General features: G+C 43.3%; 2 protein-coding genes and 1 long non-coding RNA gene across 10 annotated transcripts; 2 read left to right on the forward strand and 1 right to left on the reverse strand.

Moving 5' to 3' along the window:
• Positions 1 to 287629: 287629 nt before the first annotated feature.
• Positions 287630 to 575291, reverse strand: gpatch2 (G patch domain containing 2). Of its 8 annotated transcripts, XM_078557079.1 has the most exons (9): positions 575058 to 575291; positions 556914 to 557618; positions 549400 to 549461; positions 548585 to 548659; positions 536693 to 536875; positions 534204 to 534283; positions 373454 to 373521; positions 317873 to 317961; positions 287630 to 290839 (listed from the first exon to the last, which is right to left on the reverse strand). In XM_078557079.1, exons 1-9 carry the CDS (start codon positions 575105 to 575107, stop codon positions 290670 to 290672), a joined length of 1482 nt encoding a protein of 493 aa, XP_078413205.1. In that variant the 5' UTR covers positions 575108 to 575291; the 3' UTR covers positions 287630 to 290669. The 8 variants fall into 8 exon arrangements, with proteins under 8 accessions (XP_078413205.1, XP_078413206.1, XP_078413212.1 ...); XM_078557080.1 differs by lacking the exon at positions 548585 to 548659; XM_078557083.1 differs by lacking the exon at positions 373454 to 373521 and having other exon boundaries at positions 290702 to 290839.
• Positions 393104 to 498039, forward strand: LOC144689731 (uncharacterized). The gene is made up of 2 exons (XR_013578691.1): positions 393104 to 393419; positions 497678 to 498039. It is a non-coding gene; the product is annotated as an uncharacterized LOC144689731 (long non-coding RNA).
• Positions 575254 to 950914, forward strand: spata17 (spermatogenesis associated 17). The gene is made up of 10 exons (XM_078557087.1): positions 575254 to 575550; positions 582856 to 582945; positions 588664 to 588745; positions 596614 to 596664; positions 611596 to 611699; positions 615885 to 616008; positions 628189 to 628389; positions 655126 to 655274; positions 755965 to 756097; positions 949335 to 950914. The coding sequence occupies exons 1-10, from the start codon at positions 575483 to 575485 to the stop codon at positions 949413 to 949415; spliced, it is 1083 nt and encodes a 360-aa protein (XP_078413213.1). The 5' UTR covers positions 575254 to 575482; the 3' UTR covers positions 949416 to 950914.
• The last annotated feature ends 202519 nt before the right edge of the window (positions 950915 to 1153433 follow it).

Genomic DNA, 1153433 nt, shown 5'->3' on the forward strand with positions numbered 1-1153433 from the left:
GAAGCCTCAGGAATCAGTGTCCAGTTCAGCCATTATCACCCTGCCAGGACCCCTTTAACTAGAAATCCTTCCCTTGATAAATGTGGTGCGTTAGCACGCCCGCACCCCCACCCTGTCATTGGTTAGGAAACCGGAAGTGAGATGCAGTCAGTTTACATTTAAGTGAGTTAAACAACCACAGCAAAAGCCACTTCATTTACAAACAGGTTCCTAATCTGCTGCCACACCCCCATCCCCTCGATGCAGCATGCGGGTTTGTTATGTTATGTTTTCACCTCGTATTTCACACGACAGTTCTAGGTTTTATTTTGTCATCTAGTTGGAGACATTTATTTACATTCTTCTAATGATGATTTACTAGACCATAATTTCTCATGTAAAAAAAGTACCGAGAACTTCAGAATGCTGATTCTGCAGCACTAGCTAATATTCCAATTCGCTTTTCAAAATAAATCTTTAATGGAAACAATTATAAATTTGATCAATTATCAAATTTCATTTTCCCACTTACTTCTTTTCACTGATTTAATACTTTAGTAAATTGTGACCATCCTCATATAATGACATTTATTGTAATGAGTTATATCAGGCATGAATTAAAATGCTGTAAATGTACTGGCAACAGCAATGAGTGGCACTAGGATATATAATTAACAACACATGGTTATACGTGGTGAAGGAAAGCTGGCCAACTTTATGAGTACAGTTATCTGTAGACTCATTCTAGATGTATTGTATGCTTAAAACCCTGATTGTGTAAGAGTATCTAAAATGATGCCAGACATTTTGCATGAGACTGTCTTTAGAAGCCATAATTTGTTTCAGACAGGCCATTTTGTGGATTTCCATTAGACAGGACCTGTCTATAAACAGTGTTTATGTTAAATCAGAAGTTGTGGTACATCAGTGTACTCCATACGGAAGTAGTCTGTGCATTTGAAACAATGGTTACACCATGTTTTCCACTATTGTTTAATGGTGACAATTGTATGGCAAAAAAAGCTGGAGAGAACTTTGAAGTAGTCAGGGATTGCCAGTTTTTTTTCGTGTACTATTTACTGTTTTTCACCAAAACAGTGTGTGTGAATTTGGTAATGACTTAAAAAAAAACTATTGCTAGCTAAAGCTTGTTAGGGCCTTGTTAAAAAGTTTTCAAAGGAAGTTTACCTCTGGGGAAAATTTAAATGACTGGGTAGCTCACTGAGTTGGAGTTAATTCAACCATGAGCAAGCAAAACCCTTTGGAAGAGCCTATTCAATATGAACCTTACTGCCATTGTTATTTTATCTGGGTTAATGTGAACATTCATGGGAGATTCTATCTATAGAGTGCGGGGTGCATGGGGTGCAATAAAAATGGCAGATTACTGATCGAGGCACCAGAAAGTGGTGCAGAAACTGTAGCAGCCCATCTATACTGAAAGCCCCACAAAATTCTGGTGTGGGGAAGGTAGCAAGACACCTACCTGCCCTCCTAGATCAAGAGGGAATTCTCCCAGGAATTCCATCCTGTACACCCTCAGTAGGCCTCAGGAGAATTTGTGGTAGCTCAGATCTTCCACAAATCCCACCAAAGACACCAAGAAAGGTCCCAAACTCTCAACTGCTGAAGGTAATTGATCTCAGAGGCAGTTGATTACCTTAAACACAATCCCAAATAGTTTCATTTGCCGGGCCCTTTCTGTCCTTGGAGCCTCTGTCAGGGTGACGGCTATTGATGTGTCCTTAAAGACATGGATTGTCCACTCTGAGTATGCAAATCATCCTTCACCAGGATTTTATTTCATTCTCCGGATGTGGGTCTCACTGGCAAGGCCAGCATTTGTTGTCCATCCAAGTTGCCCATGAGAAGGTGATGGTGCACCTCCTTCATGAAACGTTGCAGCCCGCCCGCATAATGAAGATACTCCCACAGTGCTGTTAGGTAAGGAGTTCCAGGATTGTGACCCAGTGTCCGTGAAGAAATGGTGATATGTCCAAGTCAGGTTGTTGTGTGAATTGAAGGGGAGCTTGGAAGTGGGTGATATTCACATGTGCCTGCTTCACTTATTGTCCTAGTTTGGGAGGTATTGCCAGAGCAGCCTTGGTGAATTGCTACTAACCTGTAGATAGTATACATTGCAGTCACTGGTGGTGAAGGGCATGAATGTTTAAGGTAGTGGAAGGGATGCTGATTAAGTGGACTACTTTGCCCTGGATGGTATCAAATTTTTTGAGTGTTGTTGGTGCAGCAGCCATTCAGGCAAGTGGAGACTATTCTGTCACACTCCTGACTTGTATTTTGTAGCTGGTAGAAAAGCTTTGGAAAATCAGAAGGTGAGTCACTTGCTACAGATACTTATATTCTGGCCTGCTCTTGTAGCCACAGCATTTTTGTAGCTGGTCCAGTTAAGTTTCCAGTCAGTGGTGACCCCAGGATCCTGATGATGGGGGACTTGACAATGGTAATTCCATTGTATGTCAAGAGAAACTAGTTAGGCTCACTCTTGCATCTGATGATCATTGTTTGATGTATACAGGGCATGAAAGTTACTTGGAGCAAATCAGTTCAAGCCTAGATGTTGTTGCTTCACGCAGACATACACTGCCTCATTATTTGAGGAATTTCAAATGGAGCTGAACACTGTGCAATCATCACCAAATTGTCCCATTTCTGGCCTAATGATGGTCGAAGGTCACTGATGAAGCAGATGGAAGTACTGAAATCAAGAACATTGTCCTGAGGAAGTTCTGAAGCAATATTTTGGGGCTGAATTGATTGGTCTCCAAAAATACAACCATTTTCATGAGCCACTGGAGAAATTCCATCTGATGCCAACTGATTTCAGTTTTAGTAGGGCTCCCTAGTGTGACACTTAGTCAAATGCTTTCCTGATGCCAAGGGCAGTCAGTCTCACGGCATCTCATTTCTGGAATTCAGCTCATGTCCATGTTTGGACCAAGGCTGTAATGAAATCTGGAACCGAGTGGTCCTAGAGGAACCCAAACTGAGCATAGTATGTAGGTTATTGGTGTTGTTTGATAGCACTGTTGATGATTCCTTCCATCACTTTGTTGATAATTGGGAGTAAGCTGATAGGGGTAATTGGCCAGTTGGATTTATTTTGATTTTTTGGACAGGATGTACCTGGTAATTTTGCACATTGCACAGTAAATGTCAGTTTTAAAATTACTTGAACAGCTTGATTAGGGGATGTGGTTAATTCTGGAGCATAGGTCATCTACTACAGGTGGGATGTCGTTGGAGCATGTTGCCTTATCTGTGTCCAGTACACTTAGCTATTTCTTGATGTCATGTGAAATGATTAGAATTGCCTAGAGAATGTCATTTGTGATTATGGGGCCTCAGGAGAATGGCAAAAAGATCATCCATTTGGTACTTCTGGCTGAAGTGGTTGCAAATACTTCAGCATTGTCTTTTGCAAGATGCACGTTATAATAAATGTCTCACAACTTAACAAAAATGTACAGTTGAATCCAATGCATAGACTTATCTTTATGCACGGTTTTAATGTCCCTTAAGAACAGGAATAAAACTCACGTGCTGATGATTTAAAAAGATTTTACTGAAATTGCATCCAGTAACCAGGGTCCAGGGTCACTGTTTAAAAATAAGAGATCACTCATTTAAGACAGAGATGAGGAGAAATTTTTTCTCTGAGGGTTGTGAGTCTTTGGAACTCTCTTCCTCAAAAGGCGGTGGAAGCAGAGTGTTTGAATATTTTTAAGGCAGAGCTAGGTAGATTCATGATTACCAAGCAGATGAAAGGTTATCAGGGGTACGCAGGAATGTGGGGTTGAGGTTACATTCAGATCAGCCATGATCTTATTGAATGGCAGAACAGGCTTGAGGGGCCGAGTGGCCTACTCCTGCTCCAAGTTCGTATGTTCGTGACATAAGGCATAATATATAAACTGTGTGATATGTGTATGTAGTAAAATAGAAATATCCTAAGTTAAATCTAAAACAGCTATATAACAAATATAATTTCATAAACATATAAAAAGGATATATATTTCACAATGCCTTGACATTAAACAATGACACAGCAATTATATTGCTATACACTCTGATATATGTTTCCTGGAATTCAAAGTTATAAAGATAATTTTTTTAATGAAAACATTGGAATTCAGTTGAAGAAAATCCATTGAACCCAAAGATAGGCTTTCAATTCTATGGGCTGGATTTTTATCCCTGAGGCGGGTTGCAGCAAAATGTATTAATGGAGATCACACACTAGGGGCAGAATTTTGCCCATGGTGGGGGAGCTCAGCGGGAGTGGTCAGGAAGCCGACCACCGCCCGCAATCGGCACCGCACCGGGATTTTACGATTGGCCCGCCCAGCATGGGACACAAACGGTAGCGCTCAGCACTGCCTGTGCGGGCGAGGGCACAGAGCTGCCTCAGGGAGATGAAGCACTGTTTAAAAAAACTAACGAAGAAAATAACAATGTCATATGACGTCACATGATGGAGTCACATGAGAGGACATGTTTTTAATTCAAGTGTAAAATTTTTATTTTTATTTTTGTTTGCTTTCGGAAACCTCATCCCATCCGTGGATGAGGTTTCCTAAAAAGTGCAAAGGTCGTTTGGCGTTTTCGCCTGCCCGCCAACCATAAGGTTGGACGGGCAACGTAAATTTGAAATTGATTGCCTTTTTAACAGCCTTTATAGGCCTTTCAATTGCCAGTGGGCGTACTGCCAAATCCGGCATGCGCCCGCCAAACAAAATATCGCGGGACTATGCGATGACATCAGGATGCTCACCCGACGTCATCGCGCATCATTTTATGCTCAGCCAGATCGGGCCCATGCCATATTCTGCCCTGGGAGTTCCCTCTTGAAGGGGAACGTTAAAACTGAATATTATGATCATTTTTACTTTGATGGATGAGGTCAATTTTATACCAATTTATGATTAAGCTAAAGCACAACATGTTATGTAGCACATATTTTAATATTTTAAAATGAGAACCAATGGCACTTTACACTTGAGGGTTTTGCAGAGGGGGAACCCCTAAATTATCACAAACATTGCTGAAGGAAGCACATCTGTAACTAATTTTTGTAAAAATAAAAATTAATGTTTACATAGCTATTGCAAGGGCTTTGTAAAATCATGTTGCATTCAATAATAAAGTAACAGAAAAGAACACTTAAATGTCCTTATCAATGAAGACAATTAAAAACAGACAAATGTTACTTAAGATTTTAGGGGCTGAATTTTACGGCCCTCCACTGGACATGTTTTTGGTGAGGGGTGGGCACTTAAAATATGACAAGTGGCTAGCCCAGCGTCTTCCTGCCCACAAGTTTCCCAGAAGATGGTAGGTGGGTAAGGCTCGCACTAGTATGTCCACCCTTAGGCCTATTGAGGCCCTTAACTACTCAATTAAGGGCCTAATTCTGCCTCAGCTACCATAATACCTTTGGCAGTGGAAGGCAGGTGAGAGTTGGCAGGCTATTATTGCACCAACTCTAGTGAAAAAGTGGGATGGAAAGGTGGTACCTCCTTTGGAAGGTACCTTGTGCACATCAAGAGCAACCCCCCCCCCAAGGTTCTATCCCTCCTTTGTGCTCCCCTGGCCTCCAAAACCTGACTCCTAAGCCCCTCCCACCCCTCTCTAGGGTGCACAATCTCTCTCTGTCCAAACATTGTGCACTTACCCAAGTCTGATTTCCATGCTGTCTTCTTCATGCGACCTCTTGCATTCTCAGCAGTGCCCAATTCTGAGCTCTGGGGCTGCTGGGACTGCAAGAGCTGCCAACCAACCTGATTGGCTGGCAGTTCCTGAGGCCAAGGCTGCCTTCCACTGAGGGGGCAGAAGCCCCAGGCTGAGCTTGTTAAGGCTGCCTGCAGCATATTATCAATGCGGGGCAGCCTTTTTTAAAGTCAGTCAGCTTACAACTGATTCTTCTAATGGCGGAGGTGGGGCTGTTGGCGAGCACTGTATCCCTGTAAAATTCAAAATTCACCCCACTAAGTATTGGGAATGGAAGAGGGTGGCCTAAAGCCTTATACATTCTGTTGGTAGCAATTGCTTAGGTCCAGTGAGCAAGAAAATGGCAAATACAATATGATATGGTATTTGAAATAAAGTACTAATGCCATTAAAATATTTATATTTACCTGACCAGCAACTGACACAAAGTAATACAAAATACTAAATTGCTGACACATGCTTTAATTGCTACCAGCAAAAATAGAGTTAGATAGTTTTATTTGTGTTATCTATTTTGATATTCTCTAATAATAGTCCAATGAGTTATACACAGGCACTGAGTAATATCTGTGTGACTTATCTGCTATGCATAAGATTATGTGACGTACACTCTGCTATCATTTGTACACCACGTTTTAGGCAGCACTGTGTTGTCCTCCAAATTTTAAATTGAATTCTGTTTGATACACTTTGTTCCCTAGAGGAAAGGAGAGTTAATAATTTTCAAGTGCAGTAATTAAGTAATAATGGACAAGCATGAGTGTAATAGGTTATAAGTGAGAATAGCTAGCTTGATTGACTCAAGCTGCTGATTCTCAATTACAACTGTTGCATTCTCTGACTACATGTCCATCATTACTGTGTAATACACATTTATAAAGCTAAGCTAAAATATGGTACAGCAGAATACATTTTGTTTGGTTGAGGCTGACATTTTGGCATAAGACCGTAATGCAAAGGTTAGACCTAATTTAATAATGGCAATAGGATTGTTATTTTCCCCTAAATGGTTGCTTGTATCAAAAATATTTGCTTTTCCTAGCACTCAATACCACTGCAATTATCTTAAGCCGAGGAACTCACAATGAGCAAATTGAGAGCTTTACATTCAAAGCAAGACGCATAGTATATAAATAACAGAGGCTTTGTGAGTTCCCAGTCTGTAATGTAACCTTACAAACTGGTCAAACTACCCTGTGGTTTATGATGTTACTTGAATGTGTCAATTTGTTTAATCCTTTTAACATTGGGAGAGTTCATTTTTTTATATTCAGTCATATCTTTTTGCCACCTTTTATCTATTTTCACCATGAATACACTGTTAGTCTAGACTTAGCCCTCTCATTAATGTAAAACACTCCCTATTGTTAGATCTAATGCAGAATCACTGTAGAATCATCAGGTAACCTCAGCCACATTGTGTACCCTTCAATCAAAAATTGGAGGATAGAAATCAGGTCAAAATTTAAATGAAGTGTGATTAAATTAATCAACAGCGGATATCTGGCATTAGAGTAGCATAGTACTGATGATAGGTGACTAAAATACAAGAAGCTGAGTTTTTCAGTCCATCATGCTGTCCGTAAATCCATGCTATTGTATTTTAGGTGTATTCCCAAGTATCCATTATTGCCATCTGATTACACCTTTTTCTGCTTGAGTTGCACACAGGGGTTCTTTGATTGAAATAAACAGTCATTTCTTCCCTTTGTTGCCTGCAGTTGTCAAATTCTTTAGTGTTGACTTTGTGAAGCAAGGTAGTGAAAAATAGTTCTGAAAGTTATTTGTACAAAAGGATTCAGAGGCAACATTTTAGGTGTGTATATAAAGCTCTTGTTAGCTAATGTTGTCCCATGACTATGTCCCTAAATTTTAACAGTAACAGAATCTGAAAGTAAGCGGAAGAAAGGTTAATTTTTGCATTGGCACTGTTTAAATTGTGGAGATAATAAAATTTATGGCCTTCTGTGCAAACAGCAGGGTTGAAAACTGAAGGCCATTAAAGTCAGCCTTTTATGTTTTTATTTAAGTTGGTGGAGTGAGTCACCGGTAGCTTAAATAAAAATACAAAGGACTATTAGTGCTGTTGCTGTGCATTGGGGAGGGGGATGGAATGGAGAGAGGGATTAAAGGAAGAGGGATAATATCATGTCATCATGTTAGCCATGGCTCAGAGGGAGCACTGCCACCCCTGAAACAGAAGGTTATGGGTTTAAGTACTATTCCACAGACTTGAACACACCCCCCAGGCTGACACTCTAGTGCAATGCTGAGAGAGTGCTGCCCTGCTGGAGTGCTGTCTTTCATTAAACCACCTGTACTCATGGGTAGGTGTAAAAGATCCCATGGTACTATTTTGAGGAAGAGTAGGGGAGATCCCCTGGCTATCATGTCCAATATTTATTACTCAATCAAGACCACTGAAGCAAATAACCTGATCATTATCTCATTGCTATTTGTGGGATCTTGCTCTGTAGAAACTGCCTGCCACGTTTTCTACATTACAACAGTGACTATACTTCCTAGCACTTATTTGACCATAATTTGGGATATCCTGAGGTCATGAAAGGTGCTATATAAATGCAAGTCTTTCTTCATTGATGATTGAGGAATAATTGTGCTCTTCACTAATCAATTAATTCTAATTCAGAAAAGTTCATGAACTATTATTGAACTAAATGTGTTACAGTTACTAGTTTTCCATTACTACCACACAGACACTCAAATTGAGTTTTATTAATTGTGATGCCATTAGGTACATAGGAATAGAAGAAGGCCATTCTGCCCCTTAATTCTGTTAATTGAGTGATGGTTGTTCTGCATTTTAGCTCTATCCACCTTGGCTTTGGAATCTCTAATATCTTGGCCTAACAAAATCTATCAATTCAATTTTGAAATTTTCAATTAGCCAAGGCAAGGATTTTCCATCCCTTCTGTGGCAGGTTTCCCTGCGATGGATGCAGCGAGCCATTCAAATCTCCTTTGACTTTAGTGGGACCAGAAGGTCCTGCCTGCAGGAGGGGCTGGAAAATCCCGCTCAAAGTTTGAACAGCTTTTTGGTTGAGAGAGTTCCAGATTTCCAGTACCCTAAACAAAAAGACTTGAACCTCAACAGTATTTTTACTTGGATGGAGAAGAAATGACATTTTTTTCCCACTGAAACCAAAGACCAAGAAAGATTTTTGTCCGTAAATTCTGCTAATTATTGCCCAGGCAGAACACTGAGAGGAAATTCAGACAGGGAGGATCACAACCCCATAACTTTCCAATTTGGAAGGGCAGTCGTGAGTGTTCCGTCATAGGTGTGCAATTCTCCTCATCTGATTTTCCTCTCCGGACTTTTCCCATGCATCACATTAAACCTAGATGGTATTGGCAAAAATCTATCTCCAGGGATTTTCAATGAGGAGTTAGGAACTTGTCTTGAAAGAAAATTCCATGTCACCTACTTTCATTTTTGCAAATGATATTCAAATGTTTATCTTTTTAGCACAGAGATTTGTGGAATGTTAAGTAGTGCCTGTGGAATAGTCCAGCTTGGGCTTCAAAAGGTGAGCAACCTGAACAAATGCCAGGAATTGATTTTAACCTAGCCATCCATTGCTGCAAAAAGTAGAGTTCTCCCCACAGTGAATATTTGTTCTGTCATTTGGGGAGAAAATTCTTTTAAAATCAGCCCCTCCTTAGCATGTCTCATTATTTTTTTGCTAAAATTAGCTTCAAAATTAGCCAAAAATCAGGAAAGCAGATAGTTTCACTATCCTGCTTCTAATCAAGTTATCAATGTGGGTGGCTAGTGGAAAATAGGCTTACATGTTAGCAGGCAGGTAAACATGTTGCAAAATAGAGCAGTCACCTCCTGACCCATCAGACATACACACATGATTTAAATGGAATATCTGTCCATTTATGCGACATACATTAAAAAAAGTTAGTCCACAAGTATCTCAAAAATTTGGCTTTCCATCTATGAACCTTCCTTGGGATCCTGGCTAGATTCCCACTAGACCTCTATTTCTCAGGGCCTCCAGTCACTCTTGTAAGGAACAGAATTTCCGCTTTGCCCCTTCCAAGGCTGAAGATTATAGGGGCTGGTGCCAGCACCTGGACCTTCCTATGTCAGCTCAACTAGGACCCAGTACCAACTGGAAACCAGTTCACTGAGAAAAGAGGTGTAGCTACTTCAAAATGGGTGCAAGTGGGTCCCAGCAGCAGGACCTGGGCCAGAGAAATAGCCTGTGCCCCTGAAGTCTTGGGACGCATTTGTAAATCAGCTTCCCTGCAGAGGAGGCCACGAAAATGTTCAGTCAAGTCTGGGGAAGCCTAGGCAACCTCTCCTGTTGCCTAGGGGAGGTAGGCACCAGATTTTTCAAATGCACAGAACAGGCAAACCCCAGATATGTGCCCTTACAAAGATGTCATTCTGTTGATCCTGTTAATTCTGGTGCGGTCAGCATGGAAGGGGACTGGCAAGCATGATCCCATGATTGCAGCCCACTGACTTCCTGGGCCCTTAACACCACAATAAAAAGCAGTACATACTAAATAATTGGCATTTTATTATTCTCTTTCTGTCACTGCAATAGATCAGGGGAATAATTATGTAAAATAAAGTGCAAAGTATTTTACTTCTTAAGTTATAGATTCTGGAATTATTGAAGCATTTTATTTAAATAGCAGTGCAAAATTGGTTTGAGATAATAAAAAACTATGAAGGCCTCAGGCAACATTCCTCTTACACAAAAGCACATGACCAGACATAGCTGGTGTAATATTAACAAGAACAGTGAATTCAAGAAAGCACATGTCCCAATCATGAATATTCATACCACCCTCTAGCTTTAATGACATATAAAGAATAGTCATGATGCTAAAGCTGCAATATATTACATTTACAGTTTCTAATGATCTACAATTTACATATATCAGTATAATAAATTTACAGGAGCTTTCTCGTGAGCTGAAGTTATAGTAAGATGCTGGATGAAGAGAGAAATTTTTTCAAAAGCTTAATAATTCCATCTACCTTTAGCTGTTTCTTGCTGCACTAGATGTTTTAATTGATAGTAATCAGTAGGGATTACTGTGGACTTGAGCTAGAAATCAGAACTGGCTTAAACAGGATCAGTTTGGACTAACCATGCTAAAACCAAACTTTTGATTTAAAATCAGATTCATTAGCAGAGAATTATGTGAGACACCATTATTTTTGTTTAGCTTCCTCTCACAGTATATCACTGCTGCCATTGAATTGTGTGGAGCAAACGTCACTGTCCACATTGAAGGTTGGGAATTTGAAAATTGTGCAAATGCACTAATGGATAGAAAATAGTACAGTTCGGTTAGATAGGACAGTGTAATATGTTCAGGGAGCAAAGTTCAGATTGTGTACATAAAACATAATATAAGAATATCCTCTTTCTTCTTCTTAGGCAGTCTCTCAGGATTGAGAATGACTTGCTTCCATTTTGATGGGTTCTGATATGGCTGATAAGTCCAATGCACACTCTGTAGACTCTGCCACATGTGGGACAGGTGGTGCTTGAAGGGTTGGGTGTATCAGTTGTTTGGAGGTTCGTGCGCTCTCTCCAATGCTTCCATTTCGCCTCCGCATGTTCCCAACAAAGTCTCTCAATGTGTCTGGTGCCTTCCTGAATAAACCTTCTCCATTTTGGTTGGTCACAAGCCAGGACTTGGTGGGGATGTTTGACCTCTTTAAGGATGCTTTGAGGACATCCCGAAAGCATTTCCGTTGTCCCCTTGGGTGCCTCCCGCCCCAACTGAGTTCCGAGTAGAACGGTTGCTTCAGGATTCTGGTGTCAGGACAACACGTCCCTAACCACAAGGACATGTCACTGGTCACTCAAACTCAGCTCTTCTGGACAGGACGTGTCATATAGGGCAGAATTTTCCCGTTGGCGTGCAGGGGCGGGACCCCGACGTGTAAAATGACACATGGTGACGTTCGCCAAACGTCCCAATGTCACCGTGCACCATCGCAATATTTCGGTGGGCGGGTGCGCGATGATCTCCGATGCGGACCCGCCATTAATTAACGGGCTGCTCAAGGCCCTTGAGGCACCAATTGATGGCGATTTTTCGGGGCCCGTGAGATCTTCAGGTCATCGCACGGGTGCAACAGGCAGGCGGGTAGGAGACATTTGTATAAACCTCACCCACGGGCGGGATAAGAGGGCTCAGTGGGGTTGCGAGTGTGCACTGTCAAATATTTAATTTGGAAAGTAACTGATACTTGCCTGTGTGAGCTGAAATACTTCAAAACGCACATCAATTGCTTTGTCTGGATTCAACCTTCAGGTCAGCACTCTGCAGTGAAGAATCATTTTAGGGCCTGCAGATTTCAGGAAGCCTTCCCTTAGCCTGAGAATGGGAGTTAAACTCTCCACTGGAGGCACCTCCTCTGAGGAGGAAGGGAGGGCTAGAAGGGGGAGGAGGCCAGGAGTGCACATTCAGCCTCCAGGAGAGCCACCTTTGGGAGGAGAGGCGCAGAAAAAAGGGGCACAGGGCCAAGAGGCAGTCCAAGGCGGAAGGGGCCGCAGAAGATGCCACTATCCTGCTGCCAGGGTATACAGGCGGCAAAGCAGCTACCTCAATATGCCTGAGGTGCAGTACCAAAGGAAGGTCTGTCTCTCAAGGGAGACAGTCAACTATATCTGTCAGATGATTGGGCCTGAGATCTCCGCTAACCGTTGGGTGGACAGCCTATGCCAGTGGCTCTGAAGGTCACAGCTGCCCTCAACTTATATGCCTCTGGTTCCTTCCAGGGCTCGGTGGGTGATCTTTGCGGTGTCTCCCAATCGGCTGTCCACACTTGTGTCAAGCAGGTTACAGACACACTGTTCAGGTGTGCATTGACCTTCATCCACTACTTTTGGGACCAGGCAAGCCAGACACAGCGAGCCAGAGGCTTCATGGCCATTGCTGGCTTCCCCCGCGTCCAGCGTGCAATAGACTGTACACATGTGGCCTTCAAGGCGCTAGCAGGTGAGCCCGGTGCCTTCATCAACAGGAAGGGAATCTGCTCCCTGAACGTGCAGATAGTGTGTGATCACAGGATGCTGATTCTACAAATCTGTGCAAGGTACCCAGGCAGCTCTCACGACGCCTACATCCTCAGACACTCCCAGGTGCCGGGGCTCTTCAGTGCTCCAGCCCGGCAGGATGGATGAGTGCTGGGTGACAAGGGCTATCCCCTCAGAAGGTGGCTCATGACACCTCTCCGCCATCCAAGAACAGAAGCTGAGCAGCGGCACAATAGGAGCCATGTCTTCGCGAGGGCTGTGGCGGAGAGAACCATTGGTCTTCTCAAAATGCGCTCCCCATGCCTGGACCGCTCCAGTACCCGCCAGATCGTGTGTTGCTGATAGTGGTTGCATGTTGCGCTCTACACAATCTTGTGCTGGAAAGGAGGGACGCTGTGGACGATAAAGACATCGACGCAGTGGCTGCGGCTGCACACGATGAATCCAGCAGTGAGTCTGAGGATGAGCACGCACAGGGAAATGCTGAGGGGGTAGACACTGACTCAGGCATATTGCAGGGAGGCAGGGACACCCGTGAGGCTTTAATCCAAAGAACCTTCAGTTAGGCCACCAAAGATAGACTTCAACACAAGCCTGGGCTGCAGGCTCCATACTTGATTCCCCTGAGTGCTAAATCTGCCTGGATAGGAACATTAACTAAGGGCCTTGTCAATAAAGCTGAATGTCACACAAATCACTCATAACATTATTGGTAACCATCCAGCTGCAGAAGAAAAGAGGAACCCTCAGCCATGGTGACATGTCTGAATTTAATATTACAAAGAAAGAAACAATGAAACAAAATGACAAAGGTATTAAAAATCACAACCACTCATAAAGACCTCATCGCGGGCCAACACAAAAGCACCAGTGATAAACCCGTGATGTGCCTAAAGTGCCTTATGTTTACTCTTTCGGGTGCTATGTCTTGATGCTGCCCCCTTGCTGGGACTGGCATCTGAGATAGCCTGCTCACTCTGCTGCCCTTTTGGCCTCGATGACCTTGGCAGCTGTCCTCTGGCCCATGGAGCCTGTGCTGGCCCCGCCTGGGAGGGAGTGGCCAGTTCCACAGCTGGCATCTCCCTCGTTGTCATAGCCACAGGATGCAACGGTCACTGGCAGAGGGGTGGAGGAGCTGCCGCCCTCATCCGGAGCGCCCTGAGAGGAGACGGCATAGGTAGCTGCTGCGCCTTGCTCACGGTGGAAGGATGGACATCAAGCTGGGAAACTTGGTGCCCAGACCATCTCCCACACTGGCACTGACCAGCTGAGGTCAATGCCGATGTGAGGGCTTTCTAGTCTGAGCGCATCCCCAGGAAGCCCTGATTGGTCTCCTGGAGGAGCCTCTTCACGAGAGTCGCCACTCTCTCCATGGAGGACGCAAGGTGCTCGGCCATGAGGCTCATTGCTTCGGCGATAGTCCGCGTAGACTCCTCCACCATGGACACCAAGCCAAGCATAGCCTCATGTATCTCCCCCAGATGCTCCCGCACACCCGGCCACATTTCCTGCCCCTGCTGCGTTGTGGATGACTCCAGAGGCACATCATCAGCCACCGACTGAGCATGTGCCTGGTCCCCTGCAGTCCTCCAACAGCTGGCACCATGGGCACTCTCTGTCTCTGCCAGCTCATTCAGCGACTGTGAAGTGCCCTCATTGCTGTGCCCCAGAACACTAGCCGATGATCTAATTCCCACTGAGGTGCTAGTATCTGCGCTGGTGCCTGATGTGATGGGGTGATGCTGGTGAGTCCGAGACTTCAGGACCCTCAGGTGTGAGAGGGGGCCCCTGCTGCTTCTCCTCCTGGCCCTGCTCCGCTGAAAAGAAGAACAAGGAAATTTGATCAGTTAACGTGGAGCCAATGTCAATGTGTATCCCTGTCCCCTGGATCATTATGTGTTCATCCTTCCTTAAGCAATGGTCAAGCCATGTTTCAAACTTCAATCACTGAACATTCAGCACTGCCATGGCTGCTGGGAGAACAATGGTGACCTCACTGCTGGGTTAACATACCTGCCCGTGGCATCCCAGCCTCACCGACACTGGTGGACCCGGGCGCATGGTGCCTCTCCAAATCTAGGGCCTTCTGCTCGAACCGAGTAGTATCGCCACCTGGGCCGGCCCTCTGCCAGTCCTCACCCGTTCAGTGGCATTATGTGCATTCTTCTCCTGAAAAGGAGACAAGAGCATTGATTAGTGCTATTTGTACCTGGACTCTCTTCGCGGACGGCCCACCCCAACTAGAGTGGGATATTGCAGGGCTCCAGTGTCTCCTCACCCCGCTGCTGCCGAACATTCACACAAAGATGCCAGGCCTCTCCTCCCAACCCTCCGACCCCCTTGGCCAAATGCTGCCTACATCACATCAGGCACCACACGGTCTAACCTTCCAAAGCAAGGAGGTGCGAGCATGTGGAGCACAGAGGGCAGCAGATCAATTGGGGTGGGTGATGTTGGGGGGGGTGCCAGGGGTTGCTGGGGTGGGTGGGTGGGGTGGCGCCAGGGTGGGTGGGAGAGGGGGTCGCCGGGGTAAAGCCTACCTGCTGGGTTAAATGACCAATGCCAACATGATATTCACCCGTCCCGAGCACAAGGGGTCGTTGAAGCACTGGCGGCACTGTATCCACGTGCGTCGCACCACATCTTGGGAACTCACGACCTTCGCAACCTCCTCCCAGGCACGTTTGGTCGTGTCAGGGTCCTCCTCTTCCTGTCCCTGGGGTACAAGGACCTCCCACTGTGCTGCCACCTCCTTGAGGAGGGCAGCAAGGCAATCATCTGCAAAACGAGGGGCACAGTGCCCCCCTGCCCTACCCCCTTGCCTGGCCTGCTCACCAGCAGCGCTCTGGGAAGCCCTTCCACTGGCCGTGATTCGCAGCCTTTGAAAGGCTGCAGCAACTTTTTTAAACAGGCCGCTGGGTCGCCATTGGACCTGGCAGTCATTGCAGTCCGGCCATCGCCTGCCCACTCCCGCTGTCCTCGGGAGTCGCGATTCACGCTGGGTGGGCCTTAGTTGGCCCGCCCACGTAAAATGGCGGCGTGGACCCGATTGGGGGTGGCGATCGGGTGCTCACCCGCCTGCTCGTGCTCCGCCCACCCGACAGAAAATTCTGCCCATAAGGATTCACCTGTGCTGAGAGTAGCAGAGTCGGTGGTTACAGTGCTGTCAAAACTCAGAGTGGACTATGGCAAGTCAGGTTGTCAGCTGTGGCATAATCTGAGAGCAACAGTGAATTATGTGGACAAGTAGTAGACCCTGATTTGAAAATGTGTCATCATCCACTTTGAACCTAACTAGATCGATCAGAGTATTGTCTAAATGGTGAGACGTTAACTATGTAGGACCAGAGAGCTTTAGCGGTCTGAGTACAGAACGCACTAAAAACTAGTGGACAAGTACAAAAAATAATTTAAAAAATCAAAGCAATAATTGGCCTTTGTTTCAAGAGAGCTGGAACACAAAGGCGTGAAAGTTATGTTGCAGTGTACAGAACGCTGGTTAGACCCCATCTGGAGTGCTGTATTCAGTTCTGGAGAGCAGAACTTAGGAAGGGTATATTGGCCTTGGAGGGGATGCAGCACAGATTCACCAGAATGATACGGAGGCAAAAGGGTTACATTATGAGAGCAGGTTGCAAAGACTAAGCTTGTATTCTCTTGAGCACAGGGAATTTACAGGCATCTAATTGAGGTGTTAAGATGATTAATGTTTTGATTGAGTAGATAGAAATAGGAGAGTCCAGAAGAAATGGGAACAACATTAAAGTTACAGCTAGGCCATTCAGGGGTGATGTCAGAGGGCAGTTCTTCACACAAATGGAAGTGAATAACTGGAATTCTCTCCGCCAATTGAAAATTTTGAAATGAAGATTGATGGACTTTTGTCAGCAAGGGTAAAACGGTTACAGAGCCAAGGTGGGTCGGCAATGTTAAGGTATAGATCAGCCATGATCTAATTGAATAGTGGAACAGGCTTGAGGGGCAGAATGCCTGAGAAGAATAGAAAGCATATTCAGGGTGGGTGGATGTTAATCGTAAGATAATGTTAAGGGGGCTAGTCAAAGTCGCAAAGTAAATAACTATGAGAAAGGCCATTTTGCCTATGTTAGTTTATACATCCATAGAGGGTGAAATCTTGTGGAGGCAACGGGGGTCTCAGCCACCAGCAGCTCTGTGTCACCTCTTTTTCAGGCAGGCCTTTAAAGGTGTACCTAACATTCCCATCTAAAACAGGTGAGAGATGTTTAAATTTGCATAATAAACTCCTACGTTAATTTTAAAATATTAAGATATAAGTGGATGGAGCATCCATCTTGAATATTAGTCCTAGCTGCACAGGCCACCAGCAGTCCTAAAAGGATTACTACTCAGGGCAGAAGTTTTTGGGTTTTGTTTAAGGTTGTGTTGGTCTATTTGTGCTGCCTGAGATCTATTTCCCCACTATAATTGGCCCTACTATGCAGACTTAGGCTAAATTCCCACCATCCAAAGCCAGTGAGCAGCAGCAGAGCTCCTGTTTCGTGTGTTAAGTTCACCAGCAACGCTTTTGAATTGACATTTTGAGCCTGTATGACCCTTCTTCAGAGCTAGAAATGCCATACCTAGATCTTAGCTCTGAAGAAGGGTCATACGGACGCAAAAACGTCAACTCTTTTTCTCACTCCACAGATGCTGTCAGACCTGCTGAGTTTTTCCAGCATTTTCTGTGTTTGTTTCAGATTTCCAGCATCCGCTGTATTTTAACACTTGTGAAGTCCAAACATGGAAATGATTCGGCCCTTCTAGCTGTGGCCTGGGGTGGAGCCAACAGGTGCTGATTTTGCACCTGTCTTGGACCAAAATTAGGCATTCCTCCCAAGTATCTTGCATGCATAAAAGACAAAGATGGCCTATATAGTAAAGAAAAATGCTGAAAATTCACAATGTAAGCATCTGAAAGGAGAAAATAAGGATTAACATTTTGGCCACAGATCCTTCATACTGCAAAATATATAAGAAATTTATACACTGGTGTGCCTTACATACTAAGATAAGCATGATTTAATTCATGCAGAGGCCAGTTCACTCTGAACAGTAATCCTTTGTCTTTTCAAATGTTGCTGCATATTTCCAGAATTTTTTTGTTTACATTCCAAATTTCCAACAATTCCAGGGGAAAAATTTCCCCCCTTTGGGGGGGGGAAGTGCAGGAATAGGCGTGGGCAGGTGCTTCTCCGATTGGCACCCCCGATTGGGGACGCGCCGCCATTTTACATGGGTGGGCTAATTCAGGCCCGCTCAGCTTGACGTCCATCAGGAAGCACTATGCACTCCCTGTGCGGGTGGGGTGGATTCCCTCAGCCGGGAGTGCGCTCTTTCACGCAAAAGAGCGTACTGATCTCCCTGAGGCTAAGTGCTGCCTCAGGGATATCGGCTCCGAATCAAAATTTGCAATAAAAATGATAGAAAAATTTCCCTGCCATGTCCCCTCATGTGACACTGTCACATGAGTTGGGACATGTCCATAACCTTTATTAAAAATTTAAAAACCCTCATGAAACCTCATCCCACCCGTGGATGAGGTTTCATGTTTTTTCAGAAGCCTGCCAGGGCTCCTAGCCTGCCCGCCAACCTTAAGGTTGGACGGGCAGGTCCATTAATGATTTTAATTAGTTTCTCAATGGCCTCAATAGGCCGTTGACAGGCCGGAGGACGCACAGCTGACTTGGCTGCGCCCCCGCTGACCTGGAAATGGAAATGATGCGCGGTGACGTCGGGAGTTCCACTTGACGCCATCCCGTGTCATTTCACGTGTCAGAGAGCGGACCTGGCCCCCCCGCTCGCCGACCGGAAGATCCTGCCCCAGCTGTTTTTGTCCTTTGGTTGAAGAAATGCCATACCTAGATTTTTACAGGCTATACATTTATCTAAAATATTTATACTAAAATAATTGAAATAATTATATTAACTTTTTAAAAATGATCTTTGATAGGAATGAAAAACACCAATTTTAATTTGGAGGATGTATTTGCTAAACTTTACTATACAAAGGGTCGAAATTTCTGACCTTTTTCATCACTTTCTAAAACAATTTCTTTGGTTTTTTTCCCCCCTGAATTTAGCACCTCTGTCTACCACATCTAACAAATCTATTTATCTAGGTCTCTGTGGGACACGTTTGGCTAATTCACCAAGTTTGGAATGTGCAATTGTTTGTGCCTCAGTGAGTACAGCGGGTGAAACACTGCATTATTTAGGAACTGTTTTACTTTCTCATCACATAGTTTTTCTTCTGCGTGTGTGACACTATTGAACATTCTGCTGAAAACAAACATTGTTAAGTGGAAAGAAGACCAGGGCTAGTCTAATTCCCCATTGCAACATTTTCAAATGACGAACGCTTGGTAAATGGATTTAGCTTTGAAAGAAAGTCACACAGAAATTTGATGTGGCCCTGTGACCCTGGGTAAGCACATGTATCTTCAGCTGTCACATAACACACTACCGCTTGCTTACTTTTTCAGCAAAGACTATTGATTTTGCTCATTGGCTGCAGGCTAGTCCATAAAGAACAAATTACGAAGTCAGAGGTCTATTGCTACTGATAGCTTGCATGATAACAGGGGACCCATTTCCCCATTCCTTCTTACAGTACTTCAACTCATTTATACTCATGGCACAGGGAAAAATAACATTAACAGTAAAGCCAATGGAACTAAGTTTAACACATAAGTAAAAAGAAGCATTTTACAGCGGGGAGTCAGAAACATTTAATTAATGATTGTTTCAGTAATGTAGAATCCTCGAGTAATGCATCTTGTTGGCTACAACACCAAAAGCTCTGAATCCCTGGGTTAGATCCCAATCTTAACTGACATTTCCACTCAGGATTGCCCCAGAAGGTGTGTTTGTTAATCTTAAACTAGGTTGCCTTGGAAAAAGAAAGAACTGTCTGAGAGCTGTTCAAGCGTCCCTCTTGGCAGAATATAGATGTTTATCTTCTGTTACCCCACTCATAATTTAATAGTAACCACTACAGTATTCCTGGAAGAATGGAGCATAAACTTCTCTCTGACTACTGTAAGAGCCAGTTTATGATCAGCCCACAGGAGATGCACTTTCTGCAAAAGCTGTCAGTTTTTCATACTCACCGCATGATGCTCCACCTAGTGCCCTGGCTGAGAACAAGACAATGCTTTCCAACAGTAGCAGGTGAGCTTGATTGACAAGAATCCCTGTATCTCAAACCCAGGATGATTTGCATAGGAGCAGAGGCTCAGTTCTCTGTACAGCTAGGCTTTCCAAATAATGTTTGAATATACTAATCCACTTGCCTTACCTATGAAAGCACATTAATTTAAATGCCTCCAATATCGAGATACTGTAGGACTACAAAGAAGAATGGTTGTGTTTTGGTGTGCTGAATCCACAACGATTGCAAATTAGAAATGCTATTTATAAGCATGCAGATCTCATAGTGATGCTCTACCATTACATACCTCGACTAGGCTGATGGAACACTATACATTTCAGTAGAAAACTGGGAGAGTCTGAATATTTATAACAAGAATTTCTGACTTTTAACCTAAGAGTGCAGCAATACAGTTCCGATTCTCTAAATGTCTAGTTGGCAGTTTAACTATCCCATCTGATATCTAGTGTGAAGCATTATGGTTGTGATTGGATATTTAAAAGTTTAGGTTGATTTAAATGATGCCAGGTTAATAAATTGCAGCATATAGGTTTGAGAGCTGTTGAGCAGCTGTTCTCCAGCAGCTTGTGTTTCAGAAATGAAATCTTTGGACATTCGGAGATCTGGGATCCTAGAAGGATTCTTGAAATCATTTTTTTTTGTTTATTTTACTAGATTTTTGATTTTGTTTTCCTTTGTCGGTTTTACATGTGTGGTATTTCTGTTTTGGTATCTTAACAAACTACTTTCTGCAATGCTCATAGCATTTTCTTCTGGATGACATGGCTGACACTGCCCTTTGAAAGTTAAGATAGGGGGAGGGAGGATGTCCCTGTTGGAAAGTTTGAAAACAATGTTCTTCAGTAAAATATTGCTAAAAGATTCGAAGCTGGTTTCCTCCCACCCTTGAAAATAATTATATGCAAGTTCATGAATTCAAGTACCTTTGTGCAGAAGCAGTCAGGCTTGGTATGTAGATGAGACTAAAATGGCACACTTAGCACAATTAAAGGCTGTTGAATCATTTGGATCGTTCACAAAAGGAAAAAAGTATACATTAGAACTGACGGCAACAAAACAGTCACCTGAGTTCTGGGAAAAAATGCATTGCTTGTAATAAAATTTTAAATAAAATGAAAATATACTTTGTAGTATTACATTTATTTTCTTCTACAGGTTCTCTGACACTTCAATCACCCTAATGTTTTGTGCAGATTTTGTTTTAATCCTTTTTAAACTGCTGAAAATAACACTTTGGAAGGTTTTTGCTTTTCTTCTGCTTGTTTATATGACTGAAAACTCAGGCAAATACATCAGGCAGGGCTTTACGTCTTGCGGGCGGCAGCGTGCCTGACCCAATTGGGCGTAAAATCACACGCGATCTTTTGGTCGGTGGGCATGCGTGAGAGTCAGCAGCGCGCCTGATGATATTAAGAAGCCTATGAAGGCTCTTAATAATTAATTTGTATTTTTCCCTGCCCATCCAACCATATATCATAATAATTGCATAAAAATTGAATATGTGCCAAAAAGCTATGTTACAAAATTGTTAATTAATATTTACTGCTGTTTTATTAAAATATTAGTCCTGTTGTAAAACACTATGAAGAATGGTTGTATTTTTGCCCAATAACAAGGTATGAACCCATTGTAGTGCCAAATTCAAGTAATGAAATGACCATTAACTCACACAATACAATTGGTACTCAGTGTGTTCTCACTCTGAACACTGCACTGATACAATCTTCCTCTACACTTCATTGAAGGCTGTGCATAATATAACTGTGCAGAAATGATGGCGAGTCAAGATTAGGAACTTATGTTATGTTGCATGTGTTGGCTATGACGCAAAACAGGTTGGTAGATTGCCACTTGTTTATGTTGAAATACCTTTGTGTATTTGCCATGTTTTTAAAAGTGTCTGACAGAAGTTGATGCTCCAGTGCACACAACCAAGGACTGGTAGGACACGGTTTGGTGCATGAAATTTCACACATGTCAAGTTGCAGATTCCAGTCACACCACCCAATAAGATGTAGAGTGGAGATTAAGAGCTTTCCCCAACAAAAAGGGTGATCCACTCTTGACTTTTCTCAAGCATCTTATAGTACATGCTAGATAAGCGGGGGAAGACAGATAAGTGCATGAGGGAGAAATGAATAGAAGATTATGCTGATAGGATTAGATGAAAAAGCTAGGAGGAGGCTCATGTGGAGCCTAAACACCAGAATAGACCAGTTGGCCCGATTGGCCTAATTCTCTGCTGTAAATTTTAAGTAATACACAAGAACAATGGGTGCAGGAATGGTAAATTTGAGGTCATCCAAAACTCTGCCATTTGTATCTTTAATCGCACCAACTCCCACTTACCTATCGTCCTTGTGTTCACTGACCTATCCTGGCCCCTGGTGAAAAGGCACCTCAATTTTAAAATTCTGATCCATGTTTGTAAGTCCCTCTGTGGCCTAAACTCTCCCCATTTCTGTAATATCCTCCACCCCAATAACCGGTTGAGATATTTAAATTTGACCTCTTGCGCACCCCTGGTTTCAATTACGGCACCATTGGTGGCCATGCTGTCGGCTTTGAATTCCTTCCCAAATTTCTCCACCTCTCTACTTCTCTTTCCTTTTTTAAAACAAGCCTTAAAACCTCCCGGTATTTTGCTGACCAAGCTTTTGCCACCTGCCCTAATATGACTCAGTGTCAAATTTTGCTTTATAATGTTCTAATGAAGCATCTGTCATGTTGTTAGGCACCAATCACTCATAAGGGATTGTGTAAACACATTGTGGGTTCATTCATTGAGACTATGCATATGAGAACATTTATACATGGATAGAAAGCTTAAAGACATCAGCGGCAGAGTTTTTTGTGTGTGCTCTGCTCAAAAGCAAAAGTGAGGCTAAGACTGGATCGCATATTACAGTTCCCTTCTAGTGATCATGCTGCTATCCTTTAAAGGTATATTACAACAGCATCTTGGTATGTTTCATTACATGAAAGGTGCTATATAAATACAAATTGTTGCTATCTGTGATGAAGTAGGTCAGAAGGTAAGTGCAGTAAAAAGAACAAATTGAAAGAATGGAGCAATTTAGAACATTTTTAAAAACATTCACCGAAGTGAAATGTATTGGCTTCAATTTTGAGCAACATAAATGAGTGCAAAAATAAGGAGGTATTCAGCACCAAAGTTACCCTATTGGTTGCTTTGAAAAGAGAAACCAGAACTCTCATTGTACCGAAGCACCTAAAAATTTGACAAAAATGAGGTTTAACCCATACCAAAATAAAGTCAACTTACCTTCTTCACCTGAAAAGTACAGTATGAAGCCCATGAGGTACATTTCTATAGCAACTGAAGTCTTCAGAATTTACATGACTAATTTTACACAGTAGAGGAATCTATAATGTGTTCACATTGGTACTAAAATAGTCATGAAACTGGGTCTGTACAATTGAAGATACTTAGATAGATAAATAAAATGTCTCGATTATAGAAAAGGGATGGTGTCTGGCCTGCTGTCTTTAAATAATACTGTTTCCATGTTTGCAAAATGAGCAAACTCTCAGCTGCGTGGGGGATGCCATATCAATGAAACTTTAATGGCCACAGGATCACACGAACCACTCCACTCCAGAAACTGTTGGGCGTGAAATGGCTGGAAAAAATTGGTCAGCCCGCAGAGCTGGTGCAGCCGAGTCCAAGATTTTTTTACACGGATCATGAGTTAAGAGATCCACTGTAAGAATGTTATGCAGCAGCTGTGGAGGGAATATAATCAAATATGGCCCGAAGAGCGCGCACACTGTGGCTCAGCTTGTGATGTCAAAGCATTTTCCAGCTACAGGCTAGTTGTGGGTACAGATCATATGACCAAAGACACTGCCAGACCTCATCACTTTTCACAGGGGAAAAAAGCTGGTGATGGTAATGCGATTTATGTTGATGACACATTGATAAGGAAGATAAATACATGTATAGGCGAGCTATCCATCTGAGGAATGCATAAGAGCAAAATGACACAGTCAAAGCTGACACGAGTTTTTCATATTTTCTCAGGAAATGTCCGAGCGTTTGGGATCACAGGCAGCGCTTTGTGGCAGATATAACAGCATACAATAAAATTTTTGTTTGGATGTTATGCTCTATTGCAATGCTGGTTCGTTGAGAATCAGTGAAAGCACCCAAACAAAAGGAAATTCAAAGCAGGGACATGTGACAGGTGAGGCACGCCAGTATCCCCTCCCATATAAACAAAGATGATTATCTTCTGAGCATTTGAGTGATCAATTTTACGTCAGAGTGAGCAATTGAAATTTTGACCAGTCGGCAGTGATTTGTTATCAAGTCTGCAAATAAATAGTTATTAACTGATAGAGAGCAGTGATAATAGAAGGGATTTATGCAGGTTATGATGTACCTTTTAATAACAACAGAAAATGCTTCAAATGCACAGCAGGTTGGTAAGCATCAGAAATAAAAATAAATAACACATTTCAATTGTAATCCATGAATCAGTAGCCTATTTTTCTCTTTCTGATGCTGATTGACCTTTTTTGCATTTCTTGAATTTTCTGATTTTACTTCTGAGGGTGAATTCTACGGCCCCCACCAGCACATTTGAACATGAGGGAGCATGTAAAATAAAGCAGGTTGCCAGCCCACTCCCACCCACCCCCAACCTGTCCCCCATATTATGGCGGAGGGGGTGCTTGGTAAGGCATCAGACAGCCCTATTGAGGCACTTAGACGGACAATTAAATGCCACCTCTTCCGCCATTTTTTGGTCTGCTGGGGAAGGCAGGACATAGCGAACAGCCCGGCAACTTTCACTGCACAGGCTGCTGGTGGGTAGGAAGGGGGATACCTCCTTTGGGGAAGAGCCCCTTTGGCCATCCGTGGCACCTTCCAAAGATGTTACCTCTCTTTGACCCAAGCCCCTGGCCTCTCTCATCCGATCCCCTCATCCCTCGCACCCCCCCTCCCTCCCTCCCTCCCTTCGCTGGAGTCTCCCAGTCATGCCTGCCCAAAATCCCAGGTCTTCCCCAAGTCCAGTAACAATCTTCACTTCTTTCTCAGGATGGATTGTAATCCCAGCAGTGGCCATTACTCTCTTCTGGAGCTGTTGGGACTACAGAGGTGCCCGCCAATCAGATTGTCCGGCAACTTTCTAGGGCAGGACTTCCTGTCCCTGAGGGGCAGGACCCTACTAAGGCCACCCCCAGTATATAATCTGGGGCAGCTGGATTTCTGGGCGGCGCAGTGCCAATGGACTTTTGGTCAGGGCAGGCAATCCATCCTCGTGTATAATCAACCCCCTTATTTTCAGTAATTGCAGTCTTTCTTTTGATATATGCCGATTATTCTCTACATTTAGCAAACTCAAAAAACAATAAACCAGCTTCATGAAATGTATTTAATGAGCACAGGATTTAATGTACTTCTGCAGTCAACACATGGGTACAATGAGTAAGTTAAACGTTGGTTTCAGCAAGAGTTTGTATTTAAGATTGTTTTCTGTGTTTTTATGTGAACACTGATTAAGTTCAACATATTTCTGCTTATTTTAATGTTATTATCTGTGCGCCTTCAGATTTCTAATCTTTCATACATTTCAGGCATGCAAAAGGGGGAGGGCAAATCATGTTTTATTCTCTGTATTTTGACTACTGAAACGTTCGTTATTTTGCACTTTTGCAGTCCTTGATTATAACAATGCTGTTAAATTCAAAAGGCTAAATAAAATGAAGCTATTGGTTTGGTATTGGTCAGTTTGTTCTTTGTTTTTCCTGCTCCTTCTCTAATTTCTTTCCATCTCTAATATGTTTTCTTGTCTGTTCTGAGTTAGTTTTTCTATTTTGTTCAGGCACTTGGTGCAAACCTTACATTGTTTATCTCTGAATCTCCACTTGGATTCAATTTTTCAGCTCTGCCATTTCCTTCTCTCACTCTGTGGCGCAGTTATATTACCTAGTTGCACTTTCAATATTTTGTCGCAATTGCACCTATATCTTCATATTGAGACCCTGCTTTCAGCAGCAGTCTTTCATGCTGTCTCTCTGTGTGTGGTACCAAAGATGAAAATGAGAAGTAAGTGGCTGTGTAAATGCCTTTCTTCATGGCCTGTACCACATAGCAGGAAAATAATCCCTTCCTGAAAATCATGCAGCTAAAATGTACATTTTGTATAGACACAGAAACCGATTGTCCATCTCTCTGGAATATTCAACAGTAACAGTAACTGTATTTTCTGACTCTGAACATCACATGTACGTAGGGGCTATTTTCTTTTTAATAATCAGTTGGTCCTTTAAGATGATCGGAGATCAAGGAATTAGAAAATTCTTTGCTCTTGCAAAGGAGAATATGGCCAGGAATTCCACTATATATCCAATTTTTGAAGGCATACTACATTAACTGTAAACAAGAATTATTACAGTCTATAAAGCTAGCCAGAGCAACCATTTTGCATATTTGATTAATGGAGACAAAAGGGGACATTTTGAGAGGCATTTTATTTTGTTTTCAGTACTATACAAAGTTCCCTCTGAAGAGTTTGCAAAACAATCGTATAGTAACAACAATGACAGAGTTGATTTGTGACTGAATCTACTTTCATCTATCTGGCTGGTTGGGCGGAATTTTCCCATTCCGTTAGTAGTGGGTTTCATGGCAGGTGGGACAGGAGAACCCAGCGGAAGGCAAAAAGTCGGAAACTGTAAAAACAGTTTGCAATTCTCACGATGGTGGGTTAATGGCGGGTCAGTTATTCTGCATGAACACCATTTGAATTCATTAACATCTCACGAATACTCATTAAAACAGCTGCTCCCCGGAATCTTGTCACGTCTTCCAACCTTGTGTCACGCCAGCGGGAAATTACGTCGGCCTCAAACCTGTTTGAAAAGGGGTGGCGTGCACAAGTCAGTCCTCGGTTTGTTTGTAACTTTGAGGTGAGAGAAAAATACATAGCCTACCTGCCATCGCACTGCGCTGGTCTTGTTGCGATGAACACCTCACTGCTGGGGCTGTAGGGTTGGTCTGCTCCTGCTCTTTGCCTACATTGTCCCGAAGAACATCAATGTTCTGTGGCACTTATCCAGGCCTCCAATTTCAGACGGTGACCAACACTGCAGCTGGGGTTGGGGAATGTAGGGGTCTTTTTGCTCCCAGTGGCTGAGGCCGTTGTCCACAAGGCCACCACTGTGCACTGGTAGATAGGCAAAATTCCACTTTCAGAAACTAGCACTTTAACTGGAGGTGGGCTGTGAGGTGAGGTTGGCGATGATGAACACAAAGTGGGCAACAGAGAAGGAAGGCTGTGGAATGGCAGTGAGGGGGAAAGGTGAACATGAGGGGGTCCTTCCTGGGCTTACCCTCTAGCTTGTTGTTGCTGCAAGAGTGAACAAGAGTCTGCTTAGAGAGAAAGGAGGAAGACCTCCTTGCGATGAAAGCCACTGAAAACCAGTGGCTTCATTCGCAACAAAAACAAAAAATGCCGGAAAAACTCAGCAGGTCTGACAGCATCTGTGGAGAGAAAGACAGAGTTCCCACCATCCCACCACTAGGACCATCTGTCACGTTCCAGAGTACTTACCCTGGCCCTGCTATTATCACACTCTGCTTTCCACGCTTAATGTTACCATTAGCACTTAATTTAGCCAGTACCACCACTATTAACAACCCTTTGACCTTTTGTTTATGACATCTTTCGCAATCTCCCCTTTGCCTCCACCTACTGCTGGCCTTCTATCCAGCTTCACTTGTTCCACCCCCCATTAAACAGTATATATTTCACCACATTTCTACTTCCCTTTAGCTCTGAAGAAGAGTCACATGGACTCAAAACATTAACTCTATCTTTCTCTCCACAGATGCTGTCAGACCTGCTGAGTTTTTCCAGCATTTTTTGTTTTTGTTTCTGATTTCCAGCATCCACCATGTTTTGCCTTTATTTTAATGGCTTCATTAACACTGTTAAAGAGCTGCTCAGAACTCAGTAGCTTCATATCAGTCACTGCTTCTCAAGAGTAACACATAGGAATTGAAAATTTGGGAATGCAAGCAATAGTGAAGGGGGCACAGCTGCATCATATACGGCACTCCATCGATGAAGGCCTGTCACATGTTCGCCAGAATTGACACTCCCAATGGGCCAGAGGACATCCACTCATTGACCATGAGCAACTGATTGGTCATTAATTTGCCACATCAGAGATTGGAGCACAGAGCTAGATTGAGTCACTCATTTCAATTAAATCTTAGCATCCCATGCAGGGCTCCAGATGTTACATATCAGCGATGCCATCTTGGTCACGTTGATGAGTGTACTAGTGTCTCAGAGACAAGATGGCATCAGCCACCATGCAAGTAGGGCAGGAAAAACTATGGGCCTTACAGTCTTCAAACGTGTCATCCTCCGAGCTTTGCTTTCTTGTCCCTTGAATCATTAATGTCTTCAATGTTTCTTTTCAGAGATATGGCAAAAGCACATATGGATCCAGGGCTCAATGTTGCCATTGTCGGGGTCTTAATGCAATGGAGGAGGCGAACGAGGGAGAGGTGAAGCCGTTCACAGCTCCAGCAGGAGGCCATGCCTGAAGGGCATGGTCAAGGGGAGCCAGAGCATGAACAGGAGCATCAGGAGGAGACACCCAGACAACAGGGGCAAATCACCAGACCTAAGGTCTATCATAGAAGAGTCTCCTATTTACAAATGAAAGAGAGGCAATGCCGTGCACGTCTGTGCTTGTCCTGAGTTCTGGTACATCACATATGCCCCATTCTTTGTGAAGACCTGATGCCACGTAGAGTTGGGGGGTATCCCCTGCCAGTGACTTCGAAGGTGACCACTGCACTCAATTTCTTTGCCTCTGGTTCTTTCCAGAGATAAACAGGGGACCTGTGCAGCATCTCTCAGTCCGCAATGCATCGATGCATAAAGGAGATGACAGATGACCTTTACAGGATGTGCATCATTATGTCAGGTTTACTCTGGATGAAGATAGCCAGTCTGCAAGATTCACCGGCTTTGCCGCCATCTCAGGCTTCCCAAGAGTGCAGGGTGTAATAGACTGCACCCATGTGGCTATATGGGCTCCATGGCTGCAGCCCCTAATCTTTTTAAACTGCAAGGGATATCATTCCATTAATGTACAACTGGTGTGTTATCACCTGAAGCACACACTGCACATTTGTGCAGGGTACCCTGGGAGTTGCCATGACTCCTACATCCTGAGTCACTCCAAGGTGCCTGAAATTTTCAAGGGGCCATCACATCTGCAGAGAGGACTACTTGGAATAAGGGGCATCCTTTGAAATGCTGGCTGATGGCACCAGTGTGTTGCCCTCAGAGTTGTCCCGAGGAGAGGTACAGCACTGCTCACAGCTCCACACCCTCCCTTATAGAGCAGACCATAGGGCTTCTGAAGATGTGCTTCAGATGCTTGGACCGCTCAGGTGGCTACAATCACTCCCGACAGGGTTTCCCACATCATCACAGTGTGCTGCACCCTTCACAATCTGGCAATGCAAAGAGGTGAACCCCTTTCCAAAGGGTGACCTGCAGGAGGAGGAGAGCTCTTTGGAGGTTTAAGATCTGGAGGCCCAGGAACCTCAGGAGGCTGCTGAGGGTCAGTGTGAGCGCGATCACGCCATGGAGGAAGGAAGACGTGGGAGGTGTACCCATGATACGTTAATAGGCTAACAGGTTGCAGGAAGAGTAAAGTTAAGTGAGGACATATGACCATATATCTCCTAGCCTTCAATGCCATTCCCTTTCATCCCAGGGGTTGTCCAACCATTTGCAGTGAGAACGAATCCTGCATTCAAACTTCCACATTCTGGCTTCATGAGTCACCAGGCCATGATTTCTGCTTTGGTCTGTGGTCCCCTGTGAGTGAGATCATTCTTGGGCCAGGATTTTCCAGCCTCGCCGAAGTGGGACCAACCATGGGAGATGCCAAACGTTCATTGACTTTCAGCGGGACCAGACGGTCCTGGCAGCAGGCGGGGCTAGAAAATCCCGGCCTGGGAACTGAGAGCCCGCAGCAAGAACCATCGCCACCATCTAATGATGCAAATACTGCTGCGACTGAGGTGTGGACATGCCTAGGGATCGCCACCTCCCGTCCATGTCTTTTTTTCTGCCACTACCACTGAGGAGACACAAATGCGGCTAGAATATCAATGCTGATGAGCTGCCCTTGCTCAATGGTGTTCCTTGAGGAAGAAAGGTTAGAAACGCTTACATCGCATACCAAATAAAGATTCAAACACATCTCCCTAACATCAGACAAGGGTGCGGAGACTAGTTCAACTGGGGTTGACATCACAGGAATGTTAATTTCACACTGAGTGGGAGGATGGTTAAACCTTGACATAAGAGAGTTCCAATGTACAAATTTGCAAAGCCCTAAGTTCACCAAAACATTCACATAATCATCAAATGTATTTACAAAAGTGCAATTTCTTTACATGATAGCACACCCAAAAGTGACATTAATTTTTCTTACCTTTCCTAACTCTACTCCTGGGAACTGCCCCGGCATCCACAGCCTGCTGAATGCTGCGCACTGATGTCTGTGATGACCTTGGTGGACGTCCTCTGGTGAACTGAGGCATGTAGGGCCCCTGCCTGATAAGGGTCTCTTGCTCAGGGGCAGAAGCGCCCTCAACAGCCTGGGCAACTGGAGTGGATGCAGTCACAGACAGAGGGGACTGTGAGAGGCTGCACACCCTTGAAGTGTCCTGAGAGGAGGCCCACCTATCCTCTCTGTGGTGCCCGAGGGCCCCACCCCGACTCCTGCAGAAGATGGTGCACCGGGAGGGAGGTCAAGGTGCCTCGTCCCCATGTCATCTACATCTCAATGGTGCCCACCAGGGTGTGTGACCATGGAGTGTAGGGCCTAGTGCAAATCCAGCAACACCTGCTGGACCAAAGTCTCCATGGTGGTTGTTAGCCTTCCCATGGCGACCTCGAGGCACTCGCATTTCAGAGCCACGACATCAGACAGAACATGGACGGACTCTTCCATTGTTCACTCTAGTCTGCTGAGTGATTATCGAATCTCTGCCTGATGTCCTGCTGCCTGTTGTTGCATCTCCAGCGTTGAGTTGGCCGCTGCTTCCAGAGGCTCATCATCTGACTCGGACTGAGCAGGTGGCTGGTCTCCGGCAGCCCTCCGAAAGTGAGCCTGAGCCAAATCTATAGCTGTGCCCCACCGACGTGTGTGTCTCTGAGCTGGTGGAGGGTGCATGTGAGCGCTGTGACGGTTCTTCCGGAGCTTTCTCTTCAGACATGGTCTGGGGGCTCAGACTGGTGCTCAGCTGCCTTGTGGGCCTCGATCTGCTGGTGCCTAAAAATAGAAAATAGAGTTTCAGTTGATGAACATGAGCTGCATGAGACTCGCTGGGAATGTCAGGATTTGATGAAGTGATGGAGTTGTGATCCATACGAGGTTGCTGGGGGAGACCGAGGCGATCCCTGTCCCCAGCCAGCTCGGCTGCAGCCTCTTCGAATTCAGTGAGGGAAAAGATGTTGGCTGTACCTACCACGGTCTACGTTCTTTTGCACCTGTTGTGTGCCAGCTTGGCCTGTATGAAGAGGAAAGAAAGGCATGTGATGAGAAGGGATGGAGCAGAGGTTGGGTGAGATGCATGTCCCCTGTGTGTGGTGAGCTCTCCCCAGAAGGGCCAGAGGATGGAGTGTGAGCAACATGATAGATGGGATGGTGGTGATGTGAATGTCTCCATGAAAGAATGAGTGTTAATCTGTGTGCCCCACTAATGGTTGTGTGAGAACCCTGTCAAGAGTAACTGTTTAAGTGCGTGATGCCATGATGAGAGTTTGATATTGGAGGGAGATGAAGGATGACTTACCCTGGCAGAGCGGATGAGATCATTCATCCTCTTCCTGCACTGGATGGCGTTTCGGGCATGGTTGCCAGCCGCGCTGACCTGCTCTGCGATGGCCTCCCACGCTGGAACGGTGAGGCTGCTGCATTTCCTGCTGCCATCCCTGGAATTGCCTCTGACCAAGATCTGGAGGGGCTGGTGGGTAAAGCGGGGTGCTGCCTTCTTATTGCAGCTTTCGGCCTTCTTCTTGTGAATGGAATACATCTCTGCACGCGTCCTGAAGACAGGTGGGCTGGAGAGAGTGAGATATATATGTTGGACTGGCGTTTAAATGTGGTGTCTAGACCTTCAACCCCATCAGCTGACGGTGGGTGGATGAATCAGCTCCTGATCCGCCAGGTGATTTGGCCTGATACCCGCCTGTGTATAATTAATAAACTTCCAAGCGCAGAATCGGGCGGGAATTCCCACCATTCCGGCCAGCAGGGTGAGCGCCCCTGAAAACTGCCTGTCACCATACTTAGTCTCATAAATGGAAAACGGATTTTTCAAACGATCCAGAAACAATGGAAAATGCAAAGTTCAATTTAGGTTCTCTAGCATGTAAGATATTTTCATATTTAGTGATTCACAAAATGAATCCAGCTCCCTGCCAATGCCTGTAATTTTAAAGGAGATTGATTATCTTCTTCCTATTTTTTAAGGGTAGACCAGTAGCTAAAGTGGTGTCAAGGGCTTGACTTCAAGCAAGGTGGTGGTGAAATTTACTCTGACTCCTGCTCGCCTCAGCTAGATGAGCTTTGTCCGGCCTCAGTTAGAGAGAGCCTGACATGATGTTTCAGCTCAGTTTGGGGTTGGAAGAAGGTGTGTGACAAGTCGCGACTGTAGGAAAAAATGGGTCGGAAGATGTTCTGCTTGCTCTCCCAAATTTTTCCTCATAATGTTTTCTTGATTCTATAAAGCTTGCTAGCTTCCTTACATCTGTTATCAATTGCTTTCTGTGATGAATTGACATGAGGGATACTTATGTGGTGGGGTAAGGAATCAGTGCAGCTGTTCTTCCTTCCTTCTGATGTGGAGCACAGTCTGCTGTCACAAAGCTCTCCACCTGACAGTCTGAACAAGAACAGACTACTTTTGACAACTGGTAATTGCAAATTTGAATGTTATGATAGTTGTGGGGCTATACATTGCGACCAATACATCACCAGTCAATCTTGCATTTGTTTCCAGTGAAGTTGTGTTCAACAAGATGAGAGGTATTGGTTCTTTTCTTGCCCCCCCATTTCAGGCACTCAATAGCAGCATTAAGTTCTCCCAGGCTACAGAATGATTAGAGCAGCGGTTTCCAAACTGCTTTCCAATATGACCCCATTTTTAACACTTGAAAATAAATGCAAGCCCAGGCACCAACAAAACAGCAACAAAGAGGCATAGTAATGTGCAGTAAATAATTTTTAAAGTTCTCATATTATAGATCAACATATAATACATAATATAAATATGAAAATCTGTGTTTTAAAGTATTTTGTAAAAATGTTACAATTTTGCTTACTCACCAGTCCAGTACTTCATCTGAGCTGTTCCAGCTCATGGGCCTTGGCCAGGAGGCAGCAGAAGCTAGGTTGAGGGTCTTGAGGAGGTTGATGTTGGAACCCAGGTCATTCCACAGCACCAGGATGATGGGTTGGTCTCAGACAGGCCGCAACACAGCAGCGGGCGATCACCACCATATTCATTGGGCCAGGGCTTCAAGACTCAGTGAAATGGTCACGGGCAGGAGTCCATAGTCCAGAAAGAGAAGCAAAGAGATGATCAGGGCCGATGCAGGGCGCAGTCTCAGAGGGGGAGGAGCCCATGACCCCATTCGCTGTTCTGCGATCCCAATTAGATTGCAACCCACACAGCGTTGGATTAGAGCAAGGGTAAAGCTCTGTTTGCACCACACTAGCATCAATATGACATTTTCCAAAGCCTCCACCAGCCACTTGTGGCATTTCTCTGGGTGAAATTGTAAATGTAATGCTAATTACATCTGTGTTGATTTAAGAGCAGTTTTTTTGCTGAGGGTTTGGGGGTTCTGACCAAGTGCAGGCAGGCTTAAGGCCACTTGCTGGCTTTTAGATCATTTACAATGGAAGTGTGGGTTTGAAAGGGTTCAGCAGGTACAGGGAGCTGTGTATGAAAGAATGTGGAGGGGGTAAGTCAAATACTGTAGGGGGGAAGTTTAACAAATATTGGAATCAGCATAAAACCAGCCTTGAGGCAGGTTTGATTTATATTAGTGCTGCTTTGGAATGTAAATTAATAGCAGCAAAGAGAGCTCAAATTTTGTCCAGCTTTGGAGAGATGGTGCCAGTGAAAATGAAACTTTAGAAACTCTTTCTCACAATGATATTTAAAGATCAACAAAGACTATTGACGTCAGACAATGTGACGCATTAATGCTTGTGTGTTCTGTAAACTAATGTAGCATTGTTCAAACTCATCTTGTAAAAAAAACAAAACAGTGGAGAATCAATGTAGCGTGGAATGCTTGAATAGGGGTTTGCACTTATGATTCCCCACATGATAAGTTTCCTGAAGCCAGTTGGCTCATTATGGGAAGCTTTTATAGAATGCTGACACAATTTTACATGGGGTAAGGAGGGGAAAGGGAACAAAAATAAGGAAAGATATTTCGGGCCCAACTCATTGGCTCAAATCTTTCAGCCCTGTTGGCATCAGGAGTCATGGTGGGCGGTCAGGGACAATCTGGTGAGAATGCCAAAAATCAGTTTCACCCCAGTGTGAAAGCACAGCGGGATCATCGGACGATGTCCAGACATGGTGGAAGGCCAATCCCACTGGAGGCTGGAGTGAACCTGATTTGGATCCCGCTAATGATGCAAAGTAAGGCCTGACTGGAATCATACCCCCATGCCAGGTTTTGCGATACGCCGGTGGGAAAACATGCCGGCCCAAAACACGTCTGGACAAGTGTGGCGTGCAGAAATCGGGACTTACCATTAGGGCCTTGCTCAGATTGTGGACATCCGAGAAGTAGAAGCTGCTGGAGCCCCAAAGCTACCGGACCCTGGAGGAACACATGCATTGCATGCTGGGTGGATCTCATGGATATAACTCTGCCCTGAACCAGCTCACAGAAGGTGCGAGTTCTTAGTTGATGTCTCGGGTCTGCTTCGGAACATCACAGACTTGGCCATGGGCTGCTACTGATGTTTGGCATGGTGGGGAAGAGGAAAGTCCAGCTGTGAGCGGGAGAGGAAGGTGTACCGGGGGCGGGGAGGGGAGGTGAAGTTGGGAGGCTGGGGGGGGACCAAGGTGTCAGGTGAGAGAGAGGTTGGGAGGTGGGAGGAGAAAGAATGGGGGAGGAGTGTGTAATGGGGAGAATGCGGCAAGTGGGGAGGTAGGTATAAGCGGGGAGGAAGGTGTAAGGGAAGGAGTCCAGAGGGGAGGAAGGAGTCCAGGGTGAGGAAGGAGTTTTGAGGGGGAAAGGAGTCTGGGTGGGGGGAGGAAGGATTAAGGGTGGAGGAAGCAGTAAGGGTGGAGGAGGGAGTAAGAGGGAGGGATGTCCAGGTGAATGTGCAAGGGAGGGGTCTGTGGAGTCAATGATTGCCTCCTGGGGAGCGAACTGAGGGTGGGTATGGTAGAAGGGAACGGTGAGTATGAGAGGGGGCACAGTGAGCTGGAAGTGGGAGGATGAGCGTGCGGCGGTAGCCGTAGAAGGGACAGCGAGGGTGTGTGGTGGGGATTTGGAGGCAGACACTGACCCTGGGGGTGAAACGAGAAGGTCAGGGAAGTCAATGTGGATAGGGGTGGGATTCTCAGGAAGGTAGGAAACATACTCGTTCACCTAGACTTCGTGGAAAGAAAAGGGTTCAGGTTGGCAGGTGACAGTGGGGAGGTAGAAGGTGAAGCCAGAGGGGTCAACAGTGATGGGGAAAAGAACGTGAGTGACTTGGGGAGGTGAAAGGGCGGGAGAGCTTACGAGAAATTTGACTATGACCATGTTTTTCAAACCAAAAGTGAGTGGAACCTCATGTTGGACGGACACAGGTGCTGCATGGGAGTGTGATCTGTGGGTGGGCGGAGATGCAGGTCGGCTCAGATGGACAACTGAAAGCGAATCCCAGCCGGCAGCACTGAAAATGCTTGGGATGTTGAAATGAGTGTAATGGAGGAAGGCTCTGCGTGTGTGGGAGAGGCTCCAAAAGGCCCTGCCACACACAGGCTTCTCCCTCCAGAATCACTCATGGTCCAGCTGCAAGCAGCTGAACTGCTATGTGCAGGGGTTGTGGGGGGGGGGGGGGGGGGGGGGGAGAGTGGGGGTGGGGTGGGGGGGATACAGCGGGAGGACTCATGAAGCCTGTAAATGAAGCTGAAAGACAGCATTATTCAGCGAAAGTGAATCTATTTTCAGATTACAAAGTGACAAAATGTGTTCACCCGTGCAACCACTTGTGATCAGAATTTCTTAACTTTTCTAGGTCTACCACTTCTTCTAGGGGCTGCCCTGGCAAACGCAGCAGGGGTGGAGACAGCCTGTGCAATGGTTGGCCCTGTTGCCGCTGCTGACTTCACTGTGCGTCCTCTGGAAAGAAGAGGCCTTGGGGGCCCCACCTTGCTTTGGCAGTCCACCAGTGGGCCGGCTGCTCCCTCTGTGGTGACGGAGGATGAGGTTGAGGGGCTCACAGGCAAAGGGGACTCAGAGGGAGAGGACAGCCTCTGAGATTCCTGAGTGGACGACCCAGGATGTCCAGCTGCCATTTCTCCCCCCCTTAGGGTGCCTGAGGGCCCCAGCCTGACTCCTTGAGGGGAAGAAGCAGCTTGGGGGACGTCGGGGTGCCCCAATTCCCTCTCGTGTTGCCACTGTAGGAACTTACCAATGGCTACTGTGATGGAGTGCAGGCCTGTGCACATATCCGCATTCTGTTGGACCAGGGTCTCCATGGTGTCCGCCATCCTTCCCATGGAGACCTCCATACATGCACATCTGGAGGTCAGGCAGAAGCATTCGTCCAACTTGCGTGCCTCTCTGTAGAGGGCTTCTAACAGCTGTGTGTGATGTTCCCCTGCCTTTTGCTGACCCTCCACGATAAGTTGGAAGGCTGAATCCACAGGCTCATCAGCTGACTCGGACCTCACAGATGCCTCTTTCTTAGCAGTCCTCTGAGTGCCAGGGAGTTCAGCTGAACCTGCCTCCGCCTGCTGTAGACACATGTCCATGCGGTGCCCACCAGATTGTGAACCTGAGCCTGCTCTAGGTCTAGGTTCCACAGAGATATGTGTCTCTGCGCCTGTGGAGGGTGTGAGTAAGCGCTGTGACAGGTCTTCCAGGCTGCTTATTTCCAGCTCTTCAATGGAGGAGGTGTCTTCTTGGCTGGAAGTGAGGACTTGGATGGAGCTGAGGGACTGGCTGGCTGAGGGTGTCGGTCACTTGGCGCAGCTCCCTGTGAACCCAAGTAGAGATAATTAGTGCATAGCAGCAGAGTCAAAAGCAGGAGAAAGAGCACTCACAGTTGCGTTGAGAGAGGGATGATGGGGCGCAGGACCCTCATGTGTGTGTTTGCTGCTGACCTCACTGTTGCCACAGGCACAGCCCATGTCCTCACCAGTCAGCACGATGGCATGCTCCTCAAAGTGAGTGAGGGGCCTAATGTGGGCCACCCCCCACCTCCTGGTCTGGGACCTCTCCCTCCAGTTGTGAGCCAGCTTCTCCTGCATGAAAACAGATGGAGAGAATGTGAGCAGGAGGCATGGCACTGCGTGGAGTGTTTGTGGTGAGCAGAGACATGGACGGGATGAGGAAACAAGTACCAGAGAAATGAACCTGATAGAAATGTGAGGGGGTGTGTTTGAGAGTTAGTTGTGTTGCCCCTTGAGGTGAGAGATCCCTGTGGATGTGCGATGGGTTTGTGAGTGTGTGAGTTGAGAGCGATGAGGTGGTTGACTTACCCTGGGGAATGGATGAGAGCATTCATCCTCTTCCTGCACTGGATGGCTGACCTCCTTTGTAATTTGGTGGCGCTGATCACTGCTGCCCCTGCCTCCCAGGTTGGATTGGTGATGCTGGTAGACCTCCTGCGGACCAAGTATGGGCAGAGGACATCACAGTGGCCTTCTACTGTGTCCAGCAGGTGCCCCAGAGAGGCGTCACTAAATTTGGGGGCTGCCGCCTTCTTTGCTTTCAGGGCCATCTGTCCCCTGGAGCAGTCCTGGCCTGAAGACATGAAGTAGGCATGCGCTCTGGTGCACTTTAAATATGGCGCCCAAAGCAAGGAAGCACTGAGGTCATGGTGTGGCGGGCAACTCCAAGCCTGCTCACCAGCGATCCAGTGTGTTTCCCATGAATGCATTATTAATGAGGCGGGAGGCACTGGGAATGGGATGATACAGTGCAAAAACCCGCCATTGCAGCCGACAGGAAATATGTCCTTTCCCCGCGCGCGCTACCGCACTTTGTGCAAATCTGGCATGATTGATTCTGGTGAGCCTGATGTCAAAGAGTATAGTGTGTCAGTTGTCTCAGCCCAAGATTCTATTTGCTGAAGGTAAAGGGAGAAAAGTAAGTCTGTGGGGTGCATTGAGACCAGTTCTGCGCCAAAAGACACCTATTCAAAAGGGGTGGTTTGTACATCAACAGGACAGGGACCAGTGCCCTCACAGGGAGGTTCACTAGTGTGGTTGGGGAGGGTTTAAACTAAATTAACAGGGGGATAGGCACCAGCATATAGAAGTAGAAAAGAGGAATAAGGTGCATAAAGTTGGAATACTAAGCAATGCTCAAGATGGGAGTATTTCCATATTAGATAGGAGCAGACTGAGTGGAAATATATTTATTAGGTGGGCTCAAAGTACAGGAGAAAGTAGTAAAGTCTAAGTTAGGGTTACTGTGTCTATATGTGAATTCACGGAGTGTGGTATATAAGATTGGTGAGTTACAGGCACAGATTGCCATGTGGAAGTATGATATTGTATCTATAACAGAGACCTAGCTCAAAGAAGGGCAGGCATAGGTACTAAATATTCCTGGATACAAGGTGTTCAGGAAAGATAGGAATAGAAGGAAAGGGAGAGAGGTGGCAATATTGATTAAGGAGAAAATTGCAATGCTGGAGAGAGAGGATGTCCCAGAGAGGTCAAGGACAGAATCTCTTTGCCTAGAGCTAAGGAACAAAAAAAGTGCAATTATATTATTGCCTGGTATAGCCTATAGGCCACCAACCAGTGGGAAAGATGTAGAGGAACAAATTTGCAAGGAAATTATAGAGAGGTGCAAAATTATAGAATAGATATAATGGGAGACTTTAATTATTCACATATAGACTGGAATAGTTGCAGTGTAAAGGGCAGAAAGGGGCAGGAGTTTGTAGAGTGTGTTAGGAGAATTTTCTACAGCAGTATGTTTCCAGTCCAATGCGAAAGGAGGCACTGTTGGACCTGGTTCTTGGAAATTTGGTGAGCCAGGTGGATAAAGTATTAATAAGAATACATTTAGGGGACAGTGATCATTGTATCATAAGGTTATGGAAAAGGACAAGGAACAATCCAGAGTAAGAATAATTAACTGGGGGAAAGCCAACTTGAATGGGATGAGAATGGGTCTGGCCCAGATCAACTGGAATCAAAGGTTGGCAGGAAAAACTGTAATAATGGGCTGTCTTTAGAGAAGAGATAATTCAGGCACAGGCAAGGTGTATTCGCACAAACTGGAAAGACATTGCAAACAAATCCAGATCTCCCTGGGTGACAAAAGGGATGGAGATTAGGACGAAGAAGAAAAAGATTACTTAGAACAGATGTCAGGCGGACAATACAAATGAGAACCAGGCTGAATATCGAAGTGAATGAGAAGATGGGAAGTGAAAAAGCATATAGGAGAAGCAAAGAAAGAGTATAAAAGGGGACTATAGCTGCTAATATAAAAGGGAATCCCAAAGTCTTTGAAAGGCATATAAATAGTAAAACGGTGGTTAAAGGAGGAATAGGGTAGATTAGTGACATGGTTGTGTTTTTATCTGAATAATGTGCATCTGTCTTTACCAAGGAACAAGATGCTGAACAGCTCAGGATGAAACAGAACATAATTTTCAGATGCTAATAAGGTTTAAAATTGATAAGGAGGAGGTATTGGGTAGGCCGCCTGTACTTAGAGTTGATAAGGCACCAGAACTGGATGGGAACATCCAAGTATACTGAGGGAAGTGAGATGAGAAATTGTGGAGGCACTGCCCATAATTTTTCAGTTTTCCTTAGACTCAGGTAGTGCCAAAGGACTGGAGAATTGCAAAGGTTCCACCCTTGTTCAAAAAAGGGTGTGAAGATAAGCCCAGCAACTTGAGACCAGTCAGTTTAACTTCGACGGTGGGGAAGCTTCTAGGAATGATAATTCGGGACAAAATTAATAGTCACCTGGGCAAATGCAGGTTAACTAAAGAAAACCAGCGGAGATTTGTTAAGGGAAAATCGTGTTCAACTAACTTGCTGGAGTTTTTTGATGAGGTGACGGAGAGGGTTGGTGAGCTAATGCCGTTGATGTGGTATGCATGGATTTCCAGAAAGCATTTTATAAAGTGCTACAGAACAGACTTGTGGGCAAAGTTGTAACTCATGGAATAAGGGGGACAGTAGCAACACTGATTCAAAATTAGCTGAATGACAGGAAACAGAGTACAGTGGTTAATGGGTGTTTTTCAGACTGGAGGAAGGTTTGTAGTGGAGTTCCCCAGGAGTTGATGTTTTGCTCTTCCTGATATATATTAATGACCTAGGCCTTGGTACACAGGGCACGATTTCAAACTTGCAGATGATATGAAACTTGGAAGCATTGGGAACAGTGAGGAGGATGGTGCAGAACTTCAAAAGGACATAGACAGGTTGGCAGAATAGGCAGACAAGTGGCAGATAAAATTCAATGCAGGGAAGTGTGTGATGATTCACTTTGGTAGTAAGAACACAGAAAAACAATATAAAATAAAGGGTACAATTCTAAAGGGGGTGCAGGAGCAGAGAGGCTTGGGTGGACATGTGCATAAATCATAGAAGGTGGCAGGACAGGTAGAGAGTGATTAACAAAGCATACAATATACCACACTTTATTGATAGAGGCATAGAGTATAGCACTATAGAACACTGGTTTGGCCTCAACTGGAGTATTGTATCCAGTTCTGAGTGCTGCACTTTAGAACAGATGTGAAGGCATTAGAGAGATTGCAGAAAAGATTCATGAGAATAGTTCCAGGGATGAGGAACTTCAGTTAAATAGGGATGAATGTGTGCTCCGGTGGCATGGGCGGGGCCTGCACTCGGAAGTGGGCGGCCTTCCGACTCCCGTCCCTGTTGTCTAAGTATGCTGTATATGACAGCAATTAGGCAAATTGGGACTGGAGGGCGGGTTTCCCGCCCCAGAGGCCCAAAGGCAGTGAGGATTCTGCCCAGTCAGTGCTGGAAGGCAGGATGCCCAGCGCCTGAGATCATTGGCTGTGACCGCCTTCTCGGTCACAGCCAGCCATTTAAAGGGCCACCTGGCACAGGGCAGTGCCAGGCGACCCAGCAAGTGCATTCATTCAACACAGATCTGCAGTATTTTTCAACTGAAAATACTTCAGACTTTTCAGGTAATTGTGAATCTGTTTAATCTTTCTCTGAAATGCCCATAGTGTAAGCTTTTTTTTGACACTGATCAGAAGTGGCATTCAATTTGAACATAAACATGTTTTCCAGATCTTAACATAGAGGAGTTGTCTAATTATAGCGTGTTTCCCTCCATAGATGGCTGAGGCAAGTGAGCAGGGGAGAGGCAGGGGAGAAGGGCCAAAACAGCCCCAAGATTTGATGACGAACCTCTGCATGCCTTCCTATGGACTGTGTCCACCAGACAGGAGCATCTAATGCCAGCCGACAGGAAGAGGAAAGCGCCCTTGGTGAGGCATGCAGCCCTGAGAGGAAGTTACAGTGGAGGTCAGCAGCATTGGGCTGGTGCGTCACACTTGGACACGATGCCAGAAGAGGCTCAATGACCTCCAGAGGTCGGACATGGTAAGTCCTCAGCATGTGTATTCTTGTGCCAGGAAGCTACAGGTTAGAATCGCAAATGCTGGAGGCTTCTGATGCTGTTTGGAGGTCCAAGGCAGCATGATACAACAAAGGCATTGGTCTTAGTGCTGATGCCTGTGTGCACTTTCCATTTTATGGTGGGTGGGAGGGGAGACAGAGGCAGTGGACGCCTGTGCAGATGAGGAAGATGGGCAGCATCTTGGCGGCCATGCATTTTGCTGATTATGCACAGGTGTGATGACATCAATTAACCTAACGATGTTAGTCGTTGCAATGTTACATCTATTTCCAGGAGCAGCATGCCCACAATACCCAAGAGAGAGGACCCTAGTATTGCTGCAAACCCCCTAGCTCTTTCGAGTTGACTCTGGCCATCCAAATTGAAAGAGATGTAATTTCCTGCCCTTCTGAACATAGCATCAGTGAAGACCCTGACGCAGTGGTGTGCAGCTATATAATGCTGAGGTCTCCACAAGCTGCCTGAAAGGACCCTGCTGCAAAGAAGTTGAGTGCAACAATGACCTTGACAGCTACAGGCATTGGGTGACCCCCAATGTAGTTGAACAAGATCTCCCCTGCCAGCTTGTCATAAAGAGATGTGACTGTAACTCTTGAGAGCCTGAGCCTCCTCTGGCATTGTGCCTCAGGCATCTAAAGAAAGCTCAGCCTTTGCTTATATACTCGAGGGGCTGCATAAGTCCTTCTGTGCCTCTGTTGGGGATTCATGATGGCTTCATCGCCCTCTGGGTCTGGCGCCATTCTGCCACCCTCATGCACCACCAGTGCACCCTGGACCCCTCGATGTGCCCTTCTTCCTCTCACTCTCCTCCTCATCCTCCTCACTGGAGGATGTATCTCCCACAGAGGCAACTATCCCCATGTTTGGCCTAGCTAGAAGGCTGAGGTGATGGTCAGTGTCTAAATGGACCTCACTGCAGGAGGAATAAAGTTTCTCAATAAGAGAAATTTGAAATTCAAACTCTGCTTCTTGTATGAAGCACTTCCAGCAGTCACAGAACCCTGACCTGCTAAGTTGAAACTCAGGGCTCAGGTGGAGACTTTGAACCCGTCCTATCAAGCTGCCTGATATAAAAAAACGAGAAACCTACCTGACGTGAAACACACTCTGCAAGTGTTTTATTGTTCACACTATGTATTATTTCTGTCAATTAGGAGAATAATGAGCTTAACTATATCATTTAATGAAATTTTAATAACACAGTCGGGATCCTGATTTTTTAGCCCCGCCCACCTGCTGTGTTATCCGGATCAAGCGTGATGCTGTCGGGAACACGATCTGATGTCATCACGCCTGATAATACATGGACGCAGGCACGTAACGCTTCTGTTTTGACAATGCATTATTCAGCCCATAGATAGATTGGAGAAGATGGGACTGTTTTCCTTGGAAAAGAGGTCAAGAGGAGATTTGATAGAGGTACCCAAAATCATGAGGGGTCTGGACAGAGTAGTTAGGGAAAAATGCTTCCATTAGCAGAAGGATCAAGGACAAAAGGGCACAGTTTAAAAAAAAACAATGGCAGCATGAGGGATAACTTTTTTCCACAGCGAGTGGTTAGGATCTGGAGTGTACTGCCTGAGAGTGTGGTGGAGGCAGGTTCAATTGAGGCATTCAAGAGGGAATTGGAATGTTATCTGGAAAGGAAAAGTGCGCAGGGCTATGGGGAGAAGATGGGGAAATGGCTCTAGGTGAATTGCTTCCAAGGAGAGCCAGTGCAGACACAATGGGCCAAATGCCTCCTTCTGTGCTTTAAGAATTCTATGTTTTTGTGATTTTTATAAAAATTCATTTACGAGATGTGGGCATCGCTGGCTGGGCCAGCATTAATTTCCCATCTCTAATTGCCCTTGAGAAGGTGGTGGTGCGCTGCCTTCTTGAACCATTGCAGTCCATGTGGTGTAGATACACCCACAGTGCTGTTAGGGAGGGAAGTTCCAGGATTTTGACCCAACGATAGTGATGGAACGGTGATGGATTTCCATGTCAGGTGGTGAGTGGCTTGGAGGGGAACATATAGGTGGTGTACCCATGTGTCTGCAGCCCTTATCCTTCTAGATGGTAGTGGCCGTGGGTTTGGAAGGTGCTGCCGAAGGAGCCTTGGTGAGTTCCTGCAGTGTGTCTTGTAAATGGGACACACTGCTGCCACTGTGCCTCAGTGGTGGAGGGAGTGAATGTTTGTTGATGGGGTGTCAATCAAGCGGGCTGCTTTGTCCTTGATGGTGGCAAGCTTCTTGAGTGTTGTGGGAGCTGCACTCATTCGGGCAAGTGGAGAGTATTCCATCACACTCCTGACTTGTGCCTTGTAGATGGTGGACAGGCTTTGGGGAGTCAGGAGGTGAGTTACTCGCTGTGGGATTCCTAGCCTCTGACCAGCTCTGGTAGGCACAGTATTTTTATGGCTAGTCCAGTTCAGTTTCTGGTCAATGGTTATTTTATGTTAATAAATAAATTTTGCTTTGATGAAATTTTTGGAATTCTTCAGATAATTGTATAGACAATTGGTAGTTGAAGTAAATGTATGAAGTTTGCCATCTTCTATTAAAATTATGAAATCATTTCTTCTTCCAATAACTTTGAAACACAGGCCTGAATTTTACCTTTGGTGGGTGTGCTCGATCGTCAGGTCCGGGAGCAGTTGGGAAACGGACCGCTGACTGCGAGCGGCCCCCAACCACGATTTCAATCTGGCTGGCCAATTAACGGCCAGGCAGTGTGAAACACACATTGAAATGCTCAGCGCTGGCGGGGTGGGGGCAGGAAGAGGGCAGGCGATGATGTCACTGCGGGCGTGGGTGAGCTCTGCAAGAAAGCTCCCTGAAGGCAAACAGCTGCCTCAGGGAGCTGCAGGCCTGAAAATCATCAAATAAAAGTTTTAAAAGCTGAAAAAAAATGCCCATGCACCATAATCAATCACCTGGAAATATAGCTGATAAAAATGCTGCCCACAGATGTTTATTTTTATTTTATTTCATGACAGAAATTTCATCCCGCCCTTGGATGAGGTTTGATGAAAAACGCAAAGTCCGCTTGGCCAATTCACCCGTCCACCAACCGTAAAGTTGGACAGGCCACGAATAATTGGAGACAATTGCGCCGTTAATGGGTTTAATTGCCCTCTCAATTGTTGGAGGGCGCATTTCTGACTTTTGCTTGAGCTCGCCGAGCAAAATATCGCACGAGTGCACGATGACGTCAGGACGCTCGCCTAACGTCTTCTCGCGCGATTTTACACCCAATCGGGTCAGGTACGCGCCCACCCATGGGACATAAAATTCAGCCCACAGTTTACGATTTTCTGTTATTTTGGGTTTGTCTCGGCATTCATTAGCTTCCTATTCTAGAATGGATTTCGCTTGAAGCAACAGTTTTTGTTCAAAAAAACATTTAATTACATGCTATTTACAAAGGCTAAATAAGACTAACATATAGCTAATGCTGCCCTCTGAGGCACCACTCAGACATCCTCTCTCAATGAGTGACATCACTGTGACATAGGTTCCTTTGCACGTGCTCAGTATGCTCTTATTAGAGTTAATCCTTTACTCTACATCTCCCCCCAAGTTCACGCTTTCCACAAACCGTTAACCTCATGTACTATTTACAGTTTCCATCCAACTCCTACTCCTCCACCATCCCCACCCAAGTCACTCTCGCCAAATGTGTCAATCCCCAACAGGGTTCTCAGCTCTGTTGGAGGATGTGTAGGATGTTTGTGTTCCCTTACTTCTCCTTGGAGGCCAAACACATTGGAGGAGTGGAATAGCAGCTTTTCACGACAGCAGCCTCCTGGGCTGTGACTCTTACAATGATCTGAATGTAAAGGCAGTGCATCAAGGAAAAATTGATTGAAGAAAGAGCCCTCCAGGACTCAGATGATCACAACCTCTTGAAAAGGAAGACAACAAAAATAAATTCTCCCTCCCATCTGCTTCTGTGTTGCATATTGGAGAATGGTGAAAGTATTGGCTTGACAAAATGAAGCCCTTTCAGCTCTTATGAAGAACTTTGCAGGCGAATCATTCACCGATGTTGTGTCGACAAGAGAAGCATTAAATACCTGAGCGAGAATGAATCTGGTAAATGAAAAGAAGAACAAAGAACTTCCTGAAGACACTGCTGGAGACAAGGAAAGGAGGACTTCCTTACTACTCTTAAGGTTGGAATTTCTCCTCCAATAGGCAGTGATACCATTTCCACACTAGCTTCAGCGTGAGGCTGTTCCATATGAGATCTCAGGGTCAACTGCAGAAAGTAGGATTGCACCATCATCAGCAATGGAATAAAGTTTTGGACTGGGACCTATAGGAAGTTGCTGCATAGCACTTTGGTCTGCAGACTTGCTTGAAACTTCAACATCAGCGCTGGGCATTGTTACTACAAGAGTCTCAGTAGTAATAGGAAAGTCAGCTAGCATCAGTACTTCTTCAGATGGTTGCTCTGAAGCCAACTTTTTTGTCTGATGCTGTGGTAATTTTCATAAATGTGGTACAGCATTTACACACTCCCGTACTGCAATATGTTCACTTTCTTTTGCTGCACCATTTCTAACGTGTAAATCCCTCTCTGTGGCTTGATAGTGCTCTATGACTGCTAATAGCTGGGTTTTGTTCTCTTTTAGGTAGCTAGACTTCTCCAACTCTTGCTAAATTTTAATATTTTCAAGCTCCATTTGATGCTTGTCTTTCTACTTCAGCTGTAGAAGTTCTGTAGTTTGGGCCTCTGTTTATTTATTGAAAGAAAGCTTGCGTGTTTCCATGGCTTGCTGATGAGTTCCGAGTGTGGGCTCCAACTTACACATGCACAGATTAATAACCTCTGAACTTTCACTATTGGTTTTATCCAATTTGGGGTTAAACATCTCATTCTCCCCAAGCAGCTTTTTGCTGGCTGTTTGCAATTGTTGATGCATGTCATCAGTGGGCTAGGTGGAATAAGCAGACAAATTCACCTCTTTATTACGTTCTTCAACAAAAGGATGATTCTCCTCAAAAGAGACAACAAAGACTTCACGATCATTGGTAGTGGAGTCAAAGAGGGCAGTAAGGTCCATGACCTCTTCTTCCAACACATCACCTCTGCAGCAGCTTCATTCTCTTTCACTCTTCCCTGAAAGAGCAAATTAAGGTCTAGTCTCATCTAGCAGGTGGTCACCGTTATTGTTGGTGCATCTTGTTTCTGCCTCTTCTAGCCTGTATCCAAAGAGAAGTGAAAGATCTGCAATATCCTCCTGTGGTCGTAAGGGTGGTATTTCTTCAATAATGACTGTGTATGGTTGTTATGTGTCAACTCCCATTTCTGCTGCAGCGGGGGAGTAGAGAAGATTCAAAGTTACACAAGCCTGTCTGTTTAATAAAGAACACTGCTGATTTGGAAAGACAAACAGTGTATCAATGACCTCTCTCCCATTATAGTAAAGGATAGCCTGCATCGGCCCTCACACTCTTATTGTGATATCTCCCCCACCTTGAAGTTGCTTAGAGGAAGGTTGCAGAGTTATGTTATTCAGCCATGAAACTTTGTAAAATAGAACTGAGACACCTACTCCTGTATCTAGTTTGAATTCAGTCTGATGTCCATTTACCTCAATGCCAGCACTCCAAAACTGGTTTTCATTATCTGTGATTTCTGTTATTTCTCTTAGGAAAGTGTTTTCCAGGTCGTCAAGTCTTGGATTTCTTCCTGAGATTGTAAGGAGTCAGAGAGATTCTCATCTAAAATGCCAACAATTATTCGATCTCTGATCAGGTTGACTTTTAGTGTTCCACACACACAATTTTCAGCTAAGTGGTACAATTTATTGATGAATGGGTCAAACTCTTCACCCTGTTTTTAACTGCGCTGGCTAAACTTTGCCCTCTCAATAACAATATTTTTATGAAGACTGAAGTATGAGTCAAAGGCTTCAATGACATCCGTATAGGAGGCTGTCTCTTTGTTCACCCCCTGTCTGGCAAGCATGTCATCTGTTATGCTCCCAACAGTGTACAACAAAGTGCTAACTTGATCTTTGTTCTCTTTAGTTGTGAGGCCTGAGGTGCTACGGTAGTGGGTGAAACTTTTCACCAATGTTGTCATTGCTCAGCCTGTCTGGGGCCCTCAATATTTTGAAAAGATTCTGGTAGCGGCAAAGTAGTAGCCATTGCTCACCTGGATCTGAGGTTGTTTTTTCCCATGCTGCTTGTCCTACTGGCCGCTGGGCTGTCATCATGAGTCAGTGGTCTCTGGTGTTGCTGCTGGGTTGCCCTGGAAGTCCTTCCCCTGCTGAAGTGCACTGTTGCTGGGCTTCACTTGAGGATTTTCCCACCATTTTCTACTGTTCTGCTGTGGGTATAGTCGCCACTGCCACCATCTGTTATCGTGGATTTGTCTTGGGATTCGTTAGCTTCTTATTCCAAAAGGGATCTCGCTGAAGGCAGTGGTCTTTGTTCAAAAAATATTTTGTTACATGCTAAATATTTACAATAGTTAAATGGGACTAATATATAGCTAGATCTACCCTCTGAGATGCTATTCAGACATCCCCTCTCAGTGAGTGACATCACTGTGACATAGCTTCCTTTGCACATGCTCAGTATGCTCTTATTGGAGTTAACCCTTTACTCTACAATAACATGTTAAGTTTACAAAATAAGGAGAAAATTAGAAGCAATTACAACAGTTGTTTTTCAGAAGTACATAACAAATAGGAGCAATAATGGACTATATGGCCTCTCGAGCCTGCTCTGTTATTCAGCACGATCATGACTGTTCTTCTGTTTCCTCTCCACTTTCCCTCACACATCCCTTGATTCCCTGAGAGACCAACAAATCTGCCTATCTCAGCCTTTATTATATTCAATGATGGAGCATTCACAACCCTCTGGGGTAGATAATTCCAAACATTCACAATCCTCTTAATGAAGAAATCTCTCCTCATCTCAGTTCTACATGATCAATCCCTTATCCTAACACTAATTCCCCAATCAGAGGAAACAATGTCTCAGGGTCTACGCTGTTAAGTCACTTCAGGATGTTGTACGTTTCAATGAGAACACCTCTCATTCTTCTAAACTCTGAATAGCATAGCCCCAAATTACTCAGCCTCTCGTGATAGGACAATCGCTTCATTCCAGGAATCAATCTAGTGAACCTTCATTGTACCACCTCCAAGGAAGTATATCCTTCCTTCAATATGGAGGTCTAAACTGCACACAGTACTCCAGGTGTGGTCTCGCCAAAGCCCTATGCAATTGTAGCAAGACTTCCTTATTCTTGTACAACAACCCCCTTGCAATAAAGACCAAAATGCCATGTGCTTCCCTAATTGTTTGTTGTACCTGCATGCTAATTTTCTGTGTTCTTTGTATGAAACCCAAGAAGTTTCATGCCTTTTAAAACATATTTTGCTTTTCTACGCTTACTACCAAAGTGAATAAACATCACACTTCTTCACATTATACTCCATCTGCCCACTCACTTAACCTGTCTATATCTCTTTGCAGCCATTTGTGTCCTCCTCACAGCTTACATTTCTACCTAGCTCAATCCATACTGAGCTATTTCAAGTTTGTCTGAATTTTCTGATTTGTCTAGTTTGCTTTAAGCTTGACTGTGGGCAGGATTTTCCACTTGGTGTGTGGGTATGCGCCCGACACGCCTGAGCGTGAAATAGCGCGCAATGATGTCTGGCGAACGTCCCAACGTCATTGCGGACTCGCGCGACATTTCGGTTGGCGGACGCTCGCGAGAGTCGGCAGCGCGCTGGCGACAATTAAGATTCCTATCAAGTCCATTCGTCAATTAATTAACCTGTATTTTTCGCTTCCCATTCAACATTACAGGTGGCGGGTGGGCGAATTGGCTAGGCAGCCTTTGGATTTTTGAGGAAACCTCATCCATGGGCGGGATGAGGTTTCTGTAATTAAATTTTTAAAAAATGTTTGGGCAGAACTTTTCAAATCTACATTTTAATGTGAGTGAGTCTGCTGTGTGGACATTATTTCCAGGATTTTAAAGAATGTATTCATTGTTTTAAAATACTTCAGCTCGCTGAGGCAGCTCTCTGCCTTCAGGGAGCTTTTATTGCGCGCTCCCCTGCGCCTGCACTGACTTCAGCGCTTGCCCTCCTCCCACCCCCGCCCCGGCATCGCTGAGCTTCTCAGCACGCCTTTCATGCTGTCTGGCTGTTAATTGGCCAGCCAGCGTGAAATCATGGTCGGGAGCCCTGTATGTTATCTGTAATGTTCAGATTATTGCAGGTTCATGTTTCGGCGCCTCAGCACTGCAGCAAACCGTGTAGGTGTTCAGAGAACAAGCGCAGCATGAAGGAATCTGAATTTGAAAGTATAGGCCTGATTTTAAACCCCCACGCCTGATAAGACTGAAGAATGTAAGGTGGGTTAATATATCGATGCTGTGGCACTCGCAGAAACCATTCTGCGCACAAGGTTTATGCCATTTGAACAGGCATGTTTACAGGAAGCTCCAGGCTCCAGTCCCATCAGCATTCAAAAATTGGTATCTGATGATGTCAATAAAACCCCATTACTGTTTTAACCAGCAGCAGCAAGATTGGCACTGCTACCGGTCTCAACAGACGTGGAGGATCAGCAGGCCAAGAAGAGGGTTAAAAAAGTGAAATATTCATTTTTAAAAGTTTTCTTGGAGGGTCAGGAGGAGCAGGAGTGCTCCACCAGACCCGCAGGAATCTTTGAGCCCCATTTGGCCTGGTCTTCCCTCAGTTCTCTGGCCATCATGCTCACCTGATTTCTGACCACCAGCCTGTTAGACCCAGTGCCCTTGGTTTGTTGGGGCTAAAAGATCCAGGTTGCACGCTTTATTTGGGGTGACCGAGTCGACTGTGTGGCTTTGCATTTGCAATTTGACTTCTGGGTCTATGAATAAAAGTATGCTCATACGCTGCCAAGATCAACGCCCATCTTTGTAATCTTGCCAAGGCTATAGGGAGTATAGCCTTATCTTCACCGAATAGTCCTAATAATGGCTTGTGGCCCATTATGATAGTAAAGCCATGACCTTGCACATATTGATGAAACTTTTAACACCGAAAATGATGGCCAGGCCTTCTTTTTCAATTTGTGAATACTTTTTCTCTGCAATACTATGTGGTTCTCCACACCTAACCTATAGATCATTCTAATCCATCATGCATTCAATGAGAAAGCACCGCTCCAACTCCATAAGCTAATGCATCACATGTTAATATCAACTCTTTCTTTGGGTCAAAACATACTAGGAGTGTAGATGACTGTTACCACTTTTTCACTTTTGTGAAAACTTCTTGCAGTGTTTGCCATGACCATCTCTGATTTTTCTTGAGCAAACAATATAATGGTGCCAGTTCTGTCGATAAATTAGGCAAGAAGCGTCCATAATATTTAATCATCCCCAAGAATGATTTCAATTCGGATGTATTTTTTGGTTCTGGGGCTTCTTTAGTTGCCTTCACTTTTTCTTCAATTGGATGTAGGTCTTGTGAATCAACTTTGTGACTTAGACAGGTTATCTCTTTTGCCTGGAATGTGCACTTTTCCTTTCTCAATCTCACTCCAACTTATGAAAAACGTTTCAGAACTTCCTCCAGGTTCATCAAGTGTTCTTTTTCTGTGAGTCCAGTCATGAGAAGGTCATCCAAATAAACTACATCATGAGGCAATCCCTATAACAAACTTTCCAATGTTCTTTGGAATATGGCGCAAGCAGAAGATACACCCCGTATTGATACAGTCCGTTATGTGTATTTATGGTGACATTCTTTTGGGACGCCTGCTCTAGTTCCAATTGCTGGTAGGCATGACTCAAATCTAACTTTGTGTAAGCCTTTCGACCTGCCAGTTTAGTGCATAAATCTTCAATTTTAGGTATGGGTGTCTATCCAATTTTGCAATCTGATTGACTGTTAATTTATAGTCCCCACATATTCTAATGCTTCGATCAGATTTGAGAACAGGTACAATTGGAGCTGCCCACTCTGAAAATTGTACTGGTTGTATCACTCCCAATTTTTCTAATCTGTCCAATTCTGCTTCTACCTTATCCCGCATTGCATAAGGTACTGGTCTTGCCTTCGCGAATCTTGGTGTTGCCTCAGGATCTACATGAATTTTTGCTTGTAGCCCTTCAATTTTTCTAAATTCCTCCTTGAAACTGAGGTATATTTTTGTAGTAGCTGTGAAAGTCCATTAGCTCTTAGTTCGAAGTTTTCCGTCCAATCCAATTTAATTTATTTCAGCCAGTTTCGTCCAAGGAGACTAGGTCCCTCACCTGCCACTACCATCAAGGGCAATCTCACTGTTTGAGCTCCGTAGTGTACTGTGACTTTACATACGCCCTTGACTCATATGTTTTCTCCCATATATGTTCTTAATTTGTCATCAGTTTCTTCTAAAATCAGCTTACGTTCTCCATGATTCAAGTATTGAAAAGTATGCTCTCCGATCACCATAGTTGCTGCACCAGTATCCTTCTCCAGTCTGATAGACTTCTCATTCACTCTCATGGTTACATTGATAGGCTCCGTTCTTCCTACCTTTAAGTTAAATATCAGAATAAACATTAGAATCCATTACTTTAGGCTTTTCAATGCTGTTTATCTCATTGGGTTTTTTGCCTTTGTCTGACTGATTCTAACTTTACAGTTTCTCATGAGGTGTCCATATCGATGGGAGACGAAAATTCAATCTTTTTAAATTGTGTTTCCATACAGGGCTGTCTAGTTCCATCTCTGTTACTATGATCCCATGCTTTTGCTGCTGAGTTTTCCTTTTTAATGCGTCTGGTTGCGGTGGCTACTTCCCGCTTCGGAACAAAGCTCTGCATTTTCGCTCTCTTTTTGGTTGAAGCTCCCCAACCAACATGGATGACAGCGCCAAATGGCTTCTGAGTCTCACACTGCACCTTCCATTGCAAGAGCAATTTCCAATGCCTTTGGAAAGTCTAGATTTGTTTCAGCCAGCAGCCTCCTCTGAATCGCATTTTCGTTTATACCGTACACCAACCGATCTCTGAGCATATCGGTGATAGAAGTACCGAACTCGCAATATTCAGTTAATTGCTTCAAACTCTCCACATAAGAAGCAACTGCCTCCCCTGCAGCTCTAATTCTTGAGTTGAATTTAAACCTTTGTACGGTCACTGACAGCTTGGGCTGGTAATGATTCCTTACAAGGTTCATGAAATCATCAAAACCTTTGGAGTCCGGGGCACTAGGTGCCAACAGGTTTTGAATTAATCCGTATGCCTTACTCCCACAGGTGGACAGGAGGATTACGTGCCTCTTCTCCTCCCCCACAATGCCGTTCACTTGGAAGAAGAATGTAAAGCATTCAGCATAGTGAGACCGGTTGCCCGAGCTTGGATCGAATAGCTCTGCTCTTCCAAATTGCAGCATCTCTTAGGGAATTAATTCGACGCTGAGAAGGAAATTTTCTTTAACTTACAACTGCTGTGTGAGGTATAGCCTGATTTCGGTTTTTCTGGTTTACTTCGTTTTTCTTGCTTTTTACCTCGTTTTTTTCCGTGATATGTTGTGCTTTTACCCTCGTCGCCAGTTTGTTGGATCAGGTGCCCTTGGTTTGTTGAGGTTAAATGATCCGGGTTGCACATTTTGTTTGAGGTGACCAAGTCAGTGCAGAGGCAGAGAACATCCAGAGATCATTGTTAGAATAAACACATGCTGTTTGTTTACAAACTAAGCTCTACAACTATACTTGTGTGCTGTCTTCACTCATCAGTAACTAACTCAAGATTCTCCTACATAGAGGTAGCCTGCGCTACTCTGCTATTGGACAATAAAATCAAGTGACCTATACTTGTCTTAAAGGTATATTACATCTTAGATTACTGCATAGCCTGACTTCATTGATGATTATTTGGTCAGGAGTTGAGCTGTGTCTATTTACACAAGGTACAAGATTTAGTTTGGGGTGAGCCTCATATTGTCAAGCTGGGTTGAGCTTAATGCTTGTCTCACCATCACCACAATCCCCACTCATCCAGTCAGTCTGAGATCCATTTGGAAAATCAGATATTACACCTGACGTTACTCATCTAGTGAAATACAATACTGTTCAAGTCTAGTGGAGTTGAAAGGCAACTATCCAGAAGTATATTTGAACAACAACAGCAACAAATTGCATTTATATAGTTCCTTTAACATACTCAACACATCTTAAGATGCTTCACAGCCACATTATCAGACAAAACTTGACGTAGACCATATAAAGCAATACTAGCACAAATGATTAAATGCACGATCAAAAAGGTGGCTTTTAGGGAGCAACTTAAAAGAAGTAAAGGTAGAGAATTAATATCCTTATTTTATAGAAATCCAAGTGGTAAAGTGGTCAAGTACTTTGAAAATACAAATCACAAAATTAAACTCTTTAGTTTTTATTTCAGTGGCAAACATTAGAAAACCTTATAAACATGGCTAAAATAAATAATATGCAAAGTTGTGTAAAGCCCATTGACTTTTTATGACGTCTGAGTGTCAGGTGACTGTCAGCTGGCTTTTACATAATGTTCTTGACTTCAGGTTCAGCTATAAAATTGATGTAATAAACTCAGTGACATTACAGAAATTTTCCTTTCTCTGCAACTGTTTGTGGGTTAAGATGCATTTAATATATCGTCAATGGGTTAGATTAATGCTGTGCATCAGTTGTAACCCATCCCATTCAATGTTATCAATGCCAGTTATTACATCAATTAGGGTCTGTTGCTGTCAGTCGTGCTGGACAAAGTATTTTAGTCTCAACCATCCAGTGCTAATCCCTGGATGCAGCTGGTCTCAATAATGCCAGAGTCATATAAAAGAACATAAGGAACTTCAACAAGTACATATATCATTGCAATAGGAGAATATAATTTGATTCATATGGCAGATGTTGGCAGTGACAAAAGACAAAACAGTTTTAACATGCAGATATTTTCTGGTATGCCCTCACTTAAATCCAGGATTTACCTTTCCAGTGGGACACAAGGTAGGGATGTAGGCTATGTATAGCCTACAGTAGTTAACATAAAATACATTTTTGTGGTAAGTACTCTGGCAACCTTCACCATGGGGGAGAAAAAACACTTTAGAATATCAACTGGCTTCATCACTACTCTCTCCATATATTTCCCATTAGTTTTGAGAATAGCAGCCAAGTAAAATATTTTCTTCTGAAGATGAGTGTTGACATAGAAATTATACTTGGATTTTCAAGGGCAATTAGACAACTGACCAACGACTGCTGATTGGAAGGTTGCAGTGGCAGAATTTTTTTATAATGCCTTTAAGAGATACTTGACAAACTCCAACAGCAGAATTGTCAGTTCTACTATGGTACTACCCAAGTCAAGAAATGAAACAAGCTTGTGACAGGCTCACTTAAACATAACTGCTCAGTCCAGTGCCTCTGTTAAGTTTTGAAAGTGTCGCCTTTCAAATTAGCTTAGCCAGAGCCCCACAGATGCTCAAGGATTCAGAACACAGGAATTGCTAGATGGAAAAAGGCCAAGGTCTACCCAATTCACCTTCTACCTTCCTGATAATCACATGATACAATGATAATGGAGCTGTTGGTGAATCATAGCAATTAATTTTGATCAATTAGTCAACAACAGACCCAGAAATAACACAAGAAAACTTTCAGTAGCGCAGACCTTTCGGATTTATAGATATAAAGTCATTTTTTTTTCCCCCAAGTACTTACTGTGGCAGATTTGTGGCTTTCTGTCAAAGGCAGGAAGGCTCTGAAGAGTGGCATGCTGGGATACCTGCATGTTACCATTTCCGGGTCACTTTTATTCTGGGGCAGGGGGGAGACCTTGTGGTGGGGGTGTGGCAAAGCGAAAGCTACAAGCCTCCAAGCAGCAGGTATTCTATTAAGCCACTTAACCGGCCTACAAGACTGCTCAGCAGCGCCTAGAATTTTCCAATTGGCTTGTGGGCCCCCAAACTGAGGTTGAAACATGGCTAGGGCATGGAGACCGCCTTCCAGTTGCAGTGTGGGGAGGGCCAGAGCTCCATAATGCAAGAGATATCCCCATACTGCACTCACTGTAGCCATTGCGCTGTAGCTGTGGCAGCTGGCCATCCAATGGAGGGGTTCCACCTCCACGATGTTGCCCTGGAAGCTGTGGCCTTTTTAAATTTATAATTATTTATAATTTATTATAATAAATTCAGAGGGCATCTTTCTCTCTCAGTCTTACATGCATTGCTAGCTTCCACCTTGAATGTGTCCTTGTAGAGCCTCCTATTGGCCCTACATCCTCTGGACCCCCCCTGCCATCCGAAATTGGACAGCAAATATGCTTCCTGGCCACTAAATGACCATCCCTACAAAAATCGCATTCGGATCTGACACTGACACGGTGTGGGGTCAGGGCTGGAATTTCATCCATCATCGGGATCCTGACCCCAGAACAAAAATCCAGTCCTATGTGTCATAATGAAATAGGAGGTAACTGAGCCACTGGATGAGCTAATATTTGACAGAGTGAGTGTATTAGAAAAGATAGCTCTACTTAAAGTTGATAAGTCACTTGGAACAAGTGGGATGCATCCAAGGATAGTGTGGGAAGCAAGGGTGGAAACTGCAAAGGGCCAATCGTCATTAGATACAGGGCAGGCACCAGAAGGCTGGAGAATTGCAAATGTTACACCCTGGTTCAAAAAAGGTAGAAGGATAAACCCAACAACTACAGCCCATTCTTTTTGACTTCAGTGATGGGAAAGCTTTTAAAATGATAAGTTGGAACAAAATTAGGCACTTGGACTTGTGGATTAATTAAGAAAAGTCAGCATGGATTTATTAAAGGCAAGTTGTGTTTAACTAACTCAGTTGAGTTTTTTGATGAGGTTGATGAGGTAATGTGGCTGATACGGTGTACATAGATTGGAGTCGGTATTGTTCTTGATATATATTAATGACCTAGACTTGGGTGTGCAGGGAACAATTTCAAAACTTACAGAGAACACAAAACTTGGAAGTATTATGAACTATAAGAAGGATAGTGATAGACTTCAAGTGTACATGGACAGGCTGGTGGAATGGGTGGACGTGTGGCAGATGAAATTTAATACAGAGAAATGTGAGGTGATGAATTTTGGTAGGAAGAATGAGGAGAGGTAATATAAAATAAAGGCTACAAATCTAAATGGGATCTAGAAACAGATTCACCTGGGGGTATATGTATACAATTCATTGAAGGTGGCATGGCAGATTGAGAAAGTGGTTAAAAAGGCATATGGGATCCTATGAAATGTGCAATTGTCCATTTTGGCAGGAAGAATAAAAGAGAAGCATATTATCTAAATAGTGAGAGATTGCAGAGCTCTGAGGTGCAGAGGGGTCAGGGTGTCCTAGTGCATGAATCACAAAAAGCTAGTGTGCAGATACAGCAAATAATTAGAATAGCTAATAGAATGTTATCATTTATTGCAAGAGGGATTGAATACAATATTAGGGAGGTTATGCTTCAGTTGTACAGGGCACTAGTACTGAGTACAGTATTGGTCACCTTACTAAGGAGGGATGTAAATGTGTTGGAAGTAGTTCAGAGAAGGTTTAGCAGGCTAATACCTGGAATGGGTGGGTTGTCAACTGAGAAAAGGTTGGACAGACTAGGCTTGTATCCACTGGAGTTTAGAAGAGTAAGAAGTGACTTGATTGAAATATTTAAGATCCTGCGGGGTCTTGACAGGGTGGATGTGGAGAGGATGTTTCCTTTTGTGGGAGAATCTAGAACTAGGGGTCACTGTTTAAAAAATAAAGGATCGCCCATTTAAGTCAGAGATGAGGTAACATTTTTTCACTCAGAGGGTCATGAGTCTTTGGAACTCTCTTCCTGAAAAAGTGGTGGAAGCAGAGTCTTTGAATATTTTTAAGGCAGAGGTGAATAGATTCTTGCTAAGCAAGGGGATGGTAGGTTATCACTGGTAGGTGGGATGCAGATTTGAGGTTACTGTCAGATCAGCCATGATATTATGAAATGGCAAAGCAGGCTTGAGGGGCTGAATGACCTACTCCTGCTCCTTGTTTGTATGTTCATATGTTCGTTTGGCTTTATAAATATAGGAATACATTGAAAAACCAGGAAATCATGAAGAGCCTTTATAAAACTCTGGTTCGGCTTTAACTGGGGTATTGTGTTCAATCCTGGGCACCACACTTCAGGAAGGATGTGACGGCTTTGGAGAGGCTGCAGAAAAGGTTCACAAGAATGGTTTTGGGGATAAAGGACTTCAGTTACTTACACTGATTAGAGAAGCTGGGGTTGTTCTCCTCAGATAAGAGAATGTTGAAAGGAGATTTGATAGAGGTATTTGTAGTATTAGGGTGTTCAGAGCTGAAAGGGTTAATGTGTGGGACTGGAGAAACAGTGCTGCCCACATGATGATGTAAGAGAGAGTCACATGACTAGGCACCTAGAGGAGAAAGCTCATTTCTTAAACTGAGTAACACCTGCAATCTTGTATATCTGTAAATAGTTATGTTCACACAATAAACTTGTTATTGTTCAGACATATCTATGTCTTTGCAACTGTTTCTTAGCCAGTCACAACCAACATACAACATGGTGGCAGCATTGAAGGACCCCAAAATCTCTGAAAAATTTTGCAAGTGTGACCTGAAAAAAGGTGCCAAAATTGAAGCCTTTGGTAAGATAGTTGAAAATCTCCAAAAGAACACCGTGGAAGATATGGTGGCTAAGAGGCAGAGAAAAAAATCAACTGTTAGGTTACTAAGGCCTCCAACATAGCAGGTTGTGGTCCATGAAAAATCCTGATCCAGCAGCAGAGTCAAAGGACATAATGACCATCGAGGAAGAGTGAGCAAACCTTGAAAAGGGCTCAAAATCTTCAGATTAATGACACAGTAAGCAGGCAGCACTTGTCACTTCCATTTTTAGTGAGCATGGGTTTCGATACACTCCTCTGCCTGGGTCCAAGGTTGACATCATTACATGTGGTGACCACCTGTCAGCATTCAAAATTAAAAACGGTTGCTCAAAATCCAGGCAGATCTCCTTAGATCTTAAAACAGCTATAGATTCCAAATTTATCTTGCCGAATGATTCAGGCACATGGAAGGGCTAGAACAAACACAGAACTGGGCACTGTAGAGGAAGAGATTTTTTAAGATCCAGCATTGAATCTAGATTGAACAATAAGTCAGAGGCAGAGCAAGTCAATACATTGTTGTACTCTATTGGAGCAAGTGCTGATGATGTGATAACAAGACAAGGCATTAATGAAACATCAGAAACATTCAAAGAGACCTTAAAAGTCTTTGATAATTACCTTAATTTATGGAATAACAAGATATTAGAAAGAGAGAAGTTTAACAAATGGGTCCAGAAACCTGGTGAACCAGTAGATATCTTTATCAATGATCTGTATTGACCGGCTAAAGGCTGTGAATATGGTGATCTCAAATCTGAGTTGATACAAGACCTCATCATAGTTGGGGTAAACAATGACACCTTATCTGATCTACTGCAATCAAAAGAAGACTTAACTTTGGAGAAGGCGATAAATTTGGTCAGACAATCAGAGCTCCATCAGTAAAAGAAGGGAAGACAAGCCATGGTTCCAAAAGCCCCCTCAATGCCAGTACAGCTTATTAAACAAAAAATGTCATAGACACTCTGTGGAAAAAGACACCCCATGGAACAAAAACTCAAGAAGCCATTAAACCATGCCAGTGCTATGGTGCCAAAAAGCCCCACAGGCATGAACAATGTCCTGTAAGCACTGCAGAACACTTTCATTGTAAAAGAATTGGGCACTTCAGAAAGTTATGCAGAGCCAAAACCTCGAGATACACAGAGGATCACAAGGGAATCTTTGTATACAAGGCCATTAATGAAATAGAGAGGTCCCAGCAAGAAGAAGAACAATAGTGTTTCCTAGGCAAAATCAAAGACCCAAGATACACTTTCTGGAATGCAGACATTTGTGTCAATGGACACATCACTAATTTCAAATTGGACACAGGGGCAAGTGCAATAACCTTGTTTGATAAAGAACCGTGGCGAGTAAAACAATGGCTGAAGCCACCTCTAGTCCAGATACATGGCCCAGGAGAAATCAAGCTGCAGGTCAATGGTATGTTGCAAGCAACGCTCCAACATACAAACAGATACGGGAAACATTGTGGCTCATAACTTCCAATCTCCAGGGTGTCGTACACGTAAGTGTACCCTAAAGAGGTGCTGGGGCAACCCTCCTCACCTTAGAAGTTTCCACACAAGGATTGCATGGTAATTGCCTGGAACCATCCGACATACCAATTTAAATCACAGTCTTTGGATGGTTTTGACTGTCTTACAGGAATAGTTACCCAGGAAAAGCTAGAAAAATTATAACCACTTCTAACTCCTGGGTAACTTTAGCATTGATTGCCACCCCCCACCCGACACTCCATAGGGCCACCCCGCCCTGACTACCCCACCCACTCCCCCATGACGACCCTCCCGACTACCCACCTCACCCCTGACACCCTTCAGCCCCCCCAACTACCCTCCTGAACTCCCAACTACCCCCTAACTCCCAGACTACCTATCCATCATCCCGACTACCCCCCTTACCCCGACTGCCTTCCTGATCTCTGGACTACTCTCCCACCCACCGCTACTATCCCTCATCCACCCCCATTACCCCATACCCTCACAACTACCTCCCACTCCCCCAACTACCCTCACTGATCACTCCCCCTTACAACCCAACCCCCCCGACCACTCACCCCCACCTGAACACCAGTTCTCTCCACTGACCACTCAACCCACCCCCCCACTGACCGCTCAACCTATCCCCATTGACTAGCCAACATCCCCCCACCATCCGACCCCCCCGACATGACCACCTGATCCCACCCCATGACCACTCAACCCACACCCCCAACCACCTGATGCCACTCGCACCCTGGCACCCCCCACCCTCGCCCCCCCACTACCCATCCTACCCACCTACATACTTACCTTCTCCCCGGCTACTCAAAGTAGATAGATCTTTAAACTTACCTGCTTTATGGCAACTAGTGCTGTAGAAAGGGGGCATGTTTTCCTTTCATCTGACTCTCCTGCACTCAACGGAGAGAATTCCTGGACAGCTGCACCGCACTTTTCTTACCCGGCCAAAGTCGGAAGGTCCTGAGAGAAAGGTGTGACTGCATTTTAGCGTAAGTGAATAGGAGCGGCGTGGCAATCCAACTGTGATTGTCACTCCACGGGGATTATGGCCCACGTGTGCTTCAGAACCAGGAGTCCTCTCTCCTGCATCGAAAAGCCTGTGTCAACCTCAACCTCATCCAAAAGGTTGGGGAAATAGACCAGTAGGGATTTGGGTATGACGTCAAAAAGAATTTTCCAAAATTATTCATTGGGCTGGTGCAACTGAAGACTGAACACAGCATAATGCTGAGAAAATCTGTTAAACCTGTGTGTCATTTCACACCAAGGAAGATACCGCATCCACTTGTGAAACAGGTCCAACTGCACCTTGATGAGATGACCAAGAAGATAGGAGTCATCACCCCCCATCACTCAGCTCACAGAATGATGATCTGGGATGGTTCCGGTTCCTAAATCAAATCGGTCCCTTTGCATCTGTGTTGACCTGGCTCATCTCAATAAGGCTGTGGTGAGGGAAATCCACCCAATGTCCTTGGTGGACGACAGCTTGACTAAGCTCTCCAAGAGTACAAAGTTCTTGAAACTCGATGCTAACAGTGGCTCTTGGCAGGTACTGTTAGATGAAAAATCTAAATCGTTGACAACATTTATTACCCTATTTGGCAGATTTTGCTTTAATCGGTTGCCATTTGGCATAACCTCAGCACCCAAAATCTTTCAGGGAACAATGTCCTCCATCTTGCAAGGCCTTAAAGGTATAATATGCCACATGGATAACATCTTTGTCCACAGAGCAACTATCGAAGAACATGACCTGAGATTTGAAGCTGTCTTGAGCCGCTTGCAGGAAGAAGGACTGACACAATGATAAATGCAAATTCTCTAAAATGTCTATTTGATTTTTGGACCACATTGTGAGCAGCAAAGGCATAATGGCAGAGCCACAAAAAAACAAGGGACATCAGTGTATTTCCGACCCCATTATCCACTCCAGATCTTTAACGATTCCTGAAAATGTTAAATCAGCTGGCAAAATTCCTGCTGAACCTGAAGAAAATTATGGAGCCCTTGAGATATCTATTGAAGGAGGCCCAAGCATGTTGTCGGGATGCACACCAGGAGCGAGCATTTTAACAGATTATAAACATGCTGCTCTCACCAGATATCCTGGTTCATTACAAACCATTCCTACCAATCACGATTGCGGCTGATGTCTCATCTACAGGACTAGGGGCAGTGCTGTTTCAAGAGCAACTGAATGGGTGCCATTGATTAGTCTATTATGCGTCTCGGGCGCTATCTGACACAGAAATGAGGTATGCAGTTATGTGGGTTTGTGAGAAATTCTCCAACTACATCATTGGGCTAAAAGTGAGAAGGGCCACAAACCATTAGTCTCATTACTGGAGAAAATGGAACTCACGAGAATGCCCCAATAATCCAGAGATTCTGCTTTCGACTAATGCGCTTCACTTATGAGACCGTATGCCTAGGGAAAGCTACAAACGACTGTGAACACATTGTCCAGGGCCACAGTCAACCATCTGGCAATGCAGTATATTAATCTGGCCAACAACGTCGAGTCCTATTCCCAGTTTGAGGCAATAAAATAGCTAACGAGTTCCAAAAAGCTACAGCAAATACACCAAGAGCAGATGCAGGATAAGGACTGTATTCGCGTTCGTCAATACTGTACGCAATGTTGGCCACAGCAGAGTCCCGGTGGAATGGTCATGACAAATATACTCCGAACAACAAAAGTTCACTATAATTGATGATCTGCTGGTGTATGATGAGCAGTTGATAATTCCCGTCTCACTCTGACCAGAGATTCTACAAAAAATCCACCAAGGCCACATGGGCATCACAAAATGCAGAGCACGAGCTCAACCTGTGGTGTGGTGGCCAGGAATATCAAGATCCATAGGAAAGATTATTTCACAGTGCCAGGTGTGCACGGTGCACAAACCAGACCAAAGGGAGCCCCTTATCCCACCCTGTTCTCTACCAGGTTTTGGGAACGCCTGGGAATAGATCTATTTATGTACAATGGGAAATCCTGCCTTAACATTGTTGACTGCTTCTCCAGGTAGTTTGAGGTGAAGCGTTTACGCCCTATGACCACAGAGTTGGTCATTAGATCATTGTAAGAAGTCTTTGCAACGCATGGGGCTGAATCATCCCAGATTTGCATGAAGTGCGGTAGCAGGTGGGTAAAACAACGTTTTCCCCGCTGGCCGTGATGGTGGGTTTTCAAGCTGTATCGTCCCAAACCTGCCTCATTATTTATGCACTCCCGGGAAACACGCTGTGTCCATGTCAGGCGGGCTGTCATTCGCCACCGGCCATCGCCCCGCTGCCGCATCTCGCAGGGAGCCATGTTCAAAGTCCAGCCGCAAGCACAGCGCTCATTGCTTCCAGCTCATCACTGCTGCACAGAAGACATGGCCAGTAAAGGAAAAAAGACCACAGCTCCCCACTTCAATGACGGTTTCCTTGAGCGACTGCTGGATGCTGTGGAGGCCCGTTGGGATGTCCTGTACCCCAGCTCTGGCTGCAGGATGGGCAGCAACGTGACAAATCCAGCTTAGGAGATGGTGGCAGCGGTGGTCAGCGCCAATGCCCTCCAGAAAAGGACAGCCGCCCAGTGCCGCAAGAGATGAATGATCTCCTCCTTTCTGTCAGGGTAAGTAACTCTGCTCATCACTCTTAACTCACACACTCACAATCCAGCACACATCCACAGGGCCCTCAGGACCCACACAGGCCAGGCATACTTTTTAACTGGCCTGGCAGGCGTCCTGCTTACACTTTCTCCATACCTATCCGTGTAGGACAAGCTGGCACACAAGAGACACAGGACCAGTCCTGTGCTGACGGTGAGGTCAGCGCTGCTCTACCAAGTGAGGATCCAACAGTGCAACATCCATCAGACAACTATGCTGTGATGATGTGTCGTCTTTCACAGGTCACTGCCATGAGCTAATGATCTCTCCTTGCTTTCACAGGCACATCTGCCAAACAGCCGACAGAGTCCATGACCCAGGGCCTCCGATCAAGCTCTGAAGAAACTTCTGGAGAGGAATCTGGAGGCACCCTCCCTGAAGTCCTGTCATAGTGCTCACCCACACCCTCCACCAGCGCAGAGACACACAACTCGCTAGGATCTAGCTTTAGAGTAGCCTCGCGATCACAATCTGGTGAGCACATTGCGCTGTCTGATCCACAGCAGGCAGAGGCAGGGACTTCCCAGGTGTCCGGCAGTCGGAGGACTGCAGGAGGCCAGAAATTTACTGAGTCTGGCTCAGATGATGAGCCTCTGGACTTGGTCATGTCACAGTTGCTGGAGCTGCAAAGGCAAGCTCGGGAACATCAGGACGGGATGTCCACTGCACTCCTCAGATTGCAAGGCACGATGGAGGAGTCCGTCTGCCTTCAGGCTGAGGTGATAGCACCGGCATGCCAATGGAGGTCAACACTGGTAGGATGGCTGCCACCATGGAGACCTTGGTCCAGGACTTTGCTCCTGCACTGCTGCCCGGGCTCAACTCCATCGCTGATGCCATAGTTGGCCTCCAACAGTGTGTACACGAGAGGGGCGCTGAGCAGCTTGATCTCACCCCAGCTACCCCTGCTCCTCACTGAGTCAGCCTGGACCCACGGGCACCCATAGGGATGAGGATCAGCAGGTGTACACTCCGGGCCCATCCATCCAGGTGAATCCAAGAGTGTCTGACCAATCTGACTCCCCTCTTCCTGTGACCTCAGCAGCTCCAGCTCCACAGGCCGAGGAGGGTGCCACTGCCACATAGCATGACCCCGAAAACAGATCGGGGCCCTCCAAGTCTCAGCCCTCCAGGGGACACCTGCCAAAATCATCACAGACAGGGCGATGCAGTCAGCAGGCTGCCCCCACCTCAGCTGTAGATGTCCAGGAAGCAACAAGACGTAGTGGCTGGGTTAGGAAAGTTAAGATGATGTAGTTGCACAGCCTGGGCACGGGTGTTAAATCACTTGTACATACTGTTCACTATTGTCAATAAACACCCAAGAATGTCTCCTTGCCTATGACTCCTTGTTCTGATGAGCAGTGTTCATGTCACTCAGATGTGAAACCTTCCTGCACAAGATAAAGGCAGGTGTCTCAGTCCAGGGCCTCCTCCCTTTGCTTTGTACAGCCTTCAGACCAAAGTGATAGTCCGGTCTCACACTCCCTGAAAACATTACTGGTACCTGCACCTCATCGGTGCTTGTCATTGCTGCCAGAATGTAGTGGGCAGGTGCCACAGAGTTCCATCATTCTCTCGATGTGTTAGCAGCACCATTAAGGAGGGACTGGTCCCCATCTCTTCAGCATCTGTGACCACTGATGCTGTGCCCCAGCTCCTGAAGCATCAGATGCTTCCAAAGTTTCATGGCTGTGTCTCTATGATATGACTCTGATCATGGAATGCAAGTGAGCTGCCCTCGGCCAGACAGGACTCCGACGTTCTCAGAAGCTATGTGAAGATTTATGGAGTATTCTCACTGCATGTCGTCATCATCCTCCTGCAATCGAGCGACTATTAGGGCCTCCACTGTGTCTCCATTACAGGAGCATTTTCACAGAGGGAATTTGCGCTGCCATAAACCAGACTGGAGTCAAACATTCACAAATGCAATGTGAGGATCTATGGGGTCATCTCACTGCATGTCATCATCATCCTCCACAAATATAGCAGCTATGAGGGCCTCCCGAGTGTACCTGCCTTGCCTAGCCAGTGTGAGGGCCTCATCCCCATCAGCATCCTTCTCATCGGAGGAGACGTGCAGCTCCTCCATCTCCTCCACTGCCAGCTCATCTCCCCATTGCAGCGCCAGGTTGTAAAGGGTGCAGTAGATGACGACGATGCGTGACACCCTCTGCAGACAGCATTGCTCCACCAGACAAGCCCAGGCACCAGAACCACATCTTCAGCATCTCGATGGTCTGTGGTTTGCAGCATGAGCCTCAATACACCGTCACTCTGCTGCAGCCTGAGGCCGCCGCACGGGTGTCATCAGCCACGGTCTCTGTGGGTAGCCCTTGCCCCCAAGGAGCCATCCCTGCAGCTTCTATGGACCCTGGAAGACTCCAGGGGTGTGTGACCAACTGAGGAGGTAGGCGTTGTGCACATTCCCTGGAAACTGTGCACACACCTGCAGGATGCGTTTCTGATGGTCGCACACCAGCTGCACATTCAGTGAATGATATCCCTTGTGGTTGATGTAGTCCACCGTGTGTAGCGATGGAGACCTGAGCGCCACATGGGTACAGTAAATCGCACCCTGCACCTGTGGGAATCCTGAGATCCAGGAGAATCCAATGGCTCTTGCGGTCCTGGGTAAAATGCACAATGTTGTGTGCCCTTGAGAAGATGGCATCCGTGACCTCATGGATGCATTTATGAGTAGCGGCTTGTGAAATCCCACAGAGGTCACCTTTGGACCCCTGAAAGGAGCCACTGGCATAAAAATTCAGCGCCACTGTCACTTTCACAGCCACTGGCAGTGGATGCCCTCCATATCCCCTTGGTGGCAAGTCCTGCAGTAAGTGGCAGATGTGAGCAACCAGGTCCCTAGACATGCACAGTCATTGGCGACAATGTTTCTCAGTCATCTGGAGGAATGACGGGCGGTGTCTATAGACCCTGGGGTGTCGCTAGGTCCCAACCAGCCACGGCTCGCTGTCGCTCCTGGGCAGCGTGTACAGGAGCCACCACCTCCAAGGCTGGGCAGCAGTTGCCCACGGACACCCCCCCATCAACAGCCCCCTCCAAGGCTGGGCAGCAGTTGCCACTGGACACCATCGGTGGGCTGAGCAGATGATCGCAACCTGCTTTCCCGCCATCGTGAAACCGATCGTGCCATATTGTCCACGAACGCCACCTATCGCACCCACTGCCAGCTGGAATGGAAAATTCTGCCCATGGCATTCCAGATCAGGTAGTGTCTGACAGTGGCCTGCAATTCACTGATGACTATTTCACACATTTCACTGAGAAATACAGATTCCTGCACCTCACCAGTTCCCCGAGGTATCCCCAATCCAACAACGAAGCACAAAGTGGCATCCACACTATTAAAACCTTCTTGAAGAAGACCAAGGGCTTTCCAGTGGCACTTGTAACATACTGGTCCACTCCACTGCAATGTGGATTGGCACTGTCTGAACTGCTGATGGGCAGGAAGCTTTGGGATTGAGAACAGGCCTACAGAAAACAACAAGCTTCCATTTGCAATAGGAGGTACTGTACCAGAAACCTGGCCAGGGTGAACAAATGAGACAAAGTCTGGATAAGAGATCTCGGTAGAGAAGCCGTCATCGTCCAAAGGAATGATGATCAACAACGATCCAGAAGGCACAATAAGAAGGAACAGGAGAAATCTTATTCTCATTCCTCAAGGCGAACTTTCCATTATACATTTGGGAGAACCAGATGTTAAGAGTCGAACTGCCAATGCACCAGATATTGCAATTCTTACCAAAGAGCAACCAAGTTAAACCAAAGAAGTCCAAAGGGAGTCTACCAATCCTCCAAGTCTCACAAAGACATGATCGGGGAGAGCCGTGAAATCTCCAGACCGATTAAACCTATGAAGTCAGAGACTTGAGGGGAGCAGGGGTAGTATGTAAATATAAATGGAAAATATATTTGGACAAAGACTTGGGAGGAGGTGTAGTACTGGGGTGTTCACCGCTGAAAGAGTTAATGTGTGGGGCTAGAGAAACAGTACCACCCACATAATGATGTAAGAGAAAGTCACATGACTAGGAGCCCAGAAGAAAAAGCTTATGGCTTAGACTGAGTAACACCTGAAGTCTTGTATATTTGTAAATAGTTACGTTCATACTATAAACCAGTTATTGTTCAGACATATCTATGTCTCTGCAACTGTTTCTTAACCAGTCACAACCAACATACAACAGTATTCAAAATCATGAGGGCCTAGACAGAGCAGATAGGGAAACATTGCTCCCATTGGTGGAAGTATCGAGAACCAGAGGCCACGAACATACAGTGAATGACAAAAGAACCAACAGCAACATGAGGAAAATCTTTTTTACACGTCAAGTGGTTAGGATCTGGAATGCATTGCCTGAGAGGGTGGTGGAAGCAAATTTAATCGTGGCTTTCAAAAAGGGATTGGCTGAGCACCTGAAGAGAAAACATTTGCAGGGTGACAGGGAAAGGGCAGAGGAGTGGGGCTAGCTGAGTTACTCTTTCAGAGAATCAGCATGGACACAAAGGGCCAAATAATCTCTTTTTGTGCTGTAAAACATTCTATGATTTCATGTCTCCTTAATATAAAATATTTTCTTCAGATCGATAGTAAGAGCCAACATTTGAATAGTGGTATTAATTATTTTTCATCATTTTCATTTTATCTTTAATTTGTTCTGAAATGTTTTCCTTCATTTATGGTTGCTTTTTTAATTCTGCTTTTTGTTTTAATCTCTACTTTATTTAATCCTTTCACAATTGATTGTCTTTTCCTCTCTGGTTTGTTGCACTCAAAAAATTGAGCTGCCTGTAACAAAAATAAATATGGTATTTTTGACAATGGTTTTATTGTAATAAAATAAGTGTTATTTGCTCTCTTAGGGAATTGTATCATACAGGAATTATGGTCAACCTGGTCTTTCATAGTAGCTTCCTATTTTTGTCTATTTTTGGATAACATGTTGCTTGTGGCAAATAATAAGGCTCTATTGTATCATTAAATCTACCACACAACATCCAGAACCTTCTTAATAGACAGAAAAAAAACTCAACTCAGCCAGCAAAGGAAATCTCAGTACATGACTCACCACCTGACTTGGAAACATATCGCCATTCCTTCACTGTTGCTGGGTCAAAATCCTGGAACTTCCTTCCTAACAGCACTGTGGGTGTACCTGCACCACATGGACTGCAGCAGTTCAAGACAGCTCACCACCACCTTCTCAGGCAGCTCAGCACCACCTTCTCAAGGTCAATTAGGGATGGGCAATAAATGCTGGCCTAGACAGCAAAGCCCACATCCCTTGAATGAATAAAAATAAAATGAATTTTAAAAAATGACCAATCTCTGATGCATAAACTTTAACCTATATTATATATTAGTGCGATGGTAAAAGAAAGTGGATATGATGTAATTTTGAACATCAGTATCAAAGGTATATATTTAGACCTTAGTATTTGTAAATGCATTTTCATTGAAAATGAAATTCAGCATGATAGATGAAAATACAATTCTGTAAAAGCCTAATCCATTACAGAGAACTCTCACACAAATGCACTACGCACACATGTACAGCAGTTGTTTCTGTGAGGAGTAGTGAGTGAGGAGGCTCTGGTTTACTAGGGAGGCTGACAGGATTCAGTCACCTGTTGCAACACCAACTGCAGTTCATGTTTGTCCTCACCTGTGCTCTGAATGTAACTATGGCCTTGAATTTTTATGCCTCAGGATCATTCCAGGTGACAACTGCAACATCCACCATTCAACTCTGCATGCCTGCGTCAGGCAGGATGCACTCTTGGCCAAAGCCAATCACTTTGTCTGCTTCCCCATAGAGGTTATGAAGCAAGAAGACAGGGTTCTGAACTGAACAAAAATTTCAGATTTCCCCCAGTTGAAGGGCACCATTAAGTGCATTAACATAATCCTGCAGGCTCCAGCAGTAAAGTCTGGCATGAGCATGAGTGCGAAGGTATTCCACTCTAAATATCCAGGTGATGTGTGATGATATAGAGTACACAGCACACCAGAGTTCTTGTTAGCTGTCATGATACAATCATATTGTGCCAGTCCTCAATTCTCCTTCCCTTTCACCCAGATCGTTGGAGCAGAGTTGGCACAAAGGCTAAGTGTTCATGAAACCCACCAGGAACTCGAGCATGGGTGCAGAAATGAATGATAATCAGAGCCATGTCTCCACCAGCAACCTGAAAAAATAAATCAAACACCTCCTGAAGATCTGGAGACAGCTTCTTTTGGAGACTGCCTGCAGTATATCCTCCAGAGATTATCATTGTCTGCTGCATGCTCCACAACTTTGCCAAGTAGAAGAGCCAACCTGCAGAGGAAGAAGTGGATGTAGAGCCACATGAACATACAAAGGATGATGAAGAACAGCGACTCTTTTTATTCTTCCAGCTGCAAAAGTTCTTCAACAACAGCTCATTGAGGACTCCCTATTCCCCTCCAACAGTTCTTGCCTAACAAATTCCAGTCCTATCACCATGTTTAAGACTATAACCCAGGCACCAGCATGGACATTACAGTAAAATCAGTAAAATGCCATTGTCTAGTCAACAAATACTCACCAAACAAACTCAATACGTCAAGAATTCCTCAAAAGACCATAGTTTATAATAAGCTTTGAAGGTTTCATTAATTGCTGATCAACCTGTGTAAGCCTCTAGTGTTTATCTTAAGTGCTCTTCTACTTTCAGGGTCCAAAAATGTGTTTCCCAGTCACTTCAGCTTGGAAGTCAGAAGGTTGCTGTGTCTCCGATCTGGACATTGGGGATGGCCAGTCCCAACTGTGGAGTAAAGGGTTAACTCTAATAATAGCTACAGAGCATGTGTGTAAGGAGCTATGTATTAGTGATGTCATTCACTGAGAGAAGATGAGTGAGAAGCACCTTAGAGAGGAGCTGTAGCTATCTCCTGATAGACAAACCCACAATAACAGATGGTGGCAGCACTGACTACATCCACACGGAAGAGGAGAAAATGGAGGGAGAACCCTGATGTGAAACCCAGCAGTACACAGCAGTGGGTGAAGGATTCGAGGCCAAACCAGCAACCACAATGAAGAGGAAATACACTAAGACAGCCCTGTGATTAGCAAGACAAGCAGCATGGAAAAGGAATACCTTAACCCAGGGTAAGAAATGGCCAATACATTACCTCTCCCAAAATCATTTCAAAACATAGAGGGCCACAGATAAACTGAACAATGGCAAACTTTGCAAAGACATTTCATCTGGTACTGCAATGCTTCAGGTCTTGCAAGTAAAAATAACAAAGACTAAGTTAGCACTTTATTATACACTGTCGGGAGCATCGTGGACGACATGTTAACCAGACAGTAGGTGAACGAAGAGACAGCCTCCTATGAGGATATCATTGGAGCTTTTTACTCAACCTTCAGTCTCTGTAAAAATATTGTGGTAGAGAGGGCAAAAGTTAATCGATGCAGTCAAAAGCAGGGTGAAAGGATTGACGCATTCATCAATGAATTGTACTGTATAGCTGACAATTGTGAGTATGCAACATTAAAAGATGACCTGATCAAGGTAAAATAGTCATAGGTCTTTTAGCTGAAAACCTCTCTGAATTATTACAATCTCCAGAAGATCTAACTTTAAGTAAAGCTGTACAACAGCCAGACCGAAGAACGGAGGTAGAATAGTGTCTTTGTATGGGGTACGAGGAACAGCTCCATAAAGTCATTCAATTTGTGGTTTGTAAAACCGAAGGTATAGCTAGTCAGCAACCAGGGAAGCACCCTGAAAAGGCGCCAAATGTGCTTTTCCAATGCCCACTGTGGCGGGAAGAAGGTCCACAGGCCCAAATTGCACAGTGCCATGGATGTGGCAAAATAGGCTATTTTAAAGTGGTTTTGCCATTCCAGGAAATCTGTGTTTACAAGACAGAAGGAGAAATCTATTAAAGAAACCCCCATTCAAGAAATTCAAGAGCCTGACAATCAGGAAGTGATGGGACAAGAAGACTTATCTGCTAAGCATCCAGGTCCTTAACCAAGACTGAACAGTGCTATGCTGTCATAGAAAAAGAAGCTCTTGCAGCAACTTGGTTTTGTGAGAAATCCTCTGATTACATCCTGGACCTGTAGTTTAACATTGAAGCTAACCATAAGCCGTTAGTAATCTTGTTGAACACAAAAGAAATCACAAAGATTCCATCCAGGACACAGCCTTACCTATTCAATATTTGCCAGCAACAAAGCAGAAGTTGCAAGAATTTCATGAGGCTCGAAAGCAAGACGAAAAGTGCTTCCAGATCTGCATATACTGCCTGGATGGATGGCCACAGTACATTCCGAGCAACCCTGTCCTGAGGCAATACTTTAAACAATGTCACCACATTAGTGTCATAGATGACTTCTCGGTATATGATGAACAATTGGTGGTACCATAAGCTCTTTGCCTGGAAGTCCTCCAGAAGATTCACCAAGGTCATCTTGGTATTACCAAGTGTCGAGCCAGGGCATAGCATTCTGTATGGTGACCAGGTATCTTATGCTCTACTGAAGAGATGGTCTCCAACTACGTTGTTTGTGCCATTCACAGACAGGGGTAGAAAGAGACACTTCTGCTCTCCTTCCCATCCTGGCATAGGGAATGCCTTAGCATGGATTTGTCTGAATTCAAAGGAAAAGCATTTCTTATAGTAGTAGAATATTATTCCTGCTGGATAGAGGTGCAAAAGCTACATAGACTCACCTCTGAAAACATTATTACCTCCTTGAAGAGGATCTACTCCATGCATGGCATTCCGGATGCTGTCATCTCTGACAACGGGCCATAGTTCGCCAAAGAGTGTTTCCAATCCTTTGTGGAATCATATGGAATGGTCCATACTTTTTAGATTACAAAAGTAGAGAGGTCATGTTGGAGATGTATGGAACCTTGGTGAGGCCACAGCTGGAGTACTGTGTGCAGTTCTGGTCGCCACATTATAGGAAGTATGTGATTGCACTGGAGGGGTTGCAGAGGAGATTCATCTGGATGTTGCCTGGGATGAAACATTTAAGCTATGAAGAGAGGTTGGATAGACTTGGGCTGTTTTCTTTGGAGCAGAGAAGACTAAGAGACGACCTGATCGAGCTGTACAAGATTATGAGGAGCATGGACAGGGTGGATAGGGAGCAGTTGTTCCCCTTAGTTGAAGGGTCAAAGTCACGAGGGGATACAAGTTCAAGTTGAGGGGCAGGAGGTTTAAGGGGGATGTGAGGAAAAACTTTTTAACCCAGAGGGTGGTGACGGTCTGGAGTGCGCTGCCTGGGAGGGTGGTGGAGGCGGGTTGCCTCACATCCTTTAAAAAGTACCTGGATGAACACTTGGCACATCATAACATTCAAGGCTATAAGCCAAGTGCTGGTAAATGGGATTAGGTAGGTAGGTCAGGTGTTTCTCACGTGTCGGTGCATACTCGATGAGCTGAAGGGCCTCTTCTGCACTGTGTGATTCTGTGATTCTGTGATGTCACAAGCTCGCCGAAGTACCCTCAGTCCCACAGAGAAGCTGAGAGAGGAGTATGTCCTCTTAAAGACCTACTAAGGAAGAATGATGGCTTTGAGCTCACTCTGCTCAGTTATAGCTCTACACCATTGCAGTATTGTTTTGCCCCATGCAAGCTTCTGATGGGCTGCAGGCTAAGAACCCAACTTCCTTTATGTTCTCACATGTTGCTACCAAATGTCATGGCAAAGGACCATTGTCAGGCTAGAAAAAGGGAAGAAACTTACAGAGCAAATCAAGCCCATACTTTTAACCAAAGACACAGAGATCACGACCTTCCCACTCTTGAAAGGGTAGGGATGGTATGGATTAGAGAAGGTACTGCAATAGGGAAGCTACAGTAACTGAGGTTGTATCTGGTCCAGACATGGTCAGGCATAATTTGAAGGAACAGAACTGACCTAATTTCAATTGACAGAAAACCATTGGCAGGATGGATTGCCTACCCTGATCATCAGGAGAACGTCACAACTATAGAACCACAAATGAGCAAAAATCAGGTCTGACAACCCACAGAAACTGACTTTGGAACGAACGGATTCCTAACTAGCTTAGAAGGAGTTCTGCACTCATTCAGGAAGACTGGTGAAACCACCAAGCAGACTATCCCTTTAAAAGCAGAGACTTTGGGGGACGATTAGGAGGATGTGTACAGAATAATATGGGGATAAAGACTTCAGTGGGGAGATGTAGAGTGAAGAGTTAACTCTAATAATAGCTACTGAGCATGTGCAAAATGAACTATGTCATAGCGATGTCACTCACTGAGAGAAGATGAGTGAAAAGCACCTCAGAGAGTAGCTTTAACTTTGTCCTGAAATTCTATAACTTTGTAAATAGTTAGTAATGTAAATAAAGGTATTTTGAATGAAAGACCATTGCCTCTAGCAAGGTCTCTTCTAGTAATCGTAAGACAAACTCACACTAATAGGCCAACGACAATAAGGACCTTGATTCTGAGAAGGCCCAGCTGCAGGTTGTGCCACCTCTGTTGTTGCCAGGGCAAACTGGTCTAACTGACCTTTTAGCATCATGAGAGGACGGGACAGTGTGGGAGTAGGCGTGCAGTCATCAAAGAGGACAGCTGTGCCTCTCCCATGGCACATTTCTCCCAGGTTACTGTTTGAACGAAAACACGGAGAGGCTTCCAAGATGCCAAAGCATTCCTACTGCTCTGAAGGCGAGTAAGCTATGGGAGTGCTTTGGTTTCTTGGAAGCCCCTATCCGTGTTTTCCTTCAAACAGTAACCTGGGAGAAATAGTGGAGTTCATGGTTTCTAAAGCCTCGGAAGGTGCATCCCAGAGATATGCTACCGCTGGTGTCTGGGAATCCTGGGTAGACATTCCCTGATCTGAAAAATTACTCAAAGCCCTTCTACTTTCACAACTCATGTTACATTCTTTACCACCCTCTTTATCCAGCCAGCTTCTATATTAATGATGCTGCAGACTCAAGTGCCAAGTGAAAAATGATGTATTTAATTACCAACAACTAATTGCCTCCCATTCATTTCTCACCCAAATATTGGCTAATTGTGCCAATTTTATAAGGAAGTTTCCTAACTCTACTATTCCTAGGGTGTCTATCAACAAAGCCGGTGGAAGGTAGCTGTTTCTCATGTGGATATGCTTGAGCTGCTCTTGGCTGGCGATTTCTTGGTTCTTGAATCTGTGAGGACACAGCTGCAGACTGCAAAGCTTGCTTGTGGCCTCAGCAGTCAGCCCACTTGCTAGCACCATGGCAGATATTGATGGTGGTGGTATATACACAGATGTGCTGACCTCCTGAGAGGATAACATGCTGCTTTCATTACACCACTGCCATGGGGTTTAAGCTGATTTATTCCACTGATCTGCAAGTGATGAGAGGCTCCTGAAAGCCCCTAACCATTGTGGACATTTGGTCCTCAATCTCTCCAAGTTGAACACCTGCCACTACAATGTGGGTGTCCAGCCCAAGGAAGAGCACAAGTTTAAACCCAGATTCTTGACAGCAACTGTCTGAGCTTTCAGCAAAGCTGGTGGCACTGATACCTTCTATAAGACCCTGGCTACAGCATCTCTGGAAATGACCACACTCTCCAGGTAGACTGCAAATTGTTGATGCTATACAAAATGACAGCACACAAGCTGGAAGCAGTCTCCTTAATACTTTCGGCCATGATGCTGAAACTCTTTGGCAAGCCTTCCAATACTTGAAACAACTACTTGTGCAAGCCCAGCAGGTTTCTTTTTACGTCTGGGCTCCTGAAGTCCTCATCTCTAACCTAATCAGCAGGACTGGGACAGTGCCTTGCTTTCTAGTGAGCTCTCTCCTGGACAGCCCTTTCCACCAGTTCATTTGAGCTGGGTGTTTCACCATGTAGGTAGCCCTCTGGCCCACCATCTAACACAGGCAGAGTGCCTCCTCAGTAGGATTGTTCTCTTCAAGAAGCTCACTGCTGAAGAGGAACTAGAGGTAAGAGAAAATAAACAAGAGTTAGGATAGCACTGAGAGACTGGGTATCAGCAGATGAAAAACTGGAAAGTGCAGCTTGATGTTGTGAAGCTTGTTGAATATTTGCTGGGGTAAATGAAGGGCTAATAGAAATGGATAGATAATCTACTCAGATAAACTGATAATCTTGTCTTCCTCAATGCCCATGTTTTTGCCCAGGCCATTAATCTCCAGAGTTTGCAACTCCATTTGGGTAAAGGCTATTTTGTCAGATGCTCCTTCCCCTGGGACTTGCTGTTTCCCCTTTCATTATGTGCTGGGGGAGGAGTTAATGGTTGCTCCAATGAGAAGAGAGTGATGTTGAGTCTGTAGTGTGGAAGAGGTGTTTTTGCTTGGAATGCTATGTGCCCTTGTGATTGCATGCTGAGAGATATAATGGAGGAGGGAATGTTGAAAGTGGTGGGGCTGGGGATGAATGGAACACTGATAGGGTCTGCTCAGAGTGATGGACAAATGTACTCACTGCTCTTGTGAGGTAACGAAATCTCTTCCTACATTGAAGCCAGCTCTTGAAGTTGATGCATATACTGACCCAAACAGCCACCACTAATGGGACTGCTGACTCTGGGGATGCTCCTGTAAATGGTGGGAGACAGTACCTCCCTCCTTGCTCTTACCTTTTCCACAAGGACCTTCAGAGAGGTATCACAAATCCTGGTGGGATAGACGAGGAATAGCCCTTAGACTCTATATATATAACAATGATGGGCCTAAGATCTGATCAAGGATCCCTTCCAGAAATTAGACAGAGCTTTGCTGCTCAGGTGTTGGACCTGCTTTGATCAGGTTTTCCAACAGTTGCTGCAGCCTAACTAATGGCTGACAACAAACGGATAAGATTTTATGAATTCCATGCCCCCCCAGCTCCAAAGAATTACTGGGAGGTGCTTGAAATTCAGAAAAATTCAAGCAGGTCTAAGACTGAATGCAAAAGCAAGCTTTAAGATTTCTTGGTTGCTATGGCTCCCTGAAGCTGATTTCAGAACCATTGGAAACCTAAAAAAAAAAAATCCTCAACTATCTAACTAGAATTGAAGTTCAAATATCATCCTTCTATCTGGGTCCCTTTAGAGAAAATTCTCTATTTTACCTATTATGCACTTGTGAGAAAACTTAACAATTCTGTGCATTTATGGTTATGCACAAGCAGCTAATGTGCCAAATTGGCAATCATGCCATCATGTCTTTTTCTGATTGAGACTGCTGGAAAAAGCCGAAAAGTCAAGTGCTTTCTTAATTCTATCTTAATCCCCTGTGCTGGAAAAAATATATACAGTTTTTTCATTATGTACCAGTAATTCAGAATTGGCTGATCCAAACTTCGACCATTTGAATTGTTACTAAAATGCAAACCCCACACCACTTATTATGATTTGTAGTTAGATACTGTGTTATTCACTATCTTATGCATATTATGATGGAATATAACAATTGGAGATGTACCAAACACATTATTATTCTTAATAAAATTTGATACTGACCTCTTGAAGCTGTTCGGCTGTAGACAGATTTAAAAAAAATCCATATTGACCTCATCTCCATCCAGTTTATATCGGCAGTTGTCACTCAAGCTGTGATATCACGTTAACATTTCTGATTCCTATCATAGGTTTCCATAGCACAGCAAAATCCTGTTAACTCCTGACATTGTCACCTCTATAGCACCCTTCCTCCAGCTTATAAACATTCGCTGAACTCTCCACCAGAGTGACTTGAAATGTTGTAATAAAATGACGGTGTTAAATTTACTTTATATTAAAACATGTCTGAGAAAAACTGACAATTTAAAAATTGTAGTGTCTGTTAATGTTAAAAGTGCCTTAAATGTTTCGTTTTCAGAGGTGAGGATTGAAGGTATCTGATTTTCCCTCTATGTTTACAAACCTATCTTAATTTTTTAAAATCAGAATTTGTTGCAATATTTTTCTAGATTCAGTAGATTTAAAATAAAACAAAGTAATTGTATATATTAGTTTGCTTCGAGATGCATTAATGAAACAGAACTTTATAACAACCAAAGCTCTCACTGCCATAAAAACTACATTAGTGTAATCACAAGAGAATGATGAAAGGGCTGAGCTCCCTGTGTGTTTTAGTGGAATACTTAACCTTTAAATCTCTAGTGAGATGCAATAGAAAGTTTGGGATCTAACAATAGTTTGAGGAAAAGAAATACAGAGACATCTTGAAATCTGTGGGTTCTATCTGGGGTCACTTGGTTAATACTACCATGATGAAAAATAGGGTAGCAATTGCTATGTGATTTAAGAAAAAACTGGTGCAACTTCTGCCAAATTTCTTTATGTGAGGTCCTGCAACCAATCTGCACCCATGGCACAGCTGCCACCCATTTGGTCCATGTTGTTTTTGGTGTCCCTGGCAGTTACCTGAATTCAGTCTTGAATCAATTTGAATATTCCAAAAAGTGCCCTCCACCTATTGCAGGAACCTTCTACAAACCTTTGGAAAACTATGCAGAACATGCACCAGGCATTCATCACCTAGTTTTTCTAATTCTGCAGTCTAGTGGTCCATAAAGAGATTGCTGGAAGGAGCTGAGGAAATGGTAGGGAAAGAAAGAATACTACTTTTCATAGCCACCGGATGTCTCAAAGTGCTTTACAGCCAAGGAAGTATTATTTAAAGTGTGGTCACTTTTAAAAGTGTAGTCCATTGAAACGCAAACAGGCATTTACCTGATTCTGTTTAAAAGAATCGACTCGTGATGTAGCATCCTGAAGAACTCGCTTAAAGCAGGAATCCACACAGAGAGCAACAACAAGAATGATAAAAACAAAAAGCTAAACGCTACTGCGGATGCTGGAAATCCAAAACAAAAACAGAATTACCTGGAAAAACTCAGCAGGTCTGGCAGCATCAGTGGAGAAGAAATCAGTCAATGTTTCGAGTCTTCATGACCCTTCGGCAGAACTGAGTATAGTTAGGAGAAAGGTGAAATATAAGCTGGTCTAAGGTGGGGGGGCGGGGGGAGAGAGAAGTTGAGGGTGTGGTGATTGTGGAGATAAGCAAGCAGTGATAGGAGCAGATAATCAAAAGATGTCACAGACAAAAGGATCAAAGAGGTGTTGAAGGTGGTGATATTGTCTAAGAAAAGTGCTAATTAAAAATGGAAGACAGGATACTCAAGGTACAGCTCTAGTGGGGGTGGGGTGGAAAGACTAACAAAGTTTTAGTTTTAGATTTAAAAATAATGGAAATAGGTGGGAAAAGAAGAATCTATATAAATTATTGAAAAAAAAAGGGAGGGGGGAGAAACGGGGTGGGGCTGAGTTCAGCAGACACGCCCCTTTTTTACAGCACCAGCTGCTGTAAGGTAAGTTTAAATATCCAGAGTGAATGTTACTGAATGGGTGAGTGGATGAATTAGTGAATGGGGAGTCTGGTAGGGTGGGTAGGTGGGTGAGGTAAGTAGATAGGGTGTGTGACGTTAGTGGGTAAGTGGGTAGGGTGGCAGGTGGGTAAGGTTGTATGTGGGCAGAGTGGCTGGTGTGCGAGGTGATATATGGGTAGGGTGGCAGGTGGGTGAGATGGTAGGTGGGTAAGGTGGGTTGGTGGGTCGGTTTGAGGGGATAGTCGGTTGGTGGGGCGTAGTCAGGCCTGGCCGGGAGACAGTGGTTGGGTGGTTCGGGGTTAGTGCAGTGGGGAGGGATAGTCAGATCGGGTCAGGTCTTGGGAGAAGTCCAGTGATGGGGCTAGTCAGACCTGGTCGGGAGATTGTCAGGGTCATAAGGTGGGTAGTCGGGGGGGGGATGAGGGGGAATCAGTGTGAGTGACTGCAGGGTCAGTTCTATAGTTACCCAGGAGTTAGACTAGGATTTTTCTGTCTAACACTTTCTGGGTAACTATTCAGGTAAGTAAAGCAGAACTGTCCAAAGTCTCCAACTCTCACTCAGAGTTTGTGATATTCGCCAAGGGGCCTGGGGAGCAGGGGAATTGAAATTCCCACAGAATCAGCACATCGGAGCCGGTGAATAGGCTGCCATATCAAGTAGGCTGCTTTGTCCTGTATGGTGTCGAGCTTCTTGAGTGTTGTTGGAGCTGCACCCATCCAGGCAAGGGAGACTATACCATCACTTTTTTGCCTCATACCTTATAGATGGTAGACAGGCTTTAGAAAGTCAGGAGGTGAGTTACTCATTGCAGAATACCTGAATCTCTGACCTACTCATGTAGCCTCAATATTTATGTGGCTCGTCCAGTCATATTTCTGGTCATTGGTAAGCTCCCTGGATATTGACTGTGATGGATTTGATCATGTCAATGCCATTGAATGTTAAAGGGAGGTTAGATTCTCTTTTGTTGGAAATGGTCATTGTCTGACATTTGTATGGTAAGAAAGTTACTTGCCATTTATCAGACCAAACCTGAATGTTATCCAAGTCTTGCTGCATTCGGGCATAGACTGGTTTATTTTCTGAGGAATTGTGAATGGGACTGAACATTGCAATCATCAGGAAACAATCCCAGTTCTTATCTTATAGTGGAGGGAAGGTCATTGATGAAGCAGCTGAAGATAGTTTGGTCTAGAACATTGACCTGAGGAAATCCTGCAATGGTATCCCAGGGCTGAGGTGATTGATATCCAGTAACCACAACCATCCTGCTTTATGCTAGGTAGGATTCCAGCAAATGGAGAGCTTTCCCCAGACTCTGACTGACTGGAATTTTACTGGTGTTCCTTAGTCAACTTGGTCAAATACTGTATTGATGTCAAGGGCAGTCATTCTCATCTCTGGAATGCAACTCTTTTGCCCTTGATAGCACTGTCACTTGATAAGAATGTTGATGAATCCTTCCCACACTTTGCTTATGATTGAGAGTAGAATGATGGGCTAGGAGTTGGCCAGATTGGAATTTTGTGGGCAGACCATACCTGGATAACCTTCTACTTTGTTGGGTAGATGCCAGCATTGTAGCTGCACTAGAACAACTTAACTAGAGGCATGGCTTGGTCTGGAGCATGAATCTTCAGCACTACAGCCAGATGTTGTAAGGGTCCATGGCCTTTGCTATGTCCAGTGCACTGAGCTATTCCTTGATATGATGTGGAGCGAATCAAATTGATTGAAGACTGACATCTGTGATGGACAAGGCTGAGATGGATCATCCACTCAGAACTTCTGACTGAATAATGTTGTGTGCACTCAGCCTTGCCTTTTGCCCTGACACACTGAACTTCTACCTCATTGTGAATGGGTATGTTCATGGAGTCACATCTCCTTTTAGTTGTATAATTGTCCAATGTCATTCATGATAGGGTGTGGCATGACTGCAGGGCTTTGACCTAATTTGTTTGCTGTGGGATTGCTTAGGTCTACCTATAGAATGTTGTTCTGCTGTTTAACATGTACATAGATCTATGCCTTAGCTCCAACAGGTTGGCACCTCATTTTTAGGTATGGCTTGTGCTGCTCCTGGCAAGTTCTTCTACACCCCTCATTGAATCCATGTTGATCGTTTGGCTTGATGGTAATAATACTGAGAGGTATACTAGATCATGAGGTTACAGATGGTAATAGAATAAAATTCTGCTGCTGCTAATGGCCTACAGCTGTTCATGATGTCCAGTTTTGAGCTTCTAGATCTGTTCAGAGTCTATCCCAGTCTGAAGAGTGAATACAAAGCGTGCATCATGCTCCCTGTGAATACAAAGGATTTCTTGGCACTTTATGTGCAAATGCATGGCTATCCTTGTTGCTAGCTTATCTCATTTTAAAGTCATCTCATTGCTCCAAAAATTCAACAATGGGAACTGTGAAACCAAGATGCACAATAATAAAAATCCAGATAAAAATATTCCCTTTCCTGCCTGCTGCTTTAAAGATCTGTGACAAGCAAAAAAAAAACCCAATTTGATACTTTAAAATTTGTTTTATTTTAGTGAATCTTCAAGTCATTAAGTCCCATCTCTTTTTCTCTTACCCTTTATGATCAAAGGGCATCTGAGGTCAGACTTAGTGACAACGATTATGAACCAAACACGTCTGACATATAACCTATCATATTACAGGCATGGGATTTTCTACACGTTTGTGTCACAGCAAGTTCTGTTTAGTTTTTATAAAAATAACAGAAGAGAATTCTTTAATAGAAAACCAAAAATAAGTTATAATCATTATTTAAACATTATTTAATCAAACACACTACGTCGCACAATGCATTACTTACCAGTCTGAGAAGTGAATACAAAACATTCCTTAGTATTTGATGCCAGTGTGTCTGCATGGGCATCTTTGCTGCTAGTTTACCTCATTTTAAAGTCACCTAATTGCTCCCAAAATTCAATTAAATTAATTAATAATGTAGAAACAAACCTTTGGCATGACACTGTTTTTGTTCTCCAGGATACAGTATTGTCTCTGGATCAGCTTGTTAAATTTATCCTAATGACTGAGGATTCGTGAGATGAATTTTCACAAGAACTCTGAGGGAAAAGGGAATTTTCAGACTTCTGGGCATAAAAATACTTCAAACGTTTTTGTATTGTTAATTCTATTCAGTTTGCACAGAAGTAGTGCAGTCTATGTATTAAGCTCCCCTGAATTCCATTGTGTGCCCATCCAATTTTGAACCATCTGGCTTTATAGAAATTTAATGGGCTAAAAGCTGTGTGTCACAGCCAGAGACCTATACTGTGCATGGGATAGAGCCAATGAGAAGTGTGCCTCCATTCCTCAAGCTCTGAACGATAATGACAGTGAGATCCCCCAGAATGTCAAACAGTTCAATATCTCCATTTGTGATGGTGCATCAGATGTTGGATGCAACCACGGGGATCGCGATGCACAATTACCTTGCACCCGTTCGAGGTGATGCAGGTAACACATGAGCTTCATGCTGCCTGTTTGTCTCAATGACTGCAGCAAGCAGTGCAGTGCTAAAGATGCTGCTGAGTGCCTTCATGTTCAGCAGGGGCCCCTGGTACATGTGAGGCTAGCACAAGTTAAAACTACCCCACACTTCTTATAGGGAAGATGCATTGCGGCAGCAGCAAGTGTTGAAATTGTTTCTGAAGGTGTATCTCAAAGAGTGCCACTAGAGCAACAGGCCAGAGAGAGGGCCCCCAGGTTCTCTGAAACAGTACTGGAAGCCTTATTCCGGAGGTGGAAAAGAGGAGAGATGTAATGTTTCTGCAGGAGATCAGGAGGCCTTCCAGGCACACACTGCAAAGGGAATGGAAGCAGATATCAGAGAAGTACCTGGCTGCAATGGCACAAAATGTTCAATGACCTTACACAAATAATCAAGGTCAGCGAATGCATCTTCAAATGCCATTTTCTACCCAACACACCACACCTCACACATTACTCAATGCACTACACCTCCATTATTCACCTACCAGCAATGTCTACCAATTAGGCCTCATGCCTAATGTTCATATGCTCCACCTCATTCTTATATACTTAACATTGCTGCAAACCTCACATCCACATCTCACAGCTTCCACATACTTCCAGCTGTTCAGCCATGACAGGCATATCACCCAAACAATTACAACACACTAATTGACACTCTGTCCTGTTTCTTTCAGGACAAGATTGTGCATGTTAGGAGGAAGCATTAGAGAATCAGCAAGGGACAGGCTTGGCTGCATCTCATGGGCCCTTTGGAGACAATAGTGCTCCAAATAATTGCATAGTAGTGACTGAGGCTGTTGCAACCGATGTTACTGCCACCATCTAGAAAGATGATATGTTCATGCCTTATGCACCATTCTCAGATCCCAATTCAACCTCATCCTGCAACCTGATATGAAGTACAAGCTACATAGGATATGACAACACACCTCTTGCTTTCTACACATTCCACCCTTCCTGACCCCTATCCTCACCTTCTGCACTTATGCATTTATGCATTCAGGTACCAAGAACTGTTACCTGACCAGCCAGTACAGCCTGACATTGAAAGGCAAGAAGAGCAGACAACTGATGAGAAGCACTGCCAGTTGATCTGACCCTCACAGCCACCAGCACAGCCATTGACATTGCATGTATTTTTGGGGTTGTATTGAGGTGGACTCTGCACCTGGGCATGAATAGGCTGGTGTAAAGATGGGCAAAGAATAGTGCACGTGCCAGCTTATTGAAGGGTGATGTCGCAGATGAGTTCTGCTGCAGAGATCCCAGGTGAGAACTTTGATGGGGCGGTGTACAGAAAAAGGCTTTTTTTAAAACATTTTATTCTTTCATGGAATGTGGGAGTCACTGGCTAGGCCAGCATTTGTTGCCCACCCCTAATTTGCCCTTGAACTGAGTGGCTTGCAAGGCCATTTTAGAGGGCAGTTAAGAGTCAACCACATTGCTGTGCTTATGGAATCACATGTAGGCCAGACCAGGTAAGGATGACAGATTTCCTTTCCTAAAGGGCATTAGTGAACCAGATAGATTTTTATGACAATCAATGTCACCATTACTGAGACTAGCTTTCAATTCCTGATTTAGTAATTGAATCTAAATTCCACCAGCTGCCATCTTCTTGAACCGCTGCAGCCCATGTGGTGTAGGAACACCCACAGTGCTGTTAGGAAGGGAGTTCCAAAATTCTGACCCAGCACCAGTTCCAAGTCAGGACTTGGGGGGAGCTTGCAGATGGTGGTGTTCCCATGCATCTGTTATCCTTGTCCTCCTAGGTGGTGTAGGTCATGTGTTTGGAAGGTGCTGCCAAAGGATCCTTGGTGAGTTGCTGCTGTGCATATTGTAGATGGTACACATTGCTGCCACTGTGCATTGATAATGGATCAGGGAGTGAATGTTTAAGGCAGTGGAGGGGTGCCAATCAAGTCAGCTGCTTTGTCCTGGATACTGTTGAGCTTCCTGATTGTTGTTGGAGCTACACTCATCCAGGCAAGTCGATAGTATTCCATCACACTCCTGACTTGTAGATGGTAGACAGGCTTTGAGAGTCAGAAGGTGAGCTACTCGCTACAGAATTCCCAGCCTCTGACCTGTGCTTATAGTCACATTATTTATATGGCTGGTCCAGTTCAGTTTCTGGTCAGTGGTAACACCCAGAATGTTGATATTGGGAGATTCAGCAATGTTAATGCCACTGAATGTCAAAGGGTTATGGTTAGATTCTGTCTTGTTGGAGAGGGTCATTGTCTGGCACTTGTGCGGCGTGAATGTTACTTGTCATTTATCAGTCCAAACCTCAATGTTGTCCACATATTGCCTCATATGGACATGGACTGTTTCAGTATCTGAGGAGTCACAAATGGTGCTGAACATTGTGTAATCATTGATGAACATCCCCACCTCTGACCTTATGATGGAGGGACGGTCATTGATGAAGCAGCTGAAGATGGTTGGGCCTAGGACACTACCCTGAGGAACTCCTGCAGTGATGTCCTGGGACTGAGATGATTGACCTCCAACACCAACAATCATTTTCCTTTGTGCTAAGTATGACTTCAACCAATGGAGAGTTTTCTCCCTGATTCCTATTGACTTCAGTTTTGCTAGGGCTCCTTGATGCCACACTCGGTCAAATGCTGCCTTGATATCAAAGGCTCTCACCTCACCGCTTGAGTTCAGATCCTTTGTCCATGTTTGGATCAAGACTGTAATAAGGTCAGGAGCGGAAAAGACCTGGCAAAATCCAAACTGAGCATCAGTGAGCAGGTTAATGCTGCATAAGTGTCGTTTGATAGCACTATTGATGACCCCTTCCATAACTTTGCTGATGATCAAGAGTAGACTGATGAGGTAGTAATTGGCTGGGATAGATTTTTCCTTTTTTGGACAGGGCATACCTGGGCAATTTTCCACATTGCCAGGTGGATGCCAATGTTGTAGCTGTACTGGAATAGCATGGCTAGGTTCGCGGCAAGTTCTGGGGCACAAGTCTTCAGTACTCTTGCTAGAATGTTGTCAGGGCCCATAGCCTTTGCAGTAACCAGTGCCTTCAGCCATTTCTTGATATCATATGGAGTGAATTGCATTGGCTGAAGACTGACATCTGTGATACTGGGGACCTCAGGAGGAGGCCGAGATGTATCATCCACTTGGCACTTCTGGCTGAAGGTGGTAGCAAATGCTTCAGCCTTATCTTTTGCACTGATGTGCTGGGGTCCCCCATCATTGAGAATGGGGATATTTGTGGAGTATTCTCCTGTTAGTCGTTGAATTGTTCGCCACCATTCACGACTGGATGTGGCAGGACTGCAGAGCTTGGATCGACCTGTTGGTTGTGGGATCACTTAGCTCCATCTATCTCATGCTGCTTACACTATTTGGTATGCAAGTATCCCTGTGTTGTAGCTTCCCTAGGTTGACACCTCATTTTTAGGTATGTCTGGTGCTGCTTCTGCCATCCTCTCCTGTACTCTTCATTGAACTCCGGTTGATCATCCTACTTGATGATAATGGTAGATTGGGAGGTATGCCGGGCCATGAGGTTACAGGTTGTGGTTAAATATGATTATGGTGCTGCTGATGACCCACGTCACCACATGGATCCCCTGTTTTGAGTTGCTAGATCTATTCGAAATCTATCCCATTTAGCACAGTCGCAGTGCCACACAACACAATGGAGGGTATCCTCAACGTGAAGATAGGACTTCATCTCCACAAGGACTCTGCGGTGGTCATTCTTACCGATCTACTCTTGGTGATGGACATTGATGGCCCCACCCAGAGTACATTCTATGCCCTTGCCACTCTCAGTGCTTCTTTCAAGTAGTGATCAACATGGAGGAGTACTGATTCATCAGCATAGGGCAGGGGTCAATAGGTGGTAATCAGCAGGAGGTTTCATGTTTGACCTGATGCCATGAGATTTCATGGGGTCCTGAGTCGATGTTGGGGACTCCCAGGGCAACTCCCTCTCAACTGTAAACCACTCTGCCAGCATTTCTACTGGGTGTGTCCTGCTGTGGGATAGGATGTGCACAGGGTGATGGTGCTCTCTGGGATGTTGTCTGTAAGGTGTGATTTGGTGAGGATGTTTATGTCAGGCTATTGCTTGACTAGTCCATGGAACAGCTCTCCCAATTTTGGCACAAGCCCCCAGATGTTTGTAACCAGGACTTTACAGTGTCAACTGAGCTGGTTGTGCCATTGTCATTTCCGGTGTCTACATCAATGTCGGGTGATCCGTCAGGTTTAATTTCTTTTTGACTTTGCAGTGGTTTGATGCAACTGAGTGGCTTGCTAGTCCATTTCAGCTGCATTACTGTGGGTCTGGAGTCACCTTTAGGCCAGACCAAGTAAGGATGATAGATTTCCTTCCCTGAAGAACGTATGTGAACTAGATGGGTTTTCATGACAATCGACAATGGTTTCATGGTCATCAGTACTGATGAGATTTAGTTACAGGTTTCTATTAATTGAATTTAAATTCCACCAAGGGGATTTGAACCTATGGCCCCAGAGTATCCATCTGGGCCTCTGGATCACTAATCCAGTGACACTATCACTGTGCGACTGCCTTCCCATAATTGAATAGTTGAGCATTGTTTGTATGATTTGAAGTGCTGTTGGATAAGACTTCAGGAAATTGGCCAAGTGGGTGTCGTGAAGGTGCTTAATAAAAGGATGGAAAGGTGGGGAAAGGGTGACGTGGGAATGTTTTCAGGTGAAGTGGTGTCTGATGAAGCACTCCCAGACAGCCTGTCCAGAGCAAAACGTCTCAAATATCTCATTGCTTCCTCTTCCACCTTCTCCTCCTCTCCTTCCTGCTCCTTTTACTCTCCTGAGTTGCTTTCTGAAGGCCTGGCGTCAAGAACTGCACCCTCATGAGGGCCAGGTTGTGTAGAACACCATAGTCCACCAAGAATTTGGAGACACACTCTGGCAAGCATTGGAGGGCTCACCTTGAGTGGTCCAGGCAGTGGAATCATTTGGGAATGTTGATGATTTGCTCCACCACCTTCCTGGTCGCAGCACCGGTCTTATTGTACAAGCACAATCCACATGTGGTTGGGTGGCGGAGAGGAGTCTTCAGACACACTAGCACATTGTAACCAAAAAACCATTGTTATGGTTGCTCAAAAATGGCAGGAACGCTGACTGGTGTAGAATAAAAATGTAGGAATATTCACCAACATGATGCCCTGTGCCTGGTCACTCACCAACTTCACGTTAAGGGAGTGGAACCCTTTTGCAGTTCCAGTACATCTCCCTGTTGGTGCCCACTGAGCCATGTTTATGCAGCCAGTAGCTCACTGAACCATGGGGAATTCCACTATCCTAGCAAAGCCATGTGCCCACTCCTTCTGTTTCTCTCTGCTTAGTGATAAAACTATGAAGTGCCCTCTCCTTGTGTACAGGGCTTTAATGATCACCCTGATGTAGTGATGCATAACAAAATGGGAGATGTTAGTGATGTTGCCAGCTTCAGCCTGGAAAGATTTGCTGTCATAGAAACTGAGAACCACGGTGACCTTCATGGCCACTGGCAGCACCATCCTTACCCTGCTCTGTCACTGCAGGTCCGATTGGAGGAGGTGGCACAGTTCAGTGACCACATCCTTGAGGCATCACAGCTGCAGCAAACACTGCTCTTGATTGAGGTAGAAGTGGGAGAAATGCTTTCTGAATACCCTAGATTGATATGGCCTTCTGTACAGAGCCCTCCTCTTCCTCACTTTGTGCATAGTTTCCCCTCTCTGCTGCCTTTGTTCCATTTCCCTGTTGTGCTGCAATCCAGAGAAGAACTACAACTATAGTCTCGATGAGAGTGAGCAAGATTTCTGTTCAGAGGCTTTCAAACCCATTCAACTCCCTGCAAAGGTCCAGCATTATTCCTTTCTGATGCCCAGTAACTTCTGTGAGCTCCTCCAATAACACAGTACATACTCCTTTCATTAACTCTGCAGCAGCAAAAGGAAGCCAAATCACCTCATTTGAAGTCCCAAGTTAATAACTTAACAGAGCACTCATCGGGGTTCCCTTGTGCTGCTGAGTGTATGGTGAGTTGATCATGTTTAAGAGAGGACAGCAACAGGCATCACCAGTTCCAAAATTGATGGTCGGGTGCAGCATTTGACATTGACTGACGTGATGACCTGCCTTCTCTGCATGCCCATGCCTGGCACACCTGAGCCTTCGCCTTTCCAAAGAACGTGATCAGAGCAGGTTGCACCGGGAGTGGTTCCATTGTCATTTTTTTGCCCCTTGGGGCTCCTATAACTCTGAAACCATCTACACTAAGGAGCCCAATTTTGTGGCCAATGGATTTGCTTCTACAAATGAGCCACTTGACCTATTTATGCAAATGATATGATTTATTAGGTGACAGCAAATGAACAAACTTAAGGGTGCACTGCTAATGTTTCCCAAGGCACAATGAGGAATGTCATTGCTTCAAATCCATCTGATAGATGAGTCTGCCTTTTGCTCACTGGATGTGTTCTGGGATACTTGACCTGTCCTTAGGGGCTTTTTGTAATCCCGTCCTTCAGGATGATTTCCTCAAAGACCATCCTCAGAAATGGATTTCTGATCAAGCTGGACTTAAGCAGTTTCTTCAGAATTTAATTAAACATGTGCTAGCATGCAGCTGCTCTGGATATAGCACCTTACAGAGTACCTCCTCACTATAACAGTGCATGGTATGAAAACAGTTTCTATATTAATGTCTTACTGACAACAGAGCCTAGATATCATTATTATATTAATATCTGAATGCTTAACACACTTGTATGGGATTCATATGTTGATTTGCAAAGCATGCGGGTGTTTGTCAAGATGAATAGCATCTTAGATTTTGGGATTCACGGAACACTCCATTTTGGCAATAGTGGGTTAATGTCAAGGGGATTATAAGCAATAGGGAAAGAGACTGCCACCTCTGGCATCATTATTCAATGAAAAGTATTTGGAATCTGGAAGAGTAAAGATCACCTGAATACAAACCAAGGTTACCTTCATTTTTACAAATGGTATGTCTGGAGAATATAGGGCCAAATCTTCCAATCTCCGGGTTGTCAGAGACTGGACATATGACTGAAGATGTGTGTCGGGACCCTGCGAAAGTTCTGATATGGGGACCTATATCTGAATTGCCCAGGAAGTTTGAATTTCCGAAGGTCAATTCTCCTGCTCCCCCGGATCCACCGTGAATGTCTCTGACTCTGAGCTAGAGTCAGAGACTTGGGACAATTCCGATGTAGTTACCTGAATAGTCAACCAAGAACTATTAGGCAGAGTAAAACTTAGTATAACACCTGGGTAATTCCAGAACTGCACTCCCGCCAAACACTCACACTGTCCCCCCCAACATCTCCTCCCAACCATGCTACCCCTTGACAGGACCCAACTACCCCCCTACCAACCCAACTCCCCCAACGCCCACCTACCCACTCACCCAACTACTGCCTCAACTCACTTACCTCCCAGCCCTTTACTCCATCTACCCACTTACCCCATCTACCCATGTACCCCCTACCCACCTGCCTGCTACCAACTTCAACCACCTACTCCTTACATACCTACCCATTCACACATCAACCCAATTACCCACTTACCCACATACCCCCTAACCATCTAGCCCTATGCCCATCCCACCTGCCTAGCTGCCTCCTAACCCCCTACCCACCTACCCCCCGGCCTTCTACTCCCACCCCCACCCCTACCCACTTACCTACCTATCCAGTTACCCACATAAACCCTACCCATCTAATCACTTATCCACTTACCCACCTACCCATTCAATCATTCATCCACTCACCCATTCACTCATCCATTCACTAACATTCAAAGACTGGGCATTTAAACTTACCCATGGCAGCTAATGACATAAAAAGGGAACATGTCCTCTCTTCTCCCGACTCTAATCTTCTTCGACAGAGTTCCCCAAATGACGCCGCATTCCGCGCTTCCGGAAAAGCTGGGCTCGGAAGGTACTGGAAGAAATGTGGACCAGCATCGAGTGGGGGGAAATTTTCAGCAGAGCAGCAATCTGATGATGATTGATGTTCTTCAGAAGATCGGGCCACAGAGTTTCATGTTTAAGATGGAATAATGTTCTAAAACTCATAGATCCCAGTACAGAAGCTGATAAAATTATAATCCCAGTGGAGAGAATATTGGTACTCATTAAGCCATTGTAAAATGTTAAATATTAATGATGACCCTTCTAAATAAATATATAGAACATAGGCTGCTTAAAAAATGAAGTGTATTAAAAATCGACCTTAGCAGACAAGAAATGAATTAATGAATGTGTGAGTCAAATAGCATGGGACAAAGGAATGTGTAATATAGTGGGGCATTGTAACATACGGTATGGACTGTCAGCACGGGACCTAACTTACTCATATAAAACTAAATATGCAATGTATGAATGGAAATAACAGAAAAAGATCTGAACTTAAATATAATAAATTTTATTTTAATATTTGTCATGTCCTTCATGCTGGGTCAATATTTAATGCTTATACTGGTGTTTCCATTATTTCTCATCTTGGTCCATTGCAGTTGCTTTCTCTAGTGACCACTTAAGTTGTGCTATCTCCCAATTGCTGTGTCTGGACATTTTCTTCTCTGTTGTCCCAGTTGTCTCCTTCCTTCTGTTTGCAATGCTGGATCTTTCAGAAGAGACATCTGTCTGACATTATGAGTGCACATCCCAACCTGCTGCATCTTGAACAAAGATTACCAGTTCCATACCTTGTAACCTTTTAAAATTGATTTTTAAGATCATGATTCTCATTCACAGATAGGTTCTACAGTTTTTTTCTCATTTAATAAAAAATATATTTTACTTCCTGATCTGATTTCAATCTTTATCTGCTGCATTCAAATTCAATATGAACTGAGGGAGATGAATAGCATAGTTGGATAAAGCTGCACTTTGCTTGTGGAGTCTAGGTCTGAACATAGCACACACTGAAGGAATAAAATTCTCTTTGCTCTTTCTGAAAAATAACTTCAGCCAGTCTCAAACCACAATACGGATCACAGCACAAAAATCTCCATAATGCTACACAAATTGACACTAAACTGCCAGCCTACCTCAAGCAGATCATAAGGGCAGTTGATGTAAGAAATAGAAGAACTCATGATGGTAGCTAGGTCTGCCCATCTGATAGTTTTTAAGTTGAATTTATATATATATATATATATATGTGTGTGTGTATTTTTGTGTTAAGGAAGGTAGAGTCATTTCAGTTTCCTGTAGGTTTGGATTATGACCCTTGGTGCCTAAAGTCAGGATGGACCTTTGGCTGAAAGGCAAGTCTTTTGGGGTTGTTTGTGAATATATATATATATATATATATATATATATATTCTTTTAATGAGGTTTTACAACCCCTGAGATTCAAGAGATGGGTTGAAGGGTTGAGAGTTCAGGGATTCAAAAGCAAACTAGAAAAGCCTTACTGTTGCCTAACGACAGTGGTTAAGTGACACAGAGACAAAGAAAGACAGGAGCTGAGAGGCAGTTCAGTCAGTGTGTGTCAAAGAGGGAAGACAGGGTTTCTCAGTGCTCTGAGAAGAAAAAATACAAAGCTAGTGGGACAGTAGCTAACTGAATAGTCAGTCATAGGACTCAGTAATGTGATCAGTTTAGCAGGGTTGCTACTGAAACAGTGAGATTAAAGTGCATTATTCTTGGGTGTCAAAGAGAGATACAAGTTGGGTGAAAAGCATCAAGTGCTCAAGAATTCACAGGAAGAAAACTCTATGTGTGCCAGTCCCAAGCCTTTGTGTCAAGCTAGTGGTAATTCTTCACTGGTTTGTATGTCTGCAAAGATATTGCTGGGTAAAAGAATGTTGGGAAATTGAATCATCTTCTTGTATTTGTATTGGAAACTTTCCAAACTTTTTGCCTGGTGTAATATGGTTCATTTTTTTTTTGCTTTAATAAATATTTTATTTGTTGTTTTAAAAGTTCATCAGCAGACTCCTGTGAATTTGCTCAGTAACTTTCCTCCATAGTTTCTAAAAGAAAAAGTTATGGATCTATCAAGCTAAGTTTCACTCTGAGATCTGACTTGTCCAGTATTAACATCAGCTGGAATCATTACAGGTTTTAGGAACAATTTAGGGATGGTGTACCTTGGCTTCAGATGCATGCCAATTTCGCCTTGAGTTGGTTGATGCAGATACTAAAAACAAATTCACCATCGCCAATATTCACATTCTTCATTTTAAAAAGTACAAAACGTCACCAAAAGATATAAAGTCACTCTCATAGACATTATGCTTAACACTGATCACACATCAGAAGACAGCACTCTCAGTGGAGGGGTGAAAATGCTTGGTGTTAGTATTTTCAATATTCCCTCCTACACCGTTGCCTTATCAACTCTGGCACAAGTAGCAAAAGATAATAATAAATAGCATAAATTCAAAAAATATAAGAAAATAGTTTATTGAACAACTAACACACTGAACTACTGGTCTTTCTACAAAAGGTGATCATTAGCATGTCACTATGCATTTTACATTAAAAAACAAGTTAGTTAGGGAAATGAAAATAGCCTGACATCTGAAAACCCCCAATTAGTTACATCCTGCAGTAATACTGTTTGTGGAAAGAATACTGTTTCTTTTTACAGTCAAGTAAGGGGAAGCAGCTGTTGTTTTTTGAAGGCCTTCTTGTTTGTAGTGTATTTGTATTGATTGTCATATCTTTTCCTTGGGTATTTATTTCCTCTTCAGTTATCAAAGGGTTAAAAATATATGCAAGTATAGCAAGAATAGGATTCATAAAAAGTAGCATAAGCTATTCAGCTTCTTTCAATATTCAGCTGGAATCTTAATTTTTAATACCCAGTCTTAATGCCAAACATTTTATGGAGCAATAAAAATGACTGTGGCTGATATTTGCAGTATGCCCCATATTTTAATATGCCCTATTGCAGTAATGGACCTATATTCTACCATATTCCAGAGTACACTAATGATTGCTGTATTTTGCAGCTACAGGAGATGTAAAGGAGCTTAATTTGTTGCTATTAATGATCAAATTGCTGATTCTCAAGATTTTAGTATCAATCCGAAAATAAATAACTAAAAACAACATTTTTAAGTTAATTACTAGTAGACTCACATTCCTAATACCTAATCAAACCATTGTTTTGGATACTGATAGGCTAGATTATAGCTGCATGTTCCATTTCATTTGCAGCCTGACCCAAAGACAGAACACATGAAGATGCGAGTAGGTGAATTGGTGAAATGAAACCTTCATTATTTAAGGATGAAACCAATTTTTAAGATTGTGAAAAAAACAGCATTTTCATTCAATCACTAGAATGTATGATTACTCCCTGCAACAGTCATGGCACAATCCTTAGCCCAAACTATTTGTTTTTCCATCTTGTGGAAGATATGCGTTGACTACCAGATCCTTTGGGGAATAATAAGGAAAATGGAGGAAGACTATTCTGTTCAGGGGGCAATTCATTAATTTCTGGACTGAGAGTAACTGAGCGACAAAGTCACCCAGTTTCAAATTCCCCTCCACCTGCTTCTCTGTGGCTTGACCAATCCATACATGGTAGTAATAGCTTTCTGAATGTATTCACATGTGTGTTGCCACCTAGGGCCTTATAATGTGATAATATGTGATATTGCTTCCATAAGTGGCAGGATTGTTAAAATAATGACAGGAGACAATACAATATAAAGGAGGAAAAAAACGGCTGAGACTAATTTTAACCTTCTGGTGGCGAAAGACTTGATTCAACAAATTGGTGTGGATTAGTGTAAGTTAGTAAAATTTTGGAGGAGAAACCAGGAAGGTTATAAATTCAATGGAAAAATGCTGAAGGGTCTGGTTGAATAGAAATTTAGGAGTTCAAATACACAATTCCTTTAAAATGCAAGTGTATTCGATGAAGTAAAAGAGAAGGTGAATGGAATTTTGTGTTTTATAAATAACAGCATGTCACTGAAAAGTAATAATAAATATGTATAACATTTTGTTTAGAGTATTTTTTGCTTTTTTGGGAACCAATTTTAGAAAGGCTTTTTAAAATTCTTTTACAGGGTGTGGGTACCACTGGCTGGGCCAGCATTTATTGCCCATCCCCTATTGCACTTGAGAAGGTGCTGGTGAACTGCCTGCTCGAACCACTGAAATCCATGTGGTGCAGATATACCCACAGTGTTCTTTGGGAGGGAGTTCAGGATTTTGACCCAGTGACAGCGCAGGAACGGTGATATAGTTCCAAGTCAGGATGGTTTGTGGCTTGGATGGGAACTTGCAGGTGATGGTGTTTCCATGCATCTGCTGCCCTTGGCAGAGGTCGGGGGTTTGGAAGGTGCTGCCAAAGGATCCTTGGTAAGTTGCTACAGTGCATCTTCTAGATGGTACACACTGCTGCCACTGTGCATTAGTGGTGAAGGGAATGAATGTTTCAGATGGTGGATGGGGTGCAAATCAAGGGGGCTGTTTTGTCCGAGATGATGACCAGCATCTTGAGTGTTGTTGGGGCTGCACTCAGCCAAGCAAGTGGAGAGCATTCCATCACACTCCTGATGTAGATGGTAGACAGGCTTTGGGGAGTCAGGAGGTTTGTTACTTGCTGCAGGATTCCCAGCCTCTGACCTTTTCTTGTAGCCACAATATTTATATGGCTGGTCCAGTTCAGTTTCTGGTCAATGCTAACCCCCTGGATGTTGATGTGGGGGATTCAGCGATGGGAATGCCATTGAATGTTTCATGGGGAGGTGGTTAGATTCTCCCTAGTTGGAAATGGTCCTTGCCAAATGTTACTCGCCACTTATAAGCCCAAGCCTGAATGTTGTCCAGGTCTTGCTGCATATGGACACGGACTGCTTCAGTATTTGAGGAGTCTCAAATGGTGCTGAACATTGTGCAATCATCAGTGAACATCCCCACTTGATGAAGCAGCTGAAGATAGTTGGATTTGGGGCATACCCTGAGGATGTCAAAACCGTAGCAAGCATAAAGCATAAATTCAACAGGATGATGATAGAATGGGAAACCGGTAATAAGAAGAGATACTGGAGTCAGCAACATAGTATCATCAATTTAAATATATCAATAAAGCCCCAATTTTAACAAAGCCTATCCAGCGGAAATGCGGCAGGTTCAGATCGGATGCTTGCTTTACACCCCATTTGATTTTATGCTCCATTGACTTGCTTTAATTTCTTTGCATCCAGCGGTTGTGCACTGAAGAGAAACAGATTTAGTTCCGTTCTGATGAAAGGTCACAGACCTAAAATGTTATGTTTCCATCTTTACAGATGCTGCCAGACTTATTGGGTGTTTCCAGCATTTTCAGTTTTAGTGTCAATTTATATAATGTGCTCAAGCCTCTGAGTTGAGCATGAATCTTCTGGCTCAGAAGTGAGAGAACCAGAGCTTAGGCTGACAGCAGGGGTATGACAGCTGATAAGTCAGCAGAGAGCTATGAAAGTCCTTGACGTGTACAATAAAATAAATGCCCCAATGTTTCACATTTGGAATTTCTCAAACCTCAAAAAAGACTTCTCGAGTTCATTTTCATGATGACTTGCAGAGAAGAGCTCGGTTGTTTTTTGTGAAAAAAAATCAGTCACCCACCCTATTGGGCCCTTGTCCTCCTGATTCACAGCTGAAAGGCAAGCGCAGTCAAATTGCATTGTCCTATTGGGAAGCCAGGATCAGAGGGAACACAAGTCAGAGATTGTGCTACAACATTGGCATTAAGTTTTTAGCTTAGACCCCATTTGACTGCAATGCCTTATAGCAATATATGTTATCCCTGAGCTTCGCTTACCATGTACTGTTGTGTAGACTGATGCTAGACTGCCTTAGTCTCCACATGAAACAAGTTTATTGCAGTTATGGATAGTCTGGTAAGTCTGCCCTTTAAAGCTAGATGAAGAATGGAAGGAGTGAAGATGACAGGAGCAGCTACTAGAACAGGGAGGAGGAGGGCACGAAGCAGGGGAGCATAATCACAGGAAGTATTCAGGAAGCACTTCTCATACCTCAACTTCATCAAAGAGCAACGTGTGAGGTGCCTGCACTTCACCAAGGAAACTGTCAGCAAACTATATTCCCTACTACAGCCACAACTTGAGCTCCAAATCATGGGGATGGAGAGGGGGGATGGTGGGGACTCCTTGAATGTACAGCTTGCTGTGACCACAGACAGGTCTGCTCCGTTTTCTGGCAGCAGTTATGATTCAAGCATTATGTGCCAGTCCTCTATGCTGATTTTATTACAACCGGGACAACAGGTCAATTTCAGGCTGGCTACTTAGTGACGAAGGATATCCCCTCCAAGCAGAACTTCTGTCGGGAAGTGAAGTGTAGTGCAGTGATTGTAGGAGAATGAATGGAAGCAGGGTAGGGAACTGTTGTGAGTAGTGGGGCTGCAGGTGGAGCTGGTGTGAGGGGAGAGTAAGTTAAGGGATGAGGTAGGATTCTTAGCCTGACAACTTTGCTGGGGTCATTGTATAGTTTCTAAATTGAAGCCCTATCCTTGGAGTTAAGGTTTTTGCACTGACTTCCTCAATCACCCCTTCCCATTGACACCAGGGTAGTGTCTCCTGCTGTCTATCATCTGGTATTGCAGAAAGTTAGGGACCAATTTGCAACTCTTGAAGATGTTTTTATGATCAAAGACATTCCCGCCTGCCTGTAGTTAATGCTCCCTCCCTGTAGAAGGAGTTAAGCTGCCTTTATGTGGCATCAAAGGCGCCAGATTTCTTGCCAACCCAAACAAACAGTAGCCAATAAGCAGTGTGGACAGTGCAGGCTACACAGCTAACCCATGACATTGAACCCCAGCAACAATTTCACATGGCCTTGGGTCGACATGAACAGACTAATGCAACAGGCGCCTATTCCCAGAATGTACAATTTCTAGTGTGATTGTATTTCAATGTCAGTCAATTTACCCTGTTGCCTATTCCATGCCCTGTGTCATACTGTCAGCTAGTCCAACAAACAGATAGCACATCTATTATGACTAGTTGAGAACTTCATTTTTTGACAGCTGGCAGAGTCAGAGATATTTTTTTCAAAGACTCAGTGTTTTCAGGAAAAGGTGTTTCCAAAGGTGTTTTTTGAGGAGGAAGAGGAACTGGAGGAAGCATGCATCATATTCGTCATTGTGGCATCACATCCGAGTGATACACATGACCAGAGGCTGCCGGCCACGCTACAGAGAGAGGAGTGCAGCACGAGATCGGGCCAAGACCACAAGACCACACTACAATCAGAAATGAGCTTGGTGCACCAATTTTATGTGCTGTCCACCTCATTTTGGAAAAGGCATGGCAAGTCTTAAATTGTGACCCCTGCACCCAAATAACGGGTCTCTCCAATTGCAAATCCAGGGTTTCTTAATATAATTTCTCCAATTTTCATCCAGAGGGCCTTTCACACTTTACGGAGAGAATTGTTGGAATTGCAAGTGAGACCCATAAAAGAGGTATCTCTAAACTTTGCTTGTTGTTATTTAGCTTAACAGCGGCATGTCTTCTTAAGGCTTAGTGTTATACAAAATGAAACTAATTCTGACTGATTTTTTCCAAGTTTACCCTTTTGTTCCAGCTCTAATTTTGCCCCTGATTTTCTCCTGGTTTTTAAAGTTAAAAGTAAAAGCTAAAAAACTGCGCCCAATTCACACTAAATGAGAGTGTTTGTCCTTTCCATCAAGGCAGCATTTGAGCGAGTGTGGCAGCAAGGAGCCCTAGTAAAACTGAAGCCAATGGGAATCGGGAGAAAAATTCTCCACTGTTGGAGTCACACCTAGCACAAAGGAAATTGGGGACTAATCACCTCAACCTCGGGACATCACTGCAGGATTTCCTCAGGGTAGTGTCCTAGGCCCAACCATCTTCAGCTGCTTCATCAATGACCTTCCCTCCATCAAGTCAGAGTTGGGGATGTCTGCTGATTGCAGTTTTCAGTTCCATTTGCAAATCCTCAGAATCTGACCAGGATTTTACAGTGCAGGAACACACAATGATAGAGCTGGTGATGGGGGCTGCAGGGGGTGGGGCGGGGGGAGGGAGCGGGTGGTGTGGAGGTTGGGGGGTGGTCATTGGGGAGGTGGTCCGTAAAATTGCGTGGGGTGCATTGGTCTGATGTCGTCCCTCCGGAATGCAATTTTTCATACAGTGTATGGCAAACTACAGGGGCTTGCTGCTTGCTATTTTGAAATGAGCAACTAAGAGGTGATTGAGATGGTTAAGAAGCCAATGGAAGCCAATTTTTTTGGCCCCTCCAATTTTTTCAAAAAACACATGGGGACCACAGGAGCTGGAGCATCAGCAGCTTTTGAAGGCTGGCAGCTGTTGGAATTGCTACACTTTGCAGCAGTGCAGTGAGGCTTTTTACTTTCATTCTCAAAAAGGAGCTAGGCAGCCATTAATTTGGGATCGAGCCTGCCTTGAGGAGATGGTGTCCTTGGCAGGGGGCTCACTGGAGATGGACCTGAGTGGGGGATGGACTGGGCAGCGCTGCAGGAGGAAGGGTTCCTCAGTCAGACCGGCACTGCCCAAATGCCATGGGCATTGTGCATTCCGACATGGAGGAGAACCTGAGGGGGTGAGGGATGGGTACACAGATCAGGAGAGCAGCAGCCTCCTAACCACATGCAGGGGCAGCCATGTGATAGGGAATGACAGAGGGTGGAAAGTGGACTTTGAGCAGGCATCAGCAGAGAGACAAAGGTACCCTGTGGGCAGGGTCTAGAGGCAACAGCAGAGAGACAAAGGTACCTGTGGACAGGGTCTACAGGCAACGGATGAGTTACCTGAAGATGTAAAAGTGGCAGTGCCATGGAAGACTGTGTCTGAGCCAAGAGGGTGTGACCAATCTATGCGTCAAGATGACGAAGGAGGTGAGCTCCGACTGCATTGGTGGGCATCAGATGCCAGTGGCTGTCAAGGCCACTGTGGGCCTGAATTTCTATGTCTCAACTTAATTCCAGGGGCCCACTGGAGACATGTGTGGCATCTCCCAATCAACCGCACATTACTGCATCAAGGTAGTGACAGATGCCCTCTTCAGGAGGGCCAATTAGTACATTCAGAACCAATATGGAAGTTTCTGAGAGAACCAGAAACTTCAGCATCACCACTGGACTACCCCAGCTACAAGGTCTCACAGTCAACATGCATGTGGTCATCAAGGCTCTCAAAAGCCAGTGAACGGTCTTCATTAAATGGAAGGGATTTAATTCCCTCAACTTCTCATCTGTGAGCATTGCCAGCTTTTGTGCTTGATACCTCAGGAACAGCCATGATGCTTACATTCTCCGGCACTCCCAGGTGCCACTTCATGCCCCCTGCATGCCTTCAAGGGAGTGTGACAAGGGACATCCACTGAAAAGATGGCTGCTGACACCAGTGAGGAACTCTAGGATGGAGGGTTGGCAAACTGTAACTAGTGGAGTGCCACAAAGATCAATGCTAGTCCTCAACTATTTACAATCACATTAATGACTTGGATGAAGGGACAAAATGTATTGTAGCCAAATTTTCTGATGATACAAAGATAGGTAAGAAAGCAAGTTGTGAGGAGGATTCAAAGAGTCTGTAAAGGGGTCTAGATAGGTTAAGTGAGTGTTATGATATGATGTACATGTGCCATTAATGGAGTCTTGCTTAAACTGTTGTCAATCACTACCATTGAGACAGAATGCAACATAATAGTCCCATGGCTCTGTACTCAGGATACAGCAGCAAATGAAGAAGCCAGACATGTATACATAGCCTCCGAGTTAACACTGTCTGTATATAGTCTCATTTTCTAATAAAGAACCCACATTATTGTTTTACCAATCTTTGTTGTATGGTTGGTTCCTTTACTTTGAATAGAAGAATGCAACAAGGTGGCAGTGTGGTTTTTGAAAATTTGACTGAGAGGTATACAAGCCTCAACCCTTTCACATGCACAGAAGAACTGATGTGGAAGTGAAACAACCATCAAGTATGGGCTCATCTTGTGTAAGTGATTCTGCAGCACTGTAGAGATCCTGACGATGTACCTTCATTCTGGGACATCATACTGTTCCCCAGCCAGCAGGCACTGGGTCCCAGTAATATTACTCAAATTTGGAAGAGCTTAATTAGTATAAGTCTATCGGCTATGAATTTTGTGCAGGGGCAGAGATTAAATAGCCAACTCTGGAGGGTCTAGCTTAAAACAAAACTCTAAAGAGAGGAGAATTCAATACTGCTGCTTACTATCCCTTTGAAAGGTCAGGGGTGCGGTGGGGGTCAATTGGACACTGGACTTTGGGCCAGGAAGGAAGAGTCCATCCAGTAATAGCTCCAAATAGTTCCTAACAGCTAGAAGAAGGCTGAAAAAAGGTAATTTTTCTCTGTTAAATTTTCCCCTTGAAATGTGCAGTCCATTATCACACCAAAAATCACAGTTTTCCTCACTAAGCTCAGCAAAGCAGAAAGAGCTCAACAGCGCCACCATTGCCATCAAGCAACAACCTATGACCAGGTAAGGCTGTGGCCACTTATGATACTGCAACTCAAAGAGCCAAATTACGCTCTGAAGGGAACTTCAAAACCTTGAAAAACCTTAATAATTGTTCTATCCCAGACATTCCTAATAATCCTGCAAAAAGCCACAGGATGACCACAACATTACTGACACTCAATTGGAAGGCAACAAATCTCTTGCCTGGGTTTACTTTGTTCCAACAGTGCATAGAGCTCTGTTTTTTGGACCTCAATATCCCCCAAACTGGACAAACAAACCATAAAAATTAAAATTGCTATATTCAGTGAAGGCCTCCACACACTGAACACGTCAGGTCTGTCGGATGATGACTTTGAAAATCCAGATAAAATATGGTCAACGCTCGAAGATCAATTATGAGTGAAGTTCAACTTCCAAACACATTGTCTGGAATTCTTGTCTTTCAGGTAACAACCGACAGAGACCATTGACCAATTCATAAGTAGATGCAGTGACATGGGGTGTGATTGTGACTTTACAACATCAGAGCTAGCCAACAGAATAATCAAGCTCGTGAAAGCATCTACCCCAACGGAGGCATTTCAAAAAAATATCTTGGACCAACCAAAGGTTACAGCATGGAAACACGACTGCAAAACGGATGCAAGTATGAAGCCATACTACTGGGAATGTAGGATCTACAGGCTATGCATTATCCACCACTGGCATAATAGCCAATACAGGCAAGCTTAGCAAGCAATGTGGGTGGTGTGGCCTCATACATGCATCCAGAAAATGTACAGCTTTTAATGCTGTATGCAAGGTATGTGGCACCAGAGGGCACTGGAAACGCCAGTGCAGAAAGCAAAGGCTGGAAAAGTGGTTCAACATCATGAGAAACCACAACTAGAGGCCAGAGAGGCACAGCATTCCAAACAACCAAGAGCACATAACAGACATCTTCCAAATAAGGTCCATAAAATGTCCAGCCAAGCTATATGGTCAGATGATGAGGATAACCAGGCCATCGATACACAAAGTGAGCAGACATTCCACAAGGTGAACATCAAAGAATGTATTGGCACAGTGGTACCAACAGAAGAACCATCCAGGTTATTTTCCCACAGATGCAGGGTCAGCACAAATTGTATACAAAACTGGATACTGATGCAGGTGCAAACATCCTTCCACTTTGCACTCTAAAATGGATGTACTCACAGAAGTGGTAAGTGATGGTTCAACTAAGCACTGCCAAACTCACCATGTACAACTTGGAGATTCCATCCCTGGGACTCATTACACCCAAGTGTTGCTAAAACAACTCATCCTGGTCACCCAAGATATTTCATGTTATGGATAACACAGGTCCAGTAATCACAAGCCTACTGGTGTGCAAGGACCACAATCACTGATGGCATTGTCAAGACAATGACAAGGCCCACTGACCACAAAGAGCAGATCAGCCAACAGGCTACACGACACTGTTTGAACTGAATACACATACCCAATCCAAACCTGCAAACTTCATTGAACTGCAGAATCAATGCGGAATTGCTATTTGGCAGACAAGTGTAGACAAACCTCCTCCAGTCACCACTCATTGATATTCCCAGAAGTAGGAGATGCATTATTTAAAAAACAAGGGAAGGTGGAAGATGCCTATGACTGGCACACAGGTAACAAATTACCCAACCTGAGTGTCAGACAAAAAGTTTGAGTACCATGCCCAATTGATGGCACATGGAATCCAGCAGAAATCATCAGCACATGCTCAGAACCAAGATTGTATCAAGTACAAATATAAAATGGCATGACAGTGCGAAGAAACAGGTGCCAAATCAGAACGATACCTCAACCGGAAACATTGAGTTATCCTATTGCGAAAAGATCACAACACAAACCCAACACAAACATTGCACCCTTAACCAGCATTCTGAGACTGTACAGCAGCCTCCAGCAAAGATCATCATAATTAATTCTGGTCGGAAAAGCAAACCACCGATACATTTCAGGAACTTGTAAACCTATTGTTTTGCATAAGGATATATTCAGGCACAATGTTATTTTCTTTTGCTGTCATGTAAATAATTTGATCCTCTAAGGGCAAACCTCTATTTTAGAAAAAAGGGGGATGTTGTAATATCCTGTACATGTACCTTTATCTATCTTAACTGCTGTCAATCACAACTAATGAGACACATTGTGATGTAGTAGCCCCACAATTCTGTACTCAGAACACAGCAGCAGATATAGAAGTGAGACGTGTATACATAGCCTCTTAGTTAACACTGTATGTATATAGCCTTATCTCCTAATAAAGGACCCACATTCTTTTTTTTTACTAATCCCATGATTCATGTGTTTACATTGCATAGAAGGATGTAACAGTGAGTGAGCAAAAATTTGACAGATGGAGCATAATGTGGAAAAATGAGAGGTTGTCCACTTTGGCAGGAAGAATAGAAAAGCTGAATATTTTTTAAATAGAGAAAGTCTGCAGAATGCTGCAGTACAGAGGGAGCTGGGCATCCTTGTACATGAATCCCAAAAAGTTAGCCTGCAAGCAAAGCAAGAAATTAGGAAGGTAAATGGAATATGGGCCTTTATTGCAAGAAGGATGGAGTATAAAAATAAGAAAGTCTTGTTAGAGCTGTACAGGACATTGGTGAGACAGCATCTGGGGCACTGTGTACAGTTTTGGCCTCCTTACTTAAGGAAGGACATATTTGCATTGGACGCAGTTCAGAGAAGGTTCACTAGGCTGATTCCTGGGATGAAGGGGTTGTCTTTTGAGGAAAGGTTGAGCAGGTTGGGCCTATACTCATTGGAGTTTAGAAGAATGAGAGGTAAGCTTATTGAAACACAAAAGATTTTGAGGATGCTTGACAGGGTAGATGCAGGGAGCAAGTTTCCTTCTGTGTGGGAATTTCAAACTGGGGAACAGTTTAAAAATAAAGGGGTCTCCCATTTAAGATGAGATGAGGAGGAATTTCTTTTCTCAGAGGATCATTAGCCTTTCGAATTCTCTTTCACAGAGAGCGTTGGAGGCTGGGTGAGTTAGGCAGAGTTTTGATCAACAAGGGAGTTAAGAGTTAAGGGTTGCAGGGAACAAGTAGGAAAGTGGAGTTAAGGCCACAGTCTCAGCCATGATCTTATTGAACGGTGGAGCAAGCTTGATGAGCCAAATGGCCTACTTCTCCTCATATATCTTGTAATCTTGTGACCTTATGGTTGCCTTGCCTTCAAGGACTAAGCTCTAGAATTCCCTCCCTAAACCATTCCACCTATCTTCCTCTCTCTTCTCCTTCAAGAAGCTTCTTAAAACTATTTTGTTGACCAAGTTTTTGGTCACCTATTCCAATGTCTCCTTATGTGGCTGAGTGTCAAATATTGTTTGATAATGCTCCATTAATGATTTAATATGTTAGTTAAAGGTGTTTTTTAGTTATTGTTGCAGTATATTTGTAGTAGTGTTTCATATTTCTATCATTTAAGGTTTTCTGCTTATCTCTGAGGCCTATATGGTCCCAGCATATTTTCTCCATCTTTGCAAAACCAGTGTTTAAATTCTCATTTATTTTTCTTGCATTCCCTTCTCACATCACATCTCTGAGCGGATGGAAAGGAGACTAATTCCAAGATTCCAGCAATGTGTTGCTCTATAACTGACTGCTAGAAGGCATGTGAAAGCTGTCCAGGTTGGCTAACCCTGCAACTTACTCTTCCATCTTCTTTAAAAGTGTCTGGCAGTGAACAGTGTCTCCTGCTAATGATGCAGCTCAGATAGAGAACTCACAGTGTGGTGAGATATATGGCCAAAACCATGTCCTCCCACCCTGGGCCAACACAAATCATCTCAACACACCACCAAAAACCAGCTAGCTTATAAAATGGATAGATACACTGCCAGATATAGTACTGATGGAAGTTGCAAAATGTCAGTTTAATCCCCATTCATATGACATTAAGGTGGGCATGAGTTAGGATGCTACATTTAACTTCCATGCCCCAAGGTAGGTAAGAATAGATTAGTCAGAGTTTCCGCTTATAATTTTTCTAATGGTTTATGCTGGAACGTGTGTGACCATTGAGTAAGGGCAGGGTTGGATTCTGCCATGATGCTCTCCATAGTTGATCAGCCTGCCTCCATTCTAGGTTCGCACATGAAGAGATCATTTCGGCAAATTATTGAAGGACTACTGATCCCTACAGAACTGTACCTCAAAAGGAATGAATGAGTTCAGAGAGAAGGAGACTAAAATGGTTAACTACTTTTAAGCCCCATGTTTATTTTTTGTTAAATTTTAAAAGAAGAGCACAAATGATCAGGCACACATTTCCATTTCCAAATTTGACAGTGTCTTGCAAAATATTTTAGTTGGTGATATTCCTGTGAATATACAGGATAAAATTATAATTTTTATTACATAAGATTCTGACAATTTATCTCTAAGAATATATGTTCTTCAGTTTGGCTCTTTTTTATTTGCTTTATAAAGAAATTATTATTTAATATTTACAAAAAATTTAGTCTTCAAAGAGGGAAAATAAAAACAATGTATTTATCTTGACAGATGAAAAGGTAACTTGGTTCTCAAATTGATTAATTCGGAAGTGAAAGCTGCAACATACTTCTTCAAAATGTACATCTGGTTCATTCATTTTTGAACATGCGGCCAAACTCGCTGTAGCATTAAACAAAATACTGCAAATGGCTGCACGTTTTGCTTCAGTTGGGCTCTACGACAGCATTGTCACACAACCAAATTTGGTGAAAGGTACAAAACGGGGTTTTTAGTAAGCAATCCCCCTTAATCCAATTCTGGCATGCTGCAAGGGATTCTGAGATTTGAGAATAGTGACATTTGAAAAGAACAATCCTGATGAGACAGCTAAGATGCTTCTGTCCCTGCCAAGGCTTGTGGAACCCTATTTTCCATTACCTTGTCAGAACTCATCTCCTGCTGTCACGATGAAGAGATAAGTGTGAAGTGATGGAAAGTGTTGATCAGCTGGTCAGAGAAAGAAGACAGCGGTAAATGGATCAAGGCCTTTTCAAGAAGGATACAGTTGTTCTCAAGCTCTTAATCCCGACTAGCAGGCTTTGGCAGCACGAAGGTTTTACTGGAGCACTGAGAATACTACAATGGTTTTGTTGGAATTTTAAAAAGCGCTGTTGTTACGGTATGAGATTGTAACTCTATGAAATGCAATTCCTTCTAGATTGTCTTTAATTGGCTATGAGAATTGTTACACAAGTTCAAGAAATTAGAAGAAATAATCTGGTTAGTACGTATTGACTCAGCATGGTTGCACAAAATGTGTGCAGGGTAGATTCAGTGAATTTTGTTTACATCAGCACCAATTCAGTATTCTTTATTTGGGTGCAATATAATACATTGCACAGATCTTGATTTTGGGGCAGTTCCGACCTTCACAACATTATGCCAACATAGGCACAGTAGTTTCAACCTGAGTTAACAATGAAAGCACAATTGATAGCAATATCTCTAGTGCTTTTTGACCTGCCCCTTAAGTTTGGTATTCTTTTCTCTTCTAATACTGTACATTCTATGCATTCCGGAAAGGGAAATTCTTGCTTAATAGTTTCCTACAATACAAAAGTGATTAAACTTCCAAAGTTCTTATTCAGCTGTAAAGTGCTTTGAGACATCCCAAAGGTGTGAAGAGCACTATAGAAATGCAAGCTTTTTGCCATTTGTTTTACTTGCACAGATACTGAAGAGCTCAGTTTTGTGATTCAGCACACAATTAATTCCAAATCTCATTCTTATAGTTTTAGGGAGGTAATAAGCAGAGATCAGACATTTGACAGGGGGGGTGGGGGGGGGGGAGTTCCACAAGCATTTTCCTCCAAATTATTCAAGTGATATTTTTCTCCAAATTATTGAAACTAAATTAATAATACATGAAACATGATTAGTGATTTCTCCCCCTCTGTCTATAGACATGGCAAAACTTACCCTTTCCTTAGAGGCAGGTGTTTCTTTCAAATTATGAAGAAGTTATTTGGTGAGCTAAATCCAAGAATAAGTAAATAATTAGGACCAAAAAAGAAACATAGTACCATTAAGTTGTCAGACATGCCATTAACATGTAGGCTGTCATGCGTGGCATTTCAAAATACTTGCTTGTCCCACAATACGTCACAGTAGAGATGGTGTCTTTATGCTCTGTCACATGCATGTTTAGCATAATTAATTATTCTTTCCATCCTTTTTTACCTAAAAAGGAAAGAAACAATTCAGTGATTTAGGCAAAAATTTCCCCTCCCTTCCTGTGGAAGAATTCCAGCTTCTACTGAATGCCACTCCCCAGCTACAAGGGTGTGATTGGAGATTCAACATCTGGTGAATCACAAGCATGAGCTGTATGGGAGATTCCTTTGTATCTGTGCAGATGTTCTCATCTGAGATGAATGACCATGAAGAACAACACAATTCTTTCCCTTGCTATGCTGCCTATGACAGTACCACATTGCTATGCTGCTCTTTAAAGGGTTGCATTCCTTTGATTTTCTTTCCCACAGTGTTGTGTTTTTGAGCTGTGTTTCAGTGTACTGTCTGCAGCATTATGTCACTATGTGCTGCTTTTCAAGGCATTGCTTTGGTTTTTTTTGTTCTTCATGGTTTTGAATTATATACTTTTCTTCACACTACTGTGCATCTACACGGAATTACAGAACAGAAACAGGCCATTCAGCCCAATCAGATTATGCTCCACCCAAGGCTGCTTTCATCCTATCTCATCTAACTGGATCAGCTTAACCTTCTATTCCGCTGTCCCTTATATGCTTATCAAGCCCCACCAACCCTGCAGCCCCCCGACCCCCACACCACTAAAATGCATCTATACTATTCGCCTGTGATTTCTTTTTAGAAAACTTTTCATCTTCTGCTCTTTACATTATTATTTTGCTGTTAAATATGTTTAACAATGGAGCTGTATGAGTGTGCATAAAGATCAGGAGCTCAATAAAAATTTAAAACAATTGGATTGTTACACCTCTGCTAATACCTCCACTGTCAACCTGACATTTGAATATTACACTCAGTTATAGGGCTGAATATTGTATCATTACCAATATTATTACCATTTTCCTTGAAAGCAATCACAAGTGAGATTTGGCCTGAACTCAAATCTCCATTTGCCACTAAGATTAAAATCAACACTGGCATAACTACAACTCAAGTTTAGGTCTTATGGCAGAGTCAGTTTGGGCAGATGCAGATGCATTGGTGGTGTAAAGTTCCGGTGAATTCATGACCTGAATTTCCACACAGCTTAATACATTCTTCCTTTTCCACTTTGGCAAGATCACTCACTACTTCATCCCACCATGACCACCCACCAGCAGTTTAGCTCCATTGAATTTATTTATTAAAAATTATGCTGTATATCCACATGCTGAATAACATGGTGACAGTGTTAAAATGTAGGCAATTTTTTTTAAAGAGGCTTATTATAAGCATGTAGTGGAGTTGGACAACAGTACAAACAGATCCACTAATCTGCCCATAGATTACAAGACTAGGTCTCAGCATAAATGAGGTATTATGGATCAGTACCAAATCAGATTTATAACCAGCACTGACCCAATTGGATAATTTCTGCATTTGTTTCCATTTTGGATCACTTAGGATTCTGTGTGGCCTGTCTGTTTGAACAACTGAAAGTGGAAGCCTAAGCTGGGAAGTTGAAATAGAATTTGTTCCAGTGATACTCAGACTCTCTCCCTCATCTCTTTTTCCAGTATATTGATGACTGTATCGATGCAGTTTCATGCTCTCACCCTGAACTGGAAGATTTCATCAACTTTGTTTACAATTTTCACCCTTCTCTTCCCTTCAGATGGCCCACCTCCAACTCTTCCCTTTCCTTCCTTGATTTCGCTGTCTCCATTTCTGAGGATAGACTTTCAATGAATATTCATTATAAGCCTACTGTCTCCCACAGCTAACTTAACTAGGCTTCCTCACGCCCTGCTTCCTGTAGGGACTCCATTCCATTCTCCAGTTTCTCTGTCTCTATCAGTATTTCTGATATGTCTCTCTTTTTCTTCACCCAAAGGATTACCCCCAAACCATGGTTGACAGGGCTCTTGACTGTGTTAGTCCCATTTCACATATTTCTGTTCTCACCCTTCCCCTCTCTCCCAGAACCATAGTATGGTTCCCTTTGTTCTCACCTGCAACCCCACCAGCCTCTGTATTCAGCAGATCATCCTCTGCTATTGCTGTCACCTCCAGCGTGATGCCACCAGAAAACACACCTTTGCCTCCCTTCCCCTTTCAGCATTCTGAAGGGATCATTCCCTCCATGACATCCTGGTCCATTCTTCAATCACCCCCAATAACCCCTTCCCTTCCCATGGTACCTTTCCATTCAAGCGCAGGAGATGCAACACCAGCCTTATCACCTCCTTGTTACTCGCTGTCCAAGGCCCCAAACACTCCTTCCAGGTGAAACAGTGATATATGTATACTTCTTTTAAATTTAGCAGCTGTTCATCATCCTGCCATTCACACCTCCTCTAGACATGTTTTATTTCTTTACTTGGCCCATTACCACTCATTTTGGCCTTGCACCACCAACTCTCTTGTCATTTAATCACTCCTGTCTTCCACACTATCCCTTTTGTTCTTTGTCCACCATGCCCCCTTTCACTTACTTAAAACCTATTACATTTCTAACTTTCCCAGTTCTGATGAACGGTCATCAGCCTGAACCATTGGGTGGAATCTTGTTGAGGCATCGGAGATCTTGCTTACTGCCTGGAGAGCCGATAAGAAAACCACGCTGCCTCTTTTGAGAAAGGCCCACTGAACCACAAGCCAATCGGGCAATGGTGAGGCCAGCGACAGGCCTTTCCCTGGAATCAAGACTGCAGGGGCAAAAGTCTCACCTACTGAGGGCTGCTAGCTAATCAAAGGTTAATCAGCACCATCAAGTCTACCAGAGTCCCAGGGCCGTGGAATCACCCAGGGGCACAGATAAGTAATGTGGAGGGGTAGGGTTCGTGGAGTTGGGGTGGTTGAGAGAGGGGTGTAGGGGGGTCGGCAGCAAGAGCAAGGGGGTGGCACTCAGTGGGCTTCCCCCACTTCCTGATGTCAAGTCCCTCGATAAGGCACTGAGTGGCCGCACGGTTTTACTTGTTGTGCATGCCGCATGTTGAAAGGCCCGCCTGCCACTTGGGTTAACACCAGCGGCAGTGGGATAAGGCCTTTAAGTGGTCATTAATTAGCCACTTGAGGGCCTCAATAGGTGGTGGGGCAGGAAGGTCAACCATGGGTCTTCCCACCCAGAACTTAATTTTGGCAGAGGCCGGGCTCCAGTATGCCACCAACTCACCTAATTACATCTCCTTTCCGCCTCTAAGCTTTCCACCAGTGACAGTACAAGGTTTCACCCATTAACTCTGCTTCTCTCTACACAGATGCTGCCTGACCTGCTGAGTAGCTCTAGTATTTTCTGTTTATATTATGGTTAAAAGGGAATAATGCTTGCCCCAAAACTCCATAATGAGCAGTCAGACAGCCAAGGGTGTCTACCTGCCTCTTAGCTTCACCCAACAGTGGCACAACCAACAATCTGTTCCAATCTCCCCATGTGGTGTCAACAAAACATTGCCACCTTACCAGTCTCTTCACACAAAGGAACGCATTAATGTACAAGTGCCATGTGCAGGCAATGTACTGATTGAATTGAACCTGATGCTATTTTCTTGCATCTTTGCTTCTGGGGAAGAAAATTGTTACTTTAAATACAAAAAGATCTTTGGGAATAAAAATGGGCTATTGGACTACTGTTCCTTGTGGGCTCTATTTCGCTGTAGTGTGGAGAGCATCCTTACAATATATCACTAGTCAGTTCATTGCCATATTATCCTGGCAGAACACTTGGGGCATGAGCACCAAGAACATTTGGCTTTTATGGCAAAGGGGATGGAGTATAAAAGTGGGGAAGTCTTGTCACAACTGTACAGGGCATTAGTGAGAACACACCTGGAGTACAGCTTTGGTCTCCAAAAGAGTGATATATTTGCACTGGGGACATTTCAAAGAAGGTCATCTAGGATGATTCCTGGAATGGAGGAGTTGTCTTATGAGAAAAGGTTGAGCAGGTTACGAACATACGGACAAGGATCAGGTGTAGGCCATTCAGCCCCTCGAGCCTGCTCCACCATTTAATAAGATCATGGCTGATCTGATTGTGGCCTTAACTCCACTTGCCTGCCCATCCCCTAATAACCCTTGACTCCCTTGTAGATCAAGAATCTGTCTAACTCAGCCTTGAATATACTCAATGACTCAGCCTTCACTGCTCTCTGAGGCAGAGAATTCCAAAGACAATGACCCTCTGAGAGAAGAAATTCCTTCTCATCTCCATTTTTTAATGGGAGATCACTTAATTTTTAAACTATTCCCCCTAGATCTAGATTTCCCCACGAGGGGGAAATCCTCTCACCTTCTATCCTGACAAGCCCCCTCAGAATCTTATGTTTCAATAAGATCACCTCTCATCCTTCTCAACTCCAATGAGAATAGGCCAGTAGGTGGGATGCGGATTTCAGAGAGCAGTGAAGGCTGAGTCATTGAATATATTCAAGGCTGAGTTAGACAGATTCTTGATCTACAAGGGAGTCAAGGGCTATGGGGAGCAGGCAGGAAAGTGGAGTTAAGGCCACAATCAGATCACCCATGATCTCATTGAATGGTGGAGCAGGCTCGAGGGGCAAAATGGCTTAATCCTGCTCCTTATTCTTATGTTCTTATGAGGCACCTCCACAACCCCCGTTCATCAACACCTCCCCCCACCACTGCAGCCTGCCCATGCCCCTGCAATCTATCAATAAATAACCACACAGTAAAATGCCAGAAGAAATAAGCTATTACAATGTTTACACATTACATTAATAATAAAGCACATCATATAATAATATATTATGCTTAAATAAAATAGCTTATTTGCACAGGGTTCTAGACTCAGCATCAATTCCAAATGCCATGCATTAATCCACTTTGATTCCTACTGCGCACTACATGACACAATAGGAGCACACTAGAGTTGGGTACTATTTCTCTGGCATCAGTGTGAGACCCCCAAGAAATCACCTCTCATTTTGTTTTTCTTTTTCTTTATTAATCACTTTGTTTATTCAACATTCTGTGCTTAATATGTAATTAGTTGCAAATACATCTTCTGTTAGCTTTTTCTCTTAAAAGGCAAATCACAACCAAACATCCCCAGAGGGACAATGGACCAGTCTGCTCAAGAGCAGGAGATACTGCGCTCTGAAGTAGCCATCTTGCCACTCCCTTGTGCTACTTCAACCGATACATACACATCTCCTGTTCTTCCTTTTGTTTTAGGTAAGATGATATGTTTCCACTTACAAATTGTTGTATAGTATAACCAAGCAATAAAAAATGCTTACTTATGTTTGACTATGTTTAAGATGTTCTGTACAGTTGTTCATTTATGATTTACATTGAATTTACTTAGAAAAGCTTCAAATGCATTGAACCAAGTTACCATTTTACTATTTCCAACAACTAGAATAGTCATAACACATGTACTAAAGGTAGAGTTCAATACTGGAATACTTGTGTAGTGCTTTGTTCATTATAGTTTAATCCTCATGATCCATCCTAACGTTTGTTATGGACTGGAGGGAGAATAATTTAAACAGCCCTGACTTTTCCTCTCACTATCCATCCGTAAACAGATAGGTGCTTTTGATTTTGGATTTCCCTCTTTATAAGTGGTGGCATATTTTCCTCAACCCTTCAGCTTTGGAGTTGTCCAATCCTCAATTAATAACCCCACAGCAAACTCGAGATAAGGTAAAATAAGAGGGCTTGTTTATTTTGTACACACACAAAATGCGCGAAAAGAGTTTTGCAATGTCCGTCCCTTTTTTCACTCATACAATAAAAGAGGAATAAGGAATGGAAAGGGGTACAGGGCAGGACCACAATAAAAGTAAAACTTATGGTTCCACGTGAGTCCAGAGTTCAGAATCAAAAAGGTCCAGTGATATACTCCTTCAGAGGTTAACAGGCTGAAATTGTTGCAAGGTGATCTGGCTTTCCAGAAGCAAGGGCTTTCACAATGGGAGAAGGCACATAGAGATGAATTAGTCTTGAAGGCACGGATACAGAAGTTCCAATGTTCCAGTAGCTCACTGTGTAGATGAGGGCCAGGCACTTCACCTGGACAGAGCTCTTTCTGCTGCTACATGTTAGGTGATAAAATGTTAGACTGCCTGGGTTCAGTTCCACACAGCAATATTACAGGTTCTAGCAGTTTGGGGGAGGTCATGTGAAATACCTCCCACTTCTTCTCCTGTATCTTGGTCAAAGTATACAATTTTCCAGGTCTGGGATCTTCAGGTGTTTAATAAAGGAGTCAGGATCCCTTTTGTCCTTTGCAGATATACTGTCTCCGTTGGCCGGAGCTCTGCCTTAGAAATGTAAAAGGGGGTTGGTGCATTTCTTCGGAAGTTGATTATCAACAGTCACAGAGGGCATTAGCTCTCCTTTAAAGGTAATGAGGTCCCTGTTGGCTTCTGAAGGCTAGAAATTCCTCTGGTATGAATCATGGCTAGTCAGGGTAAAGCCTTGTCCATGTTTAAAATAAAAATAATAATTTTATAAAGTAGCCAGGTTGATGTAGATATATATATAGTTTTTTTTTCCTTCCTGTCTTCTGACCAGGATATGTTGAATAAACAATGAATATAATTATTTTGATATCAACTGAAGTTTGTAATCATTAGATTATGTGAAGCTAGGTTTACCATTGGAGTTTGGATTATTTGACTCGTTGGAGAGATGTGTAAAATCAACATCACAATGAGTTTGTACCATTGTATCTAATTAGTTGTTTGATGTCCTTGTACGAACATAAATGATTGTACTATTGTGTATTAAATCAAAGGCTTATGCTACTTCAACCTATACACATGTGTTGCCTGTTCTGTCTTTTGTTTTAGGCAAATACAATATATCATCAGCTCCCCCTACCCCCACCCCCGAGGCGGGTGCGACATCAACAACTGTTAAAAGGCTGCTTGTCATCCTTAAAGCTTTCTTGCGACTGAGAATGGGGACAATGGCTGGAGCAATGGTTCCTGTGAGAACTGCTTCATTCAATGAAGCAGCTTCGGAGATCCTTTATGACATTATGGACTACCATCAAATTAAAGGTCAGTGTCAGTGCAGCCTGAATGAAGCTGGTAGAAAGAGTTAATGTATCTTAATGTGATCTCACCTGTACATTGAAATTGAGAGCAGAGGAAGGAGCAATGTTCTGGTCTCAGGAAGTTGCCAAGGTAAATGTCCTTGTACTTTGTGCATTTTATGATGTTACCTTATAATTCATCTTAACTTCAATGCAATATTGTGGTGCATTGCACACGGAGACTAATAAAACTCTGGTAGCTGTGTATGCGTTTTCTAAATGCACAGCCATGCCCACATTTACTGGGGCATTTTACATTGTTAGTCAGAAGTATGTTTGCTCTTTGTGCCGTTTAATGTGGCGGACAAAGGGAGCCAAAATTTTGCCGACTCCAGGTACCTGTATGCTACAGGATCACAGACTCACATTGCTGTGACACAGACCTTTTTTCTTCATTATTCCTTATTTTAATAAATGCACATTCTCTATAACAACTTCCATTCATATCAAACTCTTCACATAAAAAGTATCTCAAGGGTGTGGGCTGGATGAAGTTATGGAGGTAGGGTGGGTGAGGCATTGAGGTATATAAAGGCAACAATAAGAAGGCATTGAGGCAATGGATACTGATGTAATCAGTAAGGACAGGGCATATGAGTAAGCAAAATTTTGCGCAGGACAGAATCTATGGAGCAGATTTTTGTACAGGTTGGACTTTATGAAGAGTGGAAGATGATAGGAAAATAGTGAAATGATCAAGCCTGGAGGTGATGAAGGCAAGTGTAAGGCTTTCATTGGAAAAAGGGCCGAGATGGAGGTGAAGCTTGGCAATATTACAGAGATGGAAGTAGTGATGGAGAGGATTAGAGTCTAAAGCTTAGCGCAGGGTAAAACAGGATGCTGAGGTTGTGAGCCAAGTGGCTCAGATAGTGGTCACATAATGGAACCATGTAGCTAGGAGGCATAATATCTGCAGATGGAAGATACAGCAAAGAAATAAGAACAAGGATAGCAATGGGAAAGGCGATTTTTTTTGTTAGAAGAGATGCTTGGTAACTGGAAAGCTGAATAAACTCAAGAAGCAACTTGTAAAGAGTTTGGTGTGTTGTTTTGTATGGATGTAAGGCTCGGACCTTACAGAAGGAGGACCAACTTGCTAAATAGCTTTCAAATGTGATACTCTAATGGACATCTGGGCTCTCAGCCAAGAATACATAATGAGGCTTGGCTGATAGCCCAAAAATCTAACAGCCTGTTGAAGCACCTGAGTCCCAGGAAAAACATTGCTTGATTGACAGCTCTGGGTCTCTGAGCTATGCTGTCAATTTCACAATGCTTATTTATACAAGATAAAAAGGTTTCAATTGCTTGCAGTTTCAGCTATGAAACTCTAAAGGGTCTGGATGATTGACACTTTTATTAGGCAAGAGTAGAAAAGAGTTTTACTTAAACAAATTGGAAAGTTATCAATGAATGACAGATTTTTAAAGGTTTTACATATCCTACTGTCACTATACTGTGTATAGTAGGCGAATGCATAAAGAAGTGCCATAGCTTGGCATGGGGGGACGGGGGGGATAACAGGATGGGCTATAGGGGCTGTTTGGAGGCCCATCTTGGCATGTGGGCATGAGGGGTCAAAGGGCATTTTTGGGGAGCATACCTTGCCATGCGGACATGAGGGGGGCCAAAGGGGTTGTTTGTGGCGGGGGGGGGGGGGGGGGGGGGTCATAGCTTGACATGGAGGCATGAGGGGCCATATGGGTTGTTTGTAGAGGGGTATAACTTAACATTAGCATAGGGGGCATGAGGGGCTCTAGGGTGTGGGTGGGGGGCATGAGGTAACATGGAAGGGACATGTAAAGTGTGTGGGAAGTGAGGGGATGTGAGTGTTGAGAGCTGGAGGGCCTTTATGTTCATATTTTAACTGGGACAAAGTCTCACAGCACTGAGGTGGGCCTTTTCAGCAACCTGCCTTGGCATCCGGCAGCTCCTTTGGCTGCTTCTGAACTTTTTCCAGGGCAGCCGACCTGACTCTAGCCTACGCAGATTCTTCACAGGTGCCTCCTGTGTTCTGCCCATGCTTCAGTTCAAACTGACTATAGCTCACTCATCCTTTGATCTGACCACTCAGGTATGGGTGAGTATTCAGGATCAGGAGCTATAATAAGGCCTGGCCACATGACTGTCACCCTCAATTCCTCACACCCTATTTCCCCTTCAGCAAAATATTTGGAAATTAAACACAGAGTGTGACAGGAAGGAAAAGAGTATACAAACATAAAAAAAGCAGCAAATAGGGTCAAAGGGAGAAAAAGTGGTAAAAAGGCAAAATTAATGGCTCTTTACTTAAATGCACATAGCATTCAGAACAAAATAAATGAATTAATGGTACAAATAGAGGTCATGGGTATGATATTATAGCCATTATGGAGACATGGTTGCAAGGAGATCAAAACTGGAAACTAAATATTCTGGGGAATGTGACTTTTCGAAGGGACAGGCAGGAAGGGAAGGGTGATGGACTAGCTTTGTTAGCATGAGATGGAATACATATGATAGCAAGAAATGACCTTGGATCGGAAGATGTAGAATCCATATGCATGGAGGTAAGAAATAACAAGGGGAAGTAGACAGAGTGGGAGTAGTCTATATGCTCCCTAACAATAGCTATATTGTAGGACAGTGGATAAATCAGGAGATAATGAGGGCAGTTTTAGGGAAACTAATGGGGCTAAAGGCCAATAAGTCCCCTAGACCTGATGGATTGCATCCTATGATATTAAAGGAAGTAACTACAGAGATGGTGGATGCACTGGTAGCAATCTTCCAAGAATCCTTAGATTCTGGAAAAGTTCCAGAGGATTGGGAAACTGCCAATGAAACACCCCTATTCAAAAAGGGAGGGATGCAAAAAACAAGTAACTATAGGTCAGTTAGCTTAACATTCATTATTGAGAAAATGTTAGAGTCTATTATAAAGGACGTAACAGCGAAGCATTTAGAAATACATAATCTAATCAAGCAGAGTCAGCATGGCTTCATGAAGGGGAAATCATACCTGACAAATTTATTAGAATTGTTTGAGGAGATAACAAGCAGGATAGATAAAGGGGAACCAGTAGACGTAATATATTTGGATTTCCAAAAGGCGTTTGATAAGGTACTGCACATAAGGCTACTTAAGATAAGAGCCCATGATGTTGGGGGTTGTATATTAGCATGGATAGAGGATTGGCAAATAAAAAAAGACAGAGGGTTTGGGTGAGGGGGGCAGTTTCAGGATGGCAACCTGTAACTATTGGAGTACCACAGGGATCAGTGCTGGGCCCACAATTATTTACACTATATATTAATGACTTGGTTGAAAGAAGTGAATGTACTATTGCCAAGTTTGCGCTTGACACAAAAATAGGTGGGAAGGCAAGTCGTGAGGATGATCTTTAAGAGTCTACAGAGGCACATAGACAAGTTAAGTGGGTGGGCAAAAACTTGGTAGATGGAATGTAATGTGGAAAATGTGAGGTTATGCACTTTGGCAGGAAAAATAGAAGAGCTGAATATTATTTAAATGGAGAAAGACTGCAGAAAGCTGCAGCACAGGGGGATTTGGGGGTCCTCGTGCATGAATCCCAAGAAGCTAGCATACAAGTTCAGCAGGTAATAGGGAAGGCAAATGGAATGTTGGCCTTTATTTCCAAGAGAATGGAGTATAAAAATAGGGAAGTCTTGCTAAAACTATACAAGGCACTAGTTAGACCACACCTAGAATACTGTGAACAGTTTTGGTACCCTTATCTAAGGAAAGATATAATGGCATTGGAGGCAGTCCAGAGAAGGTTCACTAGATTGATCCTGGGTATGGAGGGATCTTCTTATGAGGGGAGGTTGAGTAGGTTGGGCCTGTACTCATTGGAGTTTAGGAGAGTGAGAGGCATGCGTCCCGATGTCACCGCGCGTCATTTAGATCCTCAGTTCGGCGGTCATGCACCGGAGTCAGCTGCACGCCCACCGAACTGTCAAAGGCCTTTTAAGACCATTTAAATACCAATTAAAATAATTAACAGGGCTGCCCGTCCAACCTTAAGGTTGGAAGGCTGGTGAAGAGCCCAGGCGGCCTTCGCACTTATCATGAAACCTCATCCACGGGTGTGATGAGGTTTCATGAAGGTTTTTAAAGTTTAATAAAATTCATTGACATGTCCCAGGTCATGTGACACTGTCACATGAGGGGACATGTCTTAAAAAATTTTTTTTTCTTTATTAAAATTTTAAAAAATCAAACTAATCTCCCTGAGGCAGCTCTGTGCTTCAGGGATATTTCTGCACTTTTTCGCGCGCATATGACTCTCCCTCCTCCCCCCGCCCGCACAGGGAGTGCTTAGCGCTTCTGGGTGCGCGTCACACTGGGCAGGCCTTAATTGGCCCGCCCACATAAAATGGCGCCGCGCAGCCGATCGCAGGCCCGCCCAACCTGCCCGACGGGGAGAAAATTCTCCCCTATGTGTATTGTAGCTTCAACAGCTGTGAGTGGTTCCACCATCCTATCTTTCTATCCACATGTCAGTGAAAGAAATTTTAATAAGTTTGTATGCATTTCAAAAGTGTGCCTTTTAGCATTAAAGTTTCATAACTCAAGATTCTGCTTGTTGATAGCAGTCAGATGCATTATTACTTGAGACCAATTAAACTGGAAGAGCTTGATCGTAACAAAAAGTTCTGCAGGGATTCATGGTCCTGAAGTTAAACCGCATTTGCTGAAAAATTTATTTCAATGAGATGATGGGGCAGCTTATGTCAAAAGTTCCCTCATCCCCACCTCAACTGAAACATTCAGATATCAAATCCGACAAGCATTATTTTTGTGGTTTACTAAGGGGGCAATATCACACTGATTTTATTTTCCAATAATAATACATTAATTGTGTCATGCATATACGCAGAAACATTAGGTGACTATTTTGCTGTTTATATTTGGAGTTAGCTGAAGCAGATTTTCGTCTTCAACATCTGAGCAATAATCATGTAATGTCACTGGACTAGTAATCCAGAGGCCCAGGCTAATGCTCTGGGGATACGGGTTCACATCCCACCATGGCAGCTGGTGGGATTTAAATTCAGTTAATAAATCTGGGATTGAAAAGCTAGTGTCAGTAGTAGTGGTCATTGTCAATTGTCCTAAAAACCCAGCTGGTTTACTAATGTCCTTTACGGAAGAAAATCTGCCGTCCTCACCTGGCCTGGCCTACATGTGACTCTAGATCCATAGCAATGCGGTTGACTCAGGTAAAACATGGCCAAGAGAACCTCCTGCTGATTACCACCTACCGCTCGCCATCAGCTGATGAATACATGTTGAACACGACCTGGAGGAAGCATTGAGGATGGCTGGTGCACAGGACGTACTCTGGGTGGGGAACTTCAATGCCTATCATCAGCAGTGGCTCGGTAGCACCATTACTGCCCGAGCTGGCCAAGCCCTAAGGGTCATAGATGCTAGACTTGGTCTGTGGCGGATGGTGAGGGAACCAACAAGAGAGAAAAACCTATTTGGCCTCACCAATCTACCTGTCGCAGATGTATCTGTCCATGACAGTATTGGAACGAGTGGTCACCACAAAGTCCTTGTGGAGATGAAGTCCCACCTTCACATTGGGGATACTATCCACCGTGTTGTGTGGGACTACCATCGTGCTAAATGGGACAAATTTCAAACAGATCTAGCAACTCAAAATTGGGCATCCATGAGGCACTGTGGGCCATCAGCAGCAGCAGAATTGTACACAACCACAATCTGTAACCTCTAGGTCCGGCATATCCCCCGCTCTGCAATTACGATTAAACCAGGGCATCAACCCTGGTTCAATGAAGAGTGCAGGAGGGGATGGCAGAAGCAGCACCAGACATATGTAAAAATGAGGAGTAAACCTGGTGAAGCTATAACACAGGACTACTTGCATGCCAAACAGTATAGGAAGCAAGTGATAGACAGAGCTAAGCGATCCCACAACCAACGGATCAGATCTCAGCTCTGCAGTCCTGCCACAACCAGTTGTGAATGGTGGTGGGCAATTCAATTACTAACAGGAGGAGAATGCTCCACAAATATCTCCATCCTCAATGATGGGGGTGCCCAGCGCATTAGTGAAAATAACAAGCTGAAGCATTTGTAACAATCCTCAGCCAGAAGTGTCGAGTGGATGATCCATCTTGGCCACCTCCTGAGATCTCCAGCATTACAGATGCCAGTCTCCAGCCAATTCGATTCACTCCCCATGATATCAAGAAACGGCTAAAGGCACTGGATTCCAGCACTAGTACTGAAGATTTGTGCTCCAGAACTAGCAGCGCTCTTTGCCAAGTTGTTACAGTACAGCTACAACACTGGTATCTACCCAGCAATGTGGAAAATTGTCCAGGTATCCCACCCGACCAGCTACAGACCCATCAGTCTACTCTCGATCATCAAACTGATGGAAGTAGTCGTCGACAGTGCTATCGAACAACACCTACTCAGGAACAATTTGCTCACTGACACTCAGTTTGGGTTCTGCCAGGGCCACTCAGTTCCTGACCTCATTACAGCCTAAGTTCAAACATGGACTAAAGAGCTGAACTCCAGATGGAGCTGAACTCCGGACGGGCAAATCGGCCAGGCGGCCTTTGCATTTATCTTCAAACCTCATCCACAGTGGGGGATGTTTCTGTGATGAAATAAAATGTAAGTCAAGTTCTGTGCATAGCATTTTCAGTAGTTAAATTTTTCAGGTGATTTATAATGATGCATGGATACTTGCAGCTTCTGAAACCTTTACTTTTGATTTTTCAGGTCTGCAGCTCCCTGAGGGCAGCTCTCTGCCTTCAGGGAGCTTTCATTCAGCGCTCGCCCGTGCCCGCGCTGACGTCAGCACCCGCCCTCCTCCCGCCCCCCCACCCCCCTCCCCACCTTGCCAGCACTGAACATTTCAGCGCAAATTTCATGCTGGCTGGCTGCTAATTGGCCAGCTAGCGTGGAATCGCGGTCGGGGGCCAATCGCAGTTGGCGGTCCGTTCCCTGGTCGATCTCAGACCTGCCATTGACGCCCGCCCGGCGACCTAAACATTCTGCCCATAGACTCTAAATGGCAAGTGATTCACTTCACCAGATTAGTGCCCAGGTGGCGGAATCAGAAATCTACCCTTGATATCACTAATCTGGACACAAACATTGCAGAGAGGTCAGTCTGGTCATAACTTACACGGATTCCTTCTATCATGATTATAATCCAATTTTGCATTTAATGAAGCCTCACCATGCTCAGGAAAGCGATTTAAAAAGCTGTCACATAATCTGGATTTCTGATGACTTGCTTTGCTTTTGTAGCGTGGAAAGGGAAAGTCTTAAACTTAAGCTAAAACAGAAAATTTTAAAGAGCAATTTCAATAATTGCTAACATTAGGTGTTTTGGTTCGTATTCCATTTCTACAATGATAATGAAAGCAAAATGCTGTGGATGCTAGTAATCTGAAATAAAAACAGGCAATGCTGGAAAAACTCTGAAGAGTTATGCGGGCTCAAAACATTAACGCTGGCTGGGATTTTCTGGCCCTGCCATGGCGGGACCCACCCGCGGGCAATGTGCTGGCCCAGCCAAAAGTGCATTGACTTTCGGTGGGACCAGACCATCCCGGCGGTGGGCAGGGCAGGAAAATCCCACCAGCTGTTTCTTTCCCCACAGCTGCTGCCAGACCTGCTGAGTTTTTCCAGCATTTTCTGTTCTTACCTCAACTACCATGGCTTTGGTGGTGGGGTTTGATGCCCCAAGAAATCACTTCCCACATAGTTTAAGATAATGGGCTGAAGTTTGCCATATAGGCTTTGCGACCCCATCATTGGACCAAGTGGGGGTCCTGGTACTTCTGGCAGTGAGGCTGGCAGAGCAATCTTTTGGGAGGTGACATCCTAATTGGCTGCCTCCAAGGTTTCCCCCCTATTATGGATGGTAGGCGTGTGCTCAATGGTGCCAGCCCAATCAGAGGACCTGTAATTCTGGAGCCTCAGCAGTCCCACCGATAGAGGTGTGTGCTGTTGATGCAGGTCAGGGCCTATGAGGTAAGTAGGGGCCTGTGAAGGTACCTCAACATGGAGGCACCCTTGCTGGCCTGCAGATCAGTCATTAGATAAGCAGTATCTAGTCCAGTTAGTCAATCAAAATGGAAGGGAAACCCCTTCTACTGGATCACAACTGTAGCCTTTCATGAATGCACCCCCTCTTTGCAGCCTGGAGTCCCTGGCCTGCCACAGGAGACTACCTCCAAGGAGATGGCAGCCCCTACATCTGGCAGGGGGCCACTCTGCTAGCGGCAAAATGCTGGTGGCAAAATGCCGGCAATGCCACAAAATTGCTCCTAATTGAGACCTTAATTACCATAATTGGCTGGCTGGCTCAGTGGAGTGGGCAGGCAATCCTCTCCCCAGCATACACCTTGGAAAGTTCCCTGGGAGCATGACTGCATTGGGGAGCCACTTTGAAGTGGCTGCCCCTGTATTTTCCTGGTCCCCCCATCTCCAAGCCCACCACCATGGGGCCATCAGAATCTAGCCCAAATTCTCTGAGTTAGGTTGCCTTCCTGTTAGGATTAAAGAAAATGTGGAAGCGGAAAGGGACAAGAAAGATGGTGGAAAATGTTATAAGGTCAGTAAAAGAAAATTATTCCCATAGAAATTTGGTCTTACTCAATGATTTATTTAAAATTGATAATTCTAAGGCCAGGATCTTTTGATGGCAACAGCAGCAAATATGGTGGGTGTCATGGCGGGCGGGAGTGAAAAACATCGTGAGTTCGGAAAAATCATTTTACAGCGTAGTAAAGGCAATCCAGGCTCATTGGATTTATTGCTGCCGCATAATCGTATACAGGCAGGAGGAAGGAGAGGATTGCAATGGAAAGGCCTGGCTCACCAAAGGGAGGAGCTAAGCCCTCAAAACCAAGGGGCAGCAGGACCTGCTTCAGACAGAGTGGATGAGGCTCACAGAGATGTTGTGCGTAGGTGTCTCATAAGACCAAGCGTCTGCAGAAATCACGTGTCTTATCTGCAGATGAGTGAGAGACGGTGTCGCCAACGTCTTTGCATGTCCAGGGGTCCGGTGACTCATATTTACCACATTCTCTAGGAATTTGCTCCACAGTGACTGGGAGGGCATCCATTGTCACTGGCTGTGAAAGTAACCGCCGCACTGAACTACGCAAGTGACTCCTTCCAGGGCTCCACTGGGTACCTCTAAGAGACCTCTCAAGAGTCCACTCACAAATGCATTCTCAAGGAGACAGACACCCTTTTATGTCTCGAATCTATGAGGTCACTAATGAAATAAACTCGAATTGCACACTTTCATATACACTTGTTAGTTGATGCTCGCTATCAATAACAGAGAAAGACTGACATAAGAACAAACTGTGATTGTTTATTGCAACAGAGGGCAGAGCATTAAATCTTTACGTGCTCCCACAACCACCTCCAGCTCTGGACTCACAGTTAACCAGAAGCCCGAGCTGTACAGTGATTGGTCAGTGCTGTCACATGGTTAGTCCACTTGCATAAAGATACACGGTACTCCACTTTACCACATGCCCATTCTGCCAAGGCCCACAATTATGTCAATTTCAACAGGGAACAAGCAAGCCAGGATGTCAAAGCACTGGACCTTGCAGCGATTTCTGGATTCCCACAGGTGCAACGTGCCATCGATTACACTCATGTGGCTATAAAATCTCCCTGGCAACAGGCACTCCAATACATAAACAGGAAAGGCTATTGCTCAGTCAATGTTCAGCTGGTCTGCAACCATAAGAAACATCATGCAGGAAGCATCCATGACTCATACAACTTGAGTAGATCTCAGATCCCAGACATCTTTGAAGGACCACACAGGATCCAGGATTGGCTCCTTGGTGTCAAGGGGTACCCGCAAAGGATGTGGCTGATGATGCCCGTGTGGCAGCCTCAGACTCCTGCAGGGAGAAGGTACAATGATGCTCCAGCTGCGACCCAAGCATTCATAGGCATCTTAAAGGTGCAATTCTGATGCCTGGACAGGTCTGGCGGAGCACGCCAGTACACTCCCCAGAAGATCTCATGGCTCATCGTGGCTTCCTGAGCATGCATAACCTGGCGCTGCAAAGGGGAGAGTGCTTGCCAGGTGCCGACATGGAGGAGCTGCATGTCTCTTCCGATGAGGAGGACGTTGAAGGGGATTAGGGCTTTGAATTCGAGGAAGTTGAGGCTGCAGGGGAAGAGGCCTTAGCATGGACCAGATGAGGCAGGTGTGCACATGAGGTCCTCATTGCCACCAGATTCCACGAGAAGGATGATGAGTTGCTGTGAGTACCCTCTTGGACAAGTGCCCACCATCATGGGCCAACATTAACACCAGCGTTGCTATTCCTCTCATTTCAACCATGCACTTCAACATGAGAGTGAATAGTTACACATCAGGTTCACATTGTCCTGATCCTTTGAAGAATGATGAAGCCGCAGGAGCATGTGTCTGTGCTGAGATGAGGTGCTAGCTGGAGGAGGGAGTCCCGCCATCAGACGTCAGAAGGTGCTGCCTCTTCAAGCATCTCCCCAGCATCCCAGTCACAGCGGCAGCCTACAAGAGCCAGGAGCTGTTCCACTATCATCAGTGCGCTTGTAGCTGTATGCCTTAAATCTGACAAAGCTCCTCAAGGAGATCCATCTCCAGCAATGGGACAACACATTCTGTGTAACATCGATGGAGAAACTGATAGGTGACACTTGGGCCAAGGCAGCCAAGAACATTCCACAGGTGTGCATTTATTCTGGGATGATTCAATTCTCTGTGCCACCTTCTTCTCTATCACATTAACATCTGGCACTCTCAGTTATGGATGCTGGCCTGCTTTTATCCTCACCTTACTATGCATGTGGACCACCTGAGGATGATGATGTTCAACCATTTACATGCCAGATATTAAAACGTCTCCTCTTTAATACACACATTGTGCCCTCATGGCCAGTCCTGGCCCTTGCAAACTCCAAAATGCTCAGACACTGTGAGGCCCTCAAGGTGACGAGTTGTTGCTAATATAGAGCAGATTTCAGCTTCAGTACATCCTCACTCCTATCCTATTGCTCCCCTCAACATTGCCTAAAGCTACAACGTTCACTTCCAGAGGATGTTCAAAGGCTCTGTTGACCACCAAACATCACCATTTGCAATTAGCGTCACTCGTCTCGGTGAGTGTTTAGGTGATGGGATGCACAGCGCTGCATCCCAACATTGTGACGAGAGCTTTGTGGCTGCAATCCAGGCAATTACAGGTTGAGAAACGCTCAAGGCTTTAAGTTCGAGCGCCAGGGCAATAATGTGACTGAGAGGGGCAGAGCTTCAGCACCTTGAGGTGGAAAGGTGCTCCCACTTATTGGTGATGTACACTCGGAAAGTTGGAAACACGGTTGACAGACAGGAGCACACATGAGCTCTGAGTATGGGCTCATAACGTTAAAACCCTGCCAGAAGACAGAGAGCACATGGAGCTGCATGATATATGACCCTTAACCATGCATAAACACATCTTTCCTTGTACAATACACTTTCGCCTTTCGAGAATGCAGACAAAATAGGAGAATAAACATGAGATGACCCTGAAAATCATGTGAACAAGATTTGTTCCACAATTACACTTAACATTAGGTCAAGGCAACACTGATGTTGAGAATGATCTGAAAAAGGGGCACACACCATGGTGATATGGAAGCACACTACATAGAGTCTGGGAAGAGTATCCCGCAGTCAGCATTGCGGTGAAGCAGTGTGGGAAGAGTGTCTTGCAGTCAGCATCACAGCGAAGCAGTCTGGGAAGAGTGTCCTGCAGTCAGTTCTTGTTGAAAATAACAAGAGTGACATCACAAGACAATGTGAGAGAGCGGCGGAGAGATCAGAACCAGCACGAGTACAGGGAAGCTTCAAAAAGTGACATCAGCACAAAGGTGAGAGCTGATTGGTGAGTGGTGAGTAAATGTTTTTCTCCAGTTTTTTTCTAGTTTAAAACTGATTAAGCTAAGGAAAGGTAAGAGTTCTAGTTTTTATTTAAGTTACATAAATAAGTTAACATTTTTTTACGGTACTTAAAGTAAGGGGTTTTTTTCAACTAGAGGCATGGCAGGGCAGCTCAGTCCCGTGTTATGTACTGCCTGCAACATGTGAGAAGTCCTAGATGCTCCTTGCGCCCTGACTGACCACGTGTGCAGGAAGTGCAACCAGCTGCATCTACTTGAACTCCGAGTTTTGGAGCTTGAGTGGCAGCTGGAGGCACTGAGGTGCATCCGTGAGGCTGAGAGTTTCATGGATAGCACATTTTTAGATGTGGTCACTCCACAGCTTACTGAAGTGCAGGTAGAGAGAGAATGGGTGACCATCAGTCAGAAGAAAGGTGTCAGGCAGGTAATCAGGAAATCTCCAGGGTGCATCTCGCTCAAGAACCGTTTGACTGTGTTGGAAGACAGTGTGAGTGACGGTTCCTCTGGGGAATGCAGCCGCGCTCATGGCACTGTGAGTGGCTCAGCTGCACAGGAAGGGAGGAAAAAGAGGAAAAGAGCAATAGTGGTAGGAGACTCTATAGTAAGGGGAACAGACAGGCGTTTCTGCGGCCGTAGACGTGACTCCAGGATGGTACATTGCCTCCCTGGTGGCAGGGTCAAGGATGTCACTGAACGGCTGCAGGGCATTCTAAAGGGGGAGGGCAAACAGACAGAGATTGTGGTACATATTGGTACCAACGACATAAGTAGAAAGAGGGATGAGGTCCTGCAAGCAGAATCTAGGGAGCTAGGAAGCAGATTAACAAACAGGACCTCAAAGGTAGTAATCTCTGGATTTCTTCTGGTGCCACGCACTAGTGAGTATAGAAATAGGAGGTTAGCCTAGATGAATGCGTGGCTGGAGAGATGGTGCAGGAGGGAGGGCTTTAGATTTCTAGGACATTGGGAGCGGTAGAACCTGTACAAGGCTGACGGGTTGCACGTGAACCGGAATGGGACCAAAATCCTTGAGGGGAGGTTTGCTGGTGCTGTTGGGGAGGGTTTAAACTAACTTGGCGGGGGGATGGGATCCTGAGAGGAGGTTCAGCAGGGGGAGATGCACAGCCAAAATTAGAAGAAAGAGCAAGTGAGTCTGGAAGGCATAGAAATTAAAGGCCAGTTAAGGCACAAAGGAATTTGGCAAGGTTGGATGGTATTTATTTTAATGCAAGGAGTCTGACGAATAAGGCAGAAGAGTTGAGGGCACATATTAACACATGGAAGTATGATGTCATTGCTGTCACAGAGACATGGCTGAGAGAGGGGCAGGATTGGCAGCTCAATATTCCAGGATGTAGGGTCTTCAGGCGAGACAGGAAAGAAGGTAAAAGAGGAGGGGGTATCGCAATATTGATCAAGGAATCAATTACAGCAGTAAGGAGGGGTGACATCTTAGAAGGCTACTCAAATGAAGCCATATGGGTAGAACTTAAAAACAAAAAAGGAGCATTGCTGGGAGTGTACTATAGGCCCCCAAACAGTCAGAGAGAAGTAGAAGAGCAGATATGTAGGCAAATTTCAGAGAAGTGTAAAAATAATAGGGTAGTAATAGCGGGGGATTTCAACTTCCCGAACATTAACTGGGTTAGTCATAGTGTAAAAACAAAAAACTGCGGATGCTGAAAATCCAAAACAAAAAAGACCCTGAAGGGTCATGAGGACTCGAAACGTCAACTTTGTTCTTCTCTGCCGATGCTGCCAGACCTGCTGAGTTTTTCCAGGTAATTCTGTTTTTGTTTTAGTCATAGTGTAATATGTTTAGAGGGAACGGAATTCTTAAAATGCATCCAGGAGAGCTTTTTAAGCCAGTACATAGAAAGTCCTATACGAGAGGGGGCGATCCTGGACTTAATTTTAGGAAATGAAGCTGGGAAAATGGTAGAGGTATCAGTGGGAGAGCATTTTACAGATAGTGATCATAGCTCCATTAGATTCAAGGATGTTATGGAAAAGGATAAGGATGGGCCAGAAATCAGAGTTCTAAATTGGGGGAAGGCTGATTTTAATAAGATCAGATAATATCTGGCCAGAGTGGACTGGGAGCAGCTACTTTTAGGTAAATCTGCGTCAGAGCAGTGGGACTCATTCAAGAAGGAAATAGGGAGAGTACAGGGCCCACATATTCCAGTAAAGACAAAGGGTGGGACCAACAAATCCAGGGGACCCTGGATGTCGAGGGATATACAGCAGAAGCCGTGGAGGAGCATAGAATGTGTAGGGGGTAACTTAAAAAGGAAATTAGGAGAGCAAAAAGGAGGCATGAAAAAACATTGGCAGGTAAAACAAAGGAAAATCCAAAGTTATTTTACAAGTACATTAAGAGTAAGAGGATAACTAGGGAAAGAGTTGGGCCCATTAAGGACCATAGTGGTAATTTGTGTGTGGAGCCGGAAGACGTAGTAGGGTTCTAAATGAATACTTTGTGCCAGTGTTCACAAGTGAGAGGGATGACGTGGGTATGGAAATCAGGCAGAAGGACTGTGATATAATTAAAGAAATTAGCATAGAAAGGGAGGAGGTTCTAAGTGGTCTGGCAGGCTTAAAAGTAGATAAATCTCCAGGCCTGGATGAAATGTATCCCAGGCTGTTGAGTGAAGCAAGGGAGGAGATAGCAGGGGCACTGGTAATAATTTTCAATACCTCTCTGGCCACAAGGAGAGGTGCCAGAGGACTGGAGGACAGCCAATGTGGTACCGTTATTCAAGAAGAGACGAAGGGATAAGCCAGGGAACTACAGGCCAGTCAGCCTAACCTCAGTGGTGGGGAAATTATTGGAAGTAATTCTGAAGGACAGAATTAATCTACACTTGGAGAGGGGATTAATCAAGGACAGTCAGCATGGATTTGTTAAAAGGAGGTCATGTCTGACCAATTTGATTGAATTTTTGAAGAGGTAACCAGATGTGTAGATGAGGGCAATGCATTTGATGTGGTCTACTTGGACTTCAGCAAGGCTTTTGATAAGATCCCGCATGGGAGACTGATAACGAAGGTAAGAGCCCATGGGATCCAAGGCAATTTGGCAAATTGGATGCAGAATTGGCTGAGTGACAGGAAGCAGAGGGCAATGGTCGGGGGGTGTTTTTGTGACTAGATGCCTGTGTCCAGTGGGGTTCCACAGGGATCGGTGTTGGGTCTTTTGCTGTTGTGGTATATATAAACAATTTAGACTTGAATGTAGGAGGGTTGATCAGTAAGTTTGCGGATGACACAAAAATTGGTGGGGTGGTAAATAGTGAGGAGAATAGCCTTAGATTACAGGAGGATAAAGATGGGCTGTTCAGTTGGGCTGATCAGTGGCAAATGGAAATTATTCCAGATAAATATGAGGTGATGCATTTGGGCAGGACAAACAAGGCACGGGAATACACAAATAATGGTGGGGCCCTGGGAAGTACCGAGGATCAGAGGGACCTTGGTGTGCATGTCCATTGGCCCCTTTTGGGATACTTGCCTTTATTAGGCGAGGCATAGAATATAAGAGCAGGGAGGTTATGCTGGAACTGTATAAAATGCTGGTTAGGCCACAGCTAGAATACTGCGTGCAGTTCTGGAATCCACATTATAGGAAAGATGTGATTGCACTAGAGAGAGTGCAGAGGAGATTTACCAGGATGTTGCCTGAGCTGGAGAATTTTAGTTATGAGGAGAGATTGGATAGACTGGGCTTATTTTCCTTGGAGCAGAGGAGATTGAGGGGGGACATGATTGAGGTGTATAAAATTATGAGGGGCATAGATAGGGTAGACAGGAAGTAACTTTTCCCCTTGATGGAGTGATCAATAACCAGGGGGCATAGATTTAAGCTAAGGGGCAGGAGGTTTAGAAGGGATGTGAGGAAGAATTTTTTCACCCAGAGGATGGTGGAAATCTGGAATTCACTACCTGAAAGGGTGGTCAAGGCAGAAACCCTCATAACATTTAAGAATTATTTGGATGTGCACTTGCGATGTCATGGCATACAAGGCTATGGGCCTGGTGCTGGAAAATGGGATTAGAATAGTTAGGCTTGTTTGACTGGTGCAGACTCGATGGGCCAAGGGGCCTTTTTCTGCGCTGTAGACCTCTATGACTCTATGAGAGACCCATAGGCCCATGATAGTCACATCTGTGCTAAGTGGGGGGGGGGAGGCACCATGGTCTCACACCTGATTGACAGCAACACAGCTCATCATAAATAGGAGGCATACACAAGAGGAGGAGTGAAATAGTTGTGATTCTATTTACATTTGTGAACTTTATACACATGTTGTGAACACCCATGCCACCCTTGTGCTCCTAAATTTTCTTGATCTTCCTAACCCTGCCGCTACATCATGATGCTTCCCCAACATCCACAGTGGAGGTGGAGGCAGCCTGCCGACTGCTACGCCTTGTTATCTGTGTTGACTGTGGTGGGCATCCTCTGGAGCACTGAGACCTGGAGGGTGTGCTGCAGGTGCATCACCTCGGCCTGTGGAGCTGGAGGTGATGGGGACACAGGAATATGGGATAAGGATTGACCAGGCAGTCCCGGCGCCACCTAGATGGATGACCCTGGGGTATCCAGCTGCTGGTCCTCATTCCTATGGGTGCCTGAGGGCCGCTGGCTAACTGCTTGAGGAGAAGGGGCAGATGGAGTGAGATCTAGGTGCCCTGCCCCCTCTTGTGTAGCCATTGATGTATGCCACCAATGCAGGACTAACGTCCTGCACCAAGGTCTCCATGGCGGCCACCATCCTACCAGTGTTGACCTTGGTGCATTGGCATACCGGCACTATCACCTCAGAGTGAACGCGGACAGACTACTCCATTGTCTGTTGCAATCTGGGGACATCCCTTACTGATGTTCCCAGCTCCACCAAATCATTTAGGACCCAGTCCAGGAGCTCATCATCTGACTCGGACTCAGCAGGATCTTGGCTGCTAGTAGTCCTTCGAGTGCTGGCAACCTTGGATGTCCCTGCCTCCACCTGCTGTGGACCAGATTGTGTGCTGTGCTCACCAGACTGTTACCCCGAGGCTGCTTTAGAATTAGGTCCCACCGAGGTGTGTGTCTCTGTGCTGCTGGATGGTGTGGGAAAGTGCTATGACTGTGTTCAACGATGCTGTCCTTAGGTTCCTCATCTAAGGTGTCATCGGGGCTTGAGCTAAGGGTCTGGCTGGTTGAGGGCTTCGGGCACTTCGTGGAGGTACCTATGAAAGAAAGTAGAGATAATTAGTGCATGACTGACAGCTGTAAAACAGGACAACACACTCACATAAGAACATAAGAACATAAGAAATAGGAGCAGGAGTAGGCCATTTGGCCCCTCAAGCCTGCCCTGCCATTCAATAAGATCATGGCTGATCTGCCCCAGGCCTCAACTCCTCTTTCGTGTCAGCTCCTCTTTGCCCTCAACTCCCTGATATTTCAAAAATCTATCTACCTCCTCATTAAATACTTTCAGTGATCTAGCCTCCACTACTCTCTAAGGTAGAGGATTCCAGACATTCACTACCCTCTGAGAGAAGAAATTCCTTAGCATCTCAGTTTTAAATGAGTGTCCCCTTATTCTGTAATTATGTCCCCTAGTTTGGGGTTCCCCCACCAGTGGAAACATCTTCTCAACATCTACCCTGTCAATCCCCCTCAGAATGGTTTTCTGAGTGATGAGCTGGTGCAAGAACCTCACGTGGGTGTTTACCACCGATCTCACTGGCACCATAGGCACGGTCCACATCCTTTCCGGCCAGCTTGATGGCTCTGTTCTCAAAGGCAGTGAGGACCTTGAGTTCTAGCATTCTAACCCCTCTCTGAGACCTCTCCCTGCAATTACTTGCGAGCTGGTCCTGCATAAAAACAGATGAAGTGTGTGCAGGACGCGTGCCAGGCAAGATGAAAAGGATGCCTGGCCTACATGGGTGGTGAGTGGAGCCATGGACAGAATGAGGGCGTAAACCCCAGAGGAGATGAGTCCAGATGGAGATGTGAAGGTGCATGTGAGAGTGAGTGGTGATGTCCCATGAGCTGGCAGTGTGTGATATCGCTGTGAATGTGTGATGAGCTTGTGAGTGTGTGAGTTGAGAGTGGTGAGATGGTTGACTTACCCTGACAGGAACGGATGAGATCTTTCATTCTCTTTCTTCACTGGTGACCTCCTCTGTGCAGCATTAGCACTGACCACTACTGCCACTGCCTCCCAAGCCGGAGTGGTGAGGTTGGTGGACCTCATCCAGCCATCACGGGGGTAAAGGACATTGCAGCGGGCCTCCACAGCATCCAGGAGGCGTTCCAGTGAGGCGTTAATGTAGTTTGGGGCTGCCATCTTCTGGGCTTTCGGGGCCATGTCTTCAGTGGAGTAGTCCTGGGCTGCATGCATTGAGAACACTGAGTGCGGCCATTATTTAAATATGGCACCCGGAGTGAGGAAGTAGTGAGCCCACGGTGGGGCGGGTGAATCAGAGGCCACCTTCCTGTTATCTGGCGCGTTTCCTGTGTGTGCATAATTAATGTGGCGGGAAGCAGATGACACAGTGCGGAAACCCACCATTGCGGCTGGTGGGTGAAACATCGTTTTTCATGCCCACCTCTGCACTTAGTGCACTGAGGGGAAAATCCCACCCTTGGGTGTGGTGTTCTGTACTTACACAGAAACTCCCCCCTGTATACTCTCACTGTTAATCACAGGCATAGGACCTGGGTTGACAGTGATTAAGAGTGGGACGTATATCGGGAAGGCCTAAAAATTTATTTAGAAGTAAACCTTAACAATTACCAACTGCCCATGCCGTTGTTTTGCCACTGACTTGAAGATCTGGGCCTATATCTTTAGTTATACTGTACTGTTCCCTGTTTAAAAACATTAATATTCATTATTACAATGCAATTATCATTAGTATACTCATCTGACATGCTGATTGTTAATGCCTCCTACTGGTGAATACAGAATACACTCTACTGTGATTTAAGTGCTTTGGCCCACAAACTCCTGCTTTGGAGCCTTGATTTCAATGCTTGGTTCCATGAAATTACCCTATAATCCATGGGAGAATACCACACACAGTATAAAAGCAAAGAGCACTCACATTATAAAGCAGCCTTTAAGTCGGCTGTTGGTTACAGAACCTTTTGTGTGCATTCTACTGACTATCGACCAGTTGTTGTTAACCTCAGTGACTATACTTTGAAACACTTCAAAGACTTTACGGGGAAAAAAAAGCGAATGAATAAAAAGAAGCTGTTATTGACCACAGGGAAGCAATGCAAAATCTAATCACAGCAGTGCCAGGAAACCTGAACCTGTCTAAAGATATCTGTAGCTCTCAATGTTTAATTGCTGATGATGGCTGCAGGTCAGTCATGCATGACAATGTGAGTGTCGCACTGCTTTCTGCCCCTTCTTCTTCCTGTCAGCTTTCACTCCAGGTGATAGTACTAGAGTCTCAGTTCTCTTTGAATATATGTCCTATTGAAAGCAGAAAATCCACATGCTAGGAAATCAGTTGAACTCAGGAAAAATTGATGCCATTTAGTTCTTCTATCAATAAACATTGGAAGCAAAAGGGAGTAAGAAAAATCTCTGCTTATAAGTCAAACATTATGCATATATACACAGCAATTATAAGTGGTAATATATGTTTTTGTCAGCATTATGTCAGTCAAAGTATAAACATGCTTAACTTATCAATCTGTTATGTTCCTTCTATCGAGTCACTTTGCTCAGCGAACACAGTTGCACGCCTATCTACTGGTGGGTGAGTTGGTAAACAATATACTGCAGACGCAGAGACTAATATAAGATGAAGCACATGCTGTTTATTTACAGAAGTAACAGAGCACGAACACAATGTGTGCTTCTCCAACCAGACCCTATTCTAAACTACTGATTAACATTGTAGCCCGCGCTACACAGCAATTGGCTAATACAGTCACGTGGTCAATCTGCTCACATTCTCTTAAAGGTGTGTTGCACCTCAGATTATCACACGATCCATCACATTTTTTCCTATTTTCCAAATACCTTCTCAATCATTACCCCAACTGTGATCTCATAGCAGTTTCTGAGCACTGCACTCAGAAACTGATAGCAATAAGGAAAGCAACTTGAAGCAAAACAAAAACAACTCAACAATGGTAGAGAGGAAGGATTTTCTTCTCTAGCCTAATTTACAAATGCTTAATTAACATTGCTTGGGCCCATCCAATGTTGCATCATTTTTTTTGGCTAAGACTCTCGATCCAATAAAAAAAGTCACTCTTTCTTAGATGCCTGTCACCTCTGAGAAGCTTATTGAATCTGCCGAAAGTCTGAATGTCAGGTTGTGTGATTCAGAATGCAACCAAAGTTATTACAGAATTCAAAGATCTGAAAGATGAAATTCACATTTTAGAATTCTCTGTAGGGAGGGGATGATTATTACACAGAAGAGGATCAGCAGAAGTCATATATCCTGGCGCTAAATATATGTCTCATTATCCATGGCTGCCTTCTTCAGGTTTAGGGTTTAATAAGGTTGTATACCAAACACCCTCGGCCAGCCTGACACCTAAACAGCTTATTGTGATTTAATGCCACTAACTTTATCTGAAAAATACAGGTCTTTGTCAATATTTAATTTTCTCTGCAAACCCTGTGGATTACTTTGATTTTGGATGAATTTGCACTAAAAATGGCTTCAAAGACGATGAGAGAATCACAGGACTATTTGAATAAACACATTTTCCCCATACCTGTATTTATTTTCCCTTTGTCAAATGAATCACATTTTAGAATCACATTCAACATTGTTGAATTGTTGTCAATAATAACATCACAAAAACATAAAGACTCAATGGAGACAAAGTAACATACACATCTAAATTGCTTATATAAGTACAAATCATCTGAAGCATTCTGAATAATTTAAAGTGGATTATAACTATGTTCCACAAAAAATACAGATGTTCCTTCACCAGCTGGAAAGACTTTTAGATCCTATTTGTGCATTGAGGCACTTTCACATTTGTAAGAGCAAGGGTAACACTCTGTCACTTGTGCAATATTTTGCATGCCTTTCAATGCAGATTCATACAGTTGATCTTTTCAATTTCCGATGGTCAGAGGCTTAGGTCCCTTAAGCTACCAAATGGAAGACACATCCTCTCCATATGTTCAATCCACACCAGCAGATGCTGAACCTAGAGGCCAAGGAAACCCCTCAAAGGGAACCACTGCAGCAGACAAGTCCAAAGGGTTTGGCACAGCAACCTGTTCACTGTAGGTCAATAGCTTTGTGCAAGGCTGTAATTCATTCAATGTTGACGCAGTTAAAAAAAAATGTTATGACAAAGTCTTAAGTACGTCAAAGTATCAGTGGGCTCAGAATTTTTAAAAAATATATGTATTTTTTAAAAAGTTAGATGTGGAGGATTTTATTTCGAATGCATCATCATTCATGCTACATGAGGTATTTTTGTTTTTCCTGCATTCGCCTCAGCTGTTCACAGTTAGCTTTGATAGTCCAGAATTTTATTAATTCCTTAGGGGTGATTTTAACTTGAATCATTGAGAGGGAAACCCATTGGGTCAGGTGGAACACTGATTTTACATCCCATTCGATGGGGAAAGTTTTAACCCAGGCTTATCCATCGTACAGCCCACAGGTCGCATCTGGCCGCGAAGCCCCTCTATGCAGCCCCCAGAGCCAGTTTTCAAAATGCCAGTCAAACAGGTAAGTTCGAATGGAAGATTCTGCATGGAACTGCCCCCCCCACCTCCCCCACCACAATCACAGGCTGTTTCTCTCCCATGTTTGCTGCTGATAAGCTGAATAGTGAATCTATCAGCAGCAAATGTGGGAGAGAAACAATTTGTGATGGGAGGAGCAGCAAACACCAGTGGCAGTGAGTTTGGGACTGAGGAGAGTGGCCCAGGGAGAGGAGGTGCCGAGGACTGCAACCCAGGGAGTAGAGGTGCCGGAGATCGGGGCACAGGGAGCAGAGGTGCCGGGGAGCAGGGCCAACAGAGTGGAGGTGCCGTGGAACGGGGCCCAGGCAGGCCGGAGTGGGGCCCAGGCAGGCCAGAGTGGGGCCAGGTGGTCCAGAGTGGAGCACAAGGCAGCAGGAAGGGGGCCCACCAGCATCTGATTAAGAGAGTGACTGGAGACTGTTTGAGAGAGAGTGTGAGGAATTTAAAGAGTGAAGGGGAGGGTAGACAGTGTGAGGGAGATGTGAGAGAGTGTGGTGGGGGAAACAGTGTTGGGGGTGAAAGAGTTTGAGGGGGTTTGAGAGAGCATAAGCTAGGGTGGAGGGGTGGTTGGTGTGAGAGAGTGTGTGCCGGGGCAGAGTGTGTCCATAAGTCTGGCTCACTCCCAGTCTCAGGGTTCTCATTCACCCTCACCTACACACACCAACATGCAGTCTCACCCACTCTCACAGTGGGTGAGGGTGAGTGGGTGAGCACGCTGAGACTGGGAATGATCTGGACACACACTCTCACCCTATTACACTTAAATACTCATCTTTATTTATTACCCTTTGTCTTCTTTTCCTCAGCAACTTGTTTCTATTAAGTTTCTTTGTTGAAATTCATGTTTAATGTTGCGCCAAACTTTATTGTTCTGAAATTTGCTCATCAGCCCCTTGAGTGAGAAAAGTTTTGAAATGTGGCTCCCCACGCGAAAAGATCAGACAAGCCTGTTTTAACCTGTTCTGCCAGTTGGCAAATTGATGGGATTGGGTGCAATTTGGGTTTTACACCCTACCCAATTTTACTCTCCATTGAAGTCAATGAATAATATTGGGCAGGGTATAAAATCAGTCTTCCACCTGATCCCTGTGGGTGTCCCACCCGGAGGGTTAGTTTACAAATGTGTCTCCTCATGTATCTCAATGTAAAATTAGTGACAGCATCACAGATAACAGATACCATCTTTTAGGCCTGCAGTTAGCCCCAAGAAATTATTAGTATACTCAGAAGCAGTTTACATAACCACTACTTAACTAAAAAAGTCTAGAATGTTTAATTTCAGTTCCTTGATTGTTTTTCTTTCCATGACCCATCAGTGATTCAATCATTAATGTCTGGAGTGGGGCTGTTTGCTGATAATTGCAGTGTTCAATGTCATCCCTCAGATAATGAAGCAGTCTGTGCCCACATGCCACAAGACTTCGGCGACCAACATCTGCACCATGCCGGCACCAGGAAATGATCATCTGCAAAAAGAGAGAGTCTAAGCAACTTCCATGACATTCAGTAATATTACCATAACTGAATCCCCATCATTAACATCTATGTGGGTGCGTGACTGTTGAGCAGAAATTCAACTGATCAAGCCACATAATTGCGTCAGTTGCTAGGGCAGGTCAGAGGGTGGGTATTCTGTGCTGAGTGGCTCACATCCTGACTCCACAATGTTTCTCCATCATTTACAAGCCACAAGCCAGATGGATGCAGCTGCAACAGCCCTCAAGTAGTTCAACACCATCCAGGGTAAAACCACTAGCTTAATTGGCAGTCCATTCACCACCTTAATCATTCATGCCCTCCACCATGGTTGCAGTGTGTAATATCTACAGCATGCGCTGCAGCATCTCTCAAGCCCATAACCTCCACAAGCTGAAAGGACAAGATGTGTGAAAATGCCATCACCTCAAACTTCCACACACCATTCTGACGTTGAAATATTTTGGGCGGAATTTTCCGCGCCCACTGGCACCAGGCGTCAGGGTGGGCGTGTGTGGACAATATGGTGGGAAGGCTAAAAATCAGTTTTGCAACCTCGTGAAACCAGTTTGAGATCGTCCACCCCGCCCGTCAATGGCAGGCTGCCTTTCCCGCTGGCGGACATTGGGAATTTCATGTTTATATATATCATTATAAGCCCTGCTCACCAGAATCATCACCCCACATCAAATTTACTGCCCACGTCGGCAGGAAAACACACTGGTGCAGAAAACATCTTGACACGCATGATGTGCAGAAGCCGGGACTTACGTTCAGGGCCTTGCTCACATTCGCGGACATCCAAGGAGCAGAAGATGTTGGAGTCCAATAGCAACGGGACCCTAGAGGAATGTCCATCACATGCTGGGTGGATTCTCATAGACATGGATCTGCTGCGAAGCAGCACACGGAAGGTGGAAGGTCACTGTTGAGGGTCTGCTTCGGGACATCAGTGTCCTGGCCCTGGGCTGTTGCAGATGATCATCGAGAGGGTGGAGAGAAAGGAGTAGGTTTGACTGGGAGAGGAAGGTGTACCAGGGGTGGGGGAATGAGGTTGGGAGATGGGGTACGAGGTTGGGAGTGTGGGTATGATGGTGTCGGTGGGGGTAAGGATTGGGCGGAGGGAGTAAGAGGGAGTAAGAAGTAATGGGGGAGAATGTGGCAACTGGGGAGATAGGTGTAAGGGGGGGAGGAAGGTGTAAGGGAAGGGGGGCAGGAGTTCAGAGGCAGAAAGACTTTGGGTGGAGGAAGGAGTTCAGAGGGGGTCTGGAGTCCAGGGGGAATGGATTCCAGGGGGAAGGAGTCCAGAGGAGGAAGGGGTTCGCAAGGGGAAGGAGTCCAGGGGGAAAAAGGAGTCCAGGGGAAGGAAGGAGTAAGGGTGGAGGAAGAAGTCAGGGTGGAGGAAGGAATACATGGGGGGGGATGTCCAGGTGAACATGCAAGGCAGGGTCAGTGGAGTCGATAACTGCCTCCTGGGGAGCGAACTGAGGGAGGGCGTGTTTATTTTTATTCATTCATGGGATGTGGATGTCACTGGCTAGGCCAGCATTTATTTCCCATCCCTAATTGCCCTTGTTCAGAGGGCAATTAAGAGTCAACCACACTGCTGTTGGTTTGGAGTCTAGGTAAGGACAGCAGATTTCCTTCCCTAAAGGACATTAATGAACCAGATGGATTTTTACAACAATCGACAATGGTCGTCATTAAACTTTTAAGTCTAGATTTTTATTGAATTCAAATTCCACCATCTGCCATGATGGGATTCAAACCCAGACCCCCAGAGGATTACCCTGGGTCTCTGGATTACTAGTCCAGCAACAGTACCACTACGCAATCACCTCCCCTTGGCAGGAGGGAATGGTGAGAATGAGAGAGGGTGGAGTGAGCCAGTAGGGTGGGAGGGTGAGGGTGCGACGGTAGTGGTAGAATGGATGGTGAGGGTGGTTGGTGGAGACTCAGAGGCAGACACGGACCATGGGGGTGGGAAAGAGGAAGCCGGGGAGGTCAATGTGGATGGGGGTGCGATTCTCAGGAAGGTAGGGAACATGTATGTTCACCTGGATACCCTGAAAAGAAAAGGGTTCTGGCTGGTAGGTGATGGTGGGGAGGTGGAAGGTGATGTTGGGGGGGGGTCAACAGTGATGGGGCAAAGGACATGGGTGACTGGGGGAGAAGAAAGGACCAGGGAGCTAAAGACATACTTCACAGTACCGTCTTGCAAAATCGAAACTGAGCAGAGCCTCATGTTGGACGGGCACAGGTGCTACACGGGAGTGTGGTCAGTGGGTGGGCGGAGATGCACGTCGGCTCAGATGGACAACTGAAAGCAAACTGCAGCAGGCAGCATTGAAAATACTCAAGACATTGAGATGAGTGTGATGGAGGAAGGTTCTGTGTGCATGGGAGAGTGCTTCATGAGGCTCCGAAAGGTCCCGCCACACACAAACTTCTCCCTCCAGAATCATCCATGGGCTGGCTGCATGCAGCTGAATTGCTAATGGGAGGGGAGGTTGATGCAGGGGGAGGACTCGTGAAGCCAGTGAATGAAGGTGAAAGACACCATTACAGATTATTCAGTGAAAGCGAATATATTTTCAGATTGTAAGGTGACAAAATGTGTTCACATGTGCAACCATTTGTCATTAAAAATTCTTGTGATTAAAAATTTTCCTAGGCCTACCACTTCTTCTAGATGCTGCTCTGACATCTGCAGCCTGTGCAATGGTAAGACCCTTTGCCTTTGCTGACTTTGGCATTCTGGAGAGCCGAGGCCTTGGGAGTCCCAGCATGCTTTGGCTGTCCTCCTGTGAGCCGGCTGCTCCCCCTGCGGTGACAGAGGACGAGGTTGAGGGGGTCACAGACAAAGGCGACTCGGAGGGAGAAGACAGCTTCTGAGATTCCTGAGTGGATGACTCAGGGGTGCTCAGCTGCCTCCTCCCTTTGGGTGCCCGAGTGCCCTGGCCTGACTCCTTGAAGGGAAGGAACACCTGGAGAGATGTCGATTCCCTCTCATGTTGCCACTGTAGGAACTCGCTCATGGCTACTGAGATGGAGTGCAGGTCTGCATGTGTCTCCACAGTGTGCTGGATCAGGGTCTCCATGGCATCCGCCATCCTTCCCTTGGAGACCTCCATGTGCACACATGTGGGCACCGCTTCATCAGAGGGCAGGCAGACACACTCCTCTGACTCACGTGCCACTCTGTTAATGGCTTCCAACAGCTCTGCATGATGTTCCCCCACCTTCTGCCGACTCTCCACGATGAGGTGGAAGGCAAAATCCAGAGACTTTGACTTTGACCTCACAGATGCACCCTCTCACCCAGCAGTCCTTTGAGTGCCGGGAGCTCAGCTGAACCTGCCTCCTCCTGGTGCGGACACCTGTCCGTGCAGTGACCATCGCATTGTGAACCCGAGCCTGCTCTAGATCTAAGTCCCATCAAGGTTTGTGTTTCTGCGTTAGTGCAGAGTGTGGGTAAGCACTGTGACATGTCTTCCAGGCTGCCTATTTCCAGCTCTTCAATGGAGCAGGAGTCCTCTTGGCTGGAGGTGAGGACCTGGATGGAGCTGAAGGACTAGCTGGTTGAGGGTGTCGGTCACTTAGGAGGGCTCCTTGTGAGCCAAAGTAGAGATAATAATGTAAGGCAACAGAGCCAAAAGCAGGAGAGGGAGAACTCACAATTGCATTGAGAGAGGGATGATGAGATGCTGGATCCTCACGTGGGTGTTCAGCGCTGACCTCACCGTCACCTCAGGCATGGTCCATGTTGTCACCAGTCAGCGCGATAGCATGCTCCTCAAAATGTGCCCTAATTTGGGCCACTCCACCCTTGGTCTGGGACCTTTCCCTGTTGTTGTGAGCCAGGTTCTCCAGCATGAAAACAGATGGAGAGAGTGTGAGCAGGACACATGGCACTGCGTGGAATGTTTGTGTGGTGAGCAGAGCCGTGGACGGGATGAGGATGTGAGCTCGAGAAGATATGAGCCTGATGGAGATGTGAGGGTGTGTGTGACAGTTAGTGTGTTGTCCCTTGATGTGTGAGATCCCTGTGGATGTGTGATGGGTTTGTGAGTGCGTGAGTTGAGAATGATAAGAAGAGTGACTTACCCTGGCAGAACGGATGAGACCATTCTTCTTCTTCCTGCACAGGATGGCTGTCCTCTTTCACAGGCCATGGGCACTGACCACCGCTGCCACTGCCTCCCAAGCAGCATTGGTGACCTTGTTTTCTGGCCTTCACACTGAGTGGGGATAGAGGACTTCATGGTGGGCCCTCACTACGTCTAGTAAGCTCTCAAGGGAGGTGCCGCTAAATCCTGGGGCAGCTTGTTTCCTCCCTTTGGCAGCCATCAGTTCGCAGCAGCTTCCAATTCCTTGAAAAGTGCCAGCTCTTTGCAGATTGGCCTTTAAATATGGCACTCCATTTACTGAAGGCCTGATGTGAAGGCAGGGTGGGCAAATGAGAGGATGACCTGCCTGCAACCGGTGTGTTTCCCATGAATGCATGATTAATGAGACAGAATTGGGATGATACAGTGTGATAAGCCACCATTGCGGCCAGCGGGTAAAACATCCTTTTTCCTGCACACTACCGCACTTAGTGCAAATCTGCAATGATTCCGCCCTGTCTTTCTTTCATTGTTGCTGGATCAAAATCCTGGAACTCCCTACCATACAGTACCATGGAAGTATCTCCACCACTTGAACTGCAGTGGTTCAGGAAGACACTCATTCCCGCCCTTCTTAAGGCCAACTAAGGATGGGCAATAAATGGTGGTTTGACCAGCATCACCAGTATCTCAAGAATGAATTAACCTCTTTCCATTCCAACACAACACCTTTAAAAGTGTCCAGTATATTCAATATATCTTACAATTAGACAGGGAACAAGTGACAGACACATGTATTGATTGATTTCATACTTGGGAGTTCAATCTAACTCCCAAAAATGGGCATGAGGATTGTAGTATGTGATTAACCTGAACTTTTTCATTGTAATATAGGCAGCAGGTTAAATGATTGTTGCTTCAGCTACCCACAATGTTCATTGGCTGCGTGCATAACCAGCAGCATGATATTGGTGGCCATTGGTGGCTGCGCCTTCAACTGCCTTGGACCAAGCTCTTGAATCCCCTTCCTACGCCTTGCCACCTCTCTACCTCACTTTCCTTCTTTAAGACACTCCTTAAAACCTACCCCTTTGACCAAACTTTTCATCATCTGACCTAATAGCTCCTTATGTGGCATGGTGACATACTTTGTTTCATAACACTCCTCTGAAGTGCTTTGGGACATTTTATTTTGTAAAAGGTACTATATTAAAATAAATTGTTATTGCTGGTCTCGCAAGTGGCCAGCACTACTTAAAGGCCGGCAACACCTCTTAACAGAGAGGTGCACTGTGGCTTCGAGAAATGCTGGGAATTTTTCAAACATGAATTTGGGCTGCCAAACTTTGAGGAATAGCAGAATATGCAAGAAAGTGAGCGTCGAGGCTTTCTTACAATGCACTGGAGGTCTTAATGCAGCAGGTAGTGTTACAAGGATGTGCTTTTTTTAAAGATACAATTTCTAATTTTTCTTTTTCTGGCTGGATTTATTTTAAAAAACTGAAATTCTCTAAAGACAATGGAGAGTGCCCAGATGGCTACAAAATACAGCTTGCATTCCAACAAGTGGAATGTGAAAAAAAGACATTTGACCAGCTGGAGAGTGCGAAAGACCCCATCTCCTCTGGACTTTACACCATCCTGAAACTTTGCAAATGTTTCTGAGATGAGACATCAAAATGTTCTGAAACAATGGCTGCAGCAGAGATGGACTCATTGAATTTCTCTGGAATATACAGCCAGCAAGGTACTTTCAGGGGCTGTTTAAATGCTGCTGAAACAGGTAGCTGAAGCTATGTGTCTCTCTGTCTCTCTCTCTCTCTCAGAAGTATTGTGCCTAGATTTGCAAAGTAGTCATCCTGAGAAGAGAAATCTACTGCAAACCGAGATCTTTTGGGAATAAAATGTGGAAATCTGCTCCATACAACTTATACCCAGGAAGACGACTGAACAGAACAGCCGCAATGTATAATCACTGCATTGAGACCAGCCAAAGAACAGCTAACTGTGTACTTTGTTTTATCTTCTGCACGAGCTGTAGAAAATCCTTAAGCCTATCCTTTCATTCTGCCATCTGTACTGGTGTATGTGTGTGGACCCAGGTCAGTGTGCGTGACATATGAATGGTGGTTGCAATTTACCTTGGCCAAGGTTTTCCAGTTGTCGAACGGGCTCAGCAGGCAGGCCCGGGAGCGGTCGGGAAGCTGACCACTGCCCATGATCAGGCCTCGACTGTGATTTCACACTAGCTGGCCAATTAATGGCCAATTAATAGCCAGCCAGCGTGAATCGCACGCTGCAGCGCTCAGCACTGCCAGGCTTGTGGGGGGGGGAGGAGGGCAAGTGTGGAAGTTCACGCAGTAAAAGCTCTCTGAAGCACAGAGCTGCCTCAGGGAGCTGAAGATTTTTAAAAACAAAATAAGGATATTAGAAATAATGAAAACATGCCCCCTCATGTGACTCTGTCATATGGGCAGGGACATGTTAAATATGAATGTTAAAAGTCTTTATTTATTTCTTAATCACTGGTCGAAACCTCACCACGCCCATGGGCGAGGTTTTGCCAAAAATGCAAAGGCCGCTTGGCCTTTTTGCCCACCTGCCAACTGAACGGTTGGACAGGCAGCGAAAAGTTCTAGCCAATTAATTGATTAAGGGCCTTAATAGGCTGCTTAATTGCTGGCAGGCGTGCTGCTGACTCCTGCATGCACCCGCCGAACGAAATATCGCCCAACACCATCACATGTCATTTTATGCTCGTTCGGGTCAGTCGCTCACCCGCCCAACGAGAGAAAAATTCTGCCCCAATCTTTTTTACCATTCAGGAAATAATTTCAATAAGCTTTTCTTGTTCTTTGTTTAACCTAAGAAAACCTGTCTGAGTAATTCTTCACACTCAGAAAGGGTAAACAATGGGACTCCTGCAGCATTGGCCAAGCACATTCTCTCTAAATCCACAAAAAAACCTTCTTGTGGTCAGATCTGGAAAGGGAAACTAAGGGAGTCATTTCACCTCTCCTCATGTGGCTGCAACAGTAGAAAGAAGGAGAGGCATCTTGTATTTGTAGAGGCAGAGAAGGCCCTCCAGGCATTTGTCCAGGTAGTAACAAGTAATGGTGAAGATCAGTGCTCCAAGAACATGGGTGCAATGCTGGAAGATATTTAACAATCTGGCACAAGTTGTCAAGCTGAGTGAGTTCATCTTCAATTGGCATATCCTACCAACCGCATAGCCTTACACACAGCTCAATTCACGGCATACCCAGCACCCATCTCTATCAACCAGGACTCAATGCTAACATTTATGTGCTTCACCTTATCCTCATTCATTGTTACCACTATTGCAAGCCTCACACCCACACTGATTCACATCATGGTCTGCCTTCTCTGCATGTTACTGGTGGTCTTTATGTGTGTGTGTAAATCCCTTTGCCAAGATGCACACTTGTCATCAGAACTGTGTGCATACATCTGGACCCCTTTTTTGAGCATTAGGTGGCCACACAAAATGGATGCTACACTGCCCAATTTGACCCCAATCATATCTTATATATGCAAATGGAAGCTCATGACTCATTTATTTTAACTTTATTTTATTCTTTTATTGATCTGATCATTTTTATCCTTTTTCCCCAAAATCACCCCCCTGCCCCACAGGGCCATCTGTCACTTGTTTTTATGCTTTGCTTTCACAGAGTGCTGACCCTTGTTCTGCTATTAACATCTTCTGCTATCTTACCTTTATGTCACTATCAGCACCTTCTTTACCTCTACCATTAACACTCCATTTGGCTTGTGTCCATGACATCTTTGTCAACCTCTCCTTAGCTGTCACCTATCCCTGACCTTCTATCTTGCTCCGCCTGCTCCACCCCTTCTTAAACAGTATAAAATCCATCACATTTCTACTTCTCTTTAGTTCTGAAGAAGAGTCATACAAACTCGAAATATTAAATCTGTTTCTCTCTCCACAGATGCTGCCAGACCTACTGAGTTTTTCCAGCATTTTCTGTTTTTATTTGCAACTCTTGGCTGGTTCAGAGCATAAATCTCTGAGCCTTAAAGCTATTAATTTACCACATCTTTTCTCCTATTCTTTTCAACTTTGTTGATATCCTACACTATGGACCCTGGTTCTTCACCTTGATTTCTCTGTAAGAAATAGTTGACCCTGCAGTTTGTTTTTAAACTGTTTAATTTAAGACAGTGGGAATCCCATGTTTGCAAGCCATTTGGTGGTTTCAATAGAGAAAAAGATTTTTCGCACAACACTGAAACAAAATGCAAACAATACCAAACCAAAAGCCTAAAGCATACAGCTTTGAGATTTTGTTTTATGGAGATAACACAAATATCTGCTGATATCCATAGCACTCTAATTCCTCTAATTTACATTAAAATTCCTTTCAGGCATGTTATAACTTTAAGTTAAATACTTTTATATCCTCAGTCTTTCTAAAGGAAGCATCAAGGAATCAATTCTTGCTAAGCAGAATAAGAAGCTTTCAAATACAGACATTCTCCTATCCTTCCTGTCATGAATCAACAATATTTCATGAACCAGCCTCTTTGCTAGTAGTCACTATGGCATCCAGGATCTCTGAACTCACTACAGTTATATTAAATGTTGGCTGTAAAAATCCATAGTCACTACCAGAAAGTGATCAAACCATGCTGACTTGAAGATCTGCATATCTTAACTTGAGGGTTATTATTTAATTCACATCTATATGAAAAATTACATTTATTAAAACACTCTCTCTGTGGAAACATATGCTACACAGGTATAATTTATTGGTTATGTGGTTTTATAATGTGCAGTAGATTCACTGGTTCCTCCTGATAGTATCAAGGTGATGTCTTCTATTAAAGTAGCTCATTTCATAGTAAACATGAGATTCCCAAAACTCCAACTTCTGTTCTTTAGGTGATAAAGTGGTTAAGATAGCTTCTATTTCATGCACCAATGCTTTGCGATTTCTCATATGAATTACACCACACACTTTACTAAAGTTCAGGCCCCTCTTGCTAAAACAACACAAAAAGCTATGATTTGTGTGTTGGGGGCCACAGTGAATGACAATGAATAAAAAGCAGTTACTGGTAATTAAGTAGAGTCAGTGGTCAAGGAGGGAATTCAGCACAAACTAAACTCAAGCAAAGAATATACTGCTGCAGCTCTCTGTGCTGTGAACAGCTTATAAATATTAATTTAAAGACTACGAACAAGGACAGTAAACGGATTTGGGCATAAAACTTCTAACCAAGAGTGATTTACGTCCAATAAAAGTGATAGCAGGATGGAGATACTTTCGACTGCCAAGTTTATGACAGCCATTGAAGCATTGCTATCAAATAGATTGGCTAGAAAAAGAAAAATAAAGATTTTCTTACACCCTGTCTGCTTGTTGCTGTATGAGTTGATTTTTCAGTCTTTCGCATAATTTCTTATTAACTTGAAACTATTTTATTTTGTAAATTGCGGTATACATAAATAAAATTCTATACCTGCGTTATCTAATTTCTAATAAAACTCTATTTGAATGGATACCTATAGTCTAGTGACCACACCTGTAATATTTAACAATTTTTTTGGGCTAAAAGCTACAGCCATAAGAATACCGTCTAATGAGAAACAACAGCAGATTTTTAAAAAACTAAATACGTTTATATGAGATATGTAGGGCAAGCGGAAGATATTTCTTTCTGTAGCACTGTCAATCCTCTCTGAATTATCTGTTCTGACAAAAGGAATACAAATTATTTTCATCTTTGCTAGTTCCCCGGTGAAACTCATCCACAGAATGTAACTGAGTTTGAAGGAAAATCAAAGCTGAGCTCTCAAACCTGAGTTCTCTGGAAGGTTTTCAAAACAAATTTATGTTTTACTTCTCCCAGGTTTACCCCTTATTTCCTTGAACTGCTGACTCATGCTGTGGTATAATTCCATAATCTCAGGTGAAATCAGTTAATTAGCACAACTAGGGATGAAACCCAACCACTTCCTGGCACCTCACCCAAGTGACTATTCTTCATGTATTCGCGCAGACAATGAATATTAATATATTAGCATGGAAGCAACACAGCTGAATCCAGTCCCAATCTCACCTGATATCCATATACTTACAATTTTCAGCGGACATCACTTGGTAGTAATTAAGAATGAGAACCCCAGCTACATTGAGGTGAACCGTAGCACTTTTGAAGGGTATTGCAGCACCACAACAAAACTGAATGGCCTTCTTACTGTTCTACTTACCGTGAAATATACCAATATATAAAATATATTTTCCTTCACAAAAAGACAAGAATAGTACCAGATAGTAATCATAATCATACACTAATGACACAAGTGCATGATTGTGAATACCTAAACTGCTTACCCAATTTATCAGCCTAGGCTGTAGGACTTATTTGAGGGTTGTACATGGCAATGCACTTCTGAGGGACTTGGCAGCATTCTAAAGCATGGATGCACCATCTCCTACCCATTGCACCACCAAACTCAAACACTGGCTCAATGCATCACACTTCTGTTGCTCATCCATCAGCAATCTTGAACAAACAGGGCTCATGCCTAACATTCAGATGGTCCACCTCACCCTCACACACTTAACAAGGCTGCAAGCCACACATACATATCTTGCAGCTGCCAGCTATTCAGCTATGACAAGCTATCACCCAAATATGTTGTAACACAAAGACAAACAAAAAATTGCTGGAAAAACTCAGCAGGTCTGACAGCATCTGTGGAGAGAAAGAGTTAACGTTTCGAGTCCAGATGACTCTTCTTCAGACTGAACTTGAAATGTTAACTTTCTCTCCACAGATGCTGTCAGACCTGCTGAGTTTTTCCAGCAATTTTTTGTTTTTGTTTCAGATTTCCAGCATCCGCAGTATTTTGCTTTTCTCTTACGTTGTAACACACCCACTGACAGTCTCCCTTCTCTCTCTTGCAGGGCAGGGTCACACATAACAGGAGTCAGCAGCAGAGAACAGGTGGGGCCAGGTTCACCTGCATACCCTCAACCCCCTGGAGAAAAGAATTATTGAGCCAGAAGAGACTGAGGTAGTTGCAACCAGCGTCACCAAGAACATTAATGGCAGCATGTTCCTGCCTTATGTATCATTTCAAATCCCACTTCGCCCTCACCCCACAATCTAGCTTGAAATGTAAGCTGCACTATTGATGTCTTTCTTTCCACCCAAGCCCTCATCCCTCACCCCAACTCTTCTCTTCTGTATTTCTGTTTTCAGATAACTAAGAACTGTCAGCTGATCAGCCAGTGCAGCCTCACAATAGAGGACAAGAAGAACAGCACATATTTGTGGAAGAAGCACCATCACTTGCTCTGATACCCATAAGCCCCCGGCTCAGATGTGGGCACTGCACGTATTTTAGAAGATAGTGTAGAGGCAGGATCTGCATGTGGTGAGTCACCAGGCATGAGTGAGCTGAAACCAGGCCCCCAGAGGGAAAGGTTGCAAACAAGTTCAGCTGCAGATACTTCAGACGAGGACTCTGATGGGGCAGCCTGTAGAAGAAGTCTGATGGATGTGCACGCAGTGATGCTTGGTGCATTGGCAGGCCTGCGAAGGAAGCTATTGCCATTGTCGAGGAACATGGAGGAGTCTAGATCCAAAATGACACAAAGTTCTGCACAGAGCTTGGAGCCCATCCTTACCGGTGTGGAACAAAAACAGAAAATGCTGGAAAAACTCAGCAGATCGATCAGCGAAGAAGGGTCATGTGGACTCGAAATGTTAACTCTGTTTCTCTCTCCACAGATGCTGCTAGACCTGCTGAGTTTTTCCAGCATTTTCCGTTTTTGTTTCAGATTTCCAACATCAGCAGTATTTTGCTTTTATCTTACCGGTGTGGAAGTGGTGGCCAACTCCATGGCAGAATGTGCAGACCCAGCTCTGATGGACAATGTCTCAGCTTCCATTGCAGTTTAAGCAAATGCTAGCCTACATCTGAGTGTTTTTGTTGAAGTTCAGGCAGAAGTCATGAAATCCATGCTTCTTGCCATGCAAGCACAGTTTGGTGCCATGCAGACTCAGACTGCTGCCATCATGGCTGTGGGCACCAGTGCTTTAAGGGGCACGCAGGCTCTCAAGCAGTCCAGGCACCTGTGCTCCAGCAAAATAGTAGGATTGCTGACACATTGCTCAGGGAAGTGACAGTGGCTCCATGGAGCACAAACCTGCTCTCCTCTCTCAGGATGACGGCACTGGTACTGTAACCACTGCACTCCACCAGTGTCCTTGCTGTTTTCTGCCAGCCAGTCGACACAGAGACTGCTGCCTCTCCTGACGTGGTGCTGCCCAAAGTGCTATCAAGATTCAGAGATGCTGAGCGGTGTCATGCAAAACTGTGATGGGTGCTGTGATGGTCTGTAGCATAGGGATGGCTGATGGGGAATGATTTTAGCAGAACCGTACTCTGATTAACTGCTCATGAATTGCTTGTCTGATGATGGTGCAATGATGTTCCAGATGCTTCCTCCCTTCCTCCCCCTCCTCTTCGTCCTCCCAAGGTCCTTGCCAAAGGCCTGGTGGCAAGGGCTGCGCCATCAGGACAGTCAGGATGTGTAGCATACAGCAAATCATCACAAACTTGGAGACACAATCTGAGAGTATTGGAGAGCTCTCCCCCTCCACGTCTCCCGCACCCAGCCAAGTGATCCAGGCAGTGGAACCATTGTTCTAGAATACCAATGGTTTGCTTCACAATGTTCCTGGTGCAGCATTGTTCTTGTTGTATATGCGTCATATACATGACTAGGGGTGTTGGAGGGGAGTCATTAGGTAAGCACAGACTAAGTAGCCCTTTAAGGCAGTGGTAACCCTTGAGGTTCCATTACATTTCCCCATTGGTATGTGGCACCCGCAGAGCCACATGCATGCAGACAATAGCTGTCTGCACCTTTGGGAATCCCATGATACTGGCAAACCCACATGCCCATTCCTCTTGCTTCTTTCTGGTCAGAGGGAAGACTATGAAGCTCTTTCTTCTTGCATGCAGGGCCTCTGTTATCTAACAGATGAAGCAATGCACAGTGAACTGTGAGATGTTTGCAATGTAGTTAGTTCCATCAAGCCTGGAAGGATCCAGTCGTCATAAAAAATAAACTCTAAAAATGTCAAAAACAGAAGTGAACATAAGAAAACAGAAGTACGAGAGACTCAAAAATTCACTTAGATGAAAGTCATCGGGTTCCATTCATACTTCAGGACCTTCACCACCAGGAATAAGCATCGTTATGTTGTTTCCATTCAATAAGTTTTGGTCCAGTTTTGTGATTCTTCTGCCTTCTGGTGTGATCTCAAGTTCTGTAACATCTTCAAGCACCATGTTGACAAAATCATCAATTTCTTGTACTTCTCCATAAGTAACCTAAATCTTATGATACATTGATCACTGTCCCCTACATATTCCCCTGTTGACATTTGATTCATTTCACCCATCTCATCCCCAGATCCAGAAATGCCTCCTTCCTGTTGGGCCAGAAACATATTGATTGAAGAAATTCTTGTCCATCTCTGCTCTTTATACTATTATTTCCAGTTTATACTATTATTTCCAGTGAAATGCTTTTGACATTCTTTGACCAATCTACCTCTTTGACCAAGCGTTTGGTTATTTGATCTATTATCCCCTTATGTGGTCCTGTGTCATACTTTATTTTAAAAGCACCTTGGGACATTTCATTGCATTCAAAGCACCAAATAAATATATGTTGTTGTTGTTGTTTTCCTGTTGCAGAGTTACTGGAAGTATTGCGTACTATGGTGTTGGGAGAGTTCTGATAAGTTGTTGGAGTCAGAAAGGAGCAGTATTGGACTTTTCCAAGGAGTTCTGTAGGGCTTCAAAACCTATCAGCAGAAAACTTGCTTCCAGTCATTGGTGCTATAACTGCAATCCTTCTTGGGTTCAGCATGACAGGGAAATGGAGCACAGGCAGCAGAGAGGACAAGGTGTGTGCAAAGGAAGGAGAAGGAGGCCTCTCAACAGAAGGTTATGGTCACCTAGGGTTTTCCAAGAGCACTTTGCCTACCTTCACCTTAGCCAGCAGCAGTGTCTGAGGTGGTTATGATTTACCAAGGAGGTGACCATCTCCTGTAACTGGATCTGCTGCTGCAGGGCAAGGATAGAGCTGCCAGTGGTCATGAATTCATTGTTCCCTCAATTTCTATGCCAACAAGAAACTCTGTTATCATCATTGTGGGTTGAAGATGAGGTTTTCCTTGGTTAGGATTGATGGAGACTGTTGGAGGCAAGGCTGTTGGTAAACTATACCTTTTATTGAACATTCTACTAACTATGTATAGTACAAGGCTAAGCACAAGGCTTCACATAGAACTACCTCTCAGCATACTCTGTTGTCATTTGATCTTACATCACTGATGATGTAGACTGTCTATTTACATATTTAACATTAACGCTTTACACTACATCTCCCCCAAGTCTCCAACCCTATTAAATACATTACTTGCATCATCCTACATCTGCCCCCAGAAGTCTCTGCTTTCAGAGATAGGTGTTGTGCTGGTTTCACCAATCTCCCTGACTTTGCTCTCAGCTCTCGGTGGTTGCATTGGATTCAAGTTCTCCATGTTTTTTCTGGAACTTGGTAGAGTAGTATGTCAATCATCCGGGACTACTGGCTCTCTGTGCAGGTTGCCTTATTGACCATCTGGGTAGTTGGTCCATTCCATTGATGATCGTCTTCTTGTAGAAATGAGTGTACTTTTGTTTGTTCTCATGATTCCATCTTCAGTCTCTACAGGATAAGATCACGGAAGTAGTGCTTTTCCAAAACATGGCCTTCATGATTCTGGTCACGAATCCAGACTGATTCAACTGGCTGGAGTTCTGGTAAATCCTGCACTCTATGCCGTTTGATTGTAGTTTCTGGTTTGATTTGCATGACACTCATCCTCCTTCTCCCTTACTTTCTCTTTATCTGCTACTTTGAGACATGGCATAAGCGTGTGTAGAAGAACAGGAAGTTGAGTCTGTAGTCGTCTTCCTATTAGAAGTTCAGAAGTTCAAGCATTCTGGAGTGGTGTGGAACGGTAGCTCAACAGTACCAAGAGGATATTGTCATTTTTCTTCAGCAAAACTTTTACTGTCCTTACTCCTCTTTCTGCTTCTCCATTAGCCTGTGGGTATCAGGATGAATTAGCCATCTGGACAAATCCATAGGCTTCTATGAACTGCTTAAAACCTTCATTTGCAAACTGTGGGCCATGATATGACTATATCTAGAATGCCATGTGTGGCAAAAATTTCTTTCAGTAAATGGTTGCTTCTGAGGTCATACCAAGAAGATGTTTAACCTCAATCCATCTGGAGTAATAGTAAACAACTATGAGGAATGTTTTCCTCTTGAGCTAGAAAAGATCCATTCCGAGACGTTCCCAATGTTTTGGACAGAAATGAGGATACCATCAGCAGTTCCTTTTGCTCCTGGTGATGCATTGCACAGGCGATGCAGCTCAAAATCATTTCCTCTAATGATTTTGAGATCGCTGGCAACCAAACAGAACTTCACGCTCTAGCACAACACTTGGTAATACCAAGGTGTCCCTGGTGTATCCTCAGAAGGATCTCCACTCTGGGGGCTTCTGGTGCGACCAATCTCTCATGATAAATCAGCAAGTCATCCACAACATTGAGATGTCCTCATTGCTTGAAGCATTGCTTCAGCGTGAGATTGTTTGGAATATATTCTGGCTATCCATTTATACAGTACTTCTGAATTTTAGCACATACTTCATCTGCTTTTGTGCCTTTCACTTTTCATTTAGCCTCTGTGTTGTTGCTGGTAGACATTTTGTGGAAATGGGGTATAGGACTCCATATCATCAACAAAATTTATGTCTTCTTGATCAGGCTTTTCTACAGGAATGCATGACAATGCATCTGCTGTTGTTTGTTGTTTTCTTTGCTCAAGTTTGTCCATCATTTCTTGCTTGATGCAAGTTGCCCTTTCTGGCAATGAACTTGTGGTTCCTTCACCTGCAGTTCATGGGAAACCTTCTGTCTGGTTTTCCTGAGGTTTTACATGATTCTATTAGGCTCTGGTGCTCCCACTTCAGATCACTTGCTTCCGTCTTCCCAAGATCTCTAAATAAGCTTGAGAATTCTGTCTTGAATTCTTCCAGTTTGCCTTGGCTTCCCCGTTCATCTACTTTAGAGATGAGTTGCAGGCCTGTGCAAGCTTTTTGACTTAACTGTGAACACTCTTGATTTTGGATCACATACACACTTTCTGTGATTTCTCTTCCTTTCTAGAGAAGTTTAGCAGTCAACTGCCCCTTGACCTTGATTTGAATGCCTCCTGGACCGTGGAGTTTTATGGTCAATGGCTGGAGGAAATCTTGCTTTAGCCACTGTTCTGTGTCTGAAAGAACTAAAACTCCTGTTCCAGTGTCTTTGAAGTTTGTTTTATGTCCATTGACCATAATGTCTGCACTCCAGTAGTTCCCATTAAATCCTGTAATTTCTCCCAAGAATGGGACTTCATTGTCTTTCTCATCTTCAATTTCTTGAATGTTACTTGTTATGTTTTTTCTAAATTTCTGTGTTAGGAGCTTTTTGCTGTAGCATACAGTTTCAAAACATCCTCTCCTCTTATAGGAATGGCATTCTTTGCACCATTGCAGCCTTTTCCCACCATAGCAGAAAGATTGAGTAATGGTGGCTACCACGCCTTCTTCACTCTTTCCCTGTTTTTGAGTAGGTGTGCTGCTGCTTCTGTGTCCAGCAAACTGCACTGTGTCAGTCATTTTTCTCCACGAGATCTCTTTGTCACCTCAAATAAATACCCACTTTTGCTTTCTTTCTTCTGCCGCCTTGTTAACTGCAGAGTCTTTGATAGTGTTAATCTTCCCTCAACTGCAGAAAATCTGATAAAGTCTCCTCTCCTACAACAGCGCAATCCTGAATTAATTCGTCTTTCGAGGCTCCATGTTTGCAATTCTCAGCCAGTTGATGTAAATCGTCAATGAAGGAATCTATGCTCTCTTCCGCACCTTGGTTATGTCTATTGACCCTTTCTATGATTTTGTTCCTTCTAAGGCTGGACTCTGTGTCAAAGGCTTTTATAATCTCTTTGTATATTGCTGTCTCTTCATTTTTGCCCTGCCTGACCATTATGCGTATACACTACTGCCTATGGCATAGAGAAGGGTACTGACTTGTTCCTTTCTAGACTTCTCTGCTAGTCCTGAAGCAGTTCTGTGCCTGGTTAAGCTATCACACCAGTTCTGCCACTTCTTGATTTGATCCAGGACTTCCATGTGGTCTGGTAAGGGTAAGATTTTCTCCATGTCTTTTCTTCACCCTAGCCTTTCTTCAAGTTCCTTGGTGGTTTTCCAGCACTGTACTTTTCCCGCAGTCATTTCTCTTGCTGCTTTTTTCCAGTCACTGGGCCCTTTACTTGGTACTTCATCATTGTGGGTCTAAGATGAGGTTCTCCATGGTCAGGATTGACAGGGATTGATGAGAGCAAGGCTGTTGGTAAATGTAACCTTTTACTGAACATTCTACTAACTATGTATAGCACAAGGCTTAGCACGAGTCTTGCCACAGAACTATCTCTCAGCATACTCTGTTGTCTTGTGATCTTATACCATTGATGATGTGGACAGCCTTTTACATATTTAACATTAACCCTTTATACTACAAGAACAATTCCTAGTAAAAATAATTATTTGGTGGAAGGGGGAGGGCAACCAATTTCAATGGGATGAGAACAGATGTGGCCTAGGTAAACTGAAATCAGAGATTGGCAGGCAAAACTGTAACACAACAAGAGATAGTCTGGGTATAGTCGAGACACAATCCACCAAAGGGGAAAGGTAGGAAAAACAAATCCCTGGAGATAAGATGAAGCAGAGAAAGGATGCTATGACAGATGTCAGGTTGATAGTACAAGTGACAACAAGTCTGAATATAGATGGTTCAGAAGGGAAGTGCAAAAAGAAATAAGAGAAGCAAAGAGAGTATGAGAAGAGAGTGGAAGCAAATAGAAAAGAGAATCCAAAAGTCTTCTGCAGGCATTTAAATGGTAAAAATTTAGTGTGAAAGGAAAGATGGGGGCTTATTAGGGTCTAGAAATAGGATTTACACATGGAGGCAGAGGGCTTGACTGAACAACTAAATAAGTGCTTTGCACCTGTCTTTACCAAGGAATAATGCTGTCAAAGTCATAGTGAAATCCGAGGTCGTTGAGACACTGAATGGACTGCAAATTGATAATGAGGAGGCGTTGGAAAGGCTGTCATTTAAATTGATAAGTCACCAGGGCCAGATCAGATGCATCCAAGGATACTGAAGGAAATAAGTGGAAATTGCAGAGTCACCAGCCATAATCTTCCAATCTATCATAGATACAAGGATGGCGCCAGAGGATTGGAGAGCTGCAATTGTTACACCTTTGTTTAAAAAAGGGTGTAAGGATAAGCCCAGCAATTACAGGTCAGTCAGTTTGACCTCAGAGGTGGGAAGCCTTTAGAAACGATAACCTAGGACAAAATTAACAGTCACATATGTGACAGTTACAAATGTGGATTAATCAAGGAAAGCCAGCACAGATTTGTTGAGGCCAAATTGTGTTTAATTAACTTGCTTGAATTTCTGATGAAGTAACAGAGAGGCTTGTTAAGAGTAATGCAGTTGATGCGGTGTTACATGGAATTCCAAAAGACGTTTGATGAAGTGCCATATAACAGGCCTGTCAGCAAAGTTAAAGCTCATAGAATAAAAGGGACAGTAGCAGCATAGATATGAAATTGGCTGAGTGACAGGAAAAAGAGAGTAATGGTGAACAGCTGTTTTTTGAACCGGAGGAAGTAAACAGCGGAGTTCCCTAGGGGTTGGTATTAGGACCACTGTTTTTCTTGATTTATATTAATGACCTGTACTTGGGTGTACAGGACACAATTTCAAAATTTGCAGATGACACAAAACTTATTGTGAAATATGAGGTGGATAGTGAGAGACTTCAAGAGCACATAGACAGACCAATGGAATGAGCGGACACATGGCAGATGAAATTTAAATGTAGAGAAGTGTGAAGTGGTATATTTTGTTGGTAAAGATGAGGAAAGGCAATATAAAATAAAGGATACAATTCTAAAAGGGGTGCATGAGCAGAGAGACCTAAGGCTATATATGCACAAATCGTTGAAGGTGGCAGGGCATGTTGAAACAGTAGTTAATAAGGCATACAGAATCACAGGCTTTATAAATGGAGGCATTGGGTATAAAAGCAAGGAAGTTATGTGAACCTTTATAAAACTCTGGTTCGGCGTCAACTGGAATATTGTGTCCAATTCTGGGCACCACATTTAGGAAGGATGTGAATTGGTGAAGGTGCAGAAAAGATTGACGAGAATGATTCCTGGGTGAGGGTCTTCAGTTACGTGGATAGATTGGAGAAACTGGGGCTGTTCTCCTTAGAGAACAAAAGGTTGAGAGGAGATTTGCTGGTGGTGTTCAAAATCCTAATGAGTCTTGGCAAGGTAGATATGGAGAACTGTTCTGATTGACAAAAGGATCAAGAACCAGAGGATACCAATTTAAGGTGAATCGCTAAAGAGCTAAAGGCAACATGAGGAAAAATCGTTTTATGTAGTGAGTTATTAGTATCATGAAAGGACATGACAGGCTGAATGGCCTCCTTCTGTTCTATGGTTCTATAATTATATGGAAGTCCCATGTTGATGCCTTTAAATAGAACTACTGAAGGTTGAATGTATGTTCAGCTGAGAGCGTTTAAAGGAGGGCATTAGCCTGACCTGTGAGGTCCAAAATGGCAGGTCCAGTGTGAAATGGTGTAACATTCTGCCCATTCTGCATGTTTCCAGCACATGCACAGCACACCTACCCTATCACCCTTCAAGCATGTTGGGCCATGCCAGAAGTCACCAGCTGCAGATTGGTTGTCATTTTTGGGACTCCAGGCTCCTGTAATATTGACACCAGCGGTGCTAAAGAGCTTAATTTTGCAGCCAGTGATTTTATGAAGAATATGGAGGACTCCTACATATTGTTTAAATTAGAGAGAAAACTTTGATGAGAAAAATTTGAGGTCAAACTGAATTAAATAGCATTATTCAGATAATCAAAATATTTTCACTTTCCATATCAGTAATTACAGATTCTGAATGCAAGGTTTGGCTTATCTCATATTATTTAAAGTAAGAAGCTTAAAAAATTCTAAAGATTTAAGTAATAATCCGTGTTATGCCTTTTATGTGAGCGTTACAGTCCCTGGTATTGATACTAAGTATTGTTATTCATGTTCCACATCTACAGAATGCTCAGTACACAGGGATCTGGGTGTCCTCGTACATGAAACACAAAACGTTAGCTTCCAGGTCCAGCAAGTAATTAGGAAAGTAAATGGAATGTTGGCCTTTATTGCAAGAGGGATGGAATATAAAAGTAAGGAAATCTTGCTACAGCTGCACAGAAAGTCTTGCTACAACTGCACAACGCATTGGTGAGACCACACCTTAGAGCATCGTGTACAGCTTTTGTTTCCTTATTTAAAGAGGGATATACTTGCATTGGAGGCAGTTCTGAGAAGGTTCACTAGGTTGATTTCTGGGATGAAGGGGTTGTCTTATGCGGAAAGGTTGAGCAAGTTGGGTTTTTACTCATTGTAGTTTAGAAGAGTGAGAGCTAATCTTTTTGTAACATAAAAGATTTTGAGGGGGCTTGACAGGGTAGATACTCAGAGGATGTTTCCCCTCGAATCTAGAAGTAGGAGACATAGTTACAGAGTAAGGGGTCACCATTTAAGGTGACACTGAGAAGAATCCCTTTCTCAGTGGCTCCTGTATCTTTGGAATACTCTGTCTCAGAGAGCTGTGAAGGTTGAGTTATTGAATACATTCAAGGCTGAGATAGATTTTTGAACTAAAAGTGAGTCAATGGTCATGGGGAACAGGTGGGAAATTGGAGTTGAGGCTGAGATCAGATCAGCCATGTTCTTATTGAATGGCAGGGCAAGATTGAGGGACTATATGGCTATTCATGCTCCCATCTTTTATGTTCTAAAGCTCTGAAGTTACTTTCTTTTGAATTGTTTATGTTAAACATCCAGTTTTATTTTAGTCAGAACTATAACTCTTACTAATCACTAATTTCATATCTTAAATGCTAAATTTCAACGATTATAATTTTATTATGTTACTACAATGTGCAGAGTCTTTATCAATGGGTTAATTTTCAGTTATCTAGCGCTGTATTTTCCAGCATGAATAAGTTGGTAGCACCCAACCTTTTACACAAGTAAACTTACCAGGGATGTTGCACTTAAAATGAATGGGCCTGAGCTGACTGAACTGTCCACGAGAACTGCCCTGGACTACACAAGTTATAGCCTGGTGGCTTATTAAATACAGCCCCACCAATGTCCTGGATCATGGTTGCCTGCTGCACTCTGCACAATACTATTCTGCAGCACATGAAGCCACCAATGGGTGAAAGCCTAAATTTAGTCAACTGCTACCAAAGACACAATGATGGTGAGGGTGATGCAGAAGTGAGAGGCAACCAACACCAGTCTGCAGCCAGAGTTCTTGAAAGCAGTTAATTGGCTCAGCCTTCAACTTAACCTTTATCCCACAAACCCCACCACCTGTTCTGGCATTAACAGTCCCAGACAACATCTCTCCCACTCCTTCTGTTCTCCAATAAGAAAATTCTAACCAAAGACTAACATTGATATGGATAACATTTGGCATTGCAGAATCAGCAGATACTACAGAAATCATTTTTAGACAGAATGGCAGAATACAATTTCAATGGTTCACACAAATGAGACAAAATTATTTTGGGTGTAGGTTCTTCATCAGATGTGGAAACTTGGAAGTAAATGATAGTTTATGGGACTAAACAACATAAAATGGGAGGAAGAACAATAGGTAAGAGCCAAGAGCCGAGATTGTTGATTCCCAACAGAGTCTTGGGTTTAATGGCCCGTGAACAAGATTTTTAAAGAAGTAAAAAGAGTTTAAAGTTCTGCATAATTTACGAAGATTATCTCAGCAAGGCAATGTAAAGGCATAAACAAACAAAAGGGATGTAAAAATATCTAAGTAATGCGGTAACAAAGCATGGAGAAGATGCATTATAAAAAAAACCTTCCAAAACGGAGGGAGTGAAGTGAATTAGCTATAGTCTGAAGTTCCTCAAGGCACCATTCAATCCAGAGGCTGTAGTATACCCAAGAGAATTTCATAATTTTTCTTTGAAATTGGTTTTAACAGCACACAAGACCAAAAACAGAAAGACCAGGATGGAAATGAGGAGGGCAGGGGCATTGGAGGTGAGGGGGGGAGCGGGGGGTTGTGGTGGGTGCGGGTGGTGGAAGGAGGTATGGGTTGAAGTTGTCCACCACAGGGAGGTGAGGCGAGGGCAACATTTGTGGATAACCCAGAATTATTTGTATCATAGTTTTTAATTAGTTTCCCCAATGTGGAATTTACTGGACTGTAAGATGAGAATACAATTGTTTGCTGGTGAGATCATGTTAAAGTTGGTAGAAATGGCAGATGATCTGGCAAATCTGAAAGCTGGGGGTATGGAAGTTGAAAACAAGGGGATCTATGAATGGAGGGTGAGAAGATGAAAGCAGATGTAGGAATGGGACCTTTATATGCTCATGGGCCTTGGTTAATTAGAGTCAGAGAAATATCTAAGCTGAAGAAAAAGTCGGATTTCCAGAAGCTGTGATGGACAATGTGTTCATCCAGGCAAGAGATGGAAAAAATGGGTGCGCTGCATTGAATTTTTGCAGAAGGTTGAATGGGAAGAAGCATAATCCATGTATTTATGGAGCCTGTAGTCTTGTAATATACGTATAGGGAAATGCCATTGCCAGAGTTGGACAAAAACAGAGATTTAGGAAGGGAGGAGAAGAGTCAGAGGTGACCCTCAAAGGTGAGGGATGGTGGAAATTGAGCTACAAACAATAAAATTCTCCAAGTTGGAGAGAAAATGGGAAGTGGCACCAACAAAGCCACCAAAAAATATAGAGGAAGAGGACAGGCAGGAATAAAGAGTATTCCATATGTTTTTTATTCAGTTATGGGATGTGGGCATCACTGGCTAGACCAGCATTTATTGTCCATCCCTAATTGCCCTTGAGAAGGTGGTGGTGAGCTTCCCTCTTGAACTGCTGCAGTTCTTATGCTGTAGGTACGCCCACAGAGCTGTTAGGGAGGGAGTTCCAGGATTTTGATCCAGCGACAGTGAAGGAATGGCGATTTATTGCCAAGTCAGGATGGTGAGTGGCTTGGAGGGGAACTTCCAGGTGGTGGTGTTACCATATATCTGCTGCCCTTGTCCTTCTGGATGGTAGCAATCGTGGGTTTGGAAGGTGCTGCATAAGGAGTCTTGGTGAGTTTCTACAGTGCATCTTGTAGATGGTACACACTGCTGCCACTGTGCGTTGGTGGTGGAGGAATAGCTGGGACTGATGTTGGTTCTTTTAACAACTACTTAATTTGAAGAAGTAGGTAGATGAAAAAGTAAGTTGTTCAAAGCAAGCACAATTCAGCCAAAGTGAGGAGGTAGTAACAGCTAAGGTCTGTTGGGCTGTTCTTTAAGGCAGAAGCACAGGATGGAGGACCATCCTATTGAGGTTTTAAAAAACTGCACATCCCTCGTGCAAAGATGATAATTATAATGAGAAAAACTGTAATTGTTAAAGTGTCAGGCAGCACCTAAACAATTGGAGATGAAGGTGAATACTAATTTGATAAGAAGGTAATCAAGACAATAAAAGGTAACCAAGACAATAAAAGAGTAGTTTGGTGAGAATGAAGTAAGATAGAGATTTGCTATTTGTGGATATTGGGATAGGAGGTAGAACTGGGCTGTGTGATGTTGCGGAAGGATCCAAACAGAGGCAATGGTGGGATAGATCACCAGAAGATGTGAAATCAGTGAGATTCTGGGAAATTATTGGTATTTTGTAGTGGGATCATGTTTCAGAGTGACTGTGACAACATTGATGTATTTTCATGTACAATTTTGTTTGGTGGCTGCTCCTTTTAAATCCAGGAGCATGCATGAGAAACAGTCAGCTAAGCTAGATCTTGTACCAAGATGATCCTGGTGCAGTTTTACCAGTTATAGGCTCTTGAGCAGAATAATTCAAACATAAATAATGCTATGTGACTGATTCAGTTTATAATTACAGTGAACTAACTTAGTCCTTCGAGTTGGAATCTGTTTATTATTTTGTCTATTCGACAAGAGGAGATCACACAAAGAGCAGTGAACATAATATATTGAATTGGAAGACATACACATAAATTGTTGCCTCACACGGGGTTTTATGACTGAAAAAACATCAGGCAATAAAGCACCTGTCACAACCTCAGGACGTGACAAAGCACATTGTAGCCAATTAAATACTTTTGAAGTGTAGTCACTGTTGTAATGTAGGAAAGGCATATGTGTGTGTCTTGGCTCACTGGTGGCACAACTTGTTCCTGAGTTCAGAGTCAGAAGATCATAGGCAAAAGCCCCGCTCCAGAGACTCAACATAATCTAGTACTGAGAGAATATTGCACTGACAACAGTTTCATCTTTCAGACGAGTTGTTGAACCAAAGCTTTGTGTGCTTTCTCAGGTTCACATAAAAGATCCCATGGCACTATTCAAAGAAGAACAGGGGACTTTGACAGTGTCCTGGTCCAACATTTATCCTCAACCAATATCACAAAAATAGATGAATTTGTTAGTCACCTCATTGCTGTTAGTGGAATCTTGCTGTGTGAAAATCGGCTGCTTTGTTTCTCTATATTACAATAGGAACTAATATTTTCAAAGAATTTAATTGGGTGCCAAGCACTTTGGGACATTCTGAGGTAGTGGAAGGAACTATATAAATACTTTGAATATCAACTTAAATCTTGGTTAGCTCCATTCACCTTGTCACTTTATTTTCCTTAAATTTGGTGGTTATTTTTCAGTGTATACCAAAACCATGCTTATCAATTTTCATGTTTCTTTTGTTTCTGTGGGAAAATATTGTGGTGTAACGCTCTTCAGCCCCCACTCGAAATATACTCCCAGCCTACATCTTTCTTTCTATAAGTGGACGGTGAATATTACACACAGAACATATAACATTTTGTAATATGTTTTCCTCAACAGGAGAAATTGAAAGTAATGGGGGTGGAATGCTGCTGGTATTAACTTGGTTCAGGGAATGATCCCTGTAGCAGAACAGGTAGGTCTGAGGCCCACTTCACATTGGGCCTCGGTGCTCATTTAAATTAGACCAGTGAGCTGCGGATGCCAGCTGTGCATTCCCAGACAGCAGATGGTTGGTGAAGCAGATTTAAATTTAGAGCCACTGCATCACAGAAGACCTCAGATAGGTCTTTGAAAGCAATCGAGAGAGCAGCAGTGATCAGGCAAGGTGTGGACTTGATCAAGGGTGGAGTGGCAATTGGGAGAGGAGACAATTGGAGCATGGGTGGAGGCCTTGAAAGGGTGGAGTCAATCAGGAGCATGGTACAGGCAATTGGCCCCATCAAGGGGCAAAGCCAGGACTGGTGATAATCTTCAGGACTATTGTTGAAGCTGCAAATAGCTCTTCAGTTAAACCTGGCTCCACATTAAGGTAAAAAAAAAATTATTAAAGTTTTTTTCTTTCTGGTGGCAGTCTAAGGGAACCTGAAACGGGCATTAAAGCTCTTAGCACAATGGGCCTCATCCCCACAGCAGTTACTGATACCCTATCAACCATCTAATCTACACTACTTTGTTGATCTTCATTGGCATTGTTTAAAACCAGTAGATATGCGTCAGTAACACTACAATGGTCCAGTTTGTGAAAAAGCAATGTAGCACTCAATCCAAAGCTCTCTGTAAAAATGGCCTACAAAAAATTCATTGCTATTGCAACACCGTAGTCCCACATTTTATGTAATAGCTCATACAAGTCAACAACACAACTAGCAACCGTTTGGCTCCAGTACAACTACACAGGTAGGCTTTGTACGGAGAGGTACAGGATTATTTTATGTGATTATAAGGCAAACATAGACTTAACTGCTGCTAGATGGCACTCAGAGAAAGCTACACATTTATTTTGAGTACCTAATTTTCCCAGAATTTTAAAAATGTTAAGCAAAAATGTTTCATTCTTCAGTTATACTTTAATCAGAAGTGCTGTACAATTGAAGAGAATGGGTAATAATTTGGTGTGTTACAATTCCATGCCTGGATTAGAAATATGTTTGGTCAGGTGTGCATTTATTTGGAGTTGACTGTATTTACAGGATATATAAAAATACATTAGACCTTTTGTGTGTCATAAAAGGCACTGTGTGACATACTGCTCCTATCATTAAAAGTCACGGAATTACCTTTTATTGAAGAATAGTTCCACTGAAAGAGCTTGGACTCATTTAATAAGTGAAGAGCTAATATTACTGAAGTGTACTTTCTTATTAAACTGTACAGTGCTCATTTGCAAAGCACATAATAAAAAATTGTACTTCATGGAGGAAAAGTATAAAGCTTTCATTCCCAAGATCCCCAGTATCACTCATATAGAGTGTGTCAGTCAGTGGAGTGCAGTCAGAACATTAATGCAACAGCAATATTTCTGTTCCCAGTGCAGCTTTACTGCACTTATGAGATTCAATGTTCTTTAAACCTTCCTCATGCTGCTGTCTGTTGAAACTTTATTGTTCCCACTGTGATAAAGACTGAGATCCAGGAGATGAGACAGTGATTAAGAAATTACATTAACCTCCTGGGGCATGTTAACAATAGTAACAGTAAGATGATATCTCAAAAGAAAGAAAAACTTTTACAAAGTACAAAAGGGATTATTTTGACAAACCTCTGTGAATTGTAATACTTTTTATTTCAAATGTTGAAAGATATTTGGTTTGTACCTAGCTTTAAGCTGCACTGGTATTCTTCAGTGTCATTTTTTTGCATCATTTGGCTATTGCAGCAAAGTTATAGTTCAAATATATAAACATTTTAATTGTTGCTGTGTCATGCACATGTTTATGCTGTGGCTCTGTTCAGTGGCGTGATGGTACAACACAAACTGGGTAACATCTCAGTGTTTCTTAAGGGCCAGTGTGAGTTACCTTATTAATTCATGATACCATCAGTTACATTGCTCTTCAAACCACAGCCTTCAAGTCTGACATATTTCATACCATCTCTGTCACTCCATCTCCTGTGTGGCCCAGTTCCCTCATAATTACAGACACCCTTTAACTCCTCACAATGGTCCAGATCTTATGAAAAACCAACATCCCTCCAATTCTTTTGATTTGCGACCATCAGAAAAGTGACTTGCTTCAAACTGCTTTTATAATTTTTGTCTGATAACGCAATAACTTTAAGTCCCCCACCAATCCCTTAATACAGTTCTCCCGCCATTGTGACTTTCAACAAACACACACATCAATTTATGTCACTTACAGTGTGAATCTCCCACTTCATTCCATGATTTAGGTTTTTTGCAGTGACAGATTCTTTCAATGTGTAACTCTCCTGCAGGAGACAACTACATTTTTTTCACAGAATTATGTAGAAATTACAACATTTTTGAGACAAGAAGTCCATGTTGATGATTATTTTTCATGACCACTATTCCTAATCCTGTGTGTACATCCTGCTCTCATATCTCTTTACTCCCTTTTCCTTCAACCACCTATGTAACCTATTCCTATATGTTGATATGTTCCACTTGATCATAAACCTCAGGAGAATTGAGGCCACCTGCTACTGGAAAGTAGCGGGGGGGGCATTAATATTGAAATTAATATCGCTATTGAAAGGTTGGGGGCCAGAAACGTAATTCAGATCACAGCAACTATGTCCCGTCCAAAGCTGCCTGGGAAAGCAAGGGGCAGACAGGATCCAGGGCAGACAAGGCAGAGGGAGATATTTAAATTTGTTTTAAAGATTTCCTTGTGAGCCAGGAGAAGCAAGAATATTCTTCCGAGATCCCGGATTCCCTTGCCACAAGCTTCCCTTCCCTTTCTTGAGCCCATGATCATTCCAGGTGCCTCCTTAATTTGCTGTATCCTTGGGGTTCCAGCAGTGGCCTGCAGCTACAAAGTTTCCCCCTCCCACCCACCAGATTATTCCCACGGAGTCTGATGTTAGAAGTAGTGAAATCCTCCCTTTAATTTTTCCTCCACAATGTGACACGACCTTCAATATACAAAAGTGATTTGATGATTATTCCCACACAGCCACATTAATAGAAGCTAGAAGATATTTCTGTATGGTTAAACTTTGCATAGGATATACGGCACAGAAACAGGTCATTTGGCTCAACTAGTCCATGCCAGTAATAAACTAAATAGTTCTAAAAGATTTCTAACACTTACGAACCCCCAAAAATGCTTTGAAACCTTTTTAGTTTTAAATATGAGGGTTTCATTTTCCCAATTGAGAGGATAATAGTCCCAAGATCTCATTGTGCGCCTGTACTGTGCACTGAAAGATGGGGTCAGATTAAGTGCAGAGAGCTTTTCTTTTATTTCATTCCTGGGATATGGGCATTGCTGACAAGGCCAACATATATTTTCCATCTGTAATTGTCCTTGAGATGATGGTGGTGAACTCCCTTCTTGTACCACTGCAGTCCATGTGGTGCATGTACACCCACAGTGCCGTTAGGTATAGAGTCCCAGGATTTTGACCCAGTGACAAAGCAGGAACAGCAATATATTTCCAGGTCATAATGCTGTATGACCTGGAGGGAAGCTTGTAGGTGGTGGTGTTCCCATGTGCCTTCTGCCTCATCTAGGCAATCAAAGTTGTGGGTTTTGAAGGTGCTGTCAAAGAAACCTTGGAGACTTGCTGCAGTGCATATTGTAGATGGTACACACCGCAGTCATGGTGGGCAGTGGTAGAGTGAGTGAATGCTTAGGAAATGGAGTATCAATCAAGTGGGCTGTTTTGTCCTGGATGATGTCACTCCTGACTTGTACGTTGTACATGGTGGAAGAGCTTAAGGGAGTCAGGAGGTGAGCAACTTGCCACAGAATTCCCAACCTCTGACCTGCTCTTCCAGCCACAGTGAAAAGTAGCAAATGGAGGTGAAAGCAGATGTGAAAGGACTGAACTTGGGCAAGAAATACATCTCCTGGAGGATTCATAGAGTCATATCTTATGGGACTGTATACAGAGCTGAGCTTATTAATCAGCAGAAGAACTTCATGGTCCTAAGAGAAACTTGCAAAGAATGGTGGAGAATATACAACAGAGCAACTTTGACATATGTGCAGATGTGCACAAAGGTTTAGGAGCCTGTATCCACTGTGGAATGAATACCAACTCCAGAGTGATCTACAGTGGAGCCCTGAGAATAGAGGATGGAGGGGCAGGTGCAGGTTTGTCAGCCAGCATTGTGTCTGCTACTATTCAGATTTAGACTCCAATTACAGAAGAGACAGTGTCAGCCTCGAGAGGCTAAAGGATTGGCTTGAGAGGGCGATGATGGGAGACAGTGACCCATAACTTCTGTTGGAATGCCACTCCGCTCATAGTTCCTTTTCTGGAAATTCAGCCGCTCCTACCTCTGTATCACAGTCGGTTCCCATGGGCTTCTGTCCAGGGCTGCAGCATCAGAGGTAAGGAGGGCATACAAACATACGAATTAGGCCACTGACCCCACGAGCCTGTTCCACTGCCATTCAATAATATCATGGCTGATCTAATTTTAACCTCAACTTCACACTCCTGCCTACCCCCAAAAAGCTTTCACCCTCTTGATATCGAGAGTCTAAATACTTCTGCCTTACAGATATTCAAAGACTCTGCCTCAAGGAAGAGGCAGAGGAAGAGAATTCCAAAGCCTCACAACCCTCAGAGAAAAAAAAAAATCCTCATCTGTGTTAAATGGGCAACCCCTTATTTTTAAACCCGTAGTTCTAGATTCTCCCACAAGAGAAAACATCCTTTCCACATCCGCCCTGTGAAGTCTCCTCAGGAGCCTGTAAATTTCAATCAAGTCGCCTCTTACTCTTCTAAACTCCAGGGGATACAAGCCTAGCCTGTCCAGCCTTTCCCAATTAGACGACCTGCCCATTCCAGCTATTAGTCTAGTAAACCTTCCCTGAACTGCCTCCAATCCATTTACATCTTTCCTTAAATAAGGAGACCAATACTGAACACAGTACCACAGATGTAGTCTCACCAATGCCTTGTATAATTGAAGCATAACCTCTCTACCCTTGTATTCAATTCCCCGAGCAATAAACAATAACATTCTATTAAGTCCAACATCACCCCCTTTTTTTATGGCACTAGCTGCCGTAAAGCAGTTAAGTTTAAAGGACCAGCCACTTTTAGCAGCCAAGGAGAGGGTAAGTTTATAAAATAAATGGGGAGGATTGTGGGGTGGGGAGTGCTGCGATTGGGTGGCCAGTGGGGGGACTGCGGTGGTCACTGGGGCAGTGGACAGTGGGGGAGTGGGGAATGAGGGGCGGTCAGCGGGGGGAGTGGTCAATGGGTGGGTAGGGTGCCAGTGGGGAGGGGTTTGGGGTATGGAGAGGACAGTCAGGGGGTGGCAGTGTAGTTGAGAGGTGGGGAGGGCAGTTGGGAGTATGGGGGGGTGTAATCAAGGGCTGGGGAAGGCAGTTTGGGGCACAGTCAGGTTGTGGGGAAGGCAGTCAGGGGGCGGGGTGCAGTCAGGATGTGGGGGCGCAGTCTAGGGGGTTGGGATATATTTGGGTGGTGGAGACAACAGTCGGAGGATTGGGAGTGTACTCGGGGGGCCCTGTGGAGGGTCAGGGGGTCCCATAGGTGTTCGGGGTGTGGGGCTGTACTCGGGATGGGTAGCTGGGGGTCAGGGGGTTACTCTGGGGAGGTTAGGGTGTCAGCGGTGGGATGGGGGTAATGCGGGGAGTCCTATGGCCCATGGGGATCGGAGGAGTGGAGGAGTCCCATGGAGGGGGTCGGGTGGGTCAGTGCTATAGTTACCGAGAAACTAGAAATGGTTTTAATCCATTCTGCTAACCCGTTGGACTGAGGGGAGTGCAGGGAAGTTGTGATGTGACTCACACCCCATTGTGTGTACGTATCCTGGAAGGATTGTCCTGTGTATTGAGGACTGTTGTCTGAAACGATGGTTTCAGACACACCCAGCACGCTGAAAAACACCTGAGTGTGTCATCAACCCTAAAGCTGGTCATGTCCTTGACCTGGTGAACAAAAGGGAATTTTGGAAAATAGTCTGTTCCCAAGATGTAACCTTCTCCGTCTAGATGGAATATATCAGTGGCTATATTCGACCACGGGACAGGGGTGATTTAATGTGGTAACAATGGTTCTCTGCCCTGCTATGGTTGGTGCATCTGGCAGGTATGGCATGTCTGTGTCAATCTGTCAATGTCCTTGTTAATACCTGGCCAATATACTGATTCTCTGGCGAGGAGTTTTGTTCATTCTGCACCCATGTGTCCGGCGTGTAGGTGGCTTAATATGATTTGACATATTGCCTGAGGTATGAGGATTTGCTTGCCTTTGAATATGATGCTTTTGGAGATGCCCAGTGTAGTGCCAAAATGATCGGATACTCTCGTGAACATCCTTGATGTGATTGGACCAACCTGCTATAATAACTGGCTTCAGCTGTTGAAGCTGTGGTTCTTTTTGAGTGACTTGTTGTATCCTTTTGTCTTGACCTTGTCTGAAATGGACCAAGTCAACGTATTCCACCTCGTATTCAATTTTGTCCACATGGAGATTTAGAGGCACATCTTTATTGTTGGCTGTGCTGGGTAACTGATTCAGGGTGTCAGAGGTCAGAGGTCACCTATGTGTCTCTTATGGAGCCAATGCCTCCTTCGGTGCTTCCCTGTGCGGTGGTAGTGGCTTCTGCCGCATTGTGGATAGTAACCATGTGCATGTCACTGCACGCTGGCAGACCAATGATTGCTGGGCGACTGGTTTCTACAGCAGAAAAAATCTCCAATGTCCACCTTGATTTTCCATATTGGCATTGTATTGTGATGGTGCCAATGTATGGGATGTCAGACCCGTTGTAGGCGGTAAGCCTGTCAGATGTTGATTGGACTACACCATGCCATTGTCCTGTGTATGTGGTGATGAGAACGTGCAATGGTAAGATGTTGGCACTTGCACTGGTATCGATTTTCATACATATGGTATATACCCCATAGTATTGTGGGTATTTAACATTTACAGTGGCCTGACTCTGTGCACATGACAAGTGAAGTTGACAATATGTACAGTTTGGCTTGGATCTCCACACTGTGGTGTATTGGGGGTGTCCTTCACTTCATTAACATGCTTACATTTTGCTGGACAAGCCTTGGAACTGTCACTGGTGTTGGATTCCTGTGGAGTCCTTCTTTGTTGTGAGTTTTGTACTTAGGGCGAGTCTGCATTGTTGCATTTACAACACATTTTTGCCCAATGCCCTCTTGTGAAGCATATTTCACACATGTCTAAAAATGCTGGACATTGCCAGGTTAAGTGTGTGAGACCACACCACATGCAGGTTTTAGGTGTCTTTGATGTTTTGGTTACCGCAGTAATGGTAGATTTCTGATCAAGGGCTTGAAGATGCTGTTCACCAGCCACCAATGCCTCAAATTGTTGGAAAACAGATGCTGCAACAATGTATCACTGTGGGCTTATAACAGTGTGGTGCTAAGGGAAAAAGTTTGCTTCCCCTGTTGCTTGGCTTCTTCTAGTCTGGCTTGAAATAAGGAGAAAGAATTTTAAATTGTAGATCTTTAGATTGCAGAGATTTTGCATGCTTGTTGTGTCTGTTGCAGCATTGAAACTGTGCCATTTTATTCTGCTGGGTTGCTCCCATGCCTTGATTGCCGGGGTGGGAAACCTGGTTTTGGTGCCAAAACTGAAAAAACAAAATGGAGGAACCAACTGACAGTCATGCTGAGCTCTGCCGAGAGCTGTTGGAACTTGCCTCTCCCAGCCCTCTTAGCCTGGGGTGCATTTGTTTTTGTTTCGAACAAACTTGACGCTCTAGCCTTCACTGTTAGGATGAGTGGCTTACAAACAGCTGATCATGATGTTCAGATAAAATGAGGCCTGCTGCCCAGATCACTGAGCTTGGAGTGAGGTCTTCACTCACTTCTGAACTTGGATGTTTGCTGGAACTAGTCTCTGTGCCTAATGTCAGATGCTAAGTTCTTGTGATTGAAGAACTGGACCGTTTTTGTTTTTAAACCAAAGCACCTGGACTGAGGTTCCCTGTGAGTGACTTCCCTTAAAGTGCTGTACTTACAGACTGTCCTTCCCTCGAGGAGTCTGGAATGGAGCTGGGTAAGTTGGATCACCACCGTTGGTGTTGCTGCTTAAGTAGTCTTCTGCGTGGTGTTCTTGTATTTTCAGAAATTATCTTCACTGCTACGAGATCTTTAGAAGTGCCTACTACTGACAGCAATGCTGTGGTCTCTTAACAGTCTGCTGCCACTATATATGTTGAGGGTTTCGATGTAGACCTCAAGGGATCTGTCTCTATGCTGTCTATGCTAAGCAAGGTATTGAGGCTGACGAGGGTTCTGGTCAAACACAATTACATGAAGCTTATTACTAGCAACAACTGTATACAACTCTGCACAGACCTTGATCTAGCCTGGATCCTAACAATTACGTAGGCTGATTACTTGAGTGTATGCCTGACTCATGTGATACACATAAAGTCTTACTGATACAGAGTCACAGACAGTAGTGAACATCTGCAGTAGAGATCACAGGCAATAGTGAACTTCTAACATGGAGGCTGTACCTTTCATCCTCCAGCCTTACACATGGTGATGGCATAGTAATGTCATGATGCAGCTTCTTAAAGGTATGTGTCATTGTCTGCATTGGCATGCATATGACATCACAACAGGAACCATCTGAAGTTTGCGATTTAAGTCGCGTTATCAGATGGTTCCCAATGCAGCGAAAAATCCTTACTTGGCAACTTCCCAGGGTGAAAGGGGGGGGGTTCCCCGGTGTATCTTTGGGGTACCACCGCCCCCCCCCCCCCCCCCCCCCCCCCCCCCGAGATATACTGCCTCGGAGCTCAGAAGTTACAGGCCTTTGTGTTCCATCGGGCCAAGGCTCTTTCCCACATCATCTATGATCATCCACACTGTGTACAAAACAGCTGGTCATAATAGGCTCATATGAGGCACTTACCTTGTTGGGTGATGGCCTGTTCACTCAGCCAAGCTATGCCCCTTTAGAGAAGTACTGAAGAGGCAGGTACCTGATAGGTGCAACTAGCTAGCCTGAGGCTGAAATGTTAGCTGGCCACCTCGTAATCTGGAAGAATTAAATTATCACAGCCAAATCATGAGGACCTCATTCAAGGGCAGCAGCCTGCCACCACCCACTCTCCCCCCTGAGGTGTTATAAGGAATACAAGACTAGGGAGTCAACAATGCAAACCTCACCATCTCACTGAAGCAAAATACTGAAGAACAAAATGTAGTAATTATAGTGTGTAATGTACCTTTAAGAATAATACTTGTTAAGGAAGATCACTTGATCTGTAGTAACCAATAGGAGAATAGCATTGGCTACCTCTGCAGTCAGTGTGGAGATAGAGTTGGAGTTGAAAGCACACGTATAGTTGCTGCTGAGTATGTTGTAAATAAACTTAATGTTTCCACCCAAGAAGTGTCTGCAGATCAACGCTATCAACAATATTAGCAACTCAGCCACCCTTACAACAAACTGGCGATGAGGATAAAACAGGATTGAACAGAAGAAATCAAGTTGGAAAGAAATCGGCACTATACCTCGCCCAGTGATTGTAAGTAGCAAGCTCCATTAGAATTGAAGAAGTAATCCCCTCTCAAAATGCCACAATTTTGGAGAATTGATCCTTTTGAACCAGTCACAGATGATTGGCCTCATTATGTAGAATGCCTCACGTTCTTTTCTCAAGTGAACGTGATTATGGCAGAAGAGAAGAGGCGAGCAATCCTCTTGTGTACTTGTGGGAGCAAAACCTATAGTTTGATTTGAAGTTTGATGGCACCCAGTGCCCCAGATTCGAACAATTTTGATGAATTGGTGGACCTTGTGAAGGGTCATTCTCAAACAAAGTCCTCAGTCACGATGCAGAGGTTCAGGTTTAATTCACAAAATAAAGCCCCGGGTGAGACAATTGCGTGCTACGTGACAGATGTGAAGCAGCTAATGAAACATTGTGAGTTCAGTACAACTCTAAACAATATGCTCAGAAATCGTTTGGTGTGTGGTGTAAAAGAGGACACTATTCAGAAAAGATTATTGCCCAAAGTGAATCTGGATTTCAAGAAGGCACTAGAGATAGCACTGGCCATGGAAGGAACAGTAAGAGATTCAAAAGCAATACCAGGTGCACAAAATGGCGCCATCCTCCACATCGGGCGGGAAACCCCAGCCAAAAAGGGCACGAAAATGCAAGACCCTGCTGAAAAGTGGGAAACAGCCCCTGCTAGCTGAAGAATAAAGAAAAATAACTTAGCAGCGAAATCAAAGAATCATTTTAATTGAGGTGGAAACTGCAATTGGCAGTTTAAAAAAATCGAATGCCACTATTGTCACAGAAATGGACATATAATGAGGCAGTGCAGGGAAAGATTCAAGCAGGCTTGTAAACAAAAGAAGAAGCCCAATGAAATCTACAATGTAGAAGAGCCTGAGACAACAAATTCAGATATTTACTCGCTGTTTAATCTGAAAGTTGGAAAGACAGAACCAATATTTATCACAGTGAAAGTAAATGACAAACTGTTAGAATGGAAGTGGACACAGGAGCTTCCACTACAGTAATTGGGGAACATACCTTCAGATATCTGAATAATGGTGAACAATAATGGTGAAGTTTAGAAGAAACAGCTGCCAAAGTCAAAACAGATACAGGTAAAGCATTCAAGTAAAAGGCATAAGGAGAGTAACTGTCCATTATGGAAGCCAATTGGCAAAGCTACCAGTGTTGTTGTTGAGAGGCAGAGGACTAAGCCTTCTAGGGAGAAAATGGCTAAGGGAAATCAACCTTGATTGGCCAGTGGGATTCCAAAAGGAAGCTGGAAATGTTCCTGTTTTGAAAAAGGCGTGTGACAGGACTCAACAACCTGAAGAAATGCAGGCTGTGTTAAGCCAAAACCTGGAAGAACAGTAGAAGAAACTGCTTGATGAGAGTTCGAGATGAGGCGAGCAACCTTTGCAGGGAAAAAGAAAACCTGTTAAAAGACCTTCACACACGACAAGATTCCCTCAGGTCAAAGTTTGTATCTCTGGAAAAATATGAAGAGAAACAAAAAGAATTCAGCACTTCTCTGAACAAACTGAAGAATGAGTTGGCAGAGAAGCCACAACAAAGTTTAATTTTCCGGGAGGCAGCAAACAAATACCAAAGAGAGACGGAAGAGCTGGAGAATCAGCTAAATGAAGCCAAAGAGGCTTGGGAAGCAAAAGTCTAAGGCTTGAATCTTCTGGTTGGCGTGCGGGGGCAGGCCCCGCACACTGACACATAAAATGACGCGCAGTGACGTCGGGCATGTGCCCCGACGTCACTGCGCGTCATTCAGATCTTCAGTTCGGTGGGAGTGCACTGGAGTCGGCTGCGCGCTAGCCAAACCGTCAAAGGCCTATTAAGACCATTAACCAACTAATTGAGGCACTTGTAAGGACTGCCCATCCAATCTTAAGGTTGGCGGGCAGGCGAAGAGCCCAGGCGGCCTTTGCATTTTTCATGGAACCTCATCCACGGGCGGGATGAGGTTTCATGAAGGCTTTATAACTTTATTAAAAAATTTTCATAAAATTCATAGATATGTCCCAGCTAATGTGACATGGTCACATGAGGGGACATGTCTGAATAATTTTTAAAATTCTTTAGTTCAAGTTTACACAATTAGATTAATCTCCCTGAGGCAGCTTCGTGCCTCAGGGAGATTTCTGCGCACGCGAAAGAGTGCAGGTCCCGACTCTCCCTCCTCCCCCCGCCCACACAGGGAGCGCTGAGCGCTTCTGGGTGTGCATCACGCTGGACGGGTCTTAATTGGCTTGCCCACGTAAAATGGCATCACACAGCTGATCGCAGGCAGTGATCGGCTGTACGCCCGCCTGTGCCCACTCCCACCCAGCCCACAAGATGGGGAGAAAATTCTCCCCTAAGAATTTTCCACGAAGCAGACAGATAATGAAATTTTGGGAGACTCAGCCACTGAGCTCAGACAAGTTGAGCTGGCATCTGAGAGAAGTCTGGCCAATAGTGAAGTCAAAAAGAAAGCTGAGGTTGAAGTCTGTGCTAGAAAGAAGAAGACACGTAGAAAGAGGATACATTAATACTAATAGGGTTTTAATTCTGGCAGCATATAAATACACTTTCGTACATAGGCCTGGCAATCAAATTGCAAACACCAGTGCCCTTAGTCATTTGCCTTTATAAGAAAACAATGAGCATGTCCCAGTTCCACAGGAACTTGTTGTTAAATTTCTTAGATTCCTCGCCGGTATGTGCTAGACAGATCAGAGACTGGACAAGTCGGACCCAGTCCTATCTCAAGTACAAGAACAAGTGCTGCATGGTTGGTCACAGGAGCCCGTATCTGATGAAATGAAACCGTACTTCAACGGAAGACATGAAATAACCAGCCAGGATGGCATCTTATTGTGGGGAGCACAAGTGATGGTTCCTCCAAAGGGAAGGGAGCCACTTTTAATAGAACTACACCGTGCCCATCCAGGAATTTTCCAAATGAAGATCATAGCATGCTGCTATCTATGGTGGCCTGGGATGGATGGCAAAATAAAGAGTTTAGTAAAGCGCTGTGTGCAATGCCAGCAACTGCAAACGTTGCCAGTGACAGCTCTGTTACACCCATGGGCGTGGCCAGGTAGACCCTGAATGTGGTTAGACGTTGACTACGTTGGACCTTTACTGGGAACAATCTTTCTGCTCATTGTCACTGCCCATTCGAGATGGTTGGACATATATGTGGTGAAGTCACCAATGTCAGCTGCTACAATTGAGAAACTACGCCAGAGTTTTGCCATTTACGGACTACCAAAAGTGGTCTATTCCGATAACTTCACAGCATTTACAGTTTCAATGGATTATCAGCCTCAACTGTATCACTCATGTAAAAACTGCACCTTACCACCCTTCCTCAAATGGACTGGCTGAAAGCGCAGTTAAAGTGTTCAAGGCAGGCATGAGAAAGCTAACTGGTGATTCCTTGGCAACCAAGCTAGTACGTTTCTTTTTCAATACAGGACTACCCCTCACACAACAACAGGTGTCACATCTGCGGAGTTTTTGTTGAAACGCCATCTCAGGATATGAGATTGAGCTTAATAATACCAAATTCAGAGGGAAAGGTGGAAAGGAGTCATGGAAGCTAGAAAACTAGACATGACTGGCATAGTCGTGAGAGGAAGTTTACCATGGGAGAGCACCGGGTGCAGAACTTCAAAGAAGGACCAAAGTGGTTACCGGGTGAAATAAGTGCAGTGACTGGAACTCTATCTTACCACATGGAGGTGGAATGGTCCATAAGCATGTGGACCATTTAAGGAAGAGAGAGACAAATCACTAAGATTTGGTTCCACCCGTGACCATGACCGGTTCTGCATTTCCTGTTGAGGATACTCAGCCCAGGACTGACATGTCTGATGTTCCTGTAAGAGTTGAGGATACAGAACTGCAAGTGCTCACCGAAGCACCTGATGTTCAGGCAACTCCAGAAAAGGAGGTTCCTGACAAAGGATCAGAAGTTGTGGAGTTGCAACATTCCACACGTAGCAGGAAGCCACTTGAAAGACTGAACTTGTAAATTCCTTACCCAGTGTAGGGGGAGGAATGTGGTAATTATGGTTTTATTTAGTGTGTAATGTACCTTTAAGAATAATACTTGTTTGGGAGATCACATGACCTGTAGTAACCAATAGGAAAGTAGCGCGGGCTACCTCAGCAGTCAGTGTAGAGATAGAGTTGAAGTTGAAAGCACATGTGTAGATGCTGCTGAGTATGTTGTAAATAAACTTAATGTTTCCACCCACTCTATCAACAGTAGTAGCAACTCGGCCACCCTTACAATATAATCATTAAAGAAGAGGCACAGAACTTGAATGAGGAAATAAATGTAATATACATTCTTTGGTTTGTACTGTGCAGATTTATTGTCAGAATGGTTGTATGAAAGTTAAAGCAGGTAGCTGTAAAGGCAGCTACAATTGTACAGGGTATATTCGTTAATGGGAACCATATATTAGAAAGGCATTACAGAACTGTTCATGGTGGCTATGTATGCAGCTTTTAAGCAAAGGCGCTGTCATTCAGTCATTGCCACATAGTCTTCCAGTTTGTTTACAGTTCAGGTTACAGTGGACCACTCTGTCACAAACTCTTTTATGAAGCCGGTATGATGGCTTGGAGATTCCGCTGCGGTTAGGAGTTAGACCTCAAATTGCAACAAAAGTTGGATCTATTTTGCCAATGTCAAGCTATGCCAAAGCATCCTCGCAGCCTAAATTGCAGATTCCCAAAGTTAAAAATAGATGTTTTCCACATAATTGTCCATCAGGGTTTGAATGTAATTGGAACAGAGCCAATAGGATCTCAAGGTGCTATGGCAGAGGAATATAAAAGACAAAAAAAAACTGTTTTCCTTCAGAGTGAGGCTGGGGAATGCAAGGTAAGCAGCAGCTCTCTGTCCTGTACATCTTTAAATTAATTCACTGAAATTGCTCTCTTGAGAGTCTAAACTGCCTCAAACTTCTCCCTTCTCACAGATGACTGATTCACAAGAGAAGGTCAGGAAGAGAGCATTTAACTTTGCCGATGAGAACCTGCAGGCCCTATTGGATAAGATAGAGGAAGGTATGACCAGCGCATCCTTTTCTTCACTATCTCAGCTTTCATGTCAGCATAGAAGGTGGTTATGGACAGATGCGGCAGAGACACCGAGTAATATAGCAACAGTTCCCAGGATGATGGAGAAGTGTCACAAAAAATTTCCAGCCCTTATTAAAGCAGGGAAAGTAAGAAACTAACAATGTCATTGCTTCTTCTCTTGCCCACTTTGAGCACGGCACTTAGGCAGAAGAAGCTGATTGGTGACCAGCTGGCCAAAGCACCCAAAAAATTGCAGACCTGTAGCTCCACATGCTTAGAGGGCTGCGAGCTGAATCTTTTCAATTTTTGCTTTTATCTTTATAGGACAAGACAGCACACAACATCCATTGTCTGAGTCTTCAGGCTGCAACCTCTTTGGGGGTTGCTTTTTGTCTGAAAGCCTTCATAACAGGCCGCACAATGCCAGACCTACCCTCTGGAACAGATGTTTCCTGCGGACACGCACAATGTGCCTTGCTCAGGCATCCACACCACAGGATCTTCTGCCGGTATTGACTCCTCTCCTTGGTATGTCAATTTTGGAATTGACAAGGTTGTGCAGGGTGCAGCATGCAATGACAGTTCTGCCATTCTTCCTGGGGAGCATTGAAGTGCACACACTGACCTGTCCCAGCACCTAAAGGGGCTCTTCAGCAACTCCAATGGTTCCCTCGATGACCTGCCTGATGCATGCATACTTCTCTACTCTGCTTGAGTCTGCGGGATGTGACAGGGCGTCATTGGCCATGGCAGCAGATGGTAAGCTTTGTCACTGATTATCTGTCCTTTCACTAGGTGCCCATCCTGAGCATTCATGCTATAATTGAACTGTACACACAATAAAAGCATCATGACATGCTGTATGTAACATAGAGTTAATAAAGAGAAGGTATTTCTAATGGCTGAAGGGTAGGTAACAAGAAGGTACAAATTTAATTTAATTGGCAAAAAAATGAGAGGTGACATGAGGAAAAACTATAATATGCAACAAGTGGTTAGGATTTGGAATGCACTACCTGATAGGATGGATGCTGATTCAATACTAGCCTTCAAAGCAGAACTGAATAAATACTGAAGGAGAGAAAAGTTGCAGGGATATGGAGAAAGAATGGGAGGGTGGGACTAACTGCATTGCTTTCAAAAGAGCCAGTGCAAAGTCAATGTGCTGAATGGTCTCCTGCTGTACTATTCTATGATTCTATGTACATGCAGGATGTGTAGCCTTACATTGTGGACTATTTGCACATTGTTCATTCAGCTTTGCAGGCTCTGAAGGGAAACGTTCAGTGTCATGTGCATTTGTCGATTGCTCATAGCATACTCAGAAAACTAACAATTCTGCATAAGCTCAAAGCCCTCTTCCTTTGCTCCACTGCAGGTATTCCATTAAATCCCAGCCCTATAGAACAGGGTCTCAGTCACAAATGTCGAATGCTGTTCTTCATTTTCCTCTATTGATCAGACATTAGTACCCTGTAGATGCCTGGAAGGATTCAGGCAAAGTAAAGGTTACTTCCACTGTTATGGCTCAGCAGCATATGGACCGAGGTTTCAAGTGATGACAGAGCAAATTGTATAGTTGGATGATGGCATACTTTGTGAAGCATAAAGAGTGCAAAGTCAGTTCTTTAGACTTCTCCTGGAATACTTCACCAGGCCTGTCTAATCTCTGGGGCAAGCACCTGCAAATGGGGTACAGTTTCCTCCTCTGGTGCTTCATTCTTTGGGCTTTCTATCTCTGGTTCTCCCTCTTCTTCCTCCTCCATTGTAACATAAAGTAGGAATAAAGTCGTGAAAAAATCCATCTTTCTATTTTATTTCCACAATCAGCTGTAAAATAGCTTTCTGCAGCAGCAAGAGGTGTTGGAGGCAGCAATCCTCTCCTGGTCAGCTGACCATGAGCAGCTGTGTGCCTGAAATTCTGGCCGCAATGCTAAGTGATCCTGTGAACAAGTGGAATTGGAGGATACTTGCATTAGACAATTGCAGCATGGCAGGTTTATGGGTGGAGGTTCACTTGGGCGGGGTGTTTGATGGGCTAACATAAAAGATTGAGGAGGCTTGAGCATATGTAGTTAGGTGTGTAATGCAGTTACGGCCAAATTTCCACTATCTTTTAAGGCACATAAATAGTATACATCCAGGTTATGCATTTCTCTAGGCGCACACGCAAAGGAAAGCCTAGCCCAGTATAAACAGGTCTCCACAGACATGACAGAGTAGATTTTCTGGGTCTGAAAATGTGATTCTTGGGCCAATGCTGAGTGAATGCCAGATGCCTGGAGAACAACCGCAGTTGCATCTCTTCCATCTGCCTGAATTGTTCCTCCCCAAACCATAACAGTAATTGGGATGCCCAATCAAACACTCAAGCTGAGCAATCTGGTTAGAACTGTGGTTGGCAGCTGGTGAAAACAACGATGCTGTAGCTAGACATCTGTGCAAAATAAATCCTGTATTGTAAAAATTCATCAGAAAGCAGCTTAGAAAAGAAAATGCAAAAGGTTTAATTCCTGTATGTCTGCAGGTTACAATGCCGGTGATTACACTGGGATTGCACCATTCGGCAGTCTCCAGCGGTCACAGCTGGACTTTGTGAATTAGGAGAATGCATCAAATTTCTATAGGTGATGCCAGCACCACTACAAGTGCATTTCTGGTAGATGCCTCCCACATGCAACCAGCAAAGCAGGTGTCCAACTGACTTTGAGAATGGGCCTCAGTCCCCAGTTCCCAGTTAGCAACTCCTTGCCTGCATACTCATGGGTGTACTTCCCCAACCCTTACCTGGAGGCTCATGCACTTCATCTCAGCCCCCAGTTCTACACTAGGTCCCAAATGAGCTGGGGAAAACAGGATCTCCTGGGGTAGGGAGACCCTGCCTTTGAGGGTCAACCTTTGATATCATTGGCATTGTAAGAGGTGAATAAAGACTCTGCTCTTTATAGGCTGGCCAAAAAATCCAGTTAACAGGGGGAACCTGACACAACTGGGTCCTCTCATTTTCCAGTGGATTCCACAAAACACTTTCAGGAGATATAGAGCCAAAATGTAGAAACACCTGTATTAAATACAAGGCAGCAAATTTCAAGTTACCATTAAAAAGTCAGTCCCAGGTTTAAGAATAGAAGTTTGGTAACTTAGATGCCAAGAAGCAGATAGACTCACAGTGCATAGAGGAGCCAAAAGAAAACACAAGATTTAATGGTGGCACCAATTAAACTTAATTTGAAGGAAATGTTGGGTGTAATAAAACCAAGGTATCCTCTCAGTGTTGCTCTTAAAAATCTTTAAAGATTATGGAAGCAATCTGGTGCTCAGGACTATTTACCAGATTCCGTGACATGTGTACATGCCTCATACTTGACTAAGCTCTGTGAGGTCAGAAATTAGCTGTGAAGCATAAACCCACACCGTATCACGTCAGTGCATCATCTTGGAGCATTACAGTACTAGATTTCTGTGGTCTTGGTTCAGCGTAGACTCTGGATTTGGTTGCTCGATAGAGTCAGCCTAAAGTGAAAAGAGAGTAACGGATGCTAGCAATGATTACAAGGCATAAGGGGTTTTGATGATGTCATAAACTATGATAATAGTAATTGGATTTGAGCTAGCCCATTAATCAGATGACAGCCTCCAAATCACTCCTGCAATGTTGTGCATGTGTATGTTTATATTTAATGTATGTTGCTTGATTCTACATTTTGTCCTCCTCTTCTAAAAGCATTTAGCTATGCTGGGCTATATTTCTGTAAACACCAAATGTTCTCCAGTGCCTTGTTTAATGGGGTATTTTTCATGTGTGTACCTCGACAGTGAGGCATTGACAGGTTGCTAGATTCTGGAGGTCATTAGCTAAGCTTGATCCTGTCCTGAACTGATGTTCATACACACATACTTTCCAGCAATAGTTACTGGATTACAATCCGGAATGGGAACCCGGGCTGATTTTTCCCCTCCCTAGCCAAGGCATACAGTGACCAATTTCCCCCTCCCTCTTGCCACCCTTAATAAGAACAGTTAAGTTGGCACAGAGAAACTTGAGTCCTTCCTCTCTCTGTGTCTCACTTCTTCTCTGGCCAGTGCATTTACTAAGTCTTTGGGGGAGCCCCTTGCTTGGATCTTTATTAATCACTCGGTTGGAAGAAATTATTTCATAGAGCAGCAGGCATCTCAACAGTTCAAAGGCAATTGCTGAGACAACTCTGAAAAGCTGGTGCCAAACATTGATTCAACCCTGAATGCCAAAATGTGCTCACTATTACCAAGAATTTGGAAACTCCAAAAGCAGGACTTGGCCAAAAATCAGGGTAATGGAGCAGATGTTTCAGCTGCAGGACTGATATGTGCAATCCAGAACACATCATAGTGCCTCCAGGTTACAGAATAGATATAATGAAACCAGAACATTCCCATATAGCAGCCATTTGAATGTCTGGCACACATACAATGCTGTAATCACAGGATGAAATCATGTGAGGAAGCTAAATAAATAGTTATTTATTTAGTCAAAATCGGCTCTGCTTTCTCAGGCCACAGGCTTATTATTGATCCAGAAAATGTGGCCCTCGGCCTCACTAGTTTGGCATCATGTGAAGACACAGTGATAAGTTTGTGGATGATGGCAGCAACAGCTGCGGTATTCCTACCCCACGTCTGGGGTGAGCCTATCAGCGCAGCATGCCACTCTCATCTGCCGAGCAGCTTGCATCTCCCAGCATTGTGAAGCTATGATATGATTAATGAAGAGATGTCAGAAAGATAATTCTTTGTATCACGCAATGGTGGACAGAATTGTTTCCGAGGGTGAAAAAAGTCTGTCTTCCTAGAGCTGCACTGGTGGAGTAATCAGCTGTCTTCAGTCTTATAAATAGCAGCACAGATGTTGACAGAGAAATGCTCCCTTAATTATCATACAAACTGCTTTACTTGAGTGAACAGTTTAAACCGGCCTCCAAAGGAAATTCACTCAAGCAATTCCACAGATTACAGCTAATGAACAATATTTCTTTGTGCCTATTTAGTGCTCATTAAAATGTAAAAGCCTTTCATTTCAACAGGCATGTAATAAATATTCCTTTCCGCTATGCGAGTTGTATGAAGTGGGGCAAATAAGTGGTTGAAGCAGCATCAGCCAATTCATTATCACTGCCTGTTGGGCAAATGGAGACCATTTGTATTCGGGCTGGTGGATGTGTGCTGCGTCTGACTGCTAGAAAGTAAAGCAAAGTGTATCTTCAACCTCTGAACTCTTACCTCCTCCAAGATAGCAAATCATAGGTTTAACAGTTGGCTGGGGACACAGTAATATTTAATTTAAAGGCACAGGGTCATGTAAATTCAAAGCAAAATTCCAAATACATAATTGAAAACTATTCAAAAGGAGAAATAAGTGTTTATTAAAACAAATTATAATGAGATAACAAAGTGCCTCAGCTGGCAAAAAATGGTTGTTACTAATATTATTTTGTAAAGATTCAAATGATGTCCTTGTGCCTGTTATATTTATGTTAATCCAACATTGTGTAAAGGTAAACATAACGCACATTGTAAACAGACTTGGTATTATACGACTAGGCGGTTTGAAAGTCTAAATCTTTTATAAATTGAATCTGAAATTTTAAAAGTTGCGTTCACACAACATATTTTCCATCCTCCCACATCTCACCCCAGGATAAAAGCATTTTAATGAATTTGTCAAACTTATGTTTATGAGATTCTAAAATAATCGGAACTCACTGTGCTGGTCATCCTTCTGTTGCAAAAATTACACTCAGATTCAATGAAAGAAACAATGAATATGTAACGTCTGATGTATCTTCAAAATAAAATGATTAAAAGTCAACTGTTATTGTTGGTGAAGCTTCAATCTAAATATCAAAATTGATAAATACCTACCCATACCTAAATATGGGGTCCCTGTGGATTGTTGTTGTCCAATACTGCACATATGTTAATCAAAAGTACTTGTTGGTAGTGTGACCTACTAGTTGAAATGGGTCAATGCTTGATTCTGAAACAGAAGGTTGTGAGTTTAAGCCTCAGGACTATATGGTATTTGAACTCACTTGCCCTAAGTAGGTGACTTTTTTATTTCTTGGCCCAGACACTGGATAGAGTACCATATGGAGGCAAAGTGTCCATCCCACTCATTTAAACGCTGCTTTGTTACACTGCTAGCAATCAGACAAAAGTCTATGACACATACTGTCTTGCTTCGCTTCCAGCTGGAACGGGATGCAAAGTGATAAATGCAAGAGGGAATGGAGGAAGGAGAATGAATACATGCTTAATTTTATACTTCATTCCCACTTTATTCACATTCATGTTTTACGATTAACAGAACAATTTTGTAACCTATTTACAGACTAATAAACATAACATTGCACGTATCCGACATGATGTTATCATCATGTTATTTGGTTATGTGTTTAACATTTGTCATAAATATCAAGGCTATGTCAAAGCTTGATTTCTGACACTTTCAAAACACAGTCTTTGTTTATAACACTGATTCTTTAATAGCAGACTGGCCTCAGTCTCTTCTAGTCACTTCAGCACCAGCAGTGACTGACATTTCCAACTCAATATCTCCATCATTGATAAGTGACCCTCTTGAGATGTAGGTTGCCTTGTCCTTTTTTTTTCTCTGATGCTCTCAATGGAAGAGAAGATGAGAGGAGTATTGCTGAGTGCTGGAGAGCTTGCTTACGTTTGCGTGCCTGCAGTGGTTGGATGCCAATGATGGCAGTCTATCAGTGCACCCTGCCTGCATATGAACAACAGATTTGTCAGCCTGTGACAGGCTGACAGCCCAGCTCCCAGCCGCTTGTCCACTGTTATTAATTCAGTACCTCTTCGGAGCATGCAGGCAAGAGGCAATCTGGTTCCTCCATTTGCGGAGGCAGGTTGCCAGTCAAAACCAGATCAATGTCTTGAGGCTGCAGCCCCAATATTCCAATATAAAGCCGATAACACTCACGATTTGCTTTATACTTTAGGGTACATATTTAAATATTGGATCATAAGTTTTAACTGGTTTACAGAAGAATATTTCAGTTGCAGAAGAATGTATTTTAAGTAATACTTTTTCTTGAATGAGAATTCTAAGGCAAAAAAATGTTGCATTAATAAATCATGGCAAATATATACTTTGGAGACTGGCAACTGTACACAACATCTCAAATACACTGCCTAGTTTGTAGCAGTTATTAAAAGCTGATTCTAGTCTAAGGCAGGTTAACTAGTGTTTCTCCACCCAAAAAAGGGTTCAGTGATGTACTAGAGATATATATAATTTTTACTCATGATTTACAAACTAAGGGTAATTCCATTCACAACTGCTCATGTAATACAGCTTGAAATGCCTGCACAAACATGAAGAAAAATTTTGGGGAATAACCAACTGCTGTATGGAATTCTATTATCTATGTACAAAAATTATAACTAGCTTGTCCTATTCCTAAAAAGTATAGTACCCATTTAAGAGATAAGGCATTATCTCCAAATCTGTATAAAGGCAACTGTACAGTAACTTAACATCACAATGGAGTTATGGCATCAGTTGCTAGGGCAAATAACTTCCATTAGTGGGGTTTGTTGAAGGGAGAACTGTTTACTGGGTGCAGCCACACATCTGTTAAGTAAAAAAGGACTATTGCCCCTTAATAATAACTCTGCCAGACTCTTTGCTGTAAAATATAATGGAAATCCTATAAGATTCACTGTTGTCCTATCCATTTCCTCAGATTAAATTAATTCACATGAAATTAATATCTTAAGACTTATGAGAACGGGCCAATTGTAATATACTTCTTTGAGCTGGTTGGCGGTCTCAGCGGGAGAGTGAGAAGTAACTGGATGGTTTTGACATTTAACAGAAATACCAGCACCACTGCTGAACTTATTTCATAAGTTCCAATATTCTAGTTACCTTTCTAACCTAAACAGCAGACACCCAAAGGTTACTCGTAAATGTTTAAAGGTTCAAATTCTGGCAACTACCGTTCCCTTTTGGAAGGATTGACCAGTATCCTCAAATTACCTAGTTACCACAGCAACGTGATATTTTTGCAGCATAATACAAACTCCTATAATGATCAATCAGTGGCGGAAGTCCAACCCAAATTATTGAGTGAGGGCATCATAAAATTCCTTTATTTGAACTACATAGGTTTCATTTAAAAAAGATATTTTAAAAAATCCCAGTCAAATTAATATCTGGTGGGGGATTTTACCATTGATGGTAACTGAAGGCAGTGTTACCATAGCAGTTATCTAATTACCTGCCTGCCGGTAGCAGTAAAACATTCTGCAGTCAGCAGGATGGTCTTCTCCCTCTTTGCTGTGGCAGTTATCATCATCAGAAATGAAGGAAGTTTGGGCTAATGCACAAGAGAACAGAAAAATGATCATATTGACCCCACATTCAATTTTCCTCCTAGTGTGCTTGTATAACTGATGGCAACTGGTATTAATGCCTGTAAGATTTGATTTTTAGCGCAGCATTATCTAATGGAAAATGTGGCTTCATTAGTGAAACGTAGAGTTACTGACACAGCGCCACTCAACGTTGTCATGAGGAGTGAAGTCCAACAAGCATGTTAGTCTTACAGTGGATTCATGTTCTTGTTCAGTCTATGATCCATTTGACTCACCAGGCATTATTCCTTGACTGAGATGGCAGAAAGGCAATTGAATCCTACCTCTCTCTGTAATCTGTCAGGAGTCAGTGTGTGTGTGTGTGTGTGGACTCAACCTTTGATTTTCTTTCTCTCTCTCTCTCACTGTCTCTGTCTCTCTCTCTCTCTCCCTCTCTCTCCCCCTACTCTGGCTGCATCCACATAGACATCTGCCCACTGAACAGGCTGAGATTAAGAACTCACTTTCTGTCAAGACTTCCAGAGGGGAAACTGTACCCCAACAGTGTAGCATATCGAGAAACCTGCTATGAAACGAACTGTCCAGGCCTAATCGGTTGTCCCAAGTTCTATGAAGAACCCGGTTTTTTACCTGGTTAAAATGCAGCATCATCGATTACAGAACTCAAGTCATTATCCATTCAAGTGATTAACAATTAAATGAACCAATGAAAAAGACTTGTATGATATTATACCTTAGATTGCACACTAATCTTGCCTTCTTTCCCCTTTCTGAAGTCAAAGGGAAATTACAGGATTAAACAATTTGACCTGAGGTGTGGCTTAGTGGTTTGACTACCTATCCTACTGCAAATGAAGGAAGCACAAATTATTTAATGGCCTAGATCATTAAACTAGGACATACTGAGGATATGATACATGCAGTGGAAAGTTGCATCAGAGATATTTAAATATAGGTCAACATTTGAGTTCCTGCCAAATTACAATAGTGCCACAACATCAGACAATTTTGTTTTTGTGTGGAACTGGCTAACAGTGATAACAATTTTCAGTCTGTTTATTTTCCTGTTACTTGGGTCCTACCACATTGTTTAGGCAAGGCCAACTCATAGTTTGTGGCAAATATCATGTTCCTGAGATGCACTTTGAAACAGGCACCTAACTTGGGCAGAAACATTACTGTCCCTGAATGAGTACTTGTGCTGTTTCTCAGTACTTTTGAAAACACTTAAAATTTTCTCCCAATTGCTTTCCTCCTCACCTGAAGGTAACAATTGTGTCTAGAGTTACATGAGCACAGATAGCACTCTGATATCTCATCCACATGGTCATTCTTCACTTGTAAGTCTATCTATTAAGTTCAAACAGGCAATCTGACTATAGAGATCCTCACAGCTGACCCTGTTCCTTCCCTTACCTGACAGCTATGTGAATGTTCTTTCCAGGGAAGCCACTGAAATGCAGTCAGGAGTTGGAACCATTCGCAGTTTTTGTTCTTACTAACTTAAAGATACTGCGACCAATGTTAGATTCCCAATTGTTGCTACAACTGTGTAAAGACGAGCAACCCAACCATTTCTTGCCATTAAAAAAAAGGCTAAAAACCGTGGATGCTGAAAATCTTAAATAAAAACAGAAAATGCTGGAAAAACTCAGGAGGTCTAGTAGCATCTGTGCAGAGAGACTTGAAATAACTCTGTTTCTCTCTCCACAGATGCTGCCAGCTCCAGCTGAGCATTTCCAGCAGTTTTGGTTTTCATTTTAATTTTAAATACCATAAATTGTGGGAAAGAAAGGGAATTGACTCCTTTAATTTCAGCCACATGCGATCCCATTTCTTGGAAAATCTGATGCCATACATATTCAAAGAAGGTGATTAAGAAATATGCTTTAAAGGATTGAAGCATGCTGTCCATGACCACAATATTTTGATTCAGTGGTAACTGACCGAGAACACAGGATCATGCAGGTGAATATCTGTTTCCAAGCAGCAATCACAATGCTTTTATTTTAAGATAATCCTCAGTACCTGCCTTAATAATAGACAAGTCAGACTTCGAGGAGTCCAAAACTATCCTCTCCAGCTCATTCTAGTTAAATTATTTTATATATTGCTCACATGATAAGTATTGTACGCTATTGAGTGAGTGAATGAGTGATTAATTCAGTGTTGAGTAATTAATTGAATGAATGAGTAATTGAGTGGGTGAACAATTAAATGAATGATTTTGTGAATGAGTGAGTGATTGAGTGAACGAATGAATGATTGAGTAACTGAATGAGTGTATGGGTGAACAATTGACTGGATGATTAATTGAGTGCATGAGTGATTAATTGAGTGAATGAGTGAATAATTAAGTGAATGAGTGACAGCCTGAGTGAGTCAGATATTGGGTGAATGTGTGATTGAGTGAATGAGTGACTAATTGAGTGAATGAGTGCTTAATTGACTGAATGAATCATTGATGGAGTGAATGGGTGATTAATTGAGTAAATGAGTGACTGATTGAGTGATGTGTGATGAAATGAATGTGTGAATGAATGATTGATTCAGCAAATGAGTGAATAAGTAATTGAATAAGTGAGCTCTCCCCCATGGCGAGCTTGGAGGTGAGGAGGGCATTTAGTCGGGTGGGATGGTGACAGGTGGGGTCCCGTGAATTAAGTCCATGACGGGAAGAACCCTGGACAGTCTCATAGAGTCATAGAAGTCTACAGCAGAGAAAAAGGCCCTTCAGTCCATTGAGTCTGCACCGGTCAAACAAGTACCTAACTATTCTAATCCCATTTTCCAGCACTAGGCCCATAGCCTTGAATGCCATGGTATCACAAGTGCACATCCAAATACTTCTTAAATTTTTTGAGGGTATCTGCCTCTACCACCCTTTCAGGCAGTGAATTCCAGATTCCCACCACCCCCTGGGTGAAAAAATTCTTCCTCACACCCTGTCTACCCTACCTATGCCCCTCATGATTTTATACACCTCAATCTCCTCTGCTCCAGGGAAAATAACCACAGTTTATCCAATCTCTTCTTATAACTAAAACTCTCCAGCCCAGGCAACACCCTGATAAATCTCCTCTGCACTCTCATTGATTTATAGAGTCATAGAGGTCTACTGCACAGAAAAAAGCCCTTTGGCCCATCGAGTCTGCACCAGTCAAACAAGTACCTAACTATTCTAATCCCATTTTCCAGCCCTAGGCCCATAGCCTTGTATGCCATGGCATCGCAAGTGCACATCCAAATACTTCTTAAATGTTATGAGGGTTTCTGCCTCGACCACCCTTTCAGGTAGTGAGTTCCAGATTTCCACCACCCTCTGGGTGAAAAAATTCTTCCTCACATCCCTTCCAAACCTCCTGCCCCTTATCTTAAATCTTTGCCCCCTGGTTATTGATCCCTCCATCAAGGGGAAAAGTTCCTTCCTGTCTACCCTATCTATGCCCCTCATAATTTTATACACATCAATCATGTGCCCCCTCAATCTCCTCTGCTCCAGGGAAAATAAGCCCAGTCTATCCAATCTCTCCTCATAACTAAAACTCTCCAGCCCACGCAACATCCTGGTAAATTCCTCTGCATTCTCTCTAGTGTAATCACATCCTTCCTATAATGTGGATTATAGAACTGCAAGCAATACTCTAGCTGTGGCCTAACCAGCGTTTTATAAAGTTCCAGCATAACCTCCCTGCTCTTATTTCTATGCCCCGGCTAATAAAGGCAAGTATCCCATATGCCTTCTTAACCACCTTATCTACCTGTCCCATTACCTTAATGGACTGGTGGACGTGCACACCAAGGTTCCTCTGATACAAAAACAAAAATACCTGGAAAAACTCAGCAGGTCTGGCAGCATCTGCGGAGAGGTGCACAGTTAATGTTTCGAGTCCGAATGACCCTTCAACAGAACTAAGTTCAACTTAGTTCTGTTGAAGGGTCATTCGGTCTCGAAACATTAACTGTGCTCCTCTCCACAGATGCTGCCAGACATGCTGAGTTTTTCCAGGTATTTTTGTTTTTGTTTTGGATTTCCAGCATCCGCAGTTTTTTGCTTTTATCTTAAGGTTCCTCTGATCCTCTGTACATCCCAGGGTCATACCATTCATCATGTATTCCCGTGCCTTGTTTGTCCTGCCCAAGTGCATCACCTCATACTTATCCAGATTAAATTCCATTTGCCACTGATCGGCCCATCTGACCAGCCCATCTATATCCTCCTGTAATCTAAGGCTATCCTCCTCACTACTAACCACCCCACCAATTTTCGTGTCATCAGCGAACTTACTGATCAACCCTCCTACATTCAAGTCTAAATCATTTATATATACCACAAACAGCAAGAGACCCAACACCGATCCCTGTGGAACCCCACTGGACACAGGCATCCAGTCACAAAAACACCCCTCGACCATCACCCTCAGCTCCCTGCCACTCAGCCAATTCTGGATCCAATTTGCCAAATTGCCTTAGATCCCATGGGCTCTTACCTTCGTTATCAGCCTCCCATGCGGGACCTTATCAAAAGCCTTGCTCAAGTCCAAGTAGACTACGTCAAATGCATTGCCCTCATCTATACACCTGGTAACCTCCTCGAAAAATTAAATCAAATTGGTCAGACATGACCTCCCCTTAACAAAACCACGCTGACTGTCCTTGATTAATCTCTGCCTCTCCAAGTGTATATTAATTCTGTCCCTCAGAATTGCTTCCAATAGTTTCCCCACCACTGAGGTTAGACTGACTGGCCTGTTGTTCCCTGGTTTATCCCTTCCTCCCTTCTTAAATAACGGTACCACATTGGCCGTCCTCCAGTCCTCTGGCACCTCTCCTGTGGCCAGAGAGGTATTGAAAATTATTGCCAGCGCCCCTGCTATCTCCTCCCTTGCCTCACTCAACAGCCTGGGATACATTTCATCCGGGCCTGGAGATTTATCTACTTTTAAGCCTGCCAGACCACTTAGAACCTCCTCCCTTTCTATGCTAATCTCTTCAATCATATCACAGTCCTTCTGCCTGATTTCCATACCCACGTCATCCCTCTCACTTGTGAACGCCGACACAGAGTATTGATTTAGAACCCTACCTACATCTTCCAGCTCCACACACAAATTACCACTATGGTCCTTAATGGGCCCGACTCTTTCCCTAGTTATCCTCTTACTCTTAATGTACTTGTAAAATAACTTTGGATTTTCCTTTGTTTTACCTGCCAATGTTTTTTCATGCCCCCTTTTTGCTCTCTTAATTTCCTTTTTAAGTTCCCCCCTACACATTCTATACTCCTCTAGGGCTTCCGCTGTTTTGAGCCCTCGGTATCTGCCATAAGCCTCCCTTTTTCTCTTTATCCAATCCTGTATATCCCTCGAGATCCAGGATTCCCTGGATTTGTTGGTCCCACCGTTTGTCTTTACTGGAATATGTTGGCCCTGTACTCTCCCTATTTCCTTCTTGAATGAGTCCCACTGCTCTGACCCAGATTAGTCTTCTCCCACCCCACCCCACCACCAATTGAGGACTTTAAGGAGCAATTAATGGTCAATTAAGATCCTCTTCCTGCCTCCGCTGGTATTAACCCAGTGGCAGGTGGGCCTAATTGCCATGCTGGGAGCACAATGAGCAAACCTTTTCGGGTTGCTTGTGCTCCCCTGTGGGATCCTGGGCCTCCAGTATGAGCTGATCAGGCAGCAGCCTTGTGGCACTGCTGAGCAAAATGGGCAGGTGGGACTTCATGCCCCTAGGGTCCTGATCCCATGGAAGGCCCAGCAGTGACCTCTCAGCTGCCTGACTGGCACTTAGTAGCAGCATGCCTTCCTGAAGAAGCAACATGGGTCCCTCACCAGCTCTCCAGCCAGTGGCCGAGACCCCAATGCCTCCATAAAATTCCCCTCAGTGTCTGGCTGATTAATTGAGTGAATGAGAGAATAATTAAGTCAATTAATGATTGAGTTAATGAATCAGACATTGGGTGAATGCGTGATTGAATAAATGAGTGACTAATTGAGTGAATAAGTGAATCAGACATTGAATGAATGATTAATTGAGTGATTACTTGAGTGAATGAGTGATTACTTGAGTGAATGTGTGATTAATTGAGTGAGTGAGTTATTAATTGAGTGAATGAGTGGTTGATTAATTGGTTGAGTGATTGATTGAGTGATGTGTGAATGAATAATTGATTCGGCAAATGAATGGTGACTTGAGTGCGTGAGTGATTGAGTGAATAAGTGTTTGATTGAGTGAATGAGTGATTAATGAGTGAATGAGTTATTAACTGAGTACACGAGTGATTGAGTTGTGGGAGAAGGAATAACATGAGAAGGATTCACTATTGTGCACTTGAGTGATTGTCCTTTTTCACTATACCTAAATTCCTCCATGCTGCCATGTCTAATGATTTCTATGGTGGCTTCTACAAATTGACTTAAAGTCAAGCTGTTACGCATGGGAGAGAGATGTGGGATAATTTCTCCCTTTTCTTACCTCTCGGCTAACTGCAAGAAGATGATTTTTTGAGGAGTGTTTAACCCCTTGAGTATTGTGACTATGAAGAACAGAAACAAAACAGGCTTTCTGGTAAGTTTAAATCAAAAGAAGGGATAAACTTCTATTTTTTCAACACCCAAAATGTAATGGCAACAAACACCCACTCCTCATTCACCACTCACACAGACATACACAAAAACACACACACACACATGCAAGAGAAGATGATGTCTAAAGATGTAGCATTTACTTAAATTTCTTAAAGTCCAGCGAGTCGATATTACTCAATTTCTCCAAGAAGGTCATCGGCAGCGTTGCAGACCTGGTACTTCTCTTTTAGATCACTGAAGGAAAAATAGAGGTTGAAGGTCTCTAGTGATGAATTCACAATGATATTCTAAGCAATAGCAGATTTCTGGGGTTTCAGTCGAAGTTGTGGCTGAGCTTCTTTAGTGAAGAAATATAATCTTGCAGATAAAATGAATTAGCCCCATTTCTCCGCCTGTCGTGGATTTTTCAGGCAAGGTCCTCTCTTGTGCTGGGCGAGATGGCTTCCCTCTGGTCTTTGTGTCGCAGACTGAATCACTGGGCCTCCCTTGTGGATTAATACAGTATTTCCAATCAAAAACCAGTTTCTGTCATGTGACGACAGTATCAATGTTTTCTATTGTTCACAAAATGGGTTGATAGCTAAGCAATTCATCATACAATAGAGGATGATTGGTTTTGCATCAACATTCTAGCCATGAATAGCCTCCAAAATGTATTTATTTGTATTCCCCTCTTCATGGGGCCCACTGGTCTGGCAGCCAGTGTCATTTTAAATCTCTTCAATTGAAATGCGGAAGGCAGTTAATCAACACCTAGGAAGGTCGTTTCCATTTTAAGTACTTCCCAGTGATATGCCCAAACATGTGCGACCCGTGTCTCTACAGAACCCACAAAAGAAGTCACCTGACTTCCTGGACTCCATTTCGCCAAGGTATATTGTCCATATTCTATGCTGCTTTTTAGAAGTGAAATGTCCCGTCTTCCTAATAGGTTTTTCGAGCACATGATATGGCTGTAACAGTGCTCAGTATGGACCAGCGATATGTGAAACAATGGGCTGAATAATACCCCTACACCATTTTATGTGCCCCTGCGGGAAACACGCCTGCTGGGGGCACGTAAAATTCAGCCCTATGTAAACACTTTTAATCTTGCATACTATGCCCATTCACTTGGCGTAAAGATCTATTGGTTAGTTTTACCTTGGCTGTTTTTTTCACGTCCATAAACTTCTTTCTCAACCACTGCTAGTCCCTCTGGGTGATCGGTGCAACATTGAGCTGTAGTGCTGGCTCCGACCACGCATTCTGGGATACTCCTCCATGGTCAAGGTTCCCTGGATTGCTGAAAAAAATGTGTCCTCCTTTCCCCAATTCCTATGGTTGCTGTGAACATACTTGTTCTGTTTTGGGACAAGCAGTTACATATTTGCAAGGGAAAAATGTTTATTCCACAGAAACATCCTTCCATTTAAAACACCATTTTAAACACCACAGCTCTTTAAATAGCTGTGATACTATTGGATTAGATCATTTTTTTAAAATAGCAATATATTGTCAAAACTCTTCACTGGACTAAATCTTGTCACATTTGCTGGAACTGATATACTAATGTATATCATTAAATTGAGTAAATGGTCTTCAGTTTTTAATTGAATATGGCTTTTTTAGCTCTCAGAACCACACACATTGATGCTTTGATGCTGGACCACTCCACACTTGATTGCTCAAACTGGGCATTGCTGCCTCGGTTTGTTAGGTGCAATCATGCTCTCAATTTAACCTGCAGGATCAGCAGTGCAACAATGGTCATGCATCATGGAAAACTGTAAACTGAGCACAAGTCCTCCAAATGCATTTGATGTAAGATTACCTGAAACTAGAAAATACTTATTTTTAGTTTCATGTTATCTTAGAGTTTTTTATTCACTATTCCAGCAATATGTGGGGTGGAAATTTTTCTGCACCTAATTTTGGGCTTAGAATTGGTGCTGCACAACCCCAAGTGAGAGTTATGCCAGTCCAAAATCGGGCCTTAAGCCTCATTAAAAATCATGCATGATCTATCACCACCTGTCATACAGCAGTACGGTGTTCATGCCTTTGCTTTAAGGGTATTAGACCACTTACCTCACTGACGGCAGCCCAAAGGTAAGTCCCAGGAGAACACTATGAGTGAACATCTGGGGAGAGGCAAGCTGTGCAGTCATGGAGTACCATTGTTCCACCTTGCTACACATGAAGGTGGTTAAAGTTTTTAATTGACCTTTAGTTGCTGGCCACTGCTTAGGCCACATTGGCCACTGAAGAATCTGTCCATGTCCTTATGCATTGCACATTTATAAATGTAAGGAACCTAACCCCTGTTATAGTTGGCTGCCAGGAACATCTAAAGAATGGCCTGACCTAGATTCACATTGGACATTTTTCAGGTGTCCTTGGGGCATTGGGATTTTAGTCCTCAAAATATAGCCTAATTGTGACCATATTATATCTATAAAATTGGTGCAATGAGATCAGTTCCTTTCCCCCCATCTTTTCATTTGAGGATAAATCAAGTTTTGTTGACATTAGTACACTTCAATGTCCCAAATCAACTTTTCCTGGCAATGTCTCATACTTAATGCCTGTTGCCTTCTCTAATGTAACAGATTTCATATTTTCCAATGTTGCAAATATATAATCTGCACATAAACCTATGTTTATAGATTATCTAGCATATAGACTGATTTACAGAAACTTGCTATCTACGCCAAAACTGAAGTCATGAATTTCAACTTAATTGTAAGTAGAACAATTTTTGACTCACCTTTTCAATATTTTGTGGCCCCAGTTCATTAATTTTATTATAACATTGCATTTGTAATTAGAAAAGCCAACTCATCAATTTATTTCTTGTTTTTCCTGAATGTTGGATTCATTTAGTTTAAATCTTATTGTTTTCAAGCCTGCTATCTAGTATGTCAACATTATTCTATTTTCACTCATATATTGTTCTTATTCACCAACCATTCTTAACATTGTTTTTACTCATAATACATCACTCACTAACGCCATACTTGCCTCATAATCTCATACACCATTCTGTGATTCCATACTTTTCCATGGCCAGGATTTTGCCCTTGTTGGCCAGGCTTGGCGGGGGTGAGCGGGAGAGGTCGGGAAGCTGACCGCCATCCGCAATCGGGCTGCGACTGTGATTTCACACTGGCGGGCCAATTGAGACCCACCCAACGTGCAACGTGTGCTGCAGCGCTGCCTGTTTGGGGTGAGGGGAGGCACAGAGCTGTCTCAGGGAGATGAAGATTAAAAATAAAGAATTTTAAAATGTTAAAAAACATGCCCCCTCATGTGACTCTGTCACTTGAGCAGGGACATGTTATTAATGAAATGCTAAAATTTTTATTTAATTTTTAATACCTGTTGGAAACCTCATCCCACCCATGGATGAGGTTGGACGGGCAGTGAAAATTTTAATTTAAGTATAATTTTAATGGCCTTAATATGCCTGTTAATAGTTGCCGAGCGCACTGCCGACTCCCATGTGCGCCTGCTGACAGAAATATCGTGCAAATGAGCGATGATGTCAGGACACTCACTCGACGTCATCGCACGTCATTTTACGCTCATTCGGGTTGGGCGCATGCCTGCCTGATGAGTGAAAATTTCTTTTGCTTCCTCCACTCATCATCCAGTCTCATCCACTGCTGATTCCACACTGCATACATTAACTTTAAATTCCAGTACTGTTAGTTCTCACAAGCTTTTTTCCTCTCACACTACAACATCTGAATCTTTACTTCTTGATCTTCTCTGTGATCTTCAATGCAGCAATAAATTCATTCCTTCCTCTGAAAACAATATTCATGCCCCTCACAAGTCTGGCCAAAAGCTAACATTTCTTATCTTTGGTAGCTTCACTGTTAGTCCTTCTTCATCCACCAACACTGTTGACTTCACTAGCTCTTTCCAATTTTCCTCTATTTCTGAAGCTACCTCCAAGATGTTTGATTTTCTTTATTGTGGCAAACTCTCCTTCTGCATCAACAGTTCTAAACTCTCTCTAAAGACCACATCTGTCCAATTTTTGAATATTGCTCATGGTTGGGAATGCTCATCTAACAGCACTTTTGCGCAGAATATAATATCTATTACATGATTCCCTCTGTCACTTCTAGCTTCCAAACTCTCTGTTGCAACAGTTTGTGTTTTCCTCCATTATGTTTATACAACTGTGCCAGTACTGCAGTGAACTTACCTATCTAATCCATTCTCAGCTCCAAATATTCATCCGAAATGTGTTTCTTCCTCCCTACATCCCCATTACTTTGAAACATTCTTTCCATGTGCCCAAAAACTCCTTATCGTTGTCAATTTTCAGGTTTTTAAGACTAAGCCTAGTATCACAGAATCGCTACTTCTTGATTTGCTTGTCTTCTCTTTACTCTTTTCAACCTTGGTGGTGTCTTGGCATCTTGTCTTGGTTTCTTAATTAAAACAAAACACTTAACCCATAAACCATGATTACTCAATAAATCATTCTGTAGTATTATATAGCCCCCTTTCACCCTATGCATGTTTCTCTAGTCCCATAAATTGTTATCTGAATCTACACACTCCTCTCTAACTTCATAAACCAAACCTATCCCACACACCTCTCTTTAACCCCATGTAACTTTCTTTATTCACATATATCATTCTTGATTCCCATACAACACTCTCTAAGCATACAAAATGCCTTGATATCATATATCACTATAACTTTCACCCCATATCTCTAACTAGATACACCACTTCTCGTCTCAATAAAACACCTTTTCAATCTATTTTAGCAAATCAGTTTGCCTGTGTTGTCTGAATTGGATTTTCTAATTTCTATTTTCTAATTAATAACATTTTTGTACTGGTAGAATCCGCATATAAAGGGTTAAATGTTTCTCAGCTATGAGTTTCTGCTTACCCCATCATAGACATGACAGCAACACTACTGTTTTGAAACAATAGGATTGCCACAGGAGGTCACTTAGCTGAAACCTTCACATCTCTGATAAGCATCTTAGGTCTTCAGTAAACATTGGTTCACAAATTAAATGGCAATACACCCATTCTGGGTAGAAGTAGTCATTTGACCACAGGAGGCAGTGACCGTGGACCCAAGGGTGCTGGATTGGGGAGGAGGCTGGAGATTCCTTTGAGAACTGGGGGAATCTAGGTCTGGAGGCTCAAGGACTCTTCTGGTCTGTCAGCTACCCCCACCACAGCAATATGGGACTCCAGGTGGTGCCAACGATGTTATCAGGCCATGACATTTGCATCCTAAATAGGCCCCAGATTTTTTGAGCACAAAGCCTAGGCTGACAATCCAGTGCAGTACTGAGGGAGTACTGCACTGTAGGAGGTGGTCTCTTTCAGATGAGACCTTAAATCCAGGGCCCATGTGTCCTCTCCAGAGAACATAAATGATCCCACTACGCTGTTTTGAAGAACAGTAATGGAGTTATCTCTGGTATACTGGCCAATACTTATTCATCAATTAACATCATAACAAATGGATTATCTGGTCATTATCACATTGCTGTTTGTGAGAGCTCTCTGTGTGGCTGACATATTTCCTACATTTCAATACTGATTGCACTTCAAAAGCACTCCATTGGCTGTAAAATGCTTTGGGACGTCCTGTGGTTGTGAAAAATGCTATATAAATGCACATCTTTCTTTATTGTTTTAGCCAGAGCACCGTTAACCTGAATTGCCACCTTCAATATTATAGGCAGGTTAGAGGCGAAATTCCAATTTTCAAGGCTGTAACCCCTTTCATGCCTGACCAAGGTTGGGGGGAGGGGATAAATTAAAAGCTATGAGTATAAGGGTTGGAAGAAGCTGGCAATATCCTCTTGTGGAGGATGCTAGAAGAGATGAGATATCAGAAGTCTTCAATGTTGGCTAGAAGTTACAAATCTGTTACAATTACGTTAGGCTGTTGCTTGACTAGTCTGAGGGACAGATTTCCCAATTTGGTCAACAAGCTTCAGATGCTATGAGAAAGACTTTGGGCGGGATTTTCCGTACCTGCCCACCGCCGGGATCTTCCGGTCCTGCCGCAAGTCAATGGACTTCTGGCTGGGCTGCTCCCTCGCCCGTGGCAGGTCCCACCCATGACGGGGCCAGAAAATCCCGGCCCTTGTGTGATTGGTTGAGTTTGAATTCCCTGAGTCTTTTCCAGATCTGATATCGCGATTGTTTCCAATAGATCCATCCAATATTTCTCTTCCTCTGTTTTGTAGCAGTTATTTTATAACAGAGTGGACTGCTAACTTCAATTGCATATTAATGAGACTGGAGTCAAATGCAGGCCAGGCCGGGTGGGAGGTGGCAGGTACCATTTTTTGAAGTACATTCATGAACGTGTTGGATTTTAATGGCAAGTGGCAAATGGTGATCAGTTTTATGGCAAGTGGCAAATGGTGATCAGTTTTCTGATGTTAGACCGCAAATTGCCAGACTTACTGAACTTTAATAACTTTTCATGGTGGGATTTAAACTTATGACTTCTGGGTACCACAGCTGCTAGGCTACCAATTCAATAACCAGTGACACTGAACTTGAAGAATATCTAGCATAAAAGCCCGAAAAATATGGCACCCATATACCATTCAATAATTCTTCATACCTTTACTAAACATAATAATATACCATTATCAGTACAACTTTTTAAACCTGTAAATGACTTTATGGTTCCATACAGCAAGGTCTGCCCTCACACATCATTCTTTAACCCCACCTATCATTTCCATTAATGCCTCACTTTTCTCTCACCCTGTTACCACTCTAGTTCCATACATCAATCGCTCACCTAGTGGCCTCAATGTATTTGATGTAGGCTTGCAAATAGAATCATAGAGCTATACAGCACAGAAACAGGCCCTTCGGCCCATGTCCATGCTGGCCATCAAGCACCTATCTATTCTAATCCCGTTTTCCAGCATTTGGCCCATAGCCCTGTATGCAATGGCATTTCAAGTGCTCATCTAAATACTTCTTAAATGTTGTGAGGGTTCCTGCCTCTACCACCCCCTCAGCCAGTGTGTTCCAGATTCCAACCACCCTCTGGGCGAAATTTTTTTTTCCTCAAATCCCCTCTAAACCTCCTGCCCCCTACCTTAAATCTATGTCCCCTGGTTATTGACACCTCCGCTGAGGGAAAAAGTTTCTTCCTATCTACCCTATCTATGCCCCTCATAATTTTGTATACCTCTATCAGGTCCCCCCTCAGTTCTAAGGAAAACAATCCTAGCCTACACCAGTCTTTCTTCATAGCTGAAACTCTCCAGCCCAGGCAACATCCTGGTGAATCTCCTCTGCACCCTCTCCAATGCAATCGCATCCTTCCTATAGTGTGGTAACTAGAACTGCACACAGTACTCCAGCTGTGGCCTAACTAGTGCTTTATACAGTTCCAACATAACCTCCCTGCTCTTATATTCTATGCCTCGGTCAATAAAGGCAAATATCCCATATGCCTCCTTAACCACCTTATCTACCTGTGCTGCTACATTCAGGGATCTATGGACATGTACACCAAGTCTGATGCTCTGTACTTCCTAGGGACCTACCATTCATTGTGTATTCCCTTGCTGCGTCCTCCCAAAATGCATCACCTCACACTTCTCAGGATTAAATTCCATTTGCCACTGCTCTGCGCATCTACATCGTCCTGTAATCTAAGGCTTTCCTCCTCACTATTTACGACACCACCAATTTTTGTGTCATCTGCGAACTTACTGATCATACCTCCTATGTTCACGTCTAGATCGTCCATGTACGCTACAAGCAGCAAGGGTCCCTTGCATATGGTCACAAATTATGAATGAGTTAGCAGGATTCTCTTTTGTAATCGCGAGTTACATGAAAAGGAAACTAATCTACTTATATAACTGCTTCCAGTTTAACAACGTATATTAATTTCTGATACACCTGGAATGAGAAAAGATTTCAGAATTTAAATAATTGTACATATTGAATCATAAAGGCTATTTTTTGCCATAGAATTCAAAAAGCTTGGATGGCTAGTAAATATTTAGATTTAATAGCAGCTGGTTAGCAAATGTAGAAATTATCTTGGGGCCCTTTGAAATGCATAACTTCATTTTTATTTTTGTAATAAATTGTATGATATGATGCTTCTGCAGGTTGATAAACTTTATTGTTCCCCCTGTAATAGACTAAATGAAGCCTGTGAAACGTGATGTTCTGCTAGACAATGTACTGAATCTCATTTTAGCATGTTAAAGACCTCTCACTTAAACTTAAATGGAATGAAGAATAAGGTGAAATTGTCATTGTGGGTGTTAGGAAGAAAATACATTGCAGACAATCATCATTTAATATCCAGTGCTGACTTTTTGAACATGTGCTTTCTCTAAATGATAAATCGGATGACTTACCTCCAACAATAATGTCTAGAATACAAATGAGAGAGCAAGTACATTGTTAAGACACAAACCAGAGGCATTCTCTTTGTAAATTGTCCCTGTACTAATTAAAATATTTTAAAATATAAAGCCATAACTATAAATGGTAGAAAAGCTGTATTTAAAAGGATGGTATTACTTTCATTAGGCTTAGATGGGATACTTTTTAAAATAATCAGGAACCAAATCTACAGACCCATCTCTTTTACATATTCCAACCTTGTCATGAGGCGAAGGGTACTTTAAGCAGATTGTCAATGAAGATAGCAGCTGTATCACATTGAATAACTCACATTATCATTTGCAGCCCAGCAAAACCTGTCTTTGCTGCATTAAACATTTTTTTTAGCGTAGGGAAGCCTGGTGGCTCGACTTGGAACACAAAGACTCACATCCAGAGGGTCGTCAGTTTTAATTCAACCTTCAAATGAAATTAGGAATCTTCTGTATTAGGATTGGGATGGGACAAAAAGGTTATCTCACTGTCCTTCTACCTCTAAGAACTGAGTTAGAACCTAGCATAGATGTCAGTCATAAGATGTAAAGTAAAGCTCAGGTTCAGTAGGAAACAGCTCCTGCGTGCAACATAGAAGTGGTTAAGGTGCTTCCAACAAAACCGTTGGCTACAGTCCAGATGGCATGAATCCCAAGATACTGAAGCTAGGGTGGAGCTAACGGAGGTACAAATCGTAAATTTCCAAAAATCGTTGGAAATAGAAATTGTGCAAAAAGACTGGAGGCTGGTAACATTATTCTTCAATAAATGGAGATGGGATATACCACACATTATCAGCCGATTAGTCTCACTTCAGATCTTGGTAAACTCTTAGGGAATCATTTTATAATCCTCACTGGCAGTGCAAATTAGAGATTCAGGTACATATTTGGTTGTAAAATCACAGGTAGTGTGCAGGCAATTTTCTCACTAGCCATACAAACTTGTAAAATAGTCTATAGACAAGTTAGTGAACATTTAAGAAAGCATAGACGAAACAGGAAAAGTCAGTGTGGGTTTGTAAAAGGCAAGTTGTCTCAACTATTTTAATAGACTTCTTTTTAAGGAAATGACAAATGTGCAGGTAAAGGGAATATGCCAGTTGTTGCATATGTGAATTTTCAGGAAACATTTGATATGGTGTCATATGAAAAATTTGCTACAAAAAGTAAGGTAATGTATGGATAGAGAGATGCCAAGGGGACAGAAAGTGGTGTGTCTTGGGCCACTTAAATTTTGCATGTATATAAGTTATACATTTAGAAAAGGAATCATAGCCAAGATTACTGATTATACCAAATGAGTAAGAAAGACAAACTGTCAGGAATAATGTTCTGTTAACAAAGCAGGTAGGGAGGTGGCATTTGCAGGTTAACATAAATAAAGATGAGGTTGTATATCTTTAAAAAAGCACACTGAAAGGTAGTATACACTAAATGGCAAGATTCTTAATAAGCCAAGGAGAGTTCTATAGTACAGATCCATAGATCACAATGCAGAATGAAAGCCACAAAAAACAAGTGGAATTCTGAGCCATTGGATATAAAAGCAAGAAACAATATATTGGTTAAGTCACAGCCGGATTGCTTTAAGGCAATCCTTAAGGGGTTGCAGTTCTGGGCACCCCATTACTATATAGGAACTATAATAAAGCAATGGAAATGGTATAGTGAATTTTCATTGGGATGATACCTGGAATGAGGAGAAGTTCATGAAGAAAGGTTTGAGAAATTGCCTTTGACACTGGAACAGAAGAAGTTTAGAGAGAAATCTAACAGAAGTTTTCAGAATTCTGAAAGTGGTTTTGAGTGATAGATTGTTTGTATTGGTTGATGACTCAGTAATTAAGGGATATAGACTGAGGAGAAGAACAATGTGGGTTAAACATTTTTTGGTTTTTTCAGAAAACAGAATATTTTGCCAAAAATGACTATTCGGCCAGAGACTATAACATGAGTTGAAAAGGAAATTGGATAAGTATTTGAAGAAAATGGATCTTAAAGGAAATGGGGAAATTAAATTAGAGTACATAGAGCCAGTTGCAGAACAGGGACCAGCAAAGGTGTGGTAGGCCTCTTTTTGTGCTGTTATTTCTCTAATTCTATCAGCTGGCCACAGTTCAAATCAAATTGTCATTTTTCTTTGTGCTTAAGTCACTGGAGGGTGGATATGGGTGGAACAGGGGAATGAAAATTAAATACAGTACATTCTGTGATTTAATTTCCTATGTTTGTTAACACTAGCAAACCTGTTAATTGAAAATATGCTGACGGGTTACCTCAGTAGAATAATTGCAGTATGTTTTATTCTGTACAATATGGAAAGGGGCATATGCATGGGATGTGTGTGTGGGGGGATGAGGTGATTTGAAGATTTTTCCATTTCAGACAGCTAACTCAAACATTCCTGGCTCAGGCATTGTACAGCCAGCTTGACAATGGGCATTTTCACCAACCTCAGAAGATTGCTCCTCTACTGCACCAGCATGAATCTTTCACTTTCCAATAACTACTTGTCCCATGGTTTCTTTGAGTAAGTTCCCCTATTTTAATTATGAGCAATTTTGTGCTGGAGGTCTACACCTACTAAGAACTAGGTTAAAATTGACCAAATTTATTTTAATTTAGGTTCATTAGAGCCAGCTGATGGAAAAGCCTTTCATCCCAAGAGCCTGTGCTGGATTTGAACCCGAGCTGAAAAGGTGAACACACAGTGTGAAGTACCCTGCATAATCATTTTTTTCCAAGCAGTAACCTGCACTGCCATTGTTGAAACCTGAGCAAAAGCTTGACAACAGCAGTAAAAAAGCAAGCACTAAACTTTTCACTGGGACAGTAGGAAACAAATCCTGGGGGAGGTTTAAAATTAACAAGCCTTGAATGAGATTAGGGATAAATTTTACTATTTAGTATTGATGGATCTTTGCCTTGCCTACAGGAGCAAATATCCATAGAGCATGGAATATCACAGGTTGCCCTCCCTGCCCCAATTCTTGATATTCTCCCATCGCATGAAGCACTGTGCTGAGACTACTAAATCATAAAATATACCCTAGGAGAATTTGTCTTTCACAGAGTAGTGGATGTGTAGAACAGATTCAGAGCAGGAACAGATTAAACAGTGGATTTGTTGGGATAACCAAATCATCTGCAGTTCACTTCATTAGCCTTGGCAATTGGAGATTCCTCACAGGAAATTAAATTATGGATTAGAATCCGTGATGGGATAGATTGCACATGAACTGCAAAAGAAATGGACTTGCTGGGCCAAATGGTCTTTTCTAGTTCATTGATTTTTTTAATGTTCTGTTGAATGGTCAATGCTACAGAACTACACAGCTAAGGCCAATGAAAGCTGATGCAGCTAATGTTAAGTCTGTTAACATTCCCATAGAAATTGTTAACTTTTAAAAAGAAATTTGAACTTCCAGTTGATAGCTTAAAGGATGACATTACAAGCTTTCATGTTTTAAGAGTTTAACTGTAACAAATAGACTAAATACACTAATGAGCGAACACTATTTTTGTTGGCAACTTATATTTTTAACTACAGAACAGAACTTTCCCCTTTTACTTTTAACACAACCAAAAACCCACTTCACAGGTATACTGTACACTGTTCCTTAAGTAGTCATTCAATTTTCCTGGATCCAGCCTAAAAGGATTCTTAGCTCCTAAGGGTTAACTTCAGTTCCTTTCCTTTCCCAGCCTGGTAACTTTTAACCTCCAAACTGCCTTTCATGGTGAGGGTTTTTCCTGGCAATTGTCCCTCTAAGGCAAACTAGGCGAATCTTCCAACTGCATTTCAAACCCTCACGAGTTTGGTCCTTTCAATCCGAGTGCAAGCTTCCACCCATATTCCTGTGGTGAAGCACAGAGACTTTCAGCCTCTAGCTGCTCAGACTCTCCCCGATCCTAACAGACTAATTTTGTCTGTGATATTCTAGGAAGGCTTGCAATCTGATCTCCCAATGGTTTCCTAAGGACTCCCCCCCCCCATCAAAGCCCATCTCCATGGCAATGTGAGTCGCATGGGCTTGGCATCCAGGTAGAAATGGTGATTAGCTATGCTTGGAGCCACAAATCTCTTTTATCTTGGAAGCAAATTGACAGTTTAAAGCCTATTTATTTACAACTCAACATTCTGAATACCTTCTTGGAACTTTGGAGACTGGCAGTCTAACCACTGTAACCACAAATGCTGCTGCCATTGTCTCCAAGCATGAACACCTTATGCCTTCTTTCCAGAAAAACAGCCTAGGCCTCTCTTTAATATTTAATAGCCACGTCACTCAGGCCTGTTGTCAGACAGACTTCAGAATAGGTCACATGAACCACTTCATTTTACTCCAGATTAAAAACTTTTCCATTTCAGATACCTAATTCAAACATTGCTGGGTCAGGCATTATACAGCCAACTGTAGCTATCACTTGACAATGGGCATTTTCACCAACCTCCCCTACTGCACCAGCATGAATCCCAAAGCATAACAATTTTATAAACCTCATAATTGTAAACAAGCCGTTGAAAGGTGGTTTTCCACTGATATTATGGGGTTCCAAGGCAGAAGTGAATGGTCGGGCTGGAAATCTGACTAGGAGCTATTCCCCCGATCCCTTGCCACTTCAAGGATTTTCTACCGAAAAGTGGAAGACAGGGAATAGGCCATTCAGCTGGAGGAATTTGCTGCAATAGCAATTTTGTTGATACACAGCCTCAGTTAGGCCATTGCCTCCTGATTCTCCAGCAGCAAGTTTAAGCTAAAACTTTGAGGCAAAAATATATTGTAATGAACAAAACATTGAATCAGAAGATAATGGATAGTTCTCCTAAAAATGCCATATGAGAATATAAATAAACCTAAAACTGTTTCTGGGCAAATTAATATCTAGCAGTACAAGATTTGAAAAACAGTAGCCCACATAAAAATTACAGGACCCTTATCAGTTATAGGAGGTCCTTTTCCTGCAGGTCTTTATGAATTAATATATAACATTACAAACTGATCAATAAATCCCTTCACAGTTACGCTCACAGCGGAATGAAAATAATGGGAGATAAAATAGCAATAGATGTTTAAATTAGAAAGCCCACCATAGTCATTCTTTAACAGCAGTGCTAAGTGGCAGCTGTGATTGCAGAGCGTGAGTTCAGAAAACTCACGGGCACTATTAACTTTAAAAGGTGAGGGATGCAGGGCAAAGCTGTGAAATTAATTGTTTAACTTTCTTGACGAGAGAAAAGGATGGAGAAGGAGACAAAATTCCCAGTAAATGACAGTGTGGCGCGAGTCACTTAAAATATCATTTACTGGGACTCATGTGCCATCTAAGATGTAGATGCCATTGTAATTATGTGAGTCTTCAGTAAATTCTTAACTAAAATGATACACACCATGATAAAAGCAAAAAACTGCGGATGCTGGAAATCCAAAACAAAAACAAAAATACCTGGAAAAACTCAGCAGGTCTGACAGCATCTGCGGAGAGGAACACAGTTAACGTTTCGAATCCGTATGACTCTTCAACAGAATTAAGGAAAAATAGAAAAGAGATGAAATATAAGCTGGTTTAAGGGGGAGTGGGACAGGAAGAGCTGGATAGAGGGCCAGTGATAGGTGGAGATAACCAAAAGATGTCATAGACAAAAGGACAAAGAGGTGTTGAAGGTGGTGATATTATCTAAGGAATGTGATAATAGGTGATATTAAGGGTAGAAAGCAGGATGAGCAAGGTACAGATAGCCCTAGTGGGGGTGGGGTGGGGGGAAGGGATCGAAATAGGCTAAAAGGTAGAGATAAAACAATGGATGGAAATACATTTAAAAATAATGGAAATAGGTGGGAAAAGAAAAATCTATATAAATTATTGGAAAAAAGGGGGATCGGAAAGGGGGTGGGGATGGAAGAGAGAGTTCATGATCTAAAATTGTTGAACTCAATATTCAGTCCGGAAGGCTGTAAAGTGCCTAGTCGGAAGATGAGGTGATGTTCCTCCAGTTTGCGTTGAGCTTCACTGGAACATGCAGCAGGCCAAGGACGGACATGTGGGCATGAGAGCAGGGTGGTGTGTTGAAATGGCAAGCGACAGGGAGGTCTGGGTCATGCTTGTGGACAGACCGAAGGTGTTCCGCAAAGCGGTCGCCCTGTCTGCGTTTGGTCTCTCCAATGTAGAGGAAACTGCATTGGGAGCAGCGAATGCAATAGACTAAATTGAGGGAAGTGCAAGTGAAATGCTGCTTCACTTGAAAGGAGTGTTTGGGCCCTTGGACAGTGAGGAGAGGGGAAGTAAAGGGGCAGGTGTTGCACCTTCTGCAGTTGCATGGGAAGGTGCCGTGGGAGGGGGTTGAGGTGCAGGGGGTGATGGAGGGGTGGACCAGGGTGTCCCGGAGGGAACGATCCCTGTGGAATGCCACCAGGGGGGGTGAAGGGAAGATGTGTTTGGTGGTGGCATCATGCTGGAGTTGACAGATACGGCAGAGGATGATCCTTTGAATGCGGAGGCTGGTGGGGTGATAAGTGAGGACAAGGGGGATCCTATCATGGTTCTGGGAGGGAGAGGAAGGTGTAAGGGCGGATGCGCGGGAGATGGGCCGGACACAGTTGAGGGCCCTGTCAACCACCGTGGGTGCAAAACCTCGGTTAAGGAAGAAGGAAGACATGTCAGAGGAACTGTTTTTGAAAGTGGCATCATCAGAACAGATGTGACGGAGGCGAAGGAACTGAGAGAATGGGATGGAGTCCTTACAGGAAGCGGGGTGTGAGGAGCTGTAGTCGAGGTAGCTGTGGGAGTCGGTAGGCTTGTAATGAATATTAGTGGACAATCTATCACCAAAAACTGAGACAGAGAGGTCAAGGAAGGGAAGGGAAGTGTCAGAGATGGACCATGTGAAAATGATGGAGGGGTGGAAATTGGAAGTAAAATTAATAAATTTTTCTAGGTCCAGACGAGAGCATGAAGCAGCACCAAAGCAATCATCGATGTACCGGAGAAAGAGTTGTGGGAGGGGGCCGGAGTAGGACTGGAGCAAGGAATGTTCCACATACCCCATAAAGAGACAGGCATAACTGGGACCCATGCGGGTACCATAGCCACACCTTTTATTTGGAGGAAGTGAGAGGAGTTTAATGAGAAATTGTTCAGTGAGAGAACAAGTTCAGCCAGACGGAGGAGAGTAGTAAAAAGCAAAAAACTGCGGATGCTGGAAATCCAAAACAAAAACAGAAACAGAAATACCTGGAAAAACTCAGCAGGTCTGGCAGCATTGGCGGAGAAGAGCACAACTGTGCTCTTCTCCGCCGATGCTGCCAGACATGCAGAGGAGAGCAGTGGTGGATGGGGATTGTTCGGGCCTCTGTTTGAGGAAGAAGCGGAGAGCCATCAGACCATCCCGGTGGGGGATGGAGGTGTAGAGGGATTGGACGTCCATGGTGAAGAGGAGGCGGTTGGGGCCAGGGAACTGGAAATTGTTGATATGATGTAGGGTGCCAGAGGAATCATGGATGTGGGTGGGAAGGGACTGGACAAGGGGAGAGGGAATGGAGTCAAGAGAGCAAGAAATGAGTTCCATGGGGCAGGAACAGGCTGACACGATTGGTCTGCCGGGACAGTCCTGTTTGTGGATTTTGGGTAGGATACACACCATAACAGGCTGAGAAATACTCGATCCTGTTTTTGGGTGCGAAGCAAATATACTGTATGTTTAATTACCTAATAATTGACACCATCCAGGACAAAGCAACCTGCTTGATTGGCATCCCATCCACAAACATTCACTCCTTCCACCACTGATGCACAGTGGCAGAAGTGTATACCATCTACAAGTTGCACAGCAGAGACTCATCAAGGCTCCTTAGACAGCATCTTTCAAGCTCACAACTCCTACCACCTAGAAGGGCAAGGGCAGCAGATACATGGGAATACTGCCACCTGGAAATTCCCCTCCAAGCCATTCACCATCCTGACTTGGAAATATATCACTGTTCCTACACTCTCACTGGGTCAAAATCCAGGAACTCCCTCTCTAACAGCACTGTGGATGTACCTACGCCACAGGAACTGCAGCGGTTCAAGGAGGCAGCTCACCACCACCTTCTCAAGGGCAATTAGGGATGGGCAATCAATGCTTGCCTAGCTAGCAAAGCCCACATCCCATGAATGAATTTTTAAAAAACTTAATGAAATTGCTCCTTCACTGTTAAAACCCCAACACAATCAACAGCATTTCAACACAATTTCTGTAAATTTGAATATTCACTATTATCCAAAGTAGAATTGTAGTATAATGGGTTAATAGTTATGGTAATGAGTTAGTGATGTATATCATGATGTAATGGTGACATCAGCATCATGTGCTAGAGACTCTGTAGAGCAGATGGAACAGTTGATCCTCATGAGAGACGTACCTACTCTGTAACCTATCTTGTATATAGTGTAAATAAAGCTGTTTGAAGTAATTACCTGAGTTACTCGAGGTAAGGTAGATAGGCCATGTGACCAACACAAGAAACATCGTAGCAGCGGTGGGGACAGCAATCTAACAAAGGGTTGGTGCCTTCGACAGAACACTCATGGCATAAAACTGGAAGAAAACCTGTTAGAAGCAAGAATCTGCAAACTTACCCAAGAAGGAGTCAAACTGGAAAGCGGTAACTATGTCAGTGCCGGGCAAGCAGCCACTGCCCCTACCCTGCCCTGCCCGTTCAAAAGTCTCAAAGGCTGACATAGAGGCCAAAAGTGGGGGTTATGAAAGAAACACTTCCTCCAGTATCGAGCGGTATCGAGCAGCATCGAGCCTGCATGCTAAAGAGTAGAAGCACCAGGTTAGTTCATTCCTTTACACCCTAGGACCGGTTACTGACAGGTCTTGAGCCAGAGGGTAGAAGAGACCTCTGCAGACTTCGAGACTGTACTAAAAGCATTCAACACATATTTTAATCTAAAACAAAACCTCGTGATTGAGCAGGCGTGCTTTAATAAAAGATCCCAAAAACCAGGGGAATCTGCCAAATTATTTCTTACCAACCTATATCACCCAGCCAGTTCTTACAGGTATGGTGTGTTGAAAGATGAACTTATTCATGACCGCATTGTTGTCGGAGCCCATGATGAAAAGCTCTCGGAATTTTTACAGATGAAAGATGACCTCACCCTTGATCAAGTGGTTCAGAACGCCCGGGAGGCCAAGCTCCCTAAGTTGGTCTATAATCTATCGCAACACCAAGGCCAGGATTTTCAGCTCACAATGCTGGCACACACCCGACATGCCCGAGTGTGAAATAGCGTGCGATATCTCGGTCGGCGGGCATGCGTGAGCGCGCCTGTCAACAATTAAAAGGCCTATTAAGGCCCTTAGACAGCTAATTAAATAGAATTTTTCGCTTCCCAACCAACCTCACAGTTGGCAGGTGGGGGAATAGGTCAGGCGGCTTTTGCATTTTTTGCAAAACCTCATCCACAGGCAGGATGAGGTTTCCAACATGCGAATATATATTTAAAAAAAATTTTTTTTGAACTCATTTTTCACATGTCCCTCTTCAGTCAGATGTGGGGACATGTTTATATTATTTGTGAAATCTTTATTTTTCATTTTGAAATTCTTCAGCTCCCTGAGGCAGCTCTGTGCCTTAAAGGAGCTTTCAGTGAGCGCATCCCCACGCATGCACAAACCTCAGCGCTCGTGCTCCTCCCGCCCCCACCCCGGCAGCGCTGAGTCTCTCAGCACGGGTTTCACACTGACTGCCTGTTCATTGGCCAGCCAGCGTCAAATTGCGGTCGGGGACCGATTATGGGCAGCGGACTGCTTTGCGGCCGCTTCCGGGCCCGCCTGCCCGACGAGGGGGAAATCCTGCTCCCAGGCATTAGATGGCTCTATAAGCTGGCTAGGCCCAAGGGCAGCACCCCACCCTTTCAAAAGCCTGCCAAAATGAATGAAAGGGCAGGGAGCACTACAGCAGCCATCTTGAGGTGCTTACACTGCGGTGCAAAGAAGCAGCACAGATACCAAGAACAAAAACAAAAATAGCTGGAAAAACTCAGCAGGTCTGACAGCATCTGTGGAGAGGGATACAGTTGACGTTTCGAGTCCGTATGACCCTTCATCAGAACTAAGACATATAGAAATGAGATGAAATATAAGCTGGTAGAGGGGGGTGGGACAGGTAGAGCTCAATATGGGGCCAGTGATAGATGGAGGACAAGAAGAGTCTGCCAAAGATGTCATAGACAAAAGGACAAAGGGGCATTGACGGTGGTGATATTATCTAAAGGATATGCTAATGGGGACATTAAGGGTAGAAAGCAGGACAAGCAAGTGCGAGATGGCCTTAGTGGGGATGGGGGGAAGGGATCGAAATGGGCTAAAAGGTGGAGATGAAACAATAGATTGAAATAAATTCAAAAATAGGAGGGAAAAGAAAAATATATTTGTAAAAAAATTATAAATTATTGGAAAAAGGGGGATCAGAAAGGGGGTGGGGATGGAGGAGAGAGTTCATGATCTGAAATTGTTGAACTCAATATTAAGTCCGGAAGGCTGTAAAGTGCCGAGTCGGAAGATGAGGTGCTGTTCCTCCAGTTTGCGTTGAGCTTCACTGGAACATTGCAGCAGGCCAAGGACGGACATGTGGGCATGAGAGCAGGGTGGAGTGTTGAAATGGCTAGTGACAGGGAGGTCTGGGTCATGCTTGTGGACAGACTGAAGGCGTTCTGCACAGATACCAAGATTGCCCAGCAAAGTGTTTCCAGTGCGGGAAGACAGGACACTTCAAGCGCTTCTGTAAATCCAACAACTTTCATAGAGGGAGAAGAGAAGGGAATATTTATGAATGCGAGCTATCCAAGAAATTGGAATTAATGACAGAGACAAAATTACAGATTTCCCCCGAGAAGTAAATCGTCCTGATCAAGATTTTTGGTCAGTCACAGTGAAAGTTAAAGACTTTAACATTGCCTTTAGAATTGACACTGGAGCTGGTTTTTTAATGCTAACTGATCATCTGGACTGGTTCCAAACAATACCACTCTATCCAAGATACTAAACTGTAAGGTCCAGGTGGCACAAACCTTTCAATAAAAGCTTGCCTAATTACCACTCTTTCTTATAAGGGGTGCCAGAAAGTTGATACCCTCTATGTTGTCTACAATTAAAGCATACCCTTAATGGGTGGAGATGTCTGTATACAACTGGACATTCTGGAAAAAGCAGGTGACAACCTACAACTGGACACTTGGGTGCCTTTCATGGAGGAATTTCCAAAGTCACCTGTAGAATGAATGGATTTTCATCCTCCAGCAGCTGGTGAGGTTTATTCATTGCGCACTGGTTCACTCTCCATCACAGAAGCACCATCCATTAGATCCCGGCAGAGATTGAGATTGTGGCTCTCTCAGTTTTTTCGAAGCTAGGCCAGAGGATGTGAATACAGAAGACCATGGTCATCCAGATGACCTTTTGGGCCTATGTTGGCTCTTTCCAGAAGAAGGTAATGAGAAAGAAACCGTTGTAGAGCCAAGTGACCCATTGGAAGATGAGGTCCTAGAGGTTGGTATGCTATTCAAATCTATAGCCAAAGCATATGAAGTCTCTGGCTTCTTTTTTGAGGAGTCAGCTGTGTTTGATGTGGAAGAGCAGCATTCAGATCTTAGTCCCACTGAACGCACAAATGCAATGCCTTGATGTCATTGGTTAACCATGAAGAGTTGTCCAGGGTGAACAAAATGCTTGAGTCGACAGAGGATCATGCTGCCAGAGTGTTAGTAGAGTCTATTAGCTTGAGTGAAAGTAAATTGAAGCCCACACTTTAATCTCATCAGGAAATCTTCTTTCCGCTAAAGCTGTCCTTTAGAACAGAAGCTGAGGCCAAATCTTCAGAGCTTCAGAATCCTGTACAAGAATTTTGTCTAGATGTCACTTTGCAGATTCAGTCCATTGCTGAAAATGGTGTTGTTTTCTCTTCTTATCCGGGCACAGTCTTCCCATTGCCCATGGCGGAGCAGCCTCACACTGAGGAAAGTTTAGCAGTCTCACCACTACCTACAGAAAGTCAAAGCAGTTTCCGAAATGTCATCGGGAAACCAAATCTTCTTCATTCCTAGCAATGCCTACAGGAATTTTGCCATTCTTCTTCTCATTGTTCAGATCATTATAATTCCAGATCTTCAATACCTTTTTTGTCCTCAATGCAGCAGTGAATGATATGACTGTGAAAATCTTCATTGGAGTTGAAGATCCTTTGTCTCCTCAGGTGCTTCCCCAGTGTGTTTCATGAGTGTAGAAGATTCCTGAGTGGCTCCTGGTCTATCCTCTTCCCATTCAAGAGAGTTCAAGTGTTGATGCCCTTCAGTCTTCTCTCTTTGATCAATCTTTCTTTGAAAAGGTTCCACAGTCCTTACAACTTGCTAGTCCTGAAGACCACACTCGAATTGTCAGCAGTCCTGGAAAGCTGCTGTCCCATTTTGCCAATGATGCTGTCCACCACAGGGAACAGAGGAGTGCCCGTATGTTTCCAGGACGTCTTCCCAAAAAATGGAGAACACTGTGGGGGATTGAATCCCTTATAACAGTGACTTGGGTGGGGAGAAGAATAGGAGTAGGAGTTGGACAGTATCTGTAACAGTAAAGAGAGTTACAGGAATGTAATGTAAGTAGTTTAAGAAATAGTTTAACATCATTATTAAAGATGTTGAAATTATACTTGGGGGAGGTGTCGTACAATTGGTTAATTGTTATGGTAATGAGTTAGTGATGTATATCATGATGTAACAGTGACATCAGCAGCCATGTGCTAGAGACTCTGTAGAGCAGATGGAACAGTCTGTACTCATGAGAGACTTACCTACTCTGTGACCTATCATGTATACAATATTAATAAAGCAGTTTGAAGTAACTACCTGAGTCAGACCAGAGTTACTCAAGGTAAGATAGGTCACACAACCAACATATGTAACAGAATAATAGGATGGAGCAGCTCACTGTAAAACTAATCCAAAAGCACAACAGGAGACTTATTAAATCTCTTCTCTTCTTATCTGATGTATGAAAGGTAACAGAAAACAATATAAGCAAGTTTGTATAATTTAAACACATGCATTGATGCACACATGTATTTCATTGCTGGTTTGTGGAGATTTGTTTTAAATTTTTGACATTACTTATCATCCTTCTTCAAGAAGTGGGCTCATGCTGGTGCACTTATAAGCAATTTTGTTGTGTATTTTTAGCTAAACTGTGAATGAGCAGTTTCACTCAATAAACAACTTCTGAACTCTGATTCAATCCACTCTTCCTTATAGTCACTATCCTGCACATATGCCAACATATCTTCTTTGTAATAGAAAACCCCAACAAACAGAAAGGTTTTAGAATATTTTCTTCATCCTATAAACAGACTAACCAATTGAAAAGATCAGGAGAGATAACAACGAGGAAGGCAATTTGACCTACCTTAGCTCATTCATCTAGAAGACCCTGGGGCAGAATTTTACATCCCTCGGGCAGGTGCACAGCCAAATCGATCAGGTGTAAAATTGTGTGCGATGACGTCGGGCAAGCATCCCGACGTCATCGTGCACTCACACGATATTTCACTTGGCAGCCACACGGGGGTGCCGGAGCGGCGCCCACCGTTAATCAATTGACTATGATTTTTCCTTGCCCGTGCGATATTCTGCTCGTCGCACGGGCAAAACGGGCAGACGGCCAGCCGACATTTTCACAAACCTCATCCAAGGGTGGGATAAAAAGGGTCGGCAGCATTGCTGCTGTGAGTAGTAAGGAGTATTGGAGATAGTTTGCAGCTGGTTGCTTATTAGTACTTGGCAGCTTCATCTCTATTCGGGGCTTCATTCTTTAGCATTTCCAGGCTTCATTTCAGGAGCCATTGTTGTCTGCCAGGCCCCTGGAGGATTCAGAGCGTGTGGACCCTTCCAGATATCAGACAACCTTCTCTTACCCTGGTAATGGGGATTGTGCTCTCCAATGGAGGCACCTTCTCTGAGGAGGAAGAGAGGGGCAGAAGGGGGAGGGGGCCACAATGTCCCAATGCAGCTTCCAGGGGTGAGGCCTGTGGGAGGAGAGGTGCAGGCACAAGGGATGCAGGAACAGCAGGAAGTCCAAGGCGGAAGGGGCAGCAGAAGACGTCACTATCCTGCTGCAAGGGTTTACAGGCGGCGATGCAGCTCAATATATCTGAGGTGCAATGCCTAAGGATGCTCCACCTCTCAAGGGAGAGTGTGACCTCCATTTGCCAGATGATTGGGGCTGAGATCAGCTCCGATTGTTTGGGTGGATACCCCATTGCCAGTGGCTCTGAAGGTCACAGTGGCCCTCAACTTCTATGCCTCCAGCACTTTCCAGGGGTCAGTGGGGGATCTGTGTGGAGTCGCCCAATCAGCTGTCCACAATTGTGTCAAGCTGGTGACAGATGCTCTGTTCAGGCAGGTATTGACTTTCCTTCATTTCTATATGGATGAGGCTGGCCAGGTTGAGCAAGCCAGAGGTTTTACAGCAATTGTTGAGTTCCCCCACATCCAGGGTGCCATTGACTGCAAATGTGGCCTTCAAGGCGCCAGTGTGTCAGCCGGGTGCCTTCGTCAATAGGAAGGGATTCCACTCCATGAACATGCAGATAGTGAGTGACCACAGGATGCAGATTCTGCAAGTCTGTGCAAGGTAGCCTGGCAGCTCCCATGACACGTACATCCTGAGACACTCCCAGGTGCCGAGGCTCTTCAGTGCTCCAGCCCGACTGGATGGATGGCTTCTGGGTAATAAGGGCTATCCATTGAAGAGGTGGCTCACGACACCTCGCCATCACCCAAGAACAGAGGCAGAGAAGCGTTACAATACGAGTCATGGCTCCATGGCTCCACAAGGGTGGTAATAGAGAGGACCATAGGTCTTCTCAAGATGCGCTTCCAACACCTGGACTGTTCAGGGGGAGTACTACAATACTCCCCAGAGTGGGTGTCACTGATCATAGTTGCATGCTGCACTCTCCACAATCTGGCACTGGCAAGGGAGGGACCCATTGGAGGAAGAGGATCTTGACACAGCTCCACAGGCCACAGATAATGAGTTCTATAGTGAGTTTGAAGAGGAGCACGGTGAGGAGAATGCTGAGGGCGTGGAGGCAGACCTCGGTAGCCTGCAGGGTGGCAGGAACACCTTGATCCAATGATCCTTCAGCTAGGCTACCAAAGATCAGCTTCAAACACATGCCAGGGCTGCCGCCTCCATCCCAGATGGCTGAAAGGACCCTTTCATTTGAACACAAAGAGCACTCAGTGCCTGTGCAATAAAGTTCAGAGCCACGTATGTCCAGTATTACATACTGGTGTTCCCAGCACCAATGAAATAAAAAGGTGAAGCATACTCAAATTATGATGACAAAAACACAATTTATGTAATTCTGACAATTCAATAATCTTAACAGAAACGTTTCTGGTATTCAACGTTGGACCAGTATACATAAAGTAAACAAAAATAAACATAAAATCACTCATCACCGGTCCCTCTTGTGCTTATGGTGCCTTTAACTTACGTTTGTCAGTGCTACGTCCAGATGCTCCCCCCTCGCTGGCACTGGCATTGGAGAGAGCCTGCTGACTCTGCTGTCTTGTTGGCCTTGATGATCTTGGCAGTCGTCTTCTGTCCAGTGGAGCCTGTGCTGGCCTTGTCTGGGAGGGAGCGGCCAGTGCCATGGCTGGCATCTCCCCCATTGCCGCAGCATCATCAGATACCACAGTCACTGGTGGAGGGGCGGAAGAGCTGCTGCCGTCATCCAGAGCACCCTGAGAGGAGCTGGCAGAGACAATAGGCAGCTTGTGCACCAGCATGAAGTCACTGTGGACCTCCCTGCACACCATTGATGGATGGGCACCAAGCTAGGATATTGGGGGCCTCATCCAGCTCCCACACAGACACTGACCACCTGAGGTCAGTGCCTGTGTGAGAGCTTACAGTTCTGAGCGCAACTCCAGGAAGCCCTCATTCTGTCCCTGGAGCTGCCTCTCCTTGAGAGTCGCCACTGTCTCAATGGAGGAGGCAGTGTGCTTGGCCATGGTGGTCAATGCAGCGCTCAGGCTCCGCAAGGACTCCTCCACAATGGAGACCATGGCACGCAGACCCTCATGGGTCTCCGCCAGATCCTCCCACATATCTCACTGGACATCCAGCATCTGTCGTCTAATGGTCGACTCCAGAGGCTTATCATTAACCTTCGACTAAGCACCGTCCTGGTCCCCAGCAGTCTTCCAACTGCCGACGCCCTGGGCACTCTCTGGCTCTGCCTGCACCTCAAGCAATTGCAAAGTGCCCTCACCAATGTGCACCGAGATACTAGCCGCTGCTTTAATGCCCACAGAGGTGCTGCTATCTGCACTGGTGCCTGCTTCAGAAAGCGGGTGTGACGCAGGTGACAGTGACACCCAGTGGTGTTCCGGTGTCAGGGGTGGCCCTTTGGAGTCCAGAGATCGAACGCCTGCTGGCAAACCTAAAAGGGAGAACAAGGACATGTCGTTAGTTAAAGTCATCACACTATCACCGTGCATGCCAGGCACCCTGGTGAGACAAGGGAGATCTGCATCATGGTGCCGTCATCTTCCAATGATCAATGGGGACTCCAGGTTCGAGGCTCTCTTCAATAATGAGACTACACTAGAATGGTTGCACAAGCTGAAATTCTCACATATGTGTACTGCACTCTTACTTTCATCTGGCACCAACGTGCGACAGGGGGGACACTGCCCCAAACCATGATGCTGAGATTGCAAGGGGCTTTGAGCCCCTCCAGCAGTGACTGCTACTTGGCCAGCATTAGCGAGGAGATTGTACAACGTGTGCAGTCCAATAAAGTGGTGGTGGACTCGAAGTCTGTGCCGGGGGATGGGGTGGGGGGGGGTGCGGAGGTGGGGGGGTGCGAATGGGGTGAGGCATGGAATGCTTTGTGGCCATTTGGTGCCTCTGCGTTGCTTGCATGGGTGGGTAGGCTAGGAGCCTGACCCCAATCATATCACTGTGACTGTACCTGATCTGTCTTAGTTGCAGAGGCATGGTCAGTTTATACAAGTGTCCCTAATGCATGGCCACTTCCCTTGCTTACCTTCCACCCCACTTTGATTGCCTGTGCACAGGGTGCAATGCCAGGGCAGCACTTGACCCCCCTGCCCCCCACCACTTAGAAGTCACCTCCGAGGCTGGCCAGCACTTGCCCCCAGACACCTTTAAAGATATTCCACACTTATAACCACTAAACTTTTGTCCCCAATACGAGAAGCATCATGGGCTAGAACGGTTCTGTTATTTATAAAATAATTGGCAGAGCAATCTAGTGGTTCATTAAGTAAATGCATTTTTTGGTGTGATGCTAAGCTATATAATCAAGAAGGTCTCAAGTTCAAACCTTGGCCTGTGATAAATAAGTTATTTGAGGTGCAGCAACTGATCACATTGACCTGCATTATCATGGAGACTCCGGAGACCTTTAAGAATGATGGCAGCACTCGGATCTGGAAGTCTCTCCCCCAAATTACAACAGATCCTAATTTTGACAGGGGGTTGGTAATCAGGGCAGGACATGTCTCACACATGAGGGAAACCAAACTCAGCTGGGCCAGTTGAATTCAATGCTGAGTACAAACAGACCCCATTTTTGCTGGAGCAATTAAGGGTCTTAGCCCGCACTGTGGGGGTTACAATTTTTTAGGCCAGACAAATGCTCATGAATAGTGGTTAGGGTCTGCAGAGTATAAGAGTTATTTAAATAGCCTGTGCTTTAAAAAAATGAAATAAAACTTCCCGCTGGTGACTGAGTTGAAAAAAATTGTGCTTGCAGTTTCAATAATTCTTTGTTGACATAACCCTAAGTGCTATCATTTTAGCATTATTATGCTTGGCAGCTTTCCACAACCTATCATTGTCACAGCAGGGTAAGTTCACAGTTTCATTGACAACTCAAAGGGGTTATTTAAGGATTAGCTGATGTGGTGTTATGAATACAAATTATTGTTTTTATAAGGGATTAAGTACTTGAGCTGAATTAAAATGCATTGAATGGGATTGTGGGCTTTCATGAATGACAATGTTTTTTTATATAGTGAAATCTTTAACAGACACTTAGAACTTTATTTTATTTCTTTTCAGAATGGCTCCTGAGGTGGATTCTGGGTGAGTTGGCACAGAAAGTGCAAGGGCAAAAGGATGATCGATGGGGGGCATGAGTTGGCACTAAGTTGGCATAGGGACTACAAGGGGCGATGGGGTGGATGGAGCCATGAGTTAGCTCTATGTTAGCATAGGAGTATAAGGGGCCATGGGGTTGGTGGGGGACATGATTTGGCATATATGGGAATGGGGAATGGATGGGGGATGAGGGGTGTGAGGGGTTAGGCCTAGAGGGTGAAGTCTCAAGCACCTTTTAACCAGCACACACAATCCCACATCCAGCTCCTACCCCACCCCCTACCCGACCCCACACACCCTGGAGCAAAGATACCACCATTTGGCGCACTTTTTCCTTGGACAGGTTCACACATAAGGGATGACTTGAGTATAATGGAGAATTGATGGTTTCTACAGAATCCTTCTCCAGCACGTACCACTACATTCATGAGAGAAGGAAAACCTAGACAACATAGTGCTTGAATGCAAAGTGCATCACACACTGGCACAACCACAGACTGGTACAGTCAGAGACTTGTACAATCATAGACTAGTGCAATCATAGGCAGGTACAATCACAGACTAGTACAATCACAGATTGGTAGTGTTACAGACTGGTACAATGACAAACTGACGCAATGACAGACTTGTACAGTCACAGACTGGTACAGTCACAGATTTTATGCTTGATTCCTCAATTAGGAACTTACCAATCATTCACATAATCACCAGGATAAGTACAGATGGCATTGACATAGAAAGAGAAAGAGGAAGAGGTCTTGTATTTTACTTAATGCATTTAACTGGGTGTTTGGAGATTGGCAAACATTCTGCATTGAATTGCCATTTGATTCTGCAGCTCTTCTGTCCCCATGGGATGTGCTATGTCTCCACTTGATCCCTGACTGATTTAATTTCACAGTGCTGCTTTTATTTATGCTCTGCTCCTAATGTATTTCAAACTATTTATTATTACTGTTTATTTTGGCAATATGTCTGCTTCCTAATAAGAGTAATTACAGTATAATTATAAAGAAATGCTATATTAATGGTTGTACTTGTTAGCTGAAAATTACTAGGAATAAGTCAAAACAGAGGCCACAGGGTTAATAGACCAATTCACATTTACCTGACCCAATGTGACCTATGACATTGCAACAGCACATAAGGGAACAGCAAACAGACATCTTCTATTCATCTAAATTAGAAAAATAAGGAAATGTAAATTGCATGACAGTTATAAAAGTACTGTTTGTCTTTGGATGATCTTTGTATATAATACTAAGTTAGAATTTACTAAGTCTTTTCAAATTTGCTGGCATCCCTGAACATTACTTTTCATATAAATTATTTGCAGTTTTGATTTTACATGTCATATCCATTTGGGATGGCTACAATATAAAACAAATAAGATGATATATGACTAATTATATATTCTAATAAGAAGCTACAAAAGCATACATTAAAAAAAATGATTCAGCTAAGATAAATGGACAAAGGGGTATTTCTAACTTAGCACATAGGTCACATTGATTTTAAAGGCAACAAAGAGACATTTAATTATGAACAGGTTTTTGAAAATATGCAACTGCTTTAATTTTGATGTTAGAAACTTACTTTTATATCGAATTCTTTCCTTCTAAATATACAGTTTCATTTTCCTTTAAGTTAGGCTGCTAAACAAAACAAAAGACAATTCACCAGATATATTGGGCAGAATTTTCTGAGTCCGCTGACAGTGGGCGTGACAGGTGGCATGTGCGGAAAACACGGTGTGACCTGCTTCACGACGACTTGAAGTCAGGTTGTGATCGTCCGCTCAGCCCGCCAACGGCAGGCCACGTTTCCTGCCATCGGTTGGCGGGGAGCTAATTGTAATACATTAGAATATAATTAAAAGGCCATCCCACCAGGCTCTTGGAACCCCGCCGCATCGTCTGTCCACATCGGCAAGAAAGCACGCCAACGTGTTTCACAACAGCACGCAGGCAACATGCACTTGGCGGCCTTCACTTTGGGGGCACTGAGGTGAGTGGGCAGCAGCGTTTTCCGCAGCTCACCCATTGTTTACAGGCCTCAGGGGCACCGGGGGGCAGGGGCAATTGATGCCTGGCCCCACAGATGACTGATGAGGTGGGGGGGTGGGATGGTGTCTGGGGGCAAGTGCTGGCCAACCTTGGAGGTAACTCCTGAGTGGTGGGGCAGGGGGATTGAGTGCTGCCCTGGCGCTGCATCCTGTGCACAGGCAATCAAAGTGGGGTGGAAGGTAAGCAAGGGGAGTGGCCATGCATTAGGGACACCTGTATAAACCGACCATGCCTCTGCAACTAAGACAGATCAGGTGCAGTCACAGTGATATGATTGGGGTCGGGCTCCTAGCCTGCCCACTCAAGCAAGCAACGCAGAGGCACCAAATGGCCACTAAGCGCTCCATGCCTTACCCCATTCGCACCCCCCACTCCCCCCCACTCCAGCACAGACTTCGAGTCCACCACCGCTTTTTTGGACTGCGGAGCAGTTGGACTGCAAACTTTGTACAATCTCTTCGTTAACGTTGGCCAAGTAGCAGTCACTGCTGGAGGGGCTCACAGCCCCTGGTTAGGAGCAGTCTCCCCCATGTCGCAGATTAACAGGGCAGCCATGCAGCGCACTCATCTCTGGCCATCCGAGGGGTGACCAGCACTCTCCGGGAAGCATTAAGGGACGGTAACACAGGGCCAGGAAAGGTGCTAAGCACAGCCATGATAACCACATCTCTCTCTCTTTCATGCTGCAGGAGGACCACATCAGGATCATGGATCCTGGTGACCTAGCTGTATGCCTGATGGCCTACAGAGACCTTAGAAGACAGAGGAGAGAGTGACTGAGGCACCTGGCCTGCCCAAAGGCAGGAGCAGCAACCTCATGAAGAAGGGGTAGCAGGAGCTCCCGCACACACTGTGCAGGAGCAACAGTGAGCCGTGTCTGGTCGGCGCCTAGCGAGACCCAGGCTCTATAGACATCGTCTGTTATTCCTGCAGATGACTGAGAACCAGTATCGCTGACAACTGCACAGGTCTAGTGACCTGGTGGCTCACATCTGTCACTTACTGCAGGACTTGGCACCAAGGGGACATGGAGGGCATCCACTGCCAGTGGCTGTGAAAGTGACTGTAGCGCTCAATTTCTATGCCAGTGGCTCCTTTCAGGGCTCCACAGATGCTATGTCTTGGTGCTGCCCGGACATCCACAGCAGAGGTGGAGGCAGCCTGCTGACTGTAACACCCTATCTGTGATAACTTTGGCAGGCGTCCTCTGGAGCACGACTTGGAGGGCCCTGGCCTGCTTTCGGGGTCCTGCTGTGTGGCAGCGGCCCCCTCCTCAGCCTGTGAAGCTGGACCTGTGGAGGTCACAGGATGATAGGATTCGGATGAGCCGGCCACTCCCGGAGTCACCTGGGTGGATGGCCCCGGGGTGTGCACCTGCTGATCCTCCTCCCTGTGGGTGCCTGAGGGCCTCTGGCTCACTCCTTGAGTGGAAGGGGTTGCTGGAGTGAGATCAAGCTGCCAGCACCCCTCTTGCGTACACACTGTTGGAGGCCAACTATGGCATCAGCGAGTTAAGCCCAAGCAGCGCTGCAGGAGTGACATCCTGGACGAAGGTCTCCATGGCGGCCACCATCCTACCAGTGTTGACCTCAGTGCAATGCAATACAGGCGCTATCACCTCAGCCTGAATACGGATGGACTCCTCCATTGTGCCTTGCAATCTGAGGAGTGCAGCAGACGTCCCTTCCTGTTGTTCTCGAGCTTGCCTTTGCAGCTCCAGCAACTGTGGCATGACTGAGTCCAGAGGCTCATCATCTGACTCAGACTCTGCAACGTTCTGGCGTCCAGCAGTCCTTGGGGTGCCAGGGACCTGGGAAGTCCCTGCCTCTGCCTGCTGTGGATCAGAAAGTGCAATGTGCTCACCAGATTGTGATCCTGAGGCTACTCTAAAGCTAGATCCCACCAATGTGTGTGTCTCTGCGCTGGCGGAGGATGTGGGTGGGTGCTGTGACGGAACTTCAGGGAGGGTGCCTTCAGATTCCTCTTCAGAGATTTCTTCAGAGCTTGATCGGAGGCCCTGGGTCATGGACTCTCTCAGCTGTTTGGCAGATGTGCCTGCGAGAGCAAGGAGAGATAATTAGTGCATGGCAGTGGCCTGTGAAAGAGGACACATCACCCACAGCATGGTTGTCTGATGGATGTTGCACTGCTGGATTCTCACTTGGTAGAGCAGCGCTGACCTCACCGTCAGCACAGGACCGGTCCTGGTCATCGCCGGCCAGCTGGATGGCTCTGTTTCCAAATTCTGACAGAACTTTGATTTCCAGCATCCCTCCACCTGTCAGCAACCTTTCCCTTCTGTTGTGAGCCAGTTTGTCCTGCATGGATAGAGATGGGGAGAGTGTATCAGGACACCTGCCAGGCCGGATGATAAGTATGCCTGGTCTGTGTGGGTGGTGAGTGGTCCCATGGATGGGATGAGGACAATGATGGTGTGTGTGTGAAAGAGTGAATAGTGATGTCACTTGCACTGGTCGTGAGTGAGGGCCCTGTGGATGTGTAAGTTGGGAGTGATGGAAAGAGTGACTTACCCTGGCGGAATGGAGGAGATCTGGGTGGCTGTCCTCCCCTGTAGGGCATTCGCGCTGACCACCGCTGCCACCTCCTCCCAAGCCGGGTTGGTGGCATTGCTACTCATCCTGCGGCCAGAGCGGGGGTAGAGCACATCCCACTGGGCCTCCACAGCATCCAGCAGTCGCTCAAGGGACCCATCGTTGAAGCCGGGGGGACTGCAGTCTTTTTGCCGCTGCTGGCCATGTCTCCCGGACAGTGCTGGTGAGCTGGTGGTGCTGAGTGCTTTGCTGACAGCTGCCTTTTAAAGATAGTGGCTGGCATGATGCAACAGCGGGGTGATGGCGAGCGGGTGAATGACAGCCCGACCGCCATGGAAACGGCTTGTTTCCCGGGAATGCATAAATAATGAGGCGGGCTCAGGGAGATGCAGCGTGAAAACCCGCCATTTTCATCGGCGGGTAGGACTCCATTTTACCTTCCCGCTACCGCACTTAGTGTAATTCTGGGAAAATTCCACCCATTCCCTCAGAAGAGCTGAGCAATAAAGTTTAGCGTTTCAGCTCTATTTAAAAACTTAAACTCCCATTTCAAAACTTGGAACGGATGTCCAGAGACAAGGTTCTGAACAGCCAATAACTACAAACATTTTAATAGGGGTCATGCTTCACTCAATCTCAACAAATGCAATGGGCTATGCCACTGTTAAACTCTCCCTGTGTGATTTAAAGGATCTGTTTACACAAGAGGAATAGAGTGAGTTTGGAACAACTATATCAGAATTTTCTTGTTCCACTTCAATTTTCAACTTGCTCACACACAGTGGTTGGTTCAGTGCAGTAATATTACATAAGGATAGTCTTGTATGTTTCATAGGCCAGGATTTCACGATCAAAGGCAAAATCATAATGCTTTCCACCAATCTTGAAGAAAGCTATCCAAAAAGATCTGTGGCGTGGATTTTTCCTTTCCTAAGTCAATTTGAATCAGGAGCCAACTCAAAGGGATCATCAGACATCCAGCAACAGTGATGTCATTAAACAAGGTAAGCAGCCAATCACCTTGAAGCATTTTCACAGACAGCAAACCGGGAAGTAAAATGCACTGAATTTTTCACTTTGAATTAAAATTTTACAAAGAGCAAAATAAATGATTGAGGCGTACCCATGGGATTAAGTAGGTGCTGATATATCATAAACAAACTTTTAAAAAAATATTATTTTTAAAAATAAGAATTTTTTTTTGTAATGGAGAAATTTGACATTCTGCAAATATAAAATAGATTTTCAGGGTCAGTGAGGCAAAAAATCCAGTTAGACCTTATTCAACAAGTGTAACTTTTTCACCGTTTTACCAACAACATTAACAGCATCAGAGTGGAAGTTCTCATCAATTCAATGATTTCTAATTAATAGCAGTCTGGGTAGACTTCAACAGAGCACCCTATGGAGAAATGTAGAATCACTGATTGCATCTTCTAGATTTCAGCAATTAGTTGCACATATGCAGACTCCAGGGGCAGAATTTTACCCTTGACGTGCGGGCTTGGCGGGGGCAGTCGGGAAGCTGACTGCCGCCCGCAATCAGCACCACACCAATTAAGGCCCGCCCAGCATGGAACGCAAGCAGCAGCGCTGCCTGTGCGGGCGGAGGGAGGAGGACCAGCGGGGCGAGCGCAAACTTCGCACATGCACGTGAGTGCGCGCTACATAATCTCCCTGAGGCGCAGGGCTGTTTAAACAAAAATAAAGAAAATAAAAATGTCATAAAACATGTCCCCGCATGTGCCTCTGTCACATGAGCAGGGACATGTTTTAATTCAAGTGTAAAATTTTTATTTGATTTTTATTTGCTTTAGGAAACCTCGCCCCACCCGTGGATGAGGTTTCCTAAAAAGTGCAAATGCCGCTTGGCCTTTTCGCCCACCCGCCAACCATAAGGTTGGACAGGCAACGTAAATTTGAATTTAATTACCTTTTTAATCATAGGAAGCAAAGAATTATTGTAGATGGAGCTGAATCAGAATGAAACCAGGTGATTAACTGAGATAAAAGCAAAATACTACGGATGTTGGAAACCTGAAATAAAAACAGAAAATGCTGGAAAAACCCATAGGTCTGACAGCATCTGTGGAGAGAGAAACATATGCTCTTCAGAGCTCTGAAGAAGTGTTATACAGACTCAAAATGTTAACTCTGTTTCTCTCTCCACAGATGCTGAGTTTTTTGTTTTTATTTAAGGTGATTAAATGGATGCCTCGGGGATCAGTGCCATTGCCATTGGCCAGAATTTTATGGCCCCCACCCCATGAAGCGGGCTGGCAGGCAGTGGAACATAAAATCAGGTGGCATTGTGGGGGCACTGTGCCAGTCACTTAACCTCCAGCACTGGAATTTCACCAGTAGTGGGGCCAGTGTCAGACAGCACGCTATCCATGTAAGGGCCTCCTTCTGCCACGGCGCAGAATTTTACCAGCAGTGGGGATGTCCGCACCATCTTGTGAGCAGGTAAACCCTGGTGACCTGACAGTGGATTTGCAAGGGGTTGGGCTCGTGTTCTGGCACCCTGTGCCCGATGGAGGTCCTGCCAACGGTGTTCCCCCAACCCCTGGTCACCCAATCACGGCAACCCATCCCCCTCACTGAATCTGCCTGACTGGCCCTGGCAAAGCTGTCCCACTTACCTCAGGTTCCACCAATGAATGTTGTGGGGCACTGAATGCAGTGCCAGCAGTTTACTCCACTCTTGGTGGCACCGGTGGGACGACAGCTCATGGAAGCGTGACTTCCTCTCAGATGTGGGAGGAGGCCACGACCTCAGTCAATTAATAGGCTGACAGGCGTAAAATCAGGTTGGGACCTCTCGGCCAGGCAGAGGCAGGCTCACAATTGACTGACACATAACTGATGCCACTTCCTCCACGCAAAATTCAGGCCATTAATTTTTACAGGGCTTAAGAATGGGGACAGAAAAAAGCTGTTTAAAGCTATCCTTACCTTGACCTTAGAAAGGTCCTTGCAGGTCTTGTGCAAGCACCCTTCTTAGTTCAATATAAGAACAGTGCAAATTTTCCAGATCCTTTAAGATTGGAAGTCAGGAAGATCCAATTAAAATATGCGTCATCCTGGAAGCCAGTTTTAGCTTGGCAAGTTAGCATGAGTGTTGTTACAGGATGCATGGGACACACAGGCTGAAAACTGGCAATAAGAATTCCTCTGAGGATAGTATAAAGCAGCATAAATTTATTGACAATACAAAACTGGACGGACCTGCGACTTATATGGAGTAGGTAGACGAAGCAGGGAATGTGCATAGATTTTTTTTTTATTCTTTCATCAGATGTGGGCTTCACTGGCTAGGCCAGCATTTATTGCTCATCCCTAATTTCCCTTGAGAAGTGGTGACGAGCTGCCTTCTTGAATCGCTGCAGTCCATGTGGTGTAGGAACAACCATAGTGCTGTTAGGAAGGGAATTCCAGGATTTTGACCCAGCAACAGTAAAGAAACGGCTATATAGTTCATAGGGTGGTGTGTGACTTGGAGGGGAACTTACAAGTGGTGTTGTTCTCATGCATCTTCTGCCCTTGTCCTTCTAGGTAGTAGAGGTTGTGGGTTTGGAAGGTGCTGTTGAACAAGCCTTGGTGAGTTACTGCAGTGCATCTTGTAAATGGTACACACTGCTGCCACTGTGCATTGGTGGTGGAGAGAGTAAATGTTGAAGGTGGTGGATGGGGTGCCAATCAAACGGGCTGCATTGCCCTGGATGGTGTTGAGTTGCATGAATGTTGTTGGAGTTGCACTCATCCAGGCAAGTGGAGAGAAGTCCATCACACTCCTGACTTGTGCCTCGCAGATGATGGACAGGCTTTGGGGAGTCAGGAAATGAGTTACTCTCCACAGAATTCCTAGCCACTGACCTATTCTTGTGGCCACAGTATTTATATGGCTTGTCCGGTTCAGTTCCTGGTCAATGGGAACCCCATGATGTTGATAGTGGGGGATTCAGCACTGGCAATGCCATTGAATGTCAAGGGGAGATGGTTAGATTTTCTCTTGTTGGAGATGGTCATTGCCTAGTACTGGTGTGGTGTGAATGTTACTTGCCATTTATCAGCCAAAGCCTGAATATTGTCTTACTGCATATGGACACGGGCTTCTTCATTATCCAAGGAGTCGCGAATGGTGCTGAGCATTGTATAATCATCCTGGAACATCCCCACTTCTGACCTTATGATGGAGGGAAGGTCATTGATAAAGCAGCTAAAGATGGTTGGGCCTAGGACACTGCCCTGAGGAACTGCTGCAGGGATGTTCCAGGATGATTGATCCCCAATTCCACAATCATTTTCCTTTGTACTAGGCATGACTTCAGAGTGGAGAGTTTTCCCCTTGATTCTCATTGACTTCAGTTTTGATGCCACATTTGGTCAAATGCTGCCTTGATGTCAAGGGCAGTGACCCACACCTCACTTCTTGAGTTCAGCTCTTTTGTCCATGTTTGGACCAAGGCTGTAATGAGGTCACGAGCTAAGTGGCCCTGGTGGAACCCAAACTGGGCATCAGCGAGCAGGTTATTGCTGAGTAAGTGCCACTTGATAGCACTATCGACATCCCCTTCCATCATTCTTCCGATGACCGAGAGTATACTGATGGGACAGTAATTGGCTGGGTTGGATTTGTGCTGCTTTTTGTGAACAGGATATACCTGGACAATTTTACACATTGCTGGGTAAGGATTGTGTTCACAAGTGTTAGATGTCACTTAACAATTGCATGCAAGACTGAAGAAGTGAAAGGAGTAGTGGGAATATAAGGGGAATCATCAACTACAACACACATTGAAACCAACTATTTTGCCTTGTAACCCAATTTTGGGTAGATCTATGGAGGGTAAGGGAGAAAGGTCAGGCAGGGAATTGTTTTGTCAGTTGCCTGCTGTACTTGCAAATAAGTGTGATAGTGGCTGTCCATATTTCCACTCAAACATAGGTGAGCATATTAATATGGGTTGCAAATGCTGGGAATACTGTATTTATGCCATTGGAACACTGAGCGATAGGAATGCCCGATGTTCTTGGTACAGTTTAGCTAATACTTGGTACGGGGGATTTCATTTTAACTCAGGAAGTGTAAACGATCATGAGCTGTTTGATTGCACCCGCTGAGCCACAAAAACTTTAAATTTGCAACACAATAGGAGGGTACGCTTCAGCTCCTGATCTTATTATGCCATGGCAAGTGACTGAAGTCTGTTGCGGCAATTCCTCTTCCCACTGAGGTGGGTTGTCCAATGGAGGTGGGAATTTTCCCAGGTGCTTGCCACAAATGTTTCAAATGACTAAGTAACCCTGATCACAGGAAATTGGTAGGGATCGGGTGGATGGAAATTCAGCCCCACAGAAACTCTGATTCGGAGGAAAATTTGTCTTGGTATTTTAAAAACTGAGAAATATTTTCACTCTCTAACAACTAGGGATAAGTCCAAAATCTGAACTTGTCCAACCCTGTTACCAATTGTTCTCCCAGAATAACATAGCTCATTGCATCTGCTCCACCATTTTGTTAGCTATAGCAACTCCACCTGTTTAATTTCAATTCCAATTATTCCTTAACACCCTTCCATCCCATGGAAGTATCTACCTGCCTTTGAATCACCTCAGTTGATTCTTCTGTGGCAGGTCATTCTACATTTTCACTATTCATTGTTTCGAGAGAAAAATAATCTATCTGCTTTTTAAAAATTATTTTACAGGATGTGGGCATCGCTGGCAAGAGTAGCATTTGTTGCCCATCCCTAATTTTCGTTGGGAAGATGGTAGTGAACCGCATTCTTGAATTGATGCCATCCATCTGGTGCAGGTACACTACACTGCTGCAGGGGAGGGAGTTCCAGAATTTTGATCCTGTGACAGTGAAGGAACGGCAATAGAGTTCCAAGTCAAGATGGTGTGTGGGTTGGAGGGGAACTTCCAGGTGATGGTTTTCCATACGTTTGCTGCTCATATCCTGCTAGGAGGTGGAGGTTGTGGGTTTGTAAGGTGCTGTTGAAGGAGCCTTGGTGAGTTGCTGCAGTGCATTTTGTACATAGTACACACCGTTGCCACTGTACTTCAGGGATGGATGGAATGAATGTTTAAGTTGGTAGATGGGGTGCCAATCAAGTGGGCTGCTTTATCCTCAATGGTGTTCTGCTTCTTGAATGTTGTTAGAGCCACACTCATCCAGGCAAGTGAAGAATATTCCATCATACTCTTGACTTGTGCCTTGCAGATTGTGGACAGGTCTTGGGGAATCAGAAGCTGAGTTACTCGTCACAGAATTCCCAGCCTCTGACCTGCTTTTGTAACCACAGTACTTATAAGGCTGGTCCAATTCAGCTTCTGATCAATGGTAACCCCCAGGATGTTGATAGTGGGAGACTCAGTGATGGCAATACCATTGAATGTCAAGTGGAGATAATTAGATTCTCTCTTGTTGGAGGTGGTTAGTGCCTGGCACTTGTGTGGTGTGAATGTTATTTGCTTATCAGCCCAAACCTAAATGTTTCCAATTCTCACTACATTTTGGCATGGACTGCTTCAGTATCTCAGGAGTTGCAATCGTACTGAACATTGTGCAATCATCAACGAGCATCCCTGCTTCTTACCTTATCATGGAGGGAAAGTCATTGATAAACCAACTGAAGATGGTTGGGCCTAGGATGCTATCCTGAGGAACTTCTGTATTGATGTTTTGGGATTGAGATGATTGGCCTCCAGCAACCACAACCATCTTGGTTTGTGCTGGCTATGACTTCAACAGTGGAGAGCTTTCTCCCTGGTTCCCATTGACTTCAATTTTGCCAAGACTCCTCGATGTAACTCTTGGTCAAACTCTGCCGTGATGTCAAGGGCTGCCACTGTCATTTCCACCCAGGTTCAGCTCTTTTGTCCATGTTTGGACCAAGGCTTTAATGAGGTCAGGAGCCAAGTGGCCCTGGCAGAACCCAAACTAAGCACCAGTGATCAGGTTATTGCGTAAGTGCCATTTGATAGCACTGTTGATGACGCCTTCCATCACTTTGCTGATGTTGGAGAGGAGAATGATGGGGCATTAACCGGTCAAATTGGATTAGTCCTGTTTTTTATGGACAGGACATACCTGGGCAATCTTCCATATTGTCGGGTAGATCCCAGCATTGTAGTTGCATCAGAACAGTTTAGCTAGGGTGCAGTAATTCTGGAGCACAAGTCTTCAGTACTATTGCCGGAATGTTGTCAGGGTACATAGCCTTTGCTGTATCCAGTGCCTTCAGCCATTCATTGATATCAACTGAGAATTTAATTGGCTGAAGACAGGTATCTGTGATGCTGGGATCCTCAGGAGGAGGCTGAGATGGATCATCAACTCAGCACTTCTGGCTGAAGATGGTTGCAAATGCTTTAGCAACGATATGAACTTTTGCATTGATGTGCTGAGCTCCACCATCATTGAGGATGGGAATATTTGTGGAGCCTCCTCCTCCTGTTTGTTGTGTAATTGTCCACCACCATTCAAGTCTGAATGTGGCAGGACTGCAGAGTTTTGACCTGATCCGTTGGTTGTGGCATTACTTAGCTCTGTCTCTTATCGCACACTGCTTCTACTGTTTGGCATGCAACTACTCCTATGTTGTAGCTTCACCAGGTTGACACCTCATTTTTAGGTATGCCTGGAGCTGCTCTTGGAATGTCCTCCTGCTCTCTTCATTGAACCAGGGTTGATCCCTTGGCTTGATGATAATGGTAAAGCGATCCAGGTCATGAGGTTACAGATTGTGGTTGAATACAATTCTGCTATTGCTGATGACCCACAGCACCCCATGAATGCCCAGATTTTGAGCTGCTATCCCATTTAACATGGTGTTGCTAAATTTTAGACATCTTCGTTCTAGTTTTAAGCTCATGTCCCTTGCTCTGAGTTCCTGTCTAGCTCTTATGTCAATTCTATTCATCTGAATCCCCTATTGCTCCATTTAAATGCAAGAAAACAATTTCAGTGTTTTTGTTCTCATCTCTGCTCAGAGGTTCAGTATAAATGGGACTGAGGCAGCACATAAGGTTTCCAGCAACACAAAGCTTTCAGAAAAAAAGAAACCAAGAGGTTAATGTTTTAAGACAATCACGTTCCAGAGTAACAATTCCTCCATTTACAGCTGCTCTGCTATTCAAAATGAAAATTAATCTTTCAGGCACTAGTATTTTTAAATGGGTATTTGTCAGGATTAGAGGATTTTGCAGTCCATCTGAATATAAACCAAAATTTATTTTTTCCTGCATGCTATGTAATTACCAAGCCACAATAACAAAAGTGACATGTTTGAGGAACAGATAAAAAGCTGTAAATTGGCCAGTAATGGTAATATTTCCTCATCTTCCCAAAAACCCATTTATCCATCCTCTCAGCAAATCAAGCCACTGTCATCCTCTACTCATCTCCTGGCCAGAGGGGGCTTAACAATTTATATGTGTAAGTGAATAGAAGAATGCAGATGAGGTCTTGCATCTAAAGCTTTGAACACAAGCAGCTGGTACTTTGCTTGCTTGAATTTCTAAATCATCCGTAATGGGGCCAAGACCTCGAAGCACTAAAAAGAAGGAGATGACATGCTGGACAAACTGTTAATTTTTCCTGAAGAAGCTGCTATATTGCACATCTGTCACTGCTGTGCAGACAATCACTCACACAGTGGAAAAAAAATCTGCTTCTTCTGCCAGCGCAGTGGTTAACAAAGCAGCCCAGGAAACTAGAGAGTTCTACCTCAAAGAAAGTGCCTTAAGTTGCATGCTGTTTCCTGCATGCTCCCAAATCCAGCTTTTAACCAAGTGCACGTACGACAGCAATACTCCTGGGCTTAAGCCTTATAGGTCAGAACATCATTAAAAAGCAATAATCACCCTTCATGGGAATTTTTAAATCTTCTGTCCACTTGCCTGGAAGCAAAGCAATGGCTGTATTATATTGTATGGCTCAGTTTCAGTTTTTTTCCCATGAATTCACATTAGAGTGAGGTGGAAGATTAATGAAATTGAAGCATTTGGCTTTGTCACGTGATGCTATCAAGACACAAGACCTTGTAATTCCTCTCTCTTTTATTGTGTACATAATTATGATTAAACAAAAGAATGCTAGTACGTGCAGTGTGTACAATAGGACCAAAATGCTGGAAGCCAAATTGTCTATTTTGAGCCACCTTACAAGCTCTGATACATTAAACTCACACAGAGTGAAATCTTTTAGTGTCATAAACATTTTATTAATCTAATGATCATAAGATAGCTCTTAGCTAATGTACATGGGTGTTTGTAGCATCTTCTGTGCTGATTAATGAATTCAGTCCTTCTGAGTTGCAGTATAATTGTTTTGTTTTATTTAAACAAATAATTTACCAGTTGCATTTCAAATATTGCCTTTATCTTAGCAAACCAGTCCAGTTCTGTCCCATCATAGTAGCATAATCAGATAACTAAAAAATTTGTACAGGAACCCCCAGCTCCAAAAAAACACATAATATATATAAATCACTCTTCCAGTAACTAGTTCTTAGCATTAAACCATTTTTTAATATTTCACTGTTCCTCAGTATAAACAACATTTTCCACTTAAGAGAGAGCAGCCTTTGATAACAGTGGAGAGAGATCATTAGTAGCCTTTTGTCACCAAGTCATGATGACATACTGCATGCTGCTGGCTGAAATTAAATGGAAATCTTCTTCTGTATGTTTTACATCCCATTTACCATCCAAGGCTGCCTTTGATGGTGAGCTCACCATTTGAAGCAACCCTCTACAAACAAAAGGGAATATGTGAATTTGATGCACCAAAATCCTACTCCCAAGAGGATTTGCTGCCTGCCTTTGGAGGAAGAATTACTGTCAGAGGAAAGGTAAATGGCACTTGTGTCAAGTTTGCTATTTTTATTATAAGAGGTTACGTAATATAAATGAAACATTCATTTCATTTCTTTTACTAGAGTGCAGCATAGTTAGTTGTAAATAAAAAATCTTCTCTTGTGTTTAATGAATAGTAAAAGCCTGGGTTATGAAATCACCTAATTAATACTTACTCTTTTGTTCACATTTATTGTTTCCTTATGTATTTTTGCTAACAGTAGCAAGTGGTGTGACATCATCACCTTTCCATGGCACTGTTAACTTAATACCTCTGGTGATCCATCATTTTCTGCCTCTGTGAATACCTGTGTATCTTTTCTTCTCAGTATTCCAAACACTGAAAATCTAGCTGGATGAATTTAATTGAATTTTGGTCTGCTCAATGCTACTGGTTTACCTTCCTTTCTGATTACACATACCTAGACCTGTCAAACTCATAGATTCATCCCCATTGTTTAGGATTCAAAAATGCAACCAGTTAAATATCATATTTAGATCTGTATCTCGTGTGGCCACTCATAGCTTTTCTTTAGGTACCAGCCTAGGATCTACTATACTACCATAAAGCTTATACTGTTAAAATCTAATTAGTGAGACAAGAGAGTGTGGATGGCAATCAACATACTGGCATCACTTGTTACCTAGAGACATTGCAGGTGAGATGAAATGTGCTAGGTTCTTGTTTATTGGTAGCCTACTGATATGATACTCAAGGCTGAGGGGTGAGTGAACATCCCAGCATGGTACTAGTATTGAGGAGTTAAGTTTTAAACCATCAAGATTGCTTGAGCAACAATCTCAGAACAGAATCTCTTCAGTAAAAACTTAGCAATGTAAATGGGTTGTAAGCGTAAATGTAAATAAGCAGAACTCTGTATATTCACTGGTTTTGGCCTCCGGTTCATGTTATTGTCACGATAGCATTGTGAGCTTAACAACTACATCAGACACCAGCTGGACAGATGTTGAGCTAACCTTCACTACTCCACAACTGCAAAGTCTAGACAGGAGATCCGTCACCAGCTCAGGGGGTGGGGGTGGGGGCAGTTGTTTCTTTCTGTTTTTCCTTGTTGTCTTCCACCTCCTGGTCTACAAGTTGAGATTCTCAACTGCTGAGACCATGCCACTTTATGTCCCAGTTACAGCACAAACTCATTAGTCCAACCAAACCAGTGTGATTGAGGTACAAAAAAATTACACTTAATGCCCTAATTATGTCTTCCTGAAATGAAGAAGAAACAAAACATGCTGCAAGTGTACCACACACCAATTGGCATCTGAAAGAGAAAGATAAATTAATATTTTGAATGTAATTCTTCATCATGACTGGCATGGTCAGTCTGGCAAAGTCCCCTTTATAAAATTGACAAGGACATGTGAGTGGATACCCAAGAGAACAAAGAATGGAGGGAAGAACAACAGGTAGAGGTCAAGAGTTCAAATCTACTAACTACTTTTGCAGAGAGGCAGCTAATGGATTTTATAGCCTATTAACAGATTTTAAAATGCTGTACACTATCTGAAGGTCATCTCAAATGGGGGTTAGATACAGAGGCATTTGAAAGACAGAGTCAAGAACGACCATTTCTTTCTGCTTTCCCAGAGTTCTAGTTTCAACAAAATTGAATAATAATATTGCCTTTTTAAGGATACAGTTTGATAAAATGTTTCCAGAGAGAGTAATGGAGACTTATTTCACACTTCAGATGTGTTCGTCATGTGTAAAATACAATAAACTGGGTCTCAGAACCTAACAAATCAAAAATCTAATGATCCAGATTATAACTAATCATCTGGCCTGAATGCCTTATTCTCCCTTTTAAAATCAATTCAATTTTTTTCCCATGTATTACTGCCCAGAATGATATCTGCAGTTGCTCGTCTGACTGGCTTGACTTCAATCATTGCATTAAATTGCAAAAGAGACATCCAATGCCCGGTGATTGCTGTTTTGGGTCTGACATTGGATCTAGTGAATACAACGGGGCTTAATACAACCAACTGGAAAAGCAAGCTGTAAGGTGCACAGAAAATACAGCACGTTTAGTTCAAACTCACTTTTGGTGCCTCGCCATCACTTTCAGACTGAATGACTGAAAAGCTCTATAACAAACAGGCATGACAAGATTTTCATTCAAAAGGGTTGCAATAAATTATTGCCCAAATTTTGAGTGCTCCTCCCTTGACATTACTGTATAAACTAACATAAATGTACAGGTGTGGCTGTTGTCTTCCATAGGCAGCGAACAACTTAAAGCTCTGAAAGATAAGAAGGCAGTTCATTTTGTGATTTTTGTTGTCTTATGTTTTAAATAATAATAGTGTGAATTGCTGGTGCCCTGTCTTACTGTTAACGAAATCACCATATTGACAAATAGGCACATAGGAACAGCAATAGGTCATTCAGCCCCTCAAGCCTGTTCTGATGAACGGTGAACACGAGTGGGAGGCCAGCTGATTTCAACGGGTGTGGTGGAGAAAACCTTCTTCTAACTAGAACAAAAACAGAATTACAAGGAAAAACTCAGCAGGTCTGGCAGCATCGGTGGAGAAGAAAAGAGTTGACGTTTTGAATCCAATGACCCTTCAACAGACTCGAAACGTCAACTCTTTTCTTCTCCTCTGATGCTGCCAGACCTGCTGAGTTTTTCCAGGTAATTCTGTTTTTGTTTTTGTTTTGGATTTCCAGCATCCACAGTAGTTTTTTGTTTTCTTCTAACTAGTCTTATCTTCCATGTGTTAATGTAAACAACCAGGGTGAAAATTTGGGCTTGTGTTTGGGGCTGCTAGATGTCCCCTTTCATACTGGCTCAATTAATCTTCAGCAGATTCTGGCATAGCCTATTAGAGGAGGAAAAGAAGGGAGTTGAATTTTATCACCATCAGCCCAAGACTTGTTTTACTGCTGACTGCTCTACACGAAGGCAGCAGTGAAAATCAGATGAAAAGATAATAATAGAATTGATCAAACGGGGCAAAGAGTTAATGGAAACACTGGGAGATAGCTAATCCAATCCCCCCCAGTATAACAGAAATTTGAGCAGGAAGCTTGTTTTCTCTTGTATAAAGACATGACTGATTGGGTGTGATGATATACTGACCATGGAATTTTCTTTTACCCAGCTGTAAATTATTTTTTGATAAACACACAATAAGGACATCTTGAAGGTGATCTTGTGGTGTGAAACTCATTACGCACCAATACCCACTGATGTTGCACCAAGAGAAAGCCAAGGAAATTCACCCCATCCTTTTGGACTGCTTAGGTGGATAGAGACATATAAGGAATGATTCTGTGATCCAAAATTCACAGGGATTGTACACGAAGGGAAATAGAAAACTCACAATCTGCAATATTCCATCCATTAATTTTAATGGATAGGCACCCACAACTGTCCAAGATGTGCTCCCTACTAGCACCACTGCCCCGTGAGTACCTGATAATTGAATCAACTCTGAAAAGCTTAAAACAGCATTAAAATTAATTCTTTAAACCTCAAGTTTCTGACATTAACAAATCTCGATGTTCTGATTTAGGAATTATCTAACAGTATTAAGCTGCCTTGTCCAAATGTCCAGGCCAACAATGTACAAACAGGAGAAGCCCGTGAGTAAGCTATATCAGTACAGATAGAAACTGAGTTGCATGGGCCTTGTGGACAGGGTTGCTGAAGTTCAGGATCAGCTATGGCCCACAGGCTTGAATGCTTCTGGGCTCAATTTTTATATAATCTGAACCCCTTCTGTAGTTAATTCTGGTATCAATTATTCACTTTTTGCTATTTTTTTCAATTAATTAAATCTGGAATTGAAAGCTAGTCTCAGTAATAGTGACCATTGAGCTACTACTGATTGTTGTAAAATCTCACCTGGTTCACTGATGTCCTTTAGAGAAGGAAATCTGCTGTCCTCACCTAGCCTGGCCTACATGTGACTCCAGACCCACAGCAACGTGGTTCACTCTTCACTGTCTTCTGAAATGGCCATGCAAGCCACTCAGTTTAAGGGCAATTAGGGATGGGTAACAAATTCTGGCCTAGCCAGCGATGCCCACATACCATGAAAGGATAAATTAAATTAGGCTCTGTTCCCAGTAATGTGTCATCAGTTCCACAGTGTTGAATCATCAGATGCAGTTTGGGGATTATGAAGTGTTTTCTATAGAACCGATGTAGATTTTCTTTAGTGGGGTTGAATATGTGGCTCTGTCACATTGAGGGCAGAGCCACTGCACTTTGAAAAAAGGTGGCATGACCCTAAATTTACAGGGCTAAGTCATTCAAATCATTTGAATGTACTTCCTGTGCACATTGGCCCATACATGGATGCAATATTCTGTTAAACCTGAAGGGTCATGGGGTCAAACCTAAATGTGAAAAGCCATTTTAAAATATTTGTCAACTTTTCAAAAGATTGTGTAGAAGAAAGATATACCAGGCTAAAAGCAAAGGAAGGCAAACACAATGTACAGCAGCAAGTTGCGTTTATATGGTGCCTTTAATGTAGGAAAATTTCCCAATGCTCTTAACAGAAGCACGATCAGACAAAAATTGTTGTCAAGCCAAAAAAGGAAATATTAGGATGGGTGATGAAAAGTTAAAGAGGTAGATTTTAAGGAGGGTCTCTAAGACATTCTCCTTTAAGCAGACAGGGGAAGGAAAAGTTTAGGGAGGCAATACTAGAGCTTAGGGCCTAGATGGCTGAAGCTACGACTGCCAATGGCAGGGTGGAGGGAGTGGGATATGCACAAGGGGCCAGCGTTGGAGAAGCGCAGAGTTCTTGGAGGCCTACAGATTGGAGAAGGTTTCAGAGGTAGGGAGGGGCAGGGGTATGGAGGGATTTGAATATGAAGGTGAGAATTTTAAACTCAAACCATTGGTGGACCAGTGTAGTTCAGTGAGCAGAGGTGATGCTTGGGCAGGACTTGGTGCGAGTTAGGATATAAGCTGCAGAATTTTGGTTGAGCTCAGGCTTATGGAGGGTGATGATGGGAGGCTAGCCAGGGAGCATTAGAATACTGAAGTCTGAAGATAACATGAACATGGGCACGGGCATCTCTTAACGAGCAACAGATCGACTGAGACAGAAGTGGGTTATGTTACAGGGGTGGAAGTTGGGATGTGGCAGATTGAAGAAGGTATCGGGCTGCAAATTCAGTATAGGGTCAATTAGTTACAGAGCTGCAAACAGTCTAGTTTAGCCTGAGACGTGTTCAGGGAAAGGAATGTAATTGGGAGGAGGCAAAGTAATATGTATAAAATAGATTCTGTAAGCAATTGGTGTAACACCCGCAAACACATCCCCCCATCTGGATTGTAGGTGAAGGGGTGTGCTGCTGAATGGGGTGTGTACAAGGCATTTTTGCTCCATGGCACCCTCCCCATTAGAAAACAGTGCATTGCAAATGGAAGGAGTTGTAGTGCATAGTACTTGCAGGACTTTGGGAAACATGCAGGGTAAGGAAGAAACTTGGATAAACTCCACCATGTACCAGATAACTGAATGTCGCAAAATGTTGCCAGTTAACCTGTTCTACATAACTACTCACACTTACCATGCCCTCACACAATAACACAGTTCTCTCATTGCATTTCTTGCTTATACTTCAAGTGCAGCTGGAAAAGCTCTGTAACTATCTCTCTGCTAATTTGGAGCAAACTGAGGAAGTTATCCTCATTGAGAGTTAGGTACATCAAGGTTTTAAGATGTAGTCCGGTGCCAACTGTTCTTCAGGCATACTTTCTTTTATCATGTATAATTTAAATTAAGAAATATTAGCCGGGATTTTCCATGCTCGCCAGCATGTTCAGTGGCGTGAGCAGACAATATGGCACGATTGGCTTCACGATGGCGTGAAACCAGTTTGCGATCATCCGCTCAGCCCGCCGACAGCAGGCCGCGTTTGCCGCCATAAGACGTCGGAAACCTCATTGTAGTACATCTGCATATCATTATTAGGACAGAGCGCCGGAATCGTCCTCCCCCCGCTGGATCACCAACGTGTTTCACAACAGCATATAAAAGGCGTGCACTTGGTGGGCTGCACTTTGAGGGGAGCCTGGAGCTGAGTACACAGCAATGATGTGTACTCAGGGTACCCTCGTCAGGGTCGCCTGTTGGACGTCAAGCTTGAGGTGTGTTTTCGGGGCGGCGTTTTAGTGTACTGCAGAACAGATACACATGTTGTACAATCTCCTTGCTAAAGCTGGCCATGGAGCAGTCACTGGTGGAGGCGCTCACAGCCCCTTGCAATGTCAGCATTCCAGTTTGGACCAGTCTCCCCCATGGTTCAAGCTGACAGTACAGCCTTGCAGTGCGGGTTAGGAGAATGCTTGCATCTTACCTGAGAGCACATCAGGCAGTCTAATGGGCAAAGCTGCAGCCAATCGGTTGGGTGGAGTGGGGCGGAGGTGGGTTGGGTCTTGGGCACTATTAAAAAGGGAGGTAGGGAGAAAACAGGGAATGGTAGACCAGTCAGCCTGACATCGGTAGTGGGGAAAATTCTAGAGTCCATTATAAAAGATTTAATAGCTGAGCACTTGGAAAACGGTGGCAGAATCGGACAGAGTCAGCATGGATTTATGAAAGGGAAATCATGCTTGACAAATCTACTGGAATTTTTCGAGGATGTAACGAGTAAAGTTGATGAGGGGGAGCCAGTGAATGTGGTTTATTTGGAATTCCAGAAGGCTTTCGACAAAGTCCCACATAAGAGATTAACGTGTAAAATTAAAGCGCATGGGACGGGGGTGGTGTATTGAGATGGATAGAAAACTGACTGGCAAACAGGAAACAAAGAGTAGGAATAAACTGATCTTCTTCCGAATGGCAGGCCGTGACTAGTGGGGTAATGCAGGGATCGGTGCTGGGACCCCAACTATTCACAATATATATTAATGATTTAGATGAGAGAACTAAATGTAATATCTCCAAATTTGCAGATGACACAAAGCTGGGTGGGAGGATGAGTTGTGAGGAGAATGCAGAGGTGCTTCAGTGTGATTTGGACAAGCTGAGTGAGTGGGCACATGCATGGCAGATGCAGTATAATGTGGATAAATGGGAGGTTATCCACTTTGGTAGCAAAAACAGGAAGGCAGATTATTATCTGAATGGCTATAAATTGAGAGAAGGGAATGTGCAACGAGACCTGGGTGTCCTCGTACACCAGTCGCTGAAGGTAAGCATGCAGGTGCTGCAGTCAGTAAAGAAGGCGAATGGTTTGTTGGCCTTCATAGTGAGAGGATTTGAGTACAGGAGCAGGGATGTTTTGCTGCAATTATACAGGGCCTTGGTGAGACCACACCTGGAATATTGTGTGCAGTTTTGGTTTCCTTAACTGAGGAAGGATGTTCTTGGTATAGAGGGAATGCAGTAAAGGTTTATCAGACTGATTCCTGGGATGGCGGGACTGACATATGAGGAAAGATTGAGTCAGTTAGGATTATATTCGCTGGAGTTCAGAAGAATGAGGGGGATCTCATAGAAACCTATAAAATTCTAACAGGACTGGACAGCGTAGATGCAGGAAGAATGTTCCCGATGGTGGGGGAGTCCAGAACCAGGGGTTACAGTCTGAGGATACAGGGTAGACCATTTCGGGATGAGATGAGGAGAAATTTCTTCACCTAGAGAGTGGTGAGCCTGTGGAATTCGTTACCACAGAAAGTAGTTGAGGCCAAAATATTGCATGTTTTCAAGAAGGAGTTAGATATAGCTCTTGGGGCGAAAGGGATCAAAGGATATGGGGAGAAAGCAGGAGCAGGTTATTAAGTTGAATGATCAGCCATGATCATAATGAATGGTGGGGCAGGCTCAAAAGGCCGAATGGCCTACTCCTGCTCCTATTTTCTATGTTTTTATGCAGTGCATTAATCTCTAGCTATCCAAATGATGGCCAACACCCTTCGGAAAGCTTTAAGGGCCTTCAGACGTAACCAGGGCAGGTTCTTGTTACACATGCTAACCCATGTGCCTCTCTCTTTCATCCTGCAGGAGGAGTATATCAGCAGCATGGAGCCCGGTGAATTAGCTGTATGCCTAATGGCCTACTGAGAGCGAAGGCGACGGAGGAGGGAGTAACTGAGGCTCCTGGCTGTGCAGAGGGAAGAGCAGCAGCCTCTGGAAGAAGGGGTGACTGGGGCTCCCGCACACGCCACCGAAGAGCCACATCGAGCCATTGCTGGTCAGCACCTAGCAACAACCAGGGTCTACAGACACCACCTTTCACTCCTGCACATGACCGAGAACCAGTGTTGCTGAAGAGTGCGCATGTCTAGGGAATTGGTCGGTCACATCTGCCACCTGCTGCAGGATTTGGCGCAATGGGGACATGGAGAGCATCCACTGCCAGTGGCCGTGAAAGTGACTGCGATGCTCAATTTCTACACCAGTGGCTCCTTTCAGGGCTCCTCAGGTGACCTCTGTGGGATCCCACAGCTTCCACCCACAAATGCACCCTTGAGGTCACGGATGCCATTTTTGTGAGGGCACACAACTTTGTGCATTTCACCCAGGACCAGGACAGCTAGGATGCAAGAGCGATTGGATTTGCCCAGATCTCGGATTTCCCACAGGTGCAGGGTACCATCGACTGCACTCACGTGGCGCTCAGGTCTCCATAGCAACACCTGGTGAACTACATCAACTTCAAGGGATTCCATTCGCTGAATGTGCAGCTAGTGCGTGACCACCAGGAATGCATCCTGCAGGTGTGCGCACAGTTTCCAGGGAGCGCGAATGACTCCTACATCCTCAGTCGGTCTCAGATCCCTGACGTCTTCCAGGGTCCACAGGAGCTGCAGGGATGGCTCCTCGGGGACAAGGGCTACCAACAGAGGCTGTGGCTGATGACACCCATGCAGCAGCCTCAGACTGCAGCAGAGCAAAGACATAATGAGGCTCATGCTGCAATCCACAACTTGGTGGAGCAGACCATGAGGTTCTACTGCCTGGACCGGTCTGGTGGAGCCCTGAAATACAGTCCGTAGAGGGCGTCATGCATCGTCATCATCTGCTGCACTCTTTACAACCTGGTGCTGCAACGGGGAGAGAAGCTGCCTGAGGAGGAGATGGAGGAGCTGGAGGTCTCCTCCGATGTGGGGGACGCCAATGGGGATAAGGGTGAGGAGGTCCTCAAAGGCAACGATGACGGAGATGAGGCCGTGGCACTGGCCAGACGAGGCAGATGCACTCAGGAGGCCCTCATAGCTGCTAGATTTGTAGAGGATGATGATGATGTACAGTGGGAGGACTCCACAGATCTTCACATTGTATCTGTGAACGTTTGACTCCAGTCTGGCTTATGGCAGCACACATACCCTCTGTGATAATGCTCCTGTCATGGAGACACAGTGGAGGCCCTAATAGTTGCTCGATTACAGAAGGATGATGACGACATGCAGTGAGTACACTCCATAGATCTTCACATAGCCTCTGAGAATGTCTGACTCCTGTCTGGCCGAGGGCAGCTCGCTTGTGCTCTGTGATCAGGGTCATATCATAGCAGCCATGAAACTTTAGAAGCATCTGATCACATTTGTTCGCCTTCGGCACCTGACCCCTTCAGGAGGACAGCGTCACTGGTCACAGATGCTGAAGAGATGAGGGCTAGCACCACCTTAAAGGTGCTGAGAGCGCACAGAGAGAATGACAGAACTCTATGATGCCTACCCACTACATTCTGGCAGTAATGACAAGCACCGTCGACATGCAGGCATCAGTAATGTGTCCAGAAAATGTGAGGCTGGACCATCACTTTGGTCTAAAAGCTGCGCAAAGCACAGGGAAGAGGCCCTGGACTGAAACACCTGTCTTTATCTTGTGCAAAAAGGTTTCACATCTGAGTGACACGAACACTGCTCATCAGAACAAGAAGCCATAGGCAGGGAGACATTCTTGGGAGCTTACTGACAATAGTGAACAGTGTGTACAAGTGATTAACACCTGTGCCCAGGCTGTGCAATTAGTTCTTCCTAACTTTCCTAACCCTGCCTCTACATCTTGGTGCTCTCCAGACATCCACAGCAGAGGTGGAGGCAGCCTGCCGACTGCAACACCCTTCCTATGAGGACCATGGCGGGCATCCTTATGGAGGGCCGAGACTTGGAGGGCCCAGGCCTACTTTTGGGGTCCTGCTGTGTGGCAGTGACATCCTCCTCAGCTGGTAGAGCTGGAGCTGCTGAGGTCACAGGAAGAGAGGATTTGGATGGGCTGGACACTCCCAGAGTCACCTGGATGGAAGGCCCTGGGGCGTGCACCTGCTAATCCTCCCCCGCATGGGTGCCCGAGGGTCCCAGGCTGACTCCTTGAGGAGAAGGGTTAGCTGGAGTGAGATCAAGCTGCCTGGCACCCCTGTCATGTACTCACTGTTGGAGGCCAACTATGGCATCAGTGATGGAGTTGAGCCCACGCAGCAGTGCAGGAGTGACATCCTGGACCAAGGTCTCCATGGCAGCCGCCATCCTGCCTGTGTTGACCTTGGTGTGTTGGCATGTCAGCACCATCAGCTCAGAGTGAAGGCAGATGGACTCCTACATCATGCCTTGCAATCTGAGCAGTGCAGCGGACATCCCTTCCTGATATTCCCAAGCTCGTTTTGCAGCTCCAGCGACTGTGAAATGACTGAGTCTAGAGGCTCGTCATCTGATTCGGTCAGCAATTTTCCGGCCTCCAGCAGTCCTCCGAGTGTCAGACACCAGGAAAGTCCCTGCCGCCACCTGCTGTGGATAATACAGTGCGATGTGCTCACCAGATTGTGATCCAGAGGCTATTCCAAAGCTAGATCCCACCAACGTGTGTGTCTCTGCGCTGGTGGAGGGTGTGGGTGAGTGCTGTGACGGGACTTCAGGGAGGGTTTCAACAGATTCCTCTTTAGAGGTTTCTTCATGGCTTGATTGGAGGCCCTGGGTCATGGACTCCGTCAGCTGTTTCCCAGATGTGCCTTCTGGGAAACAGTCAGAAGCAAGGGGAGATAATTAGTGCATGGCAGTGGCCTGTGAAACAGGACATATCACTCACAGCATGGATGTTGCACTGCTGAACCCTTACTTGGTACAGCAGCGCCGACCTCACCGTCAGCACAGGACTGGTCCAGATTGTCACCGGCCAGCTGGATGGCTTTGTTTTCAAAGTCTGTGAGGACCTTGATTTCAGGCATTCCTCCACCGGTCTGCAACCTCTCCCTATTGTTGTTTTGCCAGCTTGTACTGCATGAATAAAGATGGAGAGAGTGTAAGCAGGATGCCTGCCAGACCAGATGATAAATATGCCTGGCATGTGTGGATGGTGAGTGGTCCCACAGACGGGAGGAGGACAATGACGGTGCGTGTGAGAGAGTGAATGGTGATGTCCCTTGAACTGGCAGTGAGTGAGATCCCTGTGGATGTGTGATGGGTTTGTGAGTGTGTGAGTTGAGAGTGATGAGAAGAGTGACTTACCCTGATGGAACAGAAGAGATCATTCGTCCTCTTGCGGCACTGGGTGGCTGTCCTCTTTTGAAGGGCATTGGCACTGACCACTGCTGCCACTGCCTACCAAGCCTGGTTGGTCATACTGCTGCCCATCCTGCGGCCAGAGGAGGGGGTAGAGGACATCCCGATGGGCCTCCATGGCATCCAAAAGGTGTTCTAGTGACGTGTCGCTAAACATGGGGGCTGCAGCCTTTATGCCTTTCATGGACATCTCCCCTGCAGCAGTTGTGGGCTGGAAGCACTGAGTTGTGTTGTGTAGGGCTGGACTTTAAATATGGTGCCAGGGGTGATGAAGCGGCGAGGTGATGGCGGGCAGGCAAATGAAAGCACACCCGCCATCGAAATGGTGTGTTTCCTGGGAGTGCATAAATAATGTGGTGGGTTTGGGACGAGAAGGTGTGAAAACCCGCCATCATGGCCAGGTTTACTAGATTTTTAAGTCTTTTTTTGTTTATTTTTTTAAGTTTGCCTATGAAATTTCACCTTCTACCATAACCCCATGAGTATGTCCCAACCTTTATTTCGCTCTCTGCAAAGGGTTTAAAAAGTAATTTGATTATTAGCGTTTTTCATTTCCTGGTTGCTTGTCTGTGAGAATTCTTTAATGTGATTGGCTGCTTGGCCAGCTTGATGCTCTCACTGCAGCTCAACACTGGGAATCTCCATTAAACAACGTGGCAATTAATTGCATGTTGAGTGAGTTAAAGATCTCATTGTAAAGATTGCTAAATTACCCAGCATAACTTCCTTCAAGGTCAGCGGTAATCACCATCCCTATGGCTCACTGCGCACTAAAGTCCAATGTTCTTTATTTCAGGCCTGCAGAGCCCACAACATTTCTGCCTCCTACTGGCTGCTATTTGCACATCTGTTTCTGACCTGGGACCTGGATACCACATTTTCTGCCTTTGTCAACCTGCCTCACAATGCACCTCTGACATTTAATAAACTTCTGCCCATCTGCCATATTCAATGCTTTGTTGCCCATTTTGTGTCTGAAGAATGGGCACACGCCATCCAATTTCTAGACTAATTAATTTTAGAGTTGTTGCAGACACAACAGATACGAAAAACATATTCAGAAAAGGATATTCTTTAATCACTGATTCCAGCCTCTCTCTGACATAAATGTATGGTAAGATTTACAGTGATATTTTCTTTCTTCATAAACGTACAATAAATATATTTACATAGCTGTCAAGAGTTATAGGGTGGATTTATATGTGAAACAGATAAGGCTCAGTGAAAACTTACGGAAATAATTTTTATTTTCTTCCCCTTAAAAAAATTTTTAGCATTTAAGACATGGCTCTTTAAGAACCTTAACATTTTGTGTTGTTATTTTCTGACAATGAAGCACATTTCTAATTATGGGTTTCATTTCAGTTATGTGACATGCCAGTGCTAATCATATTTCATGGTCAGCAATGTGAAGTGGTTCAGATCAGCTAGTGGCACAGACAAAGATTGAACCTTGGACCTTCCTGCTGTGTATAGCTCAGTTACACACTACTCATACCAACCGAACCGTAGACAAAGAATGTTCTTTCTTCCTTTTCATTGTTATTTGAGTGTAGATGTCACTCCAAAGTCTCATTCTTGGCAGCACTGGCGCTCAGTCCGGTGTGTGTCACTGACAGCATTAACACACAAAGTTAATGCAAATTTGTTTTGACTTGAACCTCCGCACTGCATGAGCTTGACTGAGGCACAAGAATCAATGGCAATTGGTTCTCAGGTCTCATCAGCGTATTTGGGATGAGCTGCAAGTACTGCCTGCATCTCCTAAGACAACTTGCCTGAGGAAGGACATCAGAGTCATGCTGTCCGACTCATTGGCAACTACTCTCAAGTAACTCCCTGGAGAGAGGGTGGGTTGGTTTGGGCAATGAAGGGTTGGAGTGGATTGGGTTGCCTGTGAAGTCGGGGAGCACGCTGGCTCCTTCGCACTCCGCAGGGAAGAGTTATTTTAGTTTCTTAATTCAGAAACTCAAATTTGAGTGATTTGGGATGCTTTACTGCATTAAGGCACTCCAAGTCGTTGTTTTGGTGGCTGCAGAGGTTGTTAAAGGCCAACATCTGCCACACTGGTCACTGACTAATTCCATCAGGTATTATGTCCTCAATTAAACTATTCAAGGGGTCTATAATGTCAGTTTTAGTTGTCCACCCAGGAAGCCTAAGGGCTGGACCGCATGAATTTAGCAGTGGAACTGACTGACCCCTGCACAGCTTGCTTACAAGCTGTTCCTTGGCTAAATAGATTTTTTTGCGACTGTTTTACATTTGAAGAATGGACACCATACACACCAATTTCTAGCCCTACCATTGTACAATTATGTGAACAACTGCTCACAGAATGAATTTAAGTAGTCTGGTTCTAGCATGCTGCTAAATGCTGTTAGTACCATGGATCGTGATGTTAATGTAGCATAGTACTTAACTGTAGTGCACCAGTAGTGAGATTTTGCTTCACATTTGCTTTTTTCCTTCATATTTTCTCACCAATTTTCTCTCCTCTACTGAAGGCACGACACCGTCTCTGACATCTCAGCCTAATATCACCTAATCGTGTCTGAGCCTTTACAATGATCAGCAGACTAGTCAACTAAAAGTGTCTTCAGTCCAAGATTAATTGTGCCATCAGTCAATGTTTACTTCATAAAGGGGTTGTTGGATAGTGATCAGAAAGCAGAACACTGTCTGATTTTCCTCTTCCTAACGCAGGGGCATTGAAGACAGTTGGCCTAGTTCAGTTCAATTAACTCAGCAGAAGCTGTGGATTGTACCTGGTAACTGACTGGTCTGTGTGGCTCACTACACAGTGGATAAACTTGGCGGGGCTGGGAGGTGGTGGGGAGGCGATGGGGGATGGGGGAGTTGAGGTGGCGTGAGGTGCCTCAAGGATCAACTATACCAATTTTCTGTTTGTTGCATATTATTGGTTAGCTTCCTTCCTAATTTTTGACACTATGAGATGAGGTGGCAGTCAATGAAAGTGTTTTGAAATTAATTTGGCAAATGTTAATTAGAACATTGTGAATATAAGCTATACGTGAATTAAAATGGAAAGAAAAACATAAAAATCTGGAGAAAAGCTGAAACTAGATAAATGCAGCCATGCAACCAATGGCTCAGAAAGGGTTAATGATATATATATTATGTATATATATTATACATATATATATATGTAGATTTGAAAAGTGCATGAATAGGCAAATGAATTGCATTTTTTCCCCCTATTATGTTCATGCCTAACCTGGTTGGGTATCAGTTTATTCAGATGCATACTTGCCATATTTTGGCAATGGTCTGCAGAATATGATTATTTATGAAGAACCCCACCCCCCTCCCCTTTTATAATAGTTCCCAGATAATTTATATCATGACGAGTTCCTTCACTGGAGTTCAAACACATACCCATAGTGTGCTCATAGTGTGAACAGTTGTCCAAAGTGATCATACTGTGTCTATCTTTAGCACCATTTGCTGGTCCTGTCATAAAGTTCATTATTTGTTTTGGAAACAAATTATAAATGCAGCAAATTTTCTGGAATATATCTGGCAGGGAAAGCAGCAGCTATATAACACAGCAGGCAGCTGGCATATACACTTGCCCATTAAAGGAAGAGTCCCATGTAAAGCATTTTTGAGGTTTTGCATAGAGTTACATACATAAGAGATACCTAACCTTTAATTAAGTGTTTAGTTTGCATTCTACATCTATTAGTTTTCAAGTGGGATTACACAGGCACTGAATTTGGGATGCTTTCGCAGTTAACCTGATATTATTGAATCAATGGCATTCAGTACACACTCTTGTCTGAAGGATTGTCAAGCTTGTTAGTATGCATTTGTTGTATTTATAAAAAAGAATTCCCATTCCCCTGTCCTAATCCTACCCCTGTAATAAAAGGGTTGTAATGTACTGTTATACATTACTGTCTTCTCACATCCATATTGTCTTCCTTCACTGAGGATTACAGACAGTCAAGCTTGCAGACTTCTACATGTTACCCTGTATTATCTGGCAGAATTCATAGTGCAGCCATATAGGATATTGTGTGGATTTTCCATCTTAATCTCCTGTCCTAACTGCATCATGTGGCACAAGTCAAAACTCTCCCACTGGGCCTTTCCAAGTTCCAATAACATGAAGATGATATTTTAAAATTCAATTGCCAGTATTAATCTATCACCCTAACACCACAATCGCTTTTCCCTGCCCAGGGTTAATTATACACATTTACTTCTACTATAAAGATATATACTAATATATGAATATGGCACAAGTTATATAACAAATATATAACATTTGACTTCACAGTTTGATCTCAGTTGTGTGGAATTATTTTGCTTATTCTAATGGAACTGAATGAAATCATTAGGATAAATTTTCCTTACAAAATACCAGTTCCCTAAGGCGAACTAAAAAGGTTTGACTCTTGCTAACTTTCAATGTGTGATTTCAAAGATTTTTGAGTATATCTTAGTATAGCTCAAATAAGATAATAAATGTAACCATTAGCATACATAGAATAAGGGAGACAGTGGACCAGTGAATTCAACCTATAGTCAAAGATGACCATCGAGATGCACTCAGTTTAATCACTCGTGGATTTTAAGGAATTTGTCATTCATTGTAAATGTCATAACTGCCCTCCAAGGTATGAATGTTTATACTTGCTATTTTCTGGATTATAAGAAATCATCAGGCATATTAAAAAAAATACTATGAAGTGTCTCTTTGTTTTTCTTTTTGAGGTGGACGTGCTAATTGAAATGAGGAACAACTATACTTAGAAATGGAATAAGAGTGAAATTTGGGGAGGCAGTGGTGTATTGGTAATGTCACTGTACTAGCAATCCAGAGACCCAGGCTAATACTCATAGGACATGGTTCAAATCCCACCATACCAGCTGCTGAAATTTAACTTCAATTAATAAATCTGGAATTAAAAAGCTAGTCTCAGTAATATTGACCATGTGACTCCAGACCCACAGCAAAGTGATTGACTCTTAAATGACCTAGCAAGCCACTCAGTTGTATCAAACTGCTACAAAGTCTAAAAGGAATGAAACCGGAGGACCACTAGGCACCGGAAACGATAGTGGCAAATAGCCTGTCGACCCTGCAAGGTCTCCTTACTAACATCAGGGAGCTTGTGCCAAAATTGGGGGAGCTGTCCCACAGACTAGTTAAGCACAGCCTGACATAGTCATATTCATGGAATCATACCTTACGGACAATGACACCACCATCACCATCCCTGGGCATGTCATATGAACATACAAAATAGGAACAGAAGAAGGCCATCTGGCCCCTGGAGCATGCTCTGCCATTCAATAAGACCATGGCTGACCTGTGTGTGTTTCGAGTTCTACATTCCCATCTACCCCCGAAAACCTTTGATTCCCTTGCCTAACAAGAATCTATCTACCTCTGCCTTAAATAAAAATATTCAGTAATCCCGCTTCCACTGCTTTCTGAGGCAGAGAGTTCCAAAGTTGCACAACCCTCTGAGAGAAAAAAATTTTCCTCATCTCTGTCCTATAAAGGTGACCCCTAATTTTAAACCAGTGCACCCTAGTTCTGGACTCACCCACGAGAGGAAACATCCTTTCCACATCCACCTTGTCAAGACCATTCAGGATCTCATATACTTCAATCAAGTCACCCCCCACTCTTCTAAACTCCAATGGAAACAAGCCCAACCTGTCCAACCAATCCTCATAGGACAACCCACTCTTTCCATGTATCAATCAAGTAAACCTCCTCTGAACCACCTCCAACACATTAACATCCTTCCTTAAATAAGGAGACCAAAACTGCACACACTATTTTGAAATGTGGTCTCATCAATGCTCTGTATAACTGAAGCATAGCATCCTTAATTTTATACAAAAACAGAATTACCTGGAAAAACTCAGCAGGTCTGGCAGCATCGGTGGAGAAGAGAAGAGTTGATGTTTCGAGTCCACATGACCCTTCAACAGAACAGGGTCATGTGGACTCGAAACGTCAACTCTTCTCTTCTCCACTGACGCTGCCAGACCTGCTGAGTTTTTCCAGGTAATTCTGTTTTTGTTTCGGATTTCCAGCATCCGCAGTAGTTTTTTGTTTTTTAGTTTTTTGTTTTTATCCTTAATTTTATGTTCAGTTCCTCCTGCAATAAAGGATACCATTCTGTTAGCCTCTTTGATACATACTGTACCTGCACATTAACCTTTTGTGACTCATGGACGAGAACACCTAGATCACTCTGTACTTCTGAATTCTGCAGTGGTACTCTGTTTAAGTAATACTCTGCTTTTTTATTCTTCCTGCTAGCGTGAATAACTCACATTATACTCCATCTGCCAAATTTTTATCCACGCACTCAATTTATCTATATTCATCTGCAAACTCCTTATGTCTTCTTCACAGCATACTTTCCTACCTATCTTTGTATAGTCTGCAAATTTAGCTACCATGCCTTCACTCCCCTCATCTAAGTCATTGATGTAAATTGTAAAAAGTTGAGGCCCCAGCACAGACCCTTGCAGGACCCCACTAGTCACATCCTGCCAATCAGACAAAGACCCATTTATACATAATCTCTGTTTTCTGCCAGCCAGTCAATCCTCTAGCTATATGTTACTCCCTGCACCAGGTGCTTTTATTTTCTGCAATAACCTTTGATGCAGCACCTTATCAAATACCTTCTGGAAATTCATGTACATTACGTTTCCAGGCTCCCCTTTATCTGCGGCATGTTACTCCTTCAAAGAACTCTAATAAATTGGTTAAACATGATTTCCCTTTCACAAAACCATGCTGACCCTTCCCGATTACCTTGGGCAGAATTTTCTGCCTGTCGGGCAGGCGGTGCCGGAGCGGGTGTGGGCGGGCGTGGACACGATCGTTGCCCGCGATCGGGTCTGCACTGCCATTTTACGCGGGCGGGTCAATTAAGGCCCGCTCAGCGTGAATCGCAGCTCCTGAGGACAGCAGGAGTGGGTGGGCAATGGTGGGTCTGCAATGACTGCCGGGTCCAATGGCGGCCCGGTGGCCTGTTTCAAAAAGTTGCTGCAGCCTTTCCAAGGCAGCAAATCATGGCTGCTGGAAGGGCTCCCCAGAGCGCTGCTGGTGAGCTGGCCAGGCAGGAGGGTAGGGCAGAGGGGCACTGTGCCCCTTGTTTTTCTAATGATTGCCTTGCTGCCCTCCTTGAGGAGGTGGCAGCACGACGGGAGGTCCTCGTACCCCAGGGCCGGAGGAGGAGGCCCCCCCACATGACCAAACCTGCCTGGGAGGAGGTGGCGGAGATCGTGAGCTCCCACGATGTGGTGCAACACACCTGGATCCAGTGTCGCAAGCGCTTCAATGACCTGTTGCGCTCAGGAAAGGCGAGTACAATATTGGCATTGGTCACTTAATCCAGCAGGTAGGCTTTCCCCCCTGGCGCCCCCCTCTCCCGCCCCCCCCCCCCCCCCCCCCCACCCCCCCCACCAAGTCTGGGTGCAGTTACTGCATTGAATCATTGACGGCATGTGTCCTTCGCTGAGTGGGCCAGCAGATATTGCCCATGCCGAGGTAAACCTGAGAGGGTGGTGAAGTGATGGGTTCTGTACCCGCAGCATGTGGTGCACTGAGACCCACATTACAGTTTTGGGGGCAACCTGGAGGAGCTGCACCTAGGCACAGTGCCGGAACTCCAGGACATGTCCAAGTCAGGGTGATGACATGCTGGGAGGGGAGCTTCAAGGTGGCTTGGCACGGATCGATCTGCTGTCCTCTGCGCTCCAGTGCTTGCACATCCTTGCTCTGGAAGGTTAGACCGTGTGGTGTGCCTAATGTGATGTAGACAGCATTTGGCCAAGGGGGTGGGGGTGGGGGTGGGGGGGGTGGTTGGGAGGGGGATGTGGGGGAGACAGGCTTAGCATCTTTGTGTGAGTGTGTTCGGCAGCAGCGGGGTGAGAAGACACTGGAGCCCTGATATCTCCCACTCTGGTTGGGGTGGGCCGTCCATGAAGAGAGTCCAGGTACAAGTAGCACTAATCACTTCTCTCATTTCAGGAGAAGAATGCACATAATGCCGCCGAGCGGGTGAGGACTGGCGGCGGGCCGGCATGGTTGGCGATTCTCAGCCTCTTCGAGCAGGAGACTCGAGATTTGGAGAGGCGCCCTACGCCCAGGTCCACCAGTGTCGGTGAGGCTGGGATGCCACGGGCAGGTATATTTGCCCAGCAGTGAGGTCACCATTGTTCTCCCAATAGCCATAGCAGTTCTGAATGTTCAGTGATTGAAGTTTGCAACATGGCTTGACCATTGCTTATGGAAGAATGAGTGCATAATGATCCGGGGGACAGGGATGCACAATGACATTGTCTCCACGTTAACTGATCAAATTTCCTTGTTCTTCCTTTCAGCATCAGCGGAGCAGGGCTGGGCGGAGGAGAAGCAGAGGCCCCCTCTCACACCTGAGGGACCTGAAGTCACGGACTCACTGGCGTCACACCATCTCTGCCAGGCAGGCACCAGCGCAGATACTAGCACCTCGGTGGGATTTAGAACATTGACTAGTGTCCCGGGGCACAGTGGTGAGAGCACTTCACTGTTGCTGGAGGAGCTGGCAGAGACAGAGAGTGCCCATGGCGCCAGCAGTCGGAGGACTGCAGGGGACCAGGCACATGCTCAGTTGGTGCCTGATGATGTGCCTCTGGTGTCATCCGTGGTGCAGCAAACGCAAGAAATGCGGCAGGGTGTACGGGAGCATCTGGTGGAGATACATGCTTGGCTTGGTGTCCATGGTGGAGGAGTCTACATGGACTATCGCTGAATCAATGAGCCTCATGGCCGAGCTCCATGTGTCCTCCATGGAGAGAGTGGCGACTCTCGTGGAGAGGCTCCTCCAGGAGACCAATCAGGGCTTCCTGGGGATGTGCTCGGACCAGCAATCCCTCACATTGGCATTGGCCTCAGCTGGTCATTGCCAATGTGGGAGATGGTCTGGGCACCAAGTATCCCAGCTCGGTGCCCATCCATCCACGGTGAGCAGGGAGGTCCGAAGCGACCTCACCTCAGCGCAGCAGCTGCCTGTCATCTCTGCGGGCTCCTCTCAGGGCGCTCCGGATGAGTGTGGCAGCTCCTCCGCCCCTCTGCCAGTGACCATTGCTCCACGGGCCAGAGGACGACCGCCAAGGCCATCGAGGCCAACAGGACAGCAGAGTCAGCAGGCTGTCTCAGATGCCACTCCCAGCGAGGGGTCAGCACCAAGACGTAGCACCCGAAAACGTAAACATAAGACACCTTAGGCGCACCATGGGTTTATCACTGGTGCTTTTGTGTTGGCCCGCAATGAGGTCTTTATGAGTTGGTATGATTTTTTAACGCCTTTGTCATTTTGTTTTCTTAAGTTCATTTGGTTGTAATATTAAATTCAGACATGTCATCATGGCTGAGGGTGCCTCTTTTCTTCTGCAGTTGGGTGGTTTCCAAAAATGTTATGTGTGATTTGTGGGACAGTCAGCTTTATTATCAAGGCCCTTAGTTAATGTTAATGTTCCTATCCAGGCAGATTTTGCACTCAGGTATCGAGTATGGAGCCTACAGCCCAGGCTTGTCCTGGAGGTCCATATGTGCTGTGCTAGCTGAAGGTTCGTTGGATTAAAGCCTCTCGGGTGTCCTTGCCTCCCTGGATTATGCCCGGGTCAGCGTCTACCTCCTCAGTATTTCCCTGTGCGTGCTCATCCTCAGACTCACTGCTGGACTCATTGTGTGCAGCCGCAGCCACTGCGTCGATGTCTTCATCGTTCATAACATCCCCCTTTCCAGCGCGAGATTGTGGAGAGCACAGCATGCAACCACTATCAGCAACACACGATCTGGGGGGTACTGGATTGTGCCCCCTGAATGGTCCAGGCATCGGAATCGCATCTTGAGAAGACCAATGGCTCTTTCCACCACAGCCCTTATGGAGGCATGGCTCCTAATGTACCGCTGCTCAGCTTCTGTTCTTGGAATGCGGAGAGGCGTCATGAGCCACCTTCTGAGGGAATAGCCCTTGTCACCCACCAGCCATCCATCCAGCCGGGCTGGAGCACTGAAGAGCCCCGGCCCCTGGGAGTGTCTGAGGATGTAGGCGTCGTGGGAGCTGCCTGGGTACCTTGCACGCGCTTGTAGAATCTGCATCCTGTGGTCACACACTATCTGCACGTTCATGGAGTGGAAGCCCTTCCTGTTGATGAAGGCACCAGGCTCACCTGCTGGCACCTTGATGGCCACATGTGTACAGTCTATTGCACCCTGGACGCGGGGGAAGCCAGCAATCGCCACAAAGCCTCTGGCTCACTGTCGGTAGTGGATGAAGGTCAATGCACGCCTGAACAGAGCGTCTGTAACCTGCTTGACACAAGTGTGGACAGCTGATTGGGAGACACCGCAAAGATCACCCACCGACCCCTGGAAGGAGCCAGAGGCATAGAAGTTGAGGGCAGCTGTGACCTTCAGAGCCACTGACATGGGGTGTCCACCCACACAGTTTGTGGAGATCTCAGGCCTAATCATCTGACAGATATGGTTGACTGTCTCCCTTGAGAGACGGAGCCTCCTTTGGCACTGCACCTCAGACATATTGAGGTAGCTGCTTCTCCGCCTGTATACCCTGGCAGCAGGATAGTGGCATCTTCTGCAGCTCCTTCCTCCTTGGACTACCTCTTGGCCCTGCACCCCTTGTGTCTGTGCCTGCGCCTGTCCTCCCAAAGGTGGCTCCCCTGGAGGCTGAATGTGAACTCCTGGCCTCCTCCCCCTTCTAGCCCTCCCTTCCTCCTCAGAGGCGGTGCCTCCAGTGGAGAATTCAGCTCCCATTCCCAGGCTAAGGGAAGGCTTCCTGAGACCTGCAGGCCGAAAAAGGATTCCTCACTGCAGAGTCTTGACCTGAAGGTTGTGAGTCCAGACCAAGCAGCTGGTATGCGTTTTGAAGTACTGCAGATCACACAGGCAAGTATCAGTAACTTTGAAAGCTCAATATTTGACAGAGCACACTCACCACCCCACTGAGCCCTCTTATCACACCTGTGGATGAGGGTTATACAAATGTGTCCTACCTGCCTGACCGTTGCGCCTGTGCGCCGACCTGAAGATTGCATGGGTGCCAAAAAATCAGCCTAGATTGGCGCCTCAAGGGCCTTAAGTGGCCCGTTAATTAACGGCGGGTGCGCATCGCACTTCAATGCATGCCTGCCCAACGGAATATCGCGATGGCGCATGGTGGCGTCGGGACGCTCGTCCAACGTCACCGTGCGTTATTTTACATGCAGGCGTGCGGGGCCCGCCCTTGCAGGCCAATTGGAAAATTCTGGCCCTTGTGTGTTTCTAAGTGTCCAGCTAAAACCTCTTTAATGATCGAATCTAACACCTTCCCCACAACTAACGTCAAGCTACCTGGCCGATGGTTTCCTGTTTTCTGCCTCCCTCCATTTTTGAATAGAGGTGTCATATTTGCCACTTTCCAGTCTGATGGAACCTTTCCAGTGTTAACACCAATGCATCGACTACCTCATTAGCCACCTCTTTGAAGACCCTAGGACGAAGTCTACCTGGACCCGGAGACTTGTCAGCCTGCAGCTCCACCAATTTCCTCTGTACCGCTTCCCTAGTGATTGTAATTTCACCAAGTTCCTCTCTCCCTTCCACCTCCTGATTTATGGCTATTACTGGAATGTTTTTTATATCCTCTATAGTGAAAACAGAAGCAAAATTTTTGTTCATTTCATCCGCCATTTCCTTTTTATCTACTATTAACTCCCCATTCTCACTTTCTAGAGGACCAATGCTCACTTTACCTACTCTTTTCCTGTTTAAATACCTGTAAAAAATCTTGCAATCCATTTTTACATTTCCAGTTCACCTCCTCTCATACTCTAATTTCTTTCTCCTGATTAACCTTTTAGTCATTCTCTGCCATTCTTTATATTCTGGCCAATCATCTGACCTGCCATTCATCTTTGCTGAGTTATATGTTTTTCCGTTAAATTTGACGCTTTCTCTAACTTCTTTAGTTAACCACAGATGGTGGGTCCTCCCTTTAGAATTTTTCTTTATAGTAGGAATATATTTATTCCGAGTATTCTGAAAAATCCACTTAAATGTCTGCCACTGCTTCTCTATTGATCTATCCCCTAGCCTAGTATCCCTGTTACCTTCAGTTAGCTCAACTTTAATGTCCGCATAGTTGCCTTTATTAAAGTGGAAAATACTAGCCTTAGACCCACTCCTCTCTCTTTCATACTGGATGTAAAATGTAATTATATTGTGGTCACTGCTTCCTAGGGGTGCCTTTACCCTGAGGTCATTAATTAATCCTGTCACATTACACAATACCAAGTCTAATATAATCTGATCTTTAGTTGGTTCCAGAACGTGCTGTTCTAAGAAACTCTCTTGAAAGCATTCCAAGAACTCCTCATCCAGGCTACTACTGCCAATCTGATTTTATATGTTTATATGTAGATTAAAGTCACCCATGATTATTGCCATCCCTTTATCATAAGCACCCAATATTTCTTCTTGTATACTTTGTCCTACATTGTGGTTGCTGTTAGGGGGCCTGTAGACCACTCCCACTAGTGACTTCTTTCCCCCACTATTCCTCAACTCCACCCAAACTGATTCTACATCCTGATCTCCTGAACCAAGGTCATCTCTAACTATTGCACAAATTCCATCCTTGATTAACAGTGCTACCCCTCCGCCTTTACCTAGCTTCCTATTTTTCTTGAATGTCATATATCCCTCAATATTCAGGATGCAATCCTTGTCATCCTGCAGCCACATCTCTGTAATGGCTATCAGATCATATTTACTTACTTCAATGCGCACTATCAATTTGTTTACTTTGTTATGAATGCTATGCGCATTCAGATACAGAGTCTTTAGTTTTGTCTTTTTGTTATCTTTGTGGCATCGAGTCTTGATTATTGATACATTCTTAGGTTTTTTCTCTCTGTCCCTTTCTGCCATTCTCTGACCCTCATTTCCCATATTACTATTGTCCTCTCTTACCTTGTCTCTACTCTTTGGTATACCACATCTTTCCACATTTGACCCCTTGCCCCAACCAACACAATAGACCCAACAGAGGTGGCAGCACAGTGGTAAACAGTCGGGAGGGGGTTGCCCAGGGAATCTTCAATATTGACTCTGGATTCCATGAAGTCTCATGGCATCAAGTCAAACATGGGCAAGGAAGCCTCCTGCTGATTACCACGTACCACCCCCACCACACCACCACCACCCCATTCAGCTAATGAACTAGTACTCCTCCACGTTGAACACCACTTGGAAAAAGCATGGAGGGTGGCAAGGGTGCAGAATATACTCTGGTGGGGGACTTCAATGTCCATCACCAAGAGTGGCTTGGTAGCATCACTACAGGCCAAGCTGGCCGAGTCCTGAAGGACATAGCGGCTAGACTGAGCAAGGATATCTCCTGCTGCTTACCACCTACTGCCACCCACAGCATTCCCCCCCCACTCCCACCAGGGCGGGGAGGGGGGTGCTCTGAGGTTAGCAAGGGCACAGAATGTACTCTGGCAGGGGGCGGGGGCAGTCTTTAATCACCAAGAGTGGCTCGGTAGCGCCACCACTGACCAAGCTGCTTTTTAGGAAAAACCTACTTGTCCTCACCAATCTACCTGTTGCAGATGCATGTGTCCTTGACAATATTGGTAGGAGTGACTACCACACTGTCCCTGTCCCCATCTTCATATTGAAGATACCGTCGATTGTGTTGTGTGGTACTATGCTAAGTTGTTAAATGGGATAGATTTTGAACATATCTAGCAACTCAAGACTGGGCATCTGTGAGGTGCAATGGGCCATAAGCAGCAGCAGGGTTGTATAGAACCACAATCTGTAACATTATGGCCCAGCATACCCCCCCCAATCTACCATTACCATCAAGCCGGATGATCAGCCCTGGTTCAATGAGGTATGCAGGAGCGTATGCCAGGAGCAGCACCAGGCATACCTAAAAATGAGGTGGCAACCTAGTGAAGCTACAACTCAGGACTATTTGTGTGCCAAACAGTGAAAACAGACCTAAGCAATCCCACAACCAACAGGTCAGATCTAAGCTCTGTAGTCCTGTGACATCCAGTCATGAATGGTGGTGGACAATTAAACAACAAACTGGAGGAGGAGGCTCCATAAATATCCCCGTCCTCAATGATGGGGGAGTCCCGCTAATCAGTGCAAAAGACAAGGCTGAAGAATTTGCAGCCATCTTCAGCCAGAAGTGCCGAGTGGATGATCCATCTCAACCTCTTCCTGAGGTCCCCAGAATCACAGATGCCAGTCTTTAGCCAATTTGATTCACTCCACGTGATATCAAGAAATAGATGAAAGTACTGAATACTGCAAAGGCTGTGGGCCCTGACAACATTCTGGCAATAGTCCTGAAGATTTGTGCTCCAGAACTAACCGTGCCCCTAGCCAAGCTGTTCCAGTACAGCTACCACACTGGCATCTACCTGGCAATGTGGAAAATTGCCCAGGCATGTCCTGTCCACAAAATGCAGGGCAAATCCAATCTGGTCAATCACCACCCAATCAGTCTACTCTTGATCATGAGCAGTGATGGAAGGTATCATCGACAGTGCTATCAAGCTGCATTTACTCAGCAATAACCTGCTCACTGACACTCATTTTGGGTTGCACCAGGCCACTCAGCTTCTGACTTCATTACAGCCTTGGTCCAAACATAGACAAAAGAGCTGAATTCAAGAGGTGAGGTAAGAATGGATGCCCTTGACATTAAGGCAGCAGTTGGCCAAGTGTGGTATCAAGGAGCCCTGGCAAATCTGGAGTCAATGAGAATTAGGGGGAAAACTCTCCACTGGTTGGAATCATGCATAGCACAAAGGAAGATGGTTGTTGTTGCTGGAGGTCAATCATCTCAGTCAGAGTTCCTCAGGGTAGTGTCCTAGACCCAACCATCTTCAACTGCTTCATCAATGATCTTCCCTCCATCATAAGGTCAGAAGAGGGAATGTTCGCTGATGTTCAGCACCATTCGTAACTCCTCAAATACTGAAGCAGTCCATGCCCATATGCAGCAAGACCTGGACAATATCCAGGCTTGGGCTGATAAGTGGCAAGTAACATTCATGGTACACAATTGCTAGACAATGACCATCTCAACAAGAGAGAATCCAACCATCTCCCCTTGATATTCAATGGCATTACCATTGCTGAATCCCCCACTATCAACATCCTGGGCGGTTACCATTGACTAGGAACTGAACTGGATCAGCCATATAAATACTGTGATTACAAGAGCAGATCAGAGTCTGGGAATTCTGCGGCAAGTAACTCACCTCCTTACTCCCCAAAGCCTGTCCACCATCTACAAGACACAAGTCAGGAGTGTGATGGAAGACTCTCCACTTGCCTGGATGAGTGCAGCTCCAAAAACACTCAAGAAGCTTAACACCATCCAGGACAAAGCAGACTGCTTTATTGGCACCCCCATCCATCATCTTAACAATTCACTACCTCCACCACTGATGCACAGTGGCAGCAATGTGTACGTTCTACAAGGTGCATTGCAGCAACTCACCAGGATCTTTCGACAGCACTTTCCAAACCTGCGACCTCTACCACCTAGAAGGACAAGGGCAGCAGATGCATGGGAACACCACTATTTGCAGGTTCCCCTCCAAGCCACACACCATCCTGGCTTGGAACTGTATCGCCGTTCCTTCACTGTTGCTGGATCAAAATCCTGGAATTCCCTTCCTAACATCACTGTGGATGTACCTACACCACATGTACTGCAGCAGTTCAAGAAGGCGGCTCACCACCACCTTCTCAAGGGAAATTAGGGATGGGCAATAAATGCTGGCCTAGCCAGCGAGGCCTACATCCCATGAATGAATAAAAAAAAAATCTAATGCTCCCCTTGGAGGCAACTTTGCTCCTTGCCTCCACTCGATTAAATCCAATTAAATTATGCCCACTTAAGGGTCTCACCCTGCCACCACTGGTGTTCAACCAGTGGAGGGCTGGTGGCCTGCCAAGTGAGCAAACCCTGTGGACTGGCCTCGAAGGAGGGGTCCCTTGTTCAAAGCCACTTCGTGCCTGAACCAAACACCTGGTATTGGGAAGCGGATGATGAAAGCCACAACTCTGACCTTTCTTTCAACACCCTCCCCCCGCCCAGTTGACGACCCTGTCTCCATGACCCCCATCCTGCTCTTGCTTACCTGTGGCCTGGGCCTGGGTGATCCTAGGACTCTCAGGTGATTTATCAGCATCAGCCACCACTCCTGATGTCGCTGCTGGCAAGGGAGAGCTGCTGGCCTCTGAGCAGCTCTCAGCAAGCGGGATTTCCACCCCAGGATCCTGAATCCCAGGAAAGGCCAGAGTTAAGTGCTTGATGGGTACTTAATTCCATTGGGCTTCCCTAATGGAGGCACCACGGCACTCCCATCGATTCTCCAAGGCAGGCGAGACCCTTGCCGCCAAGATGAACTTTTGTGCATATTTCCACATTGCAACAGTGACAGAATCAACCATTCAACACATACAGAGTTCTCATGATACAGCCTGATAAAGGGCTTAATGTTTGCTTGTTGGGGGACAGGGGAATCACAGTAATTGCTGCTAAACCTGTTGAAGCAGACTACTGAAGTTGCATGTAAATGATATTTAAATGAAGCAAGTAGCTCTTTACACCATTTTGGGCAATATGATTATTACTGACCATTGGAAATCTCTTTGACTGATAGGTATTAGTTCTTCCCTATGTGAATATTAAATAAAATGATACTGTGACTAAAACTAGCAGGCAGGATGTTGGGACTTGTAGATTCCAGTTGCATGCTTATTGTAGGATGGCCGAGTTGGTACTATAGATAGAGTTAATCAGCGGACACTTCTTAGGTGGAAAACATTCTGTTTATTTACAAAGGTACTCAGCAGCTACTCATATGTGCTTTCACATCAAACCCTGTCTCCATACTACTGACTACTAACTACTGACTACAGGGGTAGCCTGTGCTATTCTTCTATTGGTTACATAAGATCATGTGATCTTCATTTATAACATTCTTTTTAAAGATATACTGCAAAAACGATAATTACCACACCCCTCCCCCTTTACTCAGAAATACATTTTAAATTTACAATTACAACTTTCTCAAAATAGCAAATTATTTACACTGGTAAGTAATTTACAAATTCAGTCTTTCTGGGGGTTTCCTTTGGTGTGTAGAACGTCTCATCTCTACAACTTCAGATGCTTTGTTAGGAAACTCCTTTTCTGGTGCTGTCTGAACATTAGGTTCTTCAGTGGGCACCTGCAAATCTGTTTCCTCAACTCTTGCAGGTACATAAGACACATCAGACATGTCTGTACTAGGTTGAGTTCTCTCAACAGGAAACGTTGACCTGGCCATGAACATCGGTGGAATCATTTCTCTCTTCCTTAGATGATCCACATGTCTCTGTATGACCCAGCCTTCCACCTTCACGTGGTAAGATAGAGATCCAGTCACTACTCTTATTTCACCCAGTAACCACTTTGGTCCTTCTCCAAAGTATACGGTCTCTCCCACGGTAAATTTCCTCTCATGACTATGCCAGTCGTGTCTGACTTCCCTGACTCCCTCCCACCTTCCCCCCTAAATTCGGCATTATTGAGCTCAATCTCGTCCTGAGATGGTGTTTCATCAATAACTCCATAGGTGTGACACCTGTTGTTGTGTGAGGGACGGTCCTATAATGAAAAAGAAAGTAAGCTAGCTTGGTTGCTAAGGAATCTCCAGTTAACCTTTTCATGCCTGACTTGAATGTTTGAACCGCCCTTTCAGTCAGTCCATTTGAGGAAGGGTGGTACGGTGAAGTTTTTACACGAGTGATACCCTTGAGGCTGATAAACTGTCGAAACTCAGCACTTGTAAATGCCATGCTGTTATCAGAAATGACTACTTCTGATAATCCATTAATGGCTAAACTTTGGCATAGCTCCTCAATTGTAGCAGAAGACGTTGGTGACTTCACCTCACATATGTCCATCCATTTTGAGTGGGCATCAACAAGGAGCAGAAACATTGTTCCCATGAAAGGTCCCAATGTGTAATTGTACCCATGGCCTTCCTGGCCACTCCCAAGGGTGTAAAGGATATGTTGAAGGTAACTTTTGCAATTGCTGACACTGCACACAATTCTTCACTAAGCTCTCTATTTCTCCATCCATCCCAGGCCACCATAGATAGCTGCATGCTTTGGTCTTCATTTGGGATATTCCTGCACTGTGTAGTTCAATTAACAATGGCTCTCTTCCCTTTGGAGAAACTATCACTTGTGTTCCCCACAATAAGATACCATCCTGGCTGGTTATTTCATGTTTTCTGTTGAAGTACGGCTTCATTTCATCAGATACAGGCTCTTGTAACTAACCATGAAGCACTTGTTCTTGTACTTAAGATAGGACTGGGTCCCGACTTGTCCAGTCTCTGATTTGCCTAGCACATACCAGTGAGGAATCTAAGAAATTTAACAATAAAACAAGTTCTTGTGGAATTGGGACGTCCTCGTCATTTTCTTGTAAAGGCAAATGACTAAGTGCATCGGCGTTTGCAATTTGATTGCCAGGCCTATGTACAAAAGTATACTCATATGCTGCCAGGATTAAACCTATCCTTGTATTCTTGCCGAGGCTATGGGTGGTACAGCCTTGTCCTCACTGAACAATCCTAGCAATGGCTTGTGGTCTGAAACAATAGTAAAATGATGGCCTTGTACGTACAGGTGAAATTTCTTTTTACCAAAGATGATTGTCAGGCCTTCTTTTTCTATCTGTGAGTATCCCTTTTCCACTGTGTTGAGTGTTCTTCATATATATCCTATGGGCCATTCCATGCCATCACCCATCCGGTGGGAGAGCACTGCTCCCACCCCATAGGGGGATGCGTCACATGTCAACACAAATTCTTTCCTCTGATCATAATGTACTAATAGGTTGGACGAGTGTAACAATTATTTCACCTTCATGAAAGCTTCTTTCTGGGGCACCTCCCAAGACCAAAATTGGTTCTTCTTGAGTAGATAATGCAGGGGTACCAGTTCCGTAGACAAATTGGGCAAGAACCGCCCATAATAATTGATCATTTGTAAAAATGATTTGAGCTCGGAGATGTTCTTTGGTGCAGGTGCCTCCCTTTTGGCTCTCACTTTTTCTTCAGCCGGGTGGAGGCCCTGTGAATCTACCTGGTGACCCAGACAGATTACATCCCTCACTTGGAATGTGCACGTTTCTTTTCTTAAATGCACTCCAGCCTGCAAGAAATGTTTTCAGACTTCTTCTAAGTTCACCAAGTGCTCCTTTTCAGTGAGTCCTGTCATCAGAACATTGTCTAAATAAACTACGACATGGGGCAGTCCCTGCAGTAAACTTTCCATTGTTCTCTGGAAGATGGCACAAGCTGAGGAGGCACCGAAAGGCAAACGAGTATATTGGTACAACCCTTTGTGGGTATTAATTGTGACAAATTCCCTGGAGGCCTTCTCTAACTCTAATTGTTGATAAGCATGACTCATATCAAGCTTCGTGTAGGTGGTTGAACCTGCCAGCTTGGCATACAGGTCTTTGATTTTTGGTACAGGGTGTCTGTCTAGTTTAGTCATTTTATTAGTGGTCAATTTGTAGTCTCCACAAATTCGGGCACTTTGGTCGGATTTAAGCATGGGGACTATTGGCACCGCCCATTCTGAGAACTGCACAGGTTGTATAAAGCCCAGTTTCTCTAATGTGTCCAGCTCAGTGTCGACCTTTTCCCGCAGTGCGTAAGGTACTGATCTTGCCTTCATGAATTAGGGGGGAGGTTGCCTCTGGATCCACATGAATTTTTGTCTGGTGCCCCTGGATTTTCCCAAGTTTGTCCTTGAAGACCGAGGCGTATTTTTGTAGTAGCACTGGTAAACCATTTGCTCTTTGCTGGAAAATTTCAGCCCGTTCTAACTTAATATCCTTTAGCCAGTTTCACCCCAGGAGACTTGGCCCCTCGCCTGCTACCATCATCAAGGATAGTTTTACTGATTGGCTTCCGTAATGGAGTTACTCTGCTTATGCCTTTGACTTGGATATCTTCGCCAGTGTATGTTTTTAATTTGGCATCAGTTTCTTCTAAATTTAATTGATGTTCCCCATTATTCTGATATCTGAATGTATGTCCCCCAATTACTGTATTGTGTCCACATCCATTGTAACAGGTCTGCCATTTACTTTCGCTGTTACATATATCGGTCCTGTCTTTCCAACTTTCAAATTAAACAACAAATAAATATCTGAATTTGTTGCTTCAGGCTCTTCTACATTGTACATCTCACAGAGTTTTTTCTTTTGTTTGAAAGTCTGCTTGATTCTTTCCTTGCACTGTCTCATTATTTGTCCATTTCAATTACAATAAAAACATTTGATTTTTTTAAACTGCCAATCGTTATAAGACTGTTTCCACCTCTATTGAAACTATTCCTTGTTTTCACTGCTAAGTCATTTTTTAAATTTTTCTGCTAACGGTGACTGTTTCTCGCTTCTCGGCAGTGTCTTGCAATTTCTCGCATTTTTTGGCTGGGGCTTCTGCCCAATGTGGAGGACGGTGCCAGTTTGCGCTCCCTGAATGGCTTTTGAATCCCTTACTGTACTTTTTATGACCAGTGTTATCTCTAGCATTGTCTTAAAATCCAAATTTGTTTCAGACAGCAATCTCTTCTGAATCGTGTCCTCATTCACACCTCACACTAAACGATCTCTGAGCATGTTGTTTGGAGAGGAACCAAACTCACAATGTTCCGTTAACTGCTTCAAACATTCCGCATAACAATCAACTGTCTTCCCTGAGGCTCTGTTTCTCGAGTTAAACTTGAACCGTTGCATCATTACTGAGAGCTTTGGCTGGTAATGACCCTTCACGAGGTCCACCAACTCATCAAAATGTTTCCAATCTGGGGCACTGGGTGTCATTAAACTTTGAATCAAGCTTTATTCCCACACGTAAGTAAGAGGATCATTCGCCTCTTCTCTTCCCTCGTAATCTCGCTCGCTTGGAAAAAGAAGTGCAATATAACGAGACCAATCATCCGTGGATGGATCTAAGGATCAATTCTTCCGAATTGCGGTATTCTATGAGGGGATTGCTTTGACAATTTGTGTGGACTTCTACTTACAATTACTGTGCGAGGTACAGCCCGATTTCATTTCTCTTGATTTCTTCCGTTAAGTTATTTTACTCTCGATGCCAGTTTGTTGTATCTTCGCTTTATCCTCGTCACCAGTTTGTTAAGACTTGTAGATCCCAGTTGCACACTTGTTGTGAGATGGCTGAGTTGGTACGATAGATAGAGTTAATCAGCAGACACTTCTTAGGTGGAAAACATTCTGTTTATTTACAAAGCTACTCGTGTGCTTTCACATCAAACCTGATTTCCATACTACTGACTACTAACTATAGACTACTGACTACAGAGGTAGTCTGCACTACCCTTCTATTGGTTACATAAGATCATGTGATCTTCATTTATAACATTCTTCTTAAAGGTATATTACACATTAGATAAAACCATAATTACCACGCAGGATTTTTATCCCTCGCCAGGGCTGGGAACAGAGTCTAGTGGGCGCTGTTTCATCTTGAGTTCAGGGTCTAGATGGAGTTTCTTTAGGATTTGCCTGTTTCCCTAAGAAAGCTGCTTTAGTCTGTAATTTGTAAAAAACCATTCTTGTTTATTTACAGGTCTATATACATCTCAGTATTCTACACAAAATTGTACTTCTGCTTCCCTCCAGATCTCAGTGACTTAGTCATGTGACACTGCATCATAGTTACATCAGTAGTTACATTAGTATCAGGTGCTCCTGATGTTAACCTTTTACACTGGAGGCGCTAAAAAGCACTGTAGCCTGGCATGCCTGTTCCCTGGCTTTATGCTGTCCCTAGGCCATTTTCCAACAGGCGGGGTGGGGGCTGGACTGTAGGGCTACTCGCCTTCAAGCGGTTGGTAGCTAACTGAAGTAATTAAATGCCTATTGAAGGTGGTGACTGGAATTTTCCAGTCAGCCTCCAGGTCCTGACAGGTGGAGGAGGACAGTTTATCTGCCTGCAGGTGGCAACCCAGCACAGTGTTGGGCTGGTTGCAGTGACCTTTTTCTTTACTCCAAATTTTAAAAGAAATGGAGAGAGGATGCCTCCATCTTGGGGCACACGCTCTCTCACTAACTTGCCATGGCATCCTACTTTCAAGCTGGAAGACCTCCAATTGGCCCTCCAGCTTTGACAGCCCACCCATTGTCCCTAATTGGTTGTCGAGCCCACCCTCTGGCCACTAATTCACCAATTCGGGGAAAATCACAATGGGGAGAGTTTTCTCCCTGTCGGGGGTGTTGGGCGGGGGTTGGCGCAGGTGGGTGGCCATTTTACATGGGCGGGCCAATTAAAGCCCGCCCAGCGTGACGCGCATCCGGAAGCACTGAGCGCTCGCTGTGCGGGCAGGGGGAGTAGGCTGAGTCAGGGCGCAGAAAGAGCGCAGAAATCTCCCTGAGGCAAAGGGCTGCCTCAGGGAGATTAGTTTGATTTTTAAAAGTTTTAATAAAGACCAAAAAAATTTTTTAAGACATGTTGCCTCATGTGACAGTGTCACATGAGCTGGGACATGTCAATGAATTTTATTTAAAAATTCTATTGAACTTTAAAAACCTTCATGAAACCTCATCCTGCCCGTGGATGAGGTCTCGTGATAAATGCGAAGTCCGCCTGGGCTCTTCGCCTGCCTGCCAGCCTTAAGGTTGGACGAGCAGCTCAGTTAAGTATTTTAATTGATATTTAAATGGCCTTAATAGGCCTTTGACAGTTTGGTGGGCGCGCAGCTGATTCCGGTGCGCACCTGCCGAACTGAAGATCAGAATAACGCGCGGTGACGTCGGGACGCACGCCTGACGTCACCGCATGTCATTTTACGTGTCGGCAAGCAGGGCCCACCCCTGCTCGCCGACCCAAAGATTCTGGCCATTGAGTGACTGTTTCCCACACAGTGCGGGCTTCTGACCCACATTTGAGCCTGACAGCGGGGTTCAGAAGCCTGCAGGGAAATCCTGCCCATAATCTCTCACCACTGGAAATTGAATATTAAAAGTCAATTTCAAAATCTTTCTGATAGTATTATACATTGAAATTATAATTGGTAATGTTAGAAATTCAAATTGTCTTATTTTAGTAGAGGCATTAACCCATTTAAAATAAAGGGACTAATGGCCATCTTAAATAAAAACTATTAGTTCCCTTTGCGACATGAGCAATGCTAGAAAATCTACATTTATTGCCTATCCCTGGGGTGGAATCTTGTAGAGGTGATGGGGGTCTCAGCTGCTTGCTGGAGAGCTGGCAAGACCCCATCCAAGAAGGAAAAAACAGTTCGGACCATTCTCTTATCTTCCAGTTTTACTGATGTTCCATTTTATGGTATATAAGATCAGTTCGAACTAGTATTCTTATTTCCCAGTTTTTACTGTTTCTTCCTTCTGAGATGGCACCTCTTTTTGGGGAAGCCCTCAGCATCTTGTGCCTCACAGGTCAATCAGGGGCCAGCAGTTCATCTGCACTCAGCAGTGTCACCAGGGTGGTGGTGGCTGCTGCTGGTACTACACCCACCTGACGCTTTGGATTGAGGGGGTACTCAGGAACAGGCGAGTGATGGTGGGAAGGGGGTTGTGGGGTGGTTGCCATGGGAGAGGTGGTTGACAGGGGGTGTGGCCCTCAGTGCACTGCCCGTTTCTCTACCCCCCCCACCCCCCCCGCCCCGGTCCTTTTCCTGATGCTGGGTTCCTTGATAAGGCATGAAGTGCCTTTGAACGAGGGAACCCACACACCCACCCATCCCCATCCCAGGCTCCCAGAAGCCCACAAGCAAACACGCTAAGGTTTGCTTGTTTGGTCCCCGCATGGTGAGCCTGAACCCCCTTGCCCGCCGCTGGGTTAACACCTATGGTGGTGGGATGAGGCCTTAAAGTGGGCCTTCCCAACCTGGATTTCTTGGGCTGGAGGTGGGAAGGCAGCGGGGTCCCAGCCCATCACCTTCCCACTTGAGTAAATGCTCAATTGCCAGAAAATTCACTGTGGGGGAGGGTACAAGATTCCGCCACGAGTTTTTCTAAAAGGTTAATGATGGGCCTTCTTGAACCGTTGCAGTCCTTCTGCTGATGGTCTTCCCAAGAAGGACTTCGATAAGGAATTTTGGATTTTGTTCCACTTACGATGAAGGAACAATGGTCCAAATTAGGGAATGTGACTCGGAGGTGGTTGCTGTTTCCATGCTTTTACTAATTTTGTGACAGAGGTGATGGAACTGGGAGATGCTGTTGAAGTAAGCTTGGTGAATTACTGCAGTCTATCCTGCAGAGAGTACCCACTGTGGCGTCAGTTTGTCAGTGGTGAAAGACTGTAGTGTGAGCACAGGGTTTCGTACCAGTGAATGCAATTCATAAAATACCTATTTGGCTGTAAAGTGCTTGGGACATCCTGAGGTTCTGTAAAGTGCTATTTAAATGCCAGTTCTTTATTTTCTTTGTTAGTGGCAGAAGTGTTAATCAAGTGGACTTCTTTGTAATGAATGAAGTTGATTGTTTCATGTGTTGCTGTGGCTGCCCCTATCTGGGAAATTGGTAAGCATTCTATCACAATCCTGGATTAAGTTTTGTGCATGATGGAGTGGCTTTGAGGGGTTATGAGTTGAGTAATTATCATAGAGTAGCCAGTCTTCACCCTGCTAATGTAACCATGTTGTTGATGTGGCTGGTCCAGTTAAATTCTGATCAATAGTGGGGATGTGCATCGTGGGGGCCCCTGCAATGTTGGTGACAGTGAAGGTAAGAGGGTAGGTGGTTTGGCCTTTTCTAGTTGGACTTTAATTTCAATAGGTGAGCACTATTGTCCGTTAGAAACTAATCTCTGCTCCAGAAATGAGGGCTAGGATATTTTAAATTTGCAGGTCTCATTTGAATCCTGTCGACAACCTCCGACGCGTTCTGCCTGGGAAGTTCGCATGAAACAAATTGTGCAGCCCAGAAACTGCCTGATAGAACTAAGTGGTGGGATCTGCTGGCAGGCCATCTCTCGGGTTCCTCTGATTGGGGCAGGCTGTTTGTGGCTGGGGAGGCCTAAACCTGCATTGTGGGCTCCAGCCATGCACTCTTATTCTTCTTAGTTCGACATGAAAAGCAAACAATGTTGCAAAGACTAATTTTTTGACCTTTTCCTCAGGTTGGCCTTGCGAGAAACATTGCTGTTTCCCATTGAGACTGCCTTGTTTAAATTATCATCAGTTTTCATGATGCTGTATGCATTTGTTGAAAAGGAGCCACCCCACCACGGAGGTTTGGAACTGGAGTCTTGCTGCCTGCTCAGTTGGTCAAGTAAAACGCCAGAAGATCACCTCCAGGCAGCTCCAAGGTAGGTAAGTAACCGGGATAATTTTAATTCTGCTGGGTGGGTGGGGTTAACTCAGCACCATGGTGAACAGAACTGTGCAAAATGTATTCTAAAGCCTTAGCATCGTCACTGTTCTGTTCAAATGAAATATGTTCCAGTATTCAATTTGTTTTCTTTAAATTCTCTTCAACAATGTCTAGAATTGAAGGTGACACTTCTATTGTTACTTCCATGTTACTTCCTAAGTTTCAGTGCTATTCCAGTTCTAGTCATTGTTTACTAGAGACACTTTGTTTCAGTAAGGTGTGCTGCTTCACATTTCTGTGTATTAAATTATATCTATCATCCGCCTGCCCTATTGGATCACCTAATCAAATCTTTCTGAAAATCTTTAGCTGCACACTCTGACTCCATTGCATTCCCTTCATTAGCTTTGCAAACATTCGACAAAATTACATTGGTTTTCACTATGCAGATTATTAATGTAGCTCTGAGCCTTGTGGAGTTATATTCAACACCTCAGCCAGGCTGACCTTATGGCCCAACAATTCAATTGTGCTCGCAAACAGGCACATGGACACCTGTTCATATGGTCACAAGTAGCACCTGAAATTTGTACTGGGACCTCATTGAAATGAATAGTCATGAATAGCACCACAATGCTTTTCACTGGCTGAACATGTATTTTGGGGCCAGAAACTGGGCATCTTTGATGCCACTTAAAGGCAGCCAGTTTCTCTCAAATTGGGGGAACACTCTGGCTACATACAAGAGGCAAAATAGCTGAAGAGGAAATTGGCTATAAGAGGTCTAGATAGGGTATTCAGCTCCCTTGATGCTGTGCTAGAGCCCCTGGTCCAGGTGATGAATGGGAGGAGGGAGATCCTGTTCTCCCCTGAGGGGCAGAAAGTCCTCCAGGCAATGCATTGGTTCCAGTGGCAAGTGATCGCAGAGGAAGTCAATGTCAGGTGCTTGGCTTCCATGACATGCTCGCAATACTGAAAAACTTTCAATGACCTAGCACTGCTGCCTTGGAAGCTCAAGCGGTTGCCATCTTGGCTTTTGTGGTTTAGTGTTAATTGAGGGTTCTTGAGTGTCACATCACCCATGTACTCTAAATCAGAGTGTCGAGATATAATCAGGGGATTGGCTGAAAGGGGGAAGCACATGCTGTCCTCTCTAAGAATAACAGCATGCCTGTTCCCTGCCACCCGCTCAGTCACTTCCCTTGTTGGTGCCACAAAACCATTTTGTTTATGGAGGCTGTAAATACAGAACTGACAGGAAAGTGCTATGTAGTAATGGAATGTTTCAATATGTGTTATTCTAAACCAAGAAGAATGCATGATTAACGATTACCCTAGTATTCTCTTGGCAGCCAGCATGGAAGAGTCCTGTGAATACTGATTCTCAAGAACCTGCGTTCTAGGTTACTTTGTCTCTTCTGCATCTGGTCTCCCATTTTCACTGCCTTCTGAATCGCAAAGTTGTGATGGGCCCAGTAAGAAACAACTATGTGAGAGACCCACTCAGGATCTGCCTTTCCAAATCTATCAAAATCCTACCTTCAAAACCCCTATCGTCCTCTCAACTCTAGTTAGTGAACTGGTGTCATTGCAGTAATATTCTGCTGGTGAGTTTAAGAACTGAAGTGTGACATGAACCATGGAAGCAAAGGTCTTTACTTGATATCCTGCCATTCCGCCATCTTCCCTGAATTTTCTAAGGAGGAAAGTGTTGCAACCATTGCCTGCAAACTTGGCACTGACTTGGGTCATTCATTGTAACTGATCACAGACAATTAACCAGACCTAAATCGAAAATCAGCTAGTCCTGAATGCATCAGGAGTTGGGCTACTGTTTTCATAACTTGAGCTACATGCAGTCCATCAGATTTCCTTAAACGAACCACTGGAAGCCGCTACCAAAACATAAATTTTTAAAAAATCTTCATCTTGTGCTGGGAGAAATATGACCGTTATTAAGATTGTGGGCTGCTACCAGCCTTTCCTGATTGCATTCCAGCCCCCAACACCAGACTCACAATACACCCCTGGTTCACCTCTAAGCCAGTAAATCTAACTACCTCTCCTGCCACTTGGGCCACAGTTCGCTATATCTTACAAATGAACTCAGTAGACCAAGTTGCTGTGTACTCCCATCAGCCTCATTAGGAACGTGCATTGTCCATTGTGATTGTGATCCATTTTGTCAACCCTTATTTCACCTTTTCATAGCTGATGCTGCCATTAGTCTACAGTCAGTCAGTTGGATACCCCAAATATATCTATTGGTGAGGTACTTGCTTTGATAATGAGAAACAAGATAAAGGAGTAAGTGGAACATTCTACTTTCTGTGCTAGAATGCATAATAATCATAATAAAGTTCTCCTTTCACAATCATGTTATGGTTTGAACTTCCACCAGGCATGGTCCCTACATAAGAAGAATTCGAATCATTTAAGTGTCTACTCCAATACACACCGAACTCCAGAAGCTGCTTCTTAATCCCTGTACTATTGGCATGAAAAGGTTGCTGGAACAGTAAGTGGACTGTGATGCCATGTGATCTTGCCCTGGGACAACACTAATGACTGCAGATATTGCAACTGCAGTAACATGCCAACGAGCCTGACAAACACAAAACCATTGTCATTGAAGCTACAGTTGGAACAGGCAATACAAGAATCAGTTTCATGTGCACCGGCCTCTGGGGATGCTGAGCGCCCAAAATCTCAAGGCATTAGTGAAGTGAAACATCACTTTTTGCAATGAGTAGTGATCAGACATGCAATCTTATGTATATAGATCAAACAATCTCATGTCCACAATGCCAACTTCAATAGAGGCTAAATACGCATTTTTTTAGTGGCTATCCAGATTTCTGCAAAACCCTGTTTGAATCTTGGAAGTCACAGTCTGTTTTCTGAAAAACTGTGAAATGGACAGCCACAAATAACTATGCCATATTTTCTAATTGTTCATTCTTAGCTCTTTTATGAACTGTAAAAAGTTTGAAAGAAGTGTTGTTTACATGGGCCGAATTTTCACTCCTGACTCTGCAAACCCCACTCTGATGAAAGTGCTCTGGACTTCGTGGGGGGTTTTAATGGGAGATAGGCCTGCCGACCCCGGAAACAGTGCGGAGGCAGCCACAAGGTCCACCGATGCCGACGTGTGCTGGTTAAAAGGTCCTCCTCCATGCACTGGGACTTTGTCCTAGTTACAATAAAAACAAGAAAACAAAAAAAGAACCATATAGGCCTCACTCCTCACACCCCCACACTCTCCATGCCCCATCCATGCCAACTCCTGCCCCTACCCAACCACCATGGCCCCTCAAACTCTCCATGCCAACCTATGACCCTCTACCTACCCCCATAGCTCCTATGCCAACTTAGTGTCAACTCATGCCAACCTGTAACCCCCCCACTCATTCCCATGGCCCTTTACAGCTCCTATGTCAACTTAGCGCCAACCCATGACCCCGCATACAACAACCTGTGCTCTTATACCCTCCATGTCAATCAACCAGTATCCACCATGGGCAGACCTATGGTGAGATGAAATAAGTTCTAAGTTTCTATTGCAGACTTCACTTTTTTTTTTAGAAATAAACACTCATAAAAACCTATAAGAATTTCTTCAGGTACTTAATCCCTTATAAAAACAAACATTTCCTTCAATTACTTAATCCTTTATAAAACATTTTCTACATGTACTTAATCCCTTATGAAAACAAACCTTTGTATTCATAGCCCCACATCAAAGATTTGATAATCACTTGGAGTTGTCAATCAAACTATGAACTGCACTGTGATATGATAGGTTATGGAATCAGCCCTGCAACACAAATCTTATAATAAAAGCCCTCAGGCTTATGTCAACAGACAGCTAGTGAAATTCTAAGCAGCTGCAGCATGCTGTCTTTCTTCAAAAAACTACAGAGTGTGGGGTTTTAAATGACTTGACATTGCCACTCAACTTATCCACTTTTATGCACATTCATGTCTACTCTTAACAATCCCAAAGGACACTTTACCTCTCCAAAAGGATACCCTACCTCTCCAAAAAGGTACTCTATCTCTCCAAGTAACTCTGGCAGTTTTAGACCGTTTCCTCAAATGTCAAAAGCCCACAAGTTGTGTTTTGGACATCCCAGTTATGAAAGTTGCATTTGTTTGACAGCATCTGCACTTATACATATGCAGCTGCCTCCATGAACCATGGGTCTGCAAACTACAACTTTCCCCTGTTCCCCTTCTGGTGAAAATGGCGGGTGCTGTGTTCAGGGGCGTAGGTTCTGGCATCGGAGCTCTAGTGTCATTTTGGCTAGGGTGCATGAGCCTTTCTGGCATTGCGAAAACTCAGGCCTATATGTGTTATTGTGTTGAATTATGTTTGTTACAGATGATTGATGTTTGATTTGTTTGGTAGACTGGTAAATGTATTGTCGATAGTAATGTTTTGTTGTACTGAGCGTACTGTGATGTAGGAGTGGAACTTAAGGATGAATAAGTGTGTTATTTGGCATTCAGTCTCATAACTTGATACTATTTATTTCAGAATATGATTAATCTAAACTATACCTGCTGAGGCTGAAAAAAAGCTGTGCAGAACTGATAAGAGAGCAATCATTATACTACATTTTATGTTTAAAAAACAGGCTAAAAATGAGTGTTGAATATTGCTGGATGAATGCTTAGTACTCTCATACGACATTCCTCTGGCTATTATTTTAATATAACAGCTAGCCCATTTATATAGTGTTCAATAATTCCTTTACAATGATTGTCAGCACTCGACAAATTTCCTCCCTAAACTCCTTCAGCAGTCTACCTTCTGATTAAAAAGGTGAGAAATGTTGTCAATCTGTTTCACAAATCTCCTGTGAAAATAACATTTCATAAATGCGCAAGAGGGCAATATGGACAAGGAAGAGCAGAATTATGGATTGTAGAATGTCATGGAGCAACTTGCCATTTTGCCCAGGGACTTCATCATTCTCATGTCCCTTCACTTTATGAAATACTTCAACTATTCCAGTGTACACAAAATTGGGTTAGTTTTATACACTTCAGTTAATCTCAAGCAGTCTCATTTGGACAGAAAACCCGGCTGCAAACTACTCTCCAATGCTGCTTTAAACTTGGACATTATGAGATGCACAATAGAGAAACAAGTTTCTTGTGACAGATCCCTGCTTGTAGATAGAGTATTTAGCTATAACAGGCCTCTGTTTTTGCCAACCAAGCAGAAAACCAATAAACTCACTTCGACAAGTGACAGGTGAGCTCAAATGGTAGAACTATTGGATTTGAACCCATGGCTTTCTGGTTGGCAGACAGATATTCTGCTGCCTACATGGTAGTGCCACTGGTTAGTACTGGTATGCTCAAGCTCCACCCCAGAAAGTGAGCGCTGTCTATGCTGAAACTCAGTCCCCAGAATGCATCTCATTGTCAGAGGTGCTGTTCTTCATATGAGAAGTTAAACTAAAGCCCCTTCTGTCTATTTTAGTGGTTCAGGTTCATGCTAAAGATTCCATTTTATTGTTTGAAGAAGAAAAGGGAGTTGTCCTGTTCTTTGAACAGCTGGTTCTTCAAATAACCCCACCAAAAATGGATTACCGGTAACTATTTACCTGTCTCATTGTTATCTGTGGGATTTTGCTGTGTTTTCCATTTCAATGATAATTACCCCAGTTCAAAGTAAATATATCAATATAGTGCTTTGAGATATTTCAGAGAAATGTGACAAACTGCTATATAAATGTAAGTCTTTCTCTCTCTGCTTTCTGGTATTCATGTTTTTACAGCGGTGATGGACTGCCATGAGAGAGCAACTAGTGATAATTTAAAAATTTAATTTTGACTGTTCTTGAACTCTAAATAATCTGAAATTCATTCTTGACTTTTTGTTTCTATTAATCTAACACTTCAGTGAATTTCATTGATGTAGCTGATATATTACTGCTGCTATTGATCACAATGACAGACAGTGATGCTCAAACTGATAGTCACGGGGCAGCTTCCGCGTGACTGCTTTTAGAATTCTCCAAAAATAATACAATATATCCTCAATATTTCTGTCGCTATTTCATTTTGATTATTCAGTTATAAAAATAATTTAATTACCACGATCATTTAATCCTTCTTAATCATCCTGAAATTTGAGAGGCTGCTTCATTTCAAATGAATGAAGGTGACCTAAACATTGTTGCTTCAGTTTTAATGTTTACTACAGGTGAAATATAAAGAGATGCTGTAACTTTGGAATGGCAGATATGTGAAGCCTAACTTAAGATGCACCGCTGATAATATTAATAGAACACCAATGTGATTTATCTCATCTGGAAATTTAAAAATGGATGCAAAGACTCAGAGGAATGAGCTGCAAGCATGGAAAAGGCCAAGTGCTGCAATACTAGATCATACAAATGGAGAACTGGCATTTAGTGTTGCTGACTGTGAAGAACGGAAGCCAGGAAAACTCAAAATGTCAGGTGCACAAAGTAATGTGTCTGTGCTTGGTAGGAGACTAGCAGAAGGGGCCTTCATGGTCCAGTTGACAATTGCGAATCAACTGCAGCAAAAAAAAACAGCAAAAGAAATGGGTATTTAAAATGAGATGCAACTTCCAGCAGAACAGAAAGCACTTAAAGCAAACCCTTTGGTATCATGAGTCATCGGCGTGTAAATATATAGTATGATTCACAGGGCTCACAACTTGATATGTTTGTGACACAGGGTGCTTCAGTGGCCCAAGCATGCTTTTAATGGTACTTGTTTGTCCAGTTAGAGGGGTGAGAGGTGACAAGCAGGTGGTCTCTATCCAGTTGTGAAAAACATCGTCCATTTTGAAGAAGCAGATAATGTAATTAAATTGGCTGTCAGGCAGCCATTATTCAGACTTACATTCTAAGACTGTCATTTTAACAGTAATAGCCACTAAATTCTAGGAATTGACTCTGAATTCAAGCTGGCAGCATGTGCATTGTAATAAATGTATCTACTAATTGCTATAGTGTCTGAATGAGCAAACTGATTAATTAGGTCTTTGTCACCTATTCTAGTATAGAACTCTGGCTTTAGGCCCGAGAGACAAGTGAGTGTTTTGTTTTAGATGCATTTTTAACCAGTGATCCAGTTGTATGGATATAATGCAGAACAACAGAAGAAAACACAATAAATATTAATCTTTTCAAATGGGACATAAAAATTCATTGTTAAAACTATGGACAAAAAGAAGTCCTGATTTTTAAGACACAACACTGGAAGCATAGAGTCTTGCTATAGGTATTCAAACTTGAAAACTTAGGTGTGAAGTTGTCTGCCTGTTTCGCAGCAGGGCAGATTTTGTGACTGCTGAGGAGGCTGCATTGCTAAATACAAGCCTCATTTCCATGAAAACAGTTATTCAAATCAAGCCCAGCATTAAAGTTCTTTATTTTCACCTGTACTTTGACTACAATGTTCAATTTGCCCATAGCAAATGGGTGCATGACTGATCAGCAAGCCTTGTCTTTTTCAGCGCCCTCTTTAAGCTAGGTAGTTTGTTATATTTGTGACTTAACAGTTCAGTATCTGTCCATTTTGTACATGGAACTTTTGTAATTGTCCTTTGCCACTTTTGAAAAAAATTCTTTGTTTGCATCCAGATATTTTTCATTGCTGCTGCTTTGTAACTTGTACCAAAGAAAGTGCTAGGACTGGGAATCCTTTTGGGCTTTCCCATTGTGCTGCATGAAGTAGATGAAGAGAACAATTTGTTGAGCGATCATCTCATGCATGTGCGATGGCATTCAAAGGGTACGTACACACCTGTCAATACTCTTGGGCCCGCATTTGTCAACTCTGACAAATTGTACCTGTGCTTGCCTTAGGAGACTTGTCTTCAGCTTTGCCTCACTAAAAAGGCTGTGGCAGAGGTATGGCGCAGAACTTTCAATTCCCATTGTAGGCAGAACCAGAGACAAGGGGGCCAGAAAATTGGCTTTGGAAGCCGGTATGCTGGTTTGCCAGCATTTTCCTGCCTCAGGCCCATTTTAGCAGAGGCAGGTTCAGTGGGGGCTGACAGCTACCTGCCTACAAGCAACAGGTAGCCTTGTAAGGCAATTAAAGGCCAACTGGAATTGGTGGCAGAAGCACAGCCGATGCATGGGGGTGCAAGAAGACTGGGGGGCTAATGATCCAGCAGCATTTTAAACCATGTTCCTTGCACCTGACATACCGAGGTGGCCACAGTTGCTGCCAAAGTCTGCCCTGTGGAGGGCATCTCCTTCCACAGTAACAATCTGGCAGCTGCGGCCACTTTTAATTTAGCTTTTCAAAAAGCCTTCACAACGGTGCTATAAGATGCAGTGGCCTTCTCTCTCTGATATACATTAGCAACTCCTACCTCTGATGGGGTGGCCAATTTTTCAGGGCTGCAGGGGCCTCCTATTTGTCCTCCAGCCTCTGGATCCTGCCTCTCTTAATTGGATGGTGAGAATGCTCCCTGGCCACTAATGGGCCAATCCATAAGAAAAACTTGCATCAGGATCTGGAAATGGGGTCTTGTCCCCAAAGCTAAAATCTAGCTCATTGTATTTGTTCCAGGCACACATACAGACAACTCCAATAGGTCAGACAGCTCTTCGTTCACAGCAAAGGTCAATAGTGCATTCAGCTTCTATGGGATTGGATTCTGCCATATTACTGCAGGGGACATCCATCAACTGGGCCAATTTGTTTTCCATAGATACATAAAATGAGTGACAAGATACCAGGACTGATTTGCCCAGCTTCCATCCTAGATAGCACCTGAAAAATATGTACAAATCCTTTGTTCCCATTTTACATCAGAATGGCACACAAACTACCTATATGGTTTATCCGATGCCTGTACCTGACTGTGCCTGAAGAGGGTGCAACAATATAAATTACATGCAAATGAGTACTATCAGAGGTCTCTGCACACAGATTTCCTCTAATAGGTGCAGATCGTCCCATTGAAAACTGACCATACTACTTGCTATGCTGACGTTCAGGTACTAGCTGTGCCAGAGGGAGAGCCTTGTAGACTCTAGTAAGTGCTATGGTTTTGGTAAATTACTTTCAAATTCATTTTTTTTGCATCTGAATGTGTCAGGAGAGGTTGTGAGAGTGCTTCTTGTATTGAGGAAAGCTGTTTAGTTTATCCTACAGCTTCTAAGAGAAAAAAACGGTAAACCATTTGGAATACTTCTTGTTAGGCAGTCCCTTGGGATTGCAGATGACATGCTTCTGAAATGGCTGGCAAGTCCAATGTACGATCTGCAGATTCTGCCACATGTATGGCAAATGATGCTTGAAGCGTCAGGTAGATAGTTGTTGGAGGTTTGTGCGCTCCCTCCGAAGCCTTGACTTCGCCTGTACATGTTCCTGGTGAAGTCTCTCATTGTGTCCGATGCCTTCCCAAATATGCCTTCTCCATTTTGGTCAGTCACAAGCCAGGGTCTCCCATGAGTCAGAGGGTATCTTTGACCTCTTCAGGGATTCTTTGAGGACATCCCTAAAGTGTTTCCATTGTCTCCCTGGAAGTGTCATGCCGTGGCCAAGTTCCAAACAGAGCAGTTGTTTCAGGAGTCTCGTGTCAGGCATATGATTGACATGTCCCACCCAGCAGAGCTGGTTTTGAGTGATTAGCGCCTTGATGTTGGACAAGTTGGCTTGGGAGAGGATACTGCTGTTGGACCACCTTTCTTGCCACCCGACTTGGAGGATCTTTGAAGGCAGTGCTGGTGGTACTTCTCCAGTGCTTTGCGATGCTTGCTGTAAGTCATCTAAGTCTCCGAAACATATAGGAGCACGGGGATCACTGCCACCTGGTAAACCATGACTTTAGCTTCGGGTTTAAGATTCTGGTCATCAAATACTCTTTTCCTCAGTCGGCCGAAGGTTGAGCTGGCAGATTGGAGGCGATGAAGAATTTTATCATCTATGTCTACCTTTGTCAAGAAAAATGTCCCAAGATAAGGAAAATGGTCCACATTTTCCAGGATCTCATTATTGATCTTTATCGAGAGGGGATGGTGTTTTGCTGTGGGAGCTGGTTGGAAGGGGACCTTTGTTTCCCGGGTGGTTAGTGAAAGGTGCATTTTCTCATCTGCTTCAGAGAAGAAGTTGACAATGTCTTGGAGCTCAGTTTCTGTGTGAGCACACACACAAGCACCTTCTACATTCTGAATCTCAATGACTGAGATTGGAGTGGTTTTGGATTGAAGGTGGTGAATGTTTAACAGTTTCCCATCTGCTCTGTGAATTATCTCCAAGCCTGTGGGTAATTTGCTGGAAGTGAAGTGCAACACTGCAATGAGGAAAATGGAGAAGAGGTTGGTGCAATGACACACACAGCCTTGTTCGATCCCAGTTTTCACTGTGATAGTTTCATCTTCCGCCTACTCCATGGTGACATACATGCCATGATCCCCCATTGGTGAGGATCATGGCATGTATGTCACCATGGAGTAGGCGGAAGATGATGACAAATTTCTGAGGACAGCCAAATTTGAGGAGGATACTCCATACGCCTTTACAGTTGACAGAGTCAAAGGCTTTTGTGAGGATAGTTTTATATATGGAATACTTGGGGGAAGAGGATGAACAGGCTGAGATAGATGACATTGCCTAATTAGAAATGTGGCTGCATATTTTTTTAAAGCTGGTCTCCAGTTCCATAAAAAAATCTTTGGAAATTTTTATTTCTATTCATTCATGGGATTTGAGCATCTCTGGCAAGTCCAGCATTTATTGTCCATCATTAATTGCCCTTGATAAGGTTGTTGTCAGGCACCTTATTTAATCACTGCAGTCCTTGTAGTAAAAGTATTCCAGGTTTTTGATTCAGTGATTAAGAAGGAAAGGAACTATAGTTCCAAGTCAGGTTGATGTGGAGGGGAGCTTGGAGATCGTGGTGCTCCGATGTTCTTACTACCCTTTCCTTTTAGGTAGTAGAGCTCACAGGTTTGAAAGGTACTGTCAAAGAAGCCTTGGCAAGATGCTGCAGCGCGTCATGTGGATGTAACACAATGCACCCCTAATGAAGGAGGGAGTGAATGTTTAAGGTAGTGGATGGCGTCCCAGTCAAGCAGGTTGCTTTGTCCTGGATAGTGTCAAGCTTCTTCAGTGTTGATGGAGCTGCACCCACTTAGGCAAGTGGAGAGTCACTACCATATCCCTGACTTGTGTCTTGTAGGTGGTGGAAAAGCTTTGAGGAGCCACCTGCTGTAGCATTCCAAGCCTCTGACTTAATCTTGTAGCCACAGTATTGAGATTGCTGGTTCAGTTAAATTCTGGTCAATGTTGACCCAAGGATGTTGATGGTGGGGGATTCAGCGATGGTACTGACTTTGAATGGCAAGGGGAGGTGATTAGACTCTCTTTTGTTGGAGATGGTCATTGCCTGGCATTTGTATGGTGTGAATATTCCTTGCCACTTATTAGCCCAAGACTGTATGTTTTCCAGGTCTTCATGTGGAGTCAGGCTGCTTCATTATCTGAGGCGTTGCAAATGGAAATTATTTCAGTTGTGCAATCATCAGCAAACATCTCACTTCTGATCTTACAATAGAAGAAAGGTCATTGATGAAGATGGTTTGGTCTAGGACACTACGCCGAGGAACTCCTGCAGCAATGTCCTGGGATTGAGATGATTGGCTTCCAACAATCACAGCCATTTTCCTTTGTGTTTGGAATTACTTCAACCAGTGGAGAGTTTTTCCTTTGATTCCTCAATGATTTCAGTTTTATTATGGCTCCTTGGTGCCAAACTTGGTCAAATGCTGCCTTGTTGTCAAGATCAGACATTCCCACCTCACCTCCGGTGCACAGTTCCTTTATCCATGTTTGGAACAAGGCTACAATGAGAACAGGAGCCAAGCGATCCTGGTGGAACCCAAACTGGGTGTTGATTAGCAGATGAAGTAGCCACTGTTTGTGGGTTAGGCCTTCAAAACTTCTCAGCCACCTTGACAATGAGGTCAATTTCCTAAGCAGCCCATGAGTAGGACTATCTTGTTTTAGAGATATGTTATGGCTGTCATGAAAGGGAAGTTTGATAAGAGTTGAAGGATTTTGTTTACTCTGGTCTCAGCTAGGTCACTTTATGTTCCTGGTCAAACAAAATTACAAATAAGTTGTGAATTTTATCTAAGGATAGATGATGGTCATGCTTAAAAATTGCACCATATATACTTGGACGCATTGAGTTGTCCAGAGATAGCTTAAATCGTTCCATGCTCTAATATCCAGACATCATGGAGTCACTCCATCATACTTACGCACCAAATTGGGCCATCTGTGCTTTGATGACAGTGCTGACACTATGGTGACGAGTACTCTTGTGCAATCAATGGCAGTATTCACTATTGGTATGAGAAATATATGCAATCGAAATGCGGTTCAATAAGGCTGAGTCTGGTCACTTGCATCAATACAAACACATTCCTTTTCTTTCCTTTTGTGATGACTGAAGGATCCATCGCTGGTAGTGGAATTGAGTGAGTTCAGGATGTAGAGTAGGCCAATTGGAAAAATGAAGTACGTAGAGTGGGGGCTGAGGGCCAAAACAGGTTGCAGAAGCAAGGCGGATTGAGCTCACCAAGGAATTTGTAAAAAAAATGATCTGAATTTTGAAATCAATGTGTTGCGAGATATGGGAGCTGAAAGAAGTTGACAAAAACTGATATAATAGATAGGCAGAACTTCTCCTGTGATAGGATGGGGATGACGGATGAGTTTATCTAAAATGGAGCTTGGAAGGGCCGGCAAGCTCCAAACTGAAGAAGTTGATCTGGTGGTAATGAAAGCATCAATTAAATTCAGTTTTGTTAAAGGTGAGGAAAGGGCAAAGACAGACGATGGGTGGAATATTTTGCCTCCGGAGGAGGCGAGGAATGGCCTAAAAATTAGATGGGTTGGCATTGGCACTGATATCCAATGCCTCCCCCCTCCACCGGTAGACCCATTGACGGCTTTCTCATCCTGCCTCCACTTGAGATCCTTAAGTTGCAAATTAATGCCCAGTTAAGGTCCTCTTCCTGCCTCTACTGCAAATTTCGCAGCTTCAGACTGGCCTGCCGAAATGCAGCCTGCACGACTGGTCAGCTGGAAGAGGGGGGTGCCCCTCGATCTGCACTAATCTGTGCATGATTGAGGGTCATGGACATGGGCAGACCCCCTCTCTCTGCAACCCCCCTCTCCCCCGCAACATCACTTAGCTTTCTTCCTAGGTCGCTCCCAATTCTGTAACTCCAGGAGGGATGCTGTTCTAGCAGCAGCCATGGTCTCTTCTGTGCTGATCAGCCGGCAGCTCTTAGTGGGCGGGACGTCATATCCTGGGATCATTAGTCGGGAGGAAGGCCCACCACTGTCCTCTTAAGTGTCTGATGTGCAGAAGATATGGCGGGCATTCCTCCCAAGAGTCAGCGCAGATGGCTCGTTGCTCTTTCAGGCAGCGCGCAAAACACCCACTGAAAACGGAAGGTTCTGCCCAACATTACTAAAATGGAAATATGAAACTTGGCTCAAGGTCAAAAAATGCTACGGTTGCTACCACTGAGTTCAAATTACAAAATCAAATCGGGAGGGGGAGGCAATTGGAGAGGGGGCTGTTGGGCCAGGGTCTGTCGGCAAAAAACAGGAAAGCTTCAGTCTTACCTATGTTAAGATACAGAATGTTTTGCTCCAACCATGGCCTTGCATACATGGAGGTGTCAAGAGTGGTGGCAAAGAGTTGGGCTGGATATTATCAGCATACATATGAGAGTTTATTCCTTGCTTAATGGGCAGGCAGCCTATTGATAAGAAATAGAAGGGGATCAAGGATCAAAACTTTAATTAGCAACTTTCACCACCCATCCCAACACACCTGCCTCCTACCAAAAAAGTAGCCCTGCAGAGGTTTGTCATGCTCAAATAAGTGGGATTCCAAGATGAAAAAGCTGGGCATTGAACCGAGTGCTTGCAGTCATCAGCAGCATCATTTTTGAGAGCCACAGACCACCTGCACATTCAGGGAACAGAAACCTTTACCGCTGAAGTGTGGAATCAGATTAACTGATGGTGCGAGTATCTCAACTTGGGTACAGTCCACTGGGCTCAGCTGTGAAAGGCTGCAACAGCATAATATCTTCAGTCTGTGGCCAGCTGTTTGCTTTTAGAGAAATGAATGAACCTCCTGGCATTTCCAAATGCAGTTTGCAGTGGTGTCTGCCTAATTTCACCAGAAGTCACTCTGGCTGTCTGGAATAACTATGGTCACCCAGAACTGATGGATGCTATCAATTTCAAAGTCAGAGGTAAAGCAGGAGCCCTTCAAATCGGATGTCACAACTTAACATTACCCAGCCACTATAGCCCTACTGCTTGTCTAATGCATCTAGGCAATTTAAATAAAGTTGGCATTCAAATTCACAGGGAAATAGGTTCTTTCTAGCTTCTCTGTACCATTGTCACAGTACCCTTTCACCCAGCTGTTTCTTTGACAAAACCAGTATGAGGGTGAACATGTCCAGATTTGCCATCGTCACCAGTAACCTGACAAACTATGGACCAGTTACAGTAGTCCAAGTGCTCCTTAGAACAAAGATGGCATAAAAGTTACAGGGATATTATGCCTTATTTAATATAATTGATCCATTCCCTCATAATTGGCTCAAATACTTGTAAATGTGAATTTCGGGCGACTGTGTTGCCAGCAATGGCCCTCAGGCAGGTTCCAGGAGAGGGCGAGAAGCAATCAAGAAGGAGGGGTGACTGGGAGAATAAGAGAAAACGATTGAGGGGGGTGGGAGTGACTTGGAAGAGAGTGCCCTGGAGAATGGTGGGAATGATTGGGAGTGACCAGGAAAGCAGGGGAGTGGGGAATGATCAGGAGGGAGGGAATAATAGGGAAAGCATGGGGGAAAGAAATGATCAGGAGGGAGGGAATAGCAGAGGTGGGAGGGCATGATCAGGAGGGAGGAGTGTAACTGGGAGAGGGACATTAAAGTGATCAGCAATGAAGAAGGGACTGACTGGGTGAGTAGTGCAAATGATTGGGTGGAAGTAACTGGGAAAGAAAGGGAAAGTGATTGGGCAAGAGTGACTGATTGAATCGGCGGGGGGTAGAGGGGTGGTGTGGAAGCGATCATGAGGAAAGGAACGGCTGCAGGAGAGCAGAGGGAAGCAATAAGAAGAGAGAGCTAGTGGTGGGAGAGGAAGAGATTCCAGCATGGGAGGAACAGGAGGAAGAGAGCAAAAGGGCGGACTGGAGTCAGTAACAGTCTGCTTTGGTGTAGGGAGAAGCACTCTGACATCTCTGATTCCATATTTAGGTAAGCATTTTTAAAACTACCTACCTTTTTTGATTGCTGAATTTAAGGACTGCTGTTTAGGCTACTTCACAGCACAATTTTCTGGTAACACAGCAGCAAAAACTTGCAAAAAGGACCTCAAATAGGTGTTAGGCTCTCTATTTGCTTACACAATGGGCCTATTGCCTGTTTCAGGTGAGCACCCTGGACACTTCTTTTTATCCACCTTCACCAATATGGCAGGCATCAAGATAATAAATGCTATGAGGTGGTATTCTAATAATTTTGTCAAATGTAAAGACATATTGGGGTAGAGTTTCTGCTTTGGCACAATTGGCAATCTGGATGCAAATTGTGCTTAAAATTGCACTAATTTTCAGAAGGCTTTTTTTGCTCAAGTTTCTGTCATGAACCAGTGCAATCAGGTAGTGTTTTAGGACACATGAGTTTTCTGCACTGAAAAATATTCTTTGATATATTTAAGAGTAGTAACCTGGAGCAGTTGTATAATCAAGCTGAAAATGGGTTTATCACAAAAAAGTAAGTATTTTAAATCAGTGTTTAGTCCATCACTTGTGAGTAACCAGATATTAGATAACTAAAAATGACTTAAAAATATACAGAACCATTTATTAGTTCCATGGGGCCACAATAGTCAGTTTCTTAGTAAATTAGTTTTAAAAATATATTTGAAAGCTTTTAAAAGGTGCCTATTATTGTTTGAGTGCCTCAGAAAAAAGAACAGGCTCAATAATCGGCGTGGAGTCAACAATGAGGGCCAAGTGGGATAGAGATCCCGCCCTCTGGAGCTGCTGGCTAATTCAATTGACCGACAGCTCCATCAGTCCCAGCAGCACCAGGAATTCATCAGTGGCCACTGCTGGGATTGCTGCAGAAGCAAAAAACCCAAGGCCTTAGAAACCCCAGAGCAGGTAAGTCTGGGGTCTTGGGAAGGGAGAATTTGAATAGGCTGGGGGGGGGGGTAAAGGCTGGGTTTATGAGGGAGAGCAAGTAGGTAGGAAGGTGGGCTTGGACCCATTGGGGACTGCCACACGATCGGCAAAAGGCAGCCCCCGAAGACCAATCCCCCCGCCACTTCCTGTCCTTTAAACATTTCAGTTAAAAAATTGGCTTCCTGTTCCCGCCTGGCTGCCTGTGCTAATAGTTTTATTATCAGAGTCAATTGGCTTGATAACAAGCTTAATTGACCCTTGATTATTCAATTAAAAAGGGTAGGTGGGCTGCTGATTTAAGGGCCACCCCGCTACCTGTATCATGGGTGTGGGTGGGAAAGTGGTGGGGTGAGTGTCTGCCCTATTTTGCACCCCCCACCCCCAAGGGAAACACTCCAATCAGGGGCATGTAAATTCAGCACAACTTAGTTTTAAGATTCCTCAAAGAGCTGCAAATGGACACAATAATGGAAACTTGCTCTGGTGATTAATTTGACCTGGGGGCCAGTTTGGTGGGTAGGGTTAGCTTCCAGTGTGATTTTTTTTGAACTAGAGCAAAAGATAGCGGAAATTCGATTCACACTGAATGTAATTTGCATTTGACACTCTCTACAATTTGCCCTGGTTTGGTCAATTGCGACTGAATTGCCCTAAAAAAACAGCACAACCTAGTGGAAACTCCAGACCAATATGTTTTGCAATGAGCTAGGAAATTAAGCACGAATACAAAGAATGTGAAAAATAATACACAAATGGGAGGCGGGATGTTCATTTATTTACCTGTTTGTAAAATGCCAGATAAGAGTTACTCCACCTCATAGGTTATTCATACAGTTTAATCTATTGGGTAAGTAATTAAGTCTAAGAACAGTTGGTATTCTCTCATTGTTCGTACAGAGAAATAATACTGGTTCTTAACACTGTTAAATGAACATGGTATTACTATTAAGTAGAAATTTAAGGGTTTACACATCAGGCTGCAGTAAGCACATGAGACATTTCACTAGATGCACATTAAAACTAAGAACAAGCACAAAATACAAGAAGTATAAAGATACATCAGCTTATATCCCATTATGATTTCAATTGTAGTTGTTATTGGAACTTGGAGCAAAAGCACAATGTGAGAGGATTTCCCATTATTACAGAGAAAATACCTGGAACTTCATTCCTGATTCTGATTGTTAGAAGTCACCATCAGAATTGTCAGACTAAACAATAAACCCCAAACTGCATCATTACAAGCTTTCTCTCCAATAAAATGTTGCTAACAAAATGGGGCTTGCTTTTGAGGATGCGTACCAGATAAATTGGAAATTTGACCAGTTGCTTTCTCATTTATAACATGCTTTAGCACTTAAAAAAATAGTTAAACAGTATAAGCAACAGATGAGCAAATTACCCCAATCATTCTTCCATAGAATAGTTTATTAGCATAGTGCTATTCGTATATATTGGTTTTAAGCCATTTTTGTCAATTCAGATCTATTGTACACCATAATGTCCCAGTGTTATGTCATTTCTGTGTATTAGAATTGCTTGTGATTTACCCGATTACTTCTCACAGAATGCAAGATGACTACCTCTGAAGCAATAACAATATGCCTATAATTGGGCTCATTTATAATAGAGGGCAGGTTTTCTTTTATCATTCATATTGCATGTTCAGCCCGATGACCCAGTCGCTCTGTTTTTTTTGAAGATATGCCATGAAGCAGAGTTGTCCAATTAAGGTATTTGACACAGATGGGCCTGCTCTGTTCTTACGTTAGCACTTTGTGGAATGTAAGGTAATAAAAGTCACCTTTCAAACGATAACTGCACATTCTAAGAGAGGCATCTCCCTTCCTGGTCCATTAAAGGACGTGAATATACTTGGACTAATTACTAATTATAAAAGTATCAAGCCACCAATAGCATAGTGCAATTTAGATACAAGTTGGCAAATTTTAAAAAAAGGCAACACTTCCAAATGAGCTAAACTAGCCCAGGGGTAAAATAGAAAAATGACCGCAAGTTGAAACAAAATCTTCAGTCCCTTCCAGGGTAGCTCTTTCTACTGAGTTTAAATTAACTTTTACTTGACAAATTAAGAAAAGTGAATTCCACTTAAATTAACCACTGTATTAAGAAAATCCCAATCCCCTTGTAAATTTCTATTTATACTTATCAGCTCAGAAATACCTGCAATTAACTGCATATTTTCTGAACCTACTTTTTTGCTCAGAATGTGTATTGATCTTACCTTTGTAATCCTTTTACCATTACACAACATTTTATGTAGCTGCTGTTGACTTGTCTCGCCACAAAAATTACATAAATTACAACATGTTTTTCTTGCTGTTAAAAAGTATATCATAGACTGACTGCAGAGTATGCATTTTGGGGTGACATCTGGAGTACTTTTTAGACAAATATTCGGGCACCTTAGCTGTTATATTGAGATATATGTTGGTACTATGGCCTCTGCAATACAACAAAAATGACAAGATAGTACTACAAAATCTATGAAAGAAATATTACTCTAGATCAGACATTTACAACTCTGTTTTATGTTTAATAAAACCGAATTTGTTTTTTTAATTTAATGTCATTTAGGATATTAAATGAGGTAATTTCTCACAAACTGTAGTACAAATTAATTGATAGATTTTGCTAAATCAAGTGATCTGATTAGTGAGGGAGCAGCCAATAAATAGGCAATGTTTCTAAAATGCATGGAGCTGGTCAGAAACTATACTGTGTAAGGGTTTTAAAAAGGCTGTTACCTTGATGCAATCTGAGAAGAAATCTAAAAGCAGTTCTATTTATTAGAATTTAGTACAGTAAACTGATTAAAGCGCAAGATACGGCCAAGTTCAGTAATCAGCTGTCTGGCGGCTTTCTTTATACAGACTAAAACACTTGAGTGCTCACTATAATCACAACAATGATCACTGTCCAATATGGCAGAGCAACTAGGACCTTACCAAAGTAGGTCATTGTAATACATGGTTTCTTTTTGATAGGTGTAGAAGTTGTAGCAATTCAGAATGCTCAATAAAAAAAGGAAATCTAGAAATCAACTGGAATCTAAATACAGTGAATGTTGTGCAATAAATAGTTTACTTTGCACTTCAGAATCTATTCAAGGACATTTTGTTTGTCATGCTAATAAAATCCTTTCATTCCCAGGCGGTGTAGATAATCTTGTTAGACATTAAAGAAATACAATGTTGAATTTAAAATAAATTTACTTCAACAAGAACAAAAAGAAGACTTCTAGATATTAAGAAACCAACGAAACTATTTAACTGCTTGGGCAGGTTGCATATAGTCTGAGTTTCTTCTTGCAACAATGTTATCACTTTTCTAAACATCAACTTCAGTATCTTTTCAATAGAGCAGTGGTAATATAATGACAAACTTGCAAATCATTCAGAGATATTCATGTTATGGGGATTGGAAGAGTCATACCACTGCCATATTTCACAATAAATTCATATCTGCAGCCTCAGCCAACTTGCAGACACCACACTTTGGATGGAATGGAATTACTGCCTGCAAAGACCTTTGGCCTTGTGTATCAGTGTACAGCAATTAAATTCACTTCCTAATATCTAGAATCCTCCATAACAATTAATACAGTAAATCAACATTGACACCTACTCAGAAATAAGCATGTGTGCTGAATTCAAAAATACAATTAAGGATCATTTAATACAGACGCTATTTTGTGGCCACATATACCAATGTCTTCCCACTTTTCTGAGCAAGGACTGGAGTTGTTTCCATTGTGCCAAGTATTTGTCTGTCAGCAAAAGCCAAGTCCAACCCCTTTTGGTCGCCGTACAGCTCTAATGGGTTCAGCGATCCCTTTGCCGTCTGGTCCGAGGCCGGTGCCAGGAAGCCAGCCCATGCTTTGCAGCATCCGACTGCCAATGTTGGTTTCTGGGATAGGCTGGGCATTTTCACCTACAAACACTAGGATTAAGACATACAGAGATTTAATCAGCATAGTCATGTGGAAAAGAGCAGGATAATCTGAATTAGAGTCTAAAACCTCTAATTCTTTTAATTTATTTGATGAGTTGCTAGAACAGTCAATCTCGTCACATGATGACCTTGTGGATATCCCACCCAGGTTCACAAAATGACGGTTAGGTTTCCCAATGTTTAAAAAATAGTTTGGAACTGATAATAGACTGCATTGCCTAGGAGTGGACAACGATGAATGCAGTGTCAATCTTTACTCTGCTGACTTCCCAATCTCAACTCTTCTCACAAAAGGGAGGGAAAAAAAACTTGAAGGATTGCCAATCTCCCAGAATGTAAAGGAGCCAGAAAAGCAACATTGAAACGAAGAAAGAACAGAAAGATTTGCACTTATATAGCTCCTTCCACCACCTCAGGATGATACAAAGCAATCTATAACCATTGAAGTGCTTTTAAATTACGGTCTCTGTTATGATGTAGGGAACATACACCAAAGGAATAGGAGAGAAGGATGTATTTCATTTCCACCAGGGAACAAAAAAGGAGAGGAACACTTTTTTAAAACCCCATAGGTTTGTAGATAATAAAGAGAACGTGGATTAGATGTAATTAACAATTGGCATTTCACAAACATTTTTCTTTTATCAAAATTTGATATATAAAATACTAAAAAAAAATTCTGAGTGACTATGGTTGGGATTTTCCGGTCCTGCCCACAGCCAGAATTGTCACGGCAGGACAGAAAATTTGACAGGCCAGCCAAAGGTCTTCAGGTAAGACCAGAAAATCCTGGCCAATGACTTTTAATGAAATGGTAGTTAACAGGAGATAATAGAAATTAGCAAGTGGCATTAAATTCTTTCCTATTTAGAATGGTTACAGCACTGAAAGAGGTCCACGCCAGCTCCCTGTAAGAGCAACCCATCCAGTCCCAATTCCTCCATCCCTTCTCTGCAGCCCCACAAATCTTTCCCCAGATAACCTTCTAATTCCCCATTGAAAGCCATGATTGACTTCAGCTCCACCACACTCCCAGTTAGTGCACTCCAGATGCCAAACCTGCCCTGTGCAATAAAGTCTCTCTTTATGTTGCCGTTGCTTCTTTTGCCAATCACCTCAAATCAGTGCCCACTGGCCCTCTACCCCTCCTCTAAAGAGAACAATTTCTCTCTAACTGCACCACCCAGATTTCTTATACAGAAATTTTGGATGGTGGTCATCAAAAACTGCTTGCTGATACAGAAAAAATATCCAATTTAAAAATTCAAATGATCAAATGTAAACCATATTCCCAAGCACAAATATTTCCTAACTCTTTCATTCGCTCCTCTTCTACTGAATCTTGTTTACTCACATACAGGCTCAGTTGTGTCCAATAGGAATGCATAGTTACTGCACTAAATTGCTTGCCAGTATTTACTTTCTGGAGATTGGATGCTTCAGTATTTGAAGTAGTCTCAGCACAGTTGAACAAATTGATGAAACTTCTCATCAATATAACTCATAGCTTAGAGTGTGATGCAGGTATCTGCGACTACAAGGCTTTGAAGCAGGTAACACAGCATGTACTTTTCGAAGTATAGTCTATCCATGCATTTCTAAAATTAATTTCTAAGCAGTACAGGTAGTAAACCTTCAAAAACAAATAGCCTTACAGCATAGTACCGCAGCACTCAGTATCGCAACTGCCAAAACATTGTGACAGTTAAGTGAAAGATTAACAGCAAAAAAGACTATTTGAAAAATAATACAGTTATGCAATAGTTCAATTACATTTTGCTAATTCATTTGAATGGCTGCATATCTGCTCAAAATTAAATCAGGCCTATGGATAAACCAGTCTGTTTAAAAGTACACCAAAACACAACCATTTAGCTATGTTTTCCAGACAAGCACAGTTCATTTTTTTCTCCATCAGACTATAAACTGAATGCCAGATCATAGGTCCACAGCTGCCAGAAGCTAGACATCTGCTTAATCACCCTCTGATGTTATAACAGCTTAATGCACGGATGAAACACAGTTATTACACAATATCCTATCAGACGGAAAATTATTCTAATGGTTTTGTTTTTATCTCTGTCACAGTTACTACTATGAAAACCTGTTTCAGGTAAGCCAGCCCTTCTATTATCAAATAGACTGGTGCAATTTCTGGCAATGTTTTATAAAGATCTGTGACTGTATAATGAAAATGTATTCTGTCAAGGTTTTACATTGACTAAATACAAAGTAGCCTTTAACCAAACTTCACCTTTAGGCCAACTAGATATATTAAAATGCAGGTAAAGGCTTAGATATCAAATATAAATGATAGACCATATTGATTTTCACTGAGCATTTCATCATGGATTTCCTTACAAGGCAGAAGAGTAAATTCCCAGACAATCCATTTGAAAGTAAAATACTGGTCATTTAACAAGCACTCTAGTTTTTAGACAATAGGGCAAAATAAATGTCCAAACAACAGGCACACCAGATCCCTCACGCCCAGTAGTTGCAAAGCAAATGAGGTTAGGTTTATTTCTGAAGTGACAGCTTCATAAAGTAGATGGATATTGAAACAAAACCTCTTAAGCTCTTCACACATATGCAAATCATATATTCTGCTTAATGTAAAATTTTCTTGTTGGTTTAAATATCAGTATGAATCAATATTAAATCATGATTTGAATAATATCGAATACCTTTATAGATGGACCTAATAAAGTATTTATTTCCCTGTCTTCCATGTCATTCCTTGTTTGTTGGTTTGTTTTGTTTCCAGACTTAACTAAATGTTCTTAAAATGGAACAGCATTCACCGCTGCACAACAATGGAATTGTTTATAATTACAGGTTTATGAAATGTAGATAAATTGTATTTTAATTAAAATGGATAGACTAGTAGTAAAGTCATATATGCTGCAATTTATGTCCAATCTCCCCAAGTCTAGATTGCACATTAGCAGGAAATGAAAGCTAACTATTCCTGTTTGAAGAAAGATGGAAAGATTGTTAAGCCATTACATAAGGAGGTAGATTTTAATTAAGGTTGTCACAGGCTTGTGCCCTGCACAGAGATCCCAAATTACTTACTTGCAGCTTTCAGATGTGCAGTGTGTAAGGAGGTAGCATTTGTTCAGACCAGGGCCCAAAGACTTATGCAGCCTCTTCTAAGATGACCTACAGCCATCTCTTCCAGCTGGTCATACCTTACCTGTGGCTGTGAAAGCAATTGTTGCCCTAAATGTTTATGCCACATGCGCACTTCAGGCTTTAGTTGGGGACAGATGTACCTCAGTGAACCCGAGTTCCATAGCTGCACTGAAAAGGTCACGGATGCCCTCTCTGCCAAAATGCATGATTACATCAAGTTCCCATGGATGCCTCGAGCCAAAAGGAAACAGCTTAGATTTTGTTGCAATTGCTGGCTTCCATGAGGTACAGACAGTCACTGATAGGAAGACAGAAACAATGATAGGTCATTCAAATCTCTTTTGCCATCAAATTAAGATCATGGTTGATCTGTACCTCAACTCTATTTACCCACCTTTGATCCATATTCCTTGACACTCTTTGTTACGGAGAGGAGGGAGTTTAATTTAGAACAGCCCTGATTTCACCACTCACTACCCATCCGTAAACAGGAAGGTGTTTTTGATTTTTGATTCCCCCTTTTATAAGTGTTGATGTATGTTCTCCAACCCTTTGAGATAAGGTAAAATAAGAGGGTTGATATATACACACACACAAAACGTGGGAGAAGGGTTTTGCAAAGTCCGCCCCTTTTTGCATTCGTACAATAAAAGAGAGATAAGGGAAAGGGGTTCAGGGTAAAGGCCACGATAAAAATAAGAATTATGGTTTCACGTGAGTCCAGAATCAAAGCCCAACGAAGAATTCTTTAGCAGGCTGAAGACCGGTGATGTAAGATTCGCTTTTCCGGTGGTGTTGATGTCCCAAGGTGAAGTAGGCATGCAGAGATTAAATCAGTTCTGTAGGCAATAGTACAAAATCGCCTCAGCAGAGTCAGGTTAGAAGGGGACCAGTTGTCCAACCTGGCCAGAGATTGCTTCTATGTGGCCTGCCCATCAGGTGTTCAACAGCAGACTGAAGATGGAATCTGAAAGCTGTATAATTAAAGCGATTCAAACAGCTCAAGTCTCAGTCATGTGACAGGGTGATTTTGGGTCAAGCTATTCAGCTAAAGAGGCCTCTTGTTAAAAATCATTGTGTTTTGAGCAGGTAATTGTAGAACCATTAGCATAACATTGGAGATCTGGAGTCACATATAGCTTTACTTTTGTGCATTGCTGGCTGGTGTAGATATCTCGTCTACTATCCTTTGTGTTGTCTTGGCTGGAACAATGCAAGGAGTGTTACATTCTAGGGGTTTGATGTGTCAGACTTTGCCCACTTTTAAACTGCTCAGAAACTTCCGGAGCTGCCATTTTGTGGTCAGCGGCAGCCATTGTATCAGTTCAGCCATTTATCCATTTTAAAAGAAAAGTAATAATTTTATAAAGTAGCCAGAGTAACATAGAGATATATATATGTTTTCTTCATGTCTCCTGATCATGACACCCTTACATAACAAAAACATATCAAACTCGGTGTGGGAAATTTCAAATGACCCAGTATCCCCAGCCGTTTGGTAGAATGAGTTCCAAATTTCCACTACTCTTTGGGTGGCTTCCTGATTTCACTCCTAATTAGTTGATCTCTAATTTTAGGATGATGTCCTCACCAGAGGAATAGTTTCTCTGAACCCATCCAACCAAATCCCTTTATCATTACAAATACCTTGATTAGATAATTCCTCAGCCATCTAAATTTAAGGTCAAGCAAGCCACATAAATTAAACTTTTATATGCTGTTGTCATTCCAGTATATCTTTCCTGAGGATTAGAGCTCAAAACTGAACTCAGCACTCCAGATGGGGTCATCTGAACTCAGTATTCCAGGTGGGGTCTGACTAAGCCTCTGTACAAGTAAAGCATCACTTCCTCTTTCCTGACCATCAAAATTGGTTGGGCTAATTCTGGCTTCTTGGGTAGTCAGCCTGATTGCCCCATGCGGTGGTCAACCAAAATCAAAATCCATTCCATGGATTCCTCTTTTGTATCGCATGATGTCTCTCCCAAAGGTGGCATTGGCAAAGGGCTTGTAGCATGTTACTTGTTACATAACATAAGACCATACAGGAGTAGGTCATTTGATCCCTCCAGCCTGCTCGTCATTCAATAGACCAGGGCTGATATGATTGTGGCCTTAACCCCATTTCCTGGAGAAGGAGTTTGGAAGTGCGGTGATAATTAATATCACAAATTGTGATTTAACATTAGTACTGATTTTGGATCAGCATATGGAAAACAATTCAATCAACTGTACATTAAGCAGAATAGATCACATACATATTTGCAATGCAATGCATAGTATTTTTTTCAATTTCTGCCGGAGTTGAGCACTTCAGGGAGTTAAGTGGAAGAAGGGAAAGAGGTATTTGGTTTTTTTTTTGCCTAAACTTTTTAAGCTTCCAGGAGTTGATTCTTGCTCTGCTACAGGAGATAAAGCTATAAAGCTGGTTAATTAATGAGAATCTCGTAAATGATTAAGGTTTATTCTATTCCTAAGGCTCAAAATAGTATATTTTGAGGGAGAGGTGAGCGGGAAAGGTTAAAAGGCGCGGATCGGGAGACCTACCCTGCAGTGAGACCAGCGGCAGAGTGACGTCACGAACCACAACGTGACGCGTGTGCAGGGAAAGCAGCTGAATGGTGAGTGAAATTGGTGAGTATTTCTACTCTTTAAAGTAAAAGTAAGGTCCTTAGTTTGTGTTTAGGTCTCCAGTCTTTTCTTTTTCTTAAAAATAGTTTGTTAAGGTTGATACTGGTGTAAAAAATTAATTACAATAAAGTATAAAGAGTGGGGGATTCATCAAGGGGAGAATTTTCTCCCCATCAGTGAGGGTGGGCGGGAAGGCTGCGCGCCACCATTTTACGTGGGCAGGCCGCAAAGCGCTCACTGTGCGGGCGGTGGGGGGGAGTAGGCTGAGTCGGGGCCTGTGCTCTTTCGTGCATGTGCACGAAAGAGCACAGAAATCTCCCTGAGGCAAAGAGCTGCCTCAGAGAGATCAGTTTGATTTTTAAAAATTTTGATAAAGACCAAAAATTTTTTTTAAGACATGTCCCCTCATCTGACAGTGTCACATGAGCTGGGACATGTCAATTAATTTTATTAAAACATTTTATTAAACTTGAAAAACCCTCATGAAACCTCATCCCACCTGTGGGTGAGGTTTCTTGATAAATGCGAAGGCTACCTGGGCTCTTCGCCTGCCTGCCAACCTTAAGTATTTTAATTGATATTTAAATGGCCTTAATAGGCCTCTGAATGTTCGGCGGGCACGCAGCCGACTCTGGTGCACGCCTGCTGAACTGAATATCTGAATGACGCGTGGTGACATCGGGATGCACGCTCGACATCACCGCACGTCATTTTACGCGTCGGCGAGTGGGCCCCGCCCCCGCTCGCCGACCCAAAGATTCTGCCCCAAGTGTAAAGTACAGGGATACTAGAGCAATTAATTAATTAAATTAAATACGATAGTGATGGCCGGGCGGGTGATGTGTTGCTGCTGCAGCATGTGGGGCTTTCTGGACATCAAGGTGATCCAGTTCGAGCACATCTGTAGTAAGTGGCTGCAGCTCAAGGAACTCCGGATCCGAGTTGAGAAGCTGGAGTCCGAGCTGCAGACCTTGCACCACATCAGGGAGGGGGAAATTACCTGGACACATTGTTCCAGGAGGTGGTCACACCCTCAGATTAGATAATTCAAATTTAGTATGTGATCAGGGACAGGAGGGTGTAACTGCAGATGAGACAGGTTCAAGGAGCTTCAGCCCCTGCATATGTCCAACAGTTACGAGGTTCTTGCAAGCTGTGTGTGCGAGAGCAGGGACCGCAGGGAAGATGAGCGAACTGACCACGACACCATGGTAGAGGGAGCCATTCAAGTGGGTGGGGGGGGGGGCGCGGAATTAGGAATGTCGTAGTGATAGGGGATAGTATAATTCAGGGGATAGATACTGTTCTCTGCAGCCGCGAGCGTGAGTCCCAAGTCTATGTTGCCTGCCCGGTGTCAGGGTTAAGGACATCTCCTCAGGACTGGAGAGGAACTTGGAGTGGGAGGGGAGGGATCCAGTTGTCGTTGTTCACATTGGTACCAATGACATTGATAGGACTAGAAAGGAGGTTCTGCTGAAAGAATTTGAACAGTTAGGAACTAAATTAAAAAGCAGAACCTCCAAGGTAATAATCTAAGGATTACTACCTGAGCAATGGGCAAACTGGCATAAGGTAAGTAAAATCAAAGAGTTAAATGCGTGGCTCAAAGGTTGGTGTGGGAGGAATGGATTTCAGTTCACGGGGCACTGGCACCAGTACTGGGGTAGAAGGGAGCTGTTCCGGTGGGATGGGCTTCACTTGAACTGTGCTGGGGCAAGTGTCCTGGTGAATCGAATAACCAGGGATGTAGAGAGGGCTTGAACCTAAATAGGGGGGTGGGAGGGTTCTGGAGAGGGGATACATAGGCTTACAAAGCAACAAGATATGGCAGCATTGCAGGGCAGCTATTTAGGTAATGACGCTCAGAGTGTGACAGGAAGGGACAGAGTGTACAAACATAAAAAACAGCAGCAAATAGGGTCAAAGGGGTAAAAAATGGTAAAAAGACAAAAATTAATGGCTCTTTACTTAAATGCACGTAGTATTCGAATATTCGGGGAAAAATAAATGAATTAGTGACACAAATAGAGGTTAACTGGTATGATCTTATAGCCATTACTAAGGCATGGTTACAAGGCGATCAAAGCTGGGAACTAAATATTCAAGAGTGTGTGACTTTTCGAAAGGGCAGGCAGGAAGGAAAGGGTGGTGGGGTAGCTTTGTTAGTACGAGTTGGAGTAAGTACAATAGCAAGAAATGATCTTGGATTGGAAGGTGTAGAATCCATATGGGTGGTGGTAAGAAATAACAAGGGGAAGAAGACACTGGTGGGAGTAGTCAATAGGCCCCCTGGCAGTAGCTATACTGTAGGATGGAGAATAAATCAGGAGATAATGAGGGTATGTAAAAAAGGCAGTAAATTAATCATGGGTGACTTTAATCTTCATGTAGATTGGGAAAATCAAATTGGCAGAGGTAGGCACAAGCAAGAATTCATAGAGTGTATTTGGGACAGTTTCCTAGAACAATATGTTGTGGATCCAACCAGGGTTCAGGCTATTTTGGATCTGGCAATGAGTAATGAGGCAAGTTTAATAAATGATCTCAGAGTAAAAGATCCCCTAGGAAACAGTGACCATAACATGGTAGAGTTTAACATTCAGTTTGAGAGTGAGAGGCTTGGGTCAGAAATAACTGTGCCAAACCTAATAAGGGTAAATACAAAGGAATGAAGGCAAAGTTGGCTGGAGTGGACTGAGAAAGGAGTTTGGCAGAAAAGACGGTTGATGAACAATGGCAGATGTTTAATAAAATAGTTCATGACTCACAACAAAGATATATCCCAGGGAGGAAGAAGGATTCCTGGAAGGGGAGAAACCAACCATGGTGAACCAAGGAAATTAAGGATAGTATCAAATTGAAAGAAAAAACATACAATGTGGCAAAGAATAATGGTAAGCTAGAGGATTGGGAAAGTTTTAACAACCAACAAAAGGTGACCAAAAAAAAGAGAGAGAAAATAAACTTTGAGGGTAAACTAGCAAGTAATATAAAAATGGACAGTAAGAGCTTCTTTGAATATATATAAAAAGGAAGAGAGAGGCCAAAGTGAGCATTGACCCCTCAGAGAATGAGGCTGGGGAAATAATAATGAAGAACCAGGAAATGGCAGAGGAGTTGAATAAATTCTTTGCATCAGTCTTCATGGTAGAAGACACTAATAGCATTCCAAAAATACTAAATAATCAAAAGATAAAAGCGGGGGAGGAAATAAATACAATAACTATCACTAGAGAAGAAGTACTAGGGAAACGAATGAGGCTAAAGGTCTATAAGTCTCTTGGACCTCATGGGTTGCATCCTAGGATGTTAAAGGAAGTAGCTAGAGAGATAGTGGATGCACTGGTCCTCAGATTCTGGAAAAGTCCCAGGGGATTAGAAAACTGCCACTGTAACACCCTTATTCAAAAAGGGAGAGAGACAAAAAGCAGTTAACTATCGGCAAGTTAGCTTAACATCTGTTATTGGGAAAACGTTAGAGTCTATTATAAAGGATGTAATAGCAGAGCATTTAGGAATACATAATGAGCAGAATTTTACGGCCTCGTTTCAGCGGGGATGGGGCCGTAAAATGCGGCGAGACATTCTAAACCTCATTGGCTTCGGTGGGAACGCAAAATCCCGCTGCTGTAAAATTTCGCCCAATATAACCAAGCAGAGTTAGCACGGTTTAATGAAGGGGAAATTATGCCTGAAAAATTTCTTAGAATTCTTTGAGGAGGTAACAAGCAGGATAGATAAGGGGGAACCAGTCAATGTAATATATTTGGATTTCCAAAAGGCGTTTGATAAGGTACCGCACATAAGGCTACTTTATAAGATAAGAGCCCATGGTATTGGGAGTAGTATATTAGCATGGATAGAGGATTGGCTAACTAATAGAAGACAGGGTTGGGATAAGGGGGGCATATTCTGATGGCAACTTTTAATTAGTGGAGTGCCACAGGGATCAGTGCTGGGGCCACAATTATTTATAATATATATTCATGACTTGGATGAGGGAAGTGAATGTACTATCGCCAAGTTTGCGGATGACACGAAAATAGGTGAGAAGGCACGTGGTGAGGATGACACAAAGAGTCTACAGAGGGATATAGACTAGTTAAATGAGTAGATGGAATGTAATGTGGGAAAATCTGAGGTTATGCACTATGGCAGGAATAAGAGAGGGGCTGAATATTATTTAAATGGAGAAAGACTGCAGAAAACTGCAGCATAGAGGGATTTGGGGGTCCTCGTGCATGAATCACAAAAAGCTAGCATACAAGGTCAGCAGGTAATAAGGAAGGCAAATGGAATGTTGGCCTTTATTTCAAAGGGAATGGAGTATAAAAATAGAGAAGTCTTGCTAAAACTATACAAGGCACTAGTTAGACCACACCACGAATACTGTGAACAGTTTTGGTCCCCTTATCTTAGGAAATATATACTGGCATTGGAGGCAGTCCAGAGAAGGTTCACTAGGTTGATTCTGGGTATGGAGGGATTTTCTTATTAGGAGAAGTTGAGTAGGTTGGGCCTCACTCATTGGAGTTTAGAAGAATGAGAGGCAACCTTATTGAAACATGTGAGATTTTTAGGGGGCTTGACAGGGTAGATGCTGAGAGGTTGTTTCCCCTTGTGGGAGAGACTAGGACCAAAGGGCATAAATCAGAGTAAGGGGTCGTCCATATAAGACAAAGATGAGGAGGAATTTCTTCTCTCAGAGGGTAGTGAATCTGCGGAATTCTTTACTGCAGAGGGCTGTAGAGGCTGGGTCATTAAGTATATTCAAGGCTGAGATAGATTTTTTTATCAGTAAGGAAATCAAGGGTTATGGGGAAAAGGCAGGAAAGTGGATTTGAGGATTATCAGATCAGCCATGATCTCACTGAATGGCGGAGCAGATTCGACAGGCTTGAATGGCCTACTTCTGCTCCTATGTCTTATGTTCTTATGGTCTTATCTTAGACAAAATTATTTTCTGCCCCACAGTGCTCATACAAATGAAAACAGTAGGAGTATAATTAAGAGTAAAGGGAACATTTTATAACACATTAAAAAAAAAATCATTAAAATTGAAAAAGGATCTGCATTTCTACTGTTCCTTTCATGATCTTGGAGCTAGGGAAATACCCTTGAAGTGTAGTTATTGTTGTAATGTTACTTACATAAAGCTGCATTTAATTTATGCACTGCAAGGTTCCACAAACAGCAGTGTGATAAATGACCAGATAATCCGTTTTTTAGTGATGTATTGGTCATGGAATAATTATTGACCCCAGAACACTGGGGAGAACTCTCCTACTCTTCTTCCAACAATGGCTTTGAGGTCTTTTTCATCCACCTGAGAGGGCAGACAGGGCCTTTGTTGACGCCTCTTTCAAAAGATGACACCTCTGTAAGTGCTGGTTTGGATTAGGGGGCTTCAAGAGCAGTGGCTCAAAGTGGGAGAGTGTTCTACCCACTGTGCCACTAATTAATTAAATAATTACTAATTAAAATGATCATACCAGTGTAAGCTTTCTTCTTCTCTCCCAATATGCTGCAGATAGATGGTGCTTAAAATTCCTCTATATACATCAGAATAGTCCCATCTAGGAGAGAGAATCACTTGGATGATGTGGCAGATCAATTATTTTTTTTAAGAGGGTAGCCTGTAGGATTTGCTTAGTCAGTAAAAGAATCAATTTGTCAAAAAAAGCAAGATCCACTTAATAATAGAGTAAGAAACAGTGCCGAAAAGATGTGATTCGTGTATGTGAAGAATAAGCTATGGTTTGTAACAACCTCTCTAATTCCACTACTGAGGCTGCAAAATTGGAGCTCTGCAGTGCTCATAGTTTAGTGCCATGGGTGGCGTTTTGATCTCAAAGTAGTGTCCACACTATGCACATACATTTCTGATGCTACCTTCACTGAGCGTCATCTTGCTGAGGACATTAGCATGGGTATTAGGAGCATGTGTCGGAAGTATGCAGAGTAGGCACACCGTGCCATCTCTCAGTGAGTAACACTGCTTATCACCAGCACTGCCATTTTTGAGCTAGTTACTTCAGCTGATGCCCTTTCTTAAACACAGATAGCTGTATATTTATTCAACAATATGAAGCCAGCCCTCCAGCTCTATTTAACAGGATCAACAACAACTTGTAGGTTAGTTGCTGATTAATCTCTACTGGCTCTGCATGAGGTTGTGGAAGTGCTTGGTGGTTTGAAGAGTTAATTAAAATTGGTGAAGTCAATAGAGAGTGGTGCTGCACATGGAGAAGTCCTTAGTTTGACTGCAAGGGTTCTGGTCAGATCACTTGCTCCCAATCATGGATGCTACAGTAGCAATCACCTTTGGGCTACAGCATGAGAGGAGGATGGAGCAGAGGCAGCAAAGAGGACAAGTTGTTCATAAAGATGGGATGTGTTCATCCCACCTCAAAGTTATCCTCTAAAGTTCGCACAGTGCCAGTATCTGAACTAATGGCTGCAAGTGTGAAATAGAGTGATGGCATTTCTTCTTCATCAGTCTGTTACTCCTCTTGGACCTGCTCCTGCATCAATTGACCATGGGGCAACTCTTGGATATCGGAAAGGATGAAGGCATAAGGATAGGGGTGGGGTGAGAGAAATGGGGGAAAACAAGAGGTGCAAGTTTACACCATCTGCAGCTTGTAAATCACAAGATGTTGTAGGATGAGGGGGAAGTGTGAGGTGTATTAGGTAGGAACACAACATCATCCTCTATGTTTTTAGCTCTGTTTCTGGTCACGACCTCAGTCATAGCTGCACCAATGATTGCCAGCACTATTTTCTCCATCGGGTTGAGGACCTATAGCTGTGCCTGTACCTCTGAAGGTTAGATGCTGCTACCTCTGATCATGGGTCACCTCATCCTCCAAGAGAGAGGGAAATGTGACAGTGAATATGGTGCAAACTTTTTCTGGGTTACCTGTCTGCCAGTTGAATAGCTGATAGTGTGTGCATGCTGAGAGATGTAAATGTGAGTGAAGAGGAGGTCATGAATGGAGTAGTGTGTGAGGCTAGTGGTTAATTTGTAAGGATATGGCATATGAAGGTGCATTTACTATCCTTGACTACTCTAGTGAGGTAATTGAACATTTTGTGGCACTGCATCCAGATCCTCGAAGCTGAACTGCTGTCATTGACCACAATGGCTATCTGCTCTCACTACCTTTATAATGTCTGTTTGGAGGTCCTTCTCGCCCCAGACGGAAAAGGATCTTTCTCCTCCAATTCACCTTCTGCACCGAGACCTCTGGTGCTGCATTGGAGAATCTAGGGACACCCTCTCAGGCCATTTCCACTTCTCTTCTACTCAGATACTCATCTCTAATCAGTTCCGCAGCTGCTCTAGCGAAATGTGCAGCTATCTCCCTTTTAAGACATGTAGGCTGCTTTTAAGTAGGGAAGACTAGTTTTAAGTGGTCCTAGCCTTGCACAAACTTGGGGCCGGTGCTGAGGCTTGCAGCCACTCAGCAATTTGATTAGCAGTGAGCTGCACATCCCTATCATTTAAGTTAGTAGGCAGCACCAAGTTTGTATTGATGCTGCTATGAAAGGAGGTGGGTTAATTATGCATCGTGATCCCCATGCCCGATTACTGGCCTATCCTATATCCTTCCATGTCCTTTAAAGGAAGATGTCCTAATTCATTAAGTGGCATTTGTAAAATATGGCTGATATTGAGTATTGCTGGTTTTCTTAATGCAGTGCAGCTGTTCTTCAACAAGTTTGGAAAGCCAATTTATTGTGCAACAAAATCTTTGGCAAAACTGAGAAATGTAATTAAGGTTGCTGAGGGAATCGGATAGTGTGTATCACAGGAAACCACCAGCTCAAGAATATCAAAAATGTACAATTTAAATTGTTCTCCATTGTCCATCACTGAAAGAGATACCTCTCACAGGAACTTACATAATGTTTGAATGATCCCTGCACCGAAATGACCCGAGTCCCTGCAGGCTGCAATCATTTAGAAATCACTGAACTAACCTTTTAGTCTCACTGTAAACACCTTTGAAAAGTTACACCTTGTTGAATGAGGTGTAACTGGGTTTTTAACAGCATACTAAGTTCACAATTACTGCTGAATAGCTTCAAAGGGCCTGAAAAACTAATTTTATATTTAAAGAATATTAAATTTCTCCATTATGATAAAAATGTATTTAAAATTTTTTTTTAGAAGTTTGTTTCTGATATTATAGCTTCTATCTTAATTCTATGTGTATGCCTCAATCATTTTTTATCTCTTTGTAAAATTTAATTGAAAGTGAAAGATGATCAGTGCATTTTACTTTCTGGTTTGCTTGCCTGTGAGAATACTTCAATGTGATTGCCTGCTTACCGTGCTTGATCTTGTCACTGTGGCTAGACTCTGAGATCCCCTTGACTTGTGGATTCAAACCAAAGCCTGGAAAGGGAAAATCCATGCCACAAATATCACCAGATCTTTGCGGGCAGCTTTCTTTGAGGTCCGTGGCGAGCACCATGGTTTCATTGCTGACCGTGAATGCTGCACCTTTATTTTGCTGCTGTGGCTGGAAGTGCTGAATGTTATGTTGTCTCCCAGATGCTTGGGTAGGGAGAGAAACAGAACAGGTATAGAATAACTTCTGAAAAGGGAGAACAATTGGCTGGAAGTCAGTTCATATAGGAACCAGTGACATAGGAAAGACAAGTATGGCGGTTTAGCAGAGACAGATTAAGCAATTATGTTCTCGTTTGGAGTACAAGGTATTGAGGATAGTCATCTCAGAACTACTTCCACTGACATCTACTGGGCAAGTTGCAGAGCTACAGTCCAGATACATCAACGTACAGACCAGATACATCAACGTATGGCTCAAAATATGGTGCAGAAAATAGCATTTCAGATCCTTCAGACTTTGGGACAAGTTCTGGGGAAGGGGGATAATTTCTATAGATGAATGGACTTCATCTATACTAAAGTGATATGAAGGTCCTTGGAAAGAAGGTACATAGAGTAGTAGGGGAGGATATAAACTTATAAAGGAGAGTTAATAGTAAGTACAAGGAAGGAGAAAAGTAGTTTGAAAAAGGCTCAGGAAGATTTATGGAGGTGCATATCTAAGGGAAAATAGGAATGGGGTAATGAAGAAGGACAGAATAAGAAAACAGAAAGAAAAATTGTGCTGAGAAATATAACTGGATCTGGTTGCCGTGTTCGTATGTCAATGCACAAAGCATCTAAAATAAAGCTGGGAGTTACAGGCATTTATCAGAATGAAGCAGCACAATGTCCTAAATCTGATGGAATGTTGGTTTCAATCAGGGCATGATTCTAAATATTCTTGGTTGTAAAAATAGAGATGCAAATAAAGTTGGAGTAATAGCCTTATTAATTAAGGATTTAATTATAGACATAGGCCAGGATTTTTTGGATGGCAGGGTTTCCCTTCCCGCCATCCGAAGAGTTGGCGGGAAATACATCCCCGCCAATTCTGTATGGCCCGCAGTGATTTTACGCTCCGAGTGTTAATTGGCTGCAGGCGGGACTTTCGCCCTCACTCTGAAGTCAGTCCCTCCTTGATTGGCCGGCAGCGCTATAGTCCCTGCAGCACCAGAAGGTGTAGTGGACAGGACTGGGGCTGCATATAGTCCCCAGTATCTAAGTCCCAGGACTCCAGGAAGAGGTAAGTTTTGAGGGTCTCAGGACGGGGAGGGTACGGGAGGCCTTGTGGGGGCAAACAGTGGAGGATTGGGTTGTCAGGGGGGAGAGGTCTGGGGTGGGGTGCGGGGGGAGGGAGGTCCTGTGGTCACTGGACTTTAAGGAGGATGCCCGAAATTGAAAGGGGACTTCTGATGGAGGTGCCCCCCCACTCCACAACCTGTTCCCACCCAAGGCCTGATCCTAATTATTTTCAGGCTTCCCTCATAACTGGGAACTCGTCCCGCCAGCCTAAAAACTGAAGCTGGGCTGGAAATGGCAAGTGGTCAATAACTGGCTGCTTAAGGGCCTCAATGGGTCAAGGGCAGGTGGCCGTCCGAGGCCTCAATTGCACCAGTGTAAGATTGCAGAGAAGTTGGGGCGGGTGGGAACCCAGTGGTAAGTCCATTGAGGAATTTGATGCTCACGCTCTGCCAACAAACCCATCAGCAGGAGCGTGTAAAATTCAGGCCATAGAAAATATCATTATTTGGGTCTCAAATGGCAGAGATAAATGACCAGATAATGCTTTTTATTGTTGTCTGAGGGTGTAACTGTTCAGTATACGAGGAGATCCACCACCACCTGCCTTGGCATTTCTTTGAACAACGCCATAGGATCATTTACATCCACCTGAGAAGTCTGGTGGAGTCTTGGTTTAACATCTCATCTGAAAGACTGGATTTACAACAGTGCAGAACTCAATTCTGACTTACTGGCAATGGTGCTACCACTGAGCTGAGACTGACATCTGAGATGACATAAGCTCTATTATCTGATGTAATGGATTAGTTTCACAATACATGATACCATTTTTCTGTGCCATACAAATCCCAATTTGACTTAGAGTGTTTCCAGATCCAGGTGGAAAGATCTAATTCAAAGGATCTAATAAGGAGTTATTTATTATTTTTATTCATTTATGGGTTGTGGGCATCGCTGGCTAGTCCAGCATTAATTTTGTCCATTCCCAATTGCCCTTGAGGAGGAAGTGGTGAGCTGCCTTCTTGAACCACTGTAGTCCAGGTGGTGTAGGTACATCCACAGTGCTGTTAGGGAGTGATTTCCAGAATTTTGACATGGCGACAGTGAAGGAATGGCAATATAGTTCGAAGTCAGGATGGTGAGTGGCTTGGGAGGGGTACTTGCAGGTGGCGGTGTTCCCATGCATCTGTTGCCCTTGTCCTTCTAGATAGTAGTGTTTGTGGGATTGGAAGGTGCTGTCTAAGGAGCAATGGTGAGTTCCTGCAGTGCATCTTGTAGATGGTACACACTGTTGCCACCGTGCATCAGTGGTGAAGGGAGTGAATGTTTGTGGATGGGATGCTAATCAAGCAGGCTGCATTTTCCTGGATGGTGTCGAGCTTCCTGAGTGTTGTTAGAGCTGCACTCATCCAGGAGAGTGGAGAGGATTCCATCACCTGACTTGTGCTTTGTAGATGGTGGACAGGCTTTGGGGAGTCAGAAGGTGGGTTACTCGTTGCACGATTCCTAGCCTCTGACCTGGTCTTGTAGCCACAATATTTATATGGCTGGTCCAGTTCAGTTCCTGGTCAATGGTAACCCCCAAGATGTTGATAGTGGGGGATTCAGCAATGGTAATGCCACTGATGTCCTCAACATCGACTCTGGCTCCCGTGAAGTCTCATGGCATCAGGTCAAGCATGGGCAAGGAAACCTCCTGCTGATTACCACGTACCACCCCCCCCCCCTTCAGCTAATGAATCAGTACTCCTCCATGTTGAACACCATTTGCAGGAAGCACTGAGTGTATCGAGGGTGCAGGATGTACTCTGGGTGGGGGACTTCAATGACACCAAGAGTGGCCCGATAGCACCACTACAGACCGAGCTGGCTGAGTCCTAAAGGACATAGCTGCCTAAACTGGGTCTGCAGGAGGTGATGAGAGAACCAGCAAGAGGGAAAACATACTTGACCTCATCCTCACCAACCTGCCTGCTGCAGATGCATCTGTCCATGACAGGATCGGTGGCAGTGACCACTGCACAGTCCTTGTGGAGATGAAGTCCCATCTTCACGTTGAGGATACCCTCCATCATGTTGTGTGGCACTACCACTGTGCTAAATGAAATAGATTTTGAACAGATCTAGGAACTCAAGACTGAGGCACTGCCCATGAGGCACTGTGGGCCATCAGCAGCAGCAGAATTGTACTCAATCACAATCTGTAACCTCATGACCCTGCATATCCCCCACTCTACCATTACCATCAAGCCAGGGGGTTCAACCCTGGTTCAATAAAGAGTGTAGAAAGGCATGCCAGGAGCAGCACCAGGCATACCTAAAAATGAGGTGTCAACCTGGTGAAGCTATGGCACAGGACTACTTGTCTGCCAAGCAGCATGAGCAGCAAGTAATAGACAGAGCTAAGTGATTCCATAACCAACGGATCAGATCTCAGCTCTGCAATCCTGCCACATCCAATTGTGAATGGTGGTGGACAATTAAATAACTCACTGGAGGAGGAGGCTCCAAAAATATCCCCATCCTCAATGACGGAGGAACCCAGCATAGCAGTGCAAAAGGTAAGGCTGAAGCATTCGCAACAATTCAGCCAGAGGTGTCGAATGGATGATCCATCTTGGCCTCCTCCTGAGGTCCCCAGCATTACAGTTGCAGTCTTTAGCCAATTCGATTCACTGCACGTGATATCAAGAAGTGGCTGAAGGCACTGGATACTGCAAAGGTTATGGGCCCTGACAATATTCCGGCACTAGCGCTGATTTGTGCTCCAGAACTTGCCACGCCCCTAGCCAAGCTGTTCCAGTACAGCTACAACACTGGCATCTACCTGGCAATGTAGAAAATTTCCCAGGTACGTCCTGCACACAAAAAGCCGGACAAATCCAACTCGGTCAATTACCGGCCCATCAGTCTACTCTCGGTCATCAGTAAAGTAATAGAAGGGGTCATCAACAGGGCTATCAAGTGGCACTTGCTTAGCAATAACCTGCTCAGTGACACCCAGTTTGGGTTCCGCCTGGGCCACTCAGCTCCTGATCTCTTTACAGGCTTGGTTCAAACATGGAAAAAAGAGCTAAACTCCCGAGGTGAGTTGAGAGTGACTGCCCTAGACATCAAGGTAGCATTTGACCGAGTGTGGCATCAAGGAGCCCTAACAAAACTGAAGTCCATGGGAAACAACGGGAAAACGCTCCGCTGTTTGGATTCATACCTATCACAAAGGAAGATGGTTGTGGTTATTGGAGGTCAATCATCTCAGTTCCAGGACATCACTGCAGGAGTTCCTCAGGGAAGTAGCATCTTCAGCTGCTTCATCAATGACCTTCCTTCCATCATAACGTCAGAAGTGGGGGTGTTCACTGATGTTTGTACAATGTTCAGCACCATTTGTGACTCCTCAGATACTGAAGCAGTCCATGTCCAAATGCTGCAAGACCTGGAAGAGATCTATGCTTGGGCTGACAAGTGGCAAATAACATTCGTGTCACACAAGTGCCAAGCAATGACCATCTCTGAGAAGAGAGAATCTAACCATTGCCCCATGACATTCAATGGCATTACCATCACTGAATCCCCCTCTAGCAACATCCTGGGGGGGTTACCATTGACCAGAAACTGAACTGGACTAGCCATATAAATACAGTGGCTACGAGAGCAGGACAGAGGCTAGGAATCCTGTGGCGAGTAGCTCACCTCCTGACTCCCCAAAGCCTGTCCACCATCTACAAGGCACAAGTCAGGAGTATGATGGAATACTCTCCACTTGGCTGAATGGAGTGCAGCTCCAACAACACTCAAGAAGCTTGACACCATCGAGGACAACACAGCCCGCTTGATTGGCACCCCATTCACAAACATTCACTCCCTCCACCACCGTCAAACAGTGGCAGCAGTGTGTACCATCTATAAGATGCACTCCAGTAACTCAACAAGGCTCCTTAGTCCGCACCTTCCAAACCCATGACCACTACCATCTAGAAGGACAAGGGCAGCAGATACATGGGAACACCACCACCTGGAAGTTCCCCTCCAACAACTCACCATCCTGACTTGGAAATATATCGTCGTTCCTTCACTGGGTCAAAATCCTGGATCTCCCTCCCTAACAGCACTGTGGTGTACCGACACCACAAGGACTACAGCAGTTCAAGAAGGCAGTTCACCACCATGGGCAATTAGGGATGGCCTAGCCAGCGAAGCCCACATCCCCTAAAACAATGAAAAAGTCCTGTTTCTTCAGGGATGATGTCAAAAATTCACGTTGATAACCTTTAACTTCCAAATGAACGTATTCAGACAAAAATTTACACTGTGCTAAAGAAGCAGATATTGGGATGGGTGACATAAATAGTTTTGCTTTAATTCATTTTGAACAATAGAATTTGCTTGTTATTTTATTTTTCCCACACGATATTCTCTTTTATTTTGTAGGATGTGGATGTCGAAGGCCTTGTTCAGGGAGCGTTTTTAAGAGTCAACCACATTGCTGTGGGTCTGGAGTCACATGTCAGCCAGACCAGGTAAGGACAGCATATTTCCTTCCCTAAAGGACATTGGTGAACTGGATGTGTTTTTAACAACAATCGACAATGGTTTCATGGTCATCATTAGATTTTTAATTCCAGATATTTATTGAATTCAAATTCTACCATCTACCTTGGTGGGACTTGAAGCCGGGTCCCAGAGCATTACCCTGGGTGTCTGGATTACCAGTCCAGTGACAACACCACTACGCCACCGCCTCCCCTGGACTCAGCTACTGTATGTTACTTAAATTGGTATTGACAAAGAAATAGTTTGTAAAGTAATTTTTTTAGTTGCCAAATCAATTGTAGAATTTGAATTAAATGTGAATTCCACAGTTCTGACTTACAAACGTCTTTGCTGAGGTGGAGCAGCTATTCAGCAAAAATGCTATTTTGCACAGCTAGCGCTGTTTTTCTTCCAAAAAATAAAGGCTGAGACAAACATTAAAGGTAAGCATTCCACATTGACAAAAGTCCTTAGTAATAGTCGCCTTTAAACACACTCGGTGGAATTTGATGCCCTCTGCCATGGTATGTTTGGTGGTGGGGGGGGCCATTTAATCAGGTGGGTCATGGCAGGAGGGTCCCTGCTGCATTCCTGCTTCCACCCCGAGTAAATCTGTGGTGGGATGCCCACCTTGTAGCCAATTGAGGCCCTTAATTGGGCAATTGATGCCCAGTTAAGGGCCTCATTCTGCCATTGCTGGCATTACCCCAGCAGTGGCAGAGATCGCTGTGTGGGGTGGCTTGGCTTGCAGGTTCCTGGGGAATGGGGGGTCGGGGTGGTGGAGGTCCATCGTTCAAAGGCATTCAGTGCCTAGTTGAGAGACCCGACATCCAGGGGGGTGCTGAGCCACCCTCCTGTCCTTACTGCCAACCTCCCCTCCCCGGTGACCACCCTCTCACCATCCCTCACCTGTAGCCTGGAAACTAGCAATGACATTAGGCCTCAGGTGGTTATTGTACCGGCAGCAGTCACTGTCTCCCTGGTAGCATTGCCATTCAATAGAGCTGCCAGCCCCTGATTAGCCAGCAGCTCTCAGCATGCGGATGTCAACTGTGGCTCAGTTCATAGCACCCTCGCCTTTGAATCAGAGGGTTGTGGGTTCATGTCCCACTCCTGGAAACCAAGAACTGTGATTGTACTCGAAAAGAGTTGCAATCTGTGACTGTTGGTAACTCGAAAGAGTTTCCACTCCCAGGGTCCTTGATCCTGAGGAAAGCCTGTTGCTGTCCAGTTAAGTGCCTGATTGACACTCAATACAATGGGCTTCCCTAAAAGAAGTGACATGGGCCCCTTGCCAGTTCTCCACTCAGTGGGCAAGGTCACTGTCGCCTCCATTAAATACCGTCCACTCAACGAGAATGAAGTAACTGGACATGTAGCTCTGCATTCATACTCTTAAGGGTTAAAGAAACAAAATTGTTTTATGAAGAAGTCTGTAGAAATAATAGTCTTCGTAACATAAATTCTTTATAATTATTTCTGGAAGGATCTCATCCTGGAAAATACTTACAATCCACTTTTAGCCTTACATCTCGTTTACAACTGTCACAGTCCAGCCCTCTTTTCCTTCAAATCTTCCAAGGCATACAGTGGATGGTAATTCACTTGCGTAATTGGCTCAAGAGATGAAAATCTTGTATCAGCCTCTATAGCCACTAATCTATCCAACTGACTGCAGGCCTAATTGGCAGTTTGTTTAGTAATTTGGATCCTAAAGTGGCTGTATTGATGTTGGATGGGAAGCCATACTGTGGGGATACAAGGTGTTTCAGTGCTTAAAGTCAGAGATATTGTTTAGTATATGGTATGGATTTTATGGATATAAGGGGTGTTTTCAATATTTTTTGAAATTCTGAATCGTGCACTCAGCTAAATCAATTAGTTTGGTGAGATGAAACAAAATATTTTACAAGTACATACTAGAACTCCAGATTAACTGCAAAACTAGGAGCTGTGTATATATATAATACAACATATTACATGTTGTAATCTAATTTTTAAAAAACAGACTGCAAATACATGTAAAACAATTTTGCGTTATGACTTTTTTGCTAGATCTACGATGCATAATTAATAGTTCATATTACTAAGATAGCTGAAACAAAACATCATTCTGTATCAATTTTTGGTACAACAGTCATTTCAACTGGGATGATTTCATTACTCAAACAAATGGCCAACACAAACTGCATAAAATCTTTTAAAATAATTTATTAAGGTTACAGATGTAAAGAGAGCTATTCATTACTTAACTAGTAATTTCAAACTGTGACACTGACTTTGATTCAGAGCTGAAAACTAGCTGTAAGTTCAGAAATCAATATTTGGGTCTATCAATATTAATTTTGTTGTTCAATACAAAGAGGGAAGTGTATTGAATATCAACAGTGAAACAAATAGTATAAATCAAATATTTGCATTATTTTTCAGATGGCTAAAAATTAACTTTATTCTGCTGGTATTTTTTTTGCATAAGTTGAAATGTATAAGCATTTTAAGGAAAAATATTACTTATTTTTTCATGTTCTCACTATATTTGCTAATGAAATGAAACACAAGTCTGGAAATTTCTCTTGCTGTGCTTGTCAGGGGTGATGATGCACTACTAAAACCTGATTTCCTTTGCCTCTCCATTAGCAGCCATGGCTTCAATTCTGTAAGCCCTAAGCTCTGGAATTCCCTCCCTAAACATCTCTTACTCTCTACCTTTCTCTCGTCCTTTAAGTCTCCTTAAAGCCTTTTAGACCAGGTTTTTGGTCACCTGTCCTAATACTTCCTTATGTGGCCCAATGCTGAATTTTATTTGATAACTCTCCTGTGAAGCACCTTAATGACTTTCTAGTACATTAAAGGTGCTATATAAATGCAAATTATTGTTATTTCTTTCAGAGTTATCTCCAGTGATTTGTTGTTTTAAGAAGCATGTGCAAATTGTACAAGTTTCTGCCTGCACATCTGGCTGGCCAATAATGCTTTGGCACTGGTTAGGCAACTGAGTAGCAGTTAAATGGCTTAAATTGCATAAGAAAGCATTTCAGGGTTTATTTTTCAATATTGTTGTTGCTTATAAAATAGAACCTGTATGAGAATGGCTGGATTTCCTCCTGTGGCTGTCATTTGGTAAGGATTGTGGGTTTGGAAAGGTAATACTACTTCTGATACGTTTACCACAGTTGGGAGTGAGAGAAATTCAAAGTTGTAGTGTTAGAAAAATGTGGCAACTTAAATGGACATGGAAACAAGCAATAGTAGCCATATAGGGTAAAATGGAATGGTAGCTCTAAACAGGAGTTAGTGAATCAGCAGCCCATTCTACATCCCACTTGATTTTACTGTTCAAAAATGATTCCATCCCCATGTTGTCTGAAAGTGCAGTAACTGGAAAAGCCACCAGACTTTCAGGTGCATCCATGGAAGCAAGTGCAGAGGCAGACATTGCAACCTATCCTCCACCACTGCCATACAATACAGAGGTTCAATAATCTTACAAGGGTAGGTGAGCAAGTCTAGGTACTTGTGTCAAACACACCTGCTACCACTCATATTTCCTTCACTCATTTCCTTACCTGTTATTTTCCTTCTCTACCAGCATTTGGCTCTCATGGAAACTCATTACTGCAAAATGTAACATTTCAAATCACTCAAACCCCAGATTAACTATCACTTTGTAAACTCATGGCCTGCCATAAAGCTTTCTAGCACACTTCATTTAAAGGAACAATGCACCCACTACTCTCATTATCATAACATGCATCATTTGGGCATACCAAGATACACAACTGCTGTCATTTCATCAGCAATACCATTATGGCATTTTATCTGTGCAAGTGCCAGAATAGACATCCAGTCAGGGGAAATTGGTTGACTCAGGATAGCTGCCTCTGAATGAGGCATCTGAGCTCTAGTAAGAATGAGAACGAACCTCAGTTGAGGAGGTTCAGAACCCAGGCCTCAAACACCCAATCTTCAAAACAGCTACAATTAGGGAACATTGATATAATGCGCAGGTTGGTGATGGTTTCTGTGTTTGAGTGGGAAGAGACCACTACCCTCACCTGCAACACATTGCAGGCAATTTCCCATGACTGTGACAGACTAGGAAATTTCTATGGTACCAAGCAATAGGAATAGCTCCTAGGGATAAGCTGGGCTGGCAGTTACTGCTCATTTAACAGAAGCCTTGGGAAGAGGGGGAGATGGGGGATGTGGTGGTCAGCCTAACCACCATAGTTGCACCGGGCTTTGAAGACCTTGTTGGCAGTAGTAAGTCTGTAATGACACTAACAGCGCCTTTGAGCCTGTCCAGCACTAATGGGCTACAAGGAGTCTGCACAGATGTTGCAATCTCTCCAGAGAGTGGCACAAAGTCTGCTTCCGTTATGCCCCATCCACTGCCTATACATGAGGCAGCTATGGACATGGACTGGCACCTGCAGCTCTTACCAATTTATTTCACTCCACACAAAATATGCTGCAAGGGTAGAAGCATGGAAGAGTCCATTAGCTGTACATCTGTACAGTCATCGATAAATAATAATCTACAGTCCAATCTACCTTAGAGAAAATGGCAACTCAAGGGTCAGCTGAGCTTCCTATATGCAGATCTTAACTCCAATCAAAGTTCCTCAGTTTATAGACAGCATGAGCTCCATTTATAAGAAGCTCTCTTTTCTGACCTCAGTATTTGGGGTTATTGTAAAATAAAAATACTGTGGATGCTAGAAATTTGAAATAAAAACAGAAAATGCTGGAAAAACTCAGCAGGTCTGACAGCATCTGTAGAGAGAGAGACGGAGTTAACGTTTTGAGTCCTTATGATCCTTCTTCAAACTTGAAGAAGGGTCATACAGACTTGAAATGTTAACTCTGTTTCTCTCTCCACAGATGCTTTCAGACCTGCTGAGTTTTTCCAGCATTTTCTGTTTCTATTTCGGGGTTATTTTATTCAGTACAGTTGATCTGCTGAGAGTGTCCAGTGGTACAAGCATACCACATTCAGCCCATCTGTAATTCTTCCACAATTATCAATTAGGATGCTAGAGTACGGGTAAAGTTAACCAACCACAACACTTGGATATGATCGAGTTAGTTGCAGGACCATGGAGAGCGTACAGAATGGCTCAACATGATATTTGTGATGAGAGATTTACTTTTGAGAAAAGTTCATTGGAGCAGAGAAAGTAATGGGGAAATCTAATAGAAGCATTCAAAATTATGAACTATTTTGATAGGGTCAATAAGGACAGAATAAATGCTCTGGCTGGAAAGTCAGTGACAAGGGGTCATCAATTTAAAATTAACTAAGGAGATAGGGTGATCACTGAGAGAAACAGGTGAGGAGAAATTTTGTTACCCAAGAGGTTGGTGGAGTATGGAATTTTGTACTAGGGAGAGTGTTTGAGACAGAGACTACTGTATCTTTTAATTGTTTAAATATTCGAAGCAGGGGAAGGGAGAAGGCTTTTGGAAGAACAGGGCAATAGGAGAATTTGGTTTACTCTAGCAAAGTACCAGCAAACTCCCTGCATGCTGCAAATGTCGATGCCTCTATGCTTCTCTCTCAAGAACCTACAAGAAGGAGGCACAGGACCACCAGAATCTCAATTGGTCCCCATGAAAAGCCTGCAAACTGCTGGAACAATCACTTAGAAGCCCCAGGTTAGGGATTAGATGCCACAAATTATACACCATCACTAAGATTAAGGACCATAGCACAATTTACGGGGGGCAATTTTGACTTTGGGTAATAGTGCAGAACGGGTGTTATTGATTCAGCTGGTTTTATGCATCTCTCCCAATTTTCATTTTCAGTGACTTCAATATATTGAATCTGCCTGAATCCATATTATGTGTTTTACACTATCATCCAGTCACCCCATGCATATTGCTCACATATGACACAGGGTAAGGTAATAAATTAGCAAAACTAATATTTCGCATTATATAGAATAAGGTAAGTAGCACAGTGAAAAACAAGCACTGATAGTAGATAAGAAAGTGCAGAGGTCAGTGTTTCAGAAGATCTTGGAGCCACGTTATAGGATACGTAAAGAAAGCAGCTACTTAAACAAGCAGCTCAAGCAATCAGCTAAACAGACACTTGGCATACCTTCTTCTTACAGTATTTTTGCAGCTATATCTTCTTGGTCAGTGAGTGTCTTTCTATGACATTGATTCTGGGTTAGTTTTATCCTCCCATATGGTCAAGCCTCTTTGTATACCAAAGTTGTAAAACATGCAGCACACAATGATCTTGGAGAATGGTGGTGGGATGTTGTATAGTAAGGTGCCTTCTGATCCATCAAGACAACTGAAGTGCTACTTTAAGTTGCCAATGAAATGCTAAAAATTGATTCTGATGGTTGTGAGAGTCCAGGTACCTCTGCATTCAAGTCTGTCTTTGGATGCTAGAAGTGTCTGAGGAGAGTAACCTCTGATCTCCAAAGAGTCAATCTTCCAGTTTGCCTTTCCTTTCAAATAAAACTGGTACTGTTGTCTGGCACAAAATGAAAGCATTGCCATTGCTGCATGATAATTGGACACTAACCTTCATACAGTGTTTGCAGTAAGTGACCAGCTGCATATTGATGTGATAGCATTTCTTTCAGTTCATGAAGGACTTTGTACTGTGCCTAAGCCCAGATGGCCAGTGTTCAACAATCAGCTCCTGTACTTTCAAAAACCCAGCAGTCAAAGGAAATGTGTATGTATAAGGACAAAACAATTATTTAGCATACTTTATTCCAACAAGACACACCTCTTCATTGTTTTTAAAATTTGGGTAAGTCTCTGGCCTGCTTTCTTTGCTATAGATAGAAAAAAAGGGCAGATGGAAAACATCAAAAGGAATAATGCTGAATATATGATGACAAATATTCTCACAAATTATGGTGCAAGTAAAATCAGTTTCAAGATTGATTGTCTTCTTCCACAGTATGGCAAACTCTTGATTAGAAGGTAGCACAAATACATTTCTTAAGGTTAGTATGAAATAGTCCTCCAAAATGATTGTATTATTTGTTCATCTCTAGCAAGTTTCAATATGGTGATTTTATTCTGCCTATGTACAGTACCTGCTGCCGATGGTCCAGAGGGAGGTGCTGCTTTTCTTCTACGTTTGATATCTCCTGTACACAGTGATCCAAAATGAACGCTTGTTTGTCTGCAAGTAATTATCAAAGAAAGTTATTAACTAGGACAAAACACCACTGCCTGTCTCCATACAAACACAAAGCCTGTATGATTTAACGCTGAATCAAAACACCCACAATGAAGATGTAGCTGCATAATAAAGCTACCAATCTTGTTTATATCAAAACATAATTATGCTTTTGGACAACTACTCAGCAGCCAAACTGCATCATAAATTGTTACCAGAATGAATAATATAAAAGGAATGCTTTTTAATTTTCAAAACTGGCAATCTTTCCAGCTCCACATAAAATCAAGCAGCACTGCTTTGACAGGCAAATGTTGGAGATTAATTATCTATAGGGATTACAATACAGTTGCTGAGATTTCAATTGGCCACTAATACTTCACTGTCAGCATCGCATTCATTAAGGCACAAACGGGCAAAAATTGAAATGAATCTTTTAGATAGACCTCCAATTGAACCTGAAGACCCCATGAGCACCCAAGGTACAGGCTTAGCAGAGAGCTTTGCTTCAGTAATTTTGCAAAGAATTGATTATCTGTTATGCTGCATTGAGATATCTACACTATTGATCACGGAGATTAAGGTACTCAGGCATCTTTTATTTTCTCATAGAAAGACATGCTATACTTGCAACAAATAACACTAAGTAAGGACTAGTTTGTTATTGTTGTCACTCTTCATGTAGAACACAGCAGTTACTTTTTAATTTAAAATCAATGACAGTCTGAAAGGCAGCATTGTTCCATCAACATAAATGAACCATTTATCTTTCCAAGGAGTACCATCAGACAAGGTGAGAGTAAAACATATATGTTTTAATACAAGAAATGTTTCAAAATCACAGGCATCAAGAACTATCACTTGTGTGAATGTGTTTTCCATGTTTTTAAACAAATGCTGGTATACTGTACTTGTAAACTGGATGGAGAGATGTGAAATGTTTCACACACACATATTTTATATACATACTTCAAATGATATTTATATTAAATCAACAGCATTCTTTTATCCCTTCACTCATCTTAGATTTGAAAAATACAAATCAAATGGAAATTTCACTGAAGGCTGCTTGATATTTTTTTCAACAATTTACTTGTACCTGATTTTATATTTAATGTCAACCCATAGGATCTGGGCATCGATAATTACAATATTTAATTTAAATATCAATTAAAATATCACAACACTTCTGCCTTGAAACTTATGTTTCACCTAACATGCAGGTCAAGAGAAAGGGATGCTGCAGTTTTAAGAGACTCACAATTTTTAAAAGAAGTAATCAATAAATCCATTTATATCAATGAAAAATATTAGATTTTCAGGATCTCATTTTTATTTAACTAGTTGAAATTCCAGTTCACTAAAGGCAGCTCTCTTGTAATTTTGAAGGTTAACATATATTTATGATAATAGTTTGGAAATATTGGGCTGAATTATATGAGATGCTGTATTCCCTGCCACCGTAACCTCCTTCCACCCCACAACCACCACCACCCCCCAGATTAATTGGCTGTTAATAGTTTGGAGGTAGGATTTCTGCTCCTCAGGAACAGGAAGTCCCGTCTCAGAGAGCTGCTGGCTAATCAGAGGTCGGCACTTTGGGTGTGCAGCGCTGGATCATTTAAATATGGTTGGGGATCTCTCTGGGTACCAAGCAGGCCCTGGCAAGGGTAGTGGGGTGGCAACCTGGAGAGAGTTGCCTTGAAGGGGCCCATCAGAGGGGCCCTGCCCACCAGCAGCCCACTTAGGGCTTCAATTGGCCCACTGGCAGGCAGGCTGACTGAGCCATTTGTGCCACTGGAATTATTGTCATGGGGGCAGGGATGGGCAGGAAGGTGATGGCAGGCTGCTTGCTGGATTTAACAAGCCCTTCGCCTTTAAACCTGCCAGTGGGGCAGCATTAAATGCAGCCCATTATTTTTAAGAATGACAGAAAGTGTACTTGTGTGTAATATTATGAACATATAGCAAGTCATTGTTTAATTATTTAACATGAATAAACACAATACAATGCTGTATCATGAAAAGGTAGCATTATAGGAAATCATTTATGACCATTAACAAACTCCAAATATTAAGAGTCATACCTCTGTACTTGACAAAGTCTGTAGGACAAATTGAAAATCTGTCCCTTTAAATTTCAGGACAGTCTTCCTGGGTCTTCTGAGGCAAGAAGAGTGCTTTTCCCTTTCTATGGTATATATATAAGTCTGCCATTCCTTGTCAAAGGCCATAATCTCAATAATAATCATTTTATATATTTCAACTTCAACAATGATGGAGCAAAACAGACATATGTATATGGAGGGTGGTGGGCAACATTGAGTACCCATGGGTTACTTAATGCGAGCTGCCTACCCTCATAGGATAAGGAAAGAAGCTCGTGATTGGGGACATTTTGTCAGAGAATTCATATTATGAAGTCTGTGCAAACCACAGAATCATAGAATGATACAGCACTGAAGGAGGCCATTTGGCCCAAAATGTCTGTGTAAGTTTTTTAGTAGACCTATCCAACTCATCTCCCTTCCCCGTTGTTTCCCCATAGTCCTGGAATTTATTTTCCTCTTCGACTATTTATCCATTTTTTAAATTACTACTGAATCTGTTTCACGACCTTTTCAGGCAGTGCATTCCAGATCACAACAACTTGCTGTGTCAAGAAAAATGTTTCCTCATGTCACCTCTGGCTCTTTTGGCAAACACCTTAAAGGCAATCACCTTAAATATATGTCCCCTGGCTACCAACCCTTCTATAACTGAAAACAATTTCTCCTTATATACTCTATCATATCCATTCATGATTTTGAATAGCTCTGTTAAATCTTCTCTTAATTTTCTCTGCTCTAAGGAGAACAACACAAGATTCTCTGGTCTCTCATCCTTTGTGCCATTCTAGTAAATCTCATCTGCACCCTCTCCAATGCTTTTACATACTTCTTAAAGTATGGTGCCCAGAATTGAACACAATGCTCCAGTTGTGCTTAACCAGTGTTTAAAAAAGGTTTAGTGTAACTTCCTTGTTTCTGTACTCTATACTTTATTAATAAAGCCTTCTCTACTTGTCCTGTCATCTTCAAAGATTTGTGCACATACACCCCAAGGTCTCTGTATTCTTCTACCCTTTTAAAATTGTAGAATTTAGTTTATATTGCCTCTCCTCTTTTTTCCAACCAAAATGTATCATTTCATATTTCTCTGTTAAATTTCATCAGCCAAGCGTCTGCCCAATTCATGAGTTTGTCTATGTCCTCTTGAAGTCTGTTACCAACCTCCTCATTGTTTGCTACATTTCCAAGGCTTGTGTTAGCTGCAAACTTTGCAAACATGCCCTGTATAGTCAAGTCCAGGATATTAACGTATATCAAAAATAGCAGCGGTCCTAATTCAGACCGCTTAGGATCACCACTGTCTACCTCACACCAGTCTGAAAAAAAAACAACCATTCACCACGACTCTCAGTTTTCTGTCCAATAGCTAATTTCATATCTGCACTGTCACAGCTCTGCCCATTTAATCTTATAGGCTTCTAACAAGTCTAACAAGCAATTTTCCCTTTTCCTTAACTTTCGGCTCCTCTGCACAGTATGGATCAACACTCCTGAGGCAGTACATCCTGGGAGGCTGAATAATGTTATTCTAGGATCTGCATTGTTCAGCCCACAAGAAAGCAAAAAATAACAACAGGCTCCACAGCTCTTCAAATTATTTTTTTCCCCCACAGGCTATCTATTCCATTCACTCTATTATGGTTATTATGGAATTGATCTAATAATTTAAGAGGAAGTATTTCAATTCATTACATGGGAGAATTAGAACATGCTAACCATGCTTTTAAACTTATTATGCATCAGCGAGGAGCTTGTCAAATCTTATGGTGGAGCAGGCAGTGATTTGTCAGCCCCGCTGTTACCTCATGGGGTCGAAGGTCCTGGCACCATAATTAAATGACACCCACACAAATATTCACTCATTGCAGGCCAGGTGTTGATGTGACGAGTAAAGCAATGGCCTCTGCACTGTGGTTCTGCGAGGCCTCCCTGAGGATTCTCCCCTCTTTCCAGTGGACGGGAACAGGAGGTCCACACACCTGACCATGCCAGCCTGGGAGGAGGTCGCCAGAAAGGTCAGCGCCCGTGGGCAACAAAAAAAGTTTGCCCTGCAGTACAGGAAAAGGATGAATGATTTGATGTGTTCTGCCAGGGTAAATGAACCTTCTACTCATTCCAAACTCTCACTCTCATAAGGCCACCAGGCAGTCTAAGGGTTAGAGTCCACAGGGATGTCACACATGACCAGCAGATGGGACATCAGCTCTGCATGTCTGTCAGCCACGTTAAGATCTCTATCTCATGTTAGATCCTGCACAAACGACATCTTCATCCCTTACTCGGGAGGGCTCAGCACACTTGGCAGGTGTGTATGCTTCTGAACTGATCTTTCATCCATAGTGCCCAAAGTAAATTCAATCAATCTTTAAGCAGGACAAGGCAATAATTGCCCATAATCGGCGTGAGGGGGCCAAGACTGGAGGGGGTATCCCATAGCTGATGGTACACACATCCCATGAGGAGCAGGCCAGATACCTGGCTGGTGAGGACAGAGATCGTTCCCATGCAAAAGGCGAGATCAGCCTCCCTGAACCAGCCTGTGAGGCTCCATCCAGTATAATCCAGACAACATGTGGTCAATGATGGTGAGTGACCTATAGTGCAGGAGCATGCCTAGTCAATCGCTAATTATCTATTTTTTTTATTCCAGCCACTAGCAAGGAAAAGCGGAGGAAGAGCTCCAGCAAGTGCCTCAGCCCCAGCCACCAGAACACCTCAAATGAGGATGCCGGTGACCCATCTGATGAAGATCCATCACTATGTTCACCAGCACTCTCCACCAGCGCTGATACATGCACCTCGGTGGATCCTAGTTGTAGAATAGGTTTGGGTTCAATCTGGTGATCACCTCACAGGCACGTGTCCACAGCAGGCGGTGGCAGTGACAGCCGAGGTCTCTGACACTCGAAATACTGCTGGAGACCAGGCCCCTGTAGAACTCGATGATAAGTCTTTGCGATCGGCCCTGGGACAAATGTTGGAGTTGCAGAGACAGGCAGGGGACCATCAGGCAGGGCTGTCAGAGGCTGTTACTAGACTGGAACAAAGGATGGAGGAGCCTGTTCATGTTCTCTGTTTGATGTCATGGCTCCGACACACGAGCACATCGAAGTCTCCATTGGAAGGGTGACAGCCGCCTTGCAGACCTAGGTCCAACAGTACACTCAGTTTCTGCTGGACTTGTGCTTGGAGCTGCACTCCATCGCTCTAAGCATGGGTGTGTTCCAGCAGTGGCTAGACAAGAGGGGGACGGGGCACCTCGACCTCCCTCCAGGTGCCCCTTCTCCTCAAGAAGTCAGGGAGGGGCCTTCGGGGTCCCAAAGAGAGGAGGAGCACCAGCCACACACCCCGGGAGCATCAACCCAGGAGTCTCCAAAGGTGTCCTGCCACCCCAAATCCCCTCTGTCTGTGATCCCATCAACTCCAGCAGGTCAGGCCAAGGAGGGTGCACCTGCCCTGAGCAGGAGATCCTTAGCAGCCTGGGGCCCTCCAAATGCTTGGGCCGCCAGAGATTGCTCAACAAAGACAACAGGGCATAGCAGTCAGCAACCTCCCCCTGTGGGGAGGCGATGACTTAGTGGTATTGTCACTGGACTAATAATTCAGAGACCTAGGGTAAAGCTCTGGGGACCGGGGTTCAAAACCTGCCATGGCAGATGGTGGAATTTGAATTCAATTAAAATCTGGAATTAAAAGTCTAATGACCATGAAACCATTGTCGATTGTTGTAAAAACCCATCTGGTTCACTAATGTCCTTTAGGGAAGGAAATCTGCTGTCCTTACCTGGTCTAGCCTATGTGTGACTCCAGACCCACAGCAATGTGGTTGACTCTTAAATGCCCTTTGAACAAGCTCACTTAGGGATGGGCAATAAATGCTGGCCTAGTCAGCAATGCCCACATCCCATGAATGAATTTAAAAAAAAGCTGCACCTAGACATAGTGGTACGGTAAGGATAATTAAGAAGTTGTGAATACACAATGGTGGCATGGGTATTCAATCACTGTATATACTTTCCACCTTTGTAAATATATTTTGCATTTCACCCCAAAGTCTTGGGTATTGAATGGCTCATGGATGTGATGCAATGTCCCGGGTTCATTCAAGGGTACCAAATGCCCACCAACAATAATCTCCCATCTAATCTCCCTCAGTTCTGTGAACTTTCACTTTATCTCATCTTTAGTTCCACATCAGCGACATGAATAAAGACACTTGCTATATAAAAATGATGGTTCGACAATGCATATGTAAGCTTTGCATTTGAGGATCACATTATGTGACCTCATGAGAATCATTCTTGGAAGGTTAGTGATTACCTTGATGCTGCTGCACTGAAATCTGTTCCTTGTGAATGTTATAAGTATTTATCGCAACCCATGTTAGAGTCTTCACGCAAGTGCACTTTACAATGGCCTTTATTTTATGACAGTGAGGTTTTGGTTAAAGCATTATTCATCGTTGAGGTTACAATGGCCTTTATTTTATGACAGTGAGTTTTTGGTTAAAGCATTATTCATCATTGAGCACCACAGCCTTTCATGCCCCCCTGCAGTGTTACTTCGTATCCGCTTTTAAGGCTGAACATTACTCCTTTATTAGTTCCCACTCTCCCTGTGCATGACGCTGCGGATGGAAGTTGGTTCCACTTGGTGACATTTGAACTGTCTGCTAGACAGGAATGAGTATGTGTGATGTCAGAGGTGTGTGCTCATCCTGATAATGCCATCCAATTACCTGTGAGGATGTTACTTTGCTCCTGAACAGCTGCCGAGCGTTGCTTCATGGAATCCTTCTGTTAGGTCTTAGAAAGCCAATCAATATGGAATTCATGACATGATTGTGCAATCAGTGTCTTCGGCCTCATAGGAAATATTGAACTTTGTGAGATGGACCATGTGGAGGACCGAAATAGCATGAAAGCTCATGAGTGCTCATCAGTATCTATAAGGGGACTAAGTTATCATTGAATGCTTTGTCAAAACTGACTGGGCTACTTCTCTCCCAGATGCCAAGGCAATGCAGGACGTAAACTTGGGAGGCTTTTGACGAATGCAGGGTAATGAGTGTTTGTCAACAATCACACAATGTCCTGCTGAACCATTCTCTGTGAGTAACTCGCAGCTTTGTGTCCATGCTGTTGTGTGACAGATCATTGCGTCCTGATGTCCAATGGAACCTGGGGGCTTAATATCAAGATGCGGCCCCTGCATTCATCATGCATGACAGCAAGTGTTTGGAGAGATTGTGCTGCCTGGATGTAGCTCAGTCTTCAGACGGTCAAGCAATAACCATTGATGGATGTTTTTCCTCTTAGAGCCGCCTTGCTAAGCTGGTGTCACACTGGCATGTGTGCATCTATGTGTGTAATAGCGTTTCTGCCTCTTGATGGCTGCCATGGCCACTGACATTTTCACACCATGGCTGAAAGGACTGTTAAAGATGTGCGCTAGTGGAGTGTTTATCCTATTACACAGCGGCCACATGCTCCCTAGGCTACTGTGCCTTCCAAGGATAACCCCCATCGTTAAGGTTGAAGGTGACTTATGCTTCCTCCACTATCATTTTGAGATTGATGACCTTTCGTGAGATGTTGAAGATGACAATAAATGTCTTATTGTCTCCCCTGCATGGGAGCGTGAAGAGAGCTACACTGTATCAACTTCACTTCACCTTATTCTCCTGGAATCTTGTAGCTATGAAGTTGTCATGGGCATGCCTTCCATGTTGTCCCACTGGCATGGCATCATCATATGGTTGGTCCAAATTCTCGCCCTCTACAAATCTATCCCTTTCATCATCATCCTCGTCCAAGGCGATGTTCAGCTCCTCCAAGTCTACCAGTGGCAAAACATCCCCCCTTTGCAGCACTAGGTTATGCAGGGCGCAGCAAACAATGATGACGCAGGACACCCTCTGTGGTGAGTTTTGGAGATCCCCGTATGATCGGTCCAAACATCTGAAGCGCATCTTTACAAGTCCAATGGTCTCCTCTATTAGTGGCTGAATGTGCAGCATCGTATCTCTCCTCAGATACACTCTGTGGATGATGAACGGGCATCATTAGCTATATCTTTAGGGGTACACCTTATCATCGTGGAGCCGACCCTCTATGTGCCAAGGTCACTCAAAGACCTGTAGAAACTGCGAGTGACTTAAGATGTAAGAATCGTTAGAGCTCCCTAGGTATCTAGCACAAACATGCATGATATGCATTCTGTAATCACAGATTAGCTGGACATTTAGGGACTGAAATTTCTTTCTATTAATGAATCTCACAGGCTGCTGTCAGCGACCCCCCAAGGCCACATTTGTGCAGTCGATGGCACCTTGCACTTGTGGAAAGCCTGAGACAGCAGCAAATCCCACAGCCTTGCTGGCTTCATCCATGCTGAACTGCACGTAATGGCAAGCCTTATTGAAAAGGGCATCGGTCACTTCCCTTTTGCTTTTGTGTCACTAATTTTGAGTTTCTACAGAGCTCCCAGTGGAGCCCTGGAAGAATCTGCTGGCAAAATAAGTTCAGCGCAGCAGCAACTTTCAAAGCAACTGGGTGTGGATGCCCTACAAGCCCCTGTAGTGCGAGTTTCTCATGGAGAATGTGGCGAATATGAACCAGCACATCCCTAGACAGGCGAAAGCCTCTGCGATACTGTCTTTCACTCATCTCTATGTATGAGCTGCGTCTTCTATAGACCCTTGGTTGTGCCAAACATCTTTGTGGATTTGATCCCTCCTCATCAGCATCTGGGTCTTCCTAGGACCTCGTTGGCTCTTGTTCTTCAGTACAATGGTCTTTCATGAACTGTGGCAAACAACGTCAGCCTTTTCTCCTCATTTACATCAAAACCTGCAGCCTGCATTCGCAACTCCTCTTTGTTTCTGTGAACTGATACAATTGAGCAATCAATGTTAGTTCCTGTTGATTTGTCCTCCTCCATATACAAGGCAGCTATGCATTTTCCAGCCCTCGACTTTCCCTTAGTCCGCACATTGCACACCAAGGCCATCCCTTGCAGGACGATATCATCCTTGTGGACGACAAGTGGCTGATCATTCCCCTCATATATGAATGCGCATTCAGAACGAGGGTGTTCATTAGAGTTAAAACACTCAAGTCATATAAGCCTTGTGTTGGTTGTCCTCCAGTGGCCTATACAACAATGGATACCCATTCCTTGCACTTATGTCCTGACTGTAAGCATGGTGCCTTGAATGCATGCCATCTATATACAGTTGGGAAACATTCTAATTATCCGCTGGTGGGGCATTTAATTTGGAGGGGGAATGTGATTCCAGTGAGTTGGTCTTTTAATGAGCGTTCATGAGATGCAAATGAATGCAAATGTTCCCGGCACAGATCAGCAGGAAACTCGATTCTCCCGACTTTGGTGGGTTAAAGGTGAACAAAATTCCAAACTAATTTCCCGCTGGCAGGAAACTGACTTTTGCCATCATGCCAAATTTTGTGCCACCACCTGCCACGATTCCCTCCGCTGATAGCAGAGGAAAATTCTGCCCCAAAAACATTTACCTTTGAACAACAGACTTGAATCTAACTAATTTACAGCAGTGAGAAAGGAAAAATCAATGATGTTTTAACTACTGGTTTGGAAAGATACAACCTCTTTTTCCAGTACTACCATGTGCTACATCAGGTAAGGCTAGTTATACTGTCAGTTATGGTGCAGTGTTACAGACAGGATCGGGAGAGAACTGAAACCCTTGTACTCTTTACCTTACTGTCCGTAATCAGTGTGTTTTTTGAAAAGAAACATGTGTGTGTTTCTTAGCCCTCGGAGTGTACGTGGTCAATTTAAACAAAAGCAGAAACCTTTCATGGGTTTAAATAAAAAGGATTATTTATTCACACATTCACTCTGAAAGTCTAAATGCTACATCATTCACACACACACACACGAGAAAGATACAGTTCAAGAGAATAGTGCACTTTTACAAGTTGTAAACCAAAAAAAAAAGTAAATTCCACAGATGGGTTCTGTCTAGGTATGTCCATTTAATTAGGAATTTTCTGAGGTACATATGAGTCTATGCAGAAATTGCAAAAGTCACTTGATCCTTGGCAGCCATCTTAGCCACCTTTTTAGTGTCCATTTTTAAATAAAAGGCAGTTCCAGAGCATTATATACTGAATGTAGTCCATGTTTAAAGGTATGAATAGGAGATGCCTTCACTGGGTATGGCAGACAGTCAATAAACTAATTTGGACACTGATTGCAACCTGACTGGCAAAAGTTCAGCAATAGCAAAGCTCCATGAATGTGCGCTTCTGATGCACTCACAAAGCTTTACTCTTTCCATTGTTAGAAGAAAGCAGTTGGAGAGCTCAATTTGACCTGACATTAAAAAGATGCAATAAAAAGTTTAAAATCTACAAAGCCATCCAATGCCTAGGTATTTTAAATTGCAATTTCACTAGAGTTTATTGTAGTTGTTATCAACTAAGATGCCAAATTTGACACCAGAATTACATTGCCACTTCTCATGTTGCCTCTGAATATATTTTTCCAATTATTTTAGTACAATCTGCCAGTTACCTAAATACCATGTCCACTGGAACTCTTAGAGGTAGAGAACTTTTCATGGGGAATGAGAAAATAGCAGAGATATTGAACAACTGCTTTGTGTCCGTCTTCACAGCAGATGACTCAAATAACATAGCAGAAATATAGGGTAACCGAGGAGCTAATAAGACTGAGGAAACTAAGGTAATTAATATCAGCAGAGAAAAATACTGGAGAAACTTAAGCAACTAAAATCCAAAAAATCCCCAGGACCTGATGGCTGCATCCAAGGTTTCTAAAAGAGGTAGTTGCAGAAATAGTAGATGTATTGGTTATGATTTTCTGAAAGTCCCTAGATTCAGTCCCAACAGACTGGAAGTTAGCAAATGTAACTCCGCTAATTAGGAAAGAAAGGAGAGAGAAAAAAGGGAACTTCAGGCCAATTTGCCTTATATCAGTAGTCGGCAAATGCTGGGAGCATGAGCCATTGTTTGAGTGGTTACCCCTTAGGCCCAAGCAGGCATCCCTGTACTTGCTGAGGTCCTTCGAATATGTGAGGCACCTGGGAGTGACTCAGGATGTATGAGTCATGGGAACTCCCAGGGTACCTGGCACAAACATGCATGAAGTACTTCTGATGAAGTGAAACCCTTTCCTGTTAATGAACATCAGGGGTTGGTGCCATGGAGCTCTCAATGCCACAAATGTGCAATCAATTGCAACCTGTACTCTAGGGAAGTCTGAGATAGCTGCAAACTCCTGAAATCTAGCAGCCCGCTAGTTTTATCAAGTGTGAAGTTCACATAATGATGAGCCTTACAGTAAAGGGCACCTGTCACCTCCTTGATACATTTATGTACTGAGGACTGTGAGATGCCGCATAGGTCCCCTGTGAATCACTGGAATGGTCCGCAGGCAAAAAAATTTAATGCAGTGGTGACCTTCAGGGCCACTGGCAGGGGATGTTCTTCCAGTCCATGGGATGTTAGATCCTCCCCTAGAATTTGGCAGATGTGATCCACCACCTCTCTTGACAAGCGCAGACAAGCACGGTATTGCCTGTCACTCAACTCCAGATAGGAGAGTCTTCTTCAGTAGACCCTTGGTCATACCAGTCACCTCTGTGGGATGGGCTTAACCTCCTCATCCTCTGGGTCGCTGGGCTCCCCTGGATCATGGGCCTCAGGCCAGGCCTCCTCTCAAAGCTGGGCTAAGCAGTTCCAGGCTCTTCTCCTCCTCCTCAGTTGGATCATTCAAGAAGGCAGCATTGACCACAGGCTCCATTATTCACTCCTCCTTCCCTCTGGGGACTGATAGGTGCAAGAGACTAATGAACAATGGGCAAATATACTAGACCTCCCCGTTGCGCACAGAAAGCCAATGTCATGCCCTATAGCCGCGTATGCACTGTTAGATTTTCATGGATACAGCCTTGCAGCTGAGGTGCACACTCATATATCTAGGTGACCACGATGCCAACCCTGATACATGGCATCTTCTCCAACCCCAGCATTGCCCATTGTTCCTTGCTTCCCTGTCTTCCTTCCCAACCTCTTCCCCCGCCCTGGTTGCAATGCTAGTCTCTGTCTCGTATGCAAGCCTGCCTGAGCCCTGTAGAAGACACCATCCTGGAGAAGAGAGGAAGCCAGTGAGCAGAGCAATCCTACAGCCCCGCCAGTGTAGTATCTCACAGGCATTGGTGAGAACCCGGAGCAGCACTGTTGCAAGTAGGCTTTGAGTGTTGCACTCACCTCGAAGTCAGGAGTGAAGTGAGGGCTGACAGCTACACACCACTCATTTCGAAATGTGTTTCAGACTGGTCTAATTTGCCGCTGATGTGGCGTTACATTGGGAGGATTCCGGTGATCAGCGTTTTTAATGAGCATTCACGACATGGCAATGCATGCAAATGGCACTCCCACCATGGATCAGCGGGAAACCCGACCCACCATCAGCCCGCCATGAAAGTGGTGAGGGGAAAATTCCAAACTGTTTTCCTGCTGGTGTGAATCTGAATTTTGGATAAATTTTCCGGGCCAGCCCGCCCGCCATGAAGCGCACCGCAGGCAGGGGGGAAATTTCTGCCCATTCTGTGGGAATGGAATAGAGTCCCTACAGGGTGAAGCAAGTCAATGTAGCTGTGGGAATCAGTGGGCTTATAGTGGATAATGGCTGATAGCTTATTCACAGAACTGGAGAAAGAGAAGTTGAGGAAGGGAAGGGTACAATTGGAGATGGACCAAGTGAAGGTAAGGGAAGGGTGGAAATTGGAAGCAAAGTTGATGAAATTTTCCAGTTCAGGGTGAGAGTAGGAAATGGCACTGATAGAGCCATCAATCTATCAGAAAAGGAGGTGAGAGAGGGGCCTTGAGTAGGACTGGAATAAAGAATGTTCTACATATCTGACAAAGAAGCAAGTATAGCTCGGGACCCAATTGGGTTCTCAAGACAACACTCTTTATTTGGAGGAAGTGAGTGGAGTCAAAGGAGAAGTTGATCAATGTGAGAATAAATTCACCCAGGTGAAAGAGGGTAATGGCGGATGGAGATTGGTTGAGCCTTTGTTCAAGGAAGAAGTGGAGAGTCCTCTGATTGTCTTGATGAGGAAAAGAGGTGTAGAGAGATAGGAGATTCATGGTGAGAAGGAGACGGTTAGCACCAGGAAACTGTAAACTGCTAATATTGGTGGAGGGTGTTGGAAGACTCGTGGATGTAGCTGGGATGAGACTGGACAAGGGGGGAATAAAAGAGTCAAGGTAGGACAAAATACATTCTTTGGGGCAAGAGGAGGCTGAAATGGTGGGCCTACCAGGGCAGTCCTTCTTGTGAATCCTGGGAAAGAGGTGGAAGAATTCTGTGTGCGGCTGAGGGATGATGAAGTTGGAAGCTGTGGAGTGAAGGTCTCCAGAGGAGTTGAGGTCACTGAAGGTTTGGGAAATGATGGTTTGATGTCTGGTGAGATGGTCCTGGAGAGATAGGATGAGATATCAGGGAGTTGGCATTCAGCCTCCACAAGATAGAGGAGGTTTGCAAAACAGCGCGTTACCCTTATCACCAAGTTTAATGACAATGTTAGGGCCTGACCTGGGGGAACGACGTGCTGCAAATTCAGAGGGAGATAGGTTAGAATAAGTGAGCAGAATAGAAAAATTGAGACAGTGGATGTCACCCAGCAGTTCCCAGTAAAAAAATCTAAACAGGATAAGATGCCAGAGAAAGTGGTCCAGGTGGAATGAGAATTCTAGAAAGAAGGCATTATTCCCAGGAATATTCTGCATTTTTGGCATATCTAAAATTAACTGATGGCAATTGTACTGGTTGAAAAAAATTGGAACTTCACTTACAGGCCATAACAATGTTTATTATTCAGTCTCATTACACTGTTTTTCAGTAAAATATGAATTCTTAGCTCCATGCATGGGACTGATTGAATAACTCACGGGATCATATCAGAAATAATTACAGCCTGAATCACTTGTGTAAATTTGTGGAAATAAAATCATATCAAGGACAGGCATTAACTGTGTTTATCATACTTGCTGCATTTTCCTAAATTAAAAAAGAATGCATTTCTCACAGATGCATTCATTTTAAGGGAAAGGAAGCAATCAGGTGATACCACAAATCTCACCATAGAAAGGGAAAATATTGCCTTAGCTTCTGCATTAATGTAATTAATTCTATCATATTTATAACTTACTGTCTTGAAAGAGATGAATCTGATAATATTTTCCTGAGCACACAAATTACTTTTGACATTTTGAACAATTTTGGTAGTTTATCCTTGGAGCACTGGAAACTTCAAGGGATTTGAGGCTACCTGGACTATTTTCAACTCACAACCCAACACTGTAACAAACCTGAATATTAAGATAAGAACAGGATGTAACATTAGAGCGGAGAAACAAGGTGCACCAAGAATTGGAAGAGATAGATAGCACTAGAGTAAGAAATAGCAAGATATTAGGTGAAGTCAGAGTAAAAAGGAATGTAAAAAGGTCCAAATTAGGTTCGCAGTGCATGTTTATGAATGCACGGAACGTGGTAAGGTTGGCGAGCTGCAAGCACAGTTAGCCAAGTGGAAATAAAGCACTGGATTTTACGCTCCCCGAAAGTGGGGAGGCTTGTAAAATCCAGCAGTAGCCTTCCTGCCACCCACCCACCTGCCCGCCCCGATCTGTCTGAAATTTTACAGGGAGTGTGGGAGAGTTGTAGACAGCCTGCCCATCCTAGGGCTGAAGGGCCTCATCCAGCCCCCACTGATATTTTATCTGCAAGAGGCGAAGACTCATGCCATGTGAGAAGCCCGGCAGCTTTAGCTGCATGGACTAGTGTCGGACAAGTGAGGGAGGGACCTCTTTTGCAGGTTCCCTGGGCACGTCAGAGGCACCCCTCTCCTAGGTCATACTTAACCCTTCCCAGTGGCTTCTCAAACTAGGGCACCCCACCACTCACCTGTGCATGTCAGCCTGCCCCCAGCAATACCAGAGACTTGCATCTCAGTCCGGGCTCCTCTTCGTCGTGACTGGCTGTAGTCCCTGCAATGGCCATCATTCCTGTCTGGTACTGCTGGGACTACAGAGCTTTTGGCCATCCCACTGTCTGGCAGCTCTCTAAGACAGGACTTTCTCCCAAGGTAGGGGCTGAAGTCTCAAAGCAATTAATGTTGCTCAGTTTTAAATTGATGGAGGCCAGCCTCAGGACTGTGGGTAGGCTCGCCACCGGCTTTTTAGTTGGGGGCTGGACAAGGACCACGGTGCCCCTTAAAATCCAACCCATGTTGCCATGGCAATAATGGAGACTTGGTTCAAAAAAATGGCAGGACTGGGTACTAAATATTCCTGGATACAAGGGTGGATTTTCCCTTGGGAGACAGGAAACTGCTCTTCTGCACGTGGTGATTTGCTGATTCTCAGCAAGTGGAGAGGAGGGTCTTTCCTGTACTCGCGGAAGGAATGAAAGGATCAGAGGAACTGGTAAACCCACATAATTCTTACACAATTCTGTGATTAGTCTTAGGGCAGGACTTGTAGAGACATGGGAGCATTTGCACGTCTCAGGCTAGGTTAAGTCAGGGAGTGGAAGAAAAGTATCTCAAAAGAATAAAGAGAAAAATAATTTACAAAATTGGGTAAACTAAACTTAAATCAATAAAGTGTCTAGGGTGATTGTGAAAGTGAATATAGAGTTTGAAAACTCTGTTGCAATAGCAGCTGACATCCAGACATTATGGATGGAATGCATGCCTTAATTGATTAAGTGCATCTGAAACTGTGTACTGTTTGAATTTTATTCCAAAAAATGCACACAATTGGCCAAAAGCCACTTCTACAATAAGGTTTTATATTATTTCAGTGTTCTAAAACAGTCCACTTCTCTTAAGGAAATTATTTTGAATCTGGGCATTTTAATTTCCTTAAGCAGAATAGTCCTCAATCCCTTGCTGGTACTTTTATTAAATAACATTTTTATTGTAGACGAGCCTTTGATTTTGGGTTCATTCTCAGATAAAGTACTGGAAACTAAGTTATACATAGAATTCAGTTCCAGTAGACTGTATCCAGATTTATTATGATAGGAATTTATAGCGTAAAAGATCAAGGCCTAGAAATTGGACCTTGTTATGCCCACTTTATGCCCATAAAATGAGTGCAATGAGGGCCAATTTTATGTCAAAATTATTTTTCAGGTTACACTAGCAGTTAAACAAGCATTAGATCATTTACATATGAAAATGAGGGAAATGAGGTTAAATGTCCCTTCTGGGAAACTAACATCAGGGTTTTTAAAAAATAAAAAATATTTTTGGTATTTATATGTCAAGGCCATCATTTATTGCCCAACCCTAATTGCCCTTGAGAAGGAGGTGGTGAGTTGTCTTCTTGAACTGCTGCAGTCCTTGTGCTGAAGGTATTCCCACAGTGACATTTTCATAATAACTTGGTACAACTGAATGGCTTGCTAGGCCATTTCAAAGGACATTAAAAGTCAACCATGTTACTGGTCTGGAGCCATGTAGGCCAGATCAGGTGAGGATGCAAATTTCCTTCCCTAAAAAATATTAGTGAACCAGATGGATTTTCACAGTAATTGGTTGGTTATGTGGTTACCATTATTGAGACTAGCTTTCTACTCCAAATGTATTTAAATAATTGAATGTAAATTCCTACATGGTCACCATTACTAAGACTAGCTTTATAATCCAGATTTATTTAACTTAATTTGAATTCCTACATGGTCACCCATTTTGAGACTGCCATTATACCCTGAATTTTTCCTGCGTCGGGCGGGCTCGGCAGGAGCGGGTGGGGGCGGTTGTGGAGCCGACTGCCACCCGCATTCGGCTCCACACCACTATTTTACGCGAGCAGGCCAATTAAGGCCTGCCCAGCGTAATACGTGAGTGGCACCTGTACAGGCAGGGGGAGGAGGGAGAGTTGGGTCCATGCGAAAGAGCGCTTTAATTTCCCTGAGGCAGGGAATTGTCTCAGAGAGATTGAAGTACTTATGAAAAAATAAATATGTGCAAAAAAAATTGAATGAAACATGTCCCCTCATGTGAATGTGTCACATGAGATGGGGCGTGTTTTTATTTTTCACAACAAGTTTTTATTCAATTTGTGAACGTTTTAGGAAACCTCATCCCACTCATGGATGAGGTTTCCTTAAAAACATAAAGGTCGCTTGGCCTTTTCGCCTGCCTGCCAACCATTAGGTTGGACGGGCAGTGTAAATTTGAAATTAATCAGTTCCTTAATGGCCTTAATAGGCCTTATAATTATCGGCGGGCGCTCACCCAACTCCGGCGCATGCCCGCCGAACGAAACATTGCAAGACAGCACGATGACGTCAGGATGCACGCCCGACGTCATCGCGCATCATTTTACATTCCGATGTGTCGGGCACGCCCCTGCACGCCGAATGTAAAATCCTGGCCTTATTCCAGATTTATTTAATTAATTGAATTTAAATTCCCCAGCTACCATGGTGAGATTTGAACTCATGTCTCTAGAATATTCGTCTAGGCCTCTGGATCACTGACCCAATAACCACTATGTTACTGCACCTAAGGGTGGAGTAGAAGTCAGGCCTCCTTTGCTTTGAATTCTTCAGCAGTTGTTGCAGCCTAAGCACCACTGAAAACTAAAAATTAAAAAAGCGTTCTGGGGTAGCCAGGAGCCCCAGCCCCTGCTCCCACCCCTCAAGTCTCCAGGATCCATGACTGATCCCCATCACCCCAGAAGGATTTAGCTTTGGACTGTTCCTGGTGAACAATGGCCTGAAATTTATCTTTTTAAAATAGGTGACCTGTTAGTGCAACAAGTCTCAGCAGCTCACCCAGATAATATAATGAAGTCTGGGGCTCAATTTCATGTCGGCTTTGGGCCTTCTGGTTCAGGCAATCCACTGATTATACATCTAAAGATGTGCCATAACCAATTTCTAGGCTCAGGTGCATTCCAGAAAAATTCTGTCAGAGATGACGGAAAAATCAAACTGATGACCTTGGGCTAAAATCATGTTTGCAAATAATATTTACAGTTTAAATCTTGATTAGGAACGGGAGTTTGCATTCAGTAATGACTGCTGTGTAATTTCAAGGCTTGCAGCAACTCAAAGAGGCAGGAATCCAGGAATTTCCAATTGAGTAAATTTTGTGTGAAGAATGTTTGGCAGGACGTCTGGAAACTGTCATCCAGAATTGTTTAATCTTTTGTCCTCGTAGGCTGCATAAAGTCATCAGAAATAGGAGCAGGGATAGGCCATTTGGCCCACCGAGCCCACTCTGCCTTTCAACAAGGTCATGGCTGATGTGATTGTGGCCTTAACAGCACTTTCTAGCCTGTCCCCATAACCCTTGACTCCCTTGCCAATCAATAATCTGTTTAATTCAGCCTTGAATAGTTGCATACCATGGAGCCTTTGAAATGATGTATAGAGTGTAAACCTACATTCCCATTTAATTTGCATATATCTCAAGCTACTGCTACCAACAGATCTTTATGTTTAGATATAGGATTTATCCAAAAATGAGACAACAGTGCTAAAAACAACAGTTTCCAAACCTGACGCCTCATGAAATTCAAACTGGGAAACCAACAAATGAAAACTATAAGCACAACTACAACACAGATGCTTGGGTTTTGAATGTCCAATTTCTAGTACTTGGGGCAAGTTGGCCATCTCAGGTGTCAGTCAGAGAAGCCCACTTCTCTGATGGGCAGTGGAGGTTTTTCCAGAATACATGAAGCTTAGGAGGCTCTTCAGGGCAGTGAGTGTCACAGATCCCAAGAAGAATAGTCTAGGGAGAATGGAAAGCAGTTTCCTCCAGCATGAGTCCTCCATCAATTCCACGCTACCATGCACATAAAAGAAGTGGGACTTTGAAGACTGTCTGCCATTGACTTGAAGGCTAAATACCTTGCACTTTCTTCCCAGTAAAAGAACCTGTAATCTCTAAAAATCAACCCATCCAGGCTTGCTTCCGCCAGACATCAGAACAGGTCACATGGCTCCCTTCATTTTATCTTATAAAGACACAGTCCCAAAACATACAGAATCAAAACTTTCTCTCTCCACAGACACTGCCAGACCCTCTGAGTTTTTCCAGCATTTTCTGTCTTTATAGCAATCCTATAAACTTCTTAATTGTAAAAGTATGACTGTTAATGCAGTAAGGTTATAAGTTAAGAGCTGCACTAATTTCTCTTACAGTCAGCAAAGGTTTGATACCATGTTTCAACTCCCCTTGGTTGTCCCCTTGCTATACCTGGGGACCTCATTCTCCAGCAGCTCTTATAATGATACATTTTGCAAGATTAATTTTGTTCAGCATGCAGCAATAATCCTTGAAACTCACTGGGCAGTTTTATTGAGCACCTTCAGATGGATTCAGGTGTGTTAATGTTTAACAAACTTGGCCACCTCCTACCCCAGGGAGTGGACTGGCAGGTAGGTGGCTTAAAATTGGGTGGGATGGCGGGGGGCGGTGGGGCCATGTCCTACCTGTTGCCTACTCACCTCTGATGGAATTTTACTAGCAGGAGGGGAGGTGGTAGGAGGCCTGCATGCCCTTGGGCAACGTCAGGCCCTCAAGTGGCCAATTAATGCCCACTGATGGTAGTATTTTAGTAGGGACAGGGGAGTAGACAGGGGGTTTGGTGGGGTTCCTCCTGTTCAGGCATGCTGTGCCGCACAGAAGGTCCCCCAAGAGAGGAAAGGGCTGCCCCTGCGTTATCACAACTCCACTCGCAGGGGCCTTCCTGCCAGACCCCAGTGAGCTCGTCCCACTTACCTGCATTTCTGACCTACATCGCTGCTCCAGATTGGGGACTGACCCCAGTCCCAGCAGTGTCTTGGGAGGGGGGAGCAAAAGCCTGGACCTCAGACAACTAATTGCCCGATGACTGTAAAAATTCAGTTGTGGCTTGCAAAGCCGTTGGAAATGGGCTGACCAGTGGGCAGGGCTACTGCCTCAACATTAAATGTGTGCAGCTACTGTAGCTTTTATGATGACTGAAAAGAAATTAACATCAAGTTAACTCTTTTCAATCATTAAAAATGTCCATATATAGTTTGGGGGCAGGGTGGGGTTGTGGGGATCAGTAAGCAGAGCTTTGTGCATGTATCTACATGCAGAGCTCTACCTTTCCCATTCAACAGCATTGTAGGTTGCCATGTAACTACTGCTTTCCACTCACCCTGGTTGTTAACATGCAATGTTGTATCAGGTGGCGCAATAAAGCAAAACCATTGAACAACTGCCATCCTGTGGGTATAGATGGTGATCTGCTGAACTGGATAAATGATTTCTTGAGAAGGTGCAAGAATTAGGTATTAGTAAATGTATATTTGCTGCATCACAGCACCTGTAGGAGTCCTTCAAGAAAGCTTCTTTTACTATACTCTGTTCATTTTCACCAAGAACCTAATGTTTGTCATCAAGAGTACTGTTTTCTACAGAGCAGTTAACGTGCCATGTGATAGACAAGTCATGGCGTTGTCTCTGCTGGGGGAAAAAACAGACTTGGGCAGTAGTCATATGACTAGTTCCCATTACCTTTAGTACTGAGATGAGCAACTCAATAATCTGTTGAGAAATATTGATCATGATGTTCCACACCCACTATAAGAGTTGTTAAATGCTTTTGGTATAAACATTCAGCTACTTGGCTCGGAAATCCCATTCACACCACTGTAGCAAACAAGTGGCCAGGTTACCTAGAAAATCTGGAAGGGCGACAAAAACCAACACAAGCTTAAACCTAAGATAAAAGCAAAAAACTGCGGATGCTGGAAATCCGAAACAAAAACAAAAATACCTGGAAAAACTCAGTAGGTCTGACAGCATCTGCGGAGAGGAACACAGTTAACGTTTCGAGTCTGTATGACTCTTCAACAGAACTAAGGAAAAATAGAAGAGAGGTGAAATATAAGCTGGTTTAAGGGGGGGGGGGTGGGACAGGTAGAGCTGGATAGAGGGCTGGTGATAGGTGGAGATTGCCAAGATGCAATCTCCACCTATCACCAGCCCTCTATCCAACTCTACCTGTCCCCCCCCACCCTTAAACCAACTTATATTTCACCTCTTTTCTACTTTTCCTTAGTTCTGGTGAAGAGTGATACGGACTCGAAACGTTAATTGTATTCCTCTCCGCAGATGCTGTCAGACCTGCTGAGTTTTTGCAGGTGTTTTTGTTACAAGCTTAAACCTATTTGTCAGTCAGAAAGTTTAACTTTTTAAATTGTATTTCCACCTGTAATCTTGTAGCTTTATTTGACAGGCTGCAAAGAAAACACTTTCTGAATTCATTATGGTCCAAAGCTATGCTGATGACGATTTATTTTACCCCAGATGGATACTGTCTGGCTGATAATATGGAAGGAATTGCCAACACTTATATCAGACAAGACTACTGCAGCTCAATACTGCACAGCAATTCAAAGTTAACATAAAATACCAGCATTAAAGTCTCAGGTTGCCTTTTCTGACAGTGGAGCTCTCTTCTTGAGCACTTTGGTAATGTGGAACTCAAGACACTGAGCAATTATAAGGGTCACATTTTTTGAAAATTGTCCTGGTTACAGCTACACGCTCAGGTGGAAAAGTCCACCAGCTGCAAATGCAGCATGATCCCACTCCATTACATTGTTATGTTACCGATTATCCACCTACACCCCAGTGCACCCTACAAAAAAAGAAAATGGCTTCAGTCTTTCCTGTTCAGTAGCAAGGCCATAAATCAACATTACCAGATGCCATATTTTCTCTTCTCACTGACAGTAGAGATCTTTTCTGTCTGGAATTGTGAAATGTTTGATGTTTGCCAGAACACACCCAAGTGTAAGTCATACTTTGTTTGATGGAGAAATCCAAACAATTGGGTGAAATTCTCACAAATGCTCCATACAGCAGTCTTACAAATTCAGTCTGAGGGAACCTTTTCAAAAATGGTTCAGAAGTGACTACAGCTCCATTAGAATGCTTCCTAATTGTATATTTCCAGAAGTGCAAATGACGCCATATTGGTTGGCCAGGATTTTCCGTTTCTGTTGGGCGGTATGGCGGGCGTGGGCAGACAATATCGCGAGAAAACCAAAAATCAGTTTCACACAGCTGTGAAGCCAGTTTGCGATCATCTGATCCACCCGTCAATGGCGGGTCATGTTTCCCACTGCCACACGTGGGGAACCTAATTTTAATACTTTAGCATCCCATTATAAGCCCTGCTCGCTGGACTCATTCCCCCATGCTGGATTAACCGGGCACATTGGCATGCAATCACAAATGTACATAAGCGACGTGCACCTGGCGAGCTGCATTTCACTCGGGACTTTGAGGTTTGTTTGCCTATCTTGCTTTGGGCTGCGCTCGCAGTCATCAGCGCCAGGCTTCGCAGGCAGCACCACATCACTTTTAGCGGGGCTCATGGGCAGGTCTCTACCTACTAGACTAGCTGTAAGGCGGAGGGTGGCTTTTCAACGGCTGCAGGACTAGGGCTTGCTTGGGGAAGGGGGAGAAGTGGCCTCAGGCAAGGGAAGAGGTTGCAGGACAAGGGCTGTGCTGGGTAAGAAGGGTATCCTAGGGTGTGTGTGGCGCCACATGTTGGTCTGTGCTTGTGGTCCCAAGATGATGTAGGCTGAGGAGGCAGTCTCCAGAGGAGAAAGCCAAATGGAGATGTGAGGGGGTGTATGAGAGAGTGAGTGGTCATGTCGAGTGGGATGCCAGTGAGTGTGTGATGGTCTTGTGAGTATGAGGGTTTAGAGTGATAAGATGGTTGCCTTACCCTGACGGCATGGATGAGATTGTTCATCTCCTTTCTGCACTGGATGGCCAACCACTTGTGTGCAGCGTTAGCACTGACCACCTCTGCCACCGCCTCCCAAGTCAGAGTGGTGAGACTGATGGGCCATCTGTGGCCAGAACAGGGGTAGGGGACATTGCAACAGGCCTTCACGGTGTCCAGGAGGCACCCCAGGGTTGCATCACTGAATCAGGGGCTGCGCTCTTCTTGGCTTTTGGGACCATGTCTTCACCGGAGCAGTCCTGGGCTGCAGGCATTGAGAGTGTGTGTGTGGCTGCAGTTTAAATATGGTGCCCTGAGCGAGGAAACTGCGAGGTAATGGTGTGGCAGGCAAATTGGAGGCCACCCATCAGCGAGACGGCGTGTTTCCTTTGGTTGCATAATTAATGAGGCGGGAATGGGACGATATGGTGTGAAAAGCTGCTATTGCGGCCAGCGGGTAAAACATCCTTTTACCCACCTGCTATCACAGTGCAAAGCTGGGACAATTCCGCCCACTGAATTATATTTTTAGGTACATTTTTAAAATTCTGTCCCTTTATTGCCTGAGCTACTATGCTTATTTGTTTTGCACTTCCAGGAGATTCATGTGCCCACATTCATAATGGAATCTTGTCATGTTGTAGTTACACCTTGCCGTCATTGTCTCCTACTGGTGAGAGTGGGGGCGCTGGGGTGAGGATGCAATTACACTATGATAGCTTCACATCAGCAACAGCCGTTGTAAATGTACACATAGGAATTAAATAATTTAAGTTGATGGGAAGTCTGTGCAGACTCAAATTCATTCAAATTTCTTTAGCACACACTTCCTGTAAGTGTCACACTTGTTCTTCCCCATCGCACTCTTTAGGCTCACCATGAGTAGTGCATTGGGAAATCTATTACACATGTGCTGCACAGGCCGGTTGATTGTGAGGGAGAAGGCTGAAGTTCAGTCGTGTCTCCCCTGGTCACCAGAGGCAGGGCTGAAGAGGGGCCAGAGGCCTCCAGCTGAATCCAAGGGCAGTGATATTTTTCTGAGCCCCACAATATTCTTTTAGCCTACTGTTGGCCTGTGCCCATCACCCTCTGCCCCCACAACCTCGCTTACAAAAGGCCTTGCCCACTGTTCAACTATGTGTAATAGTCGGACAATTTTGCTCCTGAACAGACAGAGAGCTGCAGCACTTTTCCCAACTAACACCTGCAGTTCGCTGAAAAATGTTCAATAGGGTGTAAGTGATTTGGGCTTTACAACTGCTGCATTGGGCAGGTAACGCTGGCAAACTGCTAATATCGTGGCTGTTTGTTGCCTACTTTGAACTTTCTTCCAATGCTTTACAGTTGTGTGCGCAAGTGGCCAACCTCAAAGTGATTGGAGGGCTCATGAGCTTGCACTTCTCCTCCTCTGGCTAACAGAAAGCATGGTGGAAGCAGAATAGTGGTTAAAAGGGAGGTGGAAATGCTTGAAGAAATAAAAAAAATGGATAAGGGCTGGGGAATGGGACTAATGGTCTCCTTTTGTGCTGCAAAATTTCATGATTGATCAGGGAACTCTTCATGGTGAGGAGAATCAGAGCCTAATTGTTTTTGAGGCTGCAAACCAGAGCGTTGAATGTAATGGGACTTCCCTTCTCTTTTTTTTAAACACATTGCTGAGTTTACAGGAGAAATATTCTGGGTGTGTAATTTGGACCTGTAACAGTTCTGCTGATGGTGCATGGAAGCTGCATGGCGCATGAACAGCCCCCCAAGGGGGCTGTACAACACTCCCGAGCTCCTTTTGGCACAGCCTCTGCTGTGCCCTATGCTGGGAAACGCACTCCTAATGTCATCCCATGCATGTGCTGGAAGCCTTAAAATTATGTCATCATGACGTTACTCAGCCCTACAGGCTGATTTTGTAAAATTGAACTACGTAGGTCCATTCAACATATTCTCTTGTTGCTCACCAAAGAACATGCGTTCAGCTAAAAGAAGGACCCAGCACTAGCATTGCAAAAACGGCCAGGCACCCAACTTGCAAGTAGATAATTTGAATAACTTCTGCTATTTTGCAAAGTCTCGAAGTACTGTGAAGTGTTGTTGGAGGTGTTGTAGCAAGTTCCTGGATTTGGCAGGGAGTGTTGCTGCATTCACTAAGAGGACAGAGAATTTGGTGGCCTGCAAAGGCTGTAACAGGTTATGAGGGCTGCAGTTGCAGTTGTGTCTGGATCAACCGCATATGGGAGTTGGAGCAGAGGCTGCAGAGGGAAAATTCTGTGCAGGGCCCAGTTGGAGCTGGATTCCTCCATGCTCCTTGACAATGACAGGAGGCTGTCCGGCAGGCCAGCAAATGCGCCCAGTATTTCAGTGTGCATCCTCATCAGTGTTGCCCTGTATGCTGCCCTGAGTTCCTTAATGAAGTCCCCAGTATCAGAATTTGTCTACAACCTTGATCTCTGGTGAGCTGGCACACAAAATATTATTTTCCCCTGGCTTGCGGCAGCCCACTCATACCTGGTGTCTTACCACATGCAGATCCCAAATCTGTACTAGCCTCTAAGGTATGTGCAATGCAGTTATCTACGTTGTTAGCTACGAGTGTCAGATCAAGTAATGTTGCCTCTTCATAAGTGGTGTGGTATTGCTCTCTCAGCTCTCTCCTGTTCCTAGGTGTGCTGTGGCTGGGCAGGTGGCAGTTCTTGGGTGTCCAAAAGCATGAAAGTAGAAAGGAGAAGATTGGGGTGAGAAAAAAAGCAAGATATCCAAGGCCACGCATCTGCCGCTTGCGCATCATGCAAGATGAGGATTAGCTGGAAATTGAGAAGGGACGTATGCCAGGAAAATACCGTCATACTCAATGTTCTCCGCGATGCAGGATGCCAGGCGCTTTGTTGCAGACAGCCTCATAATGCAGAGAACCACCTCCTTCGTGGACTCATATGAGATCTAGGCATTCTTGCCCTGACCAATTCTGCTCTGCTCCCTTCTATTATATGCCACCTTGTCCTGCAAGAAAGAGCGCAGAATGTCAGTCACTGCGTTGTTTTGTGTTTGGTGATATACCTGCCACAGCTGAATAGCTGAATATGTGGAAGCAGCAGGAGCTGGGTCTGAGGTTGGCATCATTGAAATATGTGTGACTGTGAAGTAGAGTATCTGAGGTCAGGACTTTCCGGCCTTGTCACGGCGGGACCCGACATGGGGGGTGCGGCGGGCCAGCCAAAAGTACATTGACTTTTGGCGGCACTGGGTGATCCTGGCAGCGGGCGGGGCCAGAAAATCCTAACATGAATGTCATGTGTGAATCCTGAGAACCAGGGACTGCTAATGGGTGAGTGACAGGGGTGTGGTGCGTTGGACAGTGTGAGGAGTTGGTGGTGTGGTTGGTAGATGTAATGTGAAAATGCGGTCACTGACCTTGACCATCCATGTAAGGTCATTAGACTTCTTATGGCACTGCTGCTACATCCTTGAAGCCAATTCACCAGGAATTGATCTCCTTGGTCACCTGCTTCCAATCCCTTCTGAGGTTGGTCTTTGAGGGCCTCCTGGCCCCCTGTGGAACCATGACGTCTATTTCTGTACACCTCCAGTGCCACATCCGAGAACCTGAGAACCCCCTTTCAACCCAGGGGTTCCATATTCCTTCTTCAGAATTGCAACAATAGCATTCAGAAGCATCCTCCTATAATTCAGTGCAGCTTCCCTTTAAGCGGGATGGATGGTCTTTAAGAAGAGCAGGTTTGCTGCACCATGCGCTATCAGCATGTGCTGCTCAACCCCCTGCTGAGCACTCAGGCAGCCAACAGCGTGGGCCTGTCTGGACCAATGCTACATTCAGGTAAATGAGCAGGATCACCATCTCCATGTGAATCATGATTTCAAGGCCAAAAATTGACAGAGACCAAATTCTAGCCCTCTAACTCTTGGCAGAATATTTAAAAGACTGGGGAAGGGTGCTCTGTACTTTCCAATTAATGCTTATTTTTCTCTTAAAAAAAACTGCTGGGAAAATATTGCGGGTGATCCAATTTCAGGAATGTGTCTACAACAAATCATTCACAAAGTGCGATAAGACAGACGAACCTCTTTTAGTGGGTGAATATCTTCTGCTGTGATCTTTGACAAATTCAAGATCTTCATAAAGAAAATCAGGAGTGAAGGAGAATAAGGAGACATAATATATTTTAAAGTAGATAATTGTTTTGTCAGTTGGCAAAAAGCTAAAAAGAAAGGTGTAGAAAATAATTGCTTTTTCCAATCTGTGCTTTTGCTAACATTTGGGTTGGGCACTAAAACAAATAGGGGAGAAATTTGTTTGCGTACACAGACTTACGTCAATTCCCTGAAGGCAGGCAGCACCGTGGGCCACCACCTGCATGGTTAGCTTGACATTCTTCATTGATATCAATAGAAGCAGTGCTAAATGAACAAATTTCTCTCACATAATGTACATAATATATAAAAATGTGCATTTAAGAAATTTCCAAATACCTCAGGATTCAAAGACCTATAATTATTTTATTTTCAAATTTATAATATTGGAATATCTTTATTATGAAGCTGTCTAAAAATTTAGCCTTCAGGTATTATACAATATGTATTATTAGTGAAGCCCTCTTGATAATATCATTAAAGGAGTATGCAGATGAGATTTTATTAAGGGAATAATTTAATTGAAGAATTTGGATTAAATGATTTTTTACTGAAAGAACAGTCCTAAGAATTTGCTTTATTAAAGACGACAAAATATGCCAATACATTTTTATGTAAACCATATTTTGTTTCTTTTCTCATTTGTTTGTAACTATTGCATTTTATTTAACCGAAAGCAGCTGAAAAATTAAGAGGCAAAACAATATGAAAATTCGGGCAGTTAATACAGTTAGGTTTCTTACTGTGGTGTGTCAGGAGCAGAGTGCACTCTGACCTTTAATCGGTCAGGTTGTATCAACAATATGTTTCTGCAGGTAGAATTACATTGGTATAAAATTATGAATAGCAGCAGTTTTTTTTAACCCTCTCCCACCTACTTATTTGTTGCCTGCTCTAAAGCATCATTTATAAATAGTTTTCAAGCATGTCAAAAGAGGCAACCGACAAGATTACATTGAGATAAAAATACAAAAATACTTTAGGCTACATTGCCTAAAACCTTGACTTTTGATGCACTGTTTACAGTGACTGAACAACGCAGTGCCAAATAGGATAACATTTAATGCAACACAAAGGTAACTTGTCCTCCTTTTGTAAGGAATTACAAACAGAAGTATGTCAGCATATCAAGCCTAGTTAAAGGTATCCCCTGGTAAAAAGCTGTTCACAAGTAGCCCCAGATGCAAGCTTATGCTTGGGAGACAAACAGATGTGACTATGGTTGCTGGGGTTTGGCATTAACACTCATTGTCAATATGCAATATATACACTTGGACAGGGCATCAGCTGCACAATAGCAAAACAGGCCTTGCAGTGTCAAAGCAGTACCAAAGTTGTGAGAGAGGAAAAGATCCATGACAACCAGTTTGCTGTTAGAATGAAAAAGTCAGCCAGGATCAGTCTGTCACAAGGTGAAAAAAAGTGTACAGTTAACTTAAAATGCACATCATCAAACTGATGAAACCACAGCACAGCAGACTAGATATCATAGCATTCTTTTAAAATAATTTTGCTATTTTAGGGAGTTTTATTATTAACACATCACTGCTGAAATGACTGTATTCAAAGTCATTACATGTACTGCATAAATCACTGCACACACCTGGTTAATTGAAACAGACTACTGCACTTTGGAGACATTTATTGTTCTACATTGATGAGCTCGTATCTTCAGGTATTATATGCCAACTATCTTTAAGGTTGGATAAGTTTAAAATTAAACAGTACTTTTACCAACTATTTAGCAGACAATAAATTTTATTAAATGTATTTGAAGTTTCCCAACTTATGATTGTCAGGCTAAAATCACATGAATGAATCCTTCAAAAGTAGTAATGTTTCTTGAAACAACCTTGATGATCAGAACCAGAATTCAAGGCAACAGGAATCAAAATGTAAAATGTTAAAGGTGATTTTTAAAGCTATCAACTGCAAATATTTAAGAAGTTTAGAGTTAGATTTAATTGAAAGTTTTAAAGGTCTAATATGCCAACTACATATAAATATATGAAATCTGGAGAAAGATGTAGTACACAAATTAAAATATGTAATAAAATCAATGCAGTCAAATACCAGAATTATTCAGTAACTTGTAAGAGAGGAGATGAATAATTTTTACTTAACATTTGAGTTGATTGTTAGTTAATTGTGACATTAACATACCAGTAGTCCAAACTGACAAATTTGTTTTACTGGTTCTTTAAAACTTGAAAAAGAGTGGTGAATATGCAAAGCCAAGATGGAATATTGCACATAAGTCTTAATGTTGTACACAAAGTTGATAGTTACTATATTGTCTTTCCTTGTCATTTAAAAACCTGCAGCATACAATATGGCAAAACTGGAAAGCAATGGGATTAAATGGACAGGTGGATGTTTTGGTCCAAAGATAGTTAGCTTTACAAAAGGTAACCTCTGTAGTAGCAAATGAATATTGTAATGCATTAATGTAACTTTTAAAATTATTGTAGTAATAGATAAATAGGTTTGAAATAGAACACACACTTGAGCCTTGAAATTATGCTGTGGGATAATGGTGAACAAACCCCTTATGCTTTCCTCTGAAATTTCTTTTCTGCTACTTAAGAGAAGTCATTAACACAATTAAAATAAATAGGTTAGCATTTCTCCCAAGGTAGTGGACAGAGCAATTCTAGATAAATGGGTTAAGCATTCAAGTGTTATTATTCCACATTATAATTACAAGGTATTAATGTTTTATTCCTATATAATGTCCCGTACATTTTCTGGCCTGTTTCACACGACATAGATTTCCTGAAGATTTCCAGTTGTACTGCATTTGTTTTGAAGTTTCTGCAAATACACTGACGAAACTCATTTAGCATGCATTCTCAATTGGATACGTGCTCTCTTCCCAAATCCTTTGTGTGTCTAACTGTTACTGTCATCTGAGAATGAACTGGAACAAGCAATTTTCAAACAGTGTCTCTTTTATATTTGTGTAAACATATGAACTTTTGATATGTTCTCAATACAAAAAAGACCCTCCTGTACAAGTGAACCTTAATTGTCTCAGTTGACAGCTGCCAAATGGGAGCTTTTACAGCCTCAGAATAAGCTAAGCCTCAAATCACTACGAACGTAAAAAGCTAAACTAAAAAAATGTTTTCATATGGTGTACTCTTACAATGCAAAAGTGTTGTTAGTAATATGTAAAATTAAAACAGCTACTGATAATCTGTGCCTTCAAAGCAGGAATTTCATTTGCTACAAAAAGGACATCAGCCAAGAGTCCCTGGATGTCTTACTTTTCTATGCACCTATATAAGGGAGGATTAGCATGGGAGTAATCTAGGATGTTGAATGAGGAAAAATATCTAGGCTAAAAATTTAAACACATAATAGCCAACAGAAACCTGAACCGCAACCACGGTAAAACAAAAACATTAATATGGCACAAAACAGCTGTTAACAGGAATAAACACTATGTTATAGACAGAAAATGATTTGGAATTTTCCATCATTATTCTTGTATCAGAATATTCACTTATCAAGTATATACTTCGGTTGAAGTTAGCTTTTTTTTAAACTCTTCATTCATGGAATGTGAGCGACAATGGTAAGGCCAACCTTTATCGCACATCCCTAATTGCCCTTGAGAAGGTGATGGTGAGTCAACTTCCTGAATTGCTGCAGTGATGTAGGTACACCCCACAATGATGTTAGGGATGGAGTTCCAGGATTTTGATCCATTGAGAGTAAAGGTTCAGTGAAATATGTCCCAACTCAGGGTGGTATGTGGCTTGGAGGGGAACTTGTAGGTGGTGTTCTCATGCATCTGCAGCAGCAATGCCCTGGGGTTGAAATGATTAGCTTCCACAACCATCTTCCTTTGTGCTAGCTATGACTCAACCAATGGAGAATTTTCCACCTGATTCACATTGACTTCAATTTTGCTAAGGTTCTTCCAGGTGGTAGAGGTCGTGGGTTTAGAAAGTGCTGTCAAAGGAGCCTTGGCAAATGGCTAAGTGCATCTTGCAGATGGGGTACACACTGCTGCCACTGTGCACTAGTGGTAGGGAGTGAATGTTTAAGGTGGTGGATGTGGTGCCAATCACGGAGGCTTTTTTGAGTGTGTGTTGTTGCTGCGTTCATGCAGGCAAGTGGAGAAAATTCCATCACACTCCTGACTTGCACCTTGTAGAGCGTGGATAGGTTTTGGAAGTCAGGAGATGAGTTATGCGCCACAGAATTCCAAGTCTATGAGCTCCACTTTTAGCCACGGTATTTATATGGCTAGTCTGGTTAAGCTGCTGGTAATTATAACCCTTGGAGTGTTGATGGTGGCAGACCCAGCAATGGTAATGCCGTTGAACGTCAAGGGGAGATGGTTAGATTCTCTCCTGTTGGAGATGGTTATTGCCTGGCACTTGTGAGGTATGAATGTTATTCGCTACGTATCAGCCCAAGCCTGAATGCTGTCTAGGTCTTGCTGCATGCTTTAGTATCTGAGGAGTTTCGGATGGTATTGGACACTGTGCTGATGATTGAGAGTAGACTGATGGAGTGGTAATTGGCTGTACCGGATTTGTTCTGCTTCCAGTGGTCAGGACGTACCTGGGCAATTTTCCACATGGCTCGATAGATGTTAATATTGTAGCTGTACTCGAACAGCTTGGCTGGGAGCATAGCTAGTTCTGGAACACGTCTTCAGTACTACAGCCGGGATGTTGTCAGGGCCAATAGTTTTTGCTGTATCCAGTGCCGTTGACCGATCCTTGGTATGGCGTGGAGTGAATCAAATTGGCTCAAGATTGGCATCTATGATGCTGGGGACCTCGGAAGAAGTCAGGATAGATTATCCACTCAAAAACAGAATTACCTGGAGACTTGGTGAATTCCTGCAGTGCATCTTGTAGATGGTACACACTGCTGCTACTGTGCATCGGTGGTGGAGGGAGTGAACGTTTGTGGATGTGGTGCCAATCAAGCGGGCTGCTTTGTCCTGGATGGTGTCAAGCTTCTTCAGTGTTTTGGGAGCTGCACTCATCCAGGCAAGTGGGGAGTATTCCATCACACTCCTGACTTGTGCCTTGTAGATAGTGGACAGGCTTTGGGGAGTCAGGAGGTGGGTTACTCATCACACGATTCCTAGCCTCTGACCTGCTTTTGTAGCTACAGTATTTATGTGGCTAGTCCAGCTCAGTTTCTGGTCAATGGTAACCCCCAGAATGTTGATAGTGGGGGATTCAGTGATGGTAATGCCATTGAACATCAGGGGGCAATGGTTGTATTCTCTCTTGTTGTAGATGGTCATTGCCTGACACTTGTGTGGTGTGAATGTTACTTGCCACTTATCAGTCCAAGCCTGGATATTGTCCATGTCTTGCTGCATTTGGGAATGGACTGCTTCAGTATCTGAGGAGTCGCGAATGGTGCTGAACATTGTGCAATCATCAGCAAACATCCCCACTTCTGACCTTATGATGGAAGGAAGGTCATTGATGAAGCAGCTGTAGAGTTTTGATCTGATTCACTGGTTGTGGAGTTGCTCAGCTCTGTCTATAGCATGCTGATTCCACAATTTAGCATACACATAGTCCTGCTTTGAAACTTTACCAAGTTGGAACCTCATTTTTAGGTATACCAGGTGCTGCCTCTGGCATGCTCTCCTACACTCTTCATTGAACCAGGATTGGTCCCCTTGATTGAAGGTAATGGTAGAGTGAGGGATATGCCAGGCCATGACTTTATAGATTGTGGTTGAATACAATTCTGCTGCTACGATGGCCCACAGCAGCTCATAGATATCCAGTTTTAAGCTGCGGGGTCTATTCTACATCTATCCTGTCTAGCACATAATGGAGGGTGTCTTCAGGGTGAGAATGGGACTACATTGCCACAAGGGCAGGGCGGTGGTCATTCCTACCAATACTTTCATGGACAGATGCATCTGGAATAGCTGGGTTGTTGAGGACCAGTTCCAATAGGCTTTTTCCCTTGTGTTGATTCTTTCACCGCCTGTCAAAGGCCCAGTCTGGCAGATATGTCCTTCAGGACTTGGCCAACAGGTCAGTAGTGGTGCTATCGGGCTAGTCTTGGTGATGGACATTGAAGTCCATCAAGGGTACATTTTGTGCCCTTGCTACTCTTAGTGTTTCTTCCAAATGGTGTTCAACATGGAGGAGCACTGATTCATCTGCTGAGGGAGGCTGGTAGGTGGCGATCAGCACGAGGATTCCTTGCCCATGTTTGTCCTGATACCAGGAGACTTCATGGATTCTGGAGTAAATGTTGTGGACTCCATCCTGACAGTAAACTACTGTGCCATCACTTCTGGTCGTTCTGACTTGTGAATGGTGATGGAGCAGTCTAGAACATTGTTTGTAAGGTATGATTTGGTGGGTATGACTATATCAGGCTGTTGCTTGACTCGTCTGTGGGACAGTTCTCCCAATTTGGCATGTCCCTAGATGTCAGTAAGGAGGACTTTGCAGGGTTGGCCATGCAGGTTGTGCCTTTGTTGTTTCCGGTGCCTAAGTCGATGCCGGGTGTTCCATCTTATTTATTCTTTTTTTATTTAACTTTTCTATGGTGTTTTGATACAACTGTGTGGCTTGCTAGGCCGCTTCAGAGGGAAGTTAAGAGTCAACCACATTGCTGCAGTTCTGGAGTCACATGTAGGCCAGAACGAGTCTGCCCTGAAGGACCTTAGTGATCCAGATGGGGTTTTACTACAACATGGTTGTTTCATGATCATCATCACTGAGACTAACTTTTTATTCCATATTCATTTATCAATTGAATTTAAGTTCCCCCAGCTGCCGTGGTGGGATTTGAACTCATGTCCCTGGAACCTTAATCCAGGTCTCTGGATTACTAGGCCAGTAACATTACTACTGCTGCTGCCACCTCCTGCCCCCGCCCCAATATGATACTGTGCCTACTGGTCTGAGGTTGGTAGCTGTAGCAGAGTTTGGCGGATGTGTTTATACTGCCCGACTCTGATTTGAATCCTCTGAATCTGAGAGCTCTGCAAGGATGCAGTTAGATTTTCATGTTTTGAGCGTAGTGGGCACAATCTCAATAAATTTCAATAAATTATGAGCAAATTTAAAATATGTCAAGGAATTCCAAGGAACCTTTGTCAGTTTAAAGCCCAAATAGGGTCCACATTAATAAACAGAATCTCAAAGTTAATCTCTGGATTACTGCCTAAACCAGGCGCAAGTTGGCATAGGGTCAAACAGACCAGAGATTTGAATGCATGGCTCAAATAGTGGTGTGGTGCACAGAGATTTTGATTTGTGGAGCACTGTCAATAGTACTGGGGAAAGAGGAAGCTGTCCACTGAGACAGCCTCCACTTAAACCAGGCTGGCATTAGCGTTCTGATGATTGTATAACTAGAACTATAGTTAAGGCTTTAAACTGAACGGGGAAGATTCAAATGAGGTGAAAAGTCAAGGCCACAGAGCTGTGCAGTAATTTTGGTAAAGATAAACAGAGCATGACTGGAAGGAACAAAAAGGTACATCAGCAAATAAGATCAAATCGGAAAAATATAATAAAAAGTTTAAACTAAAAGTGCTTGATCTGAATGCACAACGCATTCGTGACATGATAGACAAATTCATGGTGTAATAAAGATAAATGGGTTTGATCTAATAGCCTTTAAGGCGACCAAGTTTGGGAACTAAGTATCCCAGGGTACTTGTCATTTAGAAATGACAGGTAAAATGGAAAAGGTTGGAGGCGGAGTAAGGGGCACACAGAGACTACGCTGGAGTGAGATGTAGACAGACTGTGCAGTTGGAAATTTGGTTCAGGTGGGAATTTGGTGTGGAGGGGCAAAGAGGTGCTCCTTTTTCTACCTTCTTTCAGCCTCCAACAGTTGGTAAGTTTTCTTCCTTGCAAGATGAGTGAAACTTTCTATTGCTTTATCTGTGTAAATTATTAACTAATTAACTAAACAAATAAGTTTGGACAGAAATGGCAGGGCTGGTGGTGTGTCGTGACTGCAACATGTGGAAGTCTGTGCTGCAATCCTAGACAACCATATCTGCAGTGTCTCCAGCTTAGGCAACTTCGGCTTAGGGTTGCTGAGCTGGAGTCTGAGTTCTGAGCATTGCAGGGCATCATAGATGGGGAGAATTACAAACATAGAAATTAGGAGCAGGAATAGGATTCAGTCCCTCGAGCCTACTCTGCCGTTCAATAAGATCATTGCTGATCCTGGACACTTTGTTCCAGGAGGCAGTCACATCTCTTAGGTTAGGCAGGACCTTAGAGTTGTCAATGGTCAGGGACAGGAGGGTGTGACTGAGAGTTAGGCAGGTATGGGGAACCAGCATGTAGTGATGGAGGACTCTCAGCCCCTGACTTTGTCTAACGAGTACGAGGTGCTTGCTACCTGTGTGGATGAGGAGAAGGACTGCAAGGTGGATGAGTGGACTGACCACGGCCCATGGTGAAGGATGCCATTCAAGTGGGAGAAGCGAAGAGGAACTTGATAGTAATAGGAGGCAGTACAGTCAGGGGACTAGATACTGTTCTCTGCAGCCATGACCGGGAACTCTGAAGGCAGTGTTGCCTGCCTGGTGCTAGAGTTAAGGACATCTCCTGGTGGCTGGAGAGGAACTTGGAATGGAAGGGAGAAGATCCAGTTGTCATGGTCCACATGAGAACCAACAACATAGGTAGAACCAGAAACGATGTTCTGCTAAGAGAATTGGAGGAGTTAGGGACCTAATTAAAACACAGAGCATCAAAGGTAATCATCTCTGGATTGTTACCTGAGTATGCGCCAATTGGCATCGGGTCAAGCAGATTAGAGAATTAAACGCACGACTCAAAGAGTGGTGTGGGAAGGAGGGATTTTGATTCATGGGGCCCTGGCATTAGTTCTTAGGGAAGAGTGAGCTACTCCTTTGGGATAGGCTACACTTGAACTGGGATCCGTGTCCTGGCCAATTGTATAACTAGGGCTGTGATCAGAGCTTTAAACTAACGGAAGAGGGCGGAGGGTTCGGGTGAAGATAGATTTGGAAATTCAAAGAAAAAGGTCAAGGCATCAGAACAGTATAACAATGTGGGTAAAGGCAAACAGGGTGGAACAGGAAGGGAGAGTTTAACAAAAATTGTACATTGGTGAATAATGACATTGCAGAAGTAAAAAAAAATGAAATTAAAGGTTCTATGTATGAATGCATGAAGCATCTGCAATAAGGTAGATGAACTAGTGGTACAAATAGAGGTAACTGATTTAGATCTAATTGCCATTACAGAGACAAGGCTATAAGGTGATCAAGGATGGAAAATAAATATTGCAGGGTACACAATTTTTCAGAAAGACAGACAGAATGGCAAAGGAGGAGGGGTAGCCCTAATAGTAAAAGATGACATAAGGACATTAGTATGGGTAGAAATTACAAATAGCAAGAGTCAGAACACTGGTGGGGGTAGTTTATAGGCCCCCTAACAATAGTTATACCATTGGACAGAGCATTAAACAAGAAATAATTGGAGCTTGTGACAAAGGGAATGTAATAATTGTGGGGGACTTTAATGTTCACATAGACTGGGACAATCAAATTGGCAAGAGTGGTCTAGAAGATGAGTTTGTAGAATGTTTTCATGACAGTTTCTTGAGCAATACGTTGTGGAACCGACTAGGGATAAAGCTATCTTGTGTATTGTGTAATGAAGCAGGGTTAATTAGCAATATTGTAGTAAAAAATCTACTGGGAAATAGTGATCATAATACCATTGAATTCTATGTTAAGTTTGAAAGTGACATACTCCAATCACAAACAAGAACCTTAAACAAAGCCAATTACATAGGTATGAGGGAAGAACTGGTTAACGTTAATTGAGTGAACAAACTAAAAGGTATGGAGGTAAATGAACAGTGGGGAACATTTGAAGAAACAATTCAAAACATTCAACAAAAATATATTCTATTAAAATACAAAAACCCAGCAAGAAAGACATATCCATGGCTCATTCAGGAAGTTAAGGATAGTATCTGATTAAAAGAAGAGGCTTACAATGTTACAAAAAACAGTAGCAAGTCTGAGGATTGCGAGTGTTTTAGAAACCAGCAGGGGGCTACCAAAAAGTTGTCAAATAGGGATAAAAATAGAATATGAGAGTAAAATAGTCAGGAATATAAAAACAGATTGTTAAGAGCTTTTATAGGTATATAAAGTATATAAAGAAACATTGGCCCCTTAGAAGCAGAGTTGGGAGAAATTATCATGGGGAATGAGGAAATGGCAGAGGCATTGAACAAATATTTTGTGTCTGTCTTCACAGTGGAAGGCATAAGTTACATACCATAAATAGACGGTAACCTAATGGCTAAGAAGAGCGAGGAAATTAGTATTGGCTGAGAAAATGTATTGGTGAAACTTAAGGGGCTAAAATCCAATAAATCCCTAGCACCTGATGGTCTACACCCTAGGGTTCTAAAAGATAGCTGTAGAGATAGTGCTACCATTTTCCAAAATTCCTTAGGAAAAAATTTTCCCCTCACTGGGGGAGAAAGTTCAGGAGCGGGCATGTGCGGGCGCGCCTCCAATCGGGGGGGCGCGCCGCCATTTTACATGGACGAACCAATTAAGGCCCGCCCATCACGACGTCCGCTAGGAAGCGCTATGCGCTCCCTGAGCGGGTGGAGGGGGAATTCCCTAAGCCGAGAGTGCGCTCTTTCGCGCATGCGCGTGAAAGAGCGCAGTCAACTCCCTGAGGCTAAGTGCTGCCTCAGGGGGATCAGCGCCAAATTCAAAAATGTGAAATATAGAAAAATAAAACTTCCATGACATATCCTCTCATGCAACACTGTCACATGAGTTGGGACATGTCCATCACTTTTAATTAAACTTTTATTAAATTTTTAAAAACCTACATGAAACCTCACCCCACCCGTGGTTTTCTGAAGTTTTCGGTTTTTCTGAAGCTCGCCAGGGCTCCCAGCCTGCCCGCCAACCTTAAGGTTGGACTTCAATTAGTTTTTAAATGGCCTCAATTGGCCGTTGACAGGTCGGCGGGTGCACAGCTGATTCAGCTGCGCCCCCGCCGACCTGAAAATTGAAATGACGCGGGATGATGTCGGGAGTTCCGCACGACGTCATCCCGCGTCGGCAAGCGGGCCCTGTTCCCCGCTTGCCGAACTCAATATCCTGCCCTTAGATTCAGGAACGGTCCCATTTGATTGGAAGTTGGCAAATTGTGATGAAACTCAAATGCTTACCTTAGTTTGAAGCTCGGTTGTTGGGAACTTCGGTTCCCGATGAATCTTGGGTCTCTTGCGCATGTGCCAGCTGGGAAATGGCTGCACATGCCCGTTTTTTTTTAACATTCTCAGGCTGGCGATTGGCCCTGCATGCCTCTGCAGCAGGGAAAAGAGAAAAGTGGCAGGAAGAGGCAGGTCAGATGACCTGATATGGAGTGCCATTATCTTGTAGGTGCCCCTGGGAGCAGAACACGGAAGGGGGACAGGGAGAAAGTCCCAAACCAGCGAGGGGGACAGGTAGTGGTCCCAAAAAGAAGTCCCAGGTAAAAGAAAAAACCAGGGGACAGAAATAGTTCTGTTAAGAGAAGTTCAAGAAAGGCACAGAGTTATTGGCTCTGCATTCAAGAAAGAACTACAGGGAGCAGAGTTTAAGCAAAGTGGCCACGAGAGGAACCCTGAAGATCTGAGAAGGCAACTGAAGGTTGGTGACTCCATGCAGCAGGTTATTGGGGCAATGGTACCCCTTTGGAGTGACGGTGTTCTACTTGGAACGGCTGAAAATCTGAGATTATGCGTGGAAGATGAAACTTGAATATTCTCCGAGATCAGGGGAAAAGAATCCCGGAAGGCAAGATTGAAACCTTGAGAGGCGGGTCATTTTTGAAGACATCTGATTGGGAGTGACTTCTGAAGAGAATTCCAAGATGAGATCTTCAAAGGTGGAGATTGGAAACCCTCGTAAGGAAGACAAAGTTTCAGTGAGATTGGTTGCCTCACAATGTAACAAATGTTTGGGTAGGTTGTTGAGAAATCCTTGGAATCTGTTTTAGTCGCATCTGTCATCTACTGTGTATCTGACCAGAGTTTGCGTGTTAATTCACATGCGTCTCATACTTACTCTGAATGTTAGAGTTTAAGATAGATATTGTAAATTGTTTTATCTTTCTGAACTTGTATAGTAAAGTTTACCTTTGTTCAAAACTCATGGAATCTTGTGGCTTTATTCACTTAGTCAGCATCTTGAATCTCAAACTTTATCTACTTTAAACAAAACATTAGTGGTCACTAACTGAATTTTCCCCCACATCCCAGCGTCTGGCCAAGGATTATAAAGAAGTGTTACTCCACTTTTCAAGAAAGGAGGGAGAGAGAAAACATTGAACTACAGGCCAGTTAGCCAAACATCAGTTGTTGGGAAAATGTTGGAATCTATTATTAAGAAAGTCTTAACAATGTACTCAGAAAAGTATAGCATGATCAGAACAAGTCAACATGGTTTTATTAAAGGAAAATCCTGTTTGACAAATTTATTAGAGTTCTTTGAGGATGTACTAGTAGGGTAGATATAGGGGAGTACCAGTAAATGTAGTATATCTGCATTTCCAAAAGGCATGCAATAAGGTGCCATACAAAAGGTTAATAGGCAAGATAAGAACTCATGGAGTTGAGCGTAATATTTGAGCATGGATAAAGGATTGGTTAACAGATAGAAAGCGGTGAATGGGCATAAATGGGGCTTTTTCAAGTTGGCAGGCAGTGAATAGTGGAGTGCCATAAGGATCAGTGCTGGGGATTCAGCTATTTACAATCTATGTTAATGACTCAGATGATGAGACAGAGGGTAATGGATGAAAGTTTGCTGATGATACCAAGCTAGGTGGGAAGGTAAGCTGTTGGGAGGGCACAGAGAGACTGCAGAGAGATATAGACAGGTTGAGTGAGTGGGCAACAAGATGGCAGATGGAGTATAATGTAGGGAAGCATGAAGTTATTCTCTTTGGTCATAAGAAGAGAAAAGCAGAATGTTTTTTTAAAAGGTGTGAAACTTATAAGTGCGGATGTTCAGAGACCTGGGCGTGCCCAAACAAGGAGCACAGAAAGTTAGCATGCAGAGGAAGCAAGCAAGCAGGAATGCAAATGACATGTTGGTCTTTATTGCAAGGGGATTGTAGTACAAAATTAAAGAAGTCTTGCTACAATTGTAAGGGATTTTGGTGAGACTACATCTGGAATACTGTGTGCAGTTTTAGTCTCCACATTTAAGAAAGGATATACTTGCATTGGAGGCGGTACAGCAAAGGTTCACTAAACTGGTCCCTGGGATAAGCGGAGTTGTCCTATGATGAGAGGTTAGGTAACTTGGGCTTATATTCTCTGGAGTTTAGAAAAATCGGAGGCGATCTTATTGAAACTTACAAAATTCTGAAGGGGCTTGATAGAGTCGACGCTGAGAGATTGTTTTCACTAGCTGGGGAGTCTAAATCATGGGGCACAGTCTCAGGATAAGGGGCCTCTGTATGTTGGCTTTTATTGTAATTGGAGGCATTTAGAACGCAAGAGTAAGGAAGTTTTGCAGAATTGTACAGGGCGTTGGTGAGGTCACACTTGGAGTACTGTGTACAGTTTTGGTCTCAGTACCAAAGGAACAATATATTTGCCTTAGAAGGGGTACAATGAAGGTTCACTAGATTGATTTTTGGGATGAGAGGGCTCTCTTATGAGGTATGATTGACAGAATGGAGCTATTCTCCCTGGAGTGTAAAAGAATGAGGCACGATTTCACTGAAATAAGATTTTGAGAGGCCTTGATAAGATAGATGGTGAGAGACTGTTTTCCCTGGCCGGAGAGTCTAGAACTATGAGGCATAGTCTCAGGATATGGGGATGGCTATTTCTATCTGAGCTCTGGTATCATCTGTAGCTCAGTTGGTAACACTGTCACCTCTGAGTCAGAAAGCTGTGGGCTCAAGTCCCACTCTGGGATTTGAGCGCAAAAATCTAGGCTGACATTACAATGCAGCACTGAGAGAACTCTAACCTGTCTTTCGGATGAGATTGCAAAACCGAGGTCTTGTCTGCAGGGGAGCTATCCCCATTGTTTTGGCCAATATTTATCCCTTAATCAAAATCAGATTATCTGGTCATTAGTGCTTTGCTGTTTGTGGAAGCTTGCTGTACTTGCTGGTTGCCATGTTTCCTAAAGTGCAAAATGCTTTGGGACGTTTTGGTGGTGCAAGGTACTATATAAAGTCATTCTTTTCACTCAGAGGGTTGTGAATCTTTGGAATTCTCTACCCCAAAGGGCTGTAGATGCTCAGTCATTGAATATATTCAAGGCTGAGGTCAACAGATGTCAGAACTCTAAGGGAATAAAAGGATACAGGGATCAGGCAAGAAAGTGGACTTGAGGTCAAGGATCACCCATGATTTTACTAAATGGCAGAGGAGGCTCAAGCAGCCATACGGCCTACTCCTGGTCCTATTTGTTATGTTCTTAGGGCCCACAGTGAATAAAGTATAAGTCTGGTACAGGCAAAGCAACCATTTAAAAGTGTCCACCAAGCTTAATTTCATTGTTTTTAAAGTTAGGAGCAAGTGGACTCTGCCACCTATTAGTCCTAACATTACATATTAGCAGCTCAAGGAATATTTTGTTTATTGACTTTTTTATCATTGCTCTCAGTGCAACTTGCTGTTGGCACTATAATTCAGATGTGCCAACTATACAATGCACTATAGAGGAACAAGTCTGAGCCAGAAAGCTTCAGTATGGTTAAAGCTAAATGGAACTAACAAGAGTTATAGAAATAAACTATCTCCTGTAAACCCATCTAGAGCCTTTATCACAATTTAGAGTATGTGTTGACCAACAAATACAATTAAATATGCCATATAAGTGTCAAAGTCTGGTCCTTTATTTGAATAAGGAATAAAATAATCAAATCAATTGGGTATATATGCTTCTTTTTTCACAATAAGGAGATACGTTGTCCCCTTTGTGAACCCACCATGACAGACTTAAAAATGGAAAAGCAGGCTACAAGAACTCTACCCAGAGCATATGTGACCATTGCTGTTTATAACAGTGTAATTGGTAGCCTGATTTAAAATTAACAGCTGCTGCATGGGTTTCCCAGTAGTTGTACAACTCAACATTAGCATGGGTGTACACAGCGAGTCTAAACTTCTCTCTTTAACTATGGCACATCAATCCCAATTTCTACTTTTTGTACTTTCTTATTTTACTGAAATAAAATTTCAATGTCAACCAAGCCTCAGTGCTATTTTTGATGCAGACTCGAGTGTTACCAAAGGAGGCAAGCTGACAAAATGCTGTCAAACTACACAGTCTTGAATTATAAAACATTAAAAATGTGGTAAATCACAGTAGTAATGGTGCTGATATCTTTTGCAGCAGTTAGGATTATGTTGACAGGTTAATACAATATATGTTCTTTCAAGTCACATTAAAACAATGGTCCACAATTTCTTAATGTTGGTATTACTTGGCATCCTTTTCCAACCCTTAAATATGAAGAGGCAGCAACCAGAAAGTTTTGGTCAGAAACTATTTTACTTAGATATGTTTGGCAGTATCTTCTAAATTCATGCATTCATTTCAACATTGTATATTAATTGTGAAGTTAACTTATTCCTAAACAGCCAACTGGACATGTTGATATCAGAGGGCTTTTCAAGGAAATGTCAGAAAGTGGAATCCAAAATGTGCAAACCTTCCAGTGCAATCTTTCAATAATTTTGGTCAGAATGCACAAGATGGCTCAGATACCGGTACCATGATATGCCGGTTCTGTCCTAATGCTGTATTTTGTAAGAGACTAAAGATGGGGATTTTCCAGTCCTGTGAAGTCAAAGGACCTTTTGCTGGTCCATAAAATTTTCTGTCAAAATCCTAAGTCTCTCACTGTGTCTTGTAAGGCCAGTAGCTTTAGAAGGGGCAGGGATTCTCTATGCTGGGGGAGAGTCTCTGTCTTTGGCTTAAGAGCAGATTGGAAAAAATAGACGTCCTGTACTCCCTGTGATACAGGCAAACCAGCTTCTCCAGTGACATATATGGAGCATAACTGGGCACGTATATCCTTATTTTAAAGGGAAAGGGGGACAGAGCAATTACTACCCTTAGACTGCCACAACTTGTCACAGTTTAGAGCCTCTGAATCGAGTTAGAGTTAAGGCATAAGAAGGGGACTGTCATTATTGTGAGTATATTAAAGATCGCTGAGTACTAGAAATAAGGAAAAAAAAACACAGGTAAATTGGTGATCATAAAAGTGAGTAAGTTTAGTTACCTAAAGTGGCCTAGTAGTATTGTCACTTGACTGGTAATCCAGAGACCCAGGTTTGAATCCCACCATGGCAGATGGTGAAATTTGAATTAAATAAGCATCTGGAATTTTAAAAAAGTCTAATGATGACCATGAAACCATTGCCGATTGTTGTAAAAACCCATCTGGTTCAGTAATGTCCTTTAGGGAAGGAAATCTGCAGTCCTTCCCTGGTCTGGCCTACACATGACTCCAGATCCACAGCAATGCAGTTGACTCTTAAATGCCCTCCGAACAAGGGCAATTAGGGATGGGCAATAAATGCTGGCCTAGCCAATGATGCCAACATCCCATGAATGAATAAAAAAAGTGACTCCTTGAGAAGGGGAAGCTGGAGTGGGATCGAGCTGCCCTGCATACCTCTCACGTCGACACTGTTGGGGGCCAACTATGGAGTGATGGAGTTCAGCCCACGCAGCAGTGGAGGACCGATGTCCTGGACCAAGGTCTCCATGGCGAGCACCATCCTACCAGTGTTGACCTCAATGCATTGGCATGATGGTGCTATCAGCTCAGACTGAAGGCAGACGGACTCCTCCATTGTGCCTTGCAATCTGAGGAGTGCAGCGGACATCCCTTCCTGATGTTCCCAGGCTTGCCCTTGCAACAACTGCAGCAACTGAGGCATGACCGAGTCCATAGGCTTATCATCTGACTCAGTCTCAGAAGATTTCTGGCCTCTAGCAGTCCTCAGAGTGCTGGAAACCTGGAAGTTCTTGCCGCTGCCTGCTGTGGATCAGACAATGTGATTTGCTCACCGGATTGTGACCCCGAGGTTACTCTAGAACAATGTCCCAACGAGGTGTGTGGTGGAGGATGTGAGTGAGCGCTGTGAGATCTTCTATTGGGGTTTCAGCAGGTTCCTCTTCCAAGGTGTCTTCGGGGCTTGAGTTGAAGACTTGGGTCATGGACTCCCTCCGCTGCTTCCCAGATGTGCCTGCGAAAAGGAGAGATAATTAGTGCATGGCACTAGCCTGTGAAACAGGACACGCTACTCACAGCATGGTTGTCTGATGGATGTTACACTCCTGGATCCTCACTTGGTAGAGCGCCAACCTCACCATTAGCACAGGAACGGTCCAGATCTTTGTTGGCCAGCTGTATGACTCTATTTTCAAAGTCCATGAAGACCTTGATTTCAGGCAATCCTCTACCAGTCTGCGATCTGTCCCTTTTGCTGTGTGCCAGCCTGTCCTGCATGAAGACAGATGCAGGACACCGCCAGGCTAGATGATAAGTATGCCTGGCATGTGTGGGTGGTGAGTGGTGCCATGGACGGGATGAGGATAATGAAAGATGAGTGAGCGATTGAATAGTACTGTCCCTTGAACTGGCAGTGAGTGAGATCCCTGTGGATGTGTGATGGGTTTGTGAGTGTGAGAATTGAGAGTGCCTTATTCTGGTGGAACGGAGGTCATTCATCCTCTTTTGGCACTGGGTGGCTGTACTCTTTTGCAGGGCGTTGGCACTGACCATCACTGTCACCGCCTCCCAAGCCAGATTGGTGATGTTGCTGATTGGTCCTGTGGCCAGGGTTGGCAAACAGGACATCATTGCGGGCCTCCATGGCGTCCAAAGGGCATTCCAGGGACTCATCACTGAATCAGGCAGCTGCAGTCTTCTTGCCTTTCAGGGTCATGTCTTCTGTGTAGCAGTCCTGAGCTGGAAGCACTGAGAGGTATACGTACAGCTGCATTTCAAATATGGAGCTTGTCGTGAGGAAGTGGCAAGGTGACGGGCGAATGAGAGGCCGCCCGCCATTGAAACGGCATATTTCCTGGAAAGGCTTTATTAATGAGGCGGGTTTGGGATGATACAGTGTGAAAAGCTGCCAGTGTAGCAGGCGAGTAAAACGTTTCTTTTTCCACTGGCTACAAATCTGGGACGATTCTGCCCATAGTAAAAAATCCACCATCTTCGATAATGAAGGAAAACTGATGACAATGAGTTAAAGAAAATTTATGGGCCAATTAAGCTTGAAAAAGAAAATCGTACGGTGAATAAAGGGATGACGGAGTCATTATTTACCTCAGTCTTCTCAGAGGACTATGGTAGTGAGGATGAAAAATTAGAGGAAGAGATGGAGCAAATAGATCTGATACTGTAAGTATACATGAGGAAGCAGTGCTAAAAGAAGGAAAAGGCAATTGTCCTGATGGCATGCATCCTTGAATACGGTGGGAAGTCAGAGACAAAATTGCAGAGGCTTCAAATGCAATCTTTGAAGATATGTAAATTGGCCAAGAAAACTAGGGGTTTGCACCATTACAACTCTGTTCACAATGGGAGAATGGGAGAGAGGTCATAATGTAAATTAATACTCACTCAGAACAATATGAAATAATCAAAGAGAGGCAGTTTAAAATTGTGAAATGGAAGCTGTCTCTGACAAATTTAATGGAGTTCTTTGAGGAAATGGGAGAGTATCATTAAACAACCTCCCCCCTGCCTAAACTCTTGTATAAAAAGAAAAACACATTGGGCAGAATTTTGCTGTCGGCGAGCAGGGGGCGGAGCCCGCTCGCCGACGTGTAAAATGACGCAGGATGACGTCAGGCGGAACCTCCGATGTCATCCCGCCCCATTTAAATTTTCAAGAAGGCGGGCCCGCAGCAAAATCAGCTGCGGGCCCGCCAACCTGTTAATGGCCAATTGAGGCCATTGACAGGATCATTTAAACAATTAAAGGACCTGCCCGTCCAACCTTAAGGTTGACGGGCAGGCCAGGAGCCCCGGCGGCAAATAGAGAAAACATGAAACCTCATCCAGCGGCGGGATGAGGTTTCATGCAGGGTTTTTAAAATTTTAATAAAGTTATTCTGTAAATTATGAACATTGTCACATGAGGGGGACATGTAAGGGATGTTTTTTCCTCTATTTTTAATATTTTTCAAAGTCCAGGCGATCTCTCTGAGGCTGCACTTAGACTCAGGGAGATGTGTGCTCTTTCGTGCGCATGCGCAAAAGAGCGCACTGTCGCTTTTAGGGAATCGCCCCCGTCTGCACAGGGAGCGCATAGCGCTTCCCGCCGGACGTCATGCTGGGCGGGCCTTAATTGGCCTGCCCACGTGAAACGGCAGTGCGGCCCGCTTTGCTGGCGGGGATCGGCTCCGCGCCCGCTGAAGATTGGGTCAGGTCCGCCCGCCCGACAGGCAGAAAATTCTGCCCATTATCTTTTCAGTGTAGCACCATGACTATTTTTCACTGAATTAAACCAGTGATCTTACCCACGAGATGTACGTAGCGGGTTGTTTTTTCTGGGTGTACTGTCTCCATGGACTTCTTTCCAGTAAACAAGCTAAAGAAAGTCACACAACTATGTTACACTCAAACACACATCCTTGTGATATTGGTTGCAACACTATAACTTTTACATATGTGGCTTTTCACATCAAACAAGAGAAAATGATGGACCTCAAGCAGAGACTTAAGCGAGTTGAGAAATGTAGCAATTAAAGGAACAGAATTTTTCGAAAACAGGGGCATGGTGGGTTTCATATTTCTTCTGTTCAGGTTGTAAGGTGTGGTTCCATTTTATTAAGTTAGACTTTGCAGTGAAATTTTTGTCAATTTAAAAAGTTCATACTATTTTTGTGCATTTTGTTATTATTTCTGTCTGAATTAATTAGGATACCCTATTGAGGAGAAAGTGTCACTAATCGAAAGTTTGAAAGTTTTGGTGAATGAGGTAAATGTTGAAAAAGTGATTTTCTTTGGAAGGGAACAGCTTGTTTTTAAAAATGTAAACATTGATATTTGTTAGTTTTACTACAGGGTGTGTTTTTTTAAAAAAAGTGCTTGCAAGTTATAATACTCTAAGGATGACAAACGTACTTTGAAATGCCAAGTAAATTAGCCTCAATTATTCATTATCGATGCCAATTAAGAGTTTTTGAACTTCCATACCAGAAAGCATCTCGCTTTAGCCAATGCTTCAAATTATATGGGCATCAAAAAAAGGCACTGCAGGGACTTAAGATTAACTATGCTGTGCTCCTTCTGTTATGGGTATCTCTTGTGCTATAATATCCCACTATTAACTTAATGCCGTTTTATTCTCAATGAAATTAAATTCCATGAGAAGATCATATTTTGTTGGCTGGAGAGTTGTTCTTCTTAGAGAACACCATATACTATCATAAAGTTGATCAAGGCTGAATTGCAAATGTGCCAAAACATTTATCATTTTATTCATTGACACTGTCCAAAAAAAATGGTCAATCACTATCATTTTAAGGCCAACATTGCAATTACGTTTGTAAAAGACAGCCCTTAACACTAAACAGTACATTGCCAAAAAAAAAAACCATTTTAATTTGCAGCAAAAGAAATGGCATACCAACATTGCCACAAAGATTTTTTATTGGTTAGAAGAGAAATAGTACAAAATGAAAAAGTCTGAGGTAGACCTTGTGGATCATAATTCTCCTTAAGCCATGTGAAATCACTGTTCACCAGTTTTTAAATAAGCAAAAATAGGATTTATGCATTTTTAAATGCCCAATATTTCCAGTTTTCTTGTTATATTTGCAATTTGGTACAAGTGCTCCTTGAAAGACTTGACCTCTCTCTTTTCATGCAGGGTCCTTGATATCTGAGGGTTGCTAATCATGGCTCAATTTTGCCATAATATTACAATGGGGCAAGTAGAAAAGGCAGGCCCCAAAAACTACATCAGCCAGTACAGGAATTGAACCCAGGCTACCAGTTAACAAGCACCACACACTGGGCTAATCGGCCCTAATTAAAGCTTTATCAGACTTTTTTTCGAAATTGCTTTCCCTACGTTGACTTTTCAAACAATTTAAGCAATAACTACATGACTGTAATGTAATGCTGTGAATAGAAAAAAGTTTTTAGCAATCTACTTTTCTAGTTTTTAAGAGTTCAAACATTCTAGGAACATACAAGGCAAACCATTTTTAGATCCAAGGCTAATTAAACCAAGGGAGACTGGATGATAAATTCTTTCACTCTGATGCATACAAATATATATTTTTAAAGCGTCATGTCCACCAGCATGCTAAGCAAAGTCTCAAAATTCTATTACTAAATCTATTCTATCTTGTCAGATTGGTTGAAAGTTGATTACAGATTGCTTTTAAGGTTGATAAGAAGCCAGGGTGTTTTAGGCTGCCCAATTAAAGTCTTAACAGTTGGTTTTTATAAAAGTAGAATTGCAGCCCTGCATTTGAAGCATGACGCAAATGGTTCTTGGCCACAGTATTTTGTACCTGACTGTGATCCTTCCTGGCTGCAGGGCAAAACCAAAGGCTGTGGGAGAAAAGGGATAGATTTTAATAACACCATCTTTATGAGCATGTGCTGTCACATGGCAGTCCAGTACGTGCATTTTGGCCATTAAATAACCACTACAATAGTGCAACCCCAGGCTATACTATTATATTCTGTTATTTAATGGTACATTTTATGGGATGTTTAAGAGTCCTCACTAACTCTTTTATGACTTTGATTTGAGTGCAAACAAGCGTTCAGCTTGAAAATTTCCACTGCCAAGGTGGTTGTTCAACAGTACAAAAAATGCATGTTAAGTAGCTTCTTAGAACACCAAAAGAACTATTATTGTGCTTTAGCTGCCAGGAGAGTTAAATGTACTTTTAACAACAAAAATAAGCAACAACTTAAAATCATGGGCAGAATTTTATGAACCCTCCCACTGGTGGGATTTTCCGGTCCCGCCAAAGTCAATGGACTTATGAACGGCTCGCCGCATTTTCCACCCCCACCACGACGGCCATAAAATTTGGCCCCGTATGTCAGCAAATATTGCAGGGGTTCTTCCCATTGATTTCTGCTTCAAGGTAGATTGCCAGAAAACCTGAAGAAGTGGTTTTTCTGCTGACCTTAGGACAGACGATCGGGAAACTGCTGTGGAAGTTCTATTCTATACAATTTTGCTGCCTAGAAAAAGACTTTGTAAAAATACATTTACAGGACGTGGGCTTTGTTGGCTGGGCCAGCATTTATTGCCCATCCTTAGTTGCCCTTGAGAAGGTGGTGGTGAGCTGCCTTCTTGAACTGCTGCAGTCCATGTGGTGTAGGTATACACTCAGTGCCGTTAGGAAGGGAGTTCCAGGATTTTGATCCAGCAACAGTGAAGATACGGTGATATATTTCCAAGTCAGGACAGTGAGTGACTTACGGGGGACCTTTCAGGTGGTGGTTTTCCCATCTAACTGCTGCCCTTGTCCTTATAGATGGTAGTGATCGTAGGTTTGGAAGATGCTGTCTAAGGAGCCTTGGTGAATTCCTGCGGTGCATCTTGTAGGTGTTACACACTGTTGCTACTATGCATCGGTGGTGGAGGGAGTGAATGTTTGTGGATGGGGTGCAAATCAAGCAGGCTTTGTCCTGGACAGTGTCAAGCTTCTTCAGTGTTGTGGGAGCTGCACTCATCCAAGCAAGTAGGGAGTATCCCATCACACTCCTGACTTGTACTTTGTAGATAGTGGACACATTTTGGGGAGTAAGGAGGTTATTCATCGCAGGATTCCTAGCCTCTGACCTGCTCTTGTAGCCACGGTATTTATATGGCTAGTCCAGTTTGGTATCTGTTCAATGGTAACACCCAGGATGTTGATGGTGGGGGATTCAGTGATGGCAATGCCATTGAACATCAAATGGCGATGATTAGATTTTCTCTTGTTGGAGATAGTCATTGCCTGGCAGTTGTGTGGCGCAAATGTTACTTGCCACTTGTCAGCCCAAGCCTGGATATTGTCCAGGTCTTGCTGCATTTGGACATGGACTGCTTCAGCATCTGAGTCCTGAATGGTGCTGAACATTGTGCAATTATCGGCGAACATCCCAACTTTTGACCTTATGATGGAAGGAAGGTCATTGATGAAGCAGCTGAAGATAGTTGGACCCAGGACAATACCTTGAGGAACTCCCGGAGTGATGTCCTGCAGCTGAGATGACTGACCTCCAACAACCACAACCATCTTCCTTTGTGATAGGTATGACTCCAAACAGTGAAGAATTTCCCCCCGATTCCCATTGACTCCAGTTTTGCTAGGGCTTCTTGATTCCACACTCGGTCAAATGCGGCCTTGATGCCAAGGGCAGTCACACTCACCTCACCTTGGGAGTTCAGCTCTTTTTTCCATGTTTGAACCAAGGCTCTAATGAGGTCAAGGGCTAAGTGGCCCTGCCGGAATCCAAACTGGCATCAGTGAGCAGGTTATTGCTAAGCAAGTGCCGCTTGATAGCACTGTTGATGACCCCTTCCATTTCTTTACTGATGCTCGAGAGTAGACTGACAAGGCAGTAATTGGCCATGTTGGATTCGTCCAGCATTTTGTGTATAGGACATACCTGGGTAATTTTCCACGTAGTCGGGCAGATGCCAGTATTGTAGCTGTACAGGAACAGCTTGGCTAGGGGTGCGGCAAGTTCTGGAGCACAAGTCTTCAGTACTATTGCCGGAATATTGTCAAGACCCATAGCCTTTGCAGTATCCAGTGCCTTCAGCCATTTCTTGATGTCACGTGAAGTGAATTGAATTGGCTGAATACTGCAACTGTGATGCTGGGGACCTCCAGAGGAGGCCGAGATGGATCGTCCACTTGGCACTTCTGGTTGAAGATTGTAGCAAATGCTTCAGCCTTATCTTTTGCACTGATGTGCTAGGTTCCCCCATCATTGAGGATGGGATATTTGTGGAGCCTCCTCCTCCAGTGAGTTGTTTAATTGTCCACCACCAATCACGACTGGATGTGGCAGGACTGCAGAGCTTAGATCTGATCCATTGGTGTGGGATCGCTTAGCCCCATCTATCACTTGCTGTTTGTTTTGTTTGGCACGCAAGTAGTCCTGTGTTATAGTTTCACCAGAATGACACCTCATAGGAAAAGGTTGTTTTGGCCCATTATGCATGTGCTGGCTCTCTGAAATTACTATTCACTTAATCCTATTCTCCTGCTCTTTCCTTATATCCTCACTTTTTTTTTGTTTTTGAAATATTGATCCACTTCTGTTTTAAAAGATATTATGGATTCCACTTCTACCACTGTTTCTTTTAAAACATTCTGGTTAAAAAAACTTAGAACTATTCTTTCCTTTCCACAGAAAATGAAGGCATTAAAGCACAAACTACAAGTCACTGAATAAGTTTAATCATTCTATTTTTATTATATTTAAAACTTAATTTTGAACACATAGGGTGTATTTTTCCCAGGCAAGAGGAGGTGCGCTTGGATGGCTGTGGAGAGTTAAATACCATAAAAGTAATGTCAGATTAAGATCCTGACATCATGCTGCTCTCTTGCAGGTTTCACCAGCGTGGAATTCAAGACAAGCATGGAACCCCCTTGCAACTGTTCAATATTCAAGTCAGTCAGTAAGTACTGTTTTAACCCTCAATTCTGGATTTAACAGCCAGGACACCTGTTTCTTGACCTGTCAGTAACTCGTCAGGGTGACCAAGGCCAGTGCACAGAGAAAGAAGAGCTTCTTCAGTGCAACTGACAAGCTAGGAAGGCTTTGATCAGTGAAACTGAGGAGCTCTGGCCATGGACAGGTGAGAGACTGCTGTTCATAGCACTTCTTCACTGAGAGAATGCTAACACTGCATGACAAGCGTTTGCCAACTTGTTGAAGGCACTTCACCTGTTTAGCACTTCATTCATCTTCAGCTGTACTTCCTTGCTGCCAGTCTTCACCACAGCATGGAAACAGCTTATGCAGCTTTACCTTGCACCTTTGTTGAGGAACAAGAGGAAAAGCAACACCAGCGCCAACAGCACCATCAGCAGCAGTAGTAGCAACACCAGCAGTAGCACTAGTTGCCTTCTCCTCATCCACATGCCGCTCCACAAAGCAGAAGGGATGGACACAGAGATCCAGCTCCAAAGAGAAGAGATCCACATTACAGGGTCTACAGGCAGAGAATCAGCTCTATTGACATGCCTTAGCACTAGTGCCTCAGGAGACTCAGGCTTTCACAGTAGGTTGCTGCTGACATTTTGCAGCTTCACCAAACAAGATATCCTTCCCAGTGGAGCAGGTAAGCACACATTCTGGTGGCCAATCACTGGAAGGCCATCACCACTACCAACCCCACCCCCATCTCATCTACCTCCCCCAGAGGTCATGTGCTCTCTTCTCCTGCAGGGAAAGCAGAAAGTTAGGAGTGGCAATAGCTTTTGTGGGTAGCATGGAAGGACAACATTTGTGGAGGATGATTGTGAGGCATGGGTTCAAGAAGGCAACAGGTTGAGCATGAATGTGCCTGTTGGCTGCAGAGATGGGATGTGAGGTGGCTGCAAAAAGTGGAATGAGTGCAATTAAAAGGTATGTTGTCCTGGGGAATGTTGTGCAGGAAAATACTGGATAAGTCAGAATATGAGGCTTGGCGTCTGAAAGTGTTATGCTGCTCACCTGTCATGCCCTCCTGAGGTTGTGGATCTTCTTGGTGCACTGTCTACAGGTTGGAGGGACCATGCTTCTGCTGCTGGCTTCCTTGGCCACTTCCATCCATGCCAGGTTGGTTGTGGAAGTTGTCTGCTTTCTCCTGTCCTTGGGAAAGATCACCACAATCGCAACCCCTCACATCTGCAGCAGGATCTCCAGGTTAGGGGCGAGACCCCCAGGAAGGGCAGCCTTCCCAGGTCACCTCTGGTGAGCCAAAGTAGCCCATGTTGTGATCCCTTTAATTACTAATCCTTTGACAGATCCAGTGTGTCATCCCAACTGTCCTTCCTTGATTGGTGGGGTACCAGAAGGTGGGATGCTAATGTTGTGGGTTAGTTAAAGAGCCTTAGCAAAGCCCATTCCGGCTATAAACAGATTCCTGACCTGGAAAGGATCTCACAGTTTGGCCAGTGACTAAGTTGGAAAAACTTACTCATAGAAACCAGTAGGCCTTTTTTTCAAGTGATTATAGTGGCTCATGAATATATTGAAAAAAGTTGACATTTTGATACAAAGTTTTACCATTATAGCTTGATATTGGCAGTTTCAATGTTAAATATGGGCAAATACAATGTGAACCATAATCCTAACAGAAGTAGGGTTGGTGGATAGAGTGCCTACCATATTCAACATATGCAAGATTTTTAATGTTATATACATACACATACATATTTGTTACAGAGTTAATGTGCATTTTGATTACGTTAAATAAATGGATTCATTCATGTTTTTAAGATTGTCTGTATTTGTGCTTGTGGCAATGTGACTTTAAGAGTTGAAGCAACTTGTTTGATTTTAGTCTCCAGGATTCAACTTCGTTGTAAAATGGGAGTTTAGTCGTACTTATTGGGGTTACTGTCAATTGCAAGCAATTGCTGCCAAGGATTTGGTGGTGGATGGGTAGTTGCACCTGTAACGTTCTAAGAAGAAAACTCAAATTACTTGCCATTTCTCCAATTACAAGTGGAGGCCAAATATTTCTCATCTCCTTGGAATGTGTCTATACTGTGTTTCAACCTTCTGTCCAGTTATAGGAGGAATGGCAAAGGTTAGGGAGAAAGAGCCTCAACACCATAAAATGTTTGGGGGTGGAGGGGAGGGGGAACACTTATTGTATACCACACATACACACCGAATGCAATTCCATAATAATTTCCTTCCATACCAAACAATGCTGGGAGAGACAGAACAGCACCCTTCTACATGTATTATTATCATGTCCCATTTGCTTAGATCCATCTTGTTCAATGAAATATTGGATTAGTTAATACCTGTCTAATTTCAAACCCATTTCAAATGCAATATTTTTCAAATTATTTTTTAATCAATTAGACTGACAGTTTGGTGTGTGTCTCATGTACGCACTACTTAATACTTAACATGATTACAAATCTAGTATTTGTGTACTAAAAAGGAAAATAATGGAGCATTTCAACTGTAATGAATTAAACTTCATAAAATGTGTATTATTTGACGTACAGGAAGAAAATCATACAAACAATACCGAATGTAAAGAGTTGCTAGGGTCCTGTGGCCTATTCTTGCAGCATCAATACTTAACCAGCATGCAGCTTCTATGTCACTGTTAACATGTTTTACTTTTAAACCAACAAAATGATGAAACCTAGAGATGGTATCATAATTGGACTGGATAGGAGCTGGAATCAAACCAAAAACAGGACTCTCAGTGAAGAAAATTACATGTTACAAAGAAGAAAGTGTTGAACATTCGGAGAGCTGGTGCAGACACGATGGGCTGAATGGCCTCTTTCTGTGCCGTAACATTTTGTGATTCTGTGATACCTAAATGCTAATAACTGAATAACTATTTCTACCATTAAGTCTGGTTCAATTGAAATCTTTATATTCTAGTACAACTGGATGTGAAAAACAAATAGAAATTATCTGTTGCCATTAGAAAAGAAAGTATATGAAAAATTACCATGCCTAACCATGGAGCTTGTGTATAATGATGCCCATAGTTGACTTTGACTCGTTATGCATACACATAATGGCATTAGTTTCATTGCCTAAACTTAAGCAGCTGGAACAGTTAATTTAACTTAACATTTATAGGTTTTGCACTAGGTCTAGTTTTACTTCTAGGTTACACAGATCCATCTATGCTCAGTTGTCACGTCACCCTTCTATTCCAATAATTTGAAAACTCAATGGTAATCATGGTATAATAGATATGCACAGCCAGATTAAGAATTTTTGGGGATCCTCTACAAGCCTGCACAACATTAGAATATAGATGTGAAATAAAAATGTCAAAATAAAATTCATGAAGAATAGGCCTGTAGAATGTTTACACACTGTGTTAGTAATAAAGTAAATTATATCACAATATGCAATATTTATGATAATATAATGATTGGACTCAGTTGCCTCATATTAAGATGGGTTTTACATGCCTTAATCTGCCCCTGATTCAATGAATACTACAGGATATAATTATCAATCCCATGATCCCAGTTTGGATATGTGCCTGGCAAGAGGGCCGTATATTTGTGTTTCCAACATGTGTTCGCTTTGAGTACTGTTTGGTTTAAAATAAAAACAGTTACACTTCTCCATGCTTCTCTGGGGTACTGGTCTCAAAGCAGGAATGATAACAAATAAGTCTGAGCATCGGTAATGATGAGGAATTATTGATGTAAATGATACTCACTCTTGGTTATGGGGGTCCTGGGAAAAGTGGACAAGTCTGTCATTACTGCCTGGCCCAGGAGTGTTAATCTGGAAAAGGAAAATAAATTGCTTAGAAGAGTCCATGATGTATGTTGAGCTGTCAAAGCCAAAGATACAGTGATCTTCTGTAGAAAGACTACATCCCACCTATGGAGGTGAATATTTATCCTAGTAATGAAAAGGCCAGCAGTCAACAAAGATATAATATGCTAGTAGAGCCGAAAGGCTTGACTAAAGTGAAACTGTGATTTTTTTTTTTTACTGCTACCTCATTTGCTTTGCATCAAGATCAATTTTCTTAATTCCTTATTTTGCATGTTTGGAGGAAATATACAAAAATCTCAATTTAACAAATTTGTTTTTAAAGAAACAGCCAGCAAGACAAAAATTCCAATTGCTTGAGAGTTATTTGTCTATTAGGTTTTATTTATTTCAATAGAATCAGTTAAATCTGATTACCCTGCTTTGATATGCATCAGAAAATCTGAATTTTCTGTTGCTGCAAAAATATACTGACTAAGCCCACGTAAAGAGCAACAGAACTATAGTCCTAGGTAATACCTATTTAAGGCATTGTATCATTTTAAGCTAGTTTTCCAAACCTACTACTTCTAAAAACACAACTAAATTAAATTAAAACTCATGCAGTTCATGAAATAACTTCTAGCTGATCTCAAAATGATGCTTAATCTAGATCTGACCCATTTCTGTCCCAAAATAGTTGTTTGGAGCTGGAAAAAAACCAGATATCTTCTTAATAAGGATCAAAACTGCATGGTACTAAATATCTTCTTAGTTTTAAATGTAATTTAGTGTATCTAGTGGCGGAGCTAACATTTGCTTTATTGGTGGGGTGGGGGGCCGGCAGGGTAGAGGTGGGGAAAAATACTGATAAATTAACGTCTCATGTTGATAACATATACCCTGGAATACCTGCAAACTGATTTCTATTTTAGATGCAAGCAATATTTTTACTAGCCAAGTAAATAAACAAACTCATGACCTAAGTCCAGAATCTTTTCATTAAAAAAAAATCAGCAAAATTTCATTCCGTATCACTGACTAGTATTGCTGGAACATATTAATCCATTTTTTACACCATGGAGGCAAGACAAGCAGTCCATGCATGTTTCGCGCTGAGTTAAGGGGTTCATGATCATATTATCTCATGGTGGACATGATATTTTTATTCAGTTGCATATTGTGAAACATGTGGAAGCAGAGTGCTTCCCTTGCTCACACCATTGATTGGCTTTTCCACACAAGATTAATCCTGTTTACTGACATGCCATCATTAAAAAGATACAAATTCTAAAAAATATTTTTCCTTGTGTGGCAATTCTGTGATTTCTTACCATCAGTGAGATAAAAAAAAAACTAGTACTAGCTAAAGAAGTGCAATGCTGTTTACTTCACAGTAGATGAGGTAGAATTAAACAATCTAATGTGAATGTCACTTTTGCAGTTGGAGAGAAAGCTGACCGGTATTCTCCTTACTGTGATAATTCTACCTTAAACTTTGCTTTTACTTTTTAAAAGATATATTTCAATTTGACTTCTTGATAATATATCAAAGTTAACCAATGTTATACAGATAATGAATTACAACTGTTGTAATCTATTGACCAATTGTTCAAGAGTTATACACAGATCATTTTCAACATTATCTCTGATGACTACTGAGAACTTCACCCACTATTGTAGAACCTGTGTATAATGCAGGTATAACTACACTTTTCTATTTTCTTCAGTGCTCCTGAGGTAAATTTTACAGTAATGATTTAGGTCTGCAGTGCTACTTTATCAAAACAGGACTTGCCAAAACAGAAGTACAGTGAATGCACACTTGAGCATAGCTTACTTTATCCCAGAACTATTTTGGATTACCAGCAACAGAGCTCTATAATTAAACCAAGCTGAAGATTCCAATGAACAAATCAAGTCAACTAAACATGAAACCACTACTTCCCTTGGCAGTCTGACATTCCAGCTCAGAAAAGCAGGCTGGGTAATTGAACACAGAAACAAAAACTGCTGGAAATACTCAGCAGGTCAGGCAGCATTTGTGGAGAGAAACAGAGTTTAACATTTCAGGTCTATGACTTTTCATCAGAACCAGTTCTGATAAAAGGTCATCAGTCTGAAATGTTGGCTATGTTTTTCGCCACAGATACTGCCTAACTTGCTGAGTATTTCCAGCAGTTTTTGTTTTCAAATTTTCAGCACCCGCAATATTTTGCTTTTGTGTTGGGTAATTGAAGAGTATGGGCTGTACAAAAATTAAGGAAGTGCCATAACTGTTCATGCAAATGAAAATTATTTATTAATAACAGGAAAAGACAAACTCACTTGTTCCCTCAAATCAAAGCAATTTACAGAAACTGTTCAATGTATTTCCCATACTCTATATTTTATTTTACTTTAAGGTCCGTTTTCACAAGTGCAATCATTAAATTAATTTTCTGACAATATATGAAATACATTTACTGTTGTGCATACATACAACAGTATCATATCATACCATCAATATAATTGCAAGGACTGCTGCAGTTATATAAATAAATATGTGATCAATTGCCTTTTGACAAGGTAAAATAGTTTTTATTTGTCTCAGTCATGTCAGGTTTTAAAAGCTAGCTTGTACTATATGGGTATACTAGTTTAATAACAGCCATCATTTTGCCTCTAACTACTGTCCAACCAAAGTGGGTGTACTATTTTGCTTGTCTAAATTATTTCTAATCGAAATTCATGAAAATAGAAATTATTTTCTTAATCCATCATTCATGACTCATTTCATTTTTAAACAACAGCAAAGCATTACATTTCTCCATTGAATAACTGTATACAAATGTTTTGTGACCTATAAGATTATCAGTATGAGAATGAATATAGATATAATAATTCAACACTGAATATTAACAAGGAGCACCCTTTGCTGGCTAACCATGAGTATGGCCAGAGAACGACAAATTGACTTTAACATTTAGCTGTATTTAATCCACATCTAAAATTGGGTGGGGGAAAGGGGAGATGGTGGGGTGGTGTGAAGGGGAGAGATACGTTTCCTGCATTAGTATCAACAATTGGAGGCAGCCAAACTATAAAGTTATCTTTAGACCATTTGAGTTCTATTATGGGGAGTGGGGAGGGGGTGGGTAGAGATGGCAACCAAAAAAAAACAAAATTAGGAATTTCATGATGCTATTTTTGCAGTTAAATACGCTTACACAAAGTATAGAAAATGAATTAACATTCTGGGATGAGCTAGCCATTGCCACATAAATCTTATTAACTAAAAAATGGTTTCAATATATTTCAAACATATCAGCATTGACTTTTCCTCCAGAATTATTATGCAATAGTACAAGCTGAAGATATTCAATGATAGAAATAAAGGGGTGGGAATCAGGTGGCCTCTACTCTGAGTTAACCATCCCAACACTATGAGGAACAATAAATTTCAATGAAAAGGGAGGCTTGACTGCTTCTTTTATCATATAGTGTAGAGGAAATTGTAATTGAGTTTCACCAGGATTTTATGAGCTGATTTCAGATTCAAGTTTCTAGGTGATTATTGTACCCTTCAATATAAAATAGCAAAATAAGTTAGATGCTTTTTATTTCAACAATACATCAGTTATAAATTTGCTTATATCCAGAATATTAAGATGTGAAATGCTGCAAGTCAGTCTCCCTATTATGGGTTGGCTATCATTCAGACTTGCTTGCCTCAGTCAATTTCTAAACAATGTACTAGATTAGCTGTGTTTTTTGTGTGTGGTAGGGGGGAGGGGCAGAGGAGTGATGGGTAAACTATTGGGCAGAATAAAAATACTGAGTAGATATGCAGACTGAATTACTTATTCAACTGGTAGATTAGAGCAGTTTTGGAAAAATCAGCAGCCATCTTACTTTGTTCAACATTTAAGGAGGGTGTGTGGTTTAAGCATGTTATAGTCTCTTGTTTTTAATAGCATTTTACTTTGCTTGTTATTTATAAATATGATGCATAACTAGGTTGATGGATAATGAGACAAATCTGTATGTCATATTTCTTTATGGTCTTGATGTGGGGTTGTACTGATGATCTCTGTATTCTGGGAATAAGGAAAGTCACATTGAGAAATCACTTGTGGGAAAGGGTCACTATGTTGCATCATTGAAGGAATACAAGATTTACATTACAAATATTTTATAATATACCTGAATTATTTTCTTCATGTAAACAGTAAGTAAAAAGGCAAAAGTAATATTTAATGACATGTCAATGCAGGCATATATACATTACTGTAAAATAATTGGAATGAAAAATAATGAACATTGTTTCTTGTTCTAATCATAAAATTCTCATGTTTGTAGTTTTCAAAAGTTTAGCAAAAGAAAAAACGTATAAGCAAATAGGCAGCCCTCGTGGTTAATAAGTAACAATGCACTTCAGTTAGAATGTCTGAAATTGGTCAATGCATTTGATTGAGTAAACTACTGTTTATATTCCAACTGAAACTGATTTTTAACTGCTTCTAAGTCTACACAACTTCACATTTATCAAAGGAGATCAATTGTCCAGACTCCAGTAAATGTTTTTCCTGCTGAAATCGTTTATCTGCTTTCATTACTGTGTGAGATGATTTCCTCATCAATCCCCATGATCAATTTATCATTGTACCTGTAAATCAAGATTTGTCTCATAAATTCAATTCTACATAAATTATTTCCAGGTACAAAAACATTGCATTTGCAATAAAGAACTGGAACATGATTTTGTTACACTGCATGTAAAAAATCTTTAAAGTATATTTTAATGATCTTTCCTTTTTACTGTTCATGTGTAATTCCATTTTGGCAGTTGCTATCCATGTCAACACTTTAGAATTAAAGTGCAAACTAGTAACTACCATTGAGCAGAGATTCAAAATATAGGTCTTAAGGGTGATAACTTTATTGGTGTAGATTTTATTTTCCTATGCTTTGGTGGGTTCCCTTTGAAATCTACAATTTTTCCCATGTGCTTTCTCATAATACTTTTGCATTGGATATGCTGGTACCACATTGGAATTCAATGCTCATTCCATGTTTTGTTTATACTGAACACTGTACTGACAATGGGAGTAAAAGGTAGCTAGTGGCAAAAGATGAGTATAGTGGTGTTCCACAAGGATCTGAACTTTGGAATCAACAACACAACTTTTAACTTTGCCGATGACACCAAGTTTTTGTGGAGTGGGTGGAGGGTGGTGAGGGGGAAAGGGGGGATAGTCAATACTGAGGAGGACTGCAACAAATTCCAGAAGGACATTAATAAAGCTGCAGAACAGGCAAATAATTAGCAAATGACACTGATAAATGTGAGGTAGTACATTTTGGGTAGGAAGAATAGGGAGGTAATTTATTACTTGGAAAGTGTGAGTCTAGATGGGGTAAACAAACAAAAAAAATTGGAGTGCAAATATACCAATCAAGAAAAGTTGTGCCACAAGTTCGCAAGGTTATAAAAAAAGGCAAACCAAGTGAGGTTTATCGCTAAAGGGACAGAATTGAAAAGTAGGGAAGTTATGCTAAAACTGCATTGAACCTTGGTTAGACCACACTTAAAGAGTACTGTGTGTATCTCCGGCTGCCATATTATAAAAAGGATATAGAGGCACTGGAGAGGGTGCAGAGAAGATTTACAAGAATGATGCGAGAAATGTGAGGGTATACATATCAGTAAAGGATGAATAGACGGTGTCTCTTCTCTCTTGAAGAAAGGTTGAGGGATGACCTAATAGAGGTTTTTAAAATTATGGAAGGTTTTGGAGAATGGGTAGAATCGTCTCAGATTTGCACAAAGTGTGGTATCTGGCAGGAAAAAAGAGGTTTTACTCACCGGCCGCAATGGCAGGTTTTTGCGCCATATCGTCCCATTCATTGCGCGTCTCATCTCATTAATAATGCAATCCCAGGAAATACACCAGATCACTGGCAGGACAGCCTCTGAATCGCCCGTCCCGCCGTCACCTCAGGTCTTCTGTAATCTGAGCACCATGTATAAAGGGTGCCCCTGCACAGAGTTAGGACTCTCTAAGGGATCGGAAGCTGCTGCAAAGTCATGGCTGCCAAAGGGAGGAAACATGCTGCCTCCAAATTTAGTGATGCCTCCCTCGGGCGCCTACTGGATGCAGTGGAGGCCCACTATGAGGTCCTCTACCCCTGCTCTGGGTGAAGACCAGCAAGCAAGGTCACCAATCCAGCATGGGAGGCAGTGGCAGCAGTGGTCAGCGTCAACGCCCTACAAAAAGGACATCCACCCAGTGCCGAAGAAGGATGAATGATCTCCTTCGTTCCGCCAGGGTAAGTCACTCTTCCCATCACTCTCAACTCTCACACTCACAAACCCATCACGCATCCACAGGGATCTCACTCACTGCCAGTTCAAGGGGCATCACAATTCACTCTCTCGCACACACCTTCATCTGTCCTGCGGATTGTGTCCTCATCCCATCCATGGCACCACTCACGGCCACATAGGCCAGGCATCCTTCTAATCTGGCCTGGCAGGCATCCTACTTACACTCTGTCCATCTGTCTTCATGCAGGACAAGCTGGCACACAACAAAATGGAGAAGTTGCAAATTGGTGGAGGAATGCCTGACACCAAGGTCCTCACAGACTTTGAAAATAGAGTCATCCAGCTGGCCAGCAACAATCTGGACCATTACTGTGCTGATGGTGAAGTTGGCAGCGCTCAACCAAGTGAGGAACCAGCAGTGCAACATCCATCAGACAACCAGACTGAGAGTTAGTTCCCCTGTGCCGCAGTCCCCTGCCAAGCACTAATTATCTCTCCTTGCTTCTGCAGGCACATCTGAGGAGTAGCCAAGGGGGTTCATGAGCCATGTCCTTGACTCAAGCCCTGAAGACACCTCAGAAGAATCTGATGACACCCTAATTGAAGGTCCGTCTTAGCGCTCACCCACATCCTCCACCAGCGCAGACACACACACCTTGGTGGGACTCAGTTCTAGATTAGCCTCAGGGTCACAATCTGATGAATACATCGCAATGCCTAATCCACAATAGGTAACGGCAGGGACTTTCCAGGTTTCCGGTGCTCAGAGGACTGCTGGAGGTCAGAAATTTGCTGAGTCTAAATCAGATGAGAAGCCTCTGGACTCGGTCATACCTCAGTTGCTGCAGCTGCAAAGGCAAGCTCGGGAACATCAGGAAGGGATGACCACTGCACCCCTCAGATTGGAAAGCACAATGGAGGAGTCCATCTGCCTTCAATCTGAGGTGATAGCAGCGCATGCCAATGCACCAACATCAACACTGATAGGATGGCAGCCACCATGCAGACCTTGGTCCAGGACATTGGTCCTGCACTGCTGTGTGGGCTGAACTCCATCACTGATGCCATAGTTGGCCTCCAATAGCATCATCCCAAGAGGGGTGAGGGGCAGCTCGATCTTACTCCAGCTTTCCCTTCTCCTCAAGGAGTCAACTAGGGCCCTGGGGCACTCATAGGGAAAAGGATCAACAGGTGCACACCCTGGGGCCATCCACCCAGGTCACTTTGGGAATGTCTGGCCCATCAGAATCCCCTCTTCCTGTGATCCCAGCAGCTCCAGTTCCACAGCCACACAGGATTCCGAAAGCAGACCGGGGTCCACCAGGTCTTGGCCTTCTAAAGGACACTTGCCAAGGTCATCTATGGAGCCTTGGGAGGAGCAGGCATAAAAATTGAGCTCCATGGTTATTTTCACGGCCGCTGGCAGTGGATACCCTCTATGTCTCCAGTTTGCCAAATCCTGCAACAGGTGGCATATGTGACCAACCAGTTCCCTAGACATGCGCAGTCTTCAGTGACACTAGTTCTCAGTCATCTGCAGGAATGACAATGCTATCTATAGACCCTGGGTCTAGCGAGGCGCCTACGAGCAACGGTTTGCTGTGGATCTTCAGCTGCGTGCACAACAGGCCCTGCCACTCCTCCATCTTGAGTGAGGTGCTCCTCCCTTTACCGAGCCAGGCACCTCCACTGCTCTCTTCTTCTTCCGCCCTCACCCCAACCCCCTGCCAGCATGTGCTCAAGTACTTCCTTCAGTCTGAGCTGCCTTGCCACCCCCCACCCCACTGGCTTCTGCTCGAGTATTTCCTTCAGTCTGTGCTGCCTTGCCCCCACCCCCACGGCATGTGTTTGAGTACTTCCTTCAGTCATTGCTGCATTGCCCCCAACTTCCACCCACCCTCCCACCCCGCTGACCTGACCTGCACTGGAGCCCTTGCCCTGGCACCACATTGAAAGCCAGCCAGGAGAAAACTACTTGCCTGTGCCCCCCAACGAATGCGCAGCGCTTATTCCTTGATGTGCTACAGGCGATGTTTTGTGAGCAATATGCAAGGTTGTGTGCACTCACCTCCGAGTTCCCCTTGAAGATCAGGTCGCTAGGTGCATGCTTTTTAAAGGCAGTCGTAAAGCATGCCGTTCACATTGATGTGGTGGTAATTTTGGCGTGGGGGGGATGATTCTGGCCAGCAAAGCTTATAATTATATGCAAATGTATTAAAATGACGTTCCTGATGTGCGGCAGCAGGAAATGCGGCCCGCCATTGCTGGGTGGAGCGGATGATCGCAAACTGGTTTCACGACAGCGTAAAACTGATTTTTGGCCTTCTTGTCATATTGTTCCCCCCTATCCGCCAAAACGCCCGAAGCCAAAGGAGCTGGCAAGTTCCAGCCAATGTTTCTACTATTGGGGAAGAGCTCAACTAGCTGCCATCAATATGAAATGGTCACCAAGAAATCCATTAGGAAATTCAAAAGAAACTTCTTTACCCAAAGAGTGTTGAGAATGTCGAGCTCGCTACCATAGGGAGAGGCTGAAGTGAATAGCAAGGGTGCATTTTAGAGGAGGCTAGACAAGTATATGAGGGACAATGGATTAGAGGGTTACGCTGATAGATTTAGATGAGGAAAGACAGGAGAAGGCTCGAATGGAACAAAAACGCCGGCATGGATTGGTTGGGCTGACTGGTTTGTTTCCATGTCATATATCTAATGCAATCCTATGTACTATGAAGAGGCTTTCTAGCTAAACTCACTTGAATGCAGCACAATATTATGTTCCACATAGAAACCAAAAAATGCTGGAAAAAGTCAGGTAGCATCTCTGCAGAGAAACAGAGTTGAAGTTTCATTGTGGAGAGATGGTGACATAATGGTAATGTCACTGGAATAATAATTCAGAGGCCCAGGCTAATGTTATGGGGACATGGGTTCAAATCAATTGCAATTGATAAATCTGGAATTAAAAGCTAATCTCAGTAATAGTTACTGTGAAACTATCAATGATTGTTGTAAAAACCCATCTGGTACACTAATGTCCTTTAGGGAAAGAAATCTGCCATCCTTACCTGGTTTGGCCTACACGTGACTCTTAACTACCCTCAGAAATGGCCCAGCAAGCCACTCAGTTCAAGGGACAATTGGGGATGGGCAATAAATGCTGATGTTGCCAGTGACGTCCACATCCCATGAATGAATAAAGAAATCAGAAGGTTGTTTTGATTTGACTTCTGTGGAATGCATTGCCTTCACTTGGCAATTTCACAGATTACTGGACTGAGTCCAGGAACACATGTGGGTGTGATCCCTGCCCCACAACTGCCTAGTGCAAATGCTTTCAACGGATAAAGCCCCTGTTACATTTAAAATGGATTGTTTGTATTTAAAAACATATATTTATCACTTCCGATTTAAAATCTTCACTGCCCACATGACAAGTTTTTGAATCCAGCCAGGAGCTCTAAGCACTTTCCCATTGGAAGAAAAGAAAAATGAATGGGGGAGTTCACTCTTCAACAAGATGAATTCAGATAAAGAAGGTTCTTAGCTCTTTTTATCTCATCCTTCTGGAATACCAAAACCTACAGCATTTGCCATTAAAGCAAAAGATATTTCTTAATTGAGAGCATTGCCTTGATCCAAGTTATGTTGTCTTATCTTGCTGCCTTGGTACATGCAGAAATAATATTTTAGGTTGACTATCTTTATTCAGGTTATTTTATATACATTGATAAAGTGCCTTCTGTGATGTCTCTTTTTCAAGGCTAAAGATTCTGAGCTGATTATTAAATTATTCCTCACACCCCCTTCCTTCTAATATTAAGTATTGGCTTCATGATTAGTGTCCAGAGGTTCATGCAGTGCTCACTCTAGACTGATCAGGGCATTGTACAGTTTCAGCAATGGCTTCTGGGGATCTGAACTTCACTTATTTGACAACATAATTGTAGTATGCTTCTCATTATCAGTTAAAAAACGATACTGACAAAGGACTGGGAACAGGCTGCCTGCCAACTTAGCTTAGGAATGGGGCTAGGTGGAGGGCTATTTTTCATTAGTAAGGCAGCTTCCAAGGGGGAACGAATTATCACCTGCCATGTATATTATCTCTCAGTGAGATATTCTGGTGTAAGAAACTGCCCCATATAGAAACCATATCAAGATCATAGAAAAGTTCCTCATAACTAGGAAACTGTGGTTTGAGGCATCAGTTGACAATGGACTTGGGTCAGAGGGTTGTGAGGCAAGTGTCTTAACTGGTGTGCTGCTGCATTGCTGTCTAAAACAATTATCTGTAGAAGCTGCACTGTCAGACATCAAAGCCTATTTTGTATCTTATGCCGGAGGTTAGAGTGTTTACCAAACCAGAATGTCCTGCAGAACACTGATGTCATTTAACATTATTCAGATACTGATGAGGTTAGAGAAGAAATTCTGCTAAAATGGCACTCGTTTTTAATGAGTTTGCTGTTTGTCATTTGCTACCTAATTGACCTAATACTGTTCATAAAAATAATTGATAAGAGGATACAACATGTGTCCTTGGTGTATACAATGAGCTGACCTAACCTCATAACAAAGGAGTTACTAAATGACTGAACGAATCAGGGTTGTGAATTACAAAAATACAGTCCCTGTAACATACATACGGTATGTTATTCAAGTAATGAAAATGCTCAAGTGTCCGTACCTTTTTTATTGTCTATTTTTATGAATAGGATTAAGTGTGGATACATACTCCTGTAGTAGTGTCGAAGTAATATTCAATGGAATCTAGAAACAGGGTTGGATACGTAACACTGTTAAAACAGGGGCTACAGAACGCACTGTTTTTGTAACCACGTTTAATTTACAGTATATGTAATTAAAGGTCTGGATTTTGCTGTCAACATTCATCATCATTACTCCACCAAAATGGACAGCAGCTTCGGGAATTCGGACATGCACAAAATAACATGAAAATCCAGAAGTTGCTGTCAGTGAATCTACACTCCTCCATAGGGTGCACTGTAGAGATTCCCACAAACTGCTATTTCCTCTGCAATAATGAATTGATGAGAACTTCAATTCTAACCCTGTTACTCTCGCTGTAAAAACTGTGGATAGAAAATAGAAGCAGGAATAGGTAATTCGGCCCTTCGAGCCTGCTCCGCCGTTCAATATGATCATGGCTGATCCTCTATCTCAACACCATACTCCTGTTCTCTCCCTGTACCCCTTGACGCCTTTAGAGTCTAGAAATCTATCTACTTCCTTCTTAAATATATTCAATGACTTGGCCTCTACAGCCTTCTGAGGTAGAAATTCCACAGGTTCACCACCCTCTGAGTGAAGAAAAAGTTATACCTTGTTGAATGAGGTGTAACTGAGTTTTTAATGGTGTACTAACTTCATAATTACCACTTAAACACGCTTAGTGGCCTTGAAAAACTAATTTTATATTTGTGGAATGTCAAGTTCTCCAGAATGATTAAAAACATTAAAAAGTCATCTTTATTTTGGCTTCAATCATAATGCAGTCATACAGTTATGTCGTCATCTGAAAATTGAAAATAAATGTGAAGGATTTTAACTGTTTTAATTCCCTGGCTTGACTGCTTTTAGATAAGCCTACAGCTTCCCTCTGTGTCCCTCTTGGCTTTCTCCAAAGAGCCTATTGAGGAACTCATCACTGACTCCTCACAAGCAGCAACCCCAACTGCCCCATCCCATTCTCTCGCCAACCTTCTCATCAGTGGGCCATCTGGTAGCTGATCTTGTCAATCTCCTCCTTATTCAATTCACCTTTCCCTGCATAACTTCTGGCATAAGTCACAAAATAGGCTTTGATGTCTTACAGTGGTCTACACTGCTCCTCACTACATCTCGCTCCAGAATATGCATTTCACTGGTGAACAAAGCACTTGCAACCCACGAGCTTATTGTGAATGATTGCATCGGCATCATGGTCTTGACGGATACCTAGCTGAGGGGTGGTGACACCTTCTCCCTAACTGAAGCTGTCGGTTTATCTAAAAGCACTGAAGTATCCCTGCCTGGTTATATCTTTCACCAATTGCCTCATCAACATTGTCACGATGGTGGTGTGCCTCTCATAACCAAATCTCATCTTGATTGTTCACTTACTTCTTTGGCACTTTCTCCTCCTTTGCGTATCTCACCTTGTTCCATTCCTTTTACCTGTCAAAAAAATGCCTAGTTCTTTATAGCCTGCCCAAGTACAATAAAAATTTTTTCACTAAGATATCTTTGCTGCTTTCCAATTGTCTAGCATTTGACCTTCTGGTCACCACGGTACTTTTGCAACTGCCGATCTGCTCAACCACACCCACACCTCCACCTTTGATGCCCTGTTCCACACTTAAAACCATTACCCTTTCTCACCCTGGCAAGGCCCTCAACTTGTCTTTCTCAAATCCATGGGATGCAGACTTCACTGCTACATCAGACTGGGCCATTTAAAGTACTATCTTGTCTGCGAAAAATGCTTTTTATTCTAGGATCATCCTGGAATGCAAGGTAACCCTTGACATCTTTTCTCTACTGCAAACTATCTTCTTCAGTCCCTCTTCTCTGTCTCATCCGCCCTCATCAAATACTGAGAGGAGCTATGGATTTCTTCATCACCAAGATTGAGACCATCCAGTCTGCTGCTTCTGCCACTTCCCTCCTTTCCCATAGCCACCAGGCTGAGCTTCGTCTAAGGCTTCCCCACCCCTACCCCTGAACTTGTTTCCTTCTCTAGGTTCTCTCCTATCTCCCTCATGCTCTCTCTGAACTCATATTGTCCATTAGACCCACCTCCTGTTCTCCCAGCACTATTCCTACTGATACCAAATTTCTCTTCCTGGCTCCCACGTTAGCAGGCATTATGAATGTTCTCTCTCCTCAGATCTATCCCCATCTCCTTCAAATCTGCTGTCATCACTCCCCCTCCTCAAAAAACTACCCTTGACCTCCCTCTTTCCATGCAAACTATTGCCCATTTCCGATCTCCCTTTCGTCTCCGAAGTCCTTGAATGTGTTGTCACCTCCCAAATAGTGCTATCTTTCCTGGATCTCTATATTTGAATCCAGCCAATCAGGTTTCCACCCCAGTCACAGTACCAAAACAGCTCTTATCAAAGTCACAGATGACATCCTATATGACTGTGACAAAGACAAACTATCCCTTCTGGACCTGTCTGCAGCGTTTGACCCAGTTGATGGCATCATCTTTCTCCAACACCTATCCACCATCATCCAGCAGGTTGGGACTGCACTTGCATGCCTGGTTCTATTTTTATCTATCTAATCATAGCAAGCGAATTACCATCAATGATTTCTCTTCCCATTCTCACAGTTACCTCAGATGTCCCTGGGGGGATGTGTCCATGTTCTCCTATTTTTCATCTATATGTTGCCCCTTCAGACATCATCCAAAAACACACCAGCCCTTGTGTACACTGATGACATACAGCTTTACCTCACCACCACCACTTTAACCTCTTCACTGTTTTTAAACTGTCTCGCTGTTTGTGCAACATGCAGTACTAGATAAGCAGCATTTTCCTCCAATTAAATATTGCAAAGGCTGAAGCCATTGTCTTTGGTTCCTGCCACAAAATCCACTTCCTCACCACTAACTCCATCCCTGTCCCTGACAACTGGCTGAGGCCGAACCAGGTTGGTCGCAACCTCGGTGTCCATGACATTGCTAAGACTGCTCACTTCCACCTCCGCAGCATCACCTGCCTCTGTCCCGCCTCAGCTCATCTGCTGCTGAGACCCTCACAGTGCATTTGTTACTCCAGACTTGACTACTCTAACAGACGTTTGGCAGGCTTTCCACATTCTACCCTCCTTAAACTTGAAGTCATTCAAAATGTACATTTAGGTTTAGTAATAGCTTGATCTCACCTGGCACTGCCTGAGGATAGTTAGGGATAAGGTACATTATTCTGATGTTTAGCTACTTTACCTGCATGTCCTCTTAATACCACTGTTTAGGTGGGAAAGTAGCATAAGTAAGTATATTATGAGGTGAATTAGTGCTATTTGTTGTTCTAACTTTCTCTAGATTAGCAACTGCTTGGTTCCTCTGCTTGGGAAGATGTCAGATTGACAAAACTAGTGGGGTCGGGGGGTGGGGGGGGGGGGGGCGCGTAGAAATTAGTTTGCATAGCACTGGTAGCAGACTATGTTGATTCCTGGGGGCAGGCAGTGCTGGGGTCCACACCTGTACTGCCCTTACATCATTCTTCAACAATAACAAATTTCCTCCCCCTAGGATTAACAAGGGGCAAGATTTTCCCTCAAAATAACAATAAGACTAATGTTGTTTGCGATTTATTCTTTACCCACCAATGAAACAGCATTTTCAGGTTAGGGGCAGCTGTGTGGTTAACCCCAAATATCTTAAATGGTTGTTATCTGAGTTGTGCTGCTAAACTGTTAGCTAGTGGGTTTTTTTTAAATGCCAAATTAATCCTGAAAATTTTGTCTTATTTGCAGGACTAAATGGTGTAAGTGGGAAGTCTTGTGGGCAGCGTCCCTGCCTCTGAGTCAGAAGCTCCAAATGTGAGTGCCACCCCAAGACCTGATGGCCAAGAAAGGTGCATTCATAACGTAGCCAAACAGGTTGATTATCAACCTGAAAATCCTTCTAACACAATGGCAGCTGGCAAGAGTGGGAGAGATTCCCGGTTGGTCATGTAATAGAAAGAAAGTTGAAGCCTTTACCATCATCACTATCCATAGCTCCAGATTACAACATGCATGTAAAAAGTGCATGTAGCCCCAGCAACTCAGACTCTAAGTGATCTGTAACATGCCATCACCACCAAATGGTATAAGAACTAGCTGTCATGCAAATGTTTCTTCTTTTTACATTATTTACTATTTTTTGTTATCCATCTCTTACATGGCTCATTCCTAATGCAATACACCGATCACTGGCAGAAGAGACAGGGGGTGATGGCAAGGGACCCAGTCACAGGCTTCTACCAACAAAATTGTAATTGCCCACAAGAGGTATCTAAGGTTGACCAAGATTGGCTTGTGCTTCCAGTTCTCCCACTATGCTCAGGAGAGATGTTTTTTTCCCTTTGCTTGGCAGTTCAGAGATCAATTGTTTACCAAGTGGGCAAACATGGATGTGGATAGCTTCTCTGTGCAATGCACTGAAATATCACCACATTGTGCAAATGTTCCTCATGCCACTAGTTTTCTGAATATTTTTCTACTCGTGTTATGTATGCTAAAAAAAAGATAAAATTCATGCAAAACTGTTTTTGTCATACCACAATGCATGTTCAAATGGACTCTTAACAGTAAGCATAGTTTGACATAGACAGCCTAAGAGGAGTTTTGCTGAAAATCAATTTACAAAAGGTTTTGCTGCATTTGTAATAATTTTATTTGAAATCTGGAGGCTGCATGTATAGGTAGTATTTTAATAGTATCATTCCATAATCTACCTTTTAAGCCAATGTTTCTGTTTGATGAAGCACATCCTGAGGTGTAAAGGTGAACAGATATGCTGTAATTGCTGTGGCCCTGTGATCATTAAAGTTTGCAATCTGTTACTGTTACTGGAGTTCTCTCAAGTGAAGGGAGATGGTTTTGTCCGGAATATAACTGTACAAATTCTGTGACTAACATCAGTCAGCTTTACTAACCAAAATTATTTATTTTTCTAGCACCAGCATTCATTGCTTGCACTGATTATCATAATTTTCAGTGCATGTGTGAGCTTCCAACATTTTAAAAGTAAGTATAAATCTGGCTTTTCATTTTGTCCTTCTGTTTAAAAAGATCCATGTCAATTTCTTAAATAAAATTAGTAATGTGCAATAACATTTGATATTGAAAAAGGGGGGAAGGGTGAAAAAGGTGAGGAAATCAATAGGGTTTAAGCCTTTTTTTCCAGCTGGCAGGAGACATGCTATTCATCACGAATCATTTACTTCAAAATTAGCTTCAGTGAAGCTATAGATGGAAAATGTACTGAAATAGAACAATCCACTGGACCAACATTACAGTGCCATACTACAATAAATTTTTAAAAATCCACGAGTGACATTAACATTTAAAAAATGCACAAAGATACTGTGAACGGAATCTTGTGGAGGTGATGGGTGTCGTTATCAACCGGCTGGAGAGCCGGCGAGAGCCCCTCATTGCCTCTTTTAGGGAAGGCCTGTCGCATCTTGTTCCACTCAGGCACTTCAGAGGCAAGCAGTGGTCCTTCCCCAGGAGGGCAGAAGTCCTGCCGCTGAGAGCTGCTAGCCAATCAGAGGCCGGAAGCTCTATTGATTAGCAGCGTCATCAGGGTGGTAGTGGCTGCTGCCAATACCACACCCACCCAAGATGAGGATTTGGATCCCAGGCAAGGGGTGAGTAATGGTGGGAGAAGGGATTGCAGGGTGAGGGTCATCCACTGCAAGGGTAGGCGGGTGCCTCACAGCAAACCCCTTCCCAATGCCAGGTCTCCCAATCAGGCACTGAGTGCCTTTGAATACTGGACCTCCCCCTGGGAACCAGCAGGGTTCACATGGGTTTGCTTGCCGTGCACCATGCCACCAAGTTAGTACCAGCACTGGGTTAATGCCAGTGGTGGTGGGTTGAGGCCCTTATGTGGGAATTAATTGCCCACTTAAGGGCCTCAATTGGCAGCGGGTCAGGAAAGTTTCCCTGGGCCTTCCCGCCACGGACTTAATTGAGGTGGAGGTGAGAAGGTGGCAGTGTCCCCACCCGCCACACTGCCACCCGATTAAATGCTCCCCCGCCACTAAACTCGCTACGGGTGAGGGCACAAGATTCCACTCTCTGTTATTTATTATGACAGAAACCCCAGGTCAAATAATTTTTAATACAAAGCTTGAATTTAATGCTAGCTGACTAGCAAATTGTGTGCGTATTTTTGTTTTGCGAGTCAGCATTCCATTGTCCTGCAGTTTTAGTCAGATAACCCTATATATTGATATCCTAGCATTCAGTCTCTATTTTACAAAGTAGTCATCAGTCTCACTTAGATTCAAATTGGTTTTGCTAGTTGAGAAGAAAACATCCCATGGCAGTTTTGTCCTAAAACAAAAATGCACTCTTAACATATAAGAACAAATCCAAGAACCGAGTTACATAATAGTTGCAAATGCACATATTTTTTATAATCTGTGCCAAAATAGATTGAATATTTTTGAATATTGTGACCAAATACGTTTGAGTCACAAAGAAAAGCACAGAAATGCAAGAACTGTGATTTTATTTGGCTTTTTACAAGTCACACAATAGGAGTGGAATAAACAGAACATTTGTTTGTCACATGTAAACTGATCTTGCAATATTTATAATGCTTCCACATTTTTAAATAAACACTAAATTGATGCTGGGTTACAAATAATGCACTTTATGGAATTAAATCATATCAGGATTTTTCAATTTCTGTTTACCTTTCCAAATGAATCATCTAACTGACTTGAAGGTATTTCATTTCTGCTTTAACACACTGCAAAAAGTTCAATTTGACTAACAACTAAACATTACAAGAGATGATTTTTCCAACTCAGAGTGGTAAAATATTGCTATCAATAAAAATAATACTTTATTAATTCTATGATTGAATTGAATTAAATCAAAGGGGACAAAGTCATATGGTAGTTTCAAAATTATGTACTTTAAAATTTAAAGAGGTCACAAATACAGTGAGCACAGTGTGAAATGGATTCTTATTAGAAATTGTTATTCATTATTTGAATTACTGGTGAATTTCAGTATTTTATGGGTTTAGATGATATAGTTGGAAAATAATTACATACTTTAAAACCACATTGCACGATTTGTTTTATACTCACACAAATTTAATAAAGTCAATTTAGAACGATGTCCATTTTGGGCAGGTTCAAACCTAGTCACAGATTTCTCTGGCTGACATGTAAGATAACCTCTCATCACAGACTACACCACTGGGATATGACATTCCTGACACAAAATAAGCTCCTGTTATTTGCCTAAAAAATTGCTCTAGCTAACTTAGGTATCAGTCATGAAACAATAATAGTGAAGATATCTGCATTATTCTGTTTTCTTTTAACCGGAACATCAAATATAAAAAATTATTTTTACATCTCCATTTTGCTCTGGGTGTTAAGGAAATTCCTGTTCACAGATCATCGCCTTCTATTCCACTAAAACAGCCATCTCTTGTTCTTAGAGTGTCTTAGGAATTCTTGTCCAGCTAAAATTGGTCTATAAACATTATTTAAAATAAAGTAATGGACTTATTTTTTCAAAGACAAAACTGTACCGCAAAGCCAAATACACTAAGGGTAGAATTTTCAGATCGGCGAGTGGGGGCGGGGCCTGCTCGCTGACGCATAAAATGACGCCCGGTGATGTCGGGTGGGCGTCCCAATGTCACCGCGCGTCATTTAGATTTTCAGTTCGGCAGGTGTGCAGCCAATTCAGCTACGCGCCCGTCGAACTGTCAAAGGCCTATTAAGGCCTTTTAAAAACTAATTGAAATAATTAAATGAGCTGTCCGTTCAACCTTGAGGTTAGTGGGCAGGCGAAGAGCCCAGGCGGCCTTCGCATTTTTCATGGAACCTTATCCATGGGAGGGGTGAGGTTTCATGGAGTGTTTAAAAATTCAATAACATTTTTTTTTAAAACTCATTGGCATGTCCCAGCTCTTGTGACACTGTCACATGGAGGGATATGTTTTAAAAGTTTTTAATTTCTTTATTTGGATGTTTAAAACTTAAACAACTTTCCCTGAGGCACCTCTGTACCTCAGGGAGATTTCTGCGCATACACGTGAAAGAACGCAGGCCCCGACTCAGGGAATCCCCCCCCCCCCCCGCCCGCACAGGGAATGCTCAGTGCTTCCGGGCGAGCGTCATGCTGGGTGGGCCTTAATTGCCCTGCCCACATAAAATGGCGGCGTGGCCCCCGATTGGGTTCGCGTCCGCCCCCACCCGCCACCACATAACCCCCCTAATGGGGGGAAATTTCTGCCCTAAGTAAAATAGCAAAAATTGCTTGCATTATATACAAGCACTATGATACCTTCCAATAGTTAAGAAAACTATGTAAGTACACAAAGCTTTAACTTTACTAAAAATATTATCTATAATAGTTAGAAATTTGTGCTTCAGATTAGTTAAAATACTCCTGAAGGATCCTGAAGTGGGATCATATGATTTTGGACCTTCATAACATCTTAAATGCTACTTTAGTATTGAATAAGCTCAGTATTTCAACTCATTACATTATAAAAGAAGCAAGTTCATTCAAAGTTTCTGCTCTTAATTCCAGAAGACACCAAAGGCTGAATATTCTCATCCCAACACAGGATCTGAAATGCGTCAGGTGGGTTTAAAAAATGGTGGGCAGGACCTGAATCTGGGATTCCCACCCCCATTCCCAGCACCGGCAATTCTCAGCAGTGTGGGTTAAGGGTGCATGTCGGGAGCCTGCCGGTTGATGTCCTGACATTACCGGCACCAGTGGGCATTTCAGACTGACCACAATTTTCACGGAGTCAGGCAGATTTTGGAAGGCAATGTGAAACACACCAGCAATGAGGTATTGTGAAGCATGGGGGACTCTTGATTTGGAGTCAGAAACCATGTCAAAGGTAAGTTCAAAAGGTGTTGCCAATCTTATATGTAATAATGAAATGCTGTATCATAAGTTGTGTGTGTTTTTAATAGAGTGAGTGATATAGGGCTTTGTTTTGAAAAGGTAAGCGCTCATTAAATAATGCGTTTGCCAGGTTGTTACTCCTGACAACTGGCAAGCAGTTGTTACAATCCGGTTAGGGACCAATAACTTTTTGTCTAAAATAGACAAAGTTTGAAATTCCAGTTATACTCACTAGAAGAATAAAGCCATATGATTTCAAGGTTTTAAACAAACAAAATAAACTTTACTATATAAAGTCAGGAAAGTAAAACAATTTACAATATCTATCTTATACTCTAACATTCAGAATTAACATGAGGTACATGAATTATAAGGCAATGGCAGATGTAACCAGTATAGATCTCACAGATTTCTCAGCAAATCACCTAACGTCAATGCCCACTGTGAGTCACAAAATCTCATCAACTCTCCTAAGCAGGTATTTTCAACTCTTCATTTTTGAAGATCTAGCTTCTGAATCTCCTCAAAAGCTGTTCAAACTCGGACTACCTCAGTGATTGCTCACCTCCCAATGGTTCAATCTCTTCTCCTGAGACTGCGTTCTATGACAGTCACAAAGCTGCACTCATGCCTCTTATTACCGGCACACTTCCAATTCTTTCAGAAACTGCTAGCTTCACTAAACCGGCACTGCCCCAGGGATTCTCTGAACTCCAGTCTCCCGATTGCACTGAGCTGTAAATGGCTAAGGCTTCTCTGAGCCCTAACTGTCTGGCATGGAGCCAGCGACCTTCCACCACCTTCCCAGCTCCCCAGGACTTCTCTGAGCCCTAACTGCCTGGAGCCTGCTAACAGCAGCACGCTTTTGTTATCCCCTTCCCCTGCTGTCGAACACTCAGATAAATTGAAACCAGAGAACCTTCTTAAGCTCCACCCATCTCCATGACAACGTAGCCTTTCAGGGTTTGCTGAATGCTTTTAAACTAATTTAGCTCTAACTCCCAAAACTAAGCATCGCTCTGGGCTGCACTTCTTTGCAAGCAGTGTAGACATCACATCTCCAGCTCTCCAGCTAAATTAGTCCAACTGCTGTTTTATAATCTTACATTTCTAGCTGTTAATTCCTTAAATCAACATGGCCCCAACCTTTCAAGTGTAATAGACTCCAAGCTGCTTTAGCTGCATTTATCCTATTTCTACACTGAATCCTTAACCTTCCCAGAACTAAATGTTACCTCTAAAAGATTAACATGAACCCCATGAACCAGATGTTCATTATACTGTCATGACAATGAACAGCATTGCCAAAATGGAGTCTTCAGATGCATTAGAGTACATTATCCATGGATAAAGAGTTTTTCTACTTTGTACAATAATGAAATCTATATCTGATGGTATGAAATGTGCCCAGAGCTTTGATTTCTACCTTGAAGTTCAGCTCAGCCATCTGCTTGGCTGTTTCAAAGGTTGGCAGAAGGCTGAGCTTCATCTGCGTTCAAAGGCTTTAACTTTGCTGCTTAGGATATTGTTTAGGAGGGTTTATTTCCAAAGTTGTTCAATGGGATCTCATTATGAACACTTGGCTAACTTCCAAACCTACTAATGGATTCAGCTCAGCGGGGGCTATTTATATAATCACTCAATGAAATCTCATTATGAATACTTGGCTGCCTTTCATCCCACTGATGAATTCTACTCAGCAGGGGTTGTTGACACAGCTGTCAGGGAGAATGTGAGCTCGGCTATTTTGACAGGGTTACGACCTGTTAAGAGGATTATTTTAAAATGGATTATCAAGTAATGTTTCTTTATTTTGACAGATTTATGAGCTTCTCAAAAACTTCCCAATGTTATTATAGGTCTCATGAGTTCTGTTAACAGCACATACTGGGTGACTGGGCTGGGCTGGGAGTGGGAGTGGCATGAGGGTTAGCGAACTTGACACTCATTTCTAGAACTGGGGTGATTCTCAGTGAACAGGGGCAGGCCTTTTAAACTGACTGCTTTGGCATTGTCCACTTCTGTCTTTGCCTCTGGCCTGCTGCCCAATTCCAGCCTATCCCTGAATTTAAACAATGAAAACAGTATTGGTGGGCACTGCTTGTCAGGAAGCGGGATCATGATGTTGGAAATTCTCCCAACGCTGTGTCCATGATGTAAATCAGGCCCCAAATGGTGATAATTTTATAATTTAAAAATGACATTGAAAAGACAGTGCATTGACTAAAAAAGCGCCTGTCCTGTTAAAACCACAGATCGTTAGGTATGAAGAAGCTGAATTATCTTCAGCAGATGTAGTCAAACAGCAATTGCAACATTTCAGCTTCTAATATTAATATGTATGCCAATTTAGTTCACTCACATTTTTTGATTCTATGGGCTAAAACTTCTCAGCTCCAGGGCAGTGTAACTGGAGGGTACACCAAAGACGCGCTGGGAAATTCCCAGATAAGGATTGCATGGCAATTGCTTGGGTAGTGCAAACTTCCCATGGACAATTGCCCTGTACTGGGAATCATCAGAAAATAGTGATTTAAACGTGTTACATCAATAAATACCCAGAAAAAGTTAGAAGAATTAAAACCACTTCTAGTTTCTGGGTAACTATTGCACAGACACACAGTGATCCCCCATGGCACTCCACCCATACCCACAAACCCCCAGAGGACACCCTTATCCCCCGACTACTCCTCTCACATGGGAGTCCCCCTCCCTCCCCCATCACGGGGCTCCCCCACACCCCAGCCCCATGGGACTCCCCCCCACCCTCCCCTCCCCGCCCACTCACCGCCCCCCCACCCCCCCCGCAACGGTAATTCCCCCAACTCCCCATTAAACCCCAGGCCCACCCCGACCCTACCCGCTGACTGACCAACAAACCCACCCGAACGGCCGACACCCCTCATCTCCCTCAGGCCCCAACTGGCTGACACCCACCTCCCTGGCTGGCCGACACTCCACCACCGACTGGCCGGGCTTCACACTCTTCACGACTAGCTGATCCCCCACCCTACCATTACCACCACCAACTGGCTGTCCCCCACCCTCCCACTCCAAATTTTAACCACTTACATGACAAAATAATCCTTCTGAAACTTGACTTGAAAGTGGCTGGACCTTTAAACTCACCTGATTTATGGCAGCCGGTGCCATAAAAAAAGGGGGTGTGGTGTCCTTCCGTCCAATCCTGCAGCACTTTACAGAGGGCCGCAGGAGCGCGCTACCCGGCACAGTTCTTGCCTGGCCTGAGTCGGAAGGTCGGGTGAGACAGGATCAAAAAGATTTCAAGATAAGAAAGTAGGAGTGGAGTGGCAATCCGACTCTGATTGGCACTCCGCAGAAGTTCAGGCCCAATATCTCTAACTTGGTATCACAAGCATTTACAGTAGATTATTCAAAAGTAAAGTGGTAGAAAGTATACTATTATTATTTGCCAACTTTTCTTTAAAAATTGCTACACATGGCAACACAAGAAATGCCTTTGATCAAACCATACATTTACTTATTTGAAAAATGACTGCCATTTTTTTAGTCAGTGGGTTTATCTACTTATGCAAGTATTGAACTTTCTTGTCAAAATGTTTTGAAAGCCTTGCAACTTAGTTTATGTGTTGTATGTGATAATGATTTCAATAGCTTTTATTAAAGGAAACAGCACGTAAGGTGGATTGGATTTATAGAAAGACTTAGGGCAGAATTTTCTGCCTGCCGGGTGGGCGGGCCCGACCCAATCTCCGGCAGGCGGGGAGCCGATCCCTGCCAGAGAAGCGGGTCCCGCCGCCATTTTACGTGGGTGGGCCAATTAAGGCCTGCCCAGCGTGACGTCTAGCGGGAAGCGCTATGCGCTTCCTGTGTGGGCAGGGGGAGGATTCCCCAAAAACGAGAGTGCACTCTTTCACGCATGTGCATGAAAGAGCGCATATCTCCCTGAGGCTAAGTGCTGCCTCAGGGAGATCGCTGACACTTTTAAAAACATTGAAAATAGAAAAAAAAAATCCTTAACATGTCGCACGAGATGGGACATGTTCATAAATTACACTGAAACTTTATTAAACTGTTTAAATCCCTACCTGAAACCTTATCCCGCCGGTGGATAAGGTTTCATGTTTTTTCAGAAGCCCGCCGGGGCTCCTGGCCTGCCCACCAACCTTAAGGTTGGACGGGCAGGTCCTTTAATTGTTTCAATGATCCTGTCAATGGCCTTAATTGGCCATTGACAGGTCGGCGGGCCCGCAGCTGATTTTGCTGTGCTCCCGCCTTCCTGAAAATTTAAATGGGCCGGAATGATGTTGGGGGTTCCCCCTGACGTCATCCTGCGTCATTTTACATGTCGGCGAGCGGGCCCCGACACCTGCTCACCGACGGCAAAATTCTGCCCTTAGAATTTACAACACAGAAACAGGCCTATCTACTCTGAATCAGTGTACCACCACGTGTTCAAATAGTCCTCACTACATGTACCAACCCTGTCCCATATCTACCTATCTAATCAAATATTTTACTGAACATAGTTTCTGCCTCCACTACTAACCATGGAAGTAATTTCACAGCTTCACTACTTTCTCTATAGTGATTACTCTTTCACACTCTTCTAAATCTCCTACATTTAATCCTGTATCTATGACCCTTTGTTCTGTACACCTCAGCTACTGTAAACAGTCTTTCTATACAGCATATTCCATCTTTCCATGATTTTAAGCACATCTATCATATCTCCTTGTAATCCATATTATTCTAATTTTAAAAATTATTTCTTCATATTTGTATTTCCACATACCAGGTAATGTTGTAGTGATTCTACATTGTGCGCTCTCTAAAGCCTCAATATCATTTCTAGCATATGGATGGTATCAAAATATATGCTGAAATGTTCAATTGTGTGGCTCAGTATCAATTATTCTACATCTTTGGTGGTAGCAGACCAAACACTGCTGCAATGGAGCAGAATATCAGGCACAAGAATTCACCAAGGCTCCTTCGACAGCACCTTCCAAACCCACGACCACTACCATCTAGAAGGACAAGGGCAACAGATAGATGGGAACATCACGATCTGGAAGCTCCCCTCCAAGTCACTCATCATCCTGACTTGGAAATATATTGCCGTTCCTTTGCTGTTGCTGGGTCAAAATCCTGGGACTCCCTTCCTAACGCACTGTGGGTGTACCTACACCACATGGAATGCAGCTGTTCAAGTAGGCAGCTCAGCACCACCTTCTCAAGGGCAATTAGGGATGGTCAATAAATGCTGACCCAGCCAGCAAAGCCCACATCCCATGAACGAATTTTAAAAAAACAACGTATAATGTGTGGCCAATCCAATACCGCCCGTTTTGCACCACAGCCCATGATGAATCTCTACCGCAGAAGGTATGGTTCCAGCATGATATTTCACATGACAAGTTGCACAACAAGTTTCTAAAACCTCACAGGTTCCCTTCTTCACCTATCTATCTTTAACATCTTGCATAACCTTACGTGCAAATTAGACAGTGGAAGAAAACCCAAGTATTCTTCTGCGTAATATAAGCCAACAAACTACATTTTGAATAATATTTAATTTTCAAAACCACAAGTCAAAAAGTGTAACGGCTCAGAAGCTTTTTTTTTCCCCAACTTGATTAGTGGAAAATTTTCCCTAGCTGTCTGATGGAGCATATATTGAGACTTAGTCAGGAAAAAAATACTAATCTCTTCAGAATTGATTTCATAGCTATTAAATAAGCTAAGAAACAAGGTCTGGATTTTGTAGTCTGGAACAAAATTAAGCAGTTTGCTGCTGACTTCAAAGAAAACACAAGGATCTTGCAAGCTCTGTGGCGTGGATTTCACCTTTCTCAGCATTAATTTCATTTAGGCAGCAGCTATTGGGCATCTCTGCTGTCCAGCAATAGTGAAGTCATCAAACAGAATAAATAGCCAATCACGCTGAAGAGTTCTCATAGACAGCAAAGCAGAAAGACATAAGCAAATTTTTATACTTTTCCTTTTTATAATTTTATAGAAAGCAAAATAAAGATTGGGACACATACATGGGGTTAAGGTGGAAACTGAAATATCATAAGCAACCATTAAAAATATGTTATTTTAAAAATCTGTGGATTTTTTTATCATAGAGAAATTTGACATTCCACAAATAAAAAAATAGCTCATCAAAGCCAGAGAAATCATTCAGCAGTAATTATGACTAAGTATGTTGCTACAAACTCAGCTATACTTCATTCAACAAGGTGTAACTGTTTCAAGCATTTTGACAGCTAGAATAATAGCACAGAAAATGCAAGTCCATGTCAATTCAGTGATTTCCAATTGACTTCAGCAGCGCACACCATGAAGCAGTGGAGATTCACTGATGGCAGCTTCTGGATTTCAGCACTTAGCTATAAGGAAGGTGATGGCGTAGTGGTATTGTCGCTGGGCTAGTAATCCAGCTCTGGGGACCCGAGTTCGAATCCTGTCACGGCAGATGGCGATTGTAGTAAAACTCCACCTGGTTCACTCCTTCCATTTAGGGAAGGAAATCTGCTGTCTTTACCTGGTCTGGTTTACATGTGACTCCAGACCACAGCAATGTGGTTGACTCTTAAATGCCCTCTGAGCATGGGCAATAAATGCTGGCCTAGCCAGCGACGCCCACATCCCATGAATGAATTTTTAAAAAGCTGCCAGAAGTTGCTATCAGTTTCACAAAGCAATGGCAATGAATGCTGACAATCATTCAAACCCCAAAATCCATGCCTTTAATTAGCGTAAACCAAAAAATGGGAAGTGATAAAATTTGAAAACAAAAGATGAACAATGTTACTCAACAAATAATTACACGAGAAGATGAATTTTTTGGCACATAGAATTTGAAATTCTGGTTGAGTAAGCTAGTTAGCTAATTTCTGATCTTTGACATAAGCATAAGCATTTTATAGCTGCAATGTAGTACAAATCAAATACCAAAGAGTTGTTCACAATGCATCAGAAAATCACGTTTAGTTTGTAAGTATTCCTACAGTAGGTAAAATGTTATTGTGATAATAGATAAAGACAGGCAGAGACATCAAATAAGGAAATGGTGTCACAACACATACTTGGTCTGTAGAAAATGGATATTGGGGAACAACAAAAGGAGATTAGGTAGAAGAAAAAATCAAGTAAGCAAATGAGAAACTAAGAAAAAGCTGTAAGAAGTAATAAGGGTGATTCATTTGATTCCTAAACCTAGCAGTTTAACCTGCTTAACAACCTGAAATGTATGTCATGACTGTAACGAAGGAGTGAGCATTAGTAAAAGCTAAAGGAACATAGTCCATCTGCACTGATTTTGAAAGTAAGCTGAGAGTTCCAAGTCACCACCATGTGACCAGGGGAGCTCATTTCACTTCTGAAATCAAATTCAAACTCAGCTTACCTCTTCTTCCCATGAAATTGTTCATGGATATACTAACAGGTTAAAATATCCAATAAATATAGTACTTTGCCTATGATAAGAACATTTTTGTTCAGTTGCGGGCATATCAAAAGTAGAGGAAAAGCTGTTCTTCAAAGAAAACTGTTCTTTTTCCATATGTAATTTGCATCAAATGCCAATAGTATAGCTCAGAAGAAATCGGTAGTTGGCAATGATATTATTCATTTTTCTGTTATAATGTTTTTCATAATCATTAGCTTCATTTGTTAGTTAATAAAACACCTGACCTGCCTTTGCAGAATTTTTAATATTCACAAATTAAAGACATTTAACTTGACTAGATGAATACATTGAAATCTAGTAATACAAAAAAATTCCCTCCGCAAGTAAAAAAGTGCAGACAAAATGCTTTGCTATAAAAATTGCCTATCTAACTTTCAAAAAAATCTGGTTACCTTTCATTGCTCAATTACATTTTATCAAAAGGGAACAGTGACAAAATTTAAATTGCCATGGATTCTATTATTAGACTTGAAATGGCGGCAGGCTCCTAAATGTCTGTGAAGACAGCAGGCTTACCTTTGAAACATTGTTAAAGAGGCTTGTTACCTCAAATCTAATTAATACCGGTATCCTCTTTACAAAGCAAGAAAGGCTTTGTAAGTAACATGAAACTTTGGATGGCATGTCAATTTGATTTTTAAAGATGAGCGAGGGCAGGATGGGGTCACGGGATGAGGGGAGAGGGTGTCGAAGGTAAGGGCAGGGGAGGTGCCATTCAATGGCTGTCCCTCTGCCTGATGCCTGGACCCTCATTTGGGCACAATGTCTGACTATGAGAGGCCCTCTGTCCCTGGGAGGCCGCTGGCAAATCACAGAGCCTCTCCCATGATTAAGTAGGCCTGGTCGCCACGTTTTCCACTGTGAAAGGCTGCACAAATCAGCCTGTAGTTACACAACAAGTTAACCAGAGAAGGTCATTGATGTGCATAGCATTTCTGGGGAAGGAAGGAATTGTGGGATTGGGTGTAAAGGTGAGCAGAGTAACTGATTGCTATTGCGCTAGAAGCAGCTGTGGCAGGTCTTGCATTCACTTCTAGAAATCAGTGGGATTCAGACATCTCGCTTTGTGCTCCTCATGGCTATGTGGGGCTGCATTGGTGGCTGTTATTCTTGAGCAGTCCTTTCTACTCGTATCCTCTATTAACCTTGTGCAGCCTCAGTTTGGAAATCTTTATTCTAGAGCACGCAAAGTGCACTACAGAGATAAATAGCAACATTAACATTTTGTGGATGGAAATTCACATTTGTGCTGAAGCAGCTATAAAGTACGTCTAATTTAGAAAAAGACTGACCTACTGTTACCAGTACAAATATATCCCTAGTTCTTGTGGCAACTGTAAAAGTACAAAGTTGATGTTTGGAATTTTTACTCTTGGATTTTGCAAGCAGCTTACCTAAGAATCAATAAAAGTGTTCCATCACAACCTATGGTCTCTGCAAATAAAGTAAGGGATGTCAGGAAGTGAGATATAAGGCCCTAACTAAATTAAGAAGTTTAGATGATATAAAATTGAGAATACTGCACAAACCATTTTTCAGCATTTGCAGAACCTCAAGATTAGAATACAGCCACAAACATATTTTGTTTATTTTTATTTTTTATATTTATATTGTTTAGCTTGTGGACCATTTATAGAGTTTTAGTGTAATCTTTACTGCAGCCAGCAGTCAACATGCTCCATGCCCTTGATGCACAAGACTGTTTATTGTGACATTGACAAAAGAGTGTTCATGACATAACAGCTCTCTTGAAATCCATTTTAGAACAGATCACATATTGCAGGCCGTTAACAACTAACATTTGTTCCATTTATTTTCATCACCTTGCTAGTGAATGAAAATTTTAATGCCCATATAAATAAAAAAATGTTATTATACCTTTTACAGAGGTTAGAGAGGGATGGCTCACAAAAGCTAAACTCCTCAAAGGCTTTTCCCTCACCTGCTCTAACCTCACCTCAAACACTGAGGGCAAGGAGTTTGTAGGCATCAAATTCAGACCTATGGCATTGAAGCAGGAGGCCCTTCATGTGGAGCACACTGCAGTTCCAGCCACTTCTGGCACGGCCCGTGTGGTAACTTATGCTGAGAATGGCGCCCAGGCAGACAGAAACCTCTGAGCTCTTCACAATGCCCCTACCAAGTTGGAGCCATACTCTTCCACGCTCCTTGACAGTGACAGAAGGCTGTCTGACAGCCTTGTCAATGTATCAAGTACCTTGGTGTGTATCCTCATCAGCATTCTCCCGTATGCCGTCCCAGGTTGAAGTCCCCTGTAGCAGAAATTGTTTGTGACCTCATCCTCCTGTGAGCTGGCACACAAGCTTTTGTTTTCCCCTGGCTCCACTGCAGCCTACTCATGTCTGGTCACTCACCATATGCAGATCTCAACTCTGTACTTGCCTCTGAGGAACTTGCAGTATCTGAGCTGGTAGCTGTAAGTGTCGGATAAAGAGTCTCTTCATTAGTGCTGTGCTGTTGTTCTCTGTCCTTCCCCTGGGTGTGGTGTGGCTATTAGGGCAGCAGTTTTTGGTGCCTGGAAGCAAGAAATCAGAAGGGGAAGGTTGGGGTGAGGTGGAAAGCAAGAGGTCCATGGTCACACCTTTTGCAGCTTGCTCATTATGCCAGATAGCAGGATGCGGGTGAGCTGGGAGTTGAGAAAGAGCATAAGGCAGGAATGTCATTCTCAATGTTCTCAGCCATAGGTTCTGTTACAGCTGGCCCCATGATGTGAAGAACCATTCAGACCTCACCAGTTCTATGCTTTCCCTCCTAATGTGTGCCACCTTGACCTGTGACAAAGCGAGATGAATGTCAATGATTGTGTTATGCTGTGTTTAGGTGATGTGCCTGCCACAGCTGAATAGCTGGAGCTATGTGAAAGCAGTAGGAATTGGATGTGAGGCGGGCGACATTATATAGAGTGTGAGATGGTGTGGGGTGGAACATCTGGATGTTAGGCCTGAGTCCTGAGTGCCTAATGTTTGAGTGATAGGGGTGTGGTACCTTGAGATTTGAGAGAAGCTGCTGTTGTGGTGGGTAGGACCATCTATGGCCCAAACACTCAAGGGCCTGCCCTGCTAAGAGCTAAGAATGAAGAAGAGCTCATGAAAGACAGGGAGGCTGTCTAGCAGTTGCTGGAAGGCACATTTCAAAGAACTTCTCGATCGAGACTCTGTCTTTGACCCGAGTTTCCATTACTACGCTCAGTCTTGGTGCTAACCCAGCCAAGAATGAAACTGAAAAAGCCATTCATTCATCAGCTGAAAAACCACAAGACCTCTGGAGCAGACAGAATCCCTGCAGAATCCTAAATACAACAGAGGTACACTACTGGTGTGATTGCACAACTTCATATTCCTTATCTAGGAAGAGGGCACATGCCAGGGGATCTCAGGGACACTGTAATCGCAACCAGCTTCAAGAAACGAAGCAAGTCCGATTGCGATAATTATACAGGAGTCTCCATGCTGTCTGTCGAGAAGACCATTGCAAGGATCCCCCTCAACTGCCTCCTCCAAGAGGCTAGAGCTCCTACCAGAGTCGCAATGTGGATTTTGCAAACTGAGTTTACGCATACTACAGATATGATCTTCACTGTGTAGCAAATACAGAAAAATGCAGCACAAACCACTGTACATGGCCTTTTTCAACTTCACAAAAGCCTTTGACTCATTCAAAGGTGAGGGTTTATGGAAAGTCCTCCTTAAATTTGGCTACCCTCAGAAACTTGTCATCATCCTTCGCCTACATGATGACTTCCAAGCCATGATCCTGATCAATGGAACCACTGCAGACCCTATCTCAGTGAAGGCCGGGATCAAACAAAGCTGTGTCATCTCATCAATTCTCTTTTTCATATTTCCTGGTGTAATTCTCCACCTCACATCTAGCAAGCTCCCCATAGGTGTGGAGATAACCTACAGGATGGATGGGAAATTATTCAACCTTTGTCGTCTCCCCACTCCAAAACTAAGGTCACTCCAACCTCAGTTATCATGCTTCAGTACGTGGACAATGCTTGGGTATGTGCTCACTTGGAGACTGAGCTCTAAGTTCTTCACTGAGGCATATGAGAGGTTGGGCCTTATTTCAAACACCCAGAAAAGTTTCAACCTGCTCCTGCAGCACATCTTAAGGCACCCCATCGATCAAGATCCTCAGTGAGGCTTTGGAAAACGCTTTCCATATCTCAAGTTTCTCCTCTCAACAAAGGCAGACATAGATGCCGAAATTTACCACTGCCTCCAATGGGCCAGCTTCGCATTCAGCTGACCTGAAGTAAAAGGGTACTTGAGGACCAGGACCTCAAATCAAGGTTTACTAGGAAGCAGTGATCCTCCATGCTCCTATATGCTTCGGAGACTTGGACAATCTACATTAGGCACCTCAAGGCATTCATGAAAAACCACTACCGCTGTCCCATGAAATCTTTCAAATTTGTTGACAGGATAGGCAGTCTAATGCAGCACTCCCGAGCCAAGATTCCCAGCATTGAGGCGCTAATCTCCCAAAAACAATTTCGCTGGGTGGATCATGTTGTTCACATGCATGACACTAGACTCCTGAAGCAACTGCTCTCCTCTAACTCCATCCCGCAAGCCTCCCAGGAGGACAGAGGAAACACCTTGGAGGTGTTCTCAAAGCACCCTTCAAAACACCCAACATTCCCATTGATTCATGGGAGTCCCTGGCCCATGTACAAAATGGAGAAGAAACATTTGGGAAAGTACCAAGCACCTTGAGAATTCCAAGGAGAACACACAGAGGCCAAGACCAGGCAACAAAAAAAATGCACAAGCCCCCAATGCAACTTATCTATCCGATCCTTCATTCATCACCTACCCCATATGTGGTAGAGTCTGCAGAATGCACATTGGACTTGTTAGCCATTTTAAAGTGCACAGAACTGGAGTGGAAGCAAGTCATCTTCAATCCTGAGGGTCTGCCTATATATATATTATATAGAGAGAGAGAGAGATAGGTGGATGAGAAATGTCATGTGAAGATGCATTTACTGACCTTGACCATGAATGTGAAATCATTAGATGTCCTGTTGTATTACTGCCATGTCCTTGAATCCATTCAGGAAATTGGCCTCCCTGGCCACCTGCTCACATGATGGTTCTTGAGGACATCTTGGCTCCCTGTGGATTCATGGTGTTTTTCCTCCTGTCCACCACTATAACTAAGGGATCAATGGCACAACTGTGAATTTACGATCCCTGTCTCTGACCTGGTGTTCCATTTTCCTTCCTCAGAATTGCAGCAACAATGTTCAAGAGCAGCTGCCTGTGATTCAGTGCAGCCTCCCTTTAAGAGGGGAAGTCTGCCTTTAAGAAGAGCTGGCTGGCTGCACCATGTGCTATCACTGACCATCTCCCTGCTGAGCACTCAAGACAGCCAGCGGCATTGAATGCACTCGGACCACTGCTACAATCAGGTAAATGAGAAGACAGCAACAAATTTGCATGCTGCCTACCTCCATGGCAATTGGTGCTGGTTAAATCATGAATTACAAACATGGACCCAAAAAGCAGCGCAGAACCAATTTCTAACACTATGAATTTTTTTGTCTCCAAGATTGAGACGATCCTGAAATATATATACTACTTTCTCAGTCTTGCCCTCAGCTCCAACCTCTCCCATATCCTACCTATTCTAACCCTGTACTTATCTTTTTGCAGCCTTTCTTCTACCTTCCTCCCTTCAAGCTGATTTTCTCCATGAGCATGACCTCTTGCTGTTTATCTTCTCCCACTCAACTAGTCAACTCTTCTTCCCAGCACTATGATAGCTGCAAGAACAATGGCCCAGGTATTGATAGGGATGGGTTGCATAAGCAAGAGAGAGGGCTTTTCCAATGGATTGAAAGGTTTAGCTCCTTGTCAGGCACAGAGTACTCAGGAGGAGGCCACAGACGCAGGAGCAGGTAAGGAAGCTATTGCTCTGTTAGAGGGAGCCAATCTTGACAATCTAACTGGCTTCTGAGAGCAGCATCTACTGAAAGAAGCTGCCCTTCCCAAAGTTGTGAATAACATTCTTTGTGACTGCAACAGTAGTGAACTGTCCCTTCTTGACATATCTACAGCACTTGACATGGTTGATTAGACCATTTAACTTCAATATTTCTTCTCTGTTGTCCAGTCTCTTGGGACTGCCCTTGTGGGATTTCATTCCTATCTGTCTGAACTGGAGAAGCGCATCTCCAACAATCTTTTCTTTCCCCTGTTTTACACTCCACTTCTAAAGTACTTAGGGGATCTACTCTCAGGCATCTGCTCCTCTTGATTTAAACAAATCCATTTGGTGACAGCATTTGCAAGCTCAGGGTCAGCTTCTATAATGTATATACGACCGACACCCAGTTCTTTCTCTCCACTACTTTGCTTGATTCTTGACCTCTTATGTGCTGTCAGAATGCTTGTCTTACATTAGGGGAAAAATTCCCCCCCAGTCAGCGGAGGGGGGGGAAAAGAGTGCAGGAGCGGGCGTGGGCAGGCGCGCCTCCGATGGGGCACCCCGCCATTTTATGTGGGCGGGCTAATTAAGGCCCGCCCAGTGTGACGTCCCTAAGTGCTGCCTCAGGGAGATCAGCTCCAAATTTAAAAATGTTACACAAATGATAGCAAGATTTCCCTGACATGTCCCCTCATGTGACATTGTCACATGAGTTGGGACATGTCCATCACTTTTACTCTAACCTTTATTAAATATTTTAAAACCCTCATGAAACCTCAGCCCGCCCGTGGATGAGGTTTCATGCTTTTTCTTAAGCCCACCAGGGCTCCTGGCCTGCCGCCAATCCTAAGGTTGGACGGGCAGGTCCATTAATAATGTTAATTACTTTTAAAATGGCCTCAATAGGCCATTGACAGGTCAGCGGGCGTGCAGCTGATTCGGCTGCGCCCCCACCGACCTGAAAATGGAAATGACGCAGGGTGACATTGGGAGTTCCACCCGATGTCATCCTGCGTCATTTTACGCGTCGGCGAACAGGGCCCGCCCCTGCTTGCCAACCGGAAGATCCTCCCCGTGGTCTTGAATGAGTTATAATTTTCTCCAGCTCAGCATCAGTAAGATAGAAAACATTGCCTTCAGCCCTTCTGAAAGCTGTGCTCCTTTTTCTTGGATTCCATTTCCCTCCTGCAGCTTTGACTTCTTGCTTGACCCTGAGCTGAGCTTTAAACCTTGCATCCTTTCCACTTACTTGCACATCCACAAAACTACCTGCCTCTAACCCTATTGTAAACCCCTACTGCCCTTTCTTCAGCCCTCCACCACTGAAACCCTTAAACATGCCTTTATTACTTCCTGACAACTACTCCAATGCCTTCCTTGCTGAACTTCTGTTCTCTTCCAATCCATTAACTTGTTCGAAGTTCAGCTTCTTGTCCTGCCTTGCCCGGAACATTTGTCCATCCTAAACTTCACACTCTGGCTCAAGCAGATGCAACAAATTAAAAGCCTGGACCTCATCTCTAAGTCACTTGGCCTCTTCAGATCCGAGCTCAGGCAGCTACTTCAGATCATCTGACTAATTTGGACGACTAATTTCTATGATTCTATGATTACCTTTCTCCCACTTCAAAGCACTATTAGTGGCAGTTCCTTTACCTGCCTTAATCCTATACTCTGGAAATCCCTCCCTCAGCCTATCATCAAAATCAATTCAAAACTAGTCAACCAAGCTTTTGACAACTCCACTTAATCTTTCCTAAGTATACTTGGGCATTATTGTTGGCAGGGCCCTGATGAATCTAGACTGTAAACTAGCAATTTACAAATGAGTTTATAAAAGTAGAAACATTATAGAAAGTGTTATACCAATAGAAAAATGTCATTACAGATATTTTCTGATAACTCCAAGTATACTGAAAACGGTATTAGCAAGTACATTCTTAGGTGATTAATCCAGGTGCATGTCATTTTGTGGTATGACCAAAGTCATGTCATATTTTTAATGAGCAAAAGAATTCTACAAATATTTACCACTGGTATACCAAGCTTACTCAAATTTACCAAGACCTGGATAATTTCACCGAGCACTGCTCAGGTGATTTTTTTCCCTTCATATATCTGAACAAATGCTATCCTAAGAGTTCATCATTTACAGAGAGCAAAATGCACTATTATGAACCTGCACCTTTGTTACAATGAATTGTTTATAATTGTGTCACAGAATGCCAGGTAGCTCCAATAAATCTGCCAAAGAATTTTTTTCGTGCAATTGTAGGACATCAGTGACATATTTTGACTTAGCTAGTACATCTTCTTTAGTTTTGTTAATGGACAAAGCTTTTGCATAAAAAGTATTATACTATTTACAATGCGTATTAATTGTTAAACTCGTATGTCTGTGGGTACTTCATGCCTGTATCACTTCTGTTGTCACATGTTTGAGATTTTTCTACCATTATAAATTCTTACGTACACAATAGTTATGGGTTAGCCTATGTAAATCCCTATGTGCAATATTCCACAATCTATTCACCATAGTATCATTAAAATTAATCAGCTCATTTTTTAATGTCTTCAATGAAGTTGCCTCTCCCAAAAGCATGGGCTGGGGATTAATATTTTTGCACAGAGCATGATTCTGGGCTGGATTGTGCATTGTATTAATTTTTTCAGGATGCATCTGTACCTTTTATTGATGGGAGTACTTTTTTTCCAGTTTATTCAACTTCCTGTTCAATTAATTAAAAAAAGACAACAAATGTGAAAAGCTTAATTGAGGTAAAATTTACATTTAAAGTATTTTTTTTAAAGGGACTGTGCCCATGTGTGCCTGGTTGAGAGTTTTCACATATACAAAGTGTAATCAAAAAAGTTAATAGAATGTTTCATCTCAAGAGGGTTGGAATACAAAGAGGAGGAAGGTGCACTTCAGTTGTGTAGAGGTTGGGCCTCTATACAACTATCTGGAATATTGCATTAATTTTTGGGCACCACAGCTCAGGAAGTGTATATTGGTCCTATAGCTCAGATTTATAAACATTTATACCAGGGTTGAAAGGGTTAGGATTTGAGGTGAGATTGCTTAAACATAGGTTGTATTCTCTTCAGATTAGCAGGGTGATAGGTGAATTAAATGAGAAGTTTAAAATATTTGCTAAAGTAGGTACAGGGAAGTTACATCTTTTGAAGGGGGATTCCAAACTAAGGGAATGCCATTTTAAAATTAGAGCGAGGCCACTCAGGAGTGAAATCAGGAAGCAATTTTTCATCCAGAGGGTATTGGAAATGTGGAACTCTCTTCCCCCAAAGCTGTGGATGCTCGATCAATTGAAATTGAAACAATACTGAGATTATTAGGTCATGGTATCAAGGGATATGGGACTAGGCAGGTAAAAGGAATTGAGGTACAGATTAACCATGATCTAATTAAATGGTGGAACAGGCTCGATGGACTGAATGGCCTACTCTAGTTTCCATGAGAGAAAGAAAACAATGACTACGTAACTGCAAAATTGTAGCTTTTTTACATTGCATATTTATTATGCAGACGGGGAGGAGACAGAGGGGGTTGAGAAAGAGCGAGAACGTGGTGAGAGAGGGAATTTGTGAACTATATAGTTGAAAGAAAAGGGGAGAGAGAGGAGTGATAGGGACGTGTGAAAGAGAAAGGGATGAAAGAAAGCAGAGTGAGAGACAGGTGAGAGAGATGGAGGGACCTAGTGGATGGAAGGTTCAGGGTGAGGGAGTGACAGTGCTTCAAAGAGGTCAGTGAGGATACGGTTGTAAAGTATGTATATCAAAGAAAAAGATGTTGGGTAGTAATGGGAGTGAAGAAATAGTAGCAGATGAACGGGATGAGGGCACAATTAGGGCGAGCAATTGAGCATGGAAGCATGAGCGATTGGGGGATGGGATGGGAAAGAAGCTTGGGCCACAAGTGTTATTGCAAATCCCAGCACAAATGCAATTTGTAGCCACTTCCCATCCGAGAGGAAAGAAGTTTCTGTCACACTTTGGTTTCAACTTTTTAAATTTTAAATTCCTTTGTCCACATGGATAATTATAATGTCACATTATAATTATACACTCCCTCCAATGCTGACATTGGTAACTCCCTCAGCTTTGTATTTGCCATTTCCTCAGCCTGTATGGCAGAGGACCATTATGCTACAGTCAAGAACCACATTTCTGCTCACCAAAAATGCCACAGGGCAGAATTTTGCCCTTGGCGGGCGGGCTCAGCGGAGGCAGTCAGAAAGCCGACTGCCACCCGCGATCAGCACCGGACCATTATTTCATGCTGGTGGGCCAAGGTGAAAGTGACTGCCCTGGACATCAAGGCAGCATTTGACAGAGTGTGGCATCAAGGAGCCCAAACAAAACTGGAGTCAATGAGAATCGGGGTAAACTCTCCACTGGTTGGAGTCATACCTAGGACAAAGGGAGATGGCTATTGGAGATCAGTCATCTCAGCTCCAGGACATCATTGCAGGAGTTCCTCAGAGTAGTGTCCTCGGCCCAAACATCTTCAGCTGCCTCGTCAATGACCTTTCTTCCATCATAAAGTTCAGAAGTGGGGATGTTCACTGATGACTGCACAATGTTCAGCACCATTCGCAACTCCTCGGATACTGAAGCAGTCCATGTCCAAATACAGCAAGACCTGGACAATATCCAGGCTTGGGCTGACAAGTGGCAAGTAACATTCGCTCCACACAAGTGTCAGGCAATGACCATCTCCAAAAAGAGAGAATCCAACCATCGCCCCTTGATGTTCAATGGCATTATCATCACTGAATCCCCCACTATCAACATCCTGGGGGCTACCATTGACCAGAAACTGAACTGGACTAGCCATATAAATACTATGGCTACAAGAGCAGGTCAGAGGCTAGGAATCGTGTGATGTTTATCCCACCTCCTGACTCCACAAAGCCTGTCCACAATCTACAAGGCACAAGTGAGGAGTGTGATGGGATACTCCCCACTTGCCTGGATGAGTGCAGCTCCCACAACACCCAAAAAATTGCCAAAGCAGCATGGCCTTTTTGTCTGCCCACCAACCACCAGATTGGGCAGGCAGAGAAAAATTTAAGTTAATTGATTACTTAATGACCTTAACAGGCCTTTTAATTGTCGGCGGGTGCGCTGCTGGCTCTGGCGCACGCCCACCAACTGAACTACCATGCGACTGCACATTGACATCGGCATACTCAGCCGACGTCAATGTGCGTCATTTCACGCTTGAGTGGGTCAGGCGCGCCTGCCGAGCGAAAATTTCTGCCCATAATTTTTTCTGTTTTGACTATAAATTTATTTTTAAAACTGTAGGCGTTACTGTAAAAGGACAGAATGTATTACTTTAAAATGTGATCTGAATTATGCCTGCAAGCCCTCATCTAATTATTCGACCCTCTAACTCCACTTAATTCCCCTGAGCAACGCTACAGGTGATATATTATATACTTATGGCTCTGGTAACATATTTTGATAAAATAATAGCTAAACTCTTCCATGCTTTAACTTTGTCAAATTATGCTATTCATTGTTAGGTCACATGGTTCAGGAAATCAAAAACAAATTAAAATTTTCATATTGTTCCCAAGGGACAATCATGAAACTCAAAAAAAAACAAAATGTAGTGGCTAATACATGAGTGACCACTTAGTTACCAGGCATTAAATAGAAAAGCATTAAATTGCCACTTTTAAGGTACTGCTGCAGAAACCTGTCAAACTGGACATAAACAGGTTAAGGGAAAATGCTGGAAAGTGACACTAAAATAATGGTCTTATGACTGTTATTGATCAATGAGATTGCTAAAAAGGAACACAAAACAATTTTGTTTGTATTGAGCCTAGATAAATTTATATGAATATTTTGAAACACCTATGCTTTAACAAAGACCCCAAGGATTGCATGGTAACATCATAAAACATATATTCTTAAAATGATTGAACTCTGAAGTTCAGTACCAATAATTGTGTCCTTGTGTTCATTTTTTCATTACACTTGATTACAAGTCTCTTGAAGATAAAAAAGGATCAGTTTTGTAGATTTTTTTTAAACAAACATCCCTTATTTTTAGATCTCCATTACATGAGTCAATGGCTTGACTAAAAAGTGTTTAAAAGAACTGCCAATATGACTCCATACAGTAACTGTTTGAACTTTCAGTTTTCCTTGTCCTGCAAACAATTTTCAGGCACACGCTCAATAATAAATTTGGTCTCTGCAATCCCAATCAGGACTGCAAAATCCCCTCTGTAGCAGGCCTATGATAAATGGACTTATTTTCCCAAATCAAACACTCGAATTTAAATTTAGATGAGTTAATGCAAAGGTCAACATTGTAATCAGTTCTTTTGATCTTTATAGAATTTCTAGAGTAATACATAATAAATCTGAAACAAGGCAATTGTGCTGCTCTGTATGTGTGGCTGGTAATAAAAATCTTAACGATTAGAACCTTTATGTACTTAGGGAGCATTTTATAGTAATAGCTACTGTGAGGGCTGAGATGTACAGGAATGACGACAACAGATTTAACATCGGGGCACGCAACCAGTAAACAAGCATACCCCTTTTACAGAGCCTTATCTGATCTGAATTATAATTAACACTAGACAATGTACACATCTTTTGCTCAAAGCTATCTTTTGAAACAAAACAAGATGGACATCATCTAAACAAATATCATTCACACTTAAGATGCAGTTTAAAGTCTCTCCCCCACCACCCCCACTGCCCCCCGCCAATCCCCGCAGAAAAAAAGCTACTTCAACAGAGAATTTCAAAGCTGGACAATGATGAAAAGTCCATATGTTACAGTGCTACCATAAATTATGTTAGAACGTATGGCTGGGCCACAGAGGGGCTCCAAAAATAGGCTGGAAACTGCTCTGGCTGTCTGGAAACAAATTGCCCAAATTTCAGAATGAGAAAACAGTGTTCTTGACATACATTTTCCAGTGGCTACAGCAGTCTTGAGCTGAAGCTACACAGATGATCAATGATATCTATAACTTTTAATTTATCGGCTGTTATTCCATCAAGAGTATTTTGCCAAAGTGTACCAGCATCTGCTAATAAGGGTAGTGCTGGGGGATTGTAAGATTTATATTAAAATAAGGAGGAGGAAAAAAAGCTCACTTGAAAAATGGTGTGCCACCAGTTCTGGCCAGTGGCCAGAGAGAAGCCATATACTAAGGTAATTTGGCATGCTCAATCATAAACACTTACATCGCGGAATCTTAGGGTTGAATTTTGAGGTCGTCCAGTGGGCATAGTGGGTGGACCCGGGAGCAGCCGGGAAACGGCCCGCCTCCCATGATCGGCCCCCGACTGCAATTTCACGCTGGCTGGCCAATTAATGGCCAGCCAGCGTGAAACGTGCGCTGAAAGGCTCAGCGATGTCGGGGTGAGGGTGGGCGAGCGCTGAAGTCAGCGCGAGCGCAGGGGCGTGCACAATGAAAGCTCCCGGAAAGCAGAGAGCTGCCTCAGGGAGCTGAAGAATTTGAAACCATGAAGTAAAGATTTTAAATTGCGAAAAAAATGTCCACACATCGAACTCATTCACCTAAACATATAGATTATAAAAATTCTGCCCAAACATTTTATTTTATTTTTAATTAATATCCGAAAACTCATCCTGCCTTTAGATGAGGTTTCCTCAAAAATCCAAAGGCACCATAACGTTGGACGGGCAGCAAAAAATCCACGTTAATTAATACATTAATGGCCTTAATAGGTTACTTAATTGTTGGCAGGTGCACACCCGCCGACCAAAATATCGCACGAGTGCACAATGACGTTGGGATGCTCGCCCGACATCATCGCATGCTATTTTACACTCGGGCATGTTGGGCACGCACCCGCATGCCGAGTGAAAAATCCTGCCCTTTGATGCTCAACTTCACAGCATGTTAAAGCAAATATTTCTCATAGTGTTTGTTGCTTGGCCCAAATTCAAAAGCCAATAATTTGACATTTTAGAAAGAAAGTACTTGCATTTATACAACACCTTGCATCCTAAATGCTTTACACTCAAGTAATACTTTTGAAATGAAATCACTGTTGTAATGTAAGGACATGTAACAACTAATTTGTATATAGCAAGGCCCCACAAACAACAATAAGATAAATTAACAAATAATTTGTTTTAGTAATACTAACATTACAGAAACTAGCCGTTTGGCTCAACAGGCCCATGCCAATGTTTATGTTGTATGCAATAGCTTCCTCCCATTCCTCTTCATCTAATTCCCTCAATATATATACTTCTTTATACACTCAATATATACCATTTTCTCCTGCATGTGCTTATCCAGCTTCCCCTTAAATGCATCTCTGCTATTTGCCTCAGCTACTCCTAAGCATTTCACATTCTAACTACTCTCTGGGTAAAGCAGTTTTTCCCAAATTCCCTATTGGATTTATTAGTGACTATCTTATGGTCCTTAGTTTTTTGTCTTGCCCACAAGTGGAAATATCTTCTCTACATGTATCCCATCAAATCCTTCCATCATCTTTAAGACCTTTATCAGGTTGCCCTCTCAGTCTTCTCTTTCCTACACAGAAGAGACACAATCTTTTCCGAAAGGTATAACCTCTCATTGCTGGTTGAGGGATAATTGGTCAGGACACTAGGAGAATCCATCTGCTTTCTTGAATAGTGCCACAGGATCTTTAACGCACAGATGTGGGCAGGCAGATCCTTGGTTTAACGTCTCATCTAAAAGATGGTACCTTGACAGTGCATCACTTCCTCAGTGCTGAGCTGAAGTGTCAGCCTAGATTATGTGTTCAAGTCTCTACAGTGGAATATGAAACAGAACCCATAAGTAAAAGAAAAAGTATCTGTGCAAGAAAAAGCTCAGATCCTGGCAAATGGAAAGCTACAAAGAATAACAAAGAGTGACAAAACTGATAATACTAGCCACAAAAAGGAGCATGGAAATAAGTTTGCAAGGGATACCAAAATCAATACAAAATGTTTTTGCATTTGCCTGCACACCCAAGTCTAAGTCTTTAATATAGATATAAAAAAGCAGTGGTCCTTGTTTACCGACCCTTGGGGAATGCCAGTCCATATCTTCCTCCTGTCTGAAAAACAACCATTCACCACTACTCTGTTTTTTGTCAGTCAGCTAATTTAATATCCAAAATATTACCAAAACAACAGTAATAAGGAAAATAATTGTATGAATATGTGAGAAATCCCTAGGATCAGTAGTTTCCATTTCAGGGTTCTAAAGGAAGTAGGTGAGAACATTGCAGATGCCCTAACTATAATGTTTCAAAGTTCTCTCAACTTGGGGACCATTCCTTTAGAATGGAAAATTACAAATTGATAGGTCATGCCTGACAAATCCGATTGAGTTTTTTGAAGAGGTGACTTAAGTAGTGGACAGGGGAATATCTATGGATGTCATTTATATGGGCTTCCAGTAGGCATTTGATAAAGTCCTTCATAGCTAAAGTTGAAGCCGAGCCCATGGAATTGAAGGCAAATTATTGACCAGGTTAGGAAATTGGCTGAATGACAGGAGACAGTAGGGATAAAGAGCAGGTACTCCAACTGGCAGGATGTGCAGCAAGGATCTGCATTGGGCCTTAACTATTCATTGTATTTATTAACGACTTAGATAGCCACATATCCCAAATTTGCTGATGACACAAAAATAGGCTGAATTGTAAGCAGTGCAGATGAAAAAAATTATAAAAAGATATTGATAGGTTAAGTGAATGGACAAAACTGTGGCAAATGGATTTCAATGTAGGTAAATGTGAGGTCATCCAATTTGGGCCTAAACAGGATAGAGTAGGTTCTTTCTGAATGGTGAAAAGTTAAAAACAGTGGAGGACAAAAGTGACTTGCAGGTCCAGGTACATGAATCATTAAAATGTCATGAACAGGTACAGAAGATAATCAAAAATGCTAACGATATGCTGGCCTTTATATCTCAAGGAATAGAATACAAGAGGGAAAAAGTATTGCTTCAGTGATGCAAAGTCCTGGTCAGGCTACAGCTGGTATGTTGTGAGCAGTTCTAGGCACCACACCTCAGCAAGGATATGTTGGCCTGGGAGGGAGTCCAGCGTAGGTTTACCAGGATAAAAGCTAGACTCCAAGGGTTAGATTACAAGGAGAGATTACAGAGACTAGGGTTCTAATCCCTGGAATTTAGAAGATTAAACTGTTAAGAACCCTGTTCAAACCTTTAACATTCAAAGAGAAATTTGAACACCCAGTGATCAACTGATAGGCATTAAGCCACAAGACTTCATGTTATTTTAAATGTAAATTTTCATTGTACGTAGAACGAAAATAAACAAAACAAATACTACTAATTTAACGCGTTTTACCGAATTACTCATACTTTGAAAAGCACAATAACACACAGCCACAGATATTTTAGACCAAAATTCTTAACTCAACCTTCCCATGCATCTGCAGCCTTTGTCCTTCCAGGTGGTAGAGGTCATGGGTATTGAAGGTACTGTCAAAGGAGCCTTGGTGAGTTGCTGCAGTGTATCTTGTAGATGGTACACACTACTGCCACTGTGCATTGGTGGTGGAGGGAGTGAAGGCTTAACTGGGAGACCTCTTATTTTTAAACTGTACCCCCTAGTTCTAGACTCCCCCATAAGGGGAAGCATCCTCCCAGCATCTACCCTGTCAAGTCCCCTCAGAATTAATAAATCTGGAATAAAATGCCATATCCATTAATATTGATCATGAAACAACCAGATTATCATAAAAATCCATCTGGTTCACTAATGTCCTTTTGAGGAGGAAATATGCCATCCTTACCTGGTCTTGCCTTCACGTGATTCCAGATCATCAGTAATGTGATCGACTCTTGACTGCCCTCTGAATGGATCAATAAGCCACTGCATCAAATGACTACAGAAAAAAAGCACCATAGGTGTATCGGCACCACATGGGCTACAACAGTTCACAAAGGCAACTCAGTATCACCTTCTCAATTTGAAATGGGCAATAAATGTTGGCCTTGCCAGTGATCATATAGCCAAGAACGAATAAAAGAAAAAGCTCTGACAGCATCTGTGGAGTGAGAAACAGAGTTAATGTTTCTGGTCGATGAGTTCTGATGAAAGCTCATTGGCCTGAAACATTAACTTCATTTCTCTTTCCATTGATGCTGCCTGACCTGCTGAGTATTTCCAGTATTCTCTATTTTTATTTCAGATTTCCGTTGCATTTTTCTTTTTTAATAGAATTAGCAACATTTTGTTGATAGCCTCTTCCATGCATCAACGGCTGGGAGAAAAAAATCTTTTCATCCCTAGTTTAATTTTGTGCTTCTTTCTCTGAGCTCTACACTCACAGTTCAAGTTGATCACCTTGCATCTTTCACTTTTCTACTATTCTGAATTATGCCACCTACTTCAATCCTATTTCCTTCAGTGAAAATAAGTTGAATGCTGTGAGCTGATCGTCAGGACACAGAATACAAAGTTTCCTTCTGCTAGATTTAATGGGTGCCTCACCCGCTGTCTGTAGAGCTGGCAGGAGCCCTGCATTGCCTCCTTTAGGGAAGGCTTGCCGAATTAAATACCACTCAGGCACTGAACTGGGCGATGGCAGGCTTTCCCCAGGATCAAGGACCCTGGGGATGGAAGTCTTGCCCGCCGAGAGCTGGTCAATCTGAGGTTAGCAGTTCTATTGAATGGCAGTGCCACTGCAGTGGTGCCTGCTGCCGGAACTACCCAAGGCCTAGGATCATTGCTGGATCTCAGGCCACAGGTGAGTGATGGTGGGGGCAGGGAGTGGAGGGGTGGTGTCGCAGGGAAGGGAAGAGGGGTGTTGCAGCAAGGGTGGTGGGGGTGGGGAGGAGGCCAACAGTATCTTCAAAATGTTTAGCAATTAAAAAAACTGATCAGTCAAAATAAAATCCTGTCTCATTTAAAGAATCGACAAAATCTCTTCAAATACTTATCTTACATGCAATTCACATTTAATTATAGCACAAAACTTGCCTAAAAATGAGGTACCAACCTGGTGAAGCTACAACAGTGGAAGCAGAATAAACACAGTAGACAGAGCCATGCGATCCTGCAGCCAACGGATCAGACTGAAGTGTTGCAGTCCTGCCACATCCAGTCATGAATGGTGGTGGACAATTAAACAACTAATCAAAAGAGGAGACACTACAAATAGCTCCATCCTTAATGATGGGGAAGCCCAGAATGCGTGTGCAAAGGACAAGGCTGAAGCATTTGCAACCATCTTCAGCCAGAAGTGCAGAGTGGATGATACATCTCGGCTTCCTCTTGAGGTTCTAAACAATACAGATGCCAGTCCTCAGCCAATTTGATTCACTCCTTGTAATATTTAGAAATGGCTGATGCACTGGATACTGTTAAGGCTATGGGTCCTGGCAACATCCCAGCAATTCTACTGAAGATTTGTGCTCCAGAACTAGCCACACTGTTCCAGTACAGCTACAACACTGGTATCTACCCAACAATATGGAAAATTGCCCAGGTTTGTCCAGTCCACAAAAAGCAGGACAGATCTGAACCAACAATTACTGTCCCACCAGTCTACTCTCGATCATCAGCAACTGATGAAAGATGTAATTGACAGTGCTATCAAGCAGCACTTACATAGCAATAACCTACTTACCAATGCTGAGTTTGGATTCTGCCAAGGCCAATGCTCCTGACCTCATTATAGCCTTGGTCCAAATATGAACAAAAAGAGTTAAATTCCTAAAATGAGGTGACAGTGACTGCCCTTGACAACAAGGCAGCATTTGACTGAGTGTGGGATCAAGGAGCCCTAGCAAAATTGAAGTGAATGGGAATCAGGGAAAAACTTTCCACTGGTTGGACACATACCTAACACAAAGGAAAATGATTGTGGTTGTTGGAGGGCAATCATCTCAGACCCAGGAAATTGCTGCAGCCGTTCCTCAGGGTAGAATCCTAGGCCTAGCCATCTTCAGCTGCTTCATCAATGACCTTGCCTCCATCATAAGGTCAGAAGTGGAGATGTTTGCTAATGATTGCACTGTGTTTAGTACCATTTGGGAATCCTCAGGTAATGATGCAGTCGGTGTCCACGTGGAGCATGATCCAGACAACATTCAGGCTTGGGGTGATAAGTGGCAAGTAACATTCACGACACATAAGTGCCAGGCAATGACCATCTCCATCAAGACAGAATCTAACCATTTCCCCATGACACTCAACAGCATTACCATCACTGAATCCCCCATCATCATCATCTTGGGGATTATCATTGACCAGAAACTTAACTAGTGCAGCCATATAAATACTGTGGCTACAAGAGCAGGTCAAAGGCTGGGAATTCTGTGATGAGTTACACCTCTTGACTCTCCAAAGCCTCTCCACCATCTAGGCGCAAGTCAGGAAAATGGTGGAATACCCTCTATTTGCCTGGATGACTTCAGCTCCAACAATACTCAAGAAGCTTAAAATCATCCAGAACAAAGCAGCCCACATGGCACCCCATTCACCAACTCAAACATTTACTTCCTCCAATATTGGCGCACAGTGGAAGCAGCATGTACCATCTACAACATGCACTGCAGCAACTCACCAAGACTCTTTTGAAAGCCACTGCCAAACCCATGACTTCTATCACATAGAACGACAAGAACAGCAGACACATGGAAAAGCTGCCAATGCAAATGCTGGCCTTGTCATTGATGCTCACATCCCATGAAAGAAGAAAAAGGAAAAAAATCCTGATGGAAATTCCTTTGACAATTACTTAATGAAAAATAAAGAAAACATTTGAAGGGGAGATGGTGCTGTAGTCGTAATGTCACTGGACTAGTAATCCTGAGGCCCAGGCTAATGCTCTGGGGACAAGGGCTCAAATCCCACCATGGCAACTGGTGGAATTCAAATACAATGAATAATCCGGAATCGGAAACCTAGTTTCAGTAATGGTGATCACAAAACTATCATCAATTGTTGTGTAATGTCCTATCAGGAAGGAAATCTGCCATTCTTACCTGGTCTGGCCTATATGTGACTCCAGACCCAAAACAATGTGGTTGACTCTTAACTGCCCTCTGAGTCCCTCAGCTCTAGGGCAATTAGGGATGGACAACAAATGCTGGCCTTGCCAGTGATGCCCACATCCTACGAAAGAATAAAGGAAACTTTGAACAAATGCTTTTTATGGAACTGGTATTTTAAAATAATGTTACTGTTCCCTATCAAACAATCTAACTAAAAGAAAATATTTTCAGTAAATACAGAAGACATTAAAAGAATAGCAAATATTTGAGCTCCATTTTATAAATGCACAAGGTTGAAGCACCTGCTATTTTTTAAGCTGCCATAGACATTCCATAAGTCATTTTACTTTAAATGTACCCTGGGTACAATGCTGATATGTGTGTGGCACTGGATTTTTTTCTTCTTCAAATAAGATCACAGCTTGTACTGCACTACTGATGGCATTATGTTGGATGCCAAGGTTGTAATGTACAGCATGATGCCATATTGTCCCACAGTGAGGTGTGATCAGATACCTGCCGAAAATGATAGACAGCTTTGGCCTGGTGAACAGGCAAAAATCCCATTTACTAGCTGCCAGATGGGACCTGCTGGACGTTTGAGAGCAAACATCTCATTCTTCTTTGGGCTTGCTTGTCCGACTTTTGAGCAAGACCTGGCTGATAATGATGAATATCAAGGCTACACTAAAGTGGGTGACAACAGTAGCCTTGTTATAGCTGCCACTCTTCCTATGCTGTCATTATTACAGGTGAAGATTTATTTGAGTTTATTGTTCTGCACTGTGTGCCAGCTATTTGCAATTCATCACTTACTATGGAAGGTTCAGGATAACGGCTGCAGCTGTAATTGCCACCTACACCTGCTACTGGAAATTATGAGGGTCGCCAACCAGGGCAAGCCTGCTCTTCACCACTGCTTATCCAATTCTCCTCGTCACAATTGCCATTTCCTGTATTAAATCAATACTTTCCATGCCATGGTGCATGAAAAGGACGGCTTTTCTCTTGTTGCTTTTTGTCAAATATTATCAAATAAATCTGCTCTATAATGTAAATGCAATGCCTTGGCAACTGCACAAGGTTAAAGCTATGCCAACCAATTAAGATGGAAACCAAATAGGCTGTTGACTGCTGAGCATATCTGAACAGAGTGTATCCTCTGCTCAGATAAGTCAAAGCATCATAGAAATGAGGAAGTATTCCGGTTACATTCACATTCGATCTGTTTTACAATAAAGTAATGCGTTATCATCCTGAGCAAACAGATTATTCAGATTGCATCCTTCACAACATAAACAGCAAAGCTAATAAAGATGAACTAGTGAGTAGTACGTGCAAAAATATCACCCACAGGGGGTTATAATATCAGAAGAATATATACACAATGACATTGTAGAATATAAAAGTCCAGCTTTTGAAACTGTGTGCTACAGCTTTCAACATCCCAAAATTAAAATGTTTTTACTGTGCCTTCTCCATACTTTCCATCAATGATACCTTTGTTGCACTAGAAATGCCCTGTGGAGTGTGTAATGACCCACATGCTTTGGGAAAAGCCTGTATTTTCTTTTTGCGCAATGTCCCCTTCTAGACTAAAAGTGAAACTGGGAAGCATTCTGAGGTGGGCGGTGAGGGGATAATAGATTTCCTGGTTATGATATGATTAGTTTCCAAGAAATCCTCATGTGACCTGAGGTTGCTATTGAGGATAAAAGTTGAAGCAAAAGTAAACAGAAAGCTAATTGCAGTGGTGTTGGGATCCAACCTGTCTTGTGGCAGATAGTTCAGAACACAGAATTTGTGTGAGGGGAGCAAGCTGACCTCTTTACGAATAGATTAGCTTTCTGTTTGGCAGTAAAAAGAAAATACGACACCAAATGCTCTCGGTGAGGCAACATGTAAGCAAGTTGGTGTTTGCATCAAAGAACTGGACTGTGAATCAGGTTTATTGGCCAGTCAGTTTAAAAGGAACTATGGACAGCTACACTATCAAGACTGTTGTGACCCAAGCAAGAGATGGTTCGTAGGAATGTGCCATGTCAGTGTTATACAGCTCCAGTTGAATGCAACTCAAGGGCCGAAACAAACAAGTAGGAAATGAGTGATCCTATGTAACGGACTGTGAGGTTGCACCTGGTGTCACATTGTGTAGAAAGTAACGCGAGTACTTCTAACTATGAGGTGTACCTTTGTTGTATCAGCTAGTTAAAGTGAAATTTACCTTTTTATTTGAAATATCCTTCTCCTGTAATTAATGTTTAAATTATGTTGGTTTTCATTGGTTTGCTTCAGTAAAAATTTTAAAAAGTGAAATCTTGTCCATCGGTTTTCTTTCCGTTGGCATCAAGGGGATTCCTTTTTTTCAAAAGTTATTGGTCTGTACATGAATAGTAACAAGGGGCCTAACATTAGAATTAATTCTGTGTCAACTCTGCAAACACTTATCCCATAAACTTACTTTCACTGTGAAGTTTGCTAGATGTGTAACAGTAATAGTTTAAACGTGCTGTAATGATGTTTTTGAAAGGGTGAAATCAATTTTGATAGACAATTCCATGGAAAAGTCACTTCAGAAAATTCTAGTTTTTGATATTTCCCTTTTACACAATGTTTATTAGAGACAATTTTCACATGCCAAAGCATAGGCATGTTCAATCCTATGTATTTGTGGGTCAAAAAGGCATATACCATGGAGTCCTTGGTGCCACATATAAAATGTAAATTCTGGTTTCTATTAATTGCATATTAAATTGTTGATACTAATGAATTTTTGTGCTCAAAGTTAAGATTTACCCATCAATAAGGCAAAAATGGTACAACAGGCCTTTCCAAACCTCCAGTCCCACAAAAAAGAAATATAAAGCTCAATAGGATTGAGTTGCCAGAGCCAGATTGTCAGTGTTTGGGGGTTGCATATGGCCCTAGGACTGTAGATCAGATCTGCCTCCCTCAGTGGAAAATCAAAATATGTTCTGAAATTATCGGCAAATATAAGCGTTAATTATTAGCATTAACCGCAAAATAACTTTTCTTCTTATTGCACTGACCATTGGGAGTACTATGTAAAGTGATCTACTGGTATATTGTCATGCTTCTGGCTTAAAAATTTTAAAATATAAACTATTTTGAAGTTACTGAATGTGTTTTCTAGACATATGAAACAAAAAGTAACATGTGATGTGCTCTATTTTGAAGCTTTTTGCATAATATGATATATAATAAATTTATTTTTCTAGTAAATTACCAATTGCATATAAATGTAATATCTAATGCATGGACCTATTCCACGTCACTGTTCAATACTACAACTTCAACTTTAAGATCAAAAAATGCACCAAAATATATATATTTTTATTTTGCATCGGTTTGTCAGTACTTTTGGAATGTGACAGCAGGCAAAGGCATTGGTACTTATGAGATTGTTCATTTTTTCCCTGTTTGTTACAGTAATAACACATTATTGAGAATATATACAAATAATGCATATATATTTAAATTGAAACTGAATGTCGTAAAGAAAACATAATTTTTTCCAATGTTACTGTGGGATACTGTGAAGCAGGCTTGTGCGGGCTGTGTCTATGTTTGTGTGACTAATTTAATTAAACTGAAGACAGTCAGACTGCATGGTTAAATCATCAGAAGGTTAGGTGTAAAAGCAGGCATTTTGAAGTGGAGATGAAGCTAAGATGGGATACCAGCAGATATAGCATGAATAGGAATTTGCATTAGGAGATAAATGAGGAGCTGAAATTTTAGCTGTTGAATTTCGAAGAGCAATAAAAGGAAGTTTTACAGCTGGCAAATATCATAACTGAATAAAGCAAAGTTATTAAGTTTATTTCCCCGAAAATAGTAGCCATAAAGTCAACATGAATGATTTTTATATTCTGGGAAAGGTAACTTCCAAAGAAAGTTAAGAACAATGGATTTAAAAATGAAAGAGGAAAAACACATTTAAGGAAAGCTTGAAAGCTATATGGTGTGTGTGGCCATGTGATATCTTGAAGAGTGTGCTGTGCTACGACAGACCAGTGAAGTAAGCAGCCTCTAGCCACCCCAGAGAAGTGTTGTTTGCTCCAGAAAGCAGGTATTGTTGCAAGCCTTGGATTTCCATTGTAGAGTGAGAGGGAGAGAGAAGCCCCTGTGAAATACCTCCCCTACAGCAACATAGAGTGCCTTGCATAATATTACTTGATTTTTTTTTTATAGGTTTAAGAATCTATAGGGACTGTTGTCTGGAAAAGGGTGTTTATTTGTGAGTCTAGCTAAGCAGAAATCTTTTGGGAAATGTTATAAGACTAAATTTAACTTTGTAAGTGTAATCTTGTGTTTAAGTTCTCTTTTCTTAATAAATGTTTAAATTTAATATTTAAAATCTCCAATCTTTACTTCTGACTTCAGTATACCTACCTTCTCGTTATAAAAGGAAAATTGCAAATCATTGTGATAGCTTGAGCAAGTTTCCCTTTGGGATTTGGTCAGCCCTGCAATTACCACCTGCCATATCATAACAATGTCCTATATCTACACTACATGCGTATATAAACTTCACTCGAACATACTTAGTGAAATAAATGAAAAATCACAACAGGATGCGCTCTGAAGTCATTCTATTCATTAGTCCTCCAAAACTAAACAATTCCCCATTGAACTGAGGTTCTAATCTTTCGTTACCTAAAGAGTGGAAATACTATTACAAGTTGGATAGTTGAAAGTGCCATTCATACACACATTACATTAACAAAATACTATTAACATGATACAGAAAAAAAATGATGAAACATCTTGTTGTATAAATATATAATTGTCAGAGATGAAACAATGCAACCACATTACATTGTAATTTAGTTTTAGGTTCAAGCTAATAGCTACAATCTTAACCTTGATAGTAGTTGAAGCTACAATATGTAGGTTATAGTGCATGATCTGTACATAGAATCTAACTGACTCCATCTAGCAGCGATACAGATTCTGCAGCTAGTTTCTAAAATTAGTTTTTCTTAATCTTTCTGGAAACTGTGCAAAACTATTGACTTATTAAACTAATTCAATTATGTGTGGGATTGAATTCTCAAAGTCCCCTTGTGTAAACAAATAAATAAAGAAATTATGTTAATAATTTTAGTTTGGTGTGGAATTAGGTACATGATTATAGGAAGAAAGAAAAACTGAGGGAAATAGGGAGTTCTACAACTTTGAGGCCCCATGAAAAAATGAATTAGACTATGAGGCTCTGCAGAAAGTCTTGATTTCAATTGTTTCTATCACCGAGTGCCCTTCAGGCCTAACAAGTCAACATTTGTTACCTTTTGACACTTATGCTGACACAAACATAAACAACTAAGATTATAATTCAGATGAGGCACTCATTTGTCCAGACAAAGATTTAGTATTAAAATAATGACAAATATAAAAAGTATTATGTTGGCTCGCTTTTTTATGTGTATAAATGTCAAAAACCATCAGCTGCTCGACAGGAGTAGTTGATGATTTCTGACATTTTGGCCACCAGCCCCACTCTACCGTTGGGAACTGTGTTACATTAAGTCCTAATGGCGGTTTTCGTTATCCATGTAGGTCAAACTACTGTACTTATAAAGTGGTTTTGCCTAGACCAAAGAACATACACTGCACATGTCAGTATGGTGGTAATTCCTAAATGCATTGTGCTTGGTACACTTGAAGCTACTTGTGCAGGCTCTATAGAATGGAGAGATCAAGGGCGAAATTTTCCCTGCCTGCTGGCGTCGGGTGTCATGGCAGGCGTTAGTGGACAATATGGCGGGAAGGCCAAAAATCTGTTTCATGACGTTGTGAAACCAGTTTGCAATCATCCGCTCCGCCCGTCAATGGTGGGCCACGTTTCCCGCCGCTGCATGTTGGGAACTTCATTGTAATACATCTGCATATCATTAAACCCAGCTTACCAGAACCATCCACCCATGCTGGATCATCCGAGCACGTTGGCGTGATTGCACGCTGATGTGTTTCACAACTGTACATAAGTGATCTGTACTTGGCAAACTGCACTTGGCTCAGAACTTCGAGGTCTGTTTGCCTACCTGGCTTCGGGCAGCACTTGCGGTCATCAGCACCAGGCTTCGCATGCAGCACCTCATCACTTTTAGAGGGGCTCACGGGCAGGTCTTTGCCTACCAGACCAACCGTAAGGTGGGGGTGACTTTTCAATGCCTGCAGGGCTAGGGCTTGCTTAGGGAAGGGGGGCAGTGGCCTCAGCAGGGCGAAGGCTGTACTGAGGAAGGGGGTGTATCCCTGGGTGTGTGTGGGGGCAAATGTTGATCTGTGCAAGTGTCCTCAAGATTTTGAGGGGTGAAGGGACAGTCTCTAAAGGAGATGAGGCCAGATGGAGATGCGAGAGTATGTGTGAGAGAGTGAGTGGTGATGTTCCTTGAGCTGGCAGTGAGTGAGATGCTAATGAATGTGTGATCAGCTTGTGAGTGTGAGAGTTTAGGGTGATGAGGTGGTTGCTGCCTTACTCTGGCAGCATGGATGAGATCATTCATCCTCTTTCTGCACTGGATGGCCAACCTCTTCTGTGCAGCGTCGGCACTGACAACCACTGCCTCCGCCTCCCAAGCTGGAGTGGCGAGACTGCTGGGCCTCCTACGTCCAGAATGGGGGCGGAGGACATCACGGCGGGCCTCTGAAAGGCATTATATTGATGGGTCACTGAACTCTTCTTGGCTTTCAGGGTCATGCCTTCACGGGGCAGTCCTGGGCTGCATGCACTGAGAACTGTGTGGGCACCTGCCATTTAGATATGGCACCTGGAGTGAGGAGACGGCAAGGTAATGGCGTGGTGGGCAATTCAGAGGCTGCCTGCCAGTGAGACAGCGTGTTTCCTGTGGCTGTATAAGTAATCGGGGGAGGTGGTGACATGGTGGTATTGTCACTGAACTGGCAATCTAGAGCCCCAATACAGATGATGGAATTTGAATTCAATAAAAATGTGGAATTAAAAGTCTAATGATGACCATGAAACCACTGTTGATTGTAAAAACCCATTTGGTTCACTAATGTCCTTTAGGGAAGGAAATCTGCTGTCCTTAGGTGGTCTGGCCTACATGTGACTCCAGACCCAGAGCAATGTGGTTGACTCTTAAAAATACCCTCTGAATAAGGGCAATTAGGGATGGGCAATAAATGCTGGCCTAGCCAGTGATGCCCACATCTCATGAACGAATTTTTAAAAAATGAGGTGGGGTTGGGATGATATGGCGTGCAAAGCTGCCATTGTGGCTGGCGGGTAAAATAGTCATTTTTCTCACCCACTCCTGCACTTAGTGCAAATCTGGAATGATTCCACTCCAAGTGTTTGTCTTCATGGGGCATAAAGGTTTGTACCACAGAGTCTCAGCAGCCACATTTAAAATTTAATTCCATGTTCGTACCACACTGGTGATATCAAACAATCTTAATGTTTCAATAAGCATTTATTCACCAATAACCAGCAGTAGTAAGAACCTACAGGCCCACAAAATTGAAGTAGGACAAATTCACGAATAAGAAATATGAGCATAAAGAGGATTGAATACTTGGGTTTTGAGGGTCAAATTGCTGGACTAAGGATTCATCTGTGGCACCAGAACCAAAGATTAGAGTTTCCTGCTTGAGTATTACATAACGTTAAGAATCATGGATCAAAACACAGCGATAAAGAAAAGTAACATTAAATGATGAGAGTTGTGAAAAGGAAAAGGAATGAAAGAGGCAGCCATTACTTGTAGCCTGGGCCTTACAATGATAGGTAAACTGCAGCTCCGAAGTAAGGGGTGGGGATAATTACCATGTCATGGCTAACAGAGAAATTAAAAGGTGCAGAGAAGAGTGTCCAATCTTCTGAGTAGGATCAGTTGCCCTTATTCAGAAAAGGAGGGAGAAAGAAAGCAGGAAACTACAGACCAGTTAAGCTTAACATCTGTCATACGGAAAATTTTAGAAGCTATTATTAAAAACGTTATGGCAGGGCACTTAGAAAAATTCAAGGTAATCAGGCAGAGTCAACATGGTTTTGTCAAAGGGAAATCATGTTTAACCAATTTATTGTAGTTCTTTAAGGAGTCACATGTGCTGTAGATAAAGGGGAATTGGTGGAATTACTGTACTTAGATTTCCAGAAAGGATTTGATAAGGTGCCACATCAAAGGTTATTGCGGAAAATAAAAGCTCATAGTGCAGGGGGTAACATATCAGCATGGATAAAAGATTGGCTAACAAACAGGAAACATAGAATAGGCATAAATGGGTCTTTTTCTGATTGGCAAGATGTAATGAGTGGTGTGCCACGGGATCAGTGCTGAGGCCTCAGCTTTTTACAATTTATATCAATGACTTGGATTAAGCGACCGAAGTTACAGTTGCTAAATTTGTTGATGACACAAAAGGGCAGCCTTTTCCAGTCGGCAAGTGGGGGCGGGGCCCACTTGCTGACGTGTAAAATGACACGGGGTGACGTCAGGCGTGCGTCTTGATGTCACCCCGCGTCATTTAGATTTTCAGTTTGGCGGGCGCGCAGCTGACTTGGCTGCGCACCCGCCAACCTGTCAACAGCCTATTAAGGCCATTGAAAAAGTAATTAAAATGATTAGTGGACCTGCCTGTCCAACCTTAAGTTTGGCAGGCAGGTGAAGAGCCCAGGCGGCCTTCCGAAAAAGCATGAAACCTCATCCATGGGTGGGATGAGGTTTCATGAGGGATTTAAAATGTTTGGAAAATTTTTAAATAAAAGTAATGGACATGTCCCAGCTCATGTGACAGTGTCACATGAGGGGACATGTCAGGAAAATTTTTTCTTATCTTTAATAAATTTTTAAATTTTCAACCGATTTCCCTGAGGTAGCACTTTCAGAGATTCAGAGGGATCTGGCTGTCCTAGTGCATGAATCACAAAAGGCTAGTATGCAGATACAGCAAGTCATTAGGAAAGCTAATAGAATGTTATCGTCTATTGTGAGGGGAATTGAATATAAAAGTAGGGAAGTTATGCTTCAGTTGTGCAGGACACTGGTGAGACCACATCTGGAGTACTGTGTACAGTACTGGTCTCCTTATTTACAGAAGGATGTAAATGCATTAGAAGCAGTTCAGAGAGGTTTACTAGACTAATACCAGGAATGGGTGGGTTGTCTTATGAGGAAAGGTTGGACAGGCTAGGCTTGTATCCACTGGAGTTTAGAAAAGTAAGAGGCGACTTGATTGAAATCTTTAAGATCCTGAGGGGTATTGACAGGATGGATATGGAGAGGATATTTCCTCTTGTGGGAGAATCTAGAACCAGGGGTCACTGTTTAAAAATAAGGGGTTGCCCATTTAAGACAGAGATGAGGAGAAATTTTTTCTCTCAGAGGATTGAGAGTTTTCTGAACTCTCTTCCTCAAAAGGCAATGGAAGCAGTGTCTTTGAATATTTTTAGGGCATAGCTAGATAGGTTCTCAATTAACAAGGGGGTGAAAGGTTATCGAGGGTAAGCAGGAGGCTACAATCAGATCAGCCAAAATCTTACTGAATCACAGGGCAGTCTCGAGAGGCCGAGTGGCCTACACCTGCTCCTAATTCGTATGTTTGTATGTTTTCTGGGTTAAGTTTCTGTTGATTAAGATTTATAATCGGTAAATTAGTTATCCACAATCACTCCCATCAATGGTACAACTGGTTTACAATTAATGGCCATCACTGACTTCAATCAGCTATTGAAAGTAGGCACCTCAAAGCTCTGGAGAAGTACCACCTCCGCCTTTGGCGGTGCCTTTGCAAGATCCTCCAAATCCGGTGGCAAGAAAGACAGTCCAGCAGCAGCAACCTCTCCCAAGCCAACGTGCCCAGCATCAAGGTGCTATTCGCTAAAAACCAATTCCACTGGGTTGGGCAGGGTACGTCATTTGTATGCCTAATACAGGACTCCTGAAGCAACTATCGGGCTTTGGCAGGGGGCTCCTTGGAGAACAACGGAAATGTTTTAGGCACAAAAACAGAAAATGCTGGAAAAACTCAGCAGGTCTGACAGCATCTGTGCAGAGAGAAACAGAATTGACGTTTCAAGTCCATATGACCCTTCTTCAGAGCTGCAGAGAAGTAGAAATGAGATTAAATTTATGCTGTTTAAAGGGGATAGAGCAGTGAAGCTGGATAGAAGATCAGCGATAGGTGGGGGCAAAGGAGAGATTGACAAAGATGTAATGAACAAAAGGGCAAAGGTTAATGGTAGTGGTAAGGGCTAAAAAAATGCTGATAGTGGCAAAGGTAAGAAAGCAGAATGTGATAATAGCAGAACAAGGGTAAGAACTCTGAAAAGAACAACATGAACAAGTAACAGATGGCCCTCCCACAGGGGTGGGATGGGAGGAGGAGGCGGTGTTGGGGAAAAACGGGATCAAAAATGGGATAAAAAGGGGGATAAAGAAAGGGGATAAAACAATGAATAAATGAATAAAAATAAAATGAATGAAAATAAAAATAAGTGGATAAAAAATAAAAACGAATTTTGAAAAAAGGGATAAAAAAGGGGTGAAGATAGAGGAGAGAGCTCATGGTCTGAAGTTGTTGAACTCAATGTTAAGTCCTGAAGGCTGTAAAGTGCCTAATCGGAAGATGAGGTGCTGTTCCTCCAGTTTGCGTTGGGCTTCAATGGAACACTGCAGCAGGCCAAGGACGGGCATGTGAGCAGGATGGTGTGTTGAAATGGCAAGCAACAGGAAGGTCTGGGTCATGCTTGCGGACAGACCAAAGGTGTTCCGCAAAGTTGTCACCCATTCTGCGTTTGGTTTCTCCAATGTAGAGGAGATCCACATTGGGAGCAGCAAATGCAGTAGACCAAATTGAAGGAGGTACAAGTGAAGTGCTGCTTTACCTGAAAGGTGTGTTTGGGCCCTTGGGTGGTGAGGAGGGAGGAGGTAAAGGGGCAGGTGTTGCACCTTCTGCGATTGCATGGGAAGATGCCGTGGGAAGGGGGTGAGGTGTTGGGGGTGATATAGGAGTGGACGGAGGGAATGGTCCAGGCAGGAGGCAGGCGGAAATGTTTCAATGGTGTCCTCAAAGCATCCATGAAGTGGTCAAACATCCCTGCCAACTCATGAGAATCCCTGGCTTGTGACTGAACATGCCATAAAATGGTTGACTTGGACAATCAGGGGGGAGTGGGCAGCCCAATTTTTAATAAAATTGGTGTGGGGTTCTATCTTCGGGGGCTGCCCTTTGCCCACCCCCCACCCAAAGATAGAATCTCCCCTTTCTTCCTACCCGCTTGCTGCTTTAACCCATCACCCTCCTCCTTAACCTGCCCAAACCCTCCCTGCCCAAGACCACAGACTTACCTATTTTCAGGGATCCATTGGGCCTTCTCCTGCTTCCTCATTGCAGTCCTGGCAGCACCTCCCAAGGGCGGGGCTTTGCTCCCCACTCTGCCCCTGTTTAGCCCGCCTGCAGCGCTTTATGGCTACGGGGCGGACGGGTCCACACTGAATGTGTGTGTTGTCCGTGCCCCCACCCCCACCCCGGTAATATTTTGCCCGCTAATGATTCTGAGTACTATATATTTCATAAATCTTCATCTTTTTGAACATTTCAATTTTTTTTTAGATAAGTTAACTTTTGTGTGAATATTCAGTTGAAGGTAATTTTGATAACAGACTGAATGCCTATGTACAATTATGGCAGCATCGCTATACCCAATCAGTATTAAAAAATTACATTATGAATAAATAATGCAGTTTAGAAATTAATGCAGGTATTGTGGAACAGGTTTACTTGGCAAATAGGCCAGCATTTGAGGTATATGCTTGCTTATTATTGTTTTTCTATTCAAAAATAAATCAATAGGTCTCCCACTAGTTGCAGGATAGGGAACAGAGAGGAGGTTGATGAGAATAAGCTGGCAGCAGAGTGAAGAAACAGTCATACTATCTGTATTTTGGCAAAATAAACATGCTGACAGAAACCATACCTATAGAATAGCTTACATCTACGAGATTTGTATGTGGTAAGGGTTCCGGGTACTGGTTACTCATCAACCTCTCACTGACTTCTCCTCTGTGTTTGGGTTTCAAGCATTTAATTTCGAAATGAAAGTCAAAGACTAAAAGATCAATCGACTAATTCCCTCCAATCTTTGAAGTTATGTGCATATCTACATGGAGCATAGACCCAAAGTATATGGAACCAAGCACAGGCTTCAACTTTGAATGGTGCATGGAGCTCTGCTGTTTTGAAAGAGTTAGTTCACAAAAAATTGATCAGCAAATACCTATTGTAATGAGGTACATGAACAACAGAAAGGAACTCTTCCTCTTGAATACTGAAACCATAAACTTCTTTCTATTTAATACTTCAAAAGGCTTGAACACAGAGTTCAACTGAACTGGGACCCGAGCTGGATGCACTAGCATTTAAAATTTATGTTTTTTCCCATGGGGAGAATTTTCCGCTCTATGAGCGGGGGCAGGGTCTGCTCGCCAAGGCATAAAATGACGCAGGGTGAGGTCGGCCATGCATCCCAACGTCACCACGTATCATTTAGATTTTCAGTTTGGCGGGTGCGCAGCCGAGTTGGCTATGCGCCCGCCGAACTGTCAAAGGCCTGTTAAGGCCATTAATTAATTAGTTAAGGATATTGAGAAAGCTGCCCGTCCAACCTGAAGTTTGGCGGGCAGGCGAAGAGCCCAGGTGGCATTTTTCATGGAACCTCATCCATGGGTGGGATGAGGTTTCATGAAGGATTTATAAATTAAATAACTTTTTTCATTAAAGTTCACTGACATGTCCCAGCTCATGTGACACTGTCACATCAGGGGACAGGTCTTAAATTTTTTTTCTTCTTCATTAAAATTTTTAGAACTTATCTTCCTGAGGCACCTCTATGCCTCAGGGAGATTTCTGCGCTCTTTCGCATGCCTGACTCAGGGAACCCCCCCCTCCTGCCCGCACAGGGAATGCACAGCGCTTCTGCGCGCGCGTCATGCTGGGCAGGCCTTAATTGGCCCGCCCACATAAAATGACGGCGCAGACCCGATTGGAGGCGTCGATTGGGTCCGCGCCAGCCCCCGCACAACCCCCCCAATGGGGGGAAAATTCTCTCCCATATTTCCATCTTTGATAATGAGAACATTACAGGATGTAGACTCAGTCCTTGCTACCAAGAAGGCTTTAGAATGCTCAGGGAAAGAAGTGAAATGAAGAGTACAGTTGAGTGAATGAGAATAAGGCACAGGAGGAAATAGGCCTGTACTCCAACTGATTGTCTAGCTCTCTGCTAGTTTTGGGTGAATTTTGTTTTCTGTTGTAGTTCCAATTTCAGCCCTAAAAAACCAAATTATCTCCTTATCCTTAATTAGAAATTATGGCAGAAATCCACACCATATATATTCAATCCTTAGGTATTAGATACAAAAGACTAAAGTAGCCACCTGCAAGAAAGAATGATTTTGTAATGGTCATGCAATTTGAAGCTTTGCACTTGTCAATTTTAAAAACTAAACAACAAAATTCAAGTCTACATTTCCATCATCAAATACAATAGGAAGAGTCAAACATGAAAAGAATGGAGAAAACAGGCAGGCGGTGAAGGATCCGGAAAGCAATGACTCACCATGGGATGAGAGGTCAGAAACAAATCTGTGGGAGATGTAACAGTAGAGAAAATGAGCAAGAATAAAGAAACAGAGTAATAGGGATAAAAGGCACATAGGGAAAGTAAAAGGCATATAGAAGAAAGGAGGAAAAGTTGGAAAAGGTTTACAAAAAAGGAAAGGAAAATAGCCAGAGACGGAGATAATAAAGATAAAATAAAAAGGCAAGTGAAGAGGACACTCAGCAGAGTGCATATCTCTGCCACGATGTGTTAATGTTATTACAATTACACACCTCTTCCTTGCGACTTTTCCCTGCCTGGTTGATGCTCTGTAACTACAAAGCTGAAAAAAGAACTGAAAAAAATAAATATTTTCATTAAGAGCTTCCATCTCACTGAGGTGGCTTCAGGCCAATCCATATCCAACAACCTGCTCTGAAAACTCTGCTCACATTTTGACACCCGTGACATATTCCACCATAGCAGCTGAGTACAGTTATCTTTGCAGCACTGTAATAAAATTAAACTATATCAGTAATCTTATTCCCTGAGGTCATGTTTTAAAATGCATATAAAAAAAACTTTAACATGTCAGGTTTGGTTTACTTGTGGATTGCAGAACTATTAATTTTTATAATCTTTTAACACTCTTCACACAAACATTTGAAAGACTATAATTTGGAGAACAATGCTCTAAAAAGTCAATTCACCCTATCCCCCAATCTTAATAAATCCTTTAAAAAAATTTCAGGATCCAGATCCACATCTTTGCCAAAAACTAATCAATTCTTCCTTGGACCATACCTTATCCGCATACCAAATTTTGTTGAAATTCCTCAATATGTTTTTTTGAGATCTATTGTTTACAGACAGGCTAACACATTACCTCCACCCACCTTCAGTGGCAGAAGTAAAAAAGAAAAAGAAGGACACGATGTGTGAAAGCCAAAAAGGAAAAGAGGGGTAAGAGCCAAAAGGAACTAGCGAGTGTCAAACAAGAGAAAGTTATGGCTATTGAGACACAAATTTACTTTTCATTTTGCTTATGAGCAATGCCATGGGACATTGACTGGAATGACTTTAATTGCCGCAGCCGATTATCTATGCCACAATTAAATTTTATCCACTAATTGTCATACCAAATGTTCTAGTTTTATGCTACAAAGGAAAACAATGAACCAATTAATTTATTCTCTGTCTCCTATCCTTGCTTGAAGTCAGCTGGATCACACATTCTAGCTGTAGTAATATGTTTTCCTGTTCTCTGTGACTCAGTTATCATCATATTGAAGCCACAATCTACAGAACCATGCCTCCACTTAAAAGTTGTAAGATCCTATGCAACATTATGCATTATAGAAATTATTTCATTGTGGTACAGTTATCTTTATAGCACTGTAATAAAATTAAACTATATCAGTAATCTTATTCCCAGAGGTCATTTTTTTATATGCATATAAAAAAGCAGCTTTAACACGTCAGGTTTGGTTTACTTGTGGATTGCAGAACAATTCATTTTTATAATCTTTTAACACTCTGCGCACACATATTAGTAAGGCTATAGTTTGGAGAACAAAGCTTCTAAAAGTCCATGGCATAATTACCCAATAACAAGTTCATCCAATGTGATACAAAAGCAAAATACTGTTATCCACTGAGATGTTGCTTCTGAACATTTTTTTGTGAAGTGTCTTCCCTTTTCTATAACTCTTATTCTCTTTCATTTGGTTTGTCTCCTTTTGTTGCTTGTCATATACCATGTCCCTCCTTTTTTCTAAATCACATGCTTTCTCATCTCTTTGCTGAAAAAACATTCTCTATTTTTTTCCTGCCCTGTTTGTCCTCTCTTCTTCTCTCTATGGCACCTTACTGATTCTTTACCGATTTACTCAATTTCCATTTTCTAACTGTGTAAATTAATAGTTAAATTCATGCTGAGTGGTATCTATCAAAAAATGACATAAAAGCAGGTGGAACCAAAAAAAGCAAGCATAACAGGTTGAAATTTCTCTAGTGATGCCAGGACTATTCTAACTTCAAAAGGCAGTTTCTAAGCAAAGAAGACAAATTAAGAAATTAAAAATAAATTGTATGCAAGTTAAATGCACCTGTAGTCATTAATAGCTGATGACTTTACGTGAAAATGCCAGGCAACGTGTCAGGTCAGGGTGGATAATGGGGCTGAGATGGGGTAGAAAAAGATAAAGGGCAGACATCAGGGTAAAGCAGTGAAAGGCCATCTGGAAATTCTTGAGCTTATACTCTCACTCTTTCACCATATTCCCTTCCCTGTTCATTCTTTCTATTCTGCATGCTGCACAACTTTGCTTACAAAAAGAGATGATCATGGAAGCCCTCAAAGGCAGCAAAGGGATTAGCAAGAAAAGCATTAACAGCATGAAGATGGCAGGAAAAGAGATGAATGAACTCCAAGAAAGTGAGCACCAAGTCCATGATGCAATTATAACTCAGGCAAGATGAAGGCACAGCTTCAAATCTGATAACTCTTTGTTTAACTTGAAGTTTCTGTCCTAAACAGAGATTACAGAGAAGCTGGGAGTGGGGGACTGAGGTCTGCAGACCAATCAGATGACTGGAAATGGACAGAAGGGAGAGAGAATTTATTTTAGTTAAAAATTGCTTATAGAATCTGAAATACTGTTGGAAGGTGTCAACTCACACTTATACACACACACACACACTTCAAATGTAATTCCCTGGCTCTGAAGTGTTTTGGAACATCCTAAGGAAGTGAAAGGTCCTATATAAATACATAATCTGTCTTAAAAACAAGTATCACCTACTCCCTCTAAATGTAACATATACTCCCTTATGTTTGGCTCAGGGTAGGATTGCAGCAATTTGGAATTGAAGACATAAGAAATGTGAACGAAAAGTGACAAAATTGCCTAGGGAACAACTAGTGGGAAACAACTGAAAATGAATGATGAAAATCCTCAATATTCAGTACGATGATCCTACCACTAAAATAATGGATGAGATGAACCAAATTACAACTAATTAAAAAAAAACTGCTTGTTATTTATTCCTCAGAAAATGAAATTTGTAAGTCACAAAATAAGTTAACTTAAGTAAATAAATTACAATTACATGATTAAAAATCACTATAAGTTTGTCTTTTATATCTGAGCATCTTCATTCCTGAAGCAGTACTTTTGACTTAGTGATAGCATTCCTGCATCTGATCCAGAAGACTCAGGGTTCGAACCCTCATCAACTTAATCCCAGCAAGTAGAAGCTAAAGCTGCGTTTCTGAATTCTGAGTTGACACCCTGTGGGATATTTGCATCTGGTGGTGTCCCCCACTTATCTTGAGGGCTGTGGGAGCCCATAAAACCCTTCCGCCATAAAAGATTAAACTCCTTATTGGCTGGTATAACAATAGTGATGCCCAATGAAAAAAGCATTTTATGTAGCAGGTTTTTAAACTGTTAGCGAACTTGGAAATCCTTCTATCACTTCACATTATTATCCAGGGTAAAAGTCAGAAGACATAAAAATAACAACAATCTTTATTCATGTTTTACTTGAAAGTGCCAGCCTTTCTCAAAAGCCTGGTGTTGAACTTGATATTTTTGACTCGGGCTAGAACAAAGGCTAACAGGCATAGGGTTAGCTGAAGACAAAGCCTGCACAGTTAACACCACTCAAAAAAAATCTCTTCTATGGCTCCAAGTAGAGTTGATTTGAAAAAGACTGGCTGCAAAATATGTTCAAAACAGTGGTCGTGGCTTTAAATAACTATCTGTTAATTTCAAAGGGAGCTGTCAGTCAAACACGTAACAGTACCATTCGCACAGAATATTTGCATACTATTTGAAATGATTGCCCTGTGCTCCTGAACACTTCTTTTTCAGACAAACTGAATGATTATTACAACAAAATATAACAAAACAAGCTGAAACATTTTTCTCTGTCTGAAGTTTGTTTTTAACTCCTTAAATCTGTGGCAGTACAAGCTCATGCTTTAGAATGACACAAAGGAACAGATAATAGTAGCCATTAGGCTTACAAACAGGACAGTATTTTATCTGTGGCACGCTGTTCCCAACGGCTGAACTGGAAGTGGGGCAGCACTTCCACTCTCGTGTCAGGAGCCAGCTCCCATGCGATTATAGTTAAAATTTAAAGTGCAGGCCGTGGGCACGGGAGACACTTGCAATCGCATGGCAGGAGAAGTTTTTCATTTATGAAATTCTCCATCAGCTGACAATGCAGCACGTATGGGCAGACTATAAACCAGCTTCCTGGACAAACAGGGAGGCTCTGCGTCACGGCCACAAACTTTCTGTCCAACTCCATTGATATTAACATGAGACTTATTGAGAGCATAAAGGTAAATTGTAAATTTTCCACTTTACATTGGTTTCACTTTACTCATGTCTGTATCTTCATCATTTGTTGGGAATAACTTAGTCAGAGAGTTAAATGTGCTGGCACACCTCGTGGTAAGAACACATTGATGGTTAAAGGGGAGTTAGGGCCATTTTCTTTAACAAAAATAAAAATAGCTAGAAAAACTCAGCAGGTCTGACAGCATCTGCAGAGAGGAATACAGTTAACGTGTCGAGTCCATATGACTCTTCATCAGAACTAAGGGAATATAGCAATGAGGTGAAATATAAGCTGGTTGAGGGGGGTGGGACAGGTAGAGCTGGATAGAGGGCCAGTGATAGGTGGAGGCAAAGGAGAGATTGCCAATGATGTCATAGACAAAAGAGCAAAGGAGGGTTAATGGTGGTGATATTAGCTAAGAAATGTGCTAATGGTGACATTAAGGGTAGAAAGCAGGACGAGCAAGTAACAGATAGCCCTAGTGGGGGTGAGGTGGGGGAAGGGATCGAAATAGGCTAAAAGGTGGAGATGAAACAATGGATGGAAATACATTTCAAAATAATGGAAATAGGTGGGAAAAGAAAAATATATTTAAAAAATATAAATAATTGGAAAAAGGGGGGATCGGAAAGGGGGTGGGGACGGAGGGGAGAGTTCATGATCTGAAGTTGTTGAACTCAATGTTAAGTCCGGCAGGCTGTACTCAATGCCATTTTCTTTATCCTGGAAGAAACAATGTTGTGCTTTTGCGTTTACTCTTTATTGAATGCTCATATTAGTGTCTAGAGTTGTATTTGCCACTCTGTGGGACATGGCTAAACTTGAAGGCGTAGCTGGCCTTCCCCTCTATGCATTGTAAAGGAGGCTGTCCAAGATCACTATCAGCGGAGGTAACTGATTGTGGGTGAACTCAAATCCCTATAAGGATGGTGCAGGGTCTAATTTCTTAGTCATGGTAGGCTGATTGACCTATGCCGAAGACACAGAGTTGTTGGGACCAGTATTAACCACTGCATGTGTGAGATAAAGCTCTGTTCCCCATAATCTTCTAGACGGCAGAGGACGCAGGTTCAGAGGTAGCTCTGCCAGGGAGGCTAGCAAGAATTGGTCTACATTCCAAGTAGGCAATGGAACAATGGTCATATAGATGTTTCACTCTTGGGCGAATCTAGTCTACATTAAGTTATCCCTGGTATCCCATGCACTCGTCTCTATGGCCCTGGCATCCGGTAAAAGCTCATGCACATTCATGGCCTCCTCCTCAGGCACATCCAATTCATCCTCATCTGAAAAGAAATGCTGCTTCTCCTGCTCCTCCTGTTGCAATGGTTCTCCGCAGTGCATGGTCGCATTGTGCAGTGCACAGCAAACCATGACTATTCATGATACTTTCTGTGGTGTGTAATACCTTCCAGGCTGGTCAAGGCAGCAGAAGCACATTTTCAACAAGGCAATGGTTCGCTCAATGATGGCTTTGCTGGATGCTTGAGCTGCATTGTAGTGCTCTTCCGCTGTGCTCTGGGGATGACTCACTGGTGTCATCAAACAGGTCCAGGATGGATAGCTCTTGGCACCCAGCTGTCAACCTGGGCTGGCCTCAAAAAGCTCTGGGACCTGCAAAATGTAGGAGTCATGATAGCTCCCGAGGAAACAAACAAAGGCATGCATGATTCTTTGCCTGTGGTCAGTGGCCCGTTGTATATTCAATGCTCCCATGGGGAGCTCGAATGGTCACGAGTACAGTTGATAACCCGTTGCACTCTAGGGAAACAAGCGATGGCCACAAAGCCCAAGACCCTTGCCACCTGTGGAGTAATTGATGAATTCATTTGCACAATGGAAGAGGGCATTGATGATCTCCCTTCTGTACCTGTGTGTGGCAGCCTGTGAAGTGCCACATATGTCGCCCATGGAGCCCTGGAAAGCAACAGTGGTAAAAAAAATTGAGGGTCACAGTCACCTTGAGGGCCACTGGAATGGGGTTCCCACAAAATCCACATGGCTGCAGGTCTTACTGCACAATCCCACATATTTTAGTGGCCAGTTCTTGGGAAGGCCTCAGTCCTCTCTGGCATTGCCATTTGCAGGTAATTAGTTCTTGTCCTGAGGATGTGATGTCGCAGCAGTGCCCATCTTCTGGATGCCTTCCCTGGATGGCTGCATCCTAACCAACCTCCTCCTCTCACGCTGCCTGCTTCTGGCACTGCGACCTCTTTTGTTGACTGGCAAAAGCCCTCCTTTGTTGCATCCTCTCCTCCTGCTCCCGAGGTTGCAGGAATATTGGGCAATGAGACCCACAGGTATTTCAGCGAATGAACTGTATGAAGGGGGACAATGATACCATGACATGTGTATCCATGAATTTCATCCATAGAACTGATGATCAGTGAAATTTTCAACTCCTTCATTGTCCACAACAAAACTCCACCCAACCCACACTGGGCTCCTCCCATTTCGATTTCCAATCCTGACACCACACATGCTTTTAGAGACATTACAAAAATGGTACTTGTAAAGTTTGTGCTAGGACCAGTCACCCTCCACCTTCCTCCTGTCACCTTCATGCTTGTTCATTTTTCCCTTGGACCCTCCCAACATCATTTTCCTCTATAACCCTTCAATCATTTCACCCCCCCCTTTACCCTGGACCCTGTCACCCACCAACTGGAAATGCCATCTACCCCCGCCCTGAACCTACACCATCCCTGTCAACATTCACCCTCTGATCCTAGACCCTCCCCACATCATCCATAGAGTTTTTGTTAGATCTCATGATCTGCCCGACAAGTCCTCAGTTATCCCAACCTCAGTCTGGACCAACCACCCACCCACCCTGCCCCCTCCAACCCCCACTTCTGAATTGACTTCCTCCCTGGCTGTGAATGTTCCCTCTGCCAGCTAACACCCTGATGGACTCACATGTGGACCGTACTGACTCCGCCCTTTAGGTTCCTCAATTTCTTACCTTGACTGACTGTACCCACCACATCTGCCCGCCAGGTCCTTCCCACTTCATTCCTCCATGCCCCCGACCCCACCTTCTGTCCTCCCTTGGATCCCTCTTACATTGCTCCATGCCCCAACCCCACTATACACCCACCCCCCGCTCACCCCAGACTTGCCCTCCATGCAAGCTGCCATCCTCCTGCTCCCCTCCTTTGCGCTGTAGAGTTCAACAAAGAAAACCGCTGACCTCAGACACAACTGCACAAAGCCGGCTGCTGCACGCCACATTTAAACTAACATGAACCAAGTGCCACAAGGTTTCCATGCACTGCTGATTTAATCTTGAAGGTAGGATGCAATTACAAAAGTTTTAATATAATGAGTATTCATGGAATGCAAATATATTACAAGTAGGAACCTGCCAAGGGACAGTGTGAGGCCTGGCCCATCACTGCCATGCCGCTGACTTAATCTCTGCATCTCAACCCACCACTGGAAAACTGAAATTTCAGCTCCTAAGCCCACCGCATTTCCTGCTCTTGCAGGCCCCATAAAATATCGCCTACAGTTTGTGTTTTTAATTAAAGAAATTATTGCACAAAAGTTTTTTTGTGTGCAGGCTATTTTTGTAGGGTTTTGAAGATTTCATTGGGTGACTCGATTTGAGTTTCGTGAGCTAGGCATGGTTCTGGATCATAGCAGCTTTGTCGATGGAAGAAGGAAGAAGCAAACAATAATGCAGTAGGTATAAATTCCAATGTTATACTGCCCTTTGTGTGGAAGTGTTTCCTAATATCTTTCCTAGCCCGCATTTTAAAATGATGTCATAAGGTTATGGAAAGAGAGAGAGAGCAGGGCTTAAGGCATTTGTATTTTTATTGCTCTAGCAAACAGGCAACACAGGGCAGATGGGCTGAATGGTCTGCTGTGCAACTTTGTGGTTATAAAGTTATGAGGATTAATGCACCAATCACAATCAGGAAGCACAAAAAGAAACAGAGATAAACACACAGAAGAGCAGAAGGAAAGGGCAATCGAGAAAGAAAAAGAGTGAAAAAGACAAATACAGGAACAGAGATACACACAAAAATTACATTTAGAATGAGAGACAGACATAGAAGTAGAGACAGCGAGACAAATAGACCATGAATAAAATGCGAATGAGAGCTTCATTATAATAGCAATGGGTTGTGGTCTTTACAACACACAAAATGCTTTATTTATGAATTATTTTCACATCACTCGAAAAGTGGTAGGGATGGGAAGCTTGGTTTAAAAACAGCAAGTCCGATCTGAACGGCTAGCTTCACCGTCAAAAGAAATCTGGACTTACTTCAGAAAAGATTAGTTATTGCAGGTTTTTAATTCAATAAATGCAATTACCTCGGTCCCTGCTTTCCCTCTGAACTGCAAGGGAACAGGTGCTTACACATAGAAAATTCTGCACAGTGAATACGCATTTCACTCAGGAGGGAAAGAACCAAGAACTACATTTGGAACAGATTGGGATATGTCAGGTTAAATGCATTTTTGACAGGTGTTGAACAATTATATGTATAAAATATTTTTGTTGCAATTTTTTATGTTTTTATATGTTAGTTATGTTGTAAATTGTATTTTTTTCTCATGTAGTTGTCAAGTTGAGGGAAAAGGGTGGATTTATTTTCAATATGTTGTGAGCAATTTGAATAGTTTACACATGATGTTTTTAAGAAATTTCCATATGATAGAATTACAATTAAGAAACCTGCTTTTCAGCTAGATTCCTTGCAGCTTTATGAATATGTAATTTTAGACAATCGAATTTAAATTTGACAGAAATGTATGCTTAAACGTATCCTTATGATTACATGTACGGAAGTATGATGCCTAAAGTGGATTTCAATAGTGGGGTACGTTCTATGATTTGACAGCTCACTGAAAGGGATTTGGCAATGCTCAGCAAAAAACGTAGGGATCTGCAAGCACGAGAGGAGAGTCAAGGGATCTGGCAGCACTGTTGAGTGTGAGATTTCTTCCTAAGACGTTAAGTTTTCATGTGAAACTTGAGTGCAAAAAAAGCTTGTTAAATTAATTTTATTTTTGTACAATTTGTAAAAACAAGCAGAAATCATTAAACACTAAGACAAAATGCAATATTTGTACTCAAATATAAAAACATTTTCTGTAAACAATCCAAGTATAAATGACAGAATATACAGGTGGCACAATGACACCATTACTCACTTCCTTTTTTGCCTCACTTAGTTCTGTTCAAATAATAAAAAGTAAGCACTTTCTAAATTTAATTCTGAAACTTTAAATCTGAAGAAACTAAACAAAATTAATTCTGCAGCTTATTACTGGTATGCTATAAATACAGTCTTGCTGTAAAACATGTTTAAATTTTCACAAAATGATCAATTGCCCAGTGTTACTCTAGTGTGCCCAGTGTGCCATGTTCGAGCCGTCAATGGATCCTTTAGGATCTTCACAGGGACTCTCTCATTGTATGGTCTTGTGGGGATAATGGTAATTTATCTCCAAGAATAGGCCTATCTTAAGTGGTTTACATTAAAATGTACTTATTACAAAAAAACTCATGTTTTTCCTCCATACTAATAATAGAAGGAAATAACTTGCATTTAAACAGCACCTTTCACGACCTTAGGTACCTTAGTGTTTTAAAGCTATTTTGAAGTACTTTTGAAACGTAGCATTGAGAAAGTGACCAGATAATGTTTTTGGTATTGTGAGTTGATGAATAATTTTTGGCCAGGACCAGGAGACATTCCTGATCTTTGAAAAGTTCCATGGGATCTTTCACATCCAACTGAAAGGTTGTGTGGCCTCAATTTACCGTCTCATCTGAAAGACCTGGATTTTAGCCTGGAGGTGAGTTCCAGGTCAGGTGGGGTAAGTGGGTAGTGAAGTGGCGGAAGTGGGGAGGCAGACACTGTTATGTCATCTGGAATTCAGAGATGTTTTAAAGTTTCTTTCTGTGGGGCTTCTGCCCACTGACAGCCTGATTAACAAGCTAGCAGCCTTTTGGTGGGAAGCCTGCTTCACAGAGCCAAAGGCTATCAAAACAGCCAAATATAAATTATACACCTAAATATAGGGGGAGTGAGAAAGATTGTGGTCAAGATAGGAGAGTGAGAGGGATCGTCGCTGGGGGTATTGTTGGGTGGGTGTCCCAATTGTGATAGGTCGATGGTAGTCTGCGGGGGACCCGATCTTTTGGCAGGGCTCTGTGGTGGTTGGAGAGGGAGATGGAGGAGCACATAGATGGTTTGGGGGATGGGGGGGTATGGTTGGGTGTTGTTTACTGGGTAGTTTATTGGGTCTGAAGAAAACACTCTCGATGTAAAGGTGCTAAGGTGCCTTCCTCATGGATTCAGCCCTTCTTGCCTCTTTTAAGCTGCAGAGTTTCCCATAGGCCTGGGAAAATTGCCTGTCTGTGGTTAAAAATATAATGACTGTTCAAATGAAGGCATACAGCCTCATTTAAATATTACAATGATCAATTTATGTCCTGTGAGTGGGTTGGTTGCCCATCTCTCGTTCTGCTTGCATTAAAATTAGAAGTGGCCTGGTTTGAGGCAGGTTTGGTTCCTGTTCTAGATGTTTTACATTTTAACCTCTGAGTTCAGATTCAACCTTTAGTCTCCACAAGGACTGAATAGTTGTCAACCCTACTAATGATGTCATGAACAGTCACACCTGAGATAGGTGGATTGGATGAGACTACATTACTCACTTGTGTTGGTTCTCTCACCGTCTACCACAAGCTAAGTCTCAAGGCTAAGTACTTCAGAATGTGGGCAATTCGCTCAGCAGTGGCATTGGTGAATGATATTGATACCCTCCACTCCCCCAGGAGTACCTTTTGTAACAGGTAGTACTTAACATGCAGCAGTACTGATTTGTCAGCAAAGGGTGATATTCAACCATTGATTTACCAGCTGAAAGAAGGTGTTAGGTGATAATCAGCACAAGATTTCCTTGTTCATGTGCATGTGTGTCAATCAGCATGAGGACTGTATTGGCAGCTCAAACGGGTCTAGTGTCCATCGTTCAAACTCACTATGAGACACAGAATGAGCCGTGTCCTCACAACACTAAAATTCTGCTTGCATTTTAAAAAGGCTGCCGTTGACAGCTTTTTGAGCAGCTAATGTGGGAAGATGCTTAGAGATAGTTGGCAACTTCACTAGTTGCCCATAATCAGTCATTTATGTATTTTAATATGAAATAAACATTTTGTTTGGCTTTATTATTTGGCTTTTATTTTGTGAGCTTGGTTGAAGCATTGCTTGCCTTTACGCGGTTCTCTTCAGTTCATTCTCCATAAAGAAAGAAAAATGCACTATGCGGGAGGTGCTCCAAAATTTCAGGGATCAACATATGAAGCAACAAAACAACAACTTGCATTTATATAGCACCTTTGACATTGAAAAATGTTCTGCGACACTTCACAGGGCAAGGATGTAAGTTAGAATCACTGGCCATGCTATTGTTTAATTAAATTAATCGATGTGAGAGAATATCTTGGGTAAGACACAAAAAAAAGTCTCGACATTGCCCAATATCTATTCCTTTACTGCCCCATCTCCATCAACAGAGGGAGTAAATTACATGAAGCAAGAATACTACAGACTGGAACAATTAGAGTCTCCTGTTGGGTGGTTTAACACATTTCACAATAATTTAATTAATCATGCTAGATTATCATAAATAAAATACCTTAAACATTGTTATAATTGACCAAATGTCTTGACTTATTTTGTGGTGGTTGTCTCTGTTAGTCACAACATAAACATTTCATTATTTTTAAAAATATTGCAAATTTATTTTCTGAACTATTATTGCATAAATTAATCATAATTTGCAAGAATTTTCTGTACAGCAATATCTTTAACCATTTAAAAGTTAATTTTCTTACTAATTTTTCTCCTTACTACTAATTTTACAAATTATTTATCTTTTCATCTTATTAATTTTGATCTCTTTTTTTTTTACCTGCCTTTCTTTTTCAATGTCTTGTCACTTTTACCATTTCTCACTGCAAATATTCTCTATAGGCATATATGGGCTGACAAAGAGCCAAGGTGAAAATAAGGCTGCTGTTCAAATGGCTGCATAAGTATTCAGCTAGGGGAAGGAAGAGAGGCATCGGTATACAGAACTGGTTAAGTTCCAGACTATTTCGGCTGGTAAAAGGCTATTCAAATCTTGCACCTATTTCATTTACAGTAAGTTGCAGCGGCAGTGTTATAATGTAAATATTTGACAGTCTTGTGACTAATGGATTACAGATAATTTTCCTGAATTTCAGAAATCAAGATCAATTAAAGATTTAACTGAAACCCCAATGACAAAGGATAGCAGGTAAATTGAATTCAACAGATCCTTTATTCCTTGCCCCTCATTTTTAATAATTCTTCTCAAACCATGATTTGTGCAAACAGCATTTAATATAGTGGTTAATATTTCCATTTACGACAAACAGAATTTAAAATCTATTTTTTCCCCTTAATTATAGCATAATTATGAAATTTAGACAAAATAAACAATGAAAGCATAAAAGTCAAATTATTTATTTTTAAAACATATTCAATAGGCCTATTAACTGCTATTTTATAGAATTAAGTACTATTTTTAGAAGGTAGAGATTCAGTCATATAATAAAATCCAGTTTTGATGCAAAATTTAGGTTGTAACTTAATTTGCTACTTGGATTGAAAAAGCAAGATGTTCAATTATTAAAGTTAACAAAATCATATTACGACACGAAAGCAAGAATCTTTCATTTGGTACCACTGTAATTATAGTGTATGAATTGTCTAGCAAGATAAAAATCTTTAACCTGTACATTACAAAAGAGCCATTCTAGCGAAATCCTGCCTATAGTACCAGAAGAAGGTAATAAAAAAAGAATGATTGGCTCAGAGATTTGAATCAGGTCATTTGCTAAAGAAAATTAAGATTCTGAAGGAGTTGAAGCTTGCCTGAAGGTCATCAATTAAAAAAAACACTGCATGGAGCTGAGGGTTAACTAGAAACTTAAGAAAAGAATTGTTTCCATAACTTCAGGCAGCGCATTCTTTAATCAATAGCCTTCAAAAATGTTCACAGTTTCTTGTTAAAGCTGGGAGCTGGCAGGTAATGGTTGTTTTATACAGTTATAAGAGCTTAGAAACTGAGGTATTGTGTTTCACATAGTTTTCAACATCACTCATATAATTTTATACAGGTTGTGTTTTAAAATGCATTTGCTTGAACTTAGCTCAACAGTTATTTACTTTTCATTATTCTCTTAAGTTGAATTTTTGCAAATTCTTGCTTGGAGCATTAGGTTAGATAAACCAGATTTTTACTTATAGATGTGCAACAGCAGTCCATTTTCATTTAGGGCCAAATTTAACAGCCACTCATAGTCAATAATTCAAAATCTAGCCTTTGGTGAACACAAATTGCTTTAATATGGATTTAGTTTAGTATACTGAACTGATTATACTATAGAATGAATAGTGGGAGAATGTATATCTGGAATTCCTCAGTTGGTGAGATTCCAGTATCAAGCAGGCCACTATGTAAAGTGCAACATAGAGATGAGGCCATCCGTGCAGAGAAGATCCTTCTAATTCAAAAAAAACACTGGTGGATACCTTTTTATGGATAGTTCAATAACATAAAGATATACTTAAGTACAGTAGATTAATTTTCAAATAAGTCACTATGCCTGGTATTTGGGTCCCTGGCCTCATTTCCATGAAGCAGGCGCGCAGCAGTGAGAAAGACAAGCTTGGCGCAGCTGAAAATTGGGTCACTGCAACTAACAGCAGACCTCGGGTAAATGAGGTAAGAGAATGGCAGAAGCAATCACTGGGTGATGGTTGGATAGCCAGACCTCATTCCTGGGGCAGGGGATGTGTGTGTTTGGGGGCTGAGTAAATCACTGTCTTGGAGAGCAGCAGGTCCATGATCTCTAAATATGGGGTCTAAAGGAGCGCTTTTTTGTTTTGAAGAGCATCTGCTTATACCCTTTGTAGCGTCAAAAACTATGATAATGAAATCAAGAACACTAGCAAATAACATCTCAACTCAAAACTGCATCAGAATATTGGTCTAAACACATTCTATCATTTTAGAAAAAAATTCAAACAATGAAATAATGGTAAGTCGGGGTAAAAAATTCCATAAGATGCTAGAATATGCACATGCACATCCATAGCTTGTCTCTATAGGCTCATACTTTTGCTGGAGTTTAATGAATTTAGTTTCACCTGACCCTCACTTTCAGCTGTTCAAAGCTTAGGTCAAAGATGGAATCCAATTTTTCATGAGATAATTTTTTTTTAGGGAAAACAAACCTGGTCCAGGACCTCAGCTGATGAATGAATGGAAAATAAATTTTAAAATAACATGGGCAGAATTTTCCATTTTGGGTACTAAGTCTGGTGGCGGGCGGGGAAATCAGCACGATTCCCATTGGGCAGCTGGGTGGGTAAACATATGCAATCTTCTGCTTTTGAGCTCATTAATTATGCATCCTCGAGGAGCTCGGCAAATCTCGTGGTAGGGTGGGCAGAAAATTGCCCACTCCGCCGTTACCTCTTGGGGACAAAGGTCCTGGTGTCATATTTAAATGGCACCCGGACAGACATTCATTGCAGGCCAGGAGCTCCTCACTACTCCTACAGAGTCTTTGAGGCTGCAGCTTGTACTGGGGAAGTCGGCAGATGTGAGCAACCACATCCCAGGACATATGAGAGCACCTCCAGCATTGCATTTTGCTCACCTCTGGATAAGAGCATCCTGGTGATATACCCATGGTCAGGCCAATGCTCGGGATTGCAGTGTTCCATATTCGCCAGAATCTTGGCCTTATAGAGGCCCCACTCCCTCTTGCTGCTCAGGCTTTTGCTCCTCCTAGCCCTGTGCCAACCTGCGATGAGCCCTCCTTCTCCTCACCTGGATGAGAGCCATTACCAAGGCAAGGTTGCCTGCAGCCTGCATCATCGACGCCTCAGTGCAAATGAATTGAAGTAATACATTAAGTGAGCATGTCCTTTACAGGTTTCTCTCCATTTCAAAGCCAGAAGGCAAGTGCTAATCCCCTTACCTGGCCCCTGTCCGAACATGGCATCCCTACCCCTTTCAGGTAAAGGACATGCTGGAGGACCAGAGATGGGTGTTCCTCCCGTTGCATATGGAGTCATTGCTCTTTGACCAGGGTGATGACAGCCATGTGCAAGAAGCCTCAAACGGACACTTTTCCCATTGTCTCCACTCCCCTTGAAACTCTATAGACAGACCTTGGCAGTATAGAAAGACTAACTGCATGATCCTTTTGTCAGCCATGACCATTCACTTGGGAGGATGGAGGTTTGAAGTCGTGAATTGGCTGCCTTCCACCAGCTCCATGCCTCTTGGAGGCATTCACCACCCTCCCTCCCTTCTTCCCTGCCTCTGACTGCAGCCGATGACAAATGGCACAGAATGAATGGCAGCTCTACACCTTGCTGGGATCTTGATGTTATGAGACCCATGAGTCAGGAACAAACTTGCTGCGAAACAAGGAGAGGAGAACAAAAGCGAGCATCTTTGACATCCAGTTGCCTCACAATTATTAGGGTGTTCCTTTAGTCAGCCACATGTGCTGACCTTGAACTCCATCCACCCAAAAAGACCCTCCTCACACCTCAAGGGATCTCACTGACTGACTAACTACATGGTCAAGGTCAGTTTGGATAAATGGTGCATGTCACCTTTCAAACTCGCTCCATCATCTTTTACCCTCCCCCTGTCACCCACCAATTTCTCCCCATCACCATGGACTCACCCAGTATCACCATTCCTCTCCCCTTTGTCACTCTTGAACGTCCCACTGTTACCCTGGACACTATCACAGTCCACCTCCACATGCCTTTCCACCCCTCAGAACCGACACGCATTACCGTCCCCATGCTCATCCTGACCTTGCCCCCTCTCGTTATCCAATCCACTGTCTTGTCCCCCTCTGTAACCCACCCAATGAGATCTTCACCTAACAGACTCTCGCCTTGGACCTGCCACCCTATTGCATCTGATTACCCCCTCTGACTGTGACTGTTCCGTCCTATCACCAGTACCCTTAGTTCTCCCCGCAGGACACCTCTGTCGACATGACAACCCTGCCCTCTAAAACACTCCACCCCACTTTTCTGGACATTCTCACCCAGCCCCCTTCGCCAGACACTCTCTTCCACGTCTTCCTGACATTGCCCTCACCGGCATCCTCCTCCCTTTCGCTGGGCACTCTCCCCATCCATCCCCAGTAAGCCTGCCTCCCCTGTCCAACCTTCACTCTATCCTTCCACTCTAACCAGACCCCCACCCTTCCAGCATTTGTTTGCCTCCCTTGTCCAGCCTTGGTGCAGCGTTTGCTAACGGCACTCAACATGAGTGAAGTTATGCAAGATCCCCAAGAAGGAGAAAGCAACATCTACGGACCTCAAAGGTCATTGATGAGGTGAAGGTCGCCAGATGCACGCCACTTATATGCAGTCAGGAAACAGATCATTCTAATTATCTGCTGGCAGGGCGCTTAATTTGGAGGGGGAACGTAATTCCGGCGAGTTGGCCTTTTAATGAGCATTCAGGAGATGCAAATGCGGTTCCCAACACAGATCCGTGGAAAAGTCAGCCCGCCTTTGACCTGCCATCACAGTCGGGAGAACAAAATTCCAAACTAATTTTCCGCCAAAGGGAAACTGACTTTTTCCATCACGTCAAATTTAGTGCCCCTGCCCGCCACCATTCCTGCCACTGGTGGGAGCATAAAATTTCCCCCGTATCTTCTCAAAGCAAACTATTTGGATGGTGAACTCTTAACCAGCTTTGCGCATCCTCCATTTGTGCTCATTTCATGCCAGTAAATGTACAAGAATTAATTTTGGAATTCATATCATTAATAGTACAAATGACATGCCATTTGATACAGCCGAGCATGTTATCCTCTGTTCCTTATCTAAATATTGTTTCTCAGTGATAGCATCTGTCAGCACCTATGGGTAGAATTTTATGCAGCCCGTTGCGGTGGAAACCATGGAAGGCCTCATGCCAGTTCCCAGTGGCGGCAAAACCTCCCTTGACTAAGTCGGAGGGTGGAATTGACTGACATGGGATTTCCAACTGCTGGTGGCGCAATTTTAATTTGGCTCATTAGTCATCCATTATCCCTAAGCCCACTGCAATTTAGTGGGGCGAGACCCAAAAGACACCTATTTAAGGTGGTTGGCAGGACAAAAAAGGAAACCTTTTTTTGCGGAGTGATTAGTTAAGGTTCGAAATGCATTGCCTGAGATTGTGGCGAGGGACAATTGGGCTTTCAAACGGGAATTGGATAAGCACCAGAAGAGAAAATATTTGCAAGGCTACAGTGAAAGGATGCAGGAGAGGGACTAATTGAGTTGCTCTTTTAGAGAGCCGACATGGAGATGACAGGCCAAATGATCACTTCTAGGCTGCAACCGTTCTATGGTTCTATAAAGCATCCTGGGACGTTTCTTACATTAGCTATATAAATGCGAGTTGCTACATATGTTGCCTATTTTCCCTGTCTCCCCAATTGTAGCAGTTTCTGTTGCTCCCTGGTCATTTCCCTGATTCAACCTTCACTCTAAATTTTATACCTATTTCCTGATCAACTAGGAAGTCTTTTAATATCTCTCTTGGGAAAATAGAGGAACGAGTTGCATAATGCACACAAAATGAACAAAGAGGAAAATATAGTAATGGGATTATATACTATGCAAAATTGTTTAGCTTCTCTTCTGCAATATCTAGGCAGCACAACTTTGTTGAACATAGAAAATCAGATTCTATTTGCTTTTCATTGTACCTGCAGGAATTCACTGATTTGGGGATTTTGCTGAAGATCCTATTTTTAATCTTTCTGTTCTCTGTATATGGAACATTCTCTTACCGATTATCATTTGCAATTTTTTTCATATATGACATTTTCTTATTTTTGTTACAGTAGAATGCCAATTCATTCATCAATATTGAAGTTGTCTCATGTCTGAAAAACTGCACTGAGATTTCTCCAAAAGTACTTGTAGTGTTATGTCAATTCTTTTAAAAATGCAATTTGTCTAAAGAACTAGCACACATAATGCTATAATTTTATATCTGGTTGATTTTTTTTAACCATTTTAGTTTGATACTAGATTAACATTTTCAATATCTCAAATTATTTTGCAAATATATGCATGAACTTGTTTCTATGCAGGTAATTCAATGGACACAATATCCATGTTTGGCAATGTATATTGTAAGGCTGATATGGAGACTTCATGTTTAGATTCCATTGTTTATAATTGTGAATACATTGGCTGGGATTTTCTGGCCCTGACATGGCGGGAGTCGCCGTGGAGGTTGTGGCGGGCCAGCCAAAAGTCCACTAACTTTCGGCGGGACTGGAAGATTCCTGCGGCGGGCGGGGTCAGAAAATCCCAGCCATTATAACTGAAATGGATTTTGCATTGACGTGAAAGGTTTTAGTTTGTGTGTCTTTTTTTTTACATAAAGTGACATAACGTTGTTATTAAAGGCCTTTTTTTGCAAGCTGTTGATATAACCAGAGGCTGTTCTCCCTGAAGCATTATCATTAGACTGGAGCTAATCCCGATGCCTATAGGGAGGGGTATATTGGATCTGTTAGTTAATTTGCACACTTAACCATCGTGTTCTTGTATTTTTACTTTGCATGCTCTACAAGTGATAAAGTCTGCTTACTCAAAAAAGTGAACATTATTTGCCAAAGGATAAAAGTCCTACCATCAGAATATATAATAAGTTGTCACCTTGGAGCTCAATTAGCACTCATGTAAAAACCAGGCGTGTAAGGAGGAATGAGGTGCTGACATTATCTCTGCCAGCTAGATAATTACACCACCTTCATTTAGCAGTAGGGCAACACTACTGTAGCAACAAATTAACTCAAGCCTATTTGCAATTCATGGTGTGCTTCCTCATTTAATGCCATTTGTCTTACCCCAAGTGAACAATTTTCATTTTTTTTTGCTCCAGAAATGTAATAGCTCAGTTTGACTCCGAACATTACATCATCACCATCTTCCAGCTACACTGTAAAACACATTCCAGTACAATTAGATAACTTATTCCGGCTCCCTTTAAATGGAAAGTGATGGCGCATTATCAGCCCCATCATGCTGAACCCTTATCCGCCAGATGTCCTCTCCTCTCACCCTCTGGCTATTCTTTGTGTGAAAGAGATTAGTGCAATAGCACACTGTTTCACTGTATTAGTTGGCCTGTTCTATTTGCAGAGCCCTTTGTTGACACAAACTATGGAAAGTTGCATTTAAAGCAATAAATAATCTTTGTCAGCTAAAAGGGCATTGCAACAATATTCAGAACCTGGGTTTTGAATGAGGTACTGAATGCAGAGGCTAATGAAGTGGCTGAAAAATACTGTTTTTGAAAAGACAGGCTCTGTTGAAATCTCTACCCTTTTGCTGGTTTTGAAAAGAAACTCATGAATGCTCTGTTGAAAGTCACCCTTATCTTACGAGACTAGATGACCTGTGATAATCCTTCAGCCACTTTGAAATGGCATTTGCTTTTGCTCATTACACTTATATAAAAATAATCACATTTCCTGGTAAGTTTATGGCGATTTTTAAAAATTTAACTAAACCGATTGACAGTTTAAATGGGTGAGAGAACAAGTTGCCTTACCAAGCTTTATCTTACTGAAATAAATAATATCACAATATTTTAAAACATGGTAAGGATATAATGTGGACAGTTTTAAGGGGGAACCACCAAACATAAAATCTGTAGGCAAACTGAAAAGCCACTTATATTTACGCAAGGTTTCATACTATTATTTTGGTATTACTTATCAAGTAGGTGACCCAGAAGTTCAGCTGTTACACCTACCTGTAAGTTTACTCAAATCAAGGCAAAAAATGTATACTAGTTTGCAAGCAATCATATTTTTTCCACTTCCATGGCTATAAGATGTCATTGAGTCCTTATGACAAACAATGCAAAGTAGCTGGCACAACAAATTGCATTCAAACCAGGTATATTGTAATTCCAAAAATTATATATATTTATTAATTTAAAATAAAGGATCTTTGCTAAAGTGCAGCTGGTTGACTTTACACTTGCAAATGTTTCAATCAATCTATAATCAAGACTGCCCACATCCACCTCCATAACATCATCTGAATCAACCCCTGCCTCAGCTCAGGTGCTGCTGAAATCCTCATCGCTGCATTTTTTAACTTTGGACTTGACTATTCCAACACACTCCTGGTCAGCCTCCCATCTTACAGCTTCCATAAATTGGAACTCATCCAAAATTCTGCTACCCATACTCTAACTCTCACCAAGTCCCATTCACCCAACATCCTTTGCTTGCTGACCTACAGAGGCTTCTGGTTGAACAATGCTTGGATTTTAAAACTCTCACCTTGTTTTCAAATCTCTTCATGGCCTCGTCCCTCCTCATCTTGTAACCTCCTCCAGCCCTACAGTCCTCTGAGATCTCTGTGTTCCTCTAATTCTGGCCTGCTGCAAATCCCTGACTTTAAATCACCCCATGTGCTTCAGCTGCTGAGGTCCTAAGCACTAAAATTTCCTCCCTAAACCCCTCTGCCTCGTTATCTCTCTTTCTTCCTTTATGATGCTTCTTAACATTTAGCTCTTTGACGAAACATTTGGTCATCTGCCCTAATATCTCCTTAAGAGGCTGAGGGCGGAATCATCCCAGATTTGCACTGTGCGGTAGCGGGCGTGAAAAAATAGTGGATTCTCGCGCTGTATCGTCCCCTTCCCAGTGTGTCCAACCTCATTAATAATCTATACACGTCAGATCACTGGCAGGCGGGCTCGGATTTGACCACCACGTCATGACCTCAGTGCTTCCTCACTCTGGGCGCCATATTTAAAGCGCACCAGAGCACAGCCAACTTCATGTCTACAGACCAGGGCTGCTCCAGGAGACAGAAAGCAAAGGTGATGGCAACCCCCAAATTTAGCGACGCCTCTCTGGGGCGCCTGCTGGATGCAGTGGAAGGCTGCCATAATATCCTCTAGCCCTGCTCTGGCTGCATGAGGTCTGCCATAGTCACCAATCCGCCATGGGAGGCGGTGGCAGTGGCGGTCAGCGCCAACAAGCTCATTCCCCACAAGGAGTCAGGCCAGGGCCCTCGGTCACCTGAAGGGAGGAGGGGGCGACAGCTGGACACCCCTGGGTCATCCACTCAGGAATCTTAGAGGCTGTCCGTTCCCTCTGAGTCCCTTTGCCTGTGACCCTCAAACTTGTCCTCTGTCACCGCAGGGGAAGCAGCTGGCCCACAAGAGGTCAGCCAAAGTAAGCTGGGGCCTCCAAGGCCTCAGCTTTCCAGAGGATGCACAGCAAAGTCATCAGAGGCAACAGGGCCAACCATTGCACAGGCTGTCTCCACCCCTGCTACAGATGTCAGGGCAGCATTTAGAAGAAGTGGTAGGCCTAGAAAAGTTAAGAAAATCTGATCACAAGTGGTTGCACGGGTGAACACATTTTGTCACTTTATAATCTGAAAATATATTCACTTTCACTGAATAATGTGTAATGTTGTCTTTCAGCTTCATTTACAGGTTTTGTGAGTCCTCCCCTTGCATTCCCTCCCATTAGCAGTTCAGCTGCATGCAGCCAGACCACGAGTGATTTTGGTGGGAGTAGTGTGTGTGTGGCAGGGCCTTTCGGAGCCTTGTGCAAGCACATTCCCACGCACGCGGAACCTGCGTTAATCACACTCATCTCAATGTCCTGAGCATTTTCAATGCTGCCTGCTAGGGTTCTCTTTCAAAACAAAAATAAAAATACCTGGGAAAACTCAGTAGGTCTGGCAGCATGCTGAGTTTTTCCAGGTATTTTTATTTTTGTTTTGGATTTCCAGCATCTGCAGTTTTTTGCTTTTATCTTAGGGTTCTCTTTCAGTTGTCCATTGAGCCGACCTGCATCTCCGCCCACCCACTGATTGCACTCCCATGCAGCACCTGTGCCCGTCCAATGTGAGGCTCCGCTCGCTTTCGATTTGAAAAACATGGTCATAGTCAAGTTTTTGATTAGCTCTCCCATCCTTTCCCCTCCCCCAGTCACCCATGTCCTTTCCCCCATCGCAGTGCCCCCCCGCCCGGCATCACCTTCCCATCTCCCAACCATTACCCTACAGCCTAAACCCTTCTCATTCCAAGATGTCCAGGTGAACATGCACATTCCCTACCTTCCTGAAAATTCCACTCCCATCCACGTTGACCTTCCTAAACTCCGTCTTCCTACTCCCAGGGTCCCTGTTTGCCTCCGTGGCCCCTCCAACCGCCTTCGCCGCCCCTTCTACTTGTACCGACGCACCCTCACCCTCCCACCCTACTGGCTCTTTCTGCCCCCTCTCACACTTACCATTCCCCCTATCACACCCAGCCTGAGTTTCCTCCCCAAGAGGCAGTCATTGACTGAAAGACCCCTCCCTTGCACGTTCACTTGGGCATTCCACCATCCCCCCTTGCTCCTTCATCACTCCAGACACCTTCCCCCTCCCAAACTCCCTACCAACACCACTCCCCCTCCCCCCCATCCCCAAGACACCATCCCCCCCTCCGATCTCCCTCCTTCCTCTGGACACCTTTACTCCTCTGAACTCCCTCCTCCCCCCCAGACACCTTCCCTCCTCCGATCTTCCTCCTTCCCCCCTCCAAACTCCTTCCTGCCCTGGACACCTTCCCCCTTCCAAAGTCCCTCCTTCCACCCAGACACCATCCCCCCACCCCCCGAACTCCCACTTCCTCCTGGACACCTTCCCCCCCTTCCAAACTCCCACCCTTAAACCTTCCTCCCTCCTTACACCTACCTCCCCCCTTTCAGCATTCTCCCCCATTACTCCCTACTCCCCCATACTCCCTCCTTCCCCCTCCCAACCTCACCCCCCGACACCTTTGTTTCCCCTTTCCAATCTCAGCACGCTCTCGACACCTTTGTCCCCCCCTTTCCAACCTCACCCCCCTCATCGTTCATGAATACCTTCATCCCCCAACCCTTCCAACCTCACCGGTGCACCTTCCATTTGCCACACCCGCCTCCGCTGATCATCCGTACCAGCCCATGGTGTAGTCCATGATGTTCTGAAGCAGGCCTGAAGCATGAACGCAGACCATGGAAGGCGGGATGGCCATGTGAGCCCATGGCAAAGCCCATGAAGGTCCAAAGCCTCAGCAAAGTTGAAGCTGCTGCATGGAGACCTCCCATTTTCCAAAAACTGCTTCGCGGCAGAGCCATGTGCATGAGGATCTGCCCAGCATGCAATGCACGTATTCCTCCAGGGTCCAGTGGCTGTAGGGCTCCAGCATCATCTTCTCCTCGGAGGTCCGCAATCTGAGCAAGGCCCTAAAGGTAAGTTTTAACTTCTGCATGCCACGTTTGTCCAGACGTGTTTTGGGCCGGTGTGTTTTCCCACCGGTGTAACAGCAAATTGAGTGTCGGGGGATGATTCCAGTCGGGCCTTACTTTGCATCCCATTAGCGGGATGTGAATTGTGTTCACGCCGACCTCCAGCGGGACGGGTGATCTGCCATGGCAGCACCATCGGATGATTCCACTGTGATTTTGTGCCAGCATGAAATCAATTTCTGCCCCTCTAGCCGAATTCTACCTCCTGCCCGCCATGACGCCCGCCACCAATGGGAGCAGACGATTCCAACCTCAGTGTCAAGTTGATAGCACTCCTATAAAGTATGTTTGGACATTAAAGGTGCTGTATTGAGGCAAGTTGCCTTTGTTATAAGGAGCAAGCAAAACTTAAATGTTAATTTAGGTTTACTTTCCAGGAGATAACTCTCCAGATTTGGCAATGAAAATTTAAGTGTAACAGCTACCGGGATTGAGTTTCTTTAAAAGAAAAGTTCAGTACATAATGGTCTTATTGCTAACATGATTTCTTTAATGCTGGTCTGAAAGTCCAAGATATATTCCAAACATAAAATAGCAAACAACCATATCCTGGCTAAGTAAAATCATGCAAGAATGTTCCCTTTCCAATAATGTTAAACAAAGGGCTGGGAAACAAAGTCAAAGTGCCTGTGAATATTTCTGCCCGAATGTATGCCATCTATGTTTTTTGTCAGCCAGTGGACATTTGAGTCAGGTTTTCTGTACGTTGAAAGAATAGTGAAAGTGAAGTGAAAGTCGCCATAATCCCAGAGGACCATAGGCTGCTCTTCTCATCAGAGAGAGATGACTGGTGGTGAGTTTAACCTGAGGGTCACCACACCTCAGGCGAGGGGCGAGGTTGAGAAGGCGGGGCCTTCATGGATGACCTCAGCTGGTACGGGAATTGAACCTGCGCTGTTGGCGTCACTCTGCATCACAATCCAGCCAACTTAGCTAACCTAGACACAACAACTGACTGTCAATAAAGGAGCTCTGTAATGCTGTTCTGTGAAGAAGTTCTTGGCTTCAAAGGATTAAATAATCAAGCCATCAGACTTTTATGGTATTAAGGCAGCCAGTCTATACTGTACTCAAAGTCCAAATCAAACAAGTTGTTCGTATGCTAACCTGCGATGGCTGGCTGAAATAACAATTGTGCTGCTAGGATACCTGTAAATATTTCATATTCTCATAATTTGCAATAGATACAGAATTCAATTATAGTTTTCTGAAGGGAACAGGAACCTAAGCTTACACTGTGCATATTTCAACATCACAACAGGCAGAAATCTCCATAATCTCACACTGTTAATGCCATATATCCATTCAAAAATTAACAATTCTTTATTGTGCACTGATAGGACATCATAAGAATATAAGAACATAAGAAATAGAAGCAGGAGCAGACCATACAGTCTGTCAACCCTGCTCTATCATTCAATATGATCCCAGCTGATCTTTGGCTTCAACTCCACTTTCCTGCCTGCTCCTCATATCTCTTGATTCTCTGCGAGAACTAAAATCTGTCCATCTCAGTTTTTAATAAATTCAACTACTGAGTATCCACAACCCTATGGAACAGAGAATTCCAAAGGTCCAAAATCCTTTGAGTCAAGGAACTTCTCATTTTAAAAATTTGTTCATGGGATGTGGGCGTTGCTGGCTGGGCCAGCATTTATTGCCCATCCTTAATTGCCCTTTAGAAGTTGGTAGTATGCTGCATTCGTGAACCGCTGCAGTCCATGTGTTGTACAACATCCATAGTGCTGTTGGGAAGGGAAAGCAGTACTAAATGATCAGTCCCTTATCCTGAGACTATGTCCCCCTTGTTCTAGATTCCTCAGCCAGGTGAAACAATCTCTCAGTGTCTACCCTATCAAGTCTTTTCAGAATCTTGTATGCTTAATCAGATCACTTCACGTTCTTCTAAACTCCAGTGAATATAGACCCAATTTACTCATCACAGGACAACCTACTATCATATCTTACATCATACTTCGTGTCCATTACCAGAAGTTGTGCCAGTCCTCAGAGGTTTCTGAAGGGCAATAAATTGTGATTGGTTTCAATATCACACTGATGAAAAAAATCATAAAGCACTATTTATTTAGTGAACTCTTCATAAACAGATTTCATTAAGGTGGGGGAAATGAACATATCATTCAAACAATTTTCCCAAGAGTTTCCAGCAGTAATATTGGTTACACACAAATCCCACTTTCCCCACTGTTAAAAATAACAACAGATTTTCTCCCCATGTGGGAAATCAGCATAAAATTGGTTGTGTGACATTCCAGTCTGCCCCAATAGCCTGTCTCTGATCCTGGTCGATTGGATAATTAAATATTTTAGGCAGCTCATGGCAGGATTCCCACATCTGTTCAGTGGATTATCTTGGGAAAGGGTGGAACGAAGGGAAGGAAATTACTTTAGTAGGCTTGCTGCAGCATTACTGGAGTAGCCAAAGAGGTGCTTCTAATCTTAGTAAAGGTCTAAAAACCATAAGTCTGATGGAATGAAGTTGATCGTCCTCTAATTATTTGAATTTCTTTGAGGTCATTAAAATTTATATACTCGCATCCCACACCATACTAATGCAACAAGTCAGGAAATGTTGGTGTTTGTAGATCCCAGCTTTGCTAAGTGGCAAATTACAGGACTCCCCTACCTTCAGAACTTGCAGGATGGTTTACACACTCAAATGCCTGGATAATACATTGTTGAGTTAACAGCTTTCTTCTGTATGCAGGCACCATGAGGCAGCAAACTGAGGAAGGGCTCCAGTTGTGCCTCCAACCAGCTGGCCATTGTTCCTTTGATGCTACCTGCACTTGATCATATCATGTTCACTTCTGCTTAGTGCTTCATTTGGCATTCTTCTGGACTTGCTAACTTCCCCACGGTGGATGTATTTGGTGCCTGCACCAGGTAAAATGAGATGCTGGCTTGTTTGCTCTTATGAGCCAAGCCATCATTGTGGTAGATTCCAAGAAAAAACAGAAAATAACTGAGCATTTAAACAGTTGTAACTTATGAATTTATTTTGTGCTGTGCTTTGTTTTGCAGTATATGCTGTAGACAATCAGACAGGATTAGAAAATTAGAAAGGATATTTGCCTCAAATTTTAATAAAGCCAATTTATGATTTGCTGCAGTTTTGCATTAAAAAAGAGCAGCAGCCCTTTAAAAGCTATTTCACTGGTTATCCTTCCCTGCAAAATCAGCACCGTTTCCTATACTAACTTTACAGGGAGCATATTCAAACTACTTGACAGAGTGTATTTACTTTTTTAAAAGCTTAATCATAGAACAAATCAGTTTATTGTTGTGTGCTTCACTAGTGCTGAATGTTCACAGCTTGATAATCTTGACTTGAACTCTCAGCTCCAGGGGGAGAGAAAGAAGATTGAAATGGCAAAATATTTAGAAAAATATAAATTTTCAGCACAGGAGGAGGCCATTCAGCCCATTGTGTCTATGCCAGTCAGAAAAGAGCTATCCAGCCTAATTCCACTTCCCAACTCTTGATCTGTAGCCCTGCAGGTTATGAATATCCATGTACTTTTAAAAAAAAATACAACAAGGGTTTCTGCCTCTAATATCCTTTCAGGCAGCGAGTTCCAGGCTTCCACCACTCTTTAGGTGAAAAAATTCTTAACTTCCTTCCACAAATTATTTTAAATATATCCCCCCCATGCCCGGTTTTTGACTTCTCCCCACTGTCCACTCTAATTGAGCCCTTATAATTTTGTACACCTTAAATAAATAAACAACTCCAGTCTACTCAGTTTTCCTTCATAGCTCTAGTCCTGGCAACATCCTCGTAAAGCTCCACTATACGCTCTCTACTTCCTGTAATGCAGGGACTATACACGGTCGTGGCCTAACTAGTTTTCTCTACAGCTTTAGCACAACCTCTCTGCTGTTATATTCTATAGCTCAGCTTATAAAGTAAAATACCCCATAGGTCTTCTTAACCACTTTATCTACCTGTCCTGCTACCTTCAGGGATGTGTGGACTTACACTCCCAAGGTCCCTCTATTCCTCCACATTTCTCAGTATTCTACCATTTATTGTGTATTATCTTGCCTTGTTTGCTCTCCCCAAATGCATTAGCCAACACTCTCCAGATTGAATTTCATTTGCCACTTTTTTGCCTACCCAATCAGTCCATTGATATCTTTCTACAGCTTTCTTCCTCACTATCAAGCACATGTCCAATTTTTGTATCATCTGCAAACTTCTTAATCATGACCGCTACATTTAATTCTAAATTATTGATACCGTAAAAAGCAAGAGACCTAGTAATGAGCCCTATGGAACCAAACTGGCACAGACTTCTGGTCAGAAAAACACCCATTGACCATTCCCCTTTGCTTCCTACCATTGAGCTCAATTTGTCAGCTTGCCACTTTTCCTTGGGTCTTGGGGGCTTTTGCTTTTCTGGGTAGTTTGCTATGTGGTACCTTATCAAAACTCCTGCTACAATCTATGTAGACTACATGAAACACACAACCCTCATTGACCTTCCTTGCTATTTCTTCAAAATTTCAATCAAGTTAGTCAGATATGACCTTCCCTTAACAATTCCATGCTGACTGCCCTTGATTAATCCATACTTTACCAAATGGTGATTTATACTGTCCCTTAGAATGTTTCCAATTATTTGCCCACCACTGAGGTTAGGCTGGACTGGCCTGTAATTACTCCATCTATCCAATCCTCCCTTTTTAAACAATGGTACAATGTTAGTAGTGTTCCAGTCCTCCAGCACCATAAGTAGAGGGGGTTGTAAAACCATGATCATAGCCTCTGCTATTTACTCCCTCGCTTTGCTTAGTAGCCTGGGATAAATTTCATCTGGTTCTGGCAATTTATCTACTTTCAAAGATGTTAAACCCCTTAATATTTATGCCAGGCAATGACCATCTCCAACAAGAGAGAATCCAACCATCTCCACTTGACATTCAATACGCATTACCATCACTGACCCCCACTATCAACATCCATTGTTACCATTGACCAGAAACTGAACTGGATTAGCTATATAAATACTGTGGCTACAAGAGCAGGTCAGAGGTTGGGAATTCTGCAGAGATTAACTCACTTCCTGACTCCTCAAAGTCTGCCAACCATCTACAAGGCACAAGTCAGGAGTGTGTTGGAATACTCTCCACTTGCTGGATGAAGGCAGCTCCAACAACACTCAAGAAACTCGACATCATTCGGAACAAAGCAGCCCACTTGATTGGTACCCAATCCACCGCCTTCAACATTCAGTCCCTCCACCTTGGCACAGTGGCAGCAGTGTGTACCATCTACAAGATGCACTGCAGCAACTCACCGAGGCTTCTTCGGCTGCACCTTTCAAACCCGTGACCTCTACCCCCTAGAAGGACAAGGGCAGCAGGTTAATGGGAACACCACCACCTGCAAATTCCCTTCCAAGGTACACACCATCCTGACTTGGAACTATATCACAGTTCCTTCATTGTCATTGCGTCCATATCCTGGAACTTCCTTCCCAACAGCATTGTCAGTGTACCTACACCACATGGACTGCAGCGGTTCAAGAAGATGGCTCATCACTGCCTTCTTAAGGGCAATCAGGGATGGGCAATAAATGCTGGCCTAGCCAGCGATGCCCACATCCCCTTGAAAGGATAATTTTAAAAAATCCTATGTTCATCCCATCCAATATTTCACAGTCCTCCTCCTTACTACAATGTCTGCACAAACCCCCTCTTTTGCAAAGCCAGATGTGAAGTATTCATTGAGAACCATACCCACGTCTTCCACCTCCACAAATAAATTACCTTTTTGTTTCCAATAGGCTCTACTCTTTCCTTAGTTATTCACTTGCTCATTATGTATTTATAAAACATCTTTGGATTTTCCTTTTCAATTTTTTTTTCACACCCTCTCTTTTCTTAGCTAATTTCCTTTTTAATTTCACCCCTGCATTTTCTATAATCCTCGAGGTTTTCTGTAATACTGAAATCTTGGTATCTGACATTAGGTATCCTTTTTTGTCTTATGCTCTTTGTCAACTCAGGGCAGCAAGGTGGGGGAAGTTTAGATTTGGGAGCCCCACCCTTTTTCTTTGTGGAAACATGTTTAATCTGAACACTCCCTATCTTCTTGAATGTCTCCTATTGCTCTGGCATTAATTTACCTTCAAGTAGCTGCTTCCAGTCCATTTTTGCCAAATTATATATCAGCTTAAGAAAATAGATACTCCCCAATTTAAAGCGTTTGCTCTCCAGTTATTTATAGTGCAAAATTTAATGCCTTCCTCCAAGGCAGGTTTGGAAGAGGAGGAGGCATTTAATGGGGATACAGAGTGGGGATTTTGCCACCTCCCACCTCTGCTGGGACAGGAAGACTCGTGGATGGCATTCACACCCCAATGCCTATTAAAACCCTTAAGTGGGCAGTTAATGCCCACATAAGTGCTGGATCTCTCCGCTGCTGGTATTTGACCAGCAGCAGACAGGGCAGTTGTCTCATGGGAACCCAAAAAGCATGCAGGATCTGGCATTGGAAAAGAAGGGAGGGGGGGTCCTCTGAGAGCCATACCCCTGCCTTTTCTTTTGCCTCTCCTAGCCAGCGATTCCCCTCCCTGTGACCACCCCCCTACCCTTACTCACCGGTGGCCTCACTGGGCCTGGGCCTCTAATGGTGCATTGCTGGCAGCTACCACCATTCCCTATGAGCAATGTTGAGCTGCCAACACTTGGTCCCAAGTCCCAATTAAGTGCCTCATTTGCACTCTGGCCTTCCCCAAAGGAGGTGACGTGGGCATTTTGCCGGCTCTCCATGGGGGTTTCTAGGGGATGAGGGGGTGTGAGGGGTTAGGGCTAGAGGGCTGTTTTTTGTTTCACTAACATTATTACAAATGGAACAACGTCCCAGAGCACTGAGGCAGGGCTATTAGACAGCCCGCCTCAGCACCCGGCAGCCCCTGTGGCTACCTCCAAACACTTTCCGAGGGCGGGCCCACCTCCCTTTAGCATCCGACTCCCACCCCAGAATAAAAATCCCATCCTTGCTGGCAGTTTCACCCGAGGTGGGCAGGCCAAGCTGAGAAATTTCTCGACTCCCGCTACCCGCCTCAAGGATGAAAGCCTAGTCCATAGTCTCCACCACCTTTTAAGTTATTACCTCTTTGAATAGTGAAATTTTACATTCACTGTTCAAAATGTAAGAAAGCTGGCTTTAATCATATCAGAATCAAATGGATAAACACTACTCAGTTTTCAAATTAATATTAAAATAGTGTTATTAATAATGTTATTAAATGAGTTCATATTTTGAAAATATCTCCTGTAGCAGATATGCCTTGCATAACTTGCATAACAGATGTGCTGAGCTTGGCCATAAACTAAGTTTCCCTTATTAACAAAGTTCATATAACCCCTCAAATCTAAATACATATTTCTCGTATGCTGTTCTTAGTATTATAAAGATCTACTATAGTTTTTATATAGATTCCCTTTCACAGATGCATAAATAAAAGATGGAACAGTCTCTTTAGTAGTTTTTAATTGCCTTTAACTATATTTGCATAACATCATGAATATTCTGACATGGCTCGCAAAGAAAGACTGCCATATGCAACTGCATATTCAAGTTGTGTAGCAGGCATTAGCTATGCTCTGAAGATATTACATTTAAGATGACTGAAACCAGTGCCTTGTTTTGTGCAATACCCAGTGGGGTGAGTTTTACCGTCCCCATGATGGGTGGGAGAGGACTGGGGGTGTTGGGTTAAATTGCTTAAAATGGAAAAAAAATCCACCACAAACACAGCCACTTCTGGTTTAACTACATGGTGTTTGGGGGAATCCAAATAACCTGCTTTTGAGAGGCAGATCCATGATTATAATAATGAAATGAGGTGCCCTTCCTCAGATTTTGGGAGCCATTCGAATTTAACATCTGCAGGCCTGGTTTCCCAGGGCACAGGTAACTCGGCAGCTAAAGGAAAGTGGGTGCTGTCAGATCCAGCTTTTCCAACACTGCTTGTAGGCCAGGAGACGAAGGAGTGCTTCCCCCCAGCCACTCAAGCAGATATTCTGCCGCACTCTCTCCCATTTGCTAATCGTCCTCCCTCAGCCCCATCCCTTCCAATGATCTAATACCCTCTGATCTCTCCCTCCCCACTGCTGCACCCTAAGCCCCCCAACCATGCCACAATCTTCTCCGATTACCTGGGGCTATCCCCAGCAGCCTTTTACCATTAGCCTTCCTGCTCAGCAGCCAGCCAGTCTCCTGACCTAGCCAGCTATTGGGTGGCAATTGGAGTAAAAAGGTTGTTCATCAGGTGATCTCTCTCTGAGTTCCCACTATTTCCTGGCTGCAAACACACAACTCTGCTCCCTATCCACCTCCCCTTAAATATCGGGGCCAGCATTTCTCATGCATTTAATATGCAATTAAGTGGTTCATCGTTATATTTACCCAACTGCAAATGTTCTTAATAATAGTATGGGTGCCACTGAATAGCAGGAAACCTGCTTCTAGGGCTGAATTTTACATGCCCCCAGTGGGCTTGTTTCTCATGGGCGGGGAGTGGGGGGGCACATAAAATGGTGTGGGCGCCCATTCCACCAATTTCCCACCCACCCAAGCTCACCCTCATAATATCAGGCTGTGGACGGGTGCTGAAATCGACTACCTCTGCCATACTAAAATGACCAATTAGGGGTCAATTAGGCTTGGTATCGAACCTATTAACCCTAATAATACGCTGCCCATAATACGTTTGGCATGGGCAGCAGGGTGAGAGCGAGAAACCCAATTTTTAACCTCAAATGGTTAGAGCAGGAAGGGGGGCTGGTTGGTCTTTGTGGCTGCCCTTTGCCGATCGTGGGGTGGCTGCCCTCTAGAGTGAACCTCCTCATCTTTCCTACCCGTTCCCTCTCTTAAATCCATACCCTCCCCCCACAATGCCACTCTCCCTAATGCTCCCAAACCCTCCTGGCCCAAGACCCCAGACTTACCTGCTCCAGGGATCCTAAGCCTTGGGCGCCTCTCTTCATCTAAAGTCCCAGAAGCTGCCACTAATGCCTTCCTGGTGCTCCTGGGGACTGATGGAGCTGGCAACTCCAGGGGGCGGAAGTCCCACTCAGCCCTTGTTAATGAGCCCCACAACACTTTATTGCTGTGGGCTGGCCGGCGTGGAGCCAGTTGGCTTCATGCCAACGTGGTTTCCGGGGTGGGGGTAGGTGCGTACCATCCGACTGCCTGTATTATTCCGCTCCTAGACTCAACATTGTTGGGCCCTTCTGGCATCTGGAAAATGTTAATAGTATCGAAGAAGGAATGTTTTGAAATCCAGGCGTAAGGAGGATACTGGAAAACAAATGGAAAGACTAAATGGCCAACACTGAAGTAATGAGAAGGATTGATATCTGTGCAGCAGCAGACAAAAGATTGCACTGTGCAAGGTAAGCCCAGTATGACTGAAGATTCAAGATCTAAGGTGGCAATGGAATGAAATCCAGCTTAGAAAAATACCCCATGAAGAGTCAAGAAGTAATGAACTTGCATTGATGTAGCATCTTCTACATTCTCAGGCTCTCCCAAAGCTCTTCAAAGCCAAAGAAATGTTACTGTTGCTTTGAGAGAAAACATGGCACCTAATATGCACACAGAAAGATCCCACAACTAGAAATAAGATAATGTCCAGTTATTCTGTTTTAGTGCTGTGGCTGAAGAATGAATATTGGTGACAACACTAGGAAAATCTCTCCTCTTCTTGAAATAGGACCACAGGATTCTTCAAGTTCACCTGAACAGACAGATGGGGTCTCAATGTAATGTCTCATATAAAAGATGACACCTCCAATAATGCAGCATTCAATCAGTACTGTAGTTAAGTGATAACTGTAACTATGTATTCAAGCCCTGAATTGGGGCTTGAGATTACTATCGTTCAGTTAAAATGAGATTCAGGAAGACCAGAATGGGAAAAGATGACCAGTGGAAATGAAATGGCAGAAGCAAGAATGGCAGTATTTTGAGGTCATCCTGGATTACCTGAGGTGAGAGACAACTCAGTTACAATTTTGATTTTTTTAGCCTAAATCATTGATTTCATGTTGGGTTGCTCACTGACAAAAATAAAAGTAAAACTTCTGCAGGTCCATTCTGACAAAATTGTGTGTGTCCCTTTTTCTGTGTTTCTTTCTTCTTTGTATCTTGCTGTTGATGCAACTAAAGAGGCAATGGTGTACTGGGGACAAGGTGACCAACTCTTATGAAAGAAAATATGGAACACTTTGAATGTGGTATAGGGGTGCTGATGATTGTGATGGCTCAGTATAAACTACAGACAACTAAAGCAAGAGTTACTTCTACAAATGAGCCAAATGCTACAAATACATTTTCTAATATTAAATAACTGGTTTGGAAACAACCTAAAATGACTAGCTAATTAGGCAACAACTAATATTATTTCATTGGAAAAAATGTCTGATATGTGAATCATATATTTAGATGATGCTATTTTTACATACACCTAATGTCATAGTTCATATGTTTGAAAGGTATAGCTTTTTAGTTTTAGAAATTGAATTTCAAATGTAAGTTCAGTGGGAAAGGATACTGGCAAACATTTAGAGGCTTGCAAACCACACAGATAATCACAATTCAAAAGGTACTGGATGGAGTCAGAGTAAGAGGGTGAGAGTCATAAAATGGCAGGTGGGCTTATTAGCTAAAGAACTAAAGACAGTATGTCTGCAGTTATCCCAGTAAAAGATAGAAATTATTCATATGGTTTCCCATAATTAAGGAAAGCTTTGGAGTTGAAAGGTAGTTCATTTTCATTTCTACCTGGGAACAGGTCATGTGTGTCACATCATATTGAGATGGGTGGAGCTTAATGAAATCCATAGTTTTGAGTTTATCTCTGTGAATTCAGTTAATGCATAGCCTGTAGGCAAGATTGAATGATGTTCGGGAAAGCAGCTAAGAGACTGTGCCAGCTTTGGGTCTTATGTAACTTGTAGCTCCTTGGAAGTTGAGAGATAAAGCCAAGCCTACATGTGAAGTACAGTAAATGCTAGATCTATTGATCATGACGTAGCCTACAGTTGGGAACTTGTGCTTGATGTTTTAAGCCACTGCACAGGAGTCGCAGGGAGGCTGATGCTTGAGCTGTGCAATCTTGAGTCTCGAGCTCCGTAAAGAAATTAGAGGGTCGCTTAGCCGAAAGCTAATGGAAGAACCCCCATGAAATCTTGTACCTTGGAGAATAGCTGGAACACTGAAAAGAAATCAGAGTGAATTCCAGAGAGCAGTGATATACCTTCTGAGTTGGTCCTAGGAAAAGTAAATGAACCTTAAAGATTTCATAAGATAAGGGAACTCTTGGGGGAAAATAGAAAGTAGAACTGAGTTAATAGCATTAGTCTTTTTAAGCTATAGGACGGAATCATCCCAGATTTGCATTAAGTGCAGTAACAGGTGGAAAAAAGGACGTTTTACCCACTGGCTGCAATGGAGGCTTTCGTCTCATTCCTGCCCATTAATTATGTAGCCACAAGAAACACTCCGTCTCGCTGGCATGTGGCCTCTGATTTGCCCACCATACCATTATCTCGCCACTTCCTCACAGAGGGCGCCATATTTAAACTGAAGCTGTGCACACACTACTCAATGCTTGCAGCCCAGGAGGACACCGGCAAAGACATGGCCCCAAAAGCCAAGAAGAGTGCAGCCCCCCCCCCCAATTCAGTGGCACATTCCTGGGATGCCTTCTGGACATGGAGGCGCACCATGATATCTGCTACCCCCGGTCTGGACACAAGAGGCCCATTAGTCTCACCATTCCAACTTGGGAGGTGGTGGCAGAGGTGGTCTGTGCCAATGCTGCACACAAGAGTTCAGCCATCCAGTGCAGAAAGCAGATGACTGATCTCATCCGTGCTGCCAGGATAAGGCAACCATCTCATCGATCTGTTATGGCAGGCAGCTGGTAAATGCCAAGCTGCCCAATTCCCAGAGGGAAACTTGAAGCAGCTGCCACAACTATTTGCAATTTGTACTTACTTCGAGATGTGGGCTTTGAATTCAATAAAAGAAGGCCACTAATTGTTATAGGTTTTTTACAAAACTAAATTAAACTTTTATTAATAGAAGAAATGATTTTAAGCACATACATACAAATTATTACTATGATAACTTCTAAATCCCTAATTAATCTAAACCCCAGTTACAACTCCGTGAAGGCAACAGTTAGACACATAGATTTTAAAAGGCCCAGGCAAAGTAACACACAATACCCTGAACAGTCGAATTCAAAGTGAGTTTTTCTCAACTTCAGTTTGTTGTGGACAGCAGGTTGAGGCTTAGATGCTGGGGGCTTTTCACACTTGTGTTAGATCTTAGACTGTCTGCCCTTTCACACAACCTTCGTTTCTTTATACATATTTTCCCCTTTGAATGCAAATTCCCATTGTTTCACTATGTCTTTGGGCTTTACCTCTTTAATAATAAAATCTATTATAGTACCAACTTTACCAGCAATCTTTGGGAAAAATAAACAGCCTGTTTCTTAACTTCTCCTGGCTAGGTGTAACATTTCACTGCCTCTTTTGAATTCAAGCTAGTCTGGTTTATATAAACATGCAAATGTTCCCTTTACACCTTACATTCTAAAACTTCCCCCATGTTTACCAACTTAACATTTCAAACCTAGCTTATCTCCTAATACATCAAAGCAGCTGCCTTTAATTCAATTAAGTCACAGTCTCTCTCTCACACACACACAGTTATTACTCTACTTTACAATAAATTCCAATAACATTTTGAAAATTATTATATCTTCCTGACAACTCTAAACTCTCACACTCACAAGGCCATCACACATTCACTGGCATCTCACTCACTGCCAGCTCAAGGGACATCATCACTCACTCTCTCATACAAACCCTCACATCTTTATCTGGCTTCATCTCCTCTGGAGACTAGCTCCTCAGCCTTCACCATCTTGAGGCCACTTCCACAGGTCTACATGTGCCCCCACACATCCCCTGAGATACCCCCCTTGCCAAGTACAACCCTTGCCCTGCAGCCTCTTCCCTTGCCTAAGGCCACTTCTCCCCCTTCCCCAAGCAAACCCTCGCCCTACAGTCGTTGAAAAGCCACCCACCCCTTACAGCTGGCCTGGTAAGGAGAGACCAGCCCATAAGCCCCCTTAAAAGTGATGCGGTACTGCCCGCGAAGCCTGGCACTAATAGCCACGAGCACTGCCCGAAGCAAGGCAGACAAACGAACCTCGAAGTCCCAAGTGAAGTGCAGCTCACTAGGTGCACGTCGATTATGTGCAGTTGTAAAATACGTCGGCATGATTATGCCCGGATGATCCAGAGTGGGGCTTATAATGATGTGCAGATGTATTAAAATTAAGTTCCCGATGTCCAGTGGAAAAGGCGGTCTGTCATTGACAGGCGAAGTGGATGATCGCAAACTGGTTTCACGACATTGTGAAACCGATTTTTGACTTTCCCACCATATTGTCTGCTCACGCCTGCCATGATGCCCGATACCAATGGGCACAGAAAATTCCACCCATAGTGTCAATGGTGCTTACTTTGTTTACTTTTTGATATACAATGAAGTTTGTTTTTGCGAAAAAAAGATATGAACTCTAGTTGTCTATTTCTGTCAGTTAGTTGTTGGGTGCTTGGATTTCTTCTTTAAATGTTAACGTTACAGCAGGATTGTAACACTGTCCCATTCTGATCCAAATGGAATGAATTCATATTTATAGGCTGTTCCAATTCTGTCTACATGCCAGAAGGGATTGCATTTTCTCCCAATTTGCTGCAGAAGGAGAGGTGCACCTGGCTGTTGAGAGGCTCCTGCTCTGCAGCTCAAGCCACTTTTGAGGTCACATGTTAAGATTTTTATTACAAACTATCACTAGAGGAAATAACTCAGCATCATTCAGAATTGACCATCTGCTACAATTAAGTAGCAAATTTGCAACAAATGTGAATTTGCAGCTGTAGCATAAATGGGCAATAGAATGAATTCATTTAACATTCAACTAATTGAAACTGGCAATGCTTTGACCATCCAACTAGACACAACGGGATCACTTTACGGCTGCATGGCCAAACTGTACTGCATTCAAGGTGAGGAAGAACAGCCCACCATTGGCAAATTAATCTTCACTGATTAGAAGTTATGTTTTAAATTGGATTGCCAGTATTCTCCAATTGAAAACAACTACTTAACCAAAGTGTCTTCCCAATCATTGCAATATAAATCATGTTTAAAAGGGAGTGAAAATAACTCCTCGTATTGTACATTGCAATTGGATTGATAAGGTTCTCAGGATACCTAAAAATTACTTCATGTCCTACTGCTTCATGTGATAGCATGACAATTTAATATGTTAAATGTTCAGCTTTTCTAACTGCTTTGAGTTCCTGAAAACCCAGAACACTAATGTGTACTAATTATCATTCTACACCTAACTATTACAACTCGATCTGTTCAGGACCATCAATCAAAACAATTTAGAGTTCCAATTAATTCCATAAATGTGAATAAACATCATCAGATTTGTTTTTGTTCCCAGTGGATTTTATATCAGTCAAAAAAATTCCAGTTCACAAAGTCTTCACTGTAGACTGGCACCCATTGAATGTTAGCAAGTGCAATTATTCACTCGCAGAATTGACTCCAACTGAATTAAATGAGTTCTGATATAATGGAATGAGTGCAAGACTGAAAACAATTGCTTACAATTGCTCATACATGAAAAAGATAGCTAAGTCTAAATTAAGATGTTAGCTATGAAGTTTCCAATAGGACCTTGACATGACTGTTGACCTACTCATGACATGATCACACCAGCAAGGATTTGGAATTCTATTAGTATTACCAGAAGAAAAAGTCAAGGAGTCATCAGGAAAACAAATCTATACCTTCTACTCTATCAGCCAATTACTGTTGTTAAAGTGGAGTTAGATGTGTATTGACAACATGAGGGGGAGGGGAATTAAACAGTGAACTGAATGAGATACTGGAAAAAATGGTTTGTATAAAAAGAAGGTTCTAAAAGACAAAATCCATTTTTAGTTATCTGTATCTGTAAGAGGATACATTTTACTATGAAGAATAAAAGATAAGTAGGAGTGTTACAAGGCAGCAACACAATTTGAAGTTTCTGATGTCAAGATGTGAGAATGAAGCTCAGGTATTTTAGAAGGTCATTAAAACCCTAAGACTTGTACAGCTATTATATCTTCTACACATCTTTTACATCATAATATGCAGGAACAATTACACAGTAGGTAGTGGCTCACATGCCTCATCTTGCAAGTTTTTTAACTCATTACATATTAACATTGTAGGTTTCAAACAAAGGGAAGTGTTTTTATAAAATAAACTAAATTATTATTAACTGGCTCAGATATAAATGTCTTCAGATATGAATGTCTACTGCCAGCATAACAATTTTACTAGAAAATAATCTATAAGATCTTTAGAAAAGTGTGCATTAACAGAAATATTTTAGATTAAAATCTGATGTGTAATTCAAAAAAAAATTTGGATCCATTAAGTAATACACATAATTTACAAGCTGCATTCTATAAAAAAAAACCCAAGGCATTTCAATCCCTTCAAAAGAAATGAAAAACGAAGTCTGGGGCTATTCTGCAAATATTGATCTCAGATCAGTAGCTACAGTATGAATCTGTTATTGGAAGTACCTTGTTATATTACTTGGTTATAAGTTCAACACTTATGGTCAGAAGAGAGACTTTCAAATGTTCATACACCCAGTAAACTTTAAGAGAGTGCAAAACTGTGAACATGTGTGTTTCAATATATTTAAATAACCTTCTTAAACTTAAAGCCAATTACATGAGTATGAGAGGAGGGTTGGCTAAGGTTGATTGGGTAAATAGACTAAAAGCTATGGTGGTAAATAAACAATGGAAAACATTTAATGAAAACATTTCAAAATGTTCAACAAAAATACATTCCACTGAAAAACAAAAACTCAGTTGCAAAGATCCATCTGTGCCTTATTAAGGAGATTAAGCATAGCGTTAGATTAAAACAGGCTTATAATGTTGCAAAGACTAGTAGTCAGTCCGAGGATTGGGAATATTTTAGAAACCAGCAAAGGGTGACCAAAAAGTTGATAAAAAGGGAAAAATATAGAATATGAGAATAAATTAGCCAGGAATATAAAAACAGATTGTAAGAGTTTATAGAAGTGTATAAAAAGGAAGAGAGTAGTTAAAGTAAACTTTGGTCCCTCAGAGACAGAGGGAGGAGAAATTATCATCGGAATAAGGAAATGGTAAAGATACTGAACAAATATATTTTGTCTGTCTTCACAGTAGAAGACACAACTCACATAGCAAAAATAGAGGGTGACCTAGGGGCTAAAAATAGTGAGGAAATTAATATCAGCAGAGAAAACACACTGAAGAAACTTAACAGCCTAAAATCTGACAAATCCCCAGGATCTGATAGCCTCCGTCCTAGTATTCTAAAAAAGACAGCTGCAGAGATAGTGGATGCACAGGTTAAGTTTTTCCAAATTTTCCTAGCTTTTGAAATGGTAACTGCAGATTGGAAGACAGCAAATGTAACACCGCTATTCAAGAAAGGAGAGAGTAAACGGGGAACTACAAACCATTTAGCCTGACATCAGTTGTTGGGAAAGTGCTGGAATCCATTATTAAGAAAGTTTCGACAATGCAGTTAGAAAATCAGAGTATGATCAAAGTTAATGTGGTTTCACGAAAGGGAAATCATGTTTGACAAATTTATTGGAGTTTTTTGAAAATATAACTAATATAACTAGTAGAAGTAGTAAGTGTAGCATATTTGGATTTCCAAAAGGTATTTGATAAGGTGCAATATAATAAGCAAAATAAGGGCTCATAGAGTCGTGGAGTAATATATTATGTATAGAGGATTGGTCAATGGACAGGAAGCAAAGAGTAGGGATAAATGGGACATTTTCAAGTTGGCAGGCAGTGGCTAGTGGGATGCCACAAACACAAGTGCTGGGTCGTCAGCTATTTACAATCTCTATTAATGACTTAGATGAAGAGACAGAGAGTAATATACCTTGGTTTGATGATGGTACAAAGCTAGGTGGGAAGACAAGCTGTGCAGGAGGACAAAAAGAGGCTGCAAAGAGATATAAACAGGTTAAGTGAGTGGACAACATGGAGTATAATGTGGGGAAGAGTGAGGCTTTTCACTTTGGTAGCAAGAAAAGAAAAACAGTATTATTTTAAAAGGCATTAAGCTTGTAAATGTTGACATTCAGTGGGACTTGGGTGTACTTGTACAAGGAACACAAAGTTAGCATGCAAATGCAGCAAGCAATTAAGAAATCATATAGCATGTTGGCCTCTATTGCAAGGGGATTGGAGTACAAGAAAAAGGAAGTCTTGCTAAAATTGTACAGGGCTTTGATGAGACCGCACCTTGAATACTGAGTGCAGTTTTGGTCTCCATATTTAATGAAGGATTTTCTTGCATTGGAGGCAGTTCTGCGAAGGTTCACCAGATTGGTCCCTGGGATGAGAGGATTGTCCTATGGGGAGAGCACGGGGGCACAATCTCAGGATAAGGGACCGATCGTTTAGGACTGAGATGAGGAGAAATTTTTTTCACGCAAAGGGTTTCGAATCTTCGGAATTCTCTACCTCAGAGGGTTCTGGATGTTCCATTGTTGAATATTTTTAAGGTTGACAGACAGATTTTAGGTCTCCCAGCAAATCACAGGATATGGGGAGCAGGCAGAAAAGTGGAGTTGAAGCCGAAAATCAGCCATGATCGTACTGAATGGCAAAGCAGGTTCAACTGGCCGTCTGGTCTAATCCTGCTTTTTAAAAAATATTTGTTCACAGGAAGTAGCTGTCACTGGCTAAGCTAGCATTTATTGCCCATTCCTAACTATCCTTGAGAAGGGGGGTGCTGAGCTATCTTCTTGAACAGCTGCAGTCCATGTCATGTAGGTACACCCACAGTGCTGTTAGGAAGGGAGTTCCAGGATATTGACCCAGTGACAGTGAAGGATCGATGATATAGTTCCAAGTCAGGATGGTGGAGGAGAACTTGCAGGTGGTGATGTTCCCATGCATGTCTGCCCTTGCCCTTCCAGGTGGTGGAGATGGCGGGTTTGGAAGGTGCTGTCGAAGGAGTATTGGTGAGTTGTTGCAGTGCAAATTGTAGATGGTACACAATTCTGCCACTGTGTGTCAGTAGTGGAGGGATGGATGTTGAAGGTGGTGAATAGGGTGCCAACCAAATGGGCTGCTTTGTCCTGGATGGTATCCAGCTTCTTGAATGTTGTTGGAGCTGCACTCATCCAGGCAAGTGGACAGTATTCCACCAAACTCCTGACCTGTGCCTTGCAGATGGTGGACAGGCTTTAGTGAGTCAGGAGGTGAGTCACTCTCCACAGAATTCCCAACCTCTAACCTGCTTTTGAACCGCTCTGGTTCAGTTCAGTTCAGTTCAGTTTCTGGTCAATTGTAAACCCCAGAATGTTAATATTTTTTATGTCCTTAAATTTATAAAGGGTTCAAGAAATCCAGCCACGTCTCTGAACACTTTTTAAGTGACAAACGGTGAAGATACATTTCACATGATGTTGAATCAAGAGGGTTTCACATTGCTCTCCTTCAAGAGTCAGGTCAAGAACGGAATCTAGACTAGTATTGCTAAAACCTCTCTAAAATAGATCATGAGGTCATTACTCCATTGCAGTTCGTACAACTTTGCCGTGCCCCAACAATGTCTACAATACAACAGTGACTACACTTCAAAAATACTTCATTTTCTCTGAAATCATTTGGATATTCTGAGGTCATGAAAGGTATATAAATGCAAGTCAGTTATTTATTTCTTAGGAGTAAAGGAGATGCATCCTGTTTGGGATTGTGTGGAATAAATAGATTAGAACAAAAACCAGACTTTAAAAATATGTGTGGCACTATGGAAAGCTGAGAAGTAGAAGGGAGCAATAAAGATTACAAAGGTTCAGTCGGAATATTAACAAATTTCAATGGTCAACATAAATGAAGTGGCAAGAGCTTTCATTAGCGCATAAAGAGGTGGGATCACCGAGATGATGGAATGCTTTCTTTGACAACAGAGAAAAAAATAACTGAGGCACCAGAAAGTATTTTGACTTAATTTTTACAGAGAGTGAGACTGTAACAGTACAGGAAAGAATGTATAACAGCTACTAGCAAAGAGACATGTTTATACAGCTTCCCTTTAAACAAATTAATGTGAATGATACCAGATGGTATGCATTTGAAAGAGGGGAGGAGACAGAAGGTACCAGTCATGATTTTCCAAAAGTCTTTGGAAACATGAATTGTATTGAAGAACTAAAGGGTGGCAAATGTTACACCATTTTTTGAAAGAGAGAAATTGAATAATTGGGAAATTTATGGAGAATTTAGCCTCAGCTGTGAGCAAACCTCTACAGTCTAAAATATAGGATAAAATCAATGATAACTCAGAGGAGCATGGACTAAATCAAGAACAGTCAGCATAGGCAATAGATGAACAGGTTGCTCTTCACTAATTTTATTAAATTTTATGGGGAATTAAGAGTATACACATGGTGATTGTTGCTTTAAGGCCAGCCTTCCTGAGTAAGGGTCACATGGTCAGGACAGCCAATCAACAACGAGCACAGGGAAGCTTATAAGGGGAGGAGTTTTCCTAGTCTAGAGAATGTATTGTAGCCTTGTTAGAGGCAGGCAGCTAATCCAGCAGCTCTGTAGATAAAGTTCGTTGTTCAACTAACGAAGCCTCTAGGTAGTACGTCTCTACATCTGGTGATGAGGATACATGATCCTGGCACTGCTTCTCACCCTACAACTGTGAATATCTTGTTTTAAAGAAAGGAAAAAATATACTCATCGGGATGCCTCTCTTTGGGAAGGTCGATCCATTTGACTCCTGCACGGAGGACTGGACTCAATATGTTGAACCAATCAAATAGGGGATTGGCAAAGCAATTCTCTTGAGCATCTGTGCAAGTCAACCCTACAACCTTATTTGCAGTCTCACAGCCCCAAGCGCACCCGACTCCAAATCGTTCAATGAGCTTGTGCATTTAGTGAAGTGCCATTTTCAGCCCAAACCATCAGTCAATATGCAAAGATTCAAATTTAATACGAGGGTGAGGGCCCCAGGAGAATTGATCGCTACTTATATTGCTGAGTTGAAGCAGTTGTCAGAGCATTGTGATTTTGGAGCGACCTTGAATGACATGTTATGGGATCGGTTAGTTTGTGGCATGCGCAACGACGCCATTCAGTGTCAACTGCTGGCAGAAGTTGATATAAATTTTAAATGAGTAATGGAGATAGCGCTGACCATGGAAAGACTGAAAAAGATTTTCAGGGGCTACAGAACTTGCAAAATGGCGCAGTTTATCAGTTAGGGCGGGAACCTACAGCTAGATGTGGCACCAAAACTACAGAAACAGCCACGAAACAGGAATCATTCTCAATCATGCAGAAATCAAAAATAATACACCGGAGGCAATCAGACAGCGATCCTGAAGTTGAAATGTTACCATGTGGAGGTAATCACACTCCTGAAACATGTAGATTTAAGGAGGCTGAGTACTATTACTGTCGCAAAATAGGACATTTGATAAAGCAGTGCAGAGCTAAGTCCAGACTGCCAAGTAACCAGCCAGCAAAGATGTTAGAAGTACATAATGTGAAAGAGCCTGAAATAACTGATTCTGACATTCACTCTCTTTTTAATCTTAAAACAGTCGAGGCAGACCCTGTCACTGTCACACTCTATGTAAACAGGAAGCCTCTAGTTATGGAGGTGGATACAGGTGCATCAGCCACAGTGATGGGTGACAGCACATTTCAGCACCTGAGAGAAGGTACCCAACCCTTAAGCCTGGACAGAACTTCTGCCCAGCTGATGATTTACATGGGAGAAGCCATAAAAGTAAAAGGCACCACCATGGTACCTGTGAGCAATGGGCAGCAGTCAGTCCAGCTTCCAGTATTAACAAGTGGGGAAGGGCCAAACCTTCTGGGCCGTGATTGGCTAAAAGAAATCAAGCTAAAAAGCTAAATTTTTCAAGTGCGGGCAGGAGGACAGCTAGAATTATTTAAAAAAAACAATAGCGTCTTTCGCAACAAATTAGGAAAAATCAAAGGCTTGCAAGCCAAGATTTATCCAGAGGCAACTCCCCAATTTTTAAGGTAAGACGGGTACCATATGCCTTAAGAGAAAAGGTGGATACTGAGTTAAACAGGTTGGAGGAACAAGGCATCATACAGCCGGTTCAATTTTCGAAATGGGCAGCACCTACCGTTCCCGTACTGAAACCGGATAAGGCCGTCTGCATTTGCAGTGATTATAAGCTAACAGTTAATCCGGCCGCCAAATTGGTTAAATATCCAATTCCAAGAATTGAAGACTTGTACGCAAAGCTGGCAGGAGGTCAATCCTACACTAAGTTGGATATGAGCCACGCGTACCAGCAACTTGAGTGTTAGATAACATCCAGGGGGTATGTCACAATAAACACAAAGACCTATTCCAGTATACACGCCTACCTTTTGGCGTGTCCTCGGCATATGCACTATTTCAAAAGACGATGGAGAGTTTGCTACAGGGATTACCTCGGGTTGTAGTATACCTTGATGATGCCCTCATAACTGGATTGACAGATGACAAGCATTTGGCAAATTTAGAAGAGGTATTAAAAAGATTTCTGGAAGCTGGAGTCTGCCTAAAAAAGAAGAAATGCACTTTCCAAGCCACCGAGGTTACCTATCTGGGGGACCGTGTAGGCGCACAAAGATTACACCCCGTGGAAGAAAAGGTTAAGATGACAAAGGAGGTGCCTTCCCGCCCAAATAATCACTGAACCCGAATCATGTTTAGGGATGGTAAACTACTAGGGATGATTTTTACCCAACTTATCGACTCTACTGGCCCCCTTGCACATACTGCTGAAGAAAAACCACTGTTGGTCCTGGAAGGCTGAATCGTTGGACATGCACAAAAAGGGTTTCTATACGCTTTATGGAATAAGGAGTATTTGGCAGGAATATGAAGCTTTTGACTGGCCTTTGCAGATCTTAGCAGCAGCATAAGTAGAGGGAACAGTACAAGCAAGGGTTACAATGGCAGGTTGTTGAATAGGGTCATTGTGGATTGTGCTAATAATGAAGGTTCTGCAGTAGATGGAAGTTGCCGACAGCTCTAAGTGCCACTAGCTATTTTGTAACTGAGACAAGGGGAATGCACCCTGGCAAAAAATAAAACAACACTATGCTTCAGGATCTAGTCATAGGAATCTTTATTTCCAACCCTTCTCTGCAGTTTTATTTGCTCTTCATTTTGACTGCAAAAGAGTCTGCACAAATATGTTTTAATTACTAAGTACAGTCTTTCTTGAAGGAGGTGACTGAAGGAAGATTAGGGGAATGTAGACCAAGAGGGAGAAACAGAATGATGAGGCAAGTTGAAATAGAAAATGTGAGGCTCCTACGAGCAACTGCAGAGGAAAGTGCAAGATCGCGAGGCGTGGAGAAATGAGCAGAGGGCATGCCCTTAGGCAGATCATTACAGTCTTATTAGTCCCCGCACAATTAAACAAAGTTTTAATTTTGTCCCAGCTTGAAAGACCACTGCAATGTGGGATAATTTCACACCAGGATGCATTTGGAGGTGCTACAGCATAAACCATTACCAGACTATTCAAATAGCGTTGCTCCACCTCCGTGTATTTTTGCAACGTAACTGTACATGTGTTTATAAATAAACACACAGGCATACCATGCTAAACTCACAATACTAATTCTCCACACACCAACATATTTCACAGTCCTCTTATGATATGAACTGTTAGGAAATAGAGATAGTTTACCTATGTTATATTTGAATTTGTAGGTGTTAGGAATGAGTTTTAGCTTTAAAGTTTAAGTTTTATTTGTATTTCTGTATTTGTGGGTTAAGAAAAGGTCAAGTTGAGTTTTAGTTTCACTTTAAAAGATGCTTGCATTTCTAATAAGAGTTTTATGACTCTCAGCTCAGTAAAGCAAACAAGAGTTAAAAATAAACCCAGGCTGTTGCCCAGCAACAGGGGTCCAGAGAGGCAGGTCCCTCCCACAGATACAGACACAGAAGAAACTAGAAACAGCAGCTTGATTTGGAAGCTCTTTGAGTTCAGTTGGGTTTGAAAGTAGCTGCCAGGAGAGACTGGAGCAAAGGGAACAGATAGCCAGTCCCAAGCTAAAGGAAAGTCCCCAAAATTCAGGGGAGTGAAACAGGAGAAAGTCCCAAGCAGATATTCTAGTCAAAGGAAGGACAGGAACCAGGAAAAGGTCCTGTTCTGTGGAAGTGAAAGTAAGGAGCAGAAAGGAAGTTTTCAAGTTTAAAGGAAGCAGATTAAAAGCGAGATTAGAAGGTCCAAAGAGATGGCTGAAAGTCTGTAGCTCTTTGCTTTGGGCATGTAAAGCAGCGGTGTAACGTTGACAGCTGCGTTAGTGAGGGAGAGTGCGTGGAAGACAGCTTGAATGCATGTGCTGACCCAGGGAAGAAGAACATCAGAAGAAGAGTTCGAAACCCTGGAGGTGAACCCTTGTGGAAAGGTCTGAGAGAAAGATTCCAAGAGAGAAGATTCCAAAGCAAGTTCTTGGAGAATGGAGATTGGAAACCCTTGTGTGAAAGACGGAGTTCAGTGAGATGGGTTGACTCATGGTGTGACAAGCGTCTAGGGGGAGTTGATAAGAGATCCATAGCACTTGGTTGAGGTGGCATCTGATACTTGGTTTCAGAGTGTGACGTGTCTGACCACAGATCACCATAGGTTTACATGGACTGTGTACTTACAGTGAACATTAAAGTATAAGATAGTTTTTGTAGCTTGTGTTATCCTCACAAGTTTGTATACATCTGTAAAGATATAGCAGTGGGTGAAGGAATATTGTAATATAGTTCATCTTTTCTTGTTGAATAAATGTTTTATTCTTTTGTTAAAAGTTCATCAGCTGACTCCTGTGACTCTGCTCAGTAGCTACTCTCCACGTATCTAAACAAACAAATAAAAGTTAGGATCTATCAAGCTGAGTTCCACCTTGGAATCAGGCTTGTCTAGTGGTAACCTCAGCTGGGGATCATGACAGAACCCAAATGGTAACACCAATGAAGATTCTATAGACCTAGTGAATAAAGTTTTAACAAAAAGTTCAAATTTTGAAGAAACTTCATAAACAAAAATAGACTATTTCCTCCTGTTGCAGAGCAGTGACTAAGGGTGGTCATTTTAAATCCTTCACTGAGAAAGAGGGGCTGGGAAAATGTTATTAGGGAGATAGCTGATGCAGCATGGAATGCTTTGCTACAAGGTATGGCTAAAGAAGACATCACTGCATTTTTAAGGGGCAATTGGATACGGAGATAGATACCAAAGCTGTAGCAGACAGAGCAGGGCAGTGGGATTAATTTTATATTGCTCTAGCAAAGAGTCAACACTGTCAGAGAGTCAAATGGCCTCCTTCAGTTCTGTAATCTCATGTGATTCTCTGGTAATACATGTCCAAATTTTGGATTTCTTCGCTGGGAAGTGTACTTTAGCTCCAAGATCTGTTTAAGGGTAAATTGAAGATTCCCAGAATTTATCCAAACCTCTGAAAAGAAGTGAGGTTAGCTTTTTCACTCATGGGCCCATTCATTTAATATCTTTATGAAGGAAAAGTCTTGAGGTGACAAATTTGGAAATTGCTAACAGTATACTTTCAGTAGATATGAGAAGAGATCAGGTCGACTAGGCCTGTATTCACGAGTTTAGAAGAATGAAAGGGGATCTCATTGAAATGTATAAAATTCTGACAGGGCTGGACAGACTGGATGCAGGGATGATGTTTCCTCTGGCTAGGGTGTCGAGAACAAGGGTCACAATCTCAGGATACGGAGTAGGCCATTTAGGACTGAGATGAGGAGAAACTTCTTCACTCAGAGGATGGTGAACCTGTGGAACTCTCTACCACGGGAGGCTGTGGAGGCCAAGTCACTGAATATTTTAAGAAGGAAATAGATAGATTTCTAAGCTCTAAAGGCATCGAGGGGTATGAGGACAGAGCAGGAGTATGGCATTGAGATAGAGGATCAACCATGATATATTGAATGGCAAAGCAGCAAAGGGCCAAATGACCTGCTACTACTCCTATTTTCTACGTTTCTATATATCTTCCCAATCTAACGCATTCCACATCATTTTTGATTTCATAAGCAAAATACTTGAAAATATACCAAAAAATGTTAGAAGTCAACATTTCCTGGTGTCCCGCAATGAAATAAACTCTGTATCTCTAGTGCTCACCCCTTTCAGTAATGGCTAAAGTACCCCACTGGAATAGTACACTCATATGCCCTTAATTTTTTTCCCCACTGCTATTCAATTCTCAGCACCTTAAGTTATGAAAATGTCATGACTCACTGCAATCTTGTTGCAATTATTTTTGATGTGTCATTGGCAAGGCCATTAGGTTTCAGTTTTTAGAACAAAACAGACTAAATTGTAGCACGGGATTCCAAAATACTAATAAGAATCCTGAAATTAAATGTAATTTAAAAAAAGGAATTTTATTTACTCTGTCACATTAAAGTAGTGGCTAAGGTCACGGCCTGAATTCAGGCTATTTTACTAGCTTTTTTTGGGGGGTGGGTGGGTGGAGGGGTTATGTTACTTCTTTGAAGCTGCTATTCAGGTCTTCGGGGTGTTGTAGATTGTTATATATGTTGAGACTAGATAGAAAGATGCAACTCTATACCTTCCAAATATAATTTACATTGCTTAAAAGACCTATTAAGCCATGTCCTTACATAAATCATGGGATGAACTGTCATTGAGTCAGGTGACTTAGGAGCCCTTCAAAAAATGACGAGCGGGTCCCAATTCAGAGATTCCTGACCCCATTCCAGGGGTTTCCAATTTTCGGAGTGTCTAGTTCATGTCGCAAGCCCACACCATACACTCCCGACCTGGCCAGCTCCATTCCGGGGATAACCCCACACCCATCTCCTCATGCCAAGGTATACCCACCCACCCCTGGCCCCTCGTGCCCCCATGCCAATGCATGCCCCCCTCCAAAACCTCTATGGCCCCTTATGCTAAGCTAAGGTACTTCCATCCCACTCACCCACTATACACTGTATAGAAACAATGAACGTTATATTGACAGTAGGATGTGCAAAAAAAAAAATCAACTGATAACTTTCCACTGCCTCATAATGTATTCCTGAGAGCCGAGAAGTTCATTAACCTGTTGAAACACCTGAGCCCAGAGAAAACATTGCTTGATTGAAAGCTCTGGCTCTCTGGTCTACGCTGTCAATTTCACAAGGTTTATTTACATAAGATCAAAGAAATTTTAAGTGCTGAATATTGACACTTCTATTGAGCTGTAGTAGAAATCAATTTTTATTGAGAAAGTGGGAAGTTATCAATAAGTGGCTATTTTTATAAACCTCTTTTAAACACACACCACTTTCATTATAGCATTCATTGCTTCTACACAGAATATAGTTGATGAATGGGCATGGAAATGCCATAGTTTGGCATGGGAGCATGAGGGACTATGGGTTTGGGTGGGGCAAATGAGGTGGCATGGATGGGTGAGGGGGCTGGAGAGCCTGCTTTTATTATAATCGGCACAAAGTCCCACAGCACCGAGGTGGGCCTTTTAAACAGCTTGCCTTCACACCCGACAGCCCCCGACAGCCTCTGAACTTTCTGCCAGGTTCGCTGGCCTGATTGCGGCCTGCACTCGCCGCCCCCCCCACCCAACATTGAAAATTCCATCATTGTGGGGACTTTCTCCTGAGGCGGGAGGACCAAACCAGGAATTTTCCCAACTCCCGCTACCCACCTCCAGGATGAAAATGCAGCACGTGTTATATTTTAGGCAATTAGTGTGATTCTCACTTACAATATACACAGAAATTTGACAAAGCTAATGTAACCATAAGTTTGTTGCGAAGTAATTACAAGATTAAGATGGGTTGTGTGTTTGGAATTAATTGAATCCAAAAATTGGTTAATAATCTGTGCCACACGTTCTGTTGCTGAACTAAAATTCACTGTTAAAGCAACTGCCCCACAGGTCTGCAGACCATCATGAGTTAAACAGATCATAGGAAGGATCATGAAGTTCTGGTAATTTATACTTTACAACGATAGAAAAACGTACGAAGGGAAAGCACAGAAAATAAATCTATTTTCCATACTAAAACAAAGAATAATTAAAATAAAAGAGTTTGCCAATCTCACTTACATTGATGGAAGGTAATTTCTCAGCCTATGCCTCATAAACTGAACATTCTTTAGAAGTTTCCTATAATCATTTTTTTTTTGGTCAAGGATAATGATATGAACCAGGTTGTCCAGTCACTGGAGGGAAAAGGTACTTGTAATAGGAAATGCTATAATCAGGAAAAATTAATTTGACACAGATTTATCCTTTACAAACCAAAGGAATTGGCAAAACAGGGAAATCAGAGGGGCAGTGTCTGATCAAGCATTTTGCTTGAAGTATAGGCTTGAAGATCCTGCCCTGTTCCCACATCACAATACAGCAATTGCAGACAAATTCTGCATGATTTTTGATGAAGGCATCGTTCAAGGATGACAGCACTAATGCACCGTGGGGATTTTTTTCATGAAAGCGGATGACGCAAAGATTGGCCGGGTGGTTAACAGTGAGGTTGAGTGCCTTGTGCTACAGGAAGATATAGATGGGATGGTCAAATGGGCAGATAAGTGGCAGATGGAATTTAACCCTGAAAAATGTGAGGTGATACACTTTGGAAGGAGTAATTTGACAAGGAAGTATTCAATGAATGGCATGACACTAGGAAGTTCTGAGGAACAATGGGACCTTGGCGTGTGTGTCCATAGATCTCTGAAGGCAGAGGGGCATGTTAGTGGGGTGGTGAAAAAGGTATATGGGACACTTGCCTTTATCAATCGAGGCATAGAGTACAAAAGTAGGGAGGTCATGTTGGAGTTGTATAGAACCTTGGTGAGGCCACAGCTGGAGTATTGTGTGCAGTTCTGGTCGCCACATTATAGGAAGGATGTGATTGCACTGGAGGGGGTGCAGAGGAGATTCACCAGGATGTTGCCTGGGATGAAACATTTAAGTTATGAAGAGAGGTTGGATAGACTTGGGTTGTTTTCATTGGAGCAGAGAAGACTGAGGGGCGACCTGATCGAGGTGTACAAGATTATGAGGGGCATGGACAGGGTGGATAAGGAGCAGCTGTTCCCCTTAGTTGAAGGGTCAGTCACAAGGGGGCATAAATTCAAGGTGAAGGGCAGGAGGTTTAGGGGGGACGTGAGGAAAAACTTTTTACCCAGAGGGTGGTGACGGTCTGGAATTCGCTGCCTGGGAGGGTGGTGGAGGCGGGTTGCCTCACATCCTTTAAAAAGTACCTGGATGAGCACTTGGCACGTCATAACATTCAAGGCTATGGGCCAAGTGCTGGTAAATGGGATTAGGTAGGTAGGTCAGGTGTTTCTCACGTGTCGGTGCAGACTTGATGGGCCGAAGGGCCTCTTCTGCACTGTGATTCTGTGAAATTCCCAGCAGGTCGGAGAAAGAATGGGCTGGAAGGGTTAAGCTGAGCAGGAAAAGCTTCATCCAAGATCAAGAAAGTCTAACTTCAATGCAAATTGATAACTTCCAGAAATTGTTTATACTTCTTAGAAATATACCAAAGGAGGGTAAAAATGGTGGATACTTAATTTGAAGTTTGTCTTAACAGATGGATCAAATAATCAAATATGAAAAAAATGAAAGGACTACTGCCTCACACACAGAATTCAGACTTCTTCTGAATTGGCCATTGAGATGGCCTGGGATAGGCTTTGAGCTTTCACCTGGACTGGTAATTGATAATAAATTCATAGGGACAACAGAGAAAAAAGCAGGTGTTAGATTTTTGTTGAGTATGTGTTTCAGGGCTTCATTTCCCTGATAATTCTTAGTGACACAATGGCCGGGATTTCCCGTGCCTGTTGGTGTTGAGTGTGTTTGGTGGTGTGAGTGGACAATATGGCAAGAAGGTCAAAAATCGGTTTCACGATGTCATGAAACCAGTTTGCGACCACCTGCTCAGCCCGTCAATGGTGGGCCGCGTTCCCTGCCATCGAACGTCGGGAACCTCATTGCAATACATCAGCATATCATTATAAGGCCAGCCTGTCAGACTCATCTGCCTCCTGCTGGATCGTTCACACCAGTGCAAAACACATCTTGACAACTGTGACGTGCAAAAGTCAGGACTTACCACCAGGGCCTTGCTCACATCACAGACACCCGAGGAGCAGAAGATGCTGGAGCCCGACAGCAACAGGATCCTGGAGGAACATCTATGAAATGCTGGGTGGATTCTCATGGACATGGCTCCACTGCGAAGCAGCTCACGGCAGTTGGAAAGTCACAGTTGATGCTCACAATGGATGGTGGTCGAGTGGGTGGGAGAGGAAGGCCTAGGACTGGGAGAGGGAGAGGAAGAGGCATTGGGTGAGGTCGGGAGGGGGTGGAGGGAGTATGGAGGGATGAAAAGATAACGGGGAGAAGATGGCAACTGGAAAGGTAGTTGTAAGGGGGATGGAAGGGAAGGAATGCGGAGGAGGGCAGTGAGTCCAGGGGGGAGCACGGAGGGTGGAGAAGTGGGGGGGGCGAGTCCTGCGGGAGGACAGAGTGTGAAGGAGGGGAGGGAAGGAGGGGACGGAGGATGGGGGAAAGAGGGAGGCCGGGGGGAGGGGGGGAGGAAGGAGAGGGGAGGGGAGGAGATGGAGGGAGGACAGAGGAGAGGCGGGGAGGGAGAACGGGAAGGGGTGGGAGGACGGGGGGAGGAGTGGGAGAAGTGCGGCGAGGGGACGGAGGAATGTGGAGAAGGGGGTAGAGGAGTGCGGAGAGGGGAGGGAGGAGTGTGGAGAGGGGAGGGAGTCCAAGGGGAGGAAGGAGTGTGGAGAGGGTGGGAGGAGTCCAGAGGGTGGAGGGAGTTTGAAGAGGTGAGATAGTCCGGGGAAGGATTAAGGATGGAGGAAGAAGTTAGGGTGTCTGAGGGAGTCCAGAAGGGAAAGGGATTAAGCTGGGGAGTGGGGGGAGGCAGTGGGGGGACTCAGGATGGGGTGGGGTGAAGGGGATCTGGTTCTGTGGTGGGGGGGAAAGGGGTCCAGAGGGAGGAAGGGGTCCGGAGCAGGAAGGGGCTTCTGGGGGCTAAGGGGTCCTGAGACGGGATGTCCGGGTGAACCTGCAAGGGAGGGCTCTGATGGGTCCATGACTGTCTCCTGCAAAGCGAACCGAGGGTAGGCGTGGTATAACAGAATGGTGAGAATGACTGAGGTAGAGTGAGTCGGTAGGGTGAGGGTGCGATGGTGGCAGTAGAAGGGACAGCGAGAGTGGTTGGCAGGGACTCGGAGGCAGACACGGACCCTGGGGGTGGGAAATAGGAGGTCGGGGTGGTGAATGTGATGGGGTGGGAATTTTCGGGAAGGACGGGAACGTGCACGTTCATCTGGGCATCCCCAAAGGAAAAGGGTTGTGGCTGATAGGTCACAGAGGGTAGGTGGAAGGGTGATGCCGGGTGGGTCAACTGTGATGAGGGAGCTGGGGGAGGGAAAAGATGGGGGAGCGCACGAAAAACTGAATCCAGATCATGCTGTCCAAATCAAAAGTGAACCGACAGTCGTGGTGGACGAGATCAGGTGCTGAATGGGAGTGTGATCAGTGGGTGGATGGAGATGGACTCAGATGGACAATTGAAAGCGAACCCCAGCAGGCAGCATTGAAAATGCTCAGGACATTGAGGTGAGTATGATAGGGGAAGAATCCATGTGCGTGGGAGAGTGCTTGCACGAGGCTTCCAAAGGCCCTGCCACATACACACACACTTCTCCCTCCAGAGTCACCCGTTGCCGGCTGCTTCCTCTGCGGTGACAGAGGATGTGGTTGAGGGGCTCACAAGCAAAGGGGTCTTAGAGGGAGGGGCAGCCTCTGAGATTCCCCACTGGATGACGCAGGAGTGTCCAGTTCCCACTCCTGCTCCCTTCGGGTGCTTGGGGGTCCCGACCTGACCCCTTGAGGGGAAGGAGCACCTGGAGGGATGTCAAGGTGCCCCGTTTCTCTCTTGCATTGCCACTGAAGGAACTCAACCATGGTTCCAGTGAAGGAGTGCAGGTCTGCACACATCTCCGCATTCTGCTGGGCCAGGGTCTCCATGGCGTCCACCACCCTCCCTATGGAGACCTCCACGCACGCACATGTGTGCACCACTTCATCAGAGAGCAGGCAGGCTCACTCCTTGGCTTACATGCCACTCTGCTGTGTGATTTGAACAGCTCTGCGTGACATTGCCCCGCCTTCTAACTCTCCACCATCAGTTGGAAGGTCAAATCTAGATGCTCGTCATCTGACTCGGACCTTGCAGATGCCTGATCCCCGGCAGTCCTCCGAGTGCCGGGGAGCTTGGCCGAACCTGCCTCCTGGTGCTGAGGACATGTGTCCGTGCGGTGACCACCAGATTGCGAAACCGAGCCTGCTCTAGGTCTAGGTCCCACTGAGGTGTGTATCTCTGCACTGGTGGAGGGTGCGGGTAAGCGCTGTGATGGGTCTTCCAGGCTGCTTATTTCCAGCTCTCCAATGGAGGAGGTGTCCTCTTGGCTGGAGGTGAGAACGTGGATGGAGCTGAGGGAATGGCTGGCTGAGGGTGTTACTTGGCAGAGCTCCCTGTGAGTCAAAGTAGAGATACATAGCGCATGGCAGCACAGTCAAAAGCAGAAGAGAGAGCACTCACATTTGCGTTGAGAGAGTGATGATGTGGTGCAGGATCGTTACAAGGGTGTTCACCGCTGGCCTCACTGTCACCGCAGACACGGTCCGTGTCCTCACCAGTCAGTACGATGGCACACTCAAAGTGAGTGAGGAGCCTAATGTGGGCCACTCCACCCCCCTCTTCCTGCTGATGTAAGCAGGCTTCTCTTGCATGAAAACAGATGGAGTGTGAGCAGGACACATGGCACTGCGTGGACTATTTGTGTGGTGAGCGAAGCCATGGACAGAATAAGGACGCAAGCTCGAGAGGGTATGAGCCTGATGGAGATGTGAGTGAGAGTTAGTGGTGTTGCCCTTTGAGGTGCAAGAGCCCTGTGGATGTGTGATGGGTTTGAGAGCATGTGGGTTGAGAGTGAGTGAGTGAAAAGAGTGAATTACCATGGCGAAACAAATGCGACCATTCATCCTGTAGCGGCACTGGGTGGCAGTCCTCTTTTGCAGGGCATTTGCGCTGATCACCGCTGCCACCGCCTCCCAAGCCAGATTAGTGAGGTTGCTGCCCATCCTGTGGCCAGAGCTGGGGTAGAGGACATCATGCGAGCCTCCACTGCGTCCAAAAGGCACTCGAGGGATGTGTCATTAAGTCCGGGAGCTGCAGTCTTTTTGCCTTTCAGGGCCAGGTCTTCTTTGCAGCTGTCCCCGGTTGGAAGCACTGGGAGGTGTACGCGCAGCTGGACTTTAAATATGGCGCCTGGCGTGCTGAAGCAGCGAGGTGATGGCGTGACGGGTGAATGAGAGCCTGTATACCTTGGAAACAGCGTGTTTTCTGGGAATGCATAATTAATGCAGCGGGTTTGGGATGATATGGCGTGAAAAGCCACCATTGCGGCCGGTGGATAAAACATCGTTTTACCTGACCGCTCGTGCACTTCATGCAAATCTGAGATGATTCCACCCATTGGATTTATTGGCACTCTTGTAGAAACTCAATTGTATCATGTAGTAGGTGCATTTTTGACTGTTGAGTAGTGTTTGTCTGCCAACTATTTTAACTTGATTATTTTTAATGTATCCAAAGTTTGAATTGTCGGAATATAAATAAAGTACAACAATCCCACAAATCAGGGACTATGTTGTGGCAAAAAGCTTTTATAAGTAAGAACAAATATGCTTTCAGATAATTGTCTTTCAAAGAACATGTAGCAAATAGAAATCTTTATCTTACATTAAACAGTGTGTGCCTCTGTTAGAAATTGAAACAATGATGATTCTGGTGGAAATTTTGCACCTTTCGCACTTTACTAATAGAAGTAGAGTTGGAATAAATTGAAGAAATTACTTCTACAAATAAGTATCTAGTAAAGATTTGGGAATTAGCCTGTGAGATAAAAATTTTTGTCTTGCATTCAATACTTTGATAAACTTAAAGATAAAGTTACTTTTTGAATAAAATGGCTGCAAAACCAACTTTACATATGACAGGCAGTGCAGTGGGTTAGAACACACCCTTTGACCCTCAGGAAAAAGGGGAGATGGATTATAGAGCAAACCTGGATAGATGAGGAAAAGGTTTCTCTAAGATGGATGCAGGTATCCTATGTACATACTGATTTGGAGCAGGAGTAGGCCATTCAATCCCTCAAGCATAGTCCGTCATTCAATAAGATTGTGGCTGATCTGATTGTGGCCTCATCTCTACTTTCCTGTCTACCCCCTATACCCTTTGACTCCCTTGCCAATCAAGAAACTATCTAAATACCCTTTAAAAATTTCAATGAACCTGTTCCCACTGCTCTCTGGGGAAGAAAATTCCATAGACCAATGACCCTCTGACAGAAAAAAATTCTCCTCAACTCCGTCATAAATGGGAGACCATAGATACTCTATAACCTGGTCCTAGTCTCTCCTAAAAGGTGAAACATCCTCTTAACATCCACCCCGTCAAGTCCCCTCAAGATTTTATTTGTTTCAATAAGATCACCTCATTCTTCTAAATTCTAATGGATACAGGCCCAACCTGTCCTAGCTTTCTTCCTAAGATAACTCCTGCATCCCAGGAATTAGTCAAGTGAACCTTCTTTGAACTGCTTCTTCAATGCAATTATATCCTTTCTTAAGTAAGGAGACCAAAACTCCAAAAGCATTCCAGATGTGGTCTCATCAATGCCCTGTACAACTGTAGCAAAGTTTCCCTACTTTTATATTTGATTCCCCTTGCAATATACAACAACATTCCATTTGCCTTCCTATTGAAATAGGTTTGTTCAGTTTCAACCAAGCTTAGATCAAAGCAAAAATATCCAGAATTCAGTAAAAATTGACGATCTGACTTGAATCAGTGATTAAGGATAGCTGCAAAGTTACCGACCGCTATCCACTGGAGTGAAATAATTACATCCCATAACTACAGTATCATACAATAGCAGTAAAAATGTGATTTCCATTCCTGACCAACATCTGCACGTAGGTCCAATACCCACTTCGAATCTTGAAACAAGTCCGTCAGAGTATTATGGAAAGCAGGTATTCCTAGGCTTTTATGTGACATGAAATCACTATATCATCAGTTTAAGGAAGGGGATGGTTTTACATGTAGAAGAGCTCTCTCTCTTAGTTTTATTCCCTCTTTGCTGCAACAGCAAACACAAGCACCCAAGGCAAAACTGGATGGGAAAATGACCTAGGCATATACTAATCAAGGGGAGAGGAATCGACATGAGATCTATTTGTCAGTATAAGAACCTTTGACCAAATGCAATAATCTAAGGACTGGGAAATTTAAAAAAAAGGAATGGATGGAATGAATGAATGAAAGCAAAAATAGGACATTGCCACAAAGAAAGAAAAGAAACCCAAGACCAAAAAAAGGATATAGGCTATAACAGCAACAAGAAGTAAACTATGCTTTGGCGCATGAGGAAATATACACTTACCAACATCTCAATAAATTAAACAACTTCTCCAAAGTTGACAGTTCCTAGGTGCTGTTAAAAATAGATGGCCCTGCCTCCAACCGCATCCCTTGAAACTTGGTTTAGTTCAGTAAACAGGGGGGTGTGGCACTCTGCTATGGGGACATATCAAGTAGGCAAGTATACATCACCAGAAGGATAGAATAAGCAAACCTTTAGGCAAGTGCCACACATACTCTAGGACTGAAACTGAATCTGGGTACCTGCTGTTAGGTTCTTTTTAACATCACTTTCAGTGTCACATTAATCATACTACAATATCATACCTATTAAAATTAGTAATTCACTGTAAGAGCAGATAAAGCAAAAATATAACCACCTCTGCAGTTGCCAGAACTATGTGAGGAACAAATTAGGACTTATTAAATGTTTACAGATATATGCATCTCTACTGCAAGTGAACCAGTGGCATCTAGTGACAGAAAGTAGATTCTGCATTTTAAATGCAACTGTTAACAAAACCCTCGACGACTGTTAAGCATAGTCCTAATGGAACTAAACTTTTTCTTTGGCAACTAAGAATTCAACTGAAGGGGGCTCCATTGAATTAGATTGCCCTAACCGTAATTTTTCATAAAAATTCAGATATTTCGACAAATCAAAGATAACTGCAGATAAAACCAAGCTCGTAAGTACCACAAGTCTCCTACAAGCTATTTTCCTAAACAAGGCAATTTCCATTTGCACAGTATCATACCTGAAGTCTACAGAATGATCAATTATATTTTCTCAAATTATATAAACATCATGTTTACATCAAAATTGATTATAGCAATTTTTTTTCAAAGTCTTAGAGGAGGCTTGTATGAATGTTAGAATTTGAACACAATAATCCATTTAAATCCTTTAGAAAAATTCAAGTACTGAATGATCGGTTGTTGGTTTATCAACTGATGAAGCCGGCACTGAATCTGAAACAGCAATTTACAGTAGTAAACTGTTAAGGTTTGAAAATAAGATATGCTCATCTTCAAAATGCTCTTGCCAAAAATAAACTCCCCCCCACCACATTGAGCAAGATTACCTGTCCCACTTCATATACAAGGTTTAATTTTAAGACTTCTGCTAGAACTCTAATGTCTGAGCATTTTACTTTAACCAGTAAATGGGAAAATCTACAGAAGGCTCCAGAATCAGGGAATAAAAGAGAAGCAAAATATTACTGTGTGAATTTAACCACACACTGATGAAGTCAAGCCACACTGGCAGATCCTTATTAGTTATTGGAAAAATTGTTGGAGTTAATATTGACACAGCAATGTGTAAATCAATATATCTAGAAGGGGCAATACATTTTAATTTAAGAAATGTTCAAACTGTAGCAGCAAATCCATGCACTTAGCACATATGCACCATCAAAAGATCTGTTCGCAGAGACATTAATTCTGCATAGATCAGAGGATGGTAGCCATAGCCTATTCAGAAATGTGCGGCATGCAGCATTTGCTCAGATTCTCATTTTACAAAGAAAGCATCATAAATCACAAGTGAAGCTTATAATAATCTATTTTCAGTTATTTTATGAAGCATTTTTACCCTTGGTGCAAAGCGCTTGCATTACAGTACCATCAGTGACAACAGTTTATCTTTCTATTGCTGCAAATACTGTAACTAAGACGGTTTATACAAATATGTATTCATAAAATTTGAACATATATGATTCACCCTTTAATAAAAAGAAAAGGCAAATGAATACAAAACCAAGGAAAAAGTGCATTTCAATATTACACTTCAATTTTTCTTTGCTTTTTAAATAATTTTGTAACTAACTTAATATTATCATATTTTGTTTAAAAAGGAATTAAACTCAAAACATCTTATGAAACCACTACCAAAATTAAGTCAATGTCTTTGCAGTAATACATCAACATTGGGGCACAATTTCAATATTCTTACACTAAAACCATTTTAGGTCAAACGTTAAGGAAAGAATGAAGTATAAAGAATGAAAATTATATGACTTAACACTATTACAAAATGTTTTTAAAAATTACAAAATTGAGCATTTTATGAATACGCTGATTGCTTCCGGGCAGCTAACAATATTCTGAACTGGTTTCGAAATGTAAATGTGTCCCTTTTGACACATTAAGGTAATGGCTTGAACTACACTCATATATCTGAAGTTCAATAAACATTTAAGATAACTTTTAATTTAGTTTAAATATGGATTCTTTGAATACAAAAGCAACAGTGCTTCAAAAAAAAAATGATTGCAACATTGAGAGGATTGACACAAACATTCCTCTCAGCAAGGGATTCACTTTATTGAGGTTGAACTCCTCATGAGCTTTAATGGAACTTACACCGAACTCAGGAGGCTGGTGTTTGGGAAAGTTTGTCGTAATGAGAGGTTTGTAATAATGAGATTCCACTGGATTCGCAGCACCTGTCAAAGCTAAAGCCTTTGGTATTGATTTCATTAAAGGAAACTCCTTGGATCTTTGTAAGATGATTATCAAGATAGATTGGGAGACAATTTTAACTCCTTGGTTGTCAAAGGTTACTTTGATTAAACAGTAGCTATGTGAATAAAGTTCCTCCTCTGGTTTAGGGACAAGGTTAATAGTTCTGAAGTAAGCTATGCTCACAAAAAGTAGCTTTTCAATTTCACATGTGCTTCCTTCATTTCAATCTATTTTTAGAAATGCAATACTAATATACATGATATCACCATTTCCAACAACACAGCTACCACAAGAAGAACAACAAGAAGCACACACCAAAGTGTTGTTTTAGAAAAGGGATTTAAAATACATATGCACATTTTTCCAGAAATAACTTAATCATGCTAATTGAAGCTGTTAAAATTAGGAGAAACTACATACTATGGCATTTCTGTTGTATAAATAGATGTTGGATCAGTGACTGAACTGTGATGTCCATGTGCTTTCATTCAGCAATAAATCACTTCTGAAAATCAAAGTGTTTAAGTGAAGAGAAAAATGATCTGAAAGATCTGGCCTCAGCGTGCAAACAGGAAGTTTATCTGTTAGGAGGTAATTTTAGCTGCATCGTAATAAAATGAAACAATGTCTGCTGACCCTCAGATGCCATTCCCATGTGGTTACTTGAATTCTTGCCATGCTACATAGAGAGCCAGCTCTGAAAGCTGATATGTAATGGCACAGTGACAGTTGAGTCTCATGAAAAAAAAGTTTCCACTACCTCAATCCTCACAAAGCAGCTGTCAAATTAATTCTTGCACATTACAGTTCTGCTAAAGATTGTGGATACTTCATTCTTTAATGTACAGAGATATTGCACATTTTATTTACTCAATGGACTCAAACTTTTATGTGAATACAAACCTAACCTAATTGCTTAGTTCCAATGTGTCAATCCCTTGGTATCCTACAGAAATCATGATCCAAGCAATAGCATTTCTTGCTCATTCTTTTCGTTATTTTATTGAATCAGTCATATGATGCAATATTCTATCGAGTTATTACATATGCAGTTATAATAATAACTTCATGCTAAAATACATTTTCCTAATTCTATATTTACTACCTAATGAAGTGAAATAGAAAAAAGGCAAAGTATAGAATCGTAGATCCTACAGACAGGGAGGTCATTTAGTCCATCTTTCATGTGCCAGCTCGTTGAAGGAGCTAGCACATTAGTCTCATTCCCTTGCTCTTACCATACAGCCATGCGACATTCTCTCCTTCAATTATTTATCCAATTCTCTTTTGAAAGTTACTACTGAATCTCCTCCACTACCCTTTCAGTGCTTTCTTGATCGTAATAACTTGCTGTGTTAAAAAAAATTCTCCTCATCTCACCTCCAGCTCTTTAGCATAAGCGTAATTGCATTCAATCTAAGTGCTGTGCTTACTGACCCTTATACCAGTGGAGAAAAAGTTTCTCCTTTTTTACTCTCTCAAGCTCTTCATGATTTTAAATGACTTAAATTTCTCCTTAGCTTTTTCTGTTCTCTAAGGGAATAAGCCTGGCTTCTCTCCAGGTAACTGCATAACAAAATATCCACAAGATTGCATACTGGCAGTTCCCTGCATTATGTACACTTAATTTTAATCTCAGAGCCATATTCCTACCGCCCCAACCATGTGTAGCCAATAGCTCAGATTTTATGGTCGGTAGTGAATGAATGATGCTAGTTATTTACATTTACACTTGCCTACAACTTTGTGGGCTTTTGCGCTGGAACTTGTGGGTATTAGAGAGCCAAACAGTTATGTGCTCTCTACAGGGAATCTGGGACCTGTGTGAACAGGGTGTAGTTCCATAATCAGATTGAGGAATCCTTACTGTAACATGCAGAGCCTAAAACAGGAGGTATCAAAATATTTAATTCCATGTCATATAAGCTACAGAAAGCGAATGAAGAAGAGAGGGAAAGAGAGATCAGATTAAGATAGAGAGAAGTTTCCAATATTAATCAAAATCTGAAGGAATAAGACTCCGCTTTTAAAGGATAATTTACAGTGCCAGAGAGGTTGTATGGCAGTAATTAAGGCTTATCATGCCATTAAAAATTCACTTACACCTGAATGAACAAACCCTAATGTTTTCTGGCCTGCTTAGTGGGTAGTTATCACATTAAGTACGACAAATTCACGCCCTTCCATGTATTTGAATGCTTTGTCTTTTTTTTGGAGGTATCAGGGCAATGAAAATTCTGGAGGAGCAGAGGCAACTGAGACAGCAACTTCTTAATTTCCACATTTAACTACACACATGCAGACATTGAATGTGGGCCATTATGTTGAATATAAAGCAAAACTGTACTATGGACAAAAGTCGATAGGCAACCAGATTGTCGTACAGCAAATAGCCCTTTACTTAAGAATAGTAACAAGCTATGAGAGAGACAGCAACGGAACAACAGAAAGTTGTCCTATATGAGTGGGCTGCGATTGAACACAATTCACAAAGGTGAAAAGGACAATAGTGATTTTAATGTTTTGAAAAAGTATTATAAAAAATTAAACAAAGTGCATGCATTCCACACTATACGAAATTTCACTCTTAGTTTTGTATTTCCACTTGAGGACAGAGCTGGATCTTTTTCATTACTGATCATAAAATTAGCCAGTCAGAAAATTTATTAGCCAGATTTGAAGTTCATCAGTCAACCCATTAAATACAATGATACTGTGACATAGTACTTTTTCACCAGGTTATTAGCCAAATGAAAATACATTTCACCACATAAAGCCTGCATTAGTAACTAGAAAATTGGCAAGTGGCCAGAACGATCCCTGCTAATTTTTTTTCCTATGAGATAGCTTTTTATGAGTATACTCAACACCTGCAATTCAAAACAAAAATAGATTTCAAAAATTTAAAAAACTTGCATTTATATAGCATATTTTATAATCTCAGCATGGCTCAAAGCACTTTATTTTTGAAGTGTAGTCATTATTGTGGTATATGAAAATACATGTACGCGGAGACGGTGGTTTAGTGGTAATGTCACTGGACTAGTAATCCAGAAGCCTAGGCTAACGCGCTGGGGACATGAGTCCAAATTCCACCACGACAGCTGCTGGAATTTAAATTCAATTAATAAGTCGGGGAATTATAAAGCTAGTCTCAGTAATGGTGACCATGAAACTATCATCGATTGTTGTAAAAACCCATCTGGTTCACTAATGTCCTTTAGGGAAGGAAATCTGCCACCCTTATCCAGACCCACAGCAATGTGGTTGACTCACAGCCACTCAGTTCAAGAGCAATCAGGGATGGGCAACAAATGTTTGCCTTGCAGGCAACACCCGCATCCCATGAAAGAATAAAGAAAAAAATGCAGCAGCCAATTTGCAAACTCCCACAAACAGCAATGAGATAAATGGTCAGATCATCTATTTTGGATGATAGTTGAGAGATGAACATTAGCCAAAACACAGTAAGATCTCCCCCTGTTTTTTCGATAGAGACACGATAGACAGGAGCCTCAATTTGACATTGCATCTGAAACACAGCATCTCCAACAGTGCAACACACTCTCACTTCTGCACAAAGTGCCAGCTTAGATTATGTGCTCAAGTCTCTGTGCTGTTGCACAGCCGATGGCAAATGTGAGCTGCTCAAATCCCAAAGTGAAATTTGAAACAACTGCCATAAGTGTTTGCAATATGTATAAATTTCAAGATGTGTACCTTGAATACAGTAGTAATAAGACCACCAAGTCTTATAGGTTTCTTACAAAACTAAATTAAACCATTCTTAATAGAAAAAATGATTTTAAGCACAAACGTAGAACTACAAATTACTATGATATCTTCTAAATCCCCCAGTAAATCTAACTTCCAGTTACACTTTTGTTAAGGCAACAGTGAGACACATAAGGCAGAATTTAGCCCATGTCAGGCGGGTTTGGCGGAGGCGGTCGGGAAGATGACTGCCACCCGCGGTCGAGGCTGGAAGGCAATTTCATGCTGGCGGGCCAATTAAGGCCGACCCAGCGTGAAAAGCGAGTGGCAGCACAGCACAGAGCTGCTTCAGGGAGATGAAGAGTTTTAAAAAAATAATAAAGAATTGAAAAATGTATTAAAACATGGCCTCTCATGTGACTCTGTCACATGAACAGGGACATGTTATTAATTAAGTTTTAAAACTTTTATTTAATTTTTACTTGCTTTTGGAAACCTCATCCTGCCCATGGATGAAGTTTCCAAAAAACTGCAAAGGCTTTTTCGCCTGCCCGCCAACCATGAGGCTGGATGGGCTGTGAAAAATTTAACTTAATTGATTCTTTAATTGCCTTAACAGACCGAACTATTGCACAACATCAATGCGCGTCATTTCTCGCTCGAGCAGATTGGGCGCACGCCTGCCCGCTGAGATGAAGATTTTGCCCATAGATTTTAAAAGACCCAGGCAAGGAAACACAATATCCTGAACAATCCAATTCAAAGTGAGTTTTCTTAACTTCAGTTCTTTGCAGACAGCAGCTTGAGGTTTAGATGCTGGAGGCTTTTTCACACTTGTTTTAGATCTTAGAATGACTATCCTTACATACAGCCTTCGCTCATTTATACATATTTTATCCTTTGAATGCAAACTCCCATTGTTTCACTATGTCTTTGGACTTTACCTCTCTAATAATAAATATCCCTCATAGTACCAATTTTACCAATAATCTTTGGGAAAAATAAACACACCGGGCAGGATTTTGTCCTTGGCTGGGGTGCTCAGCAGGGGCGGTTGGGGAGCCAACCTTGATCGGCTCCGCAACGCAATTTCATGCAGGTGGACCAATAAAGCACTGACCGCTACCTGTGCAGGCGGGGAGAGGAGGGAGAGCGGGCCTAGCGTGCAGTTCGTGCATGCGCGTGAAAGAGCGCATCAATCTCCAAGGAAGCTCCATGCCTCTGGGATATGAAGCACTGTGTAAAAAAAAGTAATAAAGAAAATAAAAATGTCAGAAAACATGTCCCCTCATGTGACTCTGTCACATGAGCTGGGATACATTTTTAATTCAAAAATTAAACGTTTATTTAATGTTTATTTGCTTTAGGAAACCTTACCCCATCTGTGAATGAGGTTTCCTAAAAAATGTAAAAGCCGCTTGGCCTTTTCACCTGTCCGCTAACCGTTAGATTGGACGGGCAGCATAAATTTGAATTTAATTAGTTTCTTTGGCCTTAATAGGCCTTTTAATAGCCAGCAGGCGCGCAGCTGACTCCGGTGCGTGCCCACCGAACGAAATATTGCGAGACAGTGTGATGACATCGGGACCCACGCCCGACATCATCGCGCGTCATTTTATGCTCGGGCTTGTCGGGCGCGCACCCGCACATAATATTCTGCCCGCTGTTTCTTGACTTCTCCCTGGCTAGGTGAAACATTTCACACCCTCTTTTGAATTCAAGCTAATCTGGTTTATTTAAAAATGCAAATGTTCCCTTTACACCTATGTCTACCTACTTAAGATTCCTTGCTTCTGATACATCAAAGCCTTCAGACAAGCTGCCACACACACACACACAGAGCGCGCTCTGGAATGGGGTTTGAAATCATAACATTCTGACTCAGAAGCGAGAGGGATACTGCTGCTTCCACCAAACCAAGGCTCTCACAATAATTTTAGATCACCTATGATTCACAGAAATATTAAACTCATCTGTAGGGGAGCATATGTTTGTGTGACTAAAGTTCTGCCATCTGTCATATAGCCTTTTTTTAAATTAGTTAATGGAATAGTGGCATCACTGGAAAAGCCAGCATTTTCACCATCCCTAATTGTCCTTAAGAATGTGGTGGTGAGCTGCCTTCTTGAACTGCTGCAGTCCCTGTGGTGTAGGAAAACCCGAAGTGCTGTTAGTGAGGGCGTTTCAGGATTTTGACCTAGCAATAGTGAAGGAATGGCAATATGGATCCAAGACAAGATGGTGTGTGGCTTGGAGGAGGACTTGCAAATGGTGGTGTTTCCCTACGCATGTTGACCTTGCACTTCTTGGTGATAGAGGTCAAGAGTTAGAAGGTGTTGTTGAAGGAGTCTTGGTGAGTTGCTGCAGTGTATTTTGTAGATGGTACACACTGCTGCCACTTGTGCACCAGTGGTGAGTGTTTAAAACAGTGGATGGGGTGCCGATCAAGCAAGCTGCTTTGTCCTGGATGGTGTTGAGCTTCTTGAATGCTACTGCAGCTAATTTGATCCAGACAAGTAGAGCATATTCCATCACACTCCTGACTTGTGCCTTGTATATGGTGGACAGACCTTTGGAAGTCAAGAGGTGAGTTACTTGCCCCAGGATTTCCAGCCTCTGAACTCATCTTGTTGCCACAATATTTATATAGCTAGTTCAGTTAACTTTCTGATCAATGGTTACCCTCAGAATGTTGATGGTAGGCGATTTGGTGATGGTAATGTCATTGAATGTCAAGGAGGTGGTTAGATTCTCTCTTGTGTGGCGCAAATATCACTTCCTACTTATCAGCCCATGCCTTGCTGCATGCAAGCACGGAGTGTTTCAGAATCTGAAGAGTTGTGAATGGTGCTGTACATTGCAATCATCAGTGAACATCCCCAACTCTGACCTTACGATAGAGAAAAGGTAACTGATGAAGCAACATCTGAAAATGCTTGGGTCTAGGACACTACCTTGACAAACTCCTACAACAATGTCATAGGACTGAGATGGTTGGCCTCCAACGACCATAACCATCTTCCTTTGTGCTGGATATGATTCCAGCCAGTGAAGAGTTTCTTACAGATTTCAGTTTTGTTTGGGCTCCTTGATGTTACCCTTGGTTAAACACTGTCTTGATGTCAAGGGTAGTCATTCTCATCTGGCCTCAGGGATTCAGCTCTTTTATACATGTTTGGACCACAGCTGTAATGAGATCTGGAGTCGAGTGGCCCAGCTGGAACCAAAATGAACATCGCTGAGCAGATTGGTTACTGCCTTTTGATAGGACAGTAAGTGACACTTTCCATTACTGCTGATGACTGAAAGCAAACTGATGGTGTGGTAATTGATCAGATTGGATTTGTCCTGTATTTTATATACAGGAAATGCTTGGGCAATTTTCCATTGTCGGGTAGATGTGAGTGTTGTAGCTCTACTGGAATAGCTTAGCTAAGGGTGTGGCTAGATTTGGAGCACAAGTCTTCAGTACTACAGCTGGGACGCTGTCAGGACCCTTAACCTTTCCTGTATCCATTGCTTTGAATCATTTCTTGATATGGAATGAATCGAACTGGTTGAAGACTGGCATCTGTATGCAAGGGACCTCAGGAGGAAGCAAAGGTGAATCATCAGCTTGGCACTTATGGCTGAAGTTGGTTACAAATGCTTCAGCTTTGTTGTTTTGAGTGGCATGCTGGGCTCACTCAATGTTGTAGATAGGGATATTTTTAGAGCCTCCTCCTCCAGTTAGTCGTTTAATTCTCCATCACTATTCACGATTAGATGTGATAGGGCTGTAGAGCTTTGATCTCATCCATTTGTTGTGGGATCGCTTTGCTTTGTCTATGGCATGTTGCTTTAGCATTTAACAGGCATAAAAGCCCTGTGTTGCACCTTCACTAGGTTGGCATCTTGTTTTTAAGTATGCCTGGTGCAGTTCCTGGCATGCTCTTCTTCAATCTTCATTAAACCAGAGATGATCATCTGGCTTAATAGTAATTGTAGAGTGAGAGATATGCCAGGCCATGACATTATAGATTGTGGTCGAATACAATTCTGCTGCTGCTGATGGCCCACAGTGCTTCATAGATGTCCACTTTTGAGCTGCTAGATCTGTTCTGAATCTATCCCATTTCGCACGGTGGCAGTGCCATACAACACAATAGAGGATGCCTCCAGCATGAGGATAGGACCTTGTCTTCACAAGAGCTGTGGTTACAGCTCCAATACCATTATGGACAGATGCACCTGCGACGGGTAGATTGGTGAGAGGTCAGGTAGGTTTTTCCCTCTGGTTGTGTCTCAACATCTTCTGCAGGACCAGTCTGGCAGATACGTCCTTCAGGACTCGACCTGCTCTGTCAGTAGTGGTGCTACCTAGCCATTCTTCATGATGGACATGGAAGTTCCCCAGAGTAGACCCTGTGCTCTTGCTACTCCCAGTGCTTCTTCCAAATGTCCTTGATCTGGTAGAGTATGGATTCATCAGCTGAAGGAAGGTGGAAGGTGGTAATCAGCAAGGGGTTTACTTGCCCATGTTTGACCTGATGCATGAGATTTCATGGGGTCTGGAGTCAATGAAGGCTCTCAGGGACACTCTGTAATAACTGTATAATACTGTGTGGCCAACTCAGGTGAGTCTGCCCTGCCAATCTGACACGATATACCCATGTGGGGTGATGGAGGGGTCTGAGACGTTGGCTGTAAGATATGATTCGAAGAGCCTGAATATGTCACGTTGTTGCTTGACTAATGTATGGGACAGCTCTCTCAATTTTGGTATAAGTCTCCAGATGTTAATGAGGAGGACTTTGCAGGGTATGCCTTTGTTGTTTATGGCGTATAGGTCAATGCAAGGTGGTCTATCCAGTCTTATTCAGTGTTTCTGTTGCAGTTTGATACAACGCAGTGGCTTGCTAGCCCATTTCAGAGGGCAGTTAAGAGTCAACCGCATTGTTGTGGGTCTGGAATCACATGTAGGCCAGACCAGGTAAAGTATTAGATTCCTTTCCTTGAAGATCATTAGTGAACCAGGTAGGTTTTTACAACAATCCAATAGTTCCATGATCATAATTATTGAGACTAGCGTTTTATTCCAGACTTATTAATTAATTGAATTTAAATTCCTCCAGCCGCCGTCGTGGGACATAAATTCATGCTTTCAGCGCATCAGTCAGGATTACTAGTCCAGAAACATTACAGTATGCCATCATTCCTCTTGAATAAAACTGTTATAAAAGCATATTTCAGATTTGAATTTTGCAACATAGTATTAACTTTTAAAAATAAATTATGCTTTATTCTTCCCTCAAAGAAATGGTCACTAACTTTCAAACCTGGATTTTCCATTATTTTCACTACTTTAGCTAATAGATTTTCCCAGCAACTGTAGTCTCTCCAAGTCACAGCTTCCAGAGGGTTGCAGCCAGTATGAATGATTGTTGTACCTTTAAGCTAAATGTTAGTCACTAGTCTTAAATGTAGAAAAATAACATTATGTTTGTCACATTTCAAAAATCATGTTATTATTGTCAAATACATTCTAAAAAGCATCACAGGGGTTAATCTCAGGCAGCCTAACCAATCTGCCTTTAATAAGCAGTGGACACAGGAATCTTTATTACTTAGATTTTACAGTATACAGCTTATGATGTATAAATAGCTGCCACATGGTCAATGGATCTGTTCACAGCCAAAGCCTGCAAATGGAGAAGTTGTAGCTGCTGGATTAAGTCATATCATATCAAAGAAAGGCAAGAACTGACAGCTGAAGAGGGAACTTCACAGCATGAGTATTGGGGCTTTTTTAATGCTCAGCCAGTAGGCTCCGTAGCCATGAGATATGAAGCCAGTGAATAGCTGGCTTTGGTTCCTGCATGTACTGCAGTATGCTAACACCAAACACTAGTCTACAATAGCACATGTTAAAACCACGACTAATGATTGGCTTTGCTGGATTCCAAGATGGAGATACGCCAGTACAAAAGAGATGTAGTTACAACAAAGGATGTACGCTCCAGGCTTCTGAGACCAACATTCTACTGTCAATAAATAAAGCAGTGACCTCAACTGCTTGCCAAGCTGTGCTTAGAGCCCATCGCCCTACTTTCGCTTTCACCAGTTGTTCAGATGTTAGGAGTGGTCAAATGCATTGATTTTTCAAAAAGTACAAAGATGGTTGATTATTTTCTGCCAATATAAAAATAAAGAGTTATAAAATTGACTTTTAAATATCCTGATACAGTGTATGAACAAGGACAAAACCAAATTAAAACCTGCTTGCACTTTTTTCTTCACCCTCATTAACTCTCTTCTCCTTTTCATGCCAAATACCATTCGGAACAGAGGGTAGGCATGCTCCTCCCAACACAACTGCTCAACACAACAGTGTTGTCTTCGCCAACAGCTTGTAGAACATATCAAACAACCTGTACAACATACTGTACCAACATAAAATTATGCTGTGGAAGAAAACTGCAAGTAAGAATTCCATATTGATCCACTTCACAGAACTGGAACACCAACATATGATCTTTCCAAATTGTCCTGCCCTGCTGAACGTTATACTATAATTTAAGATTTATTGATAACTTTTGAACATGTGCGTTTTAAGGCAGAACTCATTGCATTTTATACAACCAAATGCCTGCCTTATTTACAATGATTACTGTGCGCATGTATTATTGTTTATGTTAAATTTTCCAATTAACTAAATTTCAGGATTCAAACGCAACTTCCTGCATCATATGAAAGGCACATGTACCATAGGCCCTCAAGTAATGATCATCTAGGGTTGAACAAAAATGTGCCATTCATAAAATTTCCTTTTTAATCCAAACAATCTCAGATTTAAATCCAGGTGGAATATGAATATCTGGATGTCAACATTACTGTATATTAGATTTGCATGCTAGAATTTAAATTCCTTAGGGAGAAATATAAAAATATAAAATCAATTATGCTTCCTCAATCATTTTTCTGCTTCTGTTTCTGATTTCATCCCTTCTCCACTCCATACATCTGCTTGAGTGTCTTTGGCTAACTTGTGTATGTCTCCAATTCTCAGCCTGCAGAGCTATTCCATATGGTGCATCTATTCTTAAGCTCACTTGATGCTGATGTCAAAGACCAGCGCTGTTTTCATTAGCATTGAGGGAAAGGCAGGGATTGATAGAGGAAAGAAGGTTGTCTTAGAATCTGAGATCCGCTACTGCAAAATATATCAGATGTTTTGTTTGAAATAAGGGCACTAAGCATAGTACTTCTCACCTCTCAATACAAAGGGAGTGATGCTGAACCTCAGCATCAGCTCTAAGTAGCCAATCAAATTAAGTAAATGGAACACTCCTGAAGAAATAGGATACAAAGGAACAGAAGAGAATTGGGTAGGTCAAAGTATCAACATTTCCAGACTCCCTAAAATGGCCAGGGGGTGGGCACAAGATGCGTTGAGATGGGGGAATGGGGGGTGGGGGGGAGAGGTGGAATGGGAAATATTCATGGCATTTATAAGTTTTCTCACATTTTATGATCAATTAAAATGCAGTGTGTGCACTGTCAAATATTTTTTGATCTTCAGCAAATGTGAGCCTCCCCTTTCACACCTAAATGCTGAGGTCAGAGGCTCTCCAGATTTTGTTCTCTGGGCCTCATTTCAGTATTGCTGGTGAAGTGCAAAGAGCCCACTAATGCAGAGAGTTCAGGCTTTGCTGGCATCATAGCAGCCCTAAGTTAAGTTTATTGGAGATAAAAGCCTGTGTTTGGGATCGAGATTGGGCCAGGTTGTGCATCAGCAGGGGAGGCTGGGGGTCCAGAATCAGGAGAGGATGCCAGATAGAGGGTTGCAGGATCAGAGTCCAGAGAGGAGGCTTAGGCATGCAGAATAAGGGGTGGAACCTTGGCAATCAGGAGAGGGTTATCTCAGAGTTAGGAGGAGCAGCCATCTACATTTAGACAACTTACGCTTCTTTGTTGTGCCGATCACAAGGGCCACTTTGCTTGAGTGTAAGTCACGGAGGCACTGATTGCCTCAGGTCAAACACATCTTGGAGAAGCAACCTCAAACGGGCGTTAGGTCCCTTATTTACATATTCAAAGGGCCCAATGCCTGCTTCAGGCATGAGTGGAGGACATCTCTTGTTTATCTTCACCCAATATGGCAGGTAGCAAACTTATGACCAAAAGTGTGCACATGGTTTCATATTGGGGCCATAGTAGCACCAATTTCTGGGTCACTGGTCTTTTTCTGCTACCTAAATAAGCATCTAAAGCATATTGTAATTATATAGATTGCTATGTTTTCATTTCTGATGAGGTCATTGTGGAGGGCCATGAAGTAAGATGAGAAAGATACTGAGGAACATGAGCCTTTTGAGCAACTCAATCCTACCTTACAAACCTTAATCTATACTGTAGGAATTCAGTGTTACGAATGTTGATTCTAGTCTGAGAAAACCAAAAGGATTACTAAGATAAAAGCAAAAAACTGCAGATGCTGGAAATCCAAAACAGAAACAAAAATACCTGAAAAAACTCAGCAGGTCTGACAGCATCTGCAGAGGGGAATACAGTTAACGTTTCGAGTCTGAATGACTCTTCATCAGAACTGAGGAAAAATAGAAAAGACTTTTCTATTTTTCCTTAGTTTTGGTGAATAGTCATTCGGACTCAAAACATTAACTGTATTCCTCTCCGCAGATGCTGTCAGACCTGCTGAGTTTTTCCAGGTATTTTTGTTTTTGTCCAAAAGGATTACTGTTCTTCGATGCTGCTTTAGAGATCCTGCTCCTGCCCTCCACCCACAAACTGCAGAGGCAGAAAGTCTTACAAGCAACACCTTTGCTGCCAGTGGGGAGAGATCGTTGAGGTTCATGCCAGGAGCTTAGTTCCAAGGACACCGGTTCAATAGCGTAAAAAGTTCAATGATCTCACAAGAGTAGCTTCTGCTTCCACCTCCACATCTAGACTGCCTATTCCCTTCCCCTGCTTGCCTTCAATCTCTTTCAGTCACTGCATCATATTGTGCCCTTCCTCTGCTTTTCCTCATACTCATGCACCATCATTGCAATCCTCACCTCCCCACAATTTACATCTGACACACTTCAGATCAGCTAGTTAACCATGGCAGACATATTCGCTAAACACTTCATAAGGATCACACTCCCGATCTTTTCTTCCTTACAGCTGAAACTTGCCCATAAGACAGGAATGGTGTAAAAAGTTCAATGACCTCACAAGAGTAGTCTAGATAAGAATATTGCTCTTTTACTCTCTGCTTCCACCTCCACGTCTAGACTGCCTATTCCCTTCAAGACAGGAAGTTATCAGTGGAGAGAATGAGATTGCCTGCATATCTGCTTTCCTGTCGAAGAAAACTGGCCATCACAGGAAGGGCAGAGTCATGGCCACTAAAGGAGATGCCGTGCAGGGTTTCTTCACACCATATTCTCATTTTCTCTTCTCCCTTCTATTTCCATGATAAGCTGCAGATGCTTTTCCCAGCGACATATTTCTTTGATCTTCCATCATATCACAAGCTAACCCTTGTCCTTATCATTCATTTCAGATGTAGAAAATGTGGAAGCTCCTGTGCCATTCAAAACAAGGAGCCCATTCACTGTCATTCAATCTCACCCTTACAAGTACCAGTACAGAGAATGTACCATGCACATTTGGAGGATAGTCTCGAGAATGGCTCCTTATGTAGTGAATCAATGGTTACAACTGTGCCGAATCTAGGACACCAGAGGTGCCTACTTGTCATAGGGTGAGATTGCAAGCTAGTTCTACTGAGGGGATTTGGATGCTGATTTAGAGGGCTCAGGCAACTGAAGAATACTGGTGGGCATACACTGTCAAATGTCAGGTGCACTGAACAGCCTGTCAGTTTATGCATAATGTCCAGAGCATACTGAAGTTCAGTTCCAACTTGTGCCACAGATTCACATAGAGCGTGGAGACACTTCTGTTCAAAATGGAGTGAACAATCAGCTCCATGAACATGACAACGATGCCTACTGTGCTTCAGGCTTTGCAGATATCTCTGACAGCTATCATGGAAGATCAGGCAACTCACTCTTAGTTTTGAGGGTCGGTATTGACAGGGGCTTCCAAAACATCTTACCAGTCCTCACTGGGCCAGACCACCCCAGTCCAAGCCAAGCACTCAGTAGCTGGGATTTCAAGACCTATGGTTGCTCAAGGTTGTTCATCAAAGCCATTTGTGGTGTCTTCTAGCTTCCAAGGTGTAGCTACTGGGGAACTCTTTGCAAGGCCAGTAGGATTAGTAGACAAGGACAGAGATGGGCCCTAAGGGCTTGCATAGGGGTGATTCATAATTATTTCTGTTAATAGATGATTGATCGAGATGGAATTTGATTATTCGATTTTTAAAAATGTTCTGTACTTGGTGTTTGTAGTGAAATAAGGGCAAGATTCATAATGCTGGACTGAAGAAAGGCAATCGAATAGTAATCATAAAGACTGCAGAACTATTGGTGTATTGGCAATGGGAGTAATAGTTCAGGTGAAGCTCACTTCAATGAGCTGCTCTGTTAGAGCTCATCTAACTAGGGGTACTTTTGATTAATGTTACTCCTATCTTTCATTTATTTGTGATTCTGCTCCTCTGCACTTCTTGCTGTCCTGGAGGTGTAAAGGACTGGTGCCTTACAATAGCAACGTTGTGGATCATGAAGCAGATGATCACAAGTTTGGACATACACTCAGGTCTGTACTGCAGCAAGGTCCTGGGAATGTTTATTATGTGGTGCAGAAGCACCACAGTATCCATTATCACAAAAAGGTCCTATAACAAGCATAAGACCCTTATTTTAATTAGTGATTTTAATAATTCTTGTATATGCTTTGGATATCTACAGTGTTCCTGATTCAACATAGCAGCAGCGCACTTCTAACTTGTAATAGTGAACGGTCAAGCTTCCGTTTTTCCTGTAAAAGAGGGTGCAGCATCACCAATTTTGTAAGCCAGGGGCAGAATTTCACCCATGTAGGGTGGGCTTGGCGGGGGCGGTCGGGAAGGCGACCGCCGCCCGTAATCAGCACCGGACTGCCATCTCACACTGGGTCAATTAAAGCCCGCCCAGCAAGAAACGCGAGCGGCAGTGTTGAACGTTGCCTGTGCAGATGAGGGATAGTGCGAGCTGCTCGAGCACGACCTTCGCGCATGTGCGCGAGTGCGTGCTTCATAATCTCCCTGAGGCACAGAGCTGTCTCAAGGAGGTGAAGCGGTATGAAAAGAAATTTTAAAAAATAAGAATGGAATGAAACATGTCCCTTCATGTGACTCTGTCACATGAGCAGGGACATGTTTTAAAATCAATTTTATAACTTTTATTTTATCTTTATTTGCTTTTGGAAACCTCATCCCACCCGTGGATGAGGTTTCCAAAAAAATGCAAAGGCCGCTTGGCCTTTTCACCTGCCCACCAACCATTAAATTTTTCGCTACCTGTCCAACCTAAGTTAATTGATTACTTAATGGCCTTAACAGGCCTATTAATTGTCGGCGGGTGCGCTGCCAATGCCAGCGTGCGCCTGCTGACTGTACTATCGCGTGACTGCGTGTTGACATCAGCACGCTTGGCCAATGTCAATGAGCATCATTGCTTGAGCAGATGGGGCACGCGCCCCCTGCCGAGTGAAAATTTCTGGCCCAAGTGTCTGTACACTGCTCCACAAAGCGGAAGCCCTGAAGAACTGATAAAATAAAACATCACAAAGAGTAAAGAAACAAACAAAAAAATGTACAAAAAGCAAGACTTCATAAGCAAGACCTGCCAGTAAAATATGCTTTGAGGCAGAAATGGTTGAGGTTGTTTCTTAATAGACATATCCATGGGAGTCTTTAGCTCAGGTTTTCGTCCCCAAGTTCGGTTCCCCAAGTCAGGAGATTTCCTGGCTCAGCGGATCCAACCTTTAAAAAATGTTTGCCCGCAGGTTGGATTTTCAGTCAGAGGAGTGGGGATTGATGGGCTGAAGCAGGAGTCAAGGTGGGCGACCCTGGAACGAATGCACGGGCTGTCGGGTGCGGAGCAGGGCAGGGCACTGGCCTGTCTGTGTGTCCCAGCACGGTGTTTAAATAAATAATAATTAACAACAAAAAACATTCCTCCAGCCCTCACCACACACCCCATATTCCCCCCCACACTCCCTATGCCTCAGCCATGCCCTCCATCCCCTCTGAACCTCATATCCACAATGCCAACTCAGTGCCCTTCTACCCACCCCCATACCAGCTATGCCATCTTAGTGCCAACTCATGTCAGCCCATGCCCCCACTCACCACCCTTTGCCCTTACCTCCATGCCAACTCACCTAGTATCCTTGGACAGTTCCTTGACAGATTTGACATTTCCTGGATAGCTTTGACAGGCTTGACACTTCCTGGTTAGCTTTGACAGGTTCCACAGCTGCACAGCTCAACAGCTCTTTAACAGTTCCAATGATTTTGTGTGCAAAAACTGCATAATGTTTATTTTTAACAATCCCAAAGGGTGCCTTACCTCTCACAAAGGGTGCTTTACCTCTCCAAAGGGTTTTATTCCTACCTGTTCTATTCTGCACACTCCTTCTTCCAAAATCCCATTTCAGTGGAGGCAGCAGGTGATTTAATAGACCAGCTGCCTTCGCAAATTGCGCATGCGCGAACCCCAGCCCGACTCCAGTCCCATCCCTGTGAAGATGGGAAAGGCCGGGTTCGGAAACGAGACTTTAGAATTTTAGACCATTTGCAGGATTTTCACAAATCTGGACCTTAGCTTTATTGCATAATGACCAGTTAATATTTGGAACAGGAAATAATTGAATTTTTAAAGTTGCTTTAAAAGTTTTGAATTTTTTAAAAAACAAAAATATATATATAAAACGGCCTCAATATTAATTGCCCCAGAGTGGGAAGGAGGGGGTCGTTAGTGGGATTAAAGTGAAATATGTGAAACGTGACCCCCAACTTGGCAAACACTCATGCAGCGCCATTTACTGTGGAAATTGGGGCAAACATCCAACCATGCAGAGATTGAGCATATATAAACATGAACAGTGGGCTCCCCGAATACAACTGGAAGCCCAATTTGAGATTTACTGCTCTTGCACAGGTTTCCCAGGGATCAAGAAATTTGGCAGTGAAATAAAGGCAGGAGCTATTGGCTCCTCAAAGTAAGTGCCTTTTTCAACACTCCTTTTGGCCAGAAGGCAGGACTGCTTCCCCTACAGCCCTTCAGAATTTAGCCGCACTATACCCGCCAAGCCTGATTTTCCCTTTACTCAAATAATAGTATTTCACATATATATGACCATGTTAAGACACTACATATACTACTACTACTTCTTCAGTGCTCTGCCTGAAGACAGGTCTGACCCACAGCACCACCATCTCCACCAAGGAGGCAGGTCCTGAATCCAGCCCAGCCAGAACAGGGACCAAACCCGTGCTGTTAGCACCAATCTGATCCAAACTGGCTATCCATCAAACTAAGCCAACCGGTCCCCCGAAGGAGTCCGAGTTGCGGCAGCAACATACACCTTTACATGCATGTTGTAGCCTGGAGCTATGGGTAGTGATGGTACAGGCTCCAATTTCTTTCCATCACACGGCTGACCAGGAACCTCTCCCGCTCTTACCATTGGCATATGTTGGAAAGATTTACCAGTTAATACTCAACTTGTTTAGCTGAGTTATGAATGTACCTTTCTTGGCCATCAAGTCCTGGAGTGGGACCTGAACTCAGAGCTTCTGGCTCAGAGGCAGGGATATTACCCATTGTGCCACATGATCCCTATTACAGTGCTACATAAAGTTGCTGGTAAGTAGTTTGATCATCATTAGGCTTTTATTCCTATAAGCGTACACTTAATACAGATTGCAAAATGTTCCAAGTGTTGCAGTATAAGAAAACATGGTATAAACACTGGACTAAGCTTCCCATCTCTTCCCTGTTGTGGGGGAAACAGATCTATATGTGAGTCGAGGCAAGGTAAAGAGATGCAAATGAGGAAAACGTACCCTCCACTGTGCTAACCATCATTTTCACTCTTGAAAGGCTGGAAACAAAGGTTAACTGCTAGACCAGCATACAGAGATTGTCAGGATGGGCTCCGAGGCGGAAATTGAAATAGGGCCAGTGCAAAAGGTTTCAGAGTTATTTCATGCAAAGGCTCCCTTATTAAAAGCTGAACTTTTCAAATGAAAAGAAAATCTTTTACTCAGGCAGCTTGCTGGACATTACTTTCTCCTCTTGCAGCAGGCTCACCCAGATGGAAAGCCTTGGTCATTAAATCTAGATTTTTGATCGAGTAGATTTTCTAAAAGAAAATATGTGAAACAATTAAAAAAGACTGCTAAGAGCATGATCTACAGAACAGACTTAGATGGCAGTCCAATGCAATGTTGTAAAACAAGTTTTGATATATACACGATGCTGAAATTTTCCATTTTATTTTAAGTAAATAATCTGTTGTTCTGGAATTTTACATTAAAGAAATGAACAAATAAAAATACAAATAAAATAGTGCACAAAAATTTACAGCATGTTCTGACAAATAAACATCTGAAGAGCAATATTGCATGCCGACCTAGAAAAGCTTCATATCAAATACATTTATGTACTAATTATTTTTAAATTTCTCATTGCAATCTTCACACTTAAATATTTCTGGGCTGAAGGGCATGATAACTGCTCTATAAAGATATTAAAGAATTAGTGGACAGAATCTGTAAGTAGTATGCACTTAAGATACCTTAAAACTAGTCGTTAAGGAGTAAGTGTCCATTTTCAATTAACATTGCAACACCCGGTCCAGGAGATTGACCCAACATAGCAAACACAATCTAGTTCCAGTACTAAAATATGCAACTGATCCCCCATACATACTATACAAGACATGGAGCAATTAAGTTTTTCAAATTTGTTTCATCTCTTTGGGATTTATGTCATATTAATGAAAATACTATAAGTTGTGAACCAGATGACTGACAAATCAGATTTTAAAAATGATGGAAAAACTTGAGAAATCAATAATCTGGTCATTAAAACTTAACCTTAAACCATCCTTAATGTTAGATTTGTAAAACACTATTCTGCTTCTATAAAAAATGCCTGTGGATAACACGGCATGCACTGTAGATTCACCACAGTTTCCTTAATTTACAAAAACAACAGTTTTAAAAATACTGAGGTGTAACATTTACTCCAGACCTTGAAAAGGAGCTTTTTGTTTTATTCTGTGCTAATTAGAAGAAGCATATGTAAGTCTATACAAATATTTTCAGATGGACATAAAAAATTCCAAGACATTTCAAAGAAGAGCAGAGTCTTCCCCATTGTCCTGGACAACTGTTAGCCCTTAACTATCATTACCAAAACAGATTATCAGGTCTTTTACATCAGTTCTGCTTATGGGGCCAGGCCCTACACAAGGCAGTGCCGTGTTTCCCCACATTACAACAATGACTACACTTCAAAAGTAATTCATTGGCTTAATGCGCTTCAGGATGTCTTGGAAGTCATAAAAAGTACTACATAAACAGAAGTTTTTTTTTCCACATGCATTTCATAACTCTGTCTATATTATTGTAAAACTAAAAGGAATTTATGAAAATAACCTATTTTATGGGGTTGGTGGTTCTTCTAATAGTGACACAAATCTACCAGGTATATCCAAAATAGTCTGGGAACTACATCCCTAATCAAATCTCAAAATGGCAATCTGCTCAGTGTCCTGAAGAAGACATATACGGACAATTCCTAAAGGCTAACAGGCATTAAACTGTTTCATTTATATGGATCTTAATATTGCTTTTATAAAGTTGTTTACATCTTGGACTCATATCTTTTTCTGTTAACCAAGTTGTTCCTTTGTCCATTTTCACATGAGGCAATAAACACTGTCCAGTGAAAATTTTTCTTACCATCAAACTTAAGTAGACACATATGTAGTGAATACGTTAGAAAGCATTTAATTCAATATCAAAAGCGACGAGGTTATGTAGAACTAGTAGGATATTATTCAAACCTTCATCCTGTAATCCTTGCTCAGCCAGAGCAAAGTATAAATTCTTTCCAGTCTAATGTATATTAGGTTATCTCTAAGTTTAAATATGTTTGAACCTCAATTCCTTTCTCCTTGCGAGCCAGTTAGGGTAAAATATATTTGTTGTGACAAAGCTGTATGGTAAGTCTACAAATAAACCAGTGGGCTTCCTGAAGGCTAAGAGATACATCTATGTTTTCTCCATGGGTGTGAAAGATCTTGTTTTCAGGATTCAATGCGTTGTGGCCACAATGGTGCAGAAGGTTGGTTTATTTTAGTGTTTGCATTTCTACTTGCACAAACCTTTAGCAGGCAGACCTGCAGGACACCTTTTCCACTCGTGCAGGATCATGACAAGTAATCTTCTTTGCAACTAATATGAAAGTAAACAGCAATATCTGGGAGCTTTCAAATTAAAAGAGAGGGTTTGTGTGTTAAAGGTGTACTTGATCCTGCAAGCTGCCCTTGACTCCTGATCAAGCTCACATAAACAGCTGCCTCTGCACTGCGATGAGATGCTAAGACATAGGGAGGGTGTTATCCAAAGGTGGTGCAGTAATGGGAAAGCTGATGGTGTCTTGCTAATTAGTTTAATTTAATGCTTTTTTTGTTTCACACTCGAGTACCAATCATGTAATGTTTATCACCATAAATAACTGCCCTACACGTAAGCTGATGTATTTTCTTTCTTTCCCTACTGTTTAATAGGAACAGTATCATAAATACATTTTTTTACTGCTTCATAAACAATATCTTCTTCTGCACAGAGAGGGCAGGACTTTTCGCACGGAGGGGTTTCCTGCCCCGCCACCTGAAGGATCGGCAGGGAACACATCCCTGTTGATCACAGCAGCCCCAAAGCCATTTAACACTCCAAGGGAATCTTAACTCAGAACTGCCAGCTAATTTGATTGGCCAACACTTCTGTAGTCCTAGCAGCAGCAGAGGCTAGGACTGGGACTATAAGCAGTCCCCAGGTTCTAAGTTTCAGAGTCCAGGACCAGGTAAATGCGGTGTGGGGAGGAGGGGAGGGGTGCGGTCAGGGGGCCTGAATGGAGAGGCTAGGGGGTGGGGGGGGGAAAGAAGCACCTGCAGTGGGAGAGGCAGAGCATGGCAGGGCTTTGCCCTGCCCCCGGCTCCTCCCACCAGCCTCAGAATTGAGGCCGGGTAGGAAGCACTTAAGGGCCTCAATTGGAGCGAGGGTGGGCAGGCTACCCTAGGCATCACCCACCCCACATAAAGTTATGGTCATTTTGGGGGTGGGTGGGTGGGAGGGAGGGCCACACAGGGAATTTTATGGGCCTACCAGTGGGGGGAACCATAACATTTTGCCTATAGTTTACTGCAATAGGGTTTGGTATTTGTTTTTATAAATAAGCAAACTAAAGTAAAGTTGTGAAATGTAGCATAATCTCTCTGCTTTAACGAAATTAAAACTATAGGTGGAACCTCAGAGTATTAAACCTGAAGTATTGTGCTGGGTTTTGATTTCTAAATCAAATTTGCTAGAAAATTTAGATCAAACTTTGTACTACTAGGTGCATGTGATTAAGATGCATCAGATACAGTTTATGCTCTCAAAGTAGATTGCCCAAATAATTTACAAATGACTTATGATTAGTGCGAAGCATTGGCTATAAATTGACTCAACTGTAAGCATTGTGCAGTTTGTTTATACCATTTGATATAAAATTAAAGTTTTAAATGTGCACTGTGATCTGTGCAGATCTGGATTGATTCCTGTCCTCGTGACCCTTTTTTCACATATTACCATTTGTTATCAATTATATTTTTACTGTCATCACTATGAAAAATAAAAATTATTTCGCAAAAAGAAAATTGTGTGGTATATATATTACTGTTATTGTTTTGATATATTCAAAGAAAACTGGGGAGTTTCTATCTCTCACGGTTGTACTTATGAATTCAGATGCTAAATATACAAGTATTTTATTTTCATGCAACAAATGTTTAATGTAGAAATCAAAACCCAGCACTATACTTCAGGTTTAATACTCTGAGGTTCCACCTATAGTTTTATTTCGCAATTTCAATCTCTAAGTGAATGTAATTCTTGTGCAAATTTAAAGGAGAGAAAATGTCTGAAATCAGAATAGTTCTTCACTTAATTAACTTACAAGCACAATATTAAATTTATTTTTTAAGTTATCCTCTTAAGGTATACACAAAAGCAGCCTATGTGACTCAGCCTCTCATTTTCTTTCCCTTCTCATGGGAAACCACTGGCTTTCATGTGTCATCTTCTTCCAATGGCACAACTAAGATAATCATCTGACACAAATGAGGACTCCTGTTCTCCCACACCACAGCAAAACAAACTGGAGCATCAATATATTCTGCCACTCTCACTAGTTTAGACATTCAAATCAAATTGTCTACAAACAGGAAAAATAAACAAAATTATGCACCAATTTGTACACCGCTTTACACATGCAATAAGTGGGAAAAGCAGGCTGTTTCTCTTGATATGTTATATCAAAGATATTTGGCTTTATTACATTGACTATGGCACCATTCAACATTTAGGAGACCTGTCACACACTCAAGATCAACCACGGCCTCAGTAGGTACCTTTCAAAATAGATCTGCTTTTAGACTCCAATTGCAGGTGTTTAATGTCCTTTCCAAAGACACAATTTTTAAATGCATTTTTGGGATTTTTTTTAAGGTTCATATTTCATTTCCATTAACACTGATATGAGAATATTAGCATTTGTTTTTCTTTAATAATTGTTGTTTCCATGAAAACTTTAGATAATCTTAATTACAGAAACTGTCTCTTGGAAAAGCCAAGACATAAAATACAAAAAGACATTCCACAATCCATTCCCTCTAAAATAAGTATACAATGCACTTGCATATTATGAGCCCAGATTTGGAATGAAAAAGGGTTTCCCATTCATCAAATTGATTTCCAGCAATGTAGCTAGATAGCGAGCCAAGACGTAATTTTCCCATTTTATATTTTGAAATAACTGCTGCGTTTCAAATCGTCATACACTCAAAAACAGAACTTTACTTCCAATTTCAAATATCTCAAAAAGTAGCACACAACAATATAGAATGTTGCTATTTTTAAGTTAAACAAATAGGACCTGTAATTTATTTCTGGTCTTAGCTCTATAAAACATCTGTTTTCTCACTATATCATTAGCATAATTAATGAATACTAATCAATCCAAACAAATGATTTTTTAACTCCTAAAATAAATCATTTTGATATTACAGTAGCTATTGACTCAATAATTTACTTATAGGCAATATATCACTCCTCCATTTACCACATGCTGAAAACTGCTATAACTCTTTTCTGCAACTTCACTTCAGTGCAATGTGTCCATTCTCAACAGAAAAGCACTCACATTTGTTTACAAGACATCGACAAATTCGTGATGTGTGGGAATCCCTTAGGGTAGGATAAATTTAGCAGGCTTGTCCATTCAATCGTTTACAATAAAAATCTCACATTTTTGCATCTTGTTATCAGATAGAAATTGGGTTAAATATGATTCCACTTCAGTTGTCTCTAATGAGATTACTGAAATGATATATGGGGGAGGTGATGGTGTAGTGGTAATATCACTGGACAAGTAATCCAGGGGCCCAGGCTAATACTCCGGACTATTACTCATGGCAGCTGGTAGAAATCTGGAATTAAAAGCTCGACTCAGTAATGGTGACCATGAAACTATTGTCAATTGTCATAAAAACCCATCTAGTTCATACATCTACCGTCCTTCCTTGGTCTGGCCTACATGTGGCTCTGGACCCACAGCAATGTGGTTACATACGAACATACATACGAACAAGGGGCAGGTGCAGGCCAGTCAGCCCCTTGAGCCTGCTCTGCCATTTAATAAGATCATGGCTGATCTGGTAGTAACCTGAAATCTGCATCCCATCTACTGTCGATAACCTATCATCCCCTTGCTTACCAAGAATCTATCCATCTTTGCCTTAAAAATAGTCAAGGACTCTGCTTCCACTGCCTTTTCAGGAAGAGAGTTCCAGACTCAACCCTGAGTGAAATAATTTCGCCTCATCTCTGTTTTAAATGGGCGACCCCTTATTTTTAAACAGTGACCCCTAGTTCTAGATTCTCCCACAAGAGGAAACATCCTCTCCACATCCACCCTGTCAAGACCCCTCAGGATCTTATATGTTTCAATCAAGTCACCTCTTGCTCTTCCAAGCTCCAGCAGATACAAGCCTAGTCTGTCCAACCTTTCCTCATAAGACAACCCACCCATTCCAGGTATTAGTCTGGTAAACCTTCTCTGAACTGCTTCCAACACATTTACATCCTTCCTTAAATAAGGTGACCAATGCTGTACACAATACTCTAAAAGTGGTCTCACTAGTGCCCTGTACAACTTAAATCATAACCTATCTCCTTTTGTATCCAATTGCCCTTGCAATAAATGATAACATTCTATTAGTTTTCCTAATTATTTGCTATACTTGCATACTAGCTTTTTGTTGACATTTAAATGCCCTCTGAAATGGCCCAGCAAGCCACTCAGTTGTATCAAGTCACTACAAAGTCTAAAAGGAATGAAAAAAGGCAGACCTAGGGGGGAGATGATGGCGTAGTGGTAATCTCACTGAAGTAGTAATCCAGAGTCCAGGCTAAAGCCCTGGGGACACTATGGCAGCTGGTGGCATTTAAAATTCAATTACTAAATCTGGAATATGAAGCTAGTCTCAGTAATGGTGACCATGAAACTATCATCAATTGTCATAAAAGGGGAGGTGGTGGTGTAGTGGTATTTTCATTGGACTAGTGTTCCAGAGTAAAAACAAAAATATCTGGAAAAACTCAGCAGGTCTAACAGCATCTGCGGAGAGGAACACAGTTAACGTTTCAAGTCCGTATGACTCTTCAACAGAACTAAGGAAAAATAGAAAAGAGGTGAAATATAAGCTGGTTTAAGGTGGGGTGGGACAGGTAGAGCTGGATAGAGGGCCAGTGATAGGTGGAGGTAACCAAAAGATGTCATAGACAAAAGGTCAAAGAGGTGTTGAAGGTGGTGATATTATCTAAGGAATGTGCTAATAGGTGACATTAAGGGTAGAAAGCAGGATGAGCAAGGTACAGATAGCCCTAGTGGGGGTGGGGTGCGGGGAAGGGATCAAAATAGGCTAAAAGGTAGAGATAAAACAATGGATGGAAATACATTTAAAAATAATGGAAATAGGTGGGAAAAGAAAAATCTATATAAATTATTAGAAAAAAGGGGGATCGGAAAGGGGGTGGGGATGGAGGAGAAAGTTCATGATCTAAAATTGTTGAACTCAATATTCAGTCCGGAAGGCTGTAAAGTGCCTAGTCGGAAGATGAGGTGCTGTTCCTCCAGCGTTGAGCTTCACTGGAACAATGCAGTAGGCCAAGGACGGACATGTGGGCATGAGAGCAGGGTGGAGTGTTGAAATGGCAAGCGACAGGGAGGTCTGGGTCATGCTTGCGGACAGACTGAAGGTGTTCCGCAAAGCGGTCACCCAGTCTGCGTTTGGTCTCTCCAGTGTAGAGGAAACCACATTGGGAGCAGCAAATGCAATAGACTAAATTGAGGGAAGTGCAAGTGAAATGCTGCTTCACTTCTTCACTTGAAAGGAGTGTTTGGGCCCTTGGACAGTGAGGAGAGGGGAAGTAAAGGGGCAGGTGTTGCACCTTCTGCAGTTGCATGGGAAGGTGCCGTGGGAGGGGGTTAAGGTGTAGGGGGTGATGGAGGAGTGGACCAGGGTGTCCCGGAGGGAATGATCCCTGCGGAATTGGGGGGGGGGGGGGCGGGGGGGGTGAAGGGAAGATGTGTTTGATGGTGGCATCATGCTGGAGTTGGCAGAAATGGCGGAGGATGATCCCTTGAATGTGGAGGCTGGTGGGGCAATAAGTGAGGACAAGGGGGACCCTATCATGGTTCTGGGAGGGAGAGAAAGGTGTGAGGGCGGATGCGCGGGAGATGGAACAGACACGGTTGAGGGCCGTGTCAACCACCGTGGGTGAAAAACCTCGGTTAAGGAAGAAGGAAGACATGTCAGAGGAACTGTTTTTGAAAGTGGCATCATCAGAACAGATGCGTCGGAACTAAGAGAATGGGTTGGAGTCCTTACAGCAAGCGGGGTGTGAGGAGCTGTAGTTGAAGTAGCTGTGGGAGTCGGTAGGCTTGTACTGAATATTGGTGGACAGTCTATCACCAGAAATTGAGACAGAGAGGTCAAGGAAGGGTAGGGATGTGTCAGAGATTGACCGTGTGAAAATGATGGAGGGGTGGAAATTGGAAGCAAAATTAATAAATTTTTCCAGGTCCAGACGAGAGCATGAAGCAGCACCGAAGCAATCATCGATCTACTGGAGAAAGAGTTGTGGGAGGGAGCCGGAGTAGGACTGGAACAAGGAATGTTCCACATACCCCAAAGAGACAGGCATAACTGGGACCCATGCGGGTACCCATAGCCACACCTTTTATTTGGAGGATGTGAGAGGAGTTTAAGGAGAAATTGTTTAGTGAGAGAACAAGTTCAGCCAGACGGAAGAGAGTAGTGGTGGATGGGGATTGTTCGGGCCTCTGTTCGAGGAAGAAGCGGAAAGCCATCAGAACATCCCGGTGGGGGATGGAGGTGTAGAGGGATTGGATGTCCGTGGTGAAGAGGAGGCGGTTGGGGCCAGGGAACTGGAAATTGTTGATATGATGTAGGGTGTCAGAGGAATCACGGATGTAGGTGGGAAGGGACTGGACAAGGGGAGAGAGGATGGAGTCAAGATAGCAAGAAATGAGTTCCGTGGGGCAGGAACAGTCTGCCGGGACAGTCCTGTTTGTGGGTTTTGGGTAGAAGGTAGAAGCAGGACATCCGAGGTTGGGAGACTATGAGGTTGGAAGCTGTGGAAGGAAGATCACCAGAGGAGATGAGGTCAGTAACAGTCCTGGAAACAATGGCTTGATGTTCAGTGGTGGGGTCATGGTCCAGGGGGAGGTAGGGGGAAATGTCTGTGAGTTGACGCTCAGCCTCTGCGAGGTAGAGGTCAGTGCGCCAGACAACAACAGCACCATCCTTGTCAACAGGTTTGATGACAATGTCAGAGTTGGACCTGAGAGAACGGAGTGCAGCAAGTTCAGAGAGAGACATGTTAGAGTCGGTGAGAGAAGCAGAGAAATTGAGATGACTGATGTCACGCCGACAGTTCTCAATAAAAAGATCAAGAGAAGGTAAGAATCCAGAGGGAGGGGTCCAGGTGGAGGGAGAACATTGGAGGCGGGTAAAAGGATCCGTTGAACGGGGAGAGGACTCCTGCCCAAACAAGTGAGCACGGAGACGAAGGCGGCGGAAGAAGAGTTCAGCATTGTGCCGAGCCCGAAATTCATTGAGATGAGGGCGCAAGTGTTCCAGGGTAATGCTCTGGGGACCCGGGTTTGTATCCCACCATGGCAGATGGTGGAATTTGAACTCAATAAATATCTGGAATTAAAAGTCTAATGATGACAATGAAACCATTGTTTTTTGTTGTTAAAAACCCATCTGGTTCACTAATGTCCTTTAGGGAAGGAAATCTGCCATCCATGTGACTCCAGACCCACAGCAATGTGGTTGACTCTTAAAAATGCCCAAGGGAAATTAGGGATGGGCAATAAAGGCTGGCTTAGCCAGCGACGCCCACATCGCACAAACAAATAAAAAAAAAACCATTTGGTCACTGATGTCCTTTAGGGAAGAAAATTTGCTGCCCTTACCTGGTCTGGCCTACATGTGACTCCAAACCCACAGCAATGTGGTTGACTCTTAAATTCCCTCTGAAATGGGCTAGCAAGCCATTCATTCATTTCAAGGGCAATTAGGGATGGTAAACAAATGCTGGATTTGCCAGCGACATCCATATCCCATGAAAGAATAAAAAAAAACATTGACCTCAGCACTGGAAATGACAACAGCACACCCAGCCCTGTTGACCCTACAAAATCCTCCTTTGGGCTTCTGCCAAAATTGGTCGAGCTGTTCCACAGACTTGTCTAGCAACAGCCTGACATAGTCATACTCACCGAATCATACCTTACAATGTCCCAGACACCACCATCAACATCCCTGAGGTGGCTGAAGAGTGGTATAGTCAAGAGGGCATTACTCTGGCAGTCCTCAACATCAACTCCAAACCCCATGAAGTCTCATGGCATCAGGTAAAACAAGCAGGAAACCTTCTGCTGATTAACACCTACAGCATCTCCTCCCTCAGCTGGTGAATCACTACTCCTCCATGTTGAACACTAACTGGAAGAAACACTGAGGGTGGCAAGGGCACAGAATGTACTCTGGGTGGGGGACTTCACTGTCTCTGTAGCACCACTACTGACCAAGCTGGTCGAGTCCAAAAGGACATAGCTGCTAGACTGGGGCTGCAGGAGGTGGTGAGGGAAGCAACAAGGAAAAACCAACTTGACCTTGTCATTACCAATCTACCTGCCGCAGAAGCATCTCTCCATGATAACATTGGTAGGAGTGACCACCACACAGTCCTTGTGGAAACAAAGTCCCGCCTTCATGTTGAGGATGCTCTCCATCATGTTATGTGGCACTACCACCATGCTAAATGGGATAGATTTTGCATAGATCTAGCAGCTCAAAACTGGGCATCCGTGATGCGCTGTGGGCCATTAGCAGCAGTACAGTTGTATTCGACCACAATCTGTAACCACATGGCCTGGCTTATCCCCCACTCTATCATTACTATCAAACTGGGGGTTCAACCCCAGTTCAATGAAGAATGCAGGAGCGCATGCCAGGAGCAGCACACCAGGCACGCCTAAAAATAAGGCGTCAACCTGGTGAAGCTACAACACAGGACTACTTGCACGCCAAACAGCAGTAGCAGCATGCAATAGGCAGAGCTAAGCAATTCCATAACCATTGGATCAGATCTAAGCTCTGCAGTCCTGCCACATCCGGTCGTGAATGGTGGTGGACAATTAAACAATGGGAGGAGAATCTACAAATATCAACGATGGGGTAGCCCAGCACATCAGTGCAAAAGACAAGGCTGAAGCATTTGCAACCATCTTCCTCCAGAAGTGCCAGGTAAATGATCCATCTTGGTCTCCTCCGGAGGTCCCCAGCATCACAGGTGCCTGACTTCAGGCAATTTGATTCACTCCCATGTGATATCAAGAAACGGCTGAAGGCACTGGATGCTGCAAAGGCCATGAGCCCTGTGAACATTCTGGCAATAGTACTGAAGACTTGTGCTCCAGAGCTAGCTGTGCCCCTAGCCAAGCTGTTTCAGTACAGCTACAACAATGGCATCTACCCGGCAATGTGGAGAATTTCCCAGGTGTGTCCTGTCCACAAAAGGCAGGACAAATCCAACCCAGACAATTATCGCCCCATCAATCTATTCTTGATCATCAGTAAAGTGATGGAAGATGTCATTAACAATGCTATCAGCAGTACTTACTCAGCAATAACCTGCTCACTGATGCTTAGTTTGGGTTCTGCCAGGGCCACTCAGCTCCTGACCTCATTGCAGCCTTGTTCCAAAAAAGGACAAAAGAGCTGAACTAGGTGAGGTGAGAGTGACTGCCCTTGACATCAAATTTGCAGCTGACTGAGTGTGGCATCAAGGAGCCCTAGCAAAACTGAAGTCAATGGGAATTACGGGGGAAACACTCCACTGGCTGGAGTCATAGCTGGCACAAAGGAAGATGGCTGTTGTTGTGGGAGATCAATCATCTCAGCCCCAGGACATTGTTGCAGGAGTTCCTCAGGGTAGTGTCTTAAGCCCAACCATCTTCAGCTGCTTCTCAATTACCTTCCTTCCATCATAGAAGTGCGGATGTCCACTGATGGTTGCACAATGTTCAGCACCATTTGCAACTCCTCAGATATTGAAGCAGTCTGTGTCTATATGCAGCAAGACCTGGACAATATTCAAGCTTGGATGATAAGTGGCAAATGGCATTCGAGCCACACAATTGCCAGGCAATGACCATCCCCAACAAGAGAGAATCTAACTATCTCCTCATGATATTCAGTAGCATTATCATTGCTGAATCTCCCACTGTCAAACATCCTGAGGGTTACCATTGGCCAGAAACTAAACTGGACCAGCCATATAAATACAGTGGCTACATGAGCAGGTCAGAGGCTGGGAGTTCTGAGGTGAGTAACTCACCTCTTAATTCCCCAAAGCATGTCCACAAGGCACAAGTCAGGATTGTGATGGAACATTCTCTGCTTGTCTGAATGACTGCAACTCCAACAACACTCAAGAAGCTCAACACCATTCAGGACAAAGCAACCCGCTTGATCGGTACCCCATCCACCACCTTCAACATTCACTCCCTTCACCACTGACGCACAGTGGCAGCAGTGTGTATCATCTACAAGATGCACTGGAACAACTTGCCAAGGCTCCTTCGACAGCACCTACCAAATCTGCAATCTCTACCAGCTAGAAGGACAAGGGCAGCAGGTGCATAGGAACACCACCAACTTCAATTTTCCCTCCAAGCCACACACCATCCTGACTTGGAACTATATCACCGTCGCAAAATCAAAATCCTGGAACTCCCTTTCTAACAGCATTGTAGGTGTTCCTACAACACATGGACTGCAGCGGTTGAAGACGGCAGCTCACCACCACCTTCTCAAGGTCAATTAGGGATGGGCAATAAATGCTGGTCCAGCCACTGTTGCCCACATCCCATGAACGAATAAAAATTTAAAAAAATTTCAGGGTCAACTCTTTTACTGGGAGCAATGATATGAGTTGAAACATCAAACATTAAAAACATTTAAAAAATGAAAGTATTTCAGTTTAATTTTAATGCAAAACAAATGTCATATTTAGTTGTAAACTACTGAATATGCACAATTTTTAATTTGTTTATTTACAGCATTTGCTCCACTTGGTTAAACCTTAATTTACACATCCTACCTGTTACAACTTGGAACCAGTATTCTGAATCATGAAAAGGTCAAATCACAGTTAATGCAGGAAAAGTAGACTGTGTCAGGAATTAATTTGTAAGAATACCATTCAGCCAATGAAGTCTACTGTGTTGGGTTTTGCAACTACTTCTATGCCTTATTGAGATAATAACTCTAGTCTCCTAAAAAGGATCATCATCTAAGCTATCTGCAAGAAAGTGATTAGCTGCAATTAGTATTTTTTTATAAATAAAGGTGACAATAAGGTGAAAAGTCAAAGCTCACAGGAAGAAGTGGATATCTCAAAGCAATCAGGGATTCAAACAATCAATGAATCAACAAGTTACTACACTGTTATCAATCAAAACTATAGATGCTATTACACCATCCATAATTTATTATTTTCAATAATCCTTTGGAATAGTGAATCTCCTCTTGCTTTCAAAGTTGGGTATGTAGTGAATATTAATTTTGTCCATTTCAAAATATATCAGAAACCAAGTTTCCAGGATATATAATGAATTGTCAAATATTATTCAGTTTCTTTTTGTTTGAATCGTTCAACACTTGCAGGATTCATTATGTGCTTTTGCAAAGTGCTACCAAATTTGCAACTTTTTTCAAAAATTCATCACTTAACACTCAACACCCAATATTTGACGTAGCTTATTTTACATAACAAAACAATGTAATCTTATTTTTGCTAATGCTGCTTCTTCTTTAGTCCATAATGGTGCACTTCAATTATTGCAATACAGACTGAGATAATAACAGCATAATTAGCAAAGGGGGGAGGAATTCTTGGAATGTTCAACACTTGGTTGATCAGAGGAAAGAATCAGTGTTGGATGTAGTTATGGAGAATGAAACGGGGCAAGTGGAAATGTTTTAGTTGGTGGGCATTAGGGAACAGTGATCATAATATCAGGTTTAAAATAGTTACACAAAAGGACAATGAACAAATGAACTGAAGGAGTGTTAATTTTAGTGAGTTAAAAAGGGATCAGACTGGAATCAAAAATGGGTAGGAAAAACAGTGATTTCAGGAAAATATAATAATTCTCATAATGTTATTGCAATTTATTGTAAAATAGTGGTATCTGTGTCTATATGTGTGTGTATGTGTGTGTGTCTTAATTGGATCAAAGGCAGCTGGTCTGAAGGCTTTGATGTGGTAGAAAATGAGCTAGGTTTGAAATGTTAAGTAGGTAGACATAGGCGTCAAGGGAACATTTGCACTTTTAAATAAACCAGGCTAGATTGCTTTCAAAAGAGGGAGTGAAATGTGTCACCTAACAAGGTGAAGTTCAGAAACAGTGCATTTATTTTTTCCCAAAGATTACTGGTAAAACTTAGTACAATGAGAGACTTTAATTATCAGAAAGGTGAAGTTAAAAGACATAGTGAAACAATGGGAATTTGTATTTAAAGGAGAAAATATGTATAAAGGAGCGAAGGCTGTGTGTAAGGGTAGGCATTTTAAGTTCCAACAAGCGTGAAATGCCTTCAGCATCTATGCCTCAAGCTGCTGTCTACAATGAGCTGAGTTTAAGGAAACTCACTTTGAATTGGATTGTCAGGGTGTCATGTTCCTTTGCCTGGCTCTTTTAATATCTATGGGCAGGATTTTGCCCTCGGCGGGAGTGCTCAGTGGGGGCGGGCGGGAAGCCAACCACTGCCCGTGATCGACTCTGCACCACGATTTCACGCAGGCGGGCCGGCGGCGCTAAGCACTGCCTGTGTGGGCTTGGGGGGGGGCGGTGAGCCAGGAATCGCGCGCAGTTCACGCATGCGTGAGAAAGAGCACTTCACTCTCCCTGGGGGCATGGAGCTGCCTCAGGGAGATTGAAGCGCTGTTTAAAAAATTAATAAAGACAGTAAAAATTTAATAAAATATGTCCCCTCATGTGACATTAGATGGGACATGTTTTTAATTCCAAAAAATAAAGTTTTTATTTAATGTTTATTTAACGTTTATTTGCTTTAGGAAACCTCATCCCGCTCATGGATGAGGTTTCCTAAAATATGTAAAGGCCGCATGGCCTTTTCGCCTACCTGCCAACCATAAAGTTGGACGGGCAGCGTAGATTTGAATTTAATTAGATTGTTAATGGCCTTAATAGGCCTTTTAATTATCAGTGGGCGTGCAGCCGACTCTGGCGCGTGCCCGCTAAACGAAATATCACGTGTTATTTTACGCTCGTGGCGCACGTTGAGCATAATATTCTGCCCTATGTGCCTTATTGTTGCCTTAACAAAAGTGTAACTGGGAGTCAGATTAAGTAGAGGATTTAGAAATTATTATAGTTGTAAGTTGTAGACATATGTATGTACTTAAAATCATTTATCTTATTAATAAATGTTTAATCTAGTTTGGTAAAAACCTATAAGACTTGATGGTCTTATTACTACTGAATTCAAGGCACGCATCTCGAAATTTATACAAATTGCAAAACAAGTTGTGGCAGTTGTTTCAAGTTTCCCTCTAGGATTTGAAAAACTCAGCATTTACCATCAGCTGTGCCATAACAGTGATCAAACAATAGGAGGCCTTCAAAGAGGAAATAGTTGGTTACAGAGAACACACATTCTCATGAGGGGGAAGGGAAAGGAAAGGCATCTAAAACTAGAGTTCCCTGGACAGTTAAAGGTATAGAGAATAAAATGAAACAAAAAAGGAGGCTTATGACAAATGTAAGGTTGATAATATAGGAGCGAAGCAAAATGAATACAAGAAGTGCAGAAAAGTTCTAAAAGAGGGAAGAAGAGAGACATAGAAAATAGACTACAGACTAACATAAAAGGGAACTCAAAAGCAATCAAAGAAAGGGTGCAGTCAATTAGGGACCAAAAAGCATGACTAAGGAATTAAATGAGTACTTTGCTTCTGTCTTCATTAGAAAAGAGGATGCTGCTAATGTAGCAGTCAAGGAGGAAATAGTAGTAATATCGAATAGGATAAAAATAGTTAAGAGGAGATGCTCAAAAGGCTGGCATTACTCAAAATAGAAAAAAGGCGCCTGGTACAAATGGATGCATCCTAGTTTACCAAGGTAAGGTGAAAATTATGTGCACAGGCTTCCACTTCTCCTTGGATAGGGATGTGGTGCAGAGAACTAGAGGATTGAAAATGTTTCACTCCTGTTCAAGAAGCGGAGCAAGATAAACCTTGCACTGCATGTCAGTCAGCTTAACATCACTGGGGAGACTTTTAGAGACACAATTAATTGTCAATTAGAAAAGCATGAGCTAATTAATGAAAGTCAGCATAGGTTTGTTAAACGCAAATTGTGTTTAACTATCATGATCTAGTTCTTTGATGAAATAAAGATGAGGATGCATGAGGGTGGTGCATTTGATATTCTGCATATAGACTTTCAAAAAGGTGTTTATAAAAGTACCACATAATGGACTTGTTAGCAAAATTAAAGTTCGTATATGTGTGGGAGAGGGGGCGAGAATGTGTGTGCGTGAGAGGGGCGAGTGTGCGTGAGAGGGGCGAGTGTGCGGGAGGGGGGCGAGTGCGCGGGAGGGGGCGTGTGCGCGGGAGGGGGGGGCGTGTGCGCGGGGGGCGTGTGCGCGGGAGGGGGGCGTGTGCGCGGGAGGGGGGCGTGTGCGCGGGAGGGGGGCGTGTGCGCGGGAGAGGGGCGTGTGCGCGGGAGAGGGGCGAGTGTGCATGTGTGCGGGAGAAGGGCACATATGCGGGAGAGGGGTGAGTGTGCGTGTGTGCAGGGGAGAGAGGCACAGGGTGTGTGCGCGCATGTGGGAGAGGGAGGGAGGGCAGGATGAGAAAGAGGGAGGGGGGTATGTGCGTCTGGCTCACTCCCAGTCTCAGGGTTCTCATTCACTCTCACCTCCACACACCAACAGCTAGTCTCACCATTTTCAAGGGGGTGAGGGTGTGTGAATGAGCACCCTGAGACTGGGAGCGAGCTGGACACACACACTTTCCACCCTTCCACATTCTAATGGTTATCTTTATTTATTGCTCATTTTTTAAAAATATCAATTTATTGTTGCGATTTTTTTTTGCTCAGCAAGTTGTTTTTTGTTAAATTCATGTTTAATGTTGTGCCAAACCTTATCTTTCCAAAATTTGCTCTTCACCCCTCCCCCCCTACCCCGGTGTGTGACAAAAATTGAAATGTGGCCCCCCACGTGAAAAGGTTGGACAAGCCTGGATTAACAGACAGTGACAGTGTGCATACAAAATTGGCTAATAAACAGAAAGCTGAGCGTAGTGGTGAATGGTTGTTTATCAAACTTAAGTATATAGCATTGTTCCCCAGGAGTCTGTATTAGGACCAGTGCTCTTTTTGATAAATATCAATGACCCGTTCTTGGGCGTACAGAACATAATTTCAAAGTCTGCATGACACAAAATTCAGAAATGTAGTAAATAATAAGGGAGGTTGTAACTCTCTTCAAGAAGTCTGAAGCGGACTGATGAAAAAGACAGACATGCAGCAGATGAAATTTTACAGAGAGAGGTGAAGTGATACATTTTGGAAGAAAAATGGGGAGAGGTACAATAAACTAAATGTACAATTCTAAAAGGGAGCAAGATTAGAGAGAGTTTAGGGGTGTATATACAAAATCTTTGAATGTGGCAGACCAAATTGAATTGGCTGTTAAAAAGCACAAGAGAACAATGGCTTTAATAATAGATTAACAAAACCTTTACAAAATACTGGTCAGGCCTCAGTTGGAGCATTTTGTTCAATTCTGGGCACCACACTTTAGAATGTCAAAGCTTTCGATAAAATACAGAACATTTACTAGAATGGTACCAGGGATGAGGGAGTTCAGTTCAATGGTGACATTAGAGAAGCTGGGGTTGTCCTTCTTAGGTCAGGGAAGATCAAGGGGAGATTTGATAGAAATGTTTGAAATCATGAATGGATTTGACAGAGCAAATAAGGAGAAACTGATTAAAATAGTAAAAGAATTGGTAACGCAGATTTAAGATGATTGACAAAAGAACTAGAGGAAATGAGGGGGAAAAGAAATACAAGTATATTTTTGTGCCCCAGAATTCATAGCCTGTAAGGATGGTGGAAGCACATGCAATGGCAACTTTAAAAAAAAACTGTATAGATACTTGAAGGAAAAATATTTACAGTGCCAAGGAGACAAGAGCCAGGGATTAGGACCAATTAGATAGCTCTTTCAAAGTGCATCAGAGGTGCTATGGGCCTCCATTTGTGCTTTGTATCATTCCGATCCATAAAATTAGATAACAGCAGGCCATTCTGTCCATCAGGCCTGTGCCAGCTCTTTGTAAGAGACATCTAATTCATGTCACACTCCCTTGCTTATTCCCTACAGCCCTGCAATCCTTCCCTTTCAAGCACATATATAATTCCCTTTTGAAAGTTACTATTGAATCTGCTCCATCACCCTTTAGGAAGAGAATTCCAGCTCTCAGCAATTTACTGCATTAAAAAAAATCCTCAGCTCCACCTGGTTCTTTTGCCAATTATCTTAAATCTGTATCATCTGGTTACTGACCCTCCTGCCAACAAAAACATGTTTCCCCTATCTACACTGCCAAAATCTATCATAATTTTATAAATAGTTGTGTTTTGATTTACAGAAAATAAATATTACAACTGACTTGTAGATAAACTGGGCATTCAGAACTTGGAATCTAATCTCACTCAGTTAGGACCATTGTGCAATTATCAGAAAACAAATTTAAATCTCCCCAGAACTATAATTTAAAAGAAATACAGAAACAATGTAAGGAAACAAGATAAACAAGAATGATCACATCTGTGAAAAAAGTCAAAAAGGCAGAAAAAGAGAATAGCAAAGCAGTAAAAACTGAATTGTAACACCTTGGGTAGCTCAAGTGATACAGGATCTGCCTGCTGACAAAATAGTTACAATAACGATCCCTGTAACACTAATGACTCAAGGTTCTGTGCTGTAACTTGGAAGTAAGTTTGGTCAATAAGCTAATAACTGTTAACTGCTATAGTCACCTCAAATCACTATAGACCAGTCACTTATTGACCAATGAAACAATGACAACAGTTGTACACAATGCAGTTAATCTCATCGTTTTGACCATAGGATGACTGACAGTTCCTGTGGGAATAGACGAGGTAAGGAGAAAGAATTAAAGAAAGTTAGATTACAAGGCAAAAATAAATCACAGGAAGACACTAGAAAGGAAAAAAAAAATCAAGAATTGTAGGCAAAAGCAAATAGAAAAAAAGCAGAGAGAAAAATAATGTAGAAGATATTCGCAAGGAAATTAAAAACAGAAACAAAAAAGACAAAAGGAGGACAAATATGGGAAATTAAATGCTAAATTGTCCTGGACTTGCAAACTAACATTAGCTTCTGAAGGGTGGGAAAAAAAAGACTTCTATGTATTTCCATAGATTTAAAATGCAGGATTGCAGGCTTGAAAATAAAGTGTTAGAGATGTATCAAAAAAATGGATCAAAGATTAGGTGAAGATTTATTGCAAGTAGTTTCATCTAATGCAAGAAAGATGAATTGATTTTGGTTAAATTAGATATAACTGACAATTCATTGGTAGGGAAGATGCATTATTTTCCAATTGTTATCCTCCCATGGTTTAAGTGATTTGTGCTCTATTGTATTTTACGAAAAGAACAGAGGAACTTTCAATGATTTAGATTGTACGTATTAATCATACCCAGTGGCTGTGAACCATATATCTAAAACTAAAGAAGATTTTTGACATCTAATTCTGTGACAAGACTTTGGCGCTAGATACCCTACTCATACCCATAATCTCAAATCCATTTACTGATACAGTTGAACAATTTTCTGTTTTAATTCTGTGAGGTTTAAGGTGTCATTTCATTTCTGCAACCAAATAAAGCAAAGTGAGAATATTTAGGCTTCTGTTTTTCTAATTTTGAAGTAAATAGAATTGAAACCAAATTAGCTAAATTCAGATTCAAGCAGTTTTCTTAAATTGTGTATCACTGCTTCCTATGACTAAATGTGTTCAAAATTTAAAACTTTCAAAATAAAATTGAATATATTAGGGCAAAGGAAAAAGAGATAATTGAGAAAACTTTTATGACACTCAAAATGAAAGGACATCTAGCAGCACATATTATGTGAATTTTTTGGTAAAACATTGTAATTAATTAAAGCTATTAATGCATCCGGTGTTTCCCAGCATATTTTCTACTGAAGTAATAAAAATGCATACTACTTTGGCATGCGTGGCCATGAAAGCATACCAAAACAACAAAAAATACTTAATCCATATTAATTCATGAAACATTAAAAAAAAGACAATAGTTTCTAACTTGTTAATTTAATTTTGGACTTTGCTAGTATCATACAAAGACAAAAGAGCAGTTTTTAAAAAAAATTAATGGGACAGTATATGTGAATTAAAATTAATATTCCTTTTACCCCTATTCCTTTGCTCTTAATTTAAACGGCATTTGTACCTGAAGCCAAGAATATTAAATAATCCATTCGGAGTTAAACACATCTGACATAGTTCATCACACCATACCAGCTAGTTATCTCTTTCACCAACAACTGTTCACAATAGGAGGTAGGTTCTCTGTCCCTTAGAACAATTTTCGAATACATTGCCAGTGACCAAAAATAAAGATAAACTCAGCAGTGTGTATATGCACACCTTCCACAACATGATTTAAAGCTCAACACCTTTCAGGTTTTGGAGGAGGAATCAGTAGTATTTTTTCCCTTTCTTCCTGCCCTTTGCTGGTAACACCATGGGTACGTCATATGTCATAAATACCATGAGAACTAATCCATCAGTTGTAATGGCTCCTATAAAACACCACTGTGAGATTGCAATAAGACTGGAAAATAGGCTACAAATCCCAGCTATGCTCAGGCTCGCAATGAAGCGAGACAGAAAGGAGGTGGGAAAGGGATCAAGAGATAGATGGCCACCTGAACCATGGCCAGAAAGGGCAGAGGTCACAGGCCAAGGTCTTTATAACATCTCCACCACCTAACTTCAGTAAGGTACTAGTTTAAGCTATCATAACAGCTACACAGGACAAAGAGAAAGAATAAATACACTTACCTTTGCAGAAATCTTCCTGGGTCCCTTTCTGCCATTTCTATTTGCCATTCCAGACAGTCGGGTGAGTCTTGCTTGGAAACCTATCAAACAAGCAGTAGTTTAAGAGATTTTGATATGATCTATTTGACAGCTATTTCAGTTAAAAGGGGCATGGGGTGCACTTTGACCTCAACCCTCTAAAACACTGCCAGTCAGGCAAAAAGTAATTGGCAAATATAATTGTTAGTTTTTATAGACAATAATAATATCTTGATTTGGTAGGAGAAGGAAACATATTAACCCTTTGAGAATTGCAATCACATCTTGGCACCAAAATCAAAGGCATCAGAAATAATTTTAAAATTTATTCCGTGAAAGCCAAGTTAATAAATGTTCCAGTGTTCCACAGTCCACAAATTTGAACATAAAATATTCCGAATTATTTTTGTAGGTGGCTATTTGATAGAAATATAGATTTTAATCAAATACTTGATGACACATTTTTACCTCATCTCAATTTGCTCTTCATCTCAGGCTCTATTTTCCAAGACCTAAATATTACAGTTCTTTTCTGTATTTTATTCTGTAAATTTTCCCCATTTGAAGATTTACAATAACCACATCATGTAAGTTTAGTCATTGTCCATAATAAATACAAATCTAACTGTATATAATGTGTCAGTTGTGGGTCAGTAGGAACCATTCTCGCCTTGAAGGCAATAGGTTGTGGTTTCAAGTAGGGACTTGGCCTAAATTTTTCAGATGTCTGGGGGTCAGCTCCCACCATCCAAGGAGTCGGTGGGGAACTCATGACGGCCAGCTCCGACAACCCCACAGCCAATTTACACTCCAATGAGTGTTGATTAGCAGCAGCTCTCTAAGGCTGGACTTCCACCAGTGAGGGGCAGCAGTCCTGCCTTAGAGGGCTGCCAACAATCTGACAGTGCTGCAGTGGACAGAAGAGGAGGAGGGGGGTGGGTAGGGAAGGTCACGAGGGGGCGACTGGGGTCTGGGGGGGAGGGGGGGTGGGTTGGGAAGGAGGTCTGAAGATCACTGGGCCTTAAGCGGCATGCACTCCCAGTCAGAAGGGGGCTTCTAATGGAAGCGCACACCCATCCCCCACACCTTCCCGCCCGAGATCTAATTTTTGCTTTATTTTTGGTTTCCCCCACAGACACGCAACAGTTCCTCCAACCTGAAAAGTGAGGCTGGGCAGACCCCTTAAATGGTCATTAATTGGCCACTTAAGGGCCTCAAGTGGGGCAAGGGTGAGCTTCCCAACCGAGGCCTTGCCCGCTCCAGTATAAAATTGCTGTATGGCCAGGGCTGGTGGGAACCTGGAGGGAATCCCATCCCTGCAATTTGACGGTCCCGCCGGTGAGGGAGCATAAAATTCAGACTGTGAGCACAAAATTCCACTCCAATGCAGTACTGAGAGATTGCTGCATTGCTGGAGGTTCCATTTTTTGGATTAACCTCCTCTCAGGTGGACGTCAAAGCCCCCTTGGCAGGGAGTAGGGTTCTCCCTGATATCCTGGCCAGCATTTGTCCCTCAACTAGATTATCTAGTCATTATCACATTGCTGTTTGTGGGACCTTACGGTGCGCAAATTGGCTGCTGCAATTCCTACATTATAAGAACATAAGAAGTAGGCCATTTCGCCCTTTGGACAAGCTCTGGGATTTAGTATAATCATGGCTGATCTTCTACCTCAACTCCACCTTCCCACATTATCCCCATATCCATTAATTTCCTTGGTATCCAAAAACCTATTGATCTCTGTCTTTGATAGACTCAACTACTGAGTATCCACAGCCCTCTGGAGTGTATTGTAACAATGATTACACTTCAAAAATTCTTCATTGGCTGTAAAGCACTTTGGGATGCCCTGAGGTCATGAAAGGCATTATATAAACACAAGTTCTTTCTTTTCTTATATGTCAGTTTTATCATAGAAATTTTATTCATTCACTCTATTACATACACAGAATTCTACTATAGGTGGAAAACTACAAAAAGTTTATGTCAAAGGGCTAAATGTTATGCAGCAAGTGTAAGAACTTAAGTAAAAAATGGGCTCAGACACAAAAAAGGGTTTAACTAGTACACAAGCTGAAAACATGTTCTGATAAATTAATATGCATTTGTAAACAATAAAACATTAACTATTTTAACAAAATATACAATTAGTATTAAATAACGACATGCAAGGTTTGGAATATGTTAAGAAAGCATCTTCCTTTTCTCTTTGTACATAAGTCACTTTTTACCTTGCTTCCATCTATTGATTCTAGCAAATCTACTCAATCTATTTTCTTCCTAAAGGAATTATAAACTTGGCAAAGGCATGAAAAGAAAAAAAAAGTCCCAAGTTAACACATATCCAATATCCTAAAATTGACAGTCTAACACTTCACAGTTCAGAACCACTGGTAACTCTCCTGTCAAGCAAACAAGTAAAATTATTTAATAACTTCACACCTGCAACTGGAAGCAAAATGGTACTGACCTCTCTGGGCTGTTTGTGACATGAGAGGGAAGGTGCCAGTTAAGATGCTTTCAAATACCGGATCTGGCAGTTCGCTCTCCAGTTCCAGAGCATCATCTTGCTCCCACCAGGGAATGATCCCGGCAATACCACATGCCCCACCAGATTCACCCTCAAAGAACCAATCACTTTGTTCATCGTCACCTTTTAAAAGAAAAGCCAAGTCTTAAAAGAAGTAAATTTATGTCAAAGAAAAAATGTACAATGCAACTATTCTCTGCCAAACAAATATGTAATATAACTTGGCATATGCCTGGTACCCAAAATGCTCAAAACATCCATGAACTACTCATTTTAATATGCTGTTAGGAACAAAATTATGCCACTTAAATCTCAGAATACAAACCTATAAAACATGAAAGGGACAGAGGAGTGTTACGAGGTAATTAATTTATAGAAAATGAAAATACAGGAAATACTCAGCAGGCCAGGCAGCATCTGTGGAGAGAAACAGAGTTAACGTTTCTGTTTGATGATCCTTCCTCAGAACTCCGAAAAGATACAAGTATAATAGGTTTTGTGCAAGTGAAAGGAGGAAGGAAGAACAAAAGGGAAGATCTGTGACAGGGTGATGGTGTGGATGAGGACAAGTGGAATTCTATCACGGTTCTGGGAGGGGTTGGGGTGGAGGGTGGGGGAAGAGGTGACAGCAGAGGTGTGTAAAATAGATTGGACATTGCTGAGGGCCCTGTCAACCACCCTGTCAGGGGTAATCCTCGGCTGAGGAAAAAGGAAGGCATAATCAGAAGTGCTAGCATGGAAGTTGCAACAAGATGGAGAAACTGAGAGAACTAAAATAGAGTCCTTACGGGAAGTGGGATGTGAGGAAGTATAGTCAAGGTAGCTGTGGGAGTCCGTGAGTTTGTAGTGAATATTAGTTGATAGCCTATCCCCAGAAATGGAGACAGAGAAGTCATGGAAGGGATGGGGAGATTCAGAGATGGACCAGGTGAAGGTGAGAGGAGGGTGGAAATTGAAAACAAAGTAAATGAAATGTTCCAGTTCAGGGCGAGAGCAGGAAATGACACTGATAGTCATCAACGTACTAGAAAAAGAGTTAAGGGAACAGCCTGAGTTGGACTGGGACAAGGAACGTTCCACATATTCCACAAAAAGATAAGCATAGCTAGGCCCATGTAGGTTCCCACAGCAACAACTTTTATTTGGACGAAGTGGACTTGAAGGGTAAATTGTTCATTGCCAGAACAAGGTCAGCCAGGCGATGAAGGGTGGTGGTGGATGAAAACTTGTTGGGCAGAGGGCTCTCAGACCATTCTAGTGGGGGATGGACGTGTAAAGAGATTGGACTCTTTCCATCCCTTCCTTGACTTCTCTGTCTCCATTCTAGGGATAGGCTATCAAATAATATTCGCTACAAGCTCACAGATTCCCAGTTACCTTGACTACACTTCCTCACATCCCACTTCTTGTAAGGTCTCTATTCCATTCTCCCAGTTTCTCCATTGCTGTCGTGTCATATGATGATATGATGTTACCTTCCACATGAACACTTCAGTTATGTCTTCCTTATTCCTCAACCGAGGAATCCCCCCAACACCCCACCCCCCCCACCCCACCAGAATGGTTGACAAGGCCCTCCACCATGTCCAATCTATTTCACGCACTTTTGCCGTCATCCCTTCCCCTCCCTCCCAGAACCATGATAGGCTTCCGTTCATTTTCACATTCTACCCACCAACCTTCATATTCAATGGAACATCCATCGCCATTTCCACCACTTCCAGCAGTATGCCAACAACAAACACATCTCCCCCTGCCTTCTCCTTTCAGCAATCTGAAGAGACTGCTCTCTGGTGCACTCTACAGTCACCCCCAACACACCCTCCCTTTCCTCTGGCACCTTGCCATGCAAGCACAGGAGATGCAACACCTGTCCTTTTATCTCCTCCCTTTTCACCATCCTGTTCTTACACAGTCCTTGGGATCAAGGATAACTTGCTTCCACTCCTGTTCAATGGGTTCTGAGATGACCGTTAAGTCCAATGTGCGATCTGCAGACTCTGCCACATGCAGGAGAGGTGGTGCTTAAAGGATTGGGTAGATATGTTGTTGGAGGCTTGTGTGCTCTCTCTGACACCTTGACTTTTCCTCTATGTGTTCCCAGTGATTCTCTCAATGTGTATGGTGCCTTCCCGAATGAACCTTCTCCATTTTGGATGGACCAATGCCAGGGGCTCCCATGAGTCAGCGGGGATGTTTTGAGGACATCTCTGAAGTGTTTCTGCTGTGCACCTGGGAGCCTCATTTCATGGCTGAGTTCCAAGTAAAGCAGTTGCTTCAGAGTTTGGTGTCAGGCATACAAATGACATGTCCTGCACAACGGAGCTAGTTTTGAGTGATTAGCACCTCGATGCTCGGTATGTTGGTTTGGAAGAAGAAGCTGCTGTTGGACTTGCCACTGGATTTAGAGGATCTTACAAAGATACTGCTGGTGGTATTTCTCCAGTGCTTTCAGATGCCTGCTGTTGGTTGTCCAAGTCAATGAAGCATATAGGAGAACAGGGATCACTGCTGCCCAGTAAACCAAGACCTTAGTCTCAGGTTTGAAGTCCTAGTCCTCAAATACTCTTTTCTTCAGTCAGTCAAAGGCTGAGCACACATTTTGTAATCTATGTCTGCCTTCGTTGAGAGGAGGATCCCAAGATATGGAACTTGATCCACGTTTCCCAGGACCACCATTGATCTTAATTGGGGGTTTGGGGGGGGGGGGGGGGGGGGGGGGGGTGGAGTGTTGCGCTGTGGGAGCTCATTGGAAGAGAACCTTAGTTTTCCAGGTATTTAGTGAATGGTCCATTTTCTCATATGCTTCAGAGGAGGAGTTAACAATGATATGGGGTTCAGTTTCTGAGCGAGCTCATGCACAAATATCATCTGCATACTGGAGCTCAATCATTCAAGGTTTCAAACACTCCTTCCAAGTGAAACAGTGACATACTTGTACTTCTTTCCATTCAGAATACTGTTTTCACTGCTCACAATGTATTCTGATCTATACTGGGGAAACTAAATGCAGATTGGGTGATCACTTTGCAGAACACCTCCGTTCAGTCCACAAGCATGACTCCTTGCTTCCAGTCGCTTGTCATTTCAATTCTCGATCTTGCACCTACTTTGACCTGCTATAGTGTTCCAATGAAGCTCAACACACGCTTGAAGAAAAGCACCTCATCTTTCGACTCAGCACTGAACAGCCATCTGGACTCAAAATTGAGTTCAACAATTTTAAATCATAATCTCCAACTCCATTTTGTTTCTTGTTTTTTTACTGCTGGTTCGGTTTTATTCCGGTTCCTTTCCTCATTCCCTTACTTTGCATTTGGATGGGTGATATCTAACCATTCACATCTCATCTAGACACATCATTTGTTTATTTACTTCACCCATTCCACTTCCTTTGGTTTTGTACCATGAAATCTTTCATCATTTAATCACTCCTGGCCTCCACCTTATCACAGATCTTTTTTGTTCTTCCTTCCCTCACACCCCCACAAACCCATTTCACCTGCTTAACATCAATTATTTCTTTCTTTCTTGAGCCCTGAGGACAAATCATTGACCAAAAATGTTAACTCTGGTTTCTCTCTAAGGATGCTGTCTGACTTGCTGAGTATTTCCAGCATTTTCTTTTTTCAGATTTCCAACAACTGCTATATTTTGCTTTCGAATTAATTGATAGAGTCTTGTTATCAGTTCACTTCTCAAAGGAATTATAATCAGCATTATCTTCTTTTTCTGCCTGATTTAACTGATTAATTATATGTTCAACACTGATGAGATATTTGGGAAACTCTAAGAGTTTCTCAGCTTGAATCTATGAGGAAAGTGAATTACTATCAATGGTCATTGACATGTTTGCAGTCAGAATTTCAAGTATCCTTTGTAGCTTCCTTCGAATATTGAGTTCAAACAATTCTCCCAGAATGCACATTAAGTTTTTTAAATGTCTAATGGTGATACTTCATTTATTCATCCTTTGAAGATTTTTCATATGCCTTAAAACGGCACTGTACGAAGATTAGCAGATCCTAGTTATCTATTTTATTGAGGGTATTAACGCATTTATTTTAATGTGCCTGTTTGATGTGCCTGCCTTACCTGCCAAATAATGAGCAAATATCGTCCTTTTCACAATTAAGACTACATTTCAAATATGTCCTCCAATGATCCAGCAAGTTTATGTAATAACTGAGCTATAAGACTAGACTTGTACTGCACTGAGCTGGCTACTCTCAGGCACTGCAGCAAATATTTACTTACTTGTTCCCTTGCAGCTGCTAACTGATCTACCATTTTTCTGGGATCTTCTGCTTTTGTTTCAGATTTTCAGTAACTGCCTTTCTTTTGCTTTTTGCCCATTTGTGTTGCCACAATTTGCCTCAACACCCTGTGATAGGAAGGGAAATATTGTCCTGATCCTAACAGCTCCTACTAGTAATGTTTACATGTGAATATCAAAGATGGACAGAACCAAGGGGCTGAATTTTGTGAACTTAGTCCCTGACGGGATGGTGGGATCATTTACGGGTTGGGAACCTAATTTTCTGATTGACAAGCTTAGCCATGGCTCTTTCCACAGTGACCCTGTCAAGTTGCTGACAAGTCAGGAAGTAGGTGCCCTGACTGGGAAATCCAGAATTGAGGGTTAAAAAGAATAGTTCTTAATTGACTTTTTAACTACATTAATTAATGAACCAACAGATCTAAGGGGGTTCCCTGCTCACCTTCAGTCCATGGAGCCCAGGAGTGGACAGGGTGATGTTGGAATTCCAATCGGAAGTCACTTTTAGCAAATTTAACTCCTCGCACACAGGCAAGCCTGCTCCCTTTAGCTGGGAAAATTATCCCAAGGATCTACTTGCAGTTGACACTCAGATAAAGCACACATAAACAATGGGAGTTTCAATAAAGAACAACAGGCCATCTGTGAACTATTTTCCAGCAAGGGTCAGTGCCATCAGGAGGGAGGAAAATATTGAGAAAAAAGGGGTTGCAGTGTAAACACTCTAGGAAGTTCAACCATGGAATTTCACTGAACAAACCTATCTAGCCTGCCCTAGCGTCTCTTAAAATTCTGTCTTGTACTTTTTCTCTCTCCAAATTTTTTTCTGATCTCCTATATTTCCAATGTTCCCTCATGCCATGCTATGTCTCCCCACTTGGTCTCATCTCTAGCAGTCCCGTGAAGCGAGGAGGACGCTTGCCTTGGAGCCAGTGGCAAGAACTTGTGCGTAGGTGGTGAAAGGTGGAATGAAGCAGGCCAGCCTGCATTTTCACCATCTCAGGTGAAAAGGCAAGCAGGAAGAGAGGGTTACCTCCTTTTGAGAGTGCCCTGTGCGCATCAGGGGCATGCCCTACCCCCTCACCCCCAAAAAGGTAACCCCTCCCCTTGTGCCCTTCCTCGGCCTCCAAAACCAAACCCCACTCCCCTTCCCAGGGTGCACGATCCCTCCTTGTCCAAAACACCTGGAACATGTCTTTGAGTCTGGTCACCATGATTTCCTTCTTGGGACTATGTGTTGTCTCAGAATCCGCCTACGACTGAGTTTTGGCACTGCTGGGTCTACTCAGCTGCTGGCTTTCCTCAAGGATCAGAAGTCTCACCTTCACCTCATTGAAGCCAGCCTCAGTGTATTGTGGCTGCAGGGCAGTCTTTTCTAAAGTTGGTCAGCTCACGACTGACTTTTCTACCAGGATATCGCGCAATACCCACCCCCCACCACCCTGACTCCATAAAATTCAGCCCTTTGATTCAGCTAGATGTAAAGACTTTATGTAAAATGCATTTAGAAAATATCAATGGCATAAATAAGTCCACGATTCAGCCCAACTTAGCATTCTAACTCAGAGAGGTTATGAGGAATGGAAAAATTTAGACTGGTGTAGCTAATACTGCCCTGAGGTTGTCAATAAAGCACATTTTGAGAGAGTGCAGAACCAGCTTCACTCAGCATATGATTGTGCTATACATGGCTTGGAAATACTTCCTGGAGCATGTCCAAAGTAAGAACATGCTCCAACCTCCCCTGCTAATTCTTGTGGTCACTGTTGCTGCTGAAAGAATATGTGGAGCAGAGGGTAGGTTATAATGCAATATTGAGAGTTTCTGGTCACTGTTGCTGCTGAAAGAATATGTGGAGCAGAGGGTAGGTTATAATGCAAGATTGAGAGTTTCTGGTTATATAGGAAAGAAAGTCTATTCATTATCAGAATAGACTACAGAATGCTGACTCTGCAATGTAGGCTGTCTTACAATATTTTTGCTAACCCTCTCAACTGAAAAGCTGAAGCTGCTTATAGATTTAATAAAACATATACAAAAGAAAGTACACAGAAACCAAGCTGGGTGGAAGAATGTCTGGTGAACAGTTACATGCAAGGGTGAGGTAGCCCATTAGTTGCCCACAAGCTGTTCTAAATGTTCCACATTAGAAAACTCCCAATCCTACATTGAGATTTTATATTCCTTAAGGACTTAGATTTGGTGGCATTTTGAAATTGCTACAGAACTACAGCACTGGAACAGTAAAAATAAGCTTCTAACGATAATTATAGTCTGTACAAGATATTAAATTGACAGATACTTTGCAGAATATTAAAGCAACAAATCAACCTCAATTCAGATAAATAAAACCGTCTTGAATATTACCTTTGACTAAACATGCCAAATGAATTGGTCAACTGTATTACTGTCTTTAAGGTTAAGCCAAAGTATCCACGGTTTTCAAGATTTGAACTGGAACTTTAGTTATTAACTTTCAAAATAAGTAGCTTACGCAAGATTGAATGGAAACCATTTTATTTTTCAAAACATAAAACAAAATAATCAATAAGTAGGGTAAATTTATCTCAGAATCCCAATGGAGATGAGTACTCAAAAGGTAATGCAGATTGGAGACAGGGCTACAGTATAATCGTGCCATATCTTTCACCCATCTCTGCTCTCTGTGAATCCAAAATTGGTGAATTTACTCAAGCGGGATTAGTGTTTAAAATTCAGGCATTTCAGATAGCTATAACAACTATCAAAATTAACTGCTCCACAATTCTATCACTTTAACTGTAATATTTAAGGGAAAACTACAGGACCAAATATTTTGAACCAAATAAAAACTAGGTGATTTCCCATGGCATCACTCAGACAAAACTAAAAGACCTACTCTCTCCCTATAATTGTCTCCTTGTCTCCTACTCTTCAACACTTTCAACTCCTCCTCTGTCTGTTTATCATCCACTCTCTCTCTTCATGTGTGTGCCATTTGGTTTATTGTTACCTCTGCCACTGAAGGTGGGTGGAGGTAATGTTTTCACCCCAGCTTTTGGTCTGTTTGTAAACAATTTCTCACAAAAACTAATGGATAGATTTCAACAAAACTCGGTACACAGATACAGTATAGATTCCATTAACATTGGGAGAAAGGGCAAATTGACTTTTTTTAAAAAAGAAAAAGAATGCTGTACGTTATTTTATTTAGAATATCGTTGATTATTTTAAAATGTCATGGATTGTCTCAGCTGCTGTGGTGCAATTTGTCATAGCTGGAAAATTGTGAGCAGAGTTTTCAAAGCAAGTTGTTGGATATGGATTGGCCTGAAGCCTCCTCAGTGAGTTGGAAGCTCTTAATAAAAAGATTTATTTTTCCAGCTTTGTAGAGAGTGTGATGACCTTTGACCTAGAAGCAGTGCCGTAAGGAAAATTTGTAATTTCTTTTAAATGTCTGTGGAATCTATAATTGGTTTTGACAATGTTTGAAAAAGACTTCTAAGAGTTTGTGTCAGTTGTAAAGGGACCAATTGTAATTTTCTTGAATAATAAGAAATACTGACCCATGTGACCTGGTCATCCTGGAAGTAGCACCAACAGGAAGTTAACATATGAAAGCTGTGTGGCTGTGTTGCAGCCAAAGGAAAGCTGGAGTAGGGGAAGAACAGAGAAGGCACATTCACAAGGAGCTGTGTGTAATACAGTTAAAAAAGACAAAAGGCTGAAGACAGGATTAGGCAGAGACATCGAATTGGACAATCCTACGGCTATGTTTCAGTTCTGCAAGAGCCAACAGGATTGTTTAATGAGGTTTATTAAAGGGTTAAGATAAAGCTGTCTCCGGGGGATCTGTGCTATCAGAATTGCATGAACCGAGCTAAGGAAGTTCTGCAGGGGTGTGCCATTTGGGTGACAACAGTATCTGAGGACTTTGATGGAGCGGAGCTACCATTGCAGGTGACTCGAGGACCAAATGCATTAAGTGAGAAAAGTGAGAGATCCTACTTTCCGAAGGCTGAGTTGGAAAGACTGAAAAACGGAAGGTGGTGCCACAAATCTTGTTAGTCTTTGTTGTATCTGCTTTTTTATGTGTAATTTGTACCATCTGTAATTTTCCTGTTAATTCATGTTTAATTTACGTAGATTAGTAAAAAGTGGTAAAAGCTACAAATGTGGAATCCTGTTGGTAATTTCTTAATTTAGGGGTCATTCAGTAAATTTGACTATTTTGGTTGATTGGGAATCATAACATAAAGCATCAACCATGCAGGGAAAAGCCTCAAGGAAGAGCTACGTAATTGTAATAACATTAACACAGTGTGGCAGAGGTATGTGCTCTACTGAGTGCCCTCTTCACTTGTTGGGTGGTTTTCAATGCAGGAGGTGGGGGTCTCGCCCATCAGCTATAGAGCCGGCAAAAACCTTGAGCCTCCTCTTTTAGAGAAAGTCCGTCATATTAAGTGTTACTTAGGTATTTAACTGGGCAGTGGTGGGTCTTTCCCGGGACCAAGGTTCCCCGGGGTGAAAGTGCCACCCAATGCAAGCTGCTGGCCAATCAGAGATCAGCAACTCTATTGAACAGCAGGTGGCTGCTGCCAGTACAACACCCACACGAGGTCTAATATTGTCACTGGATCTCGGGCAATAGGTGAGTGATAGCAGGAGTGGGGGTCACGGGGTGCAGATCACGGGCAAGGGCAGGGGTTGGTTCTCAGCGGGTCCTTCCATTCCCGATGCTGGGTCCCACGATCAGGCAATGAGTGCCTTTGAAAGAAGTCCCCTCCCACTGGGAGTCAGCAAGCAATCCCGCACAGATTTGCTTGTTGTGCTCCCTTGCATGGTGAGACCCCCGCTCATCACTGGGTTAATACCAGTGGCGGTGGGATGAGCGGGGCATTAATTGCCCACTTAATGGCCTCAATTGGCAGCAGGGTGGGAAGGCCGGCCACGGATCTAATTGAGGTGAGACCAGTAAAAGCGTTAGCTCAACAGAGGGTTCTGTTTTGACAAACTTGAAGGGAATTGTTCACTTTCCTTGACTGACATCCTGAAGTGGTTACAGTCCTTTCTGTAAACTCTTTTGTCAGTTTATTTGGACAAGGTTAAGAGGTGTAAAGTGAAGCCTCTCTTATTGATAATTTAATGATCTGATTGATATTTTTACAGGGTTATAAGAAGGAAGTTTATTTTCAAAAGAAGATTTCCGAATGGGCGTTTTTTTCTCTCTCTCTCACCAGTTCCACACTTGCCATTGTTATTATATGGCTCATTGGTTATGTACGTAGTGCATACTGGGTGAATGGCATGGAAGGGGAAAGAGTTGACAGTGACAAAATAACGGACCACAGGGAGTGGCCCATGGGCATAAGCTGGAATTCGTTGGCATGGAACATTTAAGGCCAAGGAGGGTGCATGGCAGGGTGAGGCTAGAAGGCCTAAAATCTTCTGACGCAACTGGGACCACGCCCCAGAGAAGCATGTGGGCCTTCTAACCAATCTGCTTCGGCAATCACCCGCCCCTGTGGTCACCAGCACTCTGCTTCCAGGATCGATTGGGTCAACTCCATCCCATGCTCACTCCTGGAGCAACAATTGTGTACATTAGGGCACTTATTAAACAACATGGGTTTGGCAAACCGGAAAATTTCCCAACTCAAGCTATCTGCCACAGTAGCTATTATCCGACCTCTAGCCTCAACAGCTTTTGTTTTTGAGGGAAAGAGGGCAGGATAGAAAGAGCTACAGGTTTCCGCTACCCTTTGTGTGGAGAATTGCTTCCTGACGTCAAAAATAAACTAGCTATAATTTTAAGATTTGCCCCTTGATCTGGATTTCTCCACCACAGGAAATTGTTTCTCTTTATTACTACATCAACTCCATTCATCATCTTAAATGCCTCAATTAAATCACAACTAAATCTTCTATACTCAAGAAAATACAAGTCTAGTCTAACTGTTTCAAAAGAGTATTGGATGTCTGAGCACTCAACCAAAATTGGGGAAAACATTGCTTGGTTGACAGCTCTGGCTCCCTGGTCTATTCTGTCAATTTCACAATGTTTATTTACACAAGATAAAGAGGTTTCAATGCCTGCAGTATATCCACTGATACTTTAAAGGATCTGGATGATTAACACTTTTATAAGGCTATAGTAAAAGCAATTTTTATGAACAGACGACTGTTTACTTACTAAAGCTTGTTCAAATATGCTATTGTTATCATAGGGTTCAGTAGTTCTATACAGAGTGTATACTGGTTGAATGGGCATGGAAGTGCCGTAGCTGGGCATGGAAGTGCCAATAGCTTGGCATGGAGGTGGGTGGAAGGGCATAGGTTGGCAGGGGGTAGGAGAGACCATAGGGGTGGGTGGAGGGGCATAGGTTGCAAGGGGGTATTGCAAGGATTTTTCAAAAGGTTCCTTGATCCAGACTATGTTTCATGACACCTCTGAGGGGCTGTGACCCAGAAGTCCTTGTAAAGCTGGCCTGACACCACAAAAATTGTGGGGGACAATGAGGCCTATCCCCACAATGGAGCCGGACAGGTCAGGTTTGCAGGGTGCGGGCTCGAGACCCGCAATAACCTGCGCCCTTATCCCATGCTGGTGAAAACTGGAGGCACCAGGGACGGGGCCAGGAATCCCGGTATCGGGTCTTGGCTGCCATTTGTGACAATCCAGCCTGATCTGTATCTGAAATGCCCACCTGTGAGTAAGGCATTGAATTACTCAGCAGACATTATCAGTTGATTCAGCATGAAAAAGAAATTTGCACAATTCATTTTAAAAAAGATTAGTTAACATGTTGTCACATAAAAATGGCTAATTAACATTTTGTCATTAAAATAATACTTGTTGATGAAGGACTGTCTTATTTTTCAAAAGACAGAAAATCTTGTAGAAAGATCCATAAGGGCCTGAATGGGGATGGCACAAGGCTGTAAGTAGGCCTCATGATCATGGAGTCCAATAATATGATTGATCTGGAATTAGAACCTAACATTGGTCCATGCCAACTATGACACTGTGGATCACTTTGCAATACCAGGAATGCTAATATTATGATTATATAATATCACAGAAACAGCACTTGCACAATGTAATAAAGGTGATAGTTAAAGTCGCAGCTGTGGTCTCGTGCATGGTATGCAACCTCGGAAACGTATAGTTCAATTACTACATCTGCACTTGGGAGGATACATAGAATTACATACAATTTGCAGCACAGAAACAGTCCATTCAGTGCAACAAGTCTATGCCAGTGTTTATACGCCACACAAACCTCTCCACATTACTTCATCTCATACATACATTTCTGAAGCAGCCAACCACACTCAAAGGGAATACAGGTTGAAAAACTGCGATTACAATGTGGTCATCCATCTGAAACCCACAATTTTTTTCAAGTACAGCTTTCCCATTGCATTAACAGGATTGCAGAACTTATCCTGTGGTTCCATTTACATCAGCAAATCATCATAAAGTATTCTTGTCCTTTCTTGGTCACCTATTTATCTTTTGAAAAGGGAAGGGGGCATTCCTCTTATGGAGTCTCTACACACTGAGCACCTACCCCAGTCATTCTGCCAAATGGTGTTGAGGTGTGCCAAAAGTGGCCTGGCTGGCTGGCCCTCCGATTTCCCCTCTCCTAGAAAACAGTGGACTTCAATTAGTCCAGCCTTCCTTCATGCCCACCCCCACCCTCTCAGAACATTTTACGTAGTACTCATTTAAAAACCAGCCTTAAAAGTAATCACCAACAATTTTTCACAATTGTGAAATAAAGAGAGGGGAACCAACACTCTGTGAAATTTTCCATCTTACATTATTCAGCACCTATATACCAACGTCTGACAGAATAGTTCATTGCATGAGTGGCAGTCTGTGCCAATAGTTAGACATATTAACTGGGAAAGAAGGATTCACTTTTTAGAAAAATGGAAGAGAATGGCACAGTGCTATTTTTATTGGGGGGCGTTGGGGGGACAGCATTGGGTGATGGGGGCTTTGGGGAAATAGAATACCTCACCATCACACCTCTACGTTGAAGACCTGTATTTTTTATTACAACTAGCTGTTGCTAGTCACTGTCCGGAGTACTGTTCAATCAAAGATATCTCTAAAGTATTTATTTGTAAGCTTTCCTTTCAGTGGAAAGCAGAAAAAACAAAAAAAACAACATTTACTTCAGGGCAACCACGCTGAATTCCACCATGTCATTCTCTTTTCCCCCCCAACCAAAAAATGTTCATCTCAGATATTGTTAGTGTATTACTGTAAATGGAAGGTTTTAAAAAAATAGTACTGTGAGACTAGATACCATGTTATGAAATGCAAAATTGTAATTTCATGCAGTTTCATTAAAGAAGGAAATAAAAGTACCAGTACCTTGTCTTCCTTCATCATTGGTAAACAAGCCAGCATCACTACTGCTGAGGCTGCTGGATTCACTGTAATAAGAAAAAGAATAGATTAAAAGAACAATTGATCTCTGAATCGTAAAATTTTAAAGAGACAAGGCAGCAGTCAGATGGAAGTTAAGCCTGACAAAGATCTGAGCAAAATAAGATGGTTTTTGAATCAAACTGCAAATATCATGATTCCATTAACTACAGAGCATATTATTTTTGCCACATAAAACCACAGGAATCTAATGGGACACTGACAGTAAGCCAGATGTGGCTGCAGCAAGGTGCTGACACAATTGATGCATTTCATTATTTGCTTCCATCAAACGTTTTCCTCTTCTTTCTTATGCTATTCAGCTTGATCCAGGTACACTGCTGCTTAATCAGGGCAAAATAAAATGCAAATTCTCATCAAAAGCATAGTAAGCCTTTCTTCAAGACATGAAATAGAATTACCTCAAGATGTTATTACTTTTGGCAGCACTATTTGCAAATGATAAAAGGAAATGCATTTCATTGCAGAAAAAATTAAACTTCCTGGAAATTAGAGCTAATAATCCAAATTTTACAAAACTGTAGGCCCTCTCTTTAACACCGCCTTTAACAATCCCACATAAAGCACCTTAAATTATGTTGATTTATAAGGCAACAAAACAATGAAAGATGTGTCAGGTTGTCATAGTGGGAACTTACTATATATTACGTGACTGTAATCTACTTCAACAAAATTCACAGAGTATATGTAATACATGGATAATGGACAGCTCCAATTTATAATTACATATTTAATATACACATTCAAACTAAGATTTACCAAATGTCTGCATTCAACAACATTAGACTCCAAGTGCCTTCCAAAGTTAGTTCAAATGTGTAATTTAGAATTGCAAACAATGCTAATATATTTTGTTACATAAAAAAGTTTAAACCACCAACAGATATTACTTCAGTCAAGGAGCATTAGCATATACAACATGTTCAACCTACCTAGCATTTCATAAAATAGTGTGAATTTTTATTATTCTATTATAGAGGCATTTTATCCAGACTCAATCCAAGATAACATAATTTCTTATAAGTGCAGTTTAAAAATAATCACTTATTTTTCTGTAGGCCTTCAATTTACAGAACAAAATTTTAAAAAGTGGCTAATTAGTACAGGTGCAAATGCACTGTGCCACATACTGCAGGACTAGGTCAGAATCCTGCCTCAACTGCATATCCGACATTTCCCCCTAAGGATTTTAGCTGGAAGCTAGGAAGCAACAATCTACCAGCTATACAAAAAATCAAACTAACCAGAGATAACCATGACTGTTGGCTCTTAGTCAGGGCATAGGATGTGTGGGCCAGTGGGATCTGAAGATAAAATATTTAAAATATACAAATATAAACTGTATCTAGTGCAAGGTACCTCCAAATCATGAATATTCTATTTTCTTAAATCTTTCTTCTACAACAGAAACTGATCTAATCCTAGTTGAGCATTGAATTTAACCCAGTTTGAATGCCCATGAATCTATATTAACTTGTACTCTTGTACTACAGCAATTTAAAATTGGAAAGTAGTAAGTTATTGATTGGAATTTTTGGCAGACTTTGTGACAAATGTCATTTATCTAACTTTAAATACCACTGCTTCAAAATACTTATTATAGTCTTAAGGGTTAAAGATAAAATAGAATGTCTTCTTACAGCCTCATTTTATTAACAACTAAATGTGAATAAAAATTTCTGGCACTCCTCTCAGGACATGTATTTACATTTTACTCTGAAAGTATCTATAAATAATTACATCTCATACATTTTAAACTTTTTTTTTTAAAGGAGTTGGGAATATTTTTAGTAATCATTGGACTGAATGGGATTATGTGATTTTATTTCATGTGTGGGGACATCATACAAATAAAGAGTGCAAAACTAAGCTTAGGTACATTCCATACTGGCACATCTTTGAAAAGGTTAAGAATTGTGTCATGTATTTGACATGCTTCTGTATTTCCCAACTGTCACATCTAACATAGTAATAAAGTTCTCACTCTACTTTTGAAATGTTGTCTGCTTGCCTAAAACTTAATGAAAAATCCTGCTGACTTCTGTGTTCTAAATCAAACCAGAATTAGGTCACATGCTGAACTGTAAACATGATCATACTCCTCAGCCCTCCAGGTGACATCTCATCTATGTGGGGGGAAAATGATTACTTACACATATCTGTGTTGTCAAAATAGTACTTCCAAGGCAATTACCATTGTGGTGTGCCTCCTGCCTGGGCTGGATGGATGAGGCCTGCTGCCAAAGGGTCACTATTCCCCCCATATTTCTAACCACAAGCTCAGGTGTTCCAGCACTGTAAATTGGTCCAAGCATGTCAGCAGTTATCTGTATTCCAAGCAACCTGCAGCCATTTTATGCCATACCACACACAGAATATTTGACTGGTGCATACAGAAGCTGATAACTTTTTGATGAAGAGTGATAACCACTAAGCATTACTGACTGGAAGTTGCTGAGTGGTAACTAATCAATTTCTAAATAAGTTAACTCTATATGGCTCTGTCAACAGTTCAAATCTGCCAATCCTATTGATAGCAGCTTATAGTTTCAGACACCATGCCCTCATTAGTCTTGTTTTTATAGATAGCTTAAAATTAACATGCATCTTTTGAGAGGTCTGTTAAAATGGAGTCATAAATTCAAGGAAGATCTCTGCCCTACTTAGAGGATGATATTTGTAACAGAATGGTTATTATTTCAAACCAACCACTAACATCAAAAATAAAATAAATGAACTCTGGCTTTTATGAAGGGTGGAATGATTGAGCACCAGTTCTCTTTACCAAGTTCATCTCTAGACAGCACTAAATAAGGGAGTAAAAATACTTTTTGCCTCACTATAAGCTGTTTCCTCTCCTATCTATCCATGTGAATGCACTACACAAAAATGGGACACAGAAAGCTAACAAGTTCATAAGATCTTTAAACTAGAAGACCCTCACAGAGGTCAGGAACATGCATGCACATTATTTTGTTGATTTAAAAAAAGGAATGAATGGCCAACATTTTGGGTCAATTGGTAAATGCACCATCCAATGTAGACATGCAGACCAGGAAGGTCCATGATCAATACTTAAGACTACATCTCAACTGATGCTATGGCAAGGATATTACAACAGACATCACTGCTCTTGAGCTGAAAAACAGGGGAAAATACGGCAAGGGTTTCCAGTCCTGATTACCATCTAGTATCTCCTGCTAGGAAATACATGTGTGTGTGTGCATCAGATGAGAATAGGATCAGGAATGGTTGTGATGCCTCTCACAGTTAATTGTCCGTTAACATCTAGTCCTAAACATGAAGGCTGAACATGTAGGCAGGTAAAAACATTTCAGGATCATCCAGCAACATCAGGTAAAAAAAAACTGGAAGGGAATATTTAAAGACAAATGCCTGTTAAACCACCAAAGGCAGCAATAAAAAAAACCATGCATTTTCCAAAGTTGCTTCTACACTTGACCATTTCAAAAACAACTTACATTTATATAGCAACATTTAGCGTAGCAAAACATAGCAAAGTGCTTCACAGGAATATAATGAGACAAAAATTGACATCTAGCCAAAAAAGGAGACATTAGGCCAGATGGCCAAAAACCTTGGTCGAAGAGATAGGTCTTAAAGGAGAGAGGCTGAGGAGTTCAGGGAGGGAATTCCAGAGCTTATAGATATCAGTGGTGGGGTGAAGGAAGTGGGGGTTAAGAGGCTAAATTAGAGAAACAGTTCTTAGAAGGTTGTAGGGCTGGAGGATGTTACAGATAAAGGGCATTCAAAAATTGGTAGATCAGTAAACACAGAGTTCATAGGTGAACAGCAGTTGGTGCAAGCTATGGCCAGCAGGGTTTAGGGTGAGTTTAAGATTATGGAGATTAGAAGCAGGGAGAAGGGAGGCTGGCCAGCAGTACGTTGAAACTATCAGCAGTGGAAGTAATAAAAGTACGGATGAAGGTTTCAGCAACAGATGTGCTGAGGCAGGGTGCAGCCGAGTGATATTGTGGAATTGTTGTGGACAGGATATGGGGTCAGGAGCTCAGATCAAGGTCAAATAGAATACTGATTTTGGAAAGTCTGTTTCAGCTTGAGACAGCAGCCAGGGAGAGGAATGGAATCAGTGATTAGGAAACGGAGTTTGAGGTGAATGACAAAGACTTTGGCTTTGGTCATTGTAATATTCAATTGAAAGAAATTGTGGCTCATCCAAGACCATACTTTCAGCTGCCTCTGCCACACCCCTCCCTTCCTCTTGTCCACCAAGCCACATTTCTCCCAAAGCTCTCCACCCACCCCAATCCTAGCTCTGAACCTGTATCTTTGGTCTAGTTTCTCTCCTATCTACCCTAGTGCCCTCCGAGCTCATTTTGTCTATGAGACCCTCCCCCTGAGTCAGAGAGAAGTCCATGAGCTTGTCACACTGATAGTCAGGGGTAAGGAGTTTAAAGAGACTGCTGGGGGCAGAGAAAAAGGGGTCAGAGGGTTTCTCTGCATTCCAGGAGGATCCTGGAGTAGGGAGCAACTTTGGCAGAGGAGAGCAATTCCCAAATATACAAGATGTAGTCCAAACAGGTTTGGTAATAAATATACCATTGCCTTCAAATCTGCATCCCTTGGACTTAAGTTAGCAAAGATAGGGGCTGTGCCAAAGAGAACAACCAGGGTGGGAGAAAGCAAGGCTTTACTAGGGACAAAGCCATCAAAGGTGGAGACAAAGTAAGATTGAGCAGATCAGTAGCTGCAGAACAACTATGGTGAATGGAGAGCCAATGGCTAGACAGTTGGCAATTTGAAAATGCTGTTTTAAGTGACTTGGGCAAAGAGTTTTTTGCCAGGGTTGAAGAAGAAATAAGTGGTAAGTTTACAAGGAATTATCACAGATGGCCTTATCTGTATTTAAGACAATGGGAATTAGGAATAGGGAAACCATACGAGGTCCAGAGGAGCCATGAATATGAGTAGGAAAATTTACATGGAGGGAGAGATGTAGTGACCTCAGAGAAGAGAGGAAAAAGTGAGTTGAGTTTGAAATCACTGAGAATGAGAAGTCACTTGGTGCAGAGACTGAGAGGGGAAAGTGGGTTACCTCTAAAGAAAAGTAGTGTGGGGCTTAGGTGAGCAGGTGAGAACAAGGATTTTAAGCCAGGGCTGAGAGAGATGGAACAAGATGATATGCTCAAAGGAGTAGGAGGTGCTAGAGGAATAAGGAGATAGCTCAAGGTGAGATTTGGTAATAAGGGTCGCAGTGCCATTCCAGCAATTTAAGCAGAATGGATGATAAAAGGTAAAGCCAGATGTGGAGACTTCAATAAAGGAATTGTAGTCACCCAACTGCTAAGTTTCCATCAAGGCCATGATGCAATATAAATCAGTGGCAAGCACAAAGTACAACAAAGTTGATTTTCATGAAGATTACAAAAGGCAGGGCTATTTTACCAACTCTAACATATTCCATCAACCAGCTACAAAGCAATACTGGGAGAGTTTTTACCCAGTAAACAGCATATAGTGAATCTAAAGAGATGAGGAGGAAACAAAAAGCTCTTAGCTCCATTCCTAAGATACTTGATTACATTAGCCCAGATTTCATGCTCACTCTTTTGTCCGCAAAGATTTAGCAATATTTCTGGCACGGGTTTCCCCTTTCCCGATGTCAGTCTGAATCTGGTGTCAACTCAAGGGAATCTCTAGACATCCCAGGAAAGTGATGGCACCAAGCAGAGTAAGCAGCCAATCACATTGAAGTATTCTCACAGACAGTAAACCAGGAAGTAAAATGCACTGAATTTTCACTTTTAATTAAGATTTTACAGAGAGAAAAATAAATGATTGGGACGTACATATGTTATTAAGGCTGAAGCCGACATGCAGTAAACAAACTTCTTAAAAAATTATTTATAAAATATGAATTTTTTCATCATATTGGAGAAATTTGACATTCCACAAATATAAAGCTAATTTTTCCAGGGCCAATTTGGCTATTCAGCAATAATTATGAACTTAGTAAGCTGTTAGAAACCCAATTACACTTCATTCAACAAGATGTAACATTTTCAAGGGTTGTTGCAGTGAGACTAATTGTGTACAAGGGCAACTTATCGTCAGTTCAGTGATTTCTACTTGACTGCAGTCTGGAGGGACTTCAATAGCGCATGCTATGGAAAAGCATAGAATCACGCGCAGCCACTTCTGGATTTCCACATTTAACTGTACATGTGAGGATTCCAGAAGTTTCCATTAGTTTCAGAGCAGTGATGAAGGTGAACACAGGAAAGTTTGCCTTCAGTACAGCTGCAAAATCTGGGCCATTCAATAATGCTACATAATTATAACCCCTCCTAAATAGTTACTGCCAATTACAGTCACCTCCCTTAAGACTGAAAATTATGGCCTATTTACTCTACATGGCTATAAAATGATTCTGTGTAATCGCTCATAGAACAGATCTTCTCTCCTTTGAATGAAAGCCCCACTCTGCGTCTTTGAAGCTGTAATGCATAGCTGCTGTAGTAATGGAGTTTGTTTCAACCCATTAAATTGTCCCACAAACCATTAAATAGGATGTTGGAAATGAGCAAGTTGCAACCCATCAATGCACTATAGCAATGAAACATGTATAACTTTGAATTATCAGAAGATTAGTAATGTGCCACAGCAGCATGTCCACATCTGACCATGTCTTTCTCTAAAATGACTGGTTACCACTCTGCCATTGTGGGAAGGAGTACCTGTGTAATTTTAAAAGTTTAAATTAAAGTGTTGATGTTTACTTAGTTTTATAAGTAATACAATTACATTTGGAAATTTGTAGTTCAGTTTAGCGAAGTAGATCAGTTATAAAATATTATCATTCCACAACCAAGTACAATGTATTTTCTTCCCATAATTCAAAGACAAAAACAATATTTATATTGATCAGGAGATCAAGATTCACCTACAAATCTGTATCAGGATATTATGCCTCATTTTGATAATTTGAAGTAGCTATGGGGTAATTCTACAGAGATTCTTTCATTATCACTAAAAAGAGAACATTGAGATTAGTATAGTTATTGAATTGCAGCTCCAGTAGTTTTGCATTAATGCTCAAAATAATCTGTACAGGGATTGAAATACTTTGTCCATGCAGTTATAATTCTGCATACAGAAGTAGTGGACATTTATGTCTATTTATTGCAAGTAGATTGAGTATATCTGAAATATACACCTTAGTATCAAAATCATATAGCCTAGTGCCAAGATAAACACAATTTTCTACAGTAGCTGGTCAGAAATTATTTGTGGCTCTACAGTTTTATTGCAACTTGAGTGCTCCCTGGTGTGCAGATTTGAAATTCAATGTGAACAAGTTACTGGCACTTCTGATGAAAGTATTTCAAACCCTGCAGTTATATTTAAATACAACAACTTGTCTCAGGATAGATAACCTGGGACTTAATCTTAATAACCTGTCACTCATGTTATCATCTGAGCCTTTCTGTTCCTCATACTCCATTTTGTTCTTATTTGTATTGCACATTTCTTCACTTTCCACTACAACTCCATCATCTGGGACTTCTAGTCGCTTTCTCTTGATGATCTTGTCCTTGCTGATCTCCTGGACTTGGAGATGGAAGTGGAGCTGGTTTGGCTGTGCCTGTTGTCCTTCAAAGTCCATGACTGGAGCTTTGCCCTGGGTCAGTGGGTGAAGTGCATTACTGACCTCTGCTGGTGGATCTATAGCCATACGTTTGACCTTTCTTCTCCTTCGCAAAGATCTACCACCTAAGTTACTGTCAGTGACAGAATCAGACTCATGCCAGGAGTGCCTTTTTCCCCTAACTGCTGTTACATTCAGGGAAGATAGACGTTTGGCAACTATCAAGTGATCGTCCGAGTCACTGTAAGTGTTATTTTCTCTGTAGTCCCGGATTGCCTCATCCAGGCTAGATTCAGAGCCCTCACTCATACAGTGGCCATGCTCCCAGATGTGATGTCCAGCGTCCGATCGCCTCTTCCTGCCTCTCCTTTTCCTAGCCTGCCGCTTTAGAAGGCAGGCAGCTGAACTCCGGGAGGCTTCATCTCCAAACTCTGGACACCCCCGTGTGTGTTCAGAGGTTTCCTCCAGAGCAGAGACCAAATCATGAACCAGTTCCTCCATTGCTCTGCAGGGCCTTAAAAATAGAGAAAATATAAAGAATTAATAAAAGTGATTAAATATTAGAAATAAAATTTGGCATCACTGTTTTACTTTCAGATAAAATATTAAATATGGACCAGAAGACCAGTGGTGAGTCTATTATTACAGATGCATATGTAGTGATAAAAATGCAAATGGACTTTCCTTGTATGAATAATGCATGAACTGTACTTCATTGCACTACAAAAACTTAAGGACATCAAATCATTTCGGTAGGATTCTCTGACAGCCTTAAAACAAATAAACACACACGCACACACACACACACACACACGCTTGTTTTTGGCTACCCGATTAATAAAGTCATAAAACCCTTGTCATAAAGCACATTTCACTATAACAGTTTTAGTATTGCTCCCAGAGGAAGCATTAGAACAAGGGGTTGCTATATTTTGCAGAGCTTTGATTTCCACTAAAGACCACCACACTATACATTCTCTTTCACAGTCAAGTCTCCTCTATTGTCTTTCTTTTCCAAAACAGGTCATTCAGCCCACAGGCCTACACTGGTGTTAATGCTCCATACAGCCCCATCTACATTACTTCATCTCACCCATATTCTTCTAAAGACAGGAGGGTGCATTTCACCATTCCATGCTCCAAGAGCCAACCACAATCAAAAGGGAAGGCAGATTGGAGGAATGGGATTACAATGTGATGTCCACACCACCCACCCACAACGTTTTCAAGTAAAGCTTTCCTGCTGCAAGTGCAGGATCACAGTTTATCCTGTGGTTCCAGCATGTCAGTAGCCTTCCCTTAATCAAATGGCCTTACTTTATAGAAAGCTATTTGACTGTGGAGGACATTGTAGCCAAGCGGGAATCTATCCTGATACAAGGTCTACATAAATTAACTTTCCAGCGGAATCGCTGAATATCGGAATGGTAACCTATTGTGCTGATTTTCCCCTCCCTAGCCTGGGGAGATGAAACTAATTGATTCTCCTGCAACCCATGATCAGTTTATAAAATCAAACATCTTAGGTAGAAATTGGATCTTGTTGCCCCCATTTTACTCTCATAAAATTGACACAACAAGGTCCATCATCAATATTCATTGTCCTGCGCTCCAAGGATGCCTAACAAACATTGGACAAGGGTATGTATTGGTCTTGTGCGTACTGTGCTAAATACTTCTCAAAATACCTCCCCACTACATTTCTGATGGTTTACCCATTAACAGCTCAGTTCAGTTTAACCTGTTCAGTTTATGTCTCATTCCTTTGAAGTCAACCTAACTTCAATTTGAAACCTAGCTTTGTGTATAATTTTACTTATGCTCAAGCCTATTGTCAAACTCTTATCCTGTCATGGTTATTATTTATAAGATACTCCCTTACAGTCAGATTATTGATTAAATATTGTTCATTATGAAATATTGTATGGCTTGTTCTAAAGCATATAGGATTTAATTTTAAGGGAGTTGAGGTGCGAGTACAGTGCAAGCGGACTCCGAAGCAGGTGGCTAAACCAGAGACCCCCAAGAGTACGGAAGCCACTCGACCTTAAGAGCCACTTTTATAAATTTTCTCCACCTCTGCCCAAACCTGGCCAAATCCACTACCTGGCCAGTGACATCAGCGAATCCAGATGGCAGGAGGATGGATGAAGCTGGAGTTTTGCAGGATTGATCACAAGCAGTCAAATAAATGGTGTAGAGGGGCTCTGGGCATGATTGGGGGAGGGAGAGACTCGATTCAATTGGGTTGGGGGTGTGCTTCTGGAATCAATTTGGGGCGCGGGAGGTGGGTGTATCTCTGGTGACTATCATTAAGGAGGGAGGGGGCAGCCAGTGGCAGGGAAGGCCCAATGGTTTTTATTGGAACCTGGAGGTGCACTCCTGCTCCTCTTGGCCCATTGGACCTCTCCTGGCCTTCAATCACTCTCTCAACAAATCTGGCTTGACAGTGAAACTGTCACTGTTCTCCTGCTCAAGCCTCGAACTAAAATAGCAGATTGAGGCTCAAAGGTATACTTGGGCTCTGATCTTCATATTGAAACAAGACCCTGCCTTCAGGTGGCGGGCTTCCTACTCACCTGCTCAAAGCAGCAAGTTAACAGCAGCACACGTTGGGAAGCCAACGGAATTAAAGATGTTAAGTTGTTGCCCATTTTAAATACTCCCAGTCAGGGTTCCAACAGGCAGAAGGAGTTAAAAATTAGGATCATGATTTTCTGAAACAATCTTGGATACAATCTAGAAATTCATCAGCTTTATTACTCGAGCTATTTTGCAACTACCAGTCTATGTGAAAATTAAAATCTCCCATTATAACTACCTTTGCTACATGCCTTCCCAATCTCCAAAATTATGCATCCCACTACAGTATCATGGTTGTTAGGTCTTTAGATAACTCTCACCAGAGAATTGTATTCTTTGCTTTTTTTAAAAATAATCCTAACCAGAATTAAATTAGGCTTCTTACATATACTAAACAGGATACTAAAACCAGTTTTTGGATCCCTCTAACAAATTGGACTCTCTTAAGTAGAGCAAGCGTCAGGTCTAGATGTGAATGCAGCTGCCATCAAAAAGTTAATTGCTCCCCGAGGCTCCACAGCAGTCCTGACAGTTGTTGACAGTTGCTGCCCCTTTGCTGTCCTTCCACCCTAGGACTTACCCGAGGGCTGCTGCTGGCGAGACAGGCGGTGCAGCCTGAAACTGAATTCTTCAGTCCAGTTATTATGTAGATGAAGTCTGAGGACCAATTTGACATGTTCCACAACTCTGTCTTTGGATGCAGGGATCATTTCCTGCACCCATTTGATGCTTAAAAACTGGTCTAAACTAATTCCTAGGCCCTTATCTTTACAACGCTGTTACGTCTAAATTCCATATATTCTCATCATCACTGCAAATAAACTAACAAAAGAACTGTGTATCATCATAATTTACAAGTCACCAGGTGTTGCTAGTTTTGGTCGCAATCTCTGAAACTCTGAAAATATGCAAAACATTTTTATAATTTGTTCTGTTTACATTTCCACAATATAATTGATATCTTAGAAATAATTGAAGCATTTGCAATGGATTAAATGTCACCATTTCAATCAAATATTAAACCTCTATCTATTCACATTAACTGAAGTTTAGCCATGGTAGTTAAAGTGCATTCCACTTATTTTATCACTTGTGAACATCTACCAATCATAGTGATTGTGTCCTAGTGCTGCAAAGTCTTCAGTGTCTTCCTACACTTTAATACTCTACCAATATCCTGGACCATTATAATTGACTTGGATAGATCTACCAAAATATCTCAGGTGCTGTAGTACTTCATTTCTTCCTCACTCATCTTCCAATAAGATACTGACTGTGATACAGTATTTGTTATGCTTAAGTTTATCTGACTTGTATCTTACTGTAATTTTCTTAAACTGTATTTTATGCATGATAGTCACAACCTTTTATGACCAGATAAGAACTTGATGCTGTGTGTACATATAGACTTCTGATAATTCGAACAATATGCTTATTAAAGGTCACCTTCAAAACGGAGTCACAATGGTTGATTTAAATAGGTGCTATTGAATCCACGTGTCAAATCTAATCAATTTTATACTGTAGACTTAAGCACAACTACAAGTTTGCATAATGATCAGGACTGTTAAAGTAACTTTTAATCGTAGTGAAGGTTCCCTTTGCTAAACAGTATAAGTAACCTTTTATTTTATCAGCAGTTGTGGCCAAATGAGCGGGAAAGCTATTCCAGGTACAATCCTATTTTTATATTCAAAATCTGTTGTTCAGAGGAAAGAATGTTTGTTTCACGGCTGCTTTTGAATCAAGGTGAGTAGAAGGACGGGTCTCGCTGTATGATATATATATGAGATGGTGGCAGAGTTGTAATGTCGCTGGACTAGTAATCCAGAGGCCCAGGCTGATGTGGACACCAGTTCAAATCTCACCATGGCAGCTGGTGGAATTTGAATTCAATTAATAAATCTGAAATATAAAGTTAGTCTCAGTAATGATGACCATGAAACTATCATCGGTTGTGATAAATGCCCTTTAGGGGGGAAATCTGCCGTCTTTACCAGCTCTGGCCTACATGTGACTCCAGACCCATGCAATACGATTGACTCTTAACTGCCCTCTGAGCAGCCTAGCAAGCCACTGAGTTCAAGGACAATTAGGGATGGGAAACAAATGCTGGCTTTGCCCATATCCCATGAAAGAAAATATATATTCCACAAAATCAAATGGAATTTTACCAACCCAGTCTACAGTTTGACTGCATATTTACAACAATTAAAAGCCAATGTAATAAGATTTACTCACACAAAGCATCATTAACATTTCCAAACACAATGTGTGGAAAGTTTCTAGTGCTAGAAAGTTTCTAATTTTAGAAGTTAAAGTTAAAGTTACAATATATTCTTAAATCAAAAGGGCTGGATTTAACAGGGCACCTTGGTCCCTGTCCCCTCCAGCTAAAATGTCATTGGGGATCCCGCCCATGATCCCAGTGGCTGCCCTGCAGCAATTTAACTCTGGGAACAGCACTAATTGCTTTAAGGTGAATCTTCCACCCTGTTACTGGAGGAGATCTGCCTCAGAGAGCTGCCAGCCAATTGCATTGAGCCTACAGACAGGCACACCATGCCAGGAGCCCAGGTAAGTGCAGGGTCAAAGTCTCTGAGAGGGAAATGAGTGGGGAAGAGGGGTTGGAGGACTGGGTTCAAGAGGTCAGCGGGGAGGGTTACAGGAGGGGGATGACCTCAACTCGTGCAGCTAAAGCTGCTGGGCTTCCTGAATGGCATGGATGGTGAGCTGAGGCCCTTAAGTGGTCATTAATTAGCCACTTAAAGGGCCTCAATAGGCCCAAGGGTGGGTGGGCTGCGTGATGCATCCCCCAACACCTATAAAATTTCAGACACGTTGAAGACGGGTGGGTAAGTAGCAGGAAGGCCCCCTCGCTGGATTTACATGCCTTCAAACCACCCCTCAGCATGGAAGCATAAAATCCAGCCCAAAGTATCTGTGTAAGCATGTTATTGTTTACATTGTTTAATTCAAACATTATAGTGTCAAAAAAACTTAAAAATATCAGTAGTCATAGACCTTTTAACCAAAATTGCAATCGTGTAATTGGGTAAACACTGATATCAACACTGCTCATGCCTGGTGGTAATTTTATTGAAAAGCAATTTAAAAATTAATTTATCCATATAAGGGATCACATCATAATAGTTTGTGGTACCACACATGCAGCACATAAATGAATTGTGACTTAAGCAACCTGTAGCTAATATCACTAGCAACTAAAGTGGAGGTCAATTTAAGATTCGTACTCACAACATACAGGTACTTACACAAGTGGGTAATAATAATAAACCTAATTAATTTTATTCTTCATGATGATTTGAGAATATGCAGATTTCAAAAAGGCACACAACATACAAATGGGATGTCTCTTGAACATACGCTGAAAGAGTGAGTTGGTCTGTTGGTGGGCAGCCATGCTTATGTACTTAGAAAAAGAGAGTGTGGTCTTTATGATTCTACAACACTATGTCAACACACACAATTTCACAAAAGTTTAATAGCATAAGATACGATTGAGGTAGATATGCTAAAGAAATATTTTTCAGAAGATCTCAAATAAGTCCAGCCAGAAACATATGACTTTTTTTTTAAACACGTAATTTCAACAGATTTAAACCTTTTGAAATCTATATTTGTGTTTTGATCAGAAGCCAGAGGTGAGGAATTTCTACCAGTTACAGGACAGTAAATACTTCTGGGAAGGAACTGAATTTATTTTACTTTCTTATGCTACTGTGTATGTAATTAATTTATGGCCTCCACCATTTGTCCTGCTATTTGCACTCTTGGAATGTTCAACACAAATGCTCCTGTTAAGTCTTGGCAACCATAGTTCAGAAATAGATCTTAGACTAAAAACTAGATAAGTGTCAGACCTATTTGTTTACCTAAAGGATACTATGTTTTTAATATTTAAACAAATGATGAATTGAACACTTAGCTCTGATTCCCAACTACTATTGTTCCTCATTCTACACTATGATGTCACATTTTGAGTTTTGACAGCACTTTTTGAGTGTTTCTGGCATCAGCTGTTCTTTCCTGCTGTCATGTGCTGCTGGGGGTTCACAAATTTTTAAAATCAGCTGCTGCTCTAAGACACAGCTCCTTTTAAATCTCAGAACCCTGAAATCCTGTTTGGCTTCTCAGGTAGGTGTAAAAGATCCCATGGCACTATTTTGAAGAGCTGAGATTTCTCTGCAATGTCCTGGCCAATATTTTCACATTGTGCAGAGCAAAGCCCCACAAGCAGCAAACTGCATGCCATATTTTCGACATGATGGTATTGACAACACTTCAATCATACTTGACTGGCTGTAAAGTGCTTTGTAATGTCTTGAGGTCATGAAAACCACTGTACAAACACATGTCTTTCTTTCTCTGAATTTCAAATCATTAATTTGACTACTGAAATTCAATCCTTCTTTCTATCCTCTGATCTCCTCTTCTCTCTGCCCAAGCAGGTGGGAAGGCAAACGGTGAGGATGACACAAAAAGTCTACAGAGGGATATAGGCAGGTTAAGTGAGTGGGCAAAAACTTGGCCGATGGAATATAAAGTGGGAAAATGTGAGGTTATGCACTTTGGCAGAAGAATAGAAGAGCTGAATATTATTTAAATGAAGAAAGACTGCCGAAAGCTGCAGCACTGAGGGATTTGGAAGTCCTCGTGCATGAATCCCAAAAAGCTAGCACATAAGTTCAGGAGGTAATAGGGAAGGCAAATGGAATGTTAGCCTTCATTTCAAAGGGAATGGAGTATAAAAATAGGGAAATCTTGCTAAAAGTATACAAGGCACTAGTTAGATCACACCTAGAATATTGTGAACAGTTTTGGTCCTCTTGTCTAAGGAAAGATATACTGGCATTGCAGGCAGTCCAGAGAAGGTTCACTAGGTTGATCCCGGGTGTGGAGGGATTTTCTTATGGGGGAGGTTCAGTAGGTTGGGCCTGTACTCATTGGAGATTAGGAGAATGAGAGGTGACCTTATTGAAACATATAAGATTCTTAGGGGTCTTGACAGGGTAGATGCTGAGAGGTTGTTTCCCCTTGTGCGAGAGTCTAGGACCAGAGAGCATAATCTCAGAATAAGGAGTCGCCCATTTAAAACAGAGATGAGAAGGAATTTCTTCTTTCAGAGGGTGGTTAATCTGTGGAATTCTTTACCACAGAGGGCTGTAGAGGCTGGGTAATTAAGTATATTCAAGGCCAAGATAGACATATTTTTAATCAGTAAGGGAATCAAAGGTTATGGGGAAAAGGCAGGAAAGTGGAGTTGAGGATTATCAGATCAGCCATGATCTCATTGAATGGCAGAGCAGACTCGATGGGCCGAATGGCCTACTTCTGCTCCTATGTCTTATGGTCTTAAGGGTTCTGATGAAAGGTCATCGACCTGAAACTCTGGTTATCTCTGTTTCTCTCCACAGACCTGTTGAGCTTTTCTAGCATTTTTTTGTTTTTATTGTACTTTAAGTGTGGATTTAGCTAACACTCCAAATGGCTTTAGGTAGACTTACTCTTATAAACAGCTTAATCAAAAAAAAATTTAAACGGTGCAATGGTTGGCTATGGATAAAAACAATATGCTGCATTACATGACTTTGCAGCATTTTTAACATGTACAAAGCCATATTTTACTTAAATCTAGAGTGCATCTGACTGCATTACCACACGAACAAAGTTATAGATCACAGGATGAAATTTCATGTCCAATTTTGTCCAGAGGGTAACATAATCAGGACATAAAACAAATAGCTGAAACAAAAGGTTGAGAAAATGCGGGCGCAAGTGTAGTACATATTTAATTACACAATATCTGAATTTTCTTGAATTTTTAAACCCACCAAGTCCATACCTGAACACATCTTGGTTCATTAGGATGGCTCTGTTCCTCAGAGAAAAAATTCCTCTAAATACACTGCTTCAGTGCAGGTATAAAATTTTAAATGCAGCAGTCAGTTTGCTGGTATTTTGATATTTTCTTTAAGCATTTTAAAAAAAAATATCCTCACTGACACTTGCACTGTATTTTCTGTTTCTTTGCATGCATTCTATATCATCATTAAAAAATTGAAAAGCTTTCGCAATTGTATGTTTAGAAACACGCTGTGCATAATGCACATGAACAATAGTTAAATGGCTTAAAACTTTAACTTTCATTCGTAAAGAATATACGGTGTGAGCTCTGCACAGTCCTGAGGCCCTGATTAAGACTTGTTTGTGCCGATTTTCACATTCGGGTGTTTGTTAATGAAAGTGGCAGAAAATGTAGGTGTAAATCAGGGGTCCAGCCTTTTCATATGAGAGGCTACATTTCAATTCTTTTCTCACTCAACGGGTCAATAAGCAAATTTCAGAAAGAACAAGTTTGGCACAACATTAAACATGAATTTCAAAAAAATCAATGCCAAAGCAATAATTTGATAATTTTACAAAAAAAGGAGTAACTAATAAAAATGAATAGCAGAACTAACCAGTAAAACCCTTTTTTGCCTTTTCCCTCAAGAAGCAGAGCTAGAGAGACAGAATAGGCCTGAAGTCCTGTTCATTGGGAAGGGGTGGGGATTGGGGACAAGCGAAGCAGTTGTGTTTAACTAACACCGACCTTGTGTTCGTCTCTGGCGGCGCACACTCCAAGCCGGCCTCAGCGGAATTCATACAAAAGTGGGGGTTGGAAGAGGGCCTTTCAGCCTGGGTTTTCCTCCTCTACCAGCCTGCTTTGTGAATAGGTTTATGGTGAGGGAGGAGGAGAAGGGAAAGGGTGTGTGTGGCCAGCTCACTCTCACACACTCCCCACCCGGACGTGGGAGGTTTGGACATTTAGGAGGAAGTCTGGACGGTGCGAAGATGCCAAGAAGCACTTCCTCATTCTACCCTGTCCGAGACCCCAGCTGCCCAGGTTGGGGTGGGGGGGCAGGAGGGGACTGTTGCTGTGACTGCTGTTCCTCATGGCCTCCCTGGCCTGTTCTGCCATCTTGACCAGTGTGCTCTTTTTGGGAGCTGGCATCTGTGCGGGCGGGCAAAATAGAGCGCATGGCCAAAGGCGAAGAAGAGAACACACCATGGCCACTCAACTTCACACTACTCGCTGCTCCTCCAATCACAGATTGTTTCTCTCCTGCATTTGCTGCTGATAGGCTCACCAATCAGCCTATCAGCAGCAAATGTGGGGAGAAGCAGTCTGTGATTGAAGGAACCACTCCTTGCAGATCTCTGACTTCCACTTACCTGTATTTTGGACAGTGAGTCTGCAGGTCAGATACAGAGGCATGGCAGGCCAACTGTGACCTGTGGGCTGTATATTGGGCAACCCTGGTGTAAATTGACGGCTGCAAAATGGGCACACGTGTGTGCAAGTGTCCCGATTATGTCCCCACAGGAATTCCACCCCAATTTGACTTTGCAGATTTCCCACAAAGAACATTCTTAATCTCAGGCAAGTTATCATGATGGTAGACAAAAAGCAGCACTAAGGAAAACAATAAGGCAAATCAATGAATTGCCCTTTCAGTCACATTCCAGAAGTAACAGGCTGTGTAGAGGTGGTCTACTGTCTCAATCAGAAGTGGGGAACATAATGAAACTGAAGAAAAATAAAGTTTTGAAATCTAAATTCAGGAGAATATGATATGCTAAACAACTAAATAATCATATTTTAAACGTATTATCATTGCAATATATTTTTAAAAAGCTAAAAGCTAGAGTGGTATCATCAACATGATTAGATATTTCATAGTGCTCCACATAAGAGGCAGACTAGAGGTCCAAGGTTTAAAAGACTTAGCTGATGGCATTGTCGAAAGGTAGATTTGAGGAGATTCTTAAAGGCAGAAGGAAAGTAGCAAAGCGAAGAGGTTTAGGGAATGAATTACAGAGGGTGGGACCCAGACTGGTACCTAGAAAATCATTAAATGTAGGACTTGCCATAAGGCTCAAGGAGGTTGCAGAAATGGGTCAGGTGAAACCAAAAAGGGATTTGTAAATAAGGACAAGGGTTCTGAATTCGGTACTGGCCAGTAGAGGTCAGTGAGGAGAAGGGTGATGAATGAATGAGACTTAGTGCAGGAAAAATGCAGGGGGAAGAGTTTTGGACAAGTTGATATTTGTAGAAAGAGGAATTTTTGAGGTCAACAAGGAAGTTGTTCCATTGGAGAAGTTAATGTTGAGGTATCAGAAGCAGAGATAAGTGGCAGAGGAGGTAATATAAGGGAGATGGAAAACAATAATTCTGAGGCATTGTCTAGGTGATGGATAGAATAGGAAGTTTGAAGCTCAGCTTAGCATCAGAGTTCCTGAAGCTTTTGTCCTATCTAGTTTTGCCCTGGAAGAGGAGCTAGAGAGGGGATAGTTAGGAACAAGTGAGATAGTGGGAAATGTCTCCTTTCTAGCAAATGTTTGGTATCAGGTTTGTTGATATTTTAACAAAAGCATATGAGATCAGAGTGAATAACATAAGAAAAAGTCTTTTCCAGGACTTCCTCCTACTGTTTCTTAAAACCGTAACTTAATTTATTCATTCACAGGATGTGGGCGTAACTGGCAAGGCCAGAATTTCTAGCCCATTCTGAATTGCCCTTAAGGTGGTGGAAGTGAGCTGCCTTCTTAAACCAATCCAGTTTGTATGGTGAAGGTAATTTCGCAATGCTGTTAGGTAGGGAGTTGCAGGATTTTGATCCAGCGAAAGTGAAAGAACTGTAATATATTTCCGAGTCAGGATGGTGTGTGACCTGGAGGAGAGCTTTGAGACAGGGCGTTCCCAAGTGCTGGCTGTCCTTGTCCTTCTAGATGGCAGAGGCAGCAGTTGGGAGGTTCTGATGAAGAAGCCTTGATGAGTTGTTGCAGCGCAACTTGCAGATGCTACATACTGCAGCCGCCTGTTATCAGTGGTAGAGGGAATGAATGTTTAAGGTGGAGGATCTGCTGATCAAGTGGACTGTTTTTTCCTGGATGGTGTCCAGCTTGCTGACGTTCCTAGAGCTGCAATCATCCAGGCAAATGGGGTGTATTCCATCACACTCCGGGTATGTGCCCTGTAGGTGACGGGGAGTTAAGAAGCGAGTCACTCGCTGCAGAATACCCAGCCACAGTATTTATGTGGTTGGTCCAGTTAAGCTCCTGGTTAATGGTGGCCTACCACCCCCACCCCCAGAATGTAGATGGTGGGGGAATTTGACAATGGTAAGATCATTGAATATCGAGGGAATTTGATTGGATTCTCCCTTGTTGAGGATGGTCATTGCCTGGCACTCATGTGGTGGTGTCAGCTATTCATGACTTCCCTCATCTTTTCTGCTACTCTTCTCTATCTTGCCAGGGACCAGGGACAGAATCCACCAAAACAAAGAAACATACAAGTAAATTTTCCCCCTCTCAACTTCAAAAGATAGATAATAAGCGAGGGAACAAACCCTTGATAACAAGGGTTTCTTGTCACTCCAAAGTATTATACACTACTCCGAAGAGCTGTTTATCCACAGCACATCAATTACTACATCTGATCTGAGCTCAAAAAGGAATATATCAGTTCACAAGCTTCAATAAAAATGCAGGTTCATCCATATGCTTCTTTATAATAAAATATTGTATCTTTTGTGGACATCAAGTCTGAAATCCACAACGAGCAAATCTTCTTTTCCTTTATCGGTAAAGTCAGAGTTCTTAGAGTACAGGAGGCCATTCAGCCCATCGAGCCCATAACTCTGTCAAGCAATCCAGTCAGTCGCATTCCCCTCCTCTTCCCTCAAGTGCCTATCCAATTTCCTTTTGAAATCATTGTCTCTGCGTCCACCAGCCTCAAAGGCAGCAAGTTCCAGGTCATTACCATTCACTGCATAAAAAAGATCTTCTTTACATCCCCACCTTTACCTCTTGCCCAAAACCTTAAGTCTGTGTCCCCCTAGTTCTTGTACTATATCTAAAAATGTCATAATCTTCTACACCTCTATCAGATCTCCTCTCAACCTTATTTGCTCCAAGAACAACACCAACTTCTCCAACATAACCTTGTACCTAAACTACCTTATCCCTTTGAACCATTCTGCTAAATCTCCACTGTACCCTCTCAAGTACCTTCAGACCCTTCCTAAACTGTGGTGACCAGAATTAAATATGGCCTTACCAGAGCTTTATAAATGAATTAACGGCACAAATAGAGGTTAATGGGTGTAATCTTATAGCCATTACAGAGACATGGTTACAAGGAGCTCAAAGCTGGGAACTAAATATTCAGGGGTATGTGACTTTTTGAAAGGACAGGCAGGAAGGAAAGGGTGGTGGGATAGCTTTGTTAATACAAGATGGGATAAGTACGATAGCAAGAAATTATCTTGGATTGGAAGGTGTAGAATCCATATGGGTGGAGGGAAGAAATAACAAGGGGAAAAAGACACTGGTGGAAGTAGTCTACAGGCCTCCTAACGGTAGATATACTGCAGGACAGAGAATAAATCAGGAGATAATGAGGGCATGTAAAAAAGGCAGTACATTAATCATGGGTGATTTTAATCCTCATGTAGATTGGGCAAATCAAATTGGCAGAGGCAGCCACGAGCAAAAATTCATAGAGTGTATTTGGGACAGTTTCCTAGAACAATATGTTGTGGATCCAACCAGGGATCAGGCTATTTTGGATCTGGTAATGTGTAATGAGGCAGGTTTAACAAATGATCTCAGAGTAAAAAATCCCCAAGAAAACAGTGATCATAACTTGGTAGGATTTAGCATTCAGTTTGAGAGTGAAAAACTTGGGTTGGAAACAACTGTGCTAAACTTAAATAAGGGTAATTACAAAGGAATAAGGTCAGAATTGGCTGGAGTGGACTGAGAAAGGAGTTTAGCAGAAAAGACAGCTGATGAACAATGGCAGATGTTTAAGAAACTAGTTCACAACAAAAGATATATCCCAGTGAGGAAGGAGGATTCTGGAAGGGGATAAACCAACCATGGCCAACCAAGGAAGTTAAAGATAGTGTCAAGTTGAAAGAAAAAACATACAATGTGGCAAAGATTAGTGATAAGCCAGAGGATTGGGAAAGTTTTAAAATCCAAGAAAAGGTGGCCAAAAAAAATAAAGAGGGAGAAAATAAACTTTGAGGGTAAACTAGCAAGTAATATAAAAATGTACAGCAAGTGCTTCTTTAAATATATGAAAAGGAAGAGAGAGGCCAAAGTGAGCATTGGCCCCTTAGAGAATGAGGCTGGGGAAATAATAATGGGGAACCAGGAAATGGCAGAGGAGCTGAATAAATACTTTGCATCAGTCTTCAAGGTAGAAGACACGAATAGCATTCCAAGAATACTAAATAATCAAGGGGCAAAAGGGGGTTGGGGGGGGGGGGGGGGGGAGGAAATAAATACAATAACTGTCACTAGAGAAAAAAGTACTAGGGAAACTAATGGGGCTAAAGGCTGATAAGTGCCCTGGACCTGATGGGTTGCATCCTAGGATATTAAAGGAAGTAGCTAGAGAGAGAGAGTGGATGCACTGGTAGTAATCTTCCTGGAATCCTTAGAGTCTGGAAAAGTCCCAGAGGATTTGAAAACTGCCAATGTAACACCTCTATTCAAAAAGGGAGACAAAAAACAGGTAACTATAGGCCAGTTAGCTTAACATCTGTTATTGGGAAAACGTTCGAGACTATTATAAAGGATGTAATAGCAGAACATTTAGAAATGCATAATATAATCAAGAAGAGTCAGCATGGCTTCATGGAAGGGAAATCATGCCTGACAAATTTATTAGAATTCTTTGAGGAGGTAACAAGCAGGATAGATAAAGGGGAACAAGTAGATCTAACATATTTGATTTCCAAAAGGCGTTTGATAAGGTACCGCACATAAAGCTACTTAATAAGATAAGAACCCATGGTGTTGGGGGTAGTAAATTAGCATGGATAGAGGATTGGCTAACTAATAGAAGACAGAGGGTTGGGATAAAGGGGGCATTTTCTGGATGGCAACCTGCAACTGGTGGAGTGCCACAGGGATCTGTGTTGGGGCCACAATTATTTACAATATATATCCATGACTTGGATAAGGGAAGTGAATGCACTATTGCTAAGTTTGCGGGTGATATGAAAATAGGTGGAAAGGCATGTGGTGAGGATGACACAAAGAGTCCACAGAGGGATACAGACAGGTTAAGTGACTGGGCAAAAACTTGGCAGGTAGAATATAATGTAGGAAAATGTGAGGTTATGCACTTTGGCAGGAAGGATAGAGGAGGTGGATATTATTTAAATGGAGAAAGACTGAAGAAAGCTGCAACACAGGGGAATTTGGGGGTCCTTGTGCATGAATCACAAAAAAACTCGCATACAAGTTCAGCAGGGAATTGAGTATAAAATAGGGAAGTCTTGCTAAAACTATACAAGGCACTAATTAGACCACACCTAGAATGTTGTGAACAGTTTTAGTCCCCTTATCTATGGAAAGATATACTGGCATTGGAGGCAGTCCAGAGAAGGTTCACTAGGTTGATCCCGGGTATGGAGGGATTTTCTTATGAGAGGAGGTTGAGTAGGTTGGACCTGTACTCATTGGAGTTCAGGAGAATGAGAAACGACCTTATTGAAACATAAGATTCTTAGGGGGCTTGACAGGGTAGATGCTGAGAGGTTGGTTCCCCTTGTGAGAGTCATACAGACTTGAAAAGTTAACTCTGTTTCCCTCTCCACAATTGCTGCCAGCCCTGCTGAGTTTTTCCAGCATTTTCTGTTTTTATCAACATCCTGGGTGTTACCATTGACCAGAACTGGACCAGCCATATAAATACTGTGGCTACAAGAGCAGGTCAGAGATTGAGAATTCTGGAGAGAGACTCCCCAAAGTCTGTCCACCATCTACAAGGCACAAGTCAGGAGTATGGTGGAGTACTCTCCTCTTGCCTGGGTGAGTGCAGCTCCAACAACACTCAAGAAGCTCAATACCATCCAGGACAAAGCAGCCCACTTGATTGGCACCCCATCCACCATCTTCAGCATTCACTTCCTCCACCACCAACACATGGTGGCAGCAGTATGTACCACTTACAAGATGCACTGCAGGAACTCACCAAGGCTCCTTCGACAGCACCTTCTCAACCCACGACCTCTACCACGTAGAAGGGCAAGGGCAGCTGATACATTGGAACATCATCACCTACAAGTTCCCGTCCAAGCCACACACCATTCTGGCTTGGAACTATATTATTGTTCCTTCACTGTCTCTGGGTCAAAATCCTGGAACTCCCTTCCTAACAGCATTGTGGGTCTTCCTACAACAAATGGATAGCAGAGGTTCACAAAGGCGGCTCATCACCACCTTCTCAAGGGCAATTAGTGATCAGCAATAATGCTGGCTGAGCCAGCTACACCTAAATCCCATGAACGAATTTAAAAAGACAATTCTTAACAAACATAGTGCAACTCAAGTTCAAATGCAGATCAAACCAGGCAGCTGAATTAGTACTCTGTGGAGCAGTGTTGTTGTTTTAGCACTGGACTAGTAATCTGAAGTTGTGTGCAAATTGTACCATGGAATTATATATAATGTCCACCATCTACAATGCACTAGTCAGGAGTGTGATGCAAAACTCTCCACTTGCCTGGTGAGTGCAACTCCAACAACACTCAAGAAGCTCGACACCATCCAGGACAAAGCAGCCCACTTGATTGGCACCTCATTCACAAATATTCACTCCCTCCAACACCGACACACAGTGGCAGCGGTGTGTACCATCTACAAGATACACTGCAGGAACTCACCAAGGCTCCTTCGAAAACACCTTCCAAACCCAAGACCTCTGCCACCTAGCTGATACCAATAAAATGAGTAATTTGTGGGCCAGCATCACGTAAAATAGCCAAGAGGCTGCGACCTTAGCAAATGGTTCAATGATGTCCTAGACCTGGAGGAAAGGAATTCTGCCACACTTATGACTCTCGTACACACTGTCTAGTTTTACCTCCCCTGAAGTGGCCTAGCAAGCCATACAGTTATGAAAACAGTCATTAGAAGACCTGGCATCAGCTTCTCAGAACATCAAGGGGATGGACAGTAAAACACCCTTGCTAGAGTTGTTATATCCTGATAACACCTCAGCAAGACCACCAGCGAGAGGATGTAATTACAGCATGAACGTTTACATATGCAGTTTCCATTATAAATTTGTGTACAAAAATTTACAATTGAAGTATATAAAAATGACAGGGCATACAATTTTAAATACTGACTGAATTCATCTTCATGCCCTAGGCTGATTATCCCCCATCTTCCAACACTGCACTTGGTCCTGATTGTATGCAAAGCCACAGAAGCTTTAAGGTAACAATACAAGAGCAAAATACTGTGAATGCTGGAAATCTGAATAAAAGCAGACAATGTTGTAAATACTAATCTGTAGTGAGGGAAACAGAGTTAGTGCTTCAAATTGAATACCTTTCATCTGAATCTGATATGTTAACTCTGTTTCTCTCTCCACAGGTGCTACTAAACCTGTAGAGTATTTCCAACATTTTCTGTTTTCTTTTTTAAAGTAACAACATTGTGTTGAAAGTAATATGACCACACTTCAACATAATTTTTAAAATGCTTATATTCGGAGTGTACATTTCCTTTAAGGAATTTTAAAGGCTACTCCGATAGGGACACTTTACTGTCTTTTCTCAACTAACTTATCTTTTGACCTACATTCCAGCAAAGTGGAAAAAATTGTCTTTCCATTCTTACTCAGAATTTGACTTCAAATAAAGATTATTGATCTATCGAACTATAGACAAGGAATACATATTCTTGATACATACCCAGCAACAAAGATCATCATAGTTTATGCTCCCCAAATGACAACACTAGTTCTTTCCCCAAGTGACGCATGGATATCATGAGAAAATCATATAATTTTGAGTTTTCAGAAATCCATTTTTCCTGCTTTCATACACTTTGATTGCTGTCACTAGTGTGTATATATTGTACTTTTTTCCTCTATCAAACACCTAGAAGAAACTTTTTTAGAAATATTCCCCCACCTCTTGAGATGTGACCAATAAACACAATCCCAATAAACAGGAAGAAATTCTGAGGTTGCATGCACAACACATGCGGATTGCCTCGTTTCCTCCACACTGACTGATAATAATAAACACTACAAGGCCCACAGGATCCGCAAAGATCATGTGGTGGGGGGAAAAGGACAGACATACAATATTACTATTAATAAAATCGCCCCCCGCCGATCGTATGAGCGACATAAGTTATTTACAAACAGGAGCAGCAAAGCAGGCAGCGGGGCCTCCCCTTCCCTGGCTGTGCACTCCCATGTGAACCAAAAGATGCCAAAACATCGCACGGTAAACCGGCTGCCTGCCCATCAGCGAGTACTCACCAGCCACCGCCCGGGTTACGCAGAGCTTGCTTGTTAGTCGCAGCGAACATCCAAGGTACTTTAACGAAGGTGGGGAGGGGGGGGTCGGTTACTGTAATTATGATAATAAACAACTGTCAGACATTTGCCTTTAATGAACTCCAGGCGCCACCATGCCCGGCACGAGGGACGACGGGAAGAAAAAAAGCAAACATCCACCGGAAGGAGGCTCGAACCATTCAACTGGGCTCACATTGGTCTTTCTTCACGTTTCATCCAAGCCAGGCGGCCGGTTAGAAAGTATGCGTTTGCATCCTTAAAAAAAAAAATCAGACAACGCCATGACTAGATTCGAGTAATTAGCCTGTTTCTTCCAGCCGCTATTCAGAGCTATGGAGACGGAGTGTGGACTCTCCCGGTAACCATAGCAACGGCCACAACTAAAGATGGCGACTCTGGCGGCGCTGAGGGTGAGGCTTCAGGGACTGAATGAGGCATATTTCAGTAAGAACTGGTAGGTACATTGTCCGAAATTAAACTGAGAGAAACCACTTTGTGAAAGGGTAGAAGCAGCACATTTAATGCTGTTAAGGTATGAGTTGTATATATGTATAGTTAACATCCTGTCCGCTCATGAACCCAATTAGTTTCAAAAGTAGAGGAAAAACAACAGAACTGAAAAGTTGAGCGATGGCTGTCTGTAAATACAATAGAGGTATCTGATTGTATTGGAGTTTCGCTGCTGTGGTACGCTTTGCTTTTTAGAAAGTTTACTGGTTGTAAATATTTTGATCAGGATAATCTAGCATAAGTGTGATGCCGAATATCATCTCTTTGTATGCCACACGTGATGGGTGCTCCCTACTTGAGTAGGGAAATGGAGTTTATCCAGGATATCAACATCCCAGAATCCAAGTTTAGTATTTATTTGTAATGAACATACACAACCTCACGGATAATAATATAAAAGCAAAATATTGCGGATGCTGGAAATCTGGTATAATCTCTGGCTTGTTACTGAGCCAGGCACACATTTGTAAAGGGAAATCAGGTTAGAAGGTTAAATGTGTGGCTGAAAGAGTTGTGTGGGAAGCAGGGGTTTTGATTCATAGGGCACAGGCACCAGTACTGGGGCAAGAGAGCTGGTCCTTTGGGATGTGCTGTATTTCAAGTGGGTGGGAAGCAGTGCCCTGGAGAATTGAAGAACTTGGGCAGTACAGAGGGCTTTAAAAGCCTAAAGAAAGGGGGGAGGGGAGGGGGAGGGGAGGGGGGGGAGGAGGGGGGGGAGGGGGGGGAGGGGGGAGGAGGGGGGGGAGGGGGGAGGAGGGGGGAGAGGGGGGGGGGAGGAGGGGGGGGAGGGGGGGAGGAGGGGGGGGAGGGGGGGAGGAGGAGGAGGAGGGAGAGGGGGAGGGGGGGGGTGGTTGTGGAATGAAGTGGGAAGACTCAATTTAAATTCAAAACGAGGCAGAGTGATCAAGGTATAGAACTAAATATTCAAGATACTTTTAGAAGAGAAACATAAATGGAAAGGAGGTTTTTTAAAAATTCTTTCATGGAATTGAGCTGTCTTCTTGAACCATTCAGTCCACCTAGTGCAGGTACACCTGTGTTATTACACTTGGGCTGCTAGGAAGGGAGTTCCAGGATTTTGATCCAGCAGCAGAGAAAGAATGGTGATATAGTTCCAAGTCAGGATGATGTGTGGCTTGGAGAGGGACTAGCAAGTGGTGGTCTTCCCATGCATCTGCTGCCCTTGTCCTTCTAGGTACTGAGGTTATGGGTTTGGAAGGTGCTGTTGAGGAGCCTTGGTGAGTTGCTGCAGCGCATCTTGTATATAGTATGCACTGCTGCCACTGTGGTGCAGGGAGTGAATGTTTAAGTTGGTGGATGGGATGCCAATCAAGCAGGCTGCTTTGTAATGGATGGTATTGAACTTCCAAGTATTGCTGAAGCTGAACTCATCCAGACAAGAGGAGAGTATTTCATCACATTCCTGACTTGTGCCTTGTCGAGGGTGGACAGGCTTTGTGGATCAAAGGAGGTGAGGCGAGTGTCTTGCATCAGAATTTCCAACCTCTGACATGCTCTTGCAGCCACAGTATTTATATGGCTGGTCCAGTTCAGTTTCTGGTCAATGGTAACCCCCAAGATGTTGTTCGTGGGGGATTCAGCGATAGTAATGCCATTGAATGTCATGGGGAGGTGGTTAGATTCTCCCTTCTTGGTGGTGGTCATTGCCTGGCACTTGTGTGGTGTGAATGTTATTTGCCACTTATTAGCCCAAGCCTGAATGTTGTCCAGGTCTTGCTGCTTTTGGGCATGGACTACTTCAGTATCTTAGAAGTTGCAAATGGTATTAAACTTTGTGCAACCACCTGCAAACATCCCTACTTCTGACCTTGTGATGGAGGGAAGGTCGTTGATGAAACATCTGAAGATGGCTGGGCCTAGGACATTACTCAGAAGAACTCCTTTAGCAGTGTCCTGGAACTGAGATGATTGACTTCCAACAACCATAACCATCTTCCTGTGAAGAGTTTTCCCCCTGATTCCCACTGACTTGTAGTAAAAAGGTTCTGGGGAAGAGTGATCACAATATGATAGAATTTTATATTGAGTTTGAGAGTGATTTACTTAAGTACAAAAGTAGGGTCCTAAATATGAATAAAGCAAACTATGTAGGTATGAGGGGTAATTTGGCTAAGATAGATTAAAAGATATGATGGTAGAAAAGCAATAGCAAACATTTAAAGTATTAATCCATAATTCATCGTGATTATACATTCCCTTGGGGAATAGAAACCCCATGGATAAAGTAATCCAACTGTGGCTAACAGTAAGAGTTAAAGATAGTGTTAGATTAAAGGAAGAGGCTTATAATATTGCTAAAAAATAGTTAGCCAAGGAGTGGAAGAACTTTAGAATTCAGCAAGGAATGTCCGAGAAATTGCAGAAAGAGAAAATAGAATACAAGAGTAAACTAGCAAGAGATATAAAAACAGATTGTGAAAGCTTCTATAGGTATGCAAATAGGAAGAGGTTAGTGAAAGAAAACATGGATCCCTTAGAAGCAGAGACTGAAGAAATCATAGTGGAGGATAAAGAAATAGCAAGGACTTTAAACAAATACTTTGTTTCTGTTTTCACAGTATATGGCACATAAGACATTCCAGAAATAATGGGGAACCAAGTGTCTAGTAGGGATGAGGAACTTGAAGAAATCAATATAAGTAAAGAAATGGTACAGGAGAAATAAATGGGACTAAAACCTAATAAATCCTCTGGACGCAGAAATAGTGGATCCACTAGTTTTTATCTTCCAGAATTCCCTAGATTTTAGAATGTACCCTGTGGATTGGAAGGTAGCAAACATACAGTACAGCTATAAAACTGGCATCTACCCAGCAATGTGGAAAATTGCCCAGGTATGGCCTGTCCTCAAAAAGCAGGACAGACCCAACTGGGCCAATTACCTCTCCATCTGTCTACTCTTGATCATCAAAGTGATGGAAGGAGTTGTTGACAGCACTATTAAGCGGCACTTACACAGCAATAACCTGCTCAGTGACGCTCAGTTTGGGTTCCACCAGGGCCTTTCAGCACCTGACCTCATTGCATCCTTGGTCCAAACATGGACAAAAGAGCTGAACTCAAGTGCTGAGGTGAGAGTGACTGCCCTTTGACTGAATGTGGCATCAAGGAGCCCCAGGAAAAACTGAAGTCAATGGGAATCGGGGAAAACTCTCCACTTGTTATGGAGAGTTGGTTGTGGTTGTTAGAAGCCATCACCTCAGCCCTGGGACTTCACTACAGGAGTTCATCAGGGTGGTGTCCTCGGCCCAATCATCTTCAGCTTCCCTCCATTATAAGGTCAGAAGATTTTTCTTTTTATTCTTTCATGGGATGTAGCAAAGTCAGTCTTTGTGCAAACTTGGGTGGCATTTTGCAACATGTGATTTAACACATCACCTAATTTTCTCAGTGAAAGTGGCATGACTCACTTCACAGTTCAGGGAACAGTTATAAATTGCTTGTTTTTGTTTTACAGATTTAGTCTGTGGAAATTTTTAACTTATTGATATAGTGATGGTGAAGATTCAACCCCCTCCCCCTTTAGAAAGTGACAACCCTGAACAATTTGCCAAAACCATCAAATTTGTCTATTTCCACATGTTTGTTGTATATAGTGGAGGTGCCAACTTAACTGGTGGGATTGTATCTTTATACATTTATTTTGGGTCCATCCCATTCTTTCCTGCAGTCCCTTTTGATCCGACATTTACAATTTTATAATATCATTTTATTATTGTAATATTGATCAGTAATCTGAAGGTCAAAACAAATCAACTTATACATTATGGTTGTATCAAAGTTTTCTTCATTCTGCTAAACTTTGAAAGTAAAAGTTCATACTTATTATATTGGCATCTGATTTCTTTGATTTCTCTCTCTTAACTGTGATCTCACACCCTTTATCCTGCATCTGTCAATCATAAAGTTTAAGTCTCCATTTTTCTCCTAATGGTGAAGCAAGCTTTTCTGTCCTGCATGGTTGAAACTGTATAGTCATAGAAATCAGCCTCACTTGTACTTTCAAATAGGTTGTTGGATAGTGTTCAGTGGTAGGAACCCTGGCTGAAGCCAGAGCACTGAGGATATTTGTAGCATTCCTACATCTACCCCAGCAGAGAACAGGCACCTCAATACAAGCTCACAGAAAGTTTGGAACCTTCCCTGTCTGCATGACTCACCAAACTGCCTTAACCAGCTGAGCACAACAAGCTGGGAAAATCAAGATTCTAATTTTTCTGAACAGCAAAGTATTAGAAATGGTGAAAATCTGAAACATAAACAGACAAGTGAGGAGGGCACTCAGCAGAGCGCATACCTCTGCCATGCTGTGTTAACTCAATGTTATTACAATTGCACAGCTCTTCTTGAGGCTTTTCCCTAACTGTTTGCTGCTCTTTAACTACAAAGCTGAAAAAATAAATATTTTTATTCGGAGCTTCCTTCTCATTGAGGAGGCTTCAGGCCAATCCACATCAAACAACTTGCTTTGAAAACTCTGCTCATGTTTTGACAGCTGTGATAATTGTACCATAGCAGCTGAGACATTCCACAACATTCAAAAACAATCAATAATATTATAAATAAAACAATGCACAGCATTCTTTATAAAAAAAGTCAATTTACTCTATCTCCCAATGTTGATGGATCCTTTTTTAAAAAAAAATTCCAGGATCCTGATCTGCATCTTTGGCAAAAACTAATCAGTTCTTCCTTGGGCCATCCTCTATCTGTGTACTAAATTTCATTGAAACCTGTCCATTAATTTTTGAGATATATTGTTTACAAACAGAATAACAAACTGGGGTGAAAACATTACTTCCACCTACCTCCTCTGGTGGACGTAAAAGTGCCGGGAATTTTCAGCAGGTCAGGCAACCTCTGTGGTGGCTTTGTGTGTTCTGGCAGCGTCTACAGCCTGTGATATACTACGCTTGTCCTGTCCAATTAGAGCTTTTTGTACATAAGGGTGTGTAGAGCCCCAAATGAGCTGACCTACCAGCCTTTCATCCATTTCTCTGACTTGCTGGCTTCATTCCTCAATCGTGATAAGAAATCTTCAACAGTTTTACCTGGTTCCTGCCCCTGGCTTTGAAATTCATATTGGTGGAGTTTCACTGGAAATGTGTGCTGATTTTCTTATAATTTGTCCGGGTTTTTACTGTAGTCCTCATTCACCCCCCAGCTATTAAACAAGTTTAAACCTTTCCTGCCCACAAAAGGATGAGCTCACCCTTTCCTCTTCACGAGTGTCATTTAGAAAGCTACGTCTGCAGTTTTGTTGAAACTTCTCAAATGCTTCTATGACATCATCAGCCTCTTAATTCATCCTGAACTGGAGTTGCACGACTGTGGCCAGTTCATTTTTGCACAATTCACTCTTTTTTTTTCTCTCTCCCTGGCAATAGTTCAGGCTGATTTGTTCTCAATCTAATTCAGCATTTATTTTGTTTATGATGTTTGGGTGACCTGATGCCACTGTCTTCTGTCTTGTGATTCCCAGAAGTTTGAAATAAGCACACCTTTGGCCTCACATTCGATGAAGCTCTGGTATTTATTTCTCAGTTCACACCATGTACTGTACACTGATACATTGTTAGTTTGATACACGGACTGTAGTGCAGTAGCGAGTGATGTGGCATTCTGACTATACATTGTTGCGAATATCTAGTTCATGATTCATGTGTTTTAGAGTATAGCTTTTGGTTTTAGGAATTAAAGTTTAATTGTAGAAAATGGGATAAATGTGATTTAAACAAACATGGAGTCTATTACCCTTAAAAGGTTGGGGCCATGCTGACTGAAAGGATAACAACTAGAAAGGTAAGATCATAAAACAACAGGTGGTCTTACTTCACTAAAGAGATGGAGATGTGGGCCCATGACTTCTGCGCTCCCCAGCGTCGGATTTGGCGGATACCCCAAAGCTGCACTGGGGAATCCCTTGGAAGTTCCCAGGTAAGGGTTTGCATGACAATTGCCCAGAAGTGCACACTTCCTCTGGACAATTGCGCTGCACTGGGAACCATCCGAATCCATTTTAAATTGCAGTCTTCGGATGATTCCACCAGGGTTGTACCAATAGTTAGTCAGAAAAAGTTAGAAGAATTAAAACCTCTTCTAACTTCTGAGTAACTATTATAAAGAGCCAGACTCCCCCAACACCCCTGCGACCTCTGACACCCTCAACACTGATTCACCGCGTCACCTTCGATCAAATTTAAACTTTCAGTTGAAATAGTGTGGGTGGTAGGTGGGGCGATCAGAGATATTTCCCAATGATATCATCGAAAAGTTTAACACATTATTCGCTTGACTCTATTTTGAATCAGTGGCAAGCTGCCAATTATCAATTTGGAAGGCAGATTTATAGCATTCTTGCACCCCTTAAAGCAGAATGTCAATTAACTATTAAAATTATTCTGATTTTGGAATTTTGGGTGTGAGTGTCCCATGTTGAGCTCCAAAGTTTAGTGATGCAGTGGCAGATGTTTGGTGGAGCAGTCGGGGGTCTTGGAAATAGGCTCTCTTCTTCTGAGGGAAGGATATTCAGGCAAACACTGTAGTAGGCCTTGAGGGTGGTGGCAAAGAACATAAATGTAAGAAGCATGATCCCCAGAACATTATCTGAAAGCTAGGGTGCAAGTGATGTCTTGCTAACTTTATTTTACATGAGACCCACAGTACTCCCTACCTCGCCCTTCTCTGCATCCTCAACCATGCTTCTCCTCACTTCAGTCACATTTCACGCTCCACCCATGTCCTTGCACATTAAGACCTCCCTAGCTGCTCCCAACTTACTGCTTTTCCTTCTCAGCATGCACAATATGAAGCTCACACATGCACACAACCCTTTACAAGAACTGCACACTAACCCATTCCTGGTTTTTCTGCAAAACAAACTAGTACACAACATAGCCAGGTGAGGACCAGCATTGGAGAAGAAACACTCCCTGCAAGCCATTACCTAGATGGAGGAGGAAGCTCTGCTGATCTTTGTCACAGGCAGCATGAGAAGCATCAAAGTTCCGCCCTTTTACATGATTAAAGGTGCAGCTGAGCACACTTGCTAAATCTATAACCCACCTACATTGTGTTTAAAATGTGTGGTTAGTTTTAATATAGCTGTATTCTTTACTATGGGAGATTTTCTGAACAAACCTCTTGCTTTTATTACGTATATAAGAAAGGCAGTTTGGTTTTTTTCAATTTGCTATAATGTATCTGTAATCGAATAAACATATTTCAGGATTACAGAAGAAAACCGATTAAGAGAACATTGTGCTGCTGTGAAAATCCAGAGCTGTTACAGAGGGTTTAAGGTTCGAGCACATATCAGGTACAGTCAACCTAATTAATCCTACATCTATAATATTGCCAGCAATCACACCTATTTGTCAAGATTTTGTCACACTTTTCTTTCAACTTTTTTCTATTAGAAATTTAAACAGTTGCATTTATAATAGATACTATATATGTACACTATATGATGTGACTATAGATGTTTCACATTTGCCCTTGAGGATTCTAGCACATAATTTCAGTGCAGCTCTAATCTTCTCAGCCTATGACAGAGCCACCTATATTTTGGAATTGTATTGCAGGTCTGGCTGCAGGAATGTGAGGAGCTTTGTTGTGGCATCCTTCTAGAATCCTTGTGTACAGGCAAGATGCAGAAGGCTGGTTTGATTGGAATTTCTAAGGTGCAAATGCACATGTCTATCACCTCTGACCTTTGCTTTGCAGAAGCTGCAACTGGAGAAGTGTTTCCATCGAGATATAGCTGCACATGAATTAGATTATTGCCAAATACTTCTGTAAGAGACTTCAGACAGATCTGCAGTACTTAACTGGATAGTTATCCGGGAAATATTAGGCTGATTAAAACCTGGTCTAACACCTGGGCAAACTGAACCCCCACCCCCCCCAATCCGATCCGATCCGACTATCCACTCACTCATCCACCTGCGCACCCATCCACTCAAGGACTGGACCAATAAATTTGCCAGACAGAATACGGCAGGTAGTGCCGTAAAAAAGGACATGTCCTGTTTTCCACCATCACTACTCTGCTCCAACAGAGTTCCCCGGGGACGCTGTGCTGTGCATTTCTGTGACAGCTGGGATCAGAAGATCCCAGAAGAAATGCGCAGCAGCATCTGGTCGGGAGAACCTTCCTACATGGCAGAATTGTGTGCAGCATTGCCACTGCTGGGAAGGCCATAATGATTGGCTGCCTGGGTTAGAGATCACATTATGGAGATCTCCTGACATTAGCATACTAGTCTGGTCATTATAAATGAGACAGCCAGATTCCTATATCATTAAAACGATTTATAATTAAATTCGGACTAACTGGCAACTTTCCAAATTTAGTTTTATATTATTTACGCTTATACTTGGGTGGTCTCACACTCTATGCTCAAATTCAATTTTAGTGACTTTGTACCTGATTTATACAATACTCAAGCTGTGTGTGTTACTGGTCTATAATTAATGTGGAAGAAAGAATGGAATGTCTTTTTCTTGAACAGAGTATTGATTAAGTTGGGCAGTTTGAACTGTTGTCCTAAAATCTAATGTGAATTTAATTGGTTTAAAAAAAGATAAGTACAGATAGGTTAATACTGACTATCGCTCTTTGGAAAACCATGATAGTCTAGTGCACTGAAGCTCAGTGCGAAGGAGCTACTTCAATCCGAGACCTTGATGTTTCAAATGTATAGCACTTGGAATTCATGTCTAGGATGTAATAAAATAAAAACAGAAAGTGGAAATATAAGCATGTTAGTCAGCATCTATAATCTGAAAACTGAAAAAGATTATCAAAACAACCCTCCACCTTATCACAGACCTTCCCTTTTGTTTGCTCCCACTGACTCCATCCATCCATTTTCAAAATCTTCTGTATTTCCAATATTCCTCAGTTCTGATGAAAGATCACAGACCTGAAACATTAATTCTGGTTTCTCTCTTCACAGATGGTGCCTGACCAATGAGCATTTCCAGCATTTTCTGTTCCTTTCCTGTGGCACTTTTCCATGCAAGTGCAGAAGATGCAACACCTCCCCTTTTACCTCCTCTCACAATACAAGGCCCCAAATACTCCTTCCAAGTGAAACAGCAATTTACTTGTACTTCTTTCAATTTAGTATACTGTATTTACTACTCACGACATGGTCTGTTTTACACTGGCTAGACCAAACGCAGACTGGGTGACCACTTTGTGAAACATCTCCATTCAGTCTTCAAGCATGCCCCTGAGCTTCTTGTCTCTTATCTCAATTCAATTCTCCACTTTGTACTGACTCTGACCTTTCTGTCCTTGGCCTGCTGAAGTGTTCTAATGAAGCTCAATGCAAGCTCAAGGAATAGCACTTAATTTTTTGACTCGGCCTTCTGGACTCAACATTGAAGTCAACAATTTTATATCATAACCGCTGTCCTCATTTTGCGTTATGTTTCTTTTTTTTACTGGTTCTTTCTTTCTCTTATGTCTTCCACCTTTATTCCTCTACATTCGGTTGCTGCTATCCAGCCATTCACGCTTCATCTTAGACACATCTTTTGTTTCTTTACTTCACCCATTCCACTCTCTTTGGCTTTTGTACCATGAAAGCTTTTAATCTCTTCTGCCCTCAATACTATCATAGACCTTCCCTTTTGTTCTCCTTCCACCTTCCCCTTTCACTTGATCAAAACCTATTACATTATTCACTTTCCCCAGGTCTAATGAAATGTCACAGACCTGACATGTTAACTCTGCTTTGCTCTCACAGATGCTGCCTGACCTGCTGAGTATTTCCTGTAATTTTTTTATTACAAAAGGTTATCAAGACCACTTGCAGTGTAGGATCACAGAAGTTTACCATTTTTTGATTTATTGGAGCAAGTCACATCTTCAAATAATTAATGCTTTATTTTAAAACTTCTATTATCTCTACTTTAAATCCTCTCTCCTGTAAAGCATTCCATGCTCCCACCTGCCATGTAAAGAACTTTTCCCTAAGCATTCTCCTCACTCCCTTACTCTCAATTTTAAATTGATTACATCTCATCACTCACTCCTCAACCAAAAAAAATGGTCCTTCCCAATTCATTTCATCAGACCCTTCATAGTTATTAAAAAATAATGTCTGCTTAGCCTCCAGTATTGCAGCCTTTGACACAGTTGACCACAGCATCCTCTCCAATTCCTCTCCACTGTCCTCCAGTATGGTGGGACTGCTCTCACCTGGTTCCATTCTTACTTTGCTAATCGTAGCCAGAGTATCACTTGCAATAGCTTCTCTTCCTGCTCCCAGACAGTTACCCCTGGTGGCCTCCAATGATCTATCCTTGGCTCCCTCCTATTTCTCAACTACAAAATGCCCTTTGGCGACATCATCTGAAAGAAAGCACATTGTTAGTTTTCGCACGTATGCTGATAACACCCAGTTCTATCTTAACATCACCACTCTTGACTCCTCCACTGTTGTTAAATTATCACAGTGCTTGTCCGACATTCAGTACTGGATGAGCAGAAATTTCCTCCAATTAAATATTGGGAAGGCTGGAGCCAGTGTTTTCAGTTCCCGCTTGAAACCTTGTTCCCTAAATACCAACTCCATCCCTGTCCCTGGCAACGGCCTGAGACTAAACCAGTCTGTTTGCAACTTTGGTGTCATGCTTGACCCCAAGATGAGCTTCTGACCACATATTCGTGCCTTCACTAAGACTGTCTATTTCCACCCCAGTAACATCGCCTGACTTTGCCCCTGTCTCAAACTCATCTGCTGCTGAATACCCTCTTTCATGCTCTTGTTAACTCTAGACTTGACCATCCCAATGCTCTCCTGGTTAGTCTCTCACATTTTACCTTCCATAAACTTGAGGTCATCCAAAACTCCACTGCATGTATCCTAACTTTCAACATCTCCCATTCTCCCTTTCACCCTTGTGTGCTCACTGACCAACATGGCTCCTGGTCAAGCAACGTTTTGACTTTAAAATTCTCATCCTTGTTTTCAAATCCCTCCATGGCCGCCTCCCCTCCGTTTCTCTGTAATCTCCTCCAGCCCTCCCTTCACCCAACCTTCCAAGCCATATGCACTCATCTAATTCTGACCTCTCAAGCATCTCTGATTTTTAGCTGCTCTATCATTTGTGGCCACGCCTTCAGTTGTCTAGGAGCTAAGCTCTGGAATTCCCTTGGTACATCTCTCCACTCCTTCACAATGCTTTCTTCCTTTAAGACCCTCCTTAAAACCTACCTCTTTAACCAAGCCTTTGTCATTTGGCCTAATGTTCGCTATGTGACTGGATGTCATGTTTTGTTTTGTAATGCTCCTATGATACACTTTGGGACATTTTATTGCATTAAAGACACTATTTACATATAAGTTTTGTTGTTGGAAATAGCCCCAGTATCTCAAATTTTTGGAGAAAATTTTCAACTGTTGCTGAACAATGATTGTGTTATATAGTGCACCATTATGCAACAAAAACAAAAAGTGCTGGAAAAACTCAGCAGGTCTGACAGCATCTATGGTGAGAAAGACAGAGTTAACGTTTCAAATCCATAAAACTCTTCTTCAGAATGTTGTTTCAGATTTCCAGCATCTGCAGTATTTTGCCTTTATCGCACCATTATGCAAGTTGGCCTAATGCTATTATTTTCTTTTGATTTTCTAATTTTAATGACGTGTTGTATTATAAATAAGTAATACAGTGATGGGATTTACATCTGCATTTCCTTACATGGTGGGTTCTCAATCTCAGCTTTGCGTTCCAAGGCAGGCCCAAAAGGAGGAAAGGAAAGTCAATGAACCTGTCATCTGGCTTGTTCTTGCACACCTCCCAAGGCCTGGCTAAATAGCAGCATTGATGAAAGCTTTGTAGCAGTTCTCTAGTCTACGCTTTCAGCCAAGAAGGGTGTGTGGTATGAAAAGACCACAGGGTGGGAAACCAGGGAAGAAAATTATAAAACAAAACTTTACATAAGTAAAGAGAACCAATTTACTGGTAATAAACTTGAAAAAGCAATTAAAAAAAATCTAAATAACGGCATTATTTCATGACAAATACATGAGCAATCATTCCATGGTCAACTATGAAATTTCCTTACCTAACCTAGGAAGCTTGTTATACTAGAGGTAACATGGCATCTTGAAAAACTGCATCATTGACAGCTTAGGAGAGGATTTTACCCAACGTCAGTGTCAAATGGGGAAACAGTCACTTGGCAGTGATTTTCCTCAAATAGGCCAATTAGTGGCTAGAGGGCAGGCTCGCCCTCCAGTTAAGGACAGCAGGCTCTTGGAACTGGAGGGCCAGTACAATGCCCTCCAGCTTGGAAGGCAATGAAGCTTGCAGTTTGAGTAAGACATAGAGCACTTCCATTTTGAGGTGTCCTCTCTGCACATTTTAAAATTTCTAAATTAAAAAATGACCTTGGCTGGTGGGCCACTATTGTGAAGGGAACACCCCTCCACAAGGTGGTGGTGTGCATCTGAAGCCAGGCAAGCAGTGGGGGGCCTCAGCCTGCCTGGACCCATGCACACCCTCTCTGTCCCCTTGCCCCCACTCCTAACCCCAGCTACCACTGCAAGACTGCCACTAGGCAGCTGGTCTCAACCCTGATTCCTTAATGAGCCCGCAGGCCCACTAGAAAATTCCAGCCATCCTCTGACAATTGGCCTTTAAGTGCCTTTAATTCATTACCCACTGCTTGTTGGCAGGTGGTACTTCAGCCGCTGATCCTCCTCCAGGAAAATGCCAGCAATGGTGATGGCAAACTGGCATGCTGGCTAGTGACACAAATTTTCACAGCAACTCACCTCTGTGTTTGTCCCCATCTATGGGTAAAAGTCCTGCCTACAGTGTCACGAAAGCAAGAGTTGCCATTTGAGCATAGCACTTTGTTGAGTTTTTGCAAGACAATTTTGTTCTTGATGTGCCATTGCTGCCTTGCATCATGCAAAGCGTGGGGTGTCTAGGAAAATTACCTTTCATATAAAACTTTCAAAATCTTAAATTTTAGATCAAAATTAATGATATAATTTTTTTTTTTCAAAAGATACCTGCAGAAAATAGCAATCATCATTCAGAAAACATGGCGAGGATATTATAGTAGGATGCATTTCAGAACCATGGTGCAGGTAAAAACTTTCATTTTATTACGCAATTCTTATTCATTTAGCTCTTTACAATGATACATTAAAAATGAATTATATTTTATGCTCATTAAAGAACATCAACCTTTAATTTTTAGTATGTGAACAGACTTTCAATTTGAATCTGTTAGAATTTTCCCAGAATGTTCAATAGAAATATATGGACACCTGAGCCAAGCTAACATCGCTCTAGACCATAAGTGAGAAATTGGGCCTGATAATGCCCAGTTTTTTGGCACTACGAGTGCCATTAGGGATCCAAAATGGTGTCTGCAGCATGCATGTGCAATTGTGATGCAAAGTGCTGTGGACGCTATTTTAGTTAAAAAAAAGCTATTGCACGCGCAAGTTAATGTCCAATAGAAGTATGCAGAAGAGGCAGACAGTGGCATCAGTCAGCATGCAAGGCTCATTTGATGGCAGCACTCTCATTTTGGAGCTCCACACTTCAGCTAGTGGCACTCTCTCAAGCTTGCATTGCTGAACACACGTTAAGCACCAAGAAATAACCTCAGCCACCTACCCCAACTGGCACTATTTAATGGGATCATCAACAACTTGCAGTTTTGTTGCTGGATGATTTCTCAAAACATAGTTGCACAGAGTATTCAACAATAGGTCATTTGGTCCAATCAGCATTTATGCCCATGTCGGCATTTATGCTTCACTTGAATCTCCTCTCCTCTTTCCTCATTTAACTCGATCGACATAATCCTCTAATTCCTTCTCCCTCATATTCTAATTTCCCCATAAATACATTGAAAATACGAGTCTCAACTACTCCCTATGGTATCAAGTTCTGCGTTCCTACCATTCTATTTTGCCCTCCCCCACAAGTGAAAAATTCTCTGTCTTCTCTATCAAGACTTTTAATTTTAAAGAATTCTTTTAGGTCACCCCTCAGCCATTTATTTTCATGAGAAAACCTTCCCTAACAGCTTTAACCTTGCAGTTCTGGTATTACCCTTGTAAATCTTTTGCACCCTCTCTAGCGCCTCTATATCTTTTTGAAGGCCTTTTTGAAACCTAGGAATATTACATGTGCTGCATTACCTTTGCCCAAGCTCTGTCTTATTTTCTGGATGATGCTGCAAGTTTGTATATTTTTTCCATAGTCGCTTACATTTTCAAGTCTATAGGGAGTGGTGTGAAAGGCGCTGACTTATTTTTGATTTCAAGGCTTCTGCACAAGCCAGTTGTTCCCAGACGTGGGTGCACCAGTAGGTCTTCCAAATTGAGGGGAGATCTAATGAAGGTATACAAGATTATGAAAGGTTTAGATAAGGTAGACAAAGAAAAGCTGTTCTCATTAGCTGATGGTACAAGGGCCAGAGAGCACAGATTTAATTTTTTGAGCAAGAGATGCAAGGGGGATGTGAGGAAGAACTTTTTTTCACAGCAAGTGGTAATGATCTGGGACTTGCTGCCTTTGAGGATGGTGGAAGTGAAGACAATGAACTATTTGAAAAGGAAATTGGTTAGACACTTGATGGAAATAAACTTGCAGAGCCATAAGAATAGAGCAGGGGAATGGGACTGACTGGAATGATCTACAGAAAGCCGGCATGGACTTGATGGGCCAACTGGCTTCCTCTGTGCCCTAATGACTCGACGAGAAGACAGGCAATGTACCAAGGTGATTAGTTTAAATTTGTATGCTTGTGCACAAGCCAGTTGCTCCCAGATATAGGTGCAATAATAGGTCTTCCTCTTGAAGTTGAACATGACTGAGAGAATGAGTGGATGCCTTGCAGTGTAGGACAAGCTGCTAGAAGAGGATGGAGGGGAGAAGGTCTTCCAGCAGGAAGCCATATCCATCCAGGGTATTCAGGGAGCAAATCTCCTACCTGAACCTTAGTGAGAACCAATGTTTGTGATGCCTGCACTTCACTAAAGGTATTGTCACTGGAATTTGCCAACTGCTGTAGCCACAGCTCCAACCTCAGCAAGGCAAACACTGCATTGCCAACATTTGTGAAGCTGACCCATGAACTTTTATGCATCTGGCTCCTTCCAGGATCATGCTGGAGGTATCAGCAACATCTCTGTTTGCGGTTCACTGTTACATAAGGGAGGTCATGGCTATCTATTCAAAGAAAGAGACTTTGATTTCATGTTATTCTGCCAGAGAAAAATAGAGCAAGCACGTGGGTTTGCCCCCAATCTCCTATGCTCTGAGGAGAACAACGCTAGCTTTTCCAACCTAAGCTTGTAGCTAAAATCCCTCATCCCTTTGAACCATTATGGTACACCTCCTCTGTACCCTATCGTGGACCTTTGCACCCTCCCCAAAGTGGTGACTTAACTGAACACAATACCTTAGTTGTGGCCTAACCAGAGGTACCTCAGTAACTACAGGGTGGCTGCTGGGAGGCTGCTGACTTTCAGTAGGGGAGTTTGCAGGTGGCCATGAAGGATTTCCTAGAGCAGCTCTGAGCCAGTGAGGACCTGGCTGCGAAATACAGCATCTCTACATGGGAGGCAGCAGTCTGGGCAGCTGGCTAACGGACAACAGCAAGGCAACTGGCGGAATGGCCGGGTTGGGGGCACAAATTCTGTAATTCTGAGAGTGCTAAGCAAGTACCTGCTCCGTGGCACCACTGCCACAACCCAGGGCAGTGCCTCAGCAATCCTGGCAATCTATTGGAGGACAGATTGCTGGACCACAATGCCATCTTACAAGCCCCCTTTGAATATTGGTATTCACAGCCATAATATCAGCAGTCAGAGCTTGCATGGAGGCAAGCTGACTTTCCATGACAACAGTCTGAGCTTCTATTGCAGCACTCAGACCATTGGCGGCATCCGTCATGGTATACTGCATCATGGTTGGGACCTCAAGTGTGTAAATGGAGTTAGCCCCACTTCCATGCTAGAAAGGATGGACTTCAAGCTCTGCTCAAAACTTTGTGCCAAGTTATTGCTGGACTCCTCCATTCCCCTTGACATTGCCAGTTTTCTGGTATGCTTTCCAATGCAGCAGGTGTTCATTGTGTACACCCATCAGCCTTTTTCTAGATCCTGCTCATTGAAGTTCTCCTTTCAGTCTTCTGCAGCAAATCTTTGCAATCTCGTCCAATAGTGAGCTGATACCTGCACTACCCTTGCCCCCTGGATGGTTAATGGTTTGTTAATTGCATTGTTAAGGTTAAGGACTTCTGGGGCACTGGGGCCTGAATTTTTGCAGGGATGGAAAGGCTCTCCAACTTAGCCAAAGTGGCACTGGAGCTCCAATTCCTGAAGTCCTTCCCTGAACCTGGCATCCACCATTTTCTCTTGTTGGGGGTCGGGTGGGGTGGTGGCGGTGAAGGAGGTGAATTGGGGGTGGGTCGTAGTTTGCACATCTGTGGTTCATGGAAGCAACTGCACATATAAAAGTGCAGCTGCCTTCAAGCAGATGCAATTTTTGTTTGTGGGATATGCAAAATATGACAAAAAGGTCTAAAGCTGCCAGAGTCATTTGGAGAGGTAGGGTGCACTCCTTGGGACAAGAAAGGTGCCCTTTGGGATTGTTAAAATTAGACATGAATGTGTATACAAAGGGAATAAACTCAAGCTGTCAAAACATTTAAATCCCCAAGCCCTTTAAATTTTGAAAATAAAAACAGCCTGCTGTGGCTGCTTGGAATTTCACCTTGTCTGTTAACATAAGTCTGAGGGTTATCTTTTGGCTCAGTCCATAGCACCCTCGCCTTTGAATCAGAAGGTTGTGGGTTCATGTCCCACTCCCGGAAACCAAGAACTGTGATTGTACTCAAAAGAGTTGCAATCTGTGACTGTTGATAACTCGAAAGAATTTTTTTATAGGATTAGTGCTGCATGACTGATTCCACAACCTATCATTATCAGGTGGGAGTGGGGGGCTATAAATTTACACTTTGATTGAGGCTCCAAGTAGTTATAAAGTTTTTGATGTGGGGCTATGAATACAAATGCTTGGTTTTTAATAAATGATTAAGTAATTGAAGGAATTTTAAAGTGTTGCATTTTTTTTAGAAATGAAGTCACCAACAGACACTTAGAATATTTTATTTCATCTCAGCATGGCCCCTAAAAACTGCCTATGGTGGATACTGGGGGAGTTGGCATGCAGGGTGTAAGGTCAAAGGGTAGTGGGTGGGGGTCATGGGTTGGCATGAATTGGAATAGAGGCTATAAAGGGCTATAGGGTGGGTAGAGGGGTACAGTTTGGCATGGAGAATATGAAGGGCCATAGGGGGTAGGCAGAATGGTATAGGTTGGCATGGAGAGTACCAGGAGCCATAGGTATGGGTAGAGGGGCGTAGGTTGGTGTTTTGAGTATGAGAGGCCATGGGGGAGGTGGTGGGGTGCATGAGTTGGCATGGATGGGGCATGGGGAGTGTTTGGGTGGTGTGAGGGGTGAAGGCTAGTGCTCTGTTTTTAGTTTTATTCTTTTTACAGCTGGGACGATGTCCCAGAGCATGAGGCAGGCCTTGAAAACGGCCCATCTCGGCACCCAACAGCCCCTGTAGCTACCTCCACACTCTTTCTGGGGCAGAAGGCCTGACTCCAGTTGTCACCTCCACCCCCCGATCCCCTTGAACGAAAATATGGTTGGGGCACTTTTTCCCAAGTTGGACTTGCAGAGTTGGGAAATTTTACTGACTTGGCACTCTTGACTCAGGAGGGCAAATTCAGCCCTGGCTGTTGGCTATCAAGGGGGTAGACATATGTAATGTTGCATCCTGTAAACAAATCTAGTGTTTAGGAAAAAGATTGGTGTCTGTTTTCCTTCTTCACCATCTGACTTCTGAATGACTTAACAGATGCAACGCATTTGTGCCTGGTATCTTATGTGCAGACCCTGCCTCTGTGCTATCCTCTAAGACAGGCACAGTGCCTGTATCTGAACTGGTGGCTGCAAGCATGAAATATAAAGTATACGTCTTCATCATCATGATCTTGCCCCACTGCCTGGACAGTTTGCACTTTCTGGGCATTTGAAAAGTAAAAAGTCACAGGGCAAGGCTCTGGTGAGGGGACGGGAGGGGGCTAAAGTAAGAGGAACATGAAGAGTCTGCAGCTTGTAGTTCAGAAGAGATTCTGGGATGAGGGAGAGTGGGATGTGAGAGGGAAGATTGAATATGAGAATGCCATCATTTTCATTGGATTCAGTCCCACTGCTGGCCAAGGCTTCAGCAGTGGATCCTCCAATAATGTTTCCCCTGTTTCCTTTATGTAGATTAAAGGATGGAGGCATGCCTCTTCCCTCCCCCCCTAGTTAGTTCCTGCTGCCTCTGGTCATGTGCGACCTTCTCCTACAAGGGAAAAGGAAGTGCGTCTTTGAGTGTCATTCAATATGTTTGGGCAGTGTGGCTCTCATAGTTTAGTAGTAGCTGGAAGTGTGTGCAAGCTGTGAGATATGAGGCTTGCAACAGTGCTATGTATGTGAAGTGAGGTGAAGCATATGAACATTAGCTCTGAGTTTTAATTGTCAGAGGTTGTTGTGTCTGAGATGGCGTGTTTTGTGATTTTGAACGATGACTGAGTCTAGTGGTGCAGATTTGGTATTTGAAGAAGCATTGACTGACCTTGCCCACTTGCGTATAATTGTTAAACTTATTGTGACTTTGCATCTAGGTCCTACTTGCCATGTTCCTGGCATTGACTTCCACATCTATTTGCTCCCACTCGCTTCTTACCGCATGACTGCAGGGCTTCCTAACCCCCTATGGATAAGGAATGTCCCTCCTTTCCACCTTCCAGACCAAGTCCTCCAGCATTAGGAAACCTCAGTTCCCATGTTCAGCTATTCTCCTGCCTTTCCTGGTCATGTATACCTAGCTCACAAAGGATTCCCACAATGTGGGGGAGATGGTGGCATACTGGAAAATGTCACTGGACTGGTAAGCTAGAGGCTAATGCTCTGGGGACATGAGTTCAAATCCCACCATGGCAGCTGGTGGAATTTAAATTCAATTAATAAAATTTGGAATTGAAAGCTAATTTGATTGTTGCAAAAGCCCATCCAGTTCACTAATGTCCTTTAGAGAAGGAAATCTGTCATCCTTACCTGGTCAAGTCTACATGATACTCCACATCCAAAGAAATGTGGTTGACTCTCAATTGGCCTCTGAAAGGGCCCAGTAAGCCACCCAGTTCAAGGGAAGTTAGGACTGGGTGACAAATGCTGGCCTTTCCCATCAAAGAAAAAAAAAGGGAAAAAAAAACACCTGCTCCAGCCACAATGTACCTCCCCTTTAAGAGGTACAAGCTAACTTTAAGTAGTGCTAGCAAGTTGTTAGTTTTGTACCCCTGCTGATGCATGCAGCCAGCGAATAGCACAGTTAGCATTAATTGCATGCATAAATCATGATCATGAGAAAGCTATACAAAGAAGCTGTGCAGCCTGCATTGCAGCAAATTGTGCATCACAATCCTTGGACCTGTTTTTTTGCAGGCTGTCCAATTTAGCCCTCTATCTCTAGCGAAGCTTTTTGTGAATTTTGTGCTCATTAAACAATGAAAGAAAGAATCCCAAGATGATCCCAAGCACTTCACAGCCAATGAATTAATTTAGAAAGGTAGCCCAAATAAAGAGTTAGAACACGGGCAATGCAGGTTCAATTCACAGTACACTGCATCAACAATACCCTAAACTCAGAATTGCATCCACACCCCAGCCCCATGTAATATCCTGACAATTTCTGCACCAATCATGCTAATGAACCTTAATAGTTGAGAGGGCAATTTTCTGCTCACCTGTGTTTGGTTTTTGTCAGCATGTAAGTTTTATAGCATAAAGTAACTAACAGCATAGTGGCATGATGTCCCATTGCAAAAGTCTTCAAGTCACCTCATGAGTAGTTAATTGACAAAATACTTATCCAGAAAGCATATTTAGATTGACACTTTGGATTGTCTGTTTCATCAGGATTTACATTCAATGCATCCTAATTTGAACTTTTACAATGCAAAACATAAGAAACAAAACATTTTTTTAAAAAAGTCAGTCAATGTTTTTGAGCTTGAACCTTGTTTTCGAATTAACTCCTTTGTTTAAAAAATGAATCTTTAAAACAATTGGACAATGAGAAGTAGAATATGTATGCAGAAAATGCATCAAAATAAACATAAGAAGGAATGCTGCTTAATTCAGGTTAAAATATAAATTTTCTGAATCTTTAACATATATGGCTAACAACTGTATCTTAATTGCACATATTGTTGGTATATACTACTCAAACGTTTTCCTGTTGCTTTCAACAGATTACATGTTAACACGGGCTGAGTGGTTGAAATGTTGCAAATGTTACGATACTAAAAATTTATGTCAAATGATATGAAATTCATGGGACCCTCAATTGTCCTCATGAGGCTAAGTTTATAGTATTTTGTACCTGTGGTTAGAAGGCATAATTTTCACTCTTAAGTACAGATATTCTTGAAGGATGGAAGGTAAAAAGCTTTGTTTCTTTGAAATTTTAATTCAACCAGACATTGTGAAATGTAAATTTTATGCTACAGTGAAACTCTTTTTAAAAGACCTTATGCCTCAAACTCTACAATACAGATTGCCATCAGCACTTGTGGATATTTTGTCTTTTGTAATTCTGGCCTTAGTAGAGTAACATTGATCATAAAACTCAGTGCAGATCTTTTCATGATGATTTATCTCCAACAGCATGTAATTTGAATATAGTATGTTTTAATGGTTAAGTTTGCATTATACATAAAACGATAGCTGTCTTTTGAATATACAATTGGAGTTTTTCTGTCTGTGACCGCATTTCTTATTATGTATTATTTATAAAGATTCTTAACTTTTATATGTCAAATTTGAGCTATATCTTTCTGTAACTACAGTCTGTGCTATCTTCTTTAATTCACAGAGAGCATATTTTATTATGAAGATGAATTTCTACAATGAAATGGCTGTCAGGGTAAATAAATCTCCCTCATTATTCAAGAAATGATGGCATCAAAATGTGCTCTAAATATGCTTTTATGCTGTATTTGGTAATCTAAATCAGAAGCAAAGTGAGTATCCATCTGGAGAAGTGCCAAATTCTTTCGCTTAATATAGTTTGGACAAAGGAATTCAATTTGTTGTATAAATTGCTCAAGAAGTGTAGTTCTACTTAGAAAAACGGTTTTAAATGTAGCATAATTTTAACAATATGCATGATTGAGCTTTAATGTTACAGGTATATGTTATCTGTTATTCCATGCTTTGTCACCATTATGCCATCTTGTGGGTAACAAAAACAATAGATATTGATTTGAATATTGCAACTTTAGAAAAATACGTATTGTTTATTTTAAGACCACTTAATTTATTGTCATTGCGTGCACCACTAGATAAAACCAGATTGGTAAGAACATTAATATTTACCCTGGAAGGTGGCACAGCTGGGGCTTATCGGTGAAGGAAATATTAAATGGGTTTTTAAAAAATCAACCCAGATCACAGTTACTGACATCCAAAGTAAAATACAATTACTCAGGGATCTTGATTATGAAACAATAAAATAGTGTACTAACATTGTACACAGCAGAATGTTAGAATGCAGTTTTGACTTGCATTTCTTCATTTCATGAGGCTTTGGTGTAACCTGAACTGACTGGGTTTAAGCATGGAGCACAGTTAAAAGTAGGACAGAAAGAAAGTCAGAAAACAAGCCATGTATAGCAATTGAGTCTGACGTGAGAGCATAATTGGTAGAAGCCTGGAAGCAGGATGCTTTCCATCTTGGTTGCACAGACAGAAATAGGTAAAGAAAATAAAGATGAAAGCTAATAAATTGTATAATGTTACAGGAGCTGACATTTAATTCAATTGTTTTAATGTGGCTTTGAATTTGTGAAACAGTTACGGAGGTATACATAAACCTTGTGCAAAGGAGCACACTGAAGAACAACTTTGTATTTTGAAAAAAAAACAAAGTATCAGTAAACAAACTTTATAAAAGTTAATCTTTTGAGTGCTTGTATAAGATGTTATGTGCTATTTGTGTACCTTCCTCTGTAGTACTTCCTGAACAATCATTGATTTGATCTTCTGTAGTCTTTAGGTGCCAAATTCATATGCGTAGCACTGCGTCTAGCTCTACGAAGGCCAGCCTGGCTTTCCTGGGGACAGGATGCAGTGCAGTGTTCTCAGGATATGGATGCATATAAGTATGTCCACTGCACATGAACATGTTAATTTGGTGCAATCCTGATGTCACATGGTCCAACTGGCTGATGTGATGGCAGTTCCTAAATTTGGACAGTGCAGGTCCTGGCAATGCTTGTGTTGTATACTCTTGCACCAGGCATAGGGCTTCAACCTGGTGAAGCTATAACACAGGACTACTTGCTCGGCAAACAGCATAACCAGCAAGTGATAGAGCTAAGCGATCCCACAACCAACAGATCAGATCTAAGCTCTGCAGTCCTGCCACATTCAATCATGAATGGTGATGGACAGTTAAACAACTCACTGGAAGAGGAGGCTCCACAAATATCCCCATCGTCAATGATGGAGGAGCTCAGCACATCAGTGCAAAAGATAAGGCTGAAGCATTTGCAACAATCTTCAGCCAGAAGTGCCAAGTGGATGATCCATCTTGGCCTCCTTCGGAGGTCTCCAACATCACAGATGCCAATCGATTCACTCCACATGATATCAAGAAATGGCTGAAGGCATTGTATAGTGCAAAGGCCCTGACAATATTCTGGCAATAGCACTGAAGACTTGTGCTCCAGTACTTGCCGCGTCCCTAGCCAAGCTGTTCCAGTACAGCTACAACACTGGCATCTACCCGGCTTTGTGGATAATTGCCCAGGTGTGTCCTGTACACAAAATGCAGAACCAATCCAACCCAGCCAATTATCGCCCCGTCAGTCTACTCTCGATCATTAGTAAAGAAATGGAAGGGGTCATCAACAGTGCTATCAAGCAACACTTGCGTAGCAATAACCTGCTCACTGGCACCCAGTTTGGGTTCCGCTGGGGCCACTGAGCTCCTGACCTCATTACAGCCTTGATTCAAACATGGACAAAAGAGCTGAACTCCCAAGGTGAGGCGAGAGTGACTGCCCTTGACATCAAAGCCACATTTGACCGAGTGTGGCATCAATGAGCCATAGCAAAACTGGAGCCAGTGGGAATCAGGGAAAACTCTCCACTGGTTGGAGTCATACCTAGTACAAAGGAAGATGGCTATGGTTGTTGGGGGTGAGTCATCTCAGTTCCAGGACATCACTGCAGGAGTTCCTCAGGGTAGTGTCCTTGGCCCAACCACCTTCAGGTGCTTCATCAATGACCTTCCGTCAGAAGTGGGGATATTCACTGATGATTACACAATGTTCAACACCATTTGCAACTCCTCAGATACTGAAGCAGTCCGTGTCTAAATGCAACAAGACCTGGACAATATCTAGGCTTGGGCTGACAAGTGGCAAGTAACATTCACGCCACACAAGTGCCAGGCAATGACCATCTCCAACAAGAGAGAATCTAACAATTGCCCCTTGACACTCAATGACATTACCATCACCGAATCCCTCACTATCAACATCCTGGGGGTTACCATTGACCAGAAGTTGAACTGGACTAGCCATATAAATACTGTGGCTCCAAGAGCAGGTCAGAGACTAGGACTCCTGCGATGAGCAACTCACCTCCTGACTCCCCAAAGTGTGTCCACCATCTACAAGGCTCAAGTCAGGAGTGTGATGGAATACTTCCTGGCTGAGTGCAGCTCCCACAACGCTCAAGAAGCTTGACACTGTCCAGGACAAAGCAGCCCACTTGATTGGCACCACATCCACAAACATTCACTCCCTCCACCACCGATGCACAGTGGCAGCAGTGTGTACCATCTACAAGATGTACTGCAGGAACTTACCAAGGCTCCTTAGACAGCACCTTCCAAACCCACGACCACTACCACCTAGAGGGACAAGGGCAGCAGATAGGTGGGAACACATCACCTGGAAGTTCCCCTCCAAGTTATTCACTATCCTGACTTGGAAATATATTGCCGTTCTTTCACTGCCACTGGGTCAAAATCCTGGAACTCCTTCCCTAACAGTACTGTGGGTGTACCTACACCACATGGACTGCAGAGGTTCAAGAAGGCAGACCACCACCTTCTCAAGGGCAATTAGGGATGGGAAATAAATGCTGGCCTAGCCAGCAAAGCCCACATCCCATGAATGAATAATAAAAAAAAGCATGAAGCAATAAGATGCGCCCTGCAGTAGAGTTACTTAAAGGGTCACTCTGATTGTAGATAAGGTATCATTTGGAACTTATTCTACTTCTACGTGTCTCAGAGTATTCTGGAGTTTGTTTTGAAGATGTTTTGGTGAGTTCTTGCATTTGTATTTGCAAGTGTTTTGCCACATCTTCACAGGGATGGCAGAGGAGTAAGCGACTTGTCCAAACAAAAGCTACAGCAGATGTAGGGCAACAGTGCCAGTGCCTCTGGTTTTGCAGGATGACAGGGAGATGGAGCAGAGGCTCTGGGGAGGGCAAGCTGCATGCCATGCCCTCTGCCAGGTTGTACTCTGCTAATGAGATCCCAGAATCACTGAGCAGAATGGATGCCGGGCACACTTTGCCCTTTGGACCAGTGTAGAACAGCCTAACTAGGCGTCCTCAAGGACACTGTAAAAGTAAGTTTTTAGGTTTTTCTTTACCTACGATTTCTTGGGTCCAGGAGGAGCATGAATGCTCTTCCTGACCTCAAGAAAACCTTCAGGCCTGAAGCCAGCTTTTCAGTGTCTCTCTCCAAATGCCTTCCATCCTCTCCCGAGGCCTAACTTCTGGCTTGGTGCTCAAGGATATTCTCCTCCCCAGTGTTGAGCTGCCAATGACCTTCTTTCCTGTTTTGGGTGAAAATTGCGGCTATATTGTTTACCTGAAATATACACCAAATTGCTGTCATGTCAAAACTGATCAAGAAATTAATATAGCTCAACAAAATCAATTGAGAATATTTGCCATGGTACATGAAGTGTCATTTTGTGTGGACTGAATAATCTATTATTTATGTTCAGAGCTTTCTGGGAGCCATAATGTGATTGCTTTGCAAGCAGCATCAAAGGTTCAAGGCAAAGATGCTGTTAGCCACTACTTTTGCATTGATGCACAGAAGTTTTGGGTACACAACAATGTAAAACTAAGTCAGAAGTTAAGTTGGTGATTTGACCCCTGAGCAACAGTTTGAGGCTAGCTTGCACAGTTTGGTCTTCAATTTAATGCAAAATCTCCTTAATGTTAGGAAAAAGTGGATCTTCTCACCAGTGCTCTCATAACATTAATGAATTGTCTTTCTGGTTGTAGTGTTCTGCATATTCATGCAAATAGTCATGTGCAGATGTTTCACCTGGGTGGGGAGAGTGCAATGTACAGCAAAGTGCACCTGGCAGTAAAACTTCGATTTGCCAGCTGGGCTGTATTGTAAGATGTGTAGATAACCTTAGAGTTCAATTCCAAAGATCCATATTTGGATTTCAGGCTTGACTGACATTTGAACGTCTCTGCATGGAGAATATTTTACTTGATTTTGCCTGTGCCACCCAATTATGTACTTGATGTATATCTTGTTTTTAGAAGAGGGCAGAAGAACATAAAGCTTGGCAGGGAAACTATCTCACCTGTCAGCTCTTCTAACATACCAGCAGATGTTAAGCATAGGCAAGTCCTTGGATTTCAGCTCTTCTGTCTAATGCAGGAAAGTGTGAAGTTGTATAAACCTCAGGCATATTTATGAGAAAAATAGGGTGAGGATTCCCTATGCTGAAAGTTCTGATTCCACTGGTTTGGTGCAGCCCTGGCATATTGCTAGAGACTTTATGCCAATTGAGTTGAGGCATACTGGCTTCCAGTAAGTGAAAATTGTCTGACCAGTGAGTTCCAGGCTAGGAAAATGGGCAGTTGACATTGGGCACTTGTGCTTCTAGTCTCAGGAAGTAAATCCACAATGGAGATGCACCTGTTAAAATGCTGGTACCTTCCAGTTGCATGCAATTACGGTGCCTTTGTCACAAACTCTGGTGGGGCCAGTGATGGAAGGGCAATGTTAGTCGCAATCCTAATGTAACTGCCAAAATTGCATCCTGAGGAATTTTGTCCCTTAATATCCTTTAATTTTGGTATTTTGCATATTGACTCAGTGGCATTTTGTAACTCAATTTTTATTTTTACAATTGGAAATACCAGTTTCATAGATTAAATGTCATTTCAGTTGTAAGGCATTGAGTTGGTTGGCTTTAGACTGACATTACTTAATGAGGAATCTGCATAATTGATTAGATGATTCTAAAGGTCACTTACACCTGACTTTTGGAGTGGGATATGCTTTGCTGTTGAGAAGATGTTATCTGCTGAGCACACATTTGCTTCCATTGAAATTTTCCAACTAGTATTAATCAATGAAAATTATTTTGGCATACAAATAAGGGGTCAGAACTAAATAGCAAAACGTGCCCAGAGTAATGCTGGAACAAATTAAATTTTCAGACATCTATGTTTGAAAGAATCAAAAATACCTATTTAATTTATTTAATTATATTTATTTCCAAACTTACTAACATAATTTTTGTTCAGTATTACAGAAAGATAAGTTGAGTTTATTGATAAATCTGCAAATGGGTTACAATATCATTTGTGTTATTGTTCATTTGCCAGCTATGTTATAATTTTTATGATGTCACATTTGGCCTTTAAGAACTAAAAGCATTGCTTTACCAACATTTTTTAAAAGTATAACCAGACTAGAGTGAATCAGAAAAATCATTCAGTCAGACTCTCATTAGAAACACACAAGATTTTTTAATGCAAAGTTTCACACCACTGAATGTTAGAACAAATGTTACATTTCTGAATTGCCCTTTTCACTGAATATTTAGATAATCTTCTGGTACTTCAGATATCTTAGCTCCCTTATTTCAGATTACTATCACGGTTAAGCCTTATCTCTCAACTTTCTCAAGATTGTTTTAAGTCGGCCTGATATCCAGGTAACATTCATAACATAACTCGGATTTGAGTAGAGACTCCTTTTTAAAAATTACCTCAGACCTGGATGTCTTCAGCAACAACAACTTGTACCTGTATAGCACCTTTAACATAATGAAACTTCCCAAATCGCTTTACAGGAATATTATAAAACAAAGTATGACACTGAGCCACATAGGAGAATTAGGACAAATCACCAAAAGCTTCAGAGTGTCTTACATGAGGAAAGCAATGTAGAAAGGCCGAGAGGTATAGGGAGGGTATTGCAGAGCTTGGGGCCTAAGCAACTGAAGGTGGAGCCAGAAATGGTGGAAAGACTAAAATCTGGAAGGCACAGGAGGACAGAATTGGAGGAGTGAAGGTATCTCAGAGGGTTGTGGGGCTAGAGGAGATTACAGGAATAAGGAGGGGTAAGACTATGTAGGGATTTTAAAATAAAAATGTTGCTTGACAAGGATCCAAGGTAGGTCAGCAAGCACAGGGGTGATAGGGCAACAGATCTTTCTATGGGGAGAATTTTCCATATGTCGGGCGGGCAGGTCGGGAGCGGGTGTGGGTGGGTGCAGAGCCAATCGCCGCCTGCGATTGGCTGCGCACCGCCATTTTACATGGGCGGGCCAATTAAGGCCCGCCCAGGGTGATGCATGGCTGGTAGTGCTCAGCGCTACCTGTGCGGGCAGGAGGAGGAGTGAGAGTCAGGGCCTGTACTCTTTTGCACATGCGCACGAAAGAGCGCAGAAATCTCCCTGAGGCATGAAGCTGCCTCAGGGAGATTAAGTACATAATAAAAGTTCTGAAATAATAAAGTTCTACTTTTAGACATTATTTAGACATGTCCCCTCATAGCAGTGTCACGTGAGCTGGGACATGTTTACGAATTGGGCAAAAATTATTTATTTATATAATAAAACCTTCAGGAAACCTCATCCCGCCTGTGGATGAGGTTTTCTGAAAAACACGAAGGCCACTTGGGCTCTTCGCCTGCCTGCCAACCTTAACGTTTGATGGGCAGCTTTGCTAAGTACTTTAATTGGTTTTCTAATGACCTTACGAGGCCATTGACAGTTCGACAGGTGCACAGCCATCTCTGGTGCGCACCTGCCGAACGTAATTTCTAAATGACGTGCGCTGACGTCGGGACGCACGCCAGGGAAGATTGCTACCCTGGCCTTTTACTGTCACCTGGAGGTCCTGCTGAAGGATCTGAGGGGCTGTAGTGAGGTGACCTTTCCCAAGAACGGGAGGAAGAGGACAAACTTTCCAATTGAACACGTCTGGTTGGATGTGGCCAAGCAAGCCAGCAGTAGAAGTGTGCTCCCTCCAACCTCAAGACAGCATATCAAGAGAATTTAGGATCTCAGGAGGTTGGGAAATACAGAGTGCCATAACAGTCAGGAGTAGGGGCTTGTTCCTAGAGGCCCTGGATCCTATTTCTGCACTGTCTCGAGGTTGGAGGGAGCACATTCCTACTGTCAAGTACCGAACCGTGACTTGCCCAACATTTTCCTGCAAAGCACTCCTAAGCTCAACACATGTTGCAATTCCACTCATTCCTTCTGGTGCATATGCCTCATATCCCAATCTGAGCAACCAAAACACAAACTCACCCTATTGCCCTCTCACACCCATGCGTCATGGTCACCTTCCACAGATGTTGACCTTCCCTCCTCTCAGGCATTGGCAATGCATATCCACCTGCTCCCCTAGGAAGGTCTTGTTCCAGGGCATCAGCCTTCTGAGATACAGGTGCTCAGACAAGTTGAGAGAGCTTATCTCTGCCTGTAAGCCCTGTGTACTGGGTCTTGCCACCTTTCTGCTAGATATCAGTGTTCATCCCCTCAGCCCTGTGGAGGGGCATGTGACTGAGGAAATACAAATTTCCCCTAGAACTGTCAATGGCAACCCCAATATCAGAAGATGTGCATGGAGGGATTGCGACCTCACCCTAACTTGAACCTCATCCTGACTATGAGAACATTACGTTGGCCCATTTTTATGTTGGAGATTTAAATTTGCCATGAATAAAACAGAGATTTTGTGATTCCTGACCCCATTCCTGAATCTAGGACGACACAAAAATCTGGTCTATGCAGTACAAAACCAAGGAAATTATGGCGAAATTTTATAGAACACTGGTACAGCCTCAAATAGTTTCCAATTATGGGCACTACACTTTAAGAAGGATGTGAAGGCTTTAGAGAGGGTGCAGATAAGATGGATGAGAATGGTTCCAGGGATGGGGGACTTCCATTATGAAGTTACAGAAGTTAGGATTGTTGAGAGGAGATTTGAAAGAGATTTTCATGGGTCTAGACAGAACAGGTAGAAAATATTCCCATTGGCAGAAGGGTTGAAGATCGGAGGAGACAGATTTAAATTAATTGGCAAAAAAATTCAAAGGAGGCATCAGGAAAAACCATCTTCGCAGTGAGTGTTTATGACCTGAATGCATTGCCTGAAAGGGAGCTGGAAGTAGATTTAATTGTGCCTTTCAAAAGGGAAATTTTTCAGGGGGAAGAATTTGCGGGTCGATGGGAAAAGAGCAGGAGAGTGGGATCAACTGAATTGGCTCATGCAGAGAGCCTGCATGGACTGAGTGGCTTCCTTCTTGCTGTAACCAATCTATAATTCTATTGCCTTACTGTGCCCCTGCCTCAGCTCATCATCCATCTCTTTATTAACTCGAGGTTTGACTTTCTCAACGCACTTCTGACCAGCCTCCCACTTTCTACCCTCTGTAAACTAGAGGTCAACCTAAATTCTGCTGCCCATGCCTTAACTCGGACCAAGTCCTGTTCATCCACCACCTGTCTACTTGTTGACCTACACTGGCACCTGTTTTGCAACACCTCGATTTTAAAACTTTCATGTGAAATCCTTTCACAACCTCCCCTCTACTGATCTATAATTGGCTCCAGCTCGAAAACTCTCCAAGATATCTGCGCTCCTCTAATTCTGACCTCTTGAGCATGGCTGATTGCAATCGTTCCACCATTTCTGACAATGGCAACAGATTAATTAGTAATTTATTTCATTTCTCTTTGTGGCAATTTACAATGCCCAGATTAACTGATACATTTGCCTGCATAGCTACAGTGATGACACTTCAAAGAAACACTTCATGGGTTGTGAAGCACTTTGGGGTATACTGAGGTATTGAAAGGTGTGTTTCAATTGCAAATATTTTCTCTTCTCTTTTATATGCCTTTATTGTAGTTAAGTTACTTCTTGTAGAGTAGCAAATAAATAATTTGCAATTCTTGTGTTTAAACTATACTGGAATTAATTACACTGTCTATCTAATATACCCAGTGATGATGGTGGGGACAGAGTCTGGTGGCTCGTCTACAGAGACGAGAAGGAAGTCAAACCTTAGAAGTTGGGGGAGAATTTGGAGCCGGCCAGATGGTGAAAACTTACAGTGATGCTTGTGGAGTGGACCACCCTTCCCCTTTCATTCAACAACTAATAGCAGAATTCTAAGTCCCCTCGGCCTTAGTCTTCTTTGTAAAATCCCTCTACCCCTAACACTTATCACTATGGCCGGGATTTTCCGTGTCCGCCGGTGTTGGACACGTTCAATGACAATATGGCGCGATTGGTTTCACGACAGCGTGAAACCAGTTCGCAATCGTCTGCTCAGCCCGCCGATGGCGGGCCACAATTCCTGCCGTCTAGAACCTCATTGTAATACATCTGCATATTGTTATTAGGCCAGCCCGTCAGAATCATTCCCCCCCAACCCCCGGCTGGATCGTGTATCCCATCAACATGTTTCACAACAGCACATAAAAAGTGTACACTTGGTGGGCTGCACTTCAAGGGTAACTCGGAGGTGAGTACACAGTAACGATGTGCAGTGCTCGCCAAAGTCGCCTGTTGGACTTCAAGCTTCAGGAGCATTGGGGGGTGGGGAGTTAATGGCAGCCCTACCGTTGAGGCGACTTGTGCGGAGTGGGTAAGGGCTGCCTTGCGGTTGAGGCGTCTTGCTGGGGGGGGGGAGATCAAGGGCAGCCCTGCCATTGAATATAGCGCATTTGGGGTGGGGGGTTAGGGTGGGCGAGGGAAGTGGCCATGCATTAGGAAAACCTGTCTGAAGTGACCATTCCTCTGCAGTTAAGACAGTTCAAGTGCACCATTGATGTGATTGGAGTCAGGCTTCTAGCTTATCTGCCCATTCAAGCAATACAGAGGCATCAAAGTGCCAACAAGTGCTCCAAAGCTTTTCACCCCACCCCTGGCTCAGACTGCCAAGTCATGAGCGTTTTAGTGGACTGCAGAACAGTTAGTTGACTGCACTTTGTACAATCTCCTCGCTGAAGCTGGCCATGGAGGAGTCACTGCTGGCGGCACACTCAGCCCCTTGCAATGTCAGCATCTCGGTTTGGACCAGTCTCCCCCATGGTTCAAGCTAACGGTGCAGCCTTGCAGCATGGGTTAGGAGAATGCCTGAGCTGAGAGCACAGCATGCAGTGCAGTAGGCAAAGCTGCCACCAATCGGTCGGGTGGGGCGGTTGATGTAGTTCACCACATGTTGTGACAGAGATCTGAGCACCACATGTGTGCAGCCGATCGCACTCTGCATCTGTGGGAAGCCCGAGATCTGGGCGAATCCAATTGTCCTTCCACCTTAGCTAATCTGGTCCCGGGCGAAATGCACAAAGTTGTATACCCTCACAAAGATGGTATCCATGCCCTCACGGGGCGGAGGTGGGTGGGTATCGGGCAGCCATACAGCGCACTACTCTCTGGTCATCCAAGTGGTGGTCAGCATTCTCCGGGAAGCTTTAAGGGGCCTTCACACTTACCCAAGACAGGCTCTTAGTGCACCCATGCTAACCACGTGTCTCTCTCTTTTATCCTGCAGGAGGAGTACATCACGATCATGGTGATGTCTGGCTTGGTGAACTAGCTGTATGCCTGATGGTCTACAGAGAGCGAAAACGATGGAGGTGAGAGCGACTGAGACTCCTGGCCGCGCAGAGGCAGGAGCAGCAACCTCAGGAAAAAGGGGTGGCTGGGGCTCCTGCACATGCCGCCGAAGAGCCACAGCGAGCTGTCACTGGTTAGCGCCTAGCGACACCCAGGGTCTATAGACGCTGCCTGTCATCCCTGCAGATGACCGACAACCAATGTCACTGAAGACTGTGCATGTCGGTCACATCTGCCAGTACTGCAGGTTTTGGCACCATGGGGAAATGGAGGGCATTCACTGCCAGTGGCTGTGAAAGTGACTGTGGCACTCAATTTGTATACCAGTGGATCCGTTCAGGGCTCCACAGGTGACCTCTGTGGGATCTCACAAGCCTCCACCCACAAATGCATCCATGAGGTCACGGATGCCATCTTTGCAAGGGCACACACAGCTTTGTGCATTTCACCCGGGACCAGGATAGCCAAGGTGGAAGAACGATTGGATTCGCCCAGATCTCGGGCTTCCCACAACATTCAGATGCAGGATGCGATCGACTGCACTCACGTGGTGCTCAGATCTCCGTTACAACACACAGCGACACATCAGCCACAAACGATTCCATTTGGTGAGTGTGCAACCACCAGAAATGCACATGCAGGTGTGCGCATGATTTCCAGGGAGTGTGCATGATTCCTACATCTTCAGTCGTTCACAGATCCCTGAAGTCTTCCAGGGTTATAGAAGCTGCAGGGATGGCTCCTTGGGGCAAGGGCTACCCACAAAGGCCATTGCTGATGACATCCATGCGGTGGCCTCAGACTATAGCAGAGCGACAGTATAATGAGGCTCATTGAAGCTCGCAACTTGGTGGAGCAGATCATTGGGATGCTGAAGATGAGGTTCTGGTGCCTGGACTGGTCTGGTGGAGCCCTGCAATACAGTCTGCAGAGGATGTTGTGCATCATCGTCTGCTGCATCCTTTACAACCTGGTGCTGCAACAGGGAGAGGAGCTGGCTGAGGGGGAGATAGAGGAGCTGGAGAACTCTTCCGATGAGGAGCACGCTGACGGGGACAAGGGTGAGGAGGTCCTCAAAGGGGACGATGACAAGGATGAGGTCCGCGCATTGGCTAGACATGGCAGGCGCGCTCGGGAGCCCCTCATAGCTGCTAGATTTATGGAGGATGGTGACGAAATGCAGTGAGGAGACACCATAGATCCTCACATTGCATCTGTGAATGTTTGACTCTAGTCTGGCTTATGGCAGCATGAATATCTTCTGTGAGAATACTCCTGTCATGGAGGCGCAGTGGAGGCCATAATAGTCACTCAATTGTAGGAGGATGATGACGACATGCAGTGAGGAGACTCCATAGATCTTCACATGGCCTCTATGAATGTCTTACTCCTGTCTGGCCGAGAACAGCTAGCTCGCGCTCTCTGATCGGGGTCATATCATAAGAGACACAGCCATGAAACTTTAGAATCATCTGATCCTTTGTTTGCCTTCAGCACCTGAGCCCTTCAGGAGCACAGCATTAGTGGTCACAGATGCTGAAGAGATGAGGGCCAGCACCACCTTAAAGGTGCTGAGAGCACATAGATAGAATGATGGAACTCTGTGGTGCCTGCCCGCCACATTCGGGCAGAAATGACAAGCATCATCGAGGTGCAGGCATTAGTAATGTGTTTGGGAAGTGAGGCCGGACCATTACTTTGGTCTGAAGGCTGCACAAAGTACAAGGACGAGGCTCTGGACTGAGAAACCTGCCTTTATCTTGTGCAGAAAGGTTTCACATCTGAGTGACAAGAACACTGCTCATCAGAACAAGGAGCCATAGCAGGGAGACATTCTTGGGAGTTTATTGACAATAAACACCCCTCTCTCATACACACTGTTGAAGGCCAATTATGGCATCAGCTATGGAGTTGAGCTCACACAGAGGTGCAGGACCAATGTCCTGGACCAAAGTCTCCATAGCAGCTGCGATCCTACCAGTGTTGACCTCCGTGCATTGGCATGCCGGCGCCATTACCTCAGAGTGAAGGTGGACGGACTCCTCCATCATGCCTTGCAATCCGAGGAGTGCAACCGATATCCCTACCTGATGTTCCCGAGCTTGGCTTTGCAAGGACTGTGGCAGGCCTGAGTCCAGAGTCTGACTCAGACTCAGCAAATTTCTGGCCTCCAGCAGTGCTCCGAGTGCTGGACACCAAGGAAGTCCCTGCCGCTGCACGCTGTGGATCAGACAATGCGATGCGCTCATCAGATTCTGATCTCGAGGCTATTCGAAAGCTAGGTCACACCGAAGTGTGTGTCTCTGCGCTAGTGGAGGGAGTGGGTGAGTGCTGTGACGGGACTTCAAGGAAGGTGCTTCCAGATTCCTCTTCAGAGGTTTCCTCAGGGCTTGATTGGAGGCCCTGGGTCATGGACTCTGGCTGTTTCCCAGATGTGCCTGCGGAAGCAAGGGGAGATAATTAGTGCATGGCATTGGCCTGTGAAACAGAACACATCACTCACAGCATGGTTGTCTGATGGATGTTGCACTGCTGGACCATCACTTGGTAGAGCACCGCCGACCTCACCGTCAGGACAGGACAGGACTGATCCAGATCGTCGCAGCCAGCTGGATGGCTCTGTTTTCAAAGTCCATGAGGATCTTGATTTCAGGCATTCCTCCACCGTGCTGCAGTCTCTCCCTGATGTTGTGTTCCAACTTGCCCTGCATAAATAGAGCTGGAGAAAGTGTAAGCAGGATACCTGCCAGGTTAGATGATGTGTACCTGGCATGTGTAGGTGGTGAGTGGTCCCATGGATGGCATGAAGACAATGATGGCTAGTGTGAGAGAGTGAATGGTGATGTCCCTTGAACCGGCAGTGAGTGAGGGCCCTGTGGATGTGTGATGGGTTTGAGAGTGAGAGCTGGGAGTGGTGAGAAGAGTGACTTACCCTGATGGAACGGAGTAGATCATTGATCCTCCTGCAGCAGTGAGTGGCTGCCCTCTTTTAAAGGGTGTTGGTGCTGACCACTGCTGCCACCGCCTCCCAAGCCTGGTTGGTCGTGCTGCTGCCCATCCTGTGGCCAGAGCAGGGGCAGAGGACATCCCGGTGGGTCTCCACAGCATCCAAAAGGGCTGGAAACACTAAGATGTGTGCACATGACTGGACTTTAAATATGGCGCCTGGCGTGATGAAGCGGCAAGGTGACAGCGGGCAGGCGAATGATAGTCTGTTCGCCATGGAAACAGCGTGCTTCCTGGGAATGTATAAATAATGTGGCGGGTTTGGGACGATACGGCATGCTGGCGGGTGAAACGTCGTTTTACCCACCCACTACCGCATTTAGTGCAAACCTGGGACTATTCTGCCCTATATCTTTAAGAATATTCTTAAAGTTCAACGTTTGAATCACCTTTCCAACTCGTGCTATACTTTGGCAATTACTCCTTTATTTCTTTTATCTATTCTTTTTATTTTCCGACTTTGTACCTTGGGATGTTTTCTCATTAAAAATGCAATGCAAATACAAGTAGCTATTGTTTTGTTAATGTTATGGAATGTGATGACATTTAAGAAGCTAACTCCGGACTAAAACTTGAGCAAAAAATGGTCAACTCTTGTCATGGGTTTGCCCCGTGACTTATTGCAAATTGCTACTACACTGTGCTAGCAGTGGGAGCTTGGTGTATTCTCTTTGGGAGGAAGGGGCAGAAAGAAGTCAGAGTGGTCACATGGAATTATAGAAGTCTGTGGTCGATTATTCCAGGTTGCAAATGCTGCATGGCATGGGAAGTCTGTAGAAAGGGAAAAAAAACTTTAAAAAATTTTATGGATATTAATATGGTATGAAACCTGCTGCTGTGTTGAAAGCCACAAACTGAACTTGTATGTTAATTCTTTAAGCACATAGGGCAATAACTCACACATTCTTAATTACATTGCCAGATCCAGAAAAGTTGGCGTGGATATTATGTTCGAAAGTACATCCATAATTACTATGACATGCAAAAGTATTTCAAAGGTCTCAGCATGAAAAATCAGATTGTGAGGTAAGCTTTTGCATTTAAAAATTTAATCCCATGGTCATGATTTATTTTTCATCTGTGCTTGTTTAGAGATTTACGTAACGACTAAAGATCTGAAGTATGCAAAGTAATATGAGAATTGAAAATGGATACATTTTACAAAAGGTTATAACCATAGAAGATTTGAAATGATAATGTGTAAATGTCAAAAGATGTATGATTAATGAGACATTCACAACAAGGTTTTGGTACAGTTTGGCTTCTGGTTGTTTTGTCTATTTTTTAGTTTCTAGTCCCATCTTAGAATCACTGCTGATGCCACTACCAAGATACAATGCCCACCTTCCCATTGAATTAGTGATTATTTGCACCAAAGGGTGTGATACTGAGTCACATAACCAGAAAATTTCCAGAACCAGTCCTTGATCAGTGCTGAATTAGCATATCTTAACCATGGAAGTATTGAAGACACTTGAGGCTAGACAGGGAGAAAGAAAATTATCTGGGGTTTCTACTTGTGCATGGTCATTCTGTGTGGATGCTGGAGGGGAACTGTTATGTATGTTGCATTGTATGTTGACACTCATTGTCTGAGATTAAAACAAATAATGTTCTCTTAACTAAGATACCAGAGGTCTGCTCACACCTGCACATATTCCAACTTACGTCAGTAGCCCAGAATTTGCTGAAAAGTTATGGTGTAATTACACGCACTTATTTTTTCAGATAAAATAGGTGTTTGACTATTTTATGCCAGTTTTACACGGAAACATCATTACTCATAAATTTCCTCGATCATTTGCACACTTCCAAGATATGTCTGCTAAACTTCTTGGCCACCTATTTAAATAACTCTGCCGTCTTTGCAAAACACAGGCTTACACAAGTTTCCTGGATTTATGAAAATAATGTTCTAATGTTCTACACCCAAAAACGTAGGTGCAGTACAGCCTCATGTCACCTGATTTCAACATAACTGAGTTTTCCAGAGTTCAACAGCAATTTTCTTGGTTAATTATGGTACCAGTTTTACTAAATGTTGTCGGTCTCAAGTGTAGCAAAATCTTTTGGACCCACCCCGTCCAATGTATTTAGACGGACCAAATAGCTGGAATGGCCTTGCCAATGGGCAAATCCCTGTTCTGCATAATATTGGAAGTGGAACAACTGAGATGAGAGGTTCTGAGAATGAGTCATCATGGCAGCAGAGCGCAGCCCACTCACTGTTGACCCTATTGGAAATGTTGCAGTTGTGCCTGTTTTATGTTGTTTTTCATTTGGAAATACACAATGAGATCTGCAGGAAGTTTAGGCATGCATTCCAGCGGGCAAGACTGGTGCAGAAACTATCATAAATTTTGATATAATCTCTGCATAAATGTAATCCAGGAAATTCCTCAACAGTCCCAGATTTGATGGCAGAAAACTGGGTAAAATTCCTTGATGACATTCACAAAGCTTACAAGAAAAGCATTTTGTTTGTGTGGCATATGTCTAATTAAAGAGAGAATACATTTTTTATAAATTTAATATACTTTGAAGTAGTGTTAAATTATGCGACATTTATGGCATCACACAATGTAAGATGAAATGGGCTGTATAATGGATGCGGAACAAGTTACCTTGGTGGATGACTGCACGTAGTGCTGTTTAGAAGACTATCACATTAGCGATAAACCGTGAAATTTAACAGACAATATAGTACAATTTTCAGTAACATTCTGTTGGGAGAAGGAAACCACTAATTTTCAGTGTGAGCTGTTTATATCAACGACACTTACCTGAACATTGTATTACCCTCTATGTACAGTACTTAATATGTCTTCAAATTAAGACTTGTGTTGCTACAGTGATAAATTGATCTGATTAATTTAAAGGCTGAGTATGCAATTGGTAAGCTTGTACACTTCTAACCTCCAGCTAGATGTGCAAAAAATAGACCCATGTTTGGATCAAACAAATGATATCATGAAATTAAAAATTAGCTGCCCTGTTGCTGAGTCATGACATTAATAAAACATTATTAGCTTGAAGCTCAAAAGCTACTGTTATTTATTGCCAAAGTCAAAGCAAACATTTTATTCATGTGCACAATCTTGAAATACTCTTTCTTTTAAATTGCTCCTGATTTATTCTGGAGGGGACCTGACTTGAGAATACTAAAAGTAACATAGTAATTGCATCATACAAGACTGTTGCTCTTAGTCAATTCCACGGATGGAAATATTGCAGTGTCCATCTTCTGATCATTCAACTTTCCTGCAAAATTACTTAATGAAGTTAGGAGACCCAAGTTCACTATCATAATTTTGTAATGCAGTTTTGCACAATATACAATTTATCACTTGTCAAGCAGACAGTTTTAGTTTATATATTTAATAAGGGCATCCTTTAGTATGGGTAATTAGGACTGAACAGTTTGCATATTTACTAAATGCAGAATGTCATTGCCACCACGGCCTATTGCCTACATGAATTATTTCTCTATCTGTGTTAAACAGCTGTGCAATTATTACTGCCATAATCAGATAATTTCCCCTATGTAAGTTTTCTCTTGTGAGGCAATTAATTTAACCCTCTAAAGTTAAACAGAATCTTTACATAAACACATATTTGTGTGTGATTGGGGATGGACGACTCTAGTACAAATTTAAATGTGAGTTAAGTTGCATATTTTTATAGATACAATTTAGAAACCAAAGATTTATTTGCATATATTTACCTAAACAAACAAAATTGCTTGTTTAAAAATCTGATATTTAGTGTTGAGATCTTTAAAATTGTTTTAAAATTGAGTATTTATTTTGAAAGATTAAATATTTAATAAATTACAGCTTATTTACAAAATTCCAGTTTAATTAAATTTGATTAGAATATTTTAGTAATGCTATTTTAATTAAATTAAAATGTGCTGTATGATATACCTCGAACCATTTTTAAGCAATGAAAATTGGCATTTAAATCTTTTGAGGGCAACTGTGCAGAATATTTAAATCTAAATATTAGATTAAACATTACAAAAGTATTATATTTTTCTAATATATATTAAGAGCAAGCTGCACTGCATAAATTATCTATATCTTTTTATGTCCATTTTTGATGATATTTATCAGAATTAAAATTTTCTGGCAGTTTAAAACAATCTTTTGTGCTTTTGAACAACTTGCAATATTTTATTTAATTTGAGTGGGAATTTATAATAATTTTGCATTAAATGTAAATTAAATGAATATGTTTTGTTGGATAGATATAACGTCAAATATTTTCACAGCAGAACTGAAGGGCACACAGAACATATGTAATTAAAATTGTAAACTTAGTTAAAATTGTGTTTCACACACAGGGATAAAACATTTAATTACGAGAATTTGATAAAATCATAATGGGTATTATGTAATCTGTTTACTTGACAAAGTGTTCTATTAAATATCCTCAGATCAATCTGCTGTTCTTTTGTTTAATTTTATGTTTTGGCATGTGAGAAAGGTTTTGTTTTCTTGTCCCTCTTGATATTGACAGCGATGACGAATCCTTTCTTGGCTAAAGTATAATCCATTTTTTTTCTTGTATTTCATTTACGTGCATATTATTTTAGTATAATTAATACAGTTTTCTGTGATGGATTAACTATTAAGAAATGTTTTCTTTAAGGATACAGAGGTGACTAATGTTACAAACACCTTAGATCTAGCATTGGACAGATCGAATGAGGTTTGTTGGGCACCACACAATGCAAGAGACACAGAGATTCTTTCATTGAAAATAAATTTGTTTGGCAAATCTACTTAGCAGTTAATAATGGGTTTGAGATGTAGGTCAGGAAAGGTCATGTTTCCAGGATGCAGTACAGTAGAAAAGGTGTGAGTACAACTTTTTGATCTCTAAGGCCTGAAAAACTATACAGAAACATAATAGGCTATTATTTAATTTATTTCATAATAATAAATAATTTCAGAAGCAGGATTGTAAAATTGGGTCATGCTGCTGTAGGTAATTCATCTATTGTGCAGTTTAGCCTAATGTTGATTAAAAAATGCACCTCTGAAAAAGCAGAGCAATGTGATTTTTAAATGTCAATATATTCACTGTTCTAACCTTGAATAAAATAATGTGCTTAGGGGTAATTGAAAAGTATTGAAACTGAAGGAGTTGCTTATAAATTTTGCTTTGTTCAGTTGATGTGCATCATAAATCTCTGCTTAACTGTAGGAAAGAACTGGAGGAGTATGAAGAGACAAAGAAGAAGGAACGGGAAAAGAAAGCTGTAGAAAAGGAAGAGAGGAGAAAACATTACCAAGCTCGAAAGATGCATTACCTCCTCAGCACTGAGCAGGTCTGTGTACCTGTCCTGACAGCTTGCATAGTCGCCTGGGTCCCTGCCTGACAGAGATAAACTATCAGGCTGAATGGGACATGACTTGCTGAAATGATATCACAAAGACAATACTTCGAGTTCAATTTAGCGCTTTTCTATTGTGGAGTGCAAGCACCATGACTACTAGGTGACAGCATCTTCATACAGGCAGCATCAGCATTGTTGGCAGAAAGAGCCCAAGTCAGCAGTTTGATCTGCTGGCAGATAACACAACAGGAAGGGCATAACCTCAGCCTAACAACTCATTTTGACTGCCTCGTTTTGTGTTGTAGTATTGTCAAGCACTAGCCAACAGGCTGTTAAACTAAGATGGTAAAGCATTTTTTTAATTGTCTTATCTTTTTTGCAACTGTTTGAGCAGGGTAGAGTTCCGAAGCGTAGGTTAATTGCAACTGACAGACTTGTTTTATGAAGGCTGCTTTAGGTTCATAAAGCAGCCGCTTTTCAAAATCGATGTGTCTAGAAATGTCTGGAAGAATTTTTTGATGAGTTGCTGCAAGAAAACAAAGCAGCCTCTGTTTACATAGTATGTTTAGCAGAATGGGTAAAAAATAAACTAGTAAAAGGGCTGCAGGACCATTTTTTGTTGCCTACCTGCTGTTCAGTTGATGCAGCACTTTGTCCTATACATATTGTAAAGAAGTCAATTAAGTTGACGTGGATAGGAAGCTGAGGTTATATTTCAAATTACAATTGCACATTACAAAAGTATACAATGTGATTTTCTAATTTCATATTTTAATGTATGATGCACCAGTAATAGAAGTACAGCCATATTAGACTGTCTGTAATTATATGTTTGGGTTCCATAGAGAAACAGTAATCTTGCAAGGGCTGAGATATAAATTAGGTAATTTATATGGTTTGCTCATTCATGAATGAGTCCTAACAAATATGTGTTGTTTCAGACATTGGTGGACTAGAGAATGTTATGGTCAGAAAAGAACTACAGATATGCAGTTTTTGCCCACTGACTCCACCAGCATTATTGCGGAGCTTAAAAAAAGTAACATTTTTACTAGAGTATCAAGGACCTGTTTTTATTTACTTTTTGGTGCAACTATCTTTTATAGAGGTCTTTACATGTGTAATATCCTTAAAACTCATAACTTACACAGTGTAGGTTCTGGAAAGATATTCCACAATTGTCAGTTTATACATGGGTTTCAAAGCCGTCACTTTTTTTTTAAACAGACGCACTATTTTCAAAGAAAAAACTAGGAAGCAAGTCAGCATGGTATGTAAATGAATAAATAGTATGGTAAATTTAAAAACCTCAAAGAAGCTGAAATACTGGCAAGGGAAAGCATCAAATGTACTAAGTAGTAACATGAATAGGTCACATACAGAGAATTGCATTCAATTTGGAAAAATTTATGAAATGCATATATATTTTGTAAGGATTGACCAAAGCTCAATTTTTTTTCTCAGTAATTTCTAATCATGTTTTTGTTCAAAATTTTTGCAATTTTCAACCAAGACACAAAAATAAATGAAGTCATGTTGATTTCACTTATTCTGTCCTCAGTAACTCCTGCACAAATGTACACATTTTTAAAAACAAATGTGTTTTGCCAAGTCACCCAGTCATTGGGAGACAATCACTACTGACACCTGGGTGAAGGAAGATCATGTCCAAGGGCTATAGCTTTCAGATCAAAGAGTCTCTCCCAAGATCCCAATGCATTGTGTCATTAGTTATTTTATAAGGAGGAGCCCCTCAAGGGTGATTATATATCTAGACCGATGAAACTTTGGTTATGGTTTCACGGAGGTGTTTTGAGGTCAGGAGAGAAACGGATTTTACTCTCAGTGCTTGTGCCCAAAAGGACAAACTTCAGACCCATTCTTCAATATCAAAATGTTGAACAAACTCCTTGAACAAAGTTCAAAGTGGTCATCCTACTAATGGCTCTGGTTTTTCTGAGAAACTTAATAGCATTGCGTTAGACTTAACAAAAATGAACTACTTCCACACAGCCATTAGGGATGTCAAAGGAAGTTTTTTCTTCAAACAAAATATGACTAGTACAAAGTTTTGGCCATTAACATAGCCCCTCTAACCAAGCCTGCAAATACCAAAAGATGGTGACTTCAACAACCATTTGCTTTTATGTAGCACCTTCAATGTAGTAAGGTGTTCCAAGGCACTTCACAGGTGCATAATTGGACAAAACAATTTACATCAAGCCAAAGAATGGAAATATTAGGACCAGTGCTCTGAAACTTGGCCAAAGAGGTAGATTTTAAGAAGCATCTAAAAGGCGGAAAGGACCAGAGATGTTTAGAGTGAATTTTAGAAGTTAGGGTCTAGACTGCTGAAGGCACAGCCGTCAATAGTGGTGCAAAGGAAGTCAGGAATACATGAGACACGAAAATTGGAAGAATGCAGGGTTTGGACACCAGGATGAGAATTCTTAATCAAGGAGTTGGTGGACTGGGAGTCACAGGAACACAGGTGTGATGGGTCATGCACCAATATCTTGTGTTAGTGCACTTCAATCTCATGGAGGAAAGAAGTTGCATTCATATCCCCAGGACATCCCAAAGGGCTTTTCAGCCAATGAACTAATAACGGTGGCCAATGATATTTTTTCATTCTGATCCAGGTACTATAGAATGTTGATAATGTAATGATGTGAAAACAAAAAGACCAGAAATAGATTTAATTATAATCGACCACGAGCATGAACTTTTCTGATCGGTCTACCTAAAATCAATGTAAATGGTGGCCATGTGGTTTGGGATGTTTACAGCAGCATTTTGGCAATGTTTCTATTATTTTAATTGGTAATGCCTCCCTTACTTAGATGATAAATTGATACAAGAAATTTAGATACTATTTCAATTCACCTCCCATTTAGCTTGAAACTGGGAGCAGTTTTGACAGTACTGCAATACTTCACTTTCCAGTCCCAAGCAGGTCAATGGTTGCCTTCTGATTCACAAGTAGTTTATCCTCTGTCTGATTCCGTGGCTACTATTATGACATAAATTGGCCTTGACTAGACAGGTAAGTAAATTTCATGCTCAGGTAGCTGATCCACTTGCCCAATATGGCATAAAGGAAGGCAATACTTCACCTTCATCCAAAGGTGCTGTGATTTTTTTTTTTCTTCTCTCTGCCTCATGGTCACAGGTCTCCAATCTACTCAACTTTCCATTGATTTAAGAGGAATGCTTCCTCCATCATGAGGGATATTATTACAAAGAAAGGGATATTAAAGATAAACATTCATAATGGACCATTCTTTAATGCACCATCCTCAGCACAGTTTTGAAAATATGGTTGGTAGTTTGTACAAGTCCTTTGGTGCCAGCTTATAGAGATGAACCCATAACTGGATCACATTGTTCTGTATAGGCAATAGTGAACAGCATTTAATTCCACTGTAAAAGCTGGTATCCACAGAATCTGGGGAGTATAATTTCACTTAATGAATAAGGAATACATTTAAAAGTGCTACAGGAAGATATTTTTCTTGAAGTTACACTTAAATGAGATTTTCAAATATCTACTTCCAGCTTTATTTGTATTAAGATTTTACTTGCATATAAACCGATTAGTTTTTTTTTAAAAAATGAGAAAAGCTTCCCCTAAGAACATGGTGAGTAACTGCACCATATAGAACGTTAATTTCTAATTTAGACAAGGAAAGATCCAGTTATATGTCTGCAGTGTGTTGAATTAGCCAGTTCCAGCAAGGATAATTGGCTTCAGTGTTCTTAAGAAAAGTCAACCATAGTTCATGCTATTGTTCACTTCCAGCAGAAATCACTGGATAGTGAGCATGTGTGGGTGCTAAGTGAGAACTGGCTGGGCTTGGTTGTGATAGCCTGCAAAATCAAATTATTGTATTTTTGCACTGTTCCTGTGGAAAATTGTGTGGTGGGTTGAAAGGATTCACAAACTGATTAACAGTCTAAAGTTTAATAGGGTGATCAGTCTTGTATGATTAGGGTTTTTGTTTTAGTAGACTGTTGCAAACTACACAATGCATGGGAGAGGTTGAGCACCCACACACTGGACATGAGCATCCTGCTGCATGCCAACCCTGATTTCAGCACTGGAGCTCTTGTATACTTGCCAAAACTTTGTGGTGCAAGTTTAAACCCCTGTGTCTTCTGGCTCAGAAGTGGGGAAAAATGAAGTAGTCTGCTAACATTCAGTGAATTGCTTGTATGAAAAAGGACCATTTCCATTAGGCACTGTGGGGCCCTTGCAGATCATGCAACTATGCATATGAACCTCTTTGGGAAGAGGAGGGATAAAGGAAACATACTGAAGAAAGGACATCTCACTATGAATTTCATAATCATATTTAATTACATTTGATTTCTGGAGTAAATTGCCAGGAAAGCTAGTAGAAATGTGATTGTTACTGTGCTGTTCTCGTTCTCCTCTGATTTTAATGTTATTATTGGAAATAATAGTACTCTATACAAATAAACCGTTATGCCTCCTATCTTTAATGAACCAGTCATTTTCAACTGTATGGCCAGAGTGTCAGATTGATTGTTGAAATCAGCATGCCTTGTTCAACAATTGATTTTGGATCCTAGTTCACTCATTGGAAACAGGCTTGCTCTTCACAAGCAGCATGTTTTATCTTGTGCCATTTCTTGTACATATCTTCTGACTTTGAATTATAAATTCCTAAATGGGTCTTCATTAGTGTTCTGTCAATTGCCAGGCTTGAACTCATTGTGAATATAGTTGGAGGATATTTTCACAAATTTGAGACTTTTTTTGGGGAGGGAGGAAAATAAGCTCTTAAGATAAAATGTGAAAGAGGAAAAGCAATTGATTTGCAAAGAAAAACATTAATGCAGTTTGCATACATCAAAAATACTTCTATAGTTTTATAACTGAAAAATACATTAATCTCCAACACAGCCAGAGATAATTGCAACTATTTTAAAAATAATTGTACTACATGTATATTAATAAGCCAGGATGCCATTATACAAAAAAAAGTAACATCAGTTGTAGAACATTCCAAAAAACAAAATGTCGTAAATGGGTTTATTGTACTTCTGTAATTTGTTTTGCAGAATTCCGCTAATGACACTATAAAAATGAGCCTGATTATGTGGTAATGGGACTTTCAGACAAGGAAGATTCTAAGTTTTGGCTATACTTTGTGCTGAATTAACTCATTTTTTGATCTGAGGCAGCGGAGAGAATGTTTGGAGGAGAACACACTAGAGTTGGTAGGAAGGTAAATGTTAGGGAATTCCGTCCTGTTGACAATCCAGTAACCACTGCTGGAAAATGCAGGGCCAAACTAAACTCTGATACAGCCCAGTCATGGCAGTAATGTTGACACTCACTTGAAATGGGGAATTATTGATTACATTTAAGATCAGAGGAAAGACAAACGGGGGAAAAAAGTCATTTAATTATGCATTTGAGAGAATTTTCAACCTTTGTTGAAAGACCGGTCTGTCTACCAAAGTAAAGCAGAAAGTGCTGGAAAACCTCAGCATCTCTGGCAGCACCTGTGGAGAGAAACAGAGTTAACGTTTTGAGCCCGAAGAGGAGTCATATTGGACTCGAAACGTTAACCCTGTTTCTCTCTCCACAAATGCTGCCAGACCTGCTGAGTTTTTCCAGCACTTTGTTTTATTTCAGATCTCCAGCGTCCACTATATTTTACTTTTATTTAACTGTGTACTAAAGTGTTTCTTTAAGTTTAAAAAAAACCTCTGTCCCTATCTTCAGTTTGTTATTACACACTGAAGTGGATTTCTAGTTCATTAATTCAGCTATATTGAAGTAAAATTTCATGTACTTTGACAGTGCTTTCGTACCTTACCCAAGTAGATGATTTCACATTTACAGTAAGCTTAGTGTGTGTCAACAGGGTATTCAGTCATATCACAGTTGAACTTTATGTACTTAACTGATGTCTGTACTTTCCAGCAGATGCTCAAATGTGAACATCAAAGGTGGCCAAGTTCAGGAATCAGTATCTCACAGTATTCCAATGTAAAGAAATTTTCAATGGAATAATTTATGGACTGTCAGTTTGAGCCTTTGGAAGAGGATCAGAGTGAAAGTGTAAAGATTATAGGTGAAGACTTGGGAAAAGTGAGTAGTTTCAAGCACCTAGGGTCAGTGTTGGCAGAAGATGGAATTATAGAAATGGACACGAAGCAATAGCTTCACTCTGGAGTAATTGCAAGAAGTGCAGTAGAGTGTTATGTGATAGAAAAAAAAGGCGGAAACTGAAAGAAAGAATCTACAAGGCAGTTGTGAGAGTGGCTTTGTTATAGAGTGCAGAAATGTGGGCAGCATCAAGAAGAGAGGAACAATGACTGGATACTAATGAACTGCAGATGCTGAGATGAATGTGTGGAGTAATGAGAAAGGACAACATCAGGAACCAGTACCTTAGGGGGTGAGTGAAGATTGTTGGCGCATTGAAGAAAGTAGCTGAGAAGAGGTTGAAATGGTACAATCATCTGTTGCGAAGAAAGAGTGGAAACGTGGTGAGGTGAGTGATGGAAATGGGACTGCCAGGAAGAAGAAGAAGAAGAGGAAGGCTTAAGACCACATAGAAAGATGCTGTGGTGAGAGACTTAAAGGCAGCGGGGCTGGATGAGGAATGAGTGACCGAATGGAGAAGATGGGGAAGGGTGATCAACCAACAATGTAGCGACCCCAAGTAAAATGGGAGAAGCCAAAAGAAGATCATCCTGCAAATCCTGAAAGATGGTCATAGCAATATATATTTGTAATGCTAAAAGCTGTAACCACATCAATTTAGGAAAATAATTAGGTTTGCATTCTGAAAATGATAAATCTTCAAATGTAATTTCCCTGTAACATAGTAGCAAGAATATCTTTTTAATAAAGGTGTGATACTTCAAAGTGTTTCTTGTTTAAGGCCTACAGTTATGTCTAGTTCAAGGCTTCATTACCAGCATAAAATTCCATTCTCCAAGTCCTGACTATACTTTCACAATCCAGTTCTTGCTACCACAACATAAATGATCAAATCTTCATACGTTTTGATATAGGCCATGTTAAACTATTTGAAGCTTCTAAAATTATCTGTTGCAGTACTTGGCAAGAGCTTTCCTTTTATCATCCGGTTTGCAGGCTGGAATTTTAGGTCTGATTGACACTTGTGTGTCATCCACAATTATGATCAGTTTTGTTGATCTTTTTTGGCCAGGTTCCTAACAATAGTGAATTTATAGGCAATGTTGGCATTAGATATAAGGTAATGGCTTTTTGAGAATTCAATAAAGTTCAGATCTTATTAACAGCTCAAATCCTTAGTAATTTGAATGTTTACATTCACTTTTACCAGCTGATTTCAGTTTTGTAAAATCCTCAGTTCACCCTATTAAAATGAACAGAAAATCAATATTGACAGTGACGGATGGCAGAAGGCTGGAGTACGAGATGCCTAAGCTCTTTATAGTTTCAGTTCTGTATTTATTGTGGTCATTTGATTGCATTCTCTAAGGTAGCATCCAATAAGTATTCCCCAATAGATTTGTGTATGTGTCTGTAATTTTGTATGAAGATTCAATAAAAATGTTAATGTTTCCTTATTTATATCTGAATTTTCCAAGTTGAGGTGTAAACTAATCTATTTAATTTGAATGTCTTGGAGTTTTACAAATGTGTTGTGGAATATCTTGGTGCACATGAAATAAACGAAGATCATACTCATTCACTCTCAATGCAATCCTGGAGTGGTGAGACTTGGACAACATGTGCTAGGCGGGAGAAAAGGCTAAACAGTTTCCGCCTTTGCTGTCTCAGACATACCCTCAGCTCTCTTGGCAGGACGAGGATTTGCAGGAGGTCCTGGAGTTATTTAATTCTATTAGCATACATTTGTTGCTAAGCCACTGACATCTGTGCTAGCTATGCCATGTTCATCAGATGGGTGATGGCTGTAAACCCAAAGATCTTCTGTACAGTGAACTGGTCACTGGGACACGACCTTATGAGCATCGATACCTCTGCTACAAGGACACCTGCAAGCGAGATATGAAGATGGCTGACATTGATTCTGACAACTGGGAGACAGTCGCTGACATTCATGACCTCTGGAGGCTGACTGTTTGGAAGTACGTTGGAAGAGGTGAGCAGAAACGAAAAACTCAGCTGGTCAAGAAGAGAGCCCAAAGAAAGAAGAGGCTAGTGAATTCTACACCTCAGCCTAATGTCCTCCTTTGCAGCATATGTGTCAGAGATTGCCATGTTAGAGTGGGGCTCCTGAACCACATCAGGCAACGCTTCATACCAAGTTGATGACCACAATGCATCTAATCATCTTAAAAGACAGAAGGCTCCCAATGACACTGATTTTTTTTTTCATGTTACCTTGCATAAAATCATAATGGTGAATTATTTTGCCTATTATTAGTCTCCTTTACAGAGAAGAAACTGCACAAAGTGATGTACAACTTGCTATACGTTATTTGGCCTCAAATTAATGCGGCACATTTAATTGTATATTCCTTACCGAACAATCCTTGGATCATAAAGATTCTATCACCCTATCCGATATACAGTTAACTTTATTAGAAAACGCAAACTTCCAGTCTGCATTCATGTTATTCCCAACATGGTGGTATACTTTTCAGTTTTATGTTTTCAGTAAGCAAACAACAAAATAGAAATGAATAAGGTTAAGTGAATTCTTTTAAAGCCAAAACATGCAACATAAAGGAATGGTGTATCCAATTTATTCTTTGGATAGATAATGTTTAATAGCTAAATTATTTTGCATGTAGCATCGAGCTAGGGTAATTTATTTATGTTTGTGCTATTATATCAGTTAAATATCCCAACAGCTCTTTTTAAAAGGCTTTTAACAGTTAATGTTAAAGACAATGCATCTTTTATGAAATAATTAGTGTAAACAGAGAAGGTTAATTGTATATACAGCATCAGCTGACCTGTAATGTGTTTGACTTAAAATATGAAGTCAGGCATGTCCAATGTACAGCCACAGAAGTGTGTATGTATTTTTATATATACTGCTACCTTAAATTGAACCCTGGCATACATTGTGCATAAAAATTCCAAAAATCCTCATTTGCAAATGATCATAAAGCAGAAACAGAAAATTATCCCTTTAATGCATTTCTAGAACTTCTAAAAATAATACATTTTGCAATTTGTTGAATTGCAGAGACTACAAAGCATTGTGCGCAATAGGTAGTATGTTTCTGAACAGGTGTATTGCAAAGATAGGCACCTCAATCAAGTAATCAGTTTTGAACGTTGGTTGAAGGTAATTTATAATGTCTGTTGAAATTTTTTTAACAGAATTTTGAACACTATAATAAAGTCTAATTTGTTTGGAACAAAAATTGTCAATACAATTACTGCTAGTCATCCTATGTTAAATAATATATGGCATAAGAGCAGAATGCTGCCAAATATATCCCTCAAAGTTGCAATTTCCATTTTCAGTAGTTTATGTACCAACCTAGTTTAATTATTTGTTAATTCTAAACTAATTTATAATGGATCAACTTTCAAGATAATTTTTAAGAAAACTCAATAATAAATAATTACTGTAGTTTAAATTAAATTAGTTTTAAAAAAATTACAATTAACTACAAAAATACAAATGACTGAAATTACTCTATTTGAATAATTTCAGAATGATCTTATAACTTGTCTGTAATAAAGTGATGAAAGCATGTTCTTAAATTTTTGTACATAACACTTTATACTTGCTAAAAAATGTCTTTGCTAGAGAATACTCAATATAATTAATTAGGAGTAGTGCTACTATTGTAAATAGAGCTTATTTGAATTTAATTAACTTTCAAGATGAAGCTTTGGTCTTGCCTTGGTAATATCTTAAATTTGGTACACACTTCATTTGTGTACTAATGCATACACCTAATGTTTAAAATATAAATATTATAGGTAATTTGAGTTGCTGTAGAAGGTATATACACTCTACAGCAACAGAACTTCATCACTAATGAAATAATCTAAACTAGCTGTAAGGAAATGAAAATCAAAACTTAATATAACAATGCAAATAACTCTAACACAGTTATAACAATGTTTAAATGCAAAATATGAAAACAAATATACAGTTTGATATTTAAAATTGTTATCTGTCTCAAAAAAAACCCTGAGCAGACTACTTTAGAAAATGTTATACCTGCATTTTGCTGATTATTTACTATATTGTAAATAAGCTAATGAAATATTAAGAATAACTTTTTGGGGTGCAGGGGAAAAGAGAATGAGACTAATGATGGGCTATTAACAGAGTATCTTAATTAAAATACTGCTTTTTAACTTTTTAAGCCAAGATTGTGCACACAAATCCTGCCCTTTTGTAAACCATATATTCAAATCAAAACATTGTTTTCTTTTTGCCATATGTTAGCCTTAAGAATTATAAGATGCTACAGATTTCCCTACTCTATAAATTTTAATTCTAGATGACTGTTAATTATCAATAAAACATTTAGGTACTAGTTAGAAGATTGAGTAGTTCAGAAAAAAATATTTCCTCTTCCAATATATGTATTTAAAATATATAACATAAGACTGTTTGGTGATTGATATAATTTACACTTAGTGCAAATCTGGCTTAATGAATTAAATATTGGGATTCCAATAAATTATTTTTCTGTTTTTTTTGGAAAATTATGGTTTATCATCTTCTGCTTCAAACTGTGCCTTTAGTAATTTACAAAACTAAAAGCCATAGTAGGTATTAGGTCATCTGTGCTTCTCAAGTGACTTGTTTTGTTAATTGCTTTCAGCATTAATTATGGTATTTGTTTAATTAATCTTTACAAAGCTTTTATGTGAATGAAAGGATGTTATTACATGGCAATGTATAATTTCAGTTCTCACAGGAATACTCAGGACTGTTTACAGCTATTCATTTAAAAGTGTAATTGTGCAATTGGCAGGCAGAAATGTTACCTTTTGAGTTTTCAATGAGAATAATTAAATCTTGACTATCTTACTGCATGTTGGATTGTGGCAATGTGTTAACAATCCACCTTCTTCTTAACATCAGGTCAATTATTTGCTGAGTGGGGTTTTTATAAATCCCGTGGCAGTTGTATGTCCTGATAATTATGATGAAGTATGTTGGTCAGTGTTGATTCAGCAATCCTATCTACAGCAAATACTTCATTCACTGATCTCCTTCATGCTCTTCTTTACGGTCATTAAACTTCTTGTGCCTTTTCTTGCCATCCCCTGTGGCCCTAATTATAAAAGGCCTATATGAAAAACATCTAGATTGGGGAGGAAGCTGACTGATGGATTGATAGCTTTGCAAAAGGGTCTAGAATTTAAATGCTATTCAATGGATGACTGGCCAACAAAAGGCACGTTTGCAGATATGCTTGACCTGGTGCAATTAATATTCCAGTTCATGCATGAATTCCTCTGATGGAGGGGGACTTAAAGTGCCAAAAGTGTGTCTCTTGCATAACTCATTTTCTCTTTCATGACAACCCAGAATTTTATACTTAAAAATATCAGTGTTTTCACAGCTCATTTGCCCTACTATGTGATCAGTACACTAGCCAGAAGTAGAACTTGATGCAGAGGGGTCAGTAGGAAGCTATTAACAGGGTCACTCCTGAGAATTCAACAGCTTTATTGAGTTCAGTTTTAGCTTGAATGTACAGCATGAACCCAGGTGTAGTTTTTTTTTAAAACAGCGAGCACAGATTTCCCCAAAGTCTTTATCGGTTTAGAAAATTGCCAAAGAAAATGGATTCCCAGACCACTGTGCTGGCTAAAGGCTGCTGAAGTTTGTGACAAACTTGAATGGTAAAGAGAAGAAATGTTACTTGCACACAAGCATTTAGCATATGCTGCTTGATAAATTGGACAAACAACCATAATTTCTTATGTTTGATTAAATTTGATTTGAGGTAGTCATTTGCCATTCAGCATTTGTGCAAATAATACTAGTCGAATGTAGCCATATTTTTTGTTGCAAGATATAAAACTGTACTTGCTATTTCACCATATCAACATATTTGGCCATTGTTGGTATAAATTGTACAGTTTTTCATTTTTAGTCGTGTTACGAATTTAAGTAGGTGTTTAATTTTTTGTGCGTTACTTCATGGCAGTGAGTTAATAAGTGTTACCTTTCTACCTAGCTTCCAGGTATTTATAACTCACCATATTTGCTGTGCCCGAATGAGATGGAGTGTAGGTTACAACAGGTCAGACCACTGACTCCGAATACATCTCGGAAAAAGGACGCCACTGAGGGTCTTGTGGATCCATCAATGCCTGACATTCCATGCAGCTTTCCTCTATTAGGGCTGCTGCCACCTGTAGGCAAAAAGAAACCACAGGTATGCTGTTTTATTGTATTGGAGCAATGTTGGCCATTTTTATTAAAGAAAGGTTGTTTTTGTTTTGCTTTTTCTTACAGTTAATGTCACCAGTGATTCTCAGTGACCCATAATGCACATACGAACTTACAGAAAATAAAATTTATAGAAGACACATTAAAATCTCCATTTGAGTTAAATTTCATTGATAAAAAATCAAATGTTAAATATTTTATACGCTGTTCCATGATAATAGTAAACCAAAGAAATATGAATTGTTGACAGAAAGCCTGTTGTAATATCTTCTTTGGCTTTGTATCATTGCTGATGATTCACATCTATGGCTGATCTGTTTGTGAGTCTTCATGTGGGAGAACATCCAATTCAAGCGTGGCATCGTTTGTTGCAGTATTGGCATCAATATAAGAATTAAAATATACGTGTGTTTTTCTGCAGTACATTAAAATTAGTTAAGTGTTTGCACCATAGACAAAATATAAAATTGATTTCAGTGCATTTATTCAGTGCAAATATTCTTAAGTAACACAATTTATATAATTTCTTTAAAAAAAAATCCAAAACACTCGGCCCATTAGTGATACCAACTATTAACACTTTTTTTTTCATCTGTTCAGTAATAATAAGACTAATTTTACAAATAATTCAAGCTCAACTCTTTGAACTGTTGTCATTTAAGCAGATACCTTCAGAAAAATAGAAATTTTCCTTGATTTCAAAGCACTGAAAAATATCTAGCTTGCATATATCTCTTCACTATTGATCATGCAGAGGTGTCAGCTACGATTCAGTAGGGGCACTCTCCTCTGAGTCTAAAATTTGAGCACAAAATTGAGGTTGATAGTCAGGTGAGGGAGTGCTGCACTGTTGGAGGTGCTATTTTTAAAATGAGACATTGAACTAAGATATTTACATCTGCCCTTTTCAGGCAGATGTAAATGATCCCATGGCATTATTTCAAAGAAGAGTTGGGGGTATTTTATGACATCCTGCCCAATACTTATCAGTCAACCAGCAATACTAAAACAAATTATCTAGTCAGTATCACACTGCTGTTTGTGGGTCATTGTGTGCAAATTGGCTGCTGAATTTCCTACGCTACAACAGGGGCCACACGTCAAATGTACTTCATTGGCTGTGACTGGAGCATCAGCCTGGATTATGTACTCATGTCTCTCAAATACAACTTGAACCCATAATGTACTGGCTCAGAGGTGAGAATACTAACCAGTGAGGCACATGAGGTTGTGAGTGATGCAGCTATTATTAACAGGATCTAAGCTGGTTGGTGAAGTCAAAACCAAGACACATAGCTTTTCCTCACTGAAAGTTCATTGACTTTGTTCAGTCTCAACACTCCTCACACACAACCAATGTCCTAGCTGTCCCCTATTTATATGCACTGCAAGTACTTAATTAAACAATGCCCTATGTATCTTAAAATATAATTAGCATACTATTAACAGATTCCCCTTTCTTTAAACAACTTTATAGCACAAACAATATCAAAACAAATCAAAGACAAAACAAATTCCACATTTCATATACCCCATCATAATGCAAGACGTCCCTCTTCTAGCACCTCCAACAAGTTCTCCAAGCAAGCATTCCTTTTTTTAAAAATGTCTAATAATTGTTGACTTGCATCAACCCATTTTATCTTTTCTCTCTATCACTTCTTTATGCGAGCAAGGTCAATCCTGAAATTCCTTTTTTATTTTATCCCCCATTGCTCAAATTCTGCAGAACTTTCCCACAGAAAATCATCATTCATTAGATGCCTGCTAGCTTCTCCTTGTGATACCAAAAGAACATTGCTGGGTCTGCTTTTGGATGAATACAGCCTGTTTGCAGCAGGACAGACCTAACTGAGAAATACCACACCCTTGATGCATCATTCAACCCATAAGCACACTTGTTTAATTTCCACAGTTTCCCTTCTATTTTGCCTTCCTTTAGTGATTTCAAAAACACTTCCCTTTGAAATTTCTCACCTTGCAAAAATGCAGCTTTTATATCAATCAATTTATATTCCCAGGAATATGTTGCTAAAAGGGCGAAAAAAATCTTCAAGCTCATTTTTCCTGCGGTGGGAGAGTCCACTCTGACATCTTGATTACCAAGTCTCTCTTCAAAATCTCGAGCCACTAGTCTAGCTTTAATCTTATACATGCACTCAAGAAGTACCTTTTCTGTGCATATCCATCTGTGTGATAAGGCTACTGTACCCTGACTGCTATTTCAGTGTTTGTGTATACGCCAAATTCTTTCAAACTCTTTTTTTTTAGTATCCTTTGTCAACTTATCTAACTTATTAGTAGCCACTAAAATTCCTCAATCATCAGGGCTTCCACCTCTCATGGCATTCCTAGCCTGTTCTATGATCTTTGTTCTTGTCAATCTACGATCTATTCACCCTCCTATCTCTTTCTGAACTACTATGCAATCTCTCCCTCCTACAATCAGAGTCTCTTTTACAAGTCCATGATCTTTTCCTAGGGCCGTGATTACTTCCCAGTCCACTTTCAGAACTCGTGCTGCATTTTTTGGCATTCCACATCTTTAACTTATTTTGCCAATCCATGGGTCGTACCTTCTGTCCCTCAGCTTGCACATTCAGCCAATGTTTGTATTTGCCGGTAGCTTTACCTGTTCTCCCTATAATGGTGGCATCCCTCCATTCATTGGCCCCTACTGACATATATGTTACTAAGTTGCCAACTTTGGGTAGTTGCCCTTTGGGATAAATAGCCTGATCCTGCACTTCAGCATTGCTTTGTCCATATTCAGTCAGCCCTTTATCCACCATAATTTGCTTTTCGTAATTGTCCAACATATATGTATGTGAAGTGCATGGTGCCTCTTCACTTTCTATTACCTGTTCAGATTCTGTAAATACATAACCAGTGCCAATTAGCCTTGAGGAATGTACCTTAAAAATTTCATTGCCATGTTGTAAAATTGCTGTTTTTCCATCACAGCCTATAACCTTACCCGGGCCTTTCATTTCTGCCCTTCTCTTTTGTAATATACCAAATCCCCTGGATTAGATTTTATTTTTGATGGCCCTATGCGGTGCCATAAGGCTCGTCACATTTTCACTGAAACCTCATCCTTGATAAATGCCCTTCTCCCTGCTTGCAGGGCATTCAGATGCTCAGAAAAAAATGAACTCATTGTAGTGCCTTCCAAGGCCAGGGGATGATCCCACATCACCAAAGGTCAGCCATGATCTTATTAAATGGAGGAGCAGGCTCGAGCGGCTGAATGGCCTATTTCTGTTCCTTGTTTGTATTTTTGGATTTCTCTCATAAATTGATTGAATCGGGATTCTAGCCCTCAACTATTTGAATTGAATTCTTCACATGGACTGCCCACGCCAGGACAGATGTCAGTTTACAGCTCTGTTGGTCAGCTAATATTTTGTGAAGCATCTCATCACTTACTGCATGATTTCTTTCACAAACCCCATTACCAAAGGGACTTTCCATGGCTGTGTTCATTATTATGATGTTTGTATTTTCTCACACACTTTTAAATTTGTTGTTGGCAAATTCCACCGCCCCCAACCCCATTATTAGTGAGGAATTTTTGGTGTTCCCAGTCTATTTCCCATCCATTTTTCCAATATCTTGTCCACAATTACCTTTTTGTCTTTACTACATATTACTGTTGACAAACTGAATCTGGTTTCCATGCCTATGAATTGTAAGAGAAAAATGTTTTTGTCTTTATCCCATTTCTTCAAGTCCATTGCTACAATTTCATTAAAGTATTTTGCTAATGGGAGACACACTGCGAGCCATGATGGCATCCTCCAATTTCTTTTTTCACATTTTTCGCTGAAAGTTTAGTATATTCATCATCCTTTATCCCTGCATCCTTTAGTAGGATTTTTGACTTATGAAAGGATGGATGGACAAACTGCCGAAGTAGTTTTAAACCAATTCATCTTTTTTTTTTCTTTAAACACCTACTCCCTGATGTCATCAACGCTTAACATAGTGATTAGAAATTAGGTCTTGTTAAGGGGATACAATAATGTCCTGATTATGTAAATCTACATATTTCCCAAAAATAATTGCCTTATTGTGTTCCATATTTAATTTCATTTGAGCCTTTTTCCATAGATGGCTTACTCAACAGTAAGGGTATTTCACAGGATACTACATCTGTGCTGATAAAATGGTTTACTCTGGCTATTTTAAAAAGAATCACCACTCTCTTTAGTGACTTTAATGTGTTATCGACCTGAAACTGAAGTAAGTAGAACTTTCATATTCCTTAACCTTACTTTGATCTTTACTACTTAGAGAATTCAGGCAACACTTCAACCAATCCACATCATGGTCCAATACAGCATAATTGAATGAGTCCACAGCTTGAACACCCATTACTGACTAAAGCTTCTGGTGACCAGCACAATTCCTTCTGACTTATCAGTATTGTCATCTTCCGAATCTTCCATGTCATGCGTCATTTCAAAAACCCTGTTATTCCATTTTGGACAGGTCATCACTTAATAATATTTAGAGTTGCATTGAAACACCTGATGACCATTCCTCGGTTATTCCTGGGGTTCAATCTCCTATTATGACATAGCTGATAGTAAAGGCTGAGTTGTTCAAATCCCAGTGGCAAACTTGAAACAACTGTCATAACCCATTTTTGCAATTTGTATGTTTTGAGATGCAGGCTTTGAATTCAGTAGTAATAAGACTACTGAGTCTCAAAAGGATTTTTATGAAACTAAATTAACATTTATTAATACAAAGGTTGTAAACACATACATATGTCTACAAAATTACTACTATAATAACTACAAAATTCCTTAATTAATCTGACTCTCTACACCCCTGGTAACAGTATAACTCATAGATTTAACAGAAGCCTGGCAAAGCACACCCTGGACAGTCTCATTCGAAATGAGTTTCTTTCAGCTCTGTGTCCTTGCAGACAGGCTTGAGGCTTACAGGTTGGAGGCTTCTCACACTTGTTGGATCTTAAAATGCCTCTACCTTACACACAATCTCCTTTATACATATATTTCTCTCTAAATATAAATTTTCCATTGAATCAGTAGGCTTTTAACTTTACTTCTTCTAACAATAATATCATTTCATCCCACCAATTTTATTAGTAAGCTGAAAAAAAAACACATTACTTGGTATCTTCTGGCTAGGTGCAAGATTTCACCCCCAGTCTTTAATGGCTTCTTTTAACAAATGCAAATTTACACTTCACCTTCTCCCCTCCTTACGTTCACCTAATTAACATCTCAAACTACTATACATCAAAGCACCCAGAGTAGCTGGCTTTAATCCAATTAAGACAAACACAGACACACACATAGACACAGACCCCACTAGAACTCTTTTAAAATAATTTCCAATAACATCATTATATCTTCTTGACACTCCTGTGATAGTTACCCAATTCCAGTCATCTGTTAGAGCTACCAAAAGGGTCTCCATCCTCATTCCTTTTGTTTGTGGGTCTTCTTTCATATTGACACTTGCGTCCTATATCTAAATAGTCTCAATGCTGATAGCATTGACTCCTCCATCTTTTCTTTACTGTTGCAGGTCCCATTTGTGCCATGAAAGTGGCTGGAAATGAATGTTTTCCCAGAATTTTTTTAAAGCTTCAGACAGCTATTCCAAAAGCTATTCTCTTACTGAGAATCTAACTGCAGTCAAGACCAGGGCCAGGATTTTCCTGTTGGCGAGCGGGGTGTGGGACCCGCTCGCCGACGCGTAAAATGATGCGCGGTGTCGTCGGGCAGAACTCCTGACGTCACCGCGCCCCATTTAAATTTTCAGGTAGGCGGGGGCTTAGCAAAATCAGCTGTGCACCCGCCGACCTGTAAATGGCCAATTGAGGCCATTGACAGAGTCATTTAAGTAATTAATTTACCTGACCATCCAACCTTAAGGTTGGTGGGCAGGCCAGGAGCCCTGGCAGGAATTAGAAAAAGCATGAAATCTCATCCACAGGCGGGATGAGGTTTCATGTAGGTTTTTAAAAATTTAATTAAAAGTGTTTTGAAAAGTTATGGACATGTCCCCTCATGTGACACTGTCACATGAGTTGGGACATGTCAGGGATTTCTTTTTCTATTTTTAATATTTTTAAATTACAGCCAATCTCCCTAAGGCAGCGCTTTGCCTCAGGGAGACAAGTGTGCTCTTTTGTACGCATGCACAAAAGAGTGCACTCTCGGCTGAGGGATTCCCCCCCACTGCCCGCACAGGGGAGCGCTCAGCACTTCCGTGCAGACGTCACGCTAGGCGGGCCTTAATTGGCCCACCCACGTAAAATGGCAGCGCACCTCCAATTGGGGGCACTGATTGGTGGCGCACCTCCGTATGCCCGCTCTTCAGCTTCCACCCCCAATGGGGGGAAACTTCTGCCCCAGGAGTCTATCCATGTTTGATACTTTAGCACAGTCCAACAATTTGAAAGCAAGCACTGAATTAGAGATCGCCAGATAGAATTTCTGCAATCTTATATATGACCTGTTAAATTCCAGGATATATTCTTCAATGGAATAACCATCCATCTTTCTAAATTTATCAAAGTCTGAACATGTAACAGGTCATTTTTCTTATAAGTTTTGTCCATAAATTTTGAGATTATCCAAACTTTCCTCAGTGTCCAAATGATGAGCCTCTAATGTTCAGCTTCACAGAACAATGGTGGAAAATCATACCCTGATACTTTGTACTTGGTTTCAGCCATTCTTCTCTAAAGTAACTCCAATTATAACCTTCTGTTTGAAAAGAAATCTTAGTTTCCAGCCTTCACCTTTCGGCCAACCATTTTCTGCTACCAATGTTAATAGGATCCAAACTGGTTGATCAAGTCAAAATCAAGACACATAGCTTTTCCTTACTGAGAGTGTTTATTGACTGTAAGTTTCACTACTTGTCATGCACAGTCAGTGCCTCAACTGTCTCCCATTTGTGTTCCAAGTACTTAATTAAACAATGCCCTTCACCTGCGTATCTTAATCATATAATTAACAATTTTTGGTCATAGCTGTTAATAGTATTTTGACACTCTTCTTACCTTAACAAGTGTAGTCTGTTTTTCAACCATATTCTCGTGGCAGTGCTCCTGCGATCTCAGCAATCTCTTTCCCCTGCCTCCTAAGTTGATGCATAGAGGACTTTCTGCCTCGAGTGATGAAGGATGTCTATTTTCCTCTCCACTTGCTGCACCAAGGTTTTCGGTGCAACATTGGAGAATCTTAGTTGTTGCTTGCCCCTTCCTTCAGTCATTTCTTCCAGAATGTTTTGCACAGTTCTTTCAGCCAGGATGCACCACCCCTTTAAGAGGTGCGAGCTGCCTTTTAAGTAGTGTCCTGAACTCCCAATATAGCCACTACCCCACCCCACCCTTCTCCCCTACCCCACCCCAACCTTTCTAACAAGTGTACAGCCAATAAATTGCAGCACATGCTGGAATTATTCTAATCGCCAGGTAGCACAGGTATTGCATGCTTGACAAAATGCAGTAGCAAAGTTCACATCACTCATCTCCATAGCACTGAATAGCTGAGAATTGATCGGCCAGAAGTTGTTCATTGAAAATAGCTGACTTGCAAAAGGTCCCAAATATGTCATATCAGAAAGAGAATTTTTGAAATCAATTTTGAAGTTCATAATTTCTTGAGCTGCGTGATGGATATTTATTTGTCATTGCTGTTATTTACAGTCATTGATTTTTAATGGTAATTGGTTCCAATTATGGGTTTCTATTAATGTAGAACACAAATGAATATAAATGAGCTATGAATCATTTATTTTTATTAGCCCCTGTGTTTCTTTGTTGTGCGCTTGTTGGAACTCCAGTCATGATGGGTTACTCATGAGCTCACCTGTTGGATTATTGAATCTTAAATTATATTGTTGTATCAGCTGATTGGGAACCCAGCACTGTTGCCTTAAGCAAGTGTTCAAATTTAACTCTTTGAAGTATGTTCTAGCTACACAGACGATGTGTGTTGATGTATGAACTTAATAGCAAACCTGTTCTTTAAAGTTACCTATAAAGCTCACTTTTGCTTCACTCAAACATGTAAAAGTTATTCTTACAATATGTCAAAAATGTGTATGATGCACTTCTTATTCACACTATAATTATTTCCTATGTCACTTTCTTGTGCCAACACTTTACAATGTCGAAATCCTATTTTCCTGCTACACTTTAGTTAACCAGCACCGCCTGTCATTTTTTTAAGTCCATGTTTATTAAGTTAAACACTCCAGTCCCAGACTTTCCTTTGCTTCTGCCTGGTCAATCTTTTTCCCTACTGACGACCCTGAAATTATGTCTGCATCTCTCCACTCTTTTGTACACTCTTCACATTTGTATGATTTTTAACATCGTCATTTAAGTTTTTTTTAACTTAATGGCTTCATCTGCTCTCAAAAGCTAGGGCATATTGATATGCTTCACTACAGTTATCATTCTGCATTTGTAATCTACACATGCTGCAATTTGAGGTTGCGAGGGCTAAGATTTGCACCAGTGTAATTCTCCGCCTGTAAAACTTGGAGTTTCTTCCCTTATGGTAAAATATGAGTTCTGAGTTCATTTTACTTTCCAAATTAATTGAAAACTAGCTGGAAAATAAAATTTAACAGTTTTATTCAGATAATGTTTCACATTCAAACTATTATCAAGTCCTTATTTTTTGTTTCAAAGGCTGAGCCTAAAGCCTTATTTCCTTGCAACGTAGTGGCAAAAGGAGAATTTTCTTTATTTCTTTTCAATTAATACCTAATAACATAAACTAGTAACTTTAAAGCTTTGATCTGATGGAAATGCTAGAAATTTTTGTGAATGAAAGCAAGATTGGCCATTCAGAGTATACCAGAAACAAGTTACAAAATGAACATAAAAACTTTTGTTGGTAAGGAATACAAAGTGACGGTGCCAGCTTTGTCCTCTGTTTATATTTTAAAATCATAAACAATTATTGTTTGCAGAAAAAATATTAAATGCAGCACTTGTGCCTTTGTGAAATCTATACTTTCTGTTTGATTTTCCAAAATGAGGTGATTCAAGAAGTTCTTTTTTTGAATTTACATTTCATCAAAAAGCTATTACCAACTTGCTGTTTTTCTAGCTAATCTGGAGAATCAAGCTGTTGTGATCCTGGACCAAACTCCCGAATGTTTGGCACGATTCAGTTAGGGATCAATAACCTTTGTTCTAGTAGACAAAGTTTGAGATTCAGATACTTGCTTAAGAGAATAAAGCTACAACGTTCCATGGGTGTTGAACAAACAAAAATAAATTTTGCCTTACGAGGTCAGAAAGATAAAACCATTTACAACTTTGATCTCATGCGCCTCACATTAACCATGAATGTTAGCGTATGTGAATCAACAGGCAAATTGTGGTTGAACACACCACACTGCACAATAAATGGCAGATGCGACCAAGACAGATTCCATGAATTTCTCAACAACACACCCAGACATCAGTAAACACTGAGTCACCCAATCTTGTTGAAACTCATTCTGTCTCACGGGGGATTCCGGTCTTCACCTTTGAAAATTTTGCCTTGGCATTCTGTCCATAAGTTGCTCTAACTCTGACGCCGTCCACAACGGCACACCTCCCTAGTCTCTTGAGACTGTTTCCCTGAACTCCCAAGTATGCGCTCAAGCACCAATTCACAAGTGCACCTTCAGCATTTTGGTGGCACTGAGCAGAATACTACTGGTTCAAAGGGTTACCTTTGCTGCAACAGCCCGCAGCATGGAGTAACCAACCTTCTGCCTCCTTTGGTTTCCAGGGCTTTTCCTGAGCCAGCCTCGATTGCCATGGTTTCTCCTGAACCTTCTCCACTTTAGGTCTGACAACTATAGCCCATTTTCTGCTTTGAGCCTCTTTCTCTGCTGCTCTTGCTTCTTAACTGGGACCTCTCCCTGTCCCCCCCCTCCTTTGGATTGTGGCACTCTGTTCCCAGCCAGATGACTGGGGTTTTTACACCGTTAATTTATTTTTTTTCCCGTCACATGGCCGTGAGAATGCCAAAGCGCTATGCTGTACATGCATCGCTCAGTCCTGGTCCAGGCATGTGCGGAAACTCCCGAGGCACGTTGGGAGTTGTAGTTCCCAACCTGCTGGTGACCAGGTAAATCTGGATCTCAAGGCCTAGAAAAGTCTTGTGATTAAATTAGTTGTGTACAGCTGTATTTTGCAAGTTTCAAATATTAGCTTCTTATTTGATCCTTAGATCTCCTTTGGCATTGTGTTACAATGATGGAATTTATAAGATTGTTATGTTTTGGAACATAGGAACATAGAAGCAGGAATAGGCCATTCAGCACATCATGTCTGCTCTGCCATTCAACACAATCACGGCTGATCATCCACTTCAATGCTTTTTACCCACACTATCCCCATATCCCTTTATTTCAACATTTACCAATCTCTGCTTTCAATAACTAAGCTTCCGCAGCCCCCTGGGGTTGGGAATTCCAAAGATTCACAAGCCTCTAGTAAAAAAAAATTCTCCTCATCCTAAGTGGCTTCCCCCTTATTTTGAAATTGTATCCCCTGGTTCTAGATTCCCCAACCAGGGGAAACACCTTACCTGCATCTATCCTGTCTATCCCTTTAAGTGTTTTGTAGGTTTCAATGAGATCATCTCTCATTCTTTGAAACTCTAGAGAATACAGTTTCCCCAATCTCTTTTTATAGGACAGTCCTGCCATCCCAGGAACAAGTCTGGTGAACATTTGTCGCTCTCCCTCTGTGGCAATAATATCCTTCCTAAGGTAAGGGGACCAAAACTGCACGCTGTGGACTGAATTTTCCCCCTGTTGGGGGGGAAGTTGATGGGCGGGCGTGCTTCCGGATCGGCGCCCCCGATCGGAGGCGCGGCGCCATTTTACGTGGGTGGGTCGATTAAGGCCCGCCCAGCATGGCGTCCGCAGGGAAACGCTATGCGCTCCCTGTGCTGGCCGGGGTAGGGGGGGGGGGGGAGGGATCCCAAAATCGAGAGTGCACTCTTTTGCGCACGCGCACAAAGGAGCACTCTCCCTGAGGCTAAGTGCAGCCTCAGGTAGATCGGCTCTAAATGTTAAAAAGCTAAAAATAGAAAAATAAAATTTCCCTTACATGCCCCCTCATGTGACAATGTCACATGAGTTGGGACATGTCCGTAATTTTTACACAATCTTAATTAAAAATTTTTAAAGCCTATATGAAACTTCACTCCGCCCGTGGATAAGGCTTCATGTTTTTTCTATTTCCCACTGGGGCTCCTGGCCTGCCCACCAACCTTAAGGTTGGATGGGCAGATCCTTTAATTGCTTAATTGACCCTGTCAATGGCCTCAATTGGCCATTGACAGGTCGGCGGGCGCGCAGCTGATTTTGCTGCGCTCCCGCCTTCCTGAAACACTCCTGCCTTCCTGAAAATTTAAATCGGGCGCGGTGACATTGGGAGTTCCCCCGATGTCACCGTGCATCATTTTACGCATCAGCGAGCAGGCCCTGCCCCCGCTCGCCGACTTGCAAAATTCTGCCCTATATTCCAGGTGCGGCCTAACTAAGATTCTATACGATTGAAACAAGACTTCGCTCCTCCTGTACTCAAATCCTCTTGTGATAAAGGCTAACATACCATTAACTTTCCTAATTGCTTGCTGCGCCTGCATGTTAGCTTTTGGGATGGTGGTTTTCAATTTAAGGTAAAACTAAGGTGGGCATGTGACCTGTTATGAGGTCTGCCTGACAGTAAGCCTGGGTGGTTTGATTGTTTGAGATCAAAGGAAGGCTTAGAACGTCTTACTGGGGAGAAGGGGCAAGGTACTTACACTGGGAGACAATGGCAGCAGCCTATGTGTTAACAATGGAGCTTATGGCCTGAAGTTTGGTGAAAATTCCTGGCTCAGCGAAACCCGACTCGGGAGAAAGTGCCCCGGATGGTCCACTTTTCAATCCAGAGGGGCGACTGTGTAATGAGAGTCAGACCCGCTGTTCGGAGTTTAGAGTTCGGAGGCAGCCACAGGGGCTGCCAGGTGCAGAGGCAGCCTGTGCAAAAGGCCCCTTTCGTGATTTGGGACTTGTCTCCAGTTATAAAGAAAAATAATAAAAGCAAAAATAGTCCTCGAGCCCTCGCCCCTTACACTGCACACATCCCATCCATGTCACCTCCTGCCCTCCACCCACCCTCCATGGCCCTTCATACCTTTCGTGCCAACCTATGTTCCTCTACCACCCCATGGCCCTTTGTAGCCCCTATGGCCTTCTATCCACCCCTATGGACCTATGTAAACTTAGTGCCAACTCATGCCAATCTGTATCCCCACCTACTACCCTTTGTTCTTACACCCTCCGTGCCAACTCATCTAGTCTCCATCATGGGCAGATCTCAGGATCCATGCTGAGATGAAATAAAATTAAGTTCTAATGATCTATTGTGGTTTTTTTTTATAAAAAAGAACTCTCATTCATAAAAGCCAATTCACTACATTTACATTCCTTCAACTACATAATCCCTTATCAAAACAAACATACCATTCAGGTGGTTAATCTTTTATAAAGACAAGCATTTGTATTAATAGTCCCACATCAAATGCTTTTTTTCACACAGAGGGTAGTCAACCTGTGGAATTCTCTACCACCAAAGGCTGTGGAGGCTGGGTCACTGAGTATATTCAAGAAAGAAATTGATTTTTTTTGGAAATTAGGGGCATTAAGGGGTATGGAGAGAAAGCGGGAATATGACTTTGAGATAGAGGATCAGCCATGATCATATTGAGTGGCGGAGGAGGCTCAAAGGGCTGAATGGCCTACTCTTTCTAGTTTCTATGTTTCTATATTTATAACCACTTGGAGCTGCCAGCCAAACTGTGAACTGACAGGCACCCCACTGCGATAATGGTAGCTTGTAAAATCAGTCATGCAGCACAAATCATATAATGATGGACCTCAAGCTTATGTCAGCAGACAGAGTGAATTAATAAGCACTGATTTTTTAAACACCATTTTTGAAAACATTTAAAGGCCAGGAGATTTGACAGCTTGACAATTCCCTTCAGCTGCTCAGTTCCCTTCAGCTTGACAGTTCCCTGAGTTTATCCGCTTTTTACACACCTTCATGTCTAATTTTAACAACCTGAAAGTGCACCCGACCTCTCCAAAAGGCCACTTTACCTCTCCCAAAGGTGTCCCTGGACCTCTCCAAAAGGGTACCCTGCTTCTCCAAAGAACTCTGGCATATTTAGACCTTCTCCAGAAAGGTCTAAAGTTCACACATCATGTTTTGGATATGCCAGTTACAAAAATTGGATCTGTTTGTAGGTAGCTGCACTTTTACATGTAAAGCTGCCTCTGTGAACCATGGATGTGCAGACTACAATTTCACCCTGTTCCCTCTGGCAGAAATGGTTGGTGCCGGGGGTTCAGGGGCAGGACATCCAGGATAGAGTCTCTGGTGCCATTTTGGATTAAGTCTGAGACCCTCTCCATCTTTACATGCTCGTGAGTCTTCAAAGTCCCAGAGATGTGTTGAGAGTATTGAGTTGTAAATAATTAAGCTTTAAATTGGCCATTTAGTTCCAAGATGAAAGGGAGTTGGGTTCAAGGATAGCTAATTAGCATTTCTACCTAGAGATTCACACTGGCTTCCTCAGCATCTTTCCCCATGGCATTGTAAAGATCAGATTTCCTGGAATATCTCAGAATATCACAAGACAGTGTTGTTGAGGCTGCCTGAATCCAGGAGAGAGAAAGCAGCTAGAGGCCAAAAAGGTCTCATAATTCACTGTGCAGGAATGTGGTGGAAGCTCATGCTCCGATTGAACAGACCAAATAAGTGGGAAGTTAGAAAAGAAAAGAAAACCCCATTGTGAAAGGCAGTTCTATGATTGCAAATTACCTAGAGAAGTGGGACACAAATGGCATTGGTCCCTTTTTAAACCATCAGGCACCAAATTTCTAATGTTGTTCCTGTCAGCCTCTACACCCAACCCATCAATAGCCCCTTTGAACATTCAGAGACTCCAGGATGCCTTTCCCTTCTTTAGCTGTTCCCATCTTTGCTCCTTCCTTAAAAGATTAAAAGGTTAATTGTCTGTCTTAAAAATGAATATATTACATGTTGTGCATGCAGGTGATGTTGCAAGTAGATCTTTGTGCTGGACAGCATATGGGATCAGCAGTTCAGCTCAAGGTTAACTAGGCCATTCCACCTAACCAATCCATGCCAGTCTGGTTTAATTGAAGACTCTGGCCAGGGAGTGTAATATAATTTTTTGTTTTATTCATTCATGGGATTTGGGCATCGCTGGCTAGGCCAGTATTTATTGCCCATCCTTAGTTTGCCCAATTTATTGCCAATTAGTGGCAAGGATATAGAGTTTATAGTGGGGGCTGAGGACGGTGGCTTTGGCCATACCTGTCAGGAAAGATTGATCAATTTGAGATTCGTTTCACTAGAAAAGAAATAGTGGAAGGGTCACCTGATAGACTTCTTAAGGTTTATTAAAGGATTTGATAGGGTAGATGTAGGAAGGATGTTTGGTAGAAACCAAAACTGGGAACTATAAATATAAGATAGTCACTAATAATTCCAATAGGAATTTCAAGAGAAACTTTACAGAGAGTGGTTAAAATGTTGAACTCGCTACCATCAGGAATAGTTGAGATGAATGCCATGGATACACTATGGGGAAGCTAGATAAGCACATGAGGGGGGAAAGGAATAGAAAGCTATGCTGTTAGCGCTAGATGAAGAGGTGGCTTCTGCATAGCAGAAACACTGACAGGAATCTGTTGGATCGAATGGCCTATCTCTGTGCCATATGTTCACGATAATTCTATGTAGTTTTCGTAAAAAAGGAACATGTGGAACTGAATATCAAAACAAGTTTAAAATCCCAAGATGCCATAAAGACAAATTTAACTTATGCAGCCACTGTCATTCAGTAACACTGATAGCATATTGCACATTACAATGACATAACACACCAATTGCTGCAAAACACTGAATCTTCTGACATACTGAGTAAAGCCAGAGGAGGTCCACTATTAAATTATAAAAAATAGTGCATGTCCATGGACTTCCTTCCAACTGACCCATATGCGAAGTAATCAGAGCCTGGCATCAGACTTTGACCTCATATTTATTAATTTGAAAAGTGCTAAATTAGAGCTGGAAAAGTGCAAATCAAAATTAAGGAAACTTAAAAAAGATTGCCAATGAAAGAAAAGGCAGCCTTGAAATTGTATAGCTCAATTCACAACCTCAGGATGACCCAAAGCACTTTACTGTCATTGAGGTACTTTTCGAAGTGTAGTCACTGATGTAACAAAGGTAAGGTGACAACTAGTTTGTACACAGCAAACTCCCACAAACAGCAATGAGAAAATGATTAATTAGATGTTCTGTTTTTATGGTGTTGATTGGGGGATAAATTTGGCCAGGATACTGGGAATAACTCCCCTGTGAAAATATGAATAGCTCCTCTAAGAAAATACCATCGACTTATAAAAGCAACTAATTCTGAGTGACTAGTAGCAGAATTAACCAGTAGAATAAAGGAAAAGATGAACCGTTGAAGTAATTCAAAATGTATGATGCTTGTACTAAATTTTAAGCAAAATCATTGAACATTACATATTTCACAATAACGTAATTGCACATATCTACTGAAATGTTCTTTGTGTCTGAATGCCATCATTATTATTTTAATTTCAAGGCCTCAGCATTTCTCAAAAACCTGAACTTGGACTTTAACTGTGAAATCGGATGCAGCAATCTGAGCCTGTGCAGTGTGCATACTTTCCAGGGATGTAGAAGGAGTGTTTAGTCAGTCCAACATTTTCTATTCAATTACCAAAACCACGTGCTTGGTTGTCTTTTTTATAAATATAAATTATTTAAAGGAAAGCTAGGGAACAAATATCAAAACCTCATTAGGTAAAGTTTATTTGAGTGTATACCTGAACAGCGAGGTTAGTTGTGTATATTTTGTTATGATCCCAGTTATGAGAATACTGGCCAAGCCAGATACTTGTTAGGATCTGGCTTTATGGACCATAATCATTTAAAGAATATAATGCTGGGAAGAATCATGGGTAAGGTAATAAGCAGCAGGACTCTAAATTGAAACACCAAAAGAATCTTTACTAAATGAACTTGAACGAAATAAACACAAGCAATAATGACTTAATAGATGCAGTGAGCAAATAAGATAATGATTCTAAGCAATGTGAGCTTCTACCTTAAATTCAATCCAACGGACATGGCACAGCTTAATCTTTTTACGGTGGTTTTCACTCTGATAGGCTTTTAAACATACTCATACTCTGGAAGACATTTCCTTTTTCTCTGGGTCTGGTTGCACAGGTCACAGCTGAGGTATATGGTATATGCCTACCAATATGACCCCCTGATCCAAGTATAGTCATCGCTGACAGTCTCACACTACAACCCATCAGACACATGTTGACACTCCCTTGGCATCTATTCCATAGCTTGACTTTTCCTCTCTTTACGGAGTTAATTGGTCCTATTCAATTCTCTAGAACTCCCTCTTTTCCTCTCTAAGCATACAGAACTGAGTATTCTCATTAAAAACAACAGACTGGATGTCTGCAGCCTCCCGGTCAGCTTCTCTTATACTTAATTTTCCTAAAAGAAACACCAGTTTTCCTTTTAGAGTATAGTTCCACCCCCAGCAATCTTCTCCATGGCAACCGCAGGGTTTTCTTGCTTCCAAAAGCCCCTCAGGTAAGCCAAAAGTTCAAGCATGGTTTGTAAACACACACAGGCATCCTAAACCAAACTGAAAGTAAAACACCCCCCAATTCACCTTAAACTGAACCAAAACTCTACATTATTAACCTGTAATATAACCCACAATACAGATAGTTATAGCAATATGTTTGTTCAATGAGAAACAGAATAGACAAATGGATGATTTTAACCCAGCCTGCCCCAGGCATATGGGGCCTTAATTAAAAGATGAAAATTGTACTTTGATTTTTGTCGTTCCCTTACTCGCTCGACTTTCATACAAAGTGGCTGATCCTCCTCCAAGCCACAGACCAGCTAAGAAAACCTAGTGGGTTTGGTGTTCAACATTAACTGTTCAATGTTAAAAGTGTCGCTGTTTTGCCTGTCACGTAACACATGTTGTCACACTAGCTCCTATCTTACAATGGCAGCATGCAAGGTTTTAATAAAACTTCTTTTGGTTAGTTTACGTTGCAGGATCTAGCCACTGGATGACTCTCGGAGCAATTTGTGTTCTGAACTTGCTCCCATGTCACCCATGTTGCTTTACGCCTAGTAGGCAATCGATATATTCTTAACACTTTAATTTATTATTTTCATTTCTAATTTTTGTTTTCTTCTGCCTACCTCAAAGCCACCTTATGCCCAAAATGTATCATTGGCTGATATTGTTTTCTTCATAGCATATCAGTGTCCTGGGTAAGCCCCAGTAGGTTGTAGCACAGGTTGTTTTCTGTTCCCTATCTACCCTGATATAATACTCTGATAGCATAGATATAGAAAAGATAGGGAAATCGAAACTGGGAGCTACACATATAAGATAGTCACTAAGAATTTCCTACAATAGATTAATGTAAAAGAAATGACTGCCTCTTTGGGAGCATGTTTGGGACTCCTCTATCCTCCAAGTAAATTGCTCTCCTTGCTTTTCTAAGTTTGCTAGTCCACAGTATATCCTGAGGCCATTCTCTACTTTAGCTTTCTCACACCCACCAGTTACCAGACAACCTAATAACCTGCCCTGCCTCTCTGTCCCATGGTCAGTGCCCTATCCATTCCTTCAGTGACTCGTGCCTCTCAATCACTAACTGGTCTAGGTTGACATGGCTATGGGGAAATTTATGTGGGCAGCAGGCAGCCACAGGATACTCGGTATTTTTATCATTTATTTATTCATTTTTGTACGTCTTTCTGTCTGTCTCTTTCTGTTTTCTTTCCTCTGTTTCATTTTGGAACTATCTGCTGAATGCATGTATACAATTCTCTTCCTTGCTTAACTCTGGTCTCTCATCCCTCTGCTCTGCTCTTCTGTGCCTCACTCCTCTATCAGTTTTGTTTCCCACCTGACCAGCTTCCCACGCCTTCCCTTTCTCTTCTATTTCCACCCACCAAAGCTCTTCTCCATTCCACTATGCTTTCCTCTCTAACATTTTGTAAAAATGTTGGTGGTACTTTAATAACTAAACTATTATACAGTTTCTGAGGTAAAAAATGCTGCCATCCAATTACATTTGATACTTTTTAAGTTGACATCAGCTAAACAATCAATCATTTGAAGTTTCCTAACCTTGCTGAAACTGTACACAGCACATGATATAGCCTAGGTAGAAGATAGTCAGCATTCTCGTTGGATTAAAAGGAAATGGCAATAAAATTTGAAAGGTGCTCACTCTGTGAATTCTACATGCTTGCTCTCCAGGCATGGAGTCCCTCGAACCAGGAGCACATACTAGGATTTGCACTGAAACAAATGGACAGTAAATTGTGCAGTTCAACAAAAAAAACTTGGAATTTAAGTGCATGAATATAAATACCTGATGTGTACTCCCAGCAGCTGAGGCCCTGGCTTGGTGTGCACATTAAATTGCCCACTAAAATGTATATTTATAAAGATTATCTACTTTTGACCCCAAAAAGTAAAATAATTAACATAATTTCTTCATGGCAAAGCAAAACTGTATTAAAAGTCATTTAACAGTGCCTTTTCCAACACGACTGATCATCCAACCAGTATTTAGCTCACTGCAACAGTGATTAAAGAATAGAGAAGGATTATTGGTTAATCAGAACCATGAAAGCTAATGGAGAATACATGAAAAATTAATCTGAACTGGGTTTAGGATAATATGAAGAGATTAATTTAAACAGACAGCATATTGCCATTAAATATCATATTAGTATTAACGTTTACACATTATATAAAGCAATAATGAATGAGAACGTGGGCTGAAACCAAGATAAATGTACACCTTTGAGTTCTTTGTAGGTTTTGCTATTTTCTTAATTATTTTTGATCATAATCCAAACCAAACTATATATTTAAAGAGAGGTTCAGCGCTCGTCTTCGCAAATTAGAGTCGATGGCCTTGAAATCTGTTCACACTGGACTTTGGGCATTAATGCAGTAGCAACTACAAAATGCTGAAACTGATGTACAAGAGGATCATGTGAAATTGGACCTCTTGCAGCATCAGAAGGTGATCTGCATTCTGGAGATGTGTCGATCGTGTGGAACGTAAAAAAATCAACTGGTGGGAATACCAGCAGTGAACCTACTTGGGAAGGGAGAGCTAGGAGGGGATCAAGAGGGTGGGGGTGGATGGTGGCGAGCAGTGGGTCATAGTTTTAAAGTGGAGCCAGGACGAACATACCTTCTGATTCCCCATTCAGGCAACTAAATAAAAGCATACTTATTATTTTGGTGGTAACCTTCAGTGATCCCCTTTAAAGGTTGCTGGTTTGGCTGATGTTCATTTGAGAAAACTGACTGCTGCATGCACAGCCCATGTTTCGGTCAGCTCCAATCCAATATCATAAAGGGACCTGAAATAGGCATTTTCCTGCCTCCTCCATCTTGATCTGCATAGACATTGGGCCAACGTCTGCTTCGGGTGGGCATCCTGTGCAATCAACAGATGCAGTAACTAATGTGGCTGGGAGCACAAGCTCAGTATGGAATGACTATGTACAGCCTGCACACCATATTCAACTATTTTAATGACTTTATTTATGACTATTCTCTGTTCAAAAAGCAAAATGATTTTGGAATTTCAAAATAGTGTATATTATGATGCAATCCAAGGATTCCGGCAGCAACTCAGGAACAGAGATGTGCACATGCGTTTGCAATGGTGGCTTGCAGGAATTTCCCATTAAACGGAGGATTGTCAGTTCAATGTTTGATGGAGAATTGCTGGATGCTGCCTGATGTCAAGAGTTGGGGGCATATCGAGGTTTGGAAGCCATTTTAACATTTTGCACCATGCTGGGTTCTTTGAGTGTTGTAGCCTCCACACTGAGGTACATGGGCTTGATGACATTGACATTGAAGATTGAGCAGGTTGCTTAGGCTCCTCCTGGAGGACTAGTTTGGAAGGCAGTGTTTATAAAATTCACAGTCCTGTGCTTGCACACCTGTGTGGAGGAAAAGGGGTACAAAAACCAGCAGTCCTATGACCAGGCATGGAGTACAAAACAGTCCCATGTGACCAGGTTTTGGGGGAGAGAAGAAGCTGAAGAGGTGAACCTGATGGTTAGATCCAGGAACAGTGATAAGCAAATACAAAGTTGCTGCTGCTGTTTCTGTTTCTTTGAAATAATTGAATGACCAGAATCAACCATACATTGCACAAGGTCGTTGCTTACCGTTTAGATAAAGGTGATTCTGGTGGATCGATGCAACCCAAACCAATGGGATCAGAGCTGACAAAGTTCTGGAGAAGTGTGCCACTTTGTTGAAGATTGTACCCCTGGAACCTGGGTTGAATGGGAGCTGCTGTCTGATGAGACTCAATGGCTAAATCCTTGAAGGAAAGGAGCTGGATTTCCACCTGTGTAAGACCAGAGCTTTGAAGGACTTGGAGGCTGAAATTGGTGTCATATCTGCTGAGTGGACTGCTTGATTAAATCTGAGAGCTCTATCTTTGTTGTATCTGCTATTTAATGTGTAATTTATGATTTATATTGACCATAATTATGTTTAACTTATATTGATTTTGGGTTGATAAAGTAAAAAAGTCATAAAGGTGAAGTCTTGTTCATTGGTTCTTTCATTGGGGTCATTTGGTAAATTTGGTTCTTGTGGTTTGTTGATTTTGGGGATCATAACAATATAGAAAATTGTAGTGTTCTTCATTTTTCCTAATGATAAGGTATTGTAAATGCTTTCAAAATTGTAGTGTCTGAAAATATTGAGCATTTAATACTTATTTCTCAGTTTTCTCTTTATTCCTTTCATTTACTTACCCCATGACTCTCTTAGCTACTGAAATTTGTCGATGCTTAATCCTGGTCAGTCAGCATGAGGCACATTTCCAACAAGTGCACTTGGGAGAAGTTCTGTTTTTACTCTCCCCTATCCATTTTGACCATGTTTGATCAAGTTTCCCAACTAAAGTAAGCAAGTTAAAATGTATTTATTTAGCATGTGCATATCACAGAGCCAAGCAGTAGCCTCACCAGTGGCTAGATGGAGTTCTTAAAGCTTGCCTTCAAATTTAGCCAGTGAACACTCAACAATGTGAGTCATTGTTTGGACTTCACCACGGCTGCAGTCTGAATGGTCTTGGTGACCCAACTGATGTTGGGTGGCTGCATGGAGGCCTTGGTCAGTCTGGAAATGGTTTAGGAAGGCCTACTCTCACCTTGTGAGATCAAAGCCATGTGCACGAGCAATGGGGCCTATGGTGAGCGAATGATTTTGTTGGATGCTTTCTCCTGCCAATCCTCCTGCATAGGTTATTAGCTGTTACTCCATGGCGTGATGGGTTTAACCATATGGGGTGGCTTGACAGAAGGTGTATGGCTGGTGAGTTAAGGATGTCATTGAATAAGCGCAGGCTTGGGTTGGTTCTATGTACAGTAGCTTATCTGGTGCAATTACCCTCCTGATGTGGCGGTGGGGGGGGGGTAGGTGGGCAATGTTGCTCAGGACTGGGAATCAGGGGAGTTGGTCAGAGTACCTGTGATGATGCGCATTGTTGAGTTGAGTTGCACATCGATAAGTTTGGTGTGGGAAGATCAGTACCATATTGGAGCGCAGTATTCTGCAGTTGAATATGTGATGGCAAGAGCAGAGGTCCTTGGGGTCTTGTTCTGTGATCCCCATGAAATATCAGCCTTTTACTTGAAGTTGCTGCAGGTTTTAATTTTTTCTGTTGTCTTGAAGAGGTGCTGTTGGTGTGTGAGGGTTCTGTCAAGGGAACTGCCTTGATAAACAAGGTGTGGATTGTTCTTTAGCCTCTGGCCGTAAGGGTGATGATCAGTTCCTTTTTAGCACTGGCATTGTAAAGGTGAATTATGCTAAATACTTTTTTTTATTGGTGTTTGGTTTTAGGCACCATGTCTAGAAGTAATTGACCGGCTTTGCAATATTGTCGTTTAGTGCATCTTCCGGCACAGGGAAAGCCTGAGCCTGTATGCCACAACAGATGTCATCTGCATAGATAAACATCTGGGACCAGGCTTAGGGTAAGTCGTTGGTGTACAAGTTGAATAGGATTGGGGCTAAGACAGACCGCTGAGGTAGCCCATTCATCTGTTTCCTCCAGGCACTAGTCTTGTCACCCATATGCACCCTGAACCATCAGTCCTGGTTCAATGATGTCAGTAACCCAGGGAGGGAGAACTCTTGATATTTTGACAAATAGGTCAATGTTCCATGCCCTGCAGTGAGGTCAAGGAAAACTGCCCATGTTTTGAGATTTCTTTGAAAACCATTTTCAATGAAAGTCGTTAATACGAGGAGCTGATCACGTGCTTCTTCCCTGTCGAAAACCTGTTTGGTCTGCACTTAGGATGTTCTGCACTTCTGGATTGACGCGCTGTAGGATTAGGTGCTCTACTACCTTGAACCATACTGATAGCAGGGATATTGGCTGGTATTTTGACAGTAATTTTAGGTCTTTGCCTAGTTTTGGGGGGACCGATGACTTTAAACATGCAGCAGAATTTTGCAGCCTTCCTTCGCATATGACCACTAAAAAATTGGGCCCAATCAGGACCGGGGCCGTGGGCCAAGGTGTTTCAGAACATGGGGAGGATGTTGTCATAACCAGCAGTAGTGCCCAGCTTGATCGTTTGTCGTACTTTGTCCAGCTCCAGGGTGGTGAATGGTCCACGGCAAGATCTGGAGTTGTGCTGCCTATGGAAGGATCTCCACTCACTCCAGATTTGCTGCTTCACACTTTTTTTTTGGCGGTGTCTTTCCCAACTGAAAGAGATGGATCGCTACCTGGCATTTACAGATAGGTAATTAGGCATTAGTGTTCGCTGGGTTGCTCTGAAGGGCTGAGGACTCTCCAACATTTCCGACTTAAGTGGGTGAAGTCCAAGTTCTTTGTTGTCTCTTCCAATCTGGCCTGGCTAGCACAGTCCAGTGATTCAATCAGAGATTGTCTGCCATATCTGAGTCACCAGGGGATCCCTATTGGAGTAGGAAGGCAGACTCCTAGTTAAAATGACACACACCTAATATTCCAGCCTGTAACCAACAAAAAGCTTGTTATCATTTTGTGTGTGTTTGATATATTGATTTGTATGACCGCCATTTAAGTTCGCTTCAGCAATTCAGATCTACAAATTAAAACATTTAGACTTGTTGTGCTTGTAGGGTTGGGAATCAAATATTTAACTGTGGGTTCCTTACCTTTGTAGTACGTTCAAACCTATAGCCAAAGCAAAGATATATTTTATTGAAAACATATGGTAGTTTTAGCACAAATGGGCGAGATTCCCTTCTAAGCAAAATATTGTGAATACAAGATTGAAAGATGTATATCAGTCAAAGTCTGAAAGACAAAAGAGATAAAAGTTAAAATAAAACAGAAAAAGAAGGCTTTGACAAATGCCAGAAGCAAAATTCATTTCACAACCAGAAAGATTATGGGAACTACAAGAGGGAATTGAAAAAATTAAGATGGGAGGCAAAGAGAGGTCATGAGAAAAAATTAGGCCATATTAAAACAAATTCTTTTGATCTTAAAACAAATAAACATTTTATAAACATACATATAAAGTCTAGGGGAAAAGTTGGGCCTGTTAGGGACCCAAAGGGAAATCTTAATGTAGTGGGTAGATGACATGGCTAAAGTATTATATGAGTACTTTGTAGCTGTCTTCACAAAGAAAGTGGATGATGTGAAGGTTACATTAAAAGAGGAGAGGGAAGTTATGGACAGGAGAATAATAGAGGACAAGACGTACTAAAAATATTGGCATTATTGGAAGTTGGTAAGTCACCTAGTCCAGGTGGAATGCATTCTAGGTTGCTGAAAGATGCAAAAATAGAAACAGCAGAGGCATTGGTCACAATCTTTCAATCATCATTGGGTACAGAAGTAGTGCTGGAGAACTGAAGGGCTGCTAATGTTATACCAGTGTTCTGAAAAGGGAAGAGAGAGAAATCAGGAAACTAAGGCCAGTCAGCCTAACATCACTGGTGGGGAAGTTATTGGAAGCCATTATTCTGGGCAAAATAAACTTTCATTCGGAAAAACGCAGGTTAATCGAAGAGAGCCAGCATGGGATTATTAAATCAAATAATATCTGACTAGCTTGATTGAATTATTTGATGATGTAATAGAAGGCTGATCGAGACAATGTAGAAGATGTTTTCTGTGTATGGACTTGGAGAAGGCATTCAAAAAGTGCTATACAGGTGGCTTATTAAGGGATGGAAGCCCATGGAATTCAAGGGAAAATGACGTTTTAGATACAAAATCAGCTCAGTGACAGGAAGCAGGGTGTGATGTGGATGAATGTTTTTCATACTGGGGGATTGTTTGGAGTGGTGTTTCCTGAGGCTCAGTTTTGCATCTGTTGCTCTTTTCAAGTTTTATAAATTACCTAGCTTCAGGTGCAGGGCACAGCATTATAAAGTTTGCAGATGATCTGAAACTTGGCAGTGTAGTAGATAATAATTATATGTTTCAAGATGACAGAGGATGGTGCAATGGGCAAAAGCATGACAATTGGACTTCAGTGCAGAGGAGTGTGAAGTGATATACCTGAGAAGGAGGAATATGAAAAGGCAGTATCGTATAAATGGTACGGTTTTGAAAGGTCCAGATGAGCAGAGAGATCTTGGTGGTCACAAATCCTTAAAGGTGACAGAACAAGTTGATGAGCTGTTAAGAAAGCATTAAGGTTACTTGGGTTTATAAATAGAGAAGTAGGATATAAAAGGAAAAGAGATTGTGCTTGAACTTTATAAATCATTTGTATTGTCTCAGCTGTAATACTGTAGACAATTCTGAGAACTACACTTCAGGAAATATGCAAAGGCTTTAGAAAGGGTACAGAGGATGTTTGCCAATATGTTAAATGTGATGAGTAATTTCAGTTTTAAGAAGAGATTGGAAAAATTATGATTGCCCTAGGTTTTGATAGAGAAAAATCTTTCCCTCTGGCGAGTGAGTCAATCACGAAGACCATAGGGCGGTATTTAATAGAGGTGGTGGGGGCTCACTCACTGGCTGGACAGCCAGCAAGAGCCCCACATTGCCTTTTTTAGGGAAAGCCTGCCACACTAAATGGCACTCAGGCACTTAACTGGACAGGTAGGCATTCCCCAGGATCTAGGGCGCACTGGGGAGGTGGTGGCTGCTGCTGGTATAACACCTACCCGAGGCCTCATATCGTCGCTGGATCCAAAGGCACAGGTAAGTGACGGCTGGAGGGGATTGCAGGGTGAGGGTTACAGGAGAGTAGGGTCAGCAGCAAGGGCAGGGAGTTGGCTCTCAGTGGTTTTCTACCCCCTCTTCCACCCCCCCCCCCCCCCACCACCACCACCACCACCACCACCACCACCACCACTCCCTCCCCTTCCTGATGTCAGGTCTTTCAGTCAGACTCTGAGTGCCTTTGAATGAGAGACCTCCCTATCCCTTGTAGTGCACAGGCAACCCTGCACAGGTTTGCTTAGTGTGCTTCTTGCATGGCGGACCTCCTCTCCACCCCCTCCCCTTGCCAGCCTGCTGCTGGGTTAATACCAGCGGTGGCAGGACGTGGTCCTTAAGTGGGCGCTAATAGTCCTCTTAAGGCCCTCAATTGGCGACAGGGCGGGAAGACCGTCCACTGGCTTTCCCACCATGGACTTAACCAGGGTGGAGGCCAGAAGGTGGCAGGAACTCCACCTGCCACTTCCCCACCTAATTAGATGCCCCCTTCCACCATCAGACTCACCACAGAGGAGGACATTAAATTCCACCCATAGATTCAAAATCATTGGCTAAAGATCCAGAAAGGAGTTGAGATTTTTTTTACTGAGAAGAATCTGGAATACTTGAGCAAGTCATGGAAGTAGATTCCATAAATAGTTTTATAAGGGTACTTGAAGTTAAGGAATTTATAAGGTTAGGGACAAAAAGTTGGTGTGTGGGACTAAGCACAATTGCTTTTTCAAAGAGCCAGTAAAGATACCCTGGGCTGAATGGCTTCTATAATTCTATGAAATCCACCAACTTGTTTTGAGTTTTGGTGTGGAAGATAATCTGACATTGTCCATTTTATCTCCCTAGATTAATGCCATCTACTGGCTCATCATGATGAGGCATTGATGGGGATTCTGATGATGGTTGTAGCTTAGTGATGAGAGACACTTAAGGGGAGAAAGTGAGACACACACTTAGCAGAATTAGGGTGTAAATTACAAAGGGTTAACAACAGCAACTGACTCCAAGTTTTTATTGTGCAATATTCTGCAAAGAATTTTAACTCGATATAATATTGATTAACAGTTTCAAAATCAAACTGCTTTTCCATCTCTGGACACTTTTGAATTCTCATCTATCAACAAAATGTTATCAACTTTCATGTTCTTTGTAACTGTATATCAAAAGGTATTACTTTTATAAATAATTTACAATAGAGAAGCTGGCAGCACTTACACAGACGTGCAGGTTCCTCAGTCATCAATAATGTGTCAAAAAACATGACAATAAAACATTTACCTTATCCTGTACCTGTCAGGGTCCCTTCCGCGATACTGCTGAAGTATTGCAACAACGCTACAAGCCTTTGGAGCCAACCTTGCGGGTGGCAACATCAATCATGTCGGAGAAAGAGGCCAGAGAGGAGATGAAAAGAGAAGAATGGAGAAATCGTGTACATGATGATATGTAAGTGACTATCTTTAACACCTTTTGTATACATTTTTTATGTAGTTTATACTTGTTGTTAGTCTTAAGCATTAATTATAGCTTATTATTTATTTGGTAAAGTAATAATGCAATGTTACATTTCAACTTAAAAATAAAATACTTCCATTTTATATTTAATCACTATGTACAGCAGAACATGGAGGCTTAGTTGTTGAATTGTGGCCACATTGGCGCGTAATCCAGATGCAGCACACGATGCATGTTTATAAAAGCGCATGTGCAGAACCATGGCAAATTGATCTGCCGGCCTCATTTGTTACTGCAGCTGCCAGTTGTTGCCCCAGAGGCAACTTGGTGGTGGTGAATGTGCAACAAGGATTGGCCTGTGGGAATGTTGGCTAATGATCTAAGGTATGTCAGGTGGAAGGAGGCAATCAGGAAAGGAGCGAGTGGTGGCCAGAAATAGCCTACAGTTTTAATGTGGAGCTGGAAGGAGCACTTCTGCTCCTTTTTGCTCCACATTCAAGTTTGTTTTTTAAACAATACCTTTGTTGTTGGGTTCCTACAGTCCATTTAAGGAACACTGATTTGATTGCATGTAGACCTGATAATCCTGAAGGCAATAGATCTGACCTAATTTCGGTTTTGTGGCCTAAAACAAGTTAGGATTCTTAGCAGCATATGGTTTTGGACGTGTTTCCAACACTATATTGGTGTTGGATGTTGGCTCACTAAATCGGACTTCTTTGGCCTTGTTTTGTGCCTATGTACATTACAATCCAATTTTAAGGTCATAATCTGGTTAACGTGCAAGTGAAATGCATACAGTACATTAATGTCATCATGACTGAAATGTTACAACTTTCTAAACTAAGTACACTATATTATGGGCTCAATTTTAACTCTAAGTAAATGGGTTTTGAGCAAGTTAAAATCTTGCCCACATTGTTTTCCATTATAGTCCCCACAGTTTACATCATCCCTCTTATCAGGAAAACAACCTACATTGGCATGAACAGATCCGTTACAAGAGGTGGGGCTGTGCCAGTTTGATTGTTGGTATGCATATGTATTAAAAATATAATTTGAAACACAGGCTCCCCCGCCTATATATCATGTGCATACTGTGCAGTTTGATAGAAAATAACTTCTTAACTAAACAAAACTAGGGAAACAATCTTTACCTAGATATACTTATTCTGGCGTATATCTATTACCTTTGGCCCTATCGTAGTCCACTGTCTGATAACTGTTCGGTTAGCACTTTTCTAGTCAGGTGGAATTTATAAAAGAATTCACTTCGGCATGCCCTAGAGCATTCAATTTTCATGGATCTATAATTGAGATAATAGGTTCTATTCTACAGTCAGGAAACCTGCCAGATTTAGACATCTGTGAAGATAAACAAGTTAGTTAAGACCATAATAATAAAAAATTGACTTACTGCAATGTTACACATTACTTGCCATAATACAGGAAAAATTGTGCAAAGCGTTATAGGCATAAAATTTATTCATTCCGATTTTTGGATCCAGGTATTTCACAGCATGCCCATGCCCTTTCAGATCAAGGTGAGTAAGACACAAAATGCCTACCCGCCTCATCTGAATGATTTTACCACAATCTCCTGCGCCTCCTATGCTGCTCACTTCTTCTCATGCTGCCATCAAGCGCTGCACACAACAGGAGGCCCAAGCAGGGCTGGTGCAGACCATGTGGGATAGGCAGCCTGTTCTTTCTGGAAAGGAAGTCTATCTTGTAAGTGAAGCTGGATAAAATATACAACAATTACAGTTCTTACCAATTGAACACCAAGGTAGAGGGATTCAGAGTGACGGGTGCAGTGTTGGTGGCATTAGAGGTGCTGTGGACAGGTGTTCAGGAAACCCTCAAGGACCACCCTGAGAAGGGCATTGGAGCATGTGGCCAGGTAGGTCAACTCCTGTGGTTGGACCCAAGGACCTGGCACCAGTACTACAAGAGGTCAAATGACCTAATTCAGATGGTTAACATCTGTGAATGCATTTTCACATGACATTTTCTACCCACCAGAATACCAACTCTTACACTGCTCAATATATACCCCATCACTCACTCAGTTGCACTTGCTCATATCAACGTCTAACTCCAGTTCACCTTCACGCATTTACTGATGCTGCCTCAGACCAACCTCTCACTGCCACCAAATATCTCAAAATGTTCACTCTGACGGGCACATCACCCAAACACAGTGCGCAGAATCACTGACACCCTACCCTCCCTCTCTTGCAGGACAAAGTGGTGCACTACAAAAAGGAAGCAGAACAGAGCCAACAATGACAAGGATACATGTATCTCCTGAGCCCTATGAAAGAGGTGACTGTCAGCATCTTGGTAATGGGGCCCGCAGCATCCAACATCACTGAAAATATTGAGGATGACAGCATCTTCCTGTATTAGGCCCCTTCTCAACTGCCAGCTAACCTTAATCCTTCTATCTGCCATAATGCATAAGCTGAAAATGTTGTGAGTATGGATCTCTTGCTTCCCACCCCAACCCCCTTCCTTCACAACAACCTTCTGAGTTGCAGCTTTCAAACATCCAAAAACTGCTATTTGTCCAGCCACAGGACCCCCAGGAAGAGGAAACGCTTTCGAGTTACCAACAGTCACAGATTGCAACTCTTTCGAGTACAATCACAGTTCTTGGTTTCCGGGAGTGGGACATGAACCCACAACCCTCTGATTCAAAGGCGAGGGTGCTATGAACTGAGCCACAGCTGACACCTCCCTCCCAGGAAGAGGAAAGAGAACAACAGCACAGCACCAATGAAAGGTCCTGCAACTTGATGTGACCCTTGCAGCAACCAGCTCAGACATTGGCATTGCAACCAGGCCACATTAAAAAGATGGGCTGTTTGTCAGATCATAGGAGGACGAGGTGGCAAATGAATTCTGCTGCAGATAACTCCAGTGAAGATCTCGATGGAATGGCATGCAGAATGTTAAATGGGCATGCAGACTGAGATACTGGGTGCATTGGCTGGGCTGCCAGGAAGCCTGCTGTCACTGTCAAGGAGCAGAGGACTCCAGCTCCAAGGTGGCAGAGGCCATTGCTCAGAGATTGGTCTCTATGCAGCCTCTGCTCCATCTGCCTGTCATGCTGCAGACCCATAGGCACTGGCACTGCTACCCTCAGACCTGTTGCAGCCTTTGTGGTCAGGTCACCTACTCCTCTGACATCACTCTAAGGATGTGACAACACTCTGGATCTACTTTTCAAAACTATATTTGCAACATGAGTGATTATTGCTGCTTATGATTTGATGGCAAAAACTTAAAAAGATTATGAAAAGCTGAAAGCTGTAGTTGTAGAGAACAGATATAAGTAAATATATTTTCTTTGCTGTAGGGGCAAGAGCATGATCTATAATATCATGTAAAGCCTCAATCAATGTGAAGAAATAGTCTTCTAAAACTGAAGAGTGTGACTGTTAGACCACAAGCTCAAAAATGATTGCTTCAGCTAGGCCATATGACTCATTTCATCATCAGTTGACCAAATGAGCCAATGCTTTTATGGCATCATGAGTGCTGCTGAGCTGTCAAGTCTGTGAAAAAGCCAGTGACTCTCATTGATTGATTGATGGACAACTCATCAAATCAAGTGACCAGTCTCCATCTTTACTGCACTGCCTCCAAATTAAAGATGTGGGTTCAAGCCCAACACCAGGACTTGAGTACATAATCTAAGATGAGAACTCAATACAATAGTGGAGATGTGCTACACTGGCAGAATGTTATCCTTTAATTGAGACTTTAAACCGAGGTCCCTTCAACTTACTGCAATGGTTCTGATAGACATTTAAAAAAAAACCCATGGCATTATTGGAAAAGATCCAAGGATTTCAACTCATATCCTACCTGGCACATTTTTCCTTCAACCAGCACCAGTAAAAAAAAAAATTAACTGGCTATTGGGCCATGCAGCTTCTTAAGCCTGCTCCACCATTCAATTAGATCAAGACTATCAAAATTTGTAAATGACATAAAACTTGGAAGTCACAGAATCTTAACGGCACAGAAGGAGGCCATTCGGCCCATCATGTCTGCAGTGGCTCTCCAAATGAGCATTATGACCTAGTGCCATTGCCCTGCCTTTTCCCCGTACCCTTGCACATTATTTGAATAGAAACAATCATCTAATGTCCTCTTGAATGCCTTGATTAAACCTGTCTCCACCACATTTCCAGGCTGTGCATTCCAGACCCAAACCACTGTGTGAAAAAGTTTTTTCTCACGTCACATTTGATTCTTTGGCAAAATCACTTTAAATTTGTGCCCCCTCGTTCTTGATCCTTTTACAAGTGGGAACAGCTTCTCCCTATCTACTTTGTCCAGCCCCCTCATGATTTTGAACATCTCTATCAAATCTCCTCTCAGCCGCCTTCTCTCCAAGGAGAACAGTCGCAACCTCTCCAATCTATCTTCATAACTGATCATCTCTGGAACCATTTTTGTAAACCTCTTCTGCACTCTCACATCCTTCCTATAATATGGTGCCCAGAACTGTACACAATATTCCAGCTGAGGTCTAACGAGTATCTTATATAAATTTAGCATAATCTCCCTGCTCTTGTACTCTACGCCCTTATTAATAAAGCCCAGGATACCAAATGCTTTATTAACTGCTCTCTTCACCTGTCCTGCCACCTTCAATAACCTATGCACATATACACCGAAGTCTTTCTGCTCCTGCACCCCCTTCAAAATTTCACCCCTTATTTTATGTTGTCTGCCCACTGCACCAACTTGTATATGTCCTCTTGAATTTCCACACCGTCCTCCTCACAGTTCACAATCCTCCCAAGCTCCGTAAACTTTGAAATTATCCCCTCCACACCAAGATCTACATCATTAATATACATCAGGAAAAGCAAAGGCCCCAATTGCGACCCCTGGGGAACTCCACTACAAACCTTCCTCCAGCCCGAAAAATATCCATTGATCAATACTCTTTGCTTCTTATTTTTCAGCTAATTTTGTATCCACATTGCTACTGTCCCTTTTATTCCACGAGTAATAACTTTTCTCACAAGTCTGTTGTGTGGCACTGTGTCAAATGCCTTCTCAAAGTCCATGTATGCCACATCGCCAGCATTACCCTCATCGACCTTTCTCTGTTACCTCTTCAAAAAACTCCAAGTTAGTTAAACATGACTTCCCCTCTAGAAATCCATGTTGGCTCTTCCTTATCAACCCATATTTTTCCATGTGACTACTGATTCTATCCCGAATAATTGTTTCTAGAATCTTGCCCACCACTGAAGTTAAACTGACTGGTCTGTAGTTGCTGGGCTTATCCTTATGACCCTTTTTGAACAAGGGTGTAACATTTGCAATTCTCCAGCCCTCTGCCATCACCAGTCTAGGGAAGACTGAAAGATTATGGCCAGTGCTCCTGCAATTTCTACTCTCACTTCTGTCAACATCCTTGGATGCATTTCATCCGGTCCTGGTGCCTTGTCAACTTGAAGTATCGACAGTCTATTCAACACTTCCTCCTTATCAATTTTGAACAGAGTTTCCTCGCCTGTCACCATGGCCTGGGTACCATCTACCTCCTTGGTAAAGACTGATGCAAAGTATTCATTTAATACCTCAGCCATGGCCCCTTCGTCCATGTGTAAATTCCCTTTTAGGTCCCAAGATGGCCCTACTCTTTCTTTTACCACATTTTTACTATTTATATGCCTACAGAAGACTTTGGGATTCTCCTTTATGTTGGCTGCCAGTCTTTTCTCATAATCCCTCTTCGCTTCTCTAATATGCTTTTTCACCTCCCCTCTGAACCTTCTGTATTCTTCTTTGTTCTCAATTGTATTTTCTACCTGACACCTGTCATAAGTGCACTTTTTCTTCTTTATCTTAATTTTAATCTCCTTTTTTATCCAGGGAGCTCTGGATTTGTTTGTCCTACCTTTCCCTTTCGATGGAATATACCTTGACTGTGCCCAAACCAATTCTTTTTTGAAGGTAGCCCGGCTACAGTTTTTCCTGTCAATCTTTTGTTCCAGTCTGTCTGGCCCAACTCTGTTCTTGCCCCATCAAGGGTGGCTCTTCTCCAGTTAATTATTTTTACTCTGAATTGCCTATCGTCCTTTTCTATCATCATCCTAAAACGTACAATACAATGATCACTGTCTCCTAAATGTTCCCCCACTGACACTTGATCTACTTGTCCCACCTCATTTCCAAGAACCAGGTCCAACAGTGCATCTTTTCTTGTTGGATTGGGCACATAGTGCTGTGGAAAATTCTACTGAACGCCATCTAGGAACTTTTGCCAGTCAGCGCCCTTTACACTACCATTGTCCCAGTCTACATTCGGCTAATTAAAGTCCTCCATTATAACTATTCTATAATGCCTGCATCTCTCTGTAATTTCCCTGCAGATTTGTTCTTCTACGTCCTTCTCATTATTTGGCGGTTCATAGACTACACTGAGCAATGTAATTGCACCCTTTTTGTTCCTTAGCTCTAGCCAAATTGATTCTGTCCTTGAACCTTCTGGGACACCCTGTTTCTCTAACACAGCAATGGTCTCCTTAACCAACACCACCACCTCTCCTCCTTTCCTTCCTTTCCTCCTACCTCTTCTGAACCTTGTACGCAGAAATATTTAATACCCAGTTCTGCCCTTCCGTGAGCCAGGTCTCTGATATCACCACAACATCATATTTCCACATGGCAATCTTTGCCTGTAACTCCCCAATCTTATTTACTAGGCTCTGTGCATTCACATACATGAATAGTAACCCTGATTTAAATTGTTACTTTCTCCATTACCCCGACTTTACCTATTAACTTACTATTCTCTATACTAGTGCTATCTGCCCCTCCCAGTATTTTGTCCACCCCGGTATCCCTCTCTAATATTTTTTCTTCATTCCTACATCCCTGCTGAGTTAGTTTAAAACCCTCCCAACAGCACTAGCAAAACGCCCCGCAAAGAACTCAGTCCCAGCTCTGTTCAGGTGCAATCTGTCTAGCTTGTACAGGTGCCATCTCCCAAGAGCCAGCCCCAGTGTCCTAGGAATCTAAAGCCCTCCCTCCTACACCATCTTTCCGGCCACGCATTCATCTGTCTTATCCTCCTATTTCTGTATTCACTGGCACGTGGCACTGGGAGAAATCCAGAGATTACTACATTAGAGGTCCTGCTTGCTAATTTTCTACCTAGCTCCCTAAATTCTGCTTGCAGGACCACATCCCACTTCCTACCTAAGTCATCGGCACCAATGTGGGCCACGACCTCTGGTTGATCATCCTCCCCCAGAAGAATGTCCTGTAGCTGCTCTGTGACATCCTTGACCCTCGCACCAGGGAGGCAACATACCAAAACAAAAATAAAAATACCTGGAAAAACTCAGCAGGTCTGACAGCATCTGTGGAGAGGAACACAGTTAACATTTCGAGTCCATATGACTCTTCAACAGAACTAAGTAAAAATAGAAAAGAGGCAACATACCATCCTGGAGTCATGTCTATGGCTACAGAAAAGTCTGCCTGTTCCCCTAACCAATGAATCCCCTATCGCTATAGCTCTTCCTTTCTTCTTCCTCCCTCCCCTCCTGTACAGCCGAGTAGCTCATGGTGCCACAAACCTAATTCTGACTGCACTCCTTTAAGGAACCAGCACCCTTACCAGCTTCCAAAACAGAAAATCGATTTGTGAGCTGGACCCCAGGGGACTCCTGCACTGCCTGCCTACTTCTCTTTGATTGCCTGGTGGTCACCCATTCTCTCTCTATCTCCAGGCCTTTATGCTGCTGTGTGACCACCTCTCTCAACGTGCTATTCACGAAGCTCTCAGCCTTGCGGATGCGCCACAGTGATTCCAGGCGCTGCTTGAGCTCTGAAACCCAGAGCTCAAGTTTCTGCAGCTGACAGCACTTCCTGCACATGTGACCAGCTAAGACACCAGTAGCATCCATGACTTCACACATATTACAAGACAAGCATTCCACTTGACTGAGCTGCCCTGCCATGTTTTAACACTATTTCCCTTACATTAACTTTATTCTACTTTGGATTATTTATATTACTTTATTATATTGGCCCTAAATTTCCCTTATTCCTGGCACTTTTCAGTTAAATCCAATTATAAGAACTTTAAATTAGAAAAGTGTAGTATTTTTACTCACCAGTTCCTACTTACCAAGGACGCCGCTCTTCTTTCTGAGCAAAGGTAGATAAAGAAAGGAGCAAGTCCTCCCTGAACTCCCTCAGTCACCAAACTCCAATCAAAGCACTCTATTACAGACAAAGTCAGCACTATAAGATGGTCTACTTTTATACTCTCTGAACCTAGCCTCTGAAAACCTGATTAAACCAGTTATCTCATTAACTGATTGCAGCTGCAAGCAGAGCTTGTATGTGCCCTGTCTTAAGGCTGGACTAAAACTCATCTTCCAACCCTAACAGCAACTTTTAGTTAATTTCTAAATTAAAGAAAGACTAGACTTGTATTGTGAACTATAAGGAGGACCATGTCAAACTTCAGAAGTACATAGACTGGTTGATGGAATGAGCGGACAAGTGGCAGATCAAATTTAATGCAGAAAAGTGTGAAGTGATTCATTTTGGTAGGAAAAGCGTGGAGAGACAGTATAAAATAAAGGGTAAATTCTAAAGGGGTGCAGGCATAGAGGGATCTGAGGGTATATGTACACAAATGATTGATGGTGGCAGAACAGATTGAGAGTGGATAATAAAGCATATGGGATCCTGGACTTTATAAACAGGGCATAAAGTAAAAAGCAAGGAAGTTATGATAAACATGTATAAAATACTGGTTTGGCCTCAACTGGAGTATTGCATCCAGTTCTGAGCACCCCACTTTAGGAAGAATGTGAAGGCATTAGAGAGAGAGTGTAGAAAAGATTCATGAGGAACTTCAGTTACGTGGATTTGGAAGCTGGGACTGTCCTTAGAGAAGAGAAGTTTGAGAGGACATTTGGTAGAGGTACTCAAAATCACGAGGAGACTAGACAGTAGAAAAAGAGAAACAGATTTAAGATAATTGGCAAAAGAAGCAATGGCAACATGAGGAAAACCTTTTGTCCCTAGGTTAGCGTTTGGAATGCACTGCCTGTAGGCAGATTCCATCATGGCATTCAAAAGAGAATTGGATCGTTACCTGAAAAGGAAACATGCACAGCTATGGGGAAAAGGCAGGGGGGCGGCACTAGGTGAATTGCTCTTGCACAGAGCCAGCATAGGCATGATGGATCAAATGGCCTCCTGTGCTGTAAGCATTCAATGATTCATTCCGTGACTAATCTGTAAACTTCATTTGCCTGCATTAGTTCAATAACACTTAATACCCTTACCTAACAAGAATCTTCAATCTTCATTTTGAAAGTCACAATTAATTGTCCCAGAAGCCACAACCATACAGAGAAGAGAGTTCCAGATTTCTATGACATTTTGTTTCATTTAATTGCTGTTTGTGGAATTTTCTTGAATGCAAAATGGCTTCCAGATTCACCTCTATAGCAACCCTGACAATCTTTAAAAGTAATTTTGTCTCTGTGAAGCAAAATGTGGGTGCAGTATTCAACTTTGACAAAGGGAAAGGACATAGGAGTTTCAGCTTCTGTGTAAGTTAGAGCCTAGTAATGCAATGATTTAAACAATGAAGAAGTTATATCCAAGTTAATTAGTGAAAAAAACACACGGGTTGGAAAAAAGTCCCAATCCTATGCAAACTTAGCCTCATTGACTGCAACAGGTGCTGACTGTGTGCAGGGGCATGGGTATCACCAATATGAACAAGGTCAGAGTGTCGGCAGGTAGGGATCTGCTGCTTTAGCTCTGAGTTCAATCGAGGCATGCAGTGTGGCAAGAAGTCAGCAACAGAATGTCAAACGATATATGACTAGATAGTGTTAGCCAAAATGAGAGCACGAGCTAAGCACACTGATCTTAAACAAGTAAATACATGGAAAAAGCAGAGAGCGTGGAATCATAAAATGTTAAAGCACAAAAACAGACAATTTGGCGCATAAAGATTCCATATGTTTTTATCACAGGGTAGAGAGAAAACGGAGTTATAGACCAGTCAGCCTGACGTCGGTAGTGGGAAAATTCTAGAGTCCATTATATATAAGACCATAAGACATAGGAGCAAAAATTAGGCCATTCGGCCCATCAAGTCTGCTCCGCCATTCAATCATGGCTGATAAATTTCTCAACCCCATTCTCCCGCCTCTGCTTCCACTGCCTTTTGAGGAAGGGAGTTCCAAAGACTCACTAACCTCTGAGATAAAAAAAAATGCCACCCCATCTCTGTCTTAAATGGGCGATCCCTTATTTTTAAACAGTGACCTCTCGGTCTAGATTCTCCTGCAAGAGGAAACATCATCTCCACATCCTCTCTGTGAAGACCCTCAGGAACTTATGTGTTTCAATCAAATCGCCTCTCACTCTTATAAACTCCAACGGATACAAGCCTAGCCTGTTCAATCTTTCCTCATAAAACAACTCACCCATTCCTGGTATTAGTTTAGTAAACCTTCTCTGAACTGCTAATGCATTTATATCCTTCCTTAAACAAGGAGACCAGTACTCTAGATGTGGTCTCACCAGTGTCCTGTACAACTGAAGCATAACTTCCCTACTTTTATATTCAATTCCCATCAGAATAAATGATAACATTCCTTAAGCTTTCCTAATTACTTGATGCACCTGCATACTAGCCTTGTGTGATTCATGCACTAGGACGCCCAGATCTACCTGAATCTCAAAGTTCTGCCATCTCTCACAATTTAGATAATATGCTGGTTTTTTTTTATTCTTCCAGCCAAAATGGACAACCTCACAATTCCCCACATTTTACTCAATTTTCCAGATCTTTGCCCACTCACTTAACCTATCTATGTCCCCTTGTAGCCTCCTTACCTCCTCTTAACAACTTACTTTCCTACCTTCACAACTTATTTCCTACGTACCTTTGTGTCATCAGCAGATTTAGCAACCATATCTTCTGTCCCTTCATCCAGGTCATTTATGTAAATTGTAAACAGTTGAAACCCCAGCACTGATCCCTGTGCCACGTCACTTGTTATATCCCACCAACCTGAAAAAGACCCATTTATGGCTACCCTCTGTTTCCTGTAAGCTAACCAATCTTCTATCCATGCCAATATATTACCCCCGACACCATGAGCTTTTATTTTCCACAATAACCTTTGATGTGGCACCTTGTCAAATGCCTTCTGGAAATCTAAGTACAGTGCATCCACCAGTTCTTATATATTCACAGCACATGTGACTCTTTCAAAGAGCTCCAATAAATTGTTTAAACATGATTTCTCCTTCACAAAACCACATTGACTGCCTGATTGCCTTGAATTTTCATAAGTGCCCTGCCATAACATCCTTAATAATAGCTTCTAATAGTTTCCCTATGACAGATGTTAAGCGAACTGGCCTATAGTTCCCTGCATTCTGTATTCCTCCCTTTTTGAATAAAGGAGATACATTTGCTATTTTCCAATCTAATGGCACCTTCCCTGAATCCAGGGAATTTTGTAAAGTTAAAATCAAAGTATCAACTATCTCACTAGCCACTTCTTTTAAGACCCTTAGATAACCAAGGGTAAACCAAAGAGTAGACACAAAGCAAGAGAGACAGGTATTAATATGGGAAATGATAACCAGACTATGACAAAAAGGGAGAGAGTACAAATCTAAGAGTAAGTGAGCAGACAAGGCTAGACGCTACAAAAATAATAAAAGGACAAAACGAAAGGCTCTGTATCTAAACGCATGTAGCATTCGAAACAAAATAGATCAACTGATAGTACAAATTGAAATAAGTAAGTATGATCTGATAATCATTACAGAGACATAGCTACAGGATGACACAGATTGAGACCTGAAAATTGAAGGGTATGTGACATTTAGGAAGGACATCAAGTTAGGAAAAGGTGGAGGGGTGGCTCTGTTAATTAATGATGATATTAGCACAATAGAGAGGGATGACCTAAATTCAGGTAAACCAAGATGCAGAAGGGGCTTGGGCTGAGATGAAGAATGATAAAGACAAGAAGTCACTTGTGGGAGTGGTGTACAGGCCCCCTAATTGTAACTACACAGTAGGACAGAGTATGAAAGAAGAGATAATGGGAACATGCCAGGAAGGTACAGCAATAATCATGGGGGATTTTAATTTATATATGGACTGGAAAAATCAGATGGGCAAAGGTGTAGCGTAGATACATAGAATATTTCTGGCATAGTTTCTTAGAACAGCACGTTCTGGAGCCCAACCAGACAGCATACTAGACCTGGTATTGAACAATGAGAGGATTAATTGATAACCTCCGCGTGAAGGCACCCCTAGGTAGCAGCGATCATGATATGATTGAATTTTACATTCGTTTTGAGAGTGTGTCCAAGACTAGTATTTTAAACTTAAAAAAAGGCAATTATGAGGGCATGAAAGCAGAACTAGCTAAAGTGAACTGGCAAATGAGGTTAAGGGATATGTCAATAGAAGTTCAGTGGCAAAATTAGGAAAGCTAATAGAATATTATCATTTATTATGAGGGGAATTGGTTACAAATGTAGGGAAGACCATAAGAGATAGGAATAGAAGAAGGCCATTTGGCCCATCAAGTCTGCTCCACCATTCAATGAGATCATGGCTGATCTGATAATCCTCAATTCCACTTTGCTGCTTCTTCCCTATAACCCTTGATCACTTACTGATTAAAGATCTGTCTATCTCGGCCTTGAATATACTTAACAACCCAGCTGCTACAGTCCTCTGAGGTAAAGAATTCTGCAATTCACTACCCTCAGAGAAGAAATTCCTCCTCATCTCAGTTTTAAATGGGCAACCCCTTACTCTGAAATTATGCCCTCTGGTCCAAGACTCTCCCACAAGGGGAAACGACCTCTCAGCATCTACCCTGTCAAGCCCCCTAAGAATCTTCTGTTTTAATAAGATTCTCATTCTTCATTCCTTCTGAACTCCAATGAGTCCAGGCCCATCTTGCTCAGCCTTTCCTCATAAAAAAAATCCCTCCATACCTGGCATCAACCTAATGAACCTTCTTTGGACTGCCTCCAATGCCAGTATCTTTCCTTAGAGAAGGGGATTGAAACTTTCACAGTATTCTAGGTGTTGTCTAACTCATGCCTTGTATAGTTTTAGCAAGACTTCCCTATTTTTATACTCCATTCCCTTTGAAATAAAGGCCAGCATTCCATTTGCCTTCCCTATTATCTGCTGAACTTGTACGCTAGCTTTTTGTGATTCATGCAGGAGGATCCCCAAACCCCTCTGTGTTATTAGCTTTCTGCAGTCTTTCTCCATTTAAATAATACTCAGCTCCTCTATTCCTGCCAAAGTGCATAACCTCTCATTTTCCCACATTATATTCCATCTGCCAAGTTTTTGCCCACTCACTTAACCTGCCTATATCCCTCTTTGATTCTTTGTCTCATCCTCACCACTTGCCTTCCCACCTATTTTTGTGTCATCCGCCAACTTGGCGACAGTACATTCACTCCCCACATTCAAGCCATGAATATATATTGTAAATAATTGTGGCCCCAGCACTGATCCCTGTGGCATTCCACTAGTTACAGGTTACCATCCTGAAAATGCCCCCCTTACCCCAAATCTGTCTTCTAGTAGTTAGCCAATCCTCTATCCATGCTAATATACTACCCCAGTACCATGGGCTCTTATTAAGTAGCTTTATGTGCGGCACCTTATCGAACGCCTTTTGGAAATCCAAATATATTAGATCTACTTGTTCCCCTTTATCTATCCTGCTTGTTACCTCCTCAAAGAATTCTAATAAATTTGTCAGGCATGATTTCCCCTTCATGAAGCCATGCTGACTCTGCTTGATTATATTATGCATTTCGAAATGCTCTGCTATTATATCCTTTATAGTAGACTCTAACAGTTTCCCAATGAAGGATGTTAAGCTAACTGGCCTGCAGTTGCCTGTTTTTTGTTTCCCTCCCTTTTTGAATACGGGTTATGTTTCAGTTGTACAGAGCATTGGTGAGCCCACATCTGGAGTATTGTATACAGTACTGGTCTGCTTACTTAAAGAAATATATAAATGTTTTAGAGGCAGTTCAGAGAACGTTTATTAGACTAATACCAGGAATTGGTGGGTTGTCTTATGAGGAAAGGCTGGACAGGTTAAGCTTGCATCCACTAGAATTTATAAGAGTAAGAGGCAACTTAATTAAAACCTTTAAGATTCTAAGGGGCTTGACAGAGTGGATGTGGAGAGGATGTTTCCTCTTGTGGGAGAATCCAGAACTAGGGGTCATTGTTTTTAAATAAGGGGTCGCTCATTTAAGACAGAGATGAGGAGAAATATTTTCTGAGGGTGGTGAGACTTTGGAACTCTACCTCAAAAGCCGGTGGAAGCAGAGTCTTTGGGCAGAATTTTACCGTCAGTGAGCAGGGGGGGGCGGGGCCCACTCGCCGACACATAAAATGATGCGGGATGACGTTGGGCGGAACCCCCGACGTCACCGCGCCCCATTTAAATTTTCAGGAAGGCGGGGGCGCAGCAAAATCAGCTGCGGGCCCGCCAATCTGTCAATAGCCACTTGAGGCCATTGATAGGATCAATTAAGCAATTAAAGGACCTGCCCGTCCAACCTTAAGGTTGGTGGGTCGGCCACGAGCCCCGGCGGCAAATAGAAAAAAACATGAAACCTCATCCAGCGGCGGGATGAGGTTTCATGTAGGGTTGTAAAAATTGTAATAAAATTGATATGGAAATTATGAACATGTCCCAACTCATGTGACATTGTCACATGAGGGGACACGTAAGGGATTTTTCTTTTCTCTCTTAATATTTTTAAAAGTTGAGGCGATCTCCCTGAGGCTGCACTTAGCCTCAGGGAGACGAGTGCGCTCTTTCGTGTACATGCGCGAAAGAGCTCACGATTTTAGGGATTTTCCCCCGCCCACACGGAGCGCATAGCACTTCCTAGCGGACATCAAGTTTGGCGGGCCTTAATTGGCCCACCCACGTAAAATGGCGCTGCGGCCCTGATCGTTGGTTTTGAACGGCTCCGCGCCCGCCCAACGAACGGAAAATTCAGCCCTTTGAATATTTTTAAGGCAGAGCTAGATAGATTCTTGATTAACAAAGGGTTGAAAGGTTATCTGGGGTTGAGGTTACATTCAGATCAGCCATGTTCTTATTGAGTAGCAGAGCAGGCTTGAGGGGCCGAGTAGCCCACTCATCCCAATTTGTATATTTGTATGTATGTAAGTCCGTCAGGATCCAGGTATTTGTCAGCCTGCAGCTCCAACAATTTGGTTAGTACCACTTCCCTTGTGATTGTTATTTTCCTGAGTTCCTCCCTCCCTTCCAATTCCTGAATGACAGCTATTTCTGGGATGTTAATTGTATCCTCTATAGTTAAGACTCATGCGAAATTGTCTGCGATCTCTTTATTTTCCATTAATTCCCCAGACTCGCTTTCTATAGGACCAACGCTCACTTTGTTAACTTTTCTTATTTAAGTAACTATAGAAACTTTTACTATCCATCTTTATATTTCTGGCTCGCTTTTTCTCTCATGCTCTAATTTTTCCCTCCTTGGTAATTTCTTTGTCATTCTTTGCTGTTCTTTGTGTTCTGTCCATTCTTATGTCCTGCCACCCATCTTTGCACAATTACATGCCTTTTCTTTAAGTTTGATACATACTTTAACTCTTTTAGTTAACCACGGATGGTGGCTGGTCCTCTTGAAATTTTTCTTTCTCGTTGGAATGTATCTATTCTGTGTATTCTGAAATATCCCTTTAAATGTCTGTCACTGCATCCCTATTGACCTACCCCTTAACCTCATTTTCCAGTTTGCTTTAGCTAGCTCTGCTTTCATTACCACATAATTGCCCTTATTTAAGTGTAAAATACCGTTCTTGAATGTTATCACAGAATCACAGTGCAGAAGAGGCCCTTTGGCCCATCAAGTCTGCACCGCCACATGAGAAACACCTGACCTACCTACCTAATCCCTTTTACCAGCACTTGGCCCATAACCTTGAATGTTATGACGTGCCAAGTGCTCATCCAGGTACTTTTTAAAGGATGTGAGGCAACCCGCCTCCACCACCCTCCCAGGCAGTGCATTCCAGACCGTTACCACCCTCTGGGTAAAAAAGTTTTTCCTCTCATCCCCCCCCTAAACCTCCTGCCCCTCACCTTGAACTTATGCCCCCTTGTGACTGACCCTTCAACTAAGGGGAACAGCTGCTCCCTTTCCACCCTGTCCATGCCCCTCATAATCTTGTACACCTCGATCAGGTCGCCCCTCAATCTTCTCTGCTCCAACGAAAACAACCCAAGTCTATCCAACCTCACTTCATAATCAGAAAATGATCCATTTATGCATACTCTCTGTTTTCTCCCAGTCAGCTAATCTTCTATCCATGCTAATATGTCGCCCCCTACACCATGAGCTTTTATTTACCGTAATAACCTTTTGATGTGGCACCTTATCGAATGCCTTCTGGAAATCCAAGTACAGTACATCTACAGGCTCCCCTTTATCCACTGCGCAAGTTACTCCTTCAAAGTACTCCAATAAATTAGTTAAACATGATTTCCCTTTCACAAAACCATCTGACTCTTCCCAATTACCTTGAGTTTTTCTAAGTGCCCAGCTATAACCTCGTTGATGATCGATTCTAGCACCTTCCCCACGACAGACGTCAGGCTAACTGGCCTATACTTCCCTGTTTTCTGCCTCCCTCCCTTCTTGAATAGAGGAGTTATATTTGCTACTTTCCAGTCCGATGGAACCTTTCCAGAACCTAGCAATTTTTGGAAAATTAACATCAATGCATCTACAACCTCATTAGCCACCTCTTTTAAGACCCTAGGATGAAGTCCATCGGGACGCAGTGACTTGTCAGCCCGCAGCTCCAACAGTAAGGCTTCCCTAGTGACTGTAATTTCACCAAGTTCCCCTCTCCCTTCCACTCCTTGATTTACAGCTATTATTGGAATGTTTTTTGTATCCTTTGTCGTGAAGACAAAAGCAAAATATTTGTTGAAGAAGCTCTTGCTATCGTTTTTATATTTCTAGCTAGTTTCCTCTCAGAATTATAATCTCCTTTACAGAACTGAGAAGGAGTTACAACACAGTTTTAAAATATACTCAGGTTTCATGATAATTTAGTTTGTACTTGATTGACAATTCATTTTTGAATTTGAGAGGCCGGGTATTCAAAATCTGAAGTGGGATCTTAGGGAATCATATGAGGGGAAATCACCTAAAAACAATTATCAAGCAGGGTTTGCTGTTTGATTACTGAAATGCATTACTGAAAGCTTACCAGATCGCAAGGTAAGCATAGACATGGTTGAGGGTTGAAGTGTTGAGATTTGTCATGATAGTGATGTAAGGTATGAGAGCTGAAATAATCCAGAGTAAGAACTTGAAAAACAAACATTAACATCGAATTTTTTTGGAACTCATTTCTTTAGAGATCTGAAATGACGTTTAAAACAAGCCAAATATCAGCAGTTTTTAGAGAAGGAATAAAAGACCCAAACAAGATCTCAAAAAGAGATAGGGAAAGAAACATAGCTAACTTGCATAACTGCTAAATAGAAAACAAAAGAATTGTAGTTTTCATTAGAGTTACTAAGATTTGAAGGAAAGAGAATGACGAAGAAATGAAAGAGAGAAAACAAGAAGAAAAAGACTGCCATTAAATGGGAGACGAGAGAGCGATGCAAACTGGTGGGCCAGTTAGAAGGGAAAATAATAGCTGAAGTTCGATTGCACTCAAAACAGGTGCACAGGGGACAGAGCACAGTTTGCCCAAGCTTGTTACTGTTGTCTTGTAATATTTGTGCTGTCTGGCCGTATGCCCTGGCTCATGATAATGAGCAAGGCATACAACCAACACTATCTGATTCGTGCACTGCGTGGCAGTTTTTGGGATGGTTTAAGCTGCACTGCCAATTCCCTCCAGCCAGCATAAAGCAACTTCATATTGGCCTTACTGCCTTCACTGCCCAGCAACTTGCTGCTTCTAGCCCTCACTTCCCTTAATTCAGCCAGAAGCACTTCCAGAAATGCATTTGAGAATCTAAAGACCCTTAGCTGATGACACCCACTTTTATTCTTGTTTTGTTGCAATTTCTCTCTTCTCATTTTATTTAAATTCATCTTATATTTTTCTTGTTTCAGTTTCTCTTTCCTCTCTTTGTTTCAATCTCTATCACTTTTGTTTCATTTCTGTTCTTTTCTATTTAAACATTTCTATTTTTGTTTCAGTGTTCCTCGATGCATTTTATTTCATTTGATCTTTCGCCTTTTGTTTCAATTTTCTTTGTATGTCTTCATACTTGGATGTTAGTATCATTATTGGTATTAACAATATCAATATCAATATTGATATTTTGTCATCTTAGTATCTGTAAGGTCTAAATATGACTGGACACCTCATTTTTATAGTATGCTGCATATTGTGCAAGGAAATAGCATAGGATAGTAAAGAATATTTATGTCACTGGTCACAAGTGGAATATACTGCCTGAAATACTACGCTAAAGCATCACTTATGATTCTTACAGTTCTCAAAATCTTACTTTTGTCAGAAGCTATATGGCTTGCTTTTATATAGTGAACCAAAGCCACAGCTCTGCATGTCCTTGCACAGCCATATGGTTCAGTGAATGTGTAATTGTAGGAATTAAATTGTGAGCTGCACAAAAAATAAACAGAGGGGGATAAGATACATTTTAAATGCTAATCCTGCCAGTTAAAATGCCCCCCTCTCCAAGTGATATATATAATGACCCATGATGTTTAAATTGTGCAATCATTTATTTCCCTAAAGATATAAGGGAAAATGCACTAATCCTTTTTTATTCAGTTATGGGATGTGGGCGTCACTGGTGAAGCCAGCATTTATTGTCCATCCCTAATTGCCCTTGAGAAGGTGGTGGTGAGCTGCCTTCTTGAACCGCTGCAATCCTGCGGGTCAGAAATAGGGTTAGAGCACTAAAGCATAAATTCACTAATCTGCATTCCCTTCGAGCAGAATACCTTATGAAGAACATGGGATCAGTAATTTTATAGAGACCAACAGTTTGACTTAAGACTTTAGCAAAAATCTCATTTTTGAAATAAGAAATATGTATATGTGCATATGCAATTTATAGTGTTTGAAATACTGAACAACTGTTTAATAATTTCTAAATTATTTCACACTTGCTTTGTTCCATCCAGCCTTTACAATGATTGGTAGGTAAAATATAAGACTTATTTTATTTAATGTTACTGCACATTAGCTATGATCTCGAGTATTTGTAATTGCTGCATACTTAACATATACAGTGAACTAATTTAACCTTTTGTCTTTACTATTTCAATAAACATAATACATAAGCTACACTTGTTCTCAATTTTTGAACTTTATTGTAAGTTGTCCATTGTTTAATACTTTAGTAGGAAGCCAGTTATCTCTGTTTCCAATTAAATAGGTTGGAGTAATCTCAATTTGTGCAGAAATGATTTCCTCTTCTTCATTTGTGATTCCTTTTAGTAAGGTTTTTTTTATGCCGTTCTGTTAAAACCAATCTGGGCAAAGGTCCAAAATGAAAAATCCATTCCAAAGAACTAATAATTTTGGTATTACTTATGTGACTGATGAAAATTAATTTTATATGAGAGCTTTACTCATTTCAGGATCATTTTTGTGGTTGTCAAGCAGAAAATCCATCCTCAATAGATAAATCCTATCTTGTGGCAAAATACAAAGAATTCTAATGCTACCATTTAAAATATATCCAAAAGTTTTCAAATGGTTCCTAAGGGATGGCTCCTTGTGAACACAAGCTACTTAAGAAATTAAAGATATCCTTTTCATGTAATAACTTAGTTTAAAATTTTGACTGCAAAGTTATTTTACTTTTGAACTATTATTTGCCATCATTAATGGATCTGTGCACCGCACTAATATAGTTTGGTTGTGTTTGCCTATTTTAAACATTGTAAATTGGGAATGTGATCATTGCTATTAAATTTATATTCAACTTAACGTCCAAAAGAAATATCCAATGTTTATAACAGAGTGGAACTTCAATTTTCTTCATTTCTTATACTTAACAAATTTAGAATAAGTCATTACAGAACTGAGGAAGGGAATATTTTTTCTTAAAGAAACTCATGAAGTAGAATCGTATATATTACCCCATTATATAAGTGCAGCATGCACCAGTAATACTTATTTTACTCTCCTACCATTGGTCAATAGTTTCAATATTTCTATTAGTTACAGAAATTGAAAGGTTACAAGATTTTATCTTTGTCTCATAAAGTCCTGTGTTACGTTTTGAGTTGGCTATGACCTTTACCATTATTAAAAATGATAACCACTGATTATTCACATTTTGATGTGAGTTATTTCCCTTCTATAGGAGCTCTCTCATACCAATGAGGGGAAAAAAGACCAGAACCCTCACTGTTTATTCCTGTGAACATAAAAGTATTTTGTGCAAAAGCTATCAATTTAAAAGTCATTTAAACAGCAGCCCTGATTTTTATTTCACAAAAATATCCATAAAATTGTATATGAATACCCCAGATACCCTTTAGTGCAATGCGGTGAAGGAAAGGTGTCAGATGGGGTGACTTTGGTTGGCAAAGTGGCAGTGGCTTATGCAGTGTATTACAAACTTACTTTGCAAATAATTGCATCCAGTTATTTTTTGTTGGTGTTTCATATTCTGACAGATCTGAGTTATTGTTAATGCAACAGGGAGTCATAAAAAGTACATCCGTTCTTAGCTGTAACCTCTGGTGGAGCTGTGACACTGATGGTTTTAGAGTTATCCTATATTTTAAGCTTAGATCAGTTTCTGTTGTAGACAAGTTGTAGAAACAAATACCTTAAGTGTTTTGGAGAAAACTAAAGTCCTTTTTGCTATAGTTTACCACCCATTGGGCAGAATTTTCTGCCTCTCGGGCGGACGGGCCCGACCCAATCTCCAGCGGGCAGGGATCCGATCCCCGCCGGAGATGCGGGCCCCGCCGCCATTTTATGTGGGTGGGCCAATTAAGGCCCGCCCAGCGTGACTTCCTGTGCGGGCAGTGGGGGGGGATTCCCCAAAAGCAAGAGTGCGCTCTTTCGCGCATGTGCACCAAAGAGCGCACATCTCCCTGAGGCTAAGTGCTGCCTCGGAGATCGCTGACACTTTTAAAAAATATGAAAAATAGAAGAAAAAAAATTCCCTAATATGTCCTCCTCATGTGACAATGTCACATGAGATGGGGACATGTTCATAACGTACACAACTTTATTAAACTTTTTAAAACCCTACATGAAACCTCATCCCGCTGGTGGCTTGGAAGGCGGTGGCAGTGGTGGTCGATGCGAACGCCCTGCAGAGGAGGATCGCCACCCAGTGCCGCAAAAATATGAATGATCTCCTCTGATCCGCCAGGGCAAGTCACTCTTTTCATCACTCCCAGCTCTCACACTCACTCACAAACCCATCACACATCCACAGGGCCCTCACTCTCTGCCAGTGCAAGGGGCATCACCATTCACTCTTTCACACACACACACCGTCATTGTCCTCATCTCGTCCATGGGACCGCTCACCATCCACACAGGCCAGGCATACTTATCATCTGGCTCGGCAGGAGTCCTGATACACTCTCCCCATCTCTATCCATGCAGGACAAACTAGCTCACAACAGAAGGGAAAGGTCACAGACAGGTGGAAGGATGCCAGAAATCAAAGTTCTGACAGATTTCAAAAACAGAGCCATCCAGCTGGCCGGCGATGACTGGGACCGGTCCTGTGCTGACGGTGAGGTCGGCACTGATATACCAAGTGAGGATCCAACAATGCAACATCCATCGGACAACCATGCTGAGAGTGATGTCCTCTTTCACAGGCCACTGCCATGCACTAATTATCTCCCCTGGCTTTCGCAGTCACATCTGTCAAACAGCCGCCAGAGTCCATGACCCAGGGCCTCTAATCAAGCTCCGAAGAAGCCTCTGAAGAGAAACCTGAAGGCACCCTCCCTGAAGTCCCATCACAATGCTCACCCACACCCTCCACCAGTGCAGACACACACACCTCGGTGGAACCTAGCATTAGAGTAGCCTCGGGATCATAATCTGGTGAGCACATCGCACTTTCTGATCCACAGCAGGCAGAGGCAGGGACTTCCCAGTCCCTGGCACTTGGAGGATTGTTGAAGGCCAGAACATTGCTGAGTCAGAATCAGCTCACGAGCCTCTGGACTCGGTCATGTCACAGTTGATGGAGCTGCAAAGGCAAGCTAGGGGACAACAGGAAGGGATGTCCGCTGCACTCCCCAGATCGCAAGGCACAATGGAAGAGTCCATTTGTCTTCAGGCTGAAGTGATGGTGCTGGCATTGCAAGACACCAAGGTCAACATTGGCAGGATGGTGGCCACCATGAAGACCTTGGTCCAGGATGTCACTGCTACGCAGGCTTAACTCCAATGGCCTCCAACAGTGTGCACGAGAGGGGTGCTGGGCAGCTCGATCTCACTCCAGCTACCCCTTCCCCTCATGGAGTCAGCCAGGCACCCATAGGAAGGAGGATAAGCAGGTGCACGTTCCGGGGCCATCCACCAAGGTCACTCTGGGAGTGACCAGCCCATCCGAATCCTATCTTCCTGTAACCTCCGCAGATCCAGCTTCACAGGCCGAGGAGGGTGCCACTGCCAGACAGCAGGACCCCGAAAGCAGGCTGTGGCCCTCCAAGTATCGGCCCTCCAGAGGACGCCTGCCAAAGTCATCGTAGGCAGGGTATCACAGTCAGCAGGCTGCCTCCACCTCTGCTGTGGATGTCAGGGGAGCACCAAGAAATAGCGGCAAGGTTAGGAAAGTTAGGTAAAAGTAGTTGCACAGCCTGAGCATGGATGTTCATTACTTGTACATACTGTTCACTATCATCAATAAACTCCTAAGAATATCACCCTGCCTATGGCTCCTTGTTCTGATGAGCAGTGTTCTTGTCACTGAGGTGTGAAACCTTTCTGTACAAGATAAAAGGCAGGTGTTTCAGTCCAGGACCTCTTCCCTGTGCTCTGTGCAGCCTTCAGACCACAGTGATGGTCCAGTCTCACAGTCCCTGGAGACATTACTGATGCCTGCACCTCTGCAGTGCTGGTCATTGCTGCCAGAATGTAGTGGGCAGGCGCCACAGAATTCTCTCATAATCTGTGTGCTCTCAGCACCTTTAACGTGAGGCTGGCCCCCATCACACCAGCATCTGTGAGCAGTGATGCTGTGCATCAGCTCCTGAAGGGCTGAGATGCTGAAGGCAGACACAGCATCAGGTGCGTCTGAAGTTTCATGGCTGCGTCTCTGAGATGGCCCTGATCATGGAGCGCAAGCGAGCTGCCTTCGACTAGACAGGAGTCAGACATTCCCAAAGGCTATGTGAAGAGTGTCCTCACTGCATGTTGTCATCATCCTCCTATGACCGAGCGACTATTAGGGCCTCCACTGCATCTCCAAGACAGGAGCATTCTCAAAGAGCGTATTAGCACCACAATAAGCCAGACTGGAGTCAAACGTTCACAACTGTGATGTGAGGATCTACGAGGACACCTCACTGCGTGTTGTCGTCATCCTCCACAAATCTGGCAGCTATGAGGGCCTCCTGAGTGTGCCTGCCTCGCCTAGCCAATGTGAGAGCTCATCCCTGTCATCATTATCGCTGAAGATCCCCTCACCCTCATCCCCGTCGGCATCCTCCTCATCGGAGGAGACGTGCAGTTCCTCCATCTCCTCAGCCAGCTCCTCTCCCTGTTGCAGCGCCAGGTTGTAAAGGGCGCAGCAGACGACGACAATGCATGACACTCTCTGTGGACTGTATTGCAGGGCTCCACCAGACTGGTCCAGGCACCGGAACAGGTGGTCTGCTCCACCAAGATGCAAGCTGCTGCATGAGCCTATTATACCATCACTCTGCTGCAGTCTGAGGCAGCCGTACGGGTGTCATCAGCCACAGCCTCTGCGGGTAGCCCTTGTCTCCAAGGAGCCATCCTTGCAACCTCTGTGGACCCTGGAAGACTGTAGGGATCTGTGAGCAACTCAGGATGTAGGCACGTGCACATTCCCTGGAAACTGTGCGTCTACCTGCAGGATAAGTTTCTGGTGGTCGCATACCACCACGCTCAGTGCATACTATGCACGCTCAGTGAGTGGAAGCCCTTTCGGTTGATGAAGTCCTCTGAGTGTAGCGACGGAGACCTGAACGCCACATGAGTGCAGTCAATTGCACCCTGCACCTGTGGGAATCCCGAGATCACAGCAAATCCAATGGCCCTTGCATCCTGGCTGTCCCGGTTCCGGGCGAAATGCACAAAGTTGTGTGCCATGGAGAAGATGGCATCCGTGACAGACGTCACCTGTGGAGCCCTGAAAGGACCCACTGGCATAGAAATTGTGTGCTGTGGTCACTTTCATAGCTGGCAGTGGATGCCCTCCATGCCCCCTTGGCGCCAAGCCCTGCAGTAAGTGGCAGATGTGAGCCACCAGGTCTCTAGACATGTGCAGTCGTCGGCTACACTGGTTCGGTGATCTGCAGGAAGGTCAGGCGGCGTCTATAGACCCTGGGTGTTGCTAGGCGCCGACCAGCTCGGCTCACTGTCGCTCCTGGGCAGTGTGTGCGGGAGCCCCTGCTGCTGCTGCTTCATGGCTTTGTGCGGCCAGGTGCCTCAGTTGCTCTCCCTTCCGTCTTCTACGGTCTCTGTAGGCCAGCAGAAATACAAACTAGGTCACCAAGATCCATGATCCTGACGTAGTCGTCCTCCAGCATGAAAGAGAGAGAGAGAGACGTGGTTATCATGGCTGTACTTAGCACCTTTCCTGGCCTTGTGCAACCACCCCTTAATGCTTCCCAGAGAGTGCTGGTCACCCCTCGGATGGCCAGAGATGAGTGCGCTGCATGGCTGCTCTGTCAACCTGCGTCATGGGGGACACTGGTCCAAACCAGGAAGCTGAGATTGCAAGGGGCTGTGAGCGCCTCCAGCAGTGACTGCTACACAGCCAGCATTGGCGAGGAGATTGCACGACGTGTGCAGTTCAACTGCTCCGCGGTCCAATAAAGTGGTGGTGGACTCAAAGTCTGGTGTGGGGGGGTGGTAGTAAGATATGGAGTGCTTGGTGGCCCTTTGGTGCCTCTGCGTTGCTTGCAAAGGCAGGCGGGCTAGGAGCCTGACTCCAATCATATCACTGTGGCTGTGTGTGAACTGTCTCAGTTGCAGAGGCATGGTCAGTTTATACAGGTGTCCCTAATGCATGGCCACTTCCCTTGCTTAACCTGACCCCTGCCTTGATTGCCTGTGTGCGGGATGCAGCGCAGGGCAGCACTTCACCCCGCCCCCCCCCAACCCCCCCTCTCAGCAGTTGCCTCTGAGGCTGGCCAGCACTTGCCCCCAGACACCATCTTCCCCCTCCTCCCACCCGCACCCCCCCCAGCAGTCGCCTCCAGTGCCAGGCATCAGTTGCCCTGGCGCCCCTGAGGCCTGTGGAGAACGCTGCTGCTCACTCACCTTAGTTCTCCCAAAGTGAAGGCCGCCAAGTGCACGTCGCTTGCATACTGTTGTGAAACACTTCGGCATGTTTTCCCGCCAACGTGGATGGACAATACGGTGGGGTTCCAAGAGCCTGGGGAGGATGGCTTTCTAATTATATATTAATGTATTACAATTAGCTCTCCGCCAGCCGGTGACGGGAAACGCGGCCCGCCCTCGGCAGGCTGAGCGGATGATCGCGACCTCCCTTCATGCCCTTGTGAAGCAGGTCGGGCCATATTTTCCGCACACGCCACCTATCATGCCTACCGCCAGCAGGCTCAGAACATTCCACCCGTTATCTTGTGTTTAAAGTCCTAAGCTCCCCCTGGATTTAACAGGATCTCTTATCCTTGCCCCACCAGGGTGAATCTCCCAGTGTCCTTTTAAACAAAATCCCCTTTACTCAACCTTCTGAGCATAATTGAATGGACTTCCAGTAACAAGGTACCCTCTGGAGATTCCATATCAGAAGCCTCATTTCTTTGAACTGGGAATTCATCCTTGCCAACACCCTGCTTGATGGTTAACCTGAACTCAGTCCCTTTTTTTTGCTTGGCATCTGTTGTGGGTGGGCTTCCCCCAAATCTCTGGGTGTGATTGTGAAAGTCTGAGAGTCTGGGCAGCAGTATAAACAGCTTCTGTCTCCTTTGCATCAAGGTGTTAAAACTTGCACCTTACTTTGAATAAGTTTTAGTTTGACTAAGTTTGAGTTTCTGGCTCCATTAGAAGCAGGGTTTGTGCATTCTGACTGTGACAATGTAATTCTGGCTGCTGAAAAGATTTTGCTGGTGCTGCACTGTTTTTTGGATGACTTTACACCAGTTTTACTGCAATCATAGGTAGTTGGGTAGAGTTGGGAGCTGGGAAAAAAGAGAGCATCAAGAAAGACATAAAAGAGCAGGAGGAATTTGCAGAGTGGGGAGAAAGGGGGCATGGTGCAGGAGATCATACTCTCGGTGGATCTTCAGGGTATCCAGATTTGTGGTCATCACTTGTGGTTGCTGCAAAGCTGTTATTCTGAGTCACCAGGCCTTACCACCTCTTGGACAGCAAGAGATGCAGAAGGAGGAGCAACGTGAACAGTAGCCCCAACTCTACCCAACTGCATATGATTGCAGTAAAACTGTTATGAGCAGACAATATGGTGAAAAGGCCAAAAATTGGTTTCATGACGTAGTGGAACCAGTTTGCAATCGTCTGCCCTACCTGTCAATGGTGGGCCACATTTTCCGATGTAGGGAACTTCATTGTAATACATCTGCATATCATCATAAGTCCATCTTGTCGGAATCATCCCCCCACACTGGATTGTCCGCCCACGTCAGCGGGAAAACACACCGGTGCAAAACACATCTTAACAAGTGTGACATGCAGAATTTAGGACTTACCGTCAGGGCCTTGATCACATTGCAGACACCCCAGGGGCAGAAGATGCTGGAGCTTGACAGCAATGGGACCCTGGAGGAACATCCATCGCATGCTGAGTGGATTCTGATGAACATGACTCTGCCGCGAAGCAGTTCCCGGAAGGTGGAAATTCACCTTTGAGGGTCTGATCACACGGATGATTGTCGAGGGGGTAAAGAGAAAGATCCAGCTGTATTTGGGAGAGAAAGATGTACTGGGGGGGTGGGAAGAGGAAGGAGTAGGTTTGAGTGGGAGAGGAAGCTGTGTTGGGGGGCTGAGATTGGGAGGGGGCGATCGAAGGTGTCGGGGGGTCGAGGTTTGGGGGAGGGAGTACAAGGGGGATAAAAGGGGAGATGATGACAACTGAGGAGGAAGGTGTCATGGAAGGACTCGATTTGGGGGGGAATGGGGGGTGCGGTGCGTGGGGGGTTTGGGAAAGAGGTCCAATGGGGGGGATGTGCAGGTGAACGTGCAAGGGAAGGAGTCTATTGGGTCGTGACTGCCTTCTGGGGAGCAAACTGAGGGTGGATGTGGGAGGAGGGAATAGTGAGAATGACCAAGGGAGGAGGGAATGGTGTGAATGACCGAGGGCAGAGTGAGACGGTAGGGTGGGAGGGTGATGGTGCAACGGTATCAGTAGGATGGGAGGGTGAGGGTGGTGGGTGGGACTCAGAGGCAGACACGGACCCTCAGGGTGGGAAGGTGGTGGTCAGGGAGTTTAATGTGGATACAGTGGGATTTTCAGGAAGGAAGGGAATGTGCGCATTCACCTGGACATTCCTGAAAAGAAAGGGTTGTGTCTAATAGGTGATGCCAGGGGGGTTGTCAGTGATGGAGGAAAGGAAATGGGTGACTGGGGGAGGGGAAAGGATGGGGGACCTCAAAAACTGTAGCACTACAATGCTTGCCAAATCGAAAGTTATACGAGAGTCGTGGTTGGTGAGAACAGGTGCTGCATGGGAGTGTGATCAGTGGGTGGATGGAGATGCAGGTCGGCTCAGATGGACAACTGAAAGCGAACCCCAGCAGGCAGCTTTGGAAATGCTCAGGACATTGAAATGATTGTGAAGCGAGAAAGATCTGGGCGAATGCTTGCACGAGGCTTCGAAAGGCCCTGCTATGTGCACAATTCTCCCTCCAGAATCACTCGTGGGCTGGCTGCATGTAGCTGAACTGCTAGTTTTGGAGGGGGGAGGGGGTGGATGCAGTGGGAGGACTCGCAAAGCCTGTAAATGAAGCTGAAAGACACCATTACACATTATTCAGTGAAAGTGAATATATTTTCAGATTATAAAGTGACAAAATGTGTTCACTGTGCAACCAATTGTGATCAGAATTTCTTAACTTTTGAACATGTTAGACTTCTAGGTGCTGCCCTGACATCCGCAGGAGGGGTGGAGATAGCCTGTGCAATGGTTGGCCCTATTGCCATTGATGACTTTGGCGTTGGTCCTCTGGAGAGCCGAGGCCTTGGGGGCTCTTTCTGGGAATGTTTGTGTGGTGAGCTGAACCATGGACAGGATGAGGATGCGAGCTCCAGAGGATAGGAGCCTGATGGAGATGTGAGGGTGTGTGTGAGAGTTAGTGGTGTTGTCCCTTGAGGTGTGAGATCCCGGTGGATGTGTGATGGGTTTGTGAGTGCATGAGTTGAGTGATGAGAAGAGTGACTTACCGTGGTGGAACGGATGAGACCATTCATCCTCTTGTGACACTCGGTGGCTTTCCTCTTTTGCAGGACCTGGGCGCTGACCACTGCTGCTACCACCTCCCATGCTGGATTGGCGATGTTGCTGCCCCTCCTGTCCCCAGAGCGGGTTTAGAGGACATCACAGTGGGTATCCACTGTGTCCAAAAGGTTCTTGAGGGACACGTCATTAAACCAGGAGGCTGCAGTTTTCTTGCCTTTCGGGGCCATGTCTTCTTTTCAGCAGTCCTGGGCTGGAAGCACTGAGAGGTGTTTGCACGGCTGCACTTTAAATATGGTGCCAGTGTGATGAGGCGGCGAGGTAATGGCGTGGTAGACGAATGAGAGACTGTCTGCCATCGAAACCCGGCATGTTTCCCGGGAATGCATGATTAATGAAGTGGGATTGGGATGATATGGCATGAAATGCCACCATTGCAGTCAGCACGTAAAGTATCCATTTTCCTGCCTGCTACTGCACTTTGTGTAAACCTGGAACAATTCCGTCCATTGTAGAATCTGCCTTTCCATATAAAGCACTGTATTCACTGACTTTATTCTCCGACTTATTGAATGTACTTTCATGGGTAATCTAGTAATATTTGTTGGAAAAATATCTAAAAATCTGAGATTAGAAATCAAAAGTTCTAACAAAATATCACAACTCAATTAGCTATTCAAGATCAGTTACGTGCTCCCCATCTTATCTGGTTTTATTCATTCATGGGATGTGTGCGTCACTGGCTAGTCCAGCATTTATTGCCCATCCCTAATTGCCCTTGTTCAGAGGGCATTTTAAGACCCATTGCTGTGGATCTGGAGTCACATGCAAGCCAGACCAGGTAAGGATGGTGGATTTCCTTCCGGAAAGGCTATTAGTGAACCAGATGGGTTTTTACAACAATCGACAATGATTTCATGGTCATCATTAAACTTCTAATTTCAGATTTTTATTGAATTCAAATTTCACCATTCGAACCTGGGTCCCCAGAGCATCATCCTGGGTCTCTGGAATGCTAGTCCTGTGACAATACCACTATGCCACCGCCTCCCCACAATCTGTCCCATCAATCAGTGTTGTTCTATATGAGTGAATATGAGCAAAAGTCCTGTTCGTTCGCAACCAGAAATCTAAGTTAGACAATGATGACTACAGATTTGTATCCCTATTGTCACCATATCAAACATTACAGAAACTATAATGAGCAAAGAAGTTCTTGGAGCATGTCAATTAGAGTAGCCTGTAACCCAGTTCACAATTTGAGATCTTAGCAAAATTTAGCTCAGCTTCAAAGACCGTAACTCATTAATTCTCTCGTTATGAGGCAAGAAGTTATGTCATCCTCAACATTTCTGCTAACTCAATGCAATACGGATTATTTTTCCATTGAAATGCTAGCTGCTCATCTCATATGTTCTAAGTGCTAAGCGAAATGCATGACCTCCTAAGGCGTTGCAAACATCAGATCATGACAATGGCAATTCATCCAATCACAGGACTACGCAATGATTCTTTAGAGAAGCGTGTTTGAACCACTCAGTTTTTCTTAACAGTGTATTAATGGCAGCACGGGGTTGGAATTTGGGATAAATATCTGGTCTGCTGGGTTTCTGCTCCATTTACATTTAATTCAAAATCCCAAGCTAAGGCTGGATGTTAGAGGCGGGTAGTGGGAGTTGGGAAATTTCCTGGCTTGGCATGCCCATCTTGGCGAAAAAGCGCCACAAAAGTCATGATCTTTGTTCCGTGGGGGCGGTCCGTGCTGGACTTGAGCCCACTGCCCCCGAAAATAGTTTGGTGGCAGTCACGGGAGTTGTCAATTGCTGAGACTGGCTGGTTAAAAAGCCCTCAGTTCTCTGGGACTTTGTCCTAGTTGTTTTGTTCAATATTAGACCATCTAGCCATCATCGTTCACATCCCCTCACACCCCAAACACTCCCGTTGCCCCACCCATGTCAACTCCAGCCAACCCAAACCCCCACTCCCCCATGGCCCCTCACCCTCCATGCCAACTCAGAGCACTTCCATGCCCATTTGCCCAGTGTACACTCCTTATCCCAAAATCCAACCCCATGCTGCCATTAATACACTGTTAAGAAAAACTGGCTCGAATACACTTCTGTAAAGAATCACTGCATAGTCCTGTGATTGGATGAAACGCCATTGTCATGATCTGCTGTTTGCAACACCTGAGAAGATCATGCTTAGCGCTTACAAGATATGAGACAAGCAGCTAGCATTTCAATGGAAAAAAGAATCCAAATTGCATTGAGTTAGCAGAAAGTACAGAACCAATGAACCCTATTGTAACAATGGCAGAAGCTTCAAAAAACAGCCGTTCACAACCTTCGAAAAAAAAATTTAGCTTGTCATACTCGTGCAATACAAACTTATGAACTATAAATACGAATTTATGAAATACAAACTCGATGTGGACATTTTCCTGTTACATAAAATGGACTTGAGAAGGTCAGATGACCTGTTTCCTTGCCAATAAACATGAAATGGTAAGAACATTGAGTTAATTTTCATGCTTGAACAAGTCTTGGTGAAGTCACTAAAATTCAAACAACCCTTTCCTGTGACAAAACCTTCCTTTTGATGAAGTCCCACATAAGAGGTTAGTGTATAAAATTAAAGCACATGGGATTGAGAATTGGTTAGCAGGCAGGAAACAGAGTAGGAATAAATGGGTCTTTTTCAGAATGACAGGCAGTGACTAGTGGGGTACTGCAGCGATCAGTGCTTGGGCCCTAGCTATCCACAATATAGGTCAATGATTTGGATGAGGGAACCAAATGTAACATTGCCAAGTTTCCTAATAACACAAAACTAGGTGGGAATGAGAGTGGTGAGGAGGATGTTAAGAGGTTTCAGGCAATTTAGACAAGTTGAGTAAGTGGGCAAATACATGGCAGATGCAGTATAACATGGATAAGTGTGAAGCTATCCACTTTGGTAGGTAAAACAGAATGGCAGAGCATTATTTAAATGGTGATAGATGTTTATGTACAAAGGGACCTGGGTGTCCTTGTAAACCAACCACTGAAAGCAAGCATGTAGGTACAGCAAGCAGTTAAGAAGGCAAATGGTATGTTAGCCTTCATTGCGAGAGGACTTGAGTACAGGAGCCAGGATGTCTTACTGCAGCTATACAGGGCCTTGGTGAGAACATACCTGGAGTGTTTTATGGAGTTTTGGTCTCCTTACCTAAAAAAAATATATATACTTGCCAAAGAAGGTTCACCAGACTGATTCCTGGGATGGCAGGATTGCTGTATGAGGAGAGATTAGGCCAACTAGGCCTGTATTCACTGGAAGAATGAGAGGGGACCTCATTGAAACGTATAAAATTTTGACAGAGCTGGATGCAGGGATGATGTTTCCCCTGGCTGGGGGTTCTAGAACAAGGGGTCACAATCGCAGGATACGGGGTAGGCCATTTAGGACTGAGATGAGGAGAAACTTCTTCACCCAAAGGGTGGTGAACTTGTGGAATTCCCTACCACAGAAGGCTGTGGAGGCCAAGTCACTGAATATATTTAAGAAGGAAATAGATAGATTTCTAGACTCTAAGGCATCGAAGGGTATGGGGAGAGAGCGGGAGTATGGCGTTGAGATAGAGGATCAGCCATGATCATATTGAAAGGCGAAGCAGACTCACCGGGCCGAATGACCTACTCCTGCTTCTATTTTTCTGTTTTTCTATCTTTCTATAATAGCTGCTTTTCTCCAACTAATTAAAAGGACTAGGTTCACAATAACGTTGCAACCTCTTCTACTCCAAATTTGAAATATAGAAACAATGGCAAGAATTTTACGCTCTTACCTCCATTTCTCCGCCCCCCCCCCGCCCCAAACCAACTTAAGGGCCATTTCCTGCCCAACCTCACTTTTTAAGCTAGTGGGTGGATGACAAATCAGAGGGGCAAACCCAAAAATGAACAGATTTCGATCTTGGATGGCAAGTGGGGGGCACCTTCATCAGAAGCCCCTTCTGACTGGGCAAACCCTCCCCTTAAGGCCCAGTGACCTCCATACCTCCCTTCTGCCCCCCAACTCCCCCACCGGCTTTTACCCCAGGACGCCCCAGGCCTTCCCTACCTTCCCTGTCCTGGGCCTCGCCACCCATTTACCTCTCTTCTGGTTCCTGGCATTTAGTTCCAAGCAGCTCCCTGCAGTACCTCGTCCAGCCATTGCAGCACTGTTCCTGGAGGCACTGGACAGCTGCCAGCCTATATGGTTGGCAGCATCTCTCCAAGGTGGGACTTCCTTCTGGTGACTTGTGGAAGTCCCACCATACCAATCAACGTTCATTATAGCATGAAGTGGCATTGGGCCTGCTGGATGGAGGGGTCCGAGCCCCCACCATCTTGAAAATTCAGGCCAATGTGTGTGAAAAGCTCTATTTTATCAGGATGTTATGTGGATGAGTGCTATCCGGTCTCCATTGTCTGACAATGGCCTAACCATTAGAAATGATTTGAAGATAGTGGGAAGAGATGCTTTGGGCACGTGGCATGGTTTTGGATAAGGGTTTTGATAAGGCATATTCTGGTCAGATAGGTAGAAACATGTCAACGAAGGGAGAAGACTCTGCCTTGGAGCAACTGTACTTAAGGCACATGTAGACAGTGACTCGAGTTGGCCTTGAACTCTCTACCTGAGACACTATATGAGGTCTCTTCTATTACCTTGACTGGAGTATGATAAGAGAAACCTGCTACTGCAAACATTAAAACAGCATATGCATAATGAGGTTTGGCTTAGAGCCCAGACTTACATTAATTTATTGAAACAGCTGCACACAAGGGAAAACATTGTTTGATTGACAGCCTTTTCTTCTTAGCTCTATTTTGTCAATAGCTCAATTTTTATTTATACAAGATAAAGAGGTGTCAAGTGCTGACAGTTTCTGCTATTGGTATGTCAAAGATCTGATTGATTGACACTTTTATAGGGTTGTAGCAACAGCAGTGTTTTTAGGAAAGTTATGAATGGCTGATTTTTAAGCTTTTCCACTTCATTGTTACTAAAGGGTTCATTGGTTCTGTTCAGAGTGTGTACTGGGTGAATGGGCATGGAAGTGCTATGAGTTGACATGGACGGTATGAGGGACCATTGGGGTTGGGTGGAGTGGCATGGGTTGGCTTGGAGAGTATTAGGCGCCATTGGGGATGGGTGGGGTGGCCGGTGGGGGGGGGGGGGGGGGGGGGGGTCTTGAGTTGGTATGGGGGCATTGGTAAGATCTTTTGAAAGTTATCTTTCAAAAGGTTCCCCCATCCAGACAATGGTTCACAACACCTCTGAGGGGCTGTGAACCATGAGTTCTTGAGAAGCTGATCTGACTCCATGAAAATTGCAGGAGGCTAGGAGATGCTGGTTAGGTCAGGAATGCAGAATGTATTTTCACTACCTGTACCCTTCTCTCAGGCTAGCAAAACTTGGGGCATCAGGAATGGGAGCAGGGATCCTGGAATTGATCCCATCCATCGTTTTTAAAGGTCTGTGGAATCTCCCTAACTCTGTGAAAATCCAGCCACTAGGGACAGGTGGACAGATGCTTTTTCTGCCTGCAATCTCCTAATGACTTAGCAGCAGTTTGGGACATTTCAGGATACCCTGGGAGTTCCACACAGCTTGCCCATGTTAGCTGCCAGAAGATTGCATTCCTTCTGAGAGTTCCATTCTGGGCATTCTGAAATCCCCTGATGAGAGGATAATACTAAAGATAATTGATCCTGGAGAGGAATTAAAACCTTTTAATTTTTGGTTCAGGAAGATCTCAGGCTCCACCTTGCTTCCTATCACTTTGAGTTTTTGGTGGAAAAGTGGAGAGGATATCTCGAGGGGTTGCAAATCTTCAGTTGCAAGTCACTGGTCCATACTTAAATGACCCCATGATTTGGGACAGGTCATAGGAGGACTTCTAGTTTTCTCTGCTGTCAGGACTAAGATGCTCCACTGGACGACACAATAAGGCTTAGTTTCTGTGACTCTGCTCTGTTACTTAATTGCTTCAGGTTTTAAGATACCTTCTTCCAGCATATAGCCCATCCCCTACCAGCTGCTGTTACCTGCTGAGCTTCTGACTATACTTCAATGCTCTGTTAATTTTTCAGCTTTATTTTGCTGTATGGGATACTGAACAAAAATCCTTTTTCCCTGCTTTCTCTCCCTTCATCTTTCCTTGCTCATTTTGCGTATCAGTCCCACTTTCTGCTCTTTTGACCTTATTTCCACTAAGCTGCTGACCATCCAAATTACCTTCCTGCCCCCATGCAGTAAACATTTCAAACTGTTCCCTCTCCTTAGGTACAATCCGACTTCCCTTCAAAAACCGCAGCCATCACCTCCCTCCTTTCCCAAAAAAAACCTAGACTTTGCTCTTGCAAACTTCCATTTCCTCTCCAAAGTCCCTGAACATGATATTGCCATCTTTCTTGCATCTCTTGCAATGAAATCTGTAATCAGATTTCTGCCCAATTCACTGCACTGAAATAATTCCCATTTTATGTGAATTTTAATTGTGGTACACTAACCTTCCTTGTGCTTTTTGACCTCTCTGTAGCTTTTGAAATGTTGACCAAATCAGTCTCCTCATAGCATATACACTGAGGCCATGTCTGCTGTCCCCCAAACTCTCTGTCTCCTTCAGTTACTCCATGGAGAACCTCTAGTGTATATTTTCTCTTCCTGCACCCATGCCTCAGATAGTAATGTCATCAGTTTCAGTTGGTCAGTAACCCACAGGTTTGCAAAGACCACTTTATCCCTGCATAAATCTCTTGTTGAGAGACTTCTATGGCTTTCAACACTTCTGAGAGACTTTCAATGACTTCCCTGTTCTGTTGTTACATTTGTACCTTCTATCCCCAACTTTCTGCTCCATGATTCCTCATCACAGCCCCTGCAATAATCACACTCCTAGAATCATGGAATGATTACAGCACAGCTCATCAATCCTGTGCCAGCAGGCTGCAAGAGCAATTTAGCTAGTCACACCCTTGGCTTCCTTCCAGCCCTGTAAATATTTTTACCTTCAAATGCTTATCCAATCCTATCTGCCTCCACCACCACTCACTGTGTAAAAAATGTTTTTGCTCATATCACCTTTGATTCTTATGACAATCATTTTAAATCTGTGACCTAGTTCCTTCTCCCAATCCCCATCTACCTCCAACTTCCTCCCCCCCTCCTTTTCCTCTCCCCCTTCCCTATTCTCCTTTTCTCTCCTCCCTTCTTATTTGAATCATAGACATTTGAATCATAGAATGGCTCCAGCACAGAAGGAGGCCATCCAGCCTGTCACGTCTGTGCTGGCTCTCTGCAAGATCAATTCACCTAGTGCCAATCTCCTGCCTTTTCCCTGTAGTTGTGCATTTTTTTCCCCTGTTCAGATAATCCAATTCTCTTCTGAATGCCATGATTGAATCTGCCTCCTCACACCATCAGGCACTGCATTCCAGATCCTAACAACATGCTGCATAAAAAAGGTTTTCATCTTGTTGCCATTGCTTCTTTTACCAATTTAGTAATATAATGTAAAAGAACAACCAAAATCATACTAAAGTTATCAAAATGCAACACAGGCCAAGCATTTCTTTTAAAAGTATCATACTTTCAAACAAACTAAATTTGTAGCATTTACATTAATTACCATCTCAGCATGGTGCTTTTATCATTTTCCATTGCTTCTGAGTAAAGAATACTGATTCTGTTTTGCCTATTAGCACTAAACACCCCAAACAACTAATAATATGAGAGGCAGTTACTGTGCAAATCGCATTATGCCTGTGTGTGCTCTGGGGCACAGCTAAGCATGATTAAGTTTCCTTTGATCCAGTGTTACTCTACTTGATCCAGCTAATTTTCAGTGGAAATTTTAAAAGAAACTCTTACTTATTGCAGTTTGTTTATTTTTTCTAATGAAGTCTTGCCACATTATAAATTTTGATAAAGATAATACCTTATGTACAACTGTTATGGAAAATGATTAAAACTGGGCCCCAGTGAAAATTTGAGAAGCAGTGCCTGTTTCTTGGTATTGTGTAAGTTTTGGAAATGCATTTTATCCTGATTAAAGTGAATAACCAATAAATTATTTAACAGAAAGCTATTTTCATTGGAATCTGATTGCAGCTGATATCTTTCATAACTGAAATACTTCTTTCTATAATATTATGGATTATAATCAAAAGCTTATAGGGTAGAAAATGTTTTTTATTTCCATGAAATTTTGGACTGGAAGTTGCTTTAAGTGGGAGATAGAAATGATACAGCACCGTCTACAGGGCATCTGGGATTTGTGTGCACAGGGTAAGCAACTGTGTATCTCCTTAACCAATCAGATTGAAGTAGTGTGAAATGAACAGTGCAGAGTCTGAACCAGAAAGTGTAAGTCAGAATAGTGAATTCAATGTCAAATCAGGTACAGAATATGAAATAAAGAAAGGGAATAAATGATTGGATTTAAAAAGAGGTCAAGAAGATGAAGTAGAAGTTTAAAAAAAAGTAATTTTTTTTTGAATCCCCAACAACAATTAAAAGCTGAAGGAATGAGATTCCACAGTCGTAATGGTTAATTTTCAGTGGCAGAGAGTTGTTTGACAGTACTTAAGACTTATCACGCTGTTAAGAAGGCACTTAAACCGAAATGGACAAGCCCTAACTTTCAGTTAAAAGCAAAATACTGCAGATGCTGGAAATCTAAAACAAAAATAAAAATAGCTGGAAAAACTCAGCAGGTCTGACAGCATCTGCGGAGGGGAATACAGTTAACGCTTCGAGTCCATATGACTCTTCATCAGAACTGAGGGAATATAGAAATGAGGTGAAATATAAGATGGTTGAGGTGGGTGGGATGGGTAGAGCTGGGTAGAGGGCCAGTGATAGGTGGAGGCAAAGGAGAGATTGCCAAAGATGTCATAGACAAAAGGACAAAGGGGTGTTAACGGTGGTGATATTAGCTAAGAAATGTGCTAATGGTGACATTAAGGGTAGAAAGCAGGACGAGCAAGTAACAGATAGCCCTAGTGGGGGTGGGGTGGGGGGAAGGGATCGAAATAGGCTAAAAGGTGGAGATGAAACAAGGGATGGAAATACATTTAAAAATAATGGACATAGGTGAGAAAAGAAAAATATATTTAAAAAAATATAAATTATTGGAAAAAGGGGGATCGGAAAGGGGGTGGGGATGGAGGGGAGAGTTCATGATCTGAAGTTGTGGAACTCAATGTTAAGTCTGGCAGGCTGTAAAGTACCTAGTTGGAAGATGAGGTGCTGTTCCTCCAGTTTGCATTGAGCTTCACTGGAACATTGCAGCAGGCCAAGGACGGAAATGTGGGCATGAAAGCAGGGTGGTGTGTTGAAATGGCAAGAGACAGGGAGGTCTGGGTCATGCTTGCTGAAGGTGTTCCGCAAAGCGGTCACCCAGTCTGTGTTTGGTCTCTCCAATGTAGAGGAGAGCGCATTGGGAGCAGCGAATGCAGTAGACTAAATTGAGGGAAGTGCAAGTGAAGTGCTGCTTCATTTGAAAGGAGTATTTAGGCCCTTGGACAGTGAGGAGGGGGGAAGTAAAGGGGCAGGTGTTGCACCTTCTGCGGTTGCATGGGAAGGTGCCGTGGAAGGGAGTTGGGGTATAGGGGATGATGGAGGAATGGACCAGGGTCTCCCGGAGGGAACAATCCCTGCAGAATGCCGCCAGAGGGAGTGAAGGGAAGATGTGTTTGGTGGTGGCATCATGCTGGAGTTGGCGGAAATGGCGGAGGATGATCCTTTGAATGCGGAGGCTGGTGGGGTGAAATGTGAGGACAAGGGGGACCCTTTCGTGGTTCTGGGAGGGAGAGGAAGGTGTGAGGGCGGATGTATGGGAGAAATGGGCCGGACGCGGTTGAGGGCCCTGTCAACCACCATGGGTGGAAAACCTCGATTAAGGAAGAAGGAAGACATGTCAGAGGAACTGTTTTGGAAAGTGGAATCATCAGAACAGATGCGATGGAGGCGCAGGAACTGAGAAAATGAGATGGAGTCCTTATAGGAAGCGGGGTGTGAGGAATTGTAGTCGATGTAGCTGTGGGAATCTGTATGCTTGTAATGAATATTGGTGGACAGCCTATCAGCAGAAATTGAGACAGAGAGGTAAAGGAAGGGAAGTGTCAGTGATGGACCGTGTGAAAATGATGGACGGGTGGAAATTGGAAGCAAAATTAATAAATTTTTCCAGGTCCAGACCAGACCGTGAAGCGGCACCAAAGCAGTCATCGATGTACTGGAGAAAGAGTTGTGGGAGGGTACCTGAGTAGGACTGGAACAAGGAATGTTCCACATGCCCCATAAAGAGACAGGCATAACTGGGGCCCATGCGGGTACCCATAGCCACACCTTTTATTTGGATGAAGTGAGGCGAGTTTAAGGAGAAATTGTTCAGTGAGAGAACAAGTTCAGCCAGACGGAGGTGAGTAGTGATGGATGGGGATTGTTCAGGCCTCAGTTCGAGGAAGAAGAGGAGAGCCCTCAGACCATCCTGGTGGGGGATGGAGGTGTAGAGGGATTGGACATCCATGGTGAAGAGGCAGTTGGGGCCAGGGAACTGGAAATTGTTGATATGATGTAGGGCGTCAGAGGAATCGTGGGTGGAGGTGGGAAGAGACTGACAAGGGGAGAGGGAATGGAGTCAAGATAGCAAGAAATTAGTTCTGTGGGGCAGGAACAGGCTGACATGATCGGTCTGCCGGGACAGTTCTGTTTGTAGATTTTGGGGAGGAGGTAGAAACGGGCCGTCCGAGGTTGGGAGACTATGAGGTTGGAAGCTGAGGAGGGAAGATCTCCAAAGGAGATGAGGTCAGTGACAGTCCTGGAAACAATGGCTTGATGTTCAGTGGTGGGGTCATGGTCCAGGGGGAGGTAGGAGGAAGTGTCTGTGAGTTGACACTCAGCCTCTGCGAGGTAGAGGTCAGTGCGCCAGACAACAACAGCACCACCCTTGTCAGCGGGTTTGATGACAAAGTCAGGGTTGGACCTGAGAGAACAGAGTGCTGCAAGTTCAGAAAGAGACAGGTTAGAGTGGGTGAGAGGAGCAGAGAAATTGAGACAACTGATGTCACGCCGATAGTTCTCAATGAAAAGATCAAGAGCAGGTAAGAATCCAGAGGGAGGGGTCCAGGTGGAGGGAGAATATTGGAGGCGGGTAAAAGGATCCGTTGAACGGGGAGAGGACTCCTGCCCAAAGAAGTGAGCATGGAGACGAAGGCGGCGGTAGAAGAGTTCAGCATCGTGCCGAGCCTGAAATTCATTGAGGTGAGGGCGTAAGGGTATGAAACTGAACCCTTTGCTGAGTACTGAACGTTCAGCATCAGAGCAGGGAAGGTCAGGGGGTATGGTGAATACACGGCCGGGGCTGGGGTTGGAAGACGGGATGGGGACAGAGGGACAGGCAGGGGTGGAAGGTCCTGGATGGGTGTTGGTGTCGATGAGTTGTTGGAGCTTGCGTTCCTTTGCACCTGAAAGAAAGAGACAAAATTTCTTGTTGAGGCGTCGGAGTTTTGTTCATATCTACCATGGAAGTATTGGAATTTAATGCCATTCAATGCATTTGAGTGGTAATTCAGACAGATGCAGTTTTTCAAAGCTGATGATAGAATAGCGCATCTCAGAGATAAACATCTGGATTTTTGCATATAACCATACAGTTGCCCTTATCTAAAGTTGTTGTGTGACTTGTGCATAAATAACAGTGAGCCGCTTTCAGTGAAAAATTGTTTAAACTAATTCTTCTGAAACTGAAATAAGACTATTGCAAGCCAGAAACTAATCATAACTTTGCTCAAAAAGGAGGGAATCAGAATTTGAAAAGATCCAAAGTATAACCAAGCAACTCACCTGGATAACCAAGCAACTCACCTGGAGGTGGGGACAGGGTTTGGGAGCCATTCAAGGCGCAAGTATCTGAATTTTCCCATGCCCACGATCTCTGAATGCACCTCCATCTCCATGGCAAAATTCAACCCATGATCCATCTCCAAGTCAAGAAAAGCATCATTAGTGTCTGCAAAATAGACAGGAGAAAAAGGCAGCACCAAACAGAAAAAGAAGGCCTCCCTAACCATGTCATGAAAGCTTTTCCTGTGCGATCAACCACTCATCAGGCAGCATCTAATGGTTGAAACCATTAACCGCCTTAAAGAGGGGGAGAGGAGGAGCCCGAGCCAGACAGTCAGCAGCACCTAGAGGAGAGTGCGAGAGGTGGACCCTGGGACAAGCAGCCAGTAGCACCTAGAGGAAACTGCACGAGGAGGACCCCCAGCCTGGCAGGGAGCAGCACCTAAAGGAGAGTGCAAGAGGAGAACCCTGGGACAGGCAGACAGCAGCACCTAGAGGAGAGGCCTGTCCTTAAACATCGCCAAGACGAAGGTTCTTCACCAACCTTCCCCAGGCCCGTTGAGCATTCCCTGTACCATCCACATAGATGGGGTGGCTCTGGGGCATGTGCAGCGCTTCCCTTATCTCAGCAGCCACCGGTCCCAAGAGACTACCATCAATGAGGGAGTCCAACACCAAGTCAACTGTGCCAGCGCTGCCTTCGTCAAGCTGTGCCACCACATCTTTGACAACAGGGGCCTTTGGAAGTCAACAAACGTTCTGTCTTGTTGTGTTGACTGCCACCCTCTACTGCAGTGAAACATGGACTGTCTACCGATGTCACATTAAGATCCTTAAGAGTTTCCACCAACAGTGCTTGCATCGAATCCTGGAGATCAAATAGGAGGACTGCAAAACTAACTCTAATGGACAGGCCATTGCGTCCGAATGCCGGAAAACCGCCTCTCTCGGCAGGTTCTCTTCTCAAAGCTCTCCGTTGGCCAATGCTGAAAGGGCGGCCAAAGGAAAAGGTGTAAGGATACGCTCAAGGTCACCCTAAAGCACGGAGGCATTAACACCACTGACTGGCAGGAGAATGCTGCCGATTGCTCAGCGTGGCACTACCTGGTCCATCAAGGTGCAAGCCACTTTGAGGCTCAGCACCTTGACTGCAAGGCGGAACGGCAGCAGCAGAGGAAGGAGGAGGAAGCCAACCTGGGGCTGTGATTTCCAGTCCCCTACACAACAACGTGCCTCCACTGCGAAAGAACATGTGGATCTAGAATTGGGCTCTTCAGTCATCTGAAGTCTCACCAAGCCTGACGGATGTCATCCTTGATTCCGATGGACCGCCGAAGTGAAGATTGTTTGAGAGGAGGACCCTGGGACAGGCAGTCAGCAGCACCTAGAAGAGTGAGAGGGGAGGACCCTGAGCCAGGCAGTGAGCAGCACCTAGCACCTAACATCACAGGAGAAACATAAGTTCATTGGTATGAAACTGCTGTTAGGGAGTATCATCAAGTAGCTGAGAATTAGAAAAACATATTCTTTTTAAAAGAAGGGGCTACTTACATTTTAGTAAGAAACACAAGCAATGGGGAAATAAAGTGAAATTGAGGCCAGGGGAAATAAAGTTGCATAAGTAAACCAAAGTAAAAATTAATGCAAGGGAAGTAAATTGAAGCCATGGCAGGACAGCTCGGTCGTGTGGAATGCATGTCTTGTAATTTGTGGGAAGTTATGGACACTACCAGTGTCCTCGACGACCACATGTGCAGGAAGTGTCACCAGCTGCAGAGCCTTGAGCTCCAGGTTTAGAGCTTGAGTGGTGCCTGGAGTCAATGTGGTACATCCGCAAGGCTGAGAGCTACGTGGACAGCATGTTCAGAGAGGTGGTCACACCGCAGCTTAGGAGCCTGGAGGCAAAAAGGGAATAGGTGACTGACCAAGCAGTCCAAGAAAATTGGGGAGGCAGTGCAGGAGTCCCGGTCACCAATTGGTTTTCCATTTTGGATACCGGTGAGGGTGTTGGTTCCTCAGAGGAGTGCAGTCAGAGCCAAGTTTGTGGCACCACAGGCAGCTCTGCTGCAAAGGAGGGGAGGAAGAAGAGGGGAAGAGCAGTAATAATAGGGGATTTGTTAGTTAGGGGAACAGACAGGCATTTCTGTGGCCATAGTCATGACTCCAGGATGGTATGTGCCAGGATCAAGGGTGTCACGAGTGGCTGCAGGACATTCTTCTAGGGGAGGGTGATCAGCCAGAGGTCGTGGTCCATGTTGGTACCAATGATTTAGGTAGGAAAGCGAATGAGATCCTGAAAGCAGACTTTAGGGAGCTAGGAAGGAGATTGAAAAGCAGCACCTTGAAATCAGTAATCTCAGGATTATTCCCAGTCCCACGTGCAAGCAGGTATAGAAATATTTCCATTTTTATTTATTTATTTTTTTCATTTACTTAGTTCTGTTGAAGGGTCATTCGGACTCGAAACGTTAACTCTGTTCCTCTCCGCAGATGCTACCAGACTTGCTGAGTTTTTCCAGTTATTTTTGTTTTTATTATAGAAATAGGAGAATTGAGCGAACAAACATGTGGCTGGAAAGTTGGTATAGGAGGGAGGGCATCAGATTTCTGAGGCATTGGGACCGATTCTGGGGAAGCCAGACAGTACACCTGAGCAGGACTGGGACAAATATCTTAACAGGGAGGTTTGCTACTGCTGTTGGGGGATGCCTTAAACCAGATTGGCAGGAGGATGGGAACCTGCGGGCAAATTCAGAGCAGGGAATGGGAGATGGAGAATTAGCAAGTGACTCTGAAAGTCAGAAGCAGCAAAGGTTAAAAAGTGTGCAGCACAGGAACTTGGCAGTGTTAAAAGGTATATATGTAAATAAAAGGAGCATAGTAAATAAAGTCAATAAGCTGAGGGCAGACACATAGCAACATGGTATCATCACTATAATGGAAACTTGGCTTAAGGAGGGGCAAAAATGGCAGCTCAGCATCCCTGGATCTAGAGTTTTCAGGCAGGATAGGGATGGGGATAAAAAAGGTGGGGGGTGTAGCATTATTGGTTAAAGAATCAATTACAGCTGTGAGGAGGGATGATATACTAAATGAAGCATCAAGTGAGGCCATATGGGTTGAGCTCAGAAATAAAAAAACGGGCAGCCACACTACTAGGAGTGTACTATAGACCCCCAAATAGTGAAAGGGAGCTAGAAGCGCAAATATGTAGACAGATTTCTGGGTGCAGATTAATCGTTGAAGAGTTCAACTACCCTAATATCAATTGGGGTATGAACAGTGTGAAGGGCACAAATTTCTTGAAGTGCATTCAAGAGAACTTTTTTAGCCAGCACATAAGCCCAATGAGAGGGGGTACAATTCTAGATTTAGTCTTAGGAAATGAAGCTGGGCAAGTGGATGAAGTAGCAGTAGGGGACCATTTTGGTGATAGTGACCATAATATATAGTTAGATTTAGCATCATTGTGGAAAAGGACAAAGATAGAACAGGAGTAAAAGTTCTAAATTGGGGGAAGGGAAATTTTACAAAGCTGAGAGGTGAGCTGACGAGAGTGGACTGGATACAGCTCTTAAAAGGAAAAACTGTGTCAAATCAGTGGAAAGCATTCAAAGATGAGATTCTACAGGCACAGTGTAGACAGGTCCCCACAAAGAAAAAGGGTGGTACTGCCAAATCTAGAACTCCCTGGTTATCCAGAAGCATATAGGCCAAGATAAAGCAGAAAAGGAAAGTTTATGACAGTCACAAAAGACTTAATACTGTAGAAAGCCTAGAGGAGTATAGAAGGTACAGGGGTGAAGTAAAAATAGAAATTAGGAAAGCAAAGAGAGGATACGAAAAAATATTGGCAAGTAAAATCAAAGAAAATCCTAAGACGTTTTACCAGTACATTAAGAGCAAGAGAATAACTAAGGAAAAGGTAGGGCCTATCAGAGATGTACATGGTAACTTGTGGGTTGATGCAGAAGATAGGGGCAGGGTTCTCAATGAGTACTTTGTCCCTGTCTTCACTAAGGAGAAGGATGATGCAGACATTCTAATTAAAGAGGAGGAGTGTGAAATATATATAATAAGCATTGTGAGAGAGGCAGCACTGGAAGGTCTGGCATCCTTGAATGTGGATAAATCACCAGGGCCAGATAGATTGTATAGTAGGCTGTTGAAGGATCCAGAGAAGAAATAGCGATGCTCTAAGGATCATTTTCCAATTCTCACTAGATACAGGCGAGGTCCCAGAGGATTAGAGGTCTGCGAACATTGTACCATTATTTAAAAAGGGTCCGAGACATAGACCAGAAAATTATAGGCCAGTCGGTCTGACTTTAGAGGTGGGCAAATTATTGGAAACAATTCTGAGACAGGATAAACTGGCACTTAGGCATGGATTGATCAGGGATAGTCAGCGTGGTTTTGTTAGGGGAAGATCGTATCTTACTGACTTAATAGAATTTTTTGAGGAAACAACAAGGATGATTGATTAGGGCAGTGCAGTGGATGTTGTCTACATGGATTTTAGTGAGGCATTTGACAAGGTCCCACCTGGCAGACTGGTCAGGAAAGTGAGATCTCATGGGATACAGGGGAAGGTGGCAGGTTGGATCCAAAATTGGCTCAAAGGCAGGAAACAAAGGGTATTGGTCGATAGATGTTTTTGCAAATGGAAAACGGTTTCCAGTGGCGTTCCACAGGGATCAATGTTGGGACCCTTACTGTTTGTTGTATATATTAATGATTAAGACTTAAATGTGGGAGGCATGATTGAGAAATTTGCAGATGACACAAAAATTGGCTGTGTAGTTGGTAGTGAAGAGGCTAGCTATTGACTCTAGAATTATATCAATGGTTTGGTTGAGTGGGCGAAGAAGTGGCAAATGGAATTCAATCCAAAAAAGTGAGAGTTAATGCATTTGGGCAGGGCAAACAAAGCAAAGGAATACTCAATAAACGGGAAGTTATTGAGAGGGATTGAGGAAGTGAGAGACATTGGAGTGCATGTCCACAGGTCTCTGAAGGTGGCAGGACAGGTGGGCAAGATGGTCAAGAAAACATATGGAATGCTTTCCTTTATTGGGAGAGGTATTGAATACAAAAACAGGGATGTAATGATGGAATTGTATAAAATGCTAGTTAGGCCACAGCTGGAATTGTGTACAGTTCTGGTCACCACGTTACAGGAAGGACATAATAGCTCTGGAGAGAGTACAGAGGAGATTTACAAGAATGTTGCCAGGGCTTGAAAATTGCAGCTTTGAGGAGAGATTGGATAGGCTATGGTTGTTTTCTTTAGAACAGAGGAGGCTAAAGGGTGATTTAATTGAGGTGTGCAAAATTATGAAGGGCCTAGATAGGATAGACAGGAAAGTTGTTTCCCCTAGCTGAGGGATCAGTTACCAGGGGGCATAGATTAAGGTGATTGGTAGAAGGATTAGAGGGCACATAAAGAAAAACTTATTCATCCAAAGGGTGGTAGGTGTCTGGAATTCACGGCCTAAGTTGGTGGTTAGGGCTGAAACACTCAACTCATTTAAAAGATAAAGGCAAAATACTGCGGATGCTGGAAATCTGAAACAAAAACAAAAAATGCTGGAAAAACTCAGCAGGTCTGACAGCATCTGTGGAGAGAAAGACAGAGTTAATGTTTCGACTCCTTTAAAAGATTCGAGTCATCTAAAAGATATCTGGATATGCATCTAAAGTGCTGTAACCTGCAAGGCTACGGACCAGGTGCTGGAAAGTGGGATTAAAATGAGTGGTTAGTTTCTTTTTTTGGCCAGTGCAGGCACATTGGGCTGAATGACCTCTTTCTGCACCGCAACTTTTCTATGATTCTATAATTAGAATTTCCATATATATAGTGCCTTTCTCGGGGGATCCCAAGTGCAACATCAGACAAACAATGATTTTGGAGATGGTGGTGGGGTGTATCAAGTCCCTTCCTCTCATCTATGCGTACTCAATAATGACCTTGCTAATGACCTTACCTGAACAATAGTAATTTTCTATTTCCATTCATCCAAGGTCCCTTCCTATTTGGCTTCTGCAACAAATAATCCAGGCATAGAGGCCTGACTTGGAAAAGTACATTCACCTGCATGATGATTAACCAGCTGGACATTGATAGAGTGAAAAATCCTGCAATTAATGAATACGGAATCATGAGTAGGGGTCTGAATAGCCAATTGGGCATCTTCAATATCCATCCTAGATTTTCGGGATGTGAAACAATTGTAGTGCTGTCTTGGTATACTGATCATTTGTATGGGAAAATTGCTTGCTCTGGCAAATAATGGCCTAGATTTTTGCCATGGAAATGGTTGAAAATTCTAAGTCCTGCCGCCATTAAAAGTAATCATGATATGTGCGTAATAAGTACATAAACTCATTGGAAATTTCTGCCTGTGAGGAACTGTCCAGCTGTCAAACCTGATAAGGAACTTCAAAGGATACTAGGTGAGTTGGCATGGAGAGGGTAACTGCAAAAAGTGGTGGGTGGGGGCTTGGGTTGGCATAAGTTGGCACTAGGTTGTCTTGGGAGTATAAAGGCCCATGGGGATGTGGGGGCATAGGGGGCATGAGGGGCCATGGAGGTGGATAGAGGGGCATGAGCTGGCATAGGTTGACATGGATGTGGCAGGGCAAGTGTATATATATACGGGGGCGGGGGGGTGGGGGGGGAATGGTGGTGAGGGCTGTAGGGCTGTTTTTTTTTTTCTTAATTCAACACAGTGCCAGAGCACAGAGGCAGGCTGTCCACCCAGGCTGCGTCTGCGCTTGGCAGCCTCTGCACTTGTTCAGGGTCGGTGGGCCCAACTTCCAATCCAGCCCACCCCCGGCAAATGAAAACCGGGTTCGCTGAGCTAGGAAACCGAACTGGGAGCGAAAATCTGGGCCAATGTATTGGTGAACTGTTTGTTACATCTGTGCACTGTGGATTGATTAGGCTTGCTGATGAACCCTGTAATAGCATGAAAAGAGCCAGAGATTTAAAGTTCAGGATAGCTGTTATGGCACAGCCGATGTTAAATGCTGAACTGCTCAAATCCCAAAGGGAAACTTGAAACAACTGGCACAACTATTTTGCAATTTGTATAAATTTCGAGATGCGTGCCTTGAATTCAGTAGTAATAAGACCTCCGAGTCTTATAGGTTTCTTGCAAAACTAAGTTAAACCTCTGTTAATAGGAGAAATGATTTTAAGTACATACATAGATGTACAAATTACTATTATGATAACATCTAAATCCCCCAGTTAATCTTACTCTCACTTACACTTTTGTTAAGGCAATAGTTAGACACACAGATTTTAAAAGACCCAGGCAAAGAAGCACGATAACTTGAACAATCCAATTCAAAGTGAGTTTTCTTAACTTCAGTTCTTTGTAAATAGCAGCTTGAAGCTTAGATGCTGGAGGTTTTTTAATACTTTGTTTAGATCTTAGAAACCCTACCATTACACACAACCCTCTCTCCTTTGTACATATTTTCCCCTTTGAATGCAAATTCTCATTGTTTTACTATGTCTTTGAACCTTACCTCTCTAATAATAAAAAATCTATCATAATACCAATTTAACCAGTAATCTTTGGGGAAAAAATAAACACACACTGTTTCTTAACTTCTCCTGGCTAGGTGAAACATTTCACCCCTCCTTTGAATTCAAACCAGTACAGTTTCATTAAAATACAAATGTTCCCTTTACACCTACTTAACATTTCAAACCTAGCTTAGCTTCTGTTACATCGAAGCTTTCGGACCAGCTGCCTTTTATTCAAATGCACGCACGCACACACAGATGTAGACACAGACCCCACTGATACTCTACAATAAATTTCAATAACATTATGAAAATTATACTATCTTCTTGACATCCCTCTCATTATTAAAAATGAACCATCATAATTTAGAAAGATGGCTTCATTTTCTGAATCCACCTTACATTACCTCTTATACTTATTACACTATTATATTACCAGATGCATGCATTAATATAACTATATATACAAATCCTTGGTATCAATAAATATCATTCAAGTCCAGTGTCCAGGTTTTTAAATGTCCAATTTTCCCTTTAAGCTTCAAACTCTTGACACTGCATCTGCAATCAGATTTTCTTGTCCTGCAACATGTAAAACCTGTAGGTTAAATGTTTGCAGTAATAAACTCCATCTGAATAGCCTTGCACTTCTGTCTCGAAATTTGTCCAGAAACTTTAAAGGATTGTGGTCTGTATAAACAATTGTTTCTGATGAGTTGTTTGCAACATAAATCTCAAAATGCTACAATGCTAACACCAAACCTAAAGTCTCCTTTTCGATCGTTGAATATCTTCTCTGTTAGGAAACTGCATGGTTGTTTAAGGGTTGCATCCTCAATGAATCTCTTTTGGGGGAATTAAGCAACTTTTCCATCTAAGAAAATCTGTCTTTTCATCCCACAGAATGGAGTTGATCAGTTATGTTTTGTTCAGAACTCTCCTGTAGACCTTTTAATGACAGATATGAGACTCAACCATTTTTTCTGCATTGCCATCACTGTCATAATGAAACTGGTTGGGATTTTTACTCACCTGGAAATTCCATGGCTGGCCCATCAAAATTTCCAGTCAATTTAAATACTGTGAGTACGTTCATGTCAACTTCAATATGCCAGCCAGGGACTTCAACATTTGGCGTTGAGAAATTGTTGGGTGAGTGTAGGTGTCTCTTAAAGAAGCCTTTGTATTCTTCAGTAGGTTAAATGTAAGTCTTTATTAACAAAGTAGAACATTTACACATGTACAGCAAAGGATACAAGCTAGGAGATATCTCCATGCTTCGGTCTTTTCCTATCTCTGCCCAACGCTGCTCTGACCACTGGGTCTGAGTCATGTGCCTCCTTACATCACTGTGTGGACAGTACTGTACTCAGTCCTACATTAACCCTGTATGTGCTTGACCCTTATACTACAGAAACGACAGGTGGTTGCAGGATTTAAATGACCTTAGCTGCATAATGGGACAGAAATCATCACTAAATGTTTGGCGGTATGAGTGATAATTTCAGGATGTTCAGAGGTCTACTGCAGGGCACAGAGCTCTCAAAGTTTCCATATGTTGCAATGGAAGTGCCCCTACCCCAGATACAGCTGTTGAGAGAGATCCTTTTTGGGACTGAATAGAGAAGACTCTAAAGCGATAGTGCACTGGAAGAAGATGGTCAGAGGCATTATTATGAACACCATGCCCCCACACATGCTAATGCAGCGCTAAGAAGTTGAATAACCATATCATGTCAGACAAGGTTAGAAATATCAACCAAACCCTCCAAAATGCACTATACTAAACATATATTATACAAACAACTACCTCACCCTCCTTGTACTTCAAGAGCTTACCAATAGCAAGTAGGCACTGTAAGATCCTTTATCCGTCCAGCCTTCAACTTCACCCACAACCTAGCATACATGCACCTCACTGATGTACATAATTGTTTGGTTCCTAAGTCTGTCATTCCCCTTTTATGTACGCTGACACATGGGTTTGATTTTATCTCATGGCACTGCTAGGTCCCTCTCATTTTTGCATTTTTCTTAGAAGGCAAGATAGCCCATAACATGAAAGAGAGATAGGCCAAAGGTTATGGACCCCACCCTCCACTCTCTCAGCTCAATGAGATAGGCTACAGGTTATTACTGCTAATGACTTGACCTGTCCCCTCTAGGCACAGGACTAAGCTCCACTCCAGCTGCATTACAGTGCACCTAGAACACATGTAGGGAAGAGAAGCTGGAGGTGGAAGATGAGAAGGAAAACATTGCTGACTGGAGGGTGAAGAAACAACAGAAACCTGATCTTCAGGTTCTGCTTTTAAAAAAAGAATTCCTGTAGAGCATCAAACGTATGTGCAGGCATTGGGGATGTGCAGCAGATGGTGGGTCAATTGGAACAGTCCACTACCTGCATTTGTGACACTGTGATAGATGGCTTCCCAGGATTACAACCCCCGTGAGCATGTGGCCAATCTGCAGCTGTGACCCCCATGATAAAGACCCTAAGGGCAATCTTGCTTCTGCTTGAGTGCTCAAATTGCTGTGGTAGAGGCCTTAGGCATCAGAGTGGAGAAGGGCGGCCGTATCTTGCAGCCTTGACAGGCTTAGCAAACAATTACAGATAATCACCTTAAAGAATTTCATTAATCTGACTGGTACCATTTTGTGTTTTCCTCCAGTTCAGTGGCCATGCAGAGCTAGTGCCCTGTACCAGTGCCATAGCAGGAATTAACTCGTATGATGTTACTGTCTCTTAGAATAGTAGCGTATGTGTGCCCTTTTACCAACCCTCTTTAATATCTGCACATATGACATAAAGGAAATGAGGCCAGGCTGCCCATTCAGCAGTACAAGAGATATAGCCTGTAGCAGATCTATTTCTGGTCTAGCTGACATGAGAAAAGTCAAATTCAGTCCCAAAAGACCCCTCTAGAAGAATGCAGCAGCCATTCACTCTCACCACTATTTGGTATCTAGGTGAAGCAAGAGGCTAAGACACCGCACATTGGAAGCAAGTTTGATGTTGATGGCTTCAATGTAGTAGGAAGAGGGATGTTGTAGACTGGACTGTTGCATGAAGTGGGCAAATATGTCATTAAGAGAATGTCTTCTACTCTAGATTCGGGTGAATATTTCATGCAGTGGAGATGGCTCTTTGCTGTGAATGATTTCTTGCTGCTCTTGGGTCCCTTTCTCCCCTCAGGTCCTCCATATGGAAAGCTTTTCTCTGAACTAAAGTTATCTAGTGTGGCACAATGATCCTCAAGGCCCTAGGTGAAAAATGTTGCAGAATACCCCAGATCGATCCAGGCACCTACACTTTCAGAGTTTCAATCATTTGCTTTATCCAGTGGTTGAATGGACCTCATTATATTTCTGATCAGCTGATGTCCTGAGAATGCACACATGTGGCTTCAACCATGCCTTGATCTCCTAGAATCCAGCCAAACACTTGACCTTTCTGGGCCAAAGAAGAAGAGTACACCTTCCTCTTCTTGGCAGCAGCCAGGAAAACAAGCATGATGTGATCTGTTGATCATAGCTGAGCTGGAGATTCAAAGATTGGAATATTTTACTGTTGCATTAAATGCCTAAGATTCGTCTCAGATGTATTAACAGCCATGTGGATACAACTTACAACTCCCTGAACCTTGGGGAATCTCTGACTTGGTTAAGTGGCAGTGCCCTATGATGCTGCCATTGGTTGTCCATGGGGAAATGGAGAAACTTGCTTATTCTAATAAAGAAAAAAATGTGCATTTATATGCTATCTTTCAGATTCTCAGGAAGTCACAAAGCATGTAACAGCCGAAGGAAGTTAGAAGGACCTCAAAGGTAGCAATTTCTAGTTTGCACCCGAATCATGTGCTAGCAATAGAAATTGGAAGATAGGAAGGATCAATGCCTGGCTTGAGGCATGGGTGCTGGAGGAGGGGCTTCAGATTTTTGGACAATTAGGACCAGTTCTAGGGGAGGAGACAGCTATTCAAAGGAGACTGGTTGCACCTCATCACGACTGGGACCAAAATGTTCTCGTGTGGGAAGCTCACTAATGTGGTTGACTTAGACTTCCCCCATCTAGAGATACATGAGGCAGACAAAGCACATGCCTCCATAGCTCATTTTTTTCTTAAACAGGTTGCTAGCCTGAATCCAGAGGTTATAGCTTAAGGGTCACCACTCTGCATCAAGCATGGCTGACCAGGAGTCACTTCTGCTCTTACTGCCTGTCATACGCATGCTGGAAGGATTTGCAGGTTGATAATCAACTTGTTTGGCTGTGTTGTGAACAGACCTACCATTTCCCGCCACCCCCCACCCCCCCTCCCCCCCACCCTCTCAGCTAATGAATCAGTACACCTCCATGTTGAATACCGCTTGGAGGAAGCACTTGGGGTGGTAAGGGCACAGAAGGTACCCTGGGTGGGGGACTTTAATATCCATCACCAAGATTGGTGGCACCACTACTGACTGAGCTGGCTGAGTCCTAAAGGACATTTCTGCTAGACTGGATCTGTGGCAGGTGGTGAGGGAAACAACAAGAGGGAAAACCCTACTTGACCTTGTCCTTACCAATCTACCTGTCGCAGATACATCTGTTCATGACAGTGTTGGTAGGAGTGACCACCACATAGACCTTGTGGAGACGAGGTCCTGTCTTCACATTGAGGATACCCTCCATCATGTTGTGTGCTATTACCACCATGCTAACTGGGATAGATTTTTGATCAGATCCAGCAACTCAAAGCTGGGCATCCATGAGGCGCTGTGGGCCATCAGCAGCAGCAGAATTGTATACAGCCACAATCTGTACCTCATGGCCCTCCATATCCCTCACTCTGCCATTACCGTCAAACGGCAGATCAACCCTGGTTCAATGAAGAATACAGGAGGGCATGCCAGGAGCAGCATCAGGCATACCTAAAAATGAGGTGTCAATCTCGTGAAACCACGACACAGAACTACATGCATGCCAAAAGACAAAAGCAGCATGCAATAGACAGAGCTAAGTAATCCCACAACCAACGCATCAGAACTAAACTCTGCAGTCCTGCCACATCCAGTTGTGAATGGTGGTGGACAAATAAACAACTAACTGGAGGAGGAGGCTCCACAAATATCCCCATCCTCAGTGATGGGAGAGCCCAGCATATCAGAGCAAAGACAAGACTGAAGCATTTGCAACAGAAGTGCTAAGTGGACGATCCATCTCGGCCTCTTCCTGAAGTCCCCCCGCATCACAGATGTCAGTCTTAAGCCAATTCAATTCGCTCCAAATTATATCAAGAAACAGCTGAAGACACTGGATACTGTAAAGACTATGGGTCCTAACAACATTGCAGCATTAATACTGAAGACTTGTGCTCCAGAACTAGCTGTGTCCCTAACCAAGCTGTTCCAGTACAGCTACAACACTGGCATATCCCTAGCAATGTGGAAAACTGCCCAGGTATGTCCTGCCCACAAAAGCAGGGCAAATTCAACTTGGCCTATTACTGCCCCATCAGCTTACTCTCTGTTATCAACAAAATGATGGAAGGGGTCGTTGGCAATGCTATCAAGTAGCACTCAGAAACAACCTGCTCACTGATGCTCAATTTGGGTTCTGCCAGGGCCACTCAGCTCTTGACCTCATTACAATTTTAGTCCAAACATGCACAAAAAAGCTGAATTCCAGAGGTGAGGTGAGAGTGACTGCCCTTGACATCAAGGCCACATTTGGCTGAGTGTGGCTTCAAGGAGCCCTAGCAAAACTGGAGTCAATGGAAATCAGGGGGAAATTCTCTATTGGCTGGAGTCATACCTAGTACAAAGGAAGATGGTTAGGGTTGTTGGAGGTCAATCATCTCAGTCCCAGGATATCACTGCAGGAGTTCTTCAGGGTAGTGTCCTAGGCCCAACCATATTCAGCTACTTCTTCAATGACCTTCCCTCCATCATAAGGTCAGAAGTGGGGATGTTCACTAATGATTGCACAATACTCAGCATCATTCACGACTCCTCAGATACTGAAGCAGTCCATGCCCATTTGCAGCAAGACCTAGACAACATTCAGGATTGGGCTAATAAGTAGCAAGTAACATTCACACTAAACAAGTGCCAGGCACTGACCATCTCCAATAAGACAGAATCCATCCATCTCCCGTTTACATTCAATGGTATTACCATTGCTGAATCCCCTACTATAAACATCCTGGGGGTTATCATTGACCAGAAACTGAATTGGGCCAGCCATATAAATACTGTGGCTACAAAAGCAGGTCAGAGGCTGGGAATTCTGCGCAAAGTAACTCATCTCCTGACTCGCCAAAGCCTGTCCATGATCTACAAGGCACAAATAAGTAGTGTAATGGAATACTCTCCATTTGCCTGGATGAGTGCATTTCCAACAACACTCAAGAAGCTCAACACCACCCAACACCCACTCCCTCCACCACCGACGCACAGTGGCAGCAGTGTGTACAACCTACGAGATGCACTGCAGAAATTCACCAAGGCTCCTTCGACAGCACTTTCCAAACCCGTGACCTCTACCATCTAGAAGGACAAGGGCAGCAGATGCATGGGAATACCACCACCTGCAAGATCCCCTCAAAACCATACACCATCCTGACTTAGAACTGTACCTCCGTTCCTTCACTGTCATGGGATCAAAATCCTGGAACTCCCTCCTAAACAGCACTGTGGGTATACTTACACCACATGGACTGCAGTGGTTCAAGAAGGCAGCTCACCACCACCCTCTGAAGGGCAATTAGGGTTAAGCAATATAAATGCTGGCCTAGCCAGTGTCACCTACGTCACATGAAAGAATAAAAGAAGTTCTGGAATGAGAGTCGAACCTGGAACTTCTGGCTCAGAGGCAGGCATACTACCGATTGAAGCACAAAACCTCTCTAGTGTGATTAAGGAGGGTTAAAAATAAATTGGCAGGTGGATGGACACCAGTATATAAAAGCAGAAACGAGGGATAAGGTGCATGAAGTGACAGTGTTGGATTTCTCAGATTGCAACAGACGATGGAGGAGTCCATCTGCGCTCAGTCTCTGGTGATAGCGCCGACATGCCAACGCACCAAGGTCAACACTGGTAGGATGGTGGCTACCATGGAGACCTTGGTGCAGGACATTTTCTACACTGCTTAAGGAGCAACACTCCATCACTGTAGCCATTGGCTAGATGAGAGGGGTGTGGGGCACTTTGATCTCGCTCCAGCTCCCCCTTCCCCTCAAGGATTCAGCCACGAGCCCTCAGGCACCCATAGGGATGAGGAGCAGCAGCTGGATACCCCAGGGCCATCCACCCAGGTGATGCCGGGACTGTCTTGCCAATCCAATCCCCTCTTCCTGTGACCCCATCACCTCCAGCTCCACAGGCCTAGGATGGTGAACCTGGCTGACAGCAGGACACCCAAAGAGGGCCAGGGCCCTCCAGGCTTTAGCTCTCCAGGGGACACACACCAAAGTCATAATAGATACCAGGGTGTAGCAGTCAGCAGGCTACCTCCACCTCCGCTGTGGATGTCAGGGAAGCACCCAGATGTAGTGGTAGCGTTAGGAAGGTCAAGAAAATTTAGGAGCACAAGGGTGGCACGGGTGTTCACAAGATGCATATAATGTTCACAAATGTAAATAGAATCACACCCATTTCACTTTTCTTGTGTATGTCTCCTTTTTTGATGAACTCTGTTGCTGTCAATCAGGTGTGATACCATGTTGCCTCCTCCTTCTCACGCAGATGTCACTATCATGGGCCTTTCATCTACATAGTATGCTTCCATATCACCACAGTATGTGGTCCTTTTTCAGATCATTTTCTACATCAGTGATGCTTCAACCTTAACGTTAAGGGTGCTTCTGGAAGGAACCTTGTTCACATGCTTTGCAGGGTCATGTCATGTTTATTCCTGGCTGTGTAAGATTGAGGCAGAGGTGTTCTATCATGTCTGCATTCTTGAAAGGTGAGGGTGTAGTGTACAAGGAGAGAAGTGTTCACACATGGAGAAGGGTGATAAATTGTGCAGCTCCATGTGCCCTCTGTCATCTGACAGGGTTTTCATGCTATGAGCCTGTTATGATGTGGCAGATGATATGTGCCAGGCGGATTAATACCACAAGGGAAACTTGGTTGTACTATCACAACGGTTTTGCAATTTGTATTTATTATGAGATGCGTGCACTGAATTCAGAACTAATAAGTCCACCAAGACTTTCAGAGATTTTTTTAAAAATTAAATTAACATATTTATTAACAGAAGAAAAGATTTCAAGCACACACATAAGACTACAAACTACTACTATAATAACTCCTAAAATTCCTAATTAACCTGACTCCCAGTTACACCCCCTTTAAGGCAACGGTCCAAAAGCAGATTTTAGATTTTAAACTGATACAGCAAATTAACACAATACCCTGGACGGTGGAGTTCCAAATGACTTTTCTCCAGCTTCACTTTTGTTAGACAGCAGACTTATGCACAAATACTGGAGGTTTCATTAAAGCTATTTCACACACTTCTGTTGGATCTCACATGGCCTTCTCCTCACACATAGCCTTTCATACTCCTTTATATATGTTTCTCTCTTGTTAATATGTAAATTCTATTGTTTCATACATCTTTGAAACAATAATAATATAAAAACTTTCATGTTGCTGCTATTTATTACCAGTAACCTTTGGGAAAAATAAACACGTTTCTTAGCCTTGGCTAGTTGTAAACAGACTAAAATCCCTTTAAAATCGAAATCTCCCTTTATCTGTCTAAAAATGCAAATTCCCTTCACACCTTACATGCTAAGCCAGCATCCATGTTTACTCACCAGTATGTCAAGCACCTAGCTTCTTTTGATGAGTTAAAGTTTGCAGTCTACTTGACTCCAAATGTAATTAAATCACACACAGACCCAACTATGCTTACCCCCATAAACCTACTTTACAATAAACCAGAAAAATATTATGCAAATTATTATATTTTCACGACAAGCCCATACTCAGAGCTCATGGCACTCTTGTCTGCCAACCACGTATCCGACTTTCCGCGTGTACACCTGCTGATCTCACTAGTAAGTGGGAGCACCTTGCCACCTCAAGGCACCAAAGCTCTGCTCCTCTCAGCCACATTATTGCCCTCGAACCTACAACCTTGAGCATTTCTCAACCTGAAATTTTCTGTATTGTGGCCACAAGGCTCTCGTCACAATTTGGGGTCTATCCCATCACCTAAGACAAGTGATGCTAATTGCAAATGGTGATTTCTGGTGGTCAGTAGAGCCTTTGAGCATCATAGCTTTAGACAATATTGAGGGAAGCAATGGGAAAGGAGCGAGGATGTACTGAAGTTGAAGTCTGCTCTTTATTAACAATGACTCGTCACTTTGAGGACTTCATGGTGTCTGAGAATTTTGGAGTTCGCAAGGGCCAGGGATATGAGCCTTAAAGAGGAGATGTTTTAATGTCTTGCATGCAAGTGGTTGAACATCATCATCCTCAGGTGGTTCACATATATGGTAAGGTGATGATAAAAGTAGGCTAGCATCCCTAAGTGAGAGTGCTGGATGTTAATGTGATAGAGAAGAAGGTGACACAGAGGACAGAGTCACCTCTGATTAGATGCACACCTGTGGAATGTCATCAGCTGTCTTGGCCCAAGTTTCACCATCAAGGTTACTCAGAATGCGTTGTCCTGTTGCTGGAGATGGATCTCCTTGAGGAGCTTTGTCACATTGACGGCATACAGCTACAAGCCCACTGAGGTTAGTGAAACAGCTCCTGGCTCTTGTAGGCTGCTGTAGCGACTGGGATGCTGGAGACACACTCGAAGAGGCAGCACCTTTTGATGTCCGATGCTGGGATTCCCTCCTCCAGTTAGCACCTCAGCTCAGCAAGGACACATGTTCCCAAGGCTTCATCATGCTTCAAAGGATCAGGCCAATGTGAGCCTGTTGTGTGCCCATTCATTCTCATATTGAAGTGCATGGTTGATATGAGAGGAATAGTAACACTGGTGTTCATGTTGGCTCATGTTAGAGTGCACTTGTCCAAGAGGGTACTCGCTGCAACTCATCATCCTCGAGGAATCTGGTAGCTATGAGGGCCTCGTGCGCACACCTCCTCGTCTGGCCCGTGCTATGTTGTCTTCCCCTGCAACCTTGACTTCCTCTACCTTAACGTTTTCATCCCCTTCGATGTCCTCATTGGAGCAGACGTGCAGCTCCTCTATGTCGGTATCTGGCAAGTCCTCCCCCCTTTGCAGCATCAGGTTGTGCAGCCATAATGATCCACGAGACCCTCTGGGGAGTGTACTGGAGTGCCCCACCAGATCTGTACAGGCATCGGAATCACATCTTTAAGATCCATGTGGTGTACTCCACCTATGTTTGTATAGTGGCATGAGCTTCATTGTACCTTCTCTCTTCATGATTGTGTGGCCGCTGGACAGGTATCATCAGCTCCGTCCTTTGTTGGTACCCTTTGTCACTGAGGAGCCAGCCCTGGATCCTGAGTGACTCCTTGAAGATGTCCGAGATCTGCGCTGTACTCAAGATGTGAGAGTTGTGGACGCTTCCTGGGTACCTGGCACAAACCTGCATGATAACTTTCTTATGGTCACTGACCAACTATACATTGAGTGAGTGGAAGTCTTTTCTGTTTATATGTTGGAGTGCCTGTTGCCAGGGAGCGTTTATAGCCACATGAGTGCAGACAATGATACCTCGCACCTATGGGAATCTGGAAATTGCTGCAAAGCCCAGTGCCCTGGCTTGGTTGATCTCTGTTGAAGTTGACATAATTGTGAGCCTTGGCAAAAAGGGCATCTGTTACCTCATGTGTGAATTTGCGCGTGGACACCTGAGAGATACCGCAGAAGTCCCCAGTGGAGCCGTGGAAGGAGCCACGGGTGTAGAAATTCAGTGCAGCCGTTACTTTTAGAGCCAATGGCAATGGATGCCCTCCCTGTCCCCATGGCACCAATTCTTGGAGAGTGTGGCAAAAATGTAAGAGTCAGCAGATCCCTGGCCATGTGGCACGTTGGTGACACTGTCTTTTGCTCATTTGTAGATAAGACATACAGGTTCTGTACATCCTCTGTTTTGCGAGCTGCCTATGCATGATGCTCCTGTGAGTCTCATCCTCTGTGTCTGGAGCGGGTCCTGCTGCCCCTTGGTTTTGAGGGTTTTGCTCCCCACTTTGGTGAGCCATGCGCCTCCACCACAATCTTCTCCTTCTTCTCCCATGCCTGTATGCAATTATGCCAGCAGCAATAAATCCAGGCTCCATGTTCCTAATGGTCCCCTTTTTGCAGTATCAAGAGAAACAGACATGAGTCATCATCAGCCTGCAAAGGTCCTCCTTCTGTCAATGACTTGTCGGTGAATGCAGATTCAAGGGCTTTGTTCCAGTGTTGGCAACTATTTGACCATGAAATCCTGACCAGCGTAGGGTGCATTTCAAGGTGCTCCTTCCACACCTTCCACCCCACTTTACATGACCGACTGCTATGAGATGGCTTTGGCCAGGTGCCTGGATGTGCTGCTTTCAGCCCAAGCGCTGGGATCCTCATTCACTGCACTCTAGTACTACACTCTTTGGAATAGACATGACGGAAAATGTTTAGTAAGGACGTGAGATTATTTGGGGAGGGCCTGATGCTTTTCTCCTGTGAACCTGCTGGTGTCACAATTCTAACACACATCCCAAACTTGTCCAGTCATCTAATTGCTCTGGAGTTCGTTGTCACTCTGGAGATTTTCCATGTTACATACAAGGGGTTAATACAAGGACATCAATTAGAGCCACTTTTCTGGGTTATTCTCACATGCATGTGCATCATTGCTTCACTTTCCTGATTCCCTGCATTGTCATTGATAGGCTCCAAACATATCTCAGCTGTGCATCCCTCCTCATTTTGGAATGCACAATTCACTTAGGTGCCCCTTTACACGGCCCCTGATGCATGCACCTGCCCTCCAATCCACCCTCAGAGCCCCCACCAGCAGAGTTTTGCCTTATTTTAATTTTGTACTGCACCATCGCTGCAGGTTGGAAGATGGTGGTGCTGAGCTCTCACTACTAGAGCAGTTTGGACCCTCCCTGTGTGAGTGTGGAAAACCCTCCCATCATCCTGGAGGAGATTAATATTTAGGTTTCCTTCCCTCCAAGACCTCTCAATCCTCACCCTGTGTTCCTTGATCTCATCGCGATTGTGGTGGCTATCCATTTGTTAGCTTCTGAACATTGTGTTGTGAATGTGCCTATGCCCAGTTAAACATATACTGCACCCCCACCCCCGCACCCCCCCCTACCCCCACCTCGTCCCCCTGTCCCCCACAACCCTCCACATACCTTTGGACACCCCCACAATGCATTTTCCCCATCTGTAGGCTGCAAATGCTTCCTCTGACTGAGTGTGCCATCTGTGGCCCAGAATGATCCCAGAAGCCCCATGGACCAAGATGCATGATGTTACGACAACGTCCTGCACACAACTGAACCACAATCTGTAACCTCATGGCCCGGCATATTCCCCGCTCTACCATTACCACCAAGCCAGGAGGATCAACCCTGGTTCAATGAAGAGTGTAGGAGGACACACCAGGAGCAGCAGCAGGCATACCTAAAAATGAGGTGTCAACCTGGTGAGGCTACAACATAGGACTACTAGTGTGCCAAAAAGCATAAGCAACAAGTGATAGACAGAGCTAAGCGATTCCACAACCAACAATTCAGATCTAAGCTCTGCAGTCCTGCCACATCCAGGTGAATGGTGGTGGACAATTAAACAAATCACTGGAGGAGGAGGCTCCACAAATATCCCCATCTTCAATGATGGGGGAGCCCAGTACATCAGTGCAAAAGATAAGGCTGAAGCATTCGCAACAATCTTCAGCCAGAAGTGCGAAGTGGATGATCCATCTCGGCCTCCTCCCGAGGGCCCCCAGCATCACAGATGGCAGTCTTCAGCCAATTGGATTCGCTCCATGTGATATCAAGAAACAGCTGAAGGCACTGGATACTGCAAAAGCTACGAACTCTGACAATATTCCAGCAATAGTATTGAAGACTTGTGCTCCAAACTTGCCACGCCCCTAGCCAAGCTGTCCCAGTACAGCTACAACACTGGCATCTAACCGGCAACGTGGAAAATTGCCCAGGTATGTCCTGTACACAAAAATCAGGACAAATCCAACCCAGCCAATTACCGCCCTGTCAGTCTACTCTCTATCATCAGTAAAGTAATGGAAGGAGTTATCAACAATGCTATCAAGCGACACTTGCTTAGCAGTAATCTGCTCACTGACGCTCAGTTTGTATTCTGCCAGGGTCACTCAGCTTCTGACCTCATTACAGCCTTGGTTCAAATGTGAACTCCAGAGGTGAGGTGAGAGTGACTGCCATTGACATCAAGGCAGTATTTGACCGAGAGTGGCATCAAGGAGCCCTAGCAAAACTGGAGTCAGTGGGAATCAGGAGGAAAACTCACCTCTGGTTGGAGTCATACCGAGCACAAAGGAAGGCGGTTGGAGTTGTTGGAGGGCAATCATCTCAGTTCCAGCACATCACTGCAGGAATTCCTCAGGGTAGTGTCCTAGGCCCAATCAGTTTTAGTTACTTCACCAACAACCTTCCTTCCATCATAAGGTCAGAAGTGGGGATGTTCATTGATGATTGCACAATGTTCAGCACCATTCATGACTCCTCAGAAATTGAAGCAGCCCATGTCCAAATGCAGCAAGACCTGGACAATATCCAGGCTTGGGCTGACAAGTGGCAAGTAACATTTGCGCCACACAAGTGTCAGGCAATGACCATCTCCAACAAGAGAGAATCTAACCATGGCCCCTTGACATTCAATGGTATTACCATCGCTGGAAACCCCACTATTAACATCCTGGGGATTACCATTAACCAGAAACTGAACTGGACTAGCCACATAAATACTGTGGCTACAAGAGTACCTCAGAGGCAAGTAATCCTCTGTAAGTGACTCACTCCTGACTCCCTAAAGCCTTTCCAGCATCTACAAGGCACAAGACAGGAGTGTGATGGAATACTCTCCACTTGCCTGGAGGAGTGCAACTCCAACAGCACTCAAGAAGTTTAACACCATCCAGGACAAAGCAGCCTGCTTGATCCCTTCCACCAAATTCACTCCCTCCACCACGATGAATAGTAGCAGCAGTGTGTACCATCTACAAGATGCACTGCAGGAACTCACCAAGGCTCCTTAGGCAGCACCTTCCAAACCCAGAGCCGCTACTATCTAGAAGCGCAAGAGCAGCAGATACATGGGAACACCACCACCTGGAAGTTCCTCTGCAAGCCACTCACCTTCCTGACTTGGAAATCCATCACCGTTCCTTCACTGTCAGTGGGTCAAAATCCTGGAACTCCCTCCCTAACAGCACTGTGGGTGTACCTACACCACAAGGACTGCAGCGATTCAAGAAGGCAGCTCACCACCACCTTCTCAAGGGCAATTAGGAATGGGCAATAAATACTGACCTAGCCAGCGATGCCCACATCCCATAAATGAATTTTAAAAAATGCTGGGCACGACTGAGACTGGACTGACATGCCCTTCCCCTCCCTGGACTGGGAGAAGGACAGTCTTTGCAAGCTCAACAATGTAAACTGAAGCGCTTCTTCACTCAGTGCCCCTTCCATTCTGGCCCCAAATGGCTTATGTCATTCTGTAACATACACTATCCCCACCCTGGGACTGAGGATGCTAACTCCCTGCATGGCCCCCTCCAGTCATGTGTCTGAGTGCAACCTCCCCCCCACTCTTACCCCATCATGGAGCCCTTGTCCTGTAGCTACTTCCCCTGCCTTGGGCCAATTTCCTCCCCTTCCCCAGTGGGGACCCTTCCCATGACTCAGGCCAGTTTTCTCCCCTTCCCCAATGGAACCCTTGACCTGCAGTCCCTTTCCATGCCTCGGGCCAGTTTCCCCCGTTCCTCAGTTGGAGCCCTAGCCTTGCAGTGCATTAAAAAATGCCCCTGCCTCACCGCTGCTCTGGTAGGTAGAGACTTGCCTGTGGCAACTCCCTGATAGCAATGTACTGCTGTCTGCGAAGCCTGGTGTTGATTACCGCAAGCACTGTGTGATTCAGGGTAATTGAACGACCCTTGAAGCCATGAGCCAAGTGCAGGTCACCAGATGCACATTGCTTACATACCGTTGTGAAACATATTGCTCTAATTGCATGCTGACATACCCTGATGATTCGGGTGAAGGAGACCTCATAATGAGGTGCAAATATATTGAAATGAAGTTCCCAATGGGTCACAGTGGGAAACGTGGCCCGCCATTGAAGGCTGCCTATGACAAGTTTAGATAAGGTAGACACAAAAAAGCTGTTCCCATTAGCTGATGATACAAGGTTTGGGGGTACAAATTTAAGGTTTGGGCAAGAAATGCAGGTGGGATGTGAGGAAGAGCCTTTTTTTATACAGCAAATGGTAATGGCCTGCTACTCATTGCCTATTGGGGTAGTGGAAGCAGAGGCGATCAATGATTTCTAAAGGACATTAGATGGGCACTTGAAAGAAATAAACTTGCAAAACAATGGACATAGAGCAAGGGAATGGGACTGATTGAACTGTGCTACAGAGCTGCCATGGACTTGATGGGCTGAATGGCCTCCTTCCATATTGTAATGACTCTTTGATACTGAGGATTGAATTTTATGGGGCGCAGTGTTCCTTGCCCCTTCCAAGCTAAAGTCGTGGGGGCCTGCCCACAATACTGAACGGCTGCCCCACAGCGATTTAATGCTGAGAGCAACGATAATTGCTTTGAGGCAAGATGCTTGTCCCTACATGGGGAGGAACTCTCACCAGTCGAATTGGTTAGCAGCTCTGTAGTCCCAGCAGTGCCAGCTTGAATTGGTGGCCACTGCTGAGACTGTAGGCATTCCTACCATGCTGAAGAGCCCAGGTAAGTCCAGGGTTGGGAGTCTTGGCAAGGGGACTCTGGGTTCAAGGGACCAGAGGTGAGGGTTAAAGTGGGGCTGACCTGGGGGTGGAGGGGGTGTGCCTCTAATGGACCAGGGGGCCTCCATAGGAGGTTCCCAACCCCTTGCTGGACATCGGCTCTTGGCTAAAATACTGGTGGCGGTGGGATGAGACCTTTTAGGTTGCCACTTAAGGGCCCCAATAGGCCCAAGGGCAGGCAGGCTTCCCGATGCCCCCCTCAACTCACTCATAAAATTTCAGACAGATTGGAAGCAGGCAGGTAAGCCACGCACTGGATTTTACGAAGCCCCTTGCCTTTAAATCTGCTAGTGGGGAAGTATAAAATCCAGCACCATATAATTGTAGTCAGATTTGATTTTTAGACCAATTGGCAGTTAATTTGCCATGTTCAACAAACTGCAAGTAAAATAATGGAGCAGTTGATTGTTTTGATCAAGCCATACCATGATAGATCTCCTTAATCTTCAAATAGCGTCATGGGATATTTAATATCGAGATAAACAGGCACAATATTCAGAGTTTAACATCAGTCTAGAAAACTGTGCATTTGGCAATGCAACACTCCCACAATATTGAATTGAAGTGTCAGCTTAGATTATGTTCTCAGCTCCTAGAAGTGGGCTTGAACCCACAACCTCCTGATTCAGTGGCTAGAGTATATAGCCAAATTGATGCTTAGAGCATACAATATATCTGCGACTTGCTTCATGTATCTCTGCACATCTGATTGACTATGTTACTGATGTCCCAAGTGGCAACTTGGAATGACCCACAGCATAAAGGTTCAAAGCATTTGTGACCTTCATAGCCACTGGCAATGCATCAGAAACAGGATGGAGCCTCCCTATACAATGCAAATTTGTGTCCTTTTATGTCAATATGCTGTTGTGCTCCATCCACTGTTGCTAGATAAAGAGAAACTTTACAGTGGTCCCAGTTTCAAAAAACAGAACAGATTAATGTATTTTGTGTGACCAGAAGTTTCCTAACCCCACAAAAAGCAACCTACATGATATCTGACCTCTCCAAGCAGCCCTCCCCAAAATTGTCTACTCGCATTAACATAACTCGACAAACTTCATTCTGCTGAGGAACTGCCAGATTTTCCACACTCCAGCTTTTCTGACCCCTGATCAGAAAGCTGCTCCAAATGCTTAGGCAGTACCCTGTGAATATGTTTGAGGCCCAACCCTCTAAATGATTCTGATAACCAACTGCTTTCATTTGCAGGTGGCAGGGAGGTTTCTCTGCCTTTCATCTGAAGGGATCACTTCAAAATTTGCCCCTTGATGTTTATGAATTTTGTAGCCTAATCTGATGGCTTTAGTCTTCATAATCAAATGATCCCTTTAATGTATCTTCTGACCCACTGGAAACTTAGACTCCAGCTTCATTGTCATTCATATTGACATCATGGTATCTACTGGCCATCGCTCAATAATCTTTAGAAAGGTTAGCAGAACAAAAGTGACAGCACTGCTGCTTGGATAACTACTTTTTTAGGACAAAGTGTAAGCATGATCCGCATCATATTTCTCCAAGTACCATATTCTTTTGTTGCAGTATCCTATATATTAAATAAATGTAATAAATATGTGAAAACTGTGCACTCTAGTCAACCAAATAGGTTATTACTTAAATAGTCTTCACTATATCCAACCAGTTTACCCATGTGTAACATTCAATATTAAAAAGATCAGGAACATCGAAATGGCTCCTGCAAGATCCTATTGCTTGTTATAAATGAAATTTAGTTTCCAAAATCAGGTGAACTCCTGTTCACCCTGGCTTGCAAATGGGTGGGAGAGAGGGTAAGAACAACGGTTCACCTAGCTAACACTATCCTTGCTGATGACCTTTGATTTCTGATGTCACATTGAACATTATTTCCCTCTGAGTGATGTCCCAGTTGAATGAACTTTGGCTTCTGATGTCAAAATAAATACTGTTGCTTTCTGAACTAACTGACAGTGTGGCTGAAGTACTGGTAAATGACTCAAGGCAAAGGGTATGATGAAATAAATATTGATACGACTTATGGCCATAAAATTGTATAAATGTTATCCTTTTGGTTATAGAAGTGACCTTGAGTGTGTAACAATGCCTGCAGCTTTTTGCTCGCAGCAAGATAACACTTTTGCCATCAACTCTTTAATCCTTGGTGCTTGATTTAAATATTGCAGCCATCAGAAATAGAAAATGATTTGATATTATCCTGAGCTGAAATGAGGAATTACAGTGTTAAACTTAGTCAATATTACAATGAAATTTCACAATCCTAGGAAAAATGACACAGAGATCACAGTGACTGCTAGCGAAGTGGGGATGTGACCACCAAAACAGAGAGATAGCAAATAATTTACATGTATTTCCTGCACAGTTTTCACTATCGCAGGGAACACTGGTCATATGTGATTGTGGGCGGAGAATAGAGAGAACAGTAGTTCTGAAAGAACTGTTATTCATTTCTAAGTATGTTGATTGTTTTGAATGATTGCAGCCGGGACCATAGAATCTTACTGATGGGCAGATACTAGAACTTTGGTGCAATGACATTGGATGTTGGTTAGAGTGAAATAGAGGAAAGTATCAATATTTGGCAGAGAGGGTATCTTCCTTTTGGAGTGGCTGTGTAACACGTACAGTGAAAGTTAACGTAGAGAGCAAATGATCATCCCAGAAGCATAAATCATGATTGAAAATAAAGAAAATCTCTTGACTGAGAAAGGGTACCATGGTAAGGATGCCTATAATTTGCTGACTCAAAACAAATCCATGCCTGTAATATAGATATAATAAGCAATGTGCTCTCAACATGGTGCAGCATTAACAATAGAAGGACACATGGCATAACCACTCAGAATTTAGATGGCCAAACTTTCATGTCTATAATGCTTCTCTTGATTTATCATGTACCTTGTGCTTCCCAAGGAGAATTCCACATATATGTGTTGCATGTTGTGTACACCAAAACAGCACCCCCAATTTATTGCTACTGTGGGAACGTTTGCTGAATACCCCAATTAAAACATGTTCCCACTCTCTTTGTCTTGGGACCTCCCGACATGATATGACTGGTATTAGAGATGAGCAGGAATCTTGCCTATCACATTAACTGCCAGGAAGTCCTCAACACAAAAACACCAGCACAGAAGCATCCACCTCCAGGGAAACAAATTAGCAAAAGCTAGGAGAAAGCATCTGGTGAAACAGCCAGCACTAGTGAAAAAAATAAATACAGGTGGCTTCTCTTCAGCTGCTGTAAAGCAAGGGTTAGATCTGACATTTGTCTGACATTAGCCACAAACAGAGGAAGAACTTATTAATGAGCAAAAATATTCATGCAGTCCTTTGAGAATTGTCAGAAACTTCCTGCAAGGTATATCAGAGATGGAAACAATGTAGCTCCAATATTTGTGCACACAAATGAGAGGGTTTTAGAAACTTGCATCCACTTGGAAATAGTGACACCTCCATGGACTCGTGTGTGAAAGCTTTGGAGAACAGATATCCAAAGTCCAGACACTGGGCTGGATTTAATGGAGGCAATGGGGCTTTGGCTGCTGGCTGACCTTTGCTCACAATCACATATGACCAGTGTTCCCAGCAATAGTGAAAATCGTGTAGGGAATACATGTAAATTATTGGTTAGCTGGCTCTGAATAGGTGAAGTCACATTCCCACCTCACGAGCAGTCACTGTGATCTCTGTCATTTTTCCTAGGATTATGAAATTTCATTGTAATATGTTTGCATATTGACCAAGTTTAACACTGTAATTCCTCATTTCAGCTCAGGATAATACAAAACCAATTTCTGCTTCTGAAGGCTGCAATATTTAAATCAAGCACCAAGAATTAAAGAGTTGATGGCAAAAGTATTATCCTGCTGCAAATAAAAAGCTGAGGGCATTGTTACACGCTCAAGGTCACTTCTATAGCCAAAGGGATAACATTTATATAATATTATGGCTATAAGTCCTTTTTGGGAAGGCCCATTGCATCAAGTACTACTCAGGCACTTGACAGGCCAGTGGCAGGCCTTCCCCAGGATTCAAGGGCCCCCAGGGTGGAAGTCCTGCCCACTGAGAGCTGCTGGCCAATCAGAGACATTATTTATTATCTGCTTTATTGAACAGCAGCACCACAAGGGAGGCAGTGGCTGCTACTAGTGCAATGCCCACTTGAGACCTAAGATCTTTGCTGGACCCAGGCTACAGGTAAGCGATGGTGGGAGCTAGGGGAGTAATAGGTTGGGGATTACAGGGGAGAGAGGGGGGGGTTGGTGGTCGGCAGCAAGTGCAGTGGGGGGGCGGCTCTCAGCAGGGCCCCTTCTTCCTAATGCCAGGTTCCTTGATCAGGTACTGAATGCCTTTGAACGAGGGACTTCCCCTGGGAGCCAGTAAGCACCCTGGCATGGGTATGCTTGTCATGTTCCCAACATGGTGAGCTCCCCCACCTGTCACTAGGTTAATAACAGTGGTGGCAAGATGAGACCTTTAATTGGGTATTAATTGCCTACTTAAGGGCCTCAATTGGTGGTGGGTCTTCTGCCATAGATTTAATTGGGATGGAGGCAAGAAGGTAACGGGATCCTCCTGCCTGATTAACTGCTCCCTGCCAGCAAACCCGCCATGGGGAGGTGCATTAAATTCCAGCCATTGTGTTACTCTCCAACACTGTGACAGCAGAATTTGTGACCTGGGCTGCAATTTCTCACTTCTGGCCCCAAGAGGGCTAGGGGATTGTCTTTAGGGAACCATGATACTTTACACATCTACCAATTTGCTCTGAGAAGGCGTAAGTGGACCTTCTTATAACCCTGTGGCCCTTGTGATGATGGAACTCCCACAATAATATTAGGTAAGGAATTCCAGGACATTGATCCAGTGATGATGAAAGAATAACAAAATTACAAATCTTGATTGGATGCAATAGGGCTGCAGATCTTTGCTGTGATCCATTGACCTTTTCCAGTATGGATCCCTTATCATCTACAAGGGACATTCAGCAACTAGAGAATGACAAGAGTGGAAATGGTTGAGACAGTAACTTCTCAGGCTGCCATATCTGTGTAACCCAGTCATCTCTCTTAAAGGACTGAAGAAAAGGCAGGTAGAAGAGAGGGGCAGCCTATCAGGCTGGCAGGAGCTGCAGGACCAATTCATGAATGAGTACAAAAAGATGCAGTGTCACAACTAGATTAAGAAGCCCCCAACGAGGAACAGCAGGCTGCCTCACATTGAAGTAGTAATTTTAAAAAATCACAAGATTAGGTTGTTAATAGCACACACCCACAAGGCTGAACACTGGGAAAGCAAACGTTCAAAAGTACTGTGTAGATTTATTGTCTGAAGGGATACATTAATGTTGCATGTGATAAGATACAGCCAATAATGAAAGCAGGAGCAGTGATGACAAAGCAGAACTTGTTGCTCATGGGACCCATTTATTATTACGAAGACAATGTTCCAGATTTTGCAGCAGTGCCAAAGTGATGGCACTAACTGCTGACCTTGAACATAAGCAACCCCACTTTCACATCGGCTCCCCATATCCTTTGATTCACTGAGAGACCAAAAATTTATCAATCTCAGTCTTGAATATGCTCAATGATTGAGCATTCACAAACCTCTGGGGTAAACAATTCAAGAGACCCATAAGCTTCTGAGTGAAGAAATTTCTCCTCATCTAAATGATTGACCCCTTATCCTGTGATTGTGCCTCTGTGTTCTAGATTCCCCAGCCAGGGGAACCAACTGGTGGAATTTTCTGTGCTCGTTGGCATCAGGTGCCCTGGCGGGCGTGAGCAGACCATATGTTGGGATCGAAAAAATTGGTTCCACGGGGAAGAATTTTCCCCCTGTCGGGGGGGAAGTTCAGGAGCAGGTGTGTGCGGGCATGCCTCCGATTGGGGGCGCGCTGCCATTTTACATGGGCAGGCCAATTAAGGCCCGCCCAGCGTGACGTCTGCCAAGAAGCGCTATGTGCTCCCTGTGCGGACAGTGGGGGGGATTTCCCTAAGCCAAGAGTGCGCTCTCTCGCACACGCGCACGAAAGAACGCATTCATCTCCCTGAGGGTAGGTGCTGCCTCAGGTAGTTCGGTGCCAAATTCAAAAATGTGAAATATAGAAAAATAAAATTTCCCTGACATGTCCCCTCATGTGACACTTCTCCATCACTTTTAATTAAACTTTTTTAAAAAACCTACAAGAAACCTCATCCCGCCTGTGGATGAGGTTTCATGCTTTTTCTGAAGCCCGCCAGGGCTCCCGGCCTGCCCGCCAACCTTAAGGGTGGATGGACAGGTCCTTTAACTACTTCAATTAGTTTTTAAATGGCCTCAATTGGCTGTTGACAGGTTAGTGGGCACATAGCTCATTTGGCTGCGCCCCTGCTGACCTGAAAATTGAACTGATGCGGGGTGACGTCGGGAGTTCCATCCAATGTCATCCCGCGTCATTTTATGCGTCAGCGAGTGGGCTCCGCCCCCCACTCGCTGAACTTAATATCCTGCTCACGATGTCGTGAAATCAGTTTGCAATCGTCCACTCCGTCCATCAATGGCGGGCCGCCCTTTCCCAACGCCAGATGTCGAGAACTTCATTTCAATACATCTGCATATCATTATAAGCCCTGCTCACCGGAATCATGCTGGATCATCCAGGCATGTTGGCGTGATTGCATGCAGATGTGTTTCACAATCGAACATAAACTATATGCACCTGGCAAGCTGCACTTCACTCGGCACTTTGAGACTTGTTTGCCAACCTTGTAATGGGCAGCATTCATAGTCATCAGCGCCAGGCTTTGCAGGCAGCACTACATCACTTTTCGGGGGGCTCACAGGCAGGTCTCTACTTGAGAGACCAGCCGGACCATTGTTTCCTTCGTAATAAACAGGCCCCATGAGCAACAGATTCTGCTTTGCCATCACTGCTCCCATTAGTGGTTATATCTCATCACATTCAAAATTAATGTACCCGTTCAGGCAATAAATCTACACAGTACTTTCCAATGGCTGCAAGGCTAGGACTTGCTTGGGGAAGTGGGGAGAAGTGGCCTCAGGTAAGGGAAGAGGCTGCAGGGCTAGGGCATTACTAGGGAAGGGTGGTATCCCAGTTTGTGTGTGGGGACACATGTTGATCTGTGCAAGTAGCCTCAAAAGGGTGAGGGCTGATGAGGCAGTCTCCAGAGGAGATGAGGCCAGATGGAGATGTGAAGGTGTGTGTGAGAGAGTTAATGGTGATGTCACTTGAGCTGGCAGTGAGTGAGATGCCAGTGAATGTGTGATGGGCTTCTGAGTGTGTGAGGTTAGAGTGATGAGATGGTTGCCTTACCCTGGCGACACAGATGAGATCATTCATCCTCTTTCTGCACTGGATGGCGAACCACTCCTGTGCCTGACCACCACTGCCCCCACTTCCCAAGCCAGAGTGGTGACACTGTAGGACCACCTGCGGCCAGAGCGGAGGTAGAGAACATCATGGCGGGCTCCAACAGTGTCTAGGGATCCATCACTGAATCAGGGGGCTGCAGCCTTCTCGCTTTTCAGGGCCATGTCTTCTGTGCAGCAGTCCTGGCTGAAGCACTGAGAGCTGTGTACATGGCTGCACTTTAAATCTGGCGCCCGGCGAGGTGATGGCATGGCAGGTGAATTGGAGGCCGCTTGCCAGAGAAACAGCGTGTTTCCCAGGAATGCATGATTAATGAGGTGGGATTGGGACGATATGGCGCAAAAACCTGCCATTGCGGCCAGCGGGTAGAATGTCCTTTTTCCCGCCTGCTACTGCACTTAGTGCAAATCTGGGATGATTCTGCCCAATGTTTCTTTGTCTGTAAAGCCCTTTCAGAATCTTGTATGTTTCAATTAAATCACATCTCATCCTTCTAAACCCCAGAGAGTATAGGCTCAATTCACTCAGTCTCTCATCATAGGACAATCCTCTCATCCCAGAAAACAATTTAGTGAACATTCGCTGTACAGCCTTCAAGACAAGTATATCCTTCCTTAGATATGAAGACCAAATCTACACATGGTACTCCAATTGCAGTCTCACCACATCTCTATATAATTTTAGCAGTACTTTCTTATTCTTGTACTCCAGTTCCCTTGCAATAAAGGCCAACATGCCATTTTCCTTCCTAAATGCTTGCTGTCCCTTCATGCTAACTTTCCATGTTCCTTGTATGAGTCCACCCAAGTCCCTCTGAACATCAACATTTAGAAGTTTCGTGACTTTTAAAAAATATTCTGCTTTTCTATTCTTGCTACCAAAGTGAACAACCTCACATTTTCCGACATTATACTCCATCTCCCATCTTGATGCTGACTCACTTAACCTGTCTATATCTCTTTGTAGCCTCTTTGTGTCCTCCTCACAGTTAACATTTCCACCTAACTTTGTATCATCAGCAAATTTGGATACATTACTCCCTGTCTCTTTGTCTAAGTTATTAATGTAGATTGTAAATACCTGAAGCCCCAGCACTGATCCTTGCAGCACTCCACCAGTTACAGCCTGCCAACTTGAAAGTGCCCCATTCTATGTTTCTATGTTCCTATTGTCTGCTTCCTGTCCATTCACTAATCCTTTATCCATGCTGATATATTACCCCCAACTCCATGAGCCCTTTTCTTGTCTATTAGCCTTTGTCTAGCACCTTATCGAATGCCTTTTGGGAATCCAGGTATACCATATCTACTGGTTCCCCTTTATCAACCCTACTAGTTACATACTCAAAAAAGCCTTTAACAAATTGGCCAAACATGATTGCCCTTTTGTAAAGCCATGATGACTTTGTCTGATCATGCAATGATTTTCTAAGTGCATTGTTAATATTTCCTCAAATATAGATTTTCCTGATGACTGATGTCAGGCTAACTGGTCTGGAGTTCCTCTGCTTTCTCTCTCCCTTTTTTGAACAGCGGAGTTATATTTGCTAACTTCCTAACTGCTGGAACTGTTCTATAATGTAGGGAATTATGGGAAATCATAACAGTGCATCCACTATTTCTGCAGCTACCTTTTTTAGAACCCTTGGATGGATGCCACCAGGTCCTGAGGATTTGTTGGCTTTTATTCCCTTAAGTTTCTCTAATACTTTTTCTCTGCTAGTACTAATCACCTTAGGTTCCACACTCTTATTGGCTGCTTGGTTACCCTCTATTTCTGGTATGCAATTGTATCTTCTACTGTGAAAACAAACACAAATATTTGTTCAACGTCTCTGCCATATCCACATGCCCATGATAATTTCTGCTGTCTCTGCCTCTAGGGAAGCAATGTTTACTTTCGCTACTCTCCTCCTGTTTGTATACTTGTAAAACCTCTTACAATGGACTGAATGGCCTACTTCTGCTCCTAGGTCTTATGGTCTTACGCTGTTTTTATAATCTTGGCTAGTTCTCTCTCAAATTCTATATTTTTTTCCCTTTTTATCAACTTTTGGTCACCCTTTGCTGGTTTCTAAACCTCACCTAATCTTTAGACTCACTACTATTCTTTGCGACATTGAACATTTCTTCTTTTAAACTAATACTATCTTTAACTTCCCTAGTAAGCCATGAATGAATTTTGCTTGCTGGCTTTTTTTGTTTTTAATGGAATATATTTTTGTTGAACATTTTGAATTAAAAAAAATGTTTCCCACTGTTTATTACTGCCATACTTTTGAGACTATTTACCCAATCAGCTCTCCTCTCATGCTCATGTCATTGGTTTTGTTTAAGCTTAAGGTTTTTATTTGGCACTGGAGTATGTCCCTTTCAAACTTAATGTGGAATTCGATTGTTTACAATGATCTTTTCCCAGAGCATCTTTTACTATGAGATTACGCATTAAACTTGTCTCATTGTGCAACACTAAATCAAAGATAGCTTTATCCCTAGTTGGACCCACCACAGGTTGCTCCAGGAAATTGTTGTGAAAGCATTCTACAAAATTACCTTTCAGACTACTTTGGCCAATTTGATTTGTCCAGTCTATATGAAGATTAAAGACCCCGATGAAAATTACATTGCCTTTGTTACAGACTCTAGTTGCTTAGGGTTCTGTCGATCAGTATGACTACTGTTTGGGGACATATAAACTATTCCCACCAGTGTTTTCTGACCCTTGTTATTCCTAATTTTCATATATATTAATTCTACTTCCTGATCTTCTCAACCATGATCCTTTCTCATTAATAGCCTTACGTGATTCTTTACTTTCAGGGCTACTCCTTCTTTTCCATTCTGCCCATCATTTCAAAATGTTGTGTAGCCTGGAATATTTATTTCCCAGGGTTGGCCACCTTGTTACTATGGGCAGAATTTAATCCAGTCAACGGGGACTTACCTGCTAGCTGGAGAGCTGGTGAGAGCTTTGCGTCGCCTCTTTTAGGGAAGGCTTGCCACGTTAAATGCCGGTCAAGCACTTAAGTGGCCAGCAGCTGACTTTCCCTGGGATCAAGGACACCAGGGGTGGAAATCGCCCCCCACCACCCACCCCCCCCAAGTCAGAGGCCAGTAGGTCCTCATTGCCATCCGCACCTCCCGTGTGACATGGGTAGCTGAAGGTAATGCACACACGAGTGGCCTAGGATCAACAAGGGAACCAGGCCACAGGTGAGTGAGGGCAGGATGTGGGTCATGAGGAGGTGTTTGGGAACAGGAGAGTTGGAAGAAAGGGCAGGGGGTTGGCTCTCAGTGGGCCCCGTCTTCCCAATGCCAGGTCCCACTTTCAGGCACTGAGTGCCTTTGAACAAAGCACATGCAACAGAGCTTGTCTTTCATTCTCCCTGCCGGGTGACTGACCCGCCTACTGCTGGTTGAATGCCAGTGGTGGTCGGATAAGGCCTTAACTGGGCATTGTGGACCTTCCCATACCTTCTGACATGCAGTAACACCCTCCTTTCCCTGTCCATGATGAACTCTAAATTCTACTTAACCTAAAATGTGTGACTGCCTCCTGGAACAAAGTGCCCTGTTACATATGAAAATACAAACATATCAATTAGGAGAAATAGGCCACTTGGCCCCTCGACTCTGCTCTGCCATTCAATAAGATCATGGCTGATCTGAATGTAACCTTAACCCCACATTCCTAACTACCCCCAATAACCTTTCATCCCCTTGTTAATCAAGAATCTGTCTAGCACAGCCTTAAAAATATTCAAAGACTCTGCTTCTACCGCCTTTTGAGGAAGAGAGTTCCAAAGACTCACAACGCTCTGAGAGAAAAAAATTCTCCTCATCTCTGTCTTAACTGGGCCACCTCTTATTTCTAAACAGTGTCCCCTAGTTCTAACTTCTGCCACAAGAGGAAACATCCTCTCCACATTTACCCTGTCAAGACCCCTCAGGATCTTAAAGGTTTCAATTAAGTCAACTCTTACTCTTCTAAATTCCAGTGGATACAAGCCTAACGTGTCCAGCATTTCCTCATAAGACAATCCGCCTATTCCTGGTATTAATCTGGTAAACCTTCTCTGAACTGCTTCTAACGCATTTACATATTTCTCTAAATAAGGAGTCCAGTACTGTACACAGTACTCCAAATGGGGTCTCACCAATGCCCTGCACAAGTGAAGCATAACCTCCCTACTTTTGTAATCAATTTCCCTCACAATAAATAACATTCTATTAGCTTTCCTAATTACCTGCTGTACCTGCATACTAACCTTTGTGATTCAAGCACTAAGACACCCAGATCCCTCTGTATCTCGGAGCTCTGCAATCTCTCACCATTTAGATAATAAGTTTCTTTTTTATTCTTCCTGCCAAAATGAATGATTTCACATTTTCCCACTTTATACTCCATTTACCAGATCTTTGCCCATTCACTTAACCTATCTATGTCACTTTGTAGCCTCCTTACAACCTCTTCCCAATTTACTTTCCTGCCTACCTTTGTATTGTCAGCAAATTTAGCAACCATTCCTTCGTTCCCTTCATCTAAGTCGCTTATGTAAATTGTAAAAAGTTGAGGCCCCAGCACTGATCCCTGTGGCACACCTCTCGTCACATCCTGGCAACCAGAAAAAGACCCAATTATGCCAACTCTGTTGCTTCCTATTAGCGAGCCAATTTTCTATCCATGCCAATATGTTATCCCCTACACCATGAGCTTTTATTTTCTGCAATAACCTTTGATGTGGCCACTTTATCAAAGGCATTCTGGAAATCTAAGTACAGTACATCCACTGGTTCCTCTTTCTCCACAGCAGATGTGACTCCTTCAAAGAATTCCACTAAATTGGTTAAACATGATTTCCCTTTTACAAAAGCATGTTGACTCTGCCTGATTGCCTTGAATTTTTCTAAGTGCCCTGCTATAACACCTTTAAAAATAGCTTCTAACATTTTCCCTATGACTGATGTTAGGCTAACTGGCCTATAGTTTCCTGCTTTCTGTCTCCCTCCCTTTTTGAATAAAGGAGTAATATTTGCTATTTTCCAAACTAATGGAACCTTCCTTGAATCTAGGGAATTTTGGAAAATTAAAACCAGTGCATCAACTATCTCACTAGCCACTTCTTTCAAGACCTTAGGATGAAATCCATCCTGGGATCTGTCAGCCCAACAATTTGCTCAATACCACTTCCCTGGTGATTGTAATTTTCCCAGGTTCCTCCCTCCCTTCCATTTCCTGATTTACAGCTATTTCATAGATGTTACTTATGTCCTCTATAGTGAAGTTACTTAAGTCTTCTACAGCAAAATACTTGTTTAATTCATCCGCCATCTCCCTACTTTCCATTATCAATCCCCACAGATGCATTCTGTATAGGACCAATGCTCACTTTGTTAAATCTTTTCTCATTTAAATATCTATAGAAATTCTTACTATCCGTCCTTATATTATTAGCTAGCTTTCTCTCATACTCTAATTCTTCCCTCCTTATTAATCTTTTTGTCATTTTTTGCTGTTGTTTATATTCTTTCCAATCTTCTGATTGCCTTTGTGTTAATTATATGCTTTTTCTTTCTGTTTGATATTGTCTTTAACCTTTTTAGTTAATCACGGATGGTGGGCCTTCCCCTTGGAATTTTTCTTTCTCATTGGAATGTATATATTCTGTATATTCTGAAATACCTCTTTAAATGTCTGCCAATGAACTTCTATTGGCATATCCCTTAACCTCATTTGCCAGTTCACTTTATGCTTTCATGCCCTCATAATTGCCCTTATTTAAGTTTAAAATACTAGTCTTGGACGCATTCGTTTCTCCCTCAAAACGAAGTTAAACTTCAATAGTTTTATGATCGCTACTACCCAGAGGTGCCTTCACTAGGAGGTTATCAATTAATCCTATTTTGTTGCTCAATACCAGGTCTAGTATATCCTGCTCTGGTTGGCTCCAGAATGTGCTGTTGTAAGAAACTATCCTGAAAAGACTCCATGAACACTTCCTCTCTCTGATGCCCCATAATGTCTGCAGCTCGGACTCCAGCTTAACACCTCTGAGCCAAAGTTGTTCAAGCCGCAGATGCTTAATACAGATATGGGTGTCCAGGATCACAGTGTTTTCCACAAACTCCCACATATTGCAGTCATGGCTCGCCATCCGCCTTGCCATGTCTGTGTGTCCTTGTTTAATTCCTCGATTAGTTAACTAGTTGCTAATTTAGTAAAGAAATAGCAAGTTAAAGTCTCCTAGCTTGGATTCAGAAGAAGAAAACTCACAAGCTACTGGGGAAAAAAGACTAAAAAGTAGCACCTCCTACCCCGTGCACCAAATTCCCACTTGTACCAAATTCCTGACCTTAGCGCTTAGTTTACAACTCACTCTGTTCCCTGATAAATCTGTGCTCCACAGAGCTGCCCACAAAGATCTAGCCAGCTCTGTGGTGAAGATTTACTCTTTCCCAACATTAATTTCATTCTGGCACAAGTGCTAGGGGATCTCCAGTATCCAGCAACAGTGATGTCATCAAGTAGGCTGAGCAGTCAATCAGATTGAACAATTCTCACAGACAGCAAATCTGTAAGTAACAAGCAGGTTTTATCATTCAATGTTATAATTTCTTACAAACATATGAATTAGGAGCAAGGCCCTTTGAGCCTGCTCCGCCATTCAATAAGATTATGGCTGATCTAATTGTAACCTCAAAATTCCGGCCGAACCCCGATAACTTTTCACCCCTTGCTTAACAGAATCAATCTACTTCTGCCTTAAAAATATTCAAAGACTCTGCTTCCACCACCTTTTGAGAAAGAGAGTTCCAAAAACTCATGACCCTCTGAGAGAAAAAAACTCTGCTCATCTCTGTCTTAAATGGGTGACCTCTTATTTTAAACAGTGACCCCCTAGCTCTAGATTCTCCCACAAGAGCAAAAATCCTTCCCACATCCACCTTGTCAAGACCCTTCAGGATCTTATATGTTTCAATCAAGTTGCCTCTTACTCTTCTAAACTCCAGCAAATACAAGCCTAGCCTTTCCAACCTTTCTTCATAAGACAGCCTGCCCATTCCAGGTATTAGTCTAGTAAACCTTCTCTGAAGGAATTCCAATACATTTACATCCTTCCTTAAATAAGGAGATCAATACTGTACACAGAAAGCAAAATAAAGACTGAGACATATAAATGGAATAAAGGTGGAAGTTGAAATATGATAAACAAACTTCCGTTATATTGAACATCTGAGATCTTTTTACCATAGCATGGAGAAATTTGACATTGCACAAATATAAAATTAGTTTTACATGGCCAGAGAGGTTGTTTAGCAGTTATTATGACACGATACATTGTTAAAAACCCAGTTACACTTCATTCAAAAAGCCGTAACGTTTTCAAAGGTTTTTACAGTGACAATAGCACCATAAAAAGCGGAAGTTCATATCAATTTAACGGTTTCTACTTGGTTTCTGCCTGTGAGGTCTTCAACATCACACCCTGTGGAGGATTGGAAAATCACTGACACCAGCTTCTTGATTTCAGTGTGTAACTGCACAAGTGCAGACACCAGGGGCTGAATTTTCCCCCTGTTGGGGGGAAGTTGATGGGCAGGCGCGTATGGGCACGCTTCCAATCGGTGCCCCCGATCGGAGGTGCGGTGCCATTTTACATGGGCAGGCCAATTAAGCCCCGCCCAGCATGACGTCCGCAGGGAAGCCCATGCGCACGAAAGAGCACACTCATCTCCCTGAGGCTAAGTGCAGCCTCAGGGAGATCGGCTCTACATATAAAAAAGATATGAGTAGAAAAATAAAATTTCCCTTACATGTCCCCTCATGTGACAATGTCACATGAGTTGGGACATGTCCATAATTTTTACAAAATCTTTATTAAAATTTTTTAAAGCCTACATGAAACCTCATCCCGCCCGTGGATGAGGTTTCATGTTTTTTCTAGTTCCCGCCAGGGCTCCTGGCCTGTCCGCCAGCCTTAAGGTTGGACTGGCAGGTCCTTTAATTACTTAATTAAAGTAATTAAATGGCCAATTGAGGCCATTGACAGGCTGATTTTGCTGCGCTCCCGCCTTCCTGAAAATTTAAATCGGGCATGGTGACGTCCGGAGCTCCCCCCGACGGCATGGCGCGTCATTTTACACGTCGGCGAGTGGGCCCCGCCCCCGCTCGCCGACTCATAAAATTCAGCCCCAGAAGTTTCTGTAAGTATCACTGAGTAATGATGATGAATGCTGGTGAAGTCTTACTGTGACTACAGATGCAATATCCAGACCAATAGCATTGTTCATAAAGGGCCATATTTACAGATTTTAAGGGAAATTCCTGTTGATCACTGTTTTCCTGGCTGCATTTTCCATTTCAACTTCCTCCTGTTCTTCTTCCTCTTCTCCTCCTCTGCCAAAGCTGCAGGCCAGCCTTCCTGGTCTTGTGACATGAATATTCCCTCTCCAAATTACAAAATTATGCCAGAAACAGCAGATGCTGACGATTTTTTGCAGCTTCTGAGAAGTGTGGAGCAGTATACCAGTTGGTCTGTCCAGACAGTTGAATCTGTTTCAGCATTCCAACCATATATTTCATCATAATTTGGGTGGAGGTATAAGCTGTATTGTACTTTAACCTCTGTTTGGGAGTTCTTCTCTGGTGTGCGTAGCCAATTAGGCTTCAGAGGATGGCTGTTCCCTAGCAGCCAGCTGCCTAATCTGCTTGCTTCTTGAAATAGTACTTATGCAGTGGACCAACGCAGAATGGAGGCATTGTGGCTACTGTCAAAAACAGAATAATGTAAGTGAATAACATTCACAAAAGTGGTGTAATTTACAAATAAGTTGCCTAAAAAGAATTTACGCATAGGATCTTCCCCCCGTCGGGGGGGTTGTGCGGGAGGCTCGTGAGCGGACGGGTTCCCAATCAGTGCCCCTGGTCGGGGGATACCGCTATTTTACGTGGGCAGACCCAGCGTGACATGCGCCAGGAAGCGAAAGAGCGCCCAGATCTCCCTGAGGGAAAGTGCTGCCTCAGGCAGATCGGCTCAGGTTTCAAACAGTCAATAAAGATGTGAAACAAAATTCCTGACATGTCCCCTCATGTGACACTGTCAAATGAGCTGGGACATGTCAATTTCTTTTATTTCAACATTTGATAAACGTTTTAAATCCCTCATGAAACCTCATCCCGCCCGTGGATGAGGTTTCATGTTTTTTCTGAAGGCCGCCTGGGCTCTTTGCCTGCCCGCCGAACTGAAAATCTAAATGACGCAGGGTGACATCGGGACACACGCCCGACATCATTTCGCGTCGGTGAGCAGGCCCCACCCCCCTCTCGCCGACCGGAAGGTGCAGCCCTATATGGAGTATATTTTCTGTATTCATCTGTATGTTCTATTTGTACAGTCTGCTGCCACCAGTGCATTGATAGACCAAAAGTCTTTCTTATTCAGATATGCCATGTGGTTGTTAGATGCCTTGATGGGGAGTCCCCCTTACCTGATGGCTGCTGAAGTCCAGGTGGCGCTGTATGAGGTTGTGAACCTGAATGGCAGCAGGAAAAAGAAGTAAAAGTTACAGGACTCACTCAGCAATGGCTTATAACTACTTACTTTTACATCGTTATGTTTTTAAATCACTTTCCTTAATTTCCCAGTACATAGCAATGTTGGATGCCTAGTTTTTTGGATTTGTTTCGCCATCGTCATCCTGCATGTTTGTACATTAGATGTACAACGTGTAACATGTGCCCAGGCTGCTTCAGATGGGAGCTTCCATCACCCATCCCAGCAACAATTTAAAAAAAAGAAAAAGTAAGAACTTGCATTTATATAACATCTTTCATGACCTCTGGATGTTCCAAAGGGCTTTATAGCCAATGTAGCACTTTTAAAATGTTTAATGGAGGAAACACAGCAGCTAATTCATGAGCAGCACTATTCATAAACCAATGAGATAATAACCAGATAATCTGTCTATTTTAGTTGTGTGGTTGAGAGATAAATATTGACCAATATATAGGGGAGAACTCCCCTGCTTTTCTTCAAATTGTGCTTTTTGATCTTTTACAACCACCTGACAGATGGGGCATCAGTTTAACATCTCATTTGAAAGATGACATTTCTGATAGTCCAGTGCTCTCTCAGTAGTACAATGAGTTGTCAGCCTAGATTATGTGCTCAAGCCTCTGGAAATCAGAAACTTGAAGTGGGCAGAGAATAGGCGGAGATCAGTCGGGGCTGATCTCTGCCAAATTTCACACATCATTACATCCCGTCGGCAACCATTTTCAAATGTAATGAGTCTAAAATTGGCCCCTATAAGTCAAACAACAGAATGACCCAAGATAACTGAACACAAAGACAGTTGTAATAGTAACATAATTATTTATCTGACAATCTAACAATTTTTCTTTACAGGTGATAGACTGAGGCACTTATGTTTCAATTCAGTAGAGGTTGCGTACTTTAGAGTCTACATAGATGCTTTTTGATGCTTACCGTTGTGAATTGCTTACACTATATGGAGTGTCAGAGACCAAGAGTGATATATTTGAGATTTTTGACAGAGGTTGGCTGATCTCATTTCACTGGAAGCTCTTAACAGCAATTTGGAAGAGGTGACCTTTGTCACCAACTCCTGGGCTGGATTCAAACCTCTACCTTTATGTATGAAGAACAGTGTCAGACTGCTTTCCTAGGGTACTGCACCAAGCAATCCACTAGAGGAAAAACACACTGTTTTAAATAGAGCTGAAAAGAAAGAAAGATGGACTGTTCCGATTTGAACAGGATGGCAACTGCTACCAGAGCAGCCGGCTCACAGCATCAGTTCCATATATTCTGGGACATTGGGGCCACATTAATTTTTGGTGATGTCTGTCCCATGTGCAAATTAGCATTCCTAGCACTGTAATCTGTCTTGTGTGAATGCTGTTTTTCTCATGAGTATCTGTACACCTATACACTTCTCTGATTTTAAAATGGCAATGCTCAACTTTCATGAGATTTTATTTTGCTTTATTTCTAAAATGACATACTGAAATGGAAATTTAATTGCGAACATTAAAACAATCTTCTATTCTCAAAGCATATTTATCTATTAATATTTGTATTATTCCACAATTACATAATCTGATGGGGTCCACCAATACCATCCTAACTTGGAGCTATATCGCCATTCCTTCTCTGTCGCTGGGACAAAGTCCTGGAACTCTCTTTCTAACAGCACTGTGGGTGTATATACACCAGATGAAGTGTAGTGGTGCAAGAGTGTGGCTCACCTTCTCAAGGGCAATTAGGGATGGGCACCAAATGCTGGTCTTGCCAGAAATGCATATATCCCATGAAAGAATATATTTCTAAAAAAAAGCTTTAAATACAATTTAAAGTATACGATCAAACTATCTTACGCCAATGGCTTTCTCCAAAATTAAGAGTTCAAAATCTGATGAATTAAACTTTACTTCTCTTTTCAAATATACTAAGTTATTCTCCATAGTTAAAATTGTTTTGTAATGGCAAAATAAAATCGAACCAGGTACAGTCAATTATTGAGATAACATTTATTGCTTTATAAACCAATGATTCTTGAATGTTTATAATATTGTTTTTCTACATGTAAAGTAGAACTGCTCAACTATTTCTTGAAGTAAGTTGTTTTGCTTTATTACTAAGCAACAGAAAATAGGATTAAAATCATAGCCATTACATAAAATTTACACTTTAAGGAAAAAACAAAAAAAAGTAGAAATTAGAAAAGATATGTATAAGATATCTGATAAAAATCATAATCTACTTAATACTAGAACAATGATACACAGCAGTGGCCTGTGTTTTACATAAGGTATTACTTAGATTGGAATCATGCTGATATTGTAACCATGGAAACAAACCAATTTTGTCTAGCTTACAGGCAGAAGCAGGAGGTAAAAGGGCACTATTTGCCAACTCATGCTGAGGAGAGAAGAAAATATCCAAATATAAGAAGCAATGGTATCTATTTCCAATGGTTTCCATATTATATATTTCTAAGTTCTGTTAATGACTACTTTGCATGACTTAGAGTGCTGATGAAATGTTTCTATCACTAAAACTGAAATATTATATAAACATATTAATAATTATTCATTTTGAAGAAGAGCATTCATTGGGCAGAATTTTCTGCCTATCGGGCGAGCGGGCCTGACCCAATCTCCGGCGGGCGGGGAGCCGATCCCCACTGGAGAAGCGGCCCTCACCGTCATTTTATGTGGGCAAGCCAATTAAGGCCCGCCCTGCGTGATGTCTGGTGCGAAGCACTATGCGCTTCCTGTGCAAGCGGGGAGGGGGGGGGATTCCCCAAAAGCGAGAGTGCGCTCTTTCGCACATGCGCATGAAAGAGCGCACTTCTCCCTGAGGCTAAGTGCTGCCTCAGGGAGATTGCTTCCACTTTGAAAAAGATTAAAAATAGAAAAAAAAAATTCCCTATCATGCCCCCCTCATGTGACAATGTCACACGAGATGGGACATGTTCATAATTTACACTACAACTGTATTAAACTTTTAAAAACCCTGCATGAAACCTCATCTCGCTGGTGGCTCCTGGTCTGCCCGCCAACCTTAAAGTTGGATGGGCAGGTCCTTTAATTGTTTAAATGATCCTGTCAATGGCCTCAATTGGCCATTGACAGGTCGGCGGGCCCACAGCTGATTTTGCTGCCCCTCCGCCTTCCTGAAAATTTAAATGGGGCAGGATGACGTCGGGGGTTCCGCCTGATGTCATCCCGCGTCATTTTTCGCATCGGTGAGCAGGCCCCGCTCCCTGCTCGCTGACGGCAAAATTCTGTCCATTATATTCTTTTATATTCCATATATATATATATATATATATATATATATATAGCCCCTCTGCAAGCCATTGTCTTTGTTTAATGAAATAACTAACAAAATAATTTAAGAGCATCAGATCATTCTTTCAGTCTTAATCATTTTCAAATTGATTCTCCCACTAACATTACCCACGCTCCCAGATTATTCAAAAAAGGCTCAAGGCTTGAATATATTCCTTTTGTTTGCAGAGAACAGGTCCCTGCGTATGAATGTATGTCATTTCTAGCAAGCGTAAATGAGCCATGTTATGAGCTTGAATGATTATCTTAAATTGGTTGTTAGTGTAGTTATTAGCATACTCAGGATCATTCAGCAAGTGCTGCTAAATTGCGGAATCACATCTAACAGTAGACATTTTGTTTAGGGCCTTGCAAGTTGCGGGGCTTGGGAGCCTATAGTTCCCTGATGCATTCTCCATGGCAATGTCTTGGCCAATCAAAGTCAACTTGCTAACCAATCAGCATCCTTTTCTTCTGTAGTATAAATTGTTATGATTATTTGAAATTTGGCGTTCTTGTGTTTATGCTGATGAGTGCAAGATGAAAAGCTTCAGCAACATGTCTCTATTTTCAGCAATATTCAAGTTCTGTACTACTAAATGGCTTTCACTTACATTTTGTTTGCAAATATTTTTACAGATGAACTTTTATTGTCAACCTTACACAGAGTGTGACTTAAAACTGTGGGAAATATAAATACAACCAAACCTCTGTCACCAAACATAACTCAAGGAAAATAAAGGCTTAGTCCTCATAATTTTTAATACCGCCTATTGTTTGCTATCTACCTTTGTATATTTTGTCTGATAAAAATTTTCTTTTGTTTAAAAATTTTGTTCTTACATTTGTGTTGAGAATATATTAAAATTAGGCTGCAATGTCATTAGCAGTATTAGAGCTTTGTGTATAGGATTTAAATGATAGTTATTCACAATCAGGATTTACAAATATCACCCGTGGAGTTTAGACATGAAGTGTGTGGTGTCTTTCTATCTTTCAATATACTTCAAAATATTTCCCTTTTACTCAAAATTTCCATTTCCCTGTTCTGGCAAAAGGCAATGGCCTGTAATGCCAGAAAACTGAATAACTAGAAAACCTTCAAAATCAGTACTTTATTGAAGATTTTAGTGGCATATTAATATATGAATCATTTTAAATCTTACATTCTTTTGCATTTTAAGTAATAAATATATGGGGCAGAAATTTTCACTCGGCGGGCAGGTGTGTGCCGAGCGTGAAATGACGTGTGTCAACGTCGACTGAGCATGCCGACGTCAACACGCAGTCACGTGATAGTTCGGTTGGTAGGCACGCACCAGAGTCGGCGGCACATCTGCTGACAATTAAAAGGCCTGTTAAACTATTAAATAATCAATTAACCTAAATTTTTCGCTGCCTGTCCAACCAAACGGTTGGCGGGCAGGCGAAAAGGCCAATCTGCCTTTGCATTCTTTTGGAAAGCTCATCCATGGGCGGGATGAGGTTTCCAAAAGTAAATAAAAATAAAAGTTTTACAATTGAATTAATAACATGTCCCTGCTCATGTGACAGAGTTACATGAGGGGACATGTTATATTACATTTTTATGTTCTGCATTTTCTTTTTTTAACAACGCTTCATCTCCCTGAGGCAGCTCCGTGTCTCAGGAAGATTATGAAGTGCTCACCCATGTGCATATGCAAGGTTCGCGCTTGGCCCGCTCGCTCTCTTCCCCCGCACCACCCTCCCCGCCAACCCCCACAAAGGCAGCACTGGGCGTTGCCTCTCACGTTTCATTGGCCCGCCAGCATGAAATCGTGGTCCGGTGCCGACTGCGGACGGTGGTCAGCTCCCCAACCGCCCCCACCCGCCCCTGCCAAGCCCACCCGCCAAGGCCAAAATTCTGCCCATGGAAGATGATCTGCAGTTGCTATACATTGCAGAAACTGATGGTTTGTCCACCTTTCATGTGCTCTATAGATTGTTCTTAAAGCCTGTTCCAGGTAAAACATTTAAAGTAACACATTGCTGAGAACAAGCAAATTGCTGACAATGCAAGAAAGCAGATATATATTTGCACAGCTGAGGTTGAATAAATCTAGTTTTAGAAGCTCCATGGATTGAATACCTTTATAAGAAGGCAATGATAGTGTTACATTTATAACTGTTCAATGGGCAGGATATTCCGGTCGGGGGGGGCGCGACCCGCTCGCCGATGCGTAAAATGATGTCGGATAATGTCAGGTGGAACTCCCAACGTCACCCTGCGTCATTTCCATTTTCAGGTCAGCGGAGGTGCAGCCGAGTCAACTGCGCACCCGCCGACCTGTCAATGGCCTATTGAGGCCATTGAAAAACTAATTAAAGTAATTAATGGACTGGCCTGTCCAACCTTAAGGTTGGCGGGCAGACCGGGAGCCCTGGCAGGCTTCGGGAAAAGCATGAAACCTCATTCACAGGCGGGATGAGGTTTCATGAGGGTATTTAAATTTTTATCAAATGTTTCAATAGAAGTTATAGACATGTCCCAACTCATGTGACAGTGTCACATGACGGGACATGTCATAGACATTTTTTTATCATTTCTATTAAAAATTTTAATTCTGAGCCGATCTCCCTGAGGCAGCACTTAGCCTCAGGGAGATCTGTGCGCTCTTTCATGCACATGTGCGAAAGGGTGCACTCCCGGCTGAGGGAATCCCCTTGCCCGCCCGCACAGGGAGCACATAGCTGGGCGGGCCTTAATTAGCCCGCCCATGTAAAATGGCGAGTTGCCCCCAATTGGGGCACCGATCAGAGGCGCGCCCGCCCACACCCGCTCCCGTACTTCCCTCCCCAGCGGGGGGAAAATTTTTCCCAATATGTTTACTTCCCTTTTAAATAAGTAAGTTGTCTCAGTAACTTGTCCTTCTATACCATCTGGCCACACCAGCACAAGTTTCTAATGGGAACGCCACACCTGCAAATTCCCCTCCAAGTCACACACCATCCTGACTTAGAACTGTATTGCTGTTCCTTCAGTGTCGCTGGGTCAAAATCCTGGAACTCCCTCCCTAACGGCACTGTGGGTGTACCTACACCCCAGGGACTGCAGTGGTTCAAGAAGGCAGCTCACCACCATCTTCTCAAGGGCAGTTTGGGCTGGGCAACAAATGCTGGCCTAGCCAACAACATCCACATCCTGTGAAAGAATAAAAAAAGTAATAATGCTTAAATAAATTTTATACTACATATATAATATATATCCTTTATAAATAGTATGTTCAATATTGTTAACATTTTAATAATAATTTAAAGATAAATTGGAATGCTGGAAAAACAAGCACCATGCTATGTTCTCTATACTTTCAAATAGGAATTCTTTAATTGAGTAATCTGTTTACCTATGTAAGAACATTCCTAGCATTATGCTGGAAAATAACTAAAACTTACAACAAATGAGTACAACTGAATATTAATCTGATTGGTTTAAAAACAAGTATTTTATAAGAAACTATCACAGGCAGCTTTATTCTAGCAGTAAATAAAATCATTTGTGACATACACGGAAAGAACTTTTCAGTGGACACCAATGCACATCATTAAACTTATGACTTTCTAAGCTGACCAACCCAGTTTTCATTTTAAAATGTTAAACAAGTTTAGTTTTGCACTTGTGAACCTGTGAAATATTTTCTTTCAACATCAACATCAGCACCAGCAAGCCCAATGGTATTTAGAACTCCTCTGATACTCCACCTTTTCATGTTGGTTAAATCTGTTTATAGAATACCCCCAGCTAAGTGTCTGGGGTGTAATTTGCAAAATCAACATACACTTTAATTAACATTTGGCAGCCTTCCTAGAAGTCTATTGTTTACACAATACCACACCTTTATGTCATAACCCTTCTGTTAAATTCAACACTTAATTTAGAATTCTTTATTAAATAATTGCTATCAGTTTGGGGCTGTTGGACATTTGCTACACTGCCAGTTCTTTATAATATTGCCATAATTAATTAAGACATTGATTTTTCTATTTGCATTCCTTTTAATTTCTTTTTTACTATGTTTTACAGATTTATGTTTAAGAATAGTATTTGCTCCAAAAAGCCACTTTCACCTGCAACCTTAATAGTAATGTCAAGTATCAAAATCTATATCTGAAAAGTCGTCTCTTTGTGATTACATATTGATTGTCCAATAATCATTAATCTCAATGCTCCTTTGTCATTGAAATAATTTTTCGACTTTCTGTTCTTTGTTTTTGCAAACTACAATTCTTACGACTCTTTCAGCAGTCCTAATAAATAGAGAATACACAAGAGGGACAATGAAATAGCCAGTTTATTCCACGAGTGAGAAAGACCTAATAACTCATGAATGACAAAGTCGCCAGTGAGTTATTAAAGGTCTTCTCATGGGCCTATTGCATTCGTCACTGTCGTATGGGCAGCCTGTGAAATGGGGTCAGGCTGTTGGTGGGTGTGAAAGTGCAACTGCAGTCACTCATCCCACCCACATTGAAATTGGCAGCTCAAGCATGGTAGCAGGAGTGGCATTCTGCTGACAACAACAACTTGCATTTATATAGCACATTTAATATAGTAAAATGCCTCACAGTGCTTTTAAATATATTTTAAATACATATTTTGTAAATTAAGTTTTATATTGACAAGTTGTTGACATTAGCATTGCAATATTAATAATACTTAAAATTAATTAATAACAAAATAAGAACGTTTTCTTTAAAGCATTTTGGGAACTTAGTGCCCCTCGTATTATTCAAAAGATATGAAATAACAAGCTGGGCTACCCATCCTATGTCTGGCGATAGAAGCATGAAAATTAAAAATAAGATTTAAAAAATAAGATAAAGAAAATGTTTTTTATGAAGTAATAAGCTAAGATGTTCATCCTATGGACATATGCACTGAATATCCAACTGATTTCATCCAACAATTCACCTAATTAGCTTCTTTCACACAACTACTTTCATTAACAATTTTCGTCCCGCAAATATGAAACACAAATACCTAACCATACACAAAATTATTACACTCAAAATCATGATTTGATAAGAAAAAACTTTTCCTAATGTATTTACTTACATTTGCTTTACTTTACTTGACTTGACTTAATTAGATTTACATTTCTTACTATATGATTTCTGCTAATCATTCTCTACACCCTCAATGTCGCTCTCAAAATCGTCTGGATCAAAATCCACACCCACACCTTTTTTTTCAATGTTTGTTAATACTCTGAATATTTCATTATCAGTGTCAAAGGCAACAACATCTGTAATACCACTCTCTTCAGGTTCAGTATCACTGACTACATTTTCAGTGTTTGTTGAAACATTAAATATTTCATTATAAACCACATTAGAAGTTCTTCCTTCTTGAGCCAAAATTAAGAGATTTTTTGGTGATCCTACTCAGCTGATATATTTTCTGATGGTTTTCAAAAGTATTTTGATTTTGTTGCTGTTCCCATAAGAAGAACGTTCAGTAGGTTAGGTTGCTCACTTTAGGGTGGAAATTGGGACTTTACTATTTGCACAATACATGCACAAAACTTTTTTTCTTCTCTTTTGCACCACAATATTCACATACCTCTGATCTACTGCCAATATCATACTGGCTCATAATTATGAGGAGGATCATAGATGAAAACTTCCTTAAACAGTCTTGGTCTCTTTCTTGCATTCTGTCGCTCTCTGTCAACTTATTGTCTTCTTGCTCTAACCTCTTCATCTTCCTTTTCTCTAATTGCTGCCTGTCGCTTACTGTCAACTTTGTCCTTTTTGCTCCAGCCTCTTCATCTTCTCTGGTTCTGCGTGCTGTCTGCTGCTTTCCCTTACCAAGTAATAACATCTAGCGTCTTAGGACAACTTACATAAAACAAATAAAATTTAAGAAATAAAAAAGCAAACTAAATATAAAAGGAAATTAGAGATTTATTATGTAAATTTGTCGCATTCATTTTTGCAATATATGATTAAGGGTGTTTAAAGCATGTCTAAGTTATGGTGTCAGCGGACACAGTGTAGACACAGCTGTTAGGTCTCCCCTCCTCTCCTCTCCCCTCCTAGTGGAGTTAATTGGATGTCAGCTTCACTATGTCATGCCCATTGGCCCAAGGTATCTTACCACCAAGTTTGGTTCAGATTATCTCAAGGACCCCGGCAATGGTGTTCATCGCAATTGAAGGTCCAATTGGTTCTGGCACAGTATCATTAAGTAACGCTTGGAGAATGCAGCAATTCAAATCAAATGGTACAGTCACACATCACTTTAAATATCATAACTCAGCTATGGAGCCTATCATTTGGTCTGTTGAAAGGATCATCCATTGATAGCAAAGAAAGAAGAATAAAGTCGCCCCCATCAACTGTACCGATATATATTTTACAAAATGACACAGTTGTAACACACCTTGATGTTCATATAGAAAGGAAGAGCTTGCATTTATAAAGCACTCTATTACAACTTGAGGACATCCCAGAGATTCACAACCAAGTTCTTACTTTTGAAGTGTTCTTACATAGGCACAGTTGTTATGGAGGTAAATGTGGCACATTTATACACAAGGTCCTACAAAATGAATGGCCAGTTAATTTTTCTTATGGGAAGAAAGTTGGTCAGAAAATTCCTTGCTCTTTTTCAAAATATGGTCTTTGAATCTTTTACATAAACCTAACCATTAAGAGGTGACCTGAATTTAAAACCTCATCTAAAAAATAACTGGTGAGAAATTTGAATTGTTTGCACCATCTTGGGGGTTCTACGGGTGCCCTTAGAACTCCAAAATGGCATCTGAAGCACGTAAGCATGCTCTTGGGGTAAATCTTGTCTGATGCCATAATAGTGACAGTGTTAGCGTGTGTACAGTGAACAGCCTCTGGAAATATGCAAAGCAGGTAGATTGTGTCATCAATCAACATGCAGTAGTGATTTGATGCTAGTGGTGCCATTTTGGAGCCTAATACTCCAGCTATTATCTATTCTTAACCTCAAGCAGTTGAACAGCATTCAGCAGCAGGAAGGATTCCCCCAACCTATACTGTTTAAAGGGATTATCAACTACTCACAGGTTAGTTGCTGGTTGATTTCTTCTGGCTGTTGCATCAATTCTACAACCCATTGGAGTTTTTCAAATTTGCTTGAAGTTGCAGAAGTTTACAGGGAGTGGCAATGACAAGTAATGAAGGACTCTTTGCTGACTTCAAAGCTTCAGCACAATCAGCTTGCTCCCAGACATCGGTGCACTAACAGGCATCTCCCATGGAATAAAAGATGACTTGGAGAATGAACAAAGACCATGCAAAACAGGGCAGGTTTCTAGAAGAAGGAAGAGAAGGAAGGGCAGAAGGACTCTTAGCAGTAGGGCCTAATAGGCCAGAGTGTTCATGGAGCAATTCTCCTACCTGAACTTCACAAAAGACGAATGTGTGAGACGTCTGCATTTGCTACAGCCACAACTGCAACTTCAGAGCAGGGCAAGGCCACATTACCAGTAATCGTGAAGCTGACCAGGACAATGAGCTTTTCTGCACTGGCTGCTTGCATGCTGGAGGTTGATATATTTGCAACATATCACAGTTTATCATCCACTATGGCGAAAGGGAGTGGCAAGGGTGTGGTCACTGAGTTTTTCTGTTCAAAGAGAGCTAATGAAATGTCATTCTCTCTTCCCAGTGTTGTGGCACAGTGGATGGTAAATGCTGAGCTGCTCAAATCCCAGAGGGAAACTTGAAACAGCTGCCACAACTGTTTGCAATTTGTATTTTATTTTGAGATGCGTGCCTTGAATTCAGTTGTAATGAGCCCACCACGACTTAGAGGTTTTTTACAAAACTAAATTAAACATTTATTAAGAGAAGAAAAGATTTTAAGCATATACATAGGTCTACAAATTATAAATGCTATAATAACTCCTAAATCTCCTAATTAATCTAACTCCCAGTTACACCTCTGTTAAGGCAACAGTAAAACAACATAGATTTCAACAGAGCCAGGCAAAGCATACAATACCCTGGACAGTGATATTCAAAGTGAATTTTCTTTGCTTTGGTTCCTGTAGACAGCAGCTTGATACATAAAGGCTTGAGGCTTTTCACACTTGTTAGATCTTAAAATGTCTTCCTCCTTATACATAATCTCATCTCCTTTATACATGTTTCTCCATTTTTAATGTAAATTTCATTATTCCAATATGTCTTTGCAACTTTATTTTTTCCATAAGATAAATCTTCCATAGTACTCATATTATCAGTAATTCATTGCATTCAAGGTGTTATCAAAATATAAGCTGTTGTTATTGTTGTTGTTGTTGGAAAGAATTGGCTCCAACTGCTGGGTAAAGCCCTCTGCAAAATTGATATGGGCTCCTCCATACTCCTCCACATTGACAGCAGACTTTCTGGCAGGCTTCCCCAATGCACTAAGCATTTTATTGCTCATACTGATCTGCGTTTTTCTGTAGGCTGCCCCATTGAAGTCCTCCTCTGAGTTCTATGCAATGCAACTCATGCATGACCTTGCTTTTCAGCATGCTGGCACCTGCACAAACCTTGCCTCTTAACCTGCCTGCTGGCCAGAGCCTGCCTCTATGCTGTCCATTAAATTATACACAGTGTCATCATCTGAACTGGTGGCTGTGAGTGTGAAATTGAGAAACAGTGCGTCTTTGTCATCACTGTCTTCTTGTTGTTCCTTGACAGGTTGTATCTGAATGGAGAGATGGATTCTTCCATCGCTTCGATGGATGCGTGTTCAGAAAAAAAAAGACGGTTTACAGTCTAGGCTGATGTTGTCCCATGTGTGACGTTAGGCCAAGTCTCAGTTTGCAAAACCGATTGCAAATGCTCCATATAAAGTCAGTGTTGGAGGGATGGATGGAGACATTGGCTTTGCACTCCGCTTGCTTGTCCTGAAGACACTTGATTCTGTTGTCCTCAAAAGTCAAAATCACTTGATAACAGAGGATTCTCCATTTGGGTCTGTCCAAGGTTGTTTTTTCCTGTGTGTTGGGATCCAGCTTGGAAGCTCTGAGGTTGGTTTTCAGATTGCCTTCATATCTAAGTTTGGGATGTCCCGTGGTGTGGGCTTCCGTGCTCAGCTGGCGAACCATATGACCGACCCAACGAAACTGAGCTCTGATGAGCATGCTCTTGATCCCAGGTATGCAGTACTTTGCAAGATCCTTGGTGTTGGAGACTTTTTCGTGCCACCTGATGTTGCAAATAGACCTCAGACAGCAAAGATGGAATACTTCTAATTGCTTTATGTGATGCTGGTAGGTTATCCAAGTCTCGCACCTGTAAAGAAGTATTGTAAGAACCACTGCATGGTAGACTTTGATCTTTGTTCTGAGACAAAATTCATGCTCTTTCTAAAGCCTGTGAGTGATCCCGCCAAATGCTGAGCTTGGTTTTGTCAGATGATGGCAGATTTTATCATCCAGTGTAGTCTTATTGGAGAGGATACTCCCAAGATAGCAAAACTTCATTACTGCATGGAGGGGTGTGTTGTTGATAGTGACTGTGGGATATTGGAGAACATGGCAATGGGCAAGTTGAAATAAGATATCTGTCTTCTTCAGACTTATTGTAGGCCAAAGCGTTCTAAGGCTAGGGCTAAGCGATCAACAAGCAGCTGAATATCCTCTGGAGTATGTGCTTTAAGAGAGTAATTGTTTGCGATCAAGAGTTCACTCAGTAGCTGTTCAGTAACCTTTGTGCAAGCCTTGAACTTTTGTAAGTTGAAGAGGTTGCTGTCTGTCTTGAATTGAATGTGTACTCCTGTGTCAAGATCTTTAAGTGTGTACTGGAGTATGGCCAAGATGTATATGGCAAACAGAGTTGGAGCCAATACACAGCCTTGCTTGGTGTTGTTGGTAACAGGAAAGGCATCTGATGATGTACCATTTTGCATTATGCTGGCCATCATGTCATCATGAAATGAGCAAATGATGCTGACCATCCCTTCAGGGCAGTCATATTTGTACAGAACCTTTCACAACCCTTCCTGGTTTACTGTGTTAAAAGCCACTGTATTTATATGGTTAGTCTATTTCAGTTTCTGGTTGGTGGTAAGCTCCAGGATGTTGATAGTGGGGGATTCAGCGATGGTAATACCTTTGAATTCAAGGGGCGATGATTAGATTCGATCTTGTTGGAGATGGTCATTGTCTGGCATTTGTGTGGTGCGAATGTTACTGCCCACGTATCAGCCCCAGATTGGAAATTGTCTAGGTCTTGCTGCATATGGACATGCATTGTTTCAGTATCTGAGGAGTTACGAACGTGGCTGAGCATTGTGCAATCATAGTGAAGATCCCTCTTCTGCCCTTATGATGGAAAGAAGGTCATTGATGAAGCAGCTGAAGATGGTTGGGCCTAGGCCACGACCCTGAGGAACTTCTGCAATTATGTCCCTGGACTGAGATGATTGACCTCCAACAACCCTCCAACAACATCTTCCTTTGTGCTAGGTATGGCTCCAACAAGTAGAGAGTTCTCCCCCAAATTCCCATGACAACAGTTTTGCTAGGGCTCCTTGATGCCACACTCGGTCAAATGCAGCCTTGATGTCAAGGGCAGTCACTCTTACCTCACCTCTGGAGTTCCGCTCTTTTGTCCATGATTGAACTTAGGCTGTAATGAGGTTAGGAGCTGAGTGGCCCTGGCAGAACCCAAACTGAGTATCAGTGAGCAAATTGTTCCTGAGTAGGTGTTGCTCGATAGCACTGTCGACTACCACTTCCATCACTTTGCTGATGATCGAGAGTAGACTGATGGGGCTCAAATTGGATACGTTTGATACCTGGACAATTTTCCACATTGCTGGGTAGGTACAGGTGTTGTAGCTGTACTGTAACAACTTGGCTAAGGGCGCCGCTGGTTCTGGAGCACAAGTCTTCAGTACTATTTCTGGAATCCAGTGCCTTCAGCCGTTTCTTGATACATGGGGAGTGAATCGAATTGGCTGAAGACTGGCACTTGTGATGTTAGAGACGTCAGGAGGAGACCAAGATGGATCAGCCACTCGACACTTCTGGCTGAGGATTGTTGCAAATATTTCAGCCTTTGTCATTTTCACTGATGTGCTGGGCTCCCCCATCATTGAGGATGGAGATATTTGTGGAGCATTCTCCTCCTGTTAGTAGTTAAATTGCCCACCACCATTCACAACTGGTTATGGCAGGACTGCAGAGCCGAGATCTGATCCATTGGTTGTGGGATTACTTAGCTCTGTCTATTGCATACCTCTTCCACTATTTGGTATGCAAGTAGCCCTGTGTTGTAGCTTCACCAGTTTGACACCTCATTTTTATGTATTTCTGGTGCTGCTTCTGCCATCCCCTCTTGTGTTTTTCACTGAACCAGGGCTGAAGCACAGGTTTGATGGTAATTGTAGAGTGGGGGATATGCTGGGCCAAGAGGTTACAGATTGTGGTTGTATACAATTCTGCTGCTGCTGATGGCCCACAGTGCCTCGTGGATGTCCAGTTTTGAGTTGCTAGATCTGTTGGAAATCTATCCCATTTAGCACGATGGTAGTCCCACACAACACGATGGATGGTATCCTCAATGTGAAGGTGAGATTTCATCTCCACAAGGACTTTGGGGTGACCACTCTTACCAATACAGTCTTGTGACAGGTAGATTGGTGAGGACGAGGTCAAGTAAGTTTTTCTCTCCTGTTGATTCCCTCACCACCTGCCACAGATCCGGTCTAGCATCTATGACCTTTAGGACTTAGCCAGCTCGGGCAGTAATGGTGCTACTGAACCACTCCCGGTGATGGAGGTGTCGATCGCGGCCAGTGGCCCATTTCCCGTCCGCTCCCAGGTCCACCAATCGCATGCGACCAACGACCGAAAAATTCAGGACAAGCTAATTTGGGACAACTGGGAAATGCAGATGTGTCCTCTCTTGGTTCTTCCAGATGGCTTTTGCTCTAGCCTGGTTCACCTCCTGCTGGCTTCCTGCTTGTAGACTGAGAGGATTTCATCAGAGCATACATGGTGTGCAAAACCACAAAGATTTATACTGAGACCCTGTCACCAATCACTGCCATCTTTTTGTCAATCATAAAATATTCCAAAGAGAGAACACTCTTTGATCTCTCATCTAAGTGTTTAAGAGCTTCTGAGGTTGTTAAGGATCCAATCAGCAGATCCTTTAATCCTGCAGTTCCCAGACATGGAACCTGTTTCCCAAGCTGTCAGCAACTCAGCAGGGCTGGGGTAACTGCACAGCAGAAAAAGCTTCTTCAGTGAAACTAACAAACTGGGAAGAGCTCCAGCCATGGCCATTGAAAGGCTGTTATTCAAAGCACTTCTTTTCTCAGAGTGTGCCGTCATTGCTTAACTGGTGATTGCCCAACTTGTTGGAAAGCACTTCACTCACCTTCATCTGCACTTCCCTGCTGCCTGTCTTCACCACAGCATGTCAGCAGTTTCTGCAGCTCTAACTTCCACCTCTGCTGAGACTCAAGAGCAGAGGCCAAACCACTGTCAACTACTCCAGCAGCAGCAACACCAGCAGCAGCACCAGCTGCCTCTTCAGCCATATGCCCCTCTACAGGGCAGAGGGGATGGGCACAGAGATCTAGCTGAAAGGAGGTAAGACGCTCAACTCAGGCAGGGGATGAGCTCACCCAACATCCCTGAGCACCAATGCCTCGGGAGGCTCATCACATGGCCAGGCTGCTGCTACCTCCTTCCCAGTGGAGCACTTCCAGTGGCTGACAAGGTGTCTATCACAGGAGGGCCAGCCCCCCCAGCACCACCTCCGCACCCCCTCGCCCTCCCAACCACCCATCCACCCTGAGTCTCTGCCTTTCACTGAGTTATGTGCTCTCTAACTCCTGCAAGGAGAGAAAGCAGAGAGGTGTGAATGCTCGTAATGGCTGTGTGCAGAGGAGGGAAGGACGCCATTTGTGGAGGGTGACTGTAAGTCTTGGAGGAGAGGGCAATAGGCTGAAGATGAGTGTGAGTATTGGTTGCTTATTGGAGATGTGACGCACCTGCAGAGAAAGGCATGAGTGGAGCTGCAAGGTGTGATGACCTGAGGCATTATGGATAAGAGAATTCTGGGAAAGTCAGACTGTGGAACTTGACACCTGAAAGTGTTATGTCACTCGCTTGTCATGCTCTCCTGAGGTCCTGGATCCCTTTGGTGCACTGTCTCTAGGTTGGAGGGAGCACACTTCTACTGTGGACTTCCTCAGCTAATCTGATCCATGGCTGCTTGGTTGAAGAGGTTGTCTTTTTCCTCCTGACTTTGGAAGAGCTCATCTCATTGTAGCTCTTCAGATCCTTCATCAGGATCCCTAGGTAAGCGTGAGCGACCTGCATAGCAGCCTTCCAAGGTTTTCTCTCCATTCCTGTGGTTGCTGCAGTCTCAAAAATCAAAGTACTGGGGAGCTTTTGTGGCCCATGCCATACTCTCTTCAATTAAAAATCCTTCATTTGACAAAATATACATGCCATCCCACCTTCCATCCCAATTGGTCAAGGAGCCCGGAGTTGGGATGTCAGTTGGTTTGCTCATGATGTTGCAGCAACAACTTACCAAGGTGGTAAGATTCTGCCCTCTCCCTTTATGTAAATGACGAGGACAGGGTCAAGATCAAAGCAGACTGGTGGCCAGAAATCATGTCCCAGGATCCTGCATTTCTAGCAGCAGAAAAGGCTTCCAGGAATTTTAGTCTAAATATGCTGATTTCTCAGACTGTACATTTAATAAATATTCATCTGTCACCATACTCTCCAACAAAAACGTTCACAAATTGTGATGGAATTTTTTTTGCCCAATTTTGAGTTTTGTACCAACCAATGGAACAAAAACTGACATTATTAAATGCTAGTAAGTACTGGCATGGTCAGAAATATTAATAGTGTATAAACAGTTTAATGGGTGCCTAAGAAGTATAAAATCATTTTGAAAGAATTATGATAATTGTCAGAAAATTTCAGATTCCTTTAGGAATTTAGAAATAAGTGTAGTGAGAACTATGTGTACAGACAAGCAAGATGGGTGTTTTCAAGAACTCAGAGGAGAATGCTACGTACAAGGGTTCTCAGCCTTTTTACTTCTCAAAAACTAATTCTGCAGACCTCCTGTAACAAAACTATTTTTTTCTGTATAAAAATCAGTTATACAATTAAACATATATTAATTATTATAAAATAAAAGCAAAATTCTGATGAAGAGTCATACAGACTCGAAATATTAACTCTGTCTTCCTCTCCACAGATGCTGTCAGACCTGCTGAGTTTTTCCAGCCATTTTTGTTTTTATTTATATTAATTATTATTTTTGTTTTACCTACTTATTGTGAAACTTGTTGCTGCTGTTGAGCAACAATTCACGGAGGTATCTTTGACAAACACATATGGAAGTCTTGGTTAATGTTCGTCCTGACTCAGTTTTTTGTTTTCATTAATGTGATTGCAAATAAGTAGTTTTGCACAAGTAGATTGTACTAAATGGGACCAACACTTTCAGTGCTGCAGAAGAAGCAGTGCTGTATTCATTGGATGTATTCATAGCAAAATATCACCAACAGTAGTTCACTGAACTTGGTTCTAAGGGAGCTGTATGATGAAATATCAATGAGCTCTTCCAAAAGCTTTGATGGGACTTTCGCTTCAATATTCTCACCAAAGGGGTTTGTAGCCCACAGATGTAAAGCAGATTATGTCACCATGAGTCCTAGAAAATCAGTAATATTTAGTAGGGATTTTTCTCCTGAGGTTGGAGATGGCAAATGCAGTTGTTGGAATATTATGTCGGAGTAGGGGGTATTCTACAGTCCTAATATCCCTCTCCTTAACACAATGAAAAAAAAATCATCAAATGTTTTTATGTTTCTATGTTTAAGATAAAACATAGCAAAATGCAAAGTTAATCTTTGCGTATGAGTTAGAAGATGAGGCCTGCTACATTAATTTGTTTTCACACCATCAAATCTGGGCAGGTTAAATATGCAGAATCCAGGACCCAGACTACATTGTCACCCCCACCCAGGAGAGGGATGGTAGGAAATCCAGCTCTTTTGTTGGCATCAGGTCTGCATCAGCAAAATAAATGAACTTCCAAAATTCCAGTTAACATTCCTGTTAATTTGTTCAAACTCAACTAAGCAAAGATCTATTTGAGTTTGAAATGTATATGTTAGTGTCACACAACATGATGGAGAGTGTCCTCAATGTGAAGATGGGACTTCGTCTCCACAAGGACTGTGCGGTGGTCACTCCAATCAATACTGTCATGGACAGATGCATCTGCGACAGGTAGATTGGTGAGGATGAGATAATGCAGGTTTTTCCCTCTTGTTGGTTGCCTCACCACTTGCCGCAGACCCTGTCCAGCAGCTATGTCCTTTAGGACTTGGCCAGCTCAGTCAGTAGCGGTGCTACCGAGCCACTCTTGGTGATGGACATTGAAGTCTCCCATCCAGAGTACATTCTGTGCCTTTGCCACCCTCAGTGCTTCCTCCAAGTGGTGATCAACATGCAGAAGTACTGATTCATCAGCTGAGGGTGAATGGTAGGTGGTAATCAGCAGGAGTTTTCCTTGCCCATGTTTGATCTGATGCCATGAGACTTCATGGGGTCCAGAGTTGATGTTGAGAACTCCCAGGGCAAGTCCCTCCTGACTGCATACCACTGTATTGGCACCTCTGGTGGGTCTGTCTTGTCCGTGAGACAGGACGTACCCAAGGATGGTGATGGTGGTGTCTGGGACATTGTCTGTAAGCCATGATTCCATGAATATTACTATGTCAGGCTGTTGCTTGACTAGTCTGTGGGACTGCTCTCCCAATTTTGGCACAAGCCCCCAGATGTTTGTTAGGTGGACTTTGCAGGGTCGTCAGGGCTGGGTTTGCCATTATCATGTCTGGTGCCTAGGTCGATGCTGGGTGATCCATGTAGTTTCATCCCTTTTTGTAGACTTCATAATGGTTTGATGCAACTTAATGGCTTCCTGGGCTATTTCAGAGAGTATTTAAGAGTAAACCACGTTGCTGTGGATCTGGAGTCACATGTAGGCCAGACCAGGTAAGGAGAGCAGATTTCCTTCCTTAAAGGACATTAGAACTAGTAAGGCATATAAGAGGAGCACAGGGTGATTTTCCTTTCCTTGTGTGAGCATTTTTGATAATTCAGTTGGCAGTCAAACCCACATCCTACCATTATTTGGTTCAATGCATTGGTGTGCCAACATCTTATGTCAGTTTTCCATCTTCAGGAAGTAATATTTCTTATTATCTACCAATGAAAATACTATGAGGGATTTAAGCTCTGAATGTTTTACATACTTTCAATATTTTTTCTCAAATATCCTGTTTAGATTCCTGCCATTCAGCAATACAAATAGATACCGAACCTATGAGCCACTTCTTCATACCAGCTCCAAATATGAACCTCTTGCATATGGAACTAAGCACTTTAGAGCAACTGAAGACATGCCAAACAAGAATAAGGTAGGCAAGCAACAAAACAACACAGCTGATGCTTCATGTATCTCAACAAACCAACAGTAATTGCCTATTAGTTTCTCAACATCTATAATCATCAATGAATGTGCAAATTGATAGTTGTTTGAATGCAATACACATGGAGCATTTCAAAATCTGTAGATGATTTCATGTTATTGCAGCTGTTCGGGGTATTAATTAAGAATTGTTATGAATTTGCAATATGCATTTCATTGAAACCATGAGAAAAGGGAAAGGCTGATATCCTGAAGGTGAGTTTACCAATTTACAGTAATTCATCTGAATATGTCCAATATTAGCAAAATGAACACTGATAATATTTATCAATTTGTGACCTGACTGGAACAATTGAACAAAATGGCTTCTTAGGGAAAGAAAATAGAATATGTATGTGCAATTTGACAGCTCATTCTTTTAATTCCCGTTTTCAATATATTAAAGGAATACCAGCTGATTACAGTGCACGTGTGTTCCTTTCAGCCACTGCATCTCCATTATTAAGTCGAGGGAATGAGAGTTCTGAAGCAGTTAAATTTATCCTTAACTACAATTCATGACATATATTGGATTCATATAACACACAACCTTAGAAGATTGACACAAAAAGATGTGGAATGCCCTTTTTGATGCCCAAGATCTTAAGTTCCTGATAAACAACATTTCAGGAAAACATGATGAGGGCGATATTCAACTCACAATCATCCATTTTTGCGTGGGAAAAATGAGCACTAGGCTTCCAAATTTTGCATGAGCATTTTAGTGCCCAACGTCTGCCAAAAATGCACCTGATGCCACTTGAGTTTTTTTTTGTTTACCTATTTATTTGGATCCACTTTTTTTGTTAAAAACTTACACACACATCAAAATACAAATGCAAGTGCGTACTTTGGCATAACTTTGACCATTATGCCTCACTGTTGTTAAACGGCTCAGCATTTCACCCTATCTGACCCAGTTTAAGTTGAGCAAAGCGATCTTATTTCATAAATTCCAGAACCCATTACATCTGTGATCCACAATATTTGTACAAATAAGTAGCTGCTTGGAATCTTTAGAGGTTAGAGCAATGGATGAGCTGCAGTAATGCTTTGCACCTTGTAAAATCTATTCCAGTGGTTACATTAAGCAAACATCATAACCTTACAACTGAACGATTTACATAGAAAAGTGGGGAGGCAGTGGAGTGGATGGAAGATTCAGAAAGAATTATAACAATGTTGATTATTGTTGGTAGAATTCCATAAATTAATTTGGAAATTCAAATTAATTTGTCATAATTATTATTTAGAAACTTGTCTGCAAGTTTATCTTGTTAACATGATCTTACTTACTGCAATTAAAATAAAAAACATTGAAAACAATAAATTTGTGAGTACAAATAAATGATATAAAATAAGAATGTTACAGGTTAGAAAATTGTGCACCAAAAACATTGAATTGGTTGTATTTAAACCCTTAGTGACAAGTGACTAATTCAATTTGCAGCCCCCCAAGATACATATTATTTTCATGTTTTCATTCTTCTTAGAATAGTTAAATCAAATTGTATTTCTGTGGATTTTATTAATTGCTGCTGCTAACTTTGCATCTTTGCTTTCAGCTCTTGGCTCTGAATATCCAGAACTGGAATTAAAGAGCAGAGGGCAATGACATCAATAAATAAATTTGCAGTCATAGTGTGGTTGCCTCACCAAAAATTCAAAGTTCTGAAAAGGGTTTTGTTTCAAAGGCAATATTACATCCTTAGCATATTTTCATATTAAACCCTAAAAATGTGTTAAAAGGTAATAGCAAGACAATGCAGGTTTAAAGATCTCAATTAATCATTCACTGAGGAAAAATCATTAAAACAAATCAGTAGGAAACTATCTTAGTACATTATGTAGAACATAAAGTCAACTTTTCTTCCTCAATAGTTGTAAAATAGAGTGGGAAGTAGAAAAGATCATGGATTTAATGTTGCAAAACCCTGGTGCAGAAATATGGGTGCAACTGTGACTGCTTGCCCATTGCAACTGATGATTGAAACTGCTGTCAGTGGCATCCTGACAGTAATGAACATTCGGCTTAACGACCGTGATTATGATTATCATAATTGATGTGCAAGTGCAATGTGCAGGGATCATTACAGCTGAACTTTACAGCTGTGAAGCAAGCTTTGGTTATGGATAATTGTACTTTTACATGTTGATTGGGATGAAATATGCTTTCAACAGACAACTTTGCATTATTCTTCAAGGCCCTGTCCGTCTTTTAATTGTTGGCATCGTCCAGGCAAAACCACTGCCATAAAACTCTGATTTTGACTGGCCAACTCTAAGCACTTTAATGTGCTCCTTCGGATCTGGAAGATAGAGCAAAATGGGAATGCAATCTTTTGTCCTTCATCTGCTATAGCAGAGTTATGTAAAACTTTAGGTGATGGTCTTATACAGAAATTGTCACCATGTCAATGCACCTAATTTGCAAGTTGCTCATGTTAAATTGTACCTCATACATGCAGTAAGTTTACACTATCATGTGTAAATTAATTGCTTTGTCTGTCTTACTTTACTGTTGCCTTAGATGCAAGAATTGAAAATAATGTTTGTAAAACATTTATCTATGGGCAGGATTTTTACCTCGTTGGGCGGGCACGGCAGGTAGGCCCGGGAGCGGCCACGAAACTGACCGCTGCCTGTGATCGGGCCCCGACCGCGATTTCACAGTGGTTGGCCAATTAACGGGCAGCCATTGTGAATCGCGTGCTGGGAGCCTCAGCGCTGCCTGGGGGGGTGGGGGAAGGAGGACAAGAACGGAAGTTTGCGCATGCACACGGGTGAGCACACTGAAAGCTTCCTGAAGGCATGGAGCTGCCTCAGGCACCTGAAGATTTTTAAAAACATAAATAACGACTTTAAAAATATTAAAGACATGTCCCCTCATGTGACTCTGTCACACGAGCAGGGACACGCTTTAAATGAGATTCCAACATTTTTATTTTATTTTTAATTCCTGTTGGAAACCTCATCCCGCCCGTGGATGAGATTTCATAAAAAATCCAAAAGCTACTTGGCCTTTTCGCCCGCCAGCCAACCGAAAGGTTGGACGGGCAGCAAAAAAAAAAATCAGATTTAATTAATTAAATTAATTGATTAAGAGCCTTAATAGACCTCTTAAGTGTCGGTGGGCGCACAGCCGCCTCTCGTGCGCGCCCGCTGAGCGAAATATCGCGAGAGCGCACGATGACATCAGGATGCCAGCCCGACGTAATCGCTCACTATTTTTCTCTCATTCAGGTAGGGCGCACACCAGCCCAATGAGAGAAAAATCCTGCCCGATGGATACAAACCAGCTTAACTTATATATGTGAATTTTTACAATTCCCTTGGGGAAACTATAAAGCAAAATAAGCTAACTTACCAAATGTCCCCCAAATGAAGAAATTACCAACAAAATTCCACTTTTTATAGCTTTTACTTTAACATGACTCAGAACCAACAAAATGAAACATGAATTAACAGGCAAATGATACTTGAAATGAAAAGGTAAATTTCACTTTAAGTAGTCGATAGAACAAAAATACATCTTATACAACCACAAGAATTCTCCTTCAGCATGTATGGCATTACATAGCTGCGCAGTTCCAAAATATACTATTCTTTATTCATGCAGGGTAATTCAAGAGTCCTATCCGACAGTAGCTTTCACGGGTACAATTATCATCAGCAAGGCACACTTCTATGAACCCTCTCTCCCTCAAGTCATAACAGTCCTAATGGTGTAGCTTCCTAGAGTTTCTTTTCAGCCAACCAGCCAATAACACCCCAATTCATGGTTTGGGCACTGCTGGGAAAAAACCCAGCTCTTTAGCATCTCCAAGCTATTCACTCAGCTCTCCAGGTTTTAAACTTTTTTTAGCCAGCTTGCCCATTGTCTCCTGAGCTCTTGTCTCCTTTTCTGCAAAACAGAAAAACTGACCTCTTCCTAAGAGTGATTTGCTTCTTCTCCTCACGAGAATTTGGTATCTTTGTCTTTCAATCTCTTTCTGCTTTCTCTTTGTGTCTGCAACTGGGCCTTTACCCTTCAGCTCCTTTGCTTGCAGCTCTCCTTTGTGTCTGCAGCTGCCCTTTGTGTCTGGCCACATGGTGTCTGTATCTTAAATTCCTTCCTGTTGGTGCTGCTTCCAGATCAAGAGTTGTCAGGTCACATGGACCATTATTTTTTATTACCCAAGGAAGGTACAACTGACCCCTTTACAATTTATACAAACTTTTGAAAGTCCTTTTTCAGACATTCTTAAAAACAATTACAGATTCCACTGACATTTTAAAGAAATTACAAATTTTCCTCACTACTGCTTCTGTGACGAATGCCATCACAACATCTTATTTAATTTATTCCATTCAAAAAACTGTACTCTAATATAAGAAACAGGAACAGGAGTAGGCCACACATCCCCTACAGCTGCCCCACCATTAAATAAAATCATGGCTGAATTTCTACATCAATTCTACATTTCTTGTTTTATTCCCAGATCCCTTGATTCCCTTAGTGCCTAAAAGTCTAACACTTTTAATCTTGAATATGCTCAGCCATCTTGGGTAGAGAATTAAAAAGATTCACAATCCTCTGAATGAAGAAATGTCTTCTTACCTCAGTCCGAAATGGCAGCACAACATGTTGGTTGCCTTGATCTGTGGTGACTCCACATGATTTTTCCAAAGGCGATTCCTCAGAGGAGGTCACCACCCATCCGATAGCGATGGGCAGGGGATTAGGGTGATTAAGCAGAGACTTGAAAGGTCATTTGAGACAGCATTCCAGTTTTCTCTGAGGCAGACAAGGTCCACGCTGTGTCAGCACCATGTCTAAGCAGATAAGGCAGCTGCATAGTGGGATGCATTAAATCTTTTTGTTATAAAAGGGGGAATCAGCAAACAGGAGCTCATGTACACCCACTGACTTGCCATGGGGTAAGCAGAGCTCTAGGATTGGGACTGCTGACTGAGATGGTAGGACTTTGAGAAGGGCTCATTCATCAAGGTGCAAGTGAAATTTTACAGCTGAGGTCCTATTAACTGAGGCTGTATCTGAATCTGAGGGCACCTACTCAAAGAGGGAGTGGTGCAGTGGGGAAGAGCACTAGCCCTGAAAGCATAGATGCGGAGGTGCAGGTCAAGCGAGGGGGGTGGCCAAAGGCAACAATAGCAGAATCGACGATACCACCGGAGGATCAGCTTCCTGAGCATGTCAGAGCAGTGGTGCCACCAAAGGCTTCATGCATCAAGGCAGATGGTGGCTGAGTTTGCGCATTTCTGGAGGACAACCTCATGCCACAAGGTGCAGGGGGAAACTTTGTGCCAGGAACTGTCAAGCTGGCAGTGACCTTTCTGAACTTCCTAGCATTTGGCTTGGTTTAAGGGTTGGCAACTGACCTCTATGTAATCTCGCAAACGGCTGCCAAGGCTGTACATCTCCAGTGATGGATGCACTTTTTCTGACAGCATCTGACTTTGTCACCTTCAACAGATGTGGCCAGTCAGGAACAGATGTCCGCGAGATTTGGCTCAATGGCAGGAATCCCTCAAGTGCAGGGTGTAATCGACTGTACCCATGTGACCATCAAAGTCCTGTCATCTCAGCCCAGAGCATTCACCAACAGAAAGGGATCCCATTCATTAAACATGCAGCTGGTGTGTGACTATCATAACTGGTTCTTTCAGACGTGCGCATGGTGATGACACCATGCTAGGCTGTGCCAGCTGTATCTATGCAGGGGCAACCTCGGTTATGGGGCCATCAGGCAGAGGGGGGAGAGGTCAGTTTCAGAAGATGTGGTCCATTGAGTATTGGCACCATCTGCATCATCTCTTCCTGCCTTGGCCCTTTCATGGCCCAGCTGCACATCCCCACTTACTGGGTGCATGCGAACATCTAGATTGGACATGTGTGCATCCATGCACCATCACTGCAATAGATCAGTCAATACTGCAGAATTCATTATATAATCTGTTCATGCCAGTTCACTGCTTCTGTAACCAGTTGGCAGACTGTTGCACGTGACTCTACAGGAGAGTGGCCAATCTTTCAGTGGAGGAGCTTGTGTGCTCATATTTCTGAAACATCTCCTTATGAATGGACTCTTCCATTCTCAGCACAAGGGAATGCACTGTCTCAGGAAACTCTGACAGATGTCCGCACACCTCCCACTGCTGCTCCGCAAACTCTCACTTTGTACATGGCCCCTGAGGCTCAGCATCTACAGCCAGGTAAGCATGTCTGGAGCTGTCCTCCATCCTCCAATGGGAACTGCCCACAGTTGCCTGTCCCTCCCATCTCCTGCTGCTGCTGATATGTGCCATGATGCTCACCTTTTGCGACCCATCCTAAAATCACTGAGGTCCGTGAACCAGTACTGGTACAGGGTGCGCTTGACCCCTGAGATGATGGACCCTCAAAATGCAAGTCACCCTCTGAGGCAGCTACAGCCTTCACAATCAGTTGCTGGTCATCCTTCAGCATTTCCCTGTATAACAGAGAAAGCATCAATTACTCGCCTTCCTTCATCTCAGCAGCTGATTCACCAGACATCTGTCAGCACATCAAATTACATGTACCAGAAACAACCTTACCAAGTTGGGACCTGCTCCAAGATGCATTCATGGAATATGCATTAAACCTTCACCCTCTTTCTGCTGAAAACAAATCTTGAAGTCACTGACTGCCTGCACTATGACCACCCTTTCAAGGTCAAGAGTCTTCTCCATGGACACCAGTATTGCTATGTTGGCCATTCCACCCCCAGAATATGACTCCTCTCATGGGCGTTGTGTGATTTATTTTTTCTCCTGCAATTTAAAGATGAAGAGTTCAGCTACAGTTAACCATCTCTGGACCATCATGATTCACAATCAGATGTGATGATTCTGGCATTGCACTAGTCCTGGGCTTACATCAACATCCTCCTGAACCTTACATAGCTTTGATCCCTTCCCTTGGTTGAGGGTTGACAATGGACACACATCTCTTTGGTGTTCCTATACGCTTGCTGCCTTGAGGAACTCCTGCTCAGATGAGCGCTGTCCCTTTAAGATCCTCTTGGCTGACAGCATGGGTTTGCATGTTACCCATCTTGCGAGACCTCAGAAGGTCATTGAAATGCTTCTTGCACTCTAACCACACTCCAGTTGCTCTGACCGGCTTTGGTGACCATCAGCCATGCCTCATTTGTTTGCCTGACAGGCCTCCTCCTGCCATTCTCTGGAAAGAAAATATTCCACCTGGCTTTCACTGCCTCTGGTATGACCTTCAGGGAAGTGTTGCTGAACCGGGGGGCCATCCTACCAGTACAAACTGCCATTTTAATGCCGTGTAAATCTGTTCACTCATGACTGATACTCTCTGGCTCATGGGCTGCCCTTTGAATGGCGCCTGCAACTTCCAACTCCTGCCTCCTGGTCGTACGCAGAGTCCATAATTAGCTGTATATCATGGAGGTCCCTCACTGTTTGGTCGCCTCCAGCAAAAGGCTGACATGTGTCACACTCTGACTTTCAAAAGGCTCAAGAACTAGAAATGGTCCTTACGAAGGAATACCGATGATCTCAGCAAAATCAGTCCCTACGAATGCTAGTTCTAGACTCTCCAACTAGGGGAAACAGCCTGTCAGCATCTAACCTGTCAGGCCCTCTAAGAATGTTATACATTTAATGAGATCACCTCTCACTCTTCTAAAATCTGGAGAAATTAGGTGCATTCTACTAATCTCTCCTCTCAGCCCTTTAATCCCAGGGAACAATCTTTGTGGCACCCCCTTCAAGGTAAATATATCCTTAGGCAAGGAGACTGAAACAGTACACAGTACTCCGGATGTGATCTAACTAAGGCCCTATACAATTACAGAAAGCCTTCTTTGCTTTAATATGCTAACTCTCTTGCAATAAAGGCTAACATATCATTTGCTTTCAATACCTCCCATGTTAACTTTATCTGATTCAGGTACAAGGGCATCCAAATCACTCCATTTGTAACTCATGAACCCCATTGGTAACTACTGAACAAATCCTGTGATGTAGACTCGGGTTTCTCAAATTTACTTACTATATAACCAATGTCATGCAATCTTTTTAATTTTAATTCAGCAATGACATTCCATAAATATTGTTGCAAAACTAATGAAGCTCAAATGAATGATTATAGTATGGGTTATTTTCTAAAGACTTATCAGTTGAACTAGTCATCTTAAAAACCAAAAAGAAAAGCCACTGGTCTTCACTTCAATTATAATTCTAGCTTTAACTACTATAAATAGTATTTACCCCTAGATATGCTCTAGGTGCTTTCTAGCAATTCATATTGAAATAATCACATTTGCAAGGCACTTCCATGGAATACTGATCAACTTGAGAGCAATAATTTAGCAAGATAAAGTTGTTTTATACACTGAACAATGTAACCCAACAACTAAAAGCCGATTGGAATTTTTATCAAATAAACCTAAACTCGCCTTTGTTTAATCAGAGGTAGTGTGAAAACTTATCATTGTTGTAGGTGAAATTGTGGGCAATCACTTCAAATTCTTTCATTAAAATGATGCTAGTCATTGAATTTTAAAGTGTTATTAATAAAGACAGGACACATTTAAAAGCTGTTTTTTTTATTGTGGGTCTGATTAGGCACTGTGTCATTCTATGGGCAAAGTCTAAAGACATCATGATCAATGATAAACATTTAAAACAGCCAGCTGTCAAAATAAAAATGTTGAATCAAAAGCCCACCAAGCCTAGTATTGTCCTGTAATTTTTTTATACCATTGACAGTGCCTGGGAATATTCAAACGGTTGACACAAGTCGTCAGGTTAGAGTAAAAACTTCTGGATGGAATTTTGTGTCCTATCCTGTGGTGAGTTTGGTGACGTGGGTCATTTAATTGAGCAGGAGGATGACCGATGAAGACTCCGTCACCTTCCCACCTCCACCCTGGTTAAGTCCAGGGCAGGAAGGCCTGTGGACGTGGGCTCCTGGCGGTGGTGGTGGAGTGGGGGGAAGGGGTTGGGTGTGGGGGAGGTGGGGGAGGTGGGTGGTGGGGTGGGGTGTCCCTTGTTCAAAAGCACTCATTGCCTGAATGAGGGACCAGTGGGAGCCACCCTCTCCCCTTGCTGTAGAACCCCCCTTCCTCTGCGACCCTCTTTCCGCCATCACTCACCTGTGGCCTGGGTCACCTCTTGATCCGAGGCCTTGGGTGGATGTAGTATCGGCAGCAGCTACTGCTCCCCCCACCCAGTGGTGCTGCTGAGTATGGAAGAGCTGGCTGGCTGCTCTCAGCAGGTCAGGCTTCTGCCCCAAGGGTCCTTGATTCCGGGAGAAGGCCCACCGCTGGCCTGTTAAGTGCCTGAGTGACACAGGATACAGTAGGCCATCAAAAAAGAAGCAATGTAGGGGTCTCGTCCGCTCTCCAGTTGTCGTCTGAGACCCCCGTCATCTCCACAAGATTCTGCCCTATGGGTTTGACATGTGATACAACTGCAAAAAGCCAGCAATGCATATTAAACAATTGCTAAATATGTGGATAAAGAGAAAACAATTAGAATGCTTGACAAACTTGATGGGCTTCTTGAGGAAGTGAGAAATAGGGTGGATGGGGAAATGCAGGGGATATGGAGTACATGATCTTTCAGGAAATCTTTGTCAAGGTACAACACAGGAGATTATTAAGGAAGACTAAAGCATATAGAATTAGGGGGAGGGCAGCAAATTAGATTTTAAAAATTTAGGAGAAAGGAAACAGAAACTAGGTTTTAAGGTCAGTGTCTCAGCAGTTGTAAATGGGCACAAGCACCCCAGAGGATTCTGTTCAGGGACCACCTCTGTTCAGTGTATACATCAATGATTTGGCTACAAGGCTAGAGGAAGTGTTGTTCAATTTATAAGCAGTACTAAAATGGGAGACAGAAAATATTTCACAAGATCAAATGAAGCCACAAGGAAATTGGGATAAGATGAGGGCATGGGTAAAACAGTGGCAGCTGGCATTAAATGTTCGTAGATGTAAAATGGTACACTTTGGTAAAAAAAAACAATATTTTGGATAGGGGAAGACTTGTTGCTGTGGAAGGCTGAGGGGTTTGGCAACTTTGGTTCACAAGATCGTATTAACAGCACCTCAAAGTGTATATGACCATAAGAAAATCCAGTGGAATACTGAGTTTTATGGCACAATGTATAGAATATAAAAATTAAGATGCAATCGCAAATCTATATAAAATCTTAGTGAGACCACAGTTAGAGTATTCTGAGCAATGTGAGCTCCACACTATAGGATGAATGTTGAACCAATAGGAAGGTTACAGCATAGATTCACTAGCCTGCTGCCTGAGGAAATACACATACAAAGAAAGACTTTAAAAATCGGTGCTTCTTTTCTTAGATGAGATTATTAGGTGATTCGACAGAGCTGTAGATTTTTTGCAAAGGTAATTTTTTTTGTGTCCTTGCCCATGCTATAAGCATACACCAGAAAATCACTAGCATCACAGTGCAGTTGAGACTTAGGGGACGGAACTTAATCTGGCCCATGGGAGCGGGTTGCAAGATGGGATAGCCTTAGAGTCAGAAGGGAAGGCAGGGGTTAAAATGCCATGAGGTGCTGTTAATACGATGCTATGAACCAAAGCTCCCAACTCATCTGGGTTTCAGGTTGGCGTCCATGATGCTGCTCTTGGCCGGCTGCAGTTCCAGAAGTGGCCATCCCTCCCAGAGGCTCTGGTGGGACTGAAGCACTGCCAGCCAATCTTGGGGTCGGGATCTCCGCCCTTAAAGGGCACCCCAATGCCAGATAATTAATTGTCTGATGGGCACAGAATCAGTTCGGGGCCCTCGGAATCTGCCTAGGCGGAGTTGCTCCTGGCTTTCTGGCCCATCGTAGGAGCCACCACCCATAAAACTCAGCCCAGAGAATCTATCCTTGAAGTTTTTTTTTAACCATCAATACTGTGTGTATGTGATCATGCAGTAAAACTACTGAATTGGGAAAGGGAAAGTTACAGAAACCTAATTCAAGACAGACTGCATTGCAACGGATTTTAAAATTTATCTTTTGGTTATAAGCAATTTGGTATTCATTTTTCTCAGTGGAAGGGTCAAATTGATCCTCTATCCATACAGTATTTCAGGGTGTGTTTCTGAAAATAATTAGTTAAAAACTGGATGACAAATTTGAGTAGGTTTTCAACTAAACCTTTAAATAAAAGCTATTAACTTCTGCAGAAAACAAGAGGCAGAAACATTGTCTAAATGTTTGCACTTAATCACTTTTATATAAAATCTGTTTATACAGCTGCTGATAGAATGATAATTATTTGTTGTCAAATGGAAAGTGCTAGCTGTGGATGGTATTTTCTTCATCTATTAACCTGATAATGGCAGAATCCAATTCTTTCTTCTCAGATGTCTTATCTCCCCAAACTTTTTGCTGTATCTCTACCAATTTCCAAGAAATGCAAAAATTGCTGAGTGAATATTACTGTTTGAAAATAAAACATATTTCATTAAAGCAACCATTTGTTAGTTTACCATTGGAGGGAGGAAAAGGCACAGAAATGAGACCTGTACATTTATTTATGGAGCAGTAATACTTGTTTACCTAAGGAAAATGGAGATGGTGTGGATTCTAACAACCAATGGGTCAGTTCAATTTTCCTTGCCCACAGCACTTCTACGCTCCACTAACCTGTTGCTGGCCCACTTCCCACCCAGAATGGGCAGAGAATGATTGCCAGCCTCCACTGTTTAGGATAAGGAGTATTAGAATTCCACTACTCCCCCCACCCCACCACAATTTTTCCAGGAACCAATTACAAAATAATGAATTCAGTGTTTACAGAGAAACTTATAAATCAGAGCTGCCGGCCCTGACAACTACTTTCGACCATACCTGGCCCTTCCTTTGTGTTGTCAGACTGCTTTCCATTTCCACTATCCAGCTACCGTTGCCAGACCCCAGAAATCTGTCAGGCAGAAAATCTCCATGTTGCACCCTCAAGTTCTGCCAAAATCCAAGCTCCTCTTCTGCCGTATTACTGATCCACAGGGTAATCCTTCCCTAAATTCAGTAATCCTGCCCCTGTGTTGCTGAATTGCAGAATAATTCCTACTGTGTAACCAAAACACAGAATTAAATTGTCCCCAGTGGTGCTAAACTGGAAGGAGCTTTCATACCTTTTCCACCCCCTCCTTGCACCACCCCACCACAATACTACTAAACACTATGTGCCTGACATCTGAGGGCCCCATCATGCCAACTCAAGTGGCTGAATGGAAGCCCCATGCGCCATGGTAGTGGAGGTAGTCTTGATTCCAAATTGTGGCAATATGGTTAGAATGGGCTTCCAGCAGCTATAAGGTTCACGGTAATTCTGCAGAGACTCCTCAGACCCATCCTGAGTTATAAAAGTTATTAGCAAATAGATTATCAGTTTGAATAGGAGCTCAGATTACTTATAGCATAAAGCAATTAATCCTCTCTGGGAATGTGGGGATGCGGATTTAGTGCAGGAAGATGGTGTTGAGATAGAAGATCAGCCATGATGTAGTTAAATGGTGGAGCAGGTTTGAGGTGTTGACTGGCCTACTCCTGCTCCTATGTTCCTATGCTCACCTTTGTTTGTGAAAGGATGGAGGCCTTTTAAAAGCTCACACCTACTCTCAGATGGTGAGTTCCACTGATGTCTTATATTGGTAGAATTCCTGATGTAGCTGGGGAACTGCAGACAGAAGATCCATCCATCCCTTCCATCCCATACCAGAAAATGGCAAGACCTAAAGAATCAGGATTGAATCCTGGTGGAAGCATTGTGCAGTTCATCAGTGTTCCAAGACTTGATTCTCAGGGGTTAATTCATAGGGCAGGATTTTTGGGCCATTGGGTGGGTGTGGCAGGCGGGCCTGGGAGAGGCCAGGAAATGGCCTGCCACCCGTGATCTGCCCCCGACTGTGATACCAATTAATGGCCAGTCAGCGTGAAAGGCGCGCCAAGAAGCTCAGGGCTGCCGGGGTGGGGGCGGGAGGAGGGCGAGCGCTGAAGTCTGCGCAGTGCGCACTGAAAGCTCCCTGAAGGTAGAGAGCTGCCTCAGGGAGCTGAAGAATTTCAACATCAAAAATAAAGATCTTGAAAATCTGAAAAAATGTCCCCACATAGGACTCACTCACAGGAACATAAACATAATAAAAATTATGTCAAAACATTTCCATCTTTTTAAAATTTAATTATGGAAACCTCGTCCCATCCGTGAATGAGGTTTCCTCAAAATCCAAAGGCCCCCTGGCCGATTTACCTGTCCGTCAACCATAACATTGGGCGGGCAGGGAAAAATAGAGCTTAATTAATTGATTAATGGCTTTAATAGACCTCTTAATTGTTGGCAGGCACGCGTGAGTGCGCGGTAACGTCGGGACGCTCGCCTGACGCCATCGCACACTATTTCATGCTCGAGCATGTCGGGCACATGCCTGCACACCGAGCGGAAACTCCTGCCCATAAGAATGAAAGCAATCTCTCTGTGTGGACATTTCTTTCAGGCATAAGATTATTTGAATAGCAGAGAGAAAGAATTGACATGTCTGCAAGGAAATGACAGCCATCAGGGATTGCTACTTTTGGAATTTGTGTTTATAGATCCTTCTCAAGAGGTTAGGATAACTGTTATTTTGCTATTAGACTTACCAAAAGGAGCAGATTTAAAAAAGATACTTTGATTCTTGGGTATAATCTAAAACTAGAACTTTTGTACTGGAGCTGGATATCAATTTTAACTGACAAAATACATATCCAGTGGAGAACTTTGCACATAATATGACGTGACAGGCATTTAACACTAAATGCCAATTAAACACCAGATACAGCCATGTCAGATACAGCATATAAATGTTAGCATTTTTCACATGACTGTTCTAATTCACAAATCCTGATACAGAAGTTTTTAGTTCAATTTACTTTAATGCAAATTAGCTGAGGAAAAACAGATTATAATCTATGTATTTGAATCAGCAGAAGTTGAATTGGAGCTTCCCCAATTATAGCTAACTCCACAGGCATACCCTATATTTTGTGACTACACATGATGCTTACATTCACAAGACTAAACAACTAATCTGATTTTTGTGGCAGTTAAAAAGCCAAGCCGTGATGAATAGTCGGAAGGATAGGTGCACTGCCAAGGATCAGACATCTCCATCACAGGCCACTGTAGAAACTTGCAAACCACACGAGGGATCGGGTCCCAGTGGTAGTTCATCAACTGACAAGTAATTTTATTCATTTTCAAAAACATAATGGAGAGAATAGCCAGAATCAGCAGCTATTTACTTGCAACTTGCAATGATGGCAGGGACATTTTTGATAGATTGTATAAGTAATACTGGACATATAGGGGCTCAAAGTATATTGTTCTCCGCACAAATGAAGTTCTATTCTTTTTATAGGAGCTTAAGTTAGAAATAACTAATTGGATCAAAAATTAGTTGTTTAGGTTTGGATTTTGTTATGGAATTCCAGTATTCCCAAATTAAATCATATTTTTCCTGTCAATTTATGTTTTGGTACTCTTCCTGTTAAATTTGCAACAATTTCCTAATTCTTTTTTGAATATATGAAAATTCACTGACAAAGTTATGAGAAAAAGAAAATTAACTGCTACTTTCTAAATGATAAAGGGCTATGACCAAGGCTTCATTGTCTTAATTCAGCATTTTGTCATTTTCCACCCATTCACCCTAATTTATGAAAAAATTGCAGTCTAGCAAGCACAGAAGGGGAAATCCTCAGCTATGATCTTTCTGATACCATTCCAAATCATTCCTCATTGCTATCCAAGCTTCTACCCTTCACTCATACTTATTCTTCCTCTTAAAAGCAGTTAAAATCAAAAGGAAAATAAACAAAATGACGATGAAATCTCCATCAGCCATTTTAATGAGAAAAGAGGATAGCAAATCAAAACCTCATTAAATTATGAGATTTATCTTTTGTCTGCCATTATCTGCATGTTTTAAAAAGAAAATCCACCAAAAGGTCTACAAGCATCTTAAAAGGGCACTACTAGCAAAATAGAAACAGGCAGCCTATCTAAACTATCCAGCCTATCCAATATCTGGTCATTTCAATAAGAGTCATCAAATTTGGATTGATAATTCAATAATCTAGAAAATAGATTAAGGTAGTTAATTCCTTTCTTAACATTCCCACTGGATTTATCTTTTATATGAGTTCTGTTCATGCTGCAGTATCCTGATTTAGGATTTTCAGAGGTTTGTCATCTCTACAATGTAATACTCAGAGGGATAGAATTTGATATTTTTTTAATATACATTTTCCTGTAGGGAGTAATAAGATGTCATCTGGAGAGAAAGAATTTTTGTTCATCTTCTTAAGTTTTTCCTCGGAAAGTTGAATGTCTTTTTGATGGATTTCAGCTCTTCGTGAACTCCTCGCTGGTCTCACATGGAGAGTTGCTATCTTAGGAATCTGTACTGGAACAATTTAGGGGCAGTAACTGGGATGCACACAAGTCATAAAGCGATTGGTTGAGCTTACTGTCCTATTATATTGCAAAGTACTTTCATTTGAGTGGAGATTTTAAAAATTTGACCTGAAAATGTGGCCAGGTTAATGGTTGTTGTGTGTTATATAATTTGAAGTTGTCTAGTTGGAACTCTTCCTTTCTTGCATATTAATTTTTCACAAGGGAGAAGAGGCCTTTCAGACTATCCTTGTATGGGGTGGTGGTGTGGAATCGCAGCTTTTAAAAAAGGAATTTCCTGTATATTGTTAATATGGAAGACTGGTTTTTGGCTGTTAGAGAAACCCAAGTGTCCGGTTCTGTATAAAAAAATGACTTGAGTAATTAAGCGATTGTTATTATTTCTTTACTGCGCTGTTCTGATAAGACGGCTGAGGGCCAAGAGGAATTTAATATTGGTGATTGGGCACCAGAATTTGAATTATCTGACCAGGCTTTAGTAGCCCTTAGGGAAAAGGGGTTCTCTTCAAAATGAGCATATTCTAAATTGACCCCTGAGATGATTAAAAAGGAGTTTATTAAGTTGATTACTCTGGCACAACATATGCTGTTGATTGATGCAGTAGCTGTTTCATGATCTGCTAGCCAATTACCATTGGAGCAGATTGGCGAGGCAGGTGCTTCCTCCACGTCTGTGGATATTTCAGGGGAGCAGTTAAATCCAGTCTTTCTTTGAGTTTTATTGAGTTTGTTTCTACTATCGTTTGAGTAACTCATCTTAGTTGGAGCTTGGTTTCTTTTATCATTGGCCAAATGTACAAAAGACAGTGCCATATTTATTGGGCAACCAGAATCAGAACTAAAACAGAAAATGCTGGAAAAACTCAGCAGGCCTAACAGCATCTGTGGAGAGAAAAACAGAGTTAACGTTTCGAGTCTGTATGACTCTTCTTGAGAGCTTGAGAATCAGAACCAATCTGCCCTGCACTCTGGCTGATATAATCTGGCTGCGCATCGGTATGACAATCTAACTGGTCTAACAAAATGGGTAATTAATGACTTTATTCCTGATGATGAACATCCTGAATATTGTAAACCTGGCATCTTCAAATGGCTACCAAAGTGAGCATTGTAAACCTTTAAATGTGCTTTTTTAACATGTGATGGAAGGATTTTAAAGTATTGGATGGGATAATAACCAATATACACCCAGTTTCCACTGACATCAATTAACCTTGCAAAATGGTCCCTAGAAAGTGTATTGGAACATTTATTCTTTTGTCCCCATGGTTCTAAGAATACTCTGATTATACTGAAATGAAATATTGTAATTGTATAATTGGAACACATTTATTTCTTTTACAGCAACAAATTATTATTGAAATGAAGTGTCTTTTTATCTAAGATTTAACGTAGTTGTGCCTTCATTAATTGTTTTAGCGCATGAGAAAAACAGCTTCATTTAAAAAAAACTTATTCTAGATTAATTTAATGTAGTTCTTTCAGATTTTATTCAGTATTATGGATGTCACACACACATGTTGTTGACTCAACTGAATGCAACAATGAGCATCATAACTGGAACTCTCTGCTCAACACCCCTCCGCTGGCTTCCTGTCCTCGCAAACATCACTCCCCCTCACATCTACTGACTGACAAAAACCCACAAGCTGGTTGAAAACATCCGTGATGCACCTCGCTTACCACTCCACAATGATATATTCAATCCACCTACTGCCTACCTTCCATCTCGGTGCCCCATATGGAGTAACCTCCCTGAGCAAGGTCTACCAGCAGACATTCTTTGGACCAAGGAATGGGAAACACGGGAAGTCATTAATAAGCTACTTCTGACAAACCCCACCTGTCAAATGACAGGCTTTGATCTACCACAGTGGGAGTGGTCCTTGCAAAACAGATTCAGGACAAGTCCGGGTCCCTGTGCAGCCAACCTCCATCGCTGGAGCCTCAATACAAACCTTTTATGCACTTGTTGAGAGACACAAACAATGCTACACATGAGGAGTGCTCCCTCTAAAGACTAAGCGGCGGATTAATCACCTTAAATTCAGCTAGTGAGAAGGCGATTGCTTGGCTCCAGGGATTTGCATTCACTAAATAATAATAATAAATGTGTCTGATGTTTGAGACGCCAAGCCTTCCAATTCAAGTACAATAATCTTGTGGGTTCTCTTTAATTATCAGTAGCATTCAACTGAATTCAACTGACAGTAATTTAAATCTGGCTGGTCCCAATCAGTTTTTGAACTGTCTTGTTCAAATTAGTGAGTCAGTTCATAACTTTCAAAGGGGGATAGTCAGGCCAGATAACTAGAAAGTGGGTAAAGAAAAATAATTGTCATGAAAAAATATTAGTGATATCATAGAAAAACACAACAGTTTAAATAATTTAATAAATGCCTTCACTGATTCGCATACAGTAGGAATTAGCTAAACTTTAGAATTACTAATAATATAGGTAATCTAAAGCTACAATCTACTTGTTCTTTTACTGCTTTATACACTGTTTAGCAGTTAAAGCCTAAATCAAAGTCTAGTATAGTCCTATTCTGATGCCTCCTGAAGACAGTGAGGCAGTAAAAGCATATGGTAAGATCAGCTTCTGTTTGTTCCTTGGGAATGCTACAAATGTACCAAGGGAAAGAGAAGGTAATGGGATATGAAACTTGAGATTACTGCGAAAAGTGAAAACAGTCTCTGTGAGACTTTGGAAGCTCTGACTCGTCTGTGACAGTAGTTTGAAATACGTAAACCAAAAATATCTAAAATAAAAAAACATTAAAGAAACTCCCAAAAATAGTGATTTGCTTAAATTCCACATCTGACCAACCCTTCCTCTCCTTGCAAATGGTGTGACATGTGACTCACTGTGAGCAGTGCCATCAGTAACATGGAAGTTTTTGAAAAGTAATTCCAACTTTCTACAGTAAACTTTAGTCAAACACAATAACACCAGCTTTATGATCACTGTACATTATGATTACTCTGGTATACATGACAAAAATTGGAGACTAACTATGATGTCATGTTATGTAAGTCTCCTCATTCATTTAAGTTTATCACATAATCCTTCAGACAAACAAGAAGTGTCCTATTCCTCGGCCTAGTTTTGTGATTTAGAATTGAGGTTCTCTTAAGTCTATAGTCATAAGATCATAAGAAATATGAGCAGGAGTAGGCCATTCAGCCATTGTGCCATTCAGTACGATCACGGCTAATCATCTACCTCAATTCCACCTTCCCACACTATCCCCATATTCCTTAATTTCCTTATTATCTAAATATCTAACAATCTCTGACTTGAACATTTACAATCCTCTGGGGTAGAGAATTCCAAAGATCCATAACTCTTTGAGTGAAAAAATTCTCCTCAACTCAGTCCTAAATGGCCAATCCCTATACTGAGACTGAAACTTCTAGTTCTAGACTCCCCAGCCAGGGGAAACATCCTCCCAGCATCTACTCTGTCAAGCCCCTTGAGAATTTTATCTGTTTCAGTGAGATCACCTCTCGTTCAGTGGCCTCTAATTTTCACCTAACTCACCTTCATTTTTATCATTTTTTGGTCAAACATTCCTGGGTTAACTTTCTTGTACAAGTAATTATACATTCCTTGTGGCCCAGGACTATATTTTTCTGCAGTCATATCTGATCCCTTTTTGGATGCCACAGTATAAGTTTATATATGTAAGTGCTTATGTAGTGGACAGTTTTCCTTGATCCTAATTTTTCACTAGCACTTTGCAAGGGACTGGTATATTAGCAAATAGTATGTTAGCTTTTGTTACTAAGGGATTGGTGTGAGTAAAAAAGATTTACTACAGTTATACAGAGCATTGGTGAATGAGAAACTTTGCTCTCCTTACCTAAGGAAGGACATACTTGCTCCAGAAGGAATGCAACAAAGGTTCACTAGACTGGTTGCTGGGATGAGGGAATTGTCCTGTGAGGAGGGATTGAGTAGAGTAGGCCTACATTCCCTAGACTTCAGATTATGAAACAGTTCATCCCCGTATGCAACAAGGTCTGTGCTGTCTACACGGTGCAATGCAACAAGTCACCAAGGCTTCTACGACAACACCCCTCTAAACCTGTGATCTCAACCACCTTGAGGGACAAGAACAACAGATGTATGGCAACACTATCTCTAAGTTCTCCTCCAAGTCACACTTAATTCTGCCTTGTGTATATATTTCCGTTCCTCTATGGCCACTGCATCAAAATTCTGGAACTCCTGACCTAACAGCATTGTGGAGTACCTTCACCACATGAACTACAGCAGTTCAAGTTAAAAGCCTGCCGCCACCTTCTCAAGGGTAACTAAGAGTTGGCAATAAATGCTGCCCTTGCCAGTGATGCCCAAAACGTAATTAAGAACAACAGCACAGATGACATGGTGGGGGGGGAGAGAATGAGGCAGGAAAATAGTTTACCTTGAATCCGAACCATGGAAATCATTCCTTCTACTGCCACTAACACAGTCACAGTCCCTATACTGCTTTGCCTTTCCCTCTAGAGTGATGCAGAGACAGGGAAGAAGGAAAAGCTGGAATCCTCAGAAACAATCTTTGCCTTCTTTCATATGATGAGCACTGCCACTAGTAATAGTGGAGACATAGGAAAATACTTCTGACCAATTTTAGGGCTGGGGGGGTTCCATAGCAGACCACCACTCCATTTTATTTAATTCGCCACACCATAACCACATGTTTTTGGCTGACAGTTCAGTGGAAAATCTTCCATTTTTTCTTTTATTTTGGTCTTTGAATTTTGAATATGTTTTCTCTTATCAACACATGCCTTCGTTCTTCGTTCGTTCTTTCTTTTAGGCCAGGAATTCTCAACTGGAGGGGGCGGGAGGTGGGTTTGGGGGGGGCCACAAGTAAGGGAGGAATCATCCCAGATTTTCACAAAGTGCGGTAGCGGGCAGGAAAAAGGGTGTTTTGCCAGCCGGCAACAATGGTAGGTTTTCGTGCCATATCGTCCCATTCCAGCACGTCCCGCCTCATTAATAATGCATTCACGCGAAGCACACCAGATTGCTGATAGGCAGGCTCAGATTTGCCCACCACGCTGTGACCTCAGTGCTTCCTCGCTCCAGACGCCATAATTAAAGCACACCAGAGCACATCCTACTTCATGTCTACAGACCAGGACTGCTCCAGGCAACAGATGGCCCCGAAAGCAAAGAAGACAACAGCCCCCAAATTTATCGATGCCTCCCTTGGGTGCCTGCTGCAGGCAGTGGAAGGCCACCGTTATGTCCTCTACTGTGAGATTTTTAAAAATATTTTTGGGGAACATTGCGTTATTCTGTGAAAAGGCTATGTGTGTCTATGTGGTTTTGACTTAATTAAGCTGGGCAGAGATTAATAGGAGACAGGTTGTCTGGGAACATGAAAAGGACAGAAATGTTAGGTTTGAAGTACAAGTGGATAGGTTAGACCTAACATTTGCATTTTTAAATAAGTTGAGAGTTTATTTGAATATCAAAGGGGAGCTAGAGGTACAAAGAAACATGTTTGCATCTTGCAAGAGTTCCATAGATAAATAGAAGTGGGGATAACATATTTTATTGACCTGAAAGCAAAGACAAGATGGAAACATGAAAGATCTTATATTTGGAACGTTTTGAGTTTCAAAAGAGGTGTGAGAACAATGGAACCTGAGATGAAAGGGAAGAAAGATGTTTTAGTGTTAGGCTGTTGAGCTGTGGGGCTGTTGAGCTAGAGCTGTGAGATGTAGCAGCTGGGGGTATAGCTGGAGGTGTGGTTGAGAGAGGATGCAGTTTGAATCAACCATCCAGTCAAGCCAGAAAAGTCTTGGGTTGCATCTTTCATCCCCCCGCCACTAGCAGTTCAGCAGCATGCAGCCAGACCATGAGTGATTCTGGAGGGAGAAGTGTGTGTGTATCAGGACCTTTTGGAGCCTCGTGCAAGTACTCTCCCACGCACGCGGAGCCTTCATCAATTGCACTCATCTCAATGTCCGGAACATTTTCAATGCTGCCTGCTGGAGTTCTCTTTTAGTTGTCCACCTGAGCTGACCTGCATCTCCACCTGCCCACTGATCACACTCCCATGCAGCGCCTGTGCCCATCCAGCACGAGGCTCTGCTCACTTTTGATTTTGACAACCATGGTAGTCGTTAAGTTTCTGATCAGCTTCCCATCCTTTCCCCTCCCCCAGTCACCCATGTCCTTTCCCCCATCACTGTTGACACCCCTTGGCATCACCTTCCATCTCCCCACTGTTATCTACCAACCCAAACCCTTTTCTTTCCAGGATGTTCAGGTGAATGCACATTCCCTAATTTATGAGAATCCCACCTCCATCCACATTGACCTCCTTCCCACCCCCAGGGAGGCATTTCTGCCTCCAAATCCCCGCCAACCACACTTCTACCGCTTCTACCTTCTACGGCTACCGTCGCACCCTCACCCTCCCACCCTTCCCGCTCACCCTGCCCCCTTTCATATTCACCATTCCCTCCTATCATGCCAACCCTCATTTCACTCCCCAGTAGGTAGTCATTGACTCCATGGACCCCTCCTTGCACATTCACCTGGACATTTCCACCCTTACTCTCTCCTCCCCCCAGACTCCTTCCCCACTCTGAACTCCTTCCTCCTCCCGGACCCCTTCCATCCCCCAAACGCCTTTCCCCCCACGGTAATCCTTCCTCCCCACGGGACTCTTTCCTCCCCACAGGACTCCTTCCTCCCCCTGGACTCCTTCCCACCCCTGGACTCCTTTTCCCCCACTGGACACTTTCCTTTACACCTTCCTTCCCCCTTACACCTACCTCCTCACTTGCCGCATTCTCCCCGTTACACCCTCCTCCCCCACTATTCCCTCCTTCCCCCACCCAACCTCACCTCCCAAACACCTTCCGTCCCTCCCTCCCATCCTCACCCTCCTGATACCTTCTCCCCACCCTCCCCCCCTCCAAACACCTTCGTTCCCTGCCCCCAGCCTCAGCCCCTCCCACTGGTACACTTTCTTCTCCCAGTCAAGCCTAGACCTTCCTCTCCCAGCATCCACCATACACCTTCCTCTCTCACTCACTGGACCTTCCTCTCAACACTCAAGAAGCTTGACACCATCCAGGATAAAGCGGTCCGCTTGATTGGCACCACATCCATAAACAATCACTCCCTCCACCACTAATGCACAGTGGCAGCAGTGTGTCCCATCTACAAGATGCACTGCAGGAACTCACCAAGGCTCCTTAGCTGCACCTTCCAAACCCATGACTACTACCATCTAGCAGGATGAGGGCAGCAGACACATGGGAACACCACCACCTGGAAGTTCCTCTCCAAGCCACTCACCATCCTAATTTGGAAATATTTTGCCGCTCCTTCACTGTCGCTGATTCAAAATCCTGGAACTCCCTCCCTAACAGCACTGTGGGTGTACCTACACCACATGGACTGCACCGGTTCAAGAGGACAGTTCACCACCACCTTCTCTAAGGCAATTAGAGATAGGCAATAAATGCTGGCCTACCCAGCAAAGTCCACATGCTATCAATGAATAAATAGAAGTGCCAGCCTAGTTTATGTGTTTGTCTATGAAGTGAGTCTTGAACTCAAGGCTGGAATTGATTTCAGAATTTAAACTAGTAAAGACTTTGATAATCTGTGGACGATGGAAAGGTGCCACAGAAATCTGCTAAGGTGCTTGAGAAATTTAAGATATCTAAGTGATCCAATAAGATCTTTTGATTTGTGTTGCCTAGCTAAACATGCAGGACTTCACAAGGTGAATTTTACAGTTTCTCCCCCTACCCACTTTCCACTGCTGGTGTATTTTTTTGAAGGCCGGGGGCGGGGTGGTGCTCATAAAATAAAACAGGTGGCCTTCCCGCTATTGGGGTATATTGATCCAGACTTGCAGAACTCTCTGCCCCTTCAGGGCCTCATTCTGCCTTTGCTGCAATTTTACATCCGGCTGGGGAAGGAGGGGCCAAGGCGAACAGCCCGGAAGCTTTCAGTGCATGGGCTGCTGATGGGCAGGAGTGGTGACCTGCTTTTGTGGGGATGGTCCCTTGTGCCTATTGGGCCACCCGATTGTAACAACCACCGACCCCCCCCGCACCGCTTTATCCCTCTTCCACCCTGCCTACCTCTAAAACCCAATTCCCTCACCCTCTTATTCCCCTCCCACCCAGCTCACTGGGGTCTGCCAAAAATCCGTGACCCCCTGAAGTTGGGGATCCATCACTCTTCTTCCTGAACTGCTTGTAGTCCCAGCAGTGGCCAATACTTGTTTCTGGTGCTCCTGGGTCTACAAAGCTACTGGCCAATCACATTGGCCAGCAGCTCTCTGGGACAGGACCACCTTCCCTGGGTGGTTTTCCACTCTGAACCAACTAATGCAGCCCCCAACATATTATCGCTGTGGGGCAGGCAGGTTTTTGGTCGGTGTGGTGCCAACAGGCTTTCCAATTGGGGGGTGGGTAGGTAACCCATCCCCCATAAAATCCACTCCATGTTACTTTCTTGTCAAGGCCAGGGAATGAGGTTTTTGCATGTGGTAACTACTTTGCTTTTTGCTGACCACTGTATCATCAACAATTCAATATATGACCTTTATTTCAAATATGTTGATTCTGTCTCTTATGCACACATCATCAGTTACAAATATTTATTTTCTTGTATTCCACAATACATTGTGTAACTCTTTTATCTTGTCACATTGACCTGTATGGTGATATGATATCAAAGATTGTAATGCAATATTTTGCTTTTTCTTGTCTGACTTCATCAAGTATGAGCGCCTCTGGGAGTTGCATGTTGTGCAATGAAGCTGATGAACTCGTCCGTCAACTTTGAAGAAGGGCTCCCAATAGACCCTAGGTTTGGGCATTGTGACATGTAATCTGATGGATTTTCAGTTTCTGCATCGTACTGTACAGTAATGTTGTGCATTTGCAATTTCAAAAGCCACCTTTGGTTCTGAAGCAAAGGATTTGATGTCGACTTTTCAAAGATATGTACTAGGAGTTTCTGGTCTTTACAGATGAGCATAGATATGTTGAACAATTGCCCTTTCCATGCTATTGTAAGTGTCTGTCATTCAATCTGGCTAGAAAGTTTCCTCTACGTCAACTTGAATCAATGATTAGCACCTTGTTTCTGAGTCAGAAGGTTTTTGATTCAAGTACCACTCCAATTCTAGAAACAAAAATCTAGGCTGTTGCCTACGGTGCTGTACTGACCAAGTGCTGCATTGTTTAAGCTATCATCCTTTGAATAAAACATAAACGTGAGCTCCTTCCACCTGTTCAGGTGTTTATTAAAGGTATTTATTAATGGTACTATTCAGGGAGAAGCAAGGAGTTCTCCAATTCTGGATCAACATTCATTCTTCAACAGGAACTCAAAAGCAGATCAGTCTAAATCTTTCTGTGTACAATGTGGCTGCTTTCTAGCTAACAATTGTCACTGTAAAGCTGAATCCCCATGTGAGCACTCCTGGCAAAATGCAGCTCTTTCAGAGAGTGCTGTTTAGGATGTTGTGTACCTGCACATCTGCAATTTCTTGGCACTGTTTCTTGCCAACAAAGCAAACAAAGAATGGTATCCCTGGAAACTAAATCATCATTTGCCATCATTTTAAATTTCCCACTGGTCTTCTGCATTGTTTGATATTAGTTTCTGAACTACTGCAGTGAAGTAAAGGATAAAGTGTTGTTATCATCCCCGTGGGGATCCATAAACAAGAATAACAAAATTCACCGAATGAGCCCCAAATGATGAAATTACTGGACAAGTAAGTTTTACTTTAACTCGAGTCAGAATCAATGTACATTAAACATAAGTTAACAGGTAAATCCCAGTTCAGTACAAACTACAAATTACATCTGAAATAGCAGATACAACAGAGACTATCTCATTGATTTTCTAGGTAGTCCACTTTGCCTGGATGGTCCCAGTTTCAGCCACACAGTTCTTTCAAGCAGAATTCCCATCTCTGTCCTTCAAGTCTTAGCCTATTCTCCACAGGCAGCAACTTCCACATGAACAGGGTTCCACTTGTGCAATCTTTTACAGAATGTTGCACTTCTTTTTGGAACCTTCTCAACTCTCAGCTCCCATCTGTTGTGGTAGTGTGAATCTACCAGAACTATCTTTACCTTTGCATGGTATGGCTGATTTTGGACATTCAATTACTTGGAAATGAAAGAAACAATGGCAGCAGGCCTAAATGTGCTTCTTGCCTGCTCAGGAATCCAGCTCTCTGAATTGGCTTGCTAACCGCCTCTACTCTGCAGCTTTTTGTCTCTGTCTGACACTCAGCTTCCATATTTTAACTTCCTTCCTGTTAGTACTGCTTCCATGTCAAGGGTCACCAGGTCACATGGACCAGTATTTCTCATATAATTGATTCCTTTACAACTGTTACAAACCCTTAAAAGTATTTTTCAAACATTTTTAAAAAAACATTTACAGATTCACCAAACATTTTAAGTAATGACAAATTTTCCTTACTATTACTGCCTCTGGGCCAAAGGTCATCACAGTATGAACTGCATGTGTGATGTTCAATGGTGATTTTAGCTACTCTCTATTATATTTTGGCTTGGTGATGCTTTTGAGGGAAATTTTAACCACCAAAAAAGTGGATTTTTGTCAGATTATAGTCTTAAAAATCTGAATCCTGACACTAAACCACCTCCAACCTGCCTATTTTTGTTTTAATGGTGGGGTAGGGGTAAGCAACCAACCCACTCTCAGGGGGCAGGTTGGAAAATGTAATTATAATGAGAATGCAGGCCATATCTTTATTCACTATTTCAAATTTAACTCTGGTCGACTGGGTTTGCGGAGCCTTGAGATACTCAGCACCTAAAGGAAGGGCAGGCCTGTTGAATCCACAAGGCAAGCTTCTTTAAACACCTACTGAATTTAATACACCAGCTTTGCCAACTGCCCCCATGCCCCTGGGATTGGACAAATCCCTCCTGTTGTAATATGACTGTAAGAGAACATGCAAATGATGTACATGTGTGATTGAGGAACCAGGATGGCAGCATGTGACCAACAGTCAGGAGTGAATGTCGCTGTAGTTGCAGCTGTTGCTTTGAGTAATGATGGTTGCTGAATCCCTTGAGCAGATCTGTCTGTAGAGCTACCTTGTAATTTATATATATACTACTGCAGTCTCCAAATAAATCGAATCTGTTTATAGTTTACCAATCCTGTGTGCGATTGGTGAGATTGCATAAAGAACCTAGAAATGCAACACCTCGACCCTTCCGATCTCTCTTCCCCCCCAACATCCCCACAGATGTCTTGTCTCTGAGGCCTCATGTCTACTCCATTAGGCCTCTGATCAAACCCCAAGGCTGCTAACCACACCCACCACCGGCCAACTCATCAGGCCTCTGATCTCCGACCACACACACCCCCACCAGTCTCCAATCCCTCAGGCTTCCAATGTTTGATGCCCAATCCTCATGCCCTGGGCTGTAATACCCCCATCAGGGATTGAAATCTCTTCTTGGGATTGGATTCTGCTCTAAAGGCTCTGTTTGAGCTTGTAGAAGTGCTGGGTGTTTTATGGAGTTGCTTACAGTTGGTAAAATCTGTGGAGAATCATGCCACATGTGAATAGGATGTAGGTTGTGACTGCACAGGCTCCGAGCACACCACTTGCTCCCAGTCATGAGGGCTATAGCTGCAGTCTCCCTTCCGCAGCAGTATGAGAGAGAGATAGTGCAAAGACCACAAAGGAGAGAAGCTGCTCGCAGAGGGATGTGAATGAGAGGGAGAGGAGCACTGTGTAGGAGCACTTCTCCAACCTCCACATAAACCAGGAGCAGTGTGGGCAGTATCTGCGATTCATGAAGAACATGCTCACAGAGCTCTGCCACTTCTTGGAATCACACCTACAGCCTCAGAGCATGGTGAAGATGGTGCTGCCAGTGGCTGTAACGGTGACCGTGGCCCTCAATTTCTTTACGGTTGCATCCTCCCAAGCCAGAACAGATGACATGGCTAAAATGTCATAGTTCGCCATCTATTGCTGCATCAGAGAAATGACAAAAGATTTTTAAGCCATGAATGGGGATTTAGGAAACTGGAGGAGTCCAACATGGCTTTGCCAGGATAGTGGGCTTCCCCATGGGGCATGATGCCATCAACTGCAAATCAGTGGCTTTGTAGGCACTGCATCTCAATGCTGAGGTATACTAAAACCACAAAGCTTTTACTACTCACTCAATATGCAGTTGGTGTGTGACCACACTCAGCACATCATGCTGGTGAATGCCTGGTATCTTGGCAGAGGTCATAATGCTTTTGTTCTGTGGAAATTGGCTGTTTCAAAAATCAATCAGCTACCATGTTACAGCATAGCATGTCTGCTCACCGACAAAGGCTACCCATTCAACAGCTGACTAATGACGCCCCTCTACAACCCAACTATGTTCATATGGTTAGCATTCATATGATAAGAGCCATGCTGCCATGAGAAATATTATTGAGTAGATGATTAGGGTTGAAGCAACAGTTACACTGTCAAAATTAGGCTGAAGGAGCCCTACAGTACTCAGGTGCCCAGATTCATGGTTGTCTGTTGTATCCTTCACAACCTGGCCATCACGATGACACAGCCCTTGCCACCACTTTGATCAAAAACGTCTATTCTAGTCCCTGTGATTGGTAAAGAAATACATTTTCAGCTGAGTAACAACTTTTGCCCCTTCCAGCCCCTTATCTAGGAACAATTCAGCATCACCACCACCCCCATCCTGGGCCAAAACTTACTTTTGTTAAAACTCATCTATGAGAAGAAAATGCTCCCTTTGCACATTTTGGCTCTTTGAGCCTGCTCCACCATTCAACAAGATCATGACTGATCTTCTACCTTGACCCTCCTGCTCACATTACCCCCATATTCCTTAATTCCCTTATTACCCAAAGTCTATTGACCTCAGTCTTGAATGTACTCAATAAGTGAGCATCCACAGGTCTTTGGGTTAGAGAATTCTAAAGATTCAAAACTCTTTAAGTGAATAAATCTTTCCTCACCTCAGTCCCCAAAGCAAAAACTCTATATTCTTGATTTCCCAGCCAGGGTAGGCATTTTCTCCGTAGCTACCCTGTTAAGCCGCTTAAGATTTTTATGTTTCAGTTAGATCACCTATCAGAATCACAGAATCTTTACAGCGCAGATAGAGGCCATTCGGCCCATTGAGTCTGCACTGGCTCCCTGAAAGAGCCTTCCACCTAGTTCCACTCCCCTGCCTTTTCCCCGTAACCTTGCACATTCTTTCTTTTCATGTAGCAATCCAATTCCCTTTTGAATACCTCGATTGAACCTGCCTCCACCACCCCTTCAGGAAGTTCATTCCAGACTCTGACCCCTGGAAAACTCCACTACAAACCTTCCTCCAATTTGAAAAACAACCACTTATCACTATTCTCTGTTTCCTGTCACTCAGCCAATTTCTTACCCAAATGCTTACTTTCCCTTTTATCCCATGATCTAGAATTTTGCTCACAAGTCTGTTGTGTGGCACTGTATCAAATGCCTTTTGAAAATCCATATACACCACATCAACAGTGTTTCCCTTATCAACCTTCTCTGTTACCTCCTCAAAAAACTCCAGCAAGTTAATTAAACGTGATTTTCTCTTAATGAATCCATGCTGGTTTTCCTTAATTTCCTGCACTTGTCTAAGTGACTGTTGATTTTATCCCAAACTATAGTTTCCAGAAGTTTCCCTGCCATTGAGGTCAAACTGACTGATCTGTACTTGCCAGCTTTATCCTTACACCCCTTTTTGAACAAGGGTGTAACATTCACAGTTCTCCAGTCCTCTGGTAACTCCCCTGTGTCTAAGGAAGACTGGAAGATTATTACTAGTGCCTCTGCAATTTCCACTCTCACTTCCCTCAGTACCCTTGGATGTATCTCATCTGATCCTGGTACCTTATCTATTTTAAGTAAAGATAGCCTTTCTAACACCTCCTCCTTCAATTGTAAATTCTTCTAGTGTACAAGTGACCTCCTCTCTCACTCAGCATGGGTAGCATCTTCTTCCTTTGTAAAGACAGATGCAAAGTATTTGTTCAATACCTCTGCTATTTCTTCATCCTTCAAATGCAAGCCCTCTTTTTTGACCCTAATCGGCCCTAATCTTTCTTTTACCACCCTTTTATTATTTACATGCTTATAGAATACCTTAGGATTCCCTTTTATATTAGATGTTCTCATTCTTCTAAATTCCAGGGAATATTGTGTCTTCTAATGTGAAGACTGATTCAAAGTATTTGTTTAATGTCTTTGCCATATCCTATTTCCCATTATAATTTCACCTGTCTCTGCTGCTAATGGGCTGACGTTTATTTTCACTAATCTCTTCCTATTTACATACTTAGAGAAATATTTACAATCTGCTTTTATGACTCTTGCCAGTCTACTCTCATACTCTCTTTGCTCTTTCCTTATCCAGTTCTTGGTTCTCCATTGTTGAATCCTAAAGTCCTCCAAATCCTCAGGTTTACTACTCTTTTTGGCAACATTATAAACCTCTTTCATTGATCTAATACACAAACCCTCTTGTCAGCCAGGGTTGGATCACTTTTTTGAGGGTTTTTGAGCCTTAAATGAATGAATATTTATCACAAATTATCTATTCATTAAATGCTAGCCATTGCTTGTCCATCATCATATCTTTTGATGTAGTTTCCCAATCTACCTTAACCAAATTGCCCCTCCTAGGTAGTTTGCTTTGTTTAGATTTAAGGCTCAAGTTTCTGACAACTATGTCACTTTCAAGCTCAATATAAAGTTCTAACATACTATAGTCATTCTTCACTAAAGGCACCTTAAATATAAGGTTGTTGAAACTTTCTCATTGCATAATACTAGATCCAAAATAGTCTGGACCCGGTTGGTTCTTTGAAATACTGATCTAGGAAAGTACTGTATATACATTCCATGAACTCATCCTCTATACTATCACTGCAAATTTGGTTTGCACAGTCTACATGAAGATAAAGTCCCCCATGATAACTGAGAACATAAAATATTAAAGGATGTTCCAATAGAGGTGTTTAAAATGATTAGTTATTTGATAAGTTCGATAGAGATCAACTATTTAGTTTATGCAGCCCAGAACAAGGGGGCATAACTTTTAAATTAGAGCTAGGCTGTTATGGGTGGTGGCATAGTGGTATTGCCACTAGACTGGTATTCCAGGGACCTAGGGTAAATCCCTGGGGGCCCAGGTTTGAATCCCACCATGACAGATTGTGAAATTTGAATTAATTAAAATTCTGATGATGACCATGAAACCATTGATGATTGTCATAAAAAACTTATCTGGCTTACTAATGTCATTTAGGGAAGGAAATCTGCTGGCCTAAATGTGACTCCAGACCCACAGCAATATGGTTGGCTCTTAAACGCCCTCTGAGCAAAGGCAATTAGGGATGGGCAATAAATGCTGGCCTAACCAGTGATGTCCACATCCCATGAATGAATATAAAAAAAAGTCTCATTGTTCCCAAAAATTGAAAACAATCACACATTTAGACTCATCCTTGAAACAGCTAAAAGAGATCTTGATTAGAGGAAAATGAGTTGTCAATGCACACTTTGACCATATTGTCTCGAAATGAGAATTTACTACACTTGAGTTCAGAAAATAAGCTTGAGGATGAAACTATGCCACAAAGCTAATGAAAAGGATGCCATTTAGGCTTTGGACTTAAATGAGACATCCTTTACCAAGCTAAAGACCGACTATAGGAGCAAAAAGAAATGCAAGCGTTGAGTTATGATCATTCTATGATGTTTAAATTCTGCTAATCCTACTTGTTACATGTATTGACTTTTTTTTGGTTAAACCTTTGTAATTGTATAACATGACAAGTAATTGTACAACAAAGTGAAAAGTTTACCTGTATGGTATGTAATAAGCTATTTGTTAGAAGTTTATGATGTTAAGTTCTTGTAAAGAAAGTGTAAAGCCATTGTAAGAAAACCTTCACTGTAGTGAAGCATTCGTTCCGCTAAGGGAAAAGGTGTTAGGAAACCCAGATACTTACCTTAATTTTAAATCAAAGTCAGTGATTGGGTGTTTAGAGGCCAGGATCCCCAGTTCCCATTGGGCATTGGGCGCCCTGCACATGTGCCAGCTGGGAAATGGCCGTACATACGCAGTTCGTTCATTTTCATGTCCCTAGGCTGGAAAGTGGCTCTGCGCATATGTGAGAAGGAAAGGAAGCAAAGAAGTGAAAGGGTGTAAAACAAAGTCAGGTGACCTGAACCGGAGTGTCATTCGAGAGAAGGTGTACCAGTGAGCAAGATGCAGGAAGGGAGGACAGGGAGAAGTTCCCAAACCAAAAAGAAAGTCCCAAATCAGTGAATTGGACAGAAAGAGGCCTCAGAAGAAAGTCCCAGGCAGGGACAAAGAAAAGGATCAGAGATAGATCCCATTGAGTCAAGATAAATGACAAGAGCAGAGGAAAAGGCTCCAAGAATAAGAAATAGCTGCGGGGAGCAAACTTGAAGCAAAGTTGGCTCAAGCAAAACCCAGAAGATCCGAGAGGGCTGCCAAAGGTTGGTGATTATGGGCTGCGGGCCATAAGGGCAAAGATACCCCTTCAGAACAGTGGTGTTCTGCCAAAGATCTGAAAGTGTTGTTGGAAGGTGAAGTGCGAGTGTGACAGGCATCTGGGTGAGTTGTTGTGAAATCCATGGAATCTGCTTTGGTTGCATCTGTCATTCACTTTGGTGTGTGTCTGACCACTGTTCACCTGTTAATTCACATGTACTGCATACTTACCCTGCATATTAGAGTATAGGATAGATATGGTAAATTTATCTTTCCAAATTTGTATGCACCTGTAAAGATATAGCTGGTGTGAAATAATAGTGAATATTTGAATCATTTTCTTGTTTATCTTTCTGCGGAGGAGGCTGTGGGATGGCTGGATTAGAAGTCGGGCCTGCTGCACCTGGGATGAGTGCAGAGGCTGACTGGTGCAGAGGCGGGTGGGGATGGAAGGCCTGCCTCTGTGCTCTGCCACTTTGTTTAAGTTATTTAAAAGAAAATGGAAACAAAAAGCAGCCCTCACCCCCACCCCTCTCACCCCCCAACACATTCCCCATGCCCCATCCATGCCAACCTATGCCACCTCATGTCCCCCACCCACTTCTCATGGTTCCTCTTACCCCAATACCAACCCATGCATCTCCACCCACCCACATGGCGCCTCATACCCCCTATGCCAACACATGCTACTCTACCCACCCCCATGGCCCCACATACCCCCTATGCACTCCACATCCCTATGGCTTTTTATAGCCCCTATGCCAACTTAATGCCAACTCATTCCAACCCATGCCCCCCACCATCACCATCAATGCCAACTCACCTGTTATCCTTTGACAACTTTGACAGTTCCTTGACAGCTTGACAGCTCTTTGACAGTTCCTTGACAGCTTTAACTGTTCCAATGAGTTTATGTACTTTTTATGCACAATCGTGTTTACTGTTAACAATCCCAAAGAGTGTCTTGCCTCTTCCAGAGGTGTCCCGGGACCATATCCAACGGGGTACCTTACCTCTCCAGAGGAATACCCTGGCTATCCAAATGAACCCACTAAGTTCAGATCTCCTCTTACTTGGTCTAATCTGCACACTTCAAATTTCACACTCATGGCCTACAAAAATCCCAATTCAGTGGAGGAGCTAGTGATTTAAATGGCTAGCTGCCTCCGTAAACTGCTCATGTGCAATCACCAGCCCGAGTCCTGTCCCGCCCATGCATCAATAGGAAATGATGAGTCCGGGTACGGGACTTAGAATTTCTGGCCAGTTCCAGGATTTTTGCCACGATGGAGAGCATCTCTGTCATAGCCAAAATCTGGACAGTGGTTCCTGAATTATATTGAGATAATACAATAACATAACATCCCTCTTTCTTTTTTTTTAATATAATGCATCTGTATATCGAAATAACTATTCCAATCATTACCTTTTTTTCTATTATGTCTAAACTACAAACACTTGCAATTATAACTAAATTGAACACCTTAACAGTCTTTTATGGCTTGTTTTTGTTCCTTAAAAAAATTATACGCACTATCACTTAGATGATAAGATATTGTGCCTCTGTCTGGCGGATTTGGTAGTCATTGCTGTAAGTGATGAAGTGGCACACTGTACTTGAGATTTTGTGCATGTTGCTGCTGGTGTTCTAGGAGTCATGCTTGATGTTGCTAATGTTGTGTCACTTTCTGGTGACATTGTTGATGTTACAGCGCATGTTGGTGATGCTTTTGATGTTGTCTCCCTTGTTATTGATGTTGCTGGTGTTGTTGATGACCTTTCCTGCTTTTCCAGCTCAGGTGTAGGTCGAATTTGTACTCTGTTTCTTCTTATTTGCTTACTGGTTTCAGCCTCTGTGATGTATGACCTTGGAGTCTCAACTACAGCAACAACTTTGCTGGGTTCCAAGTTTACATGATTGGATCCTGTACATATACAGCTTGTCCTTCCAGCAAGGATTTAGCATGCTTGTTGAAGTGTTGAACTCCTTCCACCGCACCAGTGAGTTGTAACTCTCAAATCTTTCACCTTTCTGATAAAAGGGAACTTAGAATAATAGTCTGCTACAATGAGATGCCATTCTTGATTATGTGCGCATAAGTTGGCTCCCATAGTATACCATGGTCTGGGTGGTTCTTCAGTAGCTATTATCTCCTTTCCCTGCTGTGTATTTCTGGCATGCAATGCATATAGATATTATTCTTTTGATGTCTTTGTAGATGCCTTTCCAGTACACACGACTGACCTGGCTCTGAGCTTACACTTCTCCATTTCCACGTGGCCTTTATGTATCTCCTGAAGTCAGGTGTGTACACCATTCCGAAGAACTGGTATTGTGTCACATTCACAATGCATTTGTCTGCATTTAGCTTGATCCCAGCTTTCCTTGTATGAATTCATGTAAATGGTAATCATGATCTTTTTCACCTACACTATAGATCTGGATATCACCAGCTTTCAACTGCTCCTTTGCATCCCTCGTATGTCTTGTCTACTTTCTGCTGGAACACGTCCTGCCTCACTTTAAGGTCAAAAGGTAGATGCAAGAATTTGTACAGTCCAAAGAGTGGGTTCAATGTTGCTAACAATGAAGATTCCCCAAGAAACTTCATGTTCCAGTATCCATTTCTGGCATCAAGCTTGCTGAAAAAATTTTCCCCTGCCAGTTCTGGAGTGATCTCTTCCAGTATTGGAATATAGCAGTGCTTCCTCTTTATTGCTTAATTAAGACTTTTGGGATCGAAGCAAATTTGTAGCTGTCCATTTAGCTTCTCTCTCACAATGATGGAATTTACCCAAACTGTAAGCTCTGTGATGGAGCTCTCTTTCAAGTTTTCCTTTCAGTTCTATGTGTACTTTATATTGTGTTTTTATTTTACTATAAAAGTACCAATCACTCGTAAGGGATTGGGTGAACGTGTCATGGGTTCATTTATTTAAACTAGGCACATAAGAGCATAAATACATATGCAGAAAGCTTGAAGACATTAGCAGCAGAGCTGCGTGTCATGTGGTCTGCTCACAGACCAAAATGAAACTGAGACTGGATCATAAGACACACTTCCCTTCTAGTGATGACATGCTGCTATACCTTAAAGGCATATTACAACATCCCCCTTCTTAAAGATATTCCCCCCCCCTCTTCCAAAGAAGTATAACTATTTACAGTACATGTTCATGTTTAGTTACCATTACATAAGTATATAGAACTCGTGCATCAATGAGTCGCTAACACATAGAGGTAATCTGATGGTATGCCCAGATCTTGTAATAGAAACCTTGTCTGGAGGTTCCTTTAATTGCTCACAGTGATCTGTGGGATTGTCATTCTTGAATGTTGTTCCTGATAGCATTTGGGATCTTGTCCTAAATGCAATAGGACTGTAAGGTGGTTGAGGAGCTGGAATGGATCAAATTTGGCCTTGGTTACACCTCACCATTACGCCTTTGTGTGTAATGACTTCATAGGATCTTGGTTCCATATAAACCCTTGTCACCTTGACAGGTTGCCATGCACCTTCTGTGGGATTCTGGATCTGAACTTGTTGCCCAACTGTAAACTTGGCACTTCTGTACCTGCATTTTTATCATGCACCTTGGCCATCTTCTCTTGAAGTTTTAAAATTTACTCCATAGTTTCTGAGAAAGTAGAATGAGTAAAAGTAGGTAAATTGGTACCCATTGGTCTGCTGACTATGAGCTCTGTCAGTGATGGAATAATTGCACTTAAAGATTTCGCTCTCAGATTGCAATGTATAGACCTTGTTTGGTCAGTTTGCGTTTGAGAGTTAGGAATCTCACCATGTGAATCATTTGTTCAGGTAGGCTGTTAGATCCAGGGGAATGAGGAGAAGAGGTAGTGTGATTGATATTCCACTTCTCACACATATCCTGAACTGGTTTACTAATAGATTATGGACCATTATCCATGATGATCACTCTAGGCATACCAAATAAACTGAAAATAGCATTTAAAGTGTGTGCGACAGTTGTACTTGATGTATTGTGCAATTGTCGAATAATGGGGTACTTGGTAAAGTAGTCTTAGTAAAGAGGATGATGCTGATGATGAAGTCAGTGTCATGGACATAAAAGAGGTCAGATGAAATTTTGGACCATGGATAAGTAGGAACTTCCTATGGAATCAATGGTGTTTTGTGCTGCCTTGGCCTATGCTCTTGACAAGCCTTGCACTTGTTGACCTTCAAACTGTCTGGTAAGTGGCTGCTGCACTTATATGGAAGATCAATTGATGGACTTACATTCTCCTGCAAGTATATTGTTGCAGCTCCCTTGAAATTGCCAATTTTGTTGAAACGTTCTGGATATTTCAATTTTAGGTCATGAACTGAAGCAATTGGAGTAGCTTCTGAGGTTGATCTGCCCTATGAGGTCTTACTGATTCCATGGATTGTCACTAGTACAAGGCTACTGTATGCCAATAGACCTGTGATTGCTGTGACTTTAGTCTCCATGTGGTATAACACCTGTGGTACCCAGAAGGATTGATTGTATTTGCACTCCAGGACTATGGATCCTGCACATGGAATTAGTGAACCGTTGAATGCTGAAAGTTACACAATAGAAAGTTACACGTCTGTGGATACATGCCTTTTTAAATCTGCAGAGTAGAATATTGGCACTTGTCCCTGTGTCATTCTTGGGCAACAACAAATAGTTGCCAACTTTCTTAGGACAGATAATTTGAATCTTGGTAAACACTTCAGATGGTGTGGCAGTATCTATGTTTTCCATGAGATTGACGGTGTGAAACCAGTGTTCACCATTCTTTGTTTCATAGTGCACATTATCATCATTTTCTGGTTTGTCAATCACCTCATGTATATGTTTCTTACGGGATGCCGGATGGTCCTTCTTATTGCTTGAATGTACCTGTTGTGTACAGTCTGTTTGAATCAGTGCACAGCACTTTATAACTGCATCAGCCTTTGCTCTAGTGCACTGCCATTGCCAATGGGTCTTTTTGCCAGATGCCTTGCAGAATTGACGGAAAGCTGGGTAATTCCTTGGTGCCTGCTGAAGGCCACACCTTCCACATGTTTTGCTAGGTTGAGGCATTCTAGTGAGTGCATTAACAATTGGGGTGATGCTTAGGACATGTAAGCTTCGTTGACCTATGAGGATCACCTCTTACTTACATCAATCCTTGAGTAGCTTGTTGATGCTACATGTATGGGCTTGTCTAGCAGATCTTTCTGGAATGCTACCATGGGAGATGATGTCATTACCAACTCAACAATTCTGTCCGCTAGCCCTTCGATTGAAAAATCACAGTACATACCCTTTTTTCTGCATCTGCTGATGAAGTGGTTCATGGATTCTGTAGGCTGTGGTTGAAATGACATGAACGCTAGTCGATGAATACGGAAGTTTAACCTGCTTCTGAACTGGTCTTCCAATATATTCGTTATCTTTAGAGATCCTTTAGCTCTCCTTCTGTTAATCCTGATGTGTTCAGGTTGTGTAGACTTTAATTCCCAATTGTGAGGCAAATTTTTATGGCCTGTTTGTTTCATTCAGACCTGAACCAAGAAGTCATAGCTCTGTGCACTGTTTAAACATTTTGAATTTGAATAGTATGTCAGATGTATCCCATTTCAAACTGGTAAATTTTATGGACGTTTTGACAATATACCTTTGACCTTCCTTCTTGCTTTATTCAATTTATTGTTAAGCAACTCCCAAAATCATCTGTTATAATCACAACCTTCTCTGGCTCAATTTTTATGATAGCTTTGTTTTTTTGTTTCATTCTTCCTCACTCGCCATCAATCTGGGCCACACCCTGGTCAGTCACCTTTCCCAACTGAGCTAACCTGGTGTTGGTCCTCTCAACGCACTGTCCCACTCACTGAACTGACAGGCTGTGCATTGCAATCTCATCATAAGGTTCCAAGTCTTTACTTGATCACTATCCCAGCCACTGTCTTCAAAGCTTTTCTGTGCAGTCACCACACTCTGATTTCAATACTCTCTGATACTGTGAACTTCTTATGGTCTGTCCAAAACATTAACGGTTGTCTCATGCGAAGTAACACGATCTAAAGCTGTTCACCATGTCATATCCATACTTAGGCCGGGATTTTCCGGCCATGTTATGGGTGGGATCTGCCGCAAGCGAGGTGGCACCCCAGCCAGAAATCCATTGACTTGCGATGGGACCGGAAGATCGCGGCAGTTGGCGGGTGTGGAAAACCCTGCCCTAATACTTGCTGCTAGGTTGTTTTACCATCATTGTGCACCATGTTGAGTTTTTATAATAACATTAAGGCACCAATCACTCAAAAGGGATTGGGTGAACACATTGTGGGTTCATTTATTTAAACTAGGCACATGAGACCATATATACATGGGTAGAAAGCTGGAAGACATCAGCAGCAGAGCTGTGTGCCGTGTGCTCTGCTCACAGGCTAAAGTGAAACTGAGAGTGGCTCACATGGCACACTTCTGTTCTAGTGATGGCATGCTGCGCATAGGGGTGAATCACTAATTTCTTCTCTGGATCAATAGTGATGTGATTCTCAAAATCATTTTATGTCTTGTGGTTACCAGAAGTTCAAAATAATCACACTTTTTGACCCAAATGCTGGAGCTTCATCAAATATATTTTTCAGATCACACCATGTGCTGAGGACTTACACATTGTTAGACATACAGACTGTGGTGCAGTAGTGAGTGATGTGGCAGTTTGGTTACTTATGTTTACATATGCATAGATATATAGTTCCTAAATCACATTGGAATAATGTAAAAATATAACATAGGCCATTCAGGAGCAAACATTCAGGAGCAAAGTCAGAAAGCACTTCTTCACAGAAAGGTAGTGTCAGTCTGGAGCTCTCTCCCCCAAAAGTTGTGGATGCTGGGTTAATTGAAACCTTCAATGCTGAGATTGATAGATTTATGTTGGGCAAGGGCATTAATGAGTATGGAACTAAGGTGGGTGAATGAAATTAAAATACTGATCAGCCGTGATCTACATGAATGGTGGAACACACTTATACGGCTTTAATGACCTACTCCTGGTCCTAGAAAAACTTACACCGGTGCAGGTTCAGTCAGCTCTTCCCAATTCGCAGTTATTGGTTCCTTCCTTCCCTGCACCGCTTTCTCTTCCCCTTCCTCTACCCCAATACTACCCTACCCCCAGATCCCCTTCCCCTACAGTAATGAATTGAACACTGGCCCAGTGTCACACACATGTTCATTATCTTCTGTTGCTTCCTCTTTCCTTAATGTTCCCATGCCTTATCCCCCTCCTCTTTCTTTCTCTCTTTCCACCCACCTCACCCTGATCCTTTACTCCTTCTCTTTCTCCCCTCCAATGTTTCTTCTAATGTTCCTTTGCAGTGCATGGACCGTTTCATGCACTGCAGAGTCCCTATAAGATTGTTGCACAGTCATGCATGCATGAATCTTAAAGAAACTGTTTGCAGCTTGTGTTATGGCACAGCCGATGGTAAATACTGAGCTGCTCAAATCCCAAAGGGAAACTTGAAGCAACTGTCACAACTGTTTTGCAATTTGTATAAATTTTGAGTCGTAGGCCATGAATTCAGTAGTATTAAGACCACTGAGTCTTATAGGTTTCTTACAAAACTAAATTAAACTTTTATTAATAGAAGAAATGATTTTAAGCACACACAAGATCTACAAATTACTACTGTGATAACTTTGATAACATTTCTCCCCTCCCTTGAATTCAAGCTAGTCTGGTTTATTTAAAATGCAAATGTTCCTTTTACACCTTACATTCTAAAACTTCCCCCATATTTACCTACTTAACATTTCAAACCTAGCTTATCTTCTGATATATCAAAGCCTTCAGAACCAGCAGCCTTTAACTCAGTTAAGTCACACACATACACACACAGACACAGACATAGACACAGACCCCACTGTTACTCTACTTCACAATAAATTTCAATAACATTATGAAAATTATTATATCTTTCTGACACTTGTTTGTCACATTCCTGATTGCTGCATGACCATGCACCCACGCAGTTTAGGGGGAATGTTGCTCTCCTCCCTTGACTCCCTTCCCAACCTGGGTCCAGTTATCACACCACTTTCTAACCTGTTTGACCTGAACACTAGGCTCAGTCTTGACTCTCCTTATGCAGCGATACAGGAGATCAGCTTGTTATATGTTGAAAATTCTTCTTAGAAGTTTCCCCACTCGTAAGCCCTGGCCCTGTCATTGAAATTTATGACTTGTGTTCTACTGAATTCCCCAGGCTCTTAAATGAAGAAGCTCAACCAAATAGGAGAGTTGCAGACCACATCAATGTCACTCTGTATGTGAACTTCCAGAATGCACCTGTGTCAATGTGCGGGCTACTCTGATATACTGCAGAATCCGGAATGAGGCTGCCTCTTGCTCCCTAAGATATTACAGTACTTTACAGCTAGGGCAGTAAGTCATGCACTCGCTGCGAGTGGTCAGCCACGTTGTGAAACAATAAAGACCTGGTAATTTTACAACTGGACAAACAAGACTTTTTCTCCCTCTCTCTCTCTCTCATATATATATATTTTATACATATATGTATATACCTATATGTATGTGTGTCTCTCATCATGAAAGGGAACAAGCTAAATATCACAACTAACTCCAGACTCCAGAATACTCATAGACAATGCCACAAGAATTAGGTAGTTTCTTTATGAAGACATAAACAAGCATAACCCTGTTTGGGTTATGGAATTACATTGTGTTTCATAAACACTGTGCTTGCTGCAGAAGTTTCTCTTGAGTTTATCATCTAGCATTATTAAAAGTTAACATGACATAAATTATAAATTAAAATATAAATCTCTATAGCAAATTATTCACAAGATTTATAGCAGGTACACAAGCAAAAATGTTGAATTATTAATAAAATAATTTGTTTAGCATCTACGATCCAAAAACAATCAACACTGTAAGCAATTATATACCACAGGTCTATCAGGAACTAGTTGAAGATTTTAAAACATCAAATTCTTGATTCTATAATTTCTCAGTGGGCAAACAAAATCCCTTGATGATGATCTACAGCTTTAGAAAATAAATTGATTTCTAAAGAGAAAATTAGATGGTACTTATTAGACTGTCTAACTAGCAATGCAGTGTCATTTGTCTGTTGCATGATGAATGTCTTTCTTTTGTCTACATTCCTCATTTAACAATGAGTGCTGTGGATTTGTGGCACAGAAGGGATGTTTAGTTTTAATGAATGTGTACTAGCCATCTCTCAAACCTCCACTCACAGTAAAAGAACAATGGCTTGTGTTTTGTGTAGCTGGTTTTAAAAAGAAAACCAACAGGCAGTTTTTGAATGTATTTCAGATTAAGAGTACCTAAAACTGTCCTCTTCCCATCTACTCATAACAATAAAGAACCTGCTGATGTCGATTATGCAGCTTCCATCATTACCAAAGAGTGTCTGTCCATTATATATTTCTTTCAACAAAACACCAGCAGAGCCATTACAAGGAAGGTCAACAGATAGTCAGCTTTCTAATAGATGTTATAAATGGTGTTTCACAGATTTCAGGAGAAATGTTAAGACTATTAACATTTGCTTCGCTAGTTTGTCATATTATCTCCTTGGAGTAACAAAGAACCTAATGACAGTGAAGCAAAATGGTTTTGTCTAAATTCTCTAAAGTTTAAAATCTGCTCACCAAATTTTGTTTTAAATTGGCTGGTGCCCATGTGGTGTTAAAAATGAAAATAAGTCAAGTACCTTCACAATGTTTTATATATATATGAGTAAACATATAGCCAAGAACAGCCATTTGTTTTTACCTTAATTTCTGATAAAGTAGGAAATTTGTATTTTCTGCGAATGATCTATGATATTTACTCTAAAGCAAATTACACAAAAAACTCACATTGCTTGGTCTAGGTTTGAATGATAAGTAAAAATGCCCAAATATGTTTGTTTTAACTGAAATATATAACCCAACATGTATTTTAAGCAATCATGCATTCCAGCATAAAAATTCAAATAAACTTCTGCTAAACAGGTGTCTCCCACTCTCTTGGTATAAGTTTGGAGGAACTTCCTCACTACCCCTCCCCAGAAAAATGGCATAAATGACTGTCGAGAAATGTTGTCGATCTCCATGAAAAATACCCAATGAAAATTCCATGTGATTCCACCAAGAATGCAAAAAGATGATGTTCAGGACATTTCAGAATAATTGAAATTCAAAAGATTTGTATTCACATTGGGTCAGGGAGTAAATGCAAAACTATGAGGAGGATGGTAATGGGCAAGTGTGACTTGATGTGGACAGAATAGTAGCAGTTGAACTTTGAAGCAATTCGAACTTGGGAGGATGAAGAATGGGAAGCCAGCGTGGAGGACATCAGAGAAATGTAAGGCCGGATTTTTGCTATGGAAACGGATAGCTCAAGTCGGTAAATTTCCCGACACGGCAGGCTCGCCTCAGTTTAAATGGTCATGTTAGACCCATGTTCACTCCAAGAGGCAGGGGGTGGAATTGAGTCAGGCCCACTGACCCTTGAAGCAGATCCTAGTGACCACGGGGGTGGGCTAATGCCAGGGTGGGCTGGTTAGAAGGCTCGTCTAGGCTGTCTGGGACTTTGTTCTAATTGTTTTAAATGCTGTTAGGTCCTCTAGCCCTAGCCTCTCACACCCCCTCACCTCCCCATCCACCTCCATGGCCCCTCATACCCTTCTATGCCAAGTTATGACCCCCACCCACCCCTTTGCTCCATCATACGCCACCACCTGCATGCCATTTCATGCCCCCCACCCACCCACCACCTGTCCCCTCATACCCGCATTCTCCTCACACAGCCATGCAACCTCCATAGCCACTCATTCAGTACACACTAGGGGCAGACCTCAGGAACCATGTGGAGGTAAAAAACTAAACTTCTAACAATTTAACACATCTCTCACTCATACTCACTTGATAGTGAAAAACTTCCATCTAAGAAACCCATTCAAAGCTTTTAAATTTCCTCAAATGGTTAAACTCTTATGAAAACAAATTTATATTCAGACCCCACATCAAAGACAGCTAATCCTTAAAAGAATCTTTAAACTGTCAATCAAACTGTGAACTGAGAATCCCCTGTTGAGATAATAGTAGCTTTTGGAACTCAGCCAAGCCTATATAATGACATAATAACAGCTTTTAGGGAAATGTCAACAAAGATCTCTATTGAAACTTCCTGGGCAGACCTTTTAGGTCGGCATGCGGGTGCGCGCCCTACTCGATCGTACGCAAAATTGTGTGAGTTGATGTTGGGCAAGCGTCCCAATGTCATCCCCCGCTCACGTGATATTTCGGTCCGCGGGAGTGCATGAGTGTCAGAAGTGCGTCGCCGACAATTAAGAAGACAATTAAAGTTGTTAATGTTCCAATTGTCCCCGATTTTTTGTGGTCCGTCCAACCTTACAGTTGGCAGACAGGCGAATCTGCCAGGCGGACTTGGCATTTTTGTTGAAGCCTCATCTAAGGGTGGGATGAGGTTTCTGTTATTAAATTTAAAAAAATAAAAATGTATGGACAGAATTTTCATCATGTATATGTTCAGGTGACTGATTGTGATGCATGGACATTTTTTTCCGGGTTTTGAAATCTTTATTTAATTTTTTTGAAGTCTTCAGCTTCCTAAGCAGCTCTGTGAGCATTTTGGCACGCACTTCACGCTGGCTGGCTGTTAATTGGCCAGCTAGTGTGAAATCACTGTCGGGGGCTGATCGTGGGCGGCGGTCTGTTCCTTGGCCACTCCTGGGCCTGCCGATCGCACCCGTACACCAACCTAAAAATACTACTACATGACTAGAAGGTAATGTTTTTTCCTAAGCTACACCAAATAGCCTGTCATTCAAAACTGTCCAGCAGAGGGCTTTTTAAAAAAAACTCTTACTGACAGTTTAAACCTTTTTTCATGTTTAAAGAACAGGAGATTTAAAAAACATGCGATCATGACAGTTAAATAGATCTTATCTGCCCTTCAAGACCATTTACGTCTACTCCATCAATTCATGACACCCACACTGTGGGTTAAGGACCTTGTGGCATCCAAAAGGGGGTCTGTTTGAACTAGCACTAAGTTCAAATGAGTCTACGGAGTTTGGGTTACCCATCTGTGTGAATCATCCCCTGCCCCTTCCCTCGCTGCCAAAAATTGGATGTGTCAGAAATAAAGCTGGGACTTCCAAGTCCCACCCACTATTTCTAAAAGTCTGCAGAGTCTTGACTCCATGAAAATCTGGCCCCAACTCTTATGGATAAAAAAGTATTGGTAAGATTTTGAGTTGAGGGCAGGCTGTAGTAGTGGGTAAAAGCAAGACGCAGATATTGCAGACCTGGGAGTACATGGGGGAGGTGCTAGGAAATGGGGGAGGGTGGACCCAGAAGGAGATTGCTGGCCAAAAAGGATGTCAGGAGGGCATGGGATCACAGGGTGGGGGACAGTGTCCAATTGTCCCGGACATTAACAAGGTAGCTCATTGGACCAGCGGAACACATTTAGGATATTCTTGATCCACAAGTATTTGGGAAAGGCACTTGTCTATATCATCCAGCAGTCCTCACCTCCTTTCAGCAAGTCAGTATGAAAAACGGCATGGGTTTCCCATGGTGCTGAATAACTGAGAGACATTATGAAAGAGGATCAACTGTATCAAGGAGTGATCAACTAGATTAAATATTTTGTAGAAATTGAGAACGGCAAGGAGGGTTGATGCACCACGGCTGGATTCACATTATAAAAAATGCAATCCTATATAAAAGACATTACACACAATTTGATTCACAACAGAGAAAATTCTTGATTATGTAATAGAAAAATGCGTTTTTTTTTTCATTCATGGGATGTAGGCTTCGTTGGCTGGGCCAGCATTTATTTTCCATCCCTAATTGCACTTGAGAAGGTGGTGGAGAACCGTTGCAGTCCATGTGGTGCAGGTTCACCCACAATGCTGTTAGGAAAGGAGTTCCAGCATTTTGACTTAGCGACAGTGAAGGAACGGCAATATATTTCCAAATCAGGATGGTGAGTGACTTGGAGGGGAAGTTGCAGCTGGTGGTGTTCCCATCTATCTGCTGCCCTTGTCCTTCTAGATGATAGTGGTCATGGGTTTTGAAGGTGCTGTCGAAGGAGCCTTGGTGAATTCCTGCAATGCATCTTGTGGATGATACACACTGCTGCTTCTGTGCATCGGCAGTGGAGGGAGTGAATGTTTGTGGATGTGGTGCCAATCAAGCAGGCTGCTTTGCCCTGGATGGTGTCAAACTTCTTGAGTGTTGTGGGAGCTGCACTCATCCAGGCAAGTGGGGAATATTCCATCACACCTCTGACTTGTGCTTTGTAGGTGGTGGATAGTCTTTGGGGAATCAGGAGGTGGGTTACTCGTTACATGGTTCGTAGCCTCTGATCTGCTCTTGTAGCCACAGTATTTTTTTGGCTAGTCCAGTTCAGTTTCTGTCTATAATAGCCTCCAGGATGTTGATAGTGGGGGATTCAGTGATGGTAATGCCATTGAACATCAAGGGGCGATAGTTGGATTTTCTTTTGTTGGAGATGGTCATTGCCTGGCACTTGTGTGGTGCGAATGTTACTTGCCACTTGTCAGCTCAAGCCTGGATATTGTCCAGGTCTTGCTGCATTTGGACATGGACTGCTTCAGTATCTGAGGAGTCGTGAATGGTGTTGAACATTGTGCAATCATCAGCGAACATCCCCACTTCTGACCTTATGATGAAAGGAAGGTCATTGATGAAGCAGCTGAAGATGGTTGGGCCAAAGACACTACCCTGAGGAACTCTTGCAGTAATGTCCTGGAGCTGAGATGATTGACCTCCAACAACCACAACCATCTTCCTTTGTGCTAGATAGGACTCCAACCATTGGAGAATTTTCCCCTGATTCCCAGTGACTCCAATATTGTTAGGGCTCCTTGATGCCTCGCTCGGTTAAATGCTGCCTTGATGTCAAAGGCTGTATCTCTCACCTCACCTCGGGAGTTCAGCTCTTTTGTCCATATTTCAACTAGGACTGTAATGAGGCCAGGAGCTGAGTGGCCCTGGCGGAACCCAAACTGGGCATCAGGGAGCAGGTTATTGCTAAGCAAGTGTCACTTCATAGCACTGTTGATGACCCCTTCATTAATTTACTGATGGAGAGTAGACTGATGGGGCGGTAATTGGCTGGGTTGGATTTGTCCTGCTTTTTGTGTACAGGACATACCTGGGCAAATTTCTACATAGCCGGGTAGATGCCAATGTTGTAGCTGTACTGGAACAGCTTGGTTAGGGGCGTGGAAGTTCTGGAGCACAAGTGTTCAGTACAATTGTAAGAATATTGTCAGGGGTAAAAAGACAAGTTTAATTCTCTTGAAATGGAACATCTAAGATCCCTATCTGTGCTGCTATTATTTTAAAATGTTAGTACAATTTTCATCGTACCAATAGAAGAAAATGAGCACAGGAGTTTGTTTTAAGGACAATGGGCAGAATTGTCCCAGATTTGTACTAAGTGCGGTAGCGGGCAGGTAAAATGACGCGTTACGATGTTTTACCTGCCGGCTGCAATGGCGGCTTTTCGCGCCATATCGCCCCAAACCCACCGGATTAATTATGCATTCCTAGGAAACATGCTGTTTCCATGGTGGGCGGGCTCTCATTCGCCCAACATGCCATCACCTCATTGCTTCATCATGCTAGGCACCATGTTTAAAGTACAGCGCAGCTCAGTGCTTCCAGCCAGGACTGCAGAAAAGAAAATATGGCACCAAAAGGCAAGAAGACTGCAGCTCTCAAATGCCTTTTGGATGCCGTGGAGGCTGGCTGTGATGTCCTCTGCCCCAGCTCTGGCCGCAGGAGGGGCAGCTACATTACCACTCCGGCCTGGTAGGCGATAGCTGTGGTGATCAGTGCCAATGTTGCACGGATGAATTTAGTTATCCAATGCAGATAGAGGATGAATGATCTTATCTGCACAGCCAAGGTATGGCAACCATCTCATCAGTCTAAACTCTCACATTCAAGCCCATCACACATTCACTGGCATCTCACTCAGCTCAAGAGACATCACCACCCACTCTCACACATACCCTCACATGTCCATTTGGCCTCATCTCCTCTGGACACTGTCTCCTCAGCCCTCAACATCTTGAGGCCACATGCACAGAGCATCTTGTGCCCCCAATCACACCCTGGGACACCCTCCTTCCCCAGTACAGCCCTCGTCCTGCAGCCTCTTTCCATGCTTGAGGCCACTTCTCCCCCTTCCTCAAGCAAGATCTTGCCCTGTAGCTGCTGAAAAGCCACCCACATATGGCTGATCTGGTAGGTAGAGACCTACCCGTGAGCCCCCCTAAATGTGATGTGGTGCTGCCTGTGAAGCTTGGTGCTGATGAATGCGAGTGCTGACCAAAGCAAGGTAGGCAAACAAACCTTGAAGTCCTTAACGCTGTGCAACCCACACCTTATAGACGCTGTTGTGAAACACGTCGGCTGGATACCGATCCTGTGGGCCAGTGTGGAGGAGTGGGGGTGGTGTGTCTGGCCTTATAATGATACGCTGATGTATTACAATGAGGATCCCGATGTCCAATGGCGGGGAATGCGGCCTGCCATTGGGCGGAGCAGACGATCACAAACTGGTTTTGCAACGTCATGAAACCGATTTTTGGCCTTCTCGCCATATTGTCAGTTCACTGCACCAAACATGCTCGACGCTGGTGGGCATGGAAAATCCCAGCTGATGGAGTACTGATCCAAAACCCAACAGTGTCGAGGTGGCTAAATCTGTAGAGCAAATGAACAGATCTATCCAGAGTTGCACCATTCAAATAGTCAAATCCAGTGACTACATTTTACTGCTGATGCTAATAATGCTTGAGCAGCAATTGCTATTAGTTTGAGTCAGATACTGTAATGCTACATTACACTACATGTATTTTACTGTTCATTGGTCATTTAATTGAAAGTTTCTCTAGGTCCTCTCTTTCAAGCTGATGGAATTGAAATCTGCACAATGTTAAAAATACAAAGTGATATTCTCAAAAATATTCTGAAATAATATATTATGTGTTTGCCAATAATGATTTACCACATTTTATTCACATTAAATTTGTTCCAGTCATTAAATCATTAGACTGCTGTGATTTATCGGAAATTGGATTTGAACACAATATAAATTTTGCACCTTTTTTTATGATCTTTGGGAATCTTCATTATTTCTTTTGCACTTCCAGGTAAAAACTTGGATAGATGATACAGTATTATACAAGGCATTTATGAAGAAGTCCACATAATCAAGATTCATATATGTTTTCACAGAATCACTGAATTTTAACAGCACAGAAGGAGGCCATTCAGCCCATCATGTCTGCACCAGCTTTCCAAATGAGCATTATGACCTAGTGCCATTGCCCTGCCTTTTCCCCATACCCTTGCACATTGTTTCTATTCAAATAATCATCTAATGCCCTCTTGAATGCCTTGATCGAACCTGCCTCCACCACACTTCCAGGCAGTGCATTCCAGACCTGAACCACTCGTTGTGTGAAAAAGTTTTTTCCTCACATCACATTTGCTTTTTTTGTAAATCACTTTAAATCTGTGCCCTCTTGTTCTTGATCCTTTTACGAGCGGGAACAGCTTCTCCCTATCTACTCTGTCCAGCCCCCTCATGATTTTGAAAATCCCTATCAAATCTCCTCTTAGCCTTCTTCTCTCCAAGAAGAACAGTCCCATCCCCTCTAACCTAACCTCATAGTTGAAGTTTTTCATCCCTGGAACCATTCTTGTAAACTTCTTCTGCAATCTCTCCAATGTGTTCACATCCATCCTAAAATGTGGCACCCAGAACTGTACAAAACATCCCAGCTGAGGTCTAACAAGTGTCTTATATAAATGAAACCTCCCTGCTTATGTACTCTATGCCCCTATTAATAAAGCCCAGGATACTATATGCTTTATTAACTGCTCTCTCCACCTGCCCTGCCACCTTCAATGATCCAAGCACATGTACACCAAAGCCTTTCTGCTCCTGCACCCCCTTCAAAATTTCACCCCTTATTTTATATTGCCTGTCCATGTTCTTCCTACCAAAATGCATCACCTCACACTTCTCCTCATTGAACTTCATCTGCCACCTATTTACCCACCCCACCAACTTGTCTATGCCCTCTTGAAGTTCCATACCATCCTCCTCGCAATTCATAACACTCCCAAGCTTCATATCATCCGCAAACTTTGAAATTGTCCCCTGCACACCAAGATCTAGATGATTAATATATATCAGGAAAAGCAAGTGTCCCAATAGCAACCCCTGGGGAACTCCACTACAAACCTCCCTCCAGCCCAAAAAATATCCATTGGCCATTACTCTCTGCTTCCTATTTTTCAGCCAATTTTGTATCCACATTGCCACTGTCCCTTTTATTCCATGAGCAATAATTTTGCTCACAAGTCTGTTATGTGGCACTGTGTCAAATGCCTTTTCAAAGTCCATGCACACCACATCGCCAGCGTTATCTCATCGACTTTTTCTATTACCTCTTCAAAAAACTCCAGCAAGTTAGTTAAACACGATTTCCCCTATAGAAATCCATTCTGGCTCTTCCTTATCAACCCATATTTTTCCATGTGACTACTAATTCTATCCGGAATAATTGTTTCTAGAATCTTGCCCACCACTGAAGTTAAACTGACTGGTCTGCAATTGCTGGGCTTATCCTTACAACCTTTTTGAACAAGGATGTAATGTTTACAATTCTCCAGGCCTCTGGCACCTCCCCTGAGCCTAGGGAAGACTGAAAGGTTATAGCCAGTGCCCCTGAATTTCTAATCTCACTTCCTTCAATATTCTTGAATGCATCTCATCCGGTCCCAGTGCTTTGTCAACTTTAAGTACCGACAATCTATTCAACACTTCCTCCTTATCAATTTTGAACTCTTCTGGTGACAGAGTTTCCTCATCTGTCACCATGGCTTGGGTACCATCTACCTCCTTGGTAAAGATGGATGCAAAGTATTCACTTAATACCTCAGCCATGGCCCCTTTGTCCATGCGTAAATTCCCTTTTAGGTCCCTAATTGGCCCTACTCTTTCTTTTACCATCCCTTTACTATTTATATGCCTACAGAAGACTTTGGAATTCCCCTTTATATTGGCTGCCAATCTTTTCTCGTAATCCCTCTTTGTTTGTCTAATATGCTTTTTCACCCCACCCCTTGAACCTTCTGTCTTCCTCTTGGTTCTCAATTGTATTTTCCACCTGACACCTGTCGTAAGCACACTTTTTCTTCTTTATCTTAATTTCAATCTCCTTTTTCATCCAGGGAGCTCTGGATTTGTATGCCCTATCTTTCCCTTTCGATGGAATATACCTTGACTGTGCCCGAACCAATTCTTTTTTGAAGGTAGCCCATTGTTGAACTACAGTTTTTCCTGCCACTCTTTGGTTCCAGTCTATCTGGCCCAGCTCCGTTCTTGCCCCATCAAAGTCGGCTCTTGTTCAGTTAATTATTTTTACTCTGGATTGCCTATCGTCTTTTTCTATCATCATCCTAAAACGTACAATGCAGTGAATGTTGTCTCCTAAATGTTCCCCCATTGACACTTGATCTACTTATCCCACCTCATTTCCAAGAACCAGGTCCAACAGTGCATCTTTTCTTGTTGGATTGGACACATACTGCTGTAGAAAATTCTCCTGAACACAATCTACGAACTTTTGCCCCTGCCCACCCTTCACACTTCCACTGTTCCTAGTCTACATTCGGGTAATTAAAGTCCCCCATTATAACTATTCTATAATGCTTGCATCTCTCTGCAATTTCGCTGCAGATTTGTTCTTCTACGTCCTTCTCATTATTTGGCAGTCTATAGACTACACCAAGCAATGTAATTGCACCTTTTTTGTTCCTTAGCCCTAGCCAAATTGATTCTGTCCTTGAACCTTCTGGGACATCCTCTTTCTTCAGCACTGCAATGCTCTCCTTAACCAATACCGCCACCCCTCCTCCTTTCCTCCCTTTCCTATTTTTTCTGAACACCTTGTACTCAAGAATATTTAACACCCAGTTCTTCCCTTCCTTGAGCCAGGTCTCTGTTATTGCCACAACATCATATTTCCACATGGCAATCTGCACCTGTAACTCCCCAACCTTATATACTATATTCCGTGCCTTCACATGCATGCATAGTAAACCTGATTTAGATTTTGCTACTTTCTCCCTTACCCCGACTTTACCTATTAACTCACTATTCTCTATACTCGTGCTATCTTGTGCAACCTGGTACTCCTCTCTAATATTTTCTCTTGGTTCCCGCACCCCAGCCGAGTTAGTTTAAAGCCCTCCCAACAGCACCAGCAAAACGCCCTGCAAAGAACTCAGTCCCAGCTCTTTTCAGGTGCAACCTGTCCAGCTTGTACAGGTGCCATCTCCCTCAGAGCCAGTCCCAGTGTCCCAGGAATCTAAAGCCCTCCCTCCTGCACCATCTTTCTAGCCACGTATTCATCTGCCTTATCCCCCTATTTCTGTGCTCACTGGCACTTGGCACTGGGAGTAATCTGAAGGTTCCTACATTAGAGGTCCTGCTTGCTAATTTTCTAGCTAGCTCCTTAAATTCTGATTGCAGGACCACATCCCCCTTCCTACCTAAGTAATTGATACCAATGTGGACCACGACCTCTGGCTGATCACCCTCCTCCAGAAGAATGTCCTGCAGTGCTCTGTGACATCCTTTTATTGAAAAACTTACGTAAAAGTTCGTGCAAGACACGATCAAGGTGAAAAAGAATAAAAGAAAGAGAGAATAAATTAGGAACTAGTGATAGGGTGATGTCTAGCTTGGGTGATATAGGTTAGGCAGGAATGGAAGAATTAGAGGAGTTCCATAGTTTTGAGATTCCTGAAAGAATAACTTAAAAAAGGACTAACACAATTCCTTTATATATTTCTGGAAATGTTGATATATATAGCTTCTGGTATCAATTTCCTGGTATAGTAAGTTCCCATTTTAAGTAGTCTCAGTCAGCATCGTTTCGCATTAGTGTTGCAAATACGATAGGGCTATGCACACTTAGTGTGGGGGCTTTCGCTTTAGCATTGTTTCATGCTGGGGCTGATGGAGTGTGCATGACCTGATCTGTGCCATTTTGGAGCGACCTCTCTCACTCTCTCCTGCTGGCTGAGATTCTCTCCCATTCCCGCCCACTCCCTCTCTTGTCGACTCTCCCACTCGGCACTTCCCTCCCCAACCTTCCCACTGACAGCTCCCCTCACGCCCTTGCTCACCTCCTCCCTCTCGCTGTTTCTCTGTTGACCCCTCGCTCACAGTGAGAGGAAACGGTGCATGGGAGAGTCAGGTAGGGGAGCATTGAGCAGAAGCGATTCAGCCTGCGGGTGAGAGTGAGCGAGAGGTAAGTAGAAAGAGTTAGCATTTTTTGATGTTTTTATATTTATTATATTTTAAAAGTTATTTCATTTCTGAATATGGGAATTTAGGAATATACAGTGTTTCAACTTACAGGGTATAATGTTTTCACTCTGACGGGAAAGGTCCTACAGAATGTAACTACAGCTTATACATTGGTTGTCATGGGAAAATCTGATTCACTTAAAGTTGTTTCACTTAATGTTGCACTTCTCAGGAATGTAACTGCAACTTTAAGTGTGGGCCGACTGTATAAGTTTTTAAAATTAAATGACTGTCATTAAAAATTAAAAATGGGATAGAGATTAATTAGGGCTTGTCTTTTGACGCGCAGTGAGTGTGCACCTATCTGCTCCACTGAGTGCTGGCAAATTCAGCAGAGGGATCCTAAAGTAGGCATTAGACCTTGACATAAGAGACATAACATCTGTATTCGGTTGGCCAGATCACCTGAAAAATCACCCAGTTTAATATGGAGTCAGTTGCTTTTCAGGCATCCTTGGTTTTCAGTGTGTTGCTCCTAGTACTTTGAGGGCAGTTTTTTTGCCCAGAAAATGGTCACAGTGAGTCCCAAATCTCCCCCCACAGTTTCACAGGCATGTTTTTCTTACTGCAACCTATAAGTGCCTGAGTGATCAAAATATGCAGCGAGCTCAACGAGTAACATTTTTCTGAGATCCCCCAGATTTCTACCACCCTCCCAATGGTTTCCTAGCCATAGAATTCTCTCATCTACCTCTGTCTAATTGACCAGTAGCCCCTTCCAAATCCTGGCCGTGGAAATCCCCTGGGTTTCAAATGACATAAGCAGGCTTTTAGTTAAAAAGAAAGGGTCCTGATCTAACCACGTTTTGTTTGAGGTCTAGTATAATGTGTTCAAAGTGGAAAACATCCCAAGTACATGGAGGACAGCAGCTTTCTGCCTGATCTGCATGAAGGAAAGCCATAGGAAAGACTTGAGTTCGATCGTGCTTTTCACAACCGCCAGACATGTCAAAGTACTTCTGATGAAGGGTCATAGGGACTCGAAACGTCAACTGTATCCCTCTCCGCAGATGCTGTCAGACCTGCTGAGTTTTTCCAGGTATTTTTGTTTTTGTGTCAAAGTACTTAACTGCCAATGAAGAATTTTTGAAGTGCAGTCTCTTTTGTAATGTAGGAAACATGGCAGCAACTGCACAACAAACTCCCACAAGCAGCAAAGTTTTTTTTCAAGTTAAAAAAAACACAGCTTTCATTATCAGTTTTTCTGGTGCAAGCAAACAAATTATAATAGTTTTTGAATTCAGTTTTATAACTTATTAGGGTTGCCAATCTGACTGGACAGAGTCCGAGAGATGTCACATGATCTCCTACCTTCAGCTGCCTCTCACCCGGACTCCTACCATTGGTCTGTCAGCCAGGCTGAGAGTGGCAGAGCCCGGTGCCCAGGCACTCAATATGTTTCAGACTCAGCCCTGCTTCTGCCTCGCATCCTACCCAGAAATGGACAGCCTTTCGGCAAGAACTAACCCTGTGGTTTGGCACCACGCTCCCCACCCGCACTTCTTCCATCTCAGAAGCACTGTGGCTGGCGAAGGGACCCAAAACAATCCTCAGGCTCTACAGAAAGAGTGGTGACCTCAACCCGGCTCTGGGGGCTGCCATCTTTACCGGGAGTGTAACCAGCACTCTGAGAATGTCCATCAGCCACCAGCATCCCAGACAAAAGTTCCAGCTGCCTGGCAACCCCATCCACCCATTCACTCTATCTATATCCATTAGCATTTTGCATATCCTAAATCTCCTGGATTGCTTTCAATGGCCACTGAGAGACAGATGCTGATTCTGGTAGACTCCTGGCCAATCTGGGAAGTTTCGCGACCTTGCTTCTTATGTTGGAATTAAGAATTCACAACCTCTGTGATGCTAGTTGCCAGTACCATGACTATTTAGGCCTTCCTAGCCTATCTGTTTGCCTTTTTGGGTGGATAGGTTCAGACATGAAGTATCAAATTTGTATTGCTTTAATTCCTTCAGATTTTGCAAATGTACTATCAGGTGGAAATTTCGGAAGTAAGTAGAGTGCAATTTTTCACATTAAAATGCAAAAATGCTTGGAAACTGATTAGCCGTTGAATAATCAGATAATCATCATACCCCAGTCTAAAGACTCTTTTGCAGCCATCACACTGTCTCCCATGTCATTGTTCTAGTACTTTATGTAATGTGGGCAGACAGACTGACAATCGCTACGCAGGCTCACATCTACTGTAATTAGTCTTTTAGTTAATGTACACTAGATTAAAGCCGCTCATCATTGCTTTTCAGAAGTCTGAGGGCCTGCGTTTTGATGTTTGTGTTCTAAGAGAATTGTCAGCACCAGTTCTAACAAATTGAAACACCAGGCTAATTATGGTACCTAATGAAGTGTGTGGAGTGGTTACAGCTCACTGCAAAACTGTTCCTTCGGCTTGGATTAGACTTTCATCAATCACTTTTTTTAACTGATCCAGAATTGCTTCTGCTGCACTTGGCATTTTAATGCTGTTTCTGTAATTGCTTTCAGAGCTTAGGCTATTTTGAAATATTATGTGTGCAGAACTGTATTTGGAGATTCTAATTTAAAATATCATTTCATTATTACTACTATCGGCTGATCAAGTGGCGAATGATTCATGAAAAAAGTATCAAAATTAAATAAAAACTGTTTGATATATTGCCTTTTTACACACTAAATATATATTTTTTTCTTATTTAAGCATTTTAGCTGCAACACTTAACAATTATCCTAATGTTACAATTTAAACCCATTTCACTTACTGTATCTGTCAGTTACAGGAAGAATTGTACATTTCGGATATACAACAGTGGTTTTGAAAGGAAATTATTTTAATACAGTATCATACCTACAACCTTTGCATTGTATATGTCAAAGGAGGATATCAATATGGTGTTCCTACGAGCCTTTTGGATATTATGACAGTTTTGTCATCACATGCATGAAGGAAATATGAACTACTTGTAATGTGTTTATTCTTTATGTTATAAAGTTTCTAAAAGATGAGTTTCTCAACCCAATTTGCTATATTTAATTCCTGTGCAATTCTCTTGATAGCTGTTGATTTTGAAATTAGTTTGAAAATATGATGTGTAAAATTCAACAAGATTTGACATCACATTAACCATTGAATGGTTAAGACAAGGGAAGTTGATTGCTATAGCCTTGCTCTCACAGCAAATTGAAACTGTTAGTTTATGACATTATGTGGCTTAGCAGCAGGGAGGTGACACATTATTTAAGAATGCTGAAGTGACAGTTCACAACAGTAACATTTATTATATGAACATATTATTAGTATTTAATGAAAATATTAGATGTCTGCTGCCTGGTAAAGGCATGCTATATTATGAACTTTTGGTCAAAAGTTTTAAAAATTGGTCAAAAACAAGTTGTTAAGATGGCTGCTACAAATCATGCAACTTTCAGCATTTAGACTACATACAATAGTACCTCACCATGACGTCAGGACAGTATTTGACCAAGTATGGCATCAAGGAACCCTTGCGAAATTGGAGTCAATGGGAATCAGGGGGGAAACTCTCCACTGGTTGGAGTCATACCTAACACAAAGGAAGATGGGTGTTGTTGTTGGAGGTCAATCATCTCAGTTCCAAGACATTACTGCAGGCATCCCTCAGGGTAGTGTCCAAGGCCCAACCATCTTCAACTGCTTCATCAATGACCTTCCTTCCATCGTAAGGTCAGGAGTGGGGATGTTCACTGATGATTGCACAATGTTCAGCACCATTCATGTCTCCTCAGATATTGAAGCAGTCCATGTCCAAATGCACCAGGACCTACACAATATCCAGGCTTGGGCTGACAACTGTCAAGTAACATTTGTGCCACACAAGTGCCAGGCATTGACTATCTTCAATGAGAGATAATCTAACCATCACCCTTTGACATTCAATGGCATTATCACTGCTGAGTCCCCACGATCAACATCCTGGGGGTTACAATTGATCAGAAACTGAACTGGTCTAGCTATACAAATGCTGTATCTACAAGAGCAGGTCAAAGTCTAGGAATCTTGTGGCGGATAACTCACCTCCTGACTCCCCAAAGGCTATCCACCATCTACAAGTCAGGAGTGTGATGGAATACTGTCCATTTGCCTGGATGAGTGCAGCTCCCACAGCACTCAAGAAGCTGGGCACTGTCCAGGACAAAGCAACCCACATAATTGGCACCCCATCCACAAACATTCACTCTCTCCACCACCAAAGCACAGTGGCAACAGTTGCACCATCTACAAGATGCACTGCAGCAACTCACCAAGGCTCCTTAGACAGCACCTTCCAAAACCATGAAAGCCACCATCTGGAAGTTCCCCTTCAAGCACACACCATCCTGACTTAGAAATATATTTCCATCCCTTCACTGTCATCGGTCAGAATCCTGGAATTCCCTCCCTAATAGCACTGTGGGTGTACCTATACCCCATGGACTGCAGCAGTACAAGAAGGCAGCTTACCACCACCTTCTCAAGGGCAGTTAGGGATGGGCAATAAATGCTGCCCTAGCCAGTGATGCCGAAATCACATGAATGAACTTAAAAAAGTCTCTAAAACAAAACAAAAACAGAATTACCTGGAAAAACTCAGCAAGTCTGGCAGCATCGGCGGAGAAGAAATCAGTCAACGTTTCGAGCCCTCATGGCCCTTCGGCAGAACTGCAGCATAGTTTCAACAAGGGAGAAATATAAATTGGTTTAAGGTGGGTGGTGGGGTGGGGGGGTGGGGGGGAAGAGACACATTGAGGGTGTGGTGTGAGCAGATAATGATCAAAAGATGTCACAGACAAAAGGGTCAAAGAGGTGTTGAAGGTGGTGGTCTTTGTCTGAGATAAGTGCTAATTAAGAATGGAAAACAGGATATTCAAAGTACAGCTCTAGTGGGGGTGGGGTGGAAAGACTAAAGGTTTTAGTTTTAGATTTAAAAATAATGGAAATAGGTGGGGAAAGAAGAATCTATATAAATTATTGAAAAAAAAGCGGGTGGGGGGGGAAAAGAAATGGGGTGGGGATGGGGGGAGGGGGAGTTTAAGATCTAAAGTTGTTGAATTCAATATTCAGCCCAGAGAGCTGTAAAGTGCCTAGTCGGAAGATGAGGTGCTGTTCCTCCAGTTTGCGTTGGGCTTCACTGGAACAATGCAGCAAGCCAAGGACAGACATGTTGGCAAGAGAACAGGGTGGAGTGTTAAAATGGCAAGCGACAGGGAGGTTTGGGTCTTTCTTGTGGACAGACCGCAGGTGTTCCGCAAAACGGTCGCCCAGTTTGCGTTTGGTCTCTCCAATGTAGAGGAGACCGCATTGGGAGCAACGAATGCAGTAGACTAAGTTAGGGGAAATGCAAGTGAAATGCTGCTTCACTTGAAAGGAGTGTTTGGGCCCTTGGACGGTGAGGAGAGAGGAAGTGAAGTGGCAGGTGTTGCATCTTCTGCGTGGGCATGGGGAGGTGCCATAAGTGGGGGTTGAGGAGTACGGGGTGATGGAGGAGTGGACCAGGGTGTCCCGGAGGGAACGATCCCTACGGAATGCCGTCAAGGGGGGTGAAGGGAAGATGTGTTTGGTGGTGGCATCATGCTGGAGTTGGCGGAAATGGCGGAGGATGATCCTTTGAATGCGGAGGCTGGTGGGGTGATAAGTGAGGACAAGGGGGACCCTATCATGTTTCTGGGAAGGAGGAGAAGGCGTGAGGGAGGATGCGCGGGATATGGGCCGGACACGGTTGAGGGCCCTGTCAACGACCGTGGATGGAAAACCTCGGTTAAGGAAGAAGGAGGACATGTCAGAGGAGCTGTTTTTGAAGGTAGCGTCATCAGAACAGATGCGACGGAGGTGAAGGAACTGAGAGAATGGGATGGAGTCTTTACAGGAAGCGGGGTGTGAGGAGCTGTAGTCGAGGTAGCTGTGGGAGTCGGTAGGCTTGTAATGGATATTGGTGGACAGTCTATCATCAGAAATTGAGACAGAGAGGTCAAGGAAGGGAAGAGAAGTGTCAGAGATGGACCATGTGAAGATGATGGAGGGGTGGAGATTGGAAGCAAAATTAATAAATTTTTCCAGGTCCCGACGAGAGCATGAAGCAGCACCGAAGTAATCATCGATGTACCGGAGAACGAGTTGTGGGAGGGGGCCGGAGTAGGACTGGAACAAGGAATGTTCCACATACCCCATAAAGAGACAGGCATAGCTGGGGCCCATGCGGGTACCCATAGCCACACCTTTTATTTGGAGGAAGTGAGAGAAGTTAAAGGAGAAATTGTTCAGTGTGAGAACAAGTTCAGCCAGACGGAGGAGAGTAGTGGTGGATGGGGATTGTTGGGGCCTCTGTTCAAGGAAGAAGCTAAGGCCCCTCAGACCATCCTGGTGGGGGATGGAGGTGTAGAGGGATTGGACATCCATGGTGAAGAGGAAGCGGTTGGGGCCAGGGAACTGGAAATTGTTGATGTGACGTAAGGTGTCAGAGGAATCACGGATGTAGGTGGGAAGGGACTGGACAAGGGGAGAGAGAAGGGAGTCAAGATAACGAGAAATGAGTTCCGTGGGGCAGGAACAGGCTGACACGATCGGTCTGCCAGGACAGTTCTGTTTGTGGATTTTGGGTAGGAGGTAGAAGCGGGCCGTCCGAGGTTGGGCGACTATCAAGTTGGAAGCTGTGGGAGGAAGATCTCCAGAGGAGATGAGGTCAGTGACAGTCCTGGAAACAATGGCTTGATGTTCTGTGGTGGGGTCATGGTCCAGGGAGAGGTAGGAGGAAATGTCTGCGAGTTGACGCTCAGCTTATAGATTCTTCTTTCCCCACCTATTTCCATTATTTTTAAATCTAAAACTAAAACCTTTAGTCTTTCCACCCCACCCCCACTAGAGCTGTACTTTGAATATCCTGTTTTCCATTCTTAATTAGCACTTTTCTCAGACAAAGACCACCACCTTCAACACCTCTTTGACCCTTTTGTCTGTGACATCTTTTGATCATTATCTGCTCACACCACACCCTCAATATGTCTCTTCCCCCCCCCCCCCACCCCCACCCAACCCCACCCCACCCACCTTAAACCAATTTATATTTCTCCCTTGTTGAAACTATGCTGCAGTTCTGCCGAAGGGCCATGAGGGCTCGAAACGTTGACTGATTTCTTCTCCGCCGATGCTGCCAGACTTGCTGAGTTTTTCCAGGTAATTCTGTTTTTGTTTTGTTTTGGATTTCCAGCATCCGCAGTAGCTTTTAGCTTTTTGTTTTTAAAAAAGTCTCTGGTGAATACCTAATTAAATATGACATATGTGATGGTACCTTACAGCCACCTGTGCAATTCTCGCATCTCATTGTTTAAGGATGGGCCAATACTAAAGACTGAAGTTTCCAGAGTGCCTGTCTCCATGGACGAAAAGGAAGGTCGAAACTCAATGGGCACTATCAACTTACCATTGTATCACAATGGCCTCCCACATCCAAACCAGACTGATTAGGCCTCAGAGTGTTAACCCAGCAGTCATGTGATCGAAACACATTTTGGGGACCGCACCTTTATTACCCAAGGACCTGGCAGATCCATCATAACCATCAGTCATTAGCCAATCACAGAACCAGACTCTGAAACTGGCTGTAAGTCATCAAGCAGCCAAAGTACTTAACCTGTTCCAGTTTCAAAGGTCACCTGAGAAACAACCTCCTAGATAGTCAACTATAAGAAACCTCACAAGCTGCTGTGAACCCTTTGCTTTACAATACCCTCACTACAACTTTAAATCATTGAATCCATTCAAGAAACCACAGGCCTGGCACGTAAGAGACCAGAAATCATAAATCAGAGACTGAAGTAACTGTAGTCTGTAAAAGCGCACTATCTTTCTGTATTCAGTCTCTGTTTGTGTGTGTGTGTGTGTGTGTATACATTATACATGGGACCGAGTGTGTGATGGTGTGTTCATTCATGCTAAGGAGCCTTAGTGAATTCCTGCAGTGCATCTTGTAGATGGTACACACTGCTGCTACTGTGCATCGGTGGTGGAGGGAGTGAATGTTTGTGGACATGTTGCCAGTCAAGCGGGCTGCTTTATCCTGGATGGTGTCAAGCCTCTTGAGTGTTGTGGGAGCTGCACTCATCCAGGCAAGTGGGGAGTATTCCATCACACTCTGACTTGTGCCTTGTAGATGGTGGACAGGCTTTGGAGAGTCAGGAGGCGAATTACACGTCGCATGATTCCTAGCCTCTGACCTGCTCTTTTAACCACAGTGTTTATATGGCTAGTCTAGTTCAGTTTCTGGTCAATGGTAACCCCCCAGGATGTTGATAGTGGGGGATTCAGTGATGGTAATATCATTGAACCTCAAGGGGCGATGGTTGGACTTTCTCTTGTTGGAGATGGTCATTGCCTGACACTTGAGTGGCGTGAATGTTATTTGCCTCTTGTCAGCCCAAGGCTAGATATTGTCCAGGTCTTGCTGCATTTGGACATGGACTGCTTCAGTATCTGAGGAGTCCTGAATGGTGCTGAACATCGTGTAATCATCAGCAAATGTCCCCACTTCTGACCTTATGATGGAAGGAAGGTCATTGATGAAGCAGCTGAAGATGTTTGGGCCCAGGACACTATCCTGAGGAATTCCTTCAGTGATGTCCTGGAGCTGAGCTTGCCATTCCACTCTTATTTACTCACTTTGAACCAGAGCTCACTCGCCTGGACTTCCGAACCAGGTCTCCTCAGAAATGTGGAGTGCACCTGTTCTGTGAGTCCTTTCTTTGTGATGCAGGATTGTCAGGAGAAGCCAAGCCATGTCCCCGTTTTATGGCACTAGCTGCCATATTCCGCTGAGTTTAAATGTCCCAAAGACACTTTGAGAAGTTATGGAGAGAAGGTAAGTGGATGAGGGGGTAGGGTATCAGGTGGGTGAAGGGGTAGGGTAGCAGGTAAGTGGATGATGATTGTAGAGTGGCAGGTAAGTGGTTGAGGGTTTAGGGTGGCAGGTGGGTGGGTCAGGGGGTAGAGTAGCGGGTGGGTTGGTGAGGGGATAGATTATCGGGTAAGTGGGTGAGGGGGTTGGGTGCGTCAGGAGGTAGTTGGGAGGTTCAGGGAGTAGTCGGCTCAGGGGACAGTCGTGTAGGGTGGGTGGTCAGGTTGGGGGGTAGTGAAGGGTTGGGGGCTTAGGAGGTATTTGGGGTAGTCAGAGGGGTTGAGGGTAGTCAGGTCGGGAGGTAGTTGGGGTGTTGGGTGTACTAGTTGGGAGGGCGGGGTTTAGTCGGGGAGGCCCAGTGGGGATTTGCGGGAAGGCATTGGTATAATTACCTGGGAGTTAGAACTCGTTTTAATCCTTCTAACTTTTCCCGGGTAACTATTCTGATAAGTCTGATAAGTTGGAACCATACAAAGTCTTTAATTTTAACTCCGAGTTTCAGAGGGTTCCAGGTACAAGGGAATTGCCCATTGGAATTCCAAACTTTCTGGGCAATTCCTGCATAGCCATTGTGTGGGATCTTCTGAGTGGTCCCCCAGCACATTTTTCAGGATACCCTTGGGGTACCGCCATCCTGAGATCAGAAGTTCTGGGCCTATTTCTGAAAAGGGACCCCAAAATACAGAATCATGAAATAGTACAACACAGAAGGAGGTTATTCAGCCCATTCTTCTCCAATGCCAACTCTTTCAAAGAGACTCCCCGCTCTTCCCTGAAATTGCTGCATTTTTTTCCTCCAAGTATTTATTCAATTCCGTTTTGAAGAAAGCTCCTGAATCTGTATCTACCACCCTACCAGGCAGTGCGTTCCAAATCCTAGCCACTCATTATGTAATTTTTTTTTCTGATGTCACCGCTGGCTTTTTTGCCGATGAGCTTCAATCTATACCCTTTGTTCATCGACCCTTCAGCCATTGGAAACAGTTTATCTTTATTTACTCTATCAAAACGTTTCATGATTTTAAACCTCTTTTCCAACCCTCTAGTGTTTATTTTACGTATGTATGACCTTTAATAATTGCATTAAAATGTTTGATAAAATATTTACTGAAGTTTTGATAAAGCTGGATTCTTGACACCTGTAACAATAACATTTTCAAAGAAAGTCTGACTTCCTTTGGTTGAAGGACAGATTTGTAAGTTTACTAACTCTTATCTCTCTTATTTGTCAGAAGCTAACAATTACAGCAGTGAAGAATAGTCTAGTTTACAACCATTAGTTACTTGTGTTGCTGTGTTATCCTTCATGGATTCCAGCAACAGTCCCACACAATGGCTATGTTATACTTCATGATATCATTGTATATGTTAGTGAAAGAGATAAAATGTTACAATTAAGATTATTTGCTCCAACAATTTTCACTCTCCCTTCTTCATTTGAAGGTGTTGAGTCCTTGCACAAATGGCTATTATTAATTGGTAAACATGAGTAATAAATGTGCTGTATAGCAAGCGGCTATTTTTCCATGAAGGGGTGGCGGGGGGACATGATCACAGCTGAAGTAATCCTATCCTTACAAAGCATTCACCCGTGTGTACTTGCAGTAGTTAATGCTGGACCGTAATCAGGGGTGGAAATGCTGACTGATACTCCCATCACCCCAACTCAGAAACATGTACCTCAATTTTAGTACCTGAGATATTTCTCATCTATATGGCTCAGTTACTTACTGAATAAATGAAATTAAGGGAATCCAACTAATTTGAAGAGCTTTTTTTTTTCTGAGTTTACAGTGCGTTACATTTTAGCTTTGGGCAACTGTTGAATTGAAACTCTTTGCACTGTTTAAAAGGAAGACTGTTCTCCTGAGCTGTAATTGTAATGCTATAAGGAAGTTATGAGTTCTTTAACCCGGAATCTCCTGAATCGTACTTACCTAAACATTACATAGAGATTTACGCTACTTTCTATGTCAACTTTTCCAACAGGAGTTCAAATTCACTGAGAATCACATTAGAAAGCACCACTTCACTGTTTTCTACATTTCTAAGTTTTGTGTTATCTCCAAACTTTGAAATTATGCCCTCTATACCCAAGTCCAAGTCATTAATATATATCAAAAAATCCCTTCTTTAAGCCCCTGTTCGTCTTATGTTATGAAAATTAAATTCTGAACCCATCAAACCATGATTCATGTGCATTAAACACAGCTTGTTAAAAAAATTCAATTGTGGAAATTTTTCTCTTTTTAATATAACAGATTTTGATGCCATAAAAAACTTTTAAAGGTATGGAAGATACAGTGCATGTCTCAGTAAGGAGAAATATGAGAACATCACTACCTACAAGTTTTCCTTCAAGTCACACACTATCCTGACTTCATAGTCGCTGGTGCAAAATCTTGGAACTCCCTCCCTAACAGGATTGTGGGTGTGCCTACATCACACAATCTGCAGTGGTGCCTTGGAATTTCTGATGATACAAAGATAGGTGGGAAAGCAAGTTGTGAGGATAGCACAAAGAACCTGCGGAGGAATATAGATAGGTTAAATGAATGGGCAAACATTTGGCAAATTGAGTATAAAGTGGGAAAATGTGAGGCTGTCCACTTTGGCGGGAAGAATAGAAAAACAGAATATTATATTTAAATGGACAGTGACTGCAGCATGCTGTGGTACAGAGGGATCTAGGTGTCCTTGTAAATGAATCAGAAAGTTAGCAAACAGAAAGTAATTAGGAAGGCAAATGGAGTGTTGACCTTTATTGCAAGGGGGGTGGAGTATAAAAGTAGGGAAGTCTTGCTGCAACTATACAGGGAACTGGTTAGAATGTACCTGGATATTGCATACAGTTTTGGTCTCCTTATTTAAATATAGTTGCATTGGAGGCAGTTGAGAGAATATTCACTCGGTTTATTCCTGGGATGAAGGGGTTGCATTATGAAGAAAGGCTGAGCAGGTTGGGCCTTTGTTAGAGTTCAGAAGAATGAGAGGTGATGTATTGATTCTGTGGGGGTTGACAGGGTAGATGCTGAGAGCATGTTTCTCCTCATGGGGGAGTCTAGAACTCAGGAGCACAGTTTAAAAATAAGGGGTCTGCTGTTTAAAACAGATGAGGAAGATTTTTTTCTTCTCAGAGGGTTCTTAATCTTTGGAATTCCCCATCCCAGAGAGCAGTTGAGGCTGGATCATTTAATATATTCGAGGCTGAGTTAGCCAAATTTTTGATCAACAAGGGTTATGGGAGCAGGCTGGAAACTGGAGTTAAGGCCACAGTGTCATCAGCCATGATCTTTCTGAATGGAGCAACAGGCTCAAGGGACCACTTGACCTCCTATTTTTTATGTTCTTGTGTCCTTATGTTCAAGAAGGTGACTCACCATCACCTTTGCAAGGGAAATTAATGAAGGACAATAAATGCTAGCCTTGCCAGCAACACCATGAACAAATGTAAAAAAATACTTAAAAAGTTATGATGATACATCAGAAGGAGTGACTTTGTGTCCTTCTGCACCTAAAATCTTGGGCGTAATCTTACACCTGTTTAGAATGGGTGCAAATGCAGGAAACTCACATTCTCTTGTCTTTTCCATGGAGGACCGAAGTATTTTAATGAGCAAAGTGGAATTTTGGTGGACATTTCAGGAATGGCGCAAATGGTTGAGGATATTTGCATGTTGAGATGTTTTATGGGAAAAAAGAAAGACTTGAAAGACTTGCATTTATATAACACCTTTCACAACTTCAGGACATCCCTGTTGATGAAGTACTTTTGTTGTGTAGTTACTGTTGGAAATTAGGAAACATGGTAACCAATTTGCATACAGCATACTCCTCCTAATAGCAATGTGCTAATGATGAGGTCATCTTTTTTCAGTGATGTTGGTTAGAAGGGTTGAATATTGGCCAGGACACTGGAGAAAACTCCTTTGGTCTTCTCAAAAATAGTGCCTTGGGATCTTTTAGGTCAGTGTTCCCTCAGTTCAACATCTCATCCAAACAAAGGCACCTCCAACAGCGCAGCACACCCCAACCTTGGAGGGTCAGCCTAGATTTTCTACTCAAATCTCTGGAGTGACTTGAACCCACAATCTTCTGAAACATTGGCAAAATTTCTACCACAGAGCCATGGATGATAGAACCACAAAAAAGCCTTAAATCAGTTATGCATGAATTTCCACAGTAAAAAAATGGAGCAAATCCACTCTTACACCATAGTTACATCAAAACCTTCCAGGAATTTCTGGGCATTTGTCTTTTAAGAATCACTGGATCACTAGGTTATTATAATAGCTGTTAAAGATCTGAAATAGCAAAATGCTTGTTACTGGACCAAACAATTATTCATCATGTTGGGCTATATTTTTCTTTGTTGTTTTAATATACTAGCTAAATCATATAAGCATAAAGTTGTGAAATGTGCATTTCTTGAGAATATAGAAACAAAAACTAGCAAACAATTTTTTAACACTTCTCAAGTGGGTAATGAGTGCTTAATGGGTACAAATGTGAGTTAATTTACACATGTAATATGAAATTTTTGCACTAAATAGTGCTATGGAAATTGAAAAATATACAATTAAAATTTGTGCAGCAGGCACAGGATTTCCAGGCAAGTCCCTAAACTCTTATGAACGGAGTATAATATTCACAGCTTCCTCAGTGTAAAGTTTCATTGGAAATCATTGGGCACAAACTATTATTAAGAAATAATAGCCTAGGTTTTACAGCCTCTGACCTATTGCTTTTCCAGCACCTATGATGTGGATCAAGCCAGTACTCCACTATTCCCTGACTGTCTTCACAGTAGGAAGATGTTGTGGCGTAACATGGGCAGGCACATGCTAATGATGTGTCCAGACAGAAAACATGTTCTCCACTATATTTCTCATCATTATTCCACTTCAGATGCTTGGAGAAAAATAATTGCACAGCAGAGTGTCCTGTTGATTTTTTTGGGTTTACAATCTAAGGGTGGAATTGTCCCAGATTTGCACTAAGTGCAGTAGTGGGCGTGAAAAAAGTCATTTTACCTGCTGACCACAATGGTGGATTTTCGCGCCGTATTGTCCAGTCCTGGCGCGTCCTACCTCATTAAAAATGCATTCATGGGAAACACTCTGGATCGCTGGCAGGCAGGCTCAGATTTTCCCACCACACCATGACCTCAGTGCTTCCTCGCTCCGGGCACCATATTGAAAGCGCACCAGAGTGAATGCCTACTTGATGTTTACAGACCAGGACTGCTCCAGGCACAGATGGCCCCGAAGGCAAAGAAGATGGCAGCCCTCAAATTTAGTGATGCCTCTCTGGGGTGCCTGCTGGACGCAGTGGAAGGCTGGTGTGATGTCCTCTACCCTGCTCTGGCCACAGGAGGTCCACTAAAGTCACCAATGTGGCCTGGGAGGCGATGGCAGTGGAGTCAATTCCACTGGAACACAGAGGAGGTCAGCCATCCAGTGCAGGAAGAGGATGAATGCTTCCATCCGTTCCACCAGGGTAAGTAACCACCTCATCACTCTCAACTCACACACTCACAAACCCATCATACATCCACAGGGATCTCACACCTCAAAGGATAACACCACTAACTCTCACACACCCCTACATCTCCATTAGGCTTATATCCTCTGGAGTTCACATCCTCATCCCGTCCATGGCTCTGTTCACCACACAAACATTCCTTGCAGTGCCATGCATCCTGTTCACACTCTCTCTCCATCTTTTTTCATTCAGGAGAAGCTGGCTCACAACAGCAGGGAGAGGTCCCAGACTGGGGATGGACTGGCCCACATTAGGCCCCACACTCGCTTGGAGGAGCATGCCATCACGCTGACTGGTGAGGACGTGGACCACGCCTGTGGTGATGGTGAGGTCCATGGCAAACATCCACGTGAGGATCCTGCACCACATCATCCCTTTCTCATTTGCCTGTATCTGTAGCAGGAGGAAGCAGGTTTAACCGAGCCCCCCGGCACTCAGAGGACTGCTGGGGAATAGGCATCTGTGAGGTCTGAGTCAGATGTTGATCCTCTGGATTCAGCCTTCCAACTCATCATGGAGAGCCAGCAGAAAGTGGGGGAACATCATGTAGAGCTGTTGGAAGCTGTCAACAGAGTGGCACACGAGTAGAAGGAGTGCGTCCGCCTGCTCTCTGATGCAGTGGTGCCCACATTTGTGCGCATGGAGGTCTCCATGGGAAGGATGGCGGACACAATGGAGACCCTGGTTCAGCAGAACGCGGAGATGCGTGCAGATCTGCACTTCATCCTGATAGCTATGGATGAGTTCCTGCAGTGGCAACAAGAGAGGGAAACGGGCCACCTTGACTTCCCTCCAGGTGCTCCTCTCTCTCAATGCTTCAGACTGGGGCCCTCAGGCAGCCAAAGGGAGGAGGTGCGGCAGCTGGACACCCCTGGGTTATCTGCTCAGGCATCTCAGAGGCTGTCCTCTCCCTCCGAGTCCCCTTTGCCTGTGAGCTCCTTAACCTCGTCCTCTGTCATTGCAGAGGGAGCAGCTGGCCCACAGGAGGACAGCTAAAGCAAGCCGGGGCCCTCAATGCCTCGGGTCTCCAAAGGACCCACACTGAAGTCATCAAAGATAACAGGGCCAACCATTGCACAGGCTGTCTCCCCGACTGCTGCGGATGTCAGGGCAGCACCTAGAAGAAGTGTTAGGCCTAGAAAAGTTAAGAAATTATGATCACAAGTGGTTGCACGGGTGAACACATTTTGTCACTTCATAATCTGAAAATATATTCACTTTCAGTGAGTGATGTGTAATGTTGTCTTTCATCTTCATTTACGGACTTCACAAGTGCTCCCCCTCCCCCACTAGCAGTTCAGCTGCATGCAGTCAGACCAGGAGTGATTCTGGAGAGAGAAGTGAGTGTCTGGCAGGGCCTTTCAAAGCCTCATGCAAGCACTTTCCCACACACATTGAGCCTTCATCTATCACACCCATCTCACTGTCCCAAGCATTTTCAATGCTGCTTGCTGGGGTTCTCTTTCAGTTGTCCATCTGAGCTGACCTGCATCTCCTCCCACCCACATCACACTCCCATGCAGCGCCTGTTCCCGTCCAACATGATACTCTGCTCACTTTGGATTTTGACAACCATGGTAGCAGTGAAGTATACTGTTAGCCTCCCCCATCCTTGCCCTCCCTCAATCACCCATGCCCTTTCCCCCATCACTGTTGACCCCCCTGACGTCACCTCCCATCTCCCAACTGTCACCTACCAACCCAAACCCTTTTCTTTCCAGGATGTCCAGGTGAACATGCACATTTCCTACCTTCCTGACAATCCCACCCCCATCCACATTGACCTCCCCAACCTCCTCCTTCCCACCCCAGGGTCTGTATCTACCTCCGAGTCCCCACCAACCACCCTCATTGTCCCTTCTTTCCTTCCGATGCACTCACCCTCCCATCCTACCAGCTCCGCCTGCCCCCTCTCATAGTCAACATCCCCTCCTACCATGCCCAACCTCAATTCGCTTCCCAGGAGTCAGTCATTGACTCCACAGTCCCCTCTCTTGCACATTCACCTGGACATCCCCCCCCCAACCCCCCCACCTTAGTCCCTTCTCCACCCTTCCTCCTCCCGCAGACAACTTCCCCCACTCTGATCTCCTTCCCTTACACCTTCCTCCCCCCTTACACCACCTCCCCACTTGCTGCATGCTTCCCCATTACATCCTCTTACCCCTCTAATCCTTTCACCCCCCTCCCAACCTCACCCCACCCCTGGAACACCTTTCTCTCCCAGTCACACATACACCTTCCTCTCCCACCCCCCCTCACCCTCGCTGATCATCCATAGCAGCCCATGGCCAAGACCGTGATGTTCCAAAGCAGACCCAAAGCATCAATAGAGACCTCGCACCTTCCCGGCGGAGCTATGTTCATGAGAATCCACCCAGCATGTGATGCATGTACTCCTCCAGGGTCCAGTAACTGTAGGGCTCCAGCATCTTCTTTTCCTTGGATGTCTGCGATCTGAGCAAGGCCCTAACAGTAAGTCTTGACTTCTACATGTCACACTCCAAATGTGTCCAAATGTGTTCTGGACCAGAGTGTTTTTCCACCGGCATAATGTTAAATTTGGCATGAGGGGACAATTCAGGTTGGCCCTTACTTTGTATCCCATTACCGGGATGCAACTCGGCTTCATGCCGGCCTCCGACGGGATTCACATTATGCCATGGCGGACACCATCAGATTATCCGCTGTGCTTTCATGTCGGCGTGAAACACAGTTTTGGCCTTTTGGCCATATTGTGACCCCTCACTTGCCGTGACACCTGACGCCAATGGGACCCGACCATTCCGCCCTAAGTGTATATAAAGTATATAGGCTAAATTTTCCACCCCCATTGGTGTCAGGTGTCATGTGGGCGTGAGCAGACAATTTGATCATCCAGGCATGTTGGCGGGATGCTCCAGGGGTGTCCAGCTGCCACTCCTCCTCCCTTCGGGTGCACAAGGGCCCTGGCCTGACTCCTTGAGGAGAAGGAGCACCTGGAGGGACATCGAGGTGCCCCACTTCCCCTCGTATTGCCACTGCAGGAACTGACCCATGGCTGCCACAATGGAGTGCAGTTCCACGTTCTGCTGAGCCAGGGTCTCCATGGCATCTGCCATCCTTCCCATTGAGGCATCACTAAATCTGGGGGCAGCATGTTTCCTCCCTTTGGCAGCCATCAGTTCCCAGCAGCGCCCTATCCCTTGAAGAGTGGTAGCTCTGTGCAGTGGCAGCCTTTAAACATTGCCTGAGGTGATGGCGGGGCAGGCAATCAGAGGCCACCCTGTCAACGACCCAGAGTGTTTCCCGGGAATGCATAATTAATGAGGCGGGAATGGGACAATACGGCGTGAAACGCCGCCATTGTGGCCAATGGGTAAACTGTTAATTTTACCTGCCCACTATCGTGCTTATTGCAAACCTGGTAGGATTCTGCCCATAGTGTTAAGTTAGTACTTGTTTTGTTTAATTATCGTGTTGTAAAAGTTTTTGTTTAAAATGTGAAACCTTGCTGTGTAATTCTGTCAGTTATAACTGGGAGTTTGAATTTCTTTTTAAAATTTGATAGTTTCCCTGGAGAACTGTTCGGGGCATGTATTGAGTGGTAAGTGGAAGGGGGCCTCAGATCTATAATCATGGAGAAGTCTCTGCATATGCTCTCAAGAGTGCAGCATGCACAGGCCCATAGCACCACAAAAAATGTTTTAAACATTTCAGGCAGCTCTGCAGCTACATTTTCCCCCCACACCATATCTGGCACAACTGTCCTTTGGAGGCCTGGAAGCTCTCCTCCTGCATGCAAAAGACCCAAAGCCAGAGATTCAGCCAGAGTCCAAGAACCTCTCCATAGTAGATCAAAGTCTTGTCTCACTGAAGATGCTCCCCAAATGGAAAGACTCGGTCAATGTTCTGGCCTTTCCCACGTGATATGATTAGTGCATTCGCTGTACAAATTTTCTGGTGATGTGCAAAGATTCTCTTGTAGTGTACTCAACTTCTATGAGCGTGAAGAGAGTCCATGTACAATTTGCACAAATCAATGCTCTTCTCTCATTTTCAGGAGAAGAATGGTCATAATGCTGCAGAGCGTGTGAGGACTGGCGGCGGCCAGGCACAGTTAGCCATTCTCAGCCAGTTTGAGCAGGGGGCCCTGGATTTGGAGAGGCGCCATGCGCCCAGGTCCAATGGTGTCAGTGAGGCTGGAGTGCCACGGTCAGGTATATATGCTCAGCAGTAAGGTCAGCATTGTTCTCTCAACAGCCATAGCAGTGCTGAATGTTCAGTGATTGAAGTTTGCAACATGGCTTGACCATTGCTTATGGAAGGATGAGCGCATAATGATCCTGGGGACAGGGATACACATTGACATTGTCTCCACGTTAACTGATTCAATACCCTTGTTCTTCCTTTCAGCATCAGCAGAGCAGGGCTGGGCGGAGGAGCAGCAGAGGCCCCCTCTCACACCTGAGGGCCCTGAAGTCTCACCAGCATCACACCATCTCTGCCAGGCAGGCACCAGCGCAGATACTAGCACCTCGGTGGGAGTTAGAATATCGACTAGTGTCCTGGGGCACAGCGGTGAGGGCACTTCACAATCGCTGGATGAGCTGGCAGAGACAGAGAGTGCCCATGGTGCCAGCAGTTGGAGGACTGCAGGGGACCAGGCATATGCTCAGTCGATGCCTGATGATGTGCCTCTGGAGTCATCCGCGACGCAGCAAGCGCAGGAAATGCGGCCGGGTGTGCGGAAGCATCTGGGGGAGATACATGAGGCTATGCTTGGCTTGTTCTCCGTGGTGGAGGAGTCTACATGGACTATCGCTGAAGCAATGAGCCACATGTCTGAGCATCATGCGTCCTCCATAGAGAGAGTGGCAACTCTCGTGGAGAGCCTCCTCCATGAGATCCATCAGGGCTTCCTAGGGATGTGTTCTGACCAGCAAGCTCTCACATCAACATTGACCTAAGCTGGTCATTGCCAATGTGGGAGATGGTATGGGCACCAAGTTTTCCAACTCGGTGCCCATCCATCCACAGTGAGCAGGGAGGTCCGAAGCAGGCTCCTCTCAGGGAGCGATGGGGCAGCACCAAGACGTAGCACCCGAAAACGTAAACATAAGGCACCTGAGGCACACCACAGGTTTATCACTGGTGCTTTTGTGTTGGCCTGAGAAGAGGCCTTTATGATTTGCTTTGAATTGGAACACTCTTGTCATTTTGTTTCATTAAGTTTCTTTGCCTGTGATATTAAATTCAGACATGTGACCATGGCTGAGGGTGCCTCTTTTCTTCTGCTTGTGTATGGTTTTCAAAAATGTTAGGAGTGCTTTGTGGGACATTCAGCTTTATTAACAAGACCCTTAGTTGCTATTCTTAACCTGGAAGATATGACACTTAGGTATCGAGTATGCAGCCTACAGCCCAGGCTTGTCCTGGAGGTCCATCTGTGGTGTGCCAGTTGAAGGTTCATTGGATTAAAGCCTCCCAGGTGTCCCTGCCTCCCTGGAGTATGCCCGGGTCAGAGTCTACCCCCTCAGCATTTCCCTGTGCGTGCCTATCCTGGGACTTACTGCTGGACTCATCGTGTGCAGCTGCAGCCACTGCGTCGACGCCTTCATCGTTCACAGCATCCCCCCTTTCCAGCGCAAGATTGTGGACAACGCAGCATGCAGCCACTATCAGCGAGACATGATCTGGGGGGTACTGGAGTGTGCCCCTCGAGCGGTCCAGGCATCGGAAGCGCACCTTGAGAAGACCAATGGCTCTCTCCACCACAGCCCTTCTGGAGGCGTGCCTCCTATTGTACCATTGCTCAGCTTCTGTTCTTGGATGGCGGAGAGGTGTCATGAGCCACCTTCTGAGGGGATAGCCCTTGTCACCCAGCAGCCATCCATCCTGCCGGGCTGGAGCACTGAAAAGCCCTGGCACCTGGGAGTGTCTGAGGATGTAGACGTCGTGGGGGCTGCCTGGGTACCTTGCACAGACTTGTAGAATCAGTACCAGTGATCACACACTATATGCACATTCATGGAGTGGAAGCCCTTCCTGTTGATGAAGGCACCGGGCTCACCTGCTGGCACCTTGATGGCCACATGTGTACAGTCTATAGCACCCTGGACGCGGGGGAAACCAGCAATGGCCGCGAAGCCTCTGGCTCGCTGTGTCTGGCTTGCCTGGTCCAACGGAAGTGGATGAAGGTTAATGCACGCCTGAACAGAGCTTCTACAATCTGCTTGACACAAGTGTGGACAGCTGATTGGGAGACACCACAAAGATCACCCACCGACCCCTGGGAGGAGCCAGAGGCATAGAAGTTGAGGACAGCTGTGACCTTTGGAGCCACTGGCATGGGGTGTCCACCCACACAGTTAGCGGAGATCTCAGGCCCAATCATCTGACAGATATAGTTGATAGTCTCCCTTGAGAGGTGGAGCCACCTTCAGCACTGCACCTCAGACATATTGAGGTCGCTGCTTCGCCGCCTGTATACCCTGGCAGAAGGATAGTGGCGTCTTCTGTGACCTCTTCCGCCTTGGTCTACCTCTTAGCCCTGCACCCCTTGTGTCTGTGCCTGTCCTCCCAAAGGTGGCTCCCCTGGAGGCTGAATGTGCACTCCTGGCCTCCTCCCCCTTCTAGCCCTCCCTTCCTCCTCAGAGGAGGTGCCTTCAGTGGAGAGTTCAGCTCCCATTCCCAGGCTATGGGAAGGCTCCCTGAGACCTGCAGGCCCAAAAAAGATTCCTCACTGCAGAGTGCTGGCCCGAGGGTTAAGAGTCCAGATGAAGCAGCTGGTCTGCGTTTTGAAGTGTTGCAGATCACACAGGCAAGTTTCAAAAACTTTGAAAAATCAATACTTGAGAGAACACACTCGCCACCCCAGCGACCCCTCTTATCCCACCCGTGGACGAGGTTTATACAAATGTGTCCTACCCACCTGCCCATTGCGCCCGTGTGCCGACCTGAAGATTGCACAGGCGTCGAAAAATCAGCGTCGATTGGTGAGGCAAGGGCCTTAAGTGGCCCGTTAATTAATGGCGGGTGCACAGCGGATATCGTCACGTGCTCGCCCAATGAAATATCGCGATGGCGCGCGGTGATGTTGGGATGCTTGCCTGACGTGACCACGTGTCATTTTACACGCGGACGTTCGGAGCCCGCCTCCGCACGCCAAAGGGAAAATTCTGCCCATGGTGAAATATATACTGTTTAAGGTGGGGGGTGGGACAGGTGAGGCTGGAAAGAAGGCCAGTGAGAGGTGGAGGCAAAGGAGAGATTGCAAAAGATGTCATAAACAAAAGGTCGAAGGGGTGATGGTGGTGGTGATACTGGCTAATGGAAGTGCTCATGTTGACACTAAGAGTAGAAAGCAGAATGAGCAAGTGACAGATGGCCCTAGTGGGGGTGGGGGGAGGGTACGGTGTGGAAGAAAAGATCGAAATAGGCTAAAAGGCGGGGGGAAAAGAATGAATGGAAATAAATTCAAGAAATAATAATAATAGAAATAGGTGGGAAAAAAATATATATATAAAAATTTAAAAATAAATATTTGAATAAAGGGGATCTAAAAGGGGTGAGGATGGAGGAGAGAGGTCTGAAGTTATTGAACTCAATGTTAAGTCCGGAAGGCTGTAAAGTGCCTTGTCGGAAGATGAGGTGACGTTCCTCCAGTTTGCGTTAAGCTTCACTGGAACATTGCAGCAGGCCAAGGATGGACATGTGGGCATGACAGCAGGGTGGTGTGTTGAAATGGCAAGCGACAGGAAGGTTTGGGTCATGCTTGCAGACAGACCGAAGATGTTCTGCAAAGTGGTCACCCAGCCTGCGTTTGGTCTCTCCAATGTAGAGGAGACTGCATTGGGGGCAGCGAATGCAGTAGACCAAATTAAGGGAAGTGCAAGTGAAGCGCTGCTTCAGTTGAAAGGAGTGTTTGGGCCCTTGGACGATGAGGTGAGGGGAAGTAAAGGGGCAGGTGTTGCACCTTCTGCGGGGAAGGTGCCGTGGGAGGGGGTTGAGGTGTTGGGGTTGATGGAGGAGTGGACCAGGGTGTCCCGGAGGGAACGGTCCCTATGGAATGCCAACACAGGAGGTGAAGGGAAGATGTTTTTAGTGGTGGCATCATGCTGGAGTTGGCGGAAATGGCGGAGGATGATCCTTTGAATGCGGAGGCTAGTGGGGTGAAATTTGAGGACAAGGGGGACCCTATCATTGTTATGGGAGGGAGAGGAAGGTGTGAGGGCAGAGGCGCGGGAGATGGGTCAAACACGGTTGAGGGCCCTGTCAACCACTGTGGGTGGGAAACCTTGGTTAAGGAAGAAGGAAGACATGTCAGAAGCACTGTTTTGGAAAGTGGCACCATCGGAACAAATGCAATGGAGGCGAAGGAACTGAGAGAATGGGATGGAGTCCTTACAGGAAGCGGGGTGTGAGGAGTTATAGTCGACGCAGCTGTGGGAGTCGGTGGACTTGTAATGAATATTGGTGGACAGCCTATCACCAGATATTGAGGCAGAGAGGTCAAGGAAGGGAAGGGAAGTGTCAGTAATGGACCATGTGAAAGTGATGGAGGGGTGGAAATTGGAAGCAAACTTAATAAATTTTTCCAGGTCCAGACGAGAGCATGAAACGGCACCGAAACAATCATCGATGTATTGGAGAAAGAGTTGTGGGAGGGGGCCTGAGTAGGACTGGAACGAGGAATCTTCCACCTACCCCACAAAGAGAGAGGCATAACTGGGGCCCATGCGGGTACCCATAGCCACACCTTTTATTTGGAGGAAGTGAGACAAGTTTAAGGAGAAATTGCTCAGTGAGAGTACAAGTTCAGCCAGACGGTGGAGAGTAATGGTGGATGGGGATTTTTCGGGCCTCTGTTCAAGGAAGAAGCAGAGAGCCCTCAGACCATCCTGGTGGGGGATGGAGGTGTAGAGGGATTGGATGTCCATGGTGAAGAGAAGGTGGTTGGGGCCAGGGAACTGGAAATTGTTGATATGTTGTAGAGCATCGCGGATGTAGGTGAGCAGAGATTGGACAAGGGGAGAGAGAACAGAGTCAAGATAGGAAGAAATGAGTTCCGTGGGGCAGGAACAGGCTGACACGATCGGTCTACCGGAATAGTCCTTTCTGTGGATTTTGGGGAGGAGGTAGAAGCGGGCTGTCCGAGGTTGGGAGACTATGAGGTTGGAAGCTGTGGCGGGAAGATCTTCAGATGAGATGAGATCAGTGACAGTCCTGGAAACAATGGCTTGATGTTTGGTGGCAGGGTCATGGTCCAGTGGGAGGAAGTGTCTGCGAGTTGACGCTCAGCTTCTGTGAGGTAGAGGTCAGTACGCCAGACAACAGCAGCACCACCCTTGTCGGCAAGTTTGATAACAAAGTCAGGGTTTGACTTGAGAGAACGGAATGCAGCAAGTTCAGAAAGAGACAGGCTAGAGTGGGTGAGAGGAGCAGAGAAATTGAGACGGCCGATGTCACGCCGACAGTTCTCAATGAAAAGATCAAGAATAGGTAAGAGGCCAGAGGGAGAGGTCCAGGTGGTGGGAGAATACTGGACGCGGGTGAAAGGATCTGTTGAACGGGGGGAGGACTCCTGCCCAAAGAAGTGAGCACGGAGACGAAGGCAGCGGAAGAAGAGTTCAGCATCATGCCAAGCCCAGAATTCATTGAGGTGGATTTGTAAGGGTATGAAACTGAGTCCTTTGCTGAGTACTGAACATTCAGCATCAGAGAGGGGAAAATCTGCTGACATCTTTCATCAGTTTGCTGATGATTGGGAGTAGGCTGGTGGGGCAATAATAAAGTGGATAAGATTTATACTGCTTTTTATAGATAGGACATATCTGGGCAATTTTCCGCATTGTCAGTTAGATGCCAGTGTCATAGCTGTGCTGGAACAGTTTGGCTAAGGTCACAGCTAGTGCTGGAGCACAAGTCTTCAGCACTACATCCGGGATGTTGTAGCTTTTGCTTTAACCAATGCTCTTAGCTGTTTTCTGAATTCTTCCTATTTTAATTTTTCCTTTTTGTCAACTTTTTCCCTTTGTATATTTTTTTGCATTGATTTTAAATAATAAGAACAACCAAACCATTAATGTGTTACTTAAGAACATAACATAAAAATGAGGTGCAGGGGTAGGCAATTTGGCCTGAGCCTGATTTGTCATTCAACAAGATCATGGCTGATTTGATTGTGGCCTTAAGTCCACTTTCCTGCCTGCTCCGATAAATTTTGACTCCCTTGTAGATCAAGAATCTGCCTAACTCAGATTTGAATAAATTCAATGATCCAGCCTCCGCTGCTGTCTGGGGAAGACTAACGACCCACTGAAAGAAGAAATTCCTCCTCATCTCTGTCTTAAATGAGAGACCCCTTAACTTGAAACTGTGCCCCCTAGTTCTAGGTTCCCCCACAAGGGGAATCATCCTCTTAGCATCTACCCTGTCAAGCCCCTTGAGAATTTTACATTTCAATAACAGTTTATGGTATGAAGCTCCATCCAGTTGATAGATTGGAGAAGAAATTTGCATAGATTGTGCTCACTTTCCTGGCATAAAATTGATGCAAAATATGCTAACTTCAGTCCAATCTGTGCAAACGTTCATCCTGCTAAATTTGTGCAGTTCTTAAGATTCCCAGAAAAACATCTGAAAAAAGGTGCCCGGTCCTTTAAATATGTAAAATGAAAGTGAAATACTGTGGCTGCTGGAAATCTGAAATAGCACAGAAACTACTGGTGGTATAGAGAGAGTGGATGTCCATAGTGAAGAGAAGGAGGTTCAGGCCAGGAAACTGGAAATTGTTGAAATGAAATAGGGCAACAGAAGAGTTACAGATGTAGGTATCAAGAGACTGGACAAGAGGAGAAAAAATAGAGCCAAGATAGGAAGAAATTGGTTCATGGGGCAGGAACAAGCTGAAATGATGGGTCCGCCAGGACCATCCTGTTTGTGGATTTTGGGAAGGAGGTAGAAGCGGGCTGTTCAGGGTTGGGGGACAATGAGGTGGGAAGCAGTGGAGGGAAGATCACCAAAGGAGATGAGGTCAGTGGCAGTTCTGGAAACAATGGCTTAATGTTCAGTGGTGAGATCATGGTCCAGGGGGAGATAGGAAGAAGTGTCTGAGAGTTGGCGTTCAGTCTCTACAATGTAGGGGTTGGTACACCAGACAACAACAGCACCACCCTTGTCAGTGGGTTTGATAACAATGTCAGGGTTTGGACCTGAGAGAACAGAATGAAGCAAGTTCAGAGGGAGACAGGTTAGACTGAGTGAGGGCAGCAGAGAAATTAAGACAGCCAATATTATGCCAACAGTTCTCAATGGAAGGATCAAGAGCAGGTAAGAGGGCAGAGGGAAGGGTCCAGGTGGAGGGAGAATACTGGAAATGGTTGAAAGGGTCTGCTGGTCCATGCGAGGTGGCCGAAGAAGTGAGCACAGAGGTGAAGGCGACGGAAGAAGAGTTTAACGTTGTGCCAAGCTCAAGATTCATTAAGGTGCGGTGTAAGGCGACAAAGCTGAGTCCTTTGCTAAGTACAGATCATTCAGTATTGAGAGAGGGAAAGGTCAGAGGGTATTGTGAATACACGACAAAAGGTAGGATTAGAAGAAGGAATGGAGTCAGAGGGAAGTGAAGGTGAAAAAAGATCTGGAGGGGCATTGGCATCCATGAGTTGTTGGAACTTGCATTGCTGTACACCTGAAAGGAAGAGAAAAAGTTGTTTCTTGGAGCATCAGATCAGATGTTTTAACAAATTGTTCAGTGTCAGAGAGGGGAAGTTTTTTTAACAGATCATTCACTTAAATATGTAAATATGATAGCTAACACTTGCTGCAGGTAGTCACTGATTAGCGAGGCAGACAAAGGGTCTTCAAATATGTTGCCCCATGAGTAACTTACTGTTGAACCTTTAATGTTATGAGAAAATGGAAAGTTCGGTCTGTGCTCTTCCAGCATTAACAAAGTCATGTGTGCACAGTGTCAGTTCCAGCCAGTAGCATAACTCTGATCTTGCTCATTGCGTTTTGGAGATTAGCTGTAGAGAGTAACTGCAGTATTACATTACATTAGTTTGTACAAGATAAATTTAGACAGAGTGATAATGATGGCATCATTGAAGGATTGACTGTTAATGAGGTACTAGTCTGGTCATGTAATAGAGCTAAATGAATACACAGAATTGAAATGAATGCACACTGAATTGACAATTGCATCTCCATTGATGCTAATTTTACTACACCACCATGTGGAGCTCTGCAAATCCTCCTAGTCAATTACTGTTACAGTAGGCTGAATAATATGGGGGGTGGGGGTGGTGGGTGGACGGCTTGCCCCTCCTGGAAGCAAAGTTGGCCACGCTGGCCCACCTCGCAGCCATAACACGCTGCGGGTGGACTTAACAAGGGCTTAGTGGGACTTCTGCCCCACAGTGGGGAGGAAGTCCCATCCTCTGGTTTGGCCAGCAGCTCCATCAGTCCCGGCGGTACCAAGAGTGCCTAAGTGGCTGCTGCTGGGACTGCAAGAAGAAGAGGAAGAAGGCCCATGTATCCCCGTAGCCAGTAAGCCCGGAGTCTTGGGCATGGATATTTTTGGCAGGTCAGGGGTGGGGGGGGCAGGGGTTTGGGTTTAAGGCTGCGGGGGCTTAGAAAGAAAGGGGGTTTCCATCTTAGGTGGGCTGCCCTGTGATCCACAAAGGGCAGATCCCGGAAGATTGAACCTGCCCTCTTCCTTCTTACCCTTTGACGAATGTAATTAAGGCTACCTGCTCCTACTTGACTGCCCACATCAAATGTTTTATGGCATGGGCAGCACATTATCAGGGTCAATTGGCCTGGTAATAAACGGAATTGATTACCTATTTAAATATGGTGGGCTGGCTGCCAATTTTGGCACCTGCCCAGTCCCCGTGTTAGGGGGATGAGCTCGGGTGTGGGTGGAAAGCTATTGGGGTGGGCACCCACTTATTTTACGTGCCCCCTCCACTGGAAAAACATCCAGTGGGGGCACACAAAATGCAGGCCAATGTCATGAGCACCCAATATTTAAGAATAATTGTTTACAAGTCAATAAAATAGGTCATGATAAAGTACATTAATTATTTTTTAAATAAATATTGTGATGCAAATGAGTGGTATAATGGGTTAGCATAGGGATTTACCATTTCTGGCACCTCGCTTTGATTTTGACCGATTGATGATGAATGTTCTCTCTCGCTCTCTCTCTCCATACAAGTGTACACTTCTCATGCTCTACACTTATAACAGATGGCTTCAACTTCCCATTGGAATTTTGCATTGTTTCCAGTGACTCAGTGTTCATTGTGTCCAGTGTTTCACACTTACATTGAGTGTTCTTCATTAACTGCATCAACTATTTTTATAATAGGGGGTCCATGTAAGTAGACATATGGCCAAATGGATTTGATTATCCTGAAGCAAGCTTTGGTAGAGCGCTACTGGTGGCTGATCTTTCCCTCTTATGATAGTCTGCCACTCCCTTTTGGGAAAATGTTGATTTAAGATTTAAATTTTAGAGTTGGATTGTTAAACTGATCAACATCATTTCTTTCATCCTTTCTCGCTTGTGAATGAACTTCAGGGAACATATGGAGTTTACATCAAGTTCACCATAAATTTGTGCACTGCATGCTACATATTTTGATCATGCTATGCATATTGTGCTCCACTTTGAACTTTTGAGAGATGTTATCCTACATGAGATGAGGTTGAGCTGCTTCACTCCAGTTCCTAGTGATACACTGAAAACCTCACATCATTTAGCATGGATATACAGTGGTTTAATGCTGGAAATCAGTACAAAGTGAACGATGTGTACGCTGGAGGCTTGCTGCAAATTGGGCCTCAGGACACATCTGCATAAAGCCCTTAGTGGTGGATAACAATCTGGCACCCCAATGCAGCTTGCCAGTCAGGAAGCTGGAAAATTTGTCTGGCCTTAACTCCCGGAAAGGGGGAAGGAGCGAACAGGAAGGGTCCAAGTTAAAAAAAAACGTATTTACTTTCATATCAGTGGCCTGCAGTGGTTCCTTTAAGGGTTAGGGGATTTTAGACCTGGAAAACTAAGCAAAGCTTGTGCAGCTGAATTTGGCAGTGAGGTTGAAATACCAAGCCTTATTACCTGATTATTCTTTGAAGCATAACGCCATTTAGGGGAACACTTTGGACTCTCGGAAATCGCTAATGCCAATTTGTAGACAGCACACTTCCCCGGGGCAAAAGTCCTGCAGTTGGTCCCCCCATGCTCTGAGGTCGTAATTTTATGTTTCCCCATGGGAGCAGGCTGGCAGGTGGGGCGGGGGTGGGTGGGTCCTCTACCTACCCACCTCTGCTGGAATTTTATCAGCAGCAGGGATTGGGGTAGGATGGCCCATCCACCCTTGGGGCCATTGATGTCCTTAAAAGGCCAATTACTGGCCACTCAAGGGCCTCCTCCTGCTGCCATAGGATCCAGGCAACATGGCAAGGCCACCAGGTTTATCTTGGCACCCTGGCTATGGCCTCAGTGTAGAGGGTCTTCCCTCCTTTTGGGCACCCTGTGTTCCACTGAGGGCTTCCCAGCGGAAAGGGATGGCCACATTTGTTTACCGCCCCACTCCTTCCACACTGTCGCCGCCTGCAATCCCTCTCAGGAGCCTGCCGGACTGGCCCCGTGAGGCCACCCCACTTGCTTTGTACTCTGGCATCCAGCACTGTTCCTGGCTTGGGACTAACTGCAGCCCCAGCAGTGGCCACCACTCCCAATGGCCCTCTGATTAGCTGGCAGCTCTTGGAGGCAAGAGTCGGGGCAGCCATGACCTCAGACTGAATTTCCAGCCAATGGGCATGGCCACAGTCTCTGTGTTAAATCCTGGCCTAAGTTTTTGTCCAAAAAAATGGGTGCATCAGGCATTAATTTTTCACATTAATGGGGAAGAGGAAAAAATTTGCGGTATTGCTCTCATGGATGTTCTTTCCAAACTAGAGAAAAGGAAACTTTACTCTGCTTTTGACCAAACTTCACTTGACTTAGAAAGATGCATTAAGGCCATAAGAATTTTAGAAAAATAGAAAGGCTGTTATATTGGACAAACTCATTCTTCTATAGTCATGATGCTGTGTCTCAGGGATAAAAGTAGAACAATACCCCATGAATTGCATTGTTATTCCTGACCTGATCAACACCAAAATGGAGCCAAATATATAAAAAGAAACAGAGAAACTGAACTTTGTATTTTTGTGGAGGAAAAGGATACCTTCAGCATGACTGTGACTACTAGACAATGATTTAGAATTCAATGGGGGGGATTTTATGGAGCTTGCAAGAGTGGGAAATGTGGCGTGCGGGGTGACTGAATTAGGCGGGAGCCAAAATTTTGATTTCCCAACCACGGGTTGAGATGCAAAGTCTAAGTCAGAGACATGTTTATGGGATGTCAGGTCTCCCACCACCTTCTGGCGGGTTCATACTTGTAACACATTTGCATTCCATGAATTCTCATTATATCAAACCTTTTAAAAATTACGTCCTACCTTCAAGATTAAGTCAGCAGCACACAAGAATCTCATTGCACCTGGTTAACATTTGTATAAAGGTGGAGTGCACCAGCCAGCTTTGTGCAATTGTGTCGAAAGTCAGCGGTTTTCCTTGTTGAACTCTGTAGCACAAGGGAGCAGGAGGATGGCACCTGGCATGAATGTCAGGACTGTAAAGGGTGAATCTGAGGTCGTTGGGGTAAAGGTTGAAAGGTTAGAGTTCGGGTGTGTTTGGTTTTAGAAAGGCAATGCTGTACTGACTAACTGGCTTGCCATAGTCATGTGACTCTGCCATGAGGCACTCTGCCTCTGGGGGCAGACATCTTAGGTCAATTCAATAAAGGCTTTCACTGCATACACATTGAAGTACAGCTGTCCTTAAACATGAAATGTGGTGTCAGAAGTGAATAAAAAATAGATTTTTAAACCCTTCAAAAGGAACAGAGAAGACACTGAGAATCCAGGAACACAGAAAGGTTCAAATCTGTAAAAGAAGCCATAGATGACCATGATCAGAATTTAATATGACTGCCGGAGAGAGCTCGCCTGATGAATCTGAAACTGAACAAGAAAATATTGCAACTGAAGATGCCTGCTCAAGTACATAGGTCATGGATTGACGGCAAAACGTCTTTGCTTGGATCCTGACAAGGTGAGAGCTGTAGCAGCAATGCAGCGACTGACAGACGTAAAAGCAGTACAATGATTTATTGGATTTGCGAACTATCTAGCAAATTTTTTGCCTAATTTGTCAGCAGAGTGTGAACCGTTACACAAGCTCATGGCCAGGGAGGTGATGTGGCATTGGGGCACGGAACAAGAAGCAGCGTTTACTATAATCAAGCAAATAGTGGCGACAATGCCAATGTTGAAGTACTATGATGTCAATGAGGAAGTCACCTTGCAGTGTGATGCCAGCGAGACAGATCTGGGAGCAACTCTGACGTTGCAAGGACAGCCGGTCGCATTTGCATCCAGGGCACTAATGCAAACATAATGATGCTACGCACAGATTGAGAAAAAGTGCCTGGCTATTGCTTTTCCTGTAAGTATTTTCATCAGTACCTGCTTGGGAGAGACAAAATAACAGTTTGGTCCGACCACAAGCCGCTTCAAAGCATTTTTCACAAACCAATCCTTGCTGCCCCAAACCTACTGCAAAGGATATTACTTCGCTTACAAAGATTTCATCTGGATGTGACATACAAGCAAGGAAAACAGATGTACATTGCAGACATGCTGTTGAGAGCAGTGGTCCCCATGAAGAAAGTTGAGGAGGCTACAACAGAATGCAAAATCTTCCAGATTCGACATGAAGCAGCAACGAGACTTGATCTGGAAGTCATCTACCCAGCAAAGACATTGGGCAGAATTTTTTGCCCCACGGGCAGGCACACGCCCGACCCAAACAGGAGTGAAATAGTGCACAATGACTTCGGCCGAGCGTCCTGACGTCATTGCATACTATTGCGATCTTTCGGTCGGCGGGCGAGAGGTGGAAGTGTGACCGCCGACAGTTAAGAGGCCTATTAAGGCCCTTAAGTAACTAATTAAGTTGCATTTTTTGCTGCCTGCTCAACCGTTTGGTTGGCGGGCAGGCAAATAGACCAGGTGGCCTTTGCATTTTTAACGAAACCTCATCCACGGGCGGGATGAGGTTTCCAATGGTTACTAAAAAAAAAATTTTAAATTTAAACACCCTTATTTACAACCCCCTCTTCATGTGACTGAGTCACATGTGGGGACATGTTTATATCTTATTTTTCATTTTAAAATCCTTCAGCTCCCTGAGGCAGCTCTGTGCCTTCAGGGAGCTTTCAGTGTGTGCTCCCCTGCGCTTGCGCAGACTTCAGCGCTTGTACTCCTCCCGCCCCCATCCCAGCAGCGCTGAGGCTCTTAGCGTGTCTTTCATGCTGGCTGGCCGTTAATTGGCCAGCCAGCGGGAAATCGCAGTCGGAGCTGATCGCGGGCAGCAGTCGATCTCGCGGCCGTTCCCGGGCCCACCCACTGTGCCCACTCGATGAAGGGAAAATCCTCCCCATTGAATTTGACAGACAAGCCCCTTGCTCAAATCAAGCGAACTACCCAACAAGATGCAACTCTACAAGCACTACAAGAAATAATGATGAAAGGATGGCCCGAGAGCATTAAAGAGACACCTGTGGTCACAAGAGCATGTTGGGTTTACCGAGATGAATTGACAACCTAAGATGGCATCGTGTGCAAAGGAAATAATGTCATCATCCCTAAGGAGATGAGAGGAGAGATGCTGAAGTGCATCCATGCAAACCATCAAATAATTGACTCGACTCTGAAACAGGCAAGATGTGCTTTACTGGCCAAACATGAGCAATGAAATTAAAGACCACATTGGCCAATGTGGTGCATGTTACAAGCTAAACAAGCTAGAGAGCTATTGATAATACCTAACATCCCAGACAGACCATGGATGAAGCGTTCCATTAAGAGACCTGCATGGTTTCAAGACAATGGGCGGAATTGTCCCAGATTTGCACTAAGTGCGGTAGTGGGCGAATAAAACGATGTTTTACCCACCAGCCGCGATGGCGGCTTTTCACGCCGTATCGTCCCAAACCCGCTGCATTAATTATGCATTCCCGGGAAACACACTGTTTCCATGGTGGGCAGACTCTCATTCGCCCACCACGCCATCACCTCACCGCTTCAGCACGCCGGGCACCATATTTAAAGTCCAGCCATGCGGACACATCTCAGTGCTTCCAGCCCATGACTGCTGCAAAGAAGACATGGCCCTGAAAGGCAAAAGATATAGTTGCACAGTCTGGGAATGGGTGTTAAACACTTGTACATAATGTTCACTATTGTAAATGAACTCCCAAGAATGTCTCCCTGCCTATGGCTCCTTGTTTTGATGATCAGTGTTCGTGTCACTCAGATGTGAAACCTTTCTGCACAAGATAAAGGCAGATGTCTTAGTCCAGGGCCTCTTCCCTGTGCTTTGTGCAGCCTTCAGACCAAAGTGATAGTCCAGCCTCACACTCCCTGGAAACATTACTGATTTTTTTTTTTTGTAAAAATATACTTTATTCATAAAATATCTTCAATCACATTCCAAACCATTTCAAAAACAACATTACAAGGGTACAATCCAGGTTAAACTTTTACAAAATGTATCACCAGGTGCATCAGTACAAACAATATTACAATCATTTACAGCCTTTCATTTTGATCTGTACAGCCCGAGGGGCTCTAAACAGTTCCCAGTCTCTCGGTGCGCTGTGGTAGAAAGGTCTTAGACAGCGACCCTTCCCCATTGCGCCTTTGCGGCAGCTGCCCCAAGCTTTAGTGCGTCCCTCAGCACGTAGTCCTGGACTTTGGATTGTGCCAGTCCGCAACAATCGGTCGGGGACAACTCTTTGCGCTGGAAGACCAACAAGTTTCGGGCAGACCAAAGCGCGTCTTTCACCGAGTTGATGATCCTCCAGCTGCAGTTGATGTTTGTCTCGGTGTGTGTCCCTGGGAACAGCCCGTAGAGCACAGAGTCCTGTGTCACCGAACTGCTCGGGATGAACCTCGACAGCAACCACTGCATCTCTCTCCAGACTTTCTTTGCAAAGGCACAATCCACAAGGAGGTGAACAACGGTCTCTTCCCCACCACAGCCACCTCGAGGGCAACGTGCAGAGGGGGTGAGCCTCCTGGCGTGTAGGAAGGATCTGACGGGGAGGGCCTTTCTCACCACCAGCCAAGCTACGTCTTGGTGCTTGTTGGAAAGTTCTGGCGATGAGGCATTCTGCCAAATGACTTTGACAGTCTGCTCGGGGAACCATCCCACAGGGTCCACCCTCTCCTTTTCCCTCAGGGCCTCTAGGACGTTACGTGCTGACCACTGCCTGATGGACTTGTGGTCAAAGGTGTTTTTCTGCATAAATTTTTCCACCAGGGACAGGTGGTACGGCACGGTCCAACTACTTGGAGCGTTCCGCGGCAGCGTGGCCAGACCCATCCTTCGCAACACCGGGGACAGGTAGAACCTCAGCACGTAGTGACACTTGGTGTTTGCGTACTGAGGGTGTACGCACCGCTTGATGCAGCCACACACAAAGGTGGCCATCATTACTGATGCCTACACCTCAATGGTGCTTGTAATTGCTGCCAGAATGTCGAGGGCAGGTGTCACAGAGTTCCGTCAATCTCTCTGTGTGAGCTCAGCACCTTTAAGGTGGGGCTGGCTCCCATCTCTTCAGCATCTGTGACCAGTGACGCTATGCTCCTGAAGGGGTCAGGTGCTGAATGCGGACAAAGGGTCAGGTGCTTTAAAAGTTTCATGGCTGTGTCTCTATGATATGACCTGATCACAGAATGCAAGTGAGCTGCCCTAGGCCAAACAGGAGTCAGATTGTGAAGATCTATGGAGTGTCCTCACTGTATGTCGTCATCATCCTCCTGTGATTGAGAGACTATTAGGGCCTCCACTGCGTCTCTATGACAGGAGCATTTTCAGAGGGGCTACGTGCGTTGCCATAAGCCAGACTGGAATCAAACGTTCATAGATACAATGTGAGGATCTATGGTGTCACCTCACTGCATGTCGTCATTATCCTCCACAAATCTAGCAGCTGTATAGGCGTGCAGAGCATGCCTGCCTCATCTGGCCAGTGCAAGGGCTTCATTGCTGCCATTGTCTCCTTCAAGGACCTCCTCACTCTCATCCCCGTCGGCGTCCTCCTTATCGGCGGAGACTTCCAGCTCCTCCATCTCCTCCTCAGCCAGCCCCACTCCCTGTTGCAGTACCAGGTTGTAAAGGGCATAGCAGACAACGACGATGGTGAAACCCTCTGTGGGCTATATTGCAGGGCTCCACCAGACCAGTCCATGCACCAGAACCTCATTTTCAGCATCCCAATGGTCTGCTCCACCAAGTTGCGAGTTGCAGCATGAGCCTCGTTATACCTTCACTCTGCAGCAGTCTGAGGCCGCCACATGGCTGTCATCAGCCAGGTACCCTGCGGGTAGCCCTTGTCTCCGGGGAGCCTCCCTGCAGCTTCTGTGGACCCTGGAAGATGTCAGGGATCTGACTGACTGAGAATGTAGGCCTCATGCACATTCCCTGGAAACTGCGCAGGATGCGTTCATGGTGGTCACACACTAGCTGCACATTCAGCAACTGGAAGTCCTTGCAGTTGACACAGTTGACCGCTTGTTGTGACGGAGATCTGAGCGCCACAAGAGTGCAGTAGATGGCACCCTGCACCTGTGGGAAACCTGAGATCTGGGCAAATCCAATTGCTCTTTCATCCTCGCTGTCCTGGTCCCGGGTGAAATGCACAAAGTTGTGTGCCCTCACAAAGATGGCACTCATGACCTCATGGATGCATTTGTGGGTGGAGGCTTGTGAGATCCCACAGAGGTCACCTGTGGATCCCTGAAAGGAGCCACTGGCGTAGAAATTGAGCGCCACAGTCACTTTCATGGCCACTGGCAGTAGATGTCCTCCATGTCCCCGTGGTGCCAAATCCTGCAGCAGGTGGCAGATGTGACCGACCAGTTCCCTAGACATGCGCAGTTTTCGGCGACGCTGGTTCTTGGTCATCTGCAGGAATGAAAGGGAGTGTCTATAGACCCTGGGCCAAGCTAGGTGCCAACCAGCAACGGCTCACTGTGGCTCTTCAACAGCGTGTGCGGGAGTCCCAGCTGGCCCTTCTTCCAGAGGGTGCTGCTCCTCCCTCTGCGCAGCCAGGTGCCTCAGTCGCCCTCTTCTCAGTTGTCTGCACTCTGTCAGCCACGAGTCATACAGCTAGTTCACCAGTCTCCATGATTCTGATGTACTTCTCCTGCAGGATGAAAGAGAGAGATACATGGGTTATCATGGGTGTACTAAGAACCTGTCTTGGTTAAGTCAGAAGGCAGCTTGACACATTCCAGAGAGTGTGGGCCACCACTTGGATGGCCAGAGTTTACTGCACTACATGGCTGCCTGAAACCCCACCCACCTCCGCCCCATTCTACCCGACCAATTGGCAGCAGCTTTGCCCACTGCACTGCAAATTGTGCTCTCAGCTCAGCACAGGCATTCTCCTAACCCGCACTGCAAGCCTGCGCTGTTAGCTTGAACCATGGGGGAAACTGCTCCAAACTGGATGATGACATTACAAGGAGCTGTGAGCGCCTCCGCCAGTGACTGCTCCACGGCCAACTTTAGCAAAGAGATTGTACAACGTACCCAGTGTCCAACTGTTCTGCAGTACACTGAAACACTCATTACTTTGCAGTCGGTGCCCGAGGGGTGAAAAGCTCTAGAGCATTTGGTAGCACTTTGATGCCTCTGCATTGCTTGAGTGGGCTGGGATGCTAGAGGCCCGACTCCAAGCATAGCAATGTGGCTGCACCTGAACTGTCTCAGCTGCAGAGGAATGGTCACTTTATACAAGGTTTCCCTAATGGGTGGCTGCTTCCCTCTCCCACCTTCCTCCCCACCACCCCACATCCCTTATGTGCATGCACGCTACCTTCAACCACAGGGCAGCCCTTGCTCCCCACCCCCCACCCCCCACCAAGGTTGCCTCAACCATAGGGCAGCCCTTGCCCCTCACCCCTCCAACGGGCCTCAACCTTGAAGTCCAACAGTGACCCGGGTGAGCACTCCACAGCATTACTGTGTACTCACCTCTGAGTTCCCCTCAAAGTGCAGCCCATCAAGTGCACACCTTTTATATGCTGTTGTGAGACACGTCGGCGTGCAGTGATGTGGGCAGACTATCCAGCAGGGTGGTGGGGGGGGTGGATGATTCCAGGGGGCTGGGCTTATTATGATGTGCAGATGTATTACAATGAAACATAGCCTGCCATCGGCGGGTGGATCAGACGTTCGCAAACTGGTTTCACGACGTCACGATATTGATTTTTGGCCTTCTCACCACATTGTCTGCTCATGCCACCGAACACATCCGACGGCATCGGCATGGACAATTCTGCCCTATGTGTACAAGCATGTATGGAGACTGACTAATAGACAAACAGTTGTCAAAGCATGAGTGTAGTGGGTAACTTGGGCAACTCAGTCACACAGGATCATGCAAGCAAATGTATCTTTTGTTCACTGGAAAAAAAGAGGATGTTGTATCTTTTTTTAACCTGAAAAGGGGTATGTTTAGGTTTTGGAAATACAATGTTGTACTGACTAACTGGCTTGCCATAGTCATGTGACTCAGTCATGAGGTACTCTGCCTCTGGGTGCAGACATCTTAGGTTAGTTCAATAAAGCTCTCATTGAGTACGCACTGAAGAAGTACAGCTGTCCTTAAACATGAAACAGGGTGCATGGAAATGCGGAGGAAGGATACAAGGGATGACAGAGGGTGGATTTCAGGTGCATGGAGGTGCGGAGAAGGGAACAGCCTACATTCCTGGCTGTGGTGGGAATGTTGCGGGGGATGGGGTTACAGGCAGTGAAGGTGAGGTGAATGAGGGGCCTAAAGGACGGGATTAACACTGTCAACATTGGGGTTCTGTGTGTTGAATTGAAGGTGCTGGGTGGTGGAGGGAACAGTCACAGGGGGAGTCGGATTCAGTATGGGGGCAGGTTCAGTGTCATGGTTCAAAGCTCTCACAGAGAGGGGCATGGGAGTGGACAAAAGAAGTAAGACTGATGATGGGAAGGTTTAGGGTTAGAGTGGGTATCCCAATAGGGATAAGTGTAGACACAGACGGTAGAGATGGCGTGTCCAGGTCAATAGCAATAAGACCCAGGGTGATGGGAAGAGATTCGAGAGTTACAGAAGGAAGGCTCGAGCTTACGTTGGGTGGGGCGTGAAGGTTGCAGGAGAAGGGTGGAAGCTATAGGATCAGCTTTTGAAGGTAAAACACACCATTGTCTGTGGCTCACTGCAACCATACATCGAAATGCAAGAAATTGCAGATAGAAATGACAGGCGACCGATGTTGGGTAAGTGGACAATGTGAGGATTTAAGGTACTCACTGCTTATTAGTTCTACGGATGAGAACCATGGACAAACATGTTCTCATCTCAATGTCTGCCCTCTTAACACAGTTCAATTATTGGAATGCCCATGGATCTCATTCACCTGATCTGATATTCCTGCAACCTTGGGAGCAGAAGGAGATGATGCGACAAAAGAGAGAGCTCAACACCAACAGCAGGCAGCACTAGAAGGGGAGGCTGGTCAGGATGCTGCCATCCAGGGAAGGCGTCGCCGAAGTAAGGAACTGATGTGTCAACGTGTTCTCAGGACAAGAACTAACTACCTTCAGATATCGGAGACAATGCCTGAGACATAGAAACATAGAAACTAGGAGCAGGGGTAGGCCACTTGGCCCTTCGAGCCTGCTCCGACATTCAGTATGATCATGGCTGATCCTCTATCTCAACGCCATATTCCCACTTTCTCTCCATACCCTTTGATGCCCCTAATATCCAAAAAATGATCAATTTCTTTCTTGAATGTACTCAGTGGCCTGGCCTCCACAGCCCTCTGTGATAGAGAATTCCACAGATTGACCACCCTCTGAGTGAAGAAATTTTTCCTCATCTCAATCCTAAATGGCCTGCCCCATATCCTAAGGCTGTGGCCCCTGGTTCTAGACTTCTCAACCAGGGGAAACATCCTCCCTGCATCTAGTCTGTCTGGCCCTGTTAGAATTTTATGTTTCAATCAGATGACTGAGGATGTCCCGGGAAATGGTCACCGGGATATATGGGATTGTTCAGCAAGACCTACAGCCATGTGGATTTGTTGGGAATCCCATGCCAGTGACCTCAGGGTCACTGTGGTGCTCAATTTCTTTGCTAGCAGTGGATTCCAAGGCTCTGCGGGTACCATATGTGGCATATCACAGGCTGCCACACACAGATACATAAAAAAGGTGACCAATATCTTCTTACATTGTGCTAATCACTTCTCCAAGGTGATGACAACCAGGCAGTAAGGTCAGCAGCCTTCGGGGCTATCGCTTGTTTCATTAGAGTATAAGGGATCATCGACCACACTCGTGGCCATCAGAGTTCCCTGTGATCAGCCAGCTGCATTTATGAATCACAAAGCCTTTCATTCCTTGAATGTGCAACTGTGACAATAGGTGAAGAATCATGCAGGTCTGTGCTTGTTTCCCAGAGAGCTGTCATGATGCATGCACCTTGTGCCGTACACAGCTCCTAGAGATTTTTGAGGCCTCAGTCCAGGTTGACTGGATCCTGGGTGATGAGGGCTATGCACTGCAGACTGTGTTAATGACATCAGTGAGTCATCCCCACAGTACAGCAGAAGAGAGGAACAATCAAGCTCAGGCCTCCACCAGAGCCATCATTGAACACAATTGGCTTGCTTAAAATGCACTTACACCTCCTTGACTGTGCTGGAGAAGCTCTGCAGGATGCACCAGAGGCTACCACAAATAACTGTGGTCTGCTGTGCACTGCACAACCTGGCCATGCAAAGTGATACATGTAACAGGACCAGGAGTATCACCCTCTTCAGATGAGGATGAATTGTATTAGCCTGAGGAGGAGGCCATGACTGTGAATGACCCTTTAATTGATGCCAGGACCATGGGGAGACCTGTTTGGGATACAAGGGATAACCTGATCTGATCTACAACAGTGAGGCATTTCCATGCCAATCATCCCATCGCCAGAACTCCATCACCAGAACTCCATCGCCTTCCTAGGGTGTAGATCTACCTCTGCCATCCTCCCTTGCGGAGTAATCTTTAAGCCTGCATCCTCTGCCATCTAGAACAGAAAGGGAGGCGGAGTTTGTCTCACAACTGCTAGTGTATACTGGTACTGAGGACATCTTTTCCATCCTTGGACATGCATGTATCAGCCTACCATGACCAATCAATCTAATCCAGATCCATCTGTAAAGTGCTTTGAGTGTACCTACACCTATCGCAGTTATACCAGTTGAGAATAATCTGGGCCAATCTCATTTAGACTGCAAAGAAGAGGGGCTGGGGGACAACTGAACCAGCATCTTATGCCATGTCCCACAGATTGATAAGTACAAAACTGGAAACTCACACGCACTTAAATAAAAACTTCACAGAAATACAAAACATATTCTTCAATAAAAAAGGCAATGTCCCTATTTGCTCTGGAGGCAGCAGAGTGTGCCAACCATGAGGCGTGCCATTAAATTTAGCTCTCATACTACAGAAGACCCCAAAAAATTATAATTATGTACCCATGAAAATAACAAAACCAGTATATTGTGAATGTATTTACAAGTGAAATATATTTGTAAAATTCATCCATGCTACTTTTGTGCTCATGTTTTGTGCTTATGTTTTCTGGAACCATGTCTATGTGCAACCCCAAGATCATCAGCTGAGGTGGAGACAGCGGCTCACTGTGCCTTGGATGACCATGGTGGACATCCTCTGGAGCTTTGAAGCCTTGAGAATTCCTGCCTACTGGGGGTTTCCTGCACTAGTGCAGGGGCATATCCCTTAGCTTAGCCTGCTGGAACTATTGAGATAAGTGGTGAAGGGGATGAGGGGATACTGCCAACACTAGGGGCAGAGTTTTCTGCCTGTCAGGCGGGAGGAGCGAGCGGGCGTGGACCTGATCGCCACCTGCGATCAGGTCCACGCTGCCATTTACGCGAGGTGCCATGTGCCCAGGTCCACTGGTGTCAGTGAGGTTGGCATGCCATGGGCAGGTATGTATGCCCAGCAGTGAGGTCACCTTTGTTCTCCAAACAGCCATGGCAGTGCTGAATGTTCAGTGATTGAAGTTTGCAACATGGCTTAACCATTGCTTATGGAAGGATGAGCACATAATGATCTGGTGGACATCGATGCACATTGACATTGCACCATGTTAACTGATCCAATGTCCTTGTTCTTCCTTTCAGCATCAGCAGAGCAGGGCTGGGAGGGGGAGCAGTAGAAGCCTCTTCTCACACCTGAGGGCCCTGAAGTCTTACCAGTATCACACGATCTCTGCCAGGCAGGCACCAGCGCCAGATACTAGCACCTCGGTGGGAATTAGAACATCGTCTAGTGTTCCAGGGCACAGCGGTGAGGGCATTTCACAGTCGCTGGAGGAGCTGGCAGAGACAGAGAGTGCCCATGGCGCCAGCAGTCGGAGGACTTGCAGGGGACCAGGCATATGCTCAGTGATGATGTGCCTCTGGAGTAAATGCGTTGACGTCTTCATCGTCCACAACGTCCCCCCTTTCCAGCGCAAGATTGTGGAGAGTGCAGCATGCAACCACTATCAGCGACACACGATCTGGGGTGTACTGGAATGCGCCCTCTTTGATTGTCTGGGGACCCAGCTGTCACATTCTCCCTAAACTGCTGGGACATGTCTGTGGTGTGCTCACCAGATTTTGTTCCCAAATCTATACATGAGCCCTCCGTGGATTGTGTGGGAGTAACCGTGCTGGTGGAGGCTGATGAGGCAGGTGAAGATGCATCCTCTGGGGAATTGGCTTCCTCACTCCCAGAGGTGGAGTCTTCTGGCTTGACAATGTTGTGGAGCCTTGACCTTTCAAGAACATGACCTGTAGTGGAGAACAAACAGAACCACATTAAGAATTATATAGTATGAGTGCATCACATTTTATCCTGTGCCACCTGTGTGCCCATTTTCCACCACCAAGATAGTTGCCTCTTCCTCCTTATGCCTGACCGGTCCATCTCGCCAAGTACGAAAAGTCTCCCTCCCTCTTCCCTAGCAGTCCCAGTCACCCTTTCCTCAGCTGGGGTGAGGAGCCTTAGGTTTCCCACTCCATTTCCTGTCTGTCACCTCTTCCTCGCATTATGGGTCATCTTGTCCTTATTGACAAAGTACAAAGTTAGTAAGATGTCAAGTGACACCTAAACTCCTTGTCTGCATGCATCCCCATCATACAAAGGCCTGTCAGTCGCATGTTGCATTCAAATGCACACAAAAGCCAAACTTCCACATGCTTTGGCCTCAATTGCCATGTGGCAGTAATGCTGATCATGCATTCACTCTTCTGGGATATCTGCCCACTCGCACATACACAGTTTTGATGACCTCTTGGAAGACGCTTTGCAAAGATGCAACATTGCACCACATTACAGCCTTAGTTCAAACATGGACAAAAGAGCTGAACTCAACAGGTGAGGTGAGAGTGACTCCCCCATCAAAGCAGCCTTTGACCGACTGTGGCATCAAAGAGCCCTGGCAAAACTGGAGTCAATGGGAATCAGGGGAAAACACTCCACTGCTTGGAGTTGTACCTAGCACAAAGGAAGATGGTTGTGGTTGCTGGAGGTCAATCATCTCAGTCCCATGACATCGCTGCAGGAGTTCTTCAGGGTAGTGTCCACGGCCCAACCATCTTCAGCTGCTTCATTAATGACCTTCCTTCCATCATAAGGTCAGAAGCGGGGATATTCGCTGATGATTTCACAACGTTCAGCATCATTCGCGACTCTTCAGATACTGAAGCAGTCCATGCCCATATGCAGCAAGACCTGGATGACATTCAGGCTTGGAGTGGTAAGTGTTAAGTTACATTCATGCCACACAAGTGCCAGGCAAAGAACATCTCCAACAAGAGAGAATCCAACTATTTCCCCTTGACATTCAATGGCATTACCACTGCTGAATCCCCCACTATCAACATCCTGGGGGTTACCATTGACCAGAAACTGAACTGGACGAGCCATATAAATACTGTGGCTACAAGAGCAGGTCAGAGGCTGCGCATTCTGCAGCGAGTAACTCACCTCCTGACTCCCAAAGCCTGTCCACTTTTTACGAGGCACAAGTCTGGAGTGCGATAGAATACTCTCCACTTGCCTGGATGAATGCAGCTTCAACAACACTGAAGAAGCTCGACACCGCCCAGGACAAAGCAGCTCCCTTGAGTGGCACCCCATCCACCATCTTCAATATCCACTCCACCACCGACACACAGTAGCAGCAGTGTGTACCATCTACAAGATGCACTGCAGAAATTCACCAAGGCTCCTTCGACAGCACATTCCAAACTTGCGACCTCTACCACCTAGAAGGACAAGGGCAGCAGGTGCATGGGAACACCACTACCTGCAAGTTCCCCTCCGAGCCACACAGCATCCTGACTTGGAACTATATCACTGTCCCTTCATTGTCGCTGGGCCAAAATCCTGGAACTCCCTCCCTAACAGCACTGTGTGGGTGTATCTACACCACATGGACTGCAGCAGTTCAAAAAGGCAGCTCACCACCAACTTCACAAGGGCAATTAGGGCTGGGCAATAAAAATGCTGGCCTAGCCAGCGATGCCCATGTCCCATGAAAGAATTTTTAAAAATTGTTCAATTCAATGTGTCAAGGAATCTGCTTCTTTATTTAACCTCTGAAATAGAAAGCATAAATGCTCCCTGATTTTTAAAAAGTAATCAAACTATAGATTATTCATTTGCCTTCACATCCCCATTGCTCGTACATAAGGAAAACACTGCAGATGCTGGAAATTTGAAATAAAAACAGAAAATGCAGGAAAGTATTCAGAAGGCAAGCAGCATCTATGTGGGAGAGAAATGTAGAGTTAACATTTCAGGTTGATGATCTTTCATTAGAATCTCACCTTTTAGCCCTACTTCTCTTAACCGTCACAATTCATCCGCAGTTTTTTTCTTTTATTCACAATTCAATCTTATCCTCATCAATATATGGGAACTTTTAGGTTCTTTGATCATCTTATTCCATACCTCGCCCTATAGTCTTCATTCTTATTTCCAAACAGGCATGAGGTGAAGCATAGTTTAAAAGATTTGACGCTTTCAAAAACAAATCATTTTCTTAATTCGCCTGCTATAAGGTGGTATAGATATAGTTGATTTTGTTAGTAACTATAAATATATGGTATTTTGTTTTTCATTGCTGGGTGTAAGTTGCCAATCAACTGCCCGGGTGTTAAGCCTCTCTCTATATCACTTGGAATAATATGACTCTGTGACACATTTTGCTTTTCCACACCATTTCGTATTATCAGCAAACTTAGCTATTCTGCTTTCCAAGGTCATTTATGAAGATTATGAATAACAGAAGCCCCAGGACTGATTCCTGTGGGACCCGACTAGTTGTAACCCTTTGATCATGTGTTTGAATCCCAAGCCTAGCTGATAACTTGAACTTGCCTGCCACACTCCTGATGATCTTCATCAGCCACAAAGTGTGTTATTTTTGTGAAAAGGGGATTTTGAAGGGATATATTCTCTTCTCCTATAGCAAATACAAGTTCTTAGTCAAACATTTGTGGTGGAATAATGGTAGTTTAGAGGCAACTGTCATCTAGCCCCTTCCATTTAGAAAAGGGGATTTTATGAAGACTAAAGTAGTGTGAGTAGTGAGAAATCGTATGGAAAATATGGGAAAAATGAAAGTTAAAAAACATTGTCCTAAAAAAGCTTCACAGAAAAGAAATTTTTTTTTTGAATGTTACGTCAATATAAAATTATTCAAAAGGTTATATGCTGTCCTGATTTGTGCATGGGCTTGCCCAAGGGAACTTTGAGCCACTTGATTGGTTTTATCCTGCCTGAGATTAAAAAAATGCTAATAAGCCACACGTGAGGTGAACCAACAGAAATTTGTATATGCAGTTTGTCTAACCATGTACTGGTGATATTTGTGATGTCCTCCATGTAACATTTTGTTCACTAATGTAGTTTTGTATCACATAGAGTGCAGTGATTCAAGAAGAATGCCTATGATCACTGACTCTAAGGCAACTCAAGAGGGCAATAAATGCTGGCCCAGCCCACATCAAATATATAATAAAAAAGTTTCCAATCCATTTCAGTTATAAAATAAAATTTTATCAGGTGGTCACAATCCTGCCCACCTTGGATTTTTCTTGTCTTTATTCTACCTGACACTGCACTAGAAAAACATATAGTGACAGAAAGGATGACCTTGGAATTAAGAGACAAATTTAAAAATAATGAATAAAACAAATGAAAGAGAGGAGTACAAGTGTGAATATGAGAACAAGAGCAGAAAAGTTAAAAAATGAAAGACAAGGCCACAAGGTATAGAGTTGAATAAAACACACGATAGAAAACTGGGGATTAAACTCTTCATGGCACCATGCACAAAATATATTCTTTCTCTATTATTAGGTTGCATTCATACTGCCCTTGCAAGTGAGAGAGAGGTTTTGTCTAAAACATTATTGCATTAGTTTTCAGTCTGTGGTGGACTCAGGAATTATTTTCAGGATAGTGAGTTTAATTTCACACTTAATATAATTCGCGAAATTCCAATTTATTTGAAGTTCTAAATTCTAAATCTGTCAATATCAAGAAGGCTTTCTATGCAACTATGGTCACGACTGGTATCTTCCCACTAATCATGCTTTTCAGTTTTTGAGTCCTGCTGGAAATGTCATGAAAGGACCAAATAAGACGGGCTTCCAGTGACTTGAATAGCTGGTGACATTGGGAATGACTGAAACCTGTGATCAAGTCTGACAATCACATGTTTTTTTTTAATTCATTTATGGAATGTGGGCATCACTGGCTAGGCCAGCATTTATTGCCCATCCCTAATTGCCCTTGAGAAGGTGGTGGTGAGCTGCCTTCTTGAACCACTGCAGTTCATGTAGTGTAGGTACATCCACAGTGCTGTTAGGTAGGGGAGTTCCAGGATTTTGACCCAGCAACAGTGAAAAAATGGGGATATATTTCCAAGTCAGGATGGTGAGTGGCTTGGAGGGGAACTCCCAGGTGGTGGTATTCCCATCTATTTGGGCCCTTGTCCTAGATGGTAATGGTTGTGGGTTTGAAATGTGCTGTCTAAGGATCCTTGGTGAGTTCCTGCAGTGCAGATGGTACACACTGCTGCCACTGTGAATCGGTGGTGAAGAGAGTGAATGTTTGTGGATGAGTGACCAAGCAAGTGGGCTGCTTTGTCCTGGATGGTGTCGAGCTTCTTGAGTGTAGTTGAGCTGTACTCATCAAGGCAAGTGGAGAGTATTCCATCACACTCCTGACTTGTGCCTTGTAGATGGTGGATAGGCTTTGGGGAGTCAGGTGGTGAGTTACTCGCTGCAGGATTCCCAGCCCCTGACCTGCTATTGTAGGCACAGTATTTATATGGCTAGGCCAGTTCAGTTTCTGGTCAATGGTAACCATCTAGATGTTGATAGTGGGGAGATTCAGCAATGGTAATGCCATTAAATGTCGAGGGGTGATGGATAGATTCTCTGTTGTTGGAAATGGTCATTGCCTAACACTTGTGTGGCGCGAATGTTACTTGCCACTTGTCAGCCCAAACCTGGATATTGTCCAGGTCTTGCTGTATTTGGACGTGGACTGCTTCAGTGTCTGAGGAGTCGTGAGTGGTGCTGAACGTTGTGCAATCATCAGCGAACATCCCCACTTCTGACCTTCTGATGGAAGGAAGGTCATAGATGAAGCAGCTGAAGATGGTTGGGCCTAGGACACTACCCTGAGGAACTCTTTTGGATAAATATTAGAAATAAATTATGTATTTAATGTTAACAATAAAAGTGTTAAAAAACCATATAAGCCATGTACTACAATGCCACCCCGTATAGGCAGATGCTATATTGTATGGCACAGGATGCATAGCTTAACAACGAAGTAATGAAGATACAACCAGTTCCTAATGAAATGTCAAGGAATATAAATATAACTTTCCTCTAAGGAATGCAGGAATCATAATGAAAATTATAGAGATGAGTTGAAGGTTGTAGTTGAATTGAGTGCAAGATCTGGAATTAACACATGACATAGTACTACTTGTAGTCACGTGAGATAGAAGTGGTGAAAATATGAGCCATATAGCAATGGATGAAAAATTGCAAAAACTTGAACTTCTCATCAGCAAGGAAAAAAAAATGTCACTGAAGAAATAGCCAACAGTGTCATAGTTAGGAGTCATGTATTGAAGAAAATCAACACATTTGTGCATCTTAAGTGCATAAATGCAATAACATCTAATTGTAGATTTGTGAAACAAGGTACCTAAAAGTTAAACTGGAACCTAGAAAAATAACTTATGGACTATATCATCGATGTGGTCAGTCTCCTGAATTTAGCCTTTAGAGAATCCACCTGAGCTCAAGTTGACACCAGAGAACATGAAGGACATTTTAAAGGGATGGTTCTTAAAAAACCAGAAGTTATGAATTGTTATTTATAAACTAATGAGGGGATCATGACAAGAAATTTACAACTGTAAGTGAGTACAATGATGAAATGAACTATAACCTAATGATATGGGCAAATGGAAAGGATGGGAGATGAGAAAGTGGCAAAAAAGGGTCTGACTTGCAGACTAAAAATGCCATAATCCTGATGGCACTAGGTGATTGAATGAGATGTTAGGAATACGGAATGTGTACAATACTGGAAGAGGTAAAAGAGGTGGCACAAGACTGAAATAAATGGAGAGCCATTGTGAACAAGCCCTTCTACCATCTGGTAGAGAGGAGTCAAGCCACATAGGTCAACATTATTTTGAGATAATCATAAACAGAAGAGTTGACATTTGAACCTTTAACTTCACTATCCATAGCTCCAAACTACAACATGCATACAAAAGCACATGTTGCCACAGCAACTTGGACTCCCTGAGTCAACTGTTACACAACACCACCCACAAGGAATGAAGTTGAAACAAATTTATTTAACTTAGACTGATCATAATCAACAAAGAGATGAAACCCATCTCCCAGAAGTTGTAAAGGATTCATAAAAGTTCCTAGATTTCAAAGGTTCCATGTGTTCCACTTACACACCTAACTCCCTGCTATATTTTTAAACACTTGTTTTGATGATGTAACTTGCCAGCCACAATTAGTTGAAACTCATTCGTCAAACACCCAGGTGATTGAAAAGTTTGCAATAGAACATAAAAATTATGTTATTTATTTAGAAAGGAGTCTTCCTTGTGCATTCCTTGAGTTTTCTCCAAAGAAGCTATCACATTGACTTATTTAAAACATTAAAGGAACGTTTGCTCTGCCAAAGGGCAGTTTTGCTCATTTACAATGTATATTGGCAATTCAGGCCCAACCTGGCTAATCTGACAAATGTCTTCATCAGTGGCCTGTTACATAAAAGTTTAATGCAATTATAAATTTCACAGCTATGGGGATAGCAGTTCCAGTCCTAGGCGTTATCTGTTAGCTATCCTGCAGCAATAAATCGGTCACTGACTCAGCATCAAGCTGAGGTGCCAGAGACAGATAGGAGCCACACTAAAGTAGGAGTGTGTGTCATGGTCTATAAAGATGGTTCTTCAGGTGGGAGTAAATATACCATCTCAAATGTCATTGAACCAGAAGATTTTGTCCGCCACTGAATTTAACCTCCTCAGCTAATTCATGTAGTACAATGGAAATAACCAAAGTAATCCCCATCCTTCCAGATTAATTATCTGCAATTTATGATGCAGGAGCAATTACCAATGCTGCAGGAAAGTATTCCTTAACAAACTGGCAAAAACTTTGGCAAAAAAGCCGAAATGCATAGGCCGAAAAGGCAATGCAAGATGTTAAATGTTGTAATAATGGATAAAGGCTGCCAAAAAAGACTAACTCTGACAAAACCCATGCAGCCTAGAAATCTGATCATTCCCAGAATAGGGCCCATTAGGATCAGAGAGGGCACTAGGTGTGCCCTGTTAAAATTGACACAGACAGCATGTAATATTTGTGCTGCCTAATCATTTTAATCACACAAGCATGCAACTAGTGCTCTCGCTCTACATAGCAGATGCACACTTGTAGAGGATCTGATTATCGGCGGTCAATGATTTCACTTAAAGGCAGCTGTTCTTCAAGGGGAGATGCATTCTGACTGCAAACACTGGGGAAATATTTTTGGAAGGAGAGATATAGCTACGTAAAGCACTAAAAGAGAACCAAGGTCCTCATATGTTGGCTTGGAAGTTCTGGTGTTGGCAATGGACAGGAGGGGGGACAGCCCCTTCTCCCCAGGGAGCAGAAAACCTTCTGGGAATCAACTTCATGCATTGGGCAGCCTGCTAGAGAGCTTGCGTACAATATCACTGAGCATGGAGGAATCCAACTCCAACTTGTCTCAGGACTTCAAAGTATGAAGACTATTCTGTCCAACAGATCCATGAATAACAGTGGCATCCACCATGATGGTTCCTCCATTGATGTATCTGACAGTTTCCATTACAGTACATAATGTTACTGTTATGCTTTCTAGTTCCCACAAATTAGAAATAATCACAATTTAGACTCAAAATGCTGGAGCTTCATCAAGTGTATTCCTTGCATCCCTCCATCTGGCTACTATACTGTATAGACTGTTGCATTGTTACTTGGCATATGACTGTGGTGTGACAGTGAATGTGCTACCTCAGGATATGTATTCACATAACAGTTAGTTCCTGGATCTTTATGAATAATGTAACAGTTTGAAATTACCATAGAATTATAAAAGTTTACAGCACAGCAGGAGGCCATTTGGTCCATCATGTCTCTCTAGCTCTAGGTCCATAGCACTATAAGTAAAGGCCCTGTCAATATGACAGCTCAGGTCCACTCTGAAAAAGGCTATAAAAGATATTGCAAGAAGAGCACTTTTACTGCAGCTGGAAGGAGGTGACTTAGTATAACAATATAACACCCTTGTTTCTTTAAAAATATATATGTATTTCCTCTATATCAGTATAACTGTTGTAATCAATTACTTTTTTTCTAAACTAAAGAAGATTGACGATCGACTTTTATAAATAGACTGAACATCTTAAGAGCCTTATATAGCTTGTTTTCTTTTCTAAAAATATTCACAGTATCACTTAGGTAGTAGGATGTTGTGCCTCTATCTTGTAGATTTACCATCCATCGCTCTCCATGGTGAGTTGGCATACTACATAGGCGATATTGTGCATGTTACTCTTGGTGTTGTAGGAGTCATACTTGATGTTGCTAATGCTATGTCACTTGCTGGTGATGGTGTTGATGTTGCACCACTTGGTGATACTGTTGATATTGTCTCGCTGATGTATGATATTGCTGGCGTTGTTGGTGATCTTTTCTGCTTTTTCAGCTCAGGTATAGGTTGAATATGGATTCTGTTCTTTCTCATTTGCTTACTGGTTTCAGTCTCAATGATGTATGACCTGGGAGTCTCAGCTTCACCAACAACTTTTGCTGATTTCCAGGTTTCCATGACTGGATCCTGTACATGTATAGTTTGTCCTTTCAACAACTCAGGCAAGGATTTAGCATGTTTGTTTAAGTGTTGACCTCCTCCTACCTGTGCATCAGTGAGTTGTTGTCTTACTTCCTCCTGGTCACTGGAGGGAGTTTCTTGCTTGGCGGAGTTGTCTTATACTTTCTTCCATTCAACAGCTCTGCAGGCATAGATCGGAGAGACAATAAGGTAAGGTTTAGGTCTCCCTTTGTCTCTCAGAATTTTGTGAGGGTTTTCTTGACTGGATATGTCTTTCTATAAACCTGTGTCCCCTTGAGTAACGTGCTGATGGTGTTGAATCCATACTGTTCAGTGAATTTAGTTCCATTTTCGCATATCACCCTTTCAGGAATCTCTTGCTCAGCGAACAGAATTCATACTGGTGAGATGATTATTATAGCTCTCAAATCTTTCATCTTTCAAATAAAAGGGAATTTTGAGTAGTCATCTGCAACTGTGAGATACTATTTTTGATTGTCTGTGAATAAATTGGCTCCCACTGAATGCCATAGTCTGGGCGGTACTTCAGTAGCAATCAACACCTCTTTCTGCTGTGCGTTTCTGTACTTCTGGCATACATTGCATGTAGACACCATTCTTTTGATGTCTTTGTAGATGCCTACCCAGTTCACAACTGATCTGGGTCTGAGCTTATGCTTCTCCATTCCCATGTGGCCTTCATGTATCTTCTGGAGAAGATCTTCCTGCATTGTTTTGCATATGATTCTTCTGGATTGGGATAGCAGAACAACGCCTTCTAGTGAGATGTCATCTCGGATAGACCAGTCCTGCCGTATTGATGGTGTGCTTGCTGTATCTCGTCAGGCCATACGTGGATCACTTGCTGAGAATGCATCTGTAACTCTTTGACCAGGATTTTCTGGTCCCAACACTGGCAGGCATCGTCGCGGGAGGGACAGGAAAATTTGGAGAGCTGTTAAAAGGCAACGGCTCTCCAAATTTTCCAGTACTGCCCACAACGATGCCCGCTGGTGCCGGGGCCAGAAATTCCCACCCTTCATCTTTGCTGGTCTTTCCTCTAATTTGACTCAGTGTCGGTGTTGTTACATTCGCTAGATGATAAATCTTTATACATAGGTCTTTTATCTCATGTCTCTCCTGTGGCAACAACTGAGAAAGTGCATCTGTTAGCACCATTTCTCTTCCTGGCTTCTATTTCAGAGTGAAATCGTAATTCTGAAGCCTCAAGAGTAACCTTTGCAGCACTGCTGGTAGTTTACACAGATTTTTCTTGTAGATTTGCTCCAGTCTACAATGATCACTTTGATTAGGAACTTTCTCCCATAGAGATATGTATGGAATTTCTCAAATCCATACGCCACTGTCAAAACCTCTTTCTATGTTAACATATCTGGTCTCAGCTGATGTTAGAGCTTTGGATGTGAATACCATTGGTTTTCTGTCTTGTACCAGGGCTGCTGCCAGTCCTTTGAGAGAAGCATTTACTTGCAGAGATACAGGGCTACTTTCAGTTGTAGTATGACAAACTTGTCACCTTGCATACTACAGTATTTCTTTGAATTTGTTGAAATTCCTCCTATGTGACTGACCAGTGGACTGACCATCTTCTTTCATCAGCCGACATTGTGGGTTTGCTATGTGTTCTGACATGTCAATATGAAAGAACTCATGTACTGGATCAAGCCAAGGAAACTTCTCAACTCTTTCTTGTCTTTTGGAGCTTCCACCTCAGAGGTGGCTGTGACTTTTCAGGACTTGGCTTGACTCCATCAGGTCTGTACACCATTCTGAAGAACCGGCATTCTGTCATCTTCACAATGCACTTGTCTGTGTTTAGCTTGATTCCAGCTTTCCTGGTTTTCTCCATGGCTACAAGTAGATGATGGTCATGATCTTTTTCATTTACACCATAGATCTGGATATCATCAGCTACACCCACTGCTCCTTTACATGTTTTATCTGCTTTCTGCTGGAACACATCCTGGCTCACGTTAAGGCCAAAAGGTAGAGGTAGGAGTTTTGACCAGCCAAAGGGTGTGTTGAGTGTTGTCAATAGTGAAGATTCCTCACCAAGCTTCACATTCTAGGAGCCATTTCTGGCATCAAGCCTGCTGAAAACATTTTCCCCTGCCAGTGCTGCTGTGATCTCTTCCAGTATTGGAATGGGGTAGTGATCCCTCTTAATGGCTTAATTAAGATCTTTGAGATCCAGGCAAATTCTTAACTGCCCACTTGGCTTCACTCTCACCACAATGACATTTACCCAACTGTAGGCTCTATGACTCTGGTGATCACCTTATTTTCCTCCATCTCTTGGAGCTCTCTTTCAAGCTTTCATTTTAGTTCTATTGGTACTTTACGTGGGGGATGAATCATTGGGTCAATAGTGATGAGATACTCAAAATCTTCAAAGCATCCAACCATCTCATCAAAACACTGTGAGAACATTTGTACCAGATTTTCCTTGCTCTGATTGGAGGGCAATTGTCAATGGGCGCTCTACCTTCAACCCTCAGTGTCACTTCCTTCAGCTCATGGTTTACTGAGATAAGCTGCAGCTCTTCACCACTCCTCAACCCCAGGATAGCAGGACCATCTGTTCAGTAATGCAGAACATACAGTTAATTTATTTTCTTTGGTGTGTTCCTCTGATTTGGGTTGTTCCTAGCTGTCGAATCTCAGTTCCTCTGTATGCTATTAGCAGGACATTGCTCAGTTTCAGAGAACATTTCCTTGGGTATCAATTTCCTTTCAAAATTTCAGGAAAGTGCTTCTGATATAGTCCGAGTGGGATGATGTTTCTCTGTGCTCCCATATCAAGTTTCAGCTTCAGGTTTATGGTTCTGGGCTTATTTTTCACTCTCTGCCTGAACGGTTGTGTGATTTTCTTTTCTCTGGGAACTGTCGCAGCCAACCCTTTCATGCAGTTGTATGGTCCCAGTGCCGATTATGTCCTCAAATTCATCGTCATCTTCCAGGGTATGGATATTTTGGTTTCTTTTACTTCTTACCCGCCCTGTTGCTCTGTCTCTGATAACTTATTTATCCTCTTCTTTATTTCTTCTGCACATCTTTTCTCAGTAATTTGGCTTCCCACAAGCTCTGCTGTTTATTCCATATATGGGACATATCCTCCTGTCTGTGAACTCATGTGGGCATCCACAGTTCTTGTATATCTTCCTCTCTATCTGGTGTGCATTATTTTCTTGCTGTTTCACTGCATCAACCCTGTAGCTTTAACTGAAAGCTAGCTATTTGGGTAGTCAGCATCTTCATCTGTCTACTCATGGCTTCATGTGCTCTGGTAGTCTCAACAGCCTGCAATATTGTAGGCTTGTCCTTTCCAATCAATTCTTTGTGTATTTCAGTGCAGAGCCCCAAGCAAGCTGATCAAGCAACCTTTCATCTGTGTCCTTAAATTTATATTTTCTGGCTGCATTTTTCAACTTTGTTATGAAATTGTCAACAGGTTCACCCAATTCCTCTGGGCCAGACTGTTCAACCCATGCCAAAATTCTGCAGTCTTCTCGAAGCCCAGAAGTGTCCTCAATCAAAGATCAGCAACCTTCCACAGCTCAAGGCTGTAGCCATTGGGGAAACACCTTGTAACAGCATCAGAAAAGGAAAACCAGGACACAAGAAGGGCAGTAACGCTTACACAAAGATGATTCTTAATTTCTCCTGTTGAGAACACCCCAGCTCCTGAAACTCCAGACCCAGTCCCCAAACAGGGAGTGAATGGAAGTTGCTCCGAAGTCACCCTATATTCTGAAATTGACTGACTGCAAGTTTTTTCTCGAGTCAGCCTGAAAAGTAGTGCAAGAGTCATCAATTGTTTCGCAGACCAGTGCTGAGAAACCAATCGTATAACCCAGACACCATTTCAAGACTCCACCATCTGGTCATTCTGAGATTCATAGGGAAAGCACATATTTGGCCATATAGCTAGCTAGAGAAATCATTTAAATATATGTTGTGACCCATGGAGTAGTGGAACTAGAGATGGACAGTGACTCTTCCCATCTCGGTTGTAACACTATGTCCACTGACCAACTTACCACTGATATCTGTAAAATCAGAGCACTGGTGCAGGTATATCCAGTGAAACATGAGTGCCGTCTGGGGAACAGTAGCAGGGGCATGGTAGTTTGGCTTTGTATTCTCCTGCCCTAAGGAAAGGGGAGAAGCCTAATCATCTTTTTAGAGTTGTTATGACTGATACAGTTGGCAAAGCGGAGTTATTTAAAAATCCCAGAGGGAAACTTTAAACAACTGTCATGAACTTTAATTTTAAGTGTTATATTTGAGATGCAACTCTAAATTCAGGAATCAGACTATCAGTTCTTGAGGTTTTACATTAAATTAATAGAAACATTTTATTAATTTACACAGGTTAAAAATTTATATACACATGGCTACAAATTACTACTATCATGGCTTTTAACAGGTTCCCAAACTAATCTCCATTAAGGCAACAGCAACCCATAGACTTAACCAGACACCAGGCAAAGCATTTTCACCTTACAAATTCAAAATGAGATTCTTTTCACTGTGGAGCCAGTTGGAGGCTTGCAGCTGCCTTTCGGGTGTGCTCTGAAAAGGGATACTTTTGTTTACCCATAACTGAAAGTGCAGCACCAACCTACAGGTTCACTTGGCCCAATTGCATGCTTAGGGTGACCAGGCAAGAAAAGTTCCCAGCATGTGTGGCATAGGGGGATGGGATCCTGAAAAGTAGTTCAGAGGGGATAGAAGCTGAGATGAAATTAAAAGTTAAAATGCTAATGAGTCTGAAAGGCAGAGGAAACATAGGCTAGTTAAGAAAGAAGTGAGTTTGGCAAGGCTAAATGGGAATATATGTTAATGCAAGGAACCTGAAGAATAAGACAGATGAGCTGAGGGCACAGATAGGCATGTGGGAATATGACACCTCAACTATGACCAAGACGTGGCTAAAAGAAGGACAGGATTGGCAGCTCAACACTCGTGGTTATAAGTTATTCAGATGAGATAGAGGGGGGGATGGGGGGGAGGCGCAGGTTGCAATATTGATCAAGGAATCAATTATAACAATGAGGAGGGATGATGTCTTGAAAGGATCATCAAATGAGGTCATATGGGTAGAAGTAAAAAACACAAAAGGGGCAAACACACTGTTGGGTCTATACTATAGGCCCCCAAATAGTCAGGGAGAGATAAAGGAACAAATATGTAATCAAATTTCAGAGAAGTGTAAGAATAATAAGGCAGTAATAGTTGGGGATTTTAACTACCCAAATATTAACTGGGATAGTTTTAGTGTGCAAGGTAGGAAGGGAGCAAAATTCTTAAGTTGCATCCAGGGGAACTTTTTTAGCCAGTACGTAGAAAGCCCAACAAGGGAGGGGACAGTTCTGGACCTAATATTCAGAAATGAACCCAGGCAGGTGGAAGGTGTATCAGTAGGGGAGCATTTTGGAGATAGTGACCATAACTCAGTTAGATTTAGGATAGTTATGGAGAAGAATAAGGTTGGGCCGAAATAAAAGTTCTAAACTGGGGAAAGGCTAATTTTACTAAGATGAGATATGATTTGGCCCAAATGGACTGGGAGTAGCTACTTGCAGATAAAACTGTGTCCGAGCAATGGGAGGCATTCAAGGAGGAAATAGCGAGAGTACAGACAAAGGGGGGGACCAAGTCTGGAGAACCCTGGATGTCAAGGGACATAAAGGCCAGGATTAAGGAAAAAAGAGAAGCTTATGGCAGATACCAAGGGCTCCATTCGGCAGAGTCCCTAGAGGAGTATAAAAAGTGCTTGGGGGAACTTAAAAAGGAAATTAGGAAAGCTAAGAGAGTGCATCAGAAAGCATTGGTGGGTAGAATAAAAGGAAAATCCAAAGGGTTATTGAAATATATAAAGAACAAGAGAATAACTAGGGAAAGAGTAGGGCCAATTAGGGACCATAGAGGTAATCTGTATGTGGACCCGGAATATGTGGATACAGTCCTCAATGAATACTTTGCCTCAGTCTTCACAATGGAAAAGGACAACGCAGGTACAGACATCAGGGTGGAGGAAATGTTAGAGGAAATTAAAGAGAGAGAGAGGAGTTACTAGCAACTTTAGCGGCCTTAAAAATGGATCAATCCGCAGGCCCAGATGAGATGCATCCCAGGTTGTTGAGGGAGCAAGAGAAGAGATATCAGGGGTCCTGGCAGTAATTTTCAAATCCGCGCTGGCCAGAGGTGGGGTGCCAGAGGACCGGAGGACCACTAACATTATCCCATTATTAGAAAGGGAAGGAAAGGATAGACCAGGAAATTACAGGCCTGTCAGTCGAACCTCAGTGGTGGGGAAGTTAATAGAAAGAATTCTGAGGGACAGAATATATCTGCACATGGAGAGACATGGATTAATCAGGGATAGTCAGCATGGATTTGTTAAGGGAAAGTCGAGTTTGACAAATTTGATCGAATTTTTTGAGGTGATCACGAGGAGTGTTGATGAGGGTAATGCATTTGATGTGGTCTACATGGACTTTAGCAAGACTTTTGATAAGGTGCCTCATGACAGACTGGGCAAGAAAGTAAGAGCCCATGGGGTCCAAGGCAAAGTGGCACGTTAGATCCAAAATTGGCTTGAGAGGTAGGAAGCAGAGGGTGATTGTAGAGAGATGTTTCAGTGGCTGGAAGTCTGTTTCCTGTGGGGCTCCACAGGGCTCAATGCTGGGGCCCTTGCTGTTTGTGGTGTCCATTAATGATTTGGACTTAAATGTAAGGGGTATGATCCAAGAAGTTTGTGGATAACAGGTAAATTAGTACGATGGTAAATAGTAAAGAGGATAGCCGTAAACTGCAGGAGGATATCAATGGACTGGTCAGGTTGGCAGAGCAGTGGCAAATAGACTTTAGCCTGGAAAAGTGTGAGGTAATGCACTTGGGGAGGGCTAACAAGGCAAGGGATCATACTATGAATAGTAGGACCCCGAAAAGTACTGAAAATCAGAGGGACCTTGGTGTGCATATCCACAGATCCCTGAAGGTAGCAAGGCAAGTAGATAAGGTGGTTAAGAAGGCAAATGGGATACTTGCCTTTATTAGCCAAGGCATAGAATACAAGAACGGGGAGGTTATGCTGGAACTGTATAAAACGCTGGTTAGGCCAGTTCTGGTCATCACAATCTAGGAAGTATGTGATTGCACTGGAGAAGGTGCAGAAGAGATTTACCAGGATGCTGCCTGGGCTGGAGGGGCTCAGCTATGAGGAAAGAATGGATAAGCTGGGGTTGTTTTCCTTGGAGCAGCAAAGGTTGAGAGGTGACTTGATAGAGGTGTATAAGATTATGAGGGACATAGATAGGGTGGATAGGAAGGAACTTTTCCCATTAGTAGAGGGGTCAATAACCAGGGGGCATAGATTTAAGTTAAGAGGTAGAAGGCTAAGAGGGGAGTTGAGGAGAAATGTTTTCACCCAGAGCGTGGTGGGAGTCTGGAACTCACTGCCTGAAAGGGCAGTTGAGTCAGAAATTGTCGTAACATTTAAGAAGTGTTTAGATATTCAGTTGCGTTGCCATAGCCCCCAGGGCTATGGGCCAAGCGCTGGAAAATGGGATTAGTGCAGTCAGATCTTTGTTAACTGGCGCTGACACAATGGGCCGAATGGCCTCCTTCTGTGCTGTAAACGTCTATGAGCCTATGAGAAAGGAAAGGGGGAATATTGTGTTACAGCCATACACTGGGAGTACCAGTTCAAGGATCTGATATGTCCTATTAAGGAACAAACATTTTCTTTTACTGTGGCTCGACCTGTTAGACTGGGTACGTGGGTATTATTGAATGTTTGTGCTCATGGGTAGGTGGATGTTACTGAAGGGATGGAATAAGTTGAATGGATTAGCTTCAGAAGTGTAGTAATGTTCATGGGTGAAATTACACAATTAAGGGTGGATGCTGTAAGGCATTTTGAGATCTCTTATATTTCTATTACGCTGTAAGGCATTTTTAATATCTCTTGTATTTCTTTTTTTATTATTCATTCACAGGATGTGGGCTTCGCTGGCTGGGCCAGCATTTATTGCCCATCCCTAGTTGCCCTTGAGAAGGTGGTAGTGAGCTACCTGTTTGTAAGTAAAATGTAACCCAGTTGTGGTGTGGACCAGGTGTGGAGCTCACAAAGTGGTAGGAACATGGAGTGAGGACGACATCGAGACAAAGGGAAAATAATTCTGATCAAAGACGTCATCGCTGCGGCTCATATTGGACTTTCTAAAAATAAAGACAGTTTGCCTGAACAGGGACACATACACAAATAGACACAGACACACACACACAGAGGTCAGGACATGTCAGATTACCAGGGGACACAGATTTAAGGTGATGGGTAGAAGGATTAAGATTCGATGGGACATGAGGAAAAACTTTTTCATCCAGAGAGTGGTGGGTGTTTGAAATTCACTGCCTGGTTTGGCAGTGGAGGCAGAAACCCTCAACTCATCTAAATGGTACCTGGATCTGTACCTAAAGTGCTGTAACCTGCGAGGCTATGGACCAGGTGCTGAAAGGTGGGATTAAAATGGGCAGCTAGTTTTTTCACTTTTTTTTCGGCCAGCGCAGACATATGGGCTGAATGGCCTCTTTCTGCTCTGTAACTTTACTTTGGTTCTAACTATTAGACAGAGATGTAATTGAGTTCAGTGATAAATTTATTTTTTGTCCTGGATTTGATGTTTATCTTTGAGCAAAATAAGGGCAAAGCCCATTAATCTAGAATGAAGGAAAGCAATTAGATAGTGGTTTCAAGGAAAGTTTTGAGGATTGTGGTTTTGGGGGATGAATATGCTGATTTAGGTGAAGCTCTCCTCAATGAACTAGTCTCTGATCCCTCTGGCACAGAGGGACACTGATGGTTTCTGCCTCTTTTCCTCCTCTCCCTCTTCCTGCTCTTGTTTCTCCTCTTTTCCTCCCCTTTTCCATCTCCTGCACATGTTGCTGCCCTAGTGGTGTTAAAGGCTCATTTTTCATGATGACAAAATTGTGCAGCATGCAACACAACGACCACAAATCTGATACGCACTCGAGAATACTGCAAATATCTTCTGGAATGGTCCAAGCAGAAGAAGCATTGCTTGAGCATGGAGATTGTTTGCTCAATTGTGTTTTTATGACAACCTTGTTTTAATTTATTCTTTCTTTTCAGCTGTGTGTGGTACTCTGACCAGAGCCATTAGCCTTGTTCAGAGGGCCTAGCCCTTGTGACCCAGTAGCCAACCTGTAACTTGGCGGCCTGGTTGGGATAAAGACAGCACAGAGGACTGGCACAGGATGAAAGACTGATGTCTAACAGGAAACTGGGCATAGCCCCACATGATGTGCCGCATATGATTACAAATCAACAGTAGCTTGAGAAAACAAAATACCTTTAAATTGAGAAAGATGCCAGGCTGCTGACAGAACGCACACAAAGCAATGTGTGTGCAGCCTTTGGCACCTTGGGGAAGCCTGCCATGAGGTAAAGCCTTGTGATTCCTCATCCTTCTCTCCATAGGGCTGAGATGTAGGTGTTTCTTTTGGTATGGAGAACCTTGATGACCTCTCTGATATATCAGTGCATTGCAAACTGGGAAATGTCACTGAGGTCTCCTATTGCAGCCTGAAAGGAGCCTATGACATATAAGTTGAGAGCCATGGTGACCATGATATCCACAGGCAGTGCAGCCTATGCCCTGGTTTGAGGCTTAAGTTGAGGCTGCAACATGTAACATATCTCGGTGACAGCCTTAGTAAAACAAAGATACCTGATACATAGTTCCCAGGTTAATGCTGGTGTAATGCTTTCTGAAGACTGCATGGCATGGCAACCTGTGCATTTTCCTCCTCCTCCCTCTTCTGGCAGCTGCTCCTACTCTCTGCTGCTTCCCTTATTGCTTCTCCTCATCCTCTCACGCTGAAGGAAGCCCCATGTGAGCACCCATGACTGCAGCCAAACTATCTTTGAGGCAGCTGACAAAAGTGCAATATCAGCAACAGTTTGTTCCGTTTCATCAAAGTGAACTTTTCAGTGATAAAATGCACCAAAAGCCACCCAAAGGCTAACAAGCAATGTGACCAGATAAACAACAACTGCATGATTCCTTAAAATATCACTACTGCGGAGGCCTTGCTGCTAGTTAGCACCAGGTTGTGCTGGACAAGTTCACTGCACGGCAAGTAAAACTCTGGCATTGGAATATTGAGAACAGCTTCTGCAAGAATCCTAACATAAATTAAACAATCTCTCCTTTAAATAATCCTGATGTGCACCTTTGATGTACAGTACAGCTGTCTTAAGCAAAAGAGTGGTGGCACACTCCCATCTGGAAATGCTGTCCTGCCCAGACCTGAGTAAGCCAGCAAGTACTCAAAAATGACACTGCAGGGGCGAATTTCTAAACCCTATTTCCAGAGCAATGTAAAATAATCCAAGCGTGCTGAGCCGTGTATACTGATTTATGTACCCATTTTATATGGGTGTCACAGTTCGAGATTCTCTAGTTATTTGGTCATTTAAGGAACTGAGCTCTATTATGATCTTTCAAAACAAAAAGCTTGCCGAATAGGTGTTTGGTTCTTGAAGCCACATGTAATGTGAATCCAAACATAGAGCGATGATAATAATATGTGCGCTGGAAAGTTGTTTCCTCGAGTCCAAAGCAATGTATCTTTCATTAGACGAATCTAAGAGAGAGTTCACACCTTGGTGTTGGAAACCTGTTATGTTCAGCCTTGACTGACATCACAGGTGAGTTAGGCAGCAGTGAAGTAAGTTAACTTTTGTGAACAAAGGCAAAATACTGCAGATTCTGGTAAGCTGAAATAAAAAGAAAAAGTGCTGGAAATACTCAGCTGGTCAGGCAGCATCTGTGGAGGGAAACAGAGTTTTGGGACAATCAGTCATCACCGATCCAAAACTTTATCTGGCCAGGATTTTCCATTCCAGTCCTAGGTCCCATAGCGGGGGCGGGAACCGGGAGTGCTTCCTGCTGCGAAGCCCGGTAGGAATTTGCGCCAAATCGTGCAATGCTGGGCTTATAAATTATGCAGTCAGGGGTTTCCCAACGTATGGTGTGGTGGGTTGGGCTGGTTAACACATGTTTCCCGCCATCATGTTGGGCGCTTTTATGTTTTTGGTTATCAGGTTCACTTTGTCCGCTGAACGCTGGCTGTGCCCTTTATATTAACACATTAGTTAATGCTTGAAACGATATAGGCTGAGAGATCGATTAATTGAACAAACACTGGTGGTTTATTGGAACTAAGAACAGAGCACTAGCACCATGTGTATTTCTTCAACCACCTCCAGCTCTAGACTTACAGCTACCCAAGAAGCCTGCGCTGTGTAGCGATTGGTCAATACAGTCACATGGTCAACTAACTACATTCCCTTAAAGGTACATAGCACTCCACTTTACCACATCCCTCCCCCTTACTTGAAAGTACAATTGACAAGCATCACAACATCCCAATATTTACATGAATAACTATTTACAAGTCAAGTCTCTCAGGAGGCTTCCTCGGACGTGTCGAGCGTCGTAGTTCAATGGCCTCAGCTGGTTTTTCCGAGACCCCCTTCTCAGGGGTCAATTGTCCACCAAGCTCTTTGGTGGAAGTGGGCAAGTTTGTGTCTTCGGCCCTCTTGGGTCCAACAGACCCCACCGGTACTTCCAAATTGTGTGACATTTCTTCCATGTGCGGTGCAGACTCAAACGCAAATGATGACGGCATCCCTTCTTGTGGGACTCTCTCTCTTTTCCGGAGATGATCCACGTGTCGCCTAATTATTCGGCCGTTTACCAACACATTATAGGAGAGAGGTCCAGTCATGGCACTCACTTCGCCTAATAGCCAATTGGGCCCATCTCCAAAGTTCTTCACGAGAACTGTGTATCCCACCGTGAAATTTCTTTCATGATTATGGCCATCATGTCTAGCCTCCTGGGCCTCTTGGTTCTCACCACCCTCCCCACCTAAATTCGGCCTGATAACAGTTAGACAGGTGTGGAGACGCCTCTTCATTTGTAATTCAGTGGGGGCCATACCGGTGGTCGTGTATGACGTTGTCCAGTATGCAAACAGGAACTGTGACAATCTGGTGCTGATGCAATCCCCGTCTAGCTTTCTCATCCCTAACTTAAAAGTTTGGACTGCCCGCTCAGCCAAACCATTAGAGGCAGAGTGGTAAGGCAAAGTTTTGATATGAGTTATTCCATTGAAGGTTGTAAACCTGTTGGTAAATACAGTCCCGTTGTCTGACACGAGCATCTCTGGTAACCCGTGCACTGCAAAACTCTGTTGCAAACAGTCTATGGTGGCAGCAGACATGAGTGACCGGACTTCGCAGTCATCCATCCACTTGGAGTGGACGTCTATTACTAAAAGGAACATCATGCCCAAGAAGGCCCCCATGTAGTCAACATGGAGGCGCACCCATGGCCACCCCGGCCATTCCCAGGGGTTCAATGGAGCTAAAGGGGGCAGCTTTTGTACCTGCTGGCATTGAAGACAACTTTTGACTAGGGTTTCGATGTCTGCATCCATCCCTGGCCACCACAAATAGCTGCACCTGAGCATCTTCATTCTACTAATGCCAGGGTGAATGCTACGTAACTCGGCCAGTAATGGCCTTTGCCCTCTCGGGCACAATAACCCTTGCTGCCCAGAGCAATATGCCATCCTGGCAGGTAAGTTTATATCTGCGATTGAAATAGGGCTTCATGTTGTTAGACTTTGGCTCACCTGACCATCCATTCAAGACCTGCTCCCGGACGTGAGATAAAAAATGGATCTCGGCTTGTCTACTCACGGATTTGTTTGGCCTGGACAGGGAAGGATTCAAAAAATGTAGTACTAAGACAAGTTCCTTGGGAACTGGAACTTTCATGTTGTTATCTAGCAGGGGGAGGCAGCTCAGCACGTTAGCATGTGTGACCTGGCTTCCCAATCGGTGAATAAAAGTGTACTTGTAAGTAGCCAATATCAGTGTCCACCTCTGGATGCAAGCAGGTGCGATGGGGGGTAGCGCCTTATCCTCTCCAAATAATCCCAGCAGAGGCTTGTGGTTGGATATAACGTGAAAATGATGACCGTGGAGGTATTGATGGAATTTCCGAACACCAAACACAACAGACAAGCCCTACTTCTCATTTTGAGAATATCATTGCTCTACAGCACTGAGTGTGCAAGATGTATAAACCAATGGGTCACTCGGAGCCATCCGCCACCTGATGTGAAAGTACAGCACCTACTCCATAAGGGGATGCGTCGCAAGTTTAGATCAATTCTTCCTTTGGGTCAAAGTGGACCAGTAAGGCTGATGATCTTAACAATTGCCCTACCTTCAGAAACGCAGTGTGGAGCTTGCCAAATCAATTCATGGTTTTTCTTAAGCAATGCGTATAACGGAGCCAGTATGGTTGATAAATTTGGGAGAAATCGCCCATAGTAGTTTATCATGCCTAAGAAGGCCTTTAGTTCGGTAATGTTTCTCGGTGCAGGTGCCTCGCGAATAGCCTTGGCTTTTCTTCTATGGGATGCAGGCCCTGCGCGTCGACCTTATGGCCCAAGTAAACTACCCTCTTTGGCTTGGAAAAGACATTTTTCTTACTTCAAGCATACCCTCGGTTGTGAGAAGCATTTCAGCACCTCCTCCAAATTAGCTAAGTGTTCTTCGTCAGTTCATCCAGTGACTAAGACATCATCCAGGTAAACAACGACATGGGGCAGTCCTTGAAGCAGATTTTCCATGGTACGCTGGAAAATAGCACACGCTGATGAGACCCCAAAGAGTAGTCGAGTATATTGATACAATCCTCAATGTGTATTGATGGCCACAAATTCCCTAGAACTTTCTTCCAACTCTACCTGCTGGTAGGCTCATGTTGAGTTTTGAATGTGTGATTGCCCCTGCTAATTTCGAATATAATTTGTCAATCTTCGGTATCGGGTGCCTATCAAGTTTGGCCACTCTGTTTACAGTTAACTTATAGTCACCGCATAGGCGAACACTTTGGTCTAGCTTCAGTATGGGTACTATGGGTGTTGCCCACTCAATAAATTGCTCTGATTGTAAGATACCCAACTTTTCCAACTTGTTTATCTTGGTCTTGACCTTGTCCCGTAGAGCATAATGAACTGCTCTGGCTCTGATAAATCTGGGTGTTGCGTTAGGGTCTTCGTGAATTTTGACTTGTAGCCCATGAATCCTTCCTAGCCTGTCATTGAAAATGGAAGTGTACTTTTGTAACAATTCCGCTAAGTTTCTCATTCTGATTTGAAGAATCTCGGCCCATTGCAATTTAATCTTTCTGAACCAGTTGCAACTTATTAAACTGGGGTCCGTCCCAGCTCCTATAAGGGGTAAGTTTGCAGACTGATCCCCATATTGCACCAGGACTTGACTTACCCCTTTCACTCTATTTCTTCACCCATGTATGTTTTTAATTTAGTGTCCGATTGTTCCAAACTTAAGGGATGCACTCATTTATTCAAGCTTCTGAACGTATGTTCTCCTATACAAAAATAAAAATACCTGGAAAAACTCAGCAGGCCTGACAGCATCTGCGGAGAGGAACACTGTTAACGTTTCGAGTCCATATCACTCTTCAACAGAACAGTATGTTCTCCTATGACAGGCATTGAAGCCCCAGTATTGATCTCCATCTTGATGAGTTGTTCATTGACTCTAATGACTACCTGGATTGGCTCAGTTCAACCGACTTTCAGGTTGCATAATGAATAGCTGTCAGATTCTGCTTCCTCTGGTTCTTCAACGAGACAGATTTCGTGATTTCTACCTTTGTTTTGAAATGCTATCTCAGCCTATTTTGAAAGTGCCACATTATGTGACTACTGCGATGGCAGAAAAAGCATTCGATATTTCTGAACTGTCGATTGCCTGCAGGCTGCCTGGGTGTATTCCTCTTAATTATGTTGTGGGTTTTCACTGTAGTACTGTTGTTCTTCAATGGTCTGTACATAGTGGGTGTTTCTCGCCTTTCTGCGGAATCTGACGTTTTTGCGCCTTTTGGTAGCGGCCCTTCCTGCCCTATAAGATGGGCGGTGCCATTCTGTGTATCTTTTATTGCCTCTGCGTTTCTAATAGCGCTCTCCCTGGCAGTTGCCAATTCTAATGCCTTACTGAAATCTAGATTAGTTTCAGATAGCAATCGCTTTTGAATAGCATCGTCCCCGATTCCGCATATCAATCAGTCTCTCAACATGTCATTAATTGAAGTTCTGAACTCACAATGTTCCATTAATCCCTTTAAAGCAGCCACATATCCAGCGATTGTCTCTCCTGGAAGCCTATTCCTTGAATCGAATTTAAAACGCTGCGTAGTGACTGAGGGCTTTGGCTTCAGGTGGTTTTTTACAATGTTTACTAACTCATTGAAAGTCTACATATCGGGGGTTTTAGATGACATGAGGCTGCGGATCAGCTCATATGTTTTGCTGCCACATGTGGACAAAAGAATTGCCCTCTTCTTGACCTCCCCTGTGATGTCATTAGCGATAAAGAAGAATGCAAGGCATTCGACGTAATGAGACCAGTCACCGGAAACGGGGTCAAATGGTTCAAGATGCCCAAACCGCGGCATACTAGATTACTAAGGAGACTGCGCTTTCAAACAGCTTTCAAAGTAGTTGCGAAAGACCGTAGCTGCCTTACCACGGCTTTCTTAATTGCCGTTAATTGATCTGGTTTATCCTCGTCACCAGTTTTTTGTTTTTGGTTATCAGGTTCGCTTTGTCCGGCGGACACGAGCTGCGCCCTTGACATTAGTTGGTGCTTGAACAATATAGGCAGAGAACAAAAACAGAATTACCTGGAAAAACTCAGCAGGTCTGGCAGCATCGGCGGAGAAGAAAAGAGTTGACGTTTCGAGTCCTCATGACCCTTCAGCAGAGAAGGTCTGCTGAAGGGTCATGAGGACTCGAAACGTCAACTGTTTTCTTCTCCGCCGATGCTGCCAGACCTGCTGAGTTTTTCCAGGTAATTATGTTTTTGTTTTGGATTTCCAGCATCCGCAGTAGTTTTTTGTTTTTATATTAATATAGGCAGAGAGACTGATTAACTGAACAAACACTGGTGGTTTCTTGGAACTAAGAACAGAGCATTAATACCATGTGTGCTCCTTCAATCACTTCCTGCTCTCGACCTACAGTTACCCAAGAAGCCCGCGCTGTGCAGTGATTGGTCAGTACAGTCACATGGTCAACTAACTACATTCTGTTAAAGGTACATAGCACTCCACTTTACCACAGGCGCCATATTTAAAGGGTGCCCGGACATCAGCTTCTTTTTTGCAAACCCACCGTGTAAGGAGGAGATGGCTCAGTGATCCCAGGGAGTTCCAGCCCCCAGATTTGGCAACGCTTCCCCTGCAGTGCTGGAAATGGATGAATGACCTCATCCGCACTCCCAGGTTAATTGAACCCTCAACTGCTCACACTCACCTTACTGAATGGTAGTGGGGACATGGGTCTCAGTGGCAAGGGGACCATCTGTGCGGCCCATGTAGAAAACAGCTATTCAACATGATTAGGTGATGCCTCACAGCCCCACTGCAGTCTATCTAGTCAGCAGATGGAGAGGCCATTGTGGATCCCTGACCCTTCCACACAGAGAGCTCAGATGCTGCCTGGGGGTGAGAGGAAGGGTGTTAGGCATTGAGGGCACCAGCAAGCATCGCTAATGACATTCCTCTGTAAGCCTTATCCTTCTATCTGCATCAGCTCACCACCCTGGAGGGTGCTGCCCCAGAACTCTTGTGGACAACCTGCAGTGCATCAATCACATAGCACAATTCAATGGGTTATTTGTAAAAGTGGAAGCATGAAAAAGATATCTGAAACCTGATTGCTCAACCCCATCTTTTCTCTTTGCACAGGGATAGTTACGGCACAACAGGTGAGAGAGAGAGAGAAGACGGGGGGCTGGGTTTATGTCCCTTGGAATCAGGTATGTGCAGGGAGGCAAGGATCTTTGCCAGGGCCTTTGTGAGCCTTGTGCAAGAAGCCTACCGCACACACTGAAGCTTTGCCCTGCACACAGTCATCTGTTGAAATGCCTTAGCATTGTTAGTACTACGTGCTGGGATTCCCCTTCAGTTGTCCAGTTGAGCTGACCTTCCGCTCCACGTACCTCCGCTGACCCAACTCCCATGCAGCATCTCGAGATCTCAGCCACAGTTGCTGGTGACCATGGTTCGTGTGACTTTTCAGGTAGAGCTCAACAACTTCCATCCTCCCTCCCCATGACCCACACCCTCCCCCCCATAAACATTGACCCTCCTGGTGTGACCTTAGAACTCCCCAGTCACTCTACAACTCTACCCCATCACATGAACTGAGGAGTCTTAAACATTTCGAGAAGCAGGCAGCTGAGCTGGCAGGGGAGTAACTGGGCATAGCCTGTACAGATGGAGAGGTTGGCAGGCAGCCACCATCCAGTAAGGATCAGGTTGTGGAGGCTCTCAACAGAGTGGCACATGAGGTGGAGGAGTCTATTAGCCTGATCCCTGATGAAATGCTTCTGACCTGTGCGCGCATGGAGGTCTCCATGGGGAGGGTGGTGAACACCATCGAGAACCTCATCCAGCAGAACGCCAAGTCTCTGTTGGAGATATGTGCAGACCTTCTCTCCATCACGGTGTTGAGCTCTACCTGAAAAGTCACATGAACCATGGTCACTCGCAACTGTCCAAAGCCTTGCTGTGGAGATCTCGAGATGCTGCATGGGAGTTGGGTCAGTGGAGGTAGGCGGAGCGGTAGGTCAGCTCAACTGGACAACTGAAGGGGAATCCCAGCATGTAGCACCGACAATGCTAAGGCATTTCAACAGATGAGTGTGTGCAGGGCAAGGGTTCAGCGTGCGTGGAAGGCTTCTGCAGCACAAAGATCCATGTCCTGGAGGCTACTGCAGTGCAAAGATCCATGTCCTGGAGGCTCCTGAAGCACAAAGATCCACGTGGTGGATGCCCCACTCATCCACTGCTTTATGGTCACTGGAGGCCTCCATCTTCTGATCTCTGTTGGCTGCCCTAGGCCTCCTTCCAGGTGAGTCCTAACATGTCCACGCCATGTTGGTCTGAACGTGTTCCAGATCGGCGTGATAGCCCACTGGTGGTGCGGGTAACTGGACAGTGGGTGGGGGACAATTCCGGTTGGGGCTTCAGCTGCATCCTATTAACAGGATGCAAATCGGCTTCATGCCAGCATCTGGCAGGAATGGCAACCCGCCGTGACGGGTGGGAGCGCAAATTCCCGCCATCGTTTCACGCTGGCAGGGAACCAATTTTTCAGCTCCCACCACATTGTCCCCTGGCCTGCCATTAAACCGGCTGCTGTTGGGACGGGAAAATTCCGGTCTTTGCCTCCACAGATGCTGCCTGACTTGCTGAGTATTTCTAACTTTTTTTTACTTGTTCATGGGATGTCGGCATCACTGACAAGGCCAGCACAGGTTGCCTATCCCCAATTTCTCTTGAGAAGGTGGTGGTGAGCTGCCTTCTTGAACTGCTGCAGTCCATGTGGTGATGGTAAGTAAACCCACAGTGCAATTAAGGAAGTTCCAGGATTTTGACCTAGCGACAGTGAAGGAACGGCAATGAAGTTCCAATTCAGGATGATGTGTGGCTCAGAGGGGAACTTGCAGGTGGTGGCGTTCCCATACACCTGCTATCCTTGCCCTTCTAGGTGGGAGAGGTCGCGGGTTTGTCAAAAGAGCCTTGCTGAGTTGCTGCAGTAGATGGTACATACTGCTGCGACTATGCGCCAGTGGTGGAGGGAGTGAATGTTTAAGGTGCTGGATGGGGTGCAGATCCAACGGGCTGCTTTGTCCTGGGTGGTGTTGACCTTCTTTAGTGTTGTTGGAGTTGCATTTGTCCAGGCAAGTGATGGGTATTCCATCACTCTCCTGACTTGTGCCTTGTAGATGGTGGACAGAGATGAGTTACTTGCTGCAGAATTCCCAGCCTCTGACCTGCTCTTGTAGTCATGGTATTGATATGACTGGTTCAGTTAGGTTTCTGATCAATGGTAACACCAGGATGTTGATAGTGGGGGATTCAGTGATGGTAATGCTGTTGAACGTCATGGGGAGATGGTTAGATTCTGTCTTATTGACGATGGTCATTATCTGGCACTTGTGTTGTGTGCATGTTACTTGCCAGTTGAGGTGTCAGCTGTGGCTCAGTTCATAGCACCCTCGCCTTTGAGTCAGAAGGTTGTGGGTTCATGTCCCACTCCCGGGAAAAAAAAAGTCAAGAACTGTGAATGTACTCGAAAGAGTTACTTGCCAGTTACCAGCCCAACCCTGAATGTTGTCCAAGTCTTGCTGCATGCAGGCAGGGACTGCTTCAGTATCTGAGGAGTTGCAAATGGTACTGAAAATTGTGCAATAATCAGCAAAACATCCCCACTTCTGACCTGAGGATTGAGGGAAGGTCATTGGTGAAGCAGCTGAAGATGTTTGGGCCTAGGATACCAGTGTGAGGACTTCCTGCAAGGATGTCTTTGGGACATCTGGGTACAGCAGACAGATGCCATCCCTTTCGTGTTAAATAAAAAGTTAGATTGGTGTAAATGTTTTCTTCATTTTCTAGCTGTATATGTGCAGAAATTATACTGCTAAATAATTCCCATCCTGGTAGTTGTTAATTATATTTTGTGGAAAAAACAGCTGAGAAGCTATGCCAAGCATTGCCTCACCTACTGTTAACTCAATCCACCTTTGAGAGATTGAAGGAGTGCATGCACATAAGGCATAGAAATAAAGTCCAAATCAGATTGTTATACTCCTGGGTCCCTCTACTGCACAAATATGTACAGGACAGTGAGGATTACCTTCAGTAAAAACTTAAGAAAGTCACTTACCCCCCAGATGGTATTTAGGACAGACATGTTTTTGTAATGTTAGGCAGGATGCACTCTGGGGATAGAGATTTCCCAGAGTCGTCTTTGGACCTCAGCACCAGCCAAAATTTGTTCGGCCCCAACAGGTGAACTACAACAGGGTGCCCGATTAGCACCTGCGGTACACCTGAATTAATGTTACTAATGATGATGTTGAGGGCCAAAGACGAATTTAGTTATGCAGGTGTTATGCATTGCTAGAACCATGCCCATTTTGGCATGCTAACAAATTAAGGGCCTGTAGCATCCAATTCACCAAAACAGCTTTTAAAATGGATGAATTTACTCTTTCTTTGATTCAGTCTTTCAGTTTATGGAAATAGGTTGCAAATCTAACCATGGAGACTGGACCAACCCTAGTTTATGACTGATCATTTTTCAAATAACCTTTGTTCTCTTCAATAGAAGCTTAGCAGTGATAAATAAAAAAGGAAAAGGCTCACACCCCTTGGCAGGGTGAACAGAAGTAAGCATCAGTTTCTGTCAATAGAACACAATCATTAGTCCAGCACTCTGCCTCACTGCACTCTCCTAAAAAGATTGATTTATCTGCTCTTACATTTCTTTGGGGCAAACTTTTTTTTCACAACTGAAACCAATTAGTGGGCACGGCACTTGTAGAGCAGAATGTAGGTCAACATCAAGTAATAAAAAAGTATCGACTTTTTTCCATCTGTAAGCAGCATGAAAGGGGTGCCATGGCCTTGTCTTACATGAAAAGAGGTCCATTAATTTCACTTATTTCAAGAAAGCCTGTCAAATACTAATGCTTCCATTGCACTTTTCCCATAAAGTATATTGACACAAATCCCAGCCCCAGTAAAACAGGTTTACCATATTTCAGCTGGGAAAATGTCTGTGTAATGATTTTTAATTCCAACCAGCACAGAAATTGCCATTTAGATGCCCCTAAGCGGCTTTGCTTTGGAGACAAAATGTAACTTTATTAATACCAGATGACTTTCTAAAGAGAGACTGATCTCTTCATCATCAGCGCTAAAGGAGTGAGTGGAAACTGCAGCACTTGCATGGCTTCATGGAGGTATTTGGATTCATAAGTAGAATGGTGGGTGCAGTGAAAGGACTAGATTATTCAGGCACAACATTAAAAGAAAACTTGCCTTAATTCAATTCATCTTCCCAAATGGCAATTTATGCCATATATACAACTGGGTGTATTACTGATATTGGTTCCTTATGGATGAGGAAAGAAAGTACCTATTTTACAGTTTCATTGTAAAGGTGAAATCATGGCTGTATTAAAAATACAAGACCTTCATGCCATTTTAGCTCCATTCCAATTGTAGTCAGCCCACGTGCTCTCCAAACTTCAAAAACAAGTCTAACAAGTGGGGGGATACTATAATTCAGAAGTAGAAAACTACTTTTGACAACTTGAGTATTGCTGAAAAAAGAGACATGCTGTCTAAGCTTTTTGTCTTGCACCCATCAGGGCAGATTGCAAGATTACCAACAGTAAAGGGAAGAACAATTTATGCTGCATGAGAAGAGAGTGCTGATTCGTTGGCAACTATTCTTCCTTTCTCCTTCATTGCAATCTTCTTCTACAAGTTTTAATCGTAATGCAATGTTAGCAGGTGGAGGGGAGCTCAGGTTCACATCATACCTCTATACAAAGGAGGTTCAACGATAGAACACCCTTCTCACTAAAAGACGAACCTCCTGAACACAATCCAAATAGTAAAGGCTGATAAAAACTGGATGATGCTGCATGGTGTCATTTTCAAACACTCTTGTATGTTAATGACCTAAAAGTGATCCAAAAGCATTGGATACTGTTGCAGTTGCACTCCACACAAATCATTAAAAAAAATTCTGTTTGACCAGCCCTTTGACATTTGTGGAACACCTTCCGTTTTCTATAATATGCCAACAGCTCTTACAATAAATTGGCTGTGGAAAGAAAAACCCAAAGCTTGGCATACTTTATTGAAACTGTGATTCAGGTCTGAAGCATATGGAGTGAAGAAAAAACTAACACATGATGATTTCCTGAGACAAGTCAATTCAGGACACTACCACAGACAGTTTATGCACAGCGAAAGCACTGCCTTTCTGTAAAATTGGGGAGTTAATTACAATAACTATAATTCACTGATCATCTCCTTTGAAACATCAAGCACTACAAAGACTATTTTCATGACTGGAATTTCATGTCATGTTTGGTAATTGCTATAACATACAAGGTTTAAGGTCTGATTAGCAAGGTATGACCTCATAAGATGGCTTGATGTGCCAAACAACAAGATACAGTTTGATTTGTCTCTGCTTATTTACATAATGCTGTAATGTGGAGTTGTCAGTTCACATCAACACCGATTGTTATAGCCTTCCTTCTTTCCTCACACACAATTCCACATTCTAACCACTGTGCATAAAAATTCCTCCTAAATTATTTATTTGATCTCTTAATGGCTATCATATTTACACCCCCCTTTTTCTGGACATCAGCCATAAATAGAAACAGTATATCCAAATTCATGCTATCACACTGCTTCATAATTTTAAAGTTTCCTACCAGCTCTCCTCTTAGTCTTCTCTTTTCCAAAGAGAACCCTAGCTTTTAGTGGAAGCTAAAAGCAACTTTGTCTGAAATGCGAAATGGGTGTCAAAATTTATAAAACTCAGGTGCTTGGGGAGTAAAGAAGAAGTTGAGCTTGGAGGTGCCAAAAGTGTGGGTGAGCATTTTGGCTTTAGTGAGGCGAGGTAGTGGTGGAAACAGACAATAATACAATAGTAAAAGTTAACATTTTTATAATGAACTCTCCATGGAATTTGGCCTCTGCTCATAATCAAACAAAACACCAAAGTTGCAAGGCTGCAGTTAGGCGAGCAACTTAATCAGAATAAATTTAAGGGGGAGATAGACAGATTTTTAATTAGTAATGGGTTGAAAGGTTATGGGGAAAGGGCAAGAAATTAGAGGTGAGGCCAAAATGAGATCCGCCATGATCGTATTGAATGGCGGGGCAGGCTTGAGGGGCTGAATTGCCTACGTGTGCTACTAGTTCTTATGTCGTTAAAAGAATTAAACATGTATTAGCGGAATCTTCCATTCTTGAAGTCTAAGTTTGAAGGTGGGAGCGGAAGTGAGAGTGGTTTCTGTTGGTTGGGGTCGGGGGGGGCGGGGTGATGGGTGACAGGATGGCTGACCATGTGTGATCTTGCACTGTTCAGCTCATTATGGCAAATCTCATTGCGGAGCGAGCAGGAAGTCACTTCCCCACCATTACCTTGTGGGCTTGAAGAGTTGGGTGCCATATTTAAAGGGCACCCAGACAGCCAGGCCAGGAACTCCAAATTCTGCTGAGACCAGAATTCCCAGAAAAGAAAGTAATGTGCGGCCCTACGGTTAACAAAGCCTCCCTGGAGACTCTCCTCCAGGCCGTGTGGAAAGGCAGGAGGTGCTATTTTCCTGGGATGATAGCAGGAGGCCCTCCCATCTGACCATGGTGGCCTGGATGGAGATTGCAACAGAGGTTAGCACCTGTGGAGCCCAGCGCAGAAACGCTCAGCAGTGTCACAAGAGGATGAATGATTTGCTGTGCTCCGCCAGGGTGAGTGCACCATCTACTCACTGCAAACTGATACTCACACGCATCAAGAATTCTAATTGTGCAAGTGCACAGAGATGTCACACAGGAGTTTGGGTTGCAGCATTCACCAGCAGATGGGACATCTGCACTGAATGTGTGCCAGCCACTTCATGCTCTCAATCTTATATCAGTTGCAGGACATCCTTCTTGTTAATCACATACTGGGGAAGGCTCAGCAGCTGCCATAGGCATGAATGCTCCTGAACTTCTCATGCACCCATTGGGTTGACAATCAATCCTTCTGCCTTTCTGCAGGAGAAGAACACCCACAATAAGCGGGAGCACTGCCAGACTGGAGGTGGAATTTCAGACATTTGAGTCCTCATCCTGTATGAGGAGCACGCAGCAGAGATAGCAGAGAAGGAGCAGGACCGTGCCTGTGCTGAAGGTGAGACAGGACTCCCCCTGCAAGCCAGTGAAGGTGCCTCCAGTCTGCAGTTGTTAGATGCGCCCATAAAGTGAGATATTTATTTAATTAAGGAGCCTGCTTAGTCAATCACTAAATCTTGCTTTTCTCTATTGCGGGTATGAGCTAGACAAAGGGGAAGACCATCAACCCAGACCAGCCACAGCTCCATGTCCAACCCCATCTCGGAGGAGGATTCCTCGGAAGCCTCATAAGATGCACCATCACAGTGTTCACCTACACTCTTCACCAGAGGTGTCAGCTGTGGCTCAGTTCATAACACCCTCACCTTTGAGTCAGAAGGTTGTGGGTTCATGTCCCACTCCCGGAAAAAAAAAAGTCAAGAACTGTGAATGTACTCGAAAGAGTTACACTCTTCACCAGCGAGGTACAGTCACCTCAGTGGGTCCATGTCCTAGAATAGGCTCAGGGTCACAAGCTGGTGAACACATCACTGACATGGGTCCACAGCTGATGGAGGAAGTGACAGCCAAGGTTTCTGACACTCAGAGGACTGCTGGAGACCGGGCCCCTACTCAGACCCATTCAGAGGACGAGCCATTGGAGCAACCCTAAGAGACATGTTGGAGATGCAGCGACAGGCAAGGGAACATCAGGCAGAGATGCCAGAGGCCATGCACAGACTGGACCAGAGGCTGGAGGAGTCCTTCACATTCAATTTGATGCCATCGCTCTGGCATGTGAGTGCTGGCTGCCTCCATGGAATGGGCGGTGTTCGTCTTGGAGACCCAGGTCCAGCAGAATACAGAGGCTGCCAGATAGGTGCTGGGACCTGCACTTCATGGCTCTTGCCATGGGTGCAGTGCAGCAGTGACTAGGTCAGAGGGGGACAGGACACCTCACCCCCCATTCGGTTGCCCTTTCTCTTCAAGGATTCAGGGTGGTGCCATTGGACACCCACAGGGAGGAGGAGCCCAGTAAGGGTGCCCTGCCGCTCCACCTCCCTTCTGCCAGTGACCCCATCACCTCCAGCAGGTCAGGTCGAGAAGGGTGCATTGCATTGACTGTGTTGCATTGTTGTTACTGGTTAAATAGCGCATGTTAGGTTTGAGACTTGCCCCAATACCTTCTACGCCCCCCTCATCACCCACCAAATTACCCCTGTCACCCTTGACCCACCCCATATCACCGTTCCTCGCCCCTCTATCGCCCTTTAACCTCCCCCCATTACCATAGACCCTATTACCATCCACCTCCGCCTGCCTTCCCTCCCCTCCTCCTCTCAGAACCAACACCCATTACCCTCCACATTCCCACCCTAACCCTGTCCCCTACTGTTATCCGAGTCACCTGTGTAGTCCACTTCTGTGAACATCCCCCATGAAACCTTCACCTACCCGACTCTCACCCTGGACCTACCGACTCTCCCGCCTCCAACTCCCCTATGACTGTGACTATTCTGTCCTCTGTCCACCGTCGACAGCACCAACCACCACCAGCAGCCACCCCTGCTCTCCCCCCCCACCCCCCACCCCCCCCCCCCACAACCCCCCCGACCCTCCCCGCCACCACTACCACCACCACTACTTCTGGGACCATCTCTCTCTAACCATACTTGCCTGTAAACTCCCCTCCCCCACCCAGCCACAGGACCACTAGACCCAACACGAAAGGGTCTTCCCTCCATCCCATGTCACTGCACCTCACATTCTCTCACTGCCTCCCCCCTTACCCAGACAGTCACTTCCTTCCTTGGATACCCTGCCCCCTTCCCCAGCCACTTTCCCCCCTTCCCTGGACACTCTCCCCCTTTCCCCAGACACTCTCCCCCTTTCCCCGGACACTCCCCCATTACCTGGACACGCTTCCCCTCTTCCCTGGATGCCCCCCCCTTCCCCGGACACGCTTCCCCTCTTCCCTGGAAACTCCCCCCTTCCCCAACACTCCCCCCCTCCCTGGACACTTTCTTCCTTCCCGAGACACTATCCACCCCACCATCCCTGGACACTCTCCCCCCTCCCCGGACACTCCCTTCCTTCCCCGGATACTCTCTTCTTTCCCTGGACACTCTCTTCCTTCTCCAGACACTCTCTTCCTTCCCCGGACACTCCCTTCCTTCTCCGGACACTTTATTCCTTTCCCGAACACTCTCTTCCTTCCGCAGACACTCTCCTCCGCTTCCCCGGACACTCTTCCCCTCCTTCCCTGGGCACTCCCTTCCTTCCCTGGACACTCACTTCCTTCCCCGGACACTTTACCCCCACTTCCAACCTTTGCCTGCCTCCTATGTCTAGCCTTTGCTCCACCCTATCCCACCTCTCCACCCTTAGCCTGCTTACCTTTCCAGCCTCCACTCTACCCTTCAACCCGTGCACCCATCCACCCCCCCACCCCCTCCCCCCCACCCCCCCACCCCACCCTTTGCGTACCTCCTGTGTCCAGCCTTTGCACACCTTGCCCTACCGGCACCTGAGATGTGTCAAGTTGTGAGCATTCCCTAAGAAGGCCAAAACAGCAACTACTCACCTCAAAGTCATGGAAGAAGTGAATCTCTCCTGGTGCATGCCACTTGTATACAGGCATAAACATGAATGTTCGAATTTCTTGCTGGTGGGGCATTTAATTTGGTGGGGGAACTTAATTCCGGCGAGGTAGCCTTTTAATGAGCGTACGTGACATGCTACTGCATGCAAAAGGACTTCCCGACATTGTTCGTCAGGTAGCTTTACCCGCCTTTAAAGACCCGAGAACAGAATTCCTGTCGTTCATCCCACCATCGGCAAACTGATTTTTGGCCTCCTGCCACATTAAGTTCCCCCGTCAGCCAAGCTTCCCACTGCTGGCAGGACAGTAAGATTCCAGCCTATGTTTCCGATGGATCAGAACAACATTTCTTTGGCCTTACCAAAAATTTCAGCTCAGCTGAATACTTCCTGCTAGACAGATAGTTGGATAGCCCAGCATAGTTGTGGAATCAAAAGAGGAAGGGAGAGGTAGAGCTGGAAATCTTTACGTATGAAAGCTGACCCCTTGCCTGTGGATAATTTCTCTGAGAAGGGGCATTTTGATGAGAAATAGCAGGGGTCTATGAATTGAAAGCAGAATTGGGATACACTGTATGTTGATAAATATGTATCCACACATCATGTTGTTCTTAGTTAATTTCATAATAATTAATGTTGCTTTCACATCAATATATTTAATCTGGCACATTTCTTTATAGAATGCTGATTAAGTGTACATTACCTTATTCACAACTGGAACAACAATCTGTTCAGGGAAAATAAGCAATTGATTAGGTTTGGTGAATAAAATATATGATAATTAACAATGGACAAAATAAACATCATCAAATTATCCACACAGCAGGAAATCTCCAGAAAATGTTTCTCTAATCTATGTTCTTTAAAGCATTACTATCTTTCAAGCACAAAACTATAATTACAATTTCATATATATGCAATTAAAATTTGCACATTTTAATTAACTTGGAAGAATCTGTGAAATGGGATCCAAGAGACTTTGATTAGTTCAATATATTTACAAAATAACAACTGCTCGAATAAATATTATTTGCTGTGGCTGAATACCAACGACGTAGAAAACTTTATTTGATTTACAGAAAATAGATTTGAGGTTTCAGTTGTAAAGGGTTTCTCCAAAATGAAATTAATATTGCAGTTAGATAATTCTTCCAGAAAATAAAATTGTGTTACAAAAAGGGAATGTAGCTATATGAATCCATTAAAATATTCATTCGTAAAAATCTACACTAAAGTCTGGAAAATTCACCATGCTATATTCTATGACTGCTGATTGAATTCATTAAGGCATTGCAAGCCCCAGCTAATCTAAACAAATTAAAGAGTCCAGTTCCAATATGGGTGCAGGTACCTCATTTCAATATTAAAATGAGACCTGTGCTCATTTCAAAATGTCCAAGCTGATTGGATGCAGGTCTCCGCCCTGCTAAATTAGTTCTTATCACGCCCATTTTATGGCCATAAATGGGTGAAAATGTGTTTAATTTAGAATAAAAATATTCAGGAATGCAAATAACTTCTCTTGTTTATTTACCTCAATTTCTTGCTAGTTAGACATTTCCACTTATATTATTTGATATGCTGAAAAAGGACATTTTGAACATGGAGATAGCATTCAGATTATACTTTTTTAGAGCTGAGTTTGTCAAGGGGTAAGATGATACTTAACATTTTCTGTGTATTTTTGCCTGGTGTTATTGAAATTAAAAAAAACGAGTAACGTGATCATCAGATCTCCCCTTATACTGCAGATGATGATATTCATAAAAGATCCCAAGCTCCAAGCACCCATAGGGTTTTGTGGACCTATTTGAATGTTGTATTGAGGTACCAAGGGCATACATTACTAGTTATGCCATCTTGTTTGCTGAGAAAGTAGATTTTGAACAGGGAGATGAAGCTAAAGTGTCTGATCTTATCCCCGCAGAGGGCTTTTGTCAGCATGTAAGGTGATATTTCAGACTTTAAACATGGTCATCAGTTGTAGACTCCCTCAAGTAACTAACAGGTGCCGTCTAAGTCCAGAAAATCAATAGCCTGAATGTTATTGTAGTTAGGAAACAGAGACAGTTTAAGTAAGTTATATTGGTATTTGTGGGCGTTAGGAATTAATTTTAGCTTTAAAGTTTAAGTTTGATTTGTATTTATGTATCTGTGTGTTAAGAAAGGTCAAATGGAGTTTTAGTTTCACTTTAAAAAGGTGCTTGCATTTCTAATGAGAGTTTATGACTTAAGAAGCTAAGCAAACACAAGAGTAGAGAAAAAAGTGCTGTTGCCTAGCCACAGGAGTCCAGAGAGGCAGTTCCCTCCCACAGGCACACACAGAAGAAGAAAGACAGGAGTTTGTTTTCGAAGCTGTTAGAGTTCAGCTGATTTAGAAGACAGCTGCCAAACAGAAGCCATCTAGAAGGAGCAAATATCCAGATTCTAGCTAAAATTGGTTGATAGTAGCTGCCAGAGAGAAACTGGAGCAAAAGGGATAGATAGCCAGTCCCAAGCTCCCCAAAATCCAGGGGAGTGGAACAGGAAGAAGTCCCAAGCAGACCTTCGAGTCAGAGGAAGGATAGGAGCCTGGAAAAGGTCCTGTAGTGAAGTTAAGAGTGAGGGGCAGAGAGAGAAAGGCTCCAAGCTTCAGAGACAAAAGTGGCAGAAAGCAAATTTAATGCAAGAACAGCTTGAAAGAGGCAAAAAGGTCTAAAGCGACAACTGAACATTTGTAACTCTTGGCTATGGACATGTGAAGCAGTGCGTACTGTTGACAGCTGAGTCAGTGAGAGAGAGTGCGTGGAAGACAGCTTGAATTCATGTGGTGACCCAGGGAAGAGGAACATCAGAAGGCGAGTTTGAAACCCTGGAGGTGAACCCTTGCGGAAGACGTCTGAGCAAAAGCATCGGTTTGGGAGAAGGTTCTAAGGCAAGGTCTTGGAAAGTGGAGATTGGAAACCCTCATGTGAAAGATAGAGTACAGTGAGACCATCTGGCTCATGGTGTGACAAGCGTCTGGGGGGTCGGGGGGGTGAGTTGAGAAAAGATCCATAGCATCTGGTTGAAGTGATATCTGTCACTTGGTTTCAGAGTGTGATGTGTCTGACCACAGAGGGTCTATTGACACATGGACTGTGTGCTTACTGGGGACATTAAAGTATAAGATAGCTTTGCAACTTGTGTTATCCTTACAAATCTCTATATATCTGTACAGGTATAGCTGTGGGTGAAGGGAGTATTATAATATAGTTCATCTTTTCTTGTTGAATAAATGTTTTATTCTTTTGTTGAAAGTTCATCAGCTGACTCCTGCGACTCAGTAACTACTCTCCACATATCTAAACATACAAATAAAAGTTAGGATCTGTCAAGCTGGGTTCCACTCTGGGATCAGGCTTCTCCAGGGGTAACCTGGGATCATAACATTGTGCATACAATGATATATCTACTCCTTAATTGAGTTAGGTGAAAGGGCAGTTACATAAATCGCAAAAGCCAGTAAACCAAGAACCTTATGAAGAAAGTAATTTTGTGTATAAAGCAACTAAAATGAACTTTTGCCAACATTTGAGTTTGTAAATCGTTTATTTGAAGATAGGGTGAAATGTTATGAAGTTCTGACTTGGAAAATATTTACATTAGTTTAAGATATACATATAGAGTGTTATCACAATGGCCTAACTTTATAGATTTGCAAACTACTGGAGTATTTTCTTATATTTAATAAATTATCCCATCACATTACAACAGGTAAAGAGCCCAACTGTTCTGCGTTTGTGCGTATCCTCCACACAGGCATTTGTCCCAATTCCATAAGTTGCTCTGTTCCATCTCTCTTTATTCCTTTTTCCTTCAATCATCAACCTAAACTATGCATAAATATTGACATGGTCTTTGCTTCAATCACTAACTCTGATAGAGGGTGGTGAGGCACACCTTTGCAGGGCACCCAAGCTCTTTCGACCATTTAGAACTAGTCTGGCCTACATAAAGCCAGTCTGCTCCTTTTAAAGGAAGGATGCCTTCTGGCTAGAGCAGCTGCTGAAACTGGTTAAAGCTTATGTTATAAGCAGGAGGAGTGGAAATGGCACAACAGCCCAGAGAGTGTTCCTTAGGTTCTCTGATGCAACACTGGAGATCTTGGTGCAGGAGGTCAGGAGGCCCACCAGGCAGATATTACAAAGGCAGTGAGAGCAAAACGCCATTGTGGCCAAAGCCAGCAGTTTTTCTCCAAGGACCTAGCTGCAGTACTGCATGAGCCTGCTGTCCACTTTCAGGATAACAGCATTCATGTTCCCATCATTACAACTCTGCCTCTGCTCCTGCTGTAGCCTGTCAGCCAGCCCAAACTACTGCTGCCCATGCTGAGATGTTACAATCTGGACCAGGGCCTTCTTTGCCTAGAACTCTTTGAGAATGCTCTGTAATGCCATCTTCCATCTCCCCCATTGACAGCCATGTTGCAGCCACTAAGTGTAACTGTGTAGCAGCACGAGGACAGGCAAAGGTATCTGCGAGAAAGAGACTAAGGCAGGGGTGAGGAATCTTTTTCTTATCACAGGCCATTCACACATAGACAAAATCAGTCGTGGACCACACACACATAAAAATCAACATAGCTTAGTTTTTTAGAGAGAGTACAGAAATGTACAACTCACCTGCTGTTTTAATGTGATGGCTGAATTTGAATATTATATTGTTAAATATTATTATACTAATTTAGCTGATGCTTTTATCCAAAGTAAATTCATAACGATGATGATAAATGCTATTTTGAAGGCGCTAATGTCTATTGTTTTAGAAATCTTGCTGCAGGCCAGATGAAATTGAGCATCGGGCCATAGGTTCCCCACCTCTGGACTAAGGGAATGAAAAAGGGTGATTGGTTGATTTTTGTATGGAATATCGAATGATTTATTGGATTGTTGTTTATGGTATCGTTTGAGGATTCAGTACATCTCAGCTTTGAGATGCGGTGCTGGCAAAATCACGTACAGTCGATGGCACCCAGCACCACTGGATAGCTTGCTGTCCTGACAAAGCCATGCGTATGCTCCACCCAAGAGAGAGAGAAAAAAGAGAGAGAAAGGAGAAGTAAGAAAAAGAGAATTTTAAATTTGACATTTTTAAAATCTCTAACAATAATTGACTATGGGCAGGAATGAGATTGAACAGTTTCTGATCCAGGGAGATGATTGGCATTTCATTAACAATTATCATGTTATTCAGAGAGAACTTATAATTCCCAGCCCTAACTTTCTGCGGCAAGTTTAATGAGCAATTAAGATGCAAATCCAAAAAAACTAGAAGATTAAGGGTGAGAAACTGTTTATGCAAAGCAAACATTGGAGTGGTATAATTTAACCAGCAAGTTCTGGAGATTCATAACCCATGCAGTATCTCTTAATTCTCTCAACTTTCTGGCTGATTTGCGCAGTGTGCATTGTTAATACATTGCTTTTTTCCCAGTAAGATCTTGTCCATTGTACAACCACCTAATCACCTCAACTTTGGTAGATGGGAAAATATACACTCCATGGATTGAATTTTGGACTGGAAACAAGCCTCAAGAACACTAGAACACAAGAAATAGGAGCAGGAGTAGATCATATAGCCCCATCGAGCCTACTCCGCCTTTCAATATGATCATGGCTGATCTTGGGCTTTAACTCCATTTTCCTGCCCATTCCCCATATCTCTTCATTCCCTGAGAAACCAAGCACCTTTCTATCCCAGCCTTAAATGTATTCAATGATTGAGCATCCACAACCCTCTAGTTTAGAGAATTCCAAAGATTCACAATTTTTTGAATGAAATAATTTCTCCTCATCTCAGTCCTAAATGATTGGCTGCTTATTGTGAGACTATACTTCTGTGTTTTAGACTGTCTGACCAATATAAACAATCTCTCAGCATCTATCCAATAACTAATCCTCTATCCATGCTAAAATATTACCCCTAACTCGATGGGCCCTTATCCTACCTTTTGTGTGGCACCTTATCAAATGCCTTTCGGAAATCCAGGTCTATTACATCTACTAGTTCCCCTTTAACTACCCTATTAGTTACAAACTCAAAAATCTCTAATAAATTTGTCAAATAGATTTCCCTTTAGTAAAACCATGTTGACATGTTCTAATCATACTAAGTGCTTTTCTAAGTGCATTGTTAAGACTTCCTTAATAATAGATTCAAGCATTTTCCCAACAACCGATATTATGCTAAATGGCCTGTAGTTCACTGTTTTCTCTCTCCCTCCTTTCTTTTGCCAACTCCCAATCTAATGGGACTGTTCCTGAATCTAGGGAATTTTGGAAAATCATAGATAGCACATCCACTAGCCCTGCAGCTATCTCTTTTAGAACCTTAGGGTATAGGTCATCAGGTCCCAGGAATTTGTCCGAATTTAATTCCTTAAGTTTCTCCAAAACTACTTCTCTGCTAATATTATTTTCCTTAATTTATTCACTATTTTTACCCTCTAGGTTCGCATCTATTTCTGATATGAAGCTTGTGTCTTCTGCTGTGACGACAGACACAAAATATTTGTTCAATACCTCTGCCATTTCCTTATTCCCCATGATAATTTCATCTGTCTCTGCTTCTAAGGGACCAATATTTATTTTAGCTACTCCCTTTTTATATATTTATAAAAACCTATAATCTGTTTTCATATTTCTGGCTAGTTTACTCTCAGGTTCTATTTTTCCCTATTTATTAATTTTTTGGTGGCTCTGTGCTGTTTACTAAAATACTCCCAATCCTGAGATTTGCTACTGTTTTTTGCAACATTGTAAGCCTTTTCTTTTAATTTAATACTATCCTTAACTTCCTGAGTGAGCCATGGACAGGTCTTTCTTGCTGAGTTTTTGTTTTTCAATGGAATGTATTTTTGTTGAACATTTTGAATTGTTTCTTTAAATGTTTCCCACTGTTCATTTACCTTTTAGTCTATTTACCCAATTAAGCTTAGCCAGTTCTCCCCTCATACCTATGTAACTGGCTTTGTTTAAGTTTAAGATTCTTGTTTGCGATTGAAGTATGTCACTTTCAAACTTAACATGGAATTCAACGGTATTGTGATCACTATTTCTCTGTGGATTTCTTACTACAACATTACTAATTAACCCTGCTTCATTACACAATACTAGATGTAAGATTGCTTTATCCCTAGTCAGTTCCCCAACATATTGTTCCAAGAAACTGTCACAAAAGCATTCTACAAATTCATCTTCTAGACCACTGTTGCCAATTTGTTTGTCCCAGTCTATGTGAAAATTAAAGTCTACCACAATTATTACATTTTCTTTGTTACAAGCTCCAATGATTTCTGGTTTAATGCTCTGTCTAATGATATAACTACTGTTAAGGGGTCTATAAACTACCCCTGCTAGTGTTTTCTGACTCTTGCTATTCCTAATTCCCACCCATAGTGATTCTGCTTCATGATCTTCAGAGGCCAGATTCTTTCTCACTACTGTCCTTATGTCATCTTCTACTATCAGGGCTACCCCTCCTCCTTTGCCATTCTGTCTGTCTTTCCGAAATATTGTGTATCCTGGAATATTTATTTCCCATTCTGAATCACCTTGAAACATGTCTCTGTAATGGTGATTAAATTTAAGTCATTTTCTTCTATTTATGCCACCTGGTTCATCTATCTTATTGTACATTCAGATAAAGAACCTTTAACTTCAATTTTTAAATTCTGTTCCCTGCAATGGCCATATTCGTCAATGTACAATTTTTGTTAAACTCTCTGTCCCTTCCTGTCCCACTCTGCTTGTCTTTACCCACATTGCAATATTGTTCTGATGCCTCGACCTTACTCTTTGGATTCCTAAATCTCCCTTCACCTGAGCCCTTGCATCGCACCTCCCCCCTCTCTCTCTTAGCAGAACATCTTTCCTGGTTCAACCTATGTCTTTGGTTCCCACATGGACCACAACAGCTGGATCTTCCCCTTCCCACTTCAAGTTCCTCTCCAGCCGCAAGGTGATGTCCTTAGTCCTGGCACCAGGCAAGCAACCCAACCTTTGGAGTTCCCAGTCACAGCTGCAGAGAACAGTATCTAATCCCCTGACTATGCTGTTTCCTATGACTACCACATTCCTCTTTGCTCCCTCCACTTGATTGGCATCCTCCACCATAGTGCCATAGTCAACCTACTCATCCACCTTGCAGTCCTTCTTCTTATCCATACAGGTAGCAAGTACCTCATACCTGTTGGATACTGTCAGGGGCTGAGAGTCCTCCATCAGTACATGCTGGTTTCCCATACCTGCCTGACCCGCAGTCACACCCTCCTATCACTGACCATTGACCAACTCTCAGGTTCTGCCTAACCTAAGGAGTGTGACTGCCCCCAGGAACAAAGTGTCTAGGTAAGTGTTCTACCCCCACCTGATGCCCCGTAATGTCTGCTCAGCAACTCTGAGCCAAAGTTGCCTAAGCTCCAGACACTTACTGCAGATATAGTTGTCCAGGATTGCATTGCATTCTGCAGTCACAGCACACTGCCAGCCCTGTCATTTCTGTCCAACATTATTTATTTAATTAGTCAATTAGTTAATAATTTACACAGATAAGGTAGTAGAAAGTTGCACTCACCTAGCTTGGATACAAAAGAAGAAAACTCACCAACTACTGGAGGCTTAAAAAAAGTAGAAAAATGAGCACCTCCTTGCCCTTCTGCACCGAATTCCCTCCTGAACCAAATTCCAACTACACACTCAGTCTGCGTCTGACTCTGATATAGTCTCCTCTCCATGCACCCCCTTACTCTGTAAAATCCGGGCAACCTTGCCATGGTAGTTTGGGGGACCTGGCCTCATTTTAGGCCCAAATGGCAATGAATTGGTTGCTGTCAGGGCTCCTGTGCTTTTTAAAAGAAGGGAGCCTACCCCCAAGAGCTGCTGGCCATTTGGAGGGCTGGCAGCTCTTCAGTCTCAGCGGTGTCACCAGGAGCAGTGGCCACTGTTGGAACTGCATACCACTAAGATGATGCAACAATGGATGCTGCCCTCACAGCATTGGGAGTGGGGTCATGTGCTGCGAGGGGTGAGGCAGGCAGGTCCTGGCAAAGTGGGGCCTGAGGTGGCTTGGTGAGGGCAGGTAGCTGTTGCCCCATGGAGTGGAAGCCCCCCCTGCCCCCACCGCTGATAAAATTCCAGCGGCAGTGGGATGAGGCCCTTAATTGGTCACTTAAGTGGCACAAATGGCATCTGGGGGGGTAGGACCATCCTTCACCTTCCCTGCCACTGGCAGAATGCAATGGTGATGGAAAGGCAATGAAAGGTCATTGACCTGAAACGTTAACTCTGTTTTTCTTGCCACAGATGCTACCTGACCTGCTGAGTATTTACAGCATTTTCCACTTTGATTTCGGCTTTCCAGAATCTGCAGTATTTTGCTTTTGTCTGCTCTATGAGTCTCTGGTTCAAATTAAAAACTACTAGACAAATTCATTGAGCAGTAAACAGATAAAATAACACGATTCAGTACAAGAAGTATTTTTATTGTAATTACAAACTTCTACTAATCTGTTTGAAATGTCACAAACAAGACACATCTCCTGTGCTAATCCTCAAGAAGTGATGGATCCTCAAAATAGGGTCCCTTACCTCTTTCATGTACATTCATTGCCATAGAGACCTCTGGCTTGGCTTATACTCCTGAAAATTTCAGATTAACCAGTGACCCGAGTACAGGGAGCCATATATAATCCTACAACACTGCCTATAGAGCTGTCTGTCAAAGTCCAGAAAGGATCGTGACCTTGTTTTTCTCATAATTCTGATTCAAGTCTTCAATACAGGCAACAACTGTCAATCAAACCTATTTGTTTAAAAAGATTCCCAAGGTGTCAATCATTTAGGAAGTCTGAATTGAATAGAATGACTTGACCCATTGATCAGTTCAAAACACTGAATGATCTGTGAGACAGGTCCCCATCCAAGGACAATTGTAGCAATCAACCTAGGTTATCAAAGCCTAGTCCTGAGGCATGTATAATCAGCCAGACTGAAAGGTATATTCTTTGCAGCTTGAAGAATCAGTTACTAGTATCTGCCTCAAGGGTGTGCAGATTGTGACTAGCAAGAAATAATCCAAAAAGTAATAAAAATGCTCATTTTTTTGCCACACCCATTAAAAGAAGATACATTTGGGTAAGAATTAAATATTTTCAGCCTTTCAGTGCCTGATGTTGTATTTAGAACATAAGAAGGCAGGAGGGAGGAGAGGTCATTCAGGCTATATAGTTTACCTCCTTTTTACACCTGTGTCAAGGACCAGTTTGGATGATTTCTCATTTCCTTCTTGTTATAGCAGCAAGATCCAATACATGATGTTGAATTATCTTTGGAATGCTTCAACATTTTACATGCTCGCTAAGGTCTGACACAAAACTCAACAACTCAATATCGTTGTGAGAGAGTATGGAGCTTTTACATGATACATAGCACATTACCAGCCAATAGCTAGGCATTAACTATTTCAGAGGAGTGCTTTAGACTAGACAATCTGGTCAGTTACCTCATCAGAGCGAGACAAAACTTCTGACTTTCTGTTTCAATCTATTCAGATATGATTATTGTTTTCATTTGTTTTGAACGTGTAGAAATGCTGACAAAACTGCATTTATTGTGTATCCCTAGTTGGCCTGAAAAGGTATTGTTGAGCCTTTTTTCATGAACATTTGGTGTCCTTAGAATGACAGTGCTCCAATGGTATTAGATAGGGAAATTCAGGATTTTGATCCAGCAATGATGCACGAATGACAATCAGGATGGTGTGTGACTTGGGGTGGGGTACTGGGGGGAAGGTGTTTCCATGTGTCATTCCTGTTCTTGTTCTTCTTGATAATATATAATAGTCTCCATTAAAACCATTACTGTCTCTCACCCTGGCTGTTCCCCTGGCTCTGTTCCCTTACTGTCTCCTATCACTACCACATTCCTCTTCAGTCTCCCCATTTGAATAGCATCCTTCACCCTGTTGCCATCCAAACTTTAACAGATATGGTGGACAACTGATTTAGCCATCCACTGCCAGACCTGGCTGGACCACATAAAGCACAACCTGGTCTTGCTCTCATCTGCAAAAACTGCTCACTATTTCAGGATCATTCTGGAATGCAAAATTAATCTTTGGCTTCTTTTCTCCACTGCACACCCAACTTAAACCACTCCCTCTGTCTCCTCCACCCTCACTTCCAACAACAAGTGTGAGGGACTTATGGATTTCTTTATCACCCAGATTAGGACCATGCAATCAGCTGCTTCGTCACTTCTCTCCCTTCCCCTAGCCCACCAGGCCAAGCCACCTCTAAGACCCCTTCCCTGTCCTAGCCCTGAACTTGTATCTTTCTCTAGTTTCTCTCCCTACTTGTCTCACCCCCTCTCTGAGTTCATCTTGCCCATGAGATCCATCTCCTGCTCCCTCGATCTTTTTTGCACTAAACTACTGATCACCTATCTTCCCTTATGGTTCCCATGTTAGCTGACAGTGTTAATGTTCTCTCTCCTCAGGTTCTGTCCCTTTCTCCTTCAAACCTGCTGTCATCACTCCTCAAAATTCCTTCTTTTGACATCTCTATCCTTGCAAAGTACCACCCCGTCTCCAATCATTCTTTCCTCTCCAAAGTCCTTGGACATGTTCTCTGGCTCTCCTGGTCCTGCTGACGCTCTGGTTTGCAGCCTCTCCGGCTCTCTGACTCCCCTGGACCTCCTACTCACCCGTTCTCTGACTCCCCTGGACCTCCTACTCTCCTGCTCTCTGACTCTCCTGATCCTCCCATTCTCTGGCTCTCTGACTCTCCTGGTCCTGCTGACTCTCTATCTCACAGCCTCTCCAGCTCTCTGACTCTCCTGTCCTGCTACCCTCTGGCTCTTTGACTCTCCTGGTCCTGCCGACGGTCTGGCTCGCAGCCTCCCTGGCTCTCTGACTCTCCTGGTCCTGCTCACTTCTCAAAGTCAATTTGTGATGGGCAACAAATGCTGGCCTTGCCAGCAATGCTGATGAGAGAATAAAAACTTTTCTGGGATACCTGTACTTCTCTATTTCTGGCCTCTTGTGCATACCTGACTCTAACCATTGGTGACCATGCTTCCAGCTGCCTAGGCCTTAAGCTCTGGAATTCCTTCCCTGAACCTCTCTAACTTGCTTTCCTGCATTAAGACATTTTAAAACCTACCTCTTTTCTGCCTTTATATCTCCTTATGTAGCTCAGTGTCAATTTTTAATATAATGCCTCTGTGAAGCACCTTGAGATGTTTTATTACATTAACAGCATTTTATAGATACCAGTTGATGTTGTTGTATGGGTTGTGGGTCAGGGATATGCTATTGAAGTAAATTTGGTGAATTGTTACAATGCATCCGATTGAAAGTGATTATAATCACGGTATTCTGGTGGTAGACTTGGTGGATATTGAGTCTGGTGGCAGCAGTGCTGATCAATCAGACTGCTCTGTCCTGAATGGCTGAGGAACAGTGGGCTGAATTTTAACTTTTGGACCCACTTGCAGCAGGGAAGGTCTGTCGCAATCATGAACCTGAAAGCTCATGAAGGGGATTTTGCCATGTTTCTTTAACTCTGCCATTAGAATCCTGCTTCTTGGCTTCCTGACCAATTGGAGTGGGCCAGCATGGCCGCAACCTGCACCTGACTGTTCAAATCTCAGTATTATGGGACTGTGGCAAGGGACAGAATGAAACTGGTTGTACAATTGTCAGGAGGGAGAGAGCACCTGTACTAATGGAGTCTGAATGTGGAAAGGCTGTCTCCTAATTGAGGCGTTCCCTGATGATCATGCTGCAGGCCATAAGAGCCAGCTGAGAAATATTGCTCCCAATAGACAAGAGGAAGATACATGTCCTGATAGCAACCTGACGTGGCTGAAGATGTGGCAGCAGGAGTGTGCTCCATCGCTCATGGATACAGTGCTGCAAGAGGTTCAATGACAGCATGAGAGCAAGAAGAGAACGTGACATGCTACATTCAAGTGTCAACCCCCTCACTCTGACTTCCCCAACTTTCTCTTGTACAATGTTCCTCAGATCAATGCACTTCGCAGGTGCATCTGTTCCTGTCTCTCAAGGCCCTTTCTCACATCTAAACAGCCTCCACTGACACTCACCTTCATCATATTGCCATCTTAGACCCTCCCTCACAAATGTTGTCCTTCCATCTTCTCAAAGCATTTCATATTTCAGGCTTATACCTTTCTTCCTTCTCTCCTTGCAGCAGCAGAGAAAGCAGAACACCAGGGAGAGACAGAGAACTGGGTGTTGCCCTCCAGTCTTCACCATCCTGATTGCTGGAGAGGAGGTTGAACTGGAGATCAGTATAGTGTCTGAATGCATGTCCGTTAGAGACGGAGAAATGGGGGTCTCCCAGATATATGGTGACAGAATTAGATATCACACAGCAACATGACACATAACACTCATTCATGTTGACTTGATGTCAGCAAGCAATGAAATATGATCATCTGCACAAAGATGATTTTGAACCTTTTCACCTTGTCGGTTCTAATTCCTATCTTTCATTTCCCACAGATCCTTCAAGAGGCATGCAGGAGTTGGTGCTAGGGGAGGACAATAACTCCTCAGAGGAGCTCATGCAGTCTGCTGAAGAGCCATCACATGGCTCAACGCACCCTCCACCAGCTCTGGTATGCACACCTCAATATGGCCTCCAAGACAGTTAGTTGGGTGGTCATATAATGAACCACACAACGTAAGTGAGCAGGAGCAAGTGTTGGAAATAGGGGCAGCAGTGGAGAGTCCCTGTCAGAGGGGAAAGGACCCTATAAGCTCTGCTCAGCTGGATGTAGATGCTGAGTCTTGATGGAGACATCAATGAGAAGGACTATTCTGGAGCACCAGCAGAAAATCTGTTAAATTTTGTCAGCATTTCCAAAGACTTTGCGCAATATTGGAGGAAAACTGGAGAAGTCTGTTTTTGTAGCATGAGTGCCAGGATTTTTCAGGCCTTTTTGCTGATGTCCACCTCCTAGGAAAGAGTGGCCACCTGCATGGAGCATCAAATGCAGCAGAAAACCCAGTTCATGCTGGTCTTGATGACACTCAGTCTGCCACTTTACACTGGACAGGGGAAAACCTCACCTTGGCCATTCAGCACCCCACTGAAGTGCAGCAAAGTGCTCCCCAGGTTTTAGCTAGTAGGGAAGTGCAGTTGGATCATGAAAGGGAAGATGGAGAGAGAGCACATGGAAGTGGGAATTCTGTACAAGGCTCTCCCATGTCTCCTGAGTCAGTGCCCCACATGTTGCCTCATGTCCCAATGACTGAGTCTGCCCTGCAGAGGTCCAGGTGGGGCAACCTTTGACAGGGCCCCTATGGGCTCCAAAATCCAGAGGACTCTGAAACACAAGCATCTTGGCAGGAATGAGCAGCCTGCCTCTACTGAAACTACAAGCATCATGTAGAATAGGAAAAGGAAAATAAAGACTTTGTAGTTTCACAAGAGGAATAACTTGATTGTTTGAAAGTGCTGGATTGTCACTTTTATTGTCAATGGTTATGTACCATGAACTTTATTTCAATCTCCATTGCCCAGCCATCTCCATTGTACTTCTTGCCTATCAAGAGACCATCAACCTTGAGGAAAATGGTATGTCAAGAGTAGAAGATGAACAGCGAATTATTGACTGGTGCTTAAACAATACTTCCCTTACCTGGACCACTCTAGGGTAGCCCCTGCACAATGCTCCAATGTACATATCACAATTCATCATGTTCTGCTACATCTTGCACAATCTGACCATCGTGAGAGCACAGCCCTTGCCACCAGGTACACACCGAGCAACTTTATACAATGATAAAGCACAGGAGACCATTCGGCCCCTCATACCTGTGCCAGCTTTTTGGATGACATTGTAGATTTTAAACTTATTATTGCATCATTTTAATGTTAGGTCAAAATGAGCACCACTGCTATTCCCTTCCAACATTGGAATGGGTAGAGTTCTGTGAGTGCATCAGAAACACATGTTCATGGAACTTATCTGTCGCTGCACTTTTTCCCAGTCAGATTGAAATCAGTGTCCAAAATAGGAGTTTATTGACTGCGTCCCAACTGAGAATATAACTGGAGCCTAAGCTGATGTCCACATGGTAATATCATAGGGCTAGATTTTACCCTCCCCCGCCAGTGAGTTTTCAGGCCAGAGAGGAGGAGGTCTCATAAAGTCCAGTACACAGCTGCCTGCTGCCTACCCACCTGCCCCTAACTTGTCGCAAATCTTACGGGCAGCTGGAGGCATAGGTGGCCTGCCTGCCCTTGGGCCAATTGAGGCCCTTATGTGGCCAATTAATGGCTACTTAAGGGCCTCGTCCCACCCCGCTGCTATTTTACCTGTGGCAGGGGGAGGCCTACGCCATGTGGGAAGCCCGACAGCTTTAGCTATGCCAGACAAGGGGGGGAGTCTCCTATGCACACCTGCCGTGCCCATTGGAGGCACACCACCACCCTCCCCTCCCCACACCACCAACAAGCCCAAGGTCATCCTTTCCCCTTTACTCTGTCTCCTGGCCTCCCAAACCCAGACCCCCACCCACCTCTCTCCCCCCCCCCCCCCCCCCCCCCCCACCACACACTCCCACCCCCCTCACCTGGGCTTGCCAGCCTAGCCCCGGCGATACCTCGGGCTTACATTGAGTCCAGACTCCTCTTTGTCAGGACTGCCAATAGTTCCAACAGTGGCCACTGCTCCCGCTGGGCATTGCTGAGAATACAGATGGCCGGCAGCTCTCTAAAGCGGGACTTCCTCTCAAGTTATGGCCAGATGTCTCACCTTAAAGCAATTAATGCTGCTCCCAGCGTTAAATTGCTGAGAGGCAGCCATCACTGTGGTGCGAGGGCTTGCCACCAACTTTTTAGCTGGGTGGTCGGGAACCACGGTGCCCGTAAAATCCAGCCCATAGCAGCAGAGGTACCTTCCAAAACGATTGTTAAAACGAATCGCTGGTTTTCCCTTTGTCACTGATGTCAATTAATTAGGTTTAAGCCTGTTATTCAAAGGTAAATGTTTTGTTTGGAAATTTCTATACCATTCACATGAGAAGAAAAAGCTGTTTATGGTTAGCATGTTTTAATACTCCCATGTAATGAACTGAAATACTTCATCTTAAATTATTGGATAGAGTCCATAATAGAGTGGGTTATACATGGTCGAAGGAAAGAAATGATTTGATGATCTGAGTAGCCTGTTCTTGTTTTATGCTTTCCTGTGAGCTAAACAATGCAAACTTTAGTAAAACAATATCCTGCCTCCCAAGAAGTGCTGCCTCCAGAAAGTTGATCCATACTGTGCGAAAGTTAAGGAAAGAAGAAAAATTACTTGTTAGTCTTGTTAGCAAAATTAAAGCCCATGAGATTAAAGGGGCAGTGGCAGTGCAGATATGCAATTGGCTAGTGGAAAACTGAGTGTGTGAAAGGATGTTTTTCAGACTGGAGGAAGTATTCAGTGGTGTCCCCCAGGGGTCAGTATTAGGATCATTGCTGCTTTTGATATATATGAATGACCTGGACTTGACTATATAGGGCATAATTTCAAAGTATGCAGAAGACACAAAACTCAGAAATATATTAAACAATGAGGAGGATAATAACATACTTAAAGAGGACATAGACAAATTTAGTCAAAGAGGCACACAGGTGGCCGGTGAAACTTAATACAGAGAAATGAGAAGGAATACATTTTGGTGGGAAAAAGGATGAGAGATGATATAAACTAAATTGTATAATGTTAAATGGGCACAGGGACTCCAAGACCTTGGAATATACGTACGAGAATCTTGTGGCAGGACACGTTCAGAAGCCTGGTTAAAAGTGCATATCCGTACTGCTGCTTTGGGCTGCATTTTATGGGGCACCGTGGTCCCCGAACACCCAAGTTGGTGGCAAGCCCTCGCACCACAGTGATGGCTGCGTCTCAGCAATTTAACGCTGGGAGCAGTATTAATTGCTTTAAGGTGAGACAGCTGGCCATAACTTGAGAGAAAGTCCCGTCTTAGAGAGCTGCCGGCCATCTGTATTCCCAGCAATGCCCGGCGGGAGCAGCGGAACATATGGAACCCTTATCTTTATTAATAAGGTATAGAGCACAAAAGCAATGAGCTGGAGTGGCTCAGTGAGTAGTTCTCCCTGAACTGGAAGGCCCTGGGTTCAAGTCCCACTTTAGGACTTGTTGGTTACGAAACAGCCCAGCCACTGGTGCAGGCAAGCTTGTGTGTATTGGTGCCAGTCCGCAGCCTGGATACATGGGATGGGTTAGAGGCAGGATGGCATCCAGCTCTAAAACCACCCACCAAATCCAAAAATAAAAGTTGATATGAAGGTCATCAACCAGCATTGTGGTGACCCCATGTAACATGGGAAAAGTCGAAAGAGGAACCGAAAGCATTAAGGCAGGGAAGTTACACTAAACCTTTATAAAACACTGGCCAAGTCTCAACTGTCATATTGTATTCAGTTCTGGGCACCTTGCTTTAAAAAAAATGTCAACGCTTTGGGGAGAGTGCAGAAGCGATTTACTAGGATGGTACTAGGGAATGAGGGACTTCAGTTATATGGAGATTGGGGAAGCTGGAATTGTTCTCCTTAAAGCAGAGAAAGTTAAGAGGAGATTTGACAGAGATATTCAAAATCAGGAATGAATTTGATAGAGTATATAAGGAGAAATTGTCTATAGCTTTAGAAGGGTCAACTTCTAACAGGGACACAGATTTAAGGCGACTGCCAAAAGAACCAAAAGCAATGCGAGGAAATTTGTTGTTTGCATCACAGATTATTGGTCTGGAATTCACTACTTGAAAGATTTATGGAAGCAGATTCAATGGTAACTACATAAAAGAATTGGATAAATGCTAGAAGGAAAAACATTCCAGGTCAATGGGAAATGGCAGGAAAGTGGGACTAGTGAAATAACTCTGGGAGGAGGAGCAAGAGGAGGATGAGGAGTACAAGGAAGGGAGAAGGCAACCAACACAATCCCTTTCCAGCCAGGCTGTTTGTGATCGTCTCCTCAGACTGGGGTACAAGGGAATGTAACACCAATTCCCTATTCAACAACAATTCTGCACCTTACCTTCCCTGCGTTACTGATTATCTCAGCGTCCTTTTAGTCACTATGCTGAAATAAAACCACCACAAAACAAACCCTTCAAACCAACTTTATCAATCAAAGTCGAGATGGCACCTCATCAATTCTACCAATATGTTGGAGTACAGATTGTTGGACTGCTGGGAGACACTGCAAACCATTTTTAATACTGGTATCTGCAGCCATGGTGGTAGCAGTCTGAAATTACCTGGTAGAAAGCTGAGCTTGCATGACTTCAATCTGAACTTCCACTGCAGCAGCCAGACGTTGAATGGCTTCTGCCTGTGCTGCGTTGGAAACTGGGATAGCAACCATCAGACGTTGCATTGTGATTGGTCCACAAGTATTTTAATAGAGTTGGTCACAACTTCCATATAGGAAATGGCTCCAAGCTCTGCGCAAAGCTCTGTGCAAGGTTAGTGTTGAACCCCCTCCATGCTCCTTGACAGTGACCTTAGGCTGGTCGTGCTGCCAATGTGCCAAGCATTTCATTGTGCATACACATCAGCCTTTTTCTGCAGGCCACCCCATCAAAATCCTCCTCTGAGTCCTCAGCACTGAGTACTCATGTGGGATTTCACCCTCCAGTGAGCTGGCACTTGCACTACCCTGTGTCCTTGCCTAGCCAGCTGCAGGCCGCTTGTGCCCAATGTCCAACCATGTGCAGAAACCACCTCTTAAGCTACCCACTAAAGTAAGTGCTGTGCCAGTATCCAAGTTGGTGGCTGCGAGTATGAGAGTGAGTGATTGTGCTTTATTTTCATCACTGTCTTCCTGCTCTTCCACTTCTTTCTCTTCCACCACTGTCCGGCCAGATTGTAGTTCTTGAACGTCTGTAAGAAGAAAGGCACAAGGGCACGGTTGTGGTGAGGAGAGAGAGGGGGGGAAACAAAAGGTGCATGGTTATGCGATCTTCGGTTTGTCAATCAGAAGAAATTGTGGAAAGAGGAGGAAGTGGAACATAAGCAAGAGGATTAAGTATGTGCATACTGGCATCAATGATGCTTTCAGCCCTGTCGCTGACCATGACCACCACAGCTGTTCCAGCAATAGCGACATTTCATTTCAGCAGTGAGCAGAAAGAGGTTAAAAAAAACGAGACAGGCACAGGAAGCCAGTCAGGTCTAGCAAAGACTTCAAGGTAGGTCAAATTTGTCAATAGAAAGTTGCAAGGGCAACAGGCCCAGCAAAAGCTATGAGAAGGTTAGAATGCAGGGTAATAGTTTCAAGTTATTTTGTTTAAATCAAGCAAGGGAAACCACTGATGTGGGAAGCGTATTGCGTTTATTACTTTGTGTCATTACACCAAGCGAGTTGTACTGATTGAACTAAGTGAATCTGTATGTTCATTTGCTGTGAAATAACATAGCTTAATGACTCATATCTAGCCTCATCTTACCAAATGTTCGGTCCACTGTTAGAGAGATTGAAGGAACACCTGGGGATACTGATGTTACACCCTTGGGATATGTAATAGTATCGTTAGATATTATGCAATATGGACACACACCCAAACAGACCACTGGGAGTGTGCAGTACCACTGAACCTGAGAGAATGCCCAAGGCAAAAGAGCAACCTTGCATCAAGCTTGGAGCAAAAAGAGTTCCAGAAACTGGTCTAATACTTTATAAACATACAGAAATCCTGCATTTTAGAGGGTGTCACTAGTACTAGAATCACAACTTCAACCTATTGGGAAGTAGTCTATCATTAACTTTAGCCATGCTAGCAGTATTGGAAGACCAAAGCTTCTCTTCCAAGTTCTATGAGAAGTTACATCGCTGCTATTTCTGAATATCTACCTCATCTTGGGCTTTCTGCCCAAAGGTAGGTCCTTCGCGATTATTTGCCTAACTACGGTGAAGTGCTGTAATTTTTTACAATGGGTAAAGCGACAAGGCAGGCCCCGAGTCTACCTCAGCTGGAATGGAGATCAAGCCCCATGCTATTGGTGTTAATCTGATCCGCACACTAGCTATCTAGCCAACTGAGCTAACTGGCCCCCCATCTCTGCATATAACACAGAGAGTATAGAGAATTTTTGGTTCATGAAAGTTGCTTGAAAGGAAGGTGTGAATCTACTTAGCTAGGTTACTAATAGTCAAAATGTAGTGTGGATTTTTTTCAAGCACCAATTATAAATAGAATTCTTACTTGGGGTATTCCATTAAAATAACACTAATTTTAAGAATATGAAGCAGCTTTGGAAAGCTGTTAGTTGTAAGCATTTCCAATGCCTGAGATATACTCCATGGGAATTGGAAAATGCTCTGCATATTGGGCTTGGCACAAAGACATCTGTCTCAGTGCTCCCAGCTTGTCCACAACAGCGAAGAGGTGAATATCGTAGCCTCGGCCTGGAGTCCAGCTTTCTGTGAATGTGCTTGTAAAATTGATTTTTAGGGAGAGGAAATCTAAATGATATAATGAGTGAAGAAATATGCAATAGCACTGAAACTGTAGTGTGAGGACCTCTTGCCTCTTTCTGCCCTGCGACCCTTTCCAAACCTATTGCTTCACTTGTTGGAGGGCCTGACTCATGAGCCTCGTGGCTCTTAGATAGGAGAGAGAATGTAAATGCTTTTAAAGAGGCACATATTTTATATTAGATCACTGAGAGTGGCTCTCAAGCAGGCCGCTACTCAGAATCGTGGACCTTGACAAAAATTTATTGAGTATTTTATTGTATTATTATTTATTCATTCTTAGGATGTGAGCATTGCTGGCAAGGCCAGCGTTTATTGCCCAGCCTTATTGCCCTTGTGAAGGTGGTGGTGGTGAGCCAAACCACTGCAGTCACTGTGGTGTAGGTACACGTACAGTGCTGTTAAGAAGGGAGTTCCAGGATTTTGACCCAATGACAGCAAAGGAACAGCGATATAGTTCGACGATCATTATAAAGCTTTATCATGGAGTATCAGAGACTTTTTAAAAACATTTTAAGTAACTTTTCAAAAGGTGTGTAAGAAATACAAAGATGAAAAGATCTAATTCTGTCAACTTTGTTAGATTCAGCATCAACATTACTTGCAGCACACAAGTTAAAAGTGAGGAAGTTAGGAGTAAGAAAGGAAAACAGGCAGAACTTTTTCATCCAATAAAATATTGAGATGTTGAATAAGTTCCCAATTAAGTTGACTGAAACAATCATTATAAATAAGGGATTAAGGGGTTTAAAGGTAAACGGCATGAATTAAATTCTGGATGCATGATGGAAGTCAGCATGCCCACGCAATTCACCATTCATTAGCTCTACTGGGGAGGAAATCATGTAGGACATTCTGACCCCAAATTCTGAAATGCTCTCCTGTCATCTGAACCTCTGCACCTGAACGCTAATTCTTAAAATCTACTCCTTGGTGAGAAAATGGATGGATGGCAATGATCTATGAAAAAGGAAGTGCTTGTTCGGCCTAGGGCCTTTTCAAGTTCCTAAAAAATCTATGTCAGCATTCATTCTGTAGTCTCAGTACTATCTTAAGCACTGATTTATTGATTGATTAGTTGACATGATATTATCCAGCGGGTTAATGATTTTGAAGTATTGAATGATTAATCTAGCATTGCCCTATTGAATTAAGCAGAATTACATAGAATTTACAGCACAGAAACCGTCCATTCGACACAACTGGTTTGTGCCAGTGTTTAAAGTCCACACAAGCATCTTTCTCTCTAATTACCTCTTCCAACTCTGCCCACCATCTCTTATTTCCTTGTCCCTCTTGTACGCATTAAGACTCCCTTAACGATGTCATTGCTGCCTGCATTGACACTCCATATGGCAGAGAATTTCATTTTCTCTCCATTCTGTGCAAAGAAATTCTTCCTAAATTCTTTATTTTATCTTTTCATGCCTATTGTATATTTATGCCTGCATTGTGCTGTGATCACCCACAAGGGGAAATAGTTTCTCCACATCCATACTATTGAACTTGTTCATAAGTTTAAAGGCCTTATCAGGTCTCCTCTTTCTCTTCTCTTTTCCAGACAAAAGAGTCCCAGCCTGCTCAATCTTTTCTGATAGTTGCATCTTCTCAATTCTGGTAATATCCTCATAAATCTTTTCTGCACATTTTTGTAATACAGAGACCAGAACTGCACATAATATTTTGAGTGGTCTAATCAAGATTCTATATAAATGTAACATTACCTCCCTGCTTTTGTACTCAATTCCCCCAGTGTTGAACCTAGCACTTTGTTTGAACTTTTTATTGCCTTATCAATTTGTGTTTCTGCTTTTAGCAATTTATGTATCAATATTCGCAGATCTCTTTGTTCTTCCACTCCATATAGCTTTTACCTTTGAATAAATTACCTACTTATTCTTCCAACCAAAATGAACCATATCACACTTTGTTATATTGAGTTTTATTTCCCATTTATCTGTCCACTCTGTCAGCTTGTTTATCTTTTCTTGTATTTGGGTGCCATCATTCTTATTATTATTAGATTATTAGCTATGAGCCCCATGTTTCATATTGTCTTCAAATTTTGACACAATGGGCTGAAGTTTCACCACAGAGATGCGAAACAGGAACTGGGTATGTTTTCAGGTCAGAAACCCACCACCGGCGGGAAACGGAATAAGGATAAAATTTTCACATGGACAAGCTATTAATTAGTATGGAGATGGGTTTCCTGTCCAGTCAGAGCCAGTAGGGGTGGGAACAGAGGAGGGTCAGATGAAGTGTGTCATTTAGACAACCCACAGTAGCCATCACTGAGGCTCCTGGTTGTCCTAAGGGAGAAGCCTGCTGATTATGGCAAAGCCTTCCACAACACCAGAGGGAAATGAGATGTCACAGGAGAGCTGGAGGCCTGGCACACAGGACAGGGTGCCCCTTGCTTCATTGATACTGACCTGGATCTAATGCTGGAGGCTTTGTGGTAGAGGAAAGAGGTCCTCTTTGCGAATGGAAGCTGGAGGAGACCACCTTGCCATGCAGCAGGGCCTCCTCTTCCTCCTCCTCTTTCAGCTCCTGCTCCTCCCTGGTCCACACCTCTTTGGAGAACCATGTTATACAGAGTGCAGCGGACCATCACAATGACTGAGATCCTTGCAGGAGGGAGTTGTAGGCCACCGCCAATTCAGGCACTGGAACCGCTTCTTCAGGAGCCCAATGCCTTTGCTCAATAGTTTTGCTACTGAACAGGTGGAGTGATTGTATTCGCCCCTATGCCTCTGTTTGGAGGTCCAGTAGAGATTGAGTAGTCATGTCTTCAAGGGATATCGCTTGTCCCCTAGGATTCACCCATGCACTTTGAGGGTTCAAGTGAAGATCCGAGGTAGCCTGGACTGACAGAGGATGACTGAGTCATGGCAGCTTCAAGGAAAGTGAACACACATGCAGGAAGCTTTTGTTGTTGCTGCAAGCCAGTTGAACATTGAGGGAATGGAAGCCCTTCTTCGTGATAAATCTGAATGGGCAGCCACTGGGTGCCCTGATGACCACATGGGTATAATTGATTATGCCTTGCACTGGGGGCATCCAACGATGGTGGTGACACCCACTGCCTTCTGTACCTGTGAGGCCACATCTGTTGTGAAATGAATGTGCTATCTCGGCCCTGGCAAACAGGACATCAGTGACCTGTGAGATGCAGTATTGTGCTTCCGCTTGCAAGATATGGGGGCATAAGAGGAACGAGCAAGGCTTCCAGACACGGGGAGGTGGTGGCGTAGTGGTATTGTTGCTGTAATCCAGAGACCCAGGGTACTGTTCCAGAAACCTGAGTTCAAATCCTACCATGGCAGATGATAAAATTTGAATTCAATAAAAATCCGGAATTAAAAGTCTAATGTTGACTATGAAACCATGTCAATTGTCGTAAAAACCCATCTGGTTCACCAATGTCCTTTAGGGAAGAAAATCTACCTACATGTGACTCCAGATGCACAGCAATATGGTTGACTTTGAACTGCCCTCTGAAATGGTCACTCCGCTAAAAAGTCTAAAAGGAATGGAATCGGACAGACCACCCAGCATCGACCTAGGCACTGGAAACGACAACGGCAAGCTCAGTCCTGTCGATCCTGCAAACTCTTCCTTACAACATCTGGGGGCTAGTGCCAAAATTAGGAGAGCTGTCTCACAGACTATTCAAACAACAGCCTAACATAGTCATACTCACAGAAACACATCTTACAGACAATGCCCCAAACACCACCATCACCATCCCTGGGTATGTCCTGTCCCACTGTAGGACAGACCCAGCAGAGGTGGCAGCACAGTGCTATACAGTCAGAAGGGAGTTGCCCTGGGAGCCCTTAACATCAACTCCGGACCCCATGAAGTTTTGTGGCATCAGGTCAAACATGGGCAAGGAAACCTCCTGCTGATTATTATGTACCACCCCACCTCAACTGATGAATCCATACTCCTCCATGTTGAACATCACTTGGAGGAAGCACTAAGGATGACAAGGGCGTAGAATGTACTCTGAGTGGGGGACTTCAATGTCCATCACCGAGAGTGGCTCGTTAGCACCAATGCTGACCAAGCTGGCCGAGTCCTAAAGGGCATAGCTGCTAGACTGGATCTGCGGCAGGTTGAGACCGAACCAAGAAGAGGGAAAAACATACTTGATCTCATCCTCACCATCCTGCCTGTCGCAAGTGCATCTGTCCTTGACAGTATTGGTAGGAGTGACCACGGCACAGACCTCATGGAGACAAAGTCCCATCTTCACATTGAGGACATCTTCCATCGTGTTGTATGGCACTATCACTGTGCTAAATGGGATAGATTTCGAACAGACCTAGCAACTCAAGTCTGGGCTACCATGAGACACTGTGGGCCATCAGCAGCAGCAGAATTGTACTGAATCAAAATCTGTAACCTCATGGCCGGGCATATCCCCCACACTACCATTACCACCAAGCCAGGGGTTTAAGCCTGGTTCAATGAAAAGTGCAGGAGGGCATGCCAGGAGCAGTGCCAGGCATATCTAAAAATGAGGTGTCAACCTGGTGAAGCTATAAAACAGGACTACGTGCGTGCCAAACAGCATAAGCAGCAAGTGATAGACAGAGCTAAGCAATTCCACAACCAATGGGTCAGATTTAAGCTCTGCAGACCTGTCACATCCAGTCGTGAAAGGTGGTGGAAAATTAAACAACTCACTGGAAGAGGAGGCTCCACAAATATCCCCATCATCAATGATGAGGGAGCCCCGCACATCAGTATAAAAGATAAGGATGAAACATTTGCTACAATCTTCAGCCAGAAGTGCTGAGTGGATGATCTATCCCAGCCTCCTCCAGAGGTCCCCAGCATCATAGATGCCAATCTTCAGCTAATTCCATTCACTCCATGTGATATCAAGAAACATAAGAACATAAGAACTAGGAGCAGGAGTAGGCAATTCAGCCCCTCGAGCCTGCGCCGCCATTCAATATGATCATGGCTGATCTCATTTCGGCGTCAACTCCAATTTCCCACCCTCTCCCCATAACCTTTCAACCCGTTACTAATTAAAAATCTGTCTATCTCCACTTTAAATTTATTCAGCATCCCGGCATCCACTGCACTCTGAGGTAGTGAATTCCACAGATTTGCAACCCTTTGAGAAAAGTAATTTCTCCTCATCTTAAATCTACCACCCCTTAGCCTAAAACTATGGCTTCTCGTTCTAGAATGCCCCAGAAGGGGAAACATCCGCTCCACTTCTACTTTGTCTATCCCCGTTAACATCTTATATACCTCAATTAGATCTCCTCTCATCCTTCTAAACTCTAGTGAGTATAAGCCTAAACTGCTCAATCTCTCCTCATAAGACAAGCCCCTCATCTCTGGAATCAATCTAGTGAACCTCCTCTGAACCGCCTCCAGTACAACTACATCCTTCCTCAAGTAAGGGGACCAAAACTGTGCACAGTACTCCAGGTGCGGTCTCAGCAATGCCTTGTACAGATGCAACAACACTTCCCTATTTTTATACTCTATTCCTTTAACAATAAATGCCAAAATTCCATTTGCCTTCCTTATTATCTGCTGTACCCGCATACTAGCTTTCAGCGATTCATGCATGAGGACACCCAGATCCCTCTGCATGGAAGCGTTCTGAAGTTTCTCTCCATTTAAATAATAAGTCGCCTTTTTATTCTTCTGACCAAAATGGATAACCTCACACTTATCCACGTTAAATTCCATCTGCCATATTTTGGCCCATTCACCTAACCTGTCCATATCCATTTGTAAATTTCTTATTTCTTCCTTGCAACTTACTTTCCCACCTTTTTTGGTGTCATCTGCAAATTTAGCTATAGTACCTTCTACCCCTGAATCCAAGTTATTAATATAGATTGTAAATAGTTGGGGCCCAAGGACCAAACCCTGTGGCACCCCACGAGTTACAGCTTGCCATCCAGAAAAAGGCCCATTTATCCCGACTTTCTGCTTTCTGTTGGTTAGCCAATCCTCTATCCAAGCTAATATATTACCCCTAACTCCGTGTGATCTTATCTTGTGTATTAATCTTTTGTGCGGCACCTTATCAAAGGCCTTCTGGAAGTCCAGATATACTACATCTACAGGATCCCCATTATCCACTTTGCTTGTCACATCTTCAAAGAACTCTAGCAAATTAGTCAAACATGATTTACTCTTCATAAAACCATGTTGACTCTGAAACGGCTGAAGGCACTGAATACTGCAGAGGCTATGGGCACTGACAACATTCTGGCAATAGTACTGAAGACTTATGCTCCAGAACTTGCTGCTCCCCTAGCCAAGCTGTTCCAGTACAGCTGCAACACTGGCATCCACTCGGCAATGTGGAAAATTGCCCAGGTATGTCCTGTACACAAAAAGCGGGACAAATCCAACCCGGCCAATTACCACCCCATCAACCTACTCTCCACCATCAATAAAGTGATGGAAGGGATCATCAACAATGCTATCAAGCCACACGTGCTTAGCAATAACCTGCTCACTAATGCTCAGTTTAGGTTCCGCCAGGGCCACTCAGCTTCTGACCTCATTACAGCTTTGGTTTAAACATGAACAAAAGAGCTGAGCTCCAGAAGTAGGTGAGAGTGACTTCCCTTGACATCAAGGCCGCATTTGACCGAATGTGGCATCAAGAAGCCCTAGCAAAACTGGAATCAATGAGAATCAGGGGAAAAACTCTCTGCTGGTTGGAGTAATACCTAGCCCAATGGAAATTGGTTGTGGTTGTTGGAGGTCAATCATCTCAGTTAAAGGACATGACTGCAGGAATTCCTCAGGGTAGTGTCCTAGGCCCAACCATCTTTAGCTGCTTCAACAATGACCTTCCTTCCATCATAAGGTCAGAAGTGAGGATGTTCGCTGATGATTGCACAATGTTCAGCACTATTCATGACTCATCAGGTACTGAAGCAGTCCATAACCAAATGCGGCAAGACCTGAACAACATCCAGACTTGGGGCTGTCAAGTGGCAAGTTACATTTGCACCGCACAAGTGCCAGGCAATGACCATCTCCAACAAGAGAGAATCTAACTGTCGCCCCTTGACATTCAATGGCATTACCATTGATGAATCATCCACTATCAACATCCTGGGGGTTACCATTGATCAGAAACTGAACTGGACTAACCATATAATTACCGTGGCTAAAAGAGCAGATCAGAGGCTAGGAATCCTGTGGTGTGTAACCCACCCCCTGACCCGCCCCAAAGCCTGTCCACCATCTACAAGGCACAAGTCAGGAGTGTGATGGAAGACTCCCCACTTGCCTAGATGAGTGCAGCTCCAGCAACACTCAAGAAGCTTGACACCATCCAGGACAAAGCAGCCCACATGATTGGCACCCCATCCACAAACATTCATTCCCTTCACCACCGACTCACAGTAGCAGCAGTGTGTACCACCTACAAGATGCACTGCAGGAACTCACGAAAGCTCCTTAGACAGCACCTTCCAAACCCACAACCTCAACCATCTAGAAGAACAAGGGCAGCAGACACATTGGACCACCACCACCTGGAAGTGCCCCTCCAAGCCACTCACCATCCTGACTTGGAATTATATCGCTGTTCCTTCAGGTCGCTGGGTCAAAATCCTGGACCTCCACCCCTAACAGCACTGTGGATGTACCTACACCACATGGACTGCAGCAGTTCAAGAAGGCAGTTCACCACAACCTTCTCAAGGGCATTTAAGGATGGACAATAAATGCTAGCCTAGCCAGTGATGTCCACATCCCATTAATGAATTTTAAAAAACTTGAGTGCATGGAATACAACAACTGGCAATAGATTATCACTCTCAGATTTGGGTCCAGTGGTGATGAGGAGCAACATACTTCACAGAAAAGATAGTCCCTTGGCATGAGGAGGGCAGCAGAGATGGATGTTGGGCAAGAAGGCCACAAAGGTCATAGCCCCCAGTCTGACATTTCACTCACCTTGCCCAGATGAAGAAAGTCATTGAATCTTTTCTGACACTGGACCCAGTTCTCCTTGACCACATATTGTCTGCTCACGATCTAAGCCACTTCTATCCATGCCTGCTTTGTTTGGCCAGGAGACCTTCTCCTACCACCACCTGTAAAGCAGACCTTCTTCCTCTCCCTCATTGCCTTAAGGAGGACCTCCAGGTCGGCATCTGTGAAGTGAGGGACAGTCCTGATCCAGGTATCAGCCCATTGCCTCTCTTCTGGGATATCTGGTGCTTGCATCCTTGAAGTTAAACAGCAACCGCAGTAATGGCTGCCGTAGTCTGTTTAAATTGAGCCCGCACTAGTTCCGCCTCCATTCCTGCCCCAACGGTCACTAAATGGCCACCCAGCCAGCCTTCCAGCCAATCAACAGGCTACCCCCATCAAAACTGGGGACTATGACTGTTTTCTCCCAGGGCGGAATTGGGATCCAGAAACAGCCCTGACATCTGTTTCCTGACCCTGGAAGGAAAATCAAGCCTCTTTCTTGGCATTTCTCTTGAGTCTTTTATGTGACACCTTATTGAGCCCCTTCTGAAAGTCAACACATTTCACATCCATAACATTGCCCTTGCCTCTTCTTTCTGTTACATCTGCAACAAATTCAGTAAGGTTGGTTAAACTTACTTATAGAAAACCATGTTATTTTTTATTATATTTTATTTTATTATATTCTCTATCTCTACAAGAACACTTCCAGGAATGAGAAACTCGAGTTATGACGATAAATTGGAGAGATTGGGACTGTTCTCCTTGGAGAGGAGAAGGCTAAGAGGAGATTTGGTAGAGGTGTTCAAAATCATGGGGGGCTGGATTGAATAGATAGGGAGAAACTGTTCCCGCTCGTAAAATTATTGAGAACGAGAGGGCACAGATTTAAAGTGATTTGCAAAAGAAGCAAATGTGATGTGAGAAAAAAAACTTCTTCGTTCAGCGAGTGGTTCAGGTCTGGAATGCACTGCCTGGAAGTGTGATGGAGGCAGCTTCAACCAAGGCATTCAAGAGGGCACTAGATGATTATTTGAATAGAAACAATGTGCAAGGGTACAGGGAAGAAGCAGGAGAATGACACTGAGTCATGATGCTCATTTGGAGAGCCAGTGCAGACATGATGGGCTGAATGGCCTCCATCTGCGCCACAACAATTCTGTGATTCTGTAAGACTTTAGAGTCTAAAATCTTTATCTGAGCTTTTAGCAAAGATTCTAGTATCTTTCCTACCACTGACATTAACATGTCTTTTTTCCCCTGGATTAATTTTGTGAATAAAGTAATACATTTGCTGTCTGTCTGCCAGTTCTCTGGCACTTTTCCTTTTCCAGTTGAATTTTTATAAATGGACACTAGTGCCTAATTTCTTTGAGTATTCCTGGGATGCAATTCATCTGAACCTGGTAAAAGCAAAATACTGCGGATGCTGGAAATCTGAAATTAAAACAGAAGGTGCTCTGAAGAAGAGCCATATGGACTCAAAATGTTAACTCTGTTTCTCTCTCCACAGATGCTGTCGACCTGCTGAGTTTTCCAGCATTTTCTGTTTTAACATATGAACTTGGTATTGTGTTCTCCTTAAGTTTGACTAACTTGTTATCTCCTTTCTTTCTATCTTAACCATTATAACGTCTTGTTGATGTCTACATTAGTAATTTCCTCTTGTTAGCCACTTCTGTAAAACTAAGGCAAAGTATCTATTCAGTACCATTTCAGTATTATCTGAAAGTGTTGCCTTGCTCATCCTTCAGTGACTGTATACCTATCTTAATGTTCCTTTTGTTACTTATGCATCTGTGGAATACAATGTTTTATATATTGTTTCATTTCATATTTCCTGTTTGCCTTCCCAATTGTTATTCTATTGCTGCTCAGATTTGATCTGACAAAACTCCTCCATGCACAACATTACTCTGATCTGCTTTGGTTATTTGTACTCAGTTTCTCTGCATTTAAGCCTGTACTTTAGTTTTGAAGGACCATCATCAGGTTCAGTTAATCCAGCTTAGCAACTAAGAGTTCCATCCCATTAGTCATATGTCACAAATAATGTTTGCACTACATGTTTTTGATAAATTCAAAAAATTTTTTTTTTGTGATTAGAGGGTTGCCCTATCAGGTGAAATTGAGCAGAACAGATCTATTTGGCGTATCAGAGAATGAGAGGTGATCTCTGCAAAACATAAGATTCTGGGAGGACTTGACAGGGTAGGTACTGGAGGTGTTCCCCTGGCTGGAGAGTCTAGAGCTAGGGAGTATATTCTTAGGATATGGAGTCGAAAAGAGGTTTGGAATTCTCTACCCCAGAGGGCTGTGAATGCTCAGTCATTGAATACATTCAAGGCTGAGATCAATAGGCATTTGGACTCTAAGCGATCAAGAGCTATGGGGATCAGGCAGGAAAGTGCAACTGAGGTCAAAGATCAGCCATGATCTTACTGATTGGCAGATGAGGCTTGAGGGCCTGTCGAGCCTACTCCAGCTCTTATCCTATTTCTTTTCTTATTTTCTTATGTTCTTACCAACATGCTATTAAATGCCTAATGTTCAGCATTTATGCATATAGTTCAGCTTAAGTAAAAATTAGAAACAGAATTTTACAACAACTTTTCTCTCTCTCTTGTACTGTGCGGGAAGGACTTGATGATTTAAGCTGATTACTTATGTTAAGAATGTATTTGTTTCAACACAGTATTGTTTCAAAAGTGAACATTTGGCTAACCTACAGTTTTATCTGCAATCAAGCTTTGCAACATTTGAAAAATTATTGCCACCCTGCTAATCAAACTTAATTTGTGCTCTTCCAGCTCATCAACATATGCCCTGACATATAATTACTAGCCTTGTAAGGGTTATAGTTTTTTTAAAAAAAATCACTCTCAGGGGTGGCCATAATGTAAGGCTGACACTAAGGGAACACCAGAAGGCCCTCAGTTTCCATAGCAACTGTAACAGTTATAAAGCCCGAATCCAGTAAAACTAAAAATATCTAGATTTTCAAACAGAGCTAGAAGGAGGTCATGATTGCTGTTGTGCTACTTGCATTTATCATTAATGGTCTGATTGCACCTTGTGATAAATGTATTACGGCTGTGATTAAAAACCTCGTCAGTTCCAGAAGCAACACCCTGATTTAAGCTGCTACGGGTTACAGGAACATTCCAAATACCTGGCACTGAGAACCTACTGGTTTTCAACAAAATATACAGTAACATTTCATTTAAAGCTATCATCAAAATAATATGATGTCTCTTTTTTTTAAATTGAATTGGAAGAACAGATGTTTTGCCTTTTTTTCCCATCTCTCATATTTGAGGTCCTAGGCCACCTGAGAGAATAAGTGGGCAAAACCAGTCTCAAATCTCTTTACCTATTCTGCTCTTCAGTTAACTGCATAAGAGTAACCACAGGGTGACTCACTTGGTGATTAACCCTCCCTAATGGTGAAAGGCACTAGCCTCAGTTTAGCATTTGTCCTCAAAGAAATAGGTAAGATTAGGAGCTCAAATTGAGATTAGACAAGAGTACCACCTCGCTCCAGCACTGTGCAATCCAGTGCAGTATTTTATAAAGCTTCTACTATGACCTTCCTTTAGCGTTCCAGATTCTATAATTTGAATGTGTTTTCAGAATATAAATTATGAACCCAGCTAAACATAGAGAAGATACTGAAGTCAGATACCGAATGCCTTTTTTAATCCAGCTTTGGAACCTAACCTCTGTTACTCACAAGCAATCATGTTGATGTGGTTATTGAGTCATCTTTAATTGCGCAATAAAAATCATATTCAACAAAACTCTCTGACTGCGAAATTGGACAGGGCCTGAAAACAGGCATGGGGATCACAATGCAGGATTACCACGTGGCTGTTGCTTCCGATGCAGACACCATGCAAATTTCATACTACAATATCTACTAATTTAAATTATTGTCAAGTGCAGCCAATACTAAGCATGCTGTTGAGTAGCAGCAGAGGGTGCACAATTATGAGAGGCTAGCATCACTTAAAACTAGCCTGCAGTACTTAAAGGCAGCCTGAACCTCTTAAAGGGGAGGCGCACTGTGACTGGAGTTGTCACTAGGGTAGGTGACTGTGACTGATCCTGACCTGGGAAAGCGACAAGAATGGCACAACATGGCAGATGGTGGACTCCAAGATTTTCCAATATGCTCTTGAAGCCTTGGTGCGGGAGGTGGAAAGGAGCAGAGATGTCATCTGTTCACAGTAGGCTAGGAGGACCTCAAGATAAACTTTGAGAAGACAGTGCAATTTATGAAAGTCAATGCCAGGAATCTAGCCCCAAAGACCTGGATGCAAAATGCTGGATGCAGTGTTACAAAAAATTCAGTGACCTCACACGAGAATGTACCTTCAAGTTCAACATTCTACCAACTGCACCACTAACCTCACACACTGCTTAATGCACCACGTCTACAGAGCTCAGCTACCATCAATGTCTATCAATTACGGCTCATACCTAACAATCATCACTCACTCCACGCCATTTTAAATTTAATATTAAATTTTAAATTAAATTTAAATTTCATCACATTTCTACTTCTCTTTAGCTCTGAAGAAGGGTCATAGACTCGAAATGTTAACTCTGTTTCTCTCTCCAGAGATGCTGTCTGACCTGCTGAGTTTTTCCAGCATTTTTTGTTTTTATTTTAGATTTCCAGCATCTGCAGCATTTTGCTTTTAATCATCACTCCAGCTCACTTTCACACTGCTGCAAGCCTCACACCCACATTTCACATCATACAAACTGCCAACTATTCATCCTGTTAGCCGCATTACTCAAACACAAAGGGCAGGATTTTACGGTTCCCTGACAGTGGATTTGCAGCGGGGGGGCTTGTAAAATTGCCCAGGTGGCCCTCCCACCCACTCCTGACCCATTCACAATTCTAATGAGGGGTTGGGCAAGGACTAGGGTGGCCTGCCTGCCCTTGCCCCAATTGAAACCCTGAAGTGACCAATTATTGTTCTCTTAAGGGGCTGCTACCCGCTTGGCTTTAATTTTGAGGATGGCAGGAAGAGTTCAGGGGCAGGGGAGAAGCCCCGACAGGCCATCCTGCTGGGCCTCGGAGAAGAAGGCCCCTCAAGGGCCATCACATCAGGTGCCCCCCTCAAGGTCTGCCCCCCTCTCCCCAATGGGTGCTCCCTTCCCCACTGCCCTCTCCATCAAGACCTCCATCATCCTCCCTGGGCCTCACCGCCCCTCTCCCTTTGAGACCCCATGCACTTACTCCCCTGGTTCTGGACTCCAGGCCTTAGAATCTGGGGACCGCTTGTAATCCCAGTCCTAGCCACTGATGTAACTGGCACTGATGAGACTACGGAGCTGCCAGCCATTCAGGTTGACCAGCAACTCTCTGAGGCGGGACTTCTGCCCTAGTGAGGGACGGAAGTTGTTGTAATATGCCTTTAAGGGATAGCAGCATCACATCACTAGTACGGAAACATGTCATGTGATCCAGTCTTAGTTTCACCTTTGCTTTGAGCAGAGCACAGCACACAGCTCTGATGTCATCAAGTTTTATGCCTATGTATAACTGTCTTCATGTGCCAGTCTTATTAAATGAACCCACAACATGTTTACCCAATCGCTTATGAGTGATTGATGTCTATATCTTTATAATAACATGATACAGTGCTTAGCAGTGGTCTAACATACTGCCAGCAAGATTAAGTACAGGTGCAACATGGTAAACAATCTTAGATCATGTTACAAGGCATGAGAGGATCCACAACGTTTTGGTCAGACTGCAACGGAGTTGCAGTGTTGGAGTGTTGATAACACAGTGGGTGACTTCAAAGAATATCTTTGAAGACACAGCGCTGAGCTGGTGCTCAAATAAAGAGATGGTAAGCAGATGGATCCCTTGTAGTGACATTGCAGCTCATAACCTGTCAGTTCCATGAGTGGGACAGCGGGTCGAGAGGACAAACATTGGGTTAGCTCAGTCGGGAAAGGTGAGTGACCGGGTTGTGGGCCAGATTGATAACGAGCAAGGGAGAGACAAACAAAGAAAAAAGACAAAAACATAGTCACAAAAATCAGGCCAGAGAAGGTTGTGATTATAACGGGCGGCTTCAGGAGTTGCTGAACAACAAATTGAATAAAAGGCAAGGACACCATTATTCCGTCGTGCATTCGTCTCCATGGGCGGAACTTCAGAAAAGGGCGTGAATGTGGCTACAGCAACACTCAAACCAGGTACTCTAGAAGAAGGAAGGTCAAAGGGTTATTGTCAGAAAGTCCACAAAATTCCCCAGTTTGAATTGGGATGTAGATGACCTATGATCCGAATTCAAAATGTTTTGCAGCGTACAAAGCTATGGTTTTTTGATTCAGATGTGTCTGAAACAGACAAACAAGCCATAAAAATTCACCTAGCAATTGGGAATGGAGATCTATACAGGCTGAACATGTTAGGATTAACAGAAGAAGAGCTTTAGGATCCCCAAAAGATATGGACTGCACTGGAAGACCGATTCGGAATTGGGTTAAACTTCCGTATTCATCGACTAGAGTTCACGTCATTTCGACAACAGCCTACAGAATCCATAGACCATTTCATCAGCAGATGCAGAGAAAAGGGTATGAACTGTGACTTTTCAAATACAGAGCTAGCAGACACAATTGTTGAGTTGGTATTCATTATTGGCCAAGACTGACCCAGAGGCAAGTGCCAACATTCTACTCTGCAGATTCTAAAAGACATGTATCCACAGACATGGAAGACGATGGTGAAACCTACTACTGTGAAACTTCCAGCACTAATTCCATGTGCAGGATCCATAGTCCTGGATTGCAAGTACAATCAATCCTCCTAGGTGTCACAGGTGTTCTATATCATGGAAACTAAAGTCCCAGTGATTGTAGGTCTATTGGCATGTCACGAGTTCACATTAGTAACAATCCATGGAATCATTCAGACATCCAAGGCAGATTGACCTCTGAAACTACTCCTGTCACCTTAGTTTATGACCTATAATTGAAACATCCAGAATGTTTCAGTTAAGTAGTTTCAAGGGAGCTGCAACATAACGCTTGCAGGAGAATGCAAGTCCATCAATTGATCTACCTTTCGGGCTATTTGTTAGCCAGCATCTCTTTTAAGCTCACATGAACTGCATTACATGCACTGCAACAGGCTGCATCTGTATTAGAGATGATATAGCTATTGTAGGAAGAACAAAGCAAGAACATGATCGTAATCTGCATTTATTGATGCAAACAGCACGTAATGAAGGATTGGTGTTCAACAGTCTGAAATGTGAAATCAATGTGCAGCAGATCAATTTCTTCCATTCCGTTTATTCCAGTGTGGGCATATGTCCCAACCCAAGTAAAATAGAGGATATTAAGGCCATGCCAACTCCTCAAGATAAGGACGAGCTTCAAAGATGTCTAGGTCTCTTAAATTTCTTGTCTCCATACATTCCCAGTTTCACTCAAAAATCTTTATCATTAAGGGAATTGTTGAGAAAGGATGTGCCTTTCCTGTGGCACAAAGTCCACCGTCATTATCAGAAGCATTGAGATTGAAATTTTAAGATCCTAGGGAGAGAACTACCCTTGAGATAGATGCCTCATAGAAAGGTCTGGGAGTGTGCATACTACAAAAAGGCAAACCAATTCCATTTGCTTCAAAATTTCTGTCCATAACATAATCCAATTACTCCAATATTGAGCAGGAAACATTGGCTCTATTGTTTGGAATCATGTGTTTTCATACCTATCTCTTTAGAGACCTACCACAAGCCACTGGAGATGATTTGGAGAAAACCATTGACCATTGCACCTCCAAGATTGCAACATCTCTTGATAAAAATTCAAGGTTACGACTGTAAGATTAGGTACAAGCCAGATCACTTGATGGTTACATTAGATACACTTAGCAGATTGTCTAACCCAGCGAAAACAGAAGATATAGCCAAAGATCTACAAGTTGACTTAATTGACATTGAATTTGAAGATGTTCTTCAAATTGATCTGGTACATTTTGTGCAACACAAATGCCAACAGCTACAAAAAGAAACATTGAAAGATTCTACACTACAGAAACTGTAGAAAACTACCATCAAAGGATGACCTGATGCTCTTCAACATGTCCACCAACATGTGAGAATATTTTGGCCTTATTGGAACGAGCTAGTCATCTTCCGGGAGTCATTTCTAAAGGCAGGCAGGTCATCTTTGTGACCTGATTTTCTTCAACAACTTCATCCCCCACACATGGGTATAGATCAGACAAGGAGACTCGCAAGAGAGAAAGTCTATTGGCTGGGTATGAAAAATGACACTGAAGTCGTCGTCAAGAAGTTTGAGGCATGTCAAGAGCATATGCCAAATCACCATTGATTCCACATGAAGTTCCTACTCCTCCTTTGTCTAAAATTGCATCCAACCTCTTTCTTGTCCATGACACTGACTTCATTGTCATCGTTGACTACTTTACTATGTACACCATTATTCGACAATTGCATAATACATCAAGCACAACTGTCACACACACTCTAGTGCTATTTTATGTTTATTTGGTGTGCCTAGAGAGATCATTATTGATAATGGTCTGTAATTTATTGGTAAGGCATTTCAGGATATGTCTGAGAAGTGGAATATCGATCACCCTACTTCATCACCTCATTACGCTAGATCTAACAGCCTAGCTGAATGAATCATTTGCACAGTGAAATCCCTAATTATTAAATGTAGACAGGCAAGGGTCAAGGAATTATCATATTTTCCTAATATAATGTGGGATACCTTAAAGCAGGCTTATGTTTATGGTTCTGTATGCGCGGTTAATTCAATTAAACTAGAGACGATTCAACTGCAATGTTTAAATTATCAAAGAAGTTAGGTGTAAAACAGGCATTTGAAATGGAGATGAGTAAACTAGGGTGAAGTCTCAGCAGAGACGGTGTAAATGAAATTTGCATTTTTATATAAGTGGAAAAGTGTTTGATTTTCAAAGGGTGTTGCATGACCAGAGGCAGTAGCATCTAACCAGTAGGTGACAGGCACGGTTGCATGTCTGCATGCATCCTGATGGAGGATGGTTGCCATCATTGGAACAGCCATGGCTGAGACTGTGGCCAGCAGCAAGGCTAAAAGCATCGAGGATGACAATACATTTATACTTAATCCTTCTTATCCCACCTTCCTCTCATCCCACAATCTCTTCTGATTTACAAGTTGCAGACAGTGTAAATGTGCACCTTCTTGTTTTTCCCTCTCCCCTCACCACAATCCTACCCTTGTGCCTTTCCCCTTTCAGATACCCAACAACTGCAACCTGGCCAGTAGTGGAAGAGCAGGAAGCCAAGGATGAAAAAACACTCACTCTGACACCCACAATTGCCGTCTCAGATTGTAATAGTGCACATACTTTAGAGGGTAGCTTAGAGGTTGGATCTGCATCTGGTGAAACACCAGGCACAAGTGGCCAACAATCAGAATAGGGTCAAGGGCATCGCAGATGCTAGTTTGCCAGAGGGCAAGGTCGCAAACAAGTTGCAGAGGACTTCAGGTGAGGACTTCAATGGGATGTCCCACAGAAGAAGGCTGCTAGCTGTGCAAAACAAAATGTTTGTTGCATTTCAGGTTGGCCAGAAAGCCTGTGGTAACTGTCAAAGAGCATGGTGGAGTCCAGCATCAATGACACAGGGCTTGGGCAGACCTTGTAGCCCATCTTTTTCCAGTGTGGAAGTAATAGCCAACTCCATTAACACACTTGCGAACCAAATATAATGCAACATCTGATGGCCGATGTCTAAGCTTCTATTGCAGCATAAGACAAAACCATCCAACATCTGCTGTGGTAGAAGCACAAATTGAAGCCATGCAAGGTCTGCTTGCTGCCATTTAAGGTCATCTGCTGCTATCATGACTGGGGGTATCAATGTTCAAGGGGCCTAGCAGGCAATCTCCCAATCAGTCCTCCAGCAGATTACTAAAATTGCTGAGGTCCCACCCTGAGGTGTGATAGTGGCTTTGTAGGTGACAGCATTTATCCTCCCACGACCGCCATTACGTCAATGTACTGCCTGTTGCCTCTCAGCCAGCCAGCCTAGACTGTTGCCCATTCCAAGTTGATGCAGTCCGAAGCCAGGCCTTCTTGGGCCAGAGTTGCTTGAGATCATCCTTCAAGGCCACCTGCAGTTTCCTCCATTGAAAGTCAGCAACCTTCCACCAGCCATGCTGCCGTCACTCGGTTAACAGTGCTTAGGGCAAGCAAAGGCACATGGAGGATAGGCACAAAGGGAATGCACAAGGCTGATTATGTTTGTATGCATTCTGGTCTGGTTTAATTTATAAATTTGGTTTGCACTATTTATTTTGTGGCAGCTGCCATTTTAGTATTGTGCCCAAGTGGTTGCTGAGATGGGCTGTAACAGAGGAAAAGTAAGGTGTGGGACTGTTGGTGAATGGAAAATTTGGGTTACACTTATTGATACCGCAGTTGGATGAGTCGACGGCCTGGTCAAAGGGGGGCTGTATTAGTCGCCTCCTCCCTTCTTCCTCTTTCTCCTCAGCTGGTGGCGAGGACCGTGCCCCCATGATGGCAAGGTTGAGCAGCATGCAGCAAACCACAACAAATCTTGACGCGCACTCCGCAGAGTACTGCAGGATTGCTCCAAAGTGGTCCAGGCAGTGGAAGTGTTGTTTAGGCACCACAATGATTTGGTCTAACACTTTTCATGTGGCAGCTTGGTTTGTATGCATGCTGCCCATGTGTGCGTGGGTTGCACACCAGATTCATGCGCCATCAAAGGACAGCGCTTGTCACCCAGTATCCTCTGGTTTGTTGTGATGGCTCTAATGCTGATGGTACTGCAAACTGGCAGAGAATGAAGGCACCATTGCTGCTGCCAGTTTATTGGGCATTGACCAGCATGATATGCTGCATATGGTCACACACCCAAAGCTGTGTACTCGCTCTGCTGCTTCCCTCTGGAAAGAGAAAATGAAATGTGCTCAGCTGTCTTGGAATATAGAGTCTCAGTGATCTCCCTTATGAAGCAATAGATGGCAAACTATGAGATGTCACAAATATCACCTACTCCAGCCTGGAAGGAGCCAGATGCATAAAGGTTCATGGTTACTGTCACCTTCATAGTCACCGGCAACGGTGTCCTGGTCCTTCTCTGAGGCTGCAGTTGTGGTTGCAGCAGCTGACAGATTTCAGTGAAAATGATGGAGCTATCTGATGCAGACGGGCCAGATTTTCATCAAGGAGACAGGAGTTGGGAAATTTCCCAACTCTGTGATCCCATCTCTGTCCTGGAGCAGCCCGTCTGCCGTATTTTTGTTCTGGGGAGGCAGACATGGGTGGGAGGCAGGCCCAAAGTGGCAACAGAGGTAGGCAGATGGCAAGACTGGCAGGTTAGAAGGCCCTCTTCCGTTTACTGGGATGTTGGCCCAGCTTTACTGGTTGTTAGGATCTCTAGTTCTCACCCCTCAAACTCCCTCACTCTCACTCACCCCATGCCCCATTCATGTCCCCATTCCTCCTCCATGCTCCCACCAATCCCCATGCTCCTTCCATGCCTCCATGTCCACTCGTTGCCCCCTCATATCTCCATTGCTCCCTCCATGCTCAGTCACCCAGTATGCACTGGGTACACAAACAATAATCCGTATAATAACACTGGCAAGTCTTTGAAACGCTCATAAAATAATGTTACAGACAAGAGGGGGTTTAATTTAAATAGTTTTTATTTCTCCACTCAACCCCCCACCCCCTCCACCGCACCCCCCCCACCCCGTCCATAAACATAAAAGTATTTTGATTTTGATTTCCCCCTTTATAAGTGGTGGCATATTTCCCAACCCCTCAGTTTTGGTGTGATCCAATTTCTATTAATAACCCCACAGCAAACTCAAGATAGGGTAAACTTAGAGTGCTAGTTTATTCGCATACACTCATGCACGAGAGGGGGGTCACAACATAGCCTCCTTTTCACTCATACAATAAAAGAGGGGGAATAGAGAAAGAAAAATTTACAGGGCAAAGACCACAGAGTTAATGTTTCATGTGAGTCCAGGATCAAAAGCCCAATGGTGTATTTCTGCACAGAAATTGGCAGGTTGAAAACTGGTGCTGGATAATTCACTTTTCCAGTAGAGTTGAGGTAGGCATGCAGAGATAAATTGGTAGAGAACTTCAGAAATCTCAGTAGAAACAATATAGACATTTAAACCAGGATTGAGCCCTTGTTGAGAGCTACTGCTTGCGAGATGGAAGATAGCAGACTGCTTTGCAGTTCCACAAAGCAATATTACAGGTTCCTCCAGCTAAGGGGCCATGCCACATGACTCCCACCTCTCCACTTTGGCTTTGACAAAGGATGTATATTGCTTTGTCTAGGTTCCTGGGGATTGTTAGCATTCCAACCATTAAGAATTTGGAAGAAGGTTAGACCATAAGACCATAATATGTGGGAGCAGAAGTAGGCCATTCAGCCCATCGAGTCGCCCCATCATTCAATGAAATCATGGCTGATCTGACAATCCTCAACTCCACTTTCCTGCCTTTCCCCCATAACCCTTGAATCCCTTACAGATTCAAAATCTGTCTATCTCAGCCTTGAATATACTTAATGACCCAGCCTCTGCAGCTCCCCGCGGTAAAAAATTCCACAGACTCACTACCCTCTGAGAGAAGAAATTCCTTCTCATCTCTGCCTCAAGAGGGTGACCCTTTGCTCTGAGATTATGCCCTCTGGCCCTAGGCCCTCCCACAAAGGGAAGCAACCTCTCAGCATCTACCCTGTCAAGCCCCCTAAGAATCTTATATGTTTCAATAAGGCCGCCTTTCATTCTTCTGAACTCCAATGAGTACAGGCCCAACCTACTCAACCTCTCCTCATAAGAAAATCCCTCCATACCCGGGATCAACCTAGTGAACCTTCTCTGGACTGCCTCCAATGCCGGTATATCTTTCCTTAGATAAGGGGACCAAGATTGTTCACAGTATTCTAGGTGTGGTCTAACTAGTGCCTTGTATAGTTTTAGCAAGACTCCCCTGTTTTTATACTGCATTCCCTTTGAAATAAAGGCCAACATTCCATTTGCCTTCCCTATTACCTGCTGAACTTGTATGCTAGCTTTTTGTGATTCATGCACAAGGACCCCAAATCTGTCTGTGCTGCAGTTTTCTGCAGTCTTTCTCCATTTAAATGATATTCGGCTCCTCTATTCTTCCTGCTAAAGTGCATAACCTCACATTTTCCCACACTATATTCCATCTGCCAAGTTTTTGCCCACTCACTAAACCTGCCTATAACCCTCTGTAGACTTTTTGTGTCATCCTCACCACTTGCCTTCCCATATATTTTTGTGTCACCCGCAAACTTGGCGATAGTGGGCGAGGTTGCAGGGTCCCTTGTCCTAGCAGACTAGGAGACTCCGATGACCAAGTCTAGCTTATGAAATGCAGATGGCCTTTGTAAAATTCCCTTTGAATTTGGTCTCTGGAGTCCATTGGATCGTTAACATGTCATCAGAGATAACAAGGCACAAATTTCTTCAATACTGCTAGATTAGCTCCTATGTTTGAAGATCACAGCCAGGCATGGCTTCAGTCATTTTAAGAGGTCATTGTCCAGTTTAAAAATTTTAGGAAGTAGCCATGATGATAAATATATATTTCACAAAAATATAGGTCAGGATTTACCAGCGGGAGCTGCTGCGGGGGATGGGGCATGCCAGCCAAAAGCCCATTGACTTTTGGTGGGACTGACAGACCACAGCAGTGGGTAGGGCCAGAAATTCCCAGCCATAGTTTGAGGTCTTAGCTCCATTGCAATAAAAAAAGCCATTCAGCTATCTCTTTGAAAACCATTGCCTCTCTTGCCTTCTCATAAAGCTGTCAATCAAACACAGGCAGTGAAAGTCCCACTGAAGAAATCTTTAATCCACTTCACAGCTCTTAACCTTGACTTCTCCTCCTCACTCTTCCAGATTATTTTACTGCTCTGTATCACCTCTGCTTCTTCTCCCTGCCATGCTATAGTCCAAGAGGATGCATATTCCTGTATCCATTCCTGGGAACAAGTGGCTTGTGCCGAATCTATGAATTTAGGTCCAACTGCTTCAATATCTGCTACTTGACTCCCTGCAGACTTTAGCAACTTCAAACAATGCTAGAAATCTCTAAACACTTATACAATTGCAGCAAGACCCAATAGAATATCGATCAGCAACTAACCTGAAAGTAGTTGATGATCACTTTAAATAACATTGCTGGGGGATCTTTCCTGCTGCTGCATTAGAATTTCACTGTGTGAGGTTGAGAGAGGATATTAGATGGAGCTCTGAACTCCAAAATGGCAGCACTGGCACCAAATCACTGATTTACATCCTGATCTGCTGACTCTGCATATTTTTGGCAGAAGCATCTTGTGTGCGCCCTAGTGCCTTCACCAAAGTGCTGTTTGGCATGGCTAGCACCAGAAGAATGTGTGTTCTCTGCCCCCACGTTGGGGGCAAAATGACACTTATAGCACTGAAATACTGGGTGTCAAGGAACCAAATTGCATGGCCTGAATGCTGTATTTTGTTTCTGCAACACATACTGCCAACATTAAGTGCAACAGTAACTGTTTTAAGTGAAACATGCTGCTTGACTTTGTAGGCCAGGTTCCCTGCCTGTGTGCTTGCAAGCCTGCAATTTTCTGCCAATTTAAGCGAAAGGGTGGAAAATTACCAGTGAGCGATCAAAGAAGCAGAAAATATGTGACATTTGGTTGTGCCATGCTTATAATCTTTTAGTAGTCTAGAGCTTGGGATTTTTTTTCCAAAATGAGGCCCTTTTCTTTAACCATCTCTTGTGGATTGAACAGCAGGCAGCTGCTCTACATTTCTTGAACTTCAGTGTAATGTATGTTCTTAACATACAGAAAATAAATACAATTTTACATATTTATAAGATGATAAAAATACATTCCATTAATTTATAGTCCATATTACTTTGTGCTATATAAATGAATATGAAAAACTGGCATAGATTATCAGCCTAGGTCTTCATCTCCGTGGTAATGAAATGCAGCAGGGTGGGATATCCAGATTGTGCCCTTAGGGTGGATTTATGGAGGTGATCGGGGTCTAATCGCTGGCTGGACAGTTGGCGAGATACCCACGTCATCTCTTTTTGGGAAGGCCTGCTGCACCATCTGCCACTCAGGCACTCAACGGGCCAGTGGAGTGCCTTCTTCTGGGATCAAGTCCAGAAGAGCTGCCAGCCTTTGATTGGTTGGCAGCTCTCTGTGGGCTGTACTCAGCAGTGCAACCGGGGAGATGGTGGCTGATGCTGATGCTACACCCACCAAGGCCTCGGATCAAGGAGCGACCCAGGCATAGGTGAGCGATGGTGGGAAGAGGGTCGCGGAGTGGGGGGTCACAGGGAGGGGGGAGGGAGGTTGGCAGCAAGGACAGGGCAGTGACTTTCAGCAGATCCCCCCTGCTCCCCGATGCTGAATCCCTTGATCAGGCACTGAGCTGTGTTAGTGGTTAAAGTTCAAAAGATCTGAAACAGCAAAAAAAAATTGCCTTGAATCCACCCATGTCCACTATTAACAGAGGCAGGCTCAGGATCAAGCAACCAATCCAGTCACAGGATTTTGTGCTGTTATTACTTTGTAAGTCTTCATTTATAGGATCTCTCTTTGGAGCCTGTGAACATCCACATCAGGGAGCAAGTATATGGCTGATGTGCCACTTCAGCCAGACCTTCCATTCAACATGGCCTCTCAACACAAATTTCTCATTGTCATTCTCATAGATAATGATCATGACTGAGTGGCCATGGAATTAGCTTCCCACAGAATATAGAAAATCCCACAGAAGGAGGCCATTCAATCCATTGTTTCTGTGACAGCTGAAAAAGTGCTACCCACTTTCAGCTTTTACCTGTAACTTGTAGGTTATGGAACTTCAAAAAATCCAAGGCTTTTTTAAATGCGATGAGTATTCCTGCCTCTACCACCCTTTCAGACAATGAGTTCCAGACCCCGTTACCCTCTGGAAAAATAATTTTCCTCAATTCTCCTCAATCCTTCTACCATTTGCTTTAAACCTATGCCCCTTGGTTATTGACCTCTCTGCTACAGAAATAGATCCATCCTATCCACTCTGTCTAGGCCTCTCATAATTCCATACACATTAATTACATTTCCCCTCAGCCTCCTCTGGGCTAAAGAAGATAACCCAGCCTATCCAATCTTTCCTCATAGCTAAAATTCTCTATTCTTGGCAACTTGTAAATTTCCTCTGCACCCTCTCTAGCGCAATCACATTCTTCCTGCAATGTGGTGACCAGAACTGTATGTAGTCCTGTAGCTGCAATCTAACTGGTGTTTTAATATTGTCCTAGCATAATTTCCCTACTCTTATACCCTACGCCTCGACTAATAAAGGAAAATATTCCATATGCTCTCTTAAGCACCTTATCTATCTGTTCTGTTGCCTTCAGGGATCCGATTTACTCGAAGGTCTCTCTGTTCTACACTTCTCAGTATCCTGCTGTTTGTTTTGTATTCTCTTGCCTTGTCTACCTTTCACAAATTCATTACTTCACACTTCTCCAGACTGAATTCCACTTGCAACTTATCTACTCTCCTGACCAGTCCATTGATATCTTCCTGCAGTCTACAGCTTTCTTCCTCACTGTCAACTGCATGGCCCATTTTATATCATCTGCAAACTTCTTAATCATGACAGACATTATAGTCTAAATCATTGATATATATCATGAACATCCAGGGATCCAGTGCTGAGCCCTGAGCCCTTCCAGTCATAGAAACATCTGTTGGTCAGCCATTATTACCCTTTGCTTCCTGCCACTGAGCAATTTTGGATCCAACTTACCACTTCCACTTGGATTCCATGAGTTTATAATTTTCTGACCAGACTGCCATATGAAATCTTGTCAAAAGCTGTGCTGAAATTCATGTGGACTAAATTAAATGTGCTACCTTCTTCGATCCTCCTTGTTACCTCCTCAAAAAATGGAGTCTGGTTAGTCACATATAGTCACACATCTATGCCAGTGAGACGTGGAAGAGAACAGAAAATGTCTGATATAAGTTAGAACGCCTTTCACCAATGCTGCCTACATAAGATCCTGGGCATCACATGGAGAGACAGCATCACCAATGAAGAAGTACTACAGAGGACTGGTCAGAGGCACCTTCGGGACATTGTGACGATGAGACGACTGAGACTGGCAGGAAACATATTTTATCTCCCGGGCATGGAAATAGAGTGGGCACCACCAGATGGAAGAAGAAGGTGGGGTCGGCTAAAGAAGGCCTGACAAAGTACATTTAAGGAGAACCTTCAAGAGCAGGCCACCACCTGTGCTGGAGAGAAAGAGATTGTGATGGACCGCGGTCGGTGGTAAAGTCTTGCTGCCCATTATCCCGCATGGGACCGAAGGAACTAAGTCTCAGTAAGTAAGTAAGACAGACATGACCTTCCTTTAACAAATCCATGCTGGCTGCCCTTGATTAATCCGTCCTTTTCTAATTGCTGATTTACACTGTCCCTCAGCTTTCTCCCAATAACATGCCCACCATTGAGGTTAGGCTAACTGGCTTGCAATTATTCAGTCCATTTTTAAACAATGGTACAAGATTAGCAGCCTTCCAATAGGCCAGCGCCACACCTGCAGCCAGAGAGGATTGGAAACCGATGGTCAGAGCCTCCACCATTTCTTCCCTTGCCTCTCTTAGCAACTTGGAATACATTTTGTCCAGGCCTGGTGATTTATCCACTTTAGTTGCTGAGCGTCTTAATATTTCCTCCTATGCTATGTTTATTAAGAATGACATCCACATCTTCTGCCTCTATACGCAAGTTATCTTTTTGGTCTCTAATTTGCCCACTTTTTCCTTAGTTATCCTTTTGCTCTTTATGGCCAGAATTTTTTGCTTGGTGTGCAAGTGTAAAATGACACGTGATGATGTCGGGCGAGCGTCCCGACGTCATTGCGCTCTCGCGTGATATTTCGGTTGGCGGGCGCGCGCGGGAGTCGGCGGCGGACCCACTGACAATTAAGCAGCCTATTAGGGCCCTTAATCAACTAATTGTTTGGAATTTTTCACTGCCCGTCCAACCATTCAGTTAGCAGGTGGGATGAGGTTTTGACCAGTGATTAAAAAAAAAAATTTTACACTCATATTTAACATCTCCTCTGTCACATGAGCAGAGACATATCTTCATTACTTTAAAAATCTTTATTTTTATTGATAGAAATCTTCAGTTCCCTGAGGCAGCTCTATGCCTCAGGGAGATTTTACTGTGCGCACCTGTGCACATGCGCGAACTTCAGCGCTCACGCTCCTCCCATCCTCACCCCAGCAGCACTGAGCGCTGCAGCACATGTTTCACACTGGCTGGCCGTTAATTGGCCAGCCAGCGTGAAATCAAGGTCAGAGCCTGATCGTGGGCGACCATTGGTTTCCCAGCCGCTCTTGGGCCCGCCACCGTGCCTACCCGACGAGGGCAAAATTCTGTCCTATGTATTTAAAAAACCTTTGTTGAGTTTTCCTTGATTTTACTTGCTGATATTTTTTCATGCCTGCCTTTGCTTTCTGAATTTTCTTTTTAATTTCACCTCTGCACTTTCTATATTCCTCTAGGCTTTCTGCAGTGTTGAGCTTTTGGCTTCTGACATATGCTTCCTGTTTTTGCCTTATTCTACTCTGCATGTTTTCTGACATCTAGGAGGTGACTGGATATGGGATTCTCACCTTTTCCCATTTAACCCTTTTGCTCGAGCGCTGACTACATTTAGATATTTCTTAATCCTTCCTCAGAAGTAAAACTGGTGTTCATTAGTATTGTTTTGTTTTACCATTCATTGACTATTGCATCAACTTATGAATTACTTTAGATTCCAAACAAGCTTGCAGTTTCTTCATGAGAAATATAGTATTTCCCTTAGGGTGAGCACAGTAAAAGTTCACTAGGCTTTTCCTGGGATGAGAGGATTATCCTGTGAGGAAAGATTGAGTAGACAAGGCCGATATTCTTCAGAATCTAGAAGAATGAGAGATGATTTCATTAAAACATAAGGGGTTTGACAAGATATTGCTGGGAGGATGCAACTGATGTAGAAGATTAGCCATTCTCTTGACTGGCGGAGTAGGCTTGAAGGGCTGAATGGCTTATTTTTTGTGCCTATTTGATCTTATGTTCTAATATGTAGAAGTCAAACCAATGAAAATTGCTTCACAGGTTGTACATTAACCTTCTGCAACATATATCCAGAATTTAAACTTTAACACCTCATTGTGTAGGTTTCAGAGCTCAAACAGCATGACAACCTATTTAAAAAAAAATTCATAATTGTACGATCATAATTGTCACTAGAGGAATTATTTTATTATTGCCTACTATGATGAGCTGTACCTCTTATCCAGGGACATAAGATTACAATTGGCCGTTCTGTGTATATTACACTTGACACTAATGTAGCAATAGTTACTGAATGTCAAAATCCTTTGCAATAATTAATATTTTGGCCCTGGAATTCTCCATTGATTTTCCTGATTTCACACCACAATGATGATGGGAGACTGGTAGAACTCCAAGGGAAAATACATAAGTGGCTAAAGTTGCAGCAGGAGACCTGGTGAACCCCCTTGCAATTTCAATACCTCCCGCATTATGATAAATGTAAGAGATGGGTCCTGAAGTTCTGTGAGGATTCTTCTGGTCTCTGGTGAGAAATCAATAAAACTCATATGCATTTTCTGGGCCAAGGTGCACATCAGTAGCAAAGCAAAAGAAGAGTGTATAATATCCTGATGATACCATATGATGTTACATAATCTCAGCATGGGCATTATGATGCAGTGACAGTGCACAATGTGCAGTGTTGAGGCTGCTACCAACTTCCTTTCTTCAGCTCAACTGACTGTGAAACTTGTCAGTGAAGTTTTCCATCGCTCTAGTTTAATTTTCCTAAAGAACTGCCTTGCTTTGCATATACTAAATTGCTTGAAAATTACATAGTGATGACATTCATAACCCACTCAAGTATTACTCTCACAGTACACATTACCTGAAGTTGATTGCCTGCAGCCTAAGTGCCTTCTTTGTCCTTCAGCTCAGGCTCTCCTCATATTCACTTCTTCACCTGCATAGCTGACTGGGAGATTTCAGATCATTTGTGTTACTCTTAAAGATGTCTTCCTGTGTTTTAGGTGCTCTCTCTATGTAACACTTGCCCATAAGGGCTTTATCAGTTCTATTCTTTCTGCTTCTCTAGTTGGTCCGGACTTTAAGAATTATTCAGTTCTTATTCCCTCAATGCCACGGCAAGGAAACAGCTTCCTAATGCGATAATTGTCTTTTCAAAGTTTTATTGTTTGAATGATTTTTTTTTTGTCTGTCCACAAATAAAGCATCTCTTTCTCACTAGATCTTAGCTAAGAAACAGAAAAGTTCCCATTCATGCCGATAAAGCTGTTGCATGCTCCAATTCTAATAATGAATGTCCCATGCTATATGTTCACAGTCTTGACAATAAAGATTTTATTTGTACTGGCATCAAAAACAAAGACGTGGGGCAAAGGACTGTTGCTTCACTTGTTTACTTATGAGCTTCAGTGAGACAAGCAATTTTCTGGCACTGAGCTTTGAACCTCAGCTGCTGGACCAGAATTGTCTAGGAAAGGTTCCAAAGGTTTTGACAAAGTTATCAAAAAAAATGACAGGAAGAGTTAGCATCCCCTAGGCCTCCTTTCCTCAAAAAGAGAACCCTTAACTCCACCGTCCTTGCAAACCACCACTCTGTCTTCAACCTCCTTGCCTCCCCAATGCCCTTGAATGTGTTGTCGCCTCCCAAAACTATGTCACCCTTTCCAGAACATGCTTGAATCCCTCCAATCAGGTTCCCACCTCTGCCACAGTACTGAGACAGCTATTATCAAAGTCGCAAGTGACATCCAATGTGACTGGCGAAGGTAAACTTTCCCTCCTCATCCTTCTCGGCTTGTCTGCAGCCCTTGAAATGGTTGACCACACCATCCTCCTCCAAAGTTCTCCAGCTGCACAGGACTCCACTTGCCTGGTTCCATTCTTATTTATCAAATTGTACTGGAAAATCACTTGCCATGGCTTCTCTTCCCGCTCCAGCAAAGTTACCTCAGTTGTCCTCCAAGGATCTACCCTCGGCACCTCCAATTTCTCATCTACATGCTGTCCCTTCAGATATCACTGAAAAGTACATTACTAATTTTCTCATGTATGCTGATGGCACCAACTCTACCGCATCTACACCTCTCAACCCCGCCACCATTTTGGGCAAGATTTTTACAGCCTCCAAGTGCAGGCTAGGAGGTGAGGTGGCTGAAAAAAATGCCAGAAAGCTGCAATGGTAGGGTTCCCTGATGCAGTCCCACCACCAGGCCATTTTACCTGCGATGGGCACAGGACCTGCTCTGGTGAATTTGAAAATTTAAACGCTCAATCAAATGCCATTTACCTGTTTACCCGAGCCACTGGCATTTTGCCAGTGCTGGATGGGCCTCTGACGTGTGGAGAGACTGCCAGCTGCATGGAAGCAGCCTCTCAGCAAGCTTCCCAGGGGGAGAATCACATCCGTAGTCTCCACGGCCCAAGAGGGGTGTCCCTGGTGTCTCCTGCTCTTGCTACTTCTCCAATGACATAGGGCAAAATTTTCCCATTGGCGTGTGGGGGCGGGCCGCACACGCACGCGTGTGCCATTGCGATATTTTGTTGGGCGGGCACGTGATGCTTTCCGATGTGTGCCCGCCATTAATTAACGGGCCAGTTAAGGCCCTTGAGGCGCCAATTGATCGCGATTTTTCAGCGCCCGTGCAATCTTTGGGTTGGCGCACGGGCACAACGGGCATGCGGGTAGGACACATTTGTATTAGCCTCATCCACGGGCGGGATAAGCGGGCTCAGTGGGGTGGCGAGTGTGCTCTGTCAAATATTGATGTTTCAAAATTACTGATACTTGCCTGTTTGAATACTTCAAAATGCATACCAGCTTCTAGGACTGGACTCACAACCTTCAGGTCAGCACTCTGCAGTGAGCAATCTTTTTTGGGACTGCATGTTTCAGGAAGCCTTCCAATAGCCTGGGAATGGGAGCTGAACTGTCCACTGGAAGTACCTCCTCTGAGGAGGAATGGACAGCTAGAAGGGGGAGGAGGCCAGGAGTGCACATTCAGCCTCCAGGGGAGCCACCTTTGGGAGGTCAGGCGCAGGCACAAGGGATGCAGGGCCAAGAGGTAGTCCAAGGCGGAAGGAGCCACAGAAGGTGCCACTATCCTGCTACCAGGGTATACAGGCGGCGAAGCAGCTCCCTCAATATGTCTGAGGTGCAGTGCCGAAGAAGGCTCCGTCTCTCAAGGGAGACAGTCAACTATATCTGTCAGATGATTGGGCCTGAGATCTCCCCTAAATGTATGGGAGGACACCCCACGCCAGTGGCTCTAAAGGTCACAGCTGCCCTCAACTTCTATGCCTCTGGCTCCTTCCAGGGCTTGGTGGGTGATCTTTGCGGTGTCTCCCAATCAGCTGTTCACACTTGTGTCAAGCAGGTTACAGACGCTCTGTTCAGGCGTGCATTGACCTTCACCCACTTCCGCTGCGACCAGGCAAGTCAGGCACAGTGAGCCAGAGGCTTTGCAGCCATTGCTAGCTTCCCCAGAGTCCAGGGTGCAATAGACTGCACACATGTGGCCATCAAGGCGTCAGGAGGTGAGCCCGGTGCCTTCATCAACAGGAAGGGCTTCCACTCCATGAACGTGCAGATAGTGTGTGATCACAGGATGCTGATTCTACAAGTCTGTGTAAGGTACCCAGACAGCTCCCACGACGCCTACATCCTCAGACACTCCCAGGTGCCGGGGCTCTTCAGTGCTCCAGCCTGGCTTGATGGATGGCTGCTGGGTGACAAGGGCTATCCCCTCAGAAGGTGACTCATGACACCTCTCCGCCATCCAAGAACAGAAGCTGAGCATCGGTACAATAGGAGCCACACCTCCACAAGGGCTGTGGTGGAGAGAGCCACTGGTCTTCTCAAGATGCGATTCCGATGCCTGGACCATTCAGGGGGCGCACTCCAGTACCCCCCAGATCATGTGTCGCTGATAGTGGTTGCATGCTGTACTCTCCACAATCTGGCGCTGGAAAGGGGGGATGCTGTGGACGATAAAGACGTCAACGCAGTGGCTGCGGCTGCACACGATGAATCCAGCAGTGAATCCGAGGATGAGCACACACAGGGAAATGCTGAGGGGGTAGACACTGACCCAGGCATATTGCAGGGAGGCAGGGACACGCGGGAGGCTTTAATCCAACGGACCTTCAGCTAGCACAGCACATTTGGACCTCCAGGACAAGCCTGGGCTGTAGGCTCCATATTTGAGACCTAAGTGCAAGGGCCTTGTTAATAAAGCTGAATATCCCACAAAGCATTCATTACACTATTGGAAACCATCCACCTGCAGAACAAAAGAGGCAACCTCAGCCATGGTGACATGTCTGAATTTATTATGGCAACCAAAGATACTTAATGAAACAAAATGAAAAAGATGTTAAAAATCACATCAACTCATAAAAACCTCATTGCCAGCCAACACAAAAGCACCAGTGATAAAGCCGTGGTGTACCTAAGGTGCCTTATGTTTACGTTTTCGGGTGCTGCGTCTTGGTGCTGACCCCCTCGCTGGAAGTGGCACCTGAGACAGCCTGCTGACTCTACTGTGCTGTTGGCCTCGATGACCTTGGCGGTCGTCCTCTGGCCTGTGGAGCCTGGGAGGGAGCTGCCAGTTCTACAGCTGACATCTCCCCAGTCATCACAGCCAGACTGGAAACAGCGGTCACTGGCAGAGGGTCGAAGGAGCTGCCGCCCTCATCTGGTGCGCCCTGAGAGGAGCCCACACAGACACAGGCAGTTGCCGTGCCGGCGTGAGGTCGCTTCGGACCTCCCTGCTCACTGTGAATGGATGGGGACTGAGCTGGGAAACTTGGTGCCCAGACCATCTCCCACATTGGCACTGACCAGCTGAGGTCAATGCCGAGATGAGGGCTTGCTGGTCCGAATGCATCCCCAAGAATCCCTGATTGGTCTCCTGGAGGAGCCTCTCCACGAGAGTCGCCACTCTCTCCATGGAGGACGCAAGGTGCTCGGCCATGAGGGTCATTGCTTCAGCGATAGTCTGTGTAGACTCCTCCACCACGGAGAACAAGCCAAGCATAGCCTCATGTATCTCCCCCAGATGCTCCCGCACACACGGCCGCATTTCCTGTGTTTGCTGCGTCGCGGACGACTCCAGAGGCACATCATCAGGCACCGACTGAGCATGTACCTGGTCTCCTGCAGTCCTCTGACTGCTGGCGCCATGGGCACTCTGTCTCCGCCAGCTCCTCCAGCGACAGTGAAGTGCCCTCACCGCTGTGCCCTGGGACACTAGCCGATGATCTAATTCCCACCGAGGTGCTAATATCTGCGCTGGTGCCTGCCTGGCAGAGATAGTGTGATGCTGGTGAGACTTCAGGGCCCTCAGGTGTGAGAGGGGGACATCTGCTGCTCCCCCTCCCGGCCCTGCTCCGATGATGCTGAAAGGAAGAACAAGGACATTGGATTAGTTAACCTGGAGACAATGTCAATGTGTAACCCTGTCTCCTGGATCATTATGCGCTCATCCTTCTATAAGCAATGGTCAAGCCATGTTGCAAACTTCAATCACTGAACATTCAGCACTGCTATGGCTGTTGGGAGAACAATGGTGACCTCACTGCTGGGCAAACATACCTGGCAGTGTCACCCCAGCCTCACTGAAACCGATGGACCTGGGCGCATGGCCCCTCTCCAGATCTAGGGCCTCCTGCTCGAAGAGGCTGAGAATCACTAACTGTGCCGGCCCTCTGCCAGTCCTCACTCGCTCTGTGGCATTATGTGCATTCTTCTCCCGAAAAGGAGAGAAGAGCATTGATTAGTGCTACGTACCTGGACTCTCTTCACGGACGGCCCACCCCAACCAGAGTGGAGCATTGCAGGGCTCCAGTGCCTCCTCACCCCACCGCAGCCGAACACTCACACAAAAATGCTAGGCCTGTTCCCTACACCCCCACCCCCTTGGCCAAATGCTGCCTACATCACATTAGGCACCACACGGTCTAACCTTCCAGAGCAAGGAGGCGCAAGCATGTGGAGCGCAGAGGACAGCAGATCGATCGGTGCCACGCTACCTTGAAGCTCCCCTCCCAGCATGTCATCACCCTGACTTGGACATGTCTTCGAGTTCCAGCACTGTGCCTAGGTGCAGCTCCTCCAGGTTACCCCCAAAACAGTAATGTGGGTCTCAATGTACCACATGCTGCGGGTGCAGAACCCATCACTTCACCACCTTCTCAGGGTGACTTCGGCATGGACAATATCTGTTGGCCCACCCAGCGAAGGACACATACTGTCAATGATTCAATGCAGTCACTACACTCAGACTTGGGGGTGTGTGGTGGTGGCACCAGGGGGGAAAGTCTACCTGCTGGGTTAAGTGACCAATGCCAACAGGGTACTCACCTTTCCTGAGCGCAAAAGGTCATTGAAGCACTTGCGACACTGGACCCAGGTGCACCGCACCACGTTGCGGGAGCTCAGCACCTCCACCCCCCTGACCTCCTCCCACACACGTTTCGTCATGTGGAGGGGCCACCTCCTCCCATCCTGGGGTACCAGGACTCCCGCCGTGCTGCTACCTCCTCGAGGAGGCCAGCAATCATTGGAAAAACAATTGGCACAGTGCCCCCCTGCCCTACCCTCCTGCCTGGCCTGCTCACCAGCAGCGCTCTGGGAAGTCCGTCCACTGGCTATAATTCGCAGCCTTGGAAAGGCTGCAGCAACTTTTTAAAAACAGGCCGCTGGGTCGCCATTGGACCCGGTGGTCATTGCAGTCCCATCGCCGGCCGCCCACTCCCGCTGTCCACAGGAGCCGCAATTCACCCTGGGCGTGCATTAATTGGCCCGCCCGCGTAAAATGGCGGTGCGGACCCAATCACGGGTGGCGATCGGGTCCGGGCCTGCCCGCTCCTGCTCCGCCCTCCACCCCCCACCCCCCCGCCAGCCAGAACATTCAGCCCATAATCTATAATTGGAGGAGCAGTAAGGGCAGGAGAAAGGGAACCTGTGATTGGAGGAGCTGGAGCAGTTTTTCTGGCCATTCCTGTTGGTCACAATGCTGGAGTCTTGCAGCTGCACTGAACAATTTGTGACGACCTTTTCTGGGTGGCCAAGGAGAAGAAATAGAAATGAAAGAACAGGAGGGAATCTCCGCCAGTCATGAGGCTGGACCAGGCCAGAGGAAGCTGTGATTCAGTCTCGCGCCAGGCCGGATCCAACTGTCATCCACCTCCACAGCACAAGCGACTCTCAGGGAGCTGGAACTTTGCTTCTAGGGATACTGAGTTATCTTGAGCAAGGTGAGTGCGTGCTGTGTCAGCAGTGAGTCCAGGGAGGGAGGAGGGAGCTTAGGCAGCAGCAAGTGAATGGGAACGGAACCCCACTTCTCTCCTCCCTCTTTCCCTTCTACAACTCCAACAATGAGACAATGCAGGTTGCAGCATGGAGGCAGTCTTTCTTTTCTATACAGAACATGTCATTGAAATATAAAAAACAAAACCTGAAAGATTTTGTTGCAATCTGGGTTGTAAGTATTGAATCTTTTCCCCCAAAATATGAATTTACTGCCACCGTGTACATATAATGCAATGTGCAGAACATGTTAATGAGGCAGTCACTGAAATCAGTGTTATCATCTGCATAGTGTTATAAATAACTAATGGGAAATATTCCTGTCAAATTAACAATATTGCACAATGCTGTTAATATAAATTTTGTACTCTCTGGTTTGTTTAATAGTCACGGTGGGATCACCGATAGGGCGCACACAAACTAACACTGCATTATATTGCTGCTGCTCTTAATATTAATTACCCATGCTGCATATATATCGGATGATATTTGTAACCATGTGCCAACAATGGGCATTATTATTTTGCTAGGACCTTTCTGTGATAGGTGAATTGATTGGTGAATCTTGAAAGGGGAGTAAATAACATGCATGATTGAGGGGGAGGGTTAAGAAGGGACCCAGAAACAGAAGAACCAGGGCCCATGATTTCTCTCCCCGGACCTGCATGATGGTAATGATGGAGGCCATGTGTCAGTTCATTGAGCCTAAGGGGGCGTTGGCATGAGAGGTAGTGCTAGGATGGGGCTGTGTCATATGGGCAGCATGACCATGGTTAAATGCAATGGCATGCATCAGAGGGTGCTTTCACAATGAGAAGGGCGATACCTAAATACCTCATTGTGTCTCACACAGGTCCCAGCTCTGCTCGCTCACCTCCCCCTCCCCTGGGCCAGGTCGTCCCTCAGGCATCAAGAAGCGGAAGAGCAGCATCACATCTGGCTGGCCCACGCTCCGCCAACTCACATACCAACACATCGGAGGGATGCAGTGCGCATTAAGAGTTGGTAGCACAGGGTGGTGGGCACTGCACAGAGTGCAGGCGAAGGTGTCAGACATCTGTGCACAGTCCTCCTTGTAGGAGGGAGGAAAGTCACAATGGTGCTCCAATGAGCAGGAATGTGGAGTTTCAGCAGTCACCTTTTGGGGGCACAGTATTTTGGTAATAAGCAGGTGAGTGGACATCTGGCAGAGTTCCATGAGGCAGTGGAAGCTCTAGGACTGTGAATAGAGGAGTCTGTTGCTGTCTTGAGCTTCACATTGCCCCAGGGTTCAACTGCATGAACTCTGACCATGAGAGATTGACCACTCTCACGGAGAGACACATACAGCAAGGGCAGCATCTCAGCCAGGAAAGGATACAAACCTCCCTCAGCAGCGTGGAGCAGCCCGCTCAGAGTATGAATGCTGACATCCACGGAATACATGAGGAACTGCATACGCTTAACAGGGAGGTCACACTGTTGGCACAGCAGTTGCTGGAATGGAAGACTGCTGCGCACCAACAGCCAGCCTCATCAACCCCACCTCAAGGCTAACCCAGGGCTGTGGAGGCAACTGAGAAGGATGAAGGTACTGAGAGCTTCTCAGCACCCTCATCTTCTTCCACCTTCCCAGCCCTTCGCCAGAGCCCTTATCTGCTGCACATGTGCCAGTGACAATAGCAGCCCATGCAGAGATGCAGAGGCCACAGCCTGAAAGAGGTCCCCTTTGGGTGCCTTTATGACATCCTGTGGAATTCGCTACCACAGAAAGTAGTTGAGGCCAAAACACTGTATGTTTTCAAGAAGTAGTTAGATATAGGTCTTGGGGTGAAAGGGATCAAAGGGCATGGGGAGAAAGCGGGAGCAGGCTATTGAGTTGGATGATCAGCCATGATCATAATGAATGGCGGAGCAGGCTCAAAGGGCCAAATGGCCTACTCCTGCTCCTATTTTCTATGTTTCTATAACAAGGCCGGCCATCATGCTCCTCATTACTATATGGACTGTGAGGTAAGGAGCCTGCCTACACATGCCCCAAGGCAACATGGGATGGGGGAGGGGGGGGGGGGGGGGCGGGGGCTGTGAGACTTTGGAGGAGTGTGCATGAGCACAGGGTGCCTTCTTACCTCCAGCACTATTGGATTCACCATGGTTACACTTTTCACATTGTGTATATTGCATTTGAGCACTTTTTGGACATATTTACATACACTGGTAGATGACTCGATGTGTGTTTGTACACTACAGAAGTCAAAAAGAATGGGAACATTATGAAGGGCGTTCTTACCAGTAATAATGAAAGTGGCATCCTGAGGTCCATCTTGAGCTGCAGTCATCAGGAGCAAAGGCGTGACCATATTTGTGAGGCATTGGAGGGCTTCTTCCTTTTCTGGTCGATCACATAAGAATCCAGCGTTCAAAGGCTCAAGCACTGAATTGCTCCTTGCTTCATTCACTGTCCATCCAAACTTGACATTAAGGGAGGCTCAATGATCAGACTCCACGAACAGATGCTGGGCAGCAGGCGCATCTCAAGCATGAGTGCTGGATGCAAGGCACTCATCTGCATGACACTGTCACTCACTGGTCTAGGTGTAAGCCTTGCAGCTCGACATGCCATGTATGCTCCAGGGAATTTTGCTCATCTGCTGTCTCCACTACTTTGGCAGCATTTGCATTACAGATGGTAGAGGATGTGCTTTGTGAGGGAAGCAGAGGTTTATGGAAGCCTGGAACATTGCATTTAGTGGCCACCTCAGAAACTGAACCATTACCTAGAATGGATTGTGTGCAAGCTTCTTCAAAGAGCTTTTGTTGCAAAGTTGCGGACTGATCCTTTGTAATATGCCTCAGCTGCATTATTATGCTAGAACGTATAATCCTATCTGTGTATAGGGTTTAAATTCATAAGTCATGTCGCTCTCAGTTTTGTGGGCATGCTTTGATTATGGACAAGGTGATGGCCTGGGCACCTCATTTACAGACACAGGCATTTATCTAAGAGTCCAGGTTGTCAAGGACTTCTTACCATGTGTGCTTGCAACATGTTGAGGCCCATAGTTATGATGGTGAGGGGTGCAGCCATTTCAATGTAACTGAGTCAAACTCCCTGAGTAACTGTTGTGTCAATGTAAAAGGAATTTTTTAGAAGTTGCTCACTAGAGACGGGCTGATAGCAAGTGTGAAATAGGAGGATCTTATGTGAATTGAATTTGCACAAATACAGACCTGATGATGATCCCCTCCTGCACAGAGTCAGCCCTGGCTACATGGGCATGTCTCCCAGCTGCTCAGCTATTGGTGGCCTCCTCATCCTCCATTTCAGAATCATTTTCCTCTCCTATTTCCGTTATCCCCTCCTCCTCAGAGGTTGTAGCTCTACTCATGTTGTTGTCATCATCAATAAAGGCTGAATTGGAGCCTTTATGGCATCATGGGCGCAATCAGTAACACCCTGCACCTGAGGGCAGCAACTGATTGGGCAAAGGTCATGGCTCCTTGCATCTGAGACACCAAATCCACAGGGGAATTAATCTGATTCCCCACATGAGCAAGCGGGGAATTAGTTACAGCCTTAATACAGCTCTGTGCTGCTGACTGGGATGTACCAGACAGGTCTCCTGATGAACTCTCGAAAGATCCTGAGGCATAAAAATTGAGAGTGACAGTTACCTTTACAGCCACTAGCAGGATATGGGGGTTGATGGAGTGTGCTTCAAGTTGTTGCTGGAGGATGTGCTATATGTCTGTCATGACCTCACGGCTTAACCTCAGCCACCTTCATCACTGGTTGTCCGTCATATTGAGGTATTGTCCACCCAGCCCACAGGGTAGTACCTGGTTGTCCTACCTCTCCTCTTCCTCCTGACCTTTGCCCTTCCTCTTGCCTCTGGATGCTCATGTTGACTGGCTTCTATGATCTCAATGTGCGAGGATGTCATGCCCATCTTATAGCTTCCTTTGCACGAAGCGCAATGCACCAAGTTCTTCCTGGCACCTGGGTGCACAAATCAGGAGTGACATGTTTTCCTTCTTCCTTAACCGAGGTTTTCCAATTACAGTGGTTGACAGGGACCTCAACCGTGTCCGGCCCATCTCCCGCACATCCGCTCTCACACCTTCCTCTCCCTCCCAGAACCATGATAGGGTCCCCCTTGTCCTCACTTATCACCCACCAGCCTCCGCGTTCAAAGGATCATCCTCCGCCATTTCCGCCAAATGCAGCATGATGCCACCACCAAACACATCTTCCCTTCACCCCCCCCGGCGGCTTTCCGCATGGATCGTTTCCTCCGGGACACCCTGGTCCACTCCTCCATCACCCCCTACACCTCAACCCCCTCCCACAGCACCTTCCCATGCAACCGCAGAAGGTGCAACACCTGCCCCTTTACTTCCCCCCTCCTCACCGTCCAAGGGCCCAAACACTCCTTTCAAGTGAAGCAGCACTTCACTTGCACTTCCCTCAATTTAGTCTACTGCATTCGCTGCTCCCAGTGCGGTCTCCTCTACATTGGAGAGACCAAACGTAGACTGGGTGACCACTTTGTGGAACGCCTTCGGTCTGTCCGCAAGCATGACCCAGACCTCCCTGTCGCTTGCCATTTCAACACACCACCCTGCTCTCATGCCCACATGTCCGTCCTTGGCCTGCTGCAATGTCCCAGTGAAGCTCAACGCAAACTGGAGGAACAGCACCTCATCTTCCAACTAGGCACTTTACAGCCTTCCGGACTTAATATTGAGTTCAACATCTTCAGATCATGAACTCTCTCCTCCATCCCCACCCCCTTTCCGATCCCCCTTTTTCCAATAATTTATAATTTAAAAAAAATATTTTTTTCTTTTCCCAACTATTTTAAAATTTATTTCGATCTATTGTTTTATCTTCACCTTTTAGCCCATTTCGATCCCTTCCCCCCACCCCACCCCCACTAGGGCCATCTGCCACTTGCTTGTCCTGCTTTCTACCCTTAATGTCCCCATTAGCACATTTCTTAGATAATATCACCACTGTCAACATCCCTTTGTCCTTTTGCCTATGACATCTTTGGCAATCTCTTCTTTGCCTCCACCTATCACTGGCCCTCTATCCAGCTCTACCTGTCCCACCCCCTCTACCAGCTTATATTTCACCTTATTTCTCTATTTCCTTAGTTCTGATGAAGAGTCATACGGACTTGAAACGTCAACTGTGTTCCTCTCCGCAGATGCTGTCAGACCTGCTGAGTTTTTCCAGCTATTTTTGTTTTTGTTGGGGCAAAAAACAAACTGCCCGATGAGTGCAGCAGACCCACCCTCCTACACTCACCCTCCTACAAGCAAGATAATTTGAAATGAGTTTCTGTCAATCCTGGGACTGTTAATACAAGCTTAAAGCAAATCCCACATGAGTACTTGCATCTCTCCAAAGGGGTGCCCCTGGCTACCCAAAGAAATGCACAAAGTTCAGACCTGCTCCTACCAGGTCTACTCCACCCATGTCATGTTTCAGATGCCTGTGAGACCAAAATCCGACTTGAATGGGGGCAGCTGCTGATTTATATGGCAGCTGCCTCTGTGAATTGCGCATGTGTGAAATGCAAACCATCTCCATTCCTGCCCCCCTGAAAATGTTAAATACCATGTGTGGGGGCAGGACTTTTTATTTCTGTGCTCATCTGCCATTTTCGCAATGATGTGTCCTTGTTGCCTGCTCAGGAGAACAGGTTAAAATTGTGGACAGCATCATTCTGATAAATCCATGACTGGCTAGTAATACAGAGTACTTTAACTGACTACCCAGTCCCATGGTTTGGTAGGGGAAAATCACATTCTCTGGCCCCAGCCCCCACATTGTGGCTCTCCCTTTTATTTGCCCTCACCCCTTTAAATGTGACTTACATGCATCTGGTGTGCTCCCACCTGAACTTATGTCAATGTGCTGACCACAGAATGTTAACTATGAAAAGCACACTTTTATTTGAGTCTGTGTGACACTCGCCAACAACCATTCTGCATAAAGTACCAAAAGCAAGAAATCTGGACTTAAATCTTCTCTTATGTCAACCTGGAATCCAAGTCTATGGGTCGGATTCCAGGTTCAGGCCATAAAATAGAGCGGGAGACTGTGAAATAGTTCAATGAAAATTTCCTTTTCCAATTTTGTTAAAAGCAATTTGTTTTGTCACTAGGGTTTAGAATCCCCTTGGATCCATCAGTAGTTCTGATTTCTTCAGGATTGTTCCCTTTTTTGCCTGCTGATTGTTGAACCATGCAGCTGACAGCTTTTCCTCAGGTGGCTTTACCACTCTAAGTACATCAGGGCAGAATTTCCCCTTGCCCAGGTGATCTGTCGTTGACCCTGGAAAAGCTTCAACCTTATTGAATACTAATAAAAGTTCTCAAATCTGTGCAGGGTTGAGAAAATGCCATGTAAATTGTACAATTTAGAAATGAGCAAATTACAAATGAATAGGATATTAAGGGCAGAATTTTGCCCTCATCGGGCGGGCGTGGCGGGCCCGGAAGCAGTCGTGAAAGTGACCGCTGACCGCGATTTCACGCTGGGATGGCCAATTAAGGCCTGCCCAGCGTGAGCTGTGCGCTGCAGCGCTCAGCTCTGCCTGTGTTGGGATGGTGGGGGGTGGAGGTCGAGCGCGAAAGTTCGCGCGCGCGTGTGGGTCCGCGCAGGAAAAGTTCCCAGAGACACAGAGCTGCCTCAGGGAGATGAAGATTTTTGAAAATAAAAAGGAAGATTTTAAAAATGTTAGAAACATGTCCCCTCATGTTACTCTGTCACATGAGCAGGGACATGTTGTGAATGAAATTTATACAGTTTTATTTAATTTTTATTTGCTGTTGGAAACCTCATCCCGCCTGTGGATGAGGTTTCCTAAAAAATCCTAAGGCCTCTTGGCCTTTTCGCCTGCCTGCCAACTGTAAGGTTGGGCGGGCAGTGAAAAATTTAGCTTAATTATTACTTTACTGGCCTTAATTGGCCTGTTAACTGTCGGCGGGCGTGCTGCCGACTCCCACGCGCGCCTGCCGACCGAAATATCGTGCGAGTGCGCGAGGACGCTCACCCAATGTCATCACACGTCATTTTACCCTCATTCGGGTCGGGCGCATGCCCGTCCGACGCACGCAATATTCTGCCCTAAGATACACCACATAAAGAATAATGTAAAGTGACATCAATTACCAGGAAAAAAATTCCTGAAGTAAATTACATAAGTGATATGTTTCAGGAATAAAAAAAAAAGAGAGGATTTGTGAAAAGGTAGGAAGGAGGATGCAAGATCAATAAAAAAGAAGCTAACTTGGTGCAGTAATTGTCCTTTCCCTGACGCTAAACATATTGGTTCTCCAAAGGATTTTATTCTGTTCCCTTAACCCAATTCTGATTCATCTATTTTCACGGAATGCAATTGACAGGGGAATTACCCAATCATCTCCATTCTGGGAGGGACTATTGGTGTCAGTATATGAACCCCCATTTTTATGTATTAATCTGTTTGCCCCAAGGTCAGAGAGATTAGAGGGATAGAGTTCTATAGGTTGTGCATACCAATTACCCTGACCTATACAGTAGTATAATAGCACTCATTTCAGAAAATGCAAGACATCTGGAGACCTTTTGAGACTAAAGGGAAGTTTCAGTCTTTCTATGAAACATATTCCCACAAGATGTTAATTTTCCCTATAAAGCTGACTAGTCTTTGTCTTCATTGTAGGTCCAAATCCTGGCAAATTACCTGAACTATTGACTGGCACATGGGGCAACATTTTCCTCCATCAGGTGGGAAGCGCGGTGATGTGTGCCAGGAAGCGCTATGCACTCCCTGTGTGGGCGGGGGGGGGGGGGGGATTCCCTCAGCTGGGAGTGTGCTCTTTTGTGCATGCGCACGAAAGAGTGCACAGATCTCCCTGAGGCAAAGTGCTGCCTCAGGGAGATCGGCTCCAATTTAAAACTAAAGATTAGAAAAAAATTTCCCTGCCATGTCCTCTCATGTGACACTATCACATGAGTTGGGACATGTCCATAACTTTCGTGGTAAAATATTCTGCATTTTTAAAATTACTCATAAAATCTCATCCCGCCCGTAGATGAGGTTTCATGTTTTTTCACAAGCTCGCCTAGGCTCCCAGCCTGCCCGCCAACCTTAAGGTTGGACAGGCAGGTCCATTAATAAGTGCAATTGGATTTTTAATGGCCTTAATAGGCCGTTGACAGGTCGGCGGGTGCGCATCCAACTTGGATGTGCACCCGCCGAACTGACAATCTAAATGACGCAGGGTGACGTCGGGACACACGCCCAACGTCTCCCTGTGTCATTTTACGCATCGGCGAGCGGGCTCCGTCCTCACTTGCTGACTGGAAGATGCTGGCCATGATTTTGAATCTGTGGTTAGCCATAAACTTGCAGTTTAAGCCCCAAGTGTCTACGTGTAGAAAATGCTGTACGGAAAAGTACCACAAGCACTTTCTCTTCTGCTGTTTGCTTCACTCCCTCTCCCATCTTCTCCAGGGGCGGAATTTTACAACAGCGGGATTTTACTTTCCCGCTGTCGTCAATGGGGTTTATAACAGCCCACCACATTTTACAGCCCGTCCCCGCCGAAACGGGGCCGTAAAATTCAGCCCCAGGTGTGTGACCTTGTGAGACTCATGTTACAACCGAAAAATATATTTTTTGAAAGGAATAATTTTAAAATGCACTTTTATTCAAGGGAAAATGTGTAAACCAAAATTTAATGTAAATGCATTAAACTGCAGAAAAATAAACATTTCCATATTTAATTTCAGTGAATAACGAATACAATAACTTGTTTCGTTGGAAAGATACTGTCAGAAATATTATATTAATATTTTACAAATATCTTTAACTTAGTCAAGATTATTTGTTTTATCCTGTTCACTGAATTAGTCCATTGGATTCTAAACAGTAATAAATGAAATATCTGTGCTCTTGCAATTAACATTATATTTAAAATAGACAAAAAGCTGTTACTTTATTTAAAGTATTTTGTTTTCTCTTTCTAGCCATTTAAAACTTTTTTTACATCCATTCATCTTTTTGAGAAGTTCCAAAAATCATATTCCAAAGCTGGACAAGCGTGTTAAGGAAGATGTGGATTCTGCTATGATGTGATCGGAAAATCAACTGTTTCATTCGTTTTTGACATATTGGAGTAATGAAAAATGTTGTAAACTCTCAGATATTAATACAACATTATAGAAAATGTGCTAATCTATTAAAAATACACTGACAATGCAACTGCGATTCACATAGTAATATTTTGTTATGAGTATGTTAATTTTATGATTGGGTTATGATTGGTGATTTTTTTTTTCTTTTCCATTTTCCTTAGTACAGGCAAGGCTAATGAATCTCTCACCATAATACAATTATTATAAAAGCTGATTTAAGTGGTGGTTGTGCAAAGTTATTTTTGAAATTTGCAGAACCTTTTAATTATAATTATTACATTTTTCTATTTGTCTATTATCTTCAAAAATACTACACATCTTAAATGTTACTAACCAAACAAAATTGATAATAGAATATGCAAGGCAATCTGCTAATGGTATCTAGAATGCACTCTATTCAAACCTAAATGTTCTTGCTGATGGGAGAATTAAAACTCATTTTGTTGCATGAATAATTTGATGAATATTATTGCAATTGATCCACAATTGGTTAGATGAAGATTCCAGCATACAACATTCCTAAACTTCACCAAGCATTATATGTTGTTTCTCTAATTCTTGTAAAAGTATAAATGATCTCCATTGCAGCAACTTAAGTAACTTCAAAGATGATAGCTCAGAGAGCTTCATGTTTGTCGAGAAAAATATCTTTAGTTCTTCTTGACAGCTTTCGTTGAACGTTCCAGCCTAAATTGTTAAAGAAATCAACAAGAAATAAACTGGCCTCTGATTACTGCAGTACTGCTGTCATATCTTTGACCATCTGTATGGAATCTCTTAAGTGCTAGAAGATCTTTACAGGTGTCACCAATTTATTTCTGTGACATTATTCATTCAAAGAAAGGATTTTCCATCAAATGTAATGTTGAATATTTAACATCTTTAGCTCACTGTATTTTCTGAGTCAAAACAAAAATCATGATCTTAAATAGATATTAGCAAGACATTCAGCGCTGGAAAGAGAAAACAGACGGGTTAATATTTGGGATAGAGGCCCTTGGCAAAATTTGTTACAATATTGTATAAGTTGTCCTGGTTCACAAATGCCACTGTACACCTCAAAGGGTTAATATAAACCGACAAGTGGGGCAAAAGTGAGTAAATTATGTGTTAGGTTGACCTTTTAATGCTAGGCTGACTACATACATGCCTGCTATTGCTAAAATTATATTGAGCCACTCTCCTCATCCGGATCAAAGTTCTGAAAGATTATAGAATTTATTAACAATACACAGGATTTTTTAAAAATAAAAAACAAATACATTGCTTTTATCATTGATTAAAGCAACACTTATTGGAATGTTACTTCAAAAAAAGTTCATTTTCAGAGCATATGTTCCTTGGAGAAATGATTGTGAAATGCTTCTGCTGTACTTTTGTGGATTCTGACTAAATTAAAGGCTGGACCACTGCAGAGAATAAATGTGCTTTAATTTCAGTGAGTGAAAAGGCGAACCCAAGCTGAACCCCCTATTGAGATTTAATTTCAGAAAATAATTCTGAGTGCTTTATTCTGTATGGGGGCTGAGCAGCAGCCATACACAAAAGCTGGACAGACTGTTGATGAATAAAAACGCCACAGTAATTTTGGATGTGAGTGCTATCTCTTTGATTACTCAAGCTCCAAGGTAGTCCATCACGCCACAATAATTCACCCGGCATTGACTCTCACCTCACTACTGCATTTTTCCCATCAGTCCGATTAGAAACAGCACTGCCCCTTATCAGATTAATCTCTTACAATTCTAAATCTGACCTCTGAATAAAAAAGCCTTCCGATGCAGAATATCATTGCAGGCAAGAAAGCTTCAACAGCTGACAGCACTCGGCACGGATCATTCTAAAATGGATCGTCTAATACACTTCTGCCATCCCATCATAACATTGTCTGAGAACACCATTCTCCTCCGTGGGTCTGTTTTGCAGTGCTGCCTTTGTATTCATTTTTTCAAGCAGAAAAGAGGTGCTTAGGGTCAATAGGGAAGAGATCTAGCTCTGAGTACAGAGATGGTGCATTTTTAGAACCGGTGTTGGGGGAAGGGAATAAACACAAAATAGTCCAGGGATATGTTGATCAAAAAAGAAAAAGGAATCTGGTTTTCAAAAGTTTTGAGCCATATTTTGTGTGTTTTTCAAAAAAAAAGACCGAATGCTTTCTTTTCATGGATGTTAGTGACACACAATGAAAATTAGGCTGAATTTTATTGTGGGTGATTTTTTTTGCAACACAATTTTAATGTTGGGAATAATAGAGAATTGACCATTCATAGTACATCAACATAATGTCCCCTTAATGTTTTTCAAAGCAGCTAATAAACTCGAACAATATAAATGTCAAAAAAACAAGTTTGTTAATTCAGTGGTGGTCTGTACAGAATGTGTTGAGAAATGGTTCCACAGCTAATTTAAAGCATTTTTAAATTGCTTGGTGTGCACAGAATTGGGAATAGTTTTCTGGCCGAGCACGGTGGCCCACAAAGGCAGATGGAGTATAATGTGGGGAAGTGTGAGGTTATTCAAGTTGGTGGTAAGAATAGGAAAGCATAATATTTTTTAAAAGTATGAAACTTCTAATTGTTGATGTATTTATATAAGGAAAGTTGGCATACAGGTACAGCAAGCAATTAGGAAGGTGCATGTTGGCCTTTATTGCAAGGGGACTGGAATACAATAATAAGGAAAGGTAGGATTTTCCGGCCTCAACACCGGTGGGCATCATCGCAGGCAGGATGGGAGAGCTCTCAAATTTTCCCATCCCACCTGCGCTGATGCCCACCATTGATGGGGCTGGAAAATCCCAGCCAAAGTGTTGCTACAATTGTAGGGCTTTGGCGAACTCACATATGAAGTACAGTACACAGTTCTTGTCTCCATATTTACGGATTGCTATACTTACATTGGAGGTGGTACAGTGAAGCTTCATTAGATTGGTTTCTGCAATGAGAGTATTGTCCTATGATGTGCGGCTGAGTAAATTGGGCCTATACTCTCATTAAAGCATATAAAATTCTGAAAGTCTTGACCGGTTGACGCTGAGACATTATTTTCCCTAGCTGGGGCACAGTCGCAGGATAAGGTTTCGATCATTTAGAACTGTGAATCTTTAGAATTGTCAGAGGGCTGTGGATTCTCCATCATTGAGTATACTTTAGGCTGAGATAGACAGGTTTTCGGTTTTGGATTTATCAAGGGATATGAGGAGAAGGTGGGAAGTTGGAGTTGAGGCAGAAGATCAGCTATGATAAAATTGAATGGTGGAGCAGGCTTGAGGGCTCAAATGGTTTACACCTGCTCGTATGTTCTTATGTTCTTATAACATGGTTTGGATGTAAGATACACAGCCATTATCACAGATTATGTGAAGTTGGGCAAAAGGCAAGTCCAGTAAAAGTTGAAAAAGACCAGCAAAGTAGGTCAAAATGTCATTGCAAAATTGCAACAGGAAATAGATTTGGAAATGAATTTAAATGAACGTTGTTACAAATATTGGTTAAAAGAAACACTTTATGCAGAGAAATGTTCAAAAGGAAATAGTAAGGGAAATAGTACAAATAAAATTGCATACTAATGCAAAATACAGTACCTATGCCTTACATCAAAGGGAGTATACTGTAGAAACTTTCATGAGCAGAATCACACTGGCTTGATCTACACTCATTTTATGCTTAAAAGCAAAACTGACTCACAATATGCAGGAGGTGGTGGTGGGGAAGCGGATTAGATAGTGAAATTAAAAGGAAAGGATGTTGTATAAAGGATTAACTGGAGGAGACTGGATGGATGTGCAGAGCAAATTGTGCTTTAATCAAATATTCAATGGGCCAAATATTCCAAGGAGTGGCAATCACCGTTGGATTGCGACTCCACTCTTACTTTTTTCCACTAAGATGGAGCTCCACATTCCTGGCCTGTTCTTCCGAAACAGGCCTCTTCAGAAATGTGGAGTATAACTGTTCTCGGAGTCCTTCCTCATAGTGCAGGATCAACAGGGTAAGCCAAACCACACCCTCTTTTTACAGCACTCCTCCTCCTCCTTCAGGTGCCATGCCCTAAAAGGGAATTGGCGACTGTGGTGACATTGGATTGGTCCATGTATTATGCTTTGCAAAGTACTGCAGTGGTTTGCCATTGCCTCCTGCAGTATAGCTGACCAAGAAATTCTCCTGCTTTTAACGGCTGCCATCAGGCATATTGGAAGGATTTACAGGCTGATAATTAACCTGTTCGGCCGCGTTATGAACAGCATTCCATGGCCACCAAGCCCCAGAGTGGGGCCTGGAACTTCTGGCCCAGAGATAGGAACACTACCACTGTGACACAAGACCTCCACTTTACAGCACTAGCTGCCGTATTCCAGTGAGTAGAGAGCTTAAAGGCTCCAAAGCCGCTTTGAGAAGCTATGGAGAGAAGTTAAGTGTATAAGGTAAGTGGGTGAGGGGGTAGGGTAGCAGGTGGATGTGTGAGGGGGTAGGATGGCAGGTGAGTGGGTGAGAGGGTAGGGTGGCAGGTGAGTGGGTGAGGGTATAGGGTGGCAAGTGGGTGGGTGAGGAGATAGGGTGGAAGGTGGGTGGACGAGGAGGCTAGGGTGGCAGGTGGGTTGATGAAGGGGTAGTGTGGCAGGTGGATGGGTGCTGGGTTAGGGTGGGTCGGGGATCGGGAGAGTCGGGTGGTGGTGGGGGGTAGTCGAGGGGTCGGAGAGTAGTCGAGTGATCGGGGGGGTGTAGTCAGGTGGTTGGGGCTAGTCAGGAGGTCGGGGAGTAGTCAGGGGTAAGGAGGTTGTTGGGTCGGGGTGGTCAGGTGGTCAGGAGAGTAGTTGGGTGGTCAGGGGGTCGGGGGTGTAGTGAAGGGTCGGAGAATAGTTGGGTTGGGGGTAATCGGGTGTTGACAGGGAGGATGGGGGTCGGGGGGCTAGTCAGGGGAGGTCCAGTGGGGAGTCAGGAATCAGTTACCCAGGAGTTGGACCAGGTTTTAATCTTTCTAACCTTTCCTGCGTAACTATTCTGGCGAGTGAGTTGGAACAAACCCAAGTCTCCAATTCTAACCCGAGTTTCAGCGGGTTCCAGACACAGGGAAATTGTTCATCAGAAGTCAAAATTTTCAGGGCAATTCCAGCGTAGTCAGTGCATCAGGACTTCCGAGGGGTCCTCTAGCGTATCTTCGAGGGTACCTCTAGGGTATGACCATCCAGAAATCAGAAGATCTGATTTGCATCATATGTTACATGAACATGTCCATACACATTGACTGTGCATGAGCACCCAAAGGTCATAGTTGCTAAATGGATAAGTGTTCAAATATGTTCATAATTGTCCATTGGCTCTCTTCACAGGGCAGGGAGGCTTAGACAATCTTCAGCATTCACTTAGTGAAGAATATCAGTAGAACATATAGAATCAACATATGCACTGACATTTATCGGCAGCACAGGTACAAATAATTTGTGGAAATTGATGGATATCGGGAAACATAGGAAGGTGTTGCAGGGGTGGAGATTAAGAGATGCTAGTAGCAACAGGCAAAGTTTCTCATGGTACAGATCTTATTTGAGGACGTTATGACATGTGCTGAGCAATCACTTGATTCCATACACAGGACCGTAGTAGGTGATATGGCTTGGTTGAACAAGTGCTTGTGGGCATTGCAGTTTCCCCTCGTGCTAGGGACAACCTACAGGAGGAAGTGAATAACATCCAGGCATGGGCTAACAAGCGGAAGGTAACATTTAAACTTTATATGAGCCAGACAATGACCACCTCCAACAAAAAGAGGCTCAACCACTTCCCTTAACCATCAATGACACTACCATTGCTGAGCACCCCTGCAGCCAACATCTGTGGGGTCACCTTTAACCAGATGTATAACTGAACCAGTTATATCAACTTAATGGTTATAACAGCAAGGCAGAGGTAGATAATCTGGATTTGTTGGCCTGCCTCCAGATTCTCCAATGCCCCTCAGTTATCTTCAAAACACAATTCAGGAATGTGATGAAATTCTGATCACTTGTCTGAATGGGTGCAACCACAACAGCATTCAAGAAGCTTGGCTGAATCCAGAAAAAGTCTGCTTGATCATAGATCTTGTTCCTGAACCCAATAACCACCCTCTTCACCACTCATGCACTGTCCTTGGTGTACGTACTAACTATAGGATCCACTGCAAAAATTCACCAAAATTGCTTTAGAGCTTTAATGGCTGTCCCAGCTCCATGATCACAGAAAAGGACAACAGCAGCTGGTCAGGCAGACTTCATTCTCTCTGTTCCTTCATTGTCTCTTTACATTATATATCTTTATATTTGAATTCCCTACCATCTCCACCAGGAGAACACCACCTTCACAGAGACTGCAATGGTTCAACCTGTGTTTCTTTGAGTACAGAAGATTAGGAGGTGATTTAATTGAGGTATTCAAGATGATTAATGGCGTTGATAGGTAGATAGAGAGAAACTATTTCCTCTGATGGAGGAGTCCAGAATATGGTTGCATAACTCCAAAATCAGAGCTAAGCCATTCGGGTGATGTCAGGACATACTTCTTCATAAAAGGGTAGCAGAAATGTGGAACTCTCTCCCCAAAAAGCTGTTGAGGCTAGGTCAAATGAAAATTTTAAAATTGAAATTGATTATCATGCCCAATCACACCTCCCCCCCATATCTAAATTATAATACTATATATGTAATACTCATTAAATGAAAGTGCTGCATGCAAAGACTGTGCTAATAATGTTTTTTAGGAAACAGGTATTTCTTTGTATTTAAGTACGTAACGCTTCAATACTTAAAAGAAAATTCCCTGTCTTGAACAAGGCTGAATTCAACTGCCACCCATCAGCATCCTTGTTAACTTGTTAACTTACCTAGCCCCTCAGCCCTCCTCCATGCGGGCTCCTCTCCTGGTTGAAACAACCAGTCCACTGTGAACCACGCATGTGGCGGTCATGCTCTGCTCCCGTTTGTAAGATCACAACAAACTGGCCTTGGTAGGCATTTTCAGGTTATTTCACAAACCCCCTGGAAAGCCTCTAAGGACTTCCAGGTGTCTGCAGACCCCAGTTTAAGAACCATGGATCTAACTGAACGGTGGAACATGCTCAAGGGCTGAATGCCCTCCTCCTGTTCCTATGTTCCGAAGGCCTTCCACTGCCTCCTCTAGGCACTAGGATGGACAAGATATGCAGCCTCGCCAGTATCACCTGCACCTCAAGAATAAATATTTTTAAAAATTTATAAATCCTTTACAACGTTACGAGTTTTTGTGTTTTATTTGAAACAAATGGGGCAGAATTTTGCCCTTGTCGGGCGGGCTCGGTGGGGGCGGGCAGGTTGGACAGGCAGTGAAAAATTTAAGTTAATTAATACTTTAATGGCCTTAATAGGCTTTCTAATTGTTGGCAGACCTGCCGCCGATTCCTACCTGCGCCCGCCAACCGTACTGTTGCGCGACTGTGCGGTGACATCGGGATGCTCGCTACACGTCATCATGGGTCATTTCACGCTCGAGCGGGTCAGGTGCGCGCCCGCCCGCCGAGGTGAAAATTCTGCCCATAAATCAAAAATATGGTAATTTCAAAAGATTTTCAAAAAATTTTAACGATGTTTATTTTTAAAAGCTACACAGAAAAGTATTCTGCAGTAGCAGGAACTTGCCTACATCTCTCTGATAGAAATTTTAATATTGGCAGCCTTCCCACACTCCAACCTGGTTATCATATCTGAAGTGACAGTTCACAGTCAACCCAGAGGAATAGCATTTCCCCACTGGACAAATGCAATTGGGAATGTCCCTGTTTTGTGTGCACTTTTAGTTAAATGAGTTTTCTTCTCTCTACTAACATCAGCAGCCATCAATCTCAAAGGTTTAGAAGCATCAATATTATTTGTTCTTCTTTCTCCAGTTAAGACCTTAAAAAATAATTATCATGGAAGAAAGAAAACAAGCACCTGCAAAAAATGCAGAATTTCCTTAAAACCTACACAGGGTACTACTTGTTTGGAGTATAAACACTGGCATGGACCAATGGCCTGTTTCTGTGCTGTACATTCCAAGCGATTCTATGTAGAGTACTAGTGAAAATATTGGTATCACATTGCATAATGTGACCTTTTTTTACATTTTAAATTGTGTAAAATTCCTCTCAATGAAAAATGTTAGAATACCCATAATGACCCACCGATGAATTTGCATCTTCCTCTTTCCATTGTTGTTAATTATCATAAAAATTAGATATTTTCTCATTTTCTAACTTCTAAAATATTGTTAATGAACAACGTTTCTCACCAGTACATCCCATGCAACACTGAAATTCAGTTACTCACCACAGTCTGCCTTAACTGAATCTCAGATTTGTGGAAGATCAGGGAATTTCAGTTTTTACCAGGTTTGCTGGTCCCAGCTTATTCATCTTCATCAACACCCACGTCTCAGTAGGCACTGTTCTGCATTATGAAATTGGTGCATGTATAAGATAAGATGGTCTTCAATGAAGCATTGACACCTAGGAATGCAGTGAGAGCTGTAACTCCAGTACTGGAAACATTGTGATCCTGCAACATTATAGAAATGAATATGTTCCCATATTCAGGACCAAGTTAGACAGATTTTTGATAGACAAGGGAATCAAGGGTTATGGGGTTCAGACAGGAAAATGGAGTTGAGACCACAACCAGATCAGCCATGATCTTATTGAATGGTGGAGCAGGCTTGAAGGGCTGGCCTACTCCTGCTCCCAAGCTCTATGTTTCTATGTTCCTATGTTCCATTTGACCTGCATCATTAAAAGCCTTGTAAAGTGATGGAACCACAGAACTAAAATTGTAAACTAACTGCATGCCTTTTAGCTAAGCTTCTAGGATGTCGCAGCACTGGTAAAGATTGTAATCCTGCCATCTTTAGCTTCACTTACATGTTTTTAAAAATTCAGAGGGGTAAAAGTCACAGAGCTAGAAATTTAAACTAGCACTGTGACAAATTGGTCAATTATAATGCTATTAAGGCTGTACTTGCCCCTAATATTTTTTTAACTGAACTCCTCACTAGGGGGGATTTTCAAGATGGCAGCCAGTCACCTCTGGAGAAGTGAGACACAACTCAAATAATTTAGTGGGGGGTATTAAAGGGCCCTTACCCTCATAATAGGCTCCATTAACATTAATATAATATTATAAATTGTGGTATACACAGACTATATAATGGTCAGCAAAGTGATACAATAAAAATGTCCTCTGTTGCGACTGGCCATAACTCACCCAACACTTGTCACTGGGGAGTTATTCAGTCAGCTTCAATTGGGAGAGATAATTATTGCTTTTCACTGTCAATCCTGACACAGCCTCTATTTTTTACAGTAGTTTTTTAAAAATGTTTCTTAATTTGCAATATTTATACCATCAAAATCATTTGCTATGCATTCATTTTACAGGTTTCACTGCTGTCTCCTGATGCTTGTCTATACCATAGAGATTATACAATCCTTTTTCAGTTCATTTGATTAACAATTCACAGACACTCCTATTTGTAAATTGGCCTGAAAATCTACAGCATTGTCTCAGCACTGCGGCCAATGTGACCTTAACTTATTTCTCTTTACCTCTATTTCAGTTGCATTTTGCATTAACTAATTGTCCTCAACTGACTAAACTGCAGCCTTGTAACGGAGCTGTGAATAAAATGTATGGATATACATTGCTCCTATATGTTCATTCCTGTTGCCCACCCCTTCCCCCTGCCTCCAAGTCAGGTTTAACATGCCTGTCTCTGAGCAGTTAAAAATAACTGATGCATTTACCAGATTTAAATCATTTAGCACTTAACTCCCTTTTGTTTTACTCACTGCTCTCCACTGCTTTTAACCCAAGCTACTTAATGCACAGCCAGGTTACAAAAGCCTAATGACCACTGACACCAGCTCAAGTAAATTTTCCATTATTACCAAACTCCACCATGTCAGTGTCATTGGAAGCCTGCACTTCCTTAATGTTTTCTGGCCCAGACAGTGATAAATGGACTCCAGTGGAGCTCTCACTACATTTATCATAGCCTGAAAAAACCATGCAAAAAAAAAACTAAGCAAAATGAAGGCATTTTTTTTAAACAGGCTGGAGTCACACAGCACTGAGCTGACCTGCTAATCTGTACTAGCTAAATTGGTTCTGCCTCACAGGCACAATATCTCTGCAGAAGTAATTATTATCCCATTGGCAGTGGATTGTACTTATGGATCACAGAAAGCATTGTCATTTAAAGATCATAAAAATTCCCCCTCCTGCTGTGTTTTCTCTTCCCTGCTTGGTGTCATTTAGAGATCAATTTGTGATGGGCCATCCAGTGAGAATTCACCTTGGCTCAGGTTCTGAAACGGCCCACTGCCAAGCAAGAGGAAGTGCAATAGGTGGGACAGTGGGACGCCAGCAGTTTACTCACTAACAGACTGACAGCCGTATGCAAAGAAAGCAAATGCTGGATTGAGATGGACCTGTTCACTGGAAGACCTCTGTCCACAAAGAGACCTGGAAAGAATTGAGTGTAAATGTATTTTCGAGCGGAGATCAAATGACACATCAGCCCTGCTTGTCTAGTCAACTAGGGGGAAATAACACAAATTCAAGGAACAATCAATAGCATTATGGCTGCTAAGAGATATAGAACTATTTGAATCAGAGAGGTCTTTTATGTGTGTGTCTACACAAAATATCTGATCCCCATTAAAACAGAATTAAGGAGAAAATTAGTGTTTCATTATATTGTCCCATCTAGGGTTTAATTGAAATAAATATAAATTAAATCTGTACCCATGCTTTTCAACTTGATGTGGAAAGGAATAGCAGTACGCTGAAGGTCTCAAAGCAGTACCAAAGTATGAATTAAAAGACACTTCAGAGTAAAATACCAGTTAACTTTCAAAACCTTGATGTGCCTTCATCAGGTCTGAATGAAAAACGACAGCCAGTGCTAGAATATCAACAATATTAAATATGAACTGACATCAGAGAAGGTTTTTCAGTAGATATGGAGACTGCAAAATCAAATGTGACTTCAAAGTCATTCTTTAAAATCTGTAGTGAAGTAAAATCTGTCATTTAGCTATATAAACCTCATGAAGAGGTAGCCATCAATTGCGAGTTTAACCTACAGGGAACTTTTTTTTGTGAACGACTGTATATGCTGTACCAAAGTGTGAATAGTAAAAACCATCAAAGCTAATTTCCAAAATAACACTTCTGTAATTTAGTTTTGATAGTTTGTTCATGATTTAGTTTGGAACAGGATATGCAGAGAATTTACTTTAGCCAAAGGGTGAAAACAGAGGCTAAATGGGGGCTGTGCTACTAAGGCGAGTCTGTTTGAAAGTGTTGATTTAGCACACAATTTTGGGATTAATTGCTGATTACCATAACTTGAATTTGCCTGGAGGTGCTAAAAGAACACCTGCAGGTTTAGTATTTAAGTGCTGATTAAATGTAAATTTTCATGGGGCAGTATATATGAGCTCCTTGCGCCCATTTCCACTGAAGTTGTGGAGCATTCTGGCTAGCACATAAGCAGCACTTTGCAGGATGTTTTAGGGACTGAGGGAGAGGCTGTGCAGGTTCACAGATTGGTCATGAAGGCTGATAAAAACAAAAAACTGCGGATGCTGGTAATCCAAAACAAAAAATAAAAAATACCCGGAAAAACTCAGCAGGTCTGGCAGCATCGGCGGAGAAGAGTACAGTTGACGTTTTGAGTCCTCATGACCCTTCAGCAGAACTATTGTTGTTCTGTTGAAGGGTCATGAGGACTCGAAACGTCAACTGTACTCTTCTCCGCCGATGCTGCCAGACCTGCTGAGTTTTTCCAGGTATTTTTTTATAATGAAGGCTGGCCTGGCTCCATGAGTACATTCTCAGCTCTGAGTTAGAAGATTGTGAAGTCCTATTCCAGGGATTTAAGCAAATAAATCTAGGCTGACACTCAGTGCAGTATTGAGGAAGTGCTGCATTATCAGAGGTGCTAGCTTTCAAATAAGACATTAAATTGAGGCCTCCTCTGCTCTCTTTGGTGAATCTAAAAGATCCTGTAACATTATTTTAAAGAAGAATGGGAGAGTTCTCCTGGTATTCTGGCTAATATTTATCCCTCAATTACTATCACTAAAATAGATGACCCTATCATTACCACATTGCTGCTTGTGGGAGCTTGCTGTGTGCAAGTCGGCTGCTGCGTTTCCTACATTACAACAGTGACTACACTTAAAGTGCATCATTGGCCATAAAGTGCTTTGGGACATCCTGAGATTGTGAAAGGTGCTATAGAAATGCAAGTCTTTCTCTTTTTTAAGGTGGAGTGACAGAACACTTACACTTTTAGGTTTAGACAATTTCCAGAATAAATGCTGCTCAAGTGTTGGTGAAGGCTTGTCAAAAGTATCCCATTGTGTTTCAGAGATCATCTGCACATCTCCAGCTACAATGATGATGAAATGGTGAGTACCCCTTTAAGTGATAATTATCCCTTTAACGACTGCTTAAAATCACCATTCATACCATTTTTACTCCCAAATAGCTCATCGCTGTTAGGAGAGGGAGCCAACTGAAGCATTAGCCACCAAAATGCCGTGCAGCTTCTTTAATGAGTACCAGCAGGCATTTTAAGTGGCAAACAGCCATTTAACAAGCCTCCTGGCGGTCATTCCTAATGCTGGCTTCAACTCCTTTATCAAGTTTCAGATTGTGCTGATCAAGCACTTAGCCAACATTTCAAGACCCAATCTTGACCACCTCACTACCTTGTCAGCACCTAAAGTATTCGATGAAATTTGTCCCCATATTTTGTTGCAGAGTTCCAGTCTGATGCTTCTCATCTTTGTCCCTCTTTTTTAAAGCTCCATTAACTTGTCCTTCTACTTTTAAAGATTCCTGTATCTATACCATTAACTCTCAAGATTGAGGTCAGAGTCAGAACTCGTTTCACTCATTTTCCTGTGAAAGACTTTCAACACCTGTTATTTTGTGAGTGCATGTATAGAACTGGTTAAAGAAATACTTTATATAGTGCTTTACATAGCCTTAGGATGTCACAGCGAACTTTACAGCCAATCACAGTCCCATTGTATTGTAGGAAAAGTGGAGTCAATTTATTCACAGCAAGGCCCCACAAACAGCACTGAGATATGACTAGATATTCTGCTTTTATTATTGTTAATTGAGGGAGAATTGTTGGCTTTACTGGAGAGAATTTCCTTGCTCTTCTTTGATTATTGCCATGGAATCTTTTACACCCACCTGAAAGGACTGACAGGGCCTTGGTTTAATGTTTTATCTAATGGTGCAGCACTCCCTCAGTATTGCACTAAAGTATCAACTTAAATTATGTGTTTAAGAGTCTGGAGTAGAACTTGAACCCACAACCTTCTGATTTAAAGGTAAGAGCACTCCCACTGAACAAGGCTGACACTTGCCACAATATAGTGTTATGACCAGGTGAGGAGGGCTAGTCTGGCTTTCCTCTTTACCCACTCCCTGTTTGGTTAAAACGGAGGTTTTGAATTTTTAAAGGATGCTGTTTTGCCAATTCAGTATGTACATGGCTGTATGCAGGTTATAAGAATTAAGCCAGACAGGTATGCTTGAGTTAAACATGTATGGGGTTAGTTTTATTGTGCTAAACCCCACCCAGGTAAAAATATTAAAAATATACAAATATGTCCTACTTCCCACTAATGTGCACAAACATTCGCTCCAAACCCAAGCATGCAGGAAAAAATACAACTTTACAGAGTTTCAGATGTTAAACTTGGTCATGTTAAAGTGTGGAATTAATAAAACAGAAGTCAATAAAGATTCCCTGATTGTATCCAGAGACGTTGGTTCTTCAGCTGAGGCAGTTGGTTTAAAGTCATGTCTGGCATGTCCCTTTTCTACTGGAAGCACTGCTGTAGAAATCCAATGGCTTTCAGCAGAGTCTCTGTCGACTGTAGGAAAGTAGGTAAATGTTTAACTTGGCAAAACAGGGTTCAAAACTTTAGGTAAGATGTTTTGGAGAGAGGAGCGGGGAGAGACAGCCTCTTTCTCTCATTATAGCAGCTAGAATAACTCTGCCAAATCCCAAATTCAAGCAGCCATACAAAACATTGTATCATATGACCTTTCTCCATGCTGGTTGTATATTCTAAAAGAAAGTCAATCAGCTCATGTCTGGCACAGCTCCTCTTAGCCATCGTGATAGCTGAGGTGATTAATTTATAATGTTTCAGCAATTAACTCCTGAATGGTTCATTCTTCTATCTGGTTGAGCTAGGAAGGAAGAGTTCCATTCCTCCAAGTAAGCCATTGTCAGTTGGGCTGTCCATAGACTCTATGTCTCCATGAAATGGACTGTGGCTACACAAATGCAAATTTGCAGCCATTTTAAGTCAGCGTCTGTGTTCCAGTGCAATGCCCCTTTTTTAATATGTGAAACCTGCCAATGAGATATCAAATTCCAGTTTCATTATCGAATTCAACCCAATCAACTCTCAAACAGTTACTACAAGTGGTGCCTTCTGACTTAGTCCCTGCTGGAATGGCAGGACCACTTTCAAGCCGGAAACTTGACTCGCTGATATCTGTACCCTGCTGTTACTCTTTCCCAGGACAAACTAAATTTCATCCCGATTCCGAGTTCTCTAACTAATTAGGAAGGGCAGGCTGGGTGACATGACTATTTTATCAAAGCAAGGATTTCTAATTAACGGGATTACACATGGGTTTCAGGCCTCACAACCATTTGGATTTTTGAGACTGCAGCAACCACAGGAGTAGAGAGGAGACCTGGGAAGGCTGCCCCCCAGCTCTTTCACTCTTACCCAGAGGTCCTTTTTCACTTTTGCAGGATGTGGGCATTCCTGGCAAGGCCCGCATTTGTCGCCCATTCCTAATTACCCTTGAAAAAGTGGCAGTGAGCCATCTTCTTGAAGCTTTGCAGCCCATGTGTTACAGGCACACCCACAATGCTGTTAGGGAGGGAGTTCCAGGATTTTGACCCAGTGACATTGAAGGAGTGGTGTTGTAGTTCCAAGTCAGGATGGTGTGTGGCTTGGAGGGGAACTTGCAGATGGTGGTGTTCCCATGCATCTACATACGAACCAGGAGCAGAAGTAGTCAACTTGGCCCTTCAAACCTGCTCCGCCATTTAATAAGATCATGGCTGATCTGATTGTAACCTCCGCCTATTCCTGATAACCTTTCATCCCCTTGTTAATCAAGAATCTATCTAGCTCTGCCTTAAAAATATTCAAAGAGCCTGCTTTCACTGCCTTTTGAGGATACGAGTTCCAAAGACTCATGACCTTTGAGAGAAAAAATTGCTCCTCATCTACGTCTTAAATGAGCAACCCTTATCTTTAAACTGTGACCCCTAGTTCTAGATTCTCCCGCAACAGGAAATATCCTCTCCACATCCAGTCTGTCAAGACCCCTTGGGATCTTAAAGGTTTCGAACAAGTTACCTCTTATTCTTCTAAACTCCAGTGGATACAAGCCTAACCTGTCCAACCTTTCCTCAACAGGCAACCCACCCATTCCTGGTATTAATTTAGTAAACCTTCTCTGAACTGCTTCTAACGCATTTGCACCTTTCCTTAAATAAGGAGACCAGTATTGTACACAGTACTCCAGATGTGGTCTCACCAGTGCCCTGTACAACTGAAGCATAACCTCCCTACATTTGTATTTAATTCCCCTCACAATAAATGATAACATTCTATTAGCTTTCCTAATTACTTGCTGTATTTGCATACTAGCCTTTGGTGATTCTTGCACTAGGACACCCAGATCCCTCTGAACCTGAGTTCTGCACTCGCTCACCATTTGGATAATATGCTTCCTTTTTATTCTTCCTGCCAAAATAGACAATTTCACATTTTCCCACATTATGCTTCATTTGTCAGTCCTTTTCCCACTCACTTAACCTATCTCTATCACTTTGTAGCCTCCTTACATCCTCTTCACAACTTACTTTCCTAACTATCTTTGTGTTGTCAGCAAATTTAGCAACCATACCATCTGTCCCTTAACCCAAGCCATTTATATAAATTGTTCTGCCCTTCTAGGTGGTAGAGGTCAATGGTTTGAAAGGTGCTGTCGAAACAGCTTTGGTGAGCTGCTGCAATGCATCTTGTATATGGTACACACTGCTACCACTGTGCATCGGTGGTGAAGAGAATGAATGTTTAAGGTGGAGGATAGGGTGCCAATCAAATAGGTTGCTTTGTCCTGGATGGTGTCAAGCTTCTTGAGTGTTGTTGGAGATGTACTCATGCAGTCAAGTGGAGAGTATTTCATCATGCTCCTGACTTGTATCTTGTAGAAGGTGCACAAGCTTTGGGGAGTCATGAGGTGAATTAGCCAATGCAGAATTCCAAGCCTCTGATATGCTCTTGTAGCCACTGATTCCATATAGTTGGTCCAGTTCAGTTTCTGGCCAATGGTAACCCCCAGAATGTTGATAATGAGGGAGTTCAGTGATGGTAATGCCATGAATGTTAAGGGGATATGGTTAGATTCTCTCTTGTGGCATATGGTCATCGCCTGACACTTGCGTGGTGCGAATGTTACTTGCCACTTGTCAGCCCAAACCTAAATGTTGTCCAGATCTTGCTGTATATGGACACAGATTGCTTCAGTATCTGAAGTATCGCAAATGGTGCTGAATACTGTGCAATCATCAACGAACATCCCTGCTTCTGACTTTATGTTGGAGGGAAGGTCATTGATGAAGCAGCTGAAGATGGTTAGCCCGAGGACACTACGCTGAGGAACTCCTGCAGTGATGTCCTGGGACTGAGATGATTGACCTCCAACAACGACAAACATCTTCCTTTGTGCAGTGGGATATGAGGCACTGCAGTGAAGTGAACTCTCCCAAGGCTGAGAGAAAGCAGGCATTGAAGGAAGTGGCTGAGTAAATCAACAGCAGAAATGTGCCCCCTCGAACCTAGAGACAGCGCAGCAAGTGGATGCAGGACATCAGGAGAGTGGAAAAGGCGTGTGGTATAACACTTTCAGGTGGCAAACCCCACACTCTGGCTTTCCCAGCATTCTCTTGCACAGAAGTCCTCAAACCAATACTCCTTGCAGCTCCAGTCATTCCTCTCTCAATCCTCTTTCTGCAGATACCTTCTATCTGAGCAGCCAACACTCACATTCACCTTCAGCCTATTGTCCTCTCACTCCATGCCTCACATTCACTGTCCACAAATCTTGCTGGATTTTCTGGGTTCAGTGGGAGAACTTGTATGGGGCTGGTGGACACCAGTGCCATTCAGATGCCCATCAGCCTCATTCTGCTGGAAACTCCAGTGCCTGGCCATCATTCTGTGGGGGTGTTGTCCACTTTCAGAGACCCCACTCAGAGCTTCCCCAGGCCCTTATGAACAAGTTTGATCCTAAGTTGTTTTTTCAAAATGTTCCTAATTTTTAGTAATCCAGACTGCATTACATCTTTACTGGGTTCTGGTGTTACAATGGATACCTAATGGACTGGGGAAGTGATAACATCCAGCAGGAGGTGTCCATCCCCTGACCTTGGCCCCGCCCCTCTGCCATGGCTGGTCTTGTAAGACGGCAGTAGGAACTCCACCCTTTACATGGCCAATTGGGACTCCCCGCTTAAGGTCACAAGTTGACGTAATGAGCCCTTCCCCTCTACCGAGCAATCTTGTTGGGTACCTGCTTAAGTTATAGGAGTCCAGTAGAAATTCAGCTCTGTAATGTATATTTTCCTTAGTGAGACTGAGCAGGTTTCATGGAATCAGAATATCAGTTGATTTATGATCAGCCTTGCAAATAGAGATATTGATTTTAAACAATGAAAATGACTCCAGCAATGCATTATATGAATTGTAGCAATATGCTGCAGCAACAATGCACATCAGACCTCATCCCTAAATTCCATTGGGTTTCATTTTGTGGCAGTAAACATTCATACATTGAAACATCTCAATTTATAAAAATGAAAATATTCATAAAATCAAAGAATGCCTTTTGGACACAGAGCTGATGCATTGGCATTTATTAACAGCAAATATGCTGTATAAATAACACACTTATTAATACAATGCTTGTACCTTTTTAAATCTATGGACACAACTAGACATAAACCATTGGTTTGCTGCTTGAATGTCATACAGTTTATAAGGTTACTTTAGAAATTTGTTATTACTCGGGATCATTCTCATTTCCTCTGTCAATCTCATTGTTACCCATGATAGGATATCTTTATCATACATTTATGAAACATTTACATCAAAAGTACATAATATTTTATAATGTTGCAAATATGGAAGATATAAGAATAATTCCAAAGCACATATCCACCATGAGATGTGTTAAATATTCAGTGCAAATGTCAAAGTATTTTTTATAAACTGTACTAAAATTGACCAGTACAGTACTAAACTTAGTTCTATCTTAGGTAAATCATTTTAAATGGTACAATTATTTTAGGACATTTCAACATATGAAAGGTACACACAATACTTTTTCTAACAATCAAGCAGTAATATAACAACTGAATTATTAAGTAACAAGTCACATTTATCGGTGGCCCTATAATTTTTGGCACATTTAGAAGGCTGATGTCCAACGTGATAACAGTAAAAAAAGCAATCCACATATTTGGCTTACTAATAGAACTGATTTTTTAAAATTATTATTTGAATAGATCATCATTATATTTTCAGATTAACTCATTTTGAAATTCTTACTGTCTGGTAATGAATCACCATGACAAACCAACAACCTTCTGAGATAAAAGCATAAAATGCTGGAAACACTCAGCGGGTCAGACAGCATCTAGAGGGAGAAACAGTTCATGTTTAGAGTGTAAGGCTTTTCATCAGAACTGGAAGAAGTTAGAGATGTAAGTTTTTAAACAAATATTGGGAAAGAATCAGGAGAGAATCAGAGGAGGAAAGCACAAAAGTGAAGGTGTGTGATAGAGTGGAAGGCAGAAGTGATTAAATGACAAAAGGGAAGATGGTTTACAGGAAAAAAGGATGGTAATAGGACAAGTAAAGAAATGAAAGATGGGTCTAGAAGAGGCGTAAATGGTAACAGCGTCTGCTGTCCAAAAGAAATAGGGCCAGAGGTTATGACCTGAAATTGTTGAATTCAATGTTGAGTCCAGAAGGCTGCAAAGTGTCTAATTGAAAGAAGCAGTCCTGTTCCCTGAGCTTCCATTGCACATTATTGGAACAGTGTAGGAAGCTGAGGAATAAGAAGTTAGAGTGGGAATAAAATGGAGAACTAAATTGGCAAACAACCGGAAGCTTGGGGTCACGCTTGAGGAATAAATGGACATGTCCGGCAAAGTGATTACCCAGTTTGGCCTCCCCTTTGCAGTAGAGGCCACATCATATGCAGCAAATATAGTATACTAAATTGAAACAAGTACAAGTAAAATCAATTTTTAACCTGGAAGGAGGGTTTGGGGCTCTGGACAGCGGAAGGGACGAATTAAAAGGAAGGTTCTTGCCCTTCTGAGCACTGATGAATTAAACAATACTACTTCAACAAAGGGATTGTTTCAAAATAAACATTTTTCAAATGGGCTTTCTCTATACTCAAGAAATTATACTTTTTAAAACATGTAAATGGATCTTTAATCTGATTACTTGCTTAAAATGAAATCACTCCTTATCTTCTGCTTAGATGGTCAGTCCTAAATGTTACAAATGGGTGGGGAGGCTAGCAGAGTAGTTCTCCTCATCAGGGCTTCATATGATCAAGCTGCTTTGGGATTATAATGAGTATAATGGAGATTAAGCTGGGATAGGGAAATAGTATAGTATAAGAGTTTGCCACAGAAAGGTTCGACTATACAGAATAATCTCCATAACAGCTGGGAGCTCCAGAAAAAGCACTGAAACATTTGAAAATGATTGGTAATGTTGGGCAAGTGTGAACTTTGCAGACTATTCTGAACATATCCAAAAATAATATATGAGAATATTCCACTACTATCAAACTACACTGTGCACACATTTTGTTCTACAATATGCATAATGGAATTCATGCAAAAAGTAATCTGCAAAACAAATATTTGATGAAAAATGGAGAACAATAATGTTTTATTTAAAGAATGGTTTTGTTCATCTTCTTTCAACAATGGTTAATTTTTGCCTCTAAAGGATATCACACATTTTGGCTGAATGTACCTGCAAAATTAACAAGGAGCTTTTTCAAATAAACATGCTAAACAGCTTACATTTAAATTTTTATGTAAAAATGTGAATGCCCTGCCAAAGTATAGCTCTGCAAAAATATTACCCTGGTGCAAAATATTTGTGTCACTTTTTATTCTTTCATTATAGTCTCTCCTTCACCCTGCACATTGTGCTATACGCTGGCTGACAAATGCATGGGTGCCTTCCTGGGTCTCTGTCAAAGGCCACACTGTGGGCTACAAAGAGATGTGTCAGACTGGTTTTGGGCAATTTGCCCCTCGTTTCCATCCTTCTCTTCCCATCAGGAAGTGTCTGGTCTCAGCTCAGAGCCTCGTTCCGACAGACTGAGTTAGATTGGGATCAGGAGTTATAGGAACAAATGTGTGTCCTGCCATTCTATGACACGGTGCATTGGAGTCCTGATTTGCCATGGGCGCACATTGCCTGAACTGAATATGTGTCAACAAATATGAATATATTACAGTTCGGAACATGGTTTTTCCTGGTAGGAGATGAAATACACAAAAAAGATGAAATTTCAAAGGCTGCCTATGAAATAATAATTTGTTTTGCAATATGTGCAATCAATTGAGTTCACCACTTAAAATAAAAATAATGCTTACTGTAAATTTACAAAAAGGAAATCAAATTAATACATTCTTAATCAAATATAAACCATTAAAAATGAAAAATCAACATAAATTTAAAGCTCTCCAAATGAGTTAGTAGATGAACCATGCTTGTGCGGATACTGAGTTAGAGAGGCTGGGCAGGGTCCACGCTGTATTCCTGGTCCCAGCTGACCAGGTGACCTAAGGGGGTACAACCACTTGGGGAGCTACAGATGATGTTAGTTCACCCTGTGATATTGAAGGCGGAAACCATCGTGCATTCCTGCTTTGAACTGGGATGACTTCACAGTGATGCACCATGCAGCTGAATGGCCAAACACAATCATATTCTGTGCTTTAGCACAGTATTGGGTAGCTGTCACTGCCTGTTATCAAGATATACCACCAGGAATCAAGTGAGATGAGGATCAAAAGTAGTTCCTCAATCAACTTTCCCTCCAAGAAAGAGGACACCCTATCCTCAAAATAAACTTAGCGGTTCTCACTTTTATTTTTCCCAACTTGCACATGTGGCTTAGGCAGAGGCCTGGGAGTGAGTTCATCCATCTGTCTTCCTGTGCACTGAAAATAGGTGGGTTTGTGAGATCAAGACAGGGGAGAAAATGAAATATAATTTCAAAGGCTAACAACGTCAAGAACAAGTCTCAAAGCATCGCCCAATTTAATAAAATATTGGAAGAAGGGCATATATTTAATGCCCCGGGATTTATTTGTGCCGTGGCAATAACTCTAACTATGGGTCCTTCTAAAATTACTTCAAATCAAAATGCTTTTTGGGGAGGAATAGATCTGGTACGCGAGGACAGGATGGGAATATTCTACCAAAGTCATAAATCAAATCAAAAAAGGAATCTTCACGAATGCACTTACAATATAGTTACACAGTGCACCAGAATAATTCTTAGCCCTCTCTGGCTTTCTGTTAAGTCCTACAAGATAAGGTTTTGTAATTATAAGTTACTGTGTTGGGAGGCAGAAATTAAAACGCTTTACAAATGGTCAACTGTGTGACAAAAGATGGGAAAGAAAACATTAGAAAAATAACATTTCAATAAGACCCTTTTAGTTAGATCTCACATCACAATTCTTAAACTTTCCCATGGAGTAGATGTTGTATTTAATTGTTTAGAAAATATTATGTTGTCATGGAGGTTTTATTTCAAGCTTGTCTGCAGTGATTTAGTACTCTATTTAAATACAGAGAAAGGAACACTTCCCAATAATGCCTTCTGCCATAAAGTTGTCACAAAAGAGAGCCTTGCATTGTTAACACAAATTGTTACTGGTATTTTTGCTTTGAGAATTCCCAGGTGCCAGTTGTGTTTGACTGACATCAAGGACGGACTTCCAAAGCAGTAAGCGGCCCATGTAAAGCACAGCAATTCTTTCCACATCATTTTGATCTGTGTCTGCTAAAGTTCAAAGATCAACAGCCGAATGACAAGCCTTCTTCAATCTCTGCGGTGTCACAGCAGGAAGTATGTCAGAAAATTCTGAGCAAGTCCTCTGTGAATTCTTACCTGTCTGCCTCTCTCTTATCTTCTAGTTGAGAACAGATTGGTGGGCCTGTTAGAAAATACTCAATGAAGAAACACTTCAGAACCTTTTTTCTTTGTAATTTCACACTCCAGCAGACAAAAGTCAAAAAAATTATCAGCACTATTAGTTGTAAAGGTACTAACAGTATTATGAGTACATTTGTTTACAACTGACCTCCTAGGTAATAAAAACATTACAAGGATCATTTGGAAGAAACTTTCAATTTTAACAACACTGCTCTTACTGAGAAAACTGCTACACTTGTAAGAAAATATGAAGAAAACTATAGAGGGCCATCATCTTAATACACTTGTGTCAAGAGAGTGGCCATTTTCAGCCCCGCTTACAGCTTACAAAGTCCACACTGGTATAGCCACTGTGACACTTACAGTTTATGAAATCACAGGACAAGACCCTCAAAATGGCAAGGCAGACTCCTTAATTGTTTGTTAATTAGTGTATTAAACTAAATGTATGTTTTAGTAAAGAAAAATATATCCAGTCCAGCCTTTATCTTATATCCTGCACAGAGTCTGATAAAGAATATCAATATAATTCATTTTATTGTTGTGGATCTTAATAAAGTGAGAAAGAAAAGCTCATTTAATATAATTTATCATTGTGGCCTGGAAATCATTACTAAATTACTAGGCACTTGCTTGCATAGGACTTTGTGTCCTGAAGTCTGATGCATACCTACACACAGACACAAGCACACACACACACACACACACACACAAGTATGTACACACTGTATTTTTAATACAAAAGATAAATATATGATGTTGAACTTTTTTGATTTTACATTTTTGTTCTTTCTTATGTAGGTTTTCCCCCGACCATCCTCCTTGAATTAAAATTGGTCTGATAATCATGGTAGTAGATTTCAGAACAATACATTTTATTTTAACCTTTTCTTCAAAATGCACTTATTTTAAAATATATTCAATTTTTAAAAACATCATATTTGTTCATCCAGGGCATTTTGGGGCACATGATAGTGAATACCTTCTCGTATTAAATGTTTCTTTCTGTGAAACACTGCCAAGAAATTATTTTCTTCACTTTATTAAATATCATGTCCTAATATTGTACAATGAAATGGAATAGATTTTGGAATAGTGTCTCATTTTGAAAAGGAAAAAAAGAAGCTGGGATTTTCTGTGCCCGCAGGCATCGGTCAAGTTCGGTGGCGTGAATGGACAATATGGCGCGATAGGTTTCACAACGGCGTGAAGCCAATTTGCAATTGTCCGCTCAGCCTGCCAATGGCGGGTCACAATCCCCACCGTTGAATGTCAGGAACCTCATTGTAATGCATCAGCATATCTTTATAAGACCAGCCTGCCGGGATCGCTCCCCAACCCGCTGGATTGTCCTCCCATGTCGATGGGAAAACATGTCAGTGTAGAACATGTCCTGACAAGTGTGATGTGCAGAAGTCACACTTAGCCACCAAGGCCTTGCTCACATCACAGACATCTGAGGAGCAGAAGATGATGGAGCCCGACAGCAACGACACATTGGGGGAACGTTCATGGCATGCTGGATGGATTCTCACAGACATGGCTCTGCGGCGAAACAGCTCGGAAGTTGGACAGTCACTGTTGATGCTCACAACAGATGATGGTTGTGGGGGCGGGAGAGGAAGGTCTAGGATCGGCTGGGAAAGGAAGAGATATCGGGGGGGTGGGGGGGTGTGAGATTGGGAGGGGAGAATGAAGATATCGGAGGGGAGGTTGGGAGTGGGGGGAGGGAGTATGGGAGAGGAAGGGGTAACCGGGGAGAAGACGACAACTGGGGAGGTAGGTGTAAGGCGGGTGGGAGAAATACAGAGAGGGTGTGAAATGTGGAAAGGGGAGGGAGTCCAGGGGGACGAAGTGCAGAGAGGGGTGGGAATCTGGCTGGAGGAAGGAGTGCGGAGAGGGGGGAGGGTGTCTGGGCAGAGGAAAGAGTGCGGAGAGGGGAGAGAGTAAGGTTGGAGGAAGAAGTAACAATGAAGTGAGGAGTCGGCAAAGGGGAAGCAGTAAAGCTGGAGGAAGAAGTGAGGGTGTCTGAGGGAGTTAGGAAAGGGGAAGGAGTAAGGCTGGAGGAAGAAGTGAGGGTGTCTGAGGGAGTTAGGAAGGGGGAAGGAGTAAGGCTGGAGGAAGAAGCGAGGCTGGAGGAAAGAGTTGGTGGGGTAAGGACTAAGTGGGGCAAAATAAGTAAGAGTGGAGGAAAGGGGAGGGATTAAGCAGGGGGGCGGGGAGGAAGTACGGGTGGCGGGGGGCAGTGGGAGGACTAAGTAGGGGGAAGGGTTTCCAGGGGGGAAGGGGTTCCATGGAGGAAGGAATACAAAGTGGGGGAAGGAGTGCGAAAGGGGGAAGGGGTGCAAAGAGGGATGTGCAGCTGAATGTGCAAGGGAGGGGTCTGATAGGAGGCATGACTGCCTCCTGGGGAGCGAACTGAGGGTGGGCGTGGTATTAAGGAATGGTGAGAATGACCGAGGGTAGAGTGAGTCGGTAGGGTGGGTGGGTGAGGGTTCGATGGTAGCGGTAGAAGGGGTGGCGAGGGTGGTTGGTGGGGACTCAGTGACAGACAGGGAGCCTGGGGGTGGGAAGGAGGAGGTCGGAGAGGTCAATGTGGATAGGGGTGGGATTTTCAGGTTGGAAGGGAACGTGCACGTTCACCTGGACATAAGATCATAATCCCCGAAGGAAAAGGGTTGTGGCTGGTTGGTCACGGTGGAGAGGTGGAAGGTGATGCCGGGGGGTGGGTCAACCGTGATGGGGAAAAGGAAATGGGTGACTGGAGGAGGGAAAAAGATGCGAGAGCAAAAGAAAAACTGTAGCACTACCATGCTGGCTAAATTGAAGGTGAACTGACAGTCACGGTGGGTGAGATCAGGTGCTGTATGGGAGTGTGACCAGTGGGTGGGTGGAGATGCAGGTCAGCTCAGATGGACAACTGAAAGTGAACCCCAGCAGGCAGCATTGTAGATGCTCAGGACATTGAGGTGAGTATGATATGTGAAGGATCTGCGAGCGTGGGAGAGTGCTTGCACAAAGCTCTGAAAGGCCCTGCCACACACGCACACTCTTCTCCCTCCAGAATCACTCATTGGCCAGCTGCTCTCTCTGAGGTGACAGAGGACGAGGTTGAGGGGCTCACAGGCAAAGGGGACTCAGAGGGTGTCAGCCTCTGAGATTCCTGAGTGGATGACCCAGGGGTGTCCAACTGTTGCTCCTCCTCCCTTCGGGTTCCGGGGACCCCGGCCTAACTCCTTGAGGGGAAGGAGCACTTGGAGGGATGCGAGGTGCCCCGTTTCCCTCTCATGTTGCCGCTGCAGGAACTCACCCATGGCTCCTGCGATGGAGTGCAGGTCTGCACGCATCTCTACATTCTGCTGGACCAAGGTCTCCATGGCGTCGAGCATCCTCGCCATGGAGACCTCCGTACATGCACATGAGAGCATCACTTCATCAGAGAGCAGGAGGATGGACTCCTCCGACTTGCGAGTCACTCTGTTGAGGGCTTCCAACAGCTCTGGGTGTTGTTCCCCTGCCCTCTGCTGACTGTCCAGGATGAGTTGGAAGGCCAGATCCAGAGGTTCGTCATCTGACTCAGACCTCACAGATGCCTCTTCCCCAGCAGTCCTCTGGGGAGCTTGGCTGAACCTGCCTCCTCCTGCTGCAGTTACCTGTCCGTGCGGTGACCACCAGATTACAAACCCGAGCCTGCCCTAGATCTAGGTTCCACCAAAGTGTGTGTCTCTGCGCTAGTGGAGGGTGAGGGTAAGCGCTGTGACAGGTCTTCCATGCTGTTTATTTCCAGCTCTTCAATGGAGGAGGTGTCCTCTTGGCTGCAGATGAGGACCTGGATGAAGCTGAGGGACTGGCTGGCTGAGGGTTTTGGTTCCTTGGCAGAGCTCCCTGTGAACCAAAGTAGAGATAATTAGTGCATGGCAGCAGAGTCAAAAGCAGAAGAGAGAGCACTCACAGTTGTGTTGAGGGAGGGATGATGTGGTGAAGGATCCTCAGGTGGGTGTTCGCTACCAACCTCACCGTCACAGCAGGCAGGGTCATCATCCTCACCAGTCAGCGCAATGGCACACCCTTCTAAGTGAGTGAGAGGCCTAATGTGGGCCACTCAACCCCGGGTCTGTGACCTCCCCCTGCTGATGTGAGCAGGCTTCTCCTGCATGAAAACAGGTGGAGAGAGCATGAGCAGGACACATGGCACTGTGTGGAATGTTTGTGTGGTGAGTGGAACCATGGACAGGATGAGGATGTGAGCTCGAGAGGATATAAGTCTGATGAAGATGTGAGGGTATGTGCGAGAGTTAGTGGTGTTGTCCCTTGAGGTATGAGATCCCTGTGGATGTGTGATGGGTTTGAGGGTGTGTGAGGTGAGAGTGATGAGAAGAGTGACTTACCCTGGTGGAACGGATGAGACCATTCATGCTGTAGGGGCACTGGGTGGCTGTCCTCTTTTGCAGGGCATTGGCCCTGACCACCGCTGCCACCACCTGCCATGCTGGATTGGTGATGCCGCTGCCTGTCCTGCGGCCAGAGGCGGGGTAGAGGACAGTGCAACGGGCCTCCACGGCATCCAAAAGGCGCTTGAGGGACATTTCATTAAACGTGAAGGCTGCAGTCTTTTTGCCTTTTGTGGGCATCTTCCTTGCAGCAGTCGTGGGCTGGAAGCACTAAGATGTGTGTACGTGGCTGAATTTTAAATATGGCGCCTGGCGTGATGAAGCGGCAAGGTGATGGCATGTTTGGCGAATGAGAGCCTGCCTGCCATTGAAACAGCATGTTTCCTGGGAATGCATAAGTAATGCGGCGGGATTGGGACGATACGGCGTGAAAAGCGCCATTGCCGCCGGCAGGTGAAACGTCATTTTACTCGCCTGCTACTGCACTTAGCGCAAATCTGGGACGATTCTGCCCTTAAACTTAATTTCATTCTTGCAGGATTCTTGCCCAATTGTTAAGAGATTTTTTTTCCTAAATTAAGAGGTGAAAATTCCCATTACCTCAGTCAGTTTAGGTTACAATAATGCTAGACAAATCCATTTCAAATGTTAAGATCACATCAGCTACGTGTAGCTTTTTATGATATTGGGATTCTGTTTTGATATTGAATGTAAAAATCCAGTAAGGATAATGTGTTGAAGAACTGATCCACGATCCTATGATGAGGTATTTCAGAAAGTTCCCCAATTTGAAAAGTAAGTAGTCTCGCGCATTCACAGTAAAAATAAGTCTGGGGTAGAACTTCCAATCGGCAAAGTTTGCATATGCTTACATGTTTTGATAATGTACAACATTCAAGTGTGCATGTGCTAATCTATTTAAAATTAATTTCACTGGTTGCACATACTGTTATTTTAACTTAGATTTCATGTCCTGACCAATATTTACTCCCCAATCAACATCACAAAAAACAGATGATCTGGTCATTTTCACATTATCACGTAGCCATTAGTGGGAGTTTGCTGAGCGCAAATTAGCTGCCGTGTTTCCTACATTATGATAATGTCTACAATTAAAAGGGCTTCATTGCCTGTGAAGTGCTTTAACGTGTCCATTGGTTGTGAAAGGTAGGCTATAAATGTAAGCCTTCCTTTCTTTTTTCAAGTTTTGGCACTCCTTTAGTGTTAGTTAAAGTTAGTTTAGTTTCAAATTTAAAGTTTAAAGTTTACTTTAGTCTTGACACTTCTTAAAACTTGGATGATGGCTTCGCCTTTAGCAAGGGAGCATAGTTGATAGAGAAGTTTAAAGGAAATAAACAGGAAGCTTAATTGTATTATTCATGCTTGAATTTGTACACTCTCAGTTTTGTTGTTGCCTAGTGTGTGCCCAGCCAATTATCTTAATCTGCATTGCATCAAGGTAGGGCAATTCCAATCTCTCAAACTGAGCATTAAGATTTACAACTGCACCTGCATAACCACATGATCATAATAACCATTATTTCTCCCCCTCGCACTCACCAAACATCATTTTAGATCTCTGAGGGGAAGCTAATTGGAATTAATGTAACTTTGCCTGTTTATAGGCAAAGCAAAAGGGAATTTGGATAAAATGTAAAATGAAGCCTGCCCTTGTGAAACAGGGTTTGAGTTTGCATTCCATCTGAAAGCTATTTGGGACATGCACTTCAATTTTTTTTAAGGAATTCATCACGGTGAAACACAAGTTAGATTAGAATTGTATTATACTTCAAAGAAGAAGCTGATTTACTGATGCCAGAAAATGAAGCTATCCACATGTTTGTCTTGAGACACTCTTAGGCACAATTCTTCATTTGGGACAATAATTTTAAACCAATGTTAAAACATGTTTTACCAGATTGCAATTAGTGCAGCAGTTACCCAAAAGCATTGTTCCAGAATCACATGCTGACCTTTGAAGGATCATCTTCCCCAGCTCTGAAAGACACTTCTGTTCTGTAAACATGGAGAAGAGAGTTTAGCTTTTTGACCCATTGGAAGTGGGGTGAAATGGGAGGATGGGGATGGGGTGGGGCTGGTAGCTCTTGGTATGTCTGGAAGTCTGGGTTATCCCATGTGCTTTGGAGTTCTAACTCCACAGGATGCGTGTGATGTCACTGACAGTGTCCCTGCCTGGAGGTCAGCCTGATTGACATGCTTCGCTTCCAGTTGGATGGGAATAGCTGGCAAAGAGGTGACAGGACCAGGTAATTCCAGACCCCGTGTGGGGAAGGTTGAGGTGGATCTCTCATCCTAGCATGGAAGAGCGTAACCCAGGGGTTTGGTAAGTCTAATCCCGGAGGGGGAATGAAAGTTGGAAACCTCAGGCAGGATGTCAGTGGTGAGGGGCCAGATTTTTGCTACCAAGGTGGGTAGCTTGAGTTGGGAATTTTCCTGACTTGGCAGAGCTGCCTCAGTAGAAAGTGCCCTGCCAGACCCAATTTTCACTCTGGGAGAGCAGGTGCAGATTGGAGCTAGGCCATCGTCTCCCAGAAGCAGATCAGAGGCGACCATAGGTATGGCCGAGTGCTGAGGCGGGCCATTTAAAAGGCTTACCTGGTTCTCTGGGACTTTGTCCCAGTTGTTTGCTTATATTTTAGGTCTTCCAGCCCTCACTCCTCACACCCCCATCTCCTCACATCCCCTCCACTCCACATGCTACCTCCATATCAACATGCCCCCACCCACCCCGATGGCCTTCATACCCTCCATGCCAATTCATGGCACTTCCATGCCCATTCACCCAGTATACAGTCTGTATAGAACCAAAGAACCCTATGAGCAATTGCATGTGTGGAACTGCTTCAAAAACACCCATTCATAATTTTCTTAGAAAAAACTGCTGTTGCTACAACCCTATAAAAGTGTCAATCAGCTACACATTTAAAGTATTAATAACAGAAGCTACGAGCACTTGTCACCTCTTTATCTTGTGCAAATAAACATTGGGCCATTGACAAAAGAGATCACAGAATAATAACTTATTATAACATCATTAAGCTGCCAATCAGGCAAATTTTTCCTTCGCGCCCAGCTATGTCAACAGAGGTAATCCTTTTTATGTGAATCTGGGCCTCAGCCAAGCCTCATTATGCAAACTTGGCTAAGAGTTCAGACTCGCATAAAAGGTTTTAATTTCTTGACATAGCTGGGCAGAAGGGAGAACTTATCCCACGCCACTGAAAATAGGGAAGAGAATCCCAGAATCAGGTTCTGCCTTCCATTTTTAAATGGTTCTGGAGTCCTTATTAATCTGGCCCAAGATGTTAGAATCCTTGGTAGGGAAAGGTCAGAGGCCCTGGGAGGGTGGGTGCGGGCACTCAGAGTACTTGAGATTGAGGGAAATTGGGGCCAAGAGATTGGAGTCTTTGGGATGGAGATTGGAAGCATCTGGGTGTAGTGGGGCAGTGGGGGCAGTTGGGGTTGGGTGGAGGGGTGGTGGTAACAGTCCAATCAAGGGGGAGGTTGACACTTACCTCCAGGATTCCACAATTCTCACCTCCCTGTAGCTTTCGAGTTTTCTGAGGCTTGAGAAACATGGCTGTCAGATTAAACGTAAAATGATGCATAAAAATGAGGCAAGCAAATTCATTGCAATATTTAACTTGTCAACCCGCTTCCTGGAATCGGGCTGGCTGCCCACCACCCCAATCCCTCCTCTGTTAAAACCATAAGTGGGAGGGTTGCATTAGTGAGTTGGGATTGGGATTCAGAATTTTAACACCGAACCCAAATCCCCCCCCTTTTTGGGATTAAATATCCGCCCAGGGAACGTACATCCCTCTGGGCTAACAGAGTTGAATTAAGAGCTCCTGTGGTTTCCATTCCTTTCCACTAGGCAGCAGATGGCCTATTGCAGCTTAATGCACCTTTAGCCTGAGATGGATTCAAACCACAGTGTCTGGAGGTGAAATTCAGCTCCCATTTATCCTCCAGACAATTATTTTTATACTTAATTTGCAAATTAAGAACTTCAGACAACTGACACTCTAATTGTTTTTTCAAGTGAAAATATGAACTGATATCAAACGAACAATTCACAAAACTGTCCTATATAGATATTGTTAAATGGTTATACAGGTTCTGCTAAAACTGAGCAGCCAATTGCCTCCAGTATATAAACAGTCTGTTTCTGTGCTTACCATTAGTAGTTCCACGAGTGGGCCTTTCAGGGATGTATAGATTCAAGTGTTTAAATGTCATTATTAACCTTTTCAGACAGCAGTGCCTGTTTCTCAACAAATCTGACAACTGAACTGAACTGGAAAGCCAAAAGTCATCCATATTAGCCAGTTCAGGTTAATTCATCAAATATCCAAATTTGACCCAATTGACACCACTTTAGATATTCCTCTCCCTTTAAGGTAATCACAGTGTGCTTGTACAGAGGGATGAAACATTTCTGTGTGCATAGTTAGTAACAGTTGGTATCTCATTAAATGATTCCCATTCACAGAATTAGCTTGAATGACAGTAATATATTACATATTCATTTATTTCTTACTGCTTTATATTCTTTAGAATTTAAAGGAGTGTTGTCTTCTGCTGGTTATTGAGTGTCTGATTCCTATACGTTAATGATGTACTATGTATCTGCTACACAAACAATGGAGATGAAATCGGAAATGGATGTGAAAGCATAATGGATATAATCTCAGCTGTGGACTGCCAATGTCCAATTTCACCCCCACCCGCGCGCCCACCCCCCCCCCTCCAATAAGCCTGTCAATGTATTTATCCATTTTGGTATAATATTGTTGCATGATTCAGCATCAGGATATTTTGTTGTTAGTGCCTTGGAGGTGGAGATGAAGGAAGCTAGGCAGGGTATTTGGTTGCATTTAGAGTCATTGGGGAGGATTTTTCCCCTTGTTGGATGGGCGCGGCGGGTGGGCCGGGAGTGGCCGCACTATGGTCCGCCACCTGCAATCGGGCCCCGATTGCGATTTCACGCTGGCTGGCCAATTAATGGCCAGCCAGCATGAATTGCGCGCTGAAACGTTCAGCGCTGCCTGGGTCGGGGGGTGGGGGGGGAGAAGAGCGAGAGCACGGAAGTTAGTGCATGTGTGCGGGTGCGCTCCCAGAAAGCTCCCGGCACAGAGCTGCCTCAGGGAGCTGAAGATTTTTAACTTTACAAATAAAGATGGTAAAATTAAGGAAAACATGTCCCCTCATATGACTCTGTGACATGAGCAGGGACATGTTAGAAATGAGATTTAAACATTTTTATTTTATTTTTAATTAACATCAGAAACATCCTCCCGCCCGTGGATGAGATTTCCTCAAAAATCCAAAGGCCGCTTGGCCTTTTTGCCCGCCCGCCAACCGTAAGGTTGGACGGGCAGGAAAAATTTCCATTTAATTAATGAATTAATGGGCTTAACAGCCCTCTTAATTGTCAGCAGGCGTGCTGCTGACTCCCATGCGTGCCCACCAACTGAAATATCGTGTGAGTGTGCGATGTCGTGGGGACACTCGCCTGATGTCATCGTACGCTATTTCACACTCGTGCATTTCGGGTAAAGGCCTGCACGCTGAGGTAAAAATTCAGCCCATTATTATTAAAGGAATTGTGAGGAGTTTAATTTTATTGTGGTTAGAACTCATAATCTGCCATGGAACAATGATTTACTTTTTTAATGAAGATTTCTTAAAATCTGGTTGGTTAAAGCAATAATGCCAGGTTCATTTCAAAAGAATACCGTGATAGCTTCAACAAATGAGGCTGGCTGCATGCAAACCCATCCGTTTCCTAGCTGACGCTGAATCCTGAGCGCCTTTGCTAATCACCCTTTCTTATTTTGTTTAAACCTGTCTAACTTTACTATCCCTGCCTCTGCCCCTATTGATGACCAATGATAAAATGTTACAAATCTTCAGCTGAAGAGGAAGTGATTTCTTTGCCTTATAACAATACATTATCGTGAAACTAGATAAAAAAATATCTTGGTACATTATACCCAGTATAATTGTGTGAAATATTTCATTTCCCATCTTTTGCGTTTTCAGTGCTACACAAATTCTACACACAAAAACAGCAAACCTGCTGCACACAACAACAACTTGTGTTTATATAGCCCCTTTAAAATATCCCAAGGCATTTCACAGAAGTGTTAATTTGACATTGAGCCACTTAAGAAAATATTAGGCCAAAGGCTTTATAAAGTTGAGGTAGGCTTTAAAAGGATGCCCTATGGTGCCGTGGTAGTCTCCCTAGCTCTGAGCTAGAAGCTCTGGATTTGAATCCCACTCTGGGACTTGATGGCCATGGAAGGTGTACTCATAATGTGGCTAAACAGGTTGATTATCAACCTGAAGATCCTTCTAATATGTTTAGACAAAGTAACATTCGAGGTGGATAAAGGGAAACCAGTCGATGTGGTGTACTTGGATTTCCAAAAGGCATTTGATAAGGTTACACATCAAGGGTTAGTACAAAAGATACACGGTGTAGGGGGTAACATATTAGCATGGTTAAAGGACTGGTTAGCTAACAGAAAGCAGAGAGTAGGGATAAATGGTTCTTTTTCGGATTGGCAAGTTGTAACTAGTGGAACGCCACAGGGATCAGTGTTGGGTCCTCAGCTGTTTACAATCTATATCAATAACTTGGATGAAGGGACTGAAAACATGTTAGCTAAATTTGGCAATGACACCATGATAGGTAGGAAAGTAAGCTTGTCAAGAGGAGGTAGAGAGTCCACAAAGGAGTACAAACAGGTTAAGTGAGTGGACAAATATTTGGCTCAGTGCAAATTTCTGCCCATAAAGTTAGTGTGCAGGTACAGGAAATGATTAGGAAGGCAAATGGAATGTTGGCATTTATTGCAAGAAGAATGGAATACAAAATTAGAGAACTTTTACTGCAGCTGTACAGGTGAGACCACATCTGGAATACTGCGAACAGTTTTGATTTCCTTATCTGAAAAAAGGATATAATTGTGTTAGATGCAGTTCAGGGAAGGTTCACTTGACTCATTCCTGGATGAAGGTCTTACCTTATAAAGACAAGTTGAATAGGTTAGGCCTATAACCATTGGAATTTAGAAGAATGAGATATGATCTTATTGAGACATATAAGATCTTGAAGGGACGGAATAGGGTTGGATATCAGGAGGATATTCCCTCTTGTGGGGGAGACTAGAATTCAGAGACTTAGTTTAAGAATAAGAGGACTCCCTTTTAAGACAGAGATGAGGAGAATGTTTTTCTCTCTGAGGGTCATTAGAGTGTGGAATTCTCTTCCTCAGAAGGTAATGGGGGCTGGGTCTTAAATGTATTCAAGGTTGAGTTAGATAGATCTTTGTTAGACAAGGGAGTCAAGGGTTCTAGGGACAGGAAAGTGGAGCTGAGACCACAACCAGATCAGCCATGGTCTTATTGAATGATGGAACAGGCTCTAAAGGACCGAATGGCTTATTCCTACTCCTAAGTCCTATGTTCCTATGCCTATGTCTGGCGGTAGGAGTGGGAGCATCTCCTGGTTAGCCAGATCCTGCAGAATGTAACAGCAAACCACCGCAGCACCTTTCCAAGCATAACCATGGACCAAAACATGGATGTTCATGGTCTCCAATGCCCCCTTAGGCCATGGTGCCTGAAGCGAGAAAGAGGTTTAAAATATATCTTAGGAGAGGAAAGAGAGATAGCAAGGCAGAAAGATTTTCCGAGGGAATTTCAGAGCTTAGGGCCACTAAGTGCTTAACAGCTCAAGGCATGGTCGCCAATGGTGGATCAGTTAAAATCGGGGATGTACAATATGCCAGCATTGGAGAAGTGGAGAGATCTCACAGGATTGTAGGGATGGAGGAGGTTACAGGAGCAAGGCCATGGAGGGATTTGAAAAGAAGGATGAGAGTTTTAAAATTGAGGTGTTGCTCAACTGGGAACCAATGTAGGTCAATGAGAACAACGGTGATAGGTAAACAGAACTTTGTGTGAATTAGGACAGGCGAAGCATGACTTTAACTTTATGGAGGGTGGAAGATGGGAGGTTAGTCAGGAGTGAATTGGAATAACCAAGTCTAGAGGTAACAAAGACATGGATGAGGATTTTAGGAGCACATGGGCCAAGACAGGTGCAGCCAGGCAATGTTATGGAGGTGGAAGTAGGTGGTCTTAGAGATAGATTGAATATGTGATTGGAAGCTCATCTCAGGGTCACAAATGACACCAAGGTTGCAAACAGCCTGGTTCAGACTCAGACAAGTTACCAGGGAGAGGGATGGAGTTGGTAGCTAGGAAACAAAGTTTGTGATGGGGACCAAAGATAATGGCTTCAGTTCTCCCAATATTTAAGTGGAGGAAATTAATGCTCATCCGGTATTGGATGTCAGACAGTCAGAATATTTCGAGGCAGTGGAGGGGTTGAGAGAGATGGTGGTAATGTTGAGCTGGATATAATTGGCATCTATGTGGAAGCTGATGCCGTGTTTTCAGATAATGTCACTCAGGAGCAGCGTGTAGATGAGAAAAAGGAGGGCACCAAGGATAGATCCTTGGGGGACACCAAAGGTTATTTTAGGTGATTTTCTGGCTATGACTAGATAGAGAAGAATAGAACTAGATAAGTGCAAACCCACCCTGCTGGACAATGATGGAGAGATGTAAAGGAAGATGGTGTGGTTAACTGTGTCAAAGGATACAAACAGGTTGAGAAGGTTGAGGAGTGATAGCTTACCACTGCCACAGTCACATAGGATGTCATTTGTCACTTTGATAAGAACCATTTTAGTGCTAAGTGTTGCGTATTCACCGGTTTGTTATATATTTATCTGATTTACCTCACAGCAATGTCAGAGATGACACCAGTTCTAAGTCTACAACAGTTATTTATAGTGCTTTAAAATAGCTCAGCAATCAGAGGATTTCTACACACATGCTCACAGCTCAGGCTTCTCAGGTCTTTCTCGAAACTTCTGTTTAGTTTAGCTTTCAGAAGCGCCACCCAGACTTAATCAATCAAGCACAGTGAGCATAGATCAGTCAACAGATTAACATAATGAAACATAGATCAATTAAACTATTGACCGCTACATAAGGGTAGGGGTGGAAATCTGATTGGAGGGATTCAAATGTGGAGTTCCAGGAAAGATGGGCAAGGGGTTGTGAGGTGCCAGCATGTTCAAGGACATTGGAGAAGAAAGAAAGGATGGAGATGGGGCAGTATTTTATAAGGATAGATGTTCAAGGAGCGGGGTGATGATGGCAGATTTGAAGGAGATGGGGACATTACATGAGCAGAGCAAACCATTAACACTATAAGCTAACATGGTGGCCAGGAAAGGAAGTTGGGTGGTCATTAGTTTAGTGGGAATAGGAAGAAACTAAAATTGGGTAGTTGAGGCTGTCGCTCATAAGAAGGCAGCGATGAGTGCCTTGATGAGCCCTTTGGAGAGAGACACAGGGGAAAGTTATGGGTTAATCTAATAGAGTCAAGCTCACAGAATAGGAGAGTGAGAAGGTTGAGCAGTGCTGAAGGGTAGGGATTTGGAAGGACAAAGTACCTGCAAGAGTAGAAGAGAAAGGAGGCATGACGACAGAAGAGAGGGATATCGGAATGTTAAGGAGAAAAGAAGAAGAAAAGGTGGAGAAAACAGTAGATATAGAGTGGTGGGCTCAGGTCCTGCATATTAGTAATGTGAGTTTATTTTTCATCTCGCTGCATAATACTTCAGTGAACAGTTACAGCAACTTGTGAGTTTTTAAAATAGTTGTTGCTTTTCTTTTAATTTGGGCTATTCAGAATCACTTGCTCTGATCAAATGCTCCATTGAATTATAGCTCTGGGTTACACATCAATTCATGTCACTGTGTGTTTGTATCTGTGGCAAAATTGACAAGATGTTTCTTTGTTCATGGGTTTTTTGTATAAAATTCAGCAGCCAGTGAATTTCAGCCCAAATTAATTGCTTGACTTTTCTGAATCTCCATGGATAGCATGACAAAACAGTAAAGAATGTAATGACCCGAATCTTCTGGGCAGCAGCAATGGTGCATGCATTGTCGCTGATCGTGAAGACTTCCCCAGCCCAATGCTACTGCACAATTCTGCCGGGATCTTCCGAACCCGGCTGTCACAGAAACGCGCAGCTCAATGTTTCCTAGGGAACTCCATCGGAGTGGAGCAGAGTTGGGGAAAGAGAGGAGGATACCCCCTTTCCACGGCACTAACTGCCATATTCTGTTAAGTATTTAAAGGTCCAGTCTTTTAATGATGCGGTATGGGCTAGTGAATGGATGGGTGAGTGGGTGAGTGAATGAATGAGTAGGTGGGTGAGGTGGTTAGATGGGTAAGTGGATAAGTGGGTATGTGGGTGAGGAAGGTGAGATGGGTAGTTAGATGGGTGGGTGAGGTGGGTAGGTGGGCAAGGTGGATGAGGTAGATAGGTGGGTAAGATGGTAAGGTGGATGATGTGGGTAGGTGGTTAGATTGGTGAGGTGGGCTGTGGATAAGATGGGTAAAGTCGTAGGTGGGTGGTTGAGTGGGTAGTTGGGTGAGTGGGCAGTCACATTGGGGGTGTAATTAGTTGGTCAGGGGTAGTCGGGTGTCGGGGGGCGTGGGTAGCCAGGGCTTTTGGGGGGGTGGATAGTCAGGTAATTGAGGGGTAGTTGGGGGTTTGGGGTAGTTGGGTAATCCAGAGACTGGGAAGATTTGGACCATTGCTTGACAATAGTCTAAAGTAGCTACTGCTTCAATGTTGCTTTATCACAGTATATGTGTTGAAAAATAGAGAGGTTTCAATTTCAATGTCACCAGACCGATGGTCTTTCTTAGAGAAATGTGGTACTTTATTCAAAAGAATGAAGAATCAGTGATACAAGAAGGAAAAATTCTTATTACTGTAAATTGAGAGTTGAGATATTACTAATCATTATAAAAGGTGGATAATCCTGAAATACTATGGTCCCCTGCCAGCGGGCTTCCATAAAATTCTATCAGTGTCCTTCTCCCCAGACTTACTCCAACCTGGGCTCCTGGCACTTTGTTCCCTGGGACTTGGTGTAGTACCAGCAGTGGCCACGGCTCCCGATGGCGCTCCTGGAACTAGAGAGCTGCCAGCCAATCAGATGGTTAGCAGCACTCTGAGGCTGGACTCCCTCTCCAGATGGGGGCAGAAGGCCCACCTTTAGCCAATTAAGAGCATTAAAGCTGCATTAAATAACAATGGGGCAGCCGTCAGGAGCAGGAGTGCATCCGCCCCGACTTTTATGGTGGTGGGGTGGGAAACTCCACCATCTGAAAGGTCCAGCCCATTGGGTTTTTAAAACATTAATACCAACATTACCTGTAGCAAGGTTACATAAACCAGGTGTATGATACTTCCTTTGGGAGAGATGGTGCCAATATCAATGCTGATGAGCCACTGGATGGTTGGACGTGGGTGTGTACCCAAAATGTCCTAATGTTGCTCATCACAATTGCGGATAGGTGTTAACTGTTGGTCAGAAGTTTCCACACACGGAACAGAAAAAATTAGAACAAGAGATTCACTGTCCCAAAGGCAGATTCAGAATTTTTCCAGAAATTGGTTGCCCTGGGATACTGGACTCAGCTGAGTCTTCCTAGGAACAGCACCTCAAATGAGGAATAGTGCATGACCTGTACATACCTAAAATGGCAATGCATTTCTGTGGCCATCTCATTTAAAAAGTGATCTGTAGATGCCTGCACAGAGTTGGCTTTTTGCGTTAAGATAGCCTCAAGGATGGTTGGGGATATGGCTGTAGAAAATCTGGACATTTTTAAAAATTCATTTTACAGGATGTGGGTGTCGCTGGCTAGGCCAGCATTTATTACTCATCCCTAACTGCCCTTGAGAAGGTGGTGATGAGCTGCCTTGAACCGCGACAGTCCCTGTGGTGTAGGTACAACCATGGTACTGTGAGGGAGGGAGTTCCAGGATTTGACTGAGCCACTGTGAAGGAACGGCGATATATTTCCATTTCAGGATGGTGAGTAGCTTGGAGGGGAGCTTCCAGGTGATGGCGTTCCCATGTATCTGCTGCGCTTGCCCTTCTAGATGGTAGTGGTCGTGGGTTTGGAAGGTACTGCCTAAGGAGCCTTGATGAGTTTCTGCAGTGCATCTTGTAGAGGGTACACACTGCTGCCACTGTGCATCGGTGGTGGAGGGAGTGTATGTTTGTGGATGGGGTGCCAATCAAGCGGGCTGCTTTGTCCTGGATGGTGTCAAGCTTCTTGAGTGTTGTTGGAGCTGCACTCATCCAGGCAAGCAGAGAGTATTCCAACACACTCCTGACTTGTGCTTTGTAGATGGTGGACAGGCTTTGGGAAGTCAGGAGGTGAGTTACTCGCCCTAGGATTTCTAGCCTCTGAGGTGCTCTTGTAGCCACAATATTTATATGGCTAGTCCAGTTCAGTTTCTGGTCATTGGTAACCCCCAGGATGTTGATAGTGGGGGATTCAGTGATGGTAAAGCCATTGAATGACAAGGGGCAACGTTTAGATTCTCTCTTGTTGGAGATGGCCATTACCTGGCACTTGTGGGGACGAATGTTACTTGCCACTTGTCAGCCCAAACCTAGATATTGTCCCGGTCTTGCTGCATTTGGACATGGACTGCTTCAGTATCTGAGGAGTCGCAAATGGTGCTGAACATTATGCAATCATCAGCGAACATCCCCACTTCTGACATTATGATGGAGGGAAGCTCATTGATGAAACAGCTGAAGATGGTTGGGCTTAGGACACTACCCTGAGGAACTCCTGCAGTGATGTCCTGGGACTGAGATGATTGACCTCCAACAACCATAACCATCTTGCTTTGTGTTAGGTATGACTCCAACCAGCAGAGAGTTTACCCCCTGATTCCCATTGTCTCCAGTTTTGCTAAGGCTCCTTGATGCCACAATTGGTCAAATGCTGCCTTGATGTCAAGGGCAGTCACTCTCACCTCATCTCTGGAGTTCAGCTCTTTGGTCCATGTTTGAACCAAGACTGTAATGAGGTTAGAAGTTGAGTGACCCTGACGGAATCCAAACTGAGTGTCAGTGAGCAGGTTATTGCTAAGCAAGTACCACTTGATAGCACTGTTGATGACCCCTTCCATCACTTTACTGATGATGGAGAGTAGATTGATGGTAATTAGCTCAGTTAAATTTGTCCTGCTCTTTTTGTACTGGACATACCCGGGCAATTTTCCACATTACCAGGTACATGTTGTGGCTGTGCTGGAACAGCTTGGCTGGTGAGCAGCAAGTTCTGGAGCACGAGTCTTTAGTACTATTGCCGGATATTGTCAGGGCCCATAGCCTTTGAGGTATCCAGTGCCTTCAGCCATTTCTTGATATCATGTGGAGTGAGTCCAATTGGCTGAAGACTGGCATCTGTGATACTGGGGGCCCTCAGGAGGAGGCCAAGATAGATCATCCACTCTGCACTTCTGGCTGAAGATTGTTGCGAATGCTTCCGCCTTATCTTTTGCACTGATGTGCTGTGCTCCTCCATCATTGAAGATGGGGATATTTGTGGAGCCTCATCCTCCAGTGAGTTGTTTAATTGTCCACCGCCATTCACAACTGGATGTGGCAGGACTTCAGGGCTTAGATCTGATCTGTTTGTTGTGGAATCATTTATCTCTGTCTATCACTTGCTGCTTGCGTTGTTTGGCACGCAAGTAGCCCTGTGTTGTAGCTTCACCAGGTTGACACCTCATTTTTAGGCATGCCTGGTGCTGTTCCTGTCATGCCCTCCTGCACTCCTCATTGAACCAGGGTTGATCCCCCGCTTGATGGTAATAGTGGAGTGGAGAATATGCCCAGCCATGAGGTTACAGATTGTGGTTGAGTACAATTCTGCTGCCAATGGCCCACAGTGCTTCATGGATGCCCTGTCTTGAGTTGCTGGATCTGTTAGAAATCTATCCCATTTAGCATGGTGATGGTGCCACATAACACAATGAAGTGTATTCTCAATGTGAATATGGGACTTTGTCTCCACAAGGACTGTGCGGTGGTCACTCCTACTGATACTGTCAGCGTAGCTATTCACCGCCCGCAATCGGCTGCGCGCCACCATTTTGTGTGGGCGGGCCTTACATTATCCACCCAGCATGATGTGCACCCGGAAGCGCTTAGCGCTACCTGTGCGGACGGGGGGAGGATGGAGAGTTGGGCCCTGCGCTCTTTCGCGCATGCATGCGAAAGAGCGCAGAAATTTCCCTGAGGCAAAAAGTTGAATAAAAGAATTTTTAAAAATTTTTAAGATTTGTGCCCTCATGTGACAGTGTCACATGAGCTAGGACATGTCAATGAGTTTTCATAAATTTTAAAATTAAACTTATAAACCCTTCATGAAACCTCATCCTACCTGTGGATGAGGTTCCATGAAAAATATGAAGGCCGCCTGGGCTCTTTGCCTGCCCGCCAACCTTAAGGTCGGATGGGCAGCCCAGGCAAGTACCTCAATTAGTTTAATAATGAGCTTAATAGGCCTTTGACGGTTTAGTAGGTGCACAGCCGACTCCAGTGCGCGCCCACTGAACTGAAGATTGGAATGACACGCGGCGATGTCGGGACGCACGCCTGACATCACCACGCATCATTTTACTCATTGACATGCGGGTCCGCCCCCACACACTGAATGAAGATTCAGGCCCTGATGACCCCTCACCTCCCAAGTCATTAAAGTGCAGTCTGGCTGCACAGTGGTTGATGTATAGATTGTGCACTTGTCCATCACTTCTTCAACTTAAGATGCATCAAGAATACAATCCTGACCTATAAAAGTAGGATGAGGTGCCAAAAACATATCTGTTCTGACAAACACAAGCAAATCTGGTCAGGCCTATGGACCAGCAAACTTGGGAAACGTAAGGTCTCTGTGACCCACCTTGGATGCAGGTTGGCCTCCCCCAAATCATCCCTCAGAAACCATTGCTTCTCCCCAATGGGGAAATCCCTATCATAAAACTTTTGGTGTTAAAAATGAGTTTTAAGCTCCCTAAAATGTTAAAGTATGAGTAAACAAAGAAACTTTAAAAATATGTCAAAATAGCAAAAACCATAAGATGTAGGAGCAGAAGTAGGCCAGTCAGCCCATCGAGTCTGCTACGCCATTCAATGAGATCATGGCTGACCTGATAATCCTCAACTCCACTTTCCTGCCTTTTCCCCTTATCCCTTGATTCCCTTACTGATTAAAAATCTGTCTATCTCAGCCTTGAATATACTTAATGACCCAGCTTCTATAGCCCTCTGCGGTAAAGAATTCCACAGATTCACTACCCTCTGAGAGAAGAAATTCCTCCTCATCTCTGTCTTAAACGGGTGATCCCTTACTCTGAGATTATGCCCTCTGGTCCAAGACTCTCTCACAGAGGAAAGCAACCTCTCAGTATCTCCCCTGTCAAGCCCCCTGAAAATCTTAAATGTTTCAATAAGGTCGCCTCTCACTCTTCTAAACTCCAATGAGAACAGGCCCAACCTACTCAAGCTCTCCTCATGAGAAAAATCCCTCCATACCCGGGATCAACCTAGTGAACCTTCTCTGGGCTGCCTCCAATGCCAGTGTATCTTTCCTCAGATAAGGGGACCAAAACTGTTCAGAGTATTCTAGGTGTGGTCTAGCTAGTAGCTTTTATAGCTTTAGCAAGACTTCCCTATTTTTATACTCCATTCCCTTTGAAATAAAGGCCAACATTCCATTTGCCTTCCCTATTACCCGCTGACCTTGTATGCTAGCTTTTTATGATTCATGCACGAGGACCCCTAAATCCTTCTGTGCTGAAACTTTCTGCAGTCTTTCTCCATTTAAATAATATTCAGCTCCTCTATTCTTCCTGCCAAAGTGCATAACCTCACATTTTCCCACATTAAATTCCATTTGCCAAGCTTTTGTCCACTTACTTAACCTGTTGATATCCCTCTGTAGACCCTTTGTCTACATCCTCAAACACAAGAAAAACAAGTACATCCAGCAGAATGTTTTAAAAGGACTGAAAATATTTAACCATTCAGAACCACCAGAATGTAACTTTGGCCTGAATTTTTGGCAGGGCCCGCTCGCCGAGGCATAAAATGTCGGGGGGTGATGTTGGGCATGCGTCCCGATGTCACCGTGCGTCATTTAGATTTTCAGTTCGGCGAACTGTCAAAGGCCTATTAAGGCCATTTGAAAAGGCAGTTAAGCAGTTACCTGAGCTGCCTGTCCAACCTTAAGGTTGGCGGGCAGGCGAAGATCCCCGGCGGCCTTCGCATTTTTCATGGAACCTCATCCACGGGTGGGATGAAGTTTCATGAATGATTTTAAATTTTCACACAAATTTTTATTAAAATGAATGCACATGTCCCAGCTCATGTGGCAGTTTCACATGAGGAGATGTGTCATAAAAATTATTTCTCCACTTTATTAACCTTTTAAAACTTAAAACTTCTCTCCCTGAGGCACCTCGCATGTGTGCGAAAGAGCGCACTGCCGACTCAGGCAATACCCCCCTGCGCCCCCCACCCCCCGCCCCCCCTCCTGCCTGCACAGGGAGCACACGGCACTTCTGGGTATGCATCAAGCTGGGCCGGCCTTAATTGGCCTGCCCATGGGCAATGCCGGTGCGGACTCGATTGGGGGCACCGACTGGGCCGGTGCCTGCCCGCGGCACAATCCCCCAGACGGAGGGGGGAGAATTCTACCCTTTAAGGAAAAGATACAGAAAGAAAGACCCAGGAAAGTCTTTCACTGCGAATGTTTCTTGGAAATCTAGAGCACAACCTCTGGAAACTGTAAACCAGGGACAGTCGCATTTTGTTGAAGAGCTTAATGAGGATTTCACATTCCTTTAACAGAAGTCTGCATCAAGCTGTGTGCAGCCTGACTGGAAATAAAAACAGGCATAGTCAGCATAAGATCTACTGCCAGGATTTTCCAACTTCTCCCTCCAACCCCGCCCCCATCCACCCCACCCCCCCAATTCTTCCCCATCATGCCAGTTGTGTACATACACAACCCCTTTGTCCGGTAGAATCAAGTTTTGAAATCAACACATAACATGATGGGGGGGGGTGGTGCATGTGTGAAAGTTTAAAGGATTGATTCTCTGTGGGGCAGAGACCAGCAAAGCATCTGCGCAGCAGGTGCAGGGCTTGCCAACTTTCAGCAGTGCTGATGTCCTGGAATTGCTCAGAATCCACCTTCATTATTAATTCATGACGAGCTGCTCATCATATTGGCCCCAGTGCTTAGAGCTCACCAGAGGGCAAGTTGAGAAATTCTGCATTACTGATAAATGAAAGGAGGTGGTCACTTAAGTGGCTATGAGAGTTGGCGCGGGAAATGCCAAGGGTTTCAAACAGTTCCTTGGCATATTTCAGTCTTTTCAAAGACATGTTTGAGGCACAAAAAAAAGTGGCTGGTGAAATAAATCTGGGGCAGTGAACAGAGTCCATGGGCAAGTGATGCAGCCTTCTGTTTGATGGGCTAATGAAGTGGAGGTTCTGATGAATGATGTAGGTGTGAGAATGCACTACCCAAGAGGGCAGCAGTGCAGTGTAGCTTTCAGGGAGTGATAGAAAAATATTAGAGGAGGGGGCTGGCCTTGATGTCACCTACTGTGCAAACCATGTGGTGCAGATTGAATTCAATCTCCTTGTAGTAGGTAACACATACCTGCAGTCACCTGTATGTCGACAGTGAGAGCCAGTTCTTCAGTCATTGGTAGGCCGTTATGCCAGGACCTACAGATATGATTGGTGACAAAATTGCTGGTACAAGCAGTTTGTCTCTGGTGTCTGCCTATCTCTCTTGAGATCTCCTATCACTTTAATCGGGCACTAACGTATTTGGGGCACATCCAATCTATCTGCTATGGTTAACTTTACTTTTACTTACCGCCAGCCATGGATTCTGTGGCTAATACCTCCCTGTAAAGGTATTGGAAGGATTCCTTTTCACATCTGCTACTTTTTTATCTGTTCCTTTCTTTTGAAATCCTGTAAATGCCTCTTTCTGGTGACATAAAAGACAATAGTGGACAATTTTCTACAAAACATTTTAAAAACAAATTTAATTAATGTGTAAAAATAGTTATGATTCCAAAAGCATGTCAAATATTAACAATATATATTTTTTAAAAATTCATATAACTCACCCCTCTTCCTAACAGCTTAATTTAATGTAAGTCAAGCAATTCTGGTGTAAATGATGAAATTTATGGGGCTGCAACTTTGGCTCTCATTGGTAGGCATCACAGAAATCCAGATCTGGAGTATCTGGAACACGCTCTGATTTTACATTTTTACGTGTACCTATGGGTTAGAAATTACTGTCCCTAAATCTGTTACTTGAATGGACCCAATTAAAACAAGCAGGTTAAACAACTGATGGACAATAGTCATAGGAATAGTAAAGAATTGTCCATTGCCAGGCCTTTACTGTTAAAATGGAACAGAGATTTAGGCTTTGAATAATCACGCTGTTCTGAATATTGATCTTATTTTCTTCAGAGTTTGCTTCACTATTTTGGATCTTGATTTTGAATATGGTACCTGCTCTTTGAGATTGAGGATTTGGTGGCTCATAGATGTATAGAATTATAATCAAAACATTGCAGTAGAGCTGTCTTATTGTGATAGCTCTTGGTGACACAATTGTAAACTGGTATTTTGGGCATAATGTTTCCAGCTAGCTCCGACTCTCTTCTTTATATAACACACGGGCTTTTACTCTTCCAAATGTAAATAAATGTGAATCTTCATAGTATTTTTTGCTGGAGTAATATTTCTATGTTCGAAGTTATAAATAAATCATTATAAATACATGTTGCTTACAGCAGATTGTTCCTGTTATTACCATTAATGAATCTATCAGGACTTGTATATTAACCCAAATTGTCAAAATTGGTCACAGATTGTTACAGATCAAATTGTAAAGAATTACTTGAAGATATAGTCCTCTAATTATTGATTTTTAAATATTAATTTAGTATAATATAATAGACTGCTATAGGTAGTGCATTATTACAAAGCACTGTCTCCAGTAATTGAATGATCAGTTTTATAAATTTTACTCATTCAGCTGATTAAGAACATCAAACAAATTGCTGTAATAGAATATAAATAATGTTTAAAATCAAACCTTCTCAGAATTCACAAGGAGTTAATCTACTTTTAGAAGCAATATTGGCCTGGAAATTGTGATTTCATACATATATTAACACACATGTATTAAATTCCTCTGTGTACTTTCTTTTACTATATCTGAGCATTTCTGTTAAAAAAGCAGAGGATTTTTATACAAATACATTAAAAGTTCACACAATATTACCGCACAGCATAATTCCCATCTGTACTTTATGGTGCTGATTTATCTGGCGTGGAAATCCAGCATTTTGTAGTTATCTTTGAACATACGTTTATTTGAGCACAGCTTTCAGTAACAACAGCAACTTTTACCTGTATGCTGCCTTTAATGTAATCAAACGCTGCAAAACACTTCATGAAATTGGAAGGATAACCAGACACCAAGAAATGAGGTCAAAAGAACGAGGAGAGGTGACCAAACATTTTGATGCTGAGTGGTCCTTTCCTTGATATAGGGCCATTTATATTCATTGCCCCTATATTTCCTCTAGCTTACATTTGCCAATTTTAATAGAGGGGTTCTAATAATGATTGGCCCTCCTTGGATTTGCTAAACTTGAAGTGCGAATGAAGATTGAGATAGACTCCTAAGTGAGACAGAGTGAAGATGACTCCCTTGAGGGAGTCTCTTCCCTTCTACACTTTGATATCAGGTTAGCCCTTAACTCCATATTCAGGCTGCAGTTATATTACAGGGGTGAAATTTTTCTACATCAGCAGAATTAAACATGCTCGTGGAGAATCGGCAGCTGAAGTTTCATCACGCTCAACCTTCTTTCCATTAAAATTCACAGAATGATAGTTCAAACTCTTTTTGGAGACTTGTTTCCTAGTCTCACTGTTACTTTTATTTGATTTGAAATTAAAAATCTTGGCAATATTTTCCAAGTCAATGGGGAAAAAGCATAACCATTTTACACCAATGCTGCAGTTAATGTGTGAATATACCCTTATGTCCCCAGTAATTGCTTGCAGCAATGGTCGGGCAGGCAGGCACCCTGCGATTTCTGAGGCCCAGCCTTCGAGCCCCTCACTCCCAGGACATTATGTGCATTATGCACTGGGAACATCTGGAAAGTGTTTAAATGAGCTGATTTCACTTTATGGTGCAAGGCAGCTTATTTGGGCACAGGCAAAGGCCAACATTTGATGAGCAGCAATTCTGGCAAAACCACATTATCAGCCCCACTGTCCACTGCGTAAAGCACTGCATTTTTAGACTAATTCAAGAATTGATATTTAATTTTGTTTCAGAGCAGTTAGTTCAGTTCAGAAATCAGAACAATTATATTCAAGAATTGAGAATTATTTCCACTTGAAGATAATGAATGCAAATAAGTTTGACAAAGAAAACTCACATGGACTAAAACAATCTGGGACCCTCATGAACTCCGTGGCAGTTAGAGGACATTGAAATAACTCCTGCCTTCATAGGACATGTGAGATTTTATTTCACAATTTTCATGCTACAAGCATTCTCTGAGTGCTTTGATGACCTTCCTAGCTCCCTTCCCATCACACACTGACACATCTAGCCTAAATTTGCGTCTTGCATCACCTCAGGAAACTCATGGCTAATTTCATTATTTCTGAGAAAAAATGCAAATGAGGCCAGACAGCTGGTGCCTTCCTTGTGGCCAGGAGTGATGGAAGAGCCTGAGGCCCTCCTCATCAGAGGCTCTAATACCCTTCTGCTTAGGCAGGCCCCTTCGGGGATAGAGCAGGGAGGCTGCAAGAGCAGCGTGAACAGATGGAAAGAAGGTAGAAAGGGGGAAGAACACTCACTCTGGTTTGTGGGGAAGTCATGATGTCAGTTACCTGCGAAGCTGGATATGGTTTGCGGGATCGTTAGCTTCCAGATTCCTGTGCTTCCCAGGCTTCCATTTGTAGAGCTGTCAATCAAAGTTTGCATCTGTCAATATGGAAGGTTCAGTACCAGCTTATTGACGTACTGTGTCAATACGTTTCCAGCAGTTAACTGTGGTTTTTAGTGTTATTTTCAATCTGCACAATGCCTTTCTCAGCCTTTGTTGGATATGCATGAAAATAAAAATAAGATTAAATGACAAGTTTTCACAAAATATTGTTTAATGTTTCTATCCGCTTCTCTGTATCCCTACCTCTCTCCATATATGATTATTACAATTCCATGCCAAAAAGCTATATTATTTTCACCATTTGCATGCTGATATTTAATGATTTTTCAATAAAGCTTTTTCGATGTCCTTTATGTGAATATTTATGTGAAATTGGAAGCTTTCGTATAAATGTAATTTTTAATCTTAATATAAACAGTTCTGGATGGAAAGTGACACCAAGAAGCAGCTGCAATTCTAACCTCAAGAAAGATTATTATGACACTTTTAGTTCAGTGTCTGCTATCTGCACAGGACAGGCATATAAATAAAAGAAAAAGATTAAACAAAACTCTCTTCAAAAGCCTCCACATTTATTTTTTTAGTTCCCCAGTTACAGACTGTCTTGTTCATGTTATAGACAGACGGGTAGTTAGGACCACTGCCAAGCGTACATACCTTGATGTGGTGCAGTGATTGAGCTCAGTTTATCACAGGAAGTTTATTACCCCATTTATAGTACAGCCCCATAGAGATCACATTCAGTTCAAATCAGGATAACCTGTGCTGCGTACAATCTCCCAGGGTTTATACTGAGGGCTGTCCATGTTCAGTTGATAGGGTGGACAGACTGACAGAATTAAATTACTACCTTGGTGCATACACAGAAAGGACAGGAGGTGCACATCAAATGTTTTTACATCAACTTAACATAAGTCTCTTGATTTACAGCCCTAGCCAGCTGAAAGCTCCAGAACTGTAAGCTTGGAGGAAATAATTCAACAGAGCTCCCTTATTGTTTACTTGCACTTAAATAATGCAACTTCACACATGTATGTGATCTGTGAAAGTACAACACCAAGGGAACCTTAGCAAAATTCTAAAATAATTGTCTGCAATCAAGAGGAAGAAAACAGTGCCACTTGTGGTGAGCGGCAAACGAATACTGTTCACCATTCACTATGTTTACAACCGCCACAGACTTTTTGTGGCCTTTATTGTGGCATTTATAGTCATTGGGAATCCAAAACAGTGCAGCGACCTCTGCAGAAGATCTGGGATCTCAATGAATAGGGCAAGCCACAGCGTGTTTTTTCAACCCATGAAAATCCTTAATGAGACACACTGGGATAGAAATTTGCCTCAGGTCAGTGACACAAAATGGTGGTGTCATATCAGCCACTTGCTATATGCACCCCCTGATATTCAGTTTCATTGCTGGAATTAAATATTAGCTGTTGTCTATAAAAGTTAGCTGATCCAATATTGCCCATTATATGACATTGCCCAAGGCAAATTTCTACCCCACAGGGTCTAGACCTTTAAGTATGAGTTAGAACATTTAATTCAACATAAAATCATATACAGAAAAAAGGAAAGAAAAATGGGACTAAGAGATAGAAAAGAAAAGTGAAAGAAAAAGTTAAAAAATATATTCTTCCAAAATCTCCAACAATAATTAAAATCTGAAGGAATGAGATGCCACACTTTTAAAACTAAATTTTCAGTGCCAGGGAGGTTGTTTGGAAGTAATTAAAATTCATTACCCTATTAAAATTTTGCCTACATTTTTCCTGACATATTTAGTGGCAATCTAATGGATAAGTACCCCAACTTCACACCTGTCATGTGTGTGAATGTTGAGTCTCTTGGTGAGGTGTGTGGAATAGCGAAGTTTGTGGATGAGCAGAGCAAATCAGACAGCAGTTTCCTGATTTCCATGTTTCACTGCACATGTGGGTACTTCGGAGGTTATTGTCCAATTTACTCCATAAGAGCAGTGAGTGCTTACGACTATTCCTACCACAAAATCCGGGCCAACAACATCCAAGGACAATCTCCAAATAACCTGTGCTCTCAACCTCACACTAATCAATGAGAGATTTCACAACTCAAGATTATGTTCATACAAACAAAATTAATCCTGCCTGTGCTGATTAACAGATTTGTTTGAATTATTTAACAACAATAGATAATTAACTTTAAAAAAAAATCATCTCACCTGAGCTAGGTTCCACACAAGTGTCAAGTTGAGAATATAATTTACAATAAAATACCTTTATGCTCTGTCCATACATTTTTTGTGTGTGATATATTTGGCAAAGTCCTATTGATTCTCATGGAGCTTTATTGGGAATTTGTTATAATGAAAGAAATGTCACCATAAACATTTTATTTTCTTCGGCATTTAGGGATGGGCAATACATGTTGGCCCAGCCAGTGATACGCACAGCCCGCTAAAGACTCAATTTTAAAAATGCTTCAAATTATAGATTAATTTTGTAGCTACTTGGTTTATGCAGGAGAGGACATCTCAAATGTAAACAAATCTGCTTGAAGAACTCCAGCTGTACAAGGAACTTAGATCTCTTCACCACAATAGCTACACTGCGTGCTTTAAATCGAGTTTTCAGTCTTGGTATGTTAGTTGAGTAGGTTTGACTCCTAGCACAGCCTGCTACCAACAGTGCTTCTATCCCCTCTGGGACCATGTTGCTCTGCAGCAGGGACTCTTATTTCCTACAGCAAGACCTTCTCCCCAGGGGCTTTTGAAAATCAGTGTGCTTTGCAAAGTTAGGTCCAATGTCATTATCGCATATACCGAGTCATAGCCCCTTTAACAATTACCGCAGTATCAATGCAACTAAACTTTCTTTGAAGAGCCTTCAGTGCCCAAAGGATTTCCAGGTGAAATTGCTTCTCTGCTAAAAGTTTTTATACAGGAAGCTGTACTCTTATATTATTTGAGGAAATATTTTTCCTATCTGGGAAAGATCATAATAGAATTTGGCAGACCACAAACACTCCTGCACTGAAATGCTAATACAGTGAATACTTCTTAAAGAAAGGATGTGCCAAACACACTTAAAGGCACCTGTGTGTAAATTCCTTTAAAAGCACAGCAGACATTTTGGCAGCAGCCTACCAGTAACAGCCGTGTTGCAGATGACCATCAGTTCAGGTCCTAGGACTATCTGCCATTCAAAATCGCCGGTCATAGAGGTGAGATTGTTCTTCAAATTCTCCATGGCGCTGTTATGGTGTGCAAACCATTCAATATCAGGGGTTGGATAAGCTGAGACAACAGTAGCCAGCTGTCTTTCCCAACAATAAGCATGTCTTCAATTGGTTAATTGCGGGGCAACATTAATTTCAAATTGATAAAAGCAAAAATCTGCTGATGATGGAAATCCAAAACAAAAATAAAAATACCTGGAAAAACTCAGCAGGTCTGGCAGCATCTGCGGAGAGGAACACAGTTAACGTTTCGAGTCCGTATGACACCGTATTAATTTCAAATTGAACATGTCCTTTGGAATTAAGTGTCCTCTTTGTTGAAAAAAATTGTTTGTTGGGAAAATGGAAGAAAGCAAAATAAGAAACAAAAAAAGAGAAAATAAATAGTTCACATTCTGGTGTCCATTGAGATTGACAGAATAGCTTCAATATGTTATTACTTAATTATCCATTTTCTTCACTTTCAGGATATAAATTAAGTCACTGTGAAAAGTAATTATAGAGGCAATACTCTTTTAAAAGGCTTTTCATCTGAAATTTGTACAATTTTCTTTTTATATCCCAAAAGAAGCATTCAATTCCAAATGCCATTCAAAGCTCTTTGTTTTCCACCATTGACATCATCCATCTCAGCAATGTTCCCATTAGTGTGAAAGAGAAACATATTGGGCAGAATTTAATGCTCTTCCCTGTGGCGAGTTTGGAGGCATTCAGGCATTTAACTGGGCTAGAGGGTGCTGGGTAGCAACCCTGCTGCCTTCCCGCCTCTGCCCCACATAAATTCAGGATGGGAAGGATCATTGACAGCCTCCCTGTCCTGATGCTAATTAAGGCCCTTAAATGAGCAATTAATGCCCACTTATGGGTCTCAACTCACTGCCCCTGGTATTCAACCAGCACTAGGTGGAGCAGTCACCATACAGAGAGCAGGAAAAGCAAACCCAGGGCTCACAGGAGGTACCCCTCCTTGTCAGGTACTCAGAGCTTGGTCAAGAGACTAAGCATCGGGAAGGGGGTGGGGGGGCGAAACCTGCTGAGAGCCACTCCCTGTGCCTTTGTCTCTGATCCCCCTCCCCCCATCCTTTAATTCCCATCCTGTGACCCCCCATCCCTCACTCCTTCCCTCACTCATCTGCTGCCTAGGTCCCCTGCCGATTCTGGGTCTCTGGTGTTTGCCCTGATGGCAGCCGATACTGCTTTGATTGGCTGGCAACTTTCAGGGGGGTGGGGGCGAGGGTAGATTTCCACCCCCGTGGTGCTTGATCCCGGGGAAGGCCCGCCACTGGCCACTTCAGTGCATGATTGGCACTTAGTATGGGGCCTTCCCCAAAGGAGGCTACGCGGGGCTCTTGCTAGCTCTCTAGCTAATCCTGTCACCTGGATTAAATTCGCCCTTTGTCTGCAGTGCTGCATTTGCCCTTAAATATGGTCATTTCTTACAGAGTGATTTCAATGTTTGCCTTTAACGTATATTTTTGATTTAAATAAGGCACTGGTTTCAAGATATTCCTCAGAATCAGAAAGGTGCATTCATGCTGTATTCTGATGCCTTACATCTTTACATCTTTAAAAAGAAACAAACCCATTGAAACTGCCACATTCCCTGTCCACATATTTGCTGATTGGAAGTTCTATCTTTTAAAAATCAATTTCCACTTCCTGTCAAATTTTAACACTTCCAAGTGGCTGCACATATATTTGTGTTGGTATGGGAGGCACGATATCAATAATTCCTGTGACATAATCAACCTTCAGTGGCTATCCAGTAAGTGAATCTGAATTAATCGAACTCAATTTCTTGCCTCCAAAGGCAGGGGTATAAAGCCTATTGTGCGTTATCTTCTCAGCCATAACAGCTTCTAAAAGTTGTGAGACACAGTTCTGAATCAGTGCATGCGCCAACAGCTGCAGTGCGGGCCGAATGTACATGTGCAACTGTTCTGACACCTTTCCAGTCGGTGGCAGGAGTTCCAAGGATAATTAACAGTACAGAAGAGTACCTGTATTGTTCTTTGGCTTAATTTTGGCATGAGTTCTTAGTTCTTATTGCAACACAGTAGCTTCCTATTAAGAGGTTACAGATTTACTCCAAAGGAAGAAGGGGGTCAGGAAGTAGCCAACCTGCAGTTCCCACAGAACGCAACATTGCTAACAAAGATCTCTAATTGGCTTCATAGCTCCAGTATAATCTGCAAGGCCTTTTCATTGTCCATCCAGTGTGCTAATGATCTACTTAGCACCTTATTTCCTGACATTTCTTCATTAGTACAATGTACTGGTTAATACCTTACCTACTGACAGTTTTTCATCCGCAAATGGGCTGCTGGAATCATATATCATCTCCAGAAGAAAGCTATTTCTTCCGCTTTTTCAGAAATTGATTTGAAGACCACTATGCCATTTAGAAATGCTTAATTCCTTACACTCTTGGACCTAAATGTACGTATCCACTTTTTAAACCCAAAGCAAATAGTAGGTGTATTGGACCTAAAAAACGATAGCAAGCTTATAGCTATGTTCTAAAAAGGCAGAAAAATCCATGCTGGATATGCAGCAGATTCATTTAACAATACTGGATAATAGAGGTGACAGGAATTAATCAAGGCCAAGCAAGTTATGCTGTACTCCACCTTGTGCAGCCTTACCCTTTCCATAATTACACCACAGTAAAATGTAAACTGCAACAACGCAACCTATGCCTGATAATGAGCCTACTAATGGAAATGGCAATTAAAGTAGAACTGCATTAACTTATTATTCACTTCCTTAGCTTTTTTATTTCTTTCACTTTTATTTGTACCAAATTTATTTTAAAAAAGAACCAATGACGATTACTGACAAGAAATGTTTTATTGAATGTGAGATACTTCACTGGAAAACTGCTAGGCGTAGTGACCTCCATGTCCTTCACATACTGTGGCCCATCATGTATGAATTGAACACATTTACCTACAGCCTATTTTTCCCTTACACAGTTCCAGAATCCCATTTTACTGAAGAGGTAATGCCTACATTATTTTTCATACTCCAACATTTCTTATGAAAAGTACTTTCCGCTATTTAGATGCCAGGGTACTTTAACCCATATGCTGATATTTTGAGAGTGTCTTCAGTTGCTTGTATCCTTATGGAAAAAAGATACTGGATGAGCCAGTTAGAAAGCGGCAGAAGGATTGTATTCTATGTTCCTACAGTTCAGAAGAGTGTCCCCCCTCCAAAAAAAGAAAAGGATATTTCATCAGAGCAGCAGTCATCTGAAGGAAAAGTTTTAAACCTGTAATCCTGGAATTGAACAGGACATCCTCGATTTAATCATTTTTTGCTTGGCTCAGACAACAGATAGGTTTGATAGAATGCTTTTCATTCCTGGCTAAATCCCATATAGACAGCTTCTCATCTGCCAAAAGGAGCTACTACCTTGATAGTATAAACTGTATAATGCAAAAGATTATAAAGATGCTAGGTAGATTATTCACCTTTACGTCTCTAGCACTCATTTTTAAAAATCCGCTCTCCTTTCCTTTTGACAGTTCACAGTCTGTAAGAAGAACTTTACCAGTGTTATAATCATGTTAAAATTCAAACAACTCAACCCTTGCAATCTCCGTGATGTACTTCCAATTCCTTATGAGTCAAACAAGAACTGAGAGTTGGCATCTCAAACAATTGATGGTATGCAGCCATAATTTGTCATGTTTACATTATTGGATATCATAGTTTATTACCTTATTGTGCTACAAAATAGTGCTTGTCTAAGAAGGTTTAAAAGAAGAGCATTGTGTGACAGCCCCTCATGCTATGGACTGTGGTCCTTCAACTCAAGCTCTTCTGATACAAGAAACTAAAAAAATACATGTGGGTTGGGATTCTGCTAAGTGCAGAAAGCAAAACTCTACTGTAATTTCAACAAGGAAGCCTCAAAAGGAAAATAATTGATCTAATTTCCTGGATCTGGGCTTGTTCACCATTTGTGAAGTCTAATATCATTCACAGAATGAGGGCTATTAAGCAAAAGGTGAGTGACTTTAGGATAAGTTTAAACGATGCATTCTCTCGATCGCTGTTTCATTGTGAAAATGGTGTTCTGTTTAAACATAAAAAGGGTGCTAATCTAGAGCTAGCTAATTGGAATTGACTTCACTAAAATTTTATAAAAACATAGGTTAAAAGATTCAGCAGTAATGAATGAGAAATTCTGCATTCATTGTTGGTTTCAGCACAGTAAGGACTATTGTGATATGAAACAAAACTTACATCAGCTTTGAATCAATGTCAATATTAGAATATTACTATTCAGTATATGTTCATTTTCTCTTATTAAATATTCAAATTGGTTTTCCTTTGCTCACTGTCATTTGCTTCATTTTAGAAGAGCAGCTGCAAAACAGTGAGTTTTTATTGAGGGATTTGCCAGTGGCCCTCTGCCAATCATAATGCTCATTTACCCTTACCTGTAGCCTAATTGTATTTTTACACTTTTTTACCTGAATTGGTGGGGAAAAAAATTAAACAAAAGCCCCAGTTTATTGGTGTGCTCTAGTTTCTGAGATGTCTGGGAAACCATCACTTATGCAGTGGCTTGGTGACACTTTGTACTGCATCCTTTAGTCACTTCTGTCAACCTGCAGAGAATAGTCACCAACAGTACTTGTAAACATATATTACTGTCATATTCCCATCTGCTGTGTTTGCTCAATGCACAGCCAGACTTCAGCGAAACAAACAACATTCATGTGATGACAGAACTACTTTCATTTGAAAGCAGGAACCTAAAGCAAGCAACAGCTTGATGAAAATAACACGTCTGTTTGGGGAAAACATAATAAATAAACCTGTCAACGCACTACCCAACAACTACCCCACAGGAGTAATCTGGATGAGGTGTACTCAATTGAGCAGAGCTACAACAACCACAGTATTGGAAAATTAATGATTATTCTTTCAGAGAAATTACAAACAAATAACCTGTTTGTCCTTGTTTAGCATAGAAACAATGCTGGAAAATAAGTGTATTTGAACTCACAGGTCAGGTGCAGCCTGTAGGAACATTTAGAACTATTGACATTGTCCCATCCTCGGAAGGAAGTCATCCATGGCCTCAAGTAATACTGGCATTCTTCACTTGTTTAACACAAACTGCTTGTGACTAAAGCTTCAAAAAAAAACAGTTTTAAGAGGTATACTGCAAAGAAGTTTATGGTGCATTCACAGAAGTTTAAAATCAATGTTGAACAGTTCCAGCTTTTCACTGATGCGAAATTGGGTGTCAAGACCTGAGACTAGTGTGAAGTGAAACAGAGCGAGACCAACTCTTCCAGTGTGTCTTGCATAACTCAGACAGGGAATCCATTGGAGTGGGTAATCAAAACTGTGATCCAACGCTATAACGCTCAATGTATTTGTTTCCATCAGTCATTTGATACCATTATTGGTGCTTGCAGTTACTTGACTCACAGAAAGCGGAAAGTTATCATGGGGATTGGTATGGTTGAGTCTGTTTAACTCCAAACAAAATGGAAGTTGATTCCAGAAATTATAGAATCATAAAATAGCACAGCACAGCTGGAAGCACTTCAGCCCATCAACTCTGTGTCTGTACCAACTCCTTCAAAGAACAATCCAATTGGTCCCATTCTCCAGCTCTTTCCCCATAACTCTGCAATTTATTCTCCTTCAGATATTTATCCAGTTTCCTTTTCAAGGCTACAATTAAACCTGTATCCATCACTCTATCAGGCAGTACATTCCAATTTCTAAACACTCGTTGCATAAGAATATTTTCCCTCGTGTAACCTCTGGTTCATTCACCAATCAGCTTAAAACTGTGTCCTTTGGTTGTCCATCCTTCAGCCATTGGAAACTGTTTCCTTTTATTTACACCATCTAAGCCCTTCATAATTTCAAACCCTTATATTAAAACTTTTCTTAGCTTTCTCTGTTCTCAGGAGAACAACTTCATCTTCTCCAATCTATCCATGTTACTGTAATCCCTCCTCCCCGGAACCATCCTAGGGAATCTCTTCTGCACCCTCGCCAAAGCCTTCACATTTTCCTTAAGTGTGGTGCTCAGGATTGGACACAATACTCCAGCTGGGGCTGAATTCATGTTTAATATTGCTTTACCACAACTTTCTGGCTTTTATTGAACTCTATGGGAGATTGAGTTCCCACTGCAACAATAATGGGACCATTTTTGGCTTTTGGAACCATATCCTCTGTATATGGGCCTTCTCATTGCTCTTTCCCAGAACAAACTAATTAAGCCTCTGAGCTCGCCAACCACGAAGGGAGCAAGGGTGGAATGACACAGCCATTCTGTCAGAAGAAGGGTTTCTATTTAAAGGGACAATGGCATGTTTCAGAAAAGCTCTTGGTTTTTCCTTTGGAAAGCAGCACTTGGATTTTTCAGGCTGCAGCATCTACAGGAATGAAGACCAGACCTAGAAAGGCTGCTTTCTGTGTCTGTCACTCTTACCTGGAGGTCTAGTTGAGGGAGCTAAAGGGCTGCAGAGAGGTGAGTTCTCCCAAGGAAGGGAGGAGCAGGACAAACTTTTCAACCAAGCAGGCATGGATGGAAGTGGCTGAGGAAGTCAGCTGCTGGAGTGTGTCCCTTCCAACCTGAAAACTATGCACCAAGAGGATCCAGGACCACAGGAGGGCATGGCAAGTGAGTAATGCAACATTTACAGATACCATATAACCATAGAAAAGTTATGGTGCAGAAAGAGGCCATTCAGCCCATTGTGTCTGCACCATCCAGTTCTCACACTCAGACTTACCTAGTATTCTCGTGCCCAGCACTTCTCAGAAGAACATAACTTGCAGCTCCACTCATTCCTTTCTCTGCAGGGACCTCACATCCCCATCTGAGCAACCTACACTCCGCTAACTCTCAGCTGACTGCCCTTTCACCCCTACGCCTCACAGTCACCCTCTACAAATGGTGTCCTTTCTTCCTCTCCATACAAGCCATGATGAACATGCACACTGCTCTGCTTTCTTTCCTTGCAGAAGACAACATGCAACTTGGCAAGAGGCAGTGACCCGTGATGGCAGGGAGAGGGTTGAGTGTCTGGGGCTAGTGGCTCTCCAGTGACAGGCACCTTGCCAGCCACTGGGAATGGGTGCCCATCTGGCCCACTGGGAAGGCCTTTTTTCAGGAGGCTGCAGACGTCAGCAGCAACCTGCCCTGACAGCCTGAGCCTCCTGAGGCACTGGTGTTCAGCGGGGAGGCGGTGGCATAGTGGTATTGTCACTGGACTAGTATTCTAGAGACCCAGGATAATGCTTAGGGGACCCGGGTTCAAACCCACCATGGTCGATGGTGAAATTTGGAATTAAGGGTGGAATTTTCCCAGGATTACGCTAAGTGCGGTAGCAGGTGGGTAAAATGGAGAGCTACCCGCTGATGAAAATGGTGGGTTTTCATGCCATATCGTCCTGAGCCCACCTCAGTATTTATTCACTCCTGTGAAACACGCCTTTTCCATGGCATGCTCTCATTTGCCTGTCCCCCATCACGCCGGCAGCCATCACCAAAGTACCCCTCGCCACCAGCTCACCACTAAGAGACATGGCCAGCAAAGGAAAAAAGACTGCAGCCCCCCACTTCAATGACGCATCCCTCAAGTGACTGCTGGATGCCATGGAGGACTGCTGGGATGTGCTCTACCCCCACCCTGGCTGCAGGATGGCAGCAAAGTCACCAATCTGGCTTGGGAGGTGGTGGCAGCGATGGTCAGCGCAAACGCCCTGCAGAGGAGGGCAGCCACCCTGTGCCACAAAAGGATGAATGATCTCTTCCGTTCTGCCAGGGCAAGTCGCTCTTTTCATCACTCCCAACCCTCACAGTCACAAACCCATCACACATCCACAGGGCCCTCACTCACTGCCAGTGCAAGGGACATCACCATTCGCTCTTTCACACACACCATCACTGTCCTCATTCCGTCCATGGGACCACTCACCACCCACACAGGTCAGGAATATTTATCATCTGGCCCAGCAGGCATCCTGATACACTTTCCCCATCTCTATCCACGCAGGACAAACTGGCACACAACAGGAGGGAAAGGCCACAGACAGGTGGAGGGATGCCGGAGATCAAAGTTCTGACAGAATTCGAAAACAGAGCCATCCAGCTGGCTGGTGATGATCTGGACCGGTCCTGTGCTAACGGTGAGGTCGGCGCTGCTCTACCAAGTGAGGATCCAGCAGTGCAACATCCATCAGACAACCATGCCATGGGTGATGTCCTCTTTCACAGGTCACTGCCATGCACTAATTATCTCTCCTTGCTTTTGCAGGCACATCTGCCAAACAGCCAACAGAGTCCATGACCCAGGGCCTCCAATCAAGTCCCGAAGAAACCTCTGAAGAGGAATCTGGAGGCACCCTCCCTGAAGTCCCCTCACAGGCACTCACCCACACCCTCCACCAGCACAGAAACACACACCTCGGTGGGACCTAGCTTTAGAGTAGCCTCGGGATCACAATCTGGTGAGCACATCACACTTTCTGATCCACAGCAGGCGGAGGCAGGGACTTCCCAGGTCCCTGGCAATTGGAGGATTGCTGGAGGCCAGAACGGTGCTGAGTCCGAGTCAGATGACGAGCTTCTGGACTTGGTCATGTCACAGTTGCTGGGGCTGCAAAGGCAAGCTCGGGAACATCAGGAAGGGATGCCCGCTGCACTCCTCAGATTGCAAGGCATGATGGAGGAGTCTGTCCATCTACAGTCTGAGGTGATACCGCCGGCATTGCAATGCACCAAGGCCAATACTGGCAGGATGGCAGTCGCCATGGAGACTTTAATCCAGGATGTCACTCCTGCACTGCTGCGCAGGCTTAACTCCATCGCTGATGCCATAGTTGGCCTCCAAAAGTGAGAGGGGTGCTGGTCAGCTAGATCTCACTCTAGCTACCCTTTCAATTCATGGGGTCAGCCAGGGGCCCTCGGGAACCCATCGGGAGGAGGATCAGCAGAAGCACGCTCTGGGGCCATCCACCCAGGTGACTCTGGGAGTGACCTGCCCATGTGAATCCCCTCTTCCTGTGACCTCCGCAGCTCCACCTTCACAGGCCAAGGAGGGTACCACTGCCACACAGCAGGACCCCGAAAGCAGGTTGGGGTCCACCAAGTCTAGGCCTCCCAGAGGACACCTGCCAAAGTCATCACAGACAGGGCATCACTGTCAGCACTCTGCTGTGGATGTCCAAGACGGAGTGGCAGGGTTAGGAAAGTTAGGTAAAAGTAGTTCTACAGTTTGGGCACAGGTGTTGATCACTTGTACATACTGTTCACTATTGTCAATAAACTCTTAAGAATGTCACCCTGCCTATGGCTCCTTGTTCTGATGAGCAGTGTTCTTGTCATTCAGATGTGAAACCTTTCTGCACAAGATAAAAGGCAGGTGTCTCAGTCCAGGGCCTCTTCCCTGTGATCTGTGCAGCCTTCAGACCACAGTGATGGTCCAGCCTCACACTCCCTGGAAATATTACTGATGCCTGCACCTCGGCGGTGCTGGTCATTGCTGCCAGAATGTAGTGGGCAGGCACCACAGGGTTCTCTCGTTCTCTCTGTGTGCTCTCAGCACCTTTAAGGTGGGGCTGGCCCCCATCACACCAGCATCTGCGGCCAGTGATGCTGTGCACCAGATCCTGAAGGGGTGAGGTGCTGAAGGCAGACACAACATCAGATGCGTGTAAACTTTCATTGCTGCGTCTCTGAGACTACCCTGATCATACAGCGCAAGCAAGCCGCCCTCGGCCAGACAGGAGTCAGACATTCACAGAGGCTATGTGAAGATCTATGGAGTGTCCTCACTGCATGTTGCCATCATCCTCTTGTGATCGCGTGACTATTAGGGCCTCTACTGCATCTCCGTGACAGGAGCATTCTCACAGTGGGTATTGGTGCTGCCATAAGCCAGACTGGAGTCAAATGTTCACAACTGCGATGTGAGGATCTATGGTGTCTCCTCACTGCATGTCGTCATCATCCTCCACAAATCTGGCAGCTATGAGGGCCTCCCGAGTGCGCCTGCCTTGTCAAGCCAGTGCTAGGGCCTCATCCCTGTCATCATCACCAACGAGGACCCTCTCACCCACATCCCCCCTCGGCATCCTCCTCATCCGAGGAGAGCTCCAGCTCCTCCATCTCCTCCTCAGCCAGCTCCTCTCCCCATTGGAGTGCCAGGTTGTAAAAGGCGCAGCAGCAGACGACAATGCGTGACACCCTCTGTGAACTGTATTGCAGGGCTCCAGCAGACTGGCCCAGGCATTAGAACCACATCTTCAGCATCCCGATGGTCTGCTCCACCAAGTTGTGAGCTGCTGCATGAGCCTCATTATAGCGTCGCTCTGCTGCAGTCTGAGGCCGCCACGTGGGTGTCATCAGCCACGGCCTCCGCGGGTAGCCTTTGTCCCCAAGGGGCCCATCCTGCAGCCTCTGTGGACCCTGGGAAACTGCAGGGATCTGCGAGTGACTCAGGATGTAGGCATCGTGCACACTCCCTGGAAACCATGCGCACACCTGCAGGATGCGTTTCTGGTGGTCGCATGCCAACTGCATGTTCAGTGAGTGGAAGCCCTTGCGGTTGATGAAGTCCACCGAGTGTAGCGACAGAGACCTGAGTGTCACATGAGTGCAGTCAATCGCACCCTGCACCTGTGGGAGTCCTGTGATCAGGGCAAATCCAATGGCCCTTGCATCCTTACTGTCCCAGTCCTGGGCGAAATGCACAAAGTTGTGTGCCATGGAGAAGATGGCATCCGTGACCTCATGGATACATTTGTGGGTGGTAGATTGTGAAATCCCACAGACGTCACCTGTGGAGCCCTGAATGGAGCCACTGGCATAAAAATTGAGCACCGCGGTCACTTTCACAACCACTGGCAGTGGATGCCCTCCATGTCCCCGCCAAGTCCTGCAGTAAGTGGCAGATATGAGCCACCAGGTCCCTAGACATGTGCAGTTATCGGCAACACTGGTTCTCAGTCATCTGCAGGAATGGCAGGCGGCATCTGTAGGCTCTGGGTGTCCCTAGGCGTCAACCAGCCACGGCTCGCTATCACTCCTAGACAGTGTGTGCGGGAGCCCCTGTTGCCCCTTTTTCATGAGGTTGCTGCTCCTGCCTTTGCGCAGCCAAGAGCCTCAGGCACTCTCTCCTCTGTCTTCTACGGTCTCTATAGACCATCAGGCATACAGCTAGGTCACCATGATCCTGACGTGGTCCTCCTGCAGCATGAAAGAGAGAGAGACGTGGTTATCATGGCTGTGCCTAGCACCTTTCCTGGTCCTGTGTGACCGTCCCTTAATGCTTCCCGGAGAATGCTGGTCACCCCTCAGATGGCCAGAGATGTATGCGCTGCATGGCTGCCCTGTCAACCTGTGACATGGGGGACACTGGTCTGAACCGGGATGCTGAGATTGCAAGGGGCTGTGAGCGTCTCCAGCAGTGACTGCTACATGGCCAGCATTAGCGAGGAGATTGTACAACGTGTGCAGTCCAATTGCGCCGCGGTCCAATAAAGTGGTGGCAGACTCGAAGTCTGTGTTGGTGGGGGAGGTGGTAAGGTGTGGAGCGCTTGGTGGCCCTTTGGTGCCTCCACGTTGCTTGCATGGGCGGGCGGGCTAGGAGCCTGACCCCAATCATATCACTGTGACTGCACCTGATCTGTCTTAGTTGCTGAGGCATGGTCAGTTTATACAGGTGTCCCTAATACGTGGCTACTTCCCTCACTTACCCAGCCCCCCACCTCGATTGCCTGTGCGCGGGATGCAGCGCCAAGGCAGCACTTGACCCCACCCCCAACCGACAACGGCCGCCTCCGAGGCTGGGCAGAAACCCCTTCACTTCAACAGTTGCCTTCAAGGCTGACGAGCACTTGCTCCCAGACACCCACCTCCTCAGCAATCGCCTCCAGGGCCTGGCATCAGTTTCCCCCACCCCACCCCCCCAACTCTGGCACCCTTTAGGCCTGTAAACAACAGAGAACGCTGCGTGCTGTTGTGAAACATGTCGGCGTGCTTTCCCACCGATGTGGACGGATGATACAGCAGAGTTCCAAGAGCCTGGCGGGATGGCCTTTTAATTATATGCTGATGTATTACAATTAGCTGCCCGCCAATTGATGGCGGGAAACGCGGCCTGCCCTCAGTGGGCTGAGCGGATGATTGAGACCTGCCTTCACGCCATCGTGAAGCAGGTTGCGCCATATTTTCCGCGCATGACACCTATAACACCCACCACCAGTGGGGTCGGAAAATTCTGCCCTAAAAGTCTGATGATGATCACGAAACCATTGCTTATTGCTACTTGTCATAAAAACCCTTCTGGTTCACTAATGTCCTCATCTACCTACAGGTGACTCCAGACCCACAGCAATGTGATTAATGGGCAATAAATGCTGGCTTAACCAGCGACGCCCATGTCTCATGAATGAATTTTTAAAAATGTCGAGCACACTGACCCTCTGCCTGTAGATCTTGTGTTGGGGTTCTTACCTCCTTCCAGCTGGATCTCGATGTCCATCCCCTCTGCCCTGTCGAGGGGCATGCAGCTGAATAGAACACAGCTGGTGCTGCTGGAGTGGTTGATGGTTGTGAGCCCCCTCCCCTTGACCCGGCAGAGTTGAACGTTAGAGTTGCTGCTTCCATGCCACTCTGAAGGCTGGCAACAGGGAAGTGCAGCTGAAGGTGGCTGAATTTCTGGACCGTGCCTTCTGAGAAGTTAGCAATCACCTCTCAAGAAGTGAGTGCATTCTCTGAGAGAATAAGTGCTTTGAACAACAGCCTCTCAATGGCCATGGCTGGAGCTCTTCAGTAATTGATCAAAGCCTTTCCAGCCTGTCAGTTTCATTGAAAAAGATCTGCCTGCTGCCTTTTCCAACTTGACAGGCTGTAGATACAGTATGGAACTCCTGCACTATTGGCCAGGAGGGAATCCACCTGCAAGTTTGTCCCTAATGACCTTCTTAACTACTTTAATTGCCTTCTTGCCTCAACGATGGGAATTCCCCTCTGCATTCCCAATCTGCACCCAAAAAAGCCATATGAGGGCGGCATTAGGTCGGGATCCTGACCTGATGTATACTTTTGCAGTTTTCCCAGCCCCCCCAACCCCTGAACCTGCTTCCAAAAGCCTGGGAATATTCCACCCTATGCATCTATTTATAAAGCCCAAGATCTCATATAACTGCTTTCTTAACCTGTCCTGTCACCTTCAGCAATTATCTGCATTGATCACCAGCCTCTCTTGTCTTGCATCACCTCTAAAGTTATATCATTTTGGATGTATGGTCTCTCCTTATTATTCCTACCCTAATGTATCACCTCATAGGTTTCTGCACTGAATTTCATCTGCCCTGAGGCAGCCCATTCCACCAACCTCTCTCTGTCCTCCTTGAATCTGTTACTATCTTCTTTAGTATTTAGTACACTTCCAAGTTTTGTATCACCTGCAAGTTTCAAAATTGTGCCCTGTATCCGCAAATCCAAATCATTAATGTACATGAAAACAGCAGCGGTCCCAGTATTGAACCTTGGGGATCCTCACTCTATACCTCCTTGCAGCCCCAATAATTTATGACAAAATCAGCAGGCCTCAAGTTTACTTTTCTATTTCTGACAACTGATGAAAGTCCATAAGACAGCATATAATGACCATTTACAATGTACTCTATTAAACTCTATGGAAAAATGCTACAAAAGTTCTCCCTACCCCAGAGACAAACCAAGAAAAAATCTGGAGTATCTCGCTAAACTTATAGGATGACTCATGTGTCCATTATTTTAGGAAACATCAAATGCACGTTTGCTTAATCCCTTCTGTGCTTATCCTTATCCCTCAAAGGCATTATGTCAATAGCGATGTAACTGGGGATGAGCTCCCTCCAGGCTGAAGCTGGTTGGAAGCTAGAGGGAACGATGAAAAGGCTCTGCTGTTAAGTTAAAGAATTTCCTTTATGGGGCCAAGTGAGCAGAAAGTCATGGACTCTTCTTACTGTATTCCTCCTGCTTCCTTCCTGTGAGACACCCCTATCTCGCCACACCACTTACCTGGAAGCTGGCAGGAGATGATCTCTCCCTATCAACAGTCACTGTGTGGCCTGTTTCTGGCATACCAGGCAAAAACTGAGCTGGTGGCATTTAAATGAAGTCCAGCAGTTGAAGTTAATTGTTGAAGTAAATATGTGGCCTCCTGCTGTCTCTAGTGTGCAATGAACTCGACACAATGATGTTCTTTGAGAGACCCGCTCTAGGTTAGAATTCACCACAAGGTCTGCTTGCAATGTTTCTCTAATGAATACAAATTCAATATAAGTTTGGCTTCTTAACTCAAAAATTTAAGTTCTAGAATCACCCTTGTCTCTATGGTCTTCACGTCTTCTCCCATGCATTGATGCCTTTTATAGGTAGCAGTACTGATAGCTGCAGACCATATTCCGAGTGTGGTCTAATCAATGACCTATATAAGATGAGAATAATTGTAGCCACTTATAATCAAATGCCCTTGCCAAATTCAAATTCACAATTACTTTTGATAGCAGTTGCCTATTGGCTAGATATTTTCCATGAATGATCAACAATCATATCCCAATCTTTTTCCTTTTTTAACAATGTTGCTTAGTCTTTTTTGCTTGCTTGCCAAACAGAATGAGACAAGCAGCAAAAGGAAAGATAAGGATAGGATTTAGGTGTCCTTCAAATGCTACATCTTTGACCTTTTTTATCAAGAAACCTAAGTGAGAAGCCAGGGCCCATAGTGTGGGATACCAGCAAGGTGTCCTGGAAAGTATTTCAAGTAGATCAAAACCTTGTACACTGTTTCAAGTGGTTCAAAAACAACCCCAAACATCAAAGGTTTGCCAATATAGATTTTCTTTTAAATTCAATGACATGTCATATCAAAAAAGTACTGTCAATTCTTTCCTTATAAAACAGAGTCCATTTTAGGGATGTCAGTCTCTATATGTTCATCACTGAGGTTTATCGTTGGCATGTGAAAGATGATTGACAAACCTGTCTTCCATCTATATGGTGGGTGTTGAACATACAACTTGAGAAAATCCAGAGATTTAGCAGTAGAACTTTAATCTAATGATAATATTATTTTAGATTCATTCAATGCCACTCCAAGTTGATTTTCAAGTGCTGTATAAGGTGACTTACCCTCTTATTTTTCCTTCTTCTGTCCTTTTGTGGGAACTGAATGACCTCCATTCAGTAGCTGCTCCTCACGACAATACATCAGAGATTGGAGCTCGGCGCAACTCACCGAAATGAAGGAATCAACCTCCCTCCTACAGTTCTCACCCTTCTTTCCATCCAGGTCCATACGCTGACACAATATGGCTTGTTCCCTAACAATATTTCCTCATGCACAAGGTTTATTAATAGATTCTAGAAGTAAAGTGAGATTTTTTAATGAAAATGAACCAATATCTTTTTGAGTTAAAAGATTTAGTTAAGGAAGTCTGCCTTGGACAATTAACTTCAATCATAGTAAATTGCATGCTGGGGCAAATGCAGGATATCCTCAATGTTCTTCTGCCCCCTCTCACAATGGAATATATGGCAGTCAGTCCACTTAACACAGTCTACACTGTTGTTTTGAATTTGTAAGCAAATATACGAATGTACAGAAACTAAAACCATTCTGAAAAATCATTAAATTTACACTACTTCCAAACTGAGTTGACTGTTTTATTTTGAAGTCTGTAGTTTTTCAAGCTTCTCTTGGTAAACACTTTCAAAGATGTAAGCCCGGGTTTCAGTTTGACTGCCAGGGTACAGTCAGATGGGATTTCTGTTAAACGTCCCAACCCTGGCATGACTGCAACCCTTAGGGGAGCTCTGAGTGAGAGCCCTGCTGCAAAAGGGAGCACCAGGCCAATGTTATAACTACACCAAAGAAGCAGTATCCTTTCAATGGGGCAGAGGAGCCTAAAGATCAAGGAGCAAACTTCAGTTTCTAGTGCTTAGGAAATTAAGTTCAAGCCAGGAATGTGGCAGTGATCTTCACAGCCCAGATTTCCCACCTTTTACCATACCATCTGACCCAATTTTGGACAAAATGGGCGAGGAAAATCCAGTCCCCATTCTCCAGTGATAGAAACATTAGCTCTGCCTAGAGAGCTTGATTCACTTCTGGGGGCAGAAATTGGTTCTCATTATACCTGTTCTCAATGCAGAAGGCAAGGGGAAAAGAGGACAGATTTGGGGAAGAACATCCCGCGGCCGATATGTGCCTGTGTTGATATGTGTCGATATGAACTCTGCAGTATTGGGAATGGCCGTTTCTCAGGCACCCTGGGCAACTGGCTAAAACAGGCAGCCATCCTCATCTGAATGTAAACAAAGGAGTCTATTATTATTTACCCTGGCATTTCCGACGTCTTTCCCTGTGTTTTCTCTTCTGACTGTCCTCTGTTCTGTTCTTTTTTAAAATGCTTTCTTCTATAATATCTTCCCATTTCGAGGAAGGACCTAAAATCTGAAATGTCAACTTATATTTCGCCACAGATGTTGCCTGATCTGCTGGGTATTTGCACCATTTTCTGCCAAGCCTGTCCTCGTCCTATCTTATGCCATCATTTAAAACGAGGAAAAATGAATGGTGTTTTCACAACTAGACTTGGGAGTGACCTAAACTTTATCTTGATTGTCTTATCACTCTTATTTAATGCCTAAGAGAGTGAAAGTAATTTTCACAACTAAAGAAATTAACCTCTAATCTTTGCTCACTGTGACTTGTGTCTGTATATTTGACACATAAAGGAATGCTTGCAACAAAGTGTATCACACAGGTTGGTTGAAATGGTACTGAAGGAGTTTACTGTGAGAATCAGAAATGGTACTTTGACAAAAAAGCCCAGATTTTCATCCTCAAGGTGGGAATCACAATTCGAGCCATTTCTTGACATCACTGCTGCCTGGCAGTGCTCGCCTATGTTATTCTCATGGCAGGATTGCAAGGTTGGGCTGGAGTCAGAGTCGCCACCCCTTGAAGCAGGCCCAAGGTGGGAACGAAGGGGGGCAGATGCCGAGGTAGGCACGTTAGAAGGACATAGACTCAGTTCTGTAAATGAGGTTAGGCACCCGTGCCCTCACCCCCTTCTCCCTTCACCTCCCAAGCTTCCTCCATACCCTCAATTCCCCCTCCATACCAGTACCCATTACAGACAGAACTCACGAGCCCTATAATAACAATGGGAAGACTCTGAAATGTTCTTGAAATAAATAAATAAACAATCATCCATTCAAACTCCACTTTAAAAATGTGTTCTTCTTGGGAGCTCATAAAACTCTCAATCAAACACACAGCCATTCTAACCCACCAAGAAAAGACTCACTCCTTTTAAGTGCACAGGATGGATTCTCCTGTCTCTTCGACAGATGAGTGTTCAGCAATAAAAAAGACCAGTTTACAATCTAGGTTGATGTCGTCTTGTGTGTGATGTTAGGCCAAGTCTTGATTTGCATAACTGATTACAAATATTGCATATGAAGTCAATGGTGGAAAGACGGATGGAGGCATTGGCTTTGCGCCATGCTTGCTTGTCCTGAAGGCATTTGACCCTGTCTTGGCTCCTCAAATGTCAAAATTGCTTAATAACAGAGGTATCTCCATTTGGGTCTATCCAAAGTTGTTTTTTCCCTTGTATTGGGATCCAGCTTGCAAGCTCAGAGATTGGCTCTCAGATTGTCTTCAAATCTAACTTTGGAATGTCCTGTGCTCAGCTAGCTGTTGGGTCCTGCCTTTGATATGCAGGGGTCCTTCTTGTGAACCACATGACCCACACAGCAAAGCTGAATCCTGATGAACATGCTCTTGACGCCAGATATGCAGCACTTTGCAAGAACCTTGGTGTTGGCGATTTTGTCTTGCCGCCTGATGTCACAAATAGACTCCAGGCAGCAAAAATAGAATGCTTCTAGTTGCTTTATGTGATGCTGTAGGTTGTCCATGTCTCGCTCCCATAAAGGAGTGATGTAAGAACCACTGTCTGGTAGACTTTTGATCTTTGTTCTGAGACAAACTCCATGTTCTTTCCAAAGTCTATGAATGAGTCTGACAAACGTGGAGCTTGCTTTTGCCAGGCAATGGCTGATTTAGTCATCTAGCATAGTGTCATTGGGGAGCATACTCCCAAGATAACAAAACTTCTGTACAGAACAAGAGGGGTATGTTGTTGATAATGACAACAATTGGGCCTTGGAGTATGTGGTGAGGTATGGGGGGGGTGGTTGGTGAGAGGGAGGTTTATATAAGATCTCTGTCTTCTTCAGACTTATTTTCAGGCCAAAGTGTTCTGAGGCTAGGACAAAGTGATCAGCAAGCAACTGAATGTCCTCCAGAGTATGTGCTATGAGAGAGCAATCATCTGTGAACAAGAGCTTACTCAGTAGCTGTTCAGTAAACTTTGTGCAAACCTTGAGCCTTTGCAAGTTGATGAGGTTGCTGTCTGTCCTGAACTGAATATGTACTCCTGTGTCAAGGGCTGGGATTTTCTGTGCCCACCGGTGACAGACGTGTTCAGTGACATGAGTGGACAATATAGGGAGAAGGCCAAAAATTGGTTTCATGACATCATGAAACCAGTTTTGCCATCATCCACTCCACTTGCTGATGGTAGGCTGCATCCCCACCATCGGACATTGGGAACCTTGTTGTAATAGATCAGCATATCAATTCTAAGGCCAGCCTTATGGACTTAACCCCCCCCACCCCCCGCGGACTCAACATCCGCCCAAATCAGCGGGAAAACACGTCAACATGTTTCAGAACAGAATATATAAGGCGTGCACTTGGCAGCTTGCACAGCGTTCAGGACTTCAAGGTTTGTTTGGCTACTTTGCTTCAGTCAGCACTCGCAGTCATCTGCACCAGGCTTCACAGACGCACCACATCACTTCTAGGGGTGCTTACAGGTAGGTCTCTACTTACCAAATCAGCCATATGTGGGTAACTTTTCAATGGCTGCAGGGCAAGGTTTTGCTTGGGGAAGGGGGAGAAGTAGCCTCAGGCAAGGGGAAGGCTGCAGGATGAGAGCTGTACTGGGAAAGGAAGGTATCCCAGGGTGTGTGTGGGTGCACATGTTGATCTGTGCAAGTATCCTCAATATGGTGAGGGCTGAGCAGGCAGTCTCCAGAGGAGATGAGGCCAGATGGACATGTGAGGATGTGTGTGTGTATGTGTGTGTGTGTGAGAGAATGGCTGATGGATCACCACTGCCATTGCTTACCCAGCCGGAGTGGTAATGTAGCTCCCCCTCCCGCAGCCAGAGCAGGGGTAGAGGACATCACAGCGGGCCTCCATGGTGTCCAAAAGGCGCTCGAGGGCTGCAGTCTTCTTGCCTTTTGGGGCCATGTCTTCTTTGCTGGAAGCACTGAGCGTGGCTGTACTTTAAATAAGGTGCCTGGCGTGATGAAGTGGCGAGGTGATGGTATGGTGGGTGAATGAGAGCCCACCGTCATGGAAATGGCATGTTTCCCAGGAATGCATAATTAATGCAGCAGGTTTGGGATGATATGGCATGAAAAGCCGCCATTGCGGCCAGTGGGTAAAATGTCGTTTTACCTGCCCGCTACCACACACAATGCAAATCTGGGACAATTCCGCCCAAGATCTTTGAGTGCGTACAGGAGCATGGCCAAGAAGTATATGGCAAATAGAGCTGGAGCCAATTCACAGCCTTGCTTGGTGCTGTTGGTGACAGAATGACATACCACTTTGCATTATGCTGGCCTTAATGCCATCATGAAACAAGTGAATGACACTGCCCATCTTTTGAGGGCGGCCATATTTGTACAGAGCCTTCCACAAGCTTTGGTTTACTGTGTCAAAAACCTTGGTCAGGTCAATGAATACCATATAGTGCTGCAAAGATCATATCTACTGTTCCCCACCCTGCTCGGAAGCCACAGTCTGATTCTGGTACACAGGGCAAATTAGGTGAGTGACACTCCAGTTAAGAATAAGCCTTGCAAATTTTTTTCCTGCTGCTGAAAGAAATGATATTCCACAATGATCGTCACAGATGGACTTGCTCCCTTTCTGTTTGTAGAAATGAGTTATGGAGGCATCCTTGTAGCCTTGGGAAAGAGCCCTCTGGTTCCAGATTAGGCAAAATAGACTAGTGAGTTTCCTAACTATCCGAGTCCCTCCATACTTGACTTGCCATCAGCTCCTGCCAACTTGCCCATGGAAAATTGTTTAATCGCTTTCATGACTCCTGCTTGAGAAGGATCAAGAGCAAGCTCTTCCAGAGCATGTTGCTGCATAAATGACTCAGTGGTATCACTTGCACACTGTGGATTGTTGGTTTAGGAGATTGCTGAAGTGCTCTGACCAGCGAGAGAGAATCTCATGTCTATTTGTGAGGAGTTGATTGTTGAGAGGATGGGTGTCACACCATTGGTTTTGGGGCACTAGGCTAATCGCAGGCCTTCATTGTAGAGCCTTCATGCCATTTTTATCAGCAGCTGGTGAAGTTCATCAGCCTTGCTTTCCCACCATCGGTTCTTCAGCTCTCTTAGTTTGGCCTGGAGTATGTGTTTTGTGCAATAGTATCCAGCATTCCTTGTTGGCGATTTCTTGTCAGATATGTAAGATCTGAGAGACTCATGCACTTCACCTAGAAGCTTGCCTACATCTTGGCTGCTGCCAAACTGTCTTGTTGCTTCCATTTAATGAATCCCAGGACCTCAGATGCCATGCTGTAAATAACATCTTTTAACTTTTTCCAGGATCTTCAATGTTAATATTGAATGTCCTCCGGCATATCTGTGGTGGTGAGTTTGTATTGCAGTTCTTATCTCTTGGCCATGTCTTTAAGAACAGTTACATCAAGCTTCCTTTGTGGCTTGACTCTGTGCTAAAGCACCTTAGATTTTATCTTCAAAGATACAATACTCTTGACAAGCCAATGGTCAGACCAGCATTCTGCACCTCTAAGGGAGCAGATAGAGTGTACATCCCAGAGATCTCTGTTATGCAATATCATAGTCCAACATGTGCCAGTGTTTGGATCTGGAGTGCATCCATGTTGTTTTCAGTTTGTCTGCTTGCTGGAAGACTGTGTTTGTGATAGTTAAGCCAAACATACTGTACTTAGAGAGAAGGAGCTGGCATTGGAATTTGATCTGCCGATACTGTGGCGTTCTAGTACTCCTCTCCATGTAATGCCCTATTCGGGTATTGAAATCACTAAGAAGAATGAATTTGAACTAGTGGGGCATTCCTCTAATTATCTTGCTGAGGTCATCATAGCATGTTTCTTTGACCTCATTTGTATGTGTCATTCTTGGAGCATTAGCGCTAATGAGTGTTGCATGCTGATTACTAGCAAGACTTAAAACTTAAATGAAGAACTATGATTCGATTGCTGATCCCCAAAGAAAGTGAGATAAGCTTGTGGGTCAGTTCAGATCGAATGGCAAAGCCCACACTTGACTATTGAGGTGGGCCCTTGGACTTGCCCGTTCAGTAGAATGTGCAGCCTACACCAACCTCCTCAGGGTGAGACTCCTCAGCGATTCTTGTTTCACCGAGGGCAGCGATGTCGATGTTTTACCTGTCCAGCATTCTGGCTAAGAGGACTATTCTGTGCTGTTGGCTGACATTCCATGAACTGAGCTTCATACGGTGACTTGTTCTTTACATTTCAAATGTGCTAACTGGATGACCAGCCAGGAGTGGTAACCTGGGAGGTGAAGGGAGAGCAAGCTGCATTTAGTGTCCCTTTTCTTCCCCTTCCCCAGAATGGGGAGAGCAGCACTGTACCTGAAAAGGTCTGCTCTGTCATTTCAGGAGGATATGAACTCCACATCTGCCCTGATCGGTGGAGAGCCACCTTCGCCCTGAGGCCAACTACATCCCAGGTTGTGGCTGAAGACTGCCAGTAGCATCCTCTACCTGTCCCCATTATCACTTCCCCATTGCCACAGGCCTTGCTTTGTCTCATATTTTGGTTGATGACTTACTGAACAACCTGCGTGTTGACTATATTTAAGGGGGTGGGGTTTGTTCAGAGCCTCTCCCATTCCCTTATCCAAGGCAGCTAATACTACACTGGTGCAATGCATACCACAAGCGTAGGAGTTGCAAGGATGCAGGTTTGATTTTAGAGTTGTCTTTCTCTTCTACCCTTCACATCACCATCCAGACCTTTGGCACTATTTGTGACCTTCTGTATTGTCAGCCAGTGTATATCTTGCTAGTTAACCCATTGCTGGGAATTTTGAAATCAGTGTTACCTTCACCTAGTCAGACTGCCAATTAAGGCTGATGAGCCCTACCAACCCAGAGATGTCTGGGTTAGAGGCACCAAATATCCACCTTCACACCTCTGCCCACAGTTCTAAACAGGGGTCAGCACATGAAGCCAGACAGAAGGAGTTTGATAAGGAGAGGCTATTTGAGATGCTGACCGAATGGAACATTTTGTGCATGAAGAACATCTCAATTCTCTTCACCATCTCGGTCCTTCCTCACCCTTTGACCCCCTTAAGTGCACAAAATCTGTCAAAATAAACAAACAGCCATTCAACAACCTCTTTAAAACACACTAATCCTGTTAACTGCTCTTTTGAACTTATCTCTCTAAAGTTTCCAGACTCCACAACAGGCTTCTCCCAAGTTTCACGACTCCCCTAAGGTGCCATGAACCACTTCTTCTAACAAAATGAGCCAGACTCCATGAAAATAGCAGGGGGTCAAACAGGCCCAACCCTGCAATGGAGCAAGCAAGTGCGGGAATGCTACATGTGGACAAGCATGCTGTATCCTTATCCCAGGGCCATAAAAATCCCACAGGCTGGGAATGAGGGTGGAAATCCTGGATTTAAGTCCCGTCTAATATTTTTAAATCCCCCCGACCCTGCTTATGTTCCAACATAGATGGGGGCATGAAATACAGCCCAGTCGGAGAGTAAGAGGGAAGCCATATAAGGAGAGGGAAGTCATAGAATCATAGATTGATTATGGCATAAAAGAAGGCCATTTGACTCATCAAGTCTGCCTTGGTTCTCTGCAAGGTCCAGCAAGTCCCATTTTCTGGCCTTTTCTCATAACCTGATTGATAGAGATGGGGGTTATAGGAGTTAGGAGAGATTTTCACCTGGAATTTCTTTGGCAGAACACCCAATGAAGAGGCATAAAGGGCCATTTATGCCTTTTCTCCAGGGTTTCTGCCAGTCTTCTGCTGAAGTTACAATGGATGATCATGCGAATCCCACTTTGAGGTATCCAGAAACCGGAGATAGATAAACAATTCTTTTCATCAATTTCATGAAAGTGTTAAGTTTCAGAGAATGGAAGAAAGGTTAATGCTACTAAAATAGGACGTATATCAGAAGAATGCCAAACTCTCATGATGGCAATGGACATTCATCACTCTGATTTTCCAGAGTTGCTTCTGAGCATCCCAAAGGAAAACAAGAATATCAACCGAGGAGGATGAGATTATAGAAACTTCTGGAATCATTGCTGAGCTAACTAGACTTTAATATATCCAATAGTCCTCTGCTCAAAGCTGCTAACTTGTCAGCCATGGAGTGAAGTTTAAACCAATGTTATTGTTATTGGGTCAATCTTAGACATTGTGTGTCATACTAATTTGTAATAAATAGAACCCAACTGATGCTAATTTACTCTGATACATTTGATCCACTTTTGTAACCACAGATGTTAATTCCATTAGTTGTCCCTTCTTCCTAAGTACTTTGTGTACTCTTATTATTCAATATTAAAATGCTGCTAATTGTATTAACATAATTAAATTATTAAAGAAATCTTAGTTCAGGATTTCATGGTCTGACATCTCCTGATGATTTTGTAAAAAAGGGGTTAAATCACATTCAGTAGCTTGCTTGTACCCTAGTAAGGAGTTGGTAGTGTAACAGTTAATATATTTTGGACGAGCGGATGTAAAAGGGTTTTAGTGAGCCAAATTTCGGCAACTAATACTTCCCTAAATGTGAACAGTAAATTTCCAGATGGTTCTTTGATAGGAAGTTAAGGTGAAGAGGCTAAGGATTTATCTCATGCCTCTTGATTAATATTTCATGCAAAGTTTATTGGTTTACTGATCCCAGTGTCCTTGTACCACCTTTAATAATTTTAAAATTATATTTTTAGGCTGCCATTACCAGATGCATTCATGTAAAATAGTCCTACAGTGAATGCCTAGAAACAAGCAATTGGCTGTTTTGGACACTGACATAGATACCAAAAGAAAATAATGCACTTAGATCAGATATCAACACTGAGTAAGTTTACAAAGATATTGCAGACAGCCATATGGATCGGGCATCCACAGATTAACTTTGTTGCTGCACAGAAACATTCGATGCCGATTTCTGATGCACAGCTGGCTGATTCCAATATAATGTGGAGTTATCAGAGCTCTTCAAAATTTTGTAAAACTAAATAGATTAATTCTCACTTCTGTTGCATTTGTTCTCACTTTTAAGGCCACCGCAACTGTGGGTTAAGCCTAAACATTTAGACCATAAGAACTAGGACCTGGTTACTGTGGAATGTGCATAATTATGTTACAGTGAAGGTCAAAATAGGATTAGAAAATTATCGTTTGGCATTAGTGAGCAAAACATCACATTTCTAATTAACAATGTTGATTCTTCAGTCTCCTTTATTGTTTCTTTATCTGCTATCTTGCGGTATATGATAATTTATGACTTGTTTCAGTTCTTCCTTAACTCAATGACAAATCCCATGTCTATTACAGCTGAATATCATTCATTTTTAGAACTGCTTTCTTCTGCTAATGTGCGTATATTCTTTTGGTGAGTGAGTAGTTAATTTATTAAATTGTTAAGTCCTACCTACCAAGTTGTGAGTAAAGAAAATAATTCCACGGTGGATGAGAGGTCCAGGGAATTGAAAAAAAAAACTAAAGTTTGAACAAAAAGCCTTGCCAAAAATGTGATGCTTGCCGTGACAGTCAGACAAAATCCATGCCAGCAAAGATAATTTCTATATCAGATGTTTTTCTGATTAAATAAGAATAAATAGCTTCAATATAAAATTTTGTTTTTTTTTTCTTAAACAGTATTACTAAATTAAGCAGTACAGCAGATATGTAGGTTAAGCATGAATAAAATACTGAATTATAAAGTATATTTGGTGCAGGGCTGTGGAATATTCATTCCTTTATGACCATGAACTGCTGATGATCTAGTTAACAATACTGTCAAGCTTCCCGTGGTCTTTTCAAACACAAGACTTGTCCACGCTGCCCTCTGGCCAAGTTCTGTGGGACTGAAGCACAAGCACAAGCCATCAAACCCGCTGACAGCTTGTCACCAGTGAGTCTCCATTAATTTACACAATTTTTTGACTGTTTGGCATCTGCCATGATAGGTTTCTTCTGAACAGGCCTGTTTGCATTTAACACTTGGGTTAATTTTCATCATAGTTTAAATTTAGCCATCAGTTATTTCAGGAGCTGTCAACCAACATATGGATGGCTGTTTAAAAAAAAAAAATCTTTTGGAATTCATAATAAAGAGAAATCTGTTGAATGTGAAACAAAAACTGCTGCAATATACTGCAAACCCCTGTTGGTGAGACCCAGGTCAAGAGAGAATAGTGGAGTGGATTAGCTGCTGTATTCACCAGAGTGACGGTGGAGCACCTCAGGAGCTTCTTGATATATCAAAAAATGATGGAAAGACACAGTTCAATTTGTCCCACTTTCATAAAGGATAATTAACCTGTCATTCTTGCTGCTTTAACAGCTTCATTAAATGGGAACATAAAATGGGCACAGCAAGCTCTGTGTCTCTCCAAAATGGAACAGTTTGGTCATTTTTTTTTTCTAAATTAATTGTTAAAGGCTGACTTAAAACATGATCAACAAACGCTGCCTTTTAAAAAAAAATCATTTTCAGTTATGCAATCAAAATACATCAACAGATTTAAAACACATCACAGAATTTTGAACATCTTTAGTTCCCATCTGCTGTTCACTGAAAAGGTAAAACTCTGATATGCAGGCTTCAAGTGCTGTAATTTTAATGACCATTTTTCTGCTGCTAAAGTGATGTTTGACAGTGGTGAGAATAAGAAGCTTACACTTTGACTTGGTTCCTCTTCAATTTTCTTTATTATATAGGTCCTTGCCACAAGATTACCATTTACCAAGTGGAGAGGAGAGGGTGTGCATGGGGAGGGGAATGCTTTGAGCGACCATAGACTTCTCTATGAATTCAATGTCAGAGATGTCTATGCCCAGCTAAACGAAGAAAGCTTGCTGTCAGATAAGATGACTTGTATAATAAAAAGAAAAATGTCAATGTCACCAATCTAAAATAAAACAGAAAATACTGTAATACACAGAAGTTCAACAGCAAGAGTAGCTTGTATTTAAATACTGTCTTTAAGGTTAAAAAAAAATCCCAAGGCACTTCACAGAGAAATAAGGGAAAAGCAGGATGCTCTGCTATAGAAGGAGAAGATTAGGAGTCCTAACCAAACTTTGATCAATGAGGTATGATTTAGGAATGGTCTTAAAAGAAGAGATGAGAGGACAAGGGGTTTAATGAGGGAAATCCAGAGTAAGGAACCTGGATAACTAAAGGCACTATTGTCAATGGTAGACCAAAAAGAGAATGGGTCTACATAAGACCAGAGTCAGAGAAACAGAGTTCAAGAAGGGTTATGTTGTGCTGTCGGAGGCTGCGGGGAGGAAGGAGGGGTGATGGGGGTGGGAAGTTGAGACTGTAAAGAATTTAACAATGATAATATAGTAAAGTTTCCAAGCCTATGTACAGCAGGAATAATTAGCAAGAAGCTGAAAATGAGACTGTTCAATTTGTCTTCAGGGTTAAGCACCTCTGGTTAGATTGTTTTTACAGATGGACTATTCAGTAGGAATCTTGAATGGATGAAGCATCCTCTAATTTTATACCTTGCACATGAAACTGCACCAGGTACACCTCCCTCCCTCCCGACAGACATACACACACTCACACACACTGGGCAGAATTTTCTGCCTGTTGGACGAGCCATGCAGGAGTGGGCGCGGGCAGGCGCAGACCTGATCGCCACCTGCGTGAAATGTGACTCCTGAGGGCAGCAGGAGTGGGCGGGCAGCGGTGGGACTGCTATGGCCCCTTGGTCCAATGGCGACCCGGCGGCCTGTTTAAAAGTGCTCCTGCAGCCTTACAAAGGCTGTCAAACATGGCCAGCAGAAGGGCTCCCCAGAGCGCTGCTGGTGAGCGGGTCAGGCAGGAGGGAAGGGCAGAGGGACACTGTGCCCCTTGTTTCTAAGACGATTGCCTTGCTGCCTTCCTCGAGGAGGTGGCAGCACGGCGGGAGGTCCTCGTTCCGAGGGACAGGAGGAGGAGGCCCCCCCACATGACCAAACGTGCCTGGGAGGAGGTGGGAGAGGTAGTCAGCTCCCGCGATGTGGTGCGGCGCACCTGGATCCAGTGTTGCTAGTGCTTCAACAACCTTTTGTGCTCTGGAAGGGTGAGTACCATGTTGCCATTGGTTAGTGAACCCAGCAGGCAGGCTTCCCCCCCTGGCCACAAACCCCCACCCCAAACTCTGCGTGCAGTTACTGCATTGAATCATTGATAGCATGTGTCCTTTGCTGGGTGGGCCAGCAGATATTGGCCATGCCGAGGTCACCCTGAGAGGGTGGTGAAGAGATGGGTTCTGCGCCCGCAGCATGTGGTACAGTGACACCCACATTACTGTTTTGGGGGCAACCTGGAGGATCTGCACCTAGGCACAGTGCTGCAACTGCAAAAGGTGTCAAAGTCAGGGTGTTGACATGCTGGGAGAGGAGCTTCCAGGTGGCAGGGCACCAATCCATCTGCTTCCCTTTGCATTCCACGTGCTTGCGCCTCCTTGCTTTGCAAGGTTGGACCGTGTGGTGCCAAATGTGATGCAGGCTGCATTTGGCCAAGGCGGGGGATGTGGGGGTGGGGTGGGAACAGGCCTGGCATCTTTGTGTGAGTGTGCGGCAGCTGCAGGGTGAGGAGGCACTGGAGCCCTGCAATGTTCCAGTCTGGTTGGGGTGGGACGGCAGCGAAGAGATTCCAGGTACAAGTTTCTCCTTTTCAGGAGAAGAATGCTCATAATGCTGCCAAGTGGTTGAGGACTGGCGGAGGGCCGGCCCAGTTGGCCATCATTCCCAGGTTCGAGTAAGAGACCCTTGACCTGGAGAGGCACCATAAGCCCTGGTCCACCGGTGTCAGTGAGGCTGGGGTGCCACGGGCAGGTACGTTAGCCCAGCACTGAGGTCACCATTAGTGTCCCAGCAGCCATGGCAGTTCTGAATGTTCAGTGATTGAAGTTTGCAACATGGCTTGACCATTGCTTATGGAAGGGTGAGCACATAATAATCCGGGGGACAGGGATACACATTGACATTGTCTCCAGGTTAACGGATCCAATGCCCTTGTTCTTCCTTCCAGCATCAGCGGATCAGAGCCAGAAGGAGGAGGCACAGGGGCCCCCTCTCACACCTGAGGGTCCTGAAGTCTCTAACTCACCAGCATCAGACTATCTCTGCCAGGCAGGCACTAGCGCAGATACTAGCACCTCGGTGGGAATTAGAACATCGGCTAGTGTCCTGGGGCACAACGCTGAGGGCACTTCACAGTCGCTGGAGGAGATGGCAGAGACAGAGAATGCCCATGGCGCCAGCAGTCGGAGGGCTGCAGGGGACCAGACACATGCTCAGTTAGTGGCTGATGATGTGCTTCTGGAGTCGTCCATGAGGCAGCAAACGCTGGAAGTCCAGCAGGGTGTGCGGGAAGATCTGGTGGAGATACATGAGGCTATGCTTGGCTTGGACTCCATGGTGGAGGAGTCCACGCGGACCCTTGCCAATGCAATGAGCCTCATGGCCGAGCGCCATGCTTCCTCCATGGAGAGAGTGGCAACCCTCATGGAGAGGCTCCTCCAGGAGAACAATCAGGGCTTCCTGGGAATGTGCTGTGACCAGCAAGCACTCACATCGGCATTGACCTCAGCTGGTCAATGCCAGTGTGGGGGATGATCTGGGCACCAAGTTTCCTAGCTTAGTGCCCATCCATGTACGGTGAGCAGAGAGGTGCGAAGTGACCTCACGTCGGCACAGCAGTTGCCTGTCGTCCGTGTGGGCTCCTCTTAGGGCGCTCTGGATGAGGGCAGCAGCTCCTCCACCCCTCTGCCAGTGACCGTTGCATCCGATGAGGCTGCGACGACTGGGGAGATGGCAGCTGTGGAACTGGCCGCTCCCTCCCAGGCAGGGCCAGCACAAGCTCCATGGGCCAGAGGACGTCTGCCAAGGTCATCAAGGCCAACAGGACAGCACAGTGAGCAGGCTGTCTCAGATGCCAGTGCCAGCGAGGGGACAGCACCTAGACGTAGCAACCAAAAGTGTAAATTTAAGGCACCTTAGGCACACCACGGGTTTCTCACTGGTGCTTTTGTATTGCCCCACAATGAGGTCACGATTAGTTGGTGTGGTGTTTAACACCTTTGTCATTTTGTTTCCTTAAGATTATTTTGTTATATCATTAGATTTAGACATGTGACCATGGCTGAGGGTGCCTCTTTTCCTCTGCAGGTGGATGGTTATCCATGATGTTATGAGTGGGTTGTTTCACATTGAGGTTTATTGACTTGGCCCTTAGTTAATGTCCCTATCCAGGCAGACGTAGCACTCAGGTATCGGGTATGGAGCCTGCAGCACAGGCTTGTGTTAGAGGTCCATCTGTGGTGTTCTAGCTGAAGGTTCGTTGGATTAAAGCCTCTCAGGTGTCCCTACCTCCCTGGAGTATGCCCGGGTCAGCGTCTACCCCCTCAGCATTTCCCTTAGCATGCTCATCTTCAGACTCACTGCTCATTGTGTGTAGCTGCAGCAACTGCATCTAAGTTTTCTTCGTCCACAGCTTAGCCTCTTTCCAGCGCAAGATTGTGGAGAGCGCAGCATGTAACCACTATCAGAGACACACGATCTGGGGGGTACTGGAGTGTGCCCCCTGAATGGCCCAGGCATCGGAAGTGCATCTTGAGAAGACTGATGGTTCTCTCCACCGCAGCCCTTGTGGAGGCATGGCTCCTATTGTACCGCTGCTCAGCTTCTGTTCTTGGATGGCAGAGAGGCGTCATGAGCCATCTTCGGAGGGGATAGCCCTTGTCACCCAGCAGCCATCCATCCAGCCGAGCTGGAGCACTGAAGAGCCCCGGCACCTGGGAGTGCCTGAGGATGTAGGCGTCGTGGGAGCTGCCTGGGTAAATTGCACAGACTTGTAGAATCTGCATCCTGTGATCACACACTATCTGCACGTTCATGGAGTGGAAGCCCTTCCTGTTGATGAAGGCACTGGGCTCACCTGCTGGCACCTTGATGGTCACATGTGTACAGTCTATTGCACCCTGGACGTGGGGGAAGCCAGCAATCACTGCAAAGTCTCTAGCTCGCTCTGTCTGGCTGTCCTGGTCCCAGCAGTAGTGAATGAACGTGAATGCACACCTGAATAGAGCATCTGTCACCTGCTTGACACAAGTGTGGACAACTGATTGGGAGACATCGCAAAGATCACCCAATGAGTCCTGCAGGGAGCCAGAGGCATAGAAGTTGAGGGCAGCTGTGACCTTTAGAGCCACTGGCATGGGGTGTCCACCCACACAGTTAGAGGAGATCTCAGGGCCAATCATCTGATAGATAGAGTTGACTGCCTCCCTTGAGAGATGGAGCCTCCTTTGGCACTGCACCTCAGTCATATTAAGGTAGATGCTTTGCCACCTGTATACCCTGCCAGCAGGATAGTGGCTTCTTCTGTGGCCCCATCCGCCTTGGGCTTCCTGTTGGCCCTGCGCCCCTTGTGCCTGTGCCTCTCTCCCAAAGGTGGCTCCACAGGAGGCTGAATATGCACTCCTGGCCTCCTCCCTCTTCTGGCTCTCCCTTCCTCCTTAGAGGAGGTGCCTCCAGTGGAGAGCACAACCCCCATTCCCAAGCTAAGGGATGGCTTCCTGAAACCTGCAGGCCCCAAAAAGGAACTTCATTGCAGAGTGCTGACCTGAATGTTGTGAGTCCTGTCCAAGCAGCTGGTATGAGTTTTGAATTATTTCTGCTCACACAGGCAAGTATCAGTAACTTTCATGGATGAGGTTTATACAAATGTGTCCTACCCGCCTGCCCGTTGCACCTGTGCGACGATCTGAAGATTGCATAGGCCCCGAAAAATCGCTGTCAATTGGTGCCTCAAGGGCCTTAAGTGGCCCGTTAATTAATGGCGGGCGCGCATGGAGGTCATCGCACACCCGCCCACTGAAATATCGTGATAGCGCGCAATGACGTCGGGATGCTTGCCCAACGGCACCACATGTCACTTTATGTGTCAGCGTGTGGGGCCCGCCCCCGCACACCAGCGGGAAAATTTTGCCCGCTGGGTTGTTTTAAACGTAGGGGCAGAATTATAAGTTTGAGGCATTAGGGTACTAGGAGCCTTCATAGGCCAGTGAGGATAGGGGTGATAGGGGAACAGAATTTGGTGCAAAATAGGATATTGGCTCCTCTTTCAGGAAGACCTATCCAGATATCAATGGCAAGTTGAATTTCCCTTTTTAAGGACCATAGGGAATCCACACTTACCAGAATGCTGCGTAGTCTGTACCAGAGAGTGATGCTCCTCAGTGAAAACAAATACTTCCTAAAAATCTAACCTGACTTATCGTCTAAGGGTTTTATATCATGCCATTTTGAAGCTTCTATTCTTACAATAACAGCAACAATTTGTATTTATATAGTATCTTTAACTTAAAACATTCCAAGGCACTTTGCAGGAGCATTATAAAACAAAATATCACACCCAGCCACATAAGGAGATATAATTCTTATTATGTCATTCATTACTCTACATGGAACCTATATACCTCAGTTAAATCCTCAACCCTGCTACTTGCCCTATTTATTCAAAAAGCATACTTTCTTCAAATACTTAGTTCAAGGAGCAGAGCTGAGGAGACTTAAATTGTATTATAGTCCAGAGGCTTATTTGCGCACCTAGATAGTTTGCCTATTCACCTCAACATCTTGCTGTTCCTGCCCTCCCCCACACCCACCTGGTAAACCCCCTTCCATTTCCATTAGCTTGGCTCTGCTCTCTCAACATCTCTGACTGTGTCAAATCTGAACTTTGATCTGGACAACCAACTCCACTAATGGTTGGAAATGTGACATGGATTTATTTGTCTTAATCAAAAACCCTGACTCACTTTGCTCGACTGGTGGATTCTGTGATACTGGCGACCTTTCAGTTTCTTTGTGTTTTTTACTTTCTTTCTGACTTTCATTTTGGGCTGTAGGGGGAATTTGGATTATAGGAGGTGTCTCCTGCTCTCCCTTTGTCAGATTTCCTCTTTCAAGCAAATTATCTACACAAAACTCACAAGATCTCTCTCCAAACTTCACTAAATATGTGAATACACCTAGTCTCTTTACAACAACTCCAATCTCAAACTTCTCCTTATCTCAGTGGTTTTTCATCATGGTCTTTTGACCAGTACTGAACTCTCTAAGTTTCATACCAAGTAATAGGATGCCTCAGCACATTTCACCCTAACATGAACTGTGTATTATTATGACACAGCTGATGGTAAAGCTGAGTTGTTCAAATCCCAGGAGGAAACTTGAAACAACTGTCATAACCCATTTTTTTCAATTTGTATGTTTTGAGAAGCAGGCTTTAAATTCAGTAGTAATAAGACCACCGAGTCTCAAGAGGGTTTTTTTTATAAAACTAAATTAAACATTTATTAATACAAGAAAGATTGTAAACCCATACATACATCTACAAATTATTACTATAGTAACTACAAAAATCCCCTAATTAATCTGACTCTCAGTTACATCCCCATTAAGGCAACAGTAAATCTCATGGATTTAAAGAGACACCTGGTAAAGCACAACTTGGACAGTCGTATTCAAAATGAGTTTCATTCAGCTCTGGGGCTTTGTGGACAGCAGCTTGAGGCTTCTCACACTTGTTGAATCTTAAAATGCCTTTGCCTTACACACAATCTCCTTTCTCCTTTATACATATCTTTCTCTTTGAATGTAAATTTTCCATTGTATCACTAGGCTTTTAGCTTTACCTATTCTAACAATAGCATCCTTTCATTCTACCAATTTTATTAGTAAGCAGAAAAAATAAACACATTGCTTGGCACCTTCTAGCTGGGTGCAAGATTTCACCCATTTTTTTTGAATGGTTTAGTTAACAAATGCAAATTTACACTTTACCTAATTAACATCTCAAAACTTCTGTACATCAAAGCAACCAGACTAACTGGCTTTAATTCAATTAAGACACACACATAGACACAGACCCCACTAGAACTTTATTTATAAATATAATTTCCAATAACATTATAGACATTAATGTCTCTTCATGACAGTATCATAACTCATTTTTACTTTGTCTTACTTTTCTCATACTTTGCTATCAACATCAGGTTTAAGAAAACTAAACCTTGTCCTAGGAGCATGTTTAAAACTAACTTGTAAGATGAGCAACATGTAGTAGACTGTGGGGTTATTTTGTAAGAGAACAGAAAATTGTCTAGCCTGTGTTAAAGAGAAACATGGGAATTACTTTCTATTTTGTCACTTGGCAAATGCTTGTGCAAAGACCTCTTCACAATCTGTACACTTCTTTCGGCAGCACCATTCCGTGTTGGGTGTTATGGTGGTATTAGAGTGTGTTTGACTCCATTTTTACTCAGAAATATTTTAAACTCTTCGAACGTATACTGTGGGCCATTATCTGACACCAACACCTCTGGCAACCCATAAACTGCAAGCCAACTTCCCAAAACTTCAAGATTTTTGACACTTGTGGTATTGGACATAGGCTCAACATTTATCCACTTACTATAACAATCCACCCTCCCACTTCAAAGAAATCAACAGGTACTCATTCCCATGGTTTTCTTGTGCTTGACCATGGAATGAAAGAAACCTTGGTTGGATCATTTCTCATTCTGAGACATTCTTCACAACTTTTCACCAACTCTTCAATATCTCTATCTACATTTGGATACCAAATACAGGTTCTTGCTACTGCTTCCATATGGACTATCCCAGTGTGCTCTTGATGTAGTTTCTCCCACAATCTCTCTCTAAACCTTGGTGGATTAATGACTCTTAAACCCCATAGGGGACAGCCTTGATTTACACTCAGTCCATTTCTGCATGTGAAATACTCCTGCAATTTCTCATCATCACAGACTTTTGGTCAGCTATTCATGACATAATTGAGGACCACACCCTTGTGAGTTCTTTCACTAATTTCTCTGGCTGACACTGACATGTCATTTGTGTATGTTAGGTAATTCACAGGTAACACAGTGGCTAGAAATGAACCAGTCTTCACAGGAAATCTCAAAAGAACCTCTGCATTTGCATGATCTGCTGATTTACAATTTTTAATATTGTACTGATGGCAAATTTTATCTTTTGGTCTGTCTTGTTCAAAGACCATTTTGTGTTCTCCTGGCATTTCTTCAATGACAGATGTACCCTTATCCCTGCTGTAAATAACTCAGCCCAGTTTAACCGTATCTTCTTAAGCCAAGTCCTATCAGGGAGACTTTATACCTTCCTACTACTGCCAATGGCAAGTAATAGGATGCCTCAGCACATTTCACCCTAACATGAACTTCACCTAACACTGCAGTACTATTATTGGAATAACTAGTCACTTTCACACCTTTCACAGTTTTGTGGAAGTGAATGTGACTTAGGGACTTCTTGTACTCTCCTTCTGAGATAACAGGCACTGCTGCAGCTGTATCAAGAGTGAAAGTTAATTGTGAATCTCTGACTTTCATTTCTACTGCGGGCACCTGAATTCAATCTTCAGCCCTATTATTCTCATCTTCCATGTATTTTTGTCCTTCCTCTCTGACTGAGTACAACTCTCAAATTTTCCTAAGCAAAAACAGAATTACCTGGAAAAACTCAGCAGGTCTGGCAGCATCGGTGGAGAAGAAATCAGTTAACGTTTCGAGTCCTCACGACCCTTTGGCAGAACAAAGCAGGTCGTGAGGACTCGAAACGTTAACTGATTTCTTCTCCACCGATGCTGCCAGACCTGCTGAGTTTTTCCAGGTAATTCTGTTTTTGTTTTGGATTTCCAGCATCCGCAGTAGCTTTTAGCTTTTTGTTTTTATCTCAAATTTTCCTGCTTGATAACATCAACTTCTGATTCCATATTTATCACATGTACATTTGAGGACTTTCCAGATTCCTGAACTAGGGTATTGCTGGACAAAGAGACATTTTGCCAAAGCTTTTCGTCTTGTACTCATCAGGGCAAATGAATTGACCTGCTGAGTACAAGACGAAAAGCTTCGACAAAATGTCTCTTTTTTCAGCAATACTCAAGTTCTATACTACCAAACGACTATTTCTGAACTAGCTTTAGATCTACTATGATTTCATCCTGGTGCATGGTCGTGACCAGGAGATTTACAACAGTTTGAAGCATTACTGTTTCCTCTACTCCTGCATGCTGTCTGGAAATGGCCTACCTTCCCATAGACATAGCACTTTGACTGTAAATAAGGGTATTTAAATATTTTGTGGCTACCATGGCAACAGTAGCATCTTAATTTCTGACTCTCAGACCGTGAACTTGGGTGCCAGGGCCTGTGTCTCGCTGAAATCTGGTGGACCTCCCCTGCTGGCTCAGAAAAAATCTTGCTTGCAATCTGCAACTATCTCTTTCTGCCATTTCTATGGCTGTGGCCTCATCGCTGGCCTCCTTCCATACCAACTTTTCTCAAAAGCTTGGCCTGGATTTTATTGTTCTTTAGGTCTCCTACAAACATGTCTCTAAGGTTGATTTCTAAGTTTGTGGCATACACATAATGATGAGAGAATTTCTTTAATTCGAGAATCTAACCTGCAACAAGAGTCATACGGACTCGAAACGTTAACTGTATTCCTCTCCGCAGATGCTGTCAGACCTGCTGAGTTTTTCCAGGTATTTTTATTTTTGTTTTTATTCACTTGGCAACTGCTTCCTTTCACAGAATGCAATCTCATTCTTAGTTGTGCCATAATATAAGTCCAGAATCTCATTAATTTCAGAATAGTTATGGTACTGCTGTCTCAAGGGCAACATTGTTAGACATCACCTCAAAAGCACCTGGCTTCAACATGGTGAGGAAAACACTTACTTTGTCCTCATCTACTATTTTATTCACTTTCAGCCAAATATACTACTTTAATTTGTAATTACACCAGTCCTCTTGTTAGGGTTGAATACCCCTATTGCCCTCAGTCTTCAGTGTCATTTTTCTCAATTTTTGATTGTGCTGATTCACTGTGTGCTTGAACTTGACATGCACACAAAGCAATTCTTTGAGCCCCACAAACTTCCTCAAAATCAACTTTAGGAGTTCCAAAAATGTGTCATAATGTTCTTCAGTCTTTAATTTCTTGAATGACCTGTAAAAGAAAAATCATGACCATCTTTCAGTTGTATACTGCACTTAGAAAAACTCACAATATGGATTCAAGCAGGCATCCATTATTCAGCTAACTTTATTTATACCTCCACAACAGTAAGGGCAACAGACATGGCTGTACACTAAACTACACTCTTATCACCTATAAAATTATAAACTCAAATTCTCTTCTTCTCTAGTTATTTCAAAATATAATGCTGAATTTTTGAAAGGTTTCAGTCAACAACACAGTAAATTGCCCTGGACTCCAAAATGTGATGGTACAGTTACTGTGCTTCCATTTTTTCCCATGCAGGCTTAATTGCTAGTCACAGATAGACTTTAAGCAGATATTTCCATAACATGAAGTCTGTTCCTGTGTCATTGTAGTAAGAATAAAAGAGGTGTCTGAACAGCACTCATTGTTTACAATATTATTAACAGGACACTTCTTACATAGGAAGTGTGGCGTGATATCCCTTTGCAACAACTTGTATTGTATGAGAAATCAGATTAACTTGTTTCTCCATTAAATATGGACTTTCCATAACCTCTATTCACACAGAAAGAGTGGGTGTCTGCCCACAGAACATTATCAGTCCATGCCAGTGTTCTTTTTCCATTTGAGGTTTTACTATTTGTTTAGTGCATTTATAAACCAGACATGCAAAAATATTTTAAAATAAAAATAGTATTGTGTTGGACCAAATAATCCTCTAACGTCTTTGTGTTACTTTAAAAGTCTGCCTGGATCCTTGTATGAATCCAGACTATAAATAACAAACAGCAAAACAACCCCAATTCCCTAAATAGCTTTTACAAGAGAGTTCAGTACAATTAACCAAAGCTGTATTCCACAGGCTTAGGTTATAACCTATGTATTGTGCTGTGTGGTTCTAAATCAGTTGCAATTACAATATTACTGTTATTTTGTCCCTAGGCTATTACTAAGCTTTCTAAAATTCCAAACCAGGAGAGAACAGGCTTCTGGCTGTTTTTAACACAATCCTTTTCTACTGCTCTCTTTCTTTTCTCTTTCACACACAATAGATGGGTTTTACTTAAGGTGGTGCTGGTCCAGTCGGTGGACCTGGAAGTCGGTGGCATTGCCACGTGGGGTGGAAGCGGCCAGTCAAATGCGATGGTGTGGCGGCTGGCCAATAAATGTTCAGAGTGCGTGGGGCCCATCCAATTAAACACGGGGCCGGGAGTCATGACAGAAATTGCAGCATCATCTAATGGATGGTGCTACCTGCAGAGTTTAAAGGCTGTTTCACTGCTGCTTTGAGAGCAGCAGAGTGAAATGAAGGAGAAGTTCAGCACAGTAGACGTCAGATCTGAAAAGATGGTTTCTGAGTGAGGGTCTGAACAAACCAAAGTCCGAAGTGCCATCCTGTACTCTCAGAACCAGAGTAAGATTTCGGAGGAAGAAGCCCCAGAGCTTTAAAGCAAAGCGATAGTGAAGAGCATAGGGTAGCTTCATGGTTCAGTGATGCCTCCTTGTGTGATCTCCTTAAGGCCATACGGAACTGCGGGAGCTCTTGTTCCATGCTGATAGGAGGAGGAGACCCTCCCTGCTAATCAAGGAAGCCTGGATGGATGCTGCAGTGGAGGTAAGCAGCCATGGGGTGCAGCACTGGGCCCAGTGCAGGAAGAAGATGAATCACTTATTCTGCACCACAAGGGTGACTGTGAGTGTATGACGTACAGACTGGAGTTCACGTGGGCAAGAAGTGAAGGGTCACCACTTGGGAAGCTATTGGGCATGCAGCCATGTGTTCAATATACCCTGTCACAGCTGCTCAGGAGGAATGGCTGCACGTAGGTGACAGGCATCTCTCAGTGCCAATGACCACCAAGGCCTGCGACAGTGATTGGGTGGGAGACACTTCTGCGAGGACCCATCATAGACCTGATGGAGGGGCAGCGATAAGCAGATCACCTCATCAAGGTCTGGACACTCACTCTCCCCTTCTGCCTGCAGGAGAAAAGGGCCCACGACATAGGTGAAAGGGCAAAGACAGAAGGGACAGTACGAGACATCCAAGCCCTCACCCTCACTGAGATGGAGGCACTTAGTTGGCTGGAGAGCAGTGTTGCCGTTCCATCTCTGATTCTGCGATTGGAGTGATGGCGTAGAGAATGAGGAGGACCAGGGCTTTTTCACCACCTCTGGACACAAAGGAAGTGTGTTGCACCCATGGATGGGAATAAGGCAATGAAGGACACAAGAGCTAATTGTGTGTGTTCTCCCTTGGAGGTGCAAGCACTCCTGAGGGGCGAGGAGAAGCCACCACTCAAGCTCTTCAAACCTCCTCTGAGGAAGAGAGTGCTCATGCTTCAGAAGACATAATGTCACATCTTTCCCCTGCATCATCCGCCAGTGAGCTACAATCACTTTGGTGGGAAAATGCTCGGGAATTGGCTCAGATTCAGAATCTGGTGACCACCTTATTGAAACGCAGAGGCAGTTGACAGACACTGCGACACCTGAAGGCTCCAATAATCGGAGGACTGTTGGAGACCAGGTTCTTGCTATACCCTAGGTTGATGACAGGCCTCTGAGGTCAGCCACATTTAATTTGCTGGAGTTGCAGTGAATATGCCTGAGGCATTGAGCAGGCATGTGCATACGCTGGAGGAGTCCATTCAGGCCATGACTTCTGACATGTCTAACGCATATGAGGGCCTGGTTTCCTCCATGGAAAGAGGCAGATCCAGCAAAGCACTCAGTGGATACCTGGTGTGCATACTGATCTGCAGACATCACTGAAGCCATGATCTCACTGCAGCAATGGGCCAATAAAAGGTAGATGGTGTACCTGGACATCCCTCTAGGTGACTTCCATCCATGGAAAGCAGGAATGTGCCATCACACACTGAAAAGCCTGAGGAGCTGCAGCCTGCAACATCTTGGGTCTCCTCTTACGGCGCTCCAAGGGTTGACAGGAGCTCCCTAGCCTCTGTGCCAGTGACCTGAACTCCTTCAGTGGAATTGGCCACAGTGGAGGCTTTTGTACTGGTGCAGGAGCCTACCAGTTTGTCTGGGCCCTCCAGGCCTCGGGCACCCAGAGTACGCCTGCTACGGTCATCACAGGCTGCGAAGCATGTAGATCAGCAGCGCACGTCCACCTCAGCTGCAGATGCTTGGGACACACTTTGTTGCAGCAAAAGAAAACGCTTTAAAAAGGGGACTTTGATGCACTAGGGGTGGTATGGGTATTTAGATCTTTGCATTAAAATATTGCTGCTTGTATGTGATTAAACCATGTTCATCCTTTTACTGATGTATAACTTATTCATTGGTGGCTGCTTAATGACTGACTGATGGAACACTTGCATGGGGAAGCTGTCTTCTGGTAAATGGAGAATATGATAAGCAGAGGCTGCTCTGTAGGATCACACCTATCCAGGGAGACAGGACTTTAGAGGGCACTAATGCAGCTTGTAGAGCAGCTGCCCCACAGTGAGTGGGATGGGTGCTTGAAGCAGGGGAGTATGAAATTTTCACTGGCCTCCCTAGCACATAACTTCATCTTTCTGTCCTCTCTGCGGACAGATGATGTTGAACTTCTGCTTGCTGAACCTCCTTTTCTCCATCATTCTCATCCACTGAGGTTTGTGTCTCCTCCCTGTCCCCTGGCTGCAAGGTTTCACCCTTTTGCTGTGCCAGGTTGTGCAGGTCGTAACCGGCAATGATGATCCATGAGACCCTTGCTGGGTCATACTGTACAGAGGCCCCATGCTAGCAACAGAAGCACATTTTGAGTAGGCCTATTATCTGCTCATTTATGGCTCTTGGGGAGCTGTGACTGGCATTGTACCTTTCCTCGGCCTCACCATGAGGAATCTTGACTGGCATCATGAGCCAAATTGAGATGGTAGCTCCTGTGACCAAGGATCCAGCCCTGTAGCTGCAGATGCAGCTGGAACAGATGTGGCATCAGAGAGTGCTGAAGCACATAAACGTCGGCCTGGAAATTGGGCACAGACCTACAGAATGTGCTTTGTATAGTCGCATGCTAGTTGAGTATGGATTACATAGAAACCCTTTTATTGATGAATGCCGTTAGCCGGTCAGATGAGCTTTTATGGCCACATGTGTGTAGTTGGCCTACACATGTGGAAACATGGCTGTGACAGCAAAACCTAAGGACCTCTCCGCCTGGCTGTCGATGTCTGTGCGGTCATGTATTAAGTCACTGACTCTCTTGAACAGTGCATTGGTGACCTCCCTTATGCTGCCAGGGAGATCCAACACATGATCCCCATGGCGCCTTGAAGTTGAGTGCCACGGCCTCTTTGAGCGCCATTATCATAGGGTGGCCCACGGGACCCAGGTCACCCTACATCATGGCGCTCAGTTTGTCACACAGACTGTCTCCCTAGAGAGGCAGTGTCTTCTCTGGCACTGCCTCTCAACATCTGCCAGTTGTTCATCTGGGTTCTATACACCCTGAGTTACATCACTAGTCTCTTTCTGCCTGTCCCATGCTGACGGTCTGCCTGCCCTTGTGTCTTGCCCAGCTGCGGCTTGCACATCCGGCTGAATCTGTGGGGCTCTCTCGCTGTACACACCTCCTCCAGTGCTCTTGGCTACAGCAGGACTGGATGGACGATCCCCATGTTTGTTAGCCATGCTGTTTGCTGTCTGGTAGGCCTTGGATGAATTGTTGTCGCTCTGGCCCCTCAGCTCCTACCTTTCCCTTTAATGCTCCATGCCTCAGCACCTCAGAGCTGCCCCTGGCTTTTCAACATATTTTTGAATCTCTCTCCACCATCCTGGACCTCACTGCAATGGAAGTCAAATCTATTTTCAAACTGAAAGTCAGAGATACCTCTTGCAAAGCTTTTAATGAACTGGCTTCTAAAGGCACAAAAATCCTCTGCGCCTCCCATTAAATCCACAAGGCATCATAAAATTCAGACGAATGGTATGGAAAATAAGATCGACAGGTTTGACAATTAACACACTTCCCGCTGCTTCCAGACAGCATTGTCAGCTCGCTTCATTCCTGCCGAGCATGTAATGGCATTCCATTCTCCTACCATCGGGATTCCAATGTGAATCCTCCCATGTTATTCTCCAGCCAGGACGAGGCCAGCCAGGCTGAGCGAGCCAGAAGCTTTTGCAGCAACTGCTGGGTTTGCCGCATCCAGGGTGCAATAGACTGCACACATGTGGCCACCAGGGCACCAGAGGGTCAGCCGGGTTCCTTCGCCAACAGGAAGGGCTTCCACTCCCTGAACATGCAGATAGTGTGTGACCACAGGATGCAGATTCTGCAAGTCTGTGCAAGTGCAAGGTACCCTGGCAGCTCCCATGACACTTATATCCTGAGACACTCCCAAGTGCCTTGGCTCTTCAGTGCTCCAGCCCGGTTGGATGGATGGCTGCTGGGTGACAAGGGCTATCCATTAAAGATGTGGCTCATGATACCTCTCCGCCACCCAAGAACAGAGGCAGAGAAGTGTTACAATACGAGTCATGGCTCCTCAAGGGCGGTGGTAGAAAGAACCATAGGTCTTCTGAAGATGCGCTTCCAATGCTTGGACCGTTCAGAGGAGCACTACAAAACCTCCTAGAGCGGGGGTCACTGATAGTGGTTGCATGCTGCGCTCTCCACAATCTGGCACTGGCAAGGGGGGACCCACTGGAGGAAGAGGATATTGATGCAGCTGCACAGGCCACAGATGATGAGTCCAGTAGTGAGTCAGAAGAGGAGCCCGGTGAGGAGAACACTGAGGGCGTGGAGCCAGACCTCAGTAATCTGCAGGGAGGCAGGGACACCAGGAACGCCTTGATCCAACGCTCCTTCAGCTAGGCTACCAAAGATCAACTTCAAATGTATGCCAGAGCTGCCTCCTCCATCCCAGATGTCTGAAAGGACCCTTTCATTTGAACACAAAGAACACTCAGTGCCTGTGCAATAAAGTTCAGAGCCAACGTTCTCTGCACCAATGAAATAAAGAGGTGAAGCATACTCAGGCCATCACGACAAAAACTCAATTTATCTCATTTTGACAGTTCAATAATATTTACGTAATTATTTCTGGTCTTCAACCCCAGATCAGTACACATAAACTAAACATAAATTAACATAAAATCACCCATGACCTGTCCCTCTTGTGCTCATGGTGCCTTTAACTTACGTATGCGAGTGCTGTATCTTGGTTCTCCCCCCTCACTGGCACCGGCATTGGAGACAGCCTGCTGACTCTGCTGTCTTGTTGGCCTTGATGACCTTGGCGGTCGTTCTCTGGAGCTTGTGCTGGCCCCGCCTGGGAGGAAGTGGCCAGTGCCACGGCTGGCGTCTCCCCAGTCATCGCAGCCTCATCAGATTCCACCCTCACTGGCGGAGGGGCAGAGGAGCTGCTGCCGTCACCCAGAGCACCCTGAGAGGAGCCCGCAGAGACGACAAGCAGCTCGTACGCCAATGTGAGATCACTCTGGACCTCTCTGCTCACCATTTATGGATGGACACCTGGCTGGGAAACTGGGTGCCTCATCCATCTCCCACATGGACTCTGACCACTTGAGGTCAGTGCCTGTGTGAGGGCTTGCAGGTCCGAGCGCATCCCCAGGGACCCCTGATTCTGTCCCTGGAGCTGCCTCTCCATGAGAGTTGCCACTCTCTCAATGGAGGAGACAGTGTGCTCAACAGTGGGGGTCAACGCAGTGCTCACGCTCCGCACAGGCTGCTCCATCATGGAGACCATGACACGCACACCCGTATGGGTCTCCGCCAGATCCTCCCACACATCTCACTGGACATCCAGCATCTGCCACCTAATGGACAACTCCAGAGGCTCATCATCAGCCTTCGACTAAGCATCATCCTGGTCCCCAACAATCCTCCGACTGCCGGCGCCCTGGGCACTCTCTGCCTCTGCCTGTACCTCAAGTGATTGTGAAATGCCCTCACCAATGCGTACCGAGACACTAGCCGCTGAACTAATACCCACCGAAGTGTTGGTATCTGCGCTGGTGCCTGCTTCAGAGAGCAGGTGTGATGCAGGTGCAGCTGAAGCCTGGTGGTCCTCCGGTGTCACGGGTGGCCCTTCGTGGTCCGGAGATCGAACACCTGCTGGCGAACCTAAAAGGGAGAACAAGGACATGTCATTAGTTAAAGTCATCACATTGTCACTGTCACTGTGCATGCCAGACACTCTGGTGAGACCATGGAGATCTGCATCATGGTACCTTTGTCTTCTAATGATCAATGGGGAGTCCAGGTTCGAGACTCACATCAATGAAGAGACTACACTAGAATGGTTGCACAAACCGAAAACCTCACCTCTGTGCACTGCACTCTTGCCTTCACCTGGCGCCCCCTCCTCTCAACACCCCGTTGCACCTGGAGCGTGCTGGCTCTCGAGCTTCCAGGGCGGTTTGTTTGTATATGGAAAGGGTTAGGAGACTAGCGGGACCTCCACCGGTCCACAACCTTTCTATATTGTTGTGGGCTGTCTTCTCCTGAAACAACAGAGGAGCAGTGATTAGTCTACTCTCTACCTGCAGCGCCATTGCAACCCAGCCAACCCCAGCTGAGGAGCACCTGGCAGGGCACATCCAAGTCGTGGGCCTCGAGCTGAAAGGCACTCACTCCAAGCAGCCAGGGCTCACCCCCTAGGTCAGCTCTGACGTCATTGACAGTTGGCACTCAGACTCTAGCATCCCTGAGGTGCACGGGGGGACGGCCACACCTTAACACTTCTGCACACTGACCCACGCCAACATGGTACTCACCCTTCCTGAGTGTAGCAGGTCATTGAAGTGCTTCCGGCACTGGACCCAGGAGCGCCGCACCACGTCACGGCTGCTCACCAGCACTGCCACTTCCTCCCATCCCCTTTCGGTGAGGTGTGGTGGCTTCCTCCTCTCATCCCTGGGGACAAGGGTGTTCCTCCTGGCAGCCTCCTCCTCCAAGAGGATGGCGAGGCGCTCATCAGAAAAGCAGGAGGCCGAGTGCCCACCCCGACCTGCCCTCCCGCCTGCCATGTCCAGCCGCACTCGACTCCATTGCAAACATACAGGAGACGTCCTCTGCCGCAGCCTTCCAGGGGCCGCCTGGGCCATTTTTAAACCGGCCTCCGGGTCGCCATTGGACCCGACAGCTGACAGGCGCCCACCCCCGTTTGGCCGTTTCTGGCCAGTGCCGAGCCATGTTTCCATGCTTGGGGGGCCTTAAGTAGCCCAATAGCATGAAATCGCAGTCAGGGTCTGATCACGGGTGGCGGTCTGTTTCACGGCTGCTCCCAGGCCCGCCCACCACGCCTGCCCGACAACATCAACATTCTGCCCATGGTTTTGGATCTGTAAGGTTTCGATACTATTAGGATAATAGTGCAATGTGAAACCAGATTCTCATACGATCAAGGCACCTCCATTGTCCTAAGAAATGTCCATGCATTGATGAATATAGAATAGCAGCATTTAGTGCATTTTAATATAAAGGATTAAACAGACTTTCTGGTGTCTATTGTGATGCCATGCATGAGAATAGAATTGGATTTTTAATGTCCATGTTAATTTTAACCAAAGAATCCTGCTCATCCCGAGGTGCACTTTATACCTTTTATTCACAATGTACTGCAAACAGCAACTTGCTTTGGGGTTCCAAACACCCAATTATATTTTACAATCACCTTCGTCCAACTGCTCAATATTATTAATTTAGTATGTTATATAATAGATAGTAAATCTTCATTAGGTGAGCAACAAACTGGACCATTCTATTTCTGATCATAAGGTGCATTTAACATAAAAGAGAGTATTTGATTCCATGCAGCAACACTGCTATCACCAGAAACAATGCAGGAGCCACATTTACACTCATTTTAGAAGTGCAAGATGAATTTGGTTCTCAAAGAGTTAAAAGCATCTTCAGGTACATCAAGCTGAAATGAATAAGCAATAATCAAAGGGTAAAACAAGCAACACATGCCTCAAGCAGGGAACAGATGTTTCTCAATTAAATTGTCAGATATATGTAGGTTGCACCAAATGTAAGATCCTTGACAAAAGACAATCAATGCACACAACTTATGTTCTGTTACATACAGTATGTAGAGTCTTCATTTAGCTCCCATCCCCCAATCCAATTTGACATTAACTTCTCATTTCCCCATGAAGGCTCCTTACCACACAGCTTCATTAGTCTGATAACCTAGAAATTAATGCTGGTGTAAAGCACTACGCCAGCGGCAATTGAGCGATAGTGGGGCAGCAATGTTGGGTTTCGGTGCTGTGCTTGCTTACCACCTATTCCTGACATTAATAAAATTGCTGGGAGGCAAAAATGGACTGTGAGGGTGAATACACTCAAATCACCAAGAACATTAATTTAGATGCCAGATTGGATATTTTAGAGGACTCGCCCCACATTATTACAGCATTGCATCGCTGATGTGACAGAACGGACAATAGCAGAAATACTGCTTCGGGAAAGTTACTGGTTGAGTCCTCACTCCTTTATGCTAGTAACAAAAGCTTGCATTTATATTGCACCTTTCACCACCACCCGACATCTCAAAGCATTTTACAGCTAACGAAGTACTTTTCAAGTGTAGTCACTGTTGTGGTTAGGAAACATGACATCCAATTTGTGCAAGGCAAGCACACACAAACAGCAAAGTGATAATGACCAGATAATCTATTTTTGTGATGTTGATTGAAGGATAAATAATGGCTAGGACACTGGGGATGACTTCTTCGCTTTTCTTCGAAATAATGCCACGGGATCTTTTACATCGGCTCATGTAAGCAGATGGGGCTTCAGGTTATCATCTCATCTGAAAGATGGCACCTCCGGCAGTGTAGCATCCCCGCAGTGCTTCACTAGAGTGTCAGCCTTGGTTTTTGTGCTCACGTCTTGGAGTGGGACTTGAACACAGAATTTCCTGACTCAGAGGTAAGAGACCCATCAACTGAGCCACAGCTGACAGTTACATCAATGCAGTCTGGCAGAATCACTCGAAGCAGTGCAAAAGATAGCAGAATCCTAAACACAATTGAGTTGCGCCTCAAACCACCCACTTTTGAGTTTTTCATGATCTTTTATGCTGGTTCAGCATGCAATTCACCTGGGTCAGGCCTCATCCACAAGACTGACCATCCCTAGGTCGAAATTATGGGTTTCTGCCCAAGTGCACTGTTTCCGGAAGGCTCTTCAAATTACATTTATTTTCTTAGGTTCACAGGTACTCATAGGCATGTTTTAAAAGCTTTTTCATATCAAAATATGTAATTTACTGAGAAATAGACTAGTACCTAAGAAGTAATTAAATGGTTCAGTTTAGGTTTTTAAAGTCATTTTCACTGATTTTACTCACAGATGGAGGATGGAACACTTATTAAAATTTCTTATTTTTGGTGATAATAAATCATTTTTAGCTGCATTAATAAAATTGCACCAGGTCACCACTCTTAAATACATCAAGGAATACATTGTAATGGAAAGACAAAAAAAAGAAATGATTATGTTTGTTGTAATTATGGTTTTATTTAGTGTGTAACGTACCTTTAAGAATAATACTTGTTAAGGAAGATCACATGGTCTGTAGTAACCAATAGGAGAGTAGCACGGGCTACCTCAGCAGTGAGTTTAGAGATAGAGTTGGAGTTAAAAACACATGTGTAGTTGCTGCTGAGTATTTTGTAAATAAACCTAACGTTTCCACCCAAGAAGTGTCTGCTGATCAGCTCTATCATTAATAGTACAACTCAGCCACCCTCCAACAAACTGGCAATGAGGTCAAAACAGGATTGAACAGAAGAAATCAAGTTAAAAAGAAATTGGCACTGTACCTCGCCCAGTGAATGTAAGTAGCAAGCTCATCATAATTAAAGAAGTTATTCTCTCTCAAAATGCCACAATTTAGGAGAATTGATCCTTTTGAACCAGCCACAGATGATTGGTCTCAATACATAAAACACTTCACATTCTTTTTTCAAGTGAACAAGATTATGGGGAAAAGAAGAGGCAAGCGATCCTTTTGAGTATTTGTGGGAGAAAATCCTACAGTCTGAATCAAGGTTTGAATGCATCCAGTGCCCCAGATTTGAAGAATTCCAATGGATTGGTGGACCCCATGAAGGGTCACTTTCAACCAAAGCCCTCAGTCACGATGCAGAGGCTCAGGTTTAATTCACGAAATAGAGCCCTGGGTGAGACAATTGCATGCTACGTGGCAAATTTGAAGCAGCAAATGGAACAGTGTGAGTTTGGTACGACTCTGAATGACATGCTCAGAGATCGTTTAGTGTGTGCTGTGAAAGAGGGCATTATTCAGGAAAGATTATTGTCCGAAGTGAATCTGGATTCCAAGAAGGTGCTAGAGATAGCGCTGGTCATGGAAAGTGCAGTAAGAGATTCAAAAGCAATACAGGGTGTGAAAAATGGCGCCGTCCTCCACATCGAGCGGGAAACCTCAGCCGAAAGTGGCATGAAAAAGCAAGACTTTGCCGAAAAGCGGGAAAAAGCCCGCACTAGCCAAAGAATAAAGAAAACTAACTTAGCAGCGAAATCAAAGAATAATTTTAATAGAGGTGGAAACAATTAGTCTTTTAGCAATTGGCAGTTTAAAAAAGTCAAATGCTACTGTTGTCACAGAAAGGGAACTATGATGAGGCAGTGCAAGGAAAGATTCTAGCAGGCTTGTAAACAAAAGAAGAAGCCCAGTGAAATCTACAATGTAGAAGAGCCTGAAACAACAAATTCAGACATTTACTCATTGTTTAATCTGAAAGTTGGAAAGACAGAACCAATATTTGTCACGGTGAAAGTAAATGGCAAACCTGTTAGGATGGAAGTGGATATGGAAGCTTCTGCTACAGTAATTGGGGAACATACCTTCAGATATTTGAATACTGGCGAACGCCAATTAAGTTTAGAAGAAACAGCTGCCAAGCTAAAAACATATATGGGCGAAGACATTCAAGTAAAAGGCATAAGCAGAATAATTGTCCATTATGGAATCCAAAAGGAAAAGCTACCAGTGTTAGTATTGAGAGGCAGAGGACCAAGCCTTCTAGGGAGAAATTGGCTAAGGGAAATCAATCTTGATTGGCCAGATTGGGATTCCAAAAGGAAGCTGGAAACGTTCCTGTTTTGAAAAAGGAGTGTGTAAAGACTCAACAACCTGAAGAAATGCAGGCTGTCTTAAGCCAAAACCTGGAAGAATAGCAGAAGAAACTCAAAGAGACCCTGCTTGACGACAGAGTTTGAGACAAGGTGAGCAACCTTTGCAGGGAGAAAGAAAACCTGTTAAAAGACATTCACACACGACAAGATTCCCTCAGGTCAAAGCTTGTACCTCTGGAAAAGTAAGAAAAACAGAAAGAATTCAGCAATTCTCTGAATAAACTGAAGAATGAGTTGGTAGAGAAGACACAACAATGCTCAACTTTCCACAGGCAGCAAACAAATACAAAAAAGAGATTGAAGAGCTGAAGAATCAGCTAAATGAAGCCAAAGAGAGTTTGCAAGCAAAAGTCTCAGAATTTTCCAAGAAGCAGACAGATAATGAAATTTTGGGAGACTTAGCCACTGAGCTCAGACAAGTTGAGCTTGCATCTGAGAGAAGTCTAGCGAAGTCTAGTGAAGTCAAAAAGAAGGCCGATATTAAAGTCTGCACTAGAAAGAAGAAGGCACATTCCAAGCGAAGGAGGTAATCTATCTTGGCCCCTGGGAAGTTTCACAGGGCCTCCACCCAGTTGAGGAGAAAGTGAAACCTACAAGAGAAGCACTTATGCCAAAGAAGGCCTCAGAGCTCAAATTGTTCCTAGGAATGTTCAACTATTATGGGCAGTTCTTACCCAATTTGTCTACAGTGCTGGCCCCCCCCTGCATTCTCTACTCAAAAAGAACTAATGTTGGTCTTGGGAGGCACCCCAGAAAGAAGCTTTCATAAAGGTGAGACAGTTGTTGCACTCGTCCAATCTATTAGTGCATTATGACCAGACAAGAGAATTGGTGCTGACATGTGATGCATCTCCCTACAGAGTGGGAGCAGTGCTCTGTCATCGGATGGACGACGGCACGGAACGGCCAATAGGTTATGTATCAAGAATGCTCACCACAGCGGAAAAGAGATAATCACAGATAGAAAAAGAAGGCCTGTCCATTATCTTTTTTGTCAAAAAATTTCACCAGTACATACATGGCTGCTATTTTATAATCCTTTCAGACCACAAACCATTGCTAGGATTGTTTAGTGAGGAAAAAGCTATACCGCCCATAGCTTCAGCAAGAATTACAATGATGGGCTTTAATTCTGGCAGCATACGAATACACTTTCGCACAAAGATCTGGCAATCAAATTGCAAACGCTGATGCCCTTAGTCATTTGCCTTTACAAGAAAATGATGAGCATGTACCAGTTCCACAGGAACTTATTTCACTGCACCATTTTGAGTGCATTTTGGGTGCAACTTCCCAATTGTACCCAAAAAGAAAACTCTACCCCAGTGTCTTTATTTGACGATTTATATGTTCGATTTTTAGATAGCACTTTTTGGGCTTATTGACCACGAAAGGACTGCATTCAATGTTCCACTAGTATTAGGCTAAGCAGTAAAAGATCAGCAGGAACTGCCTATAATGCCTGATGCACAGGATACCATGTAGTTCTGCAGCTTCATTGTACAGCTGCTTTCCTATACTAGGCAATGATACCTAGTAATGACTGTAAAGGAGTGCTTAAAAAGGTTGAAGTACAGCAGAAAGGCATTGGTGGACCATGCCATCAATTTGAGGAAGAATTTGCACCAGTGCAACAGTTGTGTGGCACTTCCAGTGGCTGTCAATTTTTATTCATTAAGCTCTTTCCAAGCTAACGCTGGAATAGCTGCAATATCACATGGCTTGTAGCTATTCTGGCTTTCTCACTTTCCAATATGTCATCAACTTTATCCATATTTATTCATATGCATTTTTAAAAATATCAATGTTAATATTAAACCCTCCCCAACAAAGGCATCCAGCTGCCATAAAGAATTAGCATGGCTTCCTTTATATTGGTTGACCAGCCTACAGAGTAAAAACAACACAATCAGTTGCAAACCATAGTGTTGCCAACTCTGGCTGGATATATATAGAATCGTCTCAGATTTGCACTAAGTACAGTAGCAGGCAGGAAAAAGAACGTTTTACCCACTGGTTGTAATGGCGGCTTTTCACGCTGTATTGTCCCTATTCCCGCCTCATTAATCATGCATTCCCAGGAAACATGCCATTTTGATGGCGGGTGGGCTCCGATTAGCCTGCCACGCCAACATCTTGCCACTTCATCACACTGGGCGCCACATTTAAAATGTAGCCGCGTGCACACTTCTCAGTGCTTCCAGCCCAGCACTGCTGCAAAGAAGACATGGCCCCGAAAGGCAAGAAGATTGCAGCCCCTCAGTTTAGCGATGCATCCTTGGCGTGCCTTTTGGATGCCATGGATGCCCGCCCTGATGTCCTCTGCCCCCTCTCTTGCCACAGGAGGGGCAGCAACATCACCACTCTGGCTTGGTAGGCGATGGCAGTGGTAATCAGTGCCCATGCCCAACAGAAGAGGTTGGCAATCCAATGCAGATAGAGGATGAATAATCTCATCCATGCTGCCAGGGTAAGGCAGCATCTCATCACTCTAAACTCACACACTCAAGCCCATCACACATTCACTGGCTTCTCACTCACTGCCAGCTCAAGGGACATCACCACTCGCTCTCTCACACACACCCTCACATCTCCATATGGACTCATCTCCCCTGGAGACTGCCTGCTCAGCCCTCACCATCTTGAGGCCACTTGCACAGATCAACTTGTGCCCCCACACACACCCTGGGCTAACCCCCTTCCCCAGTACAGCACTCGCCCTGCAGCCTCTTCCCTTGCCTGAGGCCACTTCTCCCCCTTTCACAAGCAAGCCCTAGTCCTGCAGCCACTGAAAAGCCACCCCTGCCTTATGGCTGGTCTGGTAGGTAGAGACCTGCCCGTGAGCCCCCCTAAAAGTGATTAAGGCTAATTAAAATTAAAATCAGCTGCTTTTTATATAAAAAAACTTCATTCACAGGATGTGAGTGTCCAAAATGTAGCCTGAAAATTCTGGAAAAATAGCAATTTCTGGAGGAAAAACATGAGCGTTTGCCACTTTAGCAAACCAAACTCCAGTCCAAATCTCCTTTAAAAATAAAACATGCTACTCTGCAATTCCAGCATTGGTTTTAGACTTGAAGTTGAAATCAGGACATTAGTCGGTTGGGAAGTTTAAACTCACCAACTTTCACTTGCATACAGCTGCTTCAGATCTCCACAGTGAACACCTACAGCAGCCAAAATATCCCCCTGCCTAAAGAAGTTAATAGGAGAAGTGCACATTGTTCTGTGGTTAAGCACCCACCCCTGGATTTGGACTGTCGTGGGTAAAGGAAGATCCTACCTGTAAACTCTCTACTCCAGCTCCAGCTGCCCCTGGATAATTTAAAAGTCTTGGGCTGGAGATGCCTCACCCAATCAGAGCTGTGGCGCTACAACGTTGTGCTTTCTACATAGAAACGAAGTGCCTGCGTCCAATCAGAGGTGAGCTGGAGTGTCTGAACATTCCATTGGACTGTGATTGGTGATGCAACAGGCCCCGCACATGCAGAGTCAGCTCCCTGTATTAAAGATGGTGCAGACCAAACAAACACAGAAGAGAGAAAAAAAACTCTGCCTTGGAAGAGTTAGGTCTATGTGCCTGCTCCCTCCGCTACTGACGTTGCGGTTTAAAATCTCCACACAGGAGGCTCTAACGTCATCTGAACTCTCCTCGAATACATGCAAGGAAGGTTTAAGTACAGTACTCAGTTCTGGCCGCTCAGATACAAGGGAAATATCCAAGGCCTAGAAGCAGGTTTAAGGATATTCATAAAATTGTTTCTTAAGTCTTGATCTTTTACAGGGACAAGGGGACAGGATGATGGGACATGATGCAACTGACAGGTTTCCATGGAAGGATAAGTCAGGTGGGCTAAATGATATCATTTATCATTACTTATCTTTGAGGTATTTTCTATTTCTCTGTTGGTGGATTATTGCAAAGAAAATGTTGGGAATATGAAACCTAAACAGAAAATGCTGGAAACACACAATGATAACAATTTGCTTTTCTTGCATCTTTTCTAGTGTTAAAAAGCTTCCCCAGGCACTTCACAGTTAGTTCACAGTAGTGCAATCAGATAAATTCACATTTTTAAAAACTTTCCAGAGCCCTGCACAATTCTTGGTCAGCAGGTGGGAGCGGAGATTTGGCTAAAGGATTTTAAAGCTGGGTACCTGTGGGAATGGTCCCCAGCAGTTAATGGGTTGGGGATTCCCTTAACATCTGCCTAAGTATCAGGATGGCTGGAAATTCCCTCACTGTGATCTTTCTGGAGGTTGGAAAGGAATAAAGATTCCTTGAACATCGAGGGATGCGTCTCTCAGGATTCTATGAAGACAAGCTGCAGAGGTTAAAGGGCTCCTTGAGGAGTCTGGGGGACAGTATTCCTGCTTGGTCATATTAAAATGAGGCTTGGGAGTCAAAATCGACTGGTGTTCACTCTATGGGCATTATTGGGACTTGTCGGTCACCCATCCCTCGCCTGTCAATTACCAATCTGAATTAAAATTGGGGCTCCTAGATTTTCATGTAAGGATGAGTTAGGGGGTTGAATGATATCCCTTATGTTTACTTACCTTTACGATCTTTGTAAATCATATCTGTACCAGGCAGATAGAAAGCAATGTACTACAAATATTGGGAATATGAACCATAAACAGAAAATGCTGGAAACACAATGACAACAGCTTGCATTTCTATCATATCTTTAATGTAGAAAACATTCTAAAGCGCATCACAGAGGTGTGATTGGATAAATTTGGGTGCCAATTGAAAAAAGGAGAGCTTTGGAGGGCGACTAAAAGCTTAGTCAAAGAGGTTGGTTTTAAGGAAATTCGTAAAGGACAGGAGGGAGTTGGAGAGATGGAGGGTAAAAGGAGGAGATTTGAAAGGTACAGTCTAGATGGCTGAAAGCACTGACACCAATGAAGGAGTGAATGGAAGGGAATATCTCAGAAGACCAGAATCAGAGATTGCCAGCCAAAACTGATTTGCATTGATCTCCAGCAAATGAATTTGTAAAAACCTAAGTCATCTGCATCCAATAGATTACAATTCAAAATGGTAGAGATTTGTTCTCTGATTTAAGACTTTACCCTTACTATTTGCCCTAAGGTTATTTATTATTTATAGTCAATTCAATATTGGTCTTACATTGCATATATGAATGCCTGTACTCTTGCTTGCCTCTGATGGAGCTTCTGAAAGAGTGACATCTTTGCAACATCATTTTTGAGTTGAATGTACTTACCATAATCGTGTGGATCTCACTCAAAGAAATTGAAGAAACCCCTCAGCTGTATCAGTTTTTTTACTGGCAGGTCACCTTTCTACTACCAGAGGTGATGGTGGTCAATGCCAGCAGTGTGAAAAGGGCTCATTGTGAAGTGAGTTTTGCATCACACACGATGTTCCCTTCCTTTGAACTCAACGGGTATGACAGACGCAGTGTAAAACAGACTGCCAATTTGTACAACTGGCATTAACCAATTTCGCCTCCATTGTATTCATTCATAGAATTGGCAAATTGTTGGATTTAACAGTGTATCTCTCCATATTATGATTACATTACATAATGAGGGAAGAGAAAATATACAGGTGTAAAGTTTATTAATTTGAGCTGGAGACTCTTAAACATGCTGCTGGATTTCAATATGTGTCAGACACCTGGGGGTGACCAAAACAATTCATACCTGTTAAATCTCACCCATAAGTCTAATGTTTACACTTAAGATGGGCACTTACATTTTTAAATAATTAAAGGACAGTTACCCATCCACTATTGTTTTACTGAAGGAACAAATCTCATGTAAATTTCTCTTATTAAATTTTGTACAGATTGCCTGGCTTTTGCTTTTTGTATCTATGTCCAACAAAATACAATGCAGTGCCAAATCTGCATTTAGGAATATAGGATCAAAGGAACAAGAGAAGGCCCTTCAGCCCCTCTAGCCTATTCTGTCAGTTAATTAGATCATGGCTGTTCAGTATCTTAACTATCCATCTTGGTTCCATATCCCTGAATACATTACTTAGCAAAAGAATCAACCTTTTGTTTTGAAATTTTTAATTGACCAAGCCTCAACAGATTCTTTGGGGAGAGACTTCTAAATTTAGACAATGTTTTCTGTGAAGAAACATTTCTGGACCTCAGCCCTGAATCACCCCTAGCTCTAATTTTAGGGTTACGGCTTGTTGTTCTGGACTCTCCCACCAGAGGAAATAGTTTCTATCTACACTATCTAATCTTTTATTCATTTTAAACACCCCAATTAGATCACCCCTTAATCTTCTATATGCAGGGGAATACAAACTTAGTCTATGCAAGCTGTTCGCATAATTTAAACTATCATCCCTGGTGTCATTTTGTTGAATCTGTGCTGCACTCCCTCTAAGGTCAATACATCCTCAGGCGGAAGGATGTATTGTCGCAGGACTAGTAATCCAGAGATGCAGGGTAATGCTCTAGGGACCTGGGTTCAAATCCCACCTCAGCAGTTGGTGGAATTCGAATTCAATACATACCTGGAATTAAAAGTCTAACGATGACCATGGAACCATTGTTGAATCTTGTAAAAACCCATCTGGTTCACTAATGCCCTTTACCTTTTAGGGAAGGAAATCTGTCGTCCTTACCTGGTCTGGCCTACATGTGACTCCAGACCCACAGCAATGTGGTTGACTCTTACATGCCCTCTGAAATGGCCTAGCAAGCCACTCAGTTGCTACAAACTCACAAAAAAGGAATGAAACCGGACAGACCACCTGGCATTGACCTAAGTACCGGGAACAACAATGGCAATCTCAGCCCTGCCAACTCTGCAAAGTCCTCTTTACTAACATCTGGGGGCTAGTGCCAAAATTGGGAGAGCTGTCTCACAGACTAGTCAAGCAACAGCCTGACATAGTCATATTCATGGAATCATACCTGACAGATAATGTCCCAGACACCACCATCACCATCCCTGGGTATGTCCTGTTCCACTGGCAGGACAAGCCCAGCAAAGGCGGTGGCACAGTGGTATACAGTTGGGAAGGAGTTGCCTCGGGAGTCCTTAACATCGACTCCGAACCCCATGAAGTCTCATGGCCTCAGGCCAAACATGGGCAAGGAAACCTCCTGCTGGTTATCATGTACTGCCCTCCCTCAGCTGATGACTCAGTTCTCCTCCATGTTGAACACCACTTAGAGGAAGCACTGAGGGTGGCAAGGGTGCAAAATGTACTCTGGGTGGGGAACTTCAATGTCCATCACAAAGAGTCGCTGGGTAGCACCACTACTGACCGAGCTGGCCGAGTCCTAAATTACATAGCTGCTAGACTGGGTCTGTGGCAGGTGGTGAGGAAAAAACATACTTGACCTCATCCTCAGCAACCTGTCTGCCGCAGATGCACCTGGATGACTGCAGCTCCCACAATACTCAAGAAACTTGACACCATCCAGGACAAAACAGCCCGCTTGATTGGCACCACATCCACAAACACTCACTTCCTCCACCACCGACGTACAGTAGCAGCAGTGTGTAACATCTACAAGGTGGACTGCAGGAATTCACAAAGGCTCTTTCAAAACCCACAACCACTACCATCTAGAAGGACAAGGACAGCAGATAGATGGGAACATCTGGAAGTCCCCCTCCAAGTCACTCACCATCCTGGCTTGGAAATATATCGCCGTTCCTTCACTGTCGCTGGATCAAAATCCTGGAACTCCCTTCCTAACAGCACTGTGGGTGCACGTACACCACTAGGGCTGCAGCGGTTCAAGAAGGCAGCTCACCACCACCTTCTCAAGGGCAACTAGGGATGGGAAATAAATGCTGATCCAGTCAGCGAAGCCCACATCCCACGAATGAGTAAAAAAATGTGCACTGTACAGAACTCAATGCAGTACCTCAGGTGCAGTCTAACAAGTTTTATACAACTGTAGCATAACCTCTACCTTTTGCATTCCAGTCCACTTGAGAAGAAAGCTAACCTTCCACTGGCCTTTTAATGTTTTTGTTCTTGTACACTAGCTTTTTAATGATTTTTGTGCATGAACCCCTAAATCTTTGTGCTCTTCCACAATACCTAGCAGCTTCATTAATCTATCCAAGTTTCCAAGAAGCAATAACTTAATTAGGGGGCTTGATCTCATAAAAGGGCTCTCCTAATTCATTTTAATTTCAAAATGAAATGGCGAACGTTCAAAAATAAAACAGAATTGCAGGTTTTCAGAAGCATTATTGATATGTTCCATAAAGCGCAAGGCCTTCAAGGCCTTCAGATATTTAGAGATGAGGAAGCCAAATTGGTTATAATATTCCCGGTATTGTTTGATGAATACAGAGTATTTACTGAGTCTGCTGAGATATGGAAAACAGGAGTGTTATTGAGAAACATCTTTCTGTGCCGGTTGCATCTTACACCAGGCTGCACGAGAGTGAACAAGCCATATGATGTTGCATTACTTCTTGTGATGATGTACACTGTATCTTATTAGCATATTGCACAGTTAGAATTAACCCCTTATGCTAAATCTTCCCCAAGTCCCTGACTTCCATTTATATATTGTGAAGATCAAAAAAGCTGCAACTTTAAACCCTGGTGTGTTGCAGTCCTTAATCTTGTCTTCTTCTTTTAGGTCCTCTTCTTTCCTCCCTACCTTTTATAGGGGCGGCCACTGTGGCGGTTTCATAAGTCTACTAGAATGGGCACTCTTCTCCTTTGGTGGGGTTTGGGGTTTTGAGTCCTGCAGATGGTCTCTCAGGCTCTGCTGGGCAGGAGGGGAATTGATGGATGACTCAGGTTCAACAGTCTGGTTGTTATCTGGCTTGATTGTCATCTGGTTAGATTCGGTAGATGACTGCTTCCACGGAGTAGAAGGTTGCTTCTGTGTTGCGACCAGTGTCCATCTGTTCTGTCTCACTGTCTCATTACCTGTTTGGGTGAGGTAGGACCATAGATGTGGTGTCCATAGCAAGCTTGGTCTCAGATCTAAACTGGCTTTCCTAGCTGGAGGTCTGGCAGGCTGTATCCCTTGAGACATTTGTCATAGTTCCACATCTGGCTGGAATGATATTTGTCCTCTTTCTCTTCCACTTTGTCCAAGTAATCAGCTTGTACTTGCAGCATGAATGTGTGTGTGGGAGAGTAGGAAGTTGAGATCTCAGTCTTCTTCCCATGAAGAGTTCACATGGTGCCAAACCATTTTGGAGTGGAGTTGAACGATAGCTCAGTTGAGAAAGTTGGATGTCATCATTCTTCTTTAGCAATGCTTTCACTGTGTGCACTCCTCTTTCAGCTTCACCATTGGTTTGAGGGCATCTTGGTGAGTTAGTAGTATGGACTGTGAACCCTATAAAGTATTCGTTGACAAACTGCAGTCCATTGTCTGATGTTACAAGGTCTGGGATCCCATGTGTTGCAAAAATCTCCTTCAGTGATGTAATCACTGCTTCAGAAGTGTGACCCTGCAGTTGCTTGACTTCTATCCATCTGGAGTAGTGGTCTACTATGATCAAGAGCATCCTACCTTGTCTTCGAAGCAGCCCATCCCAAGATATTCCCATGGTTGTGATGGGAAGGAAGATGACACCAATGGTTCTCTTATCTTCTGATGTTGAAAAGCACAAGTAATACAGCTTGATATCATTACCCTGCTCAGGTTCGACATTTTCTGATGCCCAAACATCTTTGGTGCAATTGTTGTAGCATGTCGAGTCTCAAAACTTTCAGAATGACCACTCTCTTGTTATAGATGAGTAAATCATCAACTACACTGAGGTATCCTCTCTGTTCATAGAACTGCCTGAGAATGGGATTGTGTGGCATGTATGCTGGCCATTCTTTGATCAGTACTCTCTGACCTGAGCATATTCTTCATCAGATTTCTGAGCATCTCTAATTTCATTGAGTCGCTGAGTTGTTGCTGGCAGAGTTATGGTTATTGTCGATGCAAAGATTTCTATCTCTTCAACAAGGGCAACATCACCTTGTTCAGCCCTTGCCTGCAGGATTAGCAAAAAAGCATCCGCTGTATTCTGCTGCTTTCCTGGAATACACTCTGGCTTTGTATCAAACCTCATCATCCTCTGTCCAAATCATTGTATTCATGGAGGTACTTTTGCTAACTCCTTAGAATTTAAGAGTGTCAATAAGGGCTTGCGGTCTGATCTTGAAGTAGAGGCAAAGAACATAGTCTGCAAACTTTTCACAAGCCCATGTAATAGCTAGTGCTTCTTTCTCTATCACTGCATACTTCTGTTTAGTCTCTGTAAGAAAACAGGATGTATAGTAAACTGGTCTATGCTTTCCATCCTTCTGTATCTGAAGGAGTACAGTTCCTGCAGAAGATGCATCTGCAGTAATGATAGTGGGCAGTTCTGTAACATGGGAAGGAACTTTCCAGCTTGGTTTATCATATGCATGAACCTCTGGAGTTCACTCGCATTCCAAGGAGCTGGGAACTCCTTGATTGCTCTTGTCTTCTGCGGATCAACTCTGACACCAGATGCATTCACAATATGCCCGAGGAAGTTGACAGTCGGCTGTGGGAATTTGCATTTGTTGTCGAGTGTAAGTCCTGCTCCCGCTGGGTGTCGCAGCACAGCTCCCTCTAGTGTCATGTTCTGTCTGAGTGGATCCATGTGACATACAACTCCATTCAGTCTGTCTAAGATGCTTGACATTGTCATCTGGAAGATTTTTGGTGCTGATGTGATGCCAAAGGGTAGTCCATTGAAGCAAAAACTCCCAAACAGAGTAATGAAGGTTGTGAGCAACTTAGACTCTTCATCGAGGGAAGTTGCCAAAAAACACTATTTGCATCTAGCTTTGTGAAGACTGAACTCTTTCCCAATTTAGCTAAGCCCTCATCCACAGATCAGGATAAGCTTGACATTCAACTGCTTTGTTCAGCTGTGTAAAATCTACACAAATTCTGATAGATCTGTTGGGTTTTGGCACTAGGACCATCCCCCAGCACCAGCTTGTTGGTTTGGTCATGGATGAAATAACCCCCTGCTTCGACATAGAGTCAATTTCCCTTGTTACTTTTTGTAAGAGTAGACCAGGAACATTTCTGGGTGTAAACAGGCACAAATGCTTCGTTTCCGGATGCAGAGTTGCTTGGTAGGCTGTCTTCAGCTTTCAGCTATGGCAGTATGTGTCCAGTCCAACAAGAAAGGAGGCATGGCTAGGCCTGTTTCTTGGAAATGATGTGGGCCAAGCAGCTCAATGTTAGTGGGGTAACATTTCGGAGACAGTGATCAGTGTATTATAAGGTTTAGGATGATGGTAGAAAAAGCCAATGGGCAATCCAGAGTAAGAATAATTAACTGGGGGAGACCCGACTTCAACGGGGCAAGAACGGAGCTAGTTTGGATAGGCTGGAACCAAAGGTTAGCAGGGAAAACTGTAGCTGAACAATGGGCAACCTTTGAAGAAGAAATTGGTCGGGCACAGTCAAGGTATATTCCCTCAAAAGGGACAGGTAGGGCAAACAAATCCAGAGTTCCCTGGATGAAAAAGGAGGTAGAAAATAAGATAAGGAAGAAAAAGTCTGCTTATGACAGGTGTCAGGTAGAAAATACAATTGAGAACCAAGCGGAATACAGGAGGCTCAGAGGAGAGGTGAAGAAGCAAATAAGACTGGCAGCCAAAATAAAGGGGAATCCCAAAGTCTTCTATGGGCATATACATAATAAAAGGGTGGCAAAAGGAAGAGTAGGGCTGATTAGGGACCAAAAAGGGGAGTTCCACGTGGAGTCAGGGGACATGGCTGAGGCGTTAAATTAATACTTTGCATCTGTCTTTACCAAGGAAGCAGACGGTACCCAGGCCGCGGTGACAGAGGAGAAAACTCTGTCACTAGAAGGGTTGAAAATTGATAAGGAGGAGGTATTGGATTAACTGTCGGTACTTAAAGTTGACAAGGCACCAGGACCGGCTGAGATGCATCCAAGGATATTGAAGGACATGAGAATGGAAATTGCAGGGGCACTGGCCATAATCTTTCAGTCTTCCCTAGACTCAGGGGTGGTGCCAGAGGACTGGAGAATTGCAAACATTATGTCCTTGCTCAAAAAAGGTTATAAGGATGAGCCCAGCAATTGCAGATCAGTCAGTTCAACTTGGTGGTGGGGAAGCTTCTAGAAACAATTATTCAGGATAGAATGAATAGTTACATGGAAAAATGTGGGCTGATTAGGAAGAGCCAGCATGAATTTCTTAAGGCAAAGTCATGTTTGACTAACTTGAAGAAGTGACAGAGAGGGTTGATGATGGTAATGCTGTTGATGTGGTGTACATGGCCTTCCAAAAGGCATTCGATACAGTGCCGCAAAATAGACTTGTGAGAAAAGTTATAGCTCATTGGAATAAAAGGAACGGTATCAACGTGGATACAAAATTGAGTGAGTAACAGGAAACAGCGAGTACTGGTTAATGCATATTTTTCAGACTGGAGAAAGATTTGTAGGGGAGTTTCCCAGGGGTCGGTATTGGGACACTTGCTTTTCCTGATATATTTTAATGATCTAGATCTTGGTGTGCAGGGGACAATTTCAAAGTTTGCAAATGATACGAAACTCGGAAGCATTGTAAACTGTGAGGACAGTGTAGAACTTTAAAAGGACATAGACAAGTTGATGGAGTGGGCAGATAGGTGGCAGGTGAAGTTCAATGCAGGGAAGTATGAGGTGATTCATTTTGATAGGAAGAACATTGAGGGGCAATATAAAATAAGGGGTACAACTCTAAAGGGTGTGCAGGAGCAGAGGGATCTGGGTATATATGTGTATAATTTCCTGATGTTAATCCTCGATTTACCTTTCACTAATTCGAATTAATGCCCCTTGTCTGACTCCTGCTTGCTGTCTTTAAGTATTATTCTGGATTTACCAATTCCAGTCACTTTACTATCCTATATGCTGCTATTAATTCACCTCTCAGATGCTACCAGGCTTAAAACTCTAAAGCTGGAATTGTCTGCTCCCATTGACGGTTGGCGTCATGCCCCGGCGTAAGCGGACAATATGGTGTGAGGGCCAAGAATTGGTCTCACGTCAGCATGAAATCACAGCAGGATCATCCGATGATCTTCACCATGATGGATCACAAATCCCGTTGGAGGCGAGATTACTTCAAATTAGTGAAAGGTAAATCAAGGATTAACACCAGGAAATTCATCTCTGCACAAAAAGTAATCAATGTTTTGAAGAGCAGTGGAGGTAAAAATCCTGGAATCTTCAGGGATATATTTGAGGGGAATGCTAAAATTGATACACTTTAGAACGTACTGAAATGGGTTAATGTAGCATAAGGGGTTCATTCAAACTGTGTAATATGCTAAGCAGACATTGTATACATCATCACAGGAAGTGATGCAACATCATATAGTTTGCTCTCTCTCTCTTGCAGCCTGGTTTAAGGTGCACCCAGCAGAGTGAGATATCTCAATAAGCCTCCTGTTTTCCATACCTCAGCTGAATCAGTAAATACAATACTAAGAATATTATATGGTGGCAGCGAGCGAAAGAACAGTTATGGAAAAGTCTCGACCATTGCCAGTGAACCTGATTTGCATCCCGCTAATGGGATGCAAGGTAAGGCCTGATATGAATTGTACACCCACACCCGATTTACCGTTACGCCGGTGGAAAAACACATCGGCCCACAACATGTCTGGACAAGCGTGACTTGCAGAAGTAGGGACATACCTTTAGGGCCTTGCTCAAATCATGGACCTCCGAGGAGAAGAAGATGCTGGAGCCCTAAAGCTACCAGATCCTAGAGGAACACATGCGTCGCATGCTGGGTGGATCATCATGCATGTGGCTCCGCCATGAAGCAGCTCTCAGAAGGTGGGAGGTTTCCACTCAGCAGCTTGGACTTCCCTGAGGCTTCGGAACTTCACAGACTTCGCCATTGGCTAGTATGGATGATTCGCAAAAGCTGAGAGCAGGGAGAGGAAGGTCTAGGTGTGAGTGGGGGGTGTGGGGTGAGGTTGGAAGGGGATGGACTTTTGTGTCAAGGGAGTGAGGTTTGGAGGGGGCAAAGGTGTTGGGGGAGTGAAGTTGGTGGGGGACAAAGGTGTTGGAGGGGTGAGGTTGGTGAGGGGTGGGGGCAGTGAAGCTGTTGGGGAGGAAGGAGGGAGAATGGGGGGAGGAGGGTGTAATGGGAGAGAAAGGTGTAAGGGAGGCAGTTCGGAGGGGGCAAGGTGTCTGGAGGAAGGAGGGAGTTTGGAAGGGGGGAGGTGTCTGGGGGAAGGAGGGAGCTCATAGGGGGAAGCTGTCCAGGGAGAGGAAGGAGTAAGGGTGGGTGGAGTAAGGGTGGAGGAAGGAGGAAGGGGGTGTGGAATATCCAGGTGGAAGTGCAAGGGAGGGTTCTGTGGAATCAATGACTGCCTCCTGAGGAGTGAACTCAGGATAGGCATGGTAGGAAGAACGGTGAGTGTGAGAGGGGACAGAGGGAGCTGGTAGGGTGGGAGGGTGAGGGTGCATCGGTACTGGGAGAAGGAGTGGTGAGGGTGGTTTGTGGGGACATGGAGACAAACACGGACCCTGGGGGTGGGAAGGAGGAGGTCAGAGATGTCACTGTGGATGGGGGTGGGATTTACAGGAAAATAATGAATGTACATGTTCACCTGGACATCCTGGAATGACAAGGGTTGAGGCTGTAGGGTAATGGCAGGGAGGTGGAAGGTGATGCCAGGGAGTTCAACAGTGGTGGGTAAAGAACATGGGTGACTGGGGAAGGGAAAAGGACAGGGGAGCTTTCAAAAACTTAATGACTACCATGTTTTCGAAATCAAAAGTGAGCGGAGCCTCGAGTTGGACAGGCACAGGTGCTGCATGGGAGTGCGATCAGTGGGTGGGCGGAGATGCAGGTCGGCTCAGACGGAGAACTGAAAGAGAACCCCAGCAGGCAGCACTGAAAATGCTCAGGATAGTGTGATGAGTGAGATGGATGAAGGCTCCGTGTGTGTGGGAGAGTGCTCGCACTAGGCTCTAAAAGGCCCTGATACACACACTTCTCCCTCCAGAATCACCCGTGGTCTGCCTGTGTGCAGCTTAACTGCTAGGCGTGGGGGTGGGGACATGCAGTGGGAGGGATCAGGAAATCTGTCAATGAAGCTGAAGGACAATATTACACATTATTCAGTGACAGTGAATATATTTTCAGATTATAAACTGACAAAATGTGCAACCACTTGTGATCAGAATTTCTTAACTTTTCTAGGCCTACCACTTCTTCTAGGTGCTGCCCTGACATCCACAGCAGTGGGGGAGACAGCCTATGCAATGGTTGGCCCTGTTGCCTCTGATGGCTTTGGTATGCATCCTCTGGAGAGCAGAGGCCTTGAGGACCCCGGCTTGCTTTGGCTGTCCTCCTGTGGGCCAGCTGCTCCCTCTGTGGTGACAGAAGATGAGATTGAGGGGGTCACAGGCAAAGGGGACTCGGAGGGAGCAGACAGCCTCTGAGATTCCTGAATGGATGATCCAGGGGTGCCCAGCTCCCACTCTTCCTCCCTTCCGCTGCCCGAGGTCCCTGGCCTGACTTCTTGGGAAGGGGCACCTGGAGGGATGTTGAGGTGCCCCGTTTCCCCTTCACGTTGCCATTGCAGGAACTCACCCATGGCTACCACGATGGAGTGCAGGTCTGTACACATCTCCGCATTCTGCTGGACCACAGTCTCAATGGCATCCGCCATCCTTCCTATGGAGAACTCCATGTGCGCACATGTGGGCACCACTCCATCAGAGGGCAGGTTGATGCACTCCTCTGATGATGTATCACTCTGTTGAGGGTTTCCAACAGCTCTGCGTGATGTTCCCCTACCTTCTGCTGACTCTCCACGATGAGTTGGAAGGCTGAATCCAGAGACTCGTCATCTGGCTCGGACCTCAAAGATGTCTCTTCCCCAGCAGTCCTCCAAGTGCTGCGGAGCTCGGCCGAACCTGCCTCCTCCTGCTACGGACATGTGTCCATGCGGTGACCACCAGATTGTGAACCTGAGCCTGCACTAGATCTAGGTCCCAGCAACATGTGTGTCTCTGCACTGGTGGAAGGTGTGGGTAAGCGCTGTGATGGATCTTCCAGGCTGCTTATTTCCAGCTGTTCAATGGAGGTGTCCTCTTGGCTGAAGGTGAGGGCCTGGATGGATATAAGGGACTGTCTGGCTGAGGGTGTTGGTTGCTTGGCAGCACTCCCTGTGAACCAAAGTAGAGATAACTAGTGCATGGCAGCAGGGTCAAAAACAGGAGAGAGAGCACTCACAGTTGTGTTTAGAGAGGGATGATGTGGTGCAGGATCCTCATGTGAGTGTTTGCCGCCAACCTCACCATCGCTGCAGGCATGCTCCATGTCCTCACCAGTCAGCCTGATGGCACACTCCTCAAAGTGAATGAGGGGCCTAATGTCAACCACACCAACCTGGTCTGGGACCTCTCCCTGCTGTTGAGAGCCAGCTCCTCCTACGTGAAAACAGATGGAGAGAGTGTGAGCAGAATGCATGGCACTGTGTGGAGTGTTTGTGTGGTGAGCGAGCCATGCACGGGATGAGGACATGAGCTCCAGAGGACATGAACCTGATGGAGATATGGGTGAGAATGAATGGTGTTGTCCCTTGAGATGTGAGATCCCTGTGTTTGTGAGTGCGCATTGAGAATGATGAGGTGGTTGATGTGCCCTGGCGGAATGGATGTGAGCATTCATCCTCTTCCGGCACTGGATGGCTGACCTCCCCTGTGCTCCATTCGCATTGGCCACCGCTGCCACCGCTTCCCAGTCCGGATTAGTGATTTTGGTGGACCTCCTATGGCCAGAGCGGGGGTAGAGGTCACCGTGGCAGCCTTACACCACGTCCAGCAGGTGCCTCTAAGAGGCGCCAATAAATTTGAGGCTTGGCGTCACCTTTGCTTTCGGGGCCATCTGTTGCCTGGAGCAGTCCTGGTCTGTAGACATGAAATAGGCTGTACTCTGGTGGGCTTTAAATATGGCGCCAGGTGCGAGGAAATGCTGAGGTCACGGTATGGTGGGCAAATCCGAGTCTGCCCGCCGGCGATCCGGCGTGTTTCCTTTGAATGCATTATTAATGAGGTGGGACGCACCGAGAAGGGGACAGTATGGTGTGAAAATCTGCCACTGCGGCCGGGGGCTAAAACATCATTTTTCACGCCCACTATCGCACTTAGTGCAAATCTGATTCTGCCCTAAGTTTCTCTGGTCTTTCCTCATAGCTCAGACCTTTCACACTGGGGATCAGCCGTATGGCTCACTGCCTCCAGTCTTTGGATGTCTCTTGTGTCGCTGTCCTTTCAGTGTTGGATGTGGTCTTATTAAAATAAAGTTAAAGGCAGCATTGTCATTTCACAAGCTCTTGGTGCAACTCAATTTGTTTTAAAGTTTACCTTTGTTTACTATGTGACTTGTTTAAAAAATCGTAAGTTCTGATTAAAGTGTTTGTTGAGCTGCATCACACCCATGTGTCTGCATCTGGATGCACAAAAGATGAAATTTTGCTGAATACACAATAAATTCAGGTAATATTAGAGAGAGTGCATTGCCAGGATTAAAATAATGTACATTTTCTCTCTCTTCAATTTGTGCTATCACAATGAATACAAATGGGACTTTCTTCATTTTATTTCTCCAGTGAAAATATGGAAATATCAGAAAGAAGCATAAGTTGGCAGTGAGCCACAGGTTCTGACTATGTTTAACTGGATGAGTTTTATTAGGCCAAATCTAGGCGTATTCTTGATGCACTTGGCCAAACTGGATTGAATTGAGCTAAGCAATGCTCTTGCACTGCCCACTCTCCTTGTGCTATTTAAATCTGGACTGAGCTCTGTGTTAGTGAAGGGGTTAACACACAATTAAATCAATACACTTTAACAGTAGTTCTAAATAATACATTTTTCAAGCTTCAGCTACAATCACATCATATATGATGAAACAGAATATTCTTTTGTTAAATAACCTATACAGTATTTTGAAATGAAAACTCAAATGACCTTCATACTCTTTCAAGTAACACTGAGAAGAGAGGTTTTAAGACTAGTATTCTGAGTGTTCCAACATGCAGGCTTTTACTTTCATTACCCATTTACCATTTTCTCTCTTTCCCCTGCCTGCAGCCAATCATTCCAGTTTATAAGCATAGATCTGAAGGGCAAGAGGAGGGACTGTAAGCTTTTCTCCTTGACCATCACTGAGGACTGATGAAAAACACCACTCATGTTGGTAAGGAATGCAAGTGTTGATCACGACCTCTAAGTAAGGTAGATTCTATTTTACCTTGCCAATGTGTTTTGTTGTGGTACAAGTCTATTAGTCCATTTTCTCTTCTTGCACCTACCCCTCAAATGAAGGCAGCACAGTTCTTTAATGACATGCAATGAAGGAAGAGGTGGGAATGGCTTTAAACTGGTGGCAGACCTGCTATTACTACTGAGCACACAACAGTCATCTCAGGAGTAGTGAAAGTATGGGAATGAAATTAATATCACGGGTGAGGTAGTATAGTGATTATAGTCAAGAGGCCTGGAACAATGATCCGGATACACATGCTCAGATCCTATCACAGCAGCTGGGGAATTTAAATTCAGTTAATTAAATACATTTGGAATGAAAGGGAGTATCAGTAATGGGGGTCATGTTGCGAACATGCAATTGTGATGTTATAGGTTTTGTAAATAAAACTAACATTACTTTTTAATGGACACAAGAAGACTTAAAAAGGTGGCTGCCAAAAGTCACCTGATCTTTCTCAATGCAAGGTAGTCAAGCGCCAAGCGGATTGCAGATGGACATATCCAGAAATGTGAAGACATTGGAAATTCAATTCGCATTTTCGCCAGGTTAAACAAAAGCTCAGATAAAAGCAAAATACTGCGGATGCTGGAAATCTAGAACAAAAACAAAAATACCTGGAAAAACTCAGCAGGTTTGACAGCATCTGCGGAGAGGGATATCGTTGACGTTTTGAGTCCGTATGACCCTTCATCAGAACTAAGACATATAGAAATGAGATTAAATATAAACTGGTAGAAGGGGGTGGGACAGGAGAGCTGGATAGAGGGTAAGTGATAGGTGGAGGCCAAGAAGAGACTGACAAAGATGTCATAGACAAAAGGAATGTTGACAGTGGTGATATTATCTAAAGGATGTGCTAATGGAGACATTAAGGGTAGCAAGCAGGACAAGCTAGTGGCAGATTGGACCTAGTGGGGGTGGGGTGGGGGGAAGGGATTGAAATGGGCTAAAAGGTGGAGATGAAACAATAGATCGAAATAAATTTTAAAAAGGGAGGGAAAAGAAAAAAATATAGTTGTAAAAAAATTATAAATTATTGGAAAAAGGGGGATCGGAAAGGGGGTGGGGATGGAGGAGAGAGTTCATGATCTGAAATTGTTGAACTCAATACTAAGTCCGAAAGACTGTAAAGTGCCTAGTTGGAAGATGAGGTGCTGTTCCCCCAGTTTGCGTTGAGCTTCACTGGAACATTGCAGCAGGCCAAGGACGGACATGTAGGTATGAGAGCAGGGTGGTGTGCTGAAATGGCAAGCGACAGGGAGGTCTAGGTCATGCTTGTGGACAGACCGAAGGTGTTCCACAAAGTGGTCACCCAGTCTGCGTTTGGTCTCTCCAATGTAGAAGAGACCGCATTGGGAGCAGCGAATGCAGTAGACTAAATTGAGAGAAGTGCAAGTGAAGCGCTGCGGAACACCTTCGGTCTGTCCGCAAGCATGACCCAGACCTCCCTGATGCTTGCCATTTCAACACACCACCCTGCTCTCATGCCCACATGTCCGTCCTTGGCCTGCTGCAATGTTCCAGTGAAGCTCAACGCAAACTGGAGGAACAGCACCTCATCTTCCAACTAAGCACTTTACAGTCTTCCGGACTTAATATTGAGTCTACGACATCTTTGGCAGTCTCTTCTTGGCCTCTACCTATCACTGGCCCTCTATCCAGCTCTACTGTCCCACCCCCTTCTACCAGTTTATATTTCATCTCATTTCTATTTGTCTTAGCTCTGATGAAGGATCATATGGACTCAAAATGTCAACTGTATCCCTCTCCGCAGATGCTGTCAGACCTGCTGAGTTTTCCAGGTATTTTTGTTTTTGTTGTGTTAAACAAAAACTCATTGTGGCTTCCCTGGAGGTGTGAATAGCTTTCTCTTATCTCCTCAAACCTGGGAGAATGGGAACTATTAAAGTTAATGGCTGAGACCGTTAAAAGGTTAATTACCTCAGTTAAAAAGACAATCGATGGGACTATGCCCCTTCCCATCGCACCCTACCACCCCAGATTAACCCAATACCTAATATGGAAGCATAATTCGATAGTTTAGGATAACAGCCATTTTAAGTTTTGAAACTGTACAAAGTCTGGCTGCGAACAGCCATTTTGTGTGCAGAACCATCTTGAACATCATAAGAAGGGAAACATTGAAACAGGGACTGCTTCTCAACGGGGAGAGATTGAGAAACATTTCCAGAAACAGCCATTGGACTGCTGTGCTAAATCAGGCTAACAGTCACTATCTGCAATACCATAAAAGCGAAAACAGAAGTCTTCACTCATTCCCAGGCCCTGTTCTGCTTTTTAAGTCCACTTACAAAGGCAAACTTCAACTCTTCAACTATAGAAGCCATTGCAGCTGCTAACCTGAACCTCAAGTTTCAACCCCTTCAATTCAGAAAGAAGGAATTCAAGCAACGGGCTGCAATGAAATCTCACAGAGACTGACTTGAAATCTTATCTTTAAATATCTTTTTATCTTTAGCTGCTTTTAATCTTTGTATCTGTATTTTAGTTAATAACTTTATCACTTTTACCCCAGTAACTTTTAGCAGTGGTTTTGCAATAAACTAACCTTTATCTTGTGCAAGACTAATGCTTGTCTGCGGGGTTATTTTTAAATTGAACCCACTTATAAATTTAAAGGGGGCTACACACACACATTCTTAACTCATGGACCACTTGAAGAAAACGCCTTTTAGTACAGTCACCATCAAACTACTGGATTGCTGTAAAAACCTTTCTGGTTCATTAATGTCCTTTAGGGAAAGCAATCTCCCATCTTTACACAGACTGGCCTACATGTAACCACAGCCCTACAGGGTAAAAATTTCAAGTGGTGTCGGAGGCGGGCAGTTTTCTGGCATGCTCCCATATCCAGCCCATTTTGATAGAGACAGGTTTGGAGGGTGACGGCTACCCACCCACTACCCACAATTAAAGGTCATATTAAAGTTCAATGTTCTGAGGCCGACAGGAATTTTCCAGGTGGTTGGTGGGCTCCCACAGTGGCCGAAGCCCGGCTAATTCCTGGAGGTGGCCGCCCAGCAGCAGACTGGTGGGCCAGTGCTCCAGCAGTATTTTACTCACCCCTCCAGCCGACAGCCCCACTGTTAGAGATGGTCACAACTGCAGCTGTGGGCCACCTAGTGAAGTGGTACCCCCTCCACAATGACGGTCACACAGCTGTGGCCACTTTTTGTTCTTAAAGTTTTTAAAAAGTCTTCAAAGGGCACCTCCATTTTCAGATGCTGTCTCTTTCACCGACCTATATTGGCAACTCTCATCTCTAACAGTGGGCCTACTGATGTGTCGGTGCTGGAGGGCCTTCTATTGGCTCTCCAGCCTCAGGAGCCTGTTTTCTGTCCCTAATTGGATGGAGTTCCCGGAGGTGGCCACTTAATTTGTTGCCTCCTCAAAAAGTACCCTCTGGGTCTTGGCATCAGCATGTGTGAGTTCTTGACCTGCATTTCCTCCCAATGGCAGGATTGGGACCCACAAATGAAAGGTCAGCTCACAATGATGTGGCTGCCACTTAACTATCCTCAGAAATGACTTCGCAAATCACTCAGCTGTTTCAAACCACTCCGAAAAGCCATAAAAATAAAACCTGATGGACCACCTCACAATGAACCAGGCACTGGACATAACAAAGAAATACCCAGTCCAATCAGCCCTGTAAAGTTGACCTCACTAACACCTGAGGGCTTGTGCCAAAGTTGAAAAAGCTATCTCGCAGACTAGTCAAGCAACAGCCTGGCATTGTCATATTCACAGAAATATACCCTTCAGCCAACATCACAGACTCTTCCATTATTATACCTGGGTATGTCCTTTCCTACCACAGGACAGATCCATCAGAGGCAGTGGTACAATGATATAAATTGAGGTTGAGCAACACAAAATTTGACTCCAGATGTCAGAAAAGTTCTTTAGTCCTGCCACATCTAAATGGTGGTGAACAACTGAACAATTAATGGGAGGAGGATGCACCATGAACATCTGCATTCTCATTGATGATGTAAGTGGAAAGGACAAGGCTGAAGTGTTTACAACCATTTTCAACCAGAAGTGCTGAAAGGATGGTCCATCTTGGCCTCCTGAGGTCCCACCATCACAGATGCCAGTCTTCACCCAATTTGCTTCACTCTATGTGACGTCAAGAAATGCCTGCATATACTGGATACAGCAAAGGCCACAGGCCCTGACAACATCCTGGCCATAGTGGTAAAGACTTGTGCTCCAGAACCAGCCATGCCTTTAGCAAAACTGTTTCAGGACAGCTGCAATACCAACATCTACCTGACCATGTGGCAAATTACACACATATGTTCTGTCCTCAAAAAGCTGGACATTTCCAATCTGGCCAATTGCCGTCCCATTAGGCTACTCCCATCATCAGCAAAGTAATGAAAGGTTGGATTCAACAACGTTTTAAAATGGCATTTACTCATCAATAACTTGCTTACTGATGTTCAGTTTGGGTTCTACTACGATTACTCACCTCCAGATCTCATTACAGTCTTGATTCAAATGTGAAAAAAGGAACTGAATTCTACAAGTGAGCTGAAAATTACTGCTCTTGACAGCAGGGCAGCATTTGACCGAGTGTGGCATCAAGGAGTCCTAGTAAAATTCAGTTCAGTGGAAATTGAGTGGGTAAACTCCCCACCAGCCAGAGTCATACCTAACTAAACATCACAGACCCAAACAGTTGTTTCATTAATGCCCTTCCTCCAACGTAAGAGTAAAAGTGGAGATATTTACTTATGATTGCACAGTGTTCGGTTCTGTTCACAACTCTTCAGATAATAAGTCCGTACTCTCAAGCAGCAAAATCTAGACAACATTCAGACTTATGGCCTGATAAGTGGCAAGTAACACAAGTGCCAGGCAATGACCATCTCCAGCAAGATTGAATCTAACTACCTCTCCTTGACATTCAATTGCAATTACTATTGTTAAATCCCCCACTGTCAATATCTTGGGGGTTACCATTGACCAGAAACTGAATTGAACCAGCCATATAAATACTGTGGCTACAAGACCAGGTCAGAGGCTGGGAATTCTGTGGCAAGTAACTCACCTCCTGACTCCAAAAACCCTGACCACTATCTTCAAGGCACAAGTCAGGAGTGTAATGGAATACTCTCCACTTGCCTGGTTGAGTGCAGTTCCAACAACACGCAAGAATCTCAACACCATCCAGGACAAAGCAACCTAATTGACTGGCACCCTATTCACCACCTTCAATATTCAACCCCTCCCTCGCCATTGCACAGTTGCTGCAGTGTGCACCATCCGTAAGATGAACCGCAGCAATACTTTTTCAACAGCATCTTCCAAACCCGTGACCGCTATCACCTAGAAGGTTAAGGGCAGCAGGTGCATAGGCCCACAACTACCTCTAACTTCTTCTTCAAATCACACACCATCCTGATTTTGAACTATATCACCATTTCTTCTTTGTCACTGGGTAAAAATCCTGGAACCTCCTTCCTAAAAGCACTGTGGGAGTACCTTTGCCACACAGACTGCAGTGATTCAACAAGGTAGATCACTATCACCTTCTCAAGTGAAACTTGGGATGGGCAATAAATACTGGGCCCATATCAGGTGAATGAAGAGAGATTTCAACAATATTCAGAACAAATGTATTAAAAAAAAATTAAAGTAAATAGGGTAATATTATGTAAAGACAGCACATGGAGGAATTCCATGCAGAGTAACACAGATTATAAATATCACAGCATAATTCAAATGATCTCACTACAGCAGTATTTTAAAATGCCTCCTCTATTTTCATCTAGGAGGGGATACAGCCTCAGAATTTGTGATGTACAATGCAATGTTATTTCCACCCTAACAGCCTACTGGAAACACCAGCACATAACTGAACTGGGAAGCTTCACTGGGACCAATGTAAATAGTCAGACCAATGTCTGTATCATGAACAAGAGATAAGAAAAAAAATGCATGTGGATATGATGAGATGCAGTTCAGTGACGACCATACCAGCCTACTCTACTAAAGAGAATTCAAACTGAAACTGAAAATGCTGGAAATACACAACAGGTCAGGCAGCAGCTGTGAGGAATGAAACAGAGTTAACTTTTCAAGTCAATTACTTTTTGTCAGCCTGTTTCTCTCTCCACAGAGGTTGTCTGGCTTGCTAAGTATGTGCAGCATTTTTTGTCTTTATTTCAGATTTCAATGTTTTTGCTTTGTATTTAAAATAGAATTCACCTCTGGAGCTCAAACTAGTCCCACAGTGAAGGTTTTGGTTTGTAGTGATTGGCAACACTGATCCATCAATGATTTACTAACCACAGTACAAATTAACTTGGTTAAAAAAAACATAGAAGCAAAAGCACTGGATATCAATCTATTGATCAATAAAACTAATTCTAAAACTTCATTTTTGAATTCATGTATAGCTCTGAAAAAAATGAGTTTTTAGCAGTGGGGGAAATCATTCTTGCTCATCAAAGTGGTGTCCCAATGGTAGGAAATTAAAAACATTTCTAATTAGGATACCCCGGAGGTCAAATTGGTCAGGGGTTATAGGTCAAAATGGACGATAACCAATTGGCAGCAGGTTTCAGGCCACAAACAATTTTCTTTTCCATCATGCATGGGATGTAATACAGATTCCTAATCCATCATCACCCATTTTGTCCCACTATTAAAGGACAATTTCACCCCTTGGTCCCATGTTATTATTAAACACTCCTGATAGACATACCGCAGCTTATTGGCAGAATAATGTTCCCTTCTACTTTGCTCTAACAATGCATCTGAGCCCTAGCTTAAGAAGACTATTCCCCACTGCAGTAGTGTGGCATCCCCTATTACTTACAAAGGTCATCTTACAAATTCTCTGAGTAACAACAACAACAAACACTCATTTGCGTTTATAAAACTTCTTTAAGGCAGGCAATGTCCCAAGGCACTTCACAGAATCATAATCCGGCAAAATTCAGCAGCAAGCCAAAAAAGGGGATATTAGGAGGGATGATTAAAAATTCCGTCAAAGTAATGGATAGCGAAAAGAATCTTAAAGGGGATTAGGGTGGTGGAGAGGCTGAGAGGTGGCAGGGAGGGAATTCCAAAACATATGGCCTCGGCGATTAAAAGCACAATTGCAAGGGCAATTAGGAATAGGCAATAAATACTGGCCTAGCCAGCAATACCCACATCCCATAAATGAATTTAAAAAATGATGGGGCAGAGGGGTTTTTGGATAGGTTCTTGGCTATTGAAACTGAAGGTTACCGTAGCCTGGATGTCAAGCTGGTGAAGTTAATAATCTTCTGGGCTCTGGAGTGGCTATCTAACCTGTAGAAACGTCTTGCTCTTTCCTTGTGCTTCTGTTAGTCAGCGTCAAGGGTTATGACATCATAGGTTTCGATGAATATTAAACTTAATAACCAAGCAGCAAAAATACTAATAGCCTCAGCTCTCCTCACAGATGGCTGAGAAGGAGCCCAATGTGTGAAAGCCATGGGCCATTCTAATTGTAGTGCTGAGCAAGTTTTGTGGAGGCCTTCATATTGGTGCTTCTCTTTCAACATCCCTGCTAAAATGTAGGTTCCTAAGACATGTACTTCACATGTGCCACCTGACATCTGCAGCAGTCTTTTCCTGCTCTTACTTGTCCTCCCCTGCTAACTCCAGTGTTGGTTGGACACTAAATGTTGTCCCCATTGTTGAGCATTGCTGCCTTCCCAAACGTTGAAACTACCTTCTTATTTGTGGCATATGAGATCGTGCCTGAGTTCTAATGCTACTTGATATGGTCAAGATTAGCATATTGCAGGTGTGTCAATTGTGCCAACATGAAATGGCATCTAGTGCAATGCCAGCTCAATCATCCTATAGCAATTTCATGTGGGGCAATTCCACATGCAGATATTGTGCAAGTTCTGGAGTGCAGCTGGTTCTGAGCGTAATTGCTGTGAGTTTGGTGAGTAAGGGAGTTTGGCGAGGAGGACAGGGATGTGCTCTTGCTCTTTTCTTTTTCTTTCTCTATCTTTCTCAGCCTCCGGGAGACCAGGAGTTGAAAAGCTGCATGCAAGGGCTGAGTTTGGAAAAATCCAAGAGTGACATCACAGGAGAAATGTAGAGTGATTAGTTGGTGAGAAATTGCTGTTAGGGAGGGTCTTTGAGTAGCTGAAAATTAGAAAAACGTACTATTTTTAAAAGAAGTAGCTACTTATATTTAGTAAGGAACACAAGCAATAGGGAAGTAAAGTTAAGCCAAGGCCAGGTAAAATAAAGTTGCATAAGTGAAATAAAGTAAAATAAAGTTAACATAAGGGAAGTAAATTGAAGCCATGGCAGGGCAACTCGGTTGTGTGGAATGTATATCCTGTAATATGTGGGAAGTCATGCATGCGACCGCTGTCCTAGACGACTACATGTGCAGGAAGTGTCACCAGCTGCAGAAACTTGAGCTCTGGGTTTCAGAGCTTGAGCAGCAGTTGGAGAATCTGTGGGAGGCTGGGAGCTACATGAATAGCATGTTCAGAGAGCTTAGGAGCCTGGAGGCAGAAAGTGAATGGGTGACCACCAGGCAGCCCAAGAGAACTAGGCAAGTAATGCAGGAGTCGCCTGGGGTCCCGCTCATCAATCAGTTTTCCATTTTGGATACTGGTGAGGGCATTGGTTCCTCAGAGGAATGCAGTCAGAGCCAAGTTTGTGGCACCACAGGTGGTTCTGTTGTACAGGAGAGGAGGAAGAAGTAAGGAAGAGCAGTAGTGATAGGGAAGTCATTAGTTAGGTATTTCTGCACCATAAACACAACTCCAGGATGGTGTGTTGCCTCCCTGGTACCAGGGTCAAGGATATCATGGAGTGGCTGCAGGACATTCTTCTGGGGGAGGGTGATAAGCCAGAGATTGTGGTCCACGTTGGTACCAATGACTTAGGTAGGAAGGCGATGGGGTCCTGAAAGCAGATTTTAGGGAGCTAGGAAGGAGATTGAAAAGCAAGACTTCAAAAGCAGTAATTACAGGATTATTCCCAGCCCTGCATGCAAATGAATATATAAATAGGAGACTTGAGCGATTGAACACATGGCTGGAAAGCTGGTGTAGGAGGGAGGGCATCAGATTTCTGAGGCATTGGGGGCAATTCTGGGGAAGCCGGTTGGTCCACACCTGAACAGGACTAGGACGAATACCCTCACAGGGAGATTTGCTAGTGCTGTTGGCAGTGCTTTGAACTAGATTGGCAGGGCAATGGGAACCTGAGAGCAAATTCAGAGCAAGGAACGTGAGACAGAAAATTAGTGAATAACTCTGAAACACAGGACAATCAGAGATTAAAAAGTTTACAGCACAGGAATTTGGCAGTGTTAAAAAGTATATATAAAAATGCAAGGAGTATAGCAAATAAAGCTGATTAGCTGAGGGCACAGATAGACACATGGCAGCATGATATCATCACTATTACAGAAATGGCTTAGAGAGGGGCAAAAATTGCAGCTCAACATTCCTGGATATAGAGTTTTCCAGCAGGATAGGGATGGGGTTAAAAAAAGGTGGGGTGTAGTATTATTGGTTAAATAATGAATTACAGCTGTGAGGAGGGATGATATACTAAATGAAGCATCAAATGAGGCCATATGGGTTGAGCTTAGAAATAAAAAAGGGGCAGCCACACTGCTATGAGTGTACTATAGACCCCCAAATAGTGGAAGGGAGTTAGAAGAGCAAATATGTAGGCAAATTTCTGAGTGCAGAAACAATAGGGAGTAATAGTTGGAGACTTCAACTACCCTAATGTCAATTGAAATACAAACAGTGCGAAGGGCACAGAGGGCATAAAATTCTTGAAGTGCATTCAAGAGAACTTTTTTAGCCAACATGTTACAAGCCCAATGAGAGGGGGCACAATTTTAGATTTAACCTTAGGAAATGAAGCTGGGCAAGTGGATGTAGCAGTGGGGGACCATTTTGGAGATGGTGACCATAGGTTTAGCATCTTGATGGAAAAGGATAAAGGTAGAACAGGAGTAAAAGTTTTAAATTGGGGGAAGATAGATTTTGCAAAGCTGAGAGGTGAGCTGGTGAAAGTGGACAGGAGACAGCTAATAGAAGGGAAAACAGTATCAAATCAGTGGGAGGCATTCGAAAGCGAGATTCTATGTGCACAGTGTAGATAAATTCCCAAATAGAAAAAGAATGGTACTGCCAAATATAGAGCCTCCTGGTTATCCAGGAGTATACAGGGTAAGATAAAGCAGATAAAGAAAGCTTACAACAATTACAAAAAGTTTAATACTGTAGGAATTCACCAAGGCTCCATAGATCACCTTCCAAACCCACAACCACTACCATCTAGAAGGACAAGGGCAGCAGAGAGATGGGAACACCACCACCTGGATGTTCCCCTCCAAGTCACTCACCATCCTGACTTCAAAATATATCGGTGTTCCTTCACTGTCGCTGGGTCAAAATCCTGGAATTCCCTTCCTAACAGCACTGTAGGTGTACCTACACCACATAGACTGCAGTGGTTCAAGGAGGCAGCTCACCACCATATCAAGGGCAACTAGGAATGGGCAATAAATGGTGGCCCAGCCAGTGACGCCCACATCCCATGAATGAATAAAAAAAAAGTCTAGAGGAGTATGGAAAGTACAGGGATGAAGTAAAAATGGAAATTAGGGAAGCAAAGAGAGGATATGAAAAAATATTGGCAGGTAAAGTCAAAGAAAGCCCAAAGATGTTTTACCAGTACATTAAGAGCAAAAGGATAACTAAGGAAAGGGTAGGGCCTATCAGAGATGTACGTGGTAACTTATGCATTGATGCTGAGGATGTGGGCAGGGTTGTCAATGAGCACTTCACTAAGGAGAGGGATGATGCAGACATTCTAGTTAAATAGAAGGAGTGTGAAATATTAGAAAGGACAAGCGTAATGAGAGAGGAAGTACTGGAGTGACTGACATCCTTGAAGGTGGAAACATCACCAGGGCCGGATGGATTGTATCCCAGGCTGTTAAAGGAAGCCAGGGAGGAAATAACGGATGCTCTTCCAATCCTCACTAAATACAGACAAGGGACCAGAGGATTGGAGGTCTGCAAATGTTGTGCTGTTATTTAAAAAGAGTGCGAGAGATAGGCCAGGAAATATAGACTGGTCAGTCTGACTTTGGTGATGGGCGAGTTATTGAGAGACAGGATAAATAGTCACCTAGGGTGGAATTGTACCAGAGTTGCACTAAGTGTGGTAGCAGGCAGGAAAAATGACGTTTTACCCACTGGCCACAATGGCGGCTTTTAACCCATCGCGTTAATTATGCATTCACAGGAAGCACGCCATTTCGATGGCGGGCACACTCTCATTCATCTGCCACGCCATCACCTCGCCACATTTAAAGCACAACCGTACACATACCTCTCAGTGCTTCCAGCCCAGGACTGCTGCACAGAAAACAGGCTGGCCCTGAAAGACAAAAGGACTGCAGTCCCCAGGTTTAATGACGCATCCCTCAAGCGCCTTTTGGAGGGTGTGGAGGCCCACCGTGATGTCCTGTACCCCTCCCCTCCTGCTCTGGCTGCAGGATGGGCAGCAGCATCACCAATCAAGCATGGGAGACAGTGGCAGCAGTGGTCAGTACCAATGCCCTGCAAAAAAGGACAGCCACCCAGTACTGCAACAGGATAAATGGTCTCATCCATTCTGCCAGGGTAGGTCATTCTTCTCATCACTCTCAACTCACACATTCACAAGCCCATCACACATCCACAGGGATCTCACACCTCAAGGACAACACTATTAAGTCTCATACACACCTTCAATCTCCATCAGGCTCATATCCTTTGGAGCTCATGTCCTCATCCTGTCCATGGCTCCACTCTCCACACAAACATTCCATGGAGTGTCATGTGTCCTGCTTACACTCTCTCCATCTGTTTACATGCAGGAGAAGCTGGCTCACATAAGCAGGGAGAGGTCCCAGACAAGGGGGGGTGGACTGTCCCACATTAGGCACCTCACTCACTTTGAGGAGTTTGCCATCGCGCTGACTGGTGAGGACATGGACTGTGCTTGAGGTGATGGCGGGGTCAGTGGCAAAAACCCTGGTGAGGATCCAGAACCACATCATCTCTCTCTCAATGCAAATGTGAGTGCTCTCTCTCCTGCTTTTGACTCTGCTGCCTTGCACTACTTAACTCCACTTTGGTTCACAGGGAGCTCTGCCAAGTGACCAAAAACCTCAGCCAGCCAGTCCCTCAGCTCCATCCAGGTCCTCACCTCCAGCCAAGAGGACTCCTCCATTGAAGAACTGGAAATAAGCAGCCTGGAAGACCCATCACAGCGCTTACCCACACCCTCCACCAGTGCAGAGACACACACCTCAATGGGACTAGATCTAGAGCAGACTCGAGTTCACAATCTGGTGGTCACTGCATGGATACGCGTTCGTAGCAAGAGGTGGCAGGTGCGGCCGAGCCCCCCAGTACCCAGAGGACTGCTGGGGTAGAGGCATCTGTGAGGTCCCAGTCAGATGATGAACTTCTGGGTTTGGCCTTCCAACTCATCGTGGAGAGTCAGCAGAAGGTGTGGGAACATCACCCAGGGCTGTTGGCAGCCCTCAACAGAGTGGCACACGAGTCAAAGGAGTGTGTCTGCCTGCTCTCTGTTGAAGTGGTGCCCACATGTGCATGTATGGAGTCTCCATGGGAAGAATGGTGGGCGCCATGGAGACCCTGGTCCAGCAGAACATGGAGATGTGGTGCAGACCTGCATTCCATCTCGGGAGCCATGGGTGAGTTCCTACAGTGGCAACGCGAGAGGGAAACGGGGCACCTCGATGTCCCTCCAGATTCTCCTGCTACAGAACTAGTCCCAATGTCATAGGAATCTGAATTCCTCCCTCCTGCATCATGTCTTTAACCACTCACTAACCTGCCACATCCTCCTGTTTCTACTCTCAGTAGTGTGTGGCACTGGGAATACTCCAGAGATTACTACGTTTGAGGTCTTGCTTTTTAACTTCATCCTTAATTCCTTAAACTATGACTAAACAAGGAGTTTAGGCCCCCAGGCACCCAAAGGGAAGACAACTGGCAGCTGGACACTCCTCAGTCATCCACACAGGAATCTCAGATGCTGTCCTCTCTATCTGTGAGCCCCTCAGCCTCATCCTCTGTCACCGCAGAGGGAGCAGCTGGCCAACGAGTGATTCTGGAGGGAAAAGTGTGTGTGTGGCAGGGTCTTTCGGAGCCTTGTGCAAGCACTCTCCCACGCACACGCATTCTTCCCATTTCACACTCACCTCAATGTCCTGAGCATTTTCAGTGCTGCCAGGTGGGATTCGCTTTCAGTTGTCCATCTGAGCTGACCTGCATCTCTGCCTACCCACTGATCGCACTCTTATGCAGCACCTGATCTCGCCCACCTCGACTCTCATTTCATTGTCAATTTAGACAGCATGGTGTTGATATAGTATTTCTTTTGCTCCCAAGTCCTTTCTCCTCCCCCAGTCACCTATTTCCTTTCCCCCATCACTGTTGACACCCCTGGACATCCCCCCTCCAAACCCCATCCACCCTTGGAACGCCTTCCCCTCCTGGAACCCTTTCCCCCCCAGAACCGTTTTCCCTACCCTCGGAGCTCCTTCCCCTCTTGGAACTCCTCCCCCTCCCCGGAACTCCCCCCTAGACTCCCCCCTGCCTTAATCCTTCACCATCCCGGACTGCCCCCCGCCTAGGCCTTCCCCCTACCCCCTTCAGACACCCTTACTTCTTCTTCTTCCAGCCTTACTCCCTCCCCAGTTGCTGTCTTCTGCCCCGTTACCTCCTCCCCCCCCATACTCCCTCCCCCCACAACCTCCCCAACACCTTTGTTTCTCCCCTTCCAACCTCACCCCCCCTAACACCTCTTCCTCTCCCAGTCGATCCTAGAGCTTCCCCTCCCACCCACCAGTACATCTTCCTCTCCCAAACACAGCTGGACCTTCTTCTCCACCCCCTCAAACATCATCTGTTGAGAGCAGACCCTCAATGCTGACCTTCCAACTTCCATCAGCTGCTTCACGGCAGAGCCATGTCCGTGAGAATCCACCCAGCATGTCATGGTCATTCCTCCAGTGTGCCGTTGCTGTCGGGTTTCAGCATCCTCTGTTCCTCGGATGTCTGCGATGTGAGCAAGGCCCTGGCGGTAAGTCCCAGCCTCTACATGTCACACTTGTCAAGACATGTTCTGTACCGACGTGTTTTCCCACCGATGTGGGTGGACAATCCAGCGTGGGGCATGATTATGCTGGGCTGGCCTTATAATGATATGCAGATGTATTACAGTGAGGTTCCCGACGTCCAATGGTGGGAAATGCGGCCCGCCATCGACGGCCCAAGCAGACGATCGCAATCTGGTTTAATTGCGTCATGAAACCGATTTCTGGCCTTCTCGTCATATTGTCTGCTCACATTGCCGAACACAACCGACGCCAGTGGGCACAGTAAATTCCGCCCTTATAAAGGCATGGATCAATCAACGATGGTCAGCATGGTTTTGTTAAGGGAAGGTCATATCTTACTAATTTAATCAAATTTTTTGAGGAAATAACAGGGAAGATTGACGAGGGTAGTGCAGTAGATGTTGTCTACATGGATTTTAGTAACACATTTGACAAGTTCCCACATGACAAACTGGTCAGGAAAGTGAAGTCGCATGGGATACAGGGACAGGTGGTGAGTTAGATCCAAAATTGACTCAGCGACTGGAGCTGGAGGCGATGGATGTTTTTGCAAATGGAAAGCGGTTTCCAGTGGCATTCCACAGGGCTCATTGTTGGGACCTTTGCTGTTTGTTGTATAGATTAACGGTTTGGACTTAAATGTGGGAGGCATGATCGGGAAATTTGCAGATTACACAAAAATTGGCCATGTAGTTGTTAGTGAAGAGGATAGCTGTTGTGTCCAGAATGATACCAATGGCTTGGTTGAGTGGGTGGAAAAATGGCAAATGGAATTCAATTTGGAAAAGTGTGAGGTAATGCATTTAGGGAGGGCAAACAAAGCAAGGAAATACTCAATAAACGGGAGGCTGTTGAGAGGGGTTCAGGGAGTGCAGAAAGCTTGGAGTGCACGTTCACAGCTCCCTGAAAGTGGTAGGACAGGTGGATATGGTGGCAAAGGAATGCTTTCCTTTATTGGACGAGGTATTGAATACAAAAGCAGGGATGTATTGCTGGAATTGTATAAAATGCTGGTTAGGCCACAGCTGGAGTTTTGTGTACAGCTCTTGTCACCATATTACAGGAAGGACATAATTGGTCTGGAGAGAGTATAGAGGAGATTTACAAGGATGTTGCCAGGGCTTGAAAATTGCAGCTATGAGGAAAGATTGGATAAGTTAGGGTTGTTTTCTTAGGACAGAGGAGCCTGAGGGGTGACCTAATTGAGGTGTACAAAATTATGAGGGGCCTAGATAGGGTGGACAGGAAAGACTTGTTTCCCCTGGCTGAGTGGGCATAGATTTAAGGTAATTGGTAGAACAATTAGAGGGGACATGAGGAAAAACGTTTTTATCCAGAGGGTAGTGGGCACCTGGAATTCACTGCCTGAACTGGAGGTTGGGGCTGAAATGCTTAACTCATTTAAAAGGTCTCTGGATATGCATCTGAAGTGCTGTTAACCTTGCAGGTTACGGACCAGGTGCTGGAAGGTGGGATTAAAATGAGTGGCTAATTTCTTCTGTTTCTCTTTTTTGGCTGGCACAGACATGATGGGCTGAATGGCCTCTTTCTGCACCGTAACTTTTCTATGGTTCTAGGGTTCCAGAACTCCCAAAGTTACCGTCCTCTATTGCTGCTAGCATAATGCTTTCTGAACAACAACTGTGCAGTGCAAGAACTCACTGTAACTAGTGAAATGCACTGGAAATAGCATTTATAATATAAATGTAAATGATGAGTTAGCGCCTATATATCTTCAAAATGCTATTTGTTTAATGTTATCCATTGGACTGGATAACTAGTCCTGAACCTGGAATGTGGCAACTTCAAACATGTATGCTAATTGAACCATCTCAGACTGTCAGGCTCAATAGTTCCTCTGATCCAGTTCCCACAATATCATGAGCATTCTCTGCTGAAATCAAACTATACAATAGCATTCATGGAATGATAAACAACTGTCTCTTTCAATATTTGTGTCATTAGGGATGCAGACAAAGTAAGGATACACATAGAAGTAGACTTTGCTGTGGAAAAGGTTCTGGTTGTTAAATGATTAATGTTACCAAATAAATATTTTTTTCATACAATGGTGGAATATTTTACAATAGTGGAATATTTTTAAATCTCCTGTCATTTTAATTGAACACCTTAATCTTCTTAAGGTTAAACTTAAACGTCTTCTTGTATTTTTATTATTAAAATGGTATTGTTGTCCTGCGTATATTAATAGTGAAATAGTAGTAACAGTTTTTCTTCTGAGGCAATCCAAGAGAGACAGACTATTGTCAGCTCATAGTTTTTTGAAAAATGAAAGATCCCAAAACACCATCTATCCTCAAGGGATTAAATATTCATTTAGTTCGATAATAGCCCTCATGGTGCATACAGGTAATCTTATTCTACATTAAAGAGATTCAAACTTCAGAGACTGAGATTTGCAAATCTTATAACACCCACTCTAATGATTAAGAAATGAGTAATTAACAGATATAAAAGGTGAAGGCAGAACATGATTAAAAGATTTCCTTGCACTGTTGACATTAGGACATCTGTTTCAGCATAAAATAATCATTAATAAAAGCCAACAAATTTGAACAGCAAACTCTTGGAGTGACAATAATAAGCAAGAGTATAGTAAGGCTAAGTACATGTGAAAGGCATAGGCTCCATATCAGGGGTGGAACCCAGGGCCTTTGACACTGGATTTATTGCATACATGTGGTCCCTATTTCTTAGCTCTCTCTGAGAAGGAGAGCTGTGAGCAACAACCCCTCATCTAGGCAGGGCTGCAGCTCTTCAGTTTTACTGACCAAAGCTTCCCCAGCTTGTCAGTTTCACTGAAGAGGCAATTACCATGGTATACTTGCCTGCTTGATCCTTGCAAGTTGCTAGCTGTTCAGGAAATAGATTCACAGGCTGATAAGGACAGAATCCTTGGTTAAAGCTGTTTACCTATTATAATATTTAAATGACACAATAGCTCCAAGGGAGTTCCTCGCTTACCTTCAACACACCCAGGTGAAACCTGGAAAAGGGCAGGATGATGTCAGGATCCCAACCCAACTCCCTGCACATGCTCAAACTTTCCTCCCCTGGCCTGTAAAATTTCCCTCTTGAATGGGAGACTGGGGGCCAAAGAGAAGGAAATGGGGACTTCTGAAATAAGTGATGCTAAGTGTTCAGAATAGGCAAAAATGCAAAATTGTGCCAGAAGTGGGAAAGTATTTTCGCGAAAGGGAACTATGTCTTTTGCCCTGTTTAAAGGTTTCAGTGGGACTCACATCAGCTAAGAGCTCATATCAGTCCCTTTGAGATCTGTTGAATGGCCACAAACCTTACCTAGATTAAGGTAATTGACTACAAACATACAAATTAGAAGCAGGGGGTTTCTTGAACCTGCTCTGCCATTCAATAAGATCATGGCTGATCTGATCGTAGCCTCAACTCCATATTCCACCTATCCCCGATAATCTTTGACTACCTTGTTAGTCAAGAGTCTAACTTAGCCTTAAAAATACTCATTGGCCCTCCCTCCACCGTTCCCTGGGGAAGAGAGTTACAAAGATTCATGACGCTCAGAGCGAAAAGATTTCTTCTCATCCCCATCTTAAATGGGAATCACCTTATTTTTAAACTGTGTCTCCTGGTTCTAATCTCTCCCACAAGGGGTAACATCCTCTCAGCATCCACCCTGTCAAGTCCCCTCAGAATCTTATATGTTTCAGTAAGATCACCTCTCAATCTTCCAAACTCCTATGGATACAGGCCTAGCCTGTCCAACATTTCCTCAAACTCCCCATCCCAGGTATCAATTGAGTGAATCTTCTCTGAACTGCTTCTAACATGTTTATATCCTTTCTTAAATAAGGAGACCAAAACTGTACATAGGCCTCTAGATGTGGTGTCATCAACGTCCTGTACAACTGTAGCAAAACATCGCTACTTTCATATTCCATTACCCTTGCAATGAACAAAAACATTCCATTTACCTTCTTAATCGTTTGCTGTACCTGCATACTAACTTTTCCTGATTCATGTATCAGGACACCCAGATCCCTCTGTACCTCAGAGTTCTGCAATCGTTTTCCTTTTAAATAATATGCTGCTTTTCTATTCTTCCTGCCAAAGTGGACAAATTCACGTTTTCCCACATTATATGTCATCTGCCAATTTTTTTCCCATTCACTCAGCCTATCTATGTCCCTTTGCAGATTCCATATGTCCTCTTCACAACTTACTTTCCTACCTATCTTGTGCCATCAGCAAACTTAGCAACCGTATATTCGGTCCCTTCATCCAAGTCGTAGGCAAAAAAAAAATCCTTTTGGAGATAAAGACCACAAGATTGGACAGGGCCTGAAAATGGCCCCAGGCATCGCATTGTGTAATGAGCCCTTGCCCATTGTTTTCGAGGCAGTAAGCAAGCTTTGTGCTACCTGCTGATTAGCATGATATCTGTGTGCAACCAGTGTTAAACATGCTGTTGACTAGTTGTACCCCTCTGTAGAAGGTCCAGGTTTGTGTGACACTAGCATATCTTAAAGCTAGGCTGTGCTACTTACCGTCAACCTGCACCTCTTAAAGGAGAGATGCATTCTGACTGGAAGAGGTGCTGGCTCTGATTGCAAAAGAGTGTGCTCCAGAGTTTCCTGGCACAACACTGGGTGCCTTGGAGGTGGCTAGGAGGAGAGAAATCTTCTACTCACAGGAGGCCAAGAGGCCCTTCAAATAAACTTTGCAAAGGCAATGAGATCAGATAGCTGTGGCTATTGTTGCCAGGCATCCAGCCCTGAGGGCCTTGATGCAGTGCTGAAAGAAGTTCAATGACCTATCATGAACAGTCAAGGTCAGTGGATTCCACTTCAAATGCCATATCCTACTAATTGCACCACTAGCTTCTCACACTGTCCAGTGCACTGCATGTCCATCACTCACCTACCATCTCTTGCTATTGATGACAACGCATACCTAACACTCATAGCTTCACTTCATGCTCATACTGCGGAAAGGCTCATAACCAGATCTCACAGCTTACACACAGTACCAGGTATTCAATCATAACAACCATAATACCCAAACATATAGCATCATACTCACTGCATATTACCCTTTCTCTTGCAGAATGAGGTGGCACACAACCGGGGGCAGCAGCAAATAACTGGCAGGGGACAGGTACAGCTGCATGTCCTTTCCCCCCGTGGAGGAGAATGTACTTGCCATCATTGGAGTGGCCATGACTGAGGCCAGAGATCAAGCAAGGTTGAAGTCATTGAAGATGACAATATGCTCATACTGAGTCCTCCTTTGCAAATCCCACTTCCCACTCATCTCACAATCTTTTCTGATTTACAAGTTGCAGATGGCATAAGCATGCACTCTTACTTTAACCCCCACCCCTCCCCAACTCTCCTCACCACAACCTGTGTACCATTCATTTTTCAGATGCCCAAGGACAGTCACCTGGCCAGGCAATGGTGGAAGAGAAAGAGGTGGCAGAGCAGGAAGTCAGTAATGAAGAAGAAGCACTGTCACTCATTCTCAAACTTGCAGCCACCAGGTCAAATACTGATACTGTGAGTACTTTAAAGAATAGCTTAGAGACAGGATTGGCACCTGGTGAGACACTGGGAATGAGATAGCTGCAACCAAGGCAGGGGAGTCCAGGTGCCAGCTCACCAGAGTTCTGATGTAGAGGAGTCAGGTGAGGACTTTAGTGGGGCAGCCGAATAAAGATGATTTACATGTACACTGAAATGCTTGATGCATTGACAGGCCTGTTAGAAAGCTTGTGGTCAATGTCAAGGAGCATGGAGAAGTCCGATACCAACCTGGCATATGGTTTGGTCTGAGCTTGTTGCCCATCTTCTCCAGTATGGAAGTTGTAACCAACTGCATTGTTCTGAGGTAGTCCTTCTATCTGTGGACTCTAGGCGTGGTACTTGGTTAGTAGACAGACTGTAGTCGTACTCTAGTATCTGCTTAACATTTGTTTATTAGTACTGCTTCTAAATAGGTTACAGAATAGGCATGTTGCTGCTAGGCATAGTGTTCCAACATCTTTCTCCCGAGTCTAATACATGACTGACTAGTGTCAGTGGTACATCATCATCTATATCATACATTAGTATATCACATCTGTTAACCCTTTATACTACACCTTCCCCCAAGTATACTATAACATTTTCAACACAAAATGAAGCTAAGCTTTTAGCTTTTTAGATGACATTTCTGTACTCCCTTTTTACAGCTACAGATTCTGCCCAACTCCTACTCTTGCCCTTCCCCAAATCACAGTCCTGAGGGATTCAGTCTTCCACAGTATTTTCAGCCATTAGGGACGATGTCTTGGAGACATGAGGTCTTTCTTCTGGAGTAGGACATCATCATCTACAGAACAGGACAGCAGTTTATCAGCATTGCTGGGAAGCAGAGTGTAGGTTCCAGGATGACTGAGCTGTAAGGATTTTTCAATGAAAGACTGATCCAAAAGAGAAGATTGAAGAGCATAATCCTTTGGACTCTCTGGGAGTCCAATGAGAAGATCTCAGGACACTCTGGGGAACTTTTTGCTCCCTCAAAGCACACAGGGAAAGATCCCCAGAAGGAAAATGATCTTCAACTCCAGGGATGACTATCACAGCCATATCATTCACTGCTGTATCAAAGACTAAAAAAGAAGTCGAAAATCCAAGATTTCAATGAACTTTGACAATGAAGGGAAAAATGACAAAATTCCTGTAAGTCTGTCAGGAAAAGAAGGAGAGATAATTTCACAATGATATTTTGGGAGGACTGCCTACTTTCTGTAGGCAGTGGTAAGAGAACCACACTTCTTTCTGTACAAGGTTGCTCCACTGTGGGCAATGGGCAGAATTGTTGAGGATATGGAGACAAGACAGCATAGTCTTCTGTATTGAGATGAATTTTCTGTAGACAATTAACTCGGAAAGAAGATTGCTGTACAGGATTCTGCAGCTTCAGAAGTGCCAAGGATTTTGCTGCAGCTTCTGTGCTGACATCTAGCTATGAAGGGAAGAAGACTTTCAGGTGTGATTGAAGTATGAACGTTAATTGACTTTCACTCCTGGAAGGTAACAGCTCCGTGGCACTATGATCCTCTATGGACTCTGGTATGGACTCATGTAAAGCATCCTCTCTGGAATACTCCTCATGGATAAGAAGACATCAGCTAGGTAATACAGTGGTAGGTTCAGTGGAACAAAGATCAGAATACTGCTCAGCCACTAGAAACACAGCTGACTCCTCTAAAAGGACAACGGAGACTTCATATGGCATGTCTATCAACTGGAAAGACGAATCATCCTCTAGGACCTCAGCTTCCAACAGATCACACAGTGCTGCAAGGGCTTCTTCCTCGTCACTTTCTTCTGGAAAGAGCCAATTTAAGGACCAGCAGGTCTTCATGGAGATGGTCACTATCTTCTGCAGCGCCTTCTGTATCCTCCACCTCTGACTTTACTTCATGAAGAAATGAGAGATTCATAACTTCAACCTCAACCCAGAGTCTAATGCATGGTGTCTCTCTGAAAGAAAGGAACTTGTTGCTGATTATATAAACTTCCTCAGCTCCTGAAAGCTGAAGTTCCACTAGTTCTAAATAAAAGGTTGAAGATTGTTGCATGAAAGATAGTAAGTCATTCAACTGGTGGGAAACATCTGCCTTTTCAAGGATTCCTGAAAGTCTGTCAACATCACTACTCACTAAGGATGTGCATTGATTGTGAAGAGCATAGAGAGGATCAACAATATGTCACCCTTTTTAACGAAGAAGAGCAATAATCCTGCCTTTAATTTGAAGGTCTTCGCTGCCTGGACCTTGTGATTTGATGTCTGATGGATGAAGGGTCATGGGCTGAAGCCAGTCGAGATCATTTGCTAATATTTTAACAGCAACTCCAGTGTCGATTTTAAAGGCAGAAGCCTTGAACTTGCACTGTAACTGACCAATAATCTGGACTAAGACTATCAATTTCCTCTAGGAACTATGTAATTTTGTCTTTATCTTGATTTCCCATTTCTTGATTGGAGTGTGTTTCATGAGTGTTTTCCTGTCCTCTACTTCCATTAAAGTTGTTGGATTTGCAGAAATGCTTGAAATATCCAGTTTTGCCACACTGCAAGCATTTTGTGCTCCCTGCGGGGCAGTCCTGACCTCTATGCTGGGTTTTCGTACCACAACACAAGCAGCTCAAAATGGCTGCCGATGAGTGGTTTCCTACCCTTTCACCTGGCTTGGTGGGCTTTCTTGTGAGTGCTGCTCTGGGCTGCATTACAGTTCTTCAGTTGGAGTTTTGGTGAGAAAGGGGGCTCGGTGAAGAGGGAAGGAGGGATACTTTCATTTTCTACCTTTCCTCAGTAAGAAGAGCAGCCGCCTTGGAAAGTAGGACCTGGTTAGTATTTCTTCTGCCCTTAATATTCTCTAAACTAGTGGAATTAATAGTAAATGGAGTAATTTAAGGGTAGGCCATGGAAGGGAAGCTCGACCAAGTGGAATGCTCCTCCTGTGCGTTGTGGGAAGCCAGGGACACTTCAAGTGTCTAAGGTGACCATGTGTGCAGGAAGTGTCTCCAGCTGCAGCTACTCATAATCCGCGTTTCAGAGCAGGAAGTGCGGCTGGAGTCACTGTGGAGTATCCGCAAGGATGAAATTTTTGTGGATAGTACATACAGTGAGGTGGTCACACCGCAGGTAAAGAGTGCACTGGCAGAAAAGGAATGGGTGACCGCCAGACAGAGTAAAAGGACTAGGCAGATAATGCAGGAGTCCACTGGGTTCATCTCCCTCTCCAACAGATTTTCTGTTTTGGATCCTGCTGGGGAGATGGTTTCTCAGGGGAATGTAGCAAGGGCCAAGACTGTGACACCACAAGTGGCTCAGCTGCACAGAGGGGAGAAAAAGAGTGGAAGAGGAATAGTAATAGAAGATTCTATTGTAAGGGGAACAGATAGACGTTTCTGTGACCGCAGACATGACACCGGGATGGTATATTGCCTCCCTGGAGGCCAGGGTCAGGGATGTCATTGAGCGGCTGCAGGACATTCTGAAGGGGGAGGGTGAACAGCAAAGGTCATGGATCATATCAGTACCAACGATATGGGTAAAAAGAGGGAAGAGGTCCTGAAAGCAGAATATAGGGAGTTAGAAAATAAATTAAAAAATAGGACCTCAAAGGAAGTTATCTCAGGATTATTCCCGGTGTCACATGCCAGCGAGATCAGAAATAGGAGAATAGACCAGATGAATACGTGGCTGGAGAGATGGTGTAGAAGGGCCGGATTTAGATTCCTGAGGCATTGGGGCCGACTCTGGGGAAGATGGGACCTTTACAAGCTGGACAGGTTGCACCCCATCAGGACTGGGACCAATAACTTTGCAGGGGTATTTGCTCGTACTGTGTGGGAGGGTTTGGCAAGGGGGATGGGAACTGAGTGGGGAGACACAAGTGAGGGAAACAAAGATAGGAATGAAAGACAGAAAAGTAGAAAGCAAAAGTGAAAGGCAGAGGAAATAAAGGCCAGCAGCAAATAGGACCATTGAACAAAAAAAATGTGCAAAAATGTTAAAAAGACAAACCTAATGGCACTGTATCTGAATGTAGGGTGCATTTGCAATAAGGCAGATGAATTAACAGTGCAAATAGATGTAAACGGGTACAATATGATTGCAATTACAGAAGCAAGGCTGCAGGGTGAACAAGGCTGGGAACTGAATATCCAAGGGTACTCGATATTTAGGATGGACAGAAAAATAGGAAAATAGGAAAGGGAAGTGGCATGGCATTGTTAGTTAAGGATGAAATCAATGCAATAGTGAGAGAGGATATTGGCTCAGAAAATCTATATGAAGAATCAGTCTGGGTGGAGCTAAGAAGCAGCAAGGGCGAAAAACATTAGTGGGAGTTGTCTATAGGCCTCCAAACGGTAGTGGTAAGGTAGGAGATGGCATTAAATAGGAAATTAGAGATGCATTTAACAAGGGTGGTACAATAATCATAGGTGTCTTTAATCTACATATAGACTGGGCAAACCAAATTAGGAATAATAGTGTGGTGGATGAATTCCTGGAGTGTACAAGATAGTTTTTTAGACCAGTATGTCAAGGAACCAGCTAGGGAACAGACTATCAAGATTTGGTATTGTGCAATGAGAAAGGGTTCATTAATAATCTTTTTGTGCGGGGTCCTTTAGGGAACAGTGACCATAACGTGATAGAATTCTTCATAAGGGTGGAAAGTGAAGTAGTCCTTTCTGAAACTAGGATCCTAAATCTGAACCAAGGAAATTATGAAGGTGTGAGGCATGAGTTGGCTAAGATAGATTGGGGAATTTCATTAAAAGGCACAATAGTGAATAGACAATGGCTAATATTTAAGGAATGAATGTATGCATTCCAACAGTTATACATTCCTTTCTGGCACAAAAACACAACAGGAAAAGTGGCTCAACCATGGCTAACAAAAGAAATTAAGGATAGTATTAAATCCAAAGCAGAGTCATATAAAGTTGCTGGAAAAAGTAACAAGCCTGAGGATTGGGAGCAGTTTAGAATTCAGCAAAGGAGGACCAAGAGATTGATTCAGAGGGAAAATCATGAGAATAAACTTGCAAGGAACATAAAAGTGGACTGTAAAAGCTTCTATAAGTATGTAAAAAGAAAAAGATTAATGAAGACAAATGTAGGTCCCTTGCACTCCAAAACAGGAGAATTTATAATAGAGAACAGGGAAATGGCAGAGCAATTAAACAACTACTTTAGTTCTGTATTCACAGAGGAAGACACAAAGAACTTCCCAGAGCTACTAGGGAACCGAGGATCAAGCGAGAAGGAGGAATTGAAGGAAATTAGTATTACTAAAACAATAGTGCTGGAGAAATTAATGGGACTGAAAGTCAATAAATCCCCAGGGTCTGATAATCTACATCCCAGGGTACTAAAGGAGTTGGCCATGGAAATAGTGGATGTGTTGGTTGTCATCTTCTAAAATTCTATAGATTCTAGAATAGACCCAGCAGATTGGAGGGTGGCAAATGTAACCCCACTATTTAAAAAAGGAAGGCGGGAGAAAACAGCGAATTATAGACTGGTTAGCCTAACATCAGTAGTAGGGAAAATGCTAAATATCAACGGGATTAGACAAAGTCAACATCGATTTATGAAAGGGAAATCATGTTTCTCAAACCTACTGAAGTTTTTTGAAGACGTAACTAGCAGAATAAATAAGAGAGAACCAATGGATGTTGCGTATTTGGATTTTCAGAAAGCTTTTGATAAAGTCCCACATAAGAAGTTAGTGTGTAAAATTGAAGCACATGGGATTGGGAGTAATATATCGGCATGGATTGAGAACTGGTTAGCAGATAGGAAACAAAGAGTAGGAATAAACGGGTCTTTATCAGAGTGGCAGGCAGTGACTAGTGGGGTACTGCAGGGATCAGTGCTTGGGCCCCAGTGATTCACAATATATATCAATGATCTGGATGAGGGAAACAAATTTAATATTTCCAAATTTGCTGACAACACAAAGCTTGATGGGAATGTGAGCAGTGAAGAGGATGTTAAGAGGCTTCAAGGTGATTCAGACAGGTTGAGTGAGTGGGAAAATACATGGCAGATGCAGTATAATGTGGATAAGTGTGAAGTTATCCACTTTGGTAGGAAAAACAGAATAGCAGAGCATTATTCAAATGGTGATAGATTGGGAAATGTTGATGTACAAAGGGACCTGGGTTTCCTTGTACACCAATCACTGAAAGCAAACATGGAGGTGCAGTAAGCAGTTAAGAAGGCAAATGGTATGTTGGCCTTCATTGCGAGAGGATTTGAGTTCAGAAGCAAGGATGTCTTGCTGCAGCTGTACAGGCCTTTGGTGAGACCACACGTGGAGTATTGTGTGCGGTTTTGGTCACCTTACCTAAGAAAGGATATACTTGCCACAGAGGGAGTGCAGCGAAGGTTCACCAGACTGATTCCTGGGATAGCAAGTTTGCCATATGAGGAGAGATTGGGACGACTGGGCCTGTATTCACTGGAGTTTAGAAGAATGAGAAATCTCATTGCAACATATGAAATTCTGACATGGTTGGACAGACTGGATGCAGGGATGACGTTTCTTCTGGCTGGGGTGTCTAGAACAAGGGGTCACAGCCTCAGGACACGGGGTAGATAATTTAGGACTGAGATGAGGAGAAACTTCTTCACTCAGAGGGTGGTGAACCTATGGAATTCTCTACCACTTGAGGTTGTGGAGGCCAAGACACTGAATATATTGAAGAAGGAAATAAATCAATTTCTGGACTCTAAAGGTGTCAAGGGATATGGGGAGAGAGCGGGAGTATGGCATTGAGACAGAGGATCAGCCATGATCATATTGGATTGCAGAGCAGGCTCGAACAGCCAAATGACCTACTCAGTGCTCCTATTTTCTATGTTTCTTTGCTTACCCAGTCAACAGAGTCGTATGAAGCCTTGGAGTCGTACCGAATTATAGCCCAATTAAATTCGCTAAGCTTGGCCTGCCTTGCATACTGGACTGCTTAATCCAATATAAGATCATCTTTGGTCTGCAGAAAGTCAGAGACTTTTTCATCTCGGATACCCATGACTATGTGATCACGGATTAGCTCATTCTTCAGCGCCCCGTATCTACAAGAACTAGCTAGGTTATATAGGTCGGTTAGAAATAATTTAATTGATTCCCCAGGTTGGTGCGATCTCTGGTTAAAACATACTTGTTCAATTACTTTGGGATAAAATAGGTGTCAAAGATTTTGAGTACAGTCTCAAAGTCCGCGGTGGACCCCTCCACACCTGCCTCAGGAGAACGTCGTCTACTACTGGACCTACAACATAAAGAAAGGAACTGACTTGATGCTTTTGCTCTTTAGACTGAAGGCCTGATGCTGCTCGATACCAGAGAAAATGATGTTTCCATAACTGTCATTGCTGGCTTTGTTCTTGGCCTTTGAGGTAGTCAAATGTCAAAGTAGCGACAGGGACTGCTCATCTGGCACGGTTATCGTTACCTCTTTCTAACATGTCTCCTTCTTCCATCATTTTGTTATGAGCTGCTATCAAGGTGCTTTTCGCTCTGTGGTTCCTTCAATAACACCAATGTGTTTTCTACATCAATGGCTCTATTGCTGCCACCATGTTCTGAGATTGTCTTTCTATCCGTAGACTCTAGGCAGGGTCCTTGGTTAGCATGTAGACAGTAGTGGTACTCTGGTATCTGCTTAACACTTGGCTATTGGTACTGCTTTTAAACAGGTTACAGTGTAGGCAAAGAAAGAGTCATATTGGACTTGAAACATTAACTCTGTTTCTCTCTCACAGATGCTGCCAGACCTGCTGAGTTTTTCCAGCATTTTTGCTTTTTATTTCTGAGTAGGCATGTTGCTTCTAGGCATGGTGTTCCAACCTCTCTCTCTCAAGAGAGTCTAACACATGACTGACTGATATCAGTGGTACATCATCATCTACATCGTACATTATCATAACCCATCAGTTAACCCTTTATACTACAAGTATGACCCATCCATAATACGAGGTCTAGTGGCTCGTGTCTCAGCTTCCATTACAGCACAAGCAGAAGCCACCCAATGCCTGTGTGTTGCAGAAGACACTCAAACTGAAGTCATGCAACCTCAGCTTGTTGCCACACTGGCTGAGGCTGCTGTTGGCAGTGTTCAAAGGGGCTTGCAGAGTGTTACAGCAGCCTAGCAATCTGTCTCCCAAAACATTGCTAGGATTGCTGAGATGCTGCCACAGGGAAGTGGCAGTGGCTCTGTGGATCACAAACCTGCTGTCCTCGCTCAGGAAGAGAATATTTACACTCCCACCATTGCCACTCCACCAGTGCCCTTGCTGTTACCACTCCACCTGCCAGCTCAGACTGCAGGCACACATGAAAAGGTGATGTCGTCTGAAATCGGGCCTCCTAAAGCCAGAACTGCTCAAGGTCATCCAGCAAGGCCACCTTCAGTCTCCCCCATTGAAAGTCAGGAGCCTTGCACCAGCCATGCTGCAGTTACTGTGTAGAAGTACTAGAATAGGTAAAGGCACAAAGAAGACAGGCGCTTAAGGAATGAACAAGATGATTAGTTGACTTTTACAATATGGCGTGATTTGATTTATAAATTTAGAACGTTTTGTAAATTTTTTTTCATTTTTGCTTTGTGGCCAAGAGTACACTGTGATGGTCAGGAACAGAGGGAAGGAAGGTATGGGATTGTAGTTAAATGCGGAATTGGTGTTACATTCACTTGTACCTCAATTGGATGAATGAATCACAGATAGCCTGCCCAGAAAGAGACTGTATTGGTTACCTCCTGACTTCCCCCTCCTCTTTGCCTTTCCTCCTCCACTTCCTCTCCTCTGCTGGTTGTCATATAACTGGTGGCAAGGGCTATGCCCTCACGATGGCAAGATTGTGCAACATATAGCAGGCCATGACGAACGATGACATGTGCTTTGCCAAGTGATGCAGGACTCCTCCAGAGTGGTCCAAGCAGCAGAAGCATTGTTTAAGTACCTCAATGGTCTGCTCAATTGTGTGAGAGCATAGCTTTCTGTATATGCATGTTGCTCAAGTTATGTGGTTTGCACACAGGAGCAAATAGCCCTTGTTGTTTGCGAGAGCTGGCTTGCAAGAACCTCGTAAATAGGGCCCAAGCCATTTGCTCACTGTGCAAAATTGGTTCACCAAATTGGCACCTGTGATGAGGGGGTTATCCTATGATGAGATGCTGAGTAAATTGGGCTTATATTCTCTGTGGTTTAAGAGAATGAGAGACGATTTCATTGAAACCTACAAAATTCTGAAGGGGTTTGATAGGGTGGATGCTGAGAGATTGTTTCTGCTGACCGGGGAATCTAAAACATGGGGGCACAGTCACAGGATAAAGGACCAATCATTTAGGACTGAGATGCAGAGGAATTACTTCACTAGAAGGATTGTGAATCTCTGGAATTCTCTACCCCACAGGGTTGTGGATGCTCCATCGTTGAATGTTGAATACATTTAAAGCTGGGATAGGAAGGCTTTTGGTCACTGAGGGAATTAAGGGATAATGGGCTTGGGTGGGAAAATGGAGTTGAAGCTCAAGATCAGCCATGATCACACTGCATGGTGGAACAGGCTCATTGGGCCATGTAGTCTACTCCTGCTTCTAGTTCTTATGTTCTTATGCAAGTAGCCACCCTCTCATTTGCCATGGTGGCTGAAATATAGGTGGCACAACGGACTGCCACAGAACGAAGGCATCCTGACTGCTGTCAGGGTACTGGGCATAAACCTGCATGATACGCTATGTATGGCCACACACCAACTAAATGTTGAGGGAATGGAGTCCCTTTTGCTCGTAGTACATCTCACAGTTGGCATGTGGCACCCGCAAAGCGAGGTGTGTGCAGTCAATGGCACCGTGCAGCATGGGGAAGCCTGAAATCCCAGCAGAGCTGTGTGCTCACTTCATGTCATTCTCCTGGACAAAAGAGAAATGTATTCAGCTCTCTTGGATTACAGAGCCTCGGAAACCTTTAACATCAACAACTTAGATTTATATAGTGCCTTTAACATAATAGAACATCCCAAGGTGCTTCTCGGGAGCATTATAGAAGGAAATATGACACTAAGTCACATAATGTGATATTAGGTCAGATGAGCAAAAGCTTGTTTAAAGAGACAGGTTTTAAGTAACAATTTAGATGAGGAAAGTGAGGTGGAGAGGTTAGGGAGGAAATTCTAGACCCTAGAGCCTAAGCAGCTGAAGGTACAACCACCGATGGCGCAGTAATTAAATCAGAAATGCTCAAGAGTCCAGAATTAGATAAGCACAGATATCTTGGAGGATTATGGGTCTGGAGGAGATTACTGAGATAGGGAGGGAGAGGCCATAAAGAGGTTTAAAAACAGGATGAGAATTTTAAAATCAAGACACTGCTTAACTGGGGGTCAATGTAGGTCAGGAAACACAGAGGTTACAGGAGAACAAGATTTGGTGTGAGTTTGGACAAGGGCAGCAGGTTTTTGAATGATATCAAGTTTACAAAGGGTAGAATGTGGGAGACCAACCAGGAGAGCATTGGAATTGTCAAGTCGTGGTAACAAAGGCATGAATGTGGGTTTCAATAGCAGATGAGCTGAGACAGGGGTGAAGTCGAGCAATATTACAGAGGTGGAAACAGGCAGTATTAGTGATGGCACACGTATATGGTCAGAAGCTCATCTAGGTCTCAGACAATTGCTAGAGAGAGGCATGTGTGAGTATCTTGGGAATTGAGTTTGCAGTGGGGTCCAAAAACAATGGCTTCATCTTCTCAATAAATCAGTAAATTGTGTGACTCTATAGATTGTTCCCCAAAGATTTGGATGTCCAAGAAACTTCATCACAATCCTGCAATTGCTTCATGATGATATGACTGCAACTGTCTTGAGTGGGACACCTGAAACGAACGCCTTCAAAATCAGGACTGGGGTTAAGGCTGTGTGATCGTCCCTATTCTATTCACAATCTACTTGACAGTGTTGATGTTCAGAGAGACTTCGGTGTCTTCGTACACAGAACACAGAAAGTTAGCATGTAAGTACAACAAGAAATTAGGAAGGCAAATAGCATGTTGGCCTTTATTGCAAGGGGATTGGATGATAGGAATAAAGAAGTTTTGCTACAGTTGTACAGATCTTTGATGAGATCACAGCTGGAATACATTAGAGGCAGAATCTTCAGCTCGGCAAGCGGGGGCGGGGCCTGCTCGCCGAGGCATAAAATGACGCGCGGTGATGTCGGGCAGACGTCCCGACGTCACTGTGCATCATTCAGATTTTCAGTTCAACGGGCGTGCACCTGAGTCGGCTGCGCGCCCACCAAACTGTCAAAGGCCTATTAAGGCCAATTAACTATTAATTAAAACAATTAACTGAGCTGCCCGTCCAACCTTAAGGTTGGCGGGCAGGTGAAGATCCCAGGCGGCCTTCGCATTTTCCATGGAACCTCATCCACCGGCGGTATGAGGTTTCATGAAGGTTTTTAAAGGTTTGAAAAATGTTTAAATAAAATTCATAGACATGTCCCAGCTCATGTGACAGTTTCACATGAGGGGACATGTCCTGAAAATTTTCTTTTTCTTTTATTAAAATTTTTTCAACTTAAACTAATCTCCCTGAGGCAGCTCTGTGCATCGAAAGAGCGCAGGCCCCGACTCAGGCAACCCCCCCCACACCCCCACCCCCACCCCACCCACACAGGGAGCGCTCTGCATTTCTGGGCACGGGTCATGCTGGTGGGTCTTAATTGGTCCGCCCACGTAAAATGGCAGCGCCCAGCCGATCGTGGGCGGCGATCAACTGCATGCACGCCCGTGCCCACTTCCGCACAACGCCCCCCCGATGGGGAGAAAATTCTCCTCTAGGTAGTTTTGGTCACCATATTTAAGGAAGGATATTCTTGCATTAGAGATGGCACAGCAATTGTTTACTAAATTGGTCCCTGGGATGAGGGGGTTGTCCTCTGATGAGAGGCTGAGTAAATTGGGCTTATTTTCTCTGTAGTTTAGAAGAATGAGAGGCGATCTCATTGAAACCTACAAAATTCTGAAGGGAAGAACACTGAGAAATTGTTTCCACAGGTCAGGGAATCTAAAACACGGGGGCACAGTCTCAGGATAAGGGGCCGATCATTTAAGACTGAGTTGAGGAGAAATTGCTTCACACAAAAGGTTGTGAATCTTCGGAATTCTCTACCCCAGGAGGTTATGGATGCTCCATTGTGGAATACATTTAAAGCTGGAATTGACCAACTTTTGGTCTCTCGGGGAATCAAAGAATATGGGAAGTGAGTAGGAAAGAGGAGTTGAAGCCCAAAGTCAGCCATGACCGTATTGAATGGTGGACCAGGCTTGACAGGCCATATGGTCTATTCCTGCTCCTATTTCTTGTGTTCCTGTGATAGCTGTCACCAACGATTTAATTGGAGAATATTTGTGGCCAGGGTTTTTAGCCAATCTTGTGAGCAGACAGGTGTTGCTCTCCCATTGGTAGATTGGCCCCCACAAAATTTTGAATTAAAATAATTTAACAGCTAATTATGTTCATCAATTTCTGAAAACTGCAAATAAAACAGAACTGAAGCACTGTGAATGCATCCAAACCAGCTAAACAAGAACACCAGGCTTATTTTCTTTGGATCACAATCACATTTATCCTACTTTCTCTGGAAGACTATTAAGAAAAGAGGACACTCAACATATTGGATTGTTTACTAAACTGGAGTGCTGCACTATTATTCCTCATTTGCCCTTCAATTGTTTAAAATTGGTATCATGCACTTTAATTTATAATGAATTACTGCATACATTGATTGGTTGGAATCTATACTTTAGTCCAAATGTCTAATGGCAATTAGTAAACCTGTCAATCCTGACAAATTAATGCTAGATAAGCACCATTGACACAAATCATTCCCTGTTCTGTACTCCTACAGTGGTGATGTAACAATTGAATGTTAAATAGAGTTTTTATATACATTACACCACTGTGGTGCTCAAACATGTCAGGGTACTGAAAGCAGGAACCAGTGTTGGTAAATTAAAAAGCCACTACTGGGGCCGCTGTCCAACTTGGGATGGGAGCGCACCCCAAGACCTGTCAGCCGAATCAGAAGGCTGGCACTCAACAGCCTCATCATGCCACCACTAGTGCGGGCCATTGCTGAGGCTGCAGCTCCAGGATGAGGGAGTCCCAATGGCAGGGCACATCAAAAAAAGGTCAGTGTAGCTGTGTAGGCCAGGCCCCAGTGATCAGGGTGAAGGGGCAGTGGGTGGCGGGGTGGCTCGAGGAGAACCCGCGGTACTGTTGTCATAAGGACGGCCACTGCTCCCTGGGAGCCTGTCCGTGAGTGAGGGAGCTCCCTGGGGAGCCACTAGTTGGCAATGTCCACACACAGCAGCAGAATCTCCCAATGCAGGCAAAATGCCCATGCAGGCGGATGGTGGCCTTTACATGGTCACTTAAGTGGGTGGGTGGTAAAGCCACCAAGCTTCCTACTACTGGCAATATGGTATGGCAGCAGAAAGCTAGCGGGCCTACCTCTTGATGCTGCCCCTGCCATTTTGCCAGCCTCCCAGCCTGTCACTAATTGGCCAGGAAAATACAGCCCATTGTGTGATGGTGTGATCATATTTGAACTTTATCCCCATAGTTCACCATATGGTAATTACTTGGTTATCGACTGGTTCATCTGGGGAAGTATGTAATGAAGGGAGAGTCCTTTCTCTGAAGCAGGGTCTTATAAGACAAGTCAATTGACATCGCTTTTGCACAGGCCTTAAGGGGTAGATTTACAGTGGCATTGGTGAAGACGTTGAAACGTGTTGTTTACTTAACCTCCCTTAATACCAGGACACTCTAGACAGTGGCACTGTCATTGGAAAATTAGGATGGGTGATAGCTTTAAAAGGTAGAAAAATCCCATTGCGCACTTTGATGTTTCTGGGGCTGTTTTGTGTTTCAATTGAAAGATAGACTCAATGTTACAAGAGTTGCATATTTACAAAGACTAAATTAAACCTGGCAGTAATGCATGTGACTAATTTGTCAAAGGTTTCAACTATTTAATTTATTCTCTCACCCGTTGGTATCAGGCTGACAGTCTTAATTTGGTAACGCAAGAACAGAAATTATTCTTATTTTTGTTTGCCTTAGATGATTTCAATAGATGAACTGGGGCAGGATTTTTAGGTCAGCGGGTGGGTGCGATCGGCAGGTCCAGGATCGACCAATTAACGGCCAGCCAGCGTGAAGCGCACGTCGAAATGCTCAGCACTGCCGGGGCAGGGGGGCAGGAGCTGGGCAAGGGCTGAAGCCAGCGCAGGCACGGGTGAGCGCTCACAGAAAGCTCCCTGACGGCAGAGAGCTGCCTCAGGGAGCTGAAGCCCTGAACAACCTAAAATAAAGGTCACAGAAACCAGAAAAAAGTGTCCAAGCTTCATAATCAGTCACCTGAAAATGTAGGTAATGACATTGTTGTCCGCAGAAATTTATTTTAATTTTAATTTATCATGGAAACCTCATCCCACCTGTGGATGAGATTTCATGAAAAAAGCAAAGGTCGCCTGGCCCACCTGCCAACCGTAAAGTTGGACGGGCAACGGAAAATCTCTGCTAATTGCGCCGTTAATGGGCTAAATTTCCCTCTTAATTGTCGGCGGGTGTGCTTCCGACTTTAGCGTGTGCCCGCCGACCAAAATAGTGCACGAGTGCGCAATGACATTGGGACGCTCGCCTGACATCATCACGCACTATTTTACGTGTGAGCGGGTTGGGTGCACACCCTCTCAGCAAAAAATGATGCCCCTGGAGTCTGAACAGTCAATGTGTTGTAAAGAAATGGAATCGATGGCAATGGTAGTCAACAGAACAGGGTCTGGAGTGAATGAGTGACAAAATACATACAGTGGTCAATTGTTTCTAATTGAACATAACAGACCAGATACAATATTAAAAGTATATTAGGAAGGAAAAATATTAATCATTCATTAGACTGCTATGTGTTTTATCCACGGTAGCTTCCATTTCTACAGCACTCCTTATGGATAAAGATACCTGAAAGAACTTTACAAAGTAGTGATGAAACTGGATCTAAAGAGAGAGGAGAGGGAAGAATAGGAACAGAGCTGGAGGGTGGAAATGAAAATGCAGATCATGAGAATTTTTAGGTGGCTTTTGAAAAGGAGGAATGTAGCAAGGCTGAGAGATTTATGTCAGAATTGCAAAGTGCACAACTATGTTTCAACAATACAAAACTTGAGGAAATTTTGACTTATCCATGTCAGGTAGTTGAAGAGTGTAGTATAACAGCCTTGGCAATAGTGGAAGAGATAGAGAGGTGAAATTTGGTGTCATGGTTTGGTATACCCCATTTGGTTTTGGCCACCAAACTCAAGAAAGGTACATTGACGTTGGAATGGGCACAGCACATTCACCTGAATGATAGCAGGGCTTAAAGGGTTAAATTATGAAGACAGGTTGCATAAATCCGGCTTGTATTCCCCTGAGTTTAGATGGCTGCAGGGTGATCTAATCAAGGTATTTAAAATGATTAAGGGATTTAGAAGGGTGGATACAGCTAATATTTCCTCTGGAGATGGAGCCCAGGATACAAAGCTAGAATTAGATGAAGCCATTTAGGAGTGAAATTAGGATCTACTTTTTTATACAAAGGGTAGTGAATATCTGGAGCACACTCCTCCAAAAATTCTGTAAATGCTGTATCAGTTGAAATTTTCAAGACTGAGATTGATCGATTTCTATTTGTTAAAGATATCAAGGGATATGGAACAAAGACAGGTGAATGGAGTTGAGGTACTGATTGAATTGAATGGTGAATCAGGCTCGGGGCTTTGAATGACCTAATCCTGTTCCCATTTTCCCACATTGCTATTAATCAGAATACCGGTATATGGTTTAAAAGAAAATGTAGCAGTCAGGAAAAAAAGTTGGTTGACAGACAGAAAACAAGGAGTTTCAGATTTGACCAAGGGAAAAGGGGGATGTACAGTTTAATGGAATTAAACTTGAGCTGTTCATTCGATTGCAGTCTGAAGTAACTGGGAACTCTAAATGTTTTCTACCCATCCTGGCTGGGGAATGAAAACCTACTGCAGCCCCACTAATGTGGTACAGACCACAAATTGAATCTGTGCCAGTGTCATTGCACACTTAATGAGGAGTACACAAAATTGCAAAATATCATTGTAACACTCTTCTACATAATTAAATATGTTATGCCTAGTAAATGTCCACAAGGCAGTTTGTCTGTACATGTGGGAAGTGTCCTACCTGTTGGGATGTCTGTAGGACACCAAGATGCTGAGCAGTTTAAATTTCATATTTACCACAAAGGAACCAAAGGAGTAAAAATCCTTGGGGGTAGAAATTCATCTTGGGCGGTGGCACAAAACAGTTATATTTGATCAACCACCTGTTCACCACAACTGATTTTCAGTTCCATTGCAGCCAATGGAATTAAATATTAGGCTCCGTGTATAACGGATGGTCAAGCTGATAACCCCCTTAGAATCTTCTCTTTTTTTATCTCTGAAAAACTCCTCACTCAAAAAAGGAACCAATCACTTTTTTGATCATTTTTTGGTTTGATTATGTTATTTCACCATCTACTCTCTATACATTCCTACAAATAATAAACAGATACAGAAAAAAAACCCAGGAAATATCAAATTACTTAACCGATCTTTTAATTACTTCACCAACTTCCTCTTAGACAGCTGGACATACCGCACTGAAGAGCATCCCTGATCTTAAATCCTGGGCAAAGCTGCATACAGATCTAACTCCACTATATAGAAAGCCAATCCTAGGTGCCCAGGATTGTATAAGGCACCTGGGCTACAAGTCCCTCCAGCACGATGCACTGGCTTATTTGTAAAAATCTGTTCTTGCTGCTTTGAATGCCGACATGCTCCTTCTGCCCCCCTTGCCCTAAGCCAGACTCAGCTTGTGGAAGTTTGAGGTGGTGAAGCACTGATTCATTAATCCCTAGCGCAGTGCTTCGGACCATTAACAAGATTGGGCAAGGTACACAAAGTCAAAATACGTTTCATTTTATCTACGCAGTGGAGGTGAATTCAAATCAACATTTTAAATGAGTAGGAGGGGTTGAATTAGTCCTTTCATGTATTTGAAAACAATCCAAATGACACATATGCACATCGTTTATGGATCTTGTCTGAAACAGCAGCTGTAAAATTGTGTAATTTAAATAAATGATGAGTTTGCTGATAATTGTGAATTTGGATTTTGTTCAAAGGTGGTGTAACATAAATACAAATTACAGAATTTTTAACATCGAAACATCAATTATTTGAAAACCAAGAGACCCAGCTTCAGAGAGATATTTGATTTCAGAAGAGAGGGGTGATGTAGTTGCAGGGTCAAAGACAGAAACAATTTGACTAGAATTAAGGAACAACAGAGGAGCTATTAGCCACTATGGTCTGAATTTTTTAGTCAGCGTGCAGGGGCGGGCCCGACACGCCAGCGCGTAAAATGGCGTGCGATGACATCGGGCACGCGTCCCAATTGTCATCACACTGTCTTACGATGTTTCGTTCAGCAGGCACGCGCCAGAGTCGGCTGCGCGCCCATCGATAACTGATAGACCTATTAAGGCCATTAACGAATTAATTAATGTCATTGTTTATGCTGACCGTCCAACCGTAAGCGGCCTTTATGTGTTTTAGGTAACCTCATTCACGAGCGGGATGAGGTTTCCTAAAGCTTTTATGAATCAAATAAAAAGGTTTTGTGAAATATTAAAACATGTCCCATCTCATGTGACACAATCGCATGAGGGGACATGTTTAATTAATTTTTTTCCCATTTATTTATTTATTTCAAAGCGCTTCAATCTCCCTGAGACAGCTGCGTGCCTCAGGGAGATAGAAGCGCTCTATTGCGCATGTGGCCCCGACTGTCCCTCCTCCCCCAGCTCGCACAGGTAGCCCTGAGCGGAACCGCTCGTGTCTTACGCTGGGCAGGCCTTATTTGGCCCACCCGTGTAAAATGGCAGTGCGGAGCCGATCGCAGACGGTGGTTGGCTCTGCAACCGCGCCCACCCTCTCTCACCGAGCCCGCCCACCAACTGAAAAATTCAGGCCTATGAGTAACTTATAAGCCATCAAAAATTGGGATGGGGATTGGGGAGAAAATTTGCAGACAAATGACAGAAAATGCAAAAGCTACAGAGTACTGACAATGGGGGGCTTCAATCATCTCAATATCAACTGGTGATAGTAACAGTGTAAAGGACAAAGAGGGGCAGGAATCCCTGAAATGTATACCAGGGCATTCTTGATCAGAATGTTTCTAGCCCGGCAAGGATGGAAGCAATGCTGGGTATAGTTCTAAGGGATTAAATGGGGCAGGCCAAACATGTTTCAGAGAGGAGAGCGTTTGGGAACATTGACCATAACATTGTCAGGTTGATAATAATTATGGAAAAGGCCAAGGAACAATCAGTTGTCCAAATACATAAATGGAGGAAGGATAATTTCAGTGAATTAAAAAGGAAGCTGACCCAGGTGGGTGGAATCAAAAATTTGTAGGATAAACAGTAATTGAACAGTGCCTCCAAAGAGGAGATGATTTGGGTACCGACTAAATACATCACAACAGAGCATCTGAAGTTAGAGCTCCCTGGATGACTAAAGATATAGGGCAGAATTTTACCTCTCGCGGGTGGGTGCATGCCCAACCCGATCGGACATAAGATCGTGCGAGAAGACGTTGGACAAGTGTCCTGACATCATCACGCACTTGGTGGCCGTGCACAAAAGTCAGAAGTGCCCCAGTGACAATTAAGAGGCCAATTAAGTTCATTAATGGTGCAATTGTCTCCGAATTTTCGTGGCCCATCCAACTTTATGGGTGGTGGATGGGCGAATCGGCCAGGCGGCCTTTGCATTTTTCATCAAAGCTCAGCCAAGGGTGGGATTTCCGTTGTGAAATAAAATAAAAATAAATATCCGTGGGCAGCATTTTTATCAGCTATATTTTCAGGTGATTGAGTGAGATGCATGGGCATTTTTTTCAGCTTTTAAAACTTTAATTTGTGCATTTTCAGGTCTGCAGCTCCCTCAGGCAGCTGTCTGCCTTCAGGGAGCTTTCTCGTAGCACTCACCCACGCCCATGGTGATGTCATCGCCTGCCCTCGTCCCGCCCCCACCCCAGCAGTGCTGAGCATTTAAGTGCACATTTCATGCTGGCTGGCCATTAGTTGGCCAGCCAGCGTGAAATTGCAGTTGGGGGCTAATCGTGATTGGGGGTCCGTTTCCCAACTGCTCCTGGGCCCGCTGATTGCACGCGCCCGCCACAGGTAAAATTCAGGCCATAGAGATTAATTGAGACAGAGAAAGGAGACTTATGATAAATTTAAGGTTTATTATAGTAGATAAACAAACTAAGTATAGAAAGCCCAAAGGAGATCTAAGAAGGGGAATGAGGGGAAAAGAAAGAATCTGAGAATATATAAATGGCTAACATAAAAGGGTACCCAAAAGTCCTTTTTAAACACAGTAATAGTAAAGGTGGTGTCAAATAAGGGTGGGACTGATTAGGGACCAAAATTCTTGTGAAAACAGAGGCATGGCTAAGATACCAAATGAATACATTGCATCTCTCTTTGCTAGAGAAGAGGACGTTGCCAATATAACAGGAAAGAAGGAGGCAGTAGCAATATTGGATAGGATAAAAATAGATGAAGAGAACATATTTAAAAGTTTTGCGGTCTCAAAGTAGGAAATGGAATGGAAGGTTGTGTCCAGGGCCTTTGCAATTTCCACACCTATATCTCCATAAACTAGAAAGTTTACTGAGGGAAGTAGGTGTGAAAATTGTGAAGGCTCTGGACACAATCTTCCATTCCTCCTTAGAAATGCAGTGGTGCCAGAGGTATAGAGGATTGCAATTGTTGCACCCCTGTCTAAAAAAGGGGAGAGTGACAAACTCAGCAACTACAAGCCAGCCAACCTAATGCCTGTGGTGGGGAAACTTTTAGAGACAATAATCTGGGACCAAAAAAAATTGAAATTTGGACTAGTATGGGCTTCTAAATGCAAGTCAGTGTGAATTTGTTAAAGGCAAATAATGTATAATTAATTTGATCAAGTTCTTTGGTGAACAAGCAGTGAGAGTTAATGAGGATAGTGTGGCTGGTGTTGTGTATGGGGACTTTGAAAAGGTGTTTGACAATGTAACAAATAATAAATGTGTTCGCAAAATTAAAGTCCATGGGATTAAAGGGACATTGGTACAATAGATATAAAATTGGTTAAGGGACAGAAAGCAGAGACAACTGATGAAGAGTTGTTTTTCAGGCTGGAGGTAAGTACACAGTGGTGTTCCCCAGGGATCGATATTAAGACCACTACTCTTTTTGATATAGATTAATGACCCAGACTTGGCTATAGAGAGCATAATTTCAAAGTCTGCAGACGACAAGAAACTCAAAAATGTAGTAAACAATGAGGAGACTTCGGGAGTATGTAGACAGATTGGTGAACTGACTATTAAAGTTTAACTCAAAGAGCTGTGGAGTGTTATATTTCAACATGAAAAATGAGAGGCAATGCAGATTAAGTAGTACAATCTTAAAGATGGTGTAGGAACAGAGAGATCTGAAAGTATATGTATACAAAGGTGGCAGGACAACTTGGGAAAGCTGTTAAAAAATATACGATTTGTGGTTTTATTAATAGAGGAATAGTGCACAAAAATTAATGAAGTTATACTAAACTTTTATTAAACACTGGCTAGGCCTCAGCTGGGTTATTTTGTTCAATGCTGCATACCACACTTTAGGAAGTCTATCAAGGCCTTAAAGGCGGTGCACAAGAGATTCACCACAATGGTACCAGGGATGAAGGACTTCAGTTATGTGGAGAAACTGGAGAAGCTAGGCTTGTTCTCCTTAGAGCGGAGAAGGTTAACAGAAGCACTTAATAAATAAAAATTGTATCTGTGGAACTTCACACAAACCCTTCTATGATTTCATTTCTAATAAATGGAAATGTTGAATGCTTAATAATGTTGCATAATATGTAAGTTTTATTGAGGCTGAAATGCTCAGCTCATTAAAAGGTATCTGGATCTGCATCTGAAGCGCTGTAACCTGCAAGGCTACAGACCGGGTGCTGGAAACTGGGATTAAAATGAGCGGCTAGTTTCTTATGCTTCTCTTTTTTGGCCGCGCCGACATGATGGGCTGAATGGCCTCTTTCTGCACCCTAACTTTTCTATAGCTCAATGCCTCCTCCATATTTGGCAGAGGGAGCATTTTGTGTGTTGTTTGATGTTGATCCCTATTTGTATCCATAAACTCATTTTGCTTTTGGTTAATTCCAGGCTGAGCCTGGGTCAGTTGATTCATTTTAGCTTAACTTTGTTATCTCTGAACTTGCTCCCCTTTATTTGCACGTCTGTCCCTCTACGCCAGTGGTGACTGACTGCCCAAAGCTCCAGCCCGTTTCCCTGGTGTGCAATCCATAATGAGGGTTTTTCTGTTCTTAGCTGTAGCTCCAGCAAGAGCAGCCCCTCTGAGGATATCAACTAACAACAACATCTTGACTTTCTTTATATCCATCCGTCAAGGAGTTCATCAATTCCCTCTGATAGCCAAGAAATGCTACACAGATGATGTGACGCAACCTTTTTTCTTTCTGTGTTTTTATTCAAGGTGGGATAATAGCAGGGTGCAGCTGGAAATAACCTAAACAAGTACAAATGCTTCACAGATTTATTCTGAATGGTTTTGAGATGACTAAATGTTTAGCAAATTAAAGGCAAGCCCAGGGCTAACTCCAACAACCCGGACTGAGCAGATGTTACTTAACTCTTGAGTTTGAGGGACAAATTATTGCCTTCAACATTTTAAGGTATAATCTGGCAAAGTGGATCACCAGTCTTTTATTGACTCTGTCTGACTGTGGAACATAAACTGGCTGTGCTCTATAAAGGTCATGCACTCCACTCTGCAATATTAGTGCCCAGACAGTGCAGATAAAAATCTACTGAGTTTCTGAATACAAAAAGCAAAACTGACTGTCAATGACCGTCTAGGAGAGAGTTCAACAGACACAAGAAATGATGTTTAATTGCTAGTATTCCACCAAACATATTGAATTAATAATGTGAATCATAAATATATACAGGAAAACAGATAGATAGCTGTATACAGCTTCATGTTGCACTTTATAGTTATAAGGAGTGTGCAATATGGATTCACCTGTATGACGTCAAGGTTGGGAAACATAACTGCATTGCAACAGTATAAGTTACTAGAGGTTTTTTTAAAAAAAATTATTAAGTGTTTTCACGGGTTAGTAGAGAAAGGTTATTTGATCTGTTTAGAGATTCGGGCCTGGATTTTCATCTTCAAGGTGGGAATCACAAGTCGAATCATTTCCGGACGCCGCGATCTTGCATCCTGCCCTGAAGTGTCTGCCCACGTTATTTTCATGGTGGGGTGGAGAAGATGGACTGTAGTCAGGGTCAGCCACCAGAAGCAGGCACGAAGTGGGAATGCAAGTGGGCTGAAGCTGAGGTCTGAAGATTAGAAGGCCTGCCCCTGTTCACGAGGATATCCAGCTAGTTCTGTACATAAGTGTTAGGCGCCCTTTCCCTCACCCTTGCCCAACCACCCCTCATGCCATGTCCATACCCCCATGCCCCATCCATTCCAACATGCCCACTTATTCAGTATCTACTATGGAAAGAACTCAAGAGCCCATTAATAACATTGGAAAGTCTTAGAGATGCTCATAAAACTGTCAAAACTAGCAAACAGTCATTCAAAAACCTCTTAAAACATAATCCTTTTAACTGCTCATAAAACTGTAAATCAAAACAAAGCTCACAGTCTCTTGGACAGCTGCATCAACAACCCCTGCTAAACTGAACCATTATTGGGGTATGGAGCTCAGCCTAGCATTCATAATGGGATTTCATTGCACAGCTGTATAAACAAAGCCTCCAAAGCTGAATACATTATAGCCATCTATTCCGCTGCTTAAAAGGCTCAACAAATGGCTGGGTTGTCAATCAATGTAAAGATCAAAGCACAGGATCCAAATAACACATTAAAATCTGAATCACAATACTTAGGCAGAAAAGCATGTTATCCACTGGAGAACATACTCTAATGCATCTGAAGGCTTTTCCACATTCATAAAGCTAGTCAATGATCACTTACCATTTCTAAAGAGAGCCCTATCATCAATAATAGCATTAAAACATACTTAACTCATCACACAGCATCTAATGTGAAGTTATCAACACATTTTGAACTTACTTGTCAAAAAGTTCCCAACTCCAGACTAGGGATCCCCCATAGTTCATGATCCCTCCGAGGTGGCATGAACCATATTACATACCAAAATGGGCCTGATTCTATGGGGAAAAGTTTGCCCTTGGCAGGCGGGCTCCTCAGGGGCGGGCGGGGACGGTCGGAAAGCCGACCGCTGCCCATGATCAGCACCGCACTGCGTTTTCATGCTGGTGAGCCAATTAAGGCCTGCCCAGCGTGAGACGTGAACGGCAGCACTGAGCGCTGCCTGTGCGGGACGGCGGGGGGGGGAGCGGGGGGAGTGTGAGCTGGCCGAGTGTGAACTTCGCGCATGTGCGCGAGTGAGCGTTGTACAATCTCCCTGAGGCACGGAGCTGCCTCAGAGTGATGAAGATAACATGAAAATAAAGAAAATAAAATTGTAATAAAACAGGTCCCCTCATGTGACTCTGTCACATGAACAGGGACATGTTATTAATGAAAAATTACAGTTTTCATTTTATTTTTATTTGCTTTTGGAAACCTCATCCCGCCTGTGGATGAGGTTACCAAAAAAATGCAAAGGCCGCTTGGCTTTTCCGCCTGCCCGCCAACCATTAGGTTGGACGGGCAGCAAAATATTTACGTTAATTGACAACTTAATGGCCTTAATAGGCCTTTTAATTGTCAGCGGGCACGTTGCCGGATCATGTGCAGCCCACTGACTGAATTATCGTGCAACGCGCGTCATTTCATCTCGAGTGGGTCAGGCATGTGCCAGCCTGCCGTGTGAAAATTTGTGCCCCGTGAAAATAGTGGGAGGTCTAAAATACCCACCTCTGCCATGGAGCTGACAAGGGCAGGATTTCTGTGTGTGGACACACTACTAGCACCCTTATCCTATACCCTTAAAATTCCCACCCCGTGAATGGGTGTGGGGATCCCGGAATCGGGCCCTGCCTGACATTTTTAAATGCCCAAAAATCCCCTTTCCAATGTGGATGGAGGCATGAAAATTCAGCCCTCGGTGTTGAATGGTCACCCTGAAAAGATAAAGCAGATAAAATATTTCAAGCAGAGGAAGATGCAAGACAATGGGCAGAAAGTAAAGCAGTGGGATTGGTTTTGGATTACTCTAGAAAAGAGCTGGCACAGACATGGTGGGCTGAATGTCTTCCTTCTGTGCTGTAAGTGTCTATGGCTGTATTGGTCTAATACATAACATTAAGCTGCAGGTGTTCCTGACATAAACATGGAGGTCTGGCTTCAGCAGAAGTCTGGTTATGATCTTGTAGATCATTATCAGTGAGGCCACTTCTCTGGAAATAAAAAATTCTTATCCTCAGAAAACAGCAAATCTGGGCCATCACGCAGTGGCATGATACAGGCTTGTGCCTGCAATTCCCTACAAGTTAAGCTCCTGGTCTTAGCCAGACTGTCAAGAAAAGGCATTGAATGTGAGTGAGGAATCTCCCCACGTTGAGGACAAATCAAAGCTCTCATAATTACTCAGTTACAGAACAGCATCAACAAAGAGGATGAAATTTGTACGTAGTATGTAACGATTTAGGAGAAGATTAAGGTAATAATTTAAAATAAGATTAAGAAAAAGAAAAACATAAATCAGTAATTAGGAAAACAAAAGTAATTGTAGGTCTTTTCATGTTTAATATAGTAACCGTGCCACCTAGCTGTACTGAATTATAGAATGACAGCACTAAGTGTTATTTGCTTTTGAAGTAAAACAATTTTCTCTGGCACAGCTCAATGTTGTTACTAGTTTCTGAGGACAAATACAAGGGGTTTATAGTGATGGTTAAATCACATGATATCAGAAAGTGAAATTGAAGCAATGGTTGGTGACTGCTTTCCCACTCTCCCAGCCAGAGGATTCAGCAGCTGCTGTGACTGGCTGTTGATGAGACAAGACCAAAATAAAATGTATTTTTCTAAAAAGAAAACAAAGGATTAAAATAAAGGAAGCCTGTTTGTGGCCCATGTGAAGAACTACACGTCTGCCAAGAAAACCAACCTGAATCCGACATAAGAGCAAAGAGTGGCAGAGTTGCAATGCGACAGAATGAAGCTTTGTGCCTGGGTCAGAGGCACTGACCCGCACAGACCTGCCAGAGTCAGTCTCATGTGTAAGTGTGACCACGGCCCAGTGCGTGGGCTCAAAGGGACAGGAGAAGGCACCTGCAATGACAGGCTGAATATTCAAATGCTTTTGAACCTTTTGGTGAAGGTGAAGAGGGCTTGTTGAAGACATCTCAGTGAGCAGATGGATCCCTGAAACCATCTGCTTGCAAAGCAACTAAATGTTCAATGATGCATTGCAAAATTATTTAGCTCTCAAAGAGCCTGAAAGTATTTTGTAATTATAGCATCAGCGATGAGAACAGACAACAGATATTTAAACATCTTTTAGAAATGATCTATCACCTCAGTTGATGCACTTTTTCAATCCCCTTTTGTCTTAAAGAGGTAATGCCCACCTAATGGGTTTTTAATAATTTTCATCAATTTGCTGCTACACTTAGATGAATTCAGATGTAATCTGACTGCCTGTGGGTTCCACAATGAAGGAAATTATTAACTTATGTGAAATAAATAAAAAGGTGTACATTCCTGCATAATCTGATGAAAATTATCCATTATTTTCCAATATTTTGAATGTGAATGTATAGTTAAGCATTTCAAGAAATGAAACTTTGTCTTTATAAATATTGCCCATAGTCTACTTACAGATGGGATTAATATCTATTCCTGGTAATTTTATGAACAGTATCTATATTATGTTTATAGCTTTCTTCAGGCAGGTGATTGTGTTGATTCAGAAACAATAAAAGTCACGGACTTTATAATAGCTGAAATTTCACATCTGGAAAGACTACAGTAAAATGCAGACTTCAATCATTTTCAAAAAATGCTTTAAATACTTCCTGTTCTGATACAGATATCAAAATATTACATTTGAAGGGCTCATGAATTGAAAGATGTGGCTTTTAGCGAACCTACAAGATTAAGTCAATGGTTCCCTTCCCTTTGGTGCTCCTGATGTTTAACACGCACCAGAATTATGGAGTTTAATAAACAAGATTGCATTTGGTTTGCTTATTACACATATTTAGAGGAAAACCTATTAAAACAAAGCAGCAGAGCAAAGTATCAATTGTTAGGCAATCTTTGATTTATTAATTCCTAGAGTCATGCCACAGCCCAGTTTTTCAAAAATTATACTGGTTGAACACCTGATTCTTAATATCATACAGGACAAATGAAGAAACCAGCACGGGGAAACCTTTTTGCATATGTGGGACATTGTCCATTCTATACCTTTGAAGGATAAGTGGGAAAATGAATTCTGAGAATGAAAGCTTGCATATGTGACTTGTTAAACTTGTTCAATTATTTTTTACTAACAATTTGTTTGGAAGAGGTGCAGAAATTGCTTTGCATTGCTTTTGTCCTTGTGTTCGGTACCTCTGCTATTAAACATGAAGAATTGAACCAATCTCACGCTGCTGTACAGAAAGATGTAGGGCAAGAAACAGGGTTAGATTCAAGGGCACATTTGTATAAAATTAATGATGAATGTAAATGGACAAATTCATATTTTAAGAATACAAAACAGTCATGTTGACCGAGTGAGGAATCTCATTAAGAATCTAATACAATAACTGGCTTGTCATTCCTAAGGGTACATAAATAAGATTATCCATATTACTTTATTATGCAGTGCGCACTGCTACAAAAGGTGGACAATTGCATTAGACCAGTGATGAGATCAAGCCTTGGATGCTCCTCAGGAATAATTTCATTGATTCTTTGTAAAACTGCACCAAAAACAATGTTAAAAACACTCTAGATAATATAGGAAAAAGAAGACTAATTTCAGCTGTGGTGCTAATGACCTGCGGAGGAACAGCGCAGCAGTAATTTCGCAGATACTATGGCAGGTCACTGCGACAGATGTTCCCAACATATGTGAGGAATTAATTACCCACTAGTAAACAAAATCTGTGATGCAGAGAGTCATTTTGTCCAAATTTCTTTGTATTTTGCCTTTATTAGCATCGCAATTTTTCTTGATCAGCCAGAGCTTCAAACTAAAGTGCTGTATAATAGGCATCAGTGAATGTTCTTTGAAGTGCAGGAGGCTTCTTAATTGTGCGAGCTGTTTATGATGCACTACAGTAGGGATGTGATGATTATTCAATTATTCAATTAAAGAATAATCTTCAACCGTACTCAATTAAAAAATGTTTTATTTGATTTTTATGAATCTTATTTAGCATCAATCACCTTCCACTCCTCATTACATTAGTTCCAAAGACAATCGTTAGTTGGTGGGCTGAATCCAACTTTGTTCTCTTTCTTTGTCTTCACAAAGAGATGTGTCATTCATAAAACTACTGCTATACACGACGTTGAGATGTATGGGGAGAGATTAACAGGCAGATTGTTTAATCTTTTAAAAAGTTACCTCCGATATTTAGTGTGAAACAGATATACTGATGTATGAATACCAGGAAGAGGATGCCAAAAGTTGTGTTAATTATATAATTGACAAGTTGCCTCTGATAATTATTTAAACCTTCTAAAGCTGACAATAGTATTTGGGCTCTTTATAATGATGATGCTGTACTTCCTAATAGACCATGCATTAATCTCATCCTAACTAATAATTTAAGGAGCCTATTGTTCTGTATTTCTGAAGTCTGAATGCGCAAACAAATTTTAGGATTAACTTCTGAGTCAAAGTTTTATAAACAACGCTAGAATTAAATACAGTGAAAGAACGTGATGTACAAAATATGACCTGTACTCTAATCATGGGTTGCTTAAGTGTTTCTGAAGTTTGTAGCCACACAGGAGAGCACAAGACCTAAATATATTTAAATATTTAAAAATCATGGCAAAATGACTGCAAAGTTGGACTTGAAAACATTGCACCAGTACAGGTTGCAGATTATAAACTATTTGTATAAAGGGTTTCTCTTAACAATTAGCATTAAATTAATCAATATGTACAGAATATTAGGAAAAGATCCACATATCTGTCTTGGAAGGGACTCTGATGATTCCAAAGTTGGACCTTTTTGTATTCAGGCTAAGACGACAGACATAGCTTCATAACAAAGCTGATAAAAGTGTTTTAAACAGACCTTCATAAATCTTTTGATTTTATCATTCGTATGTCCAATTTTTCTGGGCTGGAGGATTTTAAAGGCTGGATTTTAACTCCTTAATCAACAGGAGAGGAACAATTTAAAAGCAAGAGCTCTAGTTCCCACTCAATTCTCACAGATTGCCAATTTTATTGCCATTGGCTTTAATGGCACATGAGATTCTTGGCAGGAATCTCACTAATCAGTGAGTTGTTATGGTCTGGAATATACTGCCTGAAAGGTGGAATCTGATTCAATATTAATTTTCAAAAGAGAAGCAGATATATACTTGAAAATAATAAGTTTTCAGGGCTATTGGGGAAATTCAAGACAATGAGACTAATTGGGCGGCTCTTACCAAGAACTGGCATATGCACAATGGACTGAATGGCCTCCTTCAGCTATCACTTTCCTCTTGAAATGAGCAAGCAACTAACTGACTGGCAGCATTCAGATGAGACCTAGCAGCTAAAATTCATTGAGCATCCAATAAGGGATAATAATGGCCAATCTGTTCCCACTAGCAGTTAAAATTGGGCCCTAAGTTTCTAAGAACCCAAAAGTATGCAGTGAGTCACTGATTCATGAGTATTGAACAAATTCATCCAAAACTCCTCCATCCGTAGGCAAGGCCCCGCCCCCAACCCTGCCAAATCAGGAAATAAGCCCTAAAGAACCTATCTCATTTACAGTTTCCTACATTACAACAGCGAATATATTTCAAAAACACTTCTTGGCTGTAAAGCACCTTAGGATGTCTTGGGGTCATTGATGTGCTATATAAATGCAAGGCTTTATATATTTTTGTGGCCATTTATTATGAGTTGTGCTTTACTTTTCACCCTTTCCTTACTTCTTGCACATAGGTCCTTCACTGACCTAATGTTCTGTTAAGTAACTTGACCTTTGTGGGTCTCTTCTTGAGCTGGCCACCAGATGATTTGCCTTATAATGTTTCCTCCTTTACTCTTGATGAAAAGCCATCTTAGCTACTATTACAATTGCCCTTTTCATTATTTCCAGGCATGAGTCCATTGTAACAATGCTTGCCACAGTGCCATAGAGCTACAACATGATCCATCGCCATCTTCCCACAACACAAGGTGCAGTGCATTTTAAAGAAAGCGCAAAGTTCTAGTCATGTTCAAGTTTTAGATGTGGTCCAGAAATACTGCCATAGCCGCTTGGAAAGGTTAATTAACATTCTGTCGCTTGGCAGTACAGAACTTGATTACTGCTGAAAAGAGAGACATATTGCTGAAGCTTTTTGTCTTGCACTCATCAAGAGAAACACAAATTTCAAGTGATCACGACCATTTATACTGCAGGCGCAGTTGGTTGGCAGGCTGACTCTGACTGAACGAGGCATTTCCATCGAGAAAGCAATGGGGAACCATAGGCTCCCCAAGCTCCCAGGTAATTCAAAAAAAGTGCAATGCTTGAAAATATTCCTTTTGTTTGAAGAGAACAGGTCCTTGAATGTGAATGTATGTCACATCTAGCAAGTGTATATGTGTCAAGTTACAAGCTCAACTGATTAACTTAAATTAGCGTTTAATGGTGAACAGTGAGAAAGAGCGAGAGCAGAGCAGGGTGCAAAACAATGTGGGGAGAGTGAGACTTCATATGGGGAGTGGCGGGTAAGAGTGAGAGCAGAGCGGGATACAACACAGTATGGAGAGAGTGAGACTTCAGTTGGTGAGCAGCGGGAAAGAGTGAGAGGAGAGTAGGTTACAAAATGGCCAGTAGCCAATCAGTGGGTTCAGAGCCAGCTTTCAGAAAGAAAATTCAAGGGGCAGAACTTTACAGTCGGCGTGTGGGGGCGGCCCGACATGCCGACACGTAAAATGACGCGCGATGACGTCGGGCGAGCTTCCCGACATCATGCACTGTCTCATGATGTTTCGTTTGGCGGGCGCACGCTGGAGTTGGCTGCGTGCCCACTGAAACTGATAGGACTATTAAGGCCATTAACAAATTAATTAGTGTCATTATTAACACTAACCGTCCAGCCGTAAGGTTGGCAGGCAGGCGAAAAGGCCAAGTGACCTTTACATTTTTTTAGGAAACCTCATCCACGAGGCGGGATAAGGTTTCCTAAAGCTTTTATGAATCAAATAAAAAAATTTTGTGAAATGTAAAAACATGTCCCATCTCAGTCACATGAGGGGACATGTTTAATTAAATATTTTTCCCATTTATTTAATTATTTCAATATTGATTCAATCTCCCTGAGGCAGCTCTGTGCCTCAGGGAGTTTGAAGCACGCGTGAAAGAGCGCTGGCCCCGACTCCCCCTCCTCCTCCCGCCCACACAGGTAGTGCTGAGCTCTACGGCTCATGTCTTACACTGGGCGGGCCTCAATTAGCCCACCCACGTAAAATGGCAGCACAGAGCTGATCACGGGCAGTGGTCAGCTCCACGACCACTCCGCCCACTCCCACCGAGCCCACCCGCCAACTGAAAAATTCAGGCCAAGGTGTGACCTTAGCGAGAGGCAGGTGGGTGATTTATCTTATCTGAACTAAGGGATTTAAATCAGGGCAAGTTGAACATGAATTGAAATAATAATAAATATAAGCACAAGCAGGGCTAGAGGACTCAAAAAAATAAATTAGGAAAATAAGTAATTAATTAGCTAATCAAAACACAATAAAGATGGCTGGGCAGGTAATGTATTGCAGCTATAATGTGTGGCATTCGCTGGATGCCAGTATGATCCACAACAACCACATGTGCAGCAAGTGTCTGCAGCTTGAGGAACTTCAACCCAGACTTAATGAGCTGGAGGCCAAACTTTGAACACTATGATGCATCAGGGAGCGGAAGGTTACTTGGACACTTGGTTCCAGAAGGCAGTCATCCCTTAGGCTAGGGTCTTCTGATTTGAACCATGGTCAGGGATCAAAGGGTGTGACTGCGAGTGAGGTAGGTATGGAGATTGAGCAGGTAGTAGTGGAGGAGGCTCAGCCTTTGCAATTGCCCAACACATGTGAGGTTGTTGCACTATGGATGGGAGCAGGGGCTGCAGGATGGATGAGTGATCTGACCATGGGGACCATGGTGCAGGGAGCCATTAAATTTGGGGAGTAAATAGGAATGTAGTGGTAGTAGGGTACAGTAGAGTCAGGGGGATGGACACTGTTCCCTGCAGCCGAGAGTGAGAGTCCAGAATGTTGCATTGCCTGCCCAGCGCCAAGGTTCATTACAGCTCTGGAGAGGAACTTGCAGTGGAAGGAGGAGAATCCAGTTGTTGTGGTCCACGTGGGTTCCAATGACATAGGTAGGACTAGGAAAGAGGTTTTGCTAAGAGATTAGGAGCAGCTAGGGGCTAAATTAATAAGCAGAGCCACAAAGGTAATAATCTCTGGATTACTACCTGAGAAACAGATGAATCAGTATAGGGTAAATAAGATTAGAGATTTGAATGCATGGCTCAAAGATCTGTGTGGGAGAAATGCGTTTCGATGCATGAGGCACTGGTACCAGTTTTGGGGAAAGTGGGAGCTATATCTTTGGGATGGTCTTCACCTGAACAGTGCTGGGATCTGTGTTCTGGTGAGTCGTATAACTAGGGTGGTAGAGAGGGCTTTAAACTAAATAGTTAGGGGGCGGGGATGGGGGGAGGGTGGGTGGTGGTGTGGTGGGGGTGGAGGAATCACATGATGGGAGATGTGGTAAATTAAAGATAAAGGACAAGGCATTAGAGTAAGGTGGCGATGTGATAACCAAAATGTGGCAGGAATGGACAGTGCATACAAACTTAAGAGTGCATGGCAGATACAACCAGAGTTTGCAAGAACAGTAAAACGACATAATTACAGGCTTTGTAACTGAATGCACACAGCATTCATAACAAAAAGAGGAATTACTAGCTTAAATAGAAATTAACATGTATGAGCTGATGGACATTTCAGAGACATGGTTGTAAGGTGGCCAAGGCTAGGACCTAATTATTCAAGAGCATGTGACATTTAGGAAGGACAGGAAGCTAGGAAAATGTGGTTGGGTAGCCCCATTAATTAAGGATGATATTCGTGCAGTAGTGACAGATGACGTTAGTTTGAAGTTCAAGATGTATAATTAGTTTGGGTAGAGATAAGAAATAGTCAAGGTAAGACACCACTTATGGGGGTCGTTTATAGGCCCCCTAACAACAGCTACACTGTAGGACAGAGTATACAGGAAGAACTAATGGGGACTTTTAAGAAAGATACTGCAATAATCATGGGTAATTCCAATCTTCACATAGGTTGGATGAAACAGATTGGCAAAGGTAGTCTTGAAGATGAGTTCATAGTGGGCAAAATATTGCCATCAGTGTGCCAGGGTGGGCCCGATACGCCAACGCGTAAAGTGACATGAGATGAGGTCGGGCATGCATCCCAACGTCATTGCGTATCATTTCGATATTGTGTTCAGCGGGCGCGCGCTGGAGGCGGCTGCACGCCCGCCAAACTGCCAAAGGCCTATTAAGGCCATTAAAAAAGTAATCGACATTGATAACAGCTCTGCCCGTCCAACCTTAAGGTTGGAGGGCAGGTGAAGAGCTCAAGCAACCTTCGCGTTTTTCAGGAAACCTCATCCATGGGCGGGATGAGGTTTCCTGAAGGTTTTATAAGGTAATTAAATAAATTTTGCAAAATGCTCAAACATGTCCCAGCTCATGTGACACCGTCACATTGATGGGACATGTTTAAATAATTTTTTACATCTTTTACTAACAAGCTCTATTATCAACTTAATCTCCCTGAGGCAGCTTTGTGCCTCAGGGAGATTGCTGCGCTCTTTCGCGTACATGCGCAAAAGAGCGCAGGCCCCAACTCTCCCTGCTCCCCCTTGCCCGCACAGGTAGCGCTGCTACTGGCCGCATGTTACACTGGGCAGGCCTTAATTGGCCCGATCACGTAAAATGGTGGCGTGCAGCCAATTGCGGGCGGCGATTGGCTCCGCACCCGCTGCCACTCAGCCCGCCCGACATAGGTAAGATTCAGCTGAGTGTGTATTCAGGACAATTTCTTCAAGCAGTACGTTTTGGTAACATGCAATGAAACAGGATGAGATTATGACCTCATGGTAAAGGAGCCTCTAGGCAATAGTGATCATGACATAATAGAATTACACATTCAGCTTGAGGGTGAGAAGTGTGGATCTAAGGCTAGTGTCTTAAACTTAAAGAAAGGCTACAAGGGTATGAAGACAGAGTTGGCTAAAGTGAACAAATAAAATAGGTTAAAAGGTAGGACTCTTAGCAAAAATATATTTCTTTAACAAAGAAAGGCTCTATGAGAAAGATGCACCGTACGTGGCTAACTAAGGAAGTTAAGGATAGAATCAAATTGAAAGAAAAAACATATAATACTGTGAAGACTAGTGGTAAATCAGAAAATTGGACAGATTTTATAACCCAGCAAAGAATGACTAAAAAATAATACTGATGGAGAAATTAGAGTATGAGAGACAGCTAACTAGAAATATAAAAACAGATAGGAAGAATTTATATAAGTATTTAAAAAGGAAATGTATAACTAAAGTGAGCATTGTTCCCTCAGATGGTGAGACTAGAGAATTAATAACGGGAAACAAGGAAATGACGGAAGCATTGAACAGGTGTTTTGTCTCTGTCTTCACTGTAGAAGACACAAAAAAAATCTCAAAAATACTTGGAAAATCAAGAAGTAAAAGGGAGGGAGGAACTTAAAACAATCACAAATACCAGGGAAAGGTACCGGGAAAACTGTTAGAACAAAAAGCTGACAAGTTCCCTGGACCTGATGGCCCACATTCTAGGGCCTTAAAAGAAGTGGCTGTAAATTTTGTGATCTTCCAAAATTTTCTAGATTTAAGAAATATCCCAGCAGTTGGAAAATTACAAATGTAACAATACCATTCAAGAAAGGAAGGAGACAGAAAGCAGGAAACCATAGGCCAGTTAGCCTAATATCTGTCATTGGGAAAATGCTAGAATCTATTATTAAGGAGGTAATGGCAGGACATTAAGAAAATCATAATGCAATCAGGCAGAGTCAGCATGGTTTTGTGAAAGAGAAATCATGTTTGACTAATTTATTAGAGTTCTTTGAGGAAGTAACAAAAAGGTAGATAAAGGGGAACCTGTAGATGTGGTGTATTTCGATTTCCAATAAGTATTTGATAAAGTGCACATCAAAGGTTACTACACAAAATAAGAGGCCATGGTGTAGGGGGTACCATATTAGCATGGATAGAAGATTGGTTAGCTAACAGGAAGTCAAGGGTAAGGATAAATGGGTCATTTTCGGGTTGGCAAGTTGTAACTAATGGAGTGCCACAGGGATCAGTGCTGGGGCCTCAATTATTTACCTCAGTCTGTACAATGGCCCAAATTTCCTGGCCCCATTGGCATCAGGTGTCATGGGGGGCGGTGGTTGGACATTATGCAAAAAGGCCAAAAATCAGTTTCACGCCTTCATGAAACCAGTTTGCGATTGTCTGCTCCACCCATCAATGGCGGGCGTGTTTCCTGCTGCTGCATTTCGGGAACCTAATTTCAATACTTCAGCATCTCATTATAAGCCCTGCCCTTCGGAATAATTCCCCCAAACTGGATCATCCGGGAATGTCGGCATGATTGCACACCGACGTGTTTCACAACTGTACATCAGCAATGTGCGCCTGGCAAGCTGCACTTCGCTTGGGACTTCGAGGTTTCTTTGCCTACCCTGCTTTGGACAACACCCGCGATCATCTGCACCAGGCTTTGCAGGCAGCACCACATCACTTTTAGGGGGACTCACGGGCAGGTCTCTACCTGCCAGACAAAACATAAGGTGGAGGTGGCTTTTCAATGGCTGCAGGCCTAGGGTTTGCTTGGGGAAGGGGGAGAAGTGGCCCCAGGCAAGGGAAGAGTCTGAAGGATGAGGGCGGTACTGGGGAAGGAGGGTAACCCAGGGTGTGTGTGGGGGCACTTGCTGATCTGTGCAAGAGGCCTCAAGATGGTGAGGGCTGAGAAGGCAATCTCCAGAGGAGATGAGGCCAGATGGACATGTGAGGGTGTGTGTGCGAGAGTGAGTGGTGATGTCCCTTGAGCTGGCAGTGAGTGAGATGCCAGTGAATGTGTGATGGCCTTGTGAGTGTCTATTTAAAGTGATCAGATGGTTGCCTTACCCTGGTGGCACGGATGAGATCACTCATCTGTTTTCTGCATAGGATGGCCAACCTCTTGTGTGCAGCATTGGCACTGACCACCTCTGCTACTGCCTCCCAAGCCGGAGTGGTGAGACTGATGGGTCTCCTGCGGTCAGAGCAGGGATAGAGGACATCGCAGTGGGCCTTCACGGTGTCCAGAAGGTGTCCCAGGGATGCATCACTGAATCAGGGGACTGCAATCTTCCTGGCTTTTGGGGTCATGTCTTCACCCGAGCAGCCCTGGGCTACAAGCATTGAGAAATGTACGCGTGGCTGGAGTTTAAATATGGTGCCCTGCGTGAGGAAGCGGCAAGGTAACAGCATGGCGGGCAAATCGGTGGCCACCCGCCAGTGAGACAGTGTGATTGCTGTGGACGCAAAATTATTGAGGTGGGAATGGGACAATACAGCGCAAAAAACCACCATTGCGGCCAGTGGGTAATATTACATTTTTCCCAATGGCTCCTGCACTTTGTGCAAATCTGGGATGATTCCACCCAATGACTTGAATGAAGGGATTGAAAGTCTGGTAGTTAAGTTTCTAATGGCACAAAGATAGGTAGGAAAATAAATTGTCAAGAGGGCATAAAGAATCTAAAAAGGGTTAGGTTAAATGAGTGGGCAAAAAATTGACAGATGGAGAATAATGTGGGAAAAACTGAACTTGTCCATTTTGGCAGGAAGAGCAGAAAAGCAGCATAGTATTTAAACGGAAAGAGACTGCAGATACTATACTACTGAGGGATCTGCTGTCCTGGTACATGAATCACAAAAAGTTAGCATGAGGTACAGCAAGTGATTAGGAAGGCAAATAGAATGTTGGTGTTTATTGCAAGGGGAATCGAGTATAAAATTAGGATGATGTTGCTTTAGCTGTACAGGGCCTTGTTGAGACCTCATCTGGAGTACTGTGTACAGTTTTGGTCTCCTTACTTAAGAAAGCATATAATTACATGAGAGGCAGTTCAGAGAAGGTTCACTCGATTGATTCCTGGGATGAAGGGGTTCTCTTATGAGGAAAAGTTGAGCATGTCAGGTCTATACATATTGGAGTTTAGAAAAATGAGAGGCAATCGTATTGAAATGTATAAGATCCTGAGGGGACTTGATGGGGTGGATTCTGAGAAGAGATTTCCCCTTGTGGGGAGTCTAGAGCTAGGGGACATAGTTCAAAAATTAGGAGTTGTCCATTTAAGACTGAGATGAGGAGAACTTTTTGTTTTACAAAGGGTCGTTAGTCTATGGAATTTTCTTCCCCAGAGAGCAATAGAGGCTGGGTCATTGAATACATTCAAGGCTGAGTTAGATAGATTTTTGATTGACAAGGGAGTCAAGGATTATGGGGAGTAGGCAGGAAGGTGGAGTTGAGGTCACAATCAGGTCAGGCATGATCTTATCGAATGGCGGAGCAGGCTCGAGGCGCCAAATGGTCTACTCCTGATCCTAGTTCTTGTGTTCTTGCATTAAGCAGCCAATCTCATCTCAGGTGGAGTGTTTATGAGCCTAATCCTGCTTAACCATTAATACAAAATAATAATACTGTGCATGCTGAAAATAAAAACAGAAAATGTTTTCCAGCATGATCCATTTTCATTTCCTACTTAACCCTAATGATAGAGTAGAAACAAAACCACAAAACATGGGGCAGGATCTTGTGGTCAGCGAGCAGGGGCTTGGCCTGTTTGCCGATGTGTAAAGTGACGCAGGATGATGTGGAACTGCCGACGTCACCCCGCATCATTTCCATTTTCAGGTCAGCGGGAGCACAGCCGAGTCAGCTGTACGACCGCCGACCTGTCAACGGCCTATTGAGGCCATTGAAGAACTATTTAAGGTCATTAATGGACATGCCCTTCCAACCTTAAGAATGGCGGGCAGGCCGGGAGTCCTGGCAGGCTTCAGAAAAAGCATGAAACCTCATCCACGGACGAGGTGAGGTTTCATGAGGGTATTTAAGTTTTTATCAAATCTTTCAATAAAGGTTATGGACATGTCCCAACTCATGTGACAGTGTCACATGAGGGGACATATCAGGGAAATTTTTTTATCATTTGTATTAAAAAATTTAATTCCTAGCCGATCTCCATGAGGCAGCACTTAGCCTCAGGGAGATCTGTGCGCTTTTTGGCATGCATGCGTGAAAAAGTGCACTCCCAGCTGAGGGAATCCCCCCCCCACTCCGCCTGCACAGGGTGCACATAGCGCTTCTGAGCGGACGTCATGCTGCACAGGCCTTAATTGGCCCGCCCACGTAAAATGGCAGTGCACCCCCAATTGGGGGCGCTGATTGGAGGTGCGCCCGCCCGCGCCCGCACTTCCCTCCACCCCCCCCCCCCCCACCCCCTCCCACCCCCCACCCACCCAGACCCCTAGACGGGGGGAAAATCTTTCCCATGGAATGAGAAAATACCTTTCGGCTTATCAAGCTGGTTCCCAACACCCAACATGTACAAACCTGTCCCAGACCCCTGCCAGCCTTATGAAGGGGGAGATGAATTACAAATGAAACTTGTAAAAAGATCAAGCTTTGTGCAATTTCTGACATTGCTGTGTGGAACAATGGCCGGAATTTTCCAGCCTTTCACACTGGCGGGACCTTCCGGTCCGGCCGATGTGAATGGAGATTTCAATGGCTCGTCAGACCCTCTGCGCAGGTGCCCACTGCAGGGGGGCTGGTAAATTCCAGCCAATGTCTTTAACTATTAAAAAATAAGCAGAGAGATCTGGCTTCATGTCACTAGCTTTACATTAGCCTAGGATCTTTTAGCTTTGCCTCTTTATTCAGTTCCCTCAACTGTCAGGCTTGGTAACTTTTCCAAGTCAGATGTACTGATGTCAAGAAAAGAAATGAGTGCTCCCTAAAGCAAGGACCAGCAGGCGGGTGCGAAGGAAGCTGTGAATAATAATATGCAGCTCTGGATGGAGTGGGTTTAAGAAGTTTTATAATCCCTATAGATTTTCTTGTGTTGGAATTTGCTCTTTAAACTAGCATTTAGTCAGAAGTCAATGGTTAAGATTTTATTTTAACCCTTCTAGTGTGTCCCTGTAGCTTTGGAAATGTGCCCATTTTTTTCTGTCACGCACATTGCAAAAATGCAAAAGCTGTATATTATATAACTGCAGCAGAGAACTGAGTACACCAATTTAATGGTCAGCATTCCTCAAAGCATTCTGTAAAGCAAAGCATAAATTCGTATTTTTGATCTTCTTTATAGTCATTCTACCATATTTCTTCAAAAGTATAAATGAACACCCGTGGATATGATGTAACACTGTACTTCAGACACAATGGCATATAAATTTGGCTATGCAACACCCATTTCCTAGGTGTTAATTGGTTTACTGAAGCCCCGCTATGGGCAGGAAGTGTATGCATATCCCCAGCTGGAGGTGTGTCACCCACCATATTGATAAAGGAAATAAAAGCATCCAGGTTCCTAATGTCCATTTGAGGCCCCCGCTGCAAAATTAGTTTGCTCTGTGGCCACTCAATAAAACCATCATTGGGACTTGGTGCTACTGAAAGTGAAAGTTTTTGAAAGAAACTTAACCTGAATGTGGGGTCACGAGGAGCAGGGATGCTCTTCCTAACCCCACATTTAAAGAACGCAGGCTGCTGCTCTCTCCCTGATTGCCACTGCTATTCCTGCAACCTCGACTCCCACAATCCTGCCTCACTGGCCTTCCTATGTGCTGATTCCCAGTTTTCACTTGGCTGAGGGCTGCTGCAACACCGATCTTGGATTACTCTATGATAAAGGCAAAATACTGCGGATGCTGGAAACCTGAAACAAAAACAAAAACTGCTGGAAAAACTCAGCAGGTCTGACAGCATCTGTGGAGAGAAAGACAGAGTTAACGTTTCGAGTCTGTATGACTCTGAAGAAGATTCATACGGACTCGAAACGTTAACTCTGTCTTTTTCTCCACGAACGCTATCAGACCTGTTGGTTTACTCTATACTGGTTGACTGTTCATACCATGCCAGTTCCATTGAAATGAGACTCAAGGTCTACCATCAAGGGTACCTTCAGTCTCACCATTCAGTCACAGGGAATACAATCCCCTCACATGCCCAAGTTTTTATCAGATGTGATTCCATTATCAACTGTGCACTATGGAGAGCAGCAAGTTGAGGGTATAGGCACTTGGGGCAGAAATTTTCGCGTGGCAGGCAGGAGCCTGACCTGCTCAAGCTTGAAATGATGTGTGTTGGCGTCATTAGAATGTGCCGACGTCAACACGCAGTCGTACAATAGTTTGGTCGGCGGGCGCGTGCTGGGGTCGGCAGCACGCCCGCTGACAATTAAAAGGCCTGTTAAGGCCATTAAATAATCAATGAGCCTGAAGTTAATTTTCAATTAACCTAAATTTTTCGCTACCCGTCCAACCTAACGTTAGGCGGGCAGGCAAAAAGGCCAAATGGCCTCTGCATTTATTTGGAAGCCTCATCCACGGGCAGGATGAGGTTTCCAAAATATATGTTTTACAATTGAATTAATAACATGTCCCTGCGCAGGGAGATTCTGAAGCGCTCACTCGCGCGCATGCGCCAAGTTTGCACTCGGCCTGCTTGCACTCCTCCCCCCCGCCCGCACAGGTAGCGCTCAGCGCTGCCGCTCGTATTTCACAGTGGGCGGGCCTTCATTGGCTCTCCAGCGTAAAATCGTGGTCCGGTGCCGATCACCGGCAGCGGTCGGCTTCCTGACCGCCCCCACCCACCCCTGCCAAGTCCGCATGCCAAGGGCAAAATTCTGCCCTTTGGTACAGGGTTGAAGGAAAACTTGAGGACTAGCTCACCCTGGGATGCTCTTCCAATACATTCTAGTCAACAGTGAGAGAACAACTTTGGAGGGAACTGTGTGCAGGCTTTTGCTGTTCTCTCAACTAAGAAAGATGGCGTTTCATGGGAAATTTCAATAGGAGAAGATAAAAACATCCCAAAGAAATTGAGATGCAGACAGTACAATAACTATTTAGGCAAACCTAGCTTTGTTGCTGGAATCAGCATTTACGTATTCATTGTATTCAATTCATTTTTTAAAAATTTATAATTTTCTCCAAACAAACAATTAAAAAAATCGAAAGGATGTTCTCCAGGATAAGTTCCCCAGGCTTTCAGTCAAGCATTTATGTTTCTTTCAATAAAAGAAAATCCTTGCCATACATAGTGGTCTGGTATCTGTACTCAGTCTAGACTTTCACTGAGTTGGGATGACTAAGTCCCACAGCACTGAGACGGGCCTTTTAAACAGCCTGCTTGTGTCCCCGACAGCCCCTGTGGTTGCCTCCAAACTTTTTAGGGGGCTGACTGGCCTGACTACAGCCCACACCCGCAACCGCCCCCCCACCACCCCCAACCCCAGCAATGAAAATGAAAATCCCGCCTTCACAGGCACCTTCTCCCGAGGCAGGTGGGCCGAGCTGGGAATTCTCCCAATTCCCACTACTCGCCTCAAGAATGAAAATTCAGGCCTATATCTCAGCTCCCAGCACAGCCTAGCTGCTTGCAGGAAGATGGAGGAGGACTTGGAGTTGAAACTGAGCACAAGTGTCACATTTTAGCACTCCAACTTCTAAATCAGCATGAAAATGGCAGAAAAGAAGCTCAGATGAATAAGGGGAAAATGTGGGAACATATTTTAAGTTAAAAATAATTTTGATTTAAATAAAAATGGGACAGGGCTTTTGTTCCAGGGATCCTCAAGGATAAGGCTCTAGTAAGGTTTTTTTTATGGTCTATTTCTTTAACCTAAGAAATGGTCCTTCAATGCATATAAATAATGTGCTGATATTATATACAGTAAATTTGCATTGATTTTTTTTCTTTCCATTTATACCTTTATAGATTTTAAGCTATGATTTGAACCCAGTAAGTGAGTAAAACCAGAGGTACCTACTAACCTTTAGCCTCCATTTTCTTGTAGCACATTGGCCATATTTACATGCAGTCGATAAGGTTAGCTTCTTTGTTACCAGAACAAATCTAGTCAATAAATTTGAAGAATCAATCTTATAGAGCGTTTTCATGGACCTGATGTTTTCTTGACTAGTTTAGTGTCATCAAAAGATTTGTTTCTGAGATTGTAGGATATTTAGCAAGTCTGGAATTCCTTGACATCTGGGGCATACATAACACCATGAAATCTATTGACAAATCTCAGCCACAAAACTGTTGATTAGTTGAGTGGCCAGTTTTTGTGATTTGTTGAGGACATGCAAAGGCAAACAACATGTTTTAATGACTAGTTTATCGACCGATCTTTTGAACTTGTCAACAAATTCTTCAGTCTTGTTGATTAAGTAGTGATAAATCCACTCTCACCTCCAGCCTTAAACTTCTTTCTATATTGCAACCTTTCTTGTCTTTCTCTATTTTATCAATACTAATGTGGCCATTGCAGCTCTGAGTTTTCCATTCTTGTTCCTCCGCCATCTCCTGTTTCTTTCTCACCCTGCAGTCTCACTTTGGTCAAATTAGTGCTCTTTGTACTGTCTCCTATTCAAACTTGGTCTTCCCCAAGTCTCAAACTTGAGAAACTTCTTCGCTTCCTCTTAGATTGTTAAATTTTTGAATGATTAACATGATGACAACTAGAATTTTAATTTCATTTTAAGAGTGTTGTAAAACAGATATACCTCTGTTATTTCATTGACTTGGGGACCATAAATTTTGCCATGAACTAACTTTGCCTTGAAAGGAGTTGAGCTCCTGTCATCCTTGGTGGTTTCTCAAGCTGAAAAATTGTGGCATTCATAAAATTAATTGTTGAAACAAAAAAATTGGTTAACAGAAAATGTTTTACTTTGTAAAATCAATGAATATAGAGCCATTGAGGTTCTTCCATAACTCAACGGGGGAGAGGCAGTGGTGCAGTGATAATGTCACTGGACTAGTAATCCAGAGACCAAGGCTCATGCTCTGGGGTCACGTGGCTGGTGGAATTTAAATTCAAATAATTAAAAATCTAGTATTGAAAGCAAGATTCAGTAATGGCAACCATGAGATTATCATTGATTGTTGTAAAAATCCATCTGGTTCACTAATGTCCTTTAGGGAAGGAAATCTGCTGCCCTTACCTGGTCTGGCCTACATGTGACTCCAGGCTCACAGCTATGTGCTTGCCTCTTAACTTCTTTCAAGGGCAATTAGGGATGAGCAACAGATGCTGGCCTCACCAACAATGCCCACATCCCATGAATGTATACAAAGAACATGCACGACTCACGGATAGTGAAAGTGATGGATTCAATCAGATTCAAACAGAACTCCATCAAATCTGACCTTGAAATAAAGAGCAGGTTTTTCCAGCCCCCACCTGCCACCGGGACAATCCGGTCCCGCCGAAGGTCAATGGGCTTTTGGCTGGGCCACCGCATCTCCTGTGGGCGAGTCCCACCACGACAGGGCTGGAAAATCCCAGCCAAAGGCAACTTTGTGACAGGCGAGGCAGGTCAACTCAATACAAAAACATACATGAAATTCAACAGGTAGTGAAACAGCACCTACACCTGCCAGCACTCTCCAATACTACTGTAGTGTTTGAGGCTCACCAGGAGGGCATGTCATTTGCAGGTGGGCACATGTGTTTGCACCTGGCTGCTCCATGCCAGCAGAGGTTTGTGTGACTGCTGTGCTGAAAGAGAGGGGCTTTTGCTCGGAAGGCCCCCTCCCCAGCAAAGTGGCTGATCCAGAGCAATGTTGAAATGTTTTTCCTCATCTGGGGTCCCAGCGGCTTGCTTTATCTTTCCTGGAAGACTGGCCACTCCTATTATTATACTGGGTTCCCGGTGAGCCTTAGGAGTGAAAAACTCCAGCTCATTCATCTTGTAAGAGGCAGAGGAAAATTCCAGCTCCTGCAAGGCAACCATGAAACTGCCAGAAAGAGAGGAGGTTAAACATAACTAACTTCTTGCAGTTTCTAAGGGAGTTCTATTGGTCTCTCTCCAAAGTTACACTCGAAGTATTTCAAGGCCGTGAGGTGGTGAAACCAAATTATGAAAAAGTGCTACTGATGATATCAGGCCTGACACTTGTGACTCATATGGTGTATATGGTTTACACATGTAACTGCTCCCAGATGATTTATTATGTTTATATCACGTGCTGTGCCTGGATCAATACAGCTGAAAGTATGATCTACACATACAGTGTCAATTTGACTTTCACATACCTCTTTTATTTTTTTTCCTTTTTTTCAACTCATCATCAATGACTCTTCTTTCCAAATACCATTCTTCAGCGAGGAGATCAGGTTAGCAAGCCTTGCAATTCTTTCAAACCCTATGCTGATGCGCCTTTAAGCTTGGCTTGTCAGAAGGGCTTGTCTATGTGTTATTGCAAAACCTCTTTTTCTTCTCTCCCCAAGGTGAGACTTGAAGCCTCTTTTGACCCGTGGCTTCCATCTGGTAATGTTTTTGGATTAGCTGTCATAGAATGAAGTTATATTTTTCCAGCAGCCAACTTTTGTTTCATTTTAATTTACAAAAACCTTGTATCTGAACCTGTCAACCAGACTGATACTATCAGTCAATCAGCCATCCAGAAGTGGCAGAAGAATAGAATGACGCATGGCCCTGTATCAGTGACAGCACTACCTTGATTCACTCTCTAATCAACTTACTTTTTTTTTTACAATGGAGCCTTTTTAGAATCATCGCTGATGATAGGATAAGTTTCTTCAAAGGTTACATTTTCTGGGCATGCAGTAATCAATTGCTTTCAACAGAACTTCATTTTTGAAAAGAAAAATTTGTGTTTATCTTAAAGAAACATTCATGGCAGGAATTTTATGGTTTGTGTACAACTAAGAGCCCATAAAGAAGAGCTCTTTTTGGAGGGATGGAGTAGTATTAAAAGTGGTGGTAGATCAACAAATGCAATGCCTCCTGCCAAAGCTTGGAAGTTGCCATGCCAACAGCTATCTGCTTCTAGGTTATTTTTAATTATTCGTTCATCGTATGTGTCCATCACTGGCTAGGCCAGCATTTATTGCCCATCCTAATTGCCCTTGTTCAGAGGGCATTTTAAGAGTAAACCACATTGTTGTAGGTCTGGAGTCACATGTAGGCCAGACCAGGTAAGGACAGCAGATTTCCTTCCCTAAAGGACATTGGTGAACCAGATGGGTTTTTATAACAACCAGCAATGGTTTCGTGGTCATCTTTTAATTGCAGATTTTTATTGATTTCAAATTTTACCATCTGCTGTGGTGGGATTCAAACCCAGGCCCCCAGAGCATTACCCTGGGTCTCTGGATTACCAGTCCAGTGACAATACCACTATACCACCACCTCCGAGCAAAAACATCCACCAAAGCGGCACAGCATCAAAAGAGTCATATTTACTGTTGACACATTATTCTGAATTTAAAATTGATTTTTGTGAACATTTTATAGCATAAACACATTTAGAAGACTCCAAGCACTGAATGTGACCATTTTTAAAGTGATTTACTTCAGCAACGAAGGAACCACTTGTAAGCTTGTGATGTGTGACAGATTTAACGTGGACTTGGAAACGAATGGCTCATTAGAGAAGAATCACCCGTTTGTAATTTTTTCACTTCCAGTACAGCTTGTATTCTGTACAGGATCACTCAGTCACTCAGCACCAGACATTCTGCACATATAATGTGGAACTCACAGACAACCCATTCATCAGCAACTAACACATCTAGCAATAGATACAGTGCTCTAAAACCTGTGTATAACAACCACCTTTGGGACCTGCTTCAGGTGGTCTTAATACACAGCCTCCTAATGCAGCTTCAAGTGTGAGGCATTAGTTTACTGTTGAGATTGATGTGAGTTGGTCACCATAGCCAGGTGGCCTCCTTAGAGGTGGTCTCCTTAGAGGTGGTCTTCAAGTGCACATTTCTTCTTGCAATAATTCTGTGGCTACATCCACTTGTTTTTCACTTAACTCTTCACTGTCTACTCAGTCCAACACTGTAAATGCAAACGTTAATAATCTAACAACAGCATTAAAACAGCAGGAACAAAAGTGACATGTCAATGAGACCTACTAGACGCATAACAAACTGGGGACTATTCAGAGTACTTCACTGCTCTTAAGTGAAATGCTATTCAATCACAGGACCTCAAGACTTAAGGTTCAGTTGAATAAACCAATGGGCAATAAAATTGGCTGATTTCCTCTTACTAGTCTTGCTTTGTGATGCTTAAGAAATCAGGCTTCCAGGAATAGACATTCCATCATTAAATTTAAGCACAAATGGTAATGGATTTTACATTCAGGTAAAATTAAGCACCGTGCCTAGGACCAATGCAATTGCAGGCTTTGGCATGTTTGTCCACAGTTGTTCCCTCCTGGCAGCCCTTTAATCTTAACAGTTCCGTGAGCAGAAGGGGTTACAGTAAGATACATTTATGCAAACTTCTTTCCAGTTGAATCCAGTGAGTCACATGGAAAATAATAAGTGTCAAAGACATCAATTTACAGTTTATATCAATGTCGACATCTATCAATATCAAATATTTAACACTGTCTAACCTACTAAGTATTAAGTGAACAATATGGAAATAAACAAACCTTGTACTGGACTCCTCTGCCTTTCATAAACTGTTAGTCTCACACAGAATACAGTACCACATTGTCATTTGCTGGTCTTCAGTCACTTGCCAGACATAGCTGAAATATTTTTGAGTTACGTTTTGATTTGAATAACTACAAAGTGATCTAACGTTCCAAGTGGCCTGTAATTAGTGACATGATTCCATTGGCTTTTCCTGTTGGATTTTCCAAAACAGCTTGACTGGTGCTAATTTGCTTTTGACTAACTGTTGCTTAGACATTCGAAATAAACACGAAAACAAAACTGCTGACCTTTACAATAGTGGACTAATGTCAAAAAATTGGTTGTGCACAGATTCCCTAAACAACAGGTTACAACACAGGAAAACTATTTTACCTGCTCTTTATGCCATTGTTCCTCTAAACATCTTGTTCCTCCGATATCTCAATCACTCTGTCCTTCACATCCTCCTCTTTCCTGCAACTTCACAGACTTATGATTCATTGGGGCAAAAATTTGTCTTTATCTCATGGGCAGTAATCAGATGGAGTGGGGTGGATCGCTCACCCATTATAGAAACCATTTGAGTTTCACCCATTGAACTCAATGATGGGCCATCTGTTCCACCAGATTACCACCCATGGGGTGAAGACAAAGATTGACCCCCAATGTACAGTCTGGTACACTCAATCCTGAACTCAGTGCTGTGGAACCAATTACTTCTCTCAGTCTTGCCTTCCCGCTGCAAATCACAAGCTATTAAAACTCAAGCTCAGTGTCAACTAAATAATAACAATTAGAATTTAAATTGATTCAAGTGTGCTGTAAAGCAGAAATATATGCGACATGCCCTGTTATTTGTGTTCAGCACACCCTGTCACATTCAGAATTATGTTTTTGCAGATGCAGATAAGATATTTCCAGATGTCAACGATGATGCAAGGTTATATGTGTGAATTACAGGTACAGGAAGAGGTATGAAGATAAAGTTCTGAAGAATTTTATTGTTGTGGATACAGTTTTGGCTATGATTAAGTGGGAATTATGCAAGGGCTGGGATTTTCCGGCCCCGTCACGGGCGGGACCTGCCATGGGCGAGGCGGTGCCCCAGCCAGTAGTCCATTGACTTGCGGTGGGACCGGAAGATCTCGGCGGCGGGCGGGTGTGGAAAATCCTGCCCAAGGAGCAGGATGCAGGAGTTAATTATCAAATATTTCACTTGACAAAGAGACACGTGGAGGCAAACAATTTCATCTCAAGACAGAAGTGGAGAGAAGAAAGACATTGACAGTGCTGGCTTGGCCCATGTAGAGTGCTTGCATTCATAGCTAATAAAGGAGTGTTTTTAAATACAGGAGTGAAGTAATATCTGCTTTGGATCCTTGTACTTGGAACAGGAGCTGAGAGGGAGAAAAAGAGCCTGGGTAGGGAGAGATAGCACTTGATGGATGGCTGTTGAAAAATAAGTTTTAAACAAACAAGCACCAAAGAACAAAGTAATAGCTTAGAGAATGTCAACTGTTATGTCATTTCAAACCTCCGCCTACACCACAGTGACAGACATGCCCTGCTCCTCACCAACAGAACCACCACAAACCCTATTTCAGTGAAAACTGGGATCAAACCAGACTGTATCATTGCACCAAGTTTCTTCTCCATTTTCTTCATTGTAAAACTGCACCTCGCTTCAAATTACCCACAGGCGTGGAGATAATCTACAGAACAGATGGGAAATTGTTCAACCTATGCCGCCTTCAGTCCAAAACTAAAACCAGTCCAACCTCAGTGATAGAGATCCAGTATGCAGATGGTGCTTGTGTGTGTGCTTACTCAGAAACTGAGCTCCATGTCATTGTTGACTCCTTCTCCAAAACGTATGGGAAAATGGGCTATTCTCTAAACACCCAGGTCCTCTTCCATCCAGCTTCTGCAGCAAAATGCTTTACCTGTTAATTAATATGATTGGTGAGATCCTGGAAAATGTGGACCACTTTCCGTATCTTGGGACCCTCCTCTTGTCATAGACGATGAAATTTATCATTGCCTCTGATTTACCAGCTCAGCCTTTGGCCAACTGAGGAAAGGAGTATTTGAGGACGAGGGTCTCAAACCCCAGACTAAGGTCATGGTTTACTGGGCAGGCTTCTAAATGCTTGGAAGACTTAGACAACCTCCAGCAGGTACCGCAAAGCAGTGAAGTACCACCAATGAAGCCTTCACAAGATTTTCCAAATCCAGTGGCAAGGAAGGCGATCCAATAACAGTGGCTTCTCTCAAGCCATTAAGGCACTCTGCTGTGGTGGGATGTCGTTTATATGCCTGACACCAGACTACCAAAGCAATTGCTCTACTCGGAACTCGCGGTCTCAGCTGGAGACTCCCAGGAGGACAATGGAAATGCTTTAGGGATGTCCTATCCTCAAAACATCCCTGAAAAGGTTAAACATACCCACCAACTCATGGGAGTTCCTGGCTTGTGGCTGATTGGAAAGTTTTATTCAAAAAGACACCGAACATGCAGAGGCGAAGTTGAGGCATCAGAAAGAGTGCACAAGCCTCCAAACAACCCACCTGCTTCCAACACTACCTGCTTCACATGTAACAGAGCCTGCAGATCATGCATTGGACAGATCAGCCATTTCAGAACCCATCAAATCAGAGTGGAAGCAAGTCATCCTCGATCCCGAGGGACCACCTAAGAAGAGGAGAACTTCAAACCTTTCTTATACCAATCTAATTTTAACCCTGAAAATCAGCAAACTGTAGACATTGGTAAAATTGTCAAACCTCTCCAGAATCAAAGCCACCAAATGTTACTTTTTAATTCTTAATTATTCTCTCTCCATTTCCATTTCTCACTCTCTTACCTTGCCAATTTTTGTTTTATTCCCTGTCTCTTACTTTCACCTTTTACTAAATGGAATTCAAGTGATAATATTGACTATTCTTTCATAAGTATGAGCAGATTATGTTTCCAAGGTTTACTACAACAGTTATTGTTCAAAATGTTGAATGTTCAATCTCATTTAAACTGTTGTAAACAGTGGTATGTGCTGGATATCCTGTTCTTGGTGTTGAGCTTACTGTGCCATAGTTAGACTTTTGTTGTTACAGTTCATAATTAAATAAAAATTAAACTATTAAGTGTTTGTTTCTTAGGAAACAGAAGACAAAAAAATTCCCTTGGTCACAAGTAACGTTTAAGTAGATATATAAAAATATTTTTACAAACATATGTTTTATGTCTGGGTAACTTATATCAGTTAAAAGATTAGCTATTGCCGTGGATCTGACGAAGACACGCGAGAATAAGCAACACTACCTGGATTAAACAGTGATTGTATTCTCCATTTCATTCTCAGATGGATTTCATTCTTCTGTAGAAACTTCTTAAAAGACAACACTGCCCCCATACAGGGCCAATGGTTTTCTTTCTATAGTTATTCCTATTAAATACAGTACGGTACTTATAAGAAATAAACCAGTGCCTGAAGAATGCTGCTTTTCAATGTAAGTTCCAATTAATAAGGTGCCCATTAACTGACATGTACCATGCTACTAAATACAGTTTTATGAGTGACAATTACTCTGGCAGCAGAACATTAGAAGGAATCCGTTCACTGCCCTTTAATTCAGGAGTATTTTACTCCATATATCAGCATTGCCCTCCATGTTCCAAAGGCAATGGACCAGATTTTGGAGATTCATTAGTCGTGTGTAGCTAGACCTTATATTTAGGATGTAATGCATTCCGTCTGCACTTTAAAGATATGCACAGTTCGGCGTCAGTTAAGTTCTTGAATCAAGTAGACATCTTTCAAAAGATTTATCCTGAAAAGTGTCTAGAAGTCGAAGGCAAAACCTGAATGAAAATGCATGAAGATACATTCAGTGGGTCTCCAAGATTGTTTAGGACTTCAAATAAGGAGTTTGTGTGGATTCTTAAACTTTCAAAAGCAGTTGTAGCACATCTGCTTCATGTTCAAACTTGGAAGATTTCTGACTTTTCTACCTACAGAATAAAAATAAAGAGTGTCTATATTTGCTGCTAAACTAGAGTTATACTGCTATTTCAGAATGTTAAAGAAGCAATAAGTCAGAGTATCTATCTCTGACTATTTATTTAAATGCTGTCTTCAAAGGGTTAAGTGTCACTTGAATCAAATAATTACTACACTCCCTCAGTTTTCAATGCATATTATCACAAAACATTTTTTTATGGCTGACAATTACTCTGGCACCAGAACATTAGAGTGAATCCAACCGCTGCTTTTTTTATTCTCCAACATTTCACTCCATAAATCAGCACCACCCTCCACATCCTGATTTCGGATCACCAGATGTAAATTTGTGACAAGGGTATCTATATATAATATTAATGGTGCTGAGGAGGGTTCTTCTGAACCGGGAGAGCTTGCCAAATAAAGAGTGATCTGAGCAAAGCAGTTCATCCTCCACAGCACACTCTACATCATTCTGAGGACAAATGTAACATCATTAGGCAAAGAAACTTCGCTATTCTGTAAAGAAACATCTAAGTTGGAGGTACTAATCAATCTAGTGAATTCAGGTTCATGCGGATACTGTCAGCTTCCCCAAACAAAATGAATTGCTGTTCAGAGCACAAAGTAGTCTGCAAATGGTGTTCTTTACACTAGGAGGAAGATAAAAGCCTACACAACCATCCATTATCACTCTACTTGTGTGGCTTTGTTTGTTTCAAAGCTATTTTTTTTGGTGGTGTCGCTTTGAGCCACTTGTTTTCAAAGTTCTAAATCTTTATTGTTCAAAAACACAAGTGCAGTGTGCAAATTCTGGACTGAATTAATTCCAGAGTCACATGAGCTGAAAATCAAACTTATTTTCATAAATGAATGTTTAGTTTATTCATTTAGGAGAGCAATCCATTAATGAACTTGGAATGAGGAGAGACATTTGAAAAGTGGTTTTGTTTGTTTAAGAGGAATTGAACCAGAAGCTCAGGTTCTCATGAGCAGGAAAGAATGTTAATATTCTCAGTCTGTTCACAGTTGTTTCCTACATATGCTTAAATCCTTGAGCAGCCCTTCATAAATTCAGCATAATAATATATTGTAAATGATTAAAAGTGATTCAAAAAAAATGAAAAAGGTTGTCATTGGTACATTTATTTTAGCATGTATTATTAACTGATATTCTCCTGAAGTGTAAGGATTCTAAAGGTTAATTAATTGTGTTACAGTTCATGGCGATATTCATAGTGAGAAGTCTTATTTAGTCCTTGAGAACTGCTGTTATATTTGTACCTGTGAATACTTGATTTGTTTCATGTTAGACAGATTTCAGTCTCTCCCAAAGTTACTATTCACAGGGAAAACATGGAAGAATTGATTGGCCTGTTTGTTATGTTAATGTCAAGTAGACAAAACCTACAGCAATATTTAAATTAAAAATACTGTGTGTCAAATAGATATAGAAGAAAAGAATAGAGGCATATTACTAATTCTACAGGAGTCTATTGATAATCAATGGAAATGCAAGAGAAATTGAAAAGCTGTCTGCTTCTCAATTCCCATACAGTTTGTGAAACAACTTTAAAATAATGACTAGTACAAAGAGATTCTGAAGCAGTCAATATGGACTGCATCTGAAGGACAAATAGTCATTCGGTAAACAGACTATTGCATAGCTTCTGCTGTTCAGACCTTATCAGTGGAACACAAAAACTCCAGATCGCTGTGTGAAATCAAAGAGCAAAGACAGCAAAAAAAAAAATGATTTTGTGAAAGATGAAAGTTAATTAGATAAATGGGTCTTAGGGCAGTGGAGCTATTTTAAAAGGGCAAGTCATTAGTGAGAAAAATAGCTTTCGCTGAAACTACTTAAGGAGTTGCTAGATTATGAACAAGGTTCAAAGACAAGTTCTGTAGCATTTGAAATATTTATCCAGTACTGTTTGTAAATCGGAAGCTTCTCCTGCAGAAGAATATCAATAATAAATGATGTTAAAAGTGATACATAGAAATATTATATTTAACAAAATGTAGTTACCTCAAAAAAGATTTAAATATTTAAAGCCTGCACTTAAATAATGTTACATTGTTGTTAAATGTTATATGAGAAATTACTTACAGAAGCAAAACACTAAAATGTCTTCTGCCTAATTTAAGTATTGGAATTAGGTTTTAAAAAAACATATTTAAGCTCTTTGTGATGATTCAATATGTCTTTCTGATGGATATTTAAAAATTCTCAAGTTTATATAAGTAGAAAATCTTTTAAAATTAAATTAATGTGCTTTTAAAATAAACAAAAGTAATGAAAAATGATACAAGAGAAAATGAAATGTAGCAAAAACTTACTTTAGTAACTTAGTATTTTATGCCAGTAACAAAAAATATGACTTCAAGGCAATTTTTATATCTAAGTTTTCCAGATAAAATGCAAAGCTGGTAACTAATAGTTCTGTTGCTGCCACTCTTGACCTCAGATTTAGAGTTTTCCTAAGACACCTACTTGTGTTTTGTTTTTCACAAAGGGACGAGTAGGCAGAGGACTAGGACTTGTTAGCCTGCCGTTTGCCAATCTGCTGAGACGATTGTGATTAAAGTGGGACTCCCTCCTGTACTTCACAGATCACATAAATCACATTGATCATCCCAGAGAAAGGTAACATATTGCCTGGGAATCAGCCGAGGAGGAATATCAATTTCACCACAGCAATGCTGTCTTCCAAACCTCTCTCTCTTTTTTCATTGTGGAAGCGGGGAGGGGGTGTGGGGAGTTATCTGATGTCTGCAAAGCTTCCCCCTTTTTCCGAAAGGAATTATTCCGGGGTGTCCAATCCTTTCTGTTAAGTTGCAGAATGCTCAAATATTTAAAATTATAATTCCAGTATCAAATGGTTTTATTTAGTATGTCTCAAAAATGTCTAATGATAATTTGATTTTATCCAAATATCCAGTAAATACAAAACAGAATTTTATGTTTACTCCTCATAGCCTGCTATAAGCTGTTAAATGTTTTGCTTTGATTTTATTTCACTTACTGATTACAAATTGCTTTATGCAGTCCAAGAAAAAAATGTAAATAATGTAGCTGCAGTGTGACAATGTTAGGAATGGGTTCTGCAGTTTGATTTACAGACTCCTCGCTATCTGAAATACGTGTGAGCAATTCACACTCACCAATGCTAGCCCACAAAGTAGAGCATTGCCAGGTAATGAACTGATGGAGAGATGGAAAGGCACTGCTGAGAAAGTTATAGATCACACACTTGGTATGTGGGCAGTTTTACTATTTTAGCCTATGATTCCACTGAATACGTATCGTTGTATTATGTGGGTTTAATTTAATTAAAATATATTTGAATTCGCAAGACTGCACTGCATCTTCTGGTTCCATTTGGGAAAATAATAAAGATCTTTATATGTTACCTCTTCCAGTTAAGTGATGGCACCACAATCTGCTTCTCGAATATGTTGAAAGAAATACATGATATTTTATTCTCTTTGAATTTTTGTCTCGGTTGCACCTATTTTATTCCATCTTTCTGTTCACAAGCACATACATATTCTCTTGATTCATCTTATCTTTTTTCTGTCTCTTTGCCACTGACCAATTTCCTCGCTGACAGTGCCATGTGTCACGAATTATATTGAGCAATGTGCTTTTTGACAATAGAGCATTTAACCATCTACAACCTAATGAAAGACTTTAACCACCTCAGCACTTTCTGCCCATTTCACACATTTCAATTTTATATGAACATACCAGGCTCCCAGTGTCCTTTTCTGTACCTTTATCAATGTTAATGTTACAAATTATGGTTCGTATTAATAGCTGAGACCAAGCAGAAACTGCATCATTTTCTAACTGCTAACTTGGGATTTCCTGAGCCATTGTCATGTCACCTGAACCCAAACCAATTCCATTGTGATGATAATGGATTCAGTGTTGTTGCCTCAGAGGTCAAGGGGTCACAGTAAGCTCCTTAATGGACTGTGAAATAACTATAACTGCATTAACCTCCCAGAATCACATGGGCGGTAAACTTGTGCCCAAGCATTTTCACTCTCAAAAAAAATCTCATTCATTTTAACAAGGAATACAATTGGCTTAAAATGTTTTCCTGAATGAAGTTTAGGAAAAATATTTTTTTAGTGGGCACTTGGGGTCACTGAATTGTGGTAACAATTATATTTAAGATTTTCTATTCAAACCTTAAATGAATAAAACTACATTATTATGAAACATCAAAATATAATAGATGGAATTACTGACACATCAAGCTTTTATTTAAAACAATTATATCAACTTATGAGTGTAGGAGTCATACACAAGCATTTTGAAACAAATGTCTTTTCTGTGCTTTTTAAAGACATAATTTTACACCAGAGAATCTCCTGACTTGAGATGCTTGTGCAGATCTTCAAGCCTTTGTAATTGTGTTTTGTAATATCCCATATTTAGAATATTTATATTTTTACATTCATGTGAAATCTGCCAATTCAGTGGACCAGAAAATGTCAAATGATTGTTGATTATTGTGTGCAAACATTTTTGCATTGTGTTAATTAGATCTATACAGGCTGCTGTCGTATTACTATTAACACTTTGATGACTATTGTAACAAAATGGAATTAAAGACTGGAATTGCTCTAATTAGCACGATGGAAAGAATATTGTGATTTAATAAATACTCTGCAGTTACATTTAATTCCATAATTTCACTGTGTAAAAATGAAAGCTGAGTGACATTTTCAAATATTAAATGATACAAGTTGTATGCTTTAAGAGCCACAAATTGTGCTCAACACTTTAAATGTTAAAGTCAGTAACATTTGCATTGTTGTGTACAAAAGAACAATAACTACAAGTCCAAACCTGGGTAAGCATAATTGGTTTGATCTGACTAGACAAAGCTTGATCTGACTTCTTTAAACTACGTTATGAAATTGTAGTAATTATAGTTTTGATAAACGTATGACTGTAGCTTTAAGAATAATCCTGCACTGTAAGATCACATGATCTGTGTAAATCAATCAGTTAGCAGTGCAGGGAACCTCTAGGGGAGAGTTTTTCTTTGTCATAGAGCTTGATGCACACATGTAGCTGCTGCTGCTCTCTTGTAAATAAAGTTCAATGTTTCCACCAAGAAAAGTTGCCTGGAAAATCAACTCTATAACAAACTGGCGATGAGGATAAATCAGATGCCACATTGGCAGAATGGATCCCTTTGAACCAGCCACAGACGACTGGTCTCAATATATAGAACTACTTTCAAGCAAACAAAATCACAGGGGAGGAAAAGAAGAGAGTGATTCTCTTGAGTATTTGTGGGAGCAAAACCTACAATTTAATTTGAAGCTTGACGACCCCCATTGCCCAGCTTTGAAGACCTTTAGTGAATTAGTAGATCTCTTTAAGGGATATTTCCAACCCAAGCCCTCAGTCACAATGCAGAGGTTCAGGTTCAGTTTATGGTATAGAGCCCCAGGGGAGACCATTGCTACCTACATGATGAAATTACAACAACTAACGGAATATTGTGATTTCGGTGAAACCCTGAATGATATGCTCAGGGATCGTTTGATCTGTGGCGTGCAAGAGGATGCTATTCAGTGAAGATTGCTGGCTAAAGTGGGTCTTGATTTTAAAAAAGTGTTAGAAATAACGTTTGCGATGGAAAGCGCTATAAGGGATTCACAAGCGATTCAAGGTGCGCAAAATGGCGCCGCATTCCTAGTTGGGCGGGAACGGTCAGCCGAAAGTGGCGTGAAAAGCCAGGACTCCGCTGAGAAGCAGGAAACCGCCTTCACTATCTGAAAATATAGAGGAAACAGCTTAGCGGCAAATTTGAAAACTTATTTTTATTGATGTGGAAAGAATCATACTCCTATCGATTGGCAAGTTAAAAAGGTGGAGTGTTAGATTTTTCACAAAAGAGGGCACATATTGAAACATTGCAGAGCAAGATTAAAACAGACAACAAACAAAGTCAAATGAAGTATATAGTGTGGAAGAGCCAGAAATAACCAATTCTGACATTTATTCGTTATTCAACATGAAAGTTGAGAAGACTGAGCCAATTACTGTCACATTGCAAGCAAATGATAAAACCCTTAACATGGAAGTAGACACGGGTGCTCCTACCACTCTAGTAGGAGAACACACTTTCAGTTTTTAAATAAAGGTGCTCAACAATTAGATTTGGAACAAACTTCTGCTAAGTTGAAAACGTACACAGGCAAAGAAATCCAGGTAAAAGTTATCACCAGAGCACATGTTTATTATAAACACCAAAACAGCACAACTACCATTGATGGTATTAGAAGGTAGAGGACCTTCTAGGTCGAAGTTGGTTGAGGGAAATTAACCTTGGTTGGCCAGTGACATTTCAAAAGGAAGCAGGAAGAGTTCCTGAGTTGTAAAAGGAACAAGGCAAGTTACTTCAGAAAGAGCCTGGAGAGTCCAAGGACCACAACTGGATGGAAAAGGAGTGTGTAGTCATTCAGCAACTTGAAGAAATGAAAACTGTCTTAAACAATGACATGGAAGAACAGCAGAAGAAACCCAAGGAGACTCGGCTGAATTACAGAATTCAAGATGAAGCGAGTGAGTTTCGCAAAGAAAAGGAAAACCTGTTGGAAGACCTTCACACACTACAAGAATCCCTCAGGTCAAAGTTTGTAACTCTGGAAAATTATGAAGAGAAGCAGGAAGAATTTAACATCACCCTGAACAAACTGAAGAACCAGTTGGCAGAGAAGACGCGGCAATGTTCAAGGTTCCATGCGGAAGCCAACAGATACAAGAAGGAGACAGAAGAGCTGAAGAATCAGCTGAATGAAGCTAATGAGGCTTTGAAAGCAAAAGTCATAGAACTTTCCAAGGTACAAGTAAATAATGAAATCATGGGTAGCTCAACTACTGAAATAAGACAAGTTGAGATTTCACCTAAGAGAAGTCTGGCCAACAATGAAGTCAAAAAGAAGGCCGAGGCTAAACTCTGTGGTAAAAAGAAGACAAATAGGAAGAAGATTCCGAAAAGACAATAAAAGTCGGGAATGAAAAAGTTTAACAGGTGAATCATTGGAAACAAAACTCGTTCCCTTTTTCACTACCCCTCCCTCACACTACGACATGTGCAACACCCGCAGAGTTATTATGAGGTGCCGTCTTCGAATAAGACTAAGCCTGATACTTCACAATTTGGAGGGGAAGGCGGAGAAAAGTCAAGGGAACCCAAAAAGCGACTCATGATTTGCATAGTCGTGAGCAACAATTTACTGTTAGTGAAGCAGTATATGTAAGGAATTTTGGCGGAGGGCTGGAGTGGTCACCTGGTAAAGTAAGCTCTGTGACCGTTGTCATACCACGTGGAATTGGAGGGCCAGATCACCTCTAAGCTTGTGGATCATTTAAGAAGAAGGGAGATATCCTAACGAAATAATGTTCCACCTGTAACCATTGCTGAACCTACAGTTCCTGTTGAAGTTGCTCAACCAAGAATTGACATACCGATGTCTCTGTCGGAATGGGCGACACTGAACTGCCTGTGCCTAATGAGGTACCTGATGTTAAAGCAGTTCCAGAAAATGTGGCTCCTGTCAAAGAGTCGGAAGTCGTGGAGCTATGACGTTCCACACGGATCAGGAAACCACCTGAGAGACTGAACTTACAATTTCGTGGCCTGTGTAATGTCATGAGATAAATATCCTTGTAAATACAAAATGTACAGAAAAGTTAAAGGGGGAGGAATGTAGTAATTATAGTTTAGATATATGTAGGACTGTAGCTTTAAAAATAATCCTGTGTTGTAAGATTACATGATCTGTGTAAACCAATGAGTCAGCAGCATGGGGAGGGTTCTTCTTTAGTCATAGAGTTTGATACACACATGTAGCTGCTGCTGCTGTCTTGTAAATAAAGTTCAATGTTTCCACCAAGAAAAGTTGCCTGGAAAATCAACTCTATAACAGAAACAATTCACATTGTTTTATAGAAAATATTATACTACTTTATTATTACATTATTTTATGTTATTCAACCCATATGATAGCATTTTAAAGCAATTGCTCTGACAGAAGCCTGCCCCCCAAGATTAAAATATTAGTAGATATACAGGCGACTGACTATTTTTTCATCCTGTCTGTATTGAGGCTCAGATCATCTGTATGAGAAAAGCCTGGATCATAACTGATAGATTAGTCTTTCTCTGACTTATATTTCTTAATTAATTGGTGTACTTATCAAAGCAAGGGATGTCAATGTTGGGAAATTAAACACAGTATCAATGCTATATACCTTTAGCAGAATACAGACTAAAGTTCGCTCTACTCTGTCCCAAAAATGGGATGGATTTTACGGGAGATGGATTACCAACTTCCACCCCCCCACCCCACTGACCCTAAATTTGATTGGCACTTCACCAATGTGAAATCAGGCTGCCCCATACTGATATTATGTTGGGTGTGGCCTTAATTAGTTAAGATTGGGACTTCCACTCCTCAGGGGCAGGAAGGCCTGCCCTGGAGAGCTGCAGGCCAATCTGATTGGCTGGCAGCTCCGTAGTCCCAGCAGCGCTAGAAGGGAGTAGTGCCCACTGCTGGGGCTACAACCAGTCCCAGAGAAGAAATCAAGATTGATACTGGACTTAAGGTAAGTCCAGAGGTTTTGGCCAGACATGGTTGCAAGACCCAAACAAGTGGGGACAGGGGGATGGGGGGTGACATGTTAGGGATGCTGGGGAGGCGGCATAAACGAGGTTACCATCTTGTGGGGGCTACCTCCAATGGGAACAGGGTACCCTCCCTCCCAACAAAGGATGTATCCCTCCGACCTTCCTTCCTGACAGCAACCTGTGCTGTCAAAACTGCTAGGCTGGCCACCTTCCTTCTGCCTTCCCCCACAGGCTGAAAAATCATGGCAGAGGCAAAATAAGGCCCTTATGTGACAGTTAATTGTCTACTTGGCCTCAACAGGCCTAAGGGCAGGCAGGCAAGCTGCTTGATACATTACCTGCCTCCCATAATATGGGGGACAGGTTTGGGGAGGGCAGGAAGGTGGCGAGCTAGCCACCTGCTTTAGTTTAGGTGGCCCCCTGCCTTCAAATATGCCAGTGGCGGGGGGGCCATAAAATTCACCCGCATGTACGAAACCTCCACTGTACCAGAGTGAATTTTTCCATTTCCTACACTAACCAACCATGTGACCTCTCAGACTCAGATTGTTGATTTGGTATTAATTTGAGTCAAATAGTGAGTAATTCTCAAACTCTGGTCATTCCCAAAGGGAATGAATACCCATTGTAAAGTTATAGCCAGCAGAGAGAGGCTTCTATCCATCAGTCTGGGCAGTTTCGAGCCTAATCATGGGGTAAACGGCCAGTGTGTTAACATAGCAGCTACTGAATAATTTAGCATTGGAACCGTATGGGCAACCTCACAATACCAGCTAGTAGCCAGCAATGCCTGTAGAAGGGCAGTTTAAATTCATCGGCCTGGACTTTTGTCTTTGGTAGTTGTGCTGTTGTTATGAGTGAGAGGTCGGAATCCTGCTCATCCAACAGTCATATAGATAACCCTATCAAATTTTTCATGATCAGTGTAATTTTAGTATTTTTGATGGGCTCCTATGTCGCTGGTCAACCTGCTAGGGTGGACTGGGGAGAATTTCTTGCTGCTGTAGGAGTTTGGCACCTGAAGCAACTGAAAGCAGCAAAGCTCATCTACAATGAGTTAAAGAGCCTTATCTACTTATGAGCGTAAGAAATCGGAAGAGGAGTAGGCCATTTGGCCTCTTCAGTCTGCTCCACCATTCGGTAACAATATGGCTGAACTTTTACTTGAAGCCAATTTTCCAGTTCTATCCTGATACTCCTTGGTATCAAAAATATGTTGATCTCAGCCTTGAATATACCCAATGCTTAAGCATCCACAGCCTTCTAGGATTAGAGAACTCCAAAGGTTTGCAAACCTCTGAGTGAAGAATTTTCTCCTCATCTCAATCCTAACTGGCCAACCCTTTATCCCAAAACTATGACCTCCTAGTTCTAAACTCTGCAGCTCGGGCAAACAGCCTCTTAGTTTCCTCTTTAAGAATTCTATAGGCTTCAATGAGGTCACCTGTCATTCATCTAAACTCCAGAGAATATAAACCCATTCTATTCAATAATACTTGTTATTAGCCATCAGTTTGGAGTGTCAAGTATTAGTAACAAAGGGAAAAAACAAGAAGTCATTCAACCCATCAAACCCACTTGTTTCCTTAATGATTATGTAGATATCTGTTGGATTGGCACAAAGTTCTCATAGGGCAGCATGAATCAATCACCTGCCAATTGTTCACAATCCCCAGGCTGTTGAGTTTTACCAGGTCTCTGTCAGCCCTGGCAATGTTGGGTGCCTCCTGTTTCATCTTTCCATCCATTATTGCATTATGGCACTTTGTGATTACCGCCATATTTGGTTGGAAAGGAAGAAGAATGAACTTGTGTTTACAAAGTGCCTTTCACGACCTCAGGCCACCCCAAAGCGCTTTACAGCCAATTAGTCTTTTGAAAGGTGGTCGCTGCTGTAATGTGGAGAAATGCAGAAGCTAACCCTGTGCACAGCAAGGTCCCACAAACAGCAATGAGGCAATAATCTGATCATCTTTTTTTATGATTATTGCTGAATGTTAAATATTGGCCTGGGGAGAACGCCCCTGGTTATGGCAGGACACATCCAATTTCCAGTAGAACTGATGTCAGAAAATCACTATGGGGTCAAAAGTGAGCAAGGACCCAGCAGAGCAGGTCCCCAACCAATTTTAGATGCTACTAGGCTGAGTTACATTGGAAAGCCAGGTAAATGCTCCTTATTAGCCATCATTCTATAGTGTTAAGTAGGGATGGGGTTAGCTCAGCTGGCTAGATGGCTAGATGTGTGATGCAGAATGCCAATAGCGCATGTTCAATCCATATACCATTAACTGTAGTAGTTAATGGATGCCCTCTTCATTGCTTTGCTCCATCCTTGATGCAGAGGGTGCTCCTCAAGCTATGTAATGACTTGTCTCTCTCTAACAGATGCCCATGGTCCCTCATGGACTATGGCTAAATATCATCACCTGGAGTGATAAGCATTTATAACAAAGTGAAAATGTACAGAATGGTAAATGTGGGTCCCTTATAGGCAGAGAAAGGAGAAATTATAATGGAAAATAAAGACATGGTGGAAAACACAAAAAACAATCTGGAAAGCGAGAATGAGGAACTTAAAGAATATAGTATTAACAAAGAAATAGCACTGGAGAAATAAATGGAGCTAAAAGCTGACAAGTCCCCTGAACCTGATGGCCTACATCCTCAAGTTTTAAAATCGGTGGTTACAAGGATAATGGATGCTTTGGTTTTGATCTTGCAGAATTCCCTAGATTTTAGTATGATGCCTGCAGATTGGGAGGTAACAAACAAAACCTGGCTATTGAAAAAAGGAGGAAGAGAGTAAACAGGGAACTACAGACCAGTTAGCCTGACCTCAGTAGTAGGAAAAATGTTAGAATCCTTTATTAGGGGTGAGGTAAATGGGCACTTCAGAAATCATAATATGATTGGGCAGAGTCAACATACATTTCTGAAATGTAATTTCCAATTGGAGGCAGAAAGCAGGGGTCAGGATTAATCTTAATGTCACAATCCTGCCTTCATCCCAGCAGTACCGGGAGGTGTGATTTTCATATGTTGAAGGGCAAGCTCAAGGTGGAGAAAGAAGTGGGCCGATGCCAAAGCAGCAGGTTTAAAAGACCTATCTCCATTCCCAGAAACATCAGCCTAGTTCTTCATTGCCATCAGCAGCTCCTCCCAATAAAGTTAAAATGCAATATAAAGCACTTGCTACCCCTTTCACACTTGTTTACCCCCCAACCCCCCTTAGCCCCCATTTCCCCTCACCTCCTAACACCCTAAGCACCCCGCACCCTCTTTGCACCCCTCAATCCCTATGTCCCAACCATCTCACCCAGTAAACACTTTATAAACTAAACATGCAAGCCATATTTGGAAGTCACTGAAATCTGTCAGAATAAACAAACATCATTTGATAGGCATTTGAAAACCATTATCCTCTTCAGAAGCTCATACATCTGTCAAAATAAACAAACAATTACTTGAATAGGCACTTAAAACACCGTAAACCTCTTCAGATTCTCATAAATCTGTCAAAATCATCACAAGCACATTCCCCAGCTGACAGCTGCATAAACAAACTCTGCAATTCAGAACCCATTAATGCTTTTGAAGGCAGGCAATGCTCATACATCTGTCAAAGCTTTCAAACAGCCAAACAGATGGCTGAGCTGATCTGCAAAGAATGAATGGGGAGAGTTTAAACAATTAACTCTGACTCTCACACTGGGCCAATCTTTCAATATTGTACAATGCAAATTAGCAAACTATCTAATGGGCAATCTATCATAATGCATCTGAAGATTTTTCAACTTTTAAAATGCTGTTCTTTCACTTAACAGCTTGCCAGTTGTCAGAAGTAACACTCTGACAACCACATTATTTAATTGCCACTTAGATTTTCCCATCACAGCACTGTCATCACTCACTTTAGTAAACACAGTTTTAGCTCAGGCTACAGCATTTAACCATGAGCTGTAAAGGAGGCAACACCATTTTGCTAACCTTTTGTACTCTTCCTGTCTCCAATCCATGGTTCATGCCTCCACTCTACAAGTAATTTAGGAGGGTTTTCAAATCCCAGCCACCTCCATGAAAATTCCAGAGGTTCCGAAATATCCACTTCCATAATGGTGCCAACAAATTCCCCTTTCCTGACCAGAGAGAGAAATAGAGGTAGGACGTCCAATTTTACACCTCAGCAGCAATTAGGTTCCATTTCGGGACCGCAGAATCCTGGCCATAGCGTTTGACAAAACTGTTAAAGTCTTTTGAGGTTGTAACTATTAGGGTAGGTAAGGGAGGGCAGTGGATGTGGTGCATTTAAATTTTCAAAAGCATTTCATAAGGTACCATACAAGAGGCTTTTACACAAAATTAGGGCTCAGAGGATTAAGATAACCATGGAGCTAGATTTTACGTTTCCCCACCAACAGCTTTGAAGGTGGTGGGGGGAGGGGCTTGTAAAATCCAGCATGTGGCCTGCCAGCTGCTTCCCCGCCCACCTCTACCTGTCTCAAATTGTACGAAGGACGGTGGAGGTGTCGGGTGATCAGCCCAACTTTGGGGCTTTTGAGGCCCTTAACTGGCCAATTAATGGCTACCTAAAGGCCTTACCTGTTCTGCCACTTTTTTACCTGCAGCAAGGGGAAGCCCATGCCAAGTGGAAAGCCTGGCATCTTTAGCTGCATGGGTTGGTGTCAGGAAAGGGGGGAAGCTCCTTTACAAGTTCCCTATGTCCATCAGAGGCACCTCCCCCCAAGTGTGTCCTTCCCCCTTTACTCTTCCCTCCTGGTCTCTCAAACCTGGCCCTCAAATCCCTCACCCCTCGTGTTGGGGCCTGCCAGCCTGGCCCCAGCAATCGCCTGGACTCACCTTAAGTCTGTGCACCTCTTTGCTGGGACTGCCTGTAGTCCCAGCAGTGACCACCACTCCTGCCTGGCACTACTGGGACTACAGAGCTGCCAGCCATCCAATTGGGGAATAAGGAAATGGCAGAGACATGGTGGAAGGCACAAGAAACTATCCAGAAAGCAAAATGAGGAAATTAAAGAATTTAGTATTAGTAAAGAAATAGCACTGGAGAAATAAATGGGACTAATAGCTGACAAGTCTCCTGCACCTAATGGCCTACATCATCAAATTGCTGAGTGGCAGCAGTCACTATGTTGGCGGGCTCACCAATTAATTTTTAGCTGCCAGTTCGGGATCATGGCACCCCATAAAATCCAGACCATGAATTGAGGATTAGTTAATGGGCAGAAAACAAGGAGTAGGAATAAATGGGTCATTTTCAAATTGGCAGGCTGCAACTAGTGGGGTACCACAATGATCACTGCTTGAGCCTCAGCTATTCACAAATTATATTAGTGACTTAGATCAGGAGACCGAATATAATCTATCTATGTTTGTTGATGATACAAAGCTAGATGGGAAAATAAGTGGTGTGGAGGACGGAAGAGGCTGCAGAGGGATATAGACAAGTTAAGTGAATGAGCAAGAATGTGGCATAGAGAATATAATGTGGAAACATGCAAAGTTATCCATTTTTTGGAGGAAAAGTAGGAAAACAAAATATTTTTTAAAAGGTGCTGGATTGGGAAATATTTATATTCACAGGGACTTGGGTATCCTTGTACACGAATCACAGAAAGTTAAAATGCAAGTACAATAAGCAATTAGGAAAGCAAATGGAATGTTAGCCTTTATTACAAAGGAATTGGAGTATAAGAGTTAAACCTTACTTCAGTCATATAGGGCTTTGGTCAGACCACACCTGGAATGTTGTGTACAGTTTTGATCTCCTTAACTATGGAAGGATATACTTGCCTTAGGTGTTACAAAGATTCACCAGACTGATTCTGGGGTGAGGGGATTGTCCTATGAGGCAAGATTGAGTAGACTAGGCCTACATTCCCTAGATATCAGAAGAATGAGAGGTGATCTTATTGAAACATAAAAAAATTCTAAAGATGCTTGACAGGATGGGAAGACACTGCTCCTGACTGGGGAGACGAGGACGAGGGGGGTCACAGTCTCTGAATAAGTAGTCAGCTGTACAGGACTGAGATAAGGAGAAATTTTTTCACTCAAATAATTCTGAATCTTAACTGATGCTTAATTGCTGTGTATATTCAAGATTGAGACTGATGGATTTTTGGATACTCAGGGAATCAAGGGATATGGAGATATTGCAAGAAGGTTGAGTTGAGGTAGAAAATCAGCCATGATCTTATTGAAATGCAGAACGGTTTCTAATGGCCTAATGGCCAACTTCTGCTCCCATTCCTTTTGTTTCAAGAGGACATTTGACCTATCAAGCCCATTCCTTTCCCTGTAGGTTATGTAGAATTTTAGGTGTTATGGGTTCTACTCAATTCATGTCACCTGAGGGAGATAAACAACCACAGGTAAAGCTTTGGGGAGGGGGAGGGGGAGGGGGCAGGACTCTAAAATTTTGGCATTAGTCTAGGATATCAGTTTAGCATTAAATTCTACATTATTCAATTCAGACCAGTTGCACTCAGCATGTGTGGCAAAAGCCTGGAATTTGCCTCGTGCAGGGAGAACTTGAAGATGAAGAGGTTGGAGCAGATTTAGGCAGTAAGAACATTAGAAAGCATGAGAAGGGAAAAAAAGGGCATTCAATATATCAAGTCTATCCCTTCAACCTACTATATATGTTCAAAGGTTTTACTTCACGTGTTTAAGATTAAATACTCCTTTAACACCAAAGATAATCAGTGAAAATTCTAAGGTATTCAGCTGGTCCTGCAGCTCCACTATTTAATACTGACCTGCTTCCCTCCACACAAAAAATACCTATTCTCCCTAATCTTATTCCCTCAAGGACCTTTATTTTTGCAGCAGTACAAACAACAATCATGTTTCAGAGTGTTTCAGCATCTTCTATAGGAAAACATGTCACTAAAATGATGATCACAACTTTAGTCACTAATACTGTTTTTTTACTATAGATGCTGGTTTAACATGCAGGATGATCAGTGAGTTATACTGCTGGCTCCACATCGATCTAAACTGAATGAAAGCAGAACACATGTGCATAGCTCCCCCCGCTTAGATCAAAATTACCAGTGAAATCTTGACTAATAATGATCAATGGACTGTTCTGTTGGCTGATAAGTAAACTTTAAAGGCTGTCCAGTGATTACTTGGTTGTCAATTGCATTGATGCAGTATGCAAACCATGTTACAATGATAGAAATTACTGCAAAACTAGCCCATAGAATAGCCAATAGTAAACAGCAAGCAAAACAACAGCCTCATGTTAAAAAATGAGTTATAATGATCTTTGTCTGCAATCATTTTCCAGTTAAATGATCCTGCTAAAGGGGTATAGTTATCTTGTATGACAGGAGGTTTGTAATTTGAGGAGTGTGCAATGATGTGATCAATAACATGTTG

This window comes from Cetorhinus maximus, chromosome 14 (assembly GCF_964194155.1).
Source record: "Cetorhinus maximus chromosome 14, sCetMax3.hap1.1, whole genome shotgun sequence".
Classification (NCBI taxonomy): domain Eukaryota; kingdom Metazoa; phylum Chordata; class Chondrichthyes; order Lamniformes; family Cetorhinidae; genus Cetorhinus; species Cetorhinus maximus.

Coding starts and splice junctions, on each gene's coding strand:
- spata17 (XM_078557087.1), top strand. CDS start 575,483: ATGGCGACTCTGGCGGCGCTGAGGGTGAGGCTTCAGGGACTGAATGAG. Junction 575,551..582,855: donor GCATATTTCAGTAAGAACTG/GTAGGTACATTG, acceptor AACATATTTCAG/GATTACAGAAGAAAACCGAT. Junction 756,098..949,334: donor ACATGCCAAACAAGAATAAG/GTAGGCAAGCAA, acceptor TTCTCTTTCTAG/CCATTTAAAACTTTTTTTAC.
- gpatch2 (XM_078557079.1), bottom strand. CDS start 575,107: ATGTTCGCTGCGACTAACAAGCAAGCTCTGCGTAACCCGGGCGGTGGC. Junction 557,619..575,057: donor CGTAACCCGGGCGGTGGCTG/GTGAGTACTCGC, acceptor TCTATTTTTAAG/GCCCTGCAGAGCAATGGAGG. Junction 536,876..548,584: donor CATTTGGCAGAATGACTGGG/GTAGGTGCTCAG, acceptor TTCTTTTAAAAG/GTGACGATGAACAAAGTGAT.